The 1153433-nt window shown below is 40.1% G+C and overlaps 11 protein-coding genes, 3 long non-coding RNA genes and 1 pseudogene across 27 annotated transcripts; 6 read left to right on the top strand and 9 right to left on the bottom strand.

Annotated features, from left to right (window-relative positions):
* Positions 1-75925: 75925 nt before the first annotated feature.
* TIGD2 (tigger transposable element derived 2) lies at positions 75926-80968 on the bottom strand. 2 transcript variants are annotated; one of them, XM_082605828.1, is made up of 2 exons: positions 80865-80968; positions 75926-80447 (listed from the first exon to the last, which is right to left on the bottom strand). In XM_082605828.1, the coding sequence occupies exon 2, from the start codon at positions 79526-79528 to the stop codon at positions 77951-77953; it is 1578 nt and encodes a 525-aa protein (XP_082461954.1). In that variant the 5' UTR covers positions 79529-80447; positions 80865-80968; the 3' UTR covers positions 75926-77950. The 2 variants fall into 2 exon arrangements, with proteins under 2 accessions (XP_082461954.1, XP_082461953.1); XM_082605827.1 differs by having other exon boundaries at positions 80627-80968.
* A 21281-nt stretch (positions 80969-102249) lies between these two features.
* On the top strand, positions 102250-432226 carry FAM13A (family with sequence similarity 13 member A). 3 transcript variants are annotated; one of them, XM_082611404.1, is made up of 24 exons: positions 102250-102477; positions 130455-130644; positions 138225-138434; positions 160916-161093; positions 219489-219642; positions 248010-248084; positions 297939-298102; positions 348918-348959; positions 365797-365838; positions 368636-368815; positions 374546-374735; positions 386110-386186; positions 386564-386606; positions 395830-395977; positions 405266-405479; positions 406007-406145; positions 406926-407007; positions 407845-408065; positions 408703-408786; positions 416333-416428; positions 417908-417991; positions 423773-423969; positions 424567-424668; positions 427616-432226. In XM_082611404.1, exons 1-24 carry the CDS (start codon positions 102451-102453, stop codon positions 427740-427742), a joined length of 3066 nt encoding a protein of 1021 aa, XP_082467530.1. In that variant the 5' UTR covers positions 102250-102450; the 3' UTR covers positions 427743-432226. The 3 variants fall into 3 exon arrangements, with proteins under 3 accessions (XP_082467530.1, XP_082467531.1, XP_082467532.1); XM_082611405.1 differs by lacking the exon at positions 138225-138434; XM_082611406.1 differs by lacking the exons at positions 102250-102477; positions 130455-130644; positions 138225-138434; ... (2 more) ...; positions 248010-248084; positions 297939-298102 and adding an exon at positions 332221-332478.
* LOC309798786 (protein BTG1-like) lies at positions 361388-361974 on the top strand (annotated as a pseudogene). Its single transcript has one exon. The product of its transcript is annotated as a protein BTG1-like (transcript).
* A 17068-nt stretch (positions 432227-449294) lies between the features above and the next one.
* Positions 449295-591790, bottom strand: HERC3 (HECT and RLD domain containing E3 ubiquitin protein ligase 3). 6 transcript variants are annotated; one of them, XM_082611402.1, is made up of 26 exons: positions 591499-591790; positions 589045-589105; positions 578557-578822; positions 544984-545143; positions 540671-540747; positions 539611-539832; positions 538354-538445; positions 535974-536104; positions 535023-535183; positions 532737-532813; positions 529214-529338; positions 527310-527369; positions 524322-524433; positions 523692-523881; positions 522188-522351; positions 521942-522055; positions 504825-504848; positions 504644-504733; positions 503301-503471; positions 501148-501291; positions 499785-499951; positions 496335-496401; positions 494556-494638; positions 453620-453707; positions 453196-453298; positions 449295-450999 (listed from the first exon to the last, which is right to left on the bottom strand). In XM_082611402.1, exons 3-26 carry the CDS (start codon positions 578780-578782, stop codon positions 450791-450793), a joined length of 3057 nt encoding a protein of 1018 aa, XP_082467528.1. In that variant the 5' UTR covers positions 578783-578822; positions 589045-589105; positions 591499-591790; the 3' UTR covers positions 449295-450790. The 6 variants fall into 6 exon arrangements, with proteins under 6 accessions (XP_082467528.1, XP_082467524.1, XP_082467525.1 ...); XM_082611398.1 differs by having other exon boundaries at positions 453524-453707; XM_082611399.1 differs by lacking the exon at positions 591499-591790 and adding an exon at positions 590827-591082 and having other exon boundaries at positions 453524-453707.
* On the top strand, positions 482756-484720 carry NAP1L5 (nucleosome assembly protein 1 like 5). The gene has a single exon (XM_082611408.1). The coding sequence runs from the start codon at positions 482899-482901 to the stop codon at positions 483454-483456; it is 558 nt and encodes a 185-aa protein (XP_082467534.1). The 5' UTR covers positions 482756-482898; the 3' UTR covers positions 483457-484720.
* A 48574-nt stretch (positions 591791-640364) lies between the features above and the next one.
* LOC309793783 lies at positions 640365-648760 on the bottom strand. Its single transcript, XR_014291947.1, has 3 exons — positions 648694-648760; positions 645959-646153; positions 640365-640448 (listed from the first exon to the last, which is right to left on the bottom strand). It is a non-coding gene; the product is annotated as an uncharacterized lncRNA (long non-coding RNA).
* Positions 648761-649035: 275 nt separating this feature from the next.
* LOC309809436 (phosphatidylinositol N-acetylglucosaminyltransferase subunit Y) lies at positions 649036-651581 on the top strand. 2 transcript variants are annotated; one of them, XM_082630494.1, is made up of 2 exons: positions 649036-649327; positions 650650-650926. In XM_082630494.1, the coding sequence occupies exons 1-2, from the start codon at positions 649125-649127 to the stop codon at positions 650789-650791; spliced, it is 345 nt and encodes a 114-aa protein (XP_082486620.1). In that variant the 5' UTR covers positions 649036-649124; the 3' UTR covers positions 650792-650926. The 2 variants fall into 2 exon arrangements, with proteins under 2 accessions (XP_082486620.1, XP_082486621.1); XM_082630495.1 differs by lacking the exon at positions 649036-649327 and adding an exon at positions 649434-649822 and having other exon boundaries at positions 650650-651581.
* Positions 651582-655321: 3740 nt separating this feature from the next.
* Positions 655322-697953, bottom strand: HERC5 (HECT and RLD domain containing E3 ubiquitin protein ligase 5). The gene is made up of 23 exons (XM_082611638.1): positions 696548-697953; positions 693991-694111; positions 693243-693319; positions 690608-690829; positions 689298-689389; positions 688906-689036; positions 687074-687216; positions 685859-685935; positions 685030-685133; positions 683744-683803; positions 682291-682384; positions 679400-679589; positions 678024-678178; positions 671830-671943; positions 670772-670882; positions 669044-669214; positions 666209-666352; positions 665126-665292; positions 660184-660250; positions 659265-659335; positions 656846-657029; positions 656660-656762; positions 655322-655600 (listed from the first exon to the last, which is right to left on the bottom strand). Exons 1-23 carry the CDS (start codon positions 696813-696815, stop codon positions 655395-655397), a joined length of 3072 nt encoding a protein of 1023 aa, XP_082467764.1. The 5' UTR covers positions 696816-697953; the 3' UTR covers positions 655322-655394.
* Positions 697954-700337: 2384 nt separating this feature from the next.
* LOC309798906 (putative E3 ubiquitin-protein ligase HERC6) lies at positions 700338-708047 on the bottom strand. Its single transcript, XM_082611646.1, has 6 exons — positions 708027-708047; positions 706686-706828; positions 704423-705255; positions 703910-704093; positions 703726-703828; positions 700338-701967 (listed from the first exon to the last, which is right to left on the bottom strand). The coding sequence occupies exons 3-6, from the start codon at positions 704449-704451 to the stop codon at positions 701744-701746; spliced, it is 540 nt and encodes a 179-aa protein (XP_082467772.1). The 5' UTR covers positions 704452-705255; positions 706686-706828; positions 708027-708047; the 3' UTR covers positions 700338-701743.
* Positions 708048-709141: 1094 nt separating this feature from the next.
* Positions 709142-719698, bottom strand: LOC309798908. The gene is made up of 3 exons (XR_014293251.1): positions 719606-719698; positions 718828-718886; positions 709142-709640 (listed from the first exon to the last, which is right to left on the bottom strand). It is a non-coding gene; the product is annotated as an uncharacterized lncRNA (long non-coding RNA).
* Positions 719699-720923: 1225 nt separating this feature from the next.
* On the bottom strand, positions 720924-800489 carry LOC309798907. Of its 2 annotated transcripts, none has more exons than XR_014293249.1 (7): positions 799967-800489; positions 796246-796321; positions 727112-727204; positions 725880-726001; positions 724597-724927; positions 723569-723636; positions 720924-721078 (listed from the first exon to the last, which is right to left on the bottom strand). It is a non-coding gene; the product is annotated as an uncharacterized lncRNA (long non-coding RNA). The 2 variants fall into 2 exon arrangements; XR_014293250.1 differs by lacking the exon at positions 799967-800489 and adding an exon at positions 799337-799491.
* On the top strand, positions 799767-822513 carry PPM1K (protein phosphatase, Mg2+/Mn2+ dependent 1K). Of its 2 annotated transcripts, none has more exons than XM_082611644.1 (7): positions 799767-799915; positions 805826-806339; positions 807646-807746; positions 814737-814902; positions 815061-815205; positions 816540-816674; positions 818771-822513. In XM_082611644.1, exons 2-7 carry the CDS (start codon positions 805900-805902, stop codon positions 818900-818902), a joined length of 1119 nt encoding a protein of 372 aa, XP_082467770.1. In that variant the 5' UTR covers positions 799767-799915; positions 805826-805899; the 3' UTR covers positions 818903-822513. The 2 variants fall into 2 exon arrangements, with proteins under 2 accessions (XP_082467770.1, XP_082467771.1); XM_082611645.1 differs by lacking the exon at positions 799767-799915 and adding an exon at positions 800424-800656.
* A 14146-nt stretch (positions 822514-836659) lies between these two features.
* Positions 836660-964577, top strand: ABCG2 (ATP binding cassette subfamily G member 2 (JR blood group)). The gene is made up of 16 exons (XM_082611643.1): positions 836660-837141; positions 921485-921706; positions 929032-929091; positions 929979-930093; positions 930707-930859; positions 932169-932326; positions 943929-944080; positions 946057-946161; positions 947294-947544; positions 952392-952474; positions 957321-957410; positions 958576-958700; positions 960257-960411; positions 961304-961393; positions 962229-962311; positions 964373-964577. Exons 2-16 carry the CDS (start codon positions 921504-921506, stop codon positions 964518-964520), a joined length of 1971 nt encoding a protein of 656 aa, XP_082467769.1. The 5' UTR covers positions 836660-837141; positions 921485-921503; the 3' UTR covers positions 964521-964577.
* A 940-nt stretch (positions 964578-965517) lies between these two features.
* Positions 965518-1018027, bottom strand: PKD2 (polycystin 2, transient receptor potential cation channel). Of its 2 annotated transcripts, XM_082611640.1 has the most exons (16): positions 1017329-1018027; positions 1009320-1009433; positions 998465-998598; positions 997048-997298; positions 992155-992379; positions 989460-989688; positions 985235-985402; positions 982467-982648; positions 981233-981353; positions 977964-978062; positions 975187-975308; positions 974821-974938; positions 973041-973204; positions 968100-968247; positions 967471-967737; positions 965518-966297 (listed from the first exon to the last, which is right to left on the bottom strand). In XM_082611640.1, exons 1-15 carry the CDS (start codon positions 1017930-1017932, stop codon positions 967501-967503), a joined length of 2916 nt encoding a protein of 971 aa, XP_082467766.1. In that variant the 5' UTR covers positions 1017933-1018027; the 3' UTR covers positions 965518-966297; positions 967471-967500. The 2 variants fall into 2 exon arrangements, with proteins under 2 accessions (XP_082467766.1, XP_082467765.1); XM_082611639.1 differs by having other exon boundaries at positions 965518-967737.
* A 17652-nt stretch (positions 1018028-1035679) lies between these two features.
* Positions 1035680-1043723, bottom strand: SPP1 (secreted phosphoprotein 1). Its single transcript, XM_082605860.1, has 7 exons — positions 1043616-1043723; positions 1042433-1042500; positions 1042282-1042320; positions 1039613-1039693; positions 1039282-1039323; positions 1037406-1037699; positions 1035680-1036510 (listed from the first exon to the last, which is right to left on the bottom strand). Exons 2-7 carry the CDS (start codon positions 1042484-1042486, stop codon positions 1036109-1036111), a joined length of 912 nt encoding a protein of 303 aa, XP_082461986.1. The 5' UTR covers positions 1042487-1042500; positions 1043616-1043723; the 3' UTR covers positions 1035680-1036108.
* Positions 1043724-1153433: the final 109710 nt, after the last annotated feature.

Below are 1153433 nucleotides of genomic sequence, written 5' to 3' on the forward strand. Positions count from 1 at the left end.
CACATGCCCTGAAGCTGGCCATACAACAGTCTACATATTCCTTGAAATTTCCAGTGGCGGAATGGGGGTGGATGGGTCAGCTAGGTCCCAAGATGTTGGATACACAAGGGGAAGGGGTGAGAGGGTCAGGTCATTGACAGAAAAGGGATTTGGAAGACTCTAGCTAGACACCCAAGCTGCACAAAGGTTGGATTGCCAAGGTCTGGAAGCAACGGACAGTCAGCTCTTCAGCACATGAGAGCTGGAAGAACAAGTTCCTGCATAGAGAGAAGCATCCTCTGTCAAGAAGCAAACGCTAGTCAAGACAACGAGGGAGAATGTATTTTTTAACCATGTATAGACATTATCTCAGAAGATAACTGGCTAAAACATGGTTAATTTTGTCCAGCTCCATGGTGTCTGGTTTTGACACTGATATCAGTGTAATCATTACAATGCCATCCTCCCAAAGACTTAACTATGAGACTGTCTACTCTAATAGCCTTAGATCTATTCATCTTATGAAACACTCTTATCCAAAAGACCTGTTAACTTTCCTTAATAAAAAGGGACTTCATTTTTTTAAACTCATTTATTTATTTATTTATTTGTTTATTTATTGATGTTTGGCTGTGTTTGGTCTTCGTTTCTGTGCGAGGGCTTTCTCTAGTTGTGGCAAGCGGGGGCCACTCTTCATTGTGGTGCGCGGGCCTCTCACTGTCGCGGCCTCTCTTGCTGCGGAGCACAGGCTCCAGACGCGCAGGCTCAGTAGCTGTGGCTCACAGGCCTAGCCGCTCCGCGGCATGTGGGATCCTCCCAGACCAGGGCTCGAACCCGTGTCCCCTGCATTGGCAGGCAGATTCTCAACCACTGCACCACCAGGCAAGCCCGGGACTTCATTTTCATTACAGGATTGTAGTTCATTGTAGGGGAGTTTTTAGATATCAGTGTTTTATCAGTTCCTTCCAATATGGTTGTCCCAGCCTCATCTGTTGTTTACTTTTTAGGAAATGTACAATATATTAAAATTGCCGCTTCCAAGGACTGCTGTTAAGTTAATTATGAAAACAGTCTGTGTAATACTAGAGTGTTGCCTCTCTGTGTGTCTTTCATTTAAATTACAAAATTGGTATTCCCTTGAGTGCCTTTGGTGGGCTAGACCACCAGCGCCTTTGTGAGAGAGATTAGGTGAGCAATAAGCATGATTTTCCATCATTCTGAAGATGAAACAAAGTGATCAACAACTAAATGACTTGTCCGAGGACAATAATAACAAGAACTCCCGCAGTGCTCAGAATCTCAAATTTATAATTCTTTTAGCCAACATGTACAGCGTCTGCTTGGCAAACTTTTCCATTTCTCCTCTACCAGGGGGGAGGGGAAACAAATGACTTTCCTTTTTTCCAAAAGAAAAGATCTATTTGCTGAATATGCTACCTAAAATTGATGCGAATTTTTTATTTGATAGTAAGGACAACATGGGTGAAATTTGTACACAGCAGTGCATGAGTGTCTATAGACTGCACTCGCTAAGCCTGGGGTCTATTTAATTTTTACATTTGGGACAAACTGACATTATGTGCCCCTCATAGGATGCTCTAAGGATGTAATACCAATTAGGTAATATTTCTGCAAAAATGATTGCAATGGACTGAATGTGACCTCCAAAATTCATATGTTGAAATCTTAACTTCAGTGTGAGGGTATTTGGAGGTGGGGCCTTTGGGCAGTGATTAAGTCATGAGGACAGAGCCCTCGTGAATGGAAACAGGCCCCAGAGAGCTCCCTCATCCCTTCTGTCATGTGAGAACACAGTGAGAGAACAGCTACAAAGGAACTAGGAGGCAGTCGTAAGTAGGTCCTCATCAGATTCGAATCTGCCAGCATCTTGTTGTTGGGCTTCTAGCCTCCAAAACTATGAGAAATAAATTTCTGTCGTTTATAAGCTACCCAGTCTATGGTGTTTTGTTATAGCTGCCCATATGCAATGGACTATTATACAGCCTTGAAAATGAAGGAAATCCTGTCACATGTAACAACATGGATACCCCTCAAAAACATTATGCTAAGTGTAGTAATCCAATCACAATGGATAAATCCTATATAATTCCATTCATGTGAAGTATCTAAAGTAGTTAAAATCATGGAAACAGAAAGCAGAAAGGTAGTTGCCAAGGACTGGAGGGAGGGGAAATTTATGTTTACTGAGGATAGTTTCAGTTTTGTAAGATGAAAAAGTTCTAGACAACTTTTCTGTTTTTCTGTGTCTGTCGTTACAACAGTGTGAATATACTTGATGCTACTGAAATGTACTCTTAAAAATGGTTAAGATGGTAACCAAAAAAAAGAGAAAGAGAGAAAAAAAAAGAATATCAGATGGTAGTAAGTGGTACAGAGGAAAATAAAACCAGTAGGAAGATCTAGGAAGTACCCACTGGGAGGTGGATGGAAGTTATGTGGTCCAGAGGACAGCGCTGTGGAGGAAAAGACTTGCTAGATTCAAGGCATCAGGGAAGTCCTCACTGACATTTGAGTGACATTCAACTCACATGGATAAATGAGGGGAGAGTGTTGCAAATAGAGGGAACAGCAAACAGAAGGCCCTGAGGTTGGTCAAGTCTGATTTGTTCTAGAAACATCAAGGAAGTCAGTGTGGCTGGAACAGAATGAGTGCTGGGTGAGGGGTCAGTGATGAGGTAACAGAGGGTTGAGGAGAGAGAAAGGCCCAGATCATGTGAAACCTGGAAGCCCTTTTGAGAAGTTGGCTTTATCTGAGTGACACAGGAAACCATGAGCAAAGACAGAAACAGGCAGAACAGTCCAAAGTTATTAAATAATCCAGGAGAGAAAAATGGATTTAGGGTATATTTTGAAAGAAGGACCACAGAATTATCCTGACAGGTTAGATATAAAGGGAAAGAGAGGAGTTGAAGGACGGTGCTGAGGTGGATGGGGCAACTATTTACCAGTATGGGAGGGAGACCAGATGTCATGCTGGAACATGTCCCTTTTGAGATAACTATTAGGCCTCTAAGGAAAGATGCCGAGGAGGTAGCTGGATATGTACATCAAGGCTTCACCATGTAGTGGTTGCCATGATCTACCCTCACATGGTCACTCCTTTCTGGTCTCAAGTGGCCATTCAGAGTCTAAATTTGGGGGTGATTTGCTCAGATCTGTGCTCAAAAATTCACTACATATCAAATCTTATTTCTTACCCCGCTTGAAAAACAAAAACTCTCCAACATAAATCATAACTAAAACCCCAGCTCTTAGTCACAACTATAATGCAAAACCAAATACTGATAAAATCTAAGAAGTCATGTCAGTCAGCTCACTAAATAAATGTATTTGGATGAGTTACACTAGAAGGAGCAGGCCCAGACCCCTGCCTGCCCCTGGAATCGAATCATTCACATAGAACACATGAAAGGAAATAGGAAGTTATACTAATACCAAACCCTGAGATGTATACAGTGGAGTTCAAAAGTCTAGTTTCTGCTCCAGCTTTTATATCGTTTCTTCAGAAAGCATGTCATATTCCTGGCATTGTCTCTCCTTATGGTGACAGTGGCAGGAGGAAAATAGATTGAGTCATTTCAAAGCCATTTATTTTAAATGTCTAGCTAGGGCTTCCCTGGTGGCACAGTGGTTGAGAGTCTGCCTGCCGATGCAGGGAACACGGGTTCGTGCCCCGGTCCAGGAAGATCCCACATGCCGCGGAGCGGCTAGGCCCGTGAGCCAGGGCCGCTAAGCCTGCGCGTCCGGAGCCTGTGCTCCGCAACGGGAGAGGCCACAACAGTGAGAGGCCCGCGTACCGCAAAAACAAACAAACAAACAAAAAAACAAAAAAAATGTCTAGCTAATAAATATTTCTCAGTTAGATGGTGGCTATTCTGGCACATTTTAAGGACTTCCTGGGACATTTAAGAAAATATATATTAGTCTAAGGAATTACTGGGTAAGTCAAAATAGACTAATTTCTGGCACTAAAGTAGCTCCAAAATCTCAGAGACTTAACACAAAGAGATGTATTTCTAACCTACACACAGAGTCCCCAGTGCAGACATTCCTAGTTATCTTGCTTTCCTGGGAGGCTGTACTCCATGTGGTGACTCAGAGATCCAGACTTCTTTCATGACAGAGCCGGATGGAGATACATGGGCAATGTGGGAATCACTTCAAATCAATATTCTGTTGTTGTTGTTCTACCATCTCATAGTCCTTCATTTCCAGACAAATGGACAGGGAAAGACAGAGCAGAAGATGACACAGGCTGTTTGATATCAGGTGTAGAAGTTGCAACTTTCACTTACTTTGCTGTAGCCAGAGCTCAGTCACATGCTCACAAGTAGTAGCAAGAAGGGTGTGTAAATGTAGCCTTCCTGTGTACATGAAAAGAGAACAAAATGATTTGGTGAACGTATAATGTCTCTGCAATAATTTCCTCCCTGGGTCTTTAATATATTTTTATTTAACTTCCCACTTAAGTCCAAAGCACGTGACTTAACAATTCTGGCCTTCTTATTAAGCATCATGAAGATAGGTAGCCCAACATAAAATCTCTAACTTTCTGTTTTGGAAATTTCACAGAAAATCAGAAAGCATAGGGAACTTCCTTCCATTTCTAGCACCTACACCTTTGGCCTTAAGTCCCCCAGCTCCTCACAGAATGCCTGGGACCTGAAATGCCTGGGCCTGAAGGAATTGCAGTGTGAGTATTTTCTGCATGAGAACTGGAATTATCAGAAGGTTTCACATGGTGTGATACAGGGCCAAATGCAGAGGGGTTAACACAGCCAGACTGACACACGTCATGGGAATCCCTTCAAATCGGTATTCTTATTTTTTGAATCTATTTATGTTGAAATATTTCACAAACTGAAAATTATAGAGAATAATATAATGTCCTCTGTGTGTCCTAATATTATTGGGCTTTTAACTTTTTGATGATATGATGACTATGGAACAATATCTCTTTGGTTTTAGTTGGCACTTCTCTGATGACCAGTGAAGTTGAGCAGCTTTTCATATGTTTATTTGCTGTTTGGGTTCCCTGTGATTTGCCAATTCAATATCCTTTCTCCATAATTCTATTGTCTTGTGTATATCTTTTTTTTTTTTTTTTTTTGCGACCTCTCACTGCTGTGGCCTCTCCCGTTGCGGAGCACAGGCTCCGGACGCGCAGGCCCAGCGGCCATGGCTCACGGGCCCAGCCGCTCCGCAGTACATGGGATCTTCCTGGCACGAACCCATGTCCCCTGCATCGGCAGGCAGACTCTCAACCACTACGCCACCAGGGAAGCCCCACACCACACTTTTTTTTTTTTTTTTTTTTTTTGTGGTACGCGGGCCTCTCACTGTTGTGGCCTCTCCCGTTGTGGAGCAGCACAGGCTCCAGACGCGCAGGCCCAGCGGCCATGGCTCACAGGCCCAGCCACTCCGCGGCATGTGGGATCTTCCCGGACCGGGGCACGAACCCGCGTCCCCTGCATCGGCAGGCGGATTCTCAACCACTGCGCCACCAGGGAAGCCCTGTATATCTTTTTAATATTCATTGGTAGTCATACTGAGGTGATACTAAACGCTACATGGAGAGCAAGTGGAGATGCACCACTGCTAAAGACTGGCCTTTCTCTTATTATTTCTAGCTATTCCACTTGGCCCCAAACTAACATAGCCCACTCAGCACAAAATAAAATATTTCGTGCTACCAGGACCACCCTTCTGAAAGGCAGCCTGGCACGTGCAACTATGCATTGCTCCTGGAGAATGTAATAGCAAAGTATTCCTTCTAATTGCATACAGAACACTCCCAGGAAGAATTCTGATAAATATCATGAATATCATTTTCTCCATTTCATTATATTTCTGGGGAAATTTCATTGCATCAGTGATAGTTCATTGTCCATTATAAGCTGGCATTCTAGTCAGAACCTTAATCCCAATTTGAGTTAAATAATCAAAGTTTGTATGAGGAAGCACAAAAATGTTGCAAGAAACAAAAAAAAATAAGTGAACAGAGGGATGCCATAGGCTGCCATTTTCTGGTGATCTTGCTGAGCTACCTGGTAAGTTTGTTGCATATGGGGGTCTACTGTTTGCAAACGTATTAGCAAAACCTAAATGGAAAGATTCCTTATTCCAAATGTGCTTAAAGCAAATATGCATAAGCACCTATATTTTATTATAAGCAAACATGCATCAGGAACTTATATTTTACTAACACCATTGGAAGCCATAGTAACCCAGATTTCTGCATCTAAAAATGCAAAATAGGCAGGTGGCACAGAATGCTTGATAAAGTAGTTGCCTCGTCAAAGGCTCCCTTTTTTCTCTTTTCATAGGCACAAACACCCATTTTATATCCGCTTTTCAGCATGAGCAGATAATACTGTAACATATTTGCCTTCAGGCCAAATAACTTATTTAATGAGACAGACATCTACTGGCAGATCATTGAAAGTCACACCAGCTTAGCTATATTGCAAGAATCCTGTTTTTACAAATACAAGCTTCACTCTTGATAGGAAAAGATTTAAGCAGATGCATAGCAGGGTCAGAAGGAAGTACTTTTTTCCTACAGGTACCATTCTGACTCAGTTGCGTAAAAACTAAAACATACCCTCTTTCCCTCAAACCATTTGCCTTTGATGGTGTCTTTGGAAAGAAGTGAGGAACATGGATGAAACCAGTGCCCTTACAGTGTCATTCTATGCCGCAGTGTTTCTTGATAAGGGGAGGAGTTGAGGAAGCTGTTTCTCTTGCAGGAGTTTCAAGTTCAAAAAGTTCTACTCAGATGTGAAGGATACCAAGGTGTAGGGGTGGAAAAAGTTTTCCTCGACCCTCCTAGGGTCCCTGGCTATGTCTGAAAATGAAACTGACAAAAACAGATTAACAGGCAAAAAGTATACACATTTAATATAAGTTTTACATGATTTGGGAGCCTTCTTGAGGAAATGAAGACAAAGACAGTTCAAGCTCAGTATTTGATGCTAGCTTTGATGAGTGAACGGTCATGGAGGAGTTTGAGAGGCTAAGGCTTATGAGTAAGTATAGTAAACTGGGGAAATTTGCAAGGCCTGTTTGTTCAGATTCTTCTTGGCATCCTTTGTCTTCAAAGGTAAGGATGCTCCTTCCCTCCAGATATAGGCGAGACAGCTCTCACATGAGGATTTTATGATCTGTTTTAGGGAAGAGGGTAGGGGCAAAATCAGAGTGTCCTTCTGCTGTTTTCTCCAACTCCTTCAGCTGAAAATATTTAATATGCCAAGGTGCCATATTTTGGAGTGGCATGTCCTGAACCCCATCAAAGGGAATCCTGCAATGTAAACTGACACGTGCAAGCCACCAAGCTACTGGTCCTCCTCTTGTCTCCTACAGATCTTCCTAAGATTGAGTTTCTTTCTGCAAGGTACTATATCCTCAGCATTCTCTCTCCACTGAGGGAAGACTGCTTGGGCTCACTGAGGTGGAGCCCTGGAAACCCTGATCTGGGGCCACAGTCATGGCCTTATCAGGGCTCATGAGGACGCTTTCAGGGTGGTGTAGTTGGCCCCTCATTCTCCATGACATCATTGTGTGCTAGACCAACTCCAGATTTACAACAGCAATCAATTAGGAAATGAAATTTCTTTGGGAGGAAAAGGAATATGGAGTTAAATGTGGTTTCATATCATTTCTTTTTTAGAGTGTTATGTTGTTTTCACTTCTATCTCAGATGGGTATACACTTTGCTTCTTTAGCTTGCTTAGGTGGTCGTAACAAAGTCCTTCAGACTGGGTGGCTTAAACAACAGAAGTTATTTTCTCACAGTCCTGAAGTCTGCAAAGTCCAAGGTCAACGGGTTGGCTAGGCTGGTTTCTTCTGAGGCCTCTGTCCTTGGCTTGTAAAGGGCTGTCTTCTGTCTCTTATCTTCACATGGTCTTCCCTCTGTGCATGTCTGTGTCCAAGTCCCCTCTTCTTTTAAGGAAACCAGTTATATTGGATTAGGACCCACTTGAATGATTCCAGTTGATCTTAATTACCTCTTTAAAGGCCCTGTCTCCAAATGCAGTCACATTCTGAGGTACTGGATTAGGACTTCAACAAACGAATTTGTGAGGAATACAGTTCAGCCCATAACAATTTCCAACAACTGATGTCTAAAATATTTTCATGTGTTTTAAAGCAATGGGTTTAGATGTTCTCTCTGTTATTATACTCCTTCCTCTTACTTTTCTGACATTTTACCTTCCTCTTCAAATTTTTTTATTATTCTGTCAACTAAAGTTGTACTGATACCATCACACTAGGAGATCATAACACCACCCTCCCATCATGCTAGGAGGAAACCACATATACCTCCTTATTTTTCTAACTGAAATAAATGCACTTTAAATGCCGACTGTGAGTCTTTTACCACCAACTTCCGTAAACGCATATCGTCAATCAGAATACCATAAAAGCTCTGTTGTTTGGCATGAGGACACTGATTATCAAAATTTTCAGTAAACTAAATTAACTGAAGTTGACTCTTCCAGATTTTTTTTTTCTTCCAGGGTTTATAACTAGATGAAAGGGCAGCCATTAATAAAAAAAACCCAGAAATTTATCCATTTATCTGGAAATTGTCAATTTTCTGAGAAGCCGAGCTCTAAGTATTCCTTAACTTCTTCACCCTCTCACCCCTTCTCCCCCCAAGAGAAAGTAAACAACAGTCATCTGGCTGCTTCCTATAACTGAATGCAATGATCTGAATGTTTATGTTCCCCCCAAATTCACATGTTGGAATTCTAATCCCCAAAGGGATAGTATTAGAAGGTGGTGCTTTGGGGAGGTAACTAGGAGATTGGGATTAGTGGCCTTATAAAAGAGGTCCCACGAGTCCCCCCAGCCCCTTCCACCACGTGAGGATACAGGGAAAGGATAGCCATCTCGGAACCAGGAAGAGGGCTCTCACCAGACACAGAACCTGACCACGCAGGCCCCCTGATCTTGGACTTCCAGCCTCCAGAACTGTGAGAAATAAATTTCTGTTGTTTATAAGCCACCCAGTTTGTGGTATTTTGTTATAGAAGCCGGAATGGATTAAAACAGTGAATAATCTGACAACTGTATTGCAGCTAGTCTAACTAACATAGATAACTAAACTAGACTTAGAATTGGAATGAGGCATCAGTAAAAGACAACCGCGGGAGGTGTCTTGGAAAGTGCTGGCTAACTCAGCCTTTATTATATCAAGGTAACAGACAGCTTGCCTGACAGAATGACTGATTTAAACTTCAAGCAACGGTTAAGAAGGTTGAAAACGTCCATGAAATTTTCATTTCTCCAAGAGAATACTACACTTTGTTTTCGTTTTCTTTATAAAACATGATTCTTGCTGGAAAAAAGCAGTTTTCACTGTGTTTGTTGTTCTGTAGGTTGAAGACTTAGTAAGCTCAACCATTTTAAATTTCTGGGTGCTTTGTTTTGAAGGCCCATCCAAGTGCTTGTCTCAGGAAATTAGCCCCCAGATAGTTACATTCAAAGCTATTCAATACATAGAAAACGTATATAGCTCAGATTTTTGTAAGTCAGATTTCCTATTTCACTTATAATTTCAGAATATCTGTCTTTTCCTTCTAATTGATCAAAAATTGACTCTAAATATATAATCAATTATTTAAATCACTTTACCTGAAACTGTTTTGTTAAGAGGTTTATGATTTTTTACATGTTAAAAGGAGCTACAGGAAATTTTTTCCTTTAAAACCCTTGGACTTCCCTGGTGGTGCAGTGGTTAAGAATCCACCTGCCAATGCAGGGGACACGGATTCGAGCCCTGGTCTGGGAAGATCCCACGTGCCACGGAGCAACTAAGCCCGTGAGCCACAACTACTGAGCCTGCGTTCTAGAGCCCGCGAGCCACAACAACTGAGCCCGCGTGCCACAACTACTGAAGCCTGCGCGCCTAGAGCCCGTGCTCTGCAACAAGAGAAGCCACCGCAACGAGTAGCCCACACACTGCAACGAAGAGTAGCCCCCACTCGCCACAACTAGAGAAAGCCTGCGCGCAGCAACAAAGACCCAACTCAACTAAAAATAAATAAATTTATTAAAAAAAGGAAAAAGGTTTAAATAAAATAAAATAAAACCCTTAAGTCTCACGGTATATTAAAAGAACAATATATCTTGTCAATGTGGGGTTCATTCTAGTAATGTGATAGTTCAAGATTATAAGATATATTAATATTACTTACTAGACTTTTCAAAATACCTAAAGATTCAGCAAATGAACAACTGGAATCATGCAGTGGTGAAAAGCTTTAAAGTGATTCTTAACCACAGCCTCCCAGCTGCCAGAGTCTTTATGATGGGGGCGCAGTCAGAAAGGAAAGTGACACTGTTTGAAAAAATATATATGCAGTTGATTGTTTTGTTTTGGTTTTGGGTTTTTTGCCTGTGCTGCGCAGCCTGTGGGATCTTAGTTCTCTGACCAGGGATTGAACCTGGGCCCTAGGCAGTGAGAGCACGGAGTCCTAACCACTGGACCGCCAAGGAACTCCCTATTTTCATACTCTTAAAAAAAGCACCAGTGATAAAGGAGGAGAGGAAGGAAAGAAGGAAGGAAGGAACTTATAAAAGCAAAAGTTAAATATGCTTTTTAGTGTGTCAAAAGGCTGATAGAGGGCTTCCCTGGTGGCGCAGTGGTTGAGAGTCCGCCTGCCGACGCAGGGGACACGGGTTCGTGCCCTGGTCCGGGAAGATCCCACATGCCGCGGAGTGGCTGGGCCCGTGAGCCGTGGCCACTGAGCCTGCGCGTCCGGAGCCTATGCTCCGCAACGGGAGAGGCCGCAACAGTGAGAGGCCTGCGTACTGCAAAAAAAAAAAAAAAAAAAAAAGGCTGATAGATATTGACTTAAATATTTTTAAATAACAAAAAAATTTTAAAACCTTCAAAACACATAAACAATGTAGAAGATAAAGAACAAACTGGGGCAAATGTTTGCAACAAATATACGTCAAAGGTTTAACATTCCGGGAACTTTACATATTTCTGAGGACATGAGAACAATGGGGAAAGGACACGGATAAGGAACTCAGAAAAGTGAAACACAAGTAACAATCAGCTCTGGTTGAGATCAGACCTCTGGAGACAGAGCTTTGCCAGGTTTAACCATGTGACCTTAAGCAAGTTACTTACCTCTCTGTGCATCTATTTTCCCATTTGTTTATTAGTTCAGATTTTTCCATGCTGGACTTTGTTAAATTAAGGAGCTGTTCTATGGAAGAAAGAAGAGATTTTACTTTAACATGAAGCTTTTTGAATGTTCATTTCAGAACACTTAATAACTTTGAAACATTTGGTAAAGTGACATTTCTTGGTACTTTAATCAGGTCCAATAAAGAGACAGAAAAGTGTTCAAAAATAGTAATTTGAGCATTAATGGGGATAGAGCTCTTAAATTTTTCTTTTTGAGAATTTGGGTGTTTGAACTGTTGGTAATTCCATGTTAGCAGTGCCAGAGCCACTTAATTTCACTTCTTTGTTTCTCTTTCTTGGGCACCTGGGTGAGGGTGAGAGATGAGTGCTGACAGTACAATCTTCAGAAGGGAAGAGCTAGTCAGAATCTAATGTTAATGAGCTCAAGGCTGGCTGCTCACTGCTCAGAAGTCAGTGTGAGAGGCAGATGTTGGTAGGAATGGAAAAATTTGCTTTAATCAGAAAGCTGACAATCTGGGGAGAAGGCAGACTCGTGTCCCAAATCCAACGCTGAAGATTCTGTTCAGCCGTGAAAGTTTTTAAAGGGAAAATGGAGAAGTAATCTCAGTTAATCAATGAGATAGCGGTCAGATTTGTCACCATCTCCCATTGCATGAAGGCTTGTTGATTCCTTGTGATTTTTCTTTGGATGCTATATTGTTCACACAGCTTGTGAGATTACTGAAGGGAAGGTTGGGGAAAAGATCTGGTCATCTGTTAATTACTTATTCTTAATTCTTATTTCTTTGATCTGAGGAAAGAACCAACAGGTTACCCAAGGCTTCGTGTGATCAAAAGATTTGAAAGTTTTGCTTGGGCCAGAAGTTAGTTAAAATAGAGCTTTGCTAAAGTGACAAGACAAAAGGGGCCTCCTGCAGAGAGCTCTTTCCTGCAAAAGCTGCTCACAATAATGCAAAGATCTGCAAGTTAAATGAGTTGTTCTGTAGCTGAATTAGACTTGGACTTGGTTAGAACCTCTGTGGATTTATTCCATTCCCCCTAGATAGTAATTTTTGTTCCAGCATCAGTCCTCAGAGCTCAGTTTATATGGCCAGAAAGACTGGAGAAACACAGATCTTATAACTGCTTTGTCCGGAAATTTTCAGAAGAACTCTGACTCATTAACATCAGCACATGAACAGGAATCTTAGCTGACAATGAGGTGATAGTTCCAGATATCTGACAATTCCCATTCCATATCTTAATGTACACTCTTGCTGTGCTACAACCTGGATGTTACATCCATTCTACAATACATCAAAGCACATGAACTACTCAGATGTCGGTGGTTAATGTAGTAAAGAAAGCTTAACAAGCTTTCCCAACAGCTAGTACTTTAGAAGGACTCAAGTAATAAGAATATTTTCTACAGAGATTAAAGATGCCATAATAGTAAATATTATTAAGTGCTTACTATTTGCCAGGCACTGTGTCGAATGCTCTATATACATGAACCTGATATAAAAAAAAAAAGTTGTATATTTTTATCATCTTTAAATCACATTAAATTATATACCAAACCCAATCTTGTCAAACTCACTAAGAAATTCAATCTCAGTTATTATTCCTTGCTGGAGTCACCTAAAAGAATGTGAGGTTTATGTGCTTTCCGGAAAATGGGGAATAGCCTCTTTGTTCTTTGGTCCCCTTTTATTGCAGCTATTATAAACTCTCATAAAGTTGCCAAACAGGCAGTCTTAGCATTTTTGTGCCAGGCCTGATTGTGGAGATATTTCAAGGCTGGGAGTCTGGGTGGCTGGATCCAGCCTATGGGGAGCACCATAAAAGTACCTACCAAGACCATGTCACCTCTGGCCACAGCCATGGATCTGGGCTTAGGTTTCTCCTCCTCTTGGAACCCACAACCTCTGGGCCCTTCCAGCCTGGGAAAAAATCTCTCTCCTGCTTCTTGCTACCACTGTTTTCCCTTTCTCTAGTATATCTCCAGCAATGAGCTAAAGTTTACACACATACAGAAAAGGCAAAAAAGTGTTTATCAACCCTCTTAAGGGTCAGTCACTGGCTGGGTCTGAAAATTGAAAGGACAAAGGCAGATTAATAGAAAAAAATATACAAATTTACTTAATATAAGTTTTACATTACACCGGAGCCTTTATAAGGAAATGAAGTCCCAAAGAAAGAGTTAGACCTGAGTATTGTGTGCTAGGCTTGACGAAGAGTGGATAGTCATGGAGGAGTACGCTAAGCTAAGGAGGTGAGTGTAGTAGCTGAGGGAAACTTGACAAGGCCTGTTTGTCCAGGTTCTTCCTTGGCATCCCTTTGTCTTCAGAGATAAAGATGTGCCTTCCCTCCGGGTACAGGAAGGGCACCTCTCACGTGAGGGTTTTTTGACCTGTTTCAGAGGAGAAGGGTTGGGGAGAGTTCAGCACGGCCTACCATTTTCTCCAACTCCTTCAGCTTAACATATTCATTATGCCGAGGTGCCATATTTGGGGTAGTGTGTCCTGAGCCCCATCAGCATAAAAGGAAATTGTCTTCATACCCCATTTCACCCTCTCCACAGAAATAGAGGGATTCGATTCAGGCTACCTTGGAGAGGAAGAGGAAAGGGGAAGAGGAAAGGGGAAGAGGAGAGGGAAGGAGGGGTGAGGAGGAAGAAAGGAAGGAAATAAAACAGTTACAGTCCCATTCCTGCTGATTTCTATACCATGAGGAAAATAAAATATAAATTAGTATCTTTATGCTGCATATATTCTCATTTAAGACTCACAATAACCTTATGAGACAAGTGCGATTTTAATTCTCACTTTACAAATGAGCCAACTGAGGCTTAAACAGTTTGTGTACTCTAGGATGTACAGCTGGTAAATGATAAAGCCTGAATTACAAATCAGATCCACCTGATTCTAGAACCCATTTTATTAACTACCACAAACACACCTCTTTAGCAGAAACATCATATCATTCTTTGAATTCAGCAGTGTATTTAACAACACACCCAGCTCCTAGAAGGGACTAGATAAATATTTACCAAGTAAGCTGTAGTTTCTTAACACAGTTTTATTTTCCTAAGATGTATTTGTCCTCAGTATGATTTCCAAAAAGAATGCACCCAAAATAATATTTTGTCAGAGAACAACCTGACAATATAAAATGTATATAAAACACCTTTTCCTAAAATTTGAGCACTTTTTAAACCATCAACTAAGGGTCAAAAGATTGTCCTGTAAATTCATTTTAGCTGTTAAAAAGCGTACAGAAAAAGTAATCATTTGCCAAAGGTCACTGCAAGGTTGGCCAGAATGAAATCAGAACTGAGTTCAAAGCTATATTTACCTGTGCACAATGCAATAAAGTGAGGATTTTGTTTATTCAAGGAGAGAGAAAAAGATATGGAATGGTTCCAGGTTTGTGGTAGCTGTTTCCTTTATTCCTTGTTTAATTAATAAGTACTCATCTTTTGACTTGATAATTTTATATATTAAAAAAGGTAAGGATTGAAAAGAAAAGTAGATCCCTGCTCTTTGAATTTTCTGTTCATTTGTCCTGTCTTGGGAGAATGCCAGCAAGTAACAAATTTATGCTGTTCATTGGTTGTTACTCTTTTCTATAAATCGGGTTCCTGACCTAATAGGAAAATTCCTTCTCCCTTGGCTCTACTGAGACCGCTTAAGTCCAGGTGGCCCTGGAGACAGCTTATCGTTCAGCGGCTGCTTCTGACTGATGAGCTAAGACTGAAATTGTTACTGTTGGTAATTTACAAGGCATGGCCTACAAATTTCTCAGAAATTCTCAGTACATATTCCAAGAGTTGTGTGTCAAACACATCCAGAAGATCAAATTTGTTCCTGCTGACACCATACAGCACTTAAACCAAAGTGCCTAGCAACTTCTGTAGCACCTTTTTAATTTTAATCTTGCTTTTGACATTCTCAGAGATGGAAGCCAAGTACAAAATGTTAATAAGAGCTCACTTGCTTTCAAGACAACTCTTGGGCTAAAGCCTAAATGTATGCCAAGAAAGGAATTAGTACTACTCTACCCTTTGCACGAGGAGTTTAGGGGCTTTGTTGTTATTTGTTGTGTTGGATACCTAGATTGAGAGAATTCACTCTAAATTTTTTGGAATCAATACTTACCACATACTTAACACACCAACTTAACACACCAACAGTAACACAGTTTGTAGAGCTGCCACGTTCAGTTAGTTGCAGCCAGAGCTAATATTTATCTTTAATTAATCTGACACTCTTTAACTCAGGTACTATAAAAACAAAAAAATTAGAGGAGAATGACCATTAGTTAAGAATTGCTGCATTGACCATGACCTTTATGCAACTGCTTATTATATTAATTTTAGAATATATATAGTGTGTATATATATATACACATATGTATATAACAAAGCACAAAGAATATAGTCTAATTCTGGTATTAATTTCCAATTTTGTATTGTAAGGATGGTAGAGAAATCCTTTAAGACCAAGGTTAGGAGAAAGATTCATTTATGTCTATATCTGATTCATGTATTCATCCATGTAGACATAGATCCAGATCCAGATATATAGACATAGCTGTTGGTGGTGGTTTTTGTTTTACTGTCCTGTAGCATTTTGCCCATCTTCTTCTCATGACTCTTGTTCATAGACCCTAATGCCTATTGTGGGGATATTATTTCTTTGCATCTCTCTGATTGCAGTTTCTCAAAGTTCACTTATCAACCTCACTTCCAATGGTATTTGATTTCCTTTTCCGAAATAGTCTGGTTATGACTGCTACCCAGAAATTCTCACTCTCTCTTTCTCAGCTCTGATGAAGTTATAAGTGGCCTACGTGGAGAGTACAGTAATTATCCAAACACCAAAGAATTATGCCTACTACCCAAAATCATTGGAGTCTAACTTATACTATTAAAAAGTTAGATTGGTTGAAGATCCTGGGTTTTTATTACTTAAATATTTCATATTCACTTTTGTAGGCTGAATGTGTTAACATATATTTTAATTGTTATTTAAGATTAAAAAAACAAAATTAAGAATTACTCCATTTCCTTCCATGCATACTGGGACTCCTCCATTGATAAGTTTTCTCCCAGTTACAAAAAAATGGTAAAACTGGGGATTCATGAAATATGGTTTATAGAGAGTATTAAAGAAACAAGTAGAAGAAAAATGGCAGCAGTTTGTTTTCATTCTGCTAACTAAAATCCCATTGCTAGAAATCTCACAAGCTGTTTCTAACCATATCTTATTAAACAATTCAATTCCCATTCTCCAAATATTGTACCAAGGACAGCACTAAGGGCTTGGAAAAGAAAGATGATTAAGACTCAGTTCTTTTCCTCAAGGAGATGAGATTCTAACAAAAGAGAAAACAAATAAATACTAAAAGATAATTAACTCATTTAGAAAACTTAATGCATAAGGGAGGATTTAATAGAAATAAGGGTTATATTTTATTATGTATGATCATATTTATAAAACAAAAACAACTTAGTTTCAATGTCTTCAAAGCTTTGCTCCAACAAGGCCTGCACTGGCCACTCTGTTTAAGAACTGTAATCTACCTCACCCTTTATGCTGCCTTACTTTTTCTTCTATCCATTAGTAATTGTTACCTTCTGCCATACTATGTAATTTGGTTCTTCATATGCTTATTGTTTATTGTCTCCTTCTGCTAAAATGCAAGCTCCACTAGGACAAGGATTTTTATTTGTTCACGGATGCATCATCACAAGAGCCTAGACACTGCCTGTATTTTGTAGGTTTTAAATAAGTGTTTGTTGAATGACTAAGTGCATGAATGCTTTGTATTTTGGATTACACTATATATATACATATACCTATAATTCAAGTATATATAAATATATATATGATTGCTTTGTGATTTGGATTAGATGATACATCTATTATATATATGATATATTAATTGTCTAAGAGTCATCATAAACTCTTATATGATTCTATATTATAAAACCAGTTTGTTTCCTGGTTGAGATTTTCTCAGGAATTAGAAGACTGAGGAAAGCTATATCAGAAGGATAAAAATGAAACGTATGTATTTTAAGGCAATTAAAGTCCCAATTCTTCATGTATTAAATGGAATCAGGATATTAGGTTCAAATTATTGCAAATTTGACTAGATAGCAAGATTAATTTTAATGTGAATAGAGCTAGGTATCCATTGCTGCTGATAGTAATAATAATCTTATGAAATAATTAATCAGTTAGTAGTTATGATTCTTTAGGAAGAATTTAAGATATCCACTAAAATATTGTACCTTGGAATTTCTTTCTTTATAACAAAGTTGGATTATTGAATTTTAGAGTTACTACGTAGCCTGGGATATTTGTAACTTGATCAGGTTTTCAGAAGCCAAATATCTAAGTTGTATATCACATATTACTCTTTAAATATACCACCAACCTGAAGAAGCTTTGTCATCTTTTTTTCCCTGAATCATCCTTTTTTGTTCTGTTTTGTTCTTACAAGAATGAGACAAAGAAATGTATTTTTAGGAATTTTTCGAACACAGTAGAAAACATAGCCTATATAAACACATAGTTTCATAAACCTGATGATTGAAAGGAGTATGTAAGAAGCATATTGGGAAATGTGAGATATCATATAGGATGTAAGAAATAAACTAGAGAAATATGAAAACCTTCAGTCTTTAAGATCATGTAACATAACCAAAGGCTTTAAAAATAACCATTCATGGGCTTCCCTGGTGGCACAGTGGTTGGGAGTCCGCCTGCCAATGCAGGGGACACGGGTTTGTGCCCTGGTCCGGGAGGATCCCACGTGCCATGGAGCAGCTGGGCCCGTGAGCCATGGCCGCTGAGCCTGCGCGTCCGGAGCCTGTGCTCCACAGCGGGAGAGGCCACAGCAGTGAGAGGCCCACGTATGGCCAAAAATAAATAAATAAATAACCATTCATACTGAGAAAAAAATTTTTGAGATAATATAAAAGTGTTTGAAGTACATGAAGATAGGATGTTAAATTAAAGATTTAACATTTGAACTCTTTCCTAGTTCTTTCTTTTTTACATAGTGTTTTGCTATTTCTATACATCACAAAATGATCACCACGAGAATCTGGTTACCATCTGTCACCATACAAAGATTTTACGATATAATTGACTGCATTCCTCATGCTGTACATTTCCTCCCCGTGACTCATATATTTTTTAACTAGAAGTTTGTACCACAGAAGCTCCTGCACCTGTTTTACTCACTTCCCTACTCCCCTTCCCTCTGGCAACCACCTGTTTGTTCTCTATTGTTATGTTTGTTCACTTGTTTTGTTTTTGTAGATTCCACATATAAGTGAAATCCTATGGTATTTGTCTTTGGCTTATCATCTCTGAACTAAGGTTCTATATAGAAAAGAGTAGGTTGTTTGGTTTTGGTCGGTGTAGACGGGGGTTGTGGGTTTATTTTTTTTCCTTTGGTCAATTTGTTTTGTTTTCCTATTTGAAGGAAAATTATTTTAAAATAACTCTTGTAAGAGAGTTAGTATGACCAAATACAGAATTACTTTAAGTTTGTCACACATTAGTGTGCCTAAGAATCTACTATGGAACTTGTTTCAAATGCAGATTCCCAGGCATTGCTCCTAGAGACTCTTACTAAGGATGTCTGAAGTGAGGCCTGTTTAACTTCCTAACAAACTCCCCAAATGATCCAGAGAACATGCTGAGAAATATTGGTTCAGTAAAAAAAAAAAAAAATACGCACATAAACCTGAGACCAAATATCATGAATTTATATTGGTTTTGTCTAGTTTAGATTAAGCAAATTATATTTTTTAATTGATATAGCCCAAATTCTCAATATTTAGTATACATACTAAACATATAATGTATATACTATTTATAAATATATAGTCCCATATTTATGTTGATTAGCATATTTCATTTATTTAATGGTTATTTAATCATTTTTATATCTGAAGTAGTGGAAAGGTCATGGGAGTCTGGGAGAGCTTGGCTCAAATCTTGGTTCTGTTGCTTAATTAACTAAATTTTGGGAAAATTGCTTAATCTCTCTGATCCTTATGTTTTCTGTTTTGTATGAATAATAGTGCCTAAATCCTTGCTGAGATTAAAATAATTGAGGATGTAAAGTACTTAACTCAATATCTAATGCAGTAAAATCCTGGAAGACACTCAACTGGGCTGTGATAGTTCTGCTTTATGAAGTGTTTCATTGAATACACCTACTCTGGCTTAGTAAGCGAGTGTTTTTGCACATACGAAAACTATTTTGCATTTTTTCAGCTTTATTGAGGTATAATTTACAGATAAATTGTAAGATAATTAAAGTGCACCCTGTGGGCAATTTGCTATACGTATACACTGTGAAAGGGTCCCCCGGCTGGTTAATCAACACATCCTTCACCTCACATGGTTATCTTTGTGTGTGTGTGTGTGTGTCTGTGTGTGAGAACATTTAAGTTCTACACTCTTAGCACATTTCAATTATAAAATACAGTGTTATCAACTATAGTCGCCATGCTTTACATTAGATCCTCAGAGCTTATTTATCTTAGAGCCGAAAGTTTGTGCCATTTTACCAACCTCTCCCTATTTTCCCCACCCTACCATACGATCCAGCAATCCCACTACTCGGTATGTATATCCAAAGGGAACGAAAACAGGATATCAAAGAGATACCTGCACTCCCACGTTCATTGCAAAGTTATTCACAATAGCCAAGATATAGAAACAACCTAAGTGTTCTGATACCAATGGACAGATGGGTAAAGAAGTTGTGGTGTATGCAATGGAATATTATTCAGCCATGAGAAAGGAAATCCTGCTATTTGCAACAAACGGATGGGTCTTAAAGGCATTATGTTAAGTGAAATAAGCCAGACAGAGAAAGACAAATACTGTGTGGTATCACTTGTATGTGGAATCTGGGGAAAAAAATCAAATTCATAGAAACAGACTAATTTATGTGTTTCAGCTGGGAAACTGCCTTGTTCTATGACTGTGCCAGTCATACCTATTTGCTCTCAGATCCGTTTGCCTTCCCCCCCAGCTCTGCTCTGCCCACAGGGAGCAAACTCCTGCTAACTATTTCCCAGACTCCTTTGCCACCTGGCTTCTGCAGACTGTGAGAGGCACTAAAGGCAGATTAAAAGGTGAGAGGAGGAAAGAAAGGGATGTGACCATTCTAGCAGGATATCCCCTGGGCTCCAGCTGCTGAGGCTGCTCGCCTGGATTCTGGTAAAACACCTCTTCCCAATGTCCCCCAACCCTTGGGTTAATAACAGCTTCTTACAGGTTGCCTCACCTTTCCCTGTGTGCTCTTTATACTTGAATGGACTATAGTTTTTCTAGTATAAGTTGTTCTGATCTGGGGACTAAGAAGTACATTTAAAAATTTTACAGTAACTTTTTAATAGTAATTAAGTTTCCAACTTATAATATTTTGTCCTATTAAGGGGGTTTCAAAACCAAATTACTCTCATAAGGCAGAGAAAGTTTATAGAGTAAGAATTCAGGAAATGTTAGTTTCTTCTTTTTCTCCGAAACAAAAAAAAAACAATGGCACAGTCACTCCACTCTCTAAAATCAAAGTTTGTTTTTCCATCACATGAGAGAGTATGTTTTTTGTTTTAATGTAGAAATAAAAAACTAGATAAAGAATTTTCTAACTTCGTATTGTATAATCTTTTAAGCATATGGGGGGGAGGGTGTTAAAATGACATGAAATTGAATAGATAGATCATCATAATATTAATTAGATTATGGTGATTTTTTCCAAATTGTACTCTCTGTACAATCTTGGAAATTTTAAAATCACTTTCTGGCTTGCTGGACTTAGCTTATAGATTGTGTACTGAACCTCAGTCAGGGTTGTTATCTGCTGGGTTGTCTTACAATTGTGGCATCCAACCATTCACAGTTTGATCCTTGCACCAGCCCAATTTTAACTGAAGTTGCTGCTATCTAGGTTTGAGATGAAATTTCTAATATTTTAGAACATTTTGAAAAGTAACCCAACACATTCAAGAAGTGCAGTACATACTTCCCATAAAATCGTCCTGCAAATAAACCATATGGATTCCATACCAATACTTCTGATAAATTTTTCATAAATTTTCATAATTCTAAGTATCTTAAGAAAAATATCAAAAATGCAGTAGGCATTTATACTACCCTAAGAGCTTAAAAACCTATGAACTTATATAACTTCATGAAAGTAGGTATTCTTATTCTCATTTTTTTTTTTTTTTTTTGCGGTACGCGGGCTTCTCACCGTTGTGGCCTCTCCCGTTGCGGAGCACAGGCTCTGGATGCACAGGCTCAGCGGCCATGGCTCACGGGCCCAGCCGCTCCGCGGCATGTGGGATCTTCCCAGACCGGGGCACGAACCCGTGTTCCCTGCATCGGCAGGCGGACTGTCAACCACTGCGCCACCAGGGAAGCCCCTTATTCTCATTTTTAAATGAAGAAATAGCTTAGAAAATTTCACTTGTTTGTTGCACTGTTTGTAAAAGGAGGAGTAAGGATTCAAACTCACATCTCTGAAGTGGTTCCAGAGTTTATGCTTTTTATCACTATATGGCTTCTGGCTATAGTAAGTGCCCTTAAGAAAATACTTCAGCATTGCCCAAGCCAGTGTCATCCACTACCGTCCTGGTATCACCAGGGTGTTCGCTGAAGGCTGTAATAGACTGGGTTTTCTCCGAGCTCAGACCTCCTACTTGCCTTTCTTCCAACATTTTCACTATAATTTCCATTTCCCTGCAACTTATGAGGTTTAGCATCTTTACATATATTTTTTGGCCAATTGGATTTGTTCTTCTGTTAATTGTTTTATATATCCTTTGTCCATCTTTCAATTTAGTTTTTATCTTCTTATTAATTTATAAGAGCTCACAGTACATTATAGAAAAACTTTTACCTGTCGTGTAAATTACAAATATATTTCCTCAACAGTTGCTATATCCTCACTGTACAAAAGTTCTTAATTATTATTATTATATAGTCAAATATGTTGATTTTCCTATTTTGGATTTAAAATTCTTTTTCAACTTCTGCATTATGCATATAATCTCATGCATTCTCTTTTAAGATTTTTATTCTCTTAATTTTTTGCATTCAAGTTTTTAATTGATCTGGTGTTTACTTCTGTATATGGTAGGAGATGTAAGTCCAATTTTACTTTCTTCCAGATGGATAAACAATTATGCTGCCATTATGCATTCACTATATATCACTGTCCCTACAGAGAAAGACACCCACCCACATACAAGCTTTTGAATGGCATTGTTCTCACAGAAAGCAGCTAGTCCATTGGGTATCATGTAGCTAAACTTAACTCTAACACACTAGGGTTTAGAAAGGAGACAGTTGTTGATTAGGGACCTGGTTTTCTTGGCCAGCAGAATCTGGTGTTCAAGTGACTCTGTTGAGGAATATTAAGTGAAACTTCCATCTCCTTAATTTATCAATTCAATCCATTGATTTATATAAGAGCCCAGAGGCCTCCTAGAGAAACAGACTTTAACTCTGCCCTCCCAAGAGCTCAAGCACTTACACAATTATGTTTGAAACAATAACGAGACACCACTATACATCTATTAGAGCATCAAAAATCCAAAACAGTAACACCACCAAATGCTGGCAAGAATGTAGAACAACAGCAACTCTCATTCATTGCCCATAGAAATGGAAAATGGTACAGCCACTTTGGAAGACAATTTGTCAAATTCTTACAAAATGAAACATACTTTTACCATATAATCCAGGAATCACACTCCTTGGTATTTACCCGAGTTGAAAATTTTTATCTCCACAAAAACTTGTGCATGGATGTTTATAGCAGCTTTGTTCATAATTGCCAGAACTTGGAAGCAACCCAGACACGCTTAATGCATATCAATAAGTGAAAGAGGCAAATCTGAAAAGGCTACATGCTATATGATTGCAGCTATATGGCATTCTGAAGGCAAAACTATGGAGACAGTAAAAACGTCACTGGTTGCAGGGGGGTAGGGAGGAAAGAAAGGTAAATAGGTGGAGCACAGAGGATTTTTAGGGCAGCACAACTACTCCGTATGATATTATAACTGTGGATACATGTGAAAACCCAGAAAATGGGCAGCACCAAGAGTAAACCTTAATGTAAAATAAGGACTCTGAGTGATAATGATGTGGCCATTTAGAATCATCGATGGTAACAAATGTACCACTCTGGTGGGAGATACTGATAGTGGGAGAGGCTGTGCATGCATGGGGACAGGAGTATGTGGGAGCTCTCCGTACCTTTGCTCAGTTTTGCTGTCAACCTAAAACTGCCCTAAAAACTAAATTCTATTGATTAAAAAATAGATATATATGTGTGTGAGTATATATATATATATATATATATATATATGTATGTATATGTATGTATTTGATTAATAGGCCAAATCAAAGGAAATATTTGAAGCTCTTGGTTTTGAAATAGAAAAACATAGACCAAATTTATGTTGCATAGGAAGAGAAGGAAATTAACACTTGTTAAAAGCTGTTTACACAGTAACTGTACTATTTTTACAACCTTTCTATAAGTCTGAAATTCAAAATAAAAAGTTTTCAAAATCTGTATGCTGGGGCTTCCCTGGTGGTGCAGGGGTTGAGAGTCCGCCTGCCGATGCAGGGGACGTGGGTTCATGCCCTGGTCCGGGAGGATCGCACATGCCGCGGAGCGGCTGGGCCCGTGAGCCATGGCCTCCGAGCCTGCGCGTCTGGAGCCTGTGCTCCGCAACGGGAGAGGCCACAACAGTGAGAGGCCCGCGTACCGCAAAAAAAAAAAAAAAAAAAAAAAAAAAAAAAAAAAAAAAATCTGTATGCTGGGAAATGCACATAATAACCCTATGGTATAAATATTTTTCCCATTTACAAAGACAGATATGGAGTCCCAGGAGGTTAATTCTCACGTCTGAGGCCTTCTGGAAAATGGTTGGGCCAGAACTGCAGCTATTAGGTCTGCGGCTGAAGCTCCTGTTCTCTCCCCTAGACTACACGGTGTCCTTAGTTCAGCATTATAGACGCAGCACTGGGGTGGGAGCCTGGGAAAGCAGTAAGGGAATTTCTGTTTTCTTGTTTGTCTTTTTTTTCATTCAGATGGCTGAGCAATAGAAAAAAAAAAAGCTTCTCGAAGTATTCCTAGAACTTCATCCTCTGTTGAGCAGATATCATGAAAAGATGGTCCCTGCACCTTGAATCCCAGAAAGTACCATAGCAAGGGCATTTCATATGAGTGAAAATTAAGATGTTCTCTAAAGATAAAACATTTATGTTTCTTTTCAGAAACATTGAGCCCAAAGATATATATGTGAAAGATACAAAATTAATATTAAAATCTTCCATTTATTTTATCTGTAAAGCAAGAGCATCTACTTTCATTTTCAATACTTTTTAACCTACTTATGCAGAATTAGGGTGTATATTAATTACAGCCTCTTTATTAAAATGTGTCCCATTTGAAGAGTGTCTTTCATGGCAACCATTAACTGTGAATACGCCTCCTTTAGTATCTCAAATGATACCTTTGGCCTAGTGCAGTAATTTTTTCCCCTGTTACCCCTAAGCTCATTCCTAGGTCTGTCAAACTTTAACGAATTCATTCAAATATTATTCTGTGAGCACTGCTGAGGGCCAAGCATGGTATGTTTCATCCTTCTTCAAATAACCACCAAGCTACTTCCTGTATCTGACAGTTTGAATGATGTCAAGCCCTCTCTGAATTTTTAGATGGTTGCTCTTAAAGCAGATACAAGAAAAGGATTCAACACAAGAGGCTCTCCCAAGATTTGTAAATGTTAAAAGGATTGGCAGTTGAGTATTTCAAGAAATCTTCATTTCAATAGCAACTGCATAATAGAAGAGTCATGTGTCTTTGAAGGCACAATGGGTTACTCGGAGAATTCTCCAGTGGTTGGAGAGTATACATTCTCATGGGGAGGGAGGTCTCTGGGGAAATTCTGGAGCCTGTTTCAACATTTGGTATAAAAGCCAATATCGGGTATAGTGCCTTCCACCATGTGGGTGTTCAGTAATCAGAGTCAGAATCTTACAGATAAGAAGGACCTTTGAGATCAAAGTAACTAATTGTGATTGACATTATTCCCTCCTGAAAACACACTGAGAGCATATATTAGCAAAGTGACTTTTCACACATTTTTACCATCACAGTAAAATCTGCTTTGGGGCATAGAGCAGTGGTTTTCATGATACTCCTGTAATTCAAAGAATAAAGCCTCATCATTTCATGGTCCATTAACTGGAAGCTATTTTGCACAAGTCCAGCGTCACTTTCTCCAACTTTAGATGAATGCATTCAAATAAGTTATATCACAAAAGATACTTGACTTATTAATCCGTACTATGAATCTCCATCTCCCTGAAATCACTGTTAAAATCTCTTTTATTTCACGAATCAGTGATACTTGAATTTAATGTTCTTCACCAAAAACCGTATATTGTACTAAAATAGACCTAACATATTGTCCTAACTCAACCATAAAACAAGATCAGATAATGAGGTATAGAGCTCTGCTGGCTTGTGTGAGTCACATATTTTCCAGTAGATGGAAAATCAAGAGCATTTCTGAAGAGGTGCAAAAGGGAAAGGGCAGGGCTTCATTATAAAAGCCCTGAGCCCAAAGACTATATGTGAAATGTCACAAAATCCATTTGCTATGATATTTCATTTATTATTTTTGTAGCACAAAGGCAGCTACTTTCATCTCATGGTTTCTAATGTTATGCTGGAAAGAAGGCATACAAATCAGAGATTAAATTCACCAGCCAGGAGTTTAGAACCAGTTCCCACCGACTCCGTTAGAGGATGAAGTGTCTAAGGAGACACCATTGCTCCCACCCACACTCCTGACGGAGTTCGAATGCCTCTAAAAGACAAATACTTGTGTGAAAGAGTTTAAGCAGGAGGTGCCTAAAGTAATTACACTTTAGGCTGCTAATTTTTTTTTTTTTTTTTTTTTTTGCAGTACACGGGCATCTCACTGTTGTGGCTTCTCCCGTTGCGGAGCACAGGCTCCGGACGCGCAGGCTCAGCGGCCATGGCTCACGGGCCCAGCCCCTCCGCGGCATGTGGGATCTTCCCGGACCGGGGCACGAACCCGTGTCCCCTGCATCGGCAGGCGGATTCCCAACCACTGCACCACCAGGGAAGCCCTGCGAATTTTTTTTTTTTAAGTGGGTTTTTTTGTTTAGATATGTTCTGGGCTCCAGCCTCTAATTAAAAGTTGATCTGATTATTTTATTTAGCATCCCACCCCAGCTAGATTCTAAGTGTTTTTATATTAACTCATTCACACCTCCCAACGACCCAATTTGTTAAATACTGCTATCATGATCCCCAAGTTACAAATGAAGAAATGGAGCCACTGACAGTTTAAGTAATCTGCCCAAGACCACATGGCTAAGAAATGACAGAGAAGAATCTGAACCCAGGAAGTCTGGCTCCAGAGCCCATGCGCTTACCCATTATGTTATGCCGACTCTCTCAAACACTTTCCATTTTATAGATGCAACATACAGTTTATAATACATCACTTCTGTACTCACTGGGTGTGAGATGCTATGCTGAGCTCTTTATGTGATTCATGCCATTTTTTTCCTATCAATCCTATGAGATAAGACTACATTTAACTGATGAGGAAGCAGGCTCAGAGAGGCATGGTCCTTTGTTCTTCATCACACTACTAGGAGCTGACAAAGATGAGACCTATCGGGGCTTCCCTGGTGGCACAGTGGTTGAGAGTCCACCTGCCGATGCAGGAGACACGAGTTCGTGCCCCGGTCCGGGAAGATCCCACATGCCACGGAGCGGCTGGGCCTGTGAGCCATGGCCGCTGAGCCTGCGCATCCGGAGCCTGTGCTTCGCAACAGGAGAGGCCACAACAGTGAGAAGCCCGCGTACCACAAAAAAAAAAAAAAAAAAATGAGACCTATCCCAGGTCCGGCTGTGGCCAAAGACCACAGTATAACAACTCCACTAACGAGGTTTGCTAATCACCTTTAAGAAAGGGGCCAAAGAATCCTTTGATGAAGTATGGAGGGACAGGACAAATGCCCGAACTTTAGGCTAATTGTGCTTTTACAATGCTTTCTCTATAAATCTTGACAATGAAGTAATTCTAGGGCAGGAAGGACCTTGACACTATCTAAACCCCAGCCCCCTCCTTCTCTTGATGAGGGCCTGAGGCCCAGAGAGGCTTAAGAACTCTCTAAAAGTCACAGAGATACAAAGCCAGAACCACTGCCAGCTCAAGCTTTGTTCCAGAACTCTGTGACACTTTGTGGGCAAGGTGCATCCCAATTCATATAGCAATTTGGATTGTAAGTGGATACAGCTGTATCTATTTCTAAGCTACTTTTGTTATCGGTGTGGAGCTCAGTAAGTCTCTTTCCTTTGCTGAAATGATCCTTTTTGGCTGTATTACCATAGCTTATAGGTCACTTTATTCATGCTTGCTGAAATATTTTCAGTGACTGGGCAAAAATGTTTATGTTTAGACGGTTTCCTGCCTTTTAATGTATCCTTCTGGGTTTTAAAAGAAATTCATTTGCCAGTCCTTTTCATCTTTAAAGATACTGTTTTATTGAAGCAAAAAAAGATACACTCCTTAAACAAAAGCCTATAAATCCTCCATGCTTTTAGTTGTGATTATTAATTTAACAAAAGAAAGAAAAGAGCTTTTAACTTGAGACAGTTACCTTTCTTTTTCTATTCATTGTGTGACCCAAGTTGGTTTCTGTGCCAATTCCCTGCATACCTCTCAAGTCTCTACTTCCTGCTTATATCCTTTGTGAGTCTGAGGTTGTCACCTCCTTGTTCCCAGTCATTTCTGGGCCATCTGCCATGTTCTTCCTTACCTTGACCCAGTGTTCTTGCCTTGGTGGGGAGAGTGGATGTGGGGAGCAGCCTGCTCCTTTTCTCAGCATGGAGATTTCTGGAATCCTTCAGCAGTAAACAAAGATGGAAACAGCAATGATAGCCAAGCTATGGCAACTGTAACAAGGAGAGACAGAATTCTCCCGGGTCAACTACCTGACCACTTACCTGATTTTCTTTATTAAGGTTTAAGAATATAGACCAGTGCTTCCTTCATGGAAGTTTGGTTTATTATGACTGGAACAATAGAGTTTATGTTTATAGCATGAAGAAGTCACAGTTTGAGCCCAGGTGGTATATCACCATTTGAATCCCCAGACGTCCAAACGACAGAGAGACACCTGGAGGCGGGTGGGGAGGTGAGGTTTGGTAAAAGGGTCAGTGGATAAACAGGAGGAATGTCTCAGGGCAAAGGACTTAGTTATTAAGGCCTCCAGAAGTTTTGTGGACAGATGGTGGTGGATAGAAAAGAGAGAAAATGAAGGAGTGGTTGCTCAAGAAGAAGGAGGTAGGGTGGGGATAGAGGGTACCATATCACTACTTGAGGCTAATGTGGTCCCATCTGCTTCTGCGTCTGGGATCTACCTAGGGAGCTCACTGCTCCCCTTGTGTCTCCTATCACTGGGCCAGTCTTAGTGAGAGGATGCTTCTCCCCCTGGGCCCCTTACCGTGCCAGGAGGAGGGGAGTTGGAGGGTATGGGAGGTTCTGTTCCCTTTGGTATTTTATAAGTAAACTTGGATTTGGATGACTCTGTCTTCAGTGTGTCTCTGACTGCCTCAAGTGGGATAGGCAGGGCCATCAATCAGGTGGCATTTGTCATTGTCACAAATTACCAGCACAGTGCCTCACAAGTGGAGCCTCGTGTTCCCTCTGCAGAGGTGTCCCTGTTTAGGAAATGTGAACTGAAGTAACCTTGCAAGATAAAGTTCTGACATACAACAGATATTTGATCCTTTTTTGCTTTTTAAAACTTCAGGGATTTTTTTTTCTCCTTCTTCACATGTTCTTGCCTATTACTAAGTAACTGAGACTTTTGAAATGTCATTGTCAGCATTTTCAGGCTATGATTTTCCTGTCTGATTAACAAAGGCCTCTTGTACTTTCTCTCCCTGCTTTCAGAAAGGTGAGTGCGCTTGACTTATTCTTGATGTTCACATGGAGCTTCCAATCTCAGCCTCCCACTGCTGACTTTCTGAACTTGACCTTGGGATGGTCCAGAAGTGGAATGTGTCTATTTAGATAAGCTAGTGATAAGTTCCTTTTCTGTTGTATTGGTCCTATTGAGAGCATTCATATACAAGCTGGATAATTTCTCCTACATCCCTAATTTTTTTTTTTTTAATTTTGAAAGCAACTCTCCTTCACCCTTCAGAATTGGCATTTATTGACATTCACCAAAGGGTCTTCTTGCTTTAGTTTGGAACTAAAGCACTGGCAAAGAATAGCCGACAACTGGAATTTTGACTAAAGCTAATGTCTGGAATACTTTAGGATAATAACAGCTCACTTCCTAGCATACTTACTATTCAAAGTCAATGAGATGAAGTTTTACGTATATTATCTCATTTAATCATCACAGCGCCATGAGGTGGGTATCCCATTTTACAGATGAAAAACTAAGGCTCATGCAAGTAACATGTGAGGGAATAAGATTCAAATATAGAACTGATTCCAAAGCTTTTCACTGCAGACCACATGATTCTGCCTCAAGTAAAATGTAGATAAATAACGTTTTAGGACTATAAAAAGGGAATTCCATAGTAAAATGTGTCCTTTCCTCACACAACAATGCTCCCTTTCAAAGGAGAGAAATTAAAATGTGAATTGGCAAGATTTCCCAATTTGCTGACTAAGACGCTCCGATTAAAGAACTGTATAAAGTCGTGTTAGAAGTTCAGTCTCTTCTTGGTATTATATAGATATTCCAGAGCAGCTTCAAAAGCCATGGGAACTGAAGGCTTTTCTGTTTAACTAAATACTTCCTCTTTCTGCCTGGCTTGATTTAGCCTGTGTAGAAAATGCAGAAGCTGAAGGAAAGGCACTTGCTCCCCTTAAGCATACTTTTTTCCTTTGCTCTTTTTCCCGTCGGTTTCTAAAAACACCTGTGTAAGTGTGTCTGGTGAGGGTGAATGTGAGTGTGCCCCTGGAATGGGAGGAGAAAGGGCAAGTAGGGTTGTACCCAGCACTGTGCTTTTCCCACATTCTCTCAATTACACTCCACATCAACCCCATGAGTTAAGTGATGTTGTCCCTATTTTACAGCTGAAGAAACCCAGGCTCAGAGAAGGCAAGTAGCTGCTAAGTGGCAACACTGGAAACCAAACCTAGGCTTATCTGCTGTTGATCGTTTAAATAAGTAAATATAAAATGTGGCTCAGAACATATGATATTAGATCAGTATTTACACAAGATTTTCAGAATGCAAGATCTATAACATCAGGCAAGATGTCATAGACTTTTATTTATTTGACATACAGAAGCCATACTAAATTAATTTTTTAGAATTCATTACCTGGTTTTCTAATATAATGCTTTGCTGTTAAGGCTCTGGAGGCCCTTGTTTAAGCTTTAATTAAACAGTTTACTTGGGCTTCCCTGGTGGCGCAGTGGTTAGAAGTCCGCCTGCCGATGCAGGGGACGCGGGTTTGTGCCCCGGTCCAGGAAGATCCCACATGCCGCAGAGCGGCTGCGCCCACGAGCCATGGCCGCTGAGCCTGCACGTCCGGAGCCTGTGCTCCACAACGGGAGAGGCCACAACAGTGAGAGGCCCGCGTACCGCAAAAACAACAACAAAAAAACCCAGTTTACTTGAAACATAATATAAGACATTAAACTTGGCACAGAATATTACAAATTGAAACACCACTAAATATGTTGTTTTAAACCAGACTGTTTGTTTCGGGGTGATGTTAACATTTGTAAACCATTTGCTGATAAAAAGAAACACCGTTTTATGTGACAACATTGAAATATGTGCAGTTGAGGTTTCCACTTTGTCTGTTTCGAGTAAATGAAGGCCACTGTTCATTCATGAGGTGCTTGATAGTTGTGAAAAAATCATTCCCATCCAAGCCTCAAGCGCACAGGGACAAAATAATTGCCAGTTTCAAGAACAAAAGAGCAGTTTGAAACTATCTGTTTGAGAGTGGACTTGTTATATCAAAGAGTGCCTACTGGACAAATTTCTAGACAAGACAAAGGCTTCAAAAGGAGACAGAAAGTATTTTTTTAACATCTTTATTGGAGTATAATTGCTTTACAATATTGTGTTAGTTGCTGCTGTATAACAAAGTGAATCAGCTATACGTATAATATATCCCCATATCTCTTCCCTCTTGCGTCTCCCTCCCACCCTCCCTAAATAGACATTTCTCCAAAGAAGATATACAGATTGCCAACAAACACATGAAAGGATGCTCAACATCACTAATCATTAGAGAAATGCAAATCAAAACTACAATGAGGTATCATCTCACACCAGTCAGAATGGCCATCATCAAAAAGTCTACAAACAACAAATGCTGGAGAGGGTGTGGAGAAAAGGGAACCCTCTTGCACTGTTGGTGGGAATGTAAATTGATACAGCCACTATGGAGAACAGTATGGAGGTTCCTTAAAAAACTAAAAATAGAACTACCATACCACCCAGCCATCCCACTACTGGACATATACCCTGAGAAAACCATAATTCAAAAAGAGTCATGTACCACAGTGTTCATTGCAGCACTATTTACAATAGCCAGGACATGGAAGCAACCTTAGTGTCCGTTGACAGATGAATGGATAAAGATGTGGCACATATATACAATGGACTATCACTCAGCCATAAAAATATATGAAATTGAGTTATTTGTAGTGAGGTGGATGGACCTAGAGTCTGTGATACAGAGTGAAGTAAGTCAGAAAGAGAAAAACAAATACCGTATGCTAACACATATATGTGGAATCTAAAAAAAAATGGTTCTGATGAACCTAGGGGCAAGACAGGAATAATGACACAGATGTATAGAATGGACTTGAGGACACGGGGAAGGGGAAGGGTAAGCTGGGACGAAGTGAGAGAGTGGCAGTGACATATATACACTATCAAATGTAAAATCAATGGCTAGTAGGAAGCAGCTGCATAGCACAGGGAGATCAGCTCGGCGCTTTGTGACCACCTAGAGGGGTGGGACAGGGAGCGTGGGAGGGAGATGCAAGAGGGAGGAGATATGGGGATATATGTATATGTATAACTGATTCACTTTGTTATACAGCAGAAACTAATACAACATTGTAAAGCAATTATAGTCCAAAAAAGATATTAAAAAAAATTTTTAAGAACTCTCCAGAAGTGTTCTCTTAAATGAGCTATTCAAGACAGCCAATTAAGGAAAATAGGGTAAATATCTGTTACTGAAAAGACTATACAAGACTATACATAAAGGGAGAAATGAAAGAAGGGGGGAAAGGGTACAGAAAAAAGGATTCCTTTGTTCTTGTATAGAACTTTGGAGTGTCACAGTATGGATTTTTCTAGATGTTTGGTGAACTGAGGATATGCAGTGTAAAGGGTCTTTTTTTAAGTTGTCTCAGTGGGTGGCTTATATGAGTAGATTAGAATTCATGTAGAAAATCTTTACATGAGGCTCGCTCTCTCTCCCCTTTCACTTTGGTACAGACGAGAACAGTGGTATGCTGTTTACGTGCATAGGGACTTCACTTTCTGGTATAATTGTCTTCAGCCTAAGTTTCGAAATTGAGCTTCTGTACACATATTGAGCTTCTAGTTACACAAAAGTGCCATCGGTAGGTTGATAATTAATTGCATGAATACCTGTGATTCTTTATTCTTTCAGGATCATACAGTTAAGGAATCTATAGTCCAATTAACGTCAACAAGGAAAACTTTGTTATTGAAGTCACTTATATAGGATCACAGGTAGTTTAGTGGCAAAGAGGGACTGGAACCCACATATCCTAACACCTGACCAAACTCCATTCAAACCTTCTCTCTCCATCTATTCCTCTGTGTGAACTTACTCAAATCATTTAGCTTCTCTGAACCTGTTTCTTTATATGTGTCATTATAAATGATAAAAATATTGATCTTCTCGTATTTCAAGATGCTACATAACTTAGAGGTGTTATGTTAAATGCTTATACTGTGCCCAGCACAAATTTGGCACTCAACCGGTAACGGTAGCTAGTGTGATTTTATCGTTATTATTATTCTTAGTCTAACAAGAATAAAATGTTACTAGTTGTATAGGATTCTTATTTCAGAATCGTATTTTGAAGCAATAACTAACACTTTTCAAAGGTATGTAACAGTCCTATAAAAATGTAATGGTAGCCAGCCTCCAAAATGGTCCCCAGTGACCCCAACCTCCTGATATTCACACCCATAAGTAGTCCCCTCCTGCGTTGTACCAGGGTTGGTCTGTGTGATGCATATAATATAGCAAAAGTGATGGTGTGTATGGTAGGAGGATAGTAACTCCCCAGATATGTCTACATCCTTATCCCCACATCCTAAACCTATGAATATGTTGAATAAATTACTTTACGTGGCCAAAGGGACTTTGAAGATATGATTAAATGAAAGATCTTACAGTGAGGAGATTATCCTGAATGATCTGGGTGGGTCCAATGTAATCAGAAGGGCTCTTAAAAGATGGAAGGGGCTTCCCAGGTGGCGCAGTGGTTGAGAGTCCGCCTGCCGATGCAGGGGACACAGGTTCGTGCCCCGGTCCGGGAAGATCCCACATGCTGCGGAGTGGCTGGGCCCGTGGGCCATGGCTGCTGAGCCTGCGCGTCCAGAGCCTGTGCTCCGCAACGGGAGAGGCCACAGCAGTGAGAGGCCCGCGTACTGCAAAAAAAAAAAAAAAAAAAAAAGATGGGAGAGAGTCAGAGTCAGAGAGACTTAAGGATGCTACACTGACAACTCTGAAGATAGAGAAAGGGCCATGAACTATAGAATGCAGATGGCCTCTAGAAGCTGGAAAAAGGCAAGGAAATGGATTCTCCTCTAAAGTCTCTGCAAGAAACACAGGCCTGTCAACACCTTGATTTTAGCTCAGAGAAACTCATTTTGGACATCTGGTCTCTAGAACTGTAAAATAATAAATTAGCATTGGGTAAGCCACTAAGTTTGTGGTAATTTGTCACAGCAACAACAGGAAACGAATACCATATGTCACTTCCAAGATCAGGTCATAAAAGACTGTGGCTTCTGTCTTGGGCTCTGTCTTTTGCATGGCTCACTCTGGGGGAAGCCAGTGTAATGTCATAAGGACACTAGGCAGCCTCAGGAGAGGCCCACATGGAAAGCACTGAAGTCTACCAACAAACGAGGGATCTCAGAAGCAGATTCTTCAGCCCTAGTTGAACCTCAGATGACTGCAGCCCCAGCAGACAGCTTCATGAGAGACTCTGAGTCACAACCATCCAGTTCAACTGCTTCTGTATTCCTGATCCACAGAAACTGTGAATAATAACTGTTTATTGCTTTAAACTGCTAAGTTTCAGGGTAATTTTTAGTACTGCAGGAGATAACTAATACAATCCCCTGTGTAGTTTCCTCCCGTACACAATCAGGCTGCCCTGTGTGACCAGTAGCATACTGCACAAGTGATGGTGTGAGACTTCTGAAGACAGGTCCCCAAATCTAGGGCAACTTCCTTAAACCCGTGGAGAGTCCACTCTGGGGAAAGACAGCTGCCATGTCACGAGGACACTCACACAGCCCTTGGAGGAACCAACTCTCCTGTACCATGTGGCCCCCACGTGAGAGCCACCTTGGAAGGATATCCTCCAGCTCGAGTCAGGCTTTCAATGATTCTAGCTCTTCCTCCTTCAAGTCTTTGATCTGAGGCCCCAGACATTGCAGAGCAGAGACCAGCCATGCCAACTGTGCCCTCACTGAATTCTGCACCCACAGAAACCATGAGATAATAAATGTTGTTTTAACCCACTTAGTTTTGAGTGCTTTGTTATGTAGCAATAGATAACGAGTACAAATGTATTAAATATTTACTATCTTCCCACTGCATTTTAGAAAAATACTTCTCATGTCTATAATGTAAGTGTATGAGGACCTTTTCAATATGTTGATTTAGATGTGCAAACGACTATTTTCACACTCCTTTTCCTGTGACCAGAATCTCTGTTGATATTGCGTAATGCGGGTATCAGAGAGAATTTGTAGCAACAGACAAATGTTGCTGCATACGCAGGTACTGCTAATGTGTAGCAGGCTGGATTCTTGGAAAGAAAGTAGCTTGTGTTTTAGACACGTAGCAGCTTTATTTTTATAGTCACCACTCGTGAAGGTAGAAATCTCTAGTTTATAACTGAGCTCACTTTGCTCACACATTCCTTATGTCACTTGGACGTGAGATGTCTTGACAGTAGCTAATTAAAACAATGTAATCACTTCCAGCCTAACTCCTGGTCTCTTGGGAATTCAGTTGGTCTATTCAAACTCCAAACTTCATCTCTGGATGGCGGCCCCTCTTATTTGCTCTCCTCTTCCCTTTCCCTCATTCTCTCCAGACGAGGGACTGGATCCAGGAAGAATTTTACGTAATGTCTTAAAATGGGGATGAGGGCGCCCAGCTGATCTGTGCATCGGCCTCTCGTCTTTACTGATCTTCTTTAAGCTGCAGCTCGACCAGCCTCATGTTGGGACGTTCTCTGTTCTCACTGCACTGGCTGCTGAGGCACCTGAGGCTGATGGAACTAGAGGAATCTGTTCTCTTTCACGGTCAGGTCATGGTCTCCCCACCTTCTTCATTGCCTCCACCTTGCTCTTGCCCTTGACCGCCGATCCCCTGAAACTTTGCCATATTATCAAGTCACCCTGGAGCCTCACAACAGCATCCACTCTCCCTAAAATAGAAACCCTCGGGCAGGCACAGTGGCTCTCAATGCTCAGAGCCCCCCTCACGCATCTCAATGAGCATGGAAATTGTCTTGCTTCCCTTCTATATGCTCTGGGACTGAGGGGAACTTGGAGGATGGGGACTAATTTTCTCAGTGAGCCTGGCTTCTCCAGCTGGTCTGTCAGAGTGCTGCAGAATTTTACAATACCTTCCTGCTATGAAGACAGGAGCAACTCCTTCTCTGGCCAAGAGGAAGCCTGGGAAAACTTTTTTTTTTTTTTCATATTTCAGTTGTCCTATGTAGCCAGTTAAGTATGGGAGACCTAGGGCTTCCCTGGTGGTGCAGTGGTTAAGAATCTGCCTGCTAATTCAGGGGACGTGGGTTCGAGCCCTGGTCTGGGAAGATCCCACATGCCCCAGAGCAACTAAGCCCGTGCGCCACAACTACTGAGCCTGAGCTCCAGAGCCTGCGAGCCACAACTACTGAGCCCATGTGCCTAGAGCCTGTGCTTCGCAACAAGAGAAGCCACTGCAATGAGAAGCCTGCGCACCGCAACAAAGAGTAGCCCCTACTCGCTGCAACTAGAGGAAGTCCGTGCACAGCAGCGAAGACCCAGTGCAGCCAAAAATAAATAAATAAAAATAAATAAATTTATTTAAAAAAATATATGGGAGACCTAATCATCAACAAGTTAATCTTCTACCTTTCAGGTAGAATTAACGTGAGCAATTTGTAACTTCATCCTATATGTATTCAGTGTGGAGCCATGCTAGATAAATGCTTTTAAATACCTTCTTGTTCATGCCTCCAAGTGTACATAGAATTTTGTTTTATTATAGTAAACATGCCTATTCATATCTTCATCAGAACAGCATGCTGTATGTGGCAGTGTGTCATCATGTACCAGACTACACAGCATATATCATCAAGTCTAGCAAGGCTGACGTGATCCTGTTTCTACCCAAAGACAGCTTTTGGGGTTGGGGGCCCAGGGGTCCTGAAAAAATTTAGCAATTTGGTCTATGAAAACAATGGAAGAAGAGAATGGAGAACATATTTCAAAGTCCCGTGCAGGTCTCCACAGATAAGATGTGACAGTGCGCTGGGCCTCCAGGGACACCCAGCTTTGAGATGTTTCCTTCAGGAGTAAACTCTGAGTCAGGGAAAGCTGGCCTGGGAGACGACAACAGATTCTGATCACCAGCCCTGGGCTCATCCTATAAACCACTTTCTCTTTCCTCTTTCTTTCCCCACCTTCATTTGCCAGTATAAAGTAACAATTAAGAGCACAGCTTCTAGAGACAGACATCTTGATTCCAGTTCCAACTCGGCCACTTACTAACCATGAGAACTTGGTCATGTTACTTAGCCTTTCTTTGTCTTAGTTTTCTGATCTGTGAATAAAATGAGGATACTCGTAATAGTATCCACCCCAGTGGGCTGTGGTGGGAGATTAAATAAAATTATATATGTTAAGTCCTCAGAATGCTGGGAAACAATAATTATTAGTTATCATTACGTTCCCTCTATTTTGCCTTCCCACTTGCTATTAGTCAACGCAGCTGCCATAATAAAATACCACAGACTGGGTGGCTTAAACAACAGACATTTATTTCTCACGGTTTGGGAGGCTGGGAAGTCTAAGATCATGGTGCCAGCAAGGTAGGTTTCATTCCGAGGCATGTTTTGTAAGCAGCTGGCCTTGTGTGTGCTCACATGACCTCTTCTTTGTGTGCACACAGGGCTTGAGAGAGAAAGAGATTGATCTCTGATATTTCTTCTTATGAAGACAATTATGATTTTATTTAACCCTTATGATTTTATTTAACCTTAATTGGTTCCTTAGAGACCTTATATCCAAATACAGACCCACTGGGGGGGTAGGGTTTCAACATATGAATTTTGCAGGGGACACAAACATTCATATATAATACTTCCTCCCCATGCCCATACTCAATTTCTTCTTTTACCCCCAGTTCCTGTACCTAAAGTCAAAACTAGATTTACTAAATGGCTAGAAGCTCTCAGTAGACATCACACAGGCCAAAATAGCTGATACAATAGAATGCTAGGTATTTCATAGTTTCTACATTTTGTTAAAACATATCACCTGGGTTGGTCATGAGCTCATGTTTAGTTAGTAATAAAGAATAGTTTGTAATACTTACCTATTCTACAAACAATGCTGCCTAAAACACTACCCTAAAACTCAGTGGCTAAAAATAATAAGCGTTTATTGCTCATACAACTAGAATCAGGTGCAGCTCAGAGACTAAGGCTGTGTGATTCTCCTGGCCTCAACTGGCCTCTCTTGTCTGTCTGGGAGTAGACTGGCTGGGGTCTCATTTTTCTCGGCTTTATCTGGCTGGGGCAACTCAGCTTTCCAGGTGTCATTCTCATGACTCTCACATCCTTCCAGCAGGCTCTTCCAGGCACGTTCTTCCCTGAGGTGCGGACGTGAGCTCCATCCCCAGTCCTGAAAAAGGGAAAGCAAAAGGAAACACTGGAGGTATCATGGGAGAAATGAAGCATTGCAGCCAATTTTCAACCTATTCCACCCAAGAGCATTTTACCACCTCTACCTCCCTGCTCCTTTTGTTTTCACTTTAAAAAAACTCATAAGTTTAAACCAGAGAGGCTATGTGATTATAAATGGTGTATGCCGGTGGAAAAAGTTTTATGTAATTCACCGATTACCCGTTGGGCACATAGAACATATTAGTGTAAATGAAACCATGGTGCCTATAGTAAGAAAAACGTCTTTCTTCATAAGGGTAGTGTCTTTTTTGGTTCTTTGAATTTTGGTGGGGTTTTTTGTTTTGTTTTGTTTTTAGGAAACATTTAGAGAAAATCCTGACAATAATTTAACTTCATTTCTTATTGTGTTTCTCAAACTGAGAAACTTTTTTTTAATGTGTGCAATATATCACACACACAAAAGGAGCACACCAATATACATTAGAAGGCTGAAAGTATCAAAGGCTATTTTTTGAAAATGTATTACATCCTCATAATCTCCTTGTTTACACTGAAGCATCCAGATATGGCCAAGAATGAGGGGATTTGATTTGGGGACATTAAACTGTGATGTGCCGCCACCTTGTGTACTACGCCTGTAATCACCATTATTTTCCATTCTTATCTCTAGAACACTAACCAGAAAAAAACACTGCAGTGAAGGAGACATTTTGTCCTTGCAAAAGGCAGGGTTTCTTAATCCTTTTGTGCACATGGGACTCTTTGGCAACCTATGTACCCCTTTTGTAATAATGTTTTTAAGTGTATGGAATACAATACTAGAATTAGAAACTATATTGAAATGTAGTTACCAAAAGATTTAAAATGACAAACGTGAAATAGGCTAACATGTTTGCTTCTTCATTAACACATTAAGTAACAAAATCTAGTGGCCAGTCTAATAGCTACTATGATCTCAAATTAGTAAATAGAGTAAACATATTTGAGATATTGACAACATGTGATGTGATTTGAAAATGTGTGTCACAGGCTAATGTTATTGTGGTTTGCTGCCTGTATTCATACTTGAAGGACATACTAAACTACAGCTAGAAATTATTGGAAAAAATTGTTATTTTTTCCTAAGTTGACAGACCACTTGAGTTCGAGCCACAGGCCCCTTGGGATTCAGAGACTCCAAAACAATCATTCCTGACCCTTAATATAGTTTATATTTGATCACTAAACAAGGAAATATTAGACATCAAAACTTCTAAAAATAAAGCTTCATTAAGACCCTAAAAGAAATCTTCTTTGTATAAGGTATTTTAAAAGAATAAAACACTATTTTTCTCTCATAACTATTATTTTTCTACATCATGCTATAATGAACATTTATATGATATAGGATATGTCTACTACTTTTATAATCATGGATTAAAGTATAGGTCTACAAAATATATGCTTAGTTTTATTTGATTTCTTAAGGAACTGACTAGACTACCTGGAATCTGGTCCAGGACTTGTCTTTCATTGGTTCAGTGAACTTGTACATTTCCCTTTTGCCTCCCTTTTTCTTTGGTATCTTCCTTCCTTTTTTCTTCCCTTGTTACCTTTTTCCTGCTTCCTCCCCCCTCCCCCTTCTCTCTTCCTCTTTCTTTCTCTCTCCCCTTTATTTTATTTTACCTTCCACAAACTTTTAATAAGAGATGAACATGTGCTAAGAACTGTGCTAAGCAGTGTGAGTGATGATCTCAGGGACTTCACAGTTAATCATAATAAAGCATGACCCAGAGGCAGATTGACCACAGACCTAAAGAAGCTTAAGCTTCTATGTACAGCTGCTCTCCTCCATATCCACAGGGGCCGCGTCTATCAAGTTAACTAACAGCAGATGGAAAATATTCAGGAAAAAAAATTTCAGAAAGTTCCAAAAAGCACAACTTGAATTTGCCATACTCTGGCAGCTATTTACATATCATTTGCATTCTATTTACATCTATTTACATCGCATTTCTATTTCATTAGGTATTATAAGTAATCTAGAGATGATTTAAAGTATACAGGAGGATGCATGCAGGTTATATTGCAAATACGACACCATTTTGCATAAAGGACTTGAACATCCATGGATTTGGGCATCTTCTAGGGGTCCTGGAATCCATCCCTCTCAGATACAGAAAGACGACTGTACTTCACTTTCATGGTTCCAAAGAGACTTGGCAATGATTTTACATGTTTAGATAGTTTTATAAAGTTTACAAAGTGAGAAATGTAAACCACAATCAGTTAAGGCCACTGTCTCTTTCAGTTCCTACTTCCCCTCAGGTTCATTGCTTTTAGAGTGCCTAGGCATTTTGAGATCCAGCTAAGCAGAAGCTGAGTAGGGGATACATTTAGGTTGAGTTTAGTGAGATATATTTATGTGGTTCATACTAATTTTCTTGCATAAGGAAGTCTCCCAACGTCATAGGTACCTGTCAATAAATACCTAAGAATTTTATCTAGGCATTTTCTCCTCCTTAGTTAATTTTGCATACTTCTGAAGAAATCTACATATAATTTGTAATTTTAGCCCTCAAGAAGAAAGTAGCCAAGTCTATGTGGCTGTGAAGGTCAATATTACATAGGCCTTTCCTCACCAAGTTAAAATCATCTAAGAAGTGATACTTGTCTGGTTTTGCCCACTTGGAGCACCAGGCTCAAGTAGAATAGTCAGAATCTACTCCACTTAAGTATTTCTCTCTATAAATACCTAAAGCAGTCTTTGGTTGTTTTAACACATGAAGTTATGAAGTTATGAAGGCTCTATGAAGTTAACCAAAGATTGTTGCCTGTGACCGAAACACCATCCCCTAAGGAGATGCTGCCTTTGCAATGTGTCAGCTTGGCCAGGCTGAACTGCATTTCCTAGAACTCTGTTTCCTGTGTATCTCTAGTTAGGCCCAGGAGAGACTATTGCGTGAGATTTAGAGGATGGAGGTGAAACTACAGCCATTTTTGTAGCTCACACCTGTTGTTATTTATCTGCTTTCTTACCTCGTTGGTGGAAAGTAGCTGCTCCATCTTTCCCAGGACCCTCTTCCTTACTTCCAGCTCCTGGGCCTGGAGAGTGTTTAGCGACATGACGGAGGCTCCCAGCTTCTGCAAGACACCCATTCCCTCAACATCACACACAGAACTGACACAAGGTTCAGTCCCTCCTCCTGAGCTCCAGCTCATGCTCATGGGTCCAGCTTGATCTCACACTCCCCCACTTACCATCGATCTTCTCCTCCCGACCACCCGCCCTGTGGACTTGAAACTCCAGCACCAGACACGAGGATGATAGCTTTACGGAGACTGTTTTACTAGCTTTCACAATTGCATAAAATCCAATCCCTATAACAAATCTCTGATTGTTACAGGTATATTTCCTAATGGTTCTGCTTCTTTGATTGGACCCTGACTGATACAAAGACATATACAAATTTATAGACAACATACTACAATGGCTAAATAACTTCCGGCCTTTCTCACTGAAGGAACTGATGATTGTGTTTAACCAGCATAGTAAAGTCTCTGCTCTGATACTATCTGGACCCCTTACCCACCTCCAGGATTCCCACCTGCCCTACTACATTCATGCGGGAAGGCCATCAGAGACGGTGATGCTCAGTGCTCTCAGCCTGAGCCCGCCACTCGTTTATTCTCCTGGTCCACATTCTCTGGGGTGTTATCTGCATCCTCCCAAGCTGTGATGGTGGGAGGGACACTTACAAACCTAGAAGAGTCCCACTGAGAATGGAGCCACCCGCTCTGCAGCCCTGCGACATTCTCCGTGTTATACCATTCATCGTGGCCTGGCAGCAGGAGCTTGGGAGTGTGCAGGCTTTACTGTTTAATCCCTTCATGTCTATCATACTGTGGGTTATAGCAGCTCTAGTTGTTAGCCTAGGATTTCCCAAAAAAATTATACATTAGGCCAAGTCATATCCCTAAAACCTGGTATGTGGCTCTAGAATAGTATTCAGTGGATATAGATTCCCAAGGGCAGGCTACAGAATGTTGGTGGAGTGTCCTGCCTCAGGTTCAGGGCTAGTCCCAAATTTACCTATACAGACATCAAGAAAGATTAAGCCTTTTATTTCATATTCCTATTTCACATCCTTTAAAAATAGCTTTTTAATGTAATAGCTCAACTATCATCTCCTATTTGAGGTCTTCCTCAATTCCTCCAGACAGAGCTAATATCTTCTTTGTTTAGTGTATAATCTCATTAGAGCAAAACTCACCTTATATAGTGATTGGATACTTGTCCAGCTTATCCACAAGACTGTAATCACTCAGGGTTAAAAAAAAAAATCACACTTCATTCACTTTTGCCTAACCTAGTGAGTGAATTTTATTAAAATTTTGATAAATGAATTTTTAAGTTATTTTTGTCATCTCTAAATTTCTTGGGAAAAATAACTCATAGTTACTTTTATATGTTACCAAATATCTGGATGTATACTGATAAGCTGTCTAACAATTAAAACATTTACTACCATTTCTAACCCTCTGCAACAGTGTTTGTTATCCAGTAGAACTTTCTGCAGTGGTGGCAGAAATTTCTCTCTGCAGTTAGGAACTTGAAATCTGGTTGGCACAGCTCTAGATGTTTGATAATATGTAGACATTTCCACAAGGATAATCTATATTATGATTTTGAGTCTTTTAAAAATGCCACAAACAAAGCTCTCTCAGTTTCCTCCCTCTGAAAGTCAGTTTTCTGAACTTGAACTGACTATAGATACAGAGGGAAGATATCTCATCCAAGAACAGATATTGATAAGATAATCTTTTCCCCCCAAAATGGTCTTGGAGTTGAGTAACATCATTGATTTTTGGCTGTTATTAATAACCTTCAAAATGTTTCCCATTCACTAATTATATGTTCTGTTCTATTTTAAAAGTATTTAAAAAAATTTTTAATAATCTAATGGGATAAAAGATAAGCCTGTTAGACCAATGTTACCTATCGCATATGCTCATAGTAGTTTTTCAAGCAAGTTTATGACTGAGTAGAGAGCCATTTTATGCAGTATAATATATTTTTACTGTAAAATGAACTACTACTGTTGGCTAATAATCTTCATTTTAATCTCTCCTTAAAAAACATTTTCCTGAGATTCTAGAGCCATTCTGTTAAAAGAACTATGCATAGTTTACTAAACACATTTATACACAGCTGTCTATTAAACATAAATATTGAGTTCTGAAGTCAATGCCAGTTTTGTTTTGGGGTTAGGAAGAGGGGCATTTTTGCCCTTTTCCTCAAAAAGAGACAATAGTAAAAACAAGTCTATAAAACTTATTAATTTATTCAGTATTCCTGGATTGAATACATACAAAAAACACTCAACAGTAGTAAGAACATTTCAACTGGTAAAGTTTATAAGAGAGGACTGTAAAATGGATGGTATATCTGAAGTTTTATCACATATGTATTATGCACTTGCATGTATCAAAGAATCCAGAAGACAAGTAGCAAGTGTACATTTTAAAAAAGAGTTTACATTCAGAGATACTAATTTAAACCAAGGATCTCAAAAGAATTAGCTAACCAGCTAGCCTCACAATGACTAAATTAAAAAAGTCACACTAACAAAGCATTTCATCTATTATTTAACTGTAGAATTTTTTAAAGTAAAATGAGATCCATTTTTCAAAAGCATCAAGTGATACTGCAAGTGTGAAAGCAAATTAAGATCCAGAGGAATTACAGGATAAAAAATACAGAAAATGAAATTTGTTCTTTACATAATATTCAAGATTTGTGTTCATATACTACATTTTTGAAAATCTGCTTAATGCATTTGTTTATACAGACCTGGGTTTGAATCTTAGGCCCATCACTTACTAGTATCCTTGGACAGATTCTGTGCTTCAATTTCTCCATCAGTAAAGTGTAGATAATCATCTTCATGACTTTTTATATAAGAAGCATTTAGAACTTTAAGTGCTCAATAAATATTAGTCTCAGTAAAGGCAAAGTTGGCTAATAGGAGTGCTTTTTCTGAAATTCCTCATATTCAGGTCTCTTGTCTTTAGTTATTTCTTAAGATGTAAATCTTGATAATATAATCTTCAATAATGTCTTTTAGTATCTCTCAAGTATAAGCCATAGCAAGATAAATCAGGACAGTTGTACGCCTGCAGAAAGAGAAAGGGTTATGAAATTGTAATTGAGTCAAACTAAAATTCTACTTATTGCCTTATAAGTGTCTAAGAACATATGCAAAAATAATTATAAACAGTAAATTTAACATCAGTAGCAAAAGTAACCTTTTGCTAGTGAAGCACAGAAGCAATTGTTAATATCATTATATCGCAACTTGAAGTTGCTAGTGAGATTCTCCTTAAAAATTTGAAGCTTTTTTTTTAAATCAGAAATAACAGAAAGAGGGGAAAAAGGGAATCTGTATTCTGTTCCTGAATTGTAGTAGGAGATGAATCACAGGAGGGAGAATCAGTAGTGACAGCTGGAAAAAAGAAAAGTAAGCAGACCAAATCCCTAAGGCCTGAAAGAAGAAAGGATTATATTGAAAACTGACCTCAGATGAAGAGAATGACCCAAGTGCTTAACCAGCAGGAGGGCCCATATGTTACCTAACAGCAGGGAGACGGAAAGATGCCCAGTCAGGGATTCTATCAACCTTCTGATTAGATAATGAATGCAAGTGTCATCGGAGTTAGATCTAAATCTAAATCTTGGCGCAATTATTTGCTAAGAATGCAACATAAAGCAAGTTGTTTAAACTCTCTAAGCTTCATTTTCATTCTTGTAAAAATGAGGATAATATTTGTAGTTTCTTACAGTTTTGTTGCATTAAAAAAGACAACATCTGTAAGGTGATTAGCATGATTTCTGGCAGAAAGTAAGTTTAATAATATTTGAAGCAAATATTTGAAGATGAAGATAGGTCCCTAAGTAACTGTAGATTAGTAGATATTAATTAAACTGTTAATTACCAGGTTGAGTCTTCGAGCTATGAATTGACTAATAGCTCTAGACAAAGTCATTTATTAAAGATGTTATGCCTTTTCTCTTTTTTTTTGATCTTGGTAGTTTTTCTTAGATTCTCTTTTATTTTGGTTTGTTGATCTTTCTCATGACCTCCTCACTCAGTGCTTCCGAAGTCAGCTATGATGGGATATGAGGTCGTACTAAAAATGTCTACATGCTTCCGAAACTCAGGACCAGTCTTTACTTGATGCCCCATTTAGAAATATTCCTACTGACTTAACCACCCTAAGGAAGGCTTCTGCCTTTAGAAAACAGTGTAGACTTCACATGCACTAGCTTCAACGTGTTATGGCTATCACAAGAACAGGGAAGTCCTATATACCCACATTCTACTCAACTATTAATAGCAAGTTTGTTTACAGATTCAAGATAACTGGCAAACAAGCATTCTCCCCAATAAACAGTTATCACTTCCCCTTAGTAGGCCACTAATACTACAAGCTATGAAGAGGATATAAAAAAGATCCAGAAGAATCTGATCTTTTAAATGTGATTTAACTTACGTTTAAGTCCTTAGTGATGTGATGTAGAAAAAAAGGTTATAATAAGTACAACCTCTAGACTGTGCATCAGAAGTCCGAGTTACTTAACCTCTCTTGACTTCAGTTTCCTCCTGTGAGAAGTAAAGCTGTTCAACTACCTGATCTGTTAATTCCCTGCTAAATCAATCTATCACTGTGATGGGTACTTAAGGAGCTAAAGACAGTTTATTTAACAGGTACATTTGTCTCCCAGAATATAAAAGTAGATCATTTTAGAAGGTAGCAGTGGTAGTTTTTAAAAAAAATTAATAAAGGTATCCCTTGGAAAGTATATCAGTATAAAATGAAAACAAATCTAGGCCCAATCACGTTGCTGTGACACTGTTCAGTCACTCACCAGCTTGTTTTCCACTCACTGATCAAAAATAATTGCATTAATTCATTTACACCTAGAAATTAAGGATTTATTTCTTCAAATCCATAGTTCATGACCCTTAAGAAAAAAAATGAGGGAATGATTAATTGCAGCCTCCTCAGTGTCTAGTTAGAAAGTAGATAAATCTATATGATACCTGTATTTGTCTCCTAGGGCTGCTCTAACAAAGTACCAAAAGCTAGGTGGCTTAAAACAACAGAAGTTTATAGTCTCACTATTCTGGAGGCTAAAAATCTGATATCAAGGTGTCCCAGCACCTTGATTCTCTCTGACAGGAGAAAATCCTTCCTTGCCTCTTCCTAGCTTGTAGTGTTTTCCAACAATCCTTGGCTTTCCTTGGCTTGTAGATGTGCCACTCTAGTCACATGGCCATCTTCACATCTGCTTCCTTCTATGTGTTTGTATCCAAATTTCCCCTTTTTATAAGGACGCCAGTCATATTGGATTAGGGTCCACCCTCATGAACTCCTCTTAACCTGATTAAATTTGCAAAGACCCTATTTCCCGACAAGGTAATATCCTGAGGTACTGGGGGTTAGAACTTCAGTGCATCTTTGGAAGAGGACAGAATTCAGCCCATAACAATATATATTCCCTTGTAAAACAATTCAGTGAATACACAAGATGTAGTTTTGTTAAGGACCAGAAACTGAAAGAAATGTCACACAGGGCATTTATCACATGTATAAACAAGATACAGCTCACCAAAACTATCAGGAAATGTAGAGATACTGACTAAGATGGATTTTTACCTAGCTGACTGAGACAGTATCTTGGCAATAAAATATTGTAGGAATAAATATTCATATTCATAATAGCTTGGATTTTTTTTAGATCTTACTAGTTTCCAGACACTGTTCTAAATGTTTGACCTGTATTAATACATTTAATTCCTTCTATAACACTACAAGGTAAGAATTATTATCAATATTATCCCCATTTTATAGTTGAGAAAATTGAGGTACAAAGAGATTAAGTAATTGATCAAAGCCACACAACTATTAAGCAGCAAAACTAGGATTTGAACTCAAGGAGTCTGGCTGCAGAAGGTTTGCTGTTAATCACTGTGAATGGTCCCCTCATTTACAGTTTAGTAGTGAAGCAAGTCTTATCACCATGAAATGACTTAAAACCAAATACAGTTGATCCTTGAACAACACAGGGGTTAGGGATGCCTACCCTCCATGCAGTCAAATATTCTGAGTATATCTTTACAGTTGGCCCTCCTGTCCATGGTTCCACACCAGTGGATTCAACTAACTGCAGATTGTGTTGTCCTGTAGTACATATTTATGAGAAAAAATCACCATATAAGTGGACCTGAGCTGTTCAAACCCATGTTGATCAAGGGTCCACTATAGTCTTTTGTGCATATCAGAGATCAAAATGTTAAATAGAAAAAGTGAAGGACCATAAAGGTTATTTTTTAAGTCTGACCAGCTTTTTATATCAAAGATATTAAAAGATCATTGTTATAAAAGGATGCTAATTAGAAATAAGGATACAAGCACCTGAGAAATGACTAATAAGCTGTTGATATGTTAAAATAAGGCTATCTAATATCCAATTTTCATAGAATCTCTGGGTATAAACTATGTTTTTCAATTAGAAAAACTTAACATGCATTTGCTTTAATGATGAAGAAATGAATTTCTCAAAAATGCTAAGTGAATTTCTTTTTTCTTTGGTGGATTTTTTTTATCCTAGAGGACACAGTCCTTTTGACCAAAAATTTCTGTCTAGTCCTCTTGATAAGATTAAATTGTTTAATTTAGGAATAAGTTTAACCAGGGAGATGAAAGACCTGTACACTGAAACCTATAGGACATTGTTGAAAGTAATTGAAGAAGACACAAAGAAATGGAAAGATATTTTGTGATCATTAATTGGAAGAATTAACATCATTAAAATGTCCATATTACCTAAAGCAATCTACAGATTCAATGCAGTTGCTCTCAAAACCTCAGTGACATTTTTTCACAGAAATAAAACAAAAATCCTAAAATTTATATGGAACCACAAAAGACCCTGAATAGCCAAAGCAATCCTGAGTGGCGGTTGGTGGGGGGGAGGGAAACAAGCTGGAGGTATCACACTCCCTGATTTCAAATTATTACTACAAAGCTATAGTAATCAAAATATCATGCCATTGGCAGAAAAACACACAGATCAATGAAACAGAACTGAGAGCCCAGAAGTAAACCCACACATATATGGACAATTAATTTTGACAAAGGAACAAAGAACATACAATAGAGAAAGGAAAGTCTCTTCAGTAAATAATGTGGGAAAACTAGACAGCCACATGCAAAAGAATGAAACCAGACCACTCTCTTACAACATACACAAAAATCAATTCAAAATGGATTAAAGATTTGAATGTAAGACCTGAAACCATAAAACTTCTAGAAGAAGCATAGCAGCATGCCCTTTGAGAGAGACATCAGTTTATGCAATATCAACGCTCAAGACACTTGTCTTAGCAATATCTTTCTGGACATGTCTCCTCAGGCAAGGGAAACAAAAGTGAAATAAACAAATGGGACTACATAAACTAAAAAAATACTTCTGCATGGCAAAGGAAGCCATCAACAAAACGAAAAGACAACCTATCAAGTGGGAGAAGATATTTGCAAAACATATATATGAAAAGGGGTTACTATTCAAAATACATAAAGAACACAAACAACTCAACCACAGAAAAACAAACAACCTGACTTAAAAATGGGCAGAGGATCTAAATAGACGTTTTTCCAAAGAAGACCTACAGATGGCCAACAGGCACATGAAAGATATTCAACATTACTGATTATTAGGGAAATGCAAATCAAAACCACAAGGAGTCATCACCTAACACGTGTTAGAATGGTTATTATCAAAAAGACAAGGAATAACAAATGTTGATGAGGATGTGGAGAAAAGTGAACCCTCCTACACTGTTGGTGGGAATGTAAATTGGTGCAGCCACTGTGGAAAATAGTATGGAGATTCCCTGAAAAGTTAAGAATAGAGCTACCGCATGGTCCAGCTATTCCACTTCTGGGTATTTATTCAAAGAACACAGAAACACTAATTTGAAAAGATACGTGCATCCCTATGTTCATCGCAGCATTATGTACAATAGCCAAGATATGGAAACAACCTAAGTGTCCATCAACAGGTGAATGGATAAAGAAGATGTGGTATATATATATACAGTAGAATACTACTTAGCCATAAAAAAGAAGAAACCTTGCCTTTTGCAACAACATAGATAGACCTTGAGAGTATTATGCTAAGTGAAATAAGTCAGATGGAGAAATACAAATACTATATGATTTCACTCATATGTAGAATATAAATAAATAAACAAATAAATAAATAGGAAGTGAACAAACCAACCAAACAGTAACAAACACGTAGATATAGAGAACAGAGTAATGCTTACAAAGGGGAAGGGGGCTTTGGGGGAGGGCATAATATGTAAATGGGGTCACCTATATGGTGACAAATGGAAACTAAACTTTTGGTGGTGAGCACGCTGTAGTGTATAACAAAGTTGAAATATACACATGAAACTTACATAAAGTTATAAACCAATGTTACCTCAATGAAAAATTTTAACTAAATTATTTTTAAAATTTTATGTACTTTTAGCATATAGGCACAATTACACATAAACATTACCATTTATTGATTTAAATATTCCTTTTAAATGGCCTTTAAAAATGGATGTGTCATTATAACATCAATGCTTTAAACAATTATCAAATCTTAAAATTGCAATCATAACTCGGGCTTGTTTGTTTACAATTGGGCCATTATTTTAAAACTAAAAAAAAATGTTAAGATATATAAAGCCTTAGCACAGATGATCTTAGGGACAATTTTTAGCCTGTATGTTTAAAGGTTGTATCTGTGACTGGAACTGAGAGTTCCAAAGGCATTGGATTGCACATATTCTCCTTGTAATCAACAGTTTACGTCTAGTTTCTTGGTTCTGTTTTATACATATATTGCCAAACTGCTTTGCAAAGTGCTGTGTTTTAAGACCTGCTTAGATTAAATTTAATTGTACTAATCTTTTAACTTCATTGTTTATTCTCTGATAAGTGGTATATTTTCACTTTAATGCAATCTTCTTCCAGAAATGTTTTATGAGCAATTATAATCCATGCTTAAAAAGTAATATTCGTAAGTGGATGGTAGTTAAATTTCACATGCAAAAGCAATGCTATAGGTAAAAAGAAAAATCTTTGATGACTGTTGTCCTTGAAAGCACCAGGACATTACTGGCAGATACTATTTTTAAGAACTGCACTGTGTCAAAATTACCAAACTTTTCATAATATTTTTTTCTAACCGAATGCAGATAATAAGGAATATTTTTAAAGAAGCCATATTTTAAGCCCACAAGTGCTTTCTGAATTATGCTCAGTATTAAGGAAATACTTAATACTGTACTCTGAAGATTTCCTTCAATAGTTCATTATAATTATTTTATTATTAAATTTCTGACTTTTCAAAACATGTAGATGTGTCAAGAAAGTATTATATAATGAAACTGATCATTGTAATATTACATACCCAGTTAAGCCAGTTAGTGATTATCTGAGTGAAATCGCTTTATCACTTGATACCAAATATTATTTTATTTTATAGCAGAAAAAATCTTTTTGTTTCATTAATGCTAAAGGCATGAGGTAATCACATCAAAGGCTTATTATGCAAACCTTTATGTAGATTCAAAATGTTTTTAAATTATTTTTGCTTTTGTTCGTAAAACAGTTATCTGTCAACTAGAAGTATAAAAAGGCCAGCTTATAAAAGTGTGTTCATTACATATGATAGCTGGCGTGGATATCACTTGAGGTTTTGGGTCATTTTTCTATATCTGATAGCAGATGTAGTCTGAAAATATGAATTGAAATAAATCTTAAAGTTGGACCGGAAAGGGGAGAAGGGAAGGGGAGGCTATTTTTTTAAGTGAGAAAATTAACTAATGATGCTATTACCATCATTGGCAGATTTGGCATTTTTAGATAGTTTTAGAATAGATGGTCAGTATGTAAAAAGATTTTCATTAGTATGGATAAATCTGATACACTATAAAGTTGAAATATAACTGGACACTTAAAAAAAAAAGTAGTTCTAATAACTACTTCTTTAAGTTTCAGTCTAGAAAACAACACTGTCAGATCAGTGTGATTCTGAGTCCAGCTATATTTTGAGAAAAATTCTTACCTTGATGTTCAAAAATCTTTGTGAGTTCACTGTCACCATAATCTCCTATTTTTGATGAGTCAGTGGCAAGTCCAGAATATTCTTTTCTCCAGACCCTCCCCTTTTTGCCCCTAAAATGTTGTCTGTTCCAAGAGGTACGAACTAATTGTACTTTTAAAGGCAGTTGGAGCTTAAGTATTGGTCATTAGGATCATATTCTGTTAAGTGTTTGAGTTTAAATAAACGGAGACTCCCCCCATTTCAGAGTACAGTGGTGATAAAAGTCACAAAATCCTGTCCTGCCACTGTGTGACCTGAAGAAAGTATTCAACCCCTTTAAGCCCTAGTTTACTCATCAGTAAAATTAGGGTAATAACAATATTTATGTTACTGAGTTATTGTGAGGACTAAATGAGGTGAAGAAACTGAATCCATCAAAACATAAAGTGCTTATACAATGCAATTATCTCATTTTAAATGTCTTATTTCAAATTATATAAATAAAAATGCAAAGTACAATTCATTTGCATTATTAGGCATGCACTGGAAAACCAAGACAACCCTTGCTCAAGCTCTTTCCCCAATTTTCATTTGATTCTAAACTCTGAAGTTGGGGCCACGGAGTAGAAAGAGTCCATGATTCCAATTCAGTCACTGTCACTTTTTAGCTCTTGGTCCTTAGCTGGCACCTACCAACTCACCATCCCCGTGTCAAGACTTTTTAACCTTGCCTATATGTTCAGCTTAGAATCTCTTGTACCAAACTGTCTCTTTAAAGAGAGGTTTAAGAATCTATAGTAGAGTTAATTTTATCATCTTGTACACATTTTATTTATGCAAAGGCTTAGAAGTTAAGGGAAAAAAGCACAAGCATAAAAAATAACAAATAGTATGGGTAATTCCACTTGCCATGCCAATATACAAAATTATGTTCCCATCAGTGTATAAAATGGGACTACTACTCCTGTGCCTAAGGTCCCATGTGCCTCTCACAGTAAAAGCATCTCACCAGGCTGACTGGGATTCTAATACTTAAAAATACTTTTCTTTCCATACTATACGAGTTCAAGATTAATTTTGTCTAAATGCAACTTTCATCTTATGAACTGATATTAGAATCTGGCATCGACTTCAAGTTTAAAAATAATGATTGCCACATGTGTTTATCTTCTCTCCCTGTCCTTCAAATCTTCCTGGAATGATAGGTAAAGAATTTTTTTTTAAAGTATTAACTCACAAGGACCAAAAAAATGGTAGGGAAAACTACAGAAAACAATATATTTCAACAAATTTTCAGAAATGCAAAGTAGGTGGAGGAACAGTAATAAATTTACCAGAGTAGAAGAAGTGACCACCTGAAAATTGGCAGAAGGGATTATCCCGGACGAGAAGTGAGTGCATCTGCCTTATGCAAGTGGAAGCACCATCTACTTCAGAAGGGCGTGAGGTCCAGGTCTGGAAATGGAAGAATGACCGAAAGCATCTGAAATGCTTGGACGGCCGGGGCCCCTCTCCTATCCAAGCAAGGCAGCAGCTCCCCTAGTTCCCAGCAACTTCCTATCCCTTCCTCTCCTGCGCAACAACTATTCCCTGGAGAAGATGGGTAGAGAAGCTCCAAGCTTAAGGACACCATGGAGAACTGGAGTGAGATGGCGGACATCAAGGATGGGCATTAAATGAAAGTGTACGTGCTGAACTGTGGGAACCTCAGCACCCTCGACTTTTTTTGTACATTCCTGTACTTCTTTCATAACAATAAAAATTAATTTACAAAAAGAATTTGATCTCAATGCAAGAGGCACAGTGCCTAGATAGTATAGCACTCAGATGAAAAATTGTACAAGTAAGTCATCCTTACTAGTGATGAAAATCACCCTTTATTGAGTGGTTACACTGCATCAGGTACAGTGCTAAGCACGTTACCTATATTTTTGCATTTGATTCTTCTAAGCACGTGTAATCATTCCGATTTTTGTAGATAAGGAAACTAGAGAGGTAACGTGACTTGCCAAACGTCCTATGCTTAGTCAGTGATAGAGCCAAGTTTCAAGCAGCTTGATAGCAATACAGGATATTTTTTTTAATGTTTTATAGTTCTCAGTGTATTAGTCTTTCTCCTCCTTAGTTGGCTTTATTCCTAAGTATTTTTGATGCAATTTTATTTATGTATTTATTTTTTTTTACAACTTTATTGGAATATAATTGCTTCACAATGATGTATTAGTTTCTGCTTTATAACAAAGTGAATCAGTTATACATATACATCTGTTCCCATATCCCTTCCCTCTTGCGTCTCCCTCCCTCCCATCCTCCCTATCCCACCCCTCTAGGTGGTCACAAAGCACCGAGCTGATCTCCCTGTGCTATGCGGCTGCTTCCCACTAGCTATCTACCTTACGTTTGGTAGTGTATATATGTCCATAGGATATTCTCAAATACTACACTTTGCTCTTCTCCTGTACCTGATCTTGAGTGTCAGTTATAACAATTGGGATTTTTGCCATGTTTAATACCCAGATTTTGATTTTTTTTCTCCCCTTAATCTGTGAACTCTAGTCCTATAACACCCCTGTACATAAATTTTGTCTTAATAACCTTGTAAAATTTTGTAATCCCTCTAGGACTAGAGTCTAGCTTTTTAACTCTGCCATACAGCTAGACTCTATCGGAAACTCCATAAATCACATAAAGAGGGAGGAAACAGGAAATGGCTTTTAGGATGGGCTTCTGTGTTGGCAAGAATTGGACTCAGCTACTTTGAGCTGCAAAGTGAGAGCAAAATATTTCAGCTTCAACACAAAATACAACACCCAGAGGATCAAGGAATGAAATGAGATAGAATTGAAGCCTGTCAGAAATAGGCTTGAGTACTCGTTTTTAATCTTTTTACCCTAGAGGAATTCTTGAAATAATTTTCAAGTCTCAAGGTATTCCTACATAAATATTCTTATACCTACAAATCAAAGAGTGTTAATGTGATCACTAAGTTATAGATATAATAATCCAGTAACAATTGTCAATCATTGTCATAGAAAAAGAGAATGATATTTTTCTGTGAATATTGGGGATAAAATATTAATGTGTTTCTCTCTCCCCACAAAAGACACCAGCTCTAACATAAGTTGGTAGTGTAGGTAGAGAAAATTTAGTTTTCCTTTTTTATTTCCTACTTGATTTTTTAACCATATCTGGTGTGTTAGTACAATTCCTCCAAGACACCAAGACAGGATTAAACATGCAAGGATTTTATGAGGGAAATACCTTTGAGAGAAAGAGACTGGGAAGACTGGTAGAGCCATTGGACCATGAAGCACGCATGACTCTGGATGAAGGAAAGGGGAAAGAAGGTTAGGTGGAAATAGTCTCCATTGCTGTGGAGTCTGAGAAAAGGTCTGCAATGCTGTCAGGGAGTCTTTGAATCAAAGGTGGCCATCAAAAGGGTCTGATGACATCAAAGTATAGGCCTGCCTCTGTGTTCCTAGTGCACTCAGTCACCGGCTGGGAGCATCAGGGCACATGTGGCCTTTGCACCAACACAGCCATGGTGTTCAGAGCACAGCAGCTGGGGCCTGGGTCAATTAAGTTTCCTATAGCTTGGTGGTCTTCAAAGCACATTCTCATGGCCATCACACCTAAGAAGGCCCAAATCTTTATCAAAAATGTCTACTCTACAAGTAGCTAATGAGTTAAGCTATGTGGTTTCTCCCCCCTCCATTTAAAACTAATATTACTCCTTACCCAAACTTTCTTGAAAAAGAAGTTAGCTTTAGCTTACCTTTCTTGAAATTAATACCTTACTTCCCTTTTCATAAATTATTTTTTTTAAAAACATATAAAGCAAAGATAATAAATTTCTGTTAAATAGCTGGTTTATGCCCCAAAAATGTGATTTACTTTTTCTAAAGGTAGGCTTGGTTAATTTAAATAAAAGTTATAAACTGACTTAGCTAATGTTATTTACAACATGAAAATTATTGACAATATAATCAGTATAGCTACTAAACCAGAAGTCAACAGAATGTGAATAAAAGTATATCCTGAGATAGTTTTTTATACAGAACTTTGAAAAAATCAGTTCCTTCCTGAATAACATTATCAGGCCTCTAGTCCTACCAGTTATGAAATTATTATACATATATGTAGGCTTTTGAAATTTTCTTTTATATACATACTTATGCATAAAATTGTTATTTTTGAAACTAGGAATAAAGAATAAAATAAATGGAAGCTTGTGCTTGTTTTTCTAGTGCACAATTACTCAGTTCTGGATCAAACTTGAGATAAACACACATGGACTTCATTTTCAACTAAAATGAGGTGATTTTCATCCCTGCTCATGATAATTGTCAAACAAGTCAAAGCTTGCTCACATATGTAATGAGTAGAAAACTGCAGCAAAATGTTCTCTGCTTTCCTATGAATGACAGGCTACTCTTCCCTCACAGAAACCCAGAACTTGTCTAGGGGCAGATGAGTACACCTTATCTTGACTGCATTATCAGACTGCAGCTCATAAAGCTCTACTCTTCTCTCAAAGTCAAGTTCTCAGGCCGAGCAGAAGATTCAGAGAAAGGGCCTCTCACCCTTGTGTTGAAAGAAAGAGAAAATACTGTTCCATTTGGTTCTGTGGTTCTTCCAGGTGATTTCAATAAAGCTTAAGTCTTGCTAATAACATTCTTTACTCTCAAGCCCAAGCAGCAGTGAGAAAATTTCAAGATTTCCTATTGCAGTATAATGTTTCCAAAGATTCAGATTCTTATAAATCCAACAATCTTGTCACTTGAAGTCAAACTACTTTCTTCAGGGTCTTGTGGATACTTGTCCAACTGGTTCGTGTGATGAAAATGCCCACTAAGTAGCTAGTTGCTGTAGCCTTCTTCAAAACACCTGACAAAATCTGGCCTGCTGCTTCTTGAAAATCCTCCTGTAATTCACATTTTAACTAAAACATATGTTTCAAACTCTTCCTCTGCTTAGCCACAAGATTTTTATATGTAACAGGAGGTTTATGTGATCCTCTTCCAAATGATAACACAATTTTAAAACATTCTAGAACGAGCTGATCTTTATTTAATAATCATTTTGTACCATCATTTAGAAACTTTTTCATTTCATCTATAAGAGTTTTTGACATTAATATGTCTCTCTGAAGAAAGCACTATGTTGTAATAACTTTAGATCCAAGAAGCTCAACAAACCTAAGCACAAGAAATATGAATAAAATTATATCAAGACACATTATCATCAAACTTCTCCAAACCGGTGATAAAGATCCTAGCAACTAGAGAGAGAGGCTCGTTACATACAGAGGAACAGAGGTAACGTTAGATTTCTCATCAGAAACAATTCAAGTGAAAAGGGTGTAGAGTAAAATCTTTAAAGTAGTGAAAGAAAAATCTGTCAACTTAGAATACTCTAGCTCCCCAAATATCTTTTAAAAATGAAGACAAAACACTTTTCAGACATACAAAAGCCAAACGATTTCATCAGCAACAGGCCCACGTTACAAGAAATGGTGAAGGAAGTTCTTTGGTCAGAGGAAAATGATACCAGATAGACATATGAATCTCTACAAAGAAATAAAGATTATTAGAAATTGTAACTCTGTGGTTAAACATAAGAATTTTTTCTTTTAAATTTCTTACTATTAAAATCTGTAGTTAAACAAAACTAATTACAAGGTAGCATGTGGTTTATAACATGTGAAAGTAAAATGTATTACAACAATAAGTGCAAAGGTAGAGAATGGAGAAATGGAAGTAAACTATTGAAATGTTCTTATACTATACATGAGGTGGTATAATATCATTTGAAGATATACTGTGATAAAAATATACATGAACACCCTAAAACAACTAAACTAAAAGAGAGTTATAGCTGATAAGCAACCAATAAGATAAAATAGAATCAGAAAATATCTAATCCAAAAAAGTCAGGAAAGCAGAAAATGTAAACAAAAAACAGGCTGTCTCTTATTAGAGAACAAATTGCAAGATTATATATTTAAACCTAACCATATTAATAAATACATTGAATGGAAATTATCTAAATACACCAATTTAAAAACAGAGATGGTCAGATTGATTTCAAAAATAAGACCCAATTACATGCTGCATACAAGAAGCCCACTTCAAATATAGAGACAAATAGGTTAAAAGTGAAAGTATGGGAAAAGGTATACTATGCTAATACTAATCAAAAGAAAGTTGGAGTGGCTATATTAAAATCAGAGAAAACAAATTTAAGAGCAGAGAATAATACCAGGGATAAAAAGGTCATTTCCTATGGATAATGGGGTCAATTCATCAAGATGACATAACAATCCTAAATATTTATGTACCTAATAACAGAACTTTAATACGCATGGCACAAAAAACTGACAGAACTGAACAGATGAGTCAACAAATCTAGAATTATTGGGGGAGATTTCAGTATGTCTATTTCAATTATTGATAGAACAAGTAGACAGAAAGTCAGTAAAGGTGTAGAAAATGTGAATAAATCTATCAAACAACTTAATTGACATTTATAAAACACTCCACCTAACAGCAGAATATACATTATTTTCAAGTACACACAGAACATTTACCAAGATAGACCATATTCTAGGCCAGAAAACAAGTCTCAATAATGTTAAGATGAGTCAATTCATACAAAGTAAGTTTTTTTGAACAAAATAGAATTAAATTAGGAGTCAATAACAGAAAGATCTCTGCAAAAGCACCAAATATTTGGAAACTAAGTAATACACTCCTAGATAACTCATGGATCAAGGATAAAAATCAAAAGTGAAATTAGGAAGTATTTTGAATGGAATGAAAATTGAAAAACATCTAAATTTCTGGGATGCCACTGAAGCAGTACCTAGTGCCATCTAGCAGTGCTAAATGCTTATATTAGAAAAAGAAGCTTTCAAATCAATAATCTCAGCTTCCACACTAAGAAAATAGAAAAAGAAGAGCAAATTAAGTCCCAGCTAAGTAGAAGGAAGGAAATAATAAAGACCAAGGTGGAAATCAATGAAGTAGAAAATAGAAAAACATAGAAAAAAATTGGTGAGACTAAAAGCTAGTTCTTTGAGAAGATCAATAAAATTGATAAGCCTCTAACCAGACTGATAAGACAAAAAGAAAGAAAGAAAGCACAGATTGGTGATATCAGGAATGGGAGGAGGGACATTGTTAGAGATTTTACAGATATTAAAAGGAAAATGAGAGAATATTATTAACAACTTTATGCCAGTGAATTTAACACATTAGATAAAACTTGCAAGACATAAATTACAAAGCTCAGTCAAAAAGAAATAGATAAGTTGAATGGCCATATATCTACTTTTTAAATTAAATTTCTAGTTAAAAACCTTCCCGCAAAGAAAATCCCAGGCCCAAATGGCTTCTCCAGTGAATTCTACTGAATGTTTAAGGAAGAAATAATACCTAGTCTACACAAATTCTTCCAGAAAATTTAAAAGTAGGGACTCTTTTCCAATTTATTCTGTGAGGCCAGCATTGACCTGATAAAAAAAACCAGACACAAACATTAGAAGAAAACAAAACTACAGACCAATGTTCCTCATGAACATAGGTACAAAAATTCTAAACAAAATCTTAGCAAATCAAATACAACAGTGTATAAAAAGGATACTACATCATGACCAAATGGGGCTTATCTCAGAAATGTAAGGTTGTTTTAATATTTGAAATCTTTCAATGTAAATCATATAAACAAACTAGAAAACAAAAACCATATAATAATTTCAATAGACTCAGTAAAACCATTTGACAAAATCTAACATTCATTCCTGATTTTTAAAAAAAAGTTCTCAGCAATCTAGGAGAGAAAATTCCTCAACCTGATAAAGGGCACTTATAAAATCCTACAGTTAATATCATACCTTAATGGTAAGAGACAGTTTGCTTTCCCTTTTAGCTCAGAAATAACACAAACGTCCACTCTCACCATTTCCATTCAACATTGTACTGGAGGTTTTAGCCAGTGCAATCAGGTAAGGAAAAGAAATAAAAGGCATTCAGATTGGAAATGAAGAAGTAAAACTGTCTCTATTCACAAATGATGTGATTGTCTATGTGGACAGTCCAAAGGAACTGACAAAAGCTAATAGTACTAAAAAATGAGTTTAGAAAGGTTTGTATGATACAAGATCAATATACAAAATCAATAGCATAACATATAAAGCATTTAAGAATAAATTGACAAAAGATGTGAAAGATCTGGACACTGAAAAATATAAACACTGCAGAGTGAGATTAAAGGGGACCTAAATTAATGGAGAGATATACTGTGCTCATGAGTCAGAAGACTCAGTATTGCTAAGATGTCAGTTCTCCACAAATTGGTCTATAGATCCAATGCAATCCAAATCAAAATCTCAGCAGCCCTTTTTTTTAGAAGTTGGCAGACTGATTCTAAAATACATATATGAAAATGCAAAGGACCTATAATAGCCAAATCAATTATGAAAAATAAGAACAAATTTGGGGAACTAGGACTACCTGATTTCAAGATTTATTACAGAGATACAGTATTGGTGTGAAGATACACAAGTAATCAGTGGAATGGAACAATCAAGTTCTAAATTCTTTACATGCCTCCAATTGAATGGTCGGTCTATATCCAGTCCCCCGGATTCAGGTGGGCATATGACCTCTTCAACCTATAGAATGAAGAGGAATAACATTGCACAACTTCTGAAGGTTGGTTGGAAAAGGTCACAAAAGATCCACCTCATTCTCTTGGGATGCTTGCTCTGGGATCTAGAGGAAGCCAATCACCATGTAAGAAGTTTGACTACTTGAGACTGTCATGTTCTAAAGGTCACATGCAGACGATCCAGTTGACAGACCACCTGAGCACCTAGCCAGTGGCCAACATCAACTGTCAGCCAAGGGAGTGAGCTATTTTAGACTCCAGCCCAAATAAGCCAGATTATAACTACAACTCCAACTGATATCTAACTGCAAATGGATGAGATAATTCATTTGAGAACTGCCCGGCTTAGCCTATCCTGAATCTTGACCCACAAAAGTGCTAAGCAAAATAAAATAATCATTTTAACCCACAAAACTTTAGGGTAACTTATTGTGAAGCAACAGTAACAGAAACAGGGAGCTTTCAGTGAAACAGCCATATGCCCACCAATTACATTATATATAGTGAAGTTCTCCTTGGGATAAACCTGCTCATTTAAACAATGCTTCCTCACAGATTTTTAGGATTTCACTCTCAAATATAAATGGCTAGCCAAAGATAATAAAACAATAAAATGAGGAAAACCAGAAAAGAGAACCCCAAAAAATCAGAGACAATGTGCAGAATAAGAGGTAAGTTAATTTATAAAAAATATCCTCAGAGAGATGCACGTTAAAAAAAAAAAAAACAGAGTTCTATGAAAAAATAACAGGCTGTATTAGTTTCCTACTGCTGCTATAACAAATTATCACACACTTAATGGTGTAAAACAGCACAAATGTATTATCTCATAGTTCTGGAGGTCAGAAGTCAGAAATCAGTCTAACTGTGCTGAAGTCAAGGTGTCAGCAGGGCTGAATCTTCCTGGAGGCTCTATGTGGAGAATCCATTTCCTTGCCTTTTTCACCTTCTAAAGGCCACTGCATTCTCTGGCTCATGACCCCTTCCTTGCATCACTCCAACCTCTTGCTTTTATCATTGCATTTCCTTCTACTGACTCTGATCCTCCTACCTTGTAGATAGATAGATAGGTAAGCAGATAGATGGATATATGGATATAGACATATATATATATATATATATATATATATGTGTGTGTGTGTATATATATATATGGATATATATGTGTATATATATGGATGTATATGAATGATGTTACAGAAAAACCCGAACGAACTTTTTGGCCAACCCAATATGAGGCCCATTCAGATAACCCAGGACAATTTTCCTATCCGAAGAGCCTAAACTTAGAATCTGAAAGTCCCTTTTACAATGTAAGGTAACGTATTCACACGTTCCAGGAATTAGGATGTGGATATCTTTGAATGTGGAGACATTATTGGAAACCACCTAAAAAGTGTTGAAAATAATTGTTGGATCTGGGGACAGGGACTAAAGGATAGGAAAGGGAGGGGATTGCTGTTATAAATCTTGTAGTACCTTTTGATTTTAAAACGATGCCCAGGGCTTCCCTGGTGGCGCAGTGGTTGCGAGTCCGCCTGCCGATGCAGGGGACGCGGGTTCGTGCCCCTGTCCGGGAAGATCCCACATGCCGCAGAGCGGCTGGGCCCATGAGCCATGGCCGCTGAGCCTGCGCGTCCGGAGCCTGTGCTCCGCAATGGGAGAGGCCCGCGTACCGCAAAAAAAAAACAAAAAACGATACCCATTTTTACTTTGCATAAATGTTAATTTAATTAATTTTCATGAAAATTTTAAAACATTATACATATATTTACCAAAATGTTAACTATGGTTTTCTTTACATATTTTTCTTAATTTTACCTTCATTATTATCCAAGTTTTTATAATAAGCACACAATCATTTTATAATGGGAAAAATTAACCAGTTTTAAAATATATAATTTTTAACTTTTCAAAGTGAATTCAGTTTATGATGTAAATGAATAACCCCATGTTCATATCTGTCATATAAAAGGTACTTTAAAAGCTGAGGTAGGTACTACTCCTGGAATATGTTTTTTATGTTTCTTGAGAGAAAATTTTTAAAAAAAATCATTTAGTCTTTCTAGCCAAGGATATGACTGATAGTTATCAGGCGTTAGCAATAACTACTGATACAAGATATAAACAATTATTTAGAAGTTAGAATTTTACAAGATTTGTGAAGAAGAGACACTTTATTTCAAATTAAAAGTAATTTATTTTCCTACAAAGTAAACAAAGCAAATGAAAAGCCCTTCCATGAGTCCTTTTATCTCTTATGGAAAGTGTATATTTAAACAGTAACATGGATAAAAAAGGCCACTGGAGGATGAAGAAATGATTTTACTTATTTTGATTAATTTGCCACAAACATTTACTTTGTTGTTGTAGTAGTACCAGTCGGGAGCTCAAAAATTTAGGGAATTTTTTTAAGAAATCTGTTTTGGATCAGAGTTTGCCAACTGTTATTCAGTAACGGCTTTGATACATTTTATTCTGGGTCACAAAATGAAACTGCAAAGCTAGGACAGATTAGTGAATCTGATAGGACAGCTTAGTGACTCTGTCAGAAAGGATTGAATGTGTGTCGAGCACTTACAGCACCTCTCTTGACTCAAAATGGATAAAATATTTTCTCAAGAAACCTGGTCTCAGAAGCATTTATCAACCCCATTTTCACACAGAAGCTTGCATAATATTAACAACCAACTTGTTTTAGGAGGAAAAATATTATGTGGAAAGCTTTTCATCCTGAGTTTTAGCACAGCAAAAGTATATTGTATTAGATGTCTTTCTTAACATCAATATTTAATAAATGTTCACTTTATATAGAATGAGCCTAGTTACAAAATAAAAATAAGTAGTTACATAATAAAAATGAAAGAACTATAGGTGCTCACAATGTAAATGTAAAGAATATGCCATAGGGCTTCCCTGGTGGTGCAGTGGTTGAGAGTCTGCCTGCCGATGCAGGGGACACGGGTTCGTGCCCCGGTCTGGGAGGATCCCACATGCCGCCGAGCGGCTGGGCCCGTGAGCCATGGCCGCTGGGCCTGCGCGTCCGGAGCCTGTGCTCCGCAACGGGAGAGGCCACAACAGTGGGAGGCCCGCGTACCGCAAAAAAAAAAAAAAAAAAAAAAAGAACATGCCATACATCAGGTAACCCTTTATTAGAAGTTACAGATTTAACATAACTTTGCGTGAGTTATAGTTATTATTATGTTGAAGATACAAACACTAAAATTGATCAACTCTAAGTATGTTCAGAATTTGCTGATAAATTGCCTTTATAAAGGATATCATTAGCCTTGCTTGTTAAATAGGCCTTTCCTTATCATGTACATTATTTAATATTTAGTTATGAAAAGGAGAAATATGATAATATTAGTTATAACTAGTTTTGGAATCAGATTGCTCTTTGGGCCTTGAATAGGAACAAATTGAAATATAATACAAGATCTATCAAATCAGAGAATAGTAATATTTTCACATGAAATATTGAATTCAAGTTAAATTTTTTTACTCCAGTTAAAACTAAATATTTTTGTTAAAGACTTCTTGGAATATTTACAGGATAATATTTGCACACAGTTGTGGCTTCAGATGGATTGACATCAATGTCACTCTGTCACCTGGAGAGGATATTACTGAAAAGTAAAGTTATTGCTAAACAGGAAAGCAAAATAATTATCTTTAGTCTGTTAAAGAAATAGTGGTGAAATGGACTTCTACTATTACATTTATAAGAGAGGATGAAATTCAGAGTGATTCCAGGACTCCCTAGCTAGTTGAGGGTTAAAGCAGGTCCATAACATAGGTCTCCTGTTTCCAGGCCAGAGCTGTTTCTCTTTACATTCTTTGTGAGCATCAGTACGGGAAGATCAGGTGCTATTGGCCTTTTGAGCATTTGAATTTTTATTCTGCAGGACTCTCCCACTCTTTGCAAGACATCTAGCATTCCTATGCCAAACCTATTAAATCTTAGTAGCACCTGCGCATTCCCTCCAGCTTTATAGGTATAATTGACAAATGACATTGGGTTAAGTTTATAGCATCTGTACATTCCTAAATGCCTCTAGGAAGACAGTACTGCCTTAGTGAAGAAATATATATATATTTCAGAATTTCATGTATTAGGAGGAAATGATAAAGAAGAAGAGTCCCAGATGTCTCATGAAATTCTTTTACTTTCATTCCTTAATTTCCGAAGTATGCAATGGCTCTTCCTGAAGACTAGTGGAAGAGCTTCCTTCTGGTCTTTATACTCCCATTGCCAGTGTGTCCAGAAATGAACAATGAACCCCACTGGGAAGCTGTAACTAGAAATGAAACCTTTTTATTCCCCTTTGTTTTTATGCTACTTGTGCATTTTTTATACCCATTGTGGATTGGTTGAGGAACACACACAAATATGACATTATGTATCACCTATTAAATGTAAGTACACTTAATGGTTCTGGTAGACATCTTAAGTGGAAGAGTTAGAAAATTCACTTGTATGTTAGATATCCAGTCTTATCCTTTAAGTTTTAATAGTCCTCAGTGAATAAGCTAAGTCAAATAAGAAAATATTCCTTTATAGTTAAATAAGGGTATTATAAAGTAATAATCCCAGTTTGACTACATGAAATGTGTCATGTCAAATGTATATGTGTGTGTGTTTATTTAACCAAACACATACTATTTACTATGTGCCAGGCGTTGTTCTAAGCATTTTACACATATTTATTCAGGTAATCCTCATAACAATACTAAGGTAGATCTTATTTTATCCTCATTTTATAGGTGAGGAAACAGAGGTGGAGAGTAAAATCACACAGCCAGCATACCGCAGAGTGAGAATTCCCACCCAGGCAGGCAGGACCCATAGTCATTTTCTTCACCACCTCACTATTCTGCCTCTCTGCAACCCAAAGATGACATGGGCACAGAACACTGTGAAAACCAAGTTTAGGATTCCAACCAAGCAGAAGAAAACCCAAAGTAACCACTTGCAAATCAGATGTTGTTTTGCTGCATTTGAAACAAGTCTTCTAGACATCATTTTCTAGGAATTTCATTAAAATCTGGTTTTCCCAGGCCCTGGTTTTGTAACCTCAAATATCCAAGGGAAAAAAACAGATTAGTGAAAAGAACTATATATTTGCTTTCTCGTTTGTATTAATATAAAATGGTCTCACATATGTGAATTTTAATTTTTTTTTTTTTTTTTTTTTTTTTGCGGTACACGGGCCTCTCACTGTTGTGGCCTCTCCCGTTGCGGAGCACAGGCTCTGGACGCGCAGGCTCAGCAGCCATGGCTCACGGGCCTAGCCGCTCCGCAGCATGTGGGATCTTCCCAGACCAGGGCTCGAACCCGTGTCCCCTGCATTGGCAGGCGGACTCTCAAGCACTGCGCCACCAGGGAAGCCCTGTGAATTTTAATTTTTAACAGTTAAGCTTGAACAAGAAATAATAGCAGAGTTATAATTCTTTTTTCCTTAAACAAACCTGTTCCACATTCTAGGAAAACCCTGTTTAGATGCTCCATATCCTCTTTCTGTCAACTACTGGTTTGAGCAGTCTCCACCAGGGATAGAGAATGGTGATGGAAAAAACCTTGAGCACAATTCTGGTCCCAAACAGAGAAACTTTTCTTTCACATTGAGATTTTATGTGTCTACATAGAAACTAGTTCTTCCTCCTGGGAGCCAGAATATTATCCTTGCTACACTGGAAATTATAATGATTTTATATTCGTTTACATATATATGGTTCCTCTTTAATTATAATCCATCAAAACAACATTATTTTTATTGTGGGTATATGATTGGGATTCCACTGTGAGTGATATAATAAAGCATTAGTCTTATATTCCCAACTCCTAAAAGAATACCTGGAATATAGGAGGTACTTAGTAATTGCTGAATAAATAAGTTATAGGAGAATGGCAAAGGGAAGGGAGAAATGTGTCTTTATCAAAATACACAAGTAAAATATGCTTGCATACTTTTCTTATGTTTGTCATTTAAATTGGCTTATATAAAAACAAAATTCTTGTTGGTGACATTAGATTTCAAATGTCTATTTTCTACTTTCTGGGACAGGAATGAGCATGAAAAGATCATATAAATCTGTGATAACTGATGAATAGTGAAAGCTTTTTTTGTTCTCTAACAGTTTATATTAAGTAACATTTTACTTCACTTCATTAAAGAAATGCTCTTTTCTTCTGAAATTTCAGGGTTAATATAAACTGACATGTTAAAGTGAGAAACCAATTCTTGGTGCTTATTGATTTTTCACTGACTGACAATATACTAGCCATTGTAGGTTGAAGCCAAGTGTACATTAATAATGACCCTTGCCTTAGAAAGCAAGGGTCTTGTATGCAAGAGTAAAATAGAAACCGAACATGGAAGGGGAAAGGTGTGAGCATGGAAGATCTCAAAATGAGAGAAAATACCAAACTTTACTTCTTCAGTATTTTTTCTAGAGCCAACTTTGGCCACTACTTACCCAAACGGTCTGGTTTTCTTGTTGCCAAGCATCCATTCCTCCTCCTAAAATACCAGGGGATCGTTGCTTCAGTTTTATTTGAAAACCACTCTTAGCAATACTGTTTAGAAGGGACAGTCCCTGCCGTAAGCTTGAGAGCTCTGGGCCCTGACTGGATTAAGCCAGGCAGTGGGACTCATCCATCGTTCAGGCCTAGACACACATGTAAGCTCTCAGAGACAATAAGAGATGAGGAGACATTTGCTGGAGGTGGATTTGGTGCTAGAACATGAGTCTTGGAGCTCACCAATACCTTTCTGTGATGAGAGAAGCCAGCCTGGGGGTGAAGCTGACTTACGGGGATGCTGATCACAAAGGTGGACTCTACGAGCATGGGTAGAGTCCTTAATCAAGCTACACCTAAAGCCATGCTTCCCTCTGGACTTTCGAATCAGTACCTAATAGCCAATCACATTCCTCCTTTAAAACCAGTATGACACTTGCTTTATAAAGAGTCATAATGAATACAACATCCCAAGTCAGGCTACTTTTCAAGCAGAAGCAGGAAACGGAGAAAATGTGACGGTCATTCTCAAGTACTTTGTAAAATAAAGTGGGAGAATGATCACCCAAGTTGAGAAATATTGCTTCTAATTACATAATTATGCTGTTATTTTTTTATTTGAAAAATGCTTTGACTTGCTGTTTTATAAAGAACTGAAATGGACATATCTGATTTGTCTAAAACTTATATTGTGCTTTTTCAATATTACCTGACTTTAAACTACATTCAAAGTATAATAGTTGGAGAGAAAAAATGTTGAATCCTTTGCCCTACAAAATCAAGACGATGAATTCTTTTCTGTTGACCTATGAACCACAACAGTGGACTTCTTCTCCTTCCCCTCGCCCTGGCTCTCTGAGAGGCCTAGACTGTGTTTTTTTTTTTTTTAAAAAAAAAAAAAAGGAAAAGTAATTCATGATGACAACTGAAAGTCCTACTTTACACTTTTTATTTTTAAGAGGTAGTGATGTTTCAAGGTTTGTACAGTGGAGCCTGTCACTTTTGGTTAGGTTCAAATCCAGTTCCATAGGTTGAAAATGAAATTAGAGAGGATTAGTTTAGCGTTAAAATTTTTTTAAGTGAAATTTATGATTTAGAGTGGAAAAAAATTATCTTAATGTTAATTTTCAAGGCAGTTGATTTAGAATGTGCTTCACATGTTCCCCATTTCTCTCCCACAACTTTATTTTTCTCCATTGCCGTGAAGTCCAGCACAGGGACAAGAGGCTCACTCAATACAGCCATGTGGGTTTCCCATCCCTCCTTATCCCCTTCAATTCCCCTTTGTTTAATCCTATAGGCATGGTTGGTAAAATCAATGGCCATTGATGATTAACTCAATCTCCACCCCCTTCCTTTACCCCGAGGTTGGGAGGTGGGTCTGAAAGTTCCAAGCTTCTAATCAAAGCAACCAGTCCCACTCCTGAAGCTATCTGGGGGCCCCCCAAGAGTCATCTCTTTAGAATATCACCCTTATCACTCAGGACATTTTTTTTTTAATTAGAGAAAAAATTGAGAAGACACTCAAAAGTGGAGAAGCAAAAGCGTAAATGTTTGAAGAAGTAAGACGAAAAGAGGGGGACTGGAATGCAGAGAGAGAGATGAGCAGGTCCCCATCTTTTGAGGGAGAAGCTTAGAGAAGGAGGAGGTACCCTCTATTCTTTTTTCCCCTTTCCTTCATCTTCCCACTCTCCCTCCCTTTTCTCTATCTCCCATTTTCTTTTAGTTAAAGAGAAAGAAGTAGACTTGGCATCTGGGAGTAATGAGATCCACTGATGGAGGAAGGGACTCCCTCTCTGTCCTCATCACCCTCACCGTTTTATCACCACTGAAAGGTACTAGAATTAGTCTGCACTTACCAGTCTTATTTATTTCATCTCTCATTATCTTCTGTTTAACATTTTTAAATTGTAAAATATCATGTGCCTACAGAAAATCACATAACGTATATTGCACGCTTTATTTACTACCATTAACTCTTCCATTGACTGGTACTGGATTCTGCCTTCATCCGTCAGTGACCCTGCTCTGATAAGGGTCACAGTGACTTACCTGCAATTATGATATTGATAACTATATTTTATTTTTCAAAGTTCTGTTTAGTTCCTTTTCAAATCTGCTTGATCTTTAAGTCTCCTATGTCTTGCTCATATTTTAAACCTTCTCTTTGTATAAGCTAAACTTTGCTATGTTTGCATTCTATAGTAATTGCAATAAGTAGAGTCTGAGTGGGTCTGATGCTGCTTTCAGTTGTGTCTGCTGGGTCTTACGGTGCGTTGTGAGCTCTTTTTCTTTGGAACTTTATCCATGGAATTTTTTGAGGACTATGTTGAAGTTGTATTCCTTCAGAGAGGATTTGTGTTTATTCCTACCAGTCTTCTGCAAGCACAACCATCTTAAATTAAATTGTCGGCTGAATGGTCTGGGGATAGACAGTAAATTTGTATTGCAAACCTATAAGAAGTCAGGCTCGTATTTACAAATTCTGAGGAAAGATATTTCTATTCCTCCCACCCAATGCCAGGGTCAAAATGGGGGAGTTTTCTTGCTGCCCCTCCTGTGCCACAAGTTTATTCTGATTCCTTTTCACTGAAGATGTAAGCCTTTTGTGATCCCAACTTTATGGGAGATTTTCTCCTATCTCTCTGACTTTTATTAAATAATTCTTTCCTGTAATTATTTGAGTAAACAATGCTGTCCCACTCCTTTACTGTAAAATGCTTGAGAATAAAACTTTTATCTTAATCAAGAATATAGTGCTCCATATGGTACTGATTCGTTCTGTCAACCAATATTTATTGAACATGTTTGTCCCAGGACTATTTTGTATTCTGGATACACAAAAATCGTCAGGGCATTTAAAGTCCCTGCTGTCCTGGGGCTTAAATTTGTTAGCGTACATCGTAGGTGTTCAAAAAAGTATTAGTGAAATAAATGAATTATCCAGCGATGAGTAACAGAAGAAAAAAAGAGAATTGTCAGCCACAAAAGAGGGTAAGGTTACATTTACAGAAATGTCTGCAAAAAAGGACCAAGAGAGTTAAAATTAGCTGTCTAAGGAGGCATTCTAGACCCAAATCTAGGTTGAGTGTCAGATAGGGCCCAAGATGAGAATAAACTGGCTTAACTGGAATAGAAAAGTCTAGAAATAGAAAGCTAAACAATATCCCAACAAACTTGTAGTGTTCTTGAATATCTTGCTTTTTATCACAGCTCTGCTATGTGTACATATGTCATTTAAGAACACTGGCAAATAAGATGATGACAATGGCTCTGAGGGGTACCTCCTCCTTCTCCAAGCTTCTCCCTCAAAAGATGGGGACCTGCTCATCTCTCACTGCATTCCAGTCCCCCCCTTTTCGTCTTACTTCTCCAAACATTCACACTTTTGCTTCTCCACTTTTGTGTGTCTTCTCAATTTTTTCTCTAATTAAAAAAAAATGTCCTGAGTGATAAGGGTGATATTCTAGAGATGACTCTTTGGGGGCCCCCAGATAGCTTCAGGAGTGGGACTGGTTGCTTTGATTAGAAGCTTGGAACTTTCAGACCCACCTCCCAACCTCGGGGTAAAGGAAGCGGGTGGAGATTGAGTTAATCATCAATGGCCATTGATCTTACCAACCATGCCTATAGGATTAAACCTCCATTAAAGCACCTAAACAACAGGATTCAGGAAGCTTGCAAGTTGGCAAAAACATCCATGTGCCAGGAGGGTGGCCCACCCAACTCTACAGGGACAGAGGCTCCTGTGCTCAGGACCTTTCTGGACCTCACCCTACATGTCACTACATCTGACCATTTGTATCCTTTATAATAAACTATAATAGTGACTGGGGGGTTGTGGGAACCCCCAGCTTTGCAGTCAAGACAGAGAGAAGTGAGGGTAACCTGGGGACCTGATACGTGACACTTACATGTGAAGTGAGGGCAGTCTTATGGAACTGAGCCCTTAAACCTGTGCGGTCTAACCCTGATAGTGTCAGAACTGTAGGACACCTAGTTGGTGTCAGCGTTGGAGAAGCTGTGTTGGAAAAGACACCGTGTATTTTGGTGTCAGGAGGGAAAAAAACCCTTCAGGCCCCTACCAAACTTGACACCAACACTTGTAATTACACTTTTAATAAACTTCATGTTGAAATCATATTAGTTTGTGCCTAGAAGATGACCTGCATTCCTCATATTCATTCCCCCCATCCCACTGCAGGCTAACCAATTGCTTCAAGGGCAAAAAGCCTTCCCGATCCTCATCAAAATTTACCTTTCTCTCTCTCATACTTTTATTTCTTTATAATGTATCTTTAATCATGGCACTTTCACAGTCTGCTTTGTGTTAGAGTAGGCAAGGGATACACAAAGAACAAGAACAAATTGTGGTAGAGGTACAGGGTATAGGGACGTTGTACAAAATACCTGACCGGTACTCCTCAAAACTGTCAGGGTCATCAAAACAAGTGCATTCTGAGAAACTGTTACAGCCAAGAGGAACCGAAGGAGATATGAAAACTAAATGTAATGTGATGAGATCCGGGAACAAAAAAAAAAGATATTAGGTTAAAACTAAGGAAATATGAATAAATTATAGAAAAACAAACAAAAAGCTATTATGGTAAGTTACATGGCTAGAACATATAAACAAAGAAAACATGCTATTCTTGAACAATCTAGAAACTTCTTAGATTAATTCACATACAAATCATTAGAAGTGTGGCCAATAAAAAGCCACTATTTGTCTACACTTCAATAGCTCTACAATTTATTTTATATATTTAAATGAAATAAAGCAGCATGTCTTTAAAAGACATGCAGTAGTAGTTAAAAGGATTACCCTACCTTTACTCCTAAATTAGAAAAATATAAGTGTGTGTGCAAGAGCAATTAATAGTATCATGAAATAACTTCTTAGATTATCTTGTAAATATCTGATTTTTGTATATTCATATGTAACATATAATTATAAATGTATATATACTAAATGGAAATTTTTTATGTATGCCATTACTTCTAATTCTGTTTTCAAAAGAAAGGCAAGATTTACAAAAAAATTTATATTTCATAGAACCTAAAAGATATAATTATTTTATATACCATGAAGAAAGACAAAAATGCTGTCAACTATAATTGTAAGATGCTGTTGATTGCAAGAAGTATCCCAATTTCACAGGTATTAAAATGTGTATCTTTAGAATCAATCAAATACAGTAGTTTTTCTCATGGTAGAAACATTTTTAATTATACATTGTGCTAATTTAATTGGTGAGTATAATTTACAGTACTGAATATTTGTACAGTGCAGGATAAAACCCTTCATTCTCTAGTTTTTATAGAAAAGCAACTTAGGTATTTTATGTACTATAGGTTAAGTATCTTATTAATACAATGAGGAGACCCAGACTCCCCCAAATACTAAAGTAAATCAGCAAATGGCCCCAAAAAGCTGATTAAGAGAAAATGGAAATACTATTCCCTATATATTGTCCAACTATAACAATAATTTTTAAAAATACAACCATACTTTGGGAGTCAGCTTTGTGTTGTGATTATTACATTGAAACAGCTTAAAATATGTTAGTTTGGATTAGATCACGTTGATTATCAAGACTCCTATTGAATTCATCTTTTAAGTTACATTTTTAAAGCCAAAAAGGGGAAAAAAAATCTGGGTTCTCTGTCATCTTAAATTAACACACTAAGACTATGTGTATAACCTCAGACACTTCTCATTAAGAAAACAGAGTATCTTTAAAACTTTATTCTGTTATATGACTTTTTAAAAAAAATTAAATGCTTCAGTGGATGAGGAAAACTGTTTTCCTTAAGTTTACTTTGCCTTTTTTTAGGTTCAAAGGTAATTATGTTTTCTTGGTAAGTAAGTTCCAGATGATCAACATATTCTGAAATATAGTAAAGAATTGGGTAACATTTTTGTTGGTTTTAGAAGAATTAGATGTGACTTGGTCGTAAGTTCAGCTATTAAGGTTCCTCTTGAGAACAGAAGCACTTTTGGTAGTTACTTCATAGGTTAATGAGGCTGAGTCTTACAATTTTTCTCTTCTAATTTAAGAAAAAAAAGTTAAATGTTCCAAAACCTCACTGATTCCTTTAATATATGGAGAGTAACTCTAATCTATCATATCCCCCAGTGATGTAATTAGTTACAGTGGTATTAGCTAATAACCTCATTACAGAGTCACTATGAACATACAAAAACCCAAAGGTCTATGTTTGAAGTTCTAGGGATAGTCATAAATTACACCTAAAGTTCTATAAAGGAGCTACACTAAATATTTTCATATCCATCTTTAGGCTGACCAAAAAATGTGGAAGACAGTATGTATGCCTTACACATTTCATCATACATTTATAGCACCTTTTGTTTCTCGCTTTCCAAATTATACTAAACAAGTATGTTCTTGACATGGGTCTGCAAGCCAGGCAGGCTTGGTTCTTGGGGCAACCTAGACCAGGAGGAAGAGTGAAGAGCCAGGAACAAGGATAAGCAACCCCCGGCCCCAGGGATTTCCATGTAGAAAGGATGTCGGCCACCCCAATAACCTGTGGAGACATGGCTGGATCTACCCTCTAGCCCCGGGCCTGATCTTCTGATCAGAAGAAAATTTAAAAGATGCCCTCATGATGACTGCACCTGTTGCATGGAGCTTCACTGAAGGATTTCGTGAGCCTGATGGATTTACGATGATACTCAGCTGCCTGGGGAATAACCCTGGTGGAAGCATTCTCTGGAATTACACACACCCAGCTAAAAGTGGTTTTAAGGAAGGTTTTGGCTGAGAGCCTCGTGGATTCTTGCAGTCTGGATGCCCGTGGGGGAACGGAGGACCGCAGCTTCCTGCAAGGGCAGCCTCTGTCCTTGTCTCAGACAGGAGTGGTTGGCCTCTGCCAGCTCCCTTTGGGAACTCCTCAAACGGGTATCATACTTCACAGGATTGGTGTTGAGGATCACAAAATAGACTTTGCTTTGGGGAACGCCCAGCGTCGTGCCTGGCACATAGCAGACATCCAGCACGTGAACTGGGCGCACCCCCGCCCTCCAGGAGAGAATTTCACTACGGGACTTCCCCCCTGTATCGAATAGGCAGGCCTGTGCTGGACTCCAGGTTGAAGTGGGCTCCAGACTGCAGTCCGGCCCTGGGAGGCGCGGCCTGGAGGGAGCCCCTACCCTTGGCCACGAGGCCACCCGTCTGGAGCTGAGAGAAGCAGCTTCTACTCCCTTCTTGGCCCCTAGCGACTATGTGATCTTAGGCAGATCAACTCCCTTCTCTGGGTCACTGGTAGGGAAACCGCCTAATTTCTCCTCTGAGCTGGGACACATGAGAGTAAAAAGGGCTCTGTAACACTTACTCTGAACAACCAGCGTAAATCAGGATGCTGCTGGGCGAACCAGGCCCAGTGACCCCTGGACTCATCTGTTAGATGGGGGACCACACTGATGGCGCTGCTTCCTGGCTGGGCGCCTGTCTGCTCCTCCAGTTTCCCCTGTGTTTGCACCGGCAGTTTGCATTTCTGCCTTTAGCAAAAGAGCTCATCACCTCACAAGGATGCCCTCAGCTGCCTGGAAGAACCCATCTCTCTTTGAGCCCCGTTACCCCAGACTACAGCTAAAGCAGGCCCCACCTGTGCTTGTTTGTCTGTTTACTGATGGGCCCCTGTGATGACTGACAGCACACATGTAGTCTTAAGGGCCTGAGGGACCCAGCACTGCCCTCTTACCTGTGGCAGCGACCCCAGCCAGCATTCCCAGTGATGAGGCAGTGCCCTAGACCTCAAGGGTGCCCAGGCCTCCAGGAGGTCTGCACAGAGTCACCATGAGAGAAGGACTGTGACTCATTCTCCAGCCTAAGCCTGGAGGCCAGGGATTCTCAGTGAACAGCCACAGGGTTGCTTAATAGCTGGTGTTTATGAACACTTGTGGAGTGTGCCCGTTTAACCTGCCACCCTTTTACATGTGAAGAAACTTGAGGTTCCGAGAGGCCCGGAAAGCTGTCAAGGTTATCTAGGGAGAAAGCAGAGAAGCTGGTGTCTGTACTCCAATCCATGACCCTTCAACAACCCCGCTCCTTCTTCTTAGCCAGAGTTTCACAAAAGGTGCCAATGAGATATACGAGGTAGTTTTGGGTTACAGATTGTCAAGTTATAAAATAAAAAAAAGTTTTATATTTACTTTAACTTGGACTAGAAAGAGACCGCAGTCAGCACACAAGACCTGTGATTTTGCTTGGGATGGAGATAAAGTATATGTTTAAATAAGAACAGGTGAACTTTGTGAAAATACTAGTAAGTAGACACAGCCCTCCTGAAGGAGGGCTATATTTGTAGGGCAGGTCCTGGCTTTGATTTTAATACGTTGCGGGGCTTTGGGCACATCACTGGAGGCAGAGTGTCTCTGAGATCATGACCTAACTAGCTGTCTCCTGCTTCATGTCAGCTGTGCCATTGAGTCCACCATGAGCTTCCTTAAATCCAGAAAATTCATGATGAAGTGACCACAGAGCTCAATCTGAAGCTAGATTGAGAACAAAGAGAGTCCTGGAACAAGAGCACCATTATAATCCTATAATTCTACTTGAATTGACTGTGCCTACTGATCTGGGCCTTGCCAAGTCTGTTATATTTACTGAGCACTCAAGGTTCTCCAGTCAACCCCTATATTACTCTCTGAAATTAAATTATGAAATAGTAAATATTCCCACTACACAAGTTTTTTTAAAGTATACTCTCAGTTGCCAAACACTTCCCATTTGGTCTGAGTTCTGTTTGTCTTTCAAATCCTCTAAAAAAATAGGCACTTTTATAAATGGAAAATGTATTAATTTCCATTTATAAATTTATTTAAAAATAAATTTGTGGATACTTTCTGTAAGGTGCACCAAGTCAAATGAGAGCACATTATTTTCTGTGCTTCTCAAACTAGGCTACATATAAGGAGGGTGGGGTTAACCAAGATAACACGATGCATCTTCCTAGAGGATATAATTAATATAACAATACTTGGAAGAGGAAAACGATTTTTGTATTACAATTAATTATGGAATTAGAATGCACAGTTTATATCGGTCTTTAATGATAAAACAGGATTCAACCATTTCAGTGTCATGACTGAAAGAAGTCTGAGAAGTTTTTGTTAGCAGAAAGCTCTGTGAAAAATGCAAAGCAGTATTCAAATATGTCATCACCATTTCCAGGCTTCAGAATCCCTTTGCCTCCAAGAAACCAAATAGTTTCAGGACTTACCTGCACAAAGTTTCATTTCCTCAGGCCTTTCTAGTAAGTGAAATTGTGTAACCTGAGAGAGGTGTGTTAATAATAAGGTATGAATCCTTCCAAAGAAAATATTCTTAGAGGTTTTCCGAAAAGGCCTTTCTCGAACTCAAAGCCTCTGCTTTGTCAAAAGGCAGAATTCTGAGCTCTAACAGTCCTCATGAAGGACTGTCAGAGCTTCTAAAATCTCAAGTCAATCACAACAAAGCTCCCAGTATATGGCTGGACCTCATTACTGTAACCAGTCTCCTGTGATATTTCTTTTGCTCTAATTTTCTACTGATCCTGTGTTACTTTAGTTTGATATTTCAAGTGTCCTCCTAACTGCTATCTTATCTGCTTTAAAGGTATTTTATTACTTCAGTAAACGAGGCCAATATCAGTAACAGATTCTATGAACAAAGCCAACATCTATGTATTTTATTAGCAGGACTGGAGCAAAGAAACTACAATTCCATTCCCATTTCCTTTTATAATTCAAACTAAGATGTCTTAAACGTGCCGGCATGCCCCACTGTGCCTAGTGGTAGATGGTCGGGAAATGATTTCTGAATTGGATTAACCTTGCAGTTTTCTTTGAAGTAAATTGTTACTATATTTCAGCTGAATCTAGTCACTTGATCTCTTTTATCTCACCTCCCTCTAAGGAGTTTTCCCAGTGCAGCAACATCAGGGTTGATTGACACACTGGATCTGCTGAGCACACTTCTGAAACATCATTTCTGCAGCTCGGTAACAGGAGCTAACACTTAGAGGACGTTTTCTGAGCCAGGTCCTGTTCTAAGCCTGTATTACTTAAAATCCATATATTAACACATGTACTCCTCAAAATACTCTCAGAGGCAGGTATTATTCCTGTTTTACAGATGGGTTAAGTAACTTGCCCATGGTCACACAGCAGCCTAGGCTGTTCTATAGTGCCTTTCTCATGTTCAATTTAACGTCAGTTCACGTGATGGCTCCACAAATGCAATGTATGCTTATATTCTCAGTATTAGTTCTCACAGAAAAATACGCTATTATGAAAGCAAATGATGTACTTTAAAGCTCTGAAGTGTTACCTCAAATAGCTTATTAAAGAGAAAAAACTACTTACATATCTCTACTAATAAAGGATCAAAATGACAGGTAACACAGTTTAAACCTTATTCTCTTCTAATAGCAATGATTTGGAAAATGAAATCTATTTTTCTGGAACAATGATGGCATTCTTTCCACAACTCTGAAGGAACTCTCCCTACTGCCAGATGAAATAAAAGTGAAGTGCGAGTCCTTTGCCTGGGGACGTTTTAACCTTGTTTCTTCTTACTTCATTATACAGAGACAGCCAATCTGAATTGCTGATTGTCCAAATACTATTGCTATAGAATGCCATACTTCAGGCTTCAGACTATTTTCCTTCAGTTCTCTGCTTTCACAGTGAAATACGCGTACTTCAAGTATAATCTTCGCTGAGTTCTAAAATTTTCGGCAGGTGGAAAAACGGTAGAAAGGGAAACTTACCCTCCACGTATTTCAGTTTGGAAACTGAAGTTCAGAGAAAGTCATAAAAATTCAATTTAAGAAAGATTTATTGATTGCCTAGAGTGTGCATGGTACTCTATTAGACAATGAAATTCAGGCACAAAACAGATACAGGATCCCTGGCCTCAGGTACCTTATGATCTAAATTAGTATAATACAGATTAGAAACAGACAAGATACATGTCAATGCTCACTTCCTAGAACCGACACTCAAGCACAGTAATTTAAGTAATCCAAAACAGCATCTAATCCTAAATTCATTAATAAAATGTATTTGGCCTTGAAATCCACAGCACTTCAAACAAGGTAATTAAGTTCCACTGCAGATAAAGTCACAAAGATGCAAACACACTGAAACCCTTAACAGGATTATTAATGACTTTTGTTATTCTGGATCTTCTGTTTTCTTCTTATTATCGTTCGAAGCCTCCGCAACACCAGTTTATCAGACAGAAGCATGTCATCCTGTTGTTCTAGATAATCCAGTAAATTTTCGGTCCATTCAAGTGCAGCTTTGTGGCTAATATGCTTCTCTGGGTTCAGTTCTGTTTTTCTAGTCTTACTGGAAGGCTTGTGCTCGGCAGGCTTGGCCTGGTCCTCGGCACCTTCACTGTCAGTTAGCACTGGACAGTTTGAGTCATTACTCCGAGAGTCAAACCACTGATCAATATTCTCAAGGTCAACATGTTCACAGTCTTCTGTATTCTGTAAAACTGTTGCTAAGTTAGCTGCTAAAATGGCTCCTTCATCAATATTCATGCCTGAATTCTCTTCATTGCCAGGGAAAAGTTTTTTCCATGCTTTGGTTATGGTACTTGATTTTACCATGTTCCAAGCTCTTGACACTTCATAAATTGCATCTAACACTGTCAAGTTCTTCCAGAACATTTTGGGGTCAATTCCTTCATCCACGTACTTCTGGAGAAGTCCTGCTCGGTAGTATCTTTTCACTGTGGCTAGAACTCCTTGACTCATAGGTTGAATGAGACTTGTGACATTTGGTGGTAGATATTTCACAATTATTCTGCCATCATCCGAACTCAACAGTTCTTCATTTGGATGTGCTGGGGGAAAATCCAAAAGGAGCACTGCTTTTTCTAGAAGCCCCTTGGATTTCAAATGCTTCTGTACCTGTGGCACAAAGTACTTTTCAAACCACTGTCTGAAAACAGAATGTTCTATCCATGCACTTTTTTGACTGAAATAAGTGACAGGAAGGTTTGAAAGGTCAGCTCCTTTGAATGCACGAGGTTTTTTTGCTTTCCCCACAACACAAAGATTAAGTTTGTGTAAACCTGTGGCATTTGCACAACACATAATAATGATTCTCTCTCTGCTTGACCTATAACCAGAAGTACTCCGCTCAGTTTCAAGAGCTAATGTCCTTGACGGTAGGCATTTCCAGAACAATCCAGTTTGATCAGCACCATAAATTTGTTCTGGTTGTAGATTCTCTCTCTCAACGAATTCCTGAAAGTTACCACAAAACTCACTGGCAGCAGTTTCATCTCCTTTCAGTTTTGTTCCTTTACCAGCAGCCTTTGGAATACCATGGCGCTGCTTAAATCGAGTCAGCCAGCCAGATGATGCATTAAAATCACCTTCCATCCCCAGGGCGTCAAAAAAGAACTTGGCTTGTTTTGCACAAATCGTTCCCGACACTGGAATCCCCTCTGTTTTCTGTTGGTTAAACCACTCTATCATAACTCTGTCAAGTTCCTCATATGTTGATGACTTCATAGATTTACGTTTCGATACCCCACTTGTAGGATCTGAACTGTTGGCATAGTTTATTATCCTTTCTTTGTTTTTTTTAATATCACGCACTGTGGATTCACCAATTCCATACACCACAGAAAGTTTTTTGAAAGAGATGCCTTCCTCTAGTTTCTTAATAATGTCAAGCTTGTCCTTAATTGTCAACACCACACGCTTTCGTTTCCCCAACATTGTAGCTAATATTTTAGACGATTACTAGAACAAGATATTTAACAACTCAGATTTGGACACAATGAGACTAGAAAATGGGGTTTTAAGGTCCCTTTCCTGCCCCCCTAGGACCTAGACGGACAGTGTGCTGGCCAATTTCCAGAAAAGGCCTACATGACTCTCTTCACTTTGCCGTTTTGAAACTTACAAACTTCAAACAACAAGGACTGGCTCCACTGAATCCTATCTTCTATCTTGCTTCCTCCTCCCTTAGTTTAAGATCTTTTCATGAACTGCGTTCTCAGTGGCTATGACAACCAATATTGTACCAGCAAGGTCTCCAAAACAGTCCTATTACATACTTGATTCTTGCCATCCTTACGGGCGAAGCTCTATGTTAAAGGAACTAAGACTATGGTGGGAGTATTTGGGGCAACGTGCTAGGGAACAAAGAGTTGAAGACAGGGCTTGCAAACCTGATAGGAAAATACAACGGGAAAACTCGCCCCCTGACTGCTGTCCTTGTCAGGCAGTGCGTTGTATGGAATGCTACCTCCCCAGGCAAGGGCTGCTACACGTTGTGCAAGTGAGTGGTTATGGAAATTGTAAGCAAGCAGGGTAAGGCAAGCTGAACAGAAGGGAGCGGTGCAAATCAGGTGAAAGTGGACAGGCAGGAAACTGTGTACTTTAACATGACACAAACCTCCACCTCATGTGTTTGACAACTGAAAAGGAAAAAGGTGGACAAGAAGTGGTGTCACATGATTAAAGAAAGCATCAAAAAACTTCATTGGCAGAAATCAGGACTCATGGTAGAGGGTATGGGGTGGGGGAAGGCTCAGTGAAGATGTTACGATAATCCTGGTGAAAGATGATCCTCGATGGGCCAACAGAAGTAGTTCCTGTCGGGGGCTGTATAGGCACTCGTAACCTCCGAAACCTAAAGGAAGATACCAAAAACATTTTTCTTTCAATATCAGGGTCTGTGGCATTACCCACATCTATCCTGCGACTGTGTTGAGAAAATTAACGCCTCCTAGGAATGTGATGGCTAAATACGACACAGACTGCTTTCAGGCATTATCTAGAGTGTCAGGGAACGGGACCTGCATTGCCTACCTCCTGAAATTAAGAGGTCAGAGAGGAGCCGCGTTAGCGAGGGCCTCTCCCTGCACGGAGAGCTCCGGAACGCCGGACGTCTTTGCTCCGTGGGAGCCCGGATTCCTCCGTGGACGCCAGCGACCAGGATGTCACCGCCGCAGCCAGCCAGCGAGCGGGCGGGCGCTTGGCCCAGGGGAGGCCAGTCCGCGGGCCGGGGGCATCGCTCTCCGCCTGCCTTCGCGGCGGCCAAACCAACCTGAGAGCAAATGGAGTCTCCCGAGGGAGGCTGACACCGGCGGCGGCGGCGGCGGCAGCGGCAGCGGCAGCAGCAGCAGCAGACAGTACGCAGCGAGCGTCGCCGCCGGAGCCGGAAGGCGGGGGATTAGGGGGCACGCGCGCGCCCCCGCAGGAACGTTGTGTCGGCGAGGGGGCGGGGCCTCCGCGGGCGAGCGCGCGGCCTGGGGGCGGGGTCTCCGGCGAGCGGGCGGGAGGGGGCGGGCCCAGCCGCCGCGGAGTCTCTGGGCGCCGCGTGGGTTCTGCTAAGGGCCCGGCTGCTCCAACCTGCAGACTGCTTCGCCGGCCAGCAGGGGGCGGTACAAGCTCACCTTGTCTCAGCCCTTTTCCCAGTGTCCCGGTTCCGTGGGCAAAGCTTCCTCCGTTCCCAGGTGCAATAAATATCGCACCTTCGGAGGGCTCGCGAGAAAGCTGCGCATCCTCAGGTGTCCCGAGCGGGATGCGAATGGGGCAGGGCGAGCGCACGTGGAGCGTGTTTACAGATAGCGTCTCCGGCGTCCGCGCCTCTCAGCGCCGACTCCCGGGCATCCCCAGCCCGCCCGCCGCGGCACGACGAGCCGGAGCAAGGACCGCGAGCCAAGGTAAGAGCGAGCGGACGCGGGTCCTGGCCGAAGGCAGGGAGGCTGGCTCCCCGTGGGGACTGGGGGGAGAGGAGAGGACGTGGGGCTTACAGTCTGCAACACCCATCCGAGCGAGCCCTGGACAGGTGGGGCGCAGCGGAGGGCGGTCAAACTGGATATCGGGTCTCTCCTCCCCGGTGGGTTGCTCGAGGGTGTGTGTCACGCTCTCCGTAGAAGCTGCTCTGTGCAGAGCTGCCTGTGCCCGAGTCTGTGGGAAGCTCCCTCGTGAATTTCCTGCCGCTCCTTCACTGCCTCTGCTTCTAGGTAGTAGTAGTAAGAGAATTTCAGTTTGACAGAGGCTCCCTTGGTTTGTTTGAAACGGAGATACTGTACGTTTCTATCTTGGCATTTTAAATGGAGGGAATGCGGGCACCTGTGTGCTAATTACCCTGCGATGAACCGTGCCTTCTCCGCGTTCCCGGACTCGCTTCCCCCGCTGGGCCCTCGGAGCCTTCCCTGGAGAAGGGAACTCCGCCTTCCTCCTGTAGCACCTGTTTACCGAGGAAACGCTTTTCGTCTTTCCTTTATTACCCTTTCTTTTCTGTATAATTTGAAAAAATGGAGACGCCTTCAGTTAAGTTTCTCTAATTTCTGAACATAAATGTCTAACCTTTTTCGTTAACATAAAGTAGCGTAGTAATTCCTCATTTATTTGCAAAGGCCACGTTGTTGCTACAGTGTTTCAAAAGGGAACTGACCTGAGCATTCTTACTGCAGAAAAGATGTTGATTTTAAGGCTTCTAATTATCTGACTTCCTTGCCCAGACTGCTCAATTGCCTTCCTCAAAATCGTAGCTTTCCCCTGTCTGACGTGTTGGAGAATCTTTGATCTCCTAGATACACTGTGAAGTTCTAGTGGTTTTTGACAAACGTCTGCTTTTCCTGAAGGTAGATCTCCGCCCTCCCCCTCCCCGCCCAAATCAACCACTCAGTCTTGGTTGACTCTTTTGGATAAAGTGCAACCTCATGCTAGTTTTGTATCATTTTTTAAAGTTTGCCTCTTTTCTCTGGTAGTTGTAACAAGCGTGAAAACAGTTGTATCCGAGGTATGAAACGTTATTCATTCCTCAGAAGGGAAGAGAGCTGACATTTACTGACTGCCAATCAAAAGACACTGGCAGAAGTTGGCAACCTGATTTTCCCCCTACTGGGGTCACTGGTCCCATGATATTTAAATGAAATGAACTCTGCCTCTTACCTCCCTCCCCCACTATCTCTGGCGTTTAATTTTCTTCCAGACACCACCTGGATCCTTTCTGTTTCTGAATTCTCCAGCTTGCTTGTGTCTTATCATTGTTCCCTTTTCAGCACCTTGTGTAAGTTCAAATCTGGAACACAGCCCACATTCCTTGATTTCCTCAAAACACCACTTGGTAGGAGGCAGTTGTATTTAGCCGACTTTTAATAAGACTTTACCCAAGGGGGCTTCCCGGGGCTTCCCTGGTGGCGCAGTGGATGAGAATCCGCCTGCCAATTCAGAGGATATGGGTTCGAGCCCTGGTCCGGGAAGATCCCACATGCCGCGGAGCAGCTAAGCCCGTGTGCTGCAACTACTGAGCCTGCGCTCTAGAGCCCACAAGCCACAACTACTGAGCCTGCGTGCCACAACTCCTGAAGCCCGCGCGCCTAGAGCCATGCTCCGCAACAAGAGAAGCCACTGCAATGAGAAGCCTGCGCACCGTGGCGAGAAGTAGCCCCCGCTCACCGCAAGCAACGAAGATCCAACGCAGCCAAAAATAAATAAAATTAAATCTTAAAAAAAAAAAGACTTTACCCAAGACAGCTTTACACGAGATCCTTTCCTCTAACAGACTTGTTTCTTTTTATTGGGGGGAGGGGTCGCTAATTGCAGCAGATATACATTAGAGTATAAGGTGGGGGGAACTTAAAGTAGAATGTCTGTCAGTCTTGTTTTATTAAGAGCCTAGCTGGTCACAGGGAACTTCTTGCCAATTCTTTTCTTTGGGTCACAGTCTTGGCTCCATCTTGCTTTGCTGTTCTCTCCCTTCTCTCGCCAGCATTTTTCTCAAGGCCCCTTCTCTCCTTCCCTCTCAGCTGCTTGTGAAATCTTAAGATTCTTTTTCCTTTATTACGCGGAGTAATTTCGTCTACTGTTCTGTTTTCTAGTTGTCCCTTACCATTCACTGTGGTTTATTCTCTAATCAAAAGACACTTCACTCCTGTGGAATTCTGCCACCAATATTTCTTTCCTTCTACATATACACAGTCTCTCTTAATCCTTGTAATAATACTGTGAGGCTGATGTTACCTCATTTATGTACAGGGGAAAAAAGCCTAGAAAAGTGTGTGAATCTATCAAATGTAGGTTGTAGAATGGAGTTTTATTTGGCTTTAAAACAACATTCTCTGCCCACGCTATCACAATCGAAGTATTTAATTTAACTCAAAGACATGAAAAGAAGAAAGTATATCATGATTCCTTTTTTGCAAAATTTAAGTTGCCATTTATTAAAATGGAACTTTTGACGTTAACCTACCAAAAAGGCATTCTAGTTGTGAGAGCCCTTCGAGTCTGCAACTATGTTCATCAGACCTAGCATTTGATTTATTGGAATGTGAGTTTTCTTAAAATTATTCCAAATCACCTGAAAATGACTTATGTTTCTCACCATTACAAGTTCTAAATTCCTTTTCTGCTGAGATAATATCAGTGCAAGTGCATTATGTGCCTCATTTTCAGTGGTATCCTTTATTCATAATAGTTTTTTAGCAGAATAGAAAACCTCTAGGTAGAGTAAATTTTTAATTTTAAAGGAACTGCTTTTTTGCTTTTGGGGTTCCATTTAGTTTATCATTGACCATCATCTACTTGGAGATTTTTGTTTGATACCTGAATTAGCTACTCCAATAAGCTTAGGATGAGGACATGATAACATTATTCCATATGTATTAAACTGATTTAATATCAAATAGTATTTCTCTGTTAATAATTGAAAATTTTACTGCCAATGGAAGACCAATGGTTTTCACAAAAAAGGTTTACTGTACCTATTTTAAGGGGCATAAAATATAGAGGGGAATTTTCAGCTAAAATATAATTTTGGGGGTGTGTTTTAGGGCAAATAAGCTGTGAAACAGTTGTGATCAGTGAAATGAAAGTTTGTACTTTGAAGTCTCTTTTAGCTGTAAAGTTATTTTACTTTATATCGTAGACAAAAGCTCAAATTATTCATTTTTAATATAAAAAAATGTTCTTTTAAATGGTTAAAGGTAGGAACACTTTTCCACTTAAATTTCTTGACACAAGTAAGAGATCAGATTACTCATTGGAAAGTCCCATTCCTTTAAAAAAAAAAGTTAACATGATATGGAAAGATAGTGATGACTTACACTCTTGTGTCATAGTATCAGATAGATGCTCAGCAGGGGACTTTTAAACTTAATTTTGTTTTCCATGTTTCTTTGTTGGCTGGCAGTAGGTTTTCAGCTGACTGGCATTATAAGTAAAGAGGAAAGAATGAGTTCCTGGAGGGTAGAAAAGATTTAATAGGGTTGGAAGAAGGAAAATTGCTAGTGGAAATGTTAAAGAAAAGTTAGAAAAACGTGTGGATATAAATTGAAGAAACCAGTGAATTGTTGATTGTTGTCAGCAATGTGGGTGGGAAACTTGAGTGAACTTTACATACTACCCACCTTACCTTTCCAAACCTGCCCAGTTTCCAACTGTTCTCTAAAGGAGCCTGCAGTTCCATCAGGTGGGTCAAATCAGGTTTACTCAGAGCCTGCGGTGCATTACTCTCCCTGTTCCCGGCACATGCAGCTGCATGGTTTCAGGCTACTCATTCTTCTCCTTAGATTAGAAAGTCCTCTCCTTCTGCTGTTAATCTATACATCTTTCAAGTTCTAGTTTGTCCCCAAAGCTGCATTATTCAAGGTTCCTCAGACTTTATGGGTTTGTATCTCCTGGGGTCCAACATCCACATTTTGGGGTCCACCCCAGAGATGAAGCCCAGGAATCCTTATTTTCAGCAAGCATCCCAAGTGATTCTAATATGCTAAAGGTTGAAAACTTTATACATTGACAATCATTGTGAATGAGATTCTTCTCTTAAAACATATTCTTTTGGGAGGGTTTTTCTTGTCTCTTCCCCTCCTCCCTTCTTAAATTATATATGATGTTTGAAGGAAAATATGAAATCCAGAAAAACGAAAAGGAAAACAATCATACCAACATTCAGAGATAACTACTCTTAATAGTTTGGTGTGTATCCATGTTCTTTCTTGTATCAGTGTAACTGTTATATATGTAATGTGTGTGATATATGCGTATTTCAATAGGAATATGAAGTTATAATATACATAAAATTTTATACATGCTTTTATTAACAACTTATTATAAATATTTTAGATGTTGTTGATTCCCATCAGCCAGACACCAGCAAGAACACACCCTTGCCAAATTAGGCTTACTACTGAAGCAAGGGTAATCCGTACCTTGGAAAACCATGGCCTGTCTCAAAAAGAAGGGTCAGGTGGAGCTTATTATAGGATTTGGATAAGGTGGTTTTTAGAGAAGTTTAAAGAAAGTGAAGGGTCTGTTCTGGGCTGTGTGCTGTCAAAAAGCAGAGGCAATTTGACTGTTAGGTATCTTAATTTTTATCCAGGAAGCTAGAGGAACAGGCTAGAGTCATCATTGGAGAAGAAGCAGTAGTCACTCCTGCTAACCAGAAGAGGGGGATGTTTGGTCACCTTTGTGATGGCACAGCATTCCGCTTCTTTCCTGGTTAAATTTTCAGTTCAGGCAGGATTAGAGAGTGATCTTGTTTTTGTCTTGTTTCACTACAGTCATGGAGAGTCCTCTTCCAATGTCTGAAATTAATTACATTCCTCAGGGTAACACCATGCCTACCTTGTTCAAAGCTTTCAACCCATACTCAAGGGGTCCAGGATCCAAAACAGTTTAAATAATAATCATTCATAAATTTAAATAATAATCATTAGCTCATTCAGCCTTGAAGCTATCCCTAATGCAACTGGCTGGTCATATTATGATGCAATTCTACCTTATGAGACTCCCTTATGCTTGAAGATGACAGATATTAACACCTGCTGCAATGCTTCCAGATTAAAAAGACCTCATGATTGTGTTTCTGAAACTCAATTGGGATCAACTGTAGAAGTTCTCATCACCCGAAAAGAAATACCACACCATTAGTGGTCATTCCACATTCCCTCTAACACTCTTTCTTCTTCCTCAGCCGGCAACCACTCATCTTTATGGATCTGCCTAGTCTTGACGCTTCATATAAATGGAATCATACAATATATGTCCATTGTGACCGTCTTCTTTCACTTAACAAAATGTTTGCAAACTTCATCCTGTTGTAGCATGCATCATACATCGTTTCCCTTTATTGCTAAATAATTGTTATATGGCTATACTATATTTTATTCATCCATCTGCTGCCGGCGAATTTCAGGTTCTTTCTTCGTCGCGAAAGGATTCGGAGACGAAGTGATTGGTAAGAACCAGATTTATTTAGAGAGAAACATAGTCCACTGACAGAGTATGGGCCATCTCAGAAGGCAAGAAGCAAGAGGCCTCAAAATATGGTGTGGTAGTTTTTCTGGGCTGGTAAATTCATAGGCTAATGAGTGGGAGGATTATTCCAACTATTTTGGGGAAGGGGCGGGGATTTCCAGGAAATGGGCCACCGCCCACTTTCTGGCCTTTTATGGTTAGCTTCAGGATTGTCATGGTGATGGTGGGTGTGTCATTTAGCGTGCTACTATATTACAATGAGCGTATAATGAGGCTCAAGGTCTGTTGGAAGTCACATCTTCCACCGTCTTGGACCTAGTTGCTTCTCACTAGTTTTCGTCATGTACTATGGCCGTGTCATTCTTTTAAAGGTTGTGCCCCGCCCCCTCCCCTCCTGTTTCACATCTGTCAGTTGATGGACATTTAGGTTGTTTCCACTGCTTGGCTATTATGCATAATGCTGCTGTGAACATCCATGCACAAGTTTTTGTGTGGACATATGTGTTCATTTCCCTGAGGTATACAACAGATTGGAATTGCTGGTTCACGTGATAACTATGTATAACCTTTTGGGGAGCTACTTTCTAAAGCCCTTTACAGTCTTACAGTGTGTGAGGACCCCGTCTTATTCAGACCGCTGTAACAAAATACCACAGACTGGGTGGCTTATAAACAACAGAAATTTATTTCTCACAGTTCCGGAGGCTGGGAAGTCTAGAGCCATGGTGCCAGCAGATTCAGCGTGATGGCTGGCTAGGACCCACTTCCTGGTTGATAGATGCCTTCTTGCTGGGTCCCCACATGGTGGAAGGGGTGAGGGATCTCTGTGGGTCTCTTTTATAAGAATCTGTTCATGAAGGCTCCACCCTCATGACCTAAGCACCTCCCCAAGGCCTCTCCACTTCATGCCATCACGTCGGGCATTAGGATTTCAACATATGAATTTTGGAGGTCCGTGAACATTCAGACCACAGCGGCTCCAGGGTCTCCGCAGCCTCACCCACACTTGTTATTATCTTTTTTTGTTTATAGCATCCCATTGAGTGTGAAGTGGTATCCCATTGTCGTTTGCCTTTCATTTCCCTAATGGCTCATTGGAGCATGGCTTGAGGTGCTTATGTAGCATGTGCATATCTTTTTTGGAACTACATCTATTCAGATCCTTAACTCACTTTTGAATTAAGCCGTAACAGAGTTACAATGTTAAGTGTCAAGTGTTCCAATTTACTGTTCCTCCACTGGCTTTCCTAGAGGGAAGATATAAGAATAAGAACCTTCTGAGGAATATCTCTGTATTTAGCCCAACTGATGTTGAAAATATACTGTCACTTTACTTAAGGGTTCATGTGATAAATTCTGGCTATCTTTAATGTCAGAAGAAAAGATTATGACTTCCAGAAGAAATTTGGCTTCCTTTTATCTGACAGAAGAACTAGGTATGTCCATTTCAGCACTGACTTACACAAATCTATCAGCTTTGGTTTGTGCTGAATTGCTATAGCTAACTCCTTTTGAATTCCTGGTACTTTTCTTTTTCTTATCCATTGGTTGTGTTCTTTTTTAGTCTTAATGTTTTAGTGGTAACTCTCTTTTTATATTACAGTTACCTCAACCATTGTTTTAGAAGCATGTAAACAATAAAATTAAGAGACCAGACAGGCAGTACATCTTAGCGATAAACCTTATGAGTTCTAGAAACACAGTCTCTGATTTGCACATCTGACTGCCACCCACCAGCCCTGGAATCTCCAGCTGGTTTTATAGAATCTTTCACATATCAAAAATGGGAATAAAAATCATACAGATTTTGGTTTTGTTGTAAGGATGAACTGAAATAGAAATTGCTTTGCGAAGGACCACACCCTCCTAGTAAGTAAATACTAGCTGTGATTTTATTATTTCCTTCATCTTTTGACTAGGAGGAAACACTTGCATTCTCTCAACTTTTTAAGAAAAGAGACTTTGAAAGGAACTAAAAGACAATAGTGCAAAAGGCCAAATTAATTCATACAGATATAATGATATTGTAGAGTATTTGCAAGAGTGGATTGTGTACCTGTGTTTGTCATTATAAGGGGAATTCACAAACCTACCTCAGGATTATTTATTTAAAATTCTCATCTCATTAATTCAAAACAGTTGCACATTTTCTTTCCTTGCTTTAATCCTAAATCACAGCATATTACGTATACTATGTTTGGGACAGATTTTTGGCCTGATTTTAGGTATCTGAAGGGAATAGTAAACATATAAAATGTGGATATGATGCAATTGACAGTCTTCAGATAGTCATCCTTTGGAAATATGTTTGAAATATACCTTATTATCTTTGTCCTCCTTTATAAGGTTTGAAAACCAAAACTGGAGAGAAATTTTTAAAAATGGAGAGAGGGGAGTCTAGTCTTCCTAGTTGCATTTATTGTATCTCTCAACCTAAACCCCATCACTGAAATTCTGGAAGATGGTGGTAGGTGATAATTATCTCTTTTCCTTGGCTTTTCATATTTTTTCCTCCTTTGCTTTGTTTCATATGTGTGTGTGTGTGTGTGTGTGTACACATATATCATTTTATATGTATGTATATACACATATATCATTTTATATGTATGTATATGTGTAAGTATGTATATATTTTCCCCTACCCTTTTTGTTTATAATTAAGCTTATAGATCTCACAAATTTCTGTTTCCCCCCTCTTCCTTTTACATTGTGTTATTTTCCTTGGGGGATATAATAGTGGAACTAGCTAGCAATTTGGAAAGTCCCTATCAACAGTGTGCTGAAGTTGATGTGCAATTGCGTGATTGCTTATTTAGGAGAAATTTATGGATTCATTAAATCCATCATTTTAATGCTGACTGGACTTTTAAAGTTTCTCACTTGAATCGGTAGTTTGTTTCCAGTCGTGTTAAACAGAAACAGAGTGATTTATTTAACAACGATCTCTGTTACTACAACACAGGAATTAATTTTGCACAGACCTTGTTTGTTCTGAAGTTGTTGGAATTTTTTTTTGTAACCAGTAGGTGATTTTAATTTATCATTGCTACAGTCACTGAAGAGAAAGTTTTTAGTTTTATTTTTTTCTGACATATCTTTTATATGCAGTATTGGGACTTTAACCAACCAACCTCCCTCCCTCCCTCCTTCCTTTCCTAACTTGAATTTTTATTTTTATTTTTTTTGCGGTACGCGGGCCTCTCACTGTTGTGGCCTCTCCCGTTGCGGAGCACAGGCTCCGGACGCGCAGGCTCAGCGGCCATGGCTCACGGGCCCAGCCGCTCTGCGGCATGTGGGATCTTCCTGGACCGGGGCACGAACCCGTGTCCCCTGCATCGGCAGTTGGACTCTCAACCAATGCACCACCAGAGAAGCCCCTTACTTGCATTTTTTAAGTTTTTACTTTTGAGCTGAAGGATTCTCTCCCTTTTGTGTACTTTGAGACTCTCTTTGATGTGCATGACTATGAAATTGATTTCTCTCAGGCTGCAGTAGTTAATTGCTTGACCTGGGTGTTTTACCATACTCCAGTGAAGGGGAACACACATTGTTATACATAAAATGGGGATTTAATAGCAATTCATATCTGTAAATAATCATTAAACTATTACAGCTATAGTAATGTGAGATATTGTTACTGAACAGTTAGCTGCCACATCAGTACACAAGAATCCTGTAGTAATGCACCTTCCATCTTCGCCAGCAGTCCATGATAGTCTAGCATATTATAACTCATGAATTTTAATGCTTTTACAATTATAAGTTATATCCATAAAAAATCCACTGTTTGCAATAGTACATGGCACAGGGTATTCTCTTAGTAATTATTTTATTGTTAAATAAATAAATACGTGACATCTTGAGTTTCTTTCTGTTTGTACATCTTTGCAGCAGTGGTTGGGCAAGTAATTTGACTTCTGAGTTTCAAATAGTTTTTCATTATAAAATGGGAATGATGGCATTTACATCCTAGGTTTTTTCATGTTGATTGAATGAGAAATATTACAGGTAAAAATGTTTAGTAATTTTTTTAAAAAAATCTCTTCTTCTTTAATTCTCAGTTGTTATTGGTTTACTATTTATATCTGGTAGTTAGCAGTGATATTCACAATATGTCTTTACACTTAATCTTGTCACAGTTGGAAATCAGATGTGTTACAAAGAGAGGGATTTACTGATTGTAATTTAATGCATTTGTGAGAACATAGATCTCAGAGAAGCCTGGGTTTGAAACCTAGCTTTGTCCATTGTTGGCTGTGCGAATCTGAACCTTTTTTTGAGTCTCAGTCTCTCATTTGATAAACGTGAATAATACCTATACTGTGGAATTGTTGCAGTAACTAAATGAGCATTTGTGAAACACTTTGGCAATAAACAGATGTTAGTGATTATTTCGTATACACCATCACAAGTAAAAAACAACTTTTAATTCTAGTTCTGGGAATTATTCAGTTAATACGATTTTTGTTTTACTTGCTCATGACGTGTTTTTTCACTTTTCTGGATTTTTTTAAAGAATATGAAGCATGTTATTACAGTCTCTCAGTGGGTCAGGCACTGTGCCAGCCACAGGTCATATATTTAAAAACAACTTTTTTTTCATTTCTTTTTGGCTGCGTTGGGTCTTCGTTGCTGCGCTCAGGCTTTCTCTAGTTGCTGCGAGCGGGGGCTACTCTTCGTTGTGGTGTGTGGGCTTCTCATTGCGGTGGCTTCTCTTGTTGCAGAACATGGGCTCTAGGCGCACGGGCTTCAGTAGTTGTGGCTCACGGGCTCAGTAGTTGAGGCTCGCGGGCTCTAGAGCGCAGGCTCAGTAGTTGTGGTGCACGGGCTTAGTTGCTCTGCGGCATGTGGGATCTTCCTGGACCAGGGCTTGAACCCGTGTCCCCTGCATTGGCAGGCGGATTCTTAACCACTGCGCCACCAGGGAAGTCCCTAAAAAAATTTTTTTAAATAAAATTTAACGAACTGGATTCTTATTATAAAAAAAAATCAAAAGTAATTGCTTCAAGAATTTTAACTTAACCTTTATTCAGAGTTAAGACTTGAAAAAGTTCAGTGGACTCTTCCTGATAGAGGTTGAAAATGAAGAACTCGGATATTAATGGCCACAAACATATGTTCCCATGAGCACTACACTCCTCCTTGTTTTTTTTTGTCTTAGAGATTTTATATGCTTGCACAATATAATTACAGAATATAATTTTATATTAATTTCTTATGGAAATATAAATCTTTGTTATTTTTCCAGTTGTCTTGAAATATAAATGGCAAATAAACATTGCGTAAGTTTAAAATACACATGATTTGATATAGGTAATATTGTAAAATGATCACCACAGTAAGTTTAGTTACATCATCACCTCACATAGTTATAATTTTTTTTCTTGTGATGAGAACTTTTAAGATCTACTCTCGTAGCAGCTTTCCAATATACAACAGTATTATTAACTATAGTCACCATGCTGTACATTATATCCCCAGGACTTATTTATCTTACCCCTGGAAGTTTGTACCTTTTGACCACCTGTTTCTCTCATCCTGTATTTATTAGTCTTGACTCTTTTTCCTCTTTCAGATCTCTGAACCTTTTTCCCCAAAATCCCTTCAAAATTATATGCGTGCTCATACTTTTCAGTTCTTTGTCTTTGTCCTGTAATCTCTGTTTCCTGTCCTCACTTTTAAATGAGTCCCAAAGCACTTCCAGGAGCAACCCAAGATTTATCACCACACATTTAATTCATTAATTGTGCAAATATCTATGTTATGAAGCTTATAAGGAAATTGAATATGATAATGCCCTATCCCTCAAGGAGTTCTCAATCTAGAAAGAGAGGTTTGCAAACAATAGCAATGCCATGTGTAAATATTATACTAGTGGTTTAAACCAGACATATGTGCACAAAGGAACAACTCGTCAGGCATGCTAGTGACATTGGTGCTGGACATTGAAGTGTGTGTATTAGTTCCCTAAGTGGGAAGAGGAGACAAGGACATTTCTGGCAAATACAAGATCATGAACAAAAAGAAAAATGTAAGCCTCACTTATTTTCTGGAATGACAATGTATTCGTTTCCTATTGCTGCTGTAACAAATTACCACCAATTGAGTGACTTCAAACAACATAATTTTATTTTACTGTTCAAGAGGTCAGAAGTCTGCCATCAGTTTCACTGGGTTGAGGCCAGCTTCCTTCCCTGGCTGTGGCTTCCTTCTCTCTCTCTCCAAGCCATTCGCCCTGAACCTTCAAATCTCTCTGACTACAGTTGCTGTCTCCATCATCACAGCTCCTCCAACTCTGACTCTCTTGCCTTCTTATAAGGATGCTTGTGATTAGATTGGGCCCGCCTTGAGATTAGATTTTGCAGGCTAATCTTCCCATCTCAATTTGCATCTTAATTTGCATCTGCAAAATCCTTTTGCCATGCAAGGTTACATATTCACAAGTTCTGGGCATTAGGATGTGGACACGTTTGGGTGGTTATTATCCAGCCTACCACGAGCAAGATATTAGAGTTTAAGGTATATGATGGAAATAAGGCTAGTACAGAATTTGATTTTGAAAAACCTTGAAGCCACGTTAAGGAGTTTGGAATTTCATCTAGGCCTACAGTTTTTATTCTCATAAAAGGTTAAAAATATCACAACGGATGCTCACTTCAGTGTGCACGCACTCAGAATCCAAATACAATTAAATGGGTGACCACAGATCCCTCAAACCTCATCTGTGGAGCCCTTAGACCTAAAGAGAATAAGCAGGAAAGGAACACAGTCAAACCTATTTCAGAAACGAAGGGGTGTAGTTGTACCAAAGGGATGCTGATGAGGTCTGCATTTAAAATGTTTTCATTTCAAAAATGGCTGTGGGGGCTTCCCTGGTGGCACAGTGGTTGAGAGTCCACCTGCCGATGCAGGGGACGCGGGTTCGTGCCCCGGTCCGGGAGGATCCCGCATGCCGTGGAGCGGCTGGGCCCGTGAGCCATGGCTGCTGAGCCCGCGCGTACGGAGCCTGTGCTCCGCAACGGGAGAGGCCACAGCAGTGAGAGGCCCGCGTACCGCAAAAAAAAAAAAAAAAAAGGCTGTGGGAACAGAGAGGAAATTGATTTGAAAAACTTTTATGAGGTAGAGAAAATAGGCTGTGATGATTTTCTAGGGAGGGATTAAAGAATCCAGAGGAGGCTGCAGCAGCCTTTGAGATGTTTATGAAAACGACCCTAATGTACACTTGCTACTGAAATTTTCTCCCACTTCGTGACTGATTTCTAGAGTCTACCTGAAACCAACTGTAACTTTCTGTTCAAACACGTTGCTTGCCAACTAATTAATTTCTTCTCTTAGGGTTACCATATAATACGTAGTCCCAACTAGGACAATGATTTCTAGAACCATTGTTTTAATATTTAAATCAAACTTACTTGTAAAACACTAAGATAAAAATTTTGTTCCTTTAAAGCTTCCGTTGTCAAAGGTACAATTGCTTAGGTAATACAGTTTCTTTCTTTTTTTTTTCCCCCCTGGGGGGTGTCACATGACTTGTGAGATCTTAGTTCCCCGACCAGTGATTGAATCCGGGCCCTCGGCAGTGAAAGCGCGGAGCCCTAACCGTTGGACCGCCAGGGAATTCCCAAGTAATACAGTTTCTTAAATCAAAGGTGAAAAAGAATTCAAAATCACTTTTGAAGAGTGACAAAAAGCCTCAAGTGTCTTGGGGTTCTGGATTTATGCAGCAAATTTGTCTGAAGATTGAATCAACACTGGCAGTACCTCACTATTGTTTTCCGTGTGTGGGGATGACAGAAGAAAATTCAGCATGGGAGAAGAAGACAAGAAGCCCCCCTTGGTGGACAGACATTTTTTATTGCTACTTAAGACTGTGGTGGTCCAGAAAACCCCCTGGGGGGAGTGGGTTGCGGTGGTCCACATAGGCCTCCTCGGCCCCCATCTCATGAACTGGTCCACGGGACCTTGCACTGGAGTTAGCGTAGAGGGGAGTGAAAAGATCTCCCCAGTGCAAGGCAGACTTGGTGATTCTGGGTTCTTAAGATCCTGGTGGAGAGGGTCCTTCTGATACCCTGGCAATAGCCTTTGCTGGTACCTCGCGTAACCTCAGCTTTCCCAGAACACTGTTAAGAGTGAAGGGGGACCTTATTAATAATCACATTAGGTCAACAAGTATAAATCGAAACTTTACTCCAGGCAGACTGGAGTTTAAAGTGCCCTAGTTATTAGACACTGCTCCAGTGTCCTGGAAAACCAACGTTAGAATCATCTTGCATGCCTCTCTTACCTTGACCAGTATGGCACCTCTTTTGCCTCTTATGTAAAGTCAGTTATCCATCTTATGAGTTCTTTCTACAAAATTCATGTGATTTATCCTTCACTACATAAATTCAAGAGCTGTTCATCTCAGCTGGATTATTATTAACAGAGTCCATTTATGTATAATGAGTCTCCTTCCCATCGTAGCACCTTCTTGTTAGACTTCCAGATGAACCTGGCACTAGTTTTCTCAAGCTTTTCATTCTACTTAAGAACCTACACTGGTTCCTGATGTGCCTGGGTTTCTTTCTTTGCTGTTTAAAACCCCTTGCTTTTCCCGCTGGTATCTGTCTCCATGCGCATCACACAGACCCACGTTAGATGCCTTCTCCTTCCTCTGCCGTCCTCACCAGTGACTTCTGTATGAGTCAGCTCAACACTAGCCTCCTTGCAGCTCTAGCTGCAGTCACTTCTGTCCATCCCATCCTTTCCTGTCTTCTAATTTTAGAATGTTCTCAACGACTAAGGGCACGCATTTCAAAGTTGATTATACAGTTTAGTGTATTGTATTTTCTAATTGAAGGATTAAGACTCAAGTGCCTTCAGGGGCCATGAGGTAATCGTAACCTGTGAAGCTGGCAGAATGACCAGCAGTAGGTATTAAGTGTTTGTGTTGATGGCCAGCAATAGTAATTCCCGCCTAGTACAGGTACACGGCCCTTCAAATCACTCTGCAGGTGAGACAAAATGGTCAAACAGTATACCTTCACAAGATGGGCACCTGATGTCCTTAATATTTTTACATCATAGTTCAAGTGATACACCATTTCCCATACCTCTCCTTAGCCATAATTCCTAGAATATTAATAGGTACACCTTGTGCATTGTATAAGTGCTTTTGAAATTAAAAAGTTAATTATGGCTTTAGCAAGCTTGTTGGGAAAATAACTAAAACTTTTCAAAAGAAAATCCAGTATAAAATAAGTAAGCTATGAGGATATAGTGTACAGCACAGGGAATATAACCAATATTTCATAATAACTATAAATGGCGTATAACCTTTAAAATCGTGAATCACTATGTTGTACACCTGAAACTTATAGAATGTTGTAAATCAACTTTACCTCAATTTTAAAAGAAGAAAATGTAGCTATTCTCTTGTTTCCCGGGTCTGGGGGATTACCATGGATATCCAGTGCTTCCTATTGCCAAGTCAGCCCTCTTGCCCAGTTCATCGTGGGCTGGGCCCTGATTTTCTCCTGCCGTGGAGAGTGGTATAGTGGATCTGCTTTGGCTTCCGGGGGAGGAGGGAAGGGTAGCGGGCAGTCTAGCCCCAGCCAAGGGGCGTGCCGGGAGTTAACATGGAAGCTGTAAAGAGGACTAGAAGAAGGGGCAGCAGGCAGGCTAGTGAGGAAGCAATAGAAATGCAGGTCAACCAGTGCGGCTTAAAAATGACCCATGGGGGCTTCCCTGGTGGCGCAGTGGTTGAGAGTCCGCCTGCCAATGCAGGGGACACAGGTTCGTGCCCCGGTCTGGGAAGATCCCACATGCCGCAGAGCGGCTGGGCCCATGAGCCATGGCCGCCGAGCCTGCGCGTCCGGAGCCTGCGCTCCACAACGGGAGAGGCCACAACAGTGAGAGGCCCGCGTACCGCAAAAAAAAAAAAATGACCCATGGAATTGGGGTGTCTAAACTTTGGGTTGCATCAAAGAATGATGAGACCAATACTCAGCACCTGAAATAAAAAGACAGCTGAATTTTTGGTTATTGTGGTAAGGGAAAGCTATGGTGGGCAGGAAGTCTTTCTGAGCAGAGCAGACTGCTGTCTTATACAAGAAGGTGGAATTAGGATTGGTGGGCTTTCAGGAGGTGTTGACATCATCTGAAGGAGGGTGGTTATTCAAATAAGGTGGTTATCGACTGCTTGGCCCTCAGAGACATGTTGATTAGAGCATTCTTCATTGGCCAGAAGTGATGGGTTGTCATTTATGGGTTGGCTTGCAAAACCAGGTGGTTTACTGGGGCAAGTTGATGATTGAACAGGTTTAAGTTAGTTATTTTGGCTATTGGTTTCCATGGCTACAAAGAAATTGATCTTTTCCTAAGACTGTGGTCACTTTTTTTTTCCTGAAGTGGGATGGGAAGGTATCTAGAATTCAGAGCAGAGATGAGATCATCAGATTTAAACTGGACCTTTTTCAGGGAAATCTTCCAGAAAATACTTAAGAGAAGGTAAGAATAGGCCTGACCCCACAGAATGGGGCTGTTTTAACAAAGCAGATTCACAAAACAAAGAAAGACTTAGTTCAAACAAAGCCCATAGACTAGTCTTTCTCTGGTTATATGAGGACTCTAATGCCCAGTAATGTTACTGAATAGTCTAGAGCAAGGGTCAGTAAGCTTTATAAAGGATCAGGTGGTAAATATTTTAGGCTTTCGGGCCACGGGTTCTGTCGCAGCTACTCATCTCTTCCCTGTTACTGCCAAAGTAGCCATATGCATCATGTAAACAGATGGGTGTGACCAGACGTCATCTAGGGTAGCTGCATTTGGCACACAGGCTAGTTTGCTGACCCTGGACTAGAACAAGGAATCTTTCAGGTGCATCTACTGTGAGGAATTCAAACACCAAAGTATCGGAACTCTTCTGACTGAGAGAGAGTATATAAACGCTAAATAGTTGCTGACTGGCTGACTTCTGATATGCTGTCTGATTGGATGTCATTGTTTCTGGGCCAGGTTGGGATTCTCATTGAGAAATAGCTGGGATAGGGCAGGAGCTGGAGTAAAGACTGTGACTGAGTTTGGACCAGAAAAAGCCTCCACTGTCCCATTTCTAATGGGCCTCAGGTGGTTCATTCTAAAGTTGCCACCCACTGCCGCTCCCCGCCCTGATACTTGCTGCTGCCTGCTACATGGCTAACAGTATTATATCTAAAGGTACTGCCAACTGTTCTTCTGGCAACTGTTATATCTACTCCAGCTAAAGAGACTTTTTCCTTTGATAGCTCTGCCAGCTGGCATCAGAGGGCTTGGCTTTGAAGCCTTTTTAGCTTTTCTGGAGGCTAGAGGGTAAACCTGGTCCTTTTAGCTTCCTTCGTCAGGCTTCCCCAGGTCAAAGGGTGATTTTGAATGACAGTGTCTTAGGGGCCTTGACCATCCATTGTGAAGTAACCTTGGCACCTTCCTCCAGGGTGCCCAGGGATCTTCTTGAAAATAGGACATCCTTTGTCCTGCCATGGCATTTCAGCATTTATGGAAGTAGTCATCGAATTAGCCCACCATCGTGGACTCTTCAGAAAAGCGCTTTTTAAAATTCCTTGATTATCCTTTCTGGGGGAAAAGCAATAACTCATATAAGCAAATCTCTTGGCTGTGGCTTGTATGTCTTAAGGTTCTTTGTAAATCAGTACTCAGGGATGTACATGTGTGACAGTTCAGAGACCTTTCTGGAATTAATTGGACTCTACTATCACTTTCATCCATTTGAGGGTCAGGAAAATATAATATTTCAGACTCCAATTATAGATATATTCCATGGAGAAACAAACTTTGTAGTGAAGAGAGTCTTCTGGTGCTTTTTGTTAAATGGCCTATTCAGGGTTTCTTTTTTGCAAGTGAAATCTAGCCATCACAGAAAAATAACTAAGGAGAAAAATTTGTTAGGTACAGTACTAATTTTACTTTATAATGGTATATAAAAAGTTATGGAGATTAGAACTAGATTTTTTTTCCTCCTCATGTCATCTTTATATAGTAATATCCAAATTAGAAATAAGATAAACATATATCTATTAGAAACAATAACAAGAGGTATAATTTTTTGGTTCTCTAACTTGATGTGACATTACTGAATGTTTTTGAAATTCATCATTAAGACTTGATTAGAAAGAAGAGCAGCACGATCTTGAAAGAGATGGATAATGAAAAAAGGCTATCTTTGTTAGATATTTAAATGGATATTATAGTTATAGTTCAAATATTATGAAAGTGATATAAAACTAGGAAAAAAACACTAGATAGAATATTTTAGCCTGAAAAATACCCTGGTGTGTGCATGTGTGTGTATGTATGAATTTAACATATAGTATGGATAGTGTCACAAAAGGGAAATGAAAAATTTGCTCAATAAATGGGGTTGAGTCCTTTTGTTGAGTATATGAGTTAGGCTAAAGACAAAGTTGTTTTATATACATACACATATAGTTACATATAGGACCTTCAAATATAGTAGCTTATTGGGAGATTTATTTCATCCCCGCATAAAAGTTTACTTGGTCTGGGCTTGTAGGATGCTGTACTCCTCAAGGTCATTCAGAGGTCTAGGTTCCTTCCATCTAGTTACTCCGTCATCCTCTGGGACATTGTCCCTCTTCTGCCTGGTTGAAGCTAGGTTTCCGGTGCATCCTCATTCCAGCTTGTGATGAAGGGCAAGGGGAGTAAATGTGGAGCAAGGGATTTCCTATTAAGCACACGACACAGAAAACGATTGCACCTATATTATTGGTACACATTCTGTAATGCAGATCTGGTCACATGGCCCTGTCTACCTGTGTGAAAGGTTGGGAAATGTAGTCTCCAGCTGGATAACCGTGGGCTCAGCCAACTAAGGGGGAGAAAGAGCTCTAAAGTTATCAGAAAGAGAGATTACATACTGGAGAGTGTTAACAGCCTGGGCTACAATAGTTTTATGAAAATAAAGCATCAAGTTAGATCCTCATCTTTTACTATATTTTGAATAATTCCAGATAGATATATGGTCAAACCATATGATAAGCATCGGAAGTTGTTAGCATAGCACCTGGCAAATGGTAATAAAAATAAATGCCTTTTATGGATTATATCATTTGATCTTTACAATGACCCTATAAAAGAGACTGCAACTGATAGGACTGCAGTTGGTAAATGGACAAAGAAAATGGATCAAAGACAGTTCACAGAACAGAAAATACCGATGACTAATAAGCATTTTCATATCTTTAATGTTATGATGAAAAAGAAGTGGGAGTTTTAAGATGAGAAATCATTTTCACTAACTAACTTAGGAAATGTTTTACAAAATATTCAGACTTGGGTAGGGTGGGTTGTAGAATAGAAACTGCCAAAGCCAGTGTATGTCAAGAGCCTTAGCACATGTTCATATTCTGTGATCCAGAAATTACACTTTCAGGAGTCTTTACTAGGAAAAAAAATTAGAATGAGGACAAGGCATTACTTAAAATCATACATAAAATCAGAAACCATGTAAATGTCTAAAAATGGGAGAATGACTAAATGGTTATACATACAGAATGTAGTACTACACATGATTAAAATTGTTTATAATGCTAACACTATGGGATCCGGCCTCTGATGCAATGTTAAGTGAAAAAAATTAGGATTTAAAATGATCAGAAATTAGATTTAAATTATGTTTTGTAAAAAGCATAGAAAAGATCCTGGAAGTAGATATGTGAAATGTTTCTGGGTGACCTCCGTTATTCTTTTACCACATCTTGGCTTCTTTATGAGCGTCTCTACATTTACTAATCAAAAAAGTTTATTTCCTTTTTCCTCCCTCTCCCCACTGGATGATCCAGGAATGAAGGTACATACCCTGTCAGTAAGGTGTATAGCATAGCACCTGGCCCAGTGTAGGTAATACATATTGATTGGGTGATGTTGGATGATGGGCCTCGAGGTGACCTAATCTTTTTATTTTTCACCATGGACCAGCAATATTTATATAATCAGAAAAAGACAAATTTAAGTATTAGAAACAGTTTATTTTATGATTTTCTTTAGTAATCAGCCTAGCTTTCTAATGGGTGAATGAGAAGCAGAAGCGATAAAAATCTAGATTAAGGTGGAAGTAGAAAAAATTTCCTTTTTGCAATAGAGAAGATTCTGTCCGTTATCTCATGTCCATTCCCTTGGATGGCCTTGGGATTCTGTTATTCTGTCTCTTGGAAGTAGAGTCTGTGCAGTGTTATGCGTGCACGTATAGAAATAAAACATACTCTGTCACGTTCTGTGGCTTAATATGATCTGCTATCTTGGCTCTGCTGCAGGTAGCATTGGTTGGCTATAGTTACACAAAGAATACTAGATTTGAAGAAAAGTATTGAAATGGGAGATGGTTTCGTTTTTCCCTTTTCCTCCCACCTCCTCCCCTTAAGATATAACATTATTAATATGTTTTGTGATTGGGGGCAATTTAAGTCTTTTAAAGTTGGGTCAAGTGAAACTTCCCACGTAATATTCGTCAGCATTCTCTTAAATGTGCCAGTGAAAAAGATCTGACAGAAAAGTGGTATTAAAAAAAATAGGATAGCTTCCTTCTGGCTTGAGTGAAATGGATATTTTAGCTATCCGTTTAAATGTTTGGAAATTGTTAACTCAGATTTTCTAATGACACAGCATATGGAGTAGAAAATTCTGGAAAGTTCAGCTGGAGGCTAATTTTCCAGACAGTAAGTCACATACGTAGAATTGTGGCTGTCTAGAAACATGTTTTATGTTTATCACCAGTGTATGTAAGACAATTTGAAAATAATTAGAAGCATTAAGTAACAGCTACACAAAATAGAGCATTTCATTTAGAACAGTGCTGATAGAATAAAGGTGGAAGGAAGAAAATTCTGATAGAATGTAACTGATTTTTAGGGGGGCAATAGAAGTGAAAACTGCCTCAGAAAAGTGAGAAAGATGCCTGCAGATTTAAACCTGAGTGTAAATACGTGAATTTTTCTTGGAGATGAGTAGCCACGGGAAGCAAGTGTGTTTTCGCTTTGTGCACTTAGTTGAGTCCTGTTAATGAACACCACCAGGTGATAGGCATTTTCTGAACTGAAGAAGCCTGTGTGTGGCATCTAACAAGTCAGGTTTAAGGAAAAGATGTCAGCGACTTAAGACCCAGGTCACATGACTCCGTCTGCTTGCCAGCCCTAGACGCTCCGGATCAGATTTCAACTCCAGGCAGCCCTCCCAGCCATGTGGGTTTAGCCAAATCAGAAGCAAAACCACACTTCCGAAAATGTTGGGAGCCGTTCTCTGCTCACCGTGGGGCCTCTGGATCTGGAGCTGTGTTTCACATCGGAGCATATCGACCGAATGGAATTCTAGTGTTTTGCTGTCATTTTGATGTTTTCATCCAGTCTTCATCAGATCTACTGGGTACTTCCTGCGAGATGGGAGCTGGAGCTCTCACCATCTGTGTGAGTACAGGCCGCCCCTGTCTCCGTGGACACCGCCGGGGCCCAGGAGAGGCCTCTGCCCTCCGACTTCTGAGGAGATGTCTGTGTGACTGTTTTTCCTTCCTAGGAGGTGGCGGGAGATTTGTTAACTTAAATTCCTATCTATTCAAATGGACATGAAGCAGTATTGGGGGCGGCATTCCGTATTTTTGTCCACTTTCCTTTTCCCATAAAAGGTGAAGGAAGATGCGTGCCGAGTTTATTCAGTTAAGTGAACTTGATATCCTGTAGATCACTCTTGAGCGTTTTAGACTTTCTTGTTCTGAAAGAGTTAAGTATGAGCTAAATGGCAGTTATTGGAGATACCTTGTGCCTAGATTGAGAACAAATTAAAAGAATTAAAATAACCATTAATTTATTTGCTTCCCAGACTACATAGAGCATTTTTCTATTTCATATTCTTGTTTTCATTTAGTAATTTCTAGAATTTTTATTTCAGCCTGGTTGCTAAAAGTAATGGTGAAAGAGCTAAGTGGATAAATGAGTGTGAATCCTTCTGGAAACTTCTGGTTATAATACAGTGGCAGCGGTAAATAACACTGATATAAAATCCATGGGGAAATGTGTGTATTTCTAGGGCTGAAGTTCGTGAATTTCAAAAGCAGTTCTGTTGGTGCTTACATGTAATCTTTTGCAATAACTGTTATATCGTCAGTTATATAACTTACAGGATACTGTAATTAAATTTTTATCTCAATATACAGAAAATGCATAAAGAAATCTCAAGTTGGTATTGTATTCCAAGGGGCATTTTTTTTTGTCCCTGGAGGTACTAAATGAGAAATATCTTATTCTGTATTATTAACTGCTCCCTAGTGTTTCATCACATTTAGATCAGATCCTATTTATTAAGTTTCAGAATGAGCTGTATTTTGTTGTAGCTATGATGGCATCCTAAAATATCTAGAAATGTCTGGGTAATTTTTGACACATAGGCCCTGAATGGCCACCAGATGGCGCATTAGCCCCACAGGTTGAATCTTCTTAGTAAAACTGCAGGGTGACTCCCTCGTTTTCAGCTCAGAACATCTCAGCATCTTGTGTGCAAGTCTTCCTGATTCTTGTCTCTTTTCTGTTCAGCCCCGATGCTTGGGTGCTCGTAGCATCCAGGTGTGCAGCTGGTGATCTTTTTATCACTCCAAAGAGTTTCCTTCAAAATCTGATTTTTCTATGTGGAAATACTGGGTTTTTATTTTACTTCAGACACAGGCGTGCATTCTCCCAGCTTTATAAAAGAAATACTTTAGAGCTGGAAATGTGTAAAGCAGCAGATTGATCTACTTGTCCTGAGATTTGCAGACATCTGATTGATTGGATCTTTACTACTTACGCTTGGCTTACATATATTGATCTCTACCTTGACTAAAAAGCAGACTAACCCATGTATGAAATTCAATCTTTTTCCTTAATTTATATCCAAAGCATGTACAAAATTGCATTTAATGTTGACATAAAAATCATACCATTTAAGGGATTATTCACTCCAATGGATGAGTCCTTCGCAATCACTCTTACCTTCGCCTTCAGCTTGGCCTTTGATTGTGCCGTGTCCCAGTTTTACTATAGGAGGAAACACATTTTTAGGAATCTTAGCATAGTATTTCTGGAAAAAGAGCTATTGAAGAACAAAACACTTTATGTTTGTGGCAGAAAAGTGAGAACTAAGTCACACATAAATGAGTGCATATGGGCTCATATGCTTTTTTTTAGTTTGGGACTTTTCTACTTAGACATATATGTAGTAACCGCTCAGTAACCTGCTATTGAAGATAGTCATTCTCCAGACAAAATAATCAAGTACCAGATGTTTGTAGAGTGTGTGTATGGGTGTGTGTGTTTATGGATTCTTGAAGTGGGACAGACAGGTTTAAAGATTTTCATTTCCTACTTCCATTGACTAACCAACTTTCTCTTCCTCATTCCTTTTGTTTTTTCTCTTTCCCAAATTGCTAGTGCTGTTAATAAAACTGTAATGGACTCACGCATTTACTTACATTACAAAGAAGAGGTAGGTTCTTTACTGTAACACACCTATTTTTCCTCAGTACATCACCCCCAGGCATAACAGAAAACTTAAACTTGCCAACTGATGTTATCTTAGTCTTTTCTCGTGGATGACTCAAGCTTACTCAGGTGAATCCTGAGTCTTTCAGATTCCCTGCCCCTCCAGCTGTTCTGTCCAAGGTGGTGTGTGGTCATTTTGAGGAGAGGTGGGCTGAGAATGGGGAGTTTGCATATTCTAGTGGATGAAGAAAGGGGAGCCTAGAGCGCTTATGTGTATGTTCTTATAGTATACTCTGAATGTTCTGCTGGGTGAGCAAGTCTGTGACTGGTAAATTTGTGGATCAGTTCTCTTGGTATTGTCGGGACCCAGCGGGCCACCTGTCCTGACTTAGCCCCAACTCTTGCTGGTGCTGGCAGCAATTCCAGGGGTATCCCAGGCTTTGTAGCCTTTGTCCCTAACTTGGGCACCTCCTGGCCTTACCCTCTGGTGCCATCAGCTACCTTACACATATCTCATAGTGTAGGCAGGTCACAGTACAGAAAGGCTCACAGACCAAATCAAGATACTCTAGTTGCAGATTTATTGAATCAGCCTCAAACACAGCATGAAGCAAGGGGGAAAAAATAGGGGTAGGTTTACCTACTTAGAAGGGTATCTTTCTTGCCTTCTCGGCCATCAACCTTCCCTGATCATGGTGCATTTCTTTTTTTGGGGGGGGGGGTGAACTTACTAGGTGAGCTCTTTAAAACACAGTGAATCAGAGAGGTGCTCTCCTGCTTTTTTTTTTAATTAATTAATTTTTTTATATTTATTTTTGTCTGTGTTGGGTCTTCGTTTCTGTGCGAGGGCTTTCTCTAGTTGCGGCAAGCGGGGGCCACTCTTCATCGCGGTGCGCGGGCCTCTCACTATCGTGGCCTCTCTTGTTGCGGAGCACAGGCTCCAGACGCGCAGGCTCAGTAGTTGTAGCTCACGGGCCCAGTTGCTCCGCGGCATGTGAGATCTTCCCGGACCAGGGCTTGAACCTGTGTCCCCTGCGTTGGCAGGCGGCTTCTCAACCACTGCACCACCAGGGAAGCCCCATGGTGCATTTCTGAAGACCAGTATTGAGCATGAGCTGGCTCAGCTGATGGAATGCAGCTGGAGCCAACACAGCTTGCTCTATCGTCAGGGGCAAGTGTGCCTAGGTATAATTGTAGCTTGCTAAGACACTACTGAACAGCTATGGATTTTTATGTGCATATCTCAGGCAGAGAGCACATGGGGCCAGAATGGGTACAATCAATGGGTGACCCATTCAAGACATGAATATTTGGTGTCTCATAAATGTTGGGTGCTTAACTTGGTTCTTCGATCTCTTTTTTTTTTTTTTTTTTTTTTTTTTTTGTGGTACGTGGGCCTCTCACTGTTGTGGCCTCTCCCGTTGCGGAGCACAGGCTCCGTACGCGCAGGCTCAGCAGCCATGGCTCACGGGCCCAGCCGCTCCGCAGCATGTGGGATCCTCCCGGACCGGGGCACGAACCCGTGTCTCCTGCATCGGCAGGCGGACTCTCAACCACTGCGCCACCAGGGAAGCCCCCATCTCTTCTTAATTATCTTTCATCTCTTCTTAATTATCTCTGTTGAATGTATCTACCAAGCTATCCTATATCCTTACATGTTGTCAATACTTAGTTGTATCTGTTCTCCTTATTGTTTCTCTTGTTATCAATTTAACTGAACCAAACTTTCTTTAATACAACAAACAATATGTAAGGTCAAGTTTCAAGGCCATCACAATTATCCTCTTTGTAGTTTCTAGTTTGATTTTTGGTACCAGCTTCCTCCCACAAAGGCTATATTTAGGTTTCTTAAATGTCATGATGAATTTCTTAATTTTTTTAAATCCGTTTTTTATTGGGGTTTTAGAAAAACATGGGCCATGTTTGGAGCTTGGAATACCTGAGCTTAAATCCTGGTTATGTTATTTACTACACTCTGATCTTAGACATTATTGAGCAGTGTGCTGTCTTGATAGTAGATTTTAGGGAGTATTTGACCATCTGTTCAACTTCTTGCCATAATTTGTCTATCTGCCTTCTAGTAGGCAATAGTTTTGACAGAAGGGGTCATATCTTATTTGCATTACTTGCTTCTTGCTCAGGACTAGGCAATAGTAGTTGTTAAATAAATGTTTGCACAGAACAGATCAGCCATACCCTAGGTTTTGCAGTTTCACCTGCTTGTATTTTATTTTTTAAAGGTTTTTTGAAGACCCTCAAGAATCTAAAGGTATGTCTGCAAAGGCATTCTATTTTTTTGATGGTGCTTTTCATGAAAATGGCACAATTTTCCATTTAGCAAAAATTAGCAGGATAATTATAAATATTTTCTACTTTTAATCATTTAAGTTTCCAACCGAATAGCACAGGAATTCTTACTATAAAATTGCATATAGTCAAAAGACTCTGCACATCCATTCCATCTAAGCTGATGTTTAGTCTGGTCAGTGCATAGCTTTCCCTCAGGTGGGCATGTAATCTGCATGATGAAGGTAATTAACGCTGGATGTCCCAACAGACAAATCCTGAAATCTCAGTAGCTCAAGGAGACAAAAATTAATTTGTACATTACTCAGAGTCTGATGCAGGTTATCAGAATCTCTCTTCCATCTGGTGGCTCTGGTATCCAGGCTTCCTCCATTCTGTGATCTATTTGCTAGTTTAACATATTACCGTGTATCCCCTAGGTTACATCAGGGAAAGAAAGAAATGTAGGAGGCACACATGCTATTATCTGTCTCATTCTGGAAGTGACCCATTTCTCTAGTTCATTGGTTTGAACTAGTCACGTGATCCCACATAAATGCAAAGGTAGCCGGGAAGTGTGTAAACAAACACTCTCTCTGGCCATAACCTAACTTGTTCAAATCAAACAAAGAGAAGGACATATGTTCCACGATTACAGTAGCAGTCTGTCTCCCACTCCCCTACTGAATGTAAACAAGGAATTAAATATCCCAGATGCTGCTGGCAGGCATCTAATCTATGGATCGAGAGGGAAGGCAGCCTAAAGATCTGCCTTTAGTGAATTGATCAATAAGTGGCAAAATAGTGGTGACATTGACGAGCCATTGCATCTACCAACTTAGTCTTCCATTCCCCTGAACTCCTTTGTATTATTATAATGTGTTAATAAATGTCCTTTATTATTTTAGCTAGTTTGAGCTGAAATTTCAATTACTTGCAGTCCAAAACATCTTAACCAATATACTGCATCACGCAATGGCTTACTGTTCTGTGGTTTGGGGAAGCTTGTCATGCATTAGAATGAGGCAGGATTTGAAGGCAGGAGGCATGGCTTTGAGTCTTGGGTCAGCCAGTTCCTGGCTCTGTGACCTTGGGCAAGATGTTTAACCTCTAACTTCCTCATCTATCAAATGGGGACAATAGCAGCCTAAATTGCTTGAGATTGTTGTGAGAATCAAATCAAACACTAATGTGAAAATACATTGTAGACTATAAAGCATCATAAAACACTACCTTTGTTATATGGCGCACTACTTGCCTTAAGGTGGTTTCCTTAATACTATAATTATCTGTTTTAAATAAAAAAAGGAACTCTAATCTGAATAGAATGTTTATATTATTGGACCAAATTTTAAATAGGATTAAGCATTTCATTTTGCCTTGTTTTCTTTTACAGTAAACCAATGATGAGGTATTAGAAGACTAGATTAATAGTCAAAGTCATGTCTATCTTCTTCACATTTGAATTGTGTTGCAAGAAGAATTTTCATCTTTGCCATAGAGAATTCAAAAATCAAACAAATCGTCCATAACACAGTAATAGATGAGTGTTTAGATGCTGAGTTGGGGGTAAAATCACTTGTATTTAGGTTACTTATTCTAGGGTTCATTTCTTTTGAAGCATGGTTGGTTGTGTGGATGGGTTTAATGTTAATTCCTGTACGGAAGATTTTGAGGAAGTTTTAGTGACAGTGCTGGGAAGTGCAAACTAGCATGAAGTAGCATATAAAGTGAAAGAATGAGGCAACTGAGTAGGGAAGACCATGCTAAAATGATAAGTTAGATTAATTCTGATCCATATCTTAAAGCTGACTTAGGGAAACTAAATTTCAAAGACATAGAAGAAGCTTGCGTCCAGTAGTTTGTGAAACAGAGACCATAAGAAAGCATATTTGAGCTGTTCTCTGTAACCACGAATTAGCAATGGTTTATGAAGAGGTACTGCAGCAAGTCATAGCATAATTAAGTTTATATGTTATATAACTATATAAATAACAGGCAGTTCGGAGATTTTTTAAAATTTATCATTCAAAATGAGTGGTTTATGGGAAAATAATCTATATGATATTATTTTATGACAGCTCTAAATTATTATAGCTACTCCTTTAAGACTAAGTTTGGAGAATTTAGCATATCAGATAGTAAAATGACAGGAATTAAAACAGTTTAATAATGGCTAGCTACTTGAAGGAAAATAATTGCTGGATTTCTTCCTAACTCTTTAAAACTAGAGATGGATCAAAGATGTAAATATCAAAGTAAAATCATAAAAATACTAGAAGAACATGTGTGAATTTAAAAATTAATTTTGGATCAAGGAATGTGTTTCAAAGGAGACCCAAGCTGCAGGCCCTAAAGAAAAAGATGGGTAGAGTTTTCTGACAACCAAAATGTCTGCACAACCACAAGTATCCTAAACAAGTTAAAATGCCAAAAGAAAACTAGGACAGATATTTACAACACACATGACTAAACAAGATTAATTTTTTTAATATACAAAAAAATTCCTATAAATCAGTAAGAAAAACTACCCAATTAAAATTAGGCAAAGCTTATGAATAGAAGGTTCACACACAAATAAGAAACGTAAGTGCTAATACACAAAATTGCTCAATCTCATCCATAGTTAAATTTTGGCAAAATATAAAATTTTTTCATGCTCAGGGATGATAGAATGGGAAACAGGCACTCTCACGTGCTATCAATCAAGCTGTAAACCACGAAGCATTTTTGTAGGGCAACGTGGTAATATGTATCAAAATTTATAATTTATATAGTAACAAGTAAAATGAAAATTTATTTCACTTTCATATATAAGTCTAGTGTCAAGAGACTACTCACTTAACTCTTGGAATTATCGTAAAAAATGTATGATTTATAAACCTGTTGATCTAGCAATCTCACCTCTAGGAACTTATCTTACAGGTGTGTGTACAATTACGTAGAAATGTTTGCAAGAATGCTTATTGCTGAAATATTTGTAATATCAAGAACTGTAAATAACCTAAACATTAGTAAATAAGATTGGTTAAGTCAATTATAGTGTCTTTATAATGTAATATTAACAGGTATATGTGCTAATATGGAAAGACCTCTGAAATAGATTAAGTAGCAAAAGCAAGTGTAAGTATACAAATAGTTACATTTGCCTTTTTCAAAAGAGTATGCATATATATGCTTAATTATGCATACAAAATTTCTGCAGGAAAATAGAAGAACTGTTGGAGCTGGGATAAGAAGACTTTTCAGTTTAAACTCCTGTATGTTGTTTGGGTTTTGATCAAGTGCATGTGTTACTTTTATTACATTTAAATTATTAAAAATAAAAGCTGCTCAAAGAGTAGGGAATGGTAGCTCTGTCTGGAAGAAACAGATTGGTTTATAATCATAAAGGCAATGAATATTAAATTTGAATGTACAGTACTTTTACAGATATATATTGAAATATATAAATTACTTGAGAAATTGTCTAATATATGAAAGGAAGTGTACTTTCCTTGTAAATTTCATAAAGCAGACCTAGAGCTGGGTAGAAGGTAATGATGCAGTGTCAAACCAGTAGAAAGAAGCACCTAAAGATTCTGTGTCTAAAAATTGAGCTGGTTGCCTTATGAGGTGGTCAGTGCCCCATCACTAAAAGTAAGAAAAGGAAAGCTGAGTGGTCATGGGTCGACTAGTCATAGGCGTTCCACGATGGAATTAGAGTTAATGAGGTGAGATACCCTAGAAGTGTTCTAGGATTCTGTGAGCCAGAATTTGTCCCAGAGTTTGTAGTTCTCAGCCAATTATATGTTTTCATTTGTTAGGCTGTTGGGAATTTAACATAAACGCGCCCCTCCCCCCAACCTCCCTTCATTAGGGCCTCCTGGATGATTAACCTAAGCTGAAGGCAAGATTCCATGATCTTAAGAATACAAAACTAGGTCCCTAGGGATGGGGTGAGGGTAACTAACGTTTGAATTAGTCTCATTAGCTGTAAAAACAGATTTTCCAAATGAAGGAATTAGAGAGTATTACTACAGCCTTGCTAAATTTTTACTCCATTTCACTGTATGAAAAATGTATGTCACTCAAAATTATACAGTGGAACTCAGTCAAATAGTGTTCATTCTAGGAAAAGTGTAGAGAGTAGAAAAGGTATGCTGGAAGTAAAACAGTTCAAAGAGAATTTTGATATAAAATTGTCTTAGCAATTAATTTACTTTTGGTCTTAATTTCCAGCAATTCTTTTAATACTGAAGAAACTAGTTTTAGTCAAAATGTATAAATAAATCATCTCATAGAAATGTTTATTTCTGTGGTTTACACTGTAAGTAAATCACGTCAGCCTGCAAGTACTTACACGCAGCATTAGTTTTAAGCACATTTGGCTTTTCTGAAGCTATACATTTTAGAATCTTTTGTTTTAACACTCTGGTTCTTCTGACTGTATTAGGTCATTGACCTTAAATGAGTCTTTCTAACTTAAAAAACGTCCTTCTGTTTCTGACTTCACATTTTGCTAAACTTGTTGAGAACCAATGGCCTTTCCAAGAGTATTTTTCAAATTTGATGACAACCCCTCTTCCATTTAAATCCTCCTTGACTCTATTAAGACTGCCGGCAATGATGAACAGAAGGCTCAACATTAGTGGCATTAAGAGCTTGTTCCCCTTTTCCCAAAATAACCAAGTGATTCTAAGCACACAGATGTTTCTGTGCTTTCAGGTTTTTATACATTGGTATAGCCCCAGTCACTTAATAGTGAGCCACCCCAGAATTTACCTATTGCATCTAGAATTATTGAACATGGATAAAGTGTGTAGTTGTAACGAAGAATGTGGAATGTTTCTAAAAGCAAATTAATATTCAGTGTATTCTTTCTACTGACAGTCTGGCAGGAAATTACCAAACACTAGTTGACTTTCGGTTTTTTTAAACCAGTCTTTGAGATGTAATTTACATACCATAAAATACTCATTGAAAATGTACAATATAATTTTTAGTAAATTTACCAATTGCGCAAACAGCACTACAGTGTAGTTCTAGAACATTCTGTCACTTCAGTAAGATCCCTTGTGCCCATTTACAGTTAGTTCCCACTTGCACCACCACCCCCAACCATAGACAGCCACAAATTTACTTTATATTTCTATACATTTGCCTTTTTTTTTGGACTTTTGATATAAGTGGACTCATACAATATATGCTCTATGGCGACTGGCTTCTTTACTAGCATAATATTTTTGAGGTTCATCAAAAATATGTGTCAGCTTTCATTCCTTTCATTCCTTTGTATTATAATAGAATAACATTCTTTTATATGCTATATCACATTTTGTTGATCCATTCACTAGTTGATGGACATTTGGTTGGTTTTCAATTTTGACTATTGTGAATAATGCTGCTATGAACATTCATATCCAAGTCTTTGTGTGAACTTGTATTTTCATTTCTCTTAGGTAGGTACCTAGGAGTGGAATTGCTGGATCATAGGGTAAATTTATGTTTAACATTTTTAAAAACTGCCAAACTGTTGTCCAAAATGATTGTACCACTTTACACCCCCATTATCAATGTATGAGAGTTCCAGGTTCTCCATATCCTTGCCAGCAGATGGTCTTGTCAGACCGTTTTTTTTTGTTTTTTTGTTTTTAACTGTAGCCCATCTAGTAATTTGTAGTGCTATCTCAGTTTCTGAAAGACTAATGATGTTGGGCTTATTTTCATATGCATATTATCCATTTGTATATCATCTTTGGTTAAATGGTCATATCTTTTGCCCATTTCTTTATTGAGTTGTTTGTTCTTATTGAGTTGTAGGGGTTCTTTTTATATATTCTGGATGTAAGTTCATTTTCAGATACACGAACTGCTGGGTGTGGGGTTTTGTCCTGTCTTCTAAATCAGTTCAGCCAAAACCCAAGCTGCTGTTTTTCAGGGCTCTACCAGCCCAGCCTGGAGGGCGGAGGGATTGGAAGCAGGCCCAGGCAGCGTGCCACAAACTCACACGATTCTCAACTAAACTTCATAAGTTTTTCATCAATAAGTGTTTCTCAATGTTTTTTGCCTTCAGTCAGTTTCCAAAGCTCTGGAATGGTCGTTTTGACAATTTTGTCCAATCTCTGTATTGTTTTTTAAGGAGAGGATTTGCAGACCTTTTATTCTACGTCACTGGAAGTCAGCAGTAGTTCTTTTATATAGAGAATGTAGCTTTTTATAATAACCTTTTAATTTTTCTTGGTATAATAGTGATATATGTCTAACATATAAAATTATGAAATGCAAATAAGAGGAGAAAATAAGAATCATCTAAGATTCCATAACCCAGAAACATGCACTATATTTGCTTATGTCCTATAGTTCTTTCTATGAGCATATAAAGTTAAAAAAAGAGATTATACTTGACCTTAATTTCATAACATTCTTTTTTTCCCAATTAATAGTATATTGTGACTATCTTGAGTTTCCATTTGCATAAGACACAAGTCATGCACACTGTTACCTCCCCTTCTCCCCTGTTTGGAGACCTGGCTAGAGGGAGGATGAGTACAGCGTTTCTTGGGCGTTGCCAAATTGCCCTCCAGCTATGAACCACTTTACATTCCACCTCTTTTCTTCTTACCAACATTTTCTTTTAAGGAAAATTTCCATGAGTAGAAGGGATGACAAATGGTATCACATTATTGTTTTTGCCTATCTTTGATTACTAGGAATTTCACCACCTTCTGATCTATTCCATCTTTAGCAGTGACCATTATTTCTTGTTTATTTATATGTCTTAAAATCTGTCTCCAAATAAATACCATTCACTTTCTGGTTTTGTCCTCTGAATCACATGGCAGCTTTTCTAAAATCTGGAAATGCTTTAACCCAAGTCTTCTCTTTTGAGTGTAATTGTTCCAGGTTCTTCATTGCATCCTCACATAACATGGTTATAGTTTAAAATCTTTACTTTACTTTATTTTTACTTAATTCAAAATGTTAATTTAAGAAAATTTCCTTTTAAAATTTCTTTGCCAGTCTTTTCATCAGAGTCTCCTCAGTCATCTATTAATTGGTTAAAATGTGTGCGCTGGTAGTTTTCTCAAGGAAGATTCATGTGTACAGTATTCTCTTAGCCTATTATTCAAACGGTAGCTTTTATAGTTGGAGGACAGCTTGATTGGTTATTAAGTTTGGCTCATGTTTTCTTAACTATCTTGTAAGCCTTATTCCATTGTCTTCCTATGTTAAATACTGCAGTCAGTAAATTTGAGGCCACTCATGTTTTCTTTCCTCATTATGACATACTTTTTGCCTGGCTGCCCAAAGGATTATTAGTGTATTGTTAGTCTAATCATTTCCTTAGAATGTATCTTTGTGTAGACTGTTCTGGGTATGTTGTGCCATTTCAACTTGTAGATTCAAGGCTTCTATTTAAAGAAAGTTTTTGTGAATTACATCTTTACATATTCTACTTCACTGAATATTCTACTCCAAGATATTATTTGGTTTTCTTCTTTGGGGACTTCAATAACACATATATTGGAGCTCACTTAACTGCTTTCTGTAGCTATCACCTCCTTGTGATTTTTAAAAATGTTTGATTGTGTCTATTTTTCTCATTTATGTCTTCCATGTCCCTTACTGGGCTGTCCATGGTTTCTGTTCTCCCTTGTGCTCATCAGAATTTAGTCTTCACTTCTGAAAATTTTCTGTCTTTTCCTTTCCTTCCATTGCTGATTTCTGCCAGTCTACATTTCACTTTCTCCTTTTGACCGATTATCTCTTCCCTATATTTCTGTATTTCTGCTTTGTGGTATCCTTTCATCATTGTGATCAATTCATTAACTTTTTAAAAAGTTGTGGTAAAATATATGTAACAAAATATGTACCATTGTAACTACTTTTAGGCTTACAATTTAGTGGCATTTGTACATTCACGGTGCTGTGTGACCATTACCATTATCTATTCCCAGAACTTTTTCCTCATCTCCAACTCTGTACCCATTAAAAAATAACTCCCCATTCCCCACTCCCTCCAGCCCCCGGAACCACTGTTCTGCCTTCTGTCTCTATGAGTTTGCCTATTCTAGGTATCTCATATAAATAGAATCATACAATTTTGGGGTTTTTTGTGTATCTGGCTTATTTTACTTTGCATAATAGTTTCAAGGTTCATCTGTGTTATTTCATGTTATGAGAATTTCATTCCTTTATGAGAAGGAGTAGTATTATGTTGTATATGTATACCACATTTTGTTTATTCATCTCTTGATGGGCACCTGGGTTGTTTCTACTTTTTGACTACTGTGAATAAAGCTGCTATGAACATTGGTGTACAGATACCTTTTTTAGTTCCTGATTTTAGGGTGCATACTCAGAAGTGTAATTGATGGATCATATGGTAATTCTGTTTTTAAACTTTTTGAGGAACCACCTGTTTGCCATAGCGCTGTATCATTTTACATCATCACCAGCAATGCATAAGGGTTCCAATTTTTCCACATCCTATCCAGCACTTTCTGATTTTTTTATAATAACTATCTTAATGGGTGTGAAGTGTATCTAACTGTGGTTCTGATTTGCATATCCTTAATGACTAGTGAAATTGAGCATCTTTTTGTATGCTTATTAGCCATTTGTATATCTTCTTCGGAGAAGTGTCTATTCATTTTTGAAATGGGTTTTGTTGTTGTAGTTATTGAGTTGTAGGAGTTCTTAAACATATTCTGGATATTAAACCTATATCAGATATATGACTTGCAAATACTTTCTCCTATTCTATGGATTGTCTTTTCACTCTGTTGATAATCTCTTTTGATGCACAAACGTTTTTCATTTTAATGAAATACAGTTTATCTTTGTCATTGTGGCATGTGTTTTTGGTATCATTTCCTTCTTAACTTTTGTTAGTTATTCTTGTTAGGTTAAGTTACAGTTTTCATGTGTTTCTTGGCAGCATTTTTCTAATGAGTTATTTCAAGAAAGTCGTGGTGCTCTTTTATACTTTAAAAAAAATACTGTCTCTGTCTAGTTGCTGTCTGTGTTCCTTTTTTCTTACTCACATTTCAATGAAATGGCTTTTTGTGGTATCGGTATCAAGAGGTTCCTGTGAGGTATAGTGATGAGGGGCCAAGGTAGCTTTTCAAGTTTTACAGCCCTGGAACTCCCTGCTCTGTTGCTACCAAAGGACTGTTCTCTTAAGTGTGGCCCTTCTGGTTGCCCATCTCTCCTTCTTCTCTCAGAAGCTCACCCGGGTCAGGAATGCTCTTCTGCCTTTTCTTCAAAAACTTGCCCTCCCAGGTCATGAACTCACTATTAGGTGGTGGATTTTTCTGGTGCTTCCTGACATCTGCCTCTTGGGGTCCCTTGTAGGTACTTTTTGTACCTTCTTTCTCTTCTTCCTCTAAGCAGTTGAGCCCTGTTCAGCTCCCTGTCAAAGTGTGCTCTATCTTTAAAGTAACAAATATTTGTAGGAGATTTTAAAGAACACCCACTGCTGGGCTCCTACTCACCCTTTCCAGATCCCTCATAGCGCTGTTGTGACGTCTGCCGTAAGTGTCCTGCCCCGTCTTTAGCTTTAGCAGCCATAATACACAAATTGGAGTTCATAGCTTTTCTGTCTTCTGTTGATTTACTTTTATCTTCTTAATCTGTGTGGTTTCAAAAAGAAAGGTGAGGGCTTCCCTGGTGGCACAGTGGTTGGGGGTCCGCCTGCCGATGCAGGGGACACGGGTTCGTGCCCCGGTCCAGGAAGATCCCACATGCCACGGAGCAGCTGGGCCCGTGAGCCATGGCCGCTGAGCCCGCACGTCCGGAGCCTGTGCTCTGCAATGGGAGAGGCCACAACAGTGAGAGGCCCGCGTACTGCAAAAAAAAAAAAAAAAAAAAGTGATAAAATTCACAAGATTTTCATTGGATTTGTTTTTAATACTTTCTTTAACATTTCAATAATACCAGGTAACATAAGGACTCTTTAATAAATGTTTTCTAATCTAAGTGGTGGAAATTAGTTGAAATTATTTGTGAGATATTCAGTGATCTGAGATATTTTAAGTATATGTTTATTTGGATAGAGAAATCGGTTCTGCTTTTACGTCTTAATTAAACCTAACTTTTCTATGCATGTCTAAAGATCCTTAGATCTTAACTTTTCAGATCATAGACCCCTTAGAATATGTTTTCTCAGAGTGAATCAGCTATACATATACATATATCCCCATATCTCCTCCCTCTTGCCTCTCCCTCCCACCCTCCCTATCCCACCCCTCTAGGTGGTCACAAAGCACCGAGCTGATCTCATTGTGCTATGCGGCTGCTTCCCACTAGCTATCTATTATACATTTGGTAGTGTGTATATGTCCATGCCACTCTCTCACTTCGTCCCAGCTTACCCTTCCCCCTCCCCCTGTCCTCAAGTCCATTCTCTACATCTGCATCTTTATTACTGTCTTGCCCCGAGGTTCTTCAGAACCTTTTTTTTTTTTTTGATTCCATATATACGTGTTAGCATACAGTATTTGTTTTTCTCTTTCTGCCTTACGTCACTCTGACTCTAGGTCCATCCACCTCACTACAAATAACTCAATTTCGTTTCTTTTTATGGCTAAGTAATATTCCATTGTATATATGAGCCACATCTTCTTTATCCATTCATCTGTTGATGGACACTTAGGTTGCTTCCATGTCCTGGCTATTGTAAATAGAGCTTCAGTGAACATTGTGGTATGTTTCATGTACTTTTAAGGACTCATGATCCTTGGATTTCAGGTTAAGAAACATTGTTTAGATCTACAATACACATTGATAATATATGCTCTAAAGCATAACTAGTAAGGATAACTAATAAGAAATCCAGAAAATTCTTTGGGCTTTTAAAATTAATGAGCTAGATTTGGAAAAATTGATTTATAGAAAGTTTCTGATTTTCTTGACTTAACAATACATTTAGTAAATACTTGTTGACGTTCTAACAGAGCATTATTTGAAACTGTGATTTTTTTTATCTCATGTAAAAGAGGCCCATAGATAGGTATTCCAGGTGGATTCTGTGATGTCATCATGATGCAAGTCTCTTTCTTTTTTTTTTTTTTTTTTTTGTTCTATTTTACTGTCCTTAGAGCTTAGCTTCTAGCTTCTGGGTTGCTGTGTAGTCACAGGATGGCTATCAGGCATTGCAGCTGTGATCTAAGCAGAAAACAGGGGTATAGGAAAAAGACTGAGTTGGCCTCACTTTAAAGGAGTCTTTCTGGTGGTCCTGTTAACAACTTCTGTTTATATCTCATTGGCCAAACTTAGATATGTGATCATCCATATCTACAAGGATATGCTGCTTACAGAGAAGATGGGGTATATTTTAACTGGGCAGTTTGCTCCCCACCCTCTCCAACAAAAATCAGAGTTCTGTCAAGAGAGAAGAGAGAAATTACCCATCAATAGGCAACTGTAAGCTCTGTCACAGTGTCCTTTTAAAGAATTGGTTACCACAGAGAAATTCTTATTCAGTGTTTTTCAGTATTGACTGTCTTCTGGTTGTTTAGTAGATGCTTTTACATATCTTCTACGTTATCTTATTAAACTCTCATAACACTTTAAAGTAGGTAGTGTTATTATAGCTCAACAGATGAGGATCCAGTGTTGTTGTAGATGAAAACTTGTATAAGGTCAGCAGGCTGAATGTGAGGGGGATCTGGCTGCAGTATTGTCCTCCTGGTGATACATAAGCTTGACTTAGCTCTTGTGGCTGGACAGAGAGCATGAGTCTTCCTTCTTTAGGGGTGCATTTGTCCCCCTCCTAAGCTCACACTCGTCCAAAGAGGCTGACATTCCCAGGGAAAATGCCCAGTGGCAAAACCGTGGTTTAAACCCAGGTACCCTAATTTCCGACAGAGTGCTTTCCCAGTGATGCAACCCTATCCAAGCTAATAGGATTGTCCACATCTCTGTGTAAGAATATCCCCACAGTTGTTATTGTTAATTTTTAAATTGCAATTTGAAGAGAACATATTCCTTTCCCTCCTAATTCTGCTATCAAAAACTGGTATTACTCTTTCTTAGGCATGGAATCTCTTTGAGAGGTCTCTATTTTTTCCCCCAATTTTTTATTTTATTACTTTATTAAAGTATAGTTAATTTACAATATTGCATTAGATTCAGATGTATAGCATAGTGATTCAGTTTTCTTTTTGCAGATTATATTCCATTATAGGTTATTACAAGATATTGAATATAATTCCCTATGCTATACAGTAAATCCCTGTTCCTTATCTATATTAAGTATAGTAGTTGTATCTGTTAATCCCATACTCCTAATTTGTTCCCCCCCATGCTCCCTCTCCCCTTTGGTAACCATAAGTTTGTTCTCTGTGTCTGAGTCTGTTTCTATTTTGTAAATAAGTTCACTTGTATCATTTTTTTAGATTCCATTTATAAATGTTATCACACAATATTTATATTTCTCTGACTTCTTAGTATGTTAATCTTTAGGCCATCCATGTTGCTGCAAATGACAATATTTCATTCTTTCTGTAGCTGAGTAATATTCCATGGTGTATATGTATACCACATCTTTTTTTTTTTTTTTTTTTTTTGCTGTACGCGGGCCTCTCACTGTTGTGGCCTCTCCCGTTGCGGAGCACAGGCTCCGGACACGCAGGCTCAGCGGCCATGGCTCACGGGCCCAGCCGCTCTGCGGCATATGGGATCCTCCCAGACCGGGGCACGAACCCGTATCCCCTGCATCGGCAGGCGGACTCTCAACCACTGCGCCACCAGGGAGGCCCTGTATACCACATCTTTATGTATTCATCTGTTGATGGACAATTAGGTTGCCTCCATGTCTTGGCTATTGTAAATAGTGCTGCTGTGACCATTGGAGTGCATGTATCTTTTCAAATTAGAGTTTTCATCTTTTCTGGATATATGCCCAGGAGTGGGCTTGCTGGATCATGTGGTAACTCTATTTTTAATTTTTTAAGAAACCTCCACACTGTTCTCCATAATGACTACCACAATTTATTTTCCCACCAACAATGTGGAAGGGTTTCCTTTTTTCCACACCCTCTCCAGCATTTATTATTTGTAGACTTTTTGATGATGGCCATTCTAACTGGTGTGAGGTGATACCTTATTGTAGTTTAGATGTGCATTTCTCTAATAATTAGCAATGTGGAACATCTTTTCATGTGCCTGTTGGCCATCTGTATGTCGTCTTTGGAGAAGTGTCTTTTTAGGTCTTCTGCCCATTTGATTGGATTTTTTTTTGATATTGAGCTGTATGAGCTGTTTGTACATTTTGGAAATTAAGCCCTTGTTGTTAATGTTTACAGATATTTTCTCACATTCTGTGGGTTGTCTTTTTGTTCATGGTTTCCATGGCTGTGCAAAACCTTTTAAGTTTAATAAGGTCACTCTCGTTTATTTTTGCTTTTGTTTCTTTTGCCTTGGGAAACTGATCTAAAAAAGTATTTCTGCGATTAATGTCAGAGAACATTTTGCCTATGTTCTCTTCTAGGAGTTTTATGGTGTCATGTCTTAAGTCTTTAAGCCATTTTGAATTGATTTTTGTGTATGGCATGAGGGAGCATTCTAGCTTCATTGATTTACATGAGGCTATCCAGCTTTTCCAACACCACTTGCTGAAGAGACTATCTTCTGATGTTTCACTGTTAGTGTAATGAAACACAACAGATTTCTGTATATTAATCTTACATCCTACTACCTTGCTGCATTATTAGTTCTAATAGTTTTTATATGGAGACTTTAGGGTTCTCAATATAGAGTATCATGTCATCTGCAAATAGTGAGTTTTATCCCTTCCCTTAGAATTTGGATACCTTTAATTTCTTTTTCTTGTCTGATTGCTGTGGCTAAGATTTCAAATAATATGTTGAATGGAAATGGCAAGAGTAGGCATCCTTGTCTTTTTCCTGAATTTAGTGGGAAGGCTTTCAGCTTTCCACCCTTGAGTATTAGGATTGGCTGTGGGTTTGTCATAAATGGCCTTTATTATGTTGAGATGTTCCCTCTGACAACTACTTGAACGTGAGATTTTATCATGAATGGGTGTTGAAATTTGCCAGATGCTTTTCCTGTGTCTGTTGAGATGATCATGTGGCTTTTGTCTTTCTTTTGTTAATGTGGTGTATCACCTTGATTTGGGTATGTTGAACCATCCTTGTGACCCTGGTATGAATCCAACTTGATCATGATGTATGATCCTTTATTGTTGGATTCAGTTTGCTAATATTTTGTTGAGGATATTTGCATCTGTATTCATCAAAGATGCTGGCCTATAATTTTCTTTTTTTATAGTGACTTTGTCTGGTTTTGGTATCAGGGTATTCATTTCTTCTTTTTTGTTTTTCCTTTTGTGATTTGGTGATTTTCTTTTGTAGTATGCTTGAGTTCCTTTCTTTTTGTTTTTTGGGAATCTCTTGTATGTTTTTGACTTGTGGTGACCATGGAGTTCAAGCATGTTGACCCATAACTATATCTACTTGCTTTAAACTGATAGTCATACAGAATCAAACACATTCTAAAAGATCTATATTATTATACTTTCCTCCCCCCTCATTTTGTGATTTTGATGTCCTATTTTACATTTTTATGCTTATACTTTTACTGTTTATTGTAGTTAAAATTGCTTTTACAATTTTTAAAATTGTCTTTTTATCTGCATACTGGCTTTAGTGTCCTTCAGTCCTTTGAAATATTTGCCTTTCCTATTGGATTTTTCCTTTCCTATAGATTCTTGCTACTTTTCTATTTAAAGAAGACCTTTCAATATTCTCTTAGTGTTGGTTTAATATTGCGGAATTCTTTTAGTTTTTGCTTGTCTGAGAAATTCTTTCTCTCCTTCCATTCTAAGTGATAATCTTGCTAGGTAGAGTATCCTAGGTTGCAGGTTTTTCCCTTTCAGGATTTTGAATATATCTTGCCACTCCCTTCTGGCCTGCAAAGTTTCTGCAGAGACATAAGCTGATAGTCTTATGGGGATTCCCTTATAAATGACTGTTTTTTTTTTTCTCTTGCTGCCTTTATTATTATTTTTTAAACATCTTCCTTGGGTATAATTGCTTTACAATGTTCTGTTAGCTTCTGCTGTATAACAAAGTGAATCAGCTATATGTATACCTATATCCCCATATCCTCTCCCTCTTGTGCCTCCCTCCCACCCTCCCTATCCCACCCCTCTAGGTGATCACAAAGCACTGAGCTGATCTCCCTGTGCTATGTATCTTGCTGCCTTTAGAATCCTCTCTTTATCTTTAACTTTTGTCGTTTTAATTATGATATGTCTTGGGGTGGGTCTGTTTGTGTTCATCTTGTCTGGAACCCTGTGTGCTTCCTTGTACCTGGATATCTGTTTCCTTCTTTAGGTTTAGGAAGTTTTCAGCCATTATTTCTTCAAATACATTTTCGATCCCCCTTTCTCTTTCTTCTCCTTCTGGAATCTCTATTACGTGTATGTTTGGCATGTTTTATATTATCCCATAGCTCTCGTTTGTTGCCTTCATTTTTTTTTTTCATTCATCTTTCTGTCTGCTGTTCTGATTGGGTGATTTCCATTATTCAGTCTTCCAGGTCACATATTCATTTTTCTGCATTATTTAGTCTGCTGTTGATTGCATTTAGTTCAGTTTTTATCTCAGCAGTTGAGTTGTCTAATTTTGATTGTCTCCTCTTTATAGTTTCGAGTTCCTTTTTACAGTGATCTGCATTTCTATCCATAGTCTTAATTCCTTTAGCATTTTTACTACCTCCTTTTTGAACTCAGGCTCTGGTAGACTGGAGAGGTCTGTTTCACTGTTTGTCTTTGAGAGGATTTCTCTTGTTCTTTTAACTGGGAGTAGTTCCTGTGCTTTTTCATTTTACTTATTTCTCTTACTCTCTGAATTTAGGAGAAACAGTTACCCCTGTGGTCTCTCTCTTTTTTTTTTTTTTTTTTGCGGTACGCGGGACTCTGACTGTTGTGGCCTCTCCCGTTGCGGAGCACAGGCTCTGGACGCTCAGGCTCAGTGGCCATGGCTCACGGGCCCAGCTGCTTTGCGGCATGTGGGATCCTCCCAGACCGGGGCACGAACCTGCATCCCCTGCATCGGCAGCCGGACTCTCAACCATTGCGCCACCAGGGAAGCCCCCCACTGTGGTCTTGAAGGGCTGTTTTTATGTGGGAGTATCCCTGTGCAGACTGTATGAGTCCAGTATTTTTGGTGCAAGGGCTGTTTTTGGTATGAATGCCTGCTGTGTCTTTCCTCAGAGTGTGCTGGCTATTGTCCCCTTGATAGGGGTGTGTTTGGTGTTGTGACCAGGGCCTGCACTGGGTGTTGAGTGGGGCCTCCTCTTTGCTCTGTGGCTGTCACAGACCTGTTGGGGGCAGACTGTGCTCCCTAGTTGTTGGAGTAGAAGCCCCCAGATCCGTTGCTAAGCTGTAGTGTGAGGTGGGCGGGACTGGAGCACTCCCTCTGGGAAAGGAGCCCCTGCATATTCCTCCCCAGGCGCTGTCAGCCGGGACCTAGGGCTCTGTGACACCACCTGCCACCCGGTGTGCAGGCCCACAGAGAGCACTGCCCCTGACCGCCTCTGCTGTGGCAGCTCCGATAATCTGCTTGGATGTCAGTTCTCCCCACTGTGTATGCATGCTCCCAAAGCCCACCAAAGCTGTGCCCACTGTGAGAGCACCAACAGTAGGCTCAGGGGGCGGCCCCACCTCTGCGTGTGCACACCCTCAAATTCCGCTGCTGTGGAATTACACCGAATAACCTTTACAGTAATTTCATCTAATATCCAACACATTTAAATTTCCCTCGTTGCCTCAAAGAGACAGTTGGCTAGTTTTTTTGCTTTGTTTTTTCAGTCAGGAACCAATCAGTATTCATAGACTACATTTGCACTTTGTATAATTTCTTTAAAATCTGGAACCGATCTTTTCCTTATGACACTGAAGTTTTGAAGAGTCCAGGCCTGTTAGAATGTCCCTGAGTCTGAATTTGTTTGTTTCCTTACAGTCTCTTGTAACTTGTTCTCTTAGCTCCTGTTTTACCTGTAAACTGTTAGATTTAGAGGCTAGATTAGCAGCAGCTCAAACATTTTTGGCAAGAATATAAATGATGTTTTCATGTTGCATCACATCAGGAGCACGTAATGTCAGCCCTTCGTGAGCAGCGGTGATAAATTTAATCTTTTGAGTTAAGCTGAGTACACCCAGATATCAATTGTAAAGGTAATTTTTTTTCCTTTGCAAATATCATGTGATCTTTGACACTGTGAAAATCCTGTTCTCAAACAACTTTTCACCTGATGTTTTAGCATCCACTGTCGATCTTTGACAAAATTCTTTGTTAAATGATTTGTGGGCAAAAGGTGATTTTCTAATTCTGTCGTTCCTTCTGTATTTAGCTGCAGCGTGTTCTGTAAAGCAGACTTTTACTTTGGTAAGCCCATTCTTTCACTCTTCTTAGTATCACTGTTGATTCAGGGAATTTTATTTACATAATATTTTATAATCGTTTATAGTTCTTATTCCTGGTGCTCCAACTGTCCCGAACTTGGCCAGTAGGAACCCATTTAAGCTGGCCCACAGGTCTTTTTGACACGCCCCATTAGTCCTTGAGCATTTCCACGCCTTCTGGAACAAGCTGACTCAGGCTCACCTTGTGCTTTCCTCGCACCCGTTTTACTTGGTGGTGAAGTGGCTTTCTATTGTACACATTCCTGCTTAGATGTATCAGTGCTAGCCCCAGCTGCAAAGAGCTTTAAGGTGCACAATTCTGAATTTAACCAGTAGTATAACCTGATTGTCCTTCAAAGTACCTTAAATTCATGGTACTGAAATTTTTGGAGGATTGCCTTAAGGAAATACAAGCCGTTGAATTCAGGAATCTAAAATCGATTTTGTTTTAAGCTCTGTAAAGAAAGTGCTGCATGTAGTATTGTCCCCTTTGGGGGCTCATAGAACCACCAATATTAAAGGTTCTGGAAATACGATAGTCTGTCATGGTTAAGAGCTCATGCGTTAGAGCCAGAGCACCTGGGGGTTACATTCTAGCTATAAAACTTTCTTAGGCAAGTTTCTTTTTCTTTGTGCCTTACTTTTTGTGTCCAAATGGGAATAGGTAAGAGTACCTGCTAAAAAGTTAGTTTTGAAATTTAGAGATGTTAATTTTAAAGCACGTAACCACAGAGTCTGGCACAAAATCGGCACTTAATAAATGTTAGCTGTGGTAAAAACTCAAGGCTTCTGAAGCTCATCCTGTTTACTAGATTGATGAAAACCTTCTCTATGCAGGTTCTAATATCAAATATTGTTGTCACTTCTGAGCGTATCTAACTTTATTTTAAGGAGACCAAGAAGCTCAAATAATCCTATTTTCCTCAGATACAAGAATAGAAATTTTGGGGCCTCCCTGGTGGCGCAGTGGTTGAGAGTCCGCCTGCCGATGCAGGGGATACGGGTTCGTGCCCCGGTCTGGGAGGATCCCATATGCCGCGGAGCGGCTGGGCCCGTGAGCCATGGCCGCTGGGCCTGCGCATCCGGAGCCTGTGCTCCGCAACGGGAGAGGCCACAACAGTGAGAGGCCCGCATACCGCAAAAAGAAAAAAAAAAAAAAAGAATAGAAATTTTGTTTTCTATTTAGCACATGGACTGGACTTTCCAGCATATGCTTCTTGAGTATCACTACCTCCTTCGTGGAGACAGCATTAAGCATGTGTCCTCTGGACTCAGATGGCCTGAGCGTGACTCCTGGCCACACCATATCCTTGATGGGACCTGGAGCACATTACTTGGCTGCTCTGTAAAATGAGGGTCACAAAAAGTATCTTCTTCCTTCCTAGTGTCACTTTATCAGGATTTAAAGAGTGAAGCCCTCTAAGGTATTCGGAAGTGTGACTGACATACTCTGTAAACATTCCATAAAAGTTAGCTGTCATTATCATTCTGATTTTGTCATTATCTAAAACCCTGGTTTTCTGTTTGTTCTGATTAGTCTTTTTTTGGGGGGGAGGGGAGTACTTTTATCAGGTGTGTGTGTGTGTGTGTGTGTGTGTGTGTGATGTTTGTTCTGATTAGTCTTTTTTTGGGGGGGAGGGGAGTACTTTTATCAGGTGTGTGTGTGTGTGTGTGTGTGTGTGTGTGTGTGTGTGTGTGTGTGTGTGTGAGTGAGTGAGTGAGTGAGTGAGTGAGTGAGTGAGTGACAGAACAGAAATGGGTTCTGGCTAACTTAAGCCCAAAGAAACTTTACTGGAAAGTTACAGAGTGGCCCACCATGTAGAAGGAACAGCTGAAGGACCAGTGTCAGAAAGGGGCAGCTAAAGGCCCATGGCAGCTCCAGTGATGCAGGTGGCAAGAGGTACATCATGGTTAGTTAATCTAACCATCTCGTGAGAGCACTGCAGCTGGAATAAATGAGCTCCATCCATTTTTCTCAAGCTTCAGTGACAGTCCACTCAAGCTTCAGTGGCCTGCAGGACAACGGGTCTGATTGACCTGCGAGGGCACCAGAGCCCAGCTCTTGCTAAAGGCAGGGCAGCGGTTGTAAGTGGCAGCCTTATCAAGGATGTTCACAGTGACGGTGAGGTCATTCCCCCAAAGGCGGTCAGGATTTGTCAGTAGAAAAAAGGGCAAGTGAAGACTAAGTGGTCCCCACATCAACAAATATTCACTACTGTCCTGGTGCATGCATTTTGTGAGCTATCTTAACTTTTTTTTTTTTTCTTTTGCGGTACGCGGGCCTCTCACTGATGTGGCCTCTCCCGTTGCGGAGCGCAGGCTCAGCGGCCATGGCTTACAGGCCCAGCCGCTCCGTGGCATGTGGGATCTTCCCGGACCGGGGCACGAACCTGTGTCCCCTGCATCGGCAGGCGGACTCTCAACCACTGCGCCACCAGGGAAGCCCCTATCTTAACTATTTTTTATCACAAATAAATATAGAAAAACAAGGTCCCAGCATGCAATTATAAAAATTAATATTGACATACAATTCAGGTGACATGGGCTCTAGGCTCAACCCTTTCTCTCTGAGTTCACCACAAGTTTTGGGGTCCTGGTTTCCTTATTCCTAAGGTGATATTATAAGCACTAACCCCTACAGATTGTTCTAGCAGTAAACCCCAAGGTTCCCTGTCTGTCTTTTTTAATGTGGGAACCTATATTACTTTTAAACACACACACACACACACACACACACACACACACATATACACACATATACACACACGAGTCCAGTTTCCAAACTCAAGTGATGTATGGCATTGTATGCAAACAAAAGTTTAAACAGTTAAGGTTGACTTAGAATACCTCAATTAGTAACTTTCTTTTTCAACTTATATTAGGTCAAGAAAGGTAAAATGTGTGTTTGGAGGGAAGCTGAAATTCCACAGATATTGACATTTATAAAGAGACAGTGATGTTAGCATTGTATAAATGAAAGTAATTTCAATTTAAATGGAATTCATCATAAATGGCTTTCCATTTCCTCAGTTATTTTATTTCTTCTGTGAGTAGGGAACTATAGAATATTTCTTATAACCTACCAGAAAGGATATTTTTTAAAATATTTGTTCTAAGCCCATCAGTGAAGAACTGATTTAGATGTCTGTAAAAATATAGCTGTTTTTTTCCATTGTGGTTGTCTTTAAACAATATTTACCTTTTTAAAAGTATTAACCTAAATTAGATTACCAATTAATAATCAGATGTTCCTTTATTACTATAATTACATATAAACTTGCTTTGTAGTAGGGCTCTGTACTGAGTAAACAGATAGTTTAATTTGTAATCCGTTCAAAATGTGTGAGGTTAATTACGTCTCATCCTTGAAAATATTGAGCCATAATGCCGATTGCTTATTTATGCTATTAATAAGAGACACCACATAGTGACTGTACTTGAGTAAAGGACAGAATATAAAACAGGGCTATTAGCCGAAAGAATGTCACATGTAGACAGAATTTCTAAGAAAACCTTGAATTTCTAATAAAAACCTGAGAAATTCTGATACTAACATGCAAAGTGATTTTATGTTTATCTTTCAAAAGTCATACGTATATATTTTAAGAGATTGAGATACACGGAGAATACTTAGGTCGTCAGACTACCTACCAACCACAGGCCTAGACCATGGTGCCTTCTTCAACAGCAATCTTTCGTCCACGAAAACATTTGAGTACAGGAGTGGTTAAGTATCTCGATTGTTTTGAGAAGAAATCAGAATAATTTCCTGGAAGAATGATGATGGTGATGATTATTATAACAATCAGTACTTACTGAGTATGCCAGACACCCTCTCATTCTTCTATGTATATGAGCTCCTTCCAACCTTATATATTCCTAGGAGCTAGGGACTCCGGGTATCCCCATTTCGTAGACGGGGAAACTGGGTGTAAGTGACTTGTCCAAGGTTGCACAGCTAATGAGATCAGAATGGGATTCAAAATGGAGTCTGGTTCCACAGTCCATGCTCTAAACCAGCGGTCCCCAACCTTTTTGGCACCAGGGACCAGTTTCATGGAAGACATTTTTTCCACGGGGTGGGCTGGGGCGGGATGGGGGGGTGATGGTTCAGGAGGTGATGCGAGCAATGGGGAGCGGCAGATAAAGCTTCACTCGCTCACCTCCTGCTTTGTCTCCCGGTTCCTAACAGGCTTCAGGCCGGTAATGGTCTACGGCCCGGGGGTTGGGGACCCCTGCTCTAAACGACTCTGCTATATTGTGTCTGTAAGAAAATAAGAAGATAAAACATGTAGGATTTAATCTCATTGTCAGCTGTGTCTGATGCAACATTTGAGACTATTTTCAAAGTTTCATTATTAAAGGTTATTTTTTGGTTGCTTACTCACCAGATAGACCTGGTTGACTGAAATTTCCCATGTGTTCTTTTGAAAGGTATTGATAGGTTTTTTTTTTGTTTTTTTTTTTTTTTGCGGTACGCGGGCCTCCCACTGTTGTGGCCTCTCCCGTTGCGGAGCACAGGCTCCGGACACGCAGGCTCAGCGGCCATGGCCCACGGGCCCAGCCACTTCGTGGCATGTGGGATCCTCCCGGACCGGGGCACGAACCCGTGTCCCCTGCATCGGCAGGCGGACTCTCAACCACTGTGCCACCAGGGAAGCCCTGATAGGTTTTTAAACTTACACACACAAAAATAGTAGTGGTTACAGATTTGACTTAGTTAAGTAACTTCCTTGGTAACAGAGATGATAGTTCTAGCCCATACTACTCTGCAGTAGCTAACACTATGCCTTATTTATAATATTAATAGATAACTAAATCTATTCTATAACTTTATACATTTGCTGAATTGTCACTAGGGAAATCTGGCTTTCAAATACGACCTATTAAAAGATGCAGAGATGTCCATGAAAGTTGGCCTGATTCTACAGATTGTAAGATTCAAAATCAAATTGAAACTACAGGGAACCTACTAAAAATCACAGTTGTAGAATTATCTTCGTGTAATTGTCATGTGTCGCATGTAGAATTTATCACAGTTTGTGTTATACACAAACTGCACTTTAACATTAATATAAATTTAAATTAAGGAGAGGAGCATGGACTTAGAGTATGATGAAACTCTTAACCAGTTCCATGACTTTTACCAAATTACTTCTTAACTCTTTGATCTTTCTTTCCTCATCTCTACAATGGAGATAATGTTTCTTCTTTTAGATTGTAACAGCTACATGAGCCTACACTTATAATATTGACACTTAGGTTAGTTGCTGCATTCATTTTCAAAAAGGGTGTGTTTCCCCTAATCTGCTTCCTGTGTCCTCAAATAAAATGTTTGCTTTTTGCCATCTTTTCAGTGTTTAAAGTTACAGATACATACATTTATGTAGGACACATGCTGTTTTAAAAAAAAAATCCCTCATTTAGTTTTATTAAACCATATTAAAATTTATCTTTTAAAATACTTCCTTGGGGAAAAATTTTCTATTAAAAGGAAGAAACAAATTTGTATGAACTTTTCAGCGTGGTGATAACTTAAATTGATTGACTGTAAATTGCATAAATTGCATTTTTTATTTATAATATGTACAGTCTTATTGAAATTTTTAAAATTGTGATTACCTGAAACATTGCTATTTCGGAGATTATATAGCATTTTGAACTTCAAAGAAAATTGAGTTGATTTTTATGTGCCAAAATATTCCAGAGATATCCAGATATAATCAAATCAGAGAAAGAAATGTTCATTCTACACATACATATTTTTTTTCTAATCCTTCAAATTAGAGCTATCTTAAGATGACCTTGAGATAAATTTTCATCTTCAGTAACATCTTACTATTTCAGGATCTGCATGGGGTTCCGGTGTTCTGACAAATGTTTTATTTTCCTGTTAATGAGGTACTTGTGAGTCACACCCTGGTTACTGTAGTAATAGATCTTAGATACTGCAGTGTATTGCTCCCTCTCTTAGCTACGCTTAAGTTGTGGCTTTAGGTTCCTCATTATTTTTCACTCCTTTTAACCGTCGTATCAGTGTGCACCATTCCTAACACTGAGCAACACGTGAGAGATGTTAGGGGTTTGGGTTTGAGCTGAAGTAAAAATAAGTGAAGACCACTACTCTACAGCCTCCAAACGCTTACCCTTTGATTCAGGTGATTCTGTAGTAACTGTGCAGCCTCCTGTGGTAAACATGACTGACTGCTCTTTTTTCTTCCGCTATTTTAAGCAAAGTAAAGCAGCGGTTCGGCTGAAAGAAGACATGAGAAAGATTGTGGCAGTACCACTAAACGAGCAGAGGAATTCCACCTATACAAAGTTATTTGGAGTCAGTCTCCAAGACCTCCACCAGCAGGGGCTGACTGAGAACGGCGTTCCAGCTATCGTGGAGAGCATAGTGGAGTACTTGACCTTGCATGGTAAGTCCAGTTGTGTTGCAGTTCTGTTGCTTTGTGTGAATTCCTTCATCATGCATTATTAGAATATTCCCTAAAACACCTTAATTAGAACATTGAATTATGGCATAATACACTTTGCCCTTACAAAAGGATGTTAAGGGCATTATGACTGCTTAACATTCTTTTGAAAATATTTAATTCACCTTACCATGGAGAAATCCCTTTAATTATTGAGATTTCTAGTTTGGAATGATTGCTAGTTTTAAGTGCTAAAATACACTGTTTTAATATTAACCGTGAGTTCTCTTGATTCATTAAATTCCCACTGAGAGTCAATAATTTTTATTGTAACACAATACTTTTTGAGTATCTCTTTCAGCTTGAGGTCAGTCATGAACTTACTGAATGTCTTGATTGCCTTCAAAACTCAGTGAGAATATACCAAAAAAAAAGTATGATATATAACCTAGTATGGTGTTGGGGGGCACATTAACTTTTGGAATGATACAATCAATTGTGTAAAATAATTGCAGAGTGCCACAGTACATTGCACGATAAAAAGATAAATTATATTTCTTAGTTGCTGAGAACTATTGTGTTTTATAGCTTTATAAATTATTTTTTTTAAATAGAACTTAGAAACCTGGATAATTGGAGACAATGAGGCTTATCAAACTAGGGCAGTATCGTGGGAGAACTCCAAACCATATAATAAATATCAATAAACTTCAAGAGATTTGGGAAGAAGGTATTCAGAAGGAAGAGCTTGGAATTTTCATTTTCTGTGCTGAAACAACATTTCTATACTAAAACAAGACTCACTGCAGAGTAGAGTATAACATTTGTGGGCATTTTTAAACGTAAAACTTGAGACCTGGAAGAAGTTCTGTACTTTGCATAGTTTGCTTCCGCCCCTGAATCTTGCCGTGATTCCAAGTCCGTTCCTCCTGCTGAGAAGGTAGCTGCATGGGAAATGCCTGAGAGGCATGGTACCGCCTTTCTTCTGTAGGAACATGTGTCTGCTTGTGACAGGGACTATATGGCAAGACAGTTCAGACCTCAGAAGGTTGTCAGGTGTTTTGTGTTAGTTGAAAAACAGCTATTTTTTCAGGTTACTTGGTATGTAGATGACAAAATGGTATTTTCTTCTGAAAACTGAAGAGCCAGGTTTGCATTCTTAACCCGTAGGCCTTATCTCCTTGTTTTTGGAGGAAGATAGCTGCAGGAGGGTGAGATTCTTAGCGAACAGCTCTGAGTTTGTTCGAATACTTTAAACAGGTTAAATACAAAGGTGTTATATGCAGCAGCAGGGCAGGAAGATGGGCCCTTGGCCTAGAAGATCCTGAAGCCAGATGTTGCCGAGTTAGAGCTTTGACAGGGCTCATTTACACACTCAGTATTGCGTAAAACTGTATCCTACTGACTTAGCTACACACGGATCTCTAGGTAATGCATTTAATATCTTAAATAGGGTTGTTCAGTATTACTCATTTGGATGCCAACGTGTGACCACCTAAAGTAATATTTTGGTTTTGGCATCATTAGTATTCTGACCTTTTATGCAACAATGATTGAATAATAGCCTTTTGAGGTTACTCTTATGTAAAATCATTTTCACTTTTAATCTTTTTAAAACTACTGCATATTAATATATTTATGTGGTTCAAAATTCAGAAGGGTATATAGTGAAAAGTCTCTCCCTCCAAACCCTGTCCCCTGACCATTCATTTCCCCTCCCAGAAACAATATTACTATTTTTTGCTATGTTCTTACAAAGATATTTGAATATATAAGCAGATATGTGTATTTTTCCCTCTTTTAACATAGCACACAGTGTACACCATTTATGAATCCTCTTAAAAAAAAAACAAAAAACAAAAAACACTCGGGACTTCCCTGGCGGTCCAGGGGTTAAGACTCTGCCATTCTACTTTAGGGGGCATGGGTTTGATCCCTGGTCGGGTAACTAAGATCCCACATGCTGCACAGCACGGCCAAAAAAAATCACTCTACAGTATATTTTGGAGACTGTTCCATTTTACATAAAGAACTTTCCTCATTTAATTCTTTTTTTCCCCTGCACGCTATTCCACTTTGTTTGTATGTGTCACTGCTCTAACCAGTCACATCCTGATCAGCATTGAATTGTTTCCAGTCTTTTGAAGTCTACAAACAATGATCCAGTGACTGACCTTTAACATGTATCAAGCACTGTGATGTGTCTGCAGACTAACCTTTAGAAGTGGACTGCTGGGTCAAAAGATAATGTGCACTTACAGTCAACCCCAGGAGTTAAAATAAACCAGTTTTTTATAGTCACACCATCAATGTATGAAAATCTGGGAAAAATTTGAATTAGAGATTGCTTTTTTTCTGCCTCTCCTTGGCCTACCCTTAGGTGTACTTTCGTAGGGTGTGTTCAGGTTTTGCAAAACTAAATATCTTAGTGGGCTCAGTCAGTCATTCTTAACCAGGGATGGGAAATGATCACTAGTGGAAACTTTTCAGAATACCCATGTGATTGGCAGTACCTCAGATCTACTGAATCAGAACCTTTTTTGAAAAGTTATTTATGTATTTATTTTGGGCTGCGTTGGGTCTTCGTTGCCGTGCGCAGGCTTTCTCTAGTTGCGGCGAGCAGGGGCTACTCTTTGTTGCAGTGCGCGGGCTTCTCACTGCGGTGGCTTCTCTTGTCATGGAGCACGGGCTCTAGGCCTGTGGGCTCAGTAGTTGTAGCACATAGGCTCAGTAGTTGTGGCTCGTGGGCTCTAGAGCGCTGGCTCAGTAGTTGTGGTGCACGGGCTTAGTTGCTCTGCGGCATGTGGGAATCTTCCCGGACCAGGACTCGAACCCGTGTCCACTGCATTGGCAGGCGGATTCTTAACCAGTGCGCCACCAGGGAAGCCCCTGAATCAGAATCTTGATGGGGCAAACTAGGGTAGGGCACCTGCCCTGTATTTTGACAGGCTATATAGTTAATTACTCCATAGACAACCAGAAGTCCCTTTCTGTATTTGAAACTATTGATATCATGTTAACAAACCAAAGAGCCTGTGTAAGTTTGAGAGCAAGATACTTCAATTAGTTTTATTTAACTATTAAAGTCAAATATTTGTTGTGGACCTGTGATATAGTAGGCACTCTGTCAGGTATGGGATATGAGGTGATTGGTTGTATAATTAACCATAGGTAGATATTGTGGTCATACTTTGTTGTTTAATGTAAATGTAGGTATATAACAACTCGACATGAGGGAAACCTTTTATTATTATAAAGGAATTTTAGGACAGAAAGCATTTATAAAGGCCTATATTAAGGCCTGTTCAATAGACTTTGGCCTTTTTTCTTTAAATAAAAAAATACACATTTTTTCCATTCAAGGGAAAATCTTAGAAGTTACGAGGCATATCATCTTTATACTATTTTTTTTTTTTTTTTTTTTTTTTTTTTTTTGCGGTACGCGGGCCTCTCACCGCTGTGGCCTCTCCCGTTGCGGGGCACAGGCTCTGGACGCGCAGGCTCAGTGGCCATGGCTCCGAGACCCAGCCACTCTGCAACATGTGGGATCCTCCCGGACCAGGGCACGAACCCGCGTCCCCTGAGTTGGCAGGCGGACTCTCAACCACTGCGCCACCAGGGAAGCCCTTTATACTATTTTAAAATAACTTATCTTGCTGACAGTGTTACTGGATTCCTTCTACTTTACCATCAAGATGTGCTGTGGGATATTTAAATAGTGTAGGTTTCGCTACTTACCACTAGATGTCAGAATATGCTTACATATTGTCACATGACTTTCAGGACCAGTGTGCCAATAAGAAAAATTCTGACTTCTGGCATATTTCATTTCTGTTGATGTATTCATACATTCATAGATGTGCTCATCAGACTTTGAAATAAATACTTCAGTTGTACAAGAAAGTAGTTGTCAGTGTTATATATTATTTTTTGGTATTACTAAACCATTTATAAGTTGCTGTTTCGTGATGATTAACCCATATCTCATGAAATCAAGTATGACAGGATCTCAATTGTATGACAGTAACTCCATTAAGCTTTCTAAACATCTCCTCCCTCTAACGTTTCTGTTAGAATCATTTCCTAAAATTTTAGAGTAGGAGAGATTAGAGATTATATAATCTGGTAAACCTCACATGGGTATTGTATATAGTTAAGTTCGTAAGGGACTTTTAAAAGCTATGTGGATTCTTTTTGCCAGAGTGTAATATAGCCATGTCCAGACGTAAATTTCTCCGGATTGAAAAATCACTAAGTATCCTAAGAGTTCTTTGGGGGAGAGATGTTCCTGAGGGAAGAGAGTTGTGCAAATAAATGGCATGAGGGCAGAAAAAATGGTTGAGAAGCGCTGACTTGATGGCTTCCATTTACAGCTTCTCTTTCCTCTAGTAAGGTCCGGGGGGATCAGGAACTTCAAGACCAAAGCCAGTTCTTGGAGATGGGTAGCTATTTTTGAATAACTGGAAGTATATTTATTTGAGGAAAAGGTCAAAAAACCTTGTTGGAAGAGGGAACCTCAGGTCAAAGCTAGAAAAACACTGTGAAATCAGATCCAGGGGCATCTGCTGGTCCAAAAACAGGCTCTGGAGCTGGGTAAGATATAGGACTATGTTGTAAAATTCTATATCTTCAGGATCTGGGCCTTGACCAGGAATGGGATTCTCTTTTATTGGGTGCTATCTGCTTGATGCCAGTATATGTCTCTGAAGTTACAGATGCAGCTTTGTAGAGTAGAGGAAACAGAACTTGAAAGCTTTAAAAACGACTAAGCTGAATCTCTTGATAGTAACCGATATTCCTCAGTATTAAAGGGAATGGCATATCACATTAGTTATCTCTTGCTACAAAACGGATGACCCCAAAACATAGTAGATTAAAGCAGTGTTTATTGTCTCACAGTTTCTGTGGTTCAGGAATCTGAGCACAGCTTAGTTATGTCTTTTGTCTTTAGGGACTCTTTAAGTCTGCAGTCATACCAGGACGTGACTGAGGAAAGGTTCACTTCCAAGCTCATTCATGTGCTTGTTGGCAGGATTCAGATCCTTGCGGGCTGTTGACCTGAGGGTCTCGTTACTCATTGGCTGTTGTCCAGAAACCACCCTCAGTTCCTTGCCACGTGGACCTTTTTATAAGGGAGCTCACAAAGTAGTAGCTGATTCATCACAGTGAGCAAGCACGAAGAGCCAGAGAGAGAGAGAACACAAGGAAACAAAGTAGGCATCACAGTCTTTTATGACCCAATCTCAGAAGTGAGTTTGGAACCTAATCACATTCTCTTGGTTAGAAGCAAGTCACTAGGTCCAGACCGCACTCAAGTGGGGAGAGGATTATACATGATATGGATACCAAGAGGTGGGGATCACTGGGGCCAGTTGAGAAGCTGCCTAGCACACAAACTGACTGGTGTCTCCTCTGATTACATGGTCCCCTGCCCTGACCATACTGGTTGTTAAATATTTTTAATAGCATTTCTGGTTTCACAGATTTTTGTCAAAATTGAAGCTAAAATTCATGTCAATTTTTTTTTTTTTTTTTTTTTTTGCGGTTCGCGGGCCCCTCACTGTTGTGGCCTCTCCCGTTGCGGAGCACAGGCTCCGGACGCGCAGGCTCAGCGGCCATGGCTCACGGGCCTAGCCGCTCCGTGGCATGTGGGATCTTCCCGGACCGGGGCACGAACCCGTGTCCCCTGCATTGGCAGGCGGACTCTCAACCACTGCGCCACCAGGCAAGCCCCAATGTCAATTTTTGATACTCATGTTCTTCATAACCAAATAATATGTGTATATGTAGAAGAACATAAACATCTTACCAGACGACAAACTCCGTAAGGATCCTTGTGGTGTTTAAAGTTTTTCTCACGGTTGATTTTTTTTTTTTTTTTTAGTACCTAACATAGTGCCAGGTACTTATTAAATGTTTGTTGAATTAAAGGGCTCATAAGATGTTTTATCAAATTATAAACTAAAAATGAAATCAGCTTCCTTTTCCTTTAGAAAGAGCAACGCAATTAGGAGAAAAGAGAGGGAAGCCAAGGCTGATCTGAACAAACACCTCCCACCTAAATAAATCTAATAGGCTTCAGTGCTTTAGGTCATGGCTAAAATTCACCATTGGGCTTCCAAAAGGAGAGTGGCGAGTTGAGTCCTTGGGTCACTCTTTTCTTAGAATGTTTCTTACACCTTTAACATCCCTCCGTGGTCTGACTCACTTGCTTTCATGGTGCTCTCTTTGAATCCAGCACACTGAGCTGGAAATCATTATCCTCTACCTTAAAGCAGCTGCCACCCTTTCCCCTCAGTTCACCTTATCCTTTACAATGCTTTCTCCTGGATTTCTAGTTTTCAAACCTTAAAGTTAGGTTTCAACCCTTCCTCTTCCCTATCTTCTTTTTGTACTAAGTTACCAAATCATCTTGATTTTCTCCTTTTCACTTCCTTCCCACCATAATCTGTCTTACAGTTGACTGTAGTCCCCCTAAGGTAAGCTCTCTGCCTTCTCCCTTCTCTGCTTCTTTGCTAGCTAGGTCTTCCTTAAACCACGATTATGTTATGTCTCTCCCCTGCCCGCCCCCAACACACGCACATTTAATGCCCCAATGATAAATAATGATAAAGTCTTCACTCTTTCCCTTGACATTCGTGACCCTCTACTTAGCATTTCTTCCATTTTAGTACCCCATCACTCTTTGACCTAAATACTCCATATTTTCATCGGCCTACCTTTCTTTATACTCTCCTCTCTCTGCTTCTCAGTTCATATATTTGTTTCTCTTTGTCAGGGATAGATCAAGGTTTTGTGGGTCTGTTGCTTAGTCCTTCTGGGGCCCTCTTTAAGAAAAAGAACACAAAATTAAGGGTACAGAATTAGGGACAGAGCAGTGGAAAGGGCCCCAATACATGAGGGGCCCTGAAGATTAAACTTCATCAGCTTCGCGGTACATCAGCCTCAGTCCCCCAGTCTTGCCTGTGCTTTAGCCAAAGATTGTGCAGTGGAGCCAATGGCTCCTCCGTGAAGCCTTCTCTGCCAACCCCAGCCAACACTAATAATCACAAATCAATTGGCTAAAGGCAAGGATCTTGTCTTGCGCTACTTTACAGTCTCTGAGTCTTATAATTTGAATTTATTAATTACTAAAGAAGTAATAGTTCTTTATCAAATTATTACAAAGGTAATCACATATCGTTAAAATTTTTTACATACATGTTAGTTTTTTCTTAAATAGCTGTTCTCAAAATGCTAAGCTGCTTTCGGAGCCCAGGGTAAGTTTCTGTTATACACTGTAGAAAATTATATGAATGAAATTTCTTTATAGAGTAGTACATGTTCTGTGTTTGTATGTGTCCTAACCTTATTTTTCGACGTCAGCTTTTATAACCGCTTATGATCTTTGTAGTTGGTGTGTAATAGATGGGAAGATGTATTATTCTAAGAAAACATTTTTATAGGACGTGAAAATCTTCCAGTGCTTGATAATTATTCAGAAAATTCTATACTGAGATTTATTTACGTCGCTGTTCTTTAGAGTTTGTACCTGTTTGTGAGAGACCTCTGTTATTTTCTGTGCATGTACTTTGCTGTTCCAGGACTCACCCAGGAAGGCCTTTTTCGGGTGAATGGCAACGTCAGGGTGGTGGAACAGCTTCGATGGAAGTTTGAGAGTGGGGTGCCCGTGGAGCTCGGGAGGGACGGCGACGTCTGTGCGGCGGCCAGCCTGTTAAAGCTCTTCCTGAGGGAGCTGCCGGAGGGCGTGATCACCTCGACACTGCAACCTCGGTTCATTCAGCTCTTTCAGGGTCAGTACACTGAATCCTTCTAGGAATTAAAGCAATTTTATTTTTCAGCTAACACTAAGGTTTTAAATATTAAATATTTAAATTCTAAATGTTAAAATAGGATTTTAAATATTTGTGGTCTCTCCATAACCATCATCTTGCTATTTCACTCTAGATCTTCATCTTCTACCCTAAGACAATGCTAAACTGATGATGAAATACCATTATATTAAATGTAATTTCTAAGACTATTGGCATATGAATACGTAAATAACATAATATTGAAAAGCCCTGACGCTTTGGGACCAAAGAAATTCTTTTCTGACTAGTTAGTGACTGCCATGGAAGTATTGATACTAAGACTAAGGCATTAAATTCTATGTAGGAACTATTAATTAGTTAAATTGTGTTTGGTTAGTGACCTTTGAGACCAAAAAGTCACTGGTGGGCTTTCCTTTTCTTATAAGCAAGACTGAGTCCTAAAACAGTAGTTGTTTTACATAACTGAGGTTAAAATTGATTTTTTAAATGTTCTTAAACATCTTTTTTTCACTGCAGTACAGTTCATTTGCAATATTATATTAGTTTCAGGTGTGCAACATAGTGATTCAAAATGTTTATATGTTATACTCCATTTAAAGTTATTCTAAAATATGGGCTATATTCCCTGTGCTGTACAATATATCCTTGTAGCTTATTTATTTGATAAATAGTAGTTTGTACCTCTTAATCCTCTAGCCCAACCTATCTTGCCCCGTCCCTCTTCCTCTTCCTTACTGGTAACCACTAGCATGTTCTCTATATCTGTGAGTCTGTTTCTGTTTTGTTATGTGTATTCATTTGTTTTATTATTTTAGATTTCACATTTAAGTGGTAAGACAGTATTTGTCTTTCTCTGTCTGACTTATTTCACTAAGCATAATACCCTCTAGGTCCATCTATGTTGCTGCCAAGGCAAAATTTCATTCTTACTTTATGGCTGAGTACTATTCCATTGTATATGTGTATATATTAAATATATATACCACATCTTCTAATCCATTCATCTATTGATGGACACTTAGTTTGCTTCCATATTTTGGCTATTGTAAATAATGCCACTGTGAACATTGGGGTGCATATATCTTTTCAAATTAGGGTTTTCATTTTCTTTGGATATATACCCAGGAGTGGAATTGCTGGATCATATGGTAGTTCTGTTTTTAGTTTTTTGAGAACCCTCCATACTGTTTTCCATAGTGGCTGCACCAATTTACATTCCCCCAACACTGTACAAGGGTTCCCTTTTCTCCACATCCTCACCAACATATGTTATTTGTGTTCTTTTTGATAATGGCCATTCTGACAGGTATGAGGTGATAGCTTGTTGTGGTTTTGATTTGCACTTCTCTAATGATTAGCGATGTTGAGTAACTTTTCATATGCCTGTTTGGCCATGTGTATGTCTTTGGAAAAATGTCTATTCAGGTCTGTGGGCCATTTTTTAATTGGTTTGTTTTCTTGATGTTGAATTATATGAGCTATTTATATATTTTGGATATTAATCCCTTCTTGGTCATATCTTTTGCAAATATTTTGTCCCACTTAATAGGTTGTCTTTTCATTTTGTCAATGGTTTCCTTTGCTGTGCTGAAGCTTTTAAGTTTAATTAGGTCCCAGTTGTTTATTTTTGCTTTTGTTTCCTTTGCTTTAGGAGACAGATCAAAACAGTACTGCTGCAATTTATGTTCGTGTTTTGCCTGTGTTTTCTTCTAGGAGTTTTATGGTTTTGGTCTTACATTTAGGTCTTTAATCAGTTTGAGTTTATTTTTTATATGGTGTGAGAAAATGGTCTAATTTCATTCTTTTACATATAACTGTCTAGTTTTCCCAGCACCACTTCTTGAAGAAACTGTCCTTTCCCCATTATACTGTCCTTTCCCCTTGCCTCTTTTGTCATATTAATTGATAATAAGTGTGTGGGTTTGTTTCTGGGCTCTCTGTTCTGTTCCATTGATCTGTATGTCTGTTTTTGTGCCAGTACCATACTATTTTGATGACTATAGCTTTGTAGTATAGTCTGACATCAGGGAGTGTGATACCTCCAACTCTGTTCTTCTTCCTCAAGATTGCTTTGGCTATTCAGGATATTTTGTGTTTCCATACAATTTAGAAGTCTTCTAGTTCTGTGAAAACACCCATTGGTATTTTGATAGGGATTGCTTTGAATCTTTAGATTGCTTTGGGTAGTATAGTCATTTTAACAATATTAATTCTTCCAATCCATGAACACTGTATATCTTTTTATCTGTTTGTGTCATCTTCAATTTCTTTCATCAGTGTCTTACAGTTTTCCAAGTACAGGTCTTTTAACTCCTTAGTTAGATTTAGTCCTAGATATTTTTTTTTTTTGATGCATTGGTAAATGGGGTTGTTAACTTCTCTTTCTGACTGTTGTTAGTGTACAGAAATGCAACAGATTTCTGTATATTAATTTTGTGTCCTGAAACTTTACCAAATTCGTTGATGAGCTCTAGTAGTTTTTGGTGGCATCTTTAGGTTTTTCTGTGTATAGTATCAGGTCATCTGCAAATAGTGACAGCTTTACTTCTTCCTTTCCAATTTGGATTCTTTTTATTTCTTTTTCTTGACTGATTGCTGTGACTAGGACTTCCAATACTGTGCTGAATAAAAGTTGTAAAAGTGTGCATCCTTGTCCTGTTCCTGATCTTAGAGGAGATGCTTTCAGCTTTTCACTGAGTGTGATGTTAGTTATGGGCTTTTTGTATACAGTCTTCATTATGTTGAGATTCATTTCCTCTATACCCACTTCGTGGAGAATTTCTATCATGAATGGATGTTGAATTTTGTCAAAAGGTTTTTCTGCATCTATTGAGATGATCATATGATTTTTATTCAATTTGTTAATGTGGTGTATCACATTGATTGTATTATAAAGTGGTTTTAAATGAAGAATCTTCATTTTTAAAGGTCCTAATTTTAGACATAATCATTATTGAGTTCTCCCTCCTAAATACAGGAAGAAAAATGATTTAGCTTTGAAAAGCCATTTCTTTCCCTGTTTTTGCCAAGTTAGGGTGAAAATGGGAAAATGTATTTATAAGAGTGTTAGATACCAGATTAAGAAGGATGTTACTTAAAGCCACATTCCTTTAAAGCAGTGATATAACTATTCACATGTAGTATGCTAAAGGATGAGTAAGTGAGAAGGCCATGTTGTATTCTATTGAAAAACAGGAATAAAATATGAAAGCAAAAATTGCAGAACTATTTGTCTGTTATGGTTTTCTTCTGTGCTTTTAAGTTTTTTTAATCAGTAAGTTACATTTTAAAGTAATTGCTACAAAAGCAAGTTGAAGATTTACAATATCGTGTGCCTATTACAAAATATTTAATATTACAGAGAATCTTTGTTACTCTTAATATTATATCTTATAATTTATAATATTATAATTATATATTATTATAACTTATAATACTATAATCATATTATCTTATTGTACTACTACTACTTGTGAATACTTGTGAATTTTAAAAGTGTATCAAATTTCCTAGAATAGCTTTCATTTGGTAATGAGAATGCACTCTTTTATTTTTTTTTGTTAATTTTTACATTATAGTAATGTGTTATAATTCAGGTTTTCTTTGTAAATTATCATTCATGACATGTTTTCTTGGTGGCTAAAAAAGTTGATATGCATCAGAAAAAGTAAGGGATATCATTCTAATAGAAGTAAGACTGCTTATTTAGTCAGCCTTGGGGGTTGTGTGATTGTGTACAAATAACAAATTCTGAATGGGGCAGGAAAACTAATTTTTGCTTTATTGGTAGTATTCTCTCATTCCTTGAAAACCTCTGAGGTTAGATCTGAGAAGTTCAATAAAGGAAGTACTAATGAAGTACTTACAAGTTAGGTAAGCTGCTAAGTAGAGGGAATAAAGTATGTCTTAGGTACCAGACAGTATAGCCTTTATAAAATAAAATTCTCTCTTTAATAGTCCAGGTAGAAAATATGCAAGTAGGGCTCCTGTGCTTCTGCTGGTTCACCCTGTGCACAGTACTCTCACAGTAGAGGGTACCCACTGCAACTGGTCACTCCAAAGCCAGAGGTTGAAGGCTCTTTGCAGACTCACTAAGCAGATATTACACTTGGCCTGTTATAATATTCTCATCTCTTTTCTGTTAGACAATAATATATAATAAAATTTTTTGATACAATTTCCCTAGTAAATACTACACTCTTTTTATATTTCAATCCTTATGACACCAGATTAAATAGTTTTTTTGATAGTCTATCACAAATCAATGCCAGACTTCTTTTTTTTTTTTTAAATGTTGTGGGCCTTCGAATTGTATCCTGTATAAGGAGCAAGCTATTTGTAATTGAATATAACTTAAAATTTTTCAGCTCAAGCTCATCTCTTCCATACTTTAGAGGATGGAATTCTGGAGCCCCAACTTAATATATTTTTAGACATTTAACCTAAACCACAAGTGCCACCAAGCACAGCATGGCTGCCGCCTGTGACCATACCCATGCTCTAGATCACCCTTTGATCTTATAGATCAACAGTGGCCCCCTGTGTGCATGGACATTTAGATTCTTTCCTTTTTATAAAAAATTATCAGCTTTAGATAATTATCAACCTTAGACTTTGTCTAGTATCTAAAGCTCTGAGACTGTATATATTTTTAGTTAGCAAACCAATATATCTGCATACCACATGTTATCAAAAAGTTCTATATAAAGTTGATTTCTGCCAGAGCCTTTTGCTTCTGTCAGATGCCTGCTTTAGACAATTCATCGTTAAGAGAGAGACTCTAAAGGATCTTCAGTGATTATCCTTTTCTGTTGTCATGTTAAACCTATCTCTGATTGTACCAACTTGCCTTCCTTAACTTAGGTTTCCAGTATAATTGTCTCAGTGTGGCTATATTCCATGACTTCTGATATTTTATCCTTACCTTGGTGGGCCAGTAACATATCTATTTTTTATTTTAATAATTTCAGATGTGTTTGGGGAGTAAATATGAATGGCAAGCAATAAAATGATTTTAGGATAGGATTCATTTAATTTAGAATGAACTAGAAATCCCTTTACAGTATCTGAATGCTCTCTATTGAAAAATCTTCTATAATGTAAACACAAATATTTCTGCCTCATCATGGAATATTCTTGTTGTTGTTTGACTTGGATCAGTCCATCAATATTTATTTAATACCATCTACTTACACACTGGATGGTCCCAAGAAATAAAAGATTAAACTTCTTGACTTCAAGGAGTGTGCTATTTAATTGAGGAGGTAGAATGTATGTTGTACACCTTCTGTAGTCCTTCAGGTGAGCAAGTGCATTCAGCTGGTGTTCACAAGGAGAGGAGGAAGCCAGTCTGGATTATGGTAATCAGAGAATGCTTGGTGAAAAAAGTAAAACTGGGGTATCTAATATTAATCTCAATGGAGAGGAAATTCTTCTCGGTGAGGAAAGGGCATGAGTAAAGACACTGTCAGCGTAAGACAGGAATGTCTGACAGAGTTGTCCATAGCTAAAGGAAATTTGCCAAATATATAATTTAAAAAGTAGGTTGAGACTAGGTGGTAGAGGGTCTTGAACGTTAGGCTAAAGGAACTAATATTTGTCTGTAAGTAGTAAATACTTGAAGAAAGAAGCCATATGATGGAAGCAGTATTTCAGGCTGTGCTATGTAAGATGGTTGGATGGGGAGAGGCTGGGTGCAGGGGGACTATCTAGAATACTGGCAGAAATCTTGGTCCTAACGACCTGTATCTGATAAGTAATAGGCAATGGAATATTTTTTTTAAATCTGGGGTATATATACATAATGTAAAATTGATCATTTTAACCATTTTAAAGTGTACAACTCAGTGACATTAAGTACATTCCCAATGTTGTACAGCTATCACCACTACCCATTACCAGAACTTTCTCATCATCCCAAACAGAAACTGCTAATAGAATTTTAAAGGAAGGTTACCAGAGACAGAGATATTAGAGAGAAAACATGAGCAGAAACATGATAGCTGATAATTAGAGGGTGAGCATAAGAAAGGAGTCAAAGATAACCCTAAGTGTTGAGTTTAGGTGACTTGAAAAACTGTGGGACGAGTAACGTGGTGGCCTGACTCTGGTGGCCATAACTTTGGTGAAGCCCACAGAAATGGGACCTGGGAAGGCCACAGCAGCAGAGGGCGTTTATTAAACTTTTGTGAATGGAAATAATTAAATTAGGAAGGAAATTTCTGAGGCCAGGTTGACATAGCACTGGGGAGAGCTCCCTGCCAACTCCTGTGCTTTGACAAGGCTTGAAGCAACTAACGTTGTTTTGTCTTCAGTAATTCAAATCTTTTCTATCTGTACCTAGGGTGGGTCTTAACATTTTATTAAATGCTTCAGCCTGTTAGACTTGATCTTTTGTCCTGAAATGAAGAAGCCCAGTCTTCAACTTTCTAGGAACCTTCTGTGACTGACTAATGCTCCTTCTCTACCTTCAGGTGAATTTGGGACTTAGCCCAAAGGCTCAGATGCTATTACCTTCAGGTGAATTTGGGACTTAGCCCAAAGGCTCAGATGCTTGGTAGGATGTGATGATCTCTTTGTGGGGACTTTATTGTCTGTCTCCTATCTCAGAGGTCCAGCTGTTGTTCTTGAAGAAAGAGGAGAGATCCTGATGTGGCATCTTGGTAATTGGTCTATTAATAACAATAATGGAAGTCAAGAAGGGAAGATTATGGGGCCATGATGAGGAGCTCATTTTAAGTGAATAAAATGAACATCAGTGCTTGGGAGAGGGGTAGCAAGGCTGAAGATGTGAACTTTATAGTCATCTTTGTAGACTTCATCGTGTTCATACTTAGAATCCTGAGCATCACTTATGTGGGGACAACATTGTAGCTGTAAACTGATGAGAGCAAGGGGATTTTATATACCTTTCATCATGATTTAAGTACCTTTTCTGTGCCAAGATTTTGGCTAGAGGCTTTACATATGTGTGCCTTCCAAACTCCATTACAGCTACTCTTACAACTATTTCATAGGTAAGAAAAGTGAAGTTTGGGGAGGGTAAGTTACTTACCAAAGAGCAAGCAGCTAGAACGTGCAGAGCTAGGATCTGCCTCACTCCGAAGCCCAAGCTTTTTCCATCGTACTGTGCCTATAAGTCAGCTCAGTCTGCCATAAAAGAATACCACAGACTGGGAGACTTAACCAACAGAAATGTATTTTCTCACAGTTCTGGAGACTGGAAGTCCAACATCAAGGTGCTGGCCAGGGTAGTTTTTGGAGCTCTCCTGAGCTTGCAAGTGGTGCCTTCTTACTGCGGCCTCCCATGGCCTTTCCTGTGTGTGTGCTCTCCTGCCTCTTCCCCTTCTTGTAAGGCCATCAGTTCTTTTGAATTAGAGCCTCAGCTATATGACCTCACGCAACCTTAATTACCTTTGTAAAAGCCCCGTCTCTACATACAGTCACGTTGGGGGTTAGGGCTTCAGCCTGTGAATTTTGTAGGGATGAAATTCAGTCCATAACACTACTTTTAAAAACTTATCACAGTTTGGTATATGTATGATTAAAAATTAATTAGTAAAATGCCTACAGTGGATGCTAACTAGGTGGTCTCTGGAATAGAAGGCATGACTACAGAATTGATGTTTTTTTCTTGGAAATCTTTAAAGATGACTAGCAGAGCTAGGAGTAAGGAATGAGTTTAAAACAAATGATAGGGGCTTCCCTGGTGGCACAGTGGTTGAGAGTCCGCCTGCCGATGCAGGGGACACGGGTTCGTGCCGCGGTCCGGGAGGATCCCACATGCCGCGGAGCAGCTGAGCCCGTGAGCCATGACCGCTGAGCCTGTGCGTCCGGAGCCTGTGCTCCGCAGCGGGAGAGGCCACAGCAGTGAGAGGCCCGCGTACCGCAAAAAACAGAAACAAAAACAAAACCAAATGATAAGCTGTGGGAAAAAATGTTACTGGGGTGTGTTTTCATTTTTCGTACAGATAATTTTCTGTATTTTTGTTTGTCTTTTAATATTGATTCTCTTTAAGAATTTATTCCTTTTGGTGATGATAGGTGCTAGTCACTCCTCACTGCGTCATACCTAGAAGATAGTTTATTTATATAACCTCTTGTGATCCCAGCATCAACTCCAATGAGGTACAGATAGGATAATCTTCACTTTGAAGAAAGAAATTACAGCATATGGCTTAGAGCCTAGGCTCTGGGTCCATTCTGACTAGTTACAAATCTGTTTGCCCACTGCCCGCTGCATTGGTATGCACAGGCTACTTAACTTTTCTGTGCCTTAGTATATTAGGTATCTATTGTTACATAACAATTTTCTTAAAACTACTCTAAACATGTGTTTTCTGTCATAGTTTCTGTGGGCTAGGAATTCAGGTGTGGTTTCGTTAGACAGCACTGGTTCAGAGTCTGTCAGGGAGTTGCTTTCAAGAGTTGTCAAAGGGCTGCAATTATCTGAAGGCTTGACTGGGGCTGGGAGATCTGCTTCTAGGGTGGTTCATTCACATGGCTGGCAATTTAGAGCTGGCTCTTGGTGAGAAGCCTCAGTTCCTTTCTCTGTGGGCCTCTCCTGATGGCTGCTTGAGTGTTCTCATGACATGTCGCTGGCTTCCCCCAGAGTGAGCACATCAAGAGAGATGGAGGCTATCTTTTCAATGACCTAGCCCCAGAAGTCAAATAGCATCATTTGTCCCACATTCTATTCATTAGGAGCAAGTCCTTAATCTGGCCCACATTCAAGAGGAGAGGAATTAGGCACCATCTTTGGAAGGATGAAGTGTCAGACTTTGTGGACATTGTGAAACCACCACACTTAGTTTCCCTAACTGTTGTAGTAGTTTGTTCATAGTAGTGTTTACTTCCTGAGTTTGTTGTGGATACTGAGTTTATCCATTAAAGCACTTAAAACAGTGTCAGTCATATATGTTTAATAAATGTTAAGTTAGTGCTTCTCAACTGTGGAAGCCCAGAAGAATTATCTGGGAAGCTTTGAAAAGTCCCAGAGATCATTACATGCTATGCCAATTAAATCATCATCTCGGGATTCCCTGGTGGCGCAGTGGTTGAGAGTCCGCCTGCCGATGCAGGGGACACGGGTTCGTGCCCCAGTCTGGGAGGATCCTGCATGCCGCGGAGCGGCTGGGCCCGTGAGCCATGGCCGCTGAGCCTGTGCGTCCGGAGCCTGTGCTCCACAACGGGAGAGGCCACAGCAGTGAGAGGCCCGTGTACCGCAAAAAAAAAAAAAAAAAAAAAAAAAAAAAAAAAAAAAAATCATCATCTCTAGAGATGAGACACAGGCATCCATAGTTCTAATGTAGTCTTCCTTCCCTGTGCTTATGTCCCAATTTATCCTCAACCCTTGCTTCCACCCCTTGGTTTCTTAGTTATATGAAGACAAACCATTTAGTGTGATTTCCCTCAAGTTTTCCACTTTTAACCTTAAAATTGATTTCTTTATCCTTTCTGTATCCTAACTTCCCTGTCTCTTAAAAAAAAATTACAGAAGAATAAGTGCACCTACCTGCCTAATGATTAAGGAGGAGGAAGTAAAGGGACAAAATGAGTTCCAGTTTGGAGTGAAATGAAGATTTCAAAATTCTTGCCCAAGTTAATTGAAACTACTTGAACTTTTGATTGTTGGTTGAGCTGGTAAATCACACAATATGGACCATATCTTCCAGAAATTCATTTGGGAATGTTTTTGGAATGGCTACCAGTTATCAATTTTTATTTTAAACAATATTTTATATAATTTTAATGAAAGCATAAGCCTGCAAATATGGCCTGTTATATATAGTACAGGACTTTTTTTTTTTTTTTTTTCTTTTGCAGTATGCGGGCCTCTCACTGTTGTGGCCTCTCCCATTGCGGAGCACAGGCTCCGGACGTGCAGGCTCAGTGGCCATGGCTCACGAGCCCAGCCGCTCCGTGGCATGTGGGATCTTCCCGGACCGGGGCACGAACCCGTGTCCCCTGCATCGGCAGACGGACTCTCAACCACTGCGCCACCAGGGAAGTCCCAGGACTTTTTTTATATTAAATCAGTGATTGGAAATTTTTCAATTATTAAATTGAGGTGAAGGTACTGTTTGGTATTTTATTGATCACATAGAAAAGTAGGATACTGTCCTGCCAACAGTGAGCTTACAGTTTTAGGAGGGAACTAGAACATGTACACAGAGAGCCAGGATACACAGAATAAAGTGGGGTTGACAGCGAGGAATCATTTCTAAGTCAGATGATAAGGAGGGTTTATGGAAGAAGGAATTAGTACTTGAACTGGGCTTCGGAGGGCTGGTAGAATTACCCCAGATGGTGTTCGTTTTAGGAAGAAAGGATTACAGGAGCAAAGGTGTTTGGAAAACAGAGGTACGTGATTTTAGCAGTGAGCATAGAGTGTGTGTTCAGGAAGGTGGGGGGAATGGGTGGTTAATATAATACAATTGGGTTTGGTGGTTTGTCAGTAACATTATTAATCAAATACTGAAGTGGCACATTGTTAAGTGGTTTTATTACTCTCAATAAAATTCATCATCATTGCTTTTGACATATTTTCCTTTATTTAAAGAAATATTTTTGTCAAACTAATACACGCATACGGTTTTATTAAAAAATCAAATAAAATTGAAAGATTTTTATAGAAAACCCCTACACACCCTTTGGCAGCCCTTAATTTTCTTCCCCAGAGCAAATCAGTTTTCACTTACCTAGCTGTTCTTTTGGTATTTGCTTCCATTTGATAATATAATGTTTTATCTTGATCTCTCACTTTCAGACATTATCTCATTGCCTCCACTTACGAAATATGCGGAATTAGCTATTACATTGTTACTTACTCCAGTATCGTTCTATCATAATTTTAGCTGAATTCATAATTGATTTTTACCTTGTTAAGACTATGTGAGGGTGTGTGCCTGTGTGAAGTGCATTGCCTGATGTTAATATTTGTCTTAGGTTTATAGAAAATTATGTGAATGAAAATCTGCAATTTTTTTCAAATTGCTCCAACAAATCCACTATTACCTATTTTTTTCAACACATCAAATAATTTATCAATTCTTTATTTCTGGGGCGATTCCTCTTTGGCCCTTTTGCTTCTTCTCCACCAGTAGTAGGTGTCACCCTGAGCCTCCCACACCAGTCTTCCTGGACCTGCTGTTCCCTGCAGTCCCTTCTCGTCTATTGTGTTGGACACTCAGCAGATCCCTTCAACCTGGAAAATACTGTCTTTTGGCCTTGGAAATGTACCTGTCTTATCTTTTATTGTGCCTTTAGAGGTTTGATAATTTTCTTTTAATTCTGTTCTCTGTGAAATTTAGTCAACTTTATTTTCCAACCTTGTTTGTTTAAATTTTAGCTTTTCGATTTTAATAGCCAACATATTTATGCTCTGTTTCAAAGTACTGTGTTTTATAGCATTCTATTCTTATTCTTTCTGAGATACAAATAAGGCTTTTGGTGGTATGTGCTTGTTTGTTTTGGGTTTGGTTTTCTCCCCCTTATATTTCTTTTTGTATCTCTTTACTCAAACGTATGAGGATCTTTGGCTGCTGTGATTTAGGAATAACATTTTGTATGTGGGCCGGTGGGCTTGTCTACTGGTATACCTCACTTCAGGAAGATTAGATGGTGGGGATATAGAGAAATCTAGCTGTTTCATTGGGGACCCACAGATGTCAATGTGTGGACATATTTTTCTCTTCACCCATTGAGTTCCTCTAGAGCAGGAGTGGGAGGGAGGCGGGAAGTAAGCTAATGGACCCCTTAGCTCTTAGCACATTTTCACTAATCTTTACATTTTCAACTGTGTTCCTTGCTCCAGCCCTTAGCTATCTCAGATGTCCAAGAATACACTGACATTATGGAGAGCCTAAACTTCAGCACTCCTGCCTGCCGGCACGCTTGCCTGGGTGCTCGGGGTGGCGGAAGCTCCCTGGAGCCTGACGGGCTTTCAAACAGCCTGTCTGTTTTCAGTCACTTGCATTCACTTCCGAATGGCTTTGAAATCTCATCCCCTTCTGTCTTCTCTGCTGTACTTTTTTGGCTTGTGGGTGCTTATTCTTTTTAAACATCATTTTACTGTCATTTTAGTGGGGTCTTGGGAAGAATATGTGATCAGTTCGTCTCTGTAAATGGACATTCTCCTTTGCCTCCCCCCAGCATCCTTGATTTTAAATGGGATAGAATTTTACAATAGCAGCTGTTCAAAAATATGTGAGAGTTAAGTACCTGTGAATTTTAGCTTATGAGCATTTGATAATTTAGACAGCATCTGTTTTTCTTAAGAAAACCACCCTAGTAATGCCATTTTAATCAGTACAGTGCCTAATTGTAAAGAACTCTAATTTCATACACTGACTAGCACTTGGGCCTTGTGCTGGTTTTGTTCATTACATGAGGTATTCACCAGATAAGTTTGAGTTAAGGCTGTCTTTTATCTATTCTATTGATATATATCATAATGTCACTTGTACTGTTTGACGTTAGCTGAGTGGTTTTGCCTTGCAAATTTTAAAGTACTATGCAGATGTTGGCTAGTTATAATACTAGTTCTTAAGTCATTACTCCTTGGGTAGTGTGAGCTCCAGAGGAAGCGTATGAAATATCTCCTTCCCTAGGTTCATTCCTTCTTACTGAGTTCCTTTTCTTTCAAAATTATTCAACCATCACAAATTTGTTTCTATGAAAAAGAGAATCATTATATTAAACTCCAAGTTTAAGCCCTTTCCATTTTCAGTATATGCCTTTTACGTTTTCTATAAGCAAAGTCAAATATATAAATTATGCATTTTTTCTGGGTCAAGACCTAAACTCAGAGCAGAAAGCATTGCCATTTGCATATCTGTCCCAGCTGCCAGTCAGTCAGATGTGTGAACCCTCCACTGGAATAAATGAGAAATGTGGTGCCAGGAAACCCAGGTTTCCACACATGAGTTCATACATTTTGATGATATTCCAGTTTGGTTCTGCTTCCATCCAGATCCATGTGACAGGAAAAGCCTCATTCTTGTTTATAATCCCCTATAATCTCTAAGAGTATAGATCCTGATAACTAGATGATCGTTTGTTTGCTGAGTACACATATAAGTATTTTCCTCTTAATGACCTTTGACACTGTGGTGAAATGGTATTAGGTAGTGAGTGGGATTATGCAAATTTGGGAAGAGAGGTCATGACTGAGCAAAGTTATTCTGCATTAGGACAACTGGTCTTGAGGTACCTGTGTGAATATGTGTGTATGTAAACTTACTGAAATCTTCTATCTACCTTGTCTTTTCAACTGTGTTCTCTTTATCCTTGATTGTTGGCTTATACCTTAAATTCTTGTCATTTTAGTGAGTTATTAAGAGGAAAAGTAGATAAACTCATTTTTTTTGGTACATGGTAAATGACTGATATGTATTATTATTGAGGTGATTGTTTAAAAATATTATATGTGGATGGGTACATGTTTCTGGAAGTACATTTCACTTTTTACTATATATACTTTTTTTTTAAAAAACACATGAAAATCTATTCAACATCATTAGTCATTAGGGAAGTACAAGTTAAAACCACCATGCGCTACCACTTACACATTATCAGAATGACTAAAATTAAGACTGACCATACAAGTGTTGGTGATGATATAAAGGAATTAGAGCTCTCACACACTGCTAGTATGAATGTAAAAATGGTACAGCACTTTGGAAAACAGTTTGACCGTTTCGTTCCTTTTTTAAAAATGTATCTACTTTTTAAAATTGAGGTACCTTTGATTCACAAAATTATATTTCATGTGTACCACATAGTGATTCCAAATTTTTATAGATTATACTCCAAGTTATTATAAAATATTGGCTATATTCCCTGTGCTGTGCAATATATCCTTGTAGCTTTTTTATTTTATTTTATTTTTATTGGAGTATAGCTGCTTTACACTGCTGTGTCGCTTTCTGCTGTACAGCGAAATGACTCATACATATACATATGTCCCTTCTTTTTGGGATTTCCTTCCCATTTAGTAGATAAACTCATCTTTAACTGAAAGTTCTCATCTAACTTTTTCCTACACTGGATTTTAGAGCCAACAGAATTTCCTTATTTATTGAGATACAATTTACACACCATAAGGTTGACCCTTTTAAAGTGTACAATTCAGTGGTTTTTGTGTATTCATAGAGGGCAGTCATCACTACTGTCTGGTTTTAGAACAGTCTTATCGCTCTGAAAAGAAACTCCAAGGCCATTAGTAGGCACTCCCCATTCCTTCCCCACTTCCCCCCTCCACTGCTACCAGCCCTAGAGAAACACTAATCTACTTTCCACCTATATAGATTTCCTATCATGGCCATTTCTTATCAATAGAATCACACAATATGTGGTCTTTTGTGACTGTCTGCTTTCACTTAGCATAAATTTCAAGGTTCATCCATGCTGGAACATACATCAGTATTCACTCCTTTTATGGCTGGGTAATAGTCTACTGTATGACTATACTACATCGTATTTATCCACTCATCCATTGATGGACATTTGGGTTGTTTTCACCTGTTGGCTAATAGGAATAATGCTGCTATGAACATTGATGTACAAGCTCTTGTGTGGACATATGTATTAATCTCTCTTGGGTATCTACTTAGGAGTGGAATTGCTGAGTCAAATGGTGACTTTAACATTTTAAGGAACAGTTTTCCAAAGTAGTTGTACTATTTTATGTTTTCATCAACAATGAATGGAAGTTTTAATTTCTCTACATTGTTGATAGTACCTGTTAATGTCTGTGGTTTTTTTTATTTTCATTATCCTCATAGTACAGACAGTAAAGTTTTGTAATAGCATGAAGATTATGGGCTTGAAGAGGAAAAAGAGAGACCCAGCAGCTCCAAGTCCAAGAAGATAATGTCTGTTGGGGACTTTTGGAGCAAATTATTGCAAACTGAGTGAAATCCTCAGTAAATTCTGCATTTTTCATCAATGCTTTTGTGAGGAGGTCTTGTTTAGATTGAGCTGGAAGAGGGAAAGAGAGAACAGCCAACAAATGAGTTATTTAAAAAAAAAGTAAAACAACTTGTATCAGTAGAATCAACTCACATAAAATATTGACAATTTGTGTAAAGAATATCAGTTTGAAGGGATGCCAAGTGATGAGCTTGCTAGACACCTGCATCTCTACCTGAACTGAGTTAAGCTATGTCCTGAACCCCTGCTTTGCTGAGACCATGGACATAGTCACGTTTTACACTGAGTCCGTAAACAATTTGAAGACTTAAGGGGAAGGAGAAGACATCCAGAACAGTCTTAAATAACTCTGGGCTTGATGCTTTGGTGTCCTGTGACTTAAACCAATCCAGTCCACTTACAGCTGAGCACAAGCGTCAGCTGGATCAGTAGTGGAGGGTGGATAGAATAGTAGTGGTATCATTTGCACTGAAACTACGTATTTACTGTACTTTGCTCACTTAATATAGCATTAGATTTATGGAGAAAGCCAAGTTTTATTGGCTGGGATATTGCCAATACTGTTGAAGATTAGCATCATTGTGGGAGGCTCCCCCTCCTATATGCTATGAAGGTTTTTCCCATGCTCCTGTGTACAGACATTCCCACATTATAAACAGGTTCTTCAGCTGTTACATGCTTGTGTCTAACATTTAGCCTAGATGTGAGCTCTTAGTTTTGATATTTAGATAGACTATTTTACATGCTTGTTATATACATATATATATATATATATATTTTTTTTTTTTTTTTTTTTTTTTTTTTTTGCGGTACGCGAGCCTCTCACTGCTGCGGCCTCTCCCGTTGCAGAGCACAGGCTCCGGACGCGCAGGCCCAGCGGACATGGCTCACGGGCCCAGCCGCTCTGCGGCATGTGGGATCTTCCCGGACTGGGGCACGAACCCGTGTCCCCTGCATCGGCAGGCAGACTCTCAACCACTGCACCACCAGGGAAGCCCACTTGTTATATTTTTAATCCATGTCTTCGTCCCCACTGACAGGCATTCAGCCCTCAGTGGATGCCCACAGAAAAGATATGCTGATCTACTACTTAGGACTCATGGAGAGTTAGTTTTTGGCTATAGGACTGAAATGTGAAGTATCACCTAACTCTTTGTTCTGCGCCCTTTGCCTTTGCTTTAACATGTGGGTTCCTTCTGGGAGTGGGAGTGTCAGTGTAGATACCAGCTAATTTGGCAATAAACACACCTCTGCATCTAGCAGAAGCTAATCAGAATGATAAGATTTGTAGTTTCCTTAATAGCATCTAAGAATAGGCTGTAATTTATTAATTTTTATTAGTCACTTTATCATCCTGCCCTTTGAGAAATTTGCGTGAGGCTTCTGAGAACGTTGTCACGGGCAAGGGTTGCAAGAGAGCTGTAAAAATATAACCTCTCCTTTTATGTGGAAAAATACCAATTCCATTAATCATAAGATATCATTATGTATATAAACTTCTCGTCACTCTAAAGAAGCGATTCCACCCCTGAGGAATGAAATGCGGGGGTAAGATTCAGGCTAATCCAGGGTAGCTGGCGTTTTATGATTATTTTTCCCATTCTTCTGTGAATGCGTATTTAGAAAGAAATATAGTTCGTGTTTCATTTATTCTTACATGTTGTATGAAACATTTTGTGACCTGACACTCTTGTAGGCTTTTATTAATATGCTGTTCCCCACATACTCCCCAGGACCTAAGAAGCTATAATTGATTGTAAATGAATGAAGATTCTGACCCCCGACTACTCACCAATTTTGCTTGTTTATTTGTTGACTCAAGAAACATTTCTTAAATATTTACACGTCTGAGACAGTGTACTAGGGGCTGTGTAATAACGATGCTAGTAACGGCAAGCTTTGTTGGAGTGCACCGATCAGGTCATGTGCTCTTGAGGTCAGACTGCCGGGATCTGAGTTGCAGCTCGGTTACGTGGTAGCTGTGTGAACATGGAAGAGTTAATTAATCTCTCCCTTTCAGTCTAGTCGTCTCTAGCTGGGGGTGCCTAAGATTCCTATTGCTGCTGTGACAGATTACCAGAAATGTAGTGGCTTAGAACATCACACGTTTACCGTCTCCTTGTTCTGTGGGCAGTGTGTGAGCTCAGCTGGTTTCTCTCCCCAGGTCTCACAAGGTCAAAACCGACGTGTCAGTCAGCCTGAGTTCTTGCTGCTTCCAGGCTCATTCGGGTTTGGGGGAGTTTTCAGTTCCGCGTGGTTGTGAGGCCGCGGCCCCTGTTTCCCTGCTGGCTTCTCCGCTTTTTGAGGCTGTCCATATTCTCAGGCTTGTGACCTTCCTCCGTCTTCAGGGTCAGCAGCAGCTCACTATTCTCTCTGATAGATTAGCAAGTTTTCAGAAATCCTTGTGTGAGACTTAACGAGGAAATAAAAAGCTACTTCAGTGAATCTGGCGCCATGAAGCTAAATATTTTGGTTCTTTTAATGGCTGACCTTCTCACGGCCCTGAGATATATCGTAGTAGAGATTAGCATTTTGCCATTTGTTGTTTTTTTTTCTCCTTGAGGCTAAGATTGTATGTACAGTATACAGTATAACTTCGTGGCCACTGAAAAGTCAAAGCACATGACAAGCACTGGGATAAATGTCCAGATTAGAGTTAGGTGCCATCCCGTGATGTAGGTCCAGCATTGTTGATTAGGATCCTAATCTCTTTTTAATGAGAGCAAATACTTGTCACATGGTTCAGCGTTTGCTACCTAATCTGGAGCAAAAGTTCTTACGGTACAATCTTCTTCAACTGCTGAGTAGTTTACCTGTATACCACACGTACTGTGTGCTAGTTTTTTGTTTGCGGTTTAGCTTAAAAAATGGGTCAGATTCAGCCAACAATGAAAATCTTTTAAGAAACATGAATAATTTGAAGTGGCACTTTTCACTAATGGAAAAAGTTAGTTCTTGTCCTAGGAAAAGATTGATGTTAAAGAAAATGGTGACTGTTTCAATTATTAACCATTATTCCATCTGCAAAGTTCTCTTAAGCCTTTTGGATTAATAAATTATACACATCCTAATTTTTATTCCAATTTAATTCTAGAAGTAACCTCAAGTTTAAAACAGTTAAAATATTCTAATACATCCACAGAGGCGCACTTCACTCCTTCTGAGGCCTTTCTGTGGAATTTTATTGCTGAGTATCCTTCCTCTCTGACCACCAAAGGATTTCTTATCATTTAAATACTCCCTGTAGTATAATTCCTATGTAACACCCTGACCCAGCTAGTTCTGTAAATGGACTAAATTAGTCCACATTTCTTTTAGATATATTTGATATATAGATGTCTCTTTATTCCTATAGTATTAGGTCTTACTGGGTGTCTTAAAATTGTGCCTTAAATGTGTATCGATCTATTAAAACTACTTCTTGATCACTTTTTATATGCCAGGCATTGAGGGGCTTTAAACGATGTTTAAAACTCCATCTCCAACTCTGAAAGAGCTTACATTTGCCAGTTTGTGGATTTTTTTTTTTTTTTTTACTTTAACTTCCTCCAAACATCAAATGCATTGTCAACTAGGCCTTCCTGACAATCTTATTTATAACTACAGTCACCACGCCTCACCCTGGCCAGTACTCCCAGTTTCTTCTAGCCCTATTACTATATTTATTTTTTAATATCTCATCCACGAGAATGTAAGTTCCATCAAGGCAGGGATTTCTGTTTTGTTTACTGATGTATCCCAAATGCTTAGAATTGTGCCTGACATAGAGTAGTTACTCAATAGCTACTTGTTGAATGATTGAATAAGTATTCCATACACATATTTTTCATGTGTAAAACAAACAGGACACATTGAAACTCTATCCAGAATCTGCCCACGTCTCACCATCTTACCACTGGCAACCTGGTCCAGGCCAACTGGCCTTTCTCCTCTGGGAGTGTCACAGTGGTCCTCTAACCAGAGTCTCCCAGCGTTCAGCTATGTCTCCCACAGTTGGGATTCAGTACAGCAGCCAGAGTGGTCCTTTCAAGTCTCCCCACAGCTCAAAACCCTGACATACGGGGAGAAAAAAACCCCATGACTTATAAGACTGTAATGATCTGCCCTGTCCACCCACTGCCCTCGCTGTCCCCTGATTTCATGTCCTGCCACTCTCCCACCTTCCACCCCTTGGCCCCAGCCCCAGGACCCACTTAGGGCCCTAACACTTGTGTGTCCACTGCTTAGAATGCACTTTGGTCTTTCCTTCAGCTCTGCTCGGTTGTCACCACAGCTGAGAGGCCTTCTCGACTTTGATAAGGTAAACACAATCACTACCTCCTTAAGAGGCCTTCCCTGCCATCCCTCACTCCTGCATCGCTCTGCTTTAGTCCCCCCGACACTGCTTTATGTTTCTTCATAGCACTTCATAGCATAAATCAAAAAAATTTATTTGATTTTTGTCTGTCTCCCCCCAAGTAGAATATGCTTCATAAAAGCATGATGTTTCTTTTGTTCAGTGCTATATTCCTGGTGTTAGAGACAGTCAGACACGCAGACAGCATGTGATCAACATCACACACAGTGTGCCATAAGTATACGTTAGGAATCAATGTACCCAAGATAGAAGCATGGCTAACGCTTGTTTATGATGTGAGACGTTGAGGGAGACGTTGTCATAACCAATATAAATGCAAGAACATGAATGAATAGGGCACTTCTTATTATATTTAGGTACCAGCGAATCAGAAAGTAATGCAAGCAATAATAATTATTATGAATTGTGCTTCTGGAAAACATCAGAAGGCATCTCCTTAGGCACATTCACACCCACACTCCCCCACTGAGTGCTACGCTGGGCATTCTTCCACAGTCCCCCTCTAAACGTGTGGAGCAGTTATTAATCTTACGTATAGGAAATCTCGTCTGTGGGGTTGCTGTAGTCAGACAGTAATGGTGATATTTACCCCATATTTCTGGAAACGCAGTGCACATGGCAGATTCTCAGTATTACGGTAGCACGTAATTAATCAGTATGGAAAGAGCCGAGTAGAAGTGTCACGCTAATAAAGTAAGGTCTTGACAGCACTGTCGATGTATTTGAATAAATTCAGGAGGTAAATTATGAATATTTAAGGTCCAAACGTGATGTGCTGCTGTCAGAGCCGCCCAAGTAGAAGACACACGTGTCCTCACCCAGCGAGTGAACCAGTGAATCTGTCTTCCGTCAGAGGCAATAGAAATGCTCTTGGGTAGAAGGAGATAGATAGATATTTTCCCTCATATTTATTTTTGCTTTTGGAAAACATATTTAGTGATTCTTTCATTCATGCCGTAAAGGATTTCATGGTATTTTGTTAAGTTGGAGATTCTCTGAATAGATGTCTCCCTTCCCATTTTTTGTCAGTTTTATTTCCTGGGAAATTATTCATTGTATTTCAGAATATTAGAAGTATGATCAAAGTACTGCTTCTTTTTCAAAGATGTCATAAATTCCTAACTATGTTGAATATATTTTTTTCATCTGGTGTCTTCACACATTGCCTGCCGTAGGATCTGAGGTTTCATTTCAGAGCCAGAAAGAAGGGCAGGGGTGCATTGTCAAGGCTGTTGGAAAGCTGTTGCTCGTACCCTGAAATGCTGGGAATTAATCCACAATTTTAGAATGAGAGCACACACCCTTGAAAACATCCAGACTCACTTTGGATGAGTCACCATAAAAAAAATAGGAGTACATTTTCTCTTAGTTCATATTTATGTGATATAAAGGCATGAGAAATGGGTAGTCTTCAATTCATTTTTAATCATTCCAAACTTAATTATTTCCATTTCTTATGTATTCCTGGTAGGCAAGATCATAGTCCAGTGGAAAATAATGCCATCATATGCAACATACCACATGGTTTTATGGATTATCAAAGTATTTGGATATGATATCTTTTTTAAATGTAACAAGTTAATATGAAAAACTTCTAGAATCAAGAAATCTCCTTTGCCCTAAACATTATAGTTTATTGAATCACATTGTTTGTGATCAGCAAGAAATAATTATCCTAATCATAAATAGAATGTTCTCCAGTATGATTCCACCAAAGATTGAAATCTACACGTTTTTGGCATTGCTATTTTTGACAGCATCACTTATTCTAATATTCATAAAGGTTAGGTTTGGATTAGGGTTCATATTAAAAGACATTTCACTAAAACCTCAGTGTGCTCATAAAACCAAATTAATGAAGGTAAAGCAAAAAGTGATTTTGTTTATGTAACAAATACTTAACATAGCACTTAGTATGTGTCAACCACTCTGTTTTAAGTACTCTACAACTGTCAACTCATTTAATCCTCATCACAACCCTACTGGATAGTTACTATTACCACTTACAAATAAGGAAACAGTTTAGTGAAGAGTCTGAGGTCACACAGGTAGTAGGTGGCTAAAGCAGGATCCTAACCCAGAAAGTGGCTCCCAAGCCTGCATTCTTATCCTGTGCCCTACAGACACTCAGTAGCAGTCTGTGACTTTCTGTGTGTTTTCTGTGTTTTCATTTCCTGTGATGGCACATTACCTATGTATCTTGTAATGCTGACTAATCAGTGTTAACAATCAGTCCTCTTCCTTTGCATCTTATTTGCCTCACTTTTCTGTTTCTTATACTCTTGACTGGCCTATCTAAATTAAAGCTATCTAAATTAAATCTAAATTAAAGCAGCTGGCCTATCTAAATTAAAGAATCCATTGTGTGTTAAATATAACTGGATTAAATTTTTATTCTCTTACACATCCGTCTAAAGAATGGATTATCATTATTCCCCTTAAGTATTCGCTGTAAAAGATTTGTATTTTCCTCTGATAGAAAGTAGTATACAAAATTACATAAGGTAGCAACTTCACTGTATTTAAATATTGACAAAACAAACAAATCTTTGAGAACTGAGGAGAACTTTTCACATGTCTGCCTGTGAATTTTGGCACATCGTTGGATATTTTTGGCTTTATACAAGGTTATTAGGCTTTTGTATGAGGCACGTATCAAATTCTAAACTGTATGATGTGGGCGATTAAAAAGCTGTGTAAAAATTAAAAGTTTCCTTCAGTTTTCTCTGTGCACAGATTCCTGATTACTAAGTTTGGTGTCACTCATGGTAATCCTGGAAGGTCTCTTGTATCAAATTTTATTCAACCAGGAGATTCTTGTTTTTAACAGACTTGAAGACAGAAGTCAAATGGAAGATTCCACTATGAATAAAAACCCAACCATTATCTTTATATGTGTCATGAAAACACAAAATTGAAATAGTAACCTATTTTATGCACTGAATAAAAAGCTTGTGGTTTTAAGGTTGTCTTGAATAAGTTAGTTATTCTTTAACGTCAAATGCTTGAGGATCAAAGAAAAGGCAAAAATGCCTCTTTATAATGCTGTATCTCAGTCCCTGGGAATGATTTTCTGAATTAAGTGTTATAATGTATTGTACCTGTGTATCTTTGTTATTGTTACTGTAAAATATGCCTGAGAACATTTTTTGTTCTTTTTTCTTTCCAGATGACAGAAATGATGCTCAGGAGAGTAGCTTAAGAGCCTTAATAAAAGAGCTGCCAGACACCCACTACTGCCTCCTCAAGTACCTTTGCCAATTCTTGACAAAAGTAGCCAAGCACCATGTGAAGAACCGCATGAATGTTCACAATCTCGCCACTGTATTTGGGCCAAATTGCTTTCAGTAAGTTATTGAAGTTTTGCTGTTAATATCATCACATATCGCCTTTTCCTTTAAAAGTGCCTGAAATCGCTGCAATGTAGAAACATACTTCAGACTAAAAAGTCAACCAATTTATGTTGGAGAAGTTCCGTTTTTGGTATTGGGCATTTTAGCCTTTTTTTCATCCCAATTTTGAAGAAGGAAGCTATGCCTTTTTATGAAACTGTAATTTGTAATGTTTCAAACCTTATTTAAAATTCTGGAAATGAGTTTTACTTTCATTAAAGTGGACATTTAAAAAAATCTAATCTTAAACATTGATTAGAAAAAAGGGAAGGAGTTTGATATAGTAATTTTCTTAATAGTGATAAAGTTCAAATCATTGCTAATAGATGGAAAATAACAAGAAGAATATGTCAGTGAGAGAAAAATGTAACCTCAGCTACATTTATTTATTTTCTAGGAATAGACCAGAAATAAACTAGTCTCCTTGGTAGGTGCTATATTTCTAGCCACAGAACTTTGGTAAAACTTTATATTTTCCCTGTTATTCCTTAAAGCTCCTTAATCATTGATGCATGAACTATGATCTTGTAAACCAGAGACTTTGCTTTTAACTCCCCTATTAATACCTCTGATATCAGACATGTTCCTTCTACTTATGAGAGAGAAAGAAAGACCACTCACACTTTAAAGCTCTCAGAAGTTCTCAGCAAGTTTTCTTTGTGTTTTTTTTAAAATAGTATATCTGCTTATCCACTCCATTTATCTACAGACTCATTCAGCTGCCCGGAACTAGTAATATTACAGTTGTCAGAATGACTCTAAATATAAACTCTGGCTTAGATCATAGTGGCTGTGGAGAGAAATTCTACCTTCAATAACTAATCCCCCTTGTAACCTTAGAGATGTACATTTTAAATAATGGCATAAGATATGTTAGGGTCTTGTGAGTAGCTATCTCAGACATGGGTTCCACTAACATCTTATTCAGGAGCCCTGTGATAGTAAAAAGACTGTATTTGTTCTTTTTACACTTATCTGCAGAGTAAACCTTGGGTGACCTACGTGTAAGAAATAAAGGTAAGTAGAAAACTGTTCAGTAATTTTGAAACCCTAGATTCTAGAAGAGGTGAAAATGAATTTGTAAATAGAATGCTTATCTAATGAGATACGGATCATACTTCATTGCTGACTTGTTGGATTGGGCTTGATCTGGAATTTCTGGTAACCTGCTTCAATTAGTCAGTCATAATATCCAGTGAGAAATGAGTTATATGGTCTTTTAATCAGTATAGCTTTTCAGATTTTTTATTGTGGTAAAATAAACATAATATAAAGTTTACCATTTTTACCATTTTGAGTATGCAGTTCAATGGCATTAAGTACATTCACATTGGTGTGATCTACTAATTGATGTGTATTCCTAAACTTTTGGATTTTGAAGTCACTATTAGGTACTTTTCTCACTGAAATAGAGTATAATAGTTATGGCAGGTAGTGTTTATTAAGAACTTACTAAGTACTGTACTCATTTATCTGATTGAGTCCAAAGAGGGAGAGATGGTTTATTTTGAACTTGAAGTTCGCCGATTTAGGACAAGAAAATAGTTACTTCAGTTCCTGTGATCACAGTTAGGTCAGTGACCACAGTTAGTCCATAACTGTTATAAAAATCATCAGTAGAAAGCCTGCCATTTAAGGACAGGTCTCTCACCATGAACCACTGCAAGACAGATGAAATACTTTTCAATAACTTAGGTGAATACAATGTATACATTATATGGTCAGTAGAGGGGGATTTTTTTCTGAAAAGGGGAAATCCTCACGAAATGTTATTTTTTTAAAGGCTATAAATTTTAGATACAGAATGATAGTGTTATGAAATATACAATAATAAAACTGGAAGGAATATACCAATAATATATGATTGGTATTCTGGATGCTGGGCTTCTTGGTGACTCTTAATTACCAGGTTTTCAACATGTACTTCCAGTTATGGGTTATTAAACTTAGATGATTGGGTAATATTATCACTGTAAAATATTCAAACAATGTAGAAGTATATAGAATAAAAATGTCATCCATTAGTTCCTCCCATTCCAACCTCTTCTCTTTAGAGGTAAAATCAGTAAAATACATACCGGTAGATACGTATCCTTCTTTTTTGGGGGGTGGGCACGCGGTGCAGCATGCGGGATCTTAGTTCCCCCATGAGGGATGGAACCCGTGCCTCCTGCAGTAGAAGCACCTAGTCCTAACCACTGCACCACCAGGGAAGTGTCCCCTGCTTCTTCTTTTTGAACATAGCCATAAATCTTTTTTTTTTTGGCCATGCTGCGTGGCATGCGGGATCTTAGTTCCCTAACCAGGGTTTGAACCTGCCCTCTGCAGTGGAAGGGCGGAGTCCTAACCACTGGACTGAGGGAGAAGTCCCATAAATCTATTTTTAAATATAAATGGGATTAAGATGCATATATTGTGAAGCTTGATTGTTTTTATGGTAACACTAGAACTTTTAATGACAGAATATTTATATACCTTGTAGAAGTTCTTTAGGTCTCTTGTCCATTATAAAGATTACAAACATTTTCTCCCATTCTGTTGTTTGCCTTTTAGCTTTATTTATGGTGCTTTATAAATTGTTTTGATTTTAATTTACTTAATGTGTCAACTCTTCCTCTTTTTATCAGAATTTAGGTCTTAATATTTCTAAATAATATTAATAATGTCTTGCTTAATACTAATAATATCATAAAGGTATTACAAAACATTTTTCTTTTGTCATATTTATAGGCTTTTATGATTAGGTTTTTACTTTATCTAGAATTTATTTTTTAATTAACTAGTTTATTTATCTATTTTTGGCTGCGTTGGGTCTTTGTTGCTGCGTGCGGGCTTTCTCTAGTTGCAGCGAGCGGGGGCTACTCTTCCTTGTGGTGCGCGGGCTTCTCACTGCTGTGCCTTCTCTTGTTGCAGAGCATGGGCTCTAGGCACATGAGCTTCAGTACTTGTGGCATGTGGGCTCAGTAGTTGTGGCTCGCGGGCTCTAGAGCACAGGCTCAGTAGTTGTGGTGCACCGGCGTAGTTGCTCCGCGGCATGTGGGATCTTCCCGGACCAGGGCTCAGACCCGTGTCCCCTGCATTGGCAGGCGGATTCTCAACCACTGCACTACCAGGGAGGTCCTAGCATTTATTTTTGTATCTATCACATATGGATCCAGTTTGATTTTTCTTCAAGTAGATAGCTAATTGTTACCAAATCATTCATTGAGCAGTACATCTCTGCTAATTTACAATGCCAACTCAGTCACATATTAACTTCCTATACATACATGAGTTTGTTTCTGGTGTTTTGTATGGCTTCTTCCTGTTTTCCATATTTCTATTACATTTACCCTTTCAGAGGAATTTTAGAGTCTCCATGGTAAGTGGTATCTCATTGTGGTTTTGATTTGCATCTCCCTGATAACTAATGACATTGAATATCTTTTCATGTGCTTATTGGCCATTTGTGTATCTTTGGGAAAATGTCCATTCAGATCATCTGCCCATTTTTAGTTGGATTTTTTGTCTTTATTATTGAATTGTAAGAGTCTTTTCTATATTTTGGATATAAGTCCCTTATCAGATGCAGGATTTGCATATATTTTCTCCTATGAGTTGCCTTTTCATTTTCTTTATTGTGTCCTTTCAAACACAAAATTTTTAATTTTAATAAAGTCCAATATATCTAGTTTTTCTTTTGTCACTTATGCTTTTGGTGTTGTATCTAAGACGATTTTGCCTAACCCATGAAGACTTTTTTAAGAGCTTTATTGTTTTAACTCTTACACTTAAGTCTATGGAGTTAATTTGAAATTAATTTTTGTGTGATGTAAGGAAGGAGTGCAGCTCCATTCCTTTGGGTGCAGTTGTCCTATTGCCATTTGTTGAAAAGACTGTTTTTCTCCATTGAATTGTCTTGGCACTCTTGTCAGAAATTGGTTAACCATATGGTTAGCGTTTATTTATGGACTTTCAGTTTTATTCCATTGATCTATTATATATCTATCCTTGTGCGGTTACCACACTGTATTGATTCCTATGGCTTCTTAGTAAGTTTTGAAATCAGGAAATGTCCATCTTCCAACTTTGTTCTTCTTTTTCAAGATTGCCTCTTGCATTTCCATATAAATCTTTGGATCATATTGTAAATTTCTGCAAAAAAAAAAGCCAGCTGGTATTTTGATAGGAATTCTCTTGAATATGTAGGTCAATTTTGGGAGTATTGCCAGCTTAACAATATTGACTCTTCTAATCTATGAACATGGGATGTCTTTCTACGTACTTATGTCTTCTTTAATTTCTTTTGACAATGTTTTATTGTTTCCTGAGCACAAATTTCATACTCTTTTGTCAAATCTATTCTTAAATGTGTATTCTTTTAGATGCTATTCTAAATATGTTTTCTTAATTTTATTTTCAGATTGTTCATGGCTAGTGCTAACATAGTTTTAATTTGCATTTATTTTATTATAACTGAAATGGAACATCTTATATTTAAGGGCTATTTGTGTATCTTTCTCTCGATGTGTTCGTGTTTTTGCCCATTTTCCTATTAGGTCCTCAGGGGTTTTTTTTGTTTTTTGTTTTTTCCCTCTTGTTGGATATTTATTTATTTTGCTCTCTTTTTTCCCCTAGTAAACACATTTAAAACTCTGATTTTCTCTCAGTCTCATTTTGTCAAATCACATTCAATATTATTGTATCTCTTCTTGTCATAGTTTGGATTGTCCAAGTTCTAAGCCCTGAGACTGAGGTTTCAAGCAGGAGTTTTATTGGGTAGTGCTCTTTGTAACCATACCTGTAAGGAATAGAGGGAAGAAGGATTAGGCAGAAGTTGAACTGCTATACAGTGGTAACAAAGGCCTCACTCAGTCCCAGCATTACTTAGAAGCTGGGATGGCTTTTCAGAGATACCCTAAATTGAGTCAAGGAAGTTGGCCCATTTACCCCATCTCCATCAGTCACTGGAAGTAAGCTGTGCCCAGGGAGGTGGTGTAATCTTAGGGGAGGGACTTGGCTATGAGCCATAAGTAGGCGACACTCTCGGCACCTGGGGTAATGAATATTTCTGGTGTGAAGGGGCATGTGAGGCCCACAAAGTCCACTATATTTGTATAATAATGTTATAATAATGTTTTTATAATATACTATGGTACAGTAATACATATTTTTCTATGAAAAATTCAGCAAACTTTGGACTGTAAGTTGTATATGGTTTTTCTAGGGAGATCCCTAATATTCTAGTTTCTAAGACAAGTACAAGTCCTCCTAAAGAATGTTATTCTTAGAGATTAGAAGCAATTGCTTTCCTAAGTTTTGATAATTATTAAAATGGGTACTGGATTTTCAGTGGTTTGGATAGCATGACATAATAAAAGAATGTTATTCTAGTCCTTGTTCTCTCATTTGATAGGTGCAACCTTCTGTGTTATTTATTTTTCTGTTAAGTTTTCTGTAAAATGGGACCTATAGAGTTTGCTTTGAAGCTTAAGTGAGACTATAAGAGAAAGCCCTGGTGCATAGTAGACAGTTGGTAAAGTGGTGTTGAAATGTGTGTATATTTAACTGAACACATTTACAATTGCATTAAGGGAAAGATCAGGTTTTATACATTTTGCCCATCATACCGCTTAATGAAGTGAGCTCCTTAGAAATGTGAGATGAGAGACATGACTTTTTTTTTTTACCTCAGTTGTCTTAGTTTTCACTTTCTTCTTACATATATTATGATCATACAGTATTGAGTATGCCTTTTAATATTTAAAGAAGATATTTTTTCTTGTCCAGTAAAACTTCTAAATACAAACCAACTTCTTCAAATTATCAGACACACATCTTGTGACCTCCCCATATTGTCTTGGCACTGTCCACCTCCCAGATGAATCTGCCACCAGGGATTGACTGTTCAGCTGCCTTGGGAATGCTGGATCCTTCTCCTTGGCTGCTGCCTTGCAGCTGGGCCAACCAGCCGCCTGCCCAGAGCTTCTCCCATCACTTTTGGACTCTGGACTAGGATCTGAATTCCTGATGGGCTGCCAGAGGGGCTGGATAAGGTAGCCTGAAAGTCTAGAACAGTTAAGTCCTTCTGAGTGAACCGTAGCAATGCAGAACAGGAGTTGGGAGGAAACCAGCTAGATCCCTTCTTTCACCCTCCCATGGAATACTGCATGCCATGGCTTCTCTCTCCTTGCAGCCCACCTGCTGAATTCCAAGCCATCAAACAGAAAAAGCATCTTTCAAACAAACTATTGTGTGTCTTGGTGTTCTTTGCAAAATAGCTATGCACACTATTCATTGTTTCACATCCCCACTTGCCTCTTTTCCTCACCCATGTTGACCTGTCCCCTCCTTCCAGAGTTATGCACCAACATCCCCATCCTTGCCACAGTCTTGGGTTTTTGTGTTTGTTTTTTGAGAATCTTCTCTAAGGCACTGTGCACCTAAGGACTCAGCAGGCTGCTCCAATACAGGAAGAAATCTATTTTCTTAAGTTATGGTGAGAGTGTTGTACTTTAGAATTTTAAAGAATAATGTTGGCTATGCATGATTTCCTTTTTTACATGCTGACTTTGGAACCTAATTTCCTCATAAACAGCAACTTCACTGTAAGCATTTTACCTCCCCGGCATTATTATAGGAGTCCTTTGAGTTTGAAGTTTCCTTTGAGAAAAAGTATTCAAAGGTGAGAATGATGTTAGAAAAAGCTAAATATTTGTATTTACTCTTACTTATTATTAATTTCAAAATCTATTTGTTAAATAGACATCGATGAAGAGACCAACGACCCCCTAATGATGCTTTAGCTGAGGTTTTTTTTTTTTTTTGGTTGTTTAATATTCTTGACACTCTGTATTAAACTCATTGTGTAGACTCAGTTTCCATCATTTAATAATATCAATAACATCAAAATTTAATATCCAGTAATTAAAACAAATCTGCTGGGCCTCCCTGGTGGCGCAGTGGTTGAGAGTCCGCCTGCCGATGCAGGGGATACGGGTTCGTGCCCCGGTCTGGGAGGATCCCATATGCCGCGGAGCGGCTGGGCCCGTGAGCCATGGCCGCTGAGCCTGCGCATCCGGAGCCTGTGCTCCGCAACGGGAGAGGCCACAACAGTGAGAGGCCCGCGTACCGCAAAAAAAAAAAAAAAAACAAATCTGCTAATTGCTACCGATAAGTAAGCCATTTTGATCAAACTCTGCTTCATCCCTTTGCTTCCTTTGCCTTTTGTCTATAGATCAGGAAGTTAATCCTATCCCTTAAAACAAATGTTTCAGTGTTAATAAGGTAATCAGTAATAGAGGTATTTCTGAAGCTTAAAGAGATAAATCAATTTTAAATTTTGAATGATAAGGCCTTCCACATGTGCTTCTATCCGAAATATTACATTTTTGCTTAGAGACAGCATAAAAATGGTTTTAAAGCTGCTATTGGCCTCTTTCAAATGTTGAAAAAAATAACACAGTAAGTTAATGGTACCAAGTCACTAACTGATAACCTGTGGTTATGTGATTGTGTGTGTGTGTGCGTGTGTGTGTGTGTGTATAATTAGGTATTTGGACATCAGTTAATATTAGATGAGATCAGCTAAATTTGTAACAAAAACAGGATGTGTAACCAGATAAGCCTACAATGTTGCTGTCATCTTATCTGCTAACTGCTACTAAGAAGCTTTGTTTGGTTTGTAGCCCAAATGTTACTTTTGGGAAATTGGTCATTTGGATTGAAAAATGTAGATAGTTGATCTTTTAAAAAAATTAAGCCCAAGCCCTAGTCTCACATATTTATATATATATAACCTGTTGACATATCTACTTATGAACTGCAAGTTGTTCATGTAATTTTTAGCACAATTGTATATATTATCATCATCCTCCATAAACATGTTTTTGGCAATTAAAGAATGGGTGAGTGGAAAGTTTGGTCTTTCTCTGCTGAAACCCGGACCAGCCCTTTCCCATGGTTACTTCGTTGCCTGTACTTCTGTGTTATCGATCACCCATCACTTCTAATTGTGTTAATTGACTTTCCAGTTGCCTTTTTTCAAAATGGGTATAAGTTTATTTTTTATTATAAAAGTAACATTAATTTAAGAAGAAAAGGTTTTTTTGTACCAAAAAAACACAAGTATAAGGGTGAAAATGAAAATCATCCATAATTCTACACCCACATTCAGTCATTGTTTGTACTTCAGCTTATGTGCTTCCGTATCTTTTCTCTGAATGCTCACATATATATTTATATTTGTTTGATTAAAGACGAAGTAGTAAAATATTCCTGCTTTGTAACCCTTATTTAAAAACTTAATGTCATCTACTGTGGCATTTTTCCATGCTTATAATTTTGCCTCATCATTTCTAATGACCTTGGAGTGTTCTGATCTTTTGATCAATATCCTTTACTTAAGCCATCCCTATAAATGGCATTTCACAATTTTTTTCTCAGCAATGATAATAGGTAACGTTTATTGAGTGCTTACTAAGTTCCTTGCAATGTTCTGGGTGCTTTTCATTTATTTGCCAATTTTATCCTTAAAACCCTATGAGGCAAATACTATTATTGTCTGTACTTTACTCATGAAGAAACTGAAGCACAGAAAGTTAAACTTGCTGCAGGTCACATGGGTAGGAAGAGGTTAGCGTCAGGAATCTGAATCTAGACAGACTAGTTCTTCACCTCCAAGCTCTTAATCACCACTCAGTAACTGTTTCCCCTATAAATAGCATTGCAGAGACTATTATTGAACATACATTTTTCACACGTCACTGATTATTTTCTTTGGATGTACTTTTAGAAGTAGACTTGACTAGTCAAAGGATATTTGTATCATCAAATTTTTTCTTCATCGAGAGGTTGTACCAGTTCATGCTGGAGCGTCCACCTCTGAATGTCTCCCCTTTCCCACACCTTCTCCAATACTGATGTTATTATTTTTCATATTTGCCAATATAATTGAATATTATTTCTTGTTAAAAAAGAATATTTGCTTATTTGATTATTGTGAGGTTCAAAATATTTAAAAACCTCTTTTCCCATATAGTTTTTCTTTTGTAAATTGCCTTTTTACTTTTTTCAGGCTTTCTAAGCTGGTGGGTTTTGTTTTTGTTTTTGTTTTTTTTGGTAATCAATTTGTAAGAGTTCCTTTTGTAGTACAATTATTAATCTACTGTTATATACTAGAAATACTCATGGCTTATAATTCACATTTAAACCTCATAATTCTTTTTGCCATAAAGAAGTTTAAAATTTTTATTAATCCTGTGTATCAATTTGTGTTGTTTGGGTTTGATGTTATCCATAAAAGACCTTCTGTCTCAAGATTGTAAGAATATTTACTTATATTGTCTCAATATTTTTTCAGTTTCATATTTTCATAATTAAATCTTGAGTATATGTGAATATTAGAAAAGGTATGATATGGGAATCTAAAAGTTATTAAATATCCTCCTATATTTTATCATAGCATATTCATAATTTTTAAAATATTTAGTTACTGAATTCTAGTGAAATTTACTTTGTAATAAGGTATGCTTTAAGAATGTAATTTAAAAAAATGTAATTTTTCACTGAAATAATTAGCCTGCTAATCAAACACCTAGAGAGTAATTCATACTCTGCCAAGTGATTCAAAAAGTCACTTTTGTCATTACTATATCAAATTTTTAGATATATTTTGGCCTTATCTGGGCTCTCTTCCCCTACATGAATGTATCTGCCTCTCTGGTGCTAGTATCATACCCTTTCTATTTTAATGTCATGAGTGGTATTCTTCCACTTAATTCTTCTTTTTCAGGATTTTCCTGGATAATTATGTGCATATATTCTCCCAGAACATCAGAATATTTTTCTAGATTGAAAAATTCCCATTGAGTTTTAGTTTTAATCAGGTATAGTTTGAAATATTTAATATTGAGTCATTCATTTAGTAAAATGACATATCTCCCCATTTAGTCCAATTTTTATTTACAGATTTTTTCCCTAAAATTGTAGACATTTGAAAAAAAATTTGTAAAGTTGTCAAGTATACAGTGAAAAATCATCCAGTAATCCTAGGTAATACCAGAAATACTAACTTAAAATGTTTTGTCTGTTCCTTTCAGCTTTCTTTTTATGTATATGTTCTTTTGTAAATTTTATGTTTTACATTTTATATACCTTTTTAATCCTTTTTTTTTTTTTACAAAACATTAAATTATAATGTTTCCCATGTCATTTAAATCCTTTAGTTTTACATCTTTTTTGTTTGCTCATAGCCAAGATTTTTTTGTATAGAAGATGACAGATTTGTATATTAAATTCTGTGTGTATACAAAAAGTATATTCCTCAATTATTTATTTCTCAGGGTGAATCCATAAGCATAGTTGGTACTCTCATACTTTTATGGATAAAAAGCTGAAGTGTACAAAGTATCGATCTTTAGGATTACAGAAGCTAAAATAGAACTGAAATTTATTCTGGTTTTTTCCATTTGAGACTCTGAACTAGGCAAGAAAATAATCAATTGCTTTTCAGAGAGAAAAAAACCATATTGGTGCAGAAAGATTTCTGCATTACCATTGTCCCTTGCTCAGATGAATAGAAGTATAGGTCGAACCATATAAAACTGCCATTTTTCTAGTTCAAAATGGCCAAATATTGCAATTACATATAATTAAATCTAATAGTAAGCTGAAATCTATTATTCCCTTTATTATCAGCTAAGAACATGAGTTTGAATCATAAGAAATCAAATATACATATTGAAGATGATACTACAAATTCTCTATTAGCTGTTCTCTTACTTTTTTCCAGGAATAATGTGGTGTATAATTTTAGATGACCCATACATAGTGTTCCTCTCAATATTCTGTGTGAAGGTAGAGTAAAGTTTATTACTCTGGTTAATGGTAACAGTGATGCGTCAAGCCTTGATTTTTTTAAACGTAAGCAATTAGAAAGGGTGCTTTTTGATCTTGGTTTCACTCAAGAGATGGCAGTGTACTAACCTTAGATCTGCAAATGGTTGCAAAAATAGAAATAGATTGCTTGTTTGTAGTATACGAGATAAACAACCAATAGTACTGAAAAATGTCCAGGGTAATTTACATCTTTTCTTATGTGAAATAAGGATTTACTTTTATATTGCAAGGAGCAGAGATTTTTTTTTCCCCCTAGTACTCTTAGGTCAATACATTTAAGGTCAGTGCTGATGTGAGAAAAAGGGTAAAGTAGATGGCTTGCGGGTCTTTTACCCCATCAGTGTGATGCAGTGTTTTTAAAATGTGTGAACCCTTCTCTGGAATATACCTTGAGTCCTTGAGCAAAAAAATTTATACCTTGAGCAAAAAAATTTCTCATCCTTTTAAAAATAATACCTTGAGTCCTTCAATCTCTGTGGGAATGCAGTAAATAAGCAATAACATCTGCCTGACCGTTAATGATCAGCTGGGAAAATATATGGTCCAGGGTAAATTCAAGGTCCTTTAAGTCAGTCAGTTATTTATTAAAGAGAAATGTTCAGCCAGAAGTCATCAACACTACTCTGTTAAATACTGATTTAAAAAATGAAATTGCATGTTTCCCTTCAAAAATACCTTCAGAGGACTTCCACATTCATGATCTTGCTTATCCCTTGTATCAGCATTAGGAAGAGAGAAGGCTGGTTGATTTTATTTCACAAAGGCTGACTTGAGGCTCCATCAGGTGGCTGGTGGCTGGGTGTCAATGATTGGCTTCAAGTTATATAACTTGTAGGCAGGAAGACTAAGAATAGGATGTCTTCTGATTCCTGGCCTGCTGGGTTTTCCACTACATCACATATTTTCTCAACTACAGAAGTTGTTATTTACTGCACCGTGCTTTATCTCAGCAGTCATGGGTTACGTGCGGGATTAATAACCTTCATTGTATTCTTTGCCTTGATGTCCATACGTGTATAGTCAGTTTTTAAATATAACTTTAAAAAACTGAAGAAAGCATTTAAAATGAATATTCTTCTCTTTGGGGGGAAAAAAACAAATGCAGACTCTAATAATTCTGCTTTCTCATTTCATACCTCTAAAAGAAAATTCAAGTGAAAGCAAGATCTAATGTAATGGCTGTAATGGCTGCTGTCTATAAGATTTCAAGTAAAAACTAGTGCCATATGTCTAGTTCAAGAGTAATCTTAAAAATAGCTATTGACCTTTTAAACTTTTTGGCATCATCATCCAGTAATGACAAGCAGCAAATTTAGGCATACGTGCAAAAATATATAGATACATACACTGAGGCATGTTTCCTCACCGTTGACAAAATCCAGTGACAAGTTTATATTCTCAACATTACATGTGGGCGTGTATGTACACTTATGTAATAATCTCCAGAATTATCTTACACCCCCATATCTGCCTTCTACATTTGCAGTTTCTTTTATTTTCCTCTAGTCTTGGAGGAGCAGAATTCTACTCCCCCTCTGTTATTAACTAGCTTTGCGACTTGAAGCAAGTCATTTAATTTTTCTAACCTTCTATTTGCTACTAGTTGATCTGTGAATTTCTTTTCAGCATTAAGATTTTGTTGTGACTTTAGTTTTCTAGAATTTTTATTTATTTGGCTAATTTACCAGATTTTTTTTTTTTTTTTTGCGGTACGTGGGCCTCTCACTGTTGTGGCCTCTCCCATTGCGGAGCACAGGCTCCGGATGCGCAGGCCCAGCAGCTGTGGCTCACGGGACCAGCCGCTCCGCAGCATGTGGGATCTTCCCGGACCAGGGCACGAACCCGAGTCCCCTGCATCGGCAGGCGGACTCTCAACCACTGCGCCACCAGGGAAGCCCCTGACTCAGTTTTTAAACTTGAGAACTTGGAAGTTCTCAATTTTTTACCATCACATACAGTCTTTGTTAAATTTCTTATGCCTCCTCTAAATTTTCTATTAGATAACAAAAGGGAGAAAATGCAGGTAGGTTTGTTCCTGAAGTGTCAGTAGAATGTAAATGATGGAGGAATTAGTTTTTGATGAGTTCTATAGAATCTGTGATTGAATAATATGTTTGCTATATACACAGTTGATTGGAATGTTTTTGTGTTAGATTGGGCTCAGGTAGAAGGTCATATCACTTTGGTTTTTAAAGATTTAACTGTTACAATTAGAAAAAACTGAGACCCCCCATTCATAATTAAAGACTAATAGAATATTTAAAGGCAGACTGATCATATGGTATCTTGTTCTCCTTAATGTGGCGAATAAGCAAAAATTTGCCCCCCGATGAGCCTAGAGAATTACCTTGGTGGGTCATGGGAACAGTTCTGTGATAAATCAAAATGAAATAAGACATGGTTCAGGTTTTATATAATTTGGTATAGAAAGACGGCATAGCCGGACTGTCTTGGTTTAAACTTGGCTTCATTACTTTCTAAGAGTAGGATCTTGGACAAATTATTTAATCTCTCATTTCTTCAGTTACAAAAGAGAGATAATAATATTAGCTATCTTATATAGTGGTTGTTAGTATATATTAATATATATATGTAAGTGTATATATAGCTATATATCAGTATATATATTTATATAATATATATGAAGCTTAGAATAGTTCCTGGAACATATTAGTATTATGTATGATTACAGTTTAGTGATTTTCTAGAAAAGCAGCTTCGCCGCAGTTTGTAAATTTCCCCATCATGGGGCTTCAACTCAGTTGACAGTATTGCGGCCACAGATTTGTCCTTAAAATAGGAAACAAGTGTATGTCTTGGAAGAAAGACATCCAGGGACATGTAAAAGGTTAGGCACTGTTATTTCCTAGATATAATTATGGTATTCATTTCTAATATAGATCAATGTAATTTCCTTGTGCATGGATTAATCTAGGGGATTAATCTTGCTTGTAGATGTACTTTTAAACATAAATGGCAAATATTCCTTGCATTTATTTCAGTGTATTGCTTTTCTAGGCCTTTTTTGTTTTCAGAGAATTTCCTAGGTTTTCTAAACTCTCTTCTTTTGACAGCCTCACACTGCCTCACATCAGACATGTTAAAATGTACCCACAACCCATAACATTATAATTTATTTTTTAAATTGATTTCTGTTGAGCTGTAATTGAATAATTAATATATTTTGTCGAGTTTTCTTTTTAGATTTTGGAATCCTGAGATCTCAAACATTTTCATTGTTTTGTAAAAACTCATCAGCCATAGGCTATCTATCTTTATCCATTTAGTGGAAATAACGGCCCTGTTTCACATTTTGTAAAAACCAAGATGGCTCAAGTAGCAGTTCCTCTTCAGCTCTGCCTTGACTTCACCCTTCTTTATGCTATGTGGTCAGTCGGGTACTCACTCTAGTTCTCTATGAAAACAGCTTTGCCCAAAGAAATTAAAGCCAGCAATAGTACTTTTCTTATTAGGAGAATTCACGTGCACCCTGAGATATGGCGGGGTCAGATTAAGTTAGAGGAATAGACTGATAATCCTGGACATGCGAAGCCTAGTCTGCAACGTTTAGCTTGAGTTTTGCCTAGCTGTATGTACAAGCTGGACGACAGGGACATTGGGTGGACTGGTAGTTTGAAGACTGGCATTTATTTTAAGTAAATATTAAAGTAGAGGAACAAAGTTATGTTTTTGCAACGTTAGCAACTTTTCTCTTGGCAATAACTTCAAAGAGCGATAAAATACCATTTTAGCTATTCAGTCATTTATGTTAATCCGTTTCACTCACTCAAAGACATAAACCTACACATAAAATGAGCAGTTTTTCTGTATCCATGGGTTTTAGTTTCTTGAGTCTTTTTCTTAATTAAGCATAAAACATGGCTTCTATCATCACAATTTGATTGCAGATATGCTATCAAAAGTCTCTTAAATTTGGAAGCCAAATAGTAAGATTAACACAGAACTGGTTGTAGGGGCACTGCACTCAAGTCCTTGCTTTACCACTGCATGCCTAATTTCTTTAGGCAATTCACTATGTCTCTTTAATAGCTCTTCTCAGATGTAAAAGAGGAACTTGAAATATATTATTTCAAAGGTACCTTACAGCTCCAAAATTCTAGTAATTGTAACAAACTTTTCTTAATCCTTGTTCATTCAGCAAATATTTATTGAGTGCTGCTCTGTGACAGGCACTGTTTTATGGCTAAGGAGAGGGTGATATAACAGCAAGGGACTGGATGGCTACTTTTCATTAGGGAATCAGAGATGGCCATTCTGTTGAGGTGACATTTACGCTGAGATCCGAAGTACGAGAATTCATCCCAGCAAAGAAAAAAATCACCAACAGGTTAGAAAGTACTTCAGAGCGTAAACTCCAGTGCCAGACTGACTGGATTTAGATCCAAGCTCTGCCATTTACTGACTGTAGGGCCCTAGGACAGTTTCCTTAACTTTTCTGAGTCTGTTTCCCCATCTGTAAAATGGGCTTTATTTGTGGTTTTATATATATATATATATATATATATATATATATATATTCTTTATAATTTTATTGAAGTATAGTTGATTTACAATGTTACTTTCTGCTGTACAGCAAAGTGATTTATATACACACACACACATTCTTTTTCATGTTCATTTCCGTTATGGTTTATTACAGGATATTGAATATAGTTCTCTGTGTTACACAGTAAGACCTTGATGTTTATCCATCCTATATATACTAGTTTGCATCTGCTAATCCCACGCTCCCAATCCTTCCCTCCCCACCCCCTCTCCCCCTTGCCAACCACAAGTCTGTTTTCTGTGTCCATGAGTCTGTTTCTGTTTCATAGAATATGTTCATTTGTGTTGTATTTTATGTTCTGTATATGTGATATATGATATTTGTCTTTCTGTTTCTGACTTACTTCACTTAACATGATAATCTCTAGGTCCATCCATGTTGCTGCAAATGGCATGATTTCATTCCTTTTTATGGCTAATATCCCATTGTATACATGTACCATATCTTCTTTTTCTGAACAATTTTCTTTAACTTTATAACAGATGTAATCACGTATGTACACAGATGGAGACAGTATCAATGCGTTAAACAATCCAATATGGTTGGATTTTTTAGAGCACTTTACAGTCATTGTGCAAAGACCTGGAAGTTCACATCAGTGGAAAAAACCTAGCCTTTCTTTTTTTTTCCTTTTTTTAATTTTACTGAAGTATAGTTGATTTACAATGTTGTGTTAGTTTCAGGTGTACAGCAAAGTGATTCAGTTATACATATACATATATTCATTCTTTTTTAGATTTTTTCTCATATAGGTTATCAGAGAATATTGAGTAGAATTTCCTCTGCTATACAGTGTGTCCTTGTTGGTTATCTATCTTATATATAGTAGTGTGTGTATATTCATCCCTAGCTCCTGATTTATCCCCTCCCCTCGCCACCACGTTTCCCCTTTGGTAACCGTGAGTTTGTTTTCCATATCTGTAAGTCTGTTTCTGTTTTATAAATAAGTTCATTTGTATCATCATTTTTTTAAATTAGATTCCACACGTGAATGATATCATATGATATTTGTCTTTCTCTGTCTGACTTACTTCACTTAGTATGATCATCTCTAGGTCCATCCATGTTGCTGCAAATGGCATTATTTCATTCTTTTTTATGACTGAGTGATATACTATTGTATATATGTACCACATCTCCTTTATCCATTCCTCTCTTGATGGACATTTAGGTTGCTTCCATATCCTGGCTATTGTGAATAGTGCTGCAGTAAACATTGGGGTGTGTGTATCTTTTTGGATTATGGTTTATTCCAGATATATGCCCAGGAGTGGGATTGCTGGATCATATGTTAGCTCTATTTTTAGTTTTTTAAGGAACCTCCATACTGTTCTCCATAGTGGCTGTACCAATTTACATTCCCACCAGCAGTGTAGGAGGGTTCCCTTTTCTCCACACCCTCTCCAGCATTTATTGATTGTAGATTTTTTGATGATGGCCATTCTGACTGGTGTGAGATGATACCTCTTTGTAGTTTTGATTTGCATTTCTGTAATAATTAGTGATGATGGACATCTTTTCATGTCCTTTTTGGCCATATGTATGTCTTCTTTGGAGAAATGTCTATTTAGATATTCTTCCCATTTTTTGATTGGGTTGTTTGGTTTGTTTGCTTTTTTGACATAGGGCTGCATGAGTTATTTGTATATTTTGGAGATTAATCCCTTGTCGGTCGCTTTGTTTGCAGATATTTTCTCCCATTCTGTAGGTTGTCTTTTCATTTTGTTTATGGTTTCCTTTGCTGTCCAGAAACTTTTAATTAGGTAGGTCCCATTTGTTTATTTTTGTTTTTATTTTCATTACTATAGGAGATGGAGCAGAAAAGATACTGCTGTGATTTATGTCAAAGAGTGTTCTGCCTATGTTTTCCTCTAAGAGTTTTGCAGTGTCTGGCCTTACGTTTAGGTCTTTGATCCATTTTGAGTTTATTTTTGTGGATGGTGTTAGAGAATGTTCCAATTTCATTCTTTTACATGTAGCTGTCCAGTTTTCCCAGCACCACTTATTGAATATATGTACCATATTTTCTTTATCCATTCATCTGTCTATGGACATTTAGGTTTTTTCCATGTCTTAGCTATTGTAAATAGTGCTGCTGTGAACATTGGGATGCATGTGTGTTTTCAAATTATAATTTTGTCTGGACATATGCCCAGGAGTGGGATTGCTGGATCATATGGCAACTCTATAAAATGGACTTAGTATTTACCTTATATAGAGATAGGAGGCTTAAGTGAGTTAAGACATGTAAAATGCATATACCTAGCAAGGACTCAGTAAGTGTTACTTTTCTTCCCCCCAGGTAAACACCTAGTGCAAAGGCTCAGAGATGACGATAAGCTTGGCATGTTTGAAAAATAGAGAATAGGTCTGTGTTTCTGGAACATGGTAGGAGACGATGATGTGAAGGGAGGCTGGGCTGGATTGTGTAGAATTCCCTTAATTAGAGTGAAGAGCTTAGACGGAGTTCTCCGCACATTGGAAAGCAGAAAGTAGTTGGGAGGTTTTAAGCCGGGGAGTGACGTTGTCTGATGCACATATTTAGAAGATGGCAGTGGGCTGCACTGGGAGAGAAGTGTGGAGGACTGTAGACCGGCCATCAGGGTGGTCCTGGGGAGGGGAGATGGTGATGTGGCCTAGGGGGGTGGTGGTGGAGGCAGAGAGCCCAGAGCACCCAAGTGTTTTGAGCACTTGAAGTCATGTGGAGGCGACACCTGAGGGAGACAGTGAACCGGAATGGTGGACAAGGTCCAGGCCTAAATCTCGACCACTAGCCCTGCCACCTCCCGCCCCCCGTTCCATTGCTCGGTGTGCCTGGTGGTCGTTTGTTTGTTTGTTTGTTTGTTTGTTTGTTTGTTTTTCTGTACGCGGGCCTCTCACTGTTGTGGCCTCTCCCGTTGCGGAGCACAGGCTCCGGACGCACAGGCTCAGCGGCCATGGCTCACGGGCCCAGCCGCTCCGCGGCATATGGGATCCTCCCGGACCGGGGCACGAACCCGTATCCCCTGCATCGGCAGGCGGACTCTCAACCACTGCGCCACCAGGGAGGCCCCTGGTGGTCGTTTTTACTTGTCCGGAAATCTTACTTGCCCCCTCACCCTGCCTCCCAGCCTTGTATCGACCCCCGTTGCTGCCGTCCTCCATTCAGGCACTGTATACCTCCTCCTTCCTCAGCAATCCTCATGATAAAAACCAGTGTCCAGTTCTATTACTATTGCTTTATAGTATTCTTCCAATCCTGAGTCTTCTTTAAAGGTTTTCCTACCATCGCCCTACTTCAGACTCCTATCATCTTCTCTGAACAGTACAGTAACTTACCAACTGAAGTCTCTGCCTTAAGACTTTTCCCTCTCTGTTCCATATTGCATGTGAAATAGTGCATTGCACTTGTGTAGCACATTCTAATTTTAAACGTGCTTTTATGTCTGCTACTTCATTCTCAGAAAAAACTATATGCTCTCTTCTGATGAGGAAGCTGGGGGCAGTGAGGCGCTATGACTTGTCCAAATCCTAAAACTAGTAAGTGGTTGAACAGAGATCTGGCCCAGGGTTTTTGATTCCACATCCAGTGCTCCTTCTGCAATATTCCAATGATTTATGTCTTTTCCAACACCAAGATTAATCCACTTAAGAATGCAGTTGTTGGGCTTCCCTGGTGGCGCAGTGGTTGAGAGTCCGCCTGCCGATGCAGGGGACACAGGCTTGTGCCCCGGTCTGGGAAGATCCCACGTGCCGCCGAGCGGCTGGGCCCGTGAGCCATGGCCACTGAGCCTGCGTGTCCGGAGCCTGTGCTCCGCAGCGGGAGAGGCCACAGCAGTGAGAGGCCCGCATACTGCAAAAAAAAAAAAAAAATGCAGTTGTTCTCTTGTCACTTTTTTGTTCAAAGCCTGGTATTACCTATGAAAAATTCAACTCTGGCGGGTAAGTCTTTCCCCAGTCAGGCTTGGCTTCTGCTGCAGTGTGTCCCCCTGCACCTGCCTTGAACCCTCAGCACAGTGTACACTGCCCCATTACGTTCCCACCTCCATGTATTGTTCACACCTTTCTTCCAATCAGGATCACCCTTATTTTCCCATCCCTACCTTCTACCTGAACCATCCTGTGGGCTTATCAGGGAGCCAGGTTGTTTCCCAGCCTCCTCCAGGAAGCCTCATCTGGCCACTACTAGCCACTCCTACCCACAAGCTCTCCATCCCGTGTTAGAAAGCAATCTAGAGCCTGAAGTTAAGCCTGGGGTGGAGACCCATCTTTGCCACTTAAAAACTATGCCATCTGGATAAGGCATGCAACTTCTCTAATCCACAATTTCCTATGTTGAACATAGAAATTATGAAAATTATTACAGAGACTTGTCGCAAGGATAAAATCTGGTGAACTAAAGTGGAAATGATGTGTCTTTAAATGCGACCAGTATCACTAGTAACTTGTAGCATTCAATTTTATGACCTCCTTGGAACATCTTTTATATTGATGACATTGTTAGTTAATTTCCTCCCAAATATTTCACGTCTCCTTAGTTAAAATATATGCTCCTTTGATGGAGGAGGCTGGTTGTACTTCTTTATGTAACCCCAAAGCCCCTGACGGTGTTATACAGATTTCTGTTGAATAAGTATAGTAATTTGAAGATGCAGAGGTGAAATAAATGCCACTTGATTCTTTGAAAAAAAATTAAGGCAATTATTTAGCTCTGATATCCTGGAATTTAAATACCCATTATTCTGGATAAGGTGGAAAGGGCAGGAACATGAAGTAAGAAATATGAAAAAAAATGGGAAAAGGTGGGGACAGGATTAAAACCTCCAGAATCCCTTTGGAAATTAAGTCAGTGATTCACCTGCTGTTAAGAAAAGAACAGTGTATATCCTCTCATGCACATCAGGCAGAAAAAAAAAAGACTGAGAACAACTGCCAAGTGAATGAATAAACTCAAAACAAAATGTTTCATTTTGGAATAAGTAATTACTGTATCCTCACTTCATCACAGCTTGATTCTAGTTCAGGGCCAAGAGAAAATTTGAAAGCTTTTTCAAAGAATCAAATTTACATTGCTTCTGACCCTAGTATTTTTATACTTGCTATGTTGGGGACAGTGGTTGTCTGCCCCCTACTTCCCAATTGTTTAGAAGTGGTGTGAAGTTGAAACTTTAGAAAGGTGTGTCCTGTATGTGTGTTATATCAGATGCTGCAGGTAATTCTCACTATCAGCCCTTCTTGGCCATTGGACCCAGACAGCCTCCCACCTTGAGTCAACAGACCTTTAGTCAATAGCACAGGCATAATGGCACCTCCTCTGAAAGGAATAAACAGGAAAAGTAAGTATGCAGTGGACTTCATTGTGGAAAGCAAACCCCTACACCGCCATGGACTCTGTCACTCAGCCAGTCCCCTCCATGTGGCAGCATAAAACTCTTGTAACAACTGAGTATCAACCGATGTACAGTCTCCAAAAGAATCTTCCTTCCCCCCACCCCCCTGACCCACCTCCTGCCCGTAGTGGGACTAACTGACTGTTGGTTGGAGTTTGGTTTGCTCTTCCTAAAGTGACGTCGGCCCAACGCTTGTCCCACTGATGTTTCTTTCCATTATTCTTTCCCACGTTACGAGTCAGATGGAAACGTCTCTCATTTCTATAATGAGCAGAGATAAGGCGCACCACTTAGACATCGTCTCACAGAGGGCTCATGCTGTAAATTAAGATAAATGTGAAGACTTGACAGTATTCATAGCTAACCCTCTAGAATAGTGAAAATGTTAACATAGAACTTACTAATAAAAGCTCTAATAAGGGAATTTGGTACAGTCTGTCTAAACTGGAGATGGTTACATATGAAATACCGGTGGTACTGAAGAAAGTGCCTATTAAAAAAAATCACTCAAGTAGATTTTGGAAGGGAATGAGATTATTCATTCACTGACTTTTATTGAGCACAGCCTCTGTCATGGGCATGTACTGTGCATCACATATATAGTGAATGAAACGGAGAGACATGCTGCCTACCCTCAGTGAGCTTATGTTTTTGTGGAAGGAAACAGACAAAAGCACTATGCAAATAAATAATAATTACAATAATAGTCCCAGGTAACAGTGTTTATTAGGTGTCAGGCACTGTTCTAACCAAATTACCTATATTCATCTAATCCTAACAACAACCCCATAAATTGGGTAATGTTATCCCAAATTTACAAATGAGGAAAGAGACACATGTAGGTTAAGTAACTTATACAATGTCCTGCAGCTAGTGATATAGAGAGCCAAGATTTAAACCTGGATACAAGGCTCAGAGTTTGAATTCTTGACTTTTACACTGTAATTACAGAACACAACAAGGGCCCTAGAGTGAAAAACAAGGTACTGAGTTGGAGAATACTGAAGAGAAAGGATGATGATTTTCTAGTAGGTTAAAAGTTTAGATTCTACTTTAGTAACTACAGTGTTTGTTTTGCATGTATTAGAGATAGACCTATGATGCTTAATTCAATATAACATTTCTGATTAACTTTATAAGCATTTTTTTTCTTTGTAGTTCATTGGAAGCACTAATGTGATTCCTTTTAACATAGAATACCAGAAGTCAGGATGGACTAAAAATAATGAATATTGTAACTGAATGTCAGGGATTCAACTTTAGTTGAACCTACATCCTATAATTAGTAATAAAGCAGATAATAAATTAGATGGAAAAATAAATAGCTTTTTTGTTGGGCATATGAAGATATAGCCCAACCTCTAGGCAGAAGGATCACCGATGGTCCCCCTAATGCTGTAATTCTTTGACTATTGCAGGAAAAAGGCCAGATGTGAGAGGGGACAGGGGAAAACTTCACTTTTGTCTTATTTGGTGCCAATGCCTAGCCACAATGCCCAGCACATAATAGACCCCCCAGTGTGTATTTGTTGAATGAATGAATATGAAGGATGAATTCTGTTTCTAATAATCTAGGTGAAGGAGGGGAGGGATGGAGCCCACACGAGATTAATGTTTAATTATTTGAGGAAAAGCAGTTACCCAGAATTAATCTAAACTGTACTAATTATCTATTTAATTTGAATTTAATAACTAGCAGTCCAGTTTGGAAACCACTTCAAGCAGAGTGCATGTTAGTTTAGTGATTCACCATGCTTACTAGCTGGTGCTCTCTGTAAAAGAGGTTCTGGAAGGGGGCTTCCCTGGTGGCGCAGTGGTTGAGAATCTGCCTGCCAATGCAGGGGACACGGTTTCAAGCCCTGGTCTGGGAAGATCCCACATGCCGCGGAGCAGCTGGGCCTGTGGGCCACAACTACTGAGCCTGCGCATCTGGAGCCTGTGCTCCGCAACAAGAGAGGCCGCGATAGTGAGAGGCCCGCGCACCGTGATGAAGAGTGGCCCCCGCTTGCCACAACTGGAGAAAGCCCTCGCACAGAAACAAAGACCCAACACAGCAAAAATAAATAAATAAATTAAAAAAAAAAAAAAAGAGGTTCTGGAAGAATGCAGTTGTACTAACGATGTTATCCAGACTTAAGTCCTATATCAAATGCCACTTCCCCTAGAAGACCTTTCCTAATGATAATACTTTTTAGCTCCTAAACAGACAAATCACTCCCCAGAATACATAATGCTTAACTCTTGTTCATACCTTGTGCCAGCTTGTACCAGTCTGTACATATCTTATGAAAATACTCTGTTAATTACGCCGGTTTGTACCTTTCCTATGGAAATAGTCTATTAATTATGATACATAATTTTCTTCCCCTTCACTCTATTATATAAGCTCCTTTAGGGCAGGGACTATCTTGCCTTTTATCTTGGCATTGTCTGAAGCACTTGCCACTGACAAAGAAAACAGTAAGTGCTTAGTAAATATTTGTTGGATCGAACTGAGCTGACTGTTTACATATTCATTCAAGTAAGTGTTCTGGTTGTTCTCAGTCAGCTGGAAGATATGCAAGTCCAGTCCCTCACTGCATCCTGTTGCCTAACTAGGTAGGCAGATTGCAGCTACTTTCATTTCTTGTTGACTGTTCAGGAAGTTTTTGTTTGTGTTGAATGGAAGTCAAACCTATTGAGTTTTCTGGCGAACGGGAAGTTGTTTACAGCTTCTCTTCTTCATTGGGGCTACTCTTCAATGGGACCTGCCCGAGGATTGTACTGTACACCAAACAGTTTCAACTCAGCACTCATTTATTCATTGGCTCGCCATCAGGTGACTCATCTACTGCTTGTCCCTATTAAGTAAACGTGGGTGTCTGCGTGCTTGAAATACCCTTTATGTTGGTACGATCTGTTTCAAATGATAAGTATCCTACCATCTTATCTATACATCTTAGCACCAACTAACAAGACTGTTTGGTCCCTCAAACAGATAAACAAGGAGCTATGAAATATAATTATGTTTTTTAAAAGAAAACTTTTGAAGAGAAACCCTGGTCATCGTCTTATTATTCTAGGGAAATTTGCTATCACCCTGTGGAGGTAGAAAGGATACACTCACCCATCAACATTACCTATTCGGTAAAGACATATATTTTTTAAGGTTAAACATACTGTGTAATAAAACTTTGGTATATAATTAATTTTCAGGGAACTGATTTTAATTTAGTTGACCTAAGAGTCTACTGGTTAAATACCTTCCAAAAGAGTCACCTGAAGGAATGCCGCTTGTTACTCACAGGTAGAAGAGGCTTTCTTACCTTTCACATAGTATGTTGTTTACTTTTTCATCGAAATTATTTATGTAAAGTAGATAGTTTGTTGTTTAGTAATGGCTTTTTACTAATGAAAATTGTTTTTCTAGGTGTTAACACTGAGGTGAAATTATTCTCTCATCTCTAAGAAAAAGGTTTCAAAGGAAACTGTTAAGAGTATTAGTACTCTCTCTCTGGGTGGCCAACCTGTTGCTATAGAATAAGACCAGCTTATTAAATGTTGTTTGTTTGGTCTGAGTGAGGAAATGATACTGTTATCAGATGGCTAAACTTCACAGAAGCATATACTCTCATCACTCTAAAATGTTTTTAAGTAACATTATTCCATTAAAATGATACTCTCTCCTTGTTAGGTAACTAAAATACTACCCAAAAGGGCAAAAAGAAAAAGCAGAAATTACCCAGTGACCCATTGCTCTTCACATTTTTCTGAACATCCTTCTAGAAATCTCTACACAGAAGTTCAAAGGCATTTTACATCAAAGAACTATTCATGCTTGCTGTTCTGTTACTAACTGTATCATCTGGATGATAAAGATGCCATGAACATCTTTCCATGTCAGCAAACATTAATCTACACACCGGTTGTAACAGTTATTATAGTATTCCTTTATGCTTTATAATTTGCTGTATTCTCTTTTGATGAATATTTCGGTGGTTTTCAATTTTAGAATGTTATCCACTCACACTTCAGTGGCCAGAAAGGTCCAGAAAGGCTGGTTGCCATGAGTGAATGGTGTATACCCCATAAATATTCCAGTGACTTCTAGTTATGTCATAAAGTTAAAATCTACATAGTTTTTAGATGACTCTTTCATGAGTGATACATATATAGACATATGTATTTAAGTACACACACTCAAATAGCAACGACTCCTTGGTGATACGGCCCAGTAACCCCTTGTTCCCGCCACCCTGGAGCCTCCCCCAGCAGCCCACTCCTTACGCAGTTTGCATTTAAACTCCCAGTCTTGGAAACTCTGATTCCCAGTGTTCTTCCCACCTCCTTTCTTTCCCCTCTGGAAAACTGTGCAAATGCTGAATTTTTTTTTTGGCTGCGTTGGGTCTTTGTTGATGCACGCAGGCTTTCTCTAGTTGCTGCGAGCGGGGGCTACTCTTCATTGCAGTGCGCGGGCTTCTCATTGCAGTGGCTTCTCTTGTTGTGGAGCACGGGCTCTGGGTGCACAGGCTTCAGTAGTTGTGGTTCGTGGGCTTAGTCGCTCCTCCGCCTGCAGGATCTTCCCGGACCAGGGCTTGAACCCGTGTCCCCTGCACTGGCAGGCAGATACCTAACCACTGTGCCACCAGGGAAGCCCAGTAATTTGTTTTGATGTCTCCCCATTCTTGGCAGATGTAGGTATTGACATTTCATGTTAAATGAATGAATGAGTTTTAGGTAAAACATAACTTACTGCTCTTTTATTTTTAAAACGGGTGTTTTGTTTCAAAGTGTTCATTCCAACTATATTATTTTCTGTGTTTTGGGTTTTCTATTTCAAAACTTCTTTGGGTTATATCAGTTGCTCTAGGCTAATTCGGAGTTAAATCACCAGTTGATCACTGTGTTTATCAGAAAGCGTATTCTGAATTCTAAAACTGACCTAAAGTGAATTTTGGAATACAACTGTAAGAGGGGGGCCTCCTTAAAGAAGTTTTAATAATTAGTACAGATGTACTTTTTGTGCTACTTAACGAGGCAGTTCATCAATTTCCATAATAAGTACAGTTTTGTTCAAGTTTCTTCATAAAGTTTCTTCTCACTAGCATTTGTGTTTTTCAGTTAGTAACTGTTCCTTGTATTACAACTTGCACACTTCTGGTTTACAATATAAATTGTTACATATGTGTTCCACAATAATCCTGTAAATTTTTTCAGGAAGCAGTTTTACAAGAGACAATGCCTACACTTAGAAAGAAACCCTACATTTGGGGTGTAGGTTAAAAAGGGAATTGGGAAAGCCACGTTGAAAAAAAAAATTCAGAAAATCAGCAGTAGAGGATTAGAGATAGGTCTGGCCAGGCAACTGATTAAAGCATGTGATAATATATCAAGATGTATTAAGATGAGTATTCTACTTTTAAAATGTTCTAATAATCATGATAAGGAAGTTATTATTAAAAAAAATAAAATTAAATGTATTGGGGATACCTCTGTATGTTTCTTCCTACCTGCTACATCCTTCATTCTTCTCTCTCCATGAGAGTACTCAAGTTAGTCATCTTAATAGCTTTGTTGTGGTAGAAAAGAAATTGTTTACTGTTTTGCTCTTTTGTGTATATTGTCTTCCTTTGAAGCAGGTGATATTCAGGGAGCAGAACCAAAGGATTTTTTCTGATCATTTGCTCAGGCTGGCTTTTATCCCTCTGTTTTTCTCTCTCTGTTGTTTTATAGTTGAACTGAATCATCAGTTTTTTTTATATCTTCAGGTACACTTCCACTCAGAACTAGGATAAAAATTTTTAAACTGCCTCTCTCACTCAAAAATCAAATAGGCCTTGGGATGTTGAAAATTGTGTTGTTTATTAAAAAAAAAAAAAAAGCAAGAGAGGCAGAAAGACAATAACTGATAGTTTATTTTCCTAAAGGATTTCCTGCAGCATTTTCACTTATGTCCTGCAGAGAGGTGGGAGATTGCTCTTGTCTTGTGTAGGTATTTCCATGCATATGAATTGCCAACCACTTTGAATTTGAGATGACTGCCCCTAGAACTATGGAATGTGAGATGTGTTTTAAAGACCCCAGAATCCTTTCTTTCTTAGTGTCTAGGGTATTTGGGGAAGACATTTCCAGAGCTGTCCTGGGGCCTTCTTGCTGTGGGCCTGGCAGCTTCTACTGTGTACAGTGGGGCGTAGGAATATGGTGCTCAAGCAAGGGACTCGGATGTCTGGGTTTGGATTTGGTTTTAAACCTGCCTAGAGAAGTGACTGCAGTGGAGAGAAGAATTTGCCCTCACAGTTGTCCATATGCTAATCCTGGAACCAGTGAATATGTTACTTTATATGGGGAAAGGGACTTTGCAGATATAGTTAAGGAAAAGATCTTACAATGGGAAGATTTGCTGGGTTGTCTGGGTTGGCCCAGTGCAATCACAAAGGCCCCTAGAAGAGGGAGGCAGGAGGGTCAGAGAAGGAGCTATCATGACAGAAGGAGAGGTCAGAGTAATGCAAGAAGAGGCACCCAGCTGAGGGATACAAGTGGCCTCTAGAAGCCAGAAGGGTGAGGAAGCTGATTCTGTCCCGGAGGGAACGCAGCCTTGCTGACCCCTTGATTTTAGCCCAGTGAGACCCATTTTGGACTTCTGGCCTCCAGAACTGTAAGATAATAAACTGGTGTTGTTTTAAGCCACTAAGTTTGTGGTAATTTGTTACAGCAGTAGGAAACTTATGTAGTGACCTTGGTAAATTCCTTAAACTTTAAGCCTATGTTTCTCCATCTTTTTTTTTTTTATATAATAGCTTCTTTGAGATATATTTTTGCATATTATAAAATTCCCCCATTTCAAGTGTACAATTTAGTGATGCTTGGTAACTTTTCTGAGCGGTGTAACCATCACCAAATCAGTTTTGGAACGTGTTTTTACACCTCCCATAAGACCCCTCATGTCTACTTTACAGTTAACCCAACCTCCAGGCAGCCATTAATCTACCGTCTTTATAAATCTTCCTTTTTTTTGATATTGTGTAGAAATAGAATCATACAGTATGTGGTGTCCTGTGTCTTTTTTTTTCCCCCACTTTGACTAATATTCCTTTCTGTCTAACAGACGTTATAGCACCACCCTCCTCCTAGGATTGTTGTGAGGATTAAATCAGATTGTGAATTCAAAGTGCTTTGCATAGTGTCCAACACATAGTAAGTGTTCAATAAATGTTCTTTTTCTACTACTTCTACTACTTACTATTCTTTCTGTTGCTTTTTTGAGGTTCCTGAAAAAATTCACACAAAATATTTTGACACACAGTGCTACTGTTGCTTGTCTACTCTTATTTATGTTGTGAGTAATGTAAATCTTATTTATGTGTTAAATTGATTTTGGAGGGTGACGTCAGGACCTAAATACCATGCTTACTTCTTTTTCTTAATTAAGTGGTTGAATATTTTATTATTAAACTGTTTATTTTCCTGCAAGGCTGTTGCTTCACTGTATGAAAAGAACACCGGCAAACAAAGTATATTGCAAAATTAAGGTAGTAATGGTCTTCATCGGACACTACACAACTAACGAACTTTTCTCCACAGCCACTTATTTCCAGCGGGAGGATCGTTGAGTATTTTGACCCAAACCAGGGATGGCTGTAAGCAAATTACAATAGTATATAAGGCAGTGTTATCCTTGAGTTACATAATTTTTATAACTAGTTTTACCACAGATAATTTCAGGAATTCTGAATATTATAACTGGAGACTAGCCTAAAAATCATAGGGTGCTATGAAAAAGATGCATAGTGTTTATCTGAAGTCATTAGGAAGTTAAGGGGTATTTTCTTCAGGAAACATGGTTGCAAGTAGTTTCTTCTGCCAAAAGTTGCTTTTAAAAAATCTATTCACCCCTAACTTAAGACAACTATGCTAGATTAAGTTGTTTCAAAGTAGTTTATTTAGGGGTTCCATTTTCACTCCTCAGTAGATGTTAAGTATTTCTCAGATGCTTCTTCACTCATTCGTTCATCTAGTTCTGAAGGGTTCCTCCGTGTCATCTTGATCAGCCAACCCTCTGCAGAACAAGATTTGTTGACGAGTCCTGGATTTTCTGCTAGAGCTTCATTAATTTCAGTTACTTCTGTTAGAGGAGAATAGAGTTCCCTAGACGCGTTCACACTTTCCAAAGCACCAGATTCCTCTTGTTTGTTCAATTCTGTCCCAACTGCAGGCAGACTACGGTAAACAACATCTCCCAAAGCTTCCTGTGCAAAATTGCTGGTGCGCACGGTTCCAGCACCGCTTTCTGTTGTTATGCGTTTGCGCTGGTCTGAATTTCCGCAGCGACAGCAGAGAGGGGCCGGTGCGCAGCCCCCCAAGACCGCTGGGCAGGGGACGTCCGACCGCGGTCCCCGCACTCCGTGCCACTGGCTTGCGGCGCCCTGTTGTTCTCCGGGCCACGCTTCCTTCTCCTTTCCTTATGAGAGAATATGTTCTGTATTCTAGGTGACTGATTTACAACGCGAATTTTCAGAGCACAGTTGTTTACTACTTGGGAGCTGCCTGTATTCAGATAGATTATGTGAGTGTTCTGAACTTGCCTTGAAATTAAGAGAGGTCTTTCACCTGCTGCTCTGCTGCCACCAGCATTGAAAGGAAAAAGACTAAGCAGCATCCCGTCTTCAGAAACTCCTTGTGAAAGTCACAAATCTGTGAGGGGTATTAAAGAAGCACTTTGGAGTTGCTTTAATTTTGACTGGCAGACCCGTATCCTGATGGGATTTGAATCAAGAAAATCAGAGCCAGAAAAGAAGAAAAAGTAACAACTGCTATGCTTGAAGCTGCCGTAGCTTTTCTTTTTTTTCTTTTTTTTTTTTTTTTTGCGGTACGCGGGCCTCTCACTGTGGTGGCCTCTCCCGTTGCGGAGCGCAGGCTCCGGACGCGGAGGCTCAGCGGCCATGGCTCACGGGCCCAGCCGCTCCGGGACATGTGGGATCTTCTTAGACCGGGGCACGAACCCGTGTCCCCTGCATCGGCAGGCGGACTCTCAACCACTGCGCCACCAGGGAAGCCCCTGTGGTAGCATTCTGAACATACTTCTGCTTTGCGGCCCCTCTTGGATAGCGGTTTAAGCCTGTTGACATTTGCTTCTTCCTGACTCTTCCCGGGATTCCACTTGTAAACTTCTTTAGGGCAGGAATCCCATCTCCCCATCTCAGAAGTGTCAGTGACTTGCCTAGCTTCCGATACTTTGGTGGATAAACAGCTGACAGTTTAGTGCTTAGAAAAAGTATTGTAGCTCTTCTTGGACACTAGCATTCTCCTGTGTTCCTCTGGGCTGCCCCAAAGAAACAGATAAGAGGAGTAAGTTAGTTCATGGTCGTGAATCAGTTTTCATTTTTGCTACTGATAAAGTATTTACCTTTTCTGAAAATCAACAAAATGCTTTGGCTGAAGTATACAGAAATACATAGTACCTCATAAGGTTTTATGTGTTGTACGAACTAAGTTGTCTTATTTTGGCTTAAGACCCACTTTGGCTTAGTTGTAGGTAGATCAGATAAATTCAGCAAGTCTAACATTTTACTTTTTAACTTTTATGTTTATGTCATTTCCAAACATTTTGGCTCATTTTGGTTGGGTTAAGGCTGACTTCAGAATTTGTGCATTATTCTTATTCCATTCTTTCTTGTCCCGCTGTTTAAACCCTTGGTTGCTGTTTAACACTTCTCTGTAGAAAGAGGCAAGGCACAATAGCCAAGAGGTAGAAGCAACCCAAGTGACCTTCAGTGAATGAATGGATAAACAAAATGTGGCGTATACATACAAGGGAATATTCAACCTTAAAAAGGAAGGATGTTCTGTCATTTGTGACAACATGAGTGAACTTAAAGGACATTATGCCCATGTGAAATAAGCCCACAAAAAGATAAATACTTGTATGATTACACTTATATGACATATTTAAAATAGTCAAATTCATAGAAACAAAGTAGAATGTTGGTTGCTAGGGGCTGGGGGGGACAGGAAGAGGGGAGTTGTTTAATGGCTATAGAGTTTCAGTTTTGCAAGATGAAAGTTTTGGAGATCTGTTTCACAACAATGTGGGTATACTTATACTGAACCTCTACACTTAAAAATGCTTAAGACGGTAAATTTTACGTTATGTGCCTTTACCACAATTTTAAAAAAAGAAGAGGAAGCAAGGAGTTAAAATTTGAGTTAGTCAGGTTTGCTACTTGAAGAAACTTTTCTGAAGTATTCAGTGGGCTAAAGGTTTCGAATAAAGCACATGTATCTACACGTAGTACAGAATAAAACAAGAATAAGATGATCGTCATCTTTACATTTTCACCATGTTTTAGCTAGGCTTCATGAGACTCTTGTCATTTAATAGCTAGACTGCTGTCAGATACCATGAAGCTGGGCATAATATTGAAACAGTTCCTTTCAAACTATTACAAAGATGGTTCTGAGACCCTGAGAGGTTTTCTTACTCTTTTGATAACCAATGTTATGCACCCCTACTGGGTCCTGAAAAGGGATTGATACTGGAGTAATGAAGGATTCAAGTTTTACTTTTATTTTCAGTAACATTACAGGATGAGCTCTTGGTTAAAGACCATATGTTTCTTGGTATTTATTTCCCTGAAGGCCTTGCCAGTGTTTCTTTAGCCCATTTGGAAGCATTCCAGTTGTTCCAACCCAGGCATTATCTAGATTGAAAATGGCTGCTTTTGCCTATAACTTGCTGATTTGGGGAGTATCTCTTCCCATTGGAGATGAGATGCATCATAAATGCTATTTATTCTGATGCTGACAGTAAGACCATTTGGGTATATTCTTTACACTGTATTTTATACTATACACTACAAGCATATGGTACAATTATATACAAAGAGGAAATTAATTTTTTTGTTGCCATTAACACTTAATTTTTTCCCAGCTATATTGAGATATAATTGGCATATAACATTTATAAATTTAAGGTGTACAATTTGTTGATATATTTCAATTTTGCAAAATCATTACCACCATAGCGTTAGTTAAAATCTCCATCACGTCACATAATTACCATTTTTTTGTGGTGAGAACAGATAAGATCTACTTTCTCAGCAACTTTCAAGTATATAATACAGTATTTTTAACTATAATCACCAAGCTGTCCATTAGATCCCCAGAACTTATTCACCTTATAACTGAAAGTGGAAAGTAACTTTTAATTAAATTGAAAGTGAACTGTAAAGACCAATTCTGCTTCTTGGAGTATGCAGATTTTTTAGTTCTTAGCCGTGTGTAATAGTAGCCTCTGTTGGAAATTTAAGATGATTTGGACAGACTGCCTGCCCTTAAGATACTTACAGTGTAATGGAAAGAAATACCTTCATAGCAAATTATGATACAAAACAGACACTTATACATGCTATGATAGAAGATGAAATGAATTTTGTGAGAATAAGGAAGAAGCAGTTAATTTTGTTGGAGGTGGAGGGCACAGCTTAGTTGAACCCTGGAAGATAAATAGACTTTACTAAGTGAAGAGAGGAAAGACTTTCCAGGAAAAATCATACATCATGAGTAGAAGCTCTGAGGTTGAAGATGTGTTGTTATGTCACAGGACCCGAAGGAGCAGGGGAGAAAATGATGAAAAATGGTTAAAAGTGACATGAGGCATTCAAATTGCTAACATTCTGATCCAAATCACTTTCGGTGGTTATAAAGTTTATAACCAAGCCCAGGACCAAGAGTGATAGTCCCTGCTCAATGAGAAGTTTCTGTAGATAAGGCCCTGAAATTAATCCTTTAAATGAAAAATGAGATTTCTCCCCTCCTGCTTTAAAATGAGAATTGGTGGTAAAGTTGAGTTTCTACAAAATCCCCCATGTTTTGTTAATGTTGGTAGAACTCATGTGCATACCTGCTCTGTACAGTCACTGGTGTTCTATAGCCAATGGGAGCCTACACTCACCTCACCTCATCAGTGTACTTCTTCGGAAAAGTAGAATTACAGAAATGGAAGAGATCCAAGATACCATTCAGGACAAAACTCAGATTTTGAAAATGAGAAAGTTTCCAGAGAGGTTCAGTGCCCAGGTGACAAGTGTAATAAATGGCAGCAGCAGCTCAGGGGCACCGTTGCTCTGGCTCTCAGCCGTGGTCCCTGCCACTTTCCAGCACAGCAGAGGAATGGGCAGAATCTGTTAGATCCTTTCTGATTGTGAGCCTTTCAGACAAACAATATCTTTGGGACACCAACACTTAATCTCTGTTAATTCTGGTAGTGGTTTGGAAAAACCCCATCTACCTTTGCCTATACCTCAGTTTTCTTCTCGCCTCTAGACTACTGACAGATTTTCTATAAGACACTTAAGGAGATATTTTGTTTTAATATAACACGGAAAATTTTTTGAAAACTCTTGGAAATGACAATAACAATATCCCGATCTTCATTTTAAGGATATCAATTTCTATCTGATATTTATCATTGTAGGTTTATTAATAGCTATCCTTAAAACAGTTAATTCGGGCTTCCCTGGTGGCGCAGTGGTTGAGAGTCCGCCTACCGATGCAGGGGACACGGGTTCGTGCCCCGGTCTGGGAAGATCCCACATGCCGCGGAGCGGCTGGGCCCGTGAGCCATGGCTGCTGAGCCTGCGCGTCCGGAGCCTGTGCTCCGCAACGGGAGAGCCCACAACAGTGAGAGGCCCGCGTACCGCAAAAAAAAAAAAAAAAGTCAGTTGTTACTTTTTCACTATTTTGGTTGAAACCATACATCTAAAATAGATTGAAACATATCTAGTAATCCATTGTAAATTTTTAAAAAATCAGTTATCCAACTAAATGATTGGTAACTCAGTTACCAATCAATCATCTGGATATTTTAAAACCTCTAAATAATTGATGTAAAATTTTCTAATTTATTTAAAACATTGATTATTATATAGACATGTTTGGGTAATTGTTGATATAGTAGACTAGAACTTTCATTTAGGAAGTTTTATATTCTATTAGTGCTTTTAAGTAGAAAAGATTAACTCATCAACTGAATTAATAGTAAATGGTATTGTTTATAAAATCTGCAATATGAGAAGGAAAAAATGGAAGCTGAGATACATAATATAAATTGAATACCTGGAAACACCAATATCTTAGTTCTTAAGAAGGGAAGCATTGCCACGGGTGTGGGTGGAAGGGCTGCAGGTACAAAAACCATTCTGGAAAATTTTGTTTCCATTGCCTCACCTCAATTCCAAGAAGCATTAGGAGCTTTATTATTATTATTATTTTTTTTTGATGACGGCCATTCTGACTGGTGTGAGGCGATAACCTCATTGTAATTTTGATTTGCATTTCTCTAATGAGTAGTGATGTTGAGCATCCTTTCATGTGTTTGTTGGCAATCTGTAAACCTTCTTTGAAGAAATGTCTATTTAGTCTTCTGCCCATTTTTGGATTGGGTTGTTTGTTTTTTTGATACTGAGCTACATGAGCTGCTTGTAAATTTTGGAGATTAAACCTTTGTCAGTTCCTTCATTTGCAAATATTTTCTCCCATTCTGAGGGTTGTCTTTTTGTCTTATTTATGTTTTCCTTTGCTGTGCAAAAGCTTTTAAGTTTCATTAGGTCCCATTTGTTTATTTTTGTTTTTATTTCCATTACTCTCGGAGGTGGGTCAAAAAGGATCTTGCTGTGATGTATGTCATAGTGTTCTGCCTATGTTTTCCTCTAAGAGTTTGATAGTGTCTGGCCTTACATTTAGGTCTTTAATCCATTTTGAGTTTATTTTTGTGTATGTTGTTAGGGAGTGTTCTAATTTCATTCTTTTACATGTAGCTGTCCAGTTTTCCCAGCACCACTTCTTGAAGAGGCTGTCTTTTCTCCATTGTATATTTTTGCCTCCTTTATAAAAAATAAGTTGACCATATGTGCGTGGGTTTATCTCTGGGCTTTCTCTCCTGTTCCATTGATCTATATTTCTGTTTTTGTGCCAGCACCATACTGTCTTGATTACTGTAGCTTTGTAGTATAGTCTGAATTCTGGGAGCCTGATTCCTCCAGTTCCTTTTTTCTTTCTCAAGGTTGCTTTGGCTATTCGGGCTCTTTTGTGTTTCCATGCAAATTGTGAAAAATTTTTTCTAGTTCTGAGGAAAATGCCATTGGTCGTTTGATAGGGATTGCATTGAATCTGTAGATTGCTTTGGGTTATATAGTCATTTTCACAATGTTGACTCTTCCAGTTCAAGAACATGGTATATCTTTCCATCTGTTTGTATCATCTTTAATTTCTTTCATCACTGTCTTATAGTTTTCTACATACAGGTCTTTTGTCTCCTTAGGTAAGTTTATTCCTAGGTATTATTTTTGTTGCAATGGTAAATGCGAGTGTTTCCTTAATTTCTCTTTCAGATTTTTCATCATTAGTGTATAGGAATGCAAGAGATTTCTGTGCATTAATGTTGTATCCTGCTACTTTACCAAATTCATTGATTAGCTCTAGTAGTTTTTTGGTAGCATCTTTAGGATTCTCTATGTATAGTATCATGTCGTCTGCAAACAGTGACAGCTTTACTTCTTCTTTTCTGACTTGGATTCCATTTATATCCTTTTCTTCTCTGATTTCTGTGGCTAAAGCTTCCAAAACTATGTTGAATAGTAGTGGTGAGAGTGGGCAACTTTGCCTTGTTCCTCATCTTAGTGGAAATGCTTTCAGTTTTTTTCACCATTGAGAACGAAGGTGGCTGTAGTTTTGTCATATATGGCCTTTATTATGTTGAGGTAGGTTCCCTCCATGCCTACCTTCTGGAGAGTCTTTATCATAAATGGATGTTGAATTTTGTCGAAAGCTTTTTCTGCATCTATTGAGATTTTCATATGGATTTTATCCTTCAATTTGTTAATATGGTTGATCACATTGATTGATTTGCGTATTTTGAAGAATCCTTGCAGTCCTGGGATAAACCCCAGTTGATCATGGTGTATGATCCTTTTAATGTGCTGTTGGATTCAGTTTGCTAGTAGTTTGTTGAGGATTTTGCATCTATGTTCATCAGTGATATTAGCCTATAGTTTTCTTTCTATGTGACATCTTTGTCTGGTTTTGGTATCAGGGTGATGGTGGCCTCGTAGAATGAGTTTGGCAGTGTTCCTCCCTCTCCTATATTTTGGAAGAGTTTGAGAAGGATAGTTGTTAGCTCTTCTCTAAATGTTTGATAGAATTTGCCTGTGAAGCCATCTGGTCCTGGGCTTTTGTTTGTTGGAAGATTTTTAATCACAGTCTCAATTTCAGTGCTTGTGATTGGTCTATTTATATTTTTTATTTCTTCTTGGTTCCATCTCGGAAGGTTGTGCTTTTCTAAGGATTTATCCATTTCTTTCAGGTTGTCCATTTTATTGGCATATAGTTGCTTGTAGTAATCTCTTATGATCCTTTGTATTTCTGTAGGGTCAGTTGTTACTTCTCCTTTTTCATTTCTAATTCTATTGATTTGAGTCATCTCCCATTTTTTCTTGATGAGCTGGCTAAAGGTTTATCAATTTTGTTTATCTTCTCAAAGAACCAGCTTTTAGTTTTATTGATCTTTGCTCTTGTTTCCTTCATTTCTTTTTCATTTATTTCTGATCTGATGTTTATGATCTCTTTCCTTCTGCCAACTTTGGGGTTTTTTGGTTCTTCTTTCTCTAATTGCTTTAGGTGTAAGGTTAGGTTTTAATTGAGATGTTTCTTATTGCTTGAGGTAGGATTGTATTGCTATAAACTTCCCTCTTAGAACTGCTCTTGCTGCATCCCATAGGTTTTGGGTCATTGTGTTTTCATTGTCATTTGTTTCTAGGTATTTTTAAATTTCCTCTTTGATTTCTTCAGTGATCTCTTGGTTATTAAGGAGTGTATTGTTTAGCCCCCATGTGTTTATATTTTTTACAGATGTTTCCCTGTAATTGATATCTACTCTCATAGCGTTGTGGTCAGAAAAGATACTTGGTATTATCTCAATTTTCTTAAATTTACCAAGGCTTGATTTGTGACCCAAGATATGATCTATCCTGGAGAATGTTCCATGAGCACTTGAGAAGAAAGTGTATTCTGTTGTTTTTGGATGGAATGTCCTATAAATATCAATTAAGTCCATCTTGTTTAATGTATCACTTAAAGCTTGTGTTTCCTTATTTATTTTCATTTTGGTTGGTCTGTCCATTGGTGAAAGTGGGGTGTTAAAGTCCCCTACTATGATCGTGTTACTGTCGATTTCCCCTTTTATGGCTGTTAGCATTTACCTTATGTATTGAAGTGCTCCTGTGTTGGGTGCATAAAAATTTACATTGTTATATCTTCTTCTTGGATTGATCCCCTGATCATTATGTAGTGGCCTTCTTTGTCTCTTGTAATAGTCTTTATTTTAAAGTCCATTTTGTCTGATACGAGAATTGCTACTCCAGCTTTCTTTTGATTTCTATTTGCATGAAATATCTTTTTCCATCCCCTCACTTTCAGTCTGTATGTGTCCCTAGGTTTGAAGTGGGTCTCTTATAGACAGCATATATACGGGTCTTGTTTTTGTATCCATTCAGCCAGTCTATGTCTTTTGGTTGGAGTATTTAATCCATTTACATTTAAGGTAGTTATTGATATGTTTGTTCCTATTACCGTTTTCTTAATTGTTTTGGATTTGTTATTGTAGGTCTTTTCCTTTTCTTGTGTTTCCTACCTAGAGACGTTCCTTTAGCATTTGTTATAAAGCTGGTTTGGTGGTGCTGAATTCTGTTAACTTTTGCTTGTCTGTAAAGGTTTAGATTTCTCCGTTGAATCTGAATGAGATCCTTGCTGGATAGAGTAATCTTGGTTGTAGGTTTTTCCATTTCATCACTTTAAATATGTCCTGCCACTCCCTTCTGGCTTGCAGAGTTTCTGCTGAATCATCAGCTGTTAACTTTATGGGGATTCCCTTGTATGTTATTTGTTGCTTTTCCCTTGCTGCTTTTAAAATTTTTTCTTTGTATTGAATTTTTGATAGTTTGATTAATATGTGTCTTGGAGTGTTTCTCCTTGGAATTATCCTGTATGGGACTCTCTGTGCTTCCTGGACTTGATTGACTATTTCCTTTCCCATATTAGGGAAGTTTTCAACTATAATTTATTTTTTAAACATCTTTATTGGAGTTTAATTGCTTTACAATGGTGTGTTTGTTTCTGCTTTATAACAAAGTTAATCAGTTATACATATGTTCCCATATCTCTTCCCTCTTGCGTCTCCCTCCCTCCCACCCTCCCTATCCCACCCCTATAATTTCAGATATATTCTCAGTCCCTTTCTTTTTCTCTTCTTCTGGGGCCCCTATACTTTGAATGTTGGTGCGTTTAGTGTTGTCCCAGAGGTTTCTGAGACTGTCCTCAATTCTTTCCATTGTTTTTTTCTTTATTTTGCTCTGTGGTAATTATTTCCACTATTTTATCTTCCAGGTTACTTATCCATTCTTCTGCCTCAGTTATTCTGCTATTGATTCACTATAGAGAATTATAAATTTCATTTATTGTGTAGTTCATCATTGTTTGTTTGCTCTTTAGTTCTTCTAGGTCCTTGTTAAATGTTTCTTGTATATTCTCCATTCTATTTCCAAGATTTTGGAACATCTTTACTGTCATTGCTCTGAATTCTTTTTCAGGTAGACTGCCTATTTCCTCTTCATTTGTTTGGTCTGGTGGGTTTTTGCCTTGCTCTTTCATCAGCTGTGTGTTTCTCTGTGTTCTCATTTTGTTTAACTTACTGTGTTTGGGGTCTCCTTTTCTCAGGCTGCAGGTTCATATTTCCCACTGTTTTTGGTGTCTGTCCCCAGTGGCTAAGGTTGGTTCAGTGGGTTGTGCAGGCTTCCTGGTGGAGGGGACTGGTGCCTGTGTTCTGGTGGATGAGGCTGGATCTTGCCTTTCTGTTGGGCAGGACCACGTCTGGTGGTATGTTTTGGGGTGTGTATGACTTTATGATTTTAGGCAGCCTCTCTACTAATGGTTGGGGCTGTGTTCCTGTCTTGCTAGTTGTTTGGCATAGGGTGTCCAGCACTGTAGCTTGCTGGTCGTTGAGTGGAGCTGGGTCTTAATGTTGAGATGGAGATCTCTGGGAGATTTTTGCCATTTGATATTGCATGGAGACAGGAGGTCTCTGGTTGTCCAGTGTCCTGTATTCAGCTCTCCCATCTTTTTTTTTAACTGTATTTTTATTGTGCTAAAATACACATGACTAAATTTTACTGCCATAACCATTGTTAAGTGTACTGTTCAGTGGTATTAAAAACATTCACATTGTTGTGCAAACATCCATCCCCATAACTCTTTTCATCTTATAAAACTGAAACTCTATACCCATTAAACACTAACTCCCCCCTCCCCCCCAGCCCTTGGCAACCACCATTATACGTTCTGTCTTTATGATTTTGACCATCTTATTAAGTACCTCATGTAAGTGGAATCATACAGTATTTGTCTTTTTATGATTGGCTTATTTTACTTAATATCCTCAGGGTTCAACTATGTTGTAGCATATAGTAGAATTTCCTTCTATTTTAAGGCTGAATAATATTTCATTGTATGTATATATAGTTGAAACTTGAACAACCTGGGTTTGAACTCTGCAGATTCATTTATACAGTACCTGGATTTTTTTTTCCAATAAATGCTATGGTATTACACCATATGAGGTTCGTTGAATCCACAAATGCAGAACCATGGGTTTGGAGGGCCGGCTCTAAAGTTACATGCAGATTGTGAACTACACAGGGATCCCTGTCTCTAACCCCTTTGATTGTTCAAGGGTCCACTGTATGACATGTTGCTTATCCGTTCATCCATCCATGGACATTTGGGTTGCTTCCACGTTTTAGCCATCGTGAATAATGCTGCTATGAACACTGGTGTACAAATATTCTTCTAAACCCTGCTTTTAATTCTTTGGGGTATATACCCAGAAGTGGAATTGGTGCATCATACGGTAATTCTATTTTTAATTTTTTGAGGAACCACCATACTGTTTCACATAGTGGCTATACCAGTTTACATTCCCAACAACAATGCACAAGTGTTCCAATTTCTCTACATCCTGACCAGCACTTATTCTTTTCTGGTTTGTTTTTTTTGATATTAGGCATTCCAGTGGGTATGAGGTGATGTCTCGTTGCAGTGTTGATTTCCATTACCCTAATGATTAGTGATGTTGAGCATCATTTATGTGCTTATTGGCCATTTGTATGTCTTCTTCGGAGAAATATCTATTCAAATCCTTTGCTCTTTTTGAATCAGGTTGGTTTTTTGTTGTTGTTGAATTTTAGGAGTTCTCTATATATTCTGGTTATTAACTCCTTATCAGATACATGATTTACAAATATTTTCTCCCACTCTGGGTGTCTTTTTATTCTGTTGATAGTGTATTTTGGTGCACAGATTTTTAAAATTTTCATTAAGTCCAGTTTGTTTGTTGTTCTTTTGTTGCCTGTGTCTCTGGGGTTATATCCAAGAAATCATTGCCAAATCCAATGTCATGAAGCTTTTGTCCTTTGTTTTCTTTCCAAAAGTTTTATTGTTTTAGATCCTTGATCCATTTTGAGTTAATTTTTATATATGGTGCTAGGTAAGGGGCCAACTTCATTCTTTTGCATGTGGATATCCAGTTTTCCCAGTACCATTTGTTGAAAAGACTGTCCATTTCCCTTTGAATTGTGTTAGCATCCTTGTCAAAAAACCATTTGAGCATATATGCTAGGGTTCATTTCTAGCTCTGTGTTCTCTTCTGTTGGTCTGTATGTCTGTCTTTATGCTAATACCACACTGTTTTGATTACTGTAGCCTTTCAGTAAGTTAAGTGTGAGTCTTCTATTTTTCTTCTTTTTTTTTTTAGTTTGTTTAGGCTGTTAGGGGTCTCTTAAGATTCTGTATGAATTTTAGGATGGATTTTTCTATTTCTGTGAAAAATGCCATTGAAATTTTGATAAGTATTGCATCAAATCTGTAGGTTATTTGGGTAGTAGTCACATTTTAACAATATTAAGCCTTCCAATCCATGAACATTTGGTATGTTTTCATTTATTTATGTCTTCTTTAATTTCTTTCACCAATGTTTTGTAGTTTTCATTGTATAAGACTTTCACCTCCTTGGTAAATTTATTCCTAAGTATTTTATTCTGTTTGATGCTATTGTAAATGGGATTGTTTTTGTAATTTCCTTTTCACATTGTTCATTGTGTATAAAAATACAATTGAGTTTTGTGTGTTGACTTTGTATCCTGCTACTTGGCTGAATTCATTTGTTATTTCTAACCGTTTTTTGTGTGATCTTTAGCATTTCCTTACATATATATTTTTTTACTGAAGTATAGTTGATTTACTGTATTGTGTTAGCTTCAGGTGTCTAGCACAGTGATTCATTATTTTTGCAGATTATATTCCATTATAGGTTATTAAAAGATAATGGGTATAATTCCCTGAGCTGTACAGTATATCCTTGTTGCTTATCTATTTTGTATACTGTTGTTTGTATCTATTAATCCCACACCGCTAATTTGTTCCTGCACCTTCTCTCTCCCCTTTGGTAACCACAAGTTTATTTTCTATATTTGTAATTCTGTTTCTATTTTGCATATACACTCATTTGTATTATTTTTTTAGATTCCACATGTAAGTGATATCATACAGTATTTGTCTTTTCTGACTTGTTTTATTATGCATAATATTCTCTAGGTTCATCCAGGTTGCTGCATATGGCAGTATGTCATTGTTTTTTTAATGGCTGCATAATATTCCATTGTGTGTGTGTGTATATATATGTATATATATGTGTGTGTGTGTATGTGTGAGTGTGTGTGTATTTGTTGATCATTTCAAAGAACCATCTTTTGGTTTCATTTACTTTTTTGTTTTTCTGTTCTCTAGTTCATTTATCTCTGCTCCAATGTTTATTATTTCCTTCCTTCTGCTAGCTTTGGATTTTTTTAAAATTCTTTTTCTATTTCCTTAAGTTGTAAAGTTAGGTTTTGGTTTGAGGTCTTCTTTGTTTTTTAATGTGTTTATAACTATAAGCTTATTCCTTAGCTCCACTTTGCTGCATCCCATAAGTTTTGGTTTGTTGTGGTTTATTTTCATTCATCTCTAAGTATCAATATTTTCTAATTTGCCTTGACAATTTTTCTTTGATCCATTGACTGCTTAAACATGTGTTATTTAATCCCACAATTTTGTGAATTTTCCAATTTTCTTAATGTTATTGATTTCTAACTTTGTCCCATTATGGTCAGAAAAGATACATTTTATGATATCTGTCTTTTAAAATGTGTTGTGACTTAATTTGTGGCCTAACACATGGTCTATTCAGGGAAATGTCACATGTACACTTGAGAAGAGTGGGCTTTCTGTTGTTGTTGGGTAGAATATTCTGTATATGTTGATGGATCTGTTTGGTTTATTGTTTTTTAAGTCCTGTATTTCCTCATTTATCTTCTCTCTGGTTGTTTTTTCTGTTCTGTGTGGGGCATTAAACTCTTTCCAACTCCTATTGAATGGTCTGTTTCTCCCTTCAGTTCTGTCCATTTGTCTTTCACATATTTTGGTGGTCTGTCATTAGATACATAAATATTTGTAATTATAATATCTTCTTCCTCTATTGAAATTTTGATTAATATATGATGACCATCTTTGTCTCTTGAAACCTTTTTTTTTTTTTTTTTTTTTTTTTGTGGTACGCAGGCCTCTCACTGCTGTGGCTTCTCCCATTGCGGAGCACAGGCTCCGGACATGCAGGCTCAGTGGCCATGGCTCACAGGCCCAGCCGCTCCATGGCATGTGGGATCTTCCCAGACTGGGGCACGAACCTGTGTCCCCTGCATCGTCAGGTGGACTTTCAACCACTGTGCCACCAGGGAAGCCCTCTTGAAACCTTTTTTGATTTAAAGTTTGTTATGTCTGATATTAGAATAGCCACCTCTGCTCTCTTTTGCTTACTATAAGAATGGAATATCTTTTTCCATCCTTTTACTTCTAACCTGTTTGTGTCTTTGGATCTCAAGTCTCTTGTAGATAGCATATGGTTGGATCATGTGTTTTTATCCATTCTGCCAGTCTCTGTCTTTTGATTGGAGAGTTCAGTCCATTTACATTTAAAATAATTACTGATAAGTAGGGATTTCTGTCATTGCATTATTTGTTTTCTATATGCCTTATAGCTCTTTTCTTCTAGTGTTATTGAGATGTAATTGACATATAGCACTGTATAAGTTTAAGGTATACAGCATAATGGTTTGACTTATATACATTAAGTTTAGGGTGTACAGCATAATGGTTTGACTTATATACATCATGATTACCACAGTAAGTTTAGTGAACATCCATCATCTCATATAGGTACAAAATAAAAGAAAAATAATGTTTTCCTTGTGATAAGAACTCTTAGGATTTATTCTGTTAAATATATTCTTATCAAGCATACAGCAGCGTTAATATTTCTCTTGTTATACATTACATCCCAAGTACTTATGTATCTTATATAACTGGAAGCCTTATAGCTTCTTTGTAGCTCAGTTCCTGCATTAGTATTCTCTTGTGTTAAGTTGATTTTTTTTTTGTACTGAAATGTTTAAATTCCTTTCTCGTTTCCTTTTTTGTCCATTCTATGGCTATTTTCTTTGTGGTTACCATGGGGATTACATTTACTGTCCTAAAGTTTTAATACTCTAATTTGAATAAATAGCAGCTTTACTCCAGTAACATACAAAAACTTTGCTCCTTTACAGCTCCAGTTTTGGTGGAGTCTTCAGGGTTTTCTATACATGACATCATGTCATCTGCAAAGAGTGACAGTTTTACTTCATCTCTTCCAGTTGGACTGTCTTTTATTTTCTTTTCTTGCCTAATGGCTCTGGCTATGACTTCCAATACTATGTTGAATAAAAGTGTTGAGAGTGGGCATCCTTTCTTGTTCCTGTTATTAGAGGAAAATCTTTCAGCTTTTCCCCATTGAGTATGATGTTAACTGCAGGCTTGTCATATATGGCAGTGGTCCCCAACCTTTTTGGCACCAGGGACCGGTTTTGTGGAAGACAGTTTTTCCATGGGCGGCGGGGTGGTGGTTCAGGCAGTAATGAGAGTGATGGGGGGTGATGGGGAGCGGCAGATGAAACTTTGCTTACTCGCCCGCCGCTCACCTCCTGCTGTGCAGCCTGGTTCCCAACAGGAACTGGGGTTTGGGGACCCCTGATATATGGCCTATATTGTAGTATGTTCCCTCTATACCCACTTTAATGTGAGCTTTTATTGTAAATGAATATTGAATTTTGTCAAATGCTTTTTCTGCATCTGTTGAAATGATCATATGATTTTATCTTTCATTCTGTTAATGACACATTATCACATTGATTTGCAGATGTTGTACCATCTTTGCATCCCTAGACTAAATCCCATAGTGTATGATCCTTTTAATGTATTGTTGAATTTGGCTTGCTAATATTTTGTTGAAGATTTTTGCATTTATGTTAATCAAGGATATTGGCCTGTAATTTGTTTTCTTGTAGTGTCCTTGTCTGGTTTTGATATTGGGGTTACTAATAATTCTTTTGAATCACTAGTCTCTTAGATTTGGAGCTACAAGTCAAAGTTATAGTACTACTGGCTTTTAAACTAATGTATTTTTTTTGTATTTTAAGTGTATTAGTCTCTTAAATTAGGTAGAAAACAGAAAGTGTAGTTACAGACCATTGTTACAGTAACACAAGTTTTTATAATTCCCCATGTATTTACCTTTATTGAAATATTTATTTCTCCATTCAGCTTCAGTTTACTGCCTATTGTCCTTTCATTTCACTGTGCAGGATTTCCTTGAGCATTTCTTGCAGGGCAGGGGTGTTGGTCACTGACTCCCTCAGCTTTTGTTTATCTGAGAATATCTTAATTTCTCCCTCACTTTTGAAGGACATTTTTGCCACAGATATAATTATTGGTTGCTAGTTTCTCTCTTTTAGCATTTTGAGTATATCAGTCTGTGGCCTCCGAAGTTTCTGATGAGAAATCTGCTGATAATCTAATTGAGGATCCCTTGTATGTGATGATTCACTTCTCTCTTTTCAAAGTTTGATTATAATGTGTCTTAGTGTAGGTCTTTGAGTCAGTCCTTTGAGCTTCTTGGATATTCATACTCATATCTTTCATCTTGAAGTTTTCATTAATTATTTCTTCAGATATTTTCTCTGCCCTTTTCTCTTTCTCTTCTCCTTCTGGGACTCTTATGATGTGTATGTTGGTACTTGCTGGTGTCCCACAGGTTCTGTTTGCTTTTCTTAGATCTTTTTTTCTTCCTTTTCCTCAGACTCAATAATTTCCACTGTCCTATCTTCATGTTCACTGATTCTTTCTTCTGCCTGCTGAAATCTGTCTTTGAATCCTTCCAGTGAATTTCTCATTGCAGTTACTGTACTTTTCATCTCCAGGATTTCTTTTGGCTTCCTTTTTGGGTTTCTTTCTCTTTATTGATACTTCCATTTTGTTCACACATTATTTTCTTGACTTTTCGACATCTTCCTTTAGTTCTTTGAGCATCTTTAAGACAGTTGTTTTAAAGGCTTTATCTAGTATATCTTCCATCAAATCTTTTTCTAGGACAGTTTCTGTTGATTTATTTTTTCCCTGAATGAGCCATATTTTCCTGTCTCTGTATGCCTTGTGATTTTTTTGTTGAACAAAAGACATGTAAATCTAATAATGTAGTAACTCTGGAAATCAGATTTTCCTCCTTGCCTGGGGTATGCTGTTTTTAATGTTTTTGTTGATTGGTTTTGGTTTTGGTTTTGGTTTTTGATTTTGATTGTTGTAGACTGTTTTTGTACCAACATCAGCCTTAAGTATGAGCTTAAGGTCTTCTCAGGTCTTTTTTGAGCATTTCCCTAGACATACACAGTCACTTTCTAATTTTCCCCATATATGCAGTTGTTTTTGAATGTCCTAGTCTTGAATGTCTGACTACCAAAAGAGGAAAAAGGAAAAAAATCAAAGTGGCATAAAAAAGGGTGTCAGCCCTTTAAATCCCCAAGAAGTCACTTCAGCTAAGAGGGAGGGGCTTTCAACAAGGGAGGGAGATGCAGCAGCAATGGCTGCCCACCTTTTTGCACCTCAGAAGCAGCAGTCAGCGTTCAGAGCACAACTCCCCAATATTTGAAAGACAGGGTCCTTTTTGCTTATGCTGGCTCCCACAAGCTGTGTGCAAGCTGCTCAAGGAACCAGAGAATAGCTTCCTGCCACGTGGCTGGGGTGGGGGGATGAGTGGCTACTGTGCTAAGAGCTAAAATTGACCAAAATTAATCACGGCTTACTGTCTGGGCCTTCCCTGGATGTTACTGAGTTCCAAAATACTTAATCAGACAAATTCTGCTGGTGTAATTGTTATCTAGGTAGGGGGACAGATGTCTGGTGCTTCCTACTCCACTATCTTCACAGAATCCTCTCCTTACATTGTTTCTCATTTGTTTTGTCTTGGATACCTAAAAAGTGGTAAATTTAAAATTGACAAGCTTTTATGAATGGAAATAACCCTATGGCAGAAAGTTATAATTGCCACAGCTATTTCCAGCAGCCTGCTGCAGAATTGATGCAAAAGGTCTTAAGTGATAGGATCCACGCATTCCTTAACTGAAGCTTTACCCTTACATCTGACTAAAGAAACATACTGTAATAAAAATGATTGAGAGTAAACGTATTATATAGAATACCTTGAATCTAATTTAGTTTCAAAATAAGGCAGAAGTGTCTACTTTGTTACAACAGATAGCTGGCAACATCTCAAAAATGGCTGTTATTCTGTGGTTGAGAAAGGCATCCTTAGAGGGTGAAACTAAAGAGAGAAGTTATTTGCTGCAACACACCTAACATATATTGATGGAACAAACAGGATAACAACAATAGATGTTCTGGTTCAAACAAGAAGAAATTCAAGATAAAAAAATAAAGTCACTGGCTAATGACATTTCTGATATCCAGCCCAGCAAATGTTGCAAATCTGTTGACTAGGTTTCAAAGCCTGGGAATACTTCTCCATGCTTTTCAACTTCACCCTCTTGGTTCTTGGTTCTGCCCTCTGAGTCATCCTTCATTTTTGATGAAAGGCAGCACATTTGCAGCTGAGTAGCTTTATCAGCCTGCTTCCTGCCAATAGAATTTTGGAAATCTAATGGCCTCCTTTCATTTTGTACCCTTTTTGTCCCTTTCATTCCAAGTTGGCAGTGTCTCTGCTGAAATAAATTTCTCAAAAACTTACTAGTCTTCTGTGAATTTCACTGGGATTCACTCCAGTAGAAAAAAAGACACATCCCCTCAGATCTTTCCAAGATAATCCTTTCTCTATTTCAGGCTCGTGCTAAAATGGCTGATGGGCAGTGCCTTTAAGTTCCTAGAGGCTCTCTGGTTTAAATGAAAGGATCCGTGAGGCATACCCTTAATCACCTGAAAGGGACCTTTGTCTAACTGAATAGTCTGAGGTTTTGATCTTTCTGAGTTTTTTTTTTTTTTTTTACATCTTTATTGGAGTATAATTGCTTTACAATGGTGTGTTAGTTTCTGCTTTATAACAAAGTGAATCAATTATATATATACATATGTTCCCATATCTCTTCCCTCTTGTGTCTTCCTCCCACCCTCCCTATCCCACCCCTCTAGGTGGTCACAAAGCACTGAGCTGATCTCCCTGTGCTATGCGGCTGCTTCCCACTAGCTATCTGTTTTACGTTTGGTAGTGTATATTAGCAAAAGGTTATATCATCACAGTCTCAACCTTTTCTATGGAGCTTGCTTTCCTGACAGTGAATCTCTTAATTTCAGTGTCTTTTGCCATCTGTAGAGTTAACTTTTAAATCAAGTCCTATTTCCTTTTTACTTAAGTTTTAACCTCAGTTTCTCCCTCTCTCTCCCCTTCCCTCCCTCTCCCTCTCTCCCTCCCTCTCTCTTCCCTCTCCTTTCCTCTGTCTCTCTCTCTCTGTCTCTGTCTCTGTTTCACTCTCAGCTTTTACCATAAGTGGCAAGGAGAAATCAGGTGGTACTTTCAAAATATTGCTTGGAAATTTTTTGCACTGTATATACAAGCTTGTTGCTTACACATGCTGCTTCCCACATCATGCAGGATACAATTTCACTAAGCTTTCTACCAAAAAAGCAAGGATCTCCCTTCCGCCAGTTTCCAATAACATGTTTCTTATTTTCTTCTGTTACTGGGCCCAGTGTGTCCATCACTTGGGGTGCTTAGCCACATGAACACACCAAGTACTTTTGATTAAAGCAGAAGCATTTATTCCTTGTGACAAGTAAGGAGACAGGGAGATAGCTCTCAAAGCCTTGTCTCCCAGCACCGCAGGATCAGGGAAGTTTAAGCTATGGGTGCATGCATATTCATGAAGGGGCAAGTGTGATATTCCATGTAGAGATGGAGTTCCAGATGGGCTTGCACAGTGTGACAACATGCTCAAACACAGTTGCAGGTTCAGAAATAGTGGCGATCCCCCACCCTTGGGGTGGAGATTTTAGCTTTAAAATGAGGCAAAGGTCACTCTAGGTTGACAAAATCCAGGTACCTTCCACTGTAGGGGGGTGTGGGTTCAATCCCTGGTTGAGGCCAAAAAGTAAAAAAAAAAAAAAAAAAAGAATGTGCTTTAGGCTGATCTGTACCTTTGGAACAGAACCTGGGAGTCATTATGACTGATTTATTATCTTTGCTGTGGTTACTTCTCCTTCCTGATAAGTCATTTGTTCCTGCATTCTTTGTTCTATTTAAAAATCGTTATTTACTGAGACCTATCCTCTGTTTCCACATGAAGACCCAGGAGGCCATAATTCATCTTTTTCTGAGTCATCGGTAAACAGAACACAAAAGAGTTCTAAAATTCACGCTCTGGGTCTCAACCTAAGTTTGTCTAGTGCGTGTTACAACTTCTCTCATTGCCTATTATTTTACTTCTGTAAGATATGACATACTCTGGTTTGACCTCACCCCTTCCTTATTACTGCCGGGCTAGCACTTCTGAGCTCTCACCAGCCATGTCCTTTTTTTTCGGGGGTGGGGGGGCGGGAGGCACACTGCACGGCATGCAGGATCTTAGTTCCCCGACCAGGGATCGAATCCATGCCCCCTGCAGTGAAAGCGTGGATTCTTGACCACTGGACTGCCGGGGAAGTCCACCAGTGGTGTCCTTAAAATCCAGATGTCAACTAAAAATCTGTTGAAGGCATTTTAGGCTTTCTCTGTCATGCTACCCGAATTCTTCCTGTCTCCTCTCACTGTCCAGTTCCAAAGACATTCCCACATTTTAGATATTTGTTAGAGCAGTAACCCACTTCCAGATACCAAACTCTGTATTAGTTTTCAATTTGTTGTGTAACAGCTCACCACAAATGTAGTGCCTTAAAACAACAAAAGGTTGCTATCTCATGCTCTCCATGGCTCAGGTGTCCAGGCACAACTTAGCTGGGTCCTCTGTCTCTGGTCTTACAAAGCTGAAATCAAGGTAACAGCTGGGCTGCATTTTCATAAGGAGGCTCAAGTTTGGAACAGAATCTCCTCTCAAGCTCATGAGAGTTGTCGGTAGACTCATTTCCTTGCAGCTGCATAAGGACCCCAGCTTCTTACTGGCTGTGACCTAGAGGCCTCAGGTACACATTAGTCCCCTGCCATGTGGCAGTCTCATGGGTCCTCTCCGAACATGGCAGCTTATTTCATCAAGACCAGCAGCAGTATCCTCACTCCAGTCTGTGAGATTATGTTCCATTATATAAGACTCAGTCATGGGAGTGACGTCATAGAACCTTTGCCATATTCTCTTGATCAGAGGCAAGTCACAGATTCTGCCTACCCCCGAGATGAGTACAGGAGTGTGACTCATTCGGAGTCACCTTAGGATATGTACCCCAAAGATGGTATAGTAGGGTGAACAATGTCCCCCAGAGATACCAAGTTATAATCCTTGGAAACTGTAAATATTACCCTATTTGGTGAAAAAGGGGGACTTTACAGTTGTAATTAAGACAGAGATCTTCAGATAAAGGGATTGTCTTAGATTATTTGAGTGGGTACCAAATGCAATCACATGTATTCTTATAGGAAGGGGGCAGGACATGTACACAGAGGAGAAGGCCATGTGAATATGGAGTAGAGAGAAGTTTAAGATGTCGGCCTTGATTGAAGATTGAAGTGATGCAGCCACAGCCAAGTAATGCTGGAGCCATAATCTCCCCCTTGAGCCTCTGTGGAGTGTATGGCCTTGCTCACTTTAATTTCTGTCTGGTAATACTGCTGTTACTCTTCTGGCCTCCAGAACTGTGATAGAACAAATTTCTGTTTCAAGCCACCCAATTTGTCACAGTTTTGTTGCATCAGCCATAGGAAATGAATACAGATGGATATTAATTGCTACATCATTGTTGCTTTTTTAATGCATTTCACTGATTACTCAGTCAGATTAAGTATCTTTTCATAAGATTCTTGACTGTCCAAGTGTTTTCTTCTGAGTTTTTCAATTTGTCTTTTGTCTCTTTTTTTAAAAAAGAAACAAAGATAAGAAAATTACTCAGTTTCTTATTGATTAGTAAAAATACTTTAGATACTCTGATTAGTAATGCTATGTCAGTTGTCCGTGTTACTGAAGAGATATTTCTTTTCTTCCAATCTATAGCTTGTCTTTCTACCTTATATAGAGTGTCTTCTGCATTCAGAAGCTTTTTATACCTTTTTTTTAAATTATGGAAACTTTTAAACATACCCCAAAGAAGAGAGAATAGTATAATGCATCTTCAATGTACATCATCTTCAACAGTTCTCGGCACTTTTTCCCAGGATTATTTCTTTTCCTTGAGGTTGTGTGCCTTTTGTGCATTATCTAAGAAATCTTTAAATAAAGACTGTGTTGCTGTTATTTGTGTAACTGAGTATTTCTGTCATGGCAAAACACTCATTTTTTGTGTGATAACACTTGTTCTTTCTAGCATTTTCTTTCTTTTTCTTTAACATCTTTATTGGAGTATAATTGCTTTACAATGGTGTGTTAGTTTCTGCTTTATAACAAAGTAAATCAGCTATACATATATATATATCCCCATATCTCCTCTATCTTGTGTTTCCCTCCCACCCTCTCTATCCCACCCCTCTAGGTGGTCACAAAGCACCGAGCTGATCTCCCTGTGATATCAAATTGCTTCCCACTAGCTATCTATTTTACAGTTGGTAATGTATATATGTCCATGCCACTCTCTCACTTCGTCCCATTTTACCCTTCCCTGTCCCTGTGTCCTCAAGTCCATTCTCTACATCTGTGTCTTTATTCCTGTCCTGCCCCTAGGTTCTTCAGAACCTTTTTTTTTTTAGATTCCATATATATGTGTTAGCATACGGTATTTGTTTTTCTGTTTCTGACTTCCTTCACTCCTTATGACAGACCCTAGGTCCATCTACCTCACTACAAATAATTCAATTTCGTTTCTTTTTATGGCTGAGTAATATTCCATTGTATATATGTGCCACATCTTCTTTATCCATTCATCTGTCGATGGACACTTAGGTTGCTTCCATGTCCTGGCTGTTGTAAATAGAGCTGCAATGAACATTGTGGTCCATGACTCCTTTTGACTTATGGTTTTCTCAGGGTATATGCCCAGTAGTGGGATTGCTGGTTCGTATGGTAGTTCTATTTTTAGTTTTTTAAGGAACCTCCATACTGTTCTCCATAGTGGCTGTATCAATTTACGTTCCCACCAACAGGGCAAGAGGCTTCCCATTTCTCCACACCCTCTCCAGCATTTATTGTTGGTAGATTTTTTGATGATGGCCATTCTGACTGATGTGAGGTGATACCTCATTGTAGTTTGGATTTGCATTTCTCTACTCATTAATGATGTTGAGCATCATTTCATGTGTTTGTTGGCAATCTGTATATGTTCTTTGGAGAAATGTCTTTTGGCCTTCTGCCAATTTTTGGATTGGATTGTTTGGTTTTTTTGATATTGTGCTGTATGAGCTGCTTATAAATTTTGGAGATTAATCCTTTGTCAGTTGCTTCATTTGCAAATATTTTCTCCCAGTCTGAGGGTTGTCTTTTCGTCTTGTTTATGTTTTCCTTTGCTGTGCAAAAGCGTTTAAGTTTCATTAGGTTCCATTTGTTTATTTTTGTTTTTATTTCCATTACTCTAGGAGATGGGTCAAAAAGGATCTTGCTGTGATGTATGTCAGAGTGTTCTGCCTATGTTTTCCTCTAAGAGTTTGATAGTGTCTGGCCTTACATTTAGGTCTTTAACCCATTTTGAGTTTATTTTTTTGTATGGTGTTAGGGAGTGTTCTAATTTCATTCTTTTACATGTAGCTGTCCAGTTTTCCCAGCACCACTTATTGAAGAGGCAGTCTTTTCTCCATTGTATATTCTTGCCTCCTTAATCAAAGATGAGGTGACCATATGTGTGTGGGTTTATCTCTGGTCTTTCTATCCTGTTCCATTGATCTATATTTCTGTTTTTGTGCCAGCACCATACTGTCTTAATGACTGTAGCTTTGTAGTATAGTCTGAAGTCTGGGAGCCTGATTGCTCCAGCTCTGTTTTTCTTCCTCAAGATTGCTTTAGCTATTTGGAGTCTTTTGTGTTTCCATACAAATTGTGAAATTTTTGTTCTAGTTTTGTGAATAATAATGCCATTTGTAGTTTGACAGGGATTACATTGAATCTGTAGATTGCTTTGGGTCATATAGACATTTTCACAATGTTGATTCTTCCAATTCAAGAACATGGTATATCTCTCCATCTGTTTGTATCATCTTTAATTTCTTTCATCAGTGTCTTATAGTTTTCTACATACAGGTCTTTTGTCTCCTTAGGTAGGTTTATCCCTAGGTATTTTATTCTTTTTGTTGCAGTAGTAAATGGGAGTGTTTCCTTAACTTCTCCTTCAGATTTTTCATCATTAGTGTATAGGAATGCAAGAGATTTCTGTGCATTAATGTATCCTGCTACTTTACCAAATTCATTGATTAGCTCAAGTAGTTTGCTTGTAGCATCTTTAGGATTCTCTATGTGTAGTATCATGTCATCTGCAAACAGTGACAGCTTTACTTCTTCTTTTCTGATTTGGATTCCTTTTGTTTCTTTTTCTTCTCTGATTGCTGTGGCTAAAACTTCCAAAACTATGTTGAATAATAGTGGTGAGAGTGGGCAACCTTGTCATCTTCCTGATATTAGAGGCAATGGTTTCAGTTTTTCACCATTGAGAGCAATGTTGGCTGTGGGTTTGTCATGTATGGCCTTTATTATGTTGAAGTAAGTTCCCTCTATGGCTACTTTGTAGAGTGTTTTCATCATAAATGGGTGTTGAGTTTTGTCAAAAGCTTTTTCTGTATCTATTGAGATGATCATATGGTTTTTCTCCTTCAGTTTGTTAATATGATTTATCACATTGATTAATTTGCGTGTATTAAAGAATTCTTGCATTCATGGGGTAAACCCCACTTGACCATGGTATATGATCCTTGTAATGTGCTGTTGGATTCTGTTTGCTAGTATTTTGTTGAGAATTTTTGCATCTATATTCATCAGTGATATTGGCCTGTAGTTTTCTTTCTTTGTGACATCTTTGTTTGGTTTTGGTATCAGGGTGATGGTGGCCTCGTAGAATGAGTTTGGCAGTGTTCCTCCCTCTGCTATGTTTTGGAAAAGTTTGAGAAGGATAGGTGTTAGCTCTTCTCTAAATGTTTGATAGAATTCGCCTGTGAAGCCATCTGGTCCTGGGCTTTTGTTTGTTGGAAGATTTTTAATCACGGTCTCAATTTCAGTGCTTGTGATTGGTCTGTTTTCATTTTCTACATCTTCCTTGTTCAGTCTCAGAAGGTTGTACATTTCTAAGAATTTGTCTGTTTCTTCCAGGTTGTCCATTTTATTGGCATATAGTTGCTTGTAGGAATTTCTCATGATCCTTTGTATTTCTGCATTGCCAGTTGTTACTTCACCTTCTTCACTTCTAATTCTATTGATTTCAGTCTTCTCCGTTTTTTCTTGATGAGTCTGGCTAAAGATTTCTCACCTTTGTTTATCTTAAAGAACCAGCTTTTAGTATTATTCATCTTTGCTGTTGTTTCCTTCATTTATTTTCGATCTGATCTTTATGATTTCTTTCTTTCTGCTAACTTTGGGGTGTTTTAGTTCTTCTTTCTCTAATTGCTTTAGGTGTAATGTTAGGTTGTTAATTTGAGATGTTTGTTTCTTGAGGTAGGATTGTATTGCTATAAACTTCCCTCTTAGAATTGCTTTTGCTGCATCCCCTAGGTTTTGGGTCATCATGTTTTCATTGTCATTTGTTTCTAGGTATTTTTTTATTTTCTCTGTGATTTATTCAGTGATCTCTTGGTTATTTAGTAGTGTATTGTTTAGCCTCCATGTGTTTGTATTTTTTACAGACTTTTTCCTGTTACTGATATCTAGTCTCATAGTGTTGTGGTCAGAAAAGATACTTGATAAGATTTCAATTTTTTAAATTTACCAAGGCTTGATTTGTGACCCAAGATATGATCTACCCTGGAAAATGTTCCATGCGCACTTGAGAAGAAAGTGTATTCTGTTGTTTCTGGTTGGAATGTCCTATAAATACCAAAGTCCATCTTGTTTAGTGTATCATTTAAAGCTTGTGTTTCCTTATTTATTTTCATTTTGGATGATCTGTCCATTGGTGAAAGTGGGGTGTTAAAGTCCCCTACTATGATCGTGTTACTGTCGATTTCCCCTTTTATGGCTGTTAGCATTTACCTTATGTATCGAGGTACTCCTATGTTGGGTGCATAACTATTTAAAATTGTTATATCATCTTCTTGGATTGATCCCTTGATCATTATGTAGTGTCCTTCTTTGTCTGTTGTATAGTCTTTATTTTAAAGTCCATTTTGTCTGATATGAGAATTGCTACTCCAGCTTTCTTTTGATTTCCATTTGCATAGAATATCTTTTTTCCATCCCCTCACTTTCAGTCTGTATGTGTCCCTAGGTCTGAAGCGGGTCTCTTATAGACAGCATATATACGGGTCTTGTTTTTGTATCCATGCAGCCAGTCTATGTCTTTTGGTTGGAGCATTTAATCCATTTACATTTAAGGTGGTTATTGATATGTTTGTTCCTATGACCATTTTCTTAATTGTTTTGGGTTTGTCATTGTAGGTCTTTTCCTTCTCTTGTGTTTCCTACCTAGAGAAGTTCCTTTAGCATTTGTTTTAAAGCTGGTTTGGTGGTGCTGAATTCTCTTAGCTTGTGCTTGTCTGTAAAGGTTTAAATTTCTCCATCTAATCTGAATGAGATCCTTGCTGGGTAGAGTAATCTTGGTTGCAGGTTTTCCCTTTTCATCACTTTAAATGTCCTGCCACTCCCTTCTGGCTTGCAGAGTTTCTGCTGGAAGATCAGCTGTTAACCTTACGGCAATTCCCTTGTATGTTATTTGTTGTTTATCCCTTGCTGCTTTTAATATTTTTTCTGCATATTAAATTTTTGATAGTTTGATTAATATGTGTCTTGGCATGTTTCTCCTTGGATTTATCCTGTATGGGACTCTCTGCACTTCCTGGACCTGATTGACTATTTCCTTTCCCATATTAGGGAAGTTTTCAACTATAATTTCTTCAAATATTTTCTGTCCCTTTTTCTTTTCTTCTTCTGGGACCCCTATAATTTGAATGTTGGTGTGTTCAGTGTTGTCCCAGAGGTCTCTGAGACTGTCCTCAATTCTTTTCATTCTTTTTTCTTCATTCTGCTCTGTGGTAGTTATTTCCACTATTTTATCTTCCAGGGCATTTATCCGTTCTTCTGCCTCAGTTATTCTGCTATTGATTCCTTCTAGAGAATTTTTAATTTAATTTATTGTGTTGTTCATCATTGTTTGTTTGCTCTTTGGCTCTTCTAGGCCCTTGTTAAATGTTTCTTGTATTTTCTCCATTCTATTTCCAATATTTTGCATCATCTTTACTATCATTACTCTGAATTCATTTTCAGGTAGACTGCCTGTATCCTCTTCATTTGTTTGGTCTGATGGGGTTTTACCTTGTTCCTTCATCAGCTGTGTGTTTCTCTGTGTTCTCATTTTGCTTCACTTACTGTGTTTGGGGTCTCCTTTTTGCAGGTTGCAAGCTCGTAGTTCCCGTTATTTTTGGTGTCTCCCCCCCCCCAGTGGCTAAGGTTTGTTCAGTGGGTTGTGTAGGCTTCCTGGTGGAGGGGACTGGTGCCTGTGTTCTGGTGGATGAGGCTGGATCTTGTCTTTCTGGTGGGAAGGACCATGTCCGGTGGTGTGTTTTGGGGTGTCTGTGACCTTATTATGATTTTAGGCAACCTCTGTGCTAATGGGTGGGGTTAGGTTGCTGTCTTGCTTGTTGTTTGGCATAGGGTGTCTAGCATTGTAGCTTGCTGGTCATTGAGTGGAGCTGGGTCTTAGTGTTGAGCTGGATATCTCTGGGAGAGCTTTCACTGATTGACATTACATGGGGCTGGGAGGTCTCTGGTGGACCAGTGTCCTGAACTCAGCTCTCCCAACTCATAGGCACAGGCCTGACACCCAGCTGAAGACCCTGTCAGCCACATGGCTCAGAAGAAAAGGGAGGAAAAAGGAAAGAAAGAAAGAAAAACAATAGTTATTAAAAGAAAAATAAATATTATTAAAAATAAAAATTTTTTAAAGTAGAAAAGGAAAGAAAGTAGAGAGCCACCAAACCAAAAAACAAATCCACCAATGATAACAAGCGCTAAAAACTCTACTAAAAAAAAGAAAAGAAAAAGGACAGACAGAACCCTAGGACAAATAGTAAAAGCAAAGCTGTACAGACAAAATTACACAAAGAAGCATACACATACACACTCACAAAAAGAGAAATAGTTAATAATATATATATATATTAAAAGAAAAGGAAGAGAGCAACCAAATCAATAACCAAATCTACCAATGATAATAAACTCTAAATACTAAACTAAGATAGACGTAAGACCAGAAACAAATTAGGTGCCGAAAGCAAACCCCAAGTCTACAGTTGCTCCCTAAGTCCACCTCCTGAATTTGGGATGATTCGTTGTCTATTCAGGTATTCCACAGATGCAGGGCACATCAAGTTTATGGTGGAGATTTAATCCGCTGCTTCTAAGGCTGCTGGGAGATATTTCCCTTTCTTTGTTCACACAGCTCCTGGGGTTCAACTTCGGATTTGACCCTGCCTCTGCATATAGGTCGCTGGAGGGCGTCTGTTCTTCACTCAGACAGGACGGGGTTAAAGGAGCAGCTGCTTCAGGGGCTCTGGCTCACTTAGGCCGGGGGGTGGGAGGGGTGCGGATGCGGGGCGAGCCTGCGGTGGCAGAGGCCAGCGTGACGTTGCACCAGCCTGAGGCTTGCCGTGCGTTCTCCCGGAGAAGTTGTCCCTGGATCCCGGGACCCTGGCAGTGGCGGGCTGCACAGGCTTCCAGGAGGGGAGGTGTGGACAGTGACCTGCGCTCGCACACAGGCCTCTTGGCAGCAGCAGCAGCAGCCCCAGCGTCCCACGCCCCTCTCTGGGGTCCGCGCCGTTAGCCGCGGCTCGCACCCGTCTCTGGAGCTCCTTTAAGCAGCGCTCTTAATCCCCTCTCCTTGTTCACCAGGAAACAAAGAGGGAAGAAAAAGTCTCTTGCCTCTTCGGCAGCTCGAGACTTTTTCCCGGACTCCCTCCCAGCCAGCCGTGGTGCACTAGCCCCCTTCAGGTTGTGTTCACGCCACCAACCCCAGTCCTCTCCCTGGGATCCGACCGAAGCCCGAGCCTCAGCTCCCAGCCCCGGCCGCCCCGGCGGCTGAGCAGACAAGCCTCTCGGGCTGGTGAGTGCAGGTCGGCACCGATCCTCTGTGCGGAAATCTCTCCGCTTTGCCCTCCGCACCCCTGTGGCTATGCTCTCCTCCTCGGCTCCGAAGCTTCCCCCCTCCGCCACCTGCAGTCTCCGCCCGCAAAGGGGCTCCTAGTGTGTGGAAACCTTTCCTCCTTCACGGCTCCCTCCCACTGGTGCAGGTCCCGTCCCTATTCTTTTGTCTCTGTTTATTCTTTTTTCTTTTGCCCTACCCAGGTACTTGGGGAGTTTCTTGCCTTTTGGGAGGTCTGAGGTCTTCTTCCAGCGTTCAGTAGGTGTTCTGTAGGAGTTATTCCACATGTAGATGTATTTCTGATGTATTTTGGGGGAGGAAGGTGATCTCCCCATCTTACTCCTCTGCCCTCTTGAAGGTCTCTCTTTAGCTTTTACTTTTTTATAAATGTTACTTTATGTGTAGCAATTTCTAATATGTATAAAGCATTATCGATTGCACGCATGTTAGCCTGTACCCTCTTCCTGAACAACATGTACTTTTCTTATTCAGCACAAGCTATTAATTCAGATCTTTGGAACTTGCCAGTTGTCCCAACAACATCCTGTGTCACCATAGAACTTATTTAAAATCCCATTTGTATTTATAAGAAGGCTGATCAATCATTCAGGAAAGGTCAAAGTATAAGCCTGAGTCAGCTGTGCTGGCACTTGTGTTTTTACAAAGTAATTCCTCTCAATTTTTTCCCCTTATTTCTAGTGTGTCTCCTGGGCTTGAAGGCATGAAAGAGCAAGACCTCTGCAACAAGATAATGGCTAAAATATTAGAAAATTATAACACCCTGTTTGAAGTGGAGTATGTAGAAAATGATAACCAGAGGTGTGAAAACCTAGCGAGGCTTATCATAGTAAAAGTAAGTAACTTTGGTGTTTAATTTTCAGTATTGCTGTATTTTTAATGGAAGATATTTAATCATTATCTGTTATAAAAATTCCTTATGGATATACCTTCAGATTATTATTCCTACGTTGAATTCTTTTTATGAAGTCTATTCTTTGTATCAAGTGTTTGTTAAACTGATATATATACTTCTAAGATTGGAGAATAATTGTGGATTGATGTCTCCTTACTGCTGTAAAATCAACTCAAAAGCACTTACATGAGCCCAGAGGTATGGTCAATTGGGTGCACCACCTCTTTATGGAAGCCTGGTGTTAATAGCAGGGATACGTGCTTAGGTCTGTGTCCAGAAGTGTTAGCTTACCAAGTAGACTGTGGATTCCTGAAGACAGTATTAATATGTCTTTTTGTCTCTCTTGTTCCTGGCACACTTCCAAGTTCAGCTTGAGACTGTAAGTCCCATATATGAGGTCCTTGGTAACTGTCACCAGTAAAGGAGACTAGTTTTAAAACCTATAAAGGAATCTTGACAATACTATCTAAATCTTTTTATCATTGGCTGATAATTTATAACATATCTTTTACACAGTAGGTTAATGCACGTAGTTCTCTAAAGATTTACAACTAAGAGTCAGAGGATAAACATCCAAACCAAGTCCTTCAGGTAGGGACTAGAGGGAAGGCATCTTATTTCTTTCTCATTCATATTGAGGTAAATCTTGATGGAACTGATATGGGAGGTTCCCTCAGGAGGTTTCCTGAGACTTTTCACATTTACAGACCACACTATACTCTTGTTGATTCATATGGCACTTGGTTTGGGCACTGAAGGGCTATTTTCATTTCTTCTTCCAGTTGAGGCATGACTTTGAAGAAGAAATGAAAGGTAAGCGGTATCATGTAGCACCCAACCAAAACAGCAAAAAAAGACCGAAATGAGGTTTTCTTAACTAGGGCTCATGTGCGAATACAACACTTCGTATAGGGGATAGCTTACGTATGAGAGGAATGCATTTGACAAGAATCTTGCTAACCTGATAAAGAGAACTTTAAACTGAAATCTGAGGAAAAGGAAGAACAATGCTCAGATAAAATGAGCTACTTTGGAGAATATCAAGTGTAGCATAAAGTGAAGGTAATGTGGTAGCTGAGAAAATATCAGTGATTCACAAGAGAATATTAAAACAAAATAACTTGTATCCATTTTTCTATGAAAAATTAAAATAATTTTCTAAATAGAAAAAAAAATCTACCTTAAAATATGTTTATCTGACTCCTATAGTGCTTTGCAAAGGGTCTCTTTTTAAAATATTAAAAAGTGACTGACTTTGTTTCAGCTGTATCATGGATAAACACTTTTTAACACATATACCTTTTAACTAGGGCTGATAAGATAATATGGTAAACCTAAAATAGAATGAAAATAGATAAATATTATCTCCTAAGCAAGACAAACTTGCTGAGATACAAATAATCACTAGAATACACCAACAGGAGCTTACATGCTGTACAAATAAAGTAACACCTGTTGAGATCTTTGGAAGAGTGCCCTGCATAGAAATCCTTGAGCTACTAGGTTTAAGCATGAGAGTACAAGATACATAAACTGAAAACACTGAGGGAGTCAAATATAGATATCTTAGGTGGATGAATATGACTGCTACTCTCCTAATGCAAGTTTCAAATCTGGCCTAGAGGCAGATAAATGTCATCATTGGAAACTCCATGTCTATACTCTGAAGCATCATTCTGTTAAAGCAGAATATTTAATGCAGTTTTTTTACTGATCTTGCTGATAGTCTTACCTCTGAGATGGTAAATAATGCAACAAGGAAGCATGGTTTTCTGGACCTAATTATAACCAATAAGGATGGAATGGAAGTTATGGAAATTAATGGGATGTACCAGGGCCATTTTAAGGTCCATAACAATAAAGAATGTGCTAGCCATGGTTAGATATGTAAACCTGGACATTGTTTAGAAAGCAGATTTTTCTAAAATTCCTAAGATCTTAGAAACATTAGAGATAAGCCAGAAGGAAGCTGGATTGAAAAGGGATTGGGAGGTTCACAATGATATCATTAACATACTGAAAAATAGGAAGAATGGAAGAGCAGCTAAGAAAAACAAGGCATCATTCTTGTGAGCTCAGCTTTTAGAAGGATGTATACAAAAAGAGTAAACAGGCACAGAACAAGTGATAAATACACTACAGTGACAGAGACTCGAAATATCTGAGCTGAGAATAATCTGAGGCTCATAAAACGTACTGAGACAGAGAAAAGGGCTTTTAAAGGGAAAAAGTACTAAACCTATCCACTGACACACCTCTCTGTGCCCCAGTGTAGGAGCCAAAGTGTTGGATGACATTCTCATGATACGCTTGTGGGCTAAATGAAAATTGGGGACCCAGACAAATACAGATTTGGTTGCATTTGGACCAGGATGAAGAACTTTGACCAGAGTGTTGGAACATAGATTGCTGTTCAGTTCAGGGGAGGTCTCTACATTTGTTTGTGTCATTCTCAGTAGTTTAATCATTGGCTTGCACTAGCACATACTTAGCACTTTTGTGAGTGAAGTAAAGCTGGAAGAATAGGTCAGATACTGGATGGCTGGATATGTAGACCATTTTGGGTGTGTGTGTGTGTATAACCCTTTCCCTATTCTTTCTTGCTGTAAAAAAACCCCCCAAAACCCAGTTTTATTTGGGTCTGCAGCAGTGTGCTTAGGTCAGATGGGCCCCAACAGATGGATGAGTCATAAATGGTCTATAATACTATCCTCTTTAGTCCGTGATTGACTTAAAGGTTGGCTGTGACACAGTTCGGGCCAAGGAGATGTAAGGGAAAGTGTGCTGGGGTCAGAGGGCTCTGGGAAATATTTTCATTCCTGATTACCAAAAAGAATGATTTAAGAGCTTAGAGCTGTGGTTGCCTCTGGGTGGAGTTCGGGGTGGCAGCAGTGGTGATGACTGACGAAGAAAGTACCCCGGGGAGCCCTCTGGGGTGATGAATATGTTCTCAATAGGGAAGTGGGTTATATGGGTGTATGCATTTGTCGAAACTCTTTCAACTGTACACCTAAAATTTATGCATTTTACTGTATGTAAAGTATTATTTAAATTTTAATAAAAAAGAAAGAGAGTAGGCCTCTGGGTCAACATGCCCCTGCTCCCATCCTGCTTTCAGATGTTCTTATATGAAAGCAGAATGCAGGGCACTGCCACCATCACCCTTTGCCCTTGATCAGTGTACCGCTGACACACTGAGGTTGGCAGCTAAAGGAGGAAAAAGACTCAGTTCCTCATCGTTGCTCATCTGCTGAGCCAACCCTCAACACACATGCCTCTGGGCTTATAGTTATGAGAGGGAAATAAATGTCATCATAGGATAAACTACTTTTCGTGCAGTAGTCTGTTTCTTGCAACAAAAACATCACGTCTGATGGAATCAGTATAATTGGAAAGTCCTCTACTTAGGTTCATGGTCAAGAGGAGGCCAAAATGAATTGATAATAGTTCAATTAAAATATGCATGATTTTAGTTAACTTCTAACACAGTATGAAATGTCAGTGTGATGTGATTGCCCAAAAAACAAAAAACAAAATAAAACAAGAAACTGCAGATTGATTCACTGAGTATACTGAGTAATATTTAGAATAAAGAAGGTATGTCTCCCTGCACTTGGTGTAGATCAGGCAGCATTCGTAGCATTAGCTCTGATTCTGAGTACTGTGTTCACCCTCTCCTGACAATCACCACTGGTTGTCACTTATTCTCACTAAATATGTATCTGCCTGGGTGACTGTCTTTTACTTCAGTTCCCATACTGCTGATGACTTCTAAATCATAACTCCTAGCCTCAACCTATCGGAAGAGCAATAGAGCCATATTTCTCACTACCCATGAAAAACCATATGGTGCCTGAAATTGCTCACGCTCACAACATCATCACCAAAACTTTGTCTACATTCTACCCGCTCCAACCTTAGTTTGCCGGCCACCGGTCTACCAAACTGGAAGCCTTAATTTGCCCTTTACTCCTCCTCCTTTACCATTCTGCCTTAGATATTGCTCTTGAAACGGGTGTCTTGTGTCCACCCCACCCCCCAATGCTTTAGATTAGGCCCTTATTACAGCCACACAATTTCAAACTGTTCTCCCACCTCTAGACTTACCCTCTCTCCATCTCCTTTCTACCAGTGATAGAATGATGTTCCCCCAAAACAAACCTGATCATAGCATAGTCTTGACTTAAGTAAGCAAACCGTTTGCTGTTATTGTTTTGCTCTCCCCCACTTTTGCTGACAATATACAATCAAAACTTATTTTCTTGGAATTTAGGCCCTTTATACTCTGTCCACAAGCCAAACTTTCCCCATTAAATGCTTGAATGAATTTTGAATTGTTCTTATCTTCTTGCTATTTCTCTGGCCTCTCTTCCATCTCCTTTGAGGTCTCTTCCTTCTGAGTCAGAATTAAACATTATTTCCTAAGTTCATTCTTAGGCCTTAAGTCTAGAGCTCTCCCTGGCAAACCCTACGTCTATATCTAACTACCTAATGCTCACCTGTACCTGTATGTCCTGTGGTTTGTCTCATCATCTTTCCTTGCCCTTGAAGATCTGAATGCTCCATTTGAATTCTGGGACATAGTGAGTGACCTGTCCATCCACACAATCACTCCAGGTTGATGTCCATCAATCACTTAAACCTGTTCATTCTGCTGCTTAAGTATCTCATAAATCTCTCCCACCCTCACTGGTGCTTCCTCATAGCCTCTCATCCAGGCAGGAGAATTTACACCTGGCTCATTATCACATGCACCTGGTGACCCAGACTGAGTCAGAAAACTCAAGGCAGGGCTCCAAAACCTGTATTTTAAAAGGCTTCCTTGGAGATTGGTTCAAGATGGTGGAGTAGAAGGACATGCTCTCACTCCCTTTCAAAAACACCAGAATCACAACTAACTGCTGAACAATCATCAACAGGAAGACACTGGAACTCACCAAAAAATCCACCCCACATGCAAAGACAAAGGAGAAGCTGCAATGAAATGGTAGGAGGGGTGCTATCACAATAAAATCAAATCCCATAATCGCTGGGTGGGTGACTCACAAACTGGAGAACACCTATACCACAGAAATCCACCCACTGGAGTGAAGGTTCTGAGCCACACGTCAGGCTCCCCAACCTGGGGGTCTGACAACCGGAGGAGGAATTCCTAGGGAATCAGACTTTGAAGGCTAGCGGGATTTGATTGCAGGACTTTGGCAGGACTGGGGGAAACAAAGACTCCACTCTTGGAGGGCACACACAAAGTAGTGTGCACATGGGGACCTAGGGGAAGGAGCAGTGACCCCATAGGAGACTGAACCAGACGTACCTGCTAGTGTTGGAGGGTCTCCTGCAGAAGCGGGGTGCAGCCGTGGCTCACCAAGGGACAAGGAGACTGGCAGCAGAAGTTCTGGGAAGTACACCTTGGTGTGAGCCCTCCCAGAGTCCACCATTAGCCCCACCAAAGAGCCCGGGTAGGCTCCAGTGTTGGGTTGCCTCAGGCCAAACAACCAAACAACCAACAGGGAGGGAACCTAGCCCCACCCATCAGCAGACAAGCGGATTAAAGTTTTACTGAGCTCTGCCCACCAGAACAACAGCCAGCTCTACCCACCACCATTCCCTCCCATCAGGAAACTTCCACAAGCCTCTTAGATAGCCTCATCCACCAGAGGGCAGACAGCAGAAGAAAGAAGAACTACAATCCTGCGGCCTGTGGAGCAAAAACCATATTCACAGAAAAATAGACAAGATGAAAAGGTAGAGGGCTATGTATCAGATGAAGAAACAAGATAAAACCCTAGAAAAACAACTTAATGAAGTGGAGATAGGCAACCTTCCATAAAAAGAATTCAGAATAATGATAGTGAAGATGATCCAGGACCTTGGAAAAAGAATGGAGGCAAAGATTGAGAAGATGCAAGAAATGTTTAACAAAGACCTAGAAGAATTAAAGAACAAACAAACAGAGATGAACAATACAATAACTGAAAAAAAACTACACTGGAAGGAATCAATAGCAGAATAACTGAGGCAGAAAAATGGATGGATAAGTGACCTGGAAGACACAATGGTGGAATTCACTGCTGCAGGACAGAATAAAGAAAAAAGAATGAAAAGAAATGAACACAGCCTAAGAGACTTCTGGGACAACATTAAACACACCAACATTCGCATTATAGGGGTCCCAGAAGGAGAACAGAGAGAGAAAGGACCTGAGAAAATATTTGAAGAGATGATAGTCAAAAACTTCCCTAACATGGGAAAGGAAATAGCCACCCAAGTCCAGGAAGCGCAGAGAGTCCCATACAGGATAAACCCAAGGAAAAACACACCAAGACACATAGTAATCAAATTGGCAAAAAATAAAGACAAAGAAAAACTATTGAAAGCAGCAAGGGAAAAATGACAAATAACATACAAGGGAACTCCCATAAGGTTAACACCTGATTTCTCAGCAGAAACTCTACAAGCCAGAAGGGAGTGGCATGATATACTTAAAGTGATGAAAGGGAAGAACCTACAATCAAGATTACTCTACCCAACAAGGATCTCATTCAGATTCGATGGAGAAATCAAAAGCTTTACAGAAAAGCAAAAACTAAGAGAATTCAGCACCACCAAACCAGCTCTACAACAAATGCTAAAGGAACTTCTCTAAGTGGAAACACAAGAGAAGAAAAGGACCTACAAAAACAAACCCAAAACAATTAAGAAAATGGTCATAGGAACATACATATCAATAATTACCTTAAACGTGAATGGATTAAATGCTCCAACCAAAAGACACAGGCTTGCTGAATGGATACAAAAACAAGACCCATATATATGCTGTCTACAAGAGACCCACTTCAGACCTAGGGACACATACAGACTGAAAGTGAGGGGATGGAAAAAGATATTCCATGCAAGTGGAAATCAAAAGAAAGCTGGAGTAGCAATACTTATATCAGATAAAATAGACTTTAAAATAAAGAGTGTTACAAAAGACAAGGAAGGACACTACATAATGATCAAGGGATCAATCCAAGAAGAAGATATAACAATTATAAATATATATGCACCCAACATAGGAGCACTTCAATATATAAGGCAAATGCTAACAGCTATAAAAGAGGAAACTGACAGTAACACAATAATAGTGGGGGACTTTAACACCTCACTTACACCAATGGACAGATCATGCAAACAGAAAATTAATAAGGAAACAAGCTTTAAATGACACAATGGACCAGATAGATTTAATTGATATTTATAGGACATTCCATCCCCAAACAGCAGCTTACACTTTCTTCTCAAGTGTGCATGGAACATTCTCCAGGATAGATCACATCTTGGGTCACATATCAAGCCTCGGTAAATTTAAGAAAATTGAAATCATATCAAGCATCTTTTCTGACCACAATGTTATGAGATTAGAAATGAATTACAGAGAAAAAAACGTAAAAAACAAAAACACATGGAGGCTAAACAATGCGTTACTAAATAACCAAGAGATCACTGAAGAAATCAAAGAGGAAATCAAAAAGTACCTAGAGACAAACGACAATGAAAACACGACGATCCAAAACCTATGGGATTCAACATACTTATTTACTTTCTAGCAAAATTCAATGGCTCCTTCTCTATCACCATGATTAAGACTTGCCATCTTTGGGCTTCCCTAGTGGCGCAGTCCACTTCCCAATGCAGGGGATGCAGGTTCATGCCCCGGTCTGGGAAGATCCCACATGCCGCGGAGCGGCTGGACCCGTGAGCCATGGCTGCTGAGCCTGCGTGTCCGGAGCCTGTGCTCCACAACAGAGAGGCCACAACAGTGAGAGGCCTGCGTACCGCAAAAAAAAAAAAAAGACACATGCACCCCAATGTTCATTGCAGCAGTATTTACAATAGCTAGGTCATGGAAGCAACCTAAGTGCCCATCAGCAGATGAATGGATAAAGAAAATGTGGTACATATATACAATGGAATATTACTCAGCCATAAAAAGGAATGAAATTGGGTCATTTGTAGAGACGTGGATGGATCTAGAGACTGTCATACAGAGTGAAATAAGTCAGAAAGAGAAAACAAATATTGTATATTAACGCATGTACATGGAATCTAGAAAATGATACAGATGAAACCGTTTACCGAGCAGAAATTGAGACACAGAAGTAGAGAAAAAACGAATGGACACCAAGGGGGGAAAGCAGCAGAGGGTGGGGGTGGTGGTGGGATGAATTGGGCGATTGGGATTGACATAGATACACTGATGTGTATAAAATGGATGACTAATATGAAAAAAAAAGTTTGATAGTGGAATGGACTTGGAATCTTTGATCACCTAAGGCAGTTCCTTGGACTTTGTAGGTGTCTAAAATAATATTCAGTAATTCTTTGCCAATTGTTGATCTTAGTGAACTAAATAAGGCTTTTGTCTTAGCTTTCTTAATAAGTTATAACACAGAGAAAAGTGCATACGTCATAAGTTTAACTATAAACTTATGACTTATGTGCATTTTGTGAACTCCCACTAGTATAAGCACTACTCAGATCAAGAAGCAGAACTTTCCCAGCACCTCGGAAGCCTTCCTCATACCATTTCCTGGTCACGGCCCCTCCTTTCTGCCCCCAAAGTGGCCATTATCTTCGCCATAAATTTGTTTTGCCCAGTTTTGAATTTTTTAAAAAGAAACCATACAATGTATATCATTTTATGTCAGCTTTGTTTTGCTGAATATTGCTCATGAATTTTATTTCTGTTGTTTGTAACAATGCTCACTTATTTTTATTGTCTTCTATATTTTATTATATAAATGCAAAATATATTCTAATGATGAAAAAAAATTTAAAAAAATAAAAGACTTCCTTGGTAATTTCAAATAATCAGCCAAATTTTGGAATTGATTGTGCCTCGGGAGAATACTACAGTAGCCTTTTTACTGGTTTCCTTGACTCTACTCTGGCCCTTGACACCGTCTTCCATCTTCTACTGCCTAAGTTACTTCCTGTCATGCAAATATGAACGTACTACTTCCCATATCAAAATTCTTCAGTGGATCCTCTTCACCTATCCTTATATCTCAATCTTGGCATGACAAACAAGGCTTTCCATGATTTGAACTCACCCTACCTATTCACACTTCTTTCCTACCACTCCCGCCCATACATTTGGTGTTCTAGCAGTCACTGATAGAAACTTATCACAGTATGGTTTCTATCCATTGAAATTGTAGAAACCATGTCATTTCAGGCCTAGTGCTTGTCAAGCTGGTGAACATATTGCTTGACACTGAAAATTCCTTGATTAATAACTGGACTCATTATTTACTGAAAATATGTCTATGATCATAATTTCTACATAGTATAAAAGTAATAACAATGAATGTCTTCAAATTAGTTGAATGGAACTGGTAAACATGACAATTCACTTAATACTTCATGACTTCCATATCTAAGAAAAGGTATCAGATACTTCTAAAGTGTTTAGCTGTTCTGGAAAGAGCACTGATATTAGGCTAAGAAGGCTTGTGTCTGTATCCTGGCTACTCAGCAATGTGACTGGGTAATTTATAATATCTCTGTTCCTCTTTCCTGCTATATAAAATGGTGAAAGTCCTATAGATTTGTTGTGGGATTTAAACCATTAATACTTGTGGAAGTATTTTCAAAGCCAGTTAAGTAGTATAGAAATGTAAAGTATTGCAACTTTTTGGGGGGTGGGGTGGGGTGATAATATAGGGTGAAGAGTAACTGATGAAGCCTTTGGCTTACTTTTGAAACCATCTGGTCAGAGATACTTTAGTAAATATATTAATAAGCTTAGAGCACAGAGTTAAGAGTTCTAGTTCTAGAATCAGATTGGCTTAGAACTTACAATTTGTGTGACTCTGGGCAAACTATTCAATCTCTTCTTCAACCTTGACTTCCTCATCTGTAAAATAAGAAAAATATCTGTAACTAATTTGGTTGTTTGTTACGATTAAATGAGATAATGATGGCCAGTTTTCAATAAATTTTAGCTTTTAAATAAAGAAATTATTAGGGTCACATCACCTTTATGATATCACCTTACTTCCCTTTACCTTGAAGGGTATCAGGCTTGATAACAGAAGGAAAACAGTCAAAAGCAGAAAAATAAAGTTGCCAATCAGATGTGTTACTCATGATGGAACACCTGCTACTTCTAGACATTTTTTACTATTCAGTATTCTAGTTTTCTCAGTATAGTTAAATTAAGCATCTTTTTATCTTTGGGAAGCAAGAATCTGATTGCATCCTCAATGGACAGAAGAGTGTAATTTTAGTATTTAATGTGTCTCTCCAGATCTGCTTTTTAAAAATGAATTAATTCATAAACCATAAAACTCTTTGAAGTGGAAGTTTTATGGATGAATGGGGTATTAAGTGTCTCTGTGAAAAATGACTGGGTTTCAGCAAGTTGCTGGGGAGAGGAAGGGAGGTGTGGGGAACAGAAACCCTTCTAGGTAGAAAGAATGTTTTAGGACATGGAGGGTTCACATAGTGGTGACTGAACATTTCTGGCTGGACCATAGGAAGTAGCAGGAGAAAGCTAGATACTAGAGTTAATTTAGGATGGAGTTTAACTAAGTAGCTAAAACTTATAGGAATAGGAAAATGACGAAAGCTTTTAAGAACAGGATGGATTTGATTTAAACTATACTTTAGATTTTTACTTTATCCCTTTGGCACGAGCAGGAAGTTGATGTGACTCGGTAAAGCATATTTGTAGCAAGCTGTTCGTCTGTTTCTGCTCAGCTGACTCTGGTCAGGGCTGCAACACTGATCATGGCTTCTGTAACACACTCATCGGCCTCCCTTCCAGACAGGCGTCCTCTACCAGGAGTCAAAGCAAAGATAAGGACAAAGGTGTACCTGCGTGCTTCCTCCTGCAGCTCCATTTCCCTGCCATTCTCTGCATGTGAACCTCGGGCCCTGCAAGGTTTTCCCAGATTTTGCAGAGGTTTGGCCATGTCTACCACATCTAGCAACTTCAGTCATAGGAATTTTGGATAGACCTCTCAGGACTGTGACATTTGGGGAAATCTGTAGTCTGCTGGAGGTCTGAGAATGTGTATGTTGGCTATTGGGCTTTTGGTCCACATTTTGTTGAATTTGACAAGTAGTATTCACAGTTGGTTGTCTACAGTTATGGCCATTTCTTACTCAAGGTGAAGCTTTCTTTTTTCTTTTTCATTATTTTTATTGTAGGTTTCAAAGAAGAGCATAAGTGGAAGTGTCTTTATTTTGTCAAACTGGAAAGTCAAAGCTATATTTCTGAATAAATGGGTTAAGAGAATCACATCTTTCAAGTAGGCATCTAATAGCCATAGTTTAATTTCTCCAGCTTCAGAATAATTTTAGAGTTTCTCTCATAAGATGATTTAAGTTCAAACTTTAGTGAAGCTTTTCCCTTATCTGCACTCAAGAATTAACTTAATCATGTAAACACTTATATACACAGTTTGGTGGCAAAAATATGGTTGAAATAATGGACCGTGAAATCTAAGCTGCTTTCATTAAATAATCATCAGGTGCCTACCATGTTCAAAGCATTGTTTTAGGAACAGGGACTATATCAGTGAGTGAGAGACAAAAGTCTCTGCCCTTTTGAAGCTTATATTCTAATGAGGATACAGTAAACAACAGGCAATAAACAAAGGATTAAGGAAATGGGTACTTTGTCAGATGGTGATATGTTCTATGGAGAGAAAGCAGGGGAGGACAGAAGTGGTGCTGGTAAATGTCATTTGCTGATTTAAATAAGATGAACAAAATGTTTCATCGACGAGGGACGTCTGAGCAGAGACTTGAAGGAGGTAAAGGAGCAAACCTGGAAGACCCTTGAGAGAGGAGCACTGCTGGTGGGGGAGAAGGGCTACACAGAGGGCTGAGATGAAAGTATAGCCAGTCTGTGTACTGAGCAGAGTTGCGAAGGCTGGTGTGGTTGGATTACAGTGAGCAAGGGGAAAAGTGAGAAGAAAAGGAGTCACATAGACAACAAGGGACCAGATCGTGTATGCTCTTACAGGTCATTGTAAGGACCTGGATTTTCATCCTGGCAGTTTTTTATTAGTATCGATCAGAAGAGTGCCATGATAGGACTTATCTACTCCAAGGATTGCTCTAACTGCTAGGCTGAGAATAGACTCTGGAGAGGGACAGGCAGAAACAGGGAGACCCACTGGGAGTTTATCATAGTAGTCACCTGAAGATACAATGGCGGCTTGGACCCAGGTGGTGGCAGTGAAGATGGTGAGAGGACCTGCAATGTAAGTTAGGATATGGAAGAGCAACACCATAGAAGGCCCTGGAGACGCCAGGTAGGCTGGCGAATGTTTGAGATGAGAGTAGGTGAGGAGGCCAGCTAGAAGAGTAGGGGGCTGTGAACAGAGAGTGGGGTGTTTGCAGTAGTCATTTTGGAGGTGGAACTGTCTGGAGGGATGACGAGGTTTAAGTTGTGTTTATAAGAATGAGTGACTGACATGGAAGAAAAAAAGAAAATCATTGGAAAAGAGATGGTTAAAGGATGACAGAGATGATGGTTTGTTCATATTGATCCTGAATTTACCCAAGAGGGTAGCAGATACTGAGGCGTACAGGAAGGCTGTGCGTTTGGTCTACCTAGTATATCCACATTATTTATATGCTTTGGGCATAAATTGCAAGTATATATACTTAATATATAGGGTTAACGTAGAGCCTCACATGTATGTACATACACAAAATAATGTGATTAATATGTTACTAAATATCTATCTAGAAGCATCTAGATGAGTCTGTATTTCAAATAAACATTTTGTGAGACTGTCTTTACTAGACAGTGTGTTGCTATCGCTTAGCATATCTTTGGGAATTTATTTAGAAATTGTCTTCAAATATATGTCATTCCTGTGCCCTATTTTTTTATACGTGTTGGACTGGGAAATCCTTGTACTTTAATGCTTTATTTGATTACAAAAAGAAGTCAATAATCATTTTGAGCCACAGCAGTTCACTAAGTTGGGGACTAGTGATTAAATATTAACTTTTGGTTTTAAAATTGAAATCTGGTTGTAAAATAATTATGCTGATTTTCCTGTGTGACTCACATGCAAACTCTCAAAACAGTTACTTTAAAATGTTTTGCTCAAAAGGAAAATCTTAGAACAGTGATTAGTTAAGGGACGTTCTCACTTATCAATATATGTTTTGGCAAGTCTGATTACAAAGTTTATTCCATTTCTGTAGAGTCATTTATCATATAAACTGGTGTATCACATAAACTTCTTAGAACATTTCCCATGTCCTTTTCATGCTCAAAAACATTGCATGTGTCTCCATCTTTCATTTAGAGCTATAATCTAAAAACTAATTTCAATACGTTTGTTCACTTTTTTTTTTTCATTTAATGCCTACTCTGTGTACAGATCTGGACTAGGTGCTGGACCTCTTCAGAAAATAAGACGTGTCTGTCCCTAAGGGAATTTGCAGTCTACAGCACACAAAATCAGTGCAGGAACAGAGGGGTGAAAAGGAGAAGGGGGAATTTATGCAGACACTGTGCTAAGTTCTTCTATTCGTATGATCTCATTTACTTCTCAAAGTAATCCTGGAAAGTAAGTGATCTTAATTCTGTCTTGCAGATGAGGAAATCTAAGGAGTAAATTATTCAAGGTCAATAGCAGTAAATGACAGCTTGGTTTTGAATTCAAAGTACTGATTACAGGCGAAGTACAGAAATAACCAAAATTGTAGTTTTAAATTGGAATATCAGTACCATGAACATTTATACAGTATTCATTCTGTATCTATTATAGCAATTTAGTATCAGGGAAGGACTTGAATTCTGTTCTTCTGACTCTAGTCCTACATGTTGTTACTACTACTAGTCTTTTCTATAGCCCTTCAAGAATACTCCAGGGGCTTCCCTGGTGGCGCAGTGGTTGAGAGTCCACCTGCTGATGCAGGGGACACGGGTTCGTGCCCCAGTCCGGGAATATCCCACATGCCGCAGAGCGGCTGGGCCTGTGAGCCGTGGCCGCTGAGCCTGCGCATCCGGAGCCTGTGCTCTGCAACGGGAGAGGCCACAGCAGTGAGAGGCCCGCGTACCGCAAAAAAAAAAAAAAAAAAAGAATACTCCAAACTGGGTAGCAGTGGAGTCATAATAGAAAATAAAAAATGTTTTGGTTTTTATGTTGTTGTTTGATGTTTGTGATTTAGCTGTGTTGTCTGTTTGTGTGGGTGAACTTACATAGTAAGAATGACACTTGTACCCACCAAAATCTGTAGGTTATCATTTTGAGCACCAAGGAACTCAGAGGTGACCCTAAGTTCATCTGCTCATTTTGTCAGATCAAACCTTTCTTTGGATCATGAGCTGTGCCTTTTAGATTGCTTCTAAGTTTGAAGGTTAAAAAATATTTAATGATGGTTAATAAAACAAAGATAAAATAGCATGATAGAATGTTGTTTGTTTGCATGACTCAAATGGGCACCTTCCCGTAGTGGAAACTGATTAGATTATCAATAAGTATAAAGCATTAGGTAATAAAAGTAGTTTTAAAACTTATTACTTACCTTGGGGTACTTTTATGGCTCCAGTTTTTAGATCATAGTCACATACTTACAATTCAGACTACTAATTTCTTCTCCCCAGACATTTTGTTTTGTAGAGTGCTTACAGATAAACATTAGAAGGTCATGTCTGCTCAGAAATCATTGGAATAGATTAGATATATATGTGCCAGGTGTTAAATTCCTTCTTTCCTATTGTGAGGAAGGTTTAACAGAAGATAGACTAAATCGCTTTTGCTTGTGAAAACATTATTATACTGTATAGCCTTTAAGCTACTTACAGTGAGAAAGCAATACTTTGGGACTGACACCTCAGAAATTGCCTACTTTAAATCATTATATTGCGTATATTTGGCAAATAGGGGCACTCAGTAAATAGCAAGAGAATATTTGAGGATTTTCCAAGATTACTTGTATTTGCTTTAGAACTGAATTTCTGCTACTTTCGTCAGTTGGCCTCCTAGGGATAGAGGTTATACTTCTGTGGACCAGAAGTGCCTAGAAAGTAGTATCCCTCCAGGAGCAGCCTTTAACCAATGACTGAGGAGTATGGAGGTATAAATTCCCAACCTTACTCCTTGGGTGGAATAATTCTGGGGTGTGTATTTTATAGAGTTTCCCAGAGCTACCCCCTAGGTTGAAGCTTTAGAACCACTGAAAAAGCTCTAGTAGCTTAATAATGACACCTCTTACTAACTACCTTCTCCCTCCATTATTGTCCCATTCCCCTGCTGAACTACCCATATCAACTACCTGCCATGGATCCTTGTTGCAGGGTCTACTTCTGGTTGGGAGAGTGGAGGTCCAACTAAGACATCTCAAATTCTCTTCCCCCTAGGAAGCCCTCTCTCATTCTCCAGGTTAATCCCCATCTCCTGTGTTGTCTTAGGGTGCTCTCTCTCTCCTTCTATGAGAAGAAGTCTCACCTTCTGCCTGGAAAAGTTGGTTTTTTCTCTTGTATTGCATTTTAAGTTCTTCAAAGTGAAGAAAAATATCTCATATTTATATGTACGTTGGGTTTTCTCTAAAAGTTGTGGAATCACTCATACGTTCTTATGTCTTTCAAAGCACTTATTCTAGTTCCTTATATTTACTCAGAAATATCAGCTGAATTGCACCATGTATGTATAAATAAAAGTTGACTCAAATTTATTTCAGGAAAGTCATAGTAACTCTTTGGCACATTAATCATTCACATTTATAGAGCATACAATAAAAGTTTGCTTAACAGGACTCCACCTAACTAATTTGCTAGATTAATCAATTCTCTGTATTTGTTTTGAAAGCACAGTGACTGCTTTCCATTGGCAACTTTGAAGGCTTGTGGCTAACAGACTATTCTCTTACATACTTTAAAAAATATATATATCTTTATTGGAGTATAACTGCTTCACAATACTGAGCTAGTCTCTGTCGCACAACAAAGTGAATCAGCCATATGCATACATACATCCCCATATCCCCTCCCTCTTGCGTCTCCCTCTCACCCTCCCTATCCCACCCCTCTAGGTGGTCACAAAGCTCCGAGCTGATCTCCCTGTGCTATGCAGCTGCTTCCCATTAGCTATCTATTTTACATTTGGTAGTGTATATATGTCCATGTCCACTCTCTCACTTCGTCCCAGCTTAGCCTTCCCCCTCCCCGTGTCCTCAAGTCCATTCTCTGTCTGCATCTTTATTCCTGCCCTGCAACTAGGTTCATCAGTACCAACTTTTTTTGATTCCATATATATGCTTTAGCATACAGTATTTGTTTTTCTCTTTCTGACTTACTTCACTCTGTATGACAGACTCTAAGTCCATCCACCTCACTACAAATAACTCAATTTCATTTCTTTTTATGGCTGAGTAATATTCCATTGTATATATATGCCACATCTTTATCCATTCATCTGTTGATGGACATTTAGGTTGCTTCCATGTCTTGGCTGTAGTAAATAATGCTGCAGTGAACATTGGAGTACTTGTATCTTTTTGAATTATCTCCTGAGCAGATATATGCCCAGGAGTGGAATTGCTGGATCATATGTTAGCTGTATTTTGAGTTTTTTAAGGAACCTCCATACTGTTCTCCATAGTGGCTGTACCAATTTACATTCCCACCAACAGTGTAGGAGGGTTCCATTTTCTCCGCATCCCCTTCAGCATTTGTTATTTGTAGACTTAAAAAAATTTTTTTATTTTATTTTCTGCTGCGTTGGGTCTTCATTTCTGTGTGCAGGCTTTCTCTAGTTGCCACAAGCGGGGCCTACTCTTCATTGCGGTGCACGGGCTTCTCATTGCGGTAACTTCTCTTGTTGCAGAGCACGGGCTCTAGGCACGCAGGCTTCAGTAGTTGCAGCACGTGGGCTCAGTAGTTGCAGCACACAGACCCTAGAGCATGCAGGCTTCAGTAGTTTAGCACGTGGGCTCAGTAGTTGTGGTGCACGGGCTTAGTTGCTCCACAGCATGTGGGATCTTCCTGGACCAGGGATTGAACGTGTGCCCCCTACATTGGCAGTCAGATTCTTAACTACTACGCCACCAGGGCAGTCCTGTAGACTTTTTAATGACAGGCATTCTGACTAGTGTGAGATGGTACCTCATTGTAGTTTTTATTTGCATTTCTTTAATAATTAGTGATGTTGAGCATTTTTTCATTTGCCTATTGGCCATCCGTATGTCCTCTTTGGAGAAATGTCTGTTCAGGTCTTCTGCCCATTTTTTGATTGGGTTTTTTTGTTTTATTGTTGTTAAGTTGTGTGAGCTGTTTGTATATTTTGAAAATTAATCCCTTGTGAGTTGCATCATTTGCAAATATTTTCATCCAGTCTGTAGGTTGTCTTTTTTCTTTTTTTTTAAATGGTTTCCTTTGCTGTGCAAAAGCTTATAAGTTTGATTAGGTCCCATTTGTTTATTTGTGCTTTTATTTCTATTGCCTTGGAAGACTGACCTAAGAAAATATTTTACAACTTATGTTAGAGAATGTTTTGCCTATATTCTCTTCTAAGAGTTTTATGGGGGCTTCCCTGGTGGCGCAGGGGTTGAGAGTCTGCCTGCCGATGCAGGGGACACAGGTTCGTGCCCCGGTCCAGGAAGATCTCCCATGCCATGGAGCGGCTGGGCCTGTGAGCCATGGCTGCTGAGCCTGTGCGTCCAGAGCCTGTGCTCCAAAATGGGAGAGGCCACAACAGTGAGAGGCCTGCGTACCGCAAAAAAAAAAAAAAAAAAAAAAAAGAGTTTTATGGTATCATGTCTTATATCTAAGTCTTTAAGCCATTTTGAATTTATTTTTGTGTATGCTGTGAGGGTGTGTTCTAACTTCCTTGATTTGCCTGGAGCTGTCTATCTTTCCCAACACTACTTGCTAAAGAGACTGTCTTTTCCCCATTGTATATTCTTGCCTCCTTTGTCGAAGATTAATTGACTGTAGGTGTATGGGTTTATTTCTGGGCTCTGTATTCCATTCCATTGATCCATATATCTGTTTTTGTGCCAATACCATGCTGTTTCGATTACTGCAGCTTTGTAGTATTGTCTGAAGTCTGAGAGCATTATGCCTCCAGCTTTGTTCTTTTTCCTCAGGATTGCTTTGGCAATTCTGGGTCTTTTATGGTTCCATATAAATTTTAGGATTATTTGTTCTAGTTCTGTGAAAAATGTCATGGGTAATTTGATAGGGATCACATTAAATCTGTAGATTGCTTTGGGTAGCATGGCCATTTTAACAATATCACTTCTTCCAGTCCAAGAGCATGGGATATCTTTCCATTTCTTTGAATCACCTTCAGTTTCCTTTATTACTGTTTTGTAGTTCTCAGCATATGTCTTTCACCTCCTTGGTGAAGTTTATTCCTAAGTATTTTTTAATGCGATTTTAAAAAGGATTGTTTATTTACATTCCCTTTCTGATATTTCATTGTTAGTGTAAAGAAATGCAACTAATTTCTCTGTGTTAATCTTGTATCCTGCTACATTGCTGAATTCATTTATCAGTTCTAGTAGTTTTTGTGTGGAGTCTTAGGGTTATCCATAATATATTAATATAGCATCATGTCATCAGCATATAATGATAATTTTACCTCTTCCCTACCAATCTGAATACCTTTTATTTCTTCTTCTTGTTTGATTGCTGTGGCTAGGACTTCCAGTATTATGTTGAATAGAAGTGGTGAGAGTGGGCATCCTTGTCTTGTTCCAGATTTTAGCAGGAATGCTTTCAGCCTTTCACCACTGAGAATTATATTGGCTGTGGGTTTGTCATAAATAGCTTTTATTATGTTGAAATATGTTCCCTCTGTACTCACTTTCATAAGGATTTTTATCATGAATGAATGTTGAATTTTATCAAATTTTTTTCTGCATCTATTGAGATGATCCTCTGGTTTTTGTCTTTTCTTTTGTTGATGTGGTATATCACATTGATTGATTTGCATATGTTGAACTGTCCTTGTGACCCTGGGATGAATCCAATTAGGTCGTGGTATATGATCTTTTTTATGTGTTGTTGGATTTGGTTTGGTAATATTTTCTTGAGAATTTTTGCATCTATATTCATCAAAGATATTGGCCTGTAATTTTCTTTTTTGGTGGTATCTTTGTCTGGTTTTGGTATCAGGGTGATGGTGGCTTCATAGAATGTCTTTAGGAGTATTCCTTCCCCTTCAATCTTTTGGAAGAGTTTGAGAAGGATCAGTATAAGTTCTTTGTATGTTTGGTTGAATTCACCTATGAAACCATCTGTTCCTGGATTATTGTTTGTAGAGAGTTTTTTTAATTACAGATTCTATTTCACTACCAGTGATCAGTCTGTTCAAGTTATCTATTTCTTCTTGATTCAGTTTTGGTGGTATGTATATTTCTAGAAACTTGTCCATTTTTTTCTGGGTTGTCGAATTTGTTGGCATATAATTGTACAGTTTCTCTTATGTTTTGTGTGTGTGTGTGTGTGTGTGTGTTTCTGTGGTATCAGCTGTGATTTCTCCTCTTTCACTTATTATTTTGTTCACTTGGGTCTTTACTCTTTTCTTCTTGGTGAGCCTGGCCAGAGGTTTGTCAATTTTGTTTACTCTTTCAAAGAACCAGCTCTTGGTTTTATTCATTTTTCTATTTTTTTATCTCTATTTTATTTCCTCTCTGATCTTTATTATTTCCTTCCTTCTGCTGTCTTTAGGTTTTCTTTGTTTTTCTTCTAGTTCTTGTAGGTGGTGGGTTAGGCTGTTTATTTGAGATTTTTCTTTTTTCTTGACGAAGGCATGTATTGCTATGAACTTCCCTCTAAGAACTGCTTTTGCTGCATCCCATAGATTTGGTGTGGTTCTGTTTTCATTGTCATTTGACTCAAGGTATTTTTTAATTTCTTCTTTGATTTTATCATTGACCTATTGTTTTTTTTAGTGGCATGTTGTTTAGTCTCTATGTAATCATTTTCTTCTTGTTTCTTTTTCTGTGGTTTATTTCTAGTTTCATGTCACTGTGGTCAGAAAAGATGCTTGAAATAATTCTCTACTCCTAAATTTGTTGAGGCTTGTTTTGTGCCCTAATATGTGGTCAATCCTAGAGAATGTTCCATGTGCACATGAAAAAAAATGTTTTCTGCTTTTTTTGGATGTAATATCCTGAAAATAGCAATAAAGTCTAATTTGAACCACCATTTATTAAACACCTACTGTGTAGCAGTTAGTATTCTGTGAACTGGAGCTATAGCATTTAATTTTTTAAAAACAATCTCTGCCCTCGTGGACTTTGCCTCTTTAGGAGGGGGACACAGACAGTAAACAATTAAGAAAATTAATATGACATTTGATGATACATTCTGTGAAGAAAATTAAAACCATGATAAGGACTTGAGATTTATGGTGTATGAGAGGAGAGAGGGAAGTTGGCATCACTATTTTCTATAGAAAATTGAGGGAAGCCCCTCTGAGATGAGTGGAGATCACAATGATGTGGTGGAGCAAGCCATATAGACATGAGGAAGAAGAGCATCCCAGGCAGAGGGACCAGCAGATAAAAAGGCCTGAGTCTGGCACTCGCTCACTCGCCTCTGACAACAGATTCAAACCCCTGTGCAAATCAGTAAAAAGTAGAGCTTCTTCAAGACTTTGAAACAAGAGAGCATGGTGGGCTAATATGCACATATATTAAGAATAGATCTGAAATCACCAGCACAACGTATGGACACCTAAACCAATCTTAAACCAGTTGTTACTGTTACAGAAGTAAAGCAAGTTGAAGTAACTGGGGAGAGCTGATTCTGATGAGGCTGTTACAAAAAGCCTCTCCAAAGAGGTGACAGAGGAGCTGAAGGAAGAGAAAACTGTAATGGATTGTAATAATAAGATCAGAAGTCTAGGTTCTAATGTTTAATGATGCTTAAATCTTTAACCATCTCTTGCTATATTCATTCTCATTCCTTTTTCTTTAATCAGAAATGACTGGTTGCCATTCTCTGTAAAACAATTTTCAACATTCTCTGTAAAGCAATTTTAAAAGACAATTAAGGTTGTACTTGTGACTAGTATAGTTGCCGTTTATAAAGTAAAAGTAATGAGTTCAAAATATATCTGAAACTTAACTACTTCTCACCTCTTCCCTTTATATTTCCCTGGTCCAAGCCCAAGAACTACAGATTTCTTCCCAAAAGTTTACATAATGAAAATCTGTTAAATGCTATTTTAATTCAATGTGTTCCCTTTATTTATGTAAAGATAACATCGTATTACTTTTGAGTTTTAAGAAAACATCCTGTTCATTTGTTATAGTCAGCCAAATTAAGATTCATTTTGCAGATACAGTTGAATTAAAGTGGAGACTTTTATGGTATTGTAAAGAGTGGTCTGCAGTCTGCCAATGGCATTTATTGGATCCTGGTTGTGTGCCAAGTAGCAGTGTGTTATGTAGCTTTTTCCTGTAGGAGGCCTTAGGCTTGGGCTGTTACACCCACTTGTAATCGTATCAGCATTGCTCTCTATCATCTCTCCAACCCACTAAATTCGATCAAATCACTTGTGTGGTTTGATTCCAGCATACCAGTTGCAGCTCTCTGACAACTTCTGCCTGTCATAATAACAGCTTCTTTGCCACCTACCCTCACCCATTATTATATTACCCAGGTAGTAAGAAAATGTATTATTGTCTGATTCTCAATATCATGGAGATCCATCACATTTCTTTAGTGGTTGGAAATTAATACTAAAGGCAAGGGAAATGTAAGAGTTGACATTATTTTCTTTATTCATTCAAAAAACGCTTATTAAATACCTACAGAATGCTGGGGGTACACTGAGCAAATCCCTACCCACGTGAACCTTAAAGTCTACTGGAGGTGATGTACAATAAATAAATCAAAATGTAAAACAAAACTGTGAATTACAAATTAGAATAAGTACTGTGCTTGAAGTAAAGCAGGTTAATAAGAGAAGAGAGTAATCAGGGGAGCCCCTTTAGATGAGGTTGTTAAAGAAGGCCTCTCGGAGGAGGTGACATAGGAGCTGAAGGAGGAGAATATACCAGCATGCTAAAGAAATGGTGGAGAGGCATTCCAGGGAGAGGGAATATGAAGGACGAATACTTGAAGGCAGGAAAGTACTTGGAGTATTTGAAGGTAGAAAAGGTGGCCATTGTGTCTAAGGCATAGTAAGGGAGGGGGCAAGTGGTGTGAGATGAGGTTAGACAAGAAGACAAGTGGTAGATCATGTGAGGCTCTGTAGGTTATGGTAAATAGTTTGGATTTTATTCCGGGAGTAATGATGAGACATTGCTTGAGGAATGACATCATCTGATTTACGTATACAAAGCTTATAGAAAGCAGGATGATTGAAGTAATTTAGGTGAAAAATGATGGCTCTGACTGGGTTGGCTGTGTACATAGAGAGAAGTGAATGAATCCCAGTTTACTTTGGAGAGTGCTGACTGGACTTGATGATAGGTTTGATGGTGGGAGGTGTGGGAAAGGGAGGAATCAAGGTTGATACCTAAGACATTGGCTTGAGCAACTGGGTACCATTTGCTAATCTGGGGAAGAAACTCAAGGACTGACATAAATTATTTTGCTGATAAATCCAAAGCTCAGGTTTGGACATAAATTTAGGTGCTTCTTAGACAGCACGGTAGAGTTGCCAAGTAAGCAGTTAGACTTAAGTAGCTTAGGAGAAATGTCAAAGATAGTGATACAGATTTGGGAGTCATTAGGCTATTGGTTGTATTTAAAAGAAATGAAACTGTTCTGAGATCATTGTATCATTTGGGAAAAGAAGAATTCTCTACATCAACCCTTGAGTCACTCCAATTTCATTCAACTATTTATTCAACACGTATTTATTGAGCTCCTACTATACAAGGCACTTTTCAGTGGCATTGTAGTTTTAGTCATGAGTAAGGGAGACCAATTATTTACCTTCATAAAACTTCTATTTAGTAGAGGATACACAAAACAAACCAATAACCAATAGATATGTAACTTTATTGTATAGAGAAGAAGCAGCAGCCAAGGAGATCATGTGGAGTTGGTCAACGAGGTAGGCAATTTTCCCCCCTATCAGTGATGATGTGGCAGCTATTGGAAGGAATCACCTGGGTCAGATGTTGCTAACTGAGTAAGATGGAAACAAAGCTGTGACTGTTTTCAGCACTTTCTGTGGCTAGTGACCAAAAAAAAACAAAAACAAAAAACACAGATTTGGGGGCACTGAAGATAAAGAAGTAGGTATGGTGAAGACAGCTGTTTTGGAGGAGTGCTCTCTAAAGGAAAGCAAACAACATGGGACCACAGCTAGTGAGAGAACTAAGATTAAGGAAGTTGTTTTTTTGGTTGTTGTTTTTTGTTTTTAAAGATAATTACAGAGCATGTGTGTGATTATGGGAATGATCTAGTGGAGAGGGAGTGGGAGGGGAGAATTGAGTGACGTTCTTGAGAAGGTGAGAGGAGATGGGCTCAAAGGTGGTGTGGAGGGAATGGCTGATTAGGACCAGAATCTTCCATTGTAACTGGAGGGACGTAGAGTGGTTTGTAAATTTGATGGTGGCGTAATGAGAAGCTTCTCTGATGCTTCTTTTTTCCAATGAAGCAAGAATGGAAGGAAACGGGTTTGAGAAGAGAGGAGGAGACATGAAATATCATCTTGGAGAGTGGAACATCATGTTACTAAAGAAATATAGCTGGATTGCTGTGGATTAGAGAGGGTTCACCCAAGTTCATTCATTCATTTAACATGACACCGTCAACCAATTCTATAATTTTTTTCCAGCCACTTTCAGTTGCTCCATTCCCAGCACAGAGAAGGCATATAACCAGATTCATCCAAGGTTGTCCTTTTGTGAAATAAATGCAGTGATTGACAAGAGGCAGAAAACGAAGGGCATTAGCAAAGGAATGAAAGGTCGTGAAGTGTAAGCTGATTAAGGAGAGAATTAAGAACAGGAGGAACACACAAAGGGATTGTGAAAAGTTAGGAAAGGGATATTGTTCATTGATTTGGTTTACTCATTCACCACAACCGTTGAGCTTCCACTGTGTGCCAAACGGTGTTCTAGGCCTTGTGGATGTATCCGTGAGTGATACAGGTCTTCTCACAGAGCAGGGTGAGATGGACAGTGAAGACTTAAAACCACTAAATGTTAAAGTGAGATATTGCTGAGTGCTCTGAAGAAATAGAGCCCCAGTGGGAGGGGCAAGCAGTGGTGATTCAGATAAGGTGCTCCAGGGAGGGAGTCCTCTCTAGCAAAACTGAACGGAGACCCGGATGAAGTGTGGGCACGCAGTGTGAACAGCTGGAAGCAGTGGGCTAGGCTGAGGGAACGGCAGGTGCTTTTCTATTTTTTATTGTCATTAGTAGGTGAATGGAAAGGCCAACAAAGCAGCGACAAACAAGGTATTTTTTCCTTCCCTATTGTATTTTTAAATGGTGTTTTCGTGATACAGCGGGTTTAAGCAATTGGTTGTTGCTCAAGTCTTTAGAGTGGGCAGTCAGTGCAGTCAGAAGTCTCGTTCAAGTAGAAATGTTTAAAATAAATATAAGTATACCCTATATAATATATTCATGTCTAGTTTATCATTCCATTCTCCAGTGACCAGCATTGGAATGCCACACATAATAATAGGGTTCAGTTAATCTTTGAGAGAATTTCCATGCCCACATAATACTTACAAACACAAAACATTCCCCCTTCAAACCTTTGCAGAGAAGTTCTTCTAAGGGGAGAGTTCAAACACAAAACTGAGGTCTCTTCCCTTTGCCCTGGGAATGTGGGGATTTGCTTTAAAAGGCTTTTTTAAAAAGGTAGACATAATTCATGTACCATAAAATTCACCTGTTTACAATATGCAGTTTATTGGCTTTTAGCATGTTCACCAAGTCGTACAACCATTACCATTACCTAATTCCAGAACATTTTTGTCACCCCAAAAGAAACCCCATGCAGACTGGAGCTATGAGATGTAACTATACATTCCCTCCTCCTCCCAGGCCCTGGCTACCACTAATCTACTTCCTGTCATTATTTGCCCATTCTGGACATTTCATACACATGGAATCACACAATATATGTCCTTTTGTGTTTGGCTTCTTTCACTTAGCGTAATGTTTTCAGGGTTAATCTGTGTGATTAGCAGGTATTAGTACTTCATTCCTTTTTATAGCTGGACAATTTTCCATTGTGCGTATACACCATATTTTTTTTTATCTGAACAACAGTTGATGGACATTTGTGTTGTTTCCACTTTTTGCCCATTATGAATAATGCTACAGTGAGCACTTACATAAAAGTTTTTGTGTGGACATATGTTTTTAATTCTCAGGTATATATCTACAAGCATAAATGGCTTTTTAAAAGCACAACTTTAAAAAGGCTTTATCTTTAAAATATTTCTCATATTATGGAATTACCATACTATATCTGTTTTAAAACAATACATTAAGTTATTACCAGTTACTTATTTAAGGTACTAGCTGAATTACTTAATTTCCCTCCAGAAATCCGAGTAACATTGGCCCTGCAGGAAGTGTGGCCTGTGTTCTGTAGCTCACTGCTATTGCATGGGTGCCAGTACTCCAGCAGCATTCGGATGGGGGCATTGGGAAGGCAACCCTCAACAGGATGTGGCTTAACTTTTTTGTCAATAAATATTGCTTCCTGAAAGAATCATAAGATCATAAAGTCTTGAAATTTAAGAGCTAGCTAGGGTTCTTGGAGCTCACCTAATCCAGTCCCTTTGTTGTACAGATCTTTAAACTGAGGGAGAGGTCCAAGAGGTTAAAATGCTTGCCTGGGGCTTCCCTGGTGGCGCAGTAGTTGAGAGTCCGCCTGCCGATGCAGGGGACACGGGTTCGTGCCCCGGTCCAGGAAGATCCCACATGCCGCGGAGCGGCTGGGCCCGTGAGCCATGGCCGCTGAGCCTGCGTGTCTGTAGCCTGTGCTCTGCAACGGGAGAGGCCACAGCAGTGAGAGGCCTGCATACGGCAAAAAAAAAAAAAAATGCCTACCTGGCTTCCTAGAGCTGGTTAGAGAACTAGGATGGTGCTGTGACTACTGAACTTCACTTTGACTCCACTGTCTGAATTTAAAGTCATAAAACAAAAAATAAATGTAATTTATGTAGGTGGCATTTTCAGTTAAAAGTTTACAGAAAATGCTTTCAGAGCATTTTAGGGAAAAGCTATCAGCCTTATACTTATTAATTCACAGGGACACGGAGGCAAAATAGGAGTGATTCTGTCACTTTTAAAGGAAACACCACCACTTTTAGTTTATGCATAAGGAAGAAAGAATTAGAGGCATTTATAAACTCAAACAGACATAAACAAAGGTCGCCTAGTCCTAATCACTTCCCTTAAGAGTCGGCCTTTTTTCTTCTCATCACATTCTAACATTTACTTACCGGTAGTTTAAAAAGAGGTATAAGGATTATACCTAATTATATTATCCAAGGGTAGCCAAGTTACGCAACGGATTATGCAGTTAATCACTTGAACCTTTTAAATGTCATGCTGGATATAGTTTATCCCTCTCACAGTGAGTCAGAAGCGGGAATGGGTTCATTCACTATTTCCAGTAAACAGCTTCCCAACAGCAGGTGGTGTGACTGGTGGGAAAGGGTAGGACTGGAATGCACACTGATTTGGACATCTCAGAAATGTACCCTTGGTCCTTACCCAGGGCTGTGCACGAGGCCACAGGCAGCTGAGAGTGTTGGCCGTGCTGCAGCTACCCCTGCCCCCACCAGCTCACGGGAGGTTCATGACCCCCTCCGAGTCTGGGAATATTGCTCCCTAGCACAAAGCAGAGGACAGGTAGCCTGTACAGCCCTGTGGTCCAGGCATGGGTCTCGGCTCTACCACTCTCTGTGTGATTTTGGGCACATCACCTCAGGATGCACACCCCTCATCTCTAAAATTAGGGGTGTGGATAGAGTAGTTGATCGTTAAAAACTCTCTTGGCTTTAAAATGCTATGGTTCTACAACCTAGTCATTTAAGCTGTCAAGTATATTGGATGAGAAGTAGTATATAAAGATAAGAGCTCAGGCCTTAAAGTTCTTCAGAACCATCTTTGAGTCCTGTGTGACATTAGGCAATTCACTTAACTTCTGTATGCTTTTGTTGTGTAATACTTAAAAGGGGAATGATAATATGATATAATAATAGTACCTAACTCATAGGGCTGTTGAGGGGGAAATGGCATTATGAATGCAAATCTTTAGCACAGTGCCTGGCACAGCCTATGATTTAGTAATTATTTATTAGTAGTAAGTAGTATTGTTATTTTCTTTAGGGACATTTTATCCTGATAATAGACTGTTCCCTTTAAAAATATAAGAATGTAATTCCAGGAAATTTTAGTAATATTATAAAATGTGTAGAATACAATTTTGTTTAAAAGATGATAATTAACCCTAAAGTAAATTGGAAAAAGACTCATTATTTAGATGAGTGAATGGCAGACATGATAGGGGAAGAAATGGGATGCAGAGGTGAAGGTTATGGAGCAGGTAAAAGAGATCTGACTTATTTTCTCCTTAGCTTTATTGTTGACTATAATCTTCCTCTTATGTATTTTCGTTCTGTGTTAATTTGGAGATAGAATCATCTATGGAAAATTGACTCAAGTTAATGGCTATTCAGAAGTGAGGCCCTACATTATTTTGTAAAAAAAACAACAAGATTGTTGTTTTTATTTACCATGTAGAAATAAATAGTAAATCTATCCAACCGCAAGTAAGCTGCCGCCTTGTAATCTCTGCTCTTATTTTTGCATGTACTGTTTTGGCATGAACCAAGGACTTTAGAAGCTTAATAATTTTGTAAACAGATACTCGGCTATTTTTTCTCAGGGTATTGATACGCAGCTGTCACTATTCGATACGTATTATGAACAATGCGAAGGAATTTGTTTATGATAAAACATTTACAGAATCAGAACCCATTTGTAAAATACTTGGGGAAAGTTGGAAACTTCAAGTTTGGGGTTGATATCTTGGAGAATTACTATTCAATTCTCCAAAGAAGAGGTGAGTTGTCTGTGGATATGTAAATGACATGATAGCGTAGATGAGATTTTTAATAATCATCTCTGAATATATATGTCCTGTAGGTCCCATACCTACTCCATCACTGTCTTATGTTACTTCACTGATGTATGTGACAAAGAAGAAAGGAAACGTTTTGACTGCTCACTCCAACTTCTGATATGAACAACTCAATCCAGAAATGCTTTTCACTACCTTGTAATTTCTGGTTAGGGTAGTGTTCTTCGGTCTCTAATGTTTCTTTTATACTTCTTTTATAGGAGGCCAATTGTAAGAACATCCTTCTAACAAAAGACTTCGTAAGAGACACACAAAAGCCATCTCCAAAAACCAAGGTAGGTTATGTCTGCTCTTTAGGCTATCGTGTGAAACGTTTAGAAAGACTGTTTATCGTCTTGGGTTTCCATGCTCTGTGGCTTGCATTTCCCTCAGCACCACACCTCCTTTTTTTTGGACCTAGTGGTCTTAAAGATTTCTTTTTAGCGTATTTAATCCAAGGTTATATTCATCCAAAAATGCTCAGGACACTCTTATTATTTAACAGACAGTGATTTTTTTTATGTTTTTTTTTTTTTACCCACTAACTTTTTAAAAACTTTATATTAGAGTAGAGTTGATTTACAATGTTTTGTTAGTTTCAGCTGTACAGCAAAGTGATTCAGTTATACATATACATATATCTATTCTTTTTCAGATTCTTTTCCCATATAGGTTATTACAGAGTATAGAGTTCCCTGTGCTATACAGTAGGTCCTGGTTGATTACCTATTTTATATATAGTAGTGTGTATATATTAACCCCAACCTCATAATTTATCCCTCCCACCCCACACCTTTCCCCTTTGGTAACCATAAGTTTGTTTTCTAAGTCTGTGAGTCTGTTTCTGTTTTGTAAATAAGTTCATTTGTACCATTTTTTAGATTCCACAGATAAGTGATAGCATGTGATAGTTGTCCTTCTCTGTCGGACTTACTTCACTTAAGTATGATAGTCTCTAGGTCCATCCATGTTCCTGTAAATGACCTTATTTCATTCTTTTTTATGACTAAGTAATAGTTCGTTGTATATATGTGCCACATCTTCTTTATCCACTCCTCTGTCGATGGACATTTAAGTTGCTTCCATGTCTTGGCTGTAGTAAATAGTGCTGCAGTGAACATTGGGGTGCTTGTTATGTTTTTGAATTATGGTTTTCTCCAGATATATGCCCAGGAGTGGGATTGCTGGATCATATGTTAGCTATATTTTTAGTTTTTTTAAGAAACCTTCATACCGTTCTCCATAGTGGCTGTACCAATTTACATTCCCACCAACAGTGTAGGAGGGTTCCCTTTTCTCCACACCCTCTCCAGCATTTATTGTTTGTAGACTTTTTAGTGATGGCCATTCTGATTGCTGTGAGGTGATATCTCATTGTAGTTTTGATTAGCATTTCTCTAATAATTAGCAGTGTTGAGCCTCTTCATGTGCTTTTGGGCCATCTGTATGTCTTCTTTGTAGAAATGTCTGTTTAGGTTTTCTGCCCATTTTTTGATTGGGTTGTTTTTTGGTTTTTTTTAAGATTGAGCTGCATGAGCTGTTTGTATACTCTGGAGATTAATCCCTTGTTGGTTGCTTCATTTGCAAATATTTTCTCCCATCCTGAGGGTTGTCTTTTTGTTTTGTTTATGGTTTCCTTTGCTGTGCAAAAGCTTTGAAGTTTCATTAGGTCCCATTTGTTTATTTTTGTTTTTATGTTCATTACTCTAGGAGGTGGGTACAAAAAGGTATTGCTGCGATTTATGTCAGAGTGTTATGCCTATGTTTTCCCCTAAGATTTTTATAGTATCCAGTCTTATAATTTATATGGAAACACAAAAGACCTCAAATAGCCAAAGCAATCTTGAGAAAGAAAAATGGAGCTGGAGGAATCAGGCTCCCTAACCCCAGACTATGCTATAAAGCTACAGCAATCAAAGCAGTATGGTACTGGCCTAAAGACAGACTTATAGATCAATGGAGCAGGATAGAAAGCCCAGAAATAAAACCACACATCTATGGTCAATTAATCTATGACAAAGGAGGCAAGCATATACAGTGGAGAAAAGACAGTCTCTTCAGTAAGTGGTGCCGGAAAAATTGGACAGCCACATGTAAAAGAAGAAAATCAAAACATTCTCTAACACCATACACAAAAATAAGCTCAAAATGGATTAAAGACTTAAATGTAAGACTGGATACTATAAAACTCTTAGTGATATTTTTTAGTAGACAGTTTTACTTCTGCTCAATCAGAATTGTTTCCATTGTATTCCCTGTAATATAGAGGACACTCAAGTATAATGGAAGGTTACTTCTGGGGGTAAAATAAAATGTGCAACTGTAATTTTTCTTTTGCAAAATAGAAATCACTTTATTGATTTTTTCATAATTATAAAAATAACACATGGTCAGTGGAAAGTATATAAGCAAATTTTAACAAGAAAAATAAGAACTATCATACATATGACAGAATAAAGGGTCTAATGTGTAAAATTTTGTTTTCTTTATTAAGAGAATTCCAAAATGCACATAGTTGTTTTGCTAGTGAAAAGAAAAACTCCATTAACCTAAAATATATCGTGAGAATTTATTTGATCATTTGTCCAACCAGAAGAGTGATTGCATTAGTTTTAGAGCCCCTTTCCAAATCTTAAATCTTTTGAGTAGAACTTCTCCTATTTACTAGGTGTATATAATATTCCTAACTGACACTATGATATTTATATAGCTACTTTTTTTTTCCCCAGTTCTAAGACGAAATGTCCTCCAAACTTTCTTGTGTCCATTGTAGGCAAAATTTTAAAGGATTCTTACCTCTGGTTTTAATTGCAGGTTATTATAAAAATAATTGTGGCTTTCTTTTTAAAGTTAAACCAAGTGAAGTAATGAGTCATTACTTAATACTTAGGGTAAGATACTACAGTTTATTTTTAAAAGAAATACAAACATCTTTTTTTATAAAACTTACTCCACCTTAATTTTTTTTTGGAAAAATTTTTTAACTACTATGCATTCCTTTCCAGATTCAAACTATCTTCTATATCTTCTTCACTGAAATATTTGTGTATACAAGCTTACAGAAAACTAATTCAAATGTATAGTAGAAATTTTGTTTACTGTGAATTAATAAAAATTCAGTGTCAAAAATATACTCACCAAGTAAATGTGTTTAAAAATATAGGATTTGAGGAACATTTTTAGGTAACATTTGCTCATTAACTCCAGTTATATTGGAATATACCTACTTTTAGGTGAAGAGACTTAGATGAATCACTTCATAAATGAAAGATCATCTTGAAACCTGTCATAAAAACTGTTTGAAGAGATTCTATTACTATTATGAAATTAATCCCATTTGGAATATTTCAGGCATATAGAGAATCAATAATTAATGTGTATTGATTATCCTCTATCAGTCTCACTGTATGGTTCATGACCAAGCTAACTCAATAGAGAAATTGCTTCACTGGTTAATCTGTAGTTTGTAACTTTAGCTTCTCTGTGGTCTTGCACGAGCAAGTTTAAATTTACATGAGCAAACTAATCTTTGCTTAGCTCTGCTTAGTTTAGAGGTGATTAAAATCCTTGTTATTTCAAATCCCCAGAAATGAGGTAGAGCATGTGAGTTGCAAGAGATTATAAGGCACTAACTCTTTCACCAAGATTGTATCTTAAGATCTTTTTTTCCACCAGTTCATCTTTGAAAACTGAAGCTGAAAACACTTTCAAATACAGTTGGTATAAAACAGACAAACAAACAAAATGTGGTTGGTGTGTCCTTTCTAGAATGACTTAGTGATCTGTGAGAATGATGTGTACCCTTGGTACTAATGTTACTTCATTTGGCCTCCATAGCTATCTTTCTCAGACATCTCTAGTTACAGCTGTATGTGTCTTGAACAGCTAAGCATTTCTGATCCCTGTATAGCTAAAGATGTAAAATGGTAATCCAGAAATGGCATTTGTCCACTGGCTCTGGAGATGTCTCTTTAGTCTAAGCCATCTGTCCCCATCTGTGTTCCCTCTGCTAGCTGCTTTCTCTGCTCTTAGGCAATGGGGAGAATTGTATTTCTGTCCCTTATATAGGAAAGCCTCTTCTTGATCTGAGTCCAAGCTGGAAAAAAAAAAATGATACCTCCATTACACAGTGCTATGACACTTCCTGGATGAGCAATGATCACCAGCCCTGCTAGCTCAAGGGCATGCTCATATAACCATTTCATGGCCAATAACTGGGTAGACTACATATGCAAACAAATAAATGGAATAGATGATACAGAAGGGAACATCAAATAGGTTTTTAAAGAGGTGTAGAACATAGGCATAGTAACCTACTATAATAATGATTAGAGGAGAGGAGACAGTCTTTTTCTACCTAACACAAGTGCAAATGGCTCTAAATAAGCCTCACAACCCATATTCATTGGTCACAGTATAAACCCTGAAGAAGATCCAGGAACTAAGGGAAGAAAACTCTTTCTTCTCTCTCCCCTTGGGGTATGACCTAGACTTCCCACTGAATTTACTGTGTTCTTGTTGACCTCGGTAAAAAAAAAAAACCTCAGGTTCGGGCCATTGTATAAAAATGAATATCAGATTCATTCAGTGATGGAGTGAAAGTATAAAATAAAAGATAATCTCTTTCCTTCCTGACTTTTCTCAATGGATAAAACTGTACTGATAAAAATTAAAATTACAAGCACATAATAGGTTTAGTCATTGTGTTCTCCTACTGCTTTTATAGATGTTTCCTTTAGTAAACCAAGTCATATTAACTAAAAAATGTGTGATAAAAATAATGCAGTTAGCAAGTAAGCAGTTATGTAGTAGAAGCAACTGTTAAATTATTTTTCTTTTCAGAAGTTAATGATTTCAGGGGCCATGCATCATTTATGAAGGAGATTTTCTTCAATAATGAAACTAGTTGTCACAGTTGTATTTTCTTAAATGGTTTTAAAAGTACCTATGCCTGGGCTTCCCTGGTGGCACAGTGGTAGAGAGTCCGCCTGCCAATGCAGGGGACACGGGTCGTGCCCCGGTCCGGGAAGATCCCACATGCCGCGGAGCGGCTGAGCCCGTGAGCCATGGCCACTGAGCCTGCGCGTCCGGAGCCTGTGCTCCACAACGGGAGAGGCCACAGCAGTGAGAGGCCCGCGTACCGCAAAAAAAAAAAAAAAAAAAAATGCCTATGCCTATTAGCATAGTGAACTAGAAATTTAAACTAATGTAGGGTTTTGAGAAAATTGAGTGACAGTATAATTTTATTTTCACTATGCAAATTAATAGTCATTTAATAAGCATTAAATTTTACTAAAATTCTAAGTTATTTTAAAATCATTGTTAATGGATGTGAATATAGTTTATGGTACTTTAATTAATGTATACAAACATTCTAATTAGTATTCCACTTTTTCCAGTTAACATTGTTTCACTATTGTTTCCACACATCAGCCTAATTTGCGTACCTGTTTCTTTAATAAAAGTAAATAATAGTAGTAGCAGTAACAGTGATGATGATGATGGTAGCTACTATTGATGAAGTTCCAGTCACTATACTACTTAATATATATATTTTGTAATAATCATAACGTTTCATATATTGTCATCCATATTTAACTATTCTGAAAATATGGAACTGCTTCTAATTATCATTAATATAAAAAGCCTTACTAGGTAAGTGTTAACAAAGAATAACTCCTGACTGTTAAACAGTATTATTTTCTTAGGTTTTATTACCTATAGTAGAATTAACAGATATGAATTGTTTTATGAATAGTGTACCCTAACGTACCATCTCTCCTCCCCATTTTGAAATTGTTTATAGTTTATGCACATTATTATAGGCTAACCACGTACCTGTATCTACATACAATATATATGATAATTTTGCAGGTTTTACAACTTTATATTAATAAAGTGTACACTATATCACCTTCTGCATCTTTTTTTCCTGTTCAATATGCTCTATCAATATTCACTTTCAGTAAGAATAAAATACAGTTTAGGTATTCTGGGTTTTCTAATATTTAGGTTGTCTCCAGTATTCAGTTGATTTCCAATATTTTGCTATTACAAACCAACTTTAAGTGAATAATTTTCACATGACACCTTTTATGCACCTGTAGAGTAGGGTCATAAGTAGGTACATCTTTGTCCAGGTATTACAAATGCTCTTAAAATGTGCTAATTTACACATTCAGCAGCTGTGTGTGACTGTTTCCATTTTTCACATCCTCAAAAATCGTTGGTAATATCAGAGTTCTCATGGTTGTTTCCCCCAGTCTAATGAGTGTGGGAAGAAGCATCTTGCTATTGCCTTAGTTTGGATTTCTCAATTGCTAGTCATCACAGAGACATTTATTTTTCACTGAATATCCAAGTGTTTCTCCAACGTTTCCCAGCCCCATTGCAGGTAGGTGAGGCCAGTCAACTACTTTTGGCCAGTAGGCTGTGAGCAGAAGCGAAAACTGTCATTTCAGAGGTAGAGATTCAAAACTTTTCCAGCCCTTTCTTACAGTACATTAACTGGACAGTGGAGCATGGGTCCGCAGAGTGGCCTGTCAGCTTGCATTGGATCTATGTCATGACTGAAAAACAAACCTGCTTTGTTATGCCACTGAGATTTCTGAGTTAATTTGTACCTTCCCTATAATGTAGTCTACCACGCGGGCAGCGTGTATTTCATGTGTTTGTTTTCATGTTTGTTAAACTTTGGTCATATCTGTGTTTATTACTCTGTGTACTGCTTTCTCCTACTGTTGCAAATTTTGCTATTGGGTGGTTTGCTTTCTTCTTAATGATTTGTAAGAGTTTGCTAGCTATTGTCAGCTATATGTGTTCCAAATACTTTCACCCAATTTTCTGGGTTGTTTTTTTTTTCATATAGAATACAGTGTCTTTTAATGTCTTAAAGTTTTTTACTTCAATGAAGTCTTTAGTGTTTCTGCTTTTTTACATCTTGTTTAAGAAATCCTCACCTACTTTGAGATCACTTAGAAAGTCTTTTTTATTATTTTCCAAAAGTTTTAAAGTTTGCTTTGTATATATATAGGTCTTAATCATTCAAAATTGAATTTTATGTAAAGCATAAAGTAGGAATCTCATTTTATATGTGAAAATCAGTCAACTCAGCATATTTGTTCAATAGTTCGTCTTTCCCCCACTTTTTGAAATACCATTTCCATTATATATCAAATGTTTTTATGTCTCTTTCTGGACTGTACTATTTGTTTCTTTTTCTGTGTGTTTATCTTATGTCATTACCACAGTATCTTAATTAGTCATATCTGGTAGAATAAGTTTCTTCAACTTTGTTTTTCTTCTTGAAAATTATCTTGGCCATTCTTGATCCTTTGGTTTTGCAGTTGAATATTATCAAGTTTCATGAGAAATTTTATTTAGAATTTAAATTGAATTGATAGATTAATTTCATGAGCGTTGGTATTTTATCCATGAACATCATGTAACTTTCAATTTACTCAGGTCCTCTTTAATGTCTTTTGATTTTTAAAAAATTATAATTTTCTCCTAGATCTCCATTTTGTAGATATTATAAATGGAGTACTTACTATGTCTTCAAACTTTGTTGCTGACGTTTAATGTTGAAACTGACTTTTACCGTTGACTTTATATCTGAAAACCTTGCCAAATTCTCATAATATTTTGTAAGCAATTCTGTTTGACTTCAGTTGGAGACAGTCATATCATGTGGAAATAATGAGCATCATTTATTCCTTTTCAAGCCTTTTATCATTTAATATCTTTTTTCTTGTGCTATGTTTCAGGACTCCCAGTATAAGTTTAAATAGAAATGATGATAGCTTGCCTTCTTGAGTTGCTTCCTGATTTTAAGGGAAGTTTTCTACATTTTACTTTTACATATTATAATTGCATTTATCTTCTTTCTTTCTTTCCTTTTTTTTGGGAGGGGGCGGGTAATTCTTTCAAAATACCAAGCACATAGCAGATCTCCAGTAAAACCTTGAAAATGAACACATAAATATTTGCTTCTTGTTTTTTTGTTTCATATGAAAGTAGTTAGTGTCAGTATGTTTTCATGCGTTTTTTCTTCACACATACACTCATTAGGTTTATGGTGTTTACTTTAGGTCTTTGGTAGGTATGTTTTATAAATTTATATTTTGCTAAGAATTTTTATTTTGAGTGAATGTTAAACTTTAGCAAATATTCCTTTGCATCTGTTAAGATAATTGCATGGTTTTTCCTCCCATTTTCTTTTATTGTGGAGAGTCATATTCATAGATTTTCTAACCTTAGACCAACAGTGCATCACTGGAATAAACCAGTTCTGAACCTGGCCCTGATACCTATTTTTAAACACCTTGAAAGTTTTGGATAGCTGATATTTTGTTTAGTATTTTTGCATCTAGGTTAATACGTTTTTTTGTTTTGTCTACTTTTGGTATAAAGGTTGCGCTACGTTAATAAAATGAAATGAGGAGAGCCTTTTGTAATCTGTGAAACAGTTTAAGAGGAGGATTATCAGTTCCTGCAATATTTGGCAGAATGTGTCTAGATCTAGTGAGGTTTATTGATTTATTTGTTTTTAATTTTGTTTTGTTTTTTAAATTTGTTTTGGCAAGTTGATTTTTAACTACTGATTCAGTTTATTTTGTGCCTATAGTCCAATTCATGTTTTTAATTTATTTTTTATTTTATTATTATTTTTTTTGGCTGTGTTGGGTCTTTGTTGCTGCATGCAGGCTTTCTCTAGCTGCGGTGAGTAGGGGCTACTCTTCCTTGTGGTGCGTGGGCTTCTCATTGCGGAACTTTTGTTGCAGAGCATGGGTTCTAGGTGCACGGGCTTCAGTAGTTGCAGCGCACAGGCTCAGTAGTTGCAGCACACAGGCTCTAGAGCACGCGGGCTTCAGTAGTTGTGGCATGTGGGCTCAGTAGTTGCGGCACCAAGGCTCTAGGGCATGCGGGCTTCAGTAGTTGTGACACACAGGCTCAGTAGTTGTGGCACCCAGGCTTAGTTGGTCTGCGGCATGTGGGCTCTTCTTCCTGGACCAGGGATTGAACCCGTGTCCCCTGCATTGGCAGTTGGATTCTTAACCACTGCGCCACTGGGAAAGTCCCTCATATTTTTTATTTATTCTGAATTATTAGTTTTTTATTGAAGTATAGTTGATTTACAATATTATATTACTTTCAGGTGTACAGCATAGTGATTTGATATTTTTACAGATTATACTCCATTTAAAATTATTATAAAATAATGGCTGTATTCCCTGTGCTGTACAGTATGTCCTTGTAGCATATTTATTTTATACATAGTAGCTTGTACCTCCTAATCCCCTACCCATAGCTTTCCCCTCACCGTTTCCCTCTCCCTACTGGTAACCACTGGTTTGTTCTCCATATCTATAAGTCTGTTTCTGTTTTGTTAATTCATTTGGTTTATTTTTTAGATTCCACAAGTAAGTCATAACAGAGTATTTGTCCTTCTCTGTGTGACTTACTTCACTAAGCATAATACACTCTAGGTCCATCCATGTTGATACAAATGGCAGAATTTCATTCTTTTTTAAGGCTGAATACTATTCCATTATCGATATATGTGTGTGTGTGCGCGCGTGCATGCGCATGTGTGTGCGCGTGCACGCACATCTTTATCCATTCATCTGTTGATGGACTCTTAGGTTGTTTCCATGTCTTGGCTATTGTAAATAATGCTGCTATGAACATTGGGGTGCATGTACCTTTGCAAATTAATGTTTTTATTTTCTTTGAGTATATACCCAGGAGTGGAATTCCTGGATCATATAGTAGTTCTATTTTTAGTTTTTTGATGTTATATTTTCTAGGAAATTGTCTATTTTAATTAATTAATCAGCATAAAATATTTTAATGTTTCCTCTTATTTTTAAAATCAATATTTCATCTGTAGTTATAGTCTTTTTTCATTTTTAATATTTTGGGACATTTTCTTTTTTGCTTTTGATTAGGCTTGCTAGAAATTTGTCTATTAGTCTTTGCAGCTTTTAGTTTTACAGATTCTCTACTGTAGCTATTTCCTGTTTCATCTATCTCTGCTATTATTTCCTATTTTCTCTATATCTGTTATTCATAAGGTAGATTTTTTTTCCTAATGTCTGTCACCTTTTCCTCCATAGACGTATATTTTAATACGTTTTCCATGTGATGTGATACTGAAACTCGATAACCAGTTCTTTTAAGTGTATTTGCTCTGTTTATTGACAGCCTCTTCTGATGTGTTGAGTATCTTTATTACATTAGAGAGCTCTTTTAGAATCATGTCATTTTCTTCCTTCCTTTTTTTTTTTTTTTTTTTTGGTAATACTTTCACAATGCCAGGCACATAGTGAATGCTCAGTAAATACTTGAGAAAGAACAAATAAATCATCCAATTTTTTCTCTTATTTTATATGAAAGCAGTGAGTGTCAGTGTGTGTGTTTTTTGGGGGGAGGTTAAAGAGAATTTGCTCTTGTAAAAATCTAGTAAAATTTAGTACATTTTTCCTTTGGAAAGGGTTCAATAACCATGAAATACATAATTATTTCTGGAATTTAAGATTCTGGGTTTTATGTGTTTCTTTTCCTGATTTGTCTCTTTAGGTGCTGGGTGATAAAATTCTCTTTCTTTTTTGCCTCTTTCATCATCTTGGGAAATCACTTTGCAAAGCTGTCTCTTCAGTGTTAAGAAGCATAAAAATTGTAAAAGTGAATAACTTTGTCATTTATTACTACAGTTATATCTATGACCAAATCTTTTATTTTTTACAAGCATATTCTTTCTTTAGTTTCCTAAATCACCACTAATCTATTTGAAGAGTTCCTGGAATCTCTCTAGAATTAGTGACATGTAGATTCAGTTATTTGGATAGTGTTTTCCTATGTTCTGTGATATTTTATAACATATATATATATATATATACTATCGAGTAAAAAATAATACAGGGTTAAATAGTTATTTTAAATAATAATGCAAATATGATGGTATTTCTGGGTGTACCTGCCTTATCTCTTGATCTAATAACTTGGCTCATTTAACCTCTATATTTAGCCTCTTTCCAGATGCTATAAGCTGAAGTGACCCCAGGCCAAGGAATGCAAGGACCTCTATGAAGTATCTCTAGACTAGCACTGCTGTGGCACACAGGGCATAGCTGACCTAGATCCACTGGTCCTGAGTACCCAGCTTCCTAAGACTGCGTATAGAAACCTGATCCCTGACTTTCCCCAGCCAAAATCATCTCCTCTTGTATATCTGCCCTGCTTTGATAAACACCCTGAAGCTTATGCTCAGTTTGGACATTTTATCCCATCTGTCCTGCACCAGGTGCTAGGGATGCAAAGTTGAAAAGCCACTGTCTCTTACCAGAAGGAACTGGAGCCCAGACATACATAACAAGCAACAAAATTAAGACATCACATGTGCTAGACTGATTTTCTGATCTCAGATCTACCTTTGGGTTCACTGTCCTATTTTGCAAACAACCAAATCTTAGCCTGGTTACCACAATTTCTCACTAACCCTAAAGTTCTCACTGACCTTTTTGTTCCAGTTTCCCCTGGTTTGTCCTGTTCCATAATTATGACCAGTCTAATCACGATTATTAATGTCAGCTTTTGTGACAATTAGCCCCATGATATTATTGGCTTCACTCATAAACTTTATTTCTCACTCCTGTCACAGTCTGATGCAGGTGGGGTGGGATTCGTAGGTAGCAAGCCTCCAAGCAGTGATTCAGATGGCAAGCTGCTTCCATCTTTCAACTATGTCATCTAAAAAGGTGGCTTCTAATATCAGGAGTGAAAAAGAAAAAAAGTGTGTGCAAAGTTCATAGGTACTTAACTGCCTTAGCACAGAAGCAACTCTTGTCCCTTCTACTCACATTCCAGGACTCAGTAACCTTTGTGGGAGTCTGGAAATGTAGTTTTCCAGTGTGCCCAGGAAGAGGACGATGAACTAGGAATTGACGAGTACATATATTGTTGCTGCAGCAGCCTGCCCTTCTGTTTGCCAGATATATTTTTTCTCTTACCCTTCAGAAAATACACCCAGTCCTTCTGCCAGGATAAAAATCCAAAGAACCAACCAGTCATTACAACCAACTCAATCTCCAAAATATCTGGGAGACCTGTCAATGCTCCATCAGGTCTAGACGTGGTTCCTCTTGTTCTGAGAATCTGTGAAATTAGAAGACAAATTGTCTGTCCCTCCCTCCACACACATCCACCCTGTATACAAATGGGACACTAAACAATCCCATTCACACACACATACACGTGCACATAAGCAGTGGAGGTGCTTTCTGCGAGGAACTCCATTGTCCTTTTTCTCTGACAGCTGCCTTCACCTTTTAGAATTGCCTCTTTGTCATTATTCCCCTTGAAGTGTGTATAGCGAGTATGTCTTCTTTAAACTACAGCTTGCCTCCCATTCGTGGAAGTTTGGTGTCTCAGGGATTGTTTTACCTCTTGAACAGCAAAGACTTCTTTAGTGTGGGCTGACATTTTTTCGTAGTAGTGGCGGTGGTTTATTGATTTGTTTGCTGTCGTGTAAAGGGGGTTTACAATAAACTCCCTCAAAATGTAAAAACATAATTAGTTTCCGACCTGTTCGCTTTCAGTCAGTTCCATGAGGCAGTTAAAATCCTCAAATCATGTTGTTTCCTCCTCTGCCTTCAGATCTCGTAAGAATTCGTCATAGGAAGAAATTAACCAGAACTCTACGGGCAAGGGATTCTGGTAACTGCAGTTTCCATGCTTTATACCCCTGCAGTACACAGCTGTCTTATAAAATCACATGACATTATGTTTCAAATAAGCAGAATGGACCATCTGTGCTCTTAAATTGTGATTAGAGTTGGCTGTGTGGAAGAAATAGAGTTTAAGTCAAATTTTTAAAAAGAAGAATCAGAAACCGGACAGAGGAAGAATTTCAGTTAGAATGGCGTAAGCAAAGACTAGAAGGAGAAAATGAGCATTTCGTATTTTGATCAGCGTTTATAGACCAGACTAGCATGGGTAGAAGTAGAAGATAAATTCTGAAAGATAGGCTGCAGCCAAATTGTAGGGGGGTGTGATTGTTAAATCTTGCATAAAGATTGCCATGCTGTGTGACAAAATTTATTACACAAAATAAACAGCAAACACACAGAAAAAAATCAGAGAATAAAAGGAAATTAATTTTTGTGCAACAGAGAGAGGGTTTTAGAACAGCAACAAAAAAAAACCCATATATGAACAAAAAGATAATAACTATTAGAAGGTTGGGGTTTTTTTTGGCCAGGTTAGATGACTAAAGAAGGGTGACTTTAATGAACAGATCTTTGGCTTTACAGTGTTACAGAAGCAACTCTGTCTCTTAATAGCAGTGTGTCCTGAGGCACATTATGGAATATTTTGCAATCTCGGTATTCTAATTTATAAAAGATAATAACATAATAGTAATCATAGATGTTGACTGAGTACTGTTTGCTAGAGACTTTGAAAAATATTTCTAATATTACTTTATTAAATCCTCGTAACCCTGTAGGAGAGAAATGACCTTTATCAGTTCATGTTGCCTTGGTTACACTTATGATAAAGCAATCCCCGAATCTTAGTGGCTTAAAGCTACATTTATTTCTTGCTCATGCTAACCGTCCAATCTAGATTGACAAGGGGGCTCTGCTTACAATGGTTTCTTGAGGACCCGTTCTGACGGAGCAACCCATCTTAAATGTGGCCAGTTACAGGGCCAGAGGAAAAAGAAAGAGCTCTGTAGGATCTTGCATTGGCAATGAAATGCCCTGGCTCAGAAGTAACTTCATCACTTCTGGTCATAACTCGTTAGCCAGAAGTAATCCTATTGCCTCACCCAGCCACAGTGGAAACAGGAAATACAACCCTACAATATGCCTGGAAGAAACTTTACCAATACCTTAATTTTCCTTCTTTCTTTTTTTTTTTTTTTTAACATCTTTATTGGAGTATAATTGCTTTACAATGGTGTGTTAGTTTCTGCTGCATAACAAAGTGAATCTGCTGTACATATACATATATCCCCATATCCCCTCCCTCTTGCATCTCCCTCCCACCCTCTCTATCCCACCCCTCTAGGTGGTCACAAAGCACCGAGCTGATCTCCCTATGCTATGCAGCTGCTTCCCACTAGCTATCTATTTTACGTTCTGTAGTGTATATATGTCCATGCCACTCTCTCACTTCGTCCCAGCTTACCCTTCCCCCTCCCCGTGTCCTCAAGTGCATTCTCTGCGTCTGCATCATCCTTCTTTCTTTATAGATGAGAAAATGAAGGCTTAGAGAAGCTAGTTAATTTTCTCAAGGTTGTATGGATAATAAGTTCCAGATATATTTGATCCTAAAGCTCAAACTCTTTACCCTCATAGCGCCTCTCCCATTTCTGTGGCCCTACGCGGTGTATTGTGCGTTGAGGAGCACAGGCTCCGGACGCGCAGGCTCAGCGGCCATGGTTCATGGGCCCAGCCGCTCCGCGGCATGTGGGATCTTCCCGGACCGGGCACGAACCCACCCCCCACCCCCCCGCATCGGCAGGCGGACCCCCAACCATTGCGCCAGCAGGGAAGCCCTCAGAGTCTTTAAGTACAGAAGCTCTGAACTGTCTTTGTAGTGACTGTGTTTTCTCTGTGTTGACAGCAGCTCTTCTCAGTTACCACCATTACACGTCTTGTTCGTAAAGGCAGCCGATTGCACAGGACTTTTTATTCTTATCAACCATTCTAAACACCATTTTATATGTCAACTAAGGTTTTGGGATATCAGATTCCCTCAGGTTATCTTACCAAACTCTCAGTATAATAAGGTAAATAGGCTTTAGGGGGGTGTCCTAGGAATCCAACTCCTTACCAATAATGTGGCTATGGCTATGGAATATTACAGGTTAAGTTTCATATCAGGCCATAAAGTTTGGACTTTTTCCTCAGTGTGATAAATGTTTGTTTATTGTTTCACACTATCATATGCAGCTGTAAAGTGTACTTGTTTGTTAAGGCCTCTCATACCCAGAATTTATAGGCATTAAATAGCTTTATAAATGCTAAAGAAGATTCTTAAAGCCATCACTAAATACTGCCTTAATTCTTACAATCCTAAATCATTAGCTTTACCTAGTAATTTTATTGAAAACCAATACTGAGAGGATGTTTATGTTTATTTTTGTATCTGACATGTTAATGGAATAAATTTTAAGTAAGAGAACAAAATTCTAGATGTGGAATATAACTTGACTCCTTTAAATTCATTTATTGAAACAACTGTACTTCCTATTTTGAGACATATGGTATGCAGAAAATAAAGTCAATTACTGTATGTCTACAAAAGAAAAAAATTCCTGGTACAGTGTCCTGATTGACTTTATCTGATGCCTATTTCCAAATTAAATAGGTTACTGCTTTTATAAACAGTCTTTTTATGGAAATAGAATTTCTCTTAAAAGTACCAAATTGCTTTAACTAAAATATATCTCTCTCCAGCAGGGAGTGGGTCAGGAAATGTTCCAAAAGAGAAAAGATTTGTCTATTCAACTAAGTAAACTTGGAATGAGCACCACCACTGGGCCCACTGGAAGGGGACTTGTTAAGGGATGGATACAGTGTAAGGAGTAAGAAGTCTAAGCTAAGATTCAAGAGAAAGCAGAGGTGAACTGAGGACTTTGAATAGGAGATTCGTACTCATAAATTTAAACCTTATTAAACCGACAGTGGGGAGCCGCTGAAGATTTTGTTGCTGTTGTTAACTTTATTATAAAAGTCAAATGACATTGAAAAAAAGACAGTAAAGGGAAACAGCAAAAACTCACCTCCTTCCTTTCTACCTCTATTAATATAATCACTATTAGAATTTTGATGTATAATATTATTGGCTCTTTGCCTACATGTATGTGGATGTATTTGAAAGATATACTCGTATAAACAATTTTATTTTCTCCTATTTTCCCTTAATATATTATTATAAGCATTTTCTATGTTAGTAAAAGCTTGTAATAACAATGATGATCATTCTCATTATTGTACCTCAGGTTTTCAGTGATTCAATTTATAAATACTGAGTGGTTAAACATTTTTCAGCATAAGGTTTATTTCTTAGCTAGAATTATTTCCTCAGGATAGATCGCTAAAAGTGGATTTACCAGTTCAAAAGGTATAAATATTTTTATGGTCCTTAAAACCTATTGCTACGTTAAATTTTTGCTAGAGTTATAAAAATTTACACAGCCACTGGAAAATATGAGAGTGCCAATTGCATACATCCTTATCAACAGTAGGTATTTAATCCTTGTCTATGAGCCAAAAGGACTAAAAATAAGACCCTGTTCTAAATTTCATACTTTGTGATATATTGCTAACGAAATTCCTATTTCTGTATACAGGCTTACTATTATTTCCATTTCCTCTTTGGTGGAGTATCTTTCAATTCAACATACTTCTCCATTTAGCTCGTGCAATCTTGGTGTTTTTCTTAAGAAGCTGTGTGATTTAATTCTGTATTAAAAATACTGGCAGTGAAGGTCTGTGAGTGAAGAAGTATGAGACCAGACATAAGTGTATATTAAGATTAATCTGCCTATTGTCTATTGAATAGATTTTAGAACAGAATCACCAGTAAGAAAAATTCTGTATTACATTATTTTTTTTGATAACGTTGCTCTGATATTGGGCAGAGTTTTTTTTTAATTCCCCTATTACATTCACACTACAGAATGATAATAGTGTACTTTTCAAACTGTTTTCCCCTTAAGTTTAAAATTTCATCATTACAGTTCATTTTCATAGCAGAAATGTTACCTGTTCTTAAGAAGGAAGCACAGAGGAGTAATTTGCTTTAGATAACAGGCTCAGGATAGAAACATAAATTTAGACTGCTGAAGTCTCAGTTTAGAGTTAATCTTGGGTTTTGAAAATTGGCATGATTAGAAAGGATGTAAATAAATCAATTACTGTAAGTGGTTCTAATTCATCTGGGCCCATAGTGACTTCGCTGACATATTCTGAATTTTGTGCACCTTCCAATGTTAGTCCTTTTGGCCATTTCATGCTGAGTCATATCTGTTTTGATTATTTCTTCTCTTTGTCTTACCATGAATTTAACCTATATTATTTAAGCCTGCAATATTTACTTATTTCTTCAAAATACTAATTGTCTATCATATGACAGGCATTGAACTAGAGCTAAGCACTTAGATATTAAACTTGGTATGAGGAGTTTTCAAGCCAGTGAGGAGCAGAGGCTAACACTCAAATATTTAGTTGCAAATTGTATAAATTGCTAGGAAGGAAAATAGAATGCACTGGCAGCATATAACAGTGGTACCTGATTTAAACTGATGCATTCAGGAAAGAACTTGTAAAGGAGGTTACATTTCTTTTGAGACCAAAGATGAGGGAGAATAGGTGAGGAAGGGGTGGGAAGAGGGGTAGAGAATTTCCAAACATTGTAACATGTAACAAGGGCCTGAGGCAGACAGCTGAACAGAGGCCACTGGGAGGAGGCTGAAACCCAGTGAGGCTGGAAAAGGGCTTTTTAGGCTATTCAGAATTGGGGCGTTTTGCCAAAACAAAATGAGAAACCATTGATAAACTTTAAATAAGGAAAACTATAACAAAATTTCTGTTTAGAACATATAGATCTGGCTCAGATGTAGTGAATAAAGTCAGGAGAGAGCAAAAATGAAAGTAGGAAACCAATCAGGAAGCAATTGCAGTTGTCAGAGCAATAACGTGTCGAAGCCTGGCACGGGTAGAGGTGAGCAGAGGTAGGCTTTCTTGGGATCTTTATTAATGAGCTAGAACTGGGTGATGGAGGTGAGACGTGGAGGAAAAGGAAGTGTCAAAGAGGACCCTCAGGTTCCTGGTCTGGGGACCAAGTTGGTTGGAGACCATGTACCTGATGGTTTGAACTCCAGCCCTGTTGCGTGCTCTGCAAGCTCTGTGTTAGCCTCACAATCTTCCAAATGGAGATGTTAACTGAAGATCAAGATTGGATATGGGTTTGGAGCTCGAGAGAGAGGTCTGGACAGAGGTGCAAATTTAAGAATCATTAGCTTATTGATGGAATTTGGTGCATAAATGAGCTGTCATACTCTTCTCTGTATTATAATATGAGAACTAAGGAAAGGCAGGTGATTAGTGCTATGCCTGTGTTGAAGTCTTAGGGAAGTTACGTATATACTGAGCAGCCAAGATAGAACTTGTATTGTAAGAGGATGTGCTGCAGAGGGAATGGCATGTACAAAGGGAAGGAGGGAAGGAGAGAGCATGCGTGTTTATAGACTTGCAAAAATATTGGTCTTAGAGTATAGTGGGTCTTGGGAAGTGGCAGGAGATGGACATGCAGAAACAGTCTGGTGCAATTTACGCAATGCCAAAGAGTTTGGATTATAGACTATAGGAAGTGGAAAGCCATTGAATAGTTTTCATCAGGGAATAAGGTCATATCACCCCTATCAACAGAGAGAGTGGATTACAAAGGTGGAGACTCATAAGGAAGCTGTAGTCCAGATGAGAACTGGGAAGGCCCTAACTACAGTGATAGGTAAGGGAGGAAAGTATATAGATGAAGGCCTCGGGACTGGGTACCTGGCAAGGAAATGGAGGAATGCCTTCCAGATCAAATCAGGTGGATGTTTCCTGCCTTCTTCAGGGCGAGAAGTTTAAAAAAAAAAAAAAGAGGAGCTTACTTGAGGGCTGGGAAGAGGATGAGTTTAGTTTGGGCCTTGCAGAGTTTGGGATATTTGGGGAAAATGTAAAGGGGTTCTTTCATAAAATGCTTAGACTAATGTAAAAATATTTTAACTGAACATTGATTATAGGCTTTGACAGGGCAGATACAAGCATAGCATCATGTGTATTGATTAGGCCTTAGCCAAAATTAACAGCTGCCTGTGGATCATTATTTTTTCAAGATTAGGAAATGGAGACAAGACAACCAGTTTGGTATTGGCATCTTAACATCCCTGGCAAAATCTATCTTACTTTCTATGTTTGGAAACTTTTGAAGTGATTTCTTGGTACAATAAAATGTAACTATATTCCTTAAAGTTTCAAAAAATAGTTACAGTTTTCAAGAAAGTCTCTTATGTGTTGCCCTTTGAGACATCTTTCTTTTTTTAATTCATTTTTATTGGAGTATAGTTGCTTTACAATATTGTGTTAGTTTCTGCTGTACAGCAAAGTGAATTGGCTATACGTATACATATATCCCCTATTTTTTGGATTTCCTTCCCATTTAGATCACTGCAGAGCATTGAGTAGAGTTCCCTGTGCTTTACAGTAGGTTCTCATTAGTTATCTATTTTATACATAGTAGTATATTTAGAGACATTGGTTTTCTTTTCAGTGAACTGTTGTGGTTTGTTTTTCTCCGACATACTCATTTTATTGTTGGACACAGATTAGCAGATAGCTTACTTTGTTTTTAACATTTTGCCACATATTTACCTCTCCTTTTTGAAAGTACTTTTCAGGCATCATGTTTTGGGCATATATCTAATAAAAACAAAGGCATTGTCTCAATCCCATTATCACACTGAAGAAATTTTAACATTGATACACAATAAATAGTGTATAATTTCTCATCCTTATTCAAATTGCTTCATTTGTACCCCAAATGTCTTTAAAGTCCAGCACCTGATCAAGGATCAGACATTGTTTTATTATCATAATAGCATCAGATCCCTTTAATCTAGAATAGTCATCCTGTCTTTTTCTTTTTTTTTCTTTCATGATATTGGCGTTTTTTGAAGACTCTTGGACAGTTGTCAGGGGACAGAACAAAGGTGGGCAAACTGCAGCTCTGTGGTTAAGACACACCACCTGTTTTTGTAGATAAAGTTGTGTTGTAACATGGCCACACCCATTCATACAACAGAAAGTTGCATAGTTGCAACAGAGACTTTATAACGTGTAAAGCCTAAAATATTTACTGTCTGGGCCTGTGCAGAAAAAGTTTGCCAACTCTTGTTGTGGAATGTTCCACAGTCTAGATCTAGCTGATTGTTTCTTCTCATAGATTGAGGGTAACCTTTTTGTTGTGTGCTCCCTATTGCATACCATTAGCAAGCATACGTCTACTTATTTCATTATTTGGTGATGCTAAGTGTGATCATTTGGTTGAGCTGGGGTCCTGCCAGATCTCTCCATTGTAAAATTACCTTTCTCCATGAGTAACTGAGAAGTAATCTTCAACACCAAGCGAATATCCTGTTCCCCAACACCTCTCACATAGTAATGTTGTAAGCATACATTGATGATCCTTGTCTGAATCCATTAATTTGCTCAAGATGCAAAATAGTAATTTTCGAAGTCTAGCATTCCTCCTATATGAACTGGCATTTTTCTGTAAAGAAGACTGTCCTGTTCATACCACCCCAGTCTTCTTTTTACTATCATCATGGACTCACGGATTCCGTTATAATTCAATGAATTATAAGTCTTTTTAAAATCTATTCTTTGCTTAAAATGTCCCACATTGGCCAGTGGCGACTTTTCAGACTGGCTCCTGTGTACTTTTAATATGTGTTCATTAATCTTGAGTGTACATTTTACCTTTCCTATCAGGGACCTGGAATGAGCCATTTCTCCAAGGAGCCCTGGTTCCTTTTAGCAGGGAATATGTTTTTAGAAAACAAGATCAGGTATATTAGATGTGTTTTCAATGTGATTAAAACTACATCGATTTCTGGCTTACATATTTCTCCCAGCATTTAATAGGAAAATATTAAGAAAGTAGAGAGAACTTTACAATGAACAAACACATACTTACCAACCAGATTATAGAATTATAATTTTTATAATAACATTATATAATTCTATATAATATATATTATAATATTACAAAATTATATATATTAATATATATATAATATTATAAAATTATATAATTTTACTCCATGTACTTTATTACATATGGATCTATTTGTCCATCCTTGATCCATCTTTCATTCCATCTTATTTTTTATATATTTTAATGTAAATTGCATATATCCATACACTTTACCTCTAAATACTTGAGCATGCAGTTTATTAGAGTGTAATTGTTTGTAGAACACCTCCAACAGCTCAGAAAGTTCCCAGCTACCCTTCCCCACTTGAACGCCATTCCTACCATTCCAGAGGAATAGCTTTTTTGATTTTTTTCTCTGCTTTAATTAGGTGTTCCTGTTTCAAGACTTCCATCTTTTTAAACTTGGTCATTCTGGAGAATATATAGTGGTATCTTACTTGATTTTTTTAAAATTTTATTTTATACATATTAGTGTATATATGTCAATCCCAATCTCCCAAATCATCACATGACCACCAACAACACCCCCACTTTCCCACCTTGGTGTCCATACGTTTGTTCTCTACATCTGTGTCTCTGTTTCTGCCCTGCAAACCGTTTCATCTGTACCATTTTTCTACATTCCACATATATGTGCTAATGTACGATATTTGTTTTTCTCTTTCTGACTTACTTCACTCTGTATGAGTCTCTAGATCCATCCACGTCTCTACAAATGACCCAGTTCCATTCCTTTTTATGGCTGAGTAATATTCCATTATATATGTACCACATCTTCTTTATCCATTAATCTGTCAATGAGCATTTAGGTTGCTTCCACAACCTGGCTATTGTAAATAGTGCTGCAGTGAACATTAGGGCGCATGTGTCTTTTTGAATTATGGTTTTCTCTGGGTATATGCCCAGTAGTGGGATTGCTGGGTCATATGGTAGTTCTATTTTTAGTTTTTTGAGGAACCTCCGTACTGTTCCCCATAGTGGCTGTATCAATTTAAATTCCCACCAACAGTGCAGGAGAGTTCCCTTTTCTCCACACCCTGTCCAGCATTTGTTGTTTGGAGATTTTCTGAAGATCCCCATTCTAACTGGTGTGAGGTGATACCTCATTGTAGTTTTGATTTGCATTTCTCTAATAATTAGTGATGTTGAGCAGCTTTTCATGTGCCTCTTGGCCATCTGTTTGTCTTCTTTGGAGAAATGTCTATTTAGGTCTTCTACCCATTTTTGGATTGGGTTGTTTGTTTTTTTAATATTGAGCTGCTTATATATTCTGGCGATTAATCCTTTGTCCATTGATTTGTTTGCAAATATTTTCTGCCATTCTGAGGGTGGTCTTTCGTCTTGTTTATAGTTTCCTTTGCTGTGCAAAAGCTTTAAGTTTCATTAGGTCCCATTTGTTTATTTTTGTTTTTATTTCCATTACTCTGGGAGGTGGCTCAAAAAAGATCTTGCTGTGATTTATGTCAAAGAGTGTTCTTTCTATGTTTTCCTCTTAAGAGTTTTATAGTGTTTGGTCTTAACATTTAGGTCTTTAATCCATTTTGAGTTTATTTTTGTGTATGGTGTTAGGGAGTGTTCTAATTTCACTCTTTTCCATGTAGCTGTTCAGTTTTCCCAGCACCACTTATTGAAGAGACTGTCTTTTCTCCATTGTATATCCTTGCCTCCTTTGTCATAGATTAGTTGACCATAGGTGCGTGGGTTTATCTCTGGGCTTTCTATCCTGTTCCATTGATCTATATTTCTGTTCTTGTGCCAGTACCATATTGTCTTGATTACTGTAGCTTTGTAGTATAGTCTGAAGTCAGGGAGCCTGATTCCTCCAGCTCTGTTTTTTCCCCTCAAGATTGCTTTGGCTGTTCAGGGTCTTTTGCTTCTCCACAAATTTTAAGATTTGTTGTTCTAGTTCTGTAAAAAATGCCACTGGTAATTTGATAGGGATTGCACTGAATCTGGAAATTGCTTTGGGTAGTATAGTCATTTTCACAATATTGATTCTTCCAGTCCAAGAACATGGTGTATCTCTCCATCTGTTGGCATCATCTTTGATTTCTTTCTTCAGTGTCTTATAGTTTTCTGAGTACAGTTTTTTTTACCACTTTAGATAGTCTTATTCCTAGGTATTTTATTCTTTTTGTTACAATGCTGAATGGGATTGTTTCCTTAATTTCTCTTTCTGATCTTTTGTTGTTAGTGTATAGGAATGCAAGAGATTTCTGTGCATTAATTTTGTATCCTGTAACTTTACCAAATTCATTGATTAGCTCTAGTAGTTTTCTGGTGACATACTTAGGATTCTCTATGTAGTATCATGTCATCTGCAAACAGTGACAGTTTTACTTTTTCTTTTCCAGTTTAGATTCCTTTTATTTCTTTTTCTTCTCTGATCACCGTGGCTAGGACTTGCAAAACTATGTTGAATAATAGTGGCAAAAGTGGACATCCTTGTCTTGTTCCTGATCTTAGAGGAAATGCTTTCAGTTTTTCACCATTGAGAATGATGTTTGCTACGGGTTTGTTACATATGGCCTTTATTATGTTGAGGTAGGTTCCCCCTATGCCCAATTTCTGGAGAGTTTTTATCATAAATGGGTGTTGAATTTTGTCAAAAGCTTTTTCTGCATCTATTGAGATGATTATATGGTTTTTCTTCTTCAATTTGTTAATACAGTGTATTACATTGATTGATTTGCATATATTGAGGAATCCTTGCATCCCTGGGATAAATCCCACTTGATCATGGTGTATGATCCTTGTAATGTGTTGTTGGATTCTGTTTGTTAGTATTTTGCTGAGGATTTTTGCATGTATATTCATCAGTGATATTGTTCTATAATTTTCTTTTTTTGTCATATCTTTGTCTGGTTTTGGTATCAGGGTGATGGTGGCCTCGTAGAATGAGTTTGGGAGCGTTCCTTCCTCTGCAGTTTTTGGAAGAGTTTGAGAAGGATGGGAGTTAGCTCTTCTCTAAATGTTTGGTAGACTTCACCTGTGAAGCCATCTGATCCTGGACTTTTGTTTCTGGGAGATTTTTAATCACAGTTTCAATTTCATTACTTGTTATTGCTCTGTTCATATTTTCTATTTCTTCCTGGTTCAGTCTTAGAAGGTTACACTTTTCTAAGAATTTGTCCATTTCTTCCAGGTTGTCCATTTTATTGGCATAGAGTTGCTTGTAGTGGTCTCTTATGATGCTTTGTATTTCTGCGGTATCTGTTGTAACTTCTCCTTTTTCATTTCTAATTTTATTCATTTAAGTCCTCTCCCTCTTTTTCTTTTTTTTGAATTTTTGAATTTTATTTTATTTATTTTTTATACAGCAGGTTCTTATTAGTTATCCATTTTATATATATTAGTGTGTACATGTCAATGCCAATCTCCCAATTCATCCCACCACCACCACCACCCACCGCTTTCCCCCCTTGGCATCCATACGTTTGTTCTCTACATCTGTGTCTTAGTTTCTGCCCTGCAAATCGTTTCATCTGTACCATTTTTCTAGGTCCCACGTATATGCATTAATATATGATATTTGTTTTTCTCTTTCTGACTTACTTCACTCTATGACAGTCTCTAGATCTATCCACAATCTCCTTTTTTTTCGTGATGAGTCTGGCTAAAGATTTATCAATTTTGTTTATCTTCTCAAAGAACCAGCTTTTAGTTTTATTGATCTTTGCTATTGTATTCTTCATTTCTATTTCATTTACTTCTGCTGTGATCTTTATGATTTCTTCTACTAACTTTGGGTTTTGTTTGTTCTTCTTTCTCTAGTTCCTTTAGGTGTAAGTTTACATTGTTTATTTGAGATTTTTCTTGTTTCTTGAGGTAGGATTGTATTGCTGTAAATTTCCCTCTTAGAACTGCTTTTGCTGCATCCCATAGGTTTTGGATTGTCGTGTTTTTGTTGTCATTTGTCTCTAGGTATTTTTTTTTATTTCTTCTTTGATTTCTTCAGTGATCTCTTGGTTATTTAGTAATGTATTGTTTAGCCTCCATGTGTTTGTGTTTCTTACGTTTTTTTCCCTGCAGTTGATTTCTAATCTCATAACGTTGTGGTCCGAAAAGATGCTTGATATGGTTTTAGTTTTCTTAAATTTACCAAGGCTTGATATGTGACCCAAGATGTGATCTATCCTGGAGAATATTCCATGTGCACTTGAGAAGAAAAAGTAATCTGCTGGTTTTGGATGGAATGTACTGTAAACATTAATTAAATCTACCTGGCCTGTTGTATCATTTAAAGCTTGTGTTGCGTTATTAACTTTTTGTCTGAATGATATGTCCATTGGTGTAAGTGAGGTGTTAAAGTTCTCCACTATTATTGTGTTACTGTTGATTTCTTCTTCTATAGCTGTTAGCATTTGCCTTATATATTGAGGTGCTCCTATGTTGGGTGCATATATATTTATAATTGTTATATCTTCTTCTTGGATTGATCCCTTGATCATTATGTAGTGTCCTTCCTTGTCTTTTGTAACACTCTTTATTTTAAAGTCTATTTTATCTGATATAAGTATTGCTACTCCAGCTTTCTTTTGATTTCCATTTGCATGGAATATCTTTTTCCATCCCCTCACTTTCAGTCTGTATGTGTCCCTAGGTCTGAAGTGGGTCTCTTGTAGACAGCATATATACGGGTCTTGTTTTTGTATCTATTCAGCGAGCCTGTGTCTTTTGTTTGGAATATTTAATCCATTCACGTTTAAGGTAATTTTCAATATGTATGTTCCTATGACCATTTTCTTAATTGTTTTGGGTTTGTTTTTGTAGGTCCTTTTCTTCTCTTGTGTTTCCCACTTAGAGAAGTTCTTGTAGCATTTGTTGTAGAGCTGGTTTGGTGGTGCTGAATTCTCTTAGTTTTTGCTTTTCTGTAAAGCTTTTGATTTCTCCATCGAATCTGAATGAGATCCTTGCTGGGTAGAGTAATCTTGATTGTAGGTTCTTCCCTTTCATCACTTTAAGTATATCATGCCACTCCCTTCTGGCTTGCAGAGTTTCTGCTGAGAAATCAGCTGTTAACCTTATGGGAGTTCCCTTGTATGTTATTTTCGTTTTTCCCTTGTTGCTTTTAATAATTTTTCTTTTTCTTTAATTTTTGTCAGTTTGGTTACTGTGTGTCTTGGTGTGTTTCTCCTTGGGTTTATCCTGCCTGGGAATCTCTGTGCTTCCTGGATTTGGGTGGCTATTTCCTTTCCCATGTTAGGGAAGTTTTCGAATATAATCTCTTCAGATATTTTCTCGGGTCCTTTCTCTCTCTCTTCTTCTTCTGGGACCCCTATAGTGCGAATGTTGGTGCATTTAATATTGTCCCAGAGGTCTCTTAGGCTGTGTTCATTTCTTTTCATTCTTTTTTCTTTATTCTCTTCCGTGGCAGTGAATTCCACCATTCTGTCTTCCAGGTCACTTATCCATTCTTCTACCTCAGTTATTCTGGTATTGATTCCTTCTAGTGTAGTTTTCATTTCAGTTACTGTATTGTTCATCTCTGTTTGTTTGTTCTTTAATTCTTCTAGGTCTTTGTTAAACATATCCTGCATCTCCTCAATCTTTGCCTCCATTCTTTTTCCGAGGTCCTGGCTCATCTTCACTATCATTATTCTGAATCCTTTTTCTGTAAGGTTGCCTATCTCCACTTCATTTTATTGTTTTTCTGGGGTTTTATCTTGTCCCTTCATCTGGTACATAGCCCTCTGCCTTTTCATTTTGTCTATCTTTCTGTGAATGTGGTTCATTCCACAGGCTGCGGGATTGTAGTTCTTCTTGCTTCTGCTGTCTGCCCTCTGGTAGATGAGGCTATCTAAGAGGGTTGTCAAGGTTACAAATCTTCATCAGAGTCAGCATCATCTTCAGTGTGCTGGGGGAAAGGAAAGCAGTTGGTAATTTCAAGCTGGTCTTCTACAACAAGGCTCCAAAGCACTCCCTGAACCACCTCAATTCTCTGTCCTTCTTGGTAATGTTTGATAATCTCTAATACCATGAAGCCATCTATCTGCACTTGCTTCACAGCTGGAGCTCCAGAACCCCCCTTTGCCTTTGCCTTTCCCTGCAGCGCCGGTGGTGGAGCTGGAAGAGGTGGCAGCAGCTTACTTGATTTTAATCCACATTTTTTGATGACTAATAATTTGGGGCACTTTTTTATGTGCGTGTTGGCCATTCATGTATGTGTTTATATATATATATATATATATATATATATATATATATATATATATATATATATATCATTTGCCCGGTTTGTGTACTGGGTTTTTTGTCTTTTTATTTTTTTGTAGGAGTGCATTATATTCTGATATAAATAATTTGTCAGATATATGTTTTGTGACTATTTTCCCCTTCCTGAAGCTTAACTATTCATTTTCTTAATAGTGTTATCTTTTGATTAAAAGATTTTAATTCTGATGGTCTGATTTATTGATTATTTTCTTTTATGCTTAGTGCTGTCCCTGTCCTGTTTAAGAAACCTTTGCCTACCTCCCAGTTACAAAGATATTCTCCTGTTTTCTTCTAGAAGCTTTATAGTTTCAGCTTTTATCTGTGGGTTTACTTAGCTCTTCTTTTTGTAGCTTCTTAAGGTAAAACATTGGGACATACATTTTTTTTCTCTTCTTCACTAATACAAGCATTTTCTTAGCTGCATCACAAAAATTTTTAAATAGTTTCATTATCATTCAGTTTTGAATGACCTATGGATTACTTAGAAGTACAAATATTTAATTTTCAAACATTTGGGGAGTTTCTAGATATTTTATTGATATTTCTAATTTAATTTTATTGTGATCAGAGAACATACTCTGTATAATTTCCTTCCTTTTAAATTTACTGAGACTCATTTTATGACTCACATATCATCCATCTTGGTAAATGTAGCATGTGCACTAGAAAAAGTGTGCATCTTACAATTTTTTTTTTTTTTCGGTACGCAGGCCTCTCACTGTTGTGGCCTCTCCTGTTGTGGAGCATAGGCTCTGGACACACAGGCTCAGCAGCCATGGCTCACAGGCCCAGCCACTCCGTGGCATGTGGGATCTTCCCGGACCGGGGCACGAACCTGTGTCCCCTGCATCAGCAGGCGGACTCTCAACCACTGCGCCACCAGGGAAGCCCTACAATTTTTTATTACAGTGTTCTAAAATTATCAGTGAAGTCACAGTGGTTGATTGTGTTTTATATATTGTCTTCACAATCCTGATATATTTACAGGTATTTCTGTCACATTTTATCAAATTCTTAGAAAGTGGTGTTAAAATCTCCAACTAGTTAATTACCTATTTTTTCCATTAATCCTGTCAAGTTTTACTTCTTTTATTTTGATATTCTGTTTTAAAGCACATAAGCATTTGTGATTGCCGTATATTCCCAATAAATTGACCTTTTATCATAATGATATGCTCAACTCTATCATTGGTAATACTCTTTGTCTCCAAGTCTACGTCATCTTTTATTAATAAAACCTCTTCTTATGCTTACTTTTACATAAATACATCTTTTTCTGCTATTTACTTTCAAACTCTGTGTCTTTATATTTAGAGTACATGTAATATAGACAGCATATAATCAAATTTTTATTGTCTTTTTTTTAATTCATTTGATTGCTCTCTGCCTTTCAGTAAAGCAGTTATTGATATGGTTAGATTTAAGGCCTGCCATTTTATTATTTGTTTTCTGTATGTTCTTCCTTGTTTTGTTTCTATTTCCCTGGTTTTGTTTGCTGTTATTTTTATGTGTTTTGGGGGGTTACTGAGCTTTTAAAATTTTTCATTTTAATTTATCTGTTGGCTTTTTAGCTATAGCTCTTTGCATTATTACTTAGTTGTTATAGTTTGCATCCTTAACATTTCACCATCTACTCAGTTAATGTTTTACTACTTATGTAAAATATAAGAACCTTGTAATCTAGATCCATTTTGCTCCTTTCACTTCTTTTTTTTTCTTAATTTTATTTATCTATTGATTGATTTTTGGCTGCGTTGGATCTTCATTGCTGTGTGTGGGCTTTCTCTAGTTGTGGTGAGCAGGAGCTACTCTTTGCTGCAGTATGTGGGCTTCTTATTGCTGTGGCTTCTCCTGTTGCGGAGCACGGGCTCTAGGCGTGTGGGCTTCAGTAGTTGCATCACGTGGGCTCAGTAGTTGTGTCTCGAGGGCTCTAGAGCACAGTCTCAGTAGTTGTAGTGCACAGGCTTAGTTGCTCTGAGACATGTGGAATCTTCCCGGACCAGGGATCAAACCCGTGCCCTTTGCATTGGCAGGTGGATTCTTAACCACTGCACCACCAGGGAAGTCCCTCCTTTCACTTCTTTATGCTCTTATTGTCAGATGTATTCTCTCTTTATAACTCTGTAACACAATGTTAAAATTCTTGCTTTAAAGTCATGTGTGTTTCAAATAAATGAAGAGAAGCACAATTTTTATATTTACACACGTGTATAGTTACCACTTCTGGTGCTCTTTATTCTTTCCTGAAGCTGTCAGTTTCTGTTATCATTTCTGTTCAACAGAATCTCCTTTAGCGTTTTTTTTATAGTGTGACTCTGCTGGTAATGAAATATTAGTTTTGTTTATCTAAAGATGACTTTGTTTAGCTTTCAATCCTGAAGAATATTTTTGACAAATAGAGTTCTATGTGTATGGTGGTTTGATTTTTTTTTTCTTTCAGCCATTTAAAACTGTCATTCCATCGTCTTCTGGTCTCTTTTTGTTGTTTTTTTTTTTTCTCGTGGTAAGTTCTGAATCGTGTCATTGTTCCTGTATACATAAAATATTTGTCTCTGGCTGCTTTAAATATTCCACTTTATTAGTGGTTTTCAGCACTTTGACTGTGATGTGCTTAAATGGGTTTTCTTTACTTTTATCCTGCTTGAGATTTGCTCCAGTTTTTTTTTAATGGTAAGTTCTGTCTTTCAACAAATTTGGAAAGTTTTAAACTATTATTTCTTTTAAAGTATTTTCTTTTGTCTCAATCTCCCTTTTCTCCTTAAGGGGTTCTTAGTAGCTTTATGTTAGACCTTATATTATTGTCCTACAGATGCTGTTAAATACTTAATTTTTTTTCTGTTCTTCTGATTTGATAATACCTAATGTTTTGTCTTAAAGTTTAATGACTTCTGTTATTGCAAATCTGAGGGAAGCCTATGTTGTGAATTTTTCTCTCAGATACTGTTTTTAAAATTTATTTATAGAAATTCTATTTGGTGCTTTTATTTTATAGATTCTGTTTCCCTGTTGACATTTCCTATTTGAACATAGTGATTCTGAGCATATTTTCCTTTAAGTCCTTGAGTTTATACAGTTATACTACAGTGGAACTTATACAGTTGTAGTAGCTGATGAAAATCTCTTGTTTGCTAAATCCTGTATCTGGATACTCTCAGATCAGACTCCCTCAGTTTCCTGTTTCTTGTATATGAGAAACATTTTTCTGTGTCTTCATATGTCTAATAATTTATTCTTCTATCCTGGATCTCATTAATAGTATTTTGTAAAGTCGCTTGATTTTGTTGTATTGGCTGGATGAAATCTCCAAGCTCTTAGTGTTCTCAAGCAGAAGAAGGCTGTGATGTGCTTTACAGAGAATATGTGTGTTCATAAGCATTGTTCAGGCATGAGTTACAGTGCTGTTTGCTGTGAGTTCAATGTTAATAAATCAACAGGTATATTAAATAATGTGTCTTTAAACATAAACACATATAAAAGAAGGTTCTATATTGATTAGTTGACAAAAATGGAATCAGAGGCCCATAGGAACCAAACTCTGTATTTCCTCTGGGAGCAGTGGTTCAGTATTCTCTAATTCAGTGTTCACAGCAACTTTAAAGAATGTAACTATCACAAATAATGAGAAGCAGCTATATATCTAACTGCTTTGAGATAGTCTGTGGTATGACCATGACACATTTTAATGATCCCTTGTCTTATTTTCAACTTGTTAATTATAAAAAATGCTACAGAAACATTTTATATTAATATATTTCATCAGGATATGTAGCCAGGAGTGAAATACTAAGGTGTGTACACATTTTTAGTAGGTCTGGATGTTGCCATATTACTCTCTAAGATACTTGTACCAGTTGGTATTTCTACCAACAGTATTTGGGAGTTCCAGTGCTCTATAAACTGTGAGCATGGGATATTATCAGTCTTATATGTTTACCAACATGATAGATGTGAATTAGTATCTCTCTGATTAGAATGTAAAATGTCATTTTCCTAATATCCAGTGGGATTGAGAATGTTTGTTGAATTCTGGACTATTCATAATTACATTTTAAAGGTTAATTATGTAAAAAAAAAGTTTGGTCAAATTAATTAATTTCAAATAATTCAATATAAAATTATATGTACAATGCTGATCCTTTGATGAATGTGTGGACACTTTAAAAAAATAGAGAAGAAAGAAAAAGTTGAAAGAAATGAATGATATAGGACGTGGGTCAGCAAATTATGGCCTACAGGCCAACACTACTCCAGTACCTATTTTTCTAAATAACGTTTTATTAGAACACAGCGATGCTTGTCTTTACATGTTGTCAGTGGCTGCTTTCACATTGTTTTTCAGTGTGAAAAACTGTTTTTCACCAACAGAGTTGAATAGTTTCAACAGGGACCATATAACCCATAAAGCCATGACTACTTTCTGGCCTTTTGCAGATAATGTTTGCCACCTCCTCACATAGAAGCATAATTGCTATAGACCAGGGTAAATACCTGAATTATTATAACTAATCACTTTTCTCATTTGCTATTACCACACCAGATACTAAAACTCAGAATTTATATGGTTGAAATTTTTTTGTATTCCTTTGGGCCTATTTTACAACTGTATTGTCATTTTAAAACTTATATAATTGCTATAAAGTATAAATTATTTATTAGCTGCAAGCAGATGAATTTATTATTTTACTTTAAAATCACATTCCATCTCATTTTTAAATTAATTATAAGAAATCACACTGGTTTCTCCTTTACTTTTCCATCTGATGAGTCACTTTTAGAGTGAATTGTTTCTCTGGCTTCTACTGACATACTGGCTAGGACAAAAATAATATTAGGCAATATGGATTGAGGAAATACATTTTCAAAAACTTATTATAATCTTGATCATACTTCAGCTTTTACTTTGCTTCTCACTTCTGTTTTCTGAAGTCGGGGTAAGCATCTAATTAAAGAGTTTGAACATGAACCAGAGAACAAGGTCAAGTACAAATTTTCATGATATTCTCAGATCCCATTGTGTGAATCTGAAGAAGAGAATCAATTAGGGTTTAATTTAAGATCAAGAAGTAAACAAAACATTGGAATACATTGGAATAACAGAATTAGAGAGGGAGAATAAATCATTCATTCATTCATTCATTCATTCACCAAGCATTTATTTAGCATCTATACCAAGCAGTACATCAGACCCAATTATGTATTGATATGGCCCAAGGAACTCAATTATATGCCTAGACAGATATTTGGTTTTTCTCTCTGGGTGGCTATATATGAAAATTTTTTCTGATGTTTATCACAAGTTGCTACTTCTTTGAAATACCCTGTGATGTTCTGCAGTCATGGAATATCTAGGGATGTTTGCACCTCTATGTATATTATTTATTTCCTCATAGGTTTTATGTCTGGAGTTTTCATAGATATCACCTTTCAGTTTGGTTACTTAGTTATAGCTATGAATGACAGAGAAAACAACATTTCAGTTTTTTCTATTTCTTAGAGAAATACTTTTAAAAAATCCCACAGCAATGCTCTTCATAAAGGAAATCAGAGTTAGCACATAAACATAGGTAAATCCTTGTTAAAATATCACAAATACAAAGAAATTCTAGCAGTTATCTTGATTTAGGAACTCCTAAGGAAAGGTATGATTCAGGGGAAAGTTTAAAGAAATGTGTTTTTATAAATCAAGAAGTGTTTTAACCTCTTCCAACACCTACTTCTGCCCATCAAATAAATACTAACTTGTCTTGCAAGTGACTCTTCTTTGCAGCCTTTCCTGATATCATTCTCCCTGATGGAAATCATCACACCTATTGGGTTCCATGTCAGTATGGCATTTTTTTGACTACTATTCTGTCTACCTTTCAGTAGAATACAAGCTCTTTTCAGAATAAGGCTGTGTGGTATTCATCCTTATGTATCCAGAATCTGACATATTGCCTGGCATACACATTCAGTAAATGCTTCTTGTTTGAATAAATGATTTATTCTCCCTCTCTAATTCTGTTATCACAATTTACTCCATTTTTTGTTTACTTCTTGATCTTAAATGCAACACTATTTGATTCTCTTTTTCGTATATACACTTTGGAACCTGAGGACATCATGAAAATTTGTACTTGACCTTGTCCTCTGCTTCATGTTAAACTCTTTAATCATTTGCTTACTCTGATAACTTTAACCAGCCCTTTATTTACTCATCCTGTTAATAGGGGACCTCACATCCCTTTATCCTCTTCTTTTCTATTTTTCTAAATGAGGGAAGAGAAAAAGGAAAAAAAAATAACATAGTTATTTATGCCCATCATGCCCCCAAGTCAGAAGTCTCTCTTTGTGACCATATTATATTACATAGAATGATAAAGACTAGTAAGTAGCCTAGCAATTCTTAAATCTACCCAGACCTCTTAAATGGGATTCTTATATACTGCTGGGCCTGGTAAACAATTGAAAACAGAGTAGCAGAGTTCAATATTTTTTAAAAACTACTACTTTTGACTAGTAGTATTCTCACGTCCCAAAAAAGTTTTCTGAGTCCTTTTTACTTAGGGCTTTCATGGGAAGTGATCTTGTCAATACTGGTTCTGCCAAGCACTCCAATTAATCAGTGGCCTTTAAATTGATAATGCTATCGCTTTCAGCAGCAAAGTAACGTGATTATTCCAGAGTTAATGTGGCTTGCATTTAAATCAGATGTATTTTCAAATTAAGAACAAAATTCAGATGGAACCAGTAAGAATACTTTTGGTTTCAAATAACAGACAAATACAATCCCAACTTACTTAAGCCAGAAAGAGAATTTATTGACTCATATTCCAAAAATCTTAGAAATACTGTGAGTTCTGTCAAAGCTTTACTGTATAGCTTAATAATGTCTACTGAGGACCTGATTTCTTTCCATGTTTTTGAATTCCACAGTGTCAACTTCACATTAGAACCAACCCCTCTTATAGCCCCAAGATGGCTGCCAATGGCATCCAGGGCTATAGGCTACTAACTGAGAACATGTGAGGGTCTGAGATTTTACCCTTTCTGCAAGCTGATAAGTTAATCTGCCAGTTTCATGGATGCTACTAGAAGACATGAGACTCCTAGGTGTGAGATGAAGGACACTTTCTTACTCCCAACAGTAGCAACAGCCAGCATTTTTTCATGCTGCTTACGTAAACCCCAGTTCCCACACAATGATGCAAAGAGGTTCAGTTGATACCTTAGCAGTCAATTGTGCTACCAGAGAGGTATTCTGAATTTAGGGAACCTGACCCTTTTATAACAGGCAGTAAGCATGACTGCCCTTTGCTCCAGAGGGAGAAGCTATCTCTGTCTTCCAAGGCTGTAAGGAAACCAGCCTTTGCTCCAGATGCAAAACCTATCTAATCTTCCAAGACAGTTCATTATACAAATGTTTTGAAAAGATAATCCAGAATAAAGGCAGTGAGTGCTTCTGTTTAAGACATGCAGGGACGTAAGAGACCTATAGGGAATTCTCTCCTAACACTACCATGTTCACTGAAATGAGAGAACCTTTTGTCCCAGCATTCCCAGGAGAATCCCTGAGAGTCACCTTCCTGAACAAATGATTGTGGCTAGGAGATAGGAGTGTACTAACTGGCTCAGTCTAGGTCACATGATTCACCCCTGAGCCAGGAGAGGAGTCACCTTGGGAACCCCATGGCACACCAATAGAAATTGGGGACATTGGCAGAGGACAAGCAGGGATATGAGCACTGGGAAGGCAACCCAAAATTGCCCATTCCACATGCTCTGTTTACTGAATATCAAAGTTAAGAAGTGAAAAAGGTATGAATGTAATCTCGGACATTCTAGTATCAATAAAGGTTAGTGTCTGGGGGAGTTTCAGTCCAAAACTGTGTTAGTATCACTGTAGTCTTTCTTCCGCCACCACTGTAGCCAGAGTATTATAAAACACTTTGTTCACCACTGAATACTGCATGAAAGTGAGACTCTTTAGCACAGTACACATGCCTTTAACAGTGTGATTCCAACCCAGTCCTTCAGCCTCAGCCCTTGCGCCCATCTCTCTAGTCCCTCGGTGCCCAGTCATGTCAGCTTTCTTATTTTGTACCTTTCTTCCTGTTCTTATTATCTTGTGAAAGCCCTTCCCTCCTCACCTCTATCTGCCTCAGGCAGAATTAACTGTGTGCCCTGTATATATTCGCAAATAGCATTGCATATGTGATACATTCTTTACCTAACACTTACAGTTTTTTCTAGCATTTATCACAGTTCGTATGTATATATTTATGTAGTTAGGTGATGAACATTTGTCTTCCCTACTGTATCGCATGCGCCACGGTGCAGAAATCAGGTCCAATTTATTCTCCCTCATGCCTTTTAGGTGGTGAATGCTCAGTAAATGTCTGTTGCTATTGAATGTTTTTTAAAATATAAGAGGCAAGGTGGCATAAAGTTAAAACTGCTGGCTGCTTCGTGAGATTGCCAGAAATTCAAATCCTAGATTCGTCACTTACCAGCTAGGTGATCTTGGGCTAGTTTAAGTTCTCTGTGTCTCTGTTCTCACATTGATAAAATGAGAATCATAGTACCTATTTCATAGGGTTGTTTTTAATTGAAAATGAGAAAATATACATGCAGTGCTTAAATATTATGCCTACTGTTCAGTAAACACCCAACAGTTGCTGCAGGAGGTAGGAGTCTGTGGGTCTGTCTCCTTACTAGACTCTCCACTTCTTTAAGACGGCAGCCTGCATCACTAATGATGCCAGGACTTAGCCTGAGGCCCAGCATGTCATAATTGTTCAATAAATGTTCATTGAATTACATTGTTGTCAAATTTGAAGAATGCTGTCTAAGATTAAATCACTAGGTTAATTTGGTAATAATGACATGTTGTCCCAACTTCTGCAGTCCTTTATTATGTTTGTTAATTGTTAAAATTAATAGCTCTCATTTCTATCATTTATTATATCCTTATTCTATTCCCGGCGCTAATGGAACATGAATTATCTCATTTAATTTCCATCACGTCTTATGAGGTGTAGGTTTTTAATTATACAGATTAGACAGTGCAGCTTTAGAGAAGTTAGAAGGCTTGCCCAAAATCGTGCAGCCAGCAATAGAAAGAAATACGTAGAGTTCAAATTCAGTTTCTTCCCCAGAAGTGAGTATGTTATAAAATACTCACTTATATTTATGACAATGAAAATGGCTTTTACTCTATTTTTTTTAATTAATTTCTTTATTTTTGACTGCGTTGGGTCTTCGTTGCTGCATGCAGGCTTTCTCTAGTTATGGTGAGCGGGGGCTACTCTTCATTGCGGTGTGTGGGCTTCTCTTGTTGTGGAGCACGGGCTGTAGGCGTGGGCTTCAGTAGTTGTAGCACATGGGCTCAGTAGTTGTGGCTTGCGGGCTCTAGAGCGCAGGCTCAGTAGTTGTGGTGCACGGGCTTAGTTGCTCCACGGCATGTGGGATCTTCCTTGATCAGGGCTGGAACCCGTGTCCCCTGCATTGGCAGGTGGATTCTTAACCACTGAGCCACCAGGGAAGCCCGAAAATGGCTTTTACTCTATTGAGAATGGGTATTGTACCAAAACCAAACAACCTAGTAACGCCTCATTGTTTGTTACATTGAGCAGTGCCCTAATGGAGACTTCCTCCAAAATGAAAGACACCCCCACTGACTCTAGATCTTGTAATTCCCAGGTGGTTTTGTGGACGAGGGTTTGTTAGTTTCAGAGTTTGGCAAAAGGGGTGCAAAACATTCCATCAGCTTTCCTTGTTTATGGTAAGAACTATGTTAAAAGAAAACTTGGACTACAAATAGCATTTTTTTTATCCCTTTAATCATTTTTTGGCAGTCATGGTCACAACACACACTGACAAACAGATGCAGACTGAAATGTGCTGCCCTGCTCACCAAAACAGCGCCTTCAGAAAGAGCCTTAAATGCAGTATTTCTTCACTGTTTTTGTTTCGGTTTGTTTTGTTTTTTGTTTTTGGCCACACTGTGTAGCATGTGGGATCTTAGTTCCCCGTTTTGATGTGGGAGGTGCTTTTCCTTCCCCTGAAAAATGTACCTTTACCTACGGATTTATCTTAGAAACACAGACAGATCACTAGATAATAGTGGTGGTTACTGTTCACAGACATGGAAGAAAGAATGGTACTAGAAGTTTTCCAGAGGAAGAAGCTCAACTATTTCTGGACAGTATGAGAAATCTTACAACGAGGAATCCTGCAAATATTGGGTTGGCCAAAAAGTTCGTTCGTGTTTTTCCATAACATCCTATGGAAAACCCAAATGAACTTTTTGGCCAACCCAATACTTATCTTTCCCTGAGGAGTTAACTCTCGTCTTTTGGAGAAACCCAGGCTGCGTTACACTCCCCCCGCCCCATATTTGTGCTTAGAAGATTAAGATAATATTTTTTAAAACTCACCCATGACATTATCAAAGGATGTTTTCATGTTTGATAAACACTTTGCTGAACTCATTTGATTAGTTCTCAGAAAAGGGAATATAACTACTTTCTGAAAATATTATTTTTTTCCATTTAAATATAAAGAACTGGTAGGGAAAAACTGACTGTAGTCTTATATAATTTATAAGTAAACCATCTCTCTTGATTCATCGGCTATATTTTGGGGAAGGAGCATAACCAACAAAGTAATTCCTAAATATGTTTTCAAAAAGGAAATATTATATTAAACATTTATTAATCACCTCTTATATGTCAAAGAGTTATAGGCAGGGGAGACAACAATGAGAAAGACATATACTCGGGCATCACTCAAGCTAATGAGGCTGACGGCAGGTAAACAAACCTTTACAACACAGGAATAAAGAAGCTAATATCTGCTACCTTAAAATCTTAACCCTGTCTAAAACCAACATGCTACTTACTCCTTGCCTACCCCAGCAGCTGAATGGAGCTGGAGAAACCCACAACACTACACTGATACCTCACTTTAGTTTTTTGTTGAAATATAGTTGACATATAACACTGTTATTAGTTTTAGGTGTACAACACAATGATTTGAGAGGTATGCAGTTTGACACTTGATCAGCACAAGTTTGAACTACTCAGGTTCACTTATACGTAGATTTTTTTCAGTAAATACATACTACAGTACTACATGGATCAAATCGCTAATGTAGAACCACAGATATGGAGGGCCCACAGTAAAGTTAAACTCGAATTTTCATTAGCATCCTTAACCTCTGCATTATTCAGGGGTCATCTGTATATGTTGTGAGATGATTACCACAATAAGTTTAATTAACATCCAATCATCAGTTACAATTTTTTTTTAATTTCTTATGATGAAAACTTTTTAAATCTACTTTTTAGCAACATTCAAACATACAACACAGTATTATTAACAACTGTCACCATGTTGTACGTTACATCCTCAGGACTTACTTATGGTATACCTGGAAGTTTGTATCTTTCGACCACCTCCATCAATTTTACCTACTTCACCCACCTCCTACCCCTGCCTCTGACAACCACCAGTCTGTTCTCTATATCTGTGGGTTCACTTTTTTTTTTAGATTCCACATGTAAATGAGATCATACAGTATTTGTCTTTCTCTGTCTGATCGATTTCACTTAGCATAATGCTCTCAAGGTCCATCCATGTTGGTGCAAATGGCAGGATTTCCTTTTCTGTGGCTGAATAGCTTTCAGTGTGTGTGTGTGTGTGTGTGTGTGTGTGTGTGTGTGTGTGTGTGTATCACATTTTATTTCTGCATTTATTTGTCTTTGGACACTTAGATTGTTTCCATGTCTTAACTATTGTAAATAATGCTACAATGAACATGGGTTTGCAGATATCTTTTTGAGATAGTGATTTCATTCTCCTTGGATAAGTACTCAGCAGTGGAATTGCTGGATCATATAGTAATTCTATTTTTAATTTTTTGAGGAACCTCCATACTGTTTTCCATAGTGGTTGCACCAATTTACATTCCCACCAACAGTGCACAAGGGTTCCCTTTTCTCCAAATCCTTGGCAACACTTATTTCTTGTTTTTTGATGATAGCCATTCTAACAGATGTGAGGTGATATCTCAGTTGTGATTTTGATTTGTATTTCCCTGATGGTTATTCATGTTGAACACCTTTTCATGTACCTGTTGACCATCTTTGAAAAAATGCAGATCCTCTGCCCATTTTCTATTTGGACTTTTTTTCTGTTGAGTTCTTTATATATTTTGGATATTAATGCTTTATCAGATACATGATTTGCAAATATTTTTCCTATTCAGTAGGTTACTTTTTTATTTTGTTGGTTTCCTGTGCTGTTCAGAAGCTTTTTAGCTTGATATAGTCCTAGTTGTCTATTTTTGCTTTTGTTGCCTTTGCTCTTGATGTCAAATCCAAAAACCATTTTCAAGACTGATGTTAAGGTGCTTAACACCTTAAGGTGTTTTCTTCTGGGAGTTTTATGGTTTCAGGTCTTACATTCAACTCTTTGATCTGTTTTGAATTCATTTTTGTGTATGGTGTAAGGTAGTGGTCCAGTTTCTTTCTTTTCCATGTGGCTGTTTGGTTTTCCCAACACCACTTATTGAAGATATTTTTCTTTTCCCATTTTATATTCTTGTCTCCTTTGTTGTAAGTTAATTGACTAGATATGCATGGGTTTACTTCTGAGCTCTCTATTCTGTTCCATTGATCTCTGAGTCTGTTTTTATGCCAATACCATACTGTTTTGTTTACTACAGTTTTGTAATGTAGTTTGAGATCAGGAAATGTGGTGCCTCCAGCTTTGTTCTTCTTTCTCAAGATTGCTTTGGCTATTTTGGAGTCTTTTGTGTTTTCATAAATATTTTAGGACTATTTGTTCTATTTCTGTGGGAAATGCCAGTGAAATTTTGATAATAATTACATTGAATCTATAGATTGCTTTGGGTAGTATGGAAATTTTAACAGTATTAATTCTTCCTATCCATGAGCAAGAAATATCTTTCCATTTATTTGTTTCTTCTTCAGTTCCTTTCATTACTGTCTTATAATTTCCAGTGTACAGATCTTTCACTTCCTTGGTTAAATTTATTCCTAGATACTTTATTCTTTTGATGAAGTTATAAATTGAATTGTTTTCTTAATTTCTCTGATAGTCTATTATTAGTTATAGAAACACAACAGATTTTTGTATATTGATTATGTACCCTGCAACTTTACTGAATCCATTTATTCTAGTAGTTTTTTTGGTGGTGTCTTCGGGGTTTTCTATACACAAGATCATGTCATTTGCAAACAGAGACAATTTTACTCTTCCTTTCTGATTTGGATACTTTTAACTTTTTTTCTTGTCTAATTGCTCTGGCTAGGACTTCCAGCCCTGTGTTGAATAAAAGTCACAAGAGTGGGCATCACTGTCTTATTCCTGATCTCAGAGGAAAAACTTTCAGCTTTTCACTGTTGAACATGGTGTTAGCTGTGGGCTTGTCATATATAGTCTTTATTATGTTGAAGTGCATTCTGTCTATACCCATTTTGTTGAGAGTTTTTGTCATGAATATATGTTGAATTTTTGACAAATGTTTTTTCTTTATTGAGAATTTTATATGATTTTTGTCCTTCATTTTGTTAATATAGTGTATCACATTGATTGATTTGCTGATGTTGAACCATCACTGCATCCATGGAATAAATCCCATTTGATCATGGTGTATGATCCTTTTAATGTATTGTTGAATTTAATGTATTGTTGCTAATACTTTGTTGAGAATTTTTACATGTATGTTCATTAAGGATATTGGCCTGTAATTTTCTTTTCTTGTAGTGTTCTTGTCTGATTTTGGTATCAGGGTTTGCTATCCTTGTAAAATGAACTTGGAAGTGTTGGCTCCTCTTTTATTCTTTGTAAGAGTTTGAGAAGGTTTGGTATTAATTCTTTAAATGTTTAGTAGAATTCACCAGTGAAACCATCTGGTCCTGGACTTTTGTTTGAATCAGTAATCAAAATCCTCTGAACAGTCTCTTTACTAGTAACTGGTCTCTTCAGACTTTCTGTTTCTTCATGATTCAATCTTGGTAGATTGTATGTTTCTAGGAATTTACCTATTTCTTCTAGGTTGTCCAATTTGTTGGCATATGATTTTTCCTGGTAGTCTCTTATGACCATTTGTATTTCTGTGGTATCGGTTGTAACATGTCCTCTTTCACTTCTGTTTATTTGAATCCTCTCTCTTTTTTTCTTTGTGAGTCTAGCTAAAAGTGTGTCTGTTTTGCTTATCTTTTCCAAAATCTACCTCTTAGTTTCATTGATCTTTGCAGTTATCTTTTTAGTCTCTGGTTTAATTCTACCCTGATCCTTCTTATTTCCTTCCATCTGCTAACTTTGGTCTTGATGTCTCACTTTAAATGTGTGACTACCATCCTCAAATGGTCCCTCATTTTGCTGGCAGTCCTACTGCTCTCCCCAGTTTTTTCACTCTTTCCTCTCTGTTAAACTCTGTTTCATACCATTTCCTTGGTCCTTAACCTCCAACATCCCCCTTTGCAACCTTCATGACATGGTTTCCGTTTGACTAAGAACATCCAGAGAGACTGTCCACCTGTCCTCACATTCATCCAGTATCTGCCCCTGCACCGTGTTCTCTCCTTTCCAGTCACAGGAGATGTGCTGTGTTTGCTCCTCTCCCAGAGAAGCCTTCCACTGTGGACAAGATCCCACTTTCCCTAACTTCCCTGGCAGCTGTGTGTCACCATGCGACTAAATTTTGACCAACAGAAGTAAGCAGTTGGATTTCCCTTTAAGAGTGAGGCATGCCCTTCCTTCACCTTCCCTCCATCCCACAGTGTTTGCAACACAAACCAAAGTTCCTGCCCTCATGTAACTTACATCTGGTTAGGGGGAAAAGACAACAAATAAATACACATAAGTAGATATACAGTATGTTTGATGGTGTTGGGTGCAATGGAAATAAATAAAACAGGGTCAAGCAAATGGGGAGTGGGGCATAAGGGAGAATTTTGCTATTTATTCTGTAGTGACAGAGAAGGCTTCACTGATAAGACAGCATTTGAGCAAAATCTTACATGAATTTGGATTAGGTGTTCTTGCATATAAATAAACCTCAAACAACATTGGCTTAAACAAGATAGAAATATATTTCCTTCAAATGAACAAAACCTGTAAGTCAGGCCAGGACTGGTAATGAGGCTCTACGAGGTCACCACAGACCCAGGACGCTTCAGCTTACAGCTCCCCGCGGCCGCAGTGCAGGCCTCCCAGCCTAGGTGTTGCCATCTGCTTTCCTTTCAGGCCACAGGAGGTGTGTTGCTGCCCTGCACTACCATTCATTGTTAGCTTGCCCTGGATTTTACAGTTTATTACTTTACTTCTCACCTTCACTTTGGTCAGGAGAAGGGGATTTTAATAGCCAAGTTTCCCACTCTGTGTACAACTCTGGACAAATCATGTCAGTTCTCTGGGCCCCTGGATTTCATTTCTGAGCTGAAGGGATTGGAGTAGACCTCTCGTCAACTCTAAAACTGAGTGGTTCTAAAATAATCATTTAATTTCTGAATTTTCCACCTAATTTTTCTTGCATAACCATGACCAGCTGTGATCAAGCAATTCAGTTATTTAATGTTAAATTTATTTTTTCACCTTAACACTAATTTTTAAAAACCTCAAAGAGAAATTATTTACTTGACAAATTTTTAAACTCTGAATCAGCAGCACACATTATTCTAAGGATTTTTTAAAAATTCACCTGCCCAGGATGCAACTCAGATATATTCCCTGGGAATGGGAAGTGAGGTGATGGGATGAATTTTAAATCTCCAAAGGATGTTCCAGTGTGCACCCCTGGGTAAGAAGCACTGCTTCACGGCATTCCAGCTAGTGTCAGTAGTGTCCCTTTGGAACAGGCTTCCAGAGAACATCTTGTTTTAAGGCCCCATCACCCTGTGTAATCCTGTCCTCTTAAGTTAGCAAGAACTTTTGAGGCCAAAGGATTGCATTTGGGATTGGATGGCAAACATTCCCATTGATTGATCATTGGTTTTGATCATCAGAGATAAATGATCAAAATTTTCAAAGCAAATTTTTATATTATTAATAGAATGAAAATCTGTAGAAATCTTATATTTAATTTCTAAACTGCTCAGTTTACACAGTTACTTTTGGCCTGAATTGTTTTCTGATGAAAGACCTGAAGTCAGGAACTTGAACAAGTGACTTCGTAAAATAGCAGATGGAACTGTGTTGATGTTAATAAGAGGCCTCACCTTACTGCCATGTACAGATTTATCTATGAGCAGCTTCTAAAAGGTGAGACTTACTTGAGCCTAAGTCCCAGGACAGATGGCTCTACCATGGGGCCGCTTAGTCCAAGTAAATGTATTGACAGGTTCCAGCCCCTGATCTTGCGTTAATAATCCCTATGCTCTGTAAATTCAGATTCTTCCCATGTCTGTACCATAGCTATTTTTTTAAACTGACTTAGAGATTTTGAAACTGAATATAGACGAAACTTTTAGAATAAGAATAATGCTTACACAATGGAATTAATGTGCTTCATGGCGTCAGTATTTCTGAAAGGAAGGTAGATACTATCAGTTTGTTCGGTTATTCATTTGTTCATTTATTCATTATAGGAACATTTAAAGGTCCCCTACTATTTTGCTAGGTACAGCTCTAGGAGGCAGGGCTACAGCAGTTAACAAAACAGACAAAAATTTCTGCTGTGATGGCATTTAGCTTTTGCAGAGGAGTGAGGCGGTGAGAAGAAAAGAGTTGAGGAAAGTCAAATGCTAAGAGGTTTGTTCCTTGCTTGAGCCACGCTGTGGAACCATAATTAATCTGATCTATTATATTTCAAGATAAACTTTTTTTGTTGTTGTGAAATTTTTGTCTTTTCACCTGTGAGTAATTTTTCTAACAAACTTAGTTAAAATGATGCTAAGTACAGATCCACTCTAAAATTTAGATCAAGATGAGATTTTAATTAGTTATAACTAATTTCCTAAAGCATGTTAAGAACTTGCTCAAAAAAAAAAAAAAAACCACTGGGACATTAATTAGCTAGCACTGTAGCTGGCACATAATAGATTGACCAAGTTATTTATGAGGAGAATTGATTGCTATCATTTAGTAAACAAGCCTCGCTTTTGAAAAGCAAAATTTAAAGATTTTGAGAGCTTCCCTGGTGGAGCAGTGGTTGAGAGTCCACCTGCCAATGCAGGGAACACAGGTTCGTGCCCCGGTCCGGGAAGATCCCACATGCCGCGGAGTGGCTGGGCCCATGAGCCATGGCCGCTGAGCCTGCGCGTCTGGAGCCTGTGCTCTGCAACGGGAGAGGCCCGCGTACCAAAAAAAAAAAAAAAAAAATTTAAAGATTTTTGAGCAAAAACAAAGGCCTTTTTAAAATTTTTCTTATTTCAATTTTTTTCTAATTTAGAGAGGTTTTTTTTCTAATTTTTTAAGCTAGAAATGCCTGTCTTCTTTAAAAAAAAAAATCAGAGCTTAACATCTGTTTTCTGGTACTTAGTTATCTCACCATTTCTTTTTATGAAGATGCTGAGTTTAATGAGCATGAAGAAAAAGCAAGAGACTTTGTCCTCTTCCATACAAATGACAAATGGAAGACAGAAAAGGTCAAGGATATTGAGGAGGTCTAGTGAACTTTATTTAGAAAGTCTAAATGTTAAAAATTAACTTTTCTGCTTTCATCCTGCTATCACAATTTTCCTTCATCATTGAGCCTTGAATATAATTTTCTGCCCTGTTCTAATCTTCTCCCAAAGTACCTGATGATGAAAAGAACAGACTTACAGTTTTTGTCATTTCAAAATGCAAGCACAGCACCTGGCCAGTGGTTAGCGTGACTCCTAAGACCAAAACATTAAAGTTTGTTTTGCTTAAACTTTTAAAAATTATGTATTAACAATACTATTTCCTAATAATATGCTAAATTACTGTTATAAATTTTCCTGCAGTTGATTCACATGCACATCACTTTTCCAGGAAGAAACTTATAATAATCAGGAAATATTCACATGCACAACACTTTTCTAGGAAGAATCTTATAATAATCAGGAAACATTCACCTACACAAAGGAAAGGGAGCTACGAATTTCAGAGGGATTGGTCCCCGTCCAGGAAACTGAGTCCCTCCTGCTTCTGACTCACCTGCCATTCCTCTATTTCAGTCCTGCAGGGCACACAGCTCCTACCCAACACTTGCCCATGGGACAGAGGACACTGTTGTGCCCTCGCAGTGACAGATTTATATGGACAAATATTAAGGCACACGTTATTTTCTTTATGTCTTATTTTCTTACGTCTTTTTTTTTTAGTCAGATCATTGTATCAGGGTAAATCAGAGTCTGGTATCATAAGCATGTTTTTCAAGTGCTGGATTCTTTGTTCATTTTTTAAAGATGAGACCTTGTTAAAACCTTTATAGTGTTGACTGTGGCAGAATTTTATTTTTGGCCTTTGAAATTTATTCATGTATGTTTTATTTCTGATTTATTTTTAATTTTTTAAATTGAAGTACAGTTGATTTACGATGTTGTGTTAGTTTCAGGTGTACAGCAAAGTGATTCAGATATAAACATATATATAATGTATATATATTCTTTTTCAGGTTCTTTTCCCTTATAGGTTATTACAAAATATTGAGTTCCCTGTTTCATACAGTAGGTCTTTTTTGGTTATCTATTTTATGTATAGTAGTGTGTGTACGTTAACCCCGAAGTCCTAATTTATCCCTACCTTTCCCCTTTGGTAACCATGAGTTTGTTTCACATATATTTCAAGTATGGTGATGTTCCAAGCATTATTGGAGATATATGCATATATATATGTGTGTGTGTGTGTGTCTAACTATGTCTGTACATTTATATTTGCTAACTGAGCTCATTCTATATTATATATCATAAAATTATTTCACACTCCTGTTAAAAACTTTGTAGATATTTTAATGGCTGAATATTCTTTCGTCATATACATGTGCCATAATTACCTTATAGTAATTTAGCTATTTAAAATAGTTACATTTGGGGCCTATTATAAATAAAAATACAATGAACACATTTCCCATATAGTTTCCTCATACTCAATTTCTTCCCCCTAAAATTATATTGCTAGAATGGTTCAGTGGATGCCAGAGAGATAAATTTAAAGAAAGTTTTAATTACTAATGTCCCCCCAAAAAAGAAGAAAATGGGTTGCATTATGGGATATAATGTGACTTTTATCCCAAACTGCCTTTTCTTCTTGCAATTCTAACGTTTAACATATGACCAACTATAGAGTAGTGGTAATCACAGGTGCTGTGGCCTGGCTCCCTGGGGTGTAACTGTGTCTCTGCCACTTCCTCACTGGACAGACAACTCGAACTATGCCTCAGTTTCCTCAGCTGTGAAATGCTAATAATAGTAGTCCCTGCCTCTTCAGGTTGTCGTAAGAATTAAATGGGTTAATTTATGTAAATCTCTGGGAACCGTGCTAGCACCGAGAAGATGCTCACTCACTAAATGTTTGTTCATAACAGTAACAGCCACAGCATCCAAGAGAATATTTCCTAACTTTACATTTTCAAAGATTATTCTTTTGTTTCTCTTCCTCTGGCATCTCAAATACTGAAGTATCTCAGGTTACTTCTTAGACTCTTCCATACCTGCAAATACATGCATGGAATGTGCTTTAAGATTCCTAGGATTGCTAGTATTTGAGTTGTACACATAAATCACACAGCATGTTCACAGATCCTTATCTCAAACAAATCACACAGCATGTTCACAGATCCTTATCTCAAACAGCCAATGGCAGAATTCTTAGCAAAATGCTTTTCACAGATGGTTGGGGGGCTTTTATAGTTTTCACCTTCAAGTCCAAAAGTTATCATGAAGATCACTAAAATAAAGGAGCAAAGTGTGGTGTGAACTCCTGCATATCTCCAGTAGAAAGAGGAAGCTGCCTACCCCAGTCAGTATCCCAAACCCTTGGCCGTCTTCCTACCATAGCCACACGTTATGAGGCTGCAGGTGGGTCTCTCTAAGGACATTTGCTCCATTTGTTACAGTAAGGTTTTTATTTTTATTACAGTAAATTCTTACCCCACAGAGCTTGGCTGAACCTCATGGAGTCACTAGCAACTCTTGTGTAGACAAGGCAGGCCTGCTGGGCCTTCTTGGCCCATTCCTGCTAAACTCAGAGCTGATGTTGGCCTGTTATATGTTTACATGCCAATGACAAAAAGGGAGGATGCAACCAGGAGAAAAGTGTGTATGGAGAGAGGAGCTGCCTCCGTACAGATTCCTTCTCCCCATTCCCTTTAAAGCAAGGTTTCTCAGCGTCAGCTGTACTGACAGTTAGACCAGATAACTGTCTCTCATGGCAGGCTGTCCTATGCATTATAGAATGTGTAGTCACATCTCTGGCCTCTACCCACTAGATTCTAATATGACATACCCTCACCCCTGTTCATGGCAACCAAAAATGTCTCTAGACAAAACTGGCTCTAGGTGAGAACCCCTGCTCTAAGGCCACAGTGTCATAACATGTCTCTTGGTGCCCTTGGCTTTGGCCAACTGTTGTCATATTCCTCAGAGAGTTCTGTGATGAAAGGGGCCTTGAACACCATCTCAAAGTCCACCACTGAACTGTATGCAATGCAAAATAGACACCTGGAAGCACAGATATAAAACCACTCCTCTACCAACATTATAACGCCAAGGCTTAAACTCTGTTCCTAAAAAGCTCAATTCCAGCTTAAGTAAAGAAAGTGATCTCTTCCTTTTTCTCAAAGTTAATACATTTGTACTAAAATTAATTACCTCAGTAAAACGGCAGGTTTTAAAATGTTATCACTTTATTAATTTTTCCTGTAGTCAGCATCTCTATAGTGAAAATGTATAGTCTTCAAGGTACATCTTCAAGAAGATATCATTAATCACCTTTAAAAATTGTGCATTCCTTTTAAAAATGTGTGTATATTCCATAGTTCTAGTCATCTTAGACTTATTGAGCCACTTCTTTTCTAACAATTTTGTTCTCATAAACTTCATGCAGTGTTTTCATGTTCTGTGCTCAAGCTCAGTTCTTTGCACTCCTTTGGTATAAATAATGAGTTTATATTTTGAAGTTAATGGTTAATGACAATCATGTCTGTTATTTCTATAGAAATTAAATCATTGGGAAATACACTTAGATAAATGTAGCTGATAAATGTAGTTGCTGGTATGTGAATTCTATTATGGCGTTATGGAGTCTATTTTAATATAAACTGGCAAGATGGAATAAGCTGCATATTACCTTTTTTACCTTAGAATATTTTTTTACATAAATTGTTGAATCAAATTTAGAATCCAAATTATCACTGAACCTAAAATGTCATGTCATTATTTTAACACCATGAAATATTGCCAAACAACTGTTCTTAGTTTTCTCTCAATATTAAAACAAATATAAGTGTAGATGTGAGGGGTTTTTTAGCTAACTAATTGGAAATCGTACTGCTTTTTCAGTGGGTTTTATTGATTTTTCATGTCTATTTTTATGAAAAATCACATGCAAAAGGAGCCCCTTTATGAAATATGTAATAACATATGCTTACATTTTCATGTTGTGTTGCTGTTTATCTGAGTATTTCTTTTAGAAGTATTCTTGGCAAATATAGCTATGAGCTATAGTTATTTCATAATTTAAAAAAATTTTCCCTTTGATTTTCATGAGCTTATGAATGCTCTACAGAGAAATGCAACTGAACAATTAATTGGCAGTCATCAGATCTGGGCAAATTTTACATAACAACAATATTAATAAAAGCTAGCTTTTATTTAGTGTTTATTTTGTGTTAAATGTAACTTTGCTAAATTAGTTTCATGTAATCCTCATAGTGGTATGAATTTATTAAATATTTATGTCCATAATTGTCTGTGTTACTCTTTTTAATTGTCCATTATCCTAGCCTCTTGGTCAATCAGTGTCTTGGGAATATCTTGTAGTTGAAGAGTGTTTGTCTGACAATAAGTATTTATTAATGGGTTCAAAACTTTGCTAGACTTCTTAGAATGTGTAGTCACATCTCTGTGAAAGAAGAAGAAAAGAAGGGCGAGGTAGGAGGAGCGATCTGGTTGAGGCCACGTGACCTAGAAACTTGAGATAACTAAGATTACAGTATCAGATGACATGCAATCAAGTGTAGATTGTGTGGTGGTGAGTTATAGGAATTCAGAGTTGGGAAAGGTTATTTAGACCTGAGGGTAGTTAGTGAAGCTCTGTGGGCAGTGGATTCTTATTTCAACCTCAAAGGAGTTTAGGATTTGGTTTGGTTGGTGACTGGCCAGTGATCAACACATGACATTGTAGATGAAAGGACAAGCAAGAGAAAAGTCCTAGAGATGAGAAAAAGCTTCCAGTGTAATGAATACTTTTGATCCAAGGGTTTGAAACTTTCCTGAAATTCTGACATGATTTTTACACATTTTTAGGAAAAGAATATTGGTTGTATTCTCATTTTTTCTGACCTAAAATAAGAGAGCATGAAGGTATTTCTGAGGTCAGAGAGACCTCAGATATGAAAAGTCAGTACACCCAGTGTTCATTTGGTACTTGGGCTGCCCATGATTCCAGAGATAGAAGAAAAGTTAAAAAGTTGTGTTTTTCCTATTTATTTCCTTAATTCAAAATTTATTACACCATACGCTGCCCTACAACAGAGGATTACAATAGAAACTTGCCAACTGGTGTGTATTTTGCTTGTTGATAGTAAATATTTCCGGACACCTTTCTCACATTGGCATTCTCTAGTTCAGTGGTTCTCAGCCTTTTTTTTTTTTTCTGCCTCTTTCTGACTATTTCTTCTCTCCTTCTAGGTTGCAGTCTGATATACTCTCATAATCTCTCATTACATAGAATAATTATTCTAAGGAGAGGTTAGGCCTGGGGAAGATTTGTATGAGAATCCAGGAGAGGGGTATGGGCCATAATGGTTTGAAAGTTCCCCTCAGAAATATTGGTATCTCCCCTTCACTGTGCCCTTTGCTATATAAGAATTTTTATATGCATTTTCAATTTTATACCTCAGTTGATATTTTTCTGGAGTGTGATTAATACATTAGATTATTAATAAATTCAAATAAATTATCTTCAATAACTTAATTAGAAAGACTTCTTAAAATTCTTCTCTTTTTTATTTTATTTTTTAGATCCCCAAATCTAGGAGTGAGGGATCTATTCAGGCCCACAGGGTACCGCAACCAGAGTTGTCTGATGGCGTTTCTCTGGTCAGCCTGCAGCTAAGTCAGAGAAATTCCTGCTGGGATGACATGAATTCAGCAGAGGATGCTAATGCTGCCAACTTGCTATCCAGGTTAGCATGTTTCCTTTGTTTACACATCATGTATTGCATTATCTGTGCTGATATACAGGCCCGCATATGCAGGTATGTTTGCACGTATCCACCACCGGGGTCATTGGGATACAGGTCAGTAAAACTATTTAAAACTTACTGTAACTTTTGAAAAATTTCTGACTAGTAATTCTTATCACAGAAGCATTCTTATCACACAAGCATTCCTGGTTTGTTATATTTTATTTTATGGATTAAAACAAATTATTTAGTCAGTCGGACTGTGCTAGGCTCACATTAAAAGTTGGTAGAGTTATTTTTTAGATGCCTTTTCATAGTATGTTCAGTGGTCAATATTATTTGCAATTAAAGTGGACATCACAGTTGTTACTAGAACCAACTCTCACTCACAAATTTTGAATGTTGCCCTTTAACCTTTAGGTTGCACGTTAAACCTGAAAGCAAACTTCTTTGGTATACTTGAGGAAGAAGGCATACAATTTTCTTAAAATAGGTAAAGTGGGGTCTGAATCTTATTTACTCCTCACATATAGAATTTTTCCTTTTAAAGGTTTTTCATCTTTTATTGTAACTGACAACCTATTTCTATAATTTAAAAAATGTCATTACAAGTATAAAGCAGCTCGAAAGAATGGAAAGATTTTTAAGACATTGTATAAATAAAACAGTTAAAGAGCTTGCCACTTTGGATTTCCTTATAGAAAATATGGAGTTCGAGCTGGATTTTTAAAATGAAGATAACTTAAATATGAAGAAAAAGAAGTCAAGGCTCTTGTAGATGGGCCCAGTTAGGAGGCAAGAGTAGGTACAGTGTATTGGGGACACACCAAACAGAAGTCATGTGAGCAATCAGTGGGGAAAAAGGCTGGGAAGGTGGGTTGAGGCCAAGCCATTGAGGACCTCGAATGCCAGCCTGCAGTTATTTCTTGTTCAGTCTTGCCCCTCACTGAACAGATGTTCAGCACTTGACCTCTGCTTCCAGGAAGTGCTTTAGGACAGAGAATGCAGCAGTGAACAAAGCCAACCAGACCCTGGAGTTCATGGACCTTATGTTCCAGTGAGGGAGACACACAGGGGAAAAAAAAAAAAAAGCCCGTGAAGACCATTTCAGCTCATTAATAAGTGGGGGAGTTAAGAAACAAGTAGGTCAATGTAATAGACTGACCCAAAGACCATTTTAGTTTGCTTAGGCAGGAGAAGCCTGAATTGACAAGAAGGCGGGAGAGAAGAGAGCGTGCGAATATCAAGGCAAGAGCATTTCTATGCAAAAGAACTGAGGTAGGGAAGCTTAGCTTCCTGCTACAGGTAATAGGAAACCAGGGAAAGTTCCAGCTGGGTAGGGTTAGGTGATGGGAGCCATGGTAAGTTGGTATGTTGGAAAAGGAATCTTCCATCAGCATGCAGGCTTGATTGGAAGAGGAGAGCTTGGAGTCTGGTACAGTGTTGGTTCCTTCAACAGTTATAAATTTTCACTGAGATCTAGTTGTGTGGCATTTACTTGCTGGGTGCTGGGAATTCAGAGAACGAGAGACATATGCCTTGCACTTGGGGAGACAGAGGATAAGTGAGTAAAAATTCCATAATTATCATTAAATAGACATTCGCTAAGTGCCTGTTACGTACCAGGCACTGTGAAATGGGCTGGTGATAAAGTCACACCTAAGATTCGAGTGCCTCTCTTAAGGCGCTTCGGAAACCGTCTGCAGGTTGCCGTGTGAGAGCAGAGGAAGGGCACAGACCAGGGCGGGGACCTGGAGTTCAGAAGTTTCAGAAAGAGGGTGATTTTTGAACTGAGGCTAGTGGGATTCATGGAGGTACTGGGCAGGGAAACCAAGAGAAGGGTGCTTCTGGAAGAAAAAAGTGCAGGTACAAGGACACGGAGGGCAGTGAGGACAGCTTGCAGGAGAGCTGTGAGTGCGGCGGGGAGACGGGACATCTGGATTTTGGAACTGAGACTGGCAGAGGGGCCAAAGGTGGGGTAAGAGATGAAGATGAATAGGTCAGAGCGTGAGCAACTATACCCCATATTAAGGAGCTTGGATTTTTCTCTTAGAAGTGGCAGAGGGTGATTACAGGAATATAAGCAGGAAAACGATAGAAACAGACTTGCATTTTATAAATTCCTGTGTGTTTCTGAGACACAAATCAAGAAGTGAGATTAAGGAGAGAAGGCACAGCTAACATTGCTCTGGCCTCTGTTTGTCCCTCTGGTTAGCATAACTCCAGTTAAAACAAATGCATATTCGTATTTTAAAATTTCTTCTGTACCTTCCAATTTTTTTTTAAAGTACGGTCTTAAAGAACTAACTTCTTCCCGCTGGGCAACCGTAAAGATTTAGATAGGACAACACCTCCCTGTCAAACCTTACTACCCACCATTGTGCAGAAGCTCATTCAGTCTCTTGTCTCTATCCATAAATCTGGAGAGTCTGTGCAGAGATTTTTACTTTTTTATTTTTATATACCTCTTAATAGATTGTGTGACAAATTATCAAAAGACAAATGGAGATCATTAAAATGAATTTAACTAAAAATAACTTTTAAATCCTTTATATGTCTTTGAAGTAGCAGAATAGGTATTGTGCCAATTTTTATTTCAAAAATGAACTTACGAAGATGTTTTCATTTGTGGTTGCCTTCTAAAACAAGTTCTTGGTTAGTTCATACATTTGAGCTAGAGAAAAAGAAGTGTGCCTGTGTTTGGTACACACACTCAACTTTCTCTAAATCTTTTCTTAGGGAAGTTTCCATTTTTCTCTTTAACAGTTTATTGGTTGCCCCAGTCTTAACCACAGAGGTTGGCACTGTTGTATTAAGTATTTTGCTATGTCCTTGTTCTCTAACTACAGTATTTACTTTGGCTTACCAACACTTTTCCAAGGAATTGTCAAGAAGCATTCATCTGAGCTTTTCATAGTATTGATTTATTTTTTTAGTTGCTCCTATTAAAAGAAAAAAAAAGCAATTCAGCAAAATCTATTCTTGTTTGACCTATGATCTGGTAAGTTTGATTTACTTTACACAACAAAAAATAAAGCCATTCTCTTTGCACTTAATAAAATCATTGCAACACATTTATACATAACAGTTTGATTTTCAGCGGAGCCACCATATCAGTTAACAACAAAGATAAAACCAAGAAAGAACCTTTGGTATTGAAATGTCCAGAATGATGAAGTGTCCTATGATTTTTCAACAGCAGGTTTGATTTCTAGGGCTCTGAGAAGTGATTTTGGCTAACAGTGTGTTCTTGATAACTTGGAATTATTAGAGTTGAGACCTTGTTCGGTGTTTTTTCCCAGGTTGGCTGACTTTGATCTTTTTTCTTCTTAGTTTCAAATCTTAAACATAGTCCCATTGCTTCTTGAGATGTAATAGAAATGTGAATTTTTATCAGCAAGTGTTCACTGTTTTTCTGCTCTCCAGATAGTGGCAGTAGAAATAAAAGCATGAAGGGATAACACATTTTAAAATGAGCATTCAAAGAGGAGCTCAGTACCATGTACTGCTTACTGGCTGACTTCTATCTTGGAACATTATTTATTTATATGAATAACTTTTTTCTGTGTTTCTGTAATTGTCTAAAATTGGCATGGAGGATGCAATCATATAAACAATCATTTTTCTAGTCTTCATGGAATCTTTCTCTCATAATTAAAATGGCTTCATGAGAAAAGCTTAGGAATAACTAACTATCTCTTGGTTTTGTTAGAGCTCAGTGGAGCTGTTTTATGCTGGATTCGCAGGCAAGGACACAAGTCCTTAGTGAGAGGTTCCCTTCATTCAATAAAGGCATTTAGCTAATCCATTTATATCATTAAATCTGACATCGGCAATTTCTAAAATATGGTCAGGAATTCTTTTTTGTCATCCAGCTGTTGGCATTACCAAAACTCACAGTAGACTGAAAGGCATGACTCCTAATCTGACATGCTGACTTGAAAAGAGTAAAGGCCCGTCCTTCTCCGCCGTGTAACTACGGTGCACAAGTTTGGTGGGTTAGAGGCACGCGCAGAGATGAGGATGTTGTTGGACAGATGCATCCCTTAGGCAAGGCTGGAACATCCCAGTCCCTCTACCTACACATGATCATCTTATCTTGCTTCTTTTAAAAATATTGAGGAAAATATGTGTTTTGTCATTTACACAAGAACTAAACTATAGGTGTTAACTTGGTTAGTCAACAGGCCACTTAAAAATCTTCCTGGAAGGGAAAGTTACACATCCATCCTAAAAAAGGAAAAGGAAAAGATCTGTATGTAAAGTTGAAGATGTTAAAATGATTTGAAGCTTCAAGGATAGCTATATTATTATCTATTTCAACATGTGAAATAGATAAATGATTATTTTTTCATGTTACTGGCACGATACTATATTATTACTTTCAGAATTTAATTTTAGAACTTAAAGAAGAGGATTAATATTTTTAGTCTTTTAGATGTTAAACAATATTTATTGTAATGTTTTATTTGAAAGGTTATGCATTTCCTTAAATGTGTGATTTTCTTAAAGGCCAAAGGAAAATTTCTAGTTTTGTTCTATAAAGTCAGAGTGAAGACTCAAGAAAAACTGTACGTTGTATGCTTCCATTTATATGAAATGTCCAGAAAAGACAAATTTATAGAAACAGAAAGTAGAGTTGTGATTGTCAGGGGGTGGGGAGCCAGGAGGGGACTGTATATGTATAGGAGATTAACTGTACATGCCTGGAGGGACCTTATTTAGGGGAATGAAAATATTCTAAACTGATTTATCGTGATAGTTACACCACTTGGTAAAGTTACTAAAAATCACTGAACTGTGTACCTGAAAATGTGGATTTTATGATATGTAAAATACACCTCAATAACACTGTTTAAAAAAATACAAATACAAAAAAAGTTGGAGTAAGGAGCAGTGGATATGCTTTACCAAGAAAGTCACTTAAGTGCAAATTGCCGAGATACCACTATTGTTATAAGTAAATGCTCTCCGCAGAGAATTGTGTTTGCTACATTTTAAGAGAATTTGTTCCTTTGTACTTTTCATTGACTATGACAGCATGGTGGCAGGAATAAAGGTCAGGTCCTCTTGAAATGCAATTCATAAGGAGAGAAAGGTAGAGAGGGAAAAAGCTCTTTGTTTTTTCAACCCTGGAATGATTCCAGATTGTAGTTTACTGTGCTATAATCAAAAGTTATTGAAGTGATCAGTATTTCAGGGAGACATAGAAACAGAAAGGAAAAGCTCCAACATCTTGGGAGTTCCACAAAGAAAATCATAGGTCCATTGTTCATAAAGCAGAAAAGTTACCCAGTATACTTCTGTCAACAGAAGTTCATGGTCTCCTTTCCTTTCCTGTAGGTGAGTGTCCTATAGACACATTGACAATGAAAATAAGTTTTGTACTTGGCTTTTACATAAAGAGATAAAGCAAATAAGAGTGATTAAAATGCTTTCATGTTCTGTAATAGGAATAAATAGCTACCAGTATGCCAATCATTTACCTAAAATAATATGAAGAATATAGAATTAAAATATATTTGCTTATGTTACAGAGGTGTTCTTAATTTGATAGATAAATGAGGGAAACTACAATAAATCTCTTTTCAACGTGTATTAAAAACAAATCGTTCCCTGGGATAGCATATTCTGCCTGAAAGCATTGTTGTATTCTGAAAGTTTTGTCTATTTATTCCATTTTTCAATCCTTTTGGATTACGTGAGGAATACATTCTTCTTAGAAAAATTTCAAATACCACTGATAAGACTAAAGTTCCCCTTGACTCTCTTGCTCTACCATTCAAATTCCCTCCCCTCTCCTCCAGGAGATAACTGTTATTATGGGTTTAATTATATATTCTTCCAGACTTCTTTCAGTGTATTTACACAGGAGTATGGCTTGCCTACTTTTCCACTTTTTAGAAGACAATTTTCATGATACTGAATGTATTGTGATGCTTCACGTGTTCCTGAAATTTTCCAGTTTCCTGTATCATTTTCTCCTACTGTGTCGTTCCTTCCCTTTCCTTCCCTCCTTGGTATTCAGTGGTCTCCAAGTCTCCTTCCTTGACTGCCTACTCCCTCCTCTGTCTGTTATCTCTTCCACAGCTCATCTAGTCACAGAATGATAATATTCAAATCAGTATCTCGGACCTAACTCAGTTCTAAGTTTCCAGGGCCTGCAGCTGTCTCTACTCCAGCCTTTACCATAAACTCGCTGTGCCCAAACAGAACTCATGTTCTCATCTTTCCCTCCAACTTTGCTATGTGTTGCATTCTCTCAGCCACTAGACTCAAACCTTTTATATAATAAGTCACCAAATCTTGTCAGTATTTCCTTTTCAGTATCTCCGACATCCTTTTCCCCATTTTCTCCCCCATGATCTCAACTGTAATTTAGGCCTCCATCACCTTGTGGTTAGATAATTACTACATCTTCTGCACTCCTCTAACCTACTGGATTTATTTTCTTCATACAAGTTGGTCCTACGCCTCTGTTTTCAACTCTTAACTCTATACAGTGACTTCTGGATCTATATCTCCCATTCAGAATCCTGCATTGTATGTCACTTTTTTTTTTTTAATGTTGAGCCTTCTTTTAGTTTATTTATTTTATTTTATTTTATTTTATTTTTGGCTGTGTTGGGTCTTCGTTTCTGTGCAAGGGCTTTCTCTAGTTGTGGCAAGCGGGGGCCACTCTTCATCGCGGTGCGCGGGCCTCTCACTGTCGCGGCATCTCTTGCAGAGCACAGGCTCCAGACGTGCAGGCTCAGTAGTCGTGGCTCACGGGCCCAGCTGCTCCGCGGCACGTGGGATCTTCCCAGACCAGGGCTTGAACCCGTATCCCCTGCATTAGCAGGCAGATTCTCAACCACTGCGCCACCAGGGAAGCCCCAACATTGTATGTCACTCTTAACTAGCAGACGTGTCAACCTTATCCATAAGATACCACAGACGCTTCCCTTGCCCCTACCCCATCCATAGCCAGCCAATCCCAGAATGCTCTTTGACAGTCTCACTGTCTATATTTGCCTCATTACTACCCTACTCCTTAACCACCTCTGCAAATGCAAATGCAGATCATACTCCTTCTCAGAACTATTTAGTGGCTTACATGTGCCCAGCCTACAAGAAAATCCTTTCTCTGTTCTCTACCTGTCTTTCCAGCCCCTTCTCCCTCCTCTATGGCTGCCTTTTTCTCATACTTACAGCCACCATATAACCCATACTTTCCATGACTATCTTGGTTTCAGATGTATCCTCTTCAAGATTAAATCATGTGTCAGACTTTGTCTTGATATTTGCTTAAAAAATTTTACAGCAAGATGACAGAATAGGAGGTCCCCCACGCATATTCCCCCCACAGCAACAATAACTTGGCAGCCATCCATAGACAAAAGTGCCTTTGTGGGAGCTTTGGGATCCAAATAAGAGGTTGCAAAACTCCAGCATAGCCCAAGACTAAGGAAGGTCATTTTGAGAAAACCTACCCTCACCCAGGTGGCGGGCTCACAAACCATGGTTCCATGATTGTGGCTACAGGCCTGGGAAAAGGCCCATTCCCCTGTGGACTCAGCTGTAGCCCCCTTTGGCCTTGGTTCCACCACCAGTACCACACAAGGGACCAGGGAGGAAACACGCCCACCCATGCCTTGGGTAACAGGTCCATGACCTCAGTCCCAGCTGTAGACCTGAAGCAGCCTGTGACCTGGCTCCAGCCACTCTCAGCCTTAATCTGGAAATAATCCCTCCCACTCAGGGATCCAGCAAGAGAGACACTTGTCCACTTCCCCAAAGGCAGGCCTGCCAACCTCGGTCTGACTGAGGATTCTGAAGTAGCACTGTAACTCGCCCCAGCTCCTACCAGCTGTGCTCCAAGACTAGTCCTGCCTACCCAGTGACCTGGCAGCAGACATGCTTCTCCAAGCCCCCAGAGGCAGGCCTGTTTAACTTGGTCCGACTGTGGATTCTGAAGCAGCACTATGACCTAGCTAGTACCAGCCCCACTCAGCCATAGGCCAGGGGCAGTCCTACCCACCTAGGAACCTGGCAAGAGGCATCCTAACTTGAAGATAGGTCATTTAGCATTAGCTGGAGGAACAAAAAAATAAAATGAAAAAGAGTGACAAAATCGTGCAAGACCTAGGGGACACCATTAAGCAAATGAATGTACACAACTTAGAAGTTCAAGCAGGAGAGAGAGAAAGGAGAAGAAAACTTATTTAAAAATTAATGGCTGAAAACTTCCTGAATCTTAAAAGGGATACGAACATCCAGGTGAAGCTCAAAGGACCCCAAGCAAGATTACTCTGAGACATGTTATACAGATTATCAAAAGTCAAAGACCAAGAGAGACTCCTGAAAGCAGCAAGAGAAAAAACAATTCATCACAGACAAGGGAACCCTCATGAGGCTATAAGTGGATTTTTTGGCATGACCCTTGTGGGCCAGGAGGAAATGGGTTGATATATTCAAAGTGTGAAAGAAAAAACTGCCAACCAGGAATACTATATCTGACAAAGCTGTCCTTCAGAAATGAAGGGGAGATGAATGCATTCCCAGACAAACAAAAGCTCAGGGAATTCATCACCACAAGACCTGCCTTACAAGAAAGGCCTAAGAGCATTATTCAAATTGAAAGAAAAGGAAGCTAAGTAACCACATGAAAACGTACTACCTGGACTTCCCTGGTGGCGCAGTGGTTAAGAATCCACCTGCCAATGTAGGGGACACAGGTTCAAGCCCTGGTCTGGGAAGATCCCACATGCCATGGAGCAACTAAGCCCGTGTGCCACAACTACTGAGCCTGTGCTCTAGAGCCCACAAACCACAACTGCTGAAGCCCGCATGCCTAGAGCCTATGCTCCGCAACAAGAGAAGCCACCGCAATGAGAAGCCCACACACCACAATGAAGAGTAGCCCCTGCTCACTGCAACTAGAGAAAGCCCACACACAGCAATGAAAACCCAGTGCATCCCCCAAAATCAATTAATTAATTAATTAATAATTTTAAAATACTACCCAAAGAGATCCACAGATTCAGTGTAATTCCTATCGAAATTTCAGTGGTATTTTTCACAAATTAAAAAAAAACAATCCTGAATTTTATATGGAACCACAAAAGACCCCAAATAGCGAAAGCAATCTTGAGAAAGAAAACAAAGCAGGAGGCATCATAGTTCTGATTTCAAACTATGTTACAAAGGAATAGTAATCAAAACAGTATGCTATTGGTATGAAAACAGAGACATATCAATGGAGCAGAATAGACAACCTAGAAATAAACCTAAGCATATACAGTCAACTAATCTTTGACAAGGGTGCTAAGAATACACAGTGGAGAAAGGATAGGCTCTTCAATAAATGGTGTTAGGAAAACTGGATGTCTACATGCAAAAGAATGAAACTGGACCCATATCTTACACCACACTTGAAAATTAGCTCAAAATGGATTAAACATCTAAATGTAAAACCTGAAACTGTAGAACTGCTAGAAGAAAACATTGGGGAAAAGCTCCTTGATGTTGGTTTTGACAGTGATTTTTTTGATACAACGCTAAAAGCACAGGCCACACACAAAAAAATCAACAGGTGGGACTACATCAAAGTAAAAAGCTTCTGCTCAGTCAAGGAAACCACCAACAAAATGAAAAGGCAAACTATGGAATGGCAGAAAATATCAATATTTCAATCTATATACCTGAGAAAGGGTTAATATCCAAAATATATAAGGAACTCATATAACTCAATAGCAAAAAAAAAATCCAATTAACCCAATTAAACTGGGCAAAGGACTTAAATAGACATTTTTTCAAAGAAGACATAGGAATGGTCGGCAGGTATATGAAAAAGTGCTCAGCATCGCTAATCATCAAGGAAATGTAAAACAGAACCACAAGAAGCTATTGCCTCACACCTGTTAGGATGACTGTCATCAAGAAGACAAGAGATAGCAAGCATTGATGAGGATGTGGAGGAAAAGGAACACTTGTGTGTCGTTCATAGGTATGTAAGTTGGTATAGCCACATGGAAAAGAGTGTGCTGCTTCCTCAAAAAATTTAAAAATAGAATTAACATGTAATCTAGCAATCCCACTTCTGGGTATGTATCTGAAGGAAATGAAATTGGTATCTCAAAGAGATATCTGCACTCCCATGTTCATTGTAGCATTATTTATAATAGCCAATATATGGAACCACCTAAGTGTCTGTCAGTGGATGAATAGAAAAAGTCAACATGGTATAAATAATATGCCATTGTGTGTGTGTGTATATACATTGCTTGTATATTTCTTGTGTGTGTGTGTGTATATATATATATAGTATATGTGTACACACATACACACACACAGACGAGGGAAATTCTGCCACTTGAGACAACTTGGATGAACGTGACAGACGTTATGCTAAGTGAAATAAGTGAAATAAGACAGAGCAAGACAAATACTGTATGATCTCACTTATACGTGGAATCTAAAAAGGTTGAACTCATAAAAGCAGAGTAGAACAGTGGTTGCCAGGGACTTGAGGTGTTGGGGAAAAGGAGAGATGTTGGTCAAAGGGTAAAAATATTCAGTTATAAGATGAGTAAGTTCTGGGAATCTAATGTTTTACATGATGACTATAATTAACAGTACTGTGTCGTATACTTGAAATTTGCTAAGACAGTCAGCCTTAATTGGTCTCACCAGAAAAACAAAATTGCAGCTGTGAGGGGACGGATGTGTTAATTTGCCTGATTGTGGTAATCATTTTACAATGTATACACATATCAAATCATCACATTTTATACCTTAAATATATGCAATTTGTATTTGTCAATTATATCTCAGTAATGCTAGAAAAAATTAAATAACCCTACGTGTAACGTTTTTGTTTACATCACAGTTTTGTCAGGTGACCCTGTGAAAGGATTTTCAGATCTGAAAAGTAATCTTGGATGAAGAAACTATGATTCTGCAAAGGTTATTCATGTCACAGATATTTACTGAGTTAGGTAAATTATCTAAGATTACATAGTTAATTGGCAGGCTGAGATTAATATATGTCTTCTGATTATTTTACAATTATTTCCTGCCTTCTACCTTGATTTACTTCACCCTTTCATGTCTTTATACTTCTCTCTTCAACCTGACTGTGACTTCCTGAACTAGAGGGACTGCATCTTATGTGGTTTTTTTGCATCCATGACAGTACCTAGTACGTATATACTTAGCTGCTTCTACCATAGTCGTTATTCTTATAATATTATTACACATTCTCAATTTGAATTTAAATTCTACTCTCGTCCTCTTAGCTGACTTAAACCTCTCTGACGTTGAGGTCTGATTCTAAAATGGTAGAATTTTATGTGTAAAGTCTGTTTCTTGTGGTCCTTGGAAAGTGTTCCTTGGGTATTTTGCACTGGCCACCCTTGAAAATGCCACAGAATTCCAGGCAGCTGTGCCCTCTCATCATCCCCACTTAATCTCTGTGCCATCTCCCCACGGGGGCTCTGGCCCTGATGTTGCATTTCTATCAGTAATGTGCTGCTTATTTATGTAGGAGAAGTTCATTGTTTTATGTGGCTCATAACATCTCTGTGCAACTCTCTGCCCTTGTAGCAGAAATCGTGTCTTGTGATGTTTGCCAAATGGCACTTCATATTTTAGTCACATTACAGCAGTAGATCTCATAAGATTCAGACTTCCAATGATATTAATAATGAATCAATATTCAACAATATTAACTGTACCCATTGTCTTTCAAGATATCTAATCTGTTAACTCTGGCAATCAATTATGACTTTCTTCATTTCTGAAGTCAAGCCAGCAACAGAAAGCAGCCATAATTATCCTGTGTTTGTACTTCATACAGGGCACTCCAGTTACTTCCTGAACATCTGTTTGTTCCCCATAGTGTCCCACTCTCTGCTACTTGGAAAAAGTTTTCAGAACTTTTAACTGACTGGTGAAGCTGAAATGAAATTAGGACTCTTAGCTACAAGATTCATAACCATATCATGTATAGTATAATTTGAAAAATTACCAAATATAAATGTGCTGCTGACTCTTCAAGGTTTCCTCCAATAAGTCCCACATGAGGAAAGGAGAGTTTAAAACCACCTTGTGAAAAGCATAGTGGTAAGTCTCACCACACAGTTCACCTACAGAGCTGTTATTTTCTGAGGTACTTAATGCTCCCTGGCTTCTGTAACAAAGATTAATAGAAAAGTAGGTTTGAAAAAGTCCCCAGGGTCCCAGCCTGGGTTAGAAAAAATATCTAATTCCATTTCTACAGATAGTTTTCTAATCTATTCTTAACCACCACTAGCTCCCATGATAAATATTCCAGGGTCATCTTAGATAAACTATTTCATATATGTTGAATAACTATTAAACATATTTTCTAGTGTTTAATTTCAATCTCCCTTTATTCCTATAATTTAAGGTGAAAGTCCCTGATATTTCTCCAATTATTTTGATTATTAAGAAACAATTTACCTATTCACCAAAGTCTGCCACTCAATACAATTGCTCTCTTCAAATTTTGGCATTTCACTGGAATGCAAAGTTCAATTTAAAATTTTTTTCTAAACTCCATTTATAGTATGAGCAGTTGGTAAGGGAAGGTAAGTAATGGTAAAGAAATTTATTATCATGTTTCCAGATCTTTTTTTTTTACACAAATTTAAGGAGTTATTTTTTATTATTAACTTGGAAGTATTTTTGATACCAGTTTTTTTTTTAATATTTACTTATTTGGTTGCACCAGGTCTTAGTAGCAGCAGGGGGGGCTCCTTAGTTGTGGCTCGCCAGCTCCTTAGTTGCAGCACATGGGCTCCTTAGTTGTGGCATGCAAACTCTTAGTTGCAGCATGCATCTGGGATCTAGTTCCCTGACCAGGGATTGAAACCAGGCCCACTGCATTGGAAGCACAGAGTCTTATACACTGCGCCACCAGGGAACTCCCTGCAGATCATTTCTAGTAACATGTAAATCACCAGAGTATATCTGGACTACTGTGGTCTTAACTGAATTTATTTTAGTAATTCAAAGTCAACAGATTCTTATTGGGCACATTCTTTGTACTGCACATTTTGCACTGGGCCCTAAGAAGTCAAACAGAACTAAGTCACCATCTCTAACCTTTAGGGGTCTCCTAGTCCATTAAGTGAGGCAAACTTATACATAAAAATTGCAGGTTTTATTTTTTATTTATTTATTTTTTTGTCACTGTAACTTTTTTTTTAACATCTTTATTGGAGTATAATTGCTTTACAATGATGTGTTAGTTTCTGCTTTTTTTTTTTTGCAGTATGTGGGCCTCTCACTGTTGTGGCCTCTCCCGTTGTGGAGCACAGGCTCCGGACGCGCAGGCTCAGCGGCCATGGCTCACGGGCCTAGCCGCTCCATGGCATGTGGGATCTTCCCAGACCGGGGCATGAACCCGTGTCCCCTGCATCGGCAGGCAGACTCTCAACCACTGTGCCACCACAGAAGCCCTAGTTTCTGCTTTATAACAAAGTGAATCAGTTATACATAAGTTCCTATGTCTCTTCCCTCTTGTGTCTCCCTCCCTCCCACGCTCCCTATCCCACCCCTCTAGGTGGTCACAAAGCACCAAGCTGATCTCCCTGTGCTATGCGGCTGCTTCCCACTAGCTATCTATTTTACGTTTGGTAGTGTATATATGTCCGTGCCACTCTTTCACTTTGTCACAGCTTACCCTTCCCCCTCCCCATATCCTCAAGTCCATTCTCTAGTAGATCTGTGTCTTTATTCCCCTCTGGCCCCTAGATTCTTCACGACCTTTTTTTTTTAGATTCCATATATATGTGTCAGCATACGGTATTTGTTTTTCTCTTTCTGACTTACTTCACTCTGTATGACAGACTCTAGGTCCATCCACCTCACTACAAATAACTCAATTTCATTTCTTTTTATGGCTGAGTAATGTTCCATTATATATATCTGCCACTTCTTCTTTAAACATTCGTCTGTCGATGGACACTTAGGTTGCTTCCACGTCCTGCCTATTGTAAATAGAGCTGCAATGAACATTGTGGTGCGTGACTCTCTTTGAATTATGGTTTTCTCAGGGTATATGCCCAGTAGTGGGATTGCTAGGTTGTATGGTAGTTCTATTTTTAGTTTTTTAAGGAACCTCCATACTGTTCTCCATAGTGGCTGTATCAGTTTACATTCCCACCAACAAGAGGGAATGCAAGAGGGTTCCTTTTTCTCCACACCCTCTCCAGCATTTATTGCTTGTAGATTTTTGGATGATGGCCATTCTGACTGGTATGAGATGATATCTCATTGTAGTTTTGATTTGCATTTCTCTAATTATTAATGATGTTGAGCATTCTTTCATGTGTTTGTTGGCAATCTGTATATCTTCTTTGGAGAAATGTCTATTAGGTCTTCTGCCCATTTTTGGATTGGGTTGTTTGTTTTTTTGATATTGAGCTGCATGAGCTGCTTGTAAATTTTGGATATTAATCCTTTGTCAGTTGCTTCATTTGCAAATATTTTCTTCCATTCTGAGGGTTGTCCTTTCGTCTTGTTTATGGTTTCCTTTGCTGTGCAAAAGCTTTTAAGTTTCATTAGGTCCCATTTGTTTATTTTTGTTTTTATTTCCATTTTTATAGGAGGTGGGTCAAAAAGGATCTTGCTGTGATTTATGTCATAAAGTGTTCTGCCTATGTTTTCCTCTAAGAGTTTGATAGTGTCTGGCCTTACATTTAGGTCTTTAATCCATTTTGAGTTTATTTTTGTGTCTGGTGTTAGGGAGTGTTCTAATTTCATTTACATGTACCTGTCCAGTTTTCCCAGCACCACTTATTGAAGAGGCTGTCTTTTCTCCACTGTGTATTCTTGCCTCCTTTATCAAAGACAGGGTGATCATATGTGTGTGGGTTTATCTATGGGCTTTGTATCCTGTTCCATTGATCTATATTTCTGTTTTTGTGCCAGTACCATACTGTCTTGATTACTGTAGCTTTATAGTATAGTCTTAAGTCAGGGAGCCTGATTCCTCCAGCTCCGTTTTTCTTCCTCAAGATTGCATTGGCTATTCGGGTCTTTTGCATTTCCATACAAATTGTGAAATTTTTTGTTCTAGTTCTGTGAAAAATGCCAGTGGTAGTTTGATAAGGATTACACTGTATCTGTAGATTGCTTTGGGTAGTAGAGTCATTTTCACAGTGTTGATTCTTCCAATCCAAGAACATGGTATATCTCTCCATCTGTTTGTATCATCTTTAATTTCTTTCATCAGTGTCTTATAATTTTCTGCATACAGTTATTTTGTCTCCTTAGGTAGGTTTATTCCTAGATATTTTATTCTTTTGGTTGCAGTGGTAAATGGGAGTATTTTCTTAATTTCACTTTCAGATTTATCAGCATTCGTGTATAGGAATGCTAGAGATTTCTGTGCATTAATTTTGTATCCAGCTACTTTACCAAATCCATTGATTAGCTCTAATAGTTTTCTGGTAGCATCTTTAGGATTCTCTATGTATAGTATCATGTCATCTGCAAACAGTGACAGTTTTACTTCTTCTTTTCCAATTTAGATTCCTTTTATTTCTTTTTCTTCTCTGATTGCTGTGGCTAAAACTTCCAAAACTGTGTTCAGTAATAGTGGTGAGAGTGGGCAACCTTGTCTTGTTCCTGATCTTAGTGTAAATGGTTTCAGGTTTTTACCATTGAGGACAGTGTTGGCTGTGGGTTTGTCATATATGGACTTTATTATGTTGAGGAACATTCCCTCTGTGCCTACTTTCTGGAGTGTTGAATTTTGTTGAAAGCTTTCTTTGCATCTATTGAGATGATCATATGGTTTTTCTCCTTCTATTTGTTAATATGGTGTATCACATTGATTGATTTGCATATATTGAAGAATTCTTGCATTCCTGGGATAAACCCCACTTGATCATGGTATATGATCCTTTTACTGTGCTGTTGGATTCTGTTTGCTAGTATTTTGTTGAGGATTTTTGCATCTATGTTCATCAGCGATATTGGCCTGCAGTTTTCTTCTTTGTGACATCTTTGTCGGGTTTTGGTATGAGGGTGATGGTGGGCTCATACAATGATTTTTGAAGTGTTCCTCCCTCTGCTATATTTTGGAAGAGTTTGAGAAGGATAGGTGTTAGCTCTTCTCTAAATGTTTGGTAGAATTCGTCTGTGAAGCCATCTGGTCCTGGGCTTTTGTTTGTTGGAAGATTTTTAATCACAGTTTCAATTTCAGTGCTTGTGATTGGTCTGTTCATATTTTCTATTTCTTCCTGGTTCAGTCTCAGAAGGTTGTGCATTTCTAAGAATTTGTCCATTTCTTCCAGGTTGTCCATTTTATTGGCATAGAGTTGCTTGTAGTAATCTCTCATGATCTTTTGTGTTTCTGCAGTGTCAGTTGTTACTTCTCATTTTTCATTTCTAATTCTATTGATTTGAGTCTTTTCCCCTTTTTTCTTGATGAGTCTAGCTAATGGTTTATCGATTTTGTTTATCTTCTCAAAGAACCGGCTTTTAGTTTTATTGAACTTTGCTATTGTTCCCTTCATTTCTTTTTCATTTATTTCTGCTCTCATCTTTATGATTTCTTTCCTTCTACTAACTTTGCATTTTGTTTTTCTTCTTTCTCTAGTTCCTTTAGGTGTAAGGTTAGATTATTTGAGACTTCTCTTGTTTCTTGAGGTAGGCTTTTATTGCTATAAACTTCCCTGTTAGAACTGCTTTTGCTGCATTCCATAGGTTTTTGGTCATCGTGTTTTCATTGTCATTTGTTTCTAGGTATTTTTTTATTTCCTCTTTGATTTCTTCGGTGATCTCTTGGTTATTAAGTAGTGTATTGTTTAGCCTCCATGTGCTTGTATTTTTTACAGATTTTTTTCCTGTAATTGATATCTAGTCTCATAGCGTTGTGGTCAGAAAAGATACTTGATACGATTTCAGTTTTCTTAAATTTACCAAGGCTTGATTTGTGACCCAAGATATGATCTATCCTGGAGAATGTTCCATGAGCACTTGAGAAGAATGTGTATTCTGTTGTTTTTGGATGGAATGTCCTATAAATATCAATTAAGTACATCTTGTTTAATGTGTCATTTAAAGCTTGTGTTTCCTTATGTATTTTCATTTTGGATGATCTGTCCATGGTGAAAGTGGGGTGTTAAAGTCCCAGTATAATTGTGTTACTGTCGATTTCCCCTTTTATGGCTGTTAGTATTTGCCTTATGTATTGAGGTGCTCCTATGTTGGGTGCATAAATATTTACAATTGTTATATCTTCTTCTTGAATCAATCCCTTGATAATTATGTAGTGTCCTTCTTTGTCTCTTCTAATAGTCTTTATTTTAAAGTCTATTTTGTCTGATATGAGAATAGCTACTCCAGCTTTCTTTTGATTTCCGTGTGCATGGAATATCTTTTTCCAACCCCTCAGTTCCAGTCAGTATGTGTCCCTAGGTCTGAAGTGGGTCTCTTGTAGACAGCATATGTACGGGTCTTGTTTTTCTATCCATTCAGCCAGTCTGTGTCTTTTGTTTGGAGCATTTAATCCATTTACATTTAAGGTAATTATCAATATGTATTTTCCTATTACCATTTTCTTAATTGTTTTTGGTTTGTTATTGTAGGTCTTTTCCTTCTCTTGTGTTTCCTGCCTAGAGAAGTTCCTTTAGCATTTGTTGTAAAGCTGGTTTGGTGGTGCTGAATTCTCTTAGCTTTTGCTTGTCTGTAAAGGTTTTAATGTCTCCACTGAATCTGAATGACATCCTTGCTGGGTGGAGTAATCTTGGTGTTAGGTTTTTCTCCTTCATCTCTTTAAATATGTCCTGCCACTTCCTTCTGGCATGCAGAGTTTCTGCTGAAAGATCAGCTGTTAACCTTATGGGGATTCCCTTGTGTGTTATTTGTTGTTTTCCTCTTGCTGCTTTTACTATTTTTTCTTTGTATTTAATTTTTGATAGTTTGATTAATATGTGTCTTGGTGTGTTTCTCCTTGGATTTATCCTTTATGGTACTCTCTGTCTTTCCTGGACTTGATTGACTATTTCCTTTCACATATTAGGGAAGGTTTCAACTATAATCTCTTCAAATATTTTCTCAGTACCTTTCTTTTTCTCTTCTTCTGGGACCCCTATAATTCAAATGTTGGTACGTTTAATATTGAACCAGTGGTCTCTGAGACTGGCCTCAATTCTTTGCATTCTTTTTCCTTTATTCTGCTCTGCGGTAGTTACTTCCACTATTTTATCTTCCAGGTCACTTATCCGTTCTTCTGCCTCAGTTATTCTGCTATTGATTCCTTCTGGAGAATTTTTAATTTCATTTATTGTGTTGTTCATCATTGCTTGTTTCATCTTTAGTTCTTGTAGGTCCTTGTTAAACGTTTCTTGTATTTTCTCCATTCTGTTTCCAAGATTTTGGATCATCTTTACTATCATTGCTCTGAATTCTTTTTCAGGTAGACTGCCTATTTCCTCTTCATTTGTTTGGTCTGCTGGGTTTTTACCTTGGTTCTTCATCAGCTGTGTGTTTCTCTGTCTTCTCATTTTGCTTAACATACTGTGTTTGGGATCCCCTTTTCGCAGGCTGCATGTTTGTAGTTCCCATTGTTTTTGGTGTCTGCGCCCAGTGGCTAAGGTTGGTTCAGTGGGTTGTGTAGGCTGCCTGGTGGAGGGGACTAGTGCCTGTGTTCTGGTGGATGAGGCTGGATCTTGTCGTTCTGGTGGGCAGGTCTTCCTCCGGTGGTGTGTTTTGGGGTGTCTGTGACCTTACTATGATTTTAGGCAGCCTCTCTGCTAATGGGTGGGGTTGTGTTCCTGTCTTGCTAATTTGTTTGGCATAGGGTGTCCAGCACTGTAGCTTGCTGGTCATTGAGTGAAGCTGGGTCTTGGTGTTGAGATGGAGATCTCTGGGCGATTTCCGCTGTTTGATATTACGTGGAGCTGGGAGGTCTCTTGTGGACCAGTGTCCTTAACTTGGCTCTCCCACCTCAGAGGCACAGCCGTGACGCCTGGCTGGAGCATCAAGAGCCTTTCATCCACACAGCTCAGAATAAAAGGGAGAAAAAAATAGAACAAAATAAAGAAAGAAGATAAAATAAAATAAAGTAAAATAATATAAAATAAAGTTATTAAAATAAAAAATAATTATTAAGAAAAATATTTTAAAAAGTAAAAAAAAAAAAAATGTACAGAACCCTAGGACAAATGGTAAAAGCAAAGCTATACAGACAAAAATCTCACACAGAAGCATACACATACACACTCACAAAGAGAGAAAAAGGGAAAAATATATATATCTTTGCTCCCAAAGTCCACCTCCTCAATTTGGTATGAGTTGTTGTCTATTCAGGTATTCCACAGATGCAGGGTACCTCAGGTTGATTGTGGAGATTTAATCCGCTGCTCCTGAGGCTGCTGGGAGAGATTTCTCTTTTTCTTCTTTGGTCGCACAGCTCCCAGGGTTCAGCTTTGGATTTGGACCCGCCTCTGCATGTAGGTCTCCTGAGGGCCTCTGTTCTTCACTCAAACAGATGGGGTTAAAGGAGCAGCTGATTCGGGGTCTCTGGCTCACTCAGGCCGGGGGGAGGGAGGGGTATGGAGATGGGGCAAGCCTGCTGCGGCAGAGGCTGGCGTGATGTTGCACCAGCCTGAGGCGCACCATGCATTCTCCCGGGGACATTGTCCCTGGATCCTGGGACCCTGGCAGTGGTGGGCTGCATAGGCTCCCCGGAAGGGGAGGTGTGGACAGTGACCTGTGCTTGCACACAGGCTTCTTGGTGGCGGCAGCAGCAGACTTAGCGTCTCATGCCTGTCTGTGGGGTCCGCGCTGTTAGCTGTGGCTCGCGCCTGTCTCTGGAGCTCCTTTAAGCGGCGCTCTTAATCCCCTCTCCTCACGCACCAGGAAACAAAGAGGCAAGAAAAAGTCTCTCGCCTCTTTGTCAGCTCCAGACTTTTCCCCAGACTCCCTCCCGGCTAGCCGTGGCACACTAACCCCTTCAGGCTGTGTTCACGCCACCAACCCCAGTCCTCTCCCTGCGCTCCTACGGAAGCCCGAGCCTCAGCTCCCAGCCCCTCCCGCCCCGGCGGGCGAGCAGACAAGCCTCTCGTGCTGGTGAGTGCCAGTCGGCACCGATCCTCTGTGCGGGAATCTCTCCGCTTTGCCCTCCGCACCCCTGTTGCTGCGTTCTCCCCCGCGTCACCGAAGCTTCCCCCTCCGCCACCCGCAGTCTCCGCCCGCAAAGGGGCTCCTAGTGTGTGGAAACCTTTCCTCCTTCACGGCTCCCTCCCACGGGCGCATGTCCCATCCCTATTCTTTTGTCTCTGTTTATTCTTTTTTCTTTTGCCCGACCCAGGTACGTGGGGAGTTTCTTGCCTTTTGGGAGGTCTGAGGTCTTCTTCCAGCGTTCAGCAGGTGCTCTGTAGGAGTTGTTCCACATGTAGATATATTTCTGATGTATTTGTTGAGAGGAAGATGATCTCTGTGTCTTACTCTTCTGCCATCTTGTAGCTCCTCCTGCTGAAGGTTTTAAAGTGATGTAATAGATGTGCTGTAAAAGCAAAGAGGACTTCTCATTGAATAAATTTCAAGTCATTGAAGGCCTTTAAAAATCTGGCTCATCCTACATTCTTGACTTACTCTTCCACAGATCTTTATTGTATACCAAGGCTACATTGCAACGACATTATTCAAATATCCCCGTGGTTTCACGTCTGTATCTTTGCTAACGTGTGCCCTTTATCTGGAGTGTCCTTGTTCCACTTTGTCCGTGGTCAATTTTCATCTCCTCTAGGAAGCTTCCACTAACTCTTGCCATTTCATATAATTGGAATCACAGAATATGTGTCCTTTTGGATCTACCTTCTTTCACTTCATGTATCAGTATTTCATTCCTTTTCATGACTGAATAATGTCCCATTGTATGTATACACCACATTTTTTTATTCATCAGTTGATGGACATTTGGGTTGTTTTTACTTCTGGACTATTACGAATAATGCTAGTATGGATATTTGTGTGCAAGTCTTTCTATGGACATGTTTTCAGTTCTCTTGGGTATATGTCTAAGCGTGGAATTTCTGAATCATAAGGTAACTCTATATTTGACTTTTTGAAGAACTTATAAGCTGTTTCTCAAAGTGGCTGCTTCATTTTGCATTCCCACCAGAAATGTATGATGTTTCCAGTTTCTCCACATCCTTACCAACACCTGTTATTGTCTTTTTTATTATAATCATCCTGCTGGGTATAGAAGAATGGTATTTCATTGTGGTTTTGATTTGTATTTCCCTAATGAGTAATGATATTGAGCATCTTTTCATGTGTTTGTTAGTCATTTGTATATCTTCTTTGGAGAAATGTCCATTCAAATCCTTTGTCCATTTTCAAAAATTGGATTGTTTGTCATTTTACTGTTGAGTTGGAAGAGTTCTTTATATGTTCTGGATACTAACCCTTTTCAGATATATGATTTTCAAATATTTTCTCATTCTGTGGGTTGTCTTTTCACTTTTTTGATAGTGTCATTTGAAGCACAAAAGTTTCTCATTTTTATGAAGTCCAATTAATGTTTTTTCTTTTGCTTATGATTTTGATGTCCTATCTAAGAAACCGTTGCCTAATCCAAGGTCATGAAGATTTGCGTCTATGTTTTCTTCTAACAGTTTTACAGTTTTGCCTTTGTATTTAGGTATTTCATCCATTTTGAATAAATTTTTATATATGGTGTGAGGAACAGGTCCAACTTCATTCTTTTGCACGTGGATATTCATTTGTCCCAGCACCATTTGCTGAAAAGATTATTCCTTTCCCATTAAACTGTCTTTTTGGTTTCCTTGTCAAACATCTGAGTCTGATGTTAGAATAACAAAAACAAAGCTAAACCTACTAGCTCTTTTCTTCTCTCACCACCTTTGTTTTCTAAAAGCATAAACTTCAGTTTAGTAGAGAAATAAGCATTTCTTAGATTTATAAAATATTACAGCACAATCCAAAGATTTTATCCTATTTCACACAGTGATCAGGAAAGCCTATTAGCCTCCTACCTCCCAAATCTACCAGTGTATCCATGCCTGTACCCTTACACTCTGCCTTCTCTCCTGTCTCAATGGATGAACCAAATTTGTACCTCTGTGGGGTCAACCCTTGTGCTGGTACTCTGAACCCCATTCTCTCTCACTCACTCAAGGACTAAGTTAAAATAATCACTTCCTTCCCCTATGACATCAATTTTGCCCTCACAGATTCTTCCCATCAGCATACAAACATTTTATGATAGCTCTCAATATTTTTTAATCCCCCCTAGGAACAATATCCCTCTTCTCTTTTAGAGCTCTGGTAAAGGATTATATGTACTTGCTGTCTTTATAGGCTTTCTTCCCATTCTTTCTTCACCCCACACACCACTGAAATTGTTCTTGTCAAGGACAGCAGCAGTCTCCATCTTGCCAAATCCAGAGGTCAGTCTACTGTTCTCATCTTACTCTTATCTCTCAGCAGGATTTGACCCAACTAATGACTCTGTTTTGAAGCACTTTCTTCACTTGGCTTCTGTAATACTACACTCTCCTGGTTTTCCTCTTGTCTTATTGGACACCCTTTATTAGTCCTATTTGCAAAATCTGTCTACTTTTCCAAGACCTTTCAAAGTTAGAGCACCACAAGGCTCAGTCCTGTGACCTCATCTCAAGCCATGCTCATCTTGCGTGCTTTCATCCAGGTCCACAGTTTTGAATACCATCTTTATTCCTATGACCTCCAAAATTATACCTCCAGCTCCAGCCTCTCTGTTATATTAGAAATTATTATATCCAGTTGGTAGGACAAGCTACTTAACTTTGGGGTGCCCCCCAAGGCAAAGTGAAAATGTGGAGCCCTCTGTTAAAAATTACTGAGAATTTCAAGATGACAACAGCAGAGCATTAAACCAAATATGGGGCTCTCTGAGTGTGGGCCCTGTGAAACTGCATATTTCATATACCTATGAGACCAGCCCTGCCTATTGGCTACCTGACGAGTATACTTGGATATTTAATGAACATATCACACTCAATCTATATAAAACAAAACTCCTAATTTACACTTCTGCCTAAAAAAAGACAATCCCATTTCTACTCAGGTTTTCCCCATCTCAATAATTTGTACCATTCAGCCAGTTAGGCCAAAAATCTGTGATTCCTCCACTTCTCTCAGCCAATCCATAAGCAAGTCCTATTGGCTCTGCCTTCAAAATATATGCTCAGGGCCTCCCTGGTGGCGCAGTGGTTGGGAGTCCGCCTGCCGATGCAGGGGATACGGGTTCGTGCCCCGGTCTGGGAGGATCCCATATGCCGCGGAGCGGCTGGGCCCGTGGGCCATGGCCGCTGGGCCTGCGCGTCCGGGGCCTGTGCTCCGCAACGGGAGAGGCCACAGCAGTGAGAGGCCCGCATACCGCAAAAAGAAAAAAAAAAAAAAAATATGCTCAAACATCTGGAATCTAAATTTCCACAGTCTCAAATCATCATCTCACAGATAATTTTTCATTACAGAGAGGAAAGGTTCTTTTACAATGGAGAAATCGCACAGTCACTACTTGAACCAAATGATTAAACTTATCATCATGGATAAAAAAAGATAAGATAAGCATAAAAGTATTTCTGATTAGAAATGTCACAGAAATATATTACTGATTATTAAATGAAAATTAATGTTATAAAACAGTGTGTTGTAACAGTATGTTATACTGCATAGTCCTATATTTTTTATTGTGGTAAAATATACATAACATAAAATTTACCATTGCAGCCATTTTTAAGTTTATGGTTCAGTGGCATTAAGTACCTTCACCTTGTCCCATCTTTATACATAATTATATATATTATATATAAATAGAGAAAAATGGAAGAACATAGAATCGTATTAAATACCAGTTATGTAAATGATGGGATTGTGCTTGACTTTTACATTCTTTTTCTCTGTATTTTCTAAATTTCTAAATTTCTAAATTTCTAATAGATTGCATAGTTTGCAGTAAGAAAAATGGTTTTTTCTGTCTTTTAATTAAAGGATGACATATGTTTCAAGGAAGACATAGTAATTTTCAGATTTTAGAGAAATCATATAGAGTGACAACTGAACTGCTTTTGGACTTGACAATTATGGTTTCATTCATTCAAGAGCATAAAATCCCCTAAGTAGGGCAATCAGAAAGGACAGCATATGAGTAGCCCAGAAAGGCTGAGTTTTTTTGTTTGTTTTAATTTATTTATTTAATTTATTTATTTTTGGATGCACTGGGTCTTCATTGCTGTGCACAGGCTTTCTCTAGTTGCAGCGAGCTGGGGCTACTCTTTGTTGTGGTGTGTGGGCTTCTCATCACGGTGGCTTCTCTTGTTGCAGAGCACGGGCTCTAGGCACGTGGGCTTCAGTAGTTGTAGCACGCGGGCTCAGTAGTTGTGGCTCGTGGGCTCTACAGCACAGGCTCAGTAGTTGTGGCGCATGGGCTTAGCTGCTCCGCGGCATGTGGGATCTTCCCGGACCAGGGCTCGAACCCATGTCGCCTGCATTGGCAGGCAGATTCTTAACCACTGCACCACCAGGGAAGCCCAGAAAGCCTGAGTTTTGTTTGGATGAGTGGGTATGGGCTCGGGAGGGGGATTCCAGGCTAGGAGAAATGCCTGAACAGGAAAAAAGTGGACAGCAGAGCCTGACAGTGGGCAAGCACAGCTCAGCCTGCCTGGACCTCCAGTTCATGTGAAGGAGAGAGTGATAATATGTGTGGATATGGAGGAGTAGAAGGGCCCTGTCTGTGTGTGTAGAATTTGAATTTTACTTTGTTAAGCTATGAAGAGCAATCAGAGCTTTCTGATATTATTGAAGCAGTGTTTTGGGAAGATCACTTCTGTACAGTTTGGATTTGTGGTGGGAAAGACCAGAGACCAAACCTAATATGAAAGCTATCATGTAGAAGTTGAGTAATAAAAATTTTAACTAGGGGGCGGGGTGAAGGAAATGCAAAAGAATAGGTGGTGGTAGTGAACTCACTGAGGATAAGAGAGGCAATATTATCTCATTTAAGCTTCTCTTAGTAACAGAGTATCCATTCAGTTATCTCTTGGTTTGGCCAAACTCAGTACCATCTATCTGTTTTACATAGAGTGATTTGAAGTCTAGGTTGACGTTATTTCCAGAGGTACGCATACTTGTCCAAAAATATTTTACTAGGTTGTTTCCAGACTCTTCAAATTGGATTGACTTACATTTCAGTGTTGTCTTCCTGAAGCAGCATTTTGGAAACTTATTATGGAATTATAACTCACTGTTCAATGTATTTTTTCACCTATTTAAATAATGAATTAACTGCATTGCCTATTTGGAAGGGACCATTGCTTTTATTAGCTTTACGTATTAATTTATTTATACATCTAGTTTATTTCCTAATTTATTTGAAATTTCTTTGTCCAACTTGTATATCTCCTCACTAAAATTCCATGAGGAGAAAGTTTTCGGATTCATTTATGAATTCTAATATCTACACATGAATTGCACTAGAGAAAGAAGATGTAACACATATACAGTTATTTAATGCAGTGAGTCCAACTCTCTGAAACATTGAATTTAAAATGGTTTTTTAAATCAAATCATTTAAAATGCTCTAGAGATGTTGACACTTTAAGGCACCATTACTCTGATTTTTTTAATTTTATTTTTTTATTGAGCTATAGTTGATTTACAGTGTTATATAGTTCAGGCGTAAAACATAGCAGTTCAAACTTTTTATAGATTATACTCCATTTAAAGTTATTGTAAAATAGTGACTATATTCCCTGTGCTGTATAATAATATATCCTTATAGCTTATTTTATACATAGCAGTTTGTACCTCTTAATCCCCTACCCCTATCATGCCCTTCCCCCTTCCCTCTGCCCACAGGTAACCACTAATTTGTTCCATGTCTGTGATTCTGTTTCTGTTTTGTTATATTAATTTGTTTGCTTTATTTGTGTGATTTTTTTTTAATGTGACCTATTTTTGGTGATACAAATAATCACTTTCCTCTCACTTTCCTTCTTAATATATTTCCGCTTATTCATTTATTGAGTTGCTTGAGAGCAAAGCATGCCACTTTAAAGTAAATTAATTTTATCAGCCAGTGTATTGCCATTGAGAGATTTTGTGCTCATGCTAAGTATTTCATATCTCAGAAATTTGAAGAGTTTATTTTATGTTTGAGGGATACAGAGTCAGCTGTGATTACCAATCAGTTACCATCTCACACTAACCAGTTTTGACATTTCTCTAAGGAAGCCCCACTGAAGCCTGCTTCTCCCCTGCCAGGAAATACCATTTAACAGGGTGAAGGGTCACTGGGACAGTCTAAGGCAGCTGATCTCAGGTGTGGTAGCAGCTGTTGTGTGGGACATGACTTATTTTGTGAGAACAGAAACACTATTATCTGGGCTCCTGAGGGAGATTTGGAGAAAGTCATGCCCAGGGAGTCCCATTCCAGGAAAATGTGCTCAAGCATTTATTTATTGGCAGTGATCACTAACTGAGATTCCATCTGGCAAAAATGTGGATTTTTCACTGTCCCAGAAAGTTGGAGAACAATTATGTAAGTTGTTTCAAAGAATTTATTTTTAACCATTTTTTATGAAGAACTTGCAGTCCCTCTGTTGTTAGAAGAAATTCACTTTTTTAAGAAAAAATAGAGCTTCTGTATGAATTTCTATATAACTGTATTTATGTGCCATAAATTACAGCTAATTGTCCTTTTTATTATTTTTATACAGTTTTAATAATCACACTCCATTTACAATTTTTATAAAATATTGGCCATATCCCCCGTGAGTATGTACTGTAATTACTTGTCTTTTGATTTGAAATCATTACTCAGTCTTTCTGGCGAAGGTTTTGACTCATATTGGGAACACTGGAATCAGTTAGTGAAATCAAGGAGTCAGTGGGGTGGAAAGGGGAACCCTGAGTAGTGGTGCCTCTCCAGCTCTGGAGGACTTTCAGCCTTGCCTCACTGTTTGCAGCCTTCTCCTCTGCCCCCAACGGCGGCTCTACAGGATTTTAGAACCTGAGTAAGTGAACCCTGTGTGCCATTGTAGGCTCGGCAAAGGCCAATCAGATACGTCTTAATGAAATAACCACATACACCGTTTTAAAAGCAAGATTCATCATTAGAATTAAAGAGGTGTGTCTCTGGAAAAACAATTATACAATTTCTATCCCCATGGGATTTTTTCCAGTAGTCTTCTAATATATACTAAATAAGTCTAATAAATAAGTGAGGAAACATGTTAATTATGTTGATTTTATTAGTTATTTTTATTTGGGCCTTAAGTAAAGCAAGCATCTTCATTTCTGCTGTGACTGAAGAAAAATAGTTTACCTAACTAGAAATTCCGTATTCCTATTAGCATGAACCTATTTTAAATGTTACTGTTTTGCTTTCTAAAATAAATCTTTAATGAGGTTTTATAATAATTCTTTGAGTTAAGAAATACTGTAGGTTTGTGGTTTTTTTACATAAAAACAACTGACCAGGGCTTCCCTGGTGGCGCAGTGGTTGAGAGTCTGCCTGCCGATGCAGGGGACACAGGTTCGTGCCCCGGTCCGGGAGGATCCCACATGCCGCTGAGCGGCTGGGCCCGTGAGCCATGGCCGCTGAGCCTGCGCGTCCGGAGCCTGTGCTCTGCAGCGGGAGAGGCCACAACAGAGAGAGGCCTGCGTACCGCAAAAAAAAAAAGAAAAATCAACTGACGGCCTACCTGTCAGTTCCAGTGTTCTTAGAGGAATACAATTAATACAACTGAAAACTTGATTTTCCATGTTTTCTATTTTTTTCTCTTTCCTTCAACACCCCATGGCAACCACTTCCTTCCCCCGCTGCAACTCTAGCTGGCTTCTACCGTTACACAGCACACACACTACACACAACACACAACACACATGCACTCTCTGACTGTCGGCTCAGAGTAGCAAAAGAGGTTTGTTGCGGTCCACTGTACGTCTTTGGTTCAGACAGCCATTATTAGACTGTATAGACCTTATTTAATATATATGCATTCATCAAAATGTAAAACTCAGGGCTTCCCTGGTGGCGCAGTGGTTGAGAGTCCGCCTGCCGATGCAGGGGACACGGGTTCGTGCCCCTGGTCTGGGAAGATCCCACATGCCACGGAGCGGCTGGGCCCGTGAGCCATGGCCGCTGAGCCTGCGCGTCCAGAGCCTGTGCTCCACAACGGGAGAGGCCACAACAGTGAGAGGCCCGCGTACCGCAAAAAAAAAAAAAAAAAAAAAAAATGTAAAACTCAGACCAAAAGAAAGGATTCTTTATTTCCTATAGCCAGTTGATAATGTGTGTTATTGATGGGTGAGTATAACACTTTATCATCTTTAAAAGCTTTCGTATGGTGGAAATGCTGTGGTATTCAGATGCTGGCTTCATGTCATCCACTTATTAGCTGTGTGCTCAAGTTAGTTCTTCATTTCCACATCTATGAAAATGAACACAGCATAACTTCTCAATAAGTGCTGGTTGCCTTACATATACCGCCCTTGCAGTTCCTTCTCCCACCGACTCTTTTTTTGTTGTTTTTTATTTTATTTTTTTTGCGGTACGCGGACCTCTCACTGCTGTGGCCTCTCCCGTTGCGGAGCACAGGCTCTGGACGCGCAGGCTCAGTGGCCATGGCTCACAGGCCTAGCCGCTCCGCGGCACGTGGGATCTTCCCGGACCGGGGCAGGAACCCGTGTCCCCTGCATCGGCAGGCGGACTCTCAACCACCAGGGAAGCCCCGCCCGACTCTTTTATTTTTGACATTTGCTACTGTCAGTGATGATGATGTCCGCTGATGAGCCCTGAAATTCACTAGTGTTCTAACCCAGATTGCCAGAGAGCAAGTTTAGTCAGGATCCTTTGCAGCAGTACCAGGATATCTAAATTATATGTGCCCCGAAAATCCTGGCTTTGTGATTATGAAAATCCTGTCAGATTTGTTCATTACCATTTATGAATACTATGCGAGCATCTTGTGGAAGGTTTTGTTTCTTGGTGCAATTTATAAAGATTGATAAGAAAATATGAGGAAGAAACCTTGCCTGAGAAGCACCTCCTTACCAAACTTGTAAGAAAGAAATTATTGCAACATATTTTTTCTTAGGAAACAAATCGATCTGATGTTAAAACAATATATGAAAACAAATTCATGTGGCCAAGAAACGTTCTTGGTTCTTTGGTTGCTTCAAATTGATGTTGAAATTAAAACAAATGAAGCCACATCATTTTTGGAGCAGTTGTTGCTCTTGATAGCACAAGTACAAACTCATGTTGCCAGACACTTGGAATCTGCTGAAGAAGTTATGTAAGAAAATTAGAAGTCTGCAAGCCAGCTGAAGTGTAGAAAAGGAAATAAACAAACTAGGAGAAATTGGATAATGTAAAATGCTTAAAAGATTTTGAAAGTTTTGGATAGAATCGTACTTTTTGCGTCTCTGTGGTTGCACATCAACGTATAACCCCAATAGTTTATTTCTTTAGTCAATTATTGGTTATCATTATCCTTCATTTGAAACTCCAAGAGGTGTCTACTTTATCTTTAGTGTAGGCCTACAATGGGAAATATTAAAATGTGGGTAGAAATATTGCTTGATAAGTTAAAATCTAATTAAAGGAACTATGCTTCAGTCTCTGGTGAAGAGTGATTGATGTATCAATTCATTCAATCAGCACTTAACTGAGTGTCTGTTCTGTGTAATGGCTGCAGGAAAAATACAATTCTTGTCCTGGAGAACTTACATTCTAATAGGGAGATAATATTTAGATTCAAATAATAATAAAATAGTGTGCTGGGGAAAAAAAGATAAATATCATGAGAGCTGCAAAGGGCTATCTGAGTTAAAAGGGGCAAGAGATTTGTTCCATCTGGCCTAAGCCTGAGTATACATAGAATTTTGCCAGGAGAAGATGGGATGGGAAAATACTCCAGACAAAAGGTAAATGTTTGGGGTAGAAAAGTTCAGAGCAGATTTGAAAAAAGTGTCCAGGTACATCTGGAGTGGCTTCCTTAGGAGGTATAAGCAGCTGAACTGGAGAGGGATACTGGGGTTCATTTAAGAGGTAGCTGAGAGCCACTGAAGCTTTTGAGAAGAGGAGTGAGTGACCAGATCACAACCACAGCAGAAAATTCACTCTCATAGTGAAAATGTATTCACTGGGGATAGAGTGAATAGAGGCAGAAAGATCGTTTTGAAGGTTATCATGATACTGCAGATGACCAAGGCCTACTGATTAAAGAGACGTGACAGGACAATCAACAGATTTGGTTAAGGGGAGGAAAGGGAGGAGTAAAGGCGACTCATGCTTTGAATCTGATTCATAAAGAGAATAATGACATCATTAACAAGAGGGGCCAGGAGAGGAGGAGACGTTTAAGAATCAGATAATACGAGGCTTTGAAAATGTTGATTAGGGAGATAATACTAATAATTATTGAGCACTTACTTGCCAGGAACTATCCTATGTGTTTTACATGCATGATTTCATTGATTACTCAGAGCCATTTCAGAGCTTTTAAACAGCTTGCCCCAGTTTACACTGCCTGTCTGGCAGAGTCAGAGACCAATCCCTAGGAGCGTAATTCCAGAGCGCAGTTTATTAAGCCCTGATAGAATGCCTGTATTGAAAGATATGGGGCTGGAAGGTGAGGCAGGAAGGACGTAAGACAGGAGGAAAGACAGATGAACTAAAAGGAGGATGGAGTGACTGGGGACACTTGGAGAATTCCCAGGAAAGCTCACAGAGAGCCAGAGACTTTTGGAAAACCGAAGGTGGGTGTTTCCGAAAAGTTGAGAGTAAAAAGGCATCTAAGACAAAGCATTTAGATTTAGTGACCAAAAGAGCATTGGTGGCCTTAAAAGCAGTTTCAGAAACGTGGTGGAGTCTGAAGTCCATGGGCATGGGGCGGAGGAGTCATTTCTGAAGCAGTGGGAGCAGCAGAGGTGGGCTTTGGGGAGCCTGTCAGGGGGAAGGAGAGGGAAATGGCGCTGCGTCACCAGAGGGTAGGACTGCCGAGGAAAAGCTTTCAAGGCTGGGGGACACTTATCTAGGTGCCTGTCGGAAGGGGGCAGATTTAAGATGGAGGAGAGATGAGACTTCTTCCTGAGGAAAGATAAAATGACGAGATCCAATACATGGAGAAGAAATTTGCGTCCTATGAGTGGGGACATGTTCCCCTAGGCTAGGAAGAAGTCAAAAAGAAGGAGGCAAGGTGTGTGTGTGTGTTTGGAGGGGGCCGGGGGGCGGTGGTGGTACTTCAACCCCTAATGCAAAGACGATCGAAGGCACTCACTCATATCTGATGATCTTGACTTTCTTAGTAAATTTAGGAGGCAAGGTAATTAGTGACCGAGAGAGAGATTCCGATTTGTGCCATTGGAGAAGGTCAGCAATAGTTTCTGTGGGAAAGTAGTCAAAAATCAGTCAAAGACAACTACAAAGTTTGCCCCAGAGTACTGAGGTTCAGGCCAAGGTTAAACAACAGGAAATTTTAATCTACCCTGTTGCCAGGGTTCTGTGACGTCCTTTTGCAGTGTTTTAGCAGCCTGGCAGTAGGGTATGCAGCGGGCAGGACGCATACAGGGTGAAGAAGCAGGGATGTTAGTGAACCTCTTTTTAGAAGTAACTAAATGCTGAGGAAAGCCAGGAACGCGCCTTTTTTAAAGCTGCACCTTAGTTGGTCTGGGTGCAGGTTGTCCACTGCAGACATGGACGGTCGGAGCTGAGTAGCTGAGGAGGAGGAATGGGGGAGGCAGGGGCAGGGCGGTTATGAGGGATGCACATCCCCGGGGGCTCGTGCGGAGGACATGCAGGCAGGGTATCAGAGTCTGAGAAGCTGGAGCCAGCAGGGTTCAGGGAGCGGTGCGCTGCTGGCTGACGGTGAAGAACTGACGTGAGGATGTGGGACGTAGAGTAATAAAGCTATTCCAGTGATCGAGGACTCTGGCAAGGGGGTGTAGTTGAGAGGAGGAGCTGCGGTCCAGGTACAAATTCAAAAATGATCATCAATTCATGCCCCCCAAATCGACCAAAAACCAGAAAAAGGAGGAATTGTCATAAATAAATAATAGAGACTTGAAGGGGCAGCTAATTACTGAGTTCTAGTGTTAGGCGATTTTCAGAGATGACCACTGACATCTAACTAGTAATATGGCATGTTAGAGGGATGTTGATAGCAAGACTTAAATTATCAGGAAATGTATGTGGAATCAGATTTTAAATTTAAAAGCCCCTGTTCATCAGTATTTTACCTCTAGTATGTATTGAATGTAAATTATAGTTTGGTTTAACATATTTCTGAAATGCTGGGTCCTGTATTGTTGAACTCATATGTCTGTTTTAGCCATGTAGTAGTATTGATGTGTTCATAAAATTAGAAAAGACAAAATATTATTCCTGTCATTTGAATTTTAACTATTTCTAAAAATACTTGTGAAATATTTTTAAAACTCATGTAGAACAGAGTAAGCACTATGCTATATAGCAGAGTTCTGAAGCAGACCTGAGAAATTCTGAATCCAGTCTCTGTTCTGCCACTAACTTCCCATGTGAATTTGAACAAATTACTTAATTTTCTAGTACCAAGTTTACTCCTCAATAAAATAGATATTATGATATATAATAGTGATTTCCTAACTCAGCAAGTTAATTGAAGTGTTAAGCAAGATGTAAAGTTGCATTTTTGAAAGATAAAAAACTTAAGCAAATATATAGAATTAAGTTACTGTTACTGGAAAATCCAATTAGTATTTCTAAATCTAGAATCAAAACAAAGAATATATTGACAGCTTCAATTAAAGTAAGTTCTGGACTTAACTTCCATTATTTTAAAAGGCTGATTTTAGTTACTGATATTCTATCATAATGTCTGAATATAAGTTTTAGGATGACTAATCCATATTCATAAATATGATAGAGGATTTAGTCAGACAGTGAAATATTTTTATTAGCAGGTATAGCAAAGGAGAGCAGACGCTTACAAAAGACTTCGTGTTCTAAGTTCAGAATTATGAGTGATCTGTAAGAAATCTGGGAAAAAATACAGGGGAGAAGGATACTTTTTTGGTGGTACCAGCCCCCTCTGTTTCTGAACGGCATGGACTCTAGCTTTCTGCCCTTTCTTCTACTAAAAGCTGCGCTCTGGGCTTTGTTGTAACTCTTCGGCACATCCTATGATATGAAAGAAATCTTATTAAGATATATTTTTACTATTGTTGTTGCAGTGTTTGAAACCTATGAATGAACCATTATGTTCCTAAAATAACACTTTAGTATTCCACACTGAAGGGGAAACTAAGGGAGAGCTGGATAATTAACAGGCATTCAGCAGAGCTTATGAGAAATTGATTTGGTGTTACCTGTAAAAAAACGAAAAAAGATCGATAAATAAATAACCAACCAACCAAAAAAATGCCGGTGGTGTTCTTAGAGGAAAATGACTCTTTAAATAAACACATTCGATTTTACAAGGATAAACAGAAATAATCAGTTGAAATACTTCCGTGGGAATAGCCGTTTTGATCCCTTGAGACAGTGGGCAGTCTTAGGACGCGTATTCTCCCCAGAAATGAGAGCTATGTGCCTTGGGAGATGTCACCAGTGACTAGTAACCACCGCAATGTAAACAGACATCAGCAGGAAATAAATATGGGTAGGGCAGGAGTCTAGAAGAATGCCTGTGTGCCTTCTAGAAAAGTGTCACGCCTTCCAATGCTAGTGGTTTGGTTTTTTTTTTTTAAGGAAGAAAGGAGACTGAACATAGCTCATGCCTTCTGTCACAGAAACGTTTCGTTTCGGAGGCAGTGTCCTTCCTTGACAAATTGATTTCCTTGTTGGCAGTCTCTGTAACGTTGAGAAGTTAAGGGACCCTTTGCTCTTGGCTGCAGTTATTGGTTGCTTTCCCCAGACGGACAAGCCCGTCTGTGGAAGGGCTCAGAGGAGAGTTTCGAGTTACCAGAATTAGGCAAGCCCGCCGAGGAGCCGCAGCAGCAGCAAAAGCAGCAGCGCCTTTAAGCCCTGCAGCAGCTGGTCCTCTGATTGGCTGGCTGGTTCAGCTGCTTCCCTGGAACAAAGGTCAGAGTGGACTGCGGTGGAAATGTGGAGAGGCAGCGATCGAAGAGCACTGTAGCTCCGCTCGGAGAAGTTTGGAGGCTGAGAACAGCAGGACGCTGGCTGACTGCAGAGCAAGTTGCTTCTCCAGCGGTGAGCTGCAGCCTCACGCCCCCAGCCCAGCTCAGCCACTGCACCCTGGCCCCCCCGTACAGACGCCCTGCTGGGCGCGGAAGAGACAGTTGTGAGGGTCCCTTGCAAATTTCCAGACAAGGATGGCTTGTGAAATCATGCCCCTGCAAAGGTAGTATGCTTTTCTATTTGGTTTTGTTCTTCTCTTCTGTATTTTCTGAATGTTTCAAAACCGTGTAACTTTGCCAATCCTTGGCATCTTTCAGTAGTCCGCTGCAAACTGTGTAGAGTTCCTTGGGCGCAATGTGCTTCCACAAGACCAGAGAAATGTAGCTATTTGATCGCTTCTTTTGCTGACACTTATGCCCAGCATGTCATCTTCTTCACTTGATGAGTCTGTTCAGTTATTGCCTTCCTTGAATGAAAGTAAACATAAGAAAACAGCTTTGACATCTGAAGAAAAACAGAAAGTGAAGAATATATCGAGCAGGTTTAAAATAAAACTGAGTCAGCTTCTTAGCAATGTTGTGAAGCCGCGGTGAGCTCTAAGCTCATTTTGAAGGATGTCGACAGGCGAAAGACCTTTTAAAAATGCATCTTAGGAGCCCTCTCTGCTGCAGTTCAGATCTAGGCAAGGATTTTCTATCAATAAGTACTTAATAATACATGGACATAAACGTTAAGGTTATTATTTCCCCATGAATAATTCCAGATAGGTTTATTACACAGATGACATCTTTAAACAAAAAAACTGCTCTGTAAGAATGATTAAGCGCAAGGCTCTGTTCTGTTCATTAATGATTGTAATATGGATTGTGGAGGGTGAGGTGGAAGAGTTATTATACCAATGCAGAAAAAGGTAAATTTAAACGAAGGGCTTGTTAAAAAGAACACTGCTGGTGAACTAATACGTGAGTAAGGTGTCCCGGAATGTTGAAGCTGGAAGTCACCTCCGCGGTGATGGAGTCCAGCCCTCCAGTTTCACAGCAGGAAAACTGAGGCTTGAAGGAAGTCTGAGTTGCCCAAGATCGTGTTTTAGGATTTTTAGAATTACTTTTGCCAATCATATTATCCTATTTCAGCTGCACCTGCTCTACATGCAGTGGCATTTGATTCCATGTAAATGCTTCCTTTAAGGAAACTGTTAGTGGAAGTGATTTTAAAAGTCAAATGGTGAATGTGGTCTATCTATAACATTGAAAAAAACCCAGACAAAAAAATGAATTTTATTTTTAAAAACCATGCCACCAATATTTTACTGGATGTTCATGTTTTAAGATGAAAATAAGGTATACAAAAATTGAGTGTTCGTTTGGAAAATGGTTCCTGCAGATGGACCCTGTGAGATAAAACGGTGTAGTTGTTTTCCTTTCACTGTAAGGACAAGTGCACTATAATGGGAACTTGATGGGGGTGTCCCTTGAATTCCTTTTCTAAAATTGATAACCCAACCCAAGGGAGCACAGAGTGATTTATGGATAGATCTGAAATTTGTCTATATTAATTCAGTGGAAATGTCCACATGCTTGAAACTTGCAAGAGACTAAAAACTAATGTACACTTTTTGGAGTCTTGATTTGGTTTCCAACTTTAAAGTTGGAACCTTGTTTTTTCTTATAATGGTGTCAGTTCTTAAGTGTCTTAAGCAAGTTCTTTCTAGATAAGCATATCGGCTATTACTGAACTCTGTAATAAGCTGCTCCGTGATATAATCACTGTTAAGAAGCAAACAGATCTTTATTCAGCTAAAATATCGTTTAGAGAGTTAACTTGATGAAAGCTAAAATAGAAGCAGCGTAATTTCCTCCAAAATTATTTTGCACTGTTAGTCCTTACTAATAAACCTACGTAAGAGGAATAATTTGAATTTGCATTCAAGACTGCTGATCAGTGCATTCACCGTCTCCCTGTTTCTGAGAGTTTAATTTGATTGATTACCCTGCGATCCTCACTTCCAGCCTGTGTCTGCCTGTGATTATGTACCTCGTGAAGGCAAGGAACCGGTAGGTTTGTGGTGTTCACTTCGTTATGGATCTCTTGTGAATTTAAATGCTAATGCAGATCACTTTCCTGTACCTATATCTGATGGCTTCTTCCAAGCCCAATTCAACATTTTGGGCTAAGGATTTCTGTGACCCTCTAGTAAAGATGACTGTTGCCAACTGCCCGCACTGTTATCCCGCCCAGAACAGGGAAGTTGCAGAGCCTCGTGGCGCACATGCCGGCTGATGGGATGAATGCTTTGCTCCCTTCTCTTTAAGAGCACCGAGGGGCTAGAAAATGAATGAAAAGAGGATGAGGGAAAGAATAGCTTTAAATATCAGTTAGAGAAACTCATGCTCACTCATGTTTGTATTGAGCAGAGAGGCCAGTGCCTCTCATTCTTTAGGTGCATGAGAATTACCTAGGGACCTTATTTTAAAAAATCAGCTTCTTCCTGCTGCCTTCCTTCCCTAGACTTACTGAAACTGAATCTGGGTGTGACAGGGAAAGTATCAACATTTTAACAAGCTTCCTGAAAGCAAATCTGGTACAAATGGTCCACACAGAGAAACACTGATCTGAACTCTGGTTAATGAGTATAGCTTGTATAAAGCCATTGACAGCAGGTGTTCAGATGTAAGATGCTAACACTATACTACTCAACATCCCCAAGTAACATATTTAATATCAGGACCTTATGTGAGGTGTCTTTGTCATAACTGATGCTTTCATTTACTAGATGGTCGGTATTACCTATTAGAACAAAACATACTTACAGCGTTTTTTAATATTTTCTTTATGACCAAACACTACACTGTACTGCCAGTAAATTAAGACACAACTCTGCTTCAGAGGTGTCACATGCTAGTGAGGATGCAGACACATTACCAGACAGTTACACTTACATTACTGTGGTGAATCCAGTCATGGAGGGTATAATTAGCATAATAATAGAGATGCACCTGTGTGGATAATATTACCCTATGTAACTTCATATAAGCGTATGATCTTATTAGATGGCACGTTTGCATCTCAGTGTCTACTTAGCTTATAATTCCCATGAGTGACTTTTTAACCTTTCTTAGCATGTTGTGAAAGTATGTAGAAGATAAATCTGTTATTGCTTATCTGTAACTAAGATGAGACTAACAGATGAGGTCAAAGGCTAAGAATGAAATAAATACCTGCGTTCGCTTTAATGTATTTTGCTATCTGTTTACAACTTAATGTAATCTGCAGACTTTCCAGGGTGGGAGTAACTCTGCAGAAACTCATGATCTGTAGAAAAACTGCAGAGGCTGACTGTTGAAAATGTGACCCTCTATAGAGTGAAAGACTCAGTTCTTAAAGTTCACTTCAAATGGCTTAAATTAATAATGGATCTTATATGTCTTTTGAGATGGTTAACTTATCCCAAGTATTTTTAGAAATACTAAAATATTTGCACCGTATAGCATTATATGGGTATTCTTGCCAACTGAAAAAGTTATTCCAAAGAAATAAAATAATATCATAATTAAGTAGAGAAACTATCAAGAATTGAAATAAAAGTTTTTTTCTCAGGTATTAAATTTACCTTCTGTCACTAAAGAGATAGTATGTTTTATCAGACTCTAGGCTTTACTTAGACCTCAGACTGTTTGCATGATTCATATTCCATTGGTTTTTTTTTTCCTTAGAGATTATGAATCTGTAGGTAAGGATCTCCATTTTATGTATAGAAAGACTTCAGTAGGCTAAGAAATAAAGTCTTCACTCTTATGTCTATGACAAAACTCTCAACTTCACAGCAGAATTCTGATTTGCTAGCATAACTTTCAAATAGTCACTAACTCACCTTATACCCACAAAGACTAAATGATGGAGGATGACGTTAAGAGCACTCGTGATTAATCTAGATTCCTTTGGTTTTAATGCATTGACATCTGTTTTCACGTGTTTAGCATCCCTTTTTTGCCTTGGTTTATTTATCCAAATGGGAAACTGAGATGAACAATGTCCGTGTAACTCTCTTTTTCGTTACTTTACCTAGCAAATTATGATATTCAACATACATTACTGAATATTCATTTTACGATGGGGAAACACACCATACTTCTAAATTGCAACGGCTCTTTAAGAAGGTTTATAGCAACAGGATTAGTTAACATGTATCAGTGATCCAGCATGGGAACATTGCACTGAATCTTCTTATCAGCAGAATTCATCTGGTCTTTCTGAGCACTGGTTTTTAGAATGTCCTTTAGCAAACAAGTAAACACTGGGAACGTGGGGATGATGTGGGATTTAACCAGGGAACAACCCAGGCAGTGATGGTCCTGCGTGTGATTCTCCTGGGTGGTGTTAGAGAGCCCCCTACTGCTTGTCGTGGTGACTCCTTCAGTTAATTTATCCCTTAAACCCGTGTTATTCCCAACTCATTGGCACTTTGATAGCACTCCCTACACTCCCCGCCCTCCCCCCCTCCACAAACACAGTCTACAAGGGAGTTAAAAGCTGCCTCGCCTCAAGTCTGGGTTAACCCTTCTGGGGTTGACTGTCTGCACTTAGACTGCATCACCAGCGTGGTCTGTATTTGGTGGTAACAAGAATCACTGAGAACGAGACAGACCTCTGTAGGCTCTACTCTCACATGATGGTTGCGGTACCTCTGGAGTTTAAATATTTGCTAATTACTCCAGATAAAGAAGATAGTATGAAGTAAGGTGAGGATATTCTTAAATTGTACAGAGACCGCCCTGTCTAAGCCACTGAAAAAAGGAGAGGCGTTAGAGAGTCAGCCCTGAACAGTGGGGAAAGCAATGGAAAGAGAGTAAACTTGCCATCAAGAAACGTATCCAGACGCTGACAGCTAATTAGCCATGTGAATTTGGGCAGGTCATTTTCCTCACCTATAAAATGGGATGATCATACCCACCACACTTACTTAGAGGAGAAATTTTGTAGTTAAAGAATAGTATAGTTCTTTGTAAATGATAACTAGTCACATGTAAAGAGTAGTAGCATATTGCTTTTCTTTTGATTTTGTTACTCTTACACTTGCATTATCTTTCAATTCCTTGAAGCAAGAGTGCTTTACACTTAAGGTGATGCTCTACCATTGCATTGTATTGGATGAATAGTAGAAAGTGACCTAAAGCATGATTTGTGGGAAGTACCACTGCAAATACCATAGAATCAAATTTCTTGAAACTCTCAAAACTTTTTACCCTGTTTTTCCTGTAATACTTATATATTTATGTGATGATAGAATGAACTGCCAAAAAACAGTTCGTACTATATGAAACCTTTTTAAAGCACTATTTATTCCTCCCTTAACAAGAACCAGAAATAACTTTTTTAGTAACAGCTTTGTTGACAAATTTACATACCGTGCACTTCACCTACTTAAAGTATACAATTCAGTGGTTGTTAGTGTATTCACAAGGTTATGCAACCATCACTAACAGTCAATTTTAGAATATTTTTGTCACCCAAAAAGAAACCCTGTGCTCTTTAGCTCTCAATCCCTACTGTGGGCTGAATGTTTGTACCCCTCAAAATTCATATGCTGAAGCTTTAATTCCCAGTGTGATGGTATTTGGAGGTGGGACCTTTGGGAGGTAAGTAGGTTTGGATGAGGCCATGGAGGTGGAGCTCCCAAGATAGGATTGGTGCCCTTACAAGGAGATGAAGGGACCAGAGCACAGTCTCCCCACCCACCTCCATCCATGGAGGTACAGCAAGAAGGTGGAAGTCTGCAAGCCAGGGAGAGCTCTCACCAGAACCTGCCACGCTGGCACCCTGATCTCAGACTTCCAATCTTTGGAACTGTGAGAAGTAAATGTTTCTGTTGTTGAAGCCACCCAACCTGTGGTATCTTGTTATAGCAGCCCAAACTGACCAGAGCCGCCCTCAAGCCCCTATCCCAGCTCTAGGCAACCACTAATCTACTTTCTGTCTCTATAGACTTGCCTTTTCTAGATACTACATTATAACAGATCATCAAGAAACCAGATGTGGAAACTGATTTTATTTCTTGCATAAGAAAGATATATTGATGGGAAATAGTGGGGACGAGGGTAGTAAAAAGAAATAGTAGGAAGCCCTAGAAGTTGATTTTTTAAAGTAAGTGACCCCAGTAAAAGAAATAAAAATACTGGGTAAGGGGAGAGGGAAGGGACACAGGATGCATTCTATGAAAACCTTTTAAGGTTTGGGGTCAGGAAAGCATGGTATCTTCTCATCAAATATAAGAATAAAAATCAGAACACTTGAACTTCATAGAAATAAAAATGAAGAACTGAACTGCTTTTCTCAGATCACATTGACTGGAACCAAAACACTAGAAAAAGTTAAGTAGGGTTCAGGAAAAGCTTAAGATGATACCTCAGTATTTTTGCCAGCAAAATGGCGATGGGAAGACATGTAACTTCGCTGTCTAGGTTAAAATAGTCCCTGAAACAAATTAGGAACCAAAAGCCAGCCAGAGGAGCCCATTGATAAACTATGGTGTGTTTTTGTAAGGGACTCTCCTTCATTTTCAACTCCTTGACTTGGTGAAAACTCAAGTGCCTGCCTCTGTGTGTGTGTGTGTGCGTGTGTGTGTCTGTCTGTGTCTCTCTCAGTTCCTCTAGTGCCCTCGCCTGGCACACCCCTGCAGTGCTTCCTGACGCCTTCACACATCCTCTGCCTTTGTTGGAGAACTTTTCTCCTATCCATTATCTTTTTCCAGTGTGACCCGCACAATTCACTCCCAGTGTCACTTACGTCCCCTAAGCTCCCCCAACCTGCGGGTCTGCACCGAGCTTCTGACTTCAAGGTCTGGAGCTCTGACTTCCACAGACCCGAGATTCAGGATGTGAATCTCAGCCCCGCCTGGCTCCGTGACCTTCCACCAGTTGCTTAACCTTTCTAAAACTTACTTTTCTTCTCTGAAAAATCTGGTGAGTAATACCTTCCTCCAAAGATGTCACTAAGGATTGAGTGAGATCACGTACGTGAAGCTCTCAGCCCAAAGCCTGACTTATTAGGGAGAGTTCTCAGTACATGGTAGCTCTGGATCCCTTTTTTTATGAAAATGGTCAAATGTCAAGTTTCTGTTTCTCGGCTGGCCTATAAATTCTGGGAAGGTTGAGCCCATATCTTAATAGCCTGTGTATCTCCAGCCCCTCTCAAAGGCTCTGATAAGTAGTAGACACTCAAAAAAGGCCGAATGAGCACTGGCCCGTGGCTTTGGAAGCTCACAGAGCTCAAGCCTGGGTGGACATCAACCTTCGTACACTCGCCGGTCACTCGTCCTCCTGCAAACCAGTGTAAAATCATGGCAGTGTAGATACAAGTCCTTGACTCATCTTTCTGTGCAGGGCTCTCCTCTGGCAGGGGGAGAGTTCACTGGCTGGAAGGTGACAGGCGAATTCGCATTGCTTTCTGCACAGTTTTGTCTGCCTCAAGAAATCCGCATTCAGAGTGAACGACTGGGGAAATTATATACCTACCATTCAGAATGTTATAATAAAGGTAATAATTGAAAGAAGTTAGTAAAAAAAAACAATTTCCTGTTTCCTTCTTCCCTTCTGCACGTATCCCCCTATTCTTTTGCTTTTGTTTCAGTATCTAAAGATTAGAAAGCATTTTAACTGATTTGCTAATGTTCTAAAAGTATTCTCTTGTCCACTAATATCAACCCCCTCAAAAAGAAAGTTACTGCGTTTTTACATTCTAAGCTACTCTCTCCCTAAGGCGATATTGCTGTGTCTGTAATAATGATAAACATCAGTTTGCTGAACAAGAATCTCAAAAACAAATCAGAGCGTCCAGCTGCATTGAAAATAGTTTTGTGACTAAACCAAAAATTTCTTTAAGCTCCACCCAAACCTTTGGGTTTGCAATGAAGTAAAAAAAATTTTCTTTTCCTGCTCTCAAGCCAGAACAAACAGATAGAGTATGTGGCAAGGCCATATTCAAACATTGCCTTGCCTGGACGAATCCTTTGCTGGGCTCACTGTACCTGACAGAAAGTACAGGGTTTATATCACTGGCACAATGGCAGAGCTTCCCCTCTGTGCAGTGGGAGAAAATTAATTTTCTTTTCTAAATAAGGGCGGGAGAAAACCCATGGCACGGTTGCACTTCCATTCAGTTTGGGATCGCAGGGAAGAAGATAACTTAAACTAATCAACACACAACTCTCTGAGAATGCTTCCAGCTAGCAAAATTAATTTTACGAATTATAAACAGTGTATGTTTTAAAAATAGGTCATCACACGGTAGTGTCAGCACTCAGCATGGTCTTGATGATGCTGATTTTATTCCACAGCCACTGACTGAGCCCCCGGAATGCACCTTGCTAGGTGCTGGTGGGACAAAGATAAAGACAAAGCCAGGAGGTGAGGCAAGCATCCGAACTCAGGAATTGCGGCGTCGTGTGCTAAGCACTGGCTTATGGCTGTGAGCAGTGTCCGGGAGCCTGGAGGGAGAAGCCGCTCCCCTCTCCAGGGTGATGGAGATGGCATCCCAGATTAGATGACATTTGAGCTGAGAGATGAAGTATTTACCAGGCAGAGAGAGGTGGCGGAAACATTTAAGATAGAGGGAACAGCACGTACAGACAGAGTTATGAAAGTACAGTGAGAGGTCGGCAGAGGCTCACTGCCCTGAGGTTGGGAGGACTCTTGTGCGCCAGGTTCAGACATCTGGATCTTACCCCAAAGACAGAGGGGAAGCAGGGAGGCTTTTAGGTTAGGGGGATAAATCTGGTGGGAGTATTAAGGGTAAACTGCTCTGGATGGCAGGGAAAAAGAGTACTGCCCCTCTGAAAGACTACGGCAGTGCAAATGGAAAGGAAAGATCAGATTCAGAAGACTTGTCTCTTTCTGAGATGAAATCAACACAGTCTGGTGATTGACCACGTGCGGAGGTAAGGGATAAACTTTTCTTTTTAAGGAGAGCAGTTGGCCTATTAATACAACTTAAATATTGTAACAGGCATGAGGATTCTGTCCTGTGACTTCTAAACACATCTCCAGCCAGGATCCCCTGTAAAGTGGAATGTGAGGCTCTTGGCTGTGTCAGCCAGTCCACAGGTAGTCATAGTTTCCTGTTGACCTTCTCACTGTAGGGAAAGATGCAAAAGAGGTAGGTGAAGCAATCCCACCCCTCCCTGCTTAAAAACTTTAATCCCCTTCCCTGACAAGCACACACCCTCACCACCCCCCTCCAACTCCCTAGAGATTGAGAGGTGGTCATCAGAAGGGCATCCGTGGGTAGAACTAGCTGGGTAGAGGGATTGAATTAGAATGAGATGCTCCCCAGTTCCCTCAAAGTATAATAGTTCTTTGACTTGAAGAGACCAAAATATAGGTGATAAAGAATGCTGTGGTCACAAAGTAAGGAGGAATCACAAAAAAACAGAAAACAAAAAAAAACCAGGGGTCCCTGAGTCTCCTTGACACCATCCTGTGATATAAGCCGGAAAAGAATATTTAAAAGAGACTTGGATAGAGACACAGATGTACAGAACAAAAGTATGGACACCAAGAGGGGAAAGCAGGGATGGGGGTGGTGGTGGGATGAATTGGGAGATTGGGATTGACATGTATACACTGATGTGTATAAAATGGATGACTAATAAGAACCTGCTGTATAAAAAATAAATAAAATTCAAAATTCAAAAAATATATAAATAAATAAAATGAAATAAAATTCAAAAAAAAAAAAAAGAGAGAGAGAGAGAGAGACCTGGAAATCCTCTGTCAGCTCCACCACGGTCATCTAGAATGACATTCTCACGCCCATTGCTGGGCATATCTGGACCCGCTTCCTCCCTGATTTTCTGTGCCATCCAGGCTCTACAAAATCTGTACTTCTTTGGCCCAGAGCTGATTCTGGCAGTGGGACAGAGAAGAAAAGTGTTTGTTCTCTGTCCTATGAGAACATAGATCTTAATTCAGCAACATTCACTGAGTATTAATTACACATCAAGCAAGGGAGATGTGTTTTTAGCATAGCGTTTTTCACCTGTGGGTCATGACCTATTGGTGGTCATAAAACCAATTGAGCAGGTTGTGACCAGTGTTTTATATAAAGCGAAGTATAACAAAATAGAAAATATCCAAAGTAAGAATAATTTTATGAAATGTGTCCCTTTTATGTGTCTGTGTACTATCATGATGTAAAATGTGTTTCTAACTGGATCGTGGCCAAAGTTTTTCAAAACACTGACTCTGGACTGCTTACTGAGGATAGTTTATTTGAACGAGAGGTTAGTACAGGCCTGGAGATAGAATCCTCATGTCAGTGTGGGAAATTCTAGTCTTAGCATCCCTACAGATGAATTTCCAGAGCACAACCTTTACGTAAGATAGAGACACTTTCGTCAGGTTCTTAATTCCGGATTTGGGAAGGAAACATTTTTTTAGTAGATATATTAGTTTCCTAGCACAGCTGTGACGAAGTACCACAAACAGGGTAGCCCAGAAAACCAGCAATTTCTTGTCTCACAGTTCTGGAGGCCAGAAGTCCCAAATTTACATGTTGACTAGGGCTGTGCTCCCTCTAAAGAACCTGGGGAATGAGTTGTCCCCTGCCTCTCTCCTCGCTTCCTGGAGTTCTTGGCTTGTGGCAACACAATTCCAATCTTCACGACGTGTGCTCCCTGTGTGCACATATCCTGTTGATAAGGGCGCTGGTCATATTGAATTAGGGCCCACTACAGTAACTTCACTTTAACTTGGTCACCTCTATAAAGACTGTATTTGCAAATAAGATCACATCCTGAGTTTCTGGGGGTTAGGGCTTCAGCATGTCTTTTTGCAGGGACACAATTCATCAAATTTCTACTAAGCAATCAAGAAAATGGTAGAAATATTTTCCTGTCTTATTGGGGGGAAAGCTGTAAATGTTTGGAAGTCTTCTGATTGGTTTTGCTTCCGAAGTGTAATACCTCTTCGTGTTAGCTAAAATTTCTAGTCCTGTGAACATGAACAGTTCAGCTCTTTGCATTTACCCTTTGGTCAGGAAAACATATTTGCTCTTGAACTTCAATGGTTTGTTTTTATTTCTACTGGCAGCTAGGTGTTGCATTCTTAGTTACAACATACAAATAATAAAACTGGAAACAAAGTTGCTTGGGTTTATAGTAAAGAAGTATACATACATCTACAAAAATGCCCCTTGAAATTACAGGGGCAAACCCTTAGCTACGAACCGATCTGCTTTCCAAAACTGATTTGTTTTCCAAAAGGAACAGGGAGATTGTTTTCTACCGTGTTCCTGAATGGAGCTGAACCAAAAATCTGAACAGCAGAATGCCAGCTGCTACATCACACCCCAAATGGAGGGTTATAAATGCTATAAATGGAGGGTTATGAATGTTAATGCCTGAGACTGTGGATAAATCAAAAGGCTCCAGTATGGCACTTTATATTTTACAGAGGAAGGAAGGAAAGAAAATGTGCTAATTTCACTCACCTCATTGTCCTCCAAGAAAATTCATCTGTGAAAATTCTTCCACTTAGTACATTCTGTTGCAACGTGAGGGGAAAACCTGAATTCCAGAGAAAATGTTTACTTAATACTTTAAATTTTGTCCTTTCACTTGGCCCTCCCTTTCTCTCTCCCCTTGGCTGTTTGTGGTTTTTTTTTGTTGTTGTTGTTTGTTTGTTTTTAAGCCCCAGTAGACGGTTTTTCTAGTTTTTTCAATGAATGGAACCTAATCCTTAGCCTTTACCTATTTTGCTGTACTTTTCAGTACCCAGGGAACACTTACAAACTATTTCTCCTAGCTCAGATCACTTGAAAATGTAGTTAAAGTATGTAGCTCAATATGCAGATTATGTTAATTTGGGGGTAGCCAGCCACATTAACCAATTAGAAAGTTGGACTAATTGGAACATTTATCAGGACAGTTCAAAAGGGAATTGAATGGAATGGTGGTTTGATCCAGTAACTGAGTGTCCGTTCTGAATACCTCAGTCTGGGAATTCTCCCAACAGTATTTGGCTTTTCTTAGACACAGAAAACGCCATGCTTTTCACAATTTCGGTTAGCTTGCTGTGTAATTAAATTGATAGGGATTGCATTCTGTGGCTTCAGTTTAGAAATGAGTGCAGCTCAGGAAGAGATTGTAAATCTAGGTGTCATCCATTCATGTGCCTTTGTGTTCAACCAATGTTGAACCACATAAAAAGGTAAGTTAGTATAGCACAGGGAACGGTACTCAGTATTCTGTAATAACCTATATGGGAAGAGAATCTGAAAAAGAATGAATATATGTATATGTGTAACTGAATTACTTTGCCGTAGGCCTGAAGCTAACACAACATTGTAAATCAATTAAACGCCAACATAAAATAAAAATTAAGTTAAAAAAAAAGATAAGTTGGGCCCCCACTAAAACCCTCCTGTCTGTTATTGCCCTTCTCAGTTGTAGCTTCTTAGATTTGGACTGTTACTTGGGTCTACTTGATAAATGTTATTCCCACAGGTAGCTGTTTTGAGAGACTATAATACCCCATGTCTGAGGACATTAAGCACCCAGTGACCTGACATACATGAGGTGATTGCCCAAATCTCTCAATGTATTTAAATTAAAAAAAAAAAAAAAGGCAAACTAATTAGGTGCTTAAACTTGGCTATTATTCTGAGTCAGCAAACAGGAAATAATTAAAACATTGGGTTTATACTAGTAACCAAGGAGGAAACTGAATGAATTCCAGGTTGTTACAGTTTGTCATTGGCTTCATTTCATGACACACATTCCCCTTTTCATTCACAGTACATGTGCTTATTTTAAAAAATTGAAAGTATATCTGAATTAATTCTCAATTTAAAATTTAGGAAAAAAATTACAACTCGGTTAATATCATTGGACATGTCTGAGATTGATGTAAAGCTAGGAACAGGCATAAATATCTCTATAAATAGGTGTTTGGGGACATGTAATAATAGTCCAATATTCATTCTGCACAGAGGTAGAAGTGGTGATATTTTCAAATGTTTTGCATTCCAGTGTGTAAATTTTATGGAAAAGTTTATTTTCTCTGTTCTGTTTGGAAGAATTGTCCTTGGCAATTTTTCCTTCAAATTGCCTTTAAAGTCAATGCATAAAATTGATTTTTAGAATTAATTGACTTAATCAATTTGAAATCAATGCTTTAGTTGTTTCATAATTTATACTGTTGTCAATTACGTTACTAAACCCCAGGCAAGGGTACTTTTATGAAAGGGAAAAAAGAAATCGGCTAATTGTCAAAATTAATTATTTATCCTCATTTTCTTTTCAAATTATATTGTTCTTCTTGGGTACTGGGCATGGATTGCTGCTACTGACTAAGCAAATCTACTACTGAGTCTGTTTCTTTTCATTTAAATAACAGTGCTTACATTTTCTTTTTTGGAACACTTATAACTGCTCAGAATTCAGGGACATATCCAAATTAAGAATTTCTGATTTTGTCTTTCATTGACAAATTTACCTTATACAAATGCAGCCTGAAAAATAGTTGCTCATGATTAAAAACTTGTGTTTCTATCGAGACATTCTTGACATAGTGCCAATACGTGTTAATAAATTAATCACCTTGTACGCACTATCAGGCATAATGCATTGTGAATGGACTTTGACTAAGGTCGGTATAGAGTTGCTATAATCAGAAGCATGACATGGAGCTTATAAATTATAAAGTCCACAAGATCTTGTGCCAGAATGAGGACATTCACTCCATAATATTTTGATAAGTTAAAATTGAAGGCAAGGCAGTAAACAACAAAAGTGTGTTTGTTGTCTGCACATCACTAGCTGTGTGACCTGGCTAAGTTGGGTGCCCGCTCTGAGCCTGCTGTTCTCAAGGGAGGGGCAAGTACCAGGGAGGGTTTTTGTGAGGATTTACATGAGATAATTAATGTCAAGCACCTGATAGAACCTGGCTGATGAATAAGTGTCTGAGGGAGAGAAGGTGCAAAGAAAGAAAAGATTGATTTTGATTGCCTCTGTTGGCTACAAGGAAATTCTCAGACACACACAAAAAGTGTTAGCCAAAGCACATGAACAGCTGTGTTCAGAACTCTGTACCATTAAATCATCTCCCAAAGCACTCCTGAATTCTAAGAAAACCAACCATATTGCTCATTGAATGTTCACTAAAGTACCCTTGTTGATTTTCATGATAATTTGTTACATGTCAGAGTTAAGGATCTGTTCTGGGCAAAAAAGTATTTAGTACAGTGCTCACTTTATAACACTTGTGTGGCCAAAATCTTGGCTCCCCGTACAACGATGCCGAAACGAGATACAGAGACCGTTTTGGAGGAGAAAGAAAGGGTGGGTTTATTCTTTGCCAGGCAAAGAGGGGAACACAGCAGGCTAGCACCTCAAGAACTGTGCCCCCCTCCCTGGGGAATAGGGAGAGGTCTTATAGTCAGGGCTTGTGGTCCAGGGGTATGCAATTAGGATCAAGGCAGTAACCATCCTGCATTCTTCTTTCTTCTGCAGAGTTTCAAAAGGGTGGGGTTGCTGACAGGATTAGGGTGTGTGCAGGGTCTCAGGTGGTCAGTCTGCTAATCCTGATGAGTTTCTCTGGGCCCTTCAATGTCGCCTCAGGTGGTTTCCTGGCTGCCCCTCCCTTGATTTGCAACTGTTGGAATCTGCCCTTTGGAACTCAGGGAAGGTCATGGAGGCTGGAGTCTTGCCTACAAGAAATGGGGAACAAAAAGGCCTCTGTGCCTGGGAGCCCCATAGGCCCCGCTGGGTTTCACATGGAGGCAATGTTCCCATAATAGTAAAATCATTCTAGGTTTTTTGTTGCAGCCTTTTTTGCACAGTGTTGGTCACACTTAGTACTTTTTGACACTGAACCCTTGATTAGGAAACAAACCCAATTCTAACATGTTTATAATTTGTTCAGTGTTTTCAAGGACTATTTTGAAGTCAAATGTGTAAGCCCCTTGTATCAGTCTGGCTTAAAGTAGTCACTACTGTAATAGCGCTGCTCTAGGTGGTTTCTTCCCAAGACACCTGGACATTTCCCAGGTGTTAGTGCCTGTAACTTGTCAAGCTTTGCCTTCAGCCCATTAACATTAGAGTCAAGAATAAAGCTGATCTATCACTTACCTTTCACTTAGGAAGAATTGGCACAATCAGTTACAAACAAAATCTTTGGCAAGATAAACACTAGAATAGTTAAGCGATATTGACATTGGAAACCAAAATCATGAGAGAGTGAGAAATAGTATGCCATATTTTATGTGCCATCTTGCAACTAAAATGTTAAGACCTTTTCAACTTCCAGGACGGGGGGTGTGTGTGTGTGTGTGTGTGTGTACACTATAACTTGTAATAAGATTTTTGGTAATTGCCAGGATAATATTACCAACTGAAGCAAATTTTTCTCTTTTCATCAATGATGCTTGTGGTATACCACAGGGGTACAAGAAGAAAATATTAGTGCTTCTTAATTTTTCTGATACTTCACATTTCTACTTTTATCTGTTTAATGATGCACATAATTAACATAAATAGATACTTAGTCATATATTAAGGTGAGTAGCTGCTTAAAAGCAAATTTTTATATGAGTGTGTAATCAAAAATTTTAAAGACCACTCCAATAGACCCTGAAGGGAAGAGACTCATTCATTGATTCGAGGTCATTTATCAGAAGAAAAAAACATGTAGAAGAAAGGAAAAATATTTTACTATAGTATATATTTTATATTTTTAATTAAATATTTTTATATTGAGCTTCATATTGCTTCAGTGCTGTTTGAGGAACTTAAACTATTTTTTTTGGCTGTGTTGCGTCTTCATTGCTGTGCACAAGCTTTCTCTAGTTGTGGCAAGCGGGGGCTACTCTTCATTTTGGTGTGCGGGCTTCTCATTGCGGTAGTTTCTCTTGTTGTGGAGCACAGGCTTCAGTAGTTGCGGCATGTGGGCTCAGTAGCTGTGGCTCAGGGGCTCTAAAGCGCAGGCTCAGTAGTTGTGGCGCACAGGCTTCGTTGCTTCGCGGCATGTGGGATCTTCCTGGACCGGGTATCGATCCCATGTCCCCTGCATTGGCAGGCGGATTCTTAAGCACTGCACTACCAGGGAAGTCCCTTAAACTCGTTTTTATAGTTTCATTTGTGTCCTTTCATGTTATTCACCCTCACTGATACTGTGCGTAACTATAGAAGACAAAGAGCATGAGTGTTGTTTACTGATGCCCTAGCATTTCATTGCTAGGGCAGCACACACTTAACAGGAGTATTTTGTTGGCTGCGTCTTACTTTCATCATCATGTTAATGAGTTGTAATTAGCTTTATTGAGATAATTGAGTATGTAATCATTTTAAGGGTTTATGTGTAATATATGAATACTTGGATTGGGCTTGTAGAATAGGGTAGTAAAAAACTTCCTCTTCAAAGGGTGATGTGAATTACTTTTGCCTTGGGCTAATCTTGAAAGAAACCTCTCTTGATGGTCTCCCTTGAAGAAGTAATTGACCTTGGCTAGGTCCAAGGTAGGGTATATTTTACTAACCCTACTCCATTGTGAGATTAGCTCTAATGTGTCAAAAGAAAAATTGTGATAGGTGGAACAGAGTTTTAGTAAACTTGAGATGTTATGATATTAACAGGAATTATATTAATTCAAGTTTTATTTTCCTTTCAGTTCACAGGAAGATGAAAGACCTATGTCACCTTTCTATTTGAGGTACTTATTTGATTTTTATTGGTCTGTTACAGGGAATTGGGGAGGGTTAAGGCTTCTTTGGGTTTATTTGCCCACTTTAATTCTTTTCAATAGAATATTCTGTGCTGTGGCCAGACTAAGCTTATTGGAATCCTTCACCATAATGTTCATGCTATATTTTTCTCTTTTGTTTAAGAAATCTTAGAACAAATTTTAATGTAGTTGAAAAGACTAAAATAAGATATTTGGTTTTAAATTCAAAGATGTCAAGCTAGCCATTTGAATTTCAAAATCTGCCTAATGATTAGGCTGTAACCTAAATTTTAAAATCTCTGTTCTACACATACATGCAGGTGGGGCGGGTTCTGAGCCTAAGGCTCACTTGCTGAAGGAGTCTTAGGTTACGTTAGGTCATTTTCTAGATAGTAGTGAAGTGTGAAACTAATATTCAGCAAGTTCTTAGAGTTCAGGATTATTTTCTAAAGTTTATAAAGACAGAATGACAACTCTTAAAACAGGTAAGTTTACATCAAAGTAGATGTTAGATGAGATCACTTCCCTCCAGACTAAGAAGTTGTATTGATGTGATTTTCAGTGAACCATCCCACTTAGGTATCAGTAATAACCTAGAAACCAGGCTTTTCTAACTTGCTGCATTTCTTTCCTCACTACCTATCCACTTCAGAGGCTTACAAACTATATTTGAAAATAATATGACCATATAAATTCAACTTTAAGTTGCTGAAGGTTTTTTTTTGTTTTTCTTTTAACCTTTCCTCCATTTTGAATTCTACTTTTTAAAAAGCAGTGTCAGGTGTGGAGAAAAGGGAACCCTCTTGCACTTTTGGTGGGAATGTAAATTGATACAGCCCCTATGGACAACAGTATGGAGGTTCCTTAAAAAACTAAAAATAGAACTACCATACGACCTAGCAATCCCACTACTGGGCATATACCCTGAGAAAACCATAATTCAAAAAGAGTCATGGACCACAATGTTCATTGCAGCTCTATTTACAATAGCCAGGACATGGGAGCAACCTAAGTGTCCATCGACTGATGAATGGATAAAGAAGATGTGGCACATATATGCAATGGAATATTGCTCAGCCATAAAAAGAAACAAAATTGAGTTATTTGTAGTGAGGTGGATGGACCTAGAGTCTGTCATACAGAGTGAAGTAAGTCAGAAAGAGAAAAACAAATACTGTATGCTAACACATATATATGGAATCCAAAAAAAAAAAAAAAAAAAAGGCTTCCCTGGTGGCACAGTGGTTGAGAGTCCGCCTGCCAATGCAGGGGACATGGGTTCGTGCCCCGGTCTGGGAAGATCCCACATGCCGCGGAGCGGCTAGGCCCGTGAGCCATGGCCGCTGAGCCTGTGCCTCTGGAGCCTGTGCTCCGCAACGGGAGAGGCCACAACAGTGAGAGACCCGCGTACCGCAAAAAAAAAAAAAAAAAAAAAAGAATGGTCATGAAGAACCTAGGGGCAGGATGGGAATAAAGACACAGACCTAGTAGAGAATGGACTTGAGGACACAGGGAGGGGGAAGGGTAAGCTGGGACGAAGTGAGAGAGTGGCATGGACATATATACACTACCAAACGTAAAATAGATAGCTAGTGGGAAGCAGCCGCATAGCACAGGGAGATCAGCCCGGTGCTTTGTGACCACCTAGAGGGGTGGGATAGGGAGGGTGGGAGGGAGATGCAAGAGGGAGGAGACATGGGGACATATGTATATGTATAGCTGATTCACTTTGTTATGCAGCAGAAACTAACACACCATTGTAAAGCAATTATACTCCAATAAAGATGTTAAAAAAAAAAAGCAGTGTCAGGGTATCACATAAATATTTTGTTTGTTTTTGAGTCTGATTTGTTGCAATAGTCTCAGTGTTAGATTTAGACCTTAATTCAACCACCACAGTTCCAAAATGTGTCATAGGGCGTCAGGCTTGGCCAAGTAACTGGTTTGCAGTCGTGCTCTGCCCTTTAGCTACTTGAAGCTTGTTGTGTAATCACTTTGTGGCAAAGCAGGGAACATCTGAGGTTTCAGTCTGAGACATGGTGGTCCATTTGATTCGTCCTCGTTTCCTGCCAACCAGATCAGCACATTCTGGTTCATAGGCTACCTTGACTGTGCAATTACTGTAAACCCATGAGGATGTTCTTGCTGGGTACACAGTGATGCTAGTATTCATTATGTAAATACACACAGTAATATCAAACAAATGATTATCATATATTAATGGAAATTAGGTTTTACACAGTACAGAAGACTCCAGCACCAGATCATGACAACTAATGAAAACTATTCTCTGAATGTCTTAGTTTTATTACTCTGGGTAGCATGAATCTATGTTTTACATAGTATTGAATTTTTTTTTTTTACTACTGTTTTAAAAAGCAGATGGGGAAAATGGACTTATAAGTTGTAAGTCCTCAAATACACATAATTGTGTTTTAGAGTGTAAATTTTGTAATTATCTAGAGTAATTCTGTCATCTTGAAAAAAGAAATGCTGTACTTCCAAAATGAAAGCAAAAAAATGTAAAGAAAATTCGTATATTTACTGAACTCTCAATAGAAGCTATTTGACCTTTCAGTGTTAAGAGTCATAAAAACTAAAATATGATCAAAGTAGGGGAGAAAATGAATGTGCATACTAGCCCACATTTACAGTAGTGGTAAAGTTGCAGAAAAAGGAAAAGTTACCAGCAGGTACTCTTTTCCTGTGAGGGGAATTTAAACTAAGTGGAGATATTTCATAAAGGCAAAACTCGTAATTATTTGGCCTGAAATTAAAAATTTCAAAAGTAGTTTCTTTTTCTGAATAACATTACATGATAATCTTAAAAATTATGTAAGAATTAGGTTGGTACAAGTTAATTTAGCTTTTTTTCTTACCCACTTGACATGAAATAGAATCTATTGATAACACATGAACTTTTTTTTTTAATTATTTGCATGGCTGGTTTGAGATTGACTTTTCTTGAGTTAATCTAGCGTACAGAATTCAAGTAGAAAAAGGAAAACATGATTGTTAATTATGACTAAGTTCTAGATTTGGGGACTAGAAACAGAAACATGTCCACTGATAATTTAATTTATAAATCAGTGCATTTTTTTTTTGCACTACCTCTAGTAAGAGCAAATGAGTGCTTCAACATTTTAAATAAATGTTTGTAATGTCCTTGTCTTCTATTCCTTTCCCTCCAACTTTATTACAATTCCTTTGCTGCAGTGTTAGAAAAGGGGAGTCATTACATGACTAATGAATTCCATAATGATTTATTAACATGATGAAAAACTAAATTGGCTCTTTTAAATCCAAAATAATTTTTTCTGTGCCTTTGAAAAGTAAAAAATGATTGGTAGTGGCAAAATGGTATCTTCCCTGGCTAAGGATATTGAATACTAAATATTATGTATTGACAGTGTTCATTGGGCAGGTTTTTCAGGGGAGGAAAGGCCCAGTCAAGAGATGAGACACATCCGAGGTGGGTGTTCACCAGAAGTAGATTCAGCCACAAGCAGCCAGGCGGAGGGGATGGGGTATTGAACGGAGGGGTATTCCGTTTTGTGGTTTATTCTGAGAGGTCCGACATAAGGTAGAATGGCACATCTCAGTGGCTGCAAGTTTGGGAGTGGGCAGTCTTCAGGTAGACCAAATCAAAACAGAGAGAACATGAGGGCAAAGCAGGCCTCCCATTTCAGAGGAAGGAGAATAGCTGCTCTATAAAGGAACTCAGATACAGTAGATCAGACAGGCATCCAGCAATTGGAGTGGAGACAAGGTGCATTATTTATAACAGCAAGAGAGGGTCTGTGTCTGGAGTAGAGATGCAGAGCATACCGAGAGGCTGCAGTGCACTAGTGGAGGTTCCAGGACCTTCCTGTGGCTGGGGGTAGGGAGGTCGGTCACAGGAACAGAGACCGAGAGGAGCCATTTCAGTCATTACCTTGCTCCACCGTTCACCCTGTAGAATTGCGGTCTCTGTGATTGCTATTCTAACATCTACGGCTGAACCACGTGTTAGTCTACTGTACGGTTCCACTGCCTTCAGGCCTTTCTGTAGTAAGGTAGGCCTCTTATAAATAGACATGCACTCAGATGTTCTCATTCTAGATGAATAGTTTTCTGTGATAAGAACTCTGTCTTCTTTAATTCCAGTACTTCTCCAACCTAACCTAATTCACCGTAGAGCCATTTGTCCTTTTTTGCAAAGGAAAGAAATAGTAGCTACAAATCTACACCTGCCACCATCCCATGTGGCAAGTTTATTGCAGCTACAGTAGCTCAAACAGTAGGTGTCATTGTTCCCCAGATGCTCATTAGAGATTACCCGCCCTGTTGAAGTGATTAAGGGAATGAAAGGGAAGGACCGGTTATACCAAACCCTTAGTGAGATTGCCGCAAAGAAACACGAACCTGCGTGCTAAGGGTGCAGAACATGCTTGGCAAAGATGCCCACACCCTGGCCTCTTTCCTAGTCTAGGTTGGAATCCCAGAAAAGGAGCCCCTACCTCAATTGCTCAGATTAGTGTGAAAGCAGCTTACAGTAGGTGTTCTTCTGTGCCACATGCAGCCTGTTGTCTGAATTCTTTTGGTGACGTCCAGTCAGATCTGGTTGGGATCTGTTGCTAGTTCTACTTCTATTTATCGAAGTCTTCAGTGTTGCCAAGCCCAGGTTTTGATTTCTGTGGTTATTTCCACTGGGAGTAGGGTTCTTGATCTCCACTTTCTATTCCTCCTCATCTCTACCTGCTCCCATCTCCCCACACTATCTTCACCTTCCGTATGGCCAGGGTCAGGTCCCGTCCTCATCCTATCCCATCTAACTTTGACCCATGAATTCCTTCTTTATGAATACCTAAATTTTACATATACCTAGCACCCATCTTTGCCTGTGCTTTATGAAAATCCTGAATATATGCTTCAGGGCCTGCATACCTATAACCAGTTTTCTTCACTGGGCTCTAAACAACTCACCTGGCCTCTGAGTAGTGTCTCATTCCTTACCTAACACTTGTCTTCTAGCGTCTGCACTGATCCTCTTGTTTTCCCCTTCTCATTTTGTGCTTCACTGAAACCTTGAAATTAAGTCTTTATCAATTTCAGCCCAAGTTTTAATACTCATCATGCAAATTGAAGCTAAATTGCTATTTTAGCAGATTTGGAATCGCTTAGGGTCAGTTTCAGTATTTCATATGTTTTCTTTTCTTTTTTTTTTAATTGGAGTATAATTGCTTTACAATATTGTGTGAGTTTCTGCTGTACGATGAAGTGAATCAGCTATATGTATACCTATGTCCCCTCCCTCTTAGACCTCCCTCCCACCCCCTCGTATGTTTTCTAATTTTCCTGAATCAAGAACATCAATTAGATTGATTTCTAAATTAGCTGTTTGGCACACAAACTCATTCTTTAGGATTTTATTAACTTTTTATTCTTAGACTCCAGGAAGCATCAATTTTATGAAAGTCTTTTAACTGCAGGATTTATGTTGAAGAAAAAATTTAGCTTTGGATAAATTCAGATTTAAATAGATACTAGATGGGATCTGGAAATTATATCATACCACTCTTATCTTGATATGTAGAAAACTTATTTCTAACTCATCTTTAGATAGCTTTTTGGGGATTACCTTTCCAAACAACTTGTGCTAGAATTTCTGTTTGTTATTTGGCGGGGGGTAGTATTATTAAATTTTTAATAGTTTACTTTTCTCCTTAAGCATAATGTATGTTTTCTAAATTATCACTTTGAGGTAAAAAGCTCTTATTATCAGATGGGATAGTTTGGAGAAGTATATCATACCACACATTGTGTTTGTTTATAAGCCTGTTTCAGGCTACTAACTAAAAAGTAGAACAAATAAGCAGGCGTTTTATTTAATTATCTACTTGATTTTTTTTCCCCAAGATGATAAAGTTAGCTAGATATTTTGGGTGTCTTTAGACACAGATAACTATATATGTAAATAGTTTTTACCTTGTCCTTTTTGACTACAACAGTATTTCTTAACTGAGGAGGTACATCACCTCTGCTTATGGAGCTCTTTTTTCTTTTTTTCTTGGTGGTAATATATAAATAAAATAAAATTTGCCATTTAAACAGCTTTAAATTATTTTTCAATTGCAATAAAATACACATAATATAAAATTTACCACCTTAAACATTTTTAGGTACATTTCCACTAGTAATGCACAAGAGTCCTGTTTTTCTACATACTTGTCAACATTTGTTATTCTTCTGTTTTTTGATAATACTTTCTTAATGGTATGAAGTATATGGAGCTCATTAAAGGTGCCTGGGTCTCACTGGCCAAGATTCTGAGTCTCAAGTGGGCTGGGTGTCCATATTTTCAAAAAGTGTCACAGAACTGTCTTTTCAACAAATAGTGCTGGGAAAACCGGATATCCACATGCAGAAGCATGAAGTTGAACCCTTACCTAGTGAACCCTTACCTAACACCATATACAAAAATTAACTCAAAATAGATCAAAGATCTACATATAAGAGCTAAAACTACAAAATTCTTAGAAGAAAACATTGGGCAAAAGATCCATGAGATTGGATTTGGCAATGATTCCTAGGTGTGACACCAAAGGCACAGGAAACAAAAGGAAAAAATAGATAAATTGGACTTCTTTAAATTTTTAAAAATTTTGTGATCAAAAAAATAACATTGTCAAGAGAAGAAAAAGGCAACTCACAAAATGGGGGGGATATTTGCAAATCATATATCTGATAAGGGATTAATATCTAGAACAGATAGAGAACTCCTAAAACTCAACAAAAAACAAATACAACACAATTAAAAAATGGGCAAAAGACTTGAATTGGCATTTCTCCAGAGAACATATACAAATGGCCAATAAGCACATGAAAAGATGCTCCACATCACTAGTCATCAGGGATATACAAATCAAAACTACGATGAGACACTACCTCATACCCAGTAGGATGGCTACTATGATAATAATAATAACAAGTATTGGTAAAGATGACAAGAAATTGAATCACTTGTGCATTCCTGGTTGAAATGTAAAACGTTGCAGCTTCTAGCAAAATTAGTAAAGGTGGTTCCTCAAAATATTAAACTTAGAATTACCGTATGATCCAGGAGTTCCATTTCTAGGTATATACTCAAAAGCATTGAAAGTAGGGTCCCAAAGAGATGTTTGTGCACCCATGGTCATAATAGCATTATGCACAATAGCCAAACGATGGAAGCAACCCAAATGTTCATCAGTGGATGAATGGATAAACAAAATGCAGACTATACAGTGGAGTATCATTCTGCCTTTAAAAAGGAAAGAACTTTCGGGGCTCCCCTGGTGGCGCAGTGGTTGGTCTCCCTGCCTCCCCATAGACTTCTGTTTATAAGAACTTAAGATTTTAATAAAATGTAAACCTCTAGGTTAAAAGCAGACTAGCTTTGTCTGATATAACTACTCCCAGCTTCCCATTTAAATTCTAATGATGATATAAAAGACAAAAACTAGAGACAATTTTATAACAATGATGAAGAAAACTGTAGGGGCTTCCCTGGTGGCGCAGTGGTTAAGAGTCCGCCTACCAATGCAGGGAACACAGGTTCGAGCCCTGGGCCAGGAAGATCCCACGGTTGCAACTAAGTCCGTGTGCCACAACTACTGAGGCTGCGCTCTAGAGCCTGAGAGCCACAACTATTGAGCCTGTATGCCACAACTGCTGAAGCCCACATGCCTAGAGCCCATGCTTCGCAACAAGAGAAGCCACCTCCATGAGAAGCCCGTGCACTGCAACGAAGAGTAGCCCCCGCTTGCCGCAACTAGAGAAGAGCCTGTGCGCAGCAACAAAGACCCAACACAGCCAAAAGTAAATAAATAAATAAATTTATTTTTAAAAAAAGAAGAAGAAAACTGTAAGTCATCAATGGAGATGAACTGACAAACATTTTCACCTTGCAGGCTTCATGTTTCACCATCTAAACAACATAGTGACCACAAAGAGAGAAGGAAGGCAAAAAAAACTGGCTTGGATTCCTTCCAGTGTCTACTGCACTGACCAGAAAAGCAAGTGACATTCCCCCAACTGAGCAGAAACTTATTTTCTGAACCATCCAGAGCTGAGTTGTGTATTCTTTTTCACCTCCCATTTAGAGACTAGAACATTAAGTACCCAAAACAATGGAGAGGAGGAGGTATCCCCCTGGGATGCTCAGTCACCTGAGGGATAAAGGCAGGAAGATTTTTGGATTTAATGCATGCTTTCAAGTGTACACCGCACAAAGACAAACTACAAATTTGTGTCTGATTCTCCAGCTTAATCATAAATTGGACTAAACAACAAGTCCACTCAAGTATGCATGTAGATTGTTCAAGGGCAGAATCGTATCCTGGCTTTTAAAGTCTAAATCCAAGAGGAGGCATCTGCCTGTGGCCAAGTGACAATGAAATAAACTTAGAACAATATACCCAGCCAGGTGCTTGATAATGGCTCTGCCTGAATTGTTTGTTCCCCCTTATGAACCCCTAAACACAAATAACTATTTGGGACCTATAAAGAGAAATTACAAGCTAGGGGAAAGGATGACTTGCTGTGAGGACTCAGAGTAGAAACAGATTTCAGAAAACTGTTTTTTGTATGGTTCACAGGAAAACTTGAGAAGTAATATGTGCTAATCTTCTCCAAAAATGCTCGAGGACACAACCAACCTCTTTGAAATATGAGTGGGAACCTGTAAGGAGAGAATAAATTGAGAATTAAAAGGCTAGAGACACACAAGAACAGCTGAAATGAGAGAAGGAGAAGCATAGAAACGTATTTGCAGAGATTTTTAAAACTTTGGAAAGCAGTAAAGAGCAGAAAGTATTTAAAATAAATCAAGTACATGATGAGAGAGAAACTTGAGAAGCTCTTCCAAAATAAAAAGGGTAAAGAAAAAGCTGTGAGAGAAATAATGTTAGATATGAAAGTCAGAGATCAGAAAGCCAACCCGAAAATTATGATTCTAAGGAGGAAACCATACTAATAGAAATAGAAGTAGAAATCAGTGTTAATATATACCCAGCTAAATGAGAGGTGAATCCCCCCAAATATTTTTTTAATTAAGAAGTAGAAACCTGATTATAATTATTAGTGGAGGGCCAAAGAAAGTAATGAAATTCTAAATTTCTTATCTTACATGGAAGGTAGGAGAGTAGAAGCAGGCATCAAGTGTTTCAGGGGGTTTTTTTGGTGGTTTGTTTTTGGGATTTTTGTTTCAGTTTTAATAGTTACAGATGTATGGGTTGGAGAGGCAACGACTAGTAGAATTGTGCATAGGATTTGTATATCCCAAATCACCTCAGAAGATAAGAGCAAAGACAGAAATCAAAGGAAAAGGAAGCTCCAAAATTATAAAACACAAAGCAAAAACATAAAACTAGAAAAAATGTATCAGCTATGACAGTAAGTATAAATGGATTAAATTCTTTGATAAAAGCTAAAAATACTTTTTTAAAATGACTGCTTGAACTATGTTTTGCTCAAGAGAGCTATGCCTAAACAAAACAGCACAGAAAGGTTAATAATATAGGATTTATCTCTGATAAATATGAACAGAAAGAAAGCAGAGATAGCAATATCAATACCAGAACAACTAGAGTTTAAAGCCAAATCCATTAAACAGGACAAACCTAGACTTACTTTATTGGGTAAAATCCATACTAAAAATATAAAGGTTAAAATAATAAGTATGTATAAACTAGCACTGTATCAAATCATATAAATTTAAACCCTTAAGTTAACAAGGATAAACATACAAACACATTTGATGTATAGAACTTATATATACCACAATATGTCTATAACAAAAAAAATTTATAAAATAAATAGCGCTGAGAATTTAATAAAATTAATAAGATTTAAAATATAGGAGCATCACATACACTAAACTTTACAACCTACAAATAGGGCTTAAGCATCCCTGCTATTTTCTAAAAGATTACTCAGCTATCTCTAAAAGTTCTTGAAGAGTAGAAATATTAAGTCATGTCTTCTAACCACAGTGTAATTAATAACAAAAAATTTCCAGTCAACCAACGAAAACTCTCCTAAAGGGAGGAAGAAATTCAAATAGGAAATAAAAACAGACTATTTGGAAGAAAAAGAGGAAAAGTACATATCAAAATTTGTGGAATGAGATCTAAGTTCTTTTTAAGAGGTAACTTCACCTTCTTAAAAAGATCGAAGGTAAACGAGCCACACATTCAGAATAAGAAGTTATAAAAAGGAAGAAAAGCAACTTCTTGGAAACCCGAAAGAATTTAATAATAATAAAAGAAAACATAAAAATAGCAGAACTTTGGGCTTCCCTGGTGGCGCAGTGGTTGAGAGTCCACCTGCCGATGCAGGGGACATGGGTTCGTGCCCCGGTCCGGGAAGATCCCACATGCCACAGAGCGGCTGGGCCCGTAAGCCATGGCCGCTGAGCCTGCGCGTCCAGAGCCTGTGCTCCGCAACAGGAGAGGCCACAGCAGTGAGAGGCCCGTGTACCACAAAACAAACAAACAAACAAAAAAAGATATAGGAATGAAGAATAATTCGTTTCTTCAAATCAGTCCTAATACTTAAAGGAATAGTATGTGTGAGTTTCGATAAAAATATGTGGGGATAAATATTTTTTGTCAAAATCTAAATACCTATAAATGCTCCCTAAGATTTCTGCATGTGATAATCATAACTAAAAGTTAAAGCAAAGTGAATAACTATTGAGGACTGAGTGTATTTATTTTATGGCACTGTAGAGAATTGAACTAAAATCATGAAAATGTTTTAATTTACAAATTCATTATACAGTTACAAGGAAATAGTGGTATAATCATCTTATAATGTTGACACTGTGTATCAACTTTTAGTATTTTAAGATGATACTAAAAATACTGTATTCTGTTAAACAGACAAATTAAGGGTTTCATTCTGGTTTGATGATTAGTTACTGGATCCTCATCCTGAGGCTTAAACAAACATCACATAATTGTCTTTTAAATTCTTACTCATTAAAAAAATTGAATGTAAATATTATCTTCTAGAGAAAAAGGATAATTCTGTTAGACCTAATGGTTCCTACTAAAACAATATTTTACGGGCAGCATTTTATACACCACTGAAAAGAGAATATACTGAAGTAAGAGGGCAGTAAAAAGAGAACACATCCTTCTTCAAGATGTCTGGTTTCAGTAGATTTGAAAGATTTCTTTATTTCAAATCAAGTGATCTAATAAGAGAATCACTTGTCAATAGGCATTTTATGCACCTTATCACATGCAAATTTTATAGACTAACATAGATGAGCATAATCACTTTATGGAAATGTTTTGCTAATAGAAATAAAGACTAAATATATGTAACTATATCATAGAATATATTTCAGAGTAGGCTTAGAATCTGTTTTGAATGACTGTACCAGGAGAACATTCATTTGCATCATCACTTAAGTAGGCTTGGGTAATGAAATTGACCATAATGCTGAGTCTGCTTATTTATTTTAGTTTTGAATACTTGCTTTATCAACATTAGGAAATGAATTCTTCCATATTCAGGTGTTTACACTGCATAAGTAAGAGATTTTCTTAGCAAATCAGTCAAGTGCTCTGAAAAAAAATCATTATTCTTAGCTCTCTGCAGGGGATAGAAAACAAGCTACGTGTAGATGAAGAAAATCATTATCTTTCACTTTAGCTTATTTGCTTATTGTCTTTTTGTTAGTGTCTTAACATTACCTCCATAAGCTGATTATAGCAATGGAAGCAGGCCCTATTTCTGACATTAAATATTCTTAGAAATCTTGTTATTGATGAATTGTTAAGCACATCCCACAGGAACTATGGAGGTGATTGGATACCTGACCAAAGCCGTTTTGGTATCTGATAAACCCTATGACTGACACTGTCATAAAACTAAATATGCAGTTAGTTATAACCTTTTGTAATGATTTAAACTTTAGGGCAATAAACTTGAAACTGAGATAGTCATAAACTTTTAGAGCTAAAAGAAAATCACAGAGATCATCAACCAAGGCTTTCATTTTCTGTATGAAGAAACCAACCCAAAGCAGCCAAGCTAACCAACAATCTGACTGTGATTGCAGCTAATTAACTGCAGAGCCAAGACCAGAACTTCACTTTTCTGATTCCCAATGCAAAACATCCCCTTTTCAGAATACTTTCTTTAGGCCCCTCAGAGTTGGAAATGCAACTGTTGGGAGCTTCGGAGGCTGCAGAGCCGTAGGCGGCGGTGGCCTGGGAGGTCCGGGCGCTGTGACCAGGCCGCGGTCGCTCGTCTCTTCCTCTCTCTGGCCACCTCCTGTCTCGAAAATAACTTTTTTACTCTAAAGAAAGGAGAAAAAGCGTAGCCATCCGCCCCTCCCTCTCTCTCAGCCCTCTGACCTGTGAGGGAGCCCGGGCCGACCCCGCGCATCCCTTCTACACCCGGGCCAACACCGTGATAGGCGAGATGGCCGCCAACGAGACGTTCATCTCCAAGTTCCTCCGCATCAAGGGGCTCACGAGCGAGCGACAGCTGCAGTCCTTCCGCCAGAGCCTGCAGGAGTTGCTGGCAGAACATTAGAAACATCACTGGTTCCCAGAAAAGCCCTGCAAGGGATCGGGTTACCGTTGTATTCACATCAGCCATAAAATGGATCCTCGCATTGGACAGGCAGCACAGGGGATTGGACTGAGCGGTCAGGAGCTGTTCAGACTTCTCCCAAGTGAACTCACACTCTGGGTTGACCCTTACGAAGTGTCCTACAGAATTAGAGAGGTTGGCTCCATCTGTGTGCTGTACGAAGTCTCACGAGCAGGAGATAGCAGCCAAAACAGTACCAACGTGCAAACGGTAGACAGCAGAATCAGCTGGAAGGAGGAACTTCTCTTGGACAGAACAAGCCCTTCCAAACACTACAATACGATGACTGTATCAGGTTAAGATATAGTCAATGGATGGATCATCTTATAATGGATGGATAAATTTGATACTTGCTTTGGGTGGGCACCTCTTGGGGGATGGATTATGGAATTTAAACCATGTCACAGCTGTGAAGATCTGGCACAAGATAGAGTGGTAAAAACATTTTTAAGTGACAGTGCCATAGTTTGGACAGTACCTTTCAATGATTTAATAGCCTGTGAGTCCAAGTAAATGATCACCTTATTTGCAAGGGAGAGAAGTCCTAGGGTGATTTCAGTTTCTCCCAGACACGATGCCTACATTTTTACATCAGTCCCTTTAACGCAAATCTGTATTTCAAAGAACCTTTCTCTGCAGTAGAACTTGCAGAGAAAATTTGCACTATGACACTTAAAGTTGTCATCCTTTTTGGCAGCTCAACAGGGAAGCTCAACATTTTAAACATGTAGTACTGGAAATTTTATGACAAGACTTTTACCTAGCTCTTAAATATGTATAAATGTACATAAGACAAACTAGTAAGTATGACCTGAGGAAATGCTCAGACCTTGTATTGTGTTTTTGGCCTTGAAAGTAGCAAGTGACCAGAATCTGCAGTGGCAACAGGCTTTGAAAAAGACTCTTAAAAAGACACTATCTCAAGTGTGCTGTTAGCACCAGCCAGCTCTCTGTACATTTGCTAGCTTGTAGTTTTCTAAGACTAAGTATACTTCTTATTTTTAGAAAGTGGAGGTGTGGTTTGTAACTTTTCTTGTACTTAATTGGGTAAAAGTCTTTTCCATAAACCACCATCTATTTTGTGAACCTTCTTAGTCATAGTTTGTTTGGTAAATTATGAACTGGTGTGAATTTGTACAGTCCATGTATATTGATTGTGGCAGAGTTGTACAGATTTCTGTATTTTGGATGAGAGATTTTTCTTCTCTCTATAATAGTTTCTTGGCATTTAAAAAAAAAAGAATACTTCCTTTAGAAAAATTCTATTTTAAAAGCATGGAAGTATGGACACATTAAGTAATACCAAAAATTCCAAAGGCCTATTACAAAAACACAAAAATATAAATTTATCATAAATTTGACCTAAGATAAATGTATTAACAAAAATCAATATGGTTTAATTACTTAGTCTTATTATTGATCTATTCATTTATTTTGCATTCTGAGAAAGGCTCTTTAAGACCGATTCAGATGGCTCAGGTCATTTTTCTTTAAGCTCTGAGGGAAATGTTGATGTATTGCCTTTTATTCATTCCAATTAGCATATGTTTTCCAAATCATACCTTCATAACTTAGAATCTTTAAAAACAGCAATTGTGATATCTAAGTCACTGAAGTCTAAAAGAATTTTAGTTGCAGGAATTTGGAACCTTGCTAATCAGTGGCCCTCCACAAATCAACAGCATCAGAACCACTGGGGAATGTGTTAGAAATACAAAATCTCAACTTCCCCTTTCCTAGACCTAGACCTACTGTATCAGAATCTGTGTGTGAACAAGATCCCGGGTGATTGTGATGCACATTAGAGTTTGAAAAGCACTTACTCAGAGAGTTAGGAATCTCAGAACCTGGTCCCATTTGTTGTCATTTCCGCGTCTCTTTCTTCCTCGCCTTTTTTCATCTTCTCCTCCCTACCCCACCCCCTGCCCCAAAAGGAACATAAAAATATCAGTGTGTGCTTTAATAAGCAAAAAGAAGTTCAGGTCAAAAGTGTATAGAAGGGAGGAAAGGAAGTATATCCCTTCATTCTGAGATGGCATGGCTGACTGATTGGCTGATTATATTTTTATGTCTTTGTCTTGTTTTTAGTATCTAGCAGATCTGTATTTTCCCGCCTGTATGTTCTCCGGGAGTCATTATTCAAATTGGCCCCCGCCCCCAAAACCAAGGTTGTGTAACTGCGTGAGACATGGAGTACCTGAGTTAATTATACAGTGTTGAATTTACAGAGGGTGAGCCACAGCATCAAAAGCAGGGACTGCCTGTTCCAGCTAAGGACAGAGAACAGCAAAGGATTTATTGTTGGTTATGTAACCTGGGAACCTCTATGAATAGCAGGTATTGTGAGGCAGACATGGTTGTAATTAAAAGCAAAGTTAAATACCTAAGTCCAGGCCTCCGTATAGGAAGATGACTCTAGTGAGTGTTTCTTCTAGTGAGTGATGGATTCAAAAAGTCGAGTGTAGCGATTAGGAGCTTAGACTCTAAGCTCAAACTTTCTTGGTTCCAATCTCAGCCCATCTACTTCTTGGCTCTAGGACTGTGAGTTACTTAACCTCTCTAACCTCTTCATTTGAAAATAGGGAAAAGAAAACAAGGGTACCTACTTCATGGACTTATTGTAAACAGTAAATGAGAAAAGCTATGTAAACAATACTAAGCACAATGTCTGAAACACAGCACTCAGTAAGCATTCGGGTTTATTTATTTGTTCATTCATTTATTAATGAGGATTCTTCTCATACGTTTCTCGTGTGAACAGCAGCACTCTTTTATGCAGTTTTTCTGGGACTTGGCTGTGGTTTGTGACCATGACAAAGAGCTACAGCTTTGGCTAAAGGAATTCTCTGGGGTTAAAGGGTGAGTGTCTGTCGATCACCTCTGGGATGATGAGTGCTGTCCTGGGTATGGTGCTGGTGGTATTCGTAAGTATTGTCATGAAAGAAAAGGAGAAATATTACACAATCCCTTGAAGCACTTAGGTTTTAAATGGAAAGGGATGAGATACACATATACATGTACATGGAAGAACCACGTACTTCAGATAATTCCAAAGCAACAGATGATTGCAAAGCAACACATTCCAAAGCAGGTGATTCCAAAGCAATACATTCACATGCTGAAAATTCTGTAGTATAAATGAGGATGCTTGGAGTGATTGAAAGGCAACCGTCCGTATTGGTCATTAACAGCTTTTATTTTCTTCAGGTGTCTTCTACAAAGAAGAAAGTAAAAATGGGAGAACTGTTAGATCTATTAGGCAAAACTGTAGTTTGACACGCACTGAAGATTTTTTTTGAATCTCATTTTCAACATAGGTACTTCTGAATCTTGATTTAGAAGCCAATTAAGCACTACAGGGCAGAATGTAAGAAAGTACTCACACTGATATGGTTAAAACAGATGCCAGCCTCGACCCACACTGTGCTTATATGAAAGTAGAATGGGGGGCAAACGGGTGAATTTCTGAAGCATGCTAATCAGATAGTGTTCTCTCATTTCACCATTCCGTTTTATATGGACTACTTTTTTTTTTTTTTTTACTGACTACTTTTTAATACTTTCAAAGGAATTCAGGCTTTGGAGAAAATGGGAAACAGAGGAAGTTTATAAAAGCTCAGTAAAAGGGCTATAAATTAGGTGTTAAGATGAAACATTATAGAGCTTGAGGTATTTTCCATCTTGAGGAACTTAGGCAGACAATGTGGCTCAGATAGAGTCGTGTAGAAAACAGTGTTTGTTCCTTGTTCTCTGTCCCCTACGGCCCCCGCTCCATGTTCAGAGCAGTTTTAGGAAGATGCTTCTGTCTGCAGACAGCAGGGATGGGGCAGTTGGTAGCAGGAAAGCCGTGGGCAGCAATCGTATTAACATTTGGGGAAAATTCAAAGACCCCAGACTAGGGCCATGGCAAAAGTCTGAGAGGCAGAGATGGTTTTCAGGGGTCACCTTTGAAACTATCCATCATGGACATCTTAACATGGAGAAAAGAAGCTGTTTGGGAATATGCACCCAGCGCCATCTCTAATCTAGAGACAGGTGAAAATCAGCATCTGTCAGTGGATAATTAAATGTCATGTGAGGGTCATTCAGGGCCTGGCTAATACTTTCAGCCCGGGGTGCCCTCACACGTTGGATTTGCACTCTCTGGTCCTCTGTCTAACCTGGCTTCCTTTCTTTTGCTTCTTTTCTACAGTGCCCACGTATCCCAAGTCAACAATGTGTCGGCAACGGGAGAGTAAGTGATCCGGATTTGGGGCTTTTTTCCCCTCCTCTCATGTATTAAACAGTAAAAAAAAAAAAAAAAAAGCTTTTCTAATGGTGAATAGCATTGGAAGATTAATATAATAAGTAACCAATGATGATTTTTCAAACCACCCAGAGGAGAAGACCAAATAAGAAGTGTTCCTATTTGAGCTTCTGTGTGGGTGTGTGACTGCAGACCCCTCAGCCGTGTGAACATATGAGACTTTCTGTTTATTTTAGTCAAAATCGTGTCAGTCAGTTAGTACGTGCAAAGCAGTCTGTGTGCTTTGGGAGGTGTCTTGCCATTAAAGGTGGAAATATGAACCGTGTATTTTACTTCTTCCTTTGTTCGTTTGAATCAGCCTCCATTGATGGAGTGCCTGCTATATGCCAAGCATAGTGTTAGGTGTCTCATGTCAAATAAGCCTTGAGCTCTGCCTTTGGGGCCTTTACAGTCTGATAGGACACAGAAAAGGAGACAAGTTAGTGGTGGCAGCAAGTCCTTTTTCCACAGGGCAGGGGCAGTGCTCTGTTAATTATGTCTATCACATGTCTTTTTCCTCCTAAGACGACCAACCGCACTTAGACTAAAATCTAAACTGCAGCTATCTACCCCTGCCTGTTCGTTGTGCTTCACCCATAGGACATTGCTGGCACCTGGGTGGGCCTTTTGGCGCATCTTCCCTGAGCAGGGATCAGGCGGATGAGAAGGGGCGATGTGTGATAAGGAAGAAGAGAAAAGCATTAGAATAGGGACACTAATTGGTATGAATGTGGCTCTAATAGGATGAGTTGGGTTTTTTTTTTCCCTTCCTTGTCATGTGAGGAAGCACTCAGAGGGCAGGTTTGACGTCTTTTATCTTTGAGAATTATAAAGAGATTCCAGAATTATACCAAGACTGATGTGTTCTTGTCTGTTTCCTAATGACCTTTACTTCTTATATGTCTTGTATAACGTTTGGAAAAGGTGTGGCTTTGGTATGTATGTATATATTAATTTATTCACTTTCCTATGTACCACTATGAGGTAATCTCAAATTGTTGGGATGTAGAGTTCTAGATATTAAAGTTCTAATGCCTAGTCATTCCGTACTTGCTCGTTGTCGTAAAATAGTTTTAATGAAATTACTATATGAGTCTATTATAAAACCACATTTGGCAAATCTTAAGTTCTTAAATTTTCAAAACCCATTTTATTTAACTGAATGTGTTTCTCAATCTGACCATTTTTAAAACATATATGTGGGGCTTCCCTGGTGGCGCAGTGGTTGAGAGTCCGCCTGCCCATGCAGGGGACGCGGGTTCGTGCCCTGCTCCGGGAAGATCCCACATGCCGCAGAGTGGCTGGGCCCGTGAGCCACGGCCACTGAGCCTGCACGTCCAGAGCCTGTGCTCCGCAACGGGTGAGGCCACAACAGTGAGAGGCCTGCGTACCACAAACAAACAAACAAATAAATAAATAAATAAAATATATATGTGTCTTTTTAAAATTTTAACAGCTTTTTTGAGGTGTATATACAAAAAAACTATACACATACTTAATGTATTGTATACTTAATGTATACAATTTGATGAGTTTGGATGTGATCCTTTTTTGAAGTGAAGGAAAACATGCTTTGAGGAGTGTCAGTTTAGAATTTTTCATGCCTGCTTATTCAGAATTAAATAATGAAGTGATAAAAATGGGTTTAGACACATTGAACGATTATATAGCTTTAAAAATGATACCTCATCTGTCTTATGATGCACTCTTTTTAGCCCCTGAGCTTCCCTGTTTTCTTTAGGTTGAACAAAGTAAATCTATCCTTCCATCTCCAGTAATATACATTGGGGTGTTGGCATGAATACAGCTTCAATCATATATATTACAATTGAATTGAATAGAGGTTCAGAAAGATTTTACCATTCTGTTATGAGGAGTAATTGCTCTGGTCAGGTGTTCTTTTTTAATAGCATTATTGCCTATATAATTTTATCTTAAAGGGATTCCAAAGACATAATAGGCCTCATAAAATCATTTGTGCCCGTTTGCTTTGTAAATCATACTGTCTTCCTCTGCAGAACTGGTGTAAATCTGGAAGAAACTCACCTTTGTAAGAATAGGTCCATTATTCTATGAGGAAAACAATCTTTCCTCCTTCTGCCTTATATTCAATGATCTTTACTTCCTGAATGCCTCCTGTAATTGTTGCTAGACCTGCTGTGAGTGTTTCAGGAATCCTCGACTCACAGAGATGGAAAACACAGTTATCACATTGGTGGAATTGGTTCTGTGTAGCTTTGTTTTTAATACACAGTGCAAATATTTGGGGACTAATGCCTCATACTGTCTTTGCTCGTGAAGCTGTAGTAGATGTTCCATGGAAAATGCTGATATTTCCAATATTATGGGCACTTTTTTTTATTGAAGTATAGTTGATTTATAATGTTGTGTTAAGTTCTGCTGTAGAGCAAAGTGATTCCGTTATACATATATATATATATATATATATATATATATATATATATATATATATATATATACACATTCTTATTTCATATTCTTTTCCATTATGGCTTATCATAGGCTATTGAATATAGTTCCCTGTGCTCCACAGTAGGACCTTCTTGTTTCTCCATTCCATGTATCAAAGCTTACATCTGCTGACCCCAGCCTCCCACTCCATCCCTGCCCCAGCCTCTTCCCCCTTGGCCACCACCAGTGTGTTTTCTATGTACGGGGACATATTTTTAAACGCAGTTATTGATAAGTTTCATTGCTTGCTTGACTCTGCATTCTTTTTTACCAGACTCTTAGAAAGAACCATCCGGTCAGCTGTAGAACAACATCTTTTGGATGTTAATAGCTCTGGAGGCCAAAGTTCAGAGGACTCAGAATCTGGAACATCATCAGCATCTTTCTCCACATCCACCAAACAGCGACGACGCCAGTCCAAGGAGCAGGATGAAGTTCGACATGGCAGCGACATGTGAGTTGGCATTGGTACTTCTTGTTTGCATTTGATCTTCTTCTTTTAAAAATATACACCCGGGGGCTTCCCTGGTGGTGCAGTGGTTGAGAGTCCACCTGCCAGTGCAGGGGACACGGTTTCGAGCCCTGGTCTGGGAAGATCCCACATGCCACGGAGCAACTAGGCCCGTGAGCCACAACTACTGAGCCTGCACGTCTGGAGCCTGTGCTCCGCAACAAGAGAGACTGCGACAGTGAGAGGCCCGTGCACCGTGATGAAGAGTGGCCTATACTCGCCGCAACTAGAGAAAGCCCTTGCACAGAAACGAAGAGCCAACACAGACAAAAATAAAGTAAATAGATAAAAATTAAAAAAATATATATATATATATATATATACACCCAAATTAGTGATTGTGTTATAGACACTCTCATTTCAGTACTCAGGTTAAAATTTTAAGTTTTCATTTTGACCCTTCTAAACTTGGCTGGCATTTAGAGATTCATAAGTGATTGAATAAATATTTCCTTTTCATCTAGATGTTTTGTATGTTATGGGAAGCCACCTCTGATTTAATACATTTCATGGCTTCCTCATGAATATCTTGTCAATATTTAGAGAGATCCTAAACCACTGGAGGAGAAAAGTGCCACATGCCTGTCCAGAGGTGGTTTTTTTCCTTGTTAGACAACATTCAGTTGGCTATTAGACTTGCTTATGAGCCAGCAGATTTTCCTACTATTTTGACCTGATTAAATACCAGAATATTACTGTAAATGCTCTGACAGTTGATGATGTTTTAGTAGAAGAAAGGTTGAGCTTAAGTCTAACAAAAGAGGAAATGCTTGAGTTCTTTATTGTTATAATGACTAATTATAAGGCATTCTCTCAGCATGAATTTCAAGAGTATTACAACAGATTTTATTCTCCATTAAGATTTGATAAAATACAAATGAGTAATTACCATTCATCTTATTGAATAATCATGATTTAAATTGTCAAGGAAAATAAATTTATATAGAATAGACTATAGTCCCATATTTTTCCTGAAGGTTTTATCTACTGTAGCATTTAGTCTCTATAAAGTTATTATTTTGAAATTCTTATTAAATGATAAAGACTAAACCAAGCCCTACTTTGCCTCGTTCCTTTTCACCTGGACTCATAATCCACATCAAAACGTTGATGGAAAAAAAGCAACTTCGCTTTGCTTAAAGAAAATACAAAAGATAAATAGTATAAATAAATTCCATGCTGCAAATTATAAAGATGTTTAAGAGCTATATTAACAAATGTAATTTTAGAAATTAAAAAGTATCAGTAATATTACCCACTACTTTTCAAGTGGTATAAGCAGCACGTTTTAAAAAATATTTGTCTTAGAGCTGGTGGATAGGAGGGGGTGCTGTAATATTTCCTTTAGAAAATAGGGAAATTATAATATGGGACATATTTACATTTAAAATTAGCTACTGACTAAGCTTTGTAGAAAGTGTTTAGGTATATAATTAGTCTGTGTCACCTATATTGTGTTATACAGCAAGTACCAATTATTCATCTAACACTGTTCTTAGCCTCTGCCTCACTTTTTGCCACACAGTATGTAGCAACACTGCATTTTTAAAATCCTTAGTGTGTCATGACATTGTGCTTTCCACCCTCGTTGTTTGGACAGAGGGATAGCAAGCAGAGGCTGGAAGCGGTAGTGAGCATGGTAGAACAAAGCTGGACAGTGGTCCTGGTGGTGGTGGGTACCTGGGGTGGGCCGGGGAGGAGCATGGTAGGGTAAGGTCAAAAGTGAACAGGGGGGCTTCCCTGGTGGCGCAGTGGTTGAGAGTCTGCCTGCTGATGCGGGGGACACGGGTTCGTGACCCGGTCCGGGAGAATCCCACATGCCGCGGAGCGGCTGGGCCCGTGAGCCATGGCCGCAGGACCTGCGCGTCCAGAGCCTGTGCTCTGCAACGGGAGAGGCCACAGCAGTGAGGGGCCCACGTACCGCAAAAAAAAAAAAAAAAAAAAAAAAACAGTGAACAGGGGCTACACAGATAAACCCACACACCTGTGGTCACCTAATCTATGACAAAGGAGGCAAGACTATACAATGGAGAAAAGACAACCTCTTCAATAAGTGGGGCTGGGAAAACTCGACAGCTACATGTAAAAGAATGAAATTAGAACACTCCCTAACACCATACACAAAAATAAACTCAAAATGGATTAAAGACCTAAATGTAAAGCCAGATATTGTAAAACTCTTAGAGGAAAATATAGGCAAAATACTCTCTGACATAAATCACAGCAAGGTCTTTTTCCATCCACTGCCTGGAGTAATGAAAACAAAAATAAACAAATGGGACCTAATGAAACTTAAAAGCTTTTGCACAGCAAAGGAAACCATAAACAAGATGAAAAGACAACCCTCAGAATGGGAGAAAATATTTTCAAATGAAGCAACTGACAAAGGATTAATCTCCAAAATATACAAACAGCTTATGAAGCTCAATATCAAAAAAACAACCCAATCAAAAAAATGGGTGGAAGACCTAAATAGATATTTCTCCAAAGAAGACATACAAATGGCCAAGAGACACATAAAAAGCTGCTTGACATCACTAATTATTAGAGAAATGCAAATCAAAACTACAATGAGGTATCACCTCACACCGGTCAGAATGGCCATCATCAAAAATTCTACAAACAGTAAGTGCTGGAGGGGGTGTGGAGAAAAGGGAACCCTCTTGCACTGCTGGTGGGAGCATAAATTGATACAGCCACTATGGAGAACAGTATGGAGGTTCCTTAAAAAGCTAAAAATAGAACTACCATATGACCCAGCAATCCCACTACTGGGCATATACAGAGAGAAAACCATAGTTCAAAAAGTCACATGTACCCCAGTGTTCATTGAAGCACTATTTACAATAGCCAGGACATGGAAGCAACCTAAATGTTCATCAACAGAGGAATGGATAAAGAAGATGTGGTACATATATACAATGGAATATTACTCAGCCATTAAAAGGAACAAAACTGGGTACTTTGTAGAGACAGGGATAGACCTAGAGACTGTCATACAGAGTGAAGTAAGTCAGAAAGAGAAAAACAAACATCATACACTAACACGTATATGTGAGATCTTAAAAAATGATATAGATAGTCTTATTTGCAAAGCAGAAATAGAGATACAGACATAGAGAGCAGACATATGGATACCAAGGGGGAAGAGGGGGGTGGGATGAATTGGGAGATGGGGATTGACATATATACAATATTGATACTATGTATAAAATAGATAACTAATGAGAACCTACTGTAGAGCACAGGAACCTGTACTCAATGCTCTGTGGTGACCTGAATGGGAAGGAAATCCAAAAAAGAGGGGATATATGTATATATATAGCTGATTCACTTTGCTGTACAGTAGAACCATTGTAAAGCAGCTATACTCCAATAAAAACTTTTTTTAAAAAAGTGAACAAGGGCTAGACAGGGAGAGAAATATGAAACACAGAGTAACCACTCCTGCAGAACGTTAATTACCTCCTCAGAGGCCCTGTCTCTAAATACAGTCACATTGGTGGTAGGACTTCAACATATGAATTTGGGGGGAATACAATTTAGTCCATGACAACTTTCAAATCTAAAAACTCCTCCATTAAAAAATTACAATTGGATTTATACCCCGGGAGTTAGGGAAAATATGAAGAGAAAGAAGAAGACAAATTTAAATAGTAAAACAAATGATTGTGAATTTGAGACCAAACTCATCTAGGCATCCACAGAAGGCACTGCTCCCAGTGCAGGGAGGGAGAGATTTAAGCGTGTGTGTATATGTGCCGGCATGTGAGTCCTTATCAACTTTTCCTCATGTCTTCAATTATTTTATACTTAGGATATTTCTTATAAATGTTACATACATCTTTTATATAATTTTACTAAATCTACATATTTGTACATTAAAAGTTGTATAAAATAAGACTAAATTAAATATGGAGTATTAAAAATCACCAAAGATAGTATAACTTTGAAAATATTATGATAATATTTAATTCATAATGTTGCCTCCATGATAGCCTGTCTAAGACAGGATATGAATTTAAATTGCAGAATAAATATTTAATGTTATCTTTCACTTGGGGATATGATTGAACTGAAAATATGGTCAGGAAAATATAGTAAAATATGGTCATCTATTTTTACTCTTTGGAGCTCATTTATTTCAAGATAACAGCTTTGGGTGTTTAGGGAGATACCTTTATATATTTTTCTTAAATTGAAGTATAGTTGATTTACAATGTTGTATTAATTTCTGCTGTACAGCAAAGTGACTCAGTTACACACATATATATATTCTTTTTTGCATTCTTTTCCATTATGGTTTATATGAAGATGTTGAATATAGTTCCCAGTGCTATACAGTAGGACCTTGTTGTTTATCCATTCTATGTGTATTAGTTTGCATCTACTAACCCCAAACTCCCAGTCCATCCCTCACCTCCCCCTGTCTCCCTTGGCAACCGCAAGTCTGTTCTCTATGTCTGTGAGTCTGTTTCTGTTTTGTAGGTAGGTTCATTAGTGCCATATTTTAGATTCCATATATAAGTGATATCATATGGTATTTGTCTTTCTCTTTCTAACTTACTTCACTTAGTATGAAAACCTCTAGCTGCAGGGAGATACCTTTAAGGTCACACCATGAGGGAGTGTATAAAGTCTCATTCATTTGTACCTGACCAAGCCATGATGCTGCACTGATGATTTAATTTGTTCTGTGATGTAGTAAAGGGTAAACATTTTGGTAAGTAATTTAATTTTGTGAAAACCTCTTAAAAGGGAATGTTAGGGCTTCCCTGGTGGCGCAGTAGTTGAGAGTCCGCCTGCCGATGCAGGGGACACGGATTCATGCCCCGGTCCGGGAAGATCCCACATGCCGTGGAGCGGCTGGGCCCGTGAGCCATGGCCGCTGAGCCTGCGCGTCCGGAGCCTGTGCTCCGCAACGGGAGAGGCCACAACAGTGAGAGGCCCGCGTACCGCAAAAAAAAAGGGAATGTTAAGATACTTAAGGAAAACTATTTCAAGAGCATTAAATGAATTAAATTCTATAATTAAAATGTCTAAAACTAAGTCATGAAGGAACTCTAGTTATAAGCTTACATCCAGAAACTTGTACTGGAAAATAATGAATCCATGTTTCAGTTAAAATGCTTTGTATTCCATAGTTTTTATTATACTATTTCTACCAAGATTATCTAATGCAGTCAGATTTAGGTATTAATGCATTTCTACTGTGCTAAAATGTCTTTCACAATTGGGAGAATCAGTGTTCCATTCTGGAGAAAAAGACAGATTTCCTTTTCAGATTTTTCTTCATACATTATATTACTTTATAAGATGTGTGTGTGTGTGTGTGTATTTATATAAAACCTATGAATTATGTGAAATGTCTTTGTAAGTTTGCACTATTCTCCTGATTTGAATACAGATTACTTTTGGTACAAATACAAAAGGTGTTCATTGGTAGAAACATAGCCCTTGCCAATTTGCCTCTGGGAATGATTTCTCTTTTAATGTGATATATTTGGCACCAAGTGGTCTCAGGAGTAGCACTCTGCTCAGATTTTGATCAAAGATGCAACCTGGAATTTCTAAGCACTCTTCTGACTTTCTGTGTGATGCAGTGGCAATGTCATTTAAATGTCCCTTTTACCTTTTAAAGTAAAATTAAGCTAAATCTTTTTTCAATTCAAGGGGACTTATCAACAAAGAAAATATTCCTTCTGGGCTCAACAACCTTGATGAATGTATTTTGAATGTTCATCATGAAGTGGAAAAATTACATGAAAATACTTCTGGTTATATTGGAGAAAGGGGCAAACCGAAACGTCAGAAATCCAGTTCCAGACTTTCTGAGCTCGGTGAACACCAAGATAGTCTTGTGGTAAGTGCATACTTCCGTACAATTTTTACTTGTGGCCAGTTAGGGAATATCACACCTCTTTTCCTTGCTTTGTAAAAAATATCAGTGTGGAGTTTCACAGAATTATAGAGCATGAGTTCTGAAAAAGACCTTAAGAGCTACTAAGTATACACACGTCTTTCTTTTTGATAAATATAAGAATCAAGTCCAAGGTAGATTACATTTTGCCAAAGGAACAAGGGGCAACACATGCCTCGGTTTCCATGTTATTGAAATAGGTCTGAGTTTCCTCTCATTCTTTTGAGCATTTTTAAATTTTATTTTTGGAATAAAATTGTCAAAGCAGTTTTCCTTATACTCCCCCATTTTATTTGTTCCTGTCTATATGAATATGTAAAAAAAATTAATGATTGAACTTAAAGTGAGGTGAAAGAAGAATACATACAGGAAGAGGATCAACTGTCTTTGTGTTCAGAAATTTAATTTCAAAGCTGTACACTATAAATAGTTTTTTTCCTCTATTCCTCAGAAACAAAAAAATTAATCTCCTACATGGTTACCTCAGACCTGAACTCTGGATCGTTAATTTGATACATAAGTTATTGCAGGTGGTTTTAGTCAATAACTAAATATTTATGCAGTTTAACTATAAATATATGTCATCCTTTTTTGTGTATGCTTCAGTTTCTCTGAAAAGTGAGAACAAAAGTCTGTCTTCTAATTCCCTATAGTTTGAAGAAATTTAACCCAAAAAAAACCTGAAGATGAATTTTATAATATAACATGAACTAGCGTCCCTAATAAAAATCGGTAATAGGTAATACCCATTCTTAAAATGTGTAAAGCCTCTGTTCTGCTTTATCTCTGAGCAGTTTTTACCTCCATGCTGGGTTTTCTGTAAATTTAGCAAAACTTATGGGCCACTCATTTTCCCATTGTCAATTTCTGCATGTGCTCAGAGAAGATTCCCAATTTTATTCCCTAAATAAAATATGCATAAATACAAATCTGGGGAAAACATGTTTATTCCATTTTCTTCCAAATGTCTTGATACCCTGTTTCTAGAAATAAATTGATCACTAGAATGGACAGAGACAGTCATCCACCTCAGACCCGTGTCTGACACAGTTCTCCCAATACAGAATGTAAGCTTTGGAGCCATTGCACATTAAATGGTTTTTAACACTAATTTAATTCTTATTTGGGGGAAAAGTAACATTTTTAATAAACTAAATGATACTAACTCCATTAGCTCTTTATTTGGCCCATGATTTGTTTATCTGCTGAAGAGAATTACAGTGACTAAAAGTCTGACACTTGGCTTCTCAGAGAAGAATGTGCTTCTCTGAATCCCTTTTAAAATGAACTTAACTCATCAATATTTTTTTTCCACCAGGAATAGTATCTTAATTAGCTAGGTGGTAATAGCTAATAGAAGTGGGAAGGTACATTTATTCCTTAGAATATGTGTGTGATTGCTAAAACTGTGGACATCGTCTTTGTTTAAAAACAGTTAGAGGAGAGAGCCTAATTCCATTGTGGTCTTTTTTCTGTGAAAGGGTTTGTCTCCACCTTAGCTGCCAGTTTCTGCATTCCAGGATTATGCAGGTCACATGTTAACATAAGTGAGCTAGGTGGACCGTGTCTTTGTTGCAATGAATAATTTAAAACCCTGCCAACACAACTGAGACAGAAGCAAAACTTCCTCATCTGTGAAGTGAGGGTATTCTCAAAGATCTTTTCTGACTCTCATATTCCATTAATTTTAAATCTCATCTTCACAGGTCACCACAAAGCAAAGAGCCAGGGCACATAACAATGACTAGGATTTAGACTAGTTTTGAAGGTGCAGTTGTGCATCTTAACTTCCCACTTACTTTTAACCTTCTATTTTTACTTTACCCCACTCTCCTCCAAAACCTTCTCCCACTTCAAGTTCTTTATACACTGACTAAACTTTTGTTTCTGTAGCTGGAAAAACATACATAATTATATGCCTTCTGTGTGCCAGGAAATATTTCAGAATCTAGGGATACAGCTGTGAGACAAGCAAAAATCACTGCCCTCACGGAGCCTACATTCCAGTAGGGGAAACAGACAAAATCAAGATAAAAAAAAGTAAACCATACAATATATTAGATAGTGATAACTATTAAGCAAGAAATAAAGCAAGAAATGAGGATAGGAATTGTGAGAGGGCAGGGGATACAATTTTAAAGAGAGTGGTCAGAGGAGACTCCCAAGAATTTGACACTTGAGTGTAAAGACCTAGAGGAAGTAAGGAAACAAGCCATACTATCACAGCAGGTTGCAGAGACCCCGAGACAGTCACTCATCTGGAATGTTCAAGAAACCACAAAGATACTGTTAGTGTTAGAAGAGAATGAGGAAAGTGAAAGAGGTAGTTGGAGGGGCGAGAGAACAGATTAAGTAGGGCCTCCTAGATTATTGTTAAGGACTCTGCCTTTACTCCAGGTGAGATGAGAGTCCATGTGAGGGTTCCAGGTAGACCAGTGATGTGACTTACTGAAATTTGGTTTGACTGCTGTGTTGAAAGTAGACAGTAAGCAGGCAAGGGCAAGAAGCAGGAAAACCCGTTAGGAAACTCTTGCAATAATCTAGGTTTGCGCTGATGATGGTGTGAACGAAGGTGATACCAGAGCCAGCACGTGTTGCCTTGCAGGCTGCCCAGTGCAGTACTCTAGGGGGCGTTGCTCATATTGACTAACATGTGCATGGGTCCTCCTGGAGTCGTGTATTGCAGTAGTCACGAGGTGATAGGTGGATTCTGGATCTATTTCTGAACATAGAATTGACAGGATTTCCTGACATTACATAACTGTGGGGTGTGAAAGTAACAGAGGAGTCAAAGATGCCTCCGAGGTTTTTGGCAACTAGAAGATTTGTGTGGCTAGTTTACCGAGATGGAGAAGACAGAAGTTTGGGTGATGACGTCGTGGTTCAGTGTTGGACATGTTAAGGTTAAGCTGCCCATCAAATATCTAAGAGGAAACAGCAGGAAAGCAGCTGGATTTCTGCGAGTTTAGGGAGGGTATCCTGGCTGGAGGTGCATCGTGGGAGCCAGCAGCAGATAGAGGCTATCTGAAGTCAGTGTACTGGATGAGATGAGCGAGGGAGCGAGGATGGACGGAAAAGGGAAGTGGCCGCAGGGACCGTGAGCCCTGAGGCATACGATCGTGTAAAGGATGGGGAGATGACGAGGTCCCAGTAGAGGAGACTCAAGAAGGAGACCCCAGGGGCTTCCCTGGTGGCGCAGTGGTTGAGAGTCTGCCTGCCAACGCAGGGGGCACGGGTTCGTGCCCTGGTCTGGGAAGATCCCACATGCCGCGGAGCGGCTGGGCCCGTGAGCCATGGCCGCTGAGCCTGCGCGTCCGGAGCCTGTGCTCCGCAACGGGAGAGGCCACAGCAGTGAGAGGCCCGCATACCGCAAAAAAAAAAAAAAAAGAAAGAAAGAAAAAGGAGACCCCAGCAAAGTAGAAAAAAATGAAGTGTGTTTGGTGTCCTGGATGCCAAGCGAACCACGTATCTCGAGTTGGAGAGAAAGTCAGATGATTGGCCGAGTAGAAGACCGAGAGCTTAGCCGCTGGAATGACCAAGCTGGAGGTCACTCAGTAACAGCAGTGTTGATGGAGACATGGGAGCAAACCATCTTCCAGAGAAAATGAGAAGAGAGCGACTGAAGAGTTTGAGTGATAATATCACAGTGATCTCACCAGCCCACAGCACAGCCACAGTGACCTAAAAAAGCATCTTGCAAATGTGGAATCTCTAAAGTGAGAACTGTCTGCGTACTTTCCCTTATCCTTTTTCCTCTCGGGGCTGCCATGACCGGCAGAGACTAAGAGACTACAGATAATTCAGAGCTCAGAAACTAGCGAGTGGCATTCGAGCGCTCTGCCTTATCTCTAATTGTGGCCACGGTCCCAACCTTCTCCTCTCTCCTTGCACTGCCAACGCACACCTGTGCTCTTCAGCCTTTCTCAGAAGGAAACCTCGCCCCCTGGTTTGTTTTGAAGAGCTAAGAGGGCCAGCTTGTGTTTCAGCAGTTCCCTCACTCATGCTTCAGAATTTCTCTAGATCGCCACCCATTTTATTTTCTCACCTGCTCAAGTGATGAAGTGGTTTTTCTAAATTCTAAGGTTAACTTGAAGGTTAAGTATCCTTGGAAATTCTGTTTTCTACATCCATCTCCCCACCCCATGTACGTGTACAAACACATACACAAACTCACTCACTCACTCATACAGACACTTTTCATTGCTTCTTCTCCCCTGGCTTATTTCTGTCAGCCTAGAAAATGTCTCTGTCTCTAAAAACATTCTTTCTAGGGCACAATTTAACAGTTTGAATCAAAAGCTGTAACTCAGTCATGCAGTGTATCTAATAATCCTACCTCAGCCAGCCTGCTCTAGAGACATCATTGTAAATATGGAAAAGACTGTAAGTATTCATTTGCTCACCACCTGAGTATCTGTAATCATGGAAAATTAGAAGCAGTTTAAATGTTCAAAAGTAGGAGACCAGATAAGTAACATTTGTATGTCAATTCAATAAAATATTATGCATTGAATAAAAATTACGGTTCTGAAGACTATGTAATAAAGTGAAAAATGTTTAGCAAGGTGTATTTTAAGTGCTTTGTATATCTTATCAATTTTAATCCTCCAATAATCCATAAGGTAGTTATTATTATTTTTAATATTCTAAACATGTGGAGAATGAGGCACAGGAGATTAAACAGCTGCCCAAGGTCACACATAAGTGGTGGAGCTCAGATTCCACGATACTCTCCCTCAACATTAAAAGTAGGTTATGGCGCTTCCCTGGTGGCGCAGTGGTTGAGAGTCCGCCTACTGATGCAGGGGACATGGGTTCGTGCCCTGGTCTGGGAAGATCCCACATGCCACGGAGCGGCTGGGCCCGTGAGCCATGGCCGCAGGACCTGCGCGTCCAGAGCCTGTGCTCCGCAACGGGAGGGGCCCCAACAGTGAGAGGCCCGCGTAACGCAAAAAAAAAAAAAAAAAAAAAAAAATTTGAAGAATCTGCATTTCCAGTTCTTTCCACACTTGCTCTTCAACCCCTGTAATCTGAATTCTACCCCTCTAAAGACCTCTCTAAGAAACCACTTTCTCTGTGTCACTGGGTGGACATGTGGTTGGAACTGGTCTTTTAAGACCGCTGTGCTGTTGTCCGCTTGGTCCTTGACCTCCCGAAGTCCTTGTGGTGCTTGATACTCTTATTTTCTCAGAACTCTTCCTCCCTTGGCCTCCAGGATGTTGACCTCTCTTTGTCCTCTTACCTCAATGACTGTATTCTTCTTTACTGTGTCCTCTACCGGCTGATCTTCAGCAGAACATGCTTAGATGTAAATGTTATGCAGATAATTGCCTTATATCTCTTTTCCATCAGCACTTCACATGAGAGCTTCTCTAATTCCATGCTGTCCGGTGTCACCTCTCTACAGATGACTTAGAAATCAACATTTAGGCGATGCTCTCTGCAGCTCACCTTAGATAGTCCTCCCAAGTCAACACGTGAAGATCAAACTCATCTTCTTTTCCTCATTGGTCTCTTTTCACTCAGTATACCAATCTGATTTCATCAGATCATCATCTTCTTAGTCATTTTTGAAGTCCTTTCCTTTTCCTTACTCCCAGTCTTTCTTCCAACTTTTCAGTCATACGTCAGATTTCGTTGACTGCTTTAAACATATGTCCCCCTTTTCCCTTTGTATTGCCATCGCATAGCTGAGGCCCTTTTTGTAACTCTTCTGGAATATCAGGACAGCCACCCAGCCTATTTTCACTCCTCCACTCTCCCCTCTGTCCCCCTCCCAACCATTTTTTCTGTTGCTGAGGAACAATAATTTACCTAATGCAGAAAGTTTCAGCTCATGTTTTTAATGCAGTATAACTCAGCAAGAACTCCTGTCCAAAACTACATGACAGTGATTCTCTGAGTGGTGTCAATATAATGTAAAAAACCCCGCCATTTGAACCACTGATTTAAAAGTTGTCATTCCTTCCATCATACAACCATTAACTATATGACAAGCACTGTTTTAGGCACTAAAGACAAAATGGTGACCAAACCAGACACACTGTCTGCCATCCTGAAGTTTATATTCTCGAAGGATGAGGCAGATAAGAAACAAGTCAACGTATAGTCAGATGGCAGGACATGCTGTGGAGAGAAGTGAAGCAGGATAAATAAGATGGGAAATGGATGGGAGGTTACGGGTTGCCATTGCATGGGTTGAGTCCTCAGATCAGGCCACACTGAGAACGGTGCTTGTGCGGGAACCTGGACGAGGTGAGAAAGTGAGCCATCAGGATATCTGGGGAGAGACCATCCAGGTGGAGGGAGAGCAGCCCTAGCCTTTTGAGGATGCGCACGAGGCTCCCATGGTTGGAGCAGAGGTGAGGAAGGAGTGTTGCAGGAGATGACGTCAGAGGCGTAGCAAGGGGCCCGATCCCTTAAGGCTTTGTAGCCGTCTTTAGATCTTGAGCATTTACCTTGAGTGAGATGAGGAACCGTTCAAAGATTAAAGAGAAAAAAAGTCATTTTCTGAAGTACCTTTGGAAAGGGTCCCTCTGGCAGCTGTATGGCCCAAGGGTGCTGAGGGCTATTCAGATAGCACCCATCTTAAAAATGAAGATAATATTAACAGTGTAACAAACTACAGTTGGAGCAGTAACCAAAATACATCAGTCACAGTGGCAAGGACCGGTGTCTGTCCAGTTCCCCATCCACCATTGTACGCCAGTGCCCAGCATAGCTCAGTGCTCACAAAAAATGAGTTAAAAAAAAGGGAGTGAATGAATGGTTGCCGTATAGCTTAGAGTAACTTGGGTAACAAAAAGGCCCAAAATGCAACGCCTTGAACACCGTAAAAGTTCTTTCTCCCATGACAATCTAAAGCAGTTTAGGGCTCAGGAGAAGAGTTAGAACACTTGCTACACGCGATGTTTCAGGGACCCAGGCCAACTGCCTCTCTGCCGTCTTCAGCAAGTAGCTTCCAGGGCACTCGTGGTTTTCATCTCCATTCCAGCTCACAAGGGGAGAGAATACGTGAGTGTCAAGGCATGAACCTGGTGAGGCAGGTTATTAGCCAGGCCTGGAAAACACGCATACCTGAGTGGTATGCGTGTTTTCTCACAGCCTGTCGGAGAGAAGTCAGTCACGTGGCCCCGTCTACCTGCCAGAGGGGCTGTGGATGCGCTGTCGCTGGGCATGTGGCTCCTGCATTGCTGTGCAAGAAAGGTGGACCGGACTTGGGTGGACAGCTAGCCAGTTCTTCCATAGGTGTCCTCTTACAGTACCAGGAATTCTTTCTGAATATGGATTAATTTATGCAGTTTTAAGCATAATAAAACATAAAACAGAAGGATACAAAAAGAAATTCAAATTTGCCATTGATCCTTTGTTAATGAGAATATATCACATACCTTCTCTCAGAGCTCAAGGTTAGAATAATGAACTTGTTTTGACTAACAGTGTTCCATGCAGCCTTCAGACTGAGCTGTTTGTATACTGAGAGAAGGCATTTTTTTGAGTGTCCTCTCTGAAGGCTTTGTCAGCATTTTATAGTTTTAGAAGACAAATTTGTTTTTGCTCCAAGTGTTTTCAAGTGCTTCAGTGGTCAAACAAGTTTTGAGCCGAGCTGTCAATGCCAAAACAGAGATGGGGCCAGGGGAAAAAATTGAAAGTAAATCCCACAGTCTAAAGCTAATTTTTTCAAAGCTTTTGCTCTTTATAGATTTGAGGTCATTTTTATAATTGAGGAGAGTGGTTCTTAAAATTCAGTTTCTTCTGACACCCAGAAATGGTCCAAGTAAATTATATCATAGAAAATCTGTATGTTTTGAAAGTCACTGGTAGGCCTTCTATGAGGCAGAACTAGGCTTTATCTGTCTTTTATTAATGCAATTCTAAGAGCAATTTTATCAAATTCTACATAAAGACGTAATCTGTTCTTTACTATTTCCTATTACCTTTAAAAGATCCTAACTTTAGAAGACTAATTAAAATTAAGTTAATGCAATAAGGCATTATTTTTAATAAGAATTGTATTACTTCAACTTTAATAAATGAAAACATCAATGAACTACTCTTTTACCACACCTGGAGAAGTGTTTGGGACATAAAACAGTTTAAAACCTTCAAAAGGCATGGAGTCGGTGTTTCTCTTAAGACCAACGCTGTTAACAACTACAGAGCGTTTGAAAGTCCAGTAGCATACTTCTCTTACAATGGAAGCTTTCTACATTTCAGCCAATATTTTGACCTGTACGTTCCATTTTCCCCTTCCCCCCATCTCAGTGAAGTGGGGAAATGGCTGATGTATTTCTTAACCTTCCCTCCCTAAACCCTTAGGCAAAGGATGCAAGTTAGAATCTATAAAATGCTTTGCACCCATGGTCATAGGTACTTTTGTTACTCTACTCTTGGATCTTCACTGCCTTTATTATTTTCCTTCTGAAAAAATTAGGGCAGGTTGCCAGTTGTAACACATTCTTCACAGATTCCTGTTTCCCAAAGGTATAGGGGCAACCCAACTACCTTAGCAAAGGAACACGGTGTACTTGCATGCTGCTTTGGTGAAAGCAGACTATGAATATTCACTAGCCTCAGTCATGTGGAGGACAACTTGAAAACTGGAATTATTTTAAAGCTTTAGAGAGGAATACTGAACAATATTGAAAGTCACCCTTTGTCACTTACATGTATTAAAAACTCAGGCCCTTGGAGAGTTGTAAAACACACAGATCAAACATTTTTTTAAAAGTTGGGGGGGGCGGGCGAGGGAGTTGAAGTTACTTTACTACTTGTTTTCACCCTGGAAATCAGCTAAAATTTCTCACATTTCACACCTGCTTTTCGCAGAGCTTTTTATTGTAAAACATAGCTATCTTTTTTCTATAATTCTCAAAACCTATATTGCTTAAATCTTGGTTCTTTCTGTTTTGGAAAAAAATCAGTCTTCTAACATTTTTCTAACTGAAGTATCTTTAAATTTATATAATAATATTATGGTTTATTTTTTTCTTCTTTCTTTCTGAATATTTTTTAGCCTCAACCTGAAGGTTTTTATTTCTGCTGAAATAGTCATTTGTTTTCACTGTAATTATAAATGTATTTCATTGACAGTGTTTTAACGTGATCTGAAGGTAGAGGGTTGTGCTTCCCCTAGGAATTCATGTTTCAGAGCATCAGGAAAACCTAATGCTATTGCACTAGATCTTACACTAAAGATTTTGATAATCTATTGAAGATTACCAGTGAAAACAAAGATTCTTTGTCATAGATAAATCCCTCTTTATCAGGAAGATCACATGCAGGTAAAAAGAGCAACTATGCTTTGGCTTAATGAGAGCCATTTTAGAGAGGCCTCTTCTAACTCAAACTTTGGAGGTATAAAAATGTAAGTATAATTGAATGTGGTTATAATTTTTTTAATTTCTCAGATCCATTCTAAAATTATCTAACTGTAAATTATCTAAACATGTAAATTGGTGTGCAGTAATGGCAGACACAATCACTGTCTTACTAGTTCCTAGAACATCATCTTAACTGTGGGCAAATAGCAGCAAAATATTTCCTTGGAGATTTCACAGTTTTAGAAGTCAGAATAACATCAACAACAACAGCTACTATTCATTAAAAGTACAAGGTATTATTTTAATGCTTTACATGTATTATCTCATTTAATCCTTATGACCACCCTATGTTAAGTATCGTTGCCATCCCCCTTTTCCAGATGAGGAAACTGAGAGTCAGGGAGGGTCTTAGAGTTGGTAAATGGTGGAGCTAAGATTCCAACCGAAACATTCTGGCTCCAAAGCCATCATTATAGCTGTTATGGTATGCTGTCTCCCTTTGTTTTGATTCTTGGTGGAGCCTAGGGTTTTTGTTTGTTTTTTGTGGCTGTGTTGGGTCTTTGTTGCTATGTGCGGGCTTCCTCTAGTTGCGGCGAGCGGGGGCTACTCTCCGTTGCGGTGCGCGGGCTTCTCATTGCGGTGGCTTCTCTTGTTGCGGAGCACGGGCTCTAGGCACACAGGCTTCAGTAGCTGTGGTGCGCAGGCTCAGTAGTTGTGGCTCGCGGGCTCTAGAGCACAGGCTCAGTAGTTGTGGCGCATGGGTTTAGTTGCTCTGCAGCATGTGGGATCTTCCTGGACCAGGGATCGAACCCGTGTCCCCTGCATTGGCAGGCGGATTCTTAACCACTGCACCACCAGGGAAGTCCCGAGCCTAGGGTTTTAAACTTTAAGAATTCCAGACAGGTTGGCCACACCACCATATATGGAAAATATTTATCCATTTACCAAGCCAAAGATTAGTTATCCACTGTAATTATATGCTTATTTTGTGAAGACTTTTGTATATGTCAATTTCATGGGATCATTGTGAACCTTAATCAGATATACTTTCCAATGGGCTTTTCATAAGGAGAGATTATAAACATGTAGATGAATACATGTTGCTTCACTATGTGTTCTTTATTTTGATAACACAGAATACATGGATTGTGCTTAATGGTCTTTTAATGCAGATATGAATCTTTGAGTTCCATGAAATTCGGTTCCAAATCTCCAAGGCAGCTCTGTATTTGGGTCTACCGAATGTAAACGAGCTCTTGTTTGCATATTTGTAATCTTCCTGCATGGGGACGGCTTACTTTGTGCTCAGTCACCTGAGTTGTATTTAGAAACTGTTGGCCGTTTTTACAGAGGCAGTCAGAAAACCTTACAAATATACCTCCTGATAAGCATTAAGCCCTCTTGGTCAGCCTGAAATACACGCTATTTGAAGTAAGTTTCGTGTTTATATTTTCTGTCCATCTTGGCTAATATAAAGATTAACATTAAATATCACAGAAAGAAAGGTTCTCAAGTTAACTCTATGTCTTTTTATGGATATTTTATAGCTTAGATATAAGCTACATATTACCCCAGATCATATTGTCAATATACACTGTAAAGATGTTAAATAGACAATGAATGCTACATTGGCTTCTGATTACATTAGAGGTCAGATTCCTCAAGTCTAGTTCTAATGCCACCCTGGTATTCTGAGAGTCTGGGTTTTGTTTATGTTTAGCTATAAAATGTGGATAATAATTAACAATGTTATAGGCCACAATGACCATTTCTATGCTGCTATCAGATATCTTTGTTAATGGAATGGTAAAGTTCAGCATATAATTTTATGCCAGCAGTGTCTAATAAACTGTCATAACTTTAAAGATAGGACTCTGATGACTAGAAGTAATATCTGCTTGTTATCCGATGTTTCTATTTTAAACAAAGGAAGGTCTGTTGTTGCATACGTCTTACCATTCCTACTGGGCAACAAATGGTTTGTTTTATTACAGAATATGGAAAGTCTCAATCCCACACCATCTCATGAAAGGATTGGACCTGATGATGTTGAACTGATGTCCGATGGAAGGTAATTTTAGAGTTTTCTCCTTACACTGTTTATAAGAATGTGAATAGACTTTTTTTTTTCATTTAGTGCAATGTGCATTGTAAGAACTAAAAAGAGTAGAATTAAAGGACTACATGTTTACCAACAGTATTTTATAGCGAGGAAAATGTTTAAATGGAAGAATCTACCATGGTGCTGTTAAAGGCAGATAACCGTATTCCTGTTTTGTGTTGTTTCTAGTTTTGTTTCATTTTGATTCTTTTTTTTGTTTTGTTTTTGAATTTCATAAGAATTTTATTTAGAGCTACTGAGCTTCTAAAATAAATGAAATCATAATTTCAATGAATGAAAAGCATTGTTATAAAACTTTATGACATTTTATGATATTTTGTTTGTAGCAAAGAAAATGAAAAGGACTGCAGACAGACCCAGCATTTTGAGGTGAGTAGCTAACAAGTAAGATTTTGACTGTGACAGGTCTGTTCCTACATTCTTGAGAGTCAGTGTGAAGTATTATTAGCTTATCAATAAGGGGTGATGACATTCAGTGCCGGGATTGTGATGGGTGAGAAAGACAAATGCCAAGACGTGAAGATTCCTTGAGAAATCATAAGAACTCCACTCTTTTGCTTTTTAAATTCTTTCATTTTGCTTATGAAGATAAACTTTAACAGCATGGAGATTTCTCCTTAGGTTTTCCATAAAATAAGACAAAACAAATACCAAAGCTACTAGTTTTATTTGCCAGGATTTCATGCAGTTTTTAAGTGATTAAAATAAATCGTGAATTTTAGTGGATTTGTCAAAGAGATGATCTCATTCATTTTCAAATTAACATAAAATCAGTTCAAGTTATTAAATCCAATTCACTTTCTGAGTTTTGTGTCTTGTTTTAAGTAGACAACAGAGAAAAAATATCTAACTCCCTTCTGTGGTCTATATCTTAACGTTCCGGTGACTTTCCTGGCTTCCCTGTTGTCCTCTGGGGGCATTGCCTTGCTGACCCAAGTATTTGGTTTCCTTTGCTCCCGACGCTGGCTTCCATTCAGTGTGCTGAGCCTCATTTTTCATTCATGCATGTGTATGTAATCCAGTACTTCCAAATGCTTCCAACTGCGCCTTCAATCTTATTATCAGCTTTCTTTTTGGCAAGAATTAAAGCGTTTCTCAACCCGTTCTTGGGTTCTGACTCTTGATATATTAATTATACATAGAACTTCCCCTCTAACCCAGTGATTGTTCATCTTTTTTGGACACTAACCTAACTCACTGATGGGTTTATTCAGTAATATATATTGAGTCCTACTATGTGCAGGTAATGTGCCAGGAGCTGGGATTTAATAACAGCTGCAGTTCCTACCTCCGTAAAGTTTTCCAGTCTAGCAAAGTAAGAATTCAAAAGCTATGGACCCCCTTCTTAGAAAAATGCCCACTCATGTAGAATTTGGCATAAAATTGCTAGAAATGAATGGCCACCTGACACCCCGCCTCCGCAGTGTCCTAGATGCCTCGTATCTCCTCTGTGCAGTTTCTCACGTGCACTCCTTCATTAACCCAGCCAGACGAAGGGAAGAGAGGCTGCTGCCTTTTGACTTGACAGCTTCTGAGCCACTGCTTTCGTCTCTTATTTCCAACTCCTTTACACTTCCTTCCTTGAGACCCAGGCAACAAGCAGACCTTCTTTCCTTGTCTCTAGTCACCTTTCTTCAGAGCACAGCGTCCCCGTGATAGTGTTGTTTTAGTTTCCTTCTGTTTCCTCCTTCCTCTGCTCACAGCAAGCACCTACTCGTCATGCCACTGAACCTTATTTTAAAGAAAATGGCTTTACCAGCCTCCTAGAGAGGTCTTCTCAGCTACTTCCTTTTAAGCCTCTTACCCTTTAGGAGATAAAAGGGTAGATAGCAGCCTTTGTGGATGAACTACGTAACTAACTCAGAAATTCCAAGTGGCACCCAAACAAAATGCGTGCTGAACTCCATTTACCTTGGTGTTTTTGTGGACGGCTCCCACAGCAGAGGATGCATCACGGGGAAGGAATCTCAAGTCTTTCTTCCATGGGCCAGGATCTATTCTTAACTTGTGTCACGCATGTGCATTTACCAATCAGCACCTAGCCCACTGTTGGCACTCCTGAAGCACTCACTAGTAATCATCACTGTAATCATGGTAATTTCAGCTAGGAGATAAAATTAGGCAGTGAGTTAAAATCCAGACTAAGCTCTCTGTGTCATCTTTCTTTCACAACTGCACCGAAGGAGGGAAAAAAGACATCACTCCACAAGATTAGGATTGTGTTTCTACTTGTGACGGCATGTGTCTCCTTCACTCAAAGAAATATATTTTATTACTAATGAAGGACTGTGAAAAGATGTCTTCCATTTTTAAACCTCTTTCCCTTGTTTACAGTCTATCATAATTTCCTACTTGTTAATATATGGAGCACTTTCTAGAACTTATACAACCCGAATAGTTAATCTGGTTTTCTGATAATATCGCACTAATTCCTAAATTTCAGAGATGGAAAGGAAGTCTGGAGGTTGGTTACCCCTAGTAGAATTCTGTCTGTTATTTTTTTCAAGTCTCCTATAGCATCCGATTGAGATGCTGAAATTTACATGCCCACTGTGAATGGATACGATAATGTTTCCAATTTCATTTTCCATTAAGGCAGATTTTGTCCTCATTAATATTGCCCTTGAAGTTTTTCCTTATAAACGCCCAGACTCATATACGATAACACAGCAGATGACAGCTATTGGAGAAAGGTGCTTGGTCTTTCTTCTTTCACTGGTGTTTTCATCAGAATGAGGAACACTAACCTTCAGCTTCACAGGTGCTCCTCCGAGGGATACACAGGCAGAGAGGGGCTGGCTTAGAGTCTGCTGCTCAAAGGCAAATGCAGGAACAGCTGTGACTTTATTTTTTAAATAATCATTCTGCGGCCCTAAGTGTGTTTTTGTTTGAAGGCACATATTGAAACGTACACATGGGCCTGTACTTCGTTGCATGTCTTTTTACTTTCTTTTAATTATACAATTCATCTTATCCAAAAAACAGAGTCTGCTGAGGTCTCGGATGGTCAGTGAGAGTTATCCATTTCTATGTCATCTGAATTTCTTAATGTGGTTTGCATTAAACTTTGTTTAGTGACACATTGGCGATGGGGAAAAATGTTAGAGTCACTTCAAAATGTCAAAAATTTAAGTATGATCTCTTCAGCTGAGTTTTGGAAAGGCTGACATTTTAATAAAATACCGTTTGGGCTGGATGAAATAGGATAACATGTGCAAGAGCTTAAGCCCCCTGTTCCCTGAGCATGTGGAGTTCAAAGACTTGTTTGTTTTTAAACTCATTTGACAACTGGAAGTATCCAGGAGAGAGCTTGTCCTTAAAACTAGCAATTTCTAGATTCTGGAATATAACACTGAAAAAGTTTCAGAGTTCAGTTTACAGTGGAGCGTATACTTTATGCTTCAATTTGATTCCTTTCAATAAGTTATTTTCTATTGTGGAAATATTTTAGGCCTCCGTATAAAATCCAGAATAGTAAAATTATAACCTTGTACTTAATCTTTTTGTGAAAAAAGCAAAACATGTAAAAATTATTAAGTACATGGATGGGTATTACAGTACCTGGAAGAGGTCATTGTAGTCAGAAGTTTAAGGTTAATGAAGTGTTAAATTCTTTCAAGATATTTTTACATTCTTTATGCTTTCTAAGCCTACTGCTTAAAAGAGCTTAGAAGCATACCTTTGATAACAAACAGGACATTCATAATAAACAAAAGACTATTTCCCTTTTTCTTATCCTGCTTCAAAAAAAAAAAAGTGAGGAGAGAAGATAAGACTTTCTAATCAAGCGTAAGAATTAATATTAATTGTCACAAGAGCTTACGTGCAGGCTTTTATTTGCCCTGAGAAGGGTTTGAGGTACATTCTGAAATATCCCTATCAACAAGTGGTTATGAAATGGATGACTCTGTTATTTCAGCTTCACCGTATATCATGGAAGCTTTGGGATTTGTTACTGGCTTTCATATCAGAACCAGAAAAAATTTAAAAGCTCTATTTGTGTAGATCCGTTTCCAATTCCATCCAGTCTTGAGAGGCTCCAGAAGCTTCATGATTCAGATGAATTTGGGGAATTTGTTATGTTCATTTTCCTTTATTGTCAAGCCAAACAGTAAATGTTTATACTTCCATGTGGCCCTTCTGTTAACTCTGTGTGGTTCCTTCCTGTGCACACTGCCTTGTGCAGGGCACTGATATTGCCCTGCCCCGCTCTGGGGAGCTAGTAGTTACACTGCTTTTCCAAATCCTGTGTAGGGAGGGAGAAGGGGTCGAACAAAACTTCACCAGCGATTTGATGCCAGGGAAAGAGCAGGATCAATAAAGTCAGGATAGAAAAAGCCGGGCCCAGCCAGACAGGGACAAGTCTTAACAGGGATCAGGTGGATGGACCAGTAGTTAATGGTTCCTTTACCTGAATGTGAAATGTCACGTGCGGCCCCAGGCAAAATGAGCTCTCTCTTATTTGCTCCCTAGCACCCTGTGTTTTTCTTCTATAACATGCATGTGACTTGGCACTTATGTGATCAGTGCATCCCTGCCACACCAAATCCCCTATCTTGTTAATCCCTTTAATTCCAGTACCTAGCACCTAGTACATGTTCAATAAACACTTGCCCAATGAATGAATGGGAAGGGGAGGTAGCGTATAAATGGAATTAGCATTTCTTCTACAGTTATTACGGGCTAGCTGTTTTTTTTGTTTTGTTTTGTTTTTTCGGGCTAGCTGTTTTTTGTTTTTTGTTTTTTTCCGGTACGTGGGCCTCTCACTGCTGTGGCCTCTCCCGTTGCGGAGCACAGGCTCTGGACGCACAGGCCCAGTGGCCATGGCTCACAGGCCCAGCCGCTCCGCGGCACGCAGGATCCTCCCGGACCGGGGCACGAACCCATGTCCCCTGCGTCGGCAGGCGGACTCCCATCCACTGCGCCACCAGGGAAGCCCCATGGGCTAGCTGTTTTTATGCTACATGTTTTGCACTTAATCTTCACAACTTTATGAAGTTTTGTTCCTGTATGAGAGAAATAGAATCTCAAGTACAAAGAAGTTTACTCATTGAAGATCTTGCAACTGGTCACCTGTATTTGAACTCCAGTCTCTTACTCTAAAACCCATATCTCACGTACCATATTGTCTCTCCGAAGAGCCAGTCCCTCAGTTTATTTCATGACATGAATATTTAGCATGTTTCCGTATGGTACCACATTTTGGACAAGGGTTTAGCGTGTGACATCACAGCACAAGGATCTCTGAGTTGATAAGTGTGAAATGAATGTATTTACCCTGATTTAACTGAAGATACAATTTGTGTAAACAACAAAAGTTGAAACCAAAAATATTTTGGTATTTAAGAATGTCCTTGACATTTTAACAGTAATGATCTAGTAGGAGAAACAGACAAGCAAGTAGACAGGCACGGTACTCTACAATAAGCACTGTTAAGAGAGTGGGAAACAACCTGGTGAGGTGCCTCACCCAGACGAGCCTCACAGACTTTTGAAGGAAGGGTAGGTTTTTGCTAGTGTATTGCTATAGAGCCTGTGTAGCCTCCGAGCAGTATCCTTAGCTCCATATGCCTGCAAACCCTGGGACCACACCAGCAGCCCACCCTTCAACCACAGGCAAGGTGACTGTGTCTGGTTCAGAGATCAGCGGGGCCAGAAACTGGGAATCAGGCCTCCAGATGCAGCAGGCAAGTGAATGAGCAGCCTCGGGGACTGCTCAGAGCACAGCAGCGCAGGACCACGTGTGTGGATGTGCTGGTGAGTGATCCCTGCCAAGTGTGTCTGTGGCTGTGCGAGCTCTTGTGGGTTTATGTAGGACGCATCCTTCCCTTGCTGTGCAGATCAACCAGGGGGTCCACAAGCTCATGGAAGTTAATATAGGTCTGCAGTGTGAATGATAATCCCGTTATAGATGGCACAGTGCACGTTCTAAACACGCATAAATGGTGGCCCTGACTGGCCTCTGCTTGACTCCAGATACAGTGACCTCTTTGCTGTTCCTCAACATGTACAAGATGACCATGCCTCAGGGTCTTTGCACTTGCTTTCCTTCTTCCTGGAATGCTCTTCCCACAGAAGAGCATCTCCTTTGTGTCTCTGCTCACACGTTAACTTATTGGAAAGACCGTCCCTGGCCACCCAAGAAAATAGGAGGCCATGGCCCATACCTCCATCCTCCTCCTTACCCTGCTTTGTTTTCTCCATGTCCATAGCACTACCTGAATTTTTATTTCTTTATTAACTGTCCTCTTCTTTAAGATTTATTAGGACAGAGACTTTCCTTGGGCCACTGAAATTTCTCCAACATCTAAAAAACTGTCAAGCCCGTGGAAGGCCCTCAAAAATTATTTCTTAGATGAATAAGCAAATAAACTTTCTCTTTGTATCTCTAGCACCTGACATATAATAGACAGCCCTGTTACATGTATAGAATATGTGATATATAGTCTTATAATTGAATAAACTAGTACAATTTTGACCTGATTCTCTTTGTTAGAATAATAGCGTCCTATCAAGGTTGTCTATCCCAACATCCTACCCAGGGTGGTAATCGCTCCCTCTCCTGCATTTCTAACTCCCAGACTTTACTTGAGCACCGTGGAGGGCAGCTCACCAGTTCACAAGGTGGTCTGCTGTGGCCTCACAGCAAAATCGAATTTCCCGAGCTCCACTGAGCATAGTGGAGCCTGTTCCGCTGAACGCCAGCCCCCTTGCTGTGAGAGCTTGCATGTCTCACACAGAGCCCGGCACAGGGTGGGTGCACCAACCCACTGTTGTTGGAGGAGAGAGTAAACCCATACGTTCTGGAGGAAGAAACTAAGGAAGAATTTTCTAATTTTAATTTTCTTACTTTGCGGTTGGTGCTAATTTGGATGTGGCAGTCATGAAAAGTACACGTTTTAAATTAGCTTGTGTGTTTGTGGAACTGGGGGATTTTATACACGTCGTGTCAGGCGCTGCAGGACTCTTGAGTGCCCTGAGGGGACACAGGTGCGGGGGATGGGGGGTGGGGGCAGAGCCAGTGACTGGGGTAGCAGGGGGTGCCGGCGGCCTGTGAGCCCGGCCTGAGGCCTGTGGGTCTTCCCAGCAGCGTGCATTCCCGTGCCTGAGGCATCAGCCTGGAAAACGCACGTTTCTCCATGATGAGTCAGTTTTTTAAAAGCCTTCAGTGGCTTTCCATGATCTACCACAGGATAAAATCCAACCTTAGCCCAGTATGCAGGGCCTCTGGCAGCCCAGCCTCTGCTCATCCGACCCCCTTGTCCTGTGTGCTGAGGACCGGCTCCCGAGCCTCTCGTCTCCTGTGGTCACTGTCCCCCACTCCTGGCCGCCTCTGCGCTTCCTCCTCCTCTCTGTATGAAGTGCCCTCCATCCCAGCCCCTCTGGCCCACGCAGCCCCCAAACGCGGTTGTTGATCCGTGATGGGAACCCAAGTGGCTGTCTTCTCTAATCATTTTTCATAATGCGTCTAAGACTGCCCCGCCCTGTCGTAGCATGTTGCACCTTGAATTGCAGTTTATATACTTCATCTCCCACTCCTCTCCTGAGCATTCTGAGATGTAGCAATATTTTACTCATCTTCCTATGGTGCCCAATAATAATAAAAAGAGAGATCGCTTCCATTTGTGTGCTCCAGGCACCATGCTGGAGGCCTTTCATACCTTCTCTCAGATCTTCAAAGGAACCTTGCCAGGTTCATGTTTTCAGTGCCGTTTTATAGATTAGGAAATGGAGGCTCAGAGGAGTGAAATGGCTCAGCTAGGGCACCGAGCTACTGTCAGTCACACTTCAATCCCAGGTCTGCCTGGAGGGAAAATTCATGTCTGCTCCTCTGCTGGTCTGTGGCTTCAAAGATGTTTCTTGTGAAGAAAGTGCTATACTTACAACATGGAATCACATTTCTTATATTCTTCCCTTTTATATGTCTCTAAGTGTTGTAACAATTATTAGAGATCTTTATTGAGAAAATGTTTATTTGCTGTATGAGGTTCTAACACACACACAGACACCCACACACACGATAGGTGACTAACTGATGCTGTACCTTTTAAAAAGCTGAGCACCTGATTGGGTCATTCAACTCTGTCTACTTAGCATTCAGCTCAGGGAACAAATGATTTTTGTGACATAAATGCATAATCTGTGTGTTTTTTTCCCTACAATAGACAAGCAGAATTTTTAAAGTGTCTTAAAGCCCCAGATTTACTTAGCATTTCCATCTGACTTCAGTAGCTTATCATGAACTGATTGGTGATATTTCATTTTATCCTAAATGTGAAGAGAATGCTTCATTTCATGGAAATATAGTAGTAAAACCCTATCTATTCCCCTGGTGATATCAAAGTAGGGTAAATAGCTATTAAAAGGGGGTGGAAGTCTTAGTACTGCTTTATTTTAATCATAAGAATATTTCTCATACACTAACAGAATCATTTATGATTTCCAGATGTTTTTGTTTTTTTATTTAATGATGGTATATTTGCTAAAATAAATTTCCAGTTATTCTCACAGAAAATCTTTTGTACAGATCTGTGCTACTTGAGAAATGTGTTTTGAGGCAACACTTTTATTTATAATTTTATGAGAGAGGAGAGTATGGCAGTGGTTGGGTTTACCCGATGCCAAAAGACAAGGTAAAAAAGACTAAGTTTCAATGCAGTTTTTTAAACATAAAATCACTTAGTTAAAATAGCAGCCTTTGGGGGAAGAGTTTTCCCATCCCCCAGACATCCTCGCCTGGTGTGCGTGCCACCAATAAACAAAACCAAGAAAACAAGCCACAGTTGCATATTTGTAAGATATAAATTATGCATCACTGACTTGCCAGCTCTTGCCTTTTTACTTAAAAAAAAAGAAAAAAAAGTCATGCTCCCTGTGTAATTTTGGCTCATTTCCAGAGTGTGTATTCCTTACTGCTTAGCTGCTAGCTGCGATACCAGACCCTCTTGCTGTCTGAATTTGCGCAACAGTGCATACCCAGAGCTCCTCCATAAATAGTCTGTTCTCCCCACACTCGAGGCAAAAACAACCACAGGAAATCTGGGAATGTGCAGCTAGCCCCGCTTAATTGATCTAAGCCTGCAGGGCCAGCAGGAGAGCACACGTGTACACAGCCTCTGCTCCTGGCCCTGCAGCACTGTTTACCTAAGGGGCAAAGAAGTCTGCGTGCAGGAGACACCATGTTGCTGCTACAGCCTTGGCAACAGCACTAGCTGAGTTTTGGGTTTTTGTTTACAGTCTGGAGAGCCATGCTCCTTTAAGGAAACACAAACTCCTTTTCCCTCCTTCCTGGCCCCAGTCAGTAATCATCCAGACTGTCAGCTGCCAGCAGTTATCAGGAAGAACAGCCCTCGGAAAACATCTTGTCTTTCTTCCAGAAGCAAAGTTAAAGGAGCGCAGATGGCTGGTCGCTTTTTGCATGCAAGCGGCCAGCTAGCATCCAGGGGGCATCAAGCTATGATTTCGGTTTGCGTGCCGGAGACATCAGCAGCTGTGGCTTGGGAGGTTTCATCCAGCAGGAGTGGAATTGCTGCGGACGTTTGGGGGTTTTGATGAGCAGTAGAGATCTGGGGACGTTGTGCTGTTATTGCAGGACCCCACCATGAAGATCCAGGAGCATCCCAGCCTACCTGACAGCAAGCTGCAGAGGACTCCAAATGCTGATGACCAGCAAGAGAGCTTTGTCTCCGGAGCGCCTGAGCTGGACCTGACTGCACTGTGTGATGAGAAGAGCTGGGAAGGTAAGGTCGTCTGGATGATTTAATATTGGAAAAGCGTATGTAAATTAGCAGAAAGGAGAAGCATGTTGGATGTGTGGGTGAGAGCGGGAGCTATGTGTGCAGAAGTAAACCACATTTCTAAATGACTGAAAATCCTTCCCCTGACACAGGAATGTGTCACGTTCAGTGTTGCCAAGAGTAACTGCAATCTCTGAAAGAAAATGTGCTTATCCTTTATTATAGTGTCACCTTGCAGTCCTTTTTTTTCTTTTTTTCCCTCATTTTGACTCTCCAGGGGTGCTGGTGTGTGAGTGCCTTTTTCCCTCTAGGAGTACAAGCTGAGTAATAGGGAACCGGTGTGCATTTAGGGTTTGCTGTCAGTGTAACTGCTTCCCCCTGCTACATGCCCACCATCCACCTCCTTCATTAAGTCTCTTACCCATTTTTCAAGATTATTTTGATCTGCTTTGAGTCTGTGTTTGTTTCTATGGATAGAATTTTTAAATCCAGGTTAGCAAACATAAGGAATTTGCTTATCAAGAAAGCACGGAATAAAAGTGCTTCTTCTTGAAAGCCTGTAATCCATGGCTTTAGATTGGTTTTTCTACAGATTTTCGACAAAAACGTGAGAAATGTACTTCTGCGGAAGGAGAGGGTGTCCTCATCTCGTCAGAACTGTGTTGCAGGGAGGATCCTGCAGCCGTTCTCTCCAGCTGCTGTTCTTCCATTTTCCATGTGTCTGCATCCAAACATATCAGTGTGTGTCCAAAATAAGTGCCCATCTGCCTCTAGGCCGTCTGTGTGTTTGAAGGCTACAGAGAGGGAGAAATTGTGCTCCTGAGTTCAGAACAGCAGCCTGATTTAACACAATGACTTAGCAGAGAATGACAACTATTAAAAAAATCAGTCTTTTTCCAGAGCACCTGAGTTTCTTGTCTTCTGCCCACCCCTTCTTAACCAAAAAGTATTCATTATGTTAATGGTCTTAGATGGAGGGCCAAAAGATGATCTAAAACGATCACAAGGTGAAAAATAGTAGCACCCATGATGCTCCTTGCATCGGGCTTTAGTGAAACAAAATCAAACTGTTTTTTGATTCTAATTTTCCCTCTTTGCAATCTAAGAAACATGTTCCAGTTCTTTTTGTTGTTGTGTTGTTTTGTTTTCCCCATGTAATTAAGCAGTGGATCTGAGATTTTGTCAGATCTTCCCAGCTCATAATATGTCCACTGGGGGAAGACTTCAGGGTTTTTTGTTTTGTTTTTAAGTGATACATTCCTGGCTAGTGTTTGTTGTTGTTCTTTTGTATACTTTGAAATAATCAGGTGTGCTTTTAATTCATACATTAAAAACAACCTTACCACCCCACCAAAAAAAGTCCCATGGTAGCCACTGTCACCCAGATAAAACAAAAACAGTAGCCAAAATAAATGCTATATTTGGGTTTCAAGAATATGGTCTCCTCATATCATTAACATACAGCTCTAGATAAAAACTAGGATTTTGGGGCAGAATTCAAATTGGCCATATTATCTTGATGATTTATTGAGGAAAGGGGAAGGTAGATTCTTCCTCCTCCTACTGAAGTGGACTCAGGTGTTGGATTATTTTTACTTTGGTTAATCATAAATTTATAGTCTCTTCCAGCACACTTAAAGAGGCTAAATATAAATCTCTCCAGAGTGGGTGAAAGCTAACTTATTGTTTCCTTAAAACTATCTCATCACTTAATGTAAAGAACTTTCTGCCAGATAAAAAATAAGATGAAGGGACCAATATTTTATTATATTTTGTATTGGAAAATGATGAAATTTTTAAAGCTTATGGCGAGAAAGAAATACATTTTACTGTGCTTGGGAATGTGAATTGTGTTATCCATGTAATTTATGAAATGAGTTGCTTTAACTTTTTTTTTTTTTTTTGCCGATTACTGCATTTGGCATTGAACTTGCATATCTCAGAAATCTACGTGGATTCATTTCAAGGCTGTTTAGATCATTTGGTTACTGCTTTCAGTATATTTATATATATATTTATTTATTTTAAATGTCCACTTTACATTATAGCAGTAATATAGCTGTACGTATAGTCAAAGGAATTTTTGCATAAAGCGTGGCTAAGATGAGAGCCGTCAGTTCAGTCACTAAAATATCACCTTTTTCTATAGCTTCAGTAAGAAACAAAATGGTGGCTTTCCAGTAAGGAATTAACTTTGCACTAATTTAAACTGTGAATGTGAAACCAGGGCAACAAAATATATAAACAAAAGGAGTAGTTACCGAAACCGTATGAGCCAGTGTCCATCTATAGGTCTCCGTCACTAGTCTCCAGACCACCATGTAATGTAACCCCCTCTTTTTGGTTTGCTTATTCTCCATCCCCAAGCCATAGTTCGTTCTCATGCACAGGATATCAGGTGAGACAGTACTTAACGATCAGCCTGCTGGTACTGCTCTCTGCCGTGTATGCTCCCACATGGAAATGATGTTCTCTGGCTTCTGGGGCGTATGGTATCAGGGAAATAAAAAGAAAAATGAAACTGATAATAGGTTCCATAGGCTACATAGAGTGGAACCCTCTCAAAGTGAATGTAGGATCAGGGTCTAGTTGTGCTTGTTGACAGGTAAATAATACACGCTTGATCTTTGTTTTTTCTCTCTACATGTAGCTGTGTATTAGGGCACATCATTTGATCTGTCCACATGACAGCAACATCATCCTCACTATTACTAGGGTTTCCACTCTCCAAAATTAAATGAATACACAAATCAAATGAACTAGTCTTCATGATTTAAAGTCCCTGAAAGTTACATAATTAGAATGTTCCTAATCAGCCAATTCATGTTGATTTGGGGATACCCCTTGTGGAAGTACTGAGATGTAAACACTCGGTTACTCTAGTAGATTTGTCCTGGTGAAATCAGCTTTTAAAGAACATTTTTTAAAGGACATAAAATACTTCAGATATCTTATTCATCACTTACTGCTTATCAAAATTAACTGTAGAAAGGAAATTCTCTAAAAAAAAATGATAGAGAAGCAAGGGATCTTAAAGATCTTACAGTTGAGCCCTTCCATTATACAGCTAAGAAAGCTGAGGCCAAAAGAGGCAAAATGATGATTCAAGATCACTGAGTCTCCTGACTTCCACCCGGATGCCTCTTTCTAAGCAATGCCAGTTCAGTATCTTGGCAGGCAGTGGACCATGAGGTTAAGAGGCAGACACATCCAGAGTTCAAATCATGGCTCTACCACTTAACCAGCTTTGTGGACAAGGTAGTCAGCATGTCTCAGTTTTGGCTTCAGCTTCCCCATCTTGTAACAGGTGACACAGTACATAATAACGTATAGTAACTATAGTTGTATCTACTTAGTATGTTTTTGCAGGATTAAATGAGCTAACATACGCAGAATATTCAGCACAGTCACTTGATGGGCATTGAGTGAGTGTTAGCTGATGTTTTTTTGTTTGTTTTAACTTTTTTTTTTTTTTTTTTTTTTGCGGTACATGGGCCTCTCACTGTTGTGGCCTCTCCCGTTGCAGAGCACAGGCTCCAGATGCACAGGCTCAGTGGCCATGGCTCATGGGCTCAGCCGCTCTGCGGCATGTGGGATCTTCCCAGACCGGGGCACGAACCTGTGTCCCCTGCATTGGCAGGCGGACTCTCAACCACTACGCCACCAGGGAAGCCCCATAACTTTTATTTTCTATTGGAATATAGCCAATTAACAATGTTGTGATAGTTTCAGGTGCACAGCAAGGGGACTCAGCCATACGTGTACATGTATCCACTCTCCCCCAAACTCCCCTCCCAGCCAGGCTGCCACATAACATGGAGCAGATTTCCCTGTGCTATACTGTAGGTCCTTGTTGGTTATTCATTTTAAATACAGCAGTGTGTACATGTCAATCCCAAACTCCCTAACTATCCCTTCCTCCCATCCTTCCCCCCAGTAACCATAAGTTCTTTCTCTAAGTCTGTGAGTCTGTTTCTGTTTCATAAATAAGTTCATTTGTATCATTTCTTTTTAGATTCCATTTTAGATTCCTCAGGGATGTCATACGATGTTTCTCTTTCTCTCTCTGACCTACTTCACTCAGTAGGACAAACATGCACCCCAATGTTCATTGCAGCTCTAGTTACAATAGCCAAGACATGGAGGCAACCTAAATGTCCATCGACAGAGGAATGGAAAAAGAAGATGTGGTACATATATATATATATATATATATATATATAATGGAATATTACTCGGCCATTAAAAAGAATAAAATAATGCCATTTGCAGAACATGGATGGACCTAGTTGATGTTATTTTGGATTGATGGCTACTAAGTTTCCCTCTAACTCTGATAGTTTGGGAGACTATTGGAACAATTTAATAGGACAGCCATTGTTCTAAGATTAAATTTTGGAATTCTAAGGAAAATTTCATGAAAGGATTCCCCCAGTGAAGACCCCTCACCAGTGGGGCTTCCATGTTTCTGTATCTGGGATGTGCAGGGACCTCCAGGGCTGCTGAGTAGCCTCCTGGGAAGACAGTGCGACATCATGACAAGTAGGAATGACTCTAAATAGCATACACATAGGTGATAACGAGACACAGAAAACATCAGCTCCCTTAATTCTGTGCAGATTTCTTAGAGATAAATCATCAGTAGTCAGTTTTCTTTGTGTAGTGAATGGATCCAGCCAGCTAAGCAGAGAGATCAGCTGTGATGTCCCAGTGATCACGTATATGTGTCCCAGTGATCACGTTAGCATTAGTCAGAGTTGTGTTCCCTCTTCCTGCAGTGAATCTCCTTTATTTCCATGTGTGCTGTAGCGTCTGAACTGGAACTCCCCCAGGATCTCTTCTTTTTTATTACTTAGGTAGCAAGCATACAGCTTTTATCTCTGTTATTTCTGACCTGCTGTGATGTCAGCTAACCTGGGCGGATTAATTTTTAATAGACGTGCCATACTTAAGTCCAGAGTTCTTTGTGACCAGACACATGGCTAAGATCAAAACCACCGTATCCAGGGAATTCTGGTCCAGATATGAAAACGCTTTTGTTTTATGTGGTCCTTTAAGATGAAAATCCCGTTTGAAGCCTCCACTCTTTTCTGTTTTCCTTTGAATAATTGTCTTGCAATATCCTTGTCTGTTTCATTGCTCTAGAATTACTGCTTAAAATATAAAATATTTCCCAAGCCCTCAGCTGGGAATGGTCAGTGAACACAGTCTCAGACTCGCTCTCTAAGCAGGTAGGTAATGCACAGGACATACTGTCACGGACTGCAGGGTTGTCCTCAGTTTGTTCTTGTTATTCTATTTGAGTGCCAACTATGAAAACATGAGATAGCCTTGTAGTCTTAGATCACTTCAAACTAAAACAGAAGAATAGTTGGTCTTACTGATTCTTTAGTTATAATGAACTATGTATTACATGTAATTATATAACACTTTTGAGTAGGAGCCTTAAATTATAAGACTGTATAGAATTAAAGAAAGAGAGAAAAAGGAGAGAGAAATCATTTAAGCATATCGTATTGCATAGGTGAGAAACTTCTATCTGCAGCTAATGATGAAACATGTCTTTTTATTTTGTTAAGGTTGAAATTCTTTTTTTTTAACATCTTTATTGGAGTATAATTGCTTTACAATGGTGTGCTAGTTTCTGCTGTATAACAAAGTGAATCAGCTATACGTATACATATATCTCCATATCCCCTCCCTCTTGCGTCTCCCACCCACCCTCCCTATCCCACCGCTCTAGGTGGTCACAAAGCATTGGGCTGATCTCGCTGTGCTATGTGGCTGCTTCCCGCTAGCTAGCTATTTTACATTTGGTAGTATATATCCCACTAGCTATTTTACATTTGGTAGTATATATAAGTCCATGCCACTCTCTCACTTTGTCCCAGCTTATAAGGTTGAAATTCTTAATGGTCTTATATTTCTCATTTTTAAATAAGTGAATTTCCTAGACATTATCATACCAAGTGAACTAAGTCAGACAGAGAAAGACAAATGTCATATGATACCACTAATATGTGATATCTAGAAAAATGATACAAATGAACTTATTTACAAAACAGAAATAGACTCACAGACATAGAAAACAACCTTATGGTTCCCAAAGGGGAAAGGGGATGGGGAGGGATAAATTAGGAGTTTGGGATTAACAGATACAAACTATTGTATATAAAATAGGTAAACAATTGGAAAGCAGTTATATTCCTATAAAGATGTTAAATAATAATAATAATAATAAATAAACAAATAAATGAATAAATAAAATAGATAAACAACTAGGACCTTCTGTATAGCACAGGAAACTATATTCACTATCTTATAATAACCTGTAATGGAAAAGAATCTGAAAAAGAATATACATGTGTGTATGTGTGTATGTGTATATATATATGTATACATATATATCTGAATCACCTTGCTGTACACCTGAAATTAACACAACACTGTAAACCAACTATACTTCAATCATAAAATAAACAGAATCATACAGTAAAAAGTAAAAATTTAAAAAGTGAATTCAAGAAACAATGTCACCCATAAGCTAGAATTTCTTTAGCCATGTACTTTATATATACCACTGGTGACACTAGGAAAATGACACATTTTGTCTTCTTGTCAGTGAAGCGATGGGTCAAGACTGGAGCCCCAGAAGACAGCTGTGTTAACAAAAAGGCAGGCTGAGGGATGGCCCCATGTTAGTCACAAACCATCAAACAAGCACGTGATTAGTATTTTGTAGTTAACTCAGGATCACTGTATATTTTTTACCAGAGACATGTTTGGTTAATGATCACAAACACATACTGTTTTTGCAAAAATTTTGGTGCACAGAGACCACAGAGTTCAAGCTCAAAGCAAAGATTAGTTGTAATATTTTTTAAGAGTTATATCTGCTAGATTCAGACAGATTAAAGGGCTTCAGGACCTAAAGTAACACCTTTTCAAGCTGAGTTTTGATGAGGAGAAACGTCAAAGTAGACAGCACGCCCATGCCAACATCAACATCAGACTTTGTGTAGCCGATGCCCTCTGTCCTCACCAACCACCGAGCCCTTCCCCCCGGGGTTTTGCTCCTTTGCCACTTGGCAGTGAGGTGATGGCCTGCTGCTTTACTGTTCAAGTCATCTTAACCCTTTCCCTGTCCTGGTTCCATTGATTTTTAGTCCTTATAGAAAATGACTCCTGTCTTAGGAAATATCATGAAATAGACGATGTCATCCACTCAGTTTAATAGTTCCATTTTCTGCAGCTTTCTACTACATTTTTGTTATTTTTCTAGGAATTGCTTTCCACCCACCTTCTCCTTCCCTCATACCCCCTCACCTCTCAGTCCATTTTCACTCTTCCCTGTTGGCATTTCCAGAGCTGCTCGTATCTGAGCTCTGCCACTTAGGGGGGGCCAGCCAACAGCGTCAGTACAAACAATGAAACAACTCCTGTTCGTCTCCGGCTTTAACCATGTCTATCTACCAGCATATTCTCTGCCACTCTTTAAGACTCCATAGGCAAGACTCTGTCTTTAACATGCTTTCATTTTTCAACGTATTTATAGTATCGTCTGTGTTACCAGATAACTTGGTTGTCTTTAAATTTTGAGAACCTGTGGGTCTCATTCCACATAAGGTTCACTTTTTTAAATTAATCTGCCTAACTCTCCTACTGTACTGTGGGGTTTAAAAATTTTTTTTAAGACAGTCAGCCTTGTCCTTGAAGCACCTGGCACATTCTGAATTGAAGCACTGTCCTGGAGGGTAGGAGACTGAGTTTCTAGACCCAACTCTTGTCATTGATTAGGTATTTGCTCTGGAATTCTTTGGGTTTCAGTGTCCTTATCTGTAATCTGTTGGATTGAATCAGTAGTTCTCAAACCTGACTGCATTTTGGAAGACTTGGGAAGCTTTCTAGAGAGTGTGTGTTTGCATGTGTTTGTGTGTGTGTGTCTCACACATATGTGGACCCTCACCTAAAAATTCTGCCTCATTGGGTGGTGTGAGGACCTGTACATTAGGAGTTATTTATATTTCTCTCTGTGACCCTGTTTGAAAAGTCACCAGGTTAGATGATATATGAAGTTTCAACCAGCTTTAATGTTCTGTGATTACAGTATGATCTTTTGAAGTAAAATACTGAGTAAGCACTTGTTTAAGATAATTTTGTAGATTTTAGAAATACTTTGCTAGCTGAAGGAGCAATTGTTCCATGATTCAAACTGTGGGAATCCCAGAATTTAAGATCTTGGCCAAATTCCAGCCTGTGTAAATCACAATATCCACAAGTGTATTTAAAGCATAATCTTTTTTTGTTTTTTTAATGAAGGAGAGTATTACAAATGAAATACCCTACATCATCTGAGATCTATCCTTAAAATATGTCAGATAGGATTTTTTTAATGAGGAAAGAAATACATTGAGGTGGTGGGTCTTGCAGTGAAAGGAAATAAATATCATCCTATTCCCTCCCAAAATGACAAATCAGGATTTTGTGCTAAGTCTGTTTTTTTTCCAAGGTTGTCTAAAATAATTCATACTGATTTGTCCCTTGTAAGGCATTCTTTTTTTCTTTTTTGACGAATTTTATGCATGTATCTTACTTTAACTGTAGTCTTAAGTAGCCTCTAAAGTTTCAAGTACAGAGCATGTATTTTAAACATGCTAAATCCTAACATGCTAAGCAGAAGCACACAAAACAGCTTATTGAATGACCTCAGCGGAGGGCGTAAACTCCTAAACCGACGGGGTCTCACAAGGTTAATGTGATTCCTTAGTGGTTTCAGTGAGGGATGTCCAGCCATGATGCCAAACCCCTCCCTCCCAGGCACATGTGAGTTTCTCTTCCATAACACCCTCAGATGGAGAAGTTATCATCAGTGATCTGTGGGGGAAGTTGGAAGCACACACTGTTCCTCAGGGCAGCCCTAGCACATTCTCTTTTGAAGGCAAGTGAGGATGGAGACAGAGGGTAGATGATGGCTGTCAGTTAGACTTGCTGATTCCGGTCAGGGCATAGTGTCCCGAGTTACAGCCTTCCATCTAAAATGTGAAACTGGGAATTCCCCGGTGGTCCAGTGGTTAGAACTCTGCGCTTCCACTGCAGGGGGCACGGGTTCTATCTCTGGTTGGGGAACTAAGAACCTGTAAGCCGTGCAGCGCAGCCAAACAAAAAAAATAAACAAATAAATAAAATGTGAAACCCTCCAGTGCCTCCCAAATTCAGTTCCTCCTGAGGGCATTCAGAAAACAAGTGTGCTCTAAAGAACAATTTGGCCCTCTTACCCTTGTTCTTTTCCAGAGCCCACCCCTGCTTTCTCCTCGTGGCAGCAGGAGAGTGTGCACGCTGACGAAGCACGCCTCTCCCCGCAGGCAGGGCGCCTGATTCGGCAGCTCCTGGACGAGGACAGCGACCCCATGCTCTCTCCCCGCTTCTACGCTTACGGGCAGAGCAGGCAGTACCTGGACGACACGGAAGTGCCTCCTTCTCCCCCCAATTCCCATCCTTTCATGAGGTATGTTTCTTTATGTTGCAGATGCGCAAAGTTACCATCCCTGTAACATTAGAAGACCTAGGCGTGTTGCTGATGGCTAGTAATTTTTTAAATTAAGTCGTAAGTATATGGAGGAACATGTTTGAAATTCTCCATCCTAGTGCACACGCTCTGTTGTAATTTTTCACTTGACCTGTGGCCCAACTACAGCATCATCAGCTGAATCTCCATCAGCACCTCCTTTCCAGAGCTCTCTCTTATTTAACTGTGAGGCCCACTGTGCACATGTCAGTCCTAGCTTTGCCAAGTGTAAAGGTGAGCTAGAGAAGAGTGGACCTGTTGAAAAGGCATGACATGCAGAGCTCAAGGTCACAAAATGAGTTAGCAGTCAGCTTTCTTTTATTCGAGAGGATAAACACGGTTTGGACCGTCCCCCCCACCCCCACCCACCCCTGCCTTCCCCATGCCTCATCCCTCGTCCCCAGAGCCCCTCCCAGCAGGCAGTGACTGTTCCGAGGGAAGTTGACCCCGCACTGTGTCCCTCACAGGCGACGCAGCTCCTCTCTGGGCTCCTATGACGATGAGCAAGAGGACCTGACACCTGCCCAGCTCACGCGAAGGATTCAGAGCCTTAAAAAGAAGATCCGGAAGTTTGAAGACAGATTTGAAGAAGAGCGGAAGTACAAGGTGAGTGCATCCTCACCGGCTTCTCTCTGTCCCCCGCCTCCCTTGACGTGATGTATCTGAGCATCAACAACTCAGAGAAGTGATAAAGGTGAAGGGAAATTTCTAGGGAATCTCAAAACAAAAAGGCAATAAACACTGGGGTAATAAACCCTGATAAACCCCAGACATCATGTATCAGCATTTTCCTTGCACAGGTGTATCCTTACAAAGGAATTGAATGCTTTCCTCAACGTCTTGCAAATGGATCAGTGAACAGGGATGGGAAAAACATCATTAAATGAATTATTTTGTTTGCCTAAAACGTAATTCAAGCTTATCTTCTAAAATTTTATTAGTACTGACCTCATTCTACTCTCAGCTCTATCCTTAGTACTTCTCACAAGAGTGGCAAAAAAAGGCATTTTTCGTGGTGGTTGTAGTGTAAAATAAGTATACCCCTCTGCTTTCTGTCCTGTTAGCCTGACAGGTCGACCCCTACAAATAAAGGAAAAGAGGCCATGGGCCTCACAGGAGTCCATGATCATAAAAATCCAGAATTTTGCCTCTGAGGAATTCTTCGAAAGCATCAAACATAACCAGATAGTATTAAAAAATAAATAAACAACCAGATAGAAAGAAGGATAACGGAATCCCACTGTGAAGTAGCTCTGATTAATCACGGTTCACTTATTATTCCAGTAGAACTCAACTTTTCCTTCCTGTTTAAAACAAACTGATGATCAAACTCTTCTTTTTCCTGCCCCAAGTCCAAAACATTTACTCAAGATTTCCTTTTCTCAGCCTTCCCACAGCGACAAAGCAGCCAATCCAGAGGTTCTGAAATGGACAAATGACCTTGCCAAATTCCGGAAGCAACTTAAAGGTAGGTGAAGTTCTAGACCTATGGTGTGGTCTCCAGAGAACCAGCCAGGTGCAGAAGCTGTGATCTCACCACGTGCTGAGGGCCACTCACTGCTAAAATATTCCAGGAAAGACAAGTTTCTTGGAGCTGCTTCCCAGGGCTCTAAGTATTCAGGGCACACTTTCTCCATGTCTTCCCATGGCCTCAATCATGGGGCAACCCAGATCAGCTAAGACGCAAATTCGGCAGCGTTTTTTTTACTTCCCTAAATCACTAATATAAGGATGATGGTTTCAACTCGAAGCACCTGTTTAATCCAAGGCTTTATTTGCTATGGAATTAAGACATAGAACACAGATGGATATGAAAAGGATTTGGTCCCTGTCCCTCAAAGCGGCGCTTGCTGTCTTTTAGGACACAGAGTCATATACACAATAGAATAGAATACAAAGTGAAAATAATTCCAAAATGAGGTATATACGTCATACAGAAAAAGTTGGCCAGCACTTGGGCGCTAGATCTGCAAATACCTGTAAACGCTAAGGGAATCAGTGTAGGAAGACATCCGCCTCATTCTGAGAACAGCAAACAGGTTGGTGTGGCTAACGCATGGCTGTTAAAGAACTAAAACTTTCTCAGGAATTAGGGTTAGGAAATCATACCAGATAATCCAGGAAGACATTATCATTTTTCTTGGGTTTAACACAATAACCCAGGGATTTCGACTAATATTATAATTAGATACTTTCTTGGAGAAAAATAGACAAGGCTAAGCAGTCGTTAACAGCATAGAAAAACAATCTGGGTTCAGCAGACGTCAATTCCCATACATCTCCACCCCCAAATCTTTTCTCCTAGAGTCAAAACTGAAGATATCGGAAGAGGACCTAAGCCCCAGGATGCGGCAGCGAAGCAATACTCTCCCCAAGAGTTTTGGCTCCCAACTTGAGAAAGAAGATGAGAAAAAGCAAGAGCTGGTAGATAAAGCCTTAAAACCTAGCGTCGAAGCCACACTGGAATCCATCCAAAGGAAGCTCCAGGAGAAGCGGGTGGAAACCAGCCGTCCTGAGGACATTAAGGTGTGATTCTGTGCAGGCCCCGAGCCGACTGCTAACCCTAAAGCACTCCAGTCAGTGTGGTAGGATGGCAGGGCATGTCCCAGGGTCCCAATGGGAAGGGTGATAGAGCGACACCTTTTTAAACCTCCCACACTCTGAGACGTCCAGAGAAGCAGCAGATAAAACAAACTCAGAGTGTTTTAAGTGCAGGTACTTTGGGTTTGGACTACAGCCTGAAAGCAGGAAACCCTGTTGTACAGATTGCAGAATGGACTTGTTTCAGTTAATAGACAGCGTGGTGACTCTCTGAGGATTAGAGACAAGCCTTTGGGAATGTGTGTCCTGTAACTGTAGTCATTGCCGGAGCCGATAAGCTAAGCCCCATGTGCCTTGCAGCCTTGCTTACCTCAATCCGACGTGCCTTTGCCCACTGCATGGGAGATAGGAGTAGTCATAGGTGACGATTCTGCTGTGCTGTCTGTGTTTCCAGTAAGACACCAGGAATAGCTAATTCCTAGCTTTGGATGGAGCTAGGGAGAGCTGTTGTATAAACATTCTTTTTGACCTCACCGTGGGAAATCTGTTTAACTAAATAAAGAAGTCGGGACATTCACAAATGTTTTCCCCTTTCTCATTTTCTATCCTTGTGTTTATACAGGATATGACCAAAGACCAGATTGCTAACGAGAAAGTGGCCCTGCAGAAAGCTCTGTTATATTATGAAAGCATTCATGGACGGCCGGTACGTGAGTGCACGGAATTTGCTGATTGGGGTAAATTACCTGGCTTTAGAAGTGGATCTTCTATGTTCAGTATTTTGCAGATGAGGTTCCCTGATGTTTGGATTACTCTGTATTTTCCCCAGAAGTAAGCTTTCAGAAGGCTAAACCAATGATACGAGTTCCACTATCCAGGAGGTGCTAAATTTAATAAAGCTCCAAAGAAAAATTAGTTTGCAACTAAAATGTAGTCACTAGTGTCCTGCTTCGAGGGGAAAATGGTGGAGGGGGATATAAATCGGTGCACAGAGCCCTAGAGGGGGGAGACGTGCCTGCCCCTCTTTCTGCCCCCATAAAGCTGTCATCGCCGGCTCTAGGCATTCTTAGCCATCAAAGGAAGGTGCTCAACTAGAATGATCTGCCCTAAAATTCAGTTTCTCTGCAATGCCGTTTGCAACCTGTGTAGAGAAGTTCCAGCTGCCATCCAGAACCAAAAGTGTGAGGAATCCAAACTATGTCTTTGGAAGCATTTGAGGCAATTTGTTTTTCAGCAAGAGTGTTTATTGAATGTTTGTTGTTAGTCCTGGGGGAGCGAGCAGCATGACAGACCTCTGTTCCTAAGGGAACTCGTAATCAGATCGCCTAGTCAGTGACTCTTAGTAACCTTCTGTTAAGAATGTTGTCAAGAACCCAGCAAGACACGTTCTTACGAGCAGGTGTAAGGAAGCATGAAGTTTATGTTCACAGATGGATTTTTATACCACCAAAGTGCATAGATCTCTTTTCCAGTCTCAGCCATAGCTTTGTAATGGAGAGAGTCTTTTTTTCATCAAAAATATGCTCTTTTAGATAAAGAAACTTGGAGAATAATGCACTAGACTCTCAGATCTGTGAGGGCAGGGATTCTGGGTTTTGTTTACCTAATGGTGGACCTGGTCCTCAGCAACTAGCACAAGACCTGACGCAGAGCACGTGCCCAATAAACCATCTGTTGAATGATCCTCCGTGGTATTTTGGTTCTGAATTTATTAGGTTTAAATTAAAAACAAAACAAACAAAAAAAAAAACTGGAGCTGATGATGATTGATTTTGCTGGCCTGTCCCTGCAGTGGAAAAATACTGGTGCTCTGGGATAATGGTCATGTTTCAAGCCAAGTTTTGTTTTGGATTTTTTAAAGGCGTTGAACCAAGTAGTAAGTGCTCTGGAGCTCTACTACGTTGTGAAACTTGGTCCTTCTCTTCTGGGGTATTCAGAACTTGTAGAGATGGAACTAAACTTCTTCTAACAGAGAGAAACCCCTTCTCCACTAAAGGGCTGTCCTCACGGCCACCAGGCAGGCCTCCATGAGGGAGGTGGGACTTAGGTATCTTCCATCTTTCCATTGTGTGGATTCAGGTTATGACATTGACAGACTCCTTGAAAGACTTCCTTGCCCGAGGCCCGAGATCTCTCAGCTGAATCCTAGTCTTTACCTTACTGTCAGTTCAGGGGTTTGTGTGCCATGGTCCTTGTTGCTCTGAGTTGGGCACAGAGTCTCTCATTCCGCCTGGACTGTGGCAGCATGCAGGCGGTAGGATCCGCAGACCTAGATTCAAACCTCCGCCCTGCTGACTCCGGCTCCGTGACTCGGCTGCTTAGGTAACTGTCAGAGCCTCAGTGTTTTGTCTTCATAATAGATGTCTGTGATAGGTTGCCATGGAGATGAAATGACATTACACACACACACACACACACATTTACCTGTAGGCTGTCTGGCATTGAGCAAGTAGGGCAGAGTGGCTTTGGGGAGAGGTGGGTGGGATTCCTCAGTAAATGATGTACTTCTGGTACAATTCTATGTTCTGCCTTCTGCTGTCTACTTATTAAATGATTGAATCAGGAGAAATGCACATTTTTTAGCACTCTTATCTTTAGGAATATGAAATATTAGTTCGTGGTCCTTTCTTTCATCATTCTTTTAGATGAAAGAGGAACACTTCTAGGATCTGGATTCTAGCATCTCACAGGGCAGGGGACAAATGCTCTAGGAAGTTCAAGGGTCATTTATTCCTGTTCCTGAGTCGGGCTTTCTGCCTGTCTCTGGAATGTGATACTCCAGCCTCCTCAGGAAAAGCAGAGTTCACTTGATATCTGGCCAGTCTGAAAATCAAAGAGTGAACTTTTCATTCTTAGATCTGTGATGTTGCCACGGACCCTGGACTTATACATACGAAACATACATATACTTCCAGAGCTAAACCGTCATTCCAAACCCCGAGTGTTTTAGAAAAGCAGATGCTTAGAGCCTGATGGTTTTTTGCTGAGTCTACAGATTCTGATATAAAAGGACACTAACAGTCAAAATCACAGGCCACATGTGCTGCTTCTGTACATGTTTTAACAAGGCTGTTTGCTCTAACGGGACACCCTCCAGAGGGACCGACACATGTAAGGAAAACAAAAACACGCTCATTTACACACTGGCACGTAATTCCCTATGAATTATTCTTGAAGTGTGTCCTTTTCAACATTTGAGGGTCTCATCAGAAGGCCACGTCACAGAAACCCAGCAGACAGCTGCAGCTCCCTGTGTTACCTTCTTTACAGACCCCGATGATGGTGGAGGGGAGAGAGTGGGTGGCTTGCTCACAGCTTCTGGGTTCTCATTGATATATTTTAATCTTCTGTTTAAAAAACCAGGGAACTAACAGGACCCTAAACGCACCATGTTCAAATTTAAATGCAAAGTCTAAAGCCACATATAAATACTATCATTTGTTTATCTGCTGTTTGGGATTATTTGATCTGATCTTTGCCCAGTCAACCTAGCATTGTTACCTGATAGTAAAGAAGAGAGGGTCACCATTTTCTGAATCAACGGGCCAAGAATGCGGCCGTTATAAGAACGCATCTCATTTGTCTTCTCCCACTAGCGGTTTTATGACTCAGAGACACCCCTCCACACACAGATTCAGGCCATTTTTTGTTTTACTAAGGAGATTTGATATATTTTTCTGAGACTTATAGAGCAGCCAAATAGGGTAGTAAGAGACCAGTAGATGAAGATTTCTTTCCATCAAAAGCCAAGATTGAGTGGAAGGTGCTACCTTCACCCATTAGATCTTCATAGCTAGATGTTCATGCTGTCTTGATTTGGAGGTAAACATGTATCTTAGTCTTAACCCTACTTCCACACATTGAAAGCCACTCAGAGCTGCCACTTAAATGAAAATTTAAATAAAGGCTTGAAGCAAGAAGAGGGAAGGTATGTTGAAAAGACAATATACTATAAGCTTGGCCTAAAGTCATTTTTAAGCAATTATGGATCATGACGATTTTCTAATTTGAATTCTGCAGTTTACCAGTCGAGAAACCGAGACTCGACCTCGCTGGCTCATTCAAAGGGCTATTCTTGGTTAGGAGTGGAATCCCTGAGCAGCTGATGACTCGAGAATAAGAGATGTCAAACTTCCGAACAGTTTGCCCATGGTCCAACTTAATATCAGCGGCCCTTTTTTTTAACAGGTTAACCAAGGTGCTGCTTTGTTTTTCTAACCCTTGGTTAGATTTTGGCTCTGCTCACAAATCCAGCACTGATAATTACGTAAGACATGGCTTTACGAAGGGTGAAAGTTGTATTGACTTTTGGAATCTCCAAGCCTTTGGCTTCAGACATTTATCATGGAAATGATCCTGGTGTAAATCAAGTAGTAGTCTTTCCACCACCTCAGACCTAAAGATCATGGATATTTTTGGTGTTTAGATAATTCCATCAAATGCCAACATTAACTTTGGTAAAATCATGCTGAGTTTTGAGTCTCCATAGTCAAAAACTGGATTTTATCAGATCTCTCACAGGTGATTAGTTCGGAGGGTCATTCATTTTTAAAATGAGCAAGTCATAGAAAATCTAAATATCCGCATTACAAGCCAAATACAAGCCAGCTGTCCTCTTCATCTACTCTAACTAGAAAATTTGGTTTTCGAACAAAGAGTTAGAAAGGAAATTGATTCTGTCACATTTGCCATGTCTCGCTGATTTTAGCATTAAGTCTCCTTCCAAAATCCAAAGTCTCCTTTTATAATCCAAAGATGTTTCTACAGTTAACCCTTGAGTAATTCGGGAGTTAGGCATTGTTCAACTCTCAGCATAGTCGAAAATCTGAGTATAACTTAGAGCCGGCCCTCTGTATCCATGGTTCCACCATATCTGAGGTTCCGAATCCATGGATGCAACCATGTAGTAGATCGTGTAGTAATGTAGTATTTACTATTGAAAAAAATCCGCGTGTAAGTGGACCCGTGTAGTTCAAACCCATTTTGTTCTACGGTCAGATGTAGTAATAGGATGCTAGTCTGCAATGGGGAAATGCTGACTCCTTATTACTTTTATTTTTCGCATGTCTTTTGGTCACTAAACATCTGTTGTTTATCTTACATAATATTTCACCACATGTCATGGGTTGAAAATTAGGATGTACCTTAATCTCATCTGCAATACATTTAATGAATACATCTTGTAGTAAAAAAAAAAAAAAAAATTATTTCATTTGTTCCAGTACTAAATTTTGTCATTTTACATGTGAGGTTGTACAAGTCATTTATTTCTATTCCTCACACTTATTTGTGGCTCCTGTTGAGCTTCTGTTGAAGTATAACATGAATACAGAAAAGAGCCTAAATTATAAATATATATGTTGATGAATTTTCACAAAGTAGACAAATCCACGTAACCAACATCCTGATCAAGAAATAAAATGTGGCCTGCCCTCTGGAAGCCCTTCTCATGTCCCCTTCCAGTCAATACCATGACCTTCCACCCCACCAACAAAAGCCATTCTCTTGACTTCTAACATTATACCTTTGATTTGCTTATTTTTGAACTTTGTACAATTAGAACTTTACAGTATGTATTCTTAGGTGTCTGGCTTGTTTTCCTTGGCTTTATTTTTGTGAGGTTAATCCGTGATGTTGCATATAGTTGTGTCCATTCATGTTCATGGCTGTGTAGTAGTCAATTTCAGAACTTATTTGTTCTACTGTTGGGCAGATGGATGGTTTCCAGTTTGGGGTTCATATAAATAGTGCTGTTATGAACATTCTTGTGAATGTCTTTTGTTGAACTTAAAACCACACTCGTTTGGCATATACCTAAGAGTGGAATTGATGAGTCATATGTTTAGCTTTAGGAGATACTGCCAGATAGTTTTCCAAAGTGTTCCACCCTTGCCAGCACTGAGAGAGAGTTCCAGTTTCTCAGCGTTCATTCCGACACTTGACATGGTCTGTCTTTCGTGTCAGCCACTGTGGTAGGTATGTAGTAGTGATGCCTGTGGTTTTACCCTCACTCTTTTTTTTTTTCTTCAAGAAATGGCTGGGTTTTATTTATTTATTTATTTATTTATTTATTTATTTATTTTTGCTGTGTTGGGTCTTCGTTTCTGTGCGAGGGCTCTTCTCTGGTTGTGGCAAGCAGGGGCCACTCTTCATCACGGTGCGCGGGCCTCTCACTATCGCGGCCTCTCTTGTTGCGGAGCACAGGCTCCAGATGCACAGGCTCAGTAGTTGTGGCTCATGGGCCTAATTGCTCCGCAGCATGTGGGATCCTCCCAGACCAGGGCTCGAACCCGTGTCCCCTGCATTAGCAGGCAGATTCTCAACCACTGTGCCACCAGGGAAGCCCCCCTCACTCTTTTTTTGTATGAAATAATTCCTGTGTTCCCTTCCAGTTCTGACAGTCATCTTTTATGAAATACCAAATTTAAACCTCCTTCTAATATGGTAGATAGTAAAAGCAAGAAAATGCCGCCTCTTGATATTTTGGTAACAGGAAGAGATAGAAAGAAGTGATTATTGTTATTGCTGGTGACAGAAGATAAATCCTCAAGATGTCTTTGCATAATGGCAGTATTCTATCAAGTTTATCCAAAGTTCACTTATTGTTGATCACTTTGAGAAAGGCAAATAAAAAAGGCAACAAAAGATAATCAATTCATGCATAATCTAGACCTGTCTTCAAAGTTGAAGGCCCACAATGCCCATAAGAGAAATGGTCAAAACGAATACTGTTTGCCCTTCCTTACCTCTGTAACCCTTGCCTTATGTGTACAGTAGAAATAAAATGCAGAAGACCAACAGCAAACTTGAAACAAAGATACTTCATCTCTTACTCCATTTAAGTAAACAAATGCATATTTATGAATTTGTCATACCTATTTATATTTGAAATATTCATTCACTCATTTTACAGATATTTATGGAATACTTTTATCATGTCAGGCACTGAAATAGTTACCAGGGGTACAAAAACACAAACTCCTGGTGTCAAGGGGCTTATAGTCTAAAGAGAAGACAGACGTGTCAACAAATAGTTACTATAGAGTATAAAAATATATCATCCATTAGGACTGCTATAATACCGTAGACTGGATGGCTTATAAAAGATAGAAATTTACAGTCCTGGAGGCTGGAAGTCCAGGATTAAGGTGCTGGTGTTTAGTGAGGGCCCACTTCCCAGTTCATAGACAGCTATCTTTTTGCTGACCTCACATGGCAGGAGGAGTGAGGGATCTCTCTGGGGTCTCTTTTATAAGGGAACTAATCCCATTCATGAGGGCTCCATCCTTATGACCTAATCGCCTCCCAAAGGCCCCACTTCCAAATACCGTCACGTCAGGGATTCCTTTTCAACATATGCATTTAGAGTGGGGATGGGGGAGTGAGTGGACACGAACGTTCTGTCTATAGCAAAGCATGTGTGAATTACAAGGTACACACAGGTTGTGGTAGGTGACATGCAGGGGAGAATGAGCAGGTCTCCCGGAATGGGGCATGTCGGAAGAAGGCTGCACAGGAATGGGAGATGGCTCTTGATCTGGAATTTGCCCAACCAAAGAGCAGTGAGGAGGCCATTCCAGGACAGAGGGAACTAGACAAGGAGGTATGACACAACCTAGTTTCTCTCTGGAGCTTGAGTTAGGAGGAGGAGGAGGATGAGAAGCAGCAGGTAATGCAGGGCTTCAAATACTATGCCAGGTATTTGAGCTTGATTTCTCCCCACTTCCCGTAGAGTCAGTCCTGTAAACATTTTTGAGCCCTGTGCCAGATTTTAGGGCCACAGAGATGAATCAATCCATGTATTCTATGGGCATATGTTCCTTGAATGCCTACTGTTTGCCAGAATTTGTCCCTAAAAACACAACAGTTCCAGGGGGAAGAAAGACATATTTTTTAAAATGATTACAGACCTGCATGGTAAGTAGTATAATAGAAACACATGCTTTCTTCTTCCCTGGACCTAGAAAATAATCATCTGGGAACTCTCAACCCTCAAGAGTTTTACATAGGGAACTAATAATTAATAGTGATCATAGTTTTGATTGAAGAAAAGCAGTACTGCTGAGGGAGTGATTGCCAATGATCTGCACCTGAAGTAGATATTTTAAATATTCACTGATTCAGTTTAATAAATTTTGTAAGACTGGTGAGTCTTCAGTTGCATCACCTGTACTTTCTCTCGGCCCAGAGCGTGCTCGGCCAGCCTGGCCACCAGGAGCAGGCTTCTCAGCTCTTCTGTTCTTGCATTTCAGGTGAGCAAGAATGAACGGCAGGTTATGAAACCGCTGTACGACAGGTACCGCCTGGTCAAACAGATCCTGTCCAGAGCCAGCACCATCCCCATCATTGTGAGTACACCACGGCCTGGTTGTTGATTACCTGGCTGAATGGGCCCTGGCTATATTATTCGGACCCTAACTTGCCTTCTCATGAAAGAATAGTCTTTCATAGTTGAACCTGCCATTAATATCCATGGCCCCTAAGCTTGAGGGATGAATAATTTATCAAAGACTTCTGAGGCTACGTTTGCCAAAAATGAGCAAATCTGAGGCCGACAGAAATTTTTTTTCCCTCTTGGGGATATGCCTTGGCCGTATGCATCCATCTGACACATGCCGGGCCAGCTTTCCCACGCTTTCCTCAGAGACGGAGCAGCGAGAGGACGGGGCTGTGCCCTCCGCAGGGCCCCGCTACAAAGAGTCTTAGCGGCCTCTGTTAATAGTCTTCTCTCCACCTCCAAGAGATGGATCAGCCCTGCTGGAATCAAATCCAGGGAGAGAGCTTCTAAGGCAGTCAGGAGAGGGACCCTCCTCTTTTTGGAGGATGTAGGAAAGCGTGAGGTGGAAGAAAAGGGAGGACAGCTAACAACTGTGAACTGCGCTCAGTGGCCACCGCCCTTGGACTCTGCTGCTTTTGGCCTCTGAACTGGGACTTTGTCAGGAGTAGGGAACAGCGACTGGCCCTCAGCTCGAGGAAACCCTTTCGGGCGCTGGCCAGCCTGCCCCCCACCCTCCCTGATCCCAGCCCCGCTGCGAGGGCAGGGTTTCTGCCCTGTCCGTCTCGTGGGGACCCTTTGCCTCTGTTTCAGCGCCCACCTCGGGGGTCCTGAGGGTTCCTCTGCTGGCCTGTAGGCTTTGTAGTAAGCAGGCGCGGCCTCGCTTTTCTGTTGTTGCTGAAATGCCTATTCTTCTCAGCTGCGGCTCTCCTGTTCCTCCTTTAAATCTCCTTGTTTATTTCTAGGCCCAGGATACAGTCTCTGTATGTCTTTTAACAGTATATTTGTTCATATTTAATGGGGCAGGGTCCAGAGACCTCAGGCAGGTGTGTTTGAAGAAGGCTACCTTTCTAGACGTTTTCTACAGAATACATCAGTAAACTAACCAACAAAAGGATTAAATCTAAGAAGTCCTTTTTATGCCCCAGTCAGGGGTCCTTAGTGTCCCTAAGTGGGGTGACTGTATAGCCTCTGTTGATAGCCTTTGCATCGCTTGATGAGCTTACGTTATCATTAGCTGTTCTGGAAGTTATGGTGACTAGGAGGAAAGGCGGGAGGCAGGTGCTTCTCCTCAGGTTTTTTCTGCGTGTTTGGTTAACATACTCGTGTGCCATCCTCGCTTTCATGTGGCCTCTGTGGGTGGGGGTCGGGGAGAGCTCCGAAGTGAAGCAGCAACTTGGACAAGAACTTCAGTTGTGTCTGGTTTTCCTGGGACTTCTTGGTGGGGAGGGGTTCGAGTCTGTAGTTAAAAGGCAGAAGTAGATACTTGTGAGTCAGAAGGGGATGGGGAAAGAAGTTCTCCGTGTAACCTGCCTATTAACGCCTGTCGCAGGGTTCCCCTTCCAGCAAGCGGAGAAGCCCTTTGCTGCAGCCAATTATCGAGGGCGAAACTGCTTCCTTCTTCAAGGAGATAAAGGTGAAGACCCCCAGCTGCTAACCGCTTGCTACATCCGCAGCAGTGCCTCTCCCTCCTTCCTTCTCTCCCTCTCTCCCTCTCTCCCTCCTGTGGATGGAAAGCCGCTGTGATCGGGCCCTTTGGTGATGGCTTCCTGCAGCCTTCCCTAAAAATCAGTAGCTGCCACATAGCACAGGGAGATCAGCTCGGTGCTTTGTGACCCCCTAGAGGGGTGGGATAGGGAGGGTGGGAGGGAGGGAGACGCAAGAGGGAGGAGATATGGGGAGATATGTACATGTATAGCTGATTCATTTGTTATACAGCAGAAACTAGCACACCATTGTAAAGCAGTTATACTCCAGTGAAGATGTTAAAAATAAATAAATAAAATAGAACTAAATAAATATAGAAAAAAATCGGTAGCTGCTTCTAACCAACTTTAAGCAGTCCTCTTTTATTTATGTTATAGACCAGCTGATCTCCTTAGTTTCATTTCATTCCCTCGCTGTTGTGTTTTGTTTTGTTTTGTTTGTTGTTGTTTGGTTGGTTTTTATTTTGCTTGCAGGGATTTTTGTTTTGTTTTCAAAATGTTTTTTGTTTTGTTTCTTTCCCCCTATTTGAGGAATGGATTTTCTGTACTCCAAAATTTTGTTAAACTAACTCATTGGGTAACTTAAAAGAAAAATCTAATTTACTAAATTTATAGCAAAACCAAAATTAACGAAGGCAGTGTACGTAGCACACACAAAAAATTATCATTTTATAGACACATATCTTAGTTGTCTTTGACAGATATGTGGGTACAGTTTCATCCACTCTCCTTTCCTCTTGCCTTCCCCCTGGCACATTTAGTCCCTGGTGCTAATTTTATAATCTGTTCTTGATCTGTGAATGTAGTGCTGTGACCAGCAGTCACTAGAACATGCACTCTAATTTTTTCCACCAGTAGTAATCATGGATTTTGTACAGATAAACCTTGTCCTCAGTGGCTACTTTTGCTGAAATGGGAGGAACCATCTGTGCCCATAGATCTGTAGGGACCTAACTAGCCTAGACTAGGATTAGCCTCTTTCATATTTTTGTTTCTGGACAACTGAACACACTGACTGCCTTGTACAGGGCTCTAGAAATGAAAAGTCAAAGTCAATCTTTTAAAAAAATCGATGACTGTTATTTAGCAGTTAAGTCAGAAGCGGGAGTAAAACCCAAGTGGAAGTGAGTGTTAAGAGTTTCACTCGTCATATTTCTGTGGCAACCCCAAGCCTGGGGTATCATTTATTTACTGTAGTTAGGAACGATTATTTCAAAATATGGGGGGCCTCGTTCCCACGGAGGGACACCAGTTGAGAACTGCTCCATTTTCTTGCCTGATTCTCTCCACTGTAACTGAGGTAAGGAACCGGAAGCTACAAAGCCGTCTCTTCTCTTCACTCTCTTCCTTTTCTTACCTCCCAAGGGTCTTAACTGCTTCATAGACCTCACTTTAAGGTGTTAGGCAGTGATTGTGCTCACTATTCATATTGTTTAAATAGAACTTGTTTTATAAAAATGCTGTAGATGTGAAATTTAGGCAAGTATGCTACATTGTATCTTCAAAATTAGAGCTATTTTCTTCCAATAAGACTCGATGTTGATGAAAGAAGACAAATTTTATCTAGCTGGTAATTTCACACAAGAATTAAAACACCGTAATTGAAGAAATCTGGGCAAGTGTGTGCATGAAAATTAGCATATTTCTCTTAGAAGCGTGAGCTAAAACTATTCCTAGATAAAAATGTGTTCTTTAACACATCCGAAATATGACACTTGATAATTGCCTCGTGAAGCGAATGGAAGATACAGGAAGGATGCTCTTTTTAAAAGTTGTTCCTCCAGATCTTATCCTTTAGCTCAGTTTATTTTTTTCACAATTATGTTTTGGCCATTGCTCTTCTACTGGCCCTCACAATGATCAAAATTTCAGATAATTTTGCAATTATTACAATGCTCTCATAAATGGTGTTGTCTTTTAGTTCATTTTGTCCCAGTTGGCCAGGTTTATCAGCATGTATTTGGACTGTATAAATTCTCAGAAATTCGGTTATAATTTAGAATTTGGTGTGTGTTCAGATAAGAAGATTGTATCTAAATGGTTTCTTTGAAAACCATCCCTGATTTTTAATGCTTATGGGAAGACACCAGCTGTGTGTGAAAGAGAGCCAGCTCAATTTCTGAAGCCCTAGAACTTCCAGCCCCCAAAATGCTACAGATCATCTAGTCAGTTCTCTGACTAGAGAGTTTCCACTAAAACTTCTCTGACAAAATAGAGACATCGTCCCTAAGAAGTTATTCCATCCTCAAACTTGAGATGTCTACAGCAATGAAGAGAGTAAGGTCGCTCGTTACATGGGCTAAGCATCAACAAGAGCTAAAAATTTGGGCTTCCCTGGTGGCACAGTGGTTGAGAGTCCGCCTGCCGATGCAGGGGACACGGGTTCGTGCCCCGTTCTGGGAAGATCCCACATGCCGCGGAGCGGCTGGGCCCGTGAGCCATGGCCGCTGAGCCTGCGCGTCCGGAGCCTGTGCTTTGCAACGGGAGAGGCCGGAGCAGTGAGAGGCCCACGTACCGCAAAAAAAAAAAAAAAAAAGAGATAAAAATTTATATTATTAGTTGTATAGCTTATCATTTGAAAAACTATCTAAAACAATATCGTAATTATATAATTTTAGAATGTATAAGTTTAATAACTAAAATATAATTAATGAAATAATAAATTATAGTATTCATAGTTATGATTGTATGACTTTCTACTTACAGGCCTAGTTTTGCCTCTGGAGCAGCATGGACTAAGCATACTGCTTTCTCCTTGAGGGCACTTTGCATATTTACAGTCACCTGCCCTGCCCACTGCCACCCACGCCCTGTGAACATTTTTTCTCCAGGTTCCTCTTACTGTTTCTCATGTGATATGGGCTCTGGACTGTCCAGCAGTGGCTCTGCACTCTACACCAGTCTCTCTATATCCCTCTTAAAAACTGATGCCCAGAACTGAACGTTATTCTAGATGTGGTTTAGCCAGCCCGACGGTGGACCAAGGACTAGTCCTGACCTTGATCTAGATGACTAAGGGCCTTCAGTTCTCGAAGTCTGTGCCTACATGACTGTCAATGTGCTGTAAGTCCCTCTTAGTCTTTCTAAGGCAGGATGTCTCAGCCTCAGCACTACGACATCTGGGCCAGATAATTCCTTGTTGTGGAGGACTGGCCTCCACCCACTGGGTGCAAGTAGTGTGCTCTGACCATCCCTCCCCAGTGTGACGACCAAAAATGCCTTCAGACATTGCCAAAGTTCCCCTAGGGGGCAAACCTGCCCCCAGTTGAGAACCGTGGCTTGTCGCCCTGCCTAACTGTTGATTTATGCAACCCCCAGCTTCCTTTTCCAAGGATTGCTTAGTGTCTGTGTGTCCACTTTTTTCTCTAATCTAATTATAGGACCTTGAATTTTCCCAGTTTGTTGCTTTTCATACTTCTAGCCTTATGAAATACATTACATCTAGACTTTATACTCCAGCACACCCAGATTTCCCTACGCACGCTGTGTCCTCTGCACATTCTGTGAATATCTCCGGCGCCGTATTCAAGTGACTGCTCAACATTGCGTAAGGGTGGGTCAGGTAAAGAGCCTGCTGGAGGCTTCCCTGCAGATTCACGTCAGCACTGCAGCAGGACTCCGCAGAAATGTCCACAGCCAGCTTTCCTTTCACAAATCAGCCTGCCTCGTTCTGTACTGAAATCCACATATTATGCCGGTCCCACCAAAAAAGAAGAAAGTGGCTTTTCTGATTTGTGTACGGGGAGCCAGTGCTAGTCACTGTTGATCACTGATTCTTTGTCAGTTGCTCATATGTTATCTGGATATTGATTCCTTCTAGAATCTACTTAGTATCCACAACAACCTGATGGTCTTACAATTTGAAGATCTGTTTTGCTGTTTCTTTTTCCCTATGTTTTTCAAAGCTTACTGAGAACAGCTTTGTTTAGCTTCATCTTCAAATGCACTGAGTTCTCAGAACGTGCAAGACACGGTCTCCCATTTTGAAGTTCTCTCAGGACCTTGGGATATACTGGATAAGGCTTAGACCCCTAACTTCATTTCTTTCTATCTCGGGCTTTACTACGCTCTTAACAGTAATTTGTATTTCTCTTTTAAAGCTGAATTACTGGACTAAGAGACATTTATTGAACACCTAATATAGGCAGGCATTGGCTGAGCTCTGGGAACAGCAGTGAGCAGAGAGCCCTAAATCCCTCCCTCCGTGGAGTTTATAGTCAGGTGGTCCCACCTGGTCTCCTCATCCAGGAAGGGGAGGTGGGCAGAGGCTGAGCAGCACCGCCCCTGTGCCCGGTGTACCTGCTCAGGTACTCAACATGCATTAGCTCAATTCTTACGTAAATGATGTAGATGGGACTTGCCACTTCATCTTATAAAAAAGAGAAACTTTTAAACTATTGATTTAAAAGCCACTTTTACTCTGTGAATTTAAACATGGTTTTAATTTTTAAAAAATTAATAATGAAGCTTTTACTTCCATGGATCAAGAAAAGAGATTGAAGATCTGAAGTCACAGCAAAAAGAATCTGGAAAGGTCCCCTAGTTTTTTGCCAACTTTACCTTCATGCCTTTGTAACAGGAGTTTCATTGTAGTTATGTAATAGTCCTTTTGTTTTGCCTATTTGTTTGCTTCTTTATTCACATTATTTCTCTTCAGAGGCACCATGATAAACATACCAAACTTTATGGTAAGAAAACCCACCACAGACAGTTTGAATCCTGTACTTTTCCTGTGAGCGGTGGTTCCTCCCGCCTCCTGAGAGACATTGGCTGCACTGGCCCTGAAGCCACTTGGTTGAACTAACAACTGATGTTATAATCCTGTGTTGTTCGTGTAGCTGAACGCCTAACCGATTTTTTAATTTCTCAAGATATTAGGATATTCTTTTCTGGTCTGACTGTACACTTTGGCAGTGAATTACTTCTTTTAAAATCTTTCTTTCAGACTCTGATATCATTTCTTAGAATCACATAGCTTTAAATTGGCACTAAGACATTCTCTTAGGAAAAATAAGTTGACCTCATTTTTCTAATTGCATTTTTATCAAGACAGAGAATATCACACTTTTCTTAGAATCTTGAATGCTGAAAAATACAGCTGTGGTCCTTGGAAACTCTTTGAAAAAACATAAGTTTCATGATTCTGATCATGGAAAGATAAATGTTTTGATCTTCTCAAAAGTTTCCTAAAATTTTGTGCATCAAGCAACCACAAATATTTCATAATCTCAACTTTTAAATAGGAAGGCCGTATTGTTGAATTTCTGAACAATCTTCATAGCTTCAAAAAATTCTGAGACATGTAACTAATAGAATCTTTAAAGCACTGATTTCTGGTGGTGGATTCTTTCTAGGTATTGTCACAGAGCTGAGAATGTTTAGATTCATTTGCTTCTTTTGATTTAGGGTATAAATTATGATGATTGTTCCTTCCTACCCTCGGCCTTGACAACTGTTAATTGTGCTGTATACTAATTTTTTTTACAGCTTTTTTCCCTGTTGAGTAGCTGTGTTTAGTGTTTGTCTTATTTACTGTGTACATGTAGATATTCAATAATATATCCATCATGTACACGTGTGTTGCTAAATGTAGCTATATAGAAGAAGCTATATGGGGTCTGGATAATTACGTGATCGTGAAGTGATACCTGTAATGAAAGAGGGCCCGAAAAAGTGACCCAGTTTTTATTGGGGTTGCTGTGTATCTCCAGGAAGAAGAGGAGGGTTCAGAAGACGATAGCAGCACAAAGCCAGAGTTCACCGTCACCCTGAAAACCGATTTCAATGCACGTTGCTTTCTGGACCAATGTGAAGATGACACTGATGGCTTTATTTCCCCAATGGATGATAAAATACCATCAAAATGCAGCCAGGATACCGGACTTTCAAATCTACACGCTGCTTCAATGTATGTTGTTTTGGTGGTGGTATTGGACTGTTGTGATGAAAATAATTTTCTGAAATATTACTTTAGCCTTTGTACTTAAATTGGCTGACAAAACGTAAGTGACTTGCCTAGGGTGCATCTATGTGGATAAAACAGGGTTTGCTTGTTTGTTTAACTTCTGGCTCAGTGTTTTTATATGCTTCATCCCGTGTTATCTGAGGGAGCATCTGAGGTCTTGCTTAAACAATCGCAAGGTCTCTGTAATGGCATTGTGTGGTTCTGTGCGCCACAGCTCACCATTTAATACATACCGAGCACAGATGTCATCTCTTTCTTTCTAAGCAAAATATGACAAAGCACCATGGGCGTTCACAAGCCTGAGGAATTCATAAGTAGCAGGAGCCTCACAGGAGCCCCAGAAGCCATACCTATCGTCAGTGTGCTTTGGCTTCCAGGGGATGGAAAACATCCATTTCTGGTGACCCTTAGCTCCTTCCACAGTTCCTGCATTTATATGCTTTTCCCTTTCTCCACAACTCCTATCGAGTTGCACATTCCTTACGTTTATAACTATTCAGATTTAACTCAATTTTCTTGAAATACTTCTGCCCCTCTTAGACCAGAACTCTTGGAACACCTTCAGGAAATGAGAGAAGAAAAGAAAAGGATTCGAAAGAAACTTCGTGATTTTGAAGACAATTTTTTCAGACAAAATGGAAGGTAAGTGCATGTGTTGTCCTTCCCCTCTCCCTCCTCACACACAGCCCTCTTTTTTCTGTGTCACATCTGTGCAAAGCCTCCCATTTGGGAGCCACCCTCCAGCTTTCCTGTAACCTGGCCCTTGGTTTTGTGCCCAGGGCCCCTTTGAGGTTTACTGGAAATGGTGAGGTTTGTGTGGCCCTTCAGGAAGAAGTGCTCCTTGGATGATACCCAAGACCGATACAGATTCAGCTAACATTTACAGAACTCACCTGTCACATCAAATTCTAATCTAAAATGAGCAGCTTAAAGCTAAGTTTCTAGTGGACAGCACTGGTTTTGATTTCTGTTTTTGTTTTTTAATCTTAATAAACTTGAAGGAGAAATAAGGAAAGGGGTACTCTAGGTCTTGCTGGTTTGTAGGCTCATTTTAAAAGCAGAGTCGTCAAGTCAAATGAGAAATACACAGAAACAAGAAGCCCTCCTGACTGATAGAGTGCCTTTCACCAGTGAGTTTTTTTTTTTAAATACATTTTATCACCTAACATTCTTTTTATTTTTTTTATAAATTTTATTTATTTTTGGCTGCGTTGGTTCTTTGTGGCTGCGTGAGAGCTTCTCATTGCAGTGGCTTCTCTTGTTGCGGACCACGGGCTCTAGGCACGTGGGCTTCAGTAGTTGTGGCTCGCAGGCTTCAGTAGTTGTGGCTCCCAGGCTCAGTAGTTGTGGCGCACAGGCTTAGCTGCTCTGCGGCATGTGGGATCTTCCCGGACCAGGGCTCAAACCCATGTCCCCTGCATTGGCAGGCAGATTCTTAACCACTACGCCACCAGGGAAGCCCCTACCAGTGAGTTTTAAGACATACTGTAATCATCATCACAGAGCGCTATGCTGAGGGATAGTCTTTCCTTTTAGCAAGTGACCACGTACAGAATGTCCAACTCAAGCCACAGCATGAGACCAGGTTAGAGCAGGGAATAGAGCTCCATCTTTCACGTTGGAGTTAAGTTTTATCATTTTAAAATGTTTTATTTTAATCCAAATTATTTAAACAGTGTAAATACAGTTTCTCTTGAAATCTCCTTTTATACTTCTCAAAAGTATTGGGAAATAAAAGTACCATAAAAATTAACTTAGGCATTAAAAATGTACTATATTTCAGTTTATTTCAATTATTATATAAACTTATTTTGGAGATCTCTGATTTGGATCTGTCCTATAATGACTTTCTCAAGATTTATGAATTTTTATACCAAATATTTGTTTATCTTTCTCCATGAATTGTAGTATATTTAGAAAATATAGATAAAAGAAATAATACCCAAAATAATAATACCCAAAGACAAACCAAAGGATTAATGTTTTGATGTGTTTCATTCCAGTCTTCTTTCCAAACATATTTTTGGTTTGTCTGCTCATTTTTTTCCCCATTTGTTTATAGTCACATTATGCACAGATATCCTATAATGACGTAACCTTCACATGTTTTAAGAAAATACAATTGATGAGAATCAATAATCATCATACAAGTTTAGAACTGTCAGGGACTTCAGATTTCACAAAATCTGGTTCCATCACTTCGTACGTGAGGCAAGTGAAGACCCTCAAAGGCACGTCTGGGGCCAGGGTCAGATGCCCCCTTCCCTTCCCTGCCCTCTCCTGGGAGCATCCAGGGTCCTTTCCTTGAGCAGGCAGAGCAGGAATAAAATCAGTTCATTGAGCGAAATTAAATGAGCCCCAAGCTATCCCATTTCCCATTTTTGCTCTTTAATAAGAAGTAAAGGAAGCCTGGTATTTGAGTGTCTGACGTGTGCATTTCCAAGTGAGATGAGAAGCAGGGCAGTGCCGGTTGAGGATGCGGGTAACAGCAGCATTTTGTCAGGTTCTCCTGCGGGTTGTATTAGATCATGGATTCAGAGTACTTAGCACAGTGCTCACCCTATAATCAGCTCTCAAGTATAATACTTGTGCACATAAAAAGTATACATATAAAATTACTCAGAGGGCTTCCCTGGTGGCGCAGTGGTTGAGAGTCTGCCTGCCGATGCAGGGGACACGGGTTCGTGCCCCGGTCCGGGAAGATCCCACGTGCCGCGGAGCGGCTAGGCCCGTGAGCCATGGCCGCTGAGCCTGCGCGTCCAGAGCCTGTGCTCCGCAAGGGGAGAGACCACAACAGTGGGAGGCCCGCGTACCGCAAAAAAAAAAAAAAAAAAAAAAAAAAAAAATTACTCAGAGGGGCTTCCCTGGTGGCGCAGTGGTTGAGAGTCCGCCTGCCAATGCAGGGGACATGGGTTCTTGCCCCGGTCCGGGAGGATCCCACATGCCGCGGAGCGGCTGGGCCCGTGAGCCATGGCCGCTGAGCCTGCGCATCCGGAGCCTGTGCTCCGCAACGGGAGAGGCCACAACAGTGGGAGGCCCACATACCGTACCGCAAAAAAAAAAAAAATTACTCAGAAACTATAAAGGTTTATTAGTATTCTGTGATCCAATTGCTGAATTCCAAGACTAATTTTTATAGTAAGTAGGAGTATTAACTATTTTTTTAAACCCTGTAAATTATGGGTATACCAATTACTAATCAGAAATTTAATTGTTCATTAGGTGAAGTATATAAAAGTGAGAAAGCATTAAGTGTAAGTAAAGGACTTCAGTGTACGGAGACTTGTAGTATGAATTCATACGTAGCAACAGCAGACAGAAAGTTTCTACATTTCTTAGTCTTTCCTGTCGTTCTTCAAGATGCCAGATTAACTCTGAAACTCAGTTGCATGGTGCCTCCTGGGGACACTGTCTTTCACTGCTTGTCTAAACCCAGCTCCAGTCTTGATACCAAGTCATGCTTGGCAGCACTGATTCTGCAGGGTGCTAAACTGCAAATTTCCACGTGACGATCATTCACCTGACGAGCAGTGTCCTCTAGAAGAGACAGTGAATGATCATCAGCCCCTTTTCCCTTTGTTTCCATCAGAAACGTCCAGAAGGAAGACCGCACTCCTATGGCTGAAGAATACAACGGATATAAGCACATCAAGGCCAAACTGAGGCTCTTGGAGGTGCTTATCAGCAAGAGGGACACGGATTCCAAGTCCGTGTGAGGAGGCAGCCCTGTCCGAGCCAAGGGGGCTGGGGATGCAGGGTGAACGTGCCCCCCACCTCCCCTGGCAGAGAGCAGCTCTGCAGAAACTGGAAGGCAGCCTCGGAGCTGGACCTACAAAGAGAGTAGCTCTTCTGCCTCCGGGCCACTGGGATCATCTCCAGTTTCCACTGCCTGCCTTGGAAACCGCCTGGATGGAAGGAGCCCACCGGCCCCCACGTGGGAGTTGTGGAAGGGAAAGTCGAGACCTCTGTGCACCCGAGCGCTCACAGACACACACAGACGCTGTAGTGGAAGCTTCGCTGACACTGGCAGCGACGAATCACTACATTGAGACACACTCACCTACAGAGGATACACGCTGTTCTTCTCTGGATAACTTGAGAAACAGCCTGTTCTCTGTGGGACTGTGAGAAAAACAAGCTCAGGACTTCACTCTGTAGAGCGAACGTGCTGTGCACATCCAATGCAGGTGCCCAAGAGAGCACGGGCTCTCTTTGGACCCAGTCAAGTGGGAACCTGCATTGGAGCCCTATTTGCTGCCTCGACCATCCTCGTGACCTTTCCACAGAGCTGCGCCTTTCCCCACTCGCGTGAATCGCTTCCCCTTTAGCTCTCAGGTGGATGGAAGCTGCGTCTGCCGTGCAGTCCTCTATTTGACTGTGTGTTTCTTCACGACGTCCTCAGCTGATAGAGAACTGTGATCCCTGACTAGGGCTGGACCATCTGCAGAGGACAGGGGATAGAGAAGTAGCTAATATTTGTGCTGATTTTTAAATTAGGCAGCGGTGAGGAGCCTGGAGAATCCTTTCCTGAACGTTGACTGCACTTATTAGCCTCAGATTTTAACATCAAACACTAAGGGAGGCCAGCAGCCTATTTGGGGGTTGGTTTTGTTTTGGCTCTAGCCAAACACAAGGGTCTTGCTTAATTCTTAGCTTAAGTGTAGAGGATCGTGAGAGAGAAAGAGCCTGTATTCTAAGCCTCCTGAGTACTTACCAGAGTTTAATTTTTTTTCTTTTTTTTTAAGTAAACCTGCACTAAAAATCTCCTGAAGGGTAAGTATAGCCCTGAGAGCTCAGCCTAAGGCAGAATCTAAATCACACTATTTTCAAGATCATGTATAAAGAGAAAAAAATAATGGTGTATAGCCAATTATGATTATAATTTTTTCAAAGACGGTGTCACAAAACTGTCTATATTAGACATTGTGGAGGGACCAGGGAATTTAAGACACCAAATCATTCATCTCTCCAGTGTGCTGATGTCATCTTGTGATTTGTTGTTACTTTTTGACTTTCTGTGTTTGCGCTGAGGGAAGTGGGTCCTGGTTCCGCCTGCCCATCCTGGCCCACGTTTCTGCTCTGTGAGGTTGAGCACAGGTGTCTGCCCACCAGCCGCTGGTTGCCAAGAGAAGGTGTTTCAGCAGGCTCTGCCTTTGGAAGACGATGTTGCGGGATGAACAGGACAGCAAAGGGTACCATTTTGTTTTCTTTAATAATAATAACAAGGAGAAAACTTCCTGATCAGTTGTCAGTTTCCAAAACGGGTTCTTGAGAAACTGTCTGGTCAGATTGGATTTGTAGCAGCATTTTCCATTGTTGAAGTGAAGTAGCAGCTCTCTGTCGGTTGAAAATCGTTTAAGTCAGGAGTAGGGGAAAAAGAATACCTTTAAATTTGCTCTTAAAAATAATCATCCAAAAGCATGAGCTATATGTTGAAAGTGCCCTGGTTGAATCCACATACTTAAAGACGGTACATAATCCTGCAATATAGATATAGCTTGGTATTCTTTGCTCTACTGTTTACATTGCAGATTGCTATAATTTCAAGGAGTTATATTATAAATAAAATGATGCACTTTAGCACGTTTTCTATTTTTGAAATCTGAACATGAATCATTCACATGACCAAAAATTGTATTTTTTAAAAGAAATACATGTCTAGTTTGTCCTTTTTAAGTAATTATTCTCTTACATAAGCTATAATATAAATCATTACCAGTTAACTTTCAAAGCACATCTGTCTAAGAGTATTGCTTTGAAAATACTAATATGCTATAGAACTTTAAAAGAGAAAAAGCTATATAAATGAGAAGCTACTAAGTGTTTTGAAATCTATTGTTTCTGCCAAAGGTAAATTAAGTACAAGATTTATTCAGGAATCCCCATTCAAATTTGTATGATTGAATAAAAGAAGACACCAAGTTATAGTAAAATGTGTATGGAATGTCATGTTTTCCTTTGTAATTTATAATAATATACTTCCTAGAATTCTGCCCCAATTAAGGGAGGAAAGCCCTGATTACAGGAGATTCTATCTGAAGACAGGTTAGTACATAGGTTCTGGCTCTGCCAGAAATGCTGAGGTAAATTTGTTTCCATAGCAACCATTTTTGCAGCCCAGAGTCTCAAGGCCCTAGAGGCAGTGTCTTAATTGGCTTAACACAGAATACTCTGGACTGCGGTTTTTCCTTTACTCTGTCAGGAATATGTGTGTGTGTTTATGAGCACATGCCAACAAGATAAATGTCAAGGGTTATTTAATAACAATGATAAGTAAAAGTAAAGCATGAATAAACTTGGCTGTGTGATTGTAAGAATCAGAGATAGCAGAGGCTTGTAATTTTCCCAAGCATTTGCTTTTTATTGTTTCAGTCTGGAGCAAACCTTGAAATAGATATTTATATTAAGTATGTTATCATTACTGCATTTCATCTTTGAAGCGTTGAGTTTGTATTTTACTTTTTAGACAGGTATGTGCAAGGTTGAGGATAAGGGCCTGCTGAGAAGTTTTTCAGGACAGCCAAAGTTTGTCTTGGTGCTGGTAGAAGAAAGTCTGCACAACCTCAGTGATCTCCGATTCAGGGAAAAGTCCCATGAAAGACCACATCACATTTCAGACTGGAGAACTATGTTTTTTAATTGCTAGCTATAATTTATTGTGAGCTAATAAGTAGATTTCTTTGCTTTGGTTGCTAGTTTGAAGTCAAAAGATTATTATTCATTGGCAAGGCAGGGATCAGCAATGCCTCTATATGTAACATCAGTGTGACTTTTGCTTTCTCTCATCCTGATGCAACACTTGCGTGGTGGCAGAAGAGCCTGTTGTAGGGTGTGCCTGCTCCCAGGTGTGTCATTTCTAGCCCAGGACAAGTGCCTCAGGGTTGTGCTTGTGTCATAAACATGGCACTGAGATGCACTGAGGCCAGCAATCCTGGCGCCTCCTAAGGGCTGAGCTTAGAACTAATGTGGTTGAGCTTAGAATTCCTCATAAGGGGACTGTTAAGTTTATTCTCAGAATCAAAGGGCAGCCATGAGGCCAGTTAAGTTGGTTCTTTCTGGGACTGCCTAGTTCTCAGTAGACAGAATTGAGCCCTGTATCCAGAACTGATCACAGATTTATAAGGAAAATCAAAGTTTAAAGTTTGTTGATGAATTTTTTAAGAGATTCTTAATCTGATCATGAAGATGCCATCTTTCTTAAGGGTATATTTCTTAAGGCCGTATACCTCACTACCTTTGATGGTATATTTATAGCTGAACGCCATAATCTCTTTTAACTGCCTTGTGAAAATCTGGTTGTAGTCTAAATTGGTTTTGCTTTCAAGACAGGTCTTCCTGACACACTGCATCCTGGGAGGTTTTCTCCCAAGGTGGGGAGTGGTAGTTTCTGCACCAAGATCAGCACCTCTGTGGTATTCTTTCATAGTATCCATTTGGTTAAACCAATAGGGAGGGATAAAACTGGGCTAAAACGTTAAAGCAGTGTTTCCTCAGAAGGCCATGGGTTTAGCAGAAGCCAGAGTGTGCTTTGTTTTTCTTTGATTAATTCCCTTCCATTATATTTTTCCCCATGTGACCCTCAAAATCTACTGAAGAGTACATTTTGTCAAAAGATAGGCTAAACATGTTTTCAAATCTGTAGGTACTGAACTTGTGCGTGCTGGCACTTCTTCACAGGGCGGCTGACACAGCAAGCTCCAAAAGATGGTGATCTACGTGTCAGCCACTGCACTGTGGCATCAGCCACTTTCCAGAGTAGAGATCGCGCCCTTGGGGCGTCCACACTCTTCCACCATGATCCTCCATAACAGATGTATGTGGCTAAGCTGAGGTCAATTACAGGTACACACAGATGTGTATTAAAATGAAATCTACATCTACGACTTCACATTGCTATGAAAGCGCAGGTATGTCTCTAGAGGATCTCATTTTGTCTGGAATCCAGCCAGTCGTGGCCATGTGTGCAGCTTGAGAAATCGATCCGGCAGATCTGACTCTCAATCTGAAAGCACCTATACAATCATGAAAATCTCCAAGAGTGGATGCAATTTTAGTAAATAACATGGGCCCAGAACAATGTTTACATGACATGTAAGCAGAAAGTATTTGAAATTACAGTTGTTCCTTTTTTAAAATGTAAACTGAATGAAAATATGTTATGTACATTTTTGTACATGACTGTATTTTGTATGAACATCAATAAAATATTTTTAATTGTGAATGCTCTGAATTTTTTGACAGCATCAGGGACGTGTGACTGAACCCTCTGTGGGGTCTGACCTTTCCCTATGTAAGGAATCACGCTGCTCCCCTGAGCTCCTCAGAAGCCTCCTGAGGATTAAGAATTGTTATTCTGTCTCCAGGGAGGGCACTGGAAGGTGAAGCAAACAGGGTACAAGCTAGACATGCCCATGATGGTCGGTAGGAAAACAGGCTTGTGCTCTCTGCTCAGCTGCCTTTGAAGCAATTCATGGAAGGGGCTGGAGGGGTGCAGAAAGAAAGGCATTAAGAAAAACAACTTTAAGTACATTTCCAAAGTCTCGGAGGCCATCACAGGCAAATATGTCAACCACTCACTACTCTGAAGCTAATGAGGCCACCAGAAAACTGTGACACGGAAGAAAAGGCACGTTGCAGTCGTGTGAGGTGAGCAGCTCGTGGCCGGTGGAGGTTAGGCCCACAGGTGTTCTTTAAGCTGCATGTGTTACAGACGCCTGACTGAAGTGACTCAAGTACACATTCAAAATATACTAAACCTGAAAATTAAAAAAAAAAAAAAATTAAGGCTTGGAGCAAGAACCTTGTCCCAGTACTGACACCAGGATTTGAACTAAGATCTGTCTGACTTCGGAGCATGAAGACGCAGCACTGCTGACGGCACAATGGCCTGGCGTTCTGTCAGAACTGAAGCTTGGGCTTCCCTGGTGGCACAGTGGTTAAGGATCCGCCTGCCAATGCAGGGGACACGGGTTCGAGCCCTGGTCCAGGGAGATCCCACATGCCGCATAGCAACTAAGCCTGTGCGCCATGGCCGCTGAGCCTGCGATCTGGAGCCACGAGCCACAACTACTGAGCCCGCGTGCTGCAGCTCCTGAGGCCCATGCGCCTAGAGCCCGTGCTCCGCAATGGGAGGCGCCACTGCAGTAAGAAGCCCACGCGCCACAGGGAAGAGTAGCCCCCGCTTGCAGTAACTGGAGAAAGGCCCACGTGCAGCGAAGAGGACCCAGCACAGCCAAAAATAAAATAAATGGGATAAATAAATTTAAAAAAAAACACTGAAGCTCACCTGAGTAACTTACTTTTTGAAACACTGGGTCCAAAGTAATAAAACTGAGTCAGAGTGGCAAGCAGTATATAGCGACCCTTCATTTTCTTAAGTCCTATTTTGCTGTCGCCCCTCTGAGGGACCAGAAAGTGATGCTGGCCCAAGTACACCAGCTTCTACAGCCTGTTTAAAAGCCTGATGGTCCTCCAGACGGCCTCCCCCGACTCCCCTGGAAATGTTTTTGCTCCTCCTCTATCCGTTTGCAGCACTGTGGACGAACTGAATGGGAATTTCAGAACAGGGACCGACTGGGGGAGGTTGGGAGAGAAGCACAGTCCTCGTCACTGCTTCCAATGGCCTCACTATTACCCCCTCTAGAAATGGATTCTGAATCTTGTAAGACAAAATGTATCAGGGTTATCCCTAAGCTGGGTCCGCTTATCAAGGCTATAAATACACAGTTGAATTTCATATTCAGTAAAAGCTGAAAGTAGAAATTCCCAAATGCATTTTCAGAATGCTGGCTGGCAGGCCGGCAAGTGGGCTTTGGCAGGAACTGGGCTTGTTGACAGCTTGCTTCTCACTGCTCCCCTCCATCAACAAGGCTTGTACCACAGGGTGGATCCGAGTTGTGCAGCATCTTCCGGGGAACGCGGCCCAGTGCAAAACGCAGCAAGAACCAAATTCGAGACCTCTGGAGTTCCATGTCTCAGCTGAGCCTTTGTATGTATAAATTATATGTTATTGTGAATTCTGAAACTCATATCTTCCACACGTTTGAATCTTCCTTTAATTTCTCAAAAACAATTCAAAGATGCTGAGAAATCCTTGTCATGCTTCTGGTTCTACAGCGTTGAGTACTTCTTGGTAAGATATTTTGAGATATTGTTATTCTTCTGTAACTGGTGCTTTTTTTAACTGAAGTATAGTTGATTTATAATGTTTTAGGTGTATAGCAAAGTGATTCAGTTATATATATATATATATATATTCTTTTTCAGATTCTTTTTCATTATAGGTTATTACAAGATATTGAATATAGTTCCCTGTGTAGATAGTAGGTCCTTATTTATCTATTTTAGTTTTTTCTTAATTTTTTTTATAAATCTATTTATTTATTTTTGGCTGTGTTGGGTCTTCGTTGCTGCGCGTGGGCTTTCGCTAGTTGTGGCGAGCGGGGGCTACTCTTCGTTGCCGTGTGCGGGCTTCTCATCGCGGTGGCTTCTCGTTGCGGAGCACGGGCTCTAGGCATGCAGGTTTCAGTAGTTGTGGCACGTGTGCTCAGTAGCTGTTGGCTCGCGGGCTCTAGAGCACAGTCTCAGTAGTTGCGGCACACGGGCTTAGTTGCTTTGCGACATGTGGGATCTTCCCGGACCAGGGCTTGAACCCGTGTCTCCTGCATTGGCAGGCAGATTCGTAAACACTGCGCCACCAGGGAAGTCCTATCTATTTTACTTTTTTTTTTTTTTAAGTTTATTTATTTATTTATTTTTGGCTGTGTTGGGTCTTCGTTTCTGTGCGTGGGCTTTCTCTAGTTGTGGTGAGCGGGGGCCACTCTTCATCGCGGTGCGCGGGCCTCTCACTGTCGCGGCCTCTCTTGTTGTGGAGCACAAGCTGCAGATGCGCAGGCTCAGTAGTTGTGGCTCACGGGCCTAGTTGCTCCGTGGCATGTGGGATCTTCCCAGACCAGGGCTTGAACCCGTGTCCCCTGCATTGGCAGGCAGATTCTCAACCACTGCGCCACCAGGGAAGCCCCCTATTTTACTTTTGAAGAACTTAAAATTACTGGATGAGATTAGACAAAGGGGAGGGAACACGGGGAGAGAGTGAAGGATCTATTTCTCTCTGGTAGCAGAGGGCAGTGCTTCTCAAACTGAAATACTGGCCAGGGGTCTTGTAGAACAGTCGCCTTGGGGGGGCCTGACAATCTGCATTTTTCGGACAAGCTTCCAGGTGCTGCAATGCTGCTGGTCCAAAGACCTCACTTGAAGTAGAGGGTGCAGACAGCATCCTGGGTATCTGCGGAAATAAGCATCTCCGATCAGTTCCAAATCCTGGGTTGACAGAGACGGTACCCAACAATCCCAGTGGAGGCCAAATGCTGCTCGATGCTTAAGGTCCAGACTGCAGAAAGATGGCTCCACTCTGCGACCTGTGCACATTCCTTACCCTCCCTGTCTCCGTTTCTTTATCTAAAAAGTGGAAATAATCAGAGTACGTCCCTTATCGGGGTTATTATGGGAATTTACTTGGATGAACATAAAGTGAGCACACAATACATCTGCAGTAAAGGATGGTGGCGGGCTGTTATCATCAAATATTGAGACAAAGATTCTTGCTCTGCTGAAATCCAAACAAGACATTTTGAATCACTACAAAAAAGGAATTGTATTCCCCACCACCACCCTTCTCCTCGACCTCTGGTCCCTTGTTTGTATTAGTCAGAAACAGAGGGCGCCTCCAGCACTTTAAGCACAAATCAGCACTAACCGGTGAGAAAGATTTTATGGGAGCACTGACCCCATTCTCTTGGCAGGGAAAGTAAAATTCTGACTCTTCTCAAGCAATCTGCATCAAAATGTGTGTGCAGCTTTCTCCGTGAGACCTTTGCTTGCTAAATCCCTTCCCTCACGGGAGCAGGGCAAACTCCTCTAAGTCTGCTTCTCCCTAGGGCATTTTGGGAGGTCCATATCTGCTCAGATATGTCAAAGGAATTAACTGATCGGAGACAGATGTGGGATTGCCTGCATTCTGTGCAGGGAAGGAACAGAATAACCTTTGAACTGATTTCTAGGCACCTGGTATCCTGAAATTTCTGTCTCAGGCTGTATTTTTTTTTTTTTTTTTTTTTGCGTTACGCAGGCCTCTCACTGTTGTGGCCTCTCCCGTTGCGGAGCACAGGCTCCGGACGCGCAGGCCCAGCGGCCATGGCTCCGCAGCATGTGGGATCCTCCCGGACCGGGGCACGAACCCGTGTCCCCTGCATCGGCAGGCGGACTCTCAACCACTGCGCCACCAGGGAAGCCCTCAGGCTGTATTTTTAAACAACTAAAAATGAAGCACACCCCAGGGAGAAGAGCTGCTCTGATTTCAGCAAGCCCCTCATTAGCATCCTATGTTTCACCAAGCCTGTGGACAAGGCTGAGACCAGGAGAGGGCCTGGGGTCATCCTCCACTCCCTCATCAGCGCCAGGGGGGCAAAGTCGGGGTGCCACTGCTCAGGCCAGCAACAGAGCAAGCTTCGGGTTCAAATGACCTTCCACTCTCATTGAATGGGGCCCTGCCCCCCATAAATTCAGCAACTCCGGGTCTCTTCTCCGAACAATGTGCCAAACTTGAACTTGAGAGCCCTTGAGTCTGCTACACCAGCATCTGAGCTCCTGGGAGAGCCCAGGCACAAAAGGTCAGGAGACACGTTTTTAACAAGAAGCCTTTGGCAGTGGCAGGCTGGTCCCTCTGGGACCACGATCTAGTACCTAGTTGGCACTTGCTATTGACCTTTGCTCTCAAGAGCCCCAGGCCTCTTATGACACTGTAGGCATTGGGATTATTTCCATATCTGCTCTTTGCCTTTCTTTTTCTCCTAATCCTAAAAAAAAGGTGACCGTGAAACTAATCTGGTTTAGAGTTTCCCTTCACCTGAGGAGTGTATGTGTGTGAGTTTTAGATCTTATTTAATTTCTCAGGAAGCTCAACACCAATGGGAAATGAATCAATAATAACCAGAGATTGTATCCAGTTCCCCCAGGGTTAGGCCCAGGAAAATCAGCTTTTAAAAGATCTGAAGACCATATGATTGTGCACCCTGCCAAGCATCCAGCCACTCTTGGAAGAAAAAAAAAAAAGCTAACATCTGAACTAATTTTCTCCATGCCACACATAACTCAGGAGTACACACTCCATTACTTTTAGAAGGAAATAAAACACTAAAGCCTGGATCAGCTAATCCGTGGGAGAGGCCGTTATCAATATAGATGCAAAGAATCTGCCCACAATGGGGTGGACACTTCCTCCAGCACCTATTGTGTTGCATATCCCTGTTTCTCACTCCACAAGGGAGGTTAACCAACCCCTCCTTCCCTGGGTTGGAAAGGCATGGTGGTAGCTTCTGTGTCACATCCAACTGGAGAATCTCCTTGATCTAATCTGCAGGAGAGTTTTCACCTATTCTGAAGACATGAGGACCTACTGTCTTCCTTATCACAAGCTCCTCCTCAGCTTTGTGAGATACTGTTCCCCAAGATAAGTCTGCAGGTGGAGGCTGCCAGTGCGCCTATCAGTGCTCCACAGAGGCATCTCTTAAAAATGAAGACATTCACAAACCAGAAGACTCGTAACTCAAGCAACCCCAGCTCAGTAGTACGAAGGCTACTTGGGCCTCATGTTCTTAGATATTCTAGAGACTTAACAAATGTTTTAAAATATGCTTGGCTCCATTTTTAAGAGCCAAAGAAAACTGGAGACAACCAACTTTCATTTCTTTTTGAGAGGAAATGATAAAATTCTGCATATTAGCCTTGATTTTATATATTTCCTCTTCTATGCTTGACCCTAACACAAAACATTCTATTCATTGGGCTGCACCTCAAATCTGTTTTGACGTTCTGTTGTATGCCCGCCTTCATTCCACCTTTCTCTCCCTCATCCAGTTAACAGTGATTTGGCTGTTTTTTCCTTTATCTTTTCCGGTTTTAGTGAGATATGATTGACATATGTAACATTGTGTAAGTCTAAGGTGTACAACATGTTGATTTGAACCACTAATATATTGTAAAGCAATTACCATCATAGCATTAGCTAACACCTCCATCATATTACATAATTATCATTCTTTTTTGTAGTTAGAACATTTAAGGTCTACTCTCTTAGCAACATTCAAGTATATAGTACAGTGTTATTAACTATAATCACCATGCTGTTAATTAGATACCAAGAATGTATTCATCTTACAACTGGAAGTTTGTATCCTTTGACCAGCATCTCCCCATTTTCCCCACTCCCCAGCCCCTGATAACTACCATTCTACTCTGTTTCTATGAGTTAGGCTTTTTAGATTTCACATATAAGTGAGATCATACAGTATTGGTCTTTCTCTGACTTAATTAGCATAATACTTTCAAGGTCCATCCATGTTGTCACAAATAGTAAGATTTCCTTCTTTCTTATGAATAATATTCCATGGTATATATACACCACAGTTTCTTTATCCATTCATCCTTTGACAGACCCAATGCTTCAATGAACATGGGGGTGCAGACATCTCTTCAAGATCCTGTTTATAATTCCTTTGGATATGTACCCAGAAGTGGGATTGCTAGATCGTATGATAGTTCTATTTTTATTTTTTTATGGAACCTTCATGATGTTTTCCATAGTGGCTATACCAATTTACGTTCCTACCAACAATGCACAAGGGTTCCCTTTTCTCCACATCTTCACCAACACTTGTCTTTTTGATAATAGCCATTTTAACAGGTGTGAGATGAATATCTCCTTGTGGTTTTGATTTGCATTTCCCTGATGTTTAGTGATGCTGAGTACCTCTTCATGTACCTGTTGGCCATTTGTATGTCTTATTTGAAAACGTATTTATTGAGTTCTCCTGCCCATTTTAAAATCAAATTGTTTGGTTATTTTTGCTATTGAGTTGTATGAGTTATTTACATATTTTGGATATTAACTCCTTATCAGATGTATGGTTTGCAAATATTTTCTTCCATTCCATAGTTTGCATTTTTATTTGTTGGTTGTTTCTTTTGCTGTGCAGAAGCTATTTTAGTTCGATATAATCCCACTTATCAAGTTTTGTCTTTGGTGTTAAAGCTTTTGGTGTTAAATCCAAAAATCATCGTGAAGACCAATGTCAGGAAGCCTTTTCCCTGTGTTTTCTTCTAGGAGTTTTAGTTTCAGGTCCTGTGTTTAAGTCTTTATCTTGAGTTAATTTTTGTGAATAGTGTAAGATAGGGGTCCGATTTCATTCTGCATTTGACTACCCAGTTTTACCAACATCATACATTCATTCATTCATGTATTTATTTATTTTTTAACATCATTTATTAAAGAGGCTATTCCTTCCCCATTGAGTATTCTTGGCTTCCTGTCAAATATCAGTTAACCATATATGCAAAGGTTTATTTCTAGGCTCTTAATTCTGTTCCATTGGTCTATTCTTTTTTATGCCAGTACCATACTATGTTAATTGCTATAGCTTTGTAGTATAGCTTGAAATAGTTATTACTATAGCTATAGTAGTGTAGTTTGAAACAGGAAGTGTGATGCCTCCAATTCATACTTTTTTCTCATGATTGCCTTGGCTATTTGGGATCTTTTGTGGTTCCACACAGATTTTAAAATTATTTGTTCTATTTCTGTGAAAAATGCCATTGGGATTTTGATAGGGATCACATTGAATCTATAGATGGCTTTGGGTAGTATGGACATCTTAACAGTATTAACTCTTCTGATTCATGAACATAGGATCTCTTTCCATTTCTTTGTGTCTTCAATTTTTTTTTTTGGCCAAAGTCTTGTAGTTTACAGTATACAGATCTTTCACCTCCTTGGTTAAATTTACTCCTAAATATTTTATTGTTTTTCATGTTGTTATTAAAGGGATTGGTTTTTTTCTTTTTCAGATATTTCATTGTTAGTGTATAGAAACACAGCTGATTCCTGTATGTTGATTTTGTGTCCGATAATACTACTGAATTCCTCGATTAGTTCTAGCTTTTCTTGGTGCAGTCATTAGAATTTTTTATATATAAGATCATATCATCTGCAAACAATGACAGTTTTACTTCTTCCTTTCTGATTTAGATGTCTTTTTTTCCTTGCCTGATTTCTCTGGTTAGGATTTCCAGTACTGTGTTGAATAGGAGGAGTGAGAATGGTCACCCTTAACTGGTTCCTGATCTTAAAGGAAGAGCTTTCAACTTTTGAACATTGAGTATAATGTTAGCTGTGGACTTATCATATGTTATGTTGAGGTATGTTCCTTCTGTTCCCAATTTGTTGAGAGTTTTTTTATCATGAAAGGATGTTGTCGTTTGTCAAATGCTTTTTTTGCATCTATTGAAAGGATCATATGAGATTATCTTTCCTTCTATTAATGAGATGTATCACATTTATTGATTTGCATACATTGAATCATTCTTGCATTCCAGGAATGCTTGACCATGGTGTATGACTGTTGTAATGTGCTATTGAATTCAGTTTGCAAATATTGAGAATTTTTGCATTTATATTCATCAGGGATATTGGTCTGTAGTTATCTTTCCTTATAGTGTCCTTATCTGGCTTTGGTACCAAGGTTATGCTACCCTCATAAAATGAGTTTTGGAATGTTCCCTGTTTGAGAAGGATTGACATTAATTCTTCTTTAAATGTTTGGTAGAATTCACTGGTGAAACCATCTGGTCTATGGTTTTCTTATTGGGGGGTTTTTGATTATTGATTCAATCTCCTTCCTCATTACTAGTTTGGATTTTCTATTTTTTTCATGATTCAGCCTTGGTAGGTTGTATGTTTCTAAGTTTTGGGGTTTTTTAATGGACATTTGAAGTTTTTTTTAAGATTCTTTTTGATGTGGACCATTTTTTTAAGTCTTTATTGAATTTGTTACAATGTTGCTTCTGTTTTATGGTTTGTTGTTTTATTTTGGCCACAAGGCATGTGGGATCTTAGCTCCCCAACCAGGGATCAGACCCACAGCCCCTGCATTGAAGGCAAAGTCTTAACCATTGGACCACCAGGGAAGTCCCATGAAGTTTTTTGTTTTGGGGTTTTTTTTCACACACATCCTGAGCTTTATTGGGTATTAGTGAGCATGATTTCAAAAACATACTTTTTAAGTATGGTTATGAGAACATTAAGTTTTAAAGAACTTAAGCAATTCTTATAAATTATATAATCTGCTCATCTTATGGCCAAATTTTCTCTAAATGATTCAGCTGATTTTTCTTTTTATAACTCTGACTTCTGCATCTCATTTTTTAAAAAATTTTATTGGAGTATAGTTGATTTACAATATTGTGTTAGTTTCAGATGTACAGCAAAGTGATTCAGTTATACATATACATATATCCATTCTTTTTTTAGATCTTTTTCCTATACAGGTCATTACAGAGTACTGAGTATTGAGTAGAGTTCCCTCGGCTATACAGTAGGTTCTTATTAGTTATCTATTTTATATATAGTAGTGTGTATATGTCAATCCCAATCTCCCAATTTATCCCTCCCCCCTCTTATCCCCTGATAACCATAAGTTTGTTTTCTACATCTGTGACTCTACTTCTGTTTTGTAAATAAGTTCATTTGTACCTTTTTTAGATTCCACATATAAGCAATATCATATGATATTTGTCTTTCTATGTCTGACTTACTTCACTCACTATGACAGTCTCTAGGTCCATCCATGTTGCTGTAAATGGCACTATTTTGTTCTTTTTTATGGCTGAGTAATGTCCCATTGTATATATGTACCACATCTTCTTTATCCATTCCTCTGTCAATGGACATTTAGGTTGCTTCCATGTCCTGGCTATTGTAAATAGTGCTGCAGTGAACATTGGGGTGCATTTATCTTTTTGAATTATGGTTTTCTCTGGGTATATGCCTAGGAGTGGGATTGCTGGGTCATATGGTAGTTGTAGTTTGAGTTTTTTAAGGAATCTCCATACTGTTCTCCATAGTGGCTGTACCAATTTACATTGCCATCAGCAGTGTAGGAGGGTTCCCTTTTCTCCACACCCTCTCCAGCATTTATTGATTGTAGATTTTTTTATGATGGCCATTCTGACTGGTGTGAGGTGACACCTCATTGTAGTTTTGATTTGCATTTCTCTGATTATTAGTGATGAGCATCTTTTCATGTACATCTGTATGTCTTCTTTGGAGAAATGTCTGTTTAGATCTTCTGCCCATTTTTTGACTGATTATTTGGTTTTTTGATATTGAGCTTCATGAGCTGCTTGTATATTTTGGAGATTAATCCCTTGTCAGTTGCTTTGTTTCCAAATATTTTCTCCCATTCTGAGGTTTTTTTTTTTTTATGGTTTCCTTTGCTTTGCAAAAGCTTTTAAGTTTAATTAGATCCTATTTGTTTTTATTTTCATTGCTCTAGGAGGTGGATCAAAAAAGATCTTGTGCAATTTATGTCAAAGAGTGTTCTGTGTTCTCCTCTAAGGGTTTTACAGTGTCATGTTTCTACATATTCATCAGTTTCTGCTAGGTTATCTAATTTGTAGGTGTGTGATTGTTTGTAATAGTCTCTTATGATCCTTCGTATTTCTGTGGTATCCATTGCAATGTCTCCTCTTTCATTTATAATGTTATCTATTTGAGTCTTCTTTTTTTCTTTTAATAAATTTATTTTATTTATTTATTTTTGGCTGAGTTGGGCCTTGGTTGCTGCATGCAGGCTTTCTCTAGTTGCGGTGAGTGGGGGCTACTCTTCATTGCAGTGTGTAGGCTTCGCATTGCGGTGGCTCCTCTTGTTGCGAAGCACGGGATCTAGGCACGCGGGCTCAGTAGTTGTGGCTCACAGGCTTAGTTGCTCCACGGCATGTGGGATCTTCCCAGACCAGGGATTGAATCCGTGTCCCCTGCATTGGCAGGTGGATTCTCAACCACTGCACCACCAGGGAAGCCCTTCTTTTTTTTTCTTAATCTAGCTAAAAGTTTGTCAATTTTATCTTTCAAAAACCAGCTCTTAATTTCATTGATCTTTTCTGTAATTTTTTGGTTTCTATTTCATTTATTTATATTATCCCCTTCCTTCTGCTAACTTTGGGCTTAGTTTCTTCTTTTCCTACTTCCTTAAGGGGTAAAATTAGGTTGTTTGAGATCTTTTTTCTTAATGTAGACATTTCTATCAACTTCTCTTAAAACTGCTCTTGATGCATCCCACAGGTTTTGGTATGAAGTGTTTTAATTTTTGTTTGATTCAAGGTGTTTTTTTATTTTCCTTTTGATTTCCTCTGTGACCCATTGTTTGTTCAGGAGTGTGTTGATTTCCACATGTGAAATTTTCAGCTTTCTTCTTGTTATTGATTTCTAGTTTCATACCACTGTAGTTGGAAGATACTTGGTATGATTTCAATCTTAAATTTGCTAAGACTTGTTTTGTGACCTATGATATGACCTATTGTGGAGAATGTTCCATGTGCATTTGAGAAGAATGTGTGTTTTGTTTCTTTTGGATGGAATGTTCTGTATATATCTGTTTAACTAATTTAGTCTAAAGTATGGTTCAAGTCCAATGTATCCTTATTGATTTTCTGTCTGGATGATCTATCCTTTGTTAAAAGTGGGATACTGAAGTCGTTAACTATTATTGTATTGTCAACTATTTCTCCTTTCAGATCTGTTAGTATTTTGTTAATATATTTATCTCCAATGTTAGGTGATTATATATTTAGAACTGTTGTATCTTCTTGATAAATTGACCTCTTTGTCATTATATGATCTTCTTTGTCTCTTGTTACCACTTTTGGCTTAAAGTCTAGTTTGTCAGATGTAAGTATAGCTATCCCTGCTCTCTTGTGGTTTTCACTCACATGAATATCTTTTCCCACACCTTCATTTTGAGCTTGTGTGTGTCCTTAAAGCTGAAGTGAGTCTCTTGTAGGCAGCATATAGTTGAGTTTTGGTTTTTTATCCATCCAGCCACTCTTTGTCTTTTGAGAATTCAGTACATTTATATTTAAAGAAATTATTGATAGGTAAAGACCTACTAATGCCATCTTTTTGTTTTCTGGCTGTCTTGTGTAGTCCCTTTGTTACTTTCTTCCTCTCTTTCTGCCTACCTTTGTGAGATGAATTTCCATAGTGATTATGCTTTAGTTTCCTCTTTATCTTTTGTGAACCTACTGTAGGCTTTTGCTTTGTTATTACCATAAATAAGGCTTACATAAAACAACTTATAATAGTCTGTTTTAGGCTGATAATTTAATGTTGATTGCATACAAAACCTCTACCCTTTTACTTTCCCTCTTTTATGTTTTTGATGTCACAATTTATATTTTATATTATGTATTAACAAATTATTGTAGCTATAGTTTTTAAATACTTTTGTCCTTTAACCTTTTACTGGAGTAAAGTCATTAACACACTACCATATTACAGTATTAGAGTATTCTGAATCTGACTACGTAATTATCTTAACCAGTATGTTGTATATTTTTATGTTTTCATGTTACTAACTGGTATCCTTTCATTTCAGCTTCAAGAATTCCTTTCAGCATTTTTTTTTTATAAGTAAGGTCTAGTGGTGGTGCACTCCCTCAATTTTTGTTAGTTAGGGAGAGTCTTTGTCTCACCTTCATTTCTGAAGGACAACTTTGCTGGGTAAAGTATTCGTGGTTGGCAGGGTTTTTTTCTTTCGGTACTTGAATATATTATCCCATTCTCTCCTGGCCTGCAAGGCCTCTACTGGGAAATCTGCTCATTTCCTTATGGGGGTTCCCTTGTACGAGATTTTTTCTTCTCTTGCTGCTCTAAAATTCTCTGGGTTTGATTTTAGACCGTTTTTTTATGTATCTATCTATCTTGGAGGAGATCATTTTAGATTGAAAATAAACCTATTTCATGAATTTGGAAGTCCAAATTTCTCCCAGGTTTGAGAGAAATTCTCAGCCATTATTTCTTTAAATAAGCTTTCTACCTTTCTCCACCTCTTCTCCTTCTGAAATTCCAATGATATGTACAGTGTTTCTTTTAATGGTGTCCCCTAAGTCTTACAGGTTTTCTTCAGTCCTTTTCATTCTTTTTTTCTTTTTGCTCCTCTGACTGGCTACTTTCAATTGATCTGTCTCATTGATTCTTTCTTCTTGTTCAGGTCTGATGTTGAAGGTCTCTCTTGAATTCTTCAGTTCAATTATTGTATTCTTCAGCTCCAAAATTTTTTTTCAGATTTTCTCTTTGATGTACATCTTATTTGTTCTTGTACTATTTTCCAGATATCATTAAAGTGTTTTTCTGTTCTCTTGTAGCTCTCTGAGCATCTTTAGACAATTATTTTAAATTCTCTATCAGGCAATCTCCCGGATCTCCATTTCTTTAGGGCCAGTTCCTGGAAGTTTACTGTATTCCTTTGGTGGAGACATATTTCCCTGATTCTTCAGGATCCCTATAGCCTTTCACAGGTGTCTGTGCATTTGAAGCAGCAGTCACCTCTTCCAGACATTATGGACTGACGTTGGTAAGTGAAGACTTTCACACCTGCAAGGGTTGGTGGAGCACACTACAACATGCTGTGACCCCAGGTCTAGTGGTGCAGGGTACCAAGTGTGGGGTTGTGTGGCAGCAGTGGGTTGGGGGGGAGGGGCGTGATCTCTCTTTGGCTCAGGTTGCTGGGGTCCATAGCATCAGCAACTGAATGGTCCTTGATGAATGCTGCAGGGAGTCCACAAAGGCTGCAGTGGTGCTTGGGGTCCTCAGCAGCACCCCCTGGTCCAAGGACCAGGACAGGCAGTGTGGTGGCCAGGGCCAGTGGTGTGTACACACTCCGCTGCAGGGATCAGCTACAGATGCCTATGTAGTGGCAGGGGCCAGTTGCAGACACACCTAGTGATGGGCGCCAGGGCAGGCAGCAAGGGCCAACTGTGGGCACGCTGGCAGCTGCAAGGGTCCCTGGCTGTCTGCATGTTCTCCTGTGGCTGCAGTCTCCCCCTGGGTGTGCACACCACAGTGGAGGCCAGTGTCAGGCTGGCAGTGTGCAAGTACACTGCTGGAGGGGCTGGCCCCAAGTGCACACATGGTGATGGGGCATGTAGGCTGGCATCTTGTCTTCACACAGAGGCCTGGGCTGGCTGCTCGTGTGGTACCTGAGCTCTAGCAGGGGCCAGAGTGGGGCAGGCTGGGAAGAAAATAGGTAGGGACTGAGGTGGCTGATGTCAGTGAATGCAAATACCTGTGGGGGTCCATGGTGGTTGTGCCATCTCTTGGTTTCTTCAGTGGTGAAAGCTGCTGGATTTGTCTGTGGAGCAGGTGTCTCAAAACCACAGCTGCTCCTGCTATGTGCCTGCTTCTGGGAGCACCTGCTTTTTCTTCCTTGTCCCCCATTTCTATGTGTCTCAGCTTTGCCACTCTCTAAGTGAGTGGGGTGAAACTGAAGGGGGACCTTCATGAGGTGCCCCAAAAGGTAGGGGAAGCTGGTCACTCACCCCACTCCCCTTTCCTAATGAAGGGTCCTCTTTCTAGCTGGGCACTCCCTCTTGGCGCTGAGCACCGCTGGCTTTGGGGATGGGATGATGCAGGCAGAATGAAGCTGTCTTCCCCTTTTTGTATGGTTATTCTCAGGCTTTATGTTCAACTGCATTACTGAAGTTTCTTAAGTGGGCTCCAGAGCTCTCCCAGAGCTGGTTTTGTTCATGGATAGACGGCTAAATGTTGATCTTTGTGGAAGAATGGAGGCTGGGTATCCTGCACTGCCATTTTGGTGGCATCACCTCCAGTCCTGCAACTCAGGAACAGCCAGATGGAAGAGATACATAGAGCAAGGTATGTGGGAATGGGCACAGAGCTTCACTGCCCTCTCCAGGGACACCACTCACCTAGCACACCTCCACATGTTCACCAACTTGGCATCTACTGTTTGACCATCAATTCCAAACTATGGTCTGGGAGAAGTTAACAGGTACTAGGCTGACAACTAAATGCCCACAGACACTAACTCCAATGAGATCCACAGCAGATGACATAGAAGCCACACATCTGATCAGTATTTTAGTCTCATGATAATAGAATTGCCTTACTGAACTGCACAGTGGCAGGAAAGCAAAGCTTATTGCACTATGACCACTTGCAGATGGGTGCTCAGGGAAGTCACCTGCCACATCACAATGTGTCTTTTTATTTGGGCTCTAGGCAAACCTCATCTCTAGCTATCCATTCCTGGTCAAATCTGCTGCCCACCCTAGCAGCTGGGCATAATATAGAGGAATGGTCAAGTTCACGTCCTACCACTGTGACAGTGAACAAATTATTTTCTCTAAACATTCATTTCTTCATGTGAAAAACTGGGATAAGAATGAAAATTATAGTTACTGAGAGCGTGTTATGTGCTAGGCACTGTTCTATGTGCTTTCCATTAATTAATTCATCTACTTCTCATTACAACTCCATGAGGAAGGCATTATTTTTATTCCCATTTTAAACAGGAAAAAAATGAGCTACAGAGAGGTTAAGAAACCTGCCCAAGGCCACACAGCTAGTAAACGGTGGAGCCAGGAGGGCAGTGGTAGCAATTAAACTGAATAGCGTGTAGATAATGCTTGGTGCAGGGTCTGGCCTACGATCAATACCTGGTAGTTTATCACAGTCAAAACCTTGAAGCCTATTTCTGTGGGTTAATCTTAGACAAAGCTTGATTTTCTTACCCCTGTGGCAGAAAGCCCCAGAAATTTCTCTCTAGCTCAACATCAGCTACGACCGAGTTCCTCCTGACACTTCAGTAAGTAAGTTATCAATTCTGTTACTGTGATTCCTGCAAGTCTGGTCTCAAAGGGTTGGGGCACGTCTTTTTCTGTAAAGGGCCGGATGTTAACATGTTTGTTAGGCTTTATAGGCCAGATAATTGCTGTCACATATCTTTTCCCAACCCTTTAAAAAATGTAAAACCCATTTTTAGCTCACAGGCTGTAGTTGCCAACCCTGACTCTCCAGATTATTAATAGAGAACCTTTCTAGTCATCAAAAAGCTTTTGCACGGAGCGGGAGCCATCACAATTGGCTAAATCGCCTGGTTACACTTTCATTAAATCCCACCCACCACAAGTTGCCTTATTTTAATGAGATTATGCTTTCATTAAATAGGTACATTTCTGAAAACAGTGAATAAACTTCCAAATGTCTGTCTGCAGGTGAGGGAAGGTAGGTGGGTAGGTAAATCTAGAAATGCCTACCTAAAGAGTCTTCTAAAGCAATAGTGATAAAGGAAAAAAGAGGAGAATATGCCAGAAAAATAGTTTTTAGAAAAGCAGCACAGAATTTCATTCATGCAACAGACATTTAGAAGAATTTATTGAGCATCTCTGCATACAGTAATTTTAGAGCTCAGTGACCTTAGAAATTATCTGGTCCAATCTCCTTATTTTATGGATGAGGATTCTGAAGGACCCCCCCCCTCAAATTCAAAATAACTTGGCTATTTTCATTCAAAATTAAAGGTAACAGGCTTTTCTGTCCTGCAAACTGAGCACTTAATGTATGCTCTTAAGTGTTTGTTGAAGGGAACTTATTAATGGAAAGCTACTGTTCTCTTTACCACTTTTAAACCATCTATTAAGTCTGGTAAAAACAGTACATGGTAATTCTTTTTTAAACTTATTGAAAAAAATTTTTGCTGTGTATAAGTGGGCTAATTAGCATCAGCCATTAGATGACTAAGTCTTAGACTCACCTTTAATGCCTCCTTTTCCCTGAAGGCTCCCATCGCCTCGTCTCTCCTGCGCACAGCTCTTCTCTTTCCACTGCTGCCACCCTGCTGCTCTCAGCGGCTGTCCTTCCCACTCCATTCCAACACATGTACCCTTATCCGCGTTTTCTTAAAACCAGGCTCAACTCATATCACTGCCTCCTTCCCCCACCCCAAGGCTCTCAACATTTTGAAGGTCCAAGGCTTAGCCTGGTTCCTCAGCCCCAAACTTACTGAAACTTTCTCCCCAGTCTTATTTACCATTATTCTGTTTCCTCTGATGCTCCCTTCGAATTGTCCCTGGCCCTTCCTTAAATATGCCCCCATGTTCAAGCCCTTGCTAAATAAGGCCTTCCGCTCCGTGAGAAATGCCTTTTCACCCATCAGAAGCTTCAGAAATCCCATCCCTCCTTAATGCCATATGCTCCCCCCCACCCTGTTTTCCTCTTCATTTTCCCAGCAGTTGGTTCTACTCTCTTGTGGCAGGAAGCAAATTTGACCTTCTATTAGATTACTCGGGTAGGTGACTTAATTCTTCTACTGAAAGCAAGCTACCCGTTCTGCAAGTACAAGAAGAAATAGTTCTGGTTACGTTAAAACAGCAAATTTATTGCATAATATCGAACTATATGCACACACATAGAAAATAAACATTTCATATAACTATATCTTTTTTAATCTTGTATTATAAAGACTGAAAAACTACCAATTTAGCAATTGGAATAAGTTTTAAAAACAAAAAGCAAAAAATCTACAATCCTTCACTGAGATTAGATGCCGTCTCACGGCTCATAAATACTTCATTTTATATAAATAAGTCTTTTCTCTAGTGACTAAGAATTTAAAATTAGGCTGACATGGATTCTTTGCTCATGTAGACGTTTCTTATCCCATGATGAAGGTTGAGTGTGTCAGGATTTCTGAAATACATATATTTGCTTCAAACACAATCCCTCCTGAAATCCCACTGTAAACACACATTCCAAATGCAATCAACAAAAGTTCCATAATAAAGAATGTCCTTCAGTCTTAGCAGTTAGGGAGGAGGAAAAAAAAATCTGAGTAGAAATTTTGCAATTTAAATAGAAACTGAAAATAGACTGCGCGCACCCCCTAGGAGGAGAGGATGGGACATTAAGTCAGGTAACAGAATGGGATGAAGTGAAGAGAAAAGTAGGAGGGTGGGAGGAGAGATGAAGTGGTAGAGACAGAAAGTGATAGGGAAAAGGATAGGCAATTTATTCTACTTTTCTGGGAGAAAATACTCCTTAGAAAATTAATGCAACCTGCTCCAAGAGCACAATGATGCAAGAGGGTGAGGGCCTGTTACCTCATCTTGTTGTCAAAAGGGCTTGGCGGGGCCACCAGACAGAGTTCGGCTCAGCTGCGAAGCTATGCGGCTCTGCACCCCTCTGAGGAGGGCCGGGAATTCACAGAGCCACAGGGAGATGGCCAGTCCCTCAAGAACGGTTTTTTTAGGCAAAAGGCAGGTTTATGAAAGGCTCCCCATAAATTCGCAAGAGTTCCGCCAAAGTCATGGACCCAGATTCAGCTTGTTGGGCTTGGGAATTTCTGAAGTAATCCTTTCCTTCTTAGTCCTTAGGGTTGGACGGCAACAAGCCAGGAGCATTTCCAAGGCTGCAGAGAAAGGAGATGTTCTGCATGTGCGGGTGAGAAAGGACAGGTCAGTCAAATCATTCTTGCAGAGGAGTGAGACGTTAGGAAGACAGGGAAGCGTCAGGAGGAAAGATCGGGGCTGAGAGAGACATCTGGGGAATGCGAGTTTAAGGATCCACGGCCCGTTTATCCACCAGAGTACAGCACAGTCACAGGTGCAAGGAACAACGGGGAACTGGGTTTAGAAACAAAATCGCTTCCCAGACGAGGGCCGGTGTTGCACCCTATCCCTAACCCCTGATTTTTCAAAACTTACCACCCCAGAAGTGCATCCATCGGGTTCAGGATTCAAAAGTTCCAACCCACTCACACAATAGAAAAAACCAGAACTCACTCCCCGTGATTTTCTGTACGGGCCTCAACGTGGACGTGGAGGAAGGGGGGAGTCTGGGGCAAGCTGGGGAGCCTCAGGCCAAACTGAAGCCCTCGTAGTTGTCGAGGGCCTGGGTCAGCCGTGCACACAGGACCTCTTTGCTGCTGTACTTGGGGAGGTCAAGAAGGTTGTAGCAAGTGTGGGCCACGGGCAAGTACTCCTCCCCACTGGCCGTGGACTGGATGACGATCTGCAGGCTGGCCATGCCATAGATGGGGATGCGGTCGCTGCCTGTCAGGAACACTGCGGAGAATGGGAAACACCAGCTAGGTAAACGGGGAGCGGCTCTCTGCGGCTCAGGGAGGAACAGAAGGGAAGGGCTGACACCCTGTGGCTCATGTGAGAAGGACAGCCACTTTTTTGTGCCAATATGTGTTGTATTAATATTAATAAAGGCTCACTTATAAAGCAAGAGATGGCCTGTCACACCCTGTGTTTTGGTTTTATATGGATAAAAAGTCTATACTTTTCATTGGCTAATTTCAGACCCTAATTATACACTGACACAAAGCATCCATCCAATGGAAAGATGCTCAAAAATGCCCCCGAAGAAAAAATGGCCTCAGTGAAATGTATGGCCTCATAAATGTTACGAGCTTTCACAGAATCAAAAAGGGAATTGCTGACCTAGGAAAAGGGCTGACCTCAGAAACCAGGAAGAAGACTACAGTCCATGGGGCCTCAGGGTCTCTCCTCTCCCCTCAAGTGTCTGTGCTTATTATACCCCTTGGCTGGTGAATTTCCATTTGGGATCTGTTTGCTTGCCTTTCCCTGTCTCTCCATTTTTCTTAAACCAGAAGATCTGACACTGACATTATATGAGACGTTTCCCTCTTGCGACACACTTGTGACTTGGAGGGAAAAAAAAAGACCAACCCAGCTGTCTTTTCCTGTTTTCCAGCACTAGATAACCTTCTTTGTTGAACTGCTAGAAAATTAACTATCGATACAATGAAATCATTAGTTAAGGAGCACTTTCAAATAACCTGTCACTACCTGAGGCTACGATACATAAACATGCTTGCCAAATCTGTAAAGTTAATAAAAATTTATGGAAGTCCAATGGTCTCTGAACAGAAAAACATCTTCTTTTAAGGAAATCCCCGGACCAAGGGCTAGTGCCTCTTGAATGTCACAGTTCCACAAGACCCACTGGCAAATCTTATCCTGTCATTTTGACTCAGATGCCGCTATTTCTCAAGGGCCCCTGTAACCGGGCAGAGGGGAAGCAGGGCTCTTTTTAGGAATTCTTTTGTAAGATCTCCGCTTCCTCTCATCCTTACTCCATGGGAGCAGTAGAATCTGGGGGTAAATCTTGCATTAATACTAATATATGCTCATTCTTAAAAAGCAAAAGAGACTGCCTTTCAAACTCTGTTTTTTTCATTTTAAATTGATAAAAATGTTATGCTATTCAATGGCTAATTTATGACTCTGATTATACAATGACACAAAGATTTCTACTATTTTTAAAAGGGTAATTTGTTCATGTAAACTAGACTTCATTTTCCTTTCCAAATGTACTACCATTCTCAAACGTCATCCAGCCAGTCACAAAGGACCATTTATTGTATGATTCCATTTATATGAAATATCCAGAACAGGCGAATCCATAGACACAGAGCAGACTGGTGAGGGTGGGAGGCTGGGAGGAAATGGGGAAAGATTGCTAATGGGTACAGTGTTCTTCTTGGGGTGATGAACGTGTTCTAAAATTAATTGATAGTTTCACAACTCCGAATATACTAAAAACCACGGAACTGTACACTCTGAATGGCTGAATTGTAACAGTATGTGTGTGTGAATTAAATCTCAATAAAGCTATTATAAATCACATCTCCCCAGTTACATCTGCAGTAGACACTAATATTTTCAAAAGGCTAGAAAGATAAGGGAGGTTAATCCAAACGATTCGATTTCATCAATGTAATACTTAAAGGAATCACCTTCATATAAAATAACTAGTATTTTTAGAGCAATTAAAAATCAGTGAAGGGCTTCCCTGGTGGCGCAGTGGTTGAGAGTCCGCCTGCCGAAGCAGGGGACACGGGCTCGCGCCCCGGTCCGGGAAGATCCCACATGCCGCAGAGCGGCTGGGCGCTGAGCCTGCGCGTCCGGAGCCTGTGCTCCGCAACGGGAGAGGCCACAACAGTGAGAGGCCCGCGTACCACAAAAAAAAAAAAAAAAAAAAAAAAAAAAAAAAAAAAAAATCAGTGAAATGATTTTCTTCCTTTCATGCAACCCACCCCGTTACACAACAAATAAGGATTAACAACCTCTGTTGCGCCTCAGATATCACTAAGACAAAAAATGTAAATATATTTCCTTCCTTACCCTTTACCATTTAAAAGAGTTGAACTTCAATTCACCATGGAGTATACCATCCTATACCACATGCAAAACTGAAATGTGGACAGATACCATACTGATATTACTTACAGAGAAACTTCTTCTTCTTTTCCAAGGGGAACTCATGAAATGTTTCCCAAAATAGTTTCACAGTGGGATGTGTGGCTGAGTAATCACCCTTGTAGATGGCAGTCTGCCCAAAAGAGACAGAAAGAAAAATATTATCTTCCGGAAGAATATTACAAGTGGACATCTGTATACCATTTGCACTGGAGAGTAAGAAATAACCACTGAGATGCAGGAGGACTCCAAATCCTCCTTGACTACAGAATACGTAAGAAAGAGACCGGGTTCTGGGCACTGTGCCCAGGCCGGTGCTGCTCCCTCAGAGGTAACAGACTGCACCTTTTAGGCTTACCTCCTCCAGGGCCTCCCAGTTGTAGTTGCTGTTCCCCACCATCATGGCCCTCAGTTCTGAAGGCTGGAAGAGCTCAAGCACTTTGCCACCACACACCTTTAGGAAGCCGCTGGAGAAAGCTGTGTACCATTCATGAACTGAGATTTGGAACACATAATTCACATAAGCATCCACAAATTCCTGCCTGCCAGGAGACCAAAGAAATAGAATAAGTTTAGCCCAAAGTCTTGTAGAATTTGTCAAGTTTCCCTTCTAACTGAGGCTGAGAGAGATGAAAAATCTCATCAGATGCTCTCAACAGGAGGCATCCTACAGCATCTTGTAGGTTACCACCCAGCCCTAGGATTCCACCAAGGGGGGTCTCAGGTGATCTGGGGGCAGGGGAGGGGGCCAGGTGGGTGGAACCATACTACTGACTTTATTTTACCTGAGGTGTTCCAGTTTTCATCTTGTTTATGGTCCTACATAATTTAGTTAAGAAAAAAAAATAAGACTTTTTCTGCTTAAAAGAAAAAGTCTAAGATAATGGTTCTAGACTACTTCCTTTCTCTTCGGAAAATGAATAAAGCTAAACCCATCTGACATTTGTATCCTCCCCTACTTTAAAAGGTAATTTCCTAACACCTCACTATAAATCCCTTAATCACCTCTGGAAAGAACTGTCTTAATACAATGGCTCCATCTCACTAAGGATCAGTCAAATGCTAATTACGACAACAGCTTCTGCAAGCCTGACTCAAAGCAAGCTGGCTTCCTGGGCTGCTTATTGTAGATAAGGAGTTGGTTTTCTGGGCAGGTTTCTGCAGGTTACAGGTCAGAGTTCTGGTTTGTTTTGTTTTTTGTTTTGGCGGTTTGCGATTTTTTTTTTTTTACCCATTTTTTAAAAAATTGAAGTGTAGTTAATTGCGACCCATGTTGTGTTAGTTTCAGGTGTACAGCAAAGTGATTGTTATACATATACGATATATATATGATATATATATATATTCTTTTTCAGATTCTTTTCCATTATAGGTTATTACAAGATCTATCAATAGAATATAGTTCCCTGTGCTGTACAGTAGGTCCTTGTTGTTTATCTTTTTTATATATAGTAGTGTGTATATGTTAATCCCAAACTCCTAATTTATCTCTCCCCCCACCATCCCCTTTGGTAACCATAAGTTTGTTTTCTATGCCTGTGGGTCTATTTCTGTTTTATGAATAAGTTCATGTATATCATTTTTTGGCTTAGATTCCACATACAAGTGACACCATATGATACTTGTCTTTCTCTGTCAGTCTCCTTTTTATATATGGTCAGGCCATCGTCTGTATGTATATTCCGTCTCTGACTAGTGGGAATGTAGTCTGTGCACTGAGGCATAAACAACTGGGAGAAAAAGTTGCCAATATATGGAGAAGTTGAAAAAGTAAATACCCTTTAACCCAGCTACTCTACTACCAGCTAGTGCCCCAGAGAGACTCCTCACGTGAGCGTACAAGAAGACAAGTACAGGGGTGTTCGTTGCAGCATTCTCTTGTAATACAGAAAATTGGGAGAAACAAAACTAAATATCCATTAATATGAGAATGGACAAAGAAAAGGCAGTAAAGTCATATGATGGAAACCATAAAGCACAGCACTTTATGGAATTTTTGTCCAAAGGAATAGAATCTCAAGAACAATGCTGAGTAAAAACCAAGTTTTTGAATGTTAAGTACAATATAATAGCACTTATGTAAGTTGTTTCTTTAACACTTAAAACATTATTATCTATAAGAGACAGTGGCTCCGCCACTTATGGCTTCTGACCCTTGGGCAAGTTATTTAATCTCTCTGTGCCTCACCCTTTTCATCTGTAAAATGGGGAGAATAAGAGAACATAACGTATGGGACTATTATTAAAATTAAATGAGTTAATACATGTAAATTTCTTAGAACTGAGGCCGCCTTGTAAATGTTAATGATTATTACATTGTTTATGGCTATGAGATTTTGTGTATGAGTATGAAATTATGTATAGGACATATATATATAATGTGTGTATTTAATAAAAGCATTATGTAAAAAGATCTTTGTCTTAATACACATATTATAAAAATATAAAAACATGAAAGAATATGCATAAAATTCCTAAGAGTTATGTCTATGGAGGAAAGGAGGGTGAGAGGAGAGGAACAGGACTAAGGGGATGTACAGAAAGAATTTCAATGGCTTCGGTAATTCTTTTTTTTACAAAACCTGAAGCAAATACTATCTGTTTAAACTTTGATCATAGATACACAGAAGTTTGTCATATTAGTTTAGTGCTTTTGTGTATTTACATTTTTTTTCTAAAAATTAAAAAAATCAGACACTTTGAAGACAGATACTTTCCACGTATCCTCTGTAATATACTACACTTCACAAAACTACAACGTGAACATTTTGGGTTTCCTACAGGCAGATCTGGTCACCAATAATTAACCAAACTACACCGATAACTAACTGTAGTATAAGCCCTGACAGTTTGGGGTTTCTTTTCCTTTTTTTGTAATGCAAGCGCTCTGGCTGTGCAAGCATCTGCTTCGGAGAAGATAGCTAATGGAGAAGAATAAACACATTGCCAGCCACACAGCCAGGCTGCCTCTCCCCGATGAAGCTCCTTTCAAAGATCTTGGTCGATTTTGATAACTGACCATTCAGGCCACTTGTTTTTTTTCTCTTCCCACACATTAAATTCCTGCTCTTATGTTTTAAATTTACAAAGAGTGAGCCAGTGAAACCCTAGGGCCCCACTGTCAAACCCCCAAAAAACCAGAACCCCAGACCCTCACTCCCACTCTCTTGCTTTCTCTCCACCACCCTTGACCCAACCTTACTGTGTGGCCCCGGTGTGCCACATAATTTCCAGGTCTTGTAAGTAACATACCTTTATTTATTTTTTTTCAAAGTATCCTGATGGTTATTTCTGAAGGGCGTCTTGCAGTCATATCAGAACCACAAGGACTGGCCCAATCACAACACTGGTTATTGATAGGCTGAGACCAGCATAAAACAATAACCAACAGGCAACGTAATATGGTGGATAATGCAGTAGACAGGGGGTCAAGACCAGGGTCCGCCATGTCCTGTATCTAAGCCTCTCTTTTCTCATCTTTAAAATGGGGTAAATGTTCAGTTTTAAAAATAAAAGCCACCAATGTAAAAAGATTATTGTACATCTTAACTATAGATGCTGAAAGTTCTCACAGTGCAGACAATATACTGCTTTCTTGAAACCCATTAGACAAAGCCTGCAAAACAAAGAATGTTGCCTGCCATCCAGTTCTATAAGGATCAAGTCATAAGCCACTGCAGTCACTGACCTAACGGTACACACTGAAAGGAATTCAGAATGAAAAACAGGATGAAACATCCTGTGTGTTTTGGTACCTAGACAGTTAAGATGCATATTAGGAAGAATTTCAATGACACCAGATTCTTGCATCCTCCCATACATAAATAAGCACTAAAATCATTAACTAGAGATATCTGAGGGGTTTTTTGTGATTAGCAGTGATCTTTTACCAAGATGGACGTTTGACTATATGTATTTCCCAGCCAGAACAATTCACATAGATTGGCTCTTTCCCTATCTCTTCAGAGCAGTTCCTCAGAGCTATCTGAGAGGCTACAGTCATCAGTAACGCCCCTGAAGACACCCCAAAATCACAGCTCTCATGTTGTGCATGTTTATTTCAGTCAAGAGTTTTGGCAACCATGAATGGACCCAGAGCAGACTTTTCTCCTTCACCTGAACTCTCCAAGGATCTGGACCTTGGTACCAGCAAGGGCCCTTGTGCCTCCCTGGAGAGTCCAGACGAATTAGTTGAGTCTCTCCTGGTCTCGGATCTCCTGTCTTGGTTGACAATCCTGAGTTTTTTCCAGTAGTGGGCAAGACTTTTCCTTTGTAAGATACTGAGAAAGTGTTCAGTTGTGAGATTCTGAGAAACTGCCCAGTTGAGAGAGAATGGGAAGATTTTGTTCATTTGAAAGACACTGGGAAGGTTCAGACTGGGTGATTAGGTAGGAGGCTGACCCGATGTGTTTCCTCAAATCATCTACCTTAACAGGATTTGTCAGAATAAAAGTAAAGATACCATAGGAGAGCCTTCAGCTCCAAAGATAAGAGACACAGCTCCTCCAGGCCGATTACAGTTTTCTGGGGCAACCGAGGCATTTATGGGAGTGGTGGAGGAAGTCCCCACACTGTCCAGCAGGTCCCTAGGGAAAGCCACTCCTTAAAAACTCACTCAGCCAGGGGCGCACATATAAGAATGGGCCATTCAGTGCTCAGGGCCCCCAGAGCATTTTTAGGCTGCCAGTAAGAGAAACCCAGACACGTAAAAGAGCTAAAACGACTCTAGGGTGATACCCAGATTAAGCTCACAAACCGCACATCGGCCCACCACACTTTTCAGTAGTGATTTTATTCTGACAAACCAATTTTAAAATGAGAAATAGGGCTTCCCTGGTGACGCAGTGGTTGAGAATCTGCCTACCAATGCAGGGGATACGGGTTCGAGCCCTGGTCTGGGAAGATTCCATATGCCGCAGAGCAACTGGGCCCGTGAGCCACAACTACTGAGCCTGCGCGTCTGGAGCCTGTGCTCCGCAACAAGGGAGACCACGACAGTGAGAGGCCTGCGCACCGCGATGAAGAGTAGCCCCTACTCGCCGCAACTAGAGAAAGCCCTCGCACAGAAACGAAGACCCAACACAGCCAAAATAAATAAATTAATTAATTAAAATGAGAAATAGAGTCTCTCAAACGGAAGAAAAAGGGGTGTCAGATAACCCCTGACCAATACCCCAGACAGGTTTACATATCATACAGAACTTATACTTGACAAGTACTTACTTACTTAAGAATTAAGGAAATCCTCCCTGAAATGGCCAAGATGGGGCTCTTTTTTTGGCATTCCCAAACTGGTTTTTGTTTTATCAAGGCAGCTTGATAAAACATCTTTCAAAATTCTGACCCTCGGGGCACAAAGTCCTTCTAGGAGGAGCTTGCATTTCTCTCCCTGCATCTTTGAGATATAAATGTTCTACCAGAGCTCTCAAGAACTCTTATCTTACTCTTATCTAGACCATCTTTAATTCCTGGGACTGAGGGAAAAAAGGAAAAAAGAGGCCTTTTAAACCCAATCAAGTAAACTTAACTTATTCCAACTGTTATTTATAAACTAGTAAGTTTTATATTGTAATACCTGATTCATGACTAAGTTTTAAAATGAAGCTGTGAGATCTCTGATTACATCTGTCTATATGTCTGTGTGTATGTTATAGATATATGTCTTTACTTCTGAATAGTATTGCCAAAATTAATTTGTAAATGAGCTCTACTTAATTGGCTTAAAGGAAATTAAGCACTTATATACAGTCTCAGAAATATAAAAGAAACCCAAATGAATTTCAGTTTCACATGATCTGGGAAATATTCAGTATTAAATTAATATTTGGTATTAAGTTTGCTGGTTTAATTAATACAGACTCCGTAGAGTCATCAACATTCACTATAATACTTTTATTGTACCTAGGTTTATTAAAAGTCAACTAAGATCTTATTTCTCTTACACAATTTGTCAGCAAGAAAAATAACTTGGTATGATGAAATTTTTATAAGAAAATTAAATGTAAATGAGATAAAGAGTTTTTAGGTGAACCCTTTAGGGATAATTATGTTTTATGGTATGTCTACTTAAAAAACAGTTTCTTCAAATATTTGGTTACTTGAAACTTTAGAGTTTTGCTAAATTAGGTTAAATGATGGAAGTTTACTGAATATCTAGATCATTCCAAAATAAAATAATCTACTGAAACATTAATTACTAAACACAGACTTCCTTTTACAGAGAAAAGAAGATATCCAGGACTATTAATAAATATGTTTGGTGCCACACAGAGACATTTTCCATAATAAAGCACATGTTTTTTAGAAATTATAAACAGTATTCATAAGTTTGTCAATCTACAGGATGCTAACATAAAGGAAAGTTTAAAATTGTTTACTTCTTAGTTTTCACTAGAAATTAAGGTTTTTAAGAGTTGAGAATTCTAGTTAATATGTGTGATTAAAACTACTAAAATTAATAAGGGAAACATCTTTGTATGCAAGGAAAAAACAAGGTATAAGGAATGAAAATGCATTTTGTTAAGGGAAGAGAAAGTAATTTTGTCCTAAAGAGAGGTTAAAAAGAGGGGAAGAGAAAAAGGAGTATGGAGCTTCCTTAAAAAAACTAAAAATAGAATTACCATATGATCCAGCAACCCCACTCCTGGGCATATATCCGGAGAAAACCATAATTCAAAAAGATACATGCACCCCAATGTTTACTGCAGCACTATTTACAATAGCCAGGACTTGGAAGCAACCTAAATGTCCAACGACAGAGGAATGGATAAAGAAGATGGAGTACATATATGCAATGGAATATTACTCAGCCATAAAAAAGAACAAAATAATGCCATTTGTAGCCACATGGATGGACCTAGAGATTGTCATACTGAGTGAAGTAAGTCAGACACAGAAAGAAAACTATCATATGATATCACTTATAAGTGGAATCTAAAAAAATGGTACAAATGAACTTATTTACAAACCAGAAATTGAGTCACAGATGTAGAAAACAAACTTACGGTTACCAGGGGTGGAAGGGGGAAGGGATAAACTGGGAGACCGGGATTGACATAAACATACTACTGTATATATCGATAAAATAGATAACTAATAATGACCTACTGTATAGCACAGGGAACTCTACTCAATACTCTGTAATGACCTATATGGGAAAGAATCTAAAAAAGAGTGGATATATGTATAACTGATTCACTTTGCTGTACAGCAGAAACTAACACAACATTGCAAATCAACTATACACCAATAAAAATTTTTAAAAGAGAGAAAAAGGAAAAGCATAGGGAAAAAAATCTAAAGGTAAAAAAGGAAGTTATATCAATAGAATGATGTGGAAAAGAAATGCTGAGAAAAGAGTTTTGTGCATGGTCTGGACTGGCTAAGATTAGAATAAACTTAATTGAGTAAATGAATTATAATGTTAATGGTAAGATGGTGAAAAACTAGAATTTGGTTCTCTGTTAAGGAGACAAAGTTTTCTTGGAATATTTATATGATTTTGATAAACAATTGTGAAGTTTTTTTTGTTTTTTTGTTTTTTACTTTTTAAGTATCTGTTGTAACTTTCTATATTTGCCTTTGAAATCTTTTATTGTCACTTTGGTTAAGTAATAAGTATTGTTTCACAGTGACCTATAATCCTATTTGACCAAGTGCTTTAAAAACTCTTGATAGGGCTTCCCTGGTGGCGCAGTGGTTGAGAGTCCGCTTGCCGATGCAGGGGAAACGGGTTCGTGCCCGGGTCTGGGAAGATCCCACATGCCGCGGAGCGGCTGGGCCCGTGAGCCATGGCCGCTGGGCCTGTGCGTCCGGAGCCTGTGCTCCGCAACGGGAGAGGCCACAACAGTGAGAGGCCCACATACCGCAAAAAAAAAAAAAAACTTGATAATTTTGACAAACTTCCTCAAATCAAATTCTAAATGAAGTTCTTTTGACCTCTAGCTATCTTTGGGATGCTTCAGAGGGCCCCTGAAACATCTCAAAGAGAAATATTAAACTAATTAGGCTTATTTGATATGTTAAATTACATGGCTAGCATTATCAAATAAGTAGTGATAAACCTTCTTAGGTTATACTGTATGGGTAAATGTTATTAATATAAATGTTCTAAAAATTATATGAAATTTCTAAAATTTACATGTGTCCTGGTATAATGTCATAATTCTAGTTATTTTAATATTATATTAAATATATTTAATATGGTGGACTTTATAATTTCATTATTTTAATATTTTAATCTTGTATTTAATATCTAAAATTTAATATTTAATATTGTAATAGTGTATGAAAATAACCAAATTTCTTTGACAAATGCATTGTAATCAGGTCTTTAACTGTGCCTTTTTAAGTCTTGTCATTTACAAACAGTTATTGTTTTAGTCTGATGCTTTTACAAAAATGCTTCATCTCCAAGAAGATTCATAGAAAGGACTTTTTGACAAGCACAGGTTTCTGGTAACTTTCAGATCATACTGCTTAACTGGGTAAGAAATTAAAGAATTCTAATGGAAAACCTGATGGCTTCATAAAACTGTTAAAAGGAGATCAAGAATTAATAACATGGGACTGAACGAACTGATGAGGATGATTATAATTTTTATGACTCTTTGAAAAATTTCTGATTCTTTTTAATGTTTTATTTTTCCAGATTTGAGAAAACTTGCTCTTTCCTCTTAAGCTAACTATAATTTATAGCAACTTGGTAAATTATACCTTTGTAAGCGGAACTGAAACATTAATCTTTTCTCTCTGATTCCTCCAGAATTTGGAAACTCTTAGTATTCTTATTCTCATGGCAATATTATTATTTGCATAAATTCAATAAGAATCTGTTCTCCTTATAACAGGAGATATAACAGGAGATAACTGGAAACACTGGCTACATTAATGACTTTGGATGGAATGTCATATTTGAGACTATGCAAAAATCAGACATGACCAAACAGTTTTAAAGAACTGAGGTGGACTTTATGGAACCATAAAGCCTCTTGGAAAAACAACCTAGTACTTTGCTTACAGGATTCCCGGAAGCCTTATCAGGTGAATAAGGGAGGCCACTTCCTGGCAGGTGCATGGATCTCAAGGTATTCTGTGGACCTTGAGAGGAACCCACCCAAATCTGTAGGTATTGCAGGCAGAATCTGATGCCAAGTCCTTGGCATGGCTTTTCTGGCCTTGAGAGACCTTTGAAAAGTTCAGTCTGAGATCCCTTATGAAAAGTTCCAGCAAAAACAATTTCAGAGAGCCTATGTGATCTTAATTTGGCTATGTGTGGCAGAAATGAGGGTGATTTTAGAGAGAAAAAAATGGTTTCAGTAGGTATTAATTTCTAGTGTTGTTAACTGTCTTTGTGATTTGTATTTACTGCCTGAGACTCAACTTCCTAGACTCCTTGTTACTATGTTGCATTATTGTAAGATTTAATTGAACTATTACAAAGGACATTCTAAATTTGTTTCTGAAGCTTATCACAGTAATCTATCTTTGAATAAAGACAGATGCCCCCTGACCTGCAACCAAGAGATAATATACTGGAAACACATCATTTAAAGGACTCTCTCCAACCTAGATGAAAGGACCCTTATCAGGTACACACAACTAGCTCATGCACAGTGAAACTAAAGGGAACTGATTCTTGGATTCATATTTCCCTCTGAAGAAGGGGCCCTGCACCAGACTGGTCTATAGAGAGGACTTCTGGCCTCAAAATCACCTTAAAACAATGCTCAGAGGAGAAACTACACCCACAGGACAAGAAGACAATATCAGAAGTAGACAGCTATACTAATATGCCAGACCAGACCCATATGATCATTTATAGTGTTTTCTTGATTTCTTAGACTTCTGCACATGAATCAAATGTTTTCTATCATGGCACAATCCTATACAAATTTCAAAATTCAATCTGGGGCTTCCCTGGTGGTGCAGTGCTTGAGAGTCAGCCTGCCGATGCAGGGGACACAGGTTCGTGCCCCAGTCCGGGAAGATCCCACATGCCGTGGAGCGGCTGGGCCCGTGAGCCACGGCCGCTGAGCCTGCACGTCTGAAGCCTGTGCTCCACAACGGGAGAGGCCACAACAGTGAGAGGCCCACGTACCTCAAAAAAAAAAAAAAAAAAAAAGATCAGTCTGATATTTGGGTTTGTGGTCACTTATCTACAGCCAGTACTTCAGGTTTACCTTGGTGGATTTCTTCTCTCCAAGGCTGTAACTGGATGGCCCTTAGAAAATTTATTTTAGAAGAAAGAAGTTGTAGGGCCACTATTGATATTACTGCATGGGAACCCCTCACTTGGCCAATCATAGTTTTTCCGGCCCTGGCCATAAACATGAATTCTCTTTTAAAGTTACTCAAGCTCAATCAGAGTAATGAGCTAAATTTCAGTCAAAGAACATAACTTCCCAATTATTAGAAGGGACCCTCCCTCAGTTACAGGATGGATTTATATGGCTAACACTGGGCTATGGTCATTTAAGTTTATGGCCCCCCTATGTTGGGAACAGTTAAATCTTATTAAAGATAATCAGCCAAATAACACTAGAAAATTTGGCTGAATGCCTTATGAAAAACGCCAACAAATCATTTCCCTTAAAGATAGCAACTGGTATGCAAGAGGATGGGTCAGGTGACCAGGAATACTGGGTTGCACCTAATGGAATTCAATAGCTTTGTGGCACCAATTTCTGTCCCTGGCTTCTGCCAGATGGATAGGCAGATGTATCCTAGGATTCCCTTGGGCTCAAGGCCGTAAGTGTTCCAATTTAGATATGACTCCAGCAAATCTACAATGTATACAAGGCTGATAGATCAAGAGATCTGTATTTCATTGGTATGACCATTTAACAGCTATTTTTGTGCCTTCAGTAGGACTGGAAGATGTAATCACCCACATCAAAGCCTTGACCAAGTTCACCCAATAGGCCTTAAACGACAGTAATCAGGCTATGAGCCTATTGAATTCTGAGATCTCTATGATGAGAAAAAGCAGTATTACAAAACACATGGCCCTTGATATCTTTACAACATCTCAAAGAGGCAGGCACCTATGCCATAATTCAAACCGAATGCTGCATTTTCAAACCAGATGAATTCTCTAAAGTTACACATTTAACTCACATGAAGAATCTGATTTCTGCCTTAAGTGATCCACTTCCTTGTCTTGGAGATCTTTTAAGGAGCCAGTTTGGTTCTGGAAGCTCATGCTCAAATCTCTACTTAGGACTTATTAATGTTACTAGCTATATTACTTACATCCTGTATAAGGTTGTTGTTTCTTGCATTACCCAATGTGTAACAAGGTCTTGGGCAAAACTAATGATGGCTCAACATCTTGAGGCAATTCATCACATACATAGCCCTATACAAATTTAACTGTAATGGTGCAAATCTAGATTGGGAAAAGGAACACGGGAAAATATATCCTATATCTTAATAGACTGGTAAGACAAATGATCCAGAGAATTTTTAAGTTATTAACAGGGCCTAATCCAGAAATAGCACATTGAGTGGCCTATCAATGACATCCTGGCCTGACCTAGGAATGAGCCTTCTTAGTGCTGTGGGACAAACTGGTCATGAAATGCCTCCCAAAACTTGGTTAAACTTACGATCAAAAGGGAGTGAGTTGGGCTTCCCTGGTGGCGCAGTGGTTGAGAGTCCGCCTGCCGATGCAGGGGACGTGGGGTCGTGCCTCAGTCCGGGAAGATCCCACATGCCGTGGAGCGGCTGGGCCCATAAGCCATGGCTGCTGAGCCTGTGCTCCACAACAGGAGAGGCCACAGCAGTGAGAGGCCCGTGTATCGCAAAAAAAAAAAAAAAAAAAAGGGAGGGAGTTGTAAAACAAAGAATGTTGCCTGCCATCCAGGATCAAGTCATCTGCTACTGCAGTCACTGGCCTACAGTAAACACTGAAAGGAATTCAGGACAAAAAACAAAATGAAGCATTCTGTGTTTTGAATATATGGGCCCCTAGATAGTTAAGATACATATCTAAGGAAGAATTTCAATGACCCCAGATTCTTGCACCTTCCCATATATAGATAAGCAATTTTTTGTGTAATTAGCAGTAATCTTTTACCAAGATGTACACTTGACTACATGTATTTCCCAGCCAAAAAATTCATATACCCTGGCTCCTCCCCTACTTCTTTAGAGCAATTTCTCAGAGTTATCTGAGAAGCTGTCTCCAGGGCTAGCATCCTCAGTAAGGTCCCTGAATAAAACTGAAACTCACAGCTCTCATGTAGTGCATTTTTTAATTCTGTCAACAGTCAATAACATTTTTCTGGTACAACTGCCTAAGAAAAGCACCATCAGCATGAATTTTTTTATTATAGCCTGTGATGGTTAATTTTATGTGTCAATCTGGATAGGCTATGGTGCCCAGCTGTTTGGTCATACCTCACTCAAGACGTTGCTGGGAAGGAATTTTTTAGATGTGATTAACTTTTAAATCAGTAGACATTGAAGTAAAGCAGATTAGTCTTCCTAATGTGGGTGGCCTCATCCAGCCAGTTGAAAGCTTTGAAAGAATAAGATCCTCCAAAGAAGGAATTTGGCCTCCAGACTGCCTTCTGACTCAAGACGGCAACATCAACTCCTGCCAGAATTTTCAGCCTGCCATCCGCTCTGAAGACTTCTGACTGGCCAGCCCCACAGCTGCACACACAGATTCCTTAAAATCAGTTTTCCTCGTGTGTGTGTGTGTGTGTGTGTGTGTGTGATTGGTTCTGTTTGGAGAACGCTAAGACACATTTAGGTACTAGGAAGTGGGGTACTACAGTAGCAAATATCTAAAAATGTAAAAGTGACTTTCGAATTGGGTAATAGGTAGAGGCTGGAAGGGTCCTGAGGCAGTGATAGAAAAAGCCTAAATTGCCTTGAAGAGACTGTTCATAGAAATATGGACATTAAAGGAGATTCCAGTGAGGGCTCAGAAAGAAAAGAGGAGAGCTGTAGAGAAAGCTTCTACTATCTTAGAAAATACATACATTAAATCATAAACAGAATAATGCTAGGAATATGGATATTAAAGCACTCTGGTGAAGTCCCACATAGAGATGAAGAACACATTAATATTTGGAAATTTGAAAATGACAATCTTGTTATAAAGTGGCAGAGAACTTGGCCAAGTTTTGTTCTAGGGTTTTATAGAAAGTAGGACTTCTAAGTGATAAACCTGGTTATTTAGTAGAAGAGATTTCTGAGCCAAGTACTGAAGGTGAGGTCTGGTTTCTTCTTATAGTAAGATCCAAGAGGAAAGAAATAAATTAAAGACGGAATTGTTAAGCAGAATAGAACCAGAGAGGAGACCTTCAAGATGGCAGAGGAATACGACGTGGAGATCACCTTCCTCCCCACAAATATATCAGAAATACATCTACACGTGGAACAGCTCCTACAGAACACCTACTGAACGCTGGCAGAAGACCTCAGACCTCCCGAAAGGCAAGAAACTCCTCATGTACCTGGGTATGGCAAAAGAAAAAAGAATAAACAGAGACAAAATAATAGGGACGGGACCTGCACCAGTGGGAGGGAGCCGCGAAGGAGAAAAGGTTTCCACACACTAGGAGCCCCTTCGCGGGCGGAGACTGCGGGTGGCGGAGGGGGGAAGCTTCGGAGTAGCGGAGGAGAGCGCAGCCACAGGGGTGCGGAGGGCAAATCAGAGAGATTCCCGCACAGAGGATCGCTGCCGACCGGCACTCACCAGCACGAGAGGCTTGTCTGCTCGCCCGCCGGGGCGGGCGGGGCTGGGAGCTGAGGCTCGGGCTTCGGTCGGAGCGCAGGGAGAGGACTGGGGTTGGCGGCGTGAACACAGCCTGAAGGGGTTAGTGTGCCACGGCTGGCCGGGAGGGAGTCCGGGAAAAAGTCTGGAGCTGCCGAAGAGGCAAGAGACTTTTTCTTCCCTCTTTGTTTCCTGGTGCGCGAGGAGAGGGATTAAGAGCGCCGCTTAAAGGAGCTCCAGAGACAGGCACGAGCCACGGCTAACAGCGCGGACCCCACAGACGGATGTGGGACGCTGGGGCTGCTGCTGCCGCCGCCAAGAGGCCTGTGTGCGAGCGCAGGTCACTGTCCACACCTCCCCTCCCGGGAGCCTGTGCAGCCCGCCACTGCCAGGGTCCCACGATCCAGGGACAACTTCCCCGGGAGAGCACACGGCGCGCCTCAGGCTGGTGCAACGTCACGCCAGCCTCTGCCACCGCAGGCTCGCCCCGCATCCGCACCCCTCCCTCCCCCAGGCCTGAGTGAGCCAAAGCCCCCGAAGCAGCTATTCCTTTAACCCCCTCCTTTCTGAGCGAAGGACAGACGCCCTCCAGCTACCTACAGGCAGAGGCGGGTCCAAATCCAAAGCTGAACCCCGGGAGCTGTGCAAACAAAAAAGAGAAAGGGAAATCTCTCCCAGCAGCCTCAGGAGCAGCGGATTAAATCTCCACAATCAACTTGATGCACCCTGCATCTGTGGAATACCTGAATAGACAACGACTCATTCCAAATTGAGACGGTGGACTTTGAGAGCAACTGTAGACTTGGGGTTTCCTTTCTGCATCCAATATGTTTCTGCTTTAATGTTTATCTTAGTTTAGAATTTAGAGTTTATCATATTTGGTAGATTTGTTTATTGATTTGGTTGCTCTCTTCCTTTTTTTTTTTATACATAGATACATATATCTTTTTCTGTTTCTCTTCTTGTGAGTAAGTATGGTATGCTTCTTTGTGTGATTCTGTCTGTATAGCTTACCTTTAACCATTTGTCCTAGGGTTCTGCCTGTCCATTTTTTTGTTTGTTTTTTTAATATAATTTTTAGCACTTGTTATCATAGGTGGATTTGTTTTTTGGTTTGGTTGCTCTCTTCTTTCTTTCTTTTAAATTACTTTTTATTTTTAAGAATGTTAAAAAATTTTTTATTTTAATAACTTTATTTTATTTTATTTTTTTCTTTCTATCTTATTTTTCTCCCTTTTCTTCTGAGCCGTGTGGCTGACAGGGTCTTGGTGCTCTGGCCAGGTGTCAGGCCTGTGCCTCTGAGGAGGGAGAGCCGAGTTCAGGACACTGGTCCACCAGAGACCTCCCAGCTCCACACAATATCAAACAGCGAAAGCTCTCCCAGAGATCTCCATCTCAACACTAAGACCCAGCTCCACTCAACGACCAGCAAGCTACACTGCTGGATACCCTATGCCAAACAACTAGCAAGACAGGTACACAACCCCACCCATTAGCAGAGAGGCTGCCTAAAATCATAATAAGGTCACAGACACCCCAAAACACACCACCAGACACAGACCTACCCACCAGAAAGACAAGATACAGCCTCATCCACCAGAACACAGGCACTAGTCCCCTCCACCAGGAAGCCTACACAACCCACTGAACCAGCCTTACCCACTGGGAGCAGACACCAAAAACAACGGGAACTACGAACCTGCAGCCTGTGAAAATGAGACCCGAAACACTGTAAGTTAAGCAAAATGAGAAGACAGAGAAACACACAGCTGATGAAGGACCAAGGTAAAAACCCAGCAGACCAAACAAATGAAGAGGAAATAGGCAGTCTACCTGAAAAAGAATTCAGAGTAATGATAGTAAAGGTGATCCAAAACCTTGGAAACAGAATGGAGAAAAAAACAAGAAACATTTAACAAGGACCTACAAGAACTAAAGAGCAAACAAACAATGATGAACAACAAAATAAGTGAAATTAAAAATTCTCTAGTAGGAATCAATAGCAGAATAACTGAGGCAGAAGAACGGATAAGTGACCTGGAAGATAAAATAGTGGAAGTAACTACCGCAGAGCAGAATAAAGAAAAAAGAATGAAAAGAATTGAGGCCAGTCTCAGAGACCACTGGTTCAATACTAAACATACCAACATTTGAATTATAGGGGTCCCAGAAGAAGAAGAGAAGAAGAAAGGGACTGAGAAAATATTTGAAGAGATTATAGTTGAAAACTTCCCTAATATGGGAAAGGAAAGAGTCAATCAAGTCCAGGAAGCGCATAGAGTCCTATAAATGATAAATCCAAGGAGAAACACCCCAAGACACATACTAATCAGACTATCAAAAATTACATACAAAGGAAAAATATTAAAAGCAGCAAGGGAAAAACAACAAATAACATACAAGGGAATCCCCATAAAGTAAACAGCTGATCTTTCAGCAGAAACTCTGCAAGCCAGAATGGAGTGGCAGGACCTATTTAAAGTGATGAAAGGGAAAAAACCTACAGCCAAGATTACTCGACCCAGCAAGGATCTCATTCAGATTCAACAGAGAAATTAAAACCTTTACTGACAAGCAAAAGCTAAGAGAATTCAGCACCACCAAACCAGCTCTACAACAAATGCTAAAGGAACTTCTCTATGCAGGAAACACAAGAGAAGGAAAAGACCTACAGTAACAAACACAAAATAATTAAGAAAATGGTAACAGGAACATACATATCGATAACTACCTTAAATGTAAATGGATTAAATGCTCCAACCAAAAGACACAGACCGGCTGAATGGATACAAAAACAAGACCCATACATATGCTGTCTACAAGAGACCCACTTCAGACACAAACAGACTGAAAGTGAGGGGATGGAAAAAGATATTCCATACATATGGAAATCAAAAGAAAGCTGGAGAAGCAATTCTCATAACAGACAAAACAGACTTTAAAGACTATTACAAGAGACAAAGAAGGACACTACATAATGATCAAGGGATCGATCCAAGAAGAAGATATAACAATTTTAACTATTTATGCACCCAACATAGGAACACCTCAATAAATAAGGCAAATGCTAACAGCCATAAGAGGGAAAATTGACAGTAACACAGTCATGGTAGGGGACTTTAACACCCCACTTTCACCAATGAACAGATCACCCAAAATGAAAATAAATAAGGAAACACAAGCTTTAAATGACACATTAAACAAGATGGACTTAATTGATATTTATAGGACATTCCATCCAAAAACAACAGAATAAAATTTCTTCTCAAGTACTCATGGAACATTCTCCGGGATAGATCATATCTTCTGTGACATACTTGGTAAACTTAACAAAATTGAAATCGTATCAAGTATCTTTTCCGACCACAATGCTATGAGACTAGCTATCAATTACAGGAAAAAAATCTGTAAAAAATACAAACACATGGGGGCTAAACAATACACTCCTTAAAATCAAGAGATCACTGAAGAAATCAAAGGGGAAATAAAAAAATACCTAGAAACAAATGACAATGAAAACATGATGACCCAAAACCAATGGGATGCAGCAAAAGCAGTTCTAAGAGGGAAGTTTATAGCAATACAACCCTTCCTCAAGAAACAAGAAACATATCAAATAAATAACCTAACCTTACACCTAAAGCAGTTAGAGAAAGAAGAACAAAAAAACGCTGAAGTTAGCAGAAGGAAAGAAATCATAAAGATCAGATCAGAAATACATGAAAAACAAATGAAGGAAACAGTAGCAACGATCAATAAATCTCAAAGCTGGTTGCTTGAGAAAATAAAGAAAATTGATAAACCATTAGCCAGACTCATCAAGAAAAAAAGGGAAAAGACTCAAATCAATAGAATTAGAAATGAAAAAGGAGAAGTAACACCTGACACTGCAGAAATACAAAGGATCATGAGAGATTACTACAAAGAACTATATGCCAATAAAATGGACAACTTGGAAGAAATGGACAAATGCTTAGAAAAGCACAATATTCTGAGACTGAACCAGGAAGAAATAGAAAATATAAATAGGCCAATCACAAGCACTGAAATTGAGACTGTGATTAAAAATCTTCCAACAAACAAAAGCTCAGAACCAGGTGGCTTCACAGACGAATTCTATCAAACATTTAAAGAAGAGCTAACACCTATCCTTTGCAAACTCTTCAAAAATATAGCAGAGGGAAGAACACTCCCAAACTCATTCTATGAGGCCACCATCACCCTGATACCAAAACCAGACAAAGATGTCACAAAAAAAGAAAACTATAGGCCAATATCACTGATGAACATAGATGCAAAAATCCTCAACAAAATACTAGCAAACAGAATCCAACAGCACATTAAAAGGATCATACACCATGAGTAAATGGGGTTTATCCCAGGAATGCAAGGATTCTTCAATATATGCAAATCAATCAATGCGATACACCATATTAACAAACTGAAGGAGAAAAACCATATGATTATCTCAATAGATGCAGAAAAAGTTTCTGACAAAATTCAACACCCATTTATGTTAAAAACCCTCCAGAAAGTAGGCATAGAGGGAACTTACCTCAACCTAATAAAGGCCATATATGACAAACCCACACCAACATAGTTCTCAATGGTGAAAAACTGAAACCATTTCCACTAAGATCAGGAACAAGACAAGGTTGCCCACTCTTACCACTATTATTCAACATAGTTTTGGAAGTTTTAGCCACAGCAATCAGAGAAGAAAAAGAAAGAAAAGGAATCCAAATTGGAAAAGAAGAAGTAAAACTGTCACTGTTTGCAGATGACATGATACTATACATAGAGAATCCTAAAGATGCTACCAGAAAACTACTAGAGCTAATCAATGAATTTGGTAAAGTAGCAGGATACAAAATTAATGCACAGAAATCTCTTGCATTCCTATACACTAATGATGAAAAATCTGAAAGAGAAATTAAGGAAACACTCCCATTTACCACTGCAACAGAAAGAATAAAATACCTAGGAATAAACCTATCAAAAGAGACAAAAGACCTGTATGCAGAAAACTATGACACTGATGAAAGAAATTAAAGATGATACAGACGGAGAGATATACCATGTTCTTGGATTGGAAGAATCAATATTGTGAGAATGACTATATTTTCCAACACAATCTACAGATTCAATACAATCCCTATCAAACTATCAACGGCATTTTTCACAGAACTAGAACAAAAAATTTCACAGTTTGTAATGGAAACACAAAAGACCCTGAATAGCCAAAGCAATCTTCAGAAAGAAAAATGGAGCTGGAGGAATCAGGCTCCTGGACTTCAAACTACACTACAAAGCTACAGTAATCAAGACAGTATGGTACTGGCACAAAAAACAGAAATACAGATCAATGGAACAAGATAGAAAGCCCATAGATAAACCCACGCACATATAGTCACCTTATCTTCGATAAAGGAAGCAAGAATATACAGTGGAGAAAAGTCAGCATCTTTAATAAGTGGTGCTGGGAAAACTGGACAGCTACATGTAAAAGAAAGAAATTAGGGGCCTCCCTGGTGGCGCAAGTGGTTGAGAGTCCGCCTGCCGATGCAGGGGATACGGGTTCGTGCCCCGGTCTGGGAGGATCCCATATGCCGCGGAGCGGCTGGGCCCGTGAGCCATGGCCGCTGGGCCTGCGCATCCGGAGCCTGTGCTCCGCAACGGGGGAGGCCACAACAGTGAGAGGCCCGCATACCACAAAAAGGAAAAAAAAAAAAAAAAAAAAAAGAAAGAAATTAGAATACTCCCTAACACTATACACAAAAATAAACTCCAAATGGATTAAAGACGTAAATGTAAGGCCAGACACTATAAAAGTCTTAGAGGAGAACATAGGCAGAACACTCTATGACGTCAATCACAGCAAGATCCTTTTGGACCCACCTCCTAGAGAAATGGAAATAAACAAATGGGACCTAACGAAATTTAAGAGGTTCTGCACAGCAAAGCAAACCATAAACAAGACAAAAAGACAGCCCTCAGAGTGGGAGAAAATATCTGCAAATGAAGCAACTGACAAAGGATTAATCTCCAAAATATACAAGCAGCTCATGTAGCTCAATGTCAAAAAAACAAACAACCCAATCCAAAAATGGGCACAAGACCTAAACAGACATTTCTCCAAAGAAGATATACAGATTGCCAACAAACACGTGAAAAGATGCTCAACATCACTAATCATTAGAGAAATGCAATTCAAAACTACAATGAGGTATCACCTCATACTGGTCAGAATGGCCATCATCCAAAAATCTACAAACAATAAATGCTGGAGAGGGTGTGGAGAAAAGGGAACCCTTTTGTACTGTTGGTGGGAATGTAAATTGATACAGCCACTACGGAGAACAGTATGGAGGTTCCTTAAAAAACTAAAAATAGAACTACCATACAACCCAGCAATCCCACTACTGGGCATATACCCTGAGAAAACCATAATTCAAAAACAGTCATGTACCACAATGTTCACTGCAGCTCTATTTACAATACCCAGGACATGGAAGCAACCTAAGTGTCGATGAATGGACAAAGAAGATGTGACACATATATACAATGGAGTATTACTCAGCCATAAAAAGAAACGAAAATGAGTTATTTGTAGTGAGGTGGATGGACCTAGAGTCTGTCATATAGAGCGAAGTAAGTCAGAAAGAGAAAAACAAATACTATGCTAACACATATATATGGAATCTAAAAAACTAAAAAATTGTTCTGATGAACCTAGGGGCAGGACAGGAATAAAGACGCAGATGTAGAGAATGGACTTGAGGACACGGGCAGGGGGAAGGGTAAGCTGGGACAAAGTGAGAGAGTGGCATGGACACATATACACTACCAAATGTAAAATAGATAGCTAGTGGGAAGCAGCCACATAGCACAGGGACATCAGCTTGGTGCTTTGTGACCACCTAGAGGGGTGGGATAGGGAGGGTGGGAGGGAGACACAAGAGGCAGGAGATATGGGGATATATGTATATGTATAGCTGATTCACTTTGTTATAAAGCAGAAACTAACACACCATTGTAAAGCAATTATATCCCAATAAAGGTGTTAAACAAAAAATAGACATAGGGATAGTTAAAAAAAAAAAAAAAAAAAAACAAGAACTAGAACGTGAAGGTTTGGAAAATTCTCAGACTATCCATATATCATGCTCTGGAAAAAAGCCAAGGGTGTGGCTGAACAATGGTTTGCTGAAGAGATCAGGCATGTGACTCATGGATCAATCATGTCAGCGGAATCCAGGAACAGAGATGTGGCTATCCAGGAAAGATCTGTGGAGGACCCTCCTGTCTGATGGCTTGGACCCCCATGAATTGCCTGGGAGGCCAACAAGGTTTATAGGAATTTTATACCAGCAGAAACACTGCCAGCTTGCACTGAAGGGGCAAAGATGGTAAAAAATGAAGAAAGGCTGTCAGGATTCCACAGGTGTGAAATGAGTCAGCAGAGCTAACTGGCTGTGAACAAATGTTATCTTTCGAGAAAAGGGAAGAATGACCCCAACGGCAGATAAGAGTCCAGCAGGGCTATCACTGCCACCATGGGCATAGGTCCAGGAACAAGGCCGGAACTTCCATGGCTCCAGAAGCCAGGACTACTATCCCAGTGGGCCAGAGGACAGAGCACGGAGCCAAAGAGGATTGTTCTCCAAGTCTTAAAATCTAATGAGCAGGGGACTTCCCTGGTGATCCAGTGGTTAAGAATCCGCATTCCAATTCAGGGGACGTGGGTTCAATCCCTGCTCAGGGAACTAAGATCCCACATGCTGCGGGGCAACTAAGCCTGCGTGCTCTAGAGCCCATGTGTCGCAGCTACTAAGCCTGCACACTCTGGAGCCTGCACGCCACAACTAGAGAGAAGCCCACACGCCGCAACAAAAGATCCCATGTGCCGACGCAGCCAAATAAAAAATAAATAAATACTTAAAAAACATCTAATAAACAGAATGGGAGAAAATATTTGCAAATGAAGTGACTGACAAAGGATTAATCTCCAAAATACATAAACAGCTCATGCAGCTCAATATCAAAAAAAAACAAACAACACAATTAAAAAATGGGTGGAAGATCTAAATAGACATCTCTCCAAGAAGAGATACAGATGCACATGAAAAGATACTCATCACTAATTATCAGAGAAATGCAAATCAAAACTACAATGAGGTGTCACCTCACACCGGTCAGAATGGCCATCATCAAAAAATCTACAAACAATAAATGCTGGAAAGGGTGTGGAGAAAAGAGAATCTTCCCACACTGTTCGTGGGAATGTAAATCGGTACAGCCACTATGTTCCTTAAAAAACTAAAAATAGAGCTCCCATATGATCCAGCAATCCTACTCCTGGGAATATATCCAGAGAAAACCGTAATTCAAAAAGATACACATACCCCAATGTTCACTGCAGCACCATTTACAACAGCCAGGACATGGAAGCAACCTAAGTGTCCATCGACAGATGAATGGATAAAGAAGATGGGGTACATATATATAATGGAATATTACTCAGCCATAAAAAGAATGAAATAATGCTATTTGCAGCAACATGGATGGACCTAGAGATCGTCATACTGAATGAAGTCAGAGAAAAACAAGTATCATATGATATCACTTATACATGGAATCTAAAAAAATGGTACAAATTAACTTATTTACAAAACAGAAATAGAGTTACAGATGTAGAAAACAAATTTATGGTTACCAGGGGGGAAGCTGGGGGATAAATTGGGAGGCTGGGGTTGACATAAACACACTACTGTATGTAAAACAGATAACTAATAAGAACCTACTGTATAGCACAGGGAACTTTACTCAATACTTTGTAATAACCTATATGGGAAAAGAATCTGAAAAAGAGTGGATGTATGTATATGTATAACTGATTCACTTTGCTGTACAGCAGAAACTACACAACACTGTAAATCAACTGTACACAAATAAAATTATTTTTAAAAATCTAATGACAGAATGGCCATTATCAAAAAAGCTAAAAACAATAAATGCTGGAAAGGGTGTGGTGAAAAAGGAACCCTCCTACACTCTTGGTGGGAATGTAAATTGATACAACCACTATGGAAAGCAGTATGGAGGATCCTTAAAAAACTAAAAATAGAACTACCATATGACCCAGCAATCCCACTACTGGGCATATACCCTGAGAAAACCGTAATTCAACAAGAGACATGTACCAAAATGTTCATTGCAACACTATTACAATAGCCAGGACATGGAACCAACCTAAGTGTCCATCGACAGATCAATGGATAAAGAAGATGTGGTACATATATACAATGGAATATTACTCAGCCATAAAAAGAAATGAAATTGAGTTATTTGTAGTGAGGTGGATGGACCTAGAGTCTGTCATACAGAGTGAAGTAAGTCAGAAAGAAAAACAAATACCTTATGCTAACACATATATATAGAATCTAAGAAAAAAAATGGTACTGATGAACCTAGTTGCAGGGCAGGAATAAAGAGGTAGACATAGAGAATGGACTTGAGGACATGGGCTGGGAGAGCAAAGCTGGGGTGAAGGGAGAGTAGCATTGACATGTATACACTACCGAACGTAAAATAGTTGGCTGGTGGGAAGCAGCTGCATAGCACAGGAAGATCAGCTCGGTGCTTTGCGATGACTTAGAGGGGTGGGGGGGAGGCTCAAGAGGGAGGGGATATGAGGACATGTGTATGCATATGGCTGATTCGCTTTGTTGTGCAACAGAAACTAACATGGTACTGTGAAGCAATTATACTCCAACAAAGATGTATTAAAAAAAAAAACTAATGACATTTGCCCTGCTAGGTTTATAATTTGCTTGGGACCTCTGGCCCCTTTCCTCCTCCTTTTAGAATGAGAATGTCTTTCCAATGCCTGCCCCACCATTGTATTTGGAATAATCTGTCTGGTTTCACAAGTTCACAGGCTACAGAAGAATTTTGTCTCAGGATGAATCAAACCTTAAGTCTCACTCATACCTGACTTAGATGATATTTACATGATATATTAGTCCAGACTCTCCAGGGAAACAGAACCAATAGGAAGTGTGTGGGCATATGTGTATATACATACATAAATAGAGAGAGAGATTATAAAGAATTAGTTCATGCAATTATAGAGGCTGACAAACCACAAGATCTGCAAGCTGGAGACCCAGGAGAGCAGATGATGTAACTAGTCCAAAAGCAGGCAGGCTCGAGACCCAGGAAGGGCTGCCTTCAGAGTCTGAAGGCAGGAAAAAACTGATGTCCTGGGGCTTCCCTGGTGGCGCAGTGGTTAAGAATCCGCCTGCCAATGCAGGGGACACGGGTTCGAGCCCTGGTCCGGGAAGATCCCACAGGCTGAGGAGCAACTAAGCCCGTGCAACACAACTACTGAGCCTATGCTCTAGAGCCCACGAGCCACAACTACTGAAGCCCACATGCCACAAGTACTGAAGCCTGCGCGCCTAGATCCCGTGCTCTGCAACGAGAAGCCACCGCAATGAGAAGCCCACGCAACACAACGAAAGAGTCGCCCCCGCTCGCCGCAACTAGAGAAAGCCCGTGCACAGCAACGAAGACCCAACACGGCCAAAAATAAATAAGTAAATTTATTAAAAAAAAAAACAAAAAAAAAAAACTCATGTCCCAGCTCAAAGGCAGTCAGGCAGGAGGAGTCCCTCTTACTCAGCCTTTTTCTTCTATTCAGGCCTTCAACTGATTGGATGAGACCCATGCACATCAGGGAAGGCAATCTGCTTTACTCAGTTTCCTGATTCAAACGTTAATCTCGACCAGAGACATCTTCACAGACATACCCAGAGTAACGTCTGACCAAACGTCTGGGTACTCCATGGCCCAGCCAAGGTGACACATAAAACTAACCATTACAGAAGAGACTTTAGATTTAGAGTTGATGCTGGAATAGGTTAAGACTTTGGGGGATGCTGGAATTGAGTGAATGTATTTTATAGGTGAGAAAGACATGAATTTGGGGGGGAAGCAGAGAATAGTGCGTTATGGGCTGCATCTCCCTAAAATTCATATATTAAAGTCCTAACCCCCATTACCTCAGAAGGTGACCTTATTTGGAGATAGGGTCTTTACAAAGGTTATCAAGTTAAAATGAAAGTATTAGGGTGGGTCCTAAGGCAATGACTGCTATCTCTATCAAAAGGGGAAATGTGCACACAGACCTGCATAGAGGGAAGACAATGCGAAGAGATACAGGGAGAAGACAGCTATCCACGAGCCGAGGAGAGAGGTCTGGAGTAATTCCTTCCCTCACAGCCCCTGGAAGGATGCAACCCTGCCAACACCTTGGTTTTGGAGTTCTAGGTTCCAGAACTGTGAGACAATAAATTCCTGTTTAAACCACTTAGTCTGTAGTATTTTTTTACAGCAGCCCTAGCAAACTAATACACACTCTAATCTCTACCTGTCAATTAGTACTGCTCTCACCACATTCTTTTCTTTAATAATGATCATTAACAGTTACGGAGTGTTTACTAGGTGCTAGTCACTGCAACAAGTACTTGGATACACGCTATCTCAGTGAATATTCAAGGCCACCCTTTGAGTAAACTTTACAGTATAAGAATTGTGACTTAATAAAAATAAAAACAGTCAAGAAAAAACAACTTTTTTGAAGTTGATGTGATCATTATTCCAATTTCACAACTGAATTCAAGAAAACAACTAGTATAAGGGCAGAGGGGCAGAAACTGAAGCCAGATGTCTGAGTACAGACCTGTGCTCTCAACCCCACCTCATCAAAGTGCCCTCCCTACCCCACCTTGCTTGCTTCCAACGTGACAGCTGTGTGAGAAATTACAGTATGCCAAGATAAGGACTTCACAGTGAGACAGCTCATCGTGCTATTCACAGCTATGTGTTACTTGCAGCCCCACAGTACACTAGAGTCCACAAAGCCCATAAAATGAGACAACTCTTAATGAGTTAATTTTTAAACACACAAATTTTAAAAAGCAGGTACGATATGCATGGCCAAGGGTTTTCAGAAGTCTGAATCCAAACTGTGGTAAGGGTCTTTTTAAAAGCTTGTCAAACCGATTCTGAAATTAATATAGAAAGTCAAAGGAACTAGAAAAGCAAAACAATTTTGAAAAAGAACAGAGTTAGCCAACTTGAATTACCTAATTTCATGACTTATTATTATAAAGTTACAGTTATCATGTGTGGTATTGGTGAAAGGACACATAAATCAGTGCAACAGAAAAGAAAGTCCAGAAATGGATCCACATGTACATGGTCAGTTAATTTTTGCCAAATTTGAATGAGCAATTCTGTGGAGAAAGGATAGTATTTCCAATAGAAGTCGTACTGCCTCAACAGAATATTCATATGCTAAAGGTATATATCCCTATACCTGACACCTATTTAAAAGTTAACTCAATATGGATCGGAGTCTAAAAGTGAAACTTTAAGTTGTAAAACTTCCAGAAGAAAACATAAGACCAAATCTTTACGGCCTTGAAGTTGGCAAAGATTTCTTAAATATGACACCCAAAGCATAATCTATAAAGAAAAAGTTAATAAAATGGATTTATCAAAATTTTAAATATCTGCTTTTTGAAGACACTATTACAAAAATGAAAGACAAGCCCCAGACTGAAAGAACATATTTACAAAACACATATCTCACATAGGACCTGTACCCAGAATATATAAAAACATTAAAAAATTAATGAGCAAAAACTTCAATTTAAAAAATGGGCAAAAGCTCTAAACAGACATTTTATTAAAGGAGATGTATGAGTGACACATAAGCACGCTGGAAGATAACATCTTTAATCATCATGGACACATACACAGCTCTGAGATGAGGGGACGAAAAACCAACAATACCAAATGCTGGTGAGGGTGTGGAACAACTGCAACTCTCCTGCACTGCTAATATGAAGGCAAGGGAGACAGCCGCTGTGGGAAACACCGTGAAGTTTCTTATAAAGTTAAACCCACATTTACCAAATGATCCAGCAATTCCACTTCTAGAAACTTAACCAAGAGAAATAAAGACCTCTGTTCACACAGAAATCTGCTGATGAATGTTCACAGCAGCATTATCCGTAATCACAAAAAAAACTGGAAATAACTCAAATGGGAATATTACCCAGTAATAAAAAGGAACAAAGTACTAACACAGTATACGGAACACCACAAATGAATCTCAAATTCATTATGCTGAGTGAAAAAGGCTACACACATATGATTCCATTTATGTGACGTCCTGGGGAAAAGAGAGAATTACAGAGACGGATCAATGGCTGCCAGGTCGGGCAGGAAGGGAAAGACCAGGAGCGTGTCTGGGCAGGTGAGGTTACTGCTCTGCAGTTCCGTTACTGTAGTGTTTACATGACTCTGTGTGTCTGTCAAAGTATCCTAAAAAGGGTAAACTTTATTGTAAACAAATTATATCTCAATACAGACTGAAAACAAAAAAAGAGTAGCCTTGAGACCGGCTGGGACCCTTTGCCGCAGTGCTGGCACCTCGACAAACATCCCCTCCAGCAGCAAAATACAAAGAAAGCAGAAGGGACTAAAAATAACCGCATGCATGCCCAGCTGGGGCAAATGACGAACAAGGTACAAAAAGACCAAAATCCCAACGTCACTTCTGAGAAACCAGGAGCAAAAGCAGGGTACTGCGCATGCCCCCTGCACACAGACCCACCAAGGGGCTGGGCAGACCAGCGAAGCTACCCCTCTGGCCTGACCCCTGGACCCATTCCTACCCTCACCCCAGATGAGGAACCCACTCACCTCCCCCCTTAGGGAATGAAAAGGGAAACTGTTAACGTGCTTTAGCTCCCTTGTGCTGTAGCACTAGTCCCAATACAGCCTTCTTGAATTTCTTACCCGGCCTCTTATCAGCTTCTACTGATGAAGGAGTCCAAGAACCCCATAGCTTAAGGCGAAGTTTAAACATTTTTTTTTAAGATGGCAACATAAAAATCCTAAAAGACGGGCACACCCTGGTTGTCTCAAGCAAGTTAAGTTAGTTAAGTAGATTTGAATAAAGTTTGGGTCTTGTTTTGTTTTGTCTTTTTAAAGTATGTCAAAGCTTCTATACTACAGGAGTTTGAAGGCCTGGTTTCTGCCCAATTCTGCCAATCAGGTGATACATAATTGTAAGAGAATATTTATTTCACTTTCTTCTTCTGCTTCTAAGTTCCTTATTTTTAAAAATGAGAAAAGGCATTCCTAACCTCAAGGTAGCTTTAGTTGGCTGATCCTATACATATTCCATACGTGATATATGGAATATGTATACGATCAGCCAACTAAATACAGATATATTATTACAGCAAATTCAGTCAGAGTTAAGATTGAAATTTAAGAAAAAAAAAACCCAGTCATTACAAATGCTAACAGGGAAGCAGACAATAAATTATCTGGAAAGGAATTAAGAAAGTAAGTAATACGAATCACAAGTACCAAAAAAAACTAGCATGTTTGCTAATGGGAATATATTGGGCCTTTTATAAATAGTAACTTTCTTTGGGGATGGGCACAAAGATGTCCTTCTGTAAGACAATTTGAATTTGTGGATTAATAAATGCAATTTAATTATTTTGCAAACAAAACACTTACCAAGTGCCCACCAAGTGTCAGCACTAAGTGCTTTACATATTATTAACTAATATCCGCAAGAACCAAAAGACGGCACCAAATGTACTTAGGGAAGTAATTTCCCTACAGTCACAGGTTTTATGGAAAAGCTTCAGCAAGTCCCAGTATAACTGATGAAGGAAAAGCATTTATATCAGTCATGCCGAATTTGAAACCATTCCTGAAGAACCCCTGTAAAGATCGTTTGCGTTCCATTACCTAAACGATGTGCCCTTATCCTTATTCAAGAAGCTATCGTTCTGATTTAATAAATGAGGAACTAAAGTCTCTACTCACGTGGCTATTAGAGAACAAGAGTTCGGTATTTAACAGCTTTTCTTCATGTTCTCATACACGAATCACCGGTAAGAGCCACAGCACAGGTGCTGAACGTGCCTCGGGGACAATGCCTGTGCGTGCGTGTGTGTGCCAGCGCGTCCCCAAGGAACGGCAGTCCTAAACACATGCTTCAGGCCCGGGAAGGCAGGGGGCCCTCGGCCCGGGCCTCAGGGCTTACACGGTCTTGCTTTCTTTGGCCCTCCTGCCGCTTCATCCCTCCCCACAGGACAAGGGTTCCGAGGACCCTTCAAGAACATTCCAGGATACCATAGTGCCGAGATTCCCTATCCAAACAGCTCCAAAGCTGCTTCCAGGGTCCGTCTAGCTGAGAGAAGACCCTGCCACCAGTATATATGCTGCTAGGCTGGGAAAGGGCCAAGAGGGGCTGCTGGGGGTGGGGGGCAGGGGTGATGGGGGGCATGTAAACTGCACTATTCCCGTCCCCATCATCACACGCACCCGGGTCGTCAAGGGGGTGGGACAGAGCCCGCCGCGCCTCCACTTTCCGGAAAAGAAGTCAATGAAATCTCAGGTGCTTAAAGACGGCTGGCTCCCCAAGAGTAAGCCAGAGATGCCCTGCCAACAGCAGCCCAACGCCAGCTAAGGGGAGATGCAGACAAACGCCAAGCCAGGCGCACTGGCGGATGGAGATGAAGCCCTGGGCGGGCTAGAGGAGCACGCCAGCCAAGGCTGAGCCCTTCACCGCAGCGGATCCCCGCTCTACTGCGGGGGAGGCGTGAGCGGGCGGACGGGTAGGGTCGCTAAGAAACGAGTCCGGACGTCGCCCGCAGTGCGGGGAAACGGCAGCGCAGCATCAGCGGGCGGCTGGCTGGCGCGGGTCGAGGGCCCGACCATCAGCTGATTCTGGGGAGCCAGTCAAGCGCCCGCGGGGGCAAAGGGCGGGGCCGCGCCAACGTCCCGGCCGCGGCCGACGTCAGTGCCGCCTGCCGCTTGCCGCTTGCCGCAGGATCGCTGGGGCGCAGCTCGCGGGCAGCTCTCCGCGGGAGCCACCGAGACCTCTGCGCTGCTCCGCGAACATGGCCGACTCGGAGAACCAGGGCCCCGCGGAGCCGAGCCAGGCGGCAGCGGCAGAGGCGGCGGCGGCGGAGGAGGTAATGGCGGAAGGCGGTGCGCAGGGGGGAGATTCTGACAGCGCGTCCGGCGACTCCGACGGCGCGGTCGGTCAGACGGCTGAGGAGCCCCAGACGCCTGCAGAGAATGCACCGAAGCCTAGAAATGACTTTATCGAGAGCCTGCCTAACTCGGTGAAATGCCGAGTCCTGGCCCTCAAAAAGCTGCAGAAGCGGTGCGATAAGATAGAAGCCAAATTTGATAAGGAATTCCAGGCTCTGGAGAAGAAGTATAACGACATCTATAAGCCCTTACTCGCTAAGATCCAGGAGCTCACCGGTGAGATGGAAGGGTGTGCATGGACCTTAGAGGGTGACGACGAGGAGGAGGAGGATGAAGAGTACGAGGAGGAGGAGGGAGAGGAGGAGGAGGAGGAAGAGGGAGAGCCTGTGGCGGAGGCGGCGGCCGCTGCCGCCAAAGATGAGGGTCCCCACTCTGCAGTGTCTGACGACGCCCAGAAATAAGCGGGGGCAGAGATTGCAGAGGAGAATGACGACGCAGATTAAAAACCCCGATTTTTTTTTTTTTTTTTTTACACATCAGTGGACTTGAAAAGGCTCAGGTTTTGGACCAAAGTACAATGTGAATCAATTCTCACATTCCTAGAATCACATTAAATCGACGCAATCAGATTCTGGCCAGCCCATTTCAAATCTGAACACCAATATACGAAAAGGTGTTGCAAACGAGTTAAATTTAAAATGGTTTTTTCATGATCTCTTCTGCGAGGACTGGAGTTGAGACTTCCTAAGGGTGTCAAGTAGATGTGAAGTAAAGAACGTCACACTTTGAAACCCTCTGATCACACTGGCATCACACTACGCACAGAACACCCAAGCCTAGACTGAACATGTACTCAATGCCTAATTCTTCCATTTCTTTAGTCCTGCATTTTTCCAGCGCAGAAGCAGCAGAACCCAAGAAAAATCTCATCTTTAAGACTTTGTTTTCGTAACCCAGACATCAACTTTACACTTCAGAGAAGCGTGATGGGACGGAGGAAGCCCGTGCCGGAGATCATGACAGTACTGTTAATGAGGCCCAGAAAACTGCCACTTCAAATTCTAAAGACTGTTCTGAATACTTGGTTCTGAGAAGGAGGGTGTATAACCTGTACACTATTGTCAACATATGTGTTCATTATTTACAGTCTCGTGTTTATGTGTTTTCTTGGTAGTGTCTATTTACAAAGGTGTTAAAAAAAACACCAATGTTTAAGTATTGATCCCTTTATCTAGCATTTTAGAAATATTAATTTACTTGAAAAGGTGTAGAATCTAGTAAATTCTGTAAAGCATGTGTATCCAATGTTATGTTGGATCCTTGTGATGTCTTTTTGTCTTGTAGCTTTTAGAATGTAGCTGTGAAAATTATCAGAACTCTTCACGGAAGCTAATGTGTGGAAAAAATATATACTTGAAGAACCAATCCAACTGTGTGTCCCCACCCCCAGCTCAGAAGTAGAAAGGGTTTAAGTTTGCTTGTGTTAGCTGTGCCTTCATTATTTTGCTATGTAAATGTGACATATGAAATATAAAATGGTGCATAATCCAATTTTTCTGCTTGAGAACAGACTGTCATACAGTAAAGGATTTTTAGGAGGACACATTTAATGTAAAGACTCTTAGCTTCTTTGTGGGTTTTGAATTGTGTGATCTATAAAGAAATTTAAGCATAACGTTGTTTACCACTGTGGTGTTAATAAAACAGTATTTTCAAAGAACAAAAGGACTCATACCCTGACTGGAATCAAATCCCACTCTGCCTCCTGTTAGCAATGAATCTTGGGCAATTACATTAATCTGTGTTCAGTTTCTCCTCATCTATAAAAGGGGATAGTAACAGTCCCTTCCTCACAGGTTATTATGAAGAACAAACTAGTTAATTTACATAAATCCCACACACCAGTGTGTGACCCTAAGGGCTCAAGATATTTTAGCTGTTATTATTATGGTTATTATTATATGAAAGATAAAGATGATTTGAAATTCAATCCTCCTAAATTACGAAAGAAGAAAAAATACATATTATATTCCTAAGTTCATGATATTACTGTTAAAGAAGTGGCCTTTAATTCATAAACACAGGTAGTTCAATAAACTGTGTTGTTTTGTTTTCCTCAGTATAAAAATCAGGTTTTGATTTCTTCCCAGAAAGACAAAAGACTTTAATGTGACATTATGCATATATTAAAAAGTCTATTTCAACTTTATATTTGGGCATTCTAAATGAAGTATAAAATTGAAGACCCCCCCAAAATTTTAAACACAGACGTGTTTTCTTCCATTTTCCTAAGGGTTAAAATTAGTCAGAAGCAAAATTAGACTGCTTTACCTTAGGGAATGGAAGGAAGCTCTGACCTGTTGCTAATGGCAATAGTTGAGTGAAACCTTAATGTATTATTAATCTTCCTTAGGGCCAGGACAACAAAAAGAGAAAATCAAAATAATGTATTACATAAGTCAATGATTATCTTAATCATGATTATCTGAAATAGAAGGGAAAAAACCTTTAAAAATTCAGTATTCATTTCTTATCCCTAGGAGTAAGAGACTGTCATTTAATATTTTTCTAGATCCCACAAAAAAGCAAAACTGAATGAAACAAATAAGGTGTATAGTTAGTGGGGGGGGATTTATTTTCAGGCACGTGATTACACATAGAAAACCCAAGAGAATCAACTGAAAGCTATCACATTCACAAATTTGAGGAACAGACCAAACATATAAATATATAAAAACCAATAACTATTTCTAGGCACTACTAATGATAAAAATATATGCAAAGGGCTCTCTTTCACAGTAGAAATAAGAAACCAAAATATTTAGAAAAACCTCTAATAAAAATGTACATAACCAAAGAAAAAAAAAACCAGTATCACAAAGAAATGTAAAAGAGGCCTTTGGAAGGTGAGATTGAATATCACACAAGTGTCAATTCTTCCCAAATTAACTTTTAATTTATTACACTTCAAATCAAAACCCAAACTGGATCTGGAACCATATAATTACCCTAATCTTCACCTGTAAGAATAGGAAAACAATTAAGATTTTTACCTTAGACCAGACAGAAAAAAAATTTTTTAATTGAAGAAAATATATTATTAAGTATCAGTTACTAGACAGGGAAAGGTTAATTTTAGAATGATTTAAGACCAAAAGAAATAATCGACAGGCACGACAACACAAAAATTAAGAAGTTTTAGAGATTTAAACAGACTCCACATTTTTAAAAGTAAACAGCAAACTGGGAATAAAATCTGCAATAAATACAAATGGCAAAGGGTTAATAGTCTTAATATAATAAAGAGTTGATACAAATGATATGAAAATCATATCATCTTAATAGAGAAATACGTAAAGGACATCAGCGGACAACTTTAAAAAAGGGAAATACTGCAACCCTGTTTGGGGCAGCAAGACACGTCCTGAAAGGGCAATACTAAGTGGACCAGGCCTCCAGCAAGGTCTGGAGGATATGCATGCCGAGCTGTGTGCTCTGGCCAGCAATCTTTCTTTCACTTATGGTAAGACTTTAGCTGTGGGATTTTCTAGCTACCAGTCATACCACTGTTGGTTACTTTTCTCAGGATAAGGCACATATATAATGCCCTTGATAATGTCAAACAATTTCCACCATTTTCCTAACTGGGTTGATCTTTCCCCTCTGTTTCCTGCATTGCTTATTTGATAGTTCCTCAGGCAGACATATAAATCTTGTGTGTTAACATGTAGCAGGATACCCTCCCTTGAAGGCAGGTCAAACACTCTTACTCATAAACCGTTTTTCATCCATTATAGGCCCAAATTAGTAAGCAATGCACAACGTAACTGGCAGAAAGAAAGGCAACTGTGTATTACACATTCAACTCAGTCTCTAAGAGCATTATGCAGAAGACTGCAGCATGCCCACGCTCCCTGCCCAAGCACGTCACAGCAGCTCTCCGAGAGTTTACAATCAAGCGTACACAGACACATTTGCATGTGCACACACACAGACACAAACACGTTTTTTTATTGGGGTGAAATTCATAAAACATAGCCATCTTAAATGAACAATTCAGTGGTATTTAATACACTAATAATGTTGGGCAATGACCACTTCTATCTCATTCACTTTTTTTAAACAAAAATATTTTAGAGGTAAACATCAGTAAAAAGGATCAGTGCTGGGCAGAATATGTAAAGTAGCCTATGCATGGAAGACATACAAACGTTACAAGTGAGGTCAAGTTTCTTATTAAATTAGATTAGATTAAAAAAAAAGAACACTCATTATTTGTAAGGATTCGATGAAATGGGTACTTCTCATACATTGATGATAATGTATAAGCTGGTATAATTCATTAGCAAATTCAATTTAGTAAAAATATCAACAAATTCAAAATGATATACACTAATTCAATTTCACCCTTGGGACCTTACCATTAAAAAGAAATTTTAAAAACAAACAAAGCTTTATACATAAGGTGACTGATACAGTGTTATTAAAAATGGAGGGGGAAAAAAAATGGAGGGGGAAGAGAAAGAAAAAAAGGGAAAGAAAAAAAAAAAAGAACACAGAAACAAGCCAGATACCCAAAAGGGAAGGAACAGAAAATACACATTTACACAGCAGGCTGTGCAGCCATTATTAAGGGTGTCCATGAGGGCTTTATAATAACATTACAGATAAAAACATCGTCTCAACCTAAGTTTAAAAATTCAGACATACACTTTTATATGTACATTGTATGTCTTTAACTATGCCAACTTTGTTTTTTAAAAATTGCATAGTCTTCCTGAAACGAAAACGGCAAACTCTTCGAAGTCATTTATCTTCTAGGGATGAGGGGACATGGGGACTCTGGAGCCCTGGTCTTGGCCCTCTAAGTGGCAGTGTACTGAGAGCACAAGCTCTCAGTCAAACAGAATGGCTCTGAATCCTGGCTCTGGTGTCTGAACACTGGACTTCTGGCTGTGTAACCTTGAACAAGTGAATTATGTCTCTCTCTGCCTCAGTTTCTTCAACTGTAAAGTGGGGAGGACTGCATGTGAAGGACTCAGAATAATGCCTGACACAAGGGAAGCACTCGAGAAATGTTACTGGCATTTAAATTATCTGCTATTCCTATAACAGCCCAGTGCGAGTACCATGCAGATCTTAACGATTACACTCCTCATAGACTATCTCAAGAGATCAAGGTGGGAGGAAGACGCAAGAGGGAGGAGATATGGGAACATATGTATATGTATAGCTGATTCACTTTGCTATAAAGCAGAAACTAACACACCATTGTAAAGCAGTTATACTCCAATAAAGATGTTAAAAAAAAAGAGAGAGATCAAGTGAAGTCTTTCATTAGTCCTAACTTCAGTAGGTCTTAAGGTGCTAGAAGTATTTGTCATGTGTGGGTTTTATTCTCAGGTTCTCTCTATGGAATCTAGGTGCCCTTTGGAGCACTTACCTTAAGCCTGGCATTTCCTTTTCACTATTCCCTCTCCCCACCCCTTTTTTAATATGGAAGAAATGGGGGAAGATATTGATTGCATTTAATTTGATTAAATTGAGTTAAACTGGGGGAAATCTAGAATAATATGTGGGGTTTTTTATTAATGGTAGTAACACCATGCCACAGAGTGTGAGAAATACTTAACCACAAATAGTCATGTAATGCAGTATTATTCAGATGTGACTGCCAGTGGTTCCAAGATTTAGCTAAGATGTGGCCACCAGAAATCACCCACGGATGTTCTTTTACCTGGATGCTTATAATTCAATTGTCTGTCTGCAGCTCTTGTCCAAGGAAAGAAAGCAATTTTAAGTCCAAATGGAATGTAATAAATTATGGATAAAGAATTGGTACCCTTCTGACATCTCCCTCCAGGGCAGTGGTGACAGCAAATATCTTACTGTTAACAGAAACAGCGTCAATGCCAGCAGTACCTGTATACACAACACTCAAGTTAAAAATCCAGCAGGTGTTATTCTTTTGATTCTTTCATTTAATTTTCTTAGACTAATCTATGAGATACCCAAAAAGGACCCCCAGTGATGAGGTTATGGCATGTAACAGTCAAAAGGAAATAACAGCTGCAATGATTAATCTTTTACCGTCGTATACAAGCTTTCTTACCGGGATCTCAACATGCTTTAATGTTAAGATTTCTGCTTTTTGCAACATTAAAGATAAAGGAAAAAACATCTGCTTGTCTTCTTCTGGCTCTCCCTAACTCTGACAGCAATACGATGTAACGAGGCAGTAACCACACTGGGTTCTCAGAAGCCTTCCCAACAGGTAACTGTGTCAGCAAGGGGGGCTGCTCCTGTCACCGAGTACAGAGTCATGGACAACAGTGCCTAAAGCAGTGGGTGAGCTCACCACCGTGTGTTCGGTGAGTGCTAGCAACCCAGAAAAGCCGAAACCCAAACTTGCACCTCACACAGAAGCCATTCCATGTTTAAATTTTTAAATTTCAAGCACCGCGTACTGGCAATAAAAATAAGAATCCCCCTCTGCCTGGCAATATTTAAAACGACAGCACGTTTTATTGCACAAAGATTTGAAAACTTTTTTAGAAAGAGAGAAGCTATTTTTTAGAAAGTCACGGTAACAGAACAATGGAGTTTTGTAATATGAGTAAAAGAATAATGTAAGTTCCCTTATTACTCCCTTGAAATTATGTACTGTCTTTCTTTTAAGGAACCTGCATGTCATCAGAACATCCTTATGGAAAATGTTTTGTAGAAGCAGCCCTGAGGTCAATTAGGGGCAAATAACTGCAAAGACAGAGAACAGGAACCCACATGGGCTGTAAACAAAAGCACGCTCTCCACACTGATTCTGAGGACCCCTCATGGGATCAGCAATGTCCAGGAGTGCATGTGTGTCAGTGTATGGTCGGGACATTCAAGATGGCTGTTCTCCTGCTCTCTGTCCATCCCCTGCTCTACCTGTGCCTGCTTCACCTACACCTACTCACATGACTGACCTTCCTACATACTTGCCCCAGGTCCTAGCTAATGACCGTTCTAATGTGAGATCAGAACACCTCCGTGAAGATAGCTTATCAAAGGGGTGTTGAGGGGCATGCCCCTCTACTGGTTTCCCTGATAACTGACAGCCAACCTGACATTAATTCCCCCTATAACTGGTAACCTCCCCCATCCCCCCAGTAGCAAAGACTGCCACCACCTCCTGCCTGACCTCGGACGCACACAGTGGGGTGTCGCTCCAAAACCTTGCTTCAGACATGTAAGATCTCCCATCCAGTAAACCACTGATGTCTCTGTTACTGACTCCGGGCTCTTTCTTCGGTCTTAAGGCTGGGCAAGTACAGAGCTTGTAGGACTGTGGGGTGCAGCCCAAGAGTCAGCAACAGATATAAATAATGGGGAAGGAAAAAAAGAAGACGAAGAAAGAAAGTGTGCCACGGACCCACATCTATCATGCAACTCCTTTGCTCACGAACTTTACAGATGAGCACCTTTCCCTTTTTATCATGTCCTCATCTCTACTTTCTAGTATCCAAATCTTAGGAGTCCTCCCAACAGCTCTAATCCCATATCCATCCTCCCAGACGCATCTGTCCACGTGGATTTCTCTGAACCCCTTCTGATCCAATTAATCAATTTTGTCTTCATATTTCATTTACGGTTACATATGAGAACAGCTTATCACCCTAAAGAAACGGTGGTCTACTTCAGTGTTCCTGCACAAACTGTCTCTCAACTATTAAGTGAATTCAATTGCTGATTCAAAGAAACACCTGAATAAGGAGAGACAGTGAGAGTGAGAGAGAGAGAGAGAAGCAGAGAGACAGAAAGAGAAAAACTCAGACCCGGAAAGAGACAGAGAGCAAAAAAGGCAGAGACAAAAAGTACTCCAAGCGCAATAATTTTACAAAGATATGAAAAAGAAAAGTCCCAACAACTGCCTCTTCTGCAGACTACATCACACGTCACCTATGCCCACACGACACCACTCTTTTCCCCACACGGTGTATCCAACACACAGCACATTAGGATGACCCACCAGAATGTGAAGAAATTCTGAATATGCCCTTCCTCAGGCCGCTTGCCCAGCCCACTGTTAGCTCCTAACAAACGATGCACACACTGTCGTGCCTGAAATCTGACGCAAAACCTCAGACATCCTTTGAAAGACTAAAGGCTATAGATGTATCTACATACATATATACATACATATGTAATACAGCAATCATCAAAACCAGGAGGGAAGAGAAATCACCTGGACCCACAAAGCCACTTTATGATCGGCCATAAATCCCCCAATTCTAAAAACAGTATCAAGGACTTCCCTGGTGGTGCAGTGGCTGAGACTCCGCGCTCCCAAGGCAGGGGGCCCAGGTTCGATCCCCGGTCAGGGAACTAGATCCCACATGCGGCAACTAAGAGTTCACAAGCCGCAGCTCAAGATCCCGCATGCCTCAACTAAAGATCCCACATGCTGCAACGAAGATCCCACGTGCCATGACAAAGACCCATTGCAGCCAAATAAATAAATAAATATTTAAAAATTAAAAATAAGTAAAATAAAAAATAAAAACATTATCAGACTCTATGGAATAATGAGACTGTTCTTATTAAACAAATCATTTGCTGTTAACAAAAATACCAACGTTATATAAATAAAGAAAGGACAGTGCTTTCAGCTCCAAAAGATTCTTATCAAGTTAGAGTTTCGATTGAAACACCTACTTGAGACAAGACTAGCCTCTATATTAGATTCCCAGAGTCAAGATAATTTCATCATCTGAAGCCATTTTCTTGGGTACCTAGCAACCTCTGGATTATTTTACTTAATTCTGGTGTTATAGCTCACACTTTCCCCAAAGCTGAGGCTTCCTGGATAGTCTGGAAGGTTTACATGACAAAAAAAGATTACTGAATGTTACATTAGACCACTTTGGCTTCTAGCTATCTTTAAAAATGTAAAAGGATGGAAGAAGAGGCCTGTCAGTTTTTCTATCATTCCTGCTTTCCAAAGGGAAAACTTATGGGAGGAAGCCAACATACATCACTTGGATAGAGTGAATTTCATAGGATCTCTGTTTGCATCTTTGCAACTATTTACAGTAAGAAGCCAACTAACACCCAGAGTGAATTAGCTTTAATTTCCCAACATGCTTAAAACAGCATACAACTTCTCTTCATCTGTAACTTTTTCCATAGCTTCAAGGAACCCTTGCTTCCAGGCGGCTTCCCTCGCTCACAACCCTCCCAAGTGGAGACTGCTACTCCCTCATCTTTCCTCACCCCTACCACTTCTTTAAGCCAAGAAGTTTTGTCTCTAGCTAATGTGCTAACAGTCCCTAAATCCTCATCTCAAGAGTCTACTTTCTATTCTAATACATACAACTCATCTAAGAACAGACATTTTCCCTGTCCTCGTTTTTTATTTATTTCACCACTTTTTTCCTTGTGTAGGCAACCTCAAATTCACTGGTGATTAAGACGGGCGTAAGTAAACAAATAAACTACTGATATAAGACTTCTCTTCTAATACAACAAACTAGTGAATATAACAAAAAAGAAGCAGACTCACAGACACAGAGAACAAACTATGGTTACCTGTCGGGGGGAGGGGCAACATAGGGGGTGGGGAGTGGGAGGTACAAACTACCTGGTGTAAGATAGGTTCAAGGGTGTACTGTACAATATGGGAATACAGCCAATACTTTGTAATAATTGTAAATGGAAAGTAACCTTTAAAGCCTGTATTAAAATTTTAAATGCAAAAAAGAAAAAGAAAACATCCTACTTAAAAAAAACTATGAATTCATTTTAAAAAAAGACCTCTCTTGATGATAGACATAAATCTTCAGCTCTAAACAAAATCACCTAGGTATCACACAGACATGTCAAAATCAACATATACAAAATAGAACTCTTTCCCCTCCACCCTGCGCTACAGATTCTGTTTCCTGTTGGTCAGCTCTCCAAATTAGAAGCCTCAGAGTTGTTATCAATACGTGTCTCTCGGGACTTCCCCTGGTGGCACAGTGGTTAAGAATCTGCCTGCCAATGCAGGGGACATGGGTGTTCGAGCCCTGGTCCGGGAAGATCCCACATGCCGCGGAGCAGCTAAGCACGTGCACCACAACTACTGAGCCTGCGCTCTAGAGCCCACGAGCCACAACTACTGAGCCCGTGCGCCTAGAGCCCGTGCTCCACGACAAGAGAAGCCACCGCAGTGAGAAGCCCGCTCGGCAACAAAGAGTAGCCCCTGCTCGTTGCAACTAGAGAAAGCCCGTGCGCAGCAACAAAGACCCAACGCAGCCATAAATAAATAAATAAATAGATTAAAAAAGAAAAACATCACATGCCTCTCTCGTACCATCTGTATATAATGAGACGCCAGCTCCTGCTGATTGCAGAGACACACAGCCGGCTCCGCATCCCTGCTACCTTCACTTCGGCCCTTACCACCCCGCCCTTGAGCTACCTCAACAGCCTCCTAATGGGCCTCTCCACACGTGGCTGACTTCCATATGGCCACCAGTCATCACTCAAACAGAGGTCAGCCATGTCCCACTGCAAACCGGTTCAAGGTCTTGACAAGCACCACCCCAATACTACTGCACCCACCCTCCATCCACACCCTAACCCCCGCCCCACAAATACTCATCATTCTCTGGCATGTGTTAAATTTGAGAGTCTGACTCATATTATTCCCTGTGTCTAAAATGTTTTCCCTCTTCAGTGTTTGGTCAAAGTGTTATGGCCTCTCCCCCTGGTCCCCTGGCACTTGGCCTATCACTTTCCTATCACATGCACCATAAGCTACTGCAACCATTCATTACACTGCCCCTTCCCAGCTAGTCTTGAGGATAAAAGTTACTTATTTCCTATACCCAGCAACATGCCTGGCATACACAGCAGACACTCAGTGCTTGTAAACTGAATTAATTAATATGCAGATGGCCAACAACCTCACTCATAATTTAATTCAAAAGCAAACAAAATTGAATTTTTTTCTCCTCCAAAGGGATAACACAGAGAAAACTATCCTGAAAAATCAGATATACTTGAATTAATTTTCATGAGGCAGAAAGAATTTAATTTAAAACCTGTATTACAAATTCTTCAGCAACAAAACCCCAATAATAGTAAGCATCTTTACAGCATTCGCTTATTCAACACATTTTTTGGAGCATTTTTATGCCAGTCACTCTGCTGGATACTGGAAACTTTGTGCTAAATGCTGGGAGTTCATTCATTCCAAAATGTCCTCCTATCAATTATCTCACTTTGGTCTCACAACCATTCCATGAGGGAGGCAGGACAGTTATTATAACCCCCATTTGACAGATGAGAAACTGAGATCAGAGAGCTTACGTGATCTGCTCAGGGTCAAAGCCAGTAAGACAGAGATGGAGAACTACAACAGTTATCTCCTGAACCCAGGTCTGCTGCTTCCTCTACTGTTAAACCCCTAAAGTTGCCTTAGCACCCTTACTCCCTCTAAAGAAGGGATGAAAATTTAACTTCAGTCTTGGTCTTAAAAGGAGAAGTGCAGAGAAATGAAGTAATGTGTGCACGGTCCAGGGTCAGGACTAACCTGTTCTCCTTGCACACAGCCACTCTGTCTCCCCCAGGTATCAGCTTCTTCTGTTCAACCACACCATAGCTTTCTCGACAAATCTATATTTAAGGGGGAAGAAAGAAACATTTCAATTTTGTAGACCACTTATCTTTCTAGACCCCAAATGACTGAGAGAAGCTTTAGGAACAAATGTAGCTTAATGACTACTTATTACCACAGAACATTCTCAGGGGGAGAAAGGGAACCTGAGTCAGAGAGCACTGGCACCTTAAAAAGATATCTTTTTTTTTCTTCATTACTGTTTTTTTTTAACATCTTTATTGGAGTATAATTGCTTTACAATGTTGTGTTAGTTTCTGCTGTATAACAAAGTGAATCAGCTATACATATACCTATATCCCCATATCTCTTCCCTCTTGTGTCTCCCTCCCTCCCACCCTCCCTATCCCACCCCTCTAGCTGGTCACAAAGCACCGAGCTGATCTCCCTGTGCTATGCAGCTGCTTCCCACTAGCTATTGATTTTACATTTGGTAGTGTATATATGCCAAGACATGGAGTTGCCAATAAATGCAATCAAAGAGAAAATGATATGAACTCCAGAAAAGAAATTATATGCATAGGAGTAAAGAGGAATAATGCTTCAGTAATTTTCTTAATTGTATAGATTAATCATTCATTCATTTATTCAACACATTTACTGAACTCCTGTAACATTCAAGACACTCTACCATATGACCCACCAATTCTACTCCTGAGTATATATCTGAAAAAAACAAAAACATTCCAAAAAATACATGCACCCCAATGTTTACAGCAACATTATTTACAATAGCCAAGATATGGAAGCAACCTAAGTGTCCATCAGCAGATGAATGGGTAAATAAGATGTGACACATGTACACAATGGAATACTACTTAGCCATAAAAAAGAAGGAAACTGTGCCATTTGCAGCAACACGGATGAACTTGGAGGGTTTTATGCTAAGTGAAATAAGTCAGACTGAGAAAGACAAATACTGTACGATGTCACTTGTACATAGAATCTAAAAAACACAACAAACTAGTAAACATAACAAAAGAGAAGCAGACTCACAGATTTAGAGAACAAACCAGTGGTTACCAGTGGGGAGAGGGAAGAGGGTAGGGACAGTATAGCAGTAGGGGACTAAGGCATACAAGCTATTAGGTATAAAATAAGCTACAAAGACATACTGTACAACATGAGGAATATAGCAAATATTTTATAATAACTATAAATGGAGTATAACCTTTAAAAATTGTGAATCACTATATTGTACACCTGTAACTGATATAATATTGTACAGCAACTATACTTTGATTTTAAAAAAGACATTAAAGGGATTTCCCTGGTGGCGCAGTGGTTAAGAATCCACCTGCCAATGCAGGGAACACAGGTTTGAGCCCTGGTCCGGGAAGGTCCCACATGCTGCAGAGCAGCTAAGCCCGTGTGCCACAACTACTGAGCCCATGTGCCTAAAGCCTGTGCTCCGCAACAAGAGAAGCCACCGCAATGAGAAGCCTGCACACCGCAACGAAGAGTAGCCCCCGCTCGCTGCAGCTAGAGAAAGCCCGCACACGGCAGTGAAGACCCAATGCAGCCAATAAATAAATAAAATTTAAAAAATAAAAAAGACACTATGACTAAAATAATTTGGTTCAGAGAAGTCTCTGAATTTGTTCTTTCATTTGGAGAAAAATTAATGTTAATTGTGACTTGTAAGCATGATGAAAGAGACAGCTACAAATATGAGTAAACTGTGGAAATCCTTACCGTGAAGTTGAGGCAGAAAGTCTCCTCAATATCTTCCCCAGGGTAATCTAAAAGTTCTTGAAGACTCCTAATCACAGATTGACAGAGAAAGGAGATGAGGCAAATCAGACATGACAATAGTGTTTCTATCTCAGTCACATGCCCACCAGACTGTTTGCAAGGAAATGCTATAAAAGAAGATTCTAGAATGAACATAAATCCAGACTGACAGAAAATCATGTTAACTGTATCTTGAAAAGAAATACGGCAGTTGACTTGTAAGACACTCATTAATCATTCTCTGTTCCTACTGACAAATCTTACTGAATTTATGAAGAAATTCAGATGGAGTCATATCTGACACATGTGTTAACTCTAGTATTCCTCAGAAATAGATACATGAGGAGATGGTCTTGCAGCGGTCCTACAGACCTGCTTTACCCATACGCATTAGTAGAAAAATCCTCTTACCATAAAAAAAAAAAAGCTACAAAGTCACTGTATCCACTTAGGAATCTTAATGGCTTACTTGTTAATGCAAGGGGCTCTGTATGGTAAAGAACTGCCATATTAAAGAACATCAAAACATGTTTCTGCCAACAATGATCATATCGTATACTCTCACAAGAATACGTTCTTATTACTAGACCTCATTCACACTTTCTTCTTTAGTGATCGCGGAGTCTGGCAGTTCCATAAAGAAAGAAAATTGCCCAGAAAGAAAATTCTTAGTGTGGAATTTAAATCTGTTTCCAGTTAACCAGCCAAGATTACTTGAAATGTATCATTCTCAGCCAGGTTGGCAAAGAAAATAGCACGCATTTCTGTCACACTCAGTTACCAAAAAAAGCAACCCTGCCTGGGTCTCCTCTGTCATTTTTTTATATTCCTTCTAAATTTTCTTTTCCTCTCTCTGTGCACCCTCTCCCCACATCCTTTATGCTTTCTCTGTATTGGTGTCCTATCCTGGTGGTGTGACAGTCTCATTTCCAGAGGGCACCTTAGAGACCACCCTTCCTCTATCTCCATCTTAAAATCAGTATTCTTTCTCCATAAAAAAGGGATGTTCCTTCCTGTTGAAGTCAAAAGAATTGTACTGTTTAGAGAAAGTCACAGATATGGTGTCTTTTTATATACTTTGCCTTATGCTACCTAAAATCAATACAGAGAAACTCAGAATAAAAGGAGTTTTTAAGAGCCAGAAAGAATAATAACATAAAAACATGGCTCCACTATGCTGAAAAACCGTCTGGAGGTTCCTCAAAAGGCTAAACATAGAGCTACCATTTGACCTAGCAATTCCACTCCTAGGTACATACCCAAGAAAAATGAAAACTTACATCAACACAAAAAGTCTGTAAGAATATCCACAGCAGCACTATTAGTAATAGCCAGAAGGTAGGAGAAAGCCAAAAGTCCATCAACTGATGAACGGATAAACAAAATGTGGTATATATCCATATAACAAAATATTAGTTGGCAATAAAAAGAAATAAAATACTGATACAAGTTGCAACTTAGATGAACCTTGAAAATGTGCTGTGTGAATGAAGCCAGTCACAAAAAAACACACATGGGGCTTCCCTGGTGGCACAGTGGTTGAGAGTCCGCCTGCCGATGCAGGGGACACGGGTTCGTGCCCCAGCCTGGGAAGATCCCACATGCCGCGGAGCGGCTGGGCCCGTGAGCCATGGCCGCTGAGCCTGCGCGTCCGGAGCCTGTGCTCCGCAACGGGGGAGGCCACAGCAGTGAGAGGCCCGCGTACCGCAAAAAAACAAAAAAAACAAAAAAAAACACATGGTATGATTCTATTTATGTGAAATATCCAGAATAGACAATCAATAGAGACAGAAAGTAGCTTAGTGGTTGCCTAGGGCTTGGGGGATGAGGAAGTTGGGGATGTCGACTAAGCAGCACCAGGTTTCTTTTTCAGGTGATGAAAATATTCTAAAATTGATTGTAATAAAGGCTGTACAACTCTGAATATACTAAAAGTCACTGAATTGTATACTTTAGCTGGGTGAATTGTGTGGTATGCGAATTATATCTCAAACTACTTTCTTAAAAAGGCTCTGTGACATAACAGAAAATGCATACATTGGTCTCTGTCCCCAGTTCCTGGCACAGGGCTCCCCAAACCCTAAGTGATGAGAGGATCAGGAGCATCTTTTGTTCTAATGGGGTGATTCTGGGTGGGCTCCTGGGCGGGGGCTGGTCACCAGAAGGACCCAGCCGTGGTCTTCAGCTCCACGCCCCCCATTCTCCAGAGAGGGGAGAGGGGCTGGAAATGAAGGTCATAATTGATCACCCGTAAGGAAGCCTCCTTAAAATCCCAATAGTAGGGGCTTCAGGGAGCTTCCAGGTTGGTGAACACATCCACACAGGGGGAGGGTAGTACACCCCAACTCCATGGGGTCAGAAGCTCCTACTACACTCAGGGCCCCTCCAGGCCTCACCCTATGTATCTCTTCAACTGGCTGTTCATCTGTATCCTTCATCGTAAACCTTGAATAAACTGCTAAACCTAAGTGTTTCCCTGAATTCTTCGGGCTGCTCTAGGAAATTAATCGGGCCCGAGGAGGGGTCACGAGAACTTCTGATTTGTAACCAGATCAGACAGAAGCTGTGGGTAACCTGGGCACCTACTGCTTGCGACTGGCACCCGAAGTGGGTGAGAGTAGTCTGGAGGAACCGAGCACTGAGCTTGTGGGATCCAATGCCATCTCTAGGTAGACGGTGTCAGAACTGAGATGAACTGCAGGACACCAGCTGGCGTCGTGGAGGATTACTTGGTGGTAGGGGGAAACCGCCAGACGTTTGGTGACCAGAAGTGCCGTGAGTGTGGCTGCGGTGTGACAGTCAAGGTGACAGAAGAGAGAAACACAGAAGGACAGGGAGACCTGTAGGTTTTTTCAAAATACAGACCAGACTCCCTTTTCAATACTTTCTCCCCTGTACTTATGGACCAGGACAAAGCTCCAAGTCCTAATTCTTTTTTTTTTTTTTTTTTTTTGCTGTACGCGGGCCTCTCACTGCTGTGGCCTCTCCCGTTGCGGAGCACAGGCTCCGGACGCACAGGCTCAGCGGCCATGGCTCACGGGCCCAGCCGCTCCGCGGCATATGGGATCCTCCCAGACCGGGGCACGAACCCGTATCCCCTGCATCGGCAGGCGGACTCTCAACCACTGCGCCACCAGGGAGGCCCAAAGTCCTAATTCTTTGTTCAGAATAAGAAAAGCAGACAGCTGGGTTCCTGGGCAGCTACGACTTCCCTTTTCCCCTTTCTCCTTCTGCACCTAGAGTGACACAGGCACTGCTTCAAGCCAGTAGCTGTGGAGCCACGTCTTAAGACAAAGCACACACAGCCCAGTCTAATGATAAACTCTTAACTTGTACACATGATGTTGTCAACCTTTGGTCCCGGCGCCAGAACAGTTCTCCACGCCAGGCTCCCGTCTTCCAGCTCCGTACCTTCCTTCCGTGGGTGATAGCTCCTTCAAGTCTTCCAGGCCAGGCTGCACGTTCAGCAGCTTCTTATAGAGAGCCAACGGGAAGTGCAGGTCCACCACGGTGGAGTTGTAGATGGCGAGTCCGCAGGTTATGCCAATTAAGTGAAACCAGTTGTGCTCTACAAAACACTTTCACCACACGTGCACATGTGTTAAAAAGAAAAGCAGGGACTTCCCTGGTGGGTCAGTGGTTAAGGATCCACCTTCCAATGCAGGGGACGTGGGTTTGATCCGTGGTAGGGGAACTAAGATCCCACATGCTACAGGGCAACAAAGCCCGCGTGCCGCAACTACAGAACCCACGTGCCGCAACTACAGAGCCCACGCGCTCTGGAGCCTGCACGCCACAATGAAGAGCCTGCGCCGCAACTAAGACCTGACACAGCCAAAAATAAATAAATAAACATTTTTTTTAAAAAAAGAAAAGCAGTGTTTGCAGCCCTCAAAACAATCTGCCGTTTACCTTAAAATATTTTCAGTATGAAAGAATGAAGATCTCGTTAATATTTAGTTACCTTCTGAAGCAGAGGAGTACCCCTAACAAAAGTTCAGCTGCCCCCCAAAGATGCAATGCTGTAAGTTAAGCATCTACAGCTCCGCTGTGATACAGAGAACAGCTTACCCTCATTTAGAGCAATGCTGTCCAACAGAACTTTCTGCAATGATGGAAATATTCTATTCTGTGCCATCCCAGATGGCAGCCACTAACTACATGTGTCTACTGAGCACTTGAATGGTGGTTAGTACAACTGAGGGAATGACTTTAGTATTACTTAATTTTAATTAAATAAAATGTAAACTTAAATAGCCACAGGAAGCTAATGGCTACCTTTCAAGACAGTGCAGATCTAGGGAGAAAACACTGGTAGAAAAAGAGCTAAACTATAGTCTGCTTGAAATGAGAATGCCTTTTAAAACTTAGCTCTCCAACTGAATTTTCAAAAATGTGAGTATGTGTATATTTGTATGAGTATTCATACACATGCTATCACTGTTATTCAAATAAGATATATCTGACAACTACTTTTTATACGTCATAAAACCAATTTTTTTTATCATACCATACTCTTTCTACCCTCCAAGGATTACAAAACTTGGAGCTTACCTACTAGAAATGGAAATGGGGCTAATGGGTGACAAAACACACTATGAGGTCTTAGCAACAGGTGAAACATGAAGACGGGAAACATGAAGATACTCATGTTAAATGACTACCTTTGTTATGCTCCCCTTTGTAAACACCAGAAGGCTATAGGGATTGGTCTGACAACAAAAAAGGCATTTTAATTCAATCCATCTGTTGAATGGTGACATCACTAACTTACCGTATCTGAAAACCACAAGAGATTTGAATCCTGATAGTAGGTGAACATTCCATAGATGGGATTCAACAATTCTTTTAATAGTAAAAGAAAGAACTCCTTTGTGACGCCACCAGCATCCACTGCTTCTTCACCATCAAAAATGACCTTGAAATAATGAAAGCAGAATTAGTATTTCAGGGAAATCACTGGCATTTTATGTTTGTTTTTTTGTTGTTTGGTTTTTTTTTCTTTAGCAAATTCTTTCCAAAGTCAGGACAAAGAAAGGAAGATGTAACAGAGAACACACGGACGCAATGAAAACTGCAAAGTGTATCTGCTGATTATTAACAAGGCACTTATAAACACACAAAATTTTACCAGGCACTTCATGGGATACAGAGCAAGTCAGAAGTTTACCGTATGTCCACAGAAAGTTTACCATCTATTTGGGGCAGGGAGGCAAACATAAAAGAACCAATTCGAGAATACATTTTATTTTCAAAGAGTCAGATACACTGAGAGGTCAACGCTCTGGCATGTAGAGAAAAGCAGTGACTACCTTGAATAAAGGAAGAAATCTCTCTCAGTGGGGTTCTTGATCTAACTGATGCATATGAAAGGGAGGAGTGCATTCTGAGCAGACACAGACCTGGGCTCTGGGAGGGGCTACAGAGAGACCCATCACAACAACAGCCACAGCAAACCAAAGGACGAGATTTACTGAGAGTCTCCTACATGCCAGCCAGCACTTAAACTCCACTAAGCTAATCCTCAGAACAGGCTCACACACTGGAATTACTATTAGCATCCCCATTTTACTGGTAAGGGCTCAGGGACGGAATTAAAAACAGCATTTAAGAAAGCTTATCCTGGGAACTTCCCTGGTGGTCCAGTGGTTAAGACTCCGCACTTCCAGCGCTGGGGCCACGGGGAACTAAGATCCCGCGTGCTGCATGGAGCAGCCAAAATAAAAAAAAGAAAAAAGCAAGCTTATCTCGGTGCCTGTGGTCAAGGTTGCCTAGAGCAAGAGAGTAAAGGTCTCCAATTATATGGATGCCAGCAGAAGACTTAACTCAAACATGCTACCAAGCAAGAACTGTCCCATCTGAATTACTAATTGTAAACAAGGGGCAAAGAAAGCGCCCTCTCTTTGCAATATCAAAAACCTAACCCAGGGCTTCCCTGGTGGCGCAGTGGTTGAGAGTCCGCCTGCCAATGCAGGGGACACGGGTTCGTGCCCCGGTCCGGGGAGATCCCACATGCCGCGGAGCGGCTGGGCCTGTGAGCCATGGCCGCTGGGCCTGCGTGTCCGGAGCCTGTGCTCCTCAACGGGAGAGGCCACAACAGTGAGAGGCCCACGTAACGCAAAAAAAAAAAAAAAAACCTAACCCAGAAGTTCTAGGGAGAACTCCCAGGCAGACTGATAGGACTGATACTACTTACTGGAAATTTTTAAAAGGGTGACAATATCATGGAGACCATCAGTTTCTTGCCTATTACATTTCAGAAGCTGGAGTTTACAACAGGATTGGAAATAGAGTTCGGAGAGTCTTCTGAAGGGAAAGGTAAATCACTTAAAACTTCAACAGTTCACTAAATATTTACTGACCAGCTACCGCGTACCAAGCATTGGGCTAAGCCCTGGGAATACACTAAGCGGTGACACAAACATGCCTAATCTCTGAGGAAAGACGATTTCTTAATTTAATCATTTCCAAGTACTGAGAGGGCCTATCCTAACAGGCCACCAGCTGCCCAGACAATTTCACTACCTTTCCATTCTCTTTATTTTTTTTTTTTTAACCTTCCTTCTCTTAAATCTTTGACATCCAAAGACTTCCTAGATGCTGGCTTGGTAGTTTTACCTAGTTGAAGCCTTAGTAGTTCTGTTGCTTGCTTGGTTTTGGTAGAGCTGGAGCAGGTAAACTGAAGACAGCGGACAAAAAAAGGCCCTATATTCCCCTCATGTAATCCACTGGCATTTTTATCTGATGTCACGTTGAGATGTTCTGTTTGGTGATTGGACAGAAGGAAGTGAGTAAATTCTTGTAAAATGAATGAAAGAAAGAATGAATGGCTGTACTCCAGGATTTTAATAAAATCTCTGCTGCTTCCTCAACACTGTTTAAAGAAAACCCAGGAAGGTATTTAGAGGAATATACGGAAGCGCTCACTTTGAGAGGTTTTTTCAAATCAATATCAGAATGAATGCTCAGCTCTCTCAGGGCATCTCCAACAAGGTTGCTCCTGCGAACATGAAGGACCAGGAAGGGGCTTCTGGCCAGCAGAGGCTCCAAGGTGAGAAGCATGAAGACGTTCTGCAGGTTGGCCCCGTTGACCGCCACCTGGAAAAGCACATCCAAGAGCACAGTTACCGCTCAGAGAGCACCTGTGAGTGGGGACAGCAGCCAGCCCTGCCTTTGGACCGGGGGTAGGTCGGGGCCAGGCTGACTGCAGCTCCATTTTGGTCTTTATTTTCCTCCTAACTTTTCCAGTAGATTTTCTCAGTTACTCATGTTTACAAAACACACAAATCTTTCTAATCTGAACCCAAAGAGATTAACTGAAACACTTTATATAAACCATATGATCCATAACTCACTCCAGGAAAATGGTTTAGACTAAGCTGATTAAGACTGAAATAATATCTTAGTAGAAGAACGTGATGACGGACAGTGGGTAGAAACTATGACTTTCAAAGTGGCAGGAAAAGAAACCTAATAACCCCTTGCTAAATGGTGTTTATTCTTTGAAAAATGTCCATTTTCTCTGGAAAACCTATCACTGTGAAAACATACATATATATATAGAGAGAGAGAGAGACAGATATAGATAAGAGCTAGAGACAGACAGACAGATGGGGAAAGGGAGAGGGAGATGAATGAAGTTATACATCCACCAACAATGGGAATTGGTAGATCTGGATTGTTAATTCACAGATGTCTTTGTAGGCTTGTCAAAACCAATTATATTTTACAATAAAAATGGGTGTTTAAAATAAATTAAACAAATCTCTGTAACTTGAGTTTTTGCTCAATAAAGAACTGCCAAGCTCCATTTAAAAATCTATCAGGGGTCAGCAAACAATGGCCCAAGGACCGAATCCAGCCTGCTGCCTGCTTTTGTACAGCTCTTGAGCTGACAGTAGTTTTTACATTTTAAAATAGTTTTTAAAAAATCAGAAGAAAAGTATTTCACTACATGTGAAAATTATATAAAATTCAAATTTCACACTATGACAGAGCTGAATACTTGAGACAACTGTATGGCCCACAAAGACACATATTTACTACATGGCCCTTTATGAAGACACTTGCCACCCCCCTGTTTATGTAGATGTGCATTCACGTATACGTGTTATATTCAATATAAAATTGCTGAAAATTTTTCTAACAGTTCTAAAAGTTACAATGGAACTTCATCCAAATCAACTTTCTCCTATTAGGAAAAATTACAACTGAATGTGTAAGATGAAAGAAACCCATAAGAAGAGAAAGTAAGGTTTAAAATATGTTACCTGCATCTGCAGTTCAGCATCGGTCTGTAACATTTTGGTCTTGGCTTGGGCATCAAAGATGAAAGGGTAGGAACAAAGTGTTACAGCATCCTAGAATAAAACATATTATTGGCAATATTATAGTATCCCACAGAGAATACTGCTGGAAAAATACATAAATAAATTTTACAGAGTCATTTACCTGCATTATAGATGGTCTAACCTTCTATGTAAAGAAAAAGAAAAAGTCTCTTAGTTGGATTTCAAAACTTGAACTTTCTACCTCCCACAAATAACAAAACAAATAACAAAACAGGTAACCTATCTGACCATTTGGCCATGGAACTAACACCATTTGAACAGCTGACTGGAGTTCTGATGGAACAGACTAGTTGTTTTGATGAATACTGACTGAGCAGAGCACTAAAAACAATTAAAAAAAAATTTTTTTAAGGACCTTTACAAACCATTTCACTAACTCCATAATTCACAATATTAATTAGAACTCTCATTTATAAGAAATCTAATTCCAAAACAGGAGCTTTACAACCATGACTTCAGAGGTTAATCTTGTTGGGTAAAGTGGATAATGCAAATTTCATCTGTCAACATGTTAAGTCTCCCTTTATACACACACACACACACACACACACACACACACACACACACAGAGTTCCTCTTGGGAGAAACTAAATATTTAGAAAGCTGTCCCTGGGGGGCTTCCCTGGGGCACAGTGGTTAAGAATCCACCTGCCAATGCAGAGGACACGGGTTCGAGCCCTGGTCCGGGAAGATCCCACATGCCGCGGAGCAACTAAGCCTGTGTGCCACAACTACTGAGCCTGTGCTCTAGAGCCCGCGAGCCACAACTACTGAGCCTGCATGCTGCAACTACTGAAGCCCACGTGCCTAGAGCCCGTGCTCCGCAACAAGAGAAGCCACCGTCATGAGAAGCCCGTGCACCACAACAAAGAGTAGCCCCCACTCGCCGCAACTAGAGAAAGCCCACACAGTAACGAAGACCCAACGCAGCCAAAAATTAATTAATTAATTTAAAAAAACAGATATTTAGAAAGCCGTCCCTGACTAGGCACTTAGACCAATGCCTGACCTACAGAAGACACTCCATCAATATGTGAATAAATCTGAATAAACTTTTGAGGAGGGGAATAACAATACAGACATACCTTGTTTTATTGGGCTTCACTTTATTGTGTTTCACAGATACTGCTTTTTTAAAAATTTTGTGGTTTTTTACATTATTTATTTATTTATTTATTATTGGAGTGTAATTGCTTTACAATGTTGTGTTAGTTTCTGCTGTACAGTGAAGTGAATCAGCTATATGTATACATATATCCCCCCTCCCTCTTGGACCTCCCTCCCACCCCATCCCACCCATCTAGGTCATCGGAGCACCGAGCTGAGCTCCCTGTGCTATACAGCAGGTTTCCACTAGCTATCTGTTTTACACATGGTAGTTAGTATATTTATGTCAAACCTAATTTCCCAGTTCATCCCACCCTCCCCCCGCTTCCCCACAAATTGAATTTTGTGGCAACCCTGAGTCTCTCAAGACTATGGGCGCCATATTTCCAACAGCATTTGCTCACTTCATGTCTCTGTGTCACATTTTGGTAATTCTCACAATATTTCAAAGTTTCTCATTCTTATTTGTTATGGTGACCTGTGATCAGTGATCTTTGATGTTACCATTGCAAAAAGATTGCGACTGGCTGAAGGCTAAAATGACAGCTAACATTTTTTAGCAATAAACTATTTTTTAATTAAGGTTTGTACATTCATTGTTTTTTTAAACATAATACTATTGCACACTTAATAGACTACACTATAATGTAAACATAACTTTTATATGCACTGGGAAACCAAAAAATTTGTGTGACTTGCTTTATTGTGATATCCACTTTATTGCAGTGGTCTGGAACCAAACCCCCAATTTCTCCAAGGTATGCCTATAAATAAATACAACCACAAACATGTCTAAGAGGTATGCTAGTTTCATTTATCAGGAGAAAAAAGGAACTCTCTCCTGAAAGGTTTTGTTAAGTTAATGAATAATGTTTGCTACATAACCTAACAGAAAGAAACAAAAAAAATCAACAGTATAGATCATGTTGACCTGTAGCAGTATTTCTCAAACAGAAAACCATAGATTTATTCCCAGAGATCTGAACGTGCGCTATGCAATTTTTAAATTTTGTGGGTTTTTTTAATGATATCCTAAACAAAATAAAAACACATTCTGAATGACCTCTTTATAATGATGTGTTACCATATAATTTGCATTTATTTTAATGATTGCACTGGTGCCATGTACACTGAATTGTCCAAGGGTAATAAGAAAAGAAGAAAAGCAGTCTTCCTTTGTAAGTGATGCATTTGTGCCCGGGAGAAGGCCACTGCAGGCCTGGCTCCCTGCATGAATGAAAGTTTAATAGCAGCTGAAAGGACAAAAGAGAGCTGAGTCATCCCTGAGTGTATAGAACAAGCTGCGGAACTCAAGTCCCCAGGCCTGGCAGCCCACAGTCCTGATCACAATGCAAGTGGGGTTTGGCTTCAATAAGGCTTTCTTGCTCATCACGTTAAATGCATGAGGCTAATTTGTGTTTTACTGATTTTAGAGTTTTGTTAATATCTAATCTGTACATTTGCTTTGGTTTTATATTTAAATGCTATATGAATAAGAAGTGTATATCTACCTCCTTTTATATTTGTGTATATTTCAATGAAATCATTGAAAAGCAGTTTTAATTAAAATTCCCCTTGCTTATTCTTTAGAAACACGTTCCTTCAGGGATCTTGGAACATTTCCCTAGCCTGAGAAACACTAATCAGAGAAATGATTCCAGTCCAGGGAGACAAGGTATGGAATCCTGCACACAGAACCCAGAGTGACTTGATTCATTCTCATGCCTACTTCTCTAATTACTTTGAATTTTGGAATTGAAATCACTAAAATAAACACACACACACCATAAAACAGCACTAGGTACTTACAACAGGTACAAGTATCTCTTGGGATAAGTGTGTTGGGAAAGTGTGTTTAAAACTGGTGCCAGGGCTTCCCTGGTGGCGCAGTGGTTGGGAGTCCGCCTGCCGATGCAGGCGACGCAGGTTCGTGCCCCGGTCCGGGAGGATCCCACGTACCACGGAGCGGCTGGGCCCGTGAGCCATGGCCGCTGAGCCTGCGCGTCCGGAGCCTGTGCTCCGCAGCGGGAGAGGCCACAACAGTGAGAGGCCCGCGTACCGGGGGGGGGTGGGGGGGGGTGGGGAACTGGTGCCAATATTCAGAATTTTCTAACCTCCCTCTCAGAAGAGATTTTATTCTAAGCATTATTTGCCTATTCTCAAGGCAAAAGAAAGATGTTTACCATGTGTGTTGGTCTATAAAGCAAGATAAAGTTTTGAACACTTCAAATTAAAAGTGACTATGGGAGAAGTGAAAACAGTTACTATAAAAACAGTTGTTGGCTTTACAGCATTGGCAGTATACAGTCAGCCCTCCTTATCCACGGTTCCGCATCTGCAGATTCAACCAACCTCAGATGGAAAATATGCAGGGAAAAAAATAAAAAAGACAATTCCAGAAGATCCCAGAAAGCAAAACTTGAATTTGCCACACACCGGCAAATATTTACATAGCATTTACACTGTATTAAGTTGTATAAGTAATCGAGAGATGATTTAAAGTCTATGGCAGGATGTGCTTAGGTTATATGCAAATAATACAACATTTTATATGAGGGACTTGAGCATGGTATGGGGATGGGGGCTCCTGGAACCAATCCGCTATTGATACTGAGGGACAACTATATCTAGTATTTTTACTTTTTTATAAATTTATTTATTATTTATTTATTTGTTATTTTTGGCTGCATTGGGTCTTCGCTGCTGTGTGCAGGCTTTCTCTAGTTGCGGCGAGCAGGGGCTACACTTCGTTGCGGTGCACGGGCTTCTCACTGCAGTGGCTTCTCTTGTTATGGAGCACAGGCTCTAGGCACACAGACTTCAGTAGTTGTGGCTCGCGGGCTCAGTAGTTGCGGCACACAGACCCTAGAGCATGCAGGCGTCAGTAGTTGTGGCGCGTGGGCTCAGTAGTTGTGGCTTGTGGGCTCTTAGAGCGCAGGCTCAGGAGCTGTGGCGCACGGGCTTAGCTGTTCCGCGGCATGTGGGATCTTCCCGGACCAGGGCTCCAACATGTGTCCCCTACACTGGCAGGTGGATTCTTAACCACTGCGCCACCAGGGAAGCCCACATCTAGTATTTTTAAATACTAGTATTTTTATTGGTGCGATAGAGTTATTTCAGACATCAATCAGCAGCTTTTTCTGTATTTCTTGACTCTCTCCAGTCCCGCTCCAGTTCTCCAACTCTCTCCCACCAGCCTCTCCCTGCAATCTCCACCACAAGTCCTCCCAGACCCCTTTAATGCCCACCTTCTGCAGCTCCTAGTCCCTCCCATTGCCCCCTGCCTGCCCCCTGAAAGAGCCCAGTTTTGGAGGTAGGCTGATCTCTCTTCTGGAGGGCAGGGTCACCGTGCTTTCAGGTGGGTAAGTTGGCTGGAAAGAAACTATTGTTGGGAACCAGAGCAAAGGTCAGAGAGTTGGTGGTCCAGAAGACCCTCACCCTGGGGGAGGACTGAGGTGCCACCTCTATGGGAGGTGAGGAAGGGAAGGGTATTCAGTCAAAAGAAGCAGCAGACCTATATGAAAGTCTACTTACATGTCTACAAATTTTTTACAAGTCTATGAGCTTTTGTATTTGAAATATAATAATTTCACTGATTTTTTGTGTGTGTGTGTGGTACGCGGGCCTCTCACTGCTGTAGCCTCTCCCGTTGCGCGCGCAGGCTCAGCAGCCATGGCTCACGGGTCCAGCCACTCCACGGCACGTGGGATCCTCCCAGACCAGGGCACGAACCCATGTCCCCTGCATCGGCAGGTGGACTCCCAACCACTGTGCCACCAAGGAAGCCCAATTTCACTGATTTTTATTTTGCAGATGCTGAATATTTTAGAAATGGTATTAGTGCTGGCATTTCCATACTATGTGAACGAAATATTGAAACAGCAGTATTATGATTCTGCTGCCTGACTGCTCTCCCTAACCTAAAAGGATGTATATGAACTGGTAAGATATGTGATCCCCTCCTGAGAGGCTGTTTGTCCTGGGCCATCCATTGCCCACAAGTGAGTCTCACAACCAATAACTAGCAAAGTACTACTGATGGATCACATTTCAAGTGTGCCTGCTTGAAATGGAGCTGCCCTGTAACCTTTGTTCATTTTTTTAAAGTATATGACATAGAAGCAATGAATAAGTACATGGTACAGAACTAGACAACTGGGGAATTGGCAATATCTTTTTCTTTTCTTTTCCTTCTTTTAATTCCAAGTCAACACTTCCTAAATGTGGCTGTGACTGGGGACAAGAGGCATCACACAAACACCAAGGAGGAAACCCAGGAGCCCCTGCCTTCAGGCCTGCCTGCCACCACGTGTTCCTGTACCCTCCGGGGGCAAATCTGGCTCCCAGCATCGCCGAATGCTGGGGCACACACAGCTGCCTCATCTCACCACGCACAATAACACTACCCGAAACCAGACACTGCCCCGGACAAAACAGACAGCTGATGTCAGGTTGACTCCAGTCTTTATTTTTGAAGCATTTTCTTTTTTTTTTCCTCTGTTTTTTTCTAAATTAATTTTTATTGGAGTATGGTTGCTTTACAATGATGCATTTTCTTTGTATCACTCACTTTCTCACTTCTGAGGCCCTCTATGGGGACCACAAAGTCACTCACTCTGTGTGCTATTTGTTTTTCAAGTGTAGATGATGGCAGTTAATAAGCGGAAATAAATAAGTCACTACCACCTCTTCTTTAAAATAAGCTGAGGGAGACCTTCAAGATAGCGGAGGAGTAAGATGTGGAGATCACCTTCCTCCCCACAAATACATCAGAAATACATCCACATGTGGAAAAACTCCTACAGAACACCCACTGAACACTGGCAGAAGACCTCAGACCTCCCAAAAGGCAAGAAACTCCCCACATACCTGGCCGTGTGGCTGCCAGGGTCTTGGTGCTCCGGGCAGGTGTCAGGCCTGTGCCTCTGAGGTGGGAGAGCCGAGTTCAGGACACTGGTCCACCAGAGACCTCTCAGCTCCACGTAATACCAAACGGCGAAAGCTCTCCCAGAGATCTCCATCTCAACACCAACACCCAACTCCACTCAACAACCAGCAAGCTACAGTGCTGGACACCCTATGCCAAACAACTAGCAAGACAGGAAAACAACCTCACCCATTAGCACAGAGGCTGCCTAAAATCATAATAAGGTCACAGACACCCCAAAACACACCACCAGACGTGGTCCTGCCCACCAGAAAGATAAGATCCAGTCTCATCCACCAGAAAACATGCACCACTGTCCTCCACAAGGAAGCCTACGCAACCCACTGAACCAACCTTAGCCACTGGGGTCAAACACCAAAAACAATGGGAACTACAAACCTGCAGCCTGTGAAAAGGAGATCCCAAACACAGTAATTTAAGCAAAATAAGAAGACAGAGACACAGAGCAGATGAAAGAGCAAGGTAAAAACCTACCAGACCAAACAAATGAAGAGGAAATAGGCAATCTACCTGAAAAGGAATTCAGAGTAATGATAGTAAAGATGATCCAAAATCTTGGAAACAGAATGTAGAAAATACAAGAAACGTTTAACAAGGACCTACAAGAACTAAAGATCAAACAAACACTGATGAACAACACAATAAATGATATTTAAAATTCTCTAGAAGGAATCACAGCAGAATAACTGAGGCAGAAGAACGGATAAGTGACCTGGAAGATAAAATAGTGGAAGTAACTACCGCAGAGCAGAGTAAAGAAAAAGAATTAAAAGAATTGAGGACAGTCTCAGAGACCATTGGTTCAACATTATACGCACCAAAATTGAATTACAGGGGTCCCAGAAGAAGAAGAGAAAAAGAAAGGGACTGAGAAAATATTTGAAGAGATTAGAGTTGAAAACTTCCCTAATATGTGAAAGGAAATAGTCAATCAAGTCTAGGAAGCACAGAGAGTCCCATACAGAACAAATCCAAGGAGAAACACACCAAGACACATTAATCAAACTGTCAAAAATTAAATACAAAGAAAACATATTAAAGGCAGCAAGGGAAAAACAACAAATAACATACAACGGAAACCCCATAAAGTAAACAGCTGATCTTTCAGCAGAAACTCTGCAAGCCAGAAGGGAGTAGCAGGACATATTTAAAGTGATGAAAGGGAAGAACCTACACCCAAGATTACTCTACCCAGCAAGGATCTCATTCAGATTCAACGGAGAAATTAAAACCATTACAGACAAGCAAAAGCTAAGAGAATTCAGCACCACCAAACGAGCTTTACAACAAATGCTAAAGGAATTTCTCTAGGCAGGAAACACAAGAGAAGGAAAAGACCTACAATAACAAACCAAAAACACTTAAGAAAATGGTTATAGGAACATACATATCAATAATTACCTTAAATGTAAATGGATTAAATGGTCCAACGAAAAGACACAGACTGGCTGAATGCATACAAAAACAAGATCTGCATACATGCTGTCTACAAGAGACCCACTTCAGACCTAAGGACATATACAGACTGAAAGTAAGGGGATGGAAAAAGATATTCCATGCAAATGGAAATCAAAAGAAAGCTGGAGTAGCAACTGTCATATCAGACAAAATAGACTTTAAAATAAAGACTATTAGAAGAGACAAAGAAGGACACTACATAATGATCAAGGGATCAGTCCAAGAAGATATAACAAGTGTAAATATTTATGAACCCAACATAGAGCACCTCAAAACATAAGGCAAATGCTAACAGCCATAAAAGGGGAAATTGACAATAATACAATCATAGTAGGGGACTTTAACACCCCACTTTCCAGGACAGATCATCCAAAATGAAAAGAAAAAAGGAAACACAAGCTTTACATTATATATCAAACAAGATGGACTTAATTGATATTTATAGGACATTCCACCCAAAAACAACAGAATATACCTTCCTCTCAAATGTTCATGGAACGGTTTCCAGAATATTTAAGAAAATTGAAATCATATGAAGCATCTTTTCTGACCACAATGCTATGAGACTAGATATCAATTACAGGAAAAAATCTGTAAAAAATACAAACACGTGGAGACTAAACAATACACTACTAAATAACCAAGAGATCACTGAAGAAATCAAAAAATACTTAGAAAAAAATAACAATGAAAACACAACAACCCAAAACCTATGGGATGTAGCAAAAGCAGTTCCAAGAGGGAAGTTTATAGCAATACAATCCTACCTCAAGAAACAAGAAACATCTCAAATGAACAACCTAACCTTACATCTAAAGCAATTACAGAAACAAGCACAAAAAAAAAAACCCCAAAGTTGGCAGAAGAAAAGAAATCATAAAGATCACATCAGAAATAAATGAAAAAGAAATGAAGGAAACAATAGCAACGATCAATAAAACTAAAAGCTGGTTCTTTGAGAAGATAAACAAAATTGATAAACCATTAGCCAGACTCATCAAGAAAAAAAGGGAAAAGACTCAAATCAATAGAATTAGAAATGAAAAAGGAGAAGTAACAACTGACACTGCAGAAATACAAAGGATCATGAGAGATTACTACAAGCAATTCTATGCCTATAAAATGGACAACCTGGAAGAAATGGACAAATGTTAAGAAAAGCACAACTTTCAGAGATGGAACCAGGAAGAAATAGAGAATATGGACAGACCAATCACAAGCACTGAAATAGAGACTGTGATTAAAAATCTTCCAACAAACAAAAGCCCAGGACCAGGTGGCTTCACAGACGAATTCTATCAAACTTTAGAGAAGAGCTAACACCTATTCTTCGCAAACTCTTCCAAAACATAGCAGAGGGAGGAACACTCCCAAACTCATTCTACGAGGCCACCATCACCCTGATACCAAAACCAGACAAAGACGTCACAAAGAAAGAAAACTACAGGCCAATATCATTGATGAACATAGATGCAAAAATCCTCAACAAAATACTAGCAAACAGAATCCAGCAGCACATTAAAAGGATCATACACCATGATCAAGTGGGGTTTATCCCAAGAATCAAGGATTCTTCAATATATGCAAATCAATCAATGTGATACACCATATTAACAAATTGAAGGAGAAAAACCATATTATATCTCAATAGATGCAGACAAAGCTTTTGACAAAATTCAACATCCATTTATGTTAAAAACCCTCTAGAAAGTAAGAACAGAGGGAACTTACCTCAACATAATAAAAGGCCATATGTGACAAACCCACAGCCAACATCGTTCTCAATGGTGAAAAACTGAAACCATTTCCTCTAATATCAGGAAGAAGACAAGGTTGTCTGCTCTCACCACTATTATTCAACATAGTTTAGGAAGTTTTAGCCACAGCAATCAGAGAAGAAAAAGAAAGAAAAGGAATCCAAATTGGAAAAGAAGAAGTAAAGCTGTCACTGTTTGCAGATGACATAATACTATAAATGGGGAAGACTAAAGATGCTACCAGAAAACTACTAGAGCTAATCAATGAATTTGGTAAAGTAGCATGACACAAAATTAATGCACAGAAATCTCTTGCATTCCTATACAGTAATGATGAAAAATCTGAAAGTGAAATTAAGGAAACACTCCCATTTACCATTGCAACAAAAAGAATAAAATACCTAGGAATAAACCTACCTAAGGAGACAAAAGACCTGCATGCAGAATACTATAAGACACTGATGAAAGAAACTAAAGATGATACAAACAGATGGGGAGATATACCATGTTCTCAGATTGGAAGAATCAACATTGTGAGAATGACTATACTACCCAAAGCAATCTACAGATTCAATGCAATCCCTATCAAACTACCAATGGCATTTTTCACAGACTAAAACAAAAAACTTCACAATTTGTATGGAAACACAAAAGACCCCGAACAGCCAAAGCAATCTTGAGAAAGAAAAACGGAGCTGGAGGAACCAGGCTCCCTGACTTCAGACTAAACTACAAAGCTACAGTAATCAAGACAGTATGGTACTGGCACAAAAACAGAAATATAGATGAATGGAACAGGATAGAAAGCCCACAGATAAACCCACACACATATGGTCATCTTATTTTTGATAAAGGAGGAAAGAATATACAATGGAGAAAAGACAGTCTCTTCAGTAAGTGGTGCTGGGAAAACTGGACAGCTACATGGAAAAGAAGGAAATTAGAACACTCCGTAACACCATACACAAAAATAAACTCAAAATGGATTAAAGACCTACATGTAAGGCCAGACACTATAAAACTCTTAGAGGAAAACATAGGCACAACACTCCATGACGTAAATCACAGCAAGATCCTTTTTGACCCACCTCCTAGAGAAATGGAAATAAAAACAAAAATAAACACATGGGACCTAATGAAATTTAAAAGCTTTTGCACAGCAAAGCAGACCATAAAAAAGATGAAAAGACAACCCTCAGAATGGGAGAAAATATTTGCAAATGAAGTAACTGACAAAGGATTAATCTCCAAAATACAAATGCAGCTCATGCAGTTCAATGTCAAAAAAACAAACAACCCAATCCAAAAATGGGCAGAAGACCTAAATAGACATTTCTCCAAAGAAAATATACAGATTGCCAACAAACACATGAAAGGATGCTCAACATCATTAATCATTAGAGAAATGCAATTCAAAACTACAATGAGGTATCACCTCACACCAGTCAGAATGGCCATCATCCAAAAATCTACAAGCAATAAATGCTGGAGAGGGTGTGGAGAAAAGGGAACCCTCTTGCACTGTTGGTGGGAATGTAAATTGATACAGCCACTACGGAGAACAGTTTGGAGGTTCCTTAAAAAACTAAAAATAGAACTACCATACGACACAGCAATTCCGCTACTGGGCATATACCCTGAGAAAACCGTAATTCAAAAAGAGTCATGTACCACAATGTTCATTGCAGCTCTATTTACAATAGCCAGGACATGGAAGCAACCTAAGTGTCCATCGACGGATGAATGGATAAAGAAGTGGCACATAGATACAATGGAATATTACTCAGCCATAAAAAGAAATGAAATTGAGTTATTTGTGGTGAGGTGGATGGACCTAGAGTCTGTCATACAAAGTGAAGTAAGTCATAAAGGGAAAAACAAATACTATATGCTAACACATATATATGGAATCTAAAATAAAATGGTTCTGAAGAACCTAGTGGCGGGACAGGACAAAAGAGTCAGACATAGAGAATGGACTTGAGAACACGGGGAGGGGGAAGGGTAAGCTGGGATGAAGTGAGAGAGTGGCATGGACATATATACACTACCAAACGTAAAATAGATAGCTAGTGGGAAGCAGCCGCATAGCACAGGGAGATCAGCCCGGTGCTTTGTGACCACCTAGAGGGGTGGGATAGGGAGGGTGGGAGGGAGACGCAAGAGGGAGGAGATATGGGGATATATGTATATGTATAGCTGATTCACTTTGTTATACAGCAGAAACTAACACACCAGTGTAAAGCAATTATACTTCAGTAAAGATGTTAAAAAATAATAATAATAAAATAAAATAAGCACAAAGCAGCCACTTTAGAATGTTGCTTCTATACACCATAGCCCTTCGCCCATACATGTTATGTCCCTCTGTAATTCCTTTTGCACTATACTGAACACCCCACAGAGGCAGCCACCATGTCCTGTACGTGTCTCCATCCCCAGTGGCAGCAGGCACATGACATACAGTAGGTGCCCAAGACTGCTCACTGAAAAACAGTTATTAAGGCTTATGATATGCCAGGCACTAGGTACTCTGACAAGTAAGGCCTTTCCATGGTTTCTCCCATTTAATTCTCACAGTACTGTTATAATTCACATTTATTAATGAGGATGCTAGGCTCATAGAAATTAAGTAATTTGCCTAAGGTCACATAGGTCGTAGGCCAGAGTTGAGACTTGAACCCAGTTCTTTTTGGCTAAAGCACGTGCTCTGAACTGTATGCTATACTGCCTCGGCTACTGCCAAGGCAAAAAACTGAACACATAAAAACTCATACAGTGTGAGACAGACAGACACACAGACAGACAAACACACACAAAGGAATATTATTCATCCATAAGAAAGAAGGCAATCCTGACATTTGCAACAACATGGGTGAAACTAAAGGGCATTTTACACTAAGTGAAATAAGCCAGACAGAGAGAGACAAACACTGTATGGTATCATTTATATGTGGAATCTAAGAAAAATAAGAAAGCCAATCTCACAGAAACAGAATAATGGTGGTTGCCAGGGGCTAGGGTGGGAACAGGGGAGGATATGGGGAGATATAGGTCAAAGGGTACAATCTTTTCAGTTATAAGTAAGCTCTGAGGAGCTAAAGCACAGCATGGTGACTATAGTTAATAACAGTATTAAATACTGGGAACTTGATGAGAGTACATCTGAAGCATTCTCAAAGCACACAGAAAAGGAGTTAACTATGTGAGGTAATGGATGTGTCAATTAACTTGATCTTTGTAATCATTTCACAATGTATATCAAATCATCATATTGCACACTTTAAATATATACAATAATGTCGATTATCCCTCAGTAAAGCTGGGGGGAAGTCCACTTATTGTTCATTACTCTCATTTAAAAGTGTTAAGTTAATCTCAGAAATAAACCCATGCATATATGGCCAATTAATTTATGTAAAGGAGGCAAGATCACACAATGGGAAAAGGACAGTCTCTTCAATAAATGGTGTTGAGAAAACTGGACGGGCACATACAAAAGGAGAAAACTGGACCACTATCTTACTTATCATACATAAAAATTAACACAAAATGGATTAAAGACCTGAACGTAAGACCTAAAACCATAAAACTCATAGAAGAAAACGTAGGTAGTAAGCAACTTGACATCAGTCTTGGCAATGATTTTTTGGATCCAACTTCAAAATCAAAGGCAACAGAAGCAAAAATAAACAAACGGAACTACATCAAACTAAAAAGCTTCCGCAGAGCAAAGGAAACGATCAACAAAATGAAAAGACAGCCTACAGAATGGGAGAGGTATTTGCAAACAATATATCTGATAAGGGGTTAATGTCCAAAATATACAAAGAACTCATACAACTCAATATCAAAAAAAAAAACAACCAAAAAACAAAAACACCAACCCAATTAAAAAATGGGCAGAGGACTTCAACAGACATTTTTCCAAAGATGACATAGAGATGGCCAAAGGCACACGAAAAGATGCTCAACATCATTAATCATCAGGGAAATGCAAACCAAAACCACAGTGAGGTTTCACCTCACACCTGTCAGAATGTCTATTATCAAAAAGACAAAAAAATAACAAGGGTGGGCAAGGATGTGGAGAAACGGGAACCCCTGTGCATTGTTGGTGGGAATTTAAACTGGTGCAGCCAGTATGGGAAATTGTATGGAGGTTCCTCAAAAAATTGAAAATAGAACCACCATATGATCCAGCAGTTCCACTTCTGGGTATTTATCCAAGGAATACAGAAACACTAATTCGAAAAGATTTCTGAACCCCCATATCCATAGCAGCCTTATTTACATTAGCCAAGATATGGAAACAACCGAAGCGTCCACAGATGGATGAAGGGATAAAGAAGATGGGGTGTATACACACACAGTGGAACAGTACTCCTGTAACCCAGCAGGACCCCCATGGGGCCTTCCCAGGACGGGCCCCTCCCCCATACCCGCTGCTGGAGCTCCTCTGAAGGACCTAGATAACAGTACCTGATGCGCCTTTCCTGAGTTGTCTTGCAGATATTAAAACCACCACCAAATGGAAGAGACTAACTACCTGATGACCAGGAGCACGCAGCCCCCAGACCTCTACCGGAGCCTGAGGATTGACATTGTGACACCGCCCTGTTACCTCACCAGCAACCAACCAGAGACTTGTGCACAGGCAGGTTACATACTCTGCGACTCCCCTGCCTCCCCTGGCCTTTAAAACGCTTTCCTGAAACCCACGGGGAGTTCAGGTGTTTTGAACACTAGCTTCCCTGGACTCCTTGCTTGGTACCCTGCAGTGAATGCTTCACTTTCCTTCCCACAACCCAGTGTCAGAAATTGGCTTTACTGAGTGCAGGCAAACGGACCCGAGTTTGGTTCGGTAACACTCAGACATTAAAAAAAAAATGGAATCTTGCCATTTTCAACAACCTGGATGGACCTTGAAGGCACTATGCTAAGTGAAATAAGTCAGACAAAGAAAGACAAATGCTGTATTATTTCACTTATACTTGGAATCTAAACAAACAAAGCAAAGCAAAGCAAAACAACAACAAGCTCATAGATAAAGAGACAGTTTCGTGGTTGCCAGCGGGGAGAGGGGATAGCGGGTGGGTAAAATCCGTGAAGAGGGTCAAAGGTACCAACTTCCAGTTATAAAATAAATAAGTCACAGTGATATAATGCACAGCATAGTGACTATAGACAGTAAAACTGCATTGCATATTTTAGTTGCTAAAGCTGCTAAGAGAGTAAATCTTAAAAGTTCTCATCACAAGAAAAACAAAATTTGTAACTGTGTGGTGACAGACAGTGACTAGACTTACTGTGATGATCATTTCACAGTGTATGTAAGTATGGAGTCATTATGTTATACACCTGAAACTAATACAATGTTACAGGTCAATTATACCTCGAAAAAAAAGTAGTCAAAAAAACATGAATCAATATATGAAATAGCTTTAGCATTTTACATTAAAATCCAAGATAGGAAGAAATATAAACTTTAATTTCTAATAGCATTGTATAACAGAAAAAAATGCCACAGAAACCACAAAAGGTCACACAGTAATTTCACCTAATTTTCTATCTTTCTATAATAACTAATTTTTGAAGAGGAGATGAGCAGCTGGTATTTAAGACTTATATCTGGTTATCAAATGTTAAGGGAAAGGAACTATAAAAGTTGCTCACTTAAGTATCTCCATTCAGAGACCACAGTCATGGTAACCTACATTTTAACACCAGCAACTTCTTTTTCAGGGTCAAAAAGAAATAGGGCTCATTAGAATTATTTTATTCAGCAGCAAGAAAGGGTAGATTAGAAGTCAGAAAAATTGGCTTTTAAGCTAACTGAATTGGTGGAAAAATTGTTTAGCTTCTCTGGGCCTCCAATTTCTCACCTAGAAACAAAGCAGTTGGCTAAATAATTCATAAGGCTTACTTCAGCTCTTAACATTTTACGATTCAAAGAGTATTCACAAACTGATAAAACAGAGAGGCTTATCTTTTTACAATTTCTTTTTTTTTTTTTTTTTTTGCGGTACACAGGCCTCTCACTGTTGTGGCCTCTCCCGTTGCGGAGCACAGGCTCCGGACGCGCAGGCTCAGTGGCCATGGCTCACGGGCCCAGCCGCTCCGCGGCATGTGGGATCTTCCCGGACCGGGACACGAACCCGTGTCCCCTGCATCGGCAGGCGGACTCTAAACCACTGCGCCACCAGGAAAGCCATCTTTTTACAATTTCTAAATCAGCAGGTGAAAACAGAGTTCACTGCTAGCCTCCATGTTAAATTTCCATGTAAACCCATTTTGAAGACTCATCCACTTTTTTGAAAAGGATTTTGGTTTTTTAAAGTAATCAGAAGTCTTACTAAAAACACAATATTGTGTCTAGCATTGATCATCTGTTATTTAACAAAGAAAAAAAATCTTCCTTAATTAAATAAACCAATTTAAATGCCTTGCTTTTGGAAACCGCTACTGACCTCCAAAAGCCCTACAGGGTACAGGGAAATACTGCCTAAATGTCAGTGATGAATCTGCTAAATTGGCAAGGACTCACCTCAAATGTGTCTGCTATGCATGGCTTCACTAAATGTAATAACCAAATAATCACTCTGTTTTCTGACACCACTCAAATTTATACATAATCCACAGATGGGGGATCCTAAAAAGCCTTGCATATATCCCAAGCCAGTCTACAATCAAACTGAGAAGCCAAGCCAAGGGTGGCAGGCAGGAACCTGCAGTTCTCACACATAGTGAGAACCAGGTCAGGGATAGGCGACATTTTCACACACGTAATCCCAAGTCAGAGGTAGCCACTAGGGTTCAGGCAGCTGACACAGGATGACTAAAGTAGGCTAGCTGTTAGATGAAGACAATTAGTAAATGATCCTTTCCTCAGTGTCAAAGTCAAGCTGCAGTGGGACTCTGGCACGCCTCACCCTCACCCAAAGAGCCCCCATTGAACTCCAGCCAACTGGCACCATCTGGAAAGACAGGTCACGTTGCCAGATCTTCCAAGTTTCAAGAAAAGCCAGAAATACATTCTATGTGTCTTGACTCTTTAAAATTGTGGTAAAAGACATATAAAGTTTACCATCTTTAACATCTTTAAGTGTACAGTTCATTAGTGTTAACTACATTCCCATTATTGTGCAATGAATCTCCAGGACTTTTTCATCATGCAAAACTGAAAGTCCTAGAGATTATCATATTAAATAAGCCAGACAGAGAAAGACAAATATCATATGATATCACTTATATGTGAAATCTAAAAAAATGATACAAATGAACTTATTTATAAAACAGAAATAGACTCACAGACATAGGAAACAAACTCATGGTTACCAAAGGGGAAAGATGGGGGGAGGGATAAATTAGGAGTTTGGGATTAACACATACACACTACTATATACAAAACAGATGAAGAACAAGGACCCATTGTATAGCACAGGGAACTATACTCAATATTTTGTAATACCCTATAAGGGAAAACAATCTGAAAAGGAACATATATAGATATAGATATATGAATCACTATGCTGTACACCTGAAATGAACAACAGTATCGTAAATCAACTCTACTTCGATTAAAAAAATAAATAAATAAAACAAAGTCTATACCCATTCAACGACCACTCTCCATTTTCTCCTTCCCCAGACCCTGGCAACCACCATTCTACTTTCTATGAGTTTGACTACTTTAGATACCTTGATTTTTTTAATGTTGGCAACTAGTTAAAATTTATACCGTTCGGGGTGACTACCCATTTGTGACTGCTTATGATTACTCAAAGCACTTCAGTGTTTCAAAAATGCGAAAGCCAGCTGATAAAACACAGGTATAGCACTAACATCAAAGTGAAGGACAAATTTTAGAGTTCAGATGTGCTTTTCTTGCCCTTGTACTCTGAGAAAAGATTAAAGCTTTCAGATATGCTTTACATGAATTCTTACCATGCCTGCTTGATGTAAGAACCACATGAGGTAGTCTTCCTGAATGTCCACAAGGCTGGAAATCTCAGGAATATAAAAGGTATCATATTCCACATGCTTCACTTTAAGATTTACCTGATGAAGAACAAAACAAGGACAACTAAGACCCAGGCAGCTGGTAAATGGCTTCCCATAGAACATCTCGGTAGAGCATTGTACCCTACTAGCTCTTCATCCCTCTCCCCTCTGGCTCTTCTCTATGCTCACCTTGTATAATTTCTCCAAGAGCTTGAGTGCTGCTGTAACATAATTGTTAAACAGCACAGGAATTAAGAATGTCTTTCTTCCTCTCAGTAGATAAACGACTGCACCTTTATAGAGGTTTACCAGCTTCGCGAAATATTTCGGGCACACCTGACACCACCAGTTATCTTTAGAAAGAAAGGAAAGACATATTTCAACATGGGATCTTCATCAAGTATTGATGTCTTCTGCCTACTAGCTAAAAACTGCTCCAGCTAGAAGATAAGCATTAGTCTAAAACACAGTTTCCCAAAACTAACTTTAAAAAGAATCCACTAAAGCATTTCTGGAGAGAGTGGCAGCTGTACGAGAATCCTGGAGCTTTGTTATAAAGCTTTATTTGATTTCTTCCTCAAGGACTCATCCAGAAGGCTAATCTAAAAGTTCAGTTCCAAGGGCACATGTGGACAAGATGCTCAGGCACATATTTCGGGCAGGAGCATTCACATATCCTCGTCCTTTTAGCCCTCTTCTCAGCCACCACCTAAGTCCTGTAAAAAAAAAACCCCAAACTTTTAATTAAAAGTCAGGTAATATTCCTTCAAAGATTGCTATCTCTACCTCACGGTCTATTAGAACACCTGAGAAAATATGCCCCAAAGGGCTTTTGAGCTTAAAAAAAATTAAAGACTCACATCTGACTAGTGCTTTCATGATTATCTGTAGAATGGTTCCACCTTCTACAAAAGGTGGAAGCCATATGGAAAAGCCAGTATTCCATCCTGAGCCACACAGGTCTCTTTACTCACGGGGAGACCACACTCAACTAACATCCTAGTCCATACGGAACGCAGAAGTTACTGAGCTGCAGTGAATATACCTAAAAAAAAAAAAGTTACCAGGAAAAAATAAAAGGAAAAAGCCAGGTGACAGACGTCCTGCATTTGATTAATAAAAACACCTCAGGTTCTACTCCCATGAGAGACACCCTCCAATTCACTGAGGAACGGAAGGTTCTTATCTCAGCAAAGTGTCCGTAGCCTGCAAAAATCAGTGTGGACTCAACTGTCCTAAAAAAGAAAAACAAAACAAACATTCGGTAAGTCTCCACTAGGTCATTTTCTTCCTCTCCTTTTCTGGAGACCCGTGTATCACACCACAACTGTTCATTTCACTCCCACCCCCTAAATTAGGTATAAGAGAAAAAACAACAGATGGACACTAATTCTGAGGCACTATTAACCACTAGCCAGTGTAGGAGGAGAAAAAAATAAAGTCTAATAATCTAACTTTGTGAATATTTAAAAATCAAGATTAGTTTGGTGTAAATCATTTCAAATGACCTAAATAATGGTTCAATTTGTTCAAACTGCAAATTAGAAATTAACAGCAAAGAAAGAAAAGCTTTAAGTGTTAAGGATATGAAATGGCAACAAACAGATTCTTGCATGTCAATCCACCAGGAGCCAATGGTCACACGAATAAAATAAAAAGCACAAAACCTCTGGTATTCAGTGCAGCGAATCACCTAAGACTTTGCTGGGGTTTGTATCCAGCCGCAGAATGGCCATAGCCAGGGGAATAGTCAACGTTATGTAATACTTGGAATCCTGGAGCAGGGGAAACTCCGGTAGTATTAAGTAGATTCTCATTGCTTCAACATCTGGTGGTGAACTTGACAACTGAGGAATCAGGCAACTTTCAAAGCTATTTAAGATCTGCATGAGAGAAAAGAGTATTGAGAAATTCAAACACACCTGAGATCTAGTTCCCTGATCTCTAAATTCATAAACTATTTGAGAGACTCTCAACTCTCATTCATTCCATATGTACTCAAGACCCTCTATGAGCCAGGCTCTGGTCTGGGCACTCAGGATACATCAGTGAAAAGTAAAGCCAAAGATCTGTGCCCGCACAGACCTTACACTCTGAAGGAGCATTTCCGTAGAAAAACTTAAGCCAGAGAGAAAGTTAAAGGCAGGTCAAATTCCCAAAGTGAATTTTTTTTTTTCTTCCAAAGTGAGTATTTTACAGAGTTATGATTTATACAAGACTTCTGCCTTTTCATCCTCCTCTTTCTTTTTCTCTTCAAAGTCAACTTACTTCAATGCAAAAATGCATTTTTAAGCATGCACTTTGTAAAAGTAAAAAAACATACCTGTTCTAGAATCATGGAGTGCTGAGAGTTCATTAACTTCTCAAATAACACTCTAGTTGAGTTCAGGTCAATCCCAGGGATTTTGGGACTTGTTTTAAAATGTTCATCAATTCTAAACAAACAAAAACAAAAAAATATGTATAGCACAGGGAACTCTACCTAATGCACTGTAGTGACCTAAATGGGAAGGAAATCCAAAACAGAGGGGATATAGGTATATGTAAAGCTGATTCATCTTGCTGTAGAGTAGAAACTAACACAACACTATAAAGCAACTATACTCCAATAAAAATTAATATAAAAAAATATGTTATAAAAGAAAAACAAAGCAAACACTCTGATAGGTAGGAATTACAAAGCTGTCAACAAAATACATACTCTACATACTGATCAGAGGATCAGATTTAAATTTGACCTGGCAGACCAGATGCACAAAAACAGTAACTTTGGGGAAACCTGACAGAATAGATCTCTCTAGAATCCCTTTTTCAAGATGATCTTAAAATTTTCAAGTCTTGGGCTTCCCTGGTGGCACAGTGGTTAAGAATCCACCTGCCAATGCAGGGGACATGGGTTCGAGCCCTGGTCCAGGAGGACCCCACATGCCACGGAGCAACTAAGCCCGTGTGCCACAACTACTGAGCCTGCGCTCTAAAGCCCACGAGCCACAACTACTGAGCCCGTGAGCCACAACTACTGAAGCCTGTGCACCTAGAGCCCGTGCTCCGCAACAAGAGAAGCCACCGCAGTGAGAAGCCCGCGCACCACAGTGAGGAGTAGCCCCCACTCGCCGCAACTAGAGAAAGCCCGCGTGCAGCAACGAAGACCCAATGCAGACAAAAATAAATTAATTAAAAAAATTTTTTTTCAAGTCTTTTTTCCTTCAAGTCAAAGTACAAGGATCATTTCAATTTGAGGCTGTCTTGAAATTTATATGCACAGTGTTCTTTTCCTGATTTACTTTTGTATTTTTGACTCTTTCCGTCATTGTGGTACATTGAACTAGACATAGATGCTATGCCTAGGTGCAAAAAACATCCCTTGTGCAAACTGGCCCACTCATCAACAAATGCCAAGTTTAAAGCAAGTATTTTTTAGAAAATCAGATCTACAATAAATGCAAAGTTAATGCCTCGCTCAGTTAACACAAGGGATACGATTACATTCACTCAAGGACTAATTTCACTGCTACCGTTTTTAACTTCCTAGCAACTAATCATTTTTCTAACCTTAAATAAAGTCTTAGTTTTTTAGAGACTTGCAGAACGTCTCTTTTAAATTCCCACTCTTGAACATACCACATCTGCTAATTACAAAAGAACTATCTATTTGCAAAACAGCCTTCTGTTTATGCGTAACAGACACATTCAGATAGTTTTAATACCATCTGACATCATTGTTTTAATCTATAAAAAATAAGTAGAGTTTCTAACATTTGAAAAAAAACATAATTATATGTATTGGAACCTAAGGGGTCCAACAAGAAGAGCTACTTAGGCTTTGTTTGTTGGATCTTTTGTTACTGCCATTCTAAAAATAAATTTGCCCAAAACATAGAAATTAATTCCAATGTCCCATATGTAACCTTCCATATGCTTAGAAGTACCTTGTTATGCTGTTAAGAAAAAACAAAATATTTTATCTACATGTATTTATGCTTTGTTAAACTGGATCTTCATTTTCACTGGTTTACTACGATGTATTTTACATAAAGCAGGAGAAGCAAAACTCCAGAAATAGCACCAAAGTCCATTAAAAAAAAAAGGTTTTACCCACAAAGCTACAGAATCCATGATACTAAGGATGGATAGCCTAAGAAATCCAGCCAAGAGCCATTCCCAACTTTCATAAAAGCTGTCCTTCTAGAATAAGATTTCTCAACCTTGGGACTATTGATTTTTGGGGTCGGATAATTCTTTTCTGGGTGGGTGGAATTGTGAGACGCTTGGCAGCATCTCTGGCCTTTGCCCACTAGATGCCAGTAGTATATTCTCCACCACTGTAACAACCAAAAAATGTCAGTAGAGACTGCTGAATGTCCCCTGGGAAGCAAATCAGCCTGGTTGAGAACCACTATTCTAAAAGATCAACATTAGCACAATACAGAATATTTCTCCCTGGAGGAAAAGCCTAAGTATTGACTCTGAAATGTACTGGATGAGCTCATTTCAGTTGCCCTAATGATACAAGTAAATGACTTTGCAATCTTTAACTGTAACTGAACAGAGTTTCTGAAGCAATCTCTTGCAACCCAGTTAGGGACAGAATTTGTGGCAGGGATAGAGTGGGAGATGAGATTCATACACAGAACTGAAGTCTAAGTCTTCGTGGGATTTCATGAGCCTTGTCACTGGCAGGAAAAGGATAGAAAGATGGTCAGGACTTGGGATCACCAACGATCAAAACCTATGACAAGACCCTTCTGCTGCACCAAGTTCCTGAGGGGGATATTTGCAGAAGGGATAAGGCCTAGCAAAGAAACATTATTTACAACCTGGGAGTTCAGGCCAAATGTAATTTCCTGGTGGGCTGGGCTGGCCCTGAGTCCAAGGAGTCCCTGAAGTCTCTTTGGAACTTTTTCCCTAAATTCACTCTTTCTGAGAAAAGAAAAAACTATGGGAAAGCAAACCAAAGAAACCAAGGAGATTATTTAAAGAATTAAGAATTTAAGAATAAAAACGATTAACATTTTGGAATACCCTGAAAAATACTACTTTTGACTACACCAACCCTTTCTGAGACACCGTTGTCTCTCTTTGGTAACCTGCTTCTCTGCCAACCAGGCATGAATCAGCATGGCTCTTCCTGAGGTCCTCTCACTCATCCTCACTGGGCGTTCCAATTTCTGTGCAAATCATTGGCTTATCCACTGAATTAAGGCCAACCACCATCAAAGAGAACAGAAGTCTTTCACAGCCTTTGCTGAGTAAGTATTTGCATCACATGTGGGGTTTTCTGTTTTTTTTTTAAAGACTCTAAATCACTTACTTTTTCTCAAGAAAACTTCCATTCCAACAGGCTGCAGAAGACATTATCTGAATGACACCACTGCTCAGGAAGAAAAAGGGAGGGAAGCCTTTAATAATTACAAATAAATGGTTGTTTAAGCATTAAACGACAGGTTTAGTCCTCTATTCCAGGGTTTCATTAATAGCCGCTTTTTCTTACCCAGGTGAAGCCTCGGAAAATGTACATTGCTTTAGAGAAACATTGTGTCATGTCTCAAAATGGACAAGAGCTTAAGTTTTCCTTAAGTCACGTTAAAATAAAATAAAAAGATGGTATCAAAGCTACCAAAAGAAAATTCTTGGGCCTAATAATAATGATCTTGAACGTTCTTTTCCCACCAATCATCTAAGACACTCCCCACCTCACCTCCAAAAGTGAACACCAAATAAAACCAAAAAAAGAGAAGCTGAGCTGTTATTTACCAAACACAGAAAGTATCTTTGCGAATTAATAACCAAACAAGTACTTCCTTCTATTTTGTTACCCATCTGACAAAGAAACGAAAAATAAGTGAAATAAGTGTTTATTCCTATTATCTAGATTACATAGTTTCTGAGGAAACCGCTAGTTTCTGAGGACCCAGGGTGAAACAGCAGTCAGGAACCCCGGACTCTCTTAGTTAATATAAGGAAAAGGGAAGGAATAAAACAAATATACGGTTGAGGAGGGGATCACAGCAACTTCTATTAATCAGAGAATCCGGGTCAGGAAAGATCTTTAGAGACCATTTCTTGCATCCTGTCCTTTTGTAAATAAGAAAACTAAGAATTAGTGAAGTGTCAAGGTCCCAGCCAAGGAGGTCTCAGTACCCCCCCACCCCTCCCACGGTGAGTCTAGTCCCCCAGCCCCTTCCCTGCCACCTTCCAGCCTGAGCGTCCCAGCAGAACCACCCAAAGTTAGAGGGATTCGGAGGACCGCCATGGAGGTGCTCTAGGGCATTCCCAATGATCCTCCACTCAAAAAGCTGCCACCTGGGGCTTCCCTGGTGGCGCAGTGGTTGAGAGTCTGCCTGCTGATGCAGGGGACACGGGTTCGTGCCCCGGTCCAGGAGGATCCCACATGCCGCGGAGCGGCTGGGCCCGTGAGCCATGGCCGCTGAGCCTGCGCGTCCGGAGCCTGTGCTCCACAACGGGAGAGGCCACAGCAGTGAGAGGCCCGCGTATCACAAAAAAAAAAAAAAAAAAAAAGCTGGTGTGCCCAAAGTTTAGGGTCCTGGGCATTTGCTCCACTACGATCTCTATCATAAAGCAAGATGCTTTATACACATTTCTGGGAACCATCACCACCTAATATTCAGCCTGATTCATTAATTCCCAAGAATTAGACTCTGCAGAAAAATGGAAAAGCTGAAGAAAGCCAATAAAATGTGTAAAAATGTTAAAAAAAAATTCTCTTTTAAGAATGAAATAAACTTGCTGAAAGGCCTCAGTCCTTTAACTGTACTTTTTTCTCTACTTGACACCGAATTACTATCTCAACTGATCATTTTGAATGTGAAAATGCTAAATTACTCAGATTAGGTAAAATAAGCTGTCTTAGATTTGGGAAGCTTTGGAATATGCATATGAAGAAACTCTTGGAGTTAAACAATAACACTGAGTTTTCTTAGCAGAAAGGCCAACTCAGGCCTTCATCAGTCAGGATGAAGATCCAAACAAGGGAGGTTGAGGAATACATTCTGTGAGAAAATGGGGGAACAACCTATTACGTTATCTGGGTCTAAGGGCACCAAATCCTGAATAAACATGTCCTCCCCAAAAAATGATTCCCTAAAATGTAAAACTCCATTTATATTCACAACCTCAATATGGAAGTAGGGAAAATCACTAAGCTAGGAAGTTCCAACACACTTTGAAAAAAAATGAAAACAAGCAACCACATACTTGATTGTATTTGCATTGTTGTGTTCTGAGAGCTTTTGTCTCCAAACTGCTATGGTTTCATCATTTATTAAACTGGTGTAATGTGCTTGGTTCATCATCCTGAAGTCAACAGCAGGAGCAGAATTCTGAAGGATTAAATATAACAATAAAAAAGAGAAACTATGTAACAGCATGGATCTTTTCTCATCTCCCTCTCCCCATATATTCCCCACTTTGTGTTGCACTTACATACAGGAGCTGGGGTGCACTGCCAGATCCTCCCACCCTTCAGAATGGAGGCGCTCACTCCCCCAGCTGCCGAGAGTGTACACTCCTGAGGGCTCCCAGCTGTGCTGCCCTGGGCTAGTGCTTCGGTCCTTTCCCACCCAGCAGCAGGTGGGGGCGTGGTACCAGGACCCAGTCCCCTTGCCTCCAGCAGGATTTAAACCTGTAAGATTCCTCTGGGAAACAGACTCTGAGCCTGAGATTTATGTTCAGGGGTGGGGGTTGCTTTAGAACCACATTTCCTTAGGGATGAAGGAGGCAGGATTGGGCCGAAGGAGAAGTTGAACTGCAGCTCAGTGTAACAGAGGCCTCAGCCAATCCCATGGGGAGCTCTGAAGATGGGATGGCCCTTTAGCACACTCCCCAGAGAAACCAAACCAATATGACTTCTTCAGGCTTCTTTCCCGCTCTGCTTTGAATCACCATAACAACAAGGCTTATAAATTACTAATCATTTGCCATAACTGTTGACCAAACTCCAACAAAATGTATTATAAAAAGTCAGAGTTCAGTTACAATCTGTATTGCAAATAATCCTTGAAAACTTAATGTCTCTTAATGTCTTGCTCAAAGTATAGAGCTATAAATTTATAAGAAAGGTAACGAAAAGGACATGTCAATAATGGCCTTGAAAATCCCAAATGCTGCCCAGCACTGTACTGTTCGTCCTTTCTTCAGTGAGATTAAAAAATAATAATAATATAAGCACTTCTATTTCCTAAAATCGCTCTTTTTCAACTTATTCTCCCCAAATCCTGTTCTTGAGCTAGAACTAAGAAGTTGAGAGTGCTTTATGCCTCCTGTACTTGTCACTAAAAAGGAGGAAAAAAGTAATATTAAAGCATTAACCAGATGATCACTTTTTCTCCTTTGCACCTGCACATAAAAACACAACTTTCTGAGTAAATTTTCTTGGTTATCTTCTCAGAGTTATGAGTTTAGATATCATTATAATGGAAAAGGAGAAGGGCATGTAACAAATCAGAGATGCTCGTCAAAGTTTATGATCATCTGTTCTTGATAATTATTTGACGAAAATGACCACAGACATCTATTGAGAGAACAAAAGCCATCTTGGATTACATAGAGAAAACCTATAAGACAAAGCAGACACTTGAGAACACACAAACAAGACTGCCTCTCCACCATGGTCTTACAACCCACTGTCATTATATAAATTTTAATTACTTCCCCCATTCAAAGGGGTAGCTGAACATAGACACTAACACATACTTACAATAAAATATAAACATAGAACTATTCTGTCGGTCTTCATTGCAAGTCCAATAAACCACAGATGCCTTGGATGCAGTGCAAGCTCAGAATCACATAAAGACTCAAGAAAAAGCGTCGATTTTCCATACCTTAGAATTACATATAGCCCCAAAAGAAAAAAATTGGTCTAGGTTGGTGTTTCCCAACTGTGGCTGCACTTTGGATCACCAGAGCTTTCAAAAATCCCGACAGCCAAGTCACACTCTAGACCAGTTAAATCAGAATCTCTAGAGACATCAGCATCTTTTTAAGACTCCTAGGTCTTAGTCAATAATTATGTAATATCTTTGTACGGTGACAGATGTTAACTAGACTTCTTGTGGTGACCATTTTGAAATTATAGAAATATCAAATCACTATGTTGTGTACCAGGAACTAAAATAGTGTTGTAGGTTAATTATACTTCAAAATCAAACAAACAAAAAACAATACTTTTCTAAGTCATATTCTATTTTTAGTTTCTTGTTTCTTTGTTACCTTACATTTTTAATGCATACAGCTCTTACAGTTGTTTAAAATTTAACCTGGAAAATTTAATTTCTCCAACAATATGCTACTTTCACTTCCTTCTCATCAACGTTTTGTTCTCCAGTCCCAACAGTGTTAATTACAGTAAATTTAAAAGCCAACTACAAATATCAGATACCATATTTACAAAAGAAATGAAACAAAGTTTTATGTTGAATTTCACAGGAAAACTGAAGTTGGTTAATCAAGCCAGTTTCATAGGGAAATGAATACTTCAAACTCTACTACTTGTGGACACAAAGTTATTATCCTGCAGAGATTCAGGGCTTTTCATGTTTCGCTTTATTAGCATCTTAAAGGAACAAAGGATAGTCTCAGCTTTTCTCAAGGTTTCTCTGTGAAGCACTGAAGCTGGTCCTAAAATAGGTCTAAAGTAACAGTTCCAAATCACCCCAGATGGCTGCACTCAACAGAACTTTCTCCAGGATCCTGACCTGGAAAATAGCTAACTGTCAGTTTCAGCTGTCCAACCTGCAGCCTCCGACTCCACCACAACCTTTAATACCAACGTCATAGAATGATACTGACTAGAAGGCCAGAACATGGCGTACTGAAAGATGGCGAAGTATCAGAGAGAGGCGGAGAGTTTCCAGCAGCGACAAGGCCCCTTGTGTCCACAGACCCTCATTTTCTTTCCAACCTATTCTGATTCCTTTGTCATCACCAACGGCCCGTCCCTGCTCCTCCAGGGGAAGATAAGGATCAATGCACTACAGACCGCTGGTCCTCCCTAAGTGCTTGGTGAATAAAAGCAAGGTGGACAGTGGGGGGAGAGGGGTGGGGAGGGAGAGAGGAGAGGAAGCCTAAGAGCAGGGGAGGGGGTGGAAAGCAGAAAACAAATCTGTGGCGCTGATTTCTCGTCCAGAGAGGGGGGTGAATTAAAGCCCTGCCACAGATACCTGGCCCACGTCCTCCTCGACCTCCACCCCTGAAAGAATGTCATTCTTCCTGACTTACCCACCACAGTGATGCAGGAGACAACCTGAGGGAAATTTTAGTGTGGTGCTACGAGCAGATGATAAATAACAAAGGGGAGCTGAATACTGCGGCAACTCTTATACTTCGTGTAGGCTCGATCACATCAAACAAACCCAGAGAGCTCTCAAATACCCAGCATTTGTGGCTACTTCACAGGGAAGGAAAGAATGGGAAGTCAGATAATCCCAAAGTAAGTATGAACTCTCTAAGGCCTCCTTAAGTCTCTTTTGGGACAAATCCAGATATAAATAAATCATTTTCAACTATAAATTAGAACTCTGGGATTAAAATACCAAGAAAATTATTGGCACTTCAAGGAAGCAAAATGGAGATGGCCTCAAGGTTTAGTTGGCTTGTTTTAACAGAATAAAATTGGTAGAAACAAAGAGTAACGTTGCTCTCATGTAATTATTTATTAAAATAAATATTGGTTCACCATTATTCCACCCCCAAAATAATAGTCAAAAGAAAACTTTACCTCATATTTGGAGCAAAGTACAAAAGTCTGGTCTCCTCCAGAGAAGATCTGCTTAACAATATGATATTTAAAGCGATCTGTCAAAAAAATTTTCAAGAGCGTGTTTTTCAACAATTAACGTTTTTCTAATATTCCAAAATATGCTTCAGAACGGTTTCCTATCCATTTAATTCTGTCCGAGAAGTAAGAAACCTCCTCCCCTGGCTCTCTTCCCAGGACTGTTTCTACTTCAGTTAAAACTAAACATATAAAACTGTATCTTCCACTCTAACCCTCCCTCCCTCCCCCCCACTGCCAGCTAGTCCTGACCTCGTTTCTGTTTTTCATTCTAACTCTGTCATGCCACTGCCCTGAAGTTTGAAACAGTCACTACCATGAACCATAACATCTGCTAAGAAATCATTCGGCACCTGAGTGTGGTGGTCTGCAGCCCCTCGGGACGCAGCTTGCCTCCGGAGGTCCTCCACATCCTACCTCAGCTTTGCCTCCCATCATACTGCGCCCGTGCTGACACACCCCCACCACCACCTCGCTTTTATTTCTAATACACCACACTTCCTCGCACCTCCACGCCTCTTCCTCTGCCTCCCCCAGTGCACACAGCATTCTCCCTACAGGGCGCCTCCTAGAGCATAACTGGAAAGGTGCTCCTGGAATGTGCAATTCCACGGTACTCACCACTGCCCACCCACTCACAGTCCTCTACCTGGCTAACTCCAAATCATCCTTTTAAGACACAGCTCAGACTTCCTCTAACCGGAATACTCCTTGATGCCTTCCTCTGTGCTCCCACATTACCATGAAGGTTCCTAAAACCACAGCATTTACATAACAAATTGAAATTTACCTACTTTGGCAAACATCCAAGCACAGATTTATGATCACATAAGTTATGCGGTAATTAAACACTTCAAAAACTTTGTGGTTTCAAATTAATCTATAAAATGTTCGAGTTTTTCACATTGGTGTATTTCTTAAATATATGCATTCCTAACATGCGTACAATGCCTTAAAGAAAAAGAAATTTACAAATGATAGAGAAGAGGACACCAAGCCAAGCCATTCTTTCACTTTGGGGAACATCACCTAAACAAAATCTTGTTTATTTTACATTTTAAGTTCCACTACATTTTTAGATGCTCATATGTTCCTTCCATAAATATTTATTGAGTGAGAAGTTTGTGCCAGGTCCTGTGCTATATGCCAGGTTTAAAAAGAGGAAAAGACTCCATCCCTATACTTAAATTTCTTATAATCCAGCAGGGAACTTATGATTGTTATGGTTAAAATAAAATTCTGATCAAGCCAGAAGTGTGTCATTTTATAGTCTTCAAAATCAAAATTAATTAATTATTAAATCACACTTCTAATGACTCTCCAGCTGCATTTAAGCTTCTGGATTTATTATTTCGAGTCACTCTTACTGAGTGACTGCCTTATTTTGATTTCTAATGAAATGGAACTATTTTGAAACGAAATGGTACAAAATTCAACTATTTTCTAAGAGAAGGAAAAAATGGCATGAAAAGAAATCATGTCATGTTTTGACCAAAATAGTAATCATAAAGGAAAGGTAACACAGTACAAGCATCAAGAGCACAGGCTTTAAGACTCACAGATATAGAGAACGAACTAGCGGTTCGTTCGAACTAGGGCGGGCAATATAGGATGGGGGCGTGGGAGGTACAAACTACCGGGTATAAGATAGGCTACAAGGATGTGTTGTACAACACCGGGAATATAGCCAATATTTTGTAATACCTGTAAATGGAGTGTAATCTTTAAAAACTGTATAACATTTTTAAAAATTAAAAAAAAAGAACACAGGCTTCAGAATGAGGCAGACCTGGTTTTAAATCCTGTTCCCCGAATCTGTATCATCTCGGGCAAGTTACTTAACCTCCTAAAGACTCAGTTTCCTCATCTCCAACATGGGTATAATAACCACTAGTTCTTAAGGTTGTTTTCAGTGCTTAGCATGGTTATGGAACTTGGTTAAGCATTCAATAAACGTGAACTTTCATTATCAGCAACAATAATAAAATGTATACACCACCATCAAGGTCCTTAGGGCCAAAATGACATGTTTTGCTTTATTCTCTAGGATCTCAACTATAGAGCCTCATGCACAGTGAGTACTCAAACACTTGTTGATTGGCATTAAAAGAAAATATCTCACATGCTTTCCTTCCAAAAGACCTCAAGGTAAAAAATAAATAAGTGTTCTATAAACAATTGTTTTTAGCATTTAAAATACCATTAAATTCTAATAAAAATCACTCTTACCAGCTCTGGCTGAAAGCTGGCCGCTATGGGCGGCCCAGTAACCTTTCACAGGAGATGGGCACTTGACATTACAAGTGTGTCCAGTTCCTAACTGACCTCTTGCTCCACAACCAAATGCATAGATGAGTCCAGAAGAAGGCACAAAGGCTAAGGTGTGTTGTCTGGGGGAAAATAATGTAAATTAACCCATCAGCATCCCTTCTGATACGGATGAATACACACTCTGACTTTTCACTTCCACATGTGAGCACTGCAGTTCCTAGGGGTGCCCCTTGTGTTCCCATGTGCCTGTTTTTTTGCAGTGCTGGCTCTTCGTAACACCATCCTTCTCTGATAATCTAGGTCATCGGGATGATGGCAAGACTCCTCGGAAAGAGCTGAAGGCCTGCTGCATCTGGGATGGGTGGGAAGAGGTGGGGTGGACCAGCAAAACTTCCAAGACATTCTTTTCTTTTTTTTTTTTTTTTGTGGTACGCGGGCCTCTCACCGTTGTGGCCTCTCCCATTGCGGAGCACAGGCTCCAGACGCGCAGGCTCAGAGGCCACGGCTCACGGGCCCAGCCGCTCCGCGGCACGTGGGATCTTCCCGGACCGGGGCACGAACCCGTGTCCCCTGCATCGGCAGGCGGACTCTCAACCACTGCGGCACCAGGGAAGCCCCCAAGACATTCTTTGAGGCTCTCTCACTTTCCTTTCTTCATGTCTCCCACACATCGTGCTATTGTTTACCCCAAAGCAGCATACTGGCCCCAGGTGGCTCTGCTTCTCTAAAACCCTTCCTCACCACACCCTGCTCAGATCGGACTCTCTCCAAACTTTCACCATAGCTGTGCATGCAGTTAAGATTTCTTAAAATGGTGGTGGCTGGGTCTAACCACATTCTCCATCACTACAAAGACATGATCCATTTCTGGGTCTTAATAGCTATGAGGAAGCTCTTAGGAGCACTCACCTGCCACAGGCAATCTGAGTGACTTCACTGCCCATCAGCTCCAGAACTCTTCTTGGATTAACCTCATCATTCATGGAATCATGTCCAAGTTGCCCACAGGAACCAGCACCAAAGGTAAACACACCTCCACTCTAACAAGGAGCAAATACCACATGACTGCACTGTGTCTCTGAGTTTGCATACACTCCTTTAGCCTCTGTATACAAAATTCATATCACAACGGTCTGTACAAGAACGCTACGCTCGCTTGATACTTAGCCAAGTCACTTCTTTGGAATGTTGATTAAATGGAAAAATAATTTAAAAAGAACTTAAGACTACACTTTTATGGAATAAAGACAGTACTGCTCAAGGGAATGTGTGCCATCTATAAATTCTGAAAGTTGTTTAAAAGTACAACGATGTGTTAATAAGAAGAAAAAAAGAGAAAAAGATAGGTGAAATGAGATGATTTTGCATGATCATTTATATGTAAGAAATTAAATGCTCCACAGATTCCTTGGAAAGTAAGATCTTTTTAGCAGCTGTATTTGAACAAATGCTAAGGCATTTTATTAAAGTGAATCTATAATAGTATTTGTTCGACATGAAAATATCTTTTCATTCTCTCTAGATGTAACTGTTTTAGAAGCAAAAGACATAGGTAGATAATTTTAAAACATTAATTACATTGTTCTTTCTTTTTTACATATATTTAAATGGCTTGTTTTAAAGGAACACAGAATATTGCTATATATATTTGAAAGTTATATAAACATTGAACTATTTTTTAACACCAAAAAAATATATATATATTTTTATTGGAGTATAGTTGCTTTACAATATTGTGTTAGTTTATACTATACAGCAAAGTCATTCAGCTATACGTACACATATATCCCCTCTTTTTTGGATTTCCTTCTCATTTAGGTCACCACAGAGCATTGAGTAGAGTTCCCTGTGCTACACAGTAGGTTCTCATTAGTTATCTATTTTGCACATAGTATCAATAGTGTGTATTTGTCAATCCCAATCTCCCAATTCATCCCACCCCCCTCTTCCCCCTTGGTATCCATACGTTTGTTCTCTATGTCTGTGTCTCTATTTCTGCTTTGAAAACACCAAAATATTAACAGTGATTCTTTTGAGTTAGAATCCTTCTTTATTTTACAGTTATTCCATAATGAACAGGAACTACTTCCATAGTAGAAAAAAATCACTTTAAGAACAAATTTATGCCAAAGAAATGCCAAAAGGGTCAGGCCAGCTTAGCATTTTCTTTCTCACAGTGGCATTCTAGAATCTTTTCTGAAAGGGCGTATTTTTCCCTGATATCAGTCTCAGGAGGTTGAAGAACATACCCTAAACACCACTAGCTTCCCTTAATAATAACTGATTTGAATGTATTACCCTCATATTTTTATTTTCTATTTTTAAAATTTATTTATTATTATTTATTTTGGGCTGTGTTGAATCTTCGTTGTGGTGCACAGGCTTCTCATTGCAGTGGCTTCTCTTGTTGCAGAGCACGGGCTCTAGGCGTGCAGGGCTTCAGTAGTTGTGGCGCATGGGCTTAGTGGCATGTGGGATCTTCCCGGACCAGGGCTTGAACCCGTGTCCCCTGCATTGGCAGGCGCCGTCTTAACCACTGAGCCACCAAGGAAGTCCCTCATATTTTTAGAAATTCTTAAATCTCACTGTGGCTCAACTTGAAGAAAAAGATACTTTTGTGTTGGACTTCCCTGGTGGTGCAGTGGTTAAGAATCCGCCAGCCAGGGCAGGGGACACGGGTTCGAGCCCTGGTCTGGGAAAATCCCACAAGCTGCGGAGCAACTAAGCCCGTGCGCCACAACTACGGAGCCTGTGCGCCTAGAGCCCGTGCTCCACAACAAAGAGAAGTCACCGCAATGAGAAGCCTGCGCGCCACAACGAAGAGCAGCCCCTGCTCGCTGCAACTAAAAGAAAGCCTGCACGCAGCAACAAAGACCCAACACAGCCAAAAATAAAATAAATAAATACATTTATTTTTTTAAAAATACTTTTGTGCTACTTTTAATAAAGGTCTTCAGGGAAGTATGGCTGAATTAATGTCTCTTTGTTACCGGGGAGCTTTCATAGGGACACTGGTCATATGCATTTAGCCTGGGAGCTAGTGTCAACTGGAAGGGGGCAAGGGTCCGTCTTCTTGAGTGCCTGGAGGCTGACCACCACTGGAGGGAGGGAAGAGAGAGAACGCAGATGGTTGCTGAGAAGGGAGACAACCCTGGACTATTTTTACACACTACCAACTGCTCTCTCTAAAAGGCCCTATCCAACCAACCAAACCACGATAAAGAAGCATTCATGTCATACCCAGCACCAGAGGGCCGCGGAACAAACCAGAATACTCCAAGGCCCTTACTTTTGTGAGAACTGCTGTATGCTCTTCTCCGCAACTGATATACACGACTTTTTGTGTTCGTAGGAGCTTCACATGGCAGGGAGACTCCCGATCTAGAATAAGAGAAATAGCACAGGGTCACCTCCATTTGCCTTTGAGATGTACACAGCTGTCTCATCCTGAAGTCTGGGTCCCCCTGGACTCCTGACTCTCATCTTCCGCTTCCTGCCTGACCCTCCACTTGCACGTCTAACAGACGCCTCATGTTTAATGTACTGAAAACTTAACTCATGGGTTCCCTACACTCCCCAGTTCTTCCCAGGGCTCCGCCCTGCTCCCCATACACAGCTTTCCTCATTTCATAAATGCGACTTCACCCTTCCAGCTTTTCCTCTTTCTTTCAAACTACACATCCAACAATGAGCAAAACCAACTGGCCCACCTTCAAAATATATTCAAATCCACCTTTTTTTTTTTTGCGGTACGTGGGCCTCTCACTGTTGTGGCCTCTCCCGTTGCGGAGCACAGGTTCCAGATGTGCAGGCTCAGTGGCCATGGCTCACGGGCCCAGCCGTTCCGCGGCATGCGGGATCTTCCCGGACCGGGGCACGAACCCGTGTCCCCTGCATCGGCAGGCGGACTCTCAACCACTGCGCCAGCAGGGAAGCCCCCAAATCCATCTTTATTCCCACTACTCCCAAACTGGTCTTCCAGCTTCCCCCGTGGACCCACTCTAGGCAAAGTTAAATTGGACCACTCTTCTCCTCAACACCTCGGTGTCTTCCCTGATTTCACTGAGAGAAGCCAAACTCCTTACCCTGCCCTTCAGGCCTTACATAATGGGGACCCGCTAGCTCTCTGAGCTCCCGCCTTCCGGTCGTCCCAGCCCCGAGCACACCACAGATCCTCCTGCACCAGAGCGTCTGCACACCCTGTTCCCTCTGGCTGGAACAGTCTCCGCCCAGCGTATCTACACGTCTCCTCTTCGACTTGACTTCCTACAGGGCTGTGCTCAAACATCTCATCCGAGAGGCCCTCCCTGGCCACCTTATATGAAATAGGAACCTTTCCTCTCAAAGCCTGTGACACACTGTAGACTTACTGGTTTGTGGTTTGCGTCTGCCCACCAGCAGGCAATCTCCACTAAGCCAAGGGTATTCTCTGTCTTGGTCCCTGCCACACCCTTAATGCCTGACACGGGGCCAGCACGTACAAGCCCCTCAGGAAGCACATACTGAGCAAATGAGGTTAAGAGGGCCACGTGAAGACTTCACCTACCTTTCTCATCGCTGAGCCCGAGCTGCCCCGCGTTATTCATCCCCCAGCCAAATACGGCTCCCGAGAGAGACAGGGCAAAGCTGTGGGCCCCTCCTGCAGTCACCTGTGCCAGCGGGATCCCCTCCAGGGACCTCACCCTCTGCGGGCTGGCTTGGGAGGGGAACTCCTTCCCCAGGCCCAGCTGCCCATGGCTGTTCTTCCCCCACGTGAAGAACTGGCCATCTGAAATAAGAAGAGGATAACTGGTATTACCAGAAATGATACAAGCGCCATCCACAAAAATAACCTTGTTAGAACAACAGGGTTGCCCGGTAGGCTCATGGGTTAGTGCCCTCCGGCCGCAACACACACACACACCCAAGAGCAAGGGAGCACACACATTTCATACTGGAACCAAAACTCCCACCTGTCATGACAACAGAGATAAGCTGAGCCTTATCACCCTTCCAAGGCTATTAACGTTTATGCAAAGAAAAAAGTAAATGTTTAAGTCAATTCGGTTTTGAATAGGCAATTACCAAGCTTTGATCCACTAAGCAAGGTGAAAGAGTTCTGACCACACCAGGACCACGAGAGACCCAGGACTTCACGGGGTCTAGCTATGACCCGGACGGCACCACAGAGGATCAAGCAGGACCTGTTTGTGCTGACTTCCCCTCAAATTTATCCTAACAAAATACAGCATTATTTGCTGGCTTAGGTTTTTCTAACTCCGTCTTCTTCATTTATTTGGGAGCTTCACGGTGGAATATAACGCCATGGTGAGCTGTATGTAGCTAAGAAAAACCAATCTTCTGCTCAAGAACATGACTGACATGCTGTCCTCTCCTCCCCTTCCCCTGAGAGAGGGTTGGAGCAGCAATGACGACCACCTCCTTCATCATCCAAACCCTGAGAAAAGTGTGAGCTACACTAAGGCTGTCTGAGAATTGCTGCTGTCCAACGGGAATGCACAGACCCTAACTAGTTAGTTAAAGGTATCCAGTTAGATAACATCACACAAAAATGCAAAGAGAAATGGTTCTCAAATTAACAGAACATTAGCAGAGATGTACGTTACCAGCTGCAAGAGCCAAGCAGTGCCAGTTGCCACAGGAAACTTGTAATATTGTCTGCTGGTTCAGCTTCTGTATTAACCTACAACAGAAAAGACTTTCCTCTTAAGGGCATCCACGAACAATGATTGGAAATATTCCCAACTAAACAAAACAGTTGTAATAAGTAACATCTTTCATAAAAGACTTTTTTAAATCAAACATATAATCCTACATGATATAATTCTATTAAGTCTTTCACTAACCTCCTGCCTCTTAGGTAGCTACTGTTAAAGAAAAAAAAAAAAAATTCTGCACCTAAACCCATTACCATAGCCCTCTGTTAATTCCCACCTTGTCATCTCCAATTCAGGGACAAAAGGAGTAAATTACAGAAGAAAGATCCCTAAGAACATGGCTAGTATCTAAATGGCTTTCAAATGAGGGCAAGGCGATGATTCAGCGATCCCACTTCTGGGTATATATCCAAAAGAACTGAAAGCTGGGTACCAAAGAGCTATTTGTATACCCACATTGATAGCAGCATTATTCAAAATGGCCAAAAGGTGGTAGCAACCCAAGAATCCATCAACAGATACTAGAAAAACAAACGAGGTATATACACATTCGGAATATGTACACAACAGAATATTCATCAGCCTTCAAGAACAAAAACCCTGACACATGCCACGACATGGATGAAACTTGGACATTATGCTAAGTGAAATAAGCCAGTAACAAAAAGACAAATACTCCATAATGCCACTTACGTGAGATACCTAGACTAGTCAAATTCATACAAATCAAAGTCTAACAGTGCCTGCCAGTGGCTGGGAGAGGAGGAATGGGGAGTTGTCATTTAATGAGTACAGAGTTAAATTTCTGCAAGAGAAAGAAGTTCTGGAGACTGGTCACACAGCAACGTGAATATACTTAACACTACTGAACTGTACACTCTAAAATGGTTAAGATGGTAAATTTTATGTTATGTGTATTGTACCATAATTTTAAAAAATTAAGAAGGGCAATGCCTCCAAAACTCTGATTCCCTAGGATGATAATGAGGAAGATCATATGATAACTTTTTTTTTTTTTTTTTTTTTTGCGGTACGCCGGCCTCTCATTGCTGTGGCCTCTCCCGTTGCGGAGCACAGGCTCTGGACACGCAGGCTCAGCGGCCATGGCTCATGGGCCCAGCCGCTCCGCAGCATGTGGGATCTTCCTGGACCGGGGCACGAACCCGTGTCTCCTGCATCGGCTGGCGGACTCTCAACCACTGCGCCAGCAGGGAAGCCCCATATGATAACTTTTAAATCCCACTCCTCTGCTTGCTCGTGTCAAAGACAGAGATAAGAACAGTACCCACTCACAGGGTTGTGGTGAGAATTAAAAGAAAAAATTCATGCTTGGCACTGCCCAGCAGAGGTAGACAGCCTGAGAGTATCTGCTGCTTCCTATTTTCGTAATTCACAAGTTGCCATCTCCCTCTTCATTAAGTGGATGCCATGGGAACAAAGGAGTCAGACGGGCACACTTTCGGGAAGGGGCATTTTAGAAGACAGACATCCAATAGGCGAGGAGGGGGTTATTTAGAGTGATAGGTAGATGTTGCTTTTGTTAATGGTTTATTTTTTCGGATCTAAAAAAATTTATAAAATAGAGTTCACATATGCATTTAGTACCAAATAGAACCCAACTATTTTTTATTGTAGATTCACATGCAGTTGTAAGAAATAATACAGAGATCCCTTGTACACTTTGTCCAGTTTCCCCCAGTGATGACATTTTGCAAAACTACAGTATAGTATCATAACAAAGATACTGACATTAATATAACCTACCGATCTCATTTATGTTTGGGTTGGCCAAAAAGTTCATTCAGGTTTTCCCATAGGATGTTACAGGAAAACCCAAATGAACTTTTTGGCCAGGCCAATATTTCCCCAGTTTTACTTGTACTCATTTCTGAGTTTGTAGTATTTTTGTCACCTGTGTAGGCTCATGTATCCAGCACCATACTCAATGGTTCCAACCCCACAAGGATTCCTTTTGTTGTACTTTTATAACCACTCCTCCCCTCCCCCATTTGTAACCCCTGGCAACCACTAATCTACCCTCCATTTCCACAATTTTGTCCTTTTGAGAATGTTATATCAATGGAACCATACAGTAGGTAGCCTTTGGGGATTGGCTTCTTTTCCACTCAGAATAATTCCCTGGGCATTTGTCCAAATTGCTGCATGTATCAATAACTTGTAGAACCCCACTTTTTTTTTTTTTTTTTTTTTTTTTTTTTTTTTTTTGCTGTACGCGGGCCTCTCACTGTTGTGGCCTCTCCCGTTGCGGAGCACAGGCTCCGGACGCACAGGCTCAGCGGCCATGGCTCACGGGCCCAGCCGCTCCGCGGCATATGGGATCCTCCCAGACCGGGGCACGAACCCGTATCCCCTGCATCGGCAGGCGGACTCTCAACCACTGCGCCACCAGGGAGGCCCGTCACTATTTTTTAAAATTGGAAAATGTACTACTGCCTTGGGGCCCAGTGTTTCAGAACCTTATGAGGCAAGAGCCCTTTCTCCTGGCCAGCTTCCACTCGAATTCCCCACACTCCTCCCTTTATGGGTCACCATTACCCTCAATACAACCTCCAGAATCACAGTTACAGAGAGGAAGCAGGTCAGAAGGACAAGACAAACAATCAGAAATTATACCCTTGAGGTGGAGAAAACGGGATACACGGGATACACATGCACAAGCATATACTGTGTTTTACCTACTCGTCTTACTGCATCCTCCCAATAACTTTGTAAAGGTACACAATACTACGTAACTCCATTCTTAAGTTAGGAAATCGAGGCCTAGATAAGTTCAACAATTTGCCCAAGGTCATTCACCTAATAAGTAATAGAGCCAGTACGGGAATCTGAGTCCATATGACCTTGAATCTATGTTACTTTCCACAATACGAAGGTATGAATTAATGAATTTAATTAAGTTATAATATGAAATTATATACAAACTAAAGCCTCAGAAGTCATCCATAATTTAGACATGACTAATAAAAATAATAACAAACTGCTACTCTAACACAGATTACTCCATTTTTAGAAACGAAATGTCACTAAACAGCTTTTCTTGAGTCTTTGGACATCGACGAATGAAATACTTTTGTCATTAATGTTATAAATCTTTTCCTTCATATTACAATTTCGTTAAAATATAGCATCCCCCTTTTGTTAAATTCCTACTCTCCCTCTTCCCCCAAAATTAAATTAATTTTTGGAAGTAATGAATCCAAGACATTACCTGTTCTAAATCAGGAAATGGAATCAAATCATTTTTACCTTCCTGTTCCTCTTTTCCCTAAAACAGCTTTTGATTAAAGAGACAAAAATCTAAGAAGGGCAAAAAAGGAAGAGGAAGAAGAATGTATTGTCCTTTAAAAGGGACAATAATTGGGCAGGGGAGGAGAGGCATTTAATAAACATACTGGTACTGAGCAATGCATGTGCCGGAGCACCCTTAGCAAGGGTGATGCTAAAATGAATGATCCAGGTCTCCTGGCATCAAGAGCTCCCAGCTTTGGACTAAAAATAGTTATTAACTTAAAAACTGCAAAGAATGTGACAAGTACTGCAATACAAGGAATGTTGTACATGTGCAGTATAAAGGAGCAGGAATTAAATGAAGGAAATAAACCAATGGCCTCTGTGATCATTAAGAACCCTCAACAAACAGAGATGCCCCCCTCCGAAATGTCCACATGAAAGTAACTTCAATATTTTAGACATTTACTTAGTGGTGAAGCATCTGATACGTATTTATTTAGCCAAATCATCGAAGATTCAGAATTAAGTAAATGCTTAAGGGACTAAAAACCACTGTATTAGTACTTTTGTGTTAAACAACTTATATATATTTGGTATTTTAGCTGTTGGTAATGCTTAAGGTAATTTGGCCTGTTATTAGAGTATCAGGTCAGCCTTGTGATTCTATTTTAAAGTGACTCATTGAATAATTGTTTTAGGTTTGCAATTTTAAGTTAAAGGTTAGTAAGTCCAGCAATATGAAAAGGTGTTTTTTTATTCAAACATTATTGAGTTCCAAACACTCTGCCAGCAACTAGGCTACTGGAATAAATAAAGTACAGTTCCTAAACAACTCACATTTTTAAACTGGAGACAGACACTTCTATAAGTAATTACAATTTTTGTAACAGTCTAAGGCATGACAGTGACACAAAGGGAACAGCAATCAAAAGAAGAAAGCAGAACCCAAACCAAGGAATCTAACAAAGAAACTAGCAGGAAATAATATTTACAGCAACTGACATTCTTACCTGGGCACTGCCACAGAGTCCTCGGTCGTCGTGAGTCCTAGCTGACCATCGCTCCCCGCACCCCAAGAAAACAGCTGGCCCCGGTCACTGAGGGCCAGACTGTGGGACTCGCCACACGCCACGTGGACAATATGCTGATCTGCCAAAGCTCCAATTTGCTCTGAAGAATAAAAAAAAATAAAAAAAAATAAACCAAAGGAGGAACATGTAAAGCCCAGAAACAGGAATTACACAGAATTAGCTTCCTAGGCAGTTGTGTTTTTCAGAGAGAACCACTACATCTGTATACTTATAAAGATTTTATATGTTTCTAAAAGGTATCCATTGAAACCCCAGCTATACTGGGTAGCACACACGCCTGGAGCGACACACACACCAGACGTTCCCTCCTGGGCCTGGTGCTTCTCCCCAGAAAGACGCCTGAAGGCTTACTATTCGCAGACGTGGAACCAGTGAGGCCCCGATGTGAGTGGGAGTGAGGCACGTGACTAAACGCAGTGGGATTGAGTGAAATTTTGCCTGGGAACAATGAGACCTCCCCCATCCAGAAAAACACCTTTCTCCCCTTGGTTCCAGAACACAATCTCTCTATATATACCTATCCAGCCAGAAGATAGAAGGATTTCTCTGAGAAAATTGGCCCAAAAGAAAAGACCCATAGCTACTGACGTTTGTGGGCCCCCCAATGAAATGTCCAGCTTCCTGCTAGTGAACAAGACTTGCCCACACACAGCTCCACTCACGTTTCAGTACCTCACTCTTAAATATAAAAGACTGGCCAAGGATCAACATATACATGAGGAAATTTTAACATAAAAGTTAAAGAGCAGGGGGCTTCCCTGGTGGCGCAGTGGTTGAGAGTCCGCCTGCCGATGCAGGGGACACGGGTTCGTGCCCCGATCCCGGAAGATCCCACATGCCGCGGAGCGGCTGGGCCCGCGAGCCATGGCCGCGGAGCCTGTGTGTCCGGAGCCTGTGCTCCGCAACAGGAGAGGCCACAGCAGTGAGAGGCCCGCGTACAGCAAAAAAAAAAAAAAAAAAAAAAAAGTTAAAGAGCAAAGGAAACAGAAGAAAATGAATTCTGAAGAAAAAAAGATCATGCAGGGAACAGAAAAAAAAATTAAGTCATTAGAAAAATAAAAGAAGACAAGAAACATTCCAACATTCAAAAAATAAAGTTATCTTGGAAAATGGAAACATGGCAGCATAAATTTAAAGGAAAAACCTTCAAAAGCAGGATGGGAAGTAAGAACTGAAATTTTCTAAGAAACAGAACAAAAAGGCAAAAAAAGAAAGAAATGAGGGGATTATTCCAAGAGGCCCAACAATGGAAAAATAAGAACTTTAAGAAGAGAATGGAGGGCTTCCCTGGTGGTGCAGTGGTTAAGGATCCACCTGCCAATGCAGGTGACATGGGTTCGAGTGCTGGTCCGGGAAGATCCCACATGCTGCGGAGCAACTAAGCCCATGCGCCACAACTACTGAGCCTGCACTCTAGAGCCCGCGAGCCACAACTACTGAGCCCGTGCACCTAGAGCCTGTGCTCCACAACAAGAGAAGCCACCGCAATGAGAAGCCCGTGCACCGCAAGAGTAGCCCCCGCGGGCCTCCCTGGTGGCGCAGTGGTTGAGAGTCCGCCTGCCGATGCAGGGGATACGGGTTCGTGCCCCGGTCTGGGAGGATCCCATGTGCCGCGGAGCGGCTGGGCCCGTGAGCCATGGCTGCTAAGCCTGTGCGTCCGGAGCCTGTGCTCCGCAACGGGAGAGGCCACAACAGTGAGAGGCCCGCGTACAGCAAAAAAAAAAAAAAAAAAAAAAAAAAGAGTAGCCCCCGCTCGCCGCAACTAGAGAAAGCCTGTGCACAGCAACGAAGACCCAACGAAGCCAAAAATAAATTAATTAAATAAATAAATTTTAAAAAGAGAGAGAATGGAAAAAACACAATAGAAAATTTCAAAGAAGAAAGACATGAAGATTGCTCATAACTGAAGGACATGAGTTTCACAGTGAAAGGACCTATTAAAACTTCAGAATAAAGACTGATAAAAACCCACTTTAGAGCACTTCAGCTTGAAATTTCAGAGAAAGTTTCTAGAAAGGAAAACAGTTTATATACAATAGAACAGGGATCAGAATGGCATCATATTTCTCAGAAGCAATACTGAAAACTAGAAAGACAATAAAGCAACGCCTTCAATTCTGAAGGAAAATGACTTCCAACCGAGAATTCCATATCTAGTCAACCATGAATCAAATGGAGGAAAGAGGAAAACAACAATTTTCAGGGATGTAAGGCTCTCAAAATATTTTATCTCCCATGCTGCCTTTCTCAGTTAGTTACATAACATCATGCCTCCAAAACAAAGGAAGATTCAGGTTCCAGTAAACAGGAACCTTACATATTAAAAGGTGAAGAACAGGGCTTCCCTGGTGGCGCAGTGGTTAAGTAGTCCGCCTGCCAATGCAGGGGACACGGGTTCGTGCCCTGGTCCGGGAGGATCCCACATGCCGCGGAGCGGCTAGGCCCGTAAGCCATGGCCACTGGGCCTGCACGTCCGGAGCCTGTGCTACGCAGCGGGAGAGGCCACAATAGTGAGAGGCCCGCGTACCGCAAAAAAAAAAAAAAAAAGAAAGGTGAAGAATATTCCCAAGACAGCTATGTAGCAGCCTATGAAGCAAAGTTGGAGGGATGCCTCCAAAGTGAAAAATGGCATACAATCTGATGAGTTTATATTATTATGAGTTTTACACTTCTGTCAGAGAATAGAGATTACTACACAAATGAAAAAAATAAAATAACTCCAGGAAACACAATGTTTTACAGGAAATAAGAGCAATCATGGTACATAAAGTCATAATAACCAAATAAATATAATTTACATAGTTAAAAATTTCTCCTGTTCTCCTGGGCCTGAGCGCCTGGCCTGATACCTCGGCTAGGATTGAGACCTGCCCCCCAATTCCTGACCTATGTCCACCATTAGCCTTTCCTGCCTGGATGTGAGTGCACCACCCCACATGACACTAATAACTTTCTCCCCGGTCTGACAGGACACTCTCTGATCTGCCACCGATTTCCTTACCTCGGTATCTGTCAATAGCATCCCTCTTGATCTTTTTTTTTTTTACCACAGCTGAGTAGTGTCAAAAGGCCACGTCTAGATTCCAATTATCATTTACTCCCAGTCTGGTCAAGCCCTAGGCAAACCAATTCCTGTCCCATCACAGACATGGAACTCCCACTACGATCAGAACACAACTTGCAGGCCCAAAGGCAGAGGTACAGTTCAGTACTGCAAAGACTTGTGGAGAATTAAACCAACAGTTGTATCAAGTCCAATTTAGTTTATTTCTCCTAGCCAGAAAACCGAGCTCATCTGATTCATACTAGTGGTCTGCTACAGTGACACTTTAATCCCTCTGCTAGAATCTACTCCCTAGGGTCGATTGGGAATGCTTCATTCACACCTCTCACTGAATACACCCCTGCCCCAGCTGGGAACATTCAGGCTGCAGTGCACATTTTCACCCGTATTCGCTTCTGATTCATTCTGTCAAGACTGTACACTGTATTTTGCAGATCATGGCAGAACCTCAACCCACGCATTGAAATAATTAAACACACTAAGGAAATATTTGGCACTTTTTGATGACAAAAGTATATTTTATCTCTGATCCTCTCACAGAAACATTTTAAGGTCTTTAGAAGTCTTTAAGGTTATCAACTCTGAACGAGCCAAGGTAATAGGGCAGAATAGCAGCAAATGTGGAATGCTGCTTACAGCAAGTCAGCAGTTCAACTGCACTTATGTTATTATGTTAATTACTGCTACTTGGCTTTTGAGCCCCAGGATAATTTCTGAATGTATTTTCAAGTTAACAGTAAGTTGGGCAGTAAACCATCACAGGGTGGTAATAGAGAAGGATGATATGAGCCTGGAGGGTAGATGGATGCTGCTGATATCAACTTAATCCTTGCAATGATCCTGTGAGGTGACAGCTCTCTAATAAGCCCCAGCTGAGAAAAAGTGTGTAGTTTGGCCAAGGTTCACAACGAATGAGTGGTGGAGCTAGGACTGGAGCCCGGGTCTTTCTGACTTCCAAGCCCATGACACCCACAAGTCTGTATCATCTTCCCTCGTGGAAAAGGACTAGGTGGATTTTAAATCAGTAACAGTAACTACGAAGTGAATACTCTAGTTACGGATAATGGGAAAATAGACTTTCTCCTCTTACTGTCTGTTCTGATGAGAAATATATCCAATAGTTTGCAGTTAACAGCATGAGCAGTTGGGTAGAAAGTACACAGCATATACAAAATCAGTGATCAATATTTGGTAGTGGGACTTCCCTGCTGGCGCAGTGGTTAAGAATCTGCCTGCTGGGCTTCCCTGGTGGCACAATGGTTGGGAGTCCATCTGCCGATGCAGGGGACACGGGTTCGTGCCCCGGTCCGGGAGGATCCCACATGCCGCGGAGCGGCTGGGTCCGTGAGCCATGGCCGCTGAGCCTGCGCGTCCGGGGCCTGTGCTCCGCAGCGGGAGAGGCCACAGCGGTGAGAGGCCCACGTACCGCAAAAAAAAAAAAAAAAAAAAAAAAAAAAAAGAATCTGCCTGCTAATGCGGGGGACACGGGTTCGAGCCCTGGCCCGGGAAGATCCCACATGCTGTGGAGTAGCTAAGCCCCTGCACCACAACTGCTGAGCAACCCCCGCTCGCCATAACTAGAGAAAGTCCGCACACAGCAACAGAGACCCAATGCAGCCAAAAATAAATAAATAAATTTATTTTAAAAAAAGGGCTTCCCTGGTGGCGCAGTGGTTGAGAGTCTGCCTGCTGATGCAGGGGACACGGGTTCGTGTCCCGGTCCGGGAAGATCCCACATGCTGCAGAGCGGCTGGGCCCGTGAGCCATGGCCGCTGAGCCTGCGCATCCAGAGCCTGTGCTCCGCAATGGGAGAGGCCACAACAGTGAGAGGCCCGCGTACCGAAAAAAAAAAAAAAAAAATTTGGTAGTAAATTTTTCATAACGCTAAAATCAAATTAAGTGTCAGCAGTTAATATGACAAAAGGGATTAGACTTTCATCACTTAGATGTCTCCTTTTTTAACTAAACATACATTTTTATTCTTATACTTTTTATCTACGTTTTTTAAATTATTTATAAAAATATACACACGCACGGATACATGTGCACACATTTAAAAGAAAAAGTCAAAGGGCATATAAATATCACAGAAACATGAAAATTTAGAAGTGAGTCAGGACAAACCTTAGGTAATCCAGCTTAGCTTCCCTTATTTCTTTAACATCTTGAATAGAATATAACCCAAGTTCCCTGCAGATCCCCAAAAAGAGAATTCTCTAGTGTCCAACTTGCCTCTGGGGCCCCTGGCTTCCCACAACTTGGCAAGCCTCTCCCTCATTTTCTTTGCTTCTGTGTCTGAAAGGTCCTATTCCCAAGCCATATTCCAACTACTTTCTTATTTTCATCTAACCATTTTGGGGGATCTGGACTATGCCTAGCAGGATCACAACTCACTTTAAAGTGACCACCCCTTCCCATAAGAGAGTTACTTCCGGGACCTCCCTGGTGGTCTAGTGGTTAAGACTCTGCACTCCCAATGCAGGGGACTCAGGCTCAATCCCTGGTCAGGGAACTAGATCCTGCATGCCGCAACTAAGATGTGGCACAGCCACGTAAATAAATAAATATATATTTTTAAATCTAATTAACAAAAAGAGAGTTACTTCCATGAGAGGAATTCTACCTCGTTCCTGAGCCAAAGCACTCAAATCAGTGTCAGCTTTTTAAAAAAATTTTTAAATTATCATACAGTAAAATTGACCTTTTGTAGTGTACAATTTTGTGAATTTAAGCACATATAGCCAGTGACACAATCAAGATACAGAACAGTTCCATCAACCCAAAAAAGTCCCTTGTATCATCCCTTAGTCACACTCTCTCCCCATCCCTAACTCCTGGTGACTACTGATATGCTTTCTATCACTACAGTTTTATATTTTCAATACTGTCACATAATGGAATCATATAGTACCTAACCTTTTAAATCTGGATTCTTTCACTCAGTATAATGCCTCTGAGATTCATCCAGGTTGTCATATGTATCAACAGTTTGTTCCTTTTTATTAGTGAGTAGTATTCTATTGGATTATGGATGTACCACAAAGCACTGTTTCCAGTTTTAAGCAATTATAAATAGAGATGCAATAAACATTCGTGTATAGGTTATTGTGTGAGAATAAGTTTTCATTTCTCTGGAGTAAATACCCAGGACTGGGTAGTTAACCTTCCTATATACAGTTGGGTTATTTTAAAAATCGAATATGATAATCTCTGCATGGATTGTTTTGTTTGGACTATTTATATTTAATATAATTATTGACATGTTTGGATTCGTGATCTACCTTTTTATTATTTGCTTTGTTTCTTCCCTGTTTTTCATCGCTCTTTTTCCCCATTCCTCCCTTCTTTTGCATTAAACATTTTCTACTTTTCCATTTTAATGTACTGTCGTTTATATTACATCTCCTTGTATAGTTACTTAAGAGAGTGCTCTAGAGATTACAATATAAATATTTAGATGTTCAAAGTCTAATTAGAATCAATAATTTACCATTTCAAGTGGAATTTAGAAACTTTCCCATGATATAGGTCTCTTTACCCCTCTCCCCTTTAAGTTACAGTCATCTTAAATATTACAATTGCATACATTGAAAACTCTATCACAATGTTATAATTTTTCATTTCAATCATCAAAATATTTTTAAAGAATTCAAGAAGAGAACAGTCTATTATATTTACCCAGATATCTACTATTTCTCTGGCTCTTCCTTCATTACTGATGTTCCAATATGCCTTCTGGTATCATTTCCCTTCTATCCAAAGAACTTCCTTTAACTATTGTTTAGTACAGGTCTGTTGGCTGTAAATTTTCTACTGTTTCCTTCATCTGAAAATGACTTTGTTCTACCTTCATTTATGAAGGCTTTTTGTTTGTTTGTTTTTGCTGAACATAGAATTCTGGGTTGACTTCTTTTATTTCAGCACTTTAAAAACACTGTGCCACTTATGGCCTCCATAGTTTCTGAAGTGAAATCCACATTCCCCTATAGGTAATATGTTGTTTTTCTTTGGCTGCTTTCAAGTATTTTCTTTGTCTTTAGTTTTTAGAAGTTTGATTATGATCTGTCTTGATGTAGGTTTCTTTGGATGTATCTTGCTTGGTCTACTGACTTCTTGAATCTGTATATTTATGTCCTTCACCAACTTTGGAAATTTTTCAGCCATTATCATTTTCAGCACCACATTTTTTTCTCTTCTCCTGCTAAGACTGACATGAATGTTAGACCTTCTGTTCTTGTCTCACAAGCCCCTAAAACCCTGTTAATTTTTTTCTCAATATTTTTAACCTTTATTACTCAGTTTGAATAATTTCTATTGATTTATCTTCAACTTCACTGATTTTTTCCTCTGTCATCTCCATTCTCCTATTGAAACCATCCAGTGAGTTTTTCATTTTGGTTATTGTATTGGTTCTTCTTTATATCATCTATTTCTTGGCAAAGAATTTCATTTGCCCATTTGTTTCCCAACAGTTTGAGCCAGTTTGTTGGAACATTTGTACAATAGCTGCTTTAAATAAAGTCTTCATCAGATAATCCCAACATCTATGTCATTCCAGCATTAGCATCTGTTCTCTCCCCCCATGCTAGTGGAGATTTCCCTGGGTTTTCATATGCTGAGTATGATTGTATCATGAACATTTTGAATATTATAAGACTGTGGGTCTTATTAAATCTTCTGGAAAATGGTAACCCTTTTGTTTTATTTTTCAAAGCCTTTGCATGCTATTTGGACGTGTGTCCTGCATGCGCCACATAGTGGCCAGTCTGGAACCTGAGTGGTGGTCTATTAGGTAAATTCTCAAAGTCACTTACATGCTAAGTAGGATTAGATCCACACATACAGCTCAGGGATGAGCCCAAGAGTTCATAGGTAACTATATGGAGTTGCTTTCCCAAGCTCCTCCTTCTCTGAGATCTCTGATACTTTCAGGTTTCCTGGAGCTCCCTTTTTAGCCCACATACTGTACTTCCACAGTTGTGCTTGCTTCTGGGCCAAATGGCAGGAAGACCAGAGGGGGCAAATGGTAAACACATTGCCGGTTCAGTGGTACTTTGCGTTCTGGTCTTCTGTCCCAATCCACCTGCTATTATTTGCTTTTCAGAGTACTGAAATAGCTGCTCCATGCATTGGATCAAGGTTTTATAGTTGCATTCAGTAGGAGTGACAGGAAGGAGGAATGTGCTTACTCTGCCCTGCCTGGAACTAGAAACCCAGAGTCTGACTTTTAAAGTAACAATTTTTTTTCCTGCTATTTGTGTGTGTTCACAAACTGTCTTTGTTCCACTTGGCTAAATTAAAAAAAAAAAAATTCAAAGGCACAGATTTCCCACAAACGTTCAAACTACAATTGTGTTTAACCTAAGAGCTGGATTCCCGGCTGTGGGCAGTATCTCTGAGCAGCTGATGCTTCACTTAGGTTATCTGAGCATATCAAACACTTATTTGCTTGATCCTATGCTTGACTGCCCAACAATCATTATTAACAATGATTAATCATTAAACAATCATTAAACCAAATCTTTTTAACTAAAGAATCAGAGAGAAAGATTAATTACGACAAAATTCAGAGTAGTAGGTCTCAGTTCAGGGCCAGGTGACTTTAATATTGGGCTTTAATGTTCACATACAAAGCCTGAAAACACTTATACACCATGAAACATGTTTGAGAATTTTTTTAAGCCATAAATCTAAATTTACCATGTATGCATTTAGATGCAATAAGCCAAAATCACTAAGTCAATTAAAACATATGGAGGCCTGTCACAAGCAATGGGAAGGGAGAAGACTTTGTGTTTCTCAGTCATTAGCACTTCACTAGTCAGAATAAGATCAGCTGCAGTGACTCAGTTATTTTTAGGAACTCAGAATCGCCAACTATGGCATAATCTAATGCTGTAAAAGGATTTTAATAGAGAAAGATTGTAAATTAGAAAGCTACCTCACAGCTCTGATAGAGGGAACCCTAAAAGCAGAAGGGACCACTGCAGCGGTGATACAGTGGCATATATAACTGTGTATAGTTAAATGCCCAAGTCCACCAGTTGATAATTCAAGACCCCTCCAAGAAGACTGGAATCTTAATCCTCAGCACAAAATATTAACAGTCCCCCAAAGTTCAGCTCACAGGTTACCATGGATGTTTTCTCCTTCACAAAACTTTTGCTTTTTGTGCAATGACAGCTCTGGAGCACCTGCTTGGGTACCTACAAGAACTGGAGTGTAAGCTCCAGAAGACTGTCTCTCATTAAAGAAATGCTGGGGAACACCTGTTGAATATATAAAGTCTCTAGTATCAAAACGCAAAGTCAGGCTTTAAGATGTCTCAAATGACTGCCAAAAAAGAATTACATATTACGGTGCTATAATTCCTAATAAGGAGGGGAAAACAAACTGGTTATTTCAGATCACTGGAGGAGTTCAGGGGTATTTCCAAGCATTATCACCCTTTATGGGGGAATGGAGAAACTAAAACATTTTCGAAAGATCCATGAATCAGAGAAGTGACAGAACCAAGACCAATCCATTTAGAAAATAAATTAATCTGCACTGAATTTACTAATACAAATAGAACATTGTTAAGAAAGCCCAGTCCACCCTGCCGCACCGCCCCTGCCAGCCAGACCTGTATGTCTCCTTTACTACATGAGGCTTCCTCACATAGGCGTAATCAATTATGACCTCCATTTCCAGCCCCTCTCTCCCCTCTGGAGAATGGGGGGTAGGGCTGAAAATTCCAAGCCTCTAATCATGGCTGGATCTTTCTGGTGACCAGGACCCACCCAGGAGCCCAACAAGAGTCACCTCATTAGAACAAAAGATGGGGCATTCCCTGGTAGCCTAGTGGTTAGGATTTCGAGGGCCCGGGTTCAATCCCTGGTCAGGGAACTGAGATTCTGCAAGCTGCACAGCGTGGCAAAAAAAAAAAAAAAAAAAAAGATGCTCCTAGTACTCTCATCACTTAGAAATTCACAAGGGTTTCAAGAGCCCTGCACCAAGGAATGGGGGGGCACAATATATATATTAACTTAACACTAGCATTACTTTACCTTCTTAGATCTCAATTTTTTTTTTTTTTTTTTTTTTTTTGCGGTACGCAGGCCTCTCACTGTTGTGGCCTCTCCCACTGCGGAGCACAGGCTCCAGACGCGCAGGCTCAGCGGCCATGGCTCACGGGCCCAGCCGCTCCGTGGCATGTGGGATCTTCCTGGACCGGGGCACCAACCCATGTCCCCTGCATTGGCAGGCGGACTCTCAACCACTGCGCCACCAGGGAAGCCCAGAGCTCAAATTTTTTAACTTTGGCCTCCTTGCAAGGCAGCCAAAACCCATGGATGACCCAAAAGAGAATAAAAAACCCTCTATATGAAATCACAAAATAAACTGAGATGCTGACATGTTTTAACTATGCAATCACAACAAAATACTTTCCATCCCACTTCTTTTCCAAGAGGCTGTGTTAAAAGTATTTTTTACTCACCATTTAAACTGTAGGAAATGTAAAAATTATAGCAATCAAAATTTGACTATCTTTTAGAAAAAAAAGAAAGCCCAGAAAATTGAAGTTATGATACAAATCCAAACTATATCTCCCAAAAAAGTAAAGAGTAGACACCTGATGTTAGTATACGACCAATCAGTACAAACTTTAAGGCAAGCATTTTGACAATATTCCAGAAGCTTTAGAATTCTGCATGTTCCTTGATCCAACAGTTGAATTTCTACAAATGTATCCTAAAGGAATACTATATACTGCATTGCTACTAACAGAGAAAAATTATAAATTGAGATTATACATTATAAATTGAAATATGCAGTCATTAGAAAGACTGATACAGATCAGTATGAACATCATCATGGAAAAATATTCATGACATATTAAGTGGAAAAGAAAGTTACAAAGAAGTATTACAGTGTGACTCCATTTGAAAATTACACTGATGTTTAAAAAATATTGGAAGGATATATTTCAAGGCAATAATGTTTTTTGTTCAGGGTGGTAGAATTAAAGAGTAAAACACTCTTATTTGCTTCTTGCTTATGGGTATTTAAACTGTGAGCAATACACATGTATTACTTTTGTAACAGGGAAAATTTTTAAGCCTTTTTAAAAGGACTTTTTACCACTTCCCTCTCTTATTCACATCTTTTTTCAGCAACTTGAATTTTTTTCATGTGATGTAGCAACAGGAGACCATTTCCAAGACTGCAGATTGCTTACTATTTTAGACTATATGCTACCATATAAACAATATCTCTGTGCAATCACAATGCAAGATGAGATGCTTCTGGAGGGGCTTCCTAAAGATACTTAATCCCACTTGATGTTTAAAGATTGGGTAAATTTTTATCACAGCAGGCAAAACATCCCTGCACTGAGATCTATCTATTTTATCGATGGAATTGTAGTCCTCTGTCCATTTTCTTTTAAAAATGTGTGTATATAAACTTTCCAATCAGAATACAGAGACAGTCAGATTGGATTGATGCTCAAGACCCAACTCTATGCAGTCTTTTTTAAAAACCTCTTTAAATATAAACACAGAAAAATAAAACGCAAATGGATGGAAAATGATATACCATGCTAACACTAATGAAAAGAAAGCTGAAATTGCTATATTCATACGAGGCAAGATAGATTTCAAAACAATGAATACTATCAGGGATAAAGAATGATATTTCATGATGTTAAAAGGAACAATTCATCATGAAGATCTGACGATCTTAAATATCTACATACCTAATAATAGAGCTTTAAAATACATATAGCAAAACTGATAGAGCCAGAAGACATAATCAAATCAGCAATAATAGTCAAAGATTAACACTATTCTCTCAGTAACTGATATAACAAGTAAACAGAAAATCAATAAATATACAGAAGATCTGAACAACACTATCACCCAACTTGTCTAATTGACATTTATAAAACACTCTATCCATCAACAACAAGACACACAACCTTTTCCACTGCACACAGAGTACTTACCAAGATAGACCACATTCTGGGCCATAAAACAAATCTGAATAAATTTAAAAGGCCTGAAATCATATAAAATATGTACCCTGACCACAGAGTATTAAACTAGAAATCATTAACTGACAAATATCAGTAAAATCCCTATACATTTGGATGTTAAACTACACACTTCTAAATAACCTATGGGTCAAAGAAGAAATCATAAGAGAAATTATTACAAAATATTTTGAACTGAATAAAAATAAAAACATCAAATTAAAATTTGTGGAATACAGGTAAAGTGATGCTTAAAGGAAATTTTTAACATGAAATACTTATTAAAATAGAAGTGGCAAATCAGTGATTTAAATTTTGCATTAATAGAAAAAATACAGTAAATTAAGCACAGTAAACAAAAGGAAATAATATAAAAGCACAAATCAATGAAACAAAGAAAACCAAAAAAGATTAAATATAATCACTAAAACCAAAACTTTTTCTTTTAAAATATTAATAAAACAGATTAACCCCTAGCCAGTCTAACCAGGAAACAGAGAAGACACAAATTGCCTATATCAGGAAAAGAAATGTTACAGACATGAAAAGGATAATAAGGGAATATTGTGAACTATTTTTTGCTAATAAGTTTGATAACCTAGGTGAAGTAGACAAATTCCTTGAAAGAATACAAACTATGAAAACTCACCTAAGATGAAACAGATAATCTAATTAGTCCTACATCTTCTTTAAAAATTGAAATTTTAACTTAAAAATGTCCCCACAAAGAAAACTGTAGCCTCAGATGGCTTTACTGATGATCCTACCAACTGTTTAAGTAAAAAATAATAACCTCTAATAAACCTGTATAGAATATAGACAAACTCTTCTAGAAAACAGAAGAGCAAACACTTCCCAACTCATTTTATGAGGCTAGCATTACCCACGTAACAAAGCCAAAGGCACTGCAAGAAAAGAAAACAATAATCCTTATGAACATAAAATGCACAAATCCTAATAGAATTTTTAGAAATCAAAAGCAGCAATATATAAAAATTACCAAGTGAGATTTATTCGATATGTGCAAGGTTGGTTTAATACTCAAAAATAATCAATGTATTTCACCATCTTAACAGACAAAAATGAAAAGCCCAAAAAGAAAAAAGAAAAGCAATACCATCACTTCAATAGGTTCAGAATAGCATTTGACAAAATTCAACACTCATGATTTTTTACAAAATGAATAAATATCAGAGAATTTCCTCAACTTGATAAAAGGCATCCAAGAAAAACCCACTGCTAACATCACACTTAACGGTGAAAACTAATGCTTTCTCTCTAAAATCAAGAACAAAGTAAGGATGTCCTTTTTTTTTTTTTTTTAACAACCTCTATTCATCACTGTACTAGAGTTCATTCTGTAAAATAAGGCAAAAAATAAAATAAAATAAAACAAAAGACATATAGACTGGGAAGGAAGAAATAAAACTGACTTGATTTATAGACATTGTCATTTATGTAGAAATTCCTAAGGAGTCTACAAAAAAACATAACTAGAACTATTAAGAGAATTTGGCAAAGTGATTCAAGATCAATACACAAAAAATTAACCATATTTCTATAAACTACCAAAAATTAGAAATACCATGTGTAATAACATCAAAAACATTATAAATTTAGGAACAAACTATGTGCAAGACCTGTACACTGAGAAAGTACAAAATATTGCTAAGAAAAATTAAAGAAGACCCCAAAATGGAGAATATAACATGTTCATAAATCACAAGATTCAATATCATTAAGATGTCAATCCTCCCCAAATTGATCTATAGATTCAGTGCAATCCTAATAAAAATCCCAGCAGGTTTTTTGGTAGAAACTGAAAAGCTGGTTCTCAGATATATATGCAAAAGCCAAGGACCTAGCATAGCCAAAACAGTTCTGAAAAAGTTAGAGGATTTATACTATTGCACTACATACTCTGAAGACTTAGTATAAAGCTACAGTAATCTACATAGTGTAGAACTAAGGATAGACATGTACATTAAAAGCATAGAATGTCTAGAGATAGACCACCACACATATGACCAATTGGTTTTCAAAGGTGCCAAGGTAAGTCAGTGTGGGATAAAGTCTTTTCAGCAACTGTACTGAAAACTGGATATCCATATGCAAAACATGAACCCTGTCTAGAGGTAGACCACCACACATATGGTCAACTGGTTTTCAAAGGTGCCAAGGTAATTCAGTGGCAGATAAAGTCTTTCCAACAATGGTACTAGAAACTGGATATTCATATGCAAAAAAAATGGATCACAGGCCTACACGTAAGCGCTAAACTATAAAATTTGAAGAAGAAAACTTAGGAGAAAAATCACTGTAATCTTGAGTTAGGTAAATCCTTAGGACATAGAAAGCATAAGTCATAAAAGCTAAAACTGATAACTGGATTTCATCAAAATAAAACGTTTTGCTCTTCAAAAGACACTGTTAAGAAAATGAAAAGGAAAACCACTGATTGAAAGAAAATATTTTCAAAATGTATCTCTGATAAAAGACTTGTAATTGTTCTTTATATATTCAGGATACATCTCAAAAATAGGAAAAGCAATTTGATTTCTTAACAGGCAAAATATCTGAATATATACTTTGCCAAAAATAAGACATATGAATGGCTAAAAATAAGCATGTGAGAAGTTGCTGAAGATCATTAGTCACTAGCAAAATGTAGATTAGAACCCCAAGGAGACTCCATTATATATCAATTCGAATGGCTAAAATTGAAAAGACTTGGGACTTCCCTGGTGGCACAGTGGTTAAGAATCCACCTGCCAATGCAGGGGACACGGGTTCGAGCCCTGGTCCGGGAAGATCCCACATGTCGTGGAGCAACTAAGCCCGTGCACCACAACTACTGAGCCTGTGCTCTAGAGCCTATGAGCCACTACCGAAGCCTGTGCACCTAGAGCCTGTGCTCTGCAACAAGAGAAGCCGCCACAGTAAGAAGCCCGCAAACCACAACAAAGAGTAGCCCCCGCTCGCTGCAACTAGAGAAAGCCCGCGCGCAGCAACGAAGACCCAACGCAGCCATAAACAAACAAACAAACAAACAAATAAATAAAAGACTGACAATACCAAGTGATGGTGAGAATGGGAAGCAGCTAGAACTTTTATAAACTGCTGGTGTAGGTACGGTCACTGGAAATCTGGCAGTTTCTTATAAAGTCAAACATACACTTACCATATGAACCAGCAATCCAAATTCTAGGAATCTGCTGAAGAAAAATGAAAACATACGTCTACACAAGGACTTGTACTCAAATGTTCACAGCAGATTTACTCACAAAAGCCCAAATCTGGAAAAAACCCAAATGTCCATCAACTGGTTAACGGATAAACAATGTGGTATATCCATAAAATGGAGTAATACTCAGCAAACCAGCTACTGATGCAACAATACAGAAAGAACCTCAAAAGCATTATTCTAAGAAACCAGACACAGGAGACTACCTCATGCATGATTCCATTTGTATAAAATTCTGGAAGTGTCAAAACTATGGTGACAGGAATTCCCTGGCTGTCCAGAGGTTAGGATTCCATGCTTCCACTGCAGGGGGCATGGGTTTGATCCCCGGTTGGGGAACTAAGATCCCACATGCTGCACAGCATGGCCAAAAATAAATTTAAAAAACAAAACAAAAAACTATGGTGACAAAAAGTAGATACAGGGAAAGTAGTTGGTGTGGAGATGGAATAGACTACAAAGGGAATAAGAGAAGTTTTGGTGGATGAAAAAATGTTCTCTTTCATGATTGCAGTGGTGGTTACCTGATTCTCTATGACTTCAAAACTCATTAAATTGTACACTTAAAATTGGTGAATCCTAGAGTATGTAAATTATATTTCAATAGAGCTGTTCCAGTGATTTCCAGTGACCGTGCCACTTTACATTCATACCAACAGTTTATAAAAGTTCTAGTTGCCCCCCCATTCTCACCATCACTTGGTATTGTCAGTCTTTTTAATGTTAGCCATTCAAATTGATATATAGTGGAATATTAGGGGTCTCAATAGAGCTGTTAAAAATAAAGTACACCAGAAAAAGTATGAGCTTATCATATACAAGATATTTTATTAGGGGTCAAAAAAGAAATAAGATTAGTTCTGCACTCAAGTTCACTCTGACTGAAGAGGCAAACAAGGCATATGAACTGATGTTACAGCCCAGTGTAATGAAAGACACATGTGCAGACTGCTAAAAGCAGCCCACGTGAGAGGCATCTAATCCAGCCTGTGGTGGAGGGGAGAGAGAGTTAGGAAAGGCTCCTTGGAAGAGGTAACATCCAAGATGTGCCCTGAGTGATAAAGAGCTAGTCTTTCACTCATTCATTCATCTATCCATCCAAAGTGACCCAAAGTCTGTAACAGCAGATTTAAAGATTTCATCATAATGAAGTAAATCCAAAGACAAAAATGGGTAAAGCACATTATGAGAGGACAAAGGATGAGTAACAAAACCAGCCTGAGAGGGCCTAGGGAAAGCTTCCTGGGAGTAATCACACAGAGTGGAGTCTCTAAGGCAGTGATTCACAACAGAAAATGAGCAGCAGAAATCGCTTAGGAAACTTTTTCTAAATACGTATACCTGAGCCCATCCCAGCTTCCAGAATCAGAAAATTTTAGGCAAGAAGAACAGACATCTGTATTTTTTTTTTAAGTTGCCCAGGTGATTCTGATATTAAGAAACACTGCACTGAAAAGCTTCACAACACTGGATTTGGCAACGATTTCTTGGACACCAAAGGCACAGGCAACCAAAGAAAAAAACAAACAGGACTTCATTAAAATTTAAATATTTTGTTCATCAAAAGATACTATCAACAGAGTAAAAAAGGCAACCCACAGAATGGGAGAAAATATTTCCAACTCACATATCTGATACGGGAATAATATATAAAGAACTTGTAAAACACAACAAAAAATAAACAACCCGATTCAAAAATTGGCAAAGGACTTAAATAGACATTTCTCCAAAGAACATATATAAATGGCCAATAAGCACACGAAAAGGTTCCCAATATCACTAATCATCAGGGAAATGTAAATCAAAACTACAATGAGATACCACCTCACATTCATGAGGATAGCTACTATCAAAAAAACAGAAAATAACAAGCGATGGTAAGGATGTCCTTGTGCACTGCTGGTAAGAATGTAAAAAGGTACAGCCCCTACAGAAACCAGTATGGCAGTTCCCCCCTCAAAATTAAAAATCTGGCAATTCCACTTCCAGGTATATACCCAAGAGAAATGAAAGTAGGGTCTCCAAGAGATTTGTATACACATGCTCTTGGAAGTATTATTCACAACTGCTAAAAAGAGAAAGCAACCCAAATGTCTGCTGATGGATGAATGGATTTTTTTTAAATGCAGTATATCATACATTGGCCTATGGTTCAGCCTTAAAAAGAAACTTCTGACACATGTTACAAAATGGATTATATGAAGTATGTAGTTAAAGTAGTCAAATTCATAGAGACAGAAAACAGAGTGGCGGTTGGGGGGATGGGGAGGAAATGAGGAGTCATTGTTTCAGTTTTACAAAATGAAGAGTTTTGGAGATAGACGGTGGTGACGGTGGCGACAGCACAACATTGTGAATGTATTTAATACCACCAAACTGTACACCGGAAAATGGCTAAGGTGGTAAAGTTCATGTTAGGTATATTTTACCACAATAAAAAAAAGAAACACTGCATTGATTCTGAACTTGTTATCTACATGGAGCACCCACTATATCAGTAACAGTAAAATAGGCAACTTTTTTTTTTTTTTTTTTTTTTTTTTTTTTGCAGTACGCGGGTCTCTCCCTGTTGTGGCCTCTCCCGTTGCGGAGCTCAGGCTCCGGACGCGCAGGCTCAGCAGCCACGGCTCATGGGCCCAGCCGCTCCGCAGCATGTGGGATCTTCCCGGACCGGGGCACGAACCCGTGTCCCCTGCATCAGCAGGCGGACTCTCCCACTGCGCCACCAGGGAAGCCCCGCCAGCACTTATGGACTGCTTCCTATGTGCCAGGAACTGTTTTAAGCGCTTTATGGTTTATCTCATTTATCTCCACGGCAACCCTATGAGGTAGGCACTCTTAGAAACAGATCTGCATTTTTAGAAACCTCTCAGGCCCTCAAACACTACTAGCAAAAATGTAGAATGGTGCAACTACTTTGGAAAATAGTTGCCAGCTCCTCAAAAAGTTAAACAGAGAGTTACCCTATAACCCAACAATTCCACTCCTAGGTAGGTATCTAAGAGAAATGAAAACATATACCAACATAAAAACCTCTGCACAAATGTCCGTAGCATTAATTGATTGAAAGTATAAACAAAATGTGGTGTATTTATACAATGGAATACTATTTGGCAAGGAAAAGGAATGAGGTAGTGATATATATGCTACAACATTGATGAACCTCGGAACGTTATGCTAAAAGAAGCCAACCACAAAAGACCACATACTGTATGATTCTATTTACATGAAAAGTCCAGAAAATCTATAGAGACAGAAAGTAAATTAGCAGTTGCCTAAGGGCTAGGGGTTGGGGGGAAAGAGCTGCATGAATGCTAATGGGTATGGGGTTTCTTTTCGGAGTGATGAAACTGTTCTAAACTTGACTGTACAACTCTGTGAATATAATAAAAAACCACTGAATTGTACGCCTTAAGTGGGTAAGTTGTTTAATATGTGAATTACATCAATAAAGATATTATTAAAAATCAAAAGTATCTCGGGGTCGGGGAATGGGTCCACACTTTAGTCAGCAGACTGTCATAGCAATACACGTGCAATTGTCCACCACAGATGTAATCATATGGCTTCTCATTCTGGAATACTTAACAGTTTTAGGGTTACAAAAGAAACTTCATACCTATTTGGGTAAGGGAACTAACACACTGCAGGATATCTATGCTCAATATATTTAGGTCCCTAGCAGCAACAACACATTTGCAACTGATCTGCAAATACTTCAGACCCTAAAAGCAAATTCGGCAAACCTGATGCAGGAGAGCAGGCAGGATTTCTAGGGGTGACCTTTCTGTCTCAGCTCCTTCACACGTGTAGACATGCAGATCATGACAGCCACCAAGCAAATGCCTGACAGCTGGAGCTGTGTGAGCCTGTCTAGAAATGAATTCCACATAACAGCCACAGGAAGGAAAAATGAAAGGTACATAGTTCATTAAAACAAAGTTTGGGCTTGATTTTATTGGATCCTATAATCCTTAATTAGTAACTCTTTGTTTCTTTTCACAATATAATCATTTATTCAAAAAATAATTACTAAAGTTTGCACTGACTATGTGCAATATACTGTTCTAGGTACTGGGGATGCAAAACAAAGCCCTGACCCTCAAGGAGCTTAAACAACTACGAGAGGGAGAGAGAGGATATAAATGAATGTGAACGTAGTATATCAGACAGGGATAAACTATGAAGAAAGCAGGGAATAGAAATAAGGAGGTGCTGGGAGAGGGGCAGGGATAGAAAATACACAGGGCAGTGAAAGGAGGGGAAAGGGAAGGGGCAGGGAGTCGAAGACGACTTTCAACTTTTTGATCTGAAGAATGGATCTGCCATTTACAAAAATGGAAAAACAGGGTGAGGAATGGGTTTAAGGGAGGAAAATCAGTTTGGCTTTGGATATGTTAAATTTAAGATGTCAATTATACATCCAAGTGGAGATTTTAAGTGGACATCAAGCTTGGAATTCGGTGAAGTTCAGGCTGGAAATAATTTGTGAGTCAACAGTATAAAGACGGTACTTAAAGCTTTATCCTGTGACTATCCATTATATTTAATTCAACCTATTCCCTAGAGGATGAGTAAGCTGTTTCTGCTATTTTGCCAGTAAAAATACTGCTGCAATAAGCAACCTTAGAAATATTCCCTTATGCTATATACTGACATTTTTATTCGAGTAGGGAAGCCTCCTAAAAATGGAACTGCTGATTCAAACGGTATGACCATTTTCAATTTTACTAAAAACAGCCAGCTCATCTACAAAAAGATTGTAGCAGCTCACACTTCCTCAATCAGCACATGACAGTGCCCATTTTCCAAGACCAGCGAGCAGTGGATATTACTCTTAAATTTTTTGCCAATCAAATGGCTGAAAAAATGGTATCTTGTTTTAATTTTAATTTCCCTGAACATATTTGCATATATTCATTGGCTATTTGCAAGCGCTCCTCTGTAAGGTGTCCGCTTCGCTACAGGGCTGCGTATGTTTTCAATTTGAAGATGTGCTGATATATTAGAAATATGAAACAGTTACCTGGTCATTTGTGGCAATTATGTCCCCCAGTCTATGACTCGTCACTTGGCTTCATTTATGAATGCCTTATGTCATAAGAAAAATTTTCATGTTCACGCAAATCTGCCCATCATTTACTTTATGGCTTCTGAACCACTTTTCGCACTTGAGAAGCCCCAAGGTCCCAAACACATTCCCCTATTATTTTTGTAGTTTTACTTTTTACACTTGTGTCTTTCATACATCTGGAAGTTACTTTTGAATACGGAGTGAGCCAGGGAGTCTAGATGTGTTTGGAGGCGAATAGCCAATTATATCAACAGCATTTATTAAGTAAACCATTCTTTCCTGCATAGTAAGTGCCTGTTATCATATGTCTGACTTACTGGCGTAGCCATGCAACAATGACCAGAAAAGAATTCTGCATAGAAGCCTAAGGAAAGTCACAGCGCCCTAGTACTTTATATAAATATGCAAATTACACAGAGCAGTGACACATACAATTCAAAGTCAAGAATGCATTCAGGGAAGGAAACCACCTTAACGGTGAAAGATAACAGAAGCATGGCTTCTTCTGGACGTGTGGCTCTGGCCTCGCTGTGATGCTCCATCCAGAGCAAGGGACAGAGGGTAGGCACTTAAACTAAAAACAGAAAAGGATTCATCGGTCTTGAAGTCTCTGGCTTCCTCCAGTCTCTCCTGTCACAAAGCTTTCACCGGTGGGTTCCATCCACCCGCACTAAAGCCTGAAGCTCTCCCTGGCTAGACACCTGGGGATCAGTCCTAAGGTCTCATGACAGCTCTGTTTGGCTGCAACAGGTGTGTCCTCTCATCACTGCCAAAGTTAACAGTTCCTCTCAACGGTGGACAAACTTAGAATAGTTTTTCTGACACAAAGTATCTACATCAGGGCAGTTCAATGGTATTCATAAAGTGATTTAACAAAGAGATGGTGGTGAGGTGGTCGAATAGGAGTTTGGTTCTTCTTGAGCTCATGAAATGATAAGGAAACGGAACTCTGTAAGTCAGGGGTCCTGCCCAGCCCCGGGTGACGGGTCCTGGCCTCCTCCCCTCCCCCGCGCCCGGCATCCAACCTACGCCCAGTGCTGGTGCTGGCGGCAGGTGAGTGTTGTGTTAGAGAGACAGAGAAAGAAAGCGGAGGGAGAGGGGAATACTGCTCACTGTGCTCTGGGCACTGGCCCACCCCGTCACACCCCTAATCCCATGTTGTCAAGTTAGATATATAAAGAGCAGCTATCAGGAACTCCCTGGCGGTCCCGTGGTTAGGACTCGGCACTGTCACTGCCGGGGGCCTGGGTTCGATCCCTGGTTGGGGAACTAAGATCCCACAAGCCGCAGAGCACGGCCCAAAAAAAAAAAAAAAAAAAAAAGCAGCTATTTACAAAACGTGTACAAAACCTAAAGGTGAGTTCCCCTCCATCTGAGATGCTTTATGATGAATCAGAATAGTAAAGAAGAAAGGAGACAGGTACCTAGTCAGTCTGAATTACACCCTCAGTGACCAATGGAAGAGCATGAAATAGTCAGAATGACTAGATATTTTTCATCGTGAATGTCTCCATATCGCATATATTAAACGCATTCACCAAAGCTTTTCTACCTCAAAAGCTACTTTCAGTGAAGAACGAAAAACAGAAGGATGGGTAAAACATGGGCTAACACAAAACTGCCAACTTCTCACCTAAGACCAGCTGTTTTGAGGTCTCCCTGTCATATGCTACCTCACAGTAAATAAAAACACAATTACCGGGCTTCCCTGCTGGCGCAGTGGTTGGGAGTCCGCCTGCCGATGCAGGAGACACGGGTTCGTGCCCCGGTCCGGGAAGATCCCACGTGCCACGGAGCGGCTGGGCCCGTGAGCCATGGCCGCTGAGCCTGCGCGTCCGGAGCCTGTGCTCCGCAACGGGAGAGGCCACAACAGTGAGAGGCCTGCGTACCACAAAAAAAAAAAAAAAAAAAAAACACAATTCCCTCAGCCTTCCCTCCTTCACATGCAGGGAACAGAGTGCTCAACTTGTGCCTCCTGGTGAGCTCAGCATGACGGTTCCAACTGTCCCTTCTGTCCTCCGATTCCCCACATTCTTGCTTTCAGCGGGGCCGAGATGACACCTCCACCTCCCGGAAGGAAGCCAGGGGATCTGCTGCCTCAGGGCATCATGGCCCTACCCTCCCACACTCCTTTTTCTGACTTTGGGCCCAAACAGCCTCGGACTATAGGCAGGATGTGGAAGTTGCTGTCCAATCAGCACAATCTATTTGCCCATGACTAGTACTATTCACACAGCACTAGGCCAATTCCAAACCAATAAATTACAGATTCCTTTCATGTGATAAAGTACAACCGACCACAAATCTATGTGAAGTGGGAAACAGGTTTTTTCAATTGGTAAGGACGCTCTGCAAGCTAACATGACTTTGCAGTGAGAAAAAGAAGCCTTAAAACTCTCTCCCTAACAGTATGAACAACTCCCCAAAAAAGTTAACGGGCTGGGCTTCCCTGGTGGCGCAGTGGTTAAGAATCCGCCTGCCAATGCAGGGGACACGGGGTCGAGCCCTGGCCCCGGAAGATCCCACATGCCACGGAGCAACTAAGCCTGTGCGCCATGGCCGCTGAGCCTGCGCTCTAGAGCCCGTGAGCCACAACTACCGAGCTTGCGCTCTAGAGCCCGTGCCCTGCAACGAGAAGCCACCGTGATGAGAAGCCTGCGCACCGCAACAAAGAGTAGCCCTGCTCGCCACAACCAGAGAAACCCTGCACGCAGTTAACGAAGACCCAACGCAGCCATAAGTAAATTAATTAAATTAATTTATTTTTAAAAAGTTAAAAGGCTGAGATGCTATTGTGACTAGACCTCACTCTGTGCTTCTCAGACACTCAAATTTTAATGAGGTAAATCACATTCCTTTTGAGAGGAATGTGTCCATTGCAAATGTTTCCATTTCAGTAGCTGACAGTACCAAAGGAGACAAATACCACAAGAGCGAAAATAACACTTTCAATATAACAGGCCACTTCTGGCATCAAAACAAACAAACACACACAGCATAGTGGCACAGTGACCCTTGTTGGTAAAGCACTCGAAGAATAAATGCAGGCTTTAAATGGGGCCCAGCAAATGTTACAGCCTCATTAGTGGGCTAGAGAATTGGCAGGAAGAAGGAATATGCATCACTACAAAACTCCACTCCCATCCATCCACCACCGACTTATACATAAACTCATACCCTTACATTCTGAAGAAAAAAGAAGTCTCTGAACACTGGAAGATTTGTGTCAATCATATTAACAAATGGATATTCATACTCACATGGAAATGTACTTATTGCTGCAGAAAGGTGTAGCAGTAAAGGATGGGGGCGATCATAAAGGGGGACTTTAGAGACTGTTTCATTTCACGATGTTAACTAGTTTGACAATCAAATGAGGAACCACTAATAAATGAACACCCGATTCATGGACCAGGTGATGCCACTTATCAGACCGCTCATAATCTTTGCCGTCTTTCTAAAAACGGGTAAAACTGGTAAGGTTTACTGAGCTGAAGCTCTGAGTCTACTACAGTTCTCTTTGGAGTTGCTCTGTGTGGCACCAAATCCACTTTGAGTTCTGTGAAACCTAATAAATGGAAATCTTTACCATTCAAGTCACTCTTTTATCCTTCATCCTTAAAATTCGGTGATTTTCTTTGAACACAGATCACTCTAATCTTTGTTGACCTAACCCTAGCAATCTCCCAGAGCCCATATGGAGCAGGGCAAAGTAACAAAATAAAAAACCCATGAGACATTTTATATATTTAACACACTGCCTACACTATGTGCCTACCACATTACGCTCAGCACTAAGATACAAAGGTGAATACGACACTAACTCAAGAAATACACAATTCCACATCGTATATCATATAATAAACACTAAAGAAAGTCATTGCCTCATGATAACAGCCATTAGTTTTTTTCTAAGAGCAGATGTGGAGGTGTTGTGTTCATAAAAGGAACTATAGGTCATAATATGCAGCAAAATGTAGACTCCACGATTCAAAGGCGTTAGTTTGCACACAATATGAAACGAGACACTACGCACTGCTTACCTGTCAGCCATCATCCCCTTCTTCCTTGCACCAGAACCCTCAAGGCTGCTGGGCCCCTCCCCAGGCCTAGGAGATAAGCCCTGACTGTGCCAATCAGATGATTCTTATTTCACTTATCAGGCATGCCAGTAACTGGTCTAGGGTAGGCATGTAACCCAGGCCTGGCCAATGAGACTAAAGATGACGTATGCAAGGGGGTTCCTGAGAGTTTCCCCATTGTGAAAGGTGACACAAGACACTACCCTTCCTGTCTGCTTTTGAACACAGCTGTGTGAGGATGTGATGCCTGGAGCTGTGGCAGTCACCTGGTGACCATGAGGGGACAAGCCCAAGTAAGAAAGTCAACAAACTAAAGATGGCAGAATAGAAAAGTGGGAAGCACCTGGGTGCCTGATGGTGTCAGTGTGCCCTTTGGTTTAACCAATCCTAGAAATACCTCTCTATGGACTTTTTATGTGAGATCAGAAATTTTACTCATTGTCATGCCATATTTAGTTTAGTATTCTGTTACTTGCAGCTGAAAGCATCCTGTTGCAGGCCCATTTCATTTTTTTAACATCATTATTGGAGTATAATTGCTTTACAATGGTGTGTTGGTTTCTGCTTTATAACAAAGTGAATCAGCTATACATATACATATGTTCCCATATCTCTTCCCTCTTGCGTCTCCCTCCCACCCTCCCTATCCCACCCCTCTAGGTGGTCACAAAGCACTGAGCTGATCTCCCTGTGCTATGTGGCTGCTTCCCACTAACTATTTTACATTTGGTACTGTATATATGTCCATGCCACTCTCTCACTTCGTCCCAGCTTACCCTTCCCCCTTCCCGTGTCCTCAAGTCCATTCTCTACGTCTGCGTCTTTATTCCTGTCCTGTCCCTAGGTTCTTCAGAACCTTTTTTTTTTTAGATTCTATATATATGTGTTAGCATACGGTATTTGTTTTTCTCTTTCTGACTTACTTCACTCTGTATGACAGACTCTAGGTCCATCCACCTCACTACAAATAACTCAATTTCGTTTCTTTTTATGGCTGAGTAATATTCCATTGTATATATGTGCCACATCTTCCTTAACCATTCATCTGTCAACGGACACTAAGGTTGCTTCCATGTCCTGGCTATTGTAAATAGAGCTGCAATGAACACTGTGGTACATGACTCTTTTTTTTTTTTTTTTGCTGTACGCGGGCCTCTCACTGCTGTGGCCTCTCCCGTTGCGGAGCACAGGCTCCGGACACACAGGCTCCGCGGCCATGGCTCGCGGGCCCAGCCGCTCCGCGGCACGTGGGATCCTCCGGGACCGGGGCACGAACCCGTGTCCCCTGCATCGGCAGGCAGACCCTCAACCACTGCGCCACCAGGGAAGCCCCATGACTCTTTTTGAATTATGGTTTTCTCAGGGTATATACCCAGTAGTGGGATTGCTGGGCCATATGGTAGTTCTATTTTTAGTTTTTTAAGGAAGCTCCAAACTGTTCTCCATAGTGGCTGTATCAATTTACATTCCCACCAACAGTGCAAGAGGGTTCCCTTCTCTCCACATCCTCTCCAGCATTTATTTGTAGAGTTTTTGATGATGGCACAGGCCCATTAAAAAAAAAAAAAAAAAAACAGGAATCAGACAGGTTCAGACTCCAGAGTAATCTCTTCTTAGGCCATTGCAGAATGCAGAAAGAAAACCACTTACCTTCTTTCAGGTCATGTATAACTCTGTCTGAAGATTCACCCCCATCAAAGCTAACTGGAAACCTAAAGTAACTGCCTACAAAATTCATCTGGGCTCAGCATCAATGGATTGCAGTCTACTTTCTGAACCTGTGGTAAGATCAAATCACCTGGCCATGTGTTGCCAAACCATTTCAAACCACTTCTCCTCTAGGAACATCACAAAGTAGCCCTTGGTATGCCAAAATATCCACAGTGGCTTCATTTGCTTCCCCTGTCTTTGCAAATTTGGACCAGAATGCTGGGGGCAATCTTAACCATGGTGTAGAGATAAGATATAATGTATACACGTCCATATGTGCATAAGCAGTTTTTACAGAGTTCCTAATATATGTAAGTTACTTTTCTTGGGACCAGTAAGGTAAAGGACCCAAAAAATGAAAAGAAAGAAAAGACTGTCCTTTAAAACTCAAAATATAAAAATAAGCATAATGTGTGAAGTCTCTCTTAACGCCCCTAGCCTACAGCATTTCCCTCCCCTGGATGTATATACCATTCATCAGACCCTATAGTGTTAAGGGAACCTATAAAAATGATTAACAGAATTATTTATATATGTATAAATATAATATATACTTAGTGAATTTATTATTTGTTTATATTCTGGAATAGGAGGATCAAAAAATTGTAATGGAAGGCGTTAAGACAAATTACTATTATGAGCAGTAACAACAGCTAGCACTAATTGAGTTCTAACTGATACTTTGGGCCAGCATTATTCCAAACACCTGACATACAACTTACTAAATCCTCACAACCCTAATAGATATTATTAACATTATCCACATTTTACAACTAAGAAAACTGAGACACAGAGAAGTTAAGCAACCTTCCCAGAGTCACGCAGCCAGTGAGTGGCAAAGCCAGGATTTTAACCCACAAGTCTGGTTCTAGAGTCCATGCTCTCATTCATTATACTGCCTGCATAATTAGCTAACACTCTGAATTAAAATCATTCACAATAACGATTTCAATTGCTATGAGTTATTTAATAATTATATATAATAGAAATTGCCAAACATGTCTGAATAATGAGAGAAAAAATGATTTAAAATCTGTAAGGATATGAGACAGTATCTGTTGGAGAGTTACCACAGATTTCAGCATTACATGCTATCAAAGGCATTTACTCAGAAAGACAAAGATTCCGGTGGCTCTTGAATCACTGTGAAGTATCAGCTGACTAGATATACTCCATCCACATTGATAAATTCAGAAACATTTCACCTATCCTTGATCTGTCAAGATCACAGATCACCAACCTAGACAAGAGTTCATCAAACCTGCCAGACAATGAAATCATTATCACAACACAAAAATTCAAGTGTGGACTTACTAAAATCATGGAACATCCCTAGAGACTGGCACCATCACCAAAGCGACCCCTGAACAAACCAACCTAAGATAAACTTGAACTTTATATGTATGTGGTGGAAAAGATGACATTTCTTAGAAATCAGAATTCAGCACTCACTGTTGGTGACCTGACTTAGACCTAACTCTCCACCACAACGCTTATTTTGACACGCTTAGGACCTTTATCTCTTGCTCAGCACAAGGTGAACTGCATTATGCAAACTTCACAGGAACACACCTTATTCCCACCTGGCCTATAACCTCCCAAAGGGCAGCTCTGCGCTAAAGGTGTTTTGTCCTGACAGTATCTAGAACAAATGGGGAACCTAGTAGTCTAATCACTCCGTAAATATCTGCTGACTGAATGAGAAGTAAGTAATTCAAGGAAATAAAGGAACAAAGAACATGAGGTAAATTGCGAGGCAAAAGGTATCCGCCTGAGATATGAATTATCATGTGTTCTTTTTCCCCAGATTATGTGGTACTCAAAAGAGCATAAAACAAACTGGCAGTCATCTAACAATTTTAAAGATGAAAGGGAATTGTTTCTCCGTACCTTTAATCAAAGTACCTTGATCATATGTGGTATTCAACCAGTAAATTAAAGAATACAAGCTTCTTGGTGGCCAAGTTTATATCTTTGTTTCTTTTATAAGGACTGAGTGGAAATTGAATATAAACAAGAAAAACAACTTGAAAATAAAATTCTACTGGCCTTCCCAATCAGTCTGAAGTTAAAAAGATATCCATGGACAAAATTCCAGGATTGTTAAAACCAAACTGTCAGTACCCAACCAAAACTCAAACTCAACTCTCTTTCCTCTTCTCCTTTACATATACCTGGGGATAAATACTACTGGCCTACTTTACAGGACTATCATGAGGATTAATCAGCTTAAAAATGATAAGCACATGGACATGAAGAGAGCTTGTAATATGTATAGTTAACCACTTTTACAATTAACAAGTGAACTGAGCCTCTTGTATCACAGTGCAAACCACTGTGTTAATTACTTAAAAGTAAACTGCAAATTTTTAAAACACAAATAACATCTCACATTGAAGAATATGCTCATAAATAAGTATATATTTTATAAAACATTGAAATGTCTTTAAGGAAAGTAGGCTGAGTACTACAGACAGAAAAAAGTAACTTTTGATCAACCACACCAGAAAAATAAAATTATTAAATGACATTTGCCCCTGATCCCTAGGCCTCTGGACCAGAAAGCTGTCCACTCAGCTGTCAAAGCCGTCAACACCTCCATGGGGTTTGATGACTACCATTCTCATCATCAGAGAGATGATGAATTTGTGTAAACCCTCCCCCACCGGCAATTCCTACTGAGAAAGAGATGGGCCCCTAACAAGCGCAGTGTTGAGATCTGAATATCTGCTATGGCACCTTCTGCCTTTTATATCAGAGTTATGCCCATGGAAACACGCATTGCAATGTTAGGAAGTCATTACCAGATTTCTTCTGTTTCCTTTCAGCTCAGTTAGTTGGCTTTTTGGCAAAAACTGATTAACATAACAGAGTTATGGCGTCCTTCAGATGCCCTAGAGCAACCTGATAAGCTGCTTGAAAGTGTTACTTCTACCAGCTTTACCAGCAACCACAGCTCTGGGAATTGAGGCTTCTGAGATGTTCTGATTTATAAACCTCATTTATCAAACAGCAGGAGAGCTGTTACATATGGTGATGGGCCTTACGGAAATACTTAGATTGAATACAAAATGTGAACATGAATTGGATTAAATTACAAGAAAGAGAGAAACTAACTCAGGAGGAGGTAAAAGGAACCAATCACAGGTGTGAATCAAACAGCTGCACAGAAATGTTAGTCTGTTTATTAATTGTTACTCTTGGGGTTTGCCATGGAAAGGTTTCCTGGGATGTCTAGGCAGAATTTTTATTTATTTATTTATTTTGGCTGCGTTGGGGTTCTTAACCACTGTGCCACCAGGGGAGTCCCCAGAATTTTTAAAATTTAACACAGGTTAAACTAATAATTGCATCTACCACAGTTGTTGCCTACTCAAGACGGGAAGAAAGGTTAGAGGTTTACATAAATTCAGACATTCCTGATAACACAAGGATTAGCTTAAGCTGAAATCCCAATATGGGAAATCAGAGTATGTCTGGGAAAAGGAGAAGGGTCCCTTCACAAGAAGAGTTGTGTTGACAGTGTGGATGGGTGGGAATAAGAGAAGCACGATAAACTGAGGTAAGTTGTTTGAACTTTTTTCTATGGGCCACTAGTTTCTATTTTAATTTAATAAAATATTTCAAGACTTGCTTAATGTTCAGTTATAGATTAATCACTTATTTAAAAAAACATCATTTAGAAAAAAAACTCATGTTTTGTTTGCTTGCTTTATTAAAAAAAAAAAAACAAAGAGGCACACACGTCTTCCTGTAATGCAGCTCTTGAAACTGTATGTTTTAGGAAATTATGAGATGACTTCATGGGCAAAAACATGAGGAAATTAGTTAATCCTCTGACAGTGTCCTAAGCACCGAAACTATCCCTGATTTTGGGGAAGAGATAAGGTTGATATCACAATGTGAGGGAGAGAATGCAGGAGAAAAATGGGAGAGGAGTATGCATGACAGTAATAATCCAACACCTATTTAAAAAGCTGGACATTGAGTTTAGACGGGGCTTTGACATTCTGCCGATAAAAAATGCTTCTAGGGGGGCTTCCCTGGTGGCGCAGTGGTTAAGAACCCGCCTGCCAATGCAGGGGACATGGGTTCGAGCCCTGGTCCGGGAAGATCCCACATGCCGCGGAGCAACTAAGCCCGCTAGAGAAAGCCCGCGCACAGCAACAAAGACCCAATGCAGCCAAAAATAATAAATAAATTAAATTCAATTAAAAAATGCTTCTAGGGGTCACAGACCTCTCCACCTTTGGCCAAAGCACAAATGAATGAGTCATGGACAGACCTAAGCTAGAACTGGCGGCTGCTGGCACACTGGGGAACATCTGGGCCTGCGTACCCAGGAGTTTCAGTGCCTGAGGTGTCCTGGAAACACGCTCCCATGCCACACAGAGACATACGCGACGTTGGTCACACAAGGGCAGTGCTAAGAAGGAGAAATCCACGTACAAGGAAAGCACAGTATCCTCAGAAGCAGCAAACGCAATAGGAAACTATTAGATGTGCTCACGGAGGAAAAACAGAAATCCTTTAAGATGGTCACGGAGGGCTTTATACCACCGCTCCGTGGCACGGACAAAATTCCCCCAAAAATGAACCCAGGTACCGTGCAACTTTGCCAGCCAGAGACCGAGTGTAGAAAGGGCCACTTCACCGTTGGCAGGGCAGACTCGAGGCACACGTTCAAAGCGAAGATCTCGGTCCTTGCGCGTCCCCTACGTGACCACCTTCTCCCACCTTTCCTTCCCCCCCTCACTCTTTTTAATCCTTCCTACTGCTAAATCCTTTGGTCTGGGCAATGCTGTTGACCTGCACTGGCAGACCTGCCCACTGCCCCCGGAAGCATGCTCTCTGGGGAGGTGACCTTTTCCCAAGCTCCCTCCCCCAAGACCACAGGGGTTACTCGGGGCTGGCCTTCCTGTGGGCCCAGCCATTACAGGCTGCCCGAAACAGGGTCCCTCTGTCACTGACGTCCCCTCCGTGCCTAGCAGCTCCCCAGGTCACAGCTCTCAATAAACACATATAGAAAACAAGCTCACTCTCTTCTTCCCACTCATTAAAACTAAACCCAACTGGCTCATAAATAAGATTGAGAACACACCTACCAATGAGAAAATTAAAGAGAGGGAGGCTCCCTCCCACAGAACCTTTCCGTTCAACGAGGCACTCTTCCGCAGCTGCTGCATCGTTTATAATGAACAGGCAAGCTTAACCAGCAACAGAAATTTCTGGACTCCGCTGCAATTTACACTAGAGCCTGGCTCGTTCCAAATTTCGATTGCAAGCACCGGCTGGATCGCGTGGTCGAGCCCGAGAGCCTTCCTGGAACATCGCTGGCTGGAGTCACTACTCGCCTGTCACTCGGCCTTGCCTCCCGGGAGGGAGCAGCTGCGGGCAGATGCGGGCTGGCCGCCCACCCTGCGCCAGGGGCTCTGGTAGGGGGGTCGGCTGGAAGGATGGCAGATGGCACTCAGGCGTATTCACCACGCTGCCATCCGCAGATCTCTGCTATAGCTGGCCTGCAAGGGCTTCGGCTTCCTTTTTCACCTGCCACCCCAGGTGGCCCCAGGTCTTAGGACCAAGGTGAGCCCTGAGGCACCTCTGGGCGGCTGGCCCTACCGGGAGGCGGCCCAACAAACAGCAGGGTCACAGAGAAAACAGACAGGAGGGTGGGAGGACGGCGGCCTTCAAGGCTACAGGTAGCCTTGGGGCGACTTCTTTACCATCTGAATCTCCTTCTTCAAGAGCTACAGAACAGGGGCTTCCCTGGTGGCGCAGTGGTTGAGAGTCCGCCTGCCGATGCAGGGGACACGGATTCGTGCCCCGGTCCGGGAAGACCCCACGTGCCGCGGAGCGGCTAGGCCTGTGAGCCATGGCCACTGAGCCTGCGCGTCCGGAGCCTGTGCTCCGCAACGGGAGAGGCCACAGCAGTGAGAGGCCCGTGTACAGCAAAAAAAAAGAGCTACAGAACAGCTGGGAGTCACCTTTTCCAGGGAAGGAGCTGAGGTTCTCGGAAATACAGAGTCAGAGGGGGAGGGAACGCCTCCTCCACCAGGTGTGTCTGACTCCAGAGTCCCCCCACCCTTGGTGTCTCAGCAGGCGTTACCACAAAGATCTCCTGGTCCCCAAAACATTCCCTTCAAAGGCTGGCCAGGGTGGGTACAAGTCCTCCAGGATCACCGGTGTAAAGCAGGCCTTACGGGTCTCTTAAAGTGGGTCTTGAATGTAGACATTCCCCTCAGACAGGAGCACGCCTTGGGCTGGGACCTGCCATCAAGCCCCCTGCAGGCATCAGCTGTGAGATACTGCGCTCAGCTGGGGAACAGGGCGTGCGTAGGAGCGCCATGCAAGACACAAGCGAGTTTTTACAGGAGGCGAAAAAAGACCTCGGTTTTTTCCAGTATGAAAAATATTTTTTACAGTCAAAAACCTTCCTGCCACTTCCATGATAGCTACATATTATAATTTCGTATTATATTCATTGGTTAAACACATAATGATTAGGATTTACTGACTCGATTAATGAACTGGCGGCACTGTGAACTGAGTTTGTATTTCCGTGAACAACAGGATCTACTTACGTTTGAAAACACGTAGTATGAGGTGCGTTGTACACAGAAAGGTGTACATACACGTGTGGCCCGTGCTACAGACCCCTTCCTAGAACTCCGCAGAGTCCAGGGCCCACAGCTTAGGAGCCCCTGGCTAGAACACTGGGCACTGCTCCAGGTGGGCAGGCCTGTGGCGGCGGCTTCTCAAGGAGGCTCTAATGAGGGAACCAGGAGGCAAAGAATGGAGAAGGAGCCCACAAATCGTGCTTCACATACTTCACAATTTATCCTTAAGACCAGCCCTGCAGCCCTTTATCCAAGGGTCAACATAAAAATTAATGATTACAAGTTAATACTGATACATGCTACGGGAGAGAGTAACTATGAGAAAAGAGGGAGGCAGGCACAGGGGGGAAAAAAAAAAAAGCTCACCCTAATGCTAAACTGACTTTCCTAAAAGAACACAAAAGAATAAAATTATCTAGACAAAAGCCAGCAAGCCTGTTTTTCCATGAAGCTTTGGCCTCTTGATGTGATTTGGACTGAACAAAAGAGACAGCAAGTGACAAAGAAAGCGGCACATGCTACTGTAAAAAATACTACACAGTCACAATTTAAGACCCTACCTCATCATTTCTCACCAAAAGGAGAGCCTCCCTGAAAGGTCAGCACTTGGTGAGGAAACCTTCGGCCAGCCTTCCCAGCCCTCAGCCGGCCTCGCCCGGCATCGAGGCTGCCTAGGTGCACTCACCTGGCTTGTTTCCTTCCCTCTCGTGGCCCAGCTGCCCCTTGGTGTTCAAACCGCACGTGTAAACTTCCCCATCCTCCAGCAGGAACACGGAGTGGTTTCCTCCGCAGGCCACTTCCTTGACGCTTCTGTCGGATACAAATCCACACACCTGTGGCTCGGCCACAATCCCTTGCAGGTTAGCGCGGATCCCAGGTTGGCCCAGAGACCAATATCCCCAACATAACATCGTTCTTGTCCTTCAGGGAGTCATGTAGCCTAGAAGAGAGCTTTGTAAGAAAAAAAAAAATAATAAGGTGTGGGGGAATCAGAAAAAAAAAATCACTTTAAGGAATAAATGTAATCAATTTTAAAGAAGCCCTCCCCTTAAAATTCTTCAGATACCTTGCATCTCAAAATAAAACATATTAATATTGCTGAAGGTAGCTATAATAATAATGCTATTTTTGTGTTTTAGTAAGAGTTTTTAAAATGTCTAAATAAATTTTGTGTAAAGGACCAGTGAACACAGACCGAATGTGGTTTTCAGATCACTGATGAAGAACTGAGTACAGGAGACTTGCTGAAACAATGTCTGCAAACCATGATGGCAGTAACTGTTTTGAAACTACCCTCATGACTTCAGCTTGTCCTCTCTTGTTGCACCTTTCCTTTGAGTTTTCTGGTTTTTGGTTTTTTTAAACTAACTAATTTTGAACTAACTCCTTTAGGTAGCCAACTGTTAACTTGCATAGTAGTAATTCACTACTCAAAACAAAAATGAGAAACGGGAAAAAAAATGCTATCTTCTCTGCCATTCCCTCTTACACATCCTTCAGGATCTGGGTCAAGCTTCAGTTCCTACCTGAGAGCCTCTGGGGACCATTCCAGCACCAGTCAGCCTGCATCCCTCTGACACATCTACTGTACAGCCTTGATTGGAAACTTTCTCTGTCTCTTATAACTTAACTCCTCAGCCAAATTTTAATTGCCTCAGGCAGAGACCACAGCACGACATATACCTCTCTGATTTAGCAGGTGCCCAGTCAACCTTTGGCTGATTGATTACAGCTGACTACCCCGAAGTTTCACTACCATTTAAAAATTCATGCTTCCTTTTCGTACAAACAACAACTAAAAATAGAACTACCATACGACCCAGCAATCCCACTACTGGGCATATACCCTGAGAAAATAATAATTCGAAAAGAGACGTGTACCACAATGTTCACTGCAGCTCTATTTACAACAGCCAGGACATGGAAACAATATAAGTGTCCATCAACAGATGAATGGATAAAGAAGATGTGGCATATATATACAATGGAATATTACTCAGCCGTAAAAAGGAACAAAACTGAGTTATTTGTAATGAGGTGGATGGACCTAGAATCTGTCATACAGAGTGAAGTGAGTCAGAAAGAGAAAAACAAATACCATATGCTAATGCACACATACAGAATTTTAAAAAGCAGTACTGATGAACCTAATGGCAGGGCAGGAATAAAAATGCAGATGTAGAGACTGGACTTGAGGGCACAGGGTGGGAAGGGAAAGCTGCAGTGAAGTGAGAGAGTGGCATGGACATATATACACTACCAAATGTAAAATAGCTAGCTAGTGGGAAGCAGCCGCATAGCACAGGGAGATCAGCTCGGTGCTTTGTGACCACCTAGAGGGATGGGATAGGGAGGGTGGGAGGGAGACGCAAGAGGGAGGGGATGTGGGGGTGTATATATACATATGGCTGATTCACTTTGTTGTACAGCAGAAACTGACACACCATTGTAAAGCATTTATATTCCAATAAAGAATGTGAAAAAAAATGTTATTCTGAGTTATATGCAATCATGGGAAGGAAGGGAGGAGAGAGAAGATGCAAACTAGGGATAGGGTGGGGGGGCGGGGGGCGAGAGGACAGACATTTAAAAAGAGCAGCAAGATCACAGTCTAGTCATAATTGAATTTTCCCAATTTGCTCAGCTGCTGTATCTGTACTAATTCCTTTCTTCATTTTTAATGTTTCACGAGTTTGTCTTTTCTCTCCTACCAATAATTACATCGACATCACAGGGCTTACTACACCGCAGTCACTGTACTAATAAGCATTTTATATCATTATCTCATTTCATCTTAACAACTCTGTACCCTAAGCACTATTTTTAGCCTCATTTTCAGATAAAGCAAGGCTCAGAGAGATTAAGAAGCATGCCCAAGGTCACAGAGCTGGAACGAACACAACCAGGCAAGGAATCTAGGCCTGAAGCCAATGTGCATGCTCTCATCCACTGGGCTACACTGCCACCCAAGTAGATTTATACATCACCTACAAGAGCAAGAACACACACCAAAAAAACGTATGGAATGATGTAGTCAGTATACAACACAAGATGTCTTAGAAACTTGAAAATAAAGTTGCCCTCAGAGAGTGAAAGTAGTCAGAATTAAGAGATAAAGGATGAGATTAGGCAGCTGAAGCATTAAGCCATCCCCTTAACCAGACAAATACAATGTGTCTAAAAATATGGTATTAAGATCTGGACTTCCCTGGTGGTGCAGTGGTTAAGAATCCGCCTGCCAATGCAGGGGACACGGGTTCGAGCCCTGGTCCGGGAAGATCCCACATGCCGCAGAGCAACTAAGCCCGTGCGCCACAACTACTGAGCCTGGGCTCTAGACCCCACGGGCCACAACTACTGAGACCACGAGCCACAACTACTTAGCCTGTGCTCTAGAGCCCGCGAGCCACAACTACTGAGCCCACGAGCCACAACTACTGAGCCTGTGCTCTAGAGCCCATGAGCCACAACTACTGAGCCCACGTGCCACAAGTACTGAAGCCAATGCGCCTAGAGCCCGTGTTCCACAACAAGAGAAGCCACTGCAATGAGGAGCCCGCGCACCGCAACTAGAGAAAGCCCATGTGCAGCAACGAAGACCCAACGCAGCCAAAAATAAATAATTTATTTTTTAAAAAAAAAGGCCTTTGGGACACAAAGCCTCACTTTAGATAGGACAAAGTATTTCTTTAAAAAAATAAAAATAAAAGAAGCTATGATTTTATGCCTACATATGCAAAGGTCTATAAACGATGCTGACACCAGCTTTATTCATACTAAATAAAAATGGCAACAACCCAAATGTCCATCAACATGGGCACTACTCATCAATAAAATACAATGGAACACTATTCATCAATTAAAAAGGGCCACAACTGAAATGCACTTCATGTAAGAGAAAGCTGCAACCCAGTATGGTACGACCTTTCTGAAGAATGAAGGTTAGTTTAAAATAAGTTCCTCCAAGGTGTTAGGGACTGCCCTTTTGTCTAATCTCTCTCCTCAAGTCCCTCTTTCTCTGGTAACAAACCCTACGCCCTCCTGCACAAAGGTGAGCGTGACCCTGGCCAAGCCACTCAGAGAAGGCCACCCCTAAGCCACTGTGATTGGTGCAGGCAGAGGGCCAGAGTCCTCCCGCATTAAGTCCCATGGAGCTCTGATGGAAGACCGCCTCTTGCCTCTGAAGGTAACTGTAGCTGCTGGAAGCTACCTTCCCTGTCGCACAGAGGATACCTGTAAGACATTGGGAAGCTACCAGCCAGAAAGGTTCAAAGACAGGAGACAGAAAGAGTCCCACTGATGCTGACTGAGCCTTGGACCCCCTCTTGCCTAGGGCCAGCACCCCGACCTTCATTCTTCCTGAGTACAGCTGTGTTTCATTACTCATGGATTCCATACTTGTGAATTTGCCTACTCACCAAGATTTATTTGTAACCTCAAAGTCAATACTCGGAGCCTTTTTGCAGTCATTCCCAGACACGTGCAGGAAAGTGAAAAATTTGAGCCACTCTCTGTGCACATCCCCAGCTGAAGTCAAACAAGACGACGCTCTACCTTCTTGTCTCAACTCGCACACTGTAAGCGAGTGATCTTTTTGACTCTACTTGGTGCCACAGTTTTCATACTTTTATATGATTTTGCTGTTTAAAATGCCCCCCAAGCATAGAGCTGAAGCACTGTCTAGTGTTCCTAAGTACACGAAGGGTGTGATGTGCCACACAAAGAAAATACATGTGATAGATGAGTTTCGTTCATGCATGAGTTCCAGTGCAGTTGGCTGTGAGTTCAATGCTAATGCAAAAAAGAGGAAATTCACTCATCAGTACATGTGGCCGCTCTGGAAAGTGCTAAAGTAACATCTATAGTGCATAATGAAGCTACAGAAGAGATAGAAAAGCAACTGAATATCTGGGGATTCATGAAATGATGCCTGATTATAGCGTGTAGTAGACAGCACTGTTGTGAGGCTGAAAGCCAAAGAAATTTACTGTCACGTTACCCAGGGTCAGGAAAATGTTAAAAAAAACTCTTCCTGACTAGTGTTTTATTATAAAGAAATATTACATAGAGTTAATCATTTGTAAGAAATAGGCATCAAATAAGGTGTCCAAAAAGAAACACACTTTTTTCTAGATTTTTTTTTTCCCTTTGGCTGCACTGCAAGGCTTGAAGGATCTTAGTTCCCTGACCACGGATTGAACCCGGGCAGTGAAAGCACGGAGTCCTAACCACTGGACCACCAGGAGATTCCCCCCAGAAACACACTTAAACATATATGAAACAAGGTTACGTACTGATCTGTTGACCAGAGGCTCTTGGCAGGAACCTAACTAACCCTGTGTTTCCCCAGGAGCAATGACTCAGTCTTCAATTTGGTGTTCTGAGCCACTTCATAGAACTTAACTACCACGAAAAATGAGAATCACCTCTATGCAGTCTAATAAGTCCCTTCTTTGTTTGCTTAAGAATGAAAGTCTGAATTGGATTTGTCACTCGAAATTTTAAAAAAACTCCTGATAATATTCACATTACACTATTAATAACAACAGCAGGTAAGACTTCATTTGAGCTTATGCTGAGTCTGGCACTTTTCTATGTGGTTCACAGATATTAAACCATTTAATCCTCTACGAGGTAGGTACTGCTACTATCAACTCAAATTTGTAGATGAAGAAAGTGAAGACAAAAGAGAATGAAGAAAAAGAAAGTGAGACAGAAAGTGTTGAAGTGACTTGGCTAAATCCCACCACGCGGTAGTGGCAGAGCTTGGATTTAAGCCCAGAGAGTGTGCTCTGGACTAGTATGCTATACAGCAAGGAGTCTAGAAAACGGACGGCCAAACAGTCAGCACTTCCCAATATCTCCAGCTCTGTCCAGAGAGAAAGGGTACCATAACCAGTCAAGCTGCCTATTTGATCTGCTAAGTAATTATTGCCCAATAATGGAGATGGGGAGATCAGACTCCATAACATTAATCATTAAATTTACCCAGCCACTTGCCCTGCTTAGATTCCATGATTAATAAGCAATCTTAAATTACTTGGTTTCCAAGGCAGATACTACTATGGGGAAAGAATATTGTGACCAGCTGTCCAAAGCATCCCAGCCTTCTTGGCATTTCTACTTCTCATTGTTAATTCGGCATCCTGGATCTATCGGTTTCTTATAAGTCTGTTTAACATGATTCAGTCCTTGAGCGTCAGCTGAACTCTGGATGCTCTGGCCAACTGCAAGCCTGCGTAAGCAGCCTGAGGTACGGCCTCATCCCTGATTGACTAGTAGAAGCCATTTATGAAAAGAGATAAATAGGGGTATTGTTAAAATCCTGCCCACCTGAATCATAGTAATGCAATCTTCAAGTAGTCAAATGAAAACTACTTATTCAAAAGATGCAGACATAGAGAACGGACTTGAGGACACAGGGAGGGGGAAGGGTAAGCTGGGACGAAGTGAGAGAGTGGCATGGACATATATACACTACCAAACGTAAAATAGATAGCTAGTGGGAAGCAGCCGCATAGCACAGGGACATCAGCTTGGTGCTCTGTGACCACCTAGAGGGGTGGGATAGGGAGGGTGGGAGGGAGGGAGACGCAAGAGGGAGGAGATATGGGGACGTATGTATATGTACAGCTGATTCACTTTGTTATAAAGCAGAAACGAACACAACATTGTAAAGCAATTATACTCCAATAAAGGTGTTAAAAAAAAAAAGAAAACTACTTATTCAGAGGTCACTAAATAGCAACCACAGAGAAGATGTATTCCTATCAGAGAATTATTAACCCTAATTGGAGATATGGTCTAGCTCATCATAGCGCCCTGCCAAAACTAGAGCAGGAGGCACTAAAAGCATCTAGCTTTCAGGAGAGAAGTTCAGTGCGCTGAAGAGGAGTCAGATATTAATTTAGCTTTCACTTAAAGTACACTCTGGTGGAACCCCCGAATGTAGGAGCTGTTGGTGTCCATGAATTGAAAGGTCTATCTTTGGCAATGTTCTCCATCACTGCGCATTTTGATCTCCTGGGTCCTCTCACCCATTTTTCCTCACTCGCCGTCTCTCCCTTGCTTCTAGAGGAGTAGAATCTTTCACTTCCCTTCAAAACACACAATTATAAAAGGTGCTACAGAAGAATACAGGACTACACACAAGCTCAGCACCCGCACCAGCCACCTTGGCTGTCCCGGGCCACTTCAGTCGGGCCCCTCCATTTCCTGCCTCTTATCTCCCCATCGCAAAACAAAAGGAAGAAAGATGGACCTTCCGTTCCTTCCCCCCGTGTCACATCTCGCACTTTTCCCAGTCCTTCTCCTCATCTATTTTTGGTAAAAGACTCAGGATAGTGTTAGCAGGGCTTAAGCGTCAAAAGGACCAAAGTTCAAGCCCCAGATTAACCACATGCTAGCTGTGAAACCTTGGGGAAGATATTTAAACACTCTACGCCTGTTTCCTGTCCCTAAAGGGGCAAGAAGAGCAACAGGGCAGTTGTGAGGACTAGTGACAGGATGCGAGTGACGAGCGCTCAGCGTGGGGCCCGGCACTCAGTGCAGGTGGCCAGTCACTGTCAGCTGCTGCAGCACCTGCTCTTGGCGCAGGACTCTGCTCTGGGTCCTCAGCACGCAGGGAAGCTCCCCAGCGGGCTGGGGTGTGACTCCCTTCTTCCTGTGCTTAGCGTCTGCTGTTCCGCCAGATCTGCACTAGGGCAAGGCAGCGCTACCCTGGCCGGCATAACTTACACGTAGGAAAGTCAAGGTTGCAAGGACAAAGTTTTTTGTATGTATTTTCTTTTAAATTCTGGGGAGGCCAAGGGTGGGGGTGGGTAGATAAATCTCCTTTTATCAGTCCTAGAGAGCTGAATGCTAAAAGACAAGCTGCAATTCCTAAACTTTGTCTTACTAATCAGACTGTGCAAACATCAGTCTAACAGCTGATTCTTATTCCTTTGAAAGTCACTAAAACCTAAATAACACTCAGGCAGGACTTCTAATCTCATTTATGATAGGGATAAGCTTTGTTTCAAATAAGCTCAGAAGCCTTTACCTAAATGGTATACGGGGAAGGGAGGGTCTTTTCCAACAGCAGGAAAAGGGAATGTCCCAGGCTTCAGTGTTCTGCAGGCACTCCCCAAATCCAAGCTTTGAATAAAACTGGAGCCAAAACTCCAATGCAGAATTAACTCCAGTAACAAAGAAGATGTATTCTAATGACATACTTTATTGCCAAAAGTTTCCTACCACAGGCAGAAACGGCACACACGGCAGAGAGAAGTTTTCAACAGCGTGAATCCACTCCTTGCTGGTTTCTCTCTCTCTTTCACTTCAGCTGGACTTTGGTCCTCTGACCCTTTTAGCCAACACAGGAAACATTCCTACCCCTCCCCTGATGATCCCTGCACAGGTGGGGCCTTCTTTACTACCTGCTGTTGGGCTTTGTACAACTAGAAGAATGAGCTTTCCATTGTCTGCATAAGGTGCCGTCTGCCTTCAGAAAAAGACACTTGACCAGACTGGCAAGAATTAAAAAGTCTGACAGTGCCAAGTCAAGGATATAAAGCAACCAGGACTCTGACCCACAGCTGGTGGGAGTGTAAGTTGGCAGAGCCACTTTGGAAAACAAGTGGGCATTAATTCTAGTGAAGATGTAAATACCCCACGGCACAGTAATTCCATTCCTAGGTACATGACCAGCACTGTGCAACTTATCAAGTATCTACAGTGCTCCTTTGCTACGCTGAGAACTGGAGATACAAAGATGAGTAAAACCGGGCCTCCCTGGTGGCGCAGTGGTTGAGAGTCCGCCTGCCGATGCAGGGGATGCAGGTTCGTTCCCCGGTCTGGGAGGATCCCATATGCCGCGGAGCGGCTGGGCCCGTGAGCCATGGCCGCTGAGCCTGCGCGTCCAGAGCCTGTGCTCCACAACGGGAAAGGCCACAACAGTGAGAGGCCCGCATACGGGAAAAAAAAAAAAAAAAGATGAGTAAAACCTGGAAACTGAGAACTTTGTGATGGAAATGTTACATACCTGTACTGTCCAATATGGTGGTCACAAGCGACATGTGGCTACTGAGCCCTTGAAAGGTGTTTAATGGGACTGAGGAACTGACATTTTAATTTCATTTCATTTTAATTATTTTCATATAAGTAGTCACATATGGCTAGGGGCTATCCTACTGTACAATGCAGCAAGCAACTCATGAATATATGCCCCAAGGTATATGCACAAGAACATTCATTTCAGGATTATCTGAAATACATAAAACAGAGACAACCCAAATGTCCATCTGTAAGAAAAGGGATAAGCTGCAACACATGCATAAAATAGAACGCTGTGCAGCAGTGGAAGAGAAATGAATTCCATCTACAAACATCAGTGCAGCTAAATCTTAAAAATGGTGCTGAGGAGGGGAAAAAGTCACAGAAGAATTCAGAATGTGATGCATCTTTACAAAGTCCAAACACAAGTATAACAAGTATTTGGAGATAAAAACATTAGTGGTGCTAAAGCTATGAAGAAAAGCAAAAACATGATCCATACAAAGACTGAGAGAGATCTGTGTATATGTGACAATGAAGGGTACCTTCTGGAAGGAGCACAAAGGGAGCTTCAGTAGCATGGCTGATGTGCTGCCTCTGTCCTTTTATGGTCGTTTGTAGAACATATATTACACATACTGTTTTATGCTTTCAGATACTTCACAGTCTTTTAAAAAATGAAAAGTACTATTGAGGTAAGATCACTGCTTCTTGCATCTCACCCACCAATTCCCCATCCATGAGCAGACTGAGAGCTTCTCCATGTAGGGAACCAGGTTTTACTCATCTGTGTATCTCCTGTCCCCAGCCTAACAAAGGAGCGCCGTAGATGCTTCATAAGTGCCTAGAAAACTGAACCCTAATCTGAGAAAACCAGATCTCCCACAATCTAAAGTTGTTACCAGTTTTGTTTGCCAGGTTCCGTTAGATACACAGTCCCTAAGCAGCAACAACAAAAAAAAATGTATTTCCTCCATTCTCCATGTGCTGTCCCCTCACCGCATTTTAGCAGATCTGAAAGCAGAATGCCTTTTACCATCCAAGCTGTCATTACATAATGGTGTTTCTCAATGCTAGCACTGAGGAACGGAAGCTCCATGAAGGAAGGACTGAGCCGCTTTGTTCATTTCTCTACCCCTAGAGACTAGACTAGTGTCTGGCACAAGGGAGGGCTCAACAGATACTTGTTGAATGAAGAAAAAGTAACAGTTACTATTACTGCAAGCCTACTGTGTGTCTGAATCTGTGCTAAAAACTTCACATAGATTATTTAATTTGCCCTTTACTGTAACCTCAAGACTTAACAAGGTTAAGTCACTTGACCAAGAGCATGTAAATAAGTACTAGCTGTGGTGGAAACTTACTTAAATGGCAAAGGCAGGATTCAAATCTCATCTCCCAGACTCCAAAGTCCATGCTCTTAAACATGATGTTATACCACCACTTAAATAAAACAAAGCCGAGCTGTACTCCTTCTCCAATTTTAAAAACAAATGTTAAAAGAAGAATGTTGCACATAGTAAGTGAGCTCACATTAGCTGAATCACTGGCGATGTTCGTGGGCAACTAGAGCTGGAACCAACCTGTGTAAGCCAGAGACAGGAGGGATGCGTGAGGCCATCTCCACAGTTAGCCAGGCTTTCCTCCACATTCGCCAGAACTTAGAGTGAGTCTAGTCCACTTACTGGCTCACACACAGAAACACATGCCCCTGACACCACCTAGTGCTGTTTCTAAATGTAGTAAACGTCTAAAGGGGGCAGAGTTATATCATCAAAGGGGTCATCTTATTAAAGAGACCTTAAAAATCTATTTGATCCAACCTCCAGGCAAGAGACTGACATTCCTAACCTCATTTCAATGGCAGCTGAAGTTAACTTTGGTCCTCTGAGAAGTAATTGGTTGAATCCAAGACCAGAAACTAGGTCTCCTACTTCCTGGGCTCACTTTGTTCTCTTCACTCCGTCACAGCTGAAAGAAGTCAGTAAGGATTTGTTAAGGTCCCTCTCTAGGCAGCTACACTAATCCGAGTCCTTTACATAGATTATCCTGTTTAATCTTCTTATCTATTCTGTGAGTTAGATATTATTCCCAGGTACAAGATGAGGAAACTGAGGTTCAGAGAAATTAAGTCACTCACCACAGGTCACACACTTGGCATCTGTACTTAAGCCAGAATGGTTCCACCTCACCCTGCAGATCTGCAAGTTAAAGAAAAAACAATTAACAATATAGAATGATACAAAGTGCTTTCACGTTATTGAAAACAAAATGAAAAGCAAACTTCTGAAAATAAGAGTATCTTTAAATTATGCAAGCTGGAATATTCTCCCAACATTGTAGCTCAGGACTGGAGTTTAGTTAAACACCAGTAAGATAACCACTGACCAACTATGAAGATGTCATCTCTAAACGTGAAGTTAGAGTCAACTGGGCAGTCAGCTCAGTTGGTTAGAGCATGATGCTAAAAGTGAACTTAGAGACGCACCTTTAAAAATTCCTAGCGTTTGTAGTAGATGTAAAAGTAAAAATAAAGTTATTTTACAACCTCCCGTTTAGGTTTAAAAAGATGCATTTTTGAAAAGTAATTCGTTTTCCTCCATTTTTCCATGTACCACACACATTATAGCTTATTTTGCTACAGCTGTTTTGAAGTCTTTCTCGACTTTCCTTCCTTCTCATCACCACATCCTCTTTCATGCAAAACAAGATGGGACTATCTGACAGGCATATTAAGTCTCTCAAAAGAAAAAGTATAGTACTGCATGATTCTAAGATACTAGCATCATAATTTTATTTCTATATAATGTAAGAAACCTTCAATTTGGAGACTATTGCTTCTATTTCTGAGACTGCAGCAAAACTATCTTGTATCTCCAGTAGTGGTACAACGCTCATTATGTATTTTTTTAAGCTTTTAATTATTATGCAAATCTTAAGAAATTTAAATCTGTTACTCAGAATGAAATGCTTTAACCAATGGCTCCAACCACACCATTTGGAACATTCTGGAATCTCTGTTTCTTTTTTCAAAAATAAAATCCCAACTACTAACTGAAAGAGTAAAACTGCCTGCTAACCAACTGTGTTTCTTTTTTTCATGCCAAGGGAGTTCTGCCAAAGAGGTTTCAAGTCTTCCTCCTTGATTCCTGCATCCTTTCTCCAGAAGGTTCCTAGCCTCCACGAGGTCAACGATGCGTATGTAATTCATCGGTTTTGCTTTAAAAGGGCGTTAAGTACACTACTCTCCTTTTCTGGTTTATAATGCCACCCCCCTACCCCCCAGGGTAAAGGGAAGTAGGAAAAGAGAGAGCTACACAGTAATCTGCTACTAAAACAAGACAGCATCTCTCTCCAGAGTCACCGCATTTAAAAAGGGTGTTAATCCTCATTTTATTTCACTTTTCTTTCTCCTCAGTCTGGAGTTAAAAAAGCAGCTCACTCGATGTTATCAAATCATCAGATGAAATGTTCTAGAAATAGCCTCCTATTTGTGGAAAGAGTCAGGAGACACAAAAATGGAAGAGAGCGCTTGAACCGTCTTTCCTAAAGCATTCCGTGCGTAATGAATGCAAAAGCAAAATCCTGGAAGGCTTAGCTCTGTATTTAAGGTACTTCCAAATGGGGCTAATTAAAAAGCTAAAGTAAAACGGAATCAGAAAACAACCAGAAACGCTGATATACCAAAAGCAAAGTTCAAATACACATATTCCGGAGCCCGGGGCGCATACCCCGAATCAGTGCACAGCTGCTTTCGGTGCGGTCTCTACAGCCCTCCCCAGCTCGTCTGTTTCAGGTTACACAGGCTAGTCTCGGTCGGCTGCCCGGTGCGCCCACTCCACACATTCGCAGATGACTCAAAGCGCCACCTGCCTCCGCACGCCCCAGTTCCTGACACCCCCGCGCCCATCCGCGCACTTACGTGTCCGCACACACACACACGCACACACACGTGTCCGCACACACCCTCGCCCCGGCTCCGCCCAGGAGGCGGACTCCGAGCAGGCAAACCGAGCCCCGCCTCGGTCAGGTGGGTGGCGCTGTCACCGCGGCCGCCGAGGCCCCCGTGTCCCCAGCGCCAACTCCTCGCGGCCGCCGGGGTTCCCCCAAGCGCAGAGGCCTCGGCGGCTCCCACTGCGCGGGGCAGAGTCTGCGCCCCTCACCGCAGCGGTGTCGCCGAAGCCCCGGAATTTAAATAGGGGCGGGCGGGGAGGAAGGGGAGGATCCTCTTTTTGACTTTCGGCGTCACAGTTCCTCCCAATCCGCAGGCAGCTGAGTCGGGGTGGGGGGCGCTCCCGTCTCTGGAGCGGCTTCCGGCCTCCCCGGGCGCTAAGGCTCTGTAGGTCAGAGGGAGCGCCCCGAGGACGCCGGAGAGGCGCACGCGCCCGCGCCCCGAGGGCAGTGCAGGCGCCGCGCCCAGACCTCCGCGCGCGCCCTGCCCCGGGCTGTCGCGGGAGGCGCCCCGCAGCTGCAGCCGCAGCCGCCCCTCCGGGAGCCACGCGCGGACCGCCGTGCCGCGCGGAACGCGGCTGACGCTCGGCCGCGGCTCCGCGGTGCCCTCCTTCCTGGGACCCGCCCCCCTCGCCCCGCGCACCTCGGCGGCCGCTGAACCGCCGCGCGGGATTCCGACGGTGACGGCTCCACCGACCCGGCTCGGGGTTTATCCGATTTCGGCGTCACAATAATAAGGAAGTTTCCCCGCAAGCCTGCGGGCGGCGGAATGTGCCGGGTGAAGGATGGCGCGCACGGCCAATGGGCACCCTTCTGGGGCGGGCCCGCACCTCCGGCGGCCGCGGCGGAGCCCGAGGCGGGGCCCGAGGCGGGGCGGCGGAGCCCGAGGCGGGGCGGCGAGGTCCGCGGGCGGGAGGCGGGGAGAGGCCCAGGCCCGGGAGGGCGGAGGGGGCGGGCCGAGCTGAGGGCACCGGCGGGCCTGGCGAGGGGACGGCGGGGCAGGTGTGTGTCGGACAAGAGCCGACTGCAGGATGCAGAGCATCCGCGCCGGAGCCGGACTGCTTTTCACTGGCGGGCAGGGGAACGAGACGCATCCGCGGTTGGCTTTCCCGGTTCTGAGCTCTCAGTCTTATTAAATTTGTGCAGAGGTGACCAAAAGCCTTGGGCACGGCGGGGAAAACCTAGAGGGGGGCAATTGAGGCGGAGTTCTTAAGCGTCGTATTCCATCCACGGTGGAGGAGTCTTGTTCCACTCGCCTTTGGAGGACTGGAGGAAGCGCCGAGCCGAACGCCGGGCTGCGCGGGAGGAGAAGCGGGAAGGAGGTCGGCGCTTTCCTGGGAACCTCGTGGAGAGCTGGGGTGGAAGAGGAGAGCGGCGCCGCGGTAGCGACGGCGGGCTTGGGGAAGACTGGAGCGCGGTGGCGGGGGGAGCGTCAGTCTTCTCGTCTGAAAGACACCCTGTGGCCTGAAGCCCAGTAACGGAGAAGTTTGTCCTCGTACACTTTCCCTGGCACTGAATCTCAGCGCTTCCTTCTCGCCCTCCCCGAGGTTACAGGGCTTTCCGAGTTCCCCTGGTCCATGTCTGATGCAGATAATCTTGTGAAGAAAACATTCTCACGCAGGTGACCTCCTGAGTCTACCCCACAGCACCGCCGCTTCTCCTCTGAAATTTGCAACACAGAAGCAGAATGCTAAGAAAGCAGTACTTTAACCCAAAGGAATGACTTTACTCGGGGAAGAATGTCTGTAACCGGCCATTTGAGCCGGGAAGGTCCTTCGAGGCCAGATTCTTCCCAAGGAGGTCCGAATCAGGTCAGGTCAGGTCTGCAGTTATCTTCTCTGAGAATGTAACAGATTGATCAAGCAGAAAAGAAGTTTGGGGGAGTAGTATATCCTAGGGACGGGGCACTGTTGGCTGGCATATGTATTCTCAGTGACATAAGCAGGTTGTCAAACGCTCCTGAGACAAGAGAAGAAAGCAAAATCTCAGTTACCAGGTAACTGACGGACATCTAAAATGATTCCAACCTTTGAATCACACTGGACCCTTTAGAAATTCTGTTTTTTAGAGATTCTATTTTCATGTGTCGTCAATTTGTATTTTCATTTGTAATCAGTCAGCATTTAGGTCAATATCTCTGGCCCATGGCTCAGGTGTTTTTCATATGAAATGTTGTCTTGAGGAAAAACTTGCTTATCAAAGACTTAAGTCTGGAGTTGAGATAGGAGTGATGTCTAAATTACAAACTGAGGTACTCTAAGCGTCCTTACCAAATAGCCAGAAACCTGGGAAATTACTCCTATGCAGAACAATCAGTGAAGATACACAGTACTTCATTTTATTTTCTTCATTGAACCAACATAAAACGGCAGTTTCCTCAGCAAGCATGTCCTGCTCCATTTACCAAAATGGCTTTAAATGGCCCCAGCAATAATCATAATAGCAGGTATTGAAACTGGCTTGAAGAGGCCATGGTTTACTTTTTTTCTTTCCATTTCTATAGCTGTCTTCCATCCATTTCTTTCTGACTTCCACATGTTCCCTAACAAATACACTGTATATTGAGCATCTACTATAATACCAAGCCCTGTGGATACATTGGTGAGCAAAACGGTGCAGTCCCTGTTACCTCGGAGGGGGAGGTAAACATTAACCAAACACCATACCAAGGGTTAGATAGTGGCTAATCATGAGAAATTTTATAAAAGAAAAACATTCATGTTAAAAATAAAATATTTAACCCCAACAAGAACTGTAAACAAAATTGAGCTCCAATTAATGCTATGTATGCTGAGGTATTTAGGAGGAAGTATCTGATGTCAGCAACTTATTTTGAAACGTATATTTTAAAAGATGGATTGGGGCTTCCCTGGTGGCGCAGTGGTTGAGAGTCCGCCTGCCGATGCAGGGGGCACGGGTTCGTGCCCCGGTGCGGGAAGATCCCACAGGCCGCAGAGCGGCTGGGCCCGTGAGCCGTGGCCACTGAGCCTGTGCGTCCGGAGCCTGTGCTCCGCAACGGGAGGGGCTACAGCGGTGAGAGGCCCGCGTACCGCAAAAAAAAAAAAAAAAAAAAAAAAGGTGGATTGAAGGATGGATGAAGGGATGGATAGATATGTGATAAATCCAGTACAGCAAAATGTTAAGTATAGGTTCTATGTGGTGGGTAGATGGTGTTCACTGTACCTTACTTCTTACTTTTCTGTGTGTTTGAAAAGTTTACATTAAAAAATGTTAGAAAACCCAAAATAAGCAAACAAATAAACAGTACGATAAATTCTAACCCTAACCCTTGACAGGCAGAAGGGATCCCGTGGTCGTGGTCCAGCACTGGGGAGACAAGGAATCCCCAGCGACAGGGGCTGATGCCCAGGGCTGCTGCACCTCCAGCCGAGCAGACGGCGATGTGCTCCATTCTTCACACCTCCCTTCTTGAAATGCATACACCTGTTTTTGAACTGAAAGAAATTCAGTGCAGTAGGAATACTGTTTAATAATTATTGTTCTCTGTGTTTACCTACTTGCACGGCAGACAAACGTCACTTGGTAAATTTACACAGGGACAGACTTCTGGTATCAGATTAAACGTGGGGGAAAAGGGGAATTCCCTGGCGGTCCAGTGGTTAGGACTCGGCAGCTTTCACTGCAGTGACCCGGGCTCAATCCCTGGTCAGGGAACTAAGACCCCGCAAGCCCCACGATGCAGTCAAAAAAAAAAAAAAAAAACAGGGAAAAAGCCAAGTCAGCCACAACATTCTGTCTTACAGGCATACTTTTGAAGAATAGGTGTCTTCATCTCTAGGAAGGGAAAGCTCTGATTATTTAACAGGTAATGGGTATGCACCCTGTAAAGCTACACAATCACAACAGTGTTTCTTGGTTCTCCCTGGGCCCCCAACAAATTACTCATTTTGTCAGTCAAGTCAATACTCAAGGGGAAAATTGGTTGTAAAACATTTTCCACATTTTTTGGGTTGCTTCATACACTTTATCTGAGAGGCCTATATATTCCCAGGATAAACTATCTAAACTTATTGAAAACTAGAAGAGGCCTATATATTCCCAGGATAAACTATCTAAACTTATTGAAAACCGCCCTGTAATACACAGCATTAATTTGTTAATGTGAAAAATAACTTGGAAGAAAGATATGGTAAATCAATATTGCCATCAATCAAATAATCATTAAGTATTTATTGAAGGTCTTCTACATGTAGAGTTGCTGGACAAGAAGCATCATTCCTGACCATAAATATCTTACAGCCATTGTGACTATTCCTTTGTTTTTCTTGAAACTATTCATAGTTTAAGTTTGCACTGGTTTTTCTTTTCTTATTTACCACCTCATTTGGATGAAACACAAGCACCTTACCTTAAATATAAGAAACTCACTAGCGTCATATAGGTTGAAATGAATGAACATTAACAAGATTGGATGGTTGAGCATTTCCTAAGAAAGTTTTTAGGGCAAGCTTTAGTTTGTCCCGGAAGATTGCATGAAATAGAGCCTTGTAGCAATGCATATGCATAGTTGATGTTGCAATGAGTGTGGTGTGTTAATACAACATTTTCCTTAATCCTAGCAGAGGCATCTGCAGTATGTTGCCTGATTTCTCCCTCTCGTTTTTAGTAAGTAAATCCAAACTTTTAGCACGCTCCAGAAGAAATAAGTAATCAAGGGGGTTCTGTCTGTAGTTGATATATACTATAACAATGTAATTTACTTAATGTGTATCTGTAAAAAAATGAAACAGTATTGTTTGTGTTTCCAAATTTTACGGCTCCCCTTTATATAAAGGGGAACATAACTGTTATTTAACTTTCTATTGGCCTTTGGCATTTTGTTTTCATCCTACATGTAGGTCAAAGCTCAGTGAAATCAGCCATTATATTTACTTTCAAGTTGTGGACCAACAAACTGTTCTTGCCTTATACTTATAAGATACTATAGTATCTTATCTTGTAGATACTATAGCTGATTCTGTTTCCCTTTTTCCAATGGCTTTTGAAAGCTTAGAGCAAAATGTATGTCCCACCTGTACAGAATCTTACTGCCTGCGTTTTGAGAAGTAACCTCATTTCAAGGTTCATTTTAACTTTGCTATGTCATTTTCCCATTGTACTCATTTTCTTACCTAATTAAAAAAAACAACCTGCTTTTCTCTTTACAAATGGAATAAATATACACTATATAAGATGTTTATGATGCATATAAGAAAAAAGAAAATAAAAACTATCTGGCCTTTCACCACCCATTTTTAGTTCTTAATATTCTGTCATTTCTCCATGCATGTATGCGCATTTCTGAAAGTGGTTCATTTTATACATAATATTTAACACCATGTTTTCTGAAGTTAACAATATATTAAACATCTTCAATAGATTTAAATACTATTTTACAACAGCATTTTAAACAATTGCAAATATCCACAAAATAGATATACTATAACTTAACCAATGTCCTGCTTATTGCATGTTTAAATTATTTTCAGTCCTTTGCCATTATAAACAATAGTGAAACACAGCCATACATGGTGAACATAGCTAAATGTTTGCCTTCACTCTTGATTATTTCCTTAAGATAAATTCCTAAAAGTGGAATTGCTAGGTTAGGTAGAAGGCAGACTCTTTAAGGCTTTGTAGTGTATTGCCAATTCTTCCTAACAAACGATAACACTAGCTAAATACACAATGTCTAAGTGGCCTCTGCTCAATCCCCTCACCAGTAATGAGGTCATTTTGTTTTGGTTTACATTTTTTCTTTTTTTACTGTATTAATTTTGTAAGCCACCTTAGGTATCAACTAGAACATGTGGGATATAAATAAAACAAAAAAAATCTTCTAGTAAAATCTTAAAATTAGCTTAGCTAAGAATGTTAAAATTACCTTAAAATTAGCTTAGCTAAGTTGTTTCTAAATATTCATATCAAAAATTACCTACATGCATAAAAATGTATTATTGGAGTTGTTGGTCCTTTGCTGAAATTCCGTTTGATGTCATGTGATTCCCACAGTCCTTCCACACATTTGCCAAAAATAAAAGATTCCAAAAAGGAAGTCTTGTACAGACTCACACCGTTGTTAATTATTTTCATCTTCAGTACACATGCACAAGCCAATGACAATGAGTTGATGGTTCAGCAAGTTTCACAGAAAACTGAAAAGCAGACAGAGTGTCAGAATTTGTGTTATCCAGCAATGGTGGCCAGAGAAGGCATTTCACTGTCCATTTCTGAAAAAGAAAACTTAGTGTACTGATTTATAATGTCCATTGTGGTCCGATCACCTTTGCCATTAATCACCTTGTTATGGGTAGCAGTATGTCCCAGGCATTGTCAAAGAAATTGTCCGTACAGACCAACCATCAGGTAGGCACGTACTTTGAGTTCTTTTGTTGCCTTTAGGGGTAGATTTGTACTATTCCATCCAAGTTCTTATCTGGTTCCCTTTTTAATTAACTGGATAAAATTTCAAGGTAAGTGTATACCTGTTAGGCTAGAACCAAACAAAATGTCCTGCCCTGTACCTGGAGTGAAACGTATACCCTGGGTCTTATTAACATTATGTTCTGATGAAATGTACTGATGTTTCTGAGGGTAAATGTTAGGGGGTATAGTGGATTAAATAGTTTCCCTCCAAAATTCATGTCTACCTAAAACTTCAGAATGTGAACGTATTTGGAATAGGGTCTTTACAGATGTAAACAGTTTCATTAAGATGAGGTCATGCTGGATTAGGAAGGCCCTAAATCCAACAACTGGTGTCCCTATAAGAAGGCGATGTGAACACACAGAGACACACAGGTAAAACCTTGTGAAGATGGAGATAAGAGACTGGAGTGATGTATCTACAAGCCAAGGAATGCCAAGTAACCACCAGAAGTGAGAAAAGAGGCATAGAGAAAAGATGCTCCCTCAGAGCTTCCAGGAGGAACCAACTGCTAACACCTTGATTTCAAACTTCAGCCTCCAAAAGTGAGATATTATCAATACATTACTGTTGTTTTCAGCCATCCAGTTTGTGGTACAAAGGTAAGTATGTTGCTACAAAAAGCATCTATAACAGGCTTTTAATGTAGTCTAGCTATGGCATCTTGTCACCAGGATGACTGCCAGGACTGACTGACTGACCTGGCATCTTAGACCCGAGTTCCCTCCCTCTGAGAGTTCCATGTGTGTTCTTCCCAAAGTGCCAACTCAATCAAAAAGAATGACATTTCCAAACTAACAAAGTCTATTCTGTTTTTTTTTTTAAGAAGATGTTGTGGGTAAGAGTTTATTAATTAATTTATTTATTTTGCTGTGTTGGGTCTTTGTTTCTGTGCGAGGGCTTTCTCTAGTTGTGGCAAGCAGGGGCTACTCTTCATCGCGGTGCGAAGGCCTCTCACTATCGCGGCCTCTCTTGTTGCGGAGCACAGGCTCCAGACGCGCAGGCTCAGTCGCTGTGGCTCACGGGCCTAGTTGCTCCGCCGCATGTGGGATCCTCCCAGACCAGGGCTCAAACCCGTGTCCCCTGCATTAGCAGGCAGATTCTCAACCACTGCGCCACCAGGGAAGCCCACAAAGTCTATTCTTAGTCAGGATATATGGGGAGCTGTGCTCCCCAGCTAGATTTCCCAACAAGCATTGACATCTCTTTGTGAGCAAATGTAGGTTAGTCAAATCTGTTTTACAAAGTGCCTCTTTCCACATGATATTTTGTTACAATATCAATCAAATCATAGTTCCATATCAGTTTCACTCAGATAGCATATAAATTATAGAAGATTGAGTTTATACAAGCATTGACTTTGATGAAATTCTAGTCTTTTCAAAAACAAATGCTTGTATTTTCCTTGATATTGCAGCAAAGCAGGTACCGTTTGTGATTCGACTACAATAGTAGAAACTGAAAATTGTTTAAATTTATTTTATTCTCTTATTGAATTAATATTTATCCCATAAAGCAAGACTCTGAATGTTAAACTTCATGACTATGGAGAGGACTCAGGGAAATCAATCATAACTATAGGAAACTTCATCAACTACAAACCGAGTACACTCCTTTATATTATTAAAAGGAAATCTTGACAATAATAATTTTTATTTTTTTAAAAGTCAACATTATATTGCAAAACAAAATGGAAACTCTTCATTTTTATCTGTACAGAGACGGAAAACCAGTTACCTAAATAAATTGCTTAGGAAAGAGACTCTGACCCCAGGTCAGCCTCTGAAGCATTCAATGGACTTGGTTAAGCTAAATCTAAGCTACACTGAGATTTAACTACAGAAACATTTTACTTAGAGATCAACTAGGCAACTCTTGATGATTTATTTCACTGGAAAAAAAAATAGCTGCTGCTAATTAGAAGCTACCTAACCTACTGTATAAAAAAATAAATTAAAAAAATTAAAAAAAAAACTAATACTAAACTTTCTTTGGGTTATTTGTATGGAAATATGTTAATATAAATGTTTCAGACATTACATGAAATTCCTAAAAATCTTATATGTTCTGGTATAATGTTATAAGTCATAATTCTAGTTATTATTTTAAAATGTATATCTCAGAAATAACTAAATTTCCTTGTCAATTGCATTATTATGAACTTTCATCAAATCTTTAACCGTGGGCATTTTTAAGTCTTTTGTCATTTACAGACAGTTCTGGGTGTACTCTGATGCTTTTGCAAAAATGTTCCTATAAAAGAGTTTCATCTTCAAGGAATTCATGGAAAAGACTCTGACAAGTACAGGTTTCTGGTTACTGACTATACTGCTGAACTGAATGAATAAGCATTTTCAGAACTCTAATGGAAAACTGATGAATTCATAAATGTGCTAACAAAAGATCAAGATAAAAAAAATTAATTACATGGGACTGAGTGAACTGAGGAGGATGATTATAATTTTTGTGACTTTCTGTTTGAATTTAAAAAAAAAGTAATGCCACAATGGAAAAAAAATGAGATATTTTAAACAATTATTATTCTGTTTGTGTGGACCTTGTGGGTTCGGGACTCATAGGGGTTACAGTGAATAAATGAAGTGCCTACTTCTCCAAAAAAAAACCAAAAAAATCTACCTAAGCTTTCTATGTCTCACCTTTGAAAAGAGATTACCAATGATAATTATTTATTGAGTTATAGTACTTTAATATTCACTTTGTGGAAATACTAGTATTTGTAATATTAGAAAACCCCTTTAAAAAGCATAGATGAGGGACTTCCCTGGTGGTCCAGTGGTTAAGACTCTGTGCTCCCAATGCAGGGGGTCCAGGTTCGATCCCTGGTCAGGGAACTAGATCTCGCATGCCACAACTAAAAGAGCCTACATGCTGCAGCTAAAGATCCCACGTGCCGCAAGTAAGACCTGGCATCACCAAATAAGTAAATAAACAAATATTTTTTAAAAAAGAAAACCCAGGGACTTCCCTGGTGGTCCAGTGGGTAAGACTCTGAGTTCCCAATGCAGGGGCTCCGCGTTCAATCCCTGGTTGGGGAACTAGATCCCACGTGCATTCCGCAACTAAGAAGCCCGCATGCAGCAACGAAGATCCCACGTGCCGTGATGAAGACTCGGCAGAGCCAAAATTAATTAATTAATTAATTAAATATTTTTTTAAAAAGTAAAATAAAATTTCTTCATCCATTTTTTAAAAATAGATGAAATACTCTGTAAAACACCAAAAAAAGAATCTTTTAAAGAACACATTGTCAGCAAATAAAATAACCCTCAACAGAACAAAAAAACTTTGTAGCTGCTTTGCAAGCTGGTTCTAGAAGCACAAGAAGCCCTGAAATGGGTCTAGTAAGGGAAAAGAGAGGCATGAATTAGCAGTACTGTGTGGCAGCAAAAGAACGACTGTGGAGTTTTCATGTGTTGCTCTTTCTTTTCTTTTTAATTGAAGTATAGTTAATTTACAATTTAGTGTTAATTTCAAGTGTACAGCAAAGTGATTCAGATATATATATATATATGTACATATGTACATGTACATATATATTCTTTTTCAGATCCTTTTCCCTTATAAGGTTTTACAGGATATTGAGGATAGTTCCCTGTGCCACTCAGTAGGTCCTTGTTATTTTCCTATTTTATATATAGTAGTGTGTATATGTTAATCCCAAACTCCTAATTTATCTCCCCCCGCCCCTGCTATCCCCTTTGGTAACCATAAGTTTGTTCTCTATGTCTGTGAGTCTATTTCTCATGTGTTGCCTTTTCTGCTTCCTCTTGCCCTTTGCCTGCCCTCTTCCGCCCTCTGATATCGCATACCAGTAGAGCATGATTCTTAACTTTCTTTTTGATCTTCTATCCTTTTGAGAATCTGATGAAACTTATACACTGTCACCACAAAAACGGTGCATACACTCACATAATTAATAACTCACATAAGAGTTAATCATGATTCACATAAGACTTCTAAGAGTAGCTCGGCAGGGGCTTCCCTTCCCTGGTGGCGCAGTGGTTGAGAGTCCGCCTGCCAATGCAGGGGACACGGGTTTGTGCCCCGGTCTGGGAAGATCCCACATGCCGTGGAGCCTGCGCGTCCAGAGCCTGTGCTCCGCAACGGGAGAGGCCACAACAGTGAGAGGCCTGCGTATCGCAAAAAAAATAAAAAGTAGCTCAGCAGGCATTCTAAGAGTGTTCATGGACTCTTTGCCTCAACCACGTACAAGTCTAAGAACACGATAAGCACATTCATACTAAAATGCAATAAGGCTTAATACTTGGCCATTCTCTCCCAGAAGGGAGTTTTAAGTGAGGTGACTTCACCTCTGATATGACGGATCTAAGTGATACAAACATCATTGGACAAAGTGGGAGCTGCATTTTGCCTCCTAAGGGCCCCTTCCTGAAGCCCCAAAATCAAACCCTCATATAAGGTAAACTTAATTTTGGATGCCCTCCCTGGAACCCAAGCAAAATATATTAAATTGACTCATTTTTCCCCCAGAAATTAATTCCCCTTCCAATGCCTTCATAATCTAGATTCAGAATCTTGGAATTTCTTTGATTCTCAATTCTTCTCCCCTCATCTAGTCATTCATCAGAAACCACCATTTTTCCTTTGTAATGTCTTTCATAACCATCTCTTCCTCTATGTGTTAGTTTCATATTGCTGCTGTAACAAATTACCACGAACTTAGTGGCTTAAACAACACAAATTTATTCTCTTATAGTTCTGGAAGCCAGAAATCCTAAATGAGTCTTACAGGGATAAAATCAAGATGTTGGCAAGACTGATTCCTTCTGGAAGCTCCAGAGGAGAATCTGTTGCTAACCTCTTCCAGCTTCTAGAAGTTGCTCACATTCCTGAGCTTGTGTCCACATTACTCCAATTTCTATTTCCACAGTAACATCACCTTCTCCTAACGTTGCCCACCCCGCCTCCCTCTTATAAAGACCCTTGTCCTTACATTGGACACACCCAGATAGTCCAGGGTAATTTCCCATCTCAGGATCATTAATCATATCTGCAAAGTCCCCTTTACCATATAAGAGAACATATTCACAGGTTCTGGGCATTAGCACACGGACATCTGTGGCAGGCCATTATTCAGCCTTCCATACTATACATCACTTCTTTCTCAACCCCAGTTTAGGTCCTTATCAGTATCCCTGGACTACTTCAACATTCCCCTAACTGCCTTTTCTGACCCGCACCTCCCTCCCAGCTCCTTTGGTCATTCTAGACCTGACAAATATTCATCAGAACTTAGTTCTTCAACCTCTTCCCCACACCCATCCCAAGACCCTGACCCTAGCTTACTTTGGCCCAGCACTGAGCACTTATATCAAACTGATCTCTACACTGTCCCCCTACACACACACACACACACACACACACACACACACACACACTTTAATGGAGAGACCTACCCAGCATTTTCCAGGAATTCCTCCCTGAAGAGAAAGCCTGTAAGGTTAAATTTTCAGGACGTAAAGAGAGGCCAAGCAGGGTAAGAGCAGCCCTGGCAGAGGGAACGGTGTATGTGAAAGCTGTGAGGCTGAGAAGAGCTTGTCATTGTTACACACTGAAAGGACTGCCAGATTGCCAGTGTGGCTGCAGCAGAGTGAGCAGAGAGCGGAGGGGCGGGAGAGAACTTCAGAGAAAAAGGCAGGGACGTAGCATGCAGAGTTTTATAGGGGTTTTGATTTTTTTTATACATGCAATGAGGAGGTTGTGAATAGATCACTGGTTCCTTGATGGATGGCAAGGGATGGAAGGGGAATAATAGTAGGATTAGATAGACCAGTTAGGAGATTATTGAGGCTATCACAGTAATCCAGACTAGAAATAGCAGTGGCTTGGGTTCAGATGGTGGCAGTAGAGATGAAGAGAAGTAGATGTAGCCAAGATCTATTCTGGAGGTAGCAGAGAAGGGAGCTGGAGAGTTGGGAGAGGAAAAACCGAAGAAAAGCCCTATATTTCTGGCTTGAGCAGCAGGTTAGATGGCAATGATGCCCTTTACTAAGGTGGAGAAGGTTGAGAGACAACGGGTTTTAAAACATGAACAGTGTCCTCTAAAAGTATAAGATCCTTGAGGGAGTGTCTATGTTTAAACTTTGCTTACCAGTATACACAAGCACCTAGCACACTGCCTGACATGGTGAATACTAACTGAACTGGTTTTGATGATAATCCTGTAACATCCTGATGGTTCACTGCTTATAAAAGGAGACTCAGGGCTTCCCTGGTGGCGCAGTGGTTGAGAGTCCGCCTGCCGATGCAGGGGACACGGGTTCGTGCCCCGGTCCGGGAAGATCCCACATGCCGTGGAGCGGCTGGGCCCGTGAGCCACGGCCGCTGAGCCTGTGCGTCCGGAGCCTGTGCTCCGCAACGGGAGAGGCCACAGCAGTGAGAGGTCCGCGTACCGAAAAAAAAAAAAAAAAAAAAGGAGACTCAGCACATTTAAATGAAACATTAAACAGACATGGGATATAGTTAAAAGATTCACATTTCAAATTTACGAAGTGAGAATGATAAGTTAATGTCTTCTACACATATGAGCCTTATGTAAAGCAAGGGACTTTTTTTCACAGAATGTCTGATGTAAAGAAAGTTTGATGCTCTAAGTAGATACTTCGGAAAGGAAAAAGTCATAAAACTTCACTGTAGATGAGGGCTCTTATTATTACTTGAAGTACTTAAATTCTATTGTTTTAGAGAATTGACTTGTAATGGCATGGCAGCCTTGCACTACTAGGTTTTAGTGGACAAGGGAGCAAACGAGAGAGCAAGTGACAGCTGCTGATGCTCGTCAGATGCGACAGGCTACAGAGGAGCCCTTGAATGACACTGAGACCAAATCAGTACTCAGCTTTTAAACTCCAAGGGCAACGTGGTGTTTAGCATAGTCACCTTGACATGCGATTTGCATGGCCCAACTCTACTAGAAAATGGACTATTCATCATGTGAAAAGCAGGAATCCTATACAAAAGGATACAAAAGTGCTTCTTCATTGGTGTTTAGCCAAAAGGTATCTAGTATCTTTAATACTTTTCGATAGGTAATTGGCATCTAGTGTCCTTACTATTCCAAGAAAGGCTTTTCAAAAACTGGCACTAGCTATCACTGAATATCACATTTGATAAGGGAGATTTCAAACTCAATTAAATTTATCCAGACCTGAAATTTTGTATCTTGTCTAAGTGAGATCTAAAACAAAAACAAATAAGCAAACAAACAAAAATGCTCTAGGATAGACAAGCAGTACATTTTTTAAAATATTCTGAAAGGATTGAAAATAGTTATGAATTCCTTACAATCCAGCAATTCCACTTCTGTGTATATACCCAAAAGAACTGAAAGCAAAAGTCTCAAAAAGATATCTGTACACCCATGTTCACAGCAGCACTATCTTCAGTAGCAAGAAGCTGGAAGTAACCCAAGTGTCTATCAACAGACGGATGGATAAACAAAATGTGGTACATATGTACCATGGAGTATTACACAGCCTTAAAAATGAAGGGAATTCTGACACAGGCTACAACATAGATGAATTTTGAACACATTAAGGTAGGTGAAATAAGCCAGTTGCACAAAAAAATCAACTACTATACAATTCCACTTATGTGAGGTACTTAGAGCAGTCAGATTCATGGAGACAGAAAGTAGAATGGTCACTGTGAAAGGCTGCGGGGAGGGGGATATGGGGAGTTAGTATCATGGGCACAGAGTTTCAATTTGGGAAGACGAAAAAGTTCTGGAAATGGATGTGGTGATGGTTGTACAATAAAGTGAATATATTTAATGCTACTGAACTCTGTGTTTAAAATGGTATACTTTATGTGTATTTTACCCCAATTAAAAATAATAATTATTAATTAACTTTAAGTCATAAGGGGTCTGTCACATGAGCAATAGTATAATAGTCTGACAGCATAAGACATTTAAGAGTGGGATCCTGATCACAACCCTACCTTTGCAACACCTGGCACTGTGGGTATTAGTTCATAGTAAAGTCAGTTTGAAACAATAATGGATGAGTGTGGTCACCAAATAGTTTTCATGCCCTATAGAATTATTTTATCCAGAAGGAGAAATGGTAGTTCACTTCTCTTCTGACCAGTCCACATCACATCCTGTTCAGCTATAGGGAAACCCTTTCAGAGAATCATAGACAAACTGAAATGGGTTCACGGAGGCGTAATCAGGAGAGAGAAAGGATCTGAGAAGTCCTTTATGAGAAACAGCTGAAGGATGACACACTAGCTGTAATGAAAAAAAGTAATTTTTCTTTTTTATGAATGGGAAGAATAGAATTAAGACCAAATTTTGGAAGCTACACAGTAAGACAGTTTTCAGGTCAGTAGAAGGAAGAAATTTCCAACAGTTTCCATAGCACTTTATCAGTACCCCTCCTGTAGAACTTTCCACTTTCTATCTTTAACTAAATTTACTTCCAGAAATTACCTCAATGGCCACATAACACCTGATGGTGCCCATATTAGGACCTGAAATACTTGTTTGATGAATTAAAGAGTGTGAGGATGATTAAACAAATGACTGTCAGAACTAGCCAAAGATGAACTGAGCTGTCCTTTGAGGGAAGGCATTCAAACACAGGCTAGTTAACTACTTGGCAGAGATGTTATGGAGGAGATCCAGGTTTCGTTTACTTGGTTGGATTAGATGACTTTTAAAGGCCTTTCAAGCCCTAAAGATCTATGGTTTCATGACCTGGGTTTAAGCCCTGGCCCTGCCATTTCAGTAGCACTGTGGCATTAGGGAAAGTCACTGGGGTGCTTTGCTCAAATGGGATTAAAATATATACCCCGCTTGCTACATAAGTTATTTGGAAGACCAAAATAACATTTTAACACAAACAAACAACAAAAACCAAAACAGAAGGTTAACTTCCTCCCTCCTTTGACTGGTTAGAAGTCATGAACTTTTAGAGGGCTCCCTAAGGAGGCGGGTGGAAGCCTGGGCTGGGAGGGAGCAGAACCAGAGGAACTGGCTACATGACAGGGCTTATCCCTGAGGATAAGGCAGTGTTAACCCCAAACACTGTGGACCAAGGGGCATAACCATTTCAGGCTTGATGAGGGTCAGCGTCCACCTACGGCAGGTCAGTCCCACAAGAGGAGCAAGAGTACGCTCTCATACTGCTGTGGGGCATGGGAACAGAAACCACCCCCTGGGGCAGGTGTTTCTAGATTAATCAAGGTCTCAGCCAAGTGGATGGGATTCAGGTTAATCAAAACACTTAAGAAGAAAATGGGGCAGAAGTCAGGGGTCTAGGCCAACGTGGAGGGAAGTGGAGAAAGGCTGTGGCTCAACCCAGACGCTTCAGAGTCTAACTGAAAGCACTGAAGTGAATGCCAGGCCCCAGCTGATGGGTCTGGTGCTGCAACTCTACCACTGCCTTGGTCAAAATAGACTCTTCAGCTGCCTGAGGTCAAACCTGTAGGAAGAAACCATCAGGTAATATAGGTGAATCAGGGAGAGAGATAGGATTAAACTGGGAAAGTGCCCTGCAATCTATAAAGGGTTATACAGGTGTACATGTTAATAGCTTAGTGATTAGAAAACTGCCTCCAGAGTCAGACTGTCTGGGATTGAATCAGATTTGATTCAGTTTGACTTAATAGTGGGCCCCTGCCTTACCTTTCTGTGTCTCCATTCCTTCGGGTGTAAGATGGAGATGATAATAGTACCTACCTCAAAGCGTGGTCTGGGGTTAAATGAGATAATGTGGTAAAGCACTTAGAACAGCACCTGGCATAAAATAAGCTCACAACAAATATCAGCAATTACAGGTTTTGCCTAGAACTCAGTGATCCACTTTGATCTACACACCTAGGTCATTTTTTTCCACTCAACAATCTATTCATCAATTATGTCTCCGGTTGTCTTCTTCCAATGGTTCTCAACCAGGAGTGATTTTGCGCTGAGGGACATCTGGCATTGCCTGGAGACATTGTCAGTTGTCACTGTGTGTGTGTGGAGGGGGGAGGAGGTTACCGGCATCTAATAAGTAGAGGCCAGCAGTGCTGCAAAACACCCCGAGATCTAGAGATGCGGCTAAACATGCACACGGAAGAATGACCTGGCCCCAAATGTCAAGAGTGAAGACGTTGAGAAACCCTGACCAGACTCATTTCTCATAATCAGCAAAATTTCATTTAATGCAGCTCTGAAGGAGAAAGGTGGCATCTTCTCTTTCCTTCACTTTCCAGAGCCCTACTACTCTGAAAAGATGGAATGTACGCAAAGCTGCAACCCCCGGTGGGCACTGCCACAAACACTCTTCTTATCCTTGTCCCTTCTTATAGTGCTCTGGAGCTGGGGTGTGGCGGGATTTATACACCCCAGAATGCAGTGGACCGTTCCATTCCTTCCAGTTGCTTTCAGGGAGCTGCAATTCTCATACGGATACAGACTGACTTGGGGAGTGGAGGTGAAGAGTGACGCAAGGGTCTTCATATCTTCTTTCAGTGAGGATCATTCTGTTTCTGGCAGCGTAACGTCCGTGGTCTGTCAACTAGTTTCATTCTTCAGTTGTGTCTTGTTGCTTCATGGATGGCAGAAATTCCTTCTGGTGGATGGTGAAGAGATTCCGAAATTCAGCCATTCTGGAGGGGGAGTTTGAGGTTGGCATGGTTTCTGGAACAACACAAGTGTTTTCACGGACAGCTAGCAAAGGCTGCCAGGGCTGCAAGTCAGGCGTCCTTTAAAATCATTACCTTCTCTTTACTCCTGCTCATTTGTTTTGGAAAGGGTAGATTAAGGCACGGGCATCTCCTCTGGGGCGATCAATAAGTCTGTAGTGAGGACTTTCCTTTTCTCAGATACTCAGAGTTGTGAGAATTAGATTTCAAATCCATGCAAAGATGTGGGAAGGGAAGCTCTGCACCCTTTGGGTCACCATCCTATCATCCTCTCCCAGAATTGCCCAGAATTCCAGAAGTCAGCATAAGTGCATGGTCCATGGTTCACAGGTCTTTAGTGATGCTGCCCGGTAGCAGTGTGAATAAATGGTTATATTGTACAAATTTCTAATTTGGGGTATAAAATATTCAACTAAAAATGGCATCTAATCAAGAGATTAAGCTTTCTAAGAACTGGAAGTGGCTGTATTATAAACCTGATGAGCTTTATGTTCCATGTGCACACAAAGAATGTTTTCTAATGACTGATGAGTAAGCTAACTTTTCATTTTCTTCTGCAAATGGCTACAGAGTTTCTTTTTCTCAGTGAAGACTGATCTTGAATACACACAAATGCTGAATCCCAGCTGTTTCTCTTTGTGAGCAGAAAGCAGTCTTAACTTAGTTTTTATAACATATACATATCTTTCACTCTAGTAAAGTGCAATACTCAATAAACAATGTTTTAATTAAAAGCCGGTGAACACTTTTCCTGTTCTTTTTCTCCCTAAATAGTCTTGCCCCAAATTTTTTGCATCCCATGCCCCACAAGTGTTGCCAAAATATAATTTATCAAAAAACAATATCAAATTACTGACTTTTTAAAAAATATTTACTTATTTATTTGGCTGCACCGGGTCTTCGTTGCTACACGCAGGATCTTCATTGCCGCGTGCAGGATCTTTAGTTGCAGCATGGGGGATCTAGTTCTCTGAACGGGGTGGAACCCGGGGCCCCTGCATTGGGAGCACAGAGTCTTAACCGGTGGACCACCAGGGAAGTCCCCCGACCTTATTTTGATTGTAGAGGTTATGATTAAAATGTCCCCATTTATGTAACTTTAATTACAGGCTTCATGAAGGAGAAGACTTTTACCACTTTTACATACTGATAAATCAATTTTTGGTTAGAAGATGGCTTGAGGCCACATATACTTCATTAACTGCCACCAACTGAACGGTGGCCATAACCCTGAATTTCTGAGCGCTTATTCCTTGGTAGAGTAGAATTGATACTATCAGGAAAACTACATTGTCAAAATCAATTGTTTTGCAGGATTTCTTCTTTGGTGCAATACTATATTATCTAAATTGAATGTATCTAACTGGAAACACAGCCCTTTCAGCACATACTTGGAAACCAACTGTATTCATTTGCTAGGGCTGCCACAACAAAGTACCACAGACAGAGTGGCTTATACAACGAAAATTTGTCTTCTTACAGTTCTGGAGGTTAGAAGTCTGAGACCAAGTTGTTGGCAGGGTTGGTTTCTTCTGACGTCTCTCTCTTGGCTTGTAGGTGGCCATCTTCTCCCTGTGTCTTCACATGGTCTTCCCTCTCTGTGCATCTCTGTCCCAATTTCCTCTTCGTATGAGGACACGAGTCAGATTGGATTAGGGCCCACTCTAGCATTTTAACTTGACTGCCTCTTTCAAGATCCTGTCTCCAAATAGAATCACATTCTGAGGTATTAAGAATTAGGGCTTCAACATATAAGTTTTAGAAGGACACAATTCAGCCCATAACACCGTCAAAAATCCAGAAACAGCAAAATTAAAACCACCAGATCAGTAAATAGTATTTAGTCAGAGTTATTGTGCATATAAGAACAGTTCGAGAACTGGGAGGTTTCAAATTTAAAACTGATATGAAGCTCAAGGACCTGATGTTACAGGATGATTTATAAAATGAAAATGAGGAAGCTGTTTAACTTTTACAATGATTGGTTATTTCAATGGGGGTTTCCAGATGGTAGGGGGTTGGTTAAAAGTGATTATCTGATAACATATTTAGGAAGATAACACATTTCTTTTATGCTTATCAGAGGCATTTATAAGAAATAAACTAAGTTAACTTTTACTTATGTTCATGAAATAATTTCCATTTAGTTTTGCTTCTGTGGCTTAAATGGTTTTGTCTGCCAGGGAATTTTCAAGTCTGGTCTCCATTTTGTATTTAATGTTAACAATACCAGTTCACAGATTTTTCCATGTTTTTCGTTTGGTTTAGGTGGAATAAAGTAGTCCCAAATAAATATTTCTATACAGAAAAATTGTATCTAAAGTATATTCAAACTGGAGCCGGATTACAGCACAAGCATAGGTGGCTGGAAATTCCTAAATGTTATTGTTAAAGATGGCAGATTTGGGGACCGACATAGGTCCCAAGCCTGAGGATGTCAAAGGCCTCTCAGGAATAATGGGGTCCCAGGTATAATGGAAATTAAACACTTGCATGTGTCAAAGCTTTGGTTAGATATATCTGAGGCTTTGTACCTGAGCCCTCCAGTTTGCACACCAAGTTCATCCTTCTAGGACCAGGGAAAAAACAAAAGAGTGAATGAGAGTTCAGAAGAAACCTTTGGAAAATATTTTCAAACCAAGGTAGTTTCTACGTTTGCTGCTCAGTTTAGAGACAAGGACATTCAAAGTGCACAGAGGCTACCGCTGCTCTAAAGAAAACGCAAAGCCCTAATGGTTCTCCAGCACCTGCAGGCCTTGGCTTTGCCTCCTTTCCCCTGCCTCTCCGCCCCTCTGGATGTGGAGATGGAAAAGTCTAAAGAACAAAATAGCGAGAAGTGGGCACTACACTGGACACAGACGTGTTTCCACCCACTGAAAGTTAAATGAGGGGAGCAGCGTGATAGCCGGTACAGACACCAGCGGGGAGCTGAACTTCCACAGCCCCTCGCCACCTGTCCCGCTTCACCGCACCTGCGTCCTAGACGCCTGCGCAGTCCTACAAGAGCAGGAGCCGCCCAATCCCCAAAGGTGAGCCGCAGGGATGCGACGAGCGCCGCCAGGCCCGTCCCCTTCAAGATCCTTCTGGTCAAATCCATAGGGCCGGGAGAACAGATGTGCACGGCCTGGAGAGCAGAGAATCCAGGTTCAGGGAACACACACAGTGACTTTCATGGGTACATGGATATATGACTGCATCCAGTGGGGACAAATAAATAATGAGAGTAAATTCAAAGTAGTATACTTAGGAAGAAAAGTTAAATGCTACAAAGTGCATATATCCTGGTGACAAGTGGACATATTCTGGGGTAAAAAATTAAATAAGCATGTAATGTATCAAATATTCAGGTTCCTATTACACACCAGGCCCTAATGCAAGAAATTACCAATGAGCAATACAGAGCCAATTAGAAAATAAGGGACTTCTTAAATAGTGAGTTCAATTCTCATCTTAATATTCTCAGTGATACCACATGGAATCTCTCAGTGAAAATCTTGAGGGATTTCCCTGGCGGTCCAGTGGTTAAGACTCTGTGCTTCCGGGACATCCTTTGTGGCGCAGTGGTTAAGAATCCGCCTGCCAATGAAGGGTACACGGGTTCGAGCCCTGGTCCGGGAAGATCCCATATGCCGTGGAGCAACTAAGCCCGAGCGCCACAACTACTGAACCTGAACTCTAGAGCCCACAAGCCACAACTACTGAAGCCCACGCACCTGGAGCCCGTGCTCCGCAACAAGAGAAGCCACCGCAATGAGAAGCCCGCACACCACAACAAAGAGTAGCCCCTGCTCACCACGATTAGAGAAAGCCTGCATGCAGCACCGAAGACCCACTGCAGCCAAAAATATAAATAAATAAATAAATAAAAGACTCCGCGCTTCCACTGCAGGGGGCTCAGGTTCGATTCTTAGCTGGGGAACTAAGTTCCCGCATACCATGCAGCATGGCCAAAAAAAATCTTGAAAGAAATAAATGAATGATCAGCATAGTGTAGCACAGTGTAGTAGAAAAATCATGGACTTCGGATACCTACAAATGAGAGTTCAAATCCTAGCTCTGCAGCTAAGGCAGCTGTGCCAATGTTTCCTTCCTTGTTAAGTGGGAATTATAATATCCACCCTACAGTTTATGCTGAGGATGAAATGAGCTAATGTCTTTAAAGGGTCTAACATAGGTCCTGGCACTGGGGCTCTGAATTATTAGTTCCCTTTCCTCTCTGTTCTTTCCCTGCTCTGGAGTATATCAATGAGACATTTATTTTAAACTGAAGCATAAAGGAATGAATTTATATAAAGGAACAAATTTCCTGATGCTGTACATTTTCAAATATTAAAGCAGGTAAACCCAGCAATTGGGGGCTTAAGGAATCTCTAGTTTCCTTTAGTAGAGATGAGTTTTTCAAAGGCAGTCATGTGGATAGGAGAATGGAGTAAAGACTTCCTAGAATGAGGGGAAAATAAAAAAGAGAAGTCTCGACATTTGAAATTGAAGGCTTTCAATTTCAAAAAGCTTAATTCATGTCTCAAACAAGGCCTCTCACTGTCCCCTCTGTAATTTACAGGCAGTAAAGCCAGGTGGAAAGAGAATGGGCTAGGGAGGCAGACAGACAGAAGCTGGCATCCTAGCCATCTGTGAACTTGGACATACCATTTCACTTCTTTGAGGCTCAGTTTCCCCGTGTGCAAGTTGCAGATATTGACACTTGCTGGCAAGATTGTTCTGAGAATTATATGAGATAACACAGGGATCATGCTCAGGAAATAAATAAAAGTTTTAATACAACCAACCCTGAACTGAGGGACCTTGAACCACTGGCTGTCACTGAGAAATTTCATTGAGATGATGGAAAGAGAAAGGTGTTTAAAAATGAAAGGAATAGAAGATGATTCACAATTAAATTCATTGAAAAGAAAGTGTTCTCTATATAGCTCTGTTCATAACTATTAGTTGCACTGTAACTGAGTAAGATAAATAGAATATGAATTAACTTGCTATATTCTTTACAGGAATCATCATTAACATACTCTCTCTGAGCTCCGGACTTTGATGTGTACTGTAGCTTTTGCTAGGAACACTTTTCTCCACCTGCCCCCAGTCTTAATTCCTCATCCTTACAATCTTGACATAAACATCGCTTCATCGTGGAAACTTGTCTTACCTCAGAATAATTTAAGAGTCCTGCTACGTGCTTCTGTCAAACTCTTAACTTCCCCATTTGTAGCACTTTCCACACTTTATTGAAATTGAATGTTCATTTCCTGAGGGACTGTAAACTCCTAGAAAAGCGAGTCAGTGTGTCTGTCTTGGTCAATGTTGTATCCAAGCACCTAAAACAGCGGCTGGAACATCCAAGCCTTCCATTTTTTTAAACGGAAACATGCATAAATTCTTGAGTGTAAAGTCAGCATATTTTTATCTTTATACTGAGTATTTATTACTTGATATTATATCATAAGATGTCAGTTACACAAATCGCATTTGCAGGATGCTGTGGAAAGTTCTGTGCACTACGTTGGAACTTTGAACCAACTGATGCATAAGGTTACGTCTAGTTCAAAGTTCTGGGATCCTATGACTCTTTGATGTTGAAGTCATCGGAATCAGCTTCCCAATACTTAAGTCACTCCAGGATAGTAAATCTGGAGCACCAAAGCCATGTTATTTCAGAATATTATGATGAGAGCATTATGATAGAGTTCTTTAAAGGTAAAAATGGCATTGGTAGAAGCAGAGAGAAGCCTTGGAGGTTTATTTCTCCCAATGGTGATAACTGGCTGGTGCTGGACCATCTGTACTCCTTTTCACCATCTTCCTTGTCCCTTCGCATGACCCACATTTCAGATGACTGGTTAGTGTAAGTAGTCTATAACCATGAAGAAAGCAAAACCAGCTGGTTTCCAGGAGGCATAACTTGCTGCCTTACTCTTGAAGCTATATAATCTACCAATAAACTCACTAAGCAAAGGATGGTACAGTATTGTGGCAGGGTTGTGAATTGTACCCTTAAACATTAATTACATCTCCTTGAATGCCAATTTTATTATTAAATAGAGATCTGGTACTAAAAACAAAGCAGAAATATGTTGGTATCTTGAAATAATTACTGAAGTTTTCTAAACCATATCACGTGCAATCTAGGAGTGTACACTGTGGATCATATTTTCAGAAAAATATCCTTCACTCATTCCATAAACCTTTACTGAGTAAAGGAACTGTGTCTAGAACTGAGGAAACAAAGTGCTGAGATGGGTAGGATTTAGACATTATGATTCACAGAACTTGGGAAATATAAAGGAAGAGCTATCTTCTGTTATTCCCATTTTTTATAATAATAGTCTTTAAAATGTATTCTTAAAATATATGTTGAAGTCCTAACCCTCCAGTACCTGTGAATGTAACCTTATTCAGAAATAGGGTCTTTTCAGATATTCAAGTTAAGATGAAGTCATTAGGGTGGGCCCTTATCCAATATGACTGTGTCCTTATAAAAAGGGAAAATTTGGATGCAGAGATATGTACAGAGGGAAGATAACACGAAGACTCGGGGAGAACACCATCTACAAGCCAAGGAATGCTTCAGGCTACTAGAAGTTATGTGAGAGGTGTGGAACAGATATTCCTTCACATGCCTCAGAATGAACGAACCCTGCCAACACCCTGATCTTAGACTTCTAGCCTCCAGAACTGTGAGACGGTACACTTCTGTTGTTTGTGTCATTCAGTTTGTGACCCCTTGTTACAGTAGCCCTAGGAAACTACAACAAGCACTTTCATCAAACATCCATTCATTCAGTGGTATTCCTGAGTCAGTATACGATACTTATTACAACACAAATATTTTATAGAGCCATGAAACAGTTGGGCAATTTGATGAATTGCTTGTGGATCCATGTCCAAAATGTAGGTCTCATATCAATGGGTACGAAAAATAACTAGAAACATAGTAAAAATAGAAACACTTGACCATTATATTTAATAAGATGGAAATCGATACTATTGTATTTTGGTTAAATAAGAACTCAGATCTTCTTGTCCTTTGATTACCAAAAAGTCAGCCAAAGTTAACAATTTTCACTTAAAAAGAAAACCATCACTTAATTTGAAACATTGCTACAGATTTTCTGAATAAGCACCATCTTCTAATGGAGACTGGCAACTCCTAGCAAAGAAAACTTCCTGTTTAGGACATGGAAGCAGCCTAAATGTCCATCAACAGATGAATGGATAAAGAAGATGTGGCACATATATACAATGGAATATTACTCAGCCATAAAAAGAAACGAAATTGAGTTATTTGTAGTGAGGTGGATGGACCTAGAGTTTGTCATACTGAGTGAAGTAAGTCAGAAAGAGAAAGACAAATACCATATGCTAACACATATATATGGAATCTAAAAAAAAAAAAAAGGTTATGAAGAACCTAGCGGCAGGACAGGAATAAAGACGCAGATGTACAGAATGGACTTGAGGACAAGGGGAGGGGGAAGGGTAAGCTGGGACGAAGTGAGAGAGTGGCATGGACATATATACACTACCAAATGTAAAATAGATAGCTAGTGGGAAGCAGCTGCATAGCACAGGGAGATCAGCTCGGTGCTTTGTGACCACCTAGAGCGGTGGGATAGGGAGGGTGGGAGGGAGGGAGACGTAAGAGGGAGGAGATATAGGGATATATGTATATGTATAGCTGATTCACTTTGTTATACAGCAGAAACTAACACACCATTGTAAAGCAGTTATACTCCAATAAAGATGTTAAAAAATAATAATAAAAAAATAAAAAGGAACAAAATTGAGTTATTTGTAATGAGGTGGATGGAACTAGAGTCTGTCATACAGAGTGAATTAAGTCAGAGAGAGAAAAACAAATCCCGTATGCTAACACACATATATGGAACCTAAAAAACCGGTACTGATAAACCTAGTGGCAGGGCAGGAATAAAGACGGAAACGTAGAGAAGGGACTTGAGAACACAGCGGGGAAGGTGAAGCTGGGACCAAGTGAGAGAGTGGCATGGACATATATACACTACTAAACGTAAAATAGATAGCTAGTGGGAAGCAGCCGCATAGCACAGGGAGATCAGCTCGGTGGTTTGTGACCACCTAGAGGGGTGGGATTGGGAGAGTGGGAGGGAGACGCAAGAGGGAAGAGATATGGGGATATATGAATACATAGAGCTGATTCACTTTGTTGTATAGCAGAAACTAACACAACATTGTAAAGCAATTATACTCCAATAAAGATATTTTTTTTACTTTAAATAATTAAAAAAAAAAACTTCCTGTTAAAATTTGGTAAGGAAATTATGTAATATTATTAAGAAATTTAAAAAAGAAAGAAAGAAAACAACATATTGGTGATATTACTAAGTAGAAACGCAACAGATTAGAAATTAAAGCACAGAAACAGTCACTGATTTACTATCATACTGGCAGGAGGGAACCACAGGCAGTAACCAGAGGTCATTCCTTTGCTAATGTCATTTAATATTTTTGTGCTTGAACTGAAATAGTGCAACAGCACGTGCATGCTTATTTGGCTTGTAGTTAAACACTAGGTTGACAGGGTTGCTAATGTTTTAAACAAAGAAAATCCAAAATGCTTATAATAAGTAGACAGTCAGAGGAAGTTTAATAGGAATAATTTCAAGACTGTACAGCTAAGGAAAACAAAATCAACGCTAGCAATATAGTGTATTAGCTGGCACACAGCCAGTATTCAAAAAATATTTCCTGCAATGAATGTGAATATGACATTTCTGTTCTGAGCTTCTGTTTAACTGAGAGCCGAAAACCCACTGGGAGTTCCCAGACCAACAGAAAGTCTTTTAAAGCAATTATCACTAGAAACGAAGAAGTAAATAAAATTCCAGTTTAATATATCTAGTTGTATCAAATACGTCCTTCATTTACTTGTCTAACAAATACTTATTGATCAGCAACTGGACAAATGAACAGGACAAAATCCCTGTCATTACAGAATTGTACAGGAGAAAGCCTGGAAGGGCAACCGTTACAGTACAGTACATGGGGACAAGGGTGGATTGCGTGCAGCAGCAAGTACTTCTAAAGGGATGTGTCTTATAAAGGATGATTAGGAGTTATCAGTTGTGGGGTGGGAGAGGAGAGCGCTAGCAGAGTTAACCAAGTGTGCAAAGGAATAGAGGCTAGAGAACAAGGCACTTTCGGAGCGCAGCACGTGGCTGTGCTGCGGATGAGTCGGGGTGGATGACGAGACCCGAAAAGGAGAGAAGACCCCTATCCTGAACACCTTTAGATGCTTTGCTAAAGAATTGGACTTTATCCGTTTCTTCCCCCAATTTTATCGAAATACAATTGACATATAACATTGTGTACGTTTAAGGTGTAACACGTGTTTTTTTTGTTTTGTTTTTTTGTTTGTTTGTTGTTGTTTTTTTGCGGTACGCGGGCCTCTCACTGCTGTGGCCTCTCCCGTTGTGGAGCACAGGCTTCGGACGCGCAGGCTCAGCGGCCATGGCTCACGGGCCCAGCCGCTCCGCGGCATGTGGGATCTTCCCGGACCGGGGCACGAACCCGCGTCCCCTGCGTCGGTAGGCGCCCTCTCAACGACTGCGCCACCAGGGAAGCCCCACGTGTTGTTTTTATACACTTAGATATTGCAAAGTGATTACCACCACAGGGTTAGCTAACACCTCCATCATGTCATGTAATTACCATTCTTTTTCTGTAGTGAGATCATTTAAGATTCACTCTCTCAGCAACTTTCAAGTATATAGTACAGCACTGTTATCTATAATCACCATGTTGTCCATTAGATCCCTAGAACTTATTCAACTTCCAACTGGAAGTTTGTTCTCTGTGATCAACATCCCCCCATTTTCTCCACCCCCCCAACCTCTGGTAATCACCATTCTACTCTTTGTTTCTATGAGTTTGGCTTTTTTAGACTTTATTCTTAATATGATGAGGAGACACAGATAATTCAGTGAAACAATCAGATCTATGTATTCAAAATATTATGTTAGTAGTGACAGTACGGAGAATTAATTGGCCCTGGGAAGGATTAAAAACAGTGGTGATACAGGTTGTTTTAGGAATCCAGGTGAGCAACAAGGACCTGAGTTAAGACAATGGCAGCAGAAATGAAGAAGAGAAGACCTATATGAAAGATATTAGGAGGTAGATTTGATTGCATGTATGACCACTTAATGAGTCCATGATATGAGCCAGGCACTGTGCCAACTACCAAGGAAATAGAAAGGAAAGAAATATCTCTTGTGTTTAAGTAACATCTAGTCCAGTGATCAACGTAAACAGTTAAACCTATTAAAAGTCAATATGGAAAGCATTAGAACAGTGGTATGAACAAGTGCTATGGTTGTCCAGGGAAGATGTGGTTAACTTAGTTTGGGGAAAGAAAGAAAAAGGACCAAAAGGTAAGGATGGGTGGGGAAAAGAAGAAGTGGGCACTTCCCAGATGAAATGAACCTGGAGAGGATACAGAGAGGGAAGGGAGAGGTGTAAGGTCATTTTGCAAAACTGCAAATAGCTCGCTATGTGTGATGATAAGGTACCTGAGAACAAGTGGTGAGAAATAAGGCTGGAGAAACTAAGATGAGAATAAGTAGGGCTTGTGCCATGTACAGGAGGTTGAAATTAATCCTGGAGGTTCTAGGACACTACTGAAGAAATGTAGGCAGGCAGGCAACGGGACCTTAACTGGTGTTTTCAGGATGGAGGAGGGGCTGTAGAAGGAGGGGCAAGCAAGATCAGTAACGAAGTGGAACTGAGGGCAAGTGAGGATCCGGATCGAGGCTATAGCAGAACTTATAGGATTTGTGACTGATCTGATGGGGAGGTTTTAGAAAAGGAAGTAGGTGAACAACGCCTGTTCTGTAGCTCTCACCACAGTGATTATCTGCACATAACAGGCACTTATAAATGTTGATGGACTGAAACTAAATTACTTATTTCGTTTGTAAAGGTTGCTCTCAACCAACTAATTCTTCCAACATATGAGTATTTGGTTCAGTTAATTCTGCAAAAAAGTGTGGTTTTAGAGCTATTAGGGTTTAGTACCATTTTATTCATGTTTTAATCCACTACTGCAAATGTTTGCAAAAAGCATTTGGACAGGGGCTTCCCTGGTGGCGCAGTGGTTGAGAGTCCGCCTGCCGATGCAGGGGACGAGGGTTCGTGCCCCGGTCTGGGAAGATCCCACGTGCCGCAGAGTGGCTGGGCCCGTGAGCCATGGCCGCTGAGCCTGCGCGTCTGGAGCCTGTGCTCCGCAACGGGAGAGACCACAGCAGTGAGAGGCCCACGTACCGCAAAAAAAAAAAAAAAAAAAAAAAGCATTTGGACAGCTAAAGAGTGCTAAAATTCCAAATGATTGCTTTTCACAATGACACCTGCAGTTTAGAAGTTCTAGTGCACCTCTTATGTAACACAATTGCTGCTACCCAGATTGCTTCATCTTTCATTAAAGCATATTGGAAAATGGCATGACGTTTGATAAGGCTAGAAAGATTTTATGTATCACACCAAGGAGCTGCTGTGTGGAAAGTCTGCATCAACAAAGGAAGCATAACCAGGGTCCTCTGTTCATACTTTCACACCTTCCAATATCATCAGTTTCAAAGCTCCCAGCCTCCCCTTTGACTCTGACTTTGAACTCTCCTTCTGACCCATGTCCCCAAATCCAATTCAATTATCAATATAAACTGGAGGCTACTACTCATATTCACTACATCTAATTTGTCAGCCTACTTTATTTTCTCATCTAGATAAGTTTACCAAACTAGGAGGTGTCTCACTGGAGCTTAACAAGTTGCCAATTTCCTATAGAGTAACATTTACTAGAATTCTCCTCTCTCCTTATGCTCATTGATGAAATAAAATTCACATTTTAAGGCAAGACAAGAAACATTTAAACAAAAATGTTCTCTGCTCATTTTGGCCTCCACCCTCCCATCTAGTGTGCATTGTGCATCTGCATTATGCATTAACCAGACCTCCCCAGTGGCAGAAATACCTGCTCAACCATAAAGATTGGTTTTTTCTCCTTCTGGAGCAAGCCATGTAACTCCTTAGAAGATAACATTCTTTTTTTGATCCTGTAAGGGTTCATGATGAGCCACCACTCATCTTGTACATGCAGACATCTTTACTAAACTTTATGTACAATGTCAATATATCATTTCCCTTAAAGATAGCGATTGGTGTAGAACAGATTAGTCAGATGACCTGGGGAAATACTGGGCCAAACCTAATGGAAGTTCTTAGCTTAAATACTTACTTATGACCTTATTACTGTTACTAGCTATATTACTTGTATTCTGCCTATTTTACAAGATTATTGTTTCTTGCACTACCAAATGTATTACTGAGCCTCAGATAAAATTAATGATGACTAGGTGACTTGAAATGATTGAACAAATATATTTCTATAAGATCAATGATTGTAGTAGTGTAACTCTAATTATGGGAAGAAGCAACAAGAGGGAACCATGTCCTGGACCATAACAGACTAGTAAGACAGGTGGTACAGAGGCTTTTGGCTGCTGTTAACAGGGCCTAGTCCAGTAAGGGCACACCGAGTGAGCTATCAACCAAACGCTTGCCTGACCTGAGAATAAACCTTCCTAGTGCTGTGGGACAAACTGGTCAGGAAATGCCTCCCAAACGAAATTAAGACCAAAAGGGAAGGGATTGTAAAATAAAGACTTTGCCCACCATCCAGTTCCACAAGAATCAAGTCATTAGCCACTGCAGTTGTTGACCTGAAAGAAATTCAGGGTAAAGATCAGGATGAAACATTCTCTGCTCTGGGAAAACAGACAGAACTGGCCCTCAGATAGTTAGATATTTTCAGGAGAAATTTTTTATGAACCTGGATTCTTGCATCTTCCTATACTTACAAAAGCACTAAAACCATTAACTAAAATGTCTGTTCCTCGGGACTAGCAGCTTGATTGCACAGACCCCCTCTTCAGAATAGTTCTCAGAGCTCTCTGAGAGACTGTCTCCCGAGTTATAATCCTCAGGTTGGCTCAATGAAATTTCCATTTCTTTCTTTCTTTGATTATTGGCTAATTTTTTTCATTGCCATCACCATATCAAACTTAACTAAGGAATATAATATTCCTGCTCAATCTCTGATGATAGGATTTATCTGCATCCTTGTTTAAGCAACCATAATCATACCAGAACTGCAAGTAAATTAAAATTATTTCAAGTTATATAAAAGTTCTTCATATCTACCTGAAATATTTGTTTTAGTAGAATATGGCAATATAATTTTCAGTAAATATGCTAAATATAATTTTCAAGAGCATTTTTATATCAAACTCTATCATAATTACCAATAATTAGCCATATAAAAAATATACCATAATTCCATGAGTTTCATTAAATCTCTACTTGTGGCATACCAAATAGTCACTTGTGAACAAAATTTCTCTACCTTAAACAATCATGTGCTTTAAACAAATATCAAACTGCCTCATAATAACATGCATATGTATGACAGTGAATTTTATCTGTCAACTTGACTAGGCTAGGAGATGCCCAGAAAGCTGCTAAAATATTATTTCTGGGTGTGTCTGTAAGGGTGTTTCCAAAAGAGATTAGCATTTCAATAGGGTAGTAAATCGGGAGTAAAGAAGATCCCCATCGTCAATGTGGGTGGGAATCATCCAATCCACTGAGGAACTGAATAGAACATAAAGGGGGAGGAAGGGAGAATGTGCTCTCTGCTTGGGCTGGGATACCCCTGCTCCAGGTTCCCAGGCCTTCGGACTTAGACTGAATTATACCACCAGTTTTCCTGGCTCTCTAGCTTATAGATCATGGGACTTCTTGGCCTCCATATTCACATGAGCCTATTTCTATAATACATCTCCTCTTATATATCTGTATATGTCCCATTGATTCTGTTTCTTTGGAGAATCCTGATTAATATAATATGCAATCATGAAAATGAGTAAGCGATGTTTTGAAGGAATAAATTTAAGGTCTCCAACCTGAATGAGAGAATGCAAAACTTCCATGCTCTCATACTACACTATATGTAAGTAAAGTCAATTAATTAGTCTGTAGAATCCCTATACTCTTAAAATGGTCTATACCATATCATTTCTAAAGTTTGCCTGTGTGATAACTGTTTTATTTAGCTTAATTCTAGATCCTATTTTTTGTTTGTTTGTTTTTGTTTTTGTTTTAAGTGCTATCTGGGCGGGGTACCCTGAGCCTGGGTCAGTCCCCACCTGTTCCCACTTCTCCCCTTGTAAGCACTCTTGGACTCCCTATGTGCACATGGAATTGATCAGAGCCCCAAGGAGCTCTTAGATTCATACTACCGGGATTTTTTGGTACCCTGTGTCTGGATGCTCCATCCAGGAGGCTAGCCTGGAGCATGGATTGCTTCACTGGCCTGTGCACTATTTCTTTTGCAGGATTGCACAAGATGGGCTGCCAGAATGGTCCTGGTATACTGCTTTTGGATATCTCACTGAAATCATACGCAGGATAAGTTCAGGGCTCTGGGCTACCGACAGTTCACTGCCGAATTTTGACTTGAGCTGCGTGTGTGGGCCCCTGCATCGGTCTTGACTGGCAATATTCCAACTATGGTGCTGCCTCTGGTCTATCTGAGGCATCCTCTACTCTGTGTGGGCACCCAGGGCAGTGACCCCCTCCTCTCCATGGGTTCCCCACCAGTCCTCCAGGGTGATCATCCCTATTTCCTTCTGGGGCTTTCCAGCCCATTGCTCCACAATGCCAACAGGCTTCTCTGGTTGACGTCCTCTCTTGTCTCTATCAGTGTGGTGACATCATGCTCTCCCTGATCAATCTTAAGCTGTATAGATGAGGGGTGGACATTCATTGTGTGAATTAGATCCTATGTCTGGCTCTCCATGAACATTAGCTTGAGTAAGCCTGGAAATTAACACCCTACCCAAAATCATTATCCAAAATCAACAAAAGCAGCAGCACGTTTTAGTATACGTATTTGTTATAATAAGGCATGATTACTAACCAGTAAATGAATGTACTAACCTCAGTCAACATAATTCTGACTCCATCCATGGAGCCAGGCCCTATCTCTTTCCCAATGAAATGCCGAGGTATCCCATTAACTTCTCATATGTTCCTCTTACATGTCAAAAATTGCTCCCAGTCTCAATTACATACTGACTCTTCTCATCGTTAGCTCTTCCTGTCTTCCATTAATAAAGTCCTTATTGGCAGCTGAGCAGGCTTAATCAAATTCAGCTGGGAAAAATTAGAGCCTACACTTCACTAAATAGCAATCATCATTGTATAAAGCCCAACTCTAATCTCAATCATTTTATTTACCTCATCTTCAAAATTACTTTTTTCTTCATCTGAAGTCATGTGCCAGCTGCCAAGACACAGCCTTTTTTTTTTTTTTTTTTTTTTTTCTTGTGGCACGCAGGCCTCTCACTGCTGTGGCCTCTCCCATTGTGGAGCACAGGCTCTGGACGCGCAGGCTCAGCGGCCATGGCTCACGGGCCCAGCCGCTCCACGGCATGTGGGATCTTCCCGGACCGGGGCATGAACCTGTGTCCCCTGCATCGGCAGGCAGACTCTCAACCACTGTGCCACCAGGGAAGCCCCAAGACACAGCCTTTTGCCATTCATATCATCTATACTTGGTATTGCCATCATACCATTTTACATCCTTAGGGGATATTCCCCATTAACAAGGTTTCTTCCCAAATGCCTTACCCTTGAACAATTTATCAGGCACAGTATTGTCATTTTAACAATATCATTATTAGAACCTTACCAAATATTTCTCCTAAATAGGAATTATTTAGTCATACTAATCATGTTTCTAACAACTAATAGCAACAATATTAAGCAACGTGGGTTTTACCCTTTACTACCCCCCAAAATATCAATAATTTCCATTCTCTTTTCCCATGTCTTTCTCTTTAGAGTTCAGGACACTTGAGAAACAAAAATACTGTCAAATGTGACGAGTTTATGCTGAATGTTTTTCGTGATTTCATTTATTTACAAGGAACAAAGACCCTTTCAAATTAGCTCACGTGGAGGAACAAGGAAATTAGGATTTCATGGAAATCCAAGAACTGAAGCAGGAAATTGGGTTTGGATTCAAGGTCATTCTAGAAACTTTAGATGCAGAAATTCCAGAATCTTTCCTCTACTACTCTACTGTTCGCGTTACTCAGTTCTATTCTATGTATATACTTCTTTCTATCTTGCTTTAATAACTGTTTCTGCTTATTTATAATTTCTACTTCCCTATAATTTTAGCTTACATGTGGGCCATTATAACCTCCCAAGTCCTGATTCTGTCTCACAAATTTTCAGCTAAAGCTTCCACCAGTAACTGAAAAATTCTTTCTTTGTTCCTTAGGTCCAATTCTCACTTGGTTAAATTAATCTTTTTGAATCTGGCCTTAGAGAGTGAAGATTACTGCCTCACCTGAGGATTAGCTGTTCTTGGGTCAGATGGTTATTCCAGTCCAATAAATGGAGCTGAAGGACAGGGAAAGGAGGAGGACATCACCATAATACTATATATGACTCCTGAGACACCAGGGTCCAATGGCGGATCAGTTTCCTTGGTGGAGGTTGTGGATAGGACAAGCACAAAAATGAAGATGGCCAGTAGTTATGGATAAAACAAGATGTAGCCCTATTGTCACAATATTTATCTCACTTGGGTCTCAATTTTGTCAAATTCTCTTATGCCATTTTATTTAGGTAATGTGACCATGTAAGAGAAATGTAAAAAATATAAATTCTTTAAGATATCATTACAGCACCTACAAAAAACCCTTAGTTAAACCCTTAGTTAATACTTAATGGTGAAAGACTGAATGTTTTCCTCCTAAGACCAGAAACAAGGCAAGGATGTCTGCTCTTGTCATTTCTGTTCAACGTCAGGTTCTAGAAGGGCAATTAGGTAATAAAAGAAAGGCACCTAGTTTGTACATGAAGAATTAAAACGATCTCTATGACAGTTACAATATTGTATATGGAAATGATATTGTATATAGAAAATCCTAAGGAATCTAGTAAAAAAACAAACAAAACTAACAAGCAAAGCACATGAAAAGATGCCCAGCCTCATCAGCCATCAGAGAAATGCAAATTAAAACCACAATGTGATATCATCTCACAACTCTCAAAATGGCCATCATCAAAAAGAACATAGGGGCTTCCCTGGTGGTGCAGTGGTTGAGAGTCCACCTGCCGATGCAGGGGGCATGGGTTCGTGCACCAGCCTGGGAGGATCCCACATGCCGCGGAGCGGCTAGGCCCGTGAGCCATGGCCGCTGAGCCTGCGCGTCTGAAGCCTGTGCTCCGCAGCAGAAGAGGCCACAGCAGTGAGAGGCCCGCGTACCGCAAAAAAAAAAAAAAAAAGCAGCGAGGGAAAAACAACAAATAACATACAAGTGAATCCCCATAAGGCTAACAGCAGATCTTTCAGCAGAAACTCTGCAGGCCAGAAGGGTGTGGCAGGACATATTTAAAGTGATGAAAGGGAAAAAATCTACAACCAAGATTACTCTACCCAGCAAGGATCTCATTCAGATTCGATGGAGAACTTAAAACCTTTACAGACAAGCAAAAGCTAAGAGAATTCAACAGCGCCAAACCAGCTTTACAACAAATGCTAAAGGAACTACTCTATGCAGGAAACACAAGACAAGGAAAAGACCTACAATAACAAACCCAGAACAATTAAGAAAATGGTAATAGGAACATACATGTCGATAATTACCTTAACTGTAAATGGATTAAATGCTCCAACCAAAAGACACAGACCGGCTGAATGGATACAAAAACAAGACCCGTATATAGGCTGTCTACAAGAGACCCACTTCAGATGTAGTGACACATACAAACTGAAAGTGAGGGGATGGAAACAGGTATTCCATGCAAATGGAAATCAAAAGAAAGCTGGAGTAGCAATTCCCATATGAGACAAAATAGACTTTAAAATAAAGACTATTACAAGAGACAAAGAAGGACACTACATAATGATCAAAGGAAAGATCTAAGAAGAAGATATAACAATAGTAAATATTTATGCACCCAACATAGGAGCACCTCAATACATAAGGCAAATGCTAACAGCCATAAAAGGGGAAATCGACAGTAACACGATCATAGTAAGGGACTTTAACACCCCACTTTCACCAATGGACAGATCATCCAAAATGAAAAGAAATAAGGAAACACAAGCTTTAAATGACATATTAAACAAGATGGACTTAATTGATATAGGATATTCCATCCAAAAACAACAGAATACACTTTCTTCTCAAGTGCTCATGGAACATTCTCCAGGATAGATTATATCTTGGGTCACAAATCAAGCCTTGGTAAATTTAAGAAAATTGAAATCATGTAAGTATCTTTTCCGACCACAACGCTGTAAGACTAGATATTAATTACAGGGAAAAAAACTGTAAAAAAGACAAACACATGGAGGCTAAACAATATGCTACTAAGTAACCAAGAGATCACTGAAGAAATCAAAGAGGAAATCAAAAAATACCTAGAAACAAATGACAATGAAAACATGACGACCCAAAACCTATGGGATGCAGCAAAGACAGTTCTAAGACGGAAGTTTATAGCAATACAATCCTACCTCAAGAAACAAGAAACGTCTCAAATAAACAACCTAACCTGACACCTAAAGCAATTAGAGAAGAAGAACAAAAAAACCCCAAAGTTAGCAGAAGGAAAGAAATCATAACATTCAGATCAGAAATGAAAAAGAAATGAAGGAAACAATAGCAAACATCAATAAAACTAAAAGCTGGTTCTTTGAGAAATAAACAAAATTGATAAACCATTAGCCAGCCTCATCAAGAAAAAAAGGGAAAAGACTCAAATCAATAGAATTAGAAATGAAAAAGGAGAAGTAACAACTGACACTGCAGAAATACAAAGGCTCATGAGGGATTACTACAAGCAACTATATGCCAATAAAATAGACAACCTGGAAGAAATGGACAAATTCTTAGAAAAGCACAACCTTCCAAGAACTGAACCAGGAAGAAACAGAAAATATAAACAGACCAACCACAAGCACTGAAATTGAAACTGTGATTGAAAATCTTCCAACAAACAAAAGCCCAGGACCAGGTGGCTTCACAGGCAAATTCTATCAAACATTTAGAGAAGAGCTAACGCCTATCCTTCTCAAACTCTTCCAAAATATACCAAAGGGAGGAACACTCCCAAACTCATTCTATGAGGCCACCATCACCCTGATATCAAAACCAGACAAAAATGTCACAAAGAAAGAAAACTACATGCCAATATCACTGATGAACATAGATGCAAAAGTCCTCAACAAAATACTAGCAAACAGAATCCAACAGCACATTAAAAGGATCATACACCATGATCAAGTGAGGTCTATCCCAGGAATGCAAGGATTCTTCAGTATACGCAAATCAATCAATGTGATACACCACATTAACAAACTGAAGAATAAAAACCATATGATCATCTCAATAGATGCAGAAAAAGCTTCTGACAAAATTCAATACAAAAAAATTCAAAAATTTTTTAATGATAAAAAACCTCCAGAAAGTAGGCATAGAGGGAACTTACCTCAACATAATAAAGGCCATATATGACAAACCCACAGCCAATATCATTCTCAGTGGTGAAAAACTGAAACCATCTCCACTAAGATCAGGAACAAGACAAGGTTGCCCACTCTCACCACTCTTATTCAACATAGTTTTGGAAGTTTTAGCCACAGCAATCAGAGAAGAAAAAGAAAGAAAAGGAATCCAAATTGGAAAAGAAGAAATAGAGCTGTCACTGTTTGCAGATGACATGAAACTATACATAGAGAATCCTAAAGATGCTACCAGAAAACTACTAGAGCTAATCAATGAATCTGGCAAAGTAGCAGGATACAAAATTAATGCACAGAAATCTCTTGCATTCCTACACACTAATGATGAAAAATCTGAAAGAGAAATTAAGGAAACACTCCCATTTACCACTGCAACAAAAAGAATAAAATACCAAGGAATAAACCTACCTAAGGAGACAAAAGACCTGTATGCAGGAAACCAAAAGACACTGATGAAAGAGATTAAAGATGATACAAACAGATGGAGAGATATACCATGCTCTTGGATTGGAAGAATCAACATTGTGAAAATGACTATACTACCCAAAGCAATCTACAGATTCAATGCAATCCCTATCAAACTACCAATGGCATTTATCACAGAACTAGAACAAAAAATTTCACAATTTGTATGGAAACACAAAAGACCCCAAATAGCCAGAGCAATCTTGAGAAAGAAAAATGGAGCTGGAGGAATCAGGCTCCCTGACTTCAAACTACACTACAAAGCTACAGTAATCAAGACAGTATGGTACTGGCACAAAAAAAAAGAAATACAGATAAATAGAACAGGATAGAAAGCCCAGAGATAAACCCACACAGATATGGTCACCTTATCTTTGATAAAGGAGGCAGGAATGTACAGTGGAGAAAGGACAGACTCTTCAATAAGTGGTGCTGGGAAAACTGGACAGCTACATGTAAAAGAATGAAATTAGAACATTTCCTAACACCATACACAAAAATAAACTCAAAATGGATTAAAGACCTAAATGTAAGGCCAGACACTATAAAACTCTTAGAGGAAAACATAGGTAGAACACACTATGACATAAATCACAGCAAGATCCTTTTTGACCCACCTCCTAGAGAAATGGAAATAAAAACAAAAATAAACAAATGGGACCTAATGAAATTTAAAAGCTTTTGTACAGCAAAGGAAACCATAAACAACATGAAAAGACAACTCTCAGAATGGGAGAAAAGATTTGCAAATGAAGCAACGGACAAAGGATTAATCTCCAAAATATACAAGCAGCTTATGCAGCTCAATATCAAAAAAACAAACAACCCAATCCAAAAATGGGCAGAAGACCTAAATAGACATTTCTCCAAAGAAGATATACAGATTGCCAACAAACACATGAAAGGATGCTCAACATCATTAATCATTAGAGAAATGCAAATCAAAACTGCAACGAGGTATCACCTCACACCAGTCAGAATGGCCATCTACAAAAAGTCTACAAACAGTAAATGCTGGAGAGGGTGTGGAGAAAAGGGAACCCTCTTGCACTGTTGGTGGGAAGTTGATACAGCCACTATGGAGAACAGTATGGAGATTCCTTAAGAAACTAAAAATAGAACTGCCATATGACCCAGCAATCCCACTACTAGGCATATACCCTGAGAAATCCATAATTCAAAGAGTTATGTACCACAATGTTCATTGCAGCTCTATTTACAATAGCCAGGACATGGAAGCAACCTGAGTGTCCATCGACAGATAAATGGATAAAGAAGATGTGGCACATATATACAATGGAATATTACTCAGCCATAAAAAGAAATGAAATTGAGTTATTTGTAGTGAGGTGGATGGACCTAGAGTTTGTCATACAGGGTGAAGTAAGTCAGAAAGAGAAAAATAAATACCGTATGTTAACACATATATATGGAATCTAAAAAAATAAAAATAAAAAGGTTCTGAAGAACCTAGGGGCAGGACAGGAATAAAGACGCAGACGTAGAGAATGGACTTGAGGACACGGAGAGGGGGAAGGGTAAGCTGGGACGAAGTGAGAGAGTCGCATGGACAGATATACACTACCAAATGTAAAATAGATAGCTAGTGGGAAGCAGCCGCAGAGCACAGGGAGATCAGCTCGGTGCTTTGTGTACATCTAGAGGGGTGAGAGAGGGAGCATGGAAGGGAGACGCAAGAGGGAGGGGATATGGGGATATATGTATATGTATAGCTGATTCACTTTGTGATACAGCAGAAACTAACACACCATTGTAAAGCAATTATACTCCAATAAAGATGTTAAAAAAAAAAACGACATGGAGGGAACTTCCCCAGTGGTCCAGTGGGTAGATCCCGTATGCTGCATCTAAGATTTCCTATGCCTCAGCTAAGACCCGGTGCAGCCAAAATAAATAAATAAATGTTAAAAAAAAAAAAACTACATGGAAATACGACATCACATCTTCTAAGATTACTATTGTTGTTATGCTTTCTAACCAAAAAATTCTAAAACAATTCTTAAACCACTATTTTAGCAAAGAATACAAAATTAGAACTGGTATTTCACTAGGCCAGTAACCTCTTTTCTGGTTAATAAGACCAACCAGGGCTTCCCTGGTGGCGCAGTGGTTGAGAGTCCGCCTGCCGATGCAGGGGACACGGGTTCGTGCCCCAGTCTGGGAGGATCCCGCATGCCGCGGAGCGGCTGGGCCCGTGAGCCATGGCCGCTGAGCCTGTGTGTCCGGAGCCTGTGTTCCACAACGGGAGAGGCCACAGCAGTGAGAGGCCCGCGTACCACAAAAAAAAAAAAAATAGATAAGACCAACCAGTTTAATAAAGATGTCAGCTCTTTCATTATTAAACATAAATACCTGAAATATTATAAATATTATATGACAAGTTTGGGATAAGAAAGAAGAAAAGTAAATAAACTATTGAAACATGGTTTCTTCAGTACCTGTTGTGAAATTCCAGTTCTAGATCCAGAAAAAACTGGAAAAAATACCCCTAGCACAGGAATTATATTACACATTATAGAAGAACATGACACAGTATTAAAGAATTACTGGGAGACTACTACTATAACAATAGCAAGGTCCAAAAACTATTTCTAAAACTCTGTGACAAAGCTTACTTAAATAACATCAGATTCATCTGAGATTAACAATGTCCAGGGTGTTTCAATTTTTACGAGGCAAAAAACCAAAAACAATCAAAATTGCGTAATTAAGCTATGTGATCTTTTTAAACACAGGTTCTCTAGTGCATGAAAGGACTAGAAGAGTATATAAAAGAATCATTATTACTAACTGACATTGACATAAATATTACCAGATTTGGTAGTCACCAATATTTTAGGTTTTCCTTTTTCTATATGGATAGTATTTCCCACCCCATTGAAGCTAAACATAACCTTATGACTTTTTTGATAAATAATATTTGAATGTAAGTGGAATGTACATAATTTTAAGGTTCCTTTCTTTCTGCCAAGGTAACCAGCAACATCCTAGCTGGTGAAACCTCTCAAAGACTGTACCCCTCAGTAAAGACAGCAAGAAAGAGAGATCCCAGTCAATCTGTGACTGATATGGACTAGGTTTATCCATACAAACTTGCAGTATCTCTAGTTCAAAAAAGATAAAATACTGGCAATTTCATGTAATTTAACCTAACAACATGAACACAAAATAAACTCATTATTTTAGGCCACTGAGATTTGGGGGTTGTTTTTCACTGTACCATATCTATCCTATCCTAATTGATTTCCCCAAAGGGCAAGGAAGTCCTTTCTAAAATGTTTGGTTCTTATTCACACTTATACCACTATTAAAGGGGAATGAGATATGAAGATCACTTGAATTATTACATCTTTACATTGGGAGAACCTTACACTGGGTTTTAGTTTAGAATTTTTCCTGAAAAAGAAAATTGTTTTTTAGCTTAGACTGTAAAAGCTCTTTATAGTCAAGTTACCTTCAAGTATATAAAAAGAGAAAACAAATATTTCCCTTGGAACTGTCATTACTTTAAAAATTAATGTTTCTCATGCATAATTCCCTAATCGTTGAGAATTCTACAAATGACTTCCTTTAAAAAGTTAAACAAATTTGAATGTGTATTGTAAAGTCTATTAAGGGACTTTAGGACATTTGATACCATCCTTTAAACCCTGTAGAGTTGGTAGAATAACTAAGTACTTTTTGTGCCAAAACAGTGGAACTGGAAGAGCAATGTTACAGGCTGAACTGTGTTTCCTCCAAATTTATATGTTGAAGTCCTAGCCCCCAATACCTCAGAATATGACTATATATTTGGAGATAGGGCTTTTAAAAAGTCCTTTCCTAGACAAACAAAAATGGGAATACAGTATACCAAAACCTATCAGACACAGCAAAGCAGGTCTAAAAGGGAAATTTATAGTGATAAATGCCTATGTTAAAAAAAAAAAAGAAAAATCTCAAAATAACAATCTAACTTTACACCTCAAGGCTAGAAAAAGAAAAAAAAACTAAGCCTAAACTTAGCAAAACAAGAAAATAATAGAGATCAAAGCAGAAATAAATGAAATAGAGACTATAAAAACAATAGAAAAGATCAATCAAAACAGGAGTTGGTTTTTCAAAAAGATAAACAAAATTGACAGAACTTTAGTTAGACTAAGAAAAAAGAGAAGACAAATAAATAAAATTATAAATGAGAAACATTACAAATGATACCACAGAAACACAAAGGATCATGAGACTACTATGTACAATTATATGCCAACAGATTAGATAACCTACAAGAAATGGATAAATTTCTAGAAACATAGAACTTAATGAGACTGAATTATGAAGATCTAAAAAATATAAAAAGACCAGTAATGAGCTTCCCTGGTGGCACAGTGGTTAAGAATCCGCCTGCCAATGCAGGGGACACGGGTTTAAGCCCTGGTCCGGGAGGATCTCACATGCCATGGAGCAACTAAACCCGTGTGCCACAAGTACTTTAGTACTGCGCTCTAGAGCTGCGAGCCACAACTGCTGAGCCCGCGAGCCACAACTACTGAAGCCCATGAACCTAGAGCCTGTGCTCCGCAACAAGAGAAGCCACCGCAATGAGAAACCCACGCACCGCCATGAAGAGTAGCCCCCACTTGCTGCAACTAGAGAGCTCGCGCATAGCAACGAAGACCCAACACAGCCAAAAATAAATAAAATTAATTTACAAATAGACCAGTAACAACAAAAATGATTAAATCCATAATCAAACCCCCCCAACAAAGGAAAGCCCAGGACCTTATGCTTTACTGGTGAATTCTACAAATATTTAAAGAATAAATGCCAATCATTCTCAAACTTTTCCAAAAAAATTGAAGAGATCGGTACACTTCCAAACTCATTTTATGAGGCCAGCATTACTCTGACATCAAAGCCAGATAAGAATATGGCAAGAAAACAAAATTACAGGCCAATATCCCCAGTGAACACAGATGTAAAAGACCTCAACAAAATACCAGCAGGGCTTCCCTGGTAGCGCAGTGGTTAAGAATCCACCTGCCAATGCAGGGGACACGGGTTCGAGCCCTGGTCCAGGAAGATCCCAGATGCCGCGGAGCAACTAAGCCCGCGAGAGACATCTACTGAGCCCGCATGCCACAACTATTGAAGCCTGCATGACTAGAGCCCATGCTCCACAAGAGAAGCCACCACAATGAGAAGCCCATGCACTGCAACGAAGAGTAGCCCCTGCTCTCCGCAGCTAGAGAAAGCCTGCAGGCAGCAACAAAGACTCAACACAGCCAAAAATAAATAAAAGTAAAATACATTAAAAAAAAAATAGGCCTGGAAAGCCCAGAATATGCCAGGACTAGAGATTATAAAATTTGAAAAAAAAAAAGTCCTCAGCAGCATATTAAAAGGATCATATACCATGATCAAGTGAGACTCACCCTTAGATATAAAGATGATTCAACATACGCAAATCAATAAATGTGATATATTAATAGAATGAAGGATAAAAATCATATGATCATCTCAATAGATGAAGAAAAAGCATTTGACAAAATTCAACATCCTTGGGGCTTCCCTGGTGGCGCAGTGGTTGAGAATCTGCCTGGGAGGATTCAAGCCCTGGTCTGGGAGGATCCCACCTGCCGCGGAGCAACTAGGCCCGTGAGCCACAACTACTGAGCCTGCGTGTCTGGAGCCTGTGCTCCGCAACGAGAGAGGCCGTGATAGTGAGAGGCCCCGCGCACCGCGATGAAGAGTGGCCCCCGCTCTCCACAACTAGAGAAAGCCCTTGCACAGAAACGAAGACCCAACACAGCAAAAATAAATAAATAAAATTAATTGAGTTGTTCATTTAAAAAAAAAATTCAACATCCTTTCATGATTAAAAAAAAAAACTCTCAACAAATTTGGTATAGAAGAAATGTAGTACTTCAGCATATTGGGCTGGCCAAAAAGTTCATTCAGGGTTTTCTGTAAGACGTTACGGAAAAACCCGAACGAACTTTTTGGCCAATCCAATAATAAGGCCATATATGACAAGTCCACAGCTAGCATCATACTTAATGGTGAAAAGCTGAAAGCTTTTCCTTTAAGATCAGGATTAAGACAAGGATGCCTACTTTCACCAATTTTATTCAACATTAAGACTGGAAATCATATATATATATATATATATATATATATATATATATATGTATATATGAACCGTTTGAAAGAGTAGTTTGAAAGCATTCTATTTATTGTGCTAGATTTATAACTCTGGAAAACAAGTAAACATTTAAAGAATAAATGGATCAAATTACCTGTACAGTTTCAGCAGAGTTCTCTCTTAAAGAATATGTGGGTTGAACAAAGAAACTGAAAGTTAGGACTTACTGCTCTGACACCAACATAAATCTGTAAATTTTTTTTTTTGATTGTAAATTATGACTAATAGCCTAGGACATTATCTTCCTGTCAGAGGTTTTAAAAGGGTGATCCAACAGTGAGAAAAATGCATACAGCAATATAGAAACAGTTCTGCTGCTACTCAAGTTTCATCCCCTTGAGGAGCTGCTGAATGCAGAACTCCCATTTACTTAAGGCTTTAATATTCAGCCCTGCAGAAATCCGAGCTACATCTTGTTTCCACAAATAATTTTGCTAAAGCACTAAAAGTGTCAGAAGATTGCCATTTTAAATAGTCTTCTAGTTTTTACATGTAATCTCTAGGGAAGTCAAATAACAGAGCTAAATAATTTCCCATTAGATCACTTGGGAAAAACTGCGTTCTCTTTTATTTAGCCTTAAATATAATCTCATCCTTATACAATACTTATTAGGTAGTGAAAAACAGTTATTTACAGCAGAGACAACTTGCAGGCACCACCTTAATAATGTTTAGAGTTAGCATCACCGGTAATGCTTCTTGGTTGATGTACTGAGAAGGACACAGCATCACTCTGTGGTATTCCTGGCAAAATGTATAACCTGAATCTAATCATGAGGAAATATTAGACAAGTCAAATCGAGGAACAGACTTGCTGTGAATTAACTGGTCCGAATGATTTCAAAATGTCAAGATCATGAAAGACAAAAAAAAAAGAATCAAGAAAATACTTCATATTAAAAGAGAGAAATGAGACATGACAATTAAAAGCAATGTTTGATCCTCGACTGGATCCTGGAACAGAAATATTTCTTCTTTTGCTATAATGGAACAACTGGCAAAAATGGTATGAACTCCATACATTATACAATAATATTATATCAATACTAATTTCCTGGTTTTGATCATTACACTGTGGTGATATAAGATAAGGTCTTCTGTTTTGTTTTTGTTTTGAAGTGTTTAAGCCTTAGGTCTGCAAGTTACTCTCAGTTTTTTTAAATGTAGCTATAGAAACATATTAACTTAGGAAATCTAGATGAGAGTATTAAGAATTCTTTGTTCTGTTTTTGTAACTTTTATATAAGTTTAAAATATACATATAACCTCAAACAAAAAAGAATTTAGAAGACATATCATACAGTACTCCTTCTAGTACGACCACCCTAACTTATGTTGCTCAAAATTATAAAAAACTGTCAAAGAGTCTTTTATGTTATGTGTTTAGAGTTTCTCTAAATTGAAAAAGAAAAAATGATGCTGTGCTTTTTGCTGGTAGCAATCTTCCTGGCATGTTTTATGACTGCATAATAACTTTTTCTGCTGGCAAGTTAAGAGGAACAACAAAACATTTGGTACTGGACATGTTACATTCGTTTTACGAGCATTGATTTAAAACCCGCTATATGCCGGTCACTGTGCTAGATGCAGGGATAAAGAAAAAAATACACATGGCATGTGACCTAAAGGATCTTACGGATCAGCAGGGGAGACAGACATATAAGTGAATGATTGCAGTGAAGTAGTAAGTGGTGTGTGTGTGTGTGTGTGTGTGTGTGTGTGTGTGTGTGTGTGTGTAATCCACCATTGTACACTGGGATTGGCCAATTCCCAGGGAGCCAAGAAAAGAAGAGGGTTAGAACAATCTTTGCAAGAGAGGTTGTATTAAAATTGAGTCTTAAAAGATGAATAGTGGTTTAGATGGACAACTAGAGGGAAGAGTATTTGGGACATGAGCAAAGGACATGAAGCTATAAAACAGCCTGGAGTATTAGTGAGACAGCAGATAATTCCGAACGGCTGAATCCAAGATGGGGCGTGGCCACAGTGAGGAAAGATGCTAGAGAGAGGCAGGAGCCAGTTCCTTGAGGGCAGCATCAGCCATTGTGTCAGGAAACTGCACGATCCTATGGAAGTGGGGTTGTGAGTTCTTGGCATTTGTCTGCATCTGTGAATATCTAACTTGTTGAACGATCACATACAAAGCGAGGTACATTGAAGTAGGGCATTCCATTCCTGTAAGATGATTTGTGTTCATTATAACAAGGGAATGGAACTGAGAATGGGATGTTCTACTATCTTTATATCTTACACTCTGACATGAGAAAAATTTGCATTCCTTCTCCTTTGCAATAGCAGCCTCTGTAGGAGACTGGTGTGGATTCACTTTCAATATGCCAAATGAGAAAGTTTAAGTTGTAATTGAAGGTCATCACTGCATCAATTATCTTGACAGAAATAGTGGCTCAGTCAAGATGACAGCTCTTGACCTTGGGTGCACCTCTTTTTTGTTTGCTTCTCATAAATCAGGGTGACAAGTGGTCAAAAATCTCTGCTCACATCTTTGAAAGGGTTTAACAATGAAGGAGAGAAACTCTGCAATCAGAAAATTAGGGAACGAGTACAGGAAATAGATGTTGGATACTGAAGATTATTTTGAGTAAAAACAAAAGTTCTTCAAAGAAAAAATATTTTTAATGTATATCTGTCTCAGGATTTTGAACTTTTATTTACTCTCATATAAAAAATATATATGAAAAGAATGAGAAGATGAGCCACAGACTGGGAGGAAATATTTACAAAAGACATATCTGATAGGGGACTATTATCTATTATAAAATGTTAAAAGAACTCTTAGAGCTCAGCAAGAAAATGAACAACCCAATCTAAAAAATGAGCAAAAGATCTGAATCGATACCTCACCAAAGGTGATATACAGATGGCAAAAAGGCGTATGAAAAGATGCTCAATTTCATTCATCACTAGGGAACTGCAAATTAAAATAATGAGATACCGCTACATACCTATAAGCATGGCAAAAATCAAAAACATCAACAACACCAGATGCTGACAAGGATGTAAAATAATGGGAACACTCATTCATTGCTGGTGGGAACGCAAAATGGTACAGCCACTTTGGAAGACAGTTTGGCAGTTTCTTACAAAACTAAATATACTCTTACCATATGATCCAGCAATCACATTCCTTGGTATTTACCCAAATGAGTTAAAAACTTATGTCCACATAGAAAACTTGCACAAGAATGTTTATAGCAGCTTTATTCATAACTGCCAAAACTTGGAAGCAACCAAGACGATCTTCAATAGGTGACTGAATAAACAAACCGTGGTACATCCAGACAATGAAGTATTACTCAACAGTAAAAAGAAATGAGTTATCAACTCATGAAAATGGAACCTTAAATGCATATTGCCAAGTGAAAGAAGCCAATCTGAAAAGGCTACACACAGTATGATTCCAGCTATATGACATTCAGGAAAAGACAAACTGTGGAGACGTTAAAATAAAAATCAGTGGTTGCCAGGGGTTTGGGGCAGGGATTAGCAAGTGAAACACAGGTGATCTTCAGGGCAGTGAAAATACTTTGTATGATACTATATATAATTAATGGTAGACACTTCTCACTATACGTTTGTCCAAACCTATAAAATGTACCACACAAACAGTGAATCCTAATACAAACTATGGATTTGGGGTGAAAATTATGTGTCAGTGTAGGTTCACTGATTCCAACAAATGTACTACTCTGGGGGCGGATATTGATGGCAGAGGAGTTTGCATGTGTTTGTGGGGGAGGGGATGTGCAGGAACTCCGTCCTTACCACTCAGGTTGGCTGTGAACCTGAAATTGCTCTAAAAATTAATCTATTAATTAAATATACATATATTAATTATGTAATGAATATATGGATTATATACATAAAAATTCAGAGACCACCAGGACGATTAAAGCTGAAAATTCCCCTAAAGCGGTCGCATTCAGGAGTTTGGAAATTATATATATATATATATATATTTTTTTTTTTTTTTTTTTTTTTTTGCGGTACGCGGGCCTCTCACTGTTGTGGCCTCTCCCGTTGCGGAGCGCAGGCTCCGGACGTGCAGGCTCAGCGGCCATGGCTCACGGGCCCAGCCGCTCCGCGGCATGTGGGATCTTCCTGGACCAGGGCACGAACCCGTGTCCCCTATATCGGCAGGCGGACTCTCAACCACTGCGCCACCAGGGAAACCCTGGAAATTATATTTTAAGCAAAGGCTTTTACTTGTTAAGTTTTGTGACTACTTTTTTTTTTTTCTTTTGCGGTACGCAGGCCTCTCACTGCTGGGGCCTCTCCCGTTGCGGAGCACAGGCTCCGGACGCGCAGGCTCAGCGGCCATGGCTCACGGACCCAGCCGCTCCGCGGCATGTGGGATCTTCCCGGACCGGGGCACGAACCCACGTCCCCTGCATCGGCAGGCGGACTCCCAACCACTGCGCCACCAGCGAAGCCCTTGTGACTACTTGTTACATTAAAAGAATATTTTGGCAACAGTTGGGGGGGGATGAATTGAGAAAAAGCCTGGGGCAGGACCTGCTGAGAGGAAGGGAGAAGTATAGGAAGACTTCAGTTCCGGGGCCCAGGTGGTTCAGTGGATGGTGGCATCATTTACTAAGTTCAGTAAAGAGGAGGGAGAGTTGTGTGGGGAGTGAGATAATAAGTTTAAGAGGATCATGCTTTCTGATTTAATCACCTTATATAACATTTTTCAGTTCATGAATTCTATAAGTTGGTGAATAAATTATGTTTCAGTGAGATCATTACATTAAAAGAAAATATCGGGCTTCCCTGGTGGCGCAGTGGTTGAGAGTCCGCCTGCCGATGCTGGGGACATGGGTTCGTGCCCCAGTCCATGATAGGCCCGCGTACCACAAAAAAAAAAAAAAAAAGAAAGAAAATATCCTCAGTGACAAGTCGAAACACTTTGAAAATGTGGTATTATCTTCCTGTGGAAGGAAAGCAAGAAGAAACCAGGGCAGAATGAATCCCACAGCTGTGCCCCAAGTGTTGGCAGGCCAGGTAGTAAGTGCCTGGTAGGAAATTCAATGTTGGGCTATGAGTCAGCCAGAGATGCCTGACAGGCTGAGAAAATCAGGAAAAGCAGACTTTCAAAAATTTGGAATTGTGACCATAGTTTAAGCAAAACTCTTTCATTTTTCCTTTCATTTAATCATGATTCTGGTAAAGTCATCATATTTTTCATAGGCAATAATTCTTTTGTGTGGGCTGCGTTGCTGAAGGGCCAAATCAGGTTAGAGTTTATGAAATTCCCCAATCTCTTCAACCATGGAAAACACAGCTTCCTACGGTCAGAGTGAAAGAACTCTAGAGCTAGTCCCCATCTTCCTCATCTAAATACAGCGAAAGGCTTCTTTTAAGGTTCATTTTCTTTTACACCTCGGACTATTTGATTGATACAATCTGAAGATTCATTGGAAACATATACAGAGTAAAACATCTATTGATTATCATTTTGGGAATCGCTTCAGTTCTTTTCTAAAACCCAATAAAGTACTAGCCTAGATATGGATAACACAAAAGCCATATAAGATCACACATTTCAAGCCTATAAACTTGCTGCCTTAATATTTTTTTTATCCTTTTTGGATTGTGGGCCTTTTTAAAATCATGCTAATGTCATGAAAAATTCCATTCATAATTTTCCCTTAATAAATTGGAAGGAGATACGACCAGAGGGCTAGTAGACTTTTGAAAGAAAAAATTCTTCCTGATATTATGTAAGAAACCCTTTCAGTCACAGGATCTGGCTAAGAAGAGGGAACCTACCAGGCCTCACTGGGAGCAACCTGGAAAGCTTTATCCCACCAACCCCCAACCCCAAAATTCAAAAACACCTGTTAGAGTCACAGAAGATACACATCGGGTACTTACAAATTTTAAGATCATTCTAGAGCAGGGTTCTCAGCCTTGGCACTGTTGACCTTTGGGGCAAGATCATTCTTTGTTCTGAGGGCTGTCCTGTGCATAGTAAGATGTTTAGCAGCATCCCTGGCCTCCACCCAGTAGCACAACCCCAGCTGTAACAGTCAAAGATGTCTCCACAACATTGCCAAGTGTCCCCTGGAGGCCAAAATCATCTGTTTGAGAATCACTGTTCTAGAGTCTTGCTACTCAAAGTGTGGTCTGAAACTCAGCAGCATCACCTGGAAGCTTTTAAGAAATGAGGATTACAAGCTGCCTATTCAGTATGATCTCAGTCATACTGAATTAGAATTTGCATTTTAACAAGATTCCCATTCCCATGTGACTCATATGAACATTCAAGTTTGAAAAGCACTGTCAGATTATATGGATCATATTTATCCAGCAGCAGGAAGGAAGTGAGGAAGAAAGAAGTGTGGGGAGGGGGAGGGAGGCGGGAGGGATGTAGAAAGAGAGAGAAAAGGAGTAAAAAAAGAAAAGAGATAAAAGCTAAGAAACTTAGTTAAAACTGAAAACACACAGAACTTTAAAATCAAACAGAAGTAGGTGGAGCATAGAGGAATTTTTGGGCAGTAAAAATACTCCATATGATACCATAATGGTGGTTACATGCCATTATACATTTGTCCAAATCCATAGACTGTACAACACCAAGAGTGAACCCTAAGGTAAACTATGGACTTTGGGTGACTATGATGTGTTAATGAGCCTTTTGAAAAATAATAAATATAAATCAAGCATAAATAATTTTTCTTTTTGTGAAATTTTTGGCAAAGTTGCCAATGAGAAAGAAAAGGAGAAACTTTTCAAATTGGAATTGTAAACGAGAAAAAATTTAAAAACAAGGAATTTAGAACTATATTCAGTTAACCACAGTTTTAAATTTACTGAGGCCTAGATTAGAACAGTGACTATGAAGATGAAAGTGGGTGAATGCCAGAGTATTTATGAAGAAACAAACTGTAAGAACTCACAACCGGCTGGGTGTGAAAGAGGTAACATAGACTTTTATTACCCTGCTTCTCACGTGGTCACTTTCCAAGCTGGGCTGCATGATCCAGAGGAAAACCTTGGGAAATGGCAGGGGTCGTACTGTGAGCACTACCAAATTACTTGCTGAGGCCTCAGGTGACACTGGTTTTGCCTCCTTTTATCCCTCCAATTTTACTGATAAAATCAGAGTTTTGCACGTATAATCAGTATCTTCCCCCACTCTTCAATGCTCTACTTTGAACCCTTGCAGAAGGAAAACTTCCCAAACTATTTTCCCCCAAAATGACAACTCTGTATCAAGGGGATGACTGTTTTCATGAATGCCCCCCAGTCCTTGTACTCCTCATTCTTTTCTTTTCTTTTTTTTTTTTTTTTTGCGGTACGCGGGCCTCTCACTGCTGTGGCCTCTCCCGTTGAGGAGCACAGGCTCCGGACGTGCAGGCTCAGCGGCCATGGCTCACGGGCCCAGCCGCTCCGCGGCATGTGGAATCCTCCCAGAATGGGGCACGAACCCGTGTCCCCTGCATCGGCAGGCAGACTCCCAACCACTGCGCCACCAGGGAAGCCCCCTCATTCTTTTTGATAGTTCAGATCAGAGGTAAGCAAATCTTTTCTGTAAAGGGTCAGATAGTAAATATTGTAGGCTTTGTGGTCTATTCAGTTTCTGTTGCAACTGTGACCTTGAAGAATAACAGCAGCCACAGACAGCATGTAAACAAATGATAGCGGCTGTGTTGCAATAAAACTTTATTTATGAAAACAGGTGGTGGGCTCGATTTGGCCTTCGAACCATACTTTTCAACCTTGGGCCTAAGACTGTTCTTTTCAGCCTGAACTCATCTCCCTAATAAAAATTTAAATAACTCGCACGTATTGAGTACAAACTGTCAGGTACTATTCTAAGTGATTTACATATATATATATATATATATATATATATATATTTTTTTTTTTTTTTGCGGTACGCGGGCCTCTCACTGTTGTGGTCTCTCCCGTTGCGGAGCACAGGCTCCGGACGTGCAGGCTCAGCGGCCATGGCTCACAGGCCCACCCACTCCGTGGCATGTGGGATCTTCCCGGACCGGGGCACAAACCCGTGTCCCCTGCATCGGCAGGCAGACTCTCAACCACTGCACCACCAGGGAAGCCGTACATATATTTTAATATTTTATTCTCATCAACGCTCTAGGATAATTTATCACTCAGGGCTCAGGATAGGAAAAATAAATTATTTTAGGTACTTCCAGTATAAAGGAATTTAAGATAGGGAAGTACATGCTTATAAATCCATTGGAAGCGTTGGAACAGCAGAAATAGGGGGCTTGCTCTGGAGTTTTGGTGTTAAGGTCATAGCCTCATAGCTGTGATCCACTGGGCAGGAAGCTGCTGCTGCTACCACTTCTGTTGCTGCCACAGCTGCCTCATATTCGAGAAGATGTGTCCAGAGGGCAACATAGATCCAACCCATGCAAATCTTGTGTCTGTCAGAACCTGCTTCTCAGCTCTCCCTGCTGCAGGAAGCTTGTTTCTGTCTCCCTTTCAAATCTCATGTGTGTGCAGAACTTACTGCATATCTACAACCCTAGCTGCAAGAGAGTCTGGAAAATGTACTTTCAGCTTTCCAACTTCTCCACACATATAGGCGGGTGAAATGGCGGTTGAGAGGGCCAAAGTAGCCAGCACAGACGGGTACTACTACTATTCCTATTTAAAGCCAAGTTGGAAAGAACTTCCTACCATTTCTCCTTGATTTCCTTTATTCTAAACAGACAAATTAATATTATGGGGAGTTGCTTATCTGGACACTTCCTTTCTGATACACATAGTTTTAATGACTTCTTATTTTTGAAATATGTATAAATAGAACATTTTAAAGAACAAAACAGTGGTGATGAGTCTCTTCAAGAAATACTATTCCTTGGATAAAGATGTAGTACATATATACAATGGAATATTACTCAGCCATAAAAAGGAACGAAATTGGATCATTTGTAGAAACTTGGATGGACCTAGAGACTGTCATACAGAGTGAAGTCAGAAAGAGAAAAACAAATACTGTATATTAACGCATATATGTGGAATCTAGAAAAATGGTATAGATGGTCTTATTTGCAAAGCAGAAATAGAGACACAGACACGGAGAACAAACATATGGATGCCGAGGGGGAAGGGGGGGGTGGGATGAATTGGGAGATTGGGATTGACATATATACACTATTGATACTATGTATAAAATAGATAACTAATGAGAACATACTGTATAGCTCAGGGAACTCTACTCAGTGGTCTGTGGTGACCTAAATGGGAAGGAAATCCAAAAAAGATGGGATATATGTATATGTATAGCTGACTCACTTTGCTGTACAGCAGAAACTAATACAACATTGTAAAGCAACTATACTCCAATAAAAATTTAGAAAAAAAAAAGAAATACTATTCCTCATTTCGTATGTTCACATCCTAATTATGCTGAATTTTTAAGCTGAAGATCAAACCTGGCCTTTTTTTTTTCCGGCCGCACCACATGGCTTGCAGGATCCTAGTTCCCTGACCAGGGATCGAACCCGTGCCCCCTGCCCCAGAAGCGCAGAGTCCTAACCAATGGACCACCAGGGAATTTTCCAAACCTGGCCATTTTTGTAATCAGATTTGAAATCTGACAGTTATAGAGTCTTGATGGCTCATCATCTCTGCCAGCAACCTTCTATATCCTCATTGCAAAATTTAAATTTGTTTTCATGGATTAAAAGAGTTTATAAAAGGGGATTAAATGAGTGTCTCCTGAGACCTAAGTAAATAATTTGACAGTGCTACATGACCCATACTTACTGATACTCCCCCAACCCTTCCATCAGGCACAGGTATCACTCCCTCCTTTGTATGCCTGATGTACAATATAAATTCAACAAATGTTGAATAAATACACAAAAAATGCATCATATATAAACCAGGATTTTTAGTTAACTTTATCCTAGGCTGTTTACTCCATTTAAGATTATGAACTTCTTGAAAATCGGGATCATATCTTTTACGCTTTTATACCTTTCTTTTTACCTCCTATTGAGACCATAGAAAGTGCTCAATAAATATTAATTTAACTGAATCAATAGTTTTGAAATAAAATACACATCTATCGATGATTAACCTCCAATATTAACCAGGAATATTTATAGTTTAAAACTATTTTATTAAAGAAAAAATTTAAAAGAGAGAAACAATTAAAGAATAAGTCAGTAATATTCCAACCACCTAAAGACAACCAATACTTGGTTTCTTTTTTTGAGAGGACACATTTACATAACTTATATTACAGTACATTGCAAAAATTATTCTATTTTATTATTATTATTAATCTCTTACTGTGCCTTAATTTGTACATTAAACTTTATCATAGGCATGTATGTATAGGAAAAAGCATAGTGTATATAGGATTCGGTTCTATGCAGTGGTTCAGGCCTCCACTGCGTTCTTGGAACGGATCTCCCGAGCCTAAGGGGATGACTGCTATATTGACTTTAGGCCAGGGAATGGTCTGAGCAGATTTGATTTTCAGAAAAATCACACTGGAAAACAATAGGGGGGAATGAATGGAAGGGATGAGTCTGGAGGCAGGAAGATTAGGCTGGAGGCTACTGGGATACCACAGGGGAGATGTGCTGGTGCCCTAGACCAAGCAGGGTTGATGAGAAGGAAAGAGAGATCCACAGCTCACGCTGTACAGCAGGGCTAGCCAGTGACATTGGTGCCTGGGGCAGTATGACAAAGCAGCACCCCTTCAAACTAATACTTTTTAAATGGACACATCTATTTAGTGGACATGGAAAGAAACAAAGTATCCATTATTAAAAATTGCATGTCCATTTCTTTACCTTTATTATGTGTATCAAAGATAACATTTCAGGGACTTCCCTGGTGGTGCAGTGGTTAAGAATCTGCCTGCCAACACAGGGGACATGGGTTCAAGCCCTGGTCCGGGAAGATCCCACATGCCGTGGAGCAACTAAGCCTGTGCACCACAACTACTGAGCCTGCGTGCTGCAACTACTAAAGCCCACATGCCTAGAGCCCGTGCCTAGAGCCCGTGCTCCACAAGAAGAGAGGCCACCACAATGAGAAGCCCGCGCACCGCAATGAAGAGTAGTCCCTGCTCGCCACAACTAGAGAAAGCCCTCACGCAGCAACGAAGTCCCAATGCAGCCCAAAATAAATAAATAAATAAATTTATTAAAAAAAGAAAAAAAGATAACATTTCAGATCCTCTGGAATCAGAATCTCTCACATGGTGACTCACTTTGTTACCCAGCCGTAAGTGATGGAGAAATTGTGCAATATTTGGTTTTTATTCTTTTTTTTTCCTATTCCTAAGTTTTGGTTTAAACAATAATTGTACTCATGCATAAAATTTGTGTCCTGCTTTTTTTCACTTATTATATGTAATAAAAATTTTGGTATTGTTGTGATGAGTTTTTATTTTTAACACTGTATAATGGTGTGTCCAGAGGATAGCTCCAGCCGCTAGGATACTGGGATGTTAACCTTTTGTGTCAACTAGACTGGGCCAAGGGGTGCCCAGATTAAACATTATTTCTGGGTATGTCTGTGAGGGACAGATGAGATTAGCGTTTGAATCAGTGGACTCAGTAAAACAGCTCACCGCAATGTGGATAGGCATCATCCAATCCACTGAAAGTCTAAATAGAACAAAGAAATGGAGGAAGGAGAAATTCATGCCCTTTGCTTCCTACCTGACTGCTTGAGCTGGGACATCTGTCTTCTCCTGCCCTTGGACAGGGATTTACACCATGCACTCTGGCCTTCAGGCCTTCGGGGATTCAGATTGGACTTCACCACTGGCTTTCCTGGGTCTCCAGCTTTCAGATAGTAGATCTTAGGACTTCTCAGCTTCCATAATCATGTGAGCCAATTCCTCATAATAAACCCTATATAGAGATATATATACATATACACACCCAATTAATTGTTTTGCTGGAGAGCTCTGACTAATCTAGACAGTTCCTGCCACATAGTGGGCATTCAATAAATTAATAAATGAATGGCAAATATTAAGAATTACACTTCTAAAATATTTACAATTTTTATAGGTGAGAAATGGAAACTTCTTTGATGTTTGAAATTTGCATTACTTTACTATGGAGGATGAATATTTTTATGTGTTTATTGATCAACTGTATTTTCTCTTTTGTGATTTTTTTCATATTTTTTGTGCATTTATCCTTTGGACTCTTGATTTTAAGGAACTCATCACAACTTTAATTTATTAATAAAATTTTTGTGACTTTTGTTCCTAAAATAGATGTCATCAAATTAAGGAAACAACTGGCAAAATAAAAGCAAATCTTTGTAATCACAGAAAGAAAAGTACAAGCAGGAATAAATGTTAGTTCAAATATTTGATGACGCCATCTAGTGGAAAAGTGATTTTAATTTCTCTCTCTGAATCAGAGATTCCCAAATTCCAACGCCCCAAATTTGGTATTCATGGGACTTTATTAAAATATATATTCTAGCCTCCCCTCTACCTGGAGATTTCTAACTCACTTAATGTGTATAATAACCCAAGAGTTGTGTTTCAATATTATCCACATTGGAAACTCTAAAAATTCCATGTCACTTAAAATTAAGGTTTCCAGTGGTACCTTGTGCTTTCCTTTTTCATCGGAGTTTTCTACAGCTTCACCACAATAAGGAATTTTGCTGCTCTGATAACATTCTTTAAATGTGTACTCTGTGCCAGCCCCTAGGCTAACCACTTCACTTGTGTTATTTGATTTAATCCCTTCAACAACTCTAACAAGGTAGGTACTATTATTATACCATTTTACCGATGGGAAGATTGAGGCAGAGAGTTTCCCAAGGTCACAGAGCTAATATGGTGTGAGCCCAGAGCTCTGCGATGGGAAAGATCACAGCCATGCCAACAGTCAAAAAAGGCCTACCTTACAATTCTGCCCTGTCACCTACATTCAGCTTAGTATACCACATGCAGAAATGAGTTAGATTTCTTAATTAGCGAGGGCTGTGTAGGGACATTTTGCAACTTCACGCTTATATGGTTCGGACTAATACTTCACACACTCACATGTTCCTTAAAACTTGGATGTTGATTGGGGTGTTATAAATTTGAAGATATTTTCCATATTTTGCTGTTAGTCTCCATTTTTCCCCAATACTAATATAAATTAAACTGATCTGCTTCAAACCTTTTATGTGGATGCAAACTGAAACTAATTTATTTATAACTTGTTAGAAAACCCAGCTGATACTCATCTATCAGCCAGGTGAGGTGAGATGAAGCTAATGAAGCTTGTCTTAAGCATGGGTGTCTGGCCCTACCCCACAGGGGTCCAAGGTTCTGGCCTGCCCAGCCTGGCCTGGGCCCACTCAGTGCCAGCAGAAGTTCAGCTCTGTGTCCCCATACCTCGCTGAAACTTACCTTTCCTACAGTTCACTCCTTCCCTAGGTATCAACTAACTACACCTGAAAAATTAATTCCTACTACTGCCCTAGTAGGAAATAATGTGAAAGTAACGTAGGAACTTTACAATAGGCCCTCTTGAGGCTACATTCCTGACAACTGCCTATGCTGAAATCTTTTCAGCATTAGTAAACAAAAAGCATCAAATAATGTAGTGGATTTTTTTTAATAGAGTGAACAAACAAACTTTTACACTGTTGAGTGCAAGAGAAATTTGAATATATCATCTTGTATTTGTACCTCTATATTCCTCACTCCCATCCCTATCTCCGAGGAACACAAAGTGTGAAATGATAAAGACCAATGACGCGAGAAAAGGTTCAACATTTAGCAAAACAAAGGGAAAAGAATGATGACTAACAAAGAATCTCCTAGTATACTGAACTAGGAAGAATAGAGAAAATAAAAGTAGATAACATTAACTGAGCATTAATTTGTCCCAGGCACTTTTCTAAATGCTCTTTGTATGCATTAGCACATTTTAATCCCCAGGAGGGAATTTCACGAGGTAGGTGCAATTATTAATCTTATTACACAGATAAGGAAACTGAGTAGTTAGGTCATTTGCTGGAGTTATGGAACTAGTAAACTACGCACCCCAGAGCCCAAGCACTTATTTACTACACTGTAAGAAAGAGATAAAACGTGCATCATTTTCTTGGAGAGTCAGAGGCAAACCGGGGGCGAAAAATCCTTGAATGGATCACTCATTTAACGAATAGAAGCTGTTATTGAGAGTCCTTGCTGTTTCCAAGCTCATTTATAAAAGCAAATTAGGTGCGCTATTATTATTACGCCATTGAGTTCACGATGAGTCCCACAGGGTAAGAATCTGGACATCTCAGAGGTGAAGAGGACTAAATCATTCTTTTCAGGTCCTTAAATGTTTTTAAATGAAAGGAGAAGAAAAAAAGTCTAAACGATGCTACAGGAACTGTGGTATAGTAAAGATTTACATAAAACAAAGTAATGTTTTTAACATACCCAACAGGACAGTGTGTTGGAAACCTCATTTTGGTGATAACCACGTAGGTCCAAGTGTAACACTGTGTGACTCTGAAGTTGGCCACTGGCTTCCTGGCAACCCTGCGATAAGCTCTGGTGAAAACTCAAGACACCCTGCCCCCCTCCCCACCTTAAGCATCGGTTTTGTTTGTAACTTGCAAATGCGCAGGAGAAGCTGCAAGCAGCCCGGGCTGCACGCCGCGCTCTCAACTACCGAGCGGTGTCGCGGCAAAAGCAGTCGGGTCCGGAGCGTCCTCGGAACCAAAGCGCTAGCCTCCACCTCTCGGGGGCAGCGTTTCCCGAGCACCGGGGGGGCGGGGCTTGGCTGCTGGGGCTGGACTCCCGGGCAGCGCCTGCAGCGGCGCGGGTGGTCACGGGCGTGCAGGGGCCGGGTTGCGGGCTGTCAGGCCATGCCGCGCGGAGTTTGCGGCCGGCTCGCCTCAGCGCTGCGGGGGATACGCGCACAGCCGCCCGCGGTCGCCCAGAGGTGTGTGCACGCGTCGGTGTCGCGGCCGTCCCCAGACCAGAGCGAGCGGACGCGGGAACCGCCCCGCGCCTTCGACCCAGCGCTGCTGGAGTTCCTGGTGTGCCCGCTCTCCAAGAAGCCGCTCCGGTGAGGTTCGCCTGCGGCGGGTTTTCCGTCGCGGCCTCCCGTCGCGGGGAGGGGGGCGGGTGCACCGCAAGGCCGTGGACCGCCGCCGAGCAGCCCTGGCAGGTCACTCCGGGCATGTTCTTGGTTGCCATTCCTTGGCCTCGGGGCCCGCCGGCTCCCTGGGGCCTCCCAAACCGAACCGCCGACTCCCCGGCGCGGGCCAGAGCGCGTGTCGGCTCTCCCCTGGCCGCGCCTTAGAATCGCCCGGGCACCTTTTTAAAAATGCATTTTTCCAGGCACCCCAGGGCGGGTCGAATCGTTCGGAAGGCCCGCGGGCGGGGCTTGAGCATTGGCGCATTTTCTTACAAGGACCCAAAGGGTTTCTCACGGAGAGCCGGGTTTATGAGCTCGTAGGACTCAAGACTAGTCCACGACGTTCCGATTTTTAAGCCAAGACGATGAAAAATGCAGTGGCCTCCAGAGTCTTGTGAGAACGCCGTGTACGGCCTTAAGCATGTAAGCGGGGGGTGCCGCCTTTTTTTGGCTTTCAGTTCTTGACTAGCTGGCTTTTGTAAAGGCCTTCTTAACCTTTAACGTAGAGTCGTTAGGATGAACACTCTACCGTTCCAGGCTGCTGACTCGGAACCCTGACACCAGGAAACACCGAAATGGCATCAGCGGTAGTCTTGGGGTGGCAGATTATCTTTTTCATTTCTCTTTCAGGGTTTTTCTCATAACGAACATATGACTCACTCAGTTTTCTTAAACCCTGAAATTACCATGTGATCTCCCTTTTAGCTAATTGTGTAAACAGCTCACTTGCAGATACGCTGCGTTCCGACGTTTCCTCATTTCTGCACTCTTCTCTCTCTCAAACTTTTGTGTTTCGATTTTTCAGTGGCTTCCTTTAAATGGATCAATAACGCTGCCCTATTAAGCATGTATTCTAAAATGAAGAAGTTGACATTTCCTCTAGGGTCTGTTCCAGTAGTAAATGAAGGGGGGTTGTTTGGGGGTTGAAAAAAGTAATGAAGGAAGATTTGGATGAAAAGGGCAAATTTTTTCTGACTGGTATTTTAAAAAACTGAGGCATGGCTTGGGAATAAAGTGAAAAAGAAAATGAGAGAAACGGACTAAAATGGGAACAATTAAGAGATTCATTTTCTAAGAGAAGTGGTTCGATGATCTATTACTGCTTTTAGAATGAAAAGCAGTCTAATTCTGCTTTTCTGGGATTAACTTTTATGTTAAGAACTGGCTACATGTTACTGTTTATTGAACATCAAGCTCTTCCAAGCATTTTGTTCTCCACGATTCATTTTGTTTTTCTTTCTCCCCCTCAGATATGAAGCATCGACCAATGAATTGATTAACGAAGAGTTAGGAATAGCCTATCCGATTATTGATGGGATTCCTAATATGATTCCACAGGCAGCTAGGATGACACATCAAAATAAGAAGCAAGAAGAAATGGAGCAGCATTAGATCACACTTAAAAACGACCACACACACAACTAAACTTTCTAAATACCATCCACCTTTTAAAAAGTCAGAGTGGCGGGTAATAAGTGGAGAAGAATGTTTCTGTCTCTTCCTGTGTTGACTGTCCTTATTCCGTTGGTCTCGTTAGCAGGGCTGTTATACTCGGCCTCTGTGGAAGAAAACTTCCCACAGGGCTGCACTAACACGACCAGCCTGTGCTTTTACAGCCTGCTCTTGCCGATTACCGTACCCGTTTATGTGTTCTTCCACCTTTGGACCTGGATGGGTATTAAACTCTTCAGGCATAATTAATACAACCAGAGCCAAGATGGCATATCCTAATGATAGGCTTGAGTGTCTGCCTCTGAAAGCTCAGCTACGTGGAAATACTGGACACCCACTTAATGTGCAAGAAGGATGCTTTGCCTAGCTTCTGTCAGAGGTTTAGGACTAGGGGAGGCTTAAGCTGCAGAGGCTTCTTTACTGTACTCTGGTTCTACCCTTGTTGTTTGAAGGTTCTCATTTATACCTGAGGTATCAGGAGAAACATTTCAACAAAGTGTCTTGTTGGAAATTAACAGCCCCAGCCATCATCTCATGACTTTATTTCTTATCCCATTCATGATTAAAAGTTACTAATTTGAAATCTTATATGCTTATTTTACATTCAGAGTCTGGTAAAGTCACATGTTAAGGATGACTGAAATAATTCCAGAGGCGCTCTGTTGGAGTAGCTGTAGAGAAATGCATTTGAACTAATGTGGTATAAAACTGTAATAAAATGGAAACTTCATGGATTTGCCAAAATTCTGAGTTTGTAAAATTACCTTCATTTCTTTGGCATCACATGCTTACATTAATAATAAGAAAATAAGATACTGACATTTTCCATAAAACGATTTGTAGTTTTGTGGGGTTTTTATCCCTTTTGGTCACTAGAGTGTGATTCTAAGGAAGAGAAAATGTAAAATATTCTAAATTTTTAACTTAGAATATTTAGAGAGACACATGATAGCCAAAAGAGAATAATTTCCCAGGAAAGTATGTGCCTCTGGAGGTAGAGGTGGGGTTGAAAGATTTGCAAATAGATGATTGTGTCCTGTTGAGTTGAGGGCTACGTTTTGAGGCACATTTCAGTATATTTTCCTGCCATAGGAGACCTATAGGTTGGATGTGTTTCCTGTTGCATTAATTCAATGTATATACTGTAGTACAAGTCATGTTTTAAAAACTATGGCAAGGACTTCCCTGGTGGCACAGTGGTTAAGAATCCGCCTGCCAATGCAGGGGACATGGGTTCGAGACCTGGTCCTGGAAGATCCCACATGCCGCAGGGCAACTAAGCCCGTGCGCCGCAACTACTGAAGCCCATCCACTCTAGGGCCTGCATGCCACAACTACTGAGCCCACGTGCTGCAACTACTGAAGCCCGCATGCCTAGAGCCCGTGCTCCGCAATGAGAGGCCTGCGCACTGCAACGAAGAGTAGCCCCCACTCGCTGCAACTAGAGAAGGCCAGTGCGCAGCAATAAAGACCCAATGCAGCAAAAAAAAACCCAACCCTCCTCTATGGCAATATACAAATAACATGGAAGACAATAGAGGTACCCATCATTCCCTGAAATGGCATTATTTTCCTTTTTAATTTGCCCTAAATCTCATTATGGTCCGTGTAAATGAAAGAATTTTGCTGATAAGCACTGTATTCTGAAATCAACTGTGGCAATGATTGCACGATTCTGTGACTACTAAATCCACTGAGTTGTACAATGTACATGGCTGAATTATATGCTGTGTGACTTGTATATCAATAAAGCTGTTACCAAAAAACCCCCAGAAAAAGAGTATCTGTATGTTTGGTATAAGGCTCAGTGGTTCCAAGTCACTTGCTGGAGTCAAATGCTAGTCAGAGACACGGACAACAGTGGAATGTAGGTCTTCAGCCTGCTGAATTTTGTCTACCACGTTATGCCACTTCTATTGACCCCGAGATAGGACACACTCTCTTGGGAATTCTCCAACAGTCTCATGTTCCTTTCCTGAGTTCCTCAAAAGCACATCATCCTTGCTTTCTGTCCATTACGGGGACTCCTGCACCAGTTTCCCGTTACAGAACGCCACATACATCATGACCTCACCACCTACCGTTGTCGCACTGTAAACCCACCGTGAGAAATACACGGCCTGATTCTTTCACTGACTGGGACTCCTCCCCGCTCTTCCTCCCCGATAATTAGCTGACTCCACAGTGGCAGGGACCTCCTGCCTCCCCAGAGCCTCTCAGCAAGACTATCTTCCCTACTGTCCTCACCGCATCCCTGTTGGGGACCATCTTTAGCCACCTTGTGAATAAACTCCTTCCCACCAGCTTTCTAAGTGGGGATTTTCCACCCTGAGGGAGCAAGAAAGGACTTGTCATGACCTACTTTCCCTCTTCATTTTCTTCCATTCCCGCAGCGTGGGCTTTTAAGGAAGGCTCTTTCAACTTCAGACTCTGCATCTGTGACGTGGAAGTTGTCACAGACCTGGTGGGAGTTTTAAGTGAGGCAGGAAATAAGAAACTACATGGTACAGCCAAGAGCCAGAGTAGAGTCTCACTTCTTCTGCGTAAGCCACTAGGTGGCACTTTCAGCTAACTCCTGGGACCACGGGCAGCTAAGCTCTTGGAAGGAAACTGAAAGAAGACTGTAGTTGGGGAATTCTGAGCTAGGTAGCCATATTCCACAAACTTATTAATTCACTCTCATGGCATCTACTAGACAGCCCTGACAGCTGCAGTGAATCCTGAGAAACGACTGGGAATAACCCAGACAGAGGAAGAGGCGGAACTGAAGACAGGAGGTGAGGAAGCAGGAGGGATACGGGTGGGATGAGCAGAGGGTTCCAGGCAGAAGAAAATCCATGTGTGAAAACACAGGAAGGAGACTGCAGCCTGTTCAGGAAACTGAGCCAGTTACAAACGACAAGAATGTGGTGCACTGTGTATGCAGGGCCGTGGTGGGAGACCAGGAGGCACGTCGGGATGGATTTGGGAACTAGAATAACAGTGTTAACGAGATGGGACGTTACTGTTTGATTTTAAAATTGTTTTGATATATGCAGCTGATAAACACTATGGCTCGGGCTTCCCTGGTGGCGCAGTGGTTGAGAGTCCGCCTGCCGACGCAGGGGACACGGGTTCGTGCCCCGGTCCGGGAAGATCCCACATGCCGCGGAGCGGCTGGGCCCGTGAGCCATGGCCGCTGAGCCTGCGCATCCGGAGCCTGTGCTCCGCAGCGGGAGAGGCCACAGCAGTGAGAGGCCCACGTACCACAAATAACAAAAAAAAACCCACTATGGATCTTCTTCCCAGAAAAAGGAAAAAAAAAAAGCACATGCAAACTTGCAGAGGTTTCGTGCGTCATGGACCCCTGGGGTGACGCGTGCTCAAATCTGCACCAATACAGTAGCCACCAGTCACGCGTAGATACTGAGCACTTGAAACGTGGCTAGCCTGACTGAGGAATGGAATTTTAAATCTCATTTGAGCTAAATAGCCATACACTGGACAGCACAGCTCTACACTTTTTCTGCCACTACTACCAACCAAAGTTTTCTCTCTTCAAAATTCTTCAACAGCTAAATCTTATCTACAGCAGGGGTCCATCTTATTCAACGGCGCAGATCTAGATTTCTAGCCTCACGGAAAGTTCTACCGGACAGTCTAGATACAAGGAGGCCAGCTGACAGACAACTGCAGCGATGGGACAGATGGTGAGAGCCTGAACTAAAGCACTGGCAGTGGGCTTAGAGGGAGATGAGAAGTAGAATCGTCAAAACCTGATTTAACGGAGGGAGTGAAGGAGAGGGAGGAGGGGAAGATGGCCGTAGGAGGGATCGGTGGTACCATTCCAAGCTGAGTCCAGGAAAACGGCCGTCTTCTGCTTGAACACGCTGCGATGCAGGAGCTGAGAGGCATGCAGGTAGACACAGGCCACGTAGAAAGACGGCTGCAGTGCTGGGCTCGCTATCAGCTCCTGTCAGGCAAAGACAGAGAGACCTGGGTACCATCAGCATGGAAGTCATAACTGACGCCACGGCGACGAGGAGGACGTGCAGAGTGGGAAAAGACGCCTACGCTAGCACTTTAGGTCAAGGGAGTGTACGAGAAACACGCAAAGGAAATGAGGAAGCAGCCAAGGAAAAAGAAAGCCTAGCAGTGCATGAGAGTTCTGAGGAGAAAGTAGTCAACACTTTCAAATGCAATAAATATCTTTAAGATGGAAATGGGCAAGTCTCCATTGAAATTTGCCACAAGAAAGTCATTTGTGACTTTTACTAGAGCAGTTTGAGAGGGAGAAACCACCACTTCAGCCCCTGGACACACTACCCAGACGTTCATGAGGTAAAAAAAATCCCTTCTGTCTCACTTGATGCACTGGGTTTCAGGGTCACCTTGTTTTAACAGCCTAATCGGTATCACCACTAATACATCTTACGTGCAAAAACAGCCATTCTAAAAAAGCAGGTCAACACATTGAACAGTCAGCAAGACTTTTATGTTAATTTCTGAGTTAATTTTATTTTTGAAAATACTTCCCGAAAGGGGGGAACAGTGAGGGGTAGAGTCAGCCAAACCCTCTGTTGCTGTTGATGGCTACTTGAAGCGCTTCTTCTACTCTCTCCATTGTAGAATATTTAGGGAGGTAAAGGACACTAAAACACGTCTGTGCCTTTATGGGATCTCTCTCATTCAAATTTTCAGGACAGCAAAATGTTATTTTCATGTTCTTTAAACCTTTTACTTGAATTCTGTCCGTTCCTGTAAGAAACACTAAAAAAGAAGAATCAAAATGAGTGACCTGCTTCACAGAGACCAAAATTTACAGAGAGAAAATGTGTTTAGACATTTAAAGACACTCACTGAGGGCCCCTGTGCAGTCCTACATTGGACTGCATTGGGGACCACTGTTAGCACAAAGTCTGACACAGTCACTGCCCGCAAGTGGCTTGCAGTCTGCCTGGGAATAGTAGCTTCTTGAGCAGGAAAAGACAAACGGCAAGAGAAAAATAAAAGGGTGTAAGACAGCAAACAAGGTGCCGTGGAGTTAAGTACCTTCTGAGTGTAAATGCTGGGGTTCAGAGCAGGGAGAGAGAATCAGGCTGGGATGACCGGGAGTTCAGAATGAAGTTGAACCTTTAAAGGAGGGAAAGGTACAGAGAGGCCACAAGGAGGTAGGTGAAGGTTCAAGGAACGGAAGGAGAAAGCTGGAGGTGGGAGGTGCAGAGTGGGCTCCAGAATGTACAGACAAGGGGACTGTTTGGCTGGAACAAAGATTTCCTATAAGCGCTAAGACTGGAGAGTTAGAACACTTTGGGCTTCTGGAGAAGTCTGAACACTTTCCAACACCCATGCTATCCACAGAAAAAAGAATAAGAAGATAAACGTTTCTCAAAAATAAGCTAAGGAAGTTGAGTAAGAAAATGAGAGAGGAAGTCTTTAGACAGGTCTCAGGAAAAGCACCAAATAGGCATAAAACTGAGCTCAAGGTCTGAAGGTGAGGTAAAGTAGTGGAGACAAATGACAGTACACAGCCTGGCTCATCCCACAGAGGCTGGGTAACTGAATGGTGACACCGACTACAGGAGAAGCCTCAATATTTAGCTCAAAGAAAAGTTTAGAAGCAAGGCAGAATTGAAAATGACAGGAGAAAGACCTATATTAACATTTATTTTTTGATGTTGGGACAACCTGGCATTCCAGGACATTCCACTGGGCTAGGAGTAGCTCTGACAGTATGATTTGTTGCAGATGGTACCCATGACACACAAGATTTCCTTACCTCACAGAAAAGACATGAGAGTATAGATCTCCTCCCGATACAATACTCACCAAGGAATTTTTTCTTTTCCTCCAAAGTCAGTTTGTGTAAAGCCTTCCAAAACATCACTATGGTGGGATGTGAACTGTCGTATCCTTGTTCGTAACGTGCATTCTAGACAAAAATGCAAAAAAAAAAATATTCAGGAAACAAACAAACAAAATTTTAATTCAAACCACTTGGCCTTTATGATGTACCTTTTCAAATGTTTCCCAGTCATAATCTGTATTTCCAATAATCACATCCTTGAGTTCTTCAGGATGGAAAAATTCAATAATCTCCTTGTCACACACTTTGTAAAATCCTCTTTGAAACTCTTCATAAACTGCCTTTACAGAGATGTTGAAGATGTAACTGACATACTTAGAAACATAGTCTCTCCTTTAATGAAACAAAAAATGATTTCAGGTTACTGCAATATCCTGAACAAAACTAGGGGGGGGTGAAAAGGACGATAAAAATAAAGAAGAGACAGTGGCCTTGGGGTCCGCCTGGCAGCTGCTGCAAAACCTTCCCCAAACAAGGGGAAGGCAGCCACCTGCGCCATCTTTGCACAGTTGCCGGTGTGCAGCCCCGATTCTCGAAGGAGGGTCTGCAGTGCCACGAGGGAGCTTGAGACATCTACCGGTGTGTTATTCTTTTTTGTTTTTTTGTTTTTTTTGCAGTACGCGGGCCTCTCACTGCTGTGGCCCCTCCCATTGCGGAGCACAGGCTCCAGACGCGCAGGCTCAGCGGCCATGGCTCACGGGCCCAGCTGCTCCGCGGCATGTGGGATCTTCCCGGACCGGGGCACGAACCCGTGTCCCCTGCATCGGCAGGTGGACTCTCAACCACTGCGCCACCAGGGAAGCCCTGGCGCGTTATTCTTGAATAAAGCACGAGAGCTTTGCAAGTCCAGCTGGGGCAGTGCCCCTTCACAGAGATTCAGGGCTGGCCTGGTGACTGGAGGCCTAAGGCTTGGGATTCTCCTCTTGGAGAAGTGCTCTTGGGATGGCTGGGATGCCCAGGTAATGGTTCCTGCCACTGCAACAACAGGCTGGGACAAGAAGTGGAGGGCAGCGTGCCTTCTACCTGGGTGCTGTGAATTCTGCTGACACAAAGGAGGTCCTCCATCTGGTGCTGGACAGATCCTAGGAACTTTACATCTTTCCTGCATGAACCCAGGTGAGCAGCTGTCAACCTCTGGGGGATGGGGGGAGGGGACTGCCTAGAAATTTGGGGGCCAAAATGAAGTAGGCGGCCTTTACTTGGTCTTATCAAAAGGATACCAATAAAATATTCTAAAGCAGAAAAAAAAAAAGTAAGAGCTAGAATATCTAATAACTGGCTGCTTACCATGTGCCATGAACTGTTACAGCTGTTTTTTTCATGTATTGTCTAATTTAATCTTCATAAAACTCTGCAAGGCAGGTTCTTATGGCATTTTGGTAAAGAGGAAAAGAAACTGAGACACAGTGAAGGTACGAGATTGCTCAAAGTCACACAGTTAAGAGAACTGACAGATAAGAAGAGAAAAATTTTGGAAGAATAAAACCGTCCCTGTTGTCTTTGGAGAATGGGCTTGGGAGACAGGGGAAACTTCCTATTTTATACTCTTTTGTATTGTCTGAATTTGTCAGAGTGAGTAATTATTTGTGCTTAAACACAAACAAAGAGGGGATTTATATATCTAGCTAGGATGGAGTAGCTCGGAGCAAATGTTCCCAGCGATAAGAACTAGAAAAACCCAGGTAATATACAAAAGCACATCTAGCTCCAGGTTTCCAAATCTAAGTCAAGACTCAAGAGGCCTTTGGACTAAGAGACAAGGGAAGCTCCCTGAGGTGAGCCCAGCACTTAACTTGCAGTTTCTGCCTCTGGGCACATTTGCCAATTCTTTCAGGGAAAGGGGCCAGGCAATCAATGATACTATGGACAAATTGGGGTATAATCATAAAATATACCAGAGCTAGAAATGTTCTATTTCTTAATCTGAATGCTTATAATTTTGAACTTGTCTGTATGTTATATTATAATACAAAGTTTTTTAAAAATAAAGAATGCTCACTAGATATTTCTTTGCCACTCTGACCAACTATCAGGGGAACGTTCTATAATCGCAAACTCTATGGCTTTAAGTGGCATCCCATGAAGTATTGGGAAGTCAAGATACCACAGTAACATCAAATAATATTAACAAAACTGAGCGCCTGCTATGGACCAGACACCACTGTGGACAACTCTAGGCACTGGATAAACAACGGTGAGCAAGACAGACCAAGATCCTGCCATCATGCAGTTCCTCAGAGCTACGGGAAACACTGATAAGGAAACAAGCAAAAATCCTAAAGGTAGGTAATGTGTGACGTGAAAAGAAAAAGTAAAGCTGGGTAAGAGAGAGAGGTCAGTGGTATAATCCTAGACAGGAAGATGAGGGAAGGCCTCTCCAAGAAAGCCATTTCCTTCCCAGCCAGCATACAAACCCTAGGAGACACACATACATACAACATAAACTGACTCTCTGCCTTTTGGGAAAATGATTGAGAAAGGAAAACAATAATTACAAGGAATTTTTAGAGCCCAGTGAAATAAATACAGTGTGTAAACAAAACAAATACTTCATTTCTTTGTACCTACTTGTTAGTCTGGTCGACAGTTATGTGACTTCCATTAGGAATTAAGTCTACATCATTTTTGTCCCAATGCACCTGTAACCACAAATGAACTCAGTATCTCGAAGAGAATCCCGAACAATCTACTGTCAACAAAAACACTTTGGAGCGTACCTCTTTTCCTCAAACCAGCAAGGTGGTAAAAAATTACCACTGTTATCATGCAAAACGAAAAATAAGTTTCTTAAAGAACTTGAATTATCTATTTTAACTGATCATATTGAATAAATTAATTGGACAATTGCCATACCTCAGTATTCACTTTACACACTACAGACCGAGTATGGTAGATTTGCAAAAAATGGCCATAGATTCCTCCCATTCTGGTATGTACGCAATGTGATTTTGCAACACCTCCCATCAAGAGAGTGAGTCTATTGCTTCAGCTCCTGAGTCCGGGTGTGGCCACGTGAAGTACTTTAGCCGACGGGACCTGACAGGGGCAAAAGCTTGAAGAGCAGCTTGTGTGCCGGGGCCTGCCATCTCCTACTCGCCATAACCCTGCGACCGCTCGTGAAGAAGCCTCAGCTAGCCTACTGGAGGATAAAAGGTCACCAGAACAGAGACAGCTGTTCCAGCAGACACCCCCTCAGCCAACCAGCCTGCTGGCCACCAGGTGTGTAAGCAAGGCCACTGTGGGCCAGGCAGCCCGCCAAGTCTGCCCAGTCCAGACACCCACAGAATTGTGTCTGCTGTTTTAAGCCACTAAGTTTAGGCGTTGTCTGTTACTTAGTAAAATCTAACTGATACACCCAGCTCATGAAAAATGAGGAAGAACACCTTTTGTACTAGCTTAATTCAGTGTGGTTTTTTATTAAAGGTAAGTATAAAAATGGTTCATCAGATTAAATATGAGCTGTAATTTGATTTTTACTGTTACTCACATTAAAATGGATGTCAAATACTTCTCCAAAGTCATCGCCTTCATCATCCAGAAGTGTCTGCAAACTCCTAAAGAACAAATGATTTTATTCTTTAGATGTCAATAATCATGATGGCTAGAAACACCATCTGAAATAAATGTCAAGGGCACGCTTATTCCCAAGGTGGGAGGTCAGGTTCAGTTCACAGAACCTGCTTCTGTGTACTGAGCGTCTAACTCGGGCCAGACCTCAGCCGAAAGTGTGAGATTTGGAGGTTTCTTTGCAATTCTGCAGGCTCCTCACACAATTCCCAGCTCTCTTCCCTCCACCCTATCTGCATTACCCAGTGGCAGCAGGTTCCTATTCAGAAAAGGATCACTAACATGCTTACTGATTCTGAAACTCATTCACACTGGTGTTACCTTTCTTTAAGCTTTTAATAAACATTACTTACAGAATAATCGATTTCCTTTTAATTATCAGGTATCACTTGAAATTTTTAGGAGTGGGTGGGTCAAAGGACCTTCTCTATACCTCCCGTCCCAATATCTTCAAGCTTAAGACAGACCTGAAATTTGACCACCTTAACTGTTTCAAGGCAACTGTGAGAACAGAGGTTACATCAGAATAGACAGCAGCCTGTCTTTGTATTTCCACCTTTATAAATACTTTTATTTTTCTTAATTTTTCATTTTTTGGCCAGGCCACGTGGCATGGGGGATCTTAGTTTCCCCGACCAGGGATCGAAACTGCATGCCCTGCACTGGAAGCGCGGAGTCTTAGCCACTGGACTGCCAGAGAAGTCCCTATAAATACTTTTAAAGTAATACACAGCATACTATATTATGTGCTCCCTCACTCATTTATTCATTCAACAAACATTTATTAAGTATCTGGTACGGCAGGGATAAGGGACGTAAAGCTGAGAGTAAGACGTTATTATTGATTAAATCCTGAGACTTATAGGTAAGATACGCTGATAAAAATCTTACTACAGTGCTGTCAGAGACGTGCAGCTAGGAACGATGTAAATGGTACGGGTACAACTTGGGAGAGCTTGGTTAACTCCTTCTGAAGGGATGCGTGTCATCGGGGAAGACCTCTGGGAGAAGGTGGAATCCAAGTTCATTCCTTTTCCCTGCTGGATTTTTTATTACCATATTGTGCCAAAATGTTGGATCCCTTTTTTTTTTTTGGCCATGCCACGTGCCACATGGCTTGTGAGATCTCAGTTCCCAGACCACTGATTGAACCCAGGTCACGGCGGTGAATGTGCCAAGTACTGACCACTGGACCGCCAAGGAATTCTCTAAAATGCTGGATCTTTTATTATGGTATCATGATAAAAACAGACCATGTTTTAGTGTGCTTTTGGAGGGCTGAGGGAAAGTAATGCGAACTCAGCTGACAAAACTGGATTCATCATAAACTTGGTTCAAGATACTCTGTCTTCATATGTCCCTGTACAGCACATTTGCTTATTTATGGGTATGTTTATGAAGAACACCTGTGAACCTGACTCCCCAAACAAGAACTAAAACATTGCCAGTATCTTATACCTACCTATGGGGGTACCTCCCTTATCCCATTTTTCTACCACCCCCAAAATGTTATACATGTATCTACAGTTTGAAGAGTATCTTTTCTCTTTGCTAAGGTATCTCTTGATGAACAGAGAACTTCTTGCATCTTATTGCAGTTAAATTTATCAATCTTTCCTTTAATGTTGGTATTTTTATGTCTTTCTTGAGAAATCCCAATGGTGAGAAAGATAACTGTCCATATTTTCATCATCGTTGCATTCAATATTTAAGTCCTTTATCCACACAGAGTTGATTCTATTACGTGATGTAAGGTATCTGTTCTCATTTTTTTCCCAGGTGCATTAATTGAACGGTACTTCTGTTCCCACTGATCTAATATACTACCTCTAACAAAGTGCCATGTGTATAAGGGTCAGGTTCTATGCTCTCCTGTACCATTGGAAAGCTTGCACCAATATCATACTGCCTTAATTAATACAGCTTTCTAATGACTCTTGATATCCGGTAAGCCAAGTTCCCCATTCTTATTCACCTTGCAAATTATTTTTGGCTATTCCTGGCCCCTTGTTCATCCATATAAATTTTAAATCAGCCTTTTTTTTTTTTTAAGCCTGCTGGGATTCAAATAGGAGTTTTATTGAATATAGAGATCAGGGATTCTCAAAGCATAACCAAGACCAACAACTTCTGGGAATCCCCGAGGCCTTTACAGGGGGGTCCACAAGGTCAAAACTAATTTCATACTACTACTAAGATATTACTTGCCTCCTTCACACTCTGTCATGAGTACAGAACAGGGTTTTCCAGAGGCTACATGATAGCTAACAGAATGAGCGTGTATTCCTATATTTAAAACATTTATCACTTTTAATTTCTAATATTATAAACACTGACAAATGTAACCGATATAAGTAAAAGCTCTTTGGGGTCCTCTCTTAATTTTTAAGCGAGTCTTAAGTCTAAAAGTTTGAGAAATGCTAATATGGATTTAGTGGTCTTTATTCAGTTTATGTAGATTAAGTTATTTAGTTTATTAAATCTTCTTAGGCATAAGCGTTATTTATGTCATTTTCAATGTTTTCAGTAAAAAATAACAAATTTATCTTACTCCTTTCCAAATTTGGTGCTTTCAATATTTTTTTCCTTATCTTATTAGTATCGTAAGTGTAACGGTTAATAGTTGGATTCTGGAGCCAGTGTCTGTGTTCCAACCTTAGTTCTGTCGCTATGGGATCTGGGGCAAGTTACCTAACTTCCTTCCCTTTCAGTTTCCTCATCTGTAAAATAGGGGTAATAATAATAACAGAATCATACTACTGTTCTCATTCTTTTAGAAATCCCCATAGTATTCTATTGCATAAGTATACGAAAAACATTAATTCCTAGGTAGTCTACATATTATAAACTATCTAATACAATGTGCATGAGCAGACATATCTGCATGACTGCCTATTTCTGAATGTGTAATGTCTAGAGATAGAATTACTGGGTCAAAGCAGCAAACATTTTTTTTTTTTATTCTAAGCACAGTAGTCCCCTCTTAGCCATGGTTTTGCTTTCCAAAGTTTCAGTTATCTGTGGTCTACTGCAATTTGAAAATATTAAATGGAAAACTGCAGAATAATTCATCAGTTTTAAACTGCAGGCTGTACTGAGCAGTACGATGCCGTCTCACACCACCCCTCTTTGTGCGGTATGCAAATCATTCCTTTGTTGGGCGTATCCCACCTGTTGGTCATTCAGTAGCTGCCTCATGACCACTGTGGTATCACAGTGCTTGCATCCACGCAACCCTTATTTTACTTAATGACGGCCCCAAAGAGCAAGAGCAGTGATGCTGGCAATTCGGATGGGCCCAAGAGAAGCCATAAACTGTATGTTTTAAGTGAAAAGGTGAAAGTTCTCAACTTAATAAGGAAAGAAAAAATCAGATGCTGAGGTTGCTAGGATCTACAGTATGAAAGAATCTTCTATCTGGGAAACTGTAAAGAAGAAAAAAGAAATTCATGCTGGTTTGATCTTGCACCTCAAACTGCAAAAGTTATGGCCACAGTGCCTGATAAGTGCTTAGATAGGATGGAAAAGGCATTAGATTTCCTCAGTAAGACATCCTGAGAGAGGGAAACCACATTCATGTAACTTTTATTACAGTATATTATTATAATTGTCCTATTTTATTATCAGTTACTGTTAATCTCATCGTGTGCCAAATTTATAAATAAAGTTTTATCCTAAGTATGTACGTATAGGAAAAGACACGGTATATACAGCATTCGGTACTATCTACTGTTTCAGGGACCCACTGGAGGGCCTGGAACGCGTCTCCTGCAGACAAGGGGGAACATTGTGCTGCCATACTGCTCGCTGGCAAGGAGTTACCAATTCACAATTCCACTCACAATTCTTGAAATCAGAGTGAACCTTTTCCCAAATCCTTGCTGACACTACACATCATCAGTATTTCCAACCACTGTCAATGTGAAGTCCATATTAGCCTCTCACTTTAATATGCATTCCATGATCACTTACTTTATGATTATCCACGATCATCTTAATTTATGAACCATGTCTATTGCTTCCCTTGTAGGTTACTTTCTTGTATACTCTGTCAATTTTTCTTATGGATGTGCAGGAACACTTTACTCAGCAGGGATATTAACCCTTTCTATTATATGTTACCAATATGTTTTGTGAGGTGGTGGCTTGTCTTTTAACTTAGAAATAAGTTTTCATTTTAAAGACGATGACATAAAACAACTTCTAAAGTAAACATCAGGACTTCCCTGGTGGCACAGTGGCTAAGAATCCGCCTGCCAATGCAGGGGACACAGGTTCGAGCCCTGGTCCGGGAAGATCCCACATGCCATGGAGCAACTAAGCCCGTGAGCCATGGCTGCTGAGCCTACGTGCCTAGAGCCCGTGCTCCGCAACAAGAGAAGCCACCACAATGAGAAGCCCGCGCACTGCAACGAAGAGTAGCCCCCGCTCGCCGCAACTAGAGAAAGCCTGCACGCAGCGACGACGACCCAACACAGCCAAAAATCAATAAATTAAAAAAAAAAACAAAACTTTGGAAAACACGTCTCTTTAAAATAAATAAATAAATGAAATGAAATGAAATAAAATAAGCATCACTTGCAGGTTTTGCACCAAGGTGTAACCTGTGCTCTGTCATGACTGTCTCTACTCAAATAAACCAAAGGTTAATGCAAACAGTGAGGACTGGCTACACGAAAAACCAACTTTTCTTAATTTTAGAAAGTTAAATTATTATCTAACAATTTGACAAAGTTAGAATCAGTTTAAAATACCCAAAATGCTACTATTGAACATGAAAATACTATTGGAATGTGTGTGCTTAAATATTTATCTAAATATATGTTAGACAGGGTTCTGAAAAAGGAACTATGTTAACTTACTTTCCCAAAACAGGACTGAGTTCTTTCAAGTCTTCTAATGATGGCGCTTGGTCCAAAAGTTTCTTAAACAGAGCCAGTGGGAAAGGGATGTTGGCAACATTGCAACTGAATAGGCAGAGACCACACAGAACCCCAAAGAAGAAATATCTCTTCTTCTCAAATTTAGGCTGAAAAGAGAAAAAAAAAAAAACCTTAACGTATTATGAATCTTTACCAGTACAATGGAATATTTATATTAGGTAAACCATTTCTCGCCTTTCACAAAATCAAATCACCAATTAAAACCAAAGATCTTGAGATAAGAATACTTAGGGTTTATATTCAATTATTAAGTCAATTTAAATCCCTGCCACAGTTTTGGTTACTGAAAGCATTAATAGTATGGGGGTGAGGAGATAGGAGAGATGTTGTTTAGGCGGAAAAGCTGCAATGAGTAGCAAATTAATCCTAGAGTTCAAATGCACAGTATAGTGAGTATGGATAACAATACTGTATTACAATCATCAAATTTGCTATGGTACTAGACCTTAATTATCTACCACTAAAAAGAAATAATTATGAGATGTGATAAAGGTGCTAATTACCACTACAATGGCAATCATACTATAATATAAATATATCAAATCAACATGTGGTACACCTTAAATTTATACAATGTTATACGTCAAATATATTTCAATAAAAAATAAACGTATTAACAGGAATAGAAACACATTAGGCTCAGTAATCCTTATCAACAAGGTTTTTGCAATTTCTTTTCATAGGCTTTATCTTCAAATTCATTGGGAAAACAGAACAAAGAATGAGTGCCTAAGAAAGGAAGGGTTCATTTTTACCTATACATTCTAGAAATGGTCAATACATATATATTGCTTAAATTCTCTTGTGTGGACTTGGGAACCCAGGGAAAGAGGACCCCCATTTTAGAGCAAATAATCACCCTTTTAGAATTAAAAGTTATCTCCATAATTACATCGATATTTCCTCTCCTAAAATACAACAGTGTAGACAACCTAATTTTCTATGGTATATCCCCATACCTTTTCTCTCAGGAAACACCTACACCAAGAAAAGAGGACTTACCTTGACAGGAAACCACATGTAGGAAGCCTCTTCAGGATATGTGAACATCCCATATTCTGGCCGGGTCATTTCTTCAAAGAGACAATCGAAAAACTCTGCTCTGACTCCTCCAAAGTCATATTCAATTTCTCCACTAAATGAAACCTAAAGAAAGAGAGCAAATAATGCATCACTTCCAGAGCTCTGTACTGCTACGCATTAAATCTCGTTTAATAACTATTTATAGTGGACCCAAGTATTTGGGAGGTACTGGGGTAAGCAAATTACTTGTGTTAGTGTATTGAATTTTCTTACTAATTCTAGGAGGCTAATGAGGCTTCAAGAATTTAAATAACTTTCCCAAGGTTACACAGCTGCTAAGACTTTTTTTTTATAAATTTATTTATTTTATTTATTTTTATTTTTGGCTGTGTTGGGTCTTTGTTGCTGTGCACGGGCTTTCTCTAGTTGCGGTGAGCGGGGGCTGCTCTTCGTTGCGGTGCGTGGGCTTCTCACTGCGGTGGCTTCTCTTGTTGCAGAGCACGGGCTCTAGAACGCAGGCTCAGTAGCTGTGGCTTGCGGGCTTAGTTGCTCCGCGGCATGTGGGATCTTCCTGCACCAGGGCTTGAACCCGTGTCCCCTGTACTGGCAGGCGGATTCTTAACCACTGCGTCACCAGGGAAGTCCCCAGCTGCTGAGACTTAATCCTACGGGTGACAAACCTGAGAGCCTGAAGTCTTCACCACTAAACTGACCTAAATTGGCATCATTTTTATAATCATCAGGTACATTAAGTATAATGAAAATAAACATAAAGAAATCATAAATATCAGAATGTTCAGAAAAACTGAAAAAACAAAGCACACGTATTTATTGGCTTGGCTGTTGATTCCGTAAGGCGGCAGCATCCCAGCTGTTGACACCAATCCCTCCTCAAGGTGACTCTATTATAAGCCATGTTGGCTCCTTCAATTACTTGCTCTGTTCCTCTCTGCCTTTCCTTCTTGGAATCCTTCACTTCAGTTTACAAATATGTTAAGGTCTCCCTTATCCTTAAAAGAAAAAAAAAAAAATCTCAACACCATTGTTTCCAGTACAGACAATACTGGCTTCCTCTACTCTAGGTTGCCAAATTTTGGAGATTAATGTACACCAACTTCTAAACTCGTTTCTCTACTTAAATGCTTCTCTCCAAGAGGACCAAGAATCTGTGAATCCCCAATTCCAAGGACTTGAGTTTCTCATGTCTCATCTTGATTTCACCCACTCATTTTACACTTCTGGCCACCTCCTCTTTCTTCACACTCTTTTCTCCCTTGCTTTCTCTTATGAAGCACTATTTAAGCTTTCATTTCTCTCTTCTTTTTCATGCTGCTTTAATACCAGAAATTCCTGCGGCTCTGTGCTGGCACTTCTATCCTTTCTCTTACCCTGCCCCTTTATACGGGCAAGCTCCTTAACCTCACAAAGCGTGTTTTCCCATGAGATCATCAAAAAGAGTAAATGGGATAACACACGTAAAATGTCTCACACAGTCTGGAAAATAGTAGCTGCTTATCAAACGTTACCTAAATTTTTTAAATGGATGAATGAAATATAAAAGTGGAACTAAAATAACTGAGTGGACTGGCTGGCTGACACAGTTTAGAGTCAAAATGAGTTCACTAGTTTTTTTTTTTTTTTTTTTTTTTTTGCAGTACGCGGGCCTCTCACTGTTGTGGCCTCTCCCATTGTGGAGCACAGGCTCCGGACGCACAGGCTCAGCGGCCATGGCTCACGGGCCCAGCCGCTCCGCGGCATGTGGGATCTTCCCGGACCAGGGCACGAACCCGTGTCCCCTGCATCGGCAGGCGGATTCCCAACCACTGCGCCACCAGGGAAGCCCGAGTTCACTAGATTTTAAAAAATTATCTATGTGCAAAAATACACAGAAATGCCAACTCTAACTGCAAACTCCATACTTTTAAAATAGTATCTTGAGCTTTGGTCAAGTCAATCATTCTTTAATCTGAGTAGGGCAAGTGATAAACTAACGTCTCAAATCAAAAACACTCTAATAAATATTATCAGGAAAATCCTGACTTGTCTTAATTGGAAAGTCTAGAGCCTGATGGTTGGGCTGAAATCCTGGCTCTGATACTTATCAGTTGTGTCACCTTGGGATAAGTTACCTCATGGTTCTGCACCTCAGTTTCCCCATCTGTAAAAGGAGGGAAAAACAGAACCTCCTACACAGTGTGGTTCGAAGGGTTACAAAAGTGTAAAGCTTTTACAGTAGTTCCTGGCATAAGGAAAACATTCGTTAGATCTTCTAGTCATTATTATTCTGTGTCGAATATCTATTAGTAAGACAAGTTATACAGTAGCTAAACCAAAGAGCATTATTAATGAATATTCAGGACATGGTGATATCTACAATTATACCCTCAAAAAACTATGTAGTCAGTAAAGAGAATGTTCTCTCTTCAACAAAGCAATCTGGGCTCCCGCAGGAGAGCAGAAACAAACTCTCAATTCTCCTCTGGGTCAACCCCATCTCACTGGAACCTTTAAAAGGTGATGAGCAGCCAGGCTTGGTCAAGCCTCATGAGGGAATGGACCTCTTAGGGCTAGTACTGGGCTATCTACCTGATCAGGTTGGGGCGAGGACGACCATTTCACCTGCTGCTCGTTAGCCAGACTGTACTGACAGCTCTCACCTGGAATTCACAGGTAACTGGGGAAAACTAGGGGAACTCCAATACAGATAACCCCAGCGGAAAAAGGAGATAATTCCCTCTCTGTAAGGCCCGTTATTACATTCTTTTATGTTTTCTGTCTTAGCAGCAAAAACATTAAGTAAGAATTATACTTTACCAGTAACTCCTTCCTCAAATCTTCATTCTCAAACTTATTTAGCTGATTCAAAACATCCTCAATCAAGTAATTCCTTCTGACTCTTAGATTAAAGGTGGGCAGTAAAGCAAATTCAGACCCTTCTTGTTCCACAAAGCCAGCCAACCTCATATAAGCTCGCAATCTTTTCTCCTGGGAAAAGAAAAATGTTTCACTTCATTTCACTGTTTGCTCTAAGTAGAAATTTACGAAGTAGAATAAACCGGTTCAGTTTATTATACGCGCGTGCCACAAACATTTATGAAAAGAGCCCTATATACACTCCTGAAGACAGGCTATATATTCAGTATTCACCCCCAGTGAGCAGAAGATACATGAGACATAGGAAATGAAAAGCTTTGTGGGGCTGATTTGGGTGAGCAGGAACGTGACCAACCGCGGGCTCCTCTGGACCGCTGTATCCCGTCAACACAATTATGAACGCTTCAGGGACCGACTGACGATCGTCAACAGGCTGACAGACTGACGAGTGAGCCCGAAGCAGTGAGCTGAAACCTAGTATTCTCATCAGGAAGAGAAGTTCAGACGTTTAGAAAAGAAGCCTGCTGCAGGAAAAGTGCAGGATGAAAGACCTCTCTAAAGATATCCTTTTCCAGGAGGAAAACTCAGACAAGAGATTTTAGGGGACAGATAATCTACAAAGTTACCATGAGAGAGACAGACCCACAGACCGACAGACACACAGACCATCCATCTGGAACCAAATGGCAATTTGGGATCATTAACGTCTATGTCTCTCAGCAAAACAGAGAGAAATCAAACGCCAGTTCTATAAAAAAAATTACCGGAAGCTTGTTTAAAATCAAGAGAGAATAGTTACAGAGTTGAAGCAAAATAAAGTTCTCGTATCATTTTTCTTTCCATTTTCCTCTGTTAAATATTTCATTAATGGTCTTACTTGGAACTTATAAATCACTTTCCTATTTTATTTTATTATGGCAACTGCATTATGTAAAGGTATCTACTTTTATGACATAGATTTGAATATTATTCATGCACATAGATATACAGATGCATATATAAGCATAAAAGTGACAACAGGTGCTAACACTTTTGGGCACTTTGTGAGAGGCACTGTTCTAAATGCTTTACCTATATCAACAAATTTAATCCTTATAAAAATGCAATGAGATACATCTTCTGAGGCATTTTCAAGTGTACAATTTTAAGTTCAAAACCCCTTGCTGGATACGCTGACAAACAGAACCAAGTCAGCTGATGACAGTAAGTACATCTGGATGGGAAATACTTTGCACAAGCCTTTTTTATGGCATGATCACAGAGTACCAGCCATTTCTCTGGGTCTGAATTTCAAGAATCCTCTGTCATCTCTGTTCCCACTACTATGTTTTCCCATTAGATTGGACCTTCTTATGTACTGGTGCTAATCCCAATCAAGCCCACGTCTGCCGTGCGTCTTTGAGTTACCCTTCAGAAGACTACCGGCGCCAACCTCAAGGCAAAAGCCCTACAGCTAGGCCCGAGCTCTCTCCTTTGCTACTGAGGACCTAATATGCCTCAAGGCCAACCCAACTCAAATTGTGACAGTCTCTCTAGCCTTCTTCATTAGAGTATAAGCTTCTTGAATTTTCACCAGTGGGTGGCTCCCTTATCACTCCTCTATTATACATTGGAAAAGATACTCATCATTTGATTTGCTAATGAAAACAAAGCAATAGGCAGGCATACCTGTATTTTTAAACGCGAGTCTGCATACAGTAGTTTGACTTTCGACAGAATATTAAAGATAAATGGAAAATGACTGAATATGACAGGACAGTGGATGTCCAGTGAAGTGTCCTAAAAATGGAAAAGACAACAATTTTGATCAATGAAAGGACAGAGAAATCTTATGCCTTACTTCTTAGCCTTAAAGCCCTGATGGTTTCAGGTCTCAGTACTTAGAGCCAAAGCAATCCAAAATGCTGGTCAGTAGTGCTCAGAATATAAAATTCTACGCAACTGTTGTATAGATATCAATGAACGGTATCTAAGCCTAGTGTTTCCAGCACTCATCTGCTTTCACCATCAATTATAAACTCTGGACATTTTCCCAAGGAGGCTGCTCTGCTGCCACCTGCACTTCTGAAACGTGAAATTCGTGCAGATGCATTGGGTAAGCAGGGGAGTGACCGAATGTAGATAGCTGCTTAGCTCAGACAAGATTCTCCCCAGGCAAAGGATGATGTGCTAGGAGTAGAATTAGAACCTTCAGAGAAAAGGAGAAAAAAAAATCTCAGATTACCTGCTGAGCTGGCAGCAAGAGCCCTTTAGCTTTATTTTAAGAAAATGAAAAAGGAGTACTTACATGCAGGGAACCCTCCCCAAAGTTACAGCCCTATCCTGCTGGCTCCTGGTGAGTCACTGAGCCTCCTATACCTACCTTAAGAGCAAAGCTCCACTCCCATAGGTGTTATCTCAGTACCACCCGTCCCCTAATCAGGGTGTGGAGAGATTTCTACCCTTCGGTTTTTGTGCATTTTTCATCTCGCGGCACTGTCCGCAAGCTGCTTGCCTGGTTGATCTGAGCTATCCCCCCAGGCAGGAAGCACTTTTCTGTCAGTGTTCTGGCTACAAAACTGCATTGGTTTTGAGGGGTCTGCCTTGCTTTTCCCATAAGCCCTGCTATTTCTGTTGGGCAATTTTGCAGAGTACAGGAAGTTTTGGAAATTCGTACAAAGTTACAGAACGAGTGCCTGTATTAACTTAGCGACAATCAATATCCTCTTTAAATATGCCATACTTACTGTGTTCGTTTTCCAGATGAGCCTTCTGTATGCATCTTCACAAAAATCAAGCAAGTGTGTGAGTTCATTTACTTTGAAGATATTTTCAGGCAGCTGACATTTAGTCTGGTTTACCTTAAATAAAATACCACCTGTGAGAAAGTTCTTTATATAAAGACAATTTTGCTTAATGGCTATAAATTAGATTATCAGAATAAACAGCAAGTTAAACATACTTTTAATGACCAGAATTAAGTTCTATCCAATTCCCCCACTGCCAAAGCCCCAAACTTTCAGGAGCATAAAGAATACCTAAGATTTAACAGTAGAAATTGATGGTATGATGAAAAACTTCTAATTACTTTTAATCCATAAAAAAGTTTTAAAGAAACTCAAGTGCAAAGAAAAATACAGTGTAATATGAATCCAAACTACTCTGGGGCCCAATACTTCATGTCATGTTCTTTCTTTCTCTTTCTTTGCGGGGGGCGGTTGCTGCACTGCGCAGCTTGCAGGATCTTAGTTCCCCGACCAGTGCCACCGCACGGGGATGCTGTTTCATCCCTGTGACTAGGATCCCCAGGACCCTGCTGATCTCAGCCTTGCACTGTCAAGAGCCTCAGCAGCCTCAGAGTCATGGAGAAAGAGGGTACGCCGTCTTCGTGGATTCTTCTGGATGTGTGTGTGGGGGGAGCTTGACAAACATTCTGACGTTGCCTGTTAAGAGTCAAAGGACAAAGCAGGATCCCTTCAAGATTTCTTCTGTTGCTGCTTCAGTATTTCTAGGAATTCTCTTTGTAAGTGGCAAGCTCATTACAATACACTTTCCCTGAGCTCTTCAGTAAACTGCTCAATTTTTCAAGACCTGGAATTATTTTTTTGATTGATCTTTCATTTTTATATAAAACCTTTAAAAACAGCCAAGAGCAGGCATCACTTTTCAGCAGTAGGGCAGACTTTTTTTTTAAGCAGTTTGATAGATTAGGCACTTTGATTCACTGAAAACAACCATAAATATAGGATAAACTGTAAACCAACATTTTTGGATGGAATAATCAGGTCAAAAACTAAGGGAAGGTGGCATTTCCCTTGAGAGTATCTGCCAAACCTGGTGAACCTGAACTTCAGTTTCAATGGCTGAGACTGAGAAAAGGAGACAAAGCCCAGACTCTGTTCAAATTAGGGAACCTTGCTTCATAAATCTGGGACCCAAAAGGGCTACCATTAGAGTGAACCAGGGTAACCTAGAAATGAACAAGCTCTTTCCCCCACTCCTGCATCAACCCATCCCCACCTTGACTCCAAGACCATGAGGCAAACTGTAGTTAAAATGGTGCTGGATGTTGATAGTTTGCATCTACCAACCTGAACCCCCAGTCTATCCCTCTCTCCCTCCCCCTCCCCCTTGGCAACCACAAGTCTGTCCTCTACGTCTGTGAGTCTGTTTCTGTTTTGTAGATAAGTTCATTTGAGACTGGCACAACATTGTAAATCAACTATACTTCAATAAAAAAAAATAATAAGATACATAAGTCACGGGGTGTAAGGTACACAGGGAAAATAGTCAGTATTTTATAATAACTTTGTATGGCGTGTAATCTATAGAGGTATCAAATCACTATGCTGTACACCTGAAACTAATATAAGTCAACTATACTTCAATAAATAAATTAAAAATTTTTTAATTAAAAAAAATGGTGCTGGCATTGGGGGAAAAAGGTCGCCTATAGAATTTGTCATTACAAAAGCACTCTCCTGAAAATTCACACACCAGATTCATACCACCTGGAGATCTAAAAAGCCTCAGGCCAAAATTTCAATCTTTATATTAAATGCTAATCTTTAAAGACTCATTTAATAGTACCAAACTGCTGGTGTCGCCAGGAGCCTGGCAGAAGCAAATTCTCCCTGAAAAGACCCAGCCCTTAAAGAATTCCAAAAGATAAAAGTTCCAAGGGAAATGTGCGTGGGCGCGCGCACACACACGCACACACACACACAGTCACAAAATACATGATAATGAAGGAGCCATGAGGAAGATTCAGCAGAAACTAAAGACAGCAAAAACTGACCTGCAAAGACTTCAGATACCCAGAAATTATAAATAATGACCAAGAAAAAAAATTAAAGAACCGATGAGAACTTCCAGAAGTGAAAACATACTACTAGAAATAAAAGTCAAAAGACAGTTTTAATAGCAGACAAAAATCACTGAAAAGCGAATTCATGAACAGGAAGATAGGGCTGAAGAAATCATCCAGAATGGGGTACAAAGAGACAAACAGACGGAAATTATGACAGGACGATTAAGAGACATGGATGACAGAGTGAGAAGATCTAACATACAAAATAAGTAGAATTTCAGGAGGAGAGAGTCAATACTTGTTTTGAATTAAAACGTGTAACAACTTAGAAATGGAGGGAACATCCTTTTACCTAGAAAGATTATTTTACAAAACCCCATAGTAAAAATGTTATTTAATAGTGATATTCAGAATTTTCCTTTAAAATCACCAACAAGACTAGGCACCTACTACAACTATGACTTCTATTCAACATTCCTGTTGAACAACTAGGGATAGGAAGGCCTAGCCAGCGCAACAGGGCAAAGGAAAATAATAATAATAAAATGCCTAAGAATTGGGAAGAAAAAACATTTTTTCAAAGATATGATTGCACAGAAAATGCAAAAGTATCTATAGTTAAATTACTAGATATAATGTGAGAATTTAGCAAATTCACTGGCTATTAAAAAACCAACATTCAGGGACTTCCCTGGCGGTCCAGTGGTTTAAGACTCCGAGCTTCCACTGTATGGGGCCTGGGTTCGACCCCTGGGTGGGGAACTAAGATCCCACATGTTGCACAGTGCAGCCAAAAAAAAAAAGAAAAAAGAAAAACATCAATATTCAAAAATCAATGTATTCCTACAATGCATTCCTATAATCAATGCATTTATCTGCTATTAAACCAACAACAGATAATCTAGTTTTTAAAAGATAGCATTTACAAAAACTTTTAAAAAGTTAAATACCCTGGAATAGATTTGACTAAAGATATCCAAGACTTACATAGGAAAATAACAAACACTCATGGAAAAACTTAAAAGATAATCTAGTAAGTAGAAGAAATAGATACTTTGAAGATTCACAACAGTAAAGATGTCAATCCTCCCCAGACTGAAATACAGATTAAATGCAATTTCAATCAAATTCCCAGTAAGATCTGTGTATGTGTGTGTAGAATCTGAAAAGCCAATTCCAAAATTTACAGGGAAGAACCAGATGCCAAAAATATCCAAGATTCACTTTAAGGACAAGACAGGAGTATTTCTCTTAGCAAGTGTAAACAACATAGAGCCACATAAAATGACTAGCAGTACAGAAAGGAGCCTGTACGTGAACCCCGAACACAGAAGCTTGTTTCATGACAGTTCGCGCTACCTGTCAGTGCCGAAAGGACAGAGCTTCAGTTCAGTGCTGCTATAGGTATTTGTCTTCATATGGAAAATAATAAACATAAATGTTCAGTTGGATTAAACACCAAAGTGTGAAAGGCAAAGCTAACCTCAATACTCCCTTTAGACCTTGGAGGAGTGACCTCTGTCCTGGGCCTCTGATTTAAAGGTCTTTGCTCTGGGCTTCCTCCAGCCAAGCCCCTTCCCACAAGGGGTCTGCAGGGTCAACGGGGCCCGTTTATATGCAGCCCACTCATCACACATCCCCATCTAGACTGAGCTCCAGGACCCAAGACCCCCAGGTCCCTACCCAAATGGCTCCAAGCCAGCCCCAGGAGCTACACAGGTTTCTCCCTCCACCTACCCTCTGGGGAGTGGAAGTGTCACAGGGGACACACCCCAAGGCTCCAGGGCCCCAGGGTTGACTAAGGAATGGCTATTGTGGGAGGTGGGATGGAACACAGAGACATGGGCTGAGGTGTCCACACACAGCCACAGGACAGCCCTGGTGTGGGAGAAAACCTAGGAAGGAAGAGAAGCGCAGAGGACCTGAGGGTGGGAGGGGGGAGGGTCCGTCGGAGCCTCCCCTTTCGCTGCAGAACTCTGTAAGGAGCCAAGGTTTCGAAATTCAAACCCGGCTCCCCCTGCCATTAGGAAGGTTTATTTGTCAAGGTGGGAAGATAGAGTATATTTCATTCAACACGTTGTCAGCTAGATTTCTAACCTTTTAAACATTAGACATATGGTATATGAGCCTCTGTTTGTACTCCTCCTCTGGTCCCAGCTACCATCTCTGTTAGAAGACTATCTAGAGCAGCCCTCGATGCCAAATCAGGCCCTCTGCTTATTTTGTAAAATCTCACAAATGCCTAAAATATTTACCATCTGGTCCTTTCCAAAAAGAAGCCCTCCTGATCCCTGATCCGGGTAATAATTTAAAACCTTGAAGGGAAAAAAAGTTTAAAACAAAACACATGGAGTAAAGATCATAAAGGAATAGACTGCCAATTTTTTTTTTTTTTTTTTTTTTTGGCCACACCGTGTGGCATGCGCAATCTTAGTTCCCTGACTGGGGATCGAACCTGTGCCCCTGCATTGGAAGCGGGCAGTCTTAACCCCTGGACCGCCAGGGAAGTCCCCAAATTTTATCTACATTAAAATTAAGAACCTGAGTTTCAGACTTCCCTGGCGGTCCAGGGGTTAAGACTCCCCGCTTCCAATGCAGGGGGTGCAAGTTCAATCCCTGGTCGGGGCACTAAGATCCCACATGCTGAGGGGTGTGGCCTAAAAAAAAAAAGTGAGTTCATCAAAAACCACCAAAACAAGCTATAAACTGGGACTTGATATTTGCAACACATATAACTGACAAAGGACTAGTATCCAAACTAAAAAGTACTCCTATAATCAATAAGAAAAAATTAAACAATACATTTAAATTGAGCAAAAGGACAGGTACTTTATAGAAGAGGAAACAAGTACTGCAATTATAAACATGAAAACATGCTCTAATTCATTAGAACCAGGGAAATACAATTAAAATCATAATTTGGGGCTTCCCTGGTGGCGCAGTGGTTAAGAATCCACCTGCCAATGCAGGGGACACGGGTTTGATCCCTGGTCCGGGAAGATCCCACATGCCGCGGGGCAGCTAAGCCCGTGTGCCACAACTACTGAGCCTGTGCTCTAGAGCCCGCGAGCCACAACTACTGAGTCCACGAGCCACAACTACTGAGCCTGTGTTCCGCAACAAGAGAAGCCACCGCAGTGAGAAGAAGCCCACGCACCGCAGCGAAGAGTAGCCCCTGCTTGCTGCAACTAGAGAAAGCCCGCGTGTAGCAACAAAGACCCAACTCGGCAATCAATCAATAATCAAGTCATAATTTGGCACGATTTCAATATGGCACTAAAAATATTTTCCAAATTTTAAAGTCAGACATGGGGCAACAGAATTCTCCTCATTTCCTGGAGGGGATTTAAATTGGTCCAACCACTTTAGAAGACAGTTTGTCACTACCCATAGAGAACAACACAGGCATATCCTCCCATCTATCAATTCCAGAATTAGGGATGGAAACTAAAAACTAACTGTTGACACATGGACACCAAGAGATAAGTACAAAAATGTTGACAGTAGCATGTTTTCTCGTAGAGGGACCCTCCCCCGCAAAAAGAATTGCAAAGAGCACATACTGTATATCCATCAATACTGGAATGGATAATTCTGGTAGAGTCACACTATGGACTATGACATAGAAGTGAAAATGAAGTACAGATCTAAGTATTAATCTGGATGAGTCTAAAAAAAACAAAACGTTGTGTAAGCAGCATGTATTCGATTCATATGAAATTTTGGAAACAGCAAAACTAAACAGCATAGTGTCAAGAGATACTTATGGTTATAAAACAATAGAGTAAGTGAATGATTAACTGAAAATCCAGGATCCTGGCTACCTCTGGGAGGTGAGGGGGTATAATCTGTGAGAGACACACAGGCATCTCTAAAGCACTAGAAATGTTTTCTTTTTTTAACATGGGTGGTACTTACACTGATGTCTGTTTTACTACTTTTCTTTAAACTGTACGTGGATACTAGACACACTCCTTTATATGCATGACTTAAGTCACAAAAAACAACATTTTAAAAACAGCAGTATCAACCTCATGTTTTGTAAGAATCTGCTTAAGTTTCAAGCCAGGTGAAACCAAGGGAATTTTTATTGCAAAATAAAGATATATGGGTTTCTAAAACAGCACTTACCCTGTGCAGCTTTTTCAACATTTCTAGGAGAGCTTTAATGTGATAGTTATTCTCAGTAGTTCCAGCCCAATAATTCAGTTGCGCAATGACGGCTGTTTTAAACATCTGGACCAGTCTGATGAAAGCAGATTCTTGCAGAGATGCCCAATATTCCTCTGAGGGATACGAAGGTAAGTAACTGTCAGCATGTAATATTTCTTGGATTCTTAAAGGTAAAAAGTAGTCAATATTTTCTGAAACTGGTAGAATATTTTCATATATATTGTAGTTATAAAGACACATTTGTAATAAATTTTTCAGTAAATACAATCGGAATTGAAAGTGTAGAATTTAATGTTCTCAAAAAAATGCCTTGACAGTAAGAGAACCACAAATTTGATCTAATTAATTTGTTGGGGGGAAAAAAAACTAGACAAAATTAATCAGTCACATTTTTTGCCCAGATGAAATAGCATACAGTATTAAAAACCAGATTAAGAACTATTTGTGATTACACGACTCTATTTTGCGCTCTCAGCACGAGTTTTTAACTCTTAAAAACCATCTTTCGGCATTGTATAAAAGAAAACTGCTTTAAACCAGCTTTTCATCGTTTACAATGTGACAAAACATAAGAAAGAATGGACTTTCTTAGGCTGAATATGCTATTTGTGTCAAAAACCTCATTAGAATATAATCAAGCCCCTAGAGCTGGAAATACAGGGACAGGAGGAAACAATCAGACAAATCTAGATGTGAGACACTGTACAGGACTACTGACCCACGCTCTTTAAAAAAAAAAAAATAACCTGTAAAATACTTTTCGGGACAAGCGCAGAAATTTGAATATGGCCTAAATGTGAGGTAATATTATGGCACCACAGCTAATCTTATTAGCTGTGATAACTCTGTTGAGGTAATACAGGATTCCATATCCTCAGGAGATGCATGCTGAAATATTACGGGTAAAATGTCCTTATATCTCCAACTCACTTTCAAATAGTTCAGCAAAAATAAAATGTAACCTGTACATCAGATGTAATCTGTACACACACGGCAACATGTTAACTGCTGTTGACTCTCAGGTAGAGAGTATCTGGGACTCACTGTACTAGTCTTTCAACGTCCGTGTATGAAGTTCTTCATAATGAAAAGGAGGGGGCAGAGGACCTCATGACCAAGCCACAAAGGTACCATTACAAGAACGCTAAAACGGGACTAGAACAATCCATCCTGGATGAACACAGTAATTATTACAGCATGTTAGAATATGCTAAACTAGGAACTAAAAACCATGAATGTGTTCACAGTCACCTAAGTTCTGCCATAACTTCACTAGGCATGTGTTTCCACTGAGAAGACAGTCATGTATTTTCAAGTGTAAACATCAGTCCTACCCAGAACCTCTGACGATGGGCCACGCATTTTGTAAACAGCCTCTGCAAACGGAACCACCAGGCTCTCCCAGTTGTTACAATCATGCATCACAGGACATTCTGGGAGGAGGAAGAAAACTTCTAAAGCTTCTTGATGTGGAGAATGAAATGGAAGATTCTTGAACAGAGTATCCCTGAGACATGTGGTTATCTGTGGTCAAAAAGGATCCAGGAAAAGACACTCAGAACACAGCGGGAACTGGGTGCAATTACTGTAACAAAAGAAAGTGTGGAACCCGGAGTCTCATCCCACCGTGAAACTGGAGCAATCTCTTGGTCTCTCTAAAACCCATGTTCACGACCCATCTCATCTAGCTTCCCCAATACCTAGGTGTGTAAACGTGTGACAAGTATCCTCTCCATCCAATTGCTGGGGTTCATGAAGGAGAGCAAGAAGGAATCACGTGTGCAAGATTACACTGGGTGAACGGTGGACTCAGAACTAAAAGGCAGCCCCCCCAAGATAAGGTCCACAGTCTTCCGTCCACTTCCACTAGCAGACCTCATGTTTTAAAGAGGAAGAATGTGTCAGAATCTCCCAAAGCAAAACAAAAATAAAAAACAAAATCAAACAAAAAGCAACGACTGCAACAACGAAAATCAGCATGGTTTCCTGTTAGCTTCTCACAGAAGCACCTGACTCATCACAAACTCTCTCCACCAAACTCTAGTTTCTAGCCCTTCCAATCTTCTTATAGTTTCCCCAATTCAGAAGGCAAGTGTTGAAGACAAATTCAAATGGAATTCTGAATGTTTATGTGTTCTGTGGGCTCAGATGAATGGTGATAATTTGCCTAAAACCCCGTTAAGAAGATAAGCTAGTGTGTACAGGGTTCTTGTTATTTGTCAGATACTGCGCTAAGTAATTCACATACGTCAGTTCATTTATCCTTGTCGTTTCTCTATAACACAGATGGTATGATTAACCCCGATTCATAAATGAGAACTCTGCCTGTTAGGGAAATTAACCTTCTGAGGGTCACAGAGCTAAGTGAGAATCTCTCTGACTCCAAAGCTCAAACTCAATCACTAAATTATGAGATACTAGCTAAATGATCTCTCTAAATGTACAAAATCTTAGTTATCCATTTTCACATAAGAACATTCTACTGGGATCCCACCACGAGGTTCAGTCTCCGGAGTCACATGCACAGCTGACTGACGCACATGCCCCCCTCCTTCCTCTGGGCCCCTCATCACCCACAACCCCAAACCTCCCAGCCCTTCAGAACCGCTGTACCGCTCTCAAGCCAGTTATACTGTTTCACATCTCGTGCCTTGGTGCACACCTTCCTGACTGCCTGGAATGTCCTTCCCCTGCAGGTAGCCAGTAAACTCCCCTCCCCCTGGGCACCTTGTTTTGAGCACTCTAAATAGAGCTGACCGTTCACTGCCCAGGTAATGAATCAATTCATTCATCTAAAAATATTTGTTATACACCCAGTATGTTCTAAGCTGGGAACTTGGGAAGACAACTGACACCTGCACGTAGGTATCCGTCTGCTTCACTAAACCAGGAGCCTCTAAAGACAGGGGTCTCACCACAGCTCCCTACGCTGAGCAGTATTCAAATATTTGCTGAATAAATGAAGGAAGGCCAAGTCTGTGAGTCCACATCACAGAAATCTCAAGACAGAAACATTACAGGTCTTCCGATCCAATTGTCCCATCTGAAACAATGGGAGACTGCTCTACGATTATGTCGCTTGCACTGTATGTGATATTGTTCTGGCACAACTAAGGTATAATTAGCCTTAGTGATGCACTGGTCCAACCTCTTCCCTTCACAGATGCAGAAATGGCTTTCTCTTTCTGGTGATCTTTCTACTAACTGCTGCAGAGTCCTGATAAAGGTGCATAATTAGGGATCCATTTTACATCAGACTCCTAATTGGGCAATGGTTCTGCCAAAGTTAAAATAATTAAATTTCCCATCTTCCCTTGAGAAAAGAGTGTGCGAGAGAGAACCTGCAGCTAAGGTACAGAATGCTGAGTGTGTCAGACAGAGCAAGAGACCAGGTGAGGGAGCTGAGAGCAGGAAGAGAACAAGCACGAGACAGAGAGAGGGAAAGAACAAGAGCCACAGAAGCAGAAGGAAAGACCAAATGGGGGTGGGGGTAGCCAAGAGAAGTGAAGGAGGGGGAGGGAGCGAGAGAGCGCGCAAAAACGAGCCAGAGACCCAGAAAGAAACAGCTTGAGAGAACACCACAGACAGTACCACCCCTAGCTCAATCAGTACAGTCGAACAGGGAAACAAAATCAGTAAAAGCCACATTAGGAAAGGCTACATTCATAAAGGAAGCATGCCTGAAGCACCTCCAAGAGGGAAGCCTAAAGACAGTAGAAACAGTGCTGAGACACAGAAGCAACAGTCCCAGAAAGAACGAGAATATTCTAGAGCCTACAGAAAAGGAAGTGCAGACCAGGCAGTCCTTGGTGAGGGGGACATTCATATCAGAAAAAGTGTTTTCATTTCTATACTTATGTTTAAAATAACTGCAAATAAAATGTGGTTCTTACTCTAGTGTACCAGTCTCAACAAATATTTTAATCATCTTCCTAAAGCCCTAAATTGAAAACATTCCCTCTAGGGGAGTGCCTGTACATATACGTGTATGTGTGTGGGCACCAATGAACTAGTTAGATTATTTGTAATCTAAGTGCCTCCTATACTACCTATTTCACCCTAAGTGGGGAAACTCCTGAATGGTAGCTGAGTTTAACTTAATCTGTATATGCCACAGGGTCTCAAAGAGTATCTGAAAACAAGATATTTCTTCTGAAATTTTCAGTTCTTATAAAAATGTTTCAGTGTATTTTCTTTTTCCAGGTAACAATCTGAAGAATACCACCATGTTAGTAATCCAGTCCTTTTGGGTTAACTCCTTAAAGGTGTCCCTTGCTGTATTTAAGTCCAAATGAATAGACATCGTTTCTCCAGCTATTCTGTGGAAGGAAGGTAAATGAAAAATGGATGAATAAGTAAATGAAAAAGGACACTTCAAAATTAAATATTTTATTAGATTATTTATCCAGATGAAAAGTTTCTTCTCAAGCTTGCTTCATTTTAATAAAATTACTTTTTTCTCACCTTTTCAATAACTATAAAAATTTGGCTGAATACAAACACAATTGAAAATATAGCTGACAAAATATGATTATTTCTGAAATGTCAAAAAATCGAGGCTGCATTAACAATACATATGCTATCAGACTTTATATCAGATATTGTCTTATCTTAAATGAGTAATCAATAAATATTTATTTTTCAGTACAAAAAAAAAATAGCCACAGAAAAAAGGTAAAGGTTTTTCTTGTTTTCCAGTTACATGAACTATAAGCAGGGACCAAAAAAGGGGTTTCAGAGCAGTAAATTTTTAGTAATCAAAGAGAAAATTACTAATGAAATGTCTGTCTTAGCTCAAGAATTACATTTATACTGGACTGAATATACTGTCTAAAAATAGACCCATTCTTTGTGAAATAATACATATATTTAGTGTCTGAAAACAGAAAAGGTTATTTTAAATAAATATTATACCAATATTTAGGAAAAGAAGTACAAAGTCATTCTTTCATAATACTTAAAAATTCAAAGAAACCTTAGTATCTAGCAATAAGGAAGTAATCAAATAAATTAAGGTATGTCCTTCCCATGGAATACCATGCAACCATTAAAATGATGTTATGGGGAAATACTGAATAATATAAAAACTGAATAAAATGGAAAAATGGGCAAATGTATTAAGTGTGAAGAAATGTATAAAACAATATAATTCCACTTTTTGTAAAACAACAGATTTGCATTAAAAAAGATATTTATACAAACACTAGCTATTACACTTAAGTGGTGAATTTTGGCTGATTTTCATTTTCTTTTTGTTTCATGTCTTTTTTTTTGACATTTTCCACAGCAAGCATATATGTGCTTTTGTAGGAAAAAAAAAGGTAATTTTTAAAAAGAGACAAAGACATAGATAATTATTTTACCCTCAAACCATTTTCTTTACCATCTATCACAGTTTTTTAAATTGAGATATAATGGACACATAACATTATATTAGTTTCAGGTGTGTACAACATAATGCACTGATATATGTAAAGCATATACTGTGAAATGATCACCACAAGTCTAGTTAATATTCATCACCACACATACTTACACATTTTTTTCTTGTGATGAGAACTTGTAAGATCTATTCTCTCAGCAACTTTCAAATATACAATACAGTATTATTAACATAGTCACCATGCTATCTATACATAGTGTTTTCAACAGAATTTTAAATTTATTATATATATTACCTTTCCCTTAAAAAACTTCCAGCCAGACATGCAGGAGATGAAAATATCTCTCTGATTTCCCTATATTAGGAAGAAGATGGTGGTTAAAACAAATCAGAATATGCCTCCTTGTAGCAGGAGACATGATAAAGTGTCCTTCAAACTCCTCCCTCCATCTCCAATTTATTTGTATATTGCCACGGGCATCTGAAAGTCTCATTTGTGAAATCTCAAAATTTCAGAGGCAAACAAACATGGGAAATAAAAAGGTATGTACTCAGAGAAGCCAGAGGGGAAGAGGATAAGGCTTGACCTAGGATATTTTCTTGGACAAATAAAACACTCCCAACCCACCCAGCTTTCCAAGCCCTAGTTACTTCTATTCCACTGGAATAGAAACAAAAAAAAATTAACCAGAAATTAAAGGTGGGGATGTAGGCTCAGTTCTGTCATACAAGTACTTGCACAAACAGTTCCTGACCATTTGTGCTCTGCATGATGCAGCTATTTGGTACAACTACTTTCCAGAATTAGGAAGCCATACCTAAAAATGTCTCTAAAAGGAGACGCCTGTATAAATGAGCATAATTTGTACAGGTGGTAGGAGTTCTATCATTGAGAATAGGGTTGCCTAAGCTGTTCAGCTGCGAATAACAGCTCAACAAACAAGAGGCTCTAAAGTCAACGAGGGTTGAGAAACTGTAGACTATATTTCCTGCTCAGTGTCACAATTAAACATATCAAAGGCCCAGAGAAGTCCTGCACTAAAGAAAGACACCCCCATGGAGCTTACATGCTAAACTGTATGTGTCAACTTGGCTAGGCCATGGTACCCAGAGATTTGATCAGACACCAATCTAGATGTTGCTGTGAAGGTATTTTTTAGATGAGATTAACATTCAAATCAGTAGACTGTGAGAAAAGCAGATGACCCTCCATAATGTGGGTGGGCCTCACCCAATCAGTTGAAGGCCTTAAGAGAAAAAGTCTAAGGTCTCCAGAGGAAGAGGGAATTCTGCCTCCAGACTGCCTTGAGACTCAAGCTGCAATATCAGCTCTTCCCTGGGTCTCCAGCCTGCTGTCCTGCCTCAGAGATTTTGTACTTACCATCCCCTACAACTGCATGAGCCAATTCCTTAAAATCTCTCCCCACCACCCTCAAACACACCCTACTGGCTCTGTTTCTCTGCAGATCTCTGACAAATGGACCACTAGTGGACCACAAAATCTCACATCTCTGTATTATGCAGAACCAGTTGGGGAAACACTGCTTTAGAGAGCTATATGAGCAGACACTTAGGGTGTACCTTTTTGTATTCTGCCACTGTTTAGTCCCCACGTCAGCAATCCATCTCTTTACAGTGCCTTCATTCAAGGTAGGAATTTTCCTCCTCAGATTAACGTAGGAATTCTGTAAACAAACAAAATAGTAAAATTCAGTAACTCAGACACCACAGAAATAGGTAACCAAGTCTCAGGCACGTTCTAAGGATAGAGAGTAATACTAAGCGTGGATAACATAGCTCTGCAAAAATCATAAAGTAAGATTCTACCAAGGAACAATCAATCATTTGCCTGGTTGCCAATTTCTTGTCCAAGGGTGCTTAGATCCAAAGTAAGGTTCTCTGAATGCCCCAACACTGAACACTCTATACGGGTATGATCAGATTAAACTGAACATCAGACAGCTTTGAGTGGAGAGATCCTAAAAGGACTGAGTATAGAAGTAGCAGGAACTCGGTTTGCCTTGGTGGAGTAGGATATGGAGGTTACAGAGTGATTATTCATAAGACTATAAACCTCGGGTCTTTTTTAGTATTGGCTGGCAAAGTCACTTCAGAGTATCAACCTGTTGGTTCACTAGCACCCTGACCAAAACGCTCTTGGCAAGGAGCCTCCCGAAAGGTAAGCAGGGTCTAAGGAAATCACACGTATTTGATATACACTAAGGGCAAATCTGCTGACTTTTCTGAGTAAATACATATGTAGTTTAGACAATAAAGGATCAATAATGTCTAACAGTTCCCCAAACTCAGCCTAGTAACCTGATGATTTTGGAATTCACCAAATCTGGATTCTAGAACCTTGTTTTGCTTAAAATACCAAGTTATAAAACTTCTAGAGATCTATTTTTACCTCTTTTTCCACCCAAAGCAAAATGCTTTGATCTCCTCCAGCAATCATTATTAACTCCTTTTCTGAGTTATGGCTTTCTGAAAGGGATTTACAAAAAATCAGAGTTTAGAAACGCATTTGATACAAATATACACACTCAGCCTAAATAATTTTAGATTCTTCTTAAAGTGAGTCCTTTTATCTTTCTGACAGACAAAGACTCAGTACATTTCCTACCGATAAAGCAGAAGTACATATCTACTTCAGGGTAAAGTCTAGTTAGCAAACACAGATGATTCGCAAGGTTGGCGACGTGCTATCAGTTTAATACACATAATTAACATAAATGCTCATATATACAACACAGTCAAACAAATATTTGATTAGTTAACAGTTCCCTGGTTTAATTCAGCGCCTCTTACTAAAAATTTATTATTCTACAACTCAAGATTTAATCAACGACTACTGGCTGTGAAGAATGTAAGTACTTCAAAAGCCTATGCAAGTGGTTATAAGAAATCAGATATACTTGATCTGCTTAAGGAAATAACCCGACTGTTCATTTCCCCAAAAGAACTGAGAGAATTCCGGTACTTCCGGTCACCACTAAGCTTTCAGAAACAAGTGACCCAAGGGCTCCGAGGCACTTCTACAGTGGAACGTTTCAGAGCTAAGGCTCTAAAGTTACACTGGGCACAGTTCACGTGTCCAGCCACAACCCTTCGCAGGCTAACCTTCTGCCCTCCAAGTCTCTGCACCGTCCAGCAAAAGAGGACTGAGAGTACACACCTCCTGGAACTGTTTAGGGACCGGTGAGTCAGGCACAGTTTACAGTGCCTGGCATGTGTCGGCTGCTCATCATTCTGAGGGTTTTATGTGATTATGAGTCAATTTAATCAGGTAAGAAAAACAATCACTATGGAATTAATAGGTCCCTTGAAAACTGGAATCAGAGGCTGCATAGGCCTCTGAACCCATATAGTCTATTTTACGTTGTATCATTTTAGATCCACATTAATCTTAACCTGAAGGGCTAAGGGAAAACTAATGGTTATTTCGACTTGATAAACTAGATTGGCTGTGTTACGCTGTTTACAAGTAAACAAATGAAAGCAATGTTTAGAAAACCTCCCTTCACAGCCATACATTTCTTTTCTTGCCCACATTACACACTTAGAACCATCATTTTCTCAACCGAGGTACTCATGCCAAATCCTGTGCTCCTAAAGAATTTACCAAATGTGAGTTCTTCGTTTGATGGCAATCTCATGGGACGTGGTATCAGTTGATTACGTGTTCCATTTCCCAGTTGTCCTTCTTTTCCAGAACCAAAAGAAAAGACCTTCCCCACATCAGAAACATAGGCAAGTGTGTGCTGCCTATTAAATGAAAGCACATACGGTCAGTTCTCAATCATCCACAACGATTAGAGTATGCAGCAATCTGGTAAACTGAAGAAACTACGCTACTCAGTCAGTGAAACCAGCTAACCAACTTCCAATGGATGACATTAGCCATCTAGAAACTAAGAAACCACTAATGTGTGGCTGAGATGATTTTGGAACCCCTAAGCGTGCTGAAGGCCATGATGCTGCACCCAGGCAAATGACATTCTCTTCGTCAGAACAAGCACCACCTCTTGCTTTCTTTTTTAGGCCTTGGCTTGAGTCCCACCTTCTGGAAGCCATCTCTGAGCCCCTCCCCTCCCCATCCTAGAAGACAGCATTAGGTGACCCTCCCAGAGTTCCCTGCTCTATTTCCCAAAGACCTTTATCATGCTGATTTTCCTACTGATTTGCTCGATGGCCTCTCATACTATACAGATGTATAAGGAAAGAATTTGGCCTTACTCACAGGTCTGGCCTTTGTCCTCACTTCCTGGGAGGTAATGTCTAAACCCTTAGAATTTTCCAAGTGACAGGAGTGTCTCCCTTATTCATGGTAAGCCCGCCCCTAAGACCACACCTAATAGTTTATCCAGGGGGCTCATGGAAGCCCCTCCAGCTGTATGTAAGCCCAACCTCTCGATACACAGAGGCTGGAGGTTGAGTTCAACCACATGGGCAATAATTCAATCAATCATGACTAAGCAATGAAACCCCAATAACAACCCTGGACTTGCGTGAGCTTCCCTGGTTGGCAATATTCTTCAGTCATGTATCAGGCTGGGAGGAGGCAACACGGCCCATGGCTCCAAGGGGAGTGGACACCAGAAGCTCCTCATCTGGGCCCCTTCTAGACTCTGTCTTATGCATCTCTTCCTCTGACAGGTTCTAACTTGTATCCTCTTGTAATAAAAGTGACCATCAGTGTAGTAGCTTTCACTGAGTCTTGTGTCTTTCTAGTGAATTCTCCTATGTTAGTAGGGGTACTGCCTGGTTTGCAGTAAGACATTTCTAAGGTGAGGACTCCTTCTGTAACACATGCTACTCAGAGGAATGTATGTTACGAAAAAATACAAAGTGGTGACAGTGTTCCTTTGGTTAATGCAGAGATGGAGCGATGACATCAATGGCTAAACCTTTCTAACTCAAGTTTGTTCATTTTTTTCCAAATAAATGATAACTTTTTTTTTTTTTTTTTTCCGTACGCGGGCCTCTCACTGTTGTGGCCTCTCCCGTTGCGGAGCACAGGCTCCGGATGCGCAGGCCCAGCGGCCATGGCTCACGGGCCCAGCCGCTCCGCGGCATATGGGATCCTCCCAGACCGGGGCACGAACCCGTATCCCCTGCATCGGCAGGCGGACTCTCAACCACTGCGCCACCAGGGAGGCCCGATAACTTTTTTTTAAAGATAAAAGTGCATTCGAACAGTTACAAAGGTATTTCACTAAAGGACCAACAGAAAGTAAATGTATTTACACATTAAAAAAAATCAATGAAAGTAAATGTGTATAGTAAAATATTTATTATGATTGTCTAATAATGTAAAATTAAGCATCTTCACCTATCTGAAAATGTTTGATACCTTTATTTCAATCAAAGAAACTTGATGGAAATTTTATTAAACTACCTATCTAAATTTACTGTGCATATCTTACCAATTTTCATTGACACTTTACAACTTACCTCCCACATGCTATCTGGGTCACTCTATTCCCAACGAGTCCAGTTACCAAACAGGGTCTTAACTCATTCTGTGTTGAATTGTGACCGAGTTGCCCATATTTTCCAGCACCGAAAGTAAACACCAGCCCATCCTAAAGAAAGAGAACTTCATATCAGATTCTAGAGAAATATGACACAGAAGTAAACACTCACTGATACAAAGGCGTCAGTGAAAACTCAATAAAATCACCATCAAAGCAAAGCCCCCCAGTGATCATGACAGTCCTGCATGTGGGCAGTGGTGACCTTTCTTCTCTGGGGAACACTAGCTGCCCACATCTCCAGGTTCTAGTGCTTTCTCCACTACTAAGTGCTGTCCTGGAATTACAGTCAAAGAGACAAGGGTAACGCACCTTTGTGAGCAGGGCAGTGTGAGAGCCACCACAAGCAAGAAATTCAACTTTCTGGTTGGCCAGCACTTCAATGAGGGAAGGAGAAGCTTTATCTAGGCAAGGGAGAGAAGAGTTCAAGTGACCCAAAGGAAATGGTGAATTTCACACTAGAGTTCCACCTACTGATAAAATACCCAGACCACTTCCTCTAGGCCCATCACGACAGCTCCTAACACACTTTGACAAGAAAGGCTGTGTTGGTACATTTAGGTCTAAAAGCAGAGGTGGGCAGTGGTCAAAGGGCCACACGCGGGGGCACTCACCTGTGAAAGTGTCACTTTCACTTCCCAGAGCCCGTTCTTCTCTTTTTAACCTGACCTGATTAGCCTTCACTGAAGCATACCTGATATTTCCAAGACCCATCTAGCGTTACCCTTTTAATGAACATAAAGCTTCTTTTTTTCTTTCAAAGTCTCTACGACACTGTCCTTCCCTTACACTACCTCTTCTCTCTTTCACGATTATTTTCTTGTCCAAGCACTTAGAGATTCAGCAAAAATAAGTTCAACTGTCCTTTGTTCCTTTTCCTCCTCTGAGTATTTTTCTAACACTGACTTACATACAGGTTCTCCTGAGTAACTAGCATTGGACCGTGTGAGGCAGAAATGCAGTATCTGATCAGTAACTCTGGGGGTAATGTGTACATTACCACAGCTAATAAAGCAGCAGAGTTTGCCACACCTGAAATCTCTAACAAGGTGTTTGGGGTCATCAGAAGTATTGCCATCTGCTTTGTAGACGTAGCTCAATAATGCGAATTGTTGTGTGTGTGTACAGATGTAATGAATACCTTAGGAGACTAGGATAGGTGAGTTTCTAAGTAGAATTTTAGTATCCTTTTGTCCTAATGTAATTGGAATAATAGACATTTAAGTGCACAAGTACCTTGAAGGTCACTTCATCCAAACTCATCACTTTACAGAAAAAGAAAATAAGACCTAGAGAAAAATAAGTGACTTGGGTAGGCCCTGAAATTAGTTAACTTGAAGTGGGAATCACAGCCCAGGTATTCTGATCCCCAGTCCCATGCTCTTTCCCTTTTTCCCACTTAGCCCTGACACACGTCTCAATTACAGCCATGACCTCCACACTGTGCACCCATGTCGTTTAGACCAATTCTGCCCTGAAGACAGAGGGATAACCAGGGAGATCAGTGCTAATGAAAGTGGGGGTCTGAATCATTTCTGCCAGGGAAGTCTGTGGTACATTCACTTCTTACATGACAAAGATATATTTGTTTAGAATATGAATTTGAAAATATGTTTCCATACTGTCGGTGTGGCCCAGGCCCAGCTGTCCACAATCATTTCTTCCCCATGAGTAAATGTTTCCCGACATGGATAAGGCCATGCTGTGGGCTTCTCCTGCAGAAATCTGAACCAAGGGGACTCCTGAGAGGTGCTCCACGATCTGCGGTGTTGGGATCGAGGCACATGTTCTTCCAACTCCAAGCTGGCCGTGTAAGTTCTGTCCCCACGCAAAAAGCTCACCACCTTGACGTAAACAGAGAAAACGCTGTCTTAGTCAGTTTAAAATGCAGCAGATATCACCCTAGGACGTTATGTGCTATCCATACTATACCATCATGATCTCCTCCGTTCAAACTGACAAGACTGCTCAGATCCTCTCACGTCTCGGTCAGAAAAACCAGAACCTTCTCTTTAGCAATGACAGTTACAATCCCTTACCTCTTACCTCAAAGGGTAGTGCTATGAACTGAATGTCTGTGTCCCCTCAAAACTCCCACGTTGAAATCCTAACCCTCAGTGTGACAGTATTAGGAGGTGAGGCCTTTGGGCGGTGACTAGAATTAGATGAGATCGCGAGGTGGGGGGCGCTCATGAATGGGGTTAACGCCCTTATAAGTGGGTCCCCAGAGAGCTCCCTCACCCACTCCACCTGTAAGAAAACTGGCCCTCACTAGACACCGAACCTGCTGGAACCCTGACTTTGGACTTCTACCTCCAGAACCGTGAGAAATAAATTTCTGCTGTTTAAGCCACCCAGTCTATTTTTGTTATAGCAGCCTGAACGGACAAAGAATTAAGCTATCTGAATATATTATAATCAAATTCAAGAAACACTTATTTTAAAAATCCCACAGGATGGGCCCATGAAAGATAGAAACATCCTACATTTGGGAAAATAAAACCTAAAACTACTTTTCTTTCTTTCCCTCTCCCAAGTGCCTTAAGATGCTAAATAAATACCTTAAAAATACATTGAAAACTGCAGCACAGTATTTTGAAAGAGTGAGCATCTTCTTCCATTAATTAAATATATGGAACATATTTTTATTTTACTTATTTATTTTAAAAATTTTTATTGGAGTATAGTTGATTTACAATGTTGTGTTAGTTTCAGGTGTACAGCAAAGTGAATCAGTCATACCTATACATATTGGATCATATTTTTAAAGAAAAGTTCTTAGATATTATCTAATAGAGATGACAGTATCTAACGGAGTCTAAAAAAATATATCGGAGATTTAATGTTTACTGAGCAGGACCTGGTGGGAGACAGAGGTTTTCCTTCAAACGTAATTATCACATGCCTATCAGCCACCAGGAATATTATGATACCACTGAGAACGATCAGCAGTTCCCTTTCTTGCTTTCCCAACTTTCATTCTTCCTAGATTGTGATTTACCAATAATAAACCCTGAACAACCCCTTTGTCCCACATCCCTAGATCCTGCGCTTCTTGAAGGCACAGTGTGTCTGTCTCATCTTCACAACCTCAATATGGTAGATACTCAAAATGAAAGATCTGTTCATAAATGGATGAACTCAAAAAACCAGTTTTTTCCAATACAAGTTTTATACACTCAAACCTTAACAGGGCCTTCAGTACAGGTCAAATACTTGATTACTTACTTCCCATGAATTCCAGCTTTCATTCAGTTTATGTTTATATCTGTCCTACGTATTTAAAAAATTTCCTTGATCCTGAATTCCCCCCCTCTATCGCCTTCCTGTCTTAATTAGGTCAAGTTTCTTCAGGAAATACTCCATATTCACTACTTCCCTTCCCTACCATTATGGTATCTGGTAAGAAACAGGAAGTAATAAAGGGCTGGGGAGAATCTCTGAATTCAAAAAGTAATGTTAAAACACGTCAGAGGCCTGCAAACTGGCCATAAAAGCAGACCCAAGGGATTCTGAGCTCCTATCATGGGAGCTGGAAGAGCACTAGAAAAAGGGAAGAAAGTGCTAGAAAAGGGTGGATCATGCCTGGTCCTGCTTCCAGAGAGGAGATTTTGATTATTCAGAATATTTTCACTGTTTCATATTTGAAAAATAAAAAAACACGGAACTTTTGAAATAAAGCTCTAGGCCCAAGAGGTAGCCCAGGTGCCATGTCACCAAACTGAACTTTCATGGCCCTGTAAATGCTCCGCTTGACCAGAAACACAGCATATGCAGTCAGCCAATCCCCAAACACCAAGTCTACTCTGCGCTCTACACTTATTTCCTTGCTCCTTGATCTTTCTAAATGTCAGCCCTGCAACCTCAGCCAATCATGCCCGGTTTCCGCACTGAGGCTTCTAACACTCTACAAAACTCGCCCTTGCCCGAAACCCCTCGGGAAGACTGTTCCACTGCTTGTGAAGCCCTGTACACTCTCAATCCATGGGCTCTTTTCCCTTAAATAAAGGACATCAAACTCGTTACCAAATTGTTTTAGTTTTGTCATTTGACAGAAGAAAAGGGAGGAATAGTAATTATGAAAACCTGAAGATTTTATAGGTTCAAGAATTCTAATTTTGTGTCTCCTTTAGTACTGCTCTAGACCATATCACATTCAAAACCATACTTCTGTTACAAAGTGAAGCACGTACATTCTACTAGTTCTACACACACACACATTTGCTCCAAGAAACAATTAATATTCCAGAAAAGTACCTTTTGAGAGTGCAAGCGAATGATAATCTCCACATGTGATCTGAATTATATTTTTTTCTTGTAAAATGCACTGAAACCTGATGAAAGAAAATATGGTTTATGTTGATCACATAATGGAAGTCACAACATTGATGTAAGAGTTATTAACTGTATTTAATTAGGATTGAAGCTCAAAACATTAAATTTACTGCTTCACGTTCAGCACATCTAAAATTATTATAATAACATGCTTTAATTAGTGGCTTAAAAAGAAAATAATGTGCATTACAAAACTGTGGTAAGATGATTCTAAGACACTTTTGCATACAATAACTTTATGATGCAGGAATAATACAAGATGAAACTAACTTCTAATTCACATGATCTACTGGTAAAACATCTCACAAATCATTCATTTGATCATTCATTTTTTCCCAAGGTTGAAAACTATTTCTGTAAATATAACTTATAGCATTATTAGGAGTGTTAAATGAGTTAATGAATGTGAAAGTCCAGTTTGGGGCTACTTGGACTAACCAATCATTTCCTTTAAATGCCAAAGCAACACATGGTACATGCGATGTGAGACATAAATTGATTTATAGTTCATTTGATAGAATTAACTTGTCCAGAATTCATCATTTACTTAAGACGTCACTGTATAAAGCAGGCGACAAGGATCATATAAAGTAGTATCTTCCTACAAAAATTATATTGCCTTTTGAGTAAAAGTTAACTGATTTTTAATAAAAGAAAACACCTTCCTTACCTTGCATGTGTTACGCTATAGTTGTACTCAAATGGTTTTCCATCTGAGGAGAGAACCAGCATGTGCTCTGCGCCTTGGTCCATGGAATGTATCTTCATTTTTTTCCCTAACTTAATGCACTCTGCAGAGCAAATCCAACTATCACCATTCTGTTACCCACTGTTATTATTCATTTCATTATAATACACTTAAAACACCTGGAAAAAGTATGCTTTTAGATTCCTGTTCAAGAAGTTCATAAAGAAAAACTAAATTTGAAAAGCTAGAAATGAAAAAGGCTGTAAGAAAATATATCTTAATTTTTGGACAACACAACTCTCTTTTTTTTTTTTGCGGTACGCGGGCCTCTCACTGTTGTGGCCTCTCCCGTTGCAGAGCACAGGCTCCGGACGCGCAGCCTCAGCGGCCATGGCTCACGGACCCAGCAGCTCCGCGGCATGTGGGATCTTCCCGAACCGGGGCACAAACCCGTGTCCCCTGCATCGGCTAAGCGGATTCTCAACCACTGCGCCACCAGGGAAGCCCCCACAACTCATTTTAAGAGTAAATATATTGTGTATTCTGAGATACACTCTTTCCAAAAACAAAACAAATAACAATAATAAACCCCTCCTGACGCTCCATCTAGAAGCCAAGGCCTATAACCTTAAAAGGAGACATTTGGTTTGGGGGGACGATTTTTAAAAAGGATGTTGTTAAAAGAATTGTTATTGGCATTAGTGCATATTTAGCCCCTTCTAAAAGTTAAAGATTTAAAATTGTCCACTATGCCATTTACTCTTATTTAATTTGTTCACAAAAAGTAGGACAGGGACTTCCCTGGTGGTCCAGTGCCTAGGACTCCGCGCTCCCAATGCAGGGGGCCTGGGTTCGATCCCTGGTCAGGTAACTAGATCCCACATGCTGCAACTAAGAGTTCGCGTGCCGCAACTAAGACCCTGCCCAGCTAAATAAATAAATAAATAAATAAATAAATAAGGAAGTAGGGTAGATTGGGGACCTTGTTTCAGCTTTCAGTTCTAACGAAAAAAAATCTATTCTTGTAAAAATACCAAAGCACAAACGACTTCATAATAAAAATGCTAAGAGAACCAAAACGGTTTGGTAATAAAGAAGAAATGGCCCAACAGACTAAAGTTGTTTAGAGACCCAGCATTTCAAATCAGTTGGAAAAAAGGAGGGTTTATTCAAAAAAAGGTACTGGGACATCCGGCTAGCCATTCTGGAGAAGCAAATCAATCTAGATCCCCCTACTTCATTCCTTAAGTCAAAATAATTTCCAAGTGTATCAAAAATTTTAGGTTTAAAAATAAAATCTTAAAATTAGTATAAAGATGAGTACATTAAAAAAAGAAATTGGATTGTGAATAGCTTTCTAACATAACACAAAATCCATAAGCCTCCTTAAAAGATTGATGAAGTAGACAATAAAATAACCTTAGCTAAAGGCAAGTCGGGGAAAATTTTACAACGTATATGACCGACAAAAGGCTCCTCTAACTCAATATTCAAAAACTCTTCCAAATAAATACGAAAAAGATGACAACTCAATTTTTTTTTTCTTTTGCGGTACGCGGGCCTCTCACTGCTGTGGCTTCTCCCGTTGCGGAGCACAGGCTCCGGACGCGCAGGCTCAGCGGCCATGGCTCACGGGCCCAGCCGCTCCGCGGCACGTGGGATCCTCCCGGACCGGGGCACGAACCCGCATCCCCTGCATCGGCAGGCGGACTCTAAACCACTGCGCCACCAGGGAAGCCCGACAACTCAATTTTTTAAAAAGCCAGGCAAAGATATGAATGAACAGGCAGTTCAAAAAGAAATGCGAATGGCCCACAGAAAAAAAAAATCCTCAACTCCGCTCAAGTTAAAAGTAAAACGAACAAAAGTAAAATATCATTTTCTTCACTCAACAGAAGGGCAAATTTTTCAGTTGAGTGTGTGGCCATTTGCTTTCCCGCCCACCTGTAGAATCGGAGCTACGGACACCGGACCTAATCTCTACAGAGATTACCACGGAGAAGTGCAACTGAAAGCACTCTTTAAAATGCCTGCAAACATCGTCACTGAGAACAAGATAACGCGAACGAGGTTCTCCAAAGACTCTACATAGGAGCGGACCGAAAAAGGGGTCAGTGAGAAACACACTTGGAACAGAAACCAACGACAGAGGAGGGCTGGCTGAGATAAGATGCTGCCGGTACACTCCCTCTGTGCGGTCGGCGGACGGAGCCGACTACTCCTCGCCACCACCCCGCCGAACTCCACGCCCACAGGGATCGGGGCTGGGAGAGCGCAGGGATGCTGCACGAGCCAAGCGCGAAAACCCCCCGGGCCGGCGCGCGTCTGCGGCCTCCGCGGACCGCTGCGGCGTCTGGTCCCCTTCTGAATCTTCTTCGCGGTGAGAGAACTGCACAAGTCGGGCCACTCTGCAGAGAAGCGTCCCTGCTGGCCCCGACCGCGACTCCGACCCCTCAGGCGCCGACCCCGGCAGCCCACCGCACTCACACCCCCAGCCCGCGGCGGGAGGGCCGAGCGGGCGCTGCGCCGCCCCACTCACTCGGCTTCCTGGCGCCGTCGCTCCCCGCCGGCAGCTGGTGGACCTCGACGCCGGCGCCGCCGCGCTCCAGCACAGCCAGGCGTTCGCGCGTGCAGCACATCTGGCGCGTCGCCTCGGTCCTCCGGGACAGCGCGCTGCGGAGTGGGTCGGCGCTCGGGAAGAGCCAGAGCTTCGCACCCCGCGGCTCCGCGGGCCGGGACGCCGGGACCAGCCGGGACGCCGAGCGAGCGCCGCCGCCCCGCGACCCCCTCCGTGGCCTCCGCTCCATCTCAGTTTTCCCGGGCTCCACGGCCGTGCCTCCGCTCTCCAGACCTTCTGAAGAGACCGAGCTGTGACGAGGCAAGGAGAGGGGGAGATGGCCGCTGCGAGAGCGCCCACGAGACCCCCGGCGTCGCGGTGCGGAGGCGGAATGAGCGCAACGCGCGGCGGCGTCGAGGAACCGCAGCCTCCCTGCCCCGCCCCTGCCCCGACGCCGGGCTTCCAATGTGCTGTTTGGGGGCGGAGCCGGCAGTGTCAGAGAATCGAAACTGCCTTTTTTTTTTTTTTTTAAGGGGGCGGAATCGAAAAGGAAAAGTTAAAGGGAAACTGGATGACTCACGACTGGCTTGGACGGTGGCCAGAGTAAACAGAACGCTGGCCGGTGAAGAGGTGGGTGAGCAGGGCTGAGAAGGTGTCCCCGGGCGGGCAGTGGCCACCTGAACTGGACCAGGTGGCCTTCGAAGAAACACTGCAATTCCACTAGGAGGAGCCCTGACACAGGCGGACTTGCAGAATTTCCAGAAACTATGGTGGCCCGGAGAGCTGAAATTTGTTAAGCATTCTGTTGGGGGCTCTGCTGCAGTCTCGTGGTGAAACTCGTGCCGTCCCACGGCCCACGCTGCGGTGCCTGCAACCACTGATCTGCTGTCAATAAATCTTTGCCTTTTCTAGAGTTTCTTAGAAATGGATTCAAACTTGTGCAGTCTTTTGTGTCTGACTTTTTACACTTAGCATAAGGCTTTTGACATTCATCCTGTAGTGTTTCATCAGTAGTTCCCTCTTTGTTATTGAGTGGTATTCTATTATATGGATATACCACAATTTCTTTATCCATTTACTAATAGGAAGGCTTTTCAGTCCTTTCCGGTTTGTGCCCACAGAGAATAGAAGTGCTGTGAATACTGTGAACAAGTCTTTGAGTGGATAAATGTTTTCATTTCTTTGGGGTAAATACCTAAAAATGGAATTGCTGTGTCATATGGTAAGTACATGAATATCATTTTAAGAAACTACCAAACTTTTCTAAAGTGCTATACTATTTTGCATTCCGTCCAGCAGTTTATGGGAGTTCCAGTGCCTCTGTATCTTTGCCAACATTTGGTTTGGTCAGTCTTTTTAATTTTAGCAATTCAGGTAGTCTAGAGTACTATCTTATCGCAGTTTTAATTTCCATTTCCCTTACGATTAATGACATTTAGCATTTTTTTCAGGTGCTTATTAGTGCTGATCTCTGTCTCTTCTTTGGTGGTCTGTTCACATCTTTTGCCCATTTATTAATTCGATTGCTTATTATCTAAGGGTTTTATATATATATGAGTTCTTTTTTAATATTTATTTATTATTTTATTTGACTGTGCTGGGTCTTAGTTGCTGCATGTGGGATCTTCCTTGCAGCTTTCAGGATCTTCAGTTGCAGCATGTGGGATCTAGTTCCCTGACCAGGGATCAAACCAGGCCCCCCTGCATTGGGAGCGTGAAGTCTTAACCACTGGACCATCAAGGAAGTCCCTATAATACAACTCTTTATGTTACATATAAAGTCCTTTATTAGACATATGTTTTGAAATGTTTCCTACCAGTCTGTGGCTTGCCTTTTAATTTTATTTAAAATGTCATTTGAACTAACACAATATCGTAAAGCAACTATACTTCAATTTTAAAAAAAGTTATGATAAAACTAAAACAAAAAAATAAAATTCCATGAAAAAATGTCATTTGAAGAGCTTAAGTTTTAATTTTGATGCAGTTTATTCATTTTTTCTTCTTTATCCATTTTTGCTTTTCTCTTACATAGTTCATGCCTTTTTTGTCTTACTTAAGAAACCTTTGCTTGACCCAAGGTAACAAAAATTTTCTTATATGTTATCTTCTAGAAGTTTTATAGCTTTAGGTCTTTTTTACATTTCAAATGAATTATTCTTTATGATGGGAACATAAGGGATGGGATGGGAACCTGTAAGGGAACAGGTTCATTTTTTTTTCTTATGGATTTCCAACTGTTCCAGTTTGCCTTTACTCACTGAATTGCCTTGGCGTCTTTGTCAAAACTGTTGGCTATATGTGATTCGATTTACTTTGGGACATTTTATTGTGTTCCATTATTTGTATGTCCATTTTAAAAAAAAATAAATTTATTTATTTATTTATTTTTGATGGTGTTGGGTCTTTGTTGCTGCGTGCGGCCTTTCTCTAGTTGAGGCGAGCGGGGGCTACTCTTTGTTGTGGTGCGCGGGCTTCTCATTGCGGTGGCTTCTCTTATTGAGGAACATGGGCTCTAGGTGTGCGGGCTTCAGTAGTTGTGGTTTGCGGGCTCTAGAGCGCAGGCTCAGTAGTTGTGGCGCACGGGTTTAGTTGCTCCGTGGCATGTGGGATCTTCCCAGACCAGGGCTTGAACCCATGTACTCTGCATTGGCAGATGGATTCTTAACCACTGCACCACCAGGGAAGTCCTGTATGTCTATTTTTACTCCAGTACCACACTGCCTTGATTACTGTAGATTCTAATTAAGTCTCAAAATCAGTTCACTCAACTGTTCCACCATGGTTCTTCTTCAATGTTGTTTTGGCTATTTTAGGTCCTTTGCATTTCCATATACATTTTAAGATCAGTTTATCAATTTCTACAAAACAGACTGCAAGGATTTTGAAATTGCACTAAATTAGATCAGTTTCAGAAGAACTGACATGCTGATAATATTGATTCTTCTGTCCATGAGCATGTCTCTCTCCATTAATTTAAAGCTTCTTTAATCTCATTCAGCAATGTTTTCAAGTTTTCAGGGAACAGTCAAGCATATTTTGTTAAATTTATCCATAAGTATTTCTTATTTTTTGATGATATTGCAAATGGTACTTTAAAAAAATTCATTGTATGATTGTTATGAGTATATATAAATGCAATTAATTTTTATATATTGACCTTGAACCCTGACACCTTTCTATATTTACTTAATAGTTCTAGTAGTTTTTTTGTATGGATCCCTTTGAATATCCTACGGATACCCATGTAATTTGTAAATAAGATAGCTTTACTGTTTCCTTTCTAATCATTATGCCCTTTCTTTTTTTTAGTTTGCCTTATTGTGTGGACTAGTACATCTAGTACAATGTTGAACAGAAGTGATGACAGACATCTTGGCCTTGTTCCCAATTTTAGTAGGAAAGCATTTGGTCTTTCACCATTAAGTATGAAGTAATCAGGTTGAGGAAGTTCCTAGTTTTCCACGAGTATCCATCCTGCATGAGTGGCTGTTGAATTTTGTCAGTTTTATTATACCTCTATTGAGGTAATTATGTGATTTTTTTTTCTATTATAGTGAAATACAATGGATTTTCAAATGCATTTCTGGATTAAATCCCAGTTGGTCACAAGGTAGTATCCTTTTTATATTTTATTGGGTGTTTGACATGTTAAAACTTTGTAGAAGATTTTTGTATCTGTTCATATGAGAGATACATGTAGTTTTCTTTTCCTGTAATGTCTTTATCTGGTTTTGGTATTAGGGTAATGCTGGCAACAGAGAATTAATTGGGAAGTGTTCTCTCTACCTTTATTTTCTGAAAGAGTATATAAAGAACTGGTACTATCTCTTCTTAAAATGTTTAGTACAGTTCACCCATTTGCACAGAAAAAGTAATGTTGGAGTTGAAGGGCCTGAAAAACACAACCCAAGAGTCAGGTGCCTAAGGATCCCTAAGATTTAGAAGTTACCTTTTCCCTTAAAATCAAATAGAATACATCTGGGCCTTCATTCCATTTATTAGAAACCAGATATATCCAAAATAACTACGAGGATTTGCTGGGGGCTTATGTTTCTACTAACCACCTTACATTCTAGCGTCCTTGATGAATTCTCTATGTCTGTTCTGTCTATCCTCAGATGCCTGCCCTCTTTCCACATCAGCACCCCAGTATGAACTTCACCCCATAGTTTCCTTTCCCAAAGTACCACTGACACAAGGCTTCTGTGTATGGTTTGGGATGACAATAGGCATTTATAGAATAGCTTACAGTTTAAAATTTAATATGAGATAGAAATGGCCCACAAAATTCATTTCCACCATACTTATATCTCTCCTTTAATTCATTCTATACCATGATGCTGAAAACATATTTCATGTTCTTCATTTTTTTCCAACTGTAATTAAATGGGAGTTCCTTGTTGGGCTTAGTCTTTAACCAAAATAATGATATCTGCATTTAGAATGCTTCTTGGAACACAGCAATGAGCATAAGTCATTATTCATTAAATTAATAAATCCTTTAACATTTAGGCTTTTCAGATAGATTGTTTGGCTAAAATCAAAACTCTGGAGACATTCCAGAATATAAAAATATATATCTATGTGCCTCAAAAACATGTTGAATTAGTTTATAGTTTTATTTTTTTGAACTTCAGCATGTCTTTCATATTTGCAGACAGTGTTTATTAGATGTACAATTTTTTTTTTTTTTTTAACACGGGCCTCTCACTGTTGTGGCCTCTCCCACTGCGGAGCACAGGCTCTGGATGTGCAGGCTCAGTGGCCATGGCTCACGGGCCCAGCCGCTCCACAGCATGTGGGATCCTCCTGGACCAGGGCACGAACCCGCGTCCCCTGCATCGGCAGGCGGACTCTCAACCACTGCGCCACCAGGGAAGACCCCTAGATGTACAATTTTTTAAAAATATCTGTTAGCTTTTAACATTTAGTATATTTTTAAATGATAATTATTGTTCAGGAAATAATTCAGTAAAAAGCAAGCATTCTCATAGCAAGTTTAAGGATCAGGAAATGTTGATTCATTAAAAATGTTATCCTTGACTCATCATGTTATTGTTTATCCCAGCATTTGTCAACTTATTCTAACTACAATCCATCAACACTTTGTACTAAGAAGAACAGAAGGATCGAAGGGTGAGAGAACCTGAAATCTGAGCCTCTCGAAGGTCGCTATCACTCTGTGGCCGTGGGTGACATAAATCCTTTGTTGCTGTTGATGGCTACTTGAAGTGCGTCCTCCATTCTTTCCATTGTAGAATATTTAGGGAGGTCCAGAATATTATGACACGTCAGTGATCTTGAGAAATCTCTTTCACTGAAAGTTTCAGGACAGTGAAATAGGATTCCCACTTTCCGTATGCCTTTTACATGCAGCCTTTCATTTCTTGTAAGAAAAACTAAAAAGAAATAAACTTTGGTTAAGAGAGTTCATAGGAAGAGCAAAACTTAAAATGAAAAGGAAGAAATCAGTCACTTCACTCAACAAATATGTATTGGGTCCCCTTGTGCAAAGAGAACTACATGGGACCATGTGGAGTGAAAAAAAATCATGACATTTGGTCTTGGTCCTTGATCTAGTGAGTTCATGATCTAGTTGAGGGGAAATTATATACCTGAAAATATAACAGCAAGATACAAGGAAGTTTAGTTTAGCTCACCTAGGAAGTATGAGGAGCTAACTCAAGGCAGGGAGAGAGGCACCGGGCTGGTGTGACAGGGAAGCTTCAGAGGTCACAGCTGGCTAGTCAGTTCTCAAGGAGATGAGCTGGCTGACCATTCTAGGCAGGGGAAAAAGCCCAAGAAAAAGCCAGGGGTAGGAAAATGTAAGTGAACTCACTGAACGTACAGCCAACAGAACCACTGGACTGGGCTTCCCTGGTAGCGCAGTGGTTAAGAATCCACCTGCCAATGCAGAGGACACAGGTTCAAGCCCTGGTCCGGGAAGATCCCACATGCCACGGAACAACTAAGCCTGTGCACCACAACTACTGATCCTGCGCTCTAGAGCCCACAAGCCACAACTACTGAGCCCGTGTGCCACAACTACTGAAGCCCACGCGCCTAGAGTCTGTGCTCCACAACAAGAGACGCCACCGCAATGAGAAGCCCGTGCACTGCAACGAAGAGTAGCCCCCGCTCACCACAACTAGAGAAAGCCCACGTGCAGCAACGAAGACCCAACACAGCCAAAAATAAATAAATAAAATAAATTTTTAAAGAAAGAACCACTGGACTGAAGCAAAAGTTTCCCATTAAGAGAGAAGATTGGAAAGGTAGTTTGGGCTTGTGGAGAAGTAGGTTAGGTTTATGGGAAAGTTGTCCTCAAACATCCTCAGTAGCAACAAAAATAGCAAGAAGAAAGATGCGTATCTCAGGAAAAACTGAGAAATGGGATGAAAAGGTAAGAGAATAAGGCATTAAGTCTGTCCTGTGGAAACCTTAGGGTTCCCACCAAGAGAAGTACTTATACCACATGGAGCTTAGTGCTCCTGAGCCTGGGCTTTGAATTAGCCTGCTGGGTTCAAATTCTCATTCTGACACTCACCAGCTGTTTGAACATAGACAAGACACTAAATGCCTCAAGCCTTTTTTTCCTTGTATCTGAAATGGGGAAAAATAAAAGTGCCTGCTTCATGAGGTCGCTATTAGGATAAAGGGGTGTAATCCATATAAAGTGATCAGTACAATGCCTGGTGTGGAGGAGGCACACGATAGAAAGGCTGTTATTATTATTATCACCATCAGTGGTCATTGCTATTATTATTATTACTTCTAAAATAGCATTTGAGACAGTTGACATTGTCCTAATTCCATAGGACTTTAGGTAATTAAATAAAGGTAGGAATGTGAGATAAAAGGCTCAGTCAGGAGCCAACCAGAGTGAAGAAAGAGGACACAAACTGTAATTGGAGGTGGTATTAGAGTCAGTGCAGACAAGGTAGTAAAATAGCAATATCTTTATTACTATCATTTTTTTTTAAATGGGAACAGGTTTATGTAAGAGAGAGAACAGTGGTCTAGAAGGCAGGAAACCTGGATTCTAACCCTTCCTTTGCCATTAACATTTGTGACACACCATTAATAATGACTTTATCTCAAATAAGATATTTTAAAAGATATATAATTATAGATCCATCTATTACTGCAATACTTACAGAGGAATTTTCTCTTTTCATCCAAAGTTAATTTATGGAAAGCATTCCAAAACATCAGTATCGTAGGATGTGATTTACAGTATCCTGGACCATACGTTGAATTCTTGAAAAAAAAAAGGAGAAAAATGGTTTTTAGGGGGAATTCTTGTTTGGAAGAATTGGAGGCACTTTAGTTATCACCTACCTTTTCAAATTGTTTCCAGTCATAATTAGTATTTCCAGCTATTGCTGTCATTAGTTCTTCAGGCTGGAAATGTTTAAGTATCTCTTTGTCAAAGACTTTAGGGAATCCTCTGTGAAATTCCTTATAAACTGCCATGACACAGGTGTTGCAAATGTAATCAACACACTTAGAAACATACTCTTTCCTTGAGGGAAGCAAAAAAAAACAAGGCCAACAATATACTTTACCAGTGACTAAACTATTCTGTACTTTGCCCTTTTTACCATTTCTATTGAGAAAGAAAAGTAAATTACGTCTGCATTGCACACAACCTTGTATGACACAGGGGTGTGAAAACACCTGGTCAGCTAGAAGAAGGAAACTTCAAGAATATGGCAAAAGGATGCAGGCTTTGTTTTGCTCCCATTTCCCCAGCTGCAGACAGGACAATATTTTAAAAACACTAATCTGAATGTGTCATTCTGCTTAAAATCTTTCAAAGGCTTCTCATTGCCTTTATGGTAAATTTCAAACCTCTGTTGCAGGACCAAAAAGGCCTCCATGATGTGACCCTTGCCTGACTCAGGAGCCTCTTCCCACTTCTGTTGGAACCTCCGGTCGCGCTGACCCTCAGTTCACTGGCCTCACCGTTTCTCCTACGGTTAGGCCACAGCAGGCGGGGCTTCCTCTTCACCTGGCAACTTCCATCACTCATCAGAATTTAAAATGAGTGTGACTTTCTCAGGGTTGGTCCTCTCTTCCTCTCTCTCTCCCCTCTCACAATACATCACTATGTGAAAATTATTTCTGCAAAGGTTGTCATCCACCACGTGATGAGTTTCCTGATGGCAGGTGTGCTTGAGGTATTTCCACCAAAAACATGCTAGTACATTCTTTCCTATACAATTTTAAAGAACTAGGTGTTAGTTAATTACTTATGTAGTTCGGTCTTCTAAATATATATCTATAAATAGAGACATACCCTAGTATATGCTGTATATTGCTTTAAGCATACATCATTCCATTTAGTTTTTTATATTGTTCACATTGATTAAATAATTGCTGTCTTTTCACTTTATTTGAGAGTATATAGACATAACGTATCAAATGAGGAGCATGCGGGGGAAAAGTCCTACAGTTTTACAGAAGTAAAACACCCTTCAAAAGACACATCCCATATTTAAGACACTATAATAAAAATATTTTTAAAAAACATTAAATCTATGGGCTTCCCTGGTGGCGCAGTGGTTGAGAGTCCGCCTGCCGATGCGGGGGACACGGGTTCGTGCCTCGGTCCGGGAAGATCCCACATGCCGCGGAGTGGCTGGGACCGTGAGCCATGGCCGCTGAGCCTGCGCGTCCGGAGCCTGTGCTCCGCGACGGGAGAGGCCACAACAGTGAGAGGCCGGCGTACCGCAAAAAGAAAAGAAAACAAAACAAAACATTAAATCCAAACTATAATCTGGCTTTCATTAGTACTCACAGAAAAACGTATGCCAAGTACTTCTTTAATGTCATCAGCTTCATCATTTAGAACTTATTTGGTTTAAAACATTATATTTATTATTCTTGTAAAATTTCAAAAGAAATAAATGTTCAATGGAAAAAGTTGTGGATAATGTAGAAATGTATAAAATAGCATGTAAATTTCTTCTCCTCCACCTACCCACTCCCTCTTCTTGGAATTAACCTCTATTTACGGTTTGACTGGTATAGACCCACTGCTAACACAGACACTGCTGCGTCTGGGTGGAAATTATAAAAAGGAGTCCCTTCCTCTAGACCAGTGATTCTCAACCAGGGGTGGTTTTGTCCCCCAGGGGACATTTGGCAAAATCTGGAGACATTTTTGGTTGTTACGACTGAAGGGAGTTTTGCTACTGGTATCTAGTGGGTAGCAACCCCATAGGCTGCTAAACATTCCTACAATGTCCAGGTCAGTGCTCCAAAACAAAGAAGTATCCAGCCCAAAATGTCAGTATGGCCAAGGTTGAGAAACCCTGCTCTACACTGTCAGAGCACGTGGTGTAAATCTAGCCAGTTTATTCTTCCACTAACAGTACATGAGAAGAGAATACTTCCCCCCCATCCGCTGCCGGCTCTACATTTTATAAGAAACTTTTAACAGTTGTCAATCTGTAAGCAGAAAAATATCTCATTTGCATTTGCATTTTCTTGATTGCTAGTAAGGTTGAGCATATTTTCATTTTATTATTATATATACACACACACATAGCCATATCTATATCTATATCTATGTTTATGCATCAGAGATGTTAATCCTTTGTCTGTCATATGCGTTGCCAGTATTTTCCTCACAGGATATAGTTTGCCTTTTAACTTAAAACAAGTATTTTTCAAACCTTAAAAAATAAAGTTGATGGGGATTCCCTGGTGGCGCAGTGGTTGAGAGCCCGCCTGCCGATGCAGGGGACACAGGTTCGTGCCCTGGTCCGGGAGGATCCCACATGCCACAGAGCGGCTGGGCCCGTGAGCCATGGCCACTGAGCCTGCGCGTCCGGAGCCTGTGCTCCGCAACGGGAGAGGCCACAACAGTGAGAGGCCCGCGTACCGAAAAAAAAAAAAAAAAAAAAAATACATGGTCTGATCTGGGCCTGAGATTCTGCTTTTCTAATAGCTCCAGGTAACGCTGGAGCTTCTGCGCTGTGCAGCATGTTTTGAGTAGCAAGGCTTTACATGACCTAATTTCACATTAGTACATATTGTGTTCGTGTTACAGTATATGGTATAGTTTTTCTGTTCTGAAAAACCATAAGAAAACAAATTAAAAACTTACATTGACGGGAAACCGCACATAGGAACCCTCTTCAGGATATATGAACATCCCATATTCTTTCTTGGTCATATCTTCAAATATATAGTCAAGAACTCGGACTTCACCCCTTCTCCCACAGAACGAATTTCTTTAATAAATTCAACCTGAGGAACGAGAACACAGTCCCAGGTCTAGATTTAAAATACAATGTCTTGACCTTGACGGAAAAGTTTAAACCTGCTAGTAGCAGGATTCCCAGAATCTGCTCTCCTGACCTAACTGTACTCTGTTCTCCCTCAATCTGCTTCTGAGCAGTGGATGCCATGAACCTATTTACTGTCAGATTACTGTATAGTGAGTGCGTGGGTCCCTTCCACGGCTACGTGAACCAAGTGAAGCGGGATTCTAGCAAGGCTCAGCATTCTCCAATTATGTTGACCAGTGTCTTGAACCAAATTTTTGTTTTTTTGATTTTTTGTTTTTTTTGTTGTTGTTGTTTTGTTTTTTGCGGTACGCGGGCCTCTCACCGCTGTGGCCTCTCCCGTTGCGGAGCGCAGCCTCAGCAGCCACGGCTCACGAGCCCAGCCTCTCCGCGGCATGTGGGATGCTCCCGGACTGGGGCATGAACCCGTGTCCCCTGCATCGGCAGGCGGGCTCTCAACCACTGCGCCACCAGGGAAGCCCCTGAACCAAATTTTGATGTGCTTCAAACCCCTGGGCCACTAAGTTCCTCAATTCTTCTCTCGTTTATCTTCCTCTCATTATTCAGGCTTTAAAACTTGGGCTCCAGTCAACAATTATTTGGCTTCTCCTGCCTCTCCCCTCATTAGGACTTCAGATAAACAGCCCTCCCCATCATCCTGGGTATGACACCTTTGTAAGAACCTTCAGAGCTGACTGCCCAGAATGCTCTTGTGGGCATCATTAAGACCAGGTCCCTCTTTTCTAAAGTCTACCTCTGGGCTTTGTAGTTGAGTACTATTCTGGGTTTCCTACTAACTCTCTAACTACTCCTTCTATCCTTCCCTTTCTGTCTGTTTCTTTTTATCTTTTTGATACAAGTATCAGCAAGCTTCACTAGGAGTTCTCTTTCTCTTCTGTTTGCCTAGAAGATCTTACTTACTGGCACTTTGATCAGCCAACTCCTGGGCCACTGTCCATCATCTCCAAGGGTCTGCCTCACATTCCATCCAGATATCCCAATAATAAATTAAGCTTGCCTCTGATTTTCCTATTTCTGCTCATTTACACTAGCAAGTCTGCCTTTGCCACGGTCAGGACCTGCTCATAAAGGGCCTTGACAACCTTGCCTTGTTCAGAGTCAATATTTGATTGGATTTGTCTTGAACTTTGCCTTCTTACCTCTTTGTCATCTCCTGTAGGCAGAATCATTTTCTATTCATTTCCTCATAATCAAGATTTGAAGGAAAACAGGTACAGAGGGAGACAACAACTAGAGAGTCTGGCTTATAAAATAGTTTCTATGTTTTCCATTAGAGTCCTATGCTGGGAAGCAGACCTCTCCTCTCTGAGGCCCACCCTCAGGTTCTGACTTCTCTGAGAACTTAACTCTTCCCCTCGTGGTTGATATCAGGAAAAGTCACTCCCTTCTGGACAGATGCCAGCCCTCACCTACAAAGTTAGTCATTATTCTGTGGGCAAACGATCTGAGGTACCACCCAGTGAAAACCCTACAGGTGCTCACAAAGGGTGAAGTGAAGGATGCCAAGAATTGGAACCAATATACTGGAAAGTCTACGACTGAAACTAGAGCCAAAATGGAGGATAAGTATCTGTTGCACCTGCTGCTTGCTGATTGCATTCACAGCCCCAATTCTTCACCCCTCCTTGACCCAGGTCTTTTGCGTGTGACTTTGCAGTTCCCCTCATTAAAGAGGCTGAGTATATTTTGCCAGCCCTTGACTTGAGTTCAGCCATGTGACTTGCTTTGACTAAAGCCATGTTTGTCGTGTGACTGGGCTTCCTGTCTTGTACCTCTGACAATGATGTGAGAACATGTTTGCGGGTCCCAGGAAGAAGATGGAAAACGTAGGAACCAGGGCCCGGGGCCAAACTGCCCCAGCCAGGCCTAGCCTAGCCAGCCAATCCCTAGCTAACTCGCAAACATGTACATAAGTATAGACAAAACCCGCAAAGCCACCCAGATGAGTTCAACTTAGATTAGCAGATCCTCAGCTGAATTGCAGATCTATAAGATTATTATTTTAAGTCACTGTGCTTTGGGATGGTTTATTAAGCAGCATTTCTGTAGCCATAGGTAACTAATAGTTAACTCATAACCCCAGTGTTCAATTAAACACCCCATAGCTTTTCTCTGAAGGGTTAGCAAGGAATCCTGGAAACCATTAGGCTGATAACTATAGTTGCAAACACAGGCTCTTCCTGTGCTACATTATATAAATGTTTCCCTCCCACATTGGTAAAAATATCCAGTGAGGCTTTTTACTGTACCACTAATATTTTCCAGAGGTCAGTGACTTCAGCTTGGCTTAACTGATGCAGAGCATCTTCAACTAGGTGACTCTGTCTGACTCTAAGTGTAAATGGAGGGGATTCATCCTTTCCTTGCAGAATTATTTGCCCAAAATCCATGCACTCTTTCCCTTCTGATTCCTAGAAAAAGAAATATTTTAGGAATCCTCATAGGAATACTAGGAATTGTTTAATATTTCAAATAAACATATTTTATATAGCACACATTTATGCCTACCATTGCTATATACACTCATAATTATTTAAGGAAAAGAAAATCATATCTATATTATGGGAGATAAAGAGATGGCAGGATCTGTGGCATCTGGGAACTGTATATAGGAGATTACTCACCATGGATGTACAGCTAAATAGTCTCAGATCACTTATTATAGGAAACATAATCCTTACAGGCAACAGTGGTATTAAAGATGCTGAAGCATTCATCCAGTGTCATCCACTTCGCAGTCTTGCCACCATAATCTTCAAAAATATAAGGGCAGTGGAGGAGCTCAGACATGTCAGATGTAGGAAGAAAACTAGAGAAAAGGCTTTCCGGGCTTCCCTGGTGGCGCAGTGGTTGAGTCCGCCTGTCGATGCAGGGGACACGGGTTCGTGCCCCGGTCCGGGAAGATCCCACGTGCCGCGGAGCGGCTGGGCCCGTGAGCCATGGCCGCTGAGCCTGCGCGTCCGGAGCCTGTGCTCCACAACGGGAGAGGCCACAACAGTGAGAGGCCCGCGTACCACAAAAAAAAAAAAAAAGAAAAGGCTTTCCAAGAGAAAACCCACTCCTCCTCTACTTCTAATACCTGTGATCCATCTCCTGAATTTGCATGGGAACTCCCTAAAAAGATGTCACTGGTGGCCTCAGTTTGTAGCTAGCATTCTTCTTGGCCACCCAATACAGTACTTCCATGTAGCTTTTCTGAATTCTCAACATTTCCTTACCAATTTAGTCCCATAATCTTCATTCTGATGAACTCCCTTGGATTAGAAATCAGGTGTTGGACTTGCTATCCTTGCTTTGACCTCAACAGTCCTCTAGGGCTTCTGCTTTATCCCAAGGACAGTAAAGGAGTATTTAGGATTTATAAACCAATGCAACCCTCTTGGGGCCTGTCCTGCAATAGTGACAGCAAGACAGGTGGATAACAGCTGTGCTATCCCAGGTTTCCAGGCTGAGTGCGGGTGCCCATATAAGCCCTCTCCAAGCATCTGAGACAAGTGTGCCTGTGGCTCTAGGCTTGGGAAAGCCCTGTCCCAGATCTCTGCCACCACTAAGGACTGGGAATTTGATATATGATGCTCCTAGATTCTTCTGGTTGTTCCTTCAGATGTTTGTTGTAAAGAAATTCCAGGTTTGCAGGGAAAGGGAAAAGTGCCATTTCTGGTCCTTCCTGGTGGTGGGTCTTCTCTCCTTTGGTCCAGGAGTCTGCAGCTCTGGGATGCGTCGCGATTCTGATTGCCAAGCAATGTGTTCTGTGGCTCTGAGTGACAGGGGGTGTCCGGCAAAGCCCTCCACTGACTAGAGCAGGGAGAGGTGTATGTGGCCTGTTGTAGGCCCCCCCTTCTGTCACCTAGCCAAGAACTGGACTGGAAACTTGCAGCTTAACTTATTTTCCAGTTCCTCTACCCCCATTCTCCATGTACTGGTTTCCCCTCTCTACATTTATGCATTTGAATTGGTAATACAGTTCGGAGCTTACAATTTTGACTACATCCATCATCTCTCCCTTGGAAGACAGGATTCTGGTGTATGCTTTCTAACTTCACCCTTGACAACTACAACTAGGGTTTTCTTTTTTTTTTTTTTTTTTTTTTTGCGGTACGTGGGCCTCTCAACTGCTGTGGCCTCTCCCGCTGCGGAGCACAGGCTCCGGACGCGCAGGCTCAGCGGCCATGGCTCACGGGCCCAGCCGCTCCGCGGCATGTGGGATCTTTCCAGACCGGGGCACGAACCCGTGTCCCCTGCATCGGCAGGCGGACTCCCAACCACTGCGCCACCAGGGAAGCCCACAACTAGGGTTTTCTTGTCCTCAAATCTTCCCTAATGCTTCATAATATGCAACCTGCCTGGGTCCACTGTCCACTCAACCCTCATTAACACAGTAGATAGGTTAGATAGAGCGCTGCTATAGAAGAAAGTACCATGTAGGGAAGGACTTGTTTAAAGGACACTTACGGGGCAGTTAGGCTTCGCAAGGAAAGACAATCTATTTTCTCTCATTACCAGGGATGTTAGGAAAATTTTTTAAAGGGGTAGCTGGGAAACAAAAGAGGAGATGATTGAGTCAGATCTCCTTGTAAACATGCTGATGACAGACACTAATAACCTCAACTAAAGGGAGAGTCCTTATCTACAGAATGCTTTTAGCAGGATGTACCTTGGCCATCTAGGTTGCTTATTATAAAGAAACACGGAATTTATAGATTTATGGGGCATGGCTCACTGGAAAATGTCATGTAAGCTATATAATTAATAGGGTATATAAAGGAAATGTTTGATAACTGAAATGGCTCATTTGATGCAAGTGATGTCCCAGACCTCTCCATGTCTCACCATGTGAGTCTTTAAAGTACAAATATCATAGATAAACAGGTACAAACCTTTCCTGAGGAATGGCCTAGAAAACAAGGCTCAGCAGTCAAGAAAATGTTTGGGAAATCTTCAGCATAATGTCTGGGGGTAGGGGCTGGGATGAGGATTATAGATACATAACTAAAAGCTCAGGCTGATGGCGATAAGAGACCCAAAACAGCATGTAAATGTTGTGTGGGAACAATACAACTACGAGAGAAGAAGCAGAAGGGAGGGTAAGTGGAAAGCAGAATAAACTCACTGAAGGACTCACAGGCAGTATCCGGGAAGAAAAGGTATCACTGTGGCTTACAAATCAAGCTCCAAGACTCTAAAGCAAATATGAAAATCGAAAGACTAACACTAAGAACAGAGTAGTAACTAAAACTGGATTGAGGAGGAGAATGAAGGGAGTGGGAAAGAACAGTTTACTAGATAATTTCTGTATTCCTCATAGTAGAAGAACAATGAATATTAACCAAAGAGTATGAGGATTCAGGGACTTCCTCGGTGATCCAGTGGTTAAGAAGCCACCTTCCAATGCTGGGGACGTGGGTTCGAGCCCTCTTTGGGGAACTGGGATTCCCACATGCCGCGTGGCATCTAAGCCTGCGTGTTGCAACTACTGAGCCCATGCACCACAACTAGAGAGCCCACGTGCCACAACTACAGAGCCCATGCACTCTGGAACCCACGCCACAACTACAGAGCCCACCTGCTCTGCAGCCTGCATGCCACAATTTGAGAGAAGCCCACACGCCACAACTAGACAGAAGCCCATGCACTGCAACGAAGAGCCCGCACGCCGCAACTAAGACCTGACGCGGCCATAAATAAATAAGAAGAGTATAGGATTCAGGCATTATGTAATAATAAGAAACAATTAAAATTAAGACTGAAATGTCGTGATTAAGCCATCACATCTGGAAAAGATCACAAAGCTTGGTAACACTGCATCGGTGAGAGTGTGTGAAAGAGGCTATTCATACGTTGCTGGTGGCAACATAAGTTGGTACGACCACTACGTACAGTAATATGGCAATATTTAATTATTAAAGGAAAAAGATTAAGCATCATTCTACCTTCATATATGACTGATATTTTTCAGGGTAATCAAATTGCCCTGATTGACAAGGGAAAGTTCTTTATAGAATTCCAGTTAATAATTTTGGAAGGAATGATAAGATCAGAAATATCACCATTTTTCAAACTTTAACAATGCAATGGATGAAATTATTCATTAAAAGTTGATGGAATGCATGTATCTTTTCAAATTCAACTATATACACAGGAGTGGAGTTTCTGGGGCATAGGGCAGTTCTATTTTTAGTTTTTTGAGAAACCTCCATACTATTTACCACAGTGCTACACCAATTTACATTCCCATCAACAGTGTGCAAGGGTTCAGTTTCCTCCACACTGGGTGACAGGTTTTATCTTTCAATATTTTGAGTATGTCATTCCACTCTCTCCTAGTCTGTAGAGTTTCTGCTGAGAAACCTGCTGATAGTTTACTGGGGCTATCTTTGTAGGTTGCTGTCTTTTGTTCCCCGGCTGTCTTTAAAATTCTTTATCACTGACTTTTGACAGTTTTAATATAATGTGCCTTGGAGAAGGCTTTTTGCATTGAGATAATAAGGTGTTCTATTAGCTTCACGCACTTGTATATCCAGTTCCTTTCCCAGCTTTGGGAAGTGCTCAGCTATTAATTTTTTAAATAAGCTCTGTGCTCCCTTCTCCTTCTCTTCTCCTTCTGGGATACCCATTATCCCAGAAGGAGGGTTCTCTTTTCTCCACATCCTCACCAACATTTGTTATTTGTGTTCTTTTTGATGATAGCCATCCTGACAGGTGTGAGGGGACAACTCATTGCTGCAATGAACACTGGGGTGCATGTGTCTTTTTGAATTCTGGTTTTCTCTGGATATATGTCCAGTAGTGGGACCGCTGGGTCATATGGTAGTTCTATTTTTAGTTTTTTAAGGAATCTCCATACTGTTCTCCATAGTGGCTGTGTCAATTTACATTCCCACCAACAGTGCAAGAGGGTTCCCTTTTCTCCACAGCCTCTCCAGCATTTACTGTTTGTAGATTTTTTTGATGACGGTCATTCTGACTGGTGTGAGATGATACTTCATAGTAGTTTTGATTTGCATTTCTCTAATAATTAGTGACGTTGAGCAGCTTTTCATGTGTTTGTCAGCCATCTGTATGTCTTGCTTGGAGAAATGTCTATTTAGGTCTTCCGCCCATTTTTTGATTGGGTTGTTTGGTTTTTTTTTGATATTGAGCTGCATGAGCTGTTTGTATATTCTGGAGATTAATCCTTTGTCAGTTGTTTTGTTTGCAAATATTTTCTCCCATTCTGAGGGTTGTCTTTTCTACTTGTTTATGGTTTCCTTTGCTGTGCAAAAGCTTCTAAGTTTAATTAGGTCCCATTTATTTATTTTTGTTTTTATTCTCATTACTCTAGGAGGTGGGTCAAAAAATATCTTGCTGTGATTTATGTCAAAGAGTGTTCTTCCTATGTTTTCCTCTAAGAGTTTTATAGTGTCTGGCCTTACATTTAGGTCTTTAATCCACTTTGAGTTTATTTTTGTGTATGGTGTTAGGGAGTGTTCTAATTTCATTCTTTTACATGTAGCTGTCCAGTTTTCCCAGCACCACTTATTGAAGAGACTGTCTTTTCTCCACTGTATACTCTTGCCTCCTTTGTCATAGATTAACTGACCATAAGTGTGTGAGTTTATTTCTGAGCTCTCTGTTTGGTTCCATTGATCTATGTGTCTGTTTCTGTGCCAGTACCATACTGGTTTGATTACTGTAGCTTTGTAGAATAGTCTGAAGTCAGGGAGCATGATTCCTCCAGCTCTGTTCTTCTTTCTCAAGATTGTTTGGGCTATTAGGGGTCTTTTGTGTTTCCATTCAAATTTTAAAATTACTTGTTTTAGTTCTGTGAAAAATGCCATTGGTATTTTGATAAGGGTTGCATTGAATCTGTAGATTGCCTTGGTTAGTATGGTCATTTTAACAATATTGATTCTTCCAATCCAAGAACACAGTGTATCTTTCCATCTGTTTGTGACATCTTTGATTTCTTTCATCAACGTCTTACAGTTTTCAGAGTACAGGTATTTTGCTTCCTTAGGTAGGTTTATTCCTAGCTTTTTATTCTTTTTGATGTAAATGGGATTGTTCCCTTAATTTCTCTTTCTGATAGTTCATTGTTAGTGTATAAAAATGCAACAGATTACTGTATATTAATTTTGTATCTGCAACTTTACTGAATTCATTGATGAGCTCTAATAGTTTTTTGGTGGCATCTTTAGGATTTTCTATGTATAGCATCATGTCATGTAAGAACAGTGACAGTTTTACTTCTTCCTTTCCAGTTTGGATTCTTTTTATTTCTTTTTCTTCTCTGATTGCTGTTGCTGGGACTTCCAAAATGATATTGAATAAAAGTAGTGAGAGTGGGCATCCTTGCCTTGTTCCTGTTCTTAAAGAGAATGCATCCAGCTTTTATTCTGCTTCAAGAGTGAAACAGCTATAAATCCTCTCCTGGGTGGGCAGGCAAGTGAGCTTCACTGCCAGGAAAAAGATCCCATGCTTGCACTTGGATGAGAAATTGCAGAAACAAACATTATCACAAGCTGTCCTATCTTCCATGTGTCCCCCTAAATGCCCATCTGTCTCCCAATGGAAATTGTTTCATCTATTTCTCCCCCTTCCCTAAAGTTGGCATATAAACCCTCATCCCTAGCTGCTCTTCATGAGTAGAACTTTTCTTTTCTGTTAATCTGTCTATTCTTAATCGGTAGGTCCCAAAACATATGAATCCCAAACTAGTACTCCTTTCAGAAGTTATACCTCTCAAGCATTGTTTTTCTCATATTGAAAATAAAAATACTGTATATACTATACATTTAAGTATGCAGTAAGAAAATAAATGCCAGCGCCTAATACAGTGTCTGGCATATAGTAACCTCATAATAAACACCAGCCCCTCCGCTATCACACTTTCATCTCACTCAACTCCTAACAAAAGTAAACTGTAGTCATATTGGTTCCTGTAAAGAAATTCTATTGATCTATTTCTCAAGTGAATATTGGTTATTACCAAAGAAGAAATCCATTCTTTTTTTGTTAACTTCTCGCCATTTCTAAGTCCACATTAATGGAAATAGTTTGTCCAGATTCTCTTTGGATGCAAGAAATGCAAAAAAACACATAAACAGATGTAAAGGAATATTTCTAACTTCATATATCATTATGTATAATTTTATTTTACTACATATCATATATTATCTTTTTTCTTAAAGCTTGCATTCTTTCAAAATAATCAATTTACTTGGCACACAAAAAAGTTATAAAATCTATGTTCTCCTAAGAGAGAATAGGTAACAATTTATTGTCTAAAGTTTGGGCTGCAACAATAGCAAAAGTTTACATGCTGCGTCTGAGTGCTGAAACCATTTACCCTCACACTCAGCCTGCGCACTGAGAACTGAAACTCCCTAACCCCACCTATGTTACCATCTATATTTACATTATTTTGGGATTCCACTGTTTCATTAGCATGACTTTACTATTCCAAGACACCCTTGCCCAAGCAAATGGCTTGACTGTTCATTTTAGGAACTTCCTGAAAAGACCCATTAACTCTACCAACAATCAACAGTTTACTGCAATCAACAGTTTACGCCCAAAAATTCTTCACATCTCTTGTCTCAAAATCCTTGCCTTGCTGTTTCCAACCTTTCCGGATTGTAGTATCTTTCCTCAATCCTGATAAAGTCCGAAATCCTCCCCTCCCACACTGAAAGACCTGCCTTAATCCAAACTGTTGATTTAAAAAAATTCAGACCTGGCCATTCTCCTCAGAAATACCACCAAGGCTTTCTTAGTCTAGGTGTGGCATTTCCCTGGGTTGTGTTGGTAATATTTGAGGAGCCTGCACTCTGTAGGATGATTTGTGTTTATAATGTACTATTAAATATTCCATGCTTGCTAGATTAACCAATCAATTGTAATACTAGGCCTAAAACATTTATGCAAGTACCAAAACAGAGGACTGTAAATTTCCCTGTAAAATAAATTCTCCTTTGCAGCCTTTGGCGTCTTAAGATCAAACCTTGAGGTTTATCACTCCTGGGAAGGGGACATGGAGACACTTTAGAAAGATAATATTCTTAGTGTAGAAAAGATTCTCCTCTAGGTAATGAGAATTAGCTTGAGGCTACAGTGGGGAAGAAACAGGATACATTACATGGTAGAGTCCCCTCCTTTCTAGGCTAGAAGGATGGCAAGAGGAGGAAGGCAAATGGGAGAGAAAGCCGGCAGAGGGAAGCAGTGTCTTGATTTCTCATCTCCTGCCTTTGGCTGGGATATGTAGAGATGAATAGGGATGCCTCTGGGGACTCTAGAATGATAACTGCCTCGTGAGCTGCGGTGGGCAGGCATGACACTTATCTTCCCTGGGCTTCTCTGGTTCCCAGGTGAAGCTGTTGGACCCAACAGTTCCTCCAGTCTCCCTGAGGAATGGCTGGGAATGCAGCTGGGTTAAGAACCAAAGGGACAATGGCGGAGGGGCGGGGAGGGGGGGAGGAGGGCAGGTTACTTAGATGCAAGAAGTACCTGCAACAGGGGTTAAGCGAATAGTGAGTACCGCCTAGCGGCGGATGTGTACAGCTATCTTCTGAGGCCAAGTCAACAAGGGAGGGACAGGACCTGACCTAGCGAAGGAGGACGGGGATGAGTGACACCAGGTGTGGACAGACCTCCAGGGCACCGGCCTCCAGAGTAGACAGAGGGCAGCCTAAGGGCCCCTTTATGCTGATATTCCCCCTCCCCTCCCTTGTTACTGCTAAAGTAATTAAACAAGGAGGCCATTACACTGCAGTGCCTCTAGTGCCATGGTGGCCTATAAAAGCAAACCAAAATCTAAGCCTGTAAATGCCTCAAAGTTATGAATCAAAAGCTAAGGGCAGGGCTTCCCTGGTGGCGCAGTGGTTGAGAGTCCGCCTGCCAATGCAGGGGACACGGGTTCGATCCCTGGTCTGGGAAGATCCCACATGCTGCGGAGCAACTAGGACCGTGAGCCACAACTGCTGAGCCTGCGCGTCTGGAGCCTGTGCTCCGCAACAAGAGAGGCCGCGATAGTGAGAGGCCCACGCACTGCGATGAAGAGTGGCTCCCGCTTGCCACAACTAGAGAAAGCCCTCGCACAGAAACGAAGACCCAATACAGCAAAACTAAATTAACTAATTAATAAAAACTCCTACCCCCAACATCTTCTTTAAAAAAAAAAAAAAGCTAAGGGCAACCAATCACAAAAAGTTCACTAGGCTTTAAGTTATAGCCAATCAAATAATTTCCTTTCTTTGTTTCTGTACCTTCTCTGTATGTCTCTCCCTGAGCTCCTCTCGCTGGAGCACTCTTAGGCAATTCTGAATTGGTGCTGCGTGATGCAAATTGATGTTCGCTCAAATAAACTTACAATTTTTAATATGTCTCACTTTATCTTTCAGTAGTTCCCAGGTACAGTATTGGAGGGCAAAGAGGGAGGGGAAGAAACAGAAGACCAAACGTTGAGCAATTTAAGAGAGGAATTGTTTAAGCTACTGAAACAGACCAAGTGTCAAACCAAGTAGGAGAGAAGTTAGATTCTCCTCTGTGGTAGTAAGACTAGTTAAAGATAAAATAAATAGAATCTGTTTTCCTTACTGATCTCAAAATAAGAGCTTCAGAGCACAGCCCTGGCCTCTAAGTACAAAAGCAATGTTAGAATGAACTGATCGCTCCTAGATACAAAGATTCTGAAAAAAACACCATTCCTGCCAATCAGACAGCAGAGGAGAGCCGGGCAGAGGCAGTGAACAATGTAAATTAGAAATTACAACTTGCAGTGGTCCAATAGGAAATTACTTTACAAAAGTGGGAGAATTCTGTAACAGCCTATGGAGTTTTCAATGTTGGATTTTTTTTGTTCATAGATAACAAAATTCACGTATTAAAATGACTGAGTCGAAACATTTCATTTTAAATATCCCCCAGTGTTTTAAATAAAGTTAAGTCTCATGTAAATGTTACCTTTTCTTTAAAAACTTGCAGTCAGACAAGCAGGAGATGAAAATATCACTCTAATTTCCCTGCAAACATAATAAGACAAGGTTAAGTCACAACATATTACAAGCATGTCCCTTTTATCTTACCGAATACTGTATGTAACTGATGACGTGGAATCATTGTTAATGAAAATAACTGCTCTCTTAAGAGTCTTCCAGATTCTGGGTATACTTTGTGCATGTGACTGCTAAATCTCACCAAAACCCTTCATAGTTGATTTGATCAAGTCATCTAGAATTAAATAAAATTCATCCTTCTGAAAACAGAAACTTCTGGAGCTCCAGAGAATAAACTATGAAGCTGTAAAAACAGTCTGCCCTGGGGAAGGCTTTGTGGCACAGAAAGCATTTTTGATTCACTCCTGCATCTTCCTCACCTATCAAAGTGCCTGGCATATTGTACATCCTCAGTATACCTCTGTTAAAGAAATGATGAATGAATGAATACAATGACTTCTTCAAACTAAGAGATGGTAGAAGAGAATCATGGTTAAAATGCAAATGCCTTCATGACAAAGCCAAATCCTCTCTCTTATGTCTAGGATAAAATGACCAAGGCTTCAGAACCAAATAAAAGTGGTTTCTCCTTTTTTTTTTGGCTGTGCCACGCAGCTTGCAGGGTCTTAGTTCCCCAAACAGGGATCGAACCTGGGCCCCCAGCAGTGAAAGCGCAGGACTGCCAGGACTGCCAGGAAATTCCCAGTTTCTACTTTGTCAGACAGAGCCACCTCTCAGTCACTTACTTCATGCTCTGCACTTCCTCTTGCCATTGCCATCCATTTTTCTGTCAGCAACTGGTTAATTCGGCTTATTTCTGGCGGGGTTTTCCTGGAAACACTGGTGGAACTAGTACCCTTCTAGGAAGAAAGAAAAGAATGATCAGGAAAATACACACACACACACACACACACACACACTACGTAGTGAGTAAAACAAAGGTGGGAGATGGGCCCCCATCCTCTCAGACAGTGGGGTTTGGTGGGAGGAGCCATGGCATCAGACTGGCCTGGCTCTTCCATTTCCTAGCCTTGGCCACTTTGCTCGGTCCAAGCCTTAGCTTTGTTATTTAAAAAATGAGATAACACAAAAGAACTGAAAACAGGGACTCAAACAGATACTATATGTCAACATTCATTGCAGCATTATTCACAATAGCCAAAAAGATGGGAACAATCCTCGTCCAGCAACAGCATCAACAGATGAATATGGTACATCCATACAATGAAATATTACTCAGCCATGAAAAGGAAGGAAGTTCTGACACATGCTGCAACATGGATGAACTGTGAAAACACTATGCTGAGTGAAATAAGCCTGATACAAAAGGACAAATATTGTACAATTCCACTTATATGAAACAGGCTAATTCATAGACAGAAAGGGTATTAGAGGTTACCTGGGGTTACAGGTAGTGGGGAATGGGGAGTTATTATTTAATGGTTAAAAGTTTCTGCTTGGGGAGAAAAAGAGTTTCTGCTTGGGGTAATGAAAAAAGTTTTAGAGGTAGATAGCGGTGATGGTTTTACCACACTTAAAAAATGAGATTAAAAGATATTAGGTATACAAAGCCTTTGGATTATAGTAAGTACTCAGTAAATACTAGTTTCTTTCTGCCCTTTAATCATCCACAGGTTTTTGCTTTGATATCAGTGGTTTTCAAACTGATAACAGAATCACCTAGTGATCTTGTTAAAGCGTAGACTGCTGGGCCCATCTCCACAGTTTCCGATTCAACAGGTCAGGAGTGGAGCTCAAGAATCTGCATCTAGCAAATTCCCAGGTGATGCTGAGGCTGCCGATTTGGGGACCACATTTTTGAGAACCATGGTTCTATATAATATTTGAAACCAAATGGCTCAACCAGAGGTGTCAGAAATCACTGTCTGGAGAGAAAAACCTGTCTTTAATATATTCCTCCAAGGACATTAGTGCCCTGCTCTGTAATATACCTCTGCTTCCACTAGCCTATAGTAAATCAGGGAATTCTGCATCACTTTTGTTTAATGCTTAGCTAAAGACCTTTTGAAAAAGATGTATTACCATGACTCCCAAAGTTCCCTTCACTGTCTTAATCTGAGTCCTGGGTGTTCCCTGGAGTTCAACCATGAGGAAGCTTTTTTCCCTCCACCATCCCAGGGACCTTAGGACGATGAGGCGCTCCCTGTTGGCATTTACAGACCATTTCTTCTACTTTCTTCTTCAAAATCCCGGCTCCTCTGAAGCACATAACAACAGACTATATCACCTGCCAAAGTCCTAGTCACGACCCTTCAATCACTGAAAACTTTAGCACCTTGCTGACTGTCTTCCTCAGCACATCCACGCCTGACATCATTCTTCCTGTCCTTCTTGGCAACTTCATACTTAATGAACCCAGTTTATTTCCCCTCTTGATCTCTCAGTTCTTTATCTTGTCTCCACTCTCTTCCTCTGTTCCACTGCAGCCACCCTGGCCCTGGGTCGGGGCTTCTAAACTGATCCGACTGGCATTTTGCGTCAGATAATTCTCTGTTGTGAGTGGCTGTCTTGTGCGTTGCAGGATGTTTAGCAGCAGCCCTGGCCTCTACCCACCTGATGCCAGTAGCAGCCACCCCGACATACATGCCCCTCCCTCAGGACAAACTCCACTGAGCACAGACATTGCCAGATGTTTCCAGGGGTGCAAAACCACTCCTAGTTGAAAACTATTGCCCTAGATAAAGGTGATATTCTGTACTTTATAATCACCAGTAATTGTTCCAGGGACTTCCCTGGTGGTGCAGTCGTTAAGAATCCGCCTGGGGGATGTCCCGCAGGGGACATGGGTTTGAACCCTGGTCCAGGAAGATCCCCCATGCCGTGGAGCAACTAAGCCCGTGTGACACGACTACTGAGCCTGCGCTCTAGAGCTCGTGCTCCACAACAAGAGAAGCCACCGCAGTGAGAACCCTGTAGAGAAAGCTCACACGCAGCAACAAAGACCCAACGCAGCCAAACAAACAAACAAAAATTGTTCCACCTTCTAAATTTCCATTAGAAACATTCTCCTCTCTGATCATCATACACCATCCTTCTAATTCACTGACTTCAGAGTGGAACTCCCAGGCTAACATTCTTTGATGCTGGAATGAATTAACACTTGGGGGCTGTTGGGATGAAATGAATGTACTCTGCATGCAAGAAGGACATGAATTTGAGGGGGGCAGTGGCGGAACGTTACAGACTGAGTGTTTTCCTCCCAAGTTCATATATTGGAATCCTAACCCCCAATGTGATGGTATTAGGAGGTGGGGCCTTTGGAAAGTGACTGGGTCATGAGGGTGGAGCCCTCAGGAATGGGATTAGTGCCCTTTATAACAGACCCCAGAGAGCTCTTTCACCCCTGCTCCTTCTGCCACATGAGGATACAGTGAGAAGACAGCCATCTGTAAACCAGGAAGCAGGCCCTCACCAGACATCAAATGTGCCATCATTTTTTTTTTTTTTTTTGGCCACACTGTGCAGCTTGCAGGATCTTAGTTCCCAGACCAGACCAGGGATCGAACCCCGGGCCACAGCAGTGAAAGTGTCGAGTCCTAACCACTGGACCACCAGGGAATTCCCAAATGTGCTGTCATCTTAATCCCAGACTTCCCAGCCTCCAAAACTGAGAAATAAATTTCTGTTTATAAACCACTCAATCTATGGTATTTTGTTATAGCAGCCCGAACAGACGAAGACACTTTAGAGTGGAATCCACTCCAACATTCTTTGAGGCCACTGGGCCCTCCAATCCATCAACCCTATTGTTTGTTCATTATCCATTCTCCTCTTCATGTCTTTCTTACCCAGCTTAGATTCTATGGTCAGCGGTGTAATCAGTCCTTTGCAAATACCTCCAAGTCTTCTGCCCCTTTCCTATTGTACTGACCTAGCAGAAGTCCACCTGTAGTTAAGCTTCAACCTGAATTACTCCAAAGGAATCCAAGCAGCTTAACATCAACGGAGAAAAACAAACAACTGTGCCGACTGATTTCACCTTATGCCCTACAACCACAGATTTCAAATGGTTACTCTATACTGTCTAGTAATCTCCCACAACGTTCACTGTCTCACTCTGAGTCACTATTGCACACTTTCCGTTTATTCCTAAACCTGTAGCAATCTTCCTCTGCTTCACTAAGTTTCAAATAAGGACCGTGCCTTGTGCATCCCTGAGAAAACGGAAACAATCAGGGAAGAACTAATCACCTTCCCACAAGCAACCTACCCTCACCTCCACTGCTCCTCATCAGAACAGAATAAAAATTTCTGCCCAAAGCCCTACGTGCCACACTGGACCCTTGGCCCTGCTTCCTTGCTCCTATTCTGGGAATTACCTCTACAATTATTCCCTCTTTCTCATGCATCAGCACTTTCTCCTCCTGAACTGGATCATTCTCACTGGCATACAAACATACCTTAATATTACCCCTCCAAACAACAACAAAACCCTCTCACGGTGGTGTACTCCCTTTCATGACAAAACGTCTCAGAACTGTCACAGTCATTGTTCCCCACTTATTCCCCTTTATTCTCTGCCTATCCGGCTCAGTTAGGTTTCATCTTCTTTCCCCTGAGATGACTCAGTCTTGACAAAGCAAAAACAAACTCTGTGCTTGTCTTACTGGATCAGTATGTGTCAGGTTTGGCCACTTCCTCAGAGAAAAAAAATGATATTTAAAAGAAACAGAAAGTGTAATAGATACCTGGTAAGTTGTCACAAAGTTGGCATACGTTCCAGCAAAAATGTGGTTGATTTGAACATCCACAAGGTCTATAAGAAAGTCATAAATCCATGAGTATTGTTTTTAGAAGCAAAAAATAAATCTTTTGTTGTAAACCTAAAACTGCTCTAAAAAATAGTCTTAAAAAAATCTAATGTATTACCAAGCTAAATTTACTTATTTATTGGCTTCTAAATGGATTTTGACTACAAACAGTATAAAACAATAATTTTGATCAGATTACATGTTGTGTATTCACTTAGCTTAAAATTTAATCTTTCATGTACTTGCATAATGAAACCAGGCTGATGTGCTTCAGTAGAGGTTTGAACGAACATATAAAAGTGGGGAGGGCTTCCCTGGTGGCGCAGTGGTTGAGAGTCCGCCTGCCGATGCAGGGGACGCGGGTTCGTGCCCCGGTCTGGGAGGATCCCACATGCCGCGGAGCGGCTGGGCCCGTGAGCCATGGCCGCTGAGCCTTCACGTCCGGAGCCTGTGCTCTGCAATGGGAGAGGCCACAACAGTGAGAGGCCCTTGTACCACAGAAAGGAAAAAAAAAAAAAAAAGTGGGGATTCCCTGGTGGCGCAGGGGTTAAGAATATGCCTGCCAATGCAGGGGACATGGGTTCGAGCCCTGGTACGGGAAGATCCCACATGCCATGGAGCAACTAAGCCCATGAGCCACAACTGCTGAGCCTGTGCTCTAGAGCCTGCAAACCATAACTACTGAGCCCGCGTGCCACAATTACTGAGCCCGCATGCCACAACTACTGAAGCCCGCACACCTAGAGCCCATGCTCCACAACAAGAGAAGCCACCGCAATGCGAAGCCTGTGCACTGCAAAGAAGAGTAGCCCCCGCTCGCCTCAACTAGAGAAAGCCCGCACGCAGCAACGAGGACCCAACGCAGCCAAAAATAAAAATAAATTTATATTAAAAAAATATATATATATATATAAAGGTATACTGTTCCGAAGCTTAAGTAACTGATTTGGGTTCTTTTGTATTACCTTAATCTTTAGAAAAGATCATCAAATACTCCAGGGAGCACTGCATAAGAAAAAGAATGCATATTGTACAAATCAAAGATAACAGTACTAAAAGAACCACAGTTCTATGCACTCCTTTGAAAGGAAACTGAATAATATTTCTCCTCCAGTGGCATCATTTAACACAAAATTACAAATTCGTGAGACCGCTCATACCATCAACAGAAATCAGGCAGCTAAGTCAAAGTTCTCTGCCAGAGCCCCCGGATGAGGCGAGCTGCTTGTGCAACTTGGTCCACAACCAAAAGACACCACCTGACTAGTGGTAGAGACATACACAAGGGTGTGAGAACTGTAGAAGAGAGAATATATTATAATAAAGACATATTATAATGTGTCACATTTTTTGAGAAAGATGATGTCTCAACACAAAATAACAGATTTATCTTATACTAAGTACCCAGATCCCATATCAAAATGTCAGAGTTAGAGGGTGACAAATCATGTGGGTAAACAAATGGTAGGTGAATGTTGACTTATTACTAAACTTAAAGGCAGAATATTATTGATGGGTCGTTACAATGGTTTCTCTCATTTGTGTTTCAAATGTAAGCTCTTTTTGTCTTTTGCTTTTCATGAATTGGATAGATTATATGCAAAGTGTCCTCATAGGGAGGGATAAGTTGGGAGATTGGGGTTGACCTATACACACTACTATACATAAAATAGATAACTAATAAGGACCTGCTGTATAGCACAGGGAACTCTACTCAGTACTCTGTAATGACCTATACGGGTAAAGAATCTAAAAAAGAGTGGATATATGTATATGTATAACTGATTCACTTTGCTGTACAGCAGAAACTAACTATAGTTGTAAATCAACTATACTCTAATAAAAATTTAAAAAGAAACAGTGTCCTCATAATTAGGTTATACAAAACTCTGAATACATATGCAAATATATATCTTCTACTTGTATGAAATTAACTTTGTCTCATGAACTCAAATAGGCAAGCACCACTATTTTTGTTATAGACCAACTCCACTACCCCCCTAAGGTGGTCTATACACAGTAGAGTTCCAATAAATTCTTACAAAACAAATGAAATATCTAGGATAAAGAAGAAAAAAATAGAAATATTAAACTATATTTGAAAGAAGTAAATTTTCAGAAGGAAAATGATCTATAAAAAGAGTAATCACATATTTTAGGGTCTTAAGGTTTAATAACATTCCACGAGTCATTTCTAAGCAATAAAATACAACGCTTTCTACTCATGCTTAAAAAAAAAACTTATTACCTTCCACAGTCTGCGAAACTAGGCCCTCAATTCCTTCTGAGTTGCGGACTCCTCTTCTCAGCAGTGGGGCTGTTTCCCAGCTGTCCACAGCTATTGTCTCCAAATGTGAATACTTTCCCATCCTGTTTGAAAAAGGAGGGATCAGGCTAAAAAAAGTAGTTAAAAACTAAAAGATTTAAGTATCCTAAGAGAGTTCTATGAGAGCACCATGGTAAATATAAGCTCTATATAAAGACGAAGAGTCCTGTATTTATTATTTCTAACAGTGAATGAAGAATTAACACATTAAACTTGAAAAATCATTGGCATTCCCTTCAGAACTAGGCACTTATAGGTGTCTGTGGAATAAACTGATGGACAAATTAACGGGTTCAAGAGTAACTCTAACATTTAAGCATAGGGTTGCTTTATCTATTCGATCATTTCTCTGAAAATAAATCTCTTTTCAATTCTATTTTTATTTTCAATTTTTGATTCTAGATTAAAACAACTCTAGCTCTCTCTTGCCAACTAAGAAGAATATAATTCAAACATGCTTTTAAAACAAAATATAAATTATTTTAGATACTTAGTTTTAAATAAACATTTCAACCACACAAGTAGTCTTCAAGTCTATTCATTACATCTATGGAGAGAATCCATCCCGTTGGAATGTATTGTATGGCCAGTACAAGAAGGGGGTGGGGAACATTCAGGAAGCTGACTCATAATTTTGCCAAGCAAGAAATGGAACAAAAAATGTTCTAGTCTGTAGTATGGGCCACTGAAACCTATAAAAATTACTTTGTTGCTTCTATAATATTTTTCATGTGTAGAGCTACATTATGAATGAATAACTGCTAAAAGGATTAGCTCCTATATTAATCTAATTTTAAAATATCTAAAAATATTTCCTAAAGCTGAAATTAGCTTTTGTTATAGGATCTTTAAAATTCCATGGTTTATATTCGGCTAAGTTCTCCTCTTTAGACATCTGTACATTGAATGGATATCTTCAGATGTTGATACGAATATTGTTTTCCACAATAATCAGTACATGTACCTTGTGGTAACATTTCTCTGGGATTTAAAAAAATAGCAAGATGCGAGTTCCCTGGCGGTCCCATAGTTGGGACTCAGCGCTTTCACTGCCAGGGGCCTGGGTTCAATCCCTGGTTGGGGAACTAAGATCCCGCAAGCTACACGGTGTGGCCAGAAAAAAAGAAAAAAAATAGCAAGACATTTTGGATTACCTTGGTAAGCACTGCAGTGCGCTCATAACCACAGCTGACATAAATCACACCGAGTCTTCAGTACACCAACTGATCGAGGCTTGTAGCTCTGAACTGTTGAAAGAAAGCAGAATCTCTAGAGTATAAGAAATACTCATATTTCCTGGTTTTTATATATTTTAATATTTTTGTCATCTTATAATTCATCAACATAATTTAAAAAGTGAACAATCAGAAGTATTATAAAACAGAGGGAAAGCCCTGCATTGGAAAAGAAAAGCAGTCCTTTAGCATTTATTTCTGGAAAATATTTAATTTTCTGGAATGACTAAGGTTATTGGCCAAGAAAACTAAGCTTAAAAACCCCCATTCTCAATAATATTTCCATTATGTTGTATTCATTTCTGTTACATAGTAGGTGTTCTGCAAATATGCAATAATAGTTGAGAAGATAAGATGGCCTACTTCATGTTGACAAAGTTAAATGAAATGAGATGTAGGAGCTCAGCATGGTACTGGTATGTAACAAGAGCTAAATATACGTGAGCCACATGTAAAGAATTGAACAGAGGGGCTCATGGGGAAGACGTCACAGTGAGTTTAGTTGAAAGGTTGGAGAGGAACTGGTTGTTTCCCCTACTGCTAGCAATGTTCTAAACAAGTGGTTCCCAAACTTTGCTGCACATTGGAATCACCTGTGGCGTCTTTGGTAATGACTGATGCCTGGCTTCCATCCCCAGACATTCTGATTTAATTGGTCTGGGGTCCAACCTGGGCATTGAGATTTTTAAACGTTCTTAGAGTAGACAGACTAATGGCCTTGCAAAGATGACCATGTTCTTTTCCCAGAGCCTGTGAATATGTTAAATTACATGGCAAAGGGAAGTTAAGGAAGCAGATGGATTTAAGAAGGTTGTTAATGAGTTGACCTTAAAATAGGGAGGTTAGCCTGGATTATCCAGGTGGGCCCAGTGTAATCACAAGGGTACTTTTAAGAGGAAGAGGGAGGCAGAAGAGTGAATGTCAGCCTAATGAGACTTGAAGAAGACTGAACCAGCTATTGCTGGCTTTGAAGAAGAAAGTGGGTTATGAGTCAAGAGTGTAGGTGCCTCCAGAAGCTGGAAAAGGGAAGAAAAATGCTCTGGTCCCCTCCAGCCTCCAGAAATTAATGCAGCCCTGTTGGCACTTTGATTTTAACCCAGTGAGACCTCCATCAGACTTCTGACCACCAGAGCCATGAGTTAATAAATTTATGTTGTTTTAAGCCACTAGGTTTGTGATTTGTTACAGCAGGAATCAAAAAAGTTAATATAGCTCCCTAGGTGATTCTAATGTGTCACAAAGTTTCGGACCACTGTTCTATACTTTCAGAACCAGTTTTCCAACCAGAAAGAAAGAAGGACTTACTACAAGACTACCTTGTTACCTGGGACATTATTCCCTCCGAGGGCCAGCTTCCCTGCATTTGTTGCTTCCCCAGCCAAATGAAGTCCCAGAGACAGACAGGGCAAAGCTGTGGGCCCTTCCTGCAGCCAGCTGTGCCAGCTGTGCCAGCGGGATCCCCTCCAGGGACCTCACCCTCTGTGGGCTGGCTTAAGAGGGGAACTTCTTCCCCAGGCCCAGCTGCCCATGGCTGTTCTTTCCCCATGAAAACACTTGGCCATCTACAAAAATAAAGAGGAGAAATCCAGAACTGCCAACACAATGGAATACCAAATTCAAGGAGGAACTGCCGTCCTAATTCTAAAAATTTTTAAAGAATAGAAACAAGAGTAAAGGACGTTAAAGTACTCTCACTAAAGGCAAAGGGGATGGTCAAGGTCACCTTTAAAAGTCCCTTCCAACAATATCCACTCTTCTTCTCCCTCCCAGTTAAGGGTAACCATGATCTTTCACCTGCTCAGGCCAAAAACCTTGAAGCCATCCTCGCCTCCTCTCTTTCTTCTACACACTTCAACCCACAAATACCAAAGCCTCTATCTTCAAAATCTATCCAGGATCCAACCACTTCTCACCACTCCACTGTTAGCCCTGTAGCCACCAAGTCACCATCATTTTTCCCCTGGGAAATGACAACAGCACCTCACTGGGCTCCCACATTGCATCTCTGCCCCCCAGCAGTTTCTTCTCTAAAGAGAAGTCAGAGTGCTCTTTTAAAAATATGTCAGATGGAGAGGATAGAACCAAGATGGTGGAGTAGAAGGACGTGCCCTCACTCCCTCTTGCGAGAACACCAGAATCACAACTAACTGCTGAACAATCATTGACAGGAAGACACTGGAACTCACCAAAAAAGATACCCCACATCCAAAGACAAAGGAGAACCCACAATGAGATGGTAGGAGGGGCGCGATCACCATAAAAATCAAATCCTGTAACTGCTGGGTGGGTGACTTACAAACTGGAGAACACTTATACCACAGAAGTCCACCCACTGGAGTGAAGGCTCTGAGCCCCACGTCAGGCTTCCCAACCTGAGGGTCTGGCAACAGGAGGAGGAATTCCTAGAGAATCACACTTTGAAGGCTAGCAGGATTTGATTGCAGGACTCTGACAGGACTGGGGGAAACAGAGACTCCATTCCTGGAGGGCACACAGAAAGTATGTGTATATCAGGACCCAGGGGGAAGAAGCAGTGACCCCAGGGGAGACTGAACCAGACCTACCTGCTAGTGTTGGAGGGTCTCCTGCAGAGGCGGGGGGTGGCTGTGGCTCACCGTGGGGACAAGGACACTGGCAGCAGAAGTTCTGGGAAGTACTCTTTGGTGTGAGTCCTCCCAGAGTCCGCCATTAGCCCCACCAAAGAGCTGGGTAGGCTCCAGTGTTGGGTCACCTCAGGCCAAACAACCAACAGGGAGGGAACCCAGCCCCACCCATCAGCAGTCAAGAGGATTAAAGTTTTACTGAGCTCTGCCCACCAGAGCAACAGTCAGCTCTACCTACCACTAGTCCCTCCCATCAGGAAACTTGCTCAAGCCTCTTAGATGGCCATATCCACCAGAGGGCAGACAGGAGAAGCAAGAAGAAGTACAATCCTGCAGCCTGTGGAACAAAAACCACATTCACAAAAAGATAGACAAGATGAAAAGGCAGAGGGCTATGTACCAGATGAGGGAACAAGATAAAACCCCAGAAAAACAACTAAATGAAGTGGAGATAGGCAACCTTCCAGAAAAAGAATTCAGAATAATGATAGTGAAGATGATCCAGGACCTCGGAAAAAGAATGGAGGCAAAGATCGAGAAGATGCAAGAAATGTTTGACAAAGACCTAGAAGAATTAAAGAACAAACAAACAGAGATGAACAATACAATAACTGAAATGAAAACTACACTAGAAGGAATCAATAGCAGAATAACTGAGGCAGAAGAACAGATAAATGACCTGGAAGACAGAATGGTGGAATTCACTGCCGCAGAACAGAATAAAGAAAAAAGAATGAAATGAAATGAAGACAGCCTAAGAGACCTCTGGGACAACATTACACACACCAACATTCGCATTATAGGGGTCCCACAAGAAGAGAGAGAGAAAGGACCCAAGAAAATATTTGAAGAGCTTATAGACGAAAACTTTCCTAACATGGGAAAGGAAATAGCCACCCAAGTCCAGGAAGCACAGCAAGTCCCATACAGGATAAACCCAAGGAGAAACACTCCGAGACACAGAGTAATCAAATTGGCAAAAATTAAAGACAAAGAAAAATTATTGAAAGCAGCAAGGGAGAAACAACAAATAACATACAAGGGAACTCCCATAAGGTTAACAACTGATTTCTCAGCAGAAACTCTACAAGCCAGAAGGGAGTGGCATGACATAATTAAAGTGATGAAAGGGAAGAACCTGCAACCAAGATTACTCTATGCGGCAAGGATCTCATTCAGATTTGATGGAGAAATCAAAAGCTTTACAGGCAAGCAAAAGCTAAGAGAATTCAGCACCACCAAACCAGCTCTACAACAAATGCTAAAGGAACTTCTCTAAGTGGGAAACACAAGAGAAGAAAGGACCTACAAAAACAAACCCAAAACAATTAAGAAAATGGTACTAGGAACATACGTATCAATAATTACCTTAAACGTGAATGGATTAAATGCTCCAACCAAAAGACACAGGCTTGCTGAATGGATACAAAAACAAGACCCATATATATGCTGTCTACAAGAGACCCACTTCAGACCTAGGGACACATACAGACTGAAAGTGAGGGGATGGAGAAAGATATTCCATGCAAATGGAAATCAAAAGAAAGCTGGAGTAGCAATACTCGTATCAGATAAAATAGATTTTAAAATAAAGAATGCTACAAGAGACAAGGAAGTACACTACATAATCATCAAGGGATCAATCCAAGAAGAAGATGTAACAATTATAAATATAAATGCACCCAACATAGGAGCACCTCAATACATAAGGCAACTGCTAATAGCTAAAAAAGAGGAAACTGACAGTAACACAATAATAGTGGGGAACTTTAACACCTCACTTATGCCAATGGACAGATCATCCAAAATGAAAATAAATAGGAAACAGAAGCTTTAAATGACACAATAGACCAGATAGATTTAATTGATATTTATAGGACATTCCACCCAAAAACAGCAGATTACACTTTCTTCTCAAGTGCGCACAGAACATTTTCCAGGATAGAGCACAACTTGGGTCACAAATCAAGCCTCAGTAACTTTAAGAAAATTAAAATCATATCAAGCATCTTTTCTGACCACAATGCTATGAGATTAGAAATGAATTACAGGGAAAAAAACGTAAAAAACACAAACACGTGGAGGCTAAACAATACGTTACTAAATAACCAAGAGATCACTGAAGAAATCAAAGAGGAAATAAAAAAATACCTAGAGACAGATGACAATGAAACACGACGATCCAAAACCTATAGGATGCACCAAAAGCAGTTCTAAGAGGGAAGTTTATAGCTACACAAGCCGACCTCAAGAAAAAGAAAAATCTCAAATAAACAATCTAACCTTACACCTAAAGGAACTAGAGAAAGAAGAACAAACAAAACCCAAAGTTAGCAGAAGGAAAGAAATCGTAAAGATCAGAGCAGAAAGAAATGAAATAGCAACAAAGAAAACAATAGCAGAGATCAATAAAACTAAAAGCTGGTTCTTTGAGAAGATAAACAAAATTGATAAACCATCAGCCAGACTCATCAAGAAAAAGAGGGAGAGGACTCAAATTAATAAAATTAGAAATGAAAAAGGAGAAGTTACAACAGATACTGCTGAAATACAAAGCATCCTAAGAGACTACTACAAGGAACTCTATGCCAATAAAATGGACAACATGGAAGAAATGGACAAATTCTTAGAAAGGTATAGCCTTCCAAGACTGAACCAGGAAGAAATAGAAAATATGAACAGACCAATCACAAGTAACGAAATTGAAACTGTGATTAAAAATCTTCCAACAAACAAAAGTTCAGGACCAGATGGCTTCACAGGTGAATTCTATCAAACATTTAGGGAAGAGCTAATACCCATCCTTCTCAAACTCTTCCAAAAAATTGCAGAGGAAGGAACACTCCCAAACTAATTCTGTGAGGCCACCATCACCCTGATACCAAAACCAGACAAAGATACTACAAAAAAAGAAAATTACAGAAAAATATCACTGATGAATATAGATGCAAAAATCCTCAACAAAATACTAGCAAACAGAATCCAAAACACATTAAAAGGATCATACACCATGATCAAGTTGGATTTATCCCAGGGATGGAAGTATTCTTTAGTATATGCAAATCAATCAATGTGATACCCCATATTAACAAATTGAAGAAGAAAAACCATATGATCATCTCAATAGATGCAGAAAAATCTTTTGACAAAATTCAAGACCCATTTATGATAAAAACTCTTCAGACCATGGGTACAGAGGGAACCTACCTCAACATAATAAAGGCCATATGTGACAAACCCACAGCAAAGATCATTCTCGATGGTGAAAAGCTGAAAGCATTTCCTCTAAGATCAGGAACAAGACAAGGATGTCCACTCTCGCCACTATTATTCAACATAGTTTTGGAAGTCCTAGCCATGACAATCAGAGAAGAAAAAGAAATAAAAGGAATCCAAATTGGAAAAGAAGAAATAAAACTGTAACTGTTTGCAGATGACATGATACTATACATAGAGAATCCTAAAGACGCCACCAGAAAACTACTAGAGCTAATCAATGAATTTGGTAAAGTTGCAGGATACAAAATTAATGTACAGAAATCTCTTGCATTCCTATACACTAATGATGAGAAATCTGAAAGAGAAATTAAGGAAACACTCCCATTTACCATTGCAACAAGAAGAATAAAATACCTAGGAATAAACCTACCTAGGGAGACAAAAGACCTGTATGCAGAAAACTATAAGACACTGATGAAAGAAATTAAAGATGATACAAACAGATGGAGAGATATACCATGTTCTTAGATTGGAAGAATCAATGTTGTGAAAATGACTCTACTACCCAAAGCAATCTACAGATTCAATGCAATCCCTATCAAACTACCAATGGCATTTTTCACAGAACTAGAACAAAAAATTTCACAATTTGTATGGAAACACAAAAGACCCCGAATAGCCAAAGCAGTCCTGAGAAAGAAAAATGGAGCTGGAGGAATCAGGCTCCCTGACTTCAGACTATACTACAAAGCTACAGTAATCAAGACAGTATGGTACTGGCACAAAAACAGAAAGATAGATCAATGGAACAGGATAGAAAGCCCAGAGATAAACCCACACACATATGGTCACCTTATCTTTGATAAAGGAGGCAAGAATATACAGTGGAGAAAAGACAGGCTCTTCAATAGGTGGTGCTGGGAAAACTGGACAGGTACATGTAAAAGTATGAGATTAGAACACTCCCTAACACCATACACAAAAATAAGCTCAAAATGGATTAAAGACCTAAATGTAAGGCCAGAAACTATCAAACTCTTAGAGGAAAACATAGAAACACTCTATGACATAAATCACAGCAAGATCCTTTTCAACCCACCTCCTAGAGAAATGGAAACAAAAACAAAAATAAACAAATGGGACCTAATGAAACTTCAAAGCTTTTGCACAGCAAAGGAAACCATAAACAAGACCAAAAGACAACCCTCAGAATGGGAGAAAATATTTGCAAATGAAGCAACTGACAAAGGATTAATCTCCAAAATTTATAAGCAGCTCATGCAGCTCAATAACAAAAAAACAAACAACCCAATCCAAAAATGGGCAGAAGACCTAAATAGACGTTTCTCCAAAGAAGGTATACAAACTGCCAAAAAACACATGAAAGAATGCTCCACATCATTAATCATTAGAGAAATGCAAATCAAAACTACAATGAGATATCATCTCACACCAGTCACAATGGCCATCATCAAAAAATCTAGAAACAATAAATGCTGGAGAGGGTGTGGAGAAAAGGGAACACTCTTGCACTGCTGGTGGGAATGTGAATTGGTACAGCCACTATGGAGAACAGTATGGAGGTTCCTTAAAAAACTACAAATAGAACTACCATATGACCCAGCAATCCCACTACTGGGCATATACCCTGAGAAAACCATAATTCAAAAAGAGTCATGTACCAAAATGTTCATTGCAGCTCTATTTACAATAGCCAGGAGATGGAAACAACCTAAGTGTCCATCATCGGATGAATGGATAAAGAAGATGTGGCACATATAGACAATGGAATATTACTCAGCCATAAAAAGAAATGAAATTGAGCTATTTGTAATGAGGTGGATAGACCTAGAGTCTATCATACAGAGTGAAGTAAGTCAGAAAGAGAAAGACAAATACCGTATGCTAACACATATATATGGAATTTAAGGGGAAAAAATGTCATGAAAAACCTAGGGGTAAGATAGGAATAAAGGCAGAGACCTACTAGAGAATGGACTTGAGGATATGCGGAGGGGGAAGGGTAAGCTGTGACAAAGCGAGAGAGTGGCATGGACATATATAAACTACCAAACGTAAAAATAGATAGCTAGTGGGAAGCAGCCGCATAGCACAGGGAGACCAGCTCGGTGCTTTGTGACCACCTAGAGGGGTGGGATAGGGAGGGTGGGAGGGAGGGAGACGCAAGAGGCAAGAGATATGGGAACATATGTATATGTATAACTGATTCATTTTGTTACACATCAGAAACTAACCTAACACACCATTGTAAAGCAATTAAACGCCAATAAAGATGAAAAAAAATATTAGGAGTTGTCTTTGGCTGTTAGAATAATAAGCGATTTCTTTCCCTGTGTCTCTATTGATACAATAATCAATAATAGCAAAATGCTACTATACATGTTTTTAATCTGAAGAAAAAAGACGCCCTAGGGTATTTCTAAGGGAGTTTCAGGTGTCCAAACCACAAACCACATTTGCAAGGTCACTCTGTTCCAGACAGATTCGCAGAGGTAACGACTGGTCCCAAAAGGTACCTCCGTCCAAAGGAACGCTGCGCAGTTTAGCGCAACTTTCAGTTTCGTTTTGAAGACAACTACCGGAAACCGAAACAGGAAACCGAAACAAAGCCGAGGCGCGTCGGGAAAACGAAACGGGAGGGGTTGCGCTCAGGCTGCGTGGGGCTCCGTTCTCCGTCGGTCTGCGACCCAGCAGAAGTACGGACCGCTCCCGCGCCCAGCCGCCTGCCCGAATCTGTGCGCTCTGCCAGCTCCGGCACCCAAAGGTTAGGGACGGGTGCGCGCTGACTTCCCAGGAAAAGGGAGGCTGGGTGAGCCGCGCCCTCGCTGGCGTCCCCCTGACGTCCAGCTCGCCCCCCGCGAACGGCTTTCGGGTGTCGAACCTGAGCGCCGAGTGCTGAGAAGCAGAGGGACCCCGGAGGAAGAGCGCCTCAATGTGCATCCTTGCTAAGCCACTTGAAAGCGCTGTGTGACTCTGGGCAAGTTACTTAGCGATTCTGTGCCTTGGCTGTGACCATGTCTGTGTAATGTGGACAGCAATACAGCGAATCTAATGTGTTACGATAATGTAACGGATAATAAATTGTGTTAGAATAATGCCTGGCTTACTTAATAAAAGCATGTGCGTGCCAACCCTCTTCTAGACGGTTTTTGGCACTGGAAATGCAAAACCTTCAGGGTGCTTACATTCTCCTATTTATAAACAGATAAATAAATATTTTGTATGATGTCAAGTGGCAACGTGGAGAAAAATAAAACAGTAAAGGAATGGAGGGCGAGGGCAGAAGGAACCAGCAAGATAAGATATCAGGGAAGACCTCTCTGATGAAGTGACATTTGAGCAGAGGACCAATGGGACCCGGGAAATGAGGGAATGAGTCATTCTCATATCTAAGCGTGCAGGGTGAAGTGGAGCATTTGGAGGCTTTTGAAAAGAGAAGTGATATGATGTGACTTTAGTTTTAAAAGAATTATTCTGGGGCTTCCCTGGTGGCGCAGTGGTTGGGAGCTCGCCTGCTGATGCAGGGGACACGGGTTCGTGCCCCGGTCCGGGAAGATCCCACATGCCGTGGAGCGGCTGGGCCCGTGAGCCATGGCCGCTGAGCCTGCGCGTCCGGAGCCTGTGCTCCGCAACGGGAGAGGCCACAACAGTGAGAGGCCCGCGTACCGCAAAAAAAAAAAAAAAGAATTATTCTGGCTGCCATGTAGAAAATAACAGAACAAAAACGGAAGCAGAAAAGCCAGTTAGGGGAAGCTGCTGTAAGAGCCCAGGATAGAAGGATGATGCTGAGTCCAGGACTGAGGTGATATCCTAGAGGGGAAGAGAGAAGAAATGATCACATTCAACATGTTTTAAAAGTCAGAGTCCACAGACTGGCTGATGAAGTGGAAGTGGGAGGAAAGAAGGAAAGGGATTAGGATTACTCCCAGGTTGGCCTGAGCAACTGGGGTGAAAGGTGGTACCCTTTACTGGAGTGGGAACCCCGAGAGAGGCATCAGTTTGGGGCTGATGGATCAGGAGTCCAGTCTGGTAATAACTGTGAGACGCTTATTATACAAGGAGGTAATAAGATCAATCATTCTGGAGTTGGGGAGAGACATGGAGGTAGTCATCAAACTGGGAATCATCAGTGTAGAGATGATACTTAAAGCCAGAAGACTGAATGAGATCACCCACGGGGTAAGTGTGTTAAGCATGTAACAGAGGACTGATCTTAGGAGGAAAACCAGGAAGGGCGGTGTGCATAAGCAAGTGAAGAATAAGGGAATGATTAACTCTTGTCAATTGCTTGTGGAGCAAGGTTGAGTGTTGATCTTTAGGTCTGGCAAAATGGAGGTTATTGGTGACTGTGACAGCATTAGCCATCATCAGCATTATTGTTTTATTTTCCTTATTATAGCATCCATTTATATACTCTCAGCTCACCTCTCCTTACTATTACATTTTAAGTGAAGACAAGAATAAATGTCATTTGCTTTTCTACCTCAAGAGGGTCTAGCTCGTGGCAGAGGCTAATAAGTAGGTATTGGACAAACGGGTTGATGAGTGGTGAGTAAATGAGTATCAGTCATACTTCTGGTTCCATTTCATTATGTACCATATGTAACCTTTTTCTGAGTAAATGAGTATCAGTCATACTTCTGTTTCCATTTCATTATGTACCATATGTAACCTTTTTCTGAATACTAATTTCCTAAATGTTTATCACTTTCCTTAGGCATAAGACACTGAGCCTTCACATTAAGTTATTTCTTTAACATGAAATCTACTGGAGAACTAAACTGTAAATGTACTGTATCATTTTGTGTCCCCACCACCTACCTAGCACAGAGTGTGTCACATAAAAAGAACTCAATAAATGTTATTGAGATAGTGAATAAATTAAAGAAATTGAGAACAATTGAGAAAGATGTAATCCTCAATTCATCTGTGTTCATGTGCTTGGAAATAGTAGCTCCCAGTTACTGAATGTTTACCATGTGTTGACGATTGTATATAAAATGTCTAATTTAATTCTTTCAACAGCTTTTCTCAGTTAAGGTTCTTTTGGCTGCAAGTGACAGAAAATATGACCTAAGCTCGCTTAAGCAAAAGGGAAATTTACTGGTAGATTGCATTATTATTATTCAGAAGTATTTGGTGCCCCTCTCCACCCTATGGCATCAAGCTTGAGTATGTGAATTTGTTCTGGCCAATGACATGCAAGCAGGAAGCATCCTCCAGGCAGATAGATGGTTTAGGAGCTAGTACTTATTTTCCCTACTACTCTCTTTTCCCTCTATTACAACTGGCGATTTTCCAAACAGAGCTTGCTCCATCATCCTGGGTCCCAGATCAAAAACAGTCTAGCAGAGTTGCAGCCATCCTGTGTAAGTGAGCAATAAATCTTTGTTGTTGTAAGCCCCTGAGCTTTTGGGTGTTTGTTATTACACAGCATAACTTAGCATCTTCTGACAGTCACATAACTGAAAAGTCCATCGTCATGGCTGATTTGGGGAAGTGCTGTCAACAAGGGCTCATACAATGTCCGAGTGACTCCATTTCTTTGTATCTCTCCATTCTGCCTCTTGCTATCAGGACTTCATCTTCAGGATCCAAGCAGTGTAACTGCACAATTCCAGAATCTCCTCTGAAGCGGCAAGAGGGTTACAGCAGCTCTAAACTTTATATCCAGCTCTCAGCTTCACAGCCTGCGGAGAAGAATCTGCTCACAAACAAAAGCCATGGTGTTTAGCCATGATGCTCTCAATGGCCCAATTTGGGTCACTCCTGAGCCAATCAGATCTGCCTGCAAGAATCTCTCATGAGCACACGTTCTGAGAGTGCGGAGTAAGCAGATTCCCCAGTGAAAGCTGGGCATGTTGCTGGAAGAAGTGGGGGATGGATGCCAAGGAGATAAGCAACAAGGATCCTCTACATCCATCATGGAAACTAAGCAGTATCATCATTCCCATTTTGTAGGTAAGGAATCAAGGCTCAGAGAGTTTTGCTCACTTGTTTGACAATACGTGCATATACATGCATAAAGTGGCAGGATTTTAACACTGACTAATTTGACTAGAAAGCCTATTTAATTTCTAATATAACATACTTGTTGACCTTTAACAAATAGAATGCCATATATTTCTCCAGCAAAGGTGGGTTTGGGATCAGCGAGGAATTGCAGTCTGGGGTCTGCAATCATGGTGAGCCATGTGCAAATCCCCCCATGGCAAGAGAAGGAGAACACTTTTATAGAGGGGAAAAGGAAGTTGGGAGGACTGTAGTAAGCTAAGAGTCCATGGCTTTTCATTGGCTGAGTCCTTGCCAGGGAAGTCCTTTTTCTTCCTGTTGGGCTCTGCTATTGTCCAGGGCTTGAGAGCTCCCCCTTCTGGCCTCCCAAGTCCATTTAATTGAGGTTTCTGTTATAATAATTCTTGCACACTTTTGAGTCCCTGACCTCTCCTCTCGGGCCCCCTTTGGGTTCATGGCACATCCTCACAACCCTTCCATCTAGATAATTCCAATTCATCATATATTCTCTCCCCATTGCAAAATCCTCCCCTAATCAATTAGTTGCTGAAGGATGTAAGCTCGTATCAGCATCATATTTTCTATCCACTTTATATCTCCACCACTCCTAACCTGGTTCAGTTCTTTTGCAATAACATCTCACATGTCTGTATCTCTAATATCTGGTATCTCTAATCAATCTTTTACTTTCTCCTAAGAGTTATCTGCAGAAAACACAGCTCTGATCATGTCACCTAACTGTTCTAATCGTTGTTGGCCTATTGCTACAGAAATAATACACACAAAATTCTCTGTGTATAATTTAAGGCCCTCCATGATCTGCTTGTTTGATGTTTCCAGCTGCATTTCACCAACAATTACAGACACACCTTGTTCTCTCTCTCTCTCTCTCTCTCTCTCTCTCTCTCTCTCTCTACTGTCACAACAAACACCTTGCCTTTTCCTCCCTGATTTTTTCCAAATCCATCCCTTTGTTCACTTTGAGAAGAGGAATTTCCTCTTCTCCATTTGTTTACAAAAATAGTATGTCTTGGGCTTCCCTGGTGGCGCAGTGGTTGAGAGTCCGCCTGCCGATGCAGGGGATGCGGGTTCGTGCCCCGGTCTGGGAAGATCCCACATGACATGGAGAGGCTAGGCCCGTGAGCCATGGCCGCTGAGCCTGCGCGTCCGGAGCCTGTGCTCCGCAATGGGAGAGGCCACAACAGTGAGAGGCCCGCATACCGCAAAAAAAAAAAAAAAAAAAAAAAAAAAAATAGTATGTCTTAAATGCTTCATCTCTGTGAAGTTCTTCTTGGACTCCACAACATCAATTACTCCCTTCTGGGCTCCTACAACAAATGATGATCTCAGTATGCACACACTCCCATGATTTCACTCTGTATGGCTATGTTATTTCACCTTTGCCCAACCAACTCCAGGAGGGACCTTAATCATCTTTGCAGGCTCACCAAATCCTAGCAAAGTGTCTATTACACAATACATGCTAAATATAGTGCCTGGCACTTAATAGGCATTCAATGACTATTAGGTGAATTAATTAGGTAAAATTCATGGTTAATTTTTTTTAATACTTACTGAATGTCTACTAGGGGTATAACAAGGAGGGAAGAAATAATAATAATTACTATTTACATTAGTATTTACTTTAGACTTTATAAAGTCCTTCCAGCTATTTTACTTGCTGTGTCCTCATAAGCACCGAGTAAGCAGGCATGAGAGGGAACACTGTCCCTGTTTCACATATAAAGAACTTAGGCTGTGTCCTCATAAGCACCGAGTAAGCAGGCATGAGAGGGAACACTGTCCCTGTTTCACATATAAAGAACTTAGGCTGAGAGAAGTCAAAGTGATTGGTTTTGAATTACAGATCAGTGAGTTGAATAGCCCATGGTTTTTCTTTCTACTTTATAACCATGTCTGATGAGCTTCCCTTTCTCAGAGAACACACAGGTAAAAAACAGAAAAGCAACAGACATTGATTGTCATTGTATTTTTAAAATCAGACTTTGAAGATTATTTATACCTAATATCTCATACCAACAGCCTATTTTCCTTTTTTTTTTTTTTTTACTGATTTTTCCCTAACCATGATTTATGGAGGACAAGAGAATGAGAAAAAGGAAAGAAAATAAAATTCCTTAACTACCCACCAAATGCCAGTTTCTCGCACAGTACATTTCCCCATTTCGGCTTGGCAACCACCCTGTAACGTCCCATGTATTATACCCCATACAGATATGAATAAGTGCAGTCTCAGGAAATTGTAGTGACTTGCTCAAGATAACTAGTAAGATAAATGCAGGACCAGATTCAAACCACGCCTCGTTCTCTACCCTCTTTCCACCAAACAGCACTGACTCAAAGTGAGGTGAGAAGGATGTTAGAAAGGGGATGAGAGAGAGGATGAGCTTACAAAAGGTCGTCATGGAACACATGGGGTTGAGGGAAGCAGAATAAACCAGGTAGGAGGAGGGGAAATGGGCCTGAGGTCAATCCTTGAGGATCAGCTGGAAGGACATCTGAGGAGAGGTAAGGGTATTGCATTTCCATTGCTTTCCTCTGTCATCCTCTTCCTAGACCCACTTTTGCTTAACCCCCGATGCTTCTGAGTTCAAAGCCCATCTCCATGCTACTTAGCCAGGACAGCCCTTAGACGGGACAAATAAATGGAAAATGGACTGCACCCCATGTATTAGCTTGGTTTATGATCACACTCTAGCTGCCATCCCAGCTACCTCTGGAAGGCTCCCTGGAAAATGTCATCCAGTGACTCTTCACAAATGGAGAAGACGATTAGGAGAGCCAGTACTAGTCTTGGGAGAAGAAACTGCCTGCTCAAACGCTAACCTTTCAGGCTCCTTAGAGATAAGAAGTGGTAGTTTTGAATTTTAACTCTAGGTGGTAGTATTAGCCAACCTGATCCTTTACTCTTAGGCAACAAGTTCATCTATTTTTTATGGTTGACAAATTAATAATGGTTGACATCTCTTTTCTGTAGGTAATCTTATAAATATCCACAAGGATGTTTATAATTTTCTTTCCCATGTTCATTGTAAGGTATTGGTATTTAAATTACTTAGAAAAAAAATGACAAAACCCTACTCTCACGTATATCACTGCCATAATGCCTTACATTGTAACACTGCGTTTATCTGGAGTCTACCTGCCATCTCAGAGCTCCAGAACATAGTTCTGAACTGGGAAGAAAGAGGAAAAGTGCCTCTGAATCCTAGAAATCGTTGCCACTCAAGCCAGGGTATTCTAAACATGTTACACAATAACAAATGGAGGACTGCCCGAGGTTTGTCTTTAAAACACTGCTTAACTTAATTGGTTAACCTATGTGAACCCTTGAAACTTTCCTTGTAAGTTAGGATTAGTTTCGCCTGCATATAATTAAAATGCCAAATAACAGTGATTTAACAAGATACAAGTTTATTTCTCTCACACATAAAAAGTCCTGAGATAAGCAGCCAAGGGCTCCTGTGGCACCTCCATGGTTTTTCAGGGACTCAGGCACCTTCTATGCGTTTCATCTGAGAACCCAACTTCCACCTTCAAGGTCGCCTCATGTTCCAAGGTGACTGCTGGAGTTCTAGCTATCACAACTCTATTCTAAGCAGCTGGAAAGTAGGAATGAGACTGCTATCCCCCAAATCCCATGCAACACTTCTGCATACATCTCATTAACCAAAACTTGTTTATAAGTAGCTGCATAAGATGCTGGAAAATGTAGTTTTTAGCTGAGCATCTTACAACTCCAAATAAAATTGGCATTTTGTTACCAAGGAGGAAGGAGAGGATTATTAGGTGGCAATGAGCAGTCTCTCTACAACCAGCGAGGAATTTGAGATGTTTGGTCCAAACACATACAGCAGACAAGGCAGCTTCATGGGTGTGTGACCAGTGTTGTACACTGAGAGGGTCCTGCTCTCAGAAGGCCCTGCACTTAGTTTAATGTTCTGTCTTAAAATTTTTAACAACTTTACCTTTGAACTTGTGTTTTATAAGTGCAGTCTGATGTAACACTGGAATATGCAAGTGAGCAGGGGAGATACATGCAATATGTCTATTTCTTGCCACCCTGTTCACATAATAGTGTTCAAGATGCCCCAAGAGCACAAAATCCCATTGGGTCCATGATGTGCGGGAGTTCAATGAGACTCAAAGCTAGTATAAGGTAAGCAGGTTACATCTACAACTGAGTAATAAGTACGGACACTGATAGCCCCTAGAGGCCAAACTTTCTGTTTGAACAAGAACTGGGCTTCCAACACAGAAGGAAGGCAATGGCATTCAAAGAAACACAAAGGAACAAGAAACCCAACCACACCATTCCTTACTCCCATTAGTTCTCAGTGTTAGGCAACCACTTATGCTGAAAATGCTGATATAGAAAGAAAAGGGGTCGCTATGGAGAACAGTATGGAGGTTCCTTAAAAAACTAAAAATAGAACTACCTTATGATCCTGCAATCCTACTCCTGGGCATATATCTGGAGAAAACCATAATTTGAAAAGGTACACGTATACCCCAGCATTCACTGCAGCACTGTTTACAACAGCCAGGACATGGAAGCAACCTAAATGTCCATCAACAGAGGAGTGGATAAAGAAGATGTTTTACACACACACACACACACACAGTGGAATATTACTCAGCCATAAAAAAGAATGAAATAATGCCATTTGCAGCAACATGGATGGATCTAGAGATTATCATACTAAGTGAAGTAAGCCAGACAGAGAAAGACAAATATTACATGATATTGCTTATGTATGGAATCTAAAAAAAAAAAAAAACACAAATGAACTTATTTCCAAAACAGAAAGAGACTCACAGACATAGAAAACAAACCTACGGTTACTAAAGGGGAAAGGGGTGTGAGGAGAGGGATAAATTAGGAGTTTGGGATTAACATACATACTACTACTATATATAAAATAGATAACCAACAAGGACCTACTGTATAGCACAGGGAATTATATTCAATATTTTATAATAATCTATAAGGAAAAATATTCTGAAAAAGTATATATGTATGCATATATATATATATATATACACATATATATGTATGTATAACTGAATCGCTGTGCTGTAAACCTGAAATTAACACAGTACTGTAAATCAATTATACTTTAATAACAAATTTTTAAATTAAAAAATGTGAAAAGTCCAACAAAATTTTGATTTTCCCCATAATGAATACTTTCATACTTTCACTGAAATATCAAATATTATATTCTTTCAAAACTAAAAAAAATGGCTTCCTGTATAATTTTGAGGGTCACTTTGTTAAGCTGGTTAAGTTGTGAATATGTTAAGCTTCCATCTAGTCTCAAGAGTGGTACAGGAGGAAGTCTATTATTTTTAGAGATTCTCAGTGACTAATTTTTTCATTTATAGCCCTAATTTATTTAAATAAGCTTCAGCTCACAAAGTCTTTCCTGGGATTTGAGGGTTCACTTGAAAGCTAAGTAACTGGGGAAACTAATAAATTAAGAAAAGAGTCAATGTGTGGAAAGTGAAATTGCATTATTTAATAAAGAGTTTAAATTATGAAAGAAAAGAAAAGATAGGGCAACCCATAATTCCTTTTCCTTCCAGTCCTTCTTATCATTAGGCCAAAATTAGAGTGTTGGTAGAACACGTGGGAATCAAGAAGTGGAATAAAACAGTTGAGTTAATTTGGGGCAGTGTTTCCACTATTCTGAAAAGGATGAAATACACTTGTAAATAAGAGCTACAAAATAATAAAGTGCATAATTTTTATGATTTTGTATACAAGTTAAATGTTTATATTTGCATTTAAAACTGGTATTGCACAATGTAAAGATGAACGGTAGTATTCATGCTAATAATTTAAAATTATATATATATATATTTTTTAATAACATTAAGCAAATAAAAACACCATGACAAATTGAAAAAGACTGTGGAAGATGAGCTCACCAACACCAAACAACCAACCAAGCAATAAAGTGTAAGACTAATCACCAAGATGTGGATGTTAGAATGTTTACTATTATTCTTTACCAAACAAACAACTACAAAAGGAAAATGTCAGCAAATTTCTTCCAGCAAGCTGAGACACTGGGAGTGTCTGCACAGAACAAGACAGCAACCTCGTTGGTTTCAGCAAAAACCACTAGGTTTATATTTTTTCCTGCTTTTACTATTTTGGTCATAGGAACTGAAAGAAGTATTAATACCATATAGGAAGACCACCCCCACCAAAGAAACCTGAAATATATAGTAAATGTTTTTTTCTCTCTTTTGTTGATTTTAGATGCTGGTGGTAAACTTCCAAGAGTTGTGATTTTTTTTCAAAAAAATGTATGCCATTCTTATTAATTTCTAGGATGAAGGGAGAACAATATTTTGCTTTCTAATGTGACTCTGAAAATGAGCAGTACGAAGTTCCTCAAAAATTAAATTTTTTACCCTTGAAAGGAAAAGATGGGAAAAAAAGAGATTGTAGAAGAAAATTTTTTTAAGTTATATTTTATACCTTTAATTGACCTTTTTTTCCTAGTCTTTGAACAAGTGGCTCTGAATTTTCATTTTGCACTAGGTCCCACAAATTATGAAGTTGGCACTGGTGTCAGGGTTTAATAACTCAGACTATGCAAAAACATTTATTTTCTAGAACTTATATAAACTTATTCTCCAGCCTTTGTGCTACAGAGTGTGCAGTGATCTTAAGTTTATCATTTAACTATTTCCATCTCTTCTTGTTTAAAATGTTGCTTTTCAGGTAAATACTCCATTTTCAGACATTTTCTTCCTTTCTACTCCCTCCAGCCCTGTGTCAATAATGAAAGTTTGGAAGGAAAAGATAAAGTAATATAGCCAAGTCAAAATAGAAGGCTGTTCCCATTATAGATTTCATCAGGAGAGCTCATCATTGTGTCATGAAAGTTTTATGAGAATTTTTTCATACTAGTGTCCCTAACTATTACTAGTTTATAATATGCAGGAAAAGTCAAATCAGAATATAGAAATTCAGTAAAATATGATGTCAGAAACAGTAATCATGAGGAAAGGAGAGTAAAAATGAAGAGTTTTTAAAAATTAGAAATTAAGATATCAGCAACTTAAAATAATCACATATAGATAGATTACTAATAATCACATATTTATAAATTACTATATAACCACAAAACAAAAAAATCTCTAATAGACACACACACAAAAAAGAGAGAGGAATCCAAACATAACACTGAAGATACTCATCAAAACACAAGGGAAGAGAAAAAAAGAAGAAAGGAGCAAAAAAGAACTACAAAAACAATTAACAAAATGCTAATAAGTACACACATATCAAAAATTATTTTAAATGTAAATGGACTAAAGGCTCCAATCAAAAGACATAGAGTGGCTGAGTGGATACAAAAACAAGACCCATATTTATGCTGCCCACAAGAGACTCACTTCAGATCTAAAGACACACACAGACTGAGTGTGAGGGGATTGGAAAAAAGGTAGTCTATGCAAATGGAAATAAAGAGAAAGCCAGGGTAGCAATACTTATGTGAGACAAAACAGACTTTAAAATAAAGAATGTTACAAAAGACAAAGAAGGATATTATATAATGATCAAGGAATCAATCCAAGAAGAAGATAAAACAATTGTAAATACATATGGACCCAACATAGGAGCACTAAAATTTATAAAGCAAATATTAACAGACATAAAAGGAAAAATTGACAGTAACACAATAATAGTAGGGGACTTTAATACCCCACTTACATCAATGCACATATCATCCAGATATAAAATCAATAATGAAATACAGGCCTTAAATGACACATTAAACCAAATGGACTTAATTGATATATAGAACATTCCATCCAAAAACAGCAGAATACACATTCTTTTCAAGTGCACATGGAACATTCTCCAGAATAGATCACATACCAGGCTATAAAACAAGTCTTGGTAAATTTAAGGAAACTGAAATCATATCAAGCATCTTTTCCAACCACAGATTATGAGACTAGAAATCAACTACCAGGAAAAAACTGAAAAAAACACAAACTCATGGAGGCTAAGCAAGAAGCTACTAAACAACCAACGGATCACTGAAGAAATCAAGGGAAAAAAACTTTAAAATACCTGGAGACAAAAGGAAGCAAATACACAATGATCCAAAAACTATGGCACGCAGCAAAAGTGGTCCTAAGAGGAAAGTTTAAAGTGATATAAGCCTACTTCAGGAAACAAGAAAAAAATCTCAAAGAAACAACCTAAACTTATATCTAAAGGAATTAGTAAAAGAAGAACAAACAAAACCCAAAGTTAGTAGAAGGAAAGAAATCATAAAGATCAGAGCAGAGGGACTTCATGGTGATCCAGTGGTTAAGACTCCATGCTCCCAATGCAGGGTGCCCAGGTTCGAACCCTGGTCAGGGAACTAGATCCCACATATCACAACTAAAAGATTCCGCATGCCGCAATTAAAACAATTAAAAGAATAAAATACCTGAGAATAAACCTACCAAAGGAGGCAAAAGACCTGTGCTCAGAAAACTATAAAACACTGATGAAAGAAAGATGAATCAATATTGTGAAAATGACTATACTACACAAAGCAATCTACAGATTTAATGCAATCCCTATCAAATTACCAATGGCATTTTTCATAGAACTAGAAAAATAATTTTACTCTTTGTATGGAAACACAAAAAACCCCGAATAGCCAAAGCAATCTTGAGAAAGAGAAACGGAGCTGGAGGAATCAGGCTTGCAGACTTCAGACTATACTAAAAAGCTACAGTAACCAAGGAAGTATGGTACTGGCACAAAAACAAAAATATAGATAAATGGAACAGGATAGAAAGCCCAGAGATAAACCCACGCACCTATGGTCACCTAATCTATGACAAAGGAGGCAAAAATACACAATGCAGAAAAGACAGGCTCTTCAATAAGTGGTGCTGGGAAAACTGAACAGCTACATGTAAAAGAATGAAATTAGAACACTCCCTAACACCATACACAAAAATAAACTCAAAATGGATTAGAGACCTACTGAAACTTAAAAGCTTTTGCACAAGACAAAAAGACAACCCTCAGAATGGGAGAAAATATTTTCAAATGAAGCAACTGACAAAGGATTAATCTCCAAAATATATAAGCAGCTCATACAGCTCAATATCAAAAAAACAAGCAACCCAATCAAAAAATGGGTGGAAGACCTAAATAGACATTTCTCCAAAGAAGACATACAGATGGCCAACAAACACATGAAAAGATGTTCACCATCACTAATTACTAGAGAAATGAAAATCAGAACTACAATGAGGTATCACCTCACACCAGTCAGAATGACTATCATCAAAAAATATAAATGCTGGAGAGGCTGTGGAGAAAAGGGAACCCTCATACACTGCTGGTGGGAACGTAAGTTGATTCAGCCACTAAGGAAAACAGTATGGAGGTTCCTTAAAAAACTAAAAATAGAACTACTATATGACCCAACAATCCCACTACTGGGCATATACACAGAGAAAAGCATAATTCAAAAAAACACATGCACCCCAACGTTCACAGCAGCACTATTTACAATAGCCAGGACACGGAAGCAACCTAAATGTCCATCGACATTTAGGAATGGGTAAAGAAGGTGTGGTACATATATACAATGGAATATTACTCAGCCATAAAAAGGAACAAAATTGGGTCATTTGTGGAGATGTGGATGGACCTAGAGACTGTCATACAGAGTGAAGTAAGCCAGAAAGAGAAAAGCAAATATCGTATAATAACGCATATATGTGGAATCTAGAAAAATGGTATAGATGATATTATTTGTAAAGCAGAAATAGAGACACAAATGTAGAGAACAAATGTATGGATACCAAGGGGGAAAGGGGTGGGAGGAACTGGGAGACCGGGACTGACACATATACATTATTGATACTATGTATAAAATAGACAACTGATGGGAACATACTGCATAGCACAGAGAACTCTACCTAATGCACTATGGTAATCTAAATGGGAGGGAAGTCCAAAAGGGAGGGGATATCTGTATGTGTATGGCTGATTCATTTTGTTGTGCAGTGGAGGCTAACACAACATTGTAAAGCCAATATAAATTAATATTTATATTAATTATTGTAAAGCCAATATAAATTAATATACACTATAAATGTATATGCCAATAAAATAAAAATTAATAAAATTTTAATTTTATTAAATTAAATAAAAATTAATAAAATAAAAATTTTATTAAAATTTATTTTTATAAAATAAATAATAACAATAAAAATTAATAAAAAATAAAATAAAAGTTCCCACATGCTACCATTAAAGATCTCACATGCTGCACCTAAGACCCAGTGCAGCCAAATAAATAAATATATTTTTAACAAAGCTCAGAGCAGAAATAAATGAAATAGAGACTTAAAAAAAAAAATAGAAAAGGTCAATGAAACTAAGAACTGGTTCTTTTAAAAGATAAAAGAAAATTGATAAACCTTTAGCCAGAATCCTCAAAAAAAAAAAAAAGATTTCAATAAAATCAAATGAAAAAGGAGAAGTTACAACCAACATCACAGAAATACAAAGGATCATAAGAGATTATGATGAACAATTATATGCCAATAAAATGGATAACCTAGAAGAAATGGACAAATTCCTAGAAATGTACAATCTCCCAAGAACGAACCAGGCAGAAATAGAAAGTATAAAAAGACCAATTACCAGCAATGCAATTGAATCAGTAATTTAAAAACTCCAAACAAACAAAAGTCGAGGACCAGATGCCCTCACAGGTGAATTCTACCAAACATTTAGAGAAGAGTTAACATCTACCTTTTTCAGAGTATTCCAAAAAATTGCAGAGGAAGGAATACTTCTGAACACATGCTATGAGGCCAGTAGCACCCTGATATCAAAACCAGACAAAGATACCACAAAAAAAGAAAATTACAGGCCAACATGGCTGATGAACCTAGATGCAAAAATCTTCAACAAAAACAATACATTAAAAGGATTATAAGAATTCCCTGGCGGTCCAGTGTTTAGGACTCGGCATTTTCACTGCCATGGCCCAAGTTCAATCCTTGGTCAGGGAACTAAGATCCTGCAAGCCACGTGGCATGGCCAAAATAAAATAAAAATAAAAGGATTATACACCATGATCAAGTGGGATTTATCCCAGGGATATAAGGATGGTTCAATACCTGCAAATCAATCAATGTGATACATCAAATTAACAAACTGAAGAATAAAAACCATATGATCATTTCCACAGAGCAGAAAAAGCTTATGACAAAATTCAACATCCATTTATGATTAAAAAAAACTCTCAACAAAGAGTTGGGAACTCACCTCATCATAATAAAGGCCATATATGATAAGCCCACAGCTAACAACATACTTAATGGTGAAAAGCTGAAAGCTTTTCCTCTAAGATCAGGAACAGGACAAGGATGCCCACTCTCATCACTTTTTTTTTTTTTTTGCGGTACGCGGGCCTCTCACTGCTGTGGCCTCTCCCGTTGTGGAGCACAGGCTCCGGATGCACAGGCTCAGCGGCCATGGCTCACAGGCCCAGCCGCTCCACGGCATGTGGGATCTTCCCAGACCGGGGCACGAACCCGTTTCCCCTGCATCGGCAGGCGGACTCTCAACCACTGCGCCACCAGGGAAGCCCTCATCACTTTTATTCAGCTTAGTATTGGAAGTCCTAGCCACAGTAATCAGAGAAGAAAAATAAATAAAAGGAATCCAAAATGAAAAGGAAGAAGTAAAACTGTCACTGTCTGCAGATGATATGATTCTATAGAAAATCCTAATGGCACCACCAAAAAACTACTAAAGCTCATCAATGAATTTGGTAAAGCTGCAGGATACAAAATTAATATACAGAAATCAGTTTCATTTCTACACACTAACAATGAACTATCAGAAAGAGAAATTAAGAAAATAATCCCATTTACCATCACATCAAAAAGAATAAAATACCTAAGAATAAATCTAACTAAGGAGGTAAAAGACCTGTACTCAGAAAACAATAGGACACTGAAGAAACAAATTAAAAACAACACAAACAAATGGAAAGTTATACTGTGTCCATGGATTGGAAGAGTTAACATTGTTAAAATTACTATACTACCCAAGGCAATTTATAGATTAAATATGATCTCTATCAAAATATTAATGGCATTTTTCACAGAACTAGAATAAATAATTCTAAAATTTGTGTGGAAACAAAAAAGTCCTGTAATAGCCAAAGCAATCTTGAGAAAGAAGAACAGAGCTGGAGGGGTCATGCTCCCTGACTTCAGACTGTACTACAAAGCTACAGTAATCAAAACAGCACGGTACTGGGATGAAAACAGATAAATCAATGGAGCAGAATAGAGAGCCCAGAAATAAATCCACACACTATGGTCAATTAATCTATGACAAAGGAGGCAAGAATATACAACAGAGAAAAGACAGTCTCTTCAATAAGTGGTGCCAGGAAAACTGGACAGCTACATGTACAGACTGAAATTAGAACATTTTCTAACACTATATACAAAAATAAACTCAAAATGGATTAAAGACCTAAATGTAAGACCAGAAACCATAAAAATCCTAGAAGAAAACATAGGAAGAACACTCTTTTTTAAAAAATTAATTTATTTATTGATTGATTGATTTTTGGCTGCGTTGGGTCTTCATTGCTTTGCGTGGGCTTTCTCCAGTTGCGGTGAGTGGGGGCTATTCCTTGTTGCAGTGCACAGGCTTCTCATTGTTGTGATTTCTCTTGTTGTGGAGCATGGGCTCTAGGCACATGGGCTTCAGTAGTTGAGACACATGGCATCAGTAGTTGTGGCTCGCGGGCTCTAGAGCACAGGCTCAGTAGTTGTGGCACACAGGCTTAGTTGCTCCGAGGCATGTAGGATCTTCCCGGGCCAGGGCTTGAACCCATGTCCCCTGCATTGGCAGGCGGATTCTTAACCACTGCGCCATCAGGGAAGTCCCGGAAGAACACTCTTTGACATAAATTGTAGCAATATTTTTTTGGATCTGTCTCTTAAGGTAAATGAAACAAAAGCAAAAATAAACAAATGGGACCTATTCGAATTAAAAGTTTTTGCACAGCAAAGGAAACCATGAACAAAACAAAAAGACAACCTACTGAATGGACGAAGATATTTGTAAATGATATATCTGATATATTTGCAAATGAAATCTGATAGTATTCAAAATATACAAACACATACAACGCAATATCAAAAAAACAAACAACCTGATTAAAAAATGGGCAGAGGGACTTCCCTGGTGGTGCAGTGGTTAAGAATCTGCTTGCCAATGCAGGGGACACAGGTTCGAGCCCTGGTCTGGGAAGATCCCACATGCCGCGGGGCAACTAAGCCCGTGTGCCACAACTACTGAGCCTGCGCTCTGGAGCCCGTGAGCCACAACTACTGAGCCCGTGTGACACGACTACTGAAGCCCGCGTGCCTAGAGCCCATGCTCCTCAACAAGAGAAGCCACCGCAAGGAGAAGCCCGCACACCACAACGAAGAGTAGCCCCCGCTCGCCACAACTAGAGAAATCCCATGCGCAGCAATGAAGACCCAACACAGCCAAAAATAAATAAATAAATTTATTAAAAAAAGAATGTGAGGAGGATCTGAACAGATATTTTTCCAAGAAGACATAGAGATGGTTAACACACACACACAAAGATGCTCAAAATCACTAATCATCAGGGGAGTACAAACCAAAACCACAATGAGCTATCACCTCACACTTGTCAGAATGGCCATTATCCAAAAGACAACAAATAGCCAGAGTTGGAGAGAATGTGGAGAAAAGGGATGTCTTGTGCACTGCTGGTGGGAATGTAAATTGGTACAGCCACGATGGAAAACAGTATGGAGATCTCTCAAAAAATTAAAAAGCAGGAATTCCCTGGCATTCCAGTGGTTAGGACTCCATGCTTCCACTGCAGGGGGCATGAGTTCGATCCCTGGTGGGTGAACTAAGACTCCACAAGCAAGTGGCACAGCCAAAAAATTTTTAATTAAAATAAATTAAAAATAGAACTACCATATGATCCAACATATCTACTCCTGGATATTTATCCAAATAAAACAAAAGCACTAATTCCAAAAGATATATGTACCCCTATGTTCACTGCAGCATTCTTTATAACAGCCAAGATATGGAATCAACCACAGTACCCATCAATAGACGAATGCTTAAAGAAGATGCGTTACACTGGAATACAACAGAATATTACTCAACCATAAAAAAGAATGAAATCTTGGGCCTCCCTGGTGGCGCAGTGGTTGAGAGTCCGCCTGCCGATGCAGGGGATACGGGTTCGTGCCCCGGTCTGGGAGGATCCCATATGCTGCGGAGCGGCTGGGCCCGTGAGCCATGGCCGCTGAGCCTGTGCGTCCGGAGCCTGTGCTCCGCAACGGGAGAGGCCACAACAGTGAGAGGCCCGCGTACAGCAAAAAAAAAAAAAAAAAAAAAAAAAGAATGAAATCTTGACATCTGTGACAAGATGGATGGACCTGGAGGATATTATGCTACATGAAATAAGAGAAAGAAAAATGCTGTATGATTTCACTTATATGTGGAATCAAAAAAAGAAAACAAAACAAAACAAATGGACAAACGTAACAAAGTAGAAATAGAGTTATAGATACAGAGAACAAACAGGTGGTTACTAGAGGGGAAGGTGGTTGGAGGAGGAAAGAAATAGGTGAGGGAGATTATGAGGTACAGACTTCCAGTTGCAAAATAAGTGAGTCTTGGGTATGAAATGCGCAAGGGACTATAGTCAATAACTATGTAATATCTTTGTACAGTGACATACTATAACTAGTCTTATTGTGGTGATCTGTTTGAAATGTATAGAAACATCAAATCACTATGTTGTATAACAGAAACGAACATAGTGGTGTAGGTCAATTGTACTTCAAAAACAAACAAATAAACAATCTCATAGTAAAAGAGATCAGGGCTTCCCTGGTGGCACAGTGGCTGGGAGTCCGCCTGCCGATGCAGGGGACATGGGTTTGTGACCCGGTCCGGGAGGATCCCACATGCCGCGGAGCGCTGGGCCCGTGAGCCATGGCCGCTGAGCCTGCGCGTCCGGAGCCTGTGCTCCACAACGGGAGAGGCCACAACAGTGAGAGGCCCGCGTACCAAAAAAAAAAAAAAAAAAGAGAGAGAGATCAGATTTGTGGTTACCAGAGGCAGGGAGTAGTCAGGGAGGACTGGATGAAGGCACTCAAAAGGTACAAATTTCCAGTTATAAGATAAATAAGTACTAGGCATGTACTTATTTACAACATGTACAACATGATAAATATAATTAACACTGCTGTACATTATATATGAAAATTCTTAAGAGTAAATCCTAAGAGTTCTCAGCACAAGAAAAACAACTTTTTTAATTAAAAAATTATTTTTCTATTTCTTTAATTTGTATCTATATGAGATAATGGATGTTCTCCAAACTTACTGTGATAATCACTTCATGATGTATGTAAATCAAATCATTATGCTGGAGGCTTCCCTGGTAGCACAGTAGTTAAGCATCCACCTGCCAATACAGGGGACATGGGTTCGAGTGCTGGTCTGGGAAGATCCCACATGCTGCGGAGCAACTAAGCCCGTGCACCACAACTACTGAGCCTGCGCTCTAGAGCCTGGGAGCCACAACTACTGAAGCCTGCATACCTAGAGCCCGTGCTCTGGCACAAGAGGAGCCACCGCAATGAGAAGAATAGCCCCTGCTCGCCACAACTAGAGAAAGCCCACGTGCAGCAATGAAGACCCAATGCAGCCATAAATAAATAAATAAATAAAATTTTAACAATAGAGACTTAAAAAAATGATTATGCTGTACACCTTAAACGTATACAGTGTTATATGTCAACTATATCTCAATAAAACTGAAAGAAAAAATGAATACATACATTTTTTTTAAAAGAGATATGCAACCACCGTTGCCCACCTTGTGATCAGAGCTCAGTTTACTTAAAATATTTTTCCCCATGCCCTTGGCAACAGAAGTAGGTTTGTATCTCCTTAGGTTGCTACATCAGAAGCTGAGGATTGTTTCTTCTAAGACCCACAGGTTTGAAGCAGGTGCCTCGTTATTATTTATGCATCACTTTCTTCTCTTTTAGGAGTGGTGATATGAATTAAAATATTCTTGTGGTGGGTGAGCTGACAATACAATGGTATCACTTTGCTTTCTTATTGCAACACTTCCAGTGATAAACACGTTGACACTTCTCATTTTCTCAACTCCCAAGTAGAACTTTAAAATATTTCCTTCCAAATTTTATACTCCATCAAAAAGAAATTGTTTCCTACCTAATGAAAAAAAAAAACCCACTCTCTAGTTAAGGAAGTATTCGTTTTAAGTGGTTGATAGAGGAAAGTCCTAAAAGGGGAGGGGACTCCCTACATTGTTTTTGTGTTCACTTTCCATTCATTCATTTAATTTCCATTTACTGAGTACCCCACTTATACAAGGCACCACTTGAGAAACTTCATGGAATTTGTGCCCCAAGATGATTAAATGTCACAGACCAGATGAGACATGTACATTAGTAACTATAATAAAGGGTATATATGAAGAGAATCATGGTTGGGAGCAAACAAAGGGTTATAGGCACTCAGAGAGGGAAAGGATCTTTTTGGCCAAGGAAGTCAGGGTAAGTTTCATGGAGGATGTTGCCACTGCATAGTACCATAAAGAATGTGGAGAATTTCAACTTATAGAAATGGATGCAAAGGAATCTGAAATGGAGACTTGGCATGAACAAAGAGACACAGGTAAGGTGAAATATGTAGAGTGGTTTCCTAAATAACAGTCAAGTTTTAAAGTCAAAAATGCCAAAGATCTTTAAACCCATCTGTCTGAGGAGGTTGACTAGGCCAATTTGCCTGGGGCCTGGAATGGATATGGAAGTACAGGTAACCAGGTAGAAAGACAGGAGATCACGGCAGGCTTGGGAGGTCAGGCCCTCAAAAGGAATTCTATTAAGCAATGAGGAACCATTGAAAGGAATGGAACACAGGAGCACCAAGATTTCAGCCAAATGTGTGACCTGATAATTTTATATTTAAATCTAGAGAAATTACTCAAATGCCAATTTAGGTCAACAAGAATTTGCTGCGCACCGACCACAAATACCAGGTCCTAGGTTACATGCTCTGGAGTTCAGGCATTTGAATATTTACCTTTCTGATTTCCTACCTTAATGTAATTTGATAAATCGTAAAATGAAATACAGTGTAGGTATAGATATAAAATAGCCATTCAATTTTAAAGTGGCCTGTAGAGGTTGGGGGATAGAAGTAGAAGAGATTTAAGAGAAAGAAAACAGAACACCTTTGGAGTGAGTGTCATGTGTCAGACTCTGCTATGAGCTTTACACATTATCTCATCAATGCAGCATGAATATTAGACAGTTTTGGAGGAGTGAGGGTGGGAAGGTGAGATACAGAGATGAGGCAAGTACAGAAAGAGAGCTGATGCCTCAGTCTTTTTTAAAAAATATTTATTTATTTGGTTGCAGCAGGTCTTAGTTGTGGCTCACGGGCTCCTTAGTTGTAGCACGTGGGCTCCTTAGTTGTGGCAGGTGGGCTCCTTAGTTGTGGCAGGCGGGCTCCTTAGTTGTGGCAGGCAGGCTCCTTAGTTGTGGCATGCAAACTCTTAGTTGCGGCATGCATGTGGGATCTAGTTGCCTAACCAGAGATCGAACCTGGGCCCCCTGCATTGGGAGCACGGAGTCTTATCCACTGCGCCACCAGGAAAGTCCCTGATGCCTCAGTCTTACCAATGAGGTTAAACTCCTATAAATTCCTTTCCAGTTACCTCCTGTACGTTTCATTTTATTTCCACCACTTAGGCCCAGATGAGTTTGTGAACTTTTCTGAAGCTCAGTCCCCTCATCTGAAAATCACCAAGAGCCTTATGTAAAATCCCTAGCAGACTGCTTGCTACCTTAGTAGGTGTTTAATCAATGACCATTCCTTTTTCCTCTTCTATTAATGGAAAGAGGTCAAACAGGTCTCTGTTTAACCCGAGGGTTTCTTTTAGTAAATTGGTGAATGAGGAAAAAGTAGGGGGTATGACGGAAGTACATCCAAAGGCAATGGGATAACAATCTTAGCAATCACGTGGCACAAAAATGCTGCTAATCACAGGGTAAAGGAGGCAAGAGAGCATAGATAATCTGTATATCCCATCAAAACAATTACCTCCCTCAGATTCAGAGGGCCCGTCCAAAGAATGTCATCAGTCCTGTTTGACTATTTGAAGGCTGATTGTAAGAGAAGACATACTCATACTAGATAGAGTTAGTCAGTTCCTGAGTATCAAGCTTCCATCATATTCTCAGCTCTGGACTAGGCACTCTGAAGGATTTACAGAGGATAAGGAATCTCATCTGCAACAGAATATGTACACATATAAAACAGAGAAAAACAAGGAGAAGCTAGAATTAAGAACTAAAAGGGGTATTACTGACACCTGTGGTAGGAATTCAGAGGAAAAGAGGGGGCCACCCCTGGCCAGTGGAGTCAGGAAAGAAGAATGACCTTGCAGGGATGCTGGAGAGAGAAGGTAGGGCAGATTCTAGACAGAAAAAGAAACAAGGTCAAAAGGAGGTAGCAGGCTTCCCTGGTGGCGCAGTGGTTGAGAATCTGCCTGCTAATGCAGGGGACACGGGTTCGAGCCCTGGTCCAGGAGGATCCCACATGCCGCGGAGCAGCTGGGCCCGTGAGCCACAGCTACTGAGCCTGCGCGTCTGGAGCCTGTGCTCCGCAACAAGAGAGGCTGCGATAGTGAGAGGCCCGCGCACTGCGATGAAGAGTGGCCCCTGCTTGCCACAACTAGAGAAAGCCCTCGCAAAGAAACAAAGACCCAACACAGCAAAAATTAATTAATTAATTAATAAACTCCTACTCCCAACATCTTAAAAAAAAAAAAAAAAAGCAGGTAGCTAACGATGAACCTGGTGTGTTTAGGGGACGGTGAGTCTGTGCGTATTTGTGGGACGAGAGGAAAACAAGTTTCAGTAGAAAGCGTGGGCCAAACACAGAGGCCCTGAAAGTCTGCACTGAATGTAGTAAACTTGGAGGTGTTTGAGCAACCACAAGAGGTGAGAAAACAGTACTTTTATTTTTTATTTTATTTTATTTTTTTGGCCAAGCCACATCTGGGATCTTAGTTCCCCAACCAGGGATCAAACTCATGCTCCCTGCATTGGAAGCATGGAGTCTTAACCACTGGACCACCAGGGAAGTCCTGAGAAAACAGTACTTTTAAAAGACCCTCCTCAGGGCATCAACCCTACAGTTCAAGGCTTCCCAACCTGCTCTGCCCCGTTTTTGTACGGCCTGTGAGCTGAGAATGACTTTTACATTTTTAAATGATTGGGGGGGAAAATCTAAGGAAGAATAATATTTTGTGACATCTGAAAATTATATGAAATTAAATCAACTATATTTCAATTAAATTTTTTTAAAAATTAAAATTAAAAATAAGTAAAACAATAATTATAACTTAAGAAAATTTAACTTAAATCTGATCAAGCTTCTAGATTAAGTAAAACAGGTTAGATTAAAAAAAAAGGAAATTATATGAAATTCAAATTCCAGTGTCTATTAATAAAGTTTTATTGGAACATCATCACTCTAACTTGTTTGCTTATTGTCTATGGCTGCTTTTGTGTTCCAGTGGTAGAGTGTGACAGAGACTGTATAGCTTGAAAAGGCTATGACATTTACTGTCTAGCCACAGCCAAAACTGTTTGCAAACCCCTGGTTTAGACTGACACTGGGGAAACAGGGAGAACAGAGAGCATCAGGGTGGGGACTAGGACAAGGTGGGTGAGGCACTCGCTTTGGCCACAACATTTAAGGGGAAAGGGTGCCGAAAACACTCAGCCAATCAAATAATATTTTAATGCAGTATTTTTAAAAATCAAAAATAAATGACAAAGACCCATGACGGAGCAGAAGCAAGAATAACTACAATCCTGCAGCCTGTGGAACGAAAACCACATTCACAGAAAGATAGGGAAAATGAAAAGGCAGAGGACTATGTAGCAGATGAAGGAACAAGATAAAATTCCAGGAAAACAACTAAATGAAGTGGAGATAGGCAACCTTCCAGAAAAAGTATTCAGAATAAAGAGATTGAAGATGACCCAGGATCTTGGAAAAAGAATGGAGGCAAAGAGGGAGAAGATTCAAGAAATGTTTAACAAAGACCTAGAAGAATTAACAAACAAACAGAGATGAACAATACAGTAACTGAAATGAAAAATACACTAGAAGGAATCAATAGCAGAATAACTGAGGCAGAAGAATGGATAAGTGACCTGGAAGACAGAATGGTGGAATTCACTGCCATGGAACAGAATAAAGAAAAAAGAATGAAAAGAAATGAAGACAGCCTAAGAGACCTCTGGGACAACATTACACACACCAACATTCGCATTATAGGGGTCCCAGAAGGAGAAGGGAGAGAGAAAGGACCTGAGAAAATATTGGAAGATATTAAGCAAAAACTTCCCTAACATGGGAAAGGAAATAGCCACCCAAGTCCAGGAAGCGCAGAGATTCCCAAGCAGGATAAACCCAAGGAGAAACATGCCGAGACACATAGTAATCAAATTGACAAAAATTAAAGACAAAGAAAAATTATTAAAAGCAATAAGGGAGGGACTTCTCTGGTGGCGCAGTGGTTAAGAATCCACCTGCCAATGCAGGGGACACGGGTTTGAGCCCTGGTCCAGGAAAAGCTCACATGCCATGGAGCAACTAAGCCTGTGCACCACAACTACTGAGCCTGAACTCTAGAGCCTGCGAGCCACAACTACTGAGCCCGCGTGCCACAACTACTGAAGCCTATGCCCCTAGAGCCTGTAATCCGCAACAAGAGAAACCACTGCAATGAGAAGCCTGCGCACCGCAACACAGAGCAGCCCCCACTCACTGCAACTAGAGAAAACCCGCATGCAGCAACCAAGTCCCAATGCAGCCAAAAAATAAAATAAATAAATTTATTTAAGAAAAATAAAGCAACAAGGGAAAAATGACAACATACAAGGGAACTCCCATAAGGTTAACAGCTGATTTCTCAGCAGAAACTCTACAAGCCAGAAGGGAGTGGCATGATATACTTAAAGTGATGAAAGGGAAGAACCTACAACCAAGATTACTCTACGCGGTAAGGATCTCATTCAGATTTGATGGAGAAATCAAAAGCTTTACAGACAAGCAAAAGCTAAGAGAATTCAGCACCACCAAACCAGCTCTACAACAAATGCTAAAGGAACTTCTCTAAGTGGGAAACACAAGAGAAGAAAAGGACCTACAAAAACAAACCCAAAACAATTAAGAAAATGGTACTAGGAACATACATATCGATAATTACCTTAAACGTGAATGGATTAAATGCTCCAACCAAAAGACACAGGCTTGCTGAATGGATACAAAAACAAGACCCATATATATGCTGTCTACAAGAGACCCACTTCAGACCTAGGGACACATACAGACTAAAAGTGAGGGGATGGAAAAAGATATTCCATGCAAATGGAAATCAAAAGAAAGCTGGAGTAGCAATACTCATATCAGATAAAATAGACTTTAATGTTACAAGAGACAATGAAGGACACTACATAATGATCAAGGGATCAATCTAAGAAGAAGGTATAACAATTATAAATATAAATGCACCCAACATAGGAGCACCTCAATACATAAGGCAACTGCTAACAGCTAAAAGAAGAGGAAACTGACAGTAACACAATAATAGTGGGGGACTTTTAACACCTCACTTACACCCATGGATAGATCATCCAGACAGAAAATTAATAAGGAAACACAAGCTTTAAATGACACAATAGACCAGATAGATTTAATTGATAGTTATAGGAAATCCCATCTGAAAACAGCAGATTACACTTTCTTCTCAAGTGCACATGGAACATTCTTCAGGATAGATCACATCTTGGGTCACAAATCAAGCCTTGGTAAATTTAAGAAAATTGAAATCATGTCAAGTATTTTCTCTGACCACAAGGCTATGAGACTAGAAATACATTAAAGGGAAAAAATTGTAAAAAACACAATCACATGGAGCCTAAACTATATGTTACTAAATAACCAAGAGATCACTGAAGAAATCAAAGAGGAAATCAAGAAATACCTAGAGAAAAATGACAACGAAAACACGATGATCCAAAACCTGTGGAATGCAGCAAAAGCAGTTCTAAGAGGGGAGTTTATAGCAATACAATCCTACCTCAAGAAACAAGAAATATCTCAAATAAACAATCTAACCTTACACCTAAAGGAACTAGAGAAAGAAGAGCAAGTGAAACCCAAAGTTAGCAGAAGGAAAGAAATCATAAAGATCAGAGCAGAAATAAATGAAATAGAAACAAAGAAAACAATAGCAAAAATCAATAAAACTAAACGCTGGTTCTTTGAGAAGATAAACAAAATTGATAAACCTTTATCCAGACTCATCAAGAAAAAGAGGGAGAGGACTCAAGTCAATAAAATTAGAAATGAAAAAGGAGAAGTTATAACAGACACCACAGAAATACAGAGCATCATAAAAGACTACTATGCCAATAAAATGGACAATCTGGAAAATATGGACAAATTGTTAGAAAGGTATAACCTTCCAAGACTGAAAATAGAAAATATGAACAGACCTATCACAAGTAATGAAAGTGAAACTGTGATTAAAAATCTTCCAACAAACAAAAGTTCAGGACCAGATGGCTTCACAGGTGAATTCTATCAAACATTTAGAGAAAAGCTAACACCCATCCTTCTCAAACTCTTCCAAAAAATTGTGGAGGAAGGAACACTCCCAAACTCATTCTCTGAGGCCACCACCACTCTCATACCAAAACCAGACAAACATACTACAAAAATGAAAATTACAGAACAAAATCACTGATGAATATAGATGCAAAAATCCTCAACAAAATACTAGCAAACAGAATCCAAAACACATTAAAAGGATCATACACCATAATCAAGTGGGATTTATCCCAGGGATGCAAGGATTCTTCAATATATGCAAATCAATCAATGTGATACACCATATTAACAAACTGAAGAATTAAAGCCATATGATCATCCCAGTAGATGCAGAAAAAGCTTCCGACAAAATTCAACACCCATTTATGATAAAAACTCTCCAGAAAGTGGCCGTAGAGGGAACCTACCTCAACATAATAAAGGCCATATACAACAAACCCACAGCAAACATCATTCTCAATGGTGAAAAACTGAGAGCATTTCCTCTAAGATCAGGAACAAGACAAGGATGTCCACTCTAGCCACTATTATTCAACATACTTTTGGAAGTCCTAGCCATGGCAATCAGAGAAGAAAAAGAAATAAAAGGAATCCAAATGGAAAAGAAGAAGCAAAACTGTCACTGTTTGCAGATGACATGATACTATACATAGATAATCCTAAAGATGCCACCAGAAAACTACTAGAACTAATCAATGAATTTGGTAAAGTTGCAGGATACAACATTAATGCACAGAAATCTCTTTCATTCCTATACACTAACAACGAAAGATCAGAAAGAGAAATTAAGGAAACAATCCCATTCACCACTGCAACAAAAAGAATAAGATACCTAGGAATAAACCTACCAAGGAGGTAAAAGACCTGTACTCAGAAAACTACAGGACACTGAAAAAAAGAAATCAAAGATGACACGAACAGATGGGAGAGATAAACCATGTTCTTGGATTGGAAGAATCAGTATTGTGAAAATGACTCTTCTACCCAAAGCAATCTACAGATTCAGTGCAATCCCTATGAAATTACCAATGGCATTTTTTATAGAACTAGAACAAAAAAATCTTAAAATTTGTATGGAGACACAAAAGACCCCAAATAGCCAAGGCAATATTGAGGGAAAAAACAGAGCTGGAGGAATCAGACTCCCTGACTTCAGACTATACTACAAAGCTACAGTAATCAAGACAATATGGTACTGGCACAAAAAACAGAAATGTAGATAAATGGAACAGGATAGAAAGCCCAGAGATAAACCCATGCACCTATGGTCAACTAATCTATGACAAAGGAGGCAAGGATATACAATGGAGAAAAGACAACCTCTTCAATAAGTGGTGCTGGAAAAACTGGACAGCTACATGTAAAAGAATGAAATTAGAACACTTCCTAACACCTTACACAAAAATAAACTCAAAATGGATTACAGACCTAAATGTAAGACCGAACACTATATAACTCTTAGAGGAAAACATAGGAAGAACAGTCTTAGACATAAATCACAGCAAGATCTTTTTTGATCCACCTCCCAGAGTAATGGAAATAAAACCAAAAATAAACAAATGGGACCTAATGAAACTTAAAAGCTTTTGCACAGCCAAGGAAACTATAAACAAGACAAAAAGACAACCCTCAGAATGGGAGAAAATATTTGCAAATGTGTCAACGGACAAAGGATTAATCTCTAAAATATATAACAGCTCTTGCAGCTCAATATCAAAAAAACAAACAGCCCAATCCAAAAATGGGCAGAAGACATAAATAGACATTTCTCCAAAGAAGATATACAGATGGCCAAAAGGCACATGAAAAGCTGCTCAACATCATTAATTATTAGAGAAATGCAAATCAAAACTACAATGAGGTATCACCTCACACCTTTTAGAATGGGCATCATCAGAAAATCTACAAACAATAAATGCTGGAGAGAGTGTGGAGAAAAGGGAACCCTCTTGCACTGTTGGTGGGAATGTAATTGATCCAGTCACTAAGGAGAACAGTATGGAGGTTCCTTAAAAAACTAAAAATAGAAATACCATATGACCCTGCAATCCCACTACTGGGCATATACCCAGAGAAAACTATAATTCAAAAAGACACATGCACCCCAATATTCACTGCAGCACTATTTACACCAGCCAGGTCATGGAAGCAACCTAAATGCCCATCGATAGACGAATGGATAAAGAAGATGTGGTCCATATATACAATGGAATATTACTCAGCCATGAAAAGGAACAAAATTGGGTCATTTGTAGAGATGTGGATGGATCTAGAGACTGTCATGCAGAGTGACGTAAGTCAGAAAGAGAAAAACAAATACCGCATATTAACACATATATGTGGAATCTAGAAAAATGGTACAGATGAACTGGTTTGCAAGGTAGAAATAGAGACACAGATGTGGAGAACAAACGTATGGACACCAAGGGGGGAAAGTGGGTGGGTTGAGGTGGGGTGGGATGAATTGGGAGATTGGGATTGACACCATATATATATACATATTGACATATTGACACCAATATGTATAAAATAGATAACTAATAAAAACCTGCTGTATAAAAAATAAAATTCAAAAAAAAATTGTTAATCTCATCCAAAAACACCTTCACAGAAACGCCTAGATTAATGTTTGATCAACATCTGGGCACCGTGGCCCAGCCAAGTTGACACATAAATTTAAACATCACACAAGATAATAAAATTAATTTACAATCTTAAAAAAATACCAAAGTGACTCACAACGAGCTAAATAACAATATTTACATAAAGCTAGGATCAATAACAGTGGTGCATTGTGCCATATCAGAGACTGAGGCAGACGGAAAATCAGTAAGTACTGAGAGATTGGGTGCCCCCTTAAATTTCACATGGGAAGCAAGTGCTTCCCTCATCCCTAACCTTGGCCCTGGTGTCACGGTGATATTCTGGAGTGGGTCGGGATGGTTAGGGACAAAACAGGGTGGCAGAATGTATGGAGACGTAGGAGTAGATTTCAGATGTTAGGTCTCAGATCTCCACTTTAAAGAAGAGAATTTCACCCATTTCACCCAAAGTTAAAGCCAAAACTTATAAGGCTCTACAATCCAGCCACCAGCCCCTCAACTCTCCAATACTATTCCAAACTGCTTCCTTGCTTGCTTCCCTGAAACCACTGGGATTCCTTACAGTCCCTTCACAATGCCAAGCACACATCATCTCAGAATCTTTGCACCCTCGGTCCCTCTGCCTGGAGTCCTTGTCCCTGACATGCACGGGGCTCATGTCTCGCCTCCTTCGAGTCTTTGCTCACGTGTCCCCTTCTCAGGGTGGCCTCTCCTGACCACACTTTTTAAGGCTAGACCCACCCTTTCACCCCTAACCCCTCCCTGCTTTATTTTTTACATTGCAACTCTTGGCCTCTAAATATTATAGAATATAATGATTTTTTGGGTTTATGGTGTCCTCGTCTCCTGCCCAATTGCATGCTCCACAAAAGCAGGATTTCTGTCTGCTTTGCTACTGAGGATGCTCAGTGCTTAGGTGAGAACGGGCACCGCATCCCTACCCAATGGCTGACTGAACAGATCCAGTAGAATGCATGGTGCAAAGGGAAAGGAGGATTGCTCGCTTTTACGGTCTAGGGCATTACTGCTACTAACAGTGAGTAAAGAAACTTCTCCCTTAAACGAAAAGGACACTGTCCAAACTGTGAAAATTCTCACAGCTGCCCCCCTTGACCTGTTGATTGGTCTTCCTGTACACTCAGTTTTCCTTCCTCTTGAAATTCTTTATTTCCTGCAAAATCCTAAGTTAACTGCTCTCTTTTTTCAAGGGTAACTTTCATCACAACAGCCAACTCTAGAGACACAGAAAAGGCAATCGGTTATTTGTTGTTTAGCTGTAAAACTGTCTTTTCTTCTTTGACATTTTCTTTGGTTCTGTTATCACGCATGCCTTTCCGTTCAGGGCTGAGGCAATCCGTCTGCAATCCAGTACCCTCTTGCTGATTCTGCCAAGCATGAGTCATAAGTCAGTCAGCTTGCTCACTTACACCTGATAACCCTCCTTCTCACACTGAGTCCCTGCTTCTTTTAGCCTGGTATGCAAAGTAGCAGCTAGTCGCCTGGCGATCCCCAGGCAGCTGAAAGCCCTGTGGGTAGGGGAGACACGAAGAAGGAAGGAGTAAGCTGAACTTGACTCGAAGGTTTCCGTCCTTAGTCTTAAAGAAACAAAGGTTTTTTTTCCTAACTGCAACCTGTCCAAAGAACCTATCTTCCCATCACCCCGCATATAATAGCCATGCTGATAGTTATTAAAATTGGAACACCAAATTTATTTTTATACAGAGGGAATAATCAATACATGTACTTTTCTAATACGGCCTTAAATACTACCCCAAATTTCTTAGCTATTGATTTTTTTCCCTCTCCTACCGTAAAATATATGTATTTTCTAATAGTGACCTGTCCATTTAATAGCAATAAGAGTACATCAATTGCCTAGGTCAGGTGCCAGTAAACGTCTGTGTATTGAGGGGCCAGATAGTAGATGTTTTAGGCTTTGCAGGCCATACAGAGGTCCTATGATGGAAGGAAGTATGGCACCCTTGAGAAAAAAACATTAGAGGGATTGAAGAGAACTAAGACGTGCTAATGAGAGCTAACATTTGTGGAGTACCTATTTGTAAGATCTAAGCACTTTACATTGGTTCTCACAACAGTCCCAAGTGAAAGATACTACTATTATTAACCATTCCAAGGTTACAGAGTTAGTAAGTGGTACAGCAGAAATAAGATTAGTTTGGAGAAGTAGGATAGGACCAGAACATGCAGTGATGCACAGGCCTAGTTAAAATTTTTTATTTTTATGATAAGAGAAAAAAGAAGTCACTGAAATGTTATTGAAGGAAGAAAGCTGTGTGTGTGTGTTAACATGAACGTATTTGCATTTCAAAACAATCACTTGAACTGTAGCATGAGAACTAGTTGAAAGGATGGGAAGAGTGGATACTGAGAAACCAGTTAGGACGTAAATGCTGTTGTCTGGGCAAGAGCAACAGGTGATGGTAGCAAGACTGGGGAGATGGCCCTGGAGGAGGACAGAGTGGATGTGTCTGAGATACATTTTGGAGAGAAAGTGGGTGAGAAGTGATAAGAAGGTAAGAAGAGTCATGTGTCAAGGATGATCCATAGGTGCCTGGCTTGTGTAACTGGATGGATGATGGTGTCATTCTCTGATGCAGAGAACACAGGAAGAGGAGCAAACCTGGGTTTGGGAAAGAAGGTTATGAATTTGAGGTATTTTGAGACATCTCCACTTGGCGATGTTAAGAAGTCAGTTGTATTTGTGGGTCTGGAGCTCAGAGAGGTCTGTGCCAGAGATCTAAATTTGGCAGCCATCTGTGACAAGTAGGAAACATGGAAATGGATGAGATCAAGTAAGGAAAGTGAGGAGTGAGAAGACTGCCTAACATGTAGTGAGGAAACCCAAGTTTTCCTTGGCTTGGATTCAGCTCTTCACACCTTTTTTCCCTTACTGATACACACCCCCGCTTCTGAAAGAGCAAAACAAGTCCAACCGTTAATCAGGAGGAGAAACATATCAAGAAAACGTAGACGGAGAACACCCGGAAAGCAACTTGCCAAACAGCGTTCCCAGAAGCTTGGAAGAATTACTTCAGTTTCTGCAGGAGCTTGTGTTACAGATATGGAATAACTTGAGTATTCAGAGAGGTGGGCTCTTTTTTCAAGTTATGATTCCCAGAGCTATTACTTCATCCATAGCCTGCTACGCATTGCACATTCACCAAGGAAAAATACACATCTAGCCCTTACACCATCTATTCGTGCTATTATTAAAATAGCTCTGGCGCAGATACTTATCTAACATGAGAATTTTCATGAGATAAAAATCTGAACTTTAAAAAAAAGCAAAGCAAACTCTTTTAGTTCATAAGCCATTGAGGATGAATATTTCCATCTAAGTTCATTAGTGAAGTTTCTTTCTCCTTCTGATGGGGAGTTGTGAAGTAACTGAGCAATGCGGGGATGAATACGAGAGGGAAGCTGGATCAGCCATGCCAGTATTTCTAGACTGTTCAACCAGGAGTATCAATAGAGCAAATCATTATAACTCCAGTTTTGTGACAATCTGGCTGCGTCTGTTAAGAGTGTATGTAGGGTTTCCCTGGTGGCGCAGTGGTTAAGAATCCGCCTGCCAATGCAGAGGACATGGATTCGAACCCTGGTCCAGGAAGATCCCACATGCCGCGGAGCAACTAAGCCCTTGTGCCACAACGACTGAAGCCCGCGCGCCTAGAGCCCGTGCTCCGCAACAAGAGAAGCCACCGCAACGAGAAGTTGGCACACCGCAAGGAAGAGTAGCCCCCGCTCCCCGCAACTGGAGAAAGCTCGTGCGCAGCAACAAAGACACAACTCAGCCAAAACTAAATTAATTAAATAAATTGAAAAAGAAAAGAGCATATGTAGAGTGAGTCAGACACATCCCAGCAGGAAACAGGAAACAGATGGCTCACTCAAATTAGGATAGTCCAGATAGGTTGATTAAAGGGACTCTTTACAAAAGTGTGGGAAGCACAGAGGAAAGTGTCGAGGATAGTGCAGTATCCTGGGGCCTGAAGGGACGTGTGAGAGAATAATTAACAAAACCCAGAAAGAGGAATGCAAAAACGCTTTGTGGAGAAGGTCACCTCGAGAGGATCTGTGATCTTTGATGGAGGGACACAGCCCAGCTTTAAGCGATCCTGCAGGGAGGCAACCAACAGAGTAAATACCCTGAATGTTCTATCCTTGCTGGAGGCCCCATCAGCCAAGAGCTGATTCAGGCCACGCAGGTCAGAGCCTCCTGGGGCAGAAAGCAGGGTGGAGAAGGGTGGGGAGGAAATGGAGAGAGAAACAAAAGACAGCAGCACAAAGAGGAGGACTGGCGGGGGCTTCCCTGGTGGTGCAGTGGTTGAGAGTCCACCTGCCGATGCAGGGGACGCGGGTTCGTGCCCCGGTCCGGGAAGATCCCACATGCCGCGGAGCGGCTGGGCCCGTGAGCCATGGCCGCTGAGCCTGCGCATCCGGAGTCTGTGCTCTGCAGCGGGAGAGGCCACAACAGTGAGAGGGCCGCGTACCGCAAAAAAAAAAAAAAAAAATGGTGAAGTAACCAGATGCAATCAGGTATCCTGAATTGGATCTTGGAACAGAAAGAGGATATTAGTGGGAAAACTGGTAAAATGCAAATAGATTTCTGTAGTTAATAGTATTGTACCAATGTTAATTTTTTAGCTTTGACAAACATAGTATGTTATATAAGATACTAACATTAAGGGGAAGCTGGGCGAAGTGTACATAGGAACTCTCTGTACTATCTTTGCAACCTTTTTGTCAATCTAAAATTATTCCAAAATAAGTTTATTTTTAAGAAAGATCAAGAAGGAAGAGAATCTAGTCCATAATTAGACTCTATTCAAAGAATGACTGCATTCCAATGATACCACTAACACCCTCGGTGTAAAATCTTCCTCCAGGTCATTCAAAGCAGGGCAGACTGGCATTCTGGTGTTTTAGCAACAGTCCACAATGCATAATTGTTAAAAACATTGCACAAAAAAGCAGTCCGAAAAACAATTAGAATAAAACACTAAAACATTTTAAAGAAAATGTTTATATTGATTTAGATTACAGATATGAAGAGAAAAGTTAACCCCAATAGTTGATTTACTTTTGAGAATACCTGTGGATTTCATCAAACTGTTGCTTGAAGTACCTCCAGGAATGAGAACAGGGAAAGGAGGGAAAATGTATACGTTTGACTCTATATACTTTTTTTTTCTTTTTGCGGTATTCGGGCTTCTCACCGCTGTGGCCTCTCCCGTTGCGGAGCACAGGCTCCGCACGCGCAGGCTCAGCGGGCATGGCTCACGGGTCCAGCCGCTCCGCGGCATGTGGGATCCTCCCGGACCGGGGCACGAACCCGCGTCCCCTGCATCGGCAGGCGGATTCCCAACCACTGCGCCACCAGGGAAACCCGACTCTATATACTTTTGTACTGCATGACTTTGAATTTTCCTTTTCATTTTTTTACAATGAAAATGTATTATTTTTATAATTGTTTAAACAAAGTTTTTTTTTTCCAGTAGCAGGTTATGTATCATGTGGAAGAGATAGCTATGTTTGAAATGGAACACCAGCAACAATTATAACTATAAAATAAGAGAAATGCAGTAATCAAAAAGAAAGAAAAAGAGGGAAGTTTGCTAGAGAACACATCCAAGATGTTCATGATGCTTATTACATATAAGATGAATTTTTTCACTTCTGTATTTTGTTTTCTATGATCAATATGTTTTTTCATAATTAGTAATATTTTTTTAAATTAAAATTACAACCTATACATACATGTATTTATCAAATTTTTGGTACATATATTATGACACATGCTCCTACGTGGCTCTTTACACTTGAGTAAATGGCAAATTTCATAATATGAATCATAAACTAGCTTCAGAAAAAATTCCTATATCAAAAAAAAAAATAGGCCTCAAGACCTTGGCCATTGATGCCTAATTGGTTTAGTTTCCTTTTCAAAGTTATTTAGAAAAAATATTTAGCTGTGTACAAGGGCTGCTTTCCAAAATTCTAGAAGTAATGCTCAGGGAGACGCTGTTTGAATATTTCTGTCAAGTGTCTGAAACCAAACATTTGCTAAGTATTTTCAAAAGAAGAACTTCAAACCTCTGGTTTTCTCTCCCTGTGGTTTCTGTTCTCGTCTCCCCTTGAACATCCTTGAGGCACCACAAACAAAACAAGCCCCAAGTCAAATCCAACCTCTTAGCTCCTTCCCAGTCCCCAAATTCTCCTCCTCCAACCTTGCCCTGGAATTAAAACAGGGCTTGATTCTCTCCAAAAATAACTGATTCTCTCCAGTTAGATCTGGAGGGGATTTTACTTCCCCTACCCTAGGAAAGCACTGGAGCAAGAGGGTCGCATTCTCAGAGGTAAGGGGAACATAAACGCCAGGCAGAGAAGGAGGAAGCTCTCGGGGAAAGCGGTGTGGCAGCAATAGCCCCCTGAAGCAGAGGAGAGAGAGATTAGCAGCTGAAGTGAGTGTAAACTTTGGAAGGATATTTAAAGGGGATTTTTAGGAAAGTCTGCCTTGGAATATGCTGCATCCTCCAGCCCTACCCCAGCATGGCACTCCACCCTTAGTCCCAAAGTCTCTAAAAAACCTGAGTCGTCCATTTATTGGCTGTATGGCCCTGGGCAAATCAATGTACCTCTCTGTTTATTGATTTCCTCATCTGTAAAATGGGGATATTATTGCACCTACTTTATAAGGGTTGTTGTCAGGATTACCTGAATTAATCCTATTCCATAACTCAAACAATGCCTTACTACACTGTAAGAGCTACATAGCTATGTATGAGTCAGCTACTGTTTTTCTGGGCCCTCACAGTCCAACTAAAGCTGCTTTTAATGTACCCTGAGCAGACTGGCTCAAAAGTAACCCTGTAGAATTTGAGCTACTATTTCAAGTTGGGTGACACTGCCTACCCAGTCTCCTGATCACTCCTTGCTCCCAACCTTAAGCAGCACCAAGTGCTGTTGCTCCATCTTTTATTGATTTACTTATTTTTAAAGTCTTTATTGAATTTGTTACAATATTGCTTCTGTTTTATGTTTTGTTTTTTTGGCCGCGAGGCATGTGGGATCTTAGCTCCCTGACCAGGGATCGGATTGAACCCACACCCCCTGCATTGGAAGGCAAAGTCTTAACCACTGGACAACCAAGGAAGTCCCGCTCCATCTTTTAAAATGTCTCCATCCTCTCCTCTCCAATGCCTTAATTGGTTCATTGACTCTTGCTTAGATGGCTGCAATAGCTACCAACTTGTTCTTCCCTTTCTCAGGACCTTCTAGCCTTGATGTCCTTCAAAATGGTGCTAGAGATTCTCTAGAATACAGATCTGTACACATCACTCCCCAGCTTAAACCCCTTTGAGCATGTCAACAGTCACTGATCCTTAAGTCCTGCTATATTCCACCCACCTACGTCATCATTGTCAGTAAACATTTTGCGCTAGCATGACTCCAGGCTTTTCCATGTGTTCTCTCTTTTCTATGGATTGATCTTCTTATTATTCTTTGTGTGTGTGTGTGTGTGTGTGTGTGTGTGTGTGGTACGCAGGCCTCTCACCGCTGTGGCCTCTCCCGTTGCGGAGCACAGGCTCCAGACGCGCAGGCTCAGCGGCCATGGCTCACGGGCCCAGTCGCTCCACAGCATGTGGGATCCTCCTGGACTGGGGCACGAACACGTGTCCCCTGCATCGGCAGGCGGACTCTCAATCTCTGCGCCACCAGGGAAGCCCCCTATTATTCTTTAACTAATAAGTTGCTATTTACCTTCAATACACTAATAAAAATTTTCCCTTCTGTGTATATTCTTTCTCAGCAACCCTAGGCAAAACTCGTCATTTCTTCCTCTCTGCTTCCATTTCACTTGGTACATAGCCCTGCCTTTGCACTTAACCGGTTGTGCTGAAATTGTGTGTTTATGGTCCTGTCTTTCTCAGTGGACTGTGACCCTCTCAGTGACAGAGACGGTGACTAATTCCTTGTTGGCCAGAACCGTGCCCACATGCCTGGCACACCAAAGATGTTTAATAACAGTGTGATGAGTGGATGAATGAATAAATGAGTGGATCAGGATAACACCCCAGGCGATATCTACATTGGTAGGAGAGTAAATACAGTTAAAAAAAAAAAAAGGTAGCAACTAGTATACAGGATCCACCAATAGCCTTGTGACTTTGGGTAAATTTCTTATTCCTTGTGCCTCAGTTTCCTCATCTACAAAATGGCAACAATAAACCTTCATGGTTGTGTGATGATTAAATTCATTAATAAACGTAAAGTGCTTAGAAGAGTGCCTGCCATATAGTAAGCACTCTATGTGCATTAGCTGTTGTTGCTTTTTTTCGTTTACGGAGAGAGAATCATTGTAAACTCCATGAGAGAGAGGGACTATGTCCTGACTTCTCATTTAATTCCTAACATCTGCTACAATGCTTCATATAGAACAGGAACTCAATAAAGACTTTTGAATAAATATCAAAATAATAAAAAAAGAACAAAAGAGAAAGGAATGAAAAAAAACCAACCAAACAAACAAACCATAAAGGGCAAATGGGAATGCATTTGGCACAAAGTACAAAGATGCTGCTAAGTCACCTCAGTTCTTCACCACTGGGCTAGATGATAAGGTGTACTTGGAGTCCCTGAATCTCTCCTTTAACCCTCATGAGAACCTTGACTCTGTCCACCTCAGTCAAGAGTGTTTTTTTAAAAGACAGTGATGGGGAGGGACTTCCCTGGAGGTCTAGTGGTTAAGACCCAGAGCTTCCACTGCAGGGGGTATGGGTTCAATCCCTGGTCGGGGAATTAAGATCCCCCATGCCCCTAGGTACAGCCAAAAAAAAAAAAAAAAAAGACAGTGAGAGGGAAAGGGATACTGCATACAGGGAATGATTTAACGACAAGACGTTAAGAGCCAGGAAAGCCTGTGTTTTCTTCTGCAGCCCACGAAATCATGACCTGCTGAAGCCACATTTTCTGATCCTCAGCTTGATCTATAAAAATCAAACTCTAAGTACTTGCATGCCTGCCTGCAACCAGGCTATGTGGTCATGACTTCAACAGTCACTTGTCACGTGCATTGCAGGAACAAAGTCAAAATGTAAGGGTATTGTCTTAGTTTACACTACTATACCAAATCACCATAGACTGGGTGGTCTAACAACAGAAATTTATTTCTCACAGTTCTAGAGGCTGGAAGTCTGAGATCAGCCCAGCATGGTTAGGTTCTGGTGAGAACCCTCTTCTGGGTTACAGACTGCTGTCCTCTCATATCTTCATACGGCAGAAAGAGAGCCAGCTGGCCTCTTCTTATATAAGAAGAGCCTTCATCATGAGGGCCCCACCCTTATGACCTAATTACATCCCAAAGGCCCTACCTCCAAAAACTATCACATTGTTATTAGGGTTTCAATATATGAGTTGGGGTGGGAGGTGGATGTAAACATTCAGTCCATTGCAGGTGATTTGTTTCCTTATGTGTGGGGAGGAGGGGCAAAACTTCCTCTCTCCCCATCTTAGGTTCTTAGGTTTTCAGCTGGGGCTCTTTAGCAAAAAGACAGATTAATAAGGGAAAAACAGTTTATTCGTGTGTGCAGTACACATCATGTGGGGAAAAACTTAAAATGAAGAGTAACTCAAAGTGGTGACTTAGAAGTCTGGCTTTTATATAACACATTCAACAAAGAACAGTACATCTGTAGGAAAGTCACAGGACAAAGGAACATAGTTTTAGGCTTCCAAGTGCAGCAAACTGTGGGAAGGTAAATCTATGGGAGGAAACTAATGAAGTAAGGTTTGTTTGTGGATTCCTCTGCTGCCATCTCTGGGCTCATAGAATTTATCTCCAGGACAAGGAGAATTCATACCTTGCCTATAGGCAGAAAAGGGAGCAACTAGGGAGAGCCTTTCCTGTGTTCATTGCTTCTCAACTGCCTTAAGCTCAAAATAATTTTTAGGTCAAAGAGGTTTATTTTGTGGTGATGTATTCTGGTCCCCTTCATTTACTATCCAAAAAGGCCAAGAGAAGGAGAAAAATAAATGGGAAGAATTACTCTCAGTCCACTAGTTTGAACCCTAAACTAGAAAAAGAAAGCAAAGGGAGAAGGTATAACCAGATTATAAACTCTATGAGGAGACTGTCGAAGTATAAGTTTCGAAAAGTTAAAAATACCATTTTCATAAAAATATATAATGAACACATGTCAAAGATTTTATTCAACTAATTAATAGGAAGCCAGCAAGACGGTTAAGACTGGTTCCTACTTAACGAAAGAATGTTAGAATAAGATTGCTACACTAGATATAAAACTGATTAATGTTCTTCAAGGCAATTAATTGTAGCCTTTGGAGTTATCTTTTCTAATGGACAAAAATTATTTGCATCTTTATGGGAAAAAACATGTAACTTCACTATGATTGGGCCCTTTAATCAAGAGTAAACAGTGGACTTCCCTGGTGGTGCAGTGGTTAAGAATCCCCCTGCCAATGCAGGGGACACGGGTTTGAGCCCTGGTCCGGGGCCACAGAGCAACTAAGCCCATGAGCCACAACTACTGAAGCCCGCGTGCCTAGAGCCATGCTCCGCAACAAGAGAAGCCACCGCGATGAGAAGCCCACGTGGCAATGAAGAGTAGCCTCTGCTCGCAGCAACTAGAGAAAGCCTGCGCGCAGCAACAAAGACCCAACACAGCCAAAAATAAATAAATTAATTAATTAACTTTAAAAAAGTAAACAGTGATTTGAACAAGGTATATTCTCCCTAGATTATGAAATACTCCTTGGGTGTGCCTGATAAACAATGCCCTCCCATGACATTGAAAGCACACTCGTGTTTTTGCTTTATTTCCAAGGTTTAAATAATGTTTCTTAATAGAGAGGATTTTATTCTATTTTCTTCACTGCTATGTTACTAGCACCTAGAAGTAGTGCTTGAAACTAGTAGGCTCATAGAAAGGAATAAAATAATGCCATTTGCAGCAACATGGATTGACCTGGAGATTATCATACTAAGCAAAGTAAGTCAAAAAGAGAAAGATAAATACCATATGATATCACTTATATGTGGAATCTAAAATATGACACAAATGAACTTATCTACAAAACAGAAACAGACTCAGAGACATAGAGAACAGACTTGTGGTTGCCAAGGGGGAGGGGTGGGGAAGGGTTGGATTGGGAGTTTGGGATTAGCAGATGCAAACTATTTTATATAGAGAATGGATAAACAATAAGGTCCTACTGTAGAGCACAGGCGATTGTATTCAATATCCTGTAATAAACCATACTGCAGAAGAATATGAAAAAGAATATGTATACATATATATAACTGAATCACTTTGCTGTTCACCAGAAACTAATACACCATTGTAAATCAACTCTACTTCAATAAAAAACAAACAAAAAAAAGAAACTAGTAGGCTCTTGATAAATCGTTGTTGAATGAATGTTCTAAGAAAGCCTTTGTTAGTTGGTTGTTTATAACTCAGAATGCATTTTCCTCTAATGTAATGTTAGAAGTTATGGTGGTTAGGTCTCTGGTCAGCCCACAAATCTTTCTATCCTGCAATGGCACCAAGAGAGCCTGCTGCCAAGGGCAGGAATGTTTTCATGAGAAATACATTCATCTATTCAAAATGGAGAAACGGAGTTCCCTGGTCGTCCAGTGGTTAGGACTCCACACTTCTACTGCAGGGGGCACGGGTTTGATCTCATGTCTGGGAACTGAGATCCCACAGGCCACGCGGAACGGCCAAGAAAAAAAAAAATTGAGAACCATGGCCACATCTCTCCCACCTCCACACTTACCTCCCCTCCAGCCCACCCACCAATCCCTACCCCAGAGACCTTTCTCAGACCTCAAGGTCTCTATTGCTGGACAATGGTATGGGGAATTTCCCCAGCGATGCTGGCCGCTTTGTGCGTGGGCCTGCAGTAGGCTGTGGTTGAAGGAGCAGGGAGCAGGTGGCCTTGGCTTTGAGGATGAGGTGCTGTGAGGCCTGGAACTCTGATGGTGTGACTCCCAGGATTGCTGTCGGTCATATGCTTTCAACTACCTTTCTTTTCTTCTGTAGGTTCCAACATGGACTTGCCTGCTTCCCTTTTACTATCGACATCTTATGTTCTGACCAGAGTCTGTCTCTTCTGTGAACCACTGAAGGACAGAATGAGGTAAGGGGGTGGGCCTGAAAGTTCCAACCCTCTAATGACGCCTTGGGTCTTTATGATGATCAGCCCCATCCTGAATCCACCAAGAGTGGCCTCATTAGAACAAAAGATGCTCCTCTCACTCAAGGGATTTAGAAACTGTGTACCAGGAACCAAGGACAAAGACCAAGTATATATTCATCACATACCCAGCTTCAACACGTGAGAATTCATCTGCTTCATCTATACCTCTGCCCGCTTTTCCCCAGCCCTCACAAGACTATTTTGAAGCAATCCATATTATAAAATTTCATTCATAATATTTCAATGTTTGGGACTTCCCTGGTGGTGCAGTGGTTAAGAATCCACCTGCCAATGCAGGGGACATGGGTTTGAGCCCTGGTCCAGGAAGATCCCATATGCCGCGGAACAACTAAGCCTTTGCGCCACAACTACTGAGCCTGCGCTCTAGAGCCCGCGAGCCACAACTACTGAGCCTGCGTGCTGCAACGACTGAAGCCCATGTGCCCTAGAGCCCGTGCTCCGCAACGAGAAGCCACCACAATGAGAAGCCCGCACACCGCAACAAAGAGTAGCCCCTGCTCTCCACAACTAGAGAAAGCCTGCATGCAGCAACGAAGACCCAACACGGCCAAAAATAAATAAAATGAATTTATTTAAAAAAAAATTTCAATGTCTGTCTTTAGAAGATAAGAACTATAACAATAATACTATTACCACAGGTTTTGAAAGGTTAAAAATAATCCAAAAGATCTGTGCATTGTAACTGTTGTTACATATTGCTAACTTGCCCTCTTAGAAGGGTGCAAAGGGGACTTCCCTGGTGGTCCAGTGGTTAAGAATCTGCCTTACAATGCAGGGGATGCGGGTTTGATCCCTAGTCGGGGAACAGAGATCCCACATGCCATGGGGCAACTAAGCCCACGTGCTGCAACTCCTGAGCCCATGCACTCAGAAGCCCGAGCACCGCAACTAGAGAGAAGTCCGCATGCCGCAATGAAGATCCTGCATGCCGCAACTAAGATCTGATGCAGCTAAATAAATAAATATAAATAAATAAATAAATAAATAAATAAATAAATAAAAGAAAAACTCATGAAGGTGACCAGATATAAAATAAATATTAAAAAAAAAGAAGAAGGGTGCAAAGATTTACCCTTCCACCCCCAGTTTACAGCAGGGCCAGTCCCGATATTATCAGTCTTTTTCATCTCCACCAATCTATGTCTCTCGAAAAGGATGTCTTTTTCTAAATCTCATTTCTTTGATTGTTAATGTGATTGAGCAACTTCTCATCTCATACTGTCCATTTATATTTCTTCTTTTATAAAATAACTATTCATGTCCTCTGTTGATTTTTCTATGCATCAGTCTTATATTGATTGATAAGTTACAATAGCAAGGACTTTAACACACATTGCATCACCTGTATTGTAAATAGTGGAAAAAATGTTCAAATGAACTTCATTTTCAAATAATTGTTTAAACTATTCATGGCAGATCATACCATGGTACTCCATGTGGCTGTTAAAAAGTATATATTTGTCAAAACCCACATAATGTACACCACCAAGAGTGAACCGTAATGTAAACCATGGACTTTGAGCAACAGCGATGTGTCAAGTCGATTGAGACAAATCAGTTGTGACAAATGTAACACTCTGGTGGGGGGATGTTGATAGTGGAGGGGCTGTGCATGGGCCAGGGGGGCAGGGATATGTGAGAACTCTCTTACCTCCTACTCAATGCTGAGAACCTGAAACTGCTCTACAAAGTAAAGTCTCCTTTTTTTAAAGTATATATTGCTATGGACAGCTATTATCTAAAATTATGTATTAAATGTTCATATTGAGATCATTTCTCTCACTGAGTACACTATTTAAATACGAAAATATTACTTTGCACATATAATCTAACAGAGTACAATCCTAGATTCAATAACGATTAACCATGAAATTCTATTAACATGCATTTTAAATTCCTCAATCATTTTGTTGAATCAACTTTAACCTTTGAAAAAAATACGCTATTATTAAGAGCAGAGTTTGGTGCACCACAAAATTGGGTGGAAGGTACAGAGATTTCCCTTTTACCCCCTGCCCTACCACATTCATGACAGCCATTAACTGTTTATCTATATTGACATGGACAGCCATTCATTATATATATGCGTGTGTGTGTGTATGTGTGCGTGTATATATATATATATATATATATATATATATATATATATAAAGTAAAAACAAAATTAACAGAAGAATATGCATAATAAATAGGATACAATTTGAGCTTCAATATGTATTTTTGTAATTGCACAGAAAATACTTAGGATAGCTAACATATTTTATAGTTATCTCTTTTTTTTTTTTTTTTTTTTTTTTGGGTACACGGGCCTTTCACTGCTGTGGCCTCTCCCGTTGCGGAGCACAGGCTCCGGACGCGCAGGCCCAGCGGCCATGGCTCATGGGCCCAGCCGCTCCACGGCATGTGGGATCCTCCCGGACTGGGGCACGAACCTGCGTCCCCTGAATTGGCAGGTGGACTCTCAACCACTGTGCCACCAGGGAAGCCCTGTTATCTCTTTTCTATGTAGAAAAACAGAAGCTCTGAGAAGTTAAATGACTTAACTAAGAACCATCAGCTGTAAAGAATGATGCCAGGAGAGAAAACCAAGTCTTTCTGGCATGGAACCTGGCTTAGTCCATTTTAACATTAGGCAGGATGGTCTGAGGGAATGCCAGGAGCCACTGGCAGAATGATGCAAAAACTGGGGTTGTGGGTACATTTGTTTTAAGGAAAGTTTAAGGAAACCATGTACATAGCTGGGCTAGTAGAAAAGCTGAGGGACATACCAAGAGCCATTGTGGAATCAATGGTTCAACCTCAGTTTAGAGCAAAACGAACCATTTTCCATTTCAGAGAGCCAAGGTTTAAATCCTGTTTTGGAGAAACCACCCCTGGCTACTGACCCTTAAAATAGTCAAGAAGTTAGGTTGTCTCAGGATTCAGCCATAACCTTGCAACCTCTGTTATCGTATTGATAGAATTGTTTTGGCTTATCTAGCTCTAGGCCATCTGATACAGTCTCCTATCCAAGGCAGAAACCCCTCCTACAGACTTACTGATGGATATTTTTTTCATCTTTACTAGCTCTATAAATTCTGACCTTTTTTTTTTTTCCTTTGGCCAGGCTGTGTGGCATGTGGGATCTTAGTTCCCCGACCAGATATTGGCCGTGCCCCCTGCAGTGGAAGCACGGAGACCTAACCACTGGACCACTAGGGAATTCCTACTTCTGACATTTTATGACTCATAGGAGGAGGATCCAACAGGCATAGGGAAAATTTCCAATTTATTTGAGTGGGCTATCTTTTAATTTGAATATATTATTGCAAAATACATTGTTTTATGTGTGCACATTTAAAAAAACTTTTTTTGGCCACACCTTGTGGCTTGCGGGATCTTAGCTCCCCAACCAGGGATTGAACCCCGGGCCCTCGGCAGTGAAAGCGCAGAGTCCTAACCACTGGACTACCAGTGAATTCCCTGTGTGCACATTTTTATTGTATGGAAACAGTATTAAATATCTCCATCCAGTGTTTATATTTTTCCACTCAGCACTATATATTTAAGAGTCATCCATGCAGCTTTGCCCATATCTAACCTGATGCTACTCACAGAGCCAATAGACTCCAGCATGTGCATCACATTTAACCTGTCTACTCACCCAGGAATGAGCACCCACATAGACTCCAACCCCTTTCACCCTGGGCTGTGATACCAGGAACATCTTCACACATGTTCCCACATAGACCCGTGTGAAAATTTCTTTGGAATATATACCAGGAGCAGAATTGCTGGGCCACAGAATACGTGTCTTCTTCACAAGACTAAATTATGACAGATTATTTCTCCAGAATGGCTGCACTAGGTTAGATGCCCCCCCAGCAGGGGAGGAGAGTATGTTCCTCTTTTCCCACATCTCTTCCAACCCTTGACAGGATCCACATTTCTGATTTTTTGTCAGCCTGAAAGGTGTGAAGTGATATCCTTGTGAATGTTTCAATTTGCATTTCTCTGACTACTAGTGATTCTTGTTTATATTAAGTGACTAACCCATGGTAAAGTCCGTGAACTGAGAAGGGTCAGACTGAACCTGCCATTTCAGGTGCATACCTTGTGCTGTTCCTGGGGAAGGCCAATACCAGTTTTTAAACAGCCTGATTGAGATATAATTCACATACCATATAATTCGCCCATTTAAAGTGCACGATTCAGTGGTTTTTCGTATATTCACAGAGTTGTGCAACCATCACCACCGTCACTTTTAGAACACTTTTATCACCCCAATGAAACCCTGTACCCATTAGCATTCATTCTCCATTGCTCCCCCAAACTCTCACAGCCCTCAGCTTTTGGCAGCCATGAAGCTACTTGTCTATACAGATTTGCCTATTCTGGACATTTCATATAAATGGAATCACACAATATGTGGTATTTTGAGACTGGCTTCTTTCACTAAGCATAATATTTTTGAGGTTCATCTGTGTCATAGCATGTATCAGTACTTCATTTCTTTTTACCGCTAAATAACACCCCATTGTATGGATGTATCACATTTTCTTTATCTACTCATCAGCTGATGGACACTTGGGTTATCCCCGCTTTTCGGCTATTATGAAAAATGCTGCTATGTACCTGCTTGCACATACTTTTGTGTGGTTGTGTCTTTTTAATTTTTTTTCTGTGTCTGTGTCTTAATTTCTCTTGGGTATATACTAGGAACTGCCAGGTCAAATGGTAACTCCATGTCTGACACTTCGAGCAATCGCCATATTGCTTTCCACAGTAGCTGCACAATTTTATATTCTCACCAGCAATGTATGAAAGTTCAAAGTTCTCCACATCCTTGTCTATAATACTCGTTATTGCCTACCTTTTTTATTATAACCATCCTCATGGGTGGGAAGTAGCTTTTATTGTGGCTTTGATTTTCATTTCCCTAATGACTAATGACGTTGGGTATCTTTTCATGTGCTTGTGGACTATTTGTATATCTCCTTTGGAGAAATATACATTTAGATCTTTTGCCCACTTTTAAATTGGCTTATCTTCTTATTACTGAGTTGCAAGAGTTCTTTATATATTCTGAATGCAAACGACCCAGCAGTTCCTAGGTATATACACCCAAGAGTTTGTTCTCACAATACTTCTGACACCAAATGTGAGGGCTTTTTTTTCCCCAACACCAACCAATTCTCCAACTCTCTGGACACCAAACAGGTGTCCCACAATTCAATTCAATTCTGATACTAATAATTACCTGGCGTGAGCGCAGTCTCACTTCAGGTTGTCACCTGTACTCCTAACCCACCAGCTATAAATCAAAGTTCCCATGTGACCCGTCCTCCCAGGTCTGGTAGTTTGCTAGAATGGCTCCTGGAACCCAGGAAAGTAGTTTAGTTACTGCTATTGATTTATTATAAGGGTACAACTCAGGAATAGCCAAATAGAAGAGATGCATAGAGCAAGGCAGGGGGGATGGAGTGCAGAGCTTTTTTGCCCTCTCTGGATTCTGCCACCCTCCCAGCACCTCCACGTGTTCACCAACCCAGAAGCTCCCGGAACCTCAGCGTTTAGGGATGTTCATGGAGGTTTCATTATGCAGGTATGACTGATTAAATCATGGCCACTGGTGATGACCTCAATCTCCAGCCCCTCTCCCCTCCCTGGAGGTTGGGAGTAGGACTCAACCAGCCCCCATCGTGAAGCTATCCAGAGGCTCAGCAAGAGTCACCTCATTAGAACAGAAGACAATCCTCTCACTCAGGAAATTCCAAGGGATTTAGGAGCTCTGTGTCAGGAACTGGGGACAAAGACCCAATATGTGTTTATTTTTGTATCACAGGTAGACATAGATTGGATTGAAGAGGAGTAAAAGAAAGAAATCAAATTCCAGGTTGGTTATCAATTCAGTTTAATTCATTTCCCACACTAATAAACATTACCTATGTGTAAGCTATTCTAAGCCCATGGAGAAAAACTTCAAGAAGCTTACAATCCTAACACAAATGAAAGGACTGGAGACTGTTAAAACTGCAAAATACTAGAAGCAGGAATTGTTTGATAATTTCGGTGTCTCCAAGGCTTAGCAAGCGTCCTGTACAGTAGCTACTCCACAAACATTTGTTCAATATAACTGAACTGAGATAAGGAAGTAACTAAAAGATGTGGCAGAAAATATTACGCGACACAAAAGTACAGGCCTCTCCTGGTACAGCTGTCTACACTAGTCTTTGAGTTTAAATAGGAGCAGAAAATGGAAAAAGCGGGGACAAATGTGAAAGAAATGAAGAGAGATGAAAGGAAGGACTTTAAAAACAGATCAACGACACCAGTGGTCAGATGAAGAAAATATGGAGAGGAAAGCCGGGTGGACACTTGCCCTCAGGGATTTAGGACTTTTAAAAGGACTCTTGTAGAGATAATCAGGCTGAGCTCTATCTGCACCAGTAATTAAGGCTTCTGCCCATCTCAGGTTTTTTTTAATCAGCCCTACTGTTCTGTGCCACACAGGTGTGAAGTAAACAACAGCACACACTGAAAGGTATAAAAGGCCAAAATTGCTGAAGAGGAAAGCAGCAGAAACCATGTTATGAAGTGAGAACAGAAGTATTTAGGTTAATTTTATGTTCTGTTTTCTTTTCTGCTTCCACGACTCAGATGTGAACTGACTAATGTCCCTTGGAATTTTCTGACAGTGGCCAACTTCACATGGTATTTGCTTGAATGCAGTTTCCCACAGGACAGTCCTCGATGCAGCAAAGGCTTTGCAAGGTAGACATACAGATGGCCAAAAGGCATATGAAAAGATACTCAATATTGTTAATTATTAGAGAAATGCAAATCAAAACCACAATGAGGTATCACCTCACACCCGTCAGAATGGCCAACATCCAAAAATCTACAAACAACAAATGCTGGAGAGGGTGTGGAGAAAAGGGAACCCTCTTGCACTGTTGGTGGGAATGTTAACTGATACAGCCACTGTGGAGAACAGTATGAAGGTTCCTTAAAAAACTAAAAATAAGGGGCTTCCCTGGTGGCGCAGTGGTTGAGAGTCTGCCTGCCGATGCAGGGGACACGGGTTCGTGCCCCGGTCCGGGAAGATCCCACATGCCACGGAGCGGCTGGGCCCGTGAGCCATGGCCGCTAAGCCTGCATGTCCGGAGCCTGTGCTCCACAGCGGGAGAGGCCACAACACTGAGAGGCCCGCGTACCACAAAAAAAAAAAAAAAAAAAAAACTAAAAGTAGAACTACCATATGACCCAGCAATCCCACTCCTGGGCATATACCCTGAGAAAACGATAATTCAAAATGAGTCATGTACCACAATGTTCATTGCAGCTCTATTTACAATAGCCAGGACACGGAAGCAACCTAAGTGTCCATCGACAGATGAATGGATAAAGAAGATGTGGTATATATACACAATGGAATACTACTCAGCTATAAAAAAAGAATGAAATAATGCCATTTGTAACAACATGGATGGACCCAGAGATTATCATACTAAGTGTACTAAGTGAAGTACATCAGACAAAGACAAATATCATATGCTATCCCTTGTATGTGGAATCTAAAAAAATGATACAAATGAACTTACTTACAAAAGAGAAATCAACTCACAGACTTTGAAGACAAACTTGTGATTACCAAAGGGGAAAGGTCAGGGGAGGGATAAATTAGGAGTTTGGTATTAAAATGTACACACTACTATACATAAAATAGATAACCAACAAGGACCTGCTGCATAGCACAGGGAACTCTACTCAATATCTTGTAATAAGCTATAATGGAAGATGATGTAAAGAAAAGAATATATATATACACATATATACATATATATGTATAATTGAATCACTTTGTTGTACATCTGAAACTAACACAACACTGTAAATCAACTATATTTCAATAAAATTTTTTTAAAAGAAAAAAAGGCTTTGCAAGGAATGGAAGGATTTATTCATTCATTCATTCACCCATTCATTTAATAAATATACTTTGAGCAATGGGCTCTGTTTTGATGTGGGGGATATTACAATTTAAATGAATATCCACTTCTCACAGAGCTCACAGTCTGGGGAGTGACAGACACAAATAAATGAATGAACGAGTAAACATCTGAGGTGCTGATAAATGCTCTGAATGTGGGGATTGGCAAGGGGATAGATGGTGAGGGACAGGTATTTTAGGTAGGTGATCAAGGAAGACCCCTCTGATACACTGCTGAGTGATCAGACAGCAGACGAGGTGAGAGAGTGGTCCCTTGAGCTGTCTCCTGTGGAGGCCAGGGTGGCAGAACAGAGCTGCCCTGGGGAGAGGGGAAGATGGGCTCAGATCGGGAGCCAGGAATAAGGATACGACATCATTTATATTAACACACACACTTTATATTCCTGGCTTCCTTTCTGTTTTATTTTATGCTGTACATGATCAGCTTGAGCTTTTAAATCATGTTATACTATATTTGTAATTCCTCTCCAACATGCTGTATTTTAAAAAGTTCACTTGTATTTTCCAAGGATGTCTGGCCCTCTAAACTCTGTCACAGATTCAGATTTTTTAAAAATGTATTCCTTTAGGAAAAGAGATTCAAAGGTGTGTAGCTACCATATGGCCTAGCAACTTCACTCATATGCAGAATAATGAAAACGTGTCCACACAAAAACCTGCACATGAATGTTCACAGCAGCATTATTCATAATTCCCCCAAAGTGGAAACAACCTAAATGTCTATCACCTGATGAGGGAATAAACAAAATGTGGTGTCTGTCATCTTAAAAAACTGAAAATGCAAAATAGACCTTACAAAACATATGTGTAAGTGATCCTCTGTCTGCAACAAATGTCAAAAACTTGTCTTCTCTCAGCAGAGGTGCCTCAGCAGTTGTACTTCTTACAAGGTGGCAGGACATGGAAGCTGCTAGGCCTCTAAAAGTCTAGGAGTTGAGACAGTGTTTCTTCTCTGTATTTTTTTGGTCAAAGCAGTTCCAGGCCAGCCCAGATTCAAGGGTGTGCAGAAATCGACTCCATCTCATGATTGGGCAGTAGCATGTGAGTACAGGAAGGGAAGAATTGGAGATAAACTATCATGAAGATAGAACGGGTTGGGGAGCAAGAAACCAGATTTAAAATGTCAGAAGCCACTAACAACTAAAGGTCAAACTCTATTTAAAATAGTTAAAAGTCAGATATTATACACCATAGTGGATTGATTTGTTGGTCTCAATTCTTTACCCCTCCCTGTACCCACACACTTACTTGACGCAGAGTATACTTCCCTGTCGCTTGACTTTGGTCTTAGATATATGTGTTATTTATCGATTGTTGCATACCAAACCATTCCCAAACTTAGTGGCTTAAAATAGCTATGTCACAATTCTACGGTTTGGACAGGGGGTTCTTTTGCTGTTCCGACCTGAGCTCATTCGTGAAGTTACATTCAGCTAAATAGGCAGCTTGGGGGCTGAGCTAGGACAGCTGGGATGGCCAGGCCTCTCTCCATGTGGGCTTTCATCCATGAAGAGGCTCAACTGAGTTGGGTTTCCTCATCCTCATGTGGTGGCCACAGCATCCCAAGAGGGTGAGGGTGGAAATACAAGGCCATTTTAGGCTAGGGCTCACTGAGTCACAAAACTTCACTTCTATCACACTCTACTGGTCAAAGCAAGCCCATCTTCAAGAGGTAAAGAATATGTCTGGGAACTAAACTACCTCTTGACGGGAGGAGGCGAAAATAGTTTATGGCCATATTGAGTCTATGAGAGCATGTGACTTGCTTTGGCCAATGGCACGTAGACTACAGTGACTATGCGCCAGTTCAAGTCTAGGCCTAAAAAATCCTTGAGTGTTTCCTTTTCTTGTGCTTCTGCCATCGTCATGTGAAGAAGTGCCTGGGGTAGCCCACTTGCCCAAGAATGAGAGACACTCTGAGCAGAGCTGATCCAGCCAGTCTGTAGTCCTGCAGTGAGATGCAGAGCTGCCCAGCTGAGCCAACTTAGGTCGGCTGAACCCCAGCCAGGCCGCAGAAGCAAGAACATAATAAATGATTATTGTTTTAAGCCAATGAGTATTTGGGTGATTTGTCGCACAGCAGTAACTAATACATAGGGCAATTTTTAAGAGCAAATAGTTTGCAAATATTTGTGAATAAAATTTATATCCTGTCTTATATTTGCTTCTAACTGTATAAACTGTATATATATATATATATATATATATATATATATATATGTCACTTTCGGAGGCTCCTCTAGTTAAAGGCAATAGAAGAAAAAAACTGCTATATTTGCGGAAACATCATTAGAGTTTCCACTACAACAGCACTTTCAGAAGCAAAACCCCCATCACAAATAATTGTATTTATTCATCAAATATTTACTGAGTGACCAGTATGTGTAAAATACTATACCTGAGACTGTGGTATCTACAGTGATAAATGTGTGTGTTTGTTATGATCAGGTTTGCCAGCTCTGAACAGAAGTGGTTGTTATGGTTGCTCCATAGATCAGTTCACCAAAGATCTGACCTCCTATCTTACTGCTCTGCCATCTCTACCATGTCATATTATGATCCAAGATGATTCTTAAGTTCCAGCCGTCATATCCACAGTCCAGGAAAGGAGAAGGATGGAAGGGCATGCCTCCTTCCTTTGTAGTGTGACTTTCTGGAAGTCCATGTGTTTCTAATTACATCTTAGGGCACGAATTTAACAGCAAGACCACACTAATTATAAGGGAGGCTAGGAGATAATCTTTTCTTTTTGCCAGCAGTATGCCCAGATAAAAATCAGGGGTCTGTTACTAAGGAGGAAGGGAAGAATGTATATTGAATTGGGCATCTAGCTGTCTCTGCCACAATACATAATGGATTTTATTTCCTGGGAGCAACTATATTCGTTTCTCAGTAATGACTATACTAGTAAATCTATTAATTTTTCAGTCCTGATCTATCCATTCCTATTGTCAGCATTTTCATTAACATTTTTGGTATTTCTTATTATATCCTATAATTATTCATGTTCACTCACGTTCAGTACCTATACACCTAGGATTTATAAATTCCTTAAAGACAGAGACTATCTATCTATCTATCTATCTATCTCCACAGAACTCACTGTGGCTGCTAAATGGTGACTGAAGTCAATTATTAAGACAGTCTGCCTTCCCCTCATGTTCCTTCTTCTGGAATAAAGAAGTCTGTAATATAAATTCCAGTCCTGTATTATTTATATAACACGTCTTGATCTTTCAAGATCAAGTGGATCTCTACTTCATCTCGTTAGACTTCTGGTTGATGAATAACTCACTTTTGATACAGAGAAAGCAATGGGTCACCACGTATTCTAGACCCCACGCAGCACTGTCAGCCTTACACTTAGGTCAAATGGGGAAGTCCTTAACTTATATTATTGAGGCTCTTTCCTTCAATATTCTCCCATTATTCTGTCAAATGCCCCTAGAATTTGCCCATTAGAAATTAATTTCTTTGTGTTAAGAAGTATCTATTTTCTCATTAAATGCATGGAAGGTTATCTTTATAAGCTATTCACCAGTCATTCACATTTTAGAGTATTTTGGAAAAAAAAGACATTGTCCTGGGTTTGTACAATGGCCAGGATCTCCAAGTGATTGATCCTGCTGGCCTTTTAATTTCCATGGCACCACTCATGCCCTCTCTTCTCTGTTTATCCAGTTGGGATTCCACGGTCCACTGTTATAGTTTCTCACCTCCCTGCTTTGTTATATCCATGTAGCTAAAGCTTAACCTGTTCAGATCTAACCCTTCACCTAATCTGCCTCTGCACCCAAGTAGCTGAATATGGCTGGAGAAAGATATTAACACACACTAACTGGTCTCACACCAAATCATGAACCTAACCTCAAGTGGGTCCTTAGATCTGTCCAGCTACCCTGCCAGCTCACCTGGGTCCTCCAACTCCTCCCCCACCCCAGATGACTAATTTGCTCCTTTTCTTGCAAGTCAGTCTTTCATTCCCTTCAAATTATTCTCATCAGCATGCATACATGCTATAATATTTTCCATCTTAAAAAAATACCCCTCTGTTACTGCCTCATTCCTATGCCCCACCTTAAAATAAAACTCCTCAAGTACTGCTAGATTGTTTGCTCCCTTACTTCTCATTCTCTCTTGAACTCATGCCAGTCACGTTTATGTGCCCTCACTGCACTGACGCGGATCTTGTCCGGGTCTTCAACGACCTTTACATGGTCAAGCCTAATCATCAAACAGCTGCTTACACTCTCCTTGAAATTTTCTTTATTGCCTTTCTCTCACTTTTTATTGGTTTTCCTCCTACCTCATTACTATTCCTTCTTAGTCACCTTTGCCTGGACCTCTTCCTTTTGCCAACTTCTAAATTCTGCAAAATCCCAGCGCTTTGACCTCCAGCCTCCTCTCTTCTCCATCCATCTCACTCCCTAGGTGATCTCATCCTCATGGTTTTAAATTCTATCTGCACACTGATGACTCCTGAATGTATGTCTTTCACCTTGACTTCTCCCTGGAACTGAAACAGGAGGGAAGGGGTCAGGGTACGACCTTTAAAAGAATGACGTAGCCATAGGACATGACAAAAACTGGTTAGAACCAACTAGGTCCAAGATGGCAGAAGATCTGACTTCCAGTGGACCTTGAGCCTCATTATATGCTCACTGTAATACATGAGCATATGCTAAATGGCACACCACCAGCACCAGACAGTTCTGAGGCCAACCATAAAAGGTCAAAAAGTGGGTGGTGGCCCAATTCCTGGAAATCTCTAACCCTTCTCCAAAATAGTTGGAATAATCCTCCCAGTCATTAGACTATGCAATTATCCAGCCCATAAAAACTAACCACCCCATATTTTGGGGCCTCTGAGCCTTCTGAGATGGCTCACTTCTGTCTCTGTAGTGTGTTTCTCCCAAGGCCATTCTCACCTTTTGAAATGGACTGCATTCTGTCTATGGAATGTGTATCTCTCTAAATAAATCCACTTCTTACCTATCACTTTGCCTCTTACTGAATTCTTTCCACAATGAGACATAAAGAACATGAGCTTCCTTAAGTCCTGAGATCAGCTGTGTGACCTCAATTAAAAGACAGTGGGTTCAAGTCCCAATCTGAATTTTGACTGGGTTCGAGTCCAGGTCCATGGGTTGAAGTCCTATCTGGGTTATGTGATTTCAGAACCACAGATGAATATATCTAAGTCCTACGCAAAAGCTTTACTGTACGTTTACAGGACGTCACAAAGTTAACATCCTCAAGGTGAAACTCTCCATTCTCCTCCAACAACTTTCTACCTAGTCTCTTAGTTGCTACTTTTGCCTCTCCCAGGGTTCATTCCCCGCACAGCAACATGAGTGATCCTTTTCATCACAAATCAGTTCGCAAACCTCACCTACTCTCTCTCCCCAGGTCTTCTCAGCAATGAGAATCAAGTCCAAATTCCTTTTCTTTTCTGTCCTTTCCTTTCCCTATCTTATCTTATCTCGGTCTACAACGCCTTACAGACTGGTTTCTCTCTGACCTCATTTCTGCTTAATTTCAGTCATTATCTATGTTCCCCTCCTGCAGGCTTCCTGGCCACTCTGCTGCAGCACCTTTGTGCGTGCCCTTTCCTCTGCCTGGAATATTTTTCCTCCAAATATATGCAGGGTCTGCTCCCTCCCTTCCTTCATTATGGTTCCTGCCCCCCAATGCCAGGCTTTCCCTCACTTCCACACCTCAAATAGCACATATTCCTTTCTCTATCCCATTATTCATCATTTATTTTTCTACAGACCATTCATTGTTACAGATATCAAAGAATATATTTATCTGTTTGGTTTTCTGTTCCTTTCTCTAGAGTGTATGTACCATGAGGACAGAAATTTTGTGTGTTTAGTTCACTGCTACATCCCCTGCTCCTAGAATAGTTTCTAGCACATAGGAGGATGCGTTAAATAAATATTATTTGAATGAATGAACAGCCATTTATTAAGCAAACAAAAGAGTTTTAATAGAGGAGAGGAGAAAGAAGAAAGACGTTTTGTAAGCAGGAAACAGTGTCAGAGACAAGCAAGCTCAGGACCAGTTAGGGTGTTCTAGGCAAGGACAGGGAATAATAAAAATTCCTAACATTAACTAGGTTGTCTAAAGTCAAGAATGACTCTGATCACACACAGTATGAAGAAGCTGGATTAGTACTTGCCTGGGATCCTAAAAGTTTGGCCTATACTTCTAGCCTGTAGTTACCAGCTATGTGGTGTTGGGCAAATCTCTTCACCTCTCAGAGTTTGCATTTAATTTTCTAAAAAATAAAGGGGAGAGGAAGAGGAGGAAAATAGTTCAAAGATACCTCTCAGCTCTAAAATTCTTTGGTCATATACTGACTTCTGGACAGGCCGAAAAACTTCTGGGGCCTTTCCTCTCCCAGGCTACACATTTAGTCAATGAGTTAAGAAGACAGAGGTGAAAGATCCCTGGTGGCAAACACTACTCCATGACGATCCTTATCAACAGTAAACAGTATGCTCTGCCTTCTCATGGGCCCCACTGGGAAACCAAAACTCCTTCTGGAATAATACTTTCTACATCAGTCCCTTAAAAACAGACAGTAGATAAACCTAATTCCAGCTTAGCAAGCCAACACTGCAAAACGGGCGATGTCTGTTGTGTTTTCCTGCCCACTGAAGTTCTTGCCAGCAGGCCAGGCTTAGGCGAAGTCACTCCTCAGGTTCAATCTGTATTCTACTCTAACTGGTCATTTTCTCCCACTTCAGGGCTTCAGAGTGATGTGTTTGCCCCTTGCCCTTTCTCTAAATGCAGCAGGCCTCCAGTAGATGATACTAGCTAATCCCTACCTGGTAAAACAGGAAATGTTCTTTCTTTCCATTTAGCTACAATCTATGTTCTTTTCTGGTGCATGAATTAGTCAGAAATGTAGGCTTATGTGTACAGTGTTTTTCACTTGTGGAACACATCAAAACAGAAAGCCAATTTTTGTTCATCTGCAAAGCCAACTTTGGTTAAAGTAACTTAAAGTCTTGAAAACAGAGATGAGTAGGAACATCTTTAACACACAGAGAGACATTTTGGTCAGGGGATGTGCTTTGGAGACGGAGCGTCCTAGGCTAATGCCTGCTTTCCCCTCACCAGTTCGTGGCCTGGGGCAAATCATTAACTTCTCTGTGCCTCAAATTTTCCTCGTCTATAAAACAGGGATAACACTACCTACATCAAAGAGCTATTGTGTGGACATACATAAGGTTTCTGTAAAAAGTTGATTTCCAACAGATGTTAATGGCAGGCAAAGATATTTATGGAGGCAGCAGAAGAACATATAAGGTATCAGTGAGTTCAGCTTTCACTTTTTTTTTTTTTTTTTGGTACGCGGGCCTCTCACTGTTGTGGCCTCTCCCGCTGCGGAGCACAGGCTCCGGACGCTCAGGCTCAGCGGCCATGGCTCACGGGCCCAGCGGCTCCGCGGCATGTGGGATCTTCCTGGACCAGGGCACGAACCCGTGTCCCCTGCATCGGCAGGCGGACTCTCAACCACTGCGCCACCAGGGAAGCCCTCACTTTTTTTTCTTGAGAGGTGAAGAGCACAGCAGTTAAGAACACAGACTCTGGGGCCAGGCTGCAAAAATTCAAGTCCTGGCAAGGCATCATTTATAAGCTACATGACCTCAGGCAAATTACTTAATCTATCTGTGTGCCTCATCTGTGAAATGGGGAAGATAATAATAACCTTATATCATTGGGTTGTTAGAGTTAAATGAGTTAATACACGTAAAGAATTTAGAACAGTGCCTGGATAGAATAAGCAGTTGTATGGGTTAGTGTGATGGTTAAGTTTATGTATCAATTTGACTAGGCCAAGGTACCCAGATGTTTAGTCAAACATCAATCTAGATGTCTCTGTGAAGGTATCTGTAGATGGAATTAACATTTAAATCAGTAGGTTGAGTAAAGCAGATTTTACCCCCATAACGTGGATGGGCCTCATCCAGTCCATTAAAGGCCTTAAGAGAAAGACTGACATCCCCCAAGGAAGAAGGCAATCTGCCTCCAGACTGCCTTGGGACGTGAGTGCGGCGTAGTCTCTTCCCTGGGTCTCCAGCCTGCGACTCTGCTGCAGGGCCTCTGTTCGCACCCTCTCTTTTGCCTAGAATACTTTTCCTCCAAATATATGCAGGGTCTGTTCTCTCTCTTCAGATTTGGACTTGCCGGCTCCCGCATCCCATGAGCCAATTCCTTAAATCTCAGTCTCTCTCTCTCTCAGCCCCCGCCCCACACACACACACACATACACACCCTATTGCTTGTTTCTCTGGAGAACCCTAACAGTTAGCAATTATTATTTTTGTTTGCAGCACAAAGTGATACTCTATTCTGGTTCTTCTCTAAGAGTACAAGCAATCAGTCATCACATGGCAAACGTTCACTTTAATCCTTCCGTTTCTGAAGATTTAAGAAAACTAAGAGGAGAAAATTAAGGTTTGCCTTGAGCAGAGGCAAGGGAGCAAGGGGGTCAGAACCCTCACGGCAGGTTGAGGAAATGATGAGGCTGGGTGGAATGAGTGTCCATTTAGGGAAGTAGTGGATCAGAAGGTTGCTGAGGGGCAGGAACAGCTCATGGAAAAGTGTGAATACTAGCCTTAGAATTTTTTTTTTTTAAACACTGTTGGAAATGGGGAGCTACTGAAGCTTTGTGAAACAGTGCTGTAAGATGAAAAATAGTACCAGTGGGTGTAGGATGAATTAGGTGGGAGAAGCCACAGAACGAGAGAACATGTCGAAAATATTATGTAACCTTGCATTAACCAGTTACATACAGTTCAAAGAGCACTAAGCATCTATTTCTACACTATTTTCACTAGGTCACATTTCAGGCCCTATGACAGTCCCTCATGTGGGCAGGCTGATGTCCCTCTCTTGGTCCCCTTCCCTTGTTTCCCTTTGCTGTCACTCTGCCCTCTTCCCGAATCGCAGCTTCCTGCCTCTTCCCTGTGGTCTATGCAAAGGTGGGGTGGCGGCAGGGAACGCCATTTCTGTTGTCCTTTGCGACCTGGGGATATCTTTCCTGGTTTCATTCTGGGAAGATGATTGTTGATTCTTATTTTATGGGAAGGTATCTTCAAGAAAACCAGTCTCCCTCTTGCTAACTTCTCATAGCATAATCATTATGTGCTATTAGTTTATTTGAATTTTCACAACTTTTTCTGGAGTCCTTTTGTATATAAAATCTAGAACACCCGTAGCCAAAGTAACTCTTAAATGGTAAATGCTAAAGGCTGGTTTTCAAGTCTATATTTAACACGACCAGGGTTAAGAAACACAGTCCGGTACTTCCCCAGAGTATGCTAATTAACTGGGGGAAAAATACTGTCTCTTCTGTCATTGGAAGGGAAACTGACCAATAGAAAAGCAGTTCAGCACCTACACCCACTCTGTATACCTAATGAGGTGTGTTTGTACATGCCAATAACTCATGCTTTGGGTTGCCTGACAACCAGTGACAAATGTGCCTTTCATCATCTTACAATGTTACTTTGGGATACTGAACTCTAATCTAAATGAGATTTAGCAATGAGTTTAGAGAATTAGGTATTTCCAACAAGTTATAAGTGTACATACTTCTGAAATTACAGATCTCAAAGACAATGGCAGTTTCTATTAACACTGCATGCATTTTTCTGTTGTTTACCCACTTGTATGAAACTAGTTACTCGTACATTCCCTTCATTCTACTGACAAGAAAAGTACTGAATATTCCTTATGAAGATTACAGGGAATTTTTGGCTTGTTTTAGCCATATCCTAATCATTAGCAGATATGACTTGGCAATAAACACTGAGTTTAGATTCTTGAAGGTACAACTCTGACCATATCATTCTGTATCATTTCCCACAGCTTCCAGGGTACAATTTTAATTTTAATTTGTTTATATGTTGCTTTATAGGTGGACCGAACTTTTTTTTTTAAAACTAGCTATTTATTAGCTCCTCCAGTTCACTTCAAGTAAAATCTTCAAAGAATAATAACACTTTTTTTATGGGACACTTAATTCTCTGCTTAATTTAATTCTTGTAGCAGTTATGAAAGTCAGCCAAGGCAGGTTATATTTAGTGCTATTTTACATCTGATAAAAGAGGGGCACAGCAAAGCTAGCTACTTGTCTGGGGCCGCCCATTGGTCAAAAGCAATGTTGGCATTCCAGACTCAGGCAATGTACATTTTCTATGAGTCCAAGATACTTCTCAAGACTTAGAAACTTGCTTTTTCTTTCTCGTTCTTTCTAGGTAGGCTTGTATAATATTCCGCAACTGAATAATCCCTAACTTAAGAGGAAGGCAGAGACAGAAAGGGGAAGAGGAGCCACAACACTCCAAGAATAATACTTAGAGAAAGCCATACTTTTTCAGTGACAGCATTCACCAGACCTAGATAAATGCCTACTATCTCCTCCGTTCCCCCACCCCCATTTTCATGAGAACAGAGACATTTATATTTTTCATTCATTGCTATAAACCCAGTAGAAACTTCATGAAAAGTTACTGAAAAAAATGAATGAAATTTTCTTTTTGAATAAAACTGCCCCAAGAAAACCTCAACCAAATGATTTTAAGTTGGAGCTACTACCTGTATGAGTCAGGATAGGCTAGGTTAAGTTAGCTCAAGATGTAGCAGCAAACAATATCAGTGGCTCAAAACCACAAAGGTTTGTTTCTTGCTCAGCTATCTGGCCACGATGGGTTGGCAGCAGGATTCTGTTCTTCACAGGTAGTTACTCAGGAACCAGACGGAAGAAGAAGCAGTGATCTGGAACTTTGTTAGTTGCAATGGCAGAGGGAAATAAGCCCTGAAGAGTCTTGCAGAGGATCATTAAATGCTCCAACTCAGAAACACTGTCACCTCCACGCACAATTCACTGACCTAAACTAGTCACAGGCTCCCTACCTTCCCACAGCACCACCCACGAAGGGGCCAGAAACTGCCTGGGAGGTGGAGAGCAGGAAATATTTGGCAAATGGAGCTAATGACTATCATATTTCATTTCCTTGATTTTGAGCTTTTGCAATTTAAGTAACAAAATGCAATTTTGTTTGTAACCTTTTCTACATTTATAAAATACGATTTTCCTCATAACAGCCCTATATGAGAATGATGCATAATGAGATTAAATACTTGAATAGGGCCAAATAGAAAAGTCAGAGGTGGAAATGGAAAAGATAATTCAGATCTCTGTAACACTGGTACTGGATGAAGCTCATTTATTCCATATTTGTGGGAAAAAAGCAACAATTATATTCTAAAATAAAATCACTGCTACAAGTTTTAATAGGGTTCAAAGACAAGATGTAAAAATTGTTTGTGTCAGGGTTTTGGCAATTATTCTGGTGACACACAGAAGGGACATCTGGGCTAGCAATTCTAGATAGAAAACCACCGAACTGTGGAAAAATACATCCTAATATCTCACACTTTAGGCATGAGGCCAGAAGTAGTGTCCAGAGTCTTACCTGAAGAACTGCTGATTCTAATGGAGGAAAAGAAAAAATGTTTCCTTTTACCGTCTTAGGTTCTCTGGCTGGGACCCTGGAAATTAAATTGACAAAAGACTAATAAATAAGAGAAAAAACAGTTTTAATCCTGTAAGTATGAATGGAAATTTCATAAAGAAATGAGACTCTAGGAGACCAGATGATTGAGGTTTATATACTATTTTAGGCTAAACAAAGGAAAAGGGGCTTCGGAGTAGGGGAGGCAAGTTACAGGAATGCAAGGGGAGGAAACATGTATTATATAAGGGTTGTCTTGTTATGTAGAAAGGAGCCTCTCAGGAGACAACAGTTATCTCTGTGAGCAGTGCTCTTTCTGGTACTTCCAGGAGCCACCATGAAAGATGGAAATTTCCTTTATAAATGTAAATTTCCTTTACTAAAGGGGAAATTTATACTCTATTTTTAGGCAGGGGGAGGTGAAGAGCTTTTTCTGCATCTCCTGGTCCTCAGTTGCCTTTAGCTCAAAATATTCCAAAGAGGAGTATTTTGGGGGTCGCATATTCTGGTACCCTTCACTGACTATACAAAAATACCATCTCTAATGTTTTAACAAGAAAAAAAATTGGTTATTCATTAGTGAATATTAATAAAATTATCAATTCATTATTACACAGTATTTGGCTCCCAGGAGCATTAGCAACTAATCAGGAAAATGGGTAGTGTTAAATTAATTAAACAAGGAGGCCCTTAGACTGAGGTGGCTTTAACGCCCCAGTAGCTTAAGTAAACAAACCAAAACCTAAATCTGTAGTGCCCTGAGGTTAAGAAATGAAAACCTAAGGACAACCAACCACAAAGCCAAAGAGACTTCCACAAATAAGGTAACTGTTTAACCTGTAGCCAATCAAATCATCTTCCTGCTTGGCTTTCACATCTTCTCTATAAAATCTTGCCTCTAGCTGCACTCTTAACCACTTCCGGTTTGGTGCTGAACAATTCCAATCAGTTTTGGCTCAAACTCTTAAAATGTGTAATACGCCTCAATTCATCTTGTAACAGTTCCAGTCCAGTGGTTCATTAGCCTAAATCTCAAATGGTTTATGTCCTCACTTTATATTTTATAAGGGCCTCCTGCGACCTATCCACCCACAGCCTTGTGACCCATCTTGAGTATAATTTCCCGATAGTGACTACTGTAAAATAGTTCAAGTCTTTAAAATATAAAGTGAAATAAAAAGGAGCTCAACTTAATGAAGTATGGAGTGTGGCATCCACTTGATTCTTTTGGACATTATGCAGTGATCCCTCATGTTGAGTATATGTACATTTGTACTACATTTAGCCATGCTTCAGAGATGCAAAAAGCAGAAATAAATAATTCTAAAGAAGTAAACTGCTGGCTTTATTCCTAATTAACTGTGGTAGGATGTGGAATGGTATGGTTTTCAAATATAAGTCCAAGGACTGTATTAGCACCAAACATATGCATATTCTTCAGGTCAGCCTAACTGACCTTGTTTATCATACGCCTGTGAATTACAGTCTATTATAATCAAAGGATGTAGCAAAGTCATGATGTTCTCAAATCCTGGACATGCAGTTTGCAACTGCTTAAAAAGAAGGTCAAATGGCATACATAATTACAAGTGTTTTAGACTTCCAAACTTAAAATTTCTCAGGTTGATAGGCAATGACTGGAAGGCAGTATGATGGAGTCCCTGGGTGTTTATAATGTTCTGTTTCTTGATCTGGGTGGTGGATACACAGGTGTGTTCAGATTGTGAAAATTCACTGAGCTGTATACACTTGGGACATATGCACTTATATATAGAGAGACACACACACATAACAGGGTGGGAGAGGGCTTTCTGTAAATAAGATTGCCTTGTCTGATGGTTCAGATATGCATGTATATATATGTGTGTGTGTGTGTGTGTGTGTGTGTGTGTATAGCTTCAATAAAATGATTAAAGAACAGAAAATTCCAGGAAGCCCATGAAAATTGCATCACTCTCTAAACAGAATGCTCAATGAACTGGTTTCAGAACAGTTGTCTGGGGACCGGGATACCTAATAGGTCAAAACAAGCTAATAATTTATCTTTAAAATCTCTGCATTTCTCTACCTCCAGTGATATCACCATAGTTGAAAACAGGTCATCTCCCACCTTGGAGTTCCTCTGATTTAGTCTCCTAACCAGTCTCCCAATAACCTGTTCTACCTATTCACCTACACATTAACCAAAGCAGTTTAAAGTCTAAACCAGATCCTTTTTCTCCTTTGCATAAAATGCCTCAATAGAGTCTCATTATATTTAAAACGTAAAGCAAATTCCAAGTCTTGGCTACATCCTCTGGCCTCTGTCTACCTCATCTCCTTCTGTCATGCTGCTCTCTCCCTCCCTCTAAACTAGACCCACACTGGCCTTTCTGTTCTTCCAAAATGTCAAGCTGTCCCACCTCAGGACATTTGCTCTGCTGTCCCCTCTGCCCAGAACAATCATCACTTTCCAGGTTCCGTGGCTGACTGATCTTCTCACTCTTTGTTTAAACGTTATAAAGTTCTTATAGAACAACCCTCTCTAGCTAACCTCAACCTCCTATTACCCTCTGTATCCACATCTGTTTATTTCCTTCCTTGACATGATTTGTTATTATGTTATTTGCTTGTTTACCTCTTTGTCTTCTCCCTCTTCCTCCTCTTTAGACTGGCAGCTTTATGAAGGCATCTATCATGTCTATTTGTGTCAAGATTTATCTCCAGTGCCTGGCACACAAAAGGTCCTCCCTAAACACACAGAAATACTTGTGGAACAAATGAATCAACATTCTCAAGGGGAGTCTCCTGGCTGTCCACTGATTAGGACTCCGCGCTTCCACTGCAGGGGGCAGGGGTTCCATCCCTGGTGGGGGAACTAAGAGCTCGCATGCCACGCGGTGCAGCCCAACCCCCCCAATAAACAAACAAACAAACAAACAAATAAATAAACAAAAAGTGAAACCCCCCCCCACACATTCTCAAGGGATCACGAGATGCCTGTTCAGTCACGAAGAACGATGCACTGTGAGTTTTTCAAAGAATAGCAATGAAACCAGATGCCTTTCATTACCTCCGCCCAGGCAAAGTGTTGGCATTCCGTTCTGGCTTTCCTAGTTGTCACTACCGCTCCACTGCCCCAAGCGACACACGACACACCGCCTCTCCTCAACCCCCTGGCGAGGTACCAAATTTCTCGACCTCTCCCACCGCCGAGGCGCTCCCTCATTGGCCAGAGCGCCACGGCCTTCGGAAGGGCTGACATTCCCGCGAGCCACCACTGGCCCAAGTCGACGTCGCTCTGAGGTGAGCTGCTGAAAGTCAGCCAAGTCCAACTGCCCTTGCGGGGAGGCTCGGTCCCGTCAGAACCCGTGATTGGCTGCGACCGAGAGCCCGGGAGGCGGGCGCGCCTCGTTGCTAAGCGAGGATTGGTCGGAGCTGCCATCAGTCAGCGGGAACAGACTTTCCCCTCTCCATCTGGCAGCTGCCCGAGAAAAATTCTCGAGAATTTCCAGCAGATGAACCAGTGGCTGTTCTAACTGCTTGCTCCAGAGACTGGAAAAATCGGAGAAGGCAGTCTTATTTACAGAAAACCCCTCTCCCGCCCTCCGTTAGCTAATTAAAATTTTTCCAGGGACATTGCCATCACGAGGTAAGAGCCTGGAGAGTGTACTTCATTTATTTAACCGTTTATGATACTTACGGGTGGGGGCACAGCCCACTGCTCCCGGTCCGCGGAATGGAGGGTAAACGGAGGAGGGTTCCCCAGGGAGGGGAGGGGAGGAGAGGGGAGGGGAAATATCTGTTTAGTTCCCCAGCCCCTTCAGTCCGAGCCCGGAGGTCAGTGCCTGGGTTCTCTGTGCACAGCTTGCTTTCTTTTCGAGGTCTGGAGCAGCATGTCCGGGCGGGGCCCACCTTGGCTGAGCCACCGGCTGCCGGCATTTTCTGCGGAGCCTTCGCACTCGGCCTGAACTTGATTGCAAGCTGGAGGCTCCTGCCGAGCGAGGGTGGTGGGCCGGGCTGGAAGGAGGGAGGGGATCATGGAAGGGTCGATGGACGGGAAGCAGGGGCCACCCTCCCTCGCTTCCCTTTAGCGAGGCCCCGAGTCGCCTAGCCCCAACCCCCCGGACGCGATGATGCTGCGGGGGTCAGCGCCTTGTCGCCGCTGCAGCTGCGGCCGGGCCGAGGGAGACGTGGCGGTGGCTGGAATCTGTCCGCGGAGACTGTGGTTGGGAGGCGGGGTCTGGGCGGCGGAAGGTGCGCGAGGGAACCCAGCTGGCCGCAGTGCCGCGCACCGCGCCGGCGGGAGGCTGCGCTTGCTGCGGTGTATCGTCCTGGGTCGCTCAGCTGTCCCGGCCAGCGAGCCAAGCCCAGGATCCCGAACTGTCCAAGGGTGAGCTTTTCAGGGGATCGGAAGAGAGAAGGATGCAGAGCCCTAGCTGGGGTCGATCTGAGGACGTGGGTCTTGCTTTGCCAAGAGCGCACTATAATCTCAAGGCCTTGTGGCTGCTGACGTCTTCTTTCGCAGCCGCTGTCTGTAGAGATTTCCCAGGAGCTGACAAAGGCGAGACTCCGGGTGGCAACAGCCAGGGAATTTGGATTCTCTAAAGCTCCACCGGCCTTTCTGAGCTTCAGACTGGAAGTGTGCAGCAAGGCCTCTCCGGTCCTTGCACACTCCGCCAGTGCGGAGGAAAGAAGGAGGTGGTCGGCGCTTTCAGAATTGGGCAGCTAAGGTGACAGGTTATGATGGTCTTGAAAGACAGCAATAGTGTCGTAGTCTAGGGGGAAAAAAGTCTCAGTTATAATTTTTCAGGATTTTTTTCTTGGAACCTTAGTCGGTTTCTATTGGTCACCAACCCAGGCACCTACTTCCCTTGACTGGAATCTTAGAGAAGAGGAAAGAGTGGGAGAGGTGCTGGTGATAGAACGTAAAGGAAAATTCTTCTTCTTTTTTAAAAAAATTTACTGAAAATTTAATGTGTAGATCTCAACGTTGTATTAAGTGCTCTAGAGGAAATGAAAAAGGCTAAAATACACACTTTATACTCAGTTGTTCTGGAAAATTCTTAAATGAAGGTTTGGAATATGGTCTGTATCCACATTAACTGAAATGTTTTACAAGATATTTACGGAATTAGAATGATGAATACTTTTCATTGCTCCCATGTTCTTTTCTCTATTCACACATCTAAATACATATGTTCACATCAAACCTAAGAAGAGTCATTGGAGGTTCCTGTTGTTTTTGTTTTCTCCCTCATGTAGACTAGTAGATTTTCTTTCCTTCCTCCTAGCAGGGTACTGGTAAAGAGGATATTGGAGTCCAAATTTCCTGAAATACATTCTGGAGGTTTCCATAATATTTGAATCGATTGGGATGATTTTTTTTTCTAGAGTGGTTAAAGAATTATTTCAAGAATATTAAAATTTTCGGTGTTTCCACTGTGTAAGTTACTGATATAAAGATACCTGAGTGCCACTTTATAGTGGGCAAATGTGAATACTTCGTTAAGTATTTTTGCTAGAGGTATAAGTCTAAGCAAGTTTCAGTAGTACTGATCCCTAGAACTCCTGAGCAATTTTGGCATGTGCTTAACATGACAGCAATAAACTGTACTTTCTACCTGCTTTCAACAGTCAAGAGCAGTTTAACTCACATCCCAAGTGCACGCTGCTGCCAGAGACTGGGAGCGCCTCCCTTTTCCAAAAGTACATTTGGACAGCTCCAAGGTGTTTAAATCATTGCGGGATTATAAAATTGGAATAAGATGAAAATGTAAAATAGGCATAGCAATCTTGTAGCTGTATATGTGGCTTTTCTTCATCACTCCCCCCCTTTTATTTTTAAACAAAGTGTATACTTCAAAAGTTTACTAGAAACCAAATGCCTTTTTTTTTTTTTTTTTTTTTTTCCCCTTCTGATGCTTTTCACCCAAGATTTCCTACTCTCAGGATGTGGCTTTTCACCAGCGCTCTACTGTGGAATCTCTATGCCTACTCTTGTGGACTCACAACTTATTTCCTTTAACCCTCTTTGCTGAGAATCCCCCCTGCTAGTCAGCGTTGTTCAATCAGGGGTCAACTTTGTTCAAATGTCAGAGTTCTGTGTCAGGACTTTAAAGTATGAGATTAACCAAAAGCATTGAGGAGGAGGAAGATGGAGGCTGCTCACACAAGTGAATGTTAAAACGATGAAAATGGAAAGTATTTTCAGCATTTATTTATTGTCAGTATGTAGAATATATGCAGGCTCACACTCACACGTTTTAAAAAATTCATGTGATTAAAGTAAATCATGAGCCATACATTTTGTTTTGATTGGGGAGTAAAAAAGAATTTGGGGGCTTCCCTGGTGGCGCAGTGGTTGAGAGTCCGCCTACCGATGCAGGGGACACGGGTTCGTGCCCCAGTCCGGGAGGATCCCACATGCTGCGGAGCGGCTGGGCCCGTGAGCCATGGCCGCTGAGCTTGCGCGTCCGGAGCCTGTGCTCCGCAACGGGAGAGGCCACAATAGGGAGAGGCCCGCGTAATACAAAAAAAAAAAAAAAGAAAAGAATTTGGAAAACAGTTTGGCCTAGGTGGAAGACTGTCCATTTCCCCCCCTTATGTTATATGACTATTAGTATAGCTAGGTTGCTTATATAAATAACCTGCTATGTAGCTAGGATTCCAATCAAGTTATTTGTCTTTATTTTCTTGCTGAGCCTAGTTTTTAAATTTTATTTTTGCTAGTAGAATATAATGTGCAGCATAATGTATTCTTGGGCTCTTGGTTCATTTAACTTTTCCTCTGACATTTTTGTGTCTTCAAATGTCTTTCAAGCAGAATTACTTCTGCCCTTTGACTCTTTTGGATTACTTTGACTTTCAAAGACTGAATGTAAATGTTAAAATGAAAATAAGCTAGCCTTGATTTCCGATTGAGAGATTGACATAAAGGGTTCCTGAATAACTATTTTTGGTTTGCAGAACGACAAACCCATGCCCATTTTTAATTGCTGAACTGACATATAATAAAAATATTTCTTAGGTGTTTGTCACTTTGTTCTCTACTTTTTTTGTTATAAAGAACACTTTCTTTTTAAGGCTTTTGTTTTTTCCCCACAGTATAAATTCCACTTGCTAGTCAGCGCCTCGTCATTTCCAGGGGCATGGGGGGTGGTGGGCTATGATGAATGATTTGTAGTTTGAAGCTCTGAAGGAAACTTCTTCATGTGCAGGTTTAATTCAAAGTTGTTTTTTAGCTTGGGGACACAGGTCCTCTCTGAGTTGTTCCCTCAGATTAGTAATGATTTAGTTATATTGCATAAGGCAAAGGAGACTGAACTACTTCTTTAGACACTCCCCTGCTTGCATAAGTGACGCTACCTTGTTTTGTAAGCTGGCAATATATCTGCGTTACATTTCATCTACCCCAATAGCCAATAGTATGCCTTAAAGTAAATAGTTTCCTGTGACTATTCTGCTTACTATCTGAGATGATTGTATAGATAAGGAATGAGGAAGGAGGCCAGGTTGAAGACTGAATTTACTTTATGCAGGCTTCAAGAAATGCTCAAGCTGCATGTTTTCATTCTTAAATAATGTTTCCAGTGGATATATGTTCCCTGATATGAGTGCAGCTCTGTTCATTTTATTTATTTTACTTTTGGAAGAGAGAGAGAGAGAGAGAGAGAGAGAAAGGGTATCCTAGAAGAGCTGCAGAAAAACTTAATATTTCCTAGTTTGGAATTCTAGAACTCTTGCTTAAAGTAGGTGTGTCACTACAAAGTAGCACAAGGCTGAGTATGGTATACATGCTTTGGACTGAAGCCAAAAGAATAGTACTTTGCTAATTTCTGGTGCCCTCTTCAAATGTGAATGTTTTCTAATAAACATATTTAAAGTTTTTTTTTTCTATAACATAAAGCTGCTTTGTGAATTATCTCCATCAAGAATTAGTACTTAGTTCTCTTACTTGCTAGATTGTATTATGCTTTGAAAGTTCTCCACAAGTTTACCTTTATTTGACACAGTTTTTGGTTTTGAATAACATATAACCTTCAAACAGAAGCAAAGGAGTAAACACCTCTTTTTTTGGTAATGGGATGTGGTTTCCCTTTGATAACCGGAGGTGCTGTGTCTCCCCCGACCCCAGTATTGTCATAAAAGAAGTGAATTTCAGACTTTAGTACATGATATTAGCTAAAAGGCCAAGAGGGAAAGGCCTCCTAAGTCTTTTGTGACCCATTAATAGTTTGGGAGGCCATCTTCATTCTAAATTCTGAGAAAGCAGGGCTCAGATGTCTTCCATTGCTTAGGTATCCAAGGGCGTTCTTTGGAACCTCATCCTTTCCTTCTACTGCTTTACTTACTGAAAGGAGTAATGGTCCTTCCTACACACAGCTAGACTGATTTCCAAAAACTTATTTGAAAATGATTGTTTCAAATCTGTAATGCATTTTCTTGTAGATGAATTCAAGCTGGGCTTTTTGTGTGAGTTCATGTGTGCCTTTTGGGGAGATACATTTTTTTCAAATTCATTTTTATATTGTGAAACAATTCAGAGGTGCAGTTGAGAATAATATAACACCTGTACACCCTCCACCGGCATTATCAAATCGTAACATTGTGCTATTTTTTACAGTTGGTTTTTAATTCATAAAGTAACAGAGCGAAACACTATTTCTGCTTAGAACCTTATTTGTATGGCAAACTGCCAGAAACACAGCCCTTCCTGCAGGGGTGTAGGAATTCCCCCTGCCAGCGCCCAGGGGCGGCTTTTGGATGCGCTGCAGCTGTTAATGTAAATGCATAGATCAGTGACTCATAAATCAGGGCTGCTTGTCACATGTGCAGTTCCCCCCCGTTCCTGAGATCACACACACGAGAGCTGGCTTATCCTTGTGCCTCTGGCACGTGTTTGCACGACCCAATTTACATTAACCAGAATAATAAAGTTTAGTAAGTTGAGAAATCTTAAACTGAACTGAGGTCCTAGATTGTAGCTTTGCTAAAACTTGGGCACTGAGTACAGAACTATCATAAATAGTCTATTAACCAGTTGGTTTTTTTTTAATTTCTAACTCTCGTAAGAGACTTTGTTATGGTTAATATTTTTCCCCACCTTTTCTTCAGAGCAATGGCGTGCATTGATGAAGGGAAAACTATTTAGTTACACCTGTTTTCTATATTCTCGCTACTCAAAGTGTGGGCCTGCCCGACCAGCACCTTGTTTGCGGGACCAGGGAGCTGGTTTGAAATACGGCCTCTCAGGCCTCACCTGACAGACGGAATCAGAGTTCACATTTTAGCAAGATCCCCAAGTGACTGTAGGTTAAAGTTGGAGAAGCACTTGTTCTATATGAGCTGTGCACATTGTCAAATTTTTATAGAATGTAAACCCTGTGAATGGGGTAGGTAAATCAATTCATTTTTGATCCACTATTCTTAGAAGTAGGCTGTTAAGTGCCACCTTCTTTACAGACTTCATTCGTGGTGCTATCTAATGATATATCAGTTATATTTGAAATTATTGATGGAGTCTCTCTCTCTCTCTCTTTCTCTGTTTCTTTCTACTCAGTTGCATCGTTTCTCTGGAAGACAGCCCACTGTTGTTCCACTGACCTTTCCCTCATTCCTGAGTCCTCTGGAGTTATGTCCACAGCTGCCTTACTTACTTTGGTTAGAAGTGCTGGGAACCAGGTGAGGAGGACAGCGCTGCTCGGCGCCCGCCTGCTGCAGGACGACAGGTCGGTGACGCCCACGTGCCACAGCTCCACTTCAGAGACCAGGTGTTCTCGGTTTGACCCTGATGGCAGTGGACGACCAGCCACCTGGGATAATTTTGGCATCTGGGATAACCGCATCGATGAGCCGATTCTGCTGCCGCCCAGCATTAAGTATGGCAAGCCGATTCCCAAAGTCAGCTTGGCGAACGTGGGCTGCGCCTCGCAGATTGGCAAACGAAAAGAGAACGAAGACCGGTTTGGCTTTGCTCAGCTGACAGACGAAGTCCTGTACTTTGCGGTGTATGATGGCCATGGCGGACCGGCGGCGGCCGATTTCTGTCACACCCACATGGAGAAATGCATCCAGTACGTACAAATGATACAATGGCTTTCACTCTTGGCAGTGTGCCTTATGCTTCCTGTTTAAACTTTCACCTTTTGGCCGAGACATACTTGTTTGTTTGTTTGTTTGTTTATGTATGTATGGCTGCGTTGAGTCTTCGTTGCTGTGCACGGGCTTTCTCTAGTTGCGGCGAGCAGGGGCTACTCTTCCTTGCGGTGCGCAGGCTTCTCACTGCAGTGGCTTCTCTTGTTGCGGAGCACGGGCTCCAGGCGCGCGGGCTTCAGTAGTTGTGGCTCGTGGGCTCTAGAGCGCAGACTCAGTAGTTGTGGCTCGTGGGCTCTAGAGCACAGGCTCAGTAGTTGTGGCACACGGGCTTAGTTACTCTGCGGCATGTGGGATCTTCCCGGACCAGGGCTCGAACGCATGTCCCCTGAGTTGGCAGGCAGATTCTTAACCACTGTACCACCAGGGAAGTCCCAACCTTCACTGTTAAGGTAGTTATTTAAGTGCTTTCACACTACTGTTTTATGAACAAGCAGTTGCTCAAGCATGCCAGTTATTACAGATGATTATTACCACTTCAGAAATATGTATGTTTTAACAACTCCCTTGGTGAGAGCATTGACCAGAATCTGCAGCACTTGACTTGTGATCATTTCAAGTGAATTAACATAATAAAGTACATGATCTCATGTACTCTGAGAATCTCCTATCAGTGCAGGGCACACAGTGCTTCAATAAGTGGTAATTATTCTTTCAAGTGGTATGAGTAGCTTGGAATACTTGTTGAAAATAGCTTTAGATGATTGGCATTAGAATAGGGAAAATGCTTTTAATGAGGGTGCTTTGGAGCTCTTTAAAAAGTTTATTTACCGCAATTATTATTAATGTATTTTTGAGGGTCACGCTACTGCTAGAATTAAAAGAGGGGGAGAACATGTGACAGTTATGACCATGTGACTCTTCTTCCCAAGCATAGTTATTCATACCGTTCATCAGTTGATTTATATATATTTTGCCTTATTCCACAAAGGAACTCAGTGGCTTAAATTTAATATAAAGGAACTCTTGACTTCTCAGGGTTGTGATAGTGAGGATTAATTTTTTAAGGATGGAGACTTGGGCTTTTATTTTACTGTTTTTAAAGGCTTATCTCTGTGCCTGACTCTTTCTCAATTTGATTCGTTAATATGTGGATCTTAAGCCTCTGAAAGGCGAGCCACAGAGGTCCATTGTATGGAATGACTCTGCTAGCTGGAGGGACCAAGAGGAAGGCTAGAAACCTGTTGTCAAATGATTGTTTGGGCCTCTTTTTTCCTCTCCACGAAGGGATTTGCTTCCTAAGGAGGAGAACTTGGAAACTGTGTTGACCTTGGCTTTTCTAGAAATAGATAAAGCCTTTGCAAGGCACGCCCACCTGTCTGCTGTTGGTAAGTAAAGCAATCTCTTTCCTTACTGTCCTGGGGCATTTCAGGGAAAAAGGAAACACTTTAAGCCCTTTAGGGGTGGGGATTTTAATGTAAGTTTATTTGTAAGGATGCTTATGTTGAAAATGATTTTTTTAAAATGAAGAATCACTTTAAATGTTATTTGGAATCCAAATAAATCCACTTTTAAATGAACTATATTGGAGATTGTTTTAGAAATTGGAGCTCCAAAATGGTTCTGATACTGAATTTCAATTTTAAAAAGATTAAAAAACATTTTTTAATCTGTTTGATTGCTTGTTTTATGGGGAAGAGGTCCGTACTATGAGAGGGTTTATTATTTTGGGGTTTTTTTTTTAGAGGAATCTGACGAGCAAGTACTGAAATTCACTACAGGGTAATCTAATCTAGCCAGAGAGTAAATGTCCACACCAGAAGAAAACTGCTAATTGGTCCTCAACAGAAAAAGACAATGGCTAATATGCACTACTCTGTAAAATTAGAAGGAAGATATTTTTTCTTCCATTTCTTAAAAAAGCTTCATCTTGCAGCTTTCCTGTGGTAACTAGTTGACATTTTTTTAATTTGTTAAACACAAGGCCATGTCAGCTGAATTTTAGAATTTGTGTACTGTATGACCTTACATTTTGAAAGTAAAATGTTTCTGATTTTGACTAAATTTATCAAAACCATTTCAGGAAAATGTAGCTGATGTTTTTTGGTTAGCTGGCCCCCCAATTTGTTGCTCATAAAGTTAATCTCGAAAATTTCTGCAGCAGCCATTAAATGTATGCATATAGACCTCATAACCGATTTGAAAATGAATCATGCAGTAACATTAATCTGTGTTTTGTTCATCCTTTTGTTTAAAGGAGGTCAAAGTGTATCGCAGCAATGTTATTTTTGTAATTTTCAGTTGGAGTACTAGGGCTGGAAATTCTTGCTATTTCACAGATAAGGAAGTAAAACTCAGAGAGAGGTAAAACGTCAACTGCAGAGTTAGGGCTGAGATGTTCCTGGCACCCACCGTGGCCTCTCTCATGGGCGTATTTAATGATGAGTATTAGAGAGGATGACTCTAGGATGGCTCTATTTTCCATTTTAAGAAGTTTTTCCTCCTCTTTTTTGAGAACCTGACCACCATCATACTTCTCCGAAAAGCATTAGAGTCCACTCTCTTTGTTCAGTTCAGGGATTTATTTTCTCGTTTGTAGATTATTCAGGCCCATTTTCTCTTCTTCTTTCCTTTGGACTCCTTTTCCGCCTTCCAGCTGGCCCCTCACCTTGTGAAAATAAGGGTTGAGAGACAGTAGATTTTAGCATAGGATTCTGTACGGGTTCCTCGTGGGTAAAACATACGAAAGTGAAGACGACATCAAAACACTTTCTTATATTTGTATTTTTATAACTCTGAAGATTGGTGTGCTCTTATCTCAGCCATAAGCAGGTCGGCTGTGTATCACACCACGAAGTTGATCGGCTGTAGTGCAGATGGTGTGCCCCAGCTGTTGTGTAAATAGGTAGAGCTCACTGGGCGAGGTTTTCAGAAAGGAATGTTCAAGTTTACCATGGGAATGTGGCCAACAATCAAAAACCATTAACCCTTCATGGGTGCAGTCAGCCCTTTTGTAAAGGATCTACTTGACGAAGATGCTTAAAACAGTGATCGATTTGGTATAAAATGTGAGAGTACTCCTTTCATTTATTAAATAATAAATTACAGTTAAAGGGAATTTTGAACTTAGGGAGAGAATTGACTTAACTTGCCTACCTTAAAAGAACCTTTCTAAAGATACCTTTCTCACATCAATTCAGTTGTGCAAAGAAATTAATCATAAAAATGTACTTCATTTCTAATAATGAAATGAAAATTTATTTATTTAACTTAGTTCCTCTGTCACATACTTTAACTTAATGACCTCAGACCTTTCATAAGATATTCTAAAATTTATTTTTCATTTGATGGCCATTTGCTTGCAAGTATAATGGAGCATGACAGAATGAAGAAAGGGTCTGTTATGACATTGTTGTTCTTAAGTCTTATTTTGGATGTATTCTTATAGATCAATTAGTCTGTGTGTGTTTTTTTAAGTAAGTATTTTGAGAACAACTTTAAATTTATTCTTAATCAGTTGCCAAGGCTTTCAAAGGTGGCAAAAATTGCCTTTTGATATTTGGGGGCTATTTTATCAAATATATTAAAGCCACTAAATATAGAATGCTGTATGTTGTTTAACCTTTCAATATGTGGATTTAAAAAAAAAAGTGTACCACTTCAGATTTCAAAGTTATTACTTAAATTAAAAAACATTTTTTAGTTTTTAGTAAGAACTGAAGCAGTATCAGTATTGTAAGAGCGAATAATATTCTTTTTGGCATAGCTGTGAGTAGGACCAATGCTAGTTAAATAAAATTGTGAACTAAGTGCAGTTTGCCCTCTCCAATTTCTTTCACCTTTTCTTTTAGCATCAGCTCCATTTTCCCTCCTTGAACCCCTTCTGTGTTCAGCTTGAGGGTAGGGGCCATGGCTTATTCATTTTTGAATCTCTAGGGTTCAGCACCCTGTAGAGAGTCTGGAAGGTACTCAATAATTATTTGGACTAAACTGATCTCCACTGCCTACTCTTTCTTACCAAAGTTATTATAACTTATTCCTTGATTATCCTATAGCTGATTTAACCGAATTATTAATATAATGTATATATTTTAATGAGTTATCACTTCTAGGGGGGATTTGAGTTTTGAGTAAGGAAAGCTGAAAAGAGATCGGTTAAACCATAGGAATGAATCGCTAAGGCTGGAATTTCAGGTAGAGAAGAGTGCCCCACGTCATACTATTAGCTTTCTCAAAAGAAAGTGAAAATAAAACACTCTCTTCTTTTTAAGACTTTCATCCAATATCTGCATAAAATACTTCAAATTATCTCATTAGCATTTCAAATATTTACTATTTCAGTTTAAAATGGGGGTAGTTTGAGGAGAATAAAATCAGAATGCCACTTATCAAGAAAGAGCCCTTAAGAAATGGCTGGCTATTTTTATTGATTTGTTGTAGATGCATTTTCAATTTACCCTTATTTACAAATAGCTAATTTCATCATCATCTTTGAATATTTTGTATTCATTTTATACCAGTCATGTGTATTTTTACAATTAATGAAACCAGCCAGTAAGTTCAAATGATGTCCCATTAGTCTATTGTTTAATGAACAAATTGTCACTTAAACCAGATGGTAGAAAACTTAGATGATATCCTATATATCCGATAAACTCTTCGAAGTGTTTCTAGATTGCTTAAGATTTGAAAGCAACAAAGCTCCCCAAGAGACAAATGGATCAAAAAGAGAAGACTTGCTCTGACGTTCAGAGTGGGAGACGTTGGTGGCAGCATTGTGAGTCTCATTGGAAACTTCCACGCTCTTCATGTTACTTGATCTCTTTATGGAAGAATTAAACTAAAAAGTAACCAGTGTGAGAAATGCAATGTTTTTGATTTCCCTTCTTATGTTGGAGGCAGCCAAAAGCAAAAAAATAGGGACAGCATTGAAGAGATATTCTTATTGTGCTGTTACTGCTTCAACTTGTTACTGATGTAGTGTTTATGATTCACACATGTCTAGAATGCCCATTTTTAATAAACATTGAAACTGTATTGGTTTATACATATTATTTTTTACACAGTTGAATAATTACTGGGGGGGTTATACTTTGAAAAGTACAACTTTACTCTTTATGTTGCCATTCAAAATCTTGATCATTTTTCTTTTGATATATTGACCTGCAACACTGGAGGAAAGAGAGAGCTGCAGAAACTCCCATTTTATGAATTACATAAAATTGTAAACATTCATTAGAGCTCAAGAGCCTTGCTAGCCTTTATTTAAACAATTAATTTAATCGTCTATGCAAAAAATGCCTTCTAGATACTAAAATCCCTGCATTTAGCACCATTAACAAATAAGTCACTCCTTGTATCTGGTATAGGAGGTGCTTTGATTCCTTCTTGATTTATATTTAACTCCCAGTAATTTGGTGGTATACTGTAGTTTACATCCTCTCTGGTATGCTTGTCAGATACGAACTATTCAGTGCTCTATCCATGAATTCCCATGAATTTTTTCCCTTTTGTAACTGGGACAGTTCTGATATTCATACCAAACAAATTTCCAGTGCATTTTTTTCAACTCAATAAAGGTACTGATTTACTCTTCAAGACTGACTGACTGTGTGTGTGTGCATGAGTATGTAGATGTGTGTCTGTGTCACCACAAAATGTGTCTCAGTACACATACATTTGTATATAGGTTTTCCTACCTTAGGAAGCCACAAAACTAAGAAGTGTTGCTCTGTGATGAAAAACAGACTCAACTACAAAATACCATCAACTTGGGCAAACTGAGTTTTGGAATCATTGATTTGGCATCTCCTGGAATATTATATAATTTGCTAGTGAAATTTTCACCAAAATAAAACCCTTCCCCTTATTTTGCAGCTCTTTCTCTACCCTCCCCTGTGTTGCAGGTTTGTAATGTTTGAGCACAATTCCTGGGTGAATTTCCTATTTGCCTCTGTGCGTGTTATTTGTGGCAGAGAACTGTGCCTGGTCAGCAGCTCTAGACCTGGAGCCCGTGGACACTATATGCTGGGCTTCAGTGGAAAGAGAGATCTGCTTAATTTTGTCCCAGGTGAAGGAGTCCAGCGGTTCCTAGCCTGGACTACTGGAAGGTTCCCACATCCTCTTTGTCCCATTAGTTGAGATGACTTGCAGTAGAAAATGTCCAGTGAGTGTTAAGAACTTATTGAAAGATGTCTTAGTTTTATAGTTCTGTTGTTAGGGAAAAAAGTGAGAATTTTTACTTCCATGTTAAATGTTAAATGAAAATACATGCTGATTTAATATTTATATTCTTAGATGCTTAGCAAGCCAGAATCAACAGTTTTGAAAACTTTCCCATAAATCCTGGGATTTTGGAACTGTGAAGTTGGGTTGGTTAAAAACTCAAGCTCTTTTAAATTCCCAAACGGCAGAGCCATGAATTATAATCCTAAGCAGCTAAACTTGAAGTTTTCATTTATGAGGTTTTAACTCTTGACGTAGCCAATTAAAAAACACTTTTAAGAAAAAGCTGCTCCTGGGACTTCCCTGGTGGTTAAGACTCCGAGCTTGCACTACAGGGGGCACCAGTTCGATCCCTGGTCAGGGAACTCAGATCCCACGTGCTGCTGTGTAGCGCAGCCAAAAAAAAAAGAGAAAAGCTGCTCCTGTCAGTTTAAACAAAGGAGAATACTAAACTCCCTGGACAGGTAGCATCTGAGTAAACGCCTGTGTTTTCTCGCCTGGCTCTTCTCATCATTTGAAAAGATTACAGAGGTTTAACTGTAAAGCTTCCCTTGTATAATGTTTTAGGACACTCACAAGTTGACATTTGTAATATAAACATCACTGATACACTAAAACGTTTGTCTTGTACAACTATGATATGTAATATATTTTAGTTTTGCCAAGATGATACTACTCTGGCACAGCAGTTCCAAAATCAAAAGAGATAAATGGGAAGATAGTGCAACTATATATGCTCTTTCTCCATAAAGTAAATTCGGCACGGATATAGAAGATTAAGCAGGGTTTACTCATGTTTTTTTTCCATTTTCCTCTTCTGATTAAAGCAGGCATTTTAATATACTGATTGGAAAAACAGCATTACTGCTGTTTTTAAAATTGTCTTAAAAAAAAAAAAGGGAAAGACTGAGCCTCAGTCTGTCAATAGCACTTCATTTTTCCTAGATCTGCCTTTGAAGTCAAAATCATCTTTAGATGATCACCTGAATATTTTACTTAGACGCTTTAAAGAATTAACCATGTTACTGAAGATAATACCTGCTTTAAATGCTATCTTTTTAAATTTTTTCAATTTGCTTTCCTTTTTAGCCCATAATTTCACAGTATTCTCACTTTGACAAGGCTCAATGCACCCTCAAACATTTTAACAAGTAGTAAAGAACTCAGGGAGACACTGTTAGAATACACCAAAGAAAGATGCAAAAATGCACTTTGGATTGGATGGAGGAAATAGCGGTGACCTCCAGCCAAGCAACGTATAATTTTGTTATTGGTCAGAGGACATTAATATTCTTGGGGTGCTCTGGGCCCCGGGCTTGACCACAGGATGAGCACTTGGCAGCACTGTCCTGCATCTGGGGACAGACTGATTGTTCGGTGGAACGACAAGTGTGAACTATACCTAGTTTATGGGAAACTAGAATGAATTTCATTCCCTGCCCTCCAGATTTACTCCTAATATAATGATGGCTGTACCTTTGTTTCATGTCTGGGGAGGACAAAGATGAGAAACGAATGTGAACCTTTAAACGTTTTAGGATTTCTTTTTTTTTTTTTTTTTTTGGTGAACATTTGTAAAATTAAAACAGGTGTAGAAGGAAAGAATATAAAATATAGTGCTTGAAGAGCCAGTGAGGCACTTGGCATATCTTGCTTAGCCTATTAACTGATGATAATTTCACAGGATAGGGGTAAGAAATGGAAGAAAAAAGCTGAGTCCATAGATTTTAGAAAAGTTGGCTTGCCTGAATGGGCTCTGTAGACCTAAATCATCCTGCCATATTAGCCAATCTAAAATGTAATACTCTTAATCCCAACACCTGATGTACACACAAAGCTGTAATAATGATCGATTCAAGTGAACCCTACTGTATATAAATAGAAGCTACTTGGAGACAGTGATGCATTTTTTACCAAATTAGGTTAGCAACTTTTTCTGTTTGCATGGAGCCTTGTTACTGAATTAAATACCTCTTTCTCTGCATGATCTTACTTACATAGTTCATTTGCATTTTATTTGCATAGCTCTAGTTAAATTAGAATGATACATTTCAGCATTAGTTTAACATGCCTAAGTTTTATCTTGTAATAAAAATTCTACATCCAATCATTTGACTGTCACTGACTTGTACTCTTTCTCATGGTGTCTGCAGCGACCCTTCTGACCTCTGGGACTACTGCAACAGTAGCCCTTTTGAGAGATGGTATTGAACTGGTTGTAGCCAGTGTTGGCGATAGCCGAGCTATTTTGTGCAGAAAAGGAAAACCCATGAAGCTGACAATTGACCATACTCCAGAAAGAAAAGATGAAAAAGAAAGGTACCACCTCCACTCATCAATCTTTCTATAAGGATAGTATTTATAAGGTTCAAGATAGAAATAAAACCTTGCATTTTAAACTGATTTCATGCTTAAGTTTAACGGAGCCTTGGTTTTCTGGGTATCACAACGTAGTCTTTTAACTTTTTTTTGACCAGGATTAAGAAATGTGGCGGTTTTATAGCTTGGAATAGTTTGGGACAGCCTCACGTGAACGGCAGACTCGCGATGACCAGGAGTCTTGGAGATCTGGATCTTAAAACCAGTGGTGTGATAGCAGAACCGGAAACAAAGAGGATTAAGGTAAGAAAGGACTTGCAAACCCTTGATACACGGGCAAGGAAGGAATGCAGGATTGTCTCCAGCCCCAGCCGCAGGCTTTCTTGGAAGCCTTAATTGAAGCCAGAGTGACTTTTATTCTTAGTTTTTGAAAAAATATTTATTTATTTATTTATTTATTGGTTTGGGGCTGCGTCGGGTCTTACTTGTGGCGCATGGGGCCTTTTCGATGTGGCATGCAGGCTCTTCCTCGTGGTGCGTGGGCTCCTCTCTCGTTGTGGCACTCGGGCTCCAGAGAGCATGGTCTCAGTAGTTGCGGCACACGGGCTTAGTTGCCGCATCCTGCGGCATGCGGGATCTCAGTTCCCCGACCAGGGATTGAACCCGCGTCCCCTGCGTTGGAAGGCAGATTCTTAACCACTGCACCACCAGGGAAGTCCCCAGAATGGCTTTTAAACAGAAGTTATTAATGGAAGGACAGATAAACTTTTCAGATAGAATAGGATAGTATTTTCCTGGCCTAATGTATGATGAAGTGTTGGCGTTGTTTCACCCTGCTGTGGAATTTGCCTGGAAGCATCACTGTGGTGCCCTTCCTCACCTGCACCTCATCATTCAGCATCACTCTCCCTTGGAAGCTGAGCCTGACTTCCTTTTTCCACCAAGCTAAATAATTGTCCCACCTCTCTTTTTGTGACATCTTCTGCTTGCTACTAATCATTGCCCCCATTACGCCACACTTCCCCCAGCATACACCCAGTGGTGAGCTGACACTTCACCTGTGCAACCCCCAGCCTGCTCTAGTACCTGGCACATTATAGTGTAGGCTCCCAATAATGGCAGCAAATGACTGTTAATTTATTGAACAATTTTATGTCTTATAGATATCCCACTTATATTCATATCGTCTAACAAACACTTACATAGCAGTTTACTATGTGCCAGGCTCTGTTCAAAATAGCTACTCCTACCCCATTTTGCAGAGAAAACAAATCTGGAGCATATACACTTCAACCTACCTATGTTTGCCCCGTTGAAAAATAGAGGTGGGTTTCACACCCAGGAAGCCTGGCTCCTGAGACAGTGCTCTCAGCCATTACATCAAGCTGCGTGTCAGCATTTAGCTATCTGGCTTCTTCCTCATGGTGTTACTAAGTAAACGTTAGGTTTGTCCTCAGTGATTGATGCTAAACGTTGCCATTTTTGCCCTAAATGCAGGCCTTCCATTTTCACTCTGTTTGCCTACAAGCTCTGAAACACGGATGACCACTCAGAAAACAGATAAAATTGTTGAATTATGAAGATTATTCTAAGGCTGAGTCTAGTTTCTAATCCTGTGCATTTGGTTCTGATTGCAGCTACATCATGCTGATGACAGCTTCCTGGTCCTCACTACAGATGGAATTAACTTCATGGTAAACAGTCAAGAGATTTGTGACTTCGTCAATCAGTGCCATGATCCCAATGAAGCAGCCCATGCAGTTACTGAACAGGTGACACAGCAGAGCTTCTGCTAGAGAAGTCCCAGGGCGGGGAGGAGAGGCCAAAGCCAGGTGCAGGTTTCGGTGCAGCCTGGAGGGGCCACCACTGACTGGAGATTTCTTTGAAATCTTGTGTTTTAGCTTTAGTATTACATTGAATTTTACACTTGACTCCATAATATTTCCAATTAAAAAATTTTTTTACAATTCTTCCAAGTAGTTAAGTAAAATATGCCAAGGAAATGAGCTATGTTTATTTTTTGGCTTTGTACACATTTTGAAATGATAGTAATAGCACTGGTAAATTATAACATTAGCAAATACTAATGTCACCGTGTGTCAGGCACTTTTCTATTCATATGTATTTAACTCATGTAATCATCACGATAACCCTCTGAGGCTGGAGCTAGAATTATCCCTTCTTCACAGAGGACGAGACATTAAGTAACTTATTCAAGATGGCAAGATTGTCACATTACAGAACTGGTCTTCAAACCCAGACAGCCGAGCTCCTGAATCCAGCCACTGGACCATTTTAAACTAGACGGCTCCACATGAATATCCAATGTAGAAACACTATAGCATAGTCAATTTCTGGTTTTGAAAAATGGGTGTGTAAAAACAAACAAATACAAAAAGGTATATGGATGAGTGGTATGTCGGTGTGCCAGTCAGAGCTAAAATTTGGAAGCTGGATAATAGCCAGTAAAAAAAAAATGTAAAATTTCCATGTGTTAATACTCTGTTTGGATAGATAGCTCTTTTTTTTTTTTTTTTTACTTTATTTTATTTATTTATTTATTTTTGGCTGCATTGGGTCTTCATTGCTGCATGCAGGCTTTCTCCAGTTGCGGTGAGCAGGGGCTACTCTTTGCTGTGGTGCGTGGGCTTCTCATTGCGGCGGCTTCTCTTTGTTGCAGAGCACGGGCTGTAGGTGTGTGGGCTTCAGTAGTTGTAGCTTGTGGGCTCTAGAGAGCAGGCTCAGTAGTTGTGGCTCGTGGGCTCACTAGTTGTGGCTCACGGGCTCTAGAGCGCAGGCTCAGTAGTTGTGGTGCACGGGCTTAGTTGCTCCGTGGCATGTGGGATCTTCCCGGACCAGGGCTCGAACCTGTGTTCCCTGCATTGGCAGGCAGATTATCAACCACTGTGCCACCAGGGAAGCCCCTATATCACATATTTTTTATCAATCTTTTTCTTCAGAGTTTTGACCTCAGGCTCTGAGGTATTTTCTTTTTTTTAAATAAATAAATTTATTTATTTATTTTTGGCTGCATTGGGTCTTTGTTGCTGTGCGTGGGCTTTCTCTAGTTGTGGCGAGCAGGGACTACTCCTCGTTGTGGTGCGCAGGCTTCTCTTGTTGTGGAGCATGGGCTCTAGGCACGCGGGCTTCAGTAGTTGTGGCTCGTGGGCTTTAGAGCGCAGGCTCAGTACTTGTGGCACACGGGCTCTAGAGCGCAGGCTCAATAGTTGTGGCACATGGGTTTAGTTGCTCCATGGCATGTGGGATCTTCCCGGACCAGGGATCGAACCCAGGAAGTCCCAGGCTCTGAGGTCTTTTGAAATACATTTGCTGTAATCCCAAGCACTTATTAATGCTGACTCTATAATTTGCTATTTGCATTAGTTCCTAAAATTGATTTATAATTCCACTGTAGGAAGTTTAGTTTATGCCAATTTTCTATTTTGTATAGACGGTAATAAACTTCCTTACAGTTTTATATCTTTACACACATCCACTTCCTTAGGTTATTATTTCTTTAAGCTAAATTCCTAGGAGCAGAATTGCTAGGTGAGAGCTAACACTGAATCCTTAACCCTGCATTAGTCCCTATGCTCAATGCTTTACATGTGTTTTCTTCTTCAGGAGCTATGTATTTTGGACCTTAGTCCACTGGTGTATTTATTGCCAAAACTGCTACAGTGGCGTAGAGTTAATACAGTTGTTTGGGACATCAGTTATCCTATATGCGATTGATACAAACCACTGTGAAATAGCTGTGTTAGTAACTATGTTGTAAAGCAGTCTGGCCTTCCAGGGAAAGGCCATTTCTTTCTGTACAGACTCTGATCTCCATTGTTCATCTCTTCCTTCCTGCCATAACTTGCAGGCAATACAGTATGGTACTGAAGATAACACCACTGCAGTAGTGGTGCCTTTTGGTGCTTGGGGAAAATACAAGACCTCTGACATCAACTTCTCATTCAGCAGAAGCTTTGCCTCCAGTGGACGATGGGACTGATCACTCGCTGGGACTTGGAATTTCTGTGCAGTTCTTCACTGACTGTGTCAAGAAACTGATAAGATTTTAAAAAGTCGACTGTACCAAGGTGACCCTAGGACTCACTAGATCAGTACACAAATCACTATAAACTTAGTAACCATCTACATAGTTTTTCATAAATACCTGTCATATTTATGTTCAACTAACTGTACATACTCAGTATAAATACGTGTAATTCAGCTATTGTGAATGAGTCTCTGAGTGAGCAAATGAAAAATGGTTTTGATACACTTGCTGAGTGTTAAATTTCTATATGAATTTCTTTTGACCATTTCTCATCTTTATTCATTTGACCAGGTTCTTGCCTTCAAGTTCTTCAAAACTAGTCAGTATTTTGACAGCTACTCAATGGTTATCTGCAAGTGTTTATTTTTAATAACTGTACCAAGCAGTAAGTATGAAAACTGAGTTCTCTGTTACTATATTTTGTACTCTGGATCACCTACTGGTGAATGTAACAATGCAAAAGAAATTAATTCAGCTAACATGACACTGCTAAGCTGTATACATATGTACAACAGTGCACTTACGTATTTCAACTGTGTCACCAGGTGTCTCCTGCCCCCAGTCAATTCATTCCTGTTTTTCTGTAGGTAAGAATGCTATATAGCTATGTCTATTCCTTCATATCAGAAAAGAATGTCCAGGCTAAGAGTTCTTTGGTCAAAGCTATACAGAGTTACATACTGACAGTATCAAGTATTTTGTATAACGTTTCCATTTGTTATCTCGAATTCTATGTTTTGTGTTTTGTATACAGTATGTTTATATTATCGCTTTTTGTATAGAGTAAGCAAGTCGGATAATTTGTCAGTAAAAATAATCCCACATTGACTGATAACTGCTACAGACATAGCTTGAGGTTTATGTCTCCTTTTTCTAAGACTCCTAAGAAAGAATAAATCTAAAAAAAAAAAAGCCTTATCTATTCCAGCTTGCTATGTAATTTAGGAGTATAAAACTATATTTCCTTATATCTGTGTGTAAGTTTGCTGTTAAAATGTGAATCTCTAAATGTGTGTATGGAATTACATCTGCAATTTATTTCTGCAGACAGTGTAAATTTGTTGTATGTGTAGATGTATGTACATATGTATATTTTAGACTAATGGAAAATGAAAGGGAACAATCCTGCATAGCTCCTTCACCAGTTAGCTTTCAATTATTGATATGTTTATCTCTAAGAATTCTTGACAAACTGAGGGAAGTTTCAGAGTGGAGAACCAATGGTTACTGGGAGATAAGGAAATGATGAAAAATGGCTGTAGGAGATATTCTGTGGTGGGTAACTTATGTGGAAAAACCTAGGAACAGAACAGCATTTGAAGCTACATTGCTATATTGTAATTTGCATGTAAAATAATAGGATGTGAGAAAAATACTGAAGTGTTAAGAATGACGTGGAGTTCTGTAGAAACAAAAGAAAAACCAAAACGATAAAGTTGATGTACCTTCAACTCTTAGTTTTCAGGTTGACTTTTTAAGTTTTACTCAAGGCTTATTAGAAGGAAGAGGGCACAACATCAATATTCACATCTCACCTTTTTGGGAATGGAAGAAAATAAATCTTGAGTTTTCCTGCCTGTATTAATCAGGAATTATCCTTTGGGAAAAAGTGGTATGGAAATATTTCAAGGTGTTTTTTTTTTTTTCAAGGAAGTTTGGTAAAAGAAAGAAAAACATTACAAGAAAGGATATGGTCTCCTATTCATTGCCTGGGAAGTGAGGAACCAAAGGTAGGCTAAGAAACCTGGAAAACTTTCTCCCTCTTTCTGAGTAGGGTCTTGGGACATAAACATGGAAGCTACATTTAGGAGTATGGAGAGTTTCCAAACTAACAAGCAAACAGAAACTCTAAAGCACAAGATGACCTTCTAAAAATGTAGGTTTTATTTTTGTTTTGAATTCTTCACATTGCTATTCCTCTCTTTTACTTTAAAAAACAAGCGTGGGAGTGATGTCGTTGACTTCAGAGGTTTAAGAGTCACCGATGCATTGGGGAGATTGCCATCTGTGACAAAGAAGAATTTGTAGGACATGTAGGCCTTGGTCTGGAGTGGATTTTGCTCTGCTCAACCTGAAAGTTTTTAAAACCTGAAACTAGTCAGCTTTGACTAAAGCATAAAAACACACTAGTGTCTGTTTTTCAAGCCACAATGTTGAAGTATAACTTATAGATTATTATAATCCATAAAAGATAAGCATACATGTGTTAGGCTTTTAAGTCTATTACTGGGAATTATGCAAATAGTAGTGGAACAAAAGGACTGTTCTAAATAGTTTTTCAGTTATAACTGTGAATTTGCCATGTGGCTATTACCATGTGGGTATAGGTATGGTGTAAATTATACTAATGTAATTAAACTTAAATCAATTGTATTTATGTTTGCCTTTCATTTAATATGTAGTATATAAATCATCTTTCTAAAATGGGTTGCCTAACTTTATTTGCCATCATTGATTTGGCAAAATATTCTTAAAATCATTGTGATTTTTCACAAGTATAAATTCTTAAGTACCTTATATATTCAAGTGTACATGCAGTCCTGCTTTCCATCAACCGTTTATTTGTTACAGACCCTTGTGTTAAGTGTGTCAAAGTTGTATGCACTTTTTCTGAAAAAAAAAAAAGTTTTGGCAGGATCAGTTTTGAATTTCAGTACTCTATGATGGGAAATTACTTACTTAGAAGAATTGTTAGCATGTAATTTAAATAGAAATTATTTTTTCTAATTTAATTCTTTTTAAACAAATCTTGGCAGAGAATGAGTAGGCCTATGCTAAGTCTTCAGTAGCAGACAGGACATTTAGTTTTCTTTCTAAGAATGGACAAGGATTTAATTTCACAGTAATATTATAATAAGAAAATGCCTCAAGGTGCAGTGGGGGAAGGGATGGTTAAAGTTTAGCATTGAACCCTTAAACACAAACATATATTTGTATTTTCCTTTAGCACTTCAGTTCACACACCTGCGTCTGTGCAAAGTGACAAAGTGGGTTACGTTTTATTGCATTTATTATGTTCACTTATCTGGATGACTTCAGCAGAAATAAAAAGTCATGTCTTTAGAAGCCAAACTGTGATGACCTGCCTGTTGCTTTTGGCATCTGGCATGAGACCGCCTGACTCTCTGGCAGCTCCCCTTGGTTGTTAGATGGTTAAAATGGTCCGCTGATGGTCATACTGCACATTCTAGGCTGTGAAGTCATGGCGTTGTTCCATCTCCAAGAATGACTCTTTTTCCACTGGATTCCTGTACAGAATTTAGCAGTTTGCTGTCTCCCAAATTAGCTTCTGCTAAAGTGCTCTTGTGTACATTTGTTTTATAATTTACCAAAATACTAATTGGGTGTATAGCACTTCTGTAGCGGGCTGATGTAATTGCTGCTTTGACCATTGTTTTAAAAGTATGTATTAAGAGTAACTGTAAGCATACTAAAATCATATCTCAGTGTTCAAAGCAACATTTAAATAAAGTATGTGCATTAAACACTTTAAAATCAAACTGTGTTTATTTGGCATCCAGACTTTCCAATATTTATTATGTGACCCTGTGAACACTGATGTAAAGGAGTCAATGAATGTCTCAAAATTTTTTAGCAGCCAAATCCTGGCTGTTTGCAAAATTAATGTGAAGCATCTTTGACAACATTATATACACACTTATCTATTCAAATCTTTTCGACTTGATTGAAAACAAGATTTATCTCTCATTTCCCTCTTCCAAAATATTTGTTGGTACATAAGAAGAAAATGGTTGTGATTTCTACAATATATTGCCTGTGGTATATTGTACTGCAGCATTTCCACGTGTTAAAAATTAGAAACAAGTGTTCAGTGGGAACTCAGCAATATGCATTTAATGTAAGCAATTTTTAATGTCCTGCCATTGATTGAATAAAATGTCATAGTTGCAATCTTTCAGCACAAGGATCTCTTCTAGAGTATCCCCTGAAGGTAACTTGGTAAACTCCATGGTGGCAGAGGTCTATTTCATTTTGTTCAGACTCCTGACCTAGCACTTTTTATAAGTTCAGCAATGCGGCTAAAATGTTTGCTAAATCAGTGAGTCAACGCATTGAATTACATTTTTTATTAATTTTATGTTAGTGGGGAAATGGGCATTAGATATTTTAAATAATAAGCCAAACATAGTATTTAATCGTGAAGGAATCGTATTTAACCTCTTTTGGTGTTTCCAAAATGATCAGTTATGCCTTGTAAAGTATAAGTTAGTATAAATACGGTTCAGAATCTTGTTCTGAACAAAAACTAAAGAGCAGTGCTGCATGGATGACTATAATCTTGTTTCTTTAAAAGGTGGAGAAAGGGATATGAATATTAAGGGTCTTTTATGTGCTATGCTCTTTTACATATATTATCTCATTTAATCTTAACAACCATACAGGGAAGTCTTTCTAATTATCATTTTTATAGATGAAGAAATAAAGCCTTTAAGTAGCTAATAATAGCAAGGTCCAATCCAGACTCCTTTTACTTCAAAGTCTGTTTCTTCTCTTACCATACCTCCTTTATACACTAGCAAAAGCAAAACCAATTCACTACTATCTAACAGCTATTAACATCCATCTGCAGAAGGCTCTCTGGTGGACATGAAAAAGAGTCACATGGACACCATCCAGAAACTAACTCAGTGGATGAATGAACATAATAGAGGCAGTAACTGAGCATTTGTCACCTAAAACTAGAGTAGAGAACTAAATTATGTCCCAGCAAAGAGTATAACTGGGGAGCAAGTGACGAATGAACAGAATAATGCTTTAAACAGTACAGGGTTTAGATGGTCACTTACGGAAGTCCAATAAGTCAGTTTACCAACGGTAAGCATTTTTTGAGAACCTACTGCATATGTCTAAATGACACTAGGGTGGGTCTAGCAGGGCTTGGGGCTAGTGGTTAATAATATCCCTAGAACTTTGTCAGGAGACCGACAAGTGAGGAAAGTGAGTTATACCAGAAGGATATCAGTGTTCACCTGGACAGGTGAAGCCAGGATGTTTGGAGCCAAGAGAGATCTAACCAGAGAAGTCACTGAGCCTTTGTTCACATGTCAAGGGTAGGTTCTTTCAAGGGCCAGGAGACTTAACGTCATGTCTTAAGAGGCAGGCGGCCAAAGGCAGGACCGGTTACATATTTCGTGCCAAATGACAATGCCAGGTCCTTATTCAAGCAGCACCTGCAGAGCACTAAACCAAGTAGGGGGCCCCTCTAACAGCTGGATCCTGTGCACGTCGTGCACCCATAACCAGAAGGAAAATACTCTGTAAGAGCAAATGCAGCAAAGGAAGGGAGCACATTCACTGCACACCCCCGGCCTTTCACCAGTGCGCGGGCACTTACCGAACAAGATGCTCTGTGGTGCTTGGCCCCAGGCGGCGACTCCGGCTGCTGCCCGGGATCCCTGGTTTCTGCCCACCGAACCAGGTAAAGCCCGAGCAGCTTGGCGCCCTGACTCCACAGGCAGAGATGAGAAACAGAGGTGGGCGGCGCTCTCCTCGCTCTCGGGAGCGGGAGGGGGGACTGCGCCGAGTCCCTGCATCCCCCGCCCGGCATCCTCGCCCCGCGCCCCTGCATCCCCGCGCCCCGGCTCCACTGCTCTGGCGGCTGCGCCTCGGGAGGGCCTAGCGGAGACCCGGACCTGCGGCGCCTGAAAGCGGGTCCGAACAGCTAGCTGCCCTTCCCGTCCCCCTTTGTCGCTCACTTCCTCCTCCCGTTCCTTCCTTCGTCCCTTGCTTTTCCCCCTGCGGCGGCTGCGCCGGCCGGACAGTGAATCTGCCGCCAAGACCGAAGCTGAGCGAACCGCCCGCCGAGCCGCCCGCCGGCCCCTCCTCCTCCCGGCTCTTCCTTCCTGCGTGCGCCCCCGGTGGGTCTGGCGGAACTGGCCGCGGCCCCCGAACGTTCACCGGCAATGGGAGGCCGGCTGTTCGGGAGGAGGACGTGACTGTCGGAGGCGAGGAGGCGCTCTTCTGCCCGGGGAAGCGCGTGGAGCGGAGAGCAGGTGAGAGCTGTCCCCTGGCGGTGTCCCCGCAGCCAGGGGGCTACTGTAGTTCCTCAGTCCTGGAGGTCGGTTCTGGGCAGCACAACACAGCGTTTGCTGGGTACTAACTCCGCTTTGCAGGGAAAGCTGAAGAGATCGAGGGATTGGTCTGAGGTTCCGTTGGCGTTTCTGTCCAGCCCAAACCCTCATTCCCAGGCTCTGCCCTCTTCGTAGCTCTTGCTTAAATGTTCGGCCTGGGTGGCCATGTGTGTCCCCACTGACACTTCTTGCTGTTTGGACGACAGGATGCTGAATGGAGCCAATCCTTAGCTCTAGTCAACAACCAGTGAGATTCCTTCAAAAGTCTATACTAAGGGATGGACCGGCCCTCTAGCTGTATAATGGGAGGAGCTAGGTTTGAGAGATCTTGTCAACTGGCAGGGCCATTTCTAGAAAATGCGCACACTTTTGACTTTGCAGAGAAGGAGATACTTCCCCAGAGAGGGACGGACGAGTGGAGGGAAGAGCTGTCTCCATCCCAGCAGAGTCTCAATTCCAACCCATGGCTAGTTTGAGAGGATTTCCGTACAGGCCCAAACTCCTACAGATAACAGAATACAAAAAGGAGCTACCAGAGGGTGCTGGCTAGGAATTCAAACTCTGCCCTATTTCATTCCAAAGTTAATTATTTTCCACTACCAAAGTCAGGTAAGGTTAATAAGTACTTACGTATTAATAATTATGTGGAAAAAAATTCCCGAAGGGACCTGAGAACGCTGCAGCTGTTCATTGGAAACCAGGAGGAATAGAATAATTGGAATATGTGTCAGGGGAAGAAGGAGAGGACATAGTAAAAGCACATCAAGACTAAGACCAAGGCGCAAAAGGTAACCAAACTCTTAGACCACATTCCTGACTACATTTGAGGCTGCTGCTTCCCCATCTCTCATTTATTGCATCCTGCCTTCGACTCTACCACACCAATGAAACATCTGTCTCAGAGGACCACAATGACCTCTTACTGGATAAACATAGTGATTCATTTTAGTTTTTATTTTATTTGACATCTCTTCCACATTCAACATTCCTGGCTGCTTCCCTCTCATTGAATCAGGCTCCTCTCTTAAGGCTTTCCTGGCACCACTTTTCTGGTTTTCTGTCTAAATATCCAGCAGCTGCTTTGATTGTCTCCCGCCCTTTGATTGTTGGTGTTCCCCCGGTTTACCTTTTTAAACCCACTAAACCTGTGTGGAGGGGAACAACTAATTCAGATTGCAACTGAAACAATAACCACCTGCCCCCTTCACACAGGTGCTTTTCCTAACAACAACCATCATAGCTGGGCAGCAGAAGTGCTTTTTGAATAATTGCCATTTCTTCACACGGAGTATTGAAAAACATATATTCTGGGGTCACAATTTAATCAAATCAGTCATTTTTTCCACTGTCTTCTCACGGTGTACTCTCCTTGTGTGAGCCAATGCATTCTCATGACTTCACCCATCACGTGCATACTGATAACTTCCGACTATTTTCCCAGCCCAGATTTCTCTCCTGAGTTCCACACTCAAATGTCCAGACATGGGCTGGAAATGTCTGCTCAGAGGTCCTATAGGCGCCTCAGTTCAACATATCCAAACTGGAATTCCCACCCAAACCAGTCCTTCTAGTCTGCCCATCTTGATGAATGGCGCCTCTCACTCACACCTTCACCTCTGTAATTTTCCTCCTTCACATCTGTAATTTTCCTCCTTCACATCTGTAACTTTCTTCTCTGCTCCATCCTCACCGCCATTTCTTTACCTCCAGCTGATGCTGTGGCTTCCCAACTGATTGCCCTGCCTTCAGGGTCACCCCTTGTCCATTCTCCACTTGGTGATCATCACACGCTCGTGTTTGCGTTTTTTCAGTCTCACCTCCCAGATAAAGTAAAAGTCTTTAGCACTGCATAAAAGACCCTTCCTTCCTGGTCTGTTCCCTGCCCCGGCTCCCTTGTCATTTCTTCTACTTCTAACCTTCCTTCTTAAGCTTCATCCCGGTCTGTGTATGTTTTTCTCTCTCCCTGTAACACATCTCCCTACTGCTTTCCCAGGTGAACGTCAAAGCTCAAATGTCATTTCCCATGGGATGTTTATTCTGCCACTCCTCCAGTTGAAGTCTCCCTTTCACTTATTCCTATGACATCCAATACTTATTTCTATCCTAACACTTATTATGCTATATCAGAACTCTTTCTTCCCTATCTTCACCTTGAGACTGTGAATTCTTCCGAGGGCAGGGACCAGGTCTCTTTTCTAGATAATCCTAACAGCACAGTAGGCGTTCAGTAAGGTTTGGAATGCATGAATGACATACTTAGAATAGAGAAGTTATTATCTCATTCCTGATCTTTATCTTAGCACTTAAGAGTATGCCCTTCCCAAGTGATGAATCATGGAAAGGATGATTAGGACGAGAAACAAAACCCTCAGATTTCTTCAGTTACAACCAAGTGGGCAGGTGGGTCCAGTGCCACTGTTTTAAGATCTTGTTCAGTCGGTTCTAGCAAGTTAGGCTGGCAGAGCTGAGAAAGCATGACAGTGGTACCTGAAGTAAGAAACAATGACAATGTAAGAAGATCCAAGCTTAAGGGTCTTTGTAGGTCCTGCCAGAACATCTTTACGCTGTGATATTTCCGTGATGCTAAACATACTTAAGGATCAAAGAAGAGTGAGAAGCTTGTCTACTGCCAAAGCCTAAAGCCAAATTCATTAAAGAGAATCCCTGCCCCAGAGTTTCAATTTGGAAAGTCAGAGAACAGTAGCATCAGGTTTTCTAATAGTAAAAGCTCTTGTTTTCAAGATCACACAGTTTGTTAGGTGTCGAACGAGGAACTGTTCCAAGCTGTACCCCATAGGTCACTATGCAGTTTTGGAGGACAGAGCCCAGGTGGTTTTACTCAGTCGTACACACACGCAGCACCTGTCACCATCCTGCTACAGTGGGCACTCAGCTTGCCGAATGAAGGCAGGGACGAATAAGTGTGCTCTACCATAGGCATGTAGATGACAGGGAGGAGCACTGTCGTTTCTCCAAAGATGGAAAGCTTTAATATTTCTGGGGAAAATAAATACTTACTTCGAAAAAAATCTTTATCAAAGCAGAGGCAAAAAAATGTTTTAGATGTCAGAAAGATCTGTGTTAAGTTGCTGAATCAGTTGTCACTATTTCAGAGGATGATGGAAATGTATCTTCTGAAATGTTGGCATGTCTGCATAAGAGGCGTCGGGGCCAAATGGTCCTGTCTGGAGTCGCCTGAATCCTGCCCCCCTTACCTGAATAACTGAGCAAGTTACTTGAACCAGTTAGTTAACAAATGACTCATTTTCGTCATCTGTAAAATGGGGATGATTATACCACTTAAGGTTGTTGAGAGACATGAATAGTAAATACAGAACCTACGAAGTAGCACATCTCTTTTTCTGCCACTGATTCCGATCTCTCTAAGTGTCATTTTGCTTTTCAGTAAATGTTTCGCTGTGGGTTTTTGTTTTTTCCCTCCCCTTCTGTGCCTTCTTTCCCCTCTCACTACCTTTCTACTTTTTTTTTTTTGCGGTACGCGGGCCTCTCACTGTTGTGGCCTCTCCCGTTGCGGAGCATAGCCTCTGGACGTGCAGGCTCAGCGGCCATGGCTCACGGGCCCAGCCACTCCGCAGCATGTGGGATATTCCGGGACCGGGGCACGAACCTGTATCCTCTGCATCGGGAGGCAGACTCTCAACCACTGCGCCACCAGGGAAGCCCCTCTACTTTTTTTTTTTTTTTTTTTTTTTACTATCTTTCTCCCTGCCTGACTGAATTTCTTCTTAATATTCTCATACTTCTCCCTCACTCACGTAAAAAATGACTAATGGCTATGAACTTTAATAAACTTACAGAATAAGAAACTTAATAATGACTATTAAAGCCCTATTTTCTTTTTCCCAAACTGATTTCTGATCTCTGCCATGTTTAGGCATAATTTTTTTTATATTTAAAAATCAGTGAAAACATTCATGTTAATTTAGTTCTGATTTTCATCCTCTAATATAACTTTATACCGAACGGGATCAGGATATGCCCCCCTACCCCCAATATGCCCCTTTGGCATGAGGATTAATTTGAGCCGAAGGCAATTAAGAATCAACAGATGCAGAAAGAAGCCTTCTCAGCATTTCCCTTATCTAAGAGCAGAAACTTCTAAGAAATGAGGCTGTCATAAATTCCCTCTTCAGGATGAGCTCACTCCTAGGAGAGAGATCAAAAGTAAATAGGCCGGGGCTTCCCTGGTGGTGCAGTGGTTGAGAGCCCACCTGCCGATTCAGGAGACACGAGTTCGTGCCCCGGTCATGGAGGATCCCACATGCTGCGGAGCAGCTGGGCCCGTGAGCCATGGCCGCTGAGCCTGCGCGTCCGGAGCCTGTGCTCCGCAACGGGAGAGGCCACAACAGTGAGAGGCCCGCGTACCGCAAAAAAAAAAAAAAAAAGTAAATAGGCCGTAAGGCTCCTCTCTGGGAGTTTCGTGGCCATGAAGGAGATGGAAAAGCCCACTTGCATATTCATAAATATTATCACAGGCCTTCTTATCTGCAGTTTATTCTCCTAAAAATCCTTTTCTTTCCTATGGAAACCTACTTGTTCCTTCCACAGATTTTTCTCTATCTCCCTCTTTCCCCTACTAAGTTAGGTAGATGAGCCTCTGTCTTTAACCAGTTAGCTAGCTACCAGCTGCTTCCATGAATAAGGCTTTTTTCTCCTTTTTTCTCCTGTTGTCTTTTGTCAGTTTAATTCAGAGGTCCCCAAGAACTCAGCCTAAGGGTACAGCAAAAGTTTTTTCCTCCTCAAATACTTCATATGCCATGATCAATATAGACTATATACTTGTTAATTTTTATGATTATGGTATCATATACCACAGTTTGTCACACTCTCCTCTTGTGGGGCACAATGATGTTTCTGATTTTTTTATTCTTTTTAAGTATCTCCTTCCTTTAGGACACTTCCCTTGCCTTCTCTGCTACATAAGATATATACAAACACACAAACGCATAATTATGGAAATATATAAAATTTGCTGCATTTGTTGTCTAGATCTTCAGTCTTGTGAAAAAAAGTAAAACTGAGATAGGCTGGGGACCCGGGACGCTTAGCTGCAGTGCTGCATTCTTGCACCTGGACACACCTCTCATCCAGCAACAAAATACAAAGAAACTCTATGGGACTAAAAATAACTGCGTGCATGCGCAGTAGGGGCAAATTCTGGCCCCAAAAGATACAAAGAGACCAAAAAAAACCCAACTGCCACTTCTGAAGAGCTGGGAGCAAAAACAGGGTGTTGGGAGCAACAGCAGGGTACTGGGCGTGCCCTGTGCACGCAGCACCACCAGAGGGGTGGGCAAAACACCTAAGCTACCCCTCTGGCCGGGCTCCTGGTCACAGCACTACCCTCACCCCGTTTAAGGAGCCAGCTCGTTCCCCATCAGGGAGCAAGCAAGCAAGGGAACCTGTTCCTTGTTCTCGCTCCCCCATGCTGCTACAGGGGCCCCAATAAACCCTTGCCCGAATTTCTCGTCCGGCCTCTAGTCAATTTCTGTTGATTGCGGAAGGCCAAGAACCCTGGTCGGTATCAAAACCAGGCAGGGATGCCCTCCTGAGAGTTTCTCTTCTCTATAGAGCTGATCAAGGTACCGGTCATGAACTATTGTACCTAGATTGCTTAAACGCTAAACATTTATCAACAGCTGCACAAACTTGCGAGGCAATAAAGAGAGGTGAGGTTGGTCTGCCCAGTAAAAAATGGTTGCTTTGATTTGAGCTTCCCTCTCCTAGAGCTTCTTGTGTCGCCAGTTCAGTACATAACAAGTTCGAAGAGTTTACAAGGAGAGTGTGTCACGATTACTGCTTTTCTCTTGTAGCTTTTGGCTTTTAAAATGCAGAAGCACCGTGGAAGCAGGTTTGGTGTTTCAAAGTTCTGCCAGAAGTGTGATTTTAAGTAACGTTCATAGCCTCAGTTTATGTTGTCATTTGGTTCATAATGATGATTGTAAACCTCGGTTAAATGATTACCGTGTGAACAGCACCGTACTATAGGACTACAAAAGCCTAAGACGTGGTCCTTAACTCTGAGTATGATAATTGGCAAAGTGAGAAACCCAAACTGTGAGTGCTGAGGGACTTGTACATAACCATTGAGAGTCTTGATAATAAAAGTATGCAACATAGGATTTATGACTCTTTGTAAACAATTCCTAAGTCTTGAGTTTGCTTCTAAATCTTAAAGAAAATTTGGAGCAACTTTTCCATACCCTGGAACATAGGAATAGATTATCATAAATTTACATGAATGCATTCTAGTGAATTCTGAAGACTCCATCATAAGCCAACATAGGCCGGGAAACAAAACAAAACAAGTTTGGGATCATATCAAAGGCCCTTCCATCATTTTCAAATGGCTTAGCTAAGGACTGCTCTCTGTGACTGCCTCTCAGAGCACTGAGGAACGGTTAAAGCCAGGGGAAAAACAGGACTGGCAAAATACTTGCCTGGGGATCACCTTCCCAACCTCCCCACCCTCATAATTTGGATTGGCTTCCTCCCCACGCCATACTATGGATTCTGATAAAAGTCTTCTCTAGCTAAAGGACTTTACTGTTCTTTGAATTAGAGGATGAAGCTGGCTGTTTGAAACCTTTCTCACTTTCCCTATTCCGAAGGGTTCAATATCTGCTCAAACAAGATCAGGAATTCAAGTCCATCTACATCCTTAGGGACACACATATTTTTGAAAGGTAAAGGAGGCCTCCAAGAATTAGACATGATTTTTGCTACAACTCTTCACTTTTGCACAGTGCTTCCTTTATAAGAAATAAGGGATCTTCACTGGTTCTTTGCCTTTGTAAAGAAATAGCTGGGGATTTCACAGAAGTTCCTAGGAGTGGTTGGTTTATTCCTAGTTGTTTGAAAAATAGGTGTTCCAGGGTAAGATAATATGCACTGTTAGATAGTGTGCCTAAGTCAGTAGAAGGGCTTCCATTTAAAAAGCTTCCTTCCCGTAAGTTTTAGCTTATTTAAGAGGTTTAAACCAGAGGTTTTCAAATCTTGTTCACAGAACCCGGGGGGTCCTTAAACATTTTATTCTGACTTTTTGTTTGTGAGATTGTGGATATCTTTAATTTTAAAAATAAATGAATATATTCTTGTGAAGATTTGTGAATTGATTAATATATTTTATCAAGTACCGACTGGTATACCAGGCACAATTCTGGGGACTAAGGCTATATCAATGAACAAAGCAAATAAAAATTCACACCCACATAGAGCGTAATTCTAGTGGAAGGAGAAAAACATAATAAGTAAGGAAATTACATAATATGTTAGAAGGTGATAAGTGCTATTAACAAAAATAAGATATGGTAGATCAAGAATGCTAGTAGGAGGAACTGCAATTTTATTTTTGAATTCTCGTAGTTGACTTTATTTTTTAAACATCTTTATTGGAGTATAATTGCTTTACAATGGTGTATCAGTTTCTGCTTTATAACAAAGTGAATCAGCTATACATATACATATATCCCCATATCTCTTGCCTCTTGCGTCTCCCTCCCTCCCACCCTCCCTATCCCACCCCTCTAGGTGGTCACAAAGCACCGAGCTGGTCTCCCTGTGCTATACGGCTGCTTCCCACTAGGTATCTATTTTACGTTTGGTAGTGTATATATGTCCATGCCACTCTCTCACTTTGTCACAGCTTACCCTTCCCCCTCCCCATATCCTCAAGTCCATTCTCTAGTAGGTCTGTGTCTTTATTCCCATCCTGCCCCTAGGTTCTTCAGAACCCTTTTTTTTTTTTTAAGATTCCATATATATGCATTAGCGTACAGTATTTGTTTTTCTCTTTCTGACTTACTTCACTCTGTATGACAGACTCTAGGTCCATCCACCTCACTACAAATAACTCAACTTCATTTCTTTTTATGGCTGAGTAATATTCCATTATATATATGTGCCACATCTTCTTTATCCATTCATCTGTCGATGGGTATTTAGGTTGCTTCCATGACCTGGCTATTGTAAATAGAGCTGCAATGAACATTTTGGTACATGTCTCTTTTTGAATTATGGTTTTCTCAGGGTATATGCCCAGTAGTGGGATTGCTGGATCGTATGGTAGTTCTATTTTTAGTTTTTTAAGGAACCTCCATACTGTTCTCCATAGTGGCTGTATCAATTTACATTCCCACCAACAATGCAAGAGGGGAACTGCAATTTTATATTGGGAGGTCAGGTAGGCTTCATGAGAAGTTACCATTTGAGGAAAAACTTGAAAGAAGTGAAAGAATGAGCCAAACAAATAAATAGGGGAAGAACTTTCTAGGGAAAAGGAGCAGCTAGGGCAGCAGCCATGAGGTGGGTCTGTGTATGTATATTTGAGGCATAACAGGGAGATATGTCTCACTACATTGTAATCGGTAAAGGGGAACATGAGAGGAGTAGGGGTTGAAGATACAGATTGTAAAGGTCTTTAGCTTTTACTCTAAGAGAAATAGGAAAATAGACGCATACATGGTGGGAAGTCCTTAAACAACAGAGATGTATATTTTCAATAAAGTATCCCCACCTCCTAATCCCATACTTCCCAGACATTGCTGCCATTTTGAGTCATATCTTTCCAAAGGTTTTTCTATGTGATTACATACATAGATGGGTACATATAGAAATACATAGTTTTGTTTTGTGAGGGCATGTGTGTGTCTGTCTACATGGGTGCATTTTAACATAAGTGAACGTATATGCCCTGTGTTTATTAGCAACTTGCTTTTTATAATTAATATGTCTTGGAGATCTTTCTTTGTCAAGACAGTACATAAATTTCTATCTCATTCTTTTTTGTATAATATTCTATTGTATGCATGCGCCACGTTTTGTTTAACCATACCTTTATAGGTAAATATTTAGCTTCTAATTTCTCTCCTTTGCTCCCTTCCTCCCTTCCTCCTTTCCTTCCCATATTGAATTACTGTTGTCTTAATATTACATTTAATACCATGAAATTACATGTTACATGAAACATGGGAGGAATTTGAAAATTAAAGTTTGTGTTACCTTCTTTCAGAAAAGCAATATGTGGTTCCTAAATTGGGAGCACTTAGATTTACCTCAGTGGGAAAGGCCTCAGTTACTTCTTAAGCAAGGACTTGTCTAATGTTTATTGTTTGGAATAAATGGGAATCATGAGAATTTGAGCCCAGTTACTCTGAGCTTTGCTAAGAGTTTACTCAGTCAGCTTACCTAAGTCAACCATGGGTCTATATCAGTAGGAAGCAAGGATCCAGCGTCCAAAATCTGCATCTTCCTTGCTGGGCACTCTTTTTTCCAACTACCTGCAGCCTGCACCAATAGGCCATTCAGCCAGCTCCGTTGTTAGCTCGTGTGTGTAAGTCTCGTGTACCCAGCCTTGATGTCAGCCCCTGGAGGACAGGACTGTGCCTTAAATTCTCACAGTGCCGAACTGTTCCCTAGAATCATGGTTATTTAGTTTTAACGTATTTTTTAAATTATCCCTAAAATTGTATTTGCCAAGTAAGTTTTATTTGGTTTAGAATAAGTCTTGGAATACAATTTCTGCCATCTCTATGGATATATTGGCATTTCTTGTAAGTTTATCATTTTGCACTAGTCTGTTTTTCCCCCCAGGCCTTGCCTGTATACAGACAATCACACTACTTGTGTAATACACACATGCCTTGCTCAGTTAAATACCAGGCAGGATACAGGTACCTCTGCTTTGTCCGTGCTTTACATCACGGCAAAAGGGTCAACTGTGCAATAGCTAGAAAATTATCACACAGAATCACAGTAATATCATATAAATAATTTCACATTTATGTTTATGACAAAGAACGGGATGAGAGTTGAATCCTCGCTGGTACCCAGTTTGGTGTCAATAAATGCTCCTTCCTCTCTTCTCCCTTCAAGAGGAAATAATTAGCCTTATTTAAAACGGAGAACACAGTTAAAAGAATTTCAAATATATTCACATATGGCAGAAGTTTTATTCCAAGGTTTGTTCTAAACCTTTTCCCTAGCTGGAATACAGAATAATCTCACACGTATTTCAAATGTGTGAAGATTTGTTGTGTTGTATGATTAAAATGCAAATTTATTTAAAAGAGCTATCTAAGCTAGTGGGGAGCAGCCACATAGCACAGGGAGATCAGCTCGGTGCTTTGTGGCCACCTAGAGGGGTGGGATAGGGAGGGTGGGAGGGAGACGCAAGAGGGAGGGGATATGGGGATATACGTATACATATAGCTGATTCACTTAGTTATACAGCAGGCACTAACACATTGTAAAGCAATTATACTCCAATAAAGATGTTAAAATAAATAAATAATAAATAAGGTATCTATGTTATTCTTGGTGTTTGAATTCTATTTTCTGAGGGGCAACTACTACCATGAGAGAGGAGGGATCCCCCAAATTAAAAAGTGATCCTCATATTTAAAAGAACCCTGGAGGAGTTATTTCTTCATGATCAGAGTTTCTGTTTGGGGTGATGAAAAGTTTTGGAAATGGATAGTGGTGATGGTTACATAACATTGTGAATGTAATTAATGCCACTGAATCAGACACTTAAAAATGGCTAAAATTTTATGTTATATGTATTTTACCACAATAAAAATGATAAAAAGAAATAGATGGCACTTCCTTGGTGGCACAGTGATTAAGAATCCGCCTGCCAATGCAGGGGACACGGGTTCGAGCCCTGGTCCGGGAAGATCCCACATGCCACGGAGCAACTAAGCCCGTGCATCACAGCTACAGAAGCCCACATGCCCTACAGCCCGTGGTCCGCAACAAGAGAAGCCACCGCAATGAGAAGCCCACGCACCGCAATGAAGAGTAGCCCCTGCTCGCCGCAACTAGAGAAAGGCTGCGCGCAGCAACAATGACCCAATGCAGCCAAAAAAATTTTTTAATATAAATAAATAAATTTAAAAAAGAAAAGAAAAAAAATAGATGGAATTTCTTAACATCAAGATTTTTTAAACGCATTTCATTTCAATAAATATTTATTGACTGCTTGAGCTGTGCTTAGGTATGCACAGTAGAGAGGAAAATCAGGATAGTGACTTGACTATAAAGAGGACTTCCAGCAAGGCAAGTTCAGTAATCGGCGTTTCACGTATCTCATGATATTGTTATGCCAGCTCTCTAAGGAAAGCATTATTGTTACCACCATTTTATGTTGAGAAGCCTTGGATTAAAAAACTGGTCACGGGTGGTAAAGAGTGGAGCCAGAAGCTCTTAGTATGTGTCGTATTTTGTCACTTGACATCCTTCATGTTTTCAGAATATGAAATGCCTATTCAATACAACCATAACTTCCTGTTATACTTCTGGTTTAGAAAAGAACATTAGAAGGATAGCGTGTTCCAAATATAGTTTTTCTCTTCAAATCTCTAGTGGGCCTTTGCACAGAAACCTAATGCTGTCTGTGCTTTGGTTTCTTTCACTTCCTTTCCAAATCTGTGTTATCTTCCTGCTTGTATTCTTTTGCTAGAAGACAGAGCTTGTGAAAGGAGGCCCCTGTTACATCACATCTAGCAAAAGACAGGAAGTTTACACAGAGCAAAACTATTTGCTAGAATCGGTTTTTATCCTTGCTAAAGTTGCCATTAGTGTCGGAGATACTGTGGTCAGGATTCTCTTGCACAAAGAAAAAGATACAAAAATATCTCTCTGACACGTGAATTTCTTCCTTTTCCTTTCCCCTTGCCAGGAACGTCGGAAAAGGATCCCAGGCTGTTTAGAGCCATTAGGTTGTCAGTTTGAATCCCAGGGATCGGAGAAGGAAATGTGGTTAGTAACCAGCTAACAGTGGAGAAAAACGGAACTCCAGGAGATAGGAGAACTGGACATTATCCCACGGCTAGCTTATTTGGAAAGCCTCAGCCTTTCTGGTAGTTGCAAGAGCTAGCCAGGGGCTGCTCAGTTTCCTCTCTGATACTTTCTCTTGCGCCTTGAGAGCTGGCAGGACGGGAAGCCCCTGGACTTTAACAGACGCGGATCTTGGTTGAAGTCTCTGCGGGAAAGCCAACAGGAGTCGAGATCTTCTCACTGTCACCACTGCCTCTCTACCAAGGGGCTTTCCTTCCAACGTCACAGATCATAACTGAGGTGAGGGTTTTTTTTTGTTTTTTTCAAATGTTCATACTGAGTGGAGAATCTTTTTTTTTTTTTTTTTAAGATGTTGGGGGTAGGAGTTTATTAATTTATTTCTTTATTTTGGCTGTGTTGAGTCTTCGTTTCTGTGCGAGGGCTTTCTCTAGTTGTGGCAAGCGGGGGCCACTCCTCATCACAGTGCGCGGGCCTCTCACTATCGTGGCCTCTCTTGTTGCGGAGCATGGGCTCCAGACGCGCAGGCTCAGTAGTTGTGGCTCACGGGCCTAGCCGCTCTGCGGCATGTGGGATCCTCCCAGACCAGGGCTCGAACCCGTGTCCCCTGCACTGGCAGGCAGATTCTCAACCACTGCGCCACCAGGGAAGCCCCATACTGGGTGGAGAATCTTGATTCTTTTTTGGTATGTGCTTTTAACAAGTGTGTCAATTAATCCAGTACTTCTCATACTTGAATGTGTGTATGAATCACCTGGAGATCTTGTTAAAAAGCAGCAGAATTCAGTGGGCCTGAGATTCTGCATATCTGACACGTTCCCAGGTGACCTCAGTGCTGCTGGTCCATGAAACATGAGTGACAACGGCTAACACCCTCTCGGTTTATTGCTTTTGGGGGAAAGGGGTTGGGAGATGCTGGCAGAATGAAGGTATGTGGCTGAGCGCATGATTTATGTAGAGCGCCTGGGAGGAAAATCAGACACCATTGTGCCCAGGTTGTACCTGCTTTGATGGACAGTCTCAGAGTTTGGGGGGTTGTGTTAAATAGTTCCTAGATGTGGTAAGCCACGTCACCCCAAGTGAGAGAGGATGTTGGTCTGCTCCTTAGATCGCATGGGCCACTTTGAGCAGAGCCAGAAATATTTTTGCAATTTTGGGGAATAAGTATCCACATCATGCCTTAACTGGGGTAGCTAGTGGTCATTTGAACGTTTCAGCTTCAGTTGAAAATTACACATCTAGAAAAATAACTGGTGTCTTCCTCCTACCATTTGGAGGTGAAGGTTGTACAGCGTGCGAATCTGTGATGCAGTTTAAAGTCAGTTGGAGGATGGAATATGGTTGATATGTTTTCTCTTCTTGTGAGTGTGTTCCTCTTTAAATTGAGCAGCTCCCTGTCCTAAATGATACATATTTATCAGAAAGTTGCTTTTAATCTGAAAGCCACAAGCCAAGAGGGCAAACAATGAATAACAGGGAGGGTACCTACTCTGTGCCTCTTGAGGGGAGAAACAAACAATGGGAGAAGAAAAGGGAGAGAAAGGCAAGTTGTGGCCAGGGAAGTCAGGTGTGCAAAGTGAACACAAGAAACCGCAGCCTGATAATAGAATTCTTTCCCTCACATGCATGGGAGTTTTTCTAGAGCAGTAGCTTGCGTCTTCCTCAGCTAGAAAAATGTGCTTGAGACAGACTAGGTAAATTTAAAGTTGCATTGTTTTAATGAACATGCTGGAACTATTTGTCATTGAGTCAAGGACAGTCAATGGAATCAAAGGTCAGTGGCATGAACAGGCCTGGTGAGGCTCAGTATGAATCCATTAAACCATCCCAGACCCAGGGGAATTGCTTCTGTTTGAAATAAACGTCAAATAACATTCCTTTCCATTATGGAGCAATGGGGGTGTTACTTAAAAATTTAACAACTTACTTGGTACAAACGCTGACTAATCAAAACAGAAGCTGCTGTAAACAGCCCACACCAAAGCAGACCACTGACAGGCAGGAAGAAGCGCGCAGGGCTGAGTATCAGCCTAAGCTAAGCTTTCATGAACTTTTATGGGGGGAGAAATTGTAAAGCGACAGATGAGTTTAGAGACATATAATCATAGTCCTACCACCACCTGTCAGTGCTTTGGCCCCATTCTCTCAGGTGAGGCCACTTGCCTGACTTTCCAAGCCTGGGGCAACCCCTCATTCCGGCTGTGTATCTCCTGCAACCTTCACTAAAGAAAGTAGGGATCTCTTCAGTCACTGCAAGTGACTCAAAATCCTATCCATTTCCTGAGTAGAAGGGAAAATGCGCATATTCTTTTGTAAACAGATACAGCAGAAAATGAAACTTGATCCGCACGCTATCCTTCCATACAAAGCATTGTCACATATCTGACCCTGCTTGCTTTTTCACAGCCATCATGGGGTACACGTCAAGGGGATTAGTATTTTTACCTGTCAGTCAAGAAACTGAGGCTCCTGTTAAGCAATTTCTGAAAAGTCACACAGCTGGTTGGTAGGTGTGTCGGATTTAAAGTTGCCCGTTTGCTGTAAGTTCAGGTTTATCCTGTACTTTTCTTCATCCTGTCAAGCATCCGCTCAAAACCTATGACAACCGTTATTGTTCTCTGCTAGGATTTGTTTGCTTTTAATGTCAAAATCTGAAACGTTTGTGCATTAAAAAGAATCCTGTTTTTACTTCTTTTGTCAAAATTATCCACGTTTGTCATAACCTTTGCATCCATTAGCGCCTGTACTCCCTAGGAATAAACATTTAAGAACAGGGCTTCTCAGACTTTATTGTGATTGAAAATCACCTGGGGAGCTTGCTAAAACTCAGATTCCTGGGCCCTAAAGTCAGAGATCTGATTCAGTAGGTCAGGGCCCAGGCCTGAGAATTCGCATGTCTAATAGCTCCCAGGTGATTTTAATGCTACCATCCAGAGACCATGCTTTTAGGCTACAGGCATAGCTGCGGTCAGTATTTTTAAATAACATATTTATGGTTTAGTGAGGAGGCTTTGTGTGCTTAACAACAGAGATTATAGAGTCAGAATTCCTGGGTTTGAATATTGATGCCATCACACTTATAAGCTGTGCGATCCTGGGGGACTTAACCATTCTGTGCCTCAGTTTTCTAATCTGTAAAATGGAGACAATGATACCACCTACCTCATAGGGTGGTTGTGAGGATTAAATGACTTAACAGTGCCAGGCACAGACTGTCTCTATATGTGTTTGCTCTTATTATTTCTAAGTCTTGCTCAATTCATAATTATACTTTATAGTAGAAACACCAACAGCCAGAAGATATTGCGTGAGCAGGTATCAAATGCTGTTCTTTGACGTAGATGTTGCCCCAGGACTTAATCATGAGTTAAACATGTTCTTACGTGTGTATAAGTAGATGTCCTGAGCTGTCAGCTAGCACTTCCCACTGAGGGGATAGAGAGCAGATGATGATGAGAATTTGGCAAGGGCCTGATCACGCAAGGCTTTACATATCATCTTAAAAGCTTGAACTTAACTCTGACAGTGATGAAAGATGTCAATGTAGTTTGAAGCTGGGGAGTGCAATCAGAATTGCATTTTAGAAATGTCCCCTGCTGCAGTATGGAGGCCAGTTTGGGAAAATGTTAGACTACAGGCAGAGAGCTGTTTAAATAGACTGTTGCAACCATCATGGAGAGAATTAATAAAGGCTCAAACGAAGGCAGCAGAGTAAAGCTCAGAGCGGGAATCCCATGGTTCAGGTGATGGAATGGAGCTTATGCCATGACTCAGAAAGGAAATGTGATACTGTGTTAAAACTCCTTCGCTTATGCCTCTTGTCTCCATCGAAGCTCTGGGAGGCTGAGGACTGAGCCTAACTTCTGTGTAGTCCCAGCCCCTAAGTCCTAGTAGGTCTTTGATGGATGTTCGGTAGGTGAATGGATGAGGGAGAATAAATCAAATCCTCCTTGTGGTCAACAAGCGACTATGTGATCTGGCCCCTGTATATCTCTCCAACCTCATCTCCCTTCTCTCTCATCTTTGTTCTTATCACTCTGGCCTTCCTTAAGGCCTTGGAAAATGCCCAACTGTGACCGCCAGTCCAGAGGGTATCAAACTACTGCCCTTGGGGCAAATTTGTCTTGCCACCTATTTTTTTTATTGAATGAAGTATTCTTTAAATTCTATAGTGCTTCACGGTTTTCGAAATGATGATTTCATATATCCCATAATAACCCCCCTTTTTTGTAATCCCCTCCTCCTTTATTGCCCCCCCTTCCCTCTCCCCACTGGTAACCACTAGTTTGTTCTCTATACCTGTTAGTCTACTTCTTTTTTGTTATATTCACTAGTTTGTTGTATTGTTTAGATTCCACGTATAAATGATATACTATAGTATTTGTATTTCTCTGTCTGACTTATTTCACTTAGCAAAATGCCCTCCAAGTCCATCCATGTTGATGCAAATGGCAAAATTTCATTCTTTTTAATGATTGAATAGTATTCCATTGTACATATATACACCACATCTTCTTTTTCCATCCATCTGTTGATGGACACTTAGGTTGCTTCTGTACATTGGCAGTTGTACATAATGCTGCTATGAACACTGGAGTGCATGTATCGTTTTGAATTCGGGTTTTTGTGTCTTTTTTGGATATATACCCATCAGTGGAATTGCTGGGTCACATGATAGTTCTATTTCTAGTTTTTTGAGAACTCTCCCTACTGTTCTCCACAGTGACTGCACCAATTTACATTCCCACCAACAGTGAAGGAGGGTTCCCTTTTCTCCACATCCTCACCAGCCATTGTTGTTTGTGACAGGTGTGAGGTGGTAGCTCACTGTGGTTTTGCTTTGCATTTCCCTGATGGTCAATGATTTTGAGAATCTCTTTCCACTTATTTTTATAAAGTTTTATTAGAACACAGCCACACCCATTTGATTGTGTATTATCTATGGCTACTTTAGTGCTACAGTGGCAGGGTAGAGTCATTGTGACAGAGGCCACATGGCCTGTGAAACCCAAAATGTTTACTGTCTTTCCTTTTACAGAAAAAAGTTTGCCAACTCCCTGCTCTAGTTCTTTGGAATTGCTGTGACCTCTGATTTTTTTTTTTTTTTTTTTTTTTTTGCTGTACGCGGGCCTCTCACTGCTGTGGCCTCTCCCGTTGCGGAGCACAGGCTCCGGACACACAGGCTCCGCGGCCATGGCTCGCGGGCCCAGCCGCTCCGCGGCATGTGGGATCTTCCGGGATCGGGGCACGAACCCGTGTCCCCTGCATCGGCAGGCGGACTCTCAACCACTGCGCCACCAGGGAAGCCCTGACCTCTGATTTAAAACCCTACCCTCGGGAGTTCCCTGGTAGTCCAGTGGTTAGGACTTGGCGCTCTCAATTCCTGGGGTACCGATTCAGTCCCTGGTCAGGGAACTAGGATCCCGTAAGCCGTGTGGTGCAGCCCCCCCAAAAACAAACAAAAAAACCTGTACCCTCAGCAAAGCTACAGTAATTGAAACTGTGGTATTGGCAGAAAGATATACAGACCAATGGAACAGAAAAGAGAGCCCAGAAATAAACTCTCATATATAGGGTCAAATGATTTTCTGCAGAGGTACCAAGACCATTCAGTGGGGAAAAGACAGCCTTTTCAACAAACGGTGCTGGGAAAACTGGATATCCAAATGCAAAAGAATTAAGTTAGACCCTTATCTTATACCATATACAAAAATTAGGTTAAAATGCATCAAAGACCCAAATGTAAGAGCTAAAAGTATAAAATTCTTAGATGGGGACATAGGGGAAGAGCTCATGACATCGGATTGGCAGTGATTTCTTGAATATGACAGCAAAAGCACAGGCAACAAAAAAAAACTAGATAAATTGGACTTCATCAAAATTGTAAGGTTTTATTCATCAAAAGACATTATTAAGAGAGTAAAAAGACAACCCACGGAATGGCAGAAAATATTTGCAAATCGTGTATCTGATGAGGGGTTAATATCTAGGATATAAAGAACTCTTACAGCTCAAGAGCAATAAAAGCCAAACAGCCCAATTTAAAAAGGGTAAAGGACTCGAATAGACATTTCTCCAAAGAAGATATACAAATGGCCAATAAGCACATGAAAAGGTGTTCAACGCCACTAATCATTAGAGAAATGTAAGTCAAAACCACGAGATACCCACTAGGATGGCCCTAATTTTAAAAAAAAAAAAAGGAAAACAACAAGTATTGGCATAGGTGTGGAGAAACTGGAACCTTTGTGCTTTGCTAGTAGGACTGTAAAATGGTGTAGCTGCTATGGAAAACAGTTTGGCGTCTCAAACTAAACAGAGTTCCCATATGATCCAGCAATTGCACTTCTGGGTATATACCAAAAGAATTGAAGGAGGGCACTCAAACAGATATCTGTACACCCACATTCATAGGAGCATTATTCACAATAGTCAAAAGGTGGAAGCAAACCAAGTGTCCATTGACCGATGAATACCACAAAATGTGGTATGTGCATACAATGCAATAGTATTTCTGCCTTAAAAATTTTGACACATTCTACAGTGTAGATGAATCATGATGACATTGTGCTAAGTGAAATATACCAGTTATCAAAGGACAGATATTGTGGGACTTCCCTGGTGGCGCAGTGGTTAGGAATCCACCTGCCAGTGCAGGGGACATAGGTTCAAGCCCTGGTCCGGGAAGATCCCACATGCCGTGGGGCTACTAAGCCCATGCAACTTAACTACTGAACCTGTGCTCTAGAGCCCGTGAGCCACAACTACTGAGCTCGCATGCCATGACTACTGAAGCCCGCGTGCCTAGAGCCCGTGCTCTGCAACAAGAGAAGCCACCGCAGTGAGAAGCCCGAGCACCGCAACGAAGAGTAACCCCCGCTCGCTGCAACTAGAGAAAGCCCGCACGCAGGGTGCACGCAGCAACGAAGACCCAACGCAGCTGAAAATAAATAAATAAATAACTTTATTTTAAAAAGACAAATATTGTATGATTTCACTTATATGCGGTACCTATAGTGGTCAAATTCCTAGAAACAGAAAGTAGAATGGTGGCTGCCACTAGTAGGAGAGTGAAGTGAGCAGTTATTGCCTAATGGGGACAGAGTTTCAGTTTGGGAAAATAAAAAAAGTCCTGGAGATGGATGGTGGTGATGGTTGCACAACAATGTGAATGTCCTTCATGTCACAAAACTCTGCCCTTAAAAATGGTAAATTTTTGGGCTTCCCTGGTGGCGCAGTGGTTGAGAGTCCGCCTGCCGATGCAGGGGACGAAGGTTCGTGCCCCGGTCCGGGAAGATCCCACATGCCGCGGAGCGGCTGAGCCCCGTGAGCCATGGCCACTGGGCCTGTGCGTCCGGAGCCTGTGCTCCGCAACGGGAGAGGCCACAGCAGTGAGAGGCCCGCGTACCGAAAAAAAAAAAAAAAAAAAAAAAGGTAAATTTTGTGTTATAGATATTTTACCTCAATAAAAGGAAAAAACCCTCCTACCCTCAGGTCTTTGCATGGCTGGTTCTTACTTATTTTTCAGTTTTCAGCTAAAATGGTATCTACTCAAGGAAACCTCCCATTACTTTATGTGACTTCCTTGTAGGACATATCACTATCTGAAATGACCTTCTTAATACATTTATATACATATTATCTGGCTTCATTGCAGTGTAAACTTCCTGAGAATAGGGTCTTTGTTATTATAAGGTGTATCCTAATGCTTAGTTCTTGGCACATAGTAGACGCTCAGTAAATATTTGTGCTTTAGGGGAACAAAACCTCCTACCCTGAAATGTGTCTCCGGGGCTTGAGAATTATTTTGGGCTGATTGTTTTTAAGAAATAAAAGGCTCAGGAAGTCTTTCTTTTTACCTCCCCCTTAACTGCCTAAAAGAATTTAGATAAAGGGCCTGGTTCAGGAAGGGCACTACCACCCGAGATATCCATCTTTGGTAACCATCAGTTTGTCTTCTATGTCTGTGAGTCTATTTCTGTTTTATAAGTAAATTCATTTGTATCTTTTTTACATTCCACATATAAGTGATATCATATGAAAAAAAAAAATAGGGGCTAGATGTGGTAGGGGGAAGTTGGCAGGGCCTGGAGACCAAAGTTTTCTCTGCGTCTCATTGTCTGTGCACAGAATAGCAAACATTTGGTTACCAAACATTTGCTTTTCTATCTCCATGTGAATTGCCTTCCTCCCCTTTGAAGTCCCTACCCCCTTTTCCTTGTCTCAGATGGTGTATAAGCCTCAATTGCCTAACTTGTCCTTGGGCCTCATATTCTTTTAGAGGTCCTGTATGTACATAATTAAATTTCATTTTTTTCCTGTTAATCTGTCTCATGCCAATTTAATTCCTAGACCAGCTAGAAGAACCTAGAATGGTAAGAACACTTTTTTCACTCCCCAACTGTTGAATAAACTAATAAAAATAGCTTAGTGAGAAAAAAGGGCTCTAACTGGAGGTTGTGTTAATAAATGTACTCTGTGGGAGGTTTTTCTTTTTTTAATAGAAGTATATTGAAGTTGATTTACAATGTTGCATTAATTTCTGCTGTACAGCAAAATGATTCAGTTATACATACATATATATACACATACATTCTTTTCTATATTTCTTTCCATTATGGTTTATCCCAGGGTATTGAATATAGTTCCCTGTGCTATACAGTAGAACCTTGTTTATCCATTCTATATATAATACTTTGCATCTACTAACCCCAAACTCCCACTCCATCCCTCCTCAACCTCCACCCCCCTTGGCAATGACAAGTCTGTGCTCTGTGTCTGTGAGTCTGTTTCTGTTTTGTAGGTAAGTTCATTTGTGTCATATTTTAGATTCCACATATAAGTGATATCATATGGTATTTTTCTTTCTCTTTCTGACTTAACTTCACTTAGTATGATAATCTCTGGGTCCATCCATGTAGCTGCAAATGGCATTGCTTCATTCTTTTTTACGGCTGAGTAGTATTCCATTGTATATATGTGCCACATCTTCTTTATCCATTCATCTGTCGATGGACATTTAGGCTGTTTCCATGTCTTGGCTATTGTGAATAGTGCTGCTGTGAACATAGGGGTGCGTGCATCTTTTTGAATTATAGTTTTGTCTGGATGTATGCCCAGGAGTGGGATTGCTGGATCATATGGCAACTCTATTTTCAGTTTTTTGAGGAACCTCCATACTGTTTTCCATAGTGGCTACATCAACTTACATTTGTCCATGGGAGTTTTAAATGTAAAATAGCCAAAAGTTAAAAGTCAAACCGAAAATTTAACTTCAGTTATATTAGCTGTGATGGTGGAGTGAGAGGAGTGAAGAAGAAATCAATCAAACATATTTGTGTGAAGTATTTCCCTTCACTGACTCTGCATATGAACTTCCTTCTCACCCTCCCAATTCCCAGGACTTCAGTAATTCCCCTCTTTCATCTCCATGCATTACCCATCATTTACCTGCTATCTATGACTGCTTTCATGCTACAGTGCCAGAGTGGAGTGGTTGCAACAGCAAGGGCATGGCCCACAGCCTAAAATATTTATTATCTAGCCTTTCATAGGAAAAAACCTGCAACCAGTCTCTATGGAGATAAAGATAATAGACTAGAGACATTTGTTTACTCTTCTCCAAGAACTTTAATGATAGTCATGTAAGTCGGTCTAGAAATATGTATTGAGCACTTACTATGTGTCAGGCACAGTCTTAGGCATGGGTGATAGAATAGTGAATGAAATAGAACCCGGCTCTTGTAAAGCTCACCTTCTAGTGGGAGAAAACAGATAATAAACAATAACTAAATCTATATAGTATAGTATGTTAGAGGGTGAGAAGTGCTAGAGAGAAACACATAGTAAAGGAAGGGGTAGTCAAGAAGGCAAAGGGAGGTTTTACAATTTTAAATAGAGCAGAGGAAAGCATGTAGGTCAAGGAAAGGGAGGCAGGCTTATGTCTAGCATGTTAGAGAAGCACCTAGGCAGCCGGTGTGGATGGAGGAATTCTTCCTCTCTGTGTTCCCCACAGCCTCACATTCTGGCTCTGTGCTATATTGGCTGCTGGTTTAAGGCATGTGCCCCATGCTGTAGGTCAGCATCCCAACCTTGCCTCGTGTCCCAGCTGGCACTATAATCGAGCCTTCAACATGCCAGTTCACTGTTCTGTCAAGCCAGCTACTTCTGCATGACAGGGTATGTAGTGGATTTTTAGAGCATAAACCTATTTCCAAACCTCTCTGACCACAGATATGCCCATGGTCAAAGACAGTGTTGTGTGGTATACCATGACAATGGATGAGACATTCTGTAACTTCATGATGGTAGTGTCGGCAGAAGGCTCTGCAGGCAGGGAAAGTAAACTTTTACCCAGAAGATGTAGCCGTCCCTCAGAGCATAAAAAGCTGCTCCCTTTAGGGTGGAAGGAGTCCACCATAATCAACTGCTACTAGATAGCCACCTGTCACCCTGGACAGTGGTGCCATATCAGTGACTTAGTATTGGCTTCGGCTGTTGGCAGATTGGGCACAGTTAACAGCAGTAGTTATAGCCACTTAGGGAAGCAAAAACCATGTTTCTAGCATACACTTTCTTCTATGCTGCCATGGCTACTTTGTATATGGACCCATTTAGCAAGCACTGGGATGCCTGGAGAAGGGGGCTTCCTGACGTTCAGAAAACGGATCCTCTTGATCATCTGATTTTTTGACAGCTCTCACCCTCATGGATACCCTCTACTGGGTATATACATGACATACAAATATTCTCACACTTTGTGTCTACTCCAAAAGGCCCATACATGATCCATCTTGTCACCAAGTTTTCAGTTAGGTCTTTTTCTAAGTCCCCAACCAGCTGGCCCTGGCCAATCCAGTAGCCACTGCCTATGAATCATTATAGATCTTTGTACCCCAGGCCATGAAATAAATCACCAGATATATCCCTCAAAGTTCTGTCCACTTGGAGGGCTTCATTCAGCATGGTCCTCTGTGGTCATGCCTGAGTGGGTTATAGTACAGTGGACACGCACTTTAGTCAGTGTAGCATCATTTGCAGATCTCTCTGAGGACTAGACTTGTGCTTTATTCCTTCTGTGAACTGTTCACTGGGAATTCCCCAAGAGGACACTTGTATAGGTTGAGGGAAATGTAGAGAAGGGATAGGAAAAGGTACCTTGGAAGTTGGAGCCAACTGGTCATACATATTAATTGTGCCTTCTGGACCTGCTGGGGCCCAGTCTCCTTTATACTGGTTCCTTATTACAATAAATATGTTGCTGTGTACATCCAGTTTTATGGTTCATGATGGGAAATTCAGGTTGTATGGTCACTTAGTGCCATGTGGTCATGTGTTTAGTCTCAAACACGAGGGCTAGTAGCAAGCCAGGAGCTGCTTTTCAAGCAGAGAATATTTGTCATCAGAGGAGGCTCTGACCTTACCAAACCCCTAGAGGTCTGTGCAGTGATAATCCTACTTGAGCTTGTGTCAAGCTGTATATAGAATCTCTCTCTGCAACAGACACTTCTAATACCATTTAGCCTGCTAGGTCTTGAGCCCAAGTGTCAGGGCAGCTTCTCTTGAAGCCTGGAGGGCTTTCTTATACCTGGCCCTACTCAAAAATGGTAGCTTTACAAGTTATCAAATGAATGGGTTGCACAAATATTGCATACATCGCCTTCAAATTTGAAAGATTTGGCAAATATGGTGGAGGAAATCTAGAAGTCTCTTTTAATTGCTTCAGTTTTTTTTTTCTTTTCTTTTTTGAGTTCAGTTAACATTGATTTATAACATTATAAAAGTTTCATGTGTACAACATTATATTTCTACTTCTATATACCCTCCAATGTGCTCACCACCAAAAATTCATTTTCTGTCCATCGGTATACAGTTGATTCCCTTTAACCATTTCACCCTCCACCCCCTACCCTTTCCCCTCTGGTAAACCACTACTCTGTTCTCTGTATCTATGTGTTGGTTTGGTTTGGTTTGGTTTGTTCATTTATCTTGTTTTTGTTTGTTTATTAGTTTTTATATTCCACATATATTTTTAGGGTTCTCTCTATATAAAATTATGTCATCTGCAAGCAGTGACAGTTTTACTTCTTCCTTTCCAAATTGAATGCCTTTATTTCTTTTTCTTGCCTAATTGCCCTAGCTGTGACTCCCAATACTATGTTGAATAGGAGCAGTGAGAGTGGGAATCCTTTTCTGCTATTAGAGGGATAGCTTTCAATTTTTCAACATTGAATATGATGCTGGCTGTGGGTTTGTCATGTATGGCCTTTATTATGTTGAGGTATGTCCCTACTATACCAATTTTACTGAGAGTTTTATCATAAATGGGTATTGAATCTTGTCAAAACCTTTTTCTGCATCTATTGAGATGATCATACGGGTTTTATCCTTCGTTTTGTTAATGTGGTGTATCACATTCATTGATTTGCAAATGTCGAACCATCCTTGAGTCCCTGGAATAAATCCCACTTGCTCGTGGTGTATGATCTGTTTGATATACTGTTGAATTTGGTTTGCTAATATTTTATTGAGGATTTTTGCATCTGTGTTCATCAGGGACATTAGCCTTTAATTTTCTTTTTTTGTGCTGTCTTTGTCTGGTTTTGGTATCAGGGCGATGGCCCCGTAAGATAAGTTAGGAAGTGTTCCCTTCTCTTCAATTTTTGGGACTATTTTGAGAAAGATAGGTATTAAATCTTCTTTGAATGTTTGATAGAATTTGCCGTGAAGCCACCTGGTCCTGGACTTTGGTTTTGGGGAGCTTTTTGATTACTGCTTCAATCTCTGTACTAGTGATCAGTCTATTCAGATTTTCTGTTTCTTCCTGATTCAGTCTTGGAAGGTTGTATGATTCTTTCTTTTCTTTTTTTTTTCTTTTGCGGTACGCGGGCCTCTCACTGTTGTGGCCTCTCCCGTTGCGGAGCACAGGCTCTGGACACGCAGGCTCAGCGGCCATGGCTCACGGTCCCAGCCGTTCCACGGCATGTGGGATCTTCCCGGACCGGGGCACGAACTCGTGTCCCCTGCATCAGCAGGAGGACTCTCAACCACTGTGCCACCAGGGAAGCCCAAGAAGGTTGTATGATTCTAAGAATTTGTCCCATTTCTTCTAGGTTGTCCAATATGTTGGTGTATAGCTGTTCATAATATTCTCTTATAACCCTTTGCATTTCTATGGTATCCGTTGTCATTTCTCCTCTTTCACTTTTGATTTTATCTACCAGAACCTTCTCTCTTTTTTTCTTAGTGAGTCTAGATAATGGTTTTTCAATTTTGTTTATTTTTTTCAGAGAATCAGTTCTTAGTTTCATTGATCTTTTCTGTTGTTTTTTTTTGGTCTCTATTTCATTTATTTCTGCTCCGATTTTTATTATTTCCTTCCTTCTACTACTTTGGGTTTCACTTGCTCTTCTTTTTCTGGTTTCTTTACGTGTAACAGTAGGTGGTTTGAGATTTTTCTTGTTTCTTGAGGTAGGCCTGTATTCCTGTAATCTTACCACCGCTTTTGCTGTATCCCATAGATTTTGGTCTGTCATAGTTTCATTTTCATTTGTCTTCAAGTAATTTTTGATTTCTCCTTGAGTTCATTGTTGACCCAATAATTGTTCAGTAGCACGTTGTTCAGTCTCCAAATACTTGTGATTTTTCTGGATTTCTTCTTGTAGTTTATTTCTAGTTTCATTCCATTGTGATCAGAAAAGATGTTTGATATGATTTTAGTCTTCTTGAGTTTATTGAGACTATTTTGTGTCCCAACATGTGGTCTATTTTTGAGAACATTCCATGAGCACTTGAGAAGAGTGTGCATTCTGCTGCATTTCGATGGAGTGTCCTGTACAAGTCTATCAAATCCATCTGGTCTAAATTTTCATTTAAGGCTGTTGTTTCCTTGTTGACTTTCTGTTTGGATAATCTATCCATTGATGTAAGTGGGGTGTTAACGTCTCCTACATTATTTTGTTGTGATCAATTTCTCCCTTTAGTCTGTTAATAATTTTTTTAAATCTATTTTGGTGCTCCTGTGTTAGGTACATATATATTGATCACTATTATGACTTCTTGATGAATTGTTTCCTTTATACTGTCCATTTTGGTCTTTTATTACCTTTTGGGCCTGAAGTCTATTTTGTCTGATGTGAGTATGTTTATACCTGCTTTCTATTGGCTTGAGCTATCATCTTCCATCCCCTCACTTTTAGCCTGTGTTTGTCTTTAGACCTGAGGTGTCTCCTGGAGGCAACATATACTAGGGTCTTTTTTAAAATCTATCCAGCCATTCTGTGTCTTTTGATCGGTGAATTCAATCTATTTACATTTAGGGTGATTATTGACAGATGAGGCCTTAGTACTGCCATTTAATCTTTTATTTTCTGTTTGCTCTATATCTCCATTGTTTCTATTTTCTTGTGTTTCTGTCTGCCATTTTAGTTGGGTGGTTTTCTATGATATTTTTCTGAGTTTTCTCTTTTTCTATGTTTCGTGTCTCTGCTCTATGTTTATGTTTTGTGGTTACCCTGAGGTTTGTATAAAAAGTCTCATAGATAAAGTAGTGCTTTTTCTGCTGATAGCATTTTGTTTTCATTTACCTTTATGTTTTTGTTATTTCAAATTATAGCTTTTTATGTTGTGTTTTTTACCATACTGAGATAGTTAGTTATTTTTCTGCTTTCTTTTTTTCTCCCTTTAACCCTTTTACCATAATTAAGTGTTTAAAAACCTTTTCTGAAAAGAGTTACAATTTTCTAGTTCTGTTTATCACCTTGCTTAAAATTTTGTGTATTTCTGCCATTTTGTTTCTGGTGGAAAAGCTCCTTTCAACGTTTCTTGTAAGGCAGTCTACTGATGATGAACTCCATCAGATTTGTTTGTCTGGGAAATTATTTCTTCTTCATATACGAAAGGTAAGTGCTGGGTGGAGTGTTCTTGACTGACAGCTTTTATCTTTCAGTATCTGAGAATGCCATTGCACTCCTTCCTGGCCTGTAGGTTTTCTGCTGAGAGATCTGCTGATAGCATAACAGGGGTTCCTTTGTAGGTTACCATCCTTTTTTCTCTGGTTGTCCTTAAAATTCTTTTTTTTTTAAATCATTGACTTTTGACAGTTTTTTTTTTTTTTTTTTTTTTTTTTTTGCTGTACGCGGGCCTCTCACTGCTGTGGCCTCTCCCGTTGCGGAGCACAGGCTCCGGACACACAGGCTCCGCGGCCATGGCTCGCGGGCCCAGCCGCTCCGCGGCATGTGGGATCTTCCGGGATCGGGGCACGAACCCGTGTCCCCTGCATCGGCAGGCGGACTCTCAACCACTGCGCCACCAGGGAAGCCCGACTTTTGACAGTTTTAATATAATGTGTCTTGAAGAAGGTCTTTTGCATTGAGGTACTCAGGTATTTTCTTAGCTTCATAGATTTGTATGTCCAGTTCCTTTACCATGTTTGGAAAGTCCTCACCTATTATGTCTTTAAATAATTTCTCTGCTCCCTTCTCTCTCTTTTCTCCTTCTGGGGTGCCCATTATCCTAATGTTGCCTCTCCCAAAAGAGTTTGGATATCTCTCAGAGAATTTCCTAATATATTTATATCTTATTTCTCTCTCTTCTTCTGCTCGTATGATTTCCAGATTTCTATCTTTAAGCTCACTAATTCCCTCTTCCATATGATCTGCTCAATTTCCAGTGCTTTCTAATACATCCTTCATCTCGTTTATTGTGTTCTTCAGCTCCAGAATTTGGTTCTCTTTTAGAGGTTCAGTTTCTTTGGTAAAGTATTCGTTCTGTTCATTAATTTTATTCCTGAGCTCATTAAACTGCCTTTCTGAGTTTTCTTGTACCTCGTTGAGTTTCTTCAAGACAGCTGTTTCAAATTCTCTATCAGTTAGATCACAATATTCATGACTTTAAGTTTGGTTTCTGGAAAATTGTCATTTTCTTTTCATGGTACAGTGTTACTGTGGTTCTTCATGTTGCTTGATGAAGTATTCCTCTTGACAGGTTAGCTGTTAGAGTCCTTTCTTTTGTTTTCCAGTAGATGGTGGTATCATACAAGTTTATGGTTTCTTTCATCTGAGCTGCCTCTGGTCATATTTGAGATTTAGCAGTTTCCATTCTCAGCTGTCTCTGTAAGAGGTGTGGCTCCATGCCTTTGTTGTCACTTCTTGTTCCTCTGGGGTGGTTATTGCCTTGTTTCTGCCAGAACTGCTCTTGTCACTGGGATGGTGGGCTCTTTCCTTGCATCCAGGATCCCTTGAGACACAGGCTTCACAGTCGGGGGGCGGGAGACATTGGGAGGGGAGCTGGGGTCAAGCAGGTATCCCTACCATGTCTGGTGTTGAGGTTTGCAGGCTCTACCACTGCGGATGACGGGTGCAGGGGCTGGGGTCATGAGTACCTCAACCAATGCAGGAACGGTGTCCCAGGCCCCATCGCCGCTGCTGCCCAGTTACCTGTGGCCATGGGCGCTCGTGCAGTTGGGAGGCCGGAGCCATGTGTGCCACTTCCCCTTCTGCTACTAGGTCCTCTGAAGCTATGGGCTCTGAGTGTGAGTTGCTAGGGTCCATTCAGAGTCCCAGCATTAAGATTCATTATCATGAATTTAAAATCAGACAAATCATAATTTTTATGTGTTTTTCTCCACTCATATTCAGGTGCAGGGGTGCAGGCACAGAGTGGGGGAGGTTTGAATTTAACTAGAGATTCTGGTTTTGCCAAGCAAGTGGCAACACAAGAGAGGCCCAAGGGAGTTGAGGGTGTTTGCAAGGGTATTATCATAATGAATGATCGTGGAATTTCAGCTGGTATGGGGATTAAAGATACCAGTAGGGATGAGGCAGAGTGAAATATTTGTGAAGTTAATGATTATAGGTCCTTGTGGGAGGTTTGTTAGAGTTGGGTTACTAGAAGGAGCTATGGTGGTCAGAGAGCAAGACGCATAGAATGAGATTCGTAATGACTGTGTCCATGGCATGCCCTGGAGGTGTATAGCTGAAGCAGGGTGGAGAACAAGAACACTGGAGGAGAGAAGTTCAAGGTAGGCAGAGGCCAGCATGCTAGAAAAATCGCTTATGAGCATGTTGAATTCACCAAGAGGTTAAGAGCGAAGTAGTGTTAGACAGACTGCCAGTGCGCCAGTTACTGATTAATGGGCGAAGAGGTCCTGGAGCCCAAAGAAAGCAGCAGCCATGGAGAGTAGTCAGTGATAAAGTCTGGTGACATGAAATTCAAAGCTGAGATATGGAGGGAAGTTAGTAGATGATCCACTTTGGGATGTTCACATTTTGCAGTGGTTTCTTCTTTCAGAAGAAAGCTCTTTTGTTTCTGTAATGACTTTTTAAAAATAATTAATTTTCGGCTGTGTTGGCTTTGTTGCTGCGCACAGGCTTTCTCTAGTTGCAGTGAGCGGGGGCTACTCTTCATTGCAGTGTGCAGGCTTCTCACTGCTGTGGCTTCTCTTGTTGTGGAGCACGGGCTCTAGGCACACAGGCTCAGTAGTTGTGGCTCGCGGCTCTAGAGCACAGGCTCAGTAGTTGTGGCGCACGGGCTTTGTTGCTCCACAGCATGTGGGATCTTCCCGGACCAGGGATTGAACCTGGGTCCCCTGAATTGGCAGGCAGATTCTTAATGACTGCGCCACCAGGGGAGCCCCTGTAATAACTTTTTATGCTTTAATCACAAGAGGGCACCAGAGTCTAGTGAAGGATTATTTTTGTTCTTACCTAAAGCTAGGGCAACCACATTTACTTTGAGTGAGTGGACACGATTAATAATCACTTGGAGCTACATGTGTAAACTGGGACTTTCCTGTGCAAACTGGGACATACGCCCTGCACAGTATGAGCATGGCCAATTTAATTATGAACTAGCTCTACACTAAAGTCTCTCATTCCCAAAGATCACTACAATACTTATGACACACAGGCAGATTAGAAGTGACCAAACTTGCTCTTATCTTGAAGAGAAGATCAAGAAAGACTTTCCTCTGCACCCCACCTCCCTAATTATATTTATTTCCTATCCCATTTTCCCCCCCAGTGCGATCTTAGTTTGACTATATCTTCAAGTAAGAGAATTGCTCTATCCCAAATTATCTTGGTCATTTGAAAGTAGTCTAAAGTGTTCTCTAACTTCCCATACTTCTTGGGACTTCCCTGGTGGCACAGTGGTTAAGAATCCACCTGCCAATGCAGGGGACACAGGTTTGATCCCTGGTTTAGGAAGATCCCACATGCTGCAGAGCAGCTAAGCCCGTGTGCCACAACTACTGAGCCTGCGCTCTACAGCCTGCATGCCACAACTACTGAAGCCCGCGCACCTACAGCCCGTGCTCTGCAAGAGAAGCCACCGCCATAAGCCCATGCACCACAACAAAGATGATAGGAGTATTTGTTTTCATAATTTTAAGAACAGTTGGTTCTGCATGGAAATAGACTTGAAATCCAGGTCTTCAGCTGCTGCAGTATTTGTCAGTGAAATACAAAATATGTTTGTGATTCCACGGAACAGGAAGGCCAGGCTGGCCTGAACAGTGCTACTCAGCTCCCTAAGTGTGCTGCCAATTCTTTGCTTTGGCTTTGCTTTCCTAAAGCTGCTTCCCCCTCGGCCAGGAGCTGTTCACCCTTTCCCGAAGCACGTCTACCAGCTGGGATGCATTAGGAAATGGCCAAACAATTCCTTTAGTTCTGTTTCCTTCAACTTCCACTGGCAGAGAACTTGACAGCCTGTCCTCTTTCCTGAAGCACAATCACCAAAGCTGTCTGTGTCTCGGGCTCTTCTCTACAAAACGGTTGAAAAGTCTTCCAAAGACCCCAGCAGGCTGCAGCGTACCAGGTCATCACCATGCACATTACCCCTCAAGATCTGGGTTGCTTGACTTTTTCTCAGTTTATTTGGTAAAGCCAGGATTCTAGTCTTAAAAATACATAAGCATTGGGCTTCCCTGGTGGCGCAGTGGTTGAGAGTCCGCCTGCCAATGCAGGAGACACGGGTTCGTGCCCCAGTCCGGGAAGATCCCACATGCTGCGGAGCGGGTAGGCCCGTGAGCCGTGGCCGCTGAGCCTGCGCGTCCGGAGCCTGTGCTGCACAACGGGAGAGGCCACAACAGTGAGAGGCCCGCATACCGCAAAAAACAAACAAACAAACAAAAAACATAAGCATTAAACCCCTTGGGCATGTGCTTCAATTACATTTTCAGTTGCAAAACTTCTTTTCTGTCTTGGAAAAGTAGGGGTCTAAACTTTTTTCACACTGCCTTCTGATATACACACTGATTCCAACTCACTTGGTATAAAAATATATATATATAAAAATATAAACAACCCACAGATGCATACTTCATTCTGAAAATTTACTCTCTTCCTTCACTTTCACCAACATACTTTTCTCTTCCCTTTCAATGTAGTACCCTGTCCCATCACTTCTTCCTTTACAGCGCTTCAGAAATGTATGTCTTTCTAAAACCTGTGAACTTAGTTTAGCTGACCGTTTATTCCTTTATATCTGGACTGTTTTCTAAATACTGTATTCTCTGCCAACAGTGCTCACTTCTTTAGTCTAACTTAAACCATCTTACACCTTGTCCCTAGTATAATCTTTATTCTAGAGCCACCAAACTCTTTCATCTATCGTTACTGTTGAAAACCCATTCATTTTTCTCCCTATGGAAAGAATCAGGTCCAAACTCCTGAGCCTGGGAAAAACAGCTGTCACAGCCTGGAGCTAAGAGGCCTTTCCCCACTCTTCTTTTGTAAACAGCTGGGCTGCAGTGTGAGAGGATCAATGCACATCTTAAAATCATCTCTGTTATTTTCTCGCTTAAATCCCTTTGGCACAGTCTTCTTCTGTCTGCTTCCCAGACCTTTCCCCATTCTTACATCTTCAAACCTAATATATTTTTCAAGGCCAAGGTTCTTAAAGACCAGCCTCCTCCATAAAGGCTTTTTGACCCCTGTAGCCTACAGCAGTCTCCTACTTTGAGCTCTTTTTTTTTTTTTTTTTTTTTTTTTCTTTTTGCGGTATGCGGGCCTCTCACTGCTGTGGCCTCCCCCGTTGCGGAGCACAGGCTCCGGACGCGCAGGCCCAGCGGCCATGGCTCACGGGCCCAGCCGCTCCGCGGCATATGGGATCCTCCCAGACCGGGGCACGAACCCGTATCCCCTGCATCGGCAGGCGGACTCTCAACCACTGCGCCACCAGGGAGGCCCTACTTTGAGCTCTTAATACTTATTGTCACTTCCATTTATTTGGCAACTTACCACTTACTGCCTCTTGTATGTCTTCAAAACCACTGTCTCCTATTATCATTTAACTTTGGGGTGTTTATATCTTATCCCCTCAACTAAATCATGAACGTCTTCATTCATTTATTAATGTTAACTGGGTTTACCAAGTGCCAGGTACTGTGCTACAGCTGTGGGGAGAAAGTTTGTTTTCTCCTTACACTGCAGTTCTCAAAGCAGTTTTTTTTTAATGTGTAACAAGTAGGTTTCAGGCCTGATGCTCTAGCAGAGACTTCTGCTACACTCCTCAGCATCCAGTGGAGAAATCTGTCAAAGGTACTGAACTATATTAAAAGGATAATTTTTATTAACTCTTCCTGGGTCTTCAACACTATGGAGTTCCCAAAAACCTAAATCACTTATTTAATTACACATTTGAAAGTGGACTAATGGACCAAATTCTATTAAATAATGTAAATTTATATAATAGCAAATAGATAAAAATTCTTTAATATCAAAGTATTAACACATATTTGATTATCTTAAACATTTCTAGGATTAATTCCAGTTCTTCCTAGAATGAAAGATGCTTTAACACTAAAGAAACTACGTCACCCCTAACACTGTTGGCAGATATCTTAGCTGGTAAGGTAGCGTGACCTGGAACTGGAGTTTTCTGCAGAGGTTGAGTTTTTGCCCTGACTTTGAATTGTGGTTGACTAGGTAACTTCAAGGTGAGTTATTGTGATATCCCTGCATTTAGGTTACATATTAGCTAATTCTTCTAATTGCTGACTGAAGTCTGCAATTTACGCTAGTTTAAACATTGACAGGACAGTGCTTTCTTTTTTTTAATTGTGGCAGAGGGACCTTAATCTAATTGTTTATTTTGGTCTAAATTTAAAGCTTTTTGGACTTAATGAAATTCTTCATTCTTTCATATTCTTGCTATCTTTTAGGGCCATACATTTTTAGAATATTTATTATTCTAAATATTATTAGATTATTAATATTATTATATTATTAGAATACTGGGTATGCATTTATGGTTTTACCTGTGTGATCACAACTTTCAAAGTAATTTTTCCCCTTAACTTTTTTTTTTAAATAGATTCTTTAAACGAGCAGTTTTAGGTTTGTAGCAGAATTGAGTGGAAGGTACAGAGATTTTCCATATGTCCTCTGCTCACTACCTCGAACACACGCTCCTCCATTAGTGATATTCCCCATCGGAGTGGTGCATTTGTTCCAGTCAGTGAACCTGCATTGACACATCATCACCCTAAGTCCATAGTTTTACATTAGGGTTTACTCTTGGTGGTGTACATTCTATGCATCTACTTCGATTTGACTTCGACAAAGGTATCCACCACTGTGGTGTCACACAGAAGAGTTGCACTGCCCTCAAAATCCTCTGTGCTCCACATTCCTTCCTGCTGCCCTGGCAACCACTGACTTTTTACTGTCTGCATACTTTTGCCTTTCCCTGAAGGTCATGTAGTTGGAAGTATACAGTATGTGGCCTTTCCAGAGTGGCTTCTTTCACTTAGTAACATGCATTTGTTTCCTCCATGTCTTTTCACAGCTTGATAGCTCATTTCTTTTTGACACTGAATAATATTCCATTGTCTGGATGTACCACAGTTTATTTATCCATTCACCTACTGAAGGACATCTTGGTTGCTTCCAAGTTCTGGCAGTTACGACTAGAGCTGCTATGAACATCTGTGTTCAGGTTTTGGTGAGGACCTAAGTTTTCGACTCATTTGGGTAAATCCTGAGGAATGTGATTGCTAGATCCCGTGGTAAGTGTATGTTTAGTTTTGTAAGAAACTGTGAAACTGTCTTCCAAAGTAGCTGTACCAATTTGAATTCCCACCAGCAATGAATGAAAGTTCTTGGACAACATTTGATGTTGTCAGTGTTTTAGAGTTTGGAAATTTTTTTTTTTTTTTTTTTGGTTGCGCCACGCTGCAAGCAGGATCTTAGTTCCCTGACCAGGGATTGAACCCGGGCTCTGGCAGTGAATGTGCAGAGTCCTAACCACTGGACCACCAGGGAATTCCCTAGAGTTTGGCCTTCTTAACAGGTGTGTAGTGGTATCTCATTCTTGTTTTAATTTGCAGTTCCATAATAACATGATGTGGCACATCTTTTCATATGCTTATTTGCCATCTGTATATCTTCTTTGGTGAGGTATTTGTTCAGGTGTTTGGCCCATTTTTTAATGGAGTCTTTTGTCCTCTTAGTATTGAGTTTTAAGAGTTCTTTGTATATTTTGTATAATAATCCTTTATTAGATATGTCTTTTGTAGGTATTTTCTTCCAGTATGTGCCTTGGTTCTTCATTGATTTTCTCTATTGATTTCCTGTTTTCAACTTCATTATTTCTGCTCTAATTTTACTTTTTCTTTTCTTTTCTTTCTTTTTTTTGGCCACCCTGTGGCACGTGGGATCTTAGTTCCCTGACCAGGGATTGAACCTGGGCCCCCTGCATTGGAAGCACAGAGTCTTAACCACTGGACGGCCAGAGAAGTCCTGAATTTTACTTTTTCCTTTTCTCTGCTTTGTATTTAATTTTCTCTTCTTTTTCTAGTTTCCTAAGGTTGAAACTCAGATGATCCATTTTAGATCTTTCTTCCTTGCTAAAATTAATACATTCAATGCTATAAATTCTCCTCTAAGCTCTGCTTTTGCTGCATTCCACAAGTTTTGGTAAGTTGTATTTTCATTTTCATTTAGTTCAAAATCTTTTTAATTTCTCTTGAGATTTCTTCTTTACCTATATGTTATTTAAAACGTAGTGTTTAATACAAACAGAAGAAAAACCGACTCATCGATACAGAGAAGAAACAGGTGGTTGCCAGAGGAAAGGGTGCTGGATGGTGAGAAATTGGTTAAGGGGATTAAGAGGTACAAACTTCCAGTCATAAAATGAATAAACCATGGGGATGTAATATACAGCATAAAGAATATGGTCAACAATATTATAATAACTTTGAATGGGGACAGCTGGTTACTAGACTTATTGTGGTCATTTCATAATGTATGCAAATGTCAGATCACCATGTAGTACACCTGAAACTAACATAATATTGCATGCCAACTATATTTTAATTAAACTAAATAAAGTAAGACTGTGTTGTTTAATTTCCAAATATTTTCAGATTTTGTAGCTGTCTTTCTGTTATTGACTTCTAGTTTAAATTCATTGTGGTCTGAGTGCAGGCATTGTATGATTTCTGTTCTTTTAAAATTATTAAAGTGTGTTTTATGACCCAGAATGTGATCTGTCTTGGTGAGTGTTCCATGTAAGCTTGAGAAGAATGTGTGATCTGCTATTTCTGGAGGAAGTAGTCTCTAGACGTTGATTATATCCAGTTGATTGATGGTGCTGTTGCATTCAGCTATGAACTTCCTTAATTTTTGCCTGCCGGAAATGTCCATTCTGACAGAGGGGTATTAAAGTCTTCAACTACAGTTGTGGTTTTATCTGTTTCTCCTTGCAGTTCTATCAGCTTTGCTTCGTGTGTTTTGATGCTCTGTTGTTAGGTACATAGGCATTAAAGATTGTTATGACTTCTTGGAGAATTGACCCTGTTATCATTGTGGAGTGTCACGTTTTATCCCTGGTAATTTTCCTTGCTTTGAAGTCAGCTCTGTCTGAAATTAATATAGGTACTCCTACTTTCCTTTGATTAGTGTTAGCATGGTATATCTTTCTTTATCTATTTATTTTTAAATATATATGCATCTATATATTTAGAGTGGGGTTTTTTTAGGCAACATGTAGTTGAATCTTATTGTTTGATACATTTTGACTATTTCTGTCTTTTAATTGTTGTGTTTAGACCATTGATGTTTGAAGCGATTATTAATATATTTTGATTAATATATACCATATTTATTATTGTTTTCTATTCATTACCCTTGTTCTATGTTACTGTTTTCGTCTTCCACTCTTTCTGCAACTTGTGGTCTTAATTGAGTGTTTTATATGATTCCGTTTTCTCTCCTTTCTTAGCATATCAATTACAGTCTTTTTAAAACTTTTTTTAGTGGTTGCCCTCAAATTTGCCATATACAACTAATCCTAGTTCACTTTCAGATAACACTGTACCACTTCTTGGGTTGTGTAAGTACCTTATAATAACAAAATATTCCTGATTCCTCCCTCCCATCCCTTGTATCATTGTTGATATTCTGTTATCTGTTAGACTATTAAGAATAAGAAAGATAAAAGTTTTTTTTGTTTTTTTTTCACATCTTTATTGGAGTATAATTGCTTTACAATGGTGTGCCAGTTTCTGCTGTATAACAAAGTGAATCAGCTATACATATACATATATCCCCGTATCTCCTCCCTCTTGTGTCTCCCTCCCACCCTCCCTATCCCACCCCTCTAGGTGGACACAAAGCACTGAGCTGATCTCCCTGTGCTATGTGCTGCTTCCCACTAGCTATCGATTTTACATTTGGTAGTGTATATATGTCCATGCCACTCTCTCACTTCGTCCCAGCTTCCCCTCCCCCTCTGTGCCCTGAAGTCTGTTCTCTATATCTGCGTCTTTATTCCTGCCCTGCCACTAGGTTCATCAGTACCTCTTTTTAAAATTCCATATATATGCGTTAGCATACGGTATTTTTCTCTCTCTCTTTTTTTTTGATAAAAGGTTTTTATTTACCTTTACTTATTCTTTCTCTAATGTTCTTTCTTTATGTAGGTCCAAGTTTCTGACCTATATCAATTTCCTTCTTTCTAAAGAACTTCCTTTTAACATTTCCTGCAAGGCAGATGTACTGGCCACAAATTCCCTCAGTGTTTGTCTAAGAAAGTCTTTATTTCTTTGTTTTTGAAGGATAATTTTGCAGGGTACAGAATTTTAGGTTGTTTTTTTTTTCTCTCTCAACATTTAAAATATTTTCCTATACCTTCTTCTGGTTTACATGGTTTCTGAGGAGCAGTAGGAAGTAATTCTTTGCTTCTCTATAGGTAAGATGCCCTCTTCCTATGGCTTCATTCAAGATTTTTTTCTTTGTCTTTGATTTTCTGCAGTTTGAATATGATATGCCTAGGTGTAGTTTATTTGGCATTCATCCTGCCTGGTGTTCTCCGAGCTTCCCGCGGTTTTGTGATGTTATGGACTGAATGTTTCTGTCCCCCCCCAAATTCATATGTTGAAATCCTAACCCACTTGTGATGGTATTAACAGGTGGGGGGGGGTCTTTGAGTGAGGAGTAATGAGGTCATGAGGGTGGAGCCTTCATAAGTGGGATTAGTGCTCTTAGAACAAGAGCTATGAGAGCTTGCTCTCACTCTCTTTACTGTCTGCCATGGGAGGATACAGCAAGAAGATGTCCACCTACAAACCAGGACACAGTTTTTCATTGGAACCAAATCTCCTGGCACCTTGATCTTGTACTTCTCAGCCTCCAGAACTGTGAAAAATAAATGTTTATTGTTTAATTAAGTCATCCAGTCTATAGTAACTTGTTATAGCAGCCCAAGCTGACTAAGACATGTGGTTTAGTGTCTGATCTTAATATCGGGGAAATTCTCAGTCATTATTGCTTCAAATATTGCTCCTGTTCCTTTCCCTCTTCTCCTTTTGATGTTCCCATGATGTGTATGTTACAACTTTTATAGTTGTGCCACAGTTCTTAGATATCCTGTACCCTTTTTTTCAGTCTTTTCTCTTTGCTTTTAGTTTCTATTGACATATCCTCAGGCTCAGAGATTCTTCCTCAGTTGTGTCAGTCTACTAATAAGCCCATGAAAGGCACTCTTTATTTCTATTATAGTGTTTTTGTTCTCTAACATTTCTTTTTGATTCTTAAAATTTCTGTCTCTGTTTACATTGCACATCTGTTCTTGCATCTTGTCTACTTTTCCCATTAGAGCCCTTAGCATATTAGTCATAGTCATTTTAAATTCATGGTCTGATAATTCCAGCATCCCTGCCATATCTGAGTCTGGTTCTGATGCTTGCACTGTCTCTTCAAACTGTTTTGTTTTTTTTTTTTGCGGTACGCGGGCCTCTCACTGTTGTGGCCTCTCCCGTTGTGCAGCACAGGCTCCGGACACGCAGGCTCAGTGGCCATGGCTCATGGGCCCAGCCGCTCCGCGGCATGTGGGATCTTCCTGGACCGGGGCACGAACCCGTGTCCCCTGCATTGGCAGGCGGACTCTCAACCACTGTGCCACCAGGGAAGCCCCCAAACTGTTTTATTTTTACCTTCTTTATACCTTGTAATTTTTTGCTGAAAGCCAGGCATGTGCTGAGTAAAAGGAACTCTGATAAATAGTGCTTTAGCGACGTGCTGGTAAGATATGGGGAGGAGAAGCTTTCTATAGTCCTATGATTAGGTCTCAATTGTTAAGTGAGTTTGTGCCCTAGGCTGTGCACTTGGTGCTTCTCAGCCTCTCTTCACACCCCCAACCATAGGTAAGACAGGATGGCTGGAGAGGGCTGGAGTTAGGTAGTTCCTTTTCCCTAGATCAGTTAGGCTCTGGTAACATAATTTCTCTTGAGGGCAGGCTTTGTTAGGAACAGAATGCTCTGGTGTGTTTCAAAATGGTTACTTTTCCTGCAGGAAGCCCAAGGGAATTTTTCTCTGATCTTTCCTTTGAGAACCTGGCACAACTCCAGGAGGTAAAACTCACAAAAGAGAGGGAACCCCTTGTAATGTTTAACTCCCAGACTTGTCTACTCTGAGCCTCTGGCAGTTCATCAGTTACAGTTCAGGTTCTCCTACCCTGGCACTGGTTCCCACAGAGGTTCTTGTTTGTGGGTTTCTGCTCTAAGTTGTGATTTTCTATATCTGTCCAATTTTAGGGGAAGCAGTTTGCCCCAAGGACTCACTTCTCTGACAGATCTAAGAAAAGTTATTGAATTTTCAGTCTCTTCAGCTGTTTTATTTGTTGTTAGGTCCTTACGTATCTGACTGAAAATTGGGAGTCTGCTTGCGTGGTTTTAAATGCCAATTTCTGTCCTCAACAGTGATGGCAGACACACTTTTTTTGTATGTTTCTATGTCTGAATTAGTTTTCAAATGATTAATTGCTCAAGCAGCAAAAATTAGTACTTGGTAGTGTGGGGAAGGGGAAAGTTCCCCCTTAACCCCTCTTGAGTTCTTTTGGCTGGTCTAATAATTGAATTAACACAAGACAAATTAACAGGAAAATAATTTAATTTGTACACACAAAGATCTCATAGAGGGTTTCCCTGGTGGCGCAGTGGTTGAGAATCTGCCTGCCGATGCAGGGGACGCAGGTTCGTGCCCTGGTCTGGGAAGATCCCACATGCCGCGGAGCGGCTGGGCCCGTGAGCCATGGCCACTGAGCCTGCGCGTCCGGAGCCTGTGCTCTGCAACGGGAGAGGCCACAACAGTGAGAGGGCCTGCGTACCGCAAAAAAGAAAAAAAAAAAAAAAGATCTCATAGAAATAGGACTCCCCCCTCCCCCAAGCAACCCAAGCAGGCTGTTTATATATTATTTTTAGACAAAGAAACAGTTATTTGCAAAGATTTAACAAAACAAAGGGGCTTGTTCTTGGGGTAGCAGACTAATGAAGAAGTAACAAAGTTAGTTTATATAGCTTTCTCAGCCTTGGATTCCCTAACTCTGTTGATAAGGATGCTCTCTATCCTCCTGGTATAGGGAGAGTATCTTCACACGCTAGATTTATTTCCCACTTGCACAGGGAAAGAGAGGAGCCAGAGTGTTAGTTTTCTTTTCTTCTTTTTTAATATTGTTTTTTTTTCACCAGCTGTTTCTCAAGTAACATTCATTCAAGATAATCAGAATTCCACTGTGGCATATTTTGGGGTGTCCTGTGGCTGGGCCCCAATAGTTCCCTCCTCTGAAACTTCCCTGGAAGTTTTACGTATTAAAAATTGATCTGTTCCGTTTCGAAGTCTCTTAGTCTTGACGATAGGTCACTTCAGTTAAACGCATTCAGGAGGTGGTAATGCAGTTGGGTTCCCAAAGTTAGGCCTATGGTGCAAGCAGGTATTTAATAAGAGACATTTCTGTGGAGACAAAAGAAAAACAATGGTTAATAAGTGGAACAGGGCTTCCCTGGTGGCGCAGTGGTTGAGAGTCTGCCTGCCGATGCAGAGGACACGGGTTCGTGCCCCGGTCCTGGAAGATCCCACATGCCGCGGAGCGGCTAGGCCCGTGAGCCATGGCCGCTGAGCCTGCGTGTCCGGAGCCTGTGCTCCGCAACGGGAGAGGCCACACAGTGAGAGGCCCGCATACTGCAAATAAATAAATAAATAAATAAAATAATTGGAGCAAATTATAGATAAGTTTTTGAGTTCTCAGGGTAGCCAGGTGCGAAGATTTCTGGATTTCAGGGTTGAAGCTTTTGTAGTTTGAATGTCTTTGATGATGTCATCCGACGTTCAGGTAAACTTTCTGAGTGGCCCATATAGCAACAGGCACGAGGAAGATTGTCTAAACGTGAGTTATTGTGGTGATTTTTCCAAAATTTATTTTAAAACATCTAGCTTCAGTTTGTAGGACTTTAGGAAAAAGGACAGTTTTAGTTCTCAATGATTCCAAGTTAAAAGGGAGGGAGAAAATTAGAAATGCTAGCTTGGGGACTTCCCTGGTGGCGCAGTGGTTAAGAATCTGCCTGCCAATGAAGGGGACATGGGTTTGAGCCCTGGTCCGGGAAGATCCCACATGCCGCGGAGCAACTAAGCCCGTGCGCCACAACTACTGAGCCTGCGCTCTAGACCCCGCGAGCCACAACTACTGAGCCCACGTGCCAGAACTACTGAAGCCCGCATGCCTAGAGCCCGTGCTCCGCAACAAGAGAAGCCACCACAATGAGAAGCCTGTGCACTGCAACGAAGAGCAGCCCCCGCTCGCCCACGGAGAGCAACGAAGACACAGCACAGCCAAAAAAAAAAAAAAATAAATGTTAGTTTGGAGAGTTGTAGCCAAATATTGGAGGAAACTAGAAAAATTCAGGGTTCAGTCCAGTTTTCAGAAAATAACAAAACCTCAAGGGAAATTAATAGCACCAGAATCTAATAGCCACAAGTGTGTATCTTAGTTCCTACTGAAGCTTATTTTTTCTTTGAAATCACCCTTATTTTTACCAAAGATAGCCACACTAAGGCTAATTTGTTTGCAAAATAAGTCTAGATTCAACAAACTTGGCCTGGTTATTTACAGAAGTGCAGCAAGAATAGTGGTTGACCATATAGGCTCTTTTAAATCTGCTTCACTGGAACTTTTCATAAGGAATCTCCAGACTGAACTTTTTTTTTTTTTTTTAATCTTTTGGCTGAGCTGCCCGGCATGTGGGATCTTAGTTCCCCAACTAGGGACTGAACCTGTGCCCCCTGCATTGGGAGCACAGAGTCTTAACCACTGGACTGCCAGGGAAGCCCCCTCCAGATTGAACTTTTAACAGCCTCTTGAGGCTAAGAAGCCAAGTCAAACGTTTGTCATCAGGATTTGCCTGCAGTACCCATAGATTTGGGTGAATTCCTCTCTTCTTGAGGTCCCTAAAATATCCTGAGGTTCCTGGGCCTGCCAGAAAGTGTGACCTTCCTTACACACCTGGTAAGGCACTGGGAACCCTGTAAGCAAGGTACCAGGCTGTTTCTCCAAAGGGCTTTGTTGCCTTCATAGAGTCAATCTTATTTTGTTAAAGTTGTCAGGTCATAGCTGAGTCTGTATATGTCTCTCTCAAATATGCTCTTCCAGTCAAAACTTTAGTAGTATAATTATTTTCCAACTATGTCCTGTTATAAGGAGAACAGATTCTTATTGAACATATGCAAATAACTATATTGCCAAGAAAAGAATATTCACTGAGAGTTTCTGAATTCTGGAGGGATCAGGTAGGGAGCAAAAAGATAAATGTTTTAATTCTGCTTACAAAGGTATAATTTACCAAATTGCTCTAAGTCATAATTAGCTTGAAAGAAAAGAGAAAAAGGTTTTCTTAAATTTGAAGAAACAAAATGTTAAAAAAATCTGCAATGTTTCAAGTTCCTAAAATCATAAAAAAGTATGATCATTTTCCTCATTTCATTTAGTCCTTTGTAATTCTTGTGCTTAATCTTTTGTTAGAAGTTTTATGAAGTCATCAGTTTCTCTTCTGTAAATTTTTATCCAGTTTAATGATATAATTTGAAAGTCACCAGAAACTTGTATTCTATCGTACTTGTTAGCTTCCTGTCCATGAATTTCTCTGAAGGTGAAACACACTTGCAGGAAGTTTTTGTAAAAGCATCTGAATGAAACACTAATTGTCTGTAAATGATAAAAGACTTTAAAATATCCTTTATTTAAGATCTGATTCATTATAATAGAATTGACAAGGAAATTTGGTTATCTCTGTGACACATGACATTTTAAGACAATAACTAGAATCATGACTGATAACATTACATTAGGACATGTCCAAATTTTAGGAATTTCTTAAAATTTTAGAGCATTTATATTAATAACATTTACCCATACAATATAACCTAAGAAGTTTAACATCATTTATTTGACAATGCTTCCTATGTAATTTAACCTACCCAATTAACCTAATTAGTTTAAATCTCTCTTTTATAAGAAGAGAAAACTAATCTTTTCAGGTGTTCCAGGAACTCGGAAAACTCCAAAGTTATTTCTAGGTCAATAAGACTTCATTTAGAATTATGATATTTGGGAAGATTGTCAAAAATATCAAAAAGGTTTTAAAACACTTGGTCAAGTAGGATCATAGGTCACTGTGAAACCATACTTCGTTATCCATTTAATCAGAGTGACAAAGACTTTTCAGGGAAACACATAAAGTTAAATAGTTGTAAAAGGCCTTAGCTCTTTTAATATTGAAAAGACTCAATTTTTTTTAATTAAGTGAGACCTGATAAAGACAAAATATATAGAATCTATATTTTTCTAGATAGATTACATTAAAGGTAAAGAAAACCTTTGTTTGCACTTTCTCATTGAAAGTAGACCAATGACCTAAAAAAAGACTGTCCTATTTTTTAAAAATATTTATTTATTTATGTATTTATTTATTTATTTGGTTTTGCCAGGTCTTAGTTGCAGCATATGGGATCTTTAGTTGTGCATGTGGGATCTTTTAGTTGCGGCATGTGGGATCTAGTTCCCTGACCAGGGATTGAACCTGGGCCCCCTGCATTGGGAGCATGGAGTCTAAGCCACTGGACCACCAGGGAAGTCCCATTTTGTCCTTTTAACAGAGAAAAAAAAACAGATTTTAATTTCATACCAGCTTACTTTTTTTAAAAAAATTGTTTATTTTTTTGACTGCGTTAGGTCTAAGTTGTGGCATGTGGGCTCTTCATTGTGGCACGTGGGCTTCTTATTGTGGCGTGCAGGGTTTTTTTTCTCTCTCTAGCTGTGGGTGCGGGCTCCAGGGTGCGTGGGCTCTGTAGTTGTGGCATGCGGGTTCCAGAGTGTGCGGGCTCTGTAGTTTGCAGCACGTAGCCTCTCTCATTGAGGCGTGCGAGCTCAGTAGTTGTGGCTCACGTGCTTAGTTGCCCAGCGGCATGTGGGATCTTAGTTCCCCGACCAGGGATCAAACCTGCGTCCCCTGCATCGGAAGGTGGATTCTTTACCACTGAACCACCAGAGAAGTCCCCATACCAGCTTACTTTTGATATTAAAATTCATTTACTTAATTAGATTCATTCCAATCTTAGTCCTAACCATACATAAAATTTAAAAGAGTCCTTTTTTAAGAAACCTTGAACAACTTTCTATGTCCATTTTAGTTTGTCCCTTGTTTTCTTTCCCATTTAGAAAGAATCAGCTTTGCTTTAGAACAAAATCACTTTAATTTCCCTCAAAATGTATTTCCATACCTCAAGCCTTTTTCCCCCCAAAACACATCTTATGGTGTGTATGGAGACGCACCCGTCAGGCCTCCAAGCATTCACACAATTCCTTTGAAAACCTGTATCCAAACAAAAACAAAAACGCTGCTTTGCACAGAAGTGCTACTCATACTGTCTCCACCTTAAAAGAATCAGGAGGTCTTCAATACATGTGTACATCAGCAAAAAGACGGGGGTCCTTTTCATGGTGTTCTCCGTGTATACGGAGATGTTTTCCTTGTTATTTTAGTAGCTTTAATTGCGTGTATTAATTAGAATTCTTAACCCTTAGAAACCTTGATTTCGAGTGAAAACCAAAAAGTAAGCCTTTGTGAACTGTTACATTAACATTCTTCAGATGGGAAAATTTCATGATTTTTAGCAATATACATTTTCTCAAAGCAAAATTCTTCAGTGTAGCACAGTCATCTTAAGTCCTGTAATAAGAGGTCAAACGTAGATAGACTTAAACTTGTTTGGTAATTAATGTTTCAGTATTTTTTCTTATTTGGAAGTGATCTAGACATTCAATGAATTCTCATCATTTAATTTAATTCTAAGGGTGTAAGTTACTAAAGAGATTTGGGAAACTATTTAAATAGACATATCATAAGACAATCAGCGCTAAAAAGATTATCTAAAAATTTATCTCATTTACATCCGTTTAATTCATTTGGTTTTAACAGTCATACTTAGATTACTCATGAAAATTTCATGAGACATTAAAGCAGTCATTATCTCAAATTTTTTTTTCTGACAAACTTGGCAGTAGAGCCAACCTGAGCCCATTTGACGAGTAAACCAGGTAGAACAAAATTGTTTATCTGCAGTATATTTAATGCTAATAACTCTGAAGACATAACCTGTATTAATTAAACCAACAAGTTTAAAATTAGCTTTTATTTACCAAAGATTATCCTAGATCACATGAACTTGAAAAAAAATGGGGGCTTTTATTATATCTCTGAGATTTAGAAACAATTTATAAGGGCTTATTTTTAATCAAATTAAATAGAGCTCTTTAACAAATTATTTTGGTGATACCATCCACAGGTAGAAAAATACTGTACTATAACATACACACATAGACATACATTCAGATAGACACAGGCAGAGATCTCATAGTTGTCATTTTAAAACTTTAGTCATGAATCGGGTATGAACCAGAAGGATAATTAATTGATTTTCTTACGGAACATTCCTTCCTATGACTGAAGTACTCAAGTCACCTACTTCTGTGTATCAGAGTAAAGATAAGTGTATATACTTGAGAGCTTTTTCGCCCAAGTAATGGAAAATGCTTGTGTGAGCTGTCTCAATGCATAACGGAGAAAAACATCTTTAGGGACTGGAAGTTTCATATTGCCCTGATCCAGTGTTAAAAGTATAGTTAAGGATTCTCAGACTCTAATGATTGTGGCTAGTAATAATAAAGACATGATTTATGGGATGATTCTTATGTGCCAGGAGCTCGGCTAAGCACTTATAATCCTCACAGAATCTTCAGAGATAAAGATCATGACACTTTGGTAGATTAGGAATGTTAAATCCCATTCATCCTGCAGTGCCAGCTCTGCTTTACCAAAAGTGGCCCACTAGGCACTCGAATTCCACACATCAAGCTCACCCACACAATTGGTAAAACCCAGAGGCAGGATTCAGAGGTAGTACTCTCTGGGCCCACCTACACGATCTTGGACTGTTTTTAGTTTCTATATAGACCACATCCTTGTGTTAACACATTAGTTTTTCTGATAGGCTACTCTAAAACGAGTTACAAAGGATTCTGTTTTAGCTTTGGCCAGTTAATAAAGGTGATTGTGAAAAGTTTTCCACGAAATTTTATAACCTAGGATGAAAATTAATGAAGTGACACCTCACTGAAATGACGTTGGGAGACCAGGAGGGGGAGCACTCACACAGTACAACGCCACATCAGTTACAGGAAGCATTGCCAAGTACAGAGCCCGAAAGAAGAACCAACAGAAAACAGTCATCATTTACAGCCCCCAACAGGAAAAGGTGTACAGTGCGCCTCCAGGAAAACTTGTACATTGCACCTCCTAGAAGAAATCCACTACCCTAGCAACTCAGCCAAGAGAAACCGTCATTACCCCGAACTGTCACGTTTCTCCCGTGGACTTTCATTCAAAACAACCTCTCCCAACTTCCCCTCTTTTCTTTATAAAATAATGTTCCTCTCCTTTGTTCACTGGACTTACCTATGGTTTTCGCCATGGCATGTTTGTCCCAAATTGTAATTTTCTGCGATCCCCAGATAAACCCATTGTTGTCAGTGAAATAACTGACTTTGATCTTTAAGATCAATACTAGAATATTTTAAACATATAAAATAGTAGAGACTATTGGACTTCCCTGGTGGCGCAGTGGTTGAGAGTCCACCTGCTGATGCAGGGGACACGGGTTCGAGCCCTGGTCCGGGAAGATCCCACATGCCGCGGAGCAACTAAGCCCGTGCGCCAGAACGACTGAGCCTGCACTCTAGAGCCCGCGAGCCACAACTACTGAAGCCCGTGTGCCTAGAGCCCGTGCTACGCAACAAGAGAAGCCACCGCAGTGAGAAGCCCACGCACCGCAATGAAGAGTAGCCCCCGCTCACTGCAACTAGAGAAAGCCCGCGCGCAGCAACAAAGACCAAATGCAGCCAAAAAAAAATATATATATATATATACGTATATATATATACGTATATATATATACGTATATATATGTGTATGTATATATATATACACATATATATATGTGTGTGTATATATATATATATTTATATATATATATATATGTAGTCACTTTTCGTCTCAAAATCCCCCACTGGTTTTCTACATGTAAATAAAAGCTCAAAGAACCAATGAGCCACTAGGCCCTATACCATCTGCCTCCCCATTAGCCATCCCTCCATCTCCCTCCCTTTACCAATACCCTAGCACGTTTATACTGTGCCTTGGAGATGCCAAGCACTTCCAATCTGAGAGTTTGGGGCCTGCTGCTCCCTCTGTAGCACCACTCTGATTTCAGTATTCTCATTAGAATTAAGTTTAGTCGTAAGGCTGTGGTATAAAACAATATAGATGTCTACCTCTCATGTTCAAGAAATCCAGAGGTAGGCATTCCAGAGAAAGTATAACAGTTCCCTGGTTTCAAGAACTCTCATTCCTTCTATCTTGTTGCTTTGCCATATGTAGCTTCTGTTCTCAGTCATTTCATGGTCCAAGATAGCTACAGGAACTCCGGTATGTTTGGACTCCAGCCCACAGGAAAGAGGAAGCAGGAAAGAGTACTCTATGTTTCTAAGAAATGTTGGATAACGGAGGAAATGGAACACCTGATTTTTTTTAATGTTTTTTGAAGTTAAACCTTTGCTGTCTAAGTAGAGACACAGATGTAGAGAACAAACGTATGGACGCCAAGGGGGGAAAGTGGTGGGGTGGGGGTGGTGGGATGAATTGGGAGATTGGGATTGACATGTATACACTGATGTGTATAAAATAGATAACTAATAAAAAAAAAAGAAAAAAATACAGGTGAGACATACCTGGTGGACTAAGCAGGTATGGAACAGGCCCTGGAAGGTAGCAGACCTCATTGATAAAGTGGTGACAAGGGACACTCAGTTGCATCATAATGTACTAAGGTCTATTCCTACACTAAGCTGGAAAGAAGTGTTACAAAGAATGGGTTTGGGCAAAAGCCCAATGAGGCTGTACAGGCTTCTTCCTTGACTAGCAGAGGAGGTTGCTCTGCCAGCTGTGTGGGCGAGCCAGGAGTGGAACCCACGCAGCTCTCTGTGGCTGACCCTACTGCTGCAGCAGGAGGAGGGCCAAGAGAACCAAGGTCCCCTTGCGGAGATGCGTGCAGTTTGGATTGATGTGTACCTAATGCATTCAGCACCACCTCCTAGGCCTTTCTCCTTTTAAGAAGGAGCAGACCTAAGACAAGGGTTGAGGCTCCCCTGTTTCTATCTGGGACTGGAAGATTTATGCACTGGTCAAAGTGTGTTGGGAACTTGATGGCATTCAAAGTTGTCAAACCTGGGACTTCCCTGGTGGTCCAGTGGTTAAGACTCTGTGCTTCCACTGCAGGGGGCACAGGTTCGATCCCTGGTTGGGAAACTAAGATCCTGCATGCTGCATGGTGCGGCTATAATAAAATAAAAATAAAGTTGTCAAACCTGTCAGCCCTTTGTGACAGTGGGGCACAAGTCAATGCAGTGCCTAGAATCCCCCATCAGCATAGTCAAAAAGTTACTTTGGATGTGGAAACAAATCTCTAATTGGACTATGGACTGGTTCTAGTATATGGGTGGGCTCTTTTGAGCCAGTTACACAAGATGCTGTAACTGATAACTGCTGAATGCACTATAGGAAGAGTTGTGTTGAAAAAAATTTTTTTCTTGCCTATCTGCAACATTCCTCTTTCCCACCCCAAACACTAAGGTACTTTCTGACTCTATAGCTTTGCTTTCTCTGGGCATCTCATTAGGTTGAATCCTGTAATCTTTTTGTCTGGCTTCTTTCACTTAGCATGTTCTTGAAGTTCGCCCATCTTATAACATGAATTATTAATTTTTATTGCTGAACAATATTCTACTGTATGGATATACCAAATTTTGTTTATCTATACTCACCAGTTGGTGCACATTCAGGTTTCTTCCAATTTTTGGTTATTAGGAATAATGCTACATTTGCTTACAGGCCTTTGTGTGAATATATGTTGTTATTTCTCTTGGATAGATTGCTAGGAGTGAATTTCCTGAGTCCCATGGTAAATTTATGTTTAACTTTTAAAGAAACTGCCACATTGTTTTCCAAAGTAATTATATCACTTTACATTCCCACCAGCAATGTACGAGGATTCCAGTTTCTTCAGATTCTCTCACCAGTAGTTGCTATTGTGTCTTTTTGCATATAGCCATTCTAGTGGTGTGAAGTGGTATCTCACTGTGATTTTAATTTGTATTTCTCTAATGACCATCAAGCATATTTTCATGTGCTTATTGGCCATTCATAGATCTTTGATGAAATGTCTATTTAAAATTTTTGCCCATTTTAAAACTGGGTTATTTATCTTCTTGGTATTGAGTTGTAAGTGTTTTTTATATATTCTGAATACAAGTTGTCCCTCTATCCTATACATTTTTTTAAAGGCATGTGCAATATTTACATTTTTAATTTCATTTACAGAATGGAATTTTCTCTCAGTCTGTGATTTGTCCATTCATTTTCTTAATGGTGAAAATAGTTTAAAAACAATATTTGCATAAAAGGTTTGTGGAGTCCTGAAGCCTCTCCATGGTACCCCAGGATTATCAGACCATAATTTGAAACCTACTGCTAGGAAGCATTTCACGGCATTTAAACTCAGCGAGCTGTGTAACTCATCTTCAGCAGAATCATGGACTGATGGACTTGGAAGGGGCCTTACAATTAACCAAATGCCCTTCTAATTTTGTAAATAAACTCCTGCATGTTTGAATGACTTAATTGCAATGCCTGTATGCAAGGTCTTATGGAACCCTGGAGGCACAGCTTGGATTTGAGGACAAACAAAAACATCACGGGTCATGAGTTCAGCTAAGGCTGGAGAACAAAGTGAAAAAATATCAGCATTTCCTGATAAGACTAGGGATTTATTCGCTGGCTCATGATAAAAAAAGTTGAAGCATCAAAGAAGAGTAAGGAAGAACTCTAAACTCTGTAGAAACCAGGCTTTAAAAATAGAAATCCACCTCAATAACTGTTGTAAATACTAAGAAAAAAACAAAATTCATGCTGTTAAGGGAACTGTATTGTGTTCAGTATTTTAGGGTTAACTTTGCACATTTACCTGAGACTACCCCATGCCTCCTTTGCATTTATGATTTATGTACATTTCTTTCTGTATACCCCTTTAAACTTACTCATTCATTTAACAATGAATTTATTGAGTACCTATTGTAAAGCTACAAACTGGCCTTAAAAATTAATTCTCACTCTTATAAGGAAAATACATAAGTAAGCAGTTATAAAATTATGGACTAAGTATAAGTAGGTGTATTTTTGAGTATAAGAATGCCATGAAACGAAAAGTTATTTCTTGGAAAAGATCAACAAATCTTTAGCTACATTGACTAAGGAAAGAGAGAAATTACTAAAATCAGAAATGAAAGTGGGGTCATTACTACTGATTTTACAGAAATAAAAAATAATATAAAAGAATACTACATGGGCTTCCAGGGTGGCGCAGTGGTTGAGAGTCTGCCTGCTGATGCAGGGGACATGGGTTTGTAGCCCGGTCCAGGAGGATCCCACATGCCGTGGAGCAGCTGGGCCCATAGGCCATGGCCGCTGAGCCTGCGCGTCCGGAGCCTGTGCTCTGCAACGGGAAAGGCCACAACAGTGAGAGGCCCGCATACTGCAGAAAAAAAAAAAAAATACAAGGCCCAAAACTATATGCTGCCTCTGTCAGACTCATCTCAGCTCTCAACACAAACATAGGCCCCAAGTGAAGAAATGGAAGATGACCCTCCAAGAAAATGGCAACCAAAAGAAAGCAAGTGTGGCAATTCTCAAATCAGTCGAAATAGACTTCAAGACAAAAAAGGCAATAAGAAACAAATATAGACATTAAATAATGATAAAAGGGACAGTCCATCAAGAAAACATTTATTAATATATATGCATCTAACATAGGAGCACCAAAATATATAAAAGCAATTATTAACAGACCTAAAGGGAGAACTTGACAGCAACATAATAATAGTAGGGGGCTTTAACACCCCACTTACATCAATAGATATATCATCTAGACAGAAAGTCAACAAGGAATCATCAGCCTTAAAGAAAACATTGGACCAGATAAACTTAATAGATACATAAAGAACATTTCATCTGAAAGCAGAATACACACTCTTCACAAGTGCACATGGAACATTCCTAAGGATAGACCCTGTGTGGGGACACAGAACAAGTCTCAGTAAATTCAAGAAGGTTAAAATCATGTCAGGCTTCTTTTCTGATCTTAATGGAATGAAACTAGAAATCAGCTACAAGAAGAAAGCTGGAAAAATCACGAATATGTGGAGTCTAAAAAGCATTGCTACTGAACAACTGTTGGGTCAACAAAGAAATCAAAGTAGAAATTTTAAAAACCTGAAGAAAAATGAAAATGAAAATATAACATCTCAAAAGTTATGAGATTCAGCAAAATTGATACTAAGAAGTTTATAGCATACAAGCCTACCTCAAGAAACAAGAAAAATCTCAAACAATTTAACCTGACACCTAAAGGAGCTAGAAAAAGAACAAATGAAGCCCAAAGTCAGTAGAAAGAAGGAAATAATAAAAATCAGAGCAGAAGTAAATGAAATAGAGACTAAAATGACAGTAGAAAAGATCAGTGAAACTAAGAGCTGGTTCTTTGAAGAGATAAACAAAATGGAGAAACCTTTAGCTAGACTCAGTAAGAAAAAAGAGAGAAGGCTCAAATAAAATCAGAAATGAAAAAGCAGAAGTTCCAATGAAGACCACAGAAATACAAAGGATTATAAGAGACTACCATGAATAGCTATCCATCAATAAATTGGACAACCTAGAAGAAATGGATAAATACTTAGAATTATACAACCTTCCAAGACTGAATCATGAAGAAATAAAAAATCTGAATAGACCAATCACTAGTAAGGAGATTGAAACAGTAATCAAAAACGTCCCCCCAAATAAGAGTCCAGGATCAGACATTGGTAAATGTCTTCATTGGTAAATTCTACCAAACATTCAAAGAATATTTGATACCTATCCTTCTCAAACTCTTCCAAAAATTTGAAGAGGAGGGAACACTACCTAACACATTTTACGAGGCCAACATCACCCTGATGCCAAAACTAGACAAGGACAACACAAAAAAAGAAAATTACAGACCAGTATTTCTGATGAACATAGATGCAAAAATCCTCAATCAAATTATTAGCAAACCAAATTTAATTTGTGCAGCCTTTATGGAAAACAATATGGAGGTTCCTCAAAATATTAAGAATAGACCTGCCATGTGATCCAGCTATTCCACTTCTGGGAATTTATGCAAAGAATATGAAAACACTAATTCTAAAAGATATATGCACCCCCATCCCTGTGTTCATTGCAGCATTATTTACAATAGTGAAGATATGGAAACAACCTAAGTGCCCATCGATAAATGAATGGATAGAGAAGATGTGGTGTATATATACAAAGGAATACTACTCAGCCATAAAAAAGATGAAATCTTGCCATTTGTGACAACATGGATGAACGTTGAGGGTATTACACTAAATGAAATAAGTCAGACAAACACCATATGATTTCACTCATCTGTGGAATCTAAAAAGTAAAACAAATGAACAATTATAACAAAACAGAAACAAACTAACAGATACAGAGAACAAACTAGTAGTTACCAGAGGGGAGAGGAGTGGTGAGAGGGGCAAACAGGTGAAGGTGACCAAGAGGTACAAACTACTGGGTATAAAATAAATAAATTACAAGGATGTAATGTACAGCACAGGGAATGTGTCAGTATTTTATAATAACTTTGTATGGAGTATAATCTATAAAAATATTAAATACCATGTTGTACACTTAATATAATACTGTAAGTCAACTATACTTTGATAAAAAAATTTTAAAAAATATATAGAAACTGTACTATTATTGTCTTAATGTCTAAAAGGATCAAATAAAATAATTTGTAATATAGTTAAAAAAACAAAACATTGCAGTACTGGCATAAGAAGAGACATCTAGACTAATAGAATAGACTAGAGAGCCCAAGAATAAACACTTGTATGGTCAGTTGATTTTCAACAAAGGTACCAAGATCACTCAATGGGAAAAGGACAGTCTTTTTCAAGAAATGGTGTTGGGTCCTGATTTCAAAGTATACTACAAAGCTGCAGTAATCAAAACAGTATGGTACTGGCACAAAAACAAACACATAGATCAGTGGAACAGAATAGAGAGCCCAAAAATAAATCCAGAAATAAATGTGGTGAATTAGTCTATGACAAAGGAGGCAAAAATATACAATGGGGAAAAGACAGCCTCTTCAATAAATGGTGTTGGGAAAACTGGACAGCTACATGCAAAAGAATTAAACTAGACTACTTTCTCACACTATATAGAAAAATAAACTCAAAATGGATTAAAGACTTCAATATAAGACCTGAAACTATACAACTCCTGGAAGAAAACAGGGGGTATGCTTTTTTTTTTTTTTTTTGGCGGTACGCGGGCCTCCCACTGTTGTGGCCTCTCCTGTTGCGGAGCACAGGCTCCGGACGCGCAGGCTCAGCGGCCATGGCTCACGGGCCTAGCCGCTCCGCGGCATGTGGGCTCTTCCCAGACCGGGGCACGAACCCGCGTCCCCTGCATCGGCAGGCGGACTCTCAACCACTGCACCACCAGGGAAGCCCAAGGGTATGCTTTTTGACATCAGTCTTAGCAATAGTTTTTTGGATCTGTCTCCTCAAGCAAGGGAAACAAAAGCAAAAATAAACAAATAGGACCACGTCAAACTAAAAAGCTTTTGCGCAGCAAAAGAATCTCTCAACAAAATGAAAAGGTAGCCTACTGAACAGGAGAAGATACTTGCAAACAATATATCTGGTAAGGGGTTAATAGGGACTTCCCTGGTTAGGACTCTGCGCTTCCACTGCAAGGGGTGCGGGTTCAATCCCTGGTCAGGGAACTGCGATCTGCATGCCACACTGCACAGCCAAACAAAAACAAAAACAAAAGCTTAGGCAGTTCAACAAAAAACAAACAACCTGATTAAAAAAATGGGCAGACATTTACAGCAACATGGATGAACCTGGAGATTATCATACTAAGTGAAGTAAGCCAGACAGAGAAAGAGAAAGACAAGTATATGGTATTGCTTATATGCAGAATCCAAAAAAAAAAAAAAAAAGATACAAGTGAACTTATTTGCAAAACAGAAACAGACTGACAAACTTAGGAAACAAACTTATGGTTACCAAAGGGGAAAGGTGGAGGGGAGGGATAAATTGGGAGTTTGGGATTGACATATACACACAACTATATCTAAAATAGATAACCAACAAGGACCTACTATACAGCACAGGGAACTCTGCTCAGTATTCTGTAATAATGTAAAAGGGAAAAGAATTTGAAAAAGAATAGGCACATGTATATGTGTAACTGAATTATTTTGCTCTAACTAATACAACATTGTTAATCATCTATACCTGAACTAATACAACATTGTTAATCAACTATACTGCAATACAAAATAAACATTTTTTAAAAAATGGGCAGAGGATCTGAATAGATATTTTTCCAAAGAAGACATACAAATGGCCAACAGACACATGAAAAGATGCTCAACATCACTAACCATAAGGGAAATGTAAATCAAAACCACAGTGAGGGGCCTCCCTGGTGGCGCAGTGGTTGAGAGTCCGCCTGCCGATGCAGGGGATACGGGTTCGTGCCCCGGTCTGGGAGGATCCCATATGCCGCGGAGCGGCTGGGCCCGTGAGCCATGGCCGCTGGGCCTGCGCATCCGGAGCCTGTGCTCCGCAACGGGAGAGGCCACAACAGTGAGAGGCCCGCATACCGCAAAAAGAAAAAAAAAAAAAAAAAAAAAAAAAAAACCACAGTGAGATACTACCTCACATCTGTCAGAATGGCAACCATGAAAAAGACAACAAGTATTGGCGAGGGTGTGGAGAAAAGGGAACACTTGCACACTGTTGGTAGGAGTGTAAATTGCTGCAGCCACTGCAGAAAACAGTCTGGAGGTTTCTCAAAAAACTAAAAATAGAACTACCATATGACCCAGCTGTTCTGCTCCTGGATATACAGTATCCAGAAAAAAAAGAAAACACTAATTCAAAAAGATACATGCAATCCATAGCAGCAGTATTTACAACTGCCAAGATATGGGAGCAACCTAAGTGTCCACCAACAGATGAATGGATAAAGAAGATGAGGTGTGTGTACACAATGGAATACTACACAGCCGTAAAAAAATCTTGCCATTTGCAACAACATGAATGGATCTGGAGGGTGTTATGCTAAGTAAAATAAATCAGACAGAGAAGGACAAATCCTGTACCATCTCACTTATATATGGAATATAAAAAACAAAACAAAATGAAAACAGATTCACAGACATGGAGAACAAAGGTGTGGTTGCCAGAATGGAGGGTGAGGGGAGAAATAGGTGAAGGGGATTAAGAGGTACAGACCTCCAGTTATAAAATAAATAAGCCATAGGGATGTAATGTACAGCATAAGGAATATGATCAATAATATTGTAATAATTTTGAATGGGGATAGTTATTAGACTTATGGCGATCATTTCATAATGTATGCAAATGTTAAATCACTGTGTAGTACACCTGAAACTAACATAATATTGTATATCAACTATATTTCAATTTTTAAAAATGGTGTTGGGAAAACTATATCTGTGTGCAAAAGAATGAATATGGAACCTTTCTTTTCTTTTTTTTCTTGCAGTACGCGGGCCTCTCACTGTTGTGGCCTCTCCCGTTGCGGAGCACAGGCTCTGGACGCGCAGGCTCAGCGGCCATGGCTCACGGGCCCAGCCGCTTGGCGGCATGTGGGATCTTCCCAGACCGGGGCACGAACCCGTGTCCCCCGCATCGGCAGGTGGACTCTCAACCACTGCGCCACCAGGGAAGCCCATGGAACCTTTCTTTACACCACAGATAGAAAACTCAAGATGGATAAAAGACCTAATACTTGAGAGCTAAAACTATAAAACTCTTAGAAGGAAGCGGTCGGGGAAAACCATTATGACAATAGATTTGGCAATGATTTCTTCAATATGACACTATTGCTTATTTTACAGTATGCTTTCCCTCCTTGGCCTATGACCACTACATGCCAATAGCAACCCTCAGACATTATGACCACCAAAAAGGGACTAAACATTTCCAAACATCCTCTGGGAAGGGTGGGGAGGGGGGCATGTAGTGCCCTCACTTGAAACCACTGCAAGATTGAAAAAGGTTTTGTGTGATGTTAATAGCATATTTTCAGAGATGGGAGAGAAAACTTCATCTGGTGGGGTATCTTTTTTGACCACTATCCTTAGCATAGAAAGTTAAATTGGCTAATTCACCCTTTGGGAACTTCACTTATTTAAAAATTCTTTTTTTAAAAAAAATAAGAATCATGCATCTCATTTCAAATGATTCAAGCAGTGCAGAATTTTTTAAAAATGGGTGAGAAAAATAATAATTCACATTTTGAGCTTCACTCTTGACTAAAATAAATAAATAAATAAATAAAAACCACAAAAAACAAACCAAAAAAAAAAAACCCTCTCTGATTTAATTTGAGGCCATAATAAATACTTGGAGGTTGCACATGTAGGTTTTAAATAGTTTCATTTAAAAAGATATCAATTGGTGGCCCAGCGGTTAAGCATCCACCTGCCAATGCAGGGGACACAGGTTTGATCCCTGATCCGGGAAGATCCCACATGCCGCGGAGCAACTAAGCCCGTGCACCACAACTACTGAGGCCCGCGCACCCTAGAGCCTGCACACCACAACTACTGAGCTCACACACTGCAACTACTGAAGCCCGTGTGCTCTAGGGCCCACATGCCGCAGCTACTGAGCCCACATGCTGCAACTACTGAAGCCTGCGTGCCTAGAGCCTGTGCTCCTCAACAAGAGAAGCCACCGCAGTGAGAAGCCCGCGCACTGCAACAAAAAGAGTAGCCCGTGCTCGCCACAACCAGAGAAAGCCCGCACGCAGCAATGAAGACCCAGTGCAGCCAACAAAAGGTATCAATTGGTTTCCTGCTTTGAAAGATGAGAATGACTCACATTTCTTTCCACCTCCTTTCACCTCCCCCTTAGCTTTTAAGATTTGTAAGTTTTTATGTTTATAATACTTACATCATGTGTATAAACATAATTTCCATGGTGAGAAGTATTATTTTCTATATAAATGTATTTTAATGCATATTACCAATCTTTTTACTTATTTTTTTCCAGAGTTCTTTATTTTTATCTCTCTGTTAATTAGCTGGGTCTTGTTGTTAGTTGGTTTTTTTTTTCCATCTAGAGTTCATGGATGCTCTCTGCTCTGACTTCTTTAATGGTCAAGGATATTTGTCATCACTTGGCATGGTGGATAAGGCACATGGAGAAATACTATGACTCCAAGGAAATTAGGCATAAGATAAGTACATTTCATTATTAGGAAAAGTTTGACATTTAAAATTAAATTTACTTTAAATTTTGTAGCCTACTCTTTGATTTAATTATTATATTTATAATCTGCCTATAAAAAGGAAGTAAATAGCTTAAATTAAAAGAGTTGGTGAGGGACTTCCCTGGTGGTCCAGTGGTTAAGAATCTGCCTTCCAATGCAGGGATGCAGGTTTGATTCCTGGTCAGGGAACTAAGATCCCACATGCCGTGGGACAGCTAAGCCTGCGCGCTGCAACTGCTGAGCCCTCACACCACAACTAGAGAGGAGCTGGCGCTCTGCAACAAAGATCCCACGTGCCGCAACTAAGACCCAATGCAGCCAAATAAATAAATATTAAAAAAAAAAAGAGTTGGTGAAACATGATATATGAGATAAATATGAAAATTAATTATTAAGATAGAGTCCATATCTTTGGACATATGAAAATATGTATGAAATACATATGAAAATATTTATGAATAAAATTATTGGGCCTCTGAAATTTGTTTCAAAATAATCTGTGGGAGAGGGAGAAAAGAGGAGTATCAATGAAACAAAGATTGGCTACTAGCTGAGATCAGCACATAGGCGTTCATTATACTGTTCTTTCTACTTGTGAAATAATTGGAAATGTCCATAGTAGGAAGAAAAAGTGAAGAAGATGACAGATACGTTTAAGGACTTCTATTTTCAGTGATATTGCAGTTAGAGACCCTGAAACTACCCAGCTACATGATATCTAAAAATGCTTGGTAAAATTTTAAAACTACTTTTAAATGATTAGATGAGTCCACTAAGATCAGAATGGAGTAAACTAAATTTTAGAGCCTTGGATACCCTGAGGCCTACAGTCATCTTTATTGAGACTCTGAACTGCATTGCACAGAGGGGACAGGGACAAAGCCTGAATTCACATAAAATAGAAGCATAATCCCTGGGCCTGGGAGAGGTGCACCCTCAGAAAGGGCGAACTAAAAAGGAAACCCACCCTGCAAAGGTGAACCACAAGAACACATTTCTATCTTGGGCTGGGCTATGAATGAAAGTTAAAAAAAAAAAAAAAAAAAAAAGGCACCTCCTTTGAGAACTTGTAGCCACTGGCCAGACCTCAGGTAGTTTGGGACCCAGTCCACCTTCTTTATATGATCCCAAAACACAAGCCTATAATTTATTTATTTATTTATTTATTTATTTTGCGGTATGCGGGCCTCTCACTGTTGTGGCCTCTCCCGTTGTGGAGTGCAGGCTCCGGACGCACAGGCTCAGCGGCCACGGCTCACGGACCCAGCCACTCCGTGGCATGTGGGATCTTCCCAGATTGGGGCACGAACCCGTGCCTCCTGCATCGGCAGGCAGATTCTCAACCACTGAGCCACCAGGGAAGCCCACAAGCCTATAATTTAAAGAGTATCAGGGTAGGTGATATCCCCAGGTGTCTAAGAGAAGCAAAAACAGACTTTCCCAGATGAGCATACCTTCAACCAGGCCTCAAGGAATTCCTAGAGACAGTTAACAAAAAACTGACAATAAAATATTATAAAACAGAAATCCAGCAAGCCATAGATAACAGAACTAGAACCACAGAGAGGTCAGCTTTTATAATTAATTATCAGAATTAAAATTAAAAAATAAGTCTGCTTGAAATGTTTTCAGATTTAAAAAGGGCATTGAAAACATAAGCGAGAGAATAGGAGACTAATGATTAGGCCAGTTTGAAGAAGAACAAAATATTACTTTTAGAAATTAAAAAAAAAGAAACTTACTAAAATTGAGAATTCAAATGGATAGAAAGTTAAACGAAAGATTAATAGAACGGTATACGTGATAGTGAGAGGCCCCGCGCACCGTGATGAAGAGGGGTCCCCACTCGCCGCAACTAGAGAAAGCCCTCGCACAGAAACGAAGACCCAGCACTGCCACACATAAATAAATAAATAAATAAATATTTAACTGTATAGAGTATTAGTGACCAGGAAGATGTATCCGAGGAAATTATCCAAAGTATAGCCACAGGGAGGTAAGGTGTGAACATCGTAAGGGGGGATTAAGAGCCGCGGAGGAGCAGGAAGAAGGCCCAACAGACTGCATCTGTGTCTTCCTGTTTCCTACAAATGGAGCAGCCCACTGGCTACATCCCTAGCCGGAACTTAGCAGCGCTTTTGTTTTTTTAAGGACCAACATAATTTTTTTCATTATCAGTCTTACAAATTACTGAGGTGGGGCAAGACCAGGATTGTAGCTTGAATCTCACTTTTTTTTTTGCGGTACGCAGGCCTCTCACTGTTGTGGCCTCTCCCGTTGCGGAGCACAGGCTCCGGACACGCAGGCTCAACGGCCATGGCTCACGGGCCCAGCCGCTCCGCGGCACGTGGGATCTTCCCGGACCGGGGCATGAATCCGTGTCCCCTGCATCGGCAGGCGGACTCTCAACCACTGCGCCACCAGGGAAGCCCGAATCTCACATTTTTGTTGAGAAACAATCTGATTGGGGAAGCCGTGTCACTGAGCAGAGGGCCGTGGAGGCCGTGTTAGAGATCTTCCCAGAGGCATTAGGGGAGATCAGGCACTTCACAGGCAGAGGTCCACTCCAGGGGCTCTCGGTGTCCACTGCCTCCCTTTAGGGAGGCACGGGGAGGCACGATGGGCTGGGGGAGCTTCACCACGCAGGTGCTTTTTCTCTGTCTTAACATTCCCGTCCACATCACACAGCCCCAGGCAGAGTTGAGTGGCGCTTTCTCCCACGAGCTTCCACCCTTTTATTTTATTTTATTTTATTATTTTATTTTTTTGCAGTACAAGGGCCTTTCACTGTTGTGGCCTCTCCCGTTGCGGAGCACAGGCTCCGGACGCGCAGGCTCAGCGGCCACGGCTCAACGGGCCCAGCCTCTCCGCGTCATGTGGGATCTTCCCGGACCGGGGCACGAACCCGTGTCCCCCGCATCGGCAGGTGGACTCTCAACCACTGCGTCACCAGGGAAGCCCCTTCCACCCTTTTATAAGTGGGCAGCCCCATCCCTGCTCTGGGCTTCAAGCAGAGAGCCTGGCTCCAGTCCCCTGCTTTGTGTCATTGGAGTTCCCTTTATTCAGCCAAACTCCTTACCACCATTACCTGCTTCTAGACTCAAGGCCTTCAACCCACAAGCTTGGTAATTAACATTCTGGGTTCCTTTCATGGAGATACTCATCTTGGTTTTGCAACTGACTGGACTTTTTCGTTTTTCTTCTTTTACTTTGATCCATTGTGACTGAGGGGGATTTTGAAGGGTGAATGAATTTATTCTACATTCTCTCTTCAAAGAAATTTTTGAGCAGTTTTTACAGGAAATAATAGTGTCCTTATTTCTTATATCTGCAATAATGAGCATAAGTCATTTACTGTCTGACCTTGGGCAAGTTGCATAATCTCACTATGCTTCAGTTTCATCATCTACAAGATAGAGATTTTAATAGAACCCACTAAGGACATTGTTGTGAAGATGAAATGAGGTTTAAAAAAAATGCACAAAACCTAAAGGCACTTGGAACACTGTCTGGCAAGCAGCAAGTACTCAGTAAACATTAGCTGTTATTATTGGTACTGGGTAAAAATCGAGGTTACCTTATGTTTTCCAAATATACATTATTTTATTTTTATCTTTATTCAACCCAGTGACATAGGTATTATCACTCTTAATTTGAGGTAAGAAAGTGAGGCACCCAAGGGTCAAATAACAAAAATTGTAGCGGTGAGATGAACCTTGGGTACATCTAGATTGGCTGTTGGCTTTGTTACACAGAGAATGATTAATGTATGTTTCTTGGTCTAATATGGGTGATGACAGAGAGAAGACTAAGATGTCATTCTGGATGAGGCTGTAAGTCTTTGGCTCTGTTGATATTATCTATTATAATAGATGGCATGACAGCCAGAAGTGAAAGAAGTCTAAGGCATTATATAATGAATCATGTGTCATTTAATGCTCATTACACTTTAACTTCAGTTGCTCCCAGGGTCCCACGAATGAACTCTTATCTCTACAAGCAATAAAATGTTTATAGCAGTCAATAATGTATCAAATGAAAAAGATCAGTCTCAATGAAACCCTCTTCCATTTTTACAACATTCAGGTAAGGGTAAATAAACCCCTGAATTACGTAAGATAAACTCACTTTTATTTTTCAGTCAGTAAATATCAAGTATTTGTCTGTTCAAGGCCCTGAGCAAGGCAACATTGAGGAAATACACTTAGGTGGAAGACATGCTTTCTATCTTAGTAATTCCCATTAACAGTCCACAAGGTATTCAGCTTCTCAGGTTTGAGATCTTAAAGTCAGCTCCGGCTTCTTTTGTCTCTCACTTTCAATGTTTTATCCATTACCAGGAACTGTAAATTCTTACTTTATGATGTTTTTTTCGTGTCTCTTTCCTCACAAATTTTTTCCACCATTGCTCTAGTTCAGTCTTTATTTTTTTCATTTCCAGACTGATCACTGCCTTCCCACATTCCCCCAACCATTCTATACATGAACAGATTAATCTTCCTAAAACACCACTTTGACAATGTCATCCCTCTACACTAAACTTTCAGTGGTTTCTCACTCTCAAGGTAAGTCTACATTCCTTGGTTTGGCATTCAAGCCTTCCATAATTTGGCCCCAGAAGATACTCTCCCATTTCTATTAGTACGTTACCGAGAGTAGAGTCTTTGAACTGCTCTTTGGTGGAGGGTTTCCATGAACAAATGCTGTATGCATGTTCTGCAGGGATGAAACCTAATCAACTTGTTTTAATCTAGCATCTCCCCATCTTTTTTTTCACATAACACGTATCCATAAAGTCCTATGTTTAAGTAAACTTTTAAATTGCAGTATAACATAATACAGAAAAAGTAAAGAAAATCTAAGTAAACAATTTGATGTATATTTACAAAGTGAACATACCTGTATATCTGCCACCCAGACCCCCGTATCTATTTTTTTGTTTGTTTGTTTATTATCAGTATCCCAGAAGTCTCCCTTATGTTCCACCCTAGTCATTGTCCCTTTCAAAGGTAACTACTCATCTTACTTTTATCACTGTACATGAATTTTGTCTATTTTGGTTTCTTTTTTTGGCTTGTTTGCTTATTTTTATTGAAATTAATTGACATATAACATACACAAATATGTATGTGTGTGTATATATATATTTGATCTGAGTAACAGATATACAAGCGTGTTTACTTTGCAAATACATATCAAGCTATTTACTTAGATTTTCTGTACTTTTTCTATATGTGTGTGATACTTCCATTAAAAAGTTTACTTCAACTAAAGACTTTATAGATCTGTGAAATTTACTTTGGTGGACTCTCAACATCTAAACTTTCAGTCTGTCTTGCAGGGACACATGTTACAACTTCTGTCCCACTTTGTAACTCTGCAGGTTAATTTTCTACCTACCTAATTATATGCATTTTTTCCTCTGCTATGCTCATTTTTTTAGGGCTTGACTACCTCTGTGAACTTTACAACCAAATGAGTTATTTGGTCTCTTGTCTGCTATATAAAGAAAATTATATGAATCAAGGTGGTCTGGCTACACATCTGGCCTCAACACCTCCACCATCCCCTGCTGCCCGCCCCCTGCCCCACCTTATGCTGTCTCTCTCTGTATTAATGCCACCTTCTCTTCCCTTTTCTTCCCTCCCCTCCCCTTCCCCGTACCTATAAAAACATTGACCACTGGTTTTTGGTATTTCTCTTCTTTCCAAGATGTCACTACTTTGGCAGAGTCTGTGTTTATTAAGATGACCAACCCATCACCCTAGCTTCTGTGCTCTTTGATCTTCTCAACTTAACCTTCAGTGCAGGCAGAATTCTAAAGATCCCCTTCTCCCCCAGGGTCCAAGATTCCACTGGTATGTAACCAAACATTAATCTGGGTACTGCTCTGAGGCATTTTGAAGTCCCAAATGAGGTCACCCCAAAATATCTAGATGATAGTGAGATTATCTAGATGGGCCTGATGTCATCACACAAGCCCTTCAAAAGGAGGAAGGCGAAATCCAAGAGATGAGAAGTTGGAGAACCTGCTTTGAAGATGGAGCGGAGTCCCATGAGAAGGAATGTGGGCAGCCTGAAGGAGCTGGTTGACTGACAGCAAAGAAACAAGGACCTCAGTCCTAAAACTGCAAGGAATTGGATTCTGCCAACAACCTGTCCTTGGAAGTAGGTTCTTCAGATAAGAGTCTTCAGATAAGAGCCCAGCTGGCTCATACTTCGATTTGGCCCCATGATACCCTAAGCAGAGCCAAGCCTAGCCCACCTAGATTCCTGACCTCCAGAATTTTGAAATAATTAATGAGTATTGTTTTAAGATGCTAAACTGATGGCAGGTTCTCAGCACTAGAAGATAAATATACCTTCCTTCCATTTCCAGAATGTTACTGTCACGTTCAAACCATGGGACCTTGTCAAATCCTGGAGTGCCAATATCATATGCCAGTTTCCTATTCAGTGACTTCACCCTCCAGTTTCAGCTCTTCAGCCTGCAAGTGACCCCACTATAGGCTCCCTTTCTACCTGTCTCTTCCTGGATTCACTTTCCTATGATGAATCACTTCACCCGCTCAGACTCATGCTCCATTTTTCTGTTGCCTTACCCACCCAGCAAAACCACATCCTCGAATTAATTCAACCTTCTAACCCGCTCTATCTTTACTTCTTTGTGATTGGGAAAGCCATGCCCATTTGTGGCTTTGATAGCACCACTTTTTTTTTTTTTTTTTTTTGTGGTACGCGGGCCTGTCACTGTTGTGGCCTCTCCCGTTGCGGAGCACAGGCTCCGGACGCGCAGGCTCAGTGGCCATGGCTCATGGGCCCAGCCGCTCTGCGGCATGTGGGATCTTCCCGGACCAGGGCACGAACCCATGTCCCCTGCATCGGCAGGCAGACTCCCAACCACTGCGCCACCAGGGGAACCCAGCACCACTTTTATAGAGTCCAATCTTAGGGGTCCTTGGTAGTCTCTCTCTGGGTCCCTTGGAAGAAAAACTTTTCCTCTGCCAGTAGGTCTAGTGGGGCTGGGGGAGGAATGAAAGTTAATTGACCACAAACCGATTAAAGAAGAAAAGATCAGGTTCTGAGGCTTATAGACCAGCTTAATAGGGGAAAGGAGGGTGGAGAGAAAGGGATTCTATGGGAAAACAAAGGACTTTTAGGAAAGACAAGTAGGCTTATAGGGAAAGAAAGAAGTATGACAGTTTGTGATGTTTGTTTATGCAATTTCTTACCCAGGTGTGCATGGTTGGTCCTCTACCAGGCACTGAAGCTCCTCTGAGGGGATTTATAGCAGCTTCACTCTCTGAAGGCTCTGCCTTTAGTCAGATAAGGGTAGCTTCAAAAAAAAAAAAAAAAAAAAAGCTTCTTTCTGCAACAGCTGTATCTCATATGTCTTCAGTTTAAATAGTCTTCATAGGAGCTCTGTGGGTCCCTACATGAACATCCTCTTTGTTTCCTTAGGGCCGTGTGATAAGGAGAATAATGACCTGCCAAAGATGTCTGTGTCCTAATACCCAGAATGTGAATGTGCTAGGTTACCGAATCAGATGACTTTAAAATAAGGAGATTACCCTGGTTTATCTGGTGGGTCTAATGTCATTATAAGGGTCCTTAAAGGTAGAAGAGGGAGGTAGAAGATGAGAATCAGAGAAAGAGATGTGATGACGGAAGCAGGGTCCGAGAGATGCTGTGTTGTTGGCTGGAGGAGGGGGCCATAGCCCAGGAACTCAGGAAGCCTCTGAAACCTGGAAGAGTTTCCAGAAAGGAACCCAGAACTGCTAACAGCTTTGGGTTTAGCCCAGTAAAGCCCACGTTGGACTTCTGATCTACAGAAATGCCAGGTAATACGTTTTCATTGCTTTAAAGCCACCAGTTTTGTGGTAGTTTGTTACTGCCGCCACAGGAAATGAATACAGGCCTACTCCAGTGTTCATCATTTTTTCAGATCCCTGATCTTCTCATTCGCGCCCATACTCTCAGCAGATCCCCCAACTTCAGAGAGAAGGTGTAGTTGTAGGCCATACATTTCCTTCAATTTTCTCTCTTTTCCCTTCTTAAAACATTTATTACATGAGGACACCCCCTGACTCCCTTCGCCTTTGCCACAATTAAAAAAAGATATAGGGGTTCCCTGGTGGCGCAGTGGTTGAGAGTCCGCCTGCCGATGCAGGGGACACGGGTTCGTGCCCCGGTCCGGGAAGATCCCACGCGCCGCGGAGCGGCTGGGCCCGTGAGCCATGGCCGCTGAGCCTGCGTGTCTGGAGCCTGTGCTCCGCAACAAGAGAGGCCTGCGCACCGCAATGAAGAGTGGCCCCCGCTGGCCGCAACTAGAGAAAGCCCTCGCACAGAAACGAAGACCCAACATAGCCAAAAATAAAAGTAAATAAATTTTAAAAAAAGAAAAAAGAAAGAAATGGGGAAAAGCTTTACACTGAAAATTTACAAATAAACCACAAACGATCATTAAACATTAAAAAAGCTTATTCTCACTAAGTCAACGTAATATAAATTAAAACACTGATATGCCATTTGTAACCTATCAAATTAAAAAAAATTATTATTCTGACCAGTATTTGTGAGAATTTAGGGCAACAAGCAATCTTTTAAATTGTTAGGAGACTGAATTTGGCAAAACTTTTTGTGGGAAATTTAGCTGTATGTCTTAAAAGTTTTCAAATGAGCCTAGCTTTTGCCTCAGCAATTCCCTGTCTGGAATTTACCTGAGTGTGCCATGACACAGCTACAGAGATGCTTTGTGAATAATAGGAAGATTGGTTAAATTAATTATGGTACATAACAAGACGACTGAATACCACGTGCCCGCAGGGAACCATGTTTGCAATAGAGCAGTTTTACAAAATAATAACAGCTACTGCTATTGAGTGCTATCTAATGACTTTGCACACATTGTCTCATTTAATCTTTGTAACTACCCTGAGAGATCCTTTCCTCTGATTACCAATAACCACTTCAAGACTAAGTAACTAGTTCAAGTCTCCAGGGTTTGGGAAAGCCAGGATTCAGACACAGGCTATCTGACTCCAGAGTTGATGACGTTCATCCCTGTACTTTGTATATAAACCCAATTTTGTTTTTTCAAAAAAAAAATGTATGCAGAGAAAAAGACTAAAAGCAGATGGTATGTAGCTGATGGGTTACAGGGGATTTTCATTTTCTTACTTGATATGTAATAAGAGAGAAAAAAATTTAGTTAAATGGAAAAGAAAAAGTGCTAGATTAGGAACACATTCAGGGACTTCCCTGATGGCTCGGTGTTGAAGACTCTGCAATCCCACTGCAGGGATTAGGGGTTGCATCCCGCATGCCGCGCAGTGTGGCAGGGAGGGAAAAAAAATAAAAATAAAAAGAATAACCAGGCTCTATGAATACTGGGCAGTTACTTTATTCAGAGAGGTTGTGAGGTGGAGAGCAGGGAGAACAGAGGGCAAAGGTCTGAGAAACTGAGTCACCCATTTAGCCTAACTTTTGACCTTGTGCAAAATGGCCTCCTTTGGACCAGGTGACTCATATGTAAAATTAGGACGGTCGTCTTCAGGTTCCTCCCTCCCTAATCTGTTACCTAAAATACCCAAACACTAAATGAGAAGACAGGGCATTTGAAAATAATTAGCCCGAAGTAAAATGCTTATTTATAAGTTAAAATGACTCTTTATAATGCAATACATTTATGAAATGCTGGCTTTAATCTGGATTTCTCAAACAATTTGATGGCAGTGATCATCTTAAGAACTTACTGGGATGAGGTTAGGAACTCTTTTCCTGAATCTGCACACTTTCCAGCTTTTCTACACCATCAGTGTATTGAACAGAAGTACTGATATTTATTACAGGAGTGTGAGGGATACATTTAAACTGCTCATAGTACTATTTTCATTCAGCAAGTTTTGTTTCCTCCACCCCTAGATTCAGTTCCTGATTTTATTGGCCCTGGGGCGCGCGCACCTGATTTCTCAGAAGCTCATGCATTAGAGACCGCCTACTTGCTCTGGGGGTGGACAACGTGTGCGACAGAAAAAACAAAAAACAAAACTCGGTGTCCGCCTCCCCTGGTGCTTAGGAGCGTGGGACATCGGCAGTGGCCAAATCCATCCAGGTCAGACCAGGTATTGATCGGCCCGGGTAGCGTCCTGGGGCTTCCAGGGCCAATCGCCCCTGTCCGTTTCGTGCGAGCCCCGGAGGCCAGGAGCTGTGGCTTTGACCCTGCGGGCTCCGGGATAGTCATCTCCGTCAGCCGGTCCCCGCGGGCAGGTGACGGTGTGGTCCAGCGCCAGGCTGGATGCGCTCACACAGCACTCGCCCGCATTCCGCCCGAGCGCTGGGCCCTTATCAGCAGCGAGGCAGGCAGCGCCACGCCTCCCGCCGGCCTTCGGGCACCGAACCCGAGGGAGCCGGGGTGCGAGAGAGGGGCCCCGCCCTGCGCTCTCCCGGCTCGCCGCCCGCTTCCCGTTGACAGTGACTGTCATCCAGGGCCAGCGCCTTCCCAGGCTGGCCCGCGGCGCCGGTGAGTGCGGGGCTCGCGGGGAGCGCGCGGGCGCGGCGGCTGGGCTGCCCGCCGGGGCGTGGGCGTCGGTCGGAGAAAGTCGCCCCTCCGGCGGGCGCGGCCTGGGTCCTCGGTCCTGGGTCCTGCGCCGCTACGCGCCGGGTCCCGAGTGCGCGCGCCAGGCGCAAGAGGGAGCCAGACTGGGCGGACGCTGGAAGGAGGCCGCCTGGAAAGGGGCGCGTAGTGCGGGCGCTTGCTGTCCTTGAGTGGAAGCTGCTTCGGTCGGGTATGTTTGGAAGGTCCAGCTGACTCAGCTTAGCGTTTACGTAAGTGATTGTTAGTGCTCTGCCTCGGAGCATCACAGCTCCGGAGACTGAAGCCCTTGGTTAAATTAAACTGAACCACTGTTTAACTGAGCGACTAAACTGTGAAAGCCGTTTGGGATGTGTGTGCCATGAAAGGTCCGTGGCTGTTGCGCGTATGCATTTGGTAGAGATTAGAAAACTGTACAACTGAGATGACTAGGTTTTAATTAGTCCCTCCCAGCCAGTTTCATTTGAAAGTGAGTATGAAACAGACTGAAAATATAGATTCTTTTTTTTTTTTTTTAACCAGAAAACAGTGTCTTGGTGCAACCGATTCCGTGTCTGGTAGTGTGTGTTAGCCGGTTGGTAAAACTCTTGCCTTTCCCTAAGTGTATGAAGCTAGAGTTGATACTGGGTGGATAAAAACTTATTGAGTATGGAAATAGGAGAGAAATGTGTTAATACTGGTGCTTTTAAAGGGATTAGGCAATATATTCTATGTCTTTTTCTCCCCAGGACATAAAATGCGTGCACAACTTTGGATGGTTTGCCGAAGAGTTATATTGAGCTGCTTTTTGTAATTTTTCTGTGGGTAGTTGACAGAACTACTTGCTAGTTCTTGCTAGTTCAACTACTACTAATGATCAACTTCAAAAAATTAACCAGCTTATTTCAATACTTATTAAAAATAATACTGGAGAAGTTAGAACAATACAGAAAAACATACGACCAAAAAATTAGATTGTAAATCTAGCCAACAGGTAAAAAAAAATACCTGTAATGTTGCCTCATTTTATTCTCTTGCCCAATAGTAGAAATATAAAAGCTCATTACACTTTCAGGAAAAAAAAAAAAAGAGTCATAGTAACAAATGTATACTGGTCATCTTTGTTCCAGACCCTGGGCATTCAGCAGGAGCTCCCATACGAGACAGATTCTGTTGCATCAAAATGGTATGAAAATACACTGAACAGCCAAAATCAATTTCTGCATTATTTTTATTAAGTATTCAAGAACATTTGAGGCAAGCGTAAGTGTTACAGATGGAAAGTAAAATGCACCAAGAGAAGAGTCACCGTGGGGGAGCACATTAGAATGGATGTGGACAGCGAGTTAAAGTTACGCCTTGGAAGCTAAAATAAAAAGGGACCGATCAGTCACACAATTCAGTGAGGATAAAGACAGGAAATATATGAGATCCTTAGAGAAGATTTTCCTGGCATCTGCTTCTGAGGCAAATGTCTTGTGTCACAGAAGGATGCAGAGGAGACTGAAGGATGGCAGTGGGAGAGTCTGGGTGCCCATCCCATAGTACATGGGTGCCCATCCCATAGTACATGCCAATAGTGCATTTTCTAGGACTGCTGGCTGTAGTTGTCATTTTCCTTACCATAAGTATTACGAGAAACACTTGTAGGTTGCTAAGCCCCTATGGTCACACTTGCTGCAGTTTGATAGTTTGGGCTTATTTGGGAGTAAATCTAGATTTTATAGAGGGGTAGGCGGACCTCATATATCTTCAGATACTCTGTATTTCTCTCTCTAGCTTTTTTTAAAATTTATTTAATTAATTAATTTATTTTTGGCTGCGTTGGGTCTTCGTCGCTGCACGTGGGCTTTCTCTAGTTGCGGCGAGCGGGGGCTGCTCTTCGTTGTGGTGCGTGGGCTTCTCATTGCAGTGGCTTCTCTTGTTGCAGAGCACGGGCTCTAGGCACGTGGGCTTCAGTAGTTGTGGCTTGCGGGCTTAGCTGCTCCACGGCACGTGGGATCTTCCCGGACCAGGGATCGAACCTGTGTCCCCTGCCTTGGCAGGTGGATTCTTAACCACTGCTCCATGAGGGAAGCCCCCTCTGTAGCGTTTCTGACAGCAGTTTGGCAGCAGTTGAAGGTTATATCAAGTGGGAAGTTTTATTCTCTGTTGCTTATTGGGGTTATAGGTTAGGGTTGAGATTTTTTAGTGAAAATTAAAGAACTTGAATGGTCATCCTCTCTATAGGATGTAGGATATTATAGGTCTACAGGAAGCTAAAGTTTATCCTTTAAAAAAATCAGTTCCCACTTCACTCCAGGATGTGAACCAAGAAACTGTCTAGCTGAATTGGGCCTCATAGTTTTGTGTTTTGTTCCCAACAGCAGTTTTATGAGATCTAATTTATGAGAACATATCATTGAGTTCACACCTATTTAAAGTGTACAGTCTGTGCAGTCATCACATTTTCATCATCCTCTCCCCTAAAAACCCATTAACACTCACTCCCCTTTCTCACCGCAGCCCCCTCGCCCCCTCTTGTTTTTTGGAAGCCAGTATTCTCCTTTACTAGGAGACCGTTAGAAAGTGGACATCTAATTTTTGAGCCACACAGTTAGCTTGTTTATAGAAATAAATAAAACATCCAGAGAATCGTAGCGTTGAAAGTAGTGTTCTGTCGTTTAAACTGGCGTTGGTGGGTGTGGGTAAAGCAGAAGTGATGCCCTCATCCCAGTTTCAAGGAAGAAGTTTTGTTTTCAGCAAGAAGGGTGGAATGAAATCTTGACAAGGTCAGAAACCCCGTTGAAAACGCTGCTCACTAGCTCAGTCCCTTTGGGCTTGCAATTGAAAAGATCTGTTACTCTTTTTTAAAAAAAATTTTTTTAGAGTTTTCTTTTTTCTTTTTTCTTTAATTTTATTTATTGATGTCTGCGTTGGGTCTTCGTTTCTGCACGCGGGTTTTCTCTAGCTGCGGCGAGCGGGGGCTACCGTGCACGGGCTTCTTATCGCGATGGCTCCTCTTGTTGTGGAGCACGGGCTCTAGGCACGTGGGATCAGTAGTTGTGGCTCGAGGGCTCTAGAGCGCAGCCTCAGTAGTTGTGGTGCATGGGCGACCAGGGCTCAAAACCCGTGTCCCCTGCATCGGCAGGCGGATTCTTAACCACTGCGCCACCAGGGAAGTCCAGACCTGTTACTCTTTAGAACAAGGTTTGGCTGGAAATTAGTGCTTAGGCCCAGGTAGCATTAGGTAGTTCTCTGTCATTTCACAGGCGTTGAGTTTTTACCCGGAGGCATAAAAAATGGAAGTCTCTAGAAAACAGCAGGCCCTATGATCTCTCTCTGAAGACACTTGAGCTGAGTGTCTCACAAGGAAAGAGTAATAAAGACTGCCTGAGAGATACCCACACCTCGGATGCTTTTGCACAGGAGGTCTGCATCTTCTTTTCCCCGTCCTGCACAGCCCTACCCTGGCCGCACCCTGAGCCCACCCTGGGGAAAGGGAAAGAGGGATAGAAAAGTTAGAGGGACAACAGGATCCTTAGAAAGGGAGAAGAAAGTATGTCATTTTATCCCTTTTCCTCCATCATCCCATATTAGTTTGGAATGCCTTAAGACATGATGATCAGGTCCTCAGAATTAATAAAAGTGGCCGTTAACTGTGGTGAGTGCTTGTGGTCTGCAGGTTGTTTTTACATTCGTTCTCGTTTTTTTGCTCACACCAAACCTTTCAGGGAGATATTGGAGTTTCATATTTATAGAGGAGGAGGCTGAGAACTCACAGGGTCATTTATAGCTGGGACAAAAAGACTGTGTTGAACTTTATTAAAGTTCACCAATCCTTTCTTTCTTTTTTCTTTTAAACTTAGCCTGGTCATTAGTTTCAGTTTCCTTCCATGTTCACAGAGCAGCTCATTGTAAAGGCATGCAGGGACATGAGAAGAGCGTGTGATCTGGTGGGAGTAGGGAGGCCCACACCTAACTTAGGTCTAATCAACGGTGCCATTTCTTCATTTTCTACTTTTGATGAAGTCTCGTCATCTCTCTGGGCCACAGTTTCTTCATGGGACCAGAGAATATATGAGTTTGAATGGGAGAGGTCTGATGTTCTTTGAGTCCACAAGTGGAATATGGGTTAGTTGCAAGTGCCAGAATAGTTCTACAGACTGTTAGGTGTACTGAGAACACTTAGTATTCTTATCTGACCCATCCGTGAAGGGTTCTGCAAACCAGCCATGCACTTTGTTTTAGAAATCTTTCTGATCCACCTTTCTCCTGTTTCATAACACAGGGAGACTGTTATATGTCTTTCCAGGATATCTCATATGATAGTTACCTCAAATAAAACACGTGTACTGGGGCTTCCCTGGTGATACAGTGGTTGAGAGTCCGCCTGCCGATGCAGGGGACGCAGGTTCGTGCCCCGGTCCGGGAAGATCCCACATGCCGCGGAGCGGCTGGGCCCGTGAGCCATGGCCGCTGAGCCTGCGCGTCCGGAGCCTGTGCTCCGCAACGGGAGAGGCCACAGCGGTGAGAGGCCCGCATACTGAAAACAACAACAACAAAACACGTGCACTTCAGAAACCATAAAGCCATGGGCTAACTGTAGTTAAAAACCTAATTTAAGTCGTATCTTAAATCCGATAGCACTGTTATTATCACGCCAAACCGTTCACTGCTTCCATCTGGAATCTAAGCTATGAGTACAATCCGCTTGACATGTGCAATGTTGATTTGTGCCCAGTTATTACTGGCAGCCTAGGGCCAGGTGACTCATTCCAGCTGCTACAGTGTAGATCCATCCTTGCTACTTTTAGCTCTTTCCTGGAGCTACAAACCCCTCATTGCGTTCTGATTTCATCCTTAGATATATACCTTCCCTCTCCCCCAGTGAGATGTGTTCTATCTTGCTTCCTAGTGGAAGCAAGCAAAAATTCAAGTGGTTTGAATTTTTCAACAAAAATCAAAATTGCTGTTCTCCTCTCCCTCCATATGTTATGGGAAACAAGGGAAAGAGATCTTTGATGTGTTAGTCTTTATAAAACAATGCTGGGGCCTCCCTGGTGGCGCAGTGGTTGAGAGTCCGCCTGCCGATGCAGGGGATACGGGTTCGTGCCCCGGTCTGGGAGGATCCCATATGCCGCGGAGCGGCTGGGCCCGTGAGCCATGGCCGCTGGGCCTGCGCGTCCGGAGCCTGTGCTCCGCAACGGGAGAGGCCACAACAGTGAGAGGCCCGCATACCGCAAAAAAGAAAAAAAAAAACAAAACAAAAAAAACAATGCTTTTCAGAATAGATACAGCCGTGGCTGGGTTGTATAAGTCTTGACGAGGAAGTTTTAAAGAGCAAAGATGGCAATTTACGTCTAATATTACACTTGCATTATAAACATTGAAAAACATTGGGGTTATTTCATTATTTATTTTAATTTTTTATTTTGGAATTATTTTTAGACTTACTGAAATGTTGCAAAAACAGTGGTACAGAGAGTTCCTATAACATCTTACGTAAACTGTAGTACCATTGTCGAAACTAATGGATTAACATTGGTAAATGCTATTAACTAAACTATAGACTTACTTGGATTTCATCAGCTTTTCACTATCCTTTTTCTGTTCAGGATCCAGCCTAGGAGCTCACATTGCGTTTGATTGTTGTGTATCATTAGTTTCCTCCAAACTATGTCAACTCGTCAACCTTCTGTTCTGTTGTTTTTCCTGACCTTGACACTTCTGAAGCGTACTGTTCAGTTATTTTTTAGAATGTCCCTCAATTAGTACTCAGTATTTTCTCATGACTAGATTGAAGCTATCCATTTTGGGAAGAAATACTAGAAGTAATCCCAGTGCATCATAGCAGAGGTATATGATGTCTTATGACTGATGTAGACCTTGGTTAAGTGCTGTTTGTCAGGTCCCCGATGGAAAGTTATCGTTTTTCCTTTTGTATTTAGTAGATATCTTGGGAGAGAAACTTGGACCATGCAAATATCTTGTTTCTCCTTAAATCTTTTATTTATTTATTTATTTATTTATTTATTTATTTATTTATTTTTGGCTGCATTGGGTCTTCGTTGCTGTGAGCAGGCTTTCTCTAGTTGCGGTATGTGGGCTTCACATTGCAGTGGCTTCTCTTGTTGCGTGTAGAGCACGGGCTCTAGGCACACAGGCTTCAGTAGTTTTGGCACACGGGCTCAGTAGTTGTGGCTCGCGGGCTTTAGAGCGCAGGCTCAGTAGTTGTGGCACACGGGCTCAGTTGCTCCGCGGCATGTAGGATCTTCCTGGACCAGGGCTCGAACCCGTGTCCCCTGAGCTGGCAGGCGGATTCTTAACCACTGAGCCACCAGGGAAGCCCCTCTCCTTAAATCTTTATTCACTAGTTTTAGCATCCATTGGTGGAACTTGATGTACATGGTACTGTGTTGTTCTAATGGTGATTTAAAAATTGTTTTTCTCATTCCTTCAATGTTTATTAAAGAGAATTCTTCTGTAAGGAAGAGCTGTTCCTTCACCATTTATTTATTGAACTATTTGTATCAGTACAGACTCATGGATATTTATTTTATTATATAGGTTATAATCCGATACTGTCATTATTTAATTTGCTGCTCAAATTATTCCATCTTTGGCCACTGGGAGCTCTTCTTTCAGGTTGGCCCCTGTGCCCTTTTGACATACCACCTCCCTATCCCCGTTTTTCAAAAAGCATTTCGTTACTTTCTGGTATCATGAAATGCTCCAGGCTCATTTTTGTATTTTCCATGCCCCAACCCTGGCATCAACCATTTCTCCAAGGCACTCTGGTCCCTTGTTTTGGAGGCTGTTATAAGAAACCAAGATGTGGGTACTAGGTATGTTGCTGGGAGTTGCTTTGATATTTTTAAGTTGCATAGATTTGTGACCCAGCAAATGCATCTCTACAAGGCAAGTAATGCCTTAAATTTCAAACACTCTAGAGGCCCTGATTGCATTTGCCAATTTGGGTTCAGTCTCTTGTGGGAAAGAAATGAAATTGGCAGGGTTTAGAGCTTTAAAATTTCCCACTTTTTCCCAAATGATGACCCATAAGTGCTTACAAAACAATGAACACATTAATTTTTATTTTTTCAGGCTCTGATAAGAAAGTAGGATTTTTTTTAGCTCATTAACCTATTTAAACTATGTCCTGACCAATGGCTCAATATATGTGAAGGGCAGATATGTAGAGATCATATCTTTTTTTTTTTAATTTTATTGAAGTATAGTTGATTTACAATGTTGTGTTAATTTCTTATGTACAGCAAAATGACTGAGTTGTGTGTGTGTGTGTACAATAAGACCTTGTTGTTTATCCATCTTATGTATAATAGTTGGCCTCTGCTAATCCCAAACTCCCATTCCTTCCCTCCCCTATGCCCGCTCCCCCTTGGCAACCACAGGTCTGTTCTCTATGTCTGTGAGTCTGTTTCTGTTTCATAGATGTGTTGATTTGTATTGTATTTTAGATTCCACATATAAGTGATATCATATGATATTTGTCTTTCTCTTTCTGACTTACTTCGCTTAGTATGATAATCTCTAGGTCCATCCATGTTGCTGCAAATGACATTATTTCATTCTTTTTGATGGCTAATATTCCACTGGATACATATACCATTTTATCTTCTTTATCCATTAATCTGTTGATGGACATTTAAGTTGTTTCCATGTCTTGGCTGTTGTAAATAGTGTTGCTGTGAACATAGGGGTACATGTATCTTTTCAAATTATAATCTTGTCTGGGTATATACCCAGGAGTGGGATTGCTGGATCATATGGCAACCCTATTTTTAATTTTTTGAGGAACCTCCATACTGTTTTCCATAGTGGCTGCACCGAAAAAATTTCTTTTTAACTTTCAGTAATCATATTGATGATGGTAGTATTAATATTTTATTACTCTGAAATTATTATGTATGTAATGTGCAGTAAAACAAAGAAATAATTATGAGATATTCAGATTCTATCATCTCCTGAGTCTTGAGAATCATTATTCTTTGTGTGGAAGAAAGAAGACACAGATGTAATATAAAAGTGGTTATGTGCAAACCCCATAGTCTTGAATTCAAATCAGAAGTGCCAGTCAGTATATATTCATGTTACGGACATCTGTTCATATCACTTTTTTTTGGCAGAAGTTAAATGCCTTTATTTATTTTTAACACAAATTAACCATATGCTCTAGAATCCAGGTTGGGTGACAGAGTGAAATAAGATATTTCTTTTTTTTTTTTTAAAGGGCAAAGATTTTATTTATTTATTTATTTTTCTTTAAGGGTTTAATGCCCTTTTTTTTTTAAACATCTTTATTGGAGTATAATTGCTTTACAATGGTGTGTTCAGATCATATCTTTCACATGTGCAAAATGTCTTCAAATGAATTGTGAGGTCCTGGCCCCCGCCTCCCCACCTCCTGCCTCCCCCAATCTTGGGGCAAGCCATTGAGCCTACTTTCTCATTCTGAAAAGAAGGGTTTTAGGCAAGATCTTCATTTCTCTTGTCTTTTTGTGTGCTCATAGGGCCCCTTAATATCCAGAAGATTTGGACACTCTCCCTATATTTTAGTTATAATTTTAGTGTCTGTTGATTGAGTTCACAGTGATAAAAAGATTCAGTTAAATTTCAGATCCATATTTATGTTAATCATGCTAGCTTACTTTTGATATTGAAATTTATTTACTCAATTAAACTTTATTTTAATCTTAGCCAGTCCTGACCGTGTACAGAACTCTTTTCTCAGGGTTCCATTTCCACATACCTTCTGTAACTTTCTTTTTTACTTTCAGATTTTGTCCTACGCTTTTCCTTTCTTTCTGTCTCTCCAGGACAAAATTACTTTCTTTTCCCTCAACAAAATGTGTTTCCACTTTATATACCTTTTTTCCTTTCATACAAAGATGTTTTCCTTACCAATTTTAGTTGTCTCCATTACATATATTAACCAGAATTCTAATCTTTTAAAAACCTTAATTTCTAGTGAAAACTAAGAAGCAATTATAAACTGTCTTTCACATTATTATTCTATAGATTGGCAAAATCACAAATACTGTTTATGATTTCTAAAAAATATGTGCTTTTTTTTAATAGAAAATTTTTCAGTGTGACATCAAACATTTTTATTAATAAACCTAAGTATCTTTAGTTTCTCCATAAAAGGCAGCCTATGTTGAGTAATGTTTCAGTATCTTATTTTATTTGGGAAGGATCTAGACATTTAATAAATTTCCATCATTTAACTTAGCAAAACTCTGAAGTTTTAAGTCACCAAAAATCTGGAGAAACTAGTTTTTAAGTAGACATACCATAAAACATAATTATTCTTAAAGAATTTACCTAAAAGCTCTTACCCCATTTATATCTATTGAATTACAGTTGTGTTTAGATTACGCATGAAAACTTCGTGAGACATTAGACCAAGTCAGCCATCATTTCAAGAGATTTTTCTTGATGAATTTATCAGAGATAATATGACCTATTTAACTTTTAGTAAACCTAGGTGCAATAAAAGTAAGACATGTCCATATTAATTAAACCAACAAATTTAAACTTTAAAACTGGATATTAACTTAATATTGAATATTTCCCAGATCACATGAACTTGAAATTTGGGTTAGTTTTTTATTATAATTAAAAATACTCAATTTGTAAGTGCTTACTTTTAAGTCAATTAAATACAGGTCTTTTATAAAGTTAATTTTGATAATATTATCTGGAGGTATGGACATATCATGTGTATAATGTATACACGGACATACATATAAACAGACATAAATAGAGATCTTATAACTTCATTTCAAAACTTAGTCATGAATCAGTTATTACATTATAAACTTACTAGTTTATAAGTAATATTTGGAGTAAGTTAAATTTATTTGCTCAGATGACTAAAGCTTTTCACTGTTGTGGAAAAGATTTTTAAGATTTGTATCTGTCCTTGATAAATCCTGAAGGAGGCTGTGAATTAGATTTGGTGAGGGAGCCTTTCCAGCAGTTTGAGTTTATTAACAAGGCCCCCCTCTTTTTCCCTTTTTTTTTTTTGGTGGAGGAAGGGGGTTCAGGTTCTACCTGATTGAGCTAATTAGGCTCAGTCTCAGGTCCTCCTGGGCTGTACTTACATTTCTGATTTGTAGAGATTTGCAAGACAAAGACAGTTGCTTTTAATTCCCCAGAGAACTGGCCTGCCACCTAAATGATATTGAAAGATTGATTTGCCCAACTACATTTTCTTTAATTTGCTTTTTTATATCAGTAAGATTTCCAACTACACTGAAAATCAAGAGTTCTATGTTCTAGAACTTTAGGGTTCAATCTATCATGCCTTCCAAACTTTGCACAGGGCATTCAACAAAGGCCCTCAGATTCTGAGTGTACAAATTAAACCCAGAGCAGTTTACCCTAGGGGCAAAAAAAAAAAAATCTCCATTATTGTTTTTATTAGTCCCTGAATATTAGCTCCCAGTTTTATTTCATATTGTGTGGGCTCAGATAGCCTTATTGATTTTCCTTAGTATGTTTAATCAATATTACCTGAGGGGCAGATTTATATGCCCTATCTTATACCAGGCAAGGAAAGCAATCCCCAGTGAGACCTAATGTTTATCCCATAATATAATTGGTAGAAGAGATGTAACCATCTTATATAAAGCCCATTCAAATATACCAGCTTTTATAAACATTCATCTCAGTTCTATCAAGTCTTATATCTTTAATTTTAGCCTCCATTAAGACCCCATCAACTAGGCTTGGTCTTACAAGGAGTCCCAGTGTCTACTTAAAAAAAATGCACATGAGTGTTGCGAGTTCAGTTTTATTTGGGGCAAAATGAGGACTGCAGCCCGGTAGACAGCATTTCATAGAGCTCTGAGAAACTGCTCCCGAGAGGCAGGGTGGGGAGGTCAGTATATACGTGATTTTGGTGAAGGGGGAGTACATGCAATCAAGCACATATTTCTTGCAAAAGGTTTCTGCTAGTCTCGAGGAGCAGACGTCACCAGGAAGGATTTTGGTGCTTTTCTAGATATGAGGAGATAGAAGAATTGTGCTCATAAAATCGGCTCCTGAAAATATCTCTCTGAAGACCTGTTCTGCCAGTTGTTCCCAGAGCACAGAGGGCTTCGTTTCTGCTCTCTACCCTGAACTCCTTTCAGGGGGTGTTGAAAATCAGCAACTGCAGCAGTGCTTGATTTAATCCTTGTAGAAGGAGGTGGCAAGTGCCAATGGAAAATGCCAATTTGTTGCTGACCCTAGAAACCTTTCTTTTTATCCCCAGACCATTTTATCTATTTTTGTGTAAAAGGCTTTGACGTCCCCAGTTGAGGAGTTGAGACAACTTGATTAATTGGCCTGTTGCCCCAAGCAATTGCTGGTCAGGTATCTCAGTGTAATTTTCTAGCAGACTTTTTTTTTTTTTTGATGTAGACCATTTTTTAAAAGTCTTTATTGAATTTGTTACAATATTGCTTCTGTTTTGTGTTTTGGTTTTTTGGCCTTAAGGCATGTGGGATCCTAGCTCCTTGACCAGGGATTGAACCTGGGATGGAACCCGTACCCCCTGCATTAGAAGGAGAAGTCTTCACCACTGGACCACCAAGGAAGTCCCCAGCAGCCTTTTAAATACATGTATGTTGTAAACTGGGGTAAATAGAGTAGACTTGTTTGGGGCTCTTTAGTATTGGGGACCAATGGAGGTCCCTTTGGCCATCCAACCTTAGTGTTGTATCAAAACATTTATTTTAATCTCATTAATGTCTGTTTTATTTATCCCATTTCTTAACCATCTAAAGATTTTTATCCTTTCAGGATAAGTCCCTTTAAAATTTCCACCTTGTTGGGAAGACTTCTCTAGACTTCCCCTCAGTTTCTTATTCCCTTGTTAATCAACCTGATTAACAATTAATCTAATGTTTTTATTAGCATCTGTAAGACCCATTGAGGGGAAACTGACCACAGATGCAGCTTCCCAAACTGTTTTTTTGTTGTTGCTGTTTATTTGTTTTAAACTAAGGGAGTTGTTAAGGTTAGCCATTATATTTTTTTGTATTTACTTTCTGCTTTGGTCTTTTCATCGGTACCAATAAAACAGCTGTTTATAGTGAGAGCCCTCTAAAAATTTACCAATTTAGAAGTCTCTCCAATTTAAAAGATCCATTGTCTGGCCATTGTCAGAGCTCTCAAAACCCTGCGGGGTGGGGTGGGGTGGGGTGGGGTGGGGGAAGGCATAAGATCAGGTAGAACATTTACATCTCAAAGATGCAGGGAGAGAAATGCAAGTTCCTCCTAGAAGGGCTTTTGTTCCTTTAAGGTCGGAATTCTGAAAAGATGTTTTACCAAGCTGGCTTTTTGTAGCTGCACTCACAGCTAGAATGTTTTTAGTTAATTAATTTTGGAATGTTAAAAGAATTAATTGGGGTTCTTTTAACATTCATTCTGGAATGTTAGAATAATCCCAATTTGGCCATTTTTAGGGTGAGATTTCCTTTAATTCCCAACTAAGCAGGTACTTGTAGGAATAAATTCTGTATGTGTATGTTGCAGCAAAAATAGAAATGAAATTTTTCCTCTCCTGAGAGCAAGGAAAGTAAAGGGGACAATGAACAGGCTAGAGAAGAAACATAACCTGGCCTGAAAGAGTTAATCACTCCTTGTTTTATTTTAACTGTTACTCATCTGTAGTGTCTGTAACTAGATTGGTACTTCACAAAGCTAACCTCTCACTCTCTGACCCTATGTCAATTACATCCTGCCCCTGTCACCCCCTGACTGTGTGAGTTACATCCTGCTCCTGGCGCTCCCTAACTTTATGTAAATTGCCTATGCTCCCTGGCCGCAAACCACCCCCTGTAGCTTTTGCATTTCAGAAGGAAGCTTGCGCAGGCCAATAAACCAGAGAAAGAGGGACCCAATTACCGGGCCGCCTGATGCCACGATGACTGTTTTGAAATAATGCAAGGAGGAAAAGAATGCAAGACCTTCACTATCTTGATCCTTATCATATACCACAGACTGCGAGCCCCGCATATAAAATCTTCTCCGATTCCCCAGTGGTGGTGGAGGGGAGGAGGGGCACAGTTTTGGGAGGCACTAACCCACTGTGTCCCCTCTTGGCTTAGCAAAGAAATAAAGCCACTGTTTTCTCTTGTCTCCTAAATTCTGTCTCCGTATTTCTATTCAGCGCTGGCGTACAGAAGCCGAGATTTCGGCAACAAATACGTAATAAAATCTTCCCAGTGTGTCTCAACTGTGGTAACCGCTCACGTCTTTAAACTGAGCAGAATCTTCCCAGTGCATTCATCTGGGGTAACCCAGGTACCTCTTCTTGAAACTAAGTTCAAGGAAAGTCTACTCTTCCAACGAGGAGTTTATCCACCACCAGATAAAGCTTAGGATCATCAGCCGGTAATAGGAAATCCAAGACCCAGAAGAGACTTACCTAAATTCGTCTGGAGGCGGCCGGCCACAAGAGGCCTTTGCTGGTACCAAGGCTGCAGATCCTCATAGAGTTCAGGCGAAGGAGAGAAGTCTGCTCTGGGTCCCTTTGTTGTTCACTAAAACGGTCGACTGAAGAAAAACGCACAGCCTAAAAGTTGCAAGTTAAGTTTTATTTGAGGACCTTACTGAATGAAGACTGAAGCTCAGGAGACAGCCTCTCGGAGAGCTCTGAGGAACTGCTCCAAAGAGATAAGGGAATAGCCAGGATATTTAGGAGTTTTTGCTGAACAACAACAACAAAAAACAAAAACAAAAAACAAACCGTGTAGTCAGACATCAAAGACAACTGATAGTCACAAAAAACAGACATCACAAGTTAAGGATTTTAGTGCTTTTCCATGTACAGGAAGATACCAGCATCTGGGCTCACTGTAATTTTTTCTTAGATATGCCTATGAACGATCTAGGGCCAGTGCCCAGAGCACACAGTGCTTCCTCTTTTTCTCTAATTTCCCCTCGGTGTGCACCGTGGGGGCTTGGTGGAGGGGCGTCAGGAGGTATGGGGATGGCTGGTGGCCAGAGCCTGGTTTGTTGCAGTGACAGGCAGCACTCCTTGTTTCCTGGGACGGCAGGCAGCATTCCCTATCCACATCTGTCAGTTCCCTCTTAAGCGTAAGTGAGTGTGAGTGTAAACGTAAATGTAACATGAGTATAAATGTAAAATGTAAGCGTAAGTGGGTTTCCGTGGGCCTGAGGCTGGACCATTATACTTCCCACTGCTTTTCCCTGCCTGGGCAGAGTCGGGGGAGGTGGGGGTCTTTTGGAATGGGACGGACAGCAGAGACTCACTATAAAACCTCTACTGGCCGTGACCTTGCTGTGGCCGTAGGTGCCTTTTGCCTGCTGGAGTCCTGGGCCTTCCCCGTCGTCCCAGCCCCACCTTCTTGTGGGTAAAGGGCTGCAGACCGGGGTACTCCTGGCATCCTAAGATATATATCTGAATACACCCTTCCTTAGAAACCAGGTACTGTTCTTACTTACAGTTTCTGAGTGCTTGTCTCGTGTCTGGTAGTGTCTCTAGGGCAAAACAAGCCCAGCTGTCATAGGCTGGGAGGAGGGGTGCAGGACGGGGTTCCCATCTTGGCTCTTGGATGGCTGCAGTAGCCTCTAGGTGGTCTCCCTGCTCTGTTCCCCTGCCCCCCATCCCCAAGTCAGAGTGATCTTTTTAAACATAGTTCGATTTTGTCATTGCGCCACCCAGAACTTTTTGGTGCCTTCCAGTCTCATTTGGAGCCAAGGCCAAAGTTCTTGCAGTGGCCCGAGGCGCGGGCGCTGCCAGAGCTGACCTGAACCTCTGACTTCCTATCCTACACTCTCCCTCCCTCTGCCTCAGCCCCGCTGGCCGTGCTGTTCCTTAGACTGACACTTGGACTTGGTGTCACGTCTCCAGAGAGCCACCCTCAGGTTTCTGCTGAAAGGCCTCCCCTGACCACTTTGTCTCTTCTGCTTTGTTTTTTTCTCTTTTGCACTGTCGACATTTTTCCTATATAACCTCGTTGATGTCAGGGATGTTTGTATGTTTTTGTTTTTGTTTTGTTCACTCCTGTATCCCCAGTGCCTGTCACGTAGTAGAAGTCTAATGAGTATTAGTGAATGAATTTTAATTCAACAGATGAGAAACAGGCTTAGAGAGGCTAAGCAGTGCCTCCAAGGTTACTGGCTAGTACATTTAAGGGCTGGAGAAACTCGAATCCCAAACGTTTGATGATGGGTGTTAGGTAGCATTTTACGAGCAGCCTTTGGAGGGAACATCACAATTTCATCCAGGAAACTGCTGATCCAAAGATTAAGAAACTTTGGGATGTAACATATATGTAAGTTGCACATAGTCTAACTCTTCATTTGTACTCGCAATTTGACTAAATATTTTCTAGAAGTTTCAGTTTTCTGTCACAGATTAAGACAAATTTGGGCAAAATCCTTGCAAATTTTGTCAGAATGCAAAAGGAAAAATGAATAGCAGGGGTTAGGGACGCACCCCCGTACAGTCAGAAATCCATGTATAACTTTTGACTCCTCCAAAACTTAACACATATTTTGTATGTTACATGTATATCTACATATATTTTATGCCTTCATGACATACCTAACTTCCTTCATTTTTTTTCAATATTTCTAGGCTACATAGTTTGCAAGTCTTTTCAAATTGTTGCAAATCTTTTTTTTTTTTTTTTTTTTTTTTTCTTTTTGCGGTATGCGGGCCTCTCACTGTTGTGGCCTCTCCCGTTGCGGAGCACAGGCTCCGGACGCGCAGGCCCAGCGGCCATGGCTCACGGGCCCAGCCGCTCCGCGGCATATGGGATCCTCCCAGACCGGGGCACGAACCCGTATCCCCTGCATCGGCAGGCGGACTCTCAACCACTGCGCCACCAGGGAGGCCCTGTTGCAAATCTTAAAAAAAAAAAAAAATTTTCTAATATAGTTATGGAAAAGAAATCCACATATAAGTGGACCTGCACAGTTCAAACCTGTGTTGTTTAAGGTGTTGGCAAATGCAGGTTCAGGTGCCCAACACACAGTGAGGTCAAACAAACTGGAACATTGGAGTTTGGAGCAGAGGAAGGTTTACTGCAAGGGCCAAGCAAGGAGAACGGGCATCTTGTGCTCAAAAGACCGGAATTCCCTGATGGTTTTCAGAGAAATGTTTTTATAGGCAAAATTTGGGGTGAGGGCTGCAGGGTGTGTGGCTTTCTTCTGATTGGTTGGTGGTGAGGTAACAAGGCGGTGCTCCAGGAATCTAGTGCTCAGCCTGAAGTTACCATTGTCCAGCCAGGTGGGGGGCCTCAGTTCCTGTAGAAGAGCTCAAAGATATTGTAATATATATCCCTTGAGGAGGAACCAGGACCCTGCCCCAGGGTTGCACTATTGTTTCTTTTTTTTGTTTTTAATAAATTTATTTATTCATTTATTTATTTTTGGCTGTGTTGGGTCTTCGTTGCTGTGCGCGGGCTTTCTCTAGTTGCGGTGAGCAGGGACTACTCTTCGATGAGGTGCGCAGGCTTCTCACTGCGGTGGCTTCTCTTGTTGCGGAGCACGGGCTCTAGGCACACGGGCTTCAGTAGTTGTGGCTCGCGGGCTCTAAAGCGCAGGCTCAGTAGTTGTGATGCATGGGCTTAGTTGCACCACGGCACGTGGGATCTTCCCGGACCAGGGCCCAAACCCGTGTCCCCTGCACTGGCAGGCGGATTCTCAACCACTACGCCATCAGGGAAGTCCCTGCACTATTGTTTCTTTCCTGCCTTTCCATTGTTTCTGCGTTCCTTCACTCTTCTAATTAGTAACTGTTTGAATCTGCCTTTTGGAACTCAGGGAAGGTCTAGAAGGCTGAAGCCTTTTCCTACAAATTAGAAACCAGGGGCACAGAAAGGCTTTTGTACCCAGGAGGACCCCACAGGGTCCTGCTGGGTTTCAAAGGGTCAGCTGTATTTACTTTATGTGCACTTGTATCTATTTAAAGGGAGGATTAAGATTAAATTGAAAAAGGGATAGAAAACAGATCTGTGGTTGTCAGGGACTTGGGGGGAGGGAGAGGGAATTTCTTTGGGATGGTAGGAATGGTCTGTGTCTTAATTTTGGTGGTAACATGACTGTATACATATATATATATATATATATATTTTTTTTTTTTTAATAATTATTTGGCTGTGCCAGGTCTTAGTTGCAGCACACAGGATCTTTGTTGCGGCACGTGGGAATCTTTAGTTGCGGCATGCGAACTCTTAGTTGCATCATGTGGGATCTAGTTACCTGACCAGGGATGGAACCTGGGGCCCCCTACATTGGGAGTGTGGAGTTTTAGCTGCTGGACCGTCAGGGAAGTCCCATGACTGTATACATCTTCAAAGTCCAAAAATTGTACTTAAGGAGGATAAGTTTTACTATTTACAACACTGTTTACTGTTGATGTGTTTTTAATAAACATGACGAAAAACAAAGATTAGGCTGAACCATGAGTGTCGTTGGCATTATATTGAAAGGAATGTTCCCCCATTTTTTGTTACCTGTACCTTTTTTCCATAAGTCACTAGTTCCCCGTAGATCCCTCACTGGCCTTACGGAGTATCTCCTCTGTGCTGGAAGGATGGGGATGTGTAGGACAAGTGACAGGAGGGCTGAAGGGACCTGCGGAGCCTCCAGAGTCAAGTCTTTACTCCCTGCAGGGCGTATGTCACTCTTTGATGGTCTTTGCTTACTTTTGCAGCTTCATTTTCTTAACTGCCCTGTCCCCAGAGCTGAACTCTAGTATAACAGACAGCATGCATTTCCCAGCACAATCTCTTTCAATTTAATGGTGTTACTTTACTAGGACAACTTTCTTCTCTTTTCTCTTCTTCCCGTACAACTGGTTAGTCTCCTCTAGGAGGCCACTTCTAAATCCTCCTCCCCTCCCGGGCCATGTGCTGCTCCTTGAAGGATGGAACTGGTCTTAATCTCTCAAGTGAATTTGAGGCTGTAGGCAAAGGAATGGGGAAGGACATTCCTGGCCGGAAGAATGTCCTGCCTTGAAACGGGATAATTATTTTTTCTGTGAACTCCAGCTGTGTTAATATATTGAGTTCTTAGGTGGTGTTCGTTAAGATTTGTCCTTACCTTTCACAGATTCCAGGCAGAATCTTCTGTGGTGTGTATTTTTGTTCTTTCTAGGTTGTACATGTAGTTTACTAATGCTACCAGAACATAACTTCTCTAAACAGGATGCTTAGTGACTTCCTCTTGTTAGAATATCTTTATGAAACCACTTTGCTTAATACAGGGATGTGGCATATTGCGATTTAGTCTTTCATTCAGTGGGAATAATCGAGAACAGGGTATGAAGAGCTCCAAAGGATACAAAGATAATGGATGTTAGGTCCCTGCTTTTACAACAGCCTGTGTGGGCAAATTTTTAGCTTGCAAATGCAAATGTGGCTTTCCGAAGTGGCAGGTTTGCAGTGAAGTCTAAAGGAGATACTTTAAAATATCATTCTTTTACTTATAATTTGGGAGATGGCTGAAGGCCAAAAGGGCACGAGAGGAAAGTTCCTACACTATGCGCTGGGGCTAGAAGAACATTTTAGTGCCAGCCCGTTTGGTGCGCTGTGATCCAAGTGCTGGTCATACACGGTTAGATCTTTGTGACTCTTAGAGGAAAGCCCTGGAGGGTGTCTGACAGGGTTATAGTTTATTTAAATTAATTATTTTTCTTTCATTAGCCTACCTTTGGTGTTTGAAATTCTGAATAAAGCAGTATGAAATTCACCATGAGAATGTTATGAAATTTCTGTTATTGTTAGAGAACTGTGGACCGAAACCACCGGCCTTGGCCAAGCACGAGCTCGATAACTGCTGGCCTGAGTTGTCTCACAGTAGGAGGTCCTGATAAAGAATGAGGTGTTGCCTCCAAAAGCTAACTGGGAGAATCCGGGAGGGGCCAAAAGGAGGAGGGAGGAGACGAGGCCTCCTCGCTGGAATCCATCTCGGCTGAGGGACGCGCGCGCCCCCAGGGTGGACCCTGAGTCAGAGTGATGGGCCAGAGACGACCCAGAAACTACCCCTGTTCCCATGAAGCCTGAGACCGCGAGCCACGTGGCACAGCAGTTCTCCTGGGGTCCCTTACCCGGCCGCTCTCCACCTGGCACCCGTCTGTAATAAAGCCTTTTGCTTTGTCAGCATGTGTGTCTCTGGACAATTCATTGCCGAGAGTTAAAGCAGAGCCCACTCTCGGGCCCTGGAAGGGGTCCCCCTTCCTGCAAAAACATGGTCAAAAATGTTTTGGGGGCTTCCCTGGTGGCGCAGTGGTTGGGAATCCGCCTGCCGATGCAGGGGACACGGGTTCGTGCCCTGGTCCGGGAAGATCCCACATGCCGTGGAGCGGCTGGGCCCGTGAGCCATGACCACTGAGCCTGCGCGTCCGGAGCCTGTGCTCTGCAACGGGAGAGGCCACAGCGGTGAGAGGCCCGCGTACCGCAAAAAAAAAAAAAAAAAAGTTTTGGTAAAATGTGAATTGTTTGGGGATCAGATTTAATTCCTTAGGGATTCACCTCATTTGTTTTCGCTTGAGGAAAGTGATTTAATTGCATTTAGCAGTTGTTCAGAAGACAGTTCTAAAATAACAGAAGCATTGCCTTTTTTCAGCCATTGTATACTTAATCATTTTATAGATTTGTTATTCTCAACCTGAAATATATAGCACTATCCTGTTTTTGAAATAAAAACAGTACAGTTTTGTGCTGTTTTAAAACTCAGGAATGAATTTATTTGATAACAGCATATAGCAAGTATATGTATCTTTTTCTTGTCTTCTTTTTTTTTGATGCAGGATGGATATGAGAGTGGGTGGGGTGACCTCAGTGTTCAAGTATATGTATCTTTTATGGGGTTATAAAATTGGTTATTTATCAAGTAACCCAAGAATGAGGAAATACATTTTTGAGGAGTAAACAGTCTAGACCTGTGTTGTCCAGTATGGTAACTGTTAGCCACTTGTGGCTATTTAAATTTAAGTGAATAAGTTAAATAACATAAAACATTCACCAGCTACATTTCAAGTGCTGAGTAGCAGTAGCCACATGTGTCCAGGGGACAGCACTATTTTATTTTCCCTGTGCATATTACTATAGAATGTGGAAAGAAGCATAGGTACTTTTCCATCTGACCTCCAATTATCTTGAACACAAGAGAATCACTTCCTTGGGCCTTATTTATAGCATTTTTACACATCAAGAACCAGATTACCATCTATAAAATAAGTGATTTGTTGTGTAATTTGTGAGAATAAATGGAGTGGGTAATTTTTTTTTTTTTTTTTTTTTTTGGCTGTACTGCACAGCATGAGGGATCTTAGTTCCCCAACCAGGGATTGAACTCGAGCCCCCTGCAGTGGAAGCACAGAGTCCTAACCACTGGACTGCCAGGGAATTCCAGGGAGTTGGTAATTTTTAACTTTGTCAAATTACGTATCTCTTGGCTGGTGCTTCCTAATCGCCACTATTGTAAACATATCCTTAGGTCTCAGTCCTTGGAGTCCTTGGCGTTCCTCTCTTAGCTGCAGAGGAGGGGAGGAAAAACTTTGCCTCTACTCTTTTAGGCTCAGTTGTTGGGGGCCTGCAAATTAAACCAACAAAAGACAGATTAACGAGAGAGAAAGGCAGGTTAGATTTAATCATGTGGAAAGGGAGTTCACAGAAAAATGTAACTCAAAGGAGTGGTTAGAATTTGAGCTTAAATACCATCTTCATAAAAGGAGAGGGGGAGAAGGGCACTTATGGGAACACAAATGACTTTTAGGAAAGATAACTGGGCCTTTAGGAGAATAGATGGGAAATAGATAATTTTTTGACAGGTCTGTTTAGGTGTGGTACAGATTTCTCTTTGCCTCGGGTGGTAAGAGTCAATTTTCCCTGGTTGCTTCCAGGGAGAGGACTTATGACAATTAATTTGTGTGAGAGCATACTCTGCTTCTAGGCAGATAAGGGATTTCAGGAACGCAAATGCCTTCAGCTCAAAATAACTTTTATGCCACAGCAGTGTTTCAACAGCCACTCCCCTTCTGATCCAGTTTCAGGGTCTTCATACCACTTGGTGTGTATCTCTAGGTCCTCTCCTGTCAGCATCCAACCGTCCGCTGTATCTCTGCTTAAATGTCTCAAAAGCATATGTCCTAAACCGAGCTTCCTGATCTTGTCCTGAAATCCAAGTGAAGAAAATGTTTCCAGGAGAGAATATTCAGCTTTCAGTGTTGCTAGTGGTTTGACTAAGAATTGATCATTAATACATTCAAAATCACTTAACTAGCCATACTTTCAAAGGGTGAATTTTATGGTCGGTGAATTACATTTTAATCAGAAAAGTCATTGGATGTGTCACTTTGGCAGTCACCTAATATCGTCAGCAGTGGTTTTGGTGTGAGGGTGAGGTGGGATGGAAGCCTGATTGGAGTGGTTTTAAGAGGGACTTAGTAGGGACTTAGGATGGACAGGAGCTGTGGGAGTTTTTTGTTTTTTGTTTTTTTAAAGAAAAAGAAAGTGACTCCCAGGGGCTGTTAGAATTTGGGGCTTGTATACCATCTTCCTAGAAGGGGAAGGGGAGAAGGGAGAAGAATTACAGAATTTTATAATCCGGAGAGAAGGAAAAATTGATGCAGGGGAGAAAAAGTGAGGGGTGGTGGAAGATAACTGGGTAGGTGTCCTTGAGTAAGCAAGAGGGAATGAAAAGCAGAGCGTAAGTAGAAGGTTACCTTAGGTAGGAGCTGTGGGAGTCCTAGGGGAGCTGTCCTCTGATAGGTAGAGGGAGTGGGCTGGAAAGATAGATGGATAAAAGATGGGAGAGGGGGCTTCCCTGGTGGCGCAGTGGTTGAGAGTCCGCCTGCCGATGCAGGGGACACGGGTTCGTGCCCCAGTCTGGGAAGATCACACATGCCACGGAGCGGCTGGGCCCGTGAGCCATGGCCACTGAGCCTGCGCGTCTGGAGCCTGTGCTCCACAACGGGAGAGGCCACAACAGTGGGAGGCCCGCGTGCCGCAAAAAAACAAAACAAAACAAAACAAAAAAGATGGGAGAGTTAGGTGGGTGAGAAGACAGTGTCTTGATTCACAGTGCCAAGGTGGGGAGCATGCATGGCTGAGACACTAGGGAGGCACGGTCCTTCCAGGAGAGAAGGCCAAGGGGCCGGTGAGCCAAGGACAACGGTCTTCTTATGGATTTTGACACTTACTGCACCTGCCAAAATCCTAAACCTTACAGTCGTGTATGACAGTGTAAATCCCTTGATGCCTCTTGAAAAGCAGTTCACAGTTAATCAAATGTGGGTCTGTAGCATGTTTTAAAAATCATAGAGCAATACATTATTGAGTACTGAAGACCCCCAAGAGGGCTTTGTGGTTTGTCATCCACAAGAGTCTTGTCTATGCTTCTCAGTTTTTAACCAAAGATCTGTCCCTCCCTCGGATGTCTCACAGGCATCTAAACCTTACCGCGTGGGAACAGAGCCCTGGAACTTTTGAGGTCCCCTGTGTCATTACCCAGGCCCATCCCTTTGTCCAAGCGTGTCTCACCTGGTTTTCTGCAGGAGTCTCCTGACTGGGCCTTGCTTCCACACTTGCCACACAGCAGCCAGAGTGGTGGGGTCTTTTTTGTTTGTCTGTTTTATAGATTTAATTAATTAATTAATTTTTGGCTGCCTTGGGTCTTCGTCACTGCGCGCAGGCTTTCTCTAGTTGCGGTGAGCGGGGGCTACTCTTCGTTGTGGTGCACGGGCTTCTCATTGCAGTGGCTTCTCTTGTTGGTGGCGCACAGGCTTCAGTAGTTGTGGCACGTGGGCTCAGTAGTTGTGGATCGCGGGCTCTAGAGCACAGGCTCAGTAGCTGTGGAGCACGGGCTTAGTTGCTCTGCGGCGTGTGGGATCTTCCCGGAGCTGGGCTCGAACTGTGTCCCCTGCGTTGACAGGTGGATTCTTAACCACTGTGCCACCGGGGAAGTCCTGAGACATTGTATTTTTAAAATTTTGTAATCATTACTGTAAGTTTTTTATTTCATCTTAGAGTAATATATTGTTCCATATTGGTGTTAGAAATAAGTTTGTTTTTTGGTATAATGTGCTTCAGCTGGATGGTGTACCTTAGTTATGCCTGCTAATCTCTTGAGTTGTGACACATGAATAACTAAGACCCTGTTGTCTTCCTGAGGAAAGAATCCTAGTGAGGAATCCAGCACCTCCTAGCAGTGTGAATCACAAACTTAAGCCCATCACAGTGAAGGCCAACTCGGTATCCACACACTTCTAAAACTGTGATTGTATTTATAAGCTTTAGCCCTCTATCTTGGATGGATGGATGGATGGACGGGCATGGATAATCCTTCTTGGGTACTTTAGTTCCAGTTGGTGCCTTTTATTAGCAGAAAATCTCACAAAAATTTTGTATGAATGTCTATCCTGAGCCAATGACCTATTTACATTCAAGTGGTATGTTATTTGATTCTCTTAATGAGCCTTAGGAGAGGGTTCGAAAGTATCTTCGGTGGCTGAACATCAAATGGGGATGGAGGCCGGAGAAGCAATTGCTCATATCAGACTGGCCTAGTTTGGCTTTTGAAGGTATGGAGGATGGCTTAAGGAGTTCATAAAGTCAAGATGTAAGGTCTCTAGATTACTTGTACCTTGAACCTTCTCTTTTACTGCTTTAAGAGAGTAGAATTTTAGCTAATTATTACTATTCATTGTGTTCACAGATTAAAACTAAGCTCTTCTAATTTCCTGGGACCAGTCTCTAAGTGGTTTCCTCCTTTTGCAGTTTCCAAGATTGAATCGTGTTTTAAGTGTGACAACAATAGAGCAGTTTGGGGGTACAGGAACAATTACAGATTATTTTGGTTTGGGGGCAGTTCTACTATGATATTCTCAGGTATGGTTTTCTTGTATGTATCCTGCTTTGGTGTTCCTAGAGCTTTTTCAATCTGTGGCTTGATACCTTCATCAGTTTTGGAAAATGCGTGGCCAGTATTTCTTCAAATATTGATGCTGCTCTATTTTTCTCTCTCTTCCAGAGAGAGAAGAGTGTACATGGCATACATGTGTGCCAGACCTTTTTCTCGACATCTCATATGTTTCTTAGCTCTTTTATGTAGTAAAAAAGCCTACTTTTTCAGTCTGCAGTTTTTTTGTTTTTGTTTTCTTTTCCATGGTGATACGTGGAATTGTCGTACACTCTTCAATCTGTGTGTTTTCTATGTACCAGCCTACCAGTTCACTAATTCTTTCCTAATCTGTGTCTAAACTGCTAATAAAGTCATCTATTGATTTTTTTAAAAAAAATACAGATTCTGGTTCTTTGGTGGTAGTCTATCTTTTCATTTATTTTCTTAGACGTATCACTCAGTTATTTTAACACAGATGTCTGATGACTCCAATCTGCAATATCTATGGGTCTATTTCTCTTTTCTTGTTTTGGAACATTAGGTCTTATTTTCTGGCATGCTTGGTAATTTTTGATTGAAAATTTGGATGATAATAAGTTTCAGAGTGATTTAAGTTTCTTATAGCAAAGTATGAGTGGATCACTTTGATTGAGTAGAAGCTGTTCTGTTTCTGGGTTGCCCATATTTCCAGGTCATAGGCATACTGGGATCTCAAAAACTTCAGGTTTTCAACTGGTAGGCTCACAGCTCCAAACTTGGTCTCCCTAACACAGAGAGGCTACTTAAATATTTGTTCAGCTTTTTGGCCTCCAGCAGCTTCTTTCTGCCTGGTTTTCCTGAGCTTTGCCCCATGTATGTGCACTTTGCCCCGAGGGGAAAGGGCACAGACTGCTGGCTGTGCCTTCATCGTCTCTCCTTTCCAAGAACTCTGGCTGCTCAAGTCCTGGCTGCTTTGCTTGCTCTCATTAGAGAGCACTCTGCAAAGAGTTGCATCTTCTATTTTGTCTACTTCTACAGTTGTTCTTAGGAGAATGAGTGGTTTGGACCAGCTACTCTACCATAGCCAGAGAGAAAGTTCTTCATGGATTCTTTTGATTTTTAAAAATTAAAACTAGTTTTATGGAAGTTTCACATCTCAAACCTGTTTCGCAAGCTGTTAAGTTCACTTTAAGGACTTACTCTAAATCCTTTAAAGGGGCCTTTTTAAATTTGTTTAATGAAATATTTTAAACTTCATTTATAGATTTAATACTCACTTTTTGTTTTAAATTCTTTCTTTAGCTGCTTCACTACTGGTTTGATTTTCTCCATCATTTTTGTACTTAATTCGAAACCTTCGTAGAATTTAAGTATGTTTGCTCATTAAGGAAATGATTTTGTCATTCCAAAGAAGTTTGGAGTTTATCTTCCTAGTTGATTGAAGGAGCATATAAACTCTGGAGCTTTTTTTTTTTTAATGCGATTAATTTTATTGTAAATGTACAGGTAAATGTTCTATTCGAATTTTGGTAGATAGTTTCATAAATGAAGAATCTTTGTCACATGAAGAATCTTTGCCATGTGTGTAATCATTCTTTCATTACATATTACATATCTATTTTATTAAATATATGTATTAAAGTATGAGTACTAAATCTGACCTTTCCTGTACATTCTTCCCATTCAACAGTACGCTTCACTATAACAGATTATACCCAAGACCTCTCAAACAGTTCAGACATTCCTAACGTTACAGTCCAATACTGAACCTAATAAACTGAGCTTTACTTGCAAAAGTGAGAGGTGGTCTGCGGCCCGTGCCCGGCATCTTACCAAGTCGGCCAGCCTGCACAAGGAGTCCGAGAGCTCGTCAAAGATGAGCAAGGTCTGGGGCCCCGGCGGCGCGGAGCACACACGACCCACCAGCTGCTCCGTTTTCCTCAAGGCCTTCTCCTGGGCGACACGGAATCCTTCTGGGGCGCTGAGCTTAGGAACTCGAAACAGGCCCTGAAACCCAAAGAACAGTTCCCACTGATAACTAAAAACATGACCTGGGGGTATAGAATACAAATACTTTCTTCATAAACAAAATCTTGGTTTTCGTTGCTGTTTCATATCATCATGACACCTGTCATCACAGGTATCACTTTCACATTCCCCACGACATTCCACATATATGACACTAAAAATGTTTTAGAATGTAATTTTTCTTCAATTTTTAATTATTTTAGAAAAAACAAAAATAGAATGATACGGGTTCAAAATGCAGCTCGGTCACTGCCATGAAACCTAACTCACAGGTAGCAAGGATTAAATGATACACATTTAAAAAAAACATTTTAACAGTGCCTGGCACACAGAAAGCATTGAACAGATGTCAGCTGTAACCGCCATCAGCTGTGTGATCCTGGTCCAGTTCTGTCTCCTCCTCAGCCTGATTTCTTCATCAGGCATGAAGGGATGACCATATGTGCTGTGTCTCACAGCACGGACACAGGAACGAGGTTAGTAAGTTCTCAGGACCCTGCCCGGCCCTGAGTGAGGTCCAGGGCACAGCATCAAGCACTCCACAAAGTGGAGGGACGGTGAGTTGATTTCTGAGCACATATATATTTTAGGAAGATTCAGTAAACAGGCTAAACCAAGTCATAGACTGAAACTGGCAGCAAATGTTATACCTTCCAAAAGCATTTCAACACCTTGATAAAGATAAAAATCACTCATCTTATGGGAAGGAAGGACCATCTTCTTGTACCGGTTCGATCGCACTTGTTATGATGCCCAGGAAGGCAGACAAAAACCAGAAACACTTACTACACACCCACGGCATGCCAAAAGTGTACCATGTACTTTACATGGGTTCTCTCATGTAAATCCCACAATCCTAGAGCACAAACTGTCAGTCTCCTTTTCACGGAGCACAAACTGTCGATCTCCTTTTCATGGATAAGGTAACACTTTCAGAGGTTAAGCGAACGTGTCTGTGGTCCCTGGCGACCAGTGGGAAAGCCGCAACTTGAACTTGCTGCAAGCATCCCTAAAGCCCACACGTTCTCCGCGCTCGTGGACTGCAGCTGGCGTTGGAAAGTCTTGCCTCTGCAGAAGGCCGGCTCCGAGGACTAGGAACCCCACTCTTCACCATTTTAACTAGCTGCCCAACACAGCGCCTAACACAGGCGGGAACTCACGAGTGAGGCAGATTACCAGGGCCAGACCCACTGTGTAGACAGCTTTGCATCAACAGATGCTTCACGTGTCGATTGCGGGAAATACCAAGAGGTGGAGCGTTCCGGCCTGACAGGGCCCACTGTTTCCAGCGTTCGCCCAACAGGTCCAGGCGGCGGCGCCCACCGGGCATCAGCTGGTGCTGACCCACCGGACCCGGAGCCCGGCCCCGAGGCCGCCTGAAGTCTGGAGCTTGCTTACTTTATTTGTTTGTTTGTTTGTTTATTTATTTTAAGCATCTTTATTGGCGTATAATTGCTTTACAGTGGTGTGCTAGTTTCTGCTTTATAACAAAGCGAATCAGTTATACATATGCATATGTTCCCATATCTCTTCCTTCTTGCGTCTCCCTCCCTCCCTATCCCACCCCCCTAGGTGGTCACAAAGCACCGAGCTGATCTCCCTGTGCTGTGCGGCTGCTTCCCACTAGCTATCTATTTTACATTTGGTAGTGCATATATGTCCATGCCACTCTCTCACTTCATCCCAGCTGACCCTTCCCCCTCCCCGTATCCTCAAGTCCATTGTCTAGTAGGTCTGTGTCTTTATTCCCATATTGCCCAAGTCTGGAGCTTTAAATTCAAATAAATCTCTCTTATCCCTGACTACCTGGCCAACCCCCTTTTTGTAATAACTGTGTCATAGACTCAAACAAAAACGGGGTGATGGTGATCATGTGGTCTGTCCCTGATCTTGAGTAGTATCGTAATATACTTTTCAAGTCAGCTCTAACTCCCGTTCATCTTTTTCCTGCTTCATGAGTTTTGAGAAATTTTCATACTCTCTCTATTTACTTATTAGATGTTTAATTGACACCTAATTGGAGTGTATGTATTCAGAGTTGTGTCTGCCTCCCTAATATAGGTTTCAAGATTGTTCTTATTGCTGTGATGTGGCGTGTTTATTGGAAATGGAGCTATTTATTGCATTGAGGTTTACAATGGACTTGTTTAAAATTTTTAAAAATATATTTCATTGAATCCAATATACGCAAAATATATATATATATTTTTTTGCAGTACATGGGCCTCTCACTGCTGTGGCCTCTCCCGTTGCGGAGCACAGGCTCCAGACGCGCAGGCTCAGCGGCCATGGCTCACGGGCCCAGCCGCTCTGCGGCATGTGGGATCTTCCCGGACCGGGGCACGAACCCGTGTCCCTTGCATCGGCAGGCGGACTCCCAACCACTGCACCACCAGGGAAGCCCTGCAAAATATTTTTACTTAAACATGTAATCAATATAAAAGTGACCAATGAGGCATTTTTCATTAAAATTTTTTTTGGTGTCTATTTAAAATTTAAATTGAGATATAATTGACACATAATATTATATTAGTTTCAGGCATACAACATAATGACTTAAAATTTGTATATACTGTGAAATGATCACAGTAAGTCTACTTAATATCCATCACACACCAGAGTCACAAATTTTTTCTTCTTATGATGAGAACTTTTAAGATCTCTCTTAGCAACTTTCAGATATACAGTATGGTATTATTAGCTAGAGTCACCATGCTGCAGATTATATCCTCAGGACTTAACTTATTTTATAACTGGAAGTTTGTACCAAAACCGAATTGTTTTAAGTGTACTCTTAACTACTGTTTACAGTCTCATTTACTGTCAACTTACTGTTGCTTTTCCCTCTACAGAAAGGCAGAAACACTCCAGATGTCTTCCAATAGTTACCAAGTTTCTGTCCAAATGTCAGAAAGAAACACCAGTTGCATCCCGGAGACAACCTCCAGTGACCTGAAGACATTTACTGAAGGAGCTGTGTTAAGTTTTCATAACATCTGCTATCGAGTAAAAGTGAAGAGTGGCTTTCTACTTTGTCGGAAAACAGTTGAGAAAGAAATACTAAAGGATGTCAAGTATGTGCATGAACTTTTATTTAAATAGGTTCATTGACATGCCGTGAACTTTGCAGGTTTTGCTTATTGCAGATAAAGGTGTACAAGTCTATACAGATATACGGACACATGCTTTCATTTCATTTGGCTAAACTAGCAGTGAAACAGTTGGATCACATGTTAGGTATATGTACATGTAAGACAACTATAGCTTAGCTTAAGTTATGCTGTTGAAGTCCAAAGTGATAAGAGAATTTAGGATCCAAATTAATACACTTATTTATATTTTAGAATCCAAGTCAACATAAAAGTATGATTTTTATTCTCCTCATCCAGCAACTAATTCATCACATGGTGGTGGAGTGGGCTGTAGAGTGGGGAGAGAAATGAGCATTCAGATAGAATCTACTGGCTCCCAGCTATCTCTCTTTCATATATTATAGCCTTTAGGGTTTTAATGTTTTTCTGATTTCCAGAGAATTGAGCTGGATTCTACCTCTCTGTGGAGTAGGGAGTGAATCTAGGTTTGCTTAGGTAGCGTGGCCTATGTGTTTTGTTAATTTTTTTGCTTAATAGGGGAAATAATTATTCCTAGACAAAGGAAGCAACTTTTTCGGCTCTCCAAGCCTGGAGGAGTGGTTTTATAAGAGCCCTTTGGCCAGGTATGGCTACAAACCTATATGGAATCAGATATTTCTCGTATCTTCTGGATGCATTATATGGGACTGTGGTCTTTTCTGTTACTGGCAGCCAGCTGCTTCCAGGGGGCTGGAAAATGACAAATAGGGGAGAAAAGTTTTGGATGTGGGTGGGGAAGAAACAATGGGGATCTGAGATTGGGTTGCTGGAAGCCAGGTGCTATGTAGAATTAGATAGTATTTTCTCTATGCAGTAACACAGATTGTCATGCCTGCTTCCTTGATGCTTGTTTGTGTGAAGAAATGCTGAATATGAGAATAAGGAAAGGAATGGTAGATGAAAAGCTTTTATCTTTTGCTACATGCCTAGACTAGAGTCAACTGACCTTTCTGAAAAGCCGACAAGTTTTTTTGAGGAGCATACTATTCAAGAAAAATGCTGGTCACTTCAGATTTTGTGCTGATAAGTGGAAGGTAACAAACGATTTGAGTATGTGCAGGTTGAATAAATTTAAAATATATGCTGCTCGAGGGTACATTTACCTTGCTTATGTTTTAAAGCTAGTAAATTAGTAACTTGATACAGTAAAAGTGTCATCTGCTGAAGGCTTCGTCCTGTTTTTATGGTTCAGTGGTGTGTGTTTCAGCAACAGATGAGTTCATCCTTACATGCATTCTTAGGTTCATAAAAACTCAGTCAAATCTTGTAATCCTTTCAAATTTTACAGTTAGAAGGATACCAGGGGTAGTTTTTCTTGCTTACTCACATTTCTTATTTAGGCAGTAGTGTTTCTTATCTTTTCCCCCATCTGCTGGCTTCAACTAAGTACAGTTTCTGGGATGGGGAAAAGGGTGCTCTCATCTGTCTTCTTCTTTTTTTTTTTTTTAATAATTTATTTGTTCTTGGCTGTGTTGGGTCTTCATTGCTGCACGGGGGCTACTCTTTGTTGTGGTGCGCGGGCTTCTCACTGCGGCGGCTTCTTTTGTTGTGGAGTGTGGGCTCTAGGCATGCAGGCTTCAGTAGTTGTGGCTCACGGGCTCTAGAGCGCAGGCTCAGTAGTTGTGGCTCACGAGCTTAGTCGCTCCGCAGCATGTGGGATCTTCCCAGACCAGGACTCGAACCTGTGTCCCTTGCATTGGCAGGCGGATTCTTAACCACTGTGCCACCAGGGAAGCCCTGTCTTCTTTTTGATTCATGTTTGATAACACCATCAGCATTCAAAATAATAACTGTGGGATTTTCCTGGTGGTCCAGTGGTCCAGACTCTGTGCTTCCACCGCAGGGGTTTCGGGTTCGGTCCCTGGTCGGGGAATTAAGATCCTGCATGATGAGCAATGTGGCCAAAAACAAACAAACAAATGCTCATAAATGCTAATTATTTTTTTAAAAATAGTAGCTATATTCCAGAAAAGCTGATGAGAATCTTGATTTTTGTTTTTCCTTTGGACATTTTACAATCTCATTTGTAGAATGAATGTAGCATCTCATTTCCCTCTATGGGGGAAGAAGCTAAAACAAAATCTGACTATGAGAATTCATAAAGGTGAGGTTTTGCTCCCTTATAAAAACTTCCTGTTATGCTTCGTTTGTCTCCATAGCCAGCAGTTGAACTTTTTCTCACCAAAGCTGAAGATTTATAGAAAAAATGATCCATTCCAGTAGACGTGTGGATGTCTTGCCATCTTCAGGGAAACTCATTATACTATTTGGGGATTTTTTAAATTAATAATTTATCGTGAGATAACTTCAGATGTAAGCCTCGCAGGAACGTAACCCATTCACCCAGATTCCCCACCTGTCAACATTTCACTGCATTTGTTCATCCCTCTGTTGCTTTATGTACCCATTGTCGTCACCATTTTTCTGAACCATTTGAGAGCCAGCTGTCCACACGGTGCTTCAGTATTCCTGACTCCTCCAGTGCATATTGTCTAGAAATAGGGACCCTCTCTTACATAGCCACTCAGTCATTGTCTGGGAGCAGCTCAGGGGAAGTGTAGCTTCATCCTGAGTGCAGTGGTGGGTCCTGTGAGTCCTTGGTCGGCCATGCTCTGCACAGAGTTGGCTGATCACCACATCGTGTCTCTGCAGTCTCATCCAAGCTGGTTTATTTCTGTCCCACCCCCTAATCTCGGTCACCTGGTCGTGTCGGTGTCTACCAGGCTTCTTTACCGTAATGTCACCATTTTCTCCTTTGTAAGTGATAAACATTGAGAGGAGAGATACTATGACATTATTCCGAAATCCCCTTTCTCCTTAAACTTCAACCGACCAGCTCGACCTGCCGTTGGTGACCCCTGCCTGAATCAGCAGGAACAATCTGACGTGGTAGTTAGTTATTCACTCTTTACCAAAAGGTGCTCTTCTGTTTTCGTCCATCTCTTCCATATGTATTAGTTTGCGTGCTAATAAAAGGAAAAACTTTATTCATCATCTCTGTGTTCATTTATTTATATCAGTATAGACCCATGGATTTGTATTTTATTCAATAGCCTGCAACAGTAGTGCATTACTGTCATTATTCATCTTTTTTTCTTAAATTTATTTTATTTTATTTTATTTATTTATTTTTGGCTGCGTTGGGTCTTCATTACCGCTCACGGGCTTTCTCTAGTTGTGGCGAGCGGGGGCTACTCTTTGTTGCGGTGCGCGGGATTCTCATCACGGTGGCTTCCCTTGTCATGGAGCACGGGCTCTAGGCACGCGGGCTTCAGTAGTTGTGGCTCGCGGGCTCTAGAGCGCAGACTCAGGAGTTGTGGCGCACGGGCTTAGCTGCTCCGCGGCATGTGGGATCTTCCCGGACCAGGGCTCGAACCCGTGTCCCCTGCATTGGCAAGTGGCTTCTTAACCACTGCGCCACCAGGGAAGTCCTGTCATTATTCATCTTGATCCTTCTGTTGTTCGTGACTTGGTCAGTGGGAGACTTTCAAGGTAGGTTCTGTATTTTGTTTTGTGTTTTAACTCATTCTTTTGACATGTACTCTCATTCTTTGAATATTTTGTTGGCACAGCAAGAATTTTCAGACTCACTGTGTACTCACCCTGCGTCAGACCTGGAATCAGCTGATGTTCCTTTATGTGGAGGATGGTATTTACAAACCAAGATCGGGGTGTCTGGAGTGTTTACTGCTATTAGGATCTTATAGCTTCTAGGCTTTCTCGGTGGACAGACCTAGGTAGGGACTGACTCTACGTATGTTTCAGTATACGCACACGTGTGCTTATACATATATCTAAAACTTTCTGTATCTGTGTATGTAGATTAAAACCCATGACTTCTCATTAATACATCCTCCAGTTTATATCTAACACTCCAAGGTTCTTTCCACATTTCCCTGTTTGTAAAACATCTTCTCAAAAAGTGAAGAGCCTGGTTCTCGTTGTCTTTAATGGACTCATTGGTTTGCTCAATCAGTCTTCTTATTCCTCAGTATACGCAGCCTCCTGCCCTTCCGCCTGTTTCCTCTCCTCCTCCCTCCCTTTGCAGCCTGTGTTCTTGGGTGTTGGCATTGCTGCACCTCTACCCACTTCCATCACCTTCGCACTAAGAAGGGAAGCGGAAGTCTAATAGAAATGATTGACGTATTTGAATGTAAAATAACAAGTAAGGACTGTCACTAAGTTCTCTTTCTAGTCAGACTATACCTATTTTCCATACACTTTTCCTACTTCTTAACATTTGTTTTTACTGAAAACATTTCTTTTGGTTTTCCCATAAGTAATTGTCATTTATGGAAATGTTGAGACTCACTTATTCAACAATTGTCCAGTGTCTGTGGGGTGCTTGACCTTGTGCAAGATGCTAGTGACACAGATATGTCCTCTGTCCTGAGAAACCTTCTAGTCTAATGGGGGATTCAGACAACTAGAGCACCTCACTGTGTCATTCTACTGTGGTAGAAGGGTTAGGAGACACAGTGGGCATCCCTAACCCTAAATCAGAGATTCAGGGGTGTGGGGAGAGAGAAGGTGAAGATTGTGTGTGTGCACGAGTGTGTGTGTGTGTGTGTGTGTGTGTGTGTGCGCGTGCGTGCGTGTAGGGGACAGTAGGGTAGGGTAGGGAGAGGCCATGCTCCAAGCATTGGGAATGGCATTGACTGCTCTTTTATAAACCGAGACCAAAGGATTAACCATTATCCACTAAAAAAGTAATACATGTGATGTGACTCCTTTAGCTAGGTTTCACTTCGTGTATCCAGTATTCAGGGGTCTTCCCTTGTAGACCACTGTGCTACATACTTTTGGGCTGAGGCTTAACACAAGATGACATAATTCTTGTTGGCAGGGTTTTCCAGTCTAGTGAGGGGGACTTTGCTGCGTGTAAATGCTGTAAAGCAGTATATAGGGGTGGGAAATCGGTTTTGAGGGATGATAGTAGGGCAGGGGGAAGGGTGGGGAAACAAGGGAATTGTAGACCATCGACTGCTTTTTCTGTGAAGGGCCTGGCCTGGTGGTAAATATCTTCAGCTTTATGGGCCATCCATCTGTGTTGCAACTACTCATCCCTGTCGTTGTAGCATGAAAGCAGCCATAGACAATAACAAATGAAGGAGGATAGCTCTGTTCCAGTAACACTTTGTTTATGAAAACAGAAGACAGGTGACCAGCTGTAGTTTGCTGATCCCTGGACTAGAATGTAAATTCCACAAGGGCTAGGACCTTGTTTTATTCTCAGCTCAGTCCCATGTCCTAGAAGAGTAATCTTGTTATATACATAGTAGACATTAGATAACTGTGTTTAATAAATGAAGGGAGAGTTAGCCACTGCTCCAAACAGGAACTGTTGCAGCTGTAATTCTACACTGCTGTTGTTTTCTGTCACGCTGGGGCCTAGTGCCAAAGTAAGCCCAACTCAGGGACCTGTAAAATTCTTTGTCTTAGAACGTTTACATTCAGTTTGGGATTAGTTATTTCGGATTGCTTGGTCTTGATTTGAGGAGATATTTCTAAAACCTGGAAGAGTTTTCTGACAGCAGAGTTTTAGTGAATAACAAGCTTGTATCTCGTGATTTTAGAAGCTGTCACTAGATAGCTATTGATAAAGAAAGTACATCAAGAGCTATTGATAGATGCATCTTGAAAGCTCACCCAGCCATTAGCATGTCTTTTTACATCTGTGGGGAAGGTCACTGAAAGAATAAGAGATTTTTCTGTTTTACTCCTTGTTCCCGGTTTACCTAATGCATTTATTTTTGTTCAGTGTTTCAGCTAATGAGCAAAGTGAAAGGTACATGTCACCCTAGCACCAGCCATTTCACAGTTGTGACGATGCCAGCACAATAGTCAGTAAGTGCTGAGGTCCTCCTGGTTGGAAGCACCGGGGTACCTTGTAACGTTTATCACTTACAACAATTGTGTAATCATAGAATTGGCTTCTGTGAAAATCATGATCTGGGAATGAAATAGCCTTGGGCTTTGGACCATCCACTTGGAATAGATACCGTTTTCTCTGTGGAATAAATTTTGACTTACCTACCAGTTCCAAAGAGAGATTGGATTTAGTCACCAGGGTTTTGAAAGGGCTTTTCAGGCCTCTATTTCATCACGCCTACATGACACGGAGGCCTTGCCCTTAATTTTCCTTTCTCCAGTCCATCCTCCTTAGTCATTCTACTGGCTACCGTTAGGATAAGTATTTGCTTTCTTCTTGAGACTCAACACAGTTAAAACTGCCTTAATTTTTTCTACCCTTCTGCTTTCTTTTTTTTTTTTTTTTTTGCGGTACGCGGGCCTCTAACTGCTGTGGCCTCTCCCATTGCGGAGCACAGGCTCCAGACGCGCAGGCTCAGCAGCCACAGCTCACGGGCCCAGCCGCTCCGCGGCATGTGGGATCTTCCCGGACCGGGGCACGAACCTGTGTCCCCTGCATCGGCAGGCGGACTCTCAACCACTGCACCACCAGGGAAGCCCAACCCTTCTGCTTTCTATCTGAATTTTCACCACCCTCAAACATCTACTTAGTCTGTTTGGAAATGTGCTGTGTGTACACCATGTCTATATATCCTTAAAAGTTGTCTCCTTTAGAAAGTGGCATCTACCACTTCTAAAGGGAGAATTTTCTAGTCCACTTATCTCATACTTTACAAGGAAGAAGACGATATATCTTGAGAGTGTATGTTTTACTTTTCTAATTTGATTAAGAATTTTGTGAGGGGTAAGAATTGGTGTTTTTTTTAACCCCCTGAGGTGCTTTATTCCAGCCATTGAATTTCTATTTCAGATATACTGTTTCTTTGTCTGACTAGATTTGTACAGTGAGACCACTTCTACTGGTGATTCTAGAAGTCCATTGACTTACTAACTGTGTACAACGAGGTAGCACGTCAGGTGACGTGAAGATAATAATCATGGGACATCACTCAGAGCTTGTTAATGCACTTTACAGTGTGAAAGAGGAGTAAGCGTAGCAGAGATGCTTCACCAGAGTTAGTTACATCAGGGAACCAGTGTGGAGAATAAGGGAAGGGAATTTATAGAGACCCAAGTCATTTTTCTTATAAGTCCTGACTTGTGGTTAACACTCTTTGTGTGCTGGATTTTTGTTGATCGACAATTCGGTTTCTTTTTCCTTTAAGGGTTGATTTGTGGGGTTTTTTTCCCCGTCTATAATTTTATCAACCTTCATTGAGTGTATTAAATGCAAACCCTAAATTAATAGAACTGGTTGTAAAGTGGTCCAATAACTTGATATATTTCTGTATTTATAGTGGGATCATGAAACCTGGCCTCAATGCCATTCTGGGACCCACAGGTGGAGGCAAATCTTCGTGAGTATAACAGTATAAGTAAGCTTTTTCTTTGTAGTTTTAATGTTTGGTTTTTAATAAATTGGATTATGGTTGCCATAAGTATTATGTCAGTTTCAGGTGTACTACACAGTGATTTGACATTTGCATTTGTTATGAATGATCACCATGATAAGTCTAGCCATCTGCCTCCATATAAAGTTATTACAATATTATTGGCCCTATTCCTTATGCTGTATGTTACATCCCTGTGGCTTATTTATTTTATAACTGGAGGTTTGTACCTCTGAAATCTCCTTCACCTATTCCCCACCTCCGGTTTTAGTGTGCTTTTAAAGATCACTTTTATGTGAGCAGGTATTTCTTGAACATTTTCTGCATGTCTAGTCTGGTTCTAGTTGCTGTGGATAATGTGCAGTTGTGCTAGTTTGTGGTTCTGTCCTGAGGACCAGGAAGGTCTTACTAGGTCAGCTTTACTAATAGGACATGATAAGGTGATTGGCATATAGCTGTCAGCTATGAGTTGAGCTATGGAGAGGAAAAGGAAGGGGATAAAACTGAAAGTGGGGAGATGGAGCCAAAGATATAAGTGAAGGCTTGTGTCTTAGACAAAGGAGTACGTTACCTGCCTTGGAACGCCCAAGGTCAGACAGCCTGGAGGGCAGTTCGGGTAGTCTATGCTGGATCAGCCAGCAGTGCTTTGCTTTCATGGTTTTGGGCTTTATTGTAGCATATAGTAAAAAAAAAAAAGGAAGGTGAGATTCAAAATATATCTATATGTTTAGTTGAACCATATAACTTCTTGGTCAGTTAATTTTCTAACTTGAGCAGAATTTGGATTCAGATTAGCTGAGAGGTAAAGCCTGAGTTGGAGGGAAAAAATAACAATAACATATGTCTTTTTATAGGTTGTTAGATGTCTTAGCTGCAAGGAAAGATCCACATGGATTATCTGGAGATGTTTTGATCAACGGAGCACCTCGACCTGCCAATTTTAAATGTAACTCAGGTTATGTGGTACAAGTAAGTATTTGTGGATTTGCATTTTAGATTTCTTCTGTTTCTATATTGGCAAGTGCCTTGGCTAATAGTTGAGTATGCTTCCAATTGACTGTGGGACATACTCACAGAAACAACTTCTCTTCACACCAGCTTTTCATGATCTCCCGTAAAATTCAGGATAGTATTAAATGAAAAGGCAGGGAGAATCTGGAATATGATCCTTGTAAGGGCAATGATATCAATTCTTGTTATCATATCATTTCTAAAAAACATTACTATTTTACTTTTTTCCTTTACCTTCACCTCTCTCCTTCACCTAGCTTAGAACAATATTTTGGCAAATCCTTGTATAAAGCAGTGTAGAAATGTTTGCTAGTAATAATCACAATTACCTGTGTTCTCTTTGGGCATACAGGTAGGGAATGAAAATTATTTCATCAGGCTTTGCAGCTGTTATATGGAGTTAGTTGTAATTTGTATAATTGCAAGTAAAATTCATTATAATTTGTATAATTCATTATTAGCTAGAACTTTCCTTGGGTATGTTATTTTTGTGGGTAAGTTACATATACCAAAGAGTGAGGGTATTAGAAAAGGCCTGCTATGTCTTGTTAAAATGCCATTTTGCTTTAAGGATGATGTCGTGATGGGAACTCTGACAGTGAGAGAAAACTTACAGTTCTCGGCAGCTCTTCGGCTTCCAACAACTATGACAAATCATGAAAAAAATGAACGGATTAACACGGTCATTCACGAGTTAGGTCTGGATAAAGTGGCAGATTCCAAGGTAATGTGGACAATGTTTCATAGCCAGCAAATCAGACTCATCTGTGTGGATAGTATAACTTGTTCAGAAGTTTTCTATACTATGTATAGTAAAGAGTGGCTGCTTTCTGTAACCATGAGTAAAGTGACTACTTACTTAATATGAAGATGGAGGTTAACCAGGTAAAAAACCTAAAAATGATTGAATCCTGGAAATGAAGTGTGGCAGTGTGGTCCAGTATGTGGAAGTGTTCTTTGCAAAGAACACGTGGCCCTTTCTGTGTGATTACAGCCCTTGGTCTTCTCCCACCCTGACTGTTTGTCACGTCTCATTCCATGTCTTCACGCTAACTTTCCTTCTTCCTATTTTCTTTTCCCCTTTTAGCTATCCTTCTTCTGTTCCTCCAGGGGACTTTGTTCCGTTGCCTTTGAGAGGTATATTTCTGGAATTGGTACATGATGAAAATCCAAGGGTTCCTGCTCTGTATGTTTCACTTTGCTGCAGTTTGGCTTCCAAAATTATATCCAGTCAAATTAGGGTTTATTTCTAATTTGTGTGGCATCCAAGTTGTTTTTCTAGAGCCTTTCTTGTGGCACTTTTGGCTTCCCTTCCTCCCTCCCTCACTGCCCCTCCCCCTTTCTTCTGCCAGTATTTACTTACAGACTGTTATGTGCTGGGCTCTTAGACTTTTGAGATAAAAGTTGTGGGCAAGGGCTTCCCTGGTGGCGCGGTGGTTGGGAGTCCACCTGCTGATGCAGGGGACACGGGTTCGTGCCCGGGTCCAGGAGGATCCCACATGCCGCGGAACGACTGGGCCCGTGAGCCATGGCCGCTTGGCCTGTGCGTCCGGAGCCTGTGCTCCGCAACGGGAGAGGCCACAACAGTGAGAGGCCCGTGTGCCGCAAAAAAAAAAAAAAAAAAAAGAAAGGCTAACCAATTATAGATGCTTTCAGCAGCTTTTCTACTCCCATCTTCTCTGCTCCCTTTTTGGTCTGTGGCTTCCCTCCGTCAGGGCCATATCTTTTAGTGTTCTGGCTTAACTGTCTTAAAATGAAATATATGGCTTGATGAGAAACATATAGAACTGTTAAAAGCATGGGTTTCATATCAGGCTGAGCCACTTACCAGCTCTGACCTGAGCCTCAGTTTACTCTTCAAATTAAAGAGAAACCTACCTCTTTGCCCACGTAGTCACTTATTTGCTCTTCAGAATAAATGAGGATAATGAGATAAAGTGCCTCTTATAGGGTTGGCACATGCATGTTGGGAGCTCAACAAACAATAATGGCTGTGGTTTTTATTGTTAATAACAATAATATTTGTGTTTTAGGTTGGAACTCAGTTTATCCGTGGTGTGTCTGGAGGAGAAAGAAAAAGGACTAGTATTGCAATGGAGCTTATTACTGATCCATCCATCTTGTTCCTGGATGAGCCCACAACTGGCTTAGATTCAAGCACAGCAAATGCTGTCCTTTTGCTTCTGAAGAGGTAAGCGCTAGGGGAACATTACTTTTTCATTCATCCAACATATGGTGACCTACTATGTACCAGGTATTATTCTTGGTGCCAGGGACTCAGCAGTAAGCACCACAGACAAAAATTTCTTCCTTCTTTGTTGGAGGGAAACAGTCAGTTAACAAATATAAGTGTTGTATGAAAAACGAAGCAGGCTAAGAGAGTAGCAAAAGATGGCTATGGTGGGATAGAGGTGCTCTATTACATATAGGATGGTCAGGGAAGACCTCAACGAGGTGACGCTTGAGTTGGGAGCAAGGGAGCAAGACCTGGATATATGGGAGAAGAGAGTTCTAGTGGAAGGGAACAGCTGTGGCCCTGCGGCAGACTGTGCCTGCTGATGTGTTTGGAACCCAGTGACCTCAGGAGGGGTGGGGACTCTTATTGATTACTTTGCTCAAGCTGCCATAACGTAGTACCGCAGACTGGGTGGTCAGCTTAAAACAGAAGTTTAGTTTTTCAAATTTTTGGAGGCTATATGTCCAAGATCAGGGAGTCGGCAGGTTTGTTTCTTCTGAGACCTCTCTCCTTGGCTTGTAGGTAGCTGTCTTCTCTCCGTGTCCTTACTGTATCTTCCCGTGGTGTGTCTGTGTCCCAGTCTCCTCTTCCTATAAGGACACTGGTCCTTATTGGATTGTGGCACCCACATGACCTTATTTAACCACAATTACCTCTTTAAAGACCCTGTCTCCAAATACAGTTATATTCTGAAGTGTTGGGGGTTAGGGCTTCAACATGAATTTTGGGGACACACAGTTCAGTCCATAACAGTTAGAACGGGACATGAGATGGAATTGAGCGGGGGGCAGATTCTATAGACTGTAGGCCGCTATAAGAGCTATGGCTTTTAATGTCTCTAGGTGACATGGGAAGCTTTCAGAGAGGTTTAGAACAGAGGACCGGCAGCTGTCTGGAGAAGAGGCTGTATAATTGGGCAAGGGTGAGTGGCAGCGGTCCGGTCAAGAGGCTGTTTGTATCAGCTCGTTAGGGATATGCTGACGTTGACTAGGATGGTAGTGGTACGGTGGGGAGAAGTCGGGGGCTCTCTCTGTTTTGAAAATAGAATCAACAGGATTAGCTTGGAATTGGATGTGGGGTGTGATTATTGAGAGAATGACTTCTAAGATTTGGGGCCTGAAAAATGGAAGAATGGAGTAAAGAATACCAATTCCTTTTTAAAAAATTTTTCAATTAAAAAAAAGTAAAAAAATTTTTTAAATTAAAATTTTTTTAGTTTTTTAAATTAAATTTTTTAAAAAAAATTTTTGGCTGCTTTGGGTCTTCGTTGTTGCTCGAAGGCTTTCTGTAGTTGTGGCGAGCGGGGGCAACCTTCATTGTGGTGAACAGACTTCTCATTGTGGAGAAGCGGGCTCTAGGCGTGAGGGCTTAAGTAGTTATAGCACGCAGGCTCAATAGTTGTGGCTTGTGGACTCTAGAGCACAGGCTCAGTAGTTGTGGTGCACGGGCTTAGTTGCTCTGTGGCGTGTGGGATCTTCCTGGACCAGGGCTCGAACCCGTGTCCCCTGCATTGGCAGGCGGATTCTTAACCACTGCGCCACCAGGGAAGTCCCAAGAATGTCTTTTATGAAGAAAGAAGATGGTAGGAGAATCACGGTTATAAAAGAAATTTCAAAAGTTTTGGACACCTTTTTTTAAAATCATTTTTTAAAAAGTTTCAGTGTTACGGAACAGTTACAACAGTACCACAAAGAAATCCCATCTCCCCTTACCTAGATTCCCCAACTGTTGTTACCTTTTAACTGCATTTTCTCTCCCTCCATCCTCTCACCACCACCCCCACAACCATAGACCTTTTTCTGAAATCATGTACCATCACCCCTAGATACTCTGGCCTGCAACTCCAAAAAACAAGGACACTGCTCCTACATTACTGCCTTGCACACCTTCCAGCCACGGAGTCAGCTCTGATGCCATTGCCACCATCCAGTCTATGGACTCCAGTCAGACTTCACCAGCTGCCCCAGAAGTGTCTCTTTTTCATTTCTGGCTCAGGATTCTCTCCAGAAACCCTGCTTTTTAAAAATTTTTTCTAATCCTGAACAGTTCTTTACTCTTTGCCTCTTATGTCCTCACACATATTTGAGAGTACATTTCATAGGGTCCATCCAGTGTTTCCTCGTGACCAGACTCAGGCTATGAATTCTTGGCAGAGATACAACAGACATGATGCTATTTTCTTTCTTTTTTTCTCCCTTTTCTTCTGAGCCATGTGGCTGAGAGGGTCTTGGTACTCCGGCCTGGTGTCAGGCCTGAGCCTCTGAGGTGGGAGAGCTGGGTTCAGGACATTCAACCACCAGAGACCTCCCGGTTCCATGTAATATCAATCAGCGAGAGCTTTCCCAGAGAGCTCTCAACGCTAAGACCCAGCTCCACCCAACGGCCAGCAAGCTACACTGCTGGACACCCGATGCCAAACAACTAGCAAAACAGGAACACAACTCCACCCATTAGCAGAGAGCCTGCCTAAAATCATACTAAGTTCACATATACCCCAAAACACACCACTGTACACAGCACTGCCCACCAAAAAGACAAGATCCAGCCCCACCCACCAGAGCACAGGCACCAGTCCCCTCCACCGGGAAGCCTACACAACCCACTGACCCAAACGTAGCCACTGGGGGCAGACACCAAAAACAACGGGAACTAACCTGCAGCCTGTGACAAGGAGACCCCAAACACAGTAAGTTAAACAAAATGGGAAGACAGAGAAATATGCAGCAGATGAAGGAGCAAGGTAAAAACCCACCAGACCAAACAAATGAAGAAGAAATAGGCAGTCTACCTGAAAAAGAATTCAGAGTAATGATAGTAAAGATGATCCAAAATCTTGGAAATAGAATGGAGAAAATACAAGAAATGTTTAACAAGGACCTAGAAGAGCTAAAGAGCAAACAAACAATGATGAACAACACAAGAAATGAAATTAAAAATTCTCTGGAAGGAAACAATAGCAGAATAACTGAGGCAGAAGCACGGATAAGTGACTGGAAGATGAAATAGTGGAAATAACTACCACAGAGCAGAATAAAGAAAAAAGAATGAAAAGGATTGAGGACAGTCTCAGAGACCTCTGGGACAATGTTACATGCACCAACATTCGAATTACAGGGGTCCCAGAAGAAGAAGAAAGAAAGGGACTGAGAAAATATTTGAAGAGATTATAGTTGAAAACTTCCCTAATATTGGAAAGGAAATAGTCAATTAAGTCCAGGAAGTGCAGAGAGTCCCATACAGGATAAATCCAAGGAGAAACACGCCAAGACACATATTAATCAAACTATCCAAAATTAAATACAAGAAAAAATATTGAAAGCAGCAAGGGAAAAGCAACAAATAACATACAAGGGAATCCTCATAAGGTTAACAACTGATCTTTCAGCAGAAACTCTGCAAGCCAGAAGGGTGTGGCAGGACATATTTAAAATGATGAAAGGGAAAAACCTACAACCAAGATTACTTTACCCGGCAAGGATCTCATTCAGATTTGACAGAGAAATTAAAACCTTTACCGACAAGCAAAAGTTAAGAGAATTCAGCACCACCAAACCAGCTTTACAATAAATGCTAAAGGAACTTCTCTAGGCAGGAAACACAAGAGAAGGAAAAGATCTACAAAAACAACCCCAAAACAATTAATAAAATGGTAATAGGAACATACATGTCGATAATTACCTTATGTGTAAATGGATTAAATGCTCCAACCAAAAGACATAGACTGGCTGAATGGATACAAAAACAAGACCTTTATATAGGCTGCCTACAAGAGACCCACTTCAGACCTAGGGACACATACAGACTGAAAGGAAGGGATGGAAAATATTCCATGCAAATAGAAATCAAAAGAAAGCTGGAGTAGCAATTCTCATATCAGACAAAATAGACTTTAAAATAAAGACTATTACAAGAGACCAAGAAGGACACTACATAATGATCAAGGGATAGATCCAAGATGAAGATATGACAATTGTAAACATTTATGCACCCAACATAGGAACACCTCAATACCTAAGGCATATGGTAACAGCCATAAACAGGGAAATCGACAGTAACACAATCATAGTAGGGGACTTTAACACCCCACTTTCACCAATGGACAGATCATCCAAAATGAAAAGAAATAAAGAAACACAAGCTTTAAATGACACGTTAAACAAGATGGGCTTAATAATATTTGTAGGACATTCCATCCCCAAACAGCAGAATACATTTCTCAAGTGCTCATGGAACATTCTCCAGGATAGATTACATCTTGGGTCACAAATCAAGCCTTGGTAAATTTAAGAAAATTGAAATTGTATCAAGTGTCTTTTCTGACCACAACACTATGAGACTAGATATCAATTAGAGGAAAAAAACACAAACACATGGAGGCTAAACAGTACGCTACTAAATAACCAAGAGATCACTGAAGAAATCAAAGAGGAAATAAAAAAATACCTAGAAACAAATGACAATGAAAACACGACGACCCAAAACCTATGGGATGCAGCAAAAGTAGTTCTAAGAGGGAAGTTTATAGCAATACAACCCCACCTCAAGAAACAAGAAAAATCTCAAATAAACAACCTAACCTTACATCTAAAGCAATTAGAGAAAGAGCAAACAAACCCCAAAGTTAGCAGAAGGAGAGAAATCATAAAGATCAGATCAGAAATAAGTGAAAAAGAAATGAAGGAAACAATAGCAAAGATCAGTAAAACTAAAAGCTGGTTCTTTGAGAAGGTAAACAAAATTGGTAAACCATTAGCCAGACTCATCAAGAAAAAAAGGGAGAAGACTCAAATCAACAGAATTAGAAATGAAAAAGGAGAAGTAACAACTGACCCTGCAGAAATACAAAGAATCATGGGGGACTACTACAAGCAGCTATATGCCAATAAAATGGACAACCTGGAAGAAACAGACAAATTCTTAGAAAAGCACAACCTTCCCAGACTGAACCAGGAAGAAACAGAAAATATAAACAGACCGATCACAAGCACTGACATTGAAACTGTGATTAAAAATCTTCCAAGAAACAAAAGCCCAGGGCCAGATGGCTTCACAGGTGAATTCTATCAAACATTTAGAGAAGAGCTAACACCTATCTTCTCAAACTCTTCCAAAATATAGCAGAGGGAGGAACACTCAAAACTCATTCTACGAGGCCATCACCCTAATAGCAAAACCAGACAGATATGTCACAAAAAAAAGAAAACTGCAGACCAATATCACTGATGAACATAGATGCAGAAATCCTCAACAAAATACTAGCAAACAGAATCCAACAGCACACTAAAAGGATCATACACCATGATCAAGTGGGGTTTATCCCAGGAATGCAAGGATTCTTCAGTATACACAAGTCAATCAGTATGATACTCCATATTAACAAACTGAAGGAGAAAAACCATATGATCATCTCAATAGATGCAGAAAAAGCTTTAGATAAAATTCAACACCCACTTATGATAAAACTCTCCAGAAAGTAGGCATAGGGGGAACTTAGTGCAACATAACAAAGGTCATATGTGACAAACCCACAGCCAACATCGTTCTCAATGGTGAAAAACTGAAATCATTTCCTCCAAAATCAGGAACAAGTGAAGGATGCCCATTCTCACCACTCTTATTAAACATAGTTATGGAAGTTTTAGCCACAGAACTCAGAGAAGAAAAAGAAATAAAAGGAATACAAGTCAGAAAAGAAGAAGTAAAACTGTCACTGTTTGCAGATGACGTGATACTATACATAGAGAATCCTAAAGATGCTACCAGAAAACTACTAGAGCTAATCAATGAATTTGGTAAAGTAGCAGGATACAAAAATCTGGATAGTAGGATACACAGAAATCTCTTGCATTCCTATACACTAATGATGAAAAGTCTGAAAGAGAAATTAAGGAAACACTCCCATTTACCATTGCAACAGAAAGAATAAAATACTGAGGAATGAACTTACCTAAGGAGACAAAAGACCTGTATTCAGGAAACCAAAAGACACTGAAGAAAGAAATTAAAGATGATACAAACAGATGGAGAGATACACCATGTTCTTTGATTGGAAGAATCAACACTGTGAAAATGACTCTACTACCCAAAGCAATCTGCAGATTCAGTGCAATCCCTATAAAACTAGCAGTGGCATTTTTCACAGAACCAGAACAAAAAATTTCACAATTTGTATGGAAACACAAAAGACCCCGAATAGCCAAAACAGTCTTGGGAAGGAAAAATGGAGCTGAAGGAATCAGGCTCCCTGACTTCAGACTGTACTGCAAAGCTACAGTCATCAAGACAGTATGGTACTAGCACAAGAACAGAAATATAGATCAGTGGAACAGGATAGAAAGCCCAGAGATAAACCCACGCACATATGGTCACCTTATCTTTGATAAAGGAGGCAAGAGTATACAGTGGAGAAAAGACAGCCTCTTCAGTAAGTGGTGCTGGGAAAACTGGACAGCTACATGTAAAAGAATGAAATTAGAACACTCCCTAACATGTTACACAAAAATAAACTCAAAATGGATTAAAGACCTAAATGTAAGGCCAGACACTATAAAATTCTTAGAGGAAAACGTAGGTAGAACACTCTGTGACATAAAGCACAGCAAGATCCTTTTTTTTTTTTTTTTGCGGTACGCGGGCCTCTCACCGCTGTGGCCTCTCCCGCCGCGGAGCAGAGGCTCCGGACGCGCAGGCCCAGCGGCCATGGCGCATGGGCCCAGCCGCTCCACGGCACGTGGGATCCTCCTGGACCGGGGCACGAACCCACGGCCCCTGCATCGGCAGGCGGACTCCCAACCACCGCACCACCAGGGAAGCCCAGCATGATCCTTTTTGACCCACCTCCTAGAGAAACGGAAATAAAACCAAAAATAAACAAATAGGACCTAATGAAACTTAAAAGCTTTTGCACAGCAAAGGAAACATAAGCAAGACCAAAAGACCACCCTCAGAATGGGAGAAAATATTTGCCAATGAAGAAACTGACAAAGGATTAATCTCCAAAACTTACAAGCAGCGTATGCAGCTCAGTATCAAAAAAACAAAACAACTCAATCCAAAAGTGGGCAGAAGATCTAAATAGACATTTCTCCAAAGAAGATATACAGATTGCCAGCAAACCACTGTTGGTGGGAATGCAAATTGATACAGCCACTATGGAGAACAGTATGGAAGTTCCTTAAAAAACTAAAAATAGAACTGCCATACGACCCAGCAATCCCACTACTGGGCATATACCCCGAGAAAACCATAATTCAAGAAGAGACATGTACCAAAATGTTCATTGCAGCACTATTTACAATAGCCAGGACATGGAAGCAACCTAAATACCCATCGACAGATGAATGGATAAAGAAGATGTGGCACATATATACAATGGAATTTTACTCAGCCATAAAGAGAAACAAAATTGAGTTATTTGTAATGAGGTGGATGGACCTAGAGTCTGTCATACTGAGTGAAGTAAGTCAGAAAGAGAAAAACAAATACCATATGCTAACACATATATATGGAATCTAAAAAAAAAAAGAAAAAAGAAAGGTTCTGATGAACCTAGGGGCAGGACAGGAATAAAGACACAGACATAGAGAATGGACTTGAGTACCCGGGGAGAGGGAAGGGTAAGCTGGGACGAAGTGAGAGAGCGGCATGGACATATATACACTACCAAACGTAAGGTAGATAGACAGTGGGAAGCAGCCGCATAGTACAGGGAGATCAGCTCGGTGCTCTGTGACCATCTAGAGGGGTGGGATAGGAAGGGTGGGAGGGAGGGAGACGCAAGAGGGAAGAGATATGGGGATACATGTATATGTATAGCTGATTCACTTTGTCATACAGCAGAAACTAACACACCATTATAAAGCAATTATACTCTAATAAAGATGTAAATAAATAAATAAAAGAAATGATGCTGTGTTCTCGGTGCATAACATCGGGGATGCATGATTTTGACTTCTCCCATCATGGGTGATGTTAACCTTTATCAGCTGGTCTTGTTGGTATCTGCTGGGTCTATCTGCTGTGAAATAACTATTTTTCTGTTTGTAATTGATTAGTATTTTTTAGCGGAGATAATCAGATATTAGGCCAATATCCTGTTTCTCATCCAATCTCCACCCACCTATACTCACAACTCCTGCCTGTCAGCTACTAGTGTGAGGGTTGCCAAGTGCTGATTTCCTTTTTACATCATTCGTTCTACATATATTAGTTGGCATTCTACTGTAAAGGAGTTTTCTTTCTCTGTTCATTTATGTTTACTCATTTTCTTCTTTTATTCAGTGGGTTATAATCTGTTATTCTTATTTATTTTTATGACCAAATTCACCCTGATTTTGGCCAGTGGAAGCCTCTTCAATCTGCCTTTTGTGTCCTTTTGTCATGTCCCTATCATTCTTCAAGCATTTCTTTACTTCATGGTCAGCAAGATGTTCCAGGCTCATCTTGTACTTTTTCTGTGTCAGATGTTTCTCCAAGGAGCCCTGGTTCCTTCTGGTGTAGTTATGATTTAGAAACCAAGGTCTGATTACTTAGTGTGCTCACTGCTACAGGAGTGTCAGTGCTTCTAGACCCACTTAGCAGACAGACCTAGGAAATACACGTGTATGTGTATGTGTATCTATATATATAACATAGAAATATATATCTATATTTTTTGGAAATACGTATTTACTATAAATATGTTGTGTGTGTATATGTATATAGTTTGAATAGAAATGATACATATAAACATATTTGTACCTTTTGCTCTATTAGTATGTACATGTTAAAAAAACCCGTGAGTTTATAATATTTCCAATTTTGATCTAACACTTGAGTGTTCTTTTTAGTCTTCGCCCTTTCCATGTTTTTAAATGACTTTTCAGACAATGAGAAACTTGGCTCCCATTATCTCAATATGTTTACTTTCTTGCTCAGTCAACTAATTTTTTTAAAAAATAAATTTATTTGTTCATTTTTGTCTGTGTTGGATCTTCGTTGCTGCACACAGGCTTTCTCTAGTTGCGGCGAGCAGGGTTTACTCTTCGTTGAGGTGCGCCGGCTTCTCGTTGTGGTGGCCCCTCTTGTGGAGCACAGGCTCCGGGCGCGTGGGCTTCAGTAGTTGTGGCTTGCGGGCTCTAGAGTGCAGGCTCAGTAGTTGTGGTGCACAGGCTTAGTTGCTCCACTGCATGTGGGATCTTCCCAGACCAGGGCTCGAACCCGTGTACCCTACATTGGCAGGTGGATTCTTAACGACTGCAACACCAGGGAAGTCCCTCGGTCAACTAACTTAGTTGTTCAATTTAATCAGTCTCCCCATCACTCTGGCCATTCTTCCCTCTGCTCACCATCTCTGGGACAGTAACCCTCCCCCCTCCCCATTTTTTAAAAGCTGCCAGACACACCACCTTCATATGGCTTCCCCTCCTTCTCTTTTCCTTGCTTCCTGTGATGCCCATGCCCTCATAAGCACGTCTCTATGCTAAAATAAGAAGAAATGGGAAGATGGGAAAATGTTTAAGTTTGAGATGTCATTTGCACATATAAGTGAAAATGTCAAGTAACAGGTCTGGGATTCAGAATCAGTTAGAACATACATCCATGATATTTTTATTATCTGTAACCATGTTAACAGTGTTCATTAGAGAATGGTGACTTGACATAGAATACTGGACTATGTTATGTTTCATTATGTTTTGGACTAGTTAACACACAAGCATCTTTCCTCACCCTGGAGAGCGCTAACCTAGTTGTCTCAAGCTCCACTGTGGACACTAATCACTTAGGGTCTTTGTTAAAAATGCAGATTCTGGGGCTTCCCTGGTGGCGCAGTGGTTGAGAGTCCACCTGCTGATGCAGGGGACACGGGTTCATGCCCCGGTCCGGGAAGATCCCACATGCCGCGGAGCCGCTGGGCCCGTGAGCCATGGCCGCTGAGCCTGTGCGTCGGGAGCCTGTGTTCCGCAACGGGAGAGGCCACAGCAGAGAGAGGCCCGCATACCGCAAAAAAAAAAAAAAAAAAAAATTGCAGATTCTGAGTCTAGCGCTCTGAAGTGGAGGCCAAGATTCTTCACTTCTAATAGGAGATACTGATACTGATGCATCAGTGGTCCTCAGGCCACACTTGGAGTACAGAGTCCTCACACCAGTCCGCCTCCCTGCTGCCAGTCCTTTACTGGCTCTTTACTGTCTACTGACTAATGTGCCACCTCTGAGTGACGGGATTTATCATGGGCCTGCTTTTTTTTTTTTTAAGAAGATGTTGGGGGTAGGAGTTTATTAATTAATTTATTTATTTTTGCTGTGTTGGGTCTTCGTTTCTGTGCGAGGGCTTTCTCTAGTTGTAAACGGGGGCCGCTCTTCATCACGGTGCATGGGCCTCTCACTATCGCAGCCTCTCTTGTTGTGGAGCACAGGCTCCAGACGCGCAGCATGGACCTGTTTTTTGATGCAGTCCTTTTTTCAGTCCCCACCTCCACACGTACACCTCAGTTCTGCCATGACACTGAACTACTTGTAGTTTCTGGAGTAGACATTGTTATTGCATGCTTTGTTTGCCATCTTCCTCCATCTTGACCGCCCTTTCTCTTCTTGGCTTACTCCTGTCGGCCCCTTTGATACACTACTTACATCATCTTCAGACTGGGTCAGTCTCCTGTTTGGCTTACAGGGCACCCTCAGCTACTTCTGTTCCACCTTGTATTGAAATGATTGGTCTGTTGGCCTGTCATCTTTGAGGAGGAACAAACTTTCTTGGCTAGCATATAGTAAGTGCTTAGAAAATGCTTGAATTGATGTGATTCTTCTCATAAAGCGTTTTCAGTAGTATCAGATTTTGAACAGTGATTTTGGCCTTTGTTTCTTCTACCCATAAGTAGTAACTCCTGTATAAAGGTAGGAGTTACTGTCTTTTGGCCACGGTATTAGACCAGGGATCCAATCCCAGCCCTGCTCCTTCTAACAGTGACACTTTGAGCCATTGCTTAATTCTCTAAGCCTTATGTGTTATATAACAGGAATAATTATTATTGGTAGTGCCTCGTAACAATATTGTGTAAATTTAGATGAGGTCATCTATAAAGTATTTAGCAAACATCTAGTCAGTACTCAGTAATGTTCATTGCATTATTAGGGCAGAGGAATGAAAACCAGCCCCTAAAGAGCCAGAAGACTTAAATGATCAATAAGGATGGGGCTTATGACCTTTGTGTTAATATTTAGTTCATAATAAGTTTTAAAACTTGAGTGCCCTTACACATTACCTGGGTGCTACTTAAAAATATGGTTCCATAGACCCAATAGGTCTGAGTAGACTGTCCAGGGATCTGTATTTTTAATTAATATTCTGATTGATTCTAGACTACCCATGGAACACACTTTAGAAACCATAGTGTTTCATGAAAGCACTGACTTTAGGTTCTCTACCTATCAGACAGATAATATGAGATGAGAATTTAGTAAGAGAAAATCAAGTTGAAAGAGGAACAAATGATCTAAAGGCAGGAATAATAACATATGTTGCCAAGAAATGCAAGTTTCAGATGTTTAATGACTCGTTATCTCCTCACTTTTAATTCAGGATGTCTGAACAAGGACGGACCATCATCTTCTCCATTCATCAGCCTCGTTATTCCATCTTCAAGTTGTTTGATAGCCTTACCTTGTTGGCCTCAGGAAGATTAATGTTCCACGGGCCTGCTCAGGAGGCCTTGGGTTACTTTGCATCCACTGGTATGGTTGACTTCTTTATGAAGTAAGATCCTTCCTTAATAGTATCCTAAGGGAGAACAAAGGGGCCACCCGGAGTGCTGTTTGACCGTTGAGTAGATACACCATGGCTTCCACTAACTCCGCAACATCTTCAGTTAGTTTAGTGCCAGTTCTTCACTTTGCAGTGCCAGCTTGTTATTGAGGTATCTTTTTCTTCCTGTTGGAGTGTGTGTGTGAGTGTGAGTGTGTGTGTATTTCTACTGGGTCTGTATCTGTTCTCCTTCTCAGTTCTGGTGACCTTGCCCTAACAGTTCAAGAAATATATTGGCCTCATAGCCAGTTATCTGTCAGTTGAATATTTTTGGAAAGGCCTAATGTCCCTACATGATTTGTCTTCTTGACCATGATACAGATTAGGCTTTATCATGTTTTTCCCTTACATGGGATGTTGATCTACCTTGGTTGGGGGTTCATGGAGATGCTACTTAATTTTCTAGTAACATGAGATTGCGGATTTAGCATGTGTGTGAATTACCTGTCAATATAATGGCTATTCGTAAGTCTGACTTCAGTGGGCCAACATTCTGATGGCTCTGGACTGCCTGGTTCTATTTAAATGGAAATATGTAATTTTTTTATGACTTATGCAATCTGCTTCATTTTAGAGATCCTTGGATACGATTATAGATGGTGCTCCATGAACTCAAATACAGTTTTAAATATTTGCTAACCACATTTTAAAATGTTTTTGTTTAATCTCTATCATTTAAAATTAAGAAGCCTTGCATGGGTCTAGGGAGTTTAGTGGGGAGGGACCTAAGGATCAGACTACAGGCCAAGCTGAGTTCAGATAATCATGTTGCTTCTGAGTCTGAGCTCATGCTGCTTGCTGCACGACAGGCCAGTATATCAGGAGATGAGTTGTTGGGACAGGAATAGAGACTTTATTCGGAAAGCCAGCAGACCGAGAAGGTGGTGGACTAGTGTCCCAAAGAACTATCTTCCCCGTGTTAGAATTCAGGCTTCTTTTATACTAAAAGGGAAGGGGGTGTGCCTGGTTGTTGAAAACTTCTTAGTGTCGGAATCCTTTGTTCTTGGCAGCTGTCCATGTAGGTCTGGTCATGGTGTTCCTGTAAACCTCCAACAAGACAAACATTATTCTCTGTTCTGCAACTTTTTATCTCTATATGAATGGAAAAGAGTTCCACCTTTAAAGATCAGACCCTTGAGAATGGGCTATCCTGAATATTTCAGACTATAGGCAACATTCTTAACTTGTAGCAGAAGCAATAGAACACAAAGGTTAAAGTAAAAGAAACAGACCCAATATGGAGTCAGATTTGTTCTTCCCTATTACAGTGCCACAAGAAGTCAAGGTAAGCATTCAGCTATGCTGTGCCAGCCACATTCTCTTGAGAATGCTGTTCTGGTGATTTGTTCTCTATATTGGAATTACAGGAGCATAGCAGAGGACCATTTGGACCTGAATTTAATACGGGCAAAAGCAGTCATTGCTAAAGTGGGTACTGGCATTCTAGCAGTCCCCAGGTGAACTTGGAGAGCAGAACATACCCCAGGCTTCTCCCAAACACAGTCCTGCTATGCCTTAGCTGGCTTTAAGGAACATTAGTTCTTCTATAGTTTTTTTTTTTTCTTGGACCTATATCTAGATTTCTGAAGAAGTTCTGATAAGCACCAGAGCATATTGATAGCTGTTTCAGGTCTCATGAATTGTGATGGGTAAGGACCAAGCACTAACAGAAGACTTGCTAAGAGTCCAAGGTTGGTTTGGAGTGTGCTGTCTTGTGAAGAGTCAGAAAACTGTTGAAATACTGTGCGATTAAAAGGAAGCGGTAAATTAGTGAGGGGAGAAGAGAGAAGAAAAGTGAGGGAGAAACTGTTAGATCCTGTCTCTCCCAGCGATGCCTCCCTCACACACTGAGTCTTTATTTCCCAAGACTATCAAGTTTGTGTACCTGAGTTACCTTCTTTTGCAGGTTACCACTGTGAGCCCTATAATAACCCTGCAGACTTCTTCCTGGACGTCATTAATGGAGACTCCTGTGCTGTGGTGTTAAACAGAGAAGATGCAGACGGTGAAGGTAAGCACATCTGTTGAGAGTTACAGATTATTGCCTAATTGAGCTGGCTGAAGCTTAGCAACGTGGTAGCTCACTAAAACATGTGGCTGTGTGAATTTACATCAGTGCTGTCCTCTGATACGGGTTGTCCCAGTTTGTTTGGCTGCTGTAACAAAAATACCATAGACTGGGTGGTTTAAACAATGAACATTTATTTCTCACAGTTCCGGAGGCTGGAAGTCCCAGATCAAGGTGCCAGCAGATTCAGTGTCTGTTGAGGACCTGCTTCCTGGTTCATAGATGAGCGACCCTATTATTGCCTCCTCATGTGGTGGGAGTGGGGAGGGAGCCCTCTGGGGCCTCTTTCATAAGGGTACTAATCCCACTCCTGAGGGGTCCACCCTCGTGACCTAATCATCCCTCAAAGGCCTTGCCTTCAGCTACCATCACATTGGGGATTGGGTTTCAGCATATGAAGTCTGGGGGCACGCAAACATTCAATCTCATAGCATCAGTCAACACAGATTTTGTTGTCTGTGCGAGTGCCGTTTTTGATTTAATCTGTAAATGAGCATTTATAGGATGGTGTCTGTTCTAAGGGGAGTTCCCATTTTTTAAAAGGTGCCCATTGTTTACATAGTGGCCCCTTGGTATCCATGGGGGATTGGTTTTAGAACTCCCCCCTTCCCCCTAACAGATAACAGAATCCAGGGGTGCTCAAGTCCCTTACAGTAGGCTCTCCCTATCCCCTGGGTTCAATGTCTGTGGATACAGAGGGCCAACTGTATAGTGTTTTGAAATAAGAAACTTGGCAGTTTATGCATTTGCACATTGTAAAAAGCAAAGACCAGGTTTTTTATTAGGAATTATAACTCCATATGGTGAGAAGTCTATTTTAAAAGATTTAGGGTCCAAATGTTATAATTAGGAAAAGATCAGTGAGTTTGCTGTATCCCTAATTTTACGGAAGTAGGCCAATTTACTCTGTTTTTCTACTTTGTAAAACAGTGACAGATCTCATAATTTTTTATACTCAAGCTTTAGAATTAAGGTACTAGGGAAGAATCTAGGAAAGGGGTTACAGAAAAATGGACTAAATCAGCTGTTCTTTTGTTAATAATGTTTCCCTTCTTTATCCACTTTTATTCCAAAGCCAAGGAGACTGAAGAGCCTTCCAAGACAGATACTCCGCTCATAGGAAAATTAACTGAGTTTTATGCCAACTCCTCCTTCTTCAAGGAAACAAAAGTTGAGTTAGACCAACTCTCAGGGGGTCAGAAAAAGAAGAAGATTTCAGTTTACAAGGAGATCACCTATGCCACCTCCTTCTGTCATCAGCTTAGATGGATTTCCAGGCGTTCATTCAGAAACTTACTGGGGAATCCCCAGGCTTCTATAGCTCAGGTAACCTGGCAGAGTCTTCTAATTATGCTGTAAAGTACTCATTTGGGGGCATTAGGTTCTGATACAATCTATTTCAGGATTATGCTTACCTTCTACCCACACTTTTATGTATTTATTTATCCCCATTCCATTTGAGGTATAGAAACAAGTAAAACCCAATTAAGTTTTTACTTATAGAAGATTTCTTTTTTAATGGGTTGTTTTTTTTTTTGGACTATCTAATTCAGAATTTTGGTCGATTTAGACAAGCTGTAATGGATCATCTTTGTAGAAGAAAACTTTTTTTCATAAGTTGTGAAGTAAAGGAAATGTTTGACCACATTTGGGGTTTTCTGGTGGCTGCACATGTTCATTTCCTGATGCATTCAGCAAGTTCTTACTGATCACGTGCTGCATTTTGGAGCTTTGTACACAGCAGTGAACAAAGTGGGTGAAAATAAAATCCCTGCTCTCGTGGAGTTTGTTTCCTCATGAGGAGAGACAGATGATAAATTCATATAGAAATAAGATATATAGCACGTCAGGTGGTAAAAAGGGCTAGGAAGAGAGTTTAAGCAGTGAAGTGGAGAAAGAAAGAGAAAGAGAGAAGGAAAGGAAGAGGCGGGGGAGAGGAAGAGCAAGGGAAGGGGTTGGTTTGCATCTTACGTCAGGTGGAAAGTGGCCAGGGAAGCTTTCAGCTCATTGTCATGTCCCAGAGGGCTGTAGGGCTGGCCACTGTCTGCGCAAAGAGCCTGTGTGCAAATGCTGTTCCTTATGAGCGACCTCCCTCGTGGAGGGGTTCTGATCTTAGGAGAACTCTGGACACCTAAAACAGCGTGAGGTTAACGCAGAGGTAGCAAGCCGACCTGAATTCTGTTCAGTAAGGCTCCACTGTCAGACTGACTTTCTCTTAAGATGAAATAATGTTCTTTTTCTCTTTTGGCTGACTCCGTTGATAGTTGTCGATAATTACTCCTTCATGATTTCTCTGTTATTCTGAAGCCCTCTGTCATCCCAAATCCTCATATTCCCAGTTCATGGGTCCATCCTTTCTAAGGAAGTCAGCTTAGCCAGTTATTTTGGGGTTGGCCGATTTTATTATCACTGAGCTTCTGCCAAGTGCTAAAAGATGGCATATTGTCGCCTCCGGTGAAACATCACCGGCTTCTTACCACACGTGCACCATCATTTTCATACCGCAGTACTGTTGCCTTCTAAGTATTAATGCTGAGAGCCTGTATCCCTCTTTGAGACATACTGCTAATTGCTCCAAACTGTTTTGTACTTGTTATTTGGCATTTCTGTCAGAACATGAACACTTCTGTGTACTTTCAATCAAGGGTACGTTTTTATCCTTTTAGAGTAGATGTGGTGTCATTTGGGAACAAGTTCTGTTAAGTAAGGTCAACTTGGTTATCCATTGTTCGACTGTGAGATGATATACGGCAGGTGATTCTTAGTTTGATTTATGCCTTAGATTTTTATATCTGGAAAATAAATTTCTCTTGCCTCTAAAAGTGGTTTCTAAATGCCTTGTCCAAGTCACATACTGTCGGCCCTCAGTATCCTGGGTTCCACACACGCTGAGGTTGGAGGAACCCATGGCTGTGGAGGACTGACTGTACGACTCCATTTTGTATAAGGGGTTGGAGCATCTGTGGATTTTGATATCCACGAGGATCCTGGAGCCAGTCCCCTGCTGCTACCAAGGGATGACTCCATATGGCAGTTCTGGGCAGGGGCGATTAGAATGTGGGGCTCTTTGTAATAGTACACCAGGTTTCTGCACCTTCTGGTGCTAGGCTTTCTTCAGATGCAAACCCCATGCCTAGTGCCTCCAAGTTGCACGTTCAGCCTACTTACCTCCTGAGTGACCTCAGTTCTACAGAAGGAATTCCAACAATGTTCAGAGCAGTGGCAATCTTGCAGAACAGGGATAGAACCTTGCATCTCCCTGGGCATCTGCATGGGTGGGGGGGGGACTCTTCTTCAGATGTGTCAATGCTGGAATGTTATCTTAAGACAGGAGTAGGCACACCTTTTTTGTAAAGGGTCACAGGGTAAATACTTCAGGCTCTGCAGCTCATGTGGTCTTTGTCTCAAGTAGTCAAGTCTGCCGTTGTAGCAAGAAAGCAGCCATAAATACATTAAAAAAAATGAACATGGCTGTGTTCCAATCAAACTTTATTCACGGACACTGAAATATGAATTGTATGTAAATTTCATGTGGCAAGAAATATTCTTCTTTTTTTTCTTTCAACCATTAATAAAATGGTAAAAAACTATGCTTGCTCATGGACTGAACAGAAATAGGCCCGGGGGCCATAGCTTGCTGACTTCTGGTTTAGGGTTTTTTATAATCTTGTGAGTGTGTCTTTTATTTCTCTGAGTGTTTGAATGTGGAGCTATTAAAATGTTTTATGGCTTCGTGTTGATAAATCTGGTATGGGTAGTCTTACAGCCATACTTAGGTTTGAACTAGTCATTTACATGAGTTAGACTTTGCTTCTGGTAATGCATTTAACCAAAGGTTGTCTTTGGAAGATATTGGAATGAATGGATTATCTGTATGAGAAGATTTAATGTTCATTTAATGTGCCAAAGGTTTCCTGATCAAATCAACTTGGAAAATACTATCATATCTCTTGGAGATTCATTGTTTCTATTAGCACATTTCACATTTGGCTATAGATTAATTTTTTCAGTGACAGCCATAAACATCCCTTAGAATCCACCTTGAGAAATGTTGACAAACACATTTGAACAAAGACAGAATAACACATTTAGGAAATGTCTTTTCAAAAGAAGCCAGCTGCACAGAACTCATAGGATAGAATTTCTTTGCTCCATTAAGCAATGTTTAGTTTTCCTGTTTATTTTCTTTTCCTTAATGTAAGAAGGAAAAACATAGGTGCACCTTGTAAAACCATGACAAAATTATGAGATTAATCATTTTGTCAATATGTTTGAAAAGTTTCCTTGAAAATACTTTTAGAATTTTGAAACCTTTAGGAAACATCCAAACGATAAAACTGACAGTCTGTTAACATAAGTTACTAAGTTTGAACATAGAAGAAACAAAGCATGTGGAGTGTCCAGTTTTAAAAGTCTGACTATTCTTATAGTTATACAAGGTGAAAGTATTGACTTTGTGTACATGTGCATGCACACATGCTGATGGGGTTATTATTTTTTATTTTGGAAGCGTGATCTGTTGACGTGAAGTATAGTATATATATATTTTTATAAATTTATTTATTTTTATTTATTTATTTTTGGCTGCATGGGGTCTTCACTGCTGCGTGCAGGCAGGCTTTCTCTAGTTGCGGCGAGTGGGGGCTACTCTTCGTTGCGGTGCGCAGGCTTCTCATTGCGGTGGCTTCTCTTGTTGCGGAGCACGGGCTCTAGGCACCTGGGCTTCAGTAGTTGTGGCCCTCGGGCTCTAGAGCGCAGGCTCAGTAGTTGGTGGCGCACGGGCTTAGTTGCTCCATGGCATGTGGGATCTTTCCGGACCAGGGCTTGAACCTGTGTCCCTTGCATTAGCAGGCAGATTCTTAACCACTGCGCCACCAGGGAAGCCCGAAGTATAGTATATTTTGAAGGTAATTAAAATATGCCAGGGTAATAGATTTTTTTTTTTCAAATTTCTGACTGCCTTTTTCAGCAAGGCAATTTTTAAGGACATCTCAAATCATATTCTTTCCAGACTGGTCTTCACGAGCTAGTCTTCACAGGTCATGATCCTGTTTTGAAATTTTGTTTGCTTCATGCCAAAAGTGTCTTGACAAGTTACTTCAAGTCTTGATACTACTGCACTGTTGTAGTACTGAGGTGTTTTTTTGTTTTGTTTTGTTTTTAAACTTTGAAGTTTCCAAGGTACATCGTGGAATATTTTGTTTTCTTTAGGTTATCATTTACTATATTTTAAAATTTATTTAATTAAATTTAATTAAAAAGTACAATAAGTAGAATTTCCTTAAATAAATTATAATGTAACCCTTAACCTTTCGCTTATAGAAGTGTCCTTAAGAGACAGTTTGTCAGTCTTAAAAACCAAAGTGATGTTTATCCAGTCTTAGGAGTCATCAAACAAGAGTGAGTGGGTGAAGGTAGGTAAGAGTGGCAAAGCACTAGCAGCTTAGTCCTGCTGTTGGCTGTAGGCCCTCTGGGCTGAAGTTGCTGGAGAAGCAGTGACAGGAGGGTGGGTAATGGATGCACTCAGGTGCCCTCAGAGAAAGCTGGCTGAATGCTTTGGTGACAGTGACAGTGCACTTTTCCAGTGAAGGCGTGGACTCTCCCGACCCCTGCTTCCTTATTGTGCAAAATTACATTGTTAGAATTTTTTTCATGTGTGCTTTAAAATTTTTGTTCATTTTTATTTATTTTTCATGTTAAGAGTAAAGATATCCTGTTTTTATTGGAGCCTCTTGAAATATCACACTATGCATGTTCACTAGCACAAAGGTTGAGAGTTCAGGCCAGAACTCTTAGCCACCCGGACTTTATTGTCCCCCCCAGACTATTTTGCTAGGTGCTTGCATTGTTCTGCTACACTCTGCGGCATTCCCAGGCCCAGTAGCCTGAAGTGGACCATGAACTGGCAGGGCCTGGTGTAGAGCACTGGGAGAAGTCTTAGCTTGTCTACTTTGTCGCCTGTCAGTCTCCCTAGCACACAGATAAATTATTTTTATTTCGATTTAAAAAGTCTAATAACATACACTGTTTTATATTTTCCCAAGGACTACTATGGCCAAGCCATTTAAAATACCTACATCAAGAGAGAGTTTCATTATGTAGCCAGATATATTTTAATAATAATGTGTTAAGTTTTTACCTTTAATTGAAATTCTTTTTTTCTTTTTGAAAAGATAATTGTAACAATCGTTCTGGGACTGGTTATAGGTGTCATTTTCTACGATCTAAAAAATGATCCTGCAGGAATCCAGAACAGGTGAGTAAATTTGGATCTTGAGTTTGAGAATGTGCTGTTACTTTTCTTTCAAGCTTATGAAAATCCATTACGAATTTGAATTTGAGATAAGCAAAGGGTAAATTGAGGAGTAGGATAAGTCAGAGAATTGAAAGCTGAATGGAAGAATTAATTATTTAGTGCTAAAATATACAGAACATAAAACTTACCCTCTTAACCAATTTTAAGTGTCCAGTTCAGTGGCATTAATTACATTCACATTATTGTTCAGCCCTCCCCACCTTCCAACTCCAGAACTTTTTCATCTTCCCAAACTGTATCTCTGTACCCACCCACTGAGCAACAGTTCCCCGTTCTCCCTTTCCCCAGCCCCTGGAAATCACCGTTATACTTTCTGTCTCTGATTTTAACTATTCTAAGTACCTCATATAAGTGGAATCATGGAGTATTTGTCTTTTTGGTGACTGGCTTTATTGCCCTTAGCATAATATCTTCAAGGTTCATTCATGTTGTAGCATGTGTCAGAACTTCTTTCTTTTTAAAGACTGAATAATACTCCATTGTATGGATATACCACATTTTGTGTATCGGTTCATTTGCCCATGGACACTGGTTGGTTTCCACTTTTTGGCAATTGTGTATGATGCTGCTATGAACATGGATGTACCAATAAATATCTGTTTGAGTCTCTGGTTTACATTCTTTTGGGTATATACCCAGAAGTGGAATTACTGGATCATTTGGTAATTCCATTAATTTTTTGAAGAGCTGCTACCCTGTCTTCTACGGTAGCTACCTATGTTACATTTCTACCAGTAGTGCACAGGGTTTCAGTTTCTCCCCAACCTTACCAACACTTATTTTTTCTTTTGTTTTCTTTTTTTTTTAAATAGCTACCCTCATTAGTAGACAGTGGCATCTCATTGTGGTTTTGATTTGCATTTCCCTAAGGATTATTGTATTGTTGAGCATCTTTTCGTGTGCACATTGGCCATTTGTGTTTCTTCTTTGGAAGCATGTCTACTGAAGTTCTTTAACCGTCTTTTAATTGGAATTTTTTGAAGATTGTTGAGCTGTTAAATTCCTTATGTATTCTGGATAGGAACCCCTTATCAGATATAAATTTGCAAGTATTTTCTGCCATTCTGTGTGTTGTCTTTTCATTCTGCTGGTGTGTCCTTTTTAAAAAAAAAAAATTTATTTATTTATTTATTTTGACTGCGCCGGATCTTAGTTACGTCACGCAGGATCTTTTAGTTGTGGCATGCGGACTTCTTAGTTGTGGCGTGCAGCCTCCTGAGTTGCGGCATGCATGCGGGATCTAGTTCTCCCACGAGGGATTGAACCTGGGCCCTCTGCATTGGGAGCACAGAGTCTGACCCACTGGATCACCAGGGAAGTCCCTGTTGGTGTGTCCTTTGATGCACCAAAGTTTTAAAATTTGACATAGTTCAGTTTATCTGTTTTTTTCTTTTGTTGCCTGTGAGTTAATTTCCTTTTAAGGTTTTGATTTGTTTGACATGGGGTGGTGGTGGGGACTCAGTTTTTTCTGTTGTAGGCTTAGTACTTACATTAGTTTACCTTACCTGGTTTCGGTCATAACGTGCCCTTAAAGCTATGTTTCCTGATGAGACTTTGTAATGGACCACAACATGCTCTGAATAGAGGTGCTGAGCAGAGTGGAAGACCGCAGAGTTCTTCTTGGCTTTATTTATTGAGAGCCGCCCTGGGCCAGGCACTGTCCTCCGGGCTTTACATCCAGGGTCTCAGGTTACCCTCCCAGCCAAAGAAGTGGATGGTTTTATCCCCATTTCACTATTGAGCAAAGTTGTAGTAGCTTAAGTTGAATCTGTTTTGGTATCTGGAAAAGGATGATTGTTTATGAAAGGAAGAACAAGCATAAAAGTCAATTCTTCACTCAGGTAAAGTAAGATATCTCCTATGGGGCATCAGATAGTGAGATAATTATTGGAGCTTTTTTCCAGAGTTATGTTATTGTTTTTCTTTTTATCTTCCCCAAGGGCTGTGTTCTTCTCTGGTTTATTCGAAACTTGCTAGTAATTGATGGTTTGTACCCTTTGTAGATGCCATATTTTCGTGAAGCACAGAGTATATAACACAGGAATCTAGAGCCTGTGGGTCTTTTGTGTTGTGCAGCGGGAAGCATTTGGAAAAAGATACTGGGAAGCCTGTCTGCAACTGGAATTTAAGACAGGAACTGGAAATCTAGTCATTAAAGCTCTTGGTAGAAGAATCCAGAGAAATTTAGAAGAGTGTTAACTGTTCCTTCAAGTGTTTTCTGGAAAAATAGAGCATTGGAGCTATTTTAATTTGTATTTTTGACTTAAGCTTACTGCCACTTTGTATCATTTGAAATTGCCCTGGAGGCCAGTGTGGTTTGGTTCTCTTTTTTGGGGGAATGAATTATTCCAGGGAGATGCTCTCTTTGTTCTTTCTCTAACCTGTATAATGATGTATGGAATATGAGCTTCTTTGACCTAACAACTACCTTACAGAGTTGTGGAGATAGCTAAACAAATAAATGTATATTACGGAAAGAGATATTTTAAGAATATTTGCATCAATAAGCAGATATTACAGACATGAATTACCACCTTGAAAAGAACTAGAATACATTAAATTCTTTAACAATAAAATCTGTTTAGTATAAAATGAATTATCTTATGATTTAGGAGGAATTTCACTATATACTAGTTTAAAATCTTTATGAACATTATTGTACTGTTAGATGTAACACTTAACAAATTGAGCTGAATTGTTGCCATGTCCTGTGTTTCTGAAATTAGCTTTTATGTTGATATTAGGCTTATTTGTGTGCAGAAAGTAGCATAGTTGCTTGCATTATAGGCCTGGCTTTTTTCCATTTATTTATTGTATAAACGTTTACTTACTTATTTATTTATTTGGCTGCGTCGGGTCTTAGTTGCGGCACGCGGGATCTTTAGTTGTGGCGCACGGACTCTTCATTGCGGTGCATGGGCTTCCCTCTAGTTGTGGTATGTGGGTTCCAGAGTGCATGGGCTCAGTAGTTACAGTGCACGAGCTTCTCTTTAGTTGTGGCACGTGGGCTCCAGGACACCCGGGCTCAGTAGTTGCAGCGCACAGACTTAGTTGCCCTGAGACATGTAGGATCTTAGTTCCTCGATCAGGGATCAAACCCACGTCCCCTGTATTGGAAGGTGGATTCTTTTTTTTTCTTTTAATAAATAAATAAATTTTGGCTGTATTGGATCTTTGTTGCTGCACACGGGCTTTCTCTAGTTGCGGCGAGTGGGGGCTACTCTTCCTTGCGGTACGTGGGCTTCTCATTGCGGTGGCTTCGCTTGTTGCGGAGCATGGGCTCTAGGCGCGCAGGCTTCAGTAGTTGTGGCACGTGGGCTCTAGAGCGCAGACTCAGTAGTTGTGGCTCGTGGGCTCTAGAGCACAGGCTCAGCGGCCATGGCTCACGGGCTTAACTGCTCTGCGCCATGTGGGATCTTCCCAGACCAGGGCTTGAACCCATGTCCCCTGCACTGGCAGGCGGATTCTTAACCACTGCGCCACCAGGGAAGTCCCTAAACATTCACTTTTAAAACAGCCTGTTCTTTAAGTTCTTTATTTTGGGAGGAGGGAGTGTTAAAACCAATTACTGAGTGTCTGTGGACTCTCTTTTTTAGAGCATTATACACTTGGGTTTACATTTTTAAAAATTCTCTTATTTGTGTGTCATTTAAATGATGTGCTGCCTCATCTCTTTTCGTTTCAACTCACATCCTCAACGTCAATTAAATCATTTGGTTAGGAAAGAAAGCCCAACAGTGTTTCAGGACTGTAGGCATGCTTTCGTAAAATTCATATTTCTGTCGAAGTGTAGATTAACTGAGTACTTTCCTTTTTAAACTTCAGTTATTTTACTGAGAGAGAAGCATTAATAGTCTTCCTTTTCTCATAGGTGCACAAATTAGTTTTTCCTTTATGAGCATTATTTTGGATTTTTTTTTTTGAGCCCATTGGAAAGAAACCCCATTGGCAGTGGGTGGTCAAGGAGACTCTCAGGGCTGTGCTGGTGGTTGTGAGGTGGATGTATACAATAAGATGTCCCTCCACAGTCTTTCATTTTGCCTTGTCTTAGTTTCTTCTTTACTCAACTTTTAAAGAAGTGGCTAATAGAGGTTTTTAACCTTTGCAAGCTTTATTTGGCTGTTTCTCTGTTCATACATTAGGAACTGCAGTTGGCATTTTGTTAGTTAAAATCCAAGGTAATAGTATTTTTATGACCTATGTAATTGTCAGCTTGGCTGCCATAGACTGTGCCAAAGACCCACAGACTGGGTGGCTTAAATCACAGAAATTCATTTCTCACAGTTCTGGGAATCAGGTTGCCAGCACGGTTGGGTTCTGAAGAGGGCCCTCTTCTGATTTGCTGCCTTCTGGCTGTGTCCTTGCATGGCAGAGAGAGAGAGCTCCGATGTCTCTCCCTTTTCTTCTAAGGGCACTAATCCATTGTGAGGGCCCCACCCTCGTGACCTCGTCTAAACCGGACCACCTCCCAGAGTCACCATCTCTAAATGCCGTCACACCGAGGGTTAGGGCTTCGGCACAGGAATTTGGGGAGGATGCAATTCAGTCCGTAGCAAACTAGGTCGTGAATTTCAAACTGTGCTATATGGAGTCCCAGGGGTATCACTGTGGAGACACAGGGGTGAGGGAGTGACCTGATGGGGCTCATGCTTCCCTCTCAGTTTCAACCAGAACAGTTTGTTGAATGTGTGAAGGTATCATTCGAGGGAAGGGTTTTGCAGGTAGAAAAAGGACCTAAGAATGTTTAATTGACTGCAGTGCTTTCGTTCCCTCTCTCTCATCACAGGTCCGGGGTGCTCTTTTTCCTGACCACCAACCAGTGTTTCAGCAGTGTGTCGGCCGTGGAGCTCCTGGTGGTCGAGAAGAAGCTCTTTATGTGAGTAGGTCTCTGTTTCAGGAAGGGGGCTACTAGTCAAACTGGTCATATCCAGAATCAGGCCGTGGCTTGGCTCTTGGGGATTTCCAGTGTTGATTGAGAAAGAGCCCTCAGAGGCTGGGAGGAGAATCATGAGCACATGGGGCCCTGATACCAAGGGAAAAAGGAGTTTCGAGTTTAGGGCCTAGCCCACAAATCCAGTGCTGCAGAGAAAGCAAGGAATAAAGGGCTGAAAAGGATCTTTTGTTTTTAGCAAATAAGAAGTCATGATGACTGTCACAAGGAAAGTTTGAGGGGCTTGGTAGAGAGGAGGTAGTGAGCTGAACAGGAAATTCAAGGTGAGGAGGTAAAGATGACCAAGAATATAGACCAAGCCCTCAGTGGAAGGGAGAACGGAAGGGGCCAGAGGGCAGCCTTAAAATAAAGGTGGGCTGTTTTGTTTCTTGTGTTTTTCAAAGTTGGAAGAGATTTGCATGTTTACATGTTGCGTAAAGGAATCATTAGGGAGGGGAAGAATGGAGATCTTGGTTGAATCGTTTGGATTTACAGGAGGAAGCTCTCGGGAAGAGGAGGGATCTAGAACTTCAGAGGGAAGAAGAGAGGATTTGATAGCTGACAGGGGTGTGGGGGTGGCAGGCATGATCATGGAAAGAAGTGCCACTTTCTTTTTTTTATCATGATAGTGGAAGAAGTGAAAACAGATTAGTGACCCAAAGCTGCATCTGAGGCTCGGAGAAGAGCAACACCACCTTCTTCATAATTAGAAGTAGGGAAAAAGAAAAGCCTCTGTGACCCCTGAGATCAGCTTCTGACATGCTGGCCTTCAAGGAGAGCCACTGTCGGAAGAGAGGGAGGCGATGCAGGACCCGTCCCCCTGGAGTGTGTGTTCAGAGGGCAAACTGGCCGGCATTTGAAGGGAGTTATGCAATGAGAAGAGGGGTCACTGCACAGAGCCTTGGGGGGCGGTGTCCCAGGGGAGGCGCACACGTGAGATGCACCTGGTGCTGACAGGGATGAAGGGTGGCGGGTTAGCCTCGAGGACGTAGAAGCTGTAGTTCTTAGATCCAGGGTGGCAGCAGAAATAGGTACAGCCAAGTGGTTTGATCTTCTGGTCTTCGCCTTCTTAAACTAACGCAGGGTATATGATGTGCATCTTTGTTTTTAGACATGAATATATCAGTGGATATTACAGAGTGTCCTCTTACTTCTTTGGAAAACTGTTATCTGATTTACTGCCCATGAGGATGTTACCAAGTATTATATTTACTAGTATAACATACTTCCTGTTAGGTAAGCAATGAAACGAAAGGTATGTTTTTAGTCTTGGACGTGAGGGGGCTTTTTGCAGGCGTGCTTTGGTTCTCAAAACTGTAAATCAAGTCCTGAGATAAGGAAGCATCTATTCATTATGTATGCTCTGAAATAACTGTTCTCTGAGGAGATTTTTGCAAGACCTTTTCCAAAGTAGTTTTAAAACTATTAATAAAACTATATTTTATAAAGAGATACTCTGTGTCATATACAAACATGGAAATAATTCCTAAAGCTATTTGACACTGTGTTAGAGGAGCTGGACCTGGGATATTTATTACTTATCTATTTATATTTTTATATGTGTGTGTGTGTGTGTATGAAGATAACGAAAGATAGTGACTTCTGGTAATAAAACTATTTGTTCGATAGATGTAGACAGATTGATTTTTTTATGCATTGTGTTTAGACTACACCCAAGGCTCATTGTATCAGAATTTCCATATGTTTCTCACATACACACGCACCAGAAATATTTCTTGTCTGACAAAGCACTATTGATTGAGTGTAAAATTCCATTTTACAAATAGGAGGTGTGTCGTAAAGAATTAGGCATAGAACCTACATCCTCAGACTCCTAACTGGTGTTCTTATGGCTGCTCCAAAGTCTTCAGATTTTTGTATGACCCACAGTATTAGCCTATTTTTGTTGACAAAGCAGTTTTATGAAACTTAATTTAACCCCGTCCTCAATCCCAGAGTTACAGGGTGATTTGTCTTGGGAGACTTGGATTATGGACACATCCCCCAGATTTTAAAACCACTGGGAAGGCGTGTAATCCTGACCTTCCCCAGTATCTTCACTAATACATTTACAACAAACAGTGAGTAATGTGGTGATGTCTAGGTAAAATGAATGTGGTCTTGGCAAGTTTCCTTCTTAGAAGAGAAGGCAGTAGAATTCTGGCCAGTTGTGCTGCCTGCAGCTCTCCACCTCAGGCACTCAGAAATTGTTAATAATTACAAATAAAGAAGCACGAGTGTTACGTGGGAAAGTGCTTATGCAGTAAGCCTGTAAAAGAAAACTGCAGGACTTCCCTGGTGGCACAGTGGTTAAGAATCCACCTGCCAATGCAGGAGACACAGGTTTGATCCCTGGTCTGGGAAGATCCCATATGCCATGGAGCAACTAAGCCACAACTCCTGAGCCCGTGCACCAAAACTACTGAAGCCTGTGCACCTAAAGCCCGTGCTCCGCAATAAGAGAAGCCACTGCAATGAGAGGCCCGTGCACTGCAACCAAGAGTAGCCCCTGCTCGCCCCAACTAGAGTAAGCCTGCGTGCAGCAACGAAGATGCAACACAGCCAAAAACAAATAATTAAAAGAAAAAAGAAAACTGCATATAGCATATAGCTTCCTACAGTTATATCAGGGGGAACAATGAAAGTGGTGACCCAGGGTGGTTGGATAGAGGATGAATTTTTTTTCCATCTGATACTAGTTTCTCAAAATATTAGTGTGTTATTTGCACAATAACAATCCCAGATACACCGTGACGTAGACAGTTGGATTAACCCCCTCTTTGCTCCCTAAGGATTGAAACCACAGGTGGAGGCCTTCTTCATCATGATGTTTACCCTGATGATGGTGGCTTATTCAGCCAGTTCAATGGCACTGGCTATAGCAGCAGGTCACAGCGTGGTATCCATAGCAACGCTTCTCATGACCATCTCTTTTGTGTTTATGATGGTGAGTATGAACTGTGCTTCCCTCGGACGTAACTATTTCCCTTTGTTCTCCCCCCGGATTCACCTATCCTGTAAAATCTGCTTGAGGATTCTGTAAATCCTTTTGCTTTAAGGAGGCCGTATACTGAAGTATAGCTTATATTATTAGAGAACGTACCAGCTTTTTCTTCATCTTACCCAGCCTTTTTTGCTACTGTTCTAAGATAGTTGTTATAACCTTCATTAACATGTTGTTACCGATTAGCTTTAAAAAGATGCCTCTTGGTGACATATCGTGAACGCTTGATCGACTGGAACTTTAAAAACCAGAAAAATTTTGATTTTTCAAATTTAAAAAAATTGTAGAAATGACAGGCTCATTGCTTGACTTCCCTGCTGGTGTGAGAGAACTGCTGGCTTGTTTAACTGACCGCTGAGATGGTTTGGTTGGAGGAACTACTCTCCAAGCAAGAGAGGAACTAAGTTCCATGAAAACAGCAGCATGCGGCATGGGCCTATCTTGCGTCCCTCCAGTATTTTGAAAAGGAGTGTTTTAAAAATACTGAACAATTCCAGTACTAGGTCCCCTCCTTTCTGGGCTCCTGACATTCCTTTATATCAATATAGTTCTGTTACCTTTTTTAAACAGCTATTTAATCCTAACCTTACGTGGCCCTACTTTTTTTTAATTAATTAATTTTTGGCTGCATTGTTTATTCCTTTAGAACCCTAAACAGCCTCAGCTCTAGAGAGATACACATATACCAAGAGGATAAGGTAAGTCTTCAGAGTAGTGGAAGGGATTTCAAGGCAGAAGTGTTCACAAGGCTGTCAGGGACTTAAGGAGGGTGTTTTCTAGAATTCTTCATGAAATCACTCCACCCGTTCTGATTCTTGGTATTTGTTTTTTGTAGATATTTTCAGGGCTGTTGGTAAATCTCAGAACCGTTGTGCCTTGGCTCTCATGGCTTCAGTACTTCAGCATTCCTCGATATGGCTTTGCGGTATGTTCTCCTTGTCTGTCACTTTGACTGGTTTGTTGTTCCCATGCTGGGAACAACCAGAATAAAGCCTAACCATCTCATGTCCCCAGCCATGAGCTGTGCAAGTTTTAGGACAATGAAGGAGAGCTTCCTGTTAAGCCTTGGGTCACCTTGATAATCACCTGGGGTATCTCCAGTCACCCTGTTGTTTGAGGGAGGTGAAGGATTGGGACAAAGGACAAAGGTTACTAATTGATATAAAAAAAATAGTGTTTCGGTTCATTAAAGAAATTAATGAGAGGATGGGAGCCTAGAATACATATTTTAAATTGAAAGGGAAATTAGAAGAAAAACAAAGACCATACAGTACAGCCACTACTGGCTTTACAAAGCTAATCAACTTCAGAGAAAACTGTGCCTTAATATAGTATAATTAAGTTTCTAACTCCCAAGAATTATAAGTGGTTTGGATGAGAACAAACCAGAACAATACAAAAGATTGTTACTATAAATTAACAATAGTCATTGAGTACCACTGTATCATTTTAATTATAGTGTTTATGGGGTTATAAAATTGGGGAGAGAAGGAGGAAAGAACTGTGGGATAATATAGCCAGAGATCTCTCCTCTTGGCTTTTGTATTAGAGCCAGAATCCCAACCCTAGCTAGGCCTCTTGATTGCCAGGAAAAATAATTTTACTTGCTTTGGTGTGACAAAGACTGTGGACGTGAAGCTTGGTTTGTTTTTAGAAATAGCAACAGAGATTAAACTCAGAGGACGTGATTGTGATAATTCTTTGGAAACTTTCTGAAATTTAAAACTATTTTCCTTGCCCTGCTCCCACTTGTGTTACAGGCTTTGCAGCATAATGAATTTTTGGGACAAAACTTCTGCCCAGGACTCAATGTAACAACAAACAGTACCTTTAGCTATGCAATGTAAGCTTGCATTCAGTGTCTTAATGGGTTTGCTTACTGTTGTGGTGTGATGCAGAAACACCACTGGGCTTAGAGCTGGGGAGTCCTTTCAGGGACACTGACTCCTCTGAGCCTGGATGTTCTCATCTGTAAGGTGGGTTGTACACTAATGCACGTGAAAGTGCTCCACAACACCTAGGTATTCTATTACGGTCAAAATCGTATTTCAGTTGGAGAAATGTTTCTTATGTGTTACTTCTTTGTTTGGGGCCTTTTAAAAGATCCTTCTGCAGTTTGGGTTGTGGGTTTGAGTTTTTATTTTTTAGAACATTTGAGTTTGAAATGAGCTGCTTTGATATTTTTAGCACGGCCTTGACAGTATCAGAACTATACGGATTACATGAAGTGTATGGATCCATGAACTTACAATTCCTGTGAGCTCAACCCATGGCAGTAAGAGCTGAAAGGGCAGCAGGAGTGGGGGAGAGTGAACATCTTCCTGCACAGTCCTGACTCTTGCCTCTTCCTCCTACAGTTAGGAGACAACATGAAATCAAAGTCTGCACAGGTTTTTTTTTTTTGCGGTACGTGGGCCTCTCACCGTTGCGGAGCACAGGCTCCGGACGCGCAGGCTCAGCGGCCATGGCTCACGGGCCCAGCCGCGGAGCTCCACCGCATGTGGGATCTTCCCGGACCGGGGCACGAACCCGTGTCCCCTGCATCGGCAGGCGGACTCTCAACCACTGCGCCACCAGGGAAGCCCTGCACAGGTTTTGTTTCTTTTTTTTTAACTGACTTGGAATACTCCCTATTAAAGGATGTTTCCTCTAAAGAAAGAACCACATATTTCAGTAAGCAGAGAAGGAAATCCCATTTTTTGTATAATAAACAAAAATGCAGAATTTAATAAAATTAGAGGTGGTGTTTTAAAATTGAGCAACACTTAACTTTTCAATGATTGTTGTTAATGGTGTGATTTTAATACATTAATTAATGAGAGAAGAGAATGCTGGTAGCCTAAATCTCATGAATATTCAAGTAGAATAGAAGTAATTCTTAATAGTAGGACAAATTGCTATTTAGAAGTATTGCCAGAAAACCTCTGTGAAGAGCTTTCTTCATCCTTCCCACTCCCTTTCTTTTGGTCTGGGTATAACTTTTTTTTTTTTTTTTTTTTTTTTTGGAACTGCCAAATTCCAAGAGTTGCACAAAAATGGTAGCACGCAATAGTTATGCTTGTGCCGGGTATTTTTAGTACCAGGTCCTTTTCGAATCTGTGTCAGGGCTACTCCGCCCTGCTCCGCTCCAGCCCCACTAAGGCTTACCTGATAACTGGACCTGCTGGTGGTGTCTTAGAGCCGAGCATCTGTGATGCTCATTCCAGTCTTGGTACAAGACCTGACGGAGTGCAACTCTGGCAGGAAACCCCTACTTACCTTTTTCCCTGGTTTTAGAACTCTCAGCCTGTGTTTCTTTTGTACGGCTAATCTGTGGATAATAAGCTCTATAAAGAGCTTTGATCATCTTTGTAAGGGCCGTAGATATCATCTGCTAAAGTTGACTTTCCCCATCAGGTGTTTAGTGAAAAATTACTTGATAAATGTTTCTGCCCTTTGAGGAGAGCATCATAGACTTGGAAACAAGTGAATTCGGGGAGGCTAGCAACTTGGTTCAAAGTATGAGCCTGTAAATTTGGCCAAGTTCCTTAAACTTTAGTCTCCTCATCTTTTAAGTCTGGGTTGTTTTAGGGACTACCTAAACTATTATATGCAGGTTGCTTCATAGTATCTAGCAGAACCTAGCAGTAAGCACTCAGTGACTGTTTTCTGTATATTTTTATGATGCATATGGCTGACCTATGGGCCCCTATCATATCCCAATAAAATAGAATTATAAAGCTAAAACACACAGACACCCACCCACCCACCAAAAAACCCTCCAAAACTGTTTTCTTTTATAAATGAAGGGATGGATATTTACGACTTGGTAACCTATAGGCTTTTTTAAGGAACAGTGACTATATTGAGTGAAATTTGACAGATGCTAAGAATGAAGTCGTATTCTTTTTCTGTTGAATTTCAGATGTACTGGCGAAGAATTTCTGGAAAGCCAGGGCATCGATCTCTCACCTTGGGGTCTGTGGAGGAATCACGTAGCCTTGGGATGCATGATTGTTATCTTCCTTACAATTGCCTACCTGAAATTGTTATTCCTTAAAAAATTTTCCTAAATTCCTCTTAAATTTACATGATTTACCCCACATTAAAAAGGGAGCATCTTGATTTCAGTATTCAGTGACTTTTTGGTTGTCTTCTTTTCACTTGCCATCATACTGTTTTTCAGCAAGAATTATTTTCAACAGAAACATTTATAGACATCAGTGAACTGAATTGTACTTGAAAGAACCCAAGTCATAACAGTACACACCAAGGGAACACTGACAAAATTACCCGTCTGATGAGAGATATTAACAGTCCAAAACTGATAAGGGATTAATACTTAAACCACACAAGGAACTTATGCAAATCAACAAACTAGACTATGACCCAGTGGAAAAATAGACAATGAACAGAAACATACCTGTTTCCCATTAGATCCAAGTGTACTATTTTAAAGATTTGAATAGGCAATTTACAAAAAGGAAACCCAAATGTTGAACAACTATATAAGGCAATGTTCAACCTTATTAGGAATCAGAGAAATGCAAAATAAAATGACACCTTATTTCAAAACCATTCCATTACAAAGATTAGGAAGCTGGATGGTACCAATGCTGGTGAGGGTCTGGGTACAACTGGTACTTTCATGCATGTAGTGAAACTGTAGACTGCTGCCGTTGTTCTGGAGGGCAACCTGCCAGTTCTGGGTGAAATTAAATGTTTATATACCTGGGACTCAGCATTCCACCTCTTGTTACGTACCCACTGAGGAACTCATGAAAAGTCAACAGGGGAATCAGGTATGAAGATTCTGAAACAGCAGAAATATTAGAGCCAACCATGCACTATAGGAATGCATAAGTACAATGCAGTGGCTGTACACTAGGAAACACTAATATAATCATCAGAATAACTTACCAGAGGCACCTGCAGAAGAAGTAATGTGTCAATCGTTGTTTTTGAACATAAAAAGATGCCTTTTTCAAAGTCTAAGCCTCTACTAGTAGTCTCATGATACAAGGCAAATTACCCGACTGCTTCTACTTAAGAAACAGACAACTCTTACACCTGCTGTTAAGTCTTTATTAAGAAGTAAAGTGCTCAGTATTACACATTAATGAAATTCTTGATTGTTGAGAGACTTGCGTATGTAACAACTTCTTAATGATACCAATATAGAGGGGAAGATGATAGGGGAGGGATGAGGAGGTAATTCTCCATGACTAAAGAAGACAAAAAATACGTAACTTATGAGTAAAGAGAAAGGACTCTGCAACATTTTACAGGTGAAATGAAAAACAGTATGACAACAAGTATCATAAAAAGACTTTCTAGTGACCATAACTGATATATGGCACATGGTCAATACACATGGATACCACATAATGGCTGCACTTCAAATTGAAGTTTGTTTACATGTAACAACATGGTACACATACATAAATATGTACACTCAATATCCCTGGAATGCAAACTTTAGTACCTAGTAATAAAGAACTTTGTGTAGCATATTCAAAAGAAAGCAAAGATGGAGATGAGCCATGGGAAATAACTGTTAAAGAAACCCAATCTGTATCTCTTCTGTAGAAGCCAGCTAAAAAAGGTTGGTTTGCTCATGTTCTCTTTGAAGATTTGACTGACATATTCTACCAGTTAAGTAAACAACGATGTGAGTTTAAACTACAGTATTAGAAACAGGCCTCTCTGCTGTTCTCCAAGTGAGAATTACTCACCAGCACTGCATTCTCTCTCGCTCTCAAGGGTCAGCTTACTCAGTTTTGAAAAATAAGATTTTCAGTTTTTGTTGAGAAATAGGTTTCTTCCCCATAAATTTGGTGAGGCCCTCTCCTAATGAAAAAAAAAAAAACTGCTGCAAACTCAAACTTTAGCTTATACCTTCTGATAATGGTTGAACTTCCAATAACCCAAACTCCTTTTCATTAAATTGAGCTCCACTTGGGTTATAAATTCTAGTTTTGAAACGCAGGATCAAGAGTATTTGAGTTCTGTGTTCTTAAAATGGTATAAAACTCAAACCTTAGTTTTATAATATTTTATATGAATTTCAAAATTCCTTAATATTTTGTTTAAAATGAACATATTTGCTCAGTTAAAACGTTCAGTACATCCTAAAAAATTTAGTAACTTGATCTTCCTAGATTAGTTACAACATTAAATTCAGTTGCAAATAAGTTGAGCCACATGGGAAAAACACTATACAGATAAATCTTTATACTAAACTAATTATTAGAAAAAAATCAAATTTAGTGATTTGGCTCCTTCCAATTCTACTGTGTTATGGTCAGAGATGACATTTTAACCCACAGTTGATCTTTAGTGGTTTCATGCAGCTCATTTCAAATGAGAGTGAAAACAGTGTAAAAATTAAGAGAAATGGTTAGTCCCCCAGGCATTAGATATGATAAAATAACAAAAAAGCATAGTGTTCAACATTTATCGTAACCATTCATACAAATTCTAGCATAATGACTACATACCCATTCTATGGTTTGGGGTTCTTTTCTAGCTCATCTTTTAGAAAAGTGTACCCCAGGAAGGTAGTTGAAATAAAAGGCTCCTTTCTTAAAAGAAAGCTATGTATTAAGCCCATGAGCGAAGCCTCAGTGGAAAGGAATGCCCCTATTTTCCCTTCACACACTCGGCAAAAATGACAATACTGATTTTTGTGATTGGAAATAAAAAACTCAGAAGCCTTTTCACAGTTCTTTTTTAGCTTTAAAAGGCTACTTCATTGTCAACTGAGGAGACTCAGTTATGGTACCAAGTGGGCATACCACTCAATATACTTTACAAAGATTTTCTTTTCTGTACTCAATATTTACACCTGGATTTCTTTTATGAGAAAAAGAAAAAACATCTTTGATCCATGGGCAAAGTTTATCTAAAATAAATTAAAGTGCAGAAGAATTAACGATTGGTCACAAAGACCAGCATCATACGGTGGTCAGGGCATATAAATAGTGTACCTGTCATGGCAACTCAGGACAGTCACCTTCTCACCTATTAAGAACACATAGAGTAGCACATGTCCTACACGTGGATGTTGGAACTCCCGTTTCCACCTCCACCTTCCATTCCTTCTGCAGACTGGGAGGAAGAAGGCCGGGAGCTCCTGGGGCGAGGCTGACCATTTAGTCCCACAGGTGTGCCTAAACCATGACTTATTTGGGAAGCTGCGTCATCGGATTCCCAGCGTTCCAACTCTTCCCGCACTAGTCGTTCCATCTGTTCCCTATGGATCTCACTGTCACGACCCAGCCTTTCATCCTGATAAAGGAAAGAAACCAAGATGTTGAGGCAGAGTGATGCGTCCTCTTGCACTTAGAAATTTTTGCCTTAGGAAATTTGGGGACCCAATAATCTGTACTTAGGTAAGGCTGGAGCAATAACACCAGCCTTAATAGCAATTCTGAGAATCACTGGAGTAATTTTTTTTGCTTAATTCTATAGTCCAGTGAAGGCAGTAGCATCAGTGTGAGGAGTATTAAGAAAGTAACACCTCTGGGTTACCATTTTACCTGCACTGATCTGCAGGTATGGAGAAAAAAATCCTCTCAGATTAAGGGTTACAAACTATGACCCTGATATTTTATAGAATCAGGGTGTTTCTGTTGCAGACGACCACTGACCTCAGCCACGCCATCCAGCAGCCTTCCCAGCACTTCCCTTCTCTTCAGTTTGGCCCGCTCCATGATCTCCAGCTTCACTATCACAGCATCAATCTTGGACACAATGCTGCCGATGGAGTGCTCCATTCGGTCCACCCGTCTCACTAGGCTGTAGGAAACGCAGTTGAGAGGGGCAAAGCCACCCTTGTGTTGTTGGCTTTTCGGCCCAGTTGGTTTGTCAAATGGAAATGCTAAGATTTTTTTTTCTTAAACAGTATTATAATCTAAAACACTTTCTAAAGAGTCTCAAACTTTAGAGATAAACTCTTATACACTGCTGGTGGGAACGCTAACTGGCACACAACCTTTTTGCAAGTCAACACTGTATCAGAAGTATGCCTATCAGAAAAAGGTATGCCTATTCTTTCAGATATTCCATTTTCTGAAAAGTTTTAAAGGACATAAGTATATGCGTAATTTTTGGCTACAAGGATATTCCCTAGGGTTCTGCTTATTAATAGTGGGTCACTGAAAAATGGTTACTTTAAAAATTAAGAAGATCGCTTAAATATATTATTCTTCATCTATACAACAGAATTCTAAAAAGACACCAGAAATTATATTGTGACAATATTTAATGCAATAGAATGATGTTCACATTCTAATGATGAAATAGAATGATGTCATCTATAATGTAAATAAAGCAGTTAGAAAATAGTATGCTCACTTATGATCCTATTATTTTGAATAAACAAAATGTTATATAAATACTTTAAAAACACTTAATAGGAGATAAAACTTCTGGAATGGTGGCATGAGAGCCCTGGAGGCCCTCTCCCCATCGAAACAACCATAACTTGTGAGAATTATTCTTTTTTTTTAATTTCTGGAAATTTTCTTAAGGGCATACAACAAATGAAGAAGCTTTTATTTAAGAAAATCCACTAAAGCAGCTGTACAGCACAGGGGATCCGCTCGGTGCTTTGTGACCACCTAGAGGGGTGGGACAGGGAGGGTGGAAGGGAGACGCAAGAGGGAGGGGATATGGGGATATATTTATATGTACAGCTGATTCACTTTGTTATACAGCAGAAACTTACACAACACTGTAAAGCAATTATACTCCAATAAAGATGTTAAAAAAAAAAAAGAAAATCCACTAAATTTCAGTAAGAAGAATAAGAGTGAGTGATATTGGAGCCACAGTCTGCCCTCTTTCTCTCTTGCTCCCTAGATCAGTGTGACAGAGCTCCACTAGGGGTGGGTGCAGCAAAGAACACCCACCCCTATCCCGTCAGCTCCTAGTGGAGGGCTCCACTATCTCCCAGGGAGGGGCAGGCTGCCAGTATTTCTCATCCCTATGCCTCCACCTCCAAACCCACAATGCAGAGGCTCTAATCCAGGCAAGAGTGGATGAGAGGTAGAAGGCTCTTTTCTTCCACTCAACTTCCAATTGTAGGGTGGATTTTCCATGCTGGGACAGGTGAGCTGAGAATGCCAAAGGCTGCCATCCCAGCCCAGCGCCTTATTCATGAAGCAGGGGTGTCACTGGGAGAGAGATGGGCCAGCCACTAGTTCTGGAGCAGTGGCACAGAAGTTTTGCCTAGGGGGAGAATCAGGCCATAGGACAGAGCTCCAAAGCTTCCCCAAGTGAACTTGCTTTAATTTGGAACAAACTGTGGGTAAATTCAAGCCTAAGAGTGCTCTTGAAAACAATGGAGACTGTGGTGATAAGCAGTTTAGAGGAGGCTGGTCGCTTCATGAGATCGTCAAGTTAAACTGTTTACCGGCAAGTTTACCAGAAAGAACCAGGGAAAGAGATAGCTAAGACGACAGCTGAAGACTGGCTTCAAAACCTACCCCTGCAAAGGGACCTGAATTTCACTGGATCTCACTGTGAAGAAATTGTATCCCAAGACATTATTGAAAACAATAGGCCAACCAGCCAACAAGTAGCAGAACTGAAGTGGTAGACATAATATCAACAGAGGCAGAAGGCTTAACAGAGAGAAGAGGAAAAGGGAAAGACAATGCAAGCCCTGCTAAAACCTCTGTCTTCCCAGGATGACTGTGTGCGTGGTCAGGGTATGACCTCTAAGAAGTGACATCAGCAGCTTCACAATGTGGGGGAAATAGACTTCACTAAAAAACAAACACACAAATGACAACAAAAACAAGCTCGGGGGGGGAAGGGAATTTATACATATATACAATATTATTTAACATCTCCAGGTTTCAAAAAAAAAAATTACGAGACACAAAGAAAAAGGAAAATGTGACCCATACACAGGGGAAAAAAGCAAGCAATAGAAACTGCCTTTGAGAAGGCCCAGATACAGATAGACTCAGTAGACAAAGAAGTCAAAGTAGCTATTCTAAATATATTCAAAGAACTAAATGAAATCATGCATAAAGAAAAATAAAGGACAGTATGATGGTGTTGCCTCACCAGATAGAGAGGATCAATAAAGGGAGAGAGATTGTTAAAAAGGACCAAATAGAAATTCTGGATTTGAAAAGAATAAGAAATGAAATGAAAAATTCACTAGAGGGTCTCAAGACTACATATGAGGCAGCAGAAGAGAAACAAAGCCAACTTGAAGATAGATGGGCAGAAACTATGCAATCTAAAGAAAGAACGGAGAGAAAAAAGAACGAAGAAAAACGAACAGAGCCTAAGAGAAACAGGGGATATCATTAAGACCCAAACTACACATAATGGGAGTCCCAGCAGAAAAGGAGAGACAGAAAGGATCAGAAAAACAGTTGAAGACGTAATGGTTGAAAACTTCCTATATTTGATGAACATATTATGCATCCAAGAAGTTTAATAAACTCCAAGTAGGATAATTGCAAAGAGATCCACACTCAGATATACAGTAAAAATACTGAAAGACAAAGGCGAAGAAAAAAATCTTGAAAGCAGCAAGAGAAAAATGACTCGTCACATACAAGGGAACCTCAGTAAGACTAGCATCTGTCTTCTCGTTAGAAACAATGGGGGCCAGAAGGTGATGAAGGTGAAATAAAAATATTCCCAGATAAAGAAAAACTGAGAGAATTCATGCTAGGAGATCTGCCTTAGAAAAGATACTAAAGGAAGTTCTTCAGGCTAAAAGCAAGTGATTCCAGATAGCAATTAGAATCCACATAAAAAAACAAAGAGCACTTGGTAATGGTAATTATTTAACTATAAAGGATAGTATAAATGCATATCTCTTCTTTCTTCTCTTAACTGATTTAAAAAGCAACTGTAGAAGACAATATGTACATACTTATATTATTGGGTCTATAACACATAAAAATGTAATAGTATATTTGATAATAACAGGACAAATGAGGTAGGTAAGAGCAAAGTTGCATTGGAATACAGAAATGATATCAGATAGTAACTTGAATCCACAGGAACGAATGAAGAGAACCAGGAATGGTAAGTAAGAAGGTTAATACAACAAACTCTATATACTTATCTCTTGCTTCTTGTCTCAGCTCCTTTAAGAGACATAAAATTATATAAAGTGATAATTATAAGAATGTAATGTTGGGTTTATAATACACATAGGTAAATGTGTATAATAATGGCACAAAAAGGGAGAGGAGTTGATAGTTATATAGAAATGATATTTCTATATCTCATTGGATTAATTAACTTAGTATAAATATGAAGTAGATTCTGCTAAGTTGATTGTATACGTTAAGTCCTAGAGCAGCCACTAAGAAAATAACTAAAAAATATTGTGAAAAAAATCATTAAAGGAATTAAAATGTTACACCAGAAAATATTCACTTTATGTAAAAGAAAGCAGCAAAGAAGAAAAAGAGGAACCAAAAAGACCTATAGAAAACAAAAAATAAAATGGCAAAACTAAATCCAACTATAGCAATAATAATATAAATGGAGTAAACATTCTAATTAAAAGGCAGAGATTGTCAGACTGGATAAAAAGACCAGATCCAACTATATGCTGTGTAAAGGAGACACACTTTAGATTCAAAGATACAAACAGGTTGAAAGTAAAAGGATGGAAAAAGATATATCATGCAAAAAGCAACCATAAGAAAGTTGGAGTTGCTATAGTAATGTCAGGCAAAAAAGACTTTAAAACAAAAAAATTTACTAGAGATAAAGTAGGACATTTTATAATGAAAACAGGGTCAATCAATTAGGAAGATACACCAATTATAAACACGTATGCACCTAACAACAGAATTCAAAATATACAAAGTAAAACCTCACAGAAATGAAGTCGACAATAATAACAGTTGGGGAATTTAATACCCCACTTTCAAGAAGTGGATGAAACTAGGCAGAACAACAAGGAAATAAAAGAACTGAATAACACTAAAAACCAAGTAGACCTAAAAAACATCTATAGACTATTCCACTCAACAACAACAGAACATACCTCAAATGCACATGGAACATTCTCCAGGATATACCATATGCTAGGCCATAAAAACATAAAAAAATAAACACATGTAAATGGAGACACAAACACCAAAATGTTAAGTGACATTTTTGGTTGCTGGGAATATGAGAGATCTTAGTATTTTCTTTTGTTTTTACTTGCTAATTTTCCTATAATGAACATATTACTTTTTTTTTTTTTTTTTGTGGTACGTGGGCCTCTCACTGTAGTGGCCTCTCCCGTTGCGGAGCACAGGCTCCGGACGCGCAGGCTCAGCGGCCATGGCTCACGGGCCCAGCCGCTCCGCGGCGTGTGGGATCTTCCCGGACCGGGGCACGAACCCGCGTTCCCTGCATCGGCAGGCGGACTCTCAACCACTGCGCCACCAGGGAAGCCCCATATTACTTTTATAAAAAGAAAAAACACCAATAAAAGTTATAAAAAAGAACTGATGATTAGTAATGGAAAAGACAAATTGAGAGAGGTGGGAGGAACTACTTAGTGTCATTTTGATTCCTGTCAACTCAAATTCTGCCAATTCCTTTATACTTACACTTGAAACTCTTCGTAAGAAACCCCACTGGAGATGCTTCCCCTCCTTCTGGAGCTATGCCCACTGTCTTCATCATCATCCTCCTCAGAGTCATCCAGGCTTCGAGGGAAACTTCGGCTGCTCATGGGGCGTGGTAAAGAGCTGTGATCCAAGTCCAGGTCCTCCTGAAGAACATGGTATCACTGAGTGATGAGCAGGAACCCCCAGACTCCACAGAAGCTTCACTGAGGGCTTGGGCAAATGGGAAATGGGTGTATGCCATTTACCCAGCATTTCTGTGAGGTTAACACCAGACTGTGATTCTCATACTTTTCAATTTTAGATTGGCAAATTTTCAAAACAGATTTTAATGACCAGCAAGAAGTTGCTAACTTTTTGTTTGGACAAGAAAGAAAAGTAAAAACAGAGCAAAGCAGAGAAAAAAGTAAATGAAGAAATATATTATCATCTTTTCATAAAAGTTAACATATGCAATAGCTACAAAGTAAGGAAGGATACAATCTTAGAATAAGAATTTCATTAAATACAGCCACGTGAAAATATTACTCATTGTCTTCTTGTTCATATTTCACTATGACTGAAGTTTTTCACCTATTGGCACTGTTCGGTGGAGCAGCATTTAGAAACCACTGTTCTGTACTGTCTCCTCATAGGAAACTAACTTCTTTGTGTGACATTAATTTGTATTCTCTGTACCTCAATTACCATGTTTTTTTTTGCGGGGGGGTTGTTTAACCATTTATTTAATAAATGTATTTATTTTTATTTATTTATTTTTGGTTGCATTGCATCTTTGTTGCTGTGCGTGGAGCTTTCTCTAGCTGCAGCGAGCGGGGGCTACTCTCTGTTGCAGTGCGCGGGCTTCTCACTGCGGTGGCTTCTCTTGTTGCGGAGCACGGGCTCTAGGTGTGCAGGCTTCAGTAGTTGTGGCACGCGGGTTCAGCAGTTGTGGCTCACGGGCTCTAGAGTGCAGGCTCAGTAGTTGTGGCGCATGGGCTTAGTTGCTCTGTGGCATGTGGGATCTTCCTGGACCAGGGCTCAAACCCGAGTCCCCTGCATTGGCAGGCAGATTCTTAACCACTATGCCACCAGGAAAGCCCTTAACCATTTATTTTTAAAGTTAAAGCTTTAAATTATTTTTTCTGATTATAAAAGCTCATGTAAGTTTATTTTTAACAGTTTCATAGTAAGTATTCAAATGGAAGGCAGCTGTTAGTTTTATTATAAATGATAATTTAAAGAACTAATTAATTTTATCTCTCCTGAGAAATCTTTTTTTCCCATTCTCATGGACATTGTGAAGTATATAACTACTCAGGTTTCCCCTCAAGTGGCTTACTAGAAAGCTTAGGGCTAAATTTGTTGCTCAATCTTATTAAGCATATGTATTTTTGTGGAATGCATTTTTTTTAGTTTCACATTCAGTTTTATATCTCAGTTTTGTTTTGCTTCACTCTTTTATTTTACATTTATGCTAACATTGCATTTTAATAAATATATTTTTAAACTTTTTATTTTATATTGGATTATAGCCAATTAACAATGTTGTGACAGTTTCAGGTGCACAGCAAAGCAACTCCACCATTCATATACATGTATCCATTCTCCCCCAAACTCCCATCCTTTTTGGAGTAAGCAGGGTACTCCTACATCAATTGAAGAGAGAGAGAAGGAAAGAGAGAAGACACACATGCACATGGTCTCAGTAACCCACTACTTAGTAAGGTGTTTGAAACATGGTAGGTAATGAATCAATCAGGTTCTCCTAAACTAGACCCACCCTCTCTTTTTCCAGGTCGTCTCTCATCTGCTGGTGCTCATGTTCAGTCAATTCTTGGTCTCCATCCTGGTCGTACTTTGTGAATATCGCCTCAATCTCTGCATCAGTATGGCCCTTCCTGAAATTAGTGAGAGGTTACAGATGAACTCATTCATGTACATGGTCCAGCCCAAACACAGAGACATCCACATGCAGGAGGAAAGGAGAAACTGCTGAGTCAGGGCCAGTCCTCCTCTTACCATACATTCCAGAAAGACACCCACCTCTGAAAAAGAAGTGTCTTCATGAGCACTTGGGTCAGCTTATCACCAAGGGTTTATCTTTACATAAGGACTTTCCCAGGGCCACAGAAATTGTGATTCTTACCCTTTGAGATCTTGTCGAAGTTCATCAAAGTTTAACTTGCCTCCCCCTTGCCGCAGACTCTCTGAAATGTCATCCACGGTATTTTTCTTCAGTTTTAGTTTGACCAAGGCTTTATGGTAGCCCTGTTGGAAAGAAAAGACTTGATTTAGTTTATCCTCCTTTTGCATTTGCTCTGCCTTCCAATTACAGTGGTAACTACTGTAAACCCAGTGACAAGAACAGTGCCTGATGTAAGTGGGCCACAAAACAAGTATGTGTTGGATGAATGATGGATGCATCCCGAGTTGTCTGTGAAGCGCTTGTGGGAGAGTTACATGGGAAGAGTCAGGGTCTTTCCATAAATCAAGAACTAGGGGCCTTTTGGTTTGTATTCACGTTTAGGTTACAGGAATGAAAATCACTATGTTCCACAGCTGTCTGTCTCAGAATATGTAGGAATGTGCAACAGTTCTTAAGAAAACTAAGAAACCTGAGCCATGGATTAATTATTTTCTATATTATTTCATAGTTGGTAATTTCCTTACATATGTCACGTGTGTAAAAAAATTTCGGTGGCATGGAGATGAGGATCTTTCACTAATACACTGCAGGCAGACCTTGCTATGCATGGCGGCGCGGGGCTGTGCAAACTACCATGCAACTGTGTGAAGCGATGCAAATGATCAACAGGAAAAATTATGATTGTTCTGTGACCTTTAAAACTTCTGTCAAAATGTTAAAACGTTAAAAACTCCGTTGGTGTTGGTTATAAATTTTACAGAAATTTAAAGAATAGTAAAATGAATATTTTAGTATGTTGACATTTTAAACAGTAGAAACATGGAAAATTAAAGTTTTACTTCTTTGTTAAAAAACTTATCCAGAGCAGTTTGAACAGTGCTTGCATTCTTCTTGTCTTGATGAGTTATCATAATCCTTTCTTAACCTGTATCAGCTTCCAACATTTTATCCCTTGCACTTTCAAAGTTGTGAAATATCTCCAAGAGTTCCTTTAATGTGAAATTTGTTGCCAGTGTGATTTCCTCTGAGACATCTTCATCCTACTCATCACAGCCACTCTCCTCATTTATGTTGATAAATTTGCCTTCACTGAGTTCTTCTGGCTGCCGTCTAGCTCTCGAACGGTGGCAGTGTCAACACCCCCATGGCCAGCTACGTATTTCTTCTGTAAATCCATTACGTTTGTTTTTAATTTCACTTCCTTGTTTCTTTCCTATACTATACTTTCTTCTTTGCTGGCCTATTCTCTATTTTAATTATGCATATTTGTAAAATGTCACATGGTTTTATCACTGGGAGATAAGGACACAACTACAAGTTTTGTACGTAAACTGAATAGCAGATGCTCAGTGACCATCCTTGACTTTTTTTGGGGGGGGGGTGGGGTACGAGGGCCTCTCACTGCTGTGGCCTCTCCCGTTGCGGAGCACAGGCTCCAGACGCGCAGGCCCAGCGGCTATGACTCACGGGCCCAGCCGCTCCGTGGCATGTGGGATCTTCCCGGACCGGGGCACGAACCCGTGTCCCCTGCATCGGCAGGCGGACTCTCAACCACTGCGCACCCAGGGAAGCCCCATCCTTGACTTTGAAAGAAGTGACATTATTAGTCACTGATTATGATGCACATCTGTTATTTATGTAATGATCTGTAGAGCTAGTAGTGAAGTTTGTCCTTCGTGCTATTACTCACAGTTGATAAACTATAATAACTGAAATGTCCTGTGATAATTGAAGGTGAAGTTTGTACTTTATGCTATTACTCACAGTCAGTATACTGTAATAACTGAAATTTGAACTATGTTGAGAGGCTCGTATTACCTACCTGAAATCACTGATGTTGTACACATCAGAACCAAAGTACAAAGTGAGGACTGCTTGTAATACCCCGGGGATTTGCTAGAATGTAATCAACTATTATGCAAAATTCAGGGTAATACAAATGGTAGGTCCTGTCCAAGGGACTTTGTTTTTACAAAGCGGAAGTTCTCTGTTTCAACATGATTCACAGACAGCATTGTCCTGTGGTTTGAACCAAAAGGAAAAATATTATGGTTCAGGAGCCACTGTACGTTAGCTGAATGATGACAGGGAACAAGCTGTGTACTTCAGATGTAGTTATTTGTTGTTGCTTAAGTTTTATATTTTAAATCAAGCACAGAAGTCACATCAAGAAGAACAAAGCTGCCCGGCTTTCCTGTCCTGCCCTTCCATTTAACAATTAAACACTTCCTGAGAAGGTGCCTAAGTGAAAGTTCTCAGGCCCTTAGGTCGTGGCCTTGCCCCAAGGACTTTTTCCTTCGACTATTTTAAAACTTGCCTGGAAGGTCAGAGTAAAGGGTGAACAACAAAATATTTGCCTCTAAAACATCTTTCCTTTTTTTTTTTTTAAATCGTAATTAAGATAGACGAAGGGAAAATGTCTTTATATAATCTTCCCTTCCCATTTATTCTGAACTCTGGATCTGAAAGTGAGAGCCAACTAGAGGAGATATCAAAATAAATAAAGGGGATGAACCCAGCAGCTCAGCTCTTAAGAGGCAAAAGAGATTATTGAGAATTTAATTCTAGGGCACTAGAGGATTCCCAGAATTTAAGTTCAAGCTAGCATTATATCCATCTCTATCTCCAACATAGAGAACATTTAAATTATTCCTGGAACATAGCAAGCTACACTTTAAGTGGTGTCAATGGATCAATGTTGATTTGGCAATCTGGCTGAAACAATGTTCATTTTATATAGAAAATAAAACGATTCTGAGAATTAGGGCTTGTCATACCTTTCTGACAAGATCTGAGAGTTCCATTTCAGCTTTCTGCTGGGCCAAATCAGATTTAACTTCAGAGTAAGTATCATTGATGATGGCCAAAAACATATTCTGTTTGTAAATCAAAGGAAGGTAGAGATTAAAGAAGAAACCTAAATATATTTTGTTAACATCAATCTAAAATTTGACATGTCTTTTTTTTTTTTTAACAATTTGAGTATTTTATGAAGTCATCAATTAATAGTTTTGCTACCAAATTCTTTGGGAAAATTAGTTTTCCCATTGTCACGGCAAGGGAAAATGCAATATATATTCTTACTTACAAAACCATACACTGATATATTTTGCAAATAGAGACAATAATGAAATAGAACAAAATATTAATGTATTTACCTATGAATGGTGGGATTATTTTTGCTTATCTATGTTCTCTACATTTTTTCATCTGACATAAATTATTAGAGGTGTAGAACTCTAAATAGTTCCTCAAGTTTCAACAGTCAACACAGACAGGTGGAATTCTATGCTTATTCCAAATATTGTTATAATAGTTGAGATTCCAGAACATATTTTAAGGAGATAAAAAGACCTCTGCAAACAGAAACATGGTAGGCCTAGTAGAAAGAGAGTCAAGAAAAGCTTAGTGCTAAAGACAGAGACTTTGGAGTCAAGCAAACTTGGGTTTCTGTCTTGGTGCTGCAAGACTATATTGTGTAACTCTCCTACTCCTAATTTGAAATTTTGTTTGTTTCTACATTTATAAAATGGGAGAAATAGCAGTACCTCCCCTACAGATTTGTTGTAAGGATTAATGAGTTCATCTACGTAAAGTGCTTAGGACAGGGCCTAATGGATGGCAAGTGCTACATAATTTATAGCTATTATTATTATTCAGTGGTGGTTAGTTCATTTTCCTGACTTGTCCCTTCCCCACTATAACGGGTTGTATTTCTAACACCTGTTTCCAACGGGTTTTCTCAAAGCACCACACCCACTGATCAGGCCTTTCTTTAACATGCTCTTCCACTGTTTTTCCTTTTTAGCATGTAACCATGGTTTGTGACTGTGCAGTTGTGTACTACGTCTGTTCTCCCCACAAGTCTGCGGAATCTTCATGAGGGGAGGGTTGGTATCTATTTTCCTTACCACTTGCATCCCCAGTACCCAGCACATTGCCTGGGATATAGTGGCTCAGTAAATATTTATTGAATGACTGATGAATGAACAAATGACAGCTCTATTATTTTAATGAGCTACTAAATCTCTATGAATTAAGGAGGACACCGTTTAAGATTCTGTAGCAGAAATGAGAACAGAATATAAAATACACGTAAGCTCCTGGCTTAATACTTGATTCTAAGGGTGGACAGTTGCAGTCAGTTGGACCATCTCCCACCTTTGCCCATCCAACACAGGCATCTAATGTTTCATTTCTCTTTCCAAATGATGGTTAGCTAATGCCTGCAAGTGTCTTAGTTGAAATGGATTAAAGTGTGTGTCCTCTGAAGAGATTTCAAAAAATGGAAAGTGACTGAGAAAGGCTCTTGAAGGTGTGGGGAGAGGAAGTTCACCTCGTCTCCATCCTGTCTCACAAACTTCACTTAATTGGGGGATGGACTTTGCAACAGGAGGTCTTTCCCTGTTGATGGCAGGGCTTTTGCTTCCTGACTCAGCCGAGCCTCCGCACGCCACTGTGGCTTTTTAAGTGGCGGCAATCCATCAACACCCAGCAGTCATCTCAGAACAGTGGCCAGCCCTGCACTTGGCTTGCCATTAAAAAAAAAAAAAAAAAAAAATCTGTATTGACAGTAGCTTCCTCTCTCTCTGGAGGGTACAGGGAGAACAGTTCCTTTTTGTGCAGTGGTACAAATAAATATTTCAGTATAAACACAAAAACTAAGAGCTTTTCATGTTCTAGTGATTGATCTGATAAAATGACTGAATAATGTAGGTGCACTGCCTACTAGAGGACAACCTTCAAACAAGCCCACATCTGAGCATTTCCAATTGCCACCATTACGTCCCTCACTTGGCAGACTGACGTACGAAGAACACTTAGGTGGCCTGAGATTTTTTATTCTCTTAGTAGAGATGCAGGGATTCAGCTGCTCCAGAATTCAAAGTACTAACAATGTTAGACAGTAACAAAGCCTTCCTCTTCCCTCTATTTTTTTCTTTAATATATAACAGGAAAGAGAAACTTTTAAGAGGCTTAAGTTTAAAACTAATAATGATACATGCATACAGCAAGATATAAATGGATTTGCATGCTATCCCTGACTCTTTCAGTACCATTAAAGTACATCTAATTCTCAATCAGTAAATACATATACTTAAGCACTAAATACCTGGACCAACTCTGGAGCTCTTACAACTGAATTAATGAACTTTATACAAAGGATCTTTAGAAAATCGATTAAAAATGGAAACAATGTTTTTTTTCTTAAAATGGTTAAGATTTTATTTTCTTAAGGAAAATCTTAAGTGTTAGTGTTTAAATGAAAAATACCCAGGCCTAGGTTAAGCTAACTTAATTTAATACTTTCTTTCTTTGAGTGGACAAATAAATGTATAAATGTTAACATGAAGAAAAAAATGCCTTTTAAAAAATCTTAATTTAAGGCCAAAATGTTAAAAATGTGCATCTGTACCAAATCAAAAGAATAAAATAATTATTTTTGAAAATAATACTTAAAGCCATTTCCATTCATTGTGAAATTTAGTTTTAAATTAAAATTTGAATATTTTTTACAGGCAGTCCCTAGATATATTAAATATGAGTAAGTTAAAACAACCTATCTTGATCTTGAGACACAATAATTCACTCAAATGTTACTCCTGACACCCTGCAGCTGGCTTGCTTTGTCAGTTTCTATTTTTTGAAAAGAAAAGAAGAAGGAGAGAAATGAAGAGTCACTCAAGCAAGTGACCATGAAAGTGCTGACATTCGTGTTTAAAAAAAGCATGTAAGCGTATTCTACTTCTTAAAGGGCAAAGCACTATTTTAGCTAACTATAAATTTGCACTTGATCTACTTCTTTTTTTGCATTGAGTACATATATAAATGAAAGATCATGGAAAAAATGTTTGGTGAAGACTTAAAACTGTGAATGAATGAGAAGTAAAATAAAATATGTTTCCTAATATCTACATTTTTTTCTACTTCCTGAGTCTTTAAAAAATTGATAGGGAATAAAGTGTGAGAGAAAAGAAGAGATGATGATTTATGATGGTGATATATGAAGTTTCAACCACCTCAGTATAAACAAAAGTGTACATACCAAAAGAATGAAGAACATAAAGAACACAAATGTAGTGAAATAAATTGGTCCCAAAACTCGATTAGCTTCCTCAATCTCTGCGAAGTTGACATCACCCAAAATGATACGGAATTGAGTGAAGCTATAAAAACAAAACAAAGCACAACACCACAATACAAAAACAAAGAATGTCCAGCATTCTTTTGACATAACATTTCTTAAAAGATGATTTCATACTTTTGGACGTTTTGTTTTTTCATCAGTGTGGAAAGCTGCTAAATAACAGAAAACTGTCAACCCCTTTGGAAAACTTGTTACTTATATGAGCAACTAAAGCCTTCTAGAATCAAAATAATATGCTTTCATGCTAAATATATTATTTCCATTTGGTACAAAGAAAATATATTATTAGATGACTTATAAAGCAATAGGCTCTAAGAAATTAAAACATAATCTGGGTAAAATATGATAACTCTAAACCTTCACAATGGTCACCCTGAGTCTAAATTTAAAATCTTGTAAGAAAAAAAGATTTTTGAAGGATAGTCAAAATTGTATATGTATGAAGATGCACTATTTCCATGCACTTAAAGTGGGGTTGAGAATTGCTGCATGTTGCCAGATGCTGAGTCTTAATCAGTACAGTTGTTTCCATTCCTGACTTTCATCAGACAGCAACATTAATTAGGGGTCCTCGTGCACAAAGCCCCATTAACTTCTATTATCATGACCATCTTATTTCCTAACTAACTCTTTTCTAAGTGACATGGGAAGTCTGAAATGGTTTTTCATATCCTATTTGAGAACTTTGGAAAAAGACTGAAAATCCCTGTATTGGTTTGAGCTTCTCCTAGAATATTAGAAATGCACTTGTTTTCTTAGAAAATAGGCTGAAGTTTGAAGTTTATGGCAACATTATTTAATAGGAATAAAAGTATAGGCAAAGGTCTCTTAAATGCTACCGTCTGCATTTGGTGCTAAGAAGACCTCAGTCTTTGGAACAGAGTTGGCTTACTATAGCTGTTCTTCTCTATCTTACTACTTTCGGGCTCTGTCTTAAACATTAGCATTTCAGAAGGTATCGTCATCTTTGCATTGATGGGTCAATGTTTCTGGGAAAGAGAATTAATTCTCATTTTCAACAACTACTTTTAAGTACTCGGTAGTTAAATAGCCACGATGAAGATTTCTTTAACCTTGAGAAGGCAGTACTATCTATGATTAAATTTTTCTTCTTAATTTCATATATACTTACATACACTCTTGGAAAGTACTGAAGTCATCAACCTGAGTGCCAAAGACAAGGTATGCCAACTGAGCATATGCTAAGAAAATAATGAAGAACATAATTGCAAAGCCAAAGAGGTCTTTCGCACACCGAGACATGGTTGTGGAGAGCTGACTCATGGTCCTGTTAAAGTTGATGAATTTGAAGAGCTGTAAAAGAGAGGGGAGATGATATAGGAAGATGAATGAGTAAACAAGCTGTGGTATATACATGTGATGGATCATTACTCAGCCCTATAAAGGAAGGAAATTTTGATTCATGCTACGACACGAATGAAACTTGAAAGCACTGTGCTAAATGAAATTAGCCAGACACGAAAAGACAAATGTTGCATGATTCCACTTATGTGAGGTACCTAGAGTAGGGAAATTCACAGAGACAGAAGGAGAATAGAAGTTACCAGAAGCTGCAGGGAGGGGGAAATGGAGAGTTAGTGTTGAATGGATAAAAAAGTTGCAGCTGGGATGATGAAAAAGTTCTGGAAATGCACAGTGGTGATGGTTGCACAACACTGTGAAGGTACTTAATGCCACTGAGTTGTACACTTAAAAGTAGTTAAAATGGAAAATTCTGTTATGTATATTTTACAACAAAAAGAAAGAGGACAAAAATGACTTGCTTTTTTTCAAATCCAGCCACTTATATTTTCTCATTTATAGTGAAAACAAGTTTAATTATAATTAAAATGACCATTGATATTTTTCTCCTAGAAAGATTAAAACAAAGGAGAAAAAAACCCACAAATAAAAACTAACTAGATAAATGACAAGGACCTACTGTGTAGCACAGGGAACTATACTCAACATCTTGTAATAACCTATAATGGAAAAGAATCTGAAAAAGAATATATGTATGTACATATGTATGTAACTGAATCACTTTGCTGTACACCTGAAACTAACACAACATTGCAAATTAACTGTACTTCAATAAAAACAAAAAGAGTTAACATAAAAAAAAAACACTAGTTAAGGGACTTCCCTGGTGGTCCAGGGGTTAAGACTTCACCTTCCAATAGAGGGGGTGTGGGTTCGATCCCTGGTGGGGGAGCTAAGATACCACATGCCTGGCGGACATAAAAACCAAAACATAAAACAGAAGCAATATTGTAACAAATTCAACAAAGACTTTAAAATTGGTCCACATCAAAAAAAAAAAACTTTAAAAAGAAAACACTAGTTAAAAAAAACCTCCAGAAAATACTTATTGTATATTAACAGTCATTTATTGTGCATCAACTATGTGCCAGGCATTGGCCAGGGCTTGGAGTGAGGATTTGAACTGGGCTCTCTCTGACTGCACAGCCATATGGTGCATTTCTGTAGACAAGGCACAGAGGATACTGCGCAGGTTTGGCAGCTCGAGCCCAGAGGGCAGAACAAACCGCATGGCTCTAGCTAGGTGTCTTGGCGGAAGGAAGTGGGGAGATCCATTAGAAGTTGAGTTCCAATCTCTGCCTTAAAGAACTTAATGGTTCACAAGGTCTTGGGGGCAAGATATTTACAGGTGAAGCACTAAATAAGACGAACACCCTAAGGCACACACTGAAAGGAAATCTCTAGAATTTTACTTAAAGACCTCTTATAAAGTGCTTCTGGTCACAACAAAATGTTTTCACGGTTGCTGTAATCACATTACTTAACACAATTCCTAGTAGTATTTCTATGAGATCTTGATTATTGTTCTGTTTTGTGATAAAGGTATGGTATGTTAGTAATGGTTTCTCTTGAACGAACATGTAACTGAATAAATAGCACGAGAGATACAGGACAAGGTCTAAGCCCTCTGATAAATCTCAGGCCTTCCAGATGTGAGTAACAATTCAAGAAAATGAGTAACTGTTGGAAAGTACCTTCTAGAACGGTGCTCTTCAACAGAATTTTCTCTGATGATGGAAATGCTCTGTATTTCCACTATCTAATACAGTAGCCACTAGCCACATATAGACACTGAACACTTAAAATGTGGCCAGAGTGACTGAGGAACTGAATGTTTAATTGCATGTCATTTTAATTAATTTAAATTAAAATCTAAATAGTTACTTGTGGCTAATAGCTACTATCTAGATGGCACAATCATAGAACCTAAGTGGTGACAGGCTGGCAGCTGCCCTCAAAAACAATGAAATTTCCTGAATCTCCAGAATTGAGGCTCATTGTATATGAAGTGACCTGAGCTTTCACGCACAAGGAAATGCACACGATGCCTTGGGAGAAGGAAATGAGTCGTGAAGGTACTGCTCGGAGGACCTGTCTGTCCCAATCTCAATTCTAGGTAAAGCTTCTCCGGCCTCCACCTAGAAAGGAGGCAATCCTTCCAGAGAGCATTTCCAGTGCAGGATCTCTCCCTTTCCTTTCCCCACCCTTCCCCTCCTTTCTCTTAGTTCCTTTTCCTTCACCTGGTCACCCCACTTACGGTGAAACTTGAACCTGTCTCTGGGTTAGCACAGCCAGGGGCCCCAGGCCCAGGTGACACACAAAGGTCTCTTAATGCAGTTGTTAAATGAAACCTCCAAAGACAGGTCTTCCCAGAGTGCAGGTAGCAGGCAAACAGTGAGATGAGTGGTCACATGAGTCCTGCTAGCTGACTTTACTTGTAAACATGGAGCAGCTCTGGCTGGCTGCTTAAACTTGGCCACAGAAACGAATTCAAGTCCTTCAAACATTTTGTGTGACTCACGTTAATAAAAAGACGAAAACAATATTAAAAATCTGAACCTGAAGTTTATAAATTACCTTAATCCAGACAAAAAATACTATGACAGCAGCTATGTTGTTGAACTGTATTTGCCAGTATGCCAGATTCTCAAAGTTGGGGAAAGCATTTTGATCTTCTAGAAACTGTAGGAGCACCTCCACATTTGATGTTCTGTGTATGTTAATTCCTGCAGCTACCACTGACAGCTGGAAGACAAAAGATTTATATATTATTGCAGTGTTCTAGAAATATATAACTTACCTTAAAATGACTAGTTTATTTTCCTTCACACATGTATTAATTCTAGGTTAAGTCATACGGAGGGAAAGCGTTGAGCGCTGCCGTAAAAAAGGAAAACAATATACTGCTCGCACATCCTTAGTTAGGAATAGAAATCCAGTGAGTGCACGTGTGCACGCATGTGCCTGCACACGCGCGTGCACCCACCCGAGAGATGACACTTTATTACGAGAGGAAACTCCAACAGGAACGCCTTCTGTTTTATTCTGCCACCTTCATTTAAATCACTTTCCAGCCAGAATTCTGCTTTCCCAGGTCTCATCTCGCTCTCTGTTTTTATTTGCGGGGCCTTCTTTTTTTTCATTGTCCAGCCATCTATTCTTTCCTTTATTCAACAAACACACGGTGGATATCTGTGTACACAGCACCGTGCGAAGGGTCGAGAGGAACAAATTCAAGTAAAAAGTACAAACCTCGTCCTCGAGAAGCTTATACTCTGGTTCAAGAGCAGATAAACACCCAAAGACAAAGAGTACAAACGCCTTCTAAGAAGCTGGCATCACACCACATGGGGAAGGGTGAAACAAGACACGCTCAGAGGAGCGCTCGTGACAGGGAAGAACGAGCTTGGTCTGAGATGGCGGGGACGAAGGGCACGGAGGGCTCGAGAAGGCTCGCAGTGGGAACATGTGAGCCAAGGGGTCCCCGCTTGCTTGCTTCTGTCCTTTAACTCAGGACCAGACAATTCTTCACATCTGCTTTGGTTCTGGCCTATAAAAATCCGAGGGGAACGCTGGGCCCGCCTTGCACCCATCACCACTGGATTAATGTGTACGTGTGGAAAGTGCTAGGGGTCAGCCATAACCACCGGGCCCCCACATGGACCCCGAATCCACGGCAGGTGGGCTATGGCAGGTGCCGTGATCTCTGCTGTTCATCTCTCTTTTCTCACGGATGATGGCCAAGGACCACTCCATCAGCCCTTCTTGAGATACCTGTCTGCTGATTATCAGAGTCGGGACCTGCCTGTCTGCCAGCCACAGCTGAAAAAGCCAATCTCACCACCTTCCTTGTCTTCCCTGTGAAGGGTTCCCAGACTTCGTCTAGTATGTTTGCACTGGTGGAAGGAATACTTCCTTTGAGCTCTCTGGAATACCCTGATAAGTGTTTTTCTGCATGGACTTCACTGAGAAAAAAGGGCTGACTGATTGAATCTAAAAATAACCCTTTACCAACTCTCACTAGGTACCCTTTGTTTTTGCTCTGCCCAGGGCAAATGTTTATAAAAATATGGAATATGTGGTCATTTATACAATGCCATAGAAATACACTAAATTTCCTGAGCCTCTTCCTTCAAAATAGAGAATGAGAGAGAAGAAGAGAGGAAAGAGGTTTGGTGGGCATTTGGGTCGTTATGTGGCTCTGAGTTTTCTTTGAGATTCTCATCTCTTATCTGCAAAAGAACTTTCTTTCTTTGGCATAAGCTTCACGGAAAGCATGCCCTATTTCTAAAGGGTCAGAGAAGGTTTCAAGGGAGAAGTAGGATTCCAGCAGCCGTTCCTTGTTCTCGTAAAAGCACACTGCCTGAACTGCTGTCTTGTCAGCACTGAGAATTAAAAAAAATAAGAGCACAGGGAAGCAAGTTTTCAAAGAAACACTTGCAAAACTCTGCAGCTGCTGAGCCAAGAACCTAGCCTCAATTTCCATGATGTCACCAGCTAATTTTTCCAGTGGTCTCCAAGGTGGGTACGAGGCAGTTCACTGGGGTGGGAGATGAAAACATTAAAACTTCTAGGCAGGTGATAAGAAAGTGTTAGAATTCTATCTGTGTTTATTTTTATCCAAGTATTTCAAATTCTGTGCTGTGTATGTTTTTACAAATGTACTTATTACACCACACACACACACTTTATAAATAAAAATACACTAGGGTGTGTCACTTCACTGATATGTGTACATCGTCAAAAAGTTGAATGCCGCTGACTAAGTCCTTTGCTCACATTGAAGGTATTTGGTTAAAAAAAAAAAAAGAAAACATTAATTAGCATAATATCACACCCGCTTTTTTACCATTATTCTCAATGACAGAAACATAAATGTATCCATGTAAACGAAAAAAGCAGAGTTTGCCTCCCTAGGGCTCCAAATAATAATTGTTTTCTAGAATGATTTTCAGTGTATATGAACTGCACTCTGCCATCGGGCAGTACAGAAATATTTTGAAAAATTATTTCCCACATCATCGCCTTTCCTGCCTCCTTAAGTACGGAGATTCTTTTGTAATTCTGTTCATTATTAATACGTTGAGAATTTGGGAATCAAGTTTAGCTACAGGAATTCTGTGATGTTACACAGCCATCGTGAAAGAAGGGATGCACTTCTAACTGCATAAGGATCAGATGGGTTCCGTGCTGTATTCTACAGGAATGTGTATTCTATGTAAAAGTTCTTTCTGAAGTACACATGTATGTGGCGTGAGGGTGGTGGCAGAGTGGCTAAGAGGGTTAGTGTGAGGACTAAAGGAACTGCCGTACAGGAAAAGCACTAGGAATTGTGCCTAGTCAGTGTATGTCAGTGTTGCAGACAGTCAGACATTTACTGAGCACCAATTCACTATAAGGCTCTGAGAAGTTCCGATAGCAAAATGGTCCCCGTAGGCAAATTGTTTGATGCTGGTTAGGTGTCACCAAATGCATGAATGAGAAACTCATTCCCTATCTTTATATGTATATGAAAGAGACATCCTGCTTCTCAACCGGGCCATACATGTTTTGATTGATGACATATATTTCTTATGTTCTTCATTACCCAGTTGAAGGACTTGCATTTAATCAAAGTCCTACAAAGTCTTGTTTGTTGATTAACTAGCACAGACAGCTTCTGAAATGTTAGCAATTATGGTTATTATTGTGCCTATTAATACCATTATTGCCACGCAATACACACATATAGCTTGTTTATGTCTTAAGTATCCTTTTACTTACGTATGAATAACATTTTTTCTATATTTAATAGCATATTAAAATACATTAAGTAACACACTTTCTATATTTTACCAACTAACTGTAGTGATGATTTGATAATGACTTGATGTAAATGCTTCACAAAGCCAAATGAATTTTTGGTTGGGGAGGAACCATATTGGTTAAGAAGCAGGATAATAGAAGAGAGAATGTGAACAGGATAACACATCACTTACTAAGATTTCAGAGGGGCAGCTCTGTCGCTGCACAGTGGAAAGGATGGCCTTGTAAGCATGTAACCATTAGGCATGGTGTTATATGCTCTAATGTGTAACAGACTAGCAGAAGATTATGTGTTACTGCTGAAGGGAGAAAAGCTTGCAAAAATACATCTTACACTAAGGCCTCTGGAAGGAAGTGATTAAGATGATGCTGAAGAGAAGCCGTCTTGAACAAGTGTTGGAATTTGTAACAGAGTCACGGGCAGGCAAGGGGTCCACAAGGGGTCACAGTCTTAACTCAATCGTAACTCTGCCTTACGGTTTCCTGCACCTCCTGCAGAAAACGCTGATGGCCGTCATTTACGTTTTGTACACTGTGGACTATTTGCAGGACACGTGAAACTGCAGGGAGGTTTTCTCTGCCACCTCCGAAACTTCCTGGATGTTTCTTTATGCCGTAACTTTACACATGTGCAGAAAAATATAAACTGGTTTTTGTTGTAGTTGAAGAAAAATATCATCAGCCAAAGCAGAATAAACAAAACTGTTTTCTCCCCACATCTCATATGGCATGCCAAAGCCAAATACGAATTGCTAACCCATTCTTGTTATTAGTGTGGCCGAGTGCGAGCTTATTGTAAATGCCTCTCCACGTCCACATGCAGAAGGGTCACTCATGCAAAATGAGAAAGTTAGTACATGTGCCATTGATATTCTAGAGGAGAACCTTTCGATTCTCCTGCAGGAAGATCAAGACCCACAACACTGAGGGGAGCAAAGACCCTAACACAGTTTTATAACAGATTTGGTAGGGGATTTGGTGTTGTTCTCAAACCTACCACGATGATCACAACATCCAGACAATTCCAGAAACTCCTGAAATAGCGCAGCTTGTGAATGCGAATTTCCAGTATCTCTTCCACCACATAGTAAAGGATAAAGAAACAAAAGATAATCTCACAGGCTGCCAGGAAGAAATCGAAAGTCGTGACATATCGGATCAGCTTTACAGGCTGAAACTGCCAAGATGGAATCACACCGCCTGTGGCTGGGAATTCGACCAATAACCTGCATTGCAATAAGAACAGTTAAAACAATTAACATCAACAGTAACAACACATGGATGCAGCCAGGGAAAAACATCATCTATTCTGTCCCTGCTCTAAATAAAACCGAGACCACAAGTCACTCCAAACTAGTGGCAAAATGTTTTGATCCCAGCCAGTAACTCCATCCTTGTAGAATTTTGTGTCACAAAAAGATCAAGACTTCCCAAGCCCTCCCAGACCAAAGAGGTGATACGTCCTCAGTCTCCCATTTACTCTTCTGGTATTTAGACCACTCAAAATGCTATACACTTATTTTTAAATGTAGAAGTTAATCAACAAACAAGACTTTATAGGACTTTGATTAAATGCAAGTCCTTCAACTGGGTAATGAAGAACATAAGAAATATATGTCATCAATCAAAACATGTATGGCCCGGTTGAGAAGCAGGATGTCTCTTTCATATACATATAAAGATAGGGAATGAGTTTCTCATTCATGCATTTGGTGACACCTAACCAGCATCAAATAATTTGCCTACGGGGACCATTTTGCTATCGGAACTTCTCAGAGCCTTATAGTGAATTGGTGCTCAGTAAATGTCTGACTGTCTGCAACACTGACATATGCTTTTACGTTCACAGTGATGGCACTGATCTTTAGTGCTTTATAATAACTGAAGTGAAGATGCTTCTTGCCAAATTCCCCTTTGTAGGTGTCACACTGAGAAGGTTAAACGATTCACTTAATGGTACAATTTCTCTTCACACTAGAAACAGACTCTTTGTTTAGAGAGTTAGATCCTTAACTTTAAGACTCTTAAAAGATCTCCAGTCAGTGATTAGGTGTAACCATCTCTCCCACTACAGGATGGACAGGACAGGTGGCCACTCCTAGAACCTAAGTATCTAGGGCTCAAGCACGAGCAATAATCAAGTATAGGCAAGGACTATAGCAAATTAGAATTGGTCAAAGAAGTGTGAAACATTTTCCTTCCTTGGCACTATCAACCTCCTGTTTTCTTCCTATTTAATACGCTGGAGCGTAGGGGTGAGAACCACAAATGCAGGAGAGCACTACTGAAACAAAGGGCCTTGTGGCAGCCTCAGTGTGAACTCACAAGGGCAGGAAGTGGCCTCTGCTGAATCATCTCTCTCTGCCTGTTCTGGTCCTGCATCGTCAACCCCTCCAGAAATTGAGACAACAATGTAGAGAAATGAAGCAACTGCCTTGACAATATTCACTCTTAAAGTGTGGGGAGGAAGTGGAAGACATCCTCATTTATACCTTCTATAAATAGATATTTCCTTAAACGTCAATCAGAGTTGCCTGCCTGCGTGTATCCTCTTTCTGTGCTCGCTGGAATCATTAGGAGAAGTTCAACAATGATTGCAATAGATTTTCATTCATTTTTAGTAATAACTATTACTTGATTTAATGTGATATTGTTCTCTGCAAAAGTTATTAGATACAAAGACTGGGAAAATCCAATTGGCTATGTAAAGCACAGTTGAGTTTAGCCTCAAAAATAATCACAAAATAAGGCTATCATGAGAATTTAGCCTTCTTATTTGGTGGGTAAATATATGTGCAAGTAATTCATGCCAGCAACGTCTGGATGTCGCTGCCATATTCACCAGGATTAAAGCGGGTGAATTCTGGCTCCCCCTTGCCTTGTTCTACATTTTTTACAGCACATATTACCTTCTAACATGCTATTTAATTAATCTGTTTCCTTTGCTTACTGTTTATCATCTAATATCTCCTCCTGGTTGAATGTGAGCTCTGCAAGGGCAGAGATCTTTATTCTGTTCCCTGATGCATCCCAAGAGCCTTGAACAGTGCCTGGCACATAGTAAGTGTCCAATAAATGTTTCCTGAATGAATGAATGAACAAGAGGTCCCAGACAAGCCAGTGGGATCTTTGTCAGTTTCCTCACTGTCACCAGAATGGTCATGATGGCACCACCACAGAATCTGCAGAAGGAACTTTCTGTGCCTTTGGTAATTCCTGAGTGTGAGCAGGTACCGGGGCATCCTGCTGAGCACAGGCATAGCCCCTGACTATTGTGCTTGTGTTTTAATCACACGCGCATCATTGGAGAATGGGAAACTCAGGGAAATGAGTCAAGATACGATGCCTGGGGGCCTTGGTAGCAGAGCATGGAGCACCGATCATCCTCGTGATGGGAAAGGATAGATGTTAGCAAAACGCAGTGCTTTATCTGGGAAGCTTCCAGCCTTGAGATGAACTTGGACCAGACTTAAGGTTCTTCCTAAGTCATAACATCCGCGGATCCTAACCCCCTTCCTCCAAAAACCCCTATCCCAGTAAGCTTTTTGGTTTTCACCCCTCCTTGCTGTCAGCTCTGATCCTTGAAACTCTCATTTAGCCCACTGCAGGCAATGATTTTCTGGTCTAACTCCAGACTAGGATATATATACAAATACACAGAAGTGGGAGGCACGAGTGCCCATTATACACACCTGATCACACAGAACAGATTAACGTTGGCATTGTACACTGAAAAGTCAATAAAAGTGGCCCGGGTTCCTCGGTCCAGCCAGACATTTTTCTTGAGGTTAGCAATCTGAGCGGCTGTTTCCTCTCTTGTTCTTGACAAATCCAGGTAATAGCCAGCTCCACTATAAGTTGCAATGATTCCCCAGTGGCTACTCCCATTCAAGTCTTTTTCACTTGTGTAGATCCAACTAATTCAAAGACAGAACAAACAGGTAAAAATCAGTGGAACACTTGGGGCAATTACCAGGACAACGGGTGCCTGGTAAGACAGAGTATGTAACAAATAACTGTACGTCTCATCAAGCTGGGTAATGTGCTTGCCATGGTGTTTGTGTTTTCTTACATCATTCTCATATGGCTATTATGACCATTTTAGGAATAAGGGCCCTGAGGCTTAGTGAGGTCAACTCAGCCTCAGATCTTTGGAAGGTAGAGTCAGGAGCCCACCCCAGGACAGTCTGCCTTCAGAGGCCTGTACTATTAGCCCTCAGTTTATATGGTTGCCTTTCAGGGTGACTGACTTAGGGACTAGCTGACTCTAGGACCCCCAAAATTGCAGCCAAAAGAGGTACAAGTTCATCAAGTGCCACCGTCAGCAACTCAACTAAATAAGACTCCACACAGCATTTGGGAGTTTAATCCACAAACACTTACAGGGCTCTCAGGAACTGGATGCTTCTCGGTATTAATGAGGATAGAAAGATGAACTAAGATCCTTTCTCTCCCAAGTTGATAATAAGTGGGGAGAGAAAAGTTGTAGTTAAACACTGAAAATACAAGGTAGGTGATAATAAGAACCAAAAAAGAATCACAGAAAAATGGCTCGGGCCAATCAGAGGGAAGCTAGCCTTCTTTGGAGGCTCAGTGATGATGGGAAAGGTGAACCAGAGAAGGCTCTGGAAGAAGCCACGTTGAACCTAGGCTGTGAAAGGTAAGCAGGATTCAGACTTAGGCAGGTGGACGGGGAGGGTGTTTTGAAGCCTGAGCCTGGCGGGGCCAGAGAAGTACAAGGCATCCGCCAGTAGTTCGGTTTGGCTCCCATATGATGAAGGAGAGAAGGTTGAAAGGTAGACTCTGGTCAGATGGCGAGGGGCAGACATGAAGGGGTCACCGAAGGGAAGGTCTCTGGGAGGCACAGAACGGGGTTACTCTGGTGGCTGCGGGGAAGCCTGGAGTGGTGAGGCACAGAGAGAGGGCGCACGTGTGGAAAAGAGCTAACACAGCGGATCTGAGACCGCCTTTCCTTCAACAGTCCAAGTTGCACTTGGCTGGCATCTGGAATTTCAGTGATAAAGGGCTCCCTACACTGATATAAAACTTCCTCTGGGCTTCCCTGGTGGCGCAGTGGTTGAGAGTCCGCCTGCCGATGCACAGGACATGGGTTCGTGCCCCGGTCCGGGAAGATCCCACATGCTGCAGAGCGGCTGGGCCCGTGAGCCATGGCCGCTGAGCCTGCGCGTCCGGAGCCTGTGCTCCGCAACGGGAGAGGCCACAGCAGTGAGAGGCCCACGTACCGCAAAAAAAAAAACCCCAAAACCCCCCAAAAACAAACTTCCTCTGACCAGAAAGAGTGTCTCACGGTGCCTAGGCTTCTGTACAAACAAGGTGGCTCATGTCCACGCCTGCTTCCCTTCTGGGAGTCTGAGATTTGGGGATGTGCTGGGCAGAGCCTGCGTATGTAACCAGCACCCAGTAACACATGGGAGGCACTGAGTCTCTGCTGAGCTTCTCGGACAGACAATGCTTCCTACACGTTGTCACAACTCGTTACTGGGGGAAGACTCATGTCTTGTGTGGCTCCACTGGGAGAGGACCTTTACAGCCTGGCACCTGGTTCCCTCCGGACTTTGCCCTATGAGCCTGTCCCTTTCACTGCTTTCGCGTATTTCCTTTCACTGTAGTAAAGCTCAGCCATGAATATATGCTGAATCCTGGGAGCAATTCCAGAGAATCACTGAACTCAGTGAGGCTGGTCCCAGGGACCCCGACACAGCTGAGTCAGCTGTCCTTGAAGAACCGAGAGGTGGTGAGGCCTGAACGAGAGCAGTGAGGTGGGAAGGATAAGGGAGGGCTGCGACAGGGCCACGGAGGGGACTGTCAGCACAGCCTGGCACTGATGTGGAAGTCGGGGCAAGGGAGAGGGGACTTCTGAAAAAAGACTTGAGTCTCTTTTTTGGGTAATGCAAAGATGGTGGTGCCACGAACAGGAGGAAGAACAGGTCCGACAAGAGAGTGATGAGTTCCGGGACTTCCCTGGTGGTCCCGTGGCTACGACTCCACATTCCCAAGGCAGGGGGCCCGGGTTCGATCCCTGGTCAGGGAACTAGATCCTACATGCCTCAACTAAGAGTTTGCATGCCAACTAAAGATTCCGCACGTGGCAACGAAGATCCCGCGTGCTGCAACTAAGACCTGTCGCAGCAAAAAAAAAAAAAAAAAAAAAAAAAAGACTCCACACTCCCAATGCGGGGGGCACGGGTTCAATCTTTGGTTGGGGAACTAAGATCCCGCATGCCGCATGGCCTGGCCAAAAATAAATAAATAAATAAATGATAGAAAGTGATGAGTTCAGTTTGGGGCATACTGAATTATCGGAGCTGGTGGACATACAGGTAGCATACACACTCATCTTCTATCACTAGAATGTAAGCTCTGCCAAGACAGGGGATTTACTTCTGTTTTGTTTACTGCTGCTTTGTCACTCCAACCAGCACCAAGAGCATTTCCAGAAAAGGGAGACCTCACTGGGAACATGCCTGGCACAGGTTAACACGCAGTATATCTGTTGAAGAAACAATGAATCATAAAATAGAGATGAGAGTGGGAGCCATCTGAATGTCAAGGGAAAGAGTATAAAGAAAGAAAACATAGAGGCCTGAATATAGAACCTGGCAATAAGAGATAAGAAGGGGGTTGCAGAATTAAGAGAATCCAATTTCAGTGTCACTCACCAAAGTCAAAAGAACAAGCCTTCAACACGGTCGAATCCTGCAGAGGGGCTGATGGATGAAGGCAGGAAATCGATCAGTGAATCAGCAAACTGAACAAACCCACTGGTAGCTTCCAAGAGAGATGTCAAAAGCAAGGGCTTAAGCTTTAAGGGGTGAATCACTGGTAAGGAAAAGGAGGTGGCAAGTGAAAACTATTCTTTCAAGAAGTTTGGAGTTGAACGGAAGGAGAAATGGGAGCAACTCAGACCCTGGCAGGACCAGGGATGGTTTAAATACACACAAGAAGGAGCCCTTCAGTAGCCCACCCTGTAGTGCAAATCACTGATAAGCGTTTTGGATGTTCCAGGCACTGTTCAAAGCTTTGGAAATACAGCAGTGAACCAAACAGAGTCCCTGCCCTCAAGAAGCTTGAATTCTGATGGGGAGCTGAGGGCAGCAGGCAGCCACTCTAGCAACATAATTAATACGGAAGAAGCAATGTGGCGTCATAAAAGAAACATGGGTTTTGGAGTCAAGCTGGTTCCATTTACTAGCGGTGATGTTTTTTCATCTATAAAATGGAGCTGATACCTATTTCAGAGTTGTTCTGTGAAAAGTAGATGAGATAATGCATGAATTCACTTCTTAGATAGCATCTAGCATGGAATAGAGGCTGCATGAATCTCTCTTACCAATGGCATGAGATAATATATTAGACAAGGTACCATAGTTTAAGTGCAAGCTTATGCTTTGCAGGAACTGGAAAAAGGAGCATTAGTGAGCAAATCACTATCACAACCTGGAAAAAATGTTCTTTGAGATTCAGTCTTTTTACTCTAAATCTTCGGATATTTAGTAAGTTTGTTCCTTATGGGTCCAGGTACTAAAGAGGGTGTGTACTGGACGACAGACAAAGAATCTGGTTATGGAAAAGGTGTTTGTCCCTCATTGTGTATTAACTAATCTGGATTTTGGTGTTTCAGTTCGCAAGAAAGAGATCTAGATGAACTGAAAGAATTAGTTTAGTGAAACTTAGAAGACAATTCTCTTCACAGTGACTCACCCAGGGCCCGTGCCCCAAGATGTCCACCTTGGGACAACCTGAGAACTCTTCTCACTTCTTATAATAATTCTAGAAATAAGGACTGTCCTCCCTTAATACACAGGATGTTTCTTTTTTGTTGTTGTTGTTTTGTTTTGTTTTTTTGTGGTACGTGGGCCTCTCACTGTTGTGACCTCTCCCGTTGCGGAGCGCAGGCTCCGGACGCGCAGGCTCAGCGGCCATGGCTCACGGGCCCAGCCGCTCCGCGGCATGTGGGATCTTCCCAGACCGGGGAATGAACCCGTGTCCCCTGCATCGGCAGGCGGACTCTCAACCACTGCGCCACCAGGGAAGCCCCAGGATGTTTTAAGTATGGTTAACAAATAGCACCCCAAATCCCTGCAAATACGCACAATGCAGACACGTACTCACAATCAAAAACACACATTTGAGAAGGACAGGCTTTAAACCAGACAGAATAACTGCCTCGCGAGCTTATGATACAGTTCAAGTAATTGTAGTGTGAACACAAATTTATTTCTAAGAGCTAATAAAAAAGAATTTCTGTACCAAAAACCCTCCTAGTAACAACCTAGTGAACCACGTTACTGGATTTATAAAAATAGGATCCAGGCACCTTAAAAGAAACCTCTGAAGGTGAAGGTAGCTTCTTTTCTGTGGGGATGTGGTCAGCAATTTAGCCTTCTGAAAAATAAGTATGCAGAAGCTGAAAGGGGGTAAAAAGTAAAGAAAACTTGAGAAACCAAAGTTTGGCCATGGCCTGAAATACAAGCATTGAAGGCATCTTCTCCTTGGTGAAGGGGTTAGAGGACGAATGAATGAACGTCCGTGACAGCCCAGGGCCCTGAGCCGCAGACACTTACGCGGTCCCATTTCTCGGACCGAATGGAGCCCTGTCTTCACTGCTGACAGAGTAGACATCATAGCACTCTTTAATCTCATCTCTCAAGTCCAGGGGGATGGAACAGGATCCATTTCTGACTCTCAGTTGCCGTATACGTGGCACCCCTAAGAGTAGGTTCTCGTAGTAGATGAAGCTTCGGTCGTCGCCTTCAGTTCTGTTGCTGGGTTGCACCTTCCAGTAGAGCCCATCCAACAAAGCGCCTTCTGCAAACTGAAAGCAAAGGCAACGTTTTTGAAAAACTCTAAGCTCAGAGGCTGCCTTGCTCCTTCCTGGAATGTTTGTGTGACCAACAGTTTGGCAACTCTGTGAAGAGCGTAGAGTGATAAGGGTGGGTTTTGCTGTCACAGAGACTGGACCTTGCTCCAGTCTTGCTCCGTCATTTCCTTGCTAGCTGTGAGGCCTCAAGCATCTGTAATACCTATCTTTTGTATGGTGGCTACACCTGGCACAGAATGGGCACTTCATACATGGCGGCTCTTGATTTTTACTCTAGGACTAAAGGCTGGGGAGAGGGTGCAGTTTGCAATGAACCCATAACCATGATCAATTCCACTTTCCCTTATTAAAGCAGCATCCCACGTAATCAAGGTTCACAATCATTGGAGAGTAAAAGATGAGAGTTCTGAAAACCAGTCTGCTATGTGATGGATCTTTTAATTGTCTGGATTATTTTGTCATAGGGTGAATGAACTCTCTAACTTCTCACGCCCCTCCTCCCCTCCATTTTTAGAGTACAGCATTCATTATCACCGAACCGTATATATGTGAGCAGTCTCCCGTTAGTTAGCCTCTAGGAAAGACAGACCCAGCCATTTCTCAGTGTCTTATCCTCATCAGACAATCAATAGAGATGGAATGATCTGCCCCCTTGAGGTGGAAAAGACTCATATTATACAAGTGTGGTTTTGGATGTCAAGTATTTTCAGGCAGTATTTAGTATATTTAGGTTCTTGTGATCCAGTTCCTCTATCTTTAAAATCAATAGCTCTGACCCCAGGGTTTACTAAGAATTTTAGAAAGTACTTCCCCAGAAGGAAGTAATCATTTCCTTTCCAATTTCCCTCCCCATTTTCTTAGATTCTGAACGCATCTTCCAGATCAGTTTAATATTTTCCCTACGGTATCCCTCATTGCTTATCCTCTAATACTAATGTTGGAATCTGTGACAGTTTGGGGTGGGCTGGGTTGAATTTTACATTAGAGATCTTTGAAAGAATGTGCCTGCCTTGTATCAGGGGTACATTCCAACACCAGCAAAGAGACAAAAACAAAAAACGAAGCAAGACGACACACTCAAATTCTGCTCTTGTGGGCCTGAACTGAATTTACGAAGCCAAATGAACAGTTTTCAATAGCAAGAGGTCATTTGCAAATACCTTCCAGAAGTCTTCCACTGAAGAAAGAGTTTTAAAGTTAGTCTTCTCCGTTTTGGACACCGGGGTGTCCAGGAAGAGCTGGGACATGATCCGGGTATAGTAGTACACACTGGAGCTCATCATCCCATAGGTCACTGGAAGACAGAAAGAGCCTGATGAACTCTGCCAGGGACCCTGCACACGCACTCACACGACCCCGGCGGACAGGCAGAGAGCCATCCCGCCTTCCTTCCCTGCACCGTTGTTCCAGGATCCATGCCCAGCTCTCTGGCTTATACAAGAAATACATTAACACTGGCTCCCATGAAACACAACTGGCTTACCACTGAGCACCGGACTCAGATCAGGTGCCCCCCCCTTGCCACCTAGGACCCCCAAGACACCCTTCGCCTCCGCCTCCCCCCACCTCCCGGAGCACCCTCCCTGCCCGAGAGCCCTACGCCCCAGCAGACGCCACGCCGAGCCCCGCATCCTCCGGCTGTGCGCCTGCCGCCCCCTCTGCCTACGGCGGCGTGGGCAGCCCACTCTCGTCTTGTTCCCACATCAACTCCCCATTCTCGTCTGCCCTGCTCTGCACCCTGAGGCTGACCCCTGCAGAACGACTGGACTCCCCTGCCTTCTGGTTTCCGGTGCATTCAGCCCACAGGAGGCCACACAGGAGACCTGGGGGCCCGAGGAGAGAGAGAGCTGGGTTTGCTCTCCCTGCTCCCACGCCCTCACTGCCTGGGTGCAGTTTGCTGGGGACCCTCTAACGGTGGCCACCGCTGCTGGGGGCATTTCTTCTCCCCCAGCCACACCAGGTTCACACCACGCCATGCCCTGTCCTTGTCCCTCCAGGCCCGGAGGTGGGGACCTTGCCCCAGAGCCTCATGTCCCCTCTGTTGGCTCCTATAACCCTGCCGCCACACCTCTGTACACGGTCCTTTCGTTGAACTTCCACAATGGCCGCTGTGAGTCTCCCATCTCTTTCCTTCTGGGATGCTGACTAACAGACGCACCTGCCTCCCACCCACCTATCAGCTCCTGTGTGGCACACTCTAAACTCAAGCCCTACCCCTGACGTGAAGACTTGCTGATCTTGCCAGCCCATTCTGAATGGTCCTGGAGAAAGGTGGGGAGATCACGTACAGGCTCAGCAGGTCACAGGAGATCAGGCTTTGAGTCTGGGTCATGCCTCTTACTTGCTGTATGAGCTGTACAAGTTGCTCAGACTTTCTAAGCTTTAGTTGCCTCTTCTGTAAGGAATAATTAGCTACCTCATGGAAGTTTTTGGTGCTTAAAGAAAAAATAACTAAATGGGACTTCCCTGGTGGTTTCAGTGGTTAAGAATCCGCCTTCCAGGGCTTCCCTGGTGGTGCAGTGGTTGAGAGTCTGCCTGCCGATGCAGGGGACACGGGTTCGTACCCCGGTCTGGGAGGATCCCACATGCTGCGGAGCGGCTGGGCCCGTGAGCCATGGCCGCTGAGCCTGCGCGTCCGGAGCCTGTGCTCCGCAGCGGGAGAGGCCACAGCAGTGAGAAGCCCGCATACTGCAAAAAAAAAAAAAAAAAAAGAATCCGCCTTCCAACGCAGGGGATGCAGGTTCGAACCCTGGTCGGGGAACTAAGATCCCACATGCCGCAGGGCAACGAAGCCCGCACGCTGCAACTACTGAGCCCGCATGCTCCGGAACCTGTGCGCCACAACTAGAGAGCCCGCGTGCCGCAAAGCAGAGCCCACACGCCGCAACAAAGACCCAGCACAGCCAAAATTAAAAATAAATAAATAGATAAAGGAAAGAAGAGGCAGAACAGCATTTCTTTAAAAAAAAAAAAAAACTAAACTAAAAATTATCCAATACAGTGGCTGACACTTAAATGTCCAATAATGGTGGTTCTTCCTCCTTAACCAGATCGCTACAACATTATTAGAAATTTCAGCACTTTAACGAGTGCTGTCTTATGCTGAACTCTAATGATTGCAGGTATCATACGCTTTGATACCTACAATTAGATGACAAAACACTTCAAGGGGAGGGAAATACTTCCTTTTATGCTTCTTTTTTTTTTTTTTTTTTTTTTTTTCTTTTTGCTGTATGCGGGCCTCTCACCGTTGTGGCCTCTCCCGTTGCGGAGCACAGGCTCCGGATGCGCAGGCCCAGCGGCCATGGCTCACGGGCCCAGCCGCTCCGCGGCATATGGGATCCTCCCAGACCGGGGCACGAACCCGTATCCCCTGCATCGGCAGGCGGACTCTCAACCACTGCGCCACCAGGGAGGCCCCTTTTATGCTTCTTTTGACCACAGAGGTTTTATAGGTCTTTCGACCACAGTTCTCAACACCCAGCAAGCAATGAATACTTAGCTGATTCTGTAATAATCTTCAGGCAGCATACAATGCATTGTAAAACCTCATAGTAAGTGATTTGGGGATTACATCTTTCCTTCACCGTCCCCTTCCCTACCCAAGCATCACAGGGAATTAAGATTAAAAGAGAGGAGTGGATACTAGTGATCCAGACACAAGTGTGTCTGTGAGTCCATCTGGAGCAGTCCGTCAGTGAAGCAATAAACACACACAACCACAGGGCTCATGTGCCGCACCTAGAGGGGAAGGGACCTCTTCCAGTCCTCACAGTTAGGTTCCATCACCTGTCATCCTAGGACCCACTAATTAGGACAAGAACACTCCTCTTCCAGTGTTACATGACCTGTCACCTCTTAAAACTGCATCGGACTGGAGTTCAGGGCTTGGACTTTTAATCCATTGACAGGACAAGGTGTTGGACATGAAGATGAGCAAGATGTGATCTCTGTCCTCAAGAAGAGGAGCTCATGGTGTCCCCAGGGGGAGCACTGCCCAGCAGCTCCCACAGAGGGGTGGACAAGGTACGATGTGTTCTGCAAAGGCCTTCTTCAGATCCACAGCTGATACCCTGCTAAAGAGGAGTCGTGAAGGCTCCCCAAAGCCGACTAAATGATTATTATATTGATTTTTGGAATTAATTTGAAATTAGAATTTTCTTTGGATTGGCTGGTTAATGTAGATCACTCTTAATTTTTTTTTTACCTGTGGGGTTTTTTTGGTTGTTGAAAAAGACTTATGACAAATTATTTAAATTTTTTGATTTATAAATATGCAATATGTATGTATTTTAGCCACTGATTTTAAAATGCATCTCCTTTATTGTCCTGTGCTTTTAATACTGATTGCTTTTGAAATTCTCAGGACCTGTATGGAATTTAAGAGCTTCACTGAAAGGGAAGGGATACATCCTCTTGGCCATGCAGTGCCACCTGCTGGACATCCAGAGAAACAATGCCACCTAGTGTTGAAGGGGGTGATGATTCTAACACCTTCAGTCAGCTAACGTTAACTCCGTCCCTCCCTCGTGCCAGGCAGTGGGCTAGTCCAAGGGATATCTTCAAGTGACAGCTCCACACACTCCAGGGGTCAGCTGCATCATGAGTCCAGCTAGGCTGTAGCTAAAGGACGCCCTGGGATTTGAAATCAGAACGATTTGGGTTTGAGTTTAAGATTTCCTTCACCCTTAAGTCAGCCTCTGTGTTCATAATTGTGGGTCTCGGTATCTTGGGATCTTGGACAAGTATTTAATTTTTCTGAGCTTGAGTTTCACTATCTAGAAAATGGGAATAATAACATCTAAGGCTTTGGTGTAGTTCACTGGGAGAAATGTTATGTGAACACAGATTTTGCATACTGTTAAATGCAATAGAAATGTAAGACTGTTAAATCGTTTCTCCTTTCAGTCCCTGATGGGCAAAGCCCACTTGGAAGGTAACATACACTCTTTAAATGAACTGAATTGTAAAGAAGAAAGTTACATTATGAAATAACCATAAACGAGGATCAGAAAGGAGAGAAAATATTTTAAAAATATAAGGTAAAGGACACATATATCCTATGTGCATATATTTTTTTCTGCTATTTAGTCCTTGTCTTAACTCTCAGATTCGATTTTCTATGAAATAAGCCAGAATAAAAAACATTATCACAGCATCACCAACTAATCAGCATGTAAACTAACTAAAACTATCTTAAAACATGGTCTCATTTAAAAATAGGCTATAGACACCATTTTATTCTTAATATGGCTGAAAAAATACAGGCTTAAATACTAAAAGCTATATAAAGGGGACTGCACTGTATAAACTCCAGATCAGTGGAATAAAAAACAAAGAAAAAATTTCCAATGTAACAAAAAGAAAACGAGAAATGAAAAATAACAAGAAAGTGTAAAAGAGAGGAAAAAATAAGATGGCAGAAATTTGACAAAAGCATGAAACGTAAAGAGCTTAAACTTACTAGATGATAAAGTTTTAAATATTGGTTAAAAAATTTAAAAATGTATCTTTAGAATTTTTATGAGACCCATTCAAAATGAAGTTAAAAATAAAGGAATGAGAAGATATATATTAGATATACAAAAGGTGTTAAGCGGTATTGCAATCATCTGACAAAGGAGATTATAAGGTGAGTACTGAGTTAAAGAAAAAGATTATCTTGTATTGATAAATGATACTTTACACAATGATATAACTATAATGAACTTTTATGTATTGAATAACAATATCAAGATATATAAAGCAACGTCTTCTAGTAATAGAAGGAGAATTACCAAAACCACAATAGCAGTTAGAAACAAATTTATCTCTCTCAATCTTTGACAGAGAAAGAAGATAAGAATGACCTCGGGACATTAGGGGTTTTATAATAGAACATACGACTTAATGTATTATATATATATCAAACTTTATACTGTATCAAAGGAGATCACTCACATTCTTTTTCAAATATCCATGGAAGATGTAAGAAAATTAATCATATTCTGGGCCACAAAGACAACACCAGTAAATCCCTAAAATTAAAAATCAACCAGGCAGGTGTCCTTATAAGGAGATGGCCATGTGAAGAAAGAGGGACGCAGGGAGAATGCCCAGTGAAGATGGAGGATTGGAATGATACCGCTACAGGCCAAGGATACCAGAGATTGCCGGTAAACTACCACAAGTGAAGAAGAGGCAAGGAAGGATGCCCTACAGTTTTCAGAGGGAGCACAGCCCTGCAGGCACCTTGATTTCAGACTTCTATCCTCCAGAACTGTGAGAGAATAAATTCTTGCTGTTTAAAGCCAAAAAAACCAAAACAAACAGAAACCTCCAAAACAAACAACCCCCTCCCAAAAAAAGCCCCCCAAACTAACCAAACAATAGTTTTTAAACCACAGATGCAGAAAATTATTTTAAAAGGATGAACAATGATAGATAAAAAGGAACCATTTAGAAATTAAAAAATTTTTTTCTGTTAGTAAATTTTTTTCTGTTTCCCCTCTTGGGCCAGCCAAAGAGGAAATCAAAACTGCAGCACAAATATACCAGATATAAAGACAGTAGGACCAAGGTGCCTTGGTCCCAGTATTCTAGGTCATCTGTCACAGAGGGACGCCATCACGTTGAACAGGAACCCTGGCTGCTCTGCGAGCTCTGTGTTGTATGGTATCCTCACAGGGACACAGTGGAGATAAAATAGGAACAGATATCTGAAGGGATTCTACGAACTAAAAAGTGCTATATCGAGGCAAAGTGCTATTCAGAAACCAAAGAAAGTTGAGGCTTGCACTGTTTCAGTTGTCCTATTAGGAAAAGTTCTGTTTCTGAACGAAAAGAAGTACGAGTGAACACGCGAGAAAATGAAAATGGGCCAAGTGGCCGACATTTAGGGAGAACATCTATGCGCCACCTCTGAGACGTGCCTACCAGCAACCCTCGCTGCCCCCTCCCCTGCCCCTGCACTGAGGGAGACAAGTGCGTGATCGTGTCTGACAATCCAGCGTGAGGGGCACGTACTATGGGAGGGGGCTGGTTGATAAAGGCCTCTCCGTAGATCTGGCTCTTGAGCTGACCTTGAAGGATGAGGAGGAACTAAACAGACTGACAGGAAAGGGACAGCATAGTCCAAGGCCTTTTTGAGACTCGTAAGTAGTTTGATGCGGTTGAAGTACCAGATATTCACAGGTCGGAAGAAGTAAGCAAAGATCATACAGTGAGAGACTAGTCTATCATGTAAAGATTTCAAACTTTATCTCGAAGGTGAGGTGACTATAGCATGTTCGATGAAAAGAGTGACCTGATTTAATGTGGTTTGAGAGACAGAAGTCCAGAGCCAGGGCCTAGGAGTCCTAAAGTCCAGACGTTGGGTCCCATCCAGTCTGTGTTCCAATGGCATTCAGAGCCATCATCTTAAAATTTAAATAAATCTTACCACCCCCTACTTAAAACCCTGGCTTCCCCTTACCAAAGCCTACTGGACCTGTAGGGTCTGACCCCTGACCTTATCTGACAGCACTCTCTCCAATCACTATCTTCACTCCGCTTCTGGAATGTTCTGAGCTCCTTCCTGCCTCAGAACATTCACTCACACAGTCTCCTCTTCAACTGACTGGCTCCCATTCTTGCTTCAGGCCTCAAAGAGGCCTTCTCTGTCGGGGAATCCTCTTCCCCAGCTGTGTTCTTTCTCATCACTAACCACATCTAAGGCCAGGGCTATATATGTTCTTAATTAAATTACTAAACAGTCCATTGAATCAATAAATGAATAATCCAGGAGAGAGATAATAAAGATTAAAAAGAGGGACAACAGCAATCTACAAAAGAAGACAGATTTGAGAGGCACTACAGAAGAAGTACGTGGAATGATCCCACGAGAAGAGAGAGAGAAAGCATCTAGGATGATGCCCAGGTTTGGGGAGAGGATTCATGGGGGTGATGTTAATAGTAACCCAGATAGAGAACGTGAGCAAAGCATGTTTGGATGGACAGGATGAGTCCAGGTTGAGAAATGTTAAGGGTGCCCCTGAGATGCACCAGTGGAGAGGTCCAGTAAAAGCTGGCGCAAGATGCGTGGTCCATGAGAGGCCGAGAGGAACTTGGGAGCACCAGCGTACAGGACCCGTTGAAGCTGCAGGAAAGATCCCTTGAAGAGAAAGCCAAAGACCCAGTCACAGAGAATCGTCTGTCTAAACGCATTTCAGAAAGAAAAAAATGAAGAAAGGGAATAGAGTAAGGAGGGATACGGGAAGAGAGGGAGTCACAGAAGCCAAAGAGGGAAGTTTGTAGAATGCCAAATGTCTCATTTGGGACCACATGAGAGAGAGAGGCTAAAAGGAGCCCATAAAATTTGGCAGTTAAGACGTCCCTGGTGACCTGGGTGAGGGCCTTTCAGGAGGCAGAGTGAGGCTGCAGAATAAACCAGAGAGCTGAATTAAAATGATTAACACTCCCAAACATTTTAATGCAGTTTTGGTTAAGATTCAAAGGTAAGTAACAAGTTGTGATGGAAATCTTTGAGGGATAGAGGTCGTCAACACAAGTGCTTTTGTGAATGCCTGCCTGTATTAAGTAGTGTAATTTTTTTTTTAAAAAACAAGAGAGAAGAGCATGTAATATTTACACAGAAGTTACCACGAAGAAATAAAGAGAAAGCTATGCACGTGGAGTAAAGGCCATGTTTAAAGTAATATTTATATATGAATATACATTTCTTGTTATTGTAGTTTTTGTCCAGTACTGAAAAGGACAGAGAGCTTTCCAGCCATAGTTGGTCTTTAGCAGTTACTTCCCATGGACTGTAGCCTGTGAACTTAAGACTGCACGTGAATTCAAAGAGTCATGTACCACAATGTTCATCGCAGCTCTATTTACAATAGCCAGGAGGTGGAAGCCACCTAAGTGTCCATCGACAGATGAATGGATAAAGAAGATGTGGCACATATATACAATGGAATATTACTCCATGGAATACTCCAATGGAATAAAAGGAAACGAAATTGAGTTATTTGTAGTGAGGTGGATGGACCTAGAGTCTGTCATACAGAATGAATTAAGTCAGAAAGAGAAAAACAAATACTGTATGCTAACACATATATATGGAATCTAAAAAACAAAACAAAACAAACAAACAAACAAACAAAAATGGTTATGAAGAACCTAGGGGCAAGACGGGAATAAAGACGCAGCTTAGGTGCACTGTTTATGAGAATATCAGAACCAGTTTATGTTTGTGGTTTTGGGAAAAATTATTTGTGTTGGGGAGAATGTTGTGGAGGTGAGGGGAATTGAGTTGGGGGTTATTTTCTCATGTTTTGGGTACATTTGGAACAGTGACAATAAATGTGCCCTCTTAAAAAAAAAGGGGGGGGACTCTGATAAACTGGAGGGAGTTTCTATCAGGTGGGTTGTTCTAAGGCATGTCTCCGATCACATGATCAACAGCTGAGGGAACTGGAAAGGTTTAACCTAGAGAAGACTTGGAGGAGATTGAACGTCTGTCTCCAAACTTCTGACGGGCGAAACTGGAGGAGAGACATGGGAAAGGTCCCTGGTATTAGGCTGGCTTAGAGAGTAGAACTAAGACAGGAAGTCAGATGAGGACAGGCTTTGGTTTTGCATAAGGAAGAACTTTCTAACACAGCCACAGAAAAATAAAACGAACTATTTCAAAGGAGTCAGTCCCTTAACCTGGAACTCTTGCTCAACTGCAGGCAGGATGACTGACCTTTTGGGAAGGATGCTGCAGGGGGGAGTTTTAGCATTCAGTGGAGGTTTGAGCCATGACTGCCAAGATTCCTTCTTACCCAGAGATTCTACAATATTTTGAAAAAAAAACTTTGCCTATGTAAAAAATGTAGCTGATATAAGAAAAAGTGTGATGAGTGTGAAAAAGAACAAAAAGCATAAAAATTCTAAAATAAATAAGAAAACACTAGTTAGCTATATGACAAGCTTGTTTCCTAAAACTCTAGCTATTCAGTTTATTTATCTGGCCTAGTTCCCAAACCTGGTCAGGGCATCTGAAAATTCACTTCTCTGGGCCATATCTGGAAGGCTTTGATTTAGTAGATCCAGGCAAACTATAATTATAAAAAAAAAATTCTCTTGGTGATTCTGATGTTCAGGCAATTTTGGGGAACATTGAAATTTTAGACTTATAGGAGTATCTATATTTTGCATAAAATCTATGTATGAATGTATGTGTCATGCTCGAAAAAAATTAGTAATAATAATGATTCTAATCTACCTGTTAAAATTTAAGGCCACTGAAGTTTAATATTTAAGCACCATTTCTATGCTGAAAGCAAACTTCACTTCAGCATTTACTCTAACAGCTTAGAACATAAAAGTTAAAAAATATCACATCTCTTGCTTAATAACTTTTAATGTACTGAAGAGATCATTTCTAGGTTTTCAGCATTTCTTCGATAACATGCTTTTCAAAGTAATGAGATTCCTTCCTAAACAGACAACAGAAAAGTTCAGAAAATTAGGAAGAAAAAAGCAAGAAAACGAATGTTGTTCATACATATATACTTTTTAGCTTAAATAACTTCTTTTTTTTTCTTTTTCTTAAGTTCCCACTTGGATAGTCAAATTCTCAGAAAAATGTGAGAAGAAGTCATGCCCTGTTTGAGGCTCATTAAGAGCTTACTAGTATTAGTAAAAATCAGTGTGGGGATAGTAAATACATCAATATTCAATTTCTTAAAATTACAAATATCAAAAGCTTAAATGTTTCCTTCATCTTTTATGTTCAACTTACACATCTTCTTATAAATCTAGTAAACAAAAAACATTTTTAAAGGAAGCTTTTAGCACTTAGTCAATTAAATTCAAGGTGGTCCATTTTAATGTAATAAGAATGGCATTATTAAAGTATTGATTAGGGCCTCCCTGGTGGCGCAGTGGTTGAGAGTCCGCCTGCCGATGCAGGGGATACGGGTTCGTGCCCCGGTCTGGGAGGATCCCATATGCCGCGGAGCGGCTGGGCCCGTGAGCCATGGCCGCTGAGCCTGTGCGTCCGGAGCCTGTGCTCCGCAACGGGAGAGGCCACAGCAGTGAGAGGCCCGCGTACAGCAAAAAAAAAAAAAAAAAAAAAAAATAAAGTATTGATTAAATCATGACTCTCTCCATTTACAAAGAACAGAACTCTTTCCACGGTTGATGTTGGTTTTTAAGCATTTCTAAGTGTACACTGTAAGAACAAACTCCTTTCCCTGAGGAATATGCTAAGAGGTCCTGGTGGTCATACGTCTGCTTCCTGTCTGTTCTCATAAAGGGCTTTAGAGAGGACACAACAGAACTCCATCAACCAATATCCTCTGATTCAGAGGGTAAGTCCATTGCCCGTGACCTTCCGGACTTTGAGGCAAACGGTTTCTAAGGCTTGTTTCTGGCTAAGGCATCCCTCCCCTCCCAGTCAATGCAGGAATGTATTGAAGAAGAAAGGAAAAAGAAAACAGAAAGAGATGAGTCTGCAGGAAGTTTCCTACAGAGTAAAAATCTACGATTATTGAAGATTTGGAAGAAATGATTAGTTAGAATGAAGGCATCCACACAACACATCCGAATCCAAAAGAAGGGGACTTTTAAATATAAATAGACATAAAAGCAATATTAGGTGATATTATTTGTATTTCCTGAAAGTTAAACTTGGAAAATAATCCCTGTGTACACTTTACATTAACTGATGTAATAACAGTGACGCTGTAATTATTGTTAAGAATCTAATACAAAAATCCTTTTACTTGGTTACTTGGTGTCTGGCAGGTCACCCTGTGCATCTCATAGTGAAAATGGTCACAACTGACAACAAACTGGCCAATCAAATAATGCCGAATTTTGATCAATGTTTACCAGAGGAGAGAGGAGAGCTTTCCCAGATCGTGAATTGGAATTGATAACAGAGAAGAGAACTTCTGAATTAACCGGTACTGATGCATCTACAATTCCTCTTAATCATAATTTTGACAGGTCAAATATTTTCAAAACTTTTCCTCTAGTGGAAGAAAATGTTCTACTTACAGATGCACAGGACTATGAGAAAAAGGAGATATGTGGCCAGTTCCCGTAAAACACTTTTAAGGTGTTTCTCTCGGTCAGTGCTGCTTTCCTCCATGAGTCTTGTTCCCCAGAGACCTTTAAAATAGTAATAAAAGATGTCATTTTATTTTAAAAAAATCTCATGAATGGCAAAAGGAAAAACACATAAAAAACAGTATACCTTTAAGGGAGATTCTCCTGGATTTTTTTTTTTAGCCTGCTCTAAAGGCAACCGAGAAATGGTTTTAGCAGGAGTACCCTTAATTTAGGAATACATCAGCCTCTACTATCCCCCCAGATGTGCAAAACACAAGGCAATGATCTGATCATTGTCTAAACTCCCAACCTCATTAGAAAATATCTTAGTAAAAATTTAGAAAGAGAAGAGGAAATTTAGGTTTAATAATTATGCATGCACGTCAGTCCTTCCTATATGTGGGAGGAATTACCGTGTTACTAAATTAATTATCCTTGTTAGTACATGATGTAACGTTGCAAATGATACTTTTTAGGTCACCCCTGATGAAAAGAGGTCCTGGTTGGAGCACCATTTCATTATGGAAACATCTATCAAGCTTCTAACACACTGGTATAAAAATCTCTGCTCTGTACCCATTTTTGCCTTTTAAGAAATTCAGTGCTGACTGATGACACTAAACATGCTTAGCTGAACAGTTTTTTAAAATTCCAATTAACGTATGATTTTTAAATGAAAAGCAACAAACTCATCCGCCTTCTCTCTCTCTTTGGAGAAAGGGTAAAAGCAGCAACCGTGCTCCATATTTTAGCAGATGGAAAAAGCGTTGGGCCGGCTGAGCGAAGATGACATAAGCCATGGTGAGCTGCCTGGAGAGAGATCCCACAGTTGTGGACGCAGCCAGCAGACAGACATGGTGGCCGTCCAAACCTCCGCTAGTGAGCAGTGTGGTCAAGTCACACTGCTGGTTACTTGGAAGAGCCTTAGTGTTTTCCAAAAAAGACAAACCACTCAATTCTTTCTGTTAGATTAGGTCAGCTGTTAATGGCAAATTGCCTCACACTTCTATCCCACAGACTTTAACCCCTTCCATCACAGAAACTCACAGAGCCACTGATGCCACAATCCAGCCACACAGAGAACAAGGGGAAAATAGTATATGGTCTTGCACTTGGAAGAAATGACTTTATTGCTAGTGTTTATGTACTTTTTAAGTCTTATAATCATACATTAGTTCTACTCCTAAATTGGGGTATTTCCTTTCCTTTTCTTCTTTTCTCCCAAATTTCCTTCAGGAAAAATCAGCATCTGCCCTCAAAGACACTGGGTTACGCGTCCTAGGTTTCACCACGCCGAAAGGGGAGCATGACTTATGACCAGGTTTGCTTCTGCCAACACCTGGTGGTTGTCAGGGGATTACTCACTCAGAAGAAATGCACCAAGCAGAATGTTTGCTCGCTGAAACTCCATCATAGTAAAGAATTATTACGAACGTAGATGACATGGAAAATTACAGCTCAGAATAACACAGAGGCAGCCAAATATTAGGCTCAGTAGCCCTGGACAAAACCACACCATTTCTCTGGGCGTATTTCTTTTGGAGGCCAGGCCTAAAATATACACATAAGTGGAAATTGCTAGTCCCTTGACCATCCGGAGAGACTGTTGCCTTGTCTCACTTGGTCGGTGATTTCACTCTTTCCCATGGTTTATAAACAATTATGCAATAAGGAAAAGTCATGGTTCTTAATATTTGCAAATGGTTTTGCTTGACCTATAAACAGAAAACACCAAACTCCTATCGAATTTTCTTCAGGCTAAATTTGCAATGGTCTATGGCAATTTAATTCTAGCCCTTGAATGAAACATTTCAAATGAAAAGAAACAAGCCCTTTTATGTATATTTTATGTGACTATATTTCTATGCATTTACTTTTTTCTAAATTTCTCTAGCTACCTCCTCAAATACTTATTGCTTTACAAATGTCATCCAGTTTCCCCACTGGGTGTGTATGTAGTAGGGTCCGTCTTAGGATACAGGGATCCCTTCACATCCTGATGGGTGAGGAATGCTGCATCCACAAACGGAAAAAACAGCTGTCCTGTAGCCAACTACTTCCCATGTTTAGTTCTCATCAGGGATGACAGAATAAGAATGCTGAAGTGGCAGCGTTCATGTCCAAAATGGGAGCATTCTTCAAAAACAACTGTTGTCTTTTCCCGCCATAATCCCAGCTGCGGAGGGAGTACCTCCAGGCACTCACGTTCAGTACATAACGTGTCTCCATCTGTTAGGAGAACATGATATGAGGGGACACCGGACAATATGCAATTTCCTTCCTGTGTAAGAAGGTGCTTAGTCAATGCCGGAGCCCAAAGTCAGAGCCCATCACCTCAACAATAAGTGTTACTTATTAACATGCATACGGGAGAAGTCTGAGATGGGTAATCCAGAGCACCAAAAAGGTCTCCAACATAAATGACTGACTTTGGAAAAAATGCCATTTTGCAACTCTTTTATCCAAATGCTTCCAAACCCTTTTTATTTTGAAATATATAAAAAAATATCACAAAGAGAGAACGATATAATGAACTCCCATGTACCCCTCACCCAGCTACAACAGTTATTAACTCAACACCAGCCTTGATTCGTGGAAACCCTCACCCACTCGTCAATTTGGAAGCTAATTCCAGCGATTGTATCGTTTCACCTGTTACTATCTCAGTTCCATGGTAAAAACAATTCAGTGTGGCCCCTTTGCCTCACACTAACCCTGTCCCACCTGAAATACATTAACCCGCTGTGACTCACTGATCGTGACAAGGTGCAGTGTGGAGGTCTGGAATCCAAGCTGTGTTCAGATGAAGGGTCAGCCACTTAGGAGCTGAGGGACCTTACCTAACGCCATGAGCCTCCACTTCCTCATTTGGAAATAAGGTAACAGTACCTCTCTGTGGGGTTGTTCTGGGAATTAGAAATATTATGTGTACAGCAATAGAGTGGCGGGAAGAGGCCCTTTTATGGCTTCAGAAACAGGTCCAAATCTGAAATGTCCTACTTCTGACGCCTAGTTCGTCCAGATTTGAGAATAGCATGGAGACCCAAATCCATATGGACTTTGAAGTCATTGTGAATAGCCTGACCAAATTCTCATTGCACTCACATCATAAAAGAATCCTGTTTTCGTGCTTAGACACATGTGGGCCTTGCTTAGGAAGATAAATACAATCCTTCTTCATAGTGATTTGAATTGCAGGGACACCTTCAGAAAGGGAAGTGACTTTTTACTATTGGTCCGTTTTCTACAGAATAGTCAGTTGCTACCTGATGATACTGAAGCTTGAATCTCAAATTTCTTAGGCAGCCCCCTCCTGAGATGCAGGCAGGTATGTGCCACAGCTAATGGCCAGATCTACCTGCATATTCCACAGACAACTCATACTCACATGCCCCAAACTGAGATTTCTCTTTTTTTCCTTTCTCTAGAAACCTATTTGCCCTGTGTGGGTTAATGGTACCAACCCAGAAGCATGGGTTTCATCCTAGAAGAGGCCCTTTTCATAACCCTCACATGGAGTTGGTCCACAATTCTGATAGTTTCTCTCTTTCATCTAGCATTCTTTCATCCCAGCTCACAATCCTCAGTTGCACTGAGGATTGTCAGTGCAACTGACACTTTATCACTTTATCACCTTTGTCACTTTATCCTGATCTATTCCTCCAGTATTTGGCGCTATGCACCTCACCCCATTCTCTACATTCTTGCTAGCATCATCTTCAGATTGGCATGATATCATATCAGCCCCCTGCTTGAAGCCCTCACTGACTCTGCCTACAGGAAAAAGTACCAATGAGCTACAAGCTTGCTTGGTCTTACTTCTCTATTTTTCCCTCCTCCAGCTCCCCCGTGAATCCTTCAAAACATAACTCAAGATTCACTTCTTCTAACCTCCACAGGTAGAGCTGGTCCTCTCTTCTTTGGGTCCCTCCCACAACTGGGACCTGGCGTTGCAATGATTTACTTACACTTCTCACCCCCCTACTAAACTCTAAACTCCTTAGGAGTTGGGATCTTGTATTATTCATCTCTGTATCCCCAGTACCTACCACAAGGGAGATGCTCAATAAATGTTTGTTGACTGCACAAATTCTGTTACTAGCATAGCCTTATCACACCCCGCAGAGTAGCAAGCTTCCCTCAAAAAAAAATCCCCATGCAATGAAAATACAAAATCTCATTTGTTCACAATTATAGTGCAAATAAAAAGGGAAAAGGAAGCAATTATGGAGTGAGGGTTGGATTAAAAATAAAGGGAAAGTCATAATAGCCAAAAGGTAGAAACAACCCCAGTGTTCATCAACTGATGAATGGAGAAACAAAATGTGGTATATACATACAAGGGAATACTATTCAGTCATCAAAAATGAATGAAGGGGCCTCCCTGGTGGCGCAGTGGTTGAGAGTCCGCCTGCCGATGCAGGGGATACGGGTTCGTGCCCCGGTCTGGGAGGATCCCATATGCCGCGGAGCGGCTGGGCCCGTGAGCCATGGCCGCTGGGCCTGCGCATCCGGAGCCTGTGCTCCGCAACGGGAGAGGCCACAACAGTGAGAGGCCCGCATACCGCAAAAAGAAAAAAAAAAAAAAAAAAATGAATGAAGTTCAGATACATGCTACAACATGGATAAACCTCGAAAACGTTATACTAAGTGAAATAAGCCAGATATGGGAGGACAAATACTGCGTGATTCCACTAATATGAGGTACCCAGTACAGGAAAATTCATAGAGTCAGAAAGTGGAAGACAGGCTGGGGGTGGGGGGAAGAGGAGGAGAACTGGGAGTTATTGTTTAATGGGCAGACCTTCTATTTGGGATGATAAAAAAGTTCTGGATATGGACAGTGATGATACAATATAGTGAATGGGAGAGGAGGTATGTATTTGTTATAGCAACTTAGCCCACCCTGACCAATATAGCTAGTTCTTTATGATTTCTCCAGGAAAACAAACAAAAAACCAACCAAGCATAAAGGTTTGAAATAACAAACAGAAAGTGACTTCAGTAAACTGATACATCCATAAAACACATTCAACTTCGGAAATTCAGAAAATATGATAACTCATGTAGAGTTTCAAATTTTCTCTCTGCATTAAGAAGCGTTTGCTAAGAAAAAAGTAAACAAGATCACTGGGTTGGAGATACCTTTTAGTTTGAGCAGTCTTTCAATCTTTCAGCCATCCTTTGCTTCTTTCGGTGCAGGCCTTCATCACCCTTTCGCTGGCTGCCTCCTACCTGGTCCTCCTGCTTCCCTGTCCCCTTCTGCAAGCTCTCCTGCCCAGCACACTGCTTGACTCATATTCCATTCCAACGTGCTCTGCCCCTGCTCAAAACTTTTCAACGGCCTCCTAATATTTAGGGGTAAATTCTTTTTTTTTTTTTTTTTTTTGCGGTATGCGGGCCTCTCACTGTTGTGGCCTCTCCCGTTGCGGAGCACAGGCTCCGGATGCGCAGGCCCAGCGGCCATGGCTCACGGGCCCAGCCGCTCCGCGGCATATGGGATCCTCCCAGACCGGGGCACGAACCCGTATCCCCTGCATCGGCAGGCGGACTCTCAACCACTGCGCCACCAGGGAGGCTAGGGGTAAATTCTTAATTCCTTAGTTAGACACAATGCTTCCCATCATCAGGTCTCAAACATTTCTTCGTTGCTATCTTACTCCTGCTAAGAGGATAGATCTATTTAGTGTCCAAGGACAGAAATGACCATTTGCTGTCCAGCTCAGATTCATGTCATTTAACAACAACACAGGGTATGCTGAAGCTAGAAGGGACCCTGAAGATTAGGTTCAACTCTTCCATTTTATAAATGAGGAACAGAGGCCAGGAAGTCTAAGTGAGTTACATAAAGTCACAAAGGTTGGAGACCTCCAGGGAAGCTCCTGACCACTCCAAATTTGAGTAATTGCTCCTACCTTTAGAAATTCCAAGTCACTCTCTCTTCTGACCCTGGGCACTACTTATACGATGTATGTAAGATTTTTGTCATCGGTATCCCAAGAGGGGGAAAAAAAATCACAACTCATTCATGGTTATTCATTTCACTTTTCTGGGTTTCTGTCCATAGGAAAATGGTGATGTGCTATTTTTTTTCTTTTTTTGGTAGCACCTGGTATAGTCACTAATTATTTAACAAATGTTACTTAATAAGTGACAAGAGTATCAATTATATTTCTTTATAAAAGAAATAAAATAAAATTTATTCTAAATTTTTCTGTAAATAAGATTTTCATGATTCTATTCTCCTACTAATTAGACCACTGATAAGGTGTGACTAGAAGTTTTACTGTTTACTTATTCATTGTAAATTTTCTGAAACTTTTTTTAAAAGAGATAAACTTATACATACACTCATATATTTCATTTCATTATATTCCATTATTGAGTTTATTCAAAGAACATTAAGTGTTATCAAATACTTAAGCTGAATTAACAGGATCATGACTTTCCATTATTTATTAACTTATAAGAAACTCCTCTCATTTCAGTGAATACTTTAAAAAGCACAATTAAAACAATTTAACAACCTTAAAGAAGTATGAGAGTTTTTTACTAATCTACTCACACAGGTTATTCAAAAAAGGATCTTTTGGTCCCCACCATGCTCTGAATCAAATTAACTAGCATAATCACTGTGTAAGAGTACCAAAATGTACACTTTTAGAATCTATGATTTAATTTCTATTTATGAAGCACTCACAACATGGCAGAGACTTGCTACACGTTTTACGTTTCACCTCATTTAATCCTCCCAAGTCAAGAACTAAGTATTATGATTATCTCTTTAAAAAAAATTCAAAAACTGGGGATCAGAGAGGTTAGGCAATTTGCTCGAGGTCATGTAGCCAATATGTGGTAGAACTGGGTTCCGGTATAGGCCTGACTTGGTGTTAATCACGTTGCTGTAAAAACACCTGGATAGCTTTTTGTGCAAGATTTTCAAAACTGACAGGAAGAGAAGGGAAGGGCAATTTTCAAAAGAACTGAGACTGGAAAACTCTTAAGAGTAGAGGTTAAAGTCACTTGGATGGCAGGAGCCAATGCAACTCTTTTCCAAAGATGCCTCTGACAAAACTTTGCAAAAACAGGATCCCATTTGCTCTTGGAAAATTTGTGTCCTCTTAATAGGCACTGGCAATTTTGAAAATTCCTTTCCTGCCTTTTGGAGAGCTGGGTGCACCGAACTCTGACACATTTCCACACAGCTGGTATCTGATGACCTCACTGTCTCATTGGAATTTCAAAGAACATTAACTTAGTTATTTAAAAACATACTTTCAAGTTTTAAAAACAACATTAGCATTTACTTTGCAACTGTTTTAGAAAAATACCTAGACTTAGAAATGGCCGAATAACTGTTTTCCTAGACAGTTTATTCTATTCGTGGCGTTCTTAACAGCTCCCTCTCCCGCAAACAACCAGACACCGCCAAAACAACATCAATGACTATCCAATGACGCTCCTTCCACAACTAGGACACTGTACTGCGTACCCATTCCGGAAAGGGATAAGGGGCAACAGGGCATCCAGGACAGTGAAAGACCATGGGTACTAGCACATAAGTTTAGTTTTCATTTAGTGAAATTCGCAAATATGCAGTTGCAACCACCATTAGTTGCCTTAGAATATTTTTTTCCCTACAGGGAAAAAAAACCCCTCCAGATGTACCCCTTCGCTCTAATACGGCTTTCACTTATTTCCAAAGGTAAACATAAGCTGACACATCTTTTAGGAGGTATCCAATAAATTTGCACCAACAAGGGCGCAGTGGAATTCTGTGCTGGGTACCGGAAATAGAACGGAATTAGCAGAGGTACGGAAGACGCTTCCTAGGGAGGCGGGGACGCAATGGGAACGCGAGCGGGAGCCCTGGAGAGCTGCCCTCCGCGGGCGATGGCTCTGGCGGCGCCCGCACTTCTGGTTTGTGCATCAGCCGCCGACGGTCGCGCTCTTACCTCGCAGCCCGCGAACCAGCCTCTCGGCCCAGGCCACTCGGGGCAGCTGCCCGTCCAGGGGGAGGTGGCGATGGAGCGGGTCCCCGCCGCCGCCGGCCGGGCTGGGGCTCGGCGGGCCCTGGTCCTCTCGCTGGCGCCGCCTCCCGTTTGGAGGGCCCGCGCTGTGGTAGCCCCCCAGCCCCCGGCCCCGGGAGCCCACAGAGCTCACGGCCGAGGAGGCGACCGACCTCCGGCTGCCCGGGCGCCACTCTACGTCCATCTCCACCACCATTCCCCCTTCTTCTCCCTCCACCTCCTCTTCCTCCTCCTCCTCCTCGGCCTCGAAGCCCGGGTTGTCGCGGCTCCACGCCTGCCGCGAGCACGACGAGAGCGGAGGAGATGGGGAGGCCGAGGCTCCGGCCGGGGGGTCCCGCGCGGCCGCCTGCCGGATGCGCTCCATCTCGATCTCCAGGCCCCTCTGCTCGCGGAGGCCGCCCTGGCCGGCGAGGCCGGCGCCCGCGGCCCGCCCGCCCGCCATCAGCCGGCCCGGGCCCGCCGCTCGGGGCGCCGGCGTCCGCTTCGCGTCCCCGGGCTGCTGCGGCTGCACGCGGCTCGAGTTCACCATGGCGGTCACTGGCGCCCGGCGCGCCGTCGCCCCGTGCCGCGCTCGGCGCTGTCCGCCGCAGGAGCCATGTTCCTTTCTTCCCGGGGCCCGCCGCCTCCTGCTCTCCGCCCCCGAGCTCCCCAGAGTCCCGCGTCCCTCGCCCGCCCCCTCGGCCCGCCTCCCCACGCCTCGCCTAGCCTCGCCTCGCCTTGCCTCGCCCAGCGGCCGCGGCGCGCTGCAGGGGGAGGCGCGAGGCAGCCGCCCCCGCGGCCGGCGCGCTGGACGAGCGGCGCCTGGGCCCGTGTCCCGAGTGCAGCCGGAGCCCTGGCGCCCCCATTCCGTTCGGGTGGAAGGGCTTCCGGAGCTGGCACTGCCTGCGCCTGCCTGAGAGGGTGCTTGGGGGTCCCTGCTGGCCGCCAGCCACTTCTGCCTCGGTTGACCGCGGTGCAGGGAGAGAGGGAAACCCCTTTATGCGACGGCGTGAACAAGCGAGATCCAGCCCGAGCCGGTCTGCAGCAGGGGCAAAGACCTTTCCTCCGTTTGAAAACTACCAGCAAACTCCTAACAGAGTCCTAGCGCTGACTTCCTTGGCCTTTGGCGCGCACACCCCCCGCCCCAAAATCCTGTTGCTTTTGGGAGGGTTTCCTGACTCTCTGGTTGGCTCCTCTGTCCACGCGTTGCGGGGACCCCGAGGATTCGGCCGCAGGGCTCTTGGATGGCTGATGCTCCTCAGAGCTCGACCGCCCCCTTCCCACCCCCTCCCCGTCTGTGAGTCCCGGAATCCCGCCTCAGGCTCCAGGTCCAGAGCTGTATTCCCGCTCTCCGGAGCACATCCAGCTGGACGCTCTGCAGTTGTCTCAAACTTAACCCATCCCAAGGGAAGTTTATTATCTTTTCCCTTCTTCTTTTAAGCCTGCTTCACCTCCTGTATCCCCAGTTGAGATCTGAGGCATCCTCACTCCCCAAAGTACACTTCTTCATGATAACGTCATCTGTCTGCTCTGCGCCTCCAACACCTCATTTCCCCCAAATTGTGTTACTTTTGCCCCACAAAGGTCTGTCTGATGAGGACCTCTGTTATTCATTCCTCTTGTCAATGATTTAGTCCAGGTCCCTTACGACTTGTTTTATTCTGCATTGGAACAGTGCATCTGTCAACTCCACCATCATTCTTCACTTCTGGGTACCCGCTGTTTCCAAATTGGGTTCGGAACCAAACCTGCTTATGTCACATTGATGCTTAGACACCCGTGGAGGCTTCTGACAGCTTAAAAGGTAAAATTTAATTTCTGTAGTTTGGCTTGGTAAATTTTCATAATCTGCTCCTATATTTTTTTTTTTGCTAGGGCTGTCGTAACAAAGTATCACAGACTGGGTGTCTCAGACGACAGACATTTATTGTCTCACAGTTCTAGAGGCTGGGAGTCTAAGGTCAAGGTGTTGGCAGGGTTGGTTTCTTCTGAGGTCTCCGTCCTTGGCTTGTAGGTGGCCGTCTTCTCCCTGTGTCTTCACATGGTCGTCCCTCTGTATGTGTCTATGCCTCAATTTCCTCTTCTGAGGACACCAGCCAGATTGGATTCGGGCCCACTCTAAGGATCGCATTTTAACTTAATTACCTTTTAAAAAACCCAGTCTCCAAATACAGTCGCATTCTGAGGTACTCTGGTTGGAGGGGTTAGGGTTAGACTTCAACATGTGAATTTCTGAGGGGGACACAATTCAGCCCATTACACCTCCCGGTCTGCTTTTCCAGCATGGTTTCCCACCTGTGCAGCACCCATTGCCGCTTCCCTGTGCCCTCATAGCATGCTGCTCGTATTTAGGTAATCACGGCCACCTGTCACCTAATCCTGTAGCTTATCTATCCCGGTATCTGTGTCCTTCACTTAACTATGAGCTTCTCAAGGGCAGGGCTGATGCAGTCCATCAAGTCTCCTTCAGAAGACATTTCCTGCACACTGAATTAGGAGCTGGCATGTAGAGCACAGTATGACACAGCCCCTGCCCTCAAGAGGAGACAGACAAACCGGAAATAACTGTCCTGGGTAAGGGCTGCGATGCCTGTCATCTGAGGAGCCTCTACAGATGCCCGTGCCCCTAACAGAGCACTGCCAGATTGCATCTTCAGAGGATTCCCAACGGACACGTGGCCAGAGGAGAGCCAGGCCTGAGAAAAAAGAGCAGAATCTCAGCCAAAGTGTTCGCTGGAGAATAGGTCTAGTTTAGTTTTTTTTTTTTTTTTTTTTTTGCGGTACGCGGGCCTCTCACTGTTGTGGCCTCTCCCGTTGCAGAGCACAGGCTCCGGACGCGCAGGCTCAGCGGCCATGGCTCGCGGGCCCAGCCGCTCCGCAGCATGTGGGATCCTCCCGGACCGGGGCGCGAACCCGTGTCCCCTGCATCGGCAGGCGGACTCTCAACCACTGTGCCACCAGGGAAGCCCTATTTGGAAGTCTTTGTCCTAACCAGACTATGAGCTTCTTGAAGATGGACACTCCATGACCAAGACAGAGGATTCCATAACAAATATTTATTGAGCACCTAGTAGGAGCCAGGCACAACGCCAGGACAGAGTGCAAGCAATGACACTAGCGAAAAGCCCCGCCATTAAAGAGCTTGCATTCCCCGCGGATTGGTTGGGGAATTGAATGAATCTAGTCAGGTACAGTCATTTTAAGGCACACAGCTAGACCTCTGGCTATGACAGGGGTTCCTAATTCTTCATGTAGAGGTCTTTTTAACTTTTGCATGCCACCACTTCTCCTCCGGGCTCCAAGGGCCCTTGGAATAGCTTATGCCCACTTGAAGCTATTATGGTCCCTGCTCAAAATGCTGTTTTTAGTTTTGTGATATGTGTCTCCCAAGGATATTTTAATTTTTCAGAGTTCAAGGTTTAGAAGACAATAGATTTCTGCTTATTAATTTCTTGTTCGTTCTTCCTGTTTTCTGCTAGCAGGCCTAGAGTCCAGAGACGTAAGGAGGAGACTGAATGGAAAAACAGTACTATCAAGGAATAATAAACAAATTAATTCAAGTGCTATCTATGTATTCAGTTCAAATTCTGTGCATTTACTATACATAGTAAATAACATTATTATTTTAGTCAGAATGTACAAAACAAAATACTCTTTGGACACATCCTTCAGGGAGTTATAATCTCAGGGGAGACATACACACACTGAGTCTAAATAAAAATAGATGGGAGAATATAATTTAGTGTCAAGTCAGTAGTGAAGGTTTTCAGCATGGGAGGGGTTGAGAGGAGAGACTGCCCATGCTCAGGCTGGCATGGGAAGCGCAGGCAGGCAGGCCAGATCATGGAAGGCCTCAGATGCATCGTTAGGAGTACAGACTTTATTCTGTAATTAATGATAATAACATGCCCCCTTTCTGTAGTGTCAATTATTTAAAACAAAATCTGAAATATTCTTTCTAAGACTATACCCCGTCCCTCAAAGAATGCAGATTGATTGAAAATGTGTCCGCACATACATAGTTCAGATTTAGATGTGTGCTTACCTGAAACTCAAATCACAAATCATTGAAAGAAATATGCTTTTTTAAAATGCACAGCAGTATTTGTGTAATATGACTTGGATAGTATTTGATCCACAGCGTCTTTAAATCCTACATTGTAGGAGTTTCTCTACTAATTTCAGTCTTAGTCTTCATAAACCCTTCCCCAGCTGTCCAATATATTTCCTGCTCAAATATTTATTCATTCTTTCTGGCTTACCAATATTCTCTTTCCTGCTTTTACCTTGACTTTTTTTGCCCCTTCAGAGCTCCTAGCTTTTGCTCAAGCAGGCCCTGAGGTTGTAAATTTCTCTCCCTTCCCACAGAATTCCTTCCTTTAGTACCCATCGTTAAAACTCTATTCCTCATAAGAAGTTATCCCTTATTAAATAAGTGAGATACACAAACTCATATTTTTCTTCATCTGGTTGCTACATCCTATTGCCATATTACAAATTTCAGTAATCTATAGGGCCTGAAATACTGTGTGGGATAGATAATATAGCTTGGATACTATTTGGTTTTGTTTCATCTGTGTGGTTGATTCTTCTGGGGACACACTTATAAAACCTCACCTATTAGTGTTAGTGCCACTGAGGACATTCAGAGAAGTCATTTAAAAGGAAACTTTAAAAACAGTCTAGCCTAATTTAATACTTAGCATTCTCTACACCTCTGACTTCTGTACTATTAGAATTGCCTGTTTGTTTCCTGTTTTGCTTTTATTTTCCAGTTTGAACTGATGAAGCAGACGCAAGCTCAAGTACCCATTGGTCCCACAGATTCCACCTTCAAAAGGAAATCCAAAAGGAGCCTCTGGTATGTGTGGTGTTGCTTAGCAACCCACCCAAACAAACATGTTTCTCTCTCAATTTTTTTCTCAGCCCTTATTTATTCAAGAACATTGTAAAATAAGTTTTTAATCACTTGACATCTGAAATCAGAAGAAAATTTGGTGTTTGGGGCTTTATAAGAACTGCCAACCATGCTAAAATGTTTACTTTATTTCTCACTTTACTGCTCTAATAATGCAAGGCTGGGATTTGTGGTATTCTTCTAAATGTCTGGAGTTTGGTTTGGATATATCCCTGCCTCTGCGGGGGTAACCTTGGAGCCATCGTTGGTTGGCACTGTGATTTTTGATGATCTAATCTCTCTCAGTTTTCTTCTCTGAATAATATGGTTAAATACCAACCTTACAAATTCCTGCAGAATTTTCGTTGAAGACATAATGAGGGAATATTAATAAATTCATCAAACACATATAGAATATCCACTAGATGCCAGGTACCATGTGGAATTCTGGCAAAGATAAGACATGACTCCTACCTTCAAGGGGATCAAGTCTTACACGTCAACAATGCCACTTACACCGGAAATTAATATAATATTGTAAATTAACAATACCTCAGTAAAAAACAAAAACAAAAAAGGGTGCCTGGAAACATTTTTACATCACTCCCAAGCTCTCTTCTACATTGAAAAGACTTATGAATCTTGCTAGACTCAGGCCTCATTTCCTTTTGGAAACTTCCTTAGCCACAAACCCGGCCCCCCTGCTTGAATTTTTTTTTAACTTTTTATTTTATATTGGAGTATAGTTGATTAACAATGTTGTGTTAGTTTCAGGTATACAGCAAAGTGATTCAGTTATACATATACATGTATCTATTCTTTTTCAAATTCCTTTCTCATTTAGGTTGTTACATAATATTGAGCAGAGTTAGTTCCCTGTGCCATACAATAGGTCTTTGTTGGTTATCCATTTTAAATATCTCCCTGCTTGAATTTACTTGCCCTCTACCTTGCAAACCTTTATCACAACATTTACCACCTTATATTGAAAATGTCTGTTAACATAGTCTTCCTGAGTAGGACTGTAAACTCCTGGAGAGCGGAGACCCTTCCTCATTTAGTTTGTAGTTTACCAGCCCAGCAGCCATTTCCCTTTCTTATTATAACGGTAATCAAATTTTCTCGGGAAACAACCCTCTCCGTTCTGAGTCCCTGAGTGCCTCAGATGTGGCTGACACCACTGCTAAGCTCCCAAGTGGTGGGTGTGGATCTCAGGTTTGGCCAACCAGAGTATCATGTCCCCTTGACACCTGTGAATGGTATTTAAGAACAGGCATGGGAGCTGGTTCTATCCAATGGAAATCAGAACAGAATTTTTTTTTTGAATTCTTGGAAAAGAAAAGCTTTTCTTCCCACCAGATTTGGAGTTGTAAGGATGTAAGTCTAGACAAGTTGGCAGCCAAAATGTTTATGCTAGAGAAATAATGGAAGCCAACAATATATATACATGAAAATATGTATAATGTGAAGACTGGAAGAATATCAAAACGGAATTAGTGATAATGTTTGGGTGACCGTGCTATTCAAGAACATTGTAAAATACATTTTTATAATTTGCCATATTCTAGTTTTGTCAGATGCAGATATATGTCTTTATCCACATTCAAAAGAATTTTGAATAATATAGGGCCAAGAATAGAGCTCTTTGGACTATTGTGTGAGGCTTTTCTCTTTACCAACTCAAACTTATTCATTATTACCATTTGGGTGTAGTTATTCAAAAATTTTGAATACAACTCTACTTTCACTAGCCCAGATTTCCAAAAGGATGTCAGCATTTTTTCCAAAGCCTTTTGATGCCAACATGGATGATGCTTACAGCTTTCCCAGATCTACCAGACTTTACAGAATGTCTCCTTTATAACCATCTAGCATAATCTTAGGTATGATTAGGGTGCAAAAGAAGTTGTCTTTGCCTTCAAGGCCCTTATCATTAGCTTGCAAATACAAGCTATACACAGATAAAGCAATTATCCCGTGAGTGCTATATGACACTCATCTGGGAAGGTTTTCATTCTTGTTGTTTTTGTTGTTACTGTTTTGGAGTCTAGCTCCGAGGTGAGTCCTAGGAGATGGAGAATATGACCAGGTTCTGATGACATCATTTGAGCCCCTGAAACCAGCACTAATTGAAGTTAGATCTAACCCTGGACTTCGATAGCCAAGAATTTCTTTTCTGATTAATTTATTTTAAGTTTGGGTTTCTGTCTCTTGCAACTGGAATAGTACTAACTAATAGATTTGAATAGAAGGGGATCATACAGACTGGTAAGAGTTGTGTCAATGATATGCATAAGATGCTATATGAACACACAGTTGGGCCCTCTCGTCTGAGCTAAGTGGGCTAAATAGGGCATATAGGGTGGCTAGTAGGCTAACCCACTCTGCAACTGTTAGGAGATTAGAGATTTAGGGGGATGCCGAACCATACTTTTCTTTCTTAGTGTCTTTGACATCTTTTCTCTAAATACTATTCCAAAGGACCTTTTAAAGATGTCTTTTCATTCTTATAGTATTTTTTAATAGCATGGGTTCATAATTTTGATAATGTCCAATTTGTGAATTTTTTTCTATAGATTGTCCATTTGGTGTCATATTTAAGAAAACTTTGCTTCACTTAAGGCCATGAACATTTTCTGCCATATTTTCTTCTAGAAGTTTTATAATTTCAGGTTTTACATTTCAGCACATAATCCATTTAAAGATAACTTTTGTTTATGGTGTGAGGTATGAATAGAGGGTTGTTGTTTGTTTGTTTTCTTTGCATACGGATATCCAATTTTTGCAGCACTATTAGTTGAAAAGACTAATCCTTTCTCTACCAAATCACCTTTGCACCATTACTGAGAATCAATTGACCGTATATGAGTGTTTATTTCTAGATGATCTGTTCTGTTCCTTTGATTTATGTGCTTAACCTTTTAGTAATACCTTCCTGCCTTGGTTACAGTAGCTTCCCTCACTCTTCCTCACAGGCTATATACGAGCTTTTAAATTTGTAAATTTTAATGGTTTAATTGTATTGAATGACTCTTTCTGGTTCCAGTCCCTACTTCGGTGTGACCCATAAAGGGCTGTTGCTCATCAGTTGATCATAGAGCATTAGTGAGCTATGTTGGGTTTCTGTCTGAATGCTATTTTGAAATTACTTACAAATGTAAATTTTAATGTCAATCATCAATTCTTTAAATGAATCAAGCAATTATTTTATTAATTCATCACTTTTTTTTCAGTAGCCTTTGACTCTTCTTCTGAAAGATAAGGACATTAGCAAATGTATACTCTCCACCAACAAACACTTTTAAAAATTAACAATAACTTTTATGTAGCCAAAGTCTATAAACTTTCATTTTTTTCCCTAAAATAATAAAGATAATATTTATTTTATACATTTAAGTGTATTCAGTACTCATTACCAGTACTTCTTAAATATGAGTTCCCTTTCCTTGAGTTCCTTCTCTCAATTTAGTTTTTTGGGATAGATTTTTTATCAAGCAGTTCTTTTTTTGTTTTTTTAAGGCAGACGCATTAAAGCCTCATTGTTTCCAGAATATGTACAAAATTGAGAATGCCTTTCTGTTGCCATAAACATAAAACAAATGGGCTGGGCACAATATTTTTGGCTCAATCTTTTTTTTCTTGTTTTCAGGATTCTGGAAACATTTCTCTACCTTCCTCTGTCATTAAATGTTGCTATGGAGAAGTAGGAGGTCTGATTAAACCCACATTTTTTTTCCCCTCAGCCCTAGCAGGTGACTTGATTTTTCTGTCCAAAAGTTACCTGTTTAGTGAGTTTTTTAAAGAGTACACATTTGGGTCGATCATTCTGCATAATTGTTTTTCTGGGAAATACTGTACAGGTTTAATCAGTAAATTAAAATTTTCATTTATTTTAGAAAAGCTTTCAACTTTTATAATTTTGAAACATTCTATTTGTTTTGTTCCCTTAATCCAAGGATACCAATAATGCATATATTGGAGCTACTGTTTAATTTCTATATTATCCTCTTTCTAATGGTTTCTGTCATTTTCTGGTTTTGTTTTTAATAGGATTTTTACAAATCATGTCCCCCATGTTACTGTACTTTTCATATTTTTGTAGTTTTAAAAGTGGCTTTCATTTTCCTAATTATTTATTTTAAATCCTTAATTCCTTTCATGAATTATGCCAGCTCACTTTTCGTTTCCGCATGGTCATATATTTTATTTGATCTCTTTCATTCTTTTTTTTCAAAGTTAAAATTATTTTTAAAGGATTTCTGTTCCTGGCCCTGATGGAGCAACACAAACATATTTACCCACTTACCTTAAACAAATAAGAAACCAGTCAAAATTTATGATGAATGGTTTCAAACATTGGACAACGGGCAGTGATGAATAGTAATCCTTGAAAGAAGACAAACAAACAATGTGAGTCCTATGGGCTGCTGTGCAGTCTCCCTTAGTTGAGAAGACAGTAAGTTGAGAATTTGGGGAAGCCAAGGTGGATGGAATTCACAGAGTACCAGAGAGGAGAGAGCCACACAGAGAAAGAGCTCCAGAGATCTCCAGGGTGTTGCCCTTGAGTCTTCAAAGCATTTGAAGAATCTGCCTGAGGCAAGAGGAAGAATTACCAGAAAGGAGCAGGTGGAAAAATTCTTGATGCTCTCATAGAGGGGGAATTTTTTTAATTCTTCAAACATCCAAAGCAGAGAAACCTTGCAATACATGGGGTGTTGAGTAGAAACCTCAGAAGGGTAATGCCTCAGTAGTGAGGCTGAATTAGCCTAGAATAAAAGCTTGTTTGCTCTGTATAACTTTTGGTCAAAATAGTCTGTTGAGTATGTCATCTATTTCCTAAGTGAATCTAAGTGATATGTTAAAAATTTTCACTTTATTATATTCTTTCCTCCTTATTTAAAGACTTTGCTTTAGGTCAGTTTTAGTTTCACAACAAAGTTGAGAAGAAAATACAAAGATTTGCCAGATAACCCTTGCCTCCACATATGCATAGCTTCCCCTATTATCAGCATCCTGACCAGAGCGGTACATTTATGACAATTGATGAGCCTATATTGACACAATATTACCACTTAAAATCTATCGTTTATATTAGCGTTCATTTTTGGCATTGTACATTCTACAGTTTTGGACCAATGTATAATGACACATATCCATTATTATAGTGCATGCGGAATAGTTTCTCTGTGGTAAAAATTCTCTGAGCTGTGCTTATTCATCCCTCCCTCACCCCCTAGCTCCCAGGAAACCACTGATCTTTTTACTGTCTGCATAGTTTTACTTTTTCCAGAAGGTCATCTAGTGGAGTCATACAGTATGTAGCCTTTTCAGATTGGCTTCTTTCACTTAGTAGTATGCTTTAAAGTTTTCTCCATGTCTTTTCATGGACTGAGAGCTCATTCCTTTTCAGTGCTGCATAAAATTCTGTTGTCTGGATATACAACAGTTTATTTAGCCATTTTCACCTACTGATACCTTGGTTGCTTCCAAGTTTTGGCAATAATGAATAAAGTTGCTATAAACATCCATGTGCAGGTTTTTGTGTGGTTATGTTTTCAACTCTTTTGGGTAAATTGCTGTATCCTGTGGTAAGAGTATGTTTAGTTTTGTAAGAAACTACCAAACTGTCTTCCAAAGTGGCTGTACCATTTTGCATCCCCACCAGCAGTGATCCTTGCCAGGATTTGATGTCATCCGTGTACTGGATTTTGGCCATTCTAATAGGTGTGTAGTGTTATCTCACTGTTTTAATTTACATTTCCCTGACAACATATGATGTGGAGGTTTTTTATATGCTTATTTGGTAAGGTGTCTGTTAAGGTCTTTGGTCCATTTTTTAACCGTGTTGTTTATCTTCCTATTGTTGAGTTTTAAGAATTCTTTTTACGTTTTGGATAACAGTCTTTTATCAAATGTGTCTTTTAAAATATCTTCTCCCAGTCTGTAGCTTGTCTTCTCATTCTTTTGACATTGTCATTTGCCGGGCAGAACTTTTAAATTTTAACGAAGTCCAGCTTACAGATTCTTTCTTTCATGGATCACGCCTTTGGTATCTTATCTAAGAAGTCATCATCATACCCAAGGTCATCTAGGTTTTCCTATTATTATGTTTTCATCAATCATTTATTGTGATTATAATAGCTTTTGCTGTGTAACATTTTGTCGCCCTGTTATTTGGCGTGTAACGGTTCATAATAGTTATATCTTTATTGGACCTTTAACAGTATAGAATAGACTCATAGCTACATTGCATGCTATTTGCTTTTTAATTCTACTCCTTTGACAGTACTATTGCAATTCTTTAAAAAAAATTTAATCTGTTTATAAGGGAAACCCATAAAACAAAGAGAAACAAAAACGTTGTAGGATTTATTATTGTTATTATTTTTATCATTATCTGAATCTGTCTTTGAACAGAGGGGCTTCATCTATTTACATTTATTTTTTCCAGCATTATTGCGATATGATTTACAAATAAAAATTGTACGTAATTGGGTTGTATGATGCGATTTTTTTAAAAAGTTGTACAATATGGTGATTTAATATACATATTTATTGTGAAATTATTATCATAATCAAATTAATTAACACATCCATTACTTCACATAATTACCTTGTGTAACTACGTAGGTGTGTGTATCATGGTGAGAACACTTAAAATCTACTCTCTTAGCAAATTTCAAGTAAATGCAGTATTATTAACTATAATCACCATGCTGTACATTAGATTTCCAGAACTTATTCACCTTATTACTGAACGTTTGTACCCTTGACCAACATCTTCTCATTTCCACCACACCCCAGCCAGCCCTGGAAATGACTGGTTCTATGACTTTGAATTTTTTAGATTCCACGTATAGGTGAGATCATACAGTATTTGTCTTTCTGTGTCTGACTTATTTCACTTAGCATAATGTCCTCTGGGTTCATCCATATCATTGCAAACAGCAGGATTGCCTTGTTTTTTAATGACTGAATAATATTCCATTGTGTGTGCATATATATATATATATATATATATATATATATATATATATATATGCACACACACACCACGTTTTCTTTATCCATTCATCTGTTGATGGACTTATGTAGTTTCCATATCTTGGCTATTGTGAATAATGATGCAATGAACATGGGAGTGCAGATATCTCTTTGAGATATGCTGATCTCATTTCGTTTCGATATATATCCAGAAGTGGGATTGTTGGCTCATACAGCAGTTCTATTTTTAATTTTTTAGGAACCTCCATACTGTTTTTCATAAAGGCTGTGCCAGTTTACATTTCCACCAACACTGTATAATGCACTGTATGATGCATTTTGAGTTAATTTTTGTGTATGGTATAAGATAAGGGTCTAATTTCATTCTTTTGCATGTGGACATCTGGTTTTCCCAGCATTGTTTTCTGAAGAGATTATCATTTCCCTATTGAGTATTCTTGGTGCCCTTGTCAAAGATTTGTTGACCATATATTTATTTCTCAGCTCGCAGTTCTGTTCCATTGGTCTATGTGTCTTTTTATGCCAGTACCATAAAATAGTTTGAAATCAGGAAGTGATGCCTACAGCTTTGCTTTTCTTTCTCAAGATTGCTTTGAGAGGTTTTGCTAGATGTATCTGTAAATACTTCATTGTACATCTTTTAAGAATAAAGCCTGATCCACTTTCATAAACATAATGCAATGATCACACCTAAGAAAACTATTAATAATTCCATAATATCATCTAACGTACTGTGTATATTCAAATTGCCATAATTGTTCCTCAGATGTGTTGTGTAGTTTTATTTCTTTTTTAATCCAGGAGTCAATCAAAGTTCCTGTTTTACCCTTGGTTATACCTGTTTAAGCTTTTAATCCAATATCCTCCCTCACCTACTCCCTCCTTTTTCTCTCATCACATTGACTTTTTTTGTAGTACTGAAAGATTTAGAAAAGAAAAATACACTCAGGATGCTCAGTTAATTTGAAGGTCAAACAATGAATCATCTTTTAGTATCATATGCCCCATGCTTACACTAGAAAATGATTTGTTGTCCGTCTGAAATTCAAATTTAAGTGAGTGTCCTGTATTTTATCTGGCAGCCCTACTTTTCAGAAAGTTGAAGTCTGTTGCATTACAGAGTAGCTCAATTTCTAGATTTGTTTGTTTTCTTCTGATTTGAATCGGTTAAACATTTTTTACAAAAGCATTTTCATGGGTGATGGTGCATCTTCTTATTGTGTCACATTAGAAGGTACATATCTAATAGTCCCATTAGTGAAGCGGTTTGATTACTGGATGAAAAGGGTGACTACTAAATCTCTTTAGTAAAAAGCATCTTCTTCCTTTGGAATTAGTCATTAGTTGAGTGGTGTTCTGAGACCAGGTGAATATCCTGTTCCCCATAACCTTCTGTGCAATGATTTTAATATTCATTAGGGATCAGTTCCTGAATCAATACTACACTGTGGGTTGCAAAATAATTTTGTAATTTTATTATTTCTCCTACATTTATTATAAGTTGGCATTCTTCTGCAAAGAAGATCTTTCTTTTACGCTCTCTCTTATAGTATCACTATATACTAATGGAATTAAGAAATGCAGTTTGTTGGGCTTCCCTGGTGGCGCAGTGGTTAAGAGTCCGCCTGCCGATGCAGGGGACATGGGTTTGTGCCCCGGTCCAGGAAGATCCCACATGCCGTGGAGCGGCTGGGCCCGTGAGCCATGGCCGCTGAGCCTGCGCGTCCGGAGCCTGTGCTCCGCAACGGGAGAGGCCACAGCAGTGAGAGGCCCGCGTACCGCAACAACAACAACAAAAAAAAAGAAATCCAGTTTGTTATTATCTATTACTGCCATTACTCTTTTTACTCTCAAATTACTCCAGTTTTGGCCAATGGAAGTTCCCTTCAAGTCTGCTCTTTGGTCCCACGTATATGATTCCATTTTGTCTTTGAATGCTTTCTTGCTTTCTATTATTAAAGAGGCTTCCCAGGCTTACTTTTTAACTCATTTTGCCCAAGACCATGAATAAGCCTTTTTCTCAAAGAGCCTGCGGCAGCTATCAGTTTACTGCGGTTCTTCTCAGAGTCCACTGCCTCTGTCCCACTTTGTGATACTGGAGTTGGATCCTGTACGCAGGTTTCCTTTGCCAGCTGGCACAGTGGCAAGCTCTGTCAGCAGAGGGCACTGGAAGGACACTGCAGGGAACAGGCTGCTTGGGCTGGTGTGCGTCCTCATCCTCCCTTTTTGCTCCTAAAGAAGAGTTGCTGTGACGTGCTTGCAGAACATCCAGTACAGCTCACTCTCCAGCTGGTTTTGCTGGCATCCTGGCAGGCAGTTTCCTGCTCAATCGTGGACCACCAAGTTTCCTGCTTGCCAGCCTCAGTTTACTGGCACTGCGGTGGGAAGTGCCCTGTTTGGCGACTTCAGCCCACCAGCTATGGACCAGGTCTGGCCCAGGATAACACCGCAAACTGCTCTGTCATCCCCTGGGCTGCAGCTATCTCAGTTTGGGGGAGAGGGCCTCTCTCTCCAAATCATTCCTTATTTGAGTACTCTCAATCCTATGGTATTGTTAAGGGTTTTTTTTAATCTCCTGTGTGTGTGGTTAACCCCCTGTGTCTAGTTAATAATTCTTTATGTTAAATTTTCCCTGTTTAAATTACTGGTGTGTTTCTTGTCTTCTCACTGAACCTTGACTGATACAGTACAGAGGATGGTCTTTAATGGTACCACCATTCAAAAGTGCAATTTCAGGGTTATCTTGGTCATGCCCTTGGATATGAGTACAGTGCTGAGCCACTTGCCAGTGGGAAGTGGGATGCTTATGTTTGATGGCACACCACAACACAATTAATAAAGCTATCACCTATGGCTGATTGTGATGAAGTGCCAACTAAAGCAAGTACATTGGAAGCCCAGTGCACTTGACTAATGATGACAAAAGGATGGTGGTGTCTTAGTCTGTTGGGCTACTACAGACTGGGTGCCTTATAAACACCATGTCGTTCTAACAGTTCTGGAGGCTGGAAAGTCCAAGATCAAAGTATCAGTAGATTTGGTGTCTAATGAGGACTTGCTTTTTGGTTCACTCTATTTGCTGGTACCACAGTGTTTTTATCAGAGAGGCTTTAGAGTCTGATTGAATATTTGTTAGGGCTAATCCTCCCTTATTGCTTTTATTTTTCAGGATTTTCCTTCATATTGTTGTACGTTTATTTTTCCATATGAACTGTAGAATTAGCTTGCATCGCTCCAGCGGGGAAAATTTACTTTTATTTTATTTAGAATCACATTGCATTTATATATTATCGAGGGAGAATTGGCATCTTTATGATGTTGGATTTTCCTATATGAGAACAAACAATGTCTTTCTATTTGTTGAAGGCCTCTTTTTTGTCCTATAGGAGTGTTTCACAGTTTAGGCACATTTCCTGTCAAGTATTTTATCTCTTCTTTTGTTTGTTTCTATATTAAATGACATTATACCTTTTGAATTGTCACTGTTAGTACTTTTTCTGTATATGTTCTTAGCTAAATTTCATACCATGCTATATTTCAGAACTGGTTAGTTTTTTTTTTAGTACTGATTCTCTGTTTTCTAGGTGTTGTGTTATATAATCTACATAAAGATATAAATTAATTATTTCTCAATTCTTATGCATCTAAATGTTTATTATTATTAGCTTATATCTCCAAACCTATGTTATATAGTAGTGGAGAGAGAGGACATACTTGCTTCATCCTTGATCGTAATGAGAATGCCTGTAATGTTTCTTCATTAGGTATGGTGCAGGTTTGGGGCTCAGATATAAAATATTTCATCATGTCAAGGAAGTGTCCCTTAATTTTTATTTTATTTTTATGAAATTATGAATGAGTGTTGAAATTTGTCAAGGGCTTTGTTACACTTCGTTATTTGTTCACGATTCTTTTTTCCCTTCCTCGTTCATGATTCACTGTGCGGTGACTGTACTTAACCTTCACATTGATACTGGGTTTGATCCTATGACTTGCTTTGTCTTTAATTTTTTTTTTTTTGCGGTACGCGGGCCTCTCACTGTTGTGACCTTTTTGGTTGCGGAGCACAGGCTCCGGACGCGCAGGCTCAGCGGCCATGGCTCAAGGGCCCAGCCGCTCCGCCGCATGTGGGATCTTCCCGGACTGGGGCATGAACCCGTGTCCGCTGCATCGGCAGGCGGACTCTCAACCACTGGGCCACCAGGGAAGCCCTGTCTTTAATTTTTTTTAACTGAAGTGTAGTTGATTTACAATGTTTCAGGTGTACGGCAAGATGATTCAGTTATATATATATGTATATGTATATGTTCTTTTTCAGATTCTTTTCCATTATAGGTTATTACAAGATATTGAATATAGTTCCCTGTACTATAGAGTAAGTCCTTGTTGTTTATCTGTTATATAGTGAGTATAGGCTAATCCCAAATTCCTAATTTAGCCCTCCCCCCCTTTCCCCTTTGGTAACCATAAGTTTGTTTTCTACGTGTATGACTTGCTTTGAACAATGGGATTTGATCAGAAGTGACAGGGTGTCAGTTCTAAGCCCAAAGCATCATAAGTTTCTGCTCACCTGTCTTCTGTTCCTGCCTCTACCATCAGAAAGACAGACATGCCCTGGATAGTTGATCTTAGATAGAGAGACGTATGGAGCAGACCTGAATCCATCCTGCAGCCTGAAGTACGACCCCTGCAAACCCACAGACTGTTGAAGGAGAAAAAGAAAAATATTTGGTGTCCTAAGCTACTTAGATATTGAGGGTGTTTGTTACTCATTATTTTCACAGGAATAGCTGACTGATACAAATTCTTTTCTATCATCTATAAGTCTAATCATATGACATCTTTCTCCCTAGATCTAACTATATGGTGAATTATAGGAATGAATTTACCAATATTGAAGCATCATTGTTTGGGTATAAATCCCCCTTGATTATGACACCTTCTTTAAACTTGATTTTAGATTCTGTTTATTTAGAATTTTTCCACTGCTACTTATGAGTGAGACTGATTTATACGTGTGTGTGTGTGCGCGCGTGTTCGCAATCATTACCAGGTTTGAGTGTCAAAGTAATACTTGTTTCATAAACATCATTTGAGAGTTTTCTTTTTCTGCTACAATTTAAATGGTATTAGGGTTATCTGGTCTTTGAAGTTTTGATAAAATTCCACTGTCAAGTCATTTGGGTCTAGTTTTTATAGTTAGTTCTTTGATAACTTTTTCTCTTTCCACTATAGAAGTTTGTCTATTTGTGTTTTCTATGATTAGCAAAGTTAATTTTGGTAAATTGTATTTTCCTAGGAAATAATCTAATTCATCTAGGTTTTCCGTTTAACTTGTACTGAGTTGTGCAAAATATTGTAAGTTGCTTCTGATTTGTAAAACTTCCTCATGTCCTTGGTTATCTCCTTGTTTTTATTTCTTATTTGTGCTTTCTACCCTTCTTCCTTTATTGGGTTAGCTAGTGGTTTATCTGTGGTGCTGATTTTTTTTTAACAAAGAACCAGCATTTTGATTTATTAATTTCTACTATTTTTTCTGTTCCCTATTACTTTTAACTTTATTATTTCCTTCCCTGTGCTTTCTTTTGCTTTACTTTGTTGCTCTTTTCTCATTTTTAAGATGGCAGCTCAATATCCTTATTTTCATTCTTTCATTGTTGCTGCAAGAATTTAAGGCTATGGATTTTCTGTGATCACTGGTTTAACTGTACTCTATTGAGTTTGTTTTCATTAGAACTATTTTTTAGAAATTCTGCCATTAAAAAATTTCCCCTTTCGTCCCAAGAGTTGTTTAATAGAGAATTTTTAGATTTCCAATGAGATTTCTAGCTTTAAGAGCAGAGGGGCCAGGCATAGAAATAAGGCACTTGCTCCACTTCAGGTTTCCAGAACTTTTAGTTTTGAATGAAGTTGAAAATTTTGATTATTAGCTTTTAGGTTTTTTCCAGTACAAAGGGACTATTTGTTTATTATCTACAAGTGATCAGAATAGCTATGGGACTTACCAAGTTGTAATGCAAGGGCAAGAAAGCATAAATTCATGGAGAAAATGAATGGAGAATGGTAAACAACAATAAAATTGATTTGTGATTGCATCTAAGCTTTCATTAGCTTTTACATCAGCTTCGTGAACATTAGAAAAAGTTTGCTCTCACTCAGTGGAAGTGGCCTACAGAGCCCTGCATAGTTGGAGGAGTTCTGGCTGAATATCAACCTCCACTTGACTCCTGTTTCCTTGACTGCGAACTTTAGCTCAGCCAGGGGCTGTATGTTTGATCCAGAAGGTCTTAGATTGCTGTCTACTAAGTCCAGCACATTAATTAAAAAGATTACATGTATTAATTGCTAGGCAACTGTAGGGAATCAAATAAGAAATGCAATTGACACCACCAAACTCTCATTACATTCGAGATATAAGATTTATTCACACCAACAAAAATAATCACAACAAAATATAAACTAATTTAAAAAACAAAAGATCATAGTGACATGAAATTTTATATTCTCTAAGTGTGTAAAAGGATTTTTGCTTTCACATAAACTTCTTTTCATAAAAGGCTAGCAAACATTAAAATGCAGTGATGGTTTGCATTTCTTATATGGAAAGAACATAGGCTAGACCCTGAAGCTTTTAGTTTACAAGGGTGTTACCGTGAAGTCACACACTAAACTAACGATCAAAACCATGATCTGTTTCCAGATCCACACACACATACATTCACCAACTAAGCAGAGAAATAAGCATTTCATATTCTGTCCCACTCTGCTATAATGTATTTTTTCTTTTTACTAAAAGCAAAGTAGGAAACTGTATTTTTCTCCTTTTAATTGACCTCAGAAGAGGCACTATCCAATTCATGAGAAACGCGAAATTTCAGGTGTTTGTCTTCTTCACTCTTAAGGTCTGGGACTAGCTTGTCTTCGCGGCTATGGAATTCTTGGCTGTGGAATTCATGGCTGACTTTGGAATTATTCTGACTCTCAGTCACATCGGAATGCTCACTGCTCTCATCCTCGGCCTTCAGCTTGAATTCTTTGGAACGCTCGTGGCTGTGGGTTTCCATACTGCGGTCATCCGGCTGACTCGTCTCCTGACTGTCCTTCCCACGGCTGTCCCAGTCAGAAGCCCTGTGGAGGCGCTGGGCAACCAGGATGGCCTTGGGTGCATCACCCACCTCCTCGCTCTCCATGTGTGACGTGACGTCCTCCTCTGTGGCATCTGGATACTGAATCACAGCACAAACGGGAGAAGAATTCAATAAACAGCCAGAGATGGGAACACTGTAATTTTCTTCTGCTTTTTAACTTTCAGGCCAATGTATTCTCTAAAAATGTCTAAATTTGGCTGAAGCAAAAAAATAATACTAGCATGTTACTTTTTTTCAAACCAAGTCCTTTCATTACGTCATCTCCTTTAGTTTAATAGGTACATCAATTTTGTATGAGAGGAAACCCATGAGGAAGGTCTCATTATCTGTTTTACATAAAGGGAAAATGAAGCGAAAGTTAAAAGTAAAGGGACTGGTACGTGGCAGGGCTATGTGCTAAATCCAGATCCCTTTTTAATTTAAAAAAGCGAATAGAGGGCTTCCCCAGAGGTGCAGTGGTGAAGAGTCCGCCTGCCAGTGCAGGGGACACGGGTTCGAGCCCTGGGCAGGGAAGATCCCACATGCCGTGAAGCAACTAAGCCCGTGCGCCACAACTACTGAAGCCCACGTGCCTAGAGCCCGTGCTCCGCAACAAGAGAAGCCACTGCAATGAGAAGCCTGCACACCGCAATGAAGAGTAGCCCCTGCTCGCCGCAACTAGAGAAAGCCTATGCGCAGCAACAAAGACCTGACATAGCGAAAAATTAATAAATTAAAAAAAAATAGAAAAGCAAATAGAATAAATGCTTTATAACCAGGATTTGGGAAAATAGCATTGTGATTGAGAGACAAAATTAGGGAGAAATTATGTGGACTTTAATACAAAAACCAATAAGTGGGAAAAGATTTTGTATTCAATGATCATAAAGTAATAATACGTGCTGAATGAATGAACAAATGAGCATGCAGACCCTTGTTCCCTAGAATTGGGCTCTACTCATAACCATCTCATGTGTCTTGTTCAAGGATTTACCTGGACGTCAGATCTGCTGAACTTCTTAGATTTCGACCTCAGTCCATAAGCCACACTATCACCTCGGCCTTCGTGTATGTCTCCGGTCGGGACAGGTGGAGTGAAAACGGAGGTTGCTGGAACATCAGTGGGAAAATCAGTGACCACTTCATCAGATTCATCAGAATGGTGAGACTCGTCGGAATGGTCAGGGTCACTGGAGTCATTTTCGTCAGTGTCCTGGCTGTCTCCATCCTCTTCATCATCCACAGAGTCTGTGTGCTCAGGGCTTTCATTGGACTTACTCGGGAGGGTCTAAAAATCAAGATGGCCGGAAAAATTGTTGTAAGGGTTTTTATTTTCCGTTAGGCTTTATGATGCCTTAGTCTTTTACTATCTTTATTTAGTTTAAGAATCTTTTTTTTTAAGTCTTTATTGAATTTGTTACAATATTGCTTCTGTTCTATGTTTTGGTGTTTTGGCCATGAGGCACGTGGGACCCCAGCTCCCTGACCAGGGATCGAACCCGTACCCCCTGCGTTGGAAGGTGAAGTCTTAACCACCAGACAGCCAGGGAAGTCCCAGTTTCAGAATCTTTGTATTCACAACAAAGCACTCAATGGCTTTTAAGAGCTAAAGTGAGCATCTTCCAATTTCCCTTTTAACACAAGGATAAATGGAATCCTATTCTGAGGCATTTTTCTTGCTTTTTCATAAACATTATTTTCAAGCCAAATGTATGAGTTATAAATTTATATCGATAACATGTTTTTCCTTGTTCATTTTAGACACTATTTAATTTACCAAATTCAATAATGCAGTAAATACAGATACATAATTGTGAGATTGTTTTTTTCTATGATAATTCTCAGGAGATCAGAGCATCCATGTATTAATGCTCACCCCCAAACCTAAAACTCCTCCCTATTAGCTTGGATAATCAAAAGGCGACTTTGTTATCCATGTGTATAAACTGCAGCTCAATTAACCAGTTAATGTCTATTACACTTCTGATTGCAAATATATTGGGTCATTTATCTAACTTTCCTTGTTAGAAATTCTTAGCATCTTCAAATAGAATCTTAAGGAAAACAAATTTAAGTTAGCCCTTTGCTTAGCAAATATAGTAATAACTCCAATAAAAAGAATAGTTATTAAATAAACCATTATGTTAGCAGCAGAAATGTTCCTGGAGTCAAAGTCTTGGCTTTGGTAGGCATTAATTAGATGCTTACCAGATATTAGATGACAGCAACAAAATATCTTAAATAAATTGCAAGAGGCTTAGTATTTCAAACAACAGACATTAGTAAACATTTCCTGCCCCACTAAACTTATTTGAAACCTGGTATTTCTGACATTTAGTAAATACTTGTGTTTATTGTGAGCAAGTTTTAGACAGGAAAATTCTTTTTCTTTTTTTTTTTTTTATGGTTGGCTGAGCTCATGTTAGGAAGGGAGGGTGGGTCTCAAGATGGTGGGTCTCAAGGTTTTGAGAAGAAAATCCCTAGTTCCTATTGTTCCCTTGGATGGTGGTGGCAGAGTCACTCAGAGAAATGAGACAAATACGAATCGGGCTACCAGGAGCCCATCCCATAATATTTCTCCCATACCCGCACCTCCACTCCACTAAGTAAAGGCTCTACTTCCACCATCCCTGACCTAGAGCCCACCATACTGTTGGCCCAGTATAATCAGGTCTGCAGAAAGTTCAAGGCTTTGGGCAGGGATGTGATGCGCCCCTGGAATTTCAGGCCAGTGGATAGACAGGGCATTTACTGGAGAATTTTAATGGAATTTTGCCAGAATTGAACCCAGGCAGTGTCACTGGGAGAAAGAGTTGCTCCCTTAGTCCTTCCAAGACATGATGGACCTTGGATTCAAAGTGGAACCTCACCTCTTGCTTGTTGTCACCAGTTTCCTCAGAGGACACAGTATTCTGAAGAAGGAAGGGTACAAATCAGTGTACATCATACTCTCTTAACTTTTTTATTCGAAAGTTAGCCTTTTCCATACAAAGCAGGTCTTATTTTTTAGCCTCATTGGTGGATGGCTTAAGCGGGAAGACAACATGACGGATCAAATGGTGTCCTAAGTTCACGTTTACCAACAGGCAGGAAAGATCCATTTGACAAGCCCAAATGGCCTGCTTGGTGGCTCTTTTTTGTGGTGGTTGTTCTTTAGTTGTGAGAATTTTAATATTTAGAATTAATTAAAATTAAAAATACCTGTGGTGCTAGGAAAGTCTGCTTCTGAGATGGGTCAGGCTGTAGCCATGTGGCTACAGCATCTGGATATTTGTTGTAAAGCTGCAAAACAGAGTTGCGTATTTGTCATTATTAAGAAAAAGAAACAGGGCTCTAAGTAATAAGCTGAAAAAACAACTATACTTCCCCGATCTTGATGGATAAGCATAATATGCATTATTCAGTCAACTGGAGCCTTAGCTATATCTTTCATAATTTATTCTTTCTGGTAGAGTCATTTAACAAACCCTTACATAGCACTTATTGTGAGGCAGGCACACTTTCAAAGTAACTTACAAATACTAATTCATTTAAACCTAGGATAGGTATCATTATTATTACTCCCATTTTACAGATCAGGAGAAACTCAGCCACAATGAAGTTAAGTGGTAGTAAGTGGCAGAGCCAGGGTTCAAATCCAGCGGCTCTTCACATTGATGATACACTGTGCTTTTCTGTTCCATGTTTGTTAGCTGAAATTCCTCTCAGATGAAACACAACTAAAGCAGAGGTGCCCTTAATTTGTGTTGATCTTCCTTGTTTCCTGTCTGTGTGGAACAAGGAGAAACTCTCTAAGGCTGTGCTGTCCAGTATGCCATTCTCTAGCCATGAAACACGTGGCTATTCAAATTTAAGTTAATTAAAAAAAATTTAGTTCCTCGGTTGCACTAGCTACATTTCCAGTGTTCACTAGTCACATGTGTCTAGTGGCTACCTTAGTGGGCAGTGCAGAAATATAATATCAACACCATTGCATAAAAGTTCTGTTGCTTTAAGGTGCCAAAGACCTGAATGGAATGGCCTTTCGCTTAGCCAAGTCATTTATCTGGAAAATGATAATAATATGCTAATGCAGAGGAGTGGAAATTGCTCTGAATAAGTGTCATCTGGTGGGCTGTACGGCCCGGGGCAACCACTTCACATCTCTGTCATGGAGAAAAGTTACCCTGGGGGTTCCAAGAATTCCTTCACAGCCACAAAGGAGGAAAAGAGCAGGAAGGAAACCAGTCAGTAGCACTTTGGGTTTCCCCATGGTTGGCTCTAACCAGAGGAGCTTCATATTGGGCTTCTATGACAGTTTTTTGCTGAAAGAATGTGTTCCTTGACTAAAAAATGTGAAAACTACTAGTCTAGATGAGTTCAAAGTTTCCCTTTTTTTTCTTTAAAATATATATATTTATATAAATATTATACAGATAAATGTTATGATTGATTACATTTAATATACATATTTATTCTGATGATACCTTTAATACAGGCTTTATCTGTATTTATAAGATAAATTTATAATTTTTAAAAAGTAATATGAAGAGCAAATAGATAAGAAAAACAAACTAAAATCTACCCAGTAATCATATCACTCATAGATAACCAGTGTTCATCTTCAGGGGTGTCTCTTTATAGACTTTCCATATTTCCTACTAGCTCTAGATTTCTAGGATTCTAGAAGGTTGAGCTCTTCACTTATCTCCTAAATAACATTTAACCACTTATACTGCCATGGCTTCATGTGCCATATTTTATTCTATTAAAAAGGCACTAATTCTTGCCTCAAAAAGTGTGATCAGGGGCTTCCCTGGTGGCGCGGTGGTTGGGAGTCCGCCTGCCGATGCAGGGGACACGGGTTCGTGCCCTAGTCCGGGAGGATCCCACATGCCGCAGAGCGGCTGGGCCTGTGAGCCATGGCCCCTGAGCCTGCTCATCTGGAGCCTGTGCTCCGCAACGGGAGAGGCCACAACAGTGAGAGGCCCGCGTACCGCAAAAAAAAAAAAAAAAAAAAAAAAGTGTGATCACTATTTTCTCTGGAAATGTTAATTTTCTGGCTTATTGTTGTGATTCAATACTTGTGCTCTTAAATCACTTGGAAAACAGACCCACTTACTTATACCCACTTGCACACCCAAACACAAGCAGCAATACTTCTCCTAACATCTTCATTAAGCAATCTAACTGCAGTGACCCCAGGCAGCTCTATATTGGCCTTTATTCTGTTTATCTGGAATTGAACTGTGTGCCTTTTTGTCCAAGATCCTTGGGACAATGCCCGTTTGTTGTTTGGCTGGCATGCTTTCACCCTGTGGAGGGGCAGGTACATCTATGGTGCTGGTCGAATAATTATAATAAAAGAATTTGATTTGGTCTTATGTTTGGCTAGAAAAATGTGATCTAAAGTCATCTGATAAGCACAATAGATACAAACGGCATAAACAGACTTTCTTTTTATAATGGGCTTCTTAGCAAATATCTTAGGAGATATTGTGAATATTATGGTTATGCCAACTGTCCAATATGTGTGGTGAATTTTAAACTTAGCTTGCCACTAAGTAAAGCAAAAGATGGAATTTTTTACTTCTAGAACAGTATGTTGACGCATGGAAACAAAAAGTCACACAACTTCATAGAACTCATTTTACATAAATGATAGGCCTAGAGCATCATTTTATTATATTAAAAAATCTAGTTTGGTTTTAAGAGACTATATTAATTAAAAGCCGTTCTGTGCTTGGTACTGGCCTAGAACCATAGCAGGCACTCAATAAATACTTATAAGTTATTTTGTTTGACTATGAAAATAAGTAAAATTGCCATACATTTGTAGCACAAAGTTGCAAAAATAATTTAACTATATGATAAACCTAAAAGATGCTCACCTGCTTTTCCTCAGAGCTGCCAGAATCAGTCTGTTTAACCTTTGAAACAGAGAAGGTGAAGAAAGATTACAGTGTGAACGTGTTCCTAGCACCTTGAAACACACAATTCATTTATTTTGAGGAATTTTCTTTAAGATTCAGCTGTACTCACTGGAAGGGCGGAGGCGATGCCCAAGAGGCAGAAGCAAATCACTGCAATTCTCATCGTAATGAATGTTCCTGCAAAATATTTTGTAAGAAATATTTGATCGTTTCCTAGGTTAAAACAGTGATGCTTTTTTAGGCTACCACATTACAAAATCGTCACAAATAAATATATATTTTCTGTAGAAATACTCTCTACTTCTTAGAGGAAAATTTTCTTCTTAATATTATGATCTTTTGAGTTAGTATTTGTAATGCCACCCCCTCTATTCTCCATCTCTTCCTATTAGGCAAGGAGAGAGGAATTTTACAAGTCTATATTTACTCAACTTTAAAATTTAGAGTTTCAGAGATTATGCCGTTGCTACCTCATGTCACCAGCCATCTAAACCTAAAAACAGATCAACAGTAATTGAGTTCAAATAATAAGCTGGAATGGGAATATTTATTTTTCAGAGAAGAAAAACACAAAGAGAAAGAGAAAATAAAGCTGTGAAAGAAAATTGCTTTCTCCATTTTCCAGCATGCATTTCAAATGTGATTTTCAACTTAAATTATTTAAAAGGTGTTACTTAGGTGAAATGAAGCTATCTCTAAAGTTAGTAATTTAAGTAAGGTATTCTAGAAATTTGAAACGAAAAAGAAAAACACTGAAAACAGTCAACAGCTTTCCTATTTGTAAGTCTAAATAGTGTCATACAGGTATTTTGGATAAATTTTAACAGCTAAATACAGAGGTGAAAATATTCAGAAAGGTTTTTTCCTTGAAAACAGGGTAAGTCAAATCATTAAATAATTAGCATTATCATTTGTTTACATTAGCACTAAAAATCATTTCCTCTTAAATGTCTCCACCATCATCTATCCATTTAAAATGAAGTAGATATAATCATTCCAAAGGGGCATAGACATTTCCTTTTTTTTCTGATGGCAAGAAGCAGTTTCAGTTCTTTTGAGGATGGCTTGGCAATATTTTTAAGTTTTGTATTCGACTGTCTTTCAAAATAGCCGGCCGCCTTTCCCGCAGGAGATCTGCCCTGGATCTGGCATGCTTATTCCAAAGACTAGGACCGTTTAAGTCTGATTAACACCTTTTACTGTTAAGCTCTTTTCCTCACAGCTTGACCTTCCCCATGAAATGAAACAGTGCATACACAGGGCAGCAAGCAAGTAGCAAACTGCAGCCTTACCTTGGTCTGCGGCGGCTGAGAAGAGCCCGGTCCCAGGCGGTGCTGATGCTGAGCTCAGTGCTTCACTCTGGCCTCCTCCTCTCCCTGCTGGTGACAACCCGGACCTCTCAGAATTTAAAGGCTGCTCCAGACGTTCTCCACCAACACAGGGGGCGGAGAGATGTGTCATGAGGTTTTTTGCCACTGCCCAACCCACTTGCTCCTACACTTCCCCCTCTGGTTTTGTGGTTACAAAACAAACACATGCACACACACATACACACACACACACACAAACTACTCTGCAGTTAAAACATTACTTATGCACAATATCATTAACTAGCTTTTTCGTTTATAGGATTGGCTCTCAGCGTCCTGGAAGGGCATCTAGGGGGTCCCATAAAAAGGGAAGGAAGGAAATGACTAGTTCTTACAAAGACTCTATAATTTCTGAATTAGAATAAAAATTGAATCTAAATCAGTCTTAAATAAAAGGAAATAGAATGGATTTTTGTTTCTTTTGGTTTAAATAACAGATGAAGGTAATATATGCAACCAAATTTGCCTCACAATTGTACTTATTTAAGAGCTATCAGGCTATTGTTCAGATACATCCAAAGAATTCAGAAACCCTTCCTCCATCTTCACTTAAGCTCTGTTTTGTGATTGCAAGTGTGTAGCAGCCTGTCATTTAAACAAATGGCATTAGTAACATTAAAATCCACGTTCACGCTCATTAAATTGGATTTACATTGACCTTTCAAGGACGTGGATTTTTGTCGCCCTGTTTGAATTGTTTGGAAGTGATGGATCTGCTAATTGCTATATAAAATAGAAGAAAGGTAATTTATTCTTAGTGCGGCAGAAGGAAAGCAGTTTCTGACTGAGAGCAGGGTTACTGCTGGAAAGTGCTGCTTCAGGAGCCAGAGTGTGGCTTTGAGTTCCACTCTGCCACTGATTAGCTGTGAGACCTTGGGCAAATCACTTAGCCTATGTATACCTGTTTTCATCTGTCAAATGCACAGTTCGTGGGCGTTTCGAGAGGTTTAAGTGAATTAGTATGTGTAGAACTAAAAATACTTGGCACATATATGCAAATACCCTGCCTATTTTAACCAGTGTATGTGTGTTAACTATTATTCAGATTTTTAGGAGGTGCAGGTAGTCATGATTTGTAATACCTTTAAATGGAATAGGTTATTGGAATGAGATCAGATGTAAGATTTTTAAACTGTGTACATCGACAGGATAATTTGCACACCTCTGAAGGGCTGGATCAGATTTCTGAATTGTCTTTTTCTAGTTTTTCTCCCAGGATATATAAAGTTGTTTACTTAATAAGAAAATGAAAAAGAAAATTCTATATGAAAAAAAAACTTTACAGGGTATTCCAAAGGTGTTCGAATGAAAAAAAATTACAGTTGAATGTTGAATATTGGAACAGAAATTAGGGGTTGCAGAGCTCTGAGTCCACTTTAAATATTTAATATTGTTTTGAGATTACTTAACCTCTTCATCTACCTTTCTCAGTTGTGAAATGGAGATTGCACTATTAATTTATCTCACACCTCCATTGTAAGAATCATGTGTAAAGTGAGATTAAAGTTAAATGTTCCTATTTATTATTGGTTGTATCTAAGGTGTCAACTCCTATTTACCAAGTATTGCTTTTTAAAAAAAATAAGTTTATTTATTTATTTTTGGCTGTGTTGGGTCTTTGTTGCTGCGCATGGGCTTTCTCTAGTTGCGGTGATGGGGGCTACTCTTCCTTGTGGTGCGTGGGCTTCTCATTGCGGTGGCTTCTCTTGTTGTGGAACACGGGCTTTAGGTGGGCGCGCAGGCTTCAGGAGTTGCAGCATGCAGGCTCAGTAGTTGTGGTGCATGGGTTTAGCTGCTCCGTGGCATGTGGGATCTTCCTGGACCAGGGCTCGAACCCGTGTCCCCTGCATTGGCAGGCGGATTCTTAACCACTGTGCCACCAGGGAAGCCCCCAAGTATTACTTTTAATATAAATATGGTAGAATAATTTTTGTAGTGTTAACGTAACTAATCCATAGGTTTGTAGACACTTGGTGGGAGGAAATGTATCTCTTTTAAATTGTATGTGTTTCAAATGAATTGATATTGTTGATTTGTGGGTTCTAAGCACACATTTTAATAATTCAGATGGCAGCTATCTCTATAAAATACAAAGCACACGGGTTATAACGCTGCAAAAACAGATTTCTTATTTCTGCTCTTAAAAACTGTTTTTTTCCCTTTAAACACATAACCCACTTAAGTTGTCAGATTGTCAGTGTAGCGGAGGGAGGTTCACATATTCTAAAAAAACCCCAAGATTTCCACAGGATTCACTATGGTTTACTCTGCGCCCGCGGGAATGATTTAATAGGAACTTAGGAAGTTATAGGAATAGATTCTGCTGGAGCCCAGCCATCTTGAGATGAACCACATGACCTATAGGGCTCTTCCGGTCATAGCGCCAACGTGCCACATGGTGGCAGCGTTTCTGAGAAGGACTTCAGACCACAGTCTGGTTCCGTCAGTGATTCCGGCAGGATGGAACGTTCATGCGTTTAATGACTGAGCCATAAAACAACTGTGAGGTCCTCCATTGTCTTGGAACGTCAGGTGAGGAAATATTTCCCAACAATGACCCGCTACACATTAACAGGGAGCACAGAGGCCAAGGGAAGCAAAGCATTCTTTTCTGCTTTGTTGTCTTCAGCAAACCCAGGTGAACGCCATGGGCTCCTTCCCCGTTTCCCACGCTTGCTCAAGAGGTTGCAGATTCCGAGGCTCACTCAGAGTAAAGGCTTGTGAATTCATGGTTAAAGAACGTGTCTGGGATGCTTCAGAGATGAGAGGATAAAATGATTTGTGATAGAGGCAGTTCTGTAAAGTATGAGATGGATAGTGCGTCATTCTGATTTTTGAAGAGGCTCGTGCTTCTTGCTTTTCGTCATTAAACATGCTGCTGACATTTTTTTCTGAGTAGGATTTTCCAGCTGTCAGAATTAATGTGTTAAATGATTTGAATCAGAGAGGCTTGATCTGTAGCATTTCCACATTATTTCCATTCTCGATTAGGTTAATCCTGGGTTGTTAAAATCAAAAGGTCAACATGATCAAATTCCTTCTAAATCTTGTATGTGGAAAGGAAAAAGTTTAGTTGTTAAACTGGAATGAAGAGTGGGTTGTGATCATAAAATATAGACACTATAAGAGGATATGTGGAAACACAAAGAACATATTTTTTCTCGAATTACATGAAACTTCTCATATAACAGGAAAATTTGTGTCCAACTGTTTTGGTGGACTTTATTATACTGACTTCTAGTTTATTTGGATATTTCTATTTTACTAAGTATAATAAACTATTTCGACTCTTTCAGCTCTGTAAATAATTATTTTTTCCTTTGAGTCAAGGTTCAGATAAAAAGCTGACCTTGGTACCATTGCCAATCTGTCATAGAGAAGTTGGGAATTATATCTACTAAGAAGCCTACCACTCATCATTTCATCATATATAGACTAGGAAAGCAGGGAATTATTTATAAGAGAGAGAGAAACAAGGGTTGAAGATAAGAAGGTTTTTTCTTTTTTTTAAGTTCAGGCATGAAAGTAGAACGTTTCAGAAATACAAAATAGACACGCCATAAAACTTTTTATCCCATTGCTCAATAAATTAGTCAACAAAATTTAAAAAATGGTCTTATTATCAGAAACATTAACATCACTTAAAACAAAAGAAAAAAGTTTCATTTTAGACCCATAGAATTGTTAGAGAGTAAATAAATCTTCAATAAATTGTTAATGATTAACCACTCAACTCTCCATCCATAGCAACTAATTCTGAGCATAGAGTTCTTGCTTATCAATATAATGCATGGGCACTATGCTTGAGTCCATGTATCATATATTGATAGCTATTATTTGCCAGTACTCAAGAATCTAGCAGTATTTCTTTGTTAAATTATCATCACTAACTTTGAGGCCATTCTAACATTCTTTAAATGATAGATTCTTTAAAGTGGACTTAAATTATTAATTTTTTTCTTAAAATGACACCCTTCTTACCCTCCTGGAACCCATTTATTCATGAAGATCAACTAAGAAATTTAGAACTTGTGCAGCCAATGGAGTGAAGGGGGCGTGGTTTAACAGTAAATTCAGTGGGGTGTGGACAGAGAAGGCATAGGGTGGAGACCCTGTGTCTACACTGGTGTTGAAGGGATGAGTGTTTTGGGATTGGCATCAAACAAGAAGTGTTTCTTCCCATCCAACAGCCATCAAAGCAGCATGGGACTCGTGTGTTTTGCTATATTTTAAATCATGGATAAAAAAATTAATGTACTTTTTATAATAATATTAATAAAAATAAAACCTTTTTTTTTTAAAAAAGGAGGGAAATCACTCCCAACGTATGACTCTAATAAGTCAATCTTTGATGTTCTGAGAATTTTATATTCTTACCTCCCCAAAATGGGTTTTCTAGAAGCATTTTCTCAATATGAGTCACATGAATTTCTTTCAGATTCTGTTACACCAAGAATAGGAGATCAAGGACAAAGTAACTGAAAAGGTTGGCTTGTTTCTTTCCTGCAAAATGCCTCTTGTGGTTTTAGCAGTCAGTTTCGTTGCCAAACAGATCAGGAACATCAGGCTTCTCCATAATCTGGAGGTGTTTTTAGACTTCCCTTTCCCACACTCACTCGTCTTCATTTCCAAGCATCTGTGGATGAGATTGGTTTAAACAACCTATTAATTTCACTTTGTACATGATGAAATTATTCAAGAATCAAAAGTTGGTGACCAATGTCTCTCCTCTTTTTACCCATTTCATGCTTAACAAATTTCTATTGCTTGTTTTTCTCCATAAGAAATACTTCCTTGTAATTTACCTTTTCTATGGTAACAAAGAGTAAGCCCAGAACTTCTGCCTGTGCTCATTAAAAGGAGAGCTATTCAAAATAATAACAATAAGAATGGGAATTATATATGTTTTCATGGAACACCTATAATGTACTAGATTTCAAAGTATATATTATGTCTAATATGCTTAACAATCTATGAATTCAGTATTATGATCTTGATTTTTCAGTTAATTATAATAGAAGCCATCTACTTGCAGTCACTTCTATATACATGATTATATTCAATCTTTGCAAGCCCAGGAAACTCTGCTCAGTATTATGTAACAATCTAAAGGGGAAAAGAATTTCAAGAACAATAGATATATGTATACATATAACTGAATCACTTTGCTGTACACCTGAAAGTAACACAACATTGTTAAATGTACTCCAATATAAATTAAAAGTTAAACAAAACAAAACAAACAAACAAAAGAGACTGAATAATCTTATCTGTAGTAGGTTCAAATCTAATAAAAATGTAAAGCTTTATTTTTCCACATATGCTACCCAGCTAGTGTCATGGTATGGTCATGACACAATGTGAGAGAATGTTAATACATCTCTCCTAATCTCACACTGTTATGAATCACCAATTCAAAATACATGATTGCTGGTTGTGGGTTAATATCGTTAGCTTCATAGTTAATACATATAATGACCTTAAATATTAGTTGTCTTGATTCACTAAATTTTGAGTGAATTGCTCATCATATTTTAACAGGTACAAAAAATCTAGACAGAGGCGTATTTCATGGTTAGCCTTATGTCTTACTACATTAGGTACTTACAGTATCTACCATAATAATTGTGGTAGGTACTGCTGGCTGTGCACAGAAGATTCATATTCTTCAGAGTAGTTGCTGGGAAGCAGCTGCCTAGATGAAACTACATTTCCCAGCCTTTCTTGCACCTGGGTGTGGTCATGTGACTAGCTCTTGCCAATGGAATGGGAAATACAGTGATATGTTTCACATCTAGGCTGAAGTGCCTAAAAACTAAGTGTGTCTCCTCCATAGTCTTCTTCTTCACCATTTGGCTGAATGGAGAGGACTCTGAAGCATTTTTGGAGGGCAGAAATTCAAGGAGGAGATAGCTTGAACTATCTGTTGACGGGGAACCCTGGTATTGGTTAGTGTATGAACCAGAAACATGCTTCTATTGCCTTATAGCACTGTTATCTGTTATAATAGCAGGTGTTACCTTAATTAATGTAAACTTGTACACATAATAATGTTCAATCCATAGTTTTTGAATGTTAGTATCCGTGCGCCAGATCACTAGGCACATGAGACTGGATTTAAATTGTGGTGCCATAACACACACACACACATATATGATTTCTATATTATAATTCCTATCTATGTAAATTTCTATTCATTTTTGATTCCCCATTTTTAAAGCACTGAATTAGTCCTTGTGAAATTCTCATATATTAAAATTGGAGTTGATTATTTTATACAATAAGTGCATCACTCAATTCTAAAAGGTGACGGTGTGTAGTACTAGTAGATATCTTAAGTGATTAGGATACCAGGTTTCTCTTGATCGTCTGTTTTTGTTTTTCCCACTTTTACCAGAAGAGAATTAGTCTTGATACAGGTTTTAGTGGATAGAGTCCAATGTTGGAAACCAGGGAAACTGAGTTCTTTCTTGATTATACTGCAAGCTCCATTAAATGTTGTTACGTTAGTTTGCCTGTGAGAAGAGAGAGGCTACAGTTATCTCTCAATAAATAATAAATTGACCTTGCAACTTCTGATTGTTCACACGGCATCATTTGCTTTTATTTCGTAATTAGACCACCTGTTTTTTGCGTACCTTTTGTTTTCTGGCCTTGTGTTCACCAAGGGGCAGACGGGCAAGTAGAGATGAAGTTAAGAACAATTTACCTAGTTATATTTGAGAACTTGAAGTCATGTTCTCTGAAAGTTTTGGATGACTTCTGTTCCCTGCTAGGAATGTGTTTACAGATTAATTTTAGTCTTAGTTGCCTTTTACCAGATCAAATATTGTGTAAGTGGTGAATTCTAGGAAACTTGAAGAGTTTTAAAACATTTCACCATGGTTCCCGCTATGGAGATGACCATAATTAGAGGAGACGGGAGGTTAAGTTAGAAACTGTGTATGTTTGGGAGCTGGAAGTTTGACACTTGCTTGTATAGTTCACTGATATTCCCCAAACCGTAGTGGTCTTTTGGTCTGTGGATTACAGCTTGGCCAGGGGTGAGCCAGAGTTCTTAGTGAGGTAGTGAAAGAGGTCGTGTATGGCATCTCAGCAGAGCTGGAACACCCACTCGTCTCGGTTGGGAGGAAGTGGAGGCTGGGATCAGGAAGGTGGCCTTTTCCCGCTTTTAGACAGTGCCAGAGCGTCTCAGGCTGGGGTTTCACTTTACTTTGTTTATGTGGAGTTGGTTTAGACACAAGTGAAATTGTGGTGTCTTAACCTCTAGAAAGATTTCAAACCTACATCTTGCTTCATCAAGCTTGGTCACTTAAGAATCCAGTTTATATTTTAGAGATGATGGCATTCTGAATTTAGAAAGATGAAAGTGACACACTTTCATTTAAATCTCATAATCTTTGAAAGTTTGGGGATGTAAATTAATGAAAACATTTAACTTCTTTTTAAGAAGAAGGATAAGAATCATATACACGGGAAGTCTATTTTCCTAAAAAAAAAATATATATATATATATATATATATATATATATATATATATATATTTTTTTTTTTTTTTTTTTTTTTTTTTTTTTTTCGGTACACGGGCCTCTCACTGCTATGGCCTCTCCCGTTGTAGAGCACAGGCTCCGGACGCACAGGCTCAGCGGCCATGGCTCACGGGCCCAGCCGCTCCGCGGCACGTGGGATCTTCCCAGACCGGGGCACGAACCCGCGTCCCCAGCATCGGCAGGCAGACTCTCAACCACTGCGCCACCAGGGAAGCCCCTAAAATATATTTTACCTTCATAGTAGTTTCATAAAAATTGGGCAACCCATTTAATTCTTGTGGTCCTGTCTTCTATCCTGAGTGTTAACCATGTGAGCTGGAGAACTAGGACCGGGAAATAAAATCAGTTCAATTTTATTCTGCTGTACCAGCCATGTGTGAACATATGGCTATCTGTGTGTAGCTCTTTCTCTCACACGAAGGACTGGAGTTTTTTTTTAAACAAAAATCCATGAAACATAAAAATACACAATACATATCTGAACGATCTGGGAAAAGAATGCTACAAAATTAATAAAACTTATAAGTGTTTGAGTAACTTTAGCACAAAAATAGAAAATGTCTAGTTATATGGACTAGACATGGACTTATAAATATTAAATTTAGTTGCTTTGAAGCAACATAATTTTAGTATCAAATGCTTAAAAACACTAATTTCAGTCAATAGAGTTTAAAAATACGGATTGTAGGTACTTGTTTGGCTAATAAAAAAGTATCTTTGAAAAAAAAAAACAGGTAGTAGGAATCCCAAAAGATAAAGAGGAGACCTCTATTAAAGATAGCATTTCCCAATCTGGTACTATCGTTCTAGTCCTAGAATCTCCCAAACAGCTGGAAGAGGAATGGTAAGAAGACAGGGCATTGAGAAAAAGAGGGGCAGTTCTTAACTTGTGGTTCTCTTTTAGTTCTAAGACAACTCAGGTTCTAGATGGGCAGAAAATCAGTAAAAATGGCAGCAGTTTTGGTTCAAATAAAAAAAGGTATCTTCTGTGGTAAATATATATATACCACATATATACATTGTGTGTGTGTGTATATATATATATAATGCGATATTACTCAGCCATCAGAAAGAGTGAAATAATACCATTTGCAGCAACATGGATGGACCTAGAGATGATCATACTAAGTGAGGTATTTGTCAAAGACAAATATCGTGTGATGTCACTTATATGTGGAATCTAAAAAATGATACAAATAAACTTATTTACAAAACAGAAACAGACTCACATAGAAAAGAAACTTATGGTTACCAAAGGGGAAGAGGAGGGATGGATAAATTAGGAATTTGGGATTAACAGATACACATGACTATATAAAAATAGATGAACAACAAGGACCTACTGTATAGCACAGGGAGCTATATTCAATATCTTGTAATAACCTGTAAAAGAAAAGAATCTGAAAAAGAATATATAAATATAACTGACTCACTTTGCTGTACACCAGAAACTACACAGCATTGTAAATCAACTATACTTGGATAAAAAGATAAAAATAAACAGATAAAGATATCTTCAATGATAGTCAAATCAGTGTATTCAGAAAGCAGCACAGGAATTGGCATGAGCTAGGAGATTGTTTTCTTGGTATCCAAGTTTTTTAATCAGGTGCCAAATTGAAAGACTTCAGCTGTACTCATCCTTTGTTTTACCCTTCTAGATCAGGGGTCAACAAGCTCTTGGGTCAAATCCACTACTTACTTTTGTAAATAAAGTCTTATTGGAACATGGCCACGCCCATTTATTTTTGTAGTGTCTATGGCTGCTTTAGTGCTACGACAGTAGAGTTGAGTATCTGGGAAAGAGACCATCTGGTTTGCAAAGCTTAAAATATTTACCATCTGGCCCTTTACAGAAAAGGGCTCACTCCTGTTCCAGATGAAAGCTCTTTCCTTTTTTAATCTATTCTTTAACTCAAGCATGTAAGTCAGTCTCTCACCCTAGTTCCAACACTGTCATTTCTAGCTACATCAAGCCATTTTGTGGTCTGATGAACGGTATTCCATGTGTGGTGTCAGATACAGGGACCTGGCTTTGAACCATGCGGCACAATGCTTTCTAGTTTGTTTTCACTCATCCTGATAATGCCTTGCTTTACAGTCAGCATAGGACACTGAATCAATGGTATTAAGGATGTGTTTAATGATCTTTGGAACTGTTTCTGCTTATGAGCAATAGCTCATTAGACACAATCTTGTGAAAGTACTTGGAATTTCTGCCATGTGTAAATAACCCTTATTACATGTGCTCATCTGATACCTGTCACTTTTCCTGCCCTTTCCATATAGTCCCTTGTGAGATAATTATGTAATGATACCTGTTGTTCTCATCTTCTGCTAACTCAAAATCTTAGTATCTTTTGTAAATCTTGGAATTTTAGTATGAATAATGATCGTACTACCTTTATTAATGTCTTTTAAACATTTAAAGTGCTTTCAGGTTGATGATATGAATTGATGCTTGTAAGGGTGTTTGCCTCTGGGAAGGGGATCTGATTGGCTAGAGACAAGGATGGGAAGGAGACTTAAATTTTCACAGAAATAACTTTTATAGCTTTTAAATTTTGTATCATGTGTGCATTAGTTACCTATTACTGTGTAGCACTATTACCACAAATTTAGAAACTTAAAATAACACACATTTATTATCTCAGAGTTACTGTAGGTCAGGTAACCAGGCGTGGCTTTGCTGGGTCCCTGTGTCAAGAGTCTTCACAAAGCTGTAACTGATGTGTTGGCCAAGGCTGGAGTCTCATCTGAAGACTGGATTGTGGAAGGATCTACTTCCAGGCTTACATGATTGTTGGTAGGATTCAGCTCCTTGAGGACTGTTGGACAGAGAGTCTCAGTTCCTAGTTGTTTATTGGCTGGAGGCCTTTGTTCCTCTCCAACAAGACAGCTTGCTTCATCAAACCATGCAAACTGAGAAGGCAATGGGAGGAGTCTGCTAGTAAAACGCAAGTCAAAATTTTACATCCTACACTTCTGTGGGACATCCAATTACCTTTGCCTTTTTCTGTTTGTTAATACAAGTTGTTAGACCATCCCACACTCAAGGGTAGGGAATTACTCGATCGCATGAGTACCAGGAGTTGGGGATCATAGAGAGGCTGTTTTAGAGTCTGCTTGTCACAACTGTGTGTATTATCTATATTTAGTAAAATTAAATAATTTTAGACATTCAAGACATAAATGAAAATGAAAGTCTCAGTATAATGTGTGAAATATGATTTCATTTTCCTAAATAAAAAATGACATGTCCATAAATACATGTATGTCTATAAATGCATACAAAATGGTGGGCATGATACAGATCAATGATTAGTGTCTTTGTTCAAGGTACTATAACAGAATACCATAGACTGGGTGGCATATAAACAACAAACATTTATTTCTCATAGTTCTGGAGGCTGGAAAGTCCAAGACAAGGCAGCTGCACATTAGATGTCTGGTGAGAGCCCACTTCCTTGTTCATAGATGGCCATCTTTGTGCTGCGTCTTTACATAGCAGAAGGGGCGAGGGAGCTTTCTCAGGTCTCCAGTACCATTCACAAGTGATCCACCCTTATGACCTAAGCACCTCCCAAAGACCCTATCTCCTAACACCTACATACTGGGGATTAAGTTTCAACATATGAATTTTGAGAGGGCAAAAATATTCATACTATAGCAGTGATTACTTCTATGGAAGGGAGTGAGAGAGGAATGGGTATAAAGGAGCTTTCATAGTTTAATCTAGGTCTTTGTTTTCTTCCAAGAAAAAGGAGTTAGGATCATTTTATAAAGTTATAGAGGATAAATGGCTTTCCAATGGCGTATGTTCACTTAATCGTATGATCAGGACTCAAAACATAGTTTTCCTAAATGTCACAGTTTTTTTTTCTATTTATTTATTGGATTATTTATTTATTTCCAAACTAAATTGTTTAAAATAAACACTAAACTAAATAAGTTCAGAAAACTTATTAAAATTATTTGTAAGAATGATAGATATTAGTTTGTCTGTTGATTCCTGGCTAATCTTATTGGGTGGCCATCTCTACTCAGTATGTCTGGTAATTAAGCCATTTTTAAAACCATGATAAAACAGAAATCTGTATTTAATCCTATGATGGGGTTACCTGATTTAGCAAATGAAAATATAGGAAGTCCAGTTAAATTTGAATTTAGTGTTTTGGGGTCGTTTTTAACATGCCTTAAGGTTTTTTAAATTATAAGCTATAATGAATGCTTAAGACTAGAATATTTTTCTGAAAATTGAGAAATTAAAAAAAGTTTTAAAGAGTTCAAACATTGCATTATTTTCTTTGAGTCTTCATCATCTTTTCTACTCTTCTGATATAGTCACTGAAATCTCTCTGTGGAAGTATAAAGAAGTAATGTAATTTTGCAGAATGTGATTTACTGGCATAAGTTAGCCAAATTTTACTTTATGACTATATTCCAGGAAAACAGAAAAACAAAGCTCAATGAGGAAATATTCTGCAACTAAATTTCAATAAATGTCCCAGAGACGGAGCTTTGTGTCAAGATCCTTTGTATACTGATTTAGTAGAGTTTTTTTTTTTTTTTTTTTTTTTTTTTTGCTGTTTGAAACACATTATTCCTTGAAGTTTATCTCGATGATGTAACATAATTGGATGACCGACCAATTGCTGCATGAGTTCTAAAGTTCCACTCTTTTAGATTGAATAACAGCTCTCTGGTGGGGAGAAGATGACTATGCGTAGCCGCAGAAAAGTGGAGGAGAGAACGGGAGTGTGCCGTCCAGGGCCTGATTGCTGTCAGCTCCAGTCCTCTCATCCCCTGGGCTCAGCTCTGGATCGGAGGGAATGGCCTCGTAGGCTGCGTTCCCAAGCCTCCACTCCTCCCACCTTTGGCTCGTTTCAGTCAATAGATGGTGCTGACAGGAGATGGGCAGGCAGGAAGAAGGGGGCAGCCTGGGATTTCTCCTCCTCTCTCCCTGCGTCAGGCAGCATCTCTGACAGTGCCTGTGCCTCCCTCCTGGCCTCAGCCTTCCCCTGGTGGCCCCAGGCCCTGGGCTCTCGTACCATTCCCACTCTCTCCTCTGGTTTTGGGAGGGCAGTGGCCCCTGATGGTGTTGCCTCATGGAGCCTATATGGCATCTCAGATCTTCCATCTTCCATGGTATCAATTCCTTGTGTTAAAATCTTCCTGTTATATGTACTGGTTTCTGGTTTTCTGGATAGACCTTGCTCGATACAGGGAACATGGAAAGTTTTAGGAGAATATCAGAAAATCAAAGATTCATGTTTCTTTCTCCTTGACATCGTCTTCAGAGTGTTTCAAATATACAAACGAGCAACTGTTCCTTTGGCACTAACACTTTCTCTGTTTCAAAGATCAGAGGCTGCTCAGGGGCTTCCAGAGCAGACGATTCCTAAGAATGTTTGGTTAGTAGAGCATGAACCTTCCCTTTGCCTCAAACCAAGTTTTCTGTTATTTTCTCCAGGAACACAGACAATTTCCTTTTTTTTTTTTTTTAACTGGAGGGGAGAGGCCATCATTTCTAGGTCAATAATTCTTAAAATGAATCTGTACAGGAAAAGAGAATAAAGAAAGGCAGAATGAAATGGGGGAAAGAGGAGTTTAGAGATAAGGGGAAGATGGGAAGGAAGGAAGATGACATGGAATCAGATAATGTAACTATCCTCTCGGAGAGAAAGGCAATAGCTTTGATTAAAGGGGGATTAAAAAATCTATTTTCTCAGAAATGTTACTCATAACGCTGTAGTTCATTAACACATTTCAGATATTTGCATGAAATCATAAGCCATAGGCATATAGGAAATGATGTTTGCTATAGACATTGTAAATATTAATAATCACCACCTCTCAGTGAACTCTTTGTTTGCCAGCAAAGGAAAGGAAAAATCTGTCATAGTGGAAGCAGTGAGCTTGACAAATAGGCAGCAGTGGCACAAACCTGATGGAGGTGAGGGGCCAGCATATTGCCTTGGTTTGAGTAGGTGTAAAACTCATTACTCCAGAAAATTTGCCTTCCATCTTGTGAGCTAAGGGCCTTATTAGCTGACCTGTTAGGCAAGTCAAACCTAGAACTAGAATTTATGTAAGTCACAGATGGGCTCACTGCTTTCTGGAATCAAATATAAACACCTTTCTTAAATGTCCCAAGGCGTTATTGCTATACAGTGTACCGTTATCCTTAAGAGCAAGGGTTTTGCCGTTAGGTTGCTTTGGTTACTTCCTAACTGAGGCATCTTGAGCAAGTTAGTTAACCTCTCTGGGCTTCCTTTGTAAAATAGGGACAGAAACAGCACCTCCTTCAGGACGCTGTAGTGAGGATTAAACATGCGCATACATATACAACTTAGACCAGCACCTGGAATTCAGTAAACTCAATAAAAGTTAAATACTATTATCGCTCAGAAATGATACCTGTGATTTTAGAGCTCTGTTAAGTTCAAAGTATGGAAAATACTCTTTAGATAAATGCATAAAGTTATATACCATATTCAATGTAGGAAATCAGCTGGTTTATAATTTCTATCTTACAAGCCAAAAGAGACGAAAAAAATACTATATTGACAGTTGGGAGATTTGACGAATAGGCAGCAATAGAAAAACACTTAAAACATTGAAAAATGAAATTTCTTTCTTCAGGAGCATTCTGCACATACATATTGAAGAGAAAAGTGACTGTATGTTATAGTAGCAGAGAAAGCAGAATAACTGGGATTGGGGAATTTGCAGCAAAATGAAGTCACCACATTTAGCTGGACAGTATATTGGGAAATAATAGGTCTGAAACTGTGATTAACATTCAGCTGAGGTTCCCTCTGTTTCTTAAGAATTTTAGCTTACTTAAGTCAAGTGACATTTTTTTACAGATGGAAAATTTTGAACTGTTTAGGGAAACAGCACATGTCTTAATTGGGCAACATCACCTTTTCTATGAGAAGTGTAAAGGAAACTTTAAAAAAGTGTTTAGATAGAAAACAATTGATAGAAACTTTCTCTCTCTTTCCCTCCTTCTCTTCTTCCCTTTCTTCCTCTCCCTTCCTTCCTTGAGATGGGTGTAGGTCCCAATCTTCATATTAACAGATATCAACCCAGCAATAAAGGCTGCCAGCTGTATTTTGAGTGGACATGCATTCCATGACTATCATTGTTGAAACACCAATTTTCTAGCAGGTTCTGACCAAGTCCTGCTAGAGTGACTTTAATGGTGGATCGGGTCCATGTAGGATTTCCCATATGAGAACTCTGGAAATGAAAGACTTAACTGAAAATAGCTAAATGTCACTGTTTGTAAATGCATTCAGGTTTAGGAAAGTGTAAATAACCATGCACATGCTTTCAGGAAATTTACAATCATAAATTTCCCCTCTAGAACAAAGTTAATACTTGTTGGCTCAAATAAGCTGGTGTTCCCAACTCATCTGACTGAAACAAGTTTACAAGCCAGTGTGGGATGGCCCTATGAATCTTCTAGGAAAAGATGGGAAGTATTGGGTTAGCCAAAAATTTCATTCATTTTTTTAACGTAAGATGGCTCTAGTAGCACTTAGTTGTCTTTAACTTCATTCAAAACAATTTTGTTAGATTGTATGTGACAGCTGTCATATCAGTGTGCATTTAAAAAAAAGACATCAAAATTGGTGAATTTTTGTGTAGCCATTTTAATATTGAAGATGGAAGAAAAAAGCAACATTTTTGGCATATTATGCTTTATTATTTCAAGAAGGTAAAAACACAACTGAAATGCAAAGAAAGATTTGTGCAGTGTATGGAGAAGGTGTTCTGACTTATCGACTGTGTCAAAAGTGTTTTATGAAGTTTTGTGCTGGAGATTTCTTGCTGGACAATGCTCCATGTTCAGGTAGACCAGTTGAAGTTGATAGCAATCAAATCGAGACATTAATTGAGAACAATCAACGTTATACCATGTGGCAGATAGCCAACATACTCAAAATATCCAAATCAAGTGTTGAAAATCATTTGCACCAGCTTGGTTATGTTACTTGCTTTGATGTTTGGGTTCCACATAAGTTAAGCGAAAAAACCTTCTTGACCATATTTCTGCATGCGATTCTCTACTTAAACGTAACAAAAAATTCCATTTTTAAAACAAATTGTGACAGGCGATAAAATGCAGATACTGTACAATATTGTGGAATGGAAGATATCGTGGGGCAAGCGAAATGACACACCAACCACACCAAAGGCTGGTCTTCATCCAAAGAAGGTGATATTGTATAGTTGGTGGGATTGGAAGGGGAGGACTCTATTATGAGCTTCCGGAACACCAAACAATTAATTCCAACAAGTACTGCTCCCAATTAGACCAACTGAAAGTACCACTCGACGAAAAGCGTCCGGAATTAGTCAATAGAAAACACATAATCTTCCATTAGGATACTGCAAGACTGCTTGTTTCTTTGATGACCAGGCAAAAACTGTTACAGCTTGGCTGGGAAGTTCTGATTCATCCACCATATTCACCAGGAGTTGCACCTTCGGATTTCCATTGATTTGGGTCTTTACAAAATTCTCTTAATGGAAAAAATTTCAATTTCCTGGAAGACTATAAAAGGCACCCGGAACAGTTCTTTGCTCAAACAGATAAAAAGTTTTGGGAAGATGGAATTATGAAGTTGCCTGAAAAATGGCAGAAGATAGTGGAACAAGAGGCTGAATACGTTGTTCAATAAAGTTCTTGGTGAAAATGAAAAATGTGTCTTTTATTTTTACTTAAAAACCGAAGGCATCTTTTGGCCCACCCAATATATCTGTGATTTTGAGCTCATAGGCATTGAGCAGTACTTCTTCACAGTGAACCCATTGATCTACCTACCTGTGGCACTTTAGGTAGCAGGGAGGCCATTTTTTCCCACTTTCTGTTTTATTTTACCAACAACAGCCTCACTTACCTCAACCATCAATGTTTTTTTTTTTTTACAACTTTATTGGAGTATAATTGCTTTACAATGGTGTGTTAGTTTCTGCTTTATAACAAAGTGAATCAGTTATACATATACATATATCCCCATATCCCCTCCCTCTTGAGTCTCCCTCCCTCCCACCCTCCCTATCCCACCCCTCCAGGCGGTCACAAAGCACCAAGCTGATCTCCCTGTGCTCTGCGGCTGCTTCCCACTATCTATCTACCTTACGTTTGGTAGTGTATATATGTCCATGCCTCTCTCGCTTTGTCACAGGTTACCCTTCCCCCTCCCCATATCCTCAAGTCCATTCTCAAGTAGGTCTGTGTCTTTATTCCTGTTTTACCCTAGGTTCTTCATGACATTTTTTTTCTTAAATTCCATATATATGTGTTAGCATACGGTATTTGTCTTTCTCTTTCTGACTTACTTCACTCTGTATGACAGACTCTAGGTCTATCCACCTCATTACAAATAGCTCAATTTCGTTTCTTTTTACGGCTGAGTAATATTCCATTGTATATATGCGCCACATCTTCTTTATCCATTCATCCGATGATGGACACTTAGGTTGTTTCCATCTCCGGGCTATTGTAAATAGAGCTGCAATGAACATTTTGGTACATGACTCTTTTTGAATTATGGTTTTCTCAGGGTATATGCCCAGTAGTGGGATTGCTGGAACATATGGTAGTTCTTTTGTAGTTTTTTAAGGAACCTCCATACTGTTCTCCATAGTGGCTGTACCAATTCACATTCCCACCAGCAGTGCAAGAGTGTTCCCTTTTCTCCACACCCTCTCCAGCATTTATTGTTTCTAGATTTTTTGATGATGGCCATTCTGACTGGTGTGAGATGATATCTCACTGTAGTTTTGATTTGCATTTCTCTAATGATTGATGATGTTGAGCATTCTTTCATGTGTTTGTTGGCAGTCTGTATATCTTCTTTGGGGAAATGTCTATTTAAGTCTTCTGCCATTTTTGGAATGGGTTGTTTGTTTTTTTGTTATTGAGCTGCATGAGCTGCTTATAAATTTTGGAAATTAATCCTTTGTCAGTTGCTTCATTTGAAAATATTTTCTCCCATTCTGATGGTTGACTTTTGGTCTTGTTTATGGTTTCCTTTGCTGTGCAAAAGCTTTGAAGTTTCATTAGGTCCCATTTGTTTATTTTTGTTTTTATTTCCATTTCTCTAGGAGGTGGGTCCACAAGGATCTTGCTGTGATTTATGTCATAGAGTGTTCTGCCTATGTTTTCCTCTAAGAGTTTGATAGTTTCTGGCCTTACATTTAGGTCTTTAATACATTTTGAGTTTATTTTTGTGTATGGTGTTAGGGAGTGATCTAATCTCATACTTTTACATGTCCCTGTCCAGTTTTCTCAGCACCACTTATTGAAGAGGCTGTCCTTTCTCCACTATACATTCCTGCCTCCTTTATCAAATATAAGGTGACCATATGTGCGTGGGTTTATCTCTGGGCATTCTATCCTGTTCCATTGATCTATCTTTCTGTTTTTGTGCTGGTACCATACTGTCTTGATTACTGTAGCTTTGTAGTATATTCTGAAGTCAGGGAGCCTGATTCCTCCAGCTCCGTTTTTCGTTCTCAAGATTGCTTTGGCTATTTGGGGTCTTTTGTGTTTCCATACAAATTGTGAAATTTTTTGTTCTAGTTCTGTGAAAAATGCCAGTGGTAGTTTGATAGGGATTGCATTGAATTTGTAGATTGCTTTGGGTAGTAGAGTCATTTTCACAATGTTGATTCTTCCAATCCAAGAACATGGTATATCTCTCCATCTATTTGTATCATCTTTAATTTCTTTCATCAGTGTCTTATAATTTTATGCATACAGGTCTTTTGTCTCCTTAGGTAGGTTTATTCCTAGATATTTTATTCTTTTTGTTGCAGTGGTAAATGGGAGTGTTTTCTTGATTTCACTTTCAGATTTTTCATCATTAGTGTATAGGAATGCCAGAGATTTCTGTGCATTAACTGTGTTTCCTGCTACTTTATCAAATTCATTGATTAGCTCTAGTAGTTTTCTGGTAGCATCTTTAGGATTCTCTATGTATAGTATCATGTCATCTGCAAATAGTGACAGCTTTACTTCTTCTTTTCCGATTTGGATTCCTTTTATTTCCTTTTCTTCTCTGGTTGCTGTGGCTAAAACTTCCAAAACTATGTTGAATAAGAGTGGTGAGAGTGGGAAACCTTGTCTTGTTCCTGATCTTAGTGGAAATGATTTCAGTTTTTCACCATTGAGGACGATGTTGGCTGTGGGTTTGTCATATGGCCTTTATTATGTTGAGGTAAGTTCCCTCTATGCCTACTTTTTGCAGGGTTTTTATCAAAAATGGGTGTTGAATTTTGTTGAAAGCTTTCTCTGCATCTAATGAGATGATCATATGGTTTTTCCTTCAATTTGTTAATATGGTGTATCACGTTGACTGATTTGCATATATGGAAGAATCCTTGCATTCCTGGAATAAACCCCACTTGATCATGGTGTATGATCCTTTTAATGTGCTGTTGGATTCTGTTTGCTAGGATTTTGTTGAGGATTTTTGCATCTATGTTCATCAGTGAGATTGGCCTGTAGTTTTCTTTCTTTGTGACATCCTTGTCTGGTTTTGGTATCAAGGTGATGGTGGCCTCGTAGAATGAGTTTGGGAGTGTTCCTCCCTCTGCTATATTTTGGAAGATTTGAGAAGGATAGGTGTTAGCTCTTCTCTAAATGTTTGATAGAATTCGCCTGTGAAGCCATCTGGTCCTGGGCTTTTGTTTGTTGGAAGATTTTTAATCACAGTTTCAATTTCAGTGCTTGTGATTGGTCTGTTCATATTTTCTATTTCTTCCTGATTCATTCTTGGCAGGTTGTGCATTTCTAAGAATTTGTCCATTTCTTCCAGGTTGTCCTTTTTTTTTTTTTTTTTTTTTTTGCGGTACGCGGGCCTCTCACTGTTGTGGCCTCTCCCGTTGCAGAGCACAGGCTCCGGACGCGCGGGCTCAGCGGCCATGGCTCACGGGCCCAGCCGCTCCGCGGCATGTGGGATCTTCCCAGAATGGGGCACGAACCCACGTCCCCTGCATCGGCAGGTGGACTCTCAACCACTGCGCCACCAGGGAAGCCACAGGTTGTCCATTTTATTGCCATAGAGTTGCTTTTAGTAATCTCTCATGATCTTTTTTTTTTTTTTTTTTTTTCTTTTTGCGGTATGCGGGCCTCTCACTGTTGTGGCCTCTCCCGTTGCGGAGCACAGGCTCCGGACGCGCAGGCCCAGCGGCCATGGCTCACGGGCCCAGCCGCTCCGCGGCATATGGGATCCTCCCAGACCGGGGCACGAACCCGTATCCCCTGCATCGGCAGGCGGACTCTCAACCACTGCGCCACCAGGGAGGCCCTCTCATGATCTTTTGTATTTCTGCAGTGTCAGTTGTTACTTCTCCTTTTTCATTTCTAATTCTATTGATTTGAGTCTTCTCCCTTTTTTTCTTGATGAGTCTGGCTAATGGTTTATCAATTTTGTTTATCTTCTCAAAGAACCAGCTTTTAGTTTTATTGATCTTTGCTATTGTTTCCTTCATTTCTTTTTCATTTATTTCTGATCTGATCTTTATGATTTCTTTCCTTCTGCTAACTTTGGGGTGTTTTTGTTCTTCTTTCTCTAATTGCTTTAGGTGCAAGGTTAGGTTGTTTATTCGAGATGTTTCCTGTTTCTTAAGGTGGGATTGTATTGCTATAAACTTCCCTCTTAGAACTGCTTTTGCTGCATCCCATAGGTTTCGGGTCATCGTGTCTCCATTGTCATTTGTTTCTAGGTATTTTTTTATTTCCTCTTTGATTTCTTCAGTGATCACTTCGTTATTAAGTAGTGTATTGTTTAGCTTCCATGTGTTTGTATTTTTTAAAGATCTTTTCCTGTAATTGATATCTAGTCTCATAGCGTTGTGGTCAGAAAAGGTACTTGATACAATTTCAATTTTGTTAAATTTACCAAGGCTTGATTTGTGACCCAAGATATGATCTATCCTGGAGAATGTTCCATGAGCACTTGAGAAAAATGTGTATTCTGTTGTTTTTGGATGGAATGTCCTATAAATATCAATTAAGTCCATCTTGTTTAATGTATCATTAAAACTTTTGTTTCTTTATTTATTTTCATTTTGGATGATCTGTCCATTGGTGAAAGTGGGGTGTTGAAGTCCCCTACTATGCATGTGTTACTGTTGATTTCCCCTTTTATGGCTGTTAGTATTTGCCTTATGTATTGAGGTGCTCCTATGTTGGGTGCATAAATATTTACAATTGTTATATCTTCTTCTTGGATCTATCCCTTGATCATTATGTAGTGTCCTTCTTTGTCTCTTCTAATAGTCTTTATTTTAAAGTCTATATTGTCCGATATGAGAATTGCTACTCCAGCTTTCTTTTGGTTTCCATTTGCATGGAATATCTTTTTCTGTCCCCTTACTTTCAGTCTGTATGTGTCTCTAGGCCTGAAATGGGTCTTTTGTAGACAGAGTATATATGGGTCTGGTTTTTGTATCCATTCAGCCAATCTGTGTCTTTTGGTGGGAGCATTTAGTCCATTTACATTTAAGGTAATTATTGATATGTATGTTCCTATTCCCATTTTCTTAATTGTTTTGGGTTCGTTATTGTAGGTGTTTTCCTTCTGTTGTGTTTCTAGCCTAGAGAAGTTCCTTTAGCATTTGTTGTAAAGCTGGTTTAGTGGTGCTGAACTCTCTCAGCTTTTGCTTGTCTGTAAATGTTTTAATTTCTCCATCAAATCTGAATGAGATCCTTGCTGGGTAGAGTAATCTTGGTTGCAGGTTTTTCTCCTTCATCACTTTAAATATGTCCTGCTAGTCCCTTCTGGCTTGCAGAGTTTCTGCTGAAAGATCAGCTGTTAACCTTATGGGGATTCCCTTGTGTGTTATTTGTTGTTTTTCCCTTGCTGCTTTTAATATGTTTTCTTTGTATTTAATTTTTGACAGTTTGATTAATATGTGTCTTGGTGTATTTCTCCTTGGATTTATTCTGTATGGGACTCTCTGTGCCTCCTGGACTTGATTAACTATTTCCTTTCCCATATTAAAGGATATATAATCTCTTCAAATATTTTCTCAGTCCGTTTCTTTTTCTCTTCTTCTTCTGGAACCCCTATAATTCAAATGTTGGTACGTTTAATGTTGTCCCAGAGGTCTCTGAGACTGTCCTCAGTTCTTTTCATTCTTTTTTCTTTATTCTGCTCTGCAGTAGTTATTTCCACTATTTTATCTTCCAGGTCACTTATCCGTTCTTCTGTCTCAGTTATTCTGCTACTGATCCCATCTAGAGTATTTTTAATTTCATTTGTTGTGTTGTTCATCATTGCTTGTTTCATCTTTAGTTCTTCTAGGTCCTTGTTAAATGTTTCTTGCATTTTGTCTATTCTAGTTCCAAGATTTTGGATCATCTTTACTATCATTATTTTGAATTCTTTTTCAGGTAGACTGCCTATTTCCTCTTCATTTGTTAGGTCTGGTGGGTTTTTATCTTGCTCCTTCACCTGCTGTGTGTTTTTCTGTCTTCTCATTTTGCTTATCTTACTGTGTTTGGGGTCTCCTTTTTGCAGGCTGCAGGTTCATAGTTCCCGTTGTTTTTGGTGTCTGTCCCCAGGGGCTAAGGTTGTTTCAGTGGGTTGTGTAAGCTTCCTGGTGGAGGGGACTAGTGCCTGTGTTCTGGTGGATGAGGCTGGATCTTGTCTTTCTGGTGGGCAGGTCCACGTCTGGTGGTGTGTTTTGGGGTGTCTGTGACCTTATTATGATTTAGGCAGCCTCTCTGCTAATGGGTGGCGTTGTGTTCCTGTCTTGCTAGTTGTTTGGCATAGGGTGTCCAGCACTGTAGCTTGCTGGTCGTTGAGTGAAGCTGGGTGCTGGTCTTGAGATGGAGATCTCTCGGAGATTTTCTCTGTTTGATATTACGTGGAGCTGGGAGGTCTCTTGTGGACCAGTGTCCTGAACTTGGCTCTCCCACCTCAGAGGCACAGCACTGACTCCTGGCTGCAGCACCAAGAGCCTTTCATCCACACTGCTCAGAATAAAAAGGAGAAAAAGTAGAAAGAAAGAATTAGTAGAAGTAGGAAGAAAAAGAAAGAAAGAAAGAAAGAAAGAAGGGAGGGAGGGAGGAAGTAGGGAAGGAAGGAGGGAAGGAAAAAAAGAAAGAAGATAAAGTAAAATAAAGTATGATAAAATATAATAAAGTTATTAAAATAAAAAATAATTATTAAAAAAATTTAAAAAGAATGGACGGATAGAACCCTGGGGCACATGGTGGAAGCAAAGCTATACAGACAAAATCTCACACAGAAGCATACACATATACACTCACAAAAAGAGGAAAAGGGGAAAAAATCATAAATCTTGCTCTCAAAGTCCATCTCCTCACTTTGGGATGATTCGTTGTCTATTCATGTCATGTATTCCACAGATGCAGGTACATCACGTTGACTGTGGAGCTTTAATACGCTGCTTCTGAGGCTGCTGGGAGAGATTTCCCTTTCTCTTTTTTGTTCTCACAGCTCCCGGGTCTCAGCTTTGGATTTGGCCCCGCCTCTGCGTGTAGGTCGCTGGAGGGCATATGTTCATCGCTGAGAGAGGACGGGGTTAAAGGAGCCGCTGATTTGGGGACTCTGGCTCACTCAGGCTGGGAGGGAGGGAGGGGTACGGAGTGCGGGGCCAGCCTGGGCGGCAGAGGCCGGCGTGACGTTGCACCAGCCTGAGGCGCGCCGTGCGCTCTCCCGGGGAAGCCGTCTCGGGATCCCGGGACCCCAGCAGTGGCGGGCTGCACAGGCTCCCAGAGGAGGGGTGTGGACAGTGACCTGCGCTCGCACACAGGCCTCTTGGCGGCGGCAGCAGCAGCCCCAGTGTCCCACGCCCGTCTCTGGGGTCCGTGCTTTTAGCCGCGGCTAGCGCCCGTCTCTGGAGCTACTTCAAGCAGCGCTCTTAATCCTCTCTCCTTACGCACCAGGAAACAAAGAGAGAAGAAAAAGTCTCTTGCCTCTTCGGCAGCTCCAGACTTTTCGCCGGACTCCCTCCCGGCCAGCCGTGGCGCACTAACCCCTTCAGGCTGTGTTCGCGCCGCCAACCCCAGTCCTCTCCCTGCGCTCCGACCGAAGCCCGAGCCTCAGCTCCCAGCCCCGCCCGCCTCGGCGGGTGAGCAGACAAGCCTCTCGGGCTGGTGAGTGCCTGAGGGCACCGATCCTCTGTGCGGGAATCTCTCCGCTTTGCCCTCCACACCCCTGTGGCTGCGCTCTCCTCCGCGGCTCCGAATCTAACCCCCTCTGCCACCCGCAGTCTCCACCCGCGAAGGGGCTCCTAGTGTGTGGAAACCTTTCCTCCTTCACGGCTCCCTCCCACTGGTGCAGGTCCCGTCCCTATCCTTTTTTCTCTGTTTATTCTCTTTTCTTTTGCCCTACCCAGGTACGTGGGGAGTTTCTTGCCTTTTGGGAGGTCTGAGGTCTTCTGCCAGTGTTCAGTAGGTGTTCTGTAGGAGCTGTTCCACGTGTAGATGTATTTCTGGTGTATCTGTGGGGAGGAAGGTGATCTCCACGTCTTACTCTTCCGCCATCTTGCATGACCTCTCCAACCATCAATGTTTTTTAAAAAAATTTATATCTATTTATTTTAAAACTCTATAGTGCTTTACAATTTTTAAAGTTTCACGCACATGATTTCCTATAATCCTATAATAACCCCCTTTTTTTTTTTTTTTTTTTTTTTTTGCGTATGCGGGCCTCTCACTGCCGCGGCCTCTCCCGTTGCGGAGCACAGGCTCCGGACACGCAGGCTCCGGATGCGCAGGCTCAGCGGTCATGGCTCACGGGCCCAGCCGCTCCGCGGCATATGGGATCCTCCCAGACCGGGGCACGAACCCGTATCCCCTGCATCGGCAGGCGGACTCTCAACCACTGCGCCACCAGGGAGGCCCTAACCCCCTTTTTTTTTTTTGAATCCCTTACCCATTTGTTGTTCCTCCCCCCTTCCCTCTCCCCACTGGTAACCACTAGTTTGTTCTCTGTGAGTCTGCTTCTTTTTTGTTTTACACATTAGTTGGTTGTATTGTTTAGATTCCACATATAAGTGATATCATACAGTGTTTGTCTTTCTCTGCCTGACTTATTTCACTCAGCATAATACCCTTGAAGTCCATCCATGTTGATGCAAATGTTTTGACCCCAATCCCTCCTCCCTAGAATTTGGAAACACCTGTGGCTTTTGACTAGTTTAATGCTCTCACCTTCTCAAGTGTGCAGTCGTAGCACAGAAGATTTATTAAAGATGACGGTAGAACAACATTTATAGTCTAGAAATGAGAGCACATGTTTGTAAGTAAGAGCAGTGAGGGTGAACAGTTATTATGTGCCTGGACTAGAGGGGAGATGGATCGGGGGGCTCCAAAGCCCAGCTCACTGTCTTTCTCCTGCTTTTATTTACATAGTCTGTGGAATTGCTACCACGCCACTGCTCCTGGACCCCCTCCTACGATGAGACTCTGTGCCATTTTGCAAACACTCAGAAGGATGAAGCCTCAGAGCATCTAAGGTAAATGTGATCAATCACAACTTCTTTTCAATCACTAGTTTGTGAACAGAGGAAAGAAAAATGAACATAGTGAAGGCAGTGAGGTTTGACAAATAGGCAGCAATATCACAATAGAGGAGAGGAAGCTGGACTCAATTCCTTTGTCCTGGATGTTCACACTGGTTGTATGAGACACCTAGACAAGAAGGAATGCCATCTCTCCCACTATGTGCAAGGAACAGCATGTCTCCTGCACAATTTTTCTAGGTCATACTCAAAGTAGTAATATTTCTCTCCTCTAAATTACCATAGAGCTTTTTTTTTTGAGAGTTTTATTTTATTTTTTTACTTATAAACAGCAAACATTTATTTTTCACAGTCCTAGAAGCTGGTTAGTCCAAGATCAAGGCAGCAGCAGATTTAGTGTCTGGTGAAGGCCACTTCCTGGATCATAGATGGCAACTTTTCACTATGTCCTCACATACCATAGAGCTTTAAATTTGCTCTTTTTTATGGTAATTAACATCTCTTCTCCCTCTCAGTTGGATGAGAGTGGGAGAAAAGGGAAAAAATAATACAAAAAATGAATCTAAATAAAAAGATGTGGTAATATCAAATAAGTTATTTTGATGGTGTGGTCAAGAAAGGCCTCTTTGAGGAGATGATGTATAAGCTGGGATCTAAAGAATGAGCAGGAATTGGCTATAAAAGCAGAGAAAAGAATGGTCCAGAGACACAGAACACCATGCACAAAGGCTCCAAGAAAAGAAAAGACCTGGGGTGTGTATGAGGCCAGTATGAGGCTGTAGGCCAGTCTGACTGGAACTCAGTGAACGTTCATAGAAGAAGAGAGCCTTAGGGAAGGCAAATCCGTATCAGGAACAAGTGTCTATTCTAGCAAGGATGAAACACTGCCCCTTCCATGATGGAAATGTTCCAGAGTAATCAACCAGACACCAGGCTGGTCACCCGGGGGGAATGGCACCCTAAGGGAGCTCAGTGTTGGTGTCTGCTGAGTGGCTATGGCCACTCAGGTGGGCCTTGTTGAGGGGCTGTCTGTGTTGCTGGGCCCATGCATAACCTCCACCCCTGCCACCGTGGCCACTTCGCTCGTGAGCCCACTGGGTGACTACAGTGATGGCTGGGGAAAGAGGCTGACTGGTGTCCACAGAACAAGTTATCCTATCCTATTGATTATTATAATCCTCCTCTGCTGGCGTCACCCTTTGGTGAGCATTCACGTAGGACACAAACACCTTCATGATCTTTGGCTATTCTGGTAAATCTATCCACATACCTCTTCTCCGAATTTGTTTGTCCACAATTTCCCAATCATGTTTCTTCCGAGTCCCTGATCATCCAGCCAAACCATTGGCCATAGCAACATCCCCTGACCCCCCCAAAAAAAAGAAAAGAAGAAGAGAGCCTGACTACTACATCTAATTTAATTGGTCAAAATGGTTTTTAAAAATCATTTTTTTCTGGAATGTATTGCTTGACTAGACACAGTAGATTTATCCATATTATTTAGCATGCTCTGTCCAATGCAGATAATACAGAAATGATTTCTTAATTACTAGAAAGCCTGAAACATAAAAAGATAATTGTCAATTAAAGATATTTCTACTTAAACTTTGGTTTTGTTCATAAGGTATATGGAAGTTTATGAATGTATTTCCATTTAAAAATATACTTAAAGTTCAAGACAAGATTATCACTTATTTTTGAAAAATGTATCCTTTTGTTATCGCATCATCTTGAGGGAAATATGATCTTGCCAAGCATCTTTATTACTGTGTCTTCTATTTTTTGCCTTTGTATTCGAAAACCATGGAAAACCAAAACTAGAGAGAAAAGCAGTAAGTGAGTAATGTACTACCCAAAGTGGTCATGAACTATCTTTTGATTAATTCTGTTAAAGTTTACAGTCATGAAGTGAGAGAAATATTTTATTTTGTATCTTAATTTTATGGGGCAATTAATTTAATTATTTTTCTAGAACAAAAGAAATGTGGTACATAAACATATACTAGTAACTAGCAGGAATTCATTCATTCCGTTAACAAAACTGCAGTGAACCATGCAAAGCCAGGCCTTCCAAGAGTTTGAATTCTAATGTCAAGGCTAACTACTACAAACTTAACAAATAAATGTACAATATAACATCGTGTAATGATAAATATATTAAAATAGTGGATTGTGTTCATAGTGTTAATTATCATAATCCTTATCTTCAAATTTGGCTGTCGTTTTAGAAAATCATGAATAGCACACTCTTTTGTAAAGGAATTTGCTCCCTGTTATAAGGTATAATAATTTGGAAAGTAACTTGGAGCTAAGCAAGAAGGTATCAAGCAGTTATTTTGGGTTCTAATTTATGCAATTTTTTTTCAAATATGTGAAGTTTGTGAAGAAAGCTCTTGTCTCTTTTTTTTTTTTTTTTTTGCGGTATGTGGACCTCTCCCTGTTGTGGCCTCTCCCGTTGCGGAGCACAGGCTCCGGACGCGCAGGCTCAACGGCCATGGCTCACGGGCCCAGCTGCTCCGCGGCACGTGGGATCCTCCCAGACCGGGGCACGAACCCATGTCCCCCGCATCGGCAGGCGGACTCTCAACCACTGCGCCACCAGGGAAGCCCAGCTCTTGTCTCTTTAACTTCTTGTTTAAGTAGTAAAGCAGAAGTCTAGGAAATTCTATGACCAAGTGATAATGACAGTTTATTTGTTGGCGAACTTTGTTTTTTTCCTGCCCATAAGCATAGCCTTAGGAAGATGAAACCTTCACCACAACATATGTGTACATTTTGCTGACTTGACAAAAATTGTTCAATCCAAATCCCAATCTTACAAATTAGGAATTACACTGGAAAACCTAACTGAAACTGACAAGGACTACAATTATAACAAGAGCAGTACTTGAGCCCCCCAAAGTCGGTTGTTTAGGATAGTAATTACTAAAGGCAAAACTCAATAATAAAAATTTTCTTCTTCTGAAACTGGTCACTAGGGACTTCCCTGGCAGTCCAGTGGTTAAGACTCCACGTTTCCAATGCAGGGGGCACGGGTTCAGTCCCTGGTCGGGGAACTAATATCCCACATGCAGCCTGGCATGGCCAAAAAAAAAAAAAATTAAAAAAAAAACCCTGGTCATTAGGTGGAAAATTCTATTCCTGTTATGTAGAAATCCTTAGCTGGCTGGAGAAAGAGTAAAAATAAGTAGTCTGTTCCACAGTACTGTTTTGCGTGTTAGACAAGACAGTTATCTAATTGTGTGTGCTTTAGAGGTACTGAAACATTTAGAATGTGCAAGAATCTTTTCAGTCCATTTTCATTCTTTTCACTATCTTTCACATCAGTGTACTAGGATATTTATTCTTGGTTATGTACCAGGATATTTATTGTCGATTATGTGGCAATCTATCAAGACAAAGATGAGTGTTGAGACGCTAGTCTAATCAGGGCTACTTGCTATTAAATTTAGGAGCAGAGATGCAACACACATCACCTAAGCGCCTGTTTTCTGCCAATGTTACAGTGGCACAATGTTGACTAGTTACTTCATTGGAACCTTTCAGAAGGAATCTGAGCTCAGTCTCAGTGGGTCTATGTAACTGTCTTGGGTTAATATGAGGTTCTGTGTAAAGTAATATGCCAAATGGTAACTACCTATTAGACATTTTCCTTTTTTCATATCTACTTAAGATTCACTTTCTAGGCACTCCACAATGCCTGTGGGCCCTTAAGGGTGGAAACCTACCTTCTCACAGGGCATTCATTCAGTACTGTCTGGTTATGCCAGCAACTCCAGGAGCAGCTGTTTGGATGTCATCAAATCTCCATTGTCTCCTCTTGTTCTGATATCTGGATCTGCTCAGTTTTTAGTTTTTACCTCTCTCTTGATTCTTGAAACTGCAATCCTTTTTCTAAATCACTTTTCTCCATTCTGAACTCTGCCCCGATTCCTTCATTGACCAAAATATCAATAACACAAGGCATATTTGTATTTAGCAGACCACACTGAAGCTTTGAAGTTGTACAGTGGAATTACATTATTACTGACTACAAGCCAAAAGTTAAAATTTAACGAGTCATCATTTTTCTACCATGGCCTCCATTGGTCATCCATCCACCATTCCTTACTGGCTGTCTCTCCTTTGGCTTGCTGCCTTCATTTCTGGTCATAGACACACCCTCCCTCTCCTGTCCTTTCCCTATATTCTCTCATATTAGTTTGCTCAGGCTGCCATAACAAAATACCACAGACCAGGGAGCTTAACCAACAGGAATTTATTATCTCTCAGTTATGGAGTCAGGAAGTCCAAGATCAAGGTGCTGGCAGGTTTGATTTCTCCTGAGGCCTCTCTCCTTGGCTTGCAAATGACCATCTTCTCCCTGTGTCCTAGCATGGCCTTTCCTCTGTACATGCATCCCTGGTGTCTCTTCTGTGTCTTAATCTCCTCTTCTTATACGGACACCAGTCAGAACAGATTAATGTCTACCCTAAGAGCTTCATTTTAACTTAATTATCTCTTTAAAGATCTATCTCCAAATGCAGTCACATTCTGAGGGTTTAAGCCTTCAACATATAAATTTGGAGGGAGGGGGACACAATTAAGTCCATACTGTTTCCCAAGTCCCTTCTTTTCTGTTCCATTGGCAGTTTCCAATCCCCAAATTTCAGTTCCTTTTCTAAAGCAGAGCAACTTTGTTTTCCATTAAAAACCTCTCTGTATGTTTGAAGCAAAATGATATCTACATTCAGACTTCATTTTTTTCTAGCTCAGGTGAAAGTTTTAATAGTATAGTTTCTCATCCAATACAAATAGGTTCCATGGCAGGACTCCATCAGGTTTTGTACATATGAGGGACAAACATGACTTATTCTCCTTGTCCCAAAGTTCCCTTGGGACCACTGGATGGGACAGAGTTGGCTGAGATGCTTGGTTTTTCCTTCTTCCAGCTCATGTATTTTCTCTTGAATTTATTCACTTATGTTATAAAAAAAGTTGTAAAAATTAACTCAGAGAGAAAAGGAAATACCTTGTCAGCTGCTAATACATAGGTCTCAGGAACTTTTTTAAACAAAAGGTTATCCATTGCATAACTGTTACCCACCATCAATAAGCCCAAGTAATACCTGAGTCACCATACCTCCCCATCCCCAGTCTCTCCTGACAGCTCCTCCTTCAATTCCACTCTTTTAGAGACTTCCTTTTCTTTTCTTTTTCTTTTTTAAAATATTTATTTATTTACTTGGCTGCATCGGGTCTTAGTTGTGGTATGTGGGATCTTCATTACCGCATGCCGGATCTTTAGTTTTGGCACGTGGGATCTAGTTCCCTGACCAGGGACCGAACCCAGACCCCGTGCATTGGGAGCGTGGAGTCTTAGCCACTGGACCACCAGGGAAGTGCCGAGACTTCCTTGTTAATTCAAGGGCACTCTCAGCACTCATCTCTCAAGAAACCTTTATTGGCCAATTGATCTATATTGTCTTTAATCTTTACAACCTTCCTGTAAGGTAGATATTATTAAACATATTATGCAGATGAGAGTTAATAGGTCAAAGTCTCAGTCTTATGCTATTCAACGACAGAATCTGAATTTAATCTGTGTCTGCCAGGTCCAACTGTCTCTGCTCTTTACACTGCACAAGAAGAGCAGATTCACAAGAGTCTGGAATTCTCACCACTCTTAGTCTTATCTTCAGTATTTGGATACTATAAGGTCTATCCAAGTTTATGTTCCTCTTGCCCCTTTTTAAAAATTAAAAAGAATATTTGGGGGAATTATCTCCAACGCATAATCTGCTAAGATTATTCTTATTAATTTTGCATTTTACTTTCCCATGCTGGTTGACATTAGTTTACGTATTGGCAGTCGTGGCTGTCCCCTCCTGGTTTTGGCAGGGAGAGAAGAGAATCATGCCAGTCAGGGCCTTACACAGCAGGAGGGGCACAGCAGTTGGTGGGAAGCCCTGAAAGGAAAGCGTCCTGGGTCAGTACCAAAGGACTGTAAATAATGAGACACCATTCCAGGAAGCCACAAGCTAGTGAAAGTTTTGGGAAAGAAATGCAACATTCATGAACCAAGTGGTAGTTCAAAAGGTGAATCAAGATGAAAAGCCCAGCAGGAGAGGCGAGGGAATAAAACATAATGATTAGGGTCCAAAGGAAATAAACAGACAGGTTGAAGGGGGGGGGGTTAAGAACAAAACCTTTGATTGTGCTGATATTGTTCTTTATGCATTTCTAAGCGTGCATCATTAGGGCCCAGTTAAAATGTCACCAGAACTGGAATTTTTGGACCTACCTTTCTATAAGAAATGATTATGTTATAGGTCTCTAAGGTAAATGCTTGGTGAGTGTTATTTGGTTCTTCCGAATTACTTTTTTCCCCCTAAGTCATCATGGTGGGAAAGAGAGACGCAAACATAATCAGTAGTGAGTTTTTATTGAATGCTTAAATTCTCCTAACAACCCTGTGAGAGAAGTATGTGATTATTCCCATTGTACAGATGGGAAGAATGGAGGCACAGAAATGCTAAGTAACTTTCCCATGGTTGCACAATGGTAAGTGGCATGGCAAGGATTTGAATTGATTGCTATGCAGCTTAAGAGAGAAAATAATGACACAGTGTAAACAAATGAGGATTCAATGAATTCTGCTTGGATGAGGATTAGGGAGACTCCTGCTAATGAGATGAGGTATCTCCTATGGATCATCCTACAACTTGGTACCCATGTAAATATTACCTCTGATTGTGCTCTCACATAAATATTACCCTAGGTACTGCTCTCATTACCCAGACACTGAAAGTAATACATGAACAAGGATATGTCCTGATTTTTCTTTTACCAAATAACCCCAAGTCTTAAAGGCATTCCCACTCCACAGGGCTGGGATGTTCCATTCAAGTGAGGGTTTGTTTCAGAAATTCTAGGTATCAAGTGCTAGCTACAGTGATTCATTGCTTACACTGACATTTTTAAAGAACTAGTGGAGATGGATAACGTGTTAAAATCCGCGTGATGATTTTTATACCTCAGGCAGTTTGGATAAGAGGAGAGGGTACTTTCTGAACAAAATGTTTTCCTGAGAGTAGTTCTTCTTGTATGTATTATCCTAAAGGTAAGAGTAGACTGGACTAGACATATTAGTTCAATTCTCTTTTCACTGGCATGGTTCTTTAACAGAACTCCCCATGAGAAAAGTTTGACAGAAAAAGGAAGTTGATTAATTTCTTTCTCAAAACATTTATCAGTGAGTATGTTTTTATACATGTTTGCTAACAACTTCTTTAAACATTTGCTAGTACAAGTGGCAGAATTCTTCTGAACATTTCCAGCATACCACTGGGGAATGAAGCTGTGTGGAAAGCCTTGGATGGATGTTGAGCAGGGTGGTGACATGCTCAGACTCGCATTTTAAATTCTCCTTTAGTGTAACAGTTATTAATTTTTGAAGATATAAAAATATTCAGCAGTAATTAGCATATAGGCTTCAAACTCTTCATATAATAGAAATATAATAAATAATCACCCCCTTCTGAGGAGAAAAGCTAGCTTAAAAACAGTACCAATACTTGAGTAATTATACTTTGCTCTATGGGTGATATGGATCATAGAGTGTGCCTGTATTTGAAGAGGTAACTAAGTTAAAATGAGGGCATTTGAGTAGACCCCTAATCCAGTATGACTGGAGTCTTTATAAGAAGGGGTGATTAGGACATGGACACAGATAGAGGGAAGACCATGTGAGGACACAGAGAGAAGGTGGCCATCTCCAAGCTAAGGAGAGAGGCCTCAGAGGCAGTCAACCCTGCTGAAACCTTGGCCTTAGAATTCTATTCTCCAGAACTGTGAAACAATACATTTCTGTTGTTTAAAGCAGGGGTTCCGAAGCCTGGACTGGAACCGGGCCGCAGAGCAGGAGGTGAGCTGCAGGCGAGCGAGTGAAGCTTCATCTGCCGCTCCCCCATCACTCGCATCACCGCCTGAGCCATCCTCCCCCCGCCCCCCGCCCCCGTGGAAATATTGTCTTCCATGAAACCTGTCCCTGGTGCCAGAAAGGTTGGGGACCGCTGGTTTAAGCCACCCAGTCTGTGGGTGGCTAACTAATACATATCTCAACAACAGTAACCATGAGGAAGAAACCATTATTATCTCCATTTTACAGATGAAGAAACAGAGGCCCAGGGACGTTAAATATTAGCACAAGGCCAACAGGCAGATGGGAAGCTTGGAGTTGAATCTAGATAGTTGTCTCCGGAGTCTGAGCCCTTCCCCATTCCTTGACTCCCTCTCTGATGGGACATTCTCCATCTTTGGGCAGGGCTTGTTTTCTAACAGCTGTTATTCCTGGAGCTTGACTGGGGGATTGAACTGCCTTTTTGATTAGGACACTCCTTCGTGTCTATGACTCTAGCTCTTTTCTTTATGGCTGGTTAATTTCTCCAGAGAGGAGTCCTTTCCTCGCCTACATGGTAGATATATTTCTGGCTCCCAGCATTTGAAATCAGGGCCAGGGAAAGGGAGAAGGTAATGAAGTCCTACAATTGTCTATGCAGACTTCACTTAATCTCATTTTCAGCCCCAAGTGTCTCCATACTCATTCTAGCCAACGTTTCCAAACCTGAAGCCTTTCTGATGCAACGCCTCCAGGGAATATATCTTTGGTCAACGCAGTGCAGTGTGGATGGAGGGGATAAGGAGGGCTGCTTGCCCTGATCAACAAAGCAGAGGGAATTACCTGGTCCTTCCAATACAGACTTTCAGCTGGTCTTCTGGTGTCAGCCTCACACCTTAGTCCCACCATCAATAACTAATGCTTCAGCTCCTGGGCCCCTCTCACCTTCGTCAGGAGTGTCACACTTCCTCCTGGGGACGCCACTCCGGCATCAGCCGTTCCGGTCACCACCACTCCTTCTACGGCCCTTCTTCCAGTGTGTTGGCATCTTTGGTCCACCGTTGTTTCCTCTTCTATTTTCTCTCTCTGAATTTACAAGCTTTGGTTTTTTTACGGCCATGGTAGTGAGTTTCAGAAGAGAAAGAAGATGTCTTTGATCTATTTTACTAGATTTTCTGACACTACCTGTTCCATGACGTTGTTCGAGTATTGGGTTTGGTTTCACTTGCACTTCCTTCAGCTTTTGTTTTGATTAAATCAGTTGTGTTAGATGGGAGGGACATACAGGTGGACATCTTTTTATTTAGTTCAGACTTGCTTTGCCAGCATGGAACTAGGATGGATCATAGGTGTCTGTGGTTAGAACCACACAGACGGGATTCTGAAGAAAGTAACAGCTCTTTCTCAAAAGAATGCTGTTCTGGCTCAAGTAGATGGCCTATACAGACCAGCTTTACCCAACCCATAACATGATTTGACTTCCTTTTAGTAAAGTCTTTTCTAATAAAACAAACAATCCAACCGATCAACCAACAAATTTTTCAGGTGGGTGACAGACGGGTAGGAAAAGGCACTCCCAACTCACTGTCCCTTCCCCCCACCACACAGACACACTGTTGAGTTTGATTACACTTCTCATGTATGTAACAACAGGAATCAGAAATTATGAGAGTGGTGTGCCTGGAGATGGGGAATGAGAGCGAGTAAATTAACATTTCTTGGTGCAGGAAATGTGGGTCTATTCAGTCCCTTTTGGGGGGATGAGGGCTCATCAGTGACACCAAAGCAGGATACGGTCGCCCTGAAACTAGAAACCAAAATTTTGCTCTTTGCATTTTTTAAAAAAATATTTATTTATTTAGTTGCGGCAGGCGGGCTCCTTAGTTGCGGCATGTGAATTCTCAGCTGCGGCATGCGTGGGGGATCTAGTTCCCTGACCAGGGATTGAACCTGGGTTCCCTGCATTGGGAGCGTGGAGTCTTATCCACTGCGCCACCAGGGAAATCCCTGCATTTTTTTTTTTTAATTTCAGAGGATTATATCATCGATTCAGAAGTAAAGTCTGTGTGTTTTCATTTGAATCATAAAATACTAATATGGGGTCTAATATTGAGGGTCTTACATCACACTTGAATCAACTTTGCCTTCTGTGGGGAGAAAACAGAACACCCCCCCTAAAAACTAATCAACTACCACTATTACCACTGAAGTCTTGTTCCTTTGCAAAGGAACCGTTCAAAAACCTGCAACATACTGCACTTGCCAACAAGGGAACTACAGAGAGGCTAAACACTGAAAAGAAGGAAGTATCCTTTATCCCTCTATTGAAGGTCCATTTTATATTGTTAGCACCGATGTAAACTTTGAGGATCTCATTTCTTGATCAGCAAGCTAAGGGTGATGCATCTGGTGCTGATTCTAATATGTTTCACTAATTTAAGGTTCATTTAGGACAGTATTTAATTAGAGCTCTCACTGGTCACATTTTATCTCTGTTTACTCAGTTCCCTTATTGGTAGTAGATTTGAAAGCTCCTCTACCAATGCTTCCCATTGTGCTGGTTTTAGTGGTCCTTTTTCATTTGCAACATTTAAGGGCGTATAAAGTTTCTCAAATTTTGGCTGAAGGAAGGAAAGAAAACTTTAAAACACTGACTATGGATCCTGGGAGAAATCACCTTCTTAGACTTGCTTATTGCAGCTTGAACGCCGTGGTGTCCCAGGAAACGTGGACTATTGACTCCTTGCAAAAGCTGTAAATGGACATCTTAACCAACAAACTCCTCTTAGAGGTATCCAGGACTGGACCTTTAGCTTTTCTGGAAAACATCCTAGAGAACACCATTTCCAGGTGTTTTGAACACTCATGATCTATAGAAGACACCAGAGTATAATATTCTAATAGTTAAATTAAAAAATCTTGATGCTCATAGACTCAGAAAGTGGTGAGCTCCTGCTATACCATGTGTGAGGTCATGTTGATGAAAAAACATTTACCTGTTATTTTGATGAATGATGTATCCAGATCCTATTATATCATTATTAGGCCACAAGTAGAAAAGTGAGAACAAATGGGATTAAATTATAAAAGTGTGTTTACAGAAGCTTTTAGGGGACATTTTGAGTCTTCTCTTTTCCCTTTAAACCTCTGAGCATCCCAGCACGTATAATGCAATGACGTTGATGCAGATTTTTCTTTTTTTTTTTCTTTGTGGAAGGCCATGGTTCTTCAGTTGTTTATGGCCATGATTTAAATGTTCTTGGAGTCCCATGAGTATCTTGCAGTAGAATTAAAAAAATACTTCATAGAGAATTATTTTGGGGGTGATTCTGCAGTTTTTTGTATGCTTAAGTATTCATTTTTCCGGGAACAAGAAAAATTCTCTAGGGATTTGCATAATTTCAAACCCTAAGAAGAGAGTGTGAACAGGCAGGTAGATTTCAAGTGTAACGTCTATTGAGTTAAATAAGGCGCCATTTGTTTTGCTAACTAGAGAGGAACTGTTGACTTTGTCAAAAAGATGTAATGCTTGGGTGTTTTTAAAATTCACTAAAACACAGTTTCCAACTTCGGGCTGAAAAAATTCTCTTACTAGTTTTTTAGCCATTATGCAACTGGGAAGAGGCAAGCGGAGAAGGCTTTCTTTGTGCTGGAGCTAGAATGATGTAGAAAGCTGCAGACCTTGGGCAAATTACTTCTCAAAGTGTGTGGAGAAGTCTGCCTTTAATTAAGACCTGATGGAGTGAGCTGCAGTATTTTTATAGCAAGGGTGATTTAAAAAATACTCCTTGTGAAAATATTCTACGAAATATTTTAGTTTTAGTTCTTGTTAAAATAAGATTTTATTGACTTTCTATCCGAGGGGCAGGGCAACAACCTCTCCTCTGAATACAGTCTGCCAATAGTAGCGCCTCTTAAACAATGTCTAAAAAGTGGTATGTTGACATGACTGTTAAGACTATTATGAAAAGACTTGAGAGGAAGCAGCATGAAAGCAAGAGTGACAGACTTACAGAGAGGGAAACAAAGGGTGGTCCCTTTGTTATAAGTTCACTTCTGCATTATCCAAGGGTTTGCACACATCGTTGGAATATGGCTAGGCGTCTGCTTTCCGAGGTTTTTTTTTTTTTGCGGTACGCAGGCCTCTCACTGTTGTGGCCTCTCCCGTTGCGGAGCACAGGCTCCGGACGCGCAGGCTCAGCAGCCATGGCTCACGGGCCCAGCTGCTCCATGGCATGTGGGATCTTCCCGGACCGGGGCACGAACCCGTGTCCCCTACATCGGCAGGAGGACTCTCAACCACTGCACCACCAGGGAAGCCCTGAACACCTGATCTTTGAATATAAGTGAACAGGTGACCCAAAATGCTCATTATGAACTGGGTGTTATCTAAACTGTTGCACCATAAATGTAGACACGTGCAGAGCATTCCAATAAAAAATGAAAATGGTCTACGTGAGACAGGGCCAAAGGAAGTCAGACGGCACAAAGAAATGGCATGAATGAATGGCTTAGACTCCCGTGGTTGCTGCTCTTAACTGCTTTCCTGCCATTCCCTCAGACTATACCTACCATCTAATGGGGGAATTCTTTATGACCAGCCGAAGGGAGAAGAAAAAGGATGAGCTTGGTTTGTGAATGGATAGTATGTGGGCATCGAACAGAAATGGATAGTTGCCACATACAGCCTCACTTAGGGGTGGCACTGAAAGACAGCGATGAAAGAAAATATTCTCAGCGGGCAGAACTTTGAGCAGTCCTCTGGTTGTCCAGTTAATACGGAAGGTGAGATAGGCTGCAGAATGGATTTACATAAACTGGATAGACCAGCGGTTAAGGCTTTGGAAAGAAAAATATAGGAAAACCAGTGATAAAGTCTCAGGGAGAGGTATGTGGATGGGCCTTTCAGCATAGCAAAGATGGGAGAATATTTGTGTTCCATGTAAATGTCCGTTCAAGGGTATCCTAGTGGTGAATGAGTGCTTTTGATAATTAAGTGGATAAGATGATCTCTCCTAGGGATGTCAGTCAGCCTCTTTCCCTAACCTTTCATATGACTGGTCAATGGAAGTATATGAAGTAGGTAGGGTGGCAGGAATGGAGGCTGTGTGTGGGCTCACCAACAGGGGTACCCTCACATCAAGACAGATCCGTTCGACACCAACACTGTGTCCAATCTGCCTGTAGCAAAGGCCATTGCTGGGCTCTCAATATGATACCATTCATGGTGTTCATGTCATTCTCCTGGAATTGTGGGATGGCATCTGAAGGCTCACTTTTGGCACCACCAGGAGTAAAATCCTGTAAGGACAGGATGCTGTGTACAAGATTCTGTGCACACCTTCAACCAAGGCCAGAAAAGAACAGACTAGTGGTTGCCAAGGAGGAGGGGACTGTTGGGGGAGGGATGGAGTGGGAGGCTGGGGTGAGCAGCTGTAAGCTTTGATACATAGAATGGAGAAACAACAAGGTCCTACTGTAGAGCACAGGGAACTATATTCAGTATCTTATGGTAAACCATAAGGGAAAAGAACATTATAAAAATAAAGAATGTATGTGTATATATATATATATATATATATATATATATATATATATATATATAACTGAATCACTTTACTGTACAGCAGAAATTAGCACAACATTGTAAATCAACTATACTTCAATAGAAAAAAATATTGATTAAAAAAAATGCCGTGGAAGAGACAGTGCCATGAGAGAGGGTGTAGTGGGTACACCATCAACTAATGTCAGATCCAAAACTCCTGGAAAAAATAATTCCAGGTCTCTTATCTTCTTAGCCCATTTTGGGTTTGGAAATGAATTGTTTTACTGGATATTAAATTACCATTTCTCCCCAAAAACAATTCAGTAAGATGTTAGAAGTGTTCCATGATTTAGTGGCCAAAATAACTTTGTTAAATGCTGAGTTAAGCACATCTCTTTACTGTAGGAATTCCCAGAGCCTTTAATATGTACATTGTGAATTTCCAGGAGGCAGATGTACAGGTACCCAAACTGATTAGCATAGAAAATACTTTTATGAGAACCCTGTTAGCGTCTCATAGAACATGCATTTCCTGGAACACAGTGGGTAAACACGGAATTAAATCTTTAGTGATAGACATCGCGTTGGCAGAACAGTTTCACTGCAAAGATAAATATTAAAAAATTATTTTGTGTTTAGAGAAGGGAGAGTGAGTATGTTTGTATTGGCATCTTCTAAATTTTGTTCATATGTGGTTTTTTCAGTTTTGTGAAAGTCTTTTTTTTTTTTCCAAGTATGTGTCTGCCAAATTTTTATTTCTCTGGTCAAACCACAGATTATTTCTGACAGCCTGACTATTCTGGTAGAAGTGCTGAAACATTCGTAAGTCTATTACGGATGCCTTCTGCCCAGATCCAGAAAATTTCTAAAGGAGCCTGACAGTCAGTTTCTACCTCCAGTTCAGTCTGCACAGTTGTAGTTTGTAGTCTGTTCTGTAATATAAGTTACGTTTCTAAGAAGACTCAAGGGATTAAAAAAATTGAATAATGCAGATGTTTCAATGAGAAAAAGGGACTTGGGACTAGAGTATGTAAGAATAGCAAGAATAAAGTTATTTTTTCCCACAGGAATTTTAATAATAAAGTGTTTTCCAAACTCTAAGACTTTATTATTGCTTGCTAAATAAGTTGGCTTATCAAAACAGACAGAAACAGAAACCAGACTTAGAAGCATCTTCTTTAACTTCATCGATCTAAGTTAAGAAGCAGCCTCTCAGTTTCCTCTGTTACCTTTAGCTTTGCCTTGCTCTTATAATTGTGTTTACAGCACAGTTTAAAACTACCACAAACTTTAAATAAAGGAATTTAAAAATGCATGAATAAAGAACAGGTGTGGAACTGAATAGCATGTCACTTGTATGGTTCTTTGTATTTGAACCCAATTGCCATCCAGAGGTCCACATAGTCTTCAGTATTTAAGAAAGACTACCCTGAGGATGTCCAAAGCTCTCCCCAAGATTTCTGTGAATTCTCAGGGCCTCTTCCGTTTCCTGGGCTCCTGTGTTCTCAAGCTCTCTCGAGAAATAAAATATTGCCTGCTGTATCAGTAAACAAAGGATGTCACAGTCATCGGCAATTGCAGCCACCTCCGACAGTGAGCTGGTGAGCCCTGAGAGAACTCAGGAAGGAAACAAAGAATACCTGCCATCTAGCAGCCATCAGACTGCAGCCACGCCCCAAGGTGAGCCCTGAGCAAACTCAGGATTTGAAAACCTGGGATACTGGCCCCAGAGAGCTGAGGCGCGTAGCAAAGGAATGACTTCACTGAGCCCAGATTCTTGCATCTTGCAGAAAAGCGCTAAATTCCTTAACTTGAGATACCTAGTTTTCTTTCATTAACAGTAATCTTTTGTTTCTACTACCTGCCCTTTGTTGCAAAACTCCTATATATCCTAGCTTCCCCCTCGCCTCCTGGAGCAATTTCCCCAGGGTTACTTGAGACGCTACCTCCCAGGCTTGCTGTCCTCAGCACGTCCGCTGAAGAAAGCAGAACTCTCAACTTTTAGGTTGTCAATTTTCTTTTAGTCGACACTCCGCACCGTAAAGACCCAGATGTGGTATTTAATCCTTTTGCCAATTTAGACTTCTTTCCTTCTTACACAGCCACAACATTCAGTGGGTATAGGAGACTCCACTACCAGAATGGAGGAGAAAGGGATCACATAAAGTTCCAGATAACAAACCACTTAAATTTGCATATTAGATACTTCTTTCTTTCTTTCTCCCTCCCTCTGTCTCTGTCCCTCTGGAATGACCAGAGGGACACTGTACCTAGTGGGTTTGTGTCACAGACGGCAACAAATCAGAATACCTCTTTAAAACAAGAACTAGAGTTGGCTATCAATTGAAACATCTTCAAACACACTAGCATACACCCTCATATGTATAAAAGTTGTACATAAAGTTGTCTTTAACATTATTTGTTGTGGGCTTATCATATTGGCTATCATTATTTGAGGTAATTTCCTTTTACTCCTAGTTTGTTGAATGTTTTTATCATGAAACCATGTTGAATTTTGTCAAATGCTATTTTTGCATCAATTGAGATGGTCATGTGATTTTTATCCGTCATTCTGTTAATATAGTGTATTACATTGATTATTTTTTGTATGTTGAGCCATCCTTGCATCCTAGGAATAGCACCCACTTAGTCATGGTGTATAATCCTTTTAAGGTACATTTGCATATGGTATACTGAGTATTTTGTTGAGAATTTTTGCATCTGTATTCATCAGGGATATTGGTCTGTAGTTTTCTTATCTTGTAATATCTCTGTCTGGCTTTGGTATCAGGATAATGCTGGCCTCATAGAATGAGTTTGGAAGTGTTCCCTCCTCTTAAATTTTTTGGAAGAGTTTAAGAAGGATTGGTATTAATCCTTCTTTAAATATTTGGTAGAATTCTACAACTGAAGCCTATTGGTCCTGGACCTTTCTTTTTTAGGAGTTTTGATTACTGGTTAAATCTTCTTACTGGTTATAGGTCAGTTTAAATGTTTTATTTCCTCATTATTCTAGTAATTTATCCATTTATTCTAGGTTATCCAATTTGTTGGCACATAATTTTTCATAGTAGACACTTATAATCCTTTTTATTTTTGTAAATAAAAGGCTTTATTTTTATCTTTTATCCTTTTATCTTTTTTCTTTCTAATTTTTGTTGAGTCTTTTTTTTTTTAGTTAGTCTACCTAAGAGTGTCATTTTTTTTTTATTTTTTCAAAAAACCAACGTCTTAGTTTCATAATATTTTATTTCTTGATTCAGGTGGTGGCTATATGGGAATTTATTTTGTGAAAATTCACTAAAAATTATTTATTTATTTATTTATTTATGTTTGGCTGCGTTGGGTCTTCGTTGTTGCGTGTGGGCATTCTCTAGTTGCGGTGAGCAGGGGCTACTCTTTGTTGTGGTGCATGGGCTTCTCATTTTGGTGGCTTCTCTTATTGCAGAACACGGGCTCTAGGCACATGGGCTTCAGTAGTTGCAGCACTTGGGCTCAGTAGTTGTGGCTCACGGGCTCTAGAGTGCAGGCTCAGTAGTTGTGGCACATGGGCTTCGTTGCTCCGCAGCATGTGGGATCTTCCCAGAGCGGGGCTCAAACCCGTGTCCCCTGCAATGGCAGGGGGATTCTTAACCACTGCACCACCAGGGAAGTCCCTGTGATAATTCATTGAATTTTACATTTATATTTCACATATGCTGTGAAAGACATAATAAAAAAAGGAGTTTAAGAAAACAAGTCCCCTCTGGCTATCCCATTACCAGAGATTTCTTCATCTCAGTTGCTCCTCTTCTACCTCTCTTCTTTGATTCTCATGTCCTCTCTTTCAGAGCCCTACAAATAAACCTTGGTCTTTCTTTATTCTACAGAACAATTCATCTCTCTCTAGACCTTGCTATCAAACTTGGATAGCCAAACTCATCCAATCAAGGTGTTCAGGAGTCAAGAATCCTCCACTTAGGGAGGGAGATGCAAGAGGGAAGAGATATGGGAACATATGTATATGTATAACTGATTCACTTTGTTATAAAGCAGAAACTAACACACCATTGTAAAGCAATTATACTCCAATAAAGATGTAAAAAAAAAAAAAAAAGAATCCTCCACTTAATCAGTTTAACCAGCTTTTTAGAAGGCTGTTTTAACCCTATACATATAAAACAAAGTATTTCCTATCATATGAAAAGCAACTTCCTTTGCTTTTGAGTGATACTTACTTCTGATCACAATTGTGTATAACCAAATGCACTCTGAAAAATGTGGACCTATCGTAACCAATTTGTCTACTGAAAACTCCTATCATTCAGGAAATGCCTATACTTTATTTTTCTTGTTTAGCTTTAGACAGTCAATCAAAATCAAGAGGAGTAAAGCAGAACTTATTAATATGGGCTGCACATTAATCAGAATATGTGAGGGAAGGGAGCCTATTAATTAGTTAATTAGTAGGCATCCAGAGTGATGTTTTCCTTTGCAGAATTTCAGTGAGTAGTTAGATAAACTAGAAAGACTGATTCTTTTAGTTATTTGTGAGCAATCTCAGCAACTCCTTAAGTGGCAATAACTCGCAATAATTTCCTACCCCAAGAATAGCTTAATAAGTTTGGAGAATCAGACATAAATTATTGAATATATTGTATTCCATGTCCTAGCTATGTTGGATTCTGCTTACTCAGTTCATAGCATTAATTCATGGTATTTTAAAGAGCTTTCTGAAATCTGTTCATATCATCCTTACTTCCTTGCTGGAATACATGCCCCAGGAGAGCTGGAATCTTTTTCTGTTTGTTCACTGATGCATACCAACCACCTAGAACAATGCATTCCCCACTCCAGGTGCTTGACCATGATTTTGGGGTAGGGGACAGCAACGTACGTCTCATAGCACATATGAATGTAATCAACTTTGCTGCCACAGGTTCAATATGTAACATGATGAGAACAGTTTAGAAAAAAGTAAAAATCGCTACAGCCAAATGTGGAGACGGACAATAAAAGTTCATTGGTCTAAGTCGTCTTTCAAGCACGTTGTATTATGACTAATAGATTTGTGTAGGAGGCTTGGAGAGGCTTTGTGGCTTCTCCTTGGCATCACATGGCGTGAGAGAGAGGAGTGAGTCAACCAGTTAGCAAAGCACTTTTGTCTATAGACAGCAGATCTGTGAATAGCCCTAGACCGTAGAAGCTGCTTGGAAATGTGGACATGGCTCTCCATTGGCTATATATTACTAGTACCTCCATTTTACAAATGAAGGGACCAAAGCACAGGGTATTAAATAATTTGGTCAGGGTCAGATAATTGTTTGAGTAGAATAGCTGGGATTTGAACCAGGGCAGTCTGGCTCTAGAATCCATTCTTTTGCCTACATACTGTAGATTCTACAGAGAGTGACACCCATCACTGGTGATATTTAATAAGATTCTAGGTAACTGCTAGTGAGGGAGATGTGAAAGGTATTTTGCTATTTAAAAGATGGTTAGTCATCTTTCTCTCCTCCTTCCAGTCGGCTCTGTGAAGAACTTGCAGTTATTTCCTGTTGCAGTGTGTTTCTGGCTACAAGTTTTGAAATCCTGTTCTCAAGTCTTTCTAATGATGCTGTGAGCTATCTAAAATACTTCCACTAAAATTTCTGCTTAAACTAGCCATAGTTAGTTTCTGTCGTTTTCAAATGAGAGCTTCTGAGTAACAGAATTTAAAATGGAGAGAGCAGGTCAGGAGATGGAGAGAGACCAGGTCTTCATGACATCATATGGGTTCCTGAATCCAGCTACAACTGAAGCCAGCACTCCCCTTGATTTTTCAGTTACATGAACCGATGAATTCTCCTTTTCCTTAAGCCAATTTGGGTTGACTTTTGAAACTTGCAAAGCAAATAATTCCAGCTGTTACTATATTGTACTCTTCCTCTTATCCTCATGCCTTTTCCTATCTTTTTAAGATTTTTGTGATAAACTTTAAAATGAATAATACTAAAAAGAAAAAACAAACAAACAACCCATTTAATCCTCATATAAGCTGTTCATTACTGTGATCCAAAGTTCTATTAACAGGGCCAGGCATCTGTTTGCTCTTTAATATGAGATGAAGTCAGGACAGAATTTGACAACTGTTGATTCCATTTTTCTTTCCTATAAATTCTTTAGTTGTTTGAGCTTTTCATTTTCTTTTTAAGACTAACTCAGGGGAAGTGAAATAAAATGCATGATTTTCTATCTGACTTCTAAGTTCCATTAACTCAAAAATGGGCTTGATACTTATTCATATTTAAATATTAAAAACTCACACAGTTGTGTACACTTTTATTGTTTTATAATCTGCCTACATTGCATTGTAAAAACATAAAATACACATTCAATCAAATTGATGGTCTCCTCCTAGTGGAAGAGTTTCTAGAGTACAGAGTGTAGTTGGCTGAAATGTTTGACATCAGGTTCCTTTTTTTGTTATTAGAATTTCTGGCACATGCACTTTACACAAATGTTGGTCAAGGAATGTTGCTCCCTCCTTCCCAAAGTTATTGCTCCTCAATGTTTATGAAACACAGTTGCACAGTTAAAAATATTTTTTTTCAGAACAGGGTGATGTGGGTCAGTGAGTTTACTCACTGGCATGTGATTTGGACTTTCATCAAACCAGTCAACCAGGGTCTTCCCTGGTGGCACAGTGGTTAAGAATCCACCTGCCAATGCAGGGGACACGGGTTCGAGCCCTGGTCCGGGAAGATCCACATGCCGTGGAGCAGCTAAGCCCATGCGCCACAACTACTGAGCCGGCGTGCCGCAACTACTGAAGCCTGCACACTCTAGGGCCCACGTGCTGCAATTGCTGAAGCCCGCATGCCTAGAGCCCATGCTCTGCAACAAGAGAAGCCACCGCAATGAGAAACCTGCACACCGCAACGAAGAGTAACCCCCGCTCGCTGCAACTAGAGAAAGCCCGTGCACAGCAGCGAAGACCCAAAGCAGCCAAAAATAAATAAATAAAATTTTAAAAAGCAGTCAACCAAGATGAAATCAAAATGAAAATGTCAACTTATTTGAATGGATACATCTGTGTTATTTAGAAAAAATTTAAGAGCGTGTTGGCATAGCATACTGACACAAATATAATGTTGGACTTATTTTTATTCTTTGGGTTTAAAAGTGTAGTTGATTTTTATAATTATAAAAAGTGAATACATGAACATTGTTAAGAAGACTAAAAACTGTAGGAAAATTCAAAAAGGAAAAAGTATGCATAATGTTACTATCAGATATAACCATTGTTATTTTGGAAGTGACTTTATATATTTTAGCCAGATGTAGATATTTTTATATATATTTTCTTTTTTGAGATAAGTATGTCCATATGAGTTTGCATAATGCTTTTAAAATAACTTTAACATAAAAAATAAAGTAACTTTATGATAAAATATTTTAAAATTTTGAGTTTTGAATCATCTGTTATTTTGATAAATTAGTTCATTGCCTGAAATTGTTACTTTTCTTTTGAATATGGGAATGTACAAAACTATGGCACTATAATTATAGCTTGTAATCATTACAGATCTAGAATAAAGTCTTAATTTTTATAGTCTCATAATATACTTGGTATTATCAGGTTTAAAAAATATAAACCATCCCATTTAATTCTCCAAATGACTTTACATGGTATATAAAAGAAGTAGCGTTAGCCTAAATGGAGTGGGGTTGGGTGGAGAAGTTGGATAAAATACATATTAAAGGAAGTCAGGAGACCTAGCCACCCAAAACTAATCAACTCTGTGACTGTGATGAGTACATTTTTGTATCAACTTTGCTAGACTATGGTGCCCAGTTGTTGGTCAAACACAAGTCTAGATGTTGCTGCAAACGTGTTTTTTTACAGATGTGATTAACATTTATAATCAGTTGACTTTAAGTAAAGCAGATTGTCTGGGAGGATGAAGAAGTTCTGGAGATGGGTAGTGGTAATGGGTGTAAAAGAATGTGAATGTTTTTAACACCACTGAACGGTACACATAAAAATGGTTAAGATGGTAAATTTTATGTTATGTATAGTTTTCCACAATGAAAACAACATAAAGCAGATTAATCTCTCTAATGTGGGTGGACCTCATCTAATCAGTTGAAGGCCTTAAGAACAAAGGCTGAGGTTTCCTGAAGAAGTAGGAATTCTGCTTCAAGACTGCACCATAGAAATTCTACCTGAGTTTTGGACATTTTGACTCAAATCTGATGGCCTGCCCTACAGATTTTGGACTTACCATTCCCTGCAATCACACGAGCCAATTCGTTAAAATAAATCTCTCTCTCTCTCTCTCTCTCTATATATATATATATCTATATCTATATCTATATATATATATGTAATACATATATATATATATGTTATGTTTTTCTGGATATCTATGACTAATACAGAGAACTTGGCTAAGAGACCCCGAGTTTTAATTTCTTCAGCTGAAGGTTAGGAGATGGAATTAGATCAGTGGTTGTCAAATTACAGTCTGTGGATCAGTGTTCATTTTGGACAAAGCTCTACCCAGTCTGTGATAAAAAGAAAAAACAAGTTGGTAAATTTTTTAGATAACCAAGTGTGTTCAACTATATTTTTCTCTCTGTTGCCCCCTGCCCCTGGGAGTAGAGAGCCTTCCACTCTCTTTTGGAGTGGCAATGGTCTTTCTTTTATGAAGTGATGCTGCTGATACTTGGTAGTTGCTTGTTCTGTCTTATGTTTTAATGTACCAAGGCAAAATACAAAGTTGGCAACTTTAAATCAGTTACCAAATTTGGGAAGTTCTTACTAGTTCACGTAATTGAAAAATCTGGGAGCCACTGCCTTAGATGATCTCTTCCAACTCTAAAATTCTAAAGCCCTAAGATAAGATATTAATGACTCGGAGCAGTAAATCTCCACCTAGTTAGAGTCAGAAATAAACAAAAACAGAAACAAAAACAAAAACCCCACAAAATATTATGAAGACAAAGAAAGAAATTATTTGTGGACTTCTAGCCATTTCAGATGACTAATGCTACCCCGCATTCTGTAAACACAATAGAGGGCAGTGACTGTGGGTTTGTACAATATAACTTCCCTGTTCTGCTGGTGAAACTTTCAGCCTCAGTTCCTGGTAGAAGTTAACATTTAACATGTGTTTAGTTGAGCCTTCCAATTTATTTCATGGTTAGATAAAAGAGATCATCCAAACCAGCTTCACTAATCTCAATTTTCAATTTTAATCTGATGGAACAGGGTAACCAGAAAGCCAGACTCTGTGGAAAAAGAGAGGGGACATTTCCTTTTCCTTTTGAATAGCTTAGTATCCTCATATATTAACAACACAAACAGCTAAAAAAAAAAAAAACACCTGGTTTTCCGTATATAGCTGGTTTTAAAATTCAGCCTTGCAACTCACTAGGTAGTAAAAACCAGTCAGTAGTCCTTTGATAGATGACTCTTCAGTGGGTGTAGAGGTGAAATTATAACTTTAGTGACTTACTTGTAGGCAAATAATAGGTGAGCTTAAAGAGCTGTGCAACTAGGATTCAAATCAGGGCTTCAGTCGCTGCATTTGGGTATCTCAGTCACTGGTCTGTCATAATTGCTTATGGATGATCACTGTTCAGGGAAGAATTCAAATTAATTCACTTAGCTATAATATTCTTGAGGAGAATCATTAAAAGCTTTCTTCCCTTATCATACACTAAAAAAAAAGATTTATAAACCTTAAGTAGAGTTTAAGATAATTTTCCAAACTAAAATATATACTTTTAACTACAGTGTTATATTTGGGGTGGGAGTGTCTTCCAAATATTTCCCTCTGATTTATACTGAATTCTTCACTTTTGTTGACGTGATTCAATTCCATATATAAAGGCAGAGCTTATCACTATAGATCTAGGTATATATTGACAAAATATAGTCGATCTTCATTTAAAAGTTCCAACTTTCATTTTCTCATTCATCAAGAATGTCTCATCTTACACAGCTTCTGTGTTTGCATGTGTGCAACACAAACAGGTTTTGAGTCTCTACTTTCTCTCTCTCTTTTTTAAAAATATGGGCAACAGAAAAAGTGTATTTAATTCTTTCTTGTCCTATTTCCTTATTCTGTCTAGGGTTTCCATTCATATGGTTGTAGTCATAGTTGGTACGAGGATATAAATATATTTACTACTCAGCAATAGAAATGACTTTTTTCTCAACAGGGACTGTAGAATTAATGGCTCTGGCTAAGTATGTCTTTATCTGAATCTTGCTTTTCAATATTTACCTCAATTACATTTCCATTAAGTCTGGTGAAGATGCAGGGCACCTTTCCCAAGGACACTTAAGTAGAGGTAAACAAAGTCGGCGGGAGGTAATGAGAAGTGATATCACAGTGAGTCACAGGTCTGGTGCTCCAGCTGACAACTGAGGATGTAAATTCCTAGAATGGGTCAATTTTATCAGCATATAAGAGAATAAAGAAATGTCATAAGACCTCAAGAAAATCTCTTTTCAATCTGTTTCGTTTATGGCAAGGGGCATTCAAGAAACAGGCAAGACCAGAAAGTGGCAAAGCAATCAGCTGTAAATAAAACCTGTGTTTATTCGAAGACAGGGTGTTCTGTAAACCACTGTGAATATTTGGATTCTTGCAAAGAACTGTGTCTAGTTTAGCTGAAATTTGCAAGTGCAGATGAGAGAAGAAAACATATCCAGGAGAGCATAGCACACCATATGGGTGTCTAGTGTCCTGTCCTGGTTTGTTTTTGTTCTGGTCACAGGATAAAAATTTCCATTTTGCCTAGAGTGGCGGCTGTTGCAGGGCTGCACCACAAATTCCATTAGCATTCATTCACTTATCTGCTGTGTGCCAGAAACCGAGGCATGAGGATCTGCAGGAAAGAAGCATATTCCTGCCCACACTAGCAAAAGAGAATGAGAGAGAACTGAGAATTATGAATTATAATGCAGTGTGATGAATGCTAAGTAGAGTGTGATGTGGGAAGAAAAGTGAGGACTTAGGGTTACTGACTCATCCTGGCTTGACTGGTAGTTTTCTGGTTGTAGCACTGAAAGCCCAGTCCTGGTTTTGACTGGGAAACCCCTTCATCCCAGCCAGACCCAGACAGCTGGTCACCTTAGTGAGGTAACCATTTGGGAGTATCTGGGCGTATTAATGGGGGTTAGAATGATGAAATTTCCCAGAGGAGAGAAAATATGTAAGCTATGTCTAGAAAGACAGGTAGAAAAATGTAGGTGTTATAGGCTGACTTATGGTCCCCAAGTTATCCTAATCATTGGAACCTGTGAATGTTACCTTATATGGCAAAAGGGATTTTGCAGATGGGTTTTTGATAATTTTCCAAACTAAAATATATACTTTTAACTACAGTGTTATATTTGGGGTGGGAGTGTCTTCCAAATATATTAGGACCTTATAGGTCCTAATCATTGGAACCTGTGAATGTTACCTTATATGGCAAAAGGGATTTTGCAGATGGGATTAAATTAAAGACCTTGAGATGGAAAGAGTATCCTGGATGATCCAGGTGGTTCCTAAATGTAATACTAAATGTCCTTATGAAAGGGAGGCAGAGGGAGATTTGACAACAGACAAGGAGATGGACACAAGAGGCTGGAGTAATGTGCAAGGAAGAGGCCACCAGCCAAGGACTGTTTGTGGTCTTCGGAAGCCGGAAAAGGAAAGGAAATGGATTCTTGCCTGGAGCTTCCAGAAGGAACCAGCCCTGCTGACACCTTGATTTTAGCCCAGTGAAACAAATTTCAGCTTTTGGTCTCCAGATCCTAAGAGAAAAAATTAGGGTTGCTTTAAACCACTAAATTTGTGATAATGTGTTACAGCAGCAACAGGAGACAATATAGTGGGGAACCCAGAGAAGGGCATTCTAAGCAAGGGAACAGTATAGCAAAGGCTGTTAGAGAACAAGGGCTGTTCAGGATATTACAAGGCTCCAGTCTGACAGTTTGGCCGCAAAGCAGGCGTGGGAACACAGTGGGAGAGGAAGCTTCAGGGGTGGGCAGGTCCTGGAACCCAAACGACCTTGTAACTCACATTAAGGAGTTTTTCTTCCATCTGGAAGACAAATGAAAATGTATTCAGTGATGTAAAGCAGGGCCAAAATGAGGTCATATTTGCATTTAAGAAAAGTCTTTTGGGTAGCAGGATGGAAAGTGGATTATTGAGAGGAGGAAGAAGATCCAAAGAAGCAGGGAAATCCATTTAGAATGATCATATAGTCCAGGCAAGAAAAGGCAAGAGGCTTGATTGCCAGTGGGGATGGAAAGCAGGGGCAGTTTCTAGGGATTCTTAGAGGGTGGATTATACTGGACTTGAGGACCAACTAGGAAAGGTTGCAATTTTCGTTTGAGTGCTACGGAAGACAGAGCTGTCATAAGTGAGATGGGGAATCCAGGAGGAATAGTGTGTGTATAGGCTGTGGGTGGGAATGATGGGTTAGCTTCTAGACATGTTAGATTCAAGGAGCTAGTGCTATATACAAGTAAAAATTTAAGAGGACAGTTCAATAAAGAATTTTTAAAAAGCTTTGAAAAAAAAAAGTTGTCTTTGGGACATGGGGGCAGTGAAGACAGTAGAAATGGACCAAAGACAAGGTGGTCGGTAATGCAGACTTGCCTTCATGCATGGCCTTTTCTCTCTTAGTATGTCCAGCCATTTCTCGAGCATCACCATCCAGTGTTTTACTGGCTGTGGTTCAGATAAAAGTCTCAGTTGACCTACTTCATTGGGTCTCTGCATCTCTTACCTTGCTGCTCTCTTGTTTGTCCTCATGCCACTCCTTAAGCTCTGATCATGCTGCACTCCTGCTCAGAATTCTTCCGTAGCATCTCCAATCAAGTGACCACCTACCTTACAGCCTGGTTACCACTACTCTCACTCTATATCAGCAGATAAAAATTACTGAAATAAATTATTGTTTAAAAAGCTAATGGGGCAGTGGTTGAGAGTCCGCCTGCTGATGCAGGGGACACGGGTTCGTGCCACAGCAGTGAGAGGCCCGCATACCGGAAAAAAAAAAAAAAGCTTATGAAATGAAGGTGAAACTAACCAAATGTAAATGAAGAAAATAAGTATAAGATTTAAAAGTTGATTTTTTAAATATATAACAATCTTTAACAATGAAATCCATTAATTGTGCCAACATTGAGTTATGTGTAAAGCTCTTTCTGACCTTGCACTAGTAGGGAGATGGTGAGGCTCTACTTATATGCTAACTCCAAACCGAAGTTGTCCATTATCTCCATTTTTTGTTTAATAATATTAAAGACAACTTTCATACATATGAGGGTGTATGCTAGTGTGTGTTGGAAGATGTTTCAGTTGATAGCCAACTCTAGTTCTTGTTTGAAAGAGGTATTCTGATTTGTCTCTATCTCTTTAGTTCATTAGCTATAGATGGGATTTCTGATTAATAATTACTTATATAAATTTAAATACTACCATATTTACCTTCTGGCTCTTGAGCTAGAGTGAAAATCACCTTGCCACAGAAGCCTTGCTTTGTCCATTATCATTTTCTTTACCCTCTTGAGAATTACGGGGAAATGAAAATGCTTCTAGGACACAAGTGCTTGGTTCAGTTAAAAATTTTAATCATTTGGGTACTTCTCAAGACATGAAAGATTAAGATTTCAGTTTAAAAAAATCTAAGTTACCGTATTACATCACATATTAAAAACACCATGAAATATTTAAAACAGCTGTTTTAATCGCCATTATTCTGTTTTTGACTGTTGGAAATGCACTTCTATTTAAAAGTTCTACTTTATTTTCTCTTTTTCTCCACTGAAATCAATCTTTGTCTCCTCTGTTTTCTAAAAGTATCTTGTGTAATAGATATCTTAATATTTATCTTATTTCTTCTTAAAGGTAGACTCCTTAAAGGTAGGCCCATGTCATAGTCAACTTTGCATCCTCCTACTGCATGGTGTTGTAACTACACACAGCTGCACTTGATAAATATTTGTTGAACTCAACTATTTACCATTATTCTTCCTCATAGTACAGCTGACCTCATATTTCCCAATGCCTTACTGTACCTTTCTCATCATAACTGGGTGCTAACGTCACTTTGGTATAAAGGCATAGGTCTTGCTAAGAAAAAAAATCTAGTTCTGTGTTGTACTAATGTTCCTTTATTAATTTTCCACTGTTGTCAGATTCTGACAAAGTGATGAAAATTTCCACAAACACTAAAAAAAATTTGACCTAAGAGTTTATATGTAATGTCTTTAGGACTCTCTCTCCTTTATGAACAATGGAGGAAAATTATAGTTGTAGATTTTTTTTTTTTTTTTTTTTTTTTTTGCGGTACACGGGCCTCTCACTGCTGTGGCCTCTCCTGTTGCGGAGCACAGGCTCCGGACGTGCAGGCTCAGTGGCCATGGCTCACGGGCCCAGCCACTCCACGGCATGTGGGATCTTCCCGGACCGGGGCACGAACCTGTGTCCCCTGCATCGGCAGGCAGACTCTCAACCACTGCGCCACCAGGGAAGCCCTTGATGACTATTCTTTTTTTTTTTTTTTTTTTCTTTTTGCGGTATGCGGGCCTCTCACTGTTGTGGCCTCTCCCGTTGCGGAGCACAGGCTCTGGATGCGCAGGCCCAGCGGCCATGGCTCACGGGCCCAGCCGCTCCGCGGCATATGGGATCCTCCCAGACCGGGGCACGAACCCGTATCCCCTGCATCGGCAGGCGGACTCTCAACCACTGTGCCACCAGGGAGGCCCCTTGATGACTATTCTTAAATGTCAGGGACATCCAGGAATAAAAATTTCTGTCTCATTGCAGAATGCTATATTACTTACATTTCTATATAAAAACTTACTGTGGAGATTGTTTCTTCTTGTCATTGAAAGAATAAAGCTGGTGTCAACATTTTCCACCGGAGACTGTGATTTTAGGATAACAAAGGCCCACATATTTTATGGTTATATTTAACTAAAATGTCCAGATAGGGAAAATCCATAGAGACAGAAAGCATCTTAGTGGTTACCAGGGCAGGAGGGACGGGAAATGGGGAATTATTGCTAGGGGGACGGGACTTCTTTTTAGGGTGATGAAAATGTTCTAAAATTAGATAGTGCTGATGGTTGTACAACTCTGTGAATATACTAAAAATCGTACACTTTTAAGGAATTTTATGGTATGTGAATTATATCTCAACAAAAATGTATTTAAAAAGTCTCCTTTGGGCTTCCCTGGTGGTGCAGTGGTTGAGAGTCCGCCTGCCGATTCAGGGGACGTGGGTTCATGCCCCAGTCCGGTCCTCCCCACATGCCATGGAGCGGCTGGGCCCGTGAGCCATGGCCGCTGAGCCTGCGCATCCAGAGCCTGTGCTCTGCAACGGGAGAGGCCACAACAGTGAGAGGCCCGCGTACCAAAAAAAAAAAAAAAAAAAACTCCTCCCTCCCTAAAATATAGACTTATACAATTAGTATTTTCCTCTTTAGAATCAGTTTTCAAGGAGGATGATTCAGTCATTTAAATTAGGTTAACAGTACTTAAAATGGGATTGAGCTCTCCCTTTCACTTGACCTCTGAACTGTTTCTCATTCTTTTAAAATTTTATTTATTATTGTTTTAAACATCTTTATTGGAGTATAATTGTTTTACAATGGCGTGTTAGTTTCTGCTTTATAACAAAGTGAATCAGCTATACATATACATATATCCCCATATCTCCACCCTCTTGCGTCTCCCTTCCACCCTCCCTATCCCCCCGCTCTATGTGGTCACAGAGCACCAAGCTGATCTCCCTGTGCTATGCAGCTGCTTCCCACTAGCGATCTATTTTACATTTGGTAGTGTATATATGTCAGTACCACTCTCTCACTTTGTCCCAGCTTACCTTTCCTCCTCTCCGTGTCCTCAAGTCCATTCTCTACATCTGCATCTTTATTCCTGTCCTGCTCCTAGGTTCTTCAGAACCATTTTTTTTTTTTTTAGATTCCATATATATGTCATTCTTTGAATATACTCTTTGATGGCAAGTTTCCGTTCTCTGGGGATGAATATGATATTGAAAACGACTAAAAGCCATTGCAACCAAATACAATTAATGAGGTGTAAGTATAAAATGACACTTACTTGTGTGCTCATAAAATAGCTCTGAATGTTACTTCCAAAAATTATTTCAGAAACAGTTGGAACAAGGTCAGCATGTTTGAATTCAACATAAGATCACCCATGGGGACCTTCTGGAAATAACACACTTACTTCCCCTTATATTTTGATTAGTGAAAAAATACTCTTAGTACTTTATAGTTCTACCTCTTGGTCATGACAGATGATGTGACAGCCCAGGATTATAGTTAAACAAATGTGCCTGGGTGAAAAGTGTAAAGGTGTCCACCACCTCCAGGCCTACTGGGTACAAGAAGCCAATTCCCTTCCTTTCTTTTATGAGCAGAAGAAGTGCTTTGGGATGAGTGTGATGAGAGCCTTAGTAAAGCAGGCATGTGTGTGAATGGAATTGTCCCCCATTGAGGTTGACTGAACTCACCAAAGAAGAGGAGGAGGTGACTTGATGCTGTAATTTCTTGTCCTAGGTCCTGCCCTGGGGACTTCCATGGACTTCAAAGCAGCCAGGGCATAGGGTGTTGTTTGTGCCTATTGGTGGTCAGCAGTCTGCTCTCTTAGCCTTGGTAATGGACAGAGTGCCCATGTCCATGCCAGGGCAGCTACAGCACCTCTTACCTTCCTGCCCTGTGAGAAAGCACATGTGGGTAGCTCATAACTTACAGGCCTCAGGCAACGTAGCGGTTGTATCTGGATATGTCACCTTATTGATGCCGTCACATGTGGTGGATTCTCACAGTCATGTTCTGTTCAAGGAGCCCAGTTCTCACTCAAACGTGTTTAAAAAAGTGTTCAATTTATTAAAGCATTAAAGTGCACAGAACTTATGGTCTTTTTGGACTCTTTCTTGGACGCTTATTCCTCCACATTTCATTCTGTTTCACACTCCAGATTCTCATTTGGCAACTCCAGTTCCCCCTCTCGTGCTCAGCCTTTCCCTTCCTCTTGCCTCCTGGGTTCTGTAGTATTCTGTCTGTTCACCAATTCTGCATTCCAAAAGGCTAGAAAAGAGTTTGGCAGAGATAGACTACTTCAGAGAAAGTGAATAGAAATTGGACTGATAAATCAGGAGTCAGTTGGCAATTTTTGAGGGGTGGGGAGGAGAGAGAATCTGAATACTCCCTTATCAATATTTTTTTGAAGTATAGTTAATTTACACTGTTGTGTTAGTTTCAAGTGTACAGCAAAGTGATTCAGTTATACATAAATATATGTATGTACTTTTTCAGATTCTTTTCCATTATAGGTTATTACAAGAAGTTGAATGTAGTTTGCTGTGCTATACAGTAGGTCCTTGTTGTTTACCTATTTTATATATAATAGTGTGTATATGTTAATCCCAAACTCCTAATTTATCTCCCCCCCATGCCCTTTCCCCTTTGGTAACCATAAGTTTGTTTTCTGTGTCTGTGAGTCTATTTCTGTTTTGTAAACAAGTTCTTTTGTATCATATTTTAGATTCCACATATCAGTGATACTGTATGGTATTTGTCTTTCTTTTTCTGACTTACTTTACTTAGTATGATAATCTCTAGGTCCACCTATGTTGCTGCAAATGGCATTATTTCATTCTTTTTTTATGGCTGAGCAATATTCCATTGTATATATGGACCACATCTTCTTTATCCATTCATCTATCGATGGACATTTAGGTTGCTTCCATGTCTTGGCTATTGTAAATAGTGCTGCAGTGAACATTGGGGTACCTGTATCTTTTCAAGCTTATCAATATTTTTTTTATCGTGTTTAGTTTATAATTCTAATATCTCCCACCACAGGTTTTAGTGTCTGTGCTGCGTTCCCTGTGTTGTGTCATATGTTCTATTCATTACCCACAGTGTTGTAGCCAACCATCCATTACAAAAGTATTTTTTGATTGTGGTTGTTATTTTGATTACTCCTTTTAGTTCTGCTGTGTCTCCGACCTCTCTCTATCGTGCTGCATTGTCTCCTTCTTGTGCCACGATGTAGCGTATCTCCCCGGGTTTAAGCCATGTATCCTTTGCCCCTGTCCTGCATGGTCTGGTGGCTGGGACAGGATGGAACGAATAGATACAACAGGAGCGGAGCAAAGGAGATGCCCCCGTTTAGGCAGGGGGGGCTCAGCACGCAGGATGGAGCTGCAGCTGGCAGGGGATAAGGATGGAGGGTTTGCCTCTGGGGAAGAAGCTCATCTAAAGACGGTGCCGCAGGCTCCCAGAACAGTTCAAAAAGAAAGAGTCTAGAAATGACTTGGCAAATGGAAGCATCTTTGAATAGTCTCATAGCCTTTCAATGGGACTGCCTTGAAGGGGACCAAGCTATTGGGTGGGCCAAAAAGTTCGTTCGGGTTTTTCTGTAACATCTTAACCGAAAACCTATTTGATGTTGTACATTATGCTGCATTTAGGAAAGAATCATTTATATGACTCTATAGTCATGTCTCCTAATTTCTGTGCTATTATCTTTCATATCTGAAATAAAGGTTGACAGGCATCACTAATTATGCAAATGTGGCATCTTTCCTTCCCTCCTTCCTTCCTCCCTCCCTCCCTCCCTCCCTCCCTTCCTTCTTTCCTTCCTTCCTTCCTTCTTTCCTTCCTTCCTCCCTCCCTCCCTTCCTTCTTTCCTTCCTTCATCCCTCCCTCCCTCCCTCCCTTCCTTCTTTCCTCCTTCCTCCCTCCCCCCTTCCTTCTTTCCTTCCTTCCTCCTCCCTCCCTCCCTCCCTCCCTCCCTTCCTTCCTTCCTTCCTTCCTTCCTTCCTTCCTCTTCTGTTCTTCCCTCCTCCCTCCCTTCCTCCTTCTCTCTGTCTCTCTCTCCTGAAAGACTGGTCAAGGGGCTAAGGCACTAAAACGTTTCCAAAATGTACATTGGCTAGTAGCTATCTAGGAAACCTAAATGCACTGCTGTTTTACTTTCTCATGCAGGCCACTGAGAGTTGTTTCTTGCCCTAGTGAAAAGCATATGGGGTCCTCCAGCAAGAATCAGGAGGTTAAAACAAGGAACAAAAGAGCTTTCAGAGATTAGGTTCTCAGGAACCTGAAAAATCAAGCACTCATCTCTTCAGCCCTGCCTCTCACTGTTTATCTGATACAAGTTCATTTCTTGCTCTTTGCTTTTACATCTAAAGCACGTCTTTCAACTTCCTTTTACCTCCCCAGATCACTCCATTCTTTATGGTTCAGATCAAGTCCCAACTCTCCCAAGATTCTCTCTGCCCTCGCTCACATGAATAATTATGTTCTCTGAAATCCTATAGAAGCTTTTGGTTCTTGCATCATTTAGAACTTACACAATGTAAATGTGGGAACACATAAATGGGGAAGAATTGAAGAACGAAAGGACTGAGAGAGGCTTTGCCAATCTGCCTGGTTGACCTGCCATAATTTGACCCAGTTTTTCTTACATTAAGTGGCAACTGCTGCCTAGCTTTTAGATCCAACCACAGTTACCTTCTTAAGCTGTTAAGACATAACTCATAAAAGTGATCAAATGGAGCATTAATCAGATTAATGGGTGCTGTGTGAAGTTAAATACAAAACAGGCAGATCTGGAATATGACAGTAACCATGATGGGGCAAGGAGGCAATGAAACTAAGTTTGCATTAACTCCAGAATTAAAGAGCTGTATAAAGATGGCATAGTCTGCATATATAAAATGTTGACAATGTTTTCTGAATCATTGGTTAAAAACACATCTGTATGGCAGAGCAGGCAAAAAGGTTTGCTCCCTTTTCTCTTTCTTTAAATGTTAAAACCCAGGGCTGAAAGGGCAGCCTCTGAAGCATCGTGTTCATCTTTGTTTTGGTAGGTGGAGTTCACTAACCAAAATGACAACAAACACTCAGAAATGGGAACTTACACTATGGCATCAGTTCAGACTCTTAAAACCAGGGATGTTTTCCTGTCTGATGGATAAGCCACCAAGCACAAATTAAAAACATATGCTTCATGGTTCTCTGAGGATATTTATAGCTCAGACTCTCTACTTCCCGATCTTCTCTACAGCAGAACCATCTGAATAGGTAGTGAACATTTTGCAATAATTCTAGCTCCATTCTAGCAAATTTCGACTTCCCTGTTTTGAAATTAGACTACACGTTTTCTTTCCTCAGCAGAAAAAAATATCTTTGCAGAAAGAAGTTGAAGTATTTTCCATACTGCATATGACCTAGTTACATACTCACAAGGTTTGATATATTAACCAAAAACAAGGATGATTTTAGGTTTCTGTACTTAACCACCTTCCTTGATAAATTCAAGCATTTCAGTATAATCTGTTCTTCGGAACAATAAGTTGAAATATGAAGCACAGCAACATTCATACAAATAGAATGAAAAGCATTAGGGTTTCCATTGGAGGACATACATATGCCATTTGGGTGTATAAATCTATTCCACCAATATGTATTATGTGTAATATGCATAGAGCCGGTGTTATGGGGATTCAACCAAGAAGCACCATTGCTGCCTTTTAGCTTCACTGAACTCACATCATTGGGAAGAGAGCACTTGAAAATGGAAGTTGATAATAGAAAATAATACGACAGGTATTGCCTATATGTATACAGAAAATGGCAGTTTGGGAGAGGGATTTTAATTTAGCCTGAAAGTGTCATTCTTTTTTTAAATTAATTAGTTACTTAATTTTTGGCTGCATTGGGTCTTCGTTGCTGTGTGCGGGCTTTCTCTAGTTGTGGCGAGCGGGGGCTACTCTTCGTTGCAGTGCGCGGGCTTCTCATTGCGGTGGCTTCTCTTGTTGCGGAGCACGGGCTCTAGGCGCACGGGCTTCAGTAGTTGTGGCTCACGGGCTCAGTCGTTGTGGCTCACGGGCTCTAGAGTGCAGGCTCAGTAGTTGTGGCGCACGGGCTTAGTTGCTCGGCGGCATGTGGGATCTTCGCAGACCAGGACTCTAACCCGTGTCCCGTGCATTGGCAGGCGGATTCTTAACCACTGCGCCACCAGGGAAGCCCTGAAATTGTCATTCTTTAATTTTAAACACAGTAAGGGCAGTCTTATTTAGGAATGGGTTATGGAATAATGGACAATATAAATGACTGATTTACTCAGAAAATGCCAATATCCTAAAAAGGAATAAAGCCCTGGACCGGAAGCAGTGAGTGCATAGGAATGAGATTCCACAGAGAGGTGATGTGTCCACATAAAATTTGTCCAACCACTTTGTTTTCTGAAGAGACCTTAGAGTTCCCCTTGTACAAAAGAATAATCGTCCTCTATCTTCTTGAAACTTTTATTCTAAGTGACACTTTACTTCTTGAATAGGTATCTTCTAACTCTTCCTTTTCTTCCATAAATCCCACCTCCCTCCCTGAAGCATTTTCTACCAAACAAAAGAGGTGTTAATGAGGCCATCGCCACCCACAAGTGACTGATGGAAATAGGCTGTCCTCAATTTGCTTCACTCACTACCACACCCAATACTGTCACCACTTTTCCTGAACACAAGTTGGGGTATTTAGTTCATGTGGTACTTCTGTTTAGTTGTCTTCCCCTGTTTCTGTTTGTATTCATGATTCTGTCCAAGACAATCACGAGCTCTATACAATATTGATTGATTGATTGATTGATTGATTGATTGGCTGTGTTGGGTCTTCGTTGCTGCACGCGGGCTTTCTCTAGTTGTGGCGAGCAGGGCTACTCTTTGTTGTGGTGCGCGGGCTTCTCGTTGCGGTGGCTTCTCTTGTTGCGGAGCACGGGCTCTAGGCGCACGGGCTTCAGTAGTTGTGGCTCACGGGCTCAGTTGTTGTGGCTCACGGGCTCTAGAACGCAGGCTTAGTAGTTGTGGTGCACAGGCTTTGTTGCTCTGGGGCATGTGGGATCTTCCCGGACCAGGATTCGAACCGATGTCCTGTGCATTGGCGGGCGGATTCTTAACCACTGAGCCACCAGGGAAGTCCCTCTATACAGTATTTAACACAGAATCCACTAAGCAGATTAACGCTTCAGTTAATGCTTGGAAGTTATAAATAGAGTGCCTTAGACATTTAAAAGGGAAGTTTCATTGTAACATTTGTCAGTCACAGCAGGGCTTATTGAGAAGGTTTCCAACCCTAAAGTAGAATACTGCTCTCATCTTTTTTTTTTTTTTTTTTTTTTGCGGTACGCGGGCCTCCCACTGTTGCGGCCTCTCCCGTTACGGAGCACAGGCTCCGGACGCACAGGCTCAGCGGCCATGGCTCACGGGCCCAGCCACTCCGCGGCATGTGGAATCTTCCCGGACCCGGGCACGAACCCGTGTCCTCTGCATCGGCAGGCGGACTCTCAACCACTGCACCACCAGGGAAGCCCCATCTTTTTTTTTTAAATGAGATGTTTCCAATCTTTTCTCTTTACCAACTCAGAGTTTTTGAGTATGTTAACAAAAAATGGTTCAGTAGAAGTGAAAATTTTTGTAAAGTAGGGGACACACGGGGAGTAATGGAACCTAGAAAGGTCCTAAGGGCACAGATGTGGCAATAGGACCCTAAAACTACCTAGGCATCACCTAGAGATTTCAGTTACTGCCAATACCTTCATTGCTCAACCCTGAGATATCCATCTGTTTCTTTTTATCAGAAAATCAGGTTTCCGTGGAAGGCAGGGTCAAGTTTGCTTCTGTACCCCTCCTCCACTCTCCATTTCTTTTTAGCCAGCAAGCTCTACCCAAGAGAAGTTCACAGAAAGAATAGCCCCTGAGGTCACTGCTCTTTTTATTTCATTGACTCTAAAATGGAGGAATGTCCTATCTGAACTAATTTTTCCAACTTTCTGTTGAAAGTTGCTAGTAAGAAATCCTCACCAAAGAAAAATTTTAAAGTTTGCTTTTCATGTTGGAATTGCATAGGCTTTGGATTCAGGTTTGTGAATTTCTGTCCTTTGCTCCTGCCAAGCTATTTGGTCCTATGCAAGTTAACGTCACTTGCTCTTCTCCTTGTTTATTTACCAATGAAATTGGAATAAAATAAGGAAGCATTATTTCCACCATAGACACTGAATTCTAGTCTTCAGAAAGTATGGCTTACTCTGGAACAGTTTAGAAGCTAGTGTTGGCCGCTTTCCTGAGAGACTCAAGCTGTAAAGATGAAGTTGATGATGGGTCTCAAGATGCACAGATGGCATTGGTGTAAATTACTCGGCACCGCCTTCTGCCGCGTGGGCAGTGGGCAGCTCTGCTAGTCGGTGAGGACCAAGGACTCTCAAAGATGCCCATTTCGAATCCTGAATTCACCTTAGACACTGGTAGCTTTGTCGTGTGGATTCTCTGATGGTACCGTTGGCATGTTTCATTGGCCATACTCCATTTAAGCCATCGTTACTTTGGATCCACTATTCTGTCTCTACAGAATTTTCTCTCATTTGGAATAATGCTTCTCAAAAATCTCTAGGTTAACCTCCTTTAGTCTTTTGCGTGTCTATCAAGAATGATAGTGTTCTCGGGGGACTTCCCTGGTGGTCCAGTGGGTAAGACTCTGCGTTCCCAATGTAGGAGGCCCGGGTTTGATCCCTGGTTGGGGAACTAGATCCCACATGCATGCCACAACTAAGAGTGTGCATGCTGCAACTAAGAAGTCTGCATGCCTCAACTAAAGATCCCGCCTGCTGCAACAAAGATCCCACGTTCCACAACTAAGACCTGGCGCAGCCAAAATAAATAAATATTAAAAACAAAGAATGAGGGGCTTCCCTGGTGGCGCAGTGGTTGAGAGTCCGCCTGCCGATGCAGGGGATGTGGGTTCGTGCCCCGGTCCGGGAAGATCCCACATGCCGCAGAGCGGCTGTGCCCGTGAGCCATGGCCACTGAGCCTGTGCGTCCGGAGCCTGTGCTCCACAACGGGAGAGGCCACAGCAGTGAGAGGCCTGTGTACCGCAAAAACAAACAAAACAAAAAACAAAGAATGATAGTGTTCTGTTAATGATATTAGTCATGGTAGTGTTGATATATAATAATAGCACTATGAGTGGCTGAGACTTATGTACCATTTACTGTGTGCCAGATACAGTGCTTTCCATATGTTAATTCTTTGAATCCTTCCCATAGCCCTCTGAAGAAGGTACTACTATAATTACCTTTTTACAGACCAGGAAACTGCCACAGTTTGTTAGCGATGTGTGCAAGTCTTATAACTAGTAAGTGGTGGGGTGGGGATTTGAACCCAGGCAATCTGGTTCCCAAGGCGTTGCTCTTAGCCTCTATGATGCACAGCTTCTTTATTAATAATGACAAATACTATTTATTTTGTGCTTTCTTTGTGCCTGTCACTATTTTAAAGTAGTTTATATGCAATATTTCACATACTCTTCAAAAGAACCCTATGAGGAAAGTTTTTACTTCTAGTTTTCAGATGAGAAAACTAAGGCTTAGAAAAGTTGAATATCTTACCCAAGCTCACATAGCCAGGAAGTGGCAGAACCGGTATTCCCCAAAACCCTTAACCTTGACTTGACTACAAAATTGTCCAAGGTGCATGCTCCTCGCTTCCTCCAAACTGAATGGAAAACTCCATTTAAATTATTTGTCACTTCTTTTTTTTTTTTACATCTTTATTGGAATATAATTGCTTTACAATGGTGTGTTAGTTTCTGCTTTATAACAAAGCGAAACAGTTATACATATATTCCCATATCTCTTCCCTCTTGCGTCTCCCTCCCTCCCACCCTCCCTATCCCACCCCTCTAGGTGGTCACAAAGCACCGAGCTTGTCACTTCTTATAACCTCTCCATAACGTCATATCAGGAAGATGACTTTAATCTGAGGCAAACAATTTTTTCAAAATTCAAATATTTCTTCTTAATTTATAAGTGGTGAGAAAATACTTTCTGAATAGGGAAGAATTGGTATGTTCATAAATAAAAGTTTGGGGCATGTGTGGAGAAAGTAAGTTATGTGTTTTGACTGGAGACTGTGGGAGGGTAATAAATCTTGAAATTATACAGGAAGTAAGCCTGAAGAGGTAGGACGTGGCCAAATCATGGAGAGCCTAGGAAGCCTGGTTCGCAGCTTTAACAAACCGTGTAGTCTGTGAGGATCCACTGAGAGCTCTGTGGGGAGCCAGGGCCTGAGCGGACTTGGGGAGATTCTTGGGATGGTGGAGAAGCAGATATAGGAGATTAGGTAAAAGGCTATTGCATGGTTTTTGTCTATCCACCAAAAGATGTACAAGAATGTTTATGGTACTTCATTCATAATAGCAGCTTTATTCAGTCATACTGAGTGAAGTGAGTCACACACAGAAAGACAAATATCATGTGATATTGCTTATATGTGGAATCTAAAAATAAGGGTACAAATGAACTTATTTTAAAAACAGAAGTAGAGTCACAGATGTAGAAAACACACTTACGGTTACCAGGGGGTGGCGGGGGAGGGATAAATTGGGACGGACATATACACACTACTATACATAAAATAGATAACTAATAAGGACCTGCTGTATAGGCCAGGGAACTCTACTCAATACTCTGTAACGGCCTATATGGGAAAAGAATCTAAAAAAAGAAAAAAGAATGGATATTATATATATATATATATATATATATATATATATATATATATATATGATTCACTTTGCTGTACACCTGAAACTAACACAACATTGTAAATCAACTGTACTCCAATAAAATTTTTTAAAACACCATAATGGAAAAGAATATAAATAAGAATGTATATATATATATATATATGGCTGAATCACTTTGCTGTAAATTAACACAGCACTGTAAGTCAGCTATACTTCATAAACATAAATAAATGAAAAACTAGCAGCTTTATTAATAAAATCCATAGAGTGGAATAATAAATAGCAATATAAAAGAACAAACTGCTGTTATACACACTGATGTGAATGAATCTCACAGACACACAAAGGCTGAGGGATAGAAGCCAGACACAAAAGAGCATATCCTAAAAAAAAAAAAAGAAAAAAAAAAAAAGAGCATATCCTGGATTCCAGCAATAGGAAGTTCAAGAATAGGTAAAACAAATCTGTGGTGAGAGAAGTCAGAATAGTTACCTCTGTGAGGGCAAATGGTATTTATTGACTGGGAAGGGGCATGAGTCTTCTGGCGTGTTGGAAAGATTTTATCTTTTTATCTGGGTGGTATTACACGGTTTTTACACACATGCACACACACACACACGTATGAACCTACATATATATGTAAAAATTCATTATTGAGTTGCATGCTTACCATTTGTGAACTTTATAGTACATATGTTATAACTCAATAAGAAGATTTTTTAAAAGATTATTGCATAGTTCAGTCAACTCTTCTAATCATTGTAGACACTTTCCAATGGAGGGTTTCCTTTTATTTTTCTCTAGTTAAAAAAAGAAAGCAGGGATTTCCCCGGCGGTCCAGTGGTTAACACTCTGCACTTCTACTGCAAGGGGTGTGGGTTCCATCCCTGGTCGGGGAACTAAGATCCCACATATCACAAGGCCTGGACAGGAAAAGAAAAAGAAAAAAAGAAAAAAAGAAAAGAAAAAAAAAGGATATTCCTTCTCTTACTTTAGATTTTCTTCCTGTGATTCATTGAATTGGTGGCAAGGGTGGTGGGATCCAGTGAGAGGTGGAGAAAGGAGAGAAGGCTTCCGAGGTGATGGTGGGGAGGAGAGGAAGTGAATCAGCCTCCCTGGGCGTGATGCAGGGTGGGCGTGATGCTGGGTTGGCGGCCCCCCTCAGAGATGGCTTCTCTTCCTCGGACGGTGATTTCAACATAGCTTCCCTGTTTTTATTTCCCTCCACCAACCACTGTCTCCTGTGAATGAAAAACGAGTCAGGTCACTGTGATTAAAATAACCAGGGACTATTTTTTTTTTTAAACCTGGAAGCTAATTGGTAATTTGTATCTACAGCAAAGTGATTCAGTTATACATATATAGTCTTTTTCATATTCTTTTCCATTATGGTTTATTACAGGATATTGAATATAGGTAATTTGTATGTAAAACATACAAAGGGTTTGTAGTAATTAGCCTCTATGAATGCCTACGATGTGTAAATGGAAAGCAAGCTGATTTTCTTGCAGGATTACCTATATGGAAACATGTTTCTGAGATGAACACACTGTTTGGTAAACCAGCTGGTACAAGCCAGACTCAGATACATTTATATTTTTTACAACTAGTGATTTTGAAAATTCTTTCAGATTCAGGTATTTGCTGAGCCAAATTCTATGTGTAAAACAAGGCACTGTTGTTGTCGGGAACCCGAGATAAATGAGGTGTAGTTCCTGTCCCCAAGGAGGATATGGTCTAGCAGAGGATATCAGACTGGTGCCCAATAGTTGGCTGGCAAGAAAGTACATGATAACTACTAAGAGAAAAATGCAGACTTCTTGGGAGATCAGAGAGAGATGGTAGGATTTCAACAGAAAAGGTGAACAAGAATCTTTGGAGAGAAAAGGGAATGATAGCATCTGTAGCAACTACTTCTTTTTTCTTTTTTTTTTCTTAAAGATTCTGATTTTATTTACTTATTTATTTTGGCTGTGCTGTGCTGGGTCTTAGTTTCCTGACCAGGGATCGAACCCATGCCCCCTCAGCGGAAGGGTGGAGTTTTAATCCCTGGACCACGAGGGAAGCCCCTGTAGCCCTATTTCTATGGTACACTGTACAAGATGCTATCACATACTTTCTCACTGAGTCTTTAGAAAAACTCTGTCAGTAGCTATTGTTCACTTCATGTTCCTTCCTGATGAGTAAACTGAATCATGGAGAGGTAGTGACTTTCCCAAATCAGAAGACGCAGGACCTAAACCCAGGTCTCTCTGACTCCATGGCCCTTCTTCATAAGAGCAGACAATATACCCTAAAGTTAAGAAAATGGGCACTTGAGCTAAACTAACTGGCCTTGAATTGCAATCCTTTTACTTCCTTGCTTGGGGACTTCTTGCAAATTCTTTCTTTCTTTCCTTTTTTTTTTTTTTTAATACATCCCTTTCTTCATCTGTGAACCAGGGTTAAAAATAAAAATGCACTTCAGTAAGATTAAATGTTTACCTATATGAAGCATTTAGAACAGCTCCTGTATGTATTAGCAGTACACAAGTGCTTGCTACTATTATTTTTTTGAAAAAACATTTTATTATAGGGACTTCCCTGGTGGTGCAGTGGTTAAGAATCCACCTGCCAATGCAGGGGACACGGGTTCGATCCCTGGTCTGGGAAGATCCCACATGCCGCGGAACAACTAAGCCCGTGTGCCACAACTACTGAACCTGCGCTCTAGAGCCCGCGAGCCACAACTACTGAGCCCACATGCCACAACTACTGAAGCCTGCCCACCTAGAGCCCATGCTGCATAACAAGAGAAGCCACTGCAATGAGAAGGCCTCGCACTGCAACGAAGACTAGCCCCCGCTCTCCAACTAGAGAAAGCCAGCGTGCAGCAATGAAGACCCAATGCAGTCAAAAATAAATAAAATTTAAAAACAAAACGAAACACCTGATTTAAAAAGAGAAAAATAAGAGACTGTGCTCCCAATGCAGGGGGCATGGGTTCAATCCCTGGTTAGGGAACTAGATCCCGCATGTGGCAACTAAGATCCCGCGTGCTGCAACTAAGGTCCTGCGCAGCCAGATAAATAAATAAATATTTTTAAAATTTGATTATAAAAATAATGTATACTCTATAGAAAACTGGCAAGTGACTTATTAAAGAGTTTGACACACTTGCTAGAGGCAAGACCAACACATAAAAATCAATAATATTCCTTTACCCAGCAGTGATCTATTTGAAAATGTATTAGAAAAAAGATATAATTCAAAATAGCAACAAAAGCTATAAAGTATTAAGGAATAGAATTAATGAAAATGTGCGAAATGTTTATGGAGAACATTTGGAAAATACCAAGATAGGTTGTGTTGGGGAGGGAAGACATTGTAGATAAAGGGAATATCGTGAGCAAAGAGAGTGAGTGGGCATTTTTAGGAAATAGTTTGGTACAGGGTGGGATACACACAACAGGGAGTGAGATTAAGGCAGAAACGTCCATTTTGAGTCAGATCAGACTAAAGATTTTGCAATTAATAGGTAGCAGGAAACCACTGCAGACTTACGAATAGGGAGTAAGACTGACCTCAGGACAGAAGGATACTTCAGGAGAAAAGAATTTAAACAAGAGCCTGGGAACTGCCTGGGGGTTGGGTGAAGTTTGAAATGTATTGATTTTAGAATGGTTAAAAAGGAAAAATGAGCCCTTTAAAAATAATTCTAAAGAATAAATCTTGATTATATATTATCTGTGAATTACTTTTTTTTTTTTAGATGTGTGTTGAATCTGAGTAATCAAGTAAATTGCTACTTGGTTTACCATCTGAATATCTGTTATGGTCATCAGGTAATGATAAACTTGGAGGTTTATATTTACCTTGGTTTGTTTTGGGAATATGGCAATGTGGTAGTTATATATTAACATGCTCTCTATGAGAATGTGAATAGTTCTACTCAAAAAAATTCCTTGGCAAAAGTTGGAGATTTTCGGAGGTAGCAATACCAAGGAATAACATTAATAATTTTTTATTTAATGGGATGGAATGCAAAAGACAGAGGTTACATAAAGGCAGAAAAGAAAGGAAAATGAAAATGTAGTGAATGACTACTATATGCTCCATTAGCTAATTTAATCCTGACAACAATGCCGTAGGGTAGGAATTACAGTATTATCCCCATTTCACAGATGGCAAGTTAAACAGGCTTGTTGTCAACTTTCCCTTTCATTATGTATTAACATATGTATCCTCAGTAAATTACTTAACCTTTTTAAACCTATTACCTCACAGATTAAAATGGGGGAATAGTAATGCCCAAGTCCCAGGGCTATCGTCTGGATTAAATACAATAACAAACATTACATCCTTCGTCCAAGGCTTGGTTCACAATAGCTAACACATCCTGACTTACCATGGACCAGGCACAGGGCTAAGAAATTTAAATTCATCATCTCATTAAATCTTCACACAAACTTTATTGTAGGTACCCAATTGTTACTATTGTTCTAAGAAATAACACATTTTATTCTTATTTCATTGTAGTTCAGAGAGATTGTCACATATCCAAGGTCAAGAAATTAACAAGTGGCAAAACTGACATTCAAAGTTAGCTTTGAAGGCAAACCCCAGAAACTTTTACGAATACTCCACATCAGAAAATAATAGAAATACTAATACATTACCTAAATTTTTTTCTGATTTGGACTCTGTTGAGAGAATAAGACATTTACTAGGTGTGCTTTGAACATGAAACAGGTATCATATATTTTAATTTTTTTCTAATGTATGTTCTTTTGCTAGTAAGGAAGATTTCCTTCCCTGTCCCCCATATGTCATATACTTTCAAAATAAAGAATAAGGCAGGAGTAGGAAAGATGAGATGAGGGGACAAATGTGCAGTTACACGTGACAGGCAGAGGAAGGGTTGCCCCCAGACAATGCTCAGAAAGAAAAATGAGGGTAAGTGATGCAATAGAAGTATAAAATGTTTGGGGACAATTAGAGAGGGAGTGGGGGGTTTCTGGGAGGAGGAAGGAGAGGACACAGAGAGCAGATGGGATGAGGGCGGAGGGAGAGGCAGAAAGAAAGACATGGTGACAGCAAGGCAGGGCAGAACCGTGCAGCATGGTGGCCTGTGGTGTGCAAAAATGTGGGGCAGGAGACAAGCCTGGAGCCCCATCCGATCCCAGGCTCTCTGAGCTCTGTATTGCATCCTCAGTGGAAGAGGAAAAGTTGGCACATCTTTACTTACCCGACTCTACTTTCTCTGCTGATCTTTTATCTCCTTCAAGTACACTCTGTTACTTGTCTAATTAATTGCCACCCCAAACTTGCATAGTTGGATAGTTAGAACCTTTCTCTTCTGACTTGTGAAAGGAGTGAACATCATAATGTAGTTGACTTTTCTGAAGCTATTTGTGGGACTGTCTGGTTTGCTTGGAATAATGGCTCTTTTCTTTCTTTGTTTCTCATCAGCCAGTGTGGTTTGTGATTTAATAACCAGGGAGAGCATTGAAATTAATACTGGTCAATTCTTAAGCTTGAAGGAGGAAAAGGGAGGCAGGAATTTTAAATTGTTAGTTCTCTGTTTGTGGGCAGCTTACTGTCTCCTTTGGAGAGAGTTTAGGCCAGGCAAGATCTTACCAACAGTTTTAAAAAACGAGCATGAGAAGGGACATGCCGCTGTTCCTACATTATCTTCCCTTTGCACACAGTTCAGTTCCCAGATGAGAAGACAATTTTTGCCACTCTGTACCCTTTAAGATGTATCCAAAATGAAGTGCTGGCTTGTGGTGATTAATTCCCTACAAAAAACCCCTTTGTTTCTTAATTTTTTTGGATGAGTGATCTAAAGTTTTTTTTTTTTTCAAAATTATATCAGTGGAAGATAGTTTTCTTTTTTTGTGTGCGTAGGTGGAGAGCTCAGATAAGGAGATGAGTGTGAAAAATTAAGACTTAGATGTCTAAGCAGGTGTGCTTCAACCAAACTAAGGTTCACAGCCAATGTATGTTCCCTTTTTCCTTAACACCTTGGAAGAGAAGCTATCTTTTTTTTTTTTCTAAAAGAGAACAATTCTTCCTCTTGCATCGGTAGACCAAGAACAAAGGAACACTGACTGTTCCTTATTTAGGGGAGGACCGTTCTTTATTTCCTAATATCTACTAGGACATATTCATAGGATACAGAATACACATTTTGAAAAAATGAGCGACTGCACTGGACAGTCAGTGTTAAAGAAAATGGACATTTTCCGGTATTGCTTTTGCTGATATATAGTAAATATCATGTTAATGGACTTGCCATAGTACTGAATGAATGATTGTACGAACTCCCTCGGCTAACCCTTCCTTTTTAAAACACTTATTTTGGGCCTGTTGTTTAGATTTTTTCATTTTTAATTTAAAAATTATTCTCTGTCATAATATATATTACTTGATTTCATCTCAAAAACCATATAAAGCTTAGTATGATTGTCCATATTATGCTGATGTCAAAACTGAGGTTCTGAGAGACTAAAGGACAGAACTGGGATTTGAACCCTGGGCTTTCTAACCCTATACCATATGCTTTTACTAGTATATTCTACCCTGTTTTCCCCAGGGCAACTATGTGTATATAGTAGAGCCATTAGTGACTATTTGTTCACCATAAAAATAATTCGGCATCTTTCAAGATTAAAAAAAAAAGTAAATCTATCCAAGGTGGCTTCAGGAATCTCCTGTTTAAAATTCAAATGGGGGCTTCCCTGGTGGCGCAGTGGTTGAGAGTCCGCCTGCCGATGCAGGGGACGCGGGTTCGTTCCCCGGTCCGGGAAGATCCCACATGCCGTGGAGCGGCTGGGCCCGTGAGCCATGACCACTGAGCCTGCGCGTCCGGAGCCTGTGCTCTGCAACGGGAGAGGCCACAACAGTGAGAGGCCCGCATACCGCAAAAAAACAAACAAAGAAACAAAAAACTCAGATGGTTTCTGCTCCCATCAGACATGACCACAGGAATCCAGTCGTTTTATCAGATTCTTTTTCTCTTACTCCATCTGTTCTGACTGTTGTTGACCATTTCCCTTAGGTCACCTCTTACCATCTGATAACTGACTTTCCAGTCTTCTCCTCTCGTCCCCTTATAGATTTTCCCCAAATGTGGATGTGAGCCACTTCCTTACTTCCCCAAAGCGTAACAATCACCAGGTAGTTGCATTTAGAAAAACTCTTGAAAAGGCTCATGAATTACAGAGGGAAATTACAATGCAGAAAAGAAAAGAAAACCGTGAAACTCTACATTAGATCAACAGATGCAAGTTCAAGATATTTGTACCATCTGTCAGCCTCACACCTTCACAGAAAGTCATTTATTTCTAGGTCCCGCCTGCTTGCTGGTGGCAAGCCAGGTGCCATTCCAGATGGCTGTGCCTCTGTTCTCACGTTCCAGTTGCCCACTCCCAAGGGAAACGGACTGCGCATGCCTGCCCTCAAGTTAACATCTGCCTCCTCACGACGGTCATTGCTGAGCTCAGAGCCCGCCCTGAAGACTGCTTTCTACATGGACACTTAGAGCTGTTTGGCTTCTCATCCCCTCACCCCTCCCTCCAACTGAGGGCTGGGCATTCACTTTTGCACAACCGGAAGACCCATTACGTTTTGTGTCAAATCCAGTCTTTCCCCAAAGAGAAGGTCTCTCACTGCCCAGAGCAATCAGAAACTACTGGTACAATTAAACATTTCTCTGGCTTTCTTTACAAGTATAGGAATACTGAGGTCCTAGCTCTGAGAATCTCAATACCCAAACATAATGGCAAGTCTGTTTTTCTTTGTTGTTGTTTTTTTTAGGCAAAGTTAATGCTTTAGTTGTAATACATTACGGAATATCCAGGTTATTTTATTTTGGTTGTGAGTGGAGGTGATAACTTTCTAGTATTTTTAAGTAAGGAGCAAATTACGGTGTGGAATATGAGGCACGGAGGGGGAGATGTGCAAAATTTGCTGTCGGTGGATACCTTGTAGAGGTCTTGGAATCTCAGTTGCATGTGGAACACTATTTTCCTGTTGAAATGTTTCACAAATGACTGCTGTTAGGTATGTCTTCAGGATTTGTCAAGAGCTAGTTCACTTAGCTGGTTAGAAAACAATACTCTTAAAACAAATGGGTGAATGATTCCTGAATGGATAAGCTTGGTTCTGTTAACTGGCCACAGATTCTCCTTAAAAAACACTTTAAAAAATTGATAGTACTGTAGTTTTACTTCTTTGATTCAAGCCAATTGCTTACTGTGTAACCTTGCGCACATTACTTAATTTCTCTTTATCTCAATTTTCTTGTTTGCTCATTGACTGTAATAATAATACCTGCCTCAAAGAATTGCTGCAAGGATTAAATAATAGGTATAAGGCCTTAACCCAGTACTTAGCACACCACAAGTACTCACACAATGTTGACTATGACTCCTGGTCTTAGTAATACTACCAGTGGTTTCAGCTGATAGGGGTCACTACTTGTTCACTGTCTCAGTAAGAGTATAACAGGTGGGTGACGAAATGATGTCATATCCAACAGAGTTAAGAGTTTTGAGTCTCCTGGCTTCAAATCTTCGTTTTATCACTTGCAAGCTGTGTGACTTTAAGCAAATTGCACAGCCTCTCTGTGTAATGAAAATGGCACCTACCTCACAGTGTGTTGTGAGTATTAAATGAGTTTATCCACGTAAAGAACTTGGCATAATGCGTGGCATAGACTGAGCCCTGGAACATTAGCTCCTTCTCTGTTCACATCCTTCATTTTATCTTTCTTACGTTATTATTCTTGTTACTGGACTTTTACTACTGTGAATAGTGTCAATATCCTGAAAGGATTGCCTCTTCCAGGGCACAGAGAGTCATGTAAAATTGTGTAGGGCTGAGAAACACTTGCAGGTCAAGAAGTCAAGAAAAGGTATCTAGTTAAAATTCTCGGAAAAGTATTTTTCTTCAACCAAAAGTGACAAGTTTAGGTCAAAGAGAAATTCCTGAGAAGGTACTAGGGGACCTCCTCTACATAGTCACAGAAATAGTCGAGGATGTGGCTTATTGCCTCACCTGAAGGGTGGGTTTCCCTGCCCTCCTGGGCTGCAGTCAGCTCTGAGTCACAGCTGTGTCACCCCCTCCTCCCAGCCCAATGCCACTTCCTGAGGCTGGTGAGGATTTTCCTCCAACAACTCCTAGGCCTGCAATGACCTTGCTATTTTAAAGGGACACCGGAGGCAGGATGATGTTGTGAAACACAGCTCCAGCTCAGGATACTGGGAATTTGGCTCCTGGCCCTAACTTCAGCCCTGATTTGTCAGTTGACCTTGGGCAACTCATTATCTTTTTGCCACTTCATTTCCATTAAGTGTAAAGTAGAGAATGACGTCCACCCTTCTGAACTCATAGGATCATTTTGAAGATTCCATAACAACATATGCAGATACCTTTACACATTTAAAACATTCTTATTTACCCGTGTAATACAATTTAGTGTGATGGAGAAAGCAGGGGCTTGGAGATGAAAAGACCTGAGATCTAATTTCAGCGCTGATACCTGCTAACTTTGTGACCTTAAGTCAATCCCTTACTTTCTTTGAGTCTTATTTTCCTCATTGGTAAAATAAATATAATGATTACCTCATGGGTGGTTGTGAGTGTTAAATGGAATGAAACTTCTGCAAAATGTTAGTTTTTCTTTTTCTCTAATGACTATATCCAGGTTTTTTTCAAAAATAAGCCTTTTCCCTTATTTGGTTCAGTAAAATTTGTGTAAGTGTGATATGGAGTATTTCTTATTCCTTTTCCAGAATTGTACGTGTGTACGTATATACACATATATATACATATATATTTATTTATATACACATATATAAAGTATATTTATAAAACTACTTCAGCTTTCCTGGGATTTCTTAAGTATATATGTTTACTTATCAATATAAAAATATATTTTACTTAAGTGTTTATGTGTATGTGATGTGTTTCATATATATATCTGTATCTACCTATTGATCCATAGATATAACACATCGCACACACATTATATAAAACATGTATATAATGACACAACTCAGACAGTTTTATAAATATAGTCTTAGAAAACAATCCATGTAATGATTCATGGGTTGCCTCTAGATCCTAGCACAATGAGTAACACACAGGAACCTTTTAGTAAATTTAGTAAATGTATTTAGTAAATGTATTCTTTTTTTAAGTAATAAAGTAGTATTCTATAAGGACCTAATATATTTCTATTTAAAATGCAAATTTGATTATTATTCATAATTCTCCATCTTAAATTCCTACCCAAATTGCCTACTCTCACCTAGTAGCCTTCTATATTTAGTTTAAGAAATATTCTACTAATATAAATATTAACTTTTAGGTTCTTGAACATGCTCCTAGTAATAGAAGTTAATATCAGTGGAATGTATTATTTAATAGATTAAGAATTCATGGTTATATTTTAACTCTTTCTCAAGGAACATGGAAAAACCAGGTCTTATGAAATTGCTATATTTTGTGTTCTGTTTGATAGGGACACAAATTCCTTGAATTAAAATTCATTTATTTTTTTTTCTTAGTATGAACATAGAATAAATTTTGGTTTCTGATTACTAAGTCTCAAAATTATCTTTAAATTCAGCTTCTTATGACTTTTTTTAAAAATTAAAAAAATTTTCTCCTTTTACAAGCTTTATTTTTTCATTTAAAGTTATCTCCATTTATCATGTTATACATTTTATTTTTTGAAATTTTTGTTTTCTTTTTAATTTTACAAACAATACACATTTGTTGCAGGCAACTAGAAATACATAAAAGCATAAAGTAAAAATCTCCAGCCCCCAGATATAACCATCATTGGTATTTTGATTCATTTTCTTCCACTGACTATATATATTTTTAATTGAAGTATAATTGACCTACAACACTATGTTAGTTCCATGTGCCCAACATAGTGATTTAATATTTCTATACATGACAAAATGATCATGACTATGATATATCTGTTTACCACTTGTCAGTATACAAAGATATTACAAGATAATTGACTATATTCCCCATGCTGTACATTTCATCCCCATGACTCATTTATTTTGTAACTAAAAGTTTGTGCCTCTTAATCTCCCTCACTTATTTCATCTATCCCCCAACCCCCCTTCCCTCTGGCAACCACCATTTTTTTCTCTGTATATATGAGTCTGCTCTGTTTTGCTATGTTTGTTCATTTGTTTTGTTTTTAAGAGTCCACATAAAAATATAATCATACAGCATTTGTCTTTTTATGTCTGACTTATTTCACTCAGCATAATACCCTGTAGGTCCATCCATGTCACAAATGGCAAGATTTCATTCTTTTTATGGCTGAGTAATATTCATATATATATATATGATATATATGTGATATACATATATATCACATCTTCTTTATCCATTCATCTATCAATGGACACTTTGCTTCCATATCTTGGCTGTTGTAAATAATGCTGCAGTGAACAGAGGGTGAATATATCTTTCTAAATTAGTATTTTTGTTTTCTTCAGAAAAATATGCAGGGGAGGTATTGATGTATCCTATGGTCGTTCTATTTTTAAGATTTTGAGGAGCCTCCATACTGTTTTCCATAGTGGCTGTACCAATTTATGTTCCCATCAACAGTGCACAAGTGTTGCCTTTTCTCTGCATCGTCACCAACACTTGTTACTTGTCGTCTTTTTGATAATAGCCATTTTGACAGGTGTGAGGTGGTATTTCACTGTGGTTTTGATTTTCATTTCCCTGGTAATTAGTGATGTTGCGCATCTTTTCATGTGTATGTTGGTCACCTGTATGTCTTCTTTGGAAAAATGTCTATTCAGGTCCTCTGCCCATTTTGTAATTTTTTTTAATGTTGAATTGTATGAGTTCTTTATATATTTTTGGATATTAACATCTTATCAGACATGTCATTTGCAAATATCTTCTCCCATTCAGTAGGCTGCCTTTTTGTTTTTTTTGATGGTTTCCTTCACTGTGCAAAAACGTTTTAGTTTGATGTAGTCCCAGTTGTTTATTTTTACTTTTGTTTTCCTTGCCTAAGACACATCCAAAAAAATATCTCTAGGACAGATGTCAAAGAATCTACTGCCTATGTTGTCTTCTAAGACCTTTATTGTTTCAGGTCTTATATTTAAGTCTTTAACCATTTCAAGTATATTTTTGTATATGCTGTGAGAAAGTGAGTGTTTTGCATGTAGCTGTCCAGTTTTCCCAATACCATTTATTGGAGAGGTTGTCTTTTCCCCATTGTATACTCTTGCCTCCTTTATTATAGATTAGTTGACTGTATAAGTGTGGGCTATTTCTGGGCTTTGTATTCTGTTCCATTGATCTATATGTCTGTTTTTGTGCCAGTACCATACTGTTTTTTTTTTTATTGTAGCTTTGTAGTATAGTTTGAAATCTTCGTCTACAATTTTGTTCTTTTCTTTTCAAGATTGCTTTGGCTATGCTGGGTCTTTTGTGTTTACATACAAATTTTAGAAATATTTATTCTAGTTCTGTGAAAAATGCCACTGGAATTTTAATAGGGATTGCATTGAATCTGTAGATTGCCTTGGTTAGTATGGTCATTTTAACAATATTAATTCTTCCAATCCATAATGCCAGTACGTCTCCTTATTTGTTTGTGTTGTCTTCAATTTCTTTCATCAATATTGTGGTTTTCCAAGGACAAGTCTTTCACCTCCTTGGTTAGATTTATTCTTAGGTATTTTATTCATTTTGATGCAACTGTAAATGAGATTGTTTTCTTAATTTCTCTTTCTGACAGTTTTGTTATTAGGATATAGAAGTGCAACAGAATCTGTATATTAATTTTTTATTCTGTAACTTTATTGAATTCATTGATGAATTCTTGTAGTTTTTTGGTGGCATCTTTAGGATTTTCTATATATAGTATCATGCCGTCTGTAGACAGTGGCAGTCTTACTTCTTCCTTTCCAATTTGGATTCTTTTATTTCTTTTTTATGTCTGATTGTTGTGTCTAAGACTTCCAATACTACATTGAATAAAAGCAGTGAGGGCGGGCAAACTTGTCTTATTCTTGATTTTATAGGAAATGCTATCAGCCTTTCTCCTTTGAGTATTATGTTAGCTCTGGGCTTCCCCTATATGGCCTTTATCATGTTGAGGTATGTTCCCTCTTTACCCACTTTATTGAGAGTTTTTATCTTAAATGGATGTTGAATTTTGTCAAAAGCTTTTTCTACATCTATTGAGAGGACCATATGGTTTTTATTATTTAATTTGTTGAGTGGTGTTAATTGATTTGTGAAAAATAAACTTTTTACTTGAGATAATTGTAAGCTCACATTCCACTTTCTTTTGGCCCTATGAATTCTGATGAGAAATTATCTGTCATTAGAGTTGTTTTTCTCATATATAAAGAAAAAGTATCTTTTCTCTCTGTCTACTTTCAAGATTTTCTCTTTGTCTATAGTTTCCAAAAGTTTAATTATGATATACCTTGGCATGGATTCAGCTTCTTGAATCTGTAGGTTTATGTATTTTGCCAAGTTTGGGAATTTTTCAACCATTATATTTGCAAGTACTTTTTTTTTTTTTTGGCCATGCCATGCGGCATGTGGGATCCTAGTTCCCCAACCAGGGATTGAACCCACACCCCCTGCCTTGGAAGCACAGAGTCTTAACCACTGGATGCCAGGGAAGTCCCTACAAGTACTTTTAAAGTTTGTTTTTTTTCTCCTCTCCTCCTGGGATACTGATGACACAAATGTTAGTTCTTTTGGTATAGTTCCACTGTTCCCTGAGGCTCTGTTCATTTATTTTTCCATTTTCTCTCTGTTGTTCAAAATGAGTAATTTATATTGTTCCATCTTCCAGTTCACTGATTCTTTTCTCTTGTCTTCTCTCTTCTATTTTTGAATCCATTCACTGAGGTTTTCATCTGGGTTATTGTACTTTGCAGTTCTAAAATTTATTTGGTTCTTTTTTTATTTCTTTACTGAGGTTTTCTATTTTTTTTTCATTTGTTTCAATTGTGTTGGTAATTTGTCACTGAAACATTTTTATTATGGCTGCTTTAAAATCTCTGTCAGATAATTCTAATGTCTCTGTCATCTTGGTGTTAGTATCTATTGGTTGTCTTTTCCCATTCAGTTTGAGATCTTCCTGTTTCTTGGTATAATGAATGATGTTTTAATTGAAAATTGGACATTTTCAGATTATTCTATGTGACTCTGGGTCTTTTACAAACCTTCTGTTTTAATTGGCTTTTTTGGACTGTTAACTTCCTTCTTTTTTTCCAGTACAGGAAACTTCTGCCCATAGACATCCAGGTTCCCCATGTGGCTTCCATTGGAATACACACACACACACACACACACACACACACTGACAGGTGTTGGGGGCTCCTCTTTGCCAGTGGGCAGTTCTGGTTTCCCATGTGGTCTCCAGTGACACCATGGGTGCTGGCGTCATTACTGCTGGGCAGTGGTCAAAGTCTTGGCTCTCCACTAGGCTTCCTCTGGTGAAGGAAGAGTGCTTCGTTCCTGCTGGGTGGAGGCAGAAATCCAGATGCCCCATGGAGTCCCCACTGATGCCATGTGAAGGGGTGTGTAGGAGACCTTTATAGGCCAATGCAGATGAAAGCCCTGGCTCCCTAATTGACCTTCTCTGATGCCCCCCTGGGATCAGTGTGCCTTGTAACAGCCTCTTAAGGGTGGAAGCCTAGGGTTCCTACTCAGTCTTTGCTGGTGTGGGAAGGCGTGGGGCATCACTTTTCCTGTGTTGTTCAGCTGGCGTAGAGTGGTGATTGTCTAAACGTCTTCTGTTTTGCTAGACCGCCCCTTTCTTCAGTCTTTGCTTAGAGAGAGGGCTTTTGTTGGGGCTTGTAGTCTGTTCCCACTGGCCTTTCTAAGTTGCTGGATTCTTCAGCTCCAAGTCTGGTATGTATGAGACACACACACACAAAAAACCAAGGGCACTTACCACTGTGTTGTTTCTCAGGTCCCAAGGTCCCCAGCCTGTGTGCCTTTCAGTCTTCTTATGTTTGTCTTATGTATAATGCCCAAAGTTTTTAGCTGTCCTTAGTGGGAAGAGTATGGAAAAGTATGGCTATGCCATCTTCTCAGAAGAGAACATGCCACGTATTCTTTTCTAAAATAAAAGTCCCGTGAAAATGTTCAAAGTTATAACGTACTCATCTGTGCTGTCCCTTTCAATCAGTTTTTCCTTAATCCAAAGTATTCCTAAAGTGACTGAGATGGAGATTCACAGTCTAAAATGTGTTTTTATGATTTTAATAAATCTCCCAAGTAAAAGGGTGGATAAGTTTAGGAAAACTGTGCTAAGCAGTTTCCTTGACTGCTGAATTTCTGAGGACTTTTAGTGTTAGTGCATAGTCCAACTTTCCCAGGTAATACATTCCTGAACAGGGGAATAGACTGATAGATTTGTTATTTAGAGGAGCAGGCAGGTGGTGATATGCATAATAATATAGATACCTAAGTAAAGTATAATTTTAAAAAATTTGCATTAAGATTAAAATAATATTCTCACCCCACCCACCAATAGACAAAAGTATATATTAATATGCATGAAAGAAAGTAGAGACTTTAAGTCACTTTGTGGGAAGATTCTTTCATTAGACCAGCATGTACCACTCCTGGTTTCATTCCCTTACCCCATCCCTATCTTTGGAATATCTTGTTAGTTTTCAGAGATTTAGAACACACTTTCTGGGCTCTATCTCCAAGATTCCTTAATGACCCCTCCATATAATTAATGAAATGGAGAAGTTGAAGGAGTAATATGATGACTGAATGGAAATTAAAGGCACATTTGAAGGTCACTCTATGTTGGGTTTCAATTAAAAAACAAACAAGAAACAATGGAATGCTCTGGTAACCTTGCAGAGAGGTGCTGTTTTCAGCCTTCTGATAAACTAGTCAGTCTGGGCTTTGACTGCAGTAAAGATTTGATTAATAAACAAGACTCGTCAGAAGTAATCCAATGTATTATGAATTGAAAGGTAATTCCTTACAGTGACATGTTGTATAGCTGGGCAAAGAAAATAGTATGTTTTCCTTCCTTTGGTGCAAGTTTGAAGGGGGAGGAGAATGCATAAAGTGGAAGAGGAAAAAGAGGACCCCTAAGGAAGGATGTGGTGAGACAGTGTAACCGAAGAAATTCCATGTGAAAGAAATGACAAATTCTACCTTGTCATTGTCCACAAAAGCATCCATTTGTCTGGGCCAAAGATTACATGTTTGTGCTGGAGCCCTATACATGCTCCTTTCTGAGTTCAAAACCATTTTGAAAGCTGAAGAGGACAGTTGGTTCCTTTCCTTAAATTATAGTTTTCATTTGGCTTATGCACCAACGTGGTATGTTTTCCATACCATCTGGCTCCTGTTCTTGCTCTCGCCAAAAATCACAGGCAGAGGGCTTGGAAGGGAGCCTCCGGGCATTTAGTGAGCTTGTGGCCATCATGTAGGAACATTCAAATTTCCTAAAACCATCCTCTTTAAATGTATCCTAGTAGTTAGGAAGGAATATTCCAAAACATCCTAATGCAAACCTTTTCTGTTTTCAAATGCTTGTGGAAAATTTCAAACCTATAGAAATACAGAGGGCAGTAAAGCAAACTTTCATGTACCTCTCAATCAGCTTCAGCAATTAACAACTTTTAGCCAGTCTTGTTTCTTCTATACTTCTGTTCCCACCCGGCATATTTTGAGGCATATCCCAGGTATCATGTCATTTCATTTATAAATATTTCACTATATACCTCTACAAGTACTTTCATCAGGAGGCACACGTTACCTGGCTGTCTCCCTTTTTGTAAGGTTAACAAGTATTGATGACCATTGTCTAGATCTATTAATTCATTAGGAGTGCAGAATGATGATATTATTTCATTGACTTTTAATCTCCCTTTAGCAATAGAATGACTTACATCTTCTGGTCTTCCCTCTCCCAGCAAGAATCAAGGACCTATTCATATTTTTTTAGTAACTAAAGAAATCTCAGTTTTTCACAAATCTTTGAGTACAACTTAGAATTAATGTTCATAGACTTAAAAATTTTTTTAATTAATTATTTTTTACTGAGTTTAGCTGATTTACAATGCTGTGTTAGTTTCAGGTGTACAGCAAAGTGATTCAGTTATACATACAGATATATCTATTTTTTTTCAAATCCTTTTCCATTATAGGTTACTACAAGATATTGAGTAGAGTTCCCTGTGCTATACAGTAGGTCCTTGTTGGTTATCTATTTTATATATAGTCGTGTATATATGTTAATCCCAAACTCCTAATCTATCCCTCCCCTCCCCTTTCCCCTTTGGTAACCATAAGTTTGTAGACTTTTATCAACAAGTTCCTACATGGGTTTTGAATTAAGGTCATGCATTCCTGAAATACAAGAATCAGAGTAATCTATTTCTTCCTAATAATGTGGTACATTTATAACTTTAAGTCATAAGAAAAGTTCATGAATTAATCAGTTCAACTAGTAAGCACCAAAACAACTTATAGGTTATTGGTTAGGGAGTTAGTTGGTATTTTTAAAGTATGATTTGGCAAGATCTCTCAAAATTAAATATGCAGAAAAACCTATGAACTAGAAAGTCCACTTCTAGGAAATTTATCCCATAGATAATTTCCATAAATTTCCAAGGATATATGAAAAAACTGTTCATTAAAGTACTATTTATAATTAAAAATGAGGGGAAAACCCCTCAATTTCCTTAGCAGAAGACTGATTAAATAGTTTTACATCATAGTAGATGAACTACTATGACATTTTTACAAAGTATTAAGTAAATCTCTACGTACTGATATGGAGAGTTTACAGTCTGTGAACTCAGTGTTTGTGGCCTGGCAGGAAATGGAATTCTGTTACTATGAACTGTATACAACCTTACAATTTTTAAAAAATGAAAATGTATTATTTTTTAATAAAAACAAAATCTAATAAGTAATCTACAGCTTTAGATAAGATGGGGAAAAGGAATTTGATGGAAGCTCAGTATTTCTGTTAAGGACATTTAATACAGAATCTTATAGTTGGCAATTGTTAAATCATGAGGGACAGTCTCACTTTTAATGCTGAGCATAATTAACCAATGACAATGGACAATGATTAGGAGCTTTAGCTCTTTGGATTGATGATTCATGTCATTTGGACAGAGGTCAGAGAACTGGGTTAGGGCATGATGTTATGTAAGTGATAGAGGGACCAGTGAGTTCTAGCTGGAGAATGATCAGAGATGAGATGGGGAGATTTAAGCTTGACTTTTGTACATTGGGATGGACAGGACAAATGTGACTGGCATTTAAGACAAAGATGACAAAGATATAATTATATGCTTGGAGAAAGGTGAGCAGACTGCTTTGGTTGGCTGACGGGTTCATGCAGGTACGCTTAGAAAGATATATCTGGAGCTTGAAACCTGGTTTGGGGATGTGGCCTTTATTGTGCAGGCAACGAGAAGTCACTGAAAACTTACACATTCTTCATAACCTTTTTTTTAGGTTCCATATATATGTGTTAGCGTATGGTATTTGTTTTTCTCTTTCTGACTTACTTCACTCTGTATGACAGACTTTGTGACCACCTAGAGGGGTGGGATAGGGAGGGTGGAAAGGAAACACAAGGGGGAGGAGATATGGGGACATATGTATATGTATAGCTGATTCACTTTGTTACCCAGCAGAAACTAACACACCATTGTAAAGCAATTATACTCCAATAAAGATGTTAAAAAAAAAAAAACTTACAAGGTTGATCAGTGGAGGAGAGAGTCACCGAACTGCCTTGAATCAGGGAAGAGTGATCACTAATCATATTTTATAAGGCTACAGGCATGAAATCACCCTTGAGGCCAGGTATGAGCAAGAAGAGAAGACTATCCTCCTTTGTACTCTCAAGCAACAGGAGCTTGAGAAAGGAAAACAGTGACAAGAGGGCTGTCACCTTTTGCCTTTTGCTTATTGCACTAAATGGCTATTTTAGTGAAAACTCCATTCTGTCTCTCAGCACCTCTAGTTGTTGTAAAGTTTTCCACTGGAGCAAGGAGAGATATCAGCTGACCACTTTAATCATCGGAGTGACAGCATTAGCTTTCCACCTTCCTAATGAAATTCTCCAGTTGGCTGTGAAAATAGCAGGAAACCTACTATACTTAGCAAAGGAAAGCAACAAGTCTAAGCAGTGTGCAGAGAAGGGGAAAAATAGAAGCACAAAGTCTTATGATTAATGCAACAAACAGTGCTGCTTACAATTTTCCATATTTTGTAACTGGCAAAAGCAGAATATTTTATTTTGCTTTTTAAACCAAAGTCAAGCCTACAGCTTCCCCCACTATTATGTCTAAATAAAATATTTTATTCATTCAAGGGGCAGGGTAATTTTAGATTTCAAAAGAATGACAGAATAATGTGCTTTTTTGAAATAAACCAGCCAGTAAGTATGATCATGCTCATATTCAGTAATTTCTATTTGATTAAAGACATTTCAAATCAAGGAACTGGCATAATAAGTATTTCCAGTCAATTTCCTATAAGACTTCTACTCTCCTATAGTCCTGTATTAAATTTTCTCCATTTCTGTGAGTTCCAGCAACTTCACTTGAATTGAAAGTTTTAGATTGTATTCACAGGACTTAATGAGACTTGGAATATAATATTTTTTCATGCTTAGAATTTCAGATCCTTAGCACCTCTATTGTAACCTTTCATCACCACTCTAGTATTTCCTGAGAAGCCTGCATTTTGTTTAAACCTATAGAGGGAGGCATGGAGGAATTTACCAATTTATGAGATCAATTCTATTTTAATTGAAAAGCTCTTCCTTTTATTGGGCTGAAATCTCTCTTCTAATTTCCCCTTAGAAGCGCTGGCCTCTTCATAAAAATAGACAATATCTATTCATAATACATATTAGCTTTTCAAATTTTTGAAATAGGTATAATCTGATCAGAGTATATGTTTAATGGGCTCAGATAATTTCCAGCCTTTTTTTTTTTTTTTTTTTGCGATACGCGGGCCTCTCACTGTTGTGGCCTCTCTCGTTGCGGAACACAGGCTCTGGACGCACAGGCTCAGCGGTCCTGGCTCACAGGCCCAGCCGCTCTGCGGCATGTGGGATCTTCCCGGACTGGGGCACGAACCCGTGTCGCCACCTGCATCAGCAGGTGGACTCTCAACCACTGCGCCACCGAGGAAGCCCCTTCCAGCCTTTTAACACATGTCCCACCTTTGATTCATAATGAGTGTATGGTCAACTCACCTTCCTAGATTTTAAATTAAAGGGCACAGATGTTGTACACCTGTGTGTTCAATTAGAGGAACAACTTTCTGACACTTTTCTACGGCATCTTCTTTGTGAATACAAGACCCATTGCCCAGAGCACCTGGCCGATTCTTGCAGTATGGACTCACATTAGGCAGACACAGAAAATGTTTGCTTAAAGCTTCAAAGGGATAATGTTTCTTCTTCATCTGTGATTTTACTCTATCTCCAAAGTAAACAACTAAATTAAAGAAGATAATTGAAAGGCTCTATGTTTACTCCCAGGCTAACAAATTGTTAGTTCGTTAGTCTGTCAAGCTATTAATATTTTTTAAAGTATGGTTCAGAGTGGTTTTAGATACCTACTTATTGTATTTAACTGCAAATTGTCCTCCCTAGCATTGGGTTTGTTGTTTTTCCAAATCATTTCCTCTTTGGTGGGCTGCTGTAGTTGTCAACTTCAGGAAGTCCCTGAAAGCTTGATCAAAGGAGGATAAATTGAAAAATCAATAAAATAATGCTTAATCACTAGTCCCAGTGTCCTTATTACTCTTGTCAAGCCTCCAGGTGTCACCAGGGGACAATTATTAATAGAAAATCATCTTCCTGAATAATATAAAACACAAATCTTTCTTTAAGACATTTGTACTCTTTAAAAAGTCTAGTTCAGGGGCTTCCCTGGTGGCGCAGTGGTTGGGAGTCCGCCTGCCGATGCAGGGGACACGGGTTCGTGCCCCGGTCCGGGAGGATCCCGCATGCCGTGGAGCGGCTGGGCCCGTGAGCCATGGCCGCTGAGCCTGTGCGTCCGGAGCCTGTGCTCCGCAACGGAAGAGGCCACAGCAGTGAGAGGCCCGCGTACCACAAAAAAAAAAAAAAAAAAAAAAAAAAAGTCTAGTTCAAAGTGAGAGCAAAATCTGGAAGAAACAATTGGAGTAAATCTTGAACTTTTTCTTAGAATACGTTTAAATTATATTTGCTTACCATTGGTAATGCTAGTGTTCATTTTAATATGTAAACCTCTCTCTTCCTTTGTGACATTTTTCAGTGTTTACATAATTATAACTGGGTGTTCTGAGCTATCCCTCAGGGAAGACTTGTGTCATATTTTAACGTGTGTCTAACCCCAAGTCCTAAATACACAACTACTATATTTAAAAAGGGAGGGAATTGTGTGGATCCTCCATGGGTGCCAGAGTGGCATCCACAGACTATGAAGTATATAATTCTTTTCCAATTTGTAAACAACAGAAGTCATCAGAATTTTGGAAACCTTTAATTGCCCTATTATGTCCTGGGTCCAGCTAAGGGTTGAGTTCATAATGAACTCAACATACTCAGTAACCCTTTAACTAGATCCTCCTGGCAGGGGCTTCTCCTGGCTTAGACAGACCGTGCCAGTCCTTTTCCACAAGGGTGGCTGTGGATGGCAGTTGGGATCAAGTCTTCAATTTCGTTCTAGAAAGTTCTCCCTCATCATCTACACCCTCAGCAATCTTTTCCCTTCTTGAACAAGTGGCCATGCCTTGTTCACTTAGCCCTACATGCCTCTCCACCAGCTCTTGGGTTGTTTCAACATATCCTTTAACTCATTTTGCTCAAGAAGTTTACATGTATTTGTCTTGGTTGCCCAAGCAGATGCTAACTTCTTGAGCACCTTAACTTGTTCGATTCCCCACAGTTTTTAGTTTAGGTGTTCAATGAATAATGATTACTTTTACTCTTTCTGGCACAATTTGGACCAGCTTTATTTTACCATCAGTTTTCGTACTATTATTGTATGTATAAAGTGCTTTCATAAAAGCACACATTTTTGATATAATACAGTGTCATAGTCTTCACTTAGGGAGGAGCCTTCTTAGACTTCTGAGTATAGCAATATGGAGTTTTTTGATCTTAAGAAACTGTTTTTTCACTGTTTTCCTACATCAGCTTGGAATACCGCTTCCTGATTTATGAGGGCAAAGCAAGTAAAGAGTACGTGTTTTCATAAGACATTTTCGCTCTAAGTGGCACTTCTCAAAAACACCATGATTCTATGATTTTGGGTTCTCATATTTATTTTAAGTCACTGTTAGGAAAAGTTCCATATTACAATAATGAAAACTAAGTGCTTTGAGATAAATGTTGGCCCTTTTTGGAGGAATTAATAAAATGCTGCAAACAACTTCCCCCTTTCTCTACTCCCTTACTGTATTTTATGCTGTCCTTTTCCTTTACATTTTATAAAAAATCATTTGCAAAAAAGTAGCTGGATGAGGACTTTATAGAACTTGAACCTCAGCTCTGGGGTCAGTGCTACGTGTGGGAGAGGAAAAACTTCATGAGCAGACCCAGCCTCAAGAGTTAGAGCACAGCCAGGAAGACAAGATTTACAGGCACATAAAAAGTATAGAATGAAGTAAGGGCATAAAATTATAGAACATAATTAAGTGCACAGTGAGTAAAATACAAGTGTTACATTTTACACTCACGTAACTTTTTTTTTTAACATCTTTATTGGGGTATAATTGCTTTACAATGGTGTGTTAGTTTTCGTTTTATAACAAACTGAATCAGCTATACGTTAACATATATGCCCATATCCCCTCCCTCTTGTGTCTCCCTCCCTCCCACCCTCCCTATCCCACACCTCTAGGTGGTCACAAAGCACTGGCTGATCTCCCTGTGCTATGCGGCCGCTTCCCACTAGCTATCTATTTTACATTTGGTAGTGTGTATATGTCCATGCCAACCTCTCACTTCGTCCCAGCTTACCCTTCCCCCTCTCCGTGTCCTCAAGTCCATTCTCTACATCTGTGTCTTTATTCCTGTTCTGCCCCGATGTTCTTCAGAAACATTTTTTTTTTAGATTCCATATATATGTATTAGCATACAGTTATGTTTTTCTCTTTCTGACTTACTTCACTCTGTATGACAGACTCTAGGTCCATCCACCCCACTACAAATAACTCAATTTCGTTTCTCTTTATGGCTGAGTAATATTCCATTGTATATATGTGCCACATCTTCTTTATCCATTCATCTGTCGATGGACACTTAGGTTGTTTCCATGTCCTGGCTATTGTAAATAGAGCTGCAATGAACATTTTGGTACATGACTCTTTTTGAATTATGGTTTTCTCAGGGTATATGCCCAGTAGTGGGATTGCTGGGTCATATGGCAGTTCTATTTTTAGTTTTTTAAGGAACCTCCATACTGCTCACCATAGTGGCTGTATCAGTTACATTCCTACCAACAGTGCAAGAGGGTTCCCTTTTCTCCACACCCTCTCCAGCATTTATTGTTTCTAGATTTTTTGATGATGGCCATTCTGACTCGTGTGAGGTGAAACCGCATTGTAGTTTTGATTGGCATTTCTCTAATGATTAGTGGTGTTGAGCACCCTTTCATGTGTTTGATGGCAATCTGTAAATCTTCTTTGGAGAAATGTCTAATTAGGTCTTCTGCCCATTTTTGGATTGGCTTGTTTGTTTTTTTGATATTGAGCTGCAAGAGTGGCTTGTAAATTTTGGAGATGAATCCTTTGTCAGTTGCTTCATTTGCAAATATTTTCTCCCATTCTGAGGGTTGTCTTCGTCTTGTCTATGGTTTCCTTTGCTATACAAAACTTTTAAGTTTCATTAGGTCCCATTTGTTTATTTTTGTTCTTATTTCCATTTCCATTTCCCTAGGAGGTGGGTCGAAAAGGATCTTGCTGTGATTTATGTCATAGAGTGTTCTGCCTATGTTTTCCTCTAAGAGTTTGATAGTGTCTGGCCTTACATTTAGGTCTTTAATCCATTTTGAGTTTATTTTTGTGTATGGTGTTAGGGAGTGTTCTCATTTCATTCTTTTACATGTAGCTGTCCAGTTTTCCCAGCACCATTTGCTGAAGAGGCTGTGTTTTTCTCCATTGTATATTCTCGCCTCCTTTATCAAAGATAAGGTGACCATATGTGCGTGGGTTTATCTGCGGGCTTTCTATCCTATTCCATTGATCTATATTTCTGTTTTTGTGCCAGTACCATACTGTCTTGATTACTGTAGCTTTGTAGTATAGTCTGAAGTCAGGGAACCTGATTCCTCCAGCTCTGTTTTTTTCTTTCTCAAGATTGCTTTCGCTATTTGGAGTCCTTTGTGTTTCCATACAAATTGTGAAATTTTTTGTTCTAGTTCTGTGAAAAATGCCAGTGGTAGTTTGATAGGGATTGCATTGAATCTGTAGAGTGCTTTGGGTAGTAGAGTCATTTTCACAATATTGATTCTTCCAATCCAGAAGCATGGTATATCTCTCCATCTATTTGTATCATCTTTAATCTCTTTCATCAGTGTCTTATAGTTTTCTGCATACAGGTCTTTTGTCTCCTTAGGTAGGTTTATTCCTAGGTATTTTATTCTTTTTGTTGCAATGGTAAATGGGAGTGTTTCCTTAATTTCTCTTTCTGTTCTTTCATTGTTAGTGTAGAGGAATGCAAGAGATTTCTGTGCAGTAATTTTGTATCCTGCTACTTTACTAAATCCATTGATTAGCTCTAGTAGTTTTCTGGTAGCATTTTTAGGATTCTCTATGTGTAGTATCATGTCATCTGCAAACAATGACAGCTTTACTTCTTCTTTTCCAATCTGTATTCCTGTTTTTCTTTTTCTTCTCTGATTACGGTGCCTAAAACTTCCAAAACTATGTTGAATAATAGTGGTGAGGGTAGACAACCTTGTCTTGTCCCTGATGTTAGAGGAAATGGTTTCAGTTTTTCAGCATTGAGAATGATGTTGGTTGTGGGTTTGTCATATATGGCCTTTATTTTGTTGAGGTAAGCTCCCTCCCTGCCTACTTTCTGGAGGGTTTTTATCATAAATGGGTGTTGAATTTTGTCAAAGCTTTTTCTCCATCTATTGAGATGATCATATGGTTTTTCTCCTTAAGTTTGTTAATATGGTTTATCACATTGATTGATTCGCATATATTGAAAAATCCTTGCATTCCTGGGATAAATCCCATTTGATCATGGTGTATGATCCTTTTAAGGTGTTGTTGGATTCTATTTGCTAGTATTTTGTTAAGGAATTATGTTCATAAATGATGAATATCTATGTTCATCAGTGATATTGGCCTGTAGTTTTCTTTCATTGTGACATCTTTGCCTGGTTTTGGTGTCAGTGTGATGGTGACCTCATAGAATGATTTGGAAGTGTTCCTCCCTCTGCTATATTTTGGAAGAGTTTGAGAAGGATAGGTGTTAGCTCTTCTCTAAATATTTGATAGAATTCGCCTGTGCAGCCATCTGGTCCTGGACTTTTGTTTGTTGGAAGATTTTTAATCACAGTCTCAATTTCAGTGCTTGTGATTGGTCTGTTTATATTTTCTATTTCTTCCTGGTTCAGTCTCAGGGCGTTGTGCTTTTCTATGGATTTGTCCATTTCTTCCAGGTTGTCCATTTTATTGGTATATAGTTGCTTGTCATAATCTCTCATGATCCTTTGTATTTCTGCAGTGTCAGTTGTTACTTCTCCTTCTTCATTTCTTGTTCTGTCGATTTGGGTCTTTTCCCTTTTTTCCTTGATGAGTCTAGCTAATGGCTTATCAATTTTGTTTATCTTCTCAAAGAACCAGCTTTTAGTTTTATTGATCTTTGCTATCATTTTCTTCATTTCTTTTTCATTTATTTCTGCTCTGATCATCATGATTTCTTTCCTTCTGCTAACTTAGGGGTTTTTTTTTAATTCTTATTTCTCTAATTGCTTTAGGTATAAGGTTAGGTTGTTTATTTGAGATTTCTCTTGTTTCCTGAGGTAGGATTGTATTGCTATAAAATTCCCTCTTAACTGCTTTTGCTGCATCCCATAGGTTTTGGGTCGTCGTGTTTTCATTGTCATTTGTTTCTAGGTATTTTTTGATTTCCTCTTTGATTTCTTCAGTGATCTCTTGGGTTTTAGTAGTGCATTGTTTAGCCTCCATGTGTCTGTATTTTTTACAGACTTTTCCCTGTAATTGATATCTAGTCTCATAGCACTGTGATCAGAAAAGATACTTGATACAATTTCAATTTTCTTAAATTTACCAAGGCTTGATTTGTGACCCAAGTTATGATCTATCCTGGAGAATGTTCCATGAGCACTTGAGAAGATATCTGCTGTTTTTGGATGGAATGTTATATAAATATCAATTAAGTCCATCTTGTTTAATGTGTCATTTAAAGCTTGTGTTTCCTTATTTATTTTCATTTTGGATGATCCATCCATTTGTGAAAGTGGGGTGTTAAAGTCCCCTACTATGAATGTGTTACTGTTGATTTCCCCTTTTATGGCTGTTAGTATTTGCCTTATGTATTGAGGTGCTCCTATGTTGGGTGCATAAATATTTACAATTGTTATGTCTTCTTCTTGGATCAATCCCTTGATCATTATGTAGTGTCCTTCTTTGTCTCTTTAATAGTCTGTTTTAAAGTCTATTTTCTTCGATATCAGAATTGCTACTCCAGCTTTCTTTTGATTTCCATTTGCATGGAATATCTTTTTTCATCCCCTCACTTTCAGTCTGTATCTGTCTCTAGGTCTGAAGTGGGTCTCTTGTAGACAGCCTATATATGGGTGTTTTTTTGGTATCCATTCAGCCAGTCTGTGTCTTTTGGTTGGAGCATTTAATCCATTTACATTTAAGGTAGTTATCAATATGTATATTCGTATTACTATTTTCTTGATTGTTTTGGGTTTGTTATTGTAGGTCTTTTCCTTCTCTTGTGTTTCCTGCCTAGAGAATTTCCTTTAGCACTTGCTGTAAAGCTTGTTTGGTGGTGCTGAATTCTCTTAGTTTTTGCTTGTCTGTGAAGATTTTAATTTCTCTGTTGAATCTGAATGAGATCCTTGCTGGGCAGAGTAATCTTGGTTGTAGGTTTTTCCCTTTCATCACTTTAAATATGTCTTGCCACTCCTTTCTGGCTTGCAGAGTTTCTGCTGAAAGATCAGCTGTTAACCTTATGGGAGTTCCCTTGTATGTTATTTGTTGTTTTCCATTGCTGCTTTTAATATTTTTTTGTTTGTTTTTAATTTTTCATAGTTTGATTTATAGGTGTCTTGACATGTTTCTCCTTGGATTTATCCTGTATGGGACTCTCTGTGCTTCCTGGACTTGATTGACTTTTTCCTTTCCCATATTAGGGAAGTTTTCAACTATAATCTCTTCAAATATTTTCTCAGTCCCTTTCTTTTTCTCTTCTTCTTCTGGGACCCCTATAGTTGAATGTTGGTGGGTTTAATGTTATCCCACAGGTCTCTGAAACTGTCCTCAATTATTTTCATTCTTTTTTCTTTATTCTGCTCTGCAGTAGTTATTTCCACTATTTTATCTTCCAGGTCACTTATCCTTTCTTCTGCCTCAGTTATTCTACTATTGATTCCTTCTAGAGAATTTTTAATTTCATTTATTGTGTTGTTCTTCATTGTTTGTTTGCTCTTTCGTTCTTCTAGGTCCTTGTTAAACGTTTCTTGTATTTTCTCATTCTATTTCCAAGATTTTGGATCATCTTTACTATCATTACTCTGAAGTCTTTTTCAGGTAGGCTGCCTATTTCCTCTTCATTTGTTTGGTCAGGTGGGTTTTTGCCTTGCTCCTTCATCTGCTGTGTGTTTCTCTGTCTTCTCATTTTGCTTAACTTACTATGTTTGGGGTCTTCTTTTTGCAGGCTGCAGGTTCATAGTTGCCGTTGTTTTTGGTGTCTGCCCCCGGTGGCTAAGGTTGGTTCAGTGAGTTCTGTAGGATTCCTGGTGGAGTGGACTGGTGCCTGTGTTCTGGTGGTTGAGGCTGGATCTTCTCTTCCTGGTGGGCAGGACCGCATCCGGTGGTGTGTTTTGGGTTGTCTGTGACCTTATTATGATTTAGGCAGCCTCTCTGCTAATGGGTCGGGTTGTGTTCCTGTCTTGCTAGTTGTTTGGCATAGGGTTTCTAACACTGTAGCTTGCTGGTCTTTGAGTGGAGCTGGGTCTTAGCGTTGAGATGGAGATCTCTGGGAGAGCTTTCACTGTTTGATATTGCATGGAGCCGGGAGGTCTCTGGTGGTCCAATGTCCTGGACTCAGCTCTCCCACCTGAGACGAACAGGCCTCACACCCGGGTTAAACACCAGGACCCTGTCAGCCACCTGGCTCCTAAAAAAGGGGAGAAAAAAAAGAAAGAAAAATAAATAAATAAAATAAAACAAAGTTATTAAAATAAAAAGTTTAAAAATTATTAAAAATTAAAAAATTAAAAAGTAAAAAAAAAAAAGAAAGAAGGAAGAGAGCAACCAAAACAAAAAACAAATCCACCAATGATAACAACTTCTAAAAATTATACTAGCAACAAAAAAACAACAACAACAAAAAAGGACAGACAGAACCCTAGGTCAAATGGCAAAACCAAAGCTATACAGACAAAATCACACAAAGAAGCATACACATACACACTCACAAAAAGAGAAAAAGAAAAAAAATATATATATATATAAAAGTAAAGGAAAAGGAAGAGAGCAAACAAACCAATTAACAGATCTACCAATGATAAACGGTAAATACGGAACTAAGATAAACATAAAACCAGAAACAAATTAGATACAGAAAGCAAACCCCAAGTCTACAGTTGCTCCCAAAGTCCACCCCCTCAATTTTGGGATGATTCGTTGTATGTTCAGGTATTCCACAGATGCAGGGTACATCATGTTGATTGTGGAGATTTAATCTGCTGCTCCTGAGGCTGCTGGGAGAGATTTCCCTTTCTCTTTTTTGTTCGCACAGCTCCCGGGGTTCAGCTTTGGATTTGGACCCGCCTCTGCGTGTAGGTCGCCTGAGGGCGTCTGTTTTTCGATCAGACAGGACGGGGTTAAAGGAGCCACTGAACTGGGGGCTCTGGCTCACTCAGGCCGGTGGGGAGGGAGGGTTATGGATGTGGGGCGAGCCTGCGGCGGCAGAGGCCAGCGTGACATTGCACCAGCCCGAGGCACGCTGTGCGCTCTCCTGGGGAAGTTGTCCCTGGATCACGGGACTCTGGCAGTGGCGGGCTGCACAGGCTCCCGGGAGGGGAGGTGTGGATAGTGACCTGTGCTCGCACACAGGCCTCTTGGTGCCTGCAGCAGCGGCCTTAGCATCCCATGCCCATCTCTGGGGTCTGCACTGATAGCCGCGGCTCGAGCCTGTCTCTGGAGCTCGTTTAGGCGGTGCTCTGAATCCCCTCTCCTCACGGACCCGGAAACAATGGTCTTTGCCTCTTCGGTAGGTCCAAACTTTTTCTCAGACTCCCTCCCGGCTAGCCGTGGTGCACTAGCCCCTTCAGGCTGTGTTCACGGCGCCAACCCCAGTCCTCTCCCTGGGATCCGACGTCCAAAGCCGGAGCCTGAGCTCCCAGCCCCGCCCGCCCTGGCGGGTGAGCAGACAAGCCTCTCGGGCTGGTCGGCACCGATCCTCAGTGCAGGAATCTCTCCGCTTTGCCCTCCGCACCCCTGTTGCTGCGCTCTCCTCCGCGGCTCCGAAGCTCCCCCCTCCGCCACCCACAGTCTCCGCCCGCGAAGGGGCTCCTAGTGTGTGGAAACCTTTCCTCCTTCACGGCTCCCTCCCACTGGTGCAGGTCCTGTCCCTCTTCTTTTGTCTCTGTTTTTTCTTTTTTCTTTTGCCCTAACCCAGGTACGTGGGGAGTTTCTTGCCTTTTGGGAGGTCTGAGGTCTTATGCCAGCATTCAATACGCGTTCTGTAGGAGTTGTTCCACGTGTAGATGTATTTCTGATGTATTTGTGGGGAGGAAGGTGATCTCCACGTCTTACTCCTCCACCATCTTGAAGGACCACCCACGTAAGTTCTTTCTCCAAGTTTCTCCAAGGAATTCAAGTTGTGAATTGTAGGTGCTAACAATGACTAACACTTACTCTATGCCATATGCTGAACAAAGGGCTTTGGATGCATTATTTATTTACTACCGCACAACAACCTTTCTAGGTAAGTACTATTATTATTTCTGCCTTAAAGGCGAGCACATCAAAGCCTACAGGGGCTAAATCACTTGTTCAGTATCACAGGGCTCTTAGGGTAAAGTGTGCCCGAGTTTGACCCCATCTCTGTCTCTGATTCAGACCCCATAGCTGCTCTCAACCTTATTCTTTGTTCTTCAAACTGCAGGTCCCAGCTTACTATTGTGTCATGAGAACAATTTAGTGGGTGACAACTATAATTTTCAGAAATAAAGTAAAATAAAAATGAGCAGAGTACATTCCACATACTGTTTTTTGAGACTCCTGTGTGGACTGAGTCATGATGTGAAATGTAATGCTTAGTATGTGTTCGAGGCAAAGAAGTTTGAAAAGTACAGCCTCTCTGGGAAATCTTAATCAGGATTAAGAGATTTATTATTAGAAACAGAGATTTATTATTATTTTTTAGTTGATGGATGAAGAGGTTGAGGACCAGAAGGAAGGCAGGACGACTTTTTTTTTTGGCACACCTTGCTGCATGTGGAATCTTAGTTCCCCAACCAGGGTTGGAACCCGTGCCCCTCGCAGTGGAAGCGCGGAGTCCTAACGACTGGACCACCAGGGAAGTCCCCTAGGACTACTTCTTAAAATGAGAAATATATGGAACTGGGACTTCCGTTTGGCTTCAGTTTTGACAGCAAACTCACTGTACTATCCTAAAGGCTATGGTGAATGTAAAGATATTAAAAGTGCTCCTTCCCACCCCTCCCCCGCCCCGGCTTCCAGTCTAGAGGAACAGGTAATGTTAATGGCGAAAGAGATGATGCGTAAGAGGGGACTCTGAAGTATTATGAAGAGGCAGAGTACGTGTCACCTGAGTGACTTATTCTTTCGTTTTTTGGGGCCTATTTGGAGAATGCTTTTTAAAATTTCATGGGAGGGAGTTAGGAAAAGAAAATGTCTAAAAAGTCTTCTTGGGGGAGGCAATAATAAAGAGAAGGCTGTAAAACACTAATGTAGACCAGGGTAATTGGGAATGCAAAAACCTGAGAAGAAGTTATGGGTGGGGAGAGGTTGTGAATTAAAGGTCAAATTTAGTATGTACAGAAAAAATTAGAAGAGACAGAAAGAAAGGAGCTAATAAGTCAATGGGCTTCAGGGAAAACATTCAGGGGAGTATAGCAAGTAAGACCCGGGGGATCTGTGGGGAGAGAAGAAATGAATGCAAGAGAAACAGGGAAAGGGGGTTAAAAAATATTAATGTGGATTTTGAGTAAAACCCCTTTGACGCTGGTCTAAAGAAGAAGTAAGGCTTAGAATTACATTTACTTAGTTTTGACTTTTGAACTTCAGTGGTGGCATTAAGAAGTCAATTCTTTGGGAGGAATAATCTGTGCTTTTTAAATATTATGTAAAATGCTACAAAATGCTGTTATCATAGGTTCTCTGGCACCCTCCTGTAATACAACTAGCTAAGCCCATATTATTTAGAAGCCACAGCAATTGATTGTGTTTCTTTGAAAGCAGGACCTGAAGAGACTGGGCCTCGTGAACCCTGGACTTTATTTGGGTTATGGAGTTTATGTAATTATCTCAGAGTCATTTAGGCTGAATGGTCTGCAGGGTGTGTGGTTCATTTCTTTAGAGCTGCCTCAAAGACATTCAAGTGTATTTTGTGCAACTTTAAACACCTATCTGTATGAATGCCACTAGTCCAGAGAAGTCCAAAGATCTAGTGTCAGAGTATCTACAAGGGAACCGGGCATCCTCAGTTTTTTCTTGTCCTTAGGGGGGAGTCATGTCTTCTAATGGTGTAGAGAAATGATCCTTCAGAGATCTTGCTGCAAAATCAATGTCATTCTTGGGAAATGAGTTGAAGTCTACCTCGTTCCACTTACTAGCTTAAAATGATAGGATCTTCCTTTAAATGAATAGTAATATGGTCCATCTCCCACTGTCAGGGATGCACTCAAAATCATTCATTGTATTGTGAATAAAGTCTTTTTGTTATCAGAGAAGGTTTACTTCACTGTACTAAAGGATGAGGATGTTTGTTAAATGGACTACAAAACAATATGCCAAATTAGACTTCTCAAAAATAATGCCAGACCCCAAAGTCAGAAAGGCATAGGGCTTTTGCCTTAAATTAGGAGCATAACTGTTCTAGTTCGTTTAATAAGGAATGCCTTACCAATGATAAATCCCTGAACTACCTGAATCAATTATATAAATTAAAGGAGCAGAATATAGCTAGAATTAAATGCAATTGAGTTCTTTCTTACTACCTTTAAAAAGTGTAAGAATATTTAACATGAGATCTAGCCTTTTAACAAATTGTTAAGTGTAGGATACAGTGTTGATAACTTAGACATGATGTTGTATACCCACCTCTCACCTCGCATGACTGAAACTTTATACCTATCAAAAAATAACTCCCTGTTTCCCCCTCCCCCAGCCCCCAGCAGACACCAGTCTACTGTGCTTCCATGAGTTTTTTGAGACTATTTTAGATACCTCATGTACGTGGACTCCTTACTACCTTTAGGTTGGCATATGAGTGTTGGTATAGGAATGAGAGAGATAAGGGAGAAAAAGGAGCAAAATAATGGTCAAGGCCAGGCAGGGACTTCCCAGACATAGTTTGGAAATATTCCAAATTGTGTAGTTAAAAATAAATAATGGTTTTTGTAAATTTCTTTTTCCCAGTTGTGCATTGTCTGATGTGATCATGACCTTGTCAGCAAGTTCTATTTTCATTGTGACTGGAAAATCTTTTACCTCATGCTCACTTTGGGGAAATTTTAGTCCTTATGGTTATAACTTCTTCTTTCACTAATTTGCCTTCTTCTCCTCTGTCTGAGAAGCTTCGTGGAAAGTTCAACTCATTTCTCTAAGAGTTTCCTTCTCAGGGTAATTCTAAAATTTCATTGTATTATATAAATTTTATTTTAGTAATTTCTATTTCCCTTACAATAAATACTGTTCTTTATTGCTTAGACCTATGTTGTGAAGCAATATAGCTGGCCCAACCTCAATTCAGGTGGTACCAATATGATTGGAGTAGTGACAGAAGAATTCTGTCACTGGAACTGGAAAAAATAGCTGATATTTTAAAAATGGATTTTATGATATCCCCAGTTTCTCCTGATTCTATTAGGGAGTTACTATCAATTAAACTTTGCTTCGTTTTGAAACTTTTTCAAGAATTTCAGAAAGTATCTCAAAATGATTTAAGGAAATCTGTGAGGTGCCACAAATGGGCCCAGAAATTAATGGATTAGCAATATAATAACCTCACTCTGATACTCTCACTATTTGCACATACCAGATTTGTGTAACACTGTCAATTATCCTATACTGGAGTAGTTAGGCAAGTGCATCAAGGTTAAGATTTACATTTAAAACTGGCTTCATTTTTGGGGGCAATGGGGACATTTATATGTAACTTTTATACCTTCTTCTGCATTATGATACATAGTTGAGCTCTATTCAATATATAATTAGTCCCATGTTTAGTGCTATAATAAAGAATATAGGAGTTGCAAAGAACTAAGTGGTTTTCTGCCAAGGAGAAAATTATCACTGAAAAGATAAGACAGCCCTCACATGAAACTGCTTCAGGGAATTAAAGAAACTTAGTTTCATAGCTAGCATACTCCTTTAAATCACCCATGTGTATTTTGGCGAAAACCTGAAACATGGTGAGAAAATAAATTAACCTTCAGTTGTTCAATAGGCAGTATTTCTGTGACTGTCTACTGACTTAGACATGGCAGCCACAGGAAGCATAGGAAATGAGGTGGGATAGAGAGTGGGTTGGGATGATGCTAGCGCTGTCCTGCTGTGTTCAGTGAAGTTTTGTATAAAGTGGGCTTTAGGATGTTTGCTGAAACCCAGGTACGGGAAACGTTTGGTTTGAACTTGAGGTGAAATAAGCTGCCATGTCCTGGGCTTACTGGCTGGCCTCAGTACGCCAGTCAGGAAGGAGCTGTCTCCAGGAACCTCCCTGCCTCTCACCCACTGAAGAGGTCATACTTTTATTGCCCAACGAATACACCCCTTCTTGGCATCCTTAATCTTCTTCTTTTTTTTTTTTTAATTTTGCCTTTTAAAAAATTTATTTATTTATTTATTTTTGGCTGTGTTGGGTCTTTGTTTCTGTGCGAGGGCTTTCTCTAGTTGTGGCAAGTGGGGGCCACTCCTCATCGCAGTGCACGGGCCTCTCACTATCGCGGCCTCTCTTGTTTCAGAGCACAGGCTCCAGACACGCAGGCTCAGTAATTGTGGCTCACGGGGCCAGCTGCTCCGCGGCATGTGGGATCTTCCCAGACCAGGGCTCGAACCCGTGTCCCCTGCATTGGCAGGCAGATTCTCAACCACTGCGCCACCAGGGAAGCCCCCTTAATCTTCGTCTATGGCCATACCACCCTGAATGTGCCCGATCTTGTCTAAATCTTCTTATTCTTTTATCTATGAGGAAACAAATATTAAAAATATAAGAAGTTTTCATAGCAAAAAGAAGAGACAAAGACAAAGTCTGTGACTTTTATACGCATCAGTGGAACCTGGTCGTATCTGAATAGCAGTGGTCTCTTGCAGGGCTGGCTCCATGGGCAGGTGGCTGGCCTGTGTTGTCACACAGACCCCATACTCAGAAGGGACACACACTTGGTTTAATGCGCTGCTGTTGCCATCTTGAAATGCTTAATAATTATCTTTGAACTTGTGTTTTGTAAGTCAAGTTTGATGGGACAATGCAGCCTGCTCTTGAGCAGATGACCTGAACAGGAGAAAGAAGGAGCTTTATAATTGTGTACCTTTCCCCTGCTTTCCCTGCTTTCTGAATAAGAGGTCTTGCATTTTCATTTACACTGGGCTTCGCAAATTATGTAGCTGGTCTTGTCTCTGTAGATCTTTACAGTTTTTATTCTACTAATTATGAAATCAGTAGAAATTTTAGTAGAAAATTTAGTAGAAAATTAGTTGAAAATTTAGTAGAAATTTAGTAGAAAATTAGAAGTTTTAGTAGAAAATTTAGTAGAAATTTAGTAGAAAATTAGTAGAAGTTTTAGTAGAAAATTTAGTAGAAATTTAGTAGAAAATTAGTTGAAATGAGTATGAAATTTTATTCTACTAATTATTCTACTAATTATGAAATTTCGAGGGTTTTCTCCTGTAAGTGGTCATGTTCCTCTATTAAACTTGTATCGTAATGTTTTGTTGCAAACATTCTTGAGACTCATAGCTGGGAGTAAGTTTATTAGAATCATTGTCTTAGTCTGTTTGAGCTGCTATAACAAAGCTACCATAGACTGGGTGGCTGAAACAACAAACATTTATTTCTCACAGTTCTGGAGGCTGGGAAGTCCAAGATCAAGGCAAGATTCAGTGCCTGGTGAGAGCCCACTTCTGGTCCATAGACAGCCATCTTTCTGTAACTTCACATGGCGTAAGGGGCAAGGGAGCTCTCTGGGGTCTCATTTATAAGGGCACTAAATTCCATTCTTGAGGACTCTGCCCTCATGCTTAACCACCTCCTAGAGGCCCCAGCTCCTAACACCTCACGTTGGGGATTAGGTTTCAACACCTGAAACATCACATTGTTTTCACTGTAATATGCAGCCATGGTAGCAAGGTTGTGGACAGAATTCTGCCATATACTTAAGAATTTATTAGCAAACCGACAAAAACAACCAAGGCACAAGAAGACCCCACTTTGTCGTTTTTGCCTCTCCGACAAGCACTCTGGAGGAAGGATTCGCTCTTACTTAGGCAACTGCAATAACATTCTGATGGCAGATCCAGCTAACCTTCTAGTTGGTTAGGAAACAGAATTCTCCATTCATTGGGAGGTTAGATGGCCTTTATCTAGAAGCATTAGGCTACTGGGTGCATCAGATTCTCTTCCTCTGTGCATTCAGAAAGGAGGTCCTTGTACGATCTCTCTAGCTTCATGTGTGTTTCTGTGGGTTTACCCTGTCTGGGCTTTACTTATCTTTCTGAATCTGTAGGTATTATCTTTTGCCAAATTTGGAAAGTTTTTAGCTGTTATTTCTTCTAGTGCTTTTCCAGCTTTGCCCTCTTTTTTCCTCTTCTTGGATTTTCATGACACAAATGTTAGGTCTTTGATTATAGACTTAACTGGTCTCTGAGACTCTTTTCATTTTTTCTCTATTTTCTCTCTGTGTTCATTGATTCTTTTCTCTGTCCCTTCTATTCTTCTACTGAGCTCATCCACTGAGTTTTTTAATTTCAGTTGTTATATTTTTTAGTTCTTAAATTTCTGTTTGTTTCTTTATATCTTCTATTTCTTTTCTGAGACTTCTAGTTTTTCATTTGTTTGCAGTGTGTGCCTAAACTGGTCATTGAAGCATTTTATGATGGCTGCTTTAAAATTATTTGTTAGATAACTCTAACATCTCTGTCATCTCAGTGTTGGCATCTAGTTTTTCATGGCATGCCTTTTTTCATTCAGTTCAAGATCTTCCTGTTTCTTTGTATGATGTGTGACTTTCGGTTGAGTCCTAGATATTTTTATAATATATTCTGAAACTCTGGATCTCATTTCATTTCTGCGTTAACTGACTTTCTATGACTCCACACCAGCAGGGGAGGGGTATGCCCTGCCTCATCAGGGTCAGGTAAAGGTGGAAGCCCAGTTTTCTCACATGGGCTCTGGTTGACGTCGAGTGTGTGTGTGTGTCTGTGGTTCCCCATTACTCCAGGCAGGGATGAGATTTCTGGCTCCCCATGTGGTCTCTACTGGCACCATGGGTGGGTGACACTATCACCGCTGGGTCGTAGCGAATGTCTCAACTCGTTAGTAACCCTCCCCTGATAGCACCTCAGCAGGGAGGGGCTGGGTGGGAGTAGACCCAGGCTCCCCACTTGGTCCCCATGGACACCACAGGGCCAGCTCCCCACAGGCTGGCTGAGAGGAGAGTCTCAGCTCCCTTTCTAGCCTTCTCTTACCCTGTCCTGGGGTCGGGGTGTGGAGGGGGGCACCTCGTTACAGCCTCTTGAGTGTGGAAGTCTGGGCTCCCCTTGGCTTGCATGGGTAGAGCCATTATTGTCTAAAATGTTCAGTCTTGCTCTGAGACCCCGTTCCTGTTCCTTTGACCAGACAGGGTAGGCTTTTGTTGGGGCTTTTTTTGGTCTACTCTGGTTATCATTTCTGGGTTGCCAATATCTTCAGCTCCAAGTCTGAGACATAGGAGGCAAAAAGAAAACCCAGGGAATTTAACACCTTGTCATTCCTTGGGTCCCAGGGTCCCTGGCCAGTCTGCCTAATTCTCTCCACCTTTCAGCGTTTTCACTGGTTTGTTTTACATATATGTCCATTATATATGTAACATATGTCAATATATACTAGTTGTACTCAGCAGGAAGAATAGGGAAAAGTACCTCTAATCCATCTTCACTGAAGTCAAAGTCATCTATTATTGTTATTTTAAAAATCTTTTTAAAAGAGCAGTTTTAGGTTCACAACAAAATTGAGAGGAAAGTACCAAGATTTCCCATATACTCCCTCTCCCGCCCATGGATAATATCCCCCATTATCAACATCACTCACCAGACTGTACATTTGTTACCAGGGATCCACTTACATTGACCCATTACTCAAAGTCCATAGCTTACCTGAGGTTTCACCCTTGGTGTTGTACATTCTGTGGGTTTGGACAAATGTGTAATGACTTGTATCCATAATTATAACATCATACCAAATATTTAAACCACCCTAAAAATCCTCTTTGCTCTGCCTGTTCATGCCCCCCTCCCTAACTGACCTTATTGTTTCCATAGTTTTGCCTTTTCTAGAATGTCATATAGTTGGGGTCATACAGTACATAGCCTTTGCAGATTGACTTCTTTCACTTAGTAATATGAACTTAAGTTTCCTTCATATCTTTTTTATGGCCGGATAGCTCATTTCTTTTTAGTGCTGAATAATATTCCACTGTCTGGTTGTATCACCTTGTATTTATCCAGTCACTTACTGAAGGACATCTTGGTTGCTTCCCAGTTTTGGCAATTATAAATAAAACTGCTTTAAACATCCATGTGCAGGTTTTTGTGTAGACATGTTTTCAACTTCTGTGGGTAAATTTCAAGGGGAGTGATTGATGGATCATATGATAAGAGTATGTTTAGTTTTGTAAGATCTTGCCAAACTGTCTTCCAAAGTGGCTGTACCACATTGCGTTCCCATCAGCAATATATAAGAGTTCCTGTTGTTCTACATCCTGGCTGGGTTGGTGTTGTCAGTGTTCTGGATTTGGGCCATTCTAATTGATGTGTACTGGTATCTCATTGTTTTAATTTGCATTTCCTGATGACATATGATGGGGAGCATCTTTTCATATGCTTATTTGCCATTTGTATGTCTTCTTTGGTTGCACATCTGTTAAGGTCTTTGATCCATTTTTTAATTAGGTCATTTGTTTTCTTATGTTGAGTTTTAAGAGTTTTTTGTATATTTTGGGTAACAGTCCTTTATCAGATGTGTCTTTTGCAAATATTTTCTCTCAGCCTGTGGCTTGTCTTCTAATTCTCTTGACATTGTCTTTCACATACCAGAAGTTTTTAATTTTAATGGTCTAGCTTATCGATTATTTCTTTCATGGATTATGTCTTTGATGTTGTATCTAAAAAGTCATTGCCATACCCAAGGTCATCTAGGTTTTCTCCTATGTGATCTTCTAGGAGTTTTATAGTTTTGCATTTTATATTTAGGTCTATGATCCATTTCGAGTTAATTTTTGTGAAGGGTGTAAAGTCTGGGTCTAGATTCAATTTTTTGGCATGTGGATGTTCTGTTTTCCAGCACCATTTGTTGAAGAGACTATCTTTGCTACACTGTTTTGTTTTTGTTCCTTTGTCAAAGATCAGTTGACTATATTTATGTGGGTCTATTTCTGGGCGCTCTATTCTGTTCCATTGATCTATTTGTCTAGTCTTTTGCCAATACCACACTGTCTTGACTACTGTAGCTTCTAGTAAGTCTTAAAGTCAGGTGGTGGTCAGTCCTCCAACTCTGTCCTTCTTCAGTACTGTGTTCACTATTCTGGGTCTTTTGCCTCTCCATGTAAACTTTTGGATCAGTTTGTCAATATTCATAAAATAATGGTATGATTTTGACTGAGATTGCATTGAATCTATAGGTCAAGTTGGGGGCTTCACTGGTGGCGCAGTGGTTGAGAGTCCGCCTGCCGATGCAGGGGACATGGGTTCATGCCCTGGTCCGGGAAGATCCCACATGCTGTGGAGCGGCTGGGCCCGTGAGCCATGGCCGCTGAGCCTGCGCGTCCAGAGCCTGTGTTCTGCAACGGGAGAGGCCACAACAGTGAGAGGCCCGTGTACCACAAAAAAAAAAATATATATATATATATAGATAGATAGATAGATAGATAGATAGATGATATAGATATAGATCAAGTTGGGAAGAACTGGCATCTTGACAATATTGAGTCTTCCTTTCCATGAAAATGGGATATTTCTCCTTTTATTTACTTCTTTTTTGATTTCTTTCATCAGAGCTTTAGAGTTTTTCTCATGCAGATCTTGTACATATATTGTTAGATTTATACTAAATGTTTAATTTTAGCGTGTACTAAATGGTATTAAATTTCAGATTCCACTTGTTCATTGTTGGTATACAGGAAAGTGATTAATTTTTGTATATTAACTTGAATCCTGCAACCTTGCTATCATCACTTATTAGTTCTGGGTTTTTTGTTGTTGTTGTTGATTCTTTGGGGTTTTCTATACAGATACTCATGTCACCTGTGAACAAAAACAGTTTTATGTCTTCCTTCCCAATATGTATACCTTTCCCCCACTTTGTTGCCTTATGGCATTAGTAAGGACTTCCAGTATGATGTATGAAAGGAGTGGTGAGAGGGAATATTATTATTTTTTTAAATCTACATTATCACATTTTTGTGTAGTTTTGTTTGTACTATTCTGATTTTAATAGTATTACTGATCTTATAGACTAGGAAATGCTGAAGAGCACAGGGGAGCCAACATCATCATGCAACAGGGCACTGTCCTAGCCTCCACCCTGTTCAAAATTCTTACAGATAGCTGAGATGAATGCCTAAAGATAATGATATATTTGCATCTCAAAAAACTGGGAGTGATAGTTAATACCTAGGATGATAAAATCAAGGTCCAGAAAACCTTGATAAAATTGTATTATAAAATATTACATTAGGAATTTTGTTTCTGAAAATAAATTATATAATATGGTATAAAGGGCAGAGCTGATCTAATATTGGTTCTTATGGAGTAAGCAACAAGCAAACAAAAACAGAAGGAGGGTAGCACTTTTATAATTAGAAATTAAATAAGAAGCAAAGGAAACCGATATTAATTCAGCCTGCAAATGGGGCCAAGCACTGGCAGAGGCATTTTGTAGGTGCCAAGGAATCTAACACAATCCTAGACTATATTAACAGGAGTTAGTAGCCAGAATATGGGAGGTAACTGCCACACTGTGTTCTGAGAGGTGTAGGTGATTTGTGGACATGGTGCCCAACTAATTGAAGATGACCAGCATGGTGACAGGTCACACGAAAGGTCACTGAAAAAGGTTTAATTTGAAAGATGTCAGGTAGAGAAAAATGAATTATTCTGTCTAGAACCAGAAGTGCAAGGTAGTATGTTCCCTGTCAATGTAAGTGTTTAAGTAGTGGCAAAATGACCAGCTGTTAAGGATGAAAGAAACTGATCTGCTTTAGGTGAGCATTGGACTAGATGACCTCTAAGGTTCCTTCCAAGAATCTAGGTACGTCTTTAGGCCAAGTTAGAAAAAGAATGGCAGAGCATTCATGTCATGGGGGTTTATCCTCAGCAAACTGAGCACAGCTGGTCTTCAGCTTTAATGAGATTCAGACAGTGAGAAAGAAAAGAGGTATTTCCAGTTAAGATAAATTCCAGCTATTATCTTAGGAAACAGGAAATTCAGGGTTTTACAGGAGAAATGTGTGCCAATAAAAGCTGGAGTTAGTTTCTAGGGGGACTATTATTCAAACAAAAGAGCCCTTGTTTTTGATTATGGAGTTCAAAAGTAATAGGATATGGGCATTATAAAAGAGAGGCACCTGCTGTGTATTAAAAAAAATTAATTTCCTATGTGGAAGTATTGTCTCCGAATTTAATCATGAAGGAGAAGGAAAAAGACTCAAGTGCTGTGCTTAATTTTGTGTTAAAAATAAAAAGGTGATGGAGGTTGCCACCTAGTGACTGTTTTCTGCTTTTCAATTTTAGCTCTTGAACATGGGTCCTGTGGCAGTGATTTCGAACCTGTCTGTGCATTAGTGTCACCTGGAAGTTTTCCTAAACTTTTGATTTCCAGGACCTACTTGAAGCCGAAATCAGAATCTTTGAGGTGGGGCTCTAGAGGTTCTTCTCTATTTTAAAGATCTTCAGATGACTCTACTGGACCTAGTCTACCACCAGTGTTCAGAATTAACTGCCCTGAGGACATATTGTGTGTGGGATGAAGTGTCACAGAGCCAAAGTGACACCAAATACCGCACTTATTTAAAGTACAGTATTTACCTACGTGCTGTAACAACTTGGTTTCAGCAACATGCAGCTTGGTGTTGCACCTTTGTACCTGAAACTTAAGATAGGCTTAGCATGGCTAGAGTTTACCCTACTACTAAATACAAAGATACACAATCAAAGATGTTTATTATAACACTGGTTTTAATAATGATTAACAAAAAACTGCTTCAGTGTTCATCAGTAAAGTTTGGCTAAAAAATAACAGTAAATCCAAACATTGAAATTCTATATATACAGCCACTTAAAAAGAATGAGGTATTTCTCTGTATGCTGACACCCCAGATGTATTATGTGCAGAAAGCAAGCTGTTATTTCTAGGAAAGAAGTGATTCTGATGTAGGTGGTCTGGAACTGATCTCAGAAACACTGCATTAGTAAGTAGAGGCAGTAATAGTTGTGACACAAGGCCATGAACGGGGTCCAGGGATTTTCATTTTTAACGGGTTTCTCAAGTGATTTTGATACAAATCAATGTCTGAAATCACTAGCTGGTATCTTTCCAGTGACCCTCAAATCAGTCTCCTAGTTCTCCTCTAGGTTTGTGGACAGTCCAGATCTTCCTCTGTGTTAACCTGGCCCTGTGGGGATGCTTTCAGTCTATGATGAAGAGATACTGTGCCTTGTGGCTTGTCTCTATCAGCAAATGATGAAAATATGATTTAAAGTGATGTTATAAGATGTCTTTCAAACACAGACCTTTAGACAGGCTCTTGCAAAATGGAATATTTTCCCAGTTTGTGGGTGAGGCTTCCCCAATTCACCCCAATGTGGAAAGTAATCTGGTGGCTGTCAAGCTGTGGTGAGCCATCAGGTCATGTACAAATCAGTCGTTCTAGCAGGATATGACCACAGCATATGTCTCTGTAAAAGACAGAACAGAAAGTGTGACAAGGAAACAAAGAAGGAACCGAAGGAGCAAAAGTCAAAAGTGCAAAAGGTCATAAAGGGCTGATTGGAGATGTGTTTGCTGTTTTATGTTTCCCAAAGGCTTGGGTTCTGGAAGATTGTCCCTTGTTATTTGAATTTTCAGCTAGTAGAACTTGCGAGCAATAATCCATGAGTCTGCAGTGTTCTCCTACAAAGTCGCCTTTGTGCCCTGTCCAGTGTTAGATTGGTGAAAGGAACCAGCCCCTTACAGGGAGCGTCCCTCAGTTGGGCTCACGTGGTTTATAACAAGGGGTGGGAGATTGGAGGGATCAATGAAGATGGAGAATATGACTGTGAAAGCCTCTTCGGACCCCCAAGCCTCCCTGCAGCCAGTGGAAACGAGCCTTTACTCTTCAACACTTGGTGTTACAGGGATTACATAGTTGTTTTTGGTTTTTTTGGATGTGGACCATTTTTTAAATTCTTTATTGAATTTGTTACAATACTGCTTCTGTTTTATATTTTGGTTTTTTGGCTGCGAGGCATGTGGGATCTTAGCTCCCTTACCAGGGATAGAACCTGCACCCGCTGCATTGGGAGGCGAAGTCTTAAGGACTGGACTGCCAGGAAAGTCCCAAGGATTATATAGTTTTGTTTTGCTTTGTTTTTGTTTTTTTTAACATCATTTTTGGAGTATAATTGCTTTACAGTGTTGTGTTAGTTTCTGCTGTATAACAAAGTGAATCAGCTATATGTATACATATATCCCCATATACCCTCCCTCTTGCGTCTTCCTCCCACCCTCCTTATCCCACCTCTCTAGGTGGTCACAAAGCACCGAGCTAATCTCCCTGTGCTATGCAGCTGCTTCCCACTAGCTATCTGTTTTACGTTTGGTAGTGTATATATGTCCATGCTACTCTCTCACTTCGTCCCAGCTTACCCTTCCCCATCCCCATGTCCTCAGGTCCATTCCCTACATCTGTGTCTTTATTCCTGTCCTGCCCCTAGGTTCATCAGAACCACTTTTTTCTTTTTCTTTAGATTCCTTATATATGTGTTAGCATATGGTATTTGTTTTTCTCTTTCTGACTTACTTCACTCTGTATGACAGACTCAAGGTCCATCCACCTCACTACAAATACCTCAATTTCATTTCTTTTTATGGCTGAGTAATATTCCGTTTTATATATGTGCCACATCTTCTTTATTCATTCATCTGATGATGGACACTTAGCTTGCTTCCATCTCCTGGCTGTTGTAAATAGAGCTGCAATGAACACTGTGGTACATGACTCTTTGAATTATGGTTTTCTCAGGGTATATGCCCAGTAGTGGGATTGCTGGGTCATATGGTAGTTCTATTTTTAGTTTTTTAAGTAACCTCCATACTATTCTCCATAGTGGCTGTACCAATTCACATTCCCACCAACAGTGCAAGTGGATTCCCTTTTCTCCACACCCTCTCCAGCAATTATTGTTTGTAGATTTTTTGATGATGGCCACTGTGACCTGAGTAAGGTGATACCTCATTGTAGTTTTGATTTGCATTTCTCTAATGATTAGTGATGTTGAACTCTTTTCATGTGTTTCTTGGCAATCTGTATACCTTCTTTGGAGAAATGCCTTCTGCCCATTTTTGTATTGGGTTGTTTGTTTTTTTGATATTGAGCTGCATGAGCTGCTTGTATATTTTGGAGATTAATTCTTTGTCAGTTGCTTCATTTGCAAATATTTTCTCCCATTCTGAGGGTTGTCTTTTAGTCTGGTTTATGGTTTCCTTTGCTATGCAAAACTTTTAAGTTTCATTAGGTCCCACTTGTTTATTTTTGTTTTTATTTCCATTTCTCTAGGAGCTGGGTCAAAAAGGGTCTTGCAGTGATTTATGTCATAGAGTGTTCTGCCTATGTTTTCCTCTAAGAGTTTGATAATGTCTGGCCTTACATGTAGGTCTTTAATCCATTTTGAGTTTATTTTTGTGTATGGTGTTAGGGAGTGTTCTATTTCATTCTTTTACATGTAGCTGTCCAGTTTTCCCTACACCACTTATTGAAGAGGCTGTCTTTTCCCCACTGTATATTCTTGCCTACTTTATCAAAGATAAGGTGACCATATGTGCGTGGGTTTATCTGTGGGCTCCTATCCTGTTCCATTGATCTATATTTCTGTTTTTGTGCCAGTACCATACTCTCTTGATTATTGTAGCTTTGTAGTATAGTCTGAAGTCAGGGAACCTGATTCCTCCAGCTCCATTTTTCTTTCTCAAGATTGCTTTGGCTATTCAGGGTCGTTTGGGTTTCCATACAAATTGTGAAATTTTTTGTTCTAGTTCTGTGAAAAATGCCAGTGGTAGTTTGATAGGGATTGCGTTAAATCTGTAGATTGCTTTCGGTAGTAGAGTCATTTTCACAATACTGATTCTTCCAATCCAGGAATGTGGTATATCTCTCCATCTGTTTGTATCATCTTTAATTTCTTTTGTCAGTGTCTTATAGTTTTCTGCATACAAGTCTTTTGTCTCCTTAGGTAGGTTTATTCCTAGGTATTTTATTCTTTTTGTTGCAATGGTAAATGGGAGTGTTTTCTTAATTTCACTTTCAGATTTTTCATCATTAGTGTATGGGAATGCAAGAGATTTCTGTGCATTAATTTTGTATCCTGCTACTTTACCAAATTCATTGATTAGCTCTAGTAGTTTTCTGTTAGCATCTTTAGGATTCTCTCTATAAAGTATCATGTCATCTGCAAACAGTGACATCTTTACTTCTTCTTTTCCGATTTGGATTCCTTTTACTTCTTTTTCTTCTCTGATTGCCTTGGCAAAAACTTCCCAAACTATGTTGAATAATAGTGGTGAGAGAGGGCAACCTTGTCTTGTTCCTGATCTTAGTGGAAATGGTTTCAGTTTTTCACCATTAAGGGCGATGTTGGCTGTGGGTTTGTCATATATGGCCTTTATTATGTTGAGGTAAGTTCCCTTTATGCCTTCTTTCTGGAGGGTTTTTATCATAAATGGCTGTTGAATTT

This window comes from Mesoplodon mirus, assembly GCF_964341445.2.
Source record: "Mesoplodon mirus genome assembly, chromosome: 2".
Lineage (NCBI taxonomy): Eukaryota > Metazoa > Chordata > Mammalia > Artiodactyla > Ziphiidae > Mesoplodon > Mesoplodon mirus.

Bases quoted from the DNA above. Each gene is read 5' to 3' on its own strand.
- TIGD2 (XM_082605828.1), bottom strand. From the start codon at position 79,528: ATGTTGGGGAAACGAAAGCGTGTGGTGTTGACAATTAAGGACAAGCTT.
- FAM13A (XM_082611404.1), top strand. From the start codon at position 102,451: ATGGGAGCTGGAGCTCTCACCATCTGT. The intron at 386,187-386,563 runs GTAATTTTAGAG...TTTTGTTTGTAG, and splicing joins GAACTGATGTCCGATGGAAG to CAAAGAAAATGAAAAGGACT. The intron at 395,978-405,265 runs GTAAGGTCGTCT...GTTCTTTTCCAG, and splicing joins TGATGAGAAGAGCTGGGAAG to AGCCCACCCCTGCTTTCTCC.
- NAP1L5 (XM_082611408.1), top strand. From the start codon at position 482,899: ATGGCCGACTCGGAGAACCAGGGCCCCGCGGAGCCGAGCCAGGCGGCA.
- HERC3 (XM_082611398.1), bottom strand. From the start codon at position 578,782: ATGTTATGTTGGGGATATTGGTCTCTGGGCCAACCTGGGATCCGCGCT. The intron at 536,105-538,353 runs GTAAGGGCCTTG...GCTCCTTGTTAG, and splicing joins ATACAGCAGTTCTCACAAAA to AGTGGAGGTGTGTTTACCTT. The intron at 504,734-504,824 runs GTAAATGACTCT...GTTTTATTCTAG, and splicing joins TTAGACCATCTATAATGCAG to GATGCTGTAACACTTTGTTC.
- LOC309809436 (XM_082630494.1), top strand. From the start codon at position 649,125: ATGCCGCGCGGAGTTTGCGGCCGGCTCGCCTCAGCGCTGCGGGGGATA. The intron at 649,328-650,649 runs GTGAGGTTCGCC...TCTCCCCCTCAG, and splicing joins CTCTCCAAGAAGCCGCTCCG to ATATGAAGCATCGACCAATG.
- HERC5 (XM_082611638.1), bottom strand. From the start codon at position 696,815: ATGGAGCGGAGGCCACGGAGGGGGTCGCGGGGCGGCGGCGCTCGCTCG. The intron at 657,030-659,264 runs GTAGGTACAAAG...GTTTCATTAAAG, and splicing joins ACTGTCGACCAGACTAACAA to GAGAGACTATGTTTCTAAGT. The intron at 655,601-656,659 runs GTGAGTATTGTA...CTTCTTTTTTAG, and splicing joins GGAAAAGAAAAAATTCCTTG to TGTTTCTTACAGGAACGGAC.
- LOC309798906 (XM_082611646.1), bottom strand. From the start codon at position 704,451: ATGGAGGCCTTTTTGGTCCTGCAACAGAG. The intron at 704,094-704,422 runs GTTTGAAATTTA...GCTTCCCTCAAG, and splicing joins TTTTTGGTCCTGCAACAGAG to GAAAGAGTATGTTTCTAAGT. The intron at 703,829-703,909 runs GTAGGTGATAAC...TTTTTTTTCAAG, and splicing joins ACTGGAAACAATTTGAAAAG to AATTCAACGTATGGTCCAGG.
- PPM1K (XM_082611644.1), top strand. From the start codon at position 805,900: ATGTCCACAGCTGCCTTACTTACTTTGGTTAGAAGTGCTGGGAACCAG. The intron at 807,747-814,736 runs GTAAGTAAAGCA...TGGTGTCTGCAG, and splicing joins CGCCCACCTGTCTGCTGTTG to CGACCCTTCTGACCTCTGGG. The intron at 814,903-815,060 runs GTACCACCTCCA...TTTTTTGACCAG, and splicing joins AGAAAAGATGAAAAAGAAAG to GATTAAGAAATGTGGCGGTT.
- ABCG2 (XM_082611643.1), top strand. From the start codon at position 921,504: ATGTCTTCCAATAGTTACCAAGTTTCTGTCCAAATGTCAGAAAGAAAC. The intron at 930,860-932,168 runs GTAATGTGGACA...TTTGTGTTTTAG, and splicing joins ATAAAGTGGCAGATTCCAAG to GTTGGAACTCAGTTTATCCG. The intron at 961,394-962,228 runs GTATGTTCTCCT...CTTGTGTTACAG, and splicing joins TTCCTCGATATGGCTTTGCG to GCTTTGCAGCATAATGAATT.
- PKD2 (XM_082611640.1), bottom strand. From the start codon at position 1,017,932: ATGGTGAACTCGAGCCGCGTGCAGCCGCAGCAGCCCGGGGACGCGAAG. The intron at 982,649-985,234 runs GTAATTTATAAA...TCTCTTTTACAG, and splicing joins TATTTTTTGTCTGGATTAAG to CTCTTCAAATTCATCAACTT. The intron at 967,738-968,099 runs GTCAGTGGTCGT...TTCCTTTATCAG, and splicing joins TGCTGGATGGCGTGGCTGAG to GATGAAAGGCTGGGTCGTGA.
- SPP1 (XM_082605860.1), bottom strand. From the start codon at position 1,042,486: ATGAGAATTGCAGTGATTTGCTTCTGCCTCTTGGGCATCGCCTCCGCC. The intron at 1,039,694-1,042,281 runs GTGAGCATCTTT...TCTGTTTTGCAG, and splicing joins GCAGCTCTGAGGAAAAGCAG to CTTTACAACAAATATCCAGA. The intron at 1,036,511-1,037,405 runs GTAAATCCTTGA...GCTGTGATTCAG, and splicing joins TCAGCAGATCTGACGTCCAG to TATCCAGATGCCACAGAGGA.